Source organism: Chamaea fasciata, unplaced genomic scaffold (assembly GCF_029207755.1).
Source record: "Chamaea fasciata isolate MVZ Bird 193981 ecotype frontalis unplaced genomic scaffold, bChaFas1.0.hap1 SCAF_1, whole genome shotgun sequence".
NCBI classification, from domain to species: Eukaryota; Metazoa; Chordata; class Aves; order Passeriformes; family Sylviidae; genus Chamaea; species Chamaea fasciata.
The window spans coordinates 124,482,716-125,636,148 of record NW_027094086.1 but is presented as its reverse complement, the minus strand read 5'-3'; the positions used below and the strand labels follow the sequence as shown (position 1 = coordinate 125,636,148).

Genomic DNA, 1,153,433 nt, shown 5'->3' with positions numbered 1-1,153,433 from the left:
GGCTTTTCACTTGCTCTTCTATAAGAAATAGTGTCTCTTTAAATACCAAAACAAAAACCAAGGGGCAAGGATAGAGCAACAAATTATAGGTATTATGATAAGGACCATTATTTCTGTGAAGGTATGAAGGGCATCTCCTGTGGAACTCTGATGCTGCAGAGCTTCCAGGAACTGAAACGGGCAATCTGCTGGACTTAGTTTCATTTGTGGCAGAGCAGTGGGATATAAAGTATTTAGAAACCTAATGCATCTTGGGCTGGCCTTTAGACAGACTTATTATATGATGGTAAGTAATAACTCAGCTGATCTTTCCCTCAGAGATCGCAAGATAAGAAATCTCATTTTACTTTCCAAAGCAACCCTTATGGAAGGCCAAATATTAGTCAGATTCAACAAGATTCCCACTCACAGTTCCTTACTGTGAGTGCCACTACCGAGAGAGCCATTAAAAGAGGGTTGACCCTTCCTCTTTGGTCAGGCATCAAACTGAAAAAATTAGACAACTCATGCCCAAGCCTCTTGGAACAGGCAAGGTGAGATTTTTGAATATCAGAAAAATGAAGAGACCTTGCCACAGAAAAGAGGGGTGGGAATCCTAAATCTATGGAGAAACTAAAAGAATTGATAGGATCACTGAGTGTGATTCTTTCTCTGTCTGTGTACTGGTGTTCTCAGTGCATTCCTGTTGAGGGTCAGCACTGCCAGCTCACACTTCCACAGCAGGGGTACATGTATGACCTGTATTGTCTGTATCCAACTCTGAGACACGCCATAATTGGGGCTTCTATTTTAGCTGTACATGTAAGATCTAAACAAACCTTTGGACAAAGCACCAAGGGTCTCAGTCTGGATTTGGCTGCCCAAATTTTGGAATTGTGATTATACTGCATTGTTTCTGTGTAATAATCTAGTTTGATTGCCACTTTTCATTTTTAAAAGTGATGAAAGCTGCCACAAAAGGGAAGAGAAATATCTTTAATGTGTTTTAGTTTATGGATTTATCTTAAAAATATAACAACCCAAATTGGCATTTTTTAATCTGAAAATAAATGGCTATCACTTAAAAAGAGACACAAAGCGAGAAAGACCATAGATATTAAGCACTGTAATCAAAAACATGGTTTAACTGTGCACATTTTCTGGATGTTATACTATCTATATTTCCTTTTATTCCTACATCTACTATTTTTTTTTTTCCTGAAAAATATAAGAAATAGAAAGCTACTCAATAACACTTCTCTATCTCTTTAAGAGATAATTTAGGATAGATGATCTGGTCCAATTCTCCATTAGTGAAGGAAATAAATAGGAGAGAAGCGTAGAGCTGGGGGAAGGAAGAAAATGCAGTAAATAACTTAAGAGCGTGCAATGTGCAAATAAAACTTGGTGAGAAGAGGAAAGGAGAAATGAGAATCTTAATGGAAGTTGAAAAGAGTAATTTAGAACAATTTGAGACGTAAAAATGACTAGACAAGTGAGAAAAATGGTAAGGAAGCAAGAGAAACATAAAAGCAATATGCCCCAAAGGTGAGATTTTAAAAGGAAAGGTGTGCAGTTAACCAGAGTAATAGACGTTGGACCATTAGCAGTTTGCTCAGTATCTTGATATCTCTCTCATCTTTGTCATGGTGGTTATTTCATCACGGGAGAAAGAGTTTGTTAGAAAGTCGCTGGTCAAAATTGTGTTGGTTTTGACACATGTTAAATTGTCAAAACTTTTTTTGTTGAAATCTGGCAAAATATTGTTTGGAATTGGGGTAGGAAAGAGGGAAAGAGAGTGTACTGCCCATAGCCAAATGGTGAGAGCATGCCCTGCTAGCATGTCAAGACCTGACTTGCAGACTGAGAATTTAAAATTGTCTGCCACAAACTGAGTGTGTTTCTTAACTGCTTTTTTTGCTTGGTTTTATTTTGTGCCATTTTGCCTTTTGCACAGAACATATGAAAAGTTGGCATTCCACACTGAATTCCCAGATCTCTGTTAACTTTTTTCTTTTTTGGATGGATGTATTTGGGTTTTCTTATGTGATAAAGAATGAGTACTCCCATGTTAGTTGTACATAGAGCATCATCAGGTTATGTTTGTAAATGTCACCACAATTTAACTCTAGAGGTGTTTTGTTTATGTGGTCTGTTTGAAAGCCATGAGGTACTTCACAACCTGGGCTGGTGTGAAGCACTTTTGGCATTGGTAGCTGTGTCTGGAAAACTATTCTCTTTCTCCTTTAAAGACAGCCTTCTCTTTTCAAGTACACTGTATTTAAATGTAATTTGTTGTTAGACCTGTTCTAGTTTTTGCCTCCCCTTAGATATTGAACTCCGTTTCTTATTATCACTCTCTTTTTTCCAGTCCAAAGTGTGTGTTTCAGTTGTTTGGATTTTTTTTCCTACAGCTCATCTATTTTTCTGTAGCCAACACCCTTTCTGTAGGCCTTCATTTTGAATTTAGCAAACACTCTAGATTAATTCACTGCATTCCGCAGGTGCCTGCAGGACAGGAGACTGTGGAAATGAATGCTCCTCATTATCCCTTTTGTGTGTTTGCCAACCACTGTCTTTGGTCACAAACTTTTTGTCTCAGCCTTTTGAAAAGACAAGTTATGTATGTTTGTGTGTATGTCTCTATAGGTGGATGCACACACGTAAACACAAAAATATGCATACACGTATATTTGTGAATTTAAATCTCTTCCCCAGTAATTCTCAGTTAATAGTCTGCCCAGTTAGTAGTTTGCAGTATTTACTTTTCTGGAGAGTAAATTGAATGCTTTGAACTTGTTTTGCTCTCACTGGAGTTACTAGAAGGGACACATACAAATTTGGCTAGCCATCAAAACATTACCAAACCCCTTCTAATTACTGTCATCGTGTCACCACCTGTGAGGCAGTACCTTGGAGCAAAGTGGGTGTGCCGTGCTTTGTTTTAGCTTAAATGCTATTCATAGGGAAAGCACAGAAAGAAGTGAGCATGTAAGAACTCCCAATATGGTGTGAATACCTGGGAGTGCATGAAGCTTCCCAGTGTCAGACCCATTGTTCCCCAAGCAGAAGCATTTTTTAATAATTGGAATAATAAGTATTTTTTGGCAGTCTTCCATCTGAGGAACATGTGTAAGAAACAAGTGTCAAGCCAAATGCAAGTGTTACTTGAAGCCTCAAATTAGACTTGAATATGCAGTTACAGAAGGTTGTTTTGAAACATCCTTTGTTCCAATAAAGTCTTTCGGTCTCAATAGCTAAAGAGCTGATGGACAGGGTTTTGCAGACCCTGACATTGTTTTCCTGTACATTCATAAGTATTTTGTATTCAACAGCTGGAATGATGAAGTGCTATGTTGACATTGTATTGGTGAAAGTTTGCTTTTTTAGGATGAAAACCACAACTGGGTTGTCTTGAATCACAAATAAAATATCGTGTATTTTACTGTGTTTTTCTAGCTCAGTACAGAGCTTCTATTGGCTGTGTGTAGGAGGCTGCCAGGTGGGGAAACCCTACCAACCTTTGTCCTTTTGAACCATGTTGCAGAAGTCTTGCATCAAATCCTGGCACTCTTGTGTTGTGTCGTTGAGTAACTAGGTGACATTGTTGCATGGTGAAGTAGAGCTACATGAACAGAGTAATATCCAGCTTCAGGAAAATGGTCAGGAATTGGATGTGCAGTTTTAAGGAAGTGGATTGTTGCTTATTATCATGCAGGAGGAGTCCAGGCTTACCCCACTCTAATCACTGGTATAGTTCTAATTTCTTTTATTACTTACCTCCTTAGATTCTCCAACTTATTTTTTTTTCCTGGTTTTAGTACCTCACAGAATGAAATGTTTTTTTTAAGAATTGATCCTATTGAAATTGAGGCAGGGGCAGGAAGGGACAGTTGAGGAACATAAAAGGCTGATATACACAAAAGAATAAGGGAAGTGTATCAGAGGTCCTGAACCATTTCAAGCCTTACCGTGGTTAAATAAGGCCAGTTGCAATGTAGTTTATAAAGACTCTCACTGAAACTTATAATTAGAGGTTACACAAGGGCAGGTAACATTTCAGAAACAGGTAAGACATCTGACCCAACATGCCTGCTTACTGAAATGGAACAGCCTTAGGCTCTCCTGAGATCATTGCTGAGCAACTCCCCAGATTTCGATTAAAGGCCTACCCTTCACCTCTCTACAGATCTCTCTTTTAAAAAAGGAATATTTTCTCACTCTTCAAACTCCTGATTTTCTCAAGGTTTCCAAGCTTCTCACATTATTTAAAATGTTTTAAAAGCTGGCCAAAAAAATCACTTCTCTGACTTGGGGAAAGAAATCCATTCTGCATTTGACCTCTACTTCTTGTTATGCTTATTAGTATTCTAGTTCTCACACCATGTTCTCTCAATGACAGCACTTACCCCGTCTCAGCTGATCAAATTTAGCTGCATGTTTTTCCTTTACTCTTTTTGACAGCTGCTGTAGAGGCTTTACAGTTGGGGGCATTGAACTCACCTGCCACCATGTTGCTTTGCTTTATTATTTTAAATTTGTTTAAAGTCAAATACCAGCATACTTGATGGGTCTGAGATCGGAGAGTTCTGTCTACAAATCTGAATTTAGCATCACAATCCCATTTTGTTGGGGGGTAAACTAGATGGCCCATCTGCCCAAGATGATATGGCACATCACCTGCAGAAAAAATCCTGATTTAACTTCAACGGATTGAAGCAGATAAAAATTTCCTTTTCACTCACTTTTGATCTTTTTATTCTTTCAATCTCTTTTTGGATAACTGGTGAACCATTGGACCACTTGCTTTGCCTGGTCTTTTCTTTTCCTTTTCTTTTCCACATGAGTGTAATTCTGAATTCCTGTAGTATGGGGAGGAGAGGGAGAAGGCGCCAGTATCATCTGGGGATGACATTTTGGGAGCAGGTGGCTCCACTCCTCTCCAAAGGAAGAGTTCTTAGAACTCTCTCTTGCAGAGGTTTCTATGTGCCTCAGAGCTCAGACTTACAATACTGCCCAGAACATGTATCTGTGTTTAATTCTGTGGCATGTTTGTTTTTCTGAAAAAAAACCCCATGACAATTCTATATTGACCTGATTTGCTCAACTTAAATGAAAAGAAATGATACCATTAAACTTAATGAGTTCTGTGTTAAAATTAGGTTTACTGTAGTTACCTTCATTATTCCTACACAATAATATTTCAATTTTCCGGTCTTCTTCTGCCATTTCCTTCCTTCAAAAACTGCAAGTATCCAATTATTTTCTTTTGTTTATATCAGTGAGAGTTTTGCTAGGTTTGTGACCCAGGAAATAACAGATATGAATTTATGCCCCTCCCCTTTCCAGAGGTGCCATCCAGGGCTGTATAAATGCCACCATGGGGGCAGGCTGAGGTTGTACCTGCCCTTTAGTAACAGTGCAGTGTTTCTCTGTGCATATTTAAATTGACTCCTTTTCTGGGAAATCTCTTATTTCCCTACCATCTGATGGCCCCAATATGAAATGAGTCTTATGTAGTTTGGGTGATAGGCCCAGAAATATGCATCTGAATAATCTAGCTGCTTTTTAATATGAATAGTAATTTTATAGGAAAAAATATATGGGCAACAATAAGGATTTGGAATGTGGAAGTGCTTAAATGAAAATTGATGCAAAACATCTGTATTTGAACAGGAGGTAATTTGCTTCTTGCTGTACTTTCTGGATTTATTCTGGTTTAAGTTGAGACCTTATTTTTTTAAACCACTATTAGATAGGTTCATTTAAAAACATAGCTGTGGATTTTAGAGAAATTTTACCCATTTTGTCAAAACATATTAATGTTTGATACATTACTATGACCTTGTACTAAAATTTTCTCTTTCATGATTTTCTTATTGTATTTCACACTGACACAGATTCTGCAGCCTGTGGAATGGATATTTTCCTAATAGATATATTCACAGAAGTGGCCATTTCTAGATGAGCTTCTTATTTCTCCCTCCCAGGATAAACTGAGTCCTGTTCTTATTTTATGTTTATAATATTCTAGAACATTAACTCATCTTCTTAAATTGACAATAACTAAAAAAAAAAATTAAAAATCATGACAAAATAATAGTGAACTCTTTATAAGAAACCAAACCTTGGATTCTTATTATAAAAATATGTGCTCATACTCTGGTCAGTGTAGGAATAATCATATGCCATAGTTATCCTTGCACTCTGTCCATTCTGTGCTAGGAATTTTTGCTCCAGTATAGTCAGGAATTTTGTAATTTGGCTGAAATTTCTAGCTACATATCAGGGCTACAGCCATGCAGAAATCCCAATATACCAACTGAATGTACATAGGGAGGTTTCACCATTTTCTTTTAGTGAACTTGTAATTCTGCTTTGTGTAATGCATTTGTACTTCTGCTTTGGGTCACATCTGCTCTCTGTGCAAACATTTCTACGTGTCTTAGAGAACTGTCCTGGGTTGAAGTATATTCTATCACCATCTTCATGAACTGTTGAAACCAGGTGAGGCAGGGCTCCCTGCCTCCTCCACTCTGGCTTATCTTCTGTTAATGGGCCCATCAGCACCTTTGCCACACAACTCACAGTTAACCCCCTCCAGGACTATCTCCTGTTAATGGGCCCATCAGGCCTTATCACATGACTCACCATCCCATTGTGAGATGCTCCGCCCAGAGGGAGGAACCCAGCATTCCAGCCTGGATATAAGCTGAGACTCTGAACACCAGAGGGGCGCTTACCCACTGGATTCCCAGAGGACCCGAGCTACCAGACCTTTCTACAGGATCACTGCTTCAGGAAGACCACCTCATCTGGACTGCTTCCATCACTCCGCTCAGGTTGTATTCTGACTCTGTCAGTGGTCTTTTGTATTATTGCATCTATTTTATTTTACTTTCTTTTCTTTTTTTCCCATTAAATTGTATCTCTGACTGGGAGCCTCTCATTTGTTTTGCTTTCAAACCACTACAAGAACTCATACTTGCCGTGCTGCACAGAGGATGTATCCATGTTTAATTCTGTGACACACAAGAGAAAAACCATGATAATTCTACATTGACCTGAGCTGCTTAACTTTGAGGGAAGTAGAAATTCAGCTTATAAGATAAAGATATACTGAATACTGAATCCAGTCTTCCAATGGTTGAAATGTTACCTGAAATGCTAAGGTCTTTTGCTATTTTGCCATTGCTCTCCTTTGAAACAGATTTCTTGTTCCAGAATGCTGAATATTGCAGTGACTGATTGAACTAAGTTACTGTGACGTGAGTATATAATTATTCACACCCCTACTAAGAGTCTAAGAGTGGGACGAGTCTTTGACAGCCTGTTTGTTTGTTTTTTTAATCACGTAACAATACATAATTATTTCTCAAGCAATCTACTTGTAGTCTAAATTTAGGAATTGTTTTGCAAGCCAGCTGTTCTCAGTAAAATTGAGAACTAGAGATGGATTAGAGGCTTAGTGAACAAGAGTAAAGATTTCCCAAATGCTAAATTTTGTAGTGTTTGAAAATCAAATTAAATTCCTGAGAAGTTCAGCCTTGCTCAAAAATAAGAATAGTAGAACATCTGTAGAGCAGAATGGCAAACTCAAAATCTAAGGTAAAATAATTTGTCAAGGAAGGACAATCAGAGTTAATTTTTGGAAATTTGTCTCCAGAAGAAGTGCTTAGATTGCAAAGACACAATTTACTTATTATTATGGAAACAATAATCAGTCATTGAGAATGATTATTCTTTAAAGATAATGTAGTCCTTGTCATTTAAATAATTCAGGACAGTGATGAAATTAGTGTTTATGCCTACATGGCTTTCTGGTGTTTGCTTTTCTTGGCAACAATAGAATATGGACATATGTGGTGTGTAGTACATACAGAATTGAGTTATTTTATTTGTGAAAGACTCTATAGAACATTTAATATGTTAAATGGATATGTAAGCAGCGATGGCTTTATTCTCCAGAGACACTGTAGCATGCATGGCTATAAAAAACCCTAATCAAGAGCTTTTCATTTGGTTTGCTACTATCAGTTAACTACCAAGTCTGACTAGTGCAAGGGAGGAGCCCCAGCTGCTCAGGAAGTATTGTACACCAGTTCCAACTACTTGTGACAGTTTTGTGACTAATAGGGCAGGAGACCATGATCAGGTTCTCAAACCACAGGTGTGCTGCTTTGTTGCAGAAACTGGAATGGTGAGACTTCTGCAGAGACAGTCTTGTGTAATGAGCTTGCAAATGGCCAAACTTCACCTAAGAGGGTTGTTTTAGAAAAAAAAAAAACCCAAAACCCTTTGCACTCTCTGAATAAGGAACATAGGATTAGTGAAACAGACTTCACACCATATTCTGAAGATAGGGAAAATCGACATCTGTGGAAGCCTAGGAAGAGTCTTACCTCCCCCCCCCCCGGATTTATGTAACAAAGAGAGAGGGGCAGAGTACCAAAACCTCTTTCCTGCAAATATGCACTGTTGTGAGGTGCATTTATTTTACTTATGTAGTTATTTTTAAATAGACCAGTACTACAGAAATCTAAACACCTACGTAGGGTGTCCTGATGGCTGATATTTTCAGGCTTGGATTTGTTTACTAAGGAGAGAAATTGAAAGGAAAACAAAAGTATTTGTAGGCCTATTTTTGAAGGACTTGTACTTTAAAATAAGGAACCTGTCCTTAATACTTTAGCAAAGGTAAAGAATGGAAAGAATACATTATTGAGTTTTTCTCCTCTTCTAAATCTGTGTCCTAGTCCTATTTCCCTTTCAACCACAAAACCCATACAAAATAAACCACATTGCATCATTGCATAGTTTTAACCAACTGTTCAGCATTTGGTACCTCACAATTATTTTCTTTTGCCTACTGACAATAACACTGCAACAAGGAATAGCTCTGTCCCTGCAAGTGATTTTTAATCCTGTAGTGTTAATAAAGAGATATTGGGATAATTGTAATCTATACAGCTGAAGTACCTGATATATTGAGTTCACCACTCTTGTCAATGTTACTTACCACTACAATTGATATTAGAGACGTAGACTGCACAGACAAGGGCATGAAGGATACAGATATGTATTGGGAAGAATTTGGGATGGTAACTGCAGATAATCTGCAGGAAAACAAAGAATCATCAGGAGTGGGTGTGCATGCGGTCATGATCCAATTCTTATGCACTCATGATATATCCTATAATAATAGCATACAATGCTGTAAGACACTCTAATCCCTTTTTAGGCCATATGGAGTCATGTTGCTTTGTGTTGGGAGCGTGGATCTGGCCTTAAACATGGTTGGCCTGCTCCACCACATTCCTCCAAGGCAGTAGTTAAACGTGTGTTCTCCTAGGTTTGTTTGTGGTTTGTGTTTTTTTACTTTATTTGTTGATTTGTTTCCAACTGTATGCAGCCAATCTGGAGTTACTGATTAAAATTTTGAAATATTTTAGAGAATAAGTGAATTTGCGTTAATTTTCTTTTAAAGTCACAGCACTAAATGAAAGCTGTCTACTAGATCAATACTGCATTTCAAACACAAGTTTAAAATTGGCCTGCACGGGTTTTATCTCTGAGTTTTAGATGCTACACAGGAGGTGTTTGCAGTTGAGCTGACCATCTGATTTCCCTTAGCATCCATGTGACTTGTCAATAGGCCCATGCTCAGGTACAGGCTCAGGGCAGGCATTGGTGCTCAGCAGGGCACAACTCTGAGCTCCATCGTAGCAACAGCCTGAGCACCTTCTTGTATCCTGCACATCCATCTAAGGAGGAGGGGCAGCAGTGCCCTTGTCTGGCAGCACTGCCAGATGCTTCTGGAAAGGCAGAAAGAGTTCTCTGGTGTTGCTTTTGTGCTGCAAGGACATCGTGCACTGTGCTACAGACACCCTGTACCTTAACTTTGTGTCCAGATAGAGTCACTGTAGACAAAATGGTGGTGCTGACCATTAAATATACAGTATAAATATTAACTTTGAGTCTAGCTTGCAAAATTCCTCTTCATCTGTCTTGTCTGCCTAAAAATGAAATCTGTCAGTGAAATCCAGGAGATCAAAAATTATGCTTTCTGATCACAGCACCGAAAGGCCACTGACATCATCACCCTTCCAGCATCAACCTTTATTTTGGCAGTTGTGAAGGAACTATTGTTCATTATTATGTCTTTACTCTGCTGAACAGAATCCTTCTGTTGTAGCACCGAATAGTCTGCAAGCTGTCTATCACCAAGTGGCCATGACATAATGAAGATCTTTTTTATATTCTTTCCTGCTTCAATTTGTCAAATAAGTAAATTTCTGTCTGTGAAGCATAAAATACTGAAAAAGAAACCTTCCTTAACAGCTGTTGGAATTCTGTGGATTATGCTTCTATAATTCACCTACTTAATTTTGGCTGGAAAAAATGACATTTTTTTAAAAAATTGAAAATTCACTCTTTCTATTATATGTTTCTAGTAGTTTATAATGATTTCTTGGAAAAACAGAATAAATACAATTATAGGTTTGGGCTTTCTTGTTTTGTTGGTTTTTTTTTTGTTTGTTTGGGTTTTTTGGTTTTGTTGTTTTTTTTCTCTCTTTTATTGCTACTTGAAGTTTATAAGTTTGTGAAGTGGGATTTTTCCCTCCCCCCTGACTTTCTTTAGTGTCTGCAGTGCAAGAATTCAAGCTCCTTCCTCTCCTCTCTTCCTTTAAAAGATTTTGTTACTATGGTGAGGACACCATGCAACATTTAGAGCTTCAGACTAAAAATAGCTATTTTCATAATTCATTTTAACTATTGCAGCAATAATTTGCTAGAGTAATTCATATTACAGGACTTACAATTTATTTGCCCCGAATATATGCACATATACATGTGTACCAAACATCCCAGGAGCTCAGGAAGGCAAATGAACCCTGGCTTTAAACCAGGATCCACTTCTCCTGAATCCAGAACTAGTCAGGTCTAAAATAGAATTTTTTCACATTGCAGAAATGATATGGTAAATGTAAGGGAGAGGAGAGATGCTTCTAAGCTTTCACAATTTATTAATTTTAGTCACTCTTTCTTTCTTTTCATAACAGGTACATATGCATAACCAGAATGACTTACTGGATCAGGATTATATTTAAAACAAAAGCTCAAAGTGGAAAATAGTGGCATTAAATATTGAAAAACCCCAGTAAATTTTAAAGCAAAATTGGTACTCTATCAGAAGATGGTGCTGAATTGTGAATCATCACCATCTGAGAACAATCTTTTATTGAAGGTGTCAGTCATGCAGTTCCAAATAAAACTGGGAATAGACTTCTCATTTTTCTGGATTGTTGACTTCAGTCGTATTAAAAGGTCAGTTATATTACTACTGATTAATTGTGCTGTGATTGTTTTCTGGTATGTATTCGTAAACACTTGCAATAGTATACACAGAATATTTGGGTGGATAATCCCTTAAGGTAGATCTATATTCATAAATAAAGTAGCAAATAAACTTTTCAGTTAATGGCCACTAAAGATCTTACTGCAATAAATGTGGTTTCTGAATAATTAGCCCTTTCTCCTAGTATGGATAATCAGTGTACTGTGAGCTCAGAAATATTCTTTCCAGCAAGAATGGTCAAGAGTAGGCTCAGGAGGGCTGAACTGATGTACTTGCACTCTTTGTCAGGGACTTTGAGAGTATCTGAAGGATCTGTGTCTTGGATAGTATATAATATCACTTATAGGAGAGGCTGAAGGAATAATTAATGATCGTGTTACTGCTTTTTGTGCAAACGCTTTCTGAGAAATTATCCTGTTGAAAGTCTGCAGTTGCCTGGCAGTGAATCAGACCTTCAGTTTCTGGACAACTCTGGTGCAAAAGACCCAGCAGGGCATAGTTTTGTGTCAGTGCTGGGTGAGATGGGAGCATGAGAGCTACCTGTGAGATGGTTGTGAGGGAGAGATGTCCAAGCTGGGAGCCCTGGTTAATGGGATGAGGGATAGGCAAGGGCTGATAACAGGCTGTGCACCTGGACAAACTGGCAGGGAAAATCCATTTCTGTTTTATTGGATTAGGATTTTTAGGTGGATGTTCTATTGAATAACTTGGCAGCTCCACTTATCGGCCAAAAACTGGGGTGCATGCAATTAGTAACTGTATTTGAGAAGTTGCCTTCATGACCTCTTTCTCATCACACATGAGCAAGAAGAATAGGACAGAACCTGAGTTTAGAGAGGGTAATTTAGTTATCCCAGCCATCAGACTGTCCCTTGTCTGCTTTCCTTCCTCAGGCACAGCCCACCTCCTGCCTTCATTATCAAAGGAGTTAAATGCCCCACACAGATCTCAGCTTCCAGGGCTTTCTGGTCTTGGTTCATAACCTGGCAAAAAGGACTTGAATGAAACCATGCCATTTGTGCTGTGTGTCCTTAAACTTAAATAGATCTAATGGCAAGGTGAGACTGGAAAGGACCAGCTTGCTCATCTTCCCCTGTGACAGATGACCTGCTGTCTATTGACCCAGAGCTGATTGTTTTTTGCAGGCTGAACCAGCTCAATGTATAATCAAAGAGAAGACAGCTTTTTTTTTAAAAAAATTTTTTTTTTCTTCCCAGCAAGGTTAATTGCTTAAATAATTTACTTTGAATATTCAGGGTCCCTTAATTTAATGGAAATGGCAGGAGGGCATGTCCCATCAGAGCAGGAAAGAGTTCTGTCAGAACTAGTGCCTTGGCTGTGACCAGAGTGTTCCACAGACTTCTTATCTGTGCTCTGTTGCGGGTGAATTTGGCAAATGCTGAGAAAATAAATAGGTATTATAAAGATGAATTTCAGGAATTTCCTCATTAATCAGGAAAACTTATGACAAAGCTGTAATGAACAATTGTGTTGCTAAAGGTCGAAAATTGCTTCCATTCAGCGTGTTCCAATACTCCCTTTTGTGAGCAATCTTGTTTGCAGAATTCCAATTTAGATGAAGCTTAGGTGCGCTGTTAGTCATTGGTCATTTGATTTGTTGTATTTTTTGAGATATATCTGAAATATGAAACAGTATTTTCTACTTTGGCTTGCTCATGGGGTCTTCTGAAGCATTACTTTCGTTGTTTGCCTGTATTTAAACCTGATTATATGTCAATGACAGGTGGGCCAGTGAAAGCCACTTAGAATAACAAAGCCCAGAAGCAAGCACAGATTGTATTTTTGGACAGTAGGCACAGTAGTGCTGTTCAGTGAGATAACTCAAGGAAAAAAGAAGTAAGAATGACCTGCTTTTTAAAGTACAGAATTTTTCTGTTCTTTTTGTCAATATGACTTGTTCTACAGCTGTGATTCTTAGTAGTGTAGAAAAATTAAATAGTTTAAGTTTGCTAAAACATCTCTAATTTTGATGAAGCTTTTACCAAAAAACTCATTAATCTTCTTGGTCTTAGAGAGCACATCAAAACTCTATTTCTGCTAATATTTTTATAATGGTCTTGTGAACATGAATCTCAGTGAGCTAAGAAAAAAATTATACTTGTTTTACAAGACCTGAGATCTTCTCTTAACTCAATATTGTAAATGTAATGTAAATTATTTGTAAATGTTGTACTGCAGTATTCCCATTTCATTCTCTTCCTAGCTCACTGCTTTTTTTCATGTCTGTATTGTACTTACTGATAATTCAAATACACCTAAAATCAAAGTTTAAATTATCTTTTCCTTTTTCTGTAATATGTGGACCTGGAATCAAACCCAGGATGTTCTAACTCATTATTCTGTGGCATGCAAAAATTACTTGATAAGTGTTCTAGTGCAAGTGGTCTTATGCTTTCAAACCCACCAGGGATAGTGATTGAACCAAGAATAACAACAGAAATAGGAACATGCTAACAATGCATACCTAAACAGTACTTTGTGTAAATGTGTTTCTCCATATCAGATGCTGTCAGTATTTTTATGCTTGTAGGCATGTATCTAAGACTATGTAATTATACTAGAATGGTAAAAGTTCCAGACTTTGATCCTAATTTAACTGAAGCAAATGCTGATCTTACAAAGGCCTGTAACCCTTTAAGCCCATCAGTTTTGGGTAGTTAGAAACTGCTAAATTTGATCTCTTGTAACAAACTACCTTTATTTCCCAAACTTATTGATCTCACAATATATAAGAAAAGTTTGTCTTAACCAACTTAATGTGAATTATGAGCATTAGCCTGAATTATTTTTCAGAATTAGGTTGGGCGTACTTTGTTGTTTCAGGACCAAACTGAGCTGAATCAGTGTCGCATTTCCATTGTGAAGGGGATGTGTTACCTCACCTCTTCTCCTGCCTTTTCCTCCAGCCTGACCCCTATGCCCAGCTCTCTGGTGGCACTGGACCTTACTTTGTGAAGCTGTTTAACTCAACAGCTCCATAGGAAACCACCCAGGTTTTTTTGCTGGGTTATTTTTCTGCCAGGTTAGCAAATTGATTTAATTCCCAGAACAGACCCATGAAACATCAGAGCAGATGTGAAGGAAGAGGAGGAAGTGTGCAGGCTGGAGTGGTGAAAGCTTTGGAGGTGGGGAACTTTCCTCTTAAGGCTGCAAACTGAGCTTACCTGAGCTGGCAAGTGAAATCTCACTCCTTGGCTGGCACTTGCCAGCTAACATTTTGCTCAGCCACTGTTCCCTGGTCAGGACAAATCCTTCAGAGCTACAAATTTTGGAGTGGTTTTGACTGAAAAGCATCTTGGGTGGCAAGAGGTGATGACTGAAGGGCAGCTCAGCAACAGGCTTGTACCATGCAGATCTTGGTGCCATCCTCACAGGGTCAGAGCTCCTTTCTGGGCAGTTTGGCTGGCTAGTGACTGAAAAAGCTGCTGTCTGCAGTCCTGAGAGATGAAACTTCATAGCTGTGCTTGCTGTTGGGCAGCAGGTCCTGACTAGAGAGCTTGCAGTTCTTGATATCAGCTTTCATACCCATGGAATTTTTAGAGACTTTTTTTTCTTTTGTTTAATATTCACTAAAGGAAAGCTGTGCTCTTTTGAAGCCTTTTGCGTAGGGGGAACAAAAAAAAAAAAAAAAAAAAAAAAAGAGACAAATTCACTCCAGTGCTGTCAGAAATGGAATAATCCTGTAGTTAAAGAACTCCTGTAGCATGCTTGGATCCCAGAACCCAATAATTTTTGCTTTTTATAATTTTTAAGTCCTTACCTGCATTAGGCAGAAGAACTTAATCTCATTCCCCTATCTTTTAGGTAGGAGCCATAGGGGAGCAGAATATTGTTTAATTCAATGTTGGAAGATGTATGATGATGTGCTTTTGGGCCAAATAATTCTCCAATGTGACTATAAACCTACCTATGGCCTAGAGATCTAACATAAAGAGATATGAACCTCCACAAAAAATGATCTTTAAAATGTTATTTTTATTTCCATTTCCACCATTTTTGTTCAGAAAATTCCCAACCATGTGTATTGTAGCATTGACTTTCCTATTTTCACATTGCCATGAAATACAGATCTAAGGAGGAACACTCTGAAGCCGTACTTTTTTGCTTTTTCTTTGCAAAGGACACAAAGTATCTCTGGAAAATGGATACTGTTTTCACACACATCTGAGTAAACAGATTCTGAATATAATATTGAGTACTGAAAATCCCCACACCTTTACTGTATTGGGTGAAATGCCTTTCTGTTTTCAGGGTAACAAATACTGCTGCATTTTCAGCCACATAATTTACATACAGGTTTGTTGAGATGTCCTAATTGTTCCAATGGGATGATCATATGATTAAGGTAAAGTCTGAAAGTGACTTTTCTGCAGCTCTACCCTATTTTCCTTTTTTATTAGTTCATCTGTCCATGAGGCTAAATTGACTTTTTAATTATTATTCTTGTGTGGAAACTTTCAAGCAGAAAATCCTACCCACTGTCTGGTTTTCATGACATTTTAATGGAAACCTTGAAATTCATGAAAACCTACTAAACTTGGAGTATTTCAGACAAAATATCACAAATATCAGACTACATTAAAAAGAAAACACCAAAAAACCCACAGACAGGAGATATTTTTTCTTTTCAGACTAGGGAAATTGGGTATAAAAATTAAGTATGGAGCTGTCTAGAATTTCTTGTGCAGAACAAGTGACACTAGAGTCTGCAAATGGTCACAAGGAAGTCCATAAGATGGTTGAGAAAGACCAGAAGATGGAATGACCATGTATGTGGCCTTTAAGATTCAAAATTTTGGCAGCTTGAGGAGATGCTAATTTTGCAATGCAGAACCTCCTGACTGCAGCCTCAAATAAAAATGTAAATGAGGTACCTCCAAACCCAGATGAGTGTTCTGGAAGGACCTAAAATATTAGAATGAGGTATTTCACCCCAAGCATGTGAAATGCAGCTTAGCCTTTGGTGAAGAGACAGAGCCCATTGTAATTAGGCATCAAGACGCGAAGCTTAGAAAATATTTTGTCTTGAGGTATTTTTTTGATAGTTGGTGGGTTTTTTTTTTGGGTGGTGGGGTGTTTTATTTTGTGGGTTGGCGGGGGTTTTGTTGTTTATTTATTTTTTTTAATTTTTTTTTATTTTATTTTTTTTTTATTTTTTTTTTGTCCTGAAATTGTTTTACCTGACAAAGTGATTGTTTGGTGTAGGAGAAAGCTAAGAAATTCCAAATATCCAGCTACCTGTGAGCCATCCCAGTAAGTTGCTTGGAAACTTTCCTCACAGAGCATGTTTTGAGGTGTAACAGACTATGCCAGGTTTTGAAGTGTTTGAAGATCTTGGGGCAGATGAGAAGTAAAAGCACATAGGTGTTGTCATTCCTTCGACTCACTGTTTATTTTTACAAGCAGAATTAGTCTTGTTAAAAAGCCTTGTTTAGCTTTAAAGCAAAGCTATGTCTCCACCTCACTATAAACATCTTGACTGTGGGAATGAACAGACTGTAAGAACTTTTCTGCTAGAAGCAAGAAAATATTTGCCTCAACAAGACTCAATTCATGATTATGATTTTCCCCATTAGTGACATTTAAATGCGTCTGTCTAAAAGTAAAAATGTTTTACAAGTTAACCAAAATTGAAGATGTTTTAATAATCACTTACAAAAAATTGAAACAGTTTGGAGAAGAGCTGGGATTCTCTCTGTTCCTCTTCTCAGGAATTCCTGGTTGTCCCTATAACAGGAACAGAAAGGTGACTGTGCAAAAGTGGCTTGGAGAGATTAGAAGTATATATATATATATTTTTTTTTTTCTGACATATGAGGTGTCCTTAGTTTATTTAGTGTCCTTAATACATGATCTCTGTGTGCTGACATATGTGTTCTTTTTGTACCCATTAAAAGATTAATGATCTCTTACTGGAGAGGGAAGTGAATATGCAAGGATACATATTCTCATTAATTACCTGCATTTCTCTTCCTGACTCAATAGCCTTACAGTAAAACTTTGCATTTAATGTTTAATTTGTATTGCTACATATTTCCTTTGAAAATGACAGCATAGAAAATAATTTGGTTTTTTATAAAAGAGCTAATTTTAAAGTCATTTCAGAAATACATCTAATGACTGGAAAGACAAAGACTTGGCCTTTAAACTGTCTGTGATATCTGCAATTTAGAATTTTTTAACTCTAGGAGGGCAGAGAAATTTGAAAAATGCGCACACAGAGTTGATATATCCAGCTTACATTTTGACAACACTGTTGCTTCCACTATTCTAGATATTGTGTATCTGCTCATCCTGTGCAACACTGGAACCTTAAATTTTCCTGGTAGCTGATAATCCCATTCACCAACATTTGTAGGAGCACAAGGAAATCACATGAGTAATATGTATGAAGTGCATGTATGAAATTAAAATCTCAAACAAATATTTGAATTTGAGGACAAAAATGGACATTGCTAGTAAGGCAGCCTGGCCAGCAAGAGTGAGAGAAATATGGGGTAAATAGGATCTTATCAGTGGTTCTGTCCTGAAAATAGTAAACTCCCTAGACTCAATCTGATGGCATATATTATATATGAGACACCATTACTGATCTGACTATTAGCCAAGGAAGAGAAAGGTCAAAGCATGATCAGATACTAAATAAAAAAATGTATTGACAAGATAAAAAAAAACAACAAAATCAAGCCAAATAAATTTTTCCTCCTCTCTCCTTTAACAGTGTTTTCGCTGGCTAAGATGTATCCTGTAATGGCTATTGGAGGACTGTGAATGTGGTGGAACAATATGTATAAAAATGCAACTGTGAAAGAGAATGGAGTGGGAGAACCCTAATAAACTTCTTCACTTCTGACTCATTAATTAGGTAGCTGAAGGGCATAGCATCATTCTTATGAAATGAAGTCACAGTCCTTGTATCAGTATTACACCACTGCTGTTTTGTACATTTGTATTTTTAAGGAGTCTGCTCATACAATATGGAGCTTTGTCCCAAACCCAGGAAAACAGGCAGGAGTCAAACACCAGTTGTTATTATTTGTCCTCATTTCATTTCTGAACAGAGATCTGCAACTATTGCTGCCGTGTCAGCTCCTGCCTTCAGATGTTTCTGTATTTAACTCATTGTGAGCAACAGAAGCGATGGAGTCAAGGGGAATCAATGACTTCTTTTGAGTGTAAAAATCCAGGTGGAAAAACCATTGAATCAAATACTGCTTTCACATGAGCCTGGCAAGTTTATGCAGTAGAGCACATTTAGGTCTAGCAGGTGGCCATGTCGTCTTAATGGCACAGGGATGGCAGAGTTGCCTGGCAGACAGATATTATTCACTTTGCCCCATCACTATTATAACAATGTCCTCACAGCTCTAGGCTCATGACCAGAGTTGCTGTACCACTGCTTCCTTCTCTACTTTTGGGTAAGCACTGTGCCTTCCAGGACAAGTGTTAGGAAATAATCTCTCCACTGCAATCAGAAAGATCTCCACAGGCCCTTTGCCCCTGGACCTCTCTTGCCCACAGACCTATTGGAAAAGGAGACCTGTGCATTGACTGGTCAGGAGAAGCATCTCACTACCTGGAAACCAAAGAATATCTTCACAACAGCTCTGAAGATGAAGCACAAGTGTGAGTTTGAAAGTCCAAATTACCTTTTGGGTAGTGGCCCCTGGCACTAGCTTGTGTTGGTAAGTATGTGTGTGCACCAGGGGTAGAAAGGAAAAAAGAAGAGCAGTATAAAACACAAGGAGCAAAGGAGGACTGATGGTGCAACGTGGTGTGAGATGGTCCAGCTGCGCAGGCAAATGTGTTTCTAGGGGGGTAATTCTGTACTGGGTATGAATCCTCTGAGGAGTTCAGTAGGTCTGTACTTGACTGTCTCTGTCATTCCTTCCACCTTGAAATAAGACAATGAGAGGGGAAGGTTTTAGACCAAAATCAGCCTAAAAGCAAATTCTGGACATCACAGTTTGCATGTCCCTCTAGCCTGATTCTTCTGTTTGCCTGTGGAAACAGGATTTCATACAATAACTTTTGGACAGATCTACTTATTTGTGAAAACATTTTTCCACCAGGTTGCCCTGCAGTCAGAATCACTCTGAAAAGATTAGTTGGTTGGGCCAAAAGGGAGAGTTATACTTCTTGACCAGGTTTGTCTTAGAGTCTTTACTGACAGAAAAACACATACAATGGACTGGCTGTGCCAGCTGGGGATAGGCAGTTTTCTTTTTTTCTTCAAGTGGTCTCAGAAAATATCAGCACATGTTTCCAAAATGCTGCATCTCTGAGGGTAACAGATCTTTTATGAGAAGAGCTCCCAGAGTGAATGTCAGTATTACAGGAAAACATTTCAACACTCTTTTAACATGAAAAGTGATTAGATATCCTTTATTCCTTCAAGTGCATGTGTTTGCCTGCTGTGTTTTACTCCTACCCTATATGCATGACTCTTCTCTGGATGGTGGTACAGGCTTGTAAAATAGATCTTTCAAGTGCTCTGAAAAGCTATTCAAAAAGAATGTTGTAGCATGTGCTGTCTTGCTAGTGGTGGAGTCTGAATAGAGTCTATAAATAACTAAATGCTGTGATGTTTCAGTAATGACTATTTTGTTCACATGGCATCTGGATTTTGGATATTGTTCAGCCCTTATTCACTCTCGTGATGTAGAATTTCCTTCTCACATGGGTAAAGGTGTAGCAATAAAAAGGCAACATTTTGGTTTCTACTCTGAGAGAGAAATACTGCATGCAGGATTAAATTGTAAAACTTTGTTGTGGGTTTTGTGCATTAACCTCAGTTTAGTAATTTGGAACAATCTGAATCTTACTGAAAAAATCCTTTGAAGCAATTTGCAGCAGTTTTTTAGTCCTCTTGAATTTGTATTTGGGGAAAGGGGGCTATTTACTGAAAAATACAACAAGGTGGATGAGCAAAAATGCATTTTTAATGGCATAACCTTTTGTTTTTGCTTTGTGTACTCTTGTGAAAATTCTTGAGTTGATTGACTGCTTTGTAATTCTTTGTACAAGAGTAAACTCGTACAGACTTGCTGGCATGGCGGTATTCTATTGTTGGTGCACATGTGCCGGTGTTCAAGCATTGAATCCCAGAAACAAGCTATTTTAACTTTGCAAAATAGTGACCAAAGTTTGTAGTAAAGAACCTTCTAAGCTGCAGATGAGTTGAGGGCTAATACTGGCAAACCTTCAAAAAGTGTAGCATTGATTTTTGCCCATAAAATTCAAAAAAATGTTCAAAATAAGGCATCAGGAATGTGTGCAGTGCAATAAAATATTTATTGTGTGGTATTAAGCACAGATATAAATGTTTAACACCAAGAGTAAACTTATAGGGTTTTCCATGTTTCTCTTAACTATTACAGACAAGTTTTTAGATGAAGGCAAATGAAAAGAAAACAAAGCACCATATTCTTTGTAGATATGGCCCAAAGTTTGAATTGTTCCATAGTGTGCAGAAGCACTCCCCTCTTTCGTCTATAGAATTGAACATTGCCCAAATTAATTGTTTCACATGAGAAATGCCTACATTGAAAAGACATTTTTTCAAATGGAGGAAGTGCAGTACATGCATATGAGATTCACTCTGGAAAGTGTAAAGCAGAATTTTTTGCTCATCTTTCAATCTCTCAGAAACAAGTGACAGAGATGCATTCAGCTATAGTAAGTCTTCAGGGAAAACTAAAAAAATTAACTACATTTAGTAAGCATCTCATTTCCAAATTGCCCCTGCAGATTTAATCTGGTACTGCGAATTCATAATTAATAGTTCCCATAACAAAATTATCTTTGTTGTGCTGTATCAGAGCCCTTACAGTATTCTGCAGAATGTGTGCTGATAAGCAGGTGCTTTTTAAAGATTGTGGAAGTCTGAATAAAGTCTATAATTTCAGATTGTAAAAATCTGTGTGCTCCACAACAGAGTCTGCACTGCTAATTTATGTTGTGTTACTAAACTTTATCCATGAAACATAAGCATGTTATCTTTCTCCAAAAGTGTGCATTTTAATAAGAACTAGACGAAAAAAATCTTTCTGAGGAAAGTGCCATTGCATGCGTGTATCTGCACTATGAACTCTGTGAAATGAAGGGGTCACCAACCACAGGCTGTTTGTGATCACTCTGAGAGAAGCTTCTGGGTGACTGGTGTCGCCAGTGCTTCCAAATATCTACAGGTTTTGGGCATTCATCCAAAGAACAGATGAAAGTCCTTTGGTGAAGCCCAGTGATGTGCTGTGTTTTACTGAGTGCAATGGACCCAGTAGAGATATGATCATTAACATTCGTAACCATGAACCAAAAGGTGCAGTTGACAAGGGTTGCATTTGTCTACATTTGGTTTCATGAAGTAAAAAGCATTCAGTAGAAATTTCATTGATCTGAAGGAGAATTAAACACTTCAGTAAAAAAACAATGGTAATATCTGAACTGCCTTGGAGGGGTTCACACCTGCATGTGTACTTCTCTCTTTTTATATGGATTATTAAAAATAAAATCTCTTAAGATGGCTGCTCTAGTTTGAAAATCAATGCTATGCTGAAGCTGTAGTCTGGACTGTAAGAAGCTCCCAAATCACCCCGGTTATGAACAGTACCTTTTTACCAGGCTGCATTTATAATGTGATCTTTTTTAATCTAGAATTTGGTGTTGCATTGGTTTTCAACATGCTCTGTTGAACTATATTTTGAAAGAATAATGTTTTGATATATTTAAGCTTCAAAACGAATTCATTTTCATCCTCTTACCTCAAACTGAGTTTCCTATTATGTGGTGGTACAGTGTGTAGCAAATTTATTGCCAGAGGCAGTTTGAGACTATCCATAACTTTGTCATTGGGAAAGAGACAGCTGGGTTTTCCCTGTGTGTTAACAGGATTGTGCAAGTTTGACAGTATTGAGTCTCTTTTCCTCACTTTTGCTTGTACCTTCAGGCAAGTAGATTCTCCTCATGGCTTAGAATGTTTTAATATGAAATCAAAGTCATTATGAAATGTATTTCTTGTAGAAAGTAGTGGATAGGAGAAACACCTATGCACAGCACCTATAAAGCTAATAACGGGATAGATGCTTGTAATACCTGTTTTTATGTGAATCTGTAGTTGCCATCCTATCTCCAGTCTACCTCCACTCACTTTTGAAGGCTTGTTCTAGGCCTTAACCACACTTTTTCTTAGAAGCATAGTCAGATTAAACAGATTAGAATTTTTTTTATAATCTCATCTAATTAAGCAGGAGGATAGTTGAGAGAAAACCCAAAACACAGTTCTTCACCATTTTTGTAAAACTCAATTGAACCTTAGGCAAGAGAATATTGCAGAATTAGGTCACATTCCTGCAACAAAGTCAACATTTTGACATAGTCTGATACTTGTCTCTCTCTTGGGAAGAGATGATTAGTAGTGTTCTGGAGACTGATACACTTGAATTTTCCGTTTGATTTGCTCAGCTTATAGAATGAGCTGTTGTGACAGATGGGTAGTGCTGGACAGCCAGGATTTTTGCCATGTGCTTACATAGGACAGGAAGGTTTGGGCAATGATCTTCTGTAATCATTCTTTTGTGCTTCCGAGTGCCTGCTTTGGAATTGTTCTTTAAAACTCAAGCAGGTTGCTCTGAGATGCTTAGGAGGAAATGCTCAAGAAACATCCCTTTCTTGCCTCTTTCACACTGGTTGAAGAGCAACAATGAGCAGGATTGGAGCAAAATTAGGCTTTGAAGCTGCTTGAGTCTATGGGAGTGGGGAGCACACTGAGTAAACGTTCAAATGATGGGATGCCTCATTTGACGTAATGCACAGAGAACAACTGAAATACTGGGAGAGCATGTCGACCACCTCACTACTCCCACATGAAATGTGTAACAGAGGTATTCTCTGGGAGGGTGGAAGTAAATGCACAGGTGAATGATTACTTGGAGCCTTGAATGAATCCTCTGCTTCCTTGTCAGCTTGCACATGGCAGCACAGAGGCTTCCCAAAGTGGAACAGACATTGCACACACAATGCTGTAAATCTGAAAGAGGGGCAGACTTCTGAAAGTAGCTCAGCTCATGCTGTGCCTTTTGCATGTAGAGGAGCCTTCTGCTAATTCTGGCATCTAATTTGGAAAATATTGCCCTACTTTTCTGTAACCTGGAGTTTACAATCTTTTCAAGCTGTCCTGCTTTCTGCATAGAATGGGAGGACAGGCAGTGAGAGTAGACAGAGATCCTCTGTGTTTTGCAAACAAACTGGAGACCTTCAGTAGTATTCAGGGAATACTGAATGCCCACAGAGAAGCTTGAGAAATGGAAGTGCTGCCACTGATCCTGTAGACAAAGAGAAAAGAGAAACAGATACATTATCTATGATTCCAGAGGGGGTCCTTTGAAAGCATGCGATTCCAAGTCTTCTTCTATGAACAGACTTTGTTGGATTTCACTTTTTTTGCATCTGTCTCTTTTTCTGTTTTTTCTCATTTTTCTTTCCAAACCCATACAATCCAATCTCCAAAGATTAATATCCAAAATGACCAACACACATTGCCATATGGTAGTGTCTGTTTTAAACTTTGAAGAAAATTACACTGTTGTCTTTTACAATTTTTTTATCTACAGAGGCCAGTATTCTTATTTCCAATTATTTGTTCTCTCCATATATAGAAGATGGAAGGATATATTGGAAATGCTTTAACAGATTTATCACTACATAGTTGTTGACCTACTTGGTCAACAAGATCAGTTAGCACTGACCACAAAAAGGAAGAAGCGCCTTTCAGCTTGTCAAGTGGGAGACAAAGAAAGAAATTCACTGTTTTAGACAGAAAGCTAAAGGCAAGTAAGTGAATATAATGGAAGATCCTAGAGGATCTGTCGAGGATTCTGACATGGCCGCTGAGAGCTCTCAAGAGTGAGAAGGCCAGGAAAAGAATGTTGGCATTATTCTCTTTGGTGCTGATATTTATGGCGTTAGTTAAAGGATGGGGAAATTCCAAGCACTTTTCTCAAACATGAACATTTTCGCTACCACTGTTACATGCCCATGGGAATCAGTGACCTGAGAGTGCAGCACGAATTTGGACCTTAAGAAACAATGAGCAAAAGCTGTTTGAAAGACTGGGAAATGATGTTGGGGAATTGCATTGCCCCTGAAATTGCCTACAGCAACTGCAAGGCCCCTTCTTAAAAAAATAAGAAAGGATGACAGTGACACAAAAATGAATATTGGATTCTGCTCAGCTGAAGGACATATTGTGAGCCCAGAGCTCTATGTGAGGAAACCCCAGTGCCTCGGCTTGCTGAACAACCTGCTGGCCAAAATATACCTGGGTGTTTGCTTAGAGGTTTTTACTCTGATGCAAGGTGAATGTTTTGGCAAACAGATGAGTAGAGCAAATGAACAAAAAGGACTGGCAGATTATATTATCCAAGTCCAGATCCTAGTCTGGATATTTCAGGGATATGGACAGATCCTCAGGAGCTTTGTGGACATCGAGTGGGATTCATTCAAAAAACCTCAAACATCTCCCCAAGAAACACATCCATAAACACTAGGCAAGAGGAACACTGCCCTTTGATTCATCAGTTCTCTTTTTCCATTTCTCTAATGGTGCTGCTGACACTGTAGACCAGAAGTAAATTCTGCTCTTAAAAAATTTACTCAAATGTGTTCAGGGAGTGTGACATCCTGATCTTTCTTAAACTTCATGTTCTCCACAAGATAGCAGTGGTGCTACTTCTTTGAAGGATTCCATGGAAAGAATTTGGTGCTGGGATATTTCTTTTACCAGACTTTGTTAGAACTGTCTGTTTTTCTGCTACATATCAGTCATGGGAAAGACTAAAATGAAAGCAACAAATTTGAGTAGAAGAAAATCCAAAGTCTTTTGTAGTTTACTGAAATGCATTTTGGCACAGGAAAATGGGAAAACCAAGAAGCTTGGATTTACTTCATTCATCAGTCAAGCTTCAAAGACTTACAAGGAAGAAAAAAATCTGCATGACTGGCTGTCTGACAGAGAAGTAAGATATTAAAGGTTGAAATAATAAAAGTGCTTTGCATAGCACCTTAGTACAACTACATGGCAGAAAGTCTACAAATGGTTGAGATGTTTTCCTAGACTTTTGTATTCATCTCCATATATTGTGCAATATTTATTCTATTAGGCACTACATGTTAATTTTTCTCCCTTGAAATTCAGTGTACTCATTTGGAAACACTTCAAGGTACCCCAAATTATAATAATTTTTCAAGACAACAAGGCTAGTTTGCTTAAAAGTTCGTGGTTTTTCTTCTAAAGAAGAAAGCTAAAAAGCAGCTCTCTTAACTTCACAATATCCTATAGGGTTTTATTGGCAAAGTTAGGGAAGTTTAGACTCACTTTGATATCCATCCTTGTCATTCTTCAATTGTCCAAAAGAAGCCTATTATAAAGTCAACTTCTCTCATAGCCCCCAAGTAAGGGGGCTGTATTTTACATCATGTATCCCCAAACTCTAAAATGCATAAGGGGAAATAAACATACAGGGTTTTTTCAGTAAAAATCTTGATTTGTTGGGTTTAACTAGTTTGTAAAGAATAACTGAACATTGAGCATTGATTAAACCTGCTGGTTCATAAATAAATTTTATACAGACTTTTCTGCTATTTCTTAAGAATCAGAAAAGGGACATTTACCTGCAGTACCTGACGTGACTTTTATAAAGGTGACAAAAGTACTTAAGCGCCTTGCTAGAGGGTGTAGGTGCTCCATTTATTTTTTTTTTTTTGTCTTTGACAGGAGCTCCTAAAACATCAATGTCCAAATGGTAATTATGGTTAGACTTCTTTGTTCTCAGTTAAAAGTGATTTGTCATTAAGCAGAATCAAAGGCTTCCATTTAGTTCAAGTACAGAAAAAACATACTTGTATAATAAGCTGTACTCCCTCATATTTTAGGTTGCCTTTAATCATGTTGTGAAATCTAGATTTATAAAGGCACATGCATAATAGAGAATTGGAGTATTAGCATCCTTTGTTCTCAAATTTCAATTATATACTATTGTTTCCTTTCAATTCACTAGAAGTAATTAAGTCTACCATGCTGGTGGTCAGTCCCCAGACACAGCCAATGCTGCTACTCACTTCAGAAATACATTTTACAATAGACTTTGGAGTAGCTATAAAGAAACAAAAAATATCTGTCAATCATTACAGCAGAAAAACCTTGGTATAGGAGCAGGCAGAGCTGAATTGTGTTTACACAGGTGTACCCTTGATAATGCTGTTTGCTTTGGTTGAATGAGCCTAGGGTTTCATTGGTTTAGAAAAAAGAAAAGGTTAACTCAATGGGGCAAATTCACAATGACTAAATTTGTTCTAGATGCATTTCAAGGAAACTGATGAACACTGTTGAAAAGTACAATTTGCCAACTTGAAGTCAATTCCTATTACATATTACTTTAGAAACCTAATAATCCATAGATTATTTGCATAAACATGTATATGCCCAACTAAAGTTGAGTCCAATGGGCTTTGTGCTATGTCCCTTGAATTCAAACTTTGACGCTCTCTCTCACTGCTTTTTGAAAATAATATTTGGAATTTATGTTTTAGATTCTCATATTTCAGAAACTGTTGTAAGTGTTTTGGCCTCAGATGAACCAAGAATTTACATAAGCACTTATTTGACTTTTTAATATACTCATGCAACAGTTTATTAGGATCATTGCTTTCAATAGTTTTGGACCCTTAAGAAAACTGTGGGCAGAACATATTTTTTTCTCCAGATATCTCATAAAAGTTGATTCTACTATGAATTCTCCCAAGAATCAATGTTTGGGAAAACCAGAAAATGTAAATTTTTAAGAGTCATCGTCATATGAGTAGTAGTACTGAGATGTACAAAATGTACAGCTCACAGTTGGGAAGGTGTTATTTCAAGGAAATTTATCCAAAGAAGGAACATGTCATGTTGTTTGAAATATAAAGTTTGTAAGGAAATAACCTCAGCCTCAATATTGCTTTACTGGCAGAACTCCCACCCTGACTATGCTGCCTTTCCTCCTCACCAGCCCATGCATGTGACTATCTCAGGAGCATGCTTTTGAAAATTGGCCGTTCCTGAATTGCACAAAACTTTCAAAAGAGTAGTTAGGCAGCAAATAATTATAAAGCAAACAAACAAATATTCCTCAAAAGTGTTACAGCCAGTAAATGTTCCCAAGGCAACCAAGTCAGTGTGCTCCTGCTAACTGGTAATGTGGTGGGTGTTTGCAAAATGTATGAACTTCTCTGTTTTTTCCATCTGATCAGAAACAGTATTAAAATATCTCAAAACAAATCTAATTTGAACTCTTATGAAAGTACTATTATAGTGATGTGAAAATTGAGGAAAATATGCTCTGGTTACGTAGTGTATTCTTTGCTTTTTTGACATTTTTTGGAACCGAGCTACAGTAAAATACTCTTGCTAGAGCTTTAAGGTGACACTGTTTTAATGTACTTTCATTGTGTATGGGATCATAGATGAGTCATTCAATTTTTCCTCATATTTAGAATTGAACTTCATAGTGTTTTGTAATATGCCCTTCATTAACCTCATAGGTGGAACCTGATTTAAATATGGCATATAATGCTAGAATGTTACAGTATTACATTATGCCAATATTTTTCAACAAATTTTCTGAGGAAATAAACAAATGGCTAACAAAATTCAGACAATAGTTTATCTGGTGGAAGAGATGGTTTGACCCTTCCCTCTTCCTGGTTGCTTATCTTGTCCTTTTTCATGCCAGTACAGCAGTCTACAGTGGCTCTGCAGTGGCTCTGCAGTGAACCACACTGGGGAACTGTACCTGAAATGGTTACTACTCCAGCTTGTTTTCCTAGAAGTGATGGTTCTTGTCCCTGGTACAGCTTGGTGCATGTTGGGGTGGTGGCAGCCTGTCTGGCCATGGAGGAAGGGCAGCACCTGCCCTCATGGTAAGGCAGAACTTACCCCAGAGTGTGCTGCTCCCTAGACTGGGGTGCCAGAAGAACCCTTGGGATTGGTTTGAGTCTGTTCTGAAGGAGTTTAGAGTGAGGTGTTTAAGAGTGCTTGAAAAGCTGTGGTGTGCTGTAGAACCCTGCTATACCAGAATGTCTTAGCAAGGCTTGGCTTGCTCTCTTTTTTTCAGTCATAAACAGCTCTAGTAAATGAGAACTTTGTTATGTGCTTGTAGGATTTTACTCCACGTGAGAGAAGAATCTTTCTATATATTTAGTTTTTTTCTTCTACTGCCCCCTTAAGACCTTTCCTCCCTGGGGCATGAAGTCTTATATTTCTGTATGGGCTTCCTCTTCCTCCTACTGGATTCTTCTCTTCTCCCTTCTATCTTTGAAAGACATTAATCTTAGATTGACCATCTGGCTGAAGTATAGCTGTGATCACACGGCAGACTGCCCATCATTTGCCCTGACAGCCATGTTTCCCACATGGCTGCCTGGCCCCCATCCCCATGGCCTTGGGAGCAACACCAGTACCTACAAGCTGAAGTGAAGTCTGCCAGTATTTGTGCTTAGATATTTGAGTAATGAAAAAAATATTCCTTTCACCATAGTTTAATGTTTGGGATTTTTCTAGGAATTTTGTCATCTTTTTAGTAGCTTTTCATTGGAATGAAGGTTTTGTGTCGAGAATTTAATCTTATACTGTAATGAAATTTGTTGATGTCATTATCAGTTTCACTTTAGATCCAAGTAAATTAATTATGTAAAGATCAAAATGATCAAAGCGACCAATCCAAACCCCATCTAATATTTAAATATTCTCTGGAGTTGTAGAATCACGTAACTTTAACTAGTCTAGGTTCTTTTCTTAGGATATTTCAAGCAGATTTTTCCGGGAAGATCAGCATACTCCTCTGGAGAAGTAAACATTCACTACTTCTATCAACATATCGTTATTTACATTACTTGCATATTTACAATTCTGTTTTTTGATGACTACAGGGTAATGACTGTATTTGCAAATCAAGGCCATGTATAAATTTTTAACATCCACACCTATGCATGGGGACTGGAAAATACCATTCAAGAAAAGAAGTAATAAAATATTCCTAAGAACTTTCAGCATCATTAAATACTTCACCAGGATTTTTTAGTCAGTAGTTTTTAAAATATAGTGCATACCCAACACTGATCCCAATTCAACTTTTGTTTTTCTTGTTAATGAATAGTAATTAGCTCAGGATTTTCAGTAGTTTCTGAAAAGCCAAACAACCTCTCAGAGTTGTGAGAATGGGATTTTTGTACTGCTAGGGGGTTTTCTTCCTGCAGTATATGATGGTGGTAGTGTTTCTCCAGGGGTTTATAGGATGCTGTTGTACTGTGCAAAGGCTTGTGTTTTCTTACACAACAAATTATAAGATTATTTTAATTTAAGTCAAACAGTTGTAAGCATGGATAGAAACAACATCAAAGTTATTCTTCATTCAGTATTTTATACATTTTATGGAATGGACTGACTCAAATTCAACGTGTCTTTAAAAAAACAATTTAGTTATGGCTAACCGTTTGTTCAACTTGCAATACAATTCAGTCCTTTGGGATAGGGAAAAAGGCAAACTAATCAATTTCTTTAAATATCTCTGCAGTTTCTAATATGTCACAGGGTATAGGATTTAGTGCATGAATTGAGCTTAGACTTCCAGTAATTTAAATAGTAAATGCTGTTTCTTATCAATTCTATGTACCTTTATAAAAAGCATGAGTATCTGTCCTCTATCTGGTAACAAATCCATTCTCTGAAGAAATTGCGGTATTAAATGTACAAAATTCATGCTTCTGTTGAAGAAATTGCACCATTTTCTAATGACCTAAATAAAGCCTCTACTGTTCTGCTGATTTTTCTCTTGCTTAGTCTTTCACACACTCTTCTAGCTACAAGGTAGGAAAGTGGTCCAAAGAGAAAAGCTGTGCCCCAGCAGTGAGAGCTGTCCTTTGGAAGGGCTGTCATTTGCAGCAGTCTAAGTAAAGCTGTGAGAGTAACACAAGGTTTGGAAGCACAGCTGTGAAATAAGTACGACCGGAATTCAGCAAACTTTTTGCTAAAGGCTACTACAGCTGCTTGTTGGTTCCCAAAGCTAAAGCACAAAAAGAAGCACATGCCTAGGATCTAAATATATGGATACATAACTTGTTTTATTATCTGCCTTGTGGAAAAAGCAAAGAGCCTATAAACATCTTAGACCATTTGTGCAGGGTGGAATAATGACAACTGTACAGCAGCACTTTCAGTCTTTACACAGATTTAATGTGATCTGAGCACAGTGCACTTGTCTGATTTCTCATTGTAAATTGCTGTCGCATCTTGCCAGCTGCTGTGAGCACAGGACAGTGCAATGTGAGTACTGAACTGTTTGTATAGGACAGGTTCTGCATTGAGCCCTGATCAGTTCTCTGTGGCCTCAGCAAAAGCACTTGGGAACTTGCTGTGCTTGTACAGAGCTGAATGCTCTTTGCATGGTGAGTGCTGTGCCATGAGGACCTGTATGTTTAAAAGTACTTTGGCTGTGCTTATCTGTATTGGACAGAGACTGTAGTTAATAAATAACAGTCCAAAAAGAGGCCATACTCTCAACAGACCGTAGGTGCAAACAATAATCATGTGTATGGTTATAGATATACAATTTTTCAAGATTACAGCACATAGTAAACCTTGGCCCTAACACAACATTTGAACTTCAGTAGCAATCCTAGGAACACCTTTTTTTTTCTTTTTAAAGGTAATCATACTTCCTTTCAAACTGAGGAACACCGAACTTTGCAAGTTGCATCTGCAATGCATCTGCACTAGTGCAATTTGCTTACTAAATTTATTAATTGGGTGGTGTAGGAGATTTGAGCTGTTTGTTACTGCAGAAAATTCAGAAGTAGTTCTGACAGAAATATTTCCATGAAGGATCATCTGGAGGTTAGGTTTTAATCTGCATTTTAAAAAAGGGCTGAAATTGTTTTATACTGTCACAAAATGTGCAATTGCTCAGAATTGCATCATCTGGATGCAATCTTGTGCCATGTGCTCTAGCAGGGAGTTTGGTGACCCACTGCGGTTTCTTCCAACCTGACCTGTTCTGTGGTTCCTTGTGCTGATCTAAAGTACCTACTGGTTCAGGTGCTCAGGTCCCAGGGGACATACTGTGATACTGTTCTGGTCAAAAAGACCAGAAAACAGTCTCTTGCATCTATATGTGTGCATTAGTAAGTGCCCAGCTCTATGAATATTTAAAGAAGGGAGAGAACAAATCACCATGTTCATGGTGCAGCCACCTTTGATGGTATCATTCAATAAGATTGTCATGGAATTGTGTAGGCTTTTTTAGACACTAGGTCATTATCTGTCCTTACTAAAACCTTCTATCTAGCTTCAAAACAAACTTGCTCTTGGTTGGGACTGTCTTTGCAGAATGTGCTCTCTGGCATGTGGGCTCTTCCTCTGTCCTAAAGAAGTCAGTAGCTGTCTGTTGCAGGATAGGGCTAGAAACCTACTTATTAGGACACTGTAGCAAATGCTGGTGTGTTACTCTCCAAGAGTTCATAATAGATAGATAAATACCCCTCTCTACACCTGATTCAAGTAAGTGATCATAGGGATTGGTGGTGCAGAAGGGCAGGGAGCAGAAACCTGACATCCTGTTTCCAGGCTGCACTTGTTGGAGGTGACATTTATCTTCAGATACCTCTCAGCTGATATTAGGTCACTCGTTTTTCAAGTCACAGGATCACTTACATATCTTCAAAATGTGGCTTCTGTATACTGAAAATCATGCATTTAGAAACAAATTGATTATGAATTACAGACTGCTTTGCAAAACCCATTTTATGCTAATGCCATGGATGACCACTGTTAACTACAAGTACAAAAGAGTGATGACTTCCCTCTATCAGTCACAACAGCTACTAGTTATTGCAGAAATTCTGTCATCTGTGCTCTTAACTTGTTTATATGCCAGAGGCCTGCCTTTTAGATAACAGGATTAATAGTTACTTGATTTCACCATTATTAATTTTTTTTCTTTCTAAGTAATAGAGAAGCAAGAATGACTCACAAAAGTCAATATCCTTGTCCAGGACACAGCAGGGACAAGAAAAGTCATGAAACAGGTGAAATGCTAAGAGTAGAATTGTTCTCCCCTATTGGCGAGAGAAAGGGAGAAGAGTTGGCTAGAGCAGGAAAAGAGGTTTAGGTTTATCTCACACATATTGCTGTTGTCAGAGAGACCAGTAATTATGTACTTTTGCTTAGAGCAATTCCTGTGGGTGTTTTTCCATATAAGGGCTGCAGCTTTTTTCAGCACTCACAAGCGGAATAAAGAGACAAAAGGCATGCAAACATTATTGTTGAATACCCTGTACATTGGGTTTTTGCCCAGAAACCGTTCATCAATGACAACAATGCCTTCTTACTGCTATGCCTTTAGTACTTTGTATTTGAGGCCCCTAATCAATGCATTTATCCTGATATGAAATCACCTGAGATCAGTATTATGCCAGACTCTGCACAAGCCATTGATATCATGGCACACAAAAACTAAGCACAGCATGGTTGTTTGTGTCTCTAGAGATGAAGCAGCTGTTACTTCATGATTGAACTGAATTTATACATTAAATCATTATTTATATGAATTAAACTATGTTAGAGAAAAGCATATCTCAAAACAGTGAATGCTGCTTAAAAAAGCCTAATTATCTTCCTGTTAAACCAGACTCTGACTTCTTATGGGTTCTATAAAAGGACTTCTTCTGGTTCAGCCTATATCTCTCTTAGATTGGGTAATGGGTTACTATTTTTCCGTAAAGAATCTCAAATTTTCTACTTCATCTTTAGTCCAAATTCTTAGGCTTGACAATCAATTTAGGTCATCCATTATAGTGCTCTTCTTGTACATTTGTTGGGCTTTGAGAGTGTGTGTGTGTGTGGAGAGGCAACAGACAAAACAGCTGAAATTTTTATCCCCCCCACAGAAACTTTTTAATTCAGAAAATACAGAATTCATACATTCAACAGCTTCAGGGAAAGTATACTCAATATATTTCTTTGCAGAAGGCAGGTAATTTTTCCAGCTTGTCATTGATTTCCTTATGAAGTTCACAAAGTTCTAAGTGCTTTCCTCTCATTGTACTCCTTACATTTAACAATCCCTTCCAATCTCAAAATTCGAGTTCAGTCTTGGCTCAAGTGTAGGCAATTTCTGGTCTGTGTAGATCCTAGACCCTTGAGAATAATTTATTTTCTTGTTTTTTAAGGTTTGGAGCTTTTCAGGAAAGAATACTGGAAACTGAAATTTGCCTGTAACTTATTCTAAAAAGTTTCTTTTAATTCTTCAGTCACCAAAGATAAGAAATATGTATTAGAAAATAAATAAAACAGGCTTGGGGATTTTTGACCCAGGCTAATCTAGGCTGTGGTACTGAACTTCTTGGCACATCCTGAAACATGGTGGGAAGAGATTTGGGGGATTTTCGCTGAGAGAGCCTTGCAGTAGCAGCTGCTGTGGGACCATGTACTGTGGTTTGGAGTCTGCTGGCCAGAGGAGCATTCCTTCCAGAGTAAAAGGGGGATGTTGACTCCCTGCAGTTTGAGGAAGAGTGAGTATTTCCTAAATTAGCTAGCCATTGACTATGTGTTTGTTGATATTTTGGGTTGCTTTTATGGCTGCAGAATAGCTTGGATGGCAAAGATGACAAATCTTGCATATCTAGCATGTTACTTTATAGTTAACAACTGTACCAAAGCCATCTGCTGCCACAGCAAGCTACAAAGTCAGAAACAAATGAAGAGTTGGATACCACATGTGTTTTGTAGCCAATGACAGTGTACAGTTCAATAAGGGAAGAACTAATCCTGGTCAGTTTGGTTGGGTTAATTGCTACTCGTCTGTGTTCAGAGTAGACAAAATCAGAAAGCATGAAGAACTATTATAATTATTTTATATTGTACTAACACTGGAAAACTCATTCCCATACTTACTCCTAGCGAGCTAAACACTGTACAGGCAAAGAGAGGAAAAGAAAGTACCTGCCTGAAATAGATATGCTATAGAGGGTGGAAAACTGAAGATGATAGGACAGAAGGAAGAGAGTGATATGATTGCAACACTGTTCATAGCCAGTGTGAGAAAAAATTGGTCTCCAGAAATTGTGAGAAATCATAAAAGGAAAGGTTCTTTTTTAATCCTCTTGCAAAATTTCACCTTATCCTACACATTTTTTAGTATTTTTCTGAAGCCAAAAAAGCTCCAGCCTTAATAAGTTTATAAGGTCAAGGAAAGATACGTTAAAAATTCACGCTGTGTGTGGGTGATCTCAACTCAGTTTTGAGTGTTGTTGATTTCGTCTAGTTTGAAAATGAGGTTGTTGAGTTCTCAGATATAATTTAGGTCCTTCAAAGTTTTGGAAAAGCATGTTTCTAGGAAAATACACAAATTCTATAACTCAGCCAACAAGGGAGGCTTAATTGAAGTCTTGTGCACATGCTTTTTGTGCCTGCTCAGTCTGCTTGTGCTTTTAGCTATGCTGTTTGTTTGGCTTTTTTTTTTTTTCCTCTTTGATTTTTAGCAATCTTGTTTAATAAAAGGAGTTTAAAGCTCATTTATTTTTGCTTCCACAAATGTTTGCTAGGCTTAACCTAAGTAATTTTAAACTTGCAAGTTTGTTAGGATAATAAATAGTACTTAACTTGTTGGAAGTGCATGGAAAATTCCTATTGAGGTTGCAACTATTTCAGTAATTATGAAAAATGGAAAAATATTTGGTTTGGATTGCTGTCTTTGTAGTTACATCTTAGTTATTTGTGTGTAGCTATTAAAATTAGGGTGTAAGTTCCATAATTTTTAATCAATAGCTGTCATCTCATTTGGCTTTCCTGTAGTCTGAAAAATATTCTTAGACCCACATATTCTCTGCTGCTCCAGTTTTCCCAAATCAATCATAATAAACAAAACTTCCAGTGATATATATCCTTTTTCTCCAAGTAGCCATTGTTGTGGCATCAAAATTAAAACAGAGTAAAAGAATAATTCATGCAGATTATTGCCACATATTTATGCTATATATTTCCAATCAGCTCTATATAGCTCACTATGAAAATTCCACAGCCTTTAATGCAGCAATAATAATACAGTTTTAAATTAAATATTAGTGAACAACAAATTGTCTTGTGTTTATTAATTTGAAAATTTCCTTGAATCTGCTGTTGATTATGATATCCTGTAGATGTTGTACACCCATAAATAAAGGAAAATACATATATTTTTATATGCATGCCAAGATACTTCCAAATATATATATGTATTCTGTATATGTATTTTATTTCCATTATTTTAAAGTGGAAAAAGATTAGGCAGTTAAGAGGAGTTTATGGGTATTCTGCAGACCCTGTAAGAAATGCATGCCTTATCATAGGACAGTGACACTTCTTTTAAACTGGTCAAGTTTTCCATTTACAAAAAAGAAAGTAGACATTCTGCAGTTTTGGTGGGCAATATACCATCTTTGGGCCTATAAATTTATGTTTTAGGCACAGGTTCTTCTGTTCATATTCAGTATAGATGTACATGATATTGTCGTCTTGAGTGCAGAATGCTAGAATTATTTAGAAAATATATTGCAAAGTAACCAGTGACGCAAGTAAAATTCTAATCAAATCTTCACTGACATGACAAATGCCATATTTTGCTCATTTGAAATCATACACAGAAAGAGATGAAATATGCTAGTGTGTTTCACATGTTCCTATTATTTCACATGTCTGTATGTTTAGGAAAACAGACACTTCCTGGAATGCGTATTCATACTGGAAAATCTCATCCTTATCAACACTTGATTAAGCTCTTAGTAATTTACATTATACTTAATGTATTATATCTGACTAAAAAAACTCTAGCTTTTAAACAGATGATTGTGTTTGAATTATATGCAATATGTCCATAAGTGGATGCTCCAACCAAACTGTAATTTATCCTTCTAATATTTATTTAATTAATTAGAGTGGTTAGGGAAGGATCACAATCACATTCATAAAATAGGTATTTTCAGTGTCAATACTATGAAGAAATCTTCTGAAAAAAACCCAAACAAACAAATACCCCCTACAAAAAACCCAACAACCCAAGCACAAACCTCTCTTGATCTGTAGTTTCTACTTCAACATGGAAAGAGGAGGGCTATTTCAAAGGAACCTGGAAGGGTGGAAGAACTGTATTGTCAGGAGCTGCACAGTTTAAGGTCAGTCTTGGATATAGAAAGAGTAGGTGGGTTTGACTTTGGAAGGCAGTGGAGATTTTGCACCTGGGAAGTAGAACTTTTAAAAGGTAATGAAAATGCCAATCTGGAAAACAACCCTCAGACATTTCTGCATGTGGCTTTAGATGTTGACTACTCTTTATACTATCTCTTTGTCTCAAAGAATACCCAGTGAGTTCCAGCCATGCCTTCATCTCCGCCATTGTCTTTTTCTTCTGTGCTTTTAAGGTCAGAAACGGTTTCAAAGTTCAGTTACCAGACTGGACAGAAATTCCTTGTTTGTCATAACTATGTGATCTGATCTTAAATAATATATATGTAGGCACAGACCCAGGGAGAATAATATAGATCTGAAAGGCTAGAAGAGTGGATTTGAATGTCAGCAGGCAATTGTCCATGTGACCAAGGGCATTTGCAGCATATGGTGCCATCTGGCCTGGAGCCTAGACAGTGATACCTCCTAGTCATGGAGGAAAAGTTTAGATTATCTATGCTTTGTTTTTGCCCTATGAAAAAGCCCAATAGAGCAGCCAGGCAGACTGTGAAATGGATGGCAGCACAGCAACATTTCGGTATTTGGAAATGTTACAATTGTAAAAAAGGCCAAAGTGTTGGAATATGTTCATCGTTATCTTTGTCAGGATAGTGTCCTTGTGACTTTCTGAAGCGTTTGAAAGCAACTTTATGTTAAATATGGTCTTTCTCTTGAGCTCTTTGGTGAAGTCTACCTCCTCTGGAACACATGGCTAACACTCTTTCTTGACATTTATGGCAGCTAACTCCTTGAATCTTTGGGGTATTTTGTGAGTATCCACTGGCTGCGAAATTGCATTGTGAGGAATTGCTGCTAGAAATAGTATTTTTTTAGTACTGTACTGGCTAGCCTTATGAAACTAGATCAATTATCACAGAGCTGAGTGTCGATTTGTTCTGATGTTAGACAGGACTTGGGAACAATTATGTCCAAGTCCTACCTCAAGGCTGAGGGAGGTACCCTGAAAATAGACCTCCCTGGAACTGTTAGCTCTAACTAGTGAGACTTAACATCAGTGTGTGGGGGGATGAAGGAAAGCAATCTAATATTTACCCAGGAGACAAGCTCCAGGCTTAGTCTTTGAAACCAGGGTGGCTGGTTGGTGTGTACAGGTGTAGCACTTAGTCTTGGCGTGTGTCTGGGGCTGCTGAGTGTTGCTGCAATACACATAAAAGCATTTAAAACATGAGAGCAATGCAGCCAGATGAGTGCACTGGGTTTACAAATGTTAAATCACACCCACAAACTACTTTCATTTGCGCACTGGCTGACCCTGTGGGACATTCCAAAGGAGAAGTAAATGGATGTGCTTGAACTGACCTACCTTACATACTGCCTGCAAGTTAGTTGTGCTGGGAAAAGAGCAACATGTATCGAATATCTTTATTCCAGCCTATTATGACAGTGGATAATATATTTTTTTTAATAGTGGAAACAAAATTAGTAAGTGCTTGAATGTAAAGATAATCAGAGAATTTTTTCACAACAGAAATTATTTTTAGTCAAATTTATTTTTAGCATCAAAGCAAAACCATGGCCTATAACCCGCTCTAATAATATCTCAATGTATGTTTTCTAAATAATGGCTGTGTTTCCTACTAACCCTTGCATAATTCTGTGCTGTTGTAGTGTGTAAAATTCCCAGTGGACAAAATAAATATACAGCTTTCTGTAGTTGGCAGACCTATAAACATTTTTCTTTTTTTTAGTTTACAAGAGGAGGAAGAGGTAGGAAACAGATTTGTGGTGCTTCGGTTGAGTCTAATCATTAATTATGGTGGAAAAGGAAGATAAAAAAATCTTGAAGGTATTGCCTTGAAATGCCTTCCCTTTATAGCAGGCATTAAAACTATTTGTTCTCTGCAGCTTTACCAAAAGTAAGGATTTAATTTCATATGCAGTCAGTATTTTGACATATCCCATTCCTTCAGGTATTCACACAGTCCTACATTGAGCCTGGACACCCTTGTGCTCCCTGGCGTGCACACAGCAGGCAGGATCTCTCCAGCTGTACATCTGATAGAGCCATTTACATCTATTTACACCGTAAATCCTTCTGCAGGACAGGCAGAGCTGTGGGCCTAGTAGTTGCGTGCTCAGGAAGGGATAAACTGCTTTTGGGACAAAGGCTGTGCAGAACGTTGCTTTGCAACTATAGGGAGGAGATCTGTGTTCTGAATGTGCTTCACATTCAGGGAGTGGTCAGAGGGATTGTTTATTTAACTTGAAAGCTACTTAAATACAAAATGGCATTATGCAGGTTATTCTGCATCTCTTCCATAAGGAATTTTCAGGACTCTCTCAGTCAATGACAAAATAAAAAAAAATCCAATTTTTGTTATTTAATTTGACAGCGTACACTGTGCCAGCAAGTTTCTGGGTATTATTCTGAACCAAAGCTTCATTTAAGGCCATTAAAATGTGTATATTTCTTCAGAAATGGCTTTCCAAGAATTCCAACAAAACTGAGATGAGATGGTAGTAATTCATGAGTGAAAATTATTAAAATAAGTTAAAAGTAGCTGTTAAGATCACAGTTACAGGAAATGAAGCATCAGAAAGCATAACCATGAGAAGTTTAAATACCAAGCTATTTTTCAAGGGCCTAGTGAACCTTACTGACATAAGGCAGAAAACATCAAAACATCAGTATACCCATCAGTGCTCATACTCTGCCTTATGAGCCATCAAACCACACTCATTCAGGACTACTAATGCATGAAGTTTCTGGTAGAGATGATCTGCAAGGTTGTCTTGACTGAAGTAGGTGTGGTCTTTGTAAGCGTTCAGTTTCCAAACCATGTGCAGTGAAGAAAACACTTTAAGCTGTTACTTCCCCTGGGCTGAATGCTACTACTGGTTTAAATACTTCTTTCCATGGACAGGCAATGTCTCCTTCCAAGGAGTGGGATGGGTAGCAGAGAGTTAACTGAATTCTCCACAAATCTTCCCAGAAACATTTGTCAGAACTTGTCTGTCCAGACAACTAAGACTTGTGGGAGAAAGGAGTTAAATAATAATTTGCTCTGTAAGCAAGCTTAAATTTACCTACACTTAAAAAAAAAAAATGAAAAAAAGTTTTGATGTTATCTCTGTAATATAATTTAGGGGTAATCTAATTTCTCTTTGCAAGCTTTGCTTGTAAAGCTGATTTATCATAACATACCTTATGTCCCTTGATGCTAGGACAATCACCCCTATAAACTTGATATTTTTTCAAACTAGGTTGATATGGCTCTTTACCAAATTCTTGTCGCTATTATATGATCTCTGGGCTCTAATTCTCTTTCGTCCTTTAGAATTGCCAGGCTGTGTTCCTAGTGCTGTGATCCAGGTGCTAGGTGGTAAACATAACATGATACAAACACAGATGTTTCCCTTTCTTTTGGGAAGAATAACACTCTTAATTGCAGCTGGAGAGCCAGAAATGTTGTCCATTATTGGAAACTCTCAGAGAGGTAGAGAGATTAAAAGAGCTAGAGCTTGTTGCTAAACAATTTTGGCTGAATAATACATAAATAAATAAGAAGGGTTTAATCCAGCAATACAATTAATTTTACACAGATATTTTATATTTGAATTATTTTTTTCAAACACTGGCCTACTAAACATAAGAGGTTTTATTTCTGAGATTGAAATATTGGTCCAAAAATAAGTTCTCACAAACAATGCCAAATCTACTTTGATACATTGAGGCTGGAAATCTCACTGTAGACTCTTTTGTTTGTCTTCAGTGAGCCATGGAAGCTTGACTTCTCAAGCTTTATTTTTCTCTGCACTGGGGCAGGTGTGTACATCATTTGTGCTACACTGAATAGTGTTATTCTCCTAAGAACCTCAGTGAATTCTCAATGGAGTTTAGAGTCAAACATATGATTTTCATAACAGGTTCTCTTTCTATTGACTTTTTGACCTGGTAGCTGAGAGCATAAACTGCACAGAATGAGTTTTTATTTGCATAGTGATTTCAGAGAAAACAGTGCAAATGCAGCCAAAGTTGTTGAGGCAGGTCTCTGCTTGCTTCTCTCTGTGGTATAGGACTGTAATTTTTTTTGAATTTAAAATATTTTGCTAGAACATAGTTTTCTTTTTAAGACCTTTAATGCTAAAGAAGCTATATTTTTACTTCAGTTTCCATAATGCTGTGAGTCATCCCATGAGGAGGTGCTTTAGCTGTGCTGTGAGAGATGCTTGCTGAGGTCTGTCCCAGGCAGGGCTGCACACTGCAGGTTACCTCAGCATGTCTTTATAGTCACTATGTTTTTAAGCTAGGGTGGGTCTCTACATTGCTCTCTCAGCATAGCTCTCACAGGACTCTTCTCTTGTGATGTCAAACTTATGGTAGTCTGCTGAAAGAAGTCTGGGCTCTTCGTTCTGCTGTGCTTTAAAAAAAGATGCACAGTGAACACTTATTTAAAGGATGAGAAAGCTACCCCTTTAAACAACTGTTCAAAAATTTTCAGGTTGGTTACCCATTGGCAATAACTGACCAACCTGGTTTAATCTGCAAGTTGAGTCCAACTTTAAATTTGGCTTTGTCTATGCTCTGAGTGTGGGCCTGCTGCAGAGCTTCCTTCCAGACTAACCTTATTCCAGGAATTTATGAACATACAAGCTCATTCAATTTTTTTGATCAAGTGTAAAAAGCTATAAATATTTGAAAGCTCAATTCTTTGCTGACGTGTTCTGAATTTTTAATAGTCTGTTTGCCATAGGGCTTTCCTTTCCCATAGTTCTTAGTTAATAAAAATGTCAGCTAGCTCACAGTGACACTGCAGATCTGCAGTGCTTTCCATTTGACCAAAAGATGCTATCAGCCACATTATTTTCATTCTACTGGAATTTGTTCCCTATGAGGTTTAGTGCTGTGCTAATAGACACCCTTTTGTAGAGCTGCCCTGCTCCTCAGGACTCCTGTTTTCTCTCTCTCAGATCTCTTTACAGAGGTTCCTCTACAAGTTCACCTTAAGCCACTTGACTTAACAACTTATGTGTAAGCTTAAACTGTTTAAATATTAGGTAGTGGATAACCTTTGTTCCCTGAAGCTAAGCCATTTCCTGGGCCGCACACGGGCAATTCCTGCAGCAGCTCCGCACAGCAATCCCAGTGCAGAGCCGGGAGTGGGCAGCTCTTTCCCCACTGTCACATTTGTCCCTGCCGCAGAGCCTTCGGCTGCAGCTGTCCCAGCTCCTCTCCTTGCACGTCTGCCCTTGAGAAGCAGCAGCAGGATAATGCTCAGATCTCTGCTGCTGCTGTTCACACATGAGCTTAAATTACCCACAGAGGTCCATTCATGTGAGAACTATGAAACAGAGCGGCTGAACTGTGGGCAGATAATTTTGCCTTTAGCAGTCTCAAGAGGAGAGATGAGACAGCAATGGGTGCAGTAATATCTTCAGCCACCCCAGCTGTGTGCTTCAGTGGACATGTCTCAGGCTCTTCGGATGAAACCAGAGAAAAAACCCAAAAATCTGCGCTACTGTAAATTTTTAGGAATTTTGGTTTCTGCTCTAAATACAAAATATTAATTTGTAGCTTCTTATATATGACAACACCCCATAAAACAGATTGTGTTGTGTAATAACTCTAGCCATTGCTTTCTGCACTATAGACTTGATTAATCCTATCTATAGGAAGAAATAAAACTTGGTGTTTGCATCTGTGCGTTTCCACAAGTAGATGTAAATCACAAGGTTTTCTGCAAATAATCATATTAACATATTATGAAATGTGACTAAAACTGTATCAGGCTTAAATTGTCTTTTCCTCAAATGATTCCTCCTTCCAAAAGCATCTGGCACTGGATTCAGAAGAGATGTCATCACTGGATTTTCCTCAATAAGGAAGGATTTTACACCCCAATATTTCAAGACTGTAGCTCTTGAGTCTGGTTGTGGAGCAGCTTCATGCTGGAACAAGACTGTCATTGCTCTTTTTGTGCCTGCTTTCCACAAAGACAATTCAGACATGGGCAAAAGGCATTTTTGTCATGCCCTAGATGTTCCCTACTCTATAATATGAAATCAGGGAATAAGAGTTGCAGGACATGTCTTTGTGATAAACAAGCCGTTTGCGTCCATCTTCTTGTTTTTCCTTTCTTCATAAGATTTTGCAGTGCAGAACTTGGCATGAGTTTTAGATCATTTTTCCTAGTAGTCAGTGTTTCCAGGAATGTGCTAGCATCTGCATGTTGTTTTCTCTTGATAGTAGAAAAGTACAAGCATTTTAAGCTCTGATTTTTCATCAGATCTTAGCAAGAGAGATTTGATTCTGCAGACTGAACACAGAAATCCTACACAACATGGCCTGCCAGGGGTTTACTTTAAGCTTGAAGTACTCAGCAGGTGAGACAGATTCAGGCTAGATACTCACTGAGACACAAAAGCAAAACTCACAGTCACCCATAGGCAAAAACCAAAGGGAATGGTATTTTTCCACGAGCAAGACAAATGGAAGAGCAGATCTCCCTATTGCTCCTGCAGCGACTTAAGAACCAAAAGAGCTTCAAGACAAAGGCTGGTACTCTCTGGAAAGTGTTCCACAGCAGGGCAGCAGAGAGTGAGGCCCAGGAGTCACAGAACAGGCGGCAAGATATGAGTCCTGTTTGCAGTATCACTGAACAATTGCTCTTGTTGAACTGAGAAAATAGGACTTCTGTCTCATCTATTTAAATGGACTTGGCCATTTGCTTTTGAAATACTAACTTTGAGAGGAGCTCTGTAGGAGTTCATATTTAAAATAGATGGAACAAAATCCTCACACTGTTACACAGCATGTTTAATTGATCTAGAAGATGATTTTATCCCAGAACCAGCTTTTCCGTCTCCAATTCACCTCCAAATTGACTGCCAGATTTCTATTCAGAAAACCATAAGTCTAGCAGAATTAAGGTCAGACTTCAGCAGTCAGGAAAATATAGATTCTCTGCACACAAAGTGACAACCTTTCTGCTGGGAACCCTGCAGCACTTGCATGCACTTATACTCTCTCAAAGCTCATGGAGAAAGCAAGAGCTAACATGTTAAAATTTATATTTTTATCATTAATATTCAGAGTCCAACACATGAATAATTAGAAGATAATTAATTATTTTAGAAATTGCAGAATTGGGAACTCTAACAATTCCTGTGTGACAGAAACATTATAAAAGAGATGTTCAACTGAACTTGTTTTTGCTTTCCGCCACACATCTCACCTTCCTCTCTGGCTTACTAATTGTGGCTTCAGAAAATGCATGTTCAGAGGAGGTGGTGCTGCAGTTGCCTCTATTATTATTGCACTGTGCGTATAAAAAAGAAATTCGTTAGAAGAAGCCAAAATTTTCTGTTGGATTGATTCTTTTGAATTGTTGTATTCTGCAATTTTGAAAGTGAACTTGTGTGTTAATGTCTACGTGGTTTTGAACCAGGTTCAAGATGCTCAATGGACAATTCTTCTATGATCACATTTCCCTCTTCAAAACAGGAAACCCAGAGGCACTTTCAGTATCTTTGTAGACTGCACACTGTACATTACTGAAAGATAAAAGAAGAGGCATATTGTACCACCACTTTGAAACCCCCTCTCCCCTTTCTTATGCACTTCCTTTTTCAAAGTGACATTATTGAAACTATTTAATTTCAGAGGACAGATAAATCATGAAGTTGAATCAAATATAGATGATGTAAAACTTTGTCAAGGTTACTGACCAGGCCTTCACAGTGCTTCCTTTGTACTTCACTTGAATTGGTGATTGTCTTCCTGTCCCAATACTATTCTCTTTCCTTCTATTCAGGAGTTTTCAATTACCCTCTAGACTATTGTATGACTGCACAACTAACACAAAGTCCTTTGTATGGCAGAAATCAGGCACGAAATAAACACACCTTAATCCTGCATTATCAAAACCTTCCTCCTTTCTTCACATAAACAGAGTTCTGATTAAAAAAAAGAAGTCAGAAATCTTTGAACCCAATGTTGCAGTGTTAGCCAGCTGGCAAACTCTTAAAAGTGCTGGGGGATTTCTTCCATGAAGTCCACTGACTCTGTGACAGCTCTGCTGCTGCAAACAATTGCCCAGTAATGTGAGTGTTCCAGCTTCCTATACTGACAGTCACAGTACTGACTTTAGCCTCTGTAGAAAAGGAAATGATATTCAGACATGTGAAGTGGGGAGTCTGGGCCTCTTAATGACACCAAGCTTTGGAATTTTATTCTTTCCATATGTTTACTCAGCCCTTTCCTATTCTTGTATCCTGCATAATAAAATCATTTATTCAAGTGTTGTTTTATGCCTTTTGGTTCTGCACAGTTATGTGAGAGGAAAAAGAAGGAAAGAGCTTTTTCCTTTGTGCAGGCTGCAGGCTTTCCAGCTTCTCCTTCCTGGTGTCAGCAATTCACAAGGAAAGGCAGGGGTCCCAGTGGCCATCAGCAATTGTTGAGCACATGAAGAAAGAGCTGTAATTTTCACTGTTCTGATTTGTATCACTTGGGTTAGTGAGGAACAATGTGATCCTACCATAGAGAACTGCTTAAAACAATAGTCTGGCCTCAGACATAAAAAGGTTTCTTGGTAATTTCTCTTGTCCTTTCTCTTGGAACAGGTATAATTTTTCTCTCTCCCCCCATTTCCCAAACTCCTCACATCAATTTCCCACAGATTTACGTACAACTTGTCCATGTCTGACATAATTCCTCATACTAATGAGTCAGTGAGGAATTAGAATTTGTTTTTGTATCATTTGTCTCATGTTCTGTGATAAGTAAAATTATTGGAGTATGCAGTGTGATTGCCTTAAGGATTCCTGACGTTGATTTTCTCACTGCTTACATGATTTGAGTTCCAGGATTTTTTTCCATTACAGGTGCCAGAATTGTCTTGTGATCCTGAAATCATTTGGTCAATTGAGCATCTGTTAGGCAGCCTCTGCCTTGCCAAGGGCCTTCTGCTCTTTGCTGTGCAGTATTTGGAGCAAAGGGGAAAGATGGGAAGCAACCATCATATATGTAGCACTAGCAGAAAGTTATCAGTAGGTTACTCAACCCTTGATCTTCTACCAGGCATCTCTGAAGGGGAACATGGGTTTTTATCTCATCTTAGTGAACAAATGTTGGCTTTCCAAGAATCTTTTCTCTGTCTTGGGTTTATTGATGATTTCACTCTTGTAAAAAGTATTTGGTACTTAGATGCTTTGTTGGGAGTTCTAAAATGCTGCAGCCCAAGCAACCAGAAACAAGTGGTACTTAGTGTATTTGCTTTGCATGTGTTCTCAAAGATTTGTGCATTTTCTAAAAATATCAGTGTTGTTTTGTAAAAGAAAAGCTTTCTTTGGGTGAAATGCCAAGAATTTTATTTAGAAGTATTTAGCAGAGGCGCTGCTGTGGATTACAGTGGTGGAAAATTGTGACCTGATGACATGGGTGGCAGGGGATTCAAGAAAAATTTATAACTCTAAGAGTAAAGAGTAAATAGAAATGCCTTGTTTTAAAAATCACCTCTTAATTAACTTTTGCAGTAGCATACACATTCCTTTAACTTCTTCGAGTGTGAATTAACACAGCTCAGGCTGGGATTTTCAAAGGAGCTTTGGTGAATTAGTCATCCAAATCCCATAAAAACTAATTCTGGACAATATTTAGTTATTGTGCAGTTTGAACTCACTTTCAAGTAAAATGCAGTTTTGAAATTTTGTTTTAGGTTCAGCTCATACTGATGATTTAAAATGATTTGAACCATGAGTTTAGGCAACAAGAGGCTCTAATTATTTTCTGTAGTTCCCTTTATGTGTTTTTCATTTAGATGTCTGCCAGCTCTGGTTGAGTGTATTTTCTTGCTTTATTTCTAAAATTAAAAATAGTATCTTATCCAGAACACTCCACACAAACAGCAGACAAAAATGTACATTTTAATTTTTCATTGGTACAATAATCTGACTAAGAAATAAGGTTAAAAATGATAACTACTTCATAGGGGAAAGGCTAGCTCTTTCTTAATGTATTTTAACAAATGAATTTCCGGGAGTTGTGTTTGTCACTGACACACAATACAGAATTTAGGACACTTCAAGAATGTGTGTGTTAGGTTGGAGTTCCTTTGGAATAGAATGTTGAGGGAGATGATGGGAGTGATTTGGTGGAGACGTCAGAAGAAATGCGTAGTTAGAGGACAGGTTGGTGTCTGTCAGAAGGGAGCAGGAAACTATGAAAAAAGGGTATATGAAGCATCAGAGACCTAGTGATAAGAAAGATTTTTCGGTGCCTGGAGGCTATGTCAAGTTAGGCCTTGTGGGCTTAGAAAAGCAGTAGGAGATGGTCATGAAAACCATGATTTAAAAACTTATGAAAAAAGTCTGGATTGTAAGTTCAGCATTATTCTTGAGTTTTGCCTTTAATGGTCTTTTCCCCCCCTCTTTTTGTTGTCATATTTAGTTTCCAGAGAGCATTCTTGTCTCTGAATCAGAGAATGAAGGGAAAACCCCCCAACGTCCTGTTGTTGAGGTTTATTTTGGTTTGGGGTTTTTCTTGTTGATTTTTTACAATTTTCTTTCTACAGACTCTCACAATAGAAACACCCAAGAACAAAATACATATTCCCAAGATTCAATGCTTTTTCTTATTAAAAATAGGAAAATAGGAAATATTTTTGTAACACTGACATCAGCTCCAGTATTCTCTTAGTGAACTGAGACATGGAAAACATGGAAATAACTCACATAATATGCAGGTACTAAATCCTGAAGTCTGGATTTCACAGTTGGGTTTGAAACAGTCTGGGGTAATGAGTCTGTTTAAGAGCAAGACTTGAGAGCTTTGTTTTGACTCACACATGTATTCAGACAAAAGTTCTAGACCTTTGAAATTTTGCCAGGCACACTTTAAAGACAGAAAAATGATGGTTTATTGTGTGTACAATTTTTTATTATTGTTATTTATTATTTGCTTAAATCTGGTAATGTGTTCGATGCTGTGCAGGACGTAGATATCATTCTATCTAGCCTGAAGAGTTCATAATGTAAACATCTCCAGGGATTTATGGGCTTTCAATTAAGGAACAAAATTAAACTAACGTTCTCCATGGCAAAGGAATTAATTTGAATTCACACATACAGAAAGATAATGTCTACATTCTAATGCATTACAAATATCAGGTTGGAGAAGTGAATGGATGCATAGTATTTGGCTTTTAATAAAATCCTCTGTCCTGCATAATCTTATCCTTTCTTTTTGATTCCACGTCACAGCTCCGCCCCACCACTAAACAAAACAAATCAGGTGAGAAAGCTTACTACATCACATCCTTTGCTAAAACAACATATCTTCCTGATGAAGAGAAAAAAAAAGATTCAGCAGAAACTATGAACTATTTTTGTTGTTTATTACAGAAGTTTTAAACAGTAAAAAATGAATTTGGAAATTTCATTGAATTCGATGAAACCTTTCATACTCATAATGCTTCAGATTTCAAACAACATACATCCCTGTAATCAAATCAGTAACTATATTCAGATAAACTTCATGGCTTTTTCCATCCTGAGCGCAGTGACAGAGAATAGAATCAGGACACACAAAAATTACATATCCCAGTGCTTCTGTGCAGGATGTTTTCTTTCGTCATGTATTGCTGCTGGATAAAAAGGGAGTAGAAACTTTATCCAAAAGATGGAACCACCAGATGAGATTAGAATCACAAAAAAGATCTTTCATCGTCAGATCTCAAAAGTATGCATGAAGAACAAATACCTTTCCTTTTTTCTCCCTGGGCTTACTTGGCATCTTTAATGTGTTCTGCTTGAAAATCAGAATGTAAAATCTAGGAAAAAATACCACACACAATGTAAGAAAGTGATGTAAAAGGATGCTGTGAGCCCCAATATTTATGGTTACAAATACAAAGGATTCTTCCATCATGTGAATAGCAAATAAACTCCAGGCTTTATTCCAAGCAAATACCTCTTACCACAGAAAAGACTAAAGCAGATCGCACACCTTAACACTTGGGCAGCAAGGGAGGAGTTTCCTCTGGGTTTTACCTGTTTCATAAAGCACTTAAGATCAAAGTAGAATTGTCTTACCTTAAGAAGAAGAAACTACCCTTGAAATTCCCCTATCTTGAAATATTGTTACACACAGAACTTTAGGCAGAGTATTTTGCCACCAACATGGAATACTGTTGGAGAGATTAGGGAAACTTTTGTTTGTTTTTTGTACTGGACAGGATTTAACATTTCTATTTCCTTGAATCATGGAGATCAGTCTCTTGATGCTTCTTCTTGAAAACATCGAAACTTTACAGCCCATGATAAGCATTGACTAGTCTATGCTAAAACAACTGTTGCAGTAGGTGATTTGGCCATGGTCAGTAACTGAAGATCTCTCAAATGGATGGAGGAAAGCATCATGACCAGAGTAATTTTCTTTTAATTATAGTCAAAACAATGAATGTAGGGCTGGGAATTAGGTCTTGTTTTGTTTCCAGATCTGTAGTGCTTTTTATAGGTAGCCTTGCAGGAAGGTGTTTGCAAGTATGCAATGCTTTTAATTCTGATTTGTTGGGACCAGTAGGTAACGAGCCTCTGCAAATGCTAGGCCTTGATATTTGGTGGACCTCAGTTTTCTCAGCTATATAATTTAGACCATAATGTGTGTGTACCTCACAGAATGAGTAATTAATTAATATTTGCAAAGCATACAGAGAGCCCCTGGTTAAAATATACTTTGAATATGCAACCAAAGCATTGTTCACATTGGTGTGCATTCATTCTTCCTAGATTCCAGCTTTCTAACCAAGAAAGATCCAAAACTTTGAAATTTTGCTAGGCACACTTGAGAAGGAGAGAAGAGTTATGGCACTTTTCAAAGTGCACAAACTCTGAGGAAAAACATAAAGAGTAATGCTGGTGATATTAGACCCACGTGGCTGGGTCTGTGCTTTCTACAGCTGACTATTGAAAGTTTCACTAATGGAGCACTTTGAGAATCTTATATTCTCTGCACTGCAAGCTATTCATTGGAAGCAGCAGCCTTACTGCACATAAACAAATCTTTATATTTCCAGCTGAAGGATGCCAGAAACTGGAAAGGAAAACAACAACAATACAGAGACACGAACCATCAGCAAAGGAAGAAAAAAAAAACCCCACCAAAGCACCCTAAGCTTCATAGCTAATGGAAGGAGTGCTTGAGATGGCAAAGTGCTTAGCTGCAAGCCCAGGGGCATAGTAGCATTGCAGGATAGAGACTTTCCATGCTTGAGTTATAACATGTGGATCTTAGCTAATATATTGATAGCAAAGTGCTCAGGGCCTAATCCACTCTCAGTAGTACAATTTGTGCTGAACAGTGCCCTGAGGACAGAGAGATGGAAGGGGCAATAGGCCAGCACATTTCTGAAATGTTATGAAAATAGGGGAGTGTTGCTCATGTTGGGAACTGCTCTCAAGAGAAGATTACACAAATATAAAAAAAATTAGATGCAGAGCTCTCCTGCTCTCCTAGAGCAAGTAATTAGAAACAGCAAATCATAGATGGCTCTTTTGGGGGTCTTTGTCCTACAGATTGAAATGCCTTTATAATGCAAGTGTTAAAAGAAATTCAGAAGCCTTTTTCTGCTTTCTGCTTGAGTAAGACCTGTTCTTCACTGAATATATAGATTGGGACTGGATTTGTCAGGTTTTGGATTAAAATCCTAGTGCAAGGAAGAATTGCACAGGAGAAATCTTGCAAGTTAGTCTACTTCAGCAGAGAAGTAGGCTGTAGAAAAATGTGTGAGCATTAAATAGGAGCATTTAATTTGTTACTGGTAAATATCCAGTAACAAGTGCTTGTCTTGTCATTCATTCTCACAGTTTCTTTCTCACTTGTACATTGTACACATTTGTTAGTTAGGTACTATTTGCTTTAACTCTGTTTTATATTGTATTTGTAGAAAAACAATTTATATTATATTGTAGAAAAAACATTAATCTGGAATATTCAGTAAAATTTAGGGAAATTTTATAATGACTCATATTTAGATTCTGCAGAAAATATGGATTCATTATTTGTTCCAGCTTTCTTGTCAGCTCCTGAAACTTAGAAAAATATTTTATTTTGCTATTTAATGATCTACCAAAGTGCCTGAGAAATGATTGCGTTTTTCCACTTACCTCCTACTCATGATGTATGAGAAAATAGCTTTCTTCCTCATCTGTTGCAAAAAAACACATTCTTATCATTTACAAGAACAAAAAGAACAAGAAGAAAGAATAAAACCTCTGAAGAGAGCATATGAACATGAGTCAAATGTGTCACATTTCTGATCACTTCACAGCACACTGAATAATAACTCACACCACTTTTTTTTTTTTTTTTTTTTTTCAAAAAAAAAAAAAAAAAAAAAAAAAAAGAGCAGGGAAGCAACACTGAACTAGTCCTTGCACAAGATGGAGTCTGGCCTCAAACAGAGTATTTCCAGCTCTGCTTTCATTCCTGTGTGAGAACAGCCCTTTCTCCAAACTAGAAGGTGTCCTGAAGGAGTAGTAGGGGTGTTCCAGGGTCACTGCCTGGTGACCCTCACATGCCTTGAGAGGGACAGGAAAATAAACGTTATTAATTTTTTCCAAGCTTTTTTTTTTGTGATGACTTGAGGAGAGTTAGCACAGGATTAAGTTTCTGGAAATAGATAATTGTCAGCTTTTAGTCTAGCAGCACATAAATACAGCAGTACAGCAAGGTGTGGTTTAGAGCTAGTCAGTCAAATACACGGAAGGGTTCATATTTTTAAAAGTGTTGGTAAGAAATCCTTATATCATTGAGAACAATTTTTCACTATGGAATGCTTAACATCAAGGTTGGTTGTTTTTCTAAAGGATGCGATTATCTTCAAGCTGAACTTGGTTCTGCAATAAGGCTCTGAGAGCTTAAAGAAGGGTTAGAGAATTGTCTTAGAGAAGAATTCAGACATAAGAGTTTCTGGCCCTAAAATATTTGTGACAATAAAACGGAACCCACCACACTGTATATTTGTTTAAGTTATACTGAAGCAATAGATGTTATACCAAAAGATATCATGGCCATCATTGGTTTAATCCAATTTAGAAAATGGTCTTTTGTGGTACATTAGTTTATAAAACATTTATGTCTGATTTGCTGCTTTAACTCAGTAAAATGTATTTATGTCAAGCTCATTAAGAACTTCTTCAGCTGTTGTTAGGGGAATGGAGTTAAAATCAGAAACAGTATGTCCCAGAAATGGAATTTATCCTTTCACTTGCAGTATCCCTCTGGGGTTTTTATATGTAGTTTCATTTGTTCTAAATAAAAAAGCAGATACACTGGCAAAATTTTATGACAAAATTCCAAAAAATTCACCTCTTAAAATTTGATAGAAAAGAAAACTTGTTATATACATTTCTGTATAAAAGGTATTGTTTCATTTCCCTTTTGCCGGTTAATCTGGAACAGACCAGCAGGAGATTATTACTATACACAGCGATGTGGAGAGGACATTTTTACAGATTTCTGTCCAATGATAAGAGTGAATTCTCAGAGAAGATCCCATTAGAACCATCATGGGAAAGTAAAGTCTTTCAACCACTTACTTTTTATTTATATATTAATTTTAAATTTTGATTCTGAAAAAGCTCATACAATCTTAGTTTCCTAGGAAACCTATCTTTTGAGATGTTTTATCACTTGCTATTTTGTCATCATTCATGACAGTGCAAAGTGGGTTAAAATGCTATTAGCTTTGTGGTAGCAAGAACAAAATCAAAATATGTTTTACACAAGGGCACAGCAATGAAAAACACACTTCAGGGGAAAATTTTATGTTGATATTTATACAGATTTACTGGAAACACAATTCAAAGAAAACTAGCAAAGGAGCTGTTTAAAGCGGAAAACTCAGAGTAACTCAGGGAAAGCAGTGATAAGGATCATATAAGCATTTTTTTACCCACCTTTGTGGAAGGTCCTCATTTCCAGCCAGCTCTATAGCTTTCTGAGTGGCAGCAAATTACACACTGTACCTTTTGGTTTCTGCATCTTCTCTGAGGCTCTCTACACCTAGCTGCACACAGTCCTTGCTGTGACTCTCCTATCTGGCTCACCTGGTAGCCTTGAGCAGGTAGGAATTGAAGAAGTGTCTGACCCCTGCTCCACAGAAATTCATCTCACCCTGATACTTCTTTAAGAAGACATAATGAGTGGACAAAAGGTAAACCAAACAAATGAAAACCTCAAAATAAGCAAATTCTATTACAGTCATCACTAAAGTTCACATCCCTGGCTAATTGAATCTTTCTTGCAAAAGCAATTGAAAGAGATAGTTCAATTGTGATGTCTTTCTCTCCTAAAACGTAGCAATTATGATTGAATTAGTTCCTTCAAATTTGGAAGCCCTGTATCCTTCATCTTCTACCAAACTAGAAAAAGCAGTATTCAACATGGTTTCTCATCATTTCAGGTAACTCTTTTATCCTTTCATTGCAAGGTCCTGGGCTATCTCATGCAGACTATAGCAGTCTTTTCTTTTTTACTGTCCTTTTTCTAGGTGAAAACAGGGAAATTTACTGTCACAGCCTTTTTCTGGCAGATGGTAAGAAATTCTGGGAATCAGACTCTGAAGGTGGAGAAATCCAGTTCTAGGTGCAGGAAAGCCTCAGCTGAAAAGTTGATGTCAGCTTCTATATTATAGGAGTTGGATGGTTTTGACTGCATCCAAAAGCAGAAAAGAAATAACACGCATCACAAAAATTAAATATCCTCTGTTTGAACTCTTACAAGACTTTCAGTTTTAGATTTAGACATGCAATGCATCTTCTTAGTAGCCAGAGCAGTGGAAATATTTAAAGTAAGACTGAAGGTAAACTACCAAAGTGAGGAAAAAAATGCAGGTTAAGATTGGAGTCATACTTCGAGTGTAATAAAAGTATGAACAAAACCTGGTGTAAACTAGAGTTGCCCATTTGATTTAAACAGAGGAAAGCAAGGACATGTGTTGTACTGTGCTGTGAATCCATGTTCTTTGCTTCTTACAGGACAAGGCGGCTGTTGTCCCTGTTATCTGTTATTCTGCTATGTGAACAGGAGACTCTATGCAGCTGCACTGACACAATCATGTCAAGTGACATGGGAGTGCAGAGTTTATTTGCAACACTATCGGGGCAGGATGCTTTTTGTTAGGAGATCTCTTACCTCAACTTCCTATGTGCAGTGTAGAAAACTATCAGAATTAACTGTTGAGGCTTTTTCTGTCTTCTGTGTTCTAGTGCTATTCATTCTAATTTTGCTAAATCAAACTTAACCTTTCTTTTGGCTTTTCATAATGCTGATTGAAAGACATTTTCAAGCAGAATTGCTAATACCAACAAGTTTGGCTGGCATCCTAATGTAATGCTTTTACTGAAGTCAGTCAGCAGGTGATTGCCTTTAACAGATATTAAATGTCAGCCTAGGAAACAAGTAGCCCCTGCTGAAATCTGTATCTGCTAGTATAATAGTCATTTGTGGTTATTCATTAAAACAGCAGGCTGCTTCTCCCACTGAATTAAAGACAAAATCCTTGCATCAAGTTGATCTCTCTATACTCTCTGAATTTTTGAAATGTTAAGGCAGGTTTATTAAGAATTAAGCTTTTTTGACAAAAAGTTACTTTCACAGGCTGGCTGGTTATGAAAGTTCATAATAAGTGTATGAATGTGTAACATGATGAAAGCATCAAAATCTGGCAAAGAGCTTAGCAGTCCCATGTATTAATAAGATATATTTGGATTGAAAACAAGTGGAAAATGACCATAAAATTCAACTCCATTGACAAGAATAACAGTAACTAACATCCCAGTGATTTTTAAAAAAATTAAACTTTGCATTCTCAAGGTTCTGATTATATGTATCAGCCACAACCAGGACACTCATGTATTATTTTAATGAAATAAGTGTTATTCCAGTGTACATTCTGATTGGCAGTTTTATATGCAATAATAAGGTATTATTATTAACAATAATAAATGTAAGGTGAAAAGGTAATGGTTCTGGTTTTCCTTAGCTCATATAACCCCAGGAAGCTGAAAGGGTGAGGGGTTAAATAGAAAGTCATTGATATTTGTGGGTGAATTAGCAGGGACACTCCCACCCCATGTTTGTTTATACTGGAAATTATTCTAGTTCTCCTGATTCAAATGAGAAATAACTTTATTTAAGGGTGTTGATGAGTATTTGAGTGGAAGTGGCAGCTCCTTTAAAGAAGCATATAATTCAACCTTTGTCCAAAAAGCAACCAATAACAGGCTATTGAAACACTATTAGAAAAAGAGTTTTGCAGTTACAGGTTTCTTAATTAGGACCATAAAATCAGAAGGACTTTTTAATTAATGAACTGGATTGGACAGGAAGGGTTTAGTTCTCCATTCTAGAGAGGACCTAGGTTTAGTTACTTCAAATCATGCAGACCTCAAATGGGGCCTGTAGGACACAGTGCCACTTTCTGTCTGATTTTTCATTTCTTTAAAAAGGGAATCAGTGTTTTTCAAACACAAGAAGTGTAAGCCATGCTGAAGCTGGGTAAATAGCTTGTCTCAAGCATACAGAACAGTTGTTTTTTAGAAAGAGGTAGGAATAAGGAAATAACAGCAGAGGGAGTATGGATGGATGGATGGATGGATAGATAGATAGATAGATAGATAGATAGATAGATAGATAGATAGATAGATAGATAGATATGGCCTAGTTTTGGTAAACTCTGATTAACTCTGTTATTCAGAGTTTACCAAACTCTGGTTAGAGTGGTTAAAGACTGAAGTGGCCTCCTTTGCACCTGGCTTGTGGGTGAGGTTCTGCAGGAGTGATGACAGCTTTGGTTTTCCTTGATCTTCTGTCATTGGAGTCCCTTCATTTTATAGCAATCCCTAAAAACTGTAGTATTATTTTAATGTTTCGTGTTGAAGTGTAAAATGTCCTATATCACTGTAGTATACAGTCCTTGAATAAGTCCCATGACATACGGTGTCTCAATAAAAGTGACATAATCTTTCTGAAAATCTTTCTAATATAAATAGGAGTCATGGATGTTAAGCAGTATCAAAATTTAAACCAATTTTATGTAAAAGCCTGAATATGGATTTGCACAATAGTTTGGTTTGAAAATGACATAAAGGTTAGCTAGTTCCAGACCCCCTGCCACATGCAGGGACACCTGACACTAGACCCATTTCTCAAAGCCCCATTCAACATGGCCTTGAACACTTCCAAGAAGTGCCCATGTGTAGAAAGACTGAAGTGAAGCTAACAGGGAATCCTATATCGGACTGCAAATTTGAGACAAAGTCAATTAAGTCATTGTGTTCATCAGAGGAAGAACTTCTTGAAGTAATAACTTGGGTTCCTTGAATTCAATAAAGCTGTGAGTAGGAATGTTTAGGTTCAGGCTTCTTTGCTGGCTGAAATTAGAACCAAAACTCGTAAACAAAATTATGAGAAAGTAATTTGACCTGTTTCCCCCCGACATATCTTAGGTTAATTTTAAAGTGAGAGTGACTGTGGTATAACTAATGAGAATTTTATGAAATAGTTATGACTGAATGCTTTAAATGACACTTAAAAAAGCAATTAGAGGTCATTGAATGAATGCATGCTATTCAATAGCTGTCCTGGTTATGCAATTTGTAGTCTGAGATTAGAAAAAAGCACTAAAGAGAAAGACCTATCTGCCTGTCACACTGTTCTCATTAGTCGTGATCAATATCTCTTTTCCCTGATTGTAAGTATGAGAGAGTAAAAGAACATCCACACAATGCAGAAAGGATGCATAATTGTTGGAAGTATTTAAAGAGATAGTTAAGACAAATTCTTCCACTACTGAGTCTATTCAGCAAAAGAATTCACTATTAATTCAGTGAGACTGATTCTGAATATTGAAATATATATAAGGATAGACTTAAAACTGGTTACCAGTATTACCAAAACCAGGACTCCTTACCCCACCAGCATATGAGAAATCTGGACACAGGTATCACCTCCCTCTTGAGCACTTAGTTTCATTAAGAATATGCTGTATTCTGCTAACAGACAACAGGTTTTGTGTTAAAGGCCATTACAGAGATATTGACCTAACAATTTTTTTGACCAGTGGAAATGTTTCTAATACTATTACAGTAATTTGAGACAATTGTGTATAGAAACTGTCATTGTAGAGTAGGCAAGGCAAAGTAAGAGTGATATTTTATACAGATTGATTTCTAGACGAGACAGTCTCATATTTGTTTTTCCTAAAGGAAAAAATCCTCATGGTTTTCCTACCCTATTATTCATCATCCAATGTTTGTTGAGTCTAACTACATTTGCAAGAGCATCATCTAATCATGGCCTATTTTCATACAAAGTCAGAAGTAATTCAGTGACAGGATATTGTGTCATGACAGAAATTTAAGAGGTTGTCCAGTTTGAAGAGGATTATGGTTACTGTTCAGAGCACCAAATACACCTGCTAGCCACATGAAATGGGAAAGATTCATAACAAAGCAAAAACTAAGAATTACAAAAGGAATCTATTCTTTCAGCGTTACCTAGACCCAGCTCTATTTTTCTTTCCAGGATAGACCCCGCTCGGGAAAAAGAAAAGTGAAACATTTTATTCATTAGTGGGACTGAATTTATCTGATGCTCGGCAAGCCTTCATCAAACAAATAATTGCCAACAGCCATTAGAGTTGCAATGAAGAAGAATACAATATTCTTATTACTTAAATATTTTGGGTTTTATTATGGAGGTAGAAAAGAAAACTATAAAATAAATCAAAAAATAACAAAAAACACCCTATACTAAATATTGCCCAGTATGTGACAAGTATGAAATAACAAAAGGAAGGCAAAGCAGTAATGGCATACAAGCAAAACTGCACTGGCAAGAATCTGACCCCAGAACAGATGCTGACATGCGCACACAGAAAGCTGGTGGTGGTACACATCTCTTACTCTCTGCAGTGTTTCTCCATGTGTCTGCTGAAGTAAGTTGATCACAATTATGGAAACAGAAGATATAAAACTCTTCATCTTGCTGCTTATGGCAAATGCAGGGAATGTCACACGGTTTAACTTCTACACGATTCTATAAGCAAAGCCTCAGTAGGCTAAATCTGGTTATTTTACAACAGCTGACCCCACAGTGGGCAAACCATTTAAGTGCAGGCCAGACTAAGTTGGGGAACGTCTTAATTCTGCTGCTTTTCTCTGTGTGCATTGCAAAAAATAATGCCAATGTTGCTGTGCTAACTGCTCAACATCACTTACTTCCTTGACTATATCTTGATTGTATATATTAGGTATTCCAGTGATTAGGGACAGTAAAACCATAACCTGGCTTTTGAAATAAATGCATTGCATTACCTATGTGTGTGTATGTGTGTATATATGTTGATACAAACTTATGTGTATATATATATATATATATCTATATATATATATATATATATATATCAGTACACATTTAGAATTTATTAAAACTGTTTTAGAATTTGCATGTTGGAAACCCAACTGTATAAAAATAAGAACGGGGAGGTGAACATTCAACTAGATAGATACCCCCACCCCTCCCAGTTGTCTCTGATTCACTGAGAGATTTAGACAGCAAGAATTAGGACCAATTTCAGTCTTGAATGATTCACATCACTTCTGGGTTTTGTCCCAGGCGTATAAAAATAGAAAATTATAATAGAATTAGATTGCTGCACTTCCCTGTTTATTGGCCATTATTTCTCATTGTATTGTTTGCTTCATTTGTTTGTTTTGTTTTTGCTTCCTGACAAGGCTATTGAAGACTGCCTACAGAAAAACCACTTACCCAAATTGCTCCTTGTGGAGGGAAGGCAGAATTTTAGAAATGAAGCTTGGAATGCTAAGCATCAGATTCTGCCTTCTTTTCTGTGTAGAGAACCTTAATTGACTTTGTTGCCAGTTCTGTCAACAGCTGGGGATGAATTCAGTACCCCTGTGCAAATCTGAGGTTGTGAATAAATAGGAAAAGATGGATTTAACTCAGGATTGTGTTATTATTAATGTTATTTGGGCACAAAACTGGCTTAATATTCAATACAAAATCATATGCCTTGTTCTGTTATAAATAGAAGATTTGAGTGAGCAGTGGAAAATGCAGTGAGGCAGCAGAGGAAGCAGCTGTGGTGGCTGAGAGGACCAACAGGAGCTTCAGGGGAATGCCAGTAATGCCATCCCCACCTTGCTGCCAAAGTGCTTGAACAAGTAAACTCTTGCAAAATGATGGAAGCAATCTTACTCTTACCCTGTTGAAAGGCCATTATTTTCTCATACTGATGCTCTGTAAAAGCCTGAAACTAGATTCCCAAGGTGTCTTCAGTGTCTAAAGTTCAGAAACTTTTCCTGAGCTGCTCTCTTGGATAGACAAAGAGCACTTTGGGTTACCAAGCGCTGGTTAAGTGCCTGTCTTTGAGCTGTGATCAAATTAGACCAAGAGGTTACAGAAAGCTTTGCATTAGAATCAGCAAGGAGGAGTTGGTGACTTAAAGGCAAAAATGTTCACCAATTATTGAAAGAGCATTATGACAAACTGCTGTTTTTCTAGGGCTCTTTGTGTGATCCATAAATTGAGTAGCAACTAGTGGAATCATGCTTTCTTTTTCTCAGAACTATCAAATCCATCTTCAGAAACTTGACATCTCCATTCCTTTTATTCCAGAAGTAGCATTGGATTATCTCTGGACCCAAATTTCTGGCATAGAATTATCAGAAGTTGAAAATCTGTATCTGGAAAAACAGGTACCAGACTTCTGAAAGCTGAAGCGTATTTGGCGCAGAGAAATGTTATAAAAAATAAATTCTTGTCTCCCTATGCTAAAGGACACCTTCTGCTAGGTTAATATCCAACGTTTTACCCAAAACCGCTGTTATATGGCTAAGAACAGACATCATGCTGTACTTTTGGCCACAATTCATATATAATACATCTGGTTTAATTATAAGATACAGATAATTTTTTCTCACTGACTCTGCCAGCCTGAGCTCTATGCATTAGCAGATTTATATAAAAATCTTATTTCTGTCATCTGTACCTTGCTTATACACATACTGGTTCTTCTAACTGATATCAGAAAGGCTACTTACCTTTGTGTCTTCCTCTCCTTGTTATCATGTGTAGTTTGAATGAACCCTAAAAGAATTTTGGACATCTCGGTGACCGTGTAGTAATAATTACATGAAGGAAAATATTTTCTTAATAAGGTAATTAGAAGTTCATCAAATAGCTACATAAATCTATAGAAAATATATTTATGGCTCAAGTAAAGATTATATAAATTTCTCTCTTTTCAACACCTTCTTTAAATGCCTTTTTCTGTCAATGGTTATGTGCTAAATTATTATTTTTCCTGAGGCAGTTTTTCAATAAGAAAAGGACAATGAATTGTCCTTATGTGTTGTGTCCTTATGTCCTTATTGTCCTGTTATGTGGTAACTCAGTTTTGAGAAGTAACTGCTTTTGTAGTGCAAGAACATATGCACGGGGTGTCACTGATCTACAGTGGTTTTAAAAATCAAACCCACAGAATTTTCCCTAGATCTTCAGGATGGTGTTTGGATGTTTATTCATTGTTCTACAGAATCAGACAAGTTGTCTCTGTAGTTTAGAGTAGTGTCTTGAACAGTAAGGAACAGGCAAGCAAGCAAGTAATAGTAGAGAATAACAGAAATAGGGATTGTCCTTAAACGTCACTAGAGATTATTCTGTACTCTGCAACATGTGAGTTGCTTGCCTGTAACAGATCACCCCCTGATGGAAGTCAGTGGCTCTGTGCCACTCTGTTCAGATGAGAATCTGCTATTTGGCAGGAGAAATACAATCTCTGTTTTCAGTCCATTTTATCCTTTGTAAGATGTGCTCATTATTTTAAGCCTCCAGCACTTTCTTAGAATTTTATTAAGTGATCCTACAACTATCATGTCAATGAATATTTAAGGTTAATTATGTACAAAATGCAATCATTTTAGTAGTCAGTAAACTTAAATGTAATATGTTTTGATATCCTTCCATGTTGTTGGGTTCTATCAAAATGTAAAGATACATTTTGTCTGTGTCATGTTACATTTTAAGTGCTGCTACCATAGCTTGTCTTAATTGCGAGTATTAATATCGTCTGTATTTTAAATCAGCTGGCTGAGGTAATCTGTTCATCTATTGATGGAAATTAGAGTACTCCTACTCCAGAAATGTGTGTTTTTTTCATTTTTAGCACATAGAGAACGGTTTTTTCTTCTCATTGCTACACGCACTGCACTCAAATTCTTCTTTATAGGCACAGTAGAAACATCTCCTTCATATATAATCAAGAATTTATTGTTATCATTAATAAAAATTTAACAAACTACTTCAAGAAATTCTGTGTAGTTCTAATAGAAAAAAAAAGTAATACCAATAACACAGGTAAACTTGTTACATATACAGTTCTTAGTTCCTACCCCATTTCATGTGTTAGCCTCTTGTCTCTACTGATGGTCTGACTGCTGAGTTTGATGGTTTCATGCTGATACTGTTGGTTCACCATTACAGTGAACTGTCAGCGTCTTATTTTGCCATTAAGAATATGTTTGTGTAGATAGTTTCTTCTTGTTTTTTCTAGGAATGATCAGGAGTGATTTTTATACATTTTCTAACATGCTTTTATGCCTCTCATTTTTCTTCATTGGTCTGCAGTTCTCTGTTACACCTAAATTTACAATATATGGTGATTTTCCTTATGTTAGACAGTTTTTTGTTACTCCCTAAAATGAGTTCTGTCCACCTCCATGTCTTTAACTGTGGGTAAGATTTTTATAGACAAGGGACCTCCAGTGCCAGCCTGTGCCCTCTTCTTCAACATCCTGTGCTTGTGGCCCTCTTCACCACTGAAGGACTTTTGTTGTTACAGGCCTGTTTTTCTCTGCACTAGGTGATCATGTTAGAGTTGTAAATATCCCATTTTCCATAGGATAACTGCTTGTTATTGATTTGTAAATGAAAGGATATAAAGCTGCACTGTACAAAGATGAACAAAAGTAAAATAAATTAGCTGTAGACTTGTGGTCAATACAAGAAATTGCTGTCATATGTAAACTAGGTAAAACAAAACCAGAGGCAGGTCAAGAAAAGGTCAGGGAAAGCAAGCCTGACAAGCCTGAGTCCTGAAGCCTTGTAAATCTGCATGAAGTATATGGTCTGTTAGCAATAGCAATTCAATATTACATGGTTACCTGGTTACATAATCTTCTATTTATTTCCCTTTTTGTAGCATTTTGCCTGAAACAGCAAAGGGAGAGCTGAACATTCATACAATGATATTATAAGGAATTGGGTCATTATTCTGGGCAGAGAATTCTCAGTAATTCTGTTGCTGAGTAACTGCAAAGCCTTCAGTTGAAGCTCATCACCGGCACAGTCTGTCTCTGATTGCTCTGCATGTTAGTATTACTTCTTTCAGGTACACTAATATGGCAGGGCAGCACTTGTTTTTCTAATAACACATCATCTTCTCCCACTCTGACAGTCCCAAATGTCCTTACCAGAGGGATAAAATTAAAAAGTGGGATAAAATTAAATAATAATGAGAGAAATAGGTTCACAATAGTGAGAAAACCTGTGTAGGTTTTCTCAGGGTAGCACAGGTTGGCACCAGACTCCTGCCTGCATTCACACAGTAAACTGAATGGGAGCACTGTGACCTCCATATGACGTGCTTCTTCCTCTGATGAACATGGTGTCCTTGGAGGCAAATGGACAAATCTTTCTGTTTGCAAATAGTTCAGAAAGCAGCTCGATTGTAAGAGGCACTAACATAATGTGATGTCAAATGCAGGAAAGTAGGTGAAGGATGAAAACCTTTGGTGGCTAAAATCAAGCCACTTTTGAAAGAATCTGAGGGCAGTTAATTCTAACCACAGAACATTATGAGAAATGTACTGCCTAGGCAGCTGCATTCATGTCTGAAGCAGGAACTAATTTTGCTGTTGCTTTACCTCATTTAACAGTGAGTCTATTTCAAACTTGCTGAAAGGAATAATTTCCAATTTATTGTCGGTAAATCTTGCCTACTTTAACCTAGTTGTATTAGGTTCTGTTAAGAATATGGTTACATCTTCCCAGAGGTGGCTGCAAAGTGTGTCTGAGCTCTTCTCTTGCTACAATGATGCTATTGCTGGTGTCTGAGCCAATAATGAAACATTAACTTGTATGGGCTATGACTGCAGGAATTGTGCAGTACGGTAGAGGACTGTGGGAAGACATTTCAATCCCAGTTGCTGCATTACAAAGATTATTTGCTTCAATTTGGACTGTGTAAGAAAGAGGTGTTTCTAAATGAGTAAGGACAGGAAAGAGTAAATTTAGGACTTTTTTCTGAATGACGAAAAAACATATTTGGATCCACAGAAACACAGAATCATTGGAAGGGGCTTCTAAAGATACACAGTCCAAACCCCCTGCTATGTAGGGGCTCATCTCTCAGCCACATCAGCTTTGTTGAGCAGAATCTTCCAAGCCTTCAAGAACATATGTTTTGCAAGGTGTACAGATCCCATTCCCCAGGGTTTCATCCTTCCAGTGAAAATCTTTCCTTGTGTCCAATCTGAATTTCCCATGCTGTGGTTTGCAACCCCTGTTTCTTGTTACACTGTTTGGCAGCACCAAGAACAGTTTGGTTTCAGGTTGTTGGAAGTAACCATCTACTTCCCACCTACATTGCAGTCAGATTGCCCTCAACTGCTTTTGTGCCACCTCCACAAACTCTTGAAGAGAGATAACTTTGGCAGCCTTTTGATCTCTTTAAGTTTTTCTACATTACTTCTGACCTGGAGACTGAAAACTCTAGAAAGCCAACAACGCGCAGAGCCATAGGTCATGTCAGAATGTTAGATACACTACCATGAAATCCAAATCCATCGCTAACATTGGCTGGAATGAGATGACACTTCGGTGCCTGTGGTGCATCAAGTTTCAGCTGCCTACCTTTCCAGTTTCTGCAACCTAGGTAAACATTCTTCTACTCATCAAGACCTGAAATAAAACTGATGTTTGGGGTTTTTTTTTCCCAATGTGGCTTCATCTCTGCATGAACTAAATTCTTTGACAGCAAAAGTTCATGTAATTTTTTTTTTCCTAGTGGATAGGTCAGAGCACTTCAGTCCCAGTAAATCCATCTCTTGTATTTTCTTTACGCTTTGAATTGTTTTCTGGTTTTGGCTTGATATTTATGGCCTGCAGGACATCTGAAAGCAATATTTATTTCCTGTAGTTCTAGGGCAGAGAAAAGATGTCTTTAAATGTATCTAGAACTGTTATATAGGCTTTTTAGTTGCCATACAGGATTCCAAATTACCTGTAATAACTCAGGAAGTAGGCCTGCCTGTTTTGGAGTATATCTGGATGAAGAGTCTGGTTTAATGAGCAGCAGTTGTACAAAATAAAAACAAGATGTTGTGGTAATCAAGTATTGGATGGGGAATAGTAAGGAATACATTATAGTGCTGCTATACCAATAAATCAACAATCTGATCTGAGCAACGAAATTGTGGTTCTTACTCAGTCTCAGAAAAGATATTGAAGGACTATGGAGAGGTCAGATAGAGGTGACAAGTGGTACAGGGAGAAAAACTTTAACCCAAAGGCAGTTTTAAATCTGGATATGTTTACTTAGCTGCAAATAAAAGTGAACTCAATAGCTGAAGAATTTTGTAATTCAGATTGTCTCTTTTATCTTTTCTTATGACACAGAGCAAAAGTAACTGTTGCACTGGCAGTGCTGACTCCTTAAATCAATGGATTTAGCATTTCAAGGAGGAACTGAACAAGATTATTGGAATAAGTAGTAGTAACAAAAATACGTTGCAACAAATTAAAACCATTGTAAGTGAGGATTTGATCCCACTCCAGTAACTGGAGACTAGAATGAGGCAAAATTATCCCTGTTCCCATTCCTCAGTGTTTGAGATGATCTCAGGCCAGATCCAGGACTCCCTGATCCTCAGTATGGAAGCTGAAGAAATTCCTATAATGACAATGCTCACTGACTTGCAATGTCTCAAAAATCTTCTATTTAATTAATACTCTCAATATCTAGTGTAATAATCTATCTGCTCATCCCAACACTGCTTTTCCATCTGCTATATCTATCATGAGATAGAACAAGACACTTGAAGAAATTATGCTTGTTTTATCAGGTTTTTATAGTGCAGATTTAAAAAATTATTTCCAAATATGAATTTTTAAACAAGAATTTTTAGGCTTCATTTTTAAAACTTCAGTTGCCTATAATATTTTTGTTTGTTTGTTTTAGATGATTTGCCTAGAATATGGTCATATCTTTTTCCTAAGTGATTATGTTTCTAGGACCCAAAAATATGTATGAGTAATTTAAATTACTATGCCTCTCACCTCCTTAAATCTGGTAGTTCTGTACTACAGCTTGTTACTACAGCTTGTTGCTTCTGCTACTAATTAGAAACTGCAAATCAAAACCTAATTAAGCACTTCAGCTATGAAAACTGTGCAATATCAAAGAGTAGGTGGATTAATATGTTTAATATTTGACACAGCCTGTGGAATGAAAAATAGCACCGTGAAAGGATGTTCAAAGAGTTGTGAAAATAAGGTTCGATGGTACAAGATGGAAATCCTTGTTATGCTATTTAGGCAATGCTGGTCTGGTTTTTTGCTACCTTCTCCACAGCTTCTTTTTTAGACATACAGATTTTCACAGTTTTCTATGTAATTTAAAAGCCAGATAGTGTCCTTTTTTTTTTTTTTTCTCCAGCTACCAGCCCTGTTAGTGCTAAAACACAGGTTTTACCAGTGTAGTTTCAGATGGTTAAAATTTGAGTTAGTCTATCCATGAGGTTGCACTCTGTACAATCTTGATGTCTGTTGATTTACCCTGAGATGAAAATTACCTAAAAAATGCCAGTGAAGTCTGAATTAAATTAGAGAAGGCAAAGTTATCACATTTCTGGTCTTGTGGAGTTGAAATCACACCTTTAATTAAACTAGGACAGATTTGACTAGTGAAGAAACCTTTAACTTTGGATGTAGTGTGTACCATCATGAAATCTGTCACAAAGAGCTAATGTGTTGAACACAGTGGCTCCATGAAGGATTTGTAGAAATTTCACTATCAGCTTATGAAAACATATGGGCATTAAGATTTTATCTGAGGCTTAATCACTAAACTATTTTTCAGTCAAATATTTAATGATTTCTCAGGTAATGGGGAATAACCAGGAAAAAATGCTTCCTGATACTGAATCATCTTTCTGAACTTGAAGAAATTGCTGAAGTTGTTTCCATCTTTCAGTTTACTAGCCTACTCTAAAGCCTGCACTTTGCAGGATTTAGAACTGCTAACAGCAGCTGCATGCTTCACAGTCTTTCCACAAAAATGCATAATTTTGAATGGTTTTACTTGCTTCATGAATTTTTTGCTAGTGGATCCCATGGACTAGAAATTTTAGATACTCTAAAATGTGAAAACCAAATTTAAATATTTTATTACTTCTTGTACATGCCAGCAATATTATTCCAAATTTCCCAGCTTTGGCACACTTCATCATGTTGTCAGCAAATCCAATTCAGACTGTTTCAATTACAAATATGACATTCTCTAGTCAGCTATTTATGAAATGCAGTCCTATTGATAACTAATCCTACAAAAAGCAAGAAAGATATTATTATTGCTTTGTGAATCAAAGGGAAGTAAAAACTTAAAAAATTATCCTTTATAGTGTATGGAAAAATTTTTGACCATTCCTGTGTTGAGCTGTGCATTCCTCCTTCCCCTGTGCATCCAAAATAATGTGGAGCTGAGCATTTGAATACTTTTCTAAATAGGACACATAGACCTAAGCTCTTCAAATTCAGTCTTCTAATGTCTAATGGACAATTATAGAAAGGATAAAATTAGACTCTTCTCAGAGATCTGTGATGAAAGGACAAGAAACACTACTACAGCACTGGACATAAAGAAAGGAAAGTCTGCTCACTGTGGATGGTCAAGCAGTGTATTAGGCTGTGGAATCTCCAGCCCTGGACATCTTCAAAACTTGTCTGAGCAAAGCCCTGAGTGAATATGAAGTTAGATCAAGTTTCTCAGAAATTATGTTGGGTTTTTTTGAACAGGTGGTTGCACTATGTTGCCTCAAGAGGTCTTTAAAATTTTAAAATTTTATGGTTCTGGGGCTTTTCTGCATGTAGGATCCCGCATTCTTTTCTTCACTGTACTGAAACATTAGTTGATGGGATCCAAGGTGGCTTCAGTTATCTTCCCATGGGGTTTCGAACCTTTCCTGTGTGGGTCTTTAAAGAAGAAGGCTTATATCTATCATCTCTTAGCTGTGTACAAAGAAAAGCACGAATCTCTCTTTAGAGAGATCTTTTGAATAGGTCCTTTTATTTCAGAAAAGAATTCTGAGCTGTGGATCTCAGGCAGATAAGGGTGCTCATGTTCCTCTTTCACATTTCCTACATAGTGTTTTTTTGACATCTTGAGTTCAGCTTAGACAGAAAATTTCTCTGGATTTCTACAGTGAGCTAATGGCCCTCCTTGGCAGTGGATTCACACTTAAGTTCAGACATGAGGCCCTGCATTATGGAGAAAATAATTACTAGCCCTAGATTTAAGCCATTATGCAGTGTAACACGGGTAGAAAGAGGGTTGAAAGTGCACAGCAGTATATTTCCCACTAGTTTATTTTGCAGAAAGTATGTGTCTTTGTTTTTAATATCTTTTTCTGACATGGTTTAGGGCTAGTTTTGTATTTTAGAAATCATGATCCAGAATCCTACCCAGATGTAAATCATCTGCAAATGAGTTTTGGTGCAATTAAATACTACTGTTTGCTGGTTATGGTCGCTTTAGATCCAAATGAAAACTGGTTGTATTCTCCCTGCATCAATGACTGGATTAGCTGTTTGATCTACTAATTAAAAGGTAGTGGTTTCTGAAAATACTTTGTTAAGAATGAATTTGATACTTTTTTTTTTTTTTTTTTTTTTTTTTTTTTTTTTTTTTACTTGAGCCTATTCCAAGCTTAGTTTGTGACTTAAGCTTTATCATTACTAGGAAAATATCTGTTACCTACCTCAATCATGAGTATATAATATAAGTGTGAAATGAACTTTTTCCCTTTGGTTTGCTGATGTGAGAGGGTAGGATAGGAAATTCTCACAGCTGGCAGACAAAGAATTACTGTAGTTGCAAAGTGGTTGGGAACACGAATGTTGATTATTTCAATGAAAGAATTTAATTAGGCCTCCTAAGGAACAGGATATTACTGACATCACTGATTGCCAAAATGAGCAAAGTAATACAGCACTTACCATTGCAATATCACTCTCTTAATGATGCCATTATTAGGATTTGGCTGGCATCCTGAAATGTGTACAATAGCTTGGCAATAGTATAATGATTTGGAAATCGCAGATGTAAGGCAACGATGTGAAAGCCAAAGGTTTACTGAAAAGAAGTCCAGATGAAGCATTTTTAGTGCCTCTCAATGGCAAGGATCTGTAATGGACTGACTCTTTCTCATTACTGCAACATATAGGATAATTTAAAAAAAGGAAAAAATCACTGTGTTTTCTTAGTCTCACTTTCCCACAGGCAAGCTTTCATTCCTTTTTAATTTTACCTCTTCCCTTATTAGGAAAGTTCTTCTACCCTGTAGTATATCTGTAGACAAGATTTAACAGGTTCTCTGAGAAATTTCTCTTTTAGTTGCTGCACTGATATTCCATTAAGTCAAAAAAACAAGGGACTTCACAGGATCCCGTTATAGGTGTCCTTGTGGATATACAGTTTTCAAATGTGAATTCACTGAACTAGATCAGTTTCTGTGCTGCTCTAAATTGCTGTGCTCATGTGATATCCCTAGAAAAGCCGGATTAGGGAAGACTCTTTTCTCACTCTAATACACACCATTCTTCTCCAACACACATGACAGACAGACTAGTAGTGGAGTGACTTAGGTGATGTAGCCATAAAATCTGGCACTGTCTGTACCTCTGCCAGAAAATTTTCAGTTTCTCCCTATAGTCCAATTGTATTCCTTCTGTAGCACTTTAAAACTGCAATAAAATCTGGGTCATATAATGTGAACTAAGCAGTGCTAACTTTTAAATTCTGCCTGAACTTGAATAGACAAATGTAATCCTAAACACTTTTATTTTCGATTTGTATAAAAATTCTTGTAGGGAGGATACTGAGGATTGAATTATAAAGGAGATATTTAAATGAATGGCATACAGTGGAAGAATGAGGAGGGGATAGCCAATCTATATTTGGAGCTGATAAATTCTCTCCTCATCCTCCTTTTTTGTCTCCTCTGTAGTAGTCATGTGGTTTGGTATGCTGGTGTTTGTAACAACTGCCTTTAACAGAACCATTTATAGGGAAGATTGAATTTGGGATATTGTATTAAGAAGAGAAATAGTTGAAATGGAATTACATTTGATATTCATGTGCAGCTAATATTAGTTCTAGTAACTAGGAAATGAGAAATGTTTTGAAAAACTTCTAACGATATAAATATCCCAAAATACTTTGGATTGAACTTTACATTGAATAAATCCTAATGATTCTTAAAATTTAATTTCCGTCTAATAATAAGTTGCAGTGAATTCTGCCCCAGCCCCTTATTGCTGAATGTACAATAATAGCAGCTAAGAAAGCTATGCAGCTTTTTTCAACTCCAAATCCCTTCACACATTTTCAAATTCTGAGATTACCCAGAATGTGATTCCATTCTTTGCTCTGTTTGAGCCTGCAGCCTCTATTTTAGAAATGGAGCAGAGCTGTTCCTTTCATTCATTTGCTTTATGTAGCATTTCCATTTGTGGCTAGACAGCAAGGCCTTTGCTCCTCCTCTACCCCATTTTGAATCTGAAATGAGACACCTGCCATATAATTTAGACTAATCTCTTCACAATATTATGGTGTACCTATAGAAAATTACTTGCAAAGCAGTGAAATATTCAAAGCTTACTTTCTGACTATTTTAAAACTGTTTGTAAACAATTATCCATCTGTTAGCACAGCACAGTCAGAACAAAATTTGTCTAATAATAGGTAGTTTCCTAAACGTCACGTAAATAAACTATTTTTGCTGTCAAAACCAGGTACAATGTTCGTCCTGAGGTATATGACAGAATTTGGGTTATGGTCTCCTTAACCTCTGAACATGCCTGGAATAATGACTAGAAATCTTCATGACTCTAGTTCTTTTTCCATAGGAAGAAGTGGATAGAAATTACACATTTTCTTAGATCTGAGAGCAGCTGATGTGTTATGTTCCAGGGGAAAAGCAGATGTCTGTAAGACTATCACTTGCCAGATTGTTTGCTGCACTGCATTGTCACTGGCTGTTCCGATGTTTTTATCCCCTCAGGTGGGGCTTATGTAGATTTCTCTTTTTCTTACACCTGGTGGAGAGGTCTAATTAGTAGTATTGCTCTCATCTATCAAATCAGTGTAATCCTGGAAACTATTTTGAGAAGGAACAGGCTCTGAAAACCTCGAAGTCATGTTTAGCTGTTGGGTGACTGTGTTTTGCCACAAACAACTCCAATCATATTTGGGGTAGGACAAACCCTGAAGTTTTTACTAAGACATAATTGAGTTACTATTTGAATTATAGTATCAACATCTGAAAATACAAAAAGGCAGTGAAAACATGTCTTGAGCCTAATGTAAATAAAATCTCTAGCAATGCCTTGTATCTTTTTTCCCCTTGAGAAAAACATATGGCCTTGAATAATGATTTACCTGTTGTTTTGATTTTGTAACCAGCAAAATACCTTGAGTGATCAGTACAATCAATAGTTAAATGCTTCCTTGTAACAAAACCCCTTGCCACAATAGGGTTGATTTTTTTGTGACTGCAATTATTGCTGCTTATATCCTGAACTGTAACTATATTTTTGGTGTTGTTATCTAGGAAAACCATGATAGTATCCGCCTACTTCACAAAGGTGTAAAAGCTGTGTAGCTGCACTAAGGATAATTTTCAGTCCTCTAATCTTAATGATTATATCAAATACCTTTGTTGCCTCCTCAGGGCAAATTTTCCTAATTATTTATGGCAGTACAGTAGCCAATAGGCCAAAATGTTGGTGCTGTCTTTATGAGCATCACTTCCTGCCATGTATAAGTCCTGATAAGGTCTCCAGGTAATTCATTTTGAACTCTTCTTCTCTGGGTTCTGAGGTCCAAATCTTCTTGTAAATGGTTCTCTACTGAAGAGAAATGTGCAGCAACTGTTATGTTATTGATGTGAATCATTGTAAGGTAAAGTGAGGTTTTTTTTCCAAATGAATAAAGCTATTTATGCTCTAGCTGTAGCAAGATGGGGTTTTTTTGGGGGGATAAGTGACGTTTCTTCAGATGTGACAAAGCTTAAAATAAATAAATCTTTATCACACTTTTTTTTTTTTTCTCAGAGTAATATCTCAATGAGGAAAAGAAAACACAATGTGACTATAATTTGATGTATCAAAGAGCTACTGGTTTAAAGCAATGTCTCTCTAGAAATCTTGTTATATGGCAAGTTTATGACTAGATTTTTATTGAATGAGACTTTGAAACCAGAATGAATGAGCAGTATTACATTCACTTGTAGGAAAGTACAAGTCCGTATCATTTGTGGGTCTGCCTTTTGAGGATATATAACATGGTGATGTCACAGATGCCTGTCTTGGGGGCAGGAAATCCACTAATTGACACTTGATCAGAAGTTATCAATATAAATAACAGATCGGAATCTTTTTTTCTGTGCAGAATATGATATATGTAACTTTTATTATTACAGAATAAATATTCTAAACACTACTGCTATTTGGGCATTATCTAATAGTGCAAACATGACAAAATAAGTAATAAGATATAGCCCTTATTGTTTGCTAATGGTAAATTATATTCAGTAATATCAACACTTTGATTTTTCTTTTGCCTTCACTTACATAATAGGTCTAGAATTACCTTTTAAGACTGTTTGTAAAATTTTCTATTTTCTAGTAAAAGTATTTTTAAATACTTTAATAAAAATAATTTTAATTAAAAAAGTTCTTCAGGTATTTATACTTTGCTTGTCTCAATGGAATATACATTTTATAAGTTAGTTTAATAACACTGAGCATAATCTGTATACTCCTTGTCTTGAAAATTAATTTGTAGAATTAGGAGAAGATGGAACATATTCTGTCAAGACCTAATAAATGCCTTTATTTACATCAGCAGCGTGCAGCCTTTCCTTCCCGAGGGCCAATTATATTATTTCAAAAAGGTCAAGGGGCTAGAAATCAATATTCAAACTGTTTTTCCAGGCTCAATTAGATTAAGTAAGTTTTTGGTGAATTTTCTCCCCTAGGCTGTCTTAATGCCTGTCACTGTGACAAGCAGTGCCCCTGCAGGACCACTATCCCCAGGGGAAGTTGTTGAGGTCCTGCAGACAGAAAGCAAGCTCCCAACTGTTCAAGGAATTAGTCAATAGAACACCCTAAGAAACTGCCCTCACGGATAAGGGAGCACACCAGAGCTTGTAGGTCTTTAAGGATGCTTTCCACAGTGTGCAAGGGCCCTCTGTCCCAAGGAATAAGAAATCAGGAATGGAGGGCAAGACTAACATGCTGAACAAATCAAAGAGCAAGAAAAAATTGTACAGGCAGTGGAATCAGGGACAGGTATCCTGTGAAGGGTATAGGGAGACTGCCTGGTTATGTAGAAGGGGTCAGGAAAGCCAAGGCACAGATGGAGCTGAACAAAGGAGCAAGGAATACAAAAAATAATAACCAGGTTTTTTTACAGGTATGTCAGCCCAGAAGACCAACCCCATCCTGGGCTGTATCAAAAGCTGTGTGGCCAGCAGATTGATGGGACATGATTCTTCCCCTCTACTCCATTTTGATGTGACTTCACTAGGTGTAGAGTTCCAGCTCTGAGGTCCACAGCACAGGAAAGGCATGGACATGTTGGAGTGGGTCCAGCAGAGGGCCACAGTAATTATCAGAGGGCTGGAATAGGTCTCCTAAAAAGAAAGGCTGAGAGAGTTGGGGTTGTTCAGCTCGGGAAACAGAAAGTTCTGGGGTGACCTTATTGAAGACTCTCAGTATTTAAACAGGTCCTATAAGAAAGATTTGAACAAGCTTTAGCAAGGTCTGCTGCATTAGGGGTGATGGTTTTAAGCTAATGAGGGCAGATTTAGACTGGATATAAGGAGGATTTTTTTATGCTGTGTGCGAGGAGGCACTGGAACAGGTTGTCCAAATGGTGGTAGATGCTCCATGCCTGGAAATATCCAAGGTCAGATTGGACAGCGCTCTGAGCAATCTGATGAGATGATCCTTCCCACTACTGGGGGTAGGGCTAGCTGACCTTAACACTTCCAGTTCCAAGTACTGTATTCTATAATTCTCTGTTGAGGTTTTTTTTTTTTTTCCCAGTACCTGCATTATTAATCAGATGTTGATGCAAGTGGCAGTGAATAAATTACGCAAAAAAAAAAATCTTCTAGTTAAGACTCTTTTCCCCACGACAGGTGTCCAGATTAAGTGCCTATATCGACTGTCCTATAGTCTGAAAGATTTACCTAAATCCAATTCAATAATCAAATGACATTTGTGGCTTCTTGATGATGATATTTGTGTACCAGAAGTAAAAATCAGCAGATGGAATATTTTTCAAATGCACAAATTTTTTTTTTGGGGGGGGTGTGGAGTGATTTCAATTTGAGTCACAGTAATGCTGTGTTGATTTTATGTTTTTGTGAAGGAAATATGAAGCCAATAAATGATACAAAGCAACTTAAAACTTAAAAACTGACACAGCTGTAATTTGTAACCTATGCAAATTGTCTTTCCCTGAAACCATCTGGTCAGAATTAAGCCAGACAACTACCAAAAATATGATAGGTCAATAGCAAGCAAAAAAGCCATGACCATGGAGAAATGTAAGTGGCATGGAATACAATCACTCTACACAGTGGATAAGCCTATCCTTATTGGAAAACGTGTATTCTATTTTCTCCTATGAGAAAATTTATACTATATCAAATCAATGGTGATATGTGTGTGTTTACATGCATTCTCACCTGCCATCCTAATTTATGTTTTCCAATAAACTAATTTTTGTTTCCCAAATTTTAGATCATGAAATTGGAAGATATTAAATCTTCCTGAAAAATATTGTTTTGTCCTCACTCATAATGATCTGGGACAAAGTTCTTCGGCGAGGAGAAATGATAAAAAGCATTTGATTTATTTAAGTCAGTCTACCAAAGTGCAGTTAATGAGTTAATGTTACAAATATCCATCTTGACAAACAAAATTGTAACCTTTTTTAATGAATAAGCTTTCTGGTTCCCTGGAAAATGATGCCACAGAGATACTATTTTTTGAATTTTCTTTTCCTTTTCCCCATTCCTTAGGACTATGACAGCACCTTATGAATATAAAAGACCCAGAGTTTATGCTTTACTGAGCAGAAACCAGCAATCTCTTCCTGTCTATACCTCTGCTTCTACTTTTGATGTGTTTTTCCACGCCATGGAAACTCATACAGAATTCTTATGCCAGTTCAATAGAATTTGATAACCAACAGTAAGTTAAATTCAATATTCATCATAATCCATAAAGAATTTAATTGTGAATGTTATTTGTCCTACATTGGACATGTAGGCATGAAATTCAGAGTACAAACAGTTATGTCTATATGCAAAGTATATACAAGTGACTTTTCCATGCTTCATTTCAGAGAAACGGGAGTCAAGTTCCAATTCAATCACACTAAATCTTACGTAAAGATAAATGGCAACCAGTGATAGATGGATGCAAGGGACCACTGAGGTTATAGTACTTACCACAACTGAGATCTCTGTAAAGAATAGTCTGGAATACAAAAGAACCTTACTCGTGTGCAGTTGCAGATATAACTACATATTAGAAGACAAATAGCAACTGAGGATAAGAACATGGTTCATAAAGTCTTCTGCATAAAAAAATGGAAAGGACTACAAATCTGGCTCTCAGGCATCTCTATTGTGGCATCTCTATTGTCAGTAAGAGGAATGTTTTATCCTGAGGTCTCAGACAATGTCCTGAATAAAAAAATACTCTGGAAATCTTTAGTTAACCTGCATAAGAAAGCATTCTGTTTCTGTTTGCATGCTGGGGCTTAATTTGTGAGATTAGATGGTGGGGCTTTTATTTTTTTTTCCCTCCGTGTTAAGTTGTTACTCTTATCTTACCCAGTACTTCTGAAGGATGAATTTTATACTCCCTTGAAATCGAGTCCTGAAGGCTGTCAGCAGGAAGATGAGAGCTTGTATAATGCTGAAGTTATTTAGGGATTCAGAGCCAAGGTCTCTGGGGTAATTGTGCATGACATTTCAGATCTGAGATCTGTCTGCATCAGTAAGGTCTCAGTCCATCTGAGATCTGTCAGAATTCTTATTTCATTTGCTCTATTGAAATTTAATCTCTTAAAATCCCTCATCAATAATTAGGATTATGTGTGATTCCTGATTAAAGTTAGTAGCAATGGGGGATCAGATTGTTAAGAACAATCATGAAGTGTTATCATAACTGTTGATCAGTCACAAGAAAGGTTTATTAATCTAAGGTAATTCATAATACTTAGAGAGAAAAAGGAGGTTTACATTTGAGAAGAAATTATGATAATTTAAGGAATTTTTTACTGATTAATTCTTGCGGAATAAGTGACATTTTAAGATTGTATATAATTTTGTCTACTTCGTTTCCTTGGACGTTGACCATCAGTTTTTGACATATAACACTTAAAAACTTCATGGGAGTTGAGGGATATGTGAACTTCAATGTGAAATACAGTGTTACTCGACTAAGCATTTTACTTGTTAGAAATGAGAGTTGAGTTACTTTATGCAAATTTTTATTCAGAAGTTACCTGTAAAATTCCTCTTTGCTAGGATATGCTCCAGCATCTGCCAGAGAGGATGTACTCTGGGAAATAAACTCTGCCCTGGAAGATTGTGGGTCTAGAGGCAACTAGGCTTGCCTGCACTGTAAGTCCCTGCCCTGTCTCTTCCATGGCAAGTGAGAAAAGTGTTCAGGTGCATTCTGTCATGGGATGATTTCTTCCATGTTCAAGACTGAGAAAAAAGATAGTCTTACTCTGAATCCAGAGTCCATATTGCTGCTGTGCAGGTCCAAATTTCCAGACTTTGTAACATGTTGCAACAGAAAGGGTAGAGAATTGAGGAGCAGGTTGACTGCAATAATTTGTCTCTGCAAGGTTTTAGCACTAGAAATCTATATGATGTGAAATGCCTTGTTAGTGCTTTTCTCTTGGAACTAAATATGCAGAAGGGTTTTGCATGAAAGATGGGAACAATATTTGTTTCGAGGTAGTTTTCTTCCAGCTATTTCTTTCAGCTACTGAAAGAGTGTGAAATTTAAAAGACCAGAATTAAGTACACAGGCTGATGTTTTCCAAGTACTGCTTGGTAGTTTCCTGAGGTTGGCAGATTATTGGTCAGCTTGGATGGTTCCTGGATGTCACAAGAAGTGCTAACTTCTCTGGGGCTTCTCTGTTTGCATTTGCTATCCTTTTTGGGCTTCCATGGCAAAGTATGACATGAAACTGGGATAAAAGTTACAAGAACTTTCTTATTAGGTTTATAAGCTAGAAAGATGAAAGCAAAATGGTTTTTGTTCAGAATGATGGACTGAACACTTTATTAATCTATGAACCCAAACCTTTTTGGGCCTTTTACTTTCTCACTGCTTGTACTTCCATTTGTTCTGTTTCTTTAATGCCATTGTAATTAAATTAATACTTTAACCTCCTGATTTCAGGGACTGAATTTATCCATGGTTTGGAAAACTTCCAGAAATAATGTTTATAGGAACTATCAAGTGCTACTGCAATGCAAGAAATGATTGACCAGGGTAAGTTTAGATTCCTGGCTTCCTCTTGGTCAAGTAAGTTTTTTATGACCCTTTATATTAAGCTTCAATGATGTGTAGCATATTTTAGTCAATACATAGCATTTTGTTATTCAACCCCATTGGAAATGATACACAATGCTGCAAATATTGATCAAAGAGCACTATTCTGCCAATTCCTTTGCTTGTAGCAAAGTTAAATATTTACAGATTATTCATTTGTATCATGAAGAGTGAAATGGTACTCAGTCTTTCTGCTTTATACTGGTTTCACATGTATTTTTCCTCTTTTTCAAGTTCTTTTACAAGTGGTTTTCCTCTTTTTTTTTTCTAACATGTCTGACATAAAAATTATGCTATGTTTGCAGTGACCATTTTTAATGTTTGATTACATTAACATGTTGTGAATGTATATATTGATTGGAAGGTAGCAATTCAGAATTAAAGTGGAAAATTCCTTAAAACTAAAATCCATCACTGCCTCACCTCAGAGTACTGACCTATGACAGAACAAAGAGAGGCTAACACTGTGCTCTGTTGTGAGAAGACAGATTATGAAGAGGATGTATTCTTTTCAAATTTACTTACTCAAATATTGATGACATTATATGAAAAATATCTGTACACAAAAAAATCAGTTATTTCCTCCTTATTGCTGGTTTTGTGCTTCCTTATTCTCATAAAGAATTCTCTTATAACCTTGTAGCAGAAGGAATGAGTCATTTAAGCTTTCCCTCTCCTGTTCACTGACCTCATGTAAATGCAATGGTTTATGCTTAATTTTTATAGTAATGTATTGAATGAAGGCTTGGTATTGTCAGATGTGAAATGAAATAAGTTCCAGGCAACCTTCTTTCCAGTGGTGAGGTGACAAATGAAAAAGAAAATAAAAATAGATTGTGCAATTGGAAACATAATGTGCTCATTGAACAGCGCATCACCAGCTGCAAAGTGGTAAGATTAATTGCTATATATGCAGGGAAGGATTTTACACAAAAGCATTATGGGACATGTATTAATTATTTAAAATAAAATTAAGATTGTTCCATGAAATGGTGCTTATGTAATCTATCAAGAGCTAGAAGAAAGGTTTAAATACTTGTTTGTCCTCTTACATTTCAGTATGATGCTACATTATGCATGATTCCACCACCTACATTTTCTACCTTTAAACATGGTTATGTGTTTAGAGTGAAAATTGAAAAAGAAAATAAAACAGAATTCACACATGCTTCATTGATAAATCTCTAAAGACCTTCTTGGTGGAAAGAAACTATATTGTTGATATGTACAGGAAGGTGCTGTAAAACAGCAAGTACCTTAAGTTGAAATTTTACATGACTTTTCTGGATTTCCTCTTCTGTTAGTAATTTGTAATTAATGGAATGTTGATTTTAATGGTTTGAGTTCCTGTTGCTGCTTTGGGAAGATTTGGAGCTTTGTTTTGGTTGAAGTTCAGGTTTCATCTGGGCACAAACATGAATATCTAACTTGTCAGAGTTTTAAATTATATGGTTCTAAATATCAGCATGGGTATTAAAAGATACAGAGCAGTTAAAAAAAAAAAAGGCACATGGAGAGGGCAAGGGGGAATGAGTACAAATTGCATTGGAAGGGATTTCATCCTGACAGAAGATATTTTCACAAGAAATTTTTCACAGTAAGAACAGTCAAATGCTGGAACAACCTCCGCAGGGAGGTGGTAGAATTCCCTCCCTGGGTATTTTCAAGGTGCATTTTTACAGAATGCTAGATTCTGATTTAAACTCCATTTCTCAGGAAAGGTTGGGCTGAATTATCTTTTGAGGCTCCTTCTATCCTGAGACATAACCTAATCTTCTTCTAGATGGAAAGTCTATGACAAACTGGTCATTACTGGGGACAGGTCTGGGAGAATTCTGTGGCTGATGGTCTCCCAGGATGATAAATAGAAACTGCATATGTCTCTCTCTTGTTTTATGACTGAGAAAGTTGTTAATGTCTGATGACAAAAGCAGCAATGCTCTCTTCTCTTTTCTGTTACTCTGTTTCTCTTTGTTCTGTTTTCTCTTCTCTGTACATTCAGAAATCTGGTTTTAGTTAGCAGTTTTCAGGGGAACATTTTATGAATAACAGTTATTTTAACTTCCCTCAGTTCTTGCATAAGGGGAAAATATCCCAGGTTTTCCCCAAATATCAAGATATTTTCCTCTGAAATACAAAGAAACCAAAGCATGTTGAAGTGAGATGATAAGTTACCTAGTAGCTTTTGCACTTAGAATTCCACTCAGATGAACTATCTGGCCTTCAAAAGACTCCTGTAAAATCAATGGGGATCTGAAACCCCTACATTTTTCCCACCAAAACTGCAAAGACAGTTGCAATGTAGCCAATGTGTGAACCATCCAAAATGTTTGTCTAAAGCCAGACAGAAACAGAACTTTCAGATCTACAATTTCTAAACCTGGGTCCTAATTCAGAGACCAGAACAAATAATTGTAATCCTCTCCATCTCTACTGACGCAAAATAAGGGTATAAGTTCTGGTATATGAGAACAGAGCTAACTTAAGTGATTGCATCCTGTGCTTTTCAGATAATTTCTGTTTAAAATATATTGCACTGATTTTTCTTGGGTTTTTTTTATTTGTGGCAGATTGCTGTATCTGTTTATATGATTTATTGCCTTCTATGAAATTTTTGAGCTGATTTTTCATCATATATATGTAAATAAATTACACTCCCAAAGGTGGGAATTGACCTCCCAGGGTTGACCTAGAAGTCATGACCAGATGTATCCTCAGGTGAGTTGACTGAATAGTTGAGATTAATGATGCCACACTCTCCAGACAGGATAAGATGTTCATATTTTAAGATGTACAATGCCTTGTATTCTTCATAAAGTCTTGTGGGTGTTCATCAGCCAACTCGGGCATCCGTGAGCAAAAAGAGCTGTCTCTTTTCTGCATACAATGATGCATTTTGCTATGAGAATGATCAACAAAGGATTTGAATCTTGAATTGTTTCCTCCATTTTTCTTAATGGCACGAGGAAGGGCTTTTTTTTGTACCCTGTAGGCCAACGTGAGCTGACAGAGATGGTTTTGTGTCAGTGGTGAGTGATTGCAATGCTTACCAGGTCACATTTTTATTAGAGAGGTGAGTCACAGAGAGTGAGCTGCAGACTGGGATGTTTCACTGAAATGTACTAACTTAGATAAAGAATAGAGCGTTTACCTAAGTACAAAGCTTTGAGGAAAAGTGAATCACCTAAACAGATACTCTTGAAAGCAATCTTTCTACCCTGTATTATGGCAGTGATTTCAGGTGATGGTCTAATTTAGGTGTCCTTCCGAATTTGCTGTTTTCTAGCAGTTATGAGCAAGTGAGGTCTGAATGAAATACTATAATGGGCTCGATGATAAGGGATGAACCCTTATGAGTGACTTGGTTTCCCTGAGATTTCTGTCATATATTGGGAAAATATATGTGATGCTAGAGAGCACACCACTGCAAACTCATGAAAGAGAGAGGGTGAGCCTGCGTGGGTGGAAGGAAGCACTTCTGCCGCTTCACCACCACCAACAGACAAAAGACAAGAAGTACTATGGTGCTAAGCCTTAATGTTACATCTTGATTATTTGCTGCCAAGAGCACTTGAGCCTACATGCACGGCTATACATTAGGCTCTCATTCTGTCCATGACTTTTACACCCAAGTGCCTCTAAACATTGACTCTATCCATACTGGACAAGAACAGCTGCTGCACTTTTCAGTACAGCCTAGTACAGAGCTTGCATGATCTGACTTTAAATACAGGTAATTTAGAGTTCCTTTAAAAAGCAATGACAACAAGTAAAACTCTTGACCTCAGTTTGGATTTCAGTGAGCTTTATGCACCTTGAAAAAAATCTTCCATCTAGTTGCATGAGTGAATATTACTTTCCTTGATTAGAGTTTTAAGACCCCAAGGTCTTACCCTGAGGATCTTTGTTGGTCATTCCCTGCCCCTTCTACACCCTAGAACCACTAGAGAACACTCAGGGTACAGAGACCTGTAGTATTGGCAGAAGATGCACAGCCCTGACTAGTTATAATATATGCATCAAAATACTTACCACTGTGAAGGTGTAACTAGCTTTTAGCTTGGAGCACGGCACTAAGCAGAATTTATGTACAGTCTAAGTCATCTCTCATACCATAGTTAAGCTTCATCCTTCTATGCCTGTGTGAATAGGAGAATGCTTCTTTCAGGTGAAGGTTCTCTGTTTAACATTTGTTGAGATGAGCATCTGTGACTGAGGAACATATGGAATTTGATTTGGAGTCGGAAAGTAGCATTCTGTATGTGCTTTAATGATTATGAAATATATATATATTTTGGGGAGACTGGATTCTGGAGGCATCAGGGGCCAGATTGACTTGCTGTTTCTGCATATTCTTGCTTTGTTCCAATACTGCTCCGTGGATTCTTGTGATCAGCTCTGAAACACTCTTATGAGCACAAAGAAATAAGAATAAAGCTGTTTAGTTTGTAAACTGGAGGACAAATGTTACTCTCATACTAATTCAGTCAAATATTTCCCCCTCATACTCTGCCATGATTCTTGTGTTTTGATGCAATTATTTTCCACTGGGGAGTCAGCTTTAGGGAAGAAGCCATTTTCTTTCCACTGTATTTCTCCACACAAAATTTCATCACAAAACTTTATGACTACAGGGTCAGAGGAGCTGCTAGGGAACTGGCTTTTGATTTGGTATTAGTCTCACATTTTTTCTTTTGTATAGACTTCAGCCCTCATTAGGCCCTTTTTTTTTTCCCAATTGAAGTGGTTTTTATCTCATTTTCCCAACAAATCAATCAATCAGGACCCATTCCTATGAATACAGAATATCCATGGAAGAAAATATTGATCTCTCCTTAGTTCTTTCTTATTATCCAGTTCTCTAACAGATGCTAAACAGAAGCTAATAGGATTATAAAGACATTTCTCATATTCTGTTTTTCAGTGCTGAAGAATAGAGACTTAAACAGGTATTGGGAGTCATTATTCACTCTGGTCAAATAGTGCAGTTTCCTTGCAATGATTATTTGCCATGTGGAAATATTTGTTTTTCCTGCTGTGTTAATTACTGTTACTAGTATGGTCTGGAAGACAGGTAGCAGCTACCACAAAGTCACTTGTTAGCCTGTCAGATTATTATAGGGAGTGAAAGGCAGACAAATAATTTTAATAGGATTTGTTGCTGTTCCAGAAAATAAAAGATTTCAGAAACAAAAATAGACCACTTAGAATCCTGCTTTTTTTCCCTGCCAGCACTGCTGCCTGTTGTGCACAAATAGCTGTACTGGCATGAGATCATGGTCAGGGCTGCTAAAGGTAGCTACATGATGATGAAGATACACAAAGGACAAAATAAAAAGGACTTGAGGTTTACTTGTTAACATGGAAAGCGGACTACTCCTCTTATGTAAAAAGGAGTCCCAAATCAAACCTCAAAAAAGGTAGGCTCATTCCCTTGTATTATTTGTTTCATTTACTGAGAACCACTCATTGTTTGGGTGTTCTGCATGTGTGAATTGCTACCCACAGCTGTTATGCTTAAGCATCTCCTTCCATTCCAATAGTTCTACTTTCCCCTCTCTTCTTCTGATAGCTGGATACCAATGAATTCCACCATGACAGAGTCCCAATGGGCACTTCTGCCTCTGATAGTTCAGTCTTTGTGGAAGTAAGGTAAGACACCTGTCCTCTATGGAGGAAAAGTGTTGGATCGTGCACCATCTTAGCCCATTTCAACTGAAATTCTTGTTTCAAATTCCTCCCCAACAACCATCTTAATTCAAACACAAACTCCCATTTCCTCCAGTGATTGGATGAGCTGTTGAGCATAGTCTAATATTGCAAGTTATAATGAAATTCGTGATAACACAGCATACTTGACTTGAGGTTGGAGTTTCTCAGCAATAAACATTATTAGCTTTGTTCAACGAACACAAAATCCCTGGCCTGAGTTGTATGTGGTAACTGCAATTTATTCACCAGCTGTCATACTATGCATAGTGCCTACTGCCATTATAATCCCAGTAAATACTGGGTTAGAACATTTACAAAGGTACAAAACCAGTAAGGAATATCCAGGGGTTTATTACCTTGGTTACCCATGCGTTTTCTGTTTAAAGGAGACACACAATACTTTATTTGTATGGCTTAAAAGCAAAACACAAGAGGGCAGGTAGTTATCAGCCTCCTGTTTCAGGAATCTTGATTTTCGAACTACTTAGAGACAGAGCAAAATTTGAAATTTATGGACTCCACAGAAATATGGATTTAGCCCAGCCTTTTTGTTCTCACTTCCCAAATTAAGCTAAAAGTAAAAATAAACACCTACAATACATTTCTTGGCATTAATATCTTTGCAAATGCAGCAATCTTCCTGCATCGTGGCAAGATGTGCCATTTTAGAGCAGTTAACAGGAAAAGAACACACAATGTTTATAGGAACTATCTGTTGTTTTCAATTAATTTATTTGCAAATGTGTTATTCAAAGGCTGTATGCCTTTCTCATTATACTCTCTCCCTACTTTAGATTCTGTATTCTCTGTGACATAGATTTTATCTTGTTACTTTCCAAGGCAATATGTATCTGCGTTTCACCTCTTCTGGTAATAATTCTGTGAACACCTACTGAGACTTCCTTATTTCTGTGATTCATACTGTAGAGTTGTCACACAATTAGTATTGGGTTTAAATCATTCTGAATATTGGCTCCATTAGGACATAGGATTTAAGTTCTTGGATGTCTGTGCAGTACTTTGCTTTAGTTTTACAGAGAAATGGGAATGGCAAACATCTCTTTGCTCAAGTGCAAAACTAGAGTAAGTTCCAAAGTTCCAATAAGTAGAAATACAATTTTTGAAATGTTACATAGCTTGAGATTTTTTTTTTTTTCATAAGATAGGAAAGCCCACAAAATGTCAGTGATTCCTTATCCAGGAAAGAAAAAATCGCTATATATATCAGATATGTAAAAATACTTTTAAGGACAAAAGATAAAAACATTTTAGGGATAACACTGAAAATAACTAAAACAACTGGAAGAAACAGTTTAAGTAAAAATGGTGAGAAAAAGCATTCACAAAAATACATCAGCAGTTGTAATACTGACCTTCAGCTTCTTTACCTAATTTTCATTTGTCACTCAATGCAGACTTTGGAGACAAAGTTAGGTGTCTCTAAAAATGGTCACATATCACAGAATTCGGAAGGAGTTGACAGCTTCCAGAAGAAAAGATTATTTCTTGCCTTTAAAGCTGAGAAGGAAAATTTAAAGTAGAATAAAATTATTTCAAATTATTATTTCAAAAATCATGTCTTTTGTAAATGAGACCAGTACTGGCAAATATCCTAGTCTGTAGTCTTGATTCCTTGCTCATTTTCAGTCTTCTATTTGCATCCTTTGCCAAGGATTGAGAAAAAAGTTGAATCATAGAAACTTGCCATAGAATGTGTTGAGTTGGAAGGGAAGAATCATTAAGTCCAGCTCACGGCCTGGCACAGGACACTCCAAGAGTAACACTATGCACCTGAGAGTGTTGTCCAAAAGCTTATTGAACTCAGACAGGCTGGTGCTGTGACCACTTCTCTGGGGAGCCTGTGCCAGTACCCAACCACCCTCTGGGTGAAAAAACCTTTTCCTAAGAGCCAAGCAAAACCTCTGCTGACTCAGCTTCATGCCATTTCCCTGAATCCTGTCGCTGGTCATGAGAGTGATGGGATCAGTGTCTGCCCCTCTGCCTTCCCTCACAAAGAAGTTGCAAAAGCAGTGAAGTCTCTCCTCATTCTCCTGTTCTCCAGGCTAACAGACCAAGTGACCTCAGCCACTGCTCATATGTCTTCCCCTCAAAGCCCTTCACCATCCTTGTTGCCCTCCTTTGGACACTTTGTAGCAGTTTAATGTCTTCTTTATATTGTGCCACCCAGAACTGCCCCCAGCACTCGAGGTGAGGCCGCCCCAGAGCAGAGCAGAGCAGAGCGGGACAATCCCCTCCCTTGCCCAGCTGTCCGGGCTGTGCCTGATGCCCGCAGGACATGGTTGGCCCTCCTGTCTGCCAGAGCACTGCTGACTTGACTTTCTAACAACCACGACCCCCAGGGCCCTTTCCATGACACTGCTCTCCAGTATCTCATTGCCCAGTCTGTCTGTACACACAGAGTTGCCCTGTCCCAGGTACAGAATCCAAAATTTCCCCTTGTTAAACTTCGTACAGCTGGCGATTGCCCACCTTTCTAATTTGTTGAGATTTCTCTGCAGGACCTTCCTGTCTTCCAGGAAGTCAACAGCTCCTCCCAATTTAGTATTGTCAGCAAACCATGTAAAATCAGGAACAGAGAAATGTTGTACGAGCTACCTGGTGCATATTTGAGTTTAAAAGTACAAATAACAGGAGCAACAAATGCCAACATATAAATTAGTTCCTCTAACGGTGATTTCAACCTAGTAAAGGAAATATAGTGTGATTAGTGAATTTGTATTACTGCACACATGAAAGACATAAGTGGCAATAACCATTATTAAATTGCTCTGCAACATGATTTTTTAAAATTTCCAACTGAAGTTTCTACAATTACTAATTGAAGGAAATTAACTAGGCATGACCGTTAGAAACAAAACCAATTTTAAACTGATCTTAAAAGTGACAATGATTTTTCTTGTTAAGCTTTGCTGGCCTGTCTCTTATCAACCTTTCCTTGTTGTTCCTAAAGGCTATTCTCACATTTCATATTGATCTCCAGAAAAACAGCATATACTTTGGTAACAAAATGTGATGAGACCCAGATTTCAGAATATAACATCGGACTGGAAATGAAGATTCTTTGTGGTGATTTTCAGAATACTTCCTACTAGCAAATTGAATAAAACCATGGGATCCTCTTCTATAAACTGGGCAGGAATGATTTGCAGCACGTGATAGTCTTGTTGATTTGAAATTACATTTTTTTCAGTATTCTTCCTTGAGTTTGAAATGGGAAAACTCAGAAAAACTAAAGAAAGACAGGCCCAGAGAAAGGAGCCATGCAAGGTGTCACCATGACCAAATAATCTTTCAGATGCCTGACACAATAGATTGAAATACGCTTCCTTAGAGTGGATCTTGTGTAATTTTCCTGAACTTGTGTATTACAATTATGCAGCTGAGGGTGAATACTGAGATTGGTGAGGTGTTGTTAACATCCTGGTCGTGAGAGCCCATTCATATAAATTTGTAAGTGTTCAGATAGGTCAGAAACCACAGCAACTGCATTATGTGCAGAGAGGCAATCTTGGTAGACACTTAAAAGGAAGCCATTGCTGAGAGCAAGGGAGGACAGAAAAGAAACAAGAAAAAAATCTGTAAAAAATGTCAGAAAGAAGCCTTAAGGGAAAGCTCGTAAACATGACAGTGTGAGAAGTGATCTATTTTGTGACTGAGATTTGCATGGAAGAGTTTTCACAGTTGTGCTAACTTTTCTCATGATATTTAGCCAGAGAGAAGATTCATGACTCTATGGGATCACCTGGGGAGCTAGAGATACACAAATATAGTGTTTTTCCTACTACTATGTTTAGAAGAAGGCTCGGTGTCTGATTTGAGCTGCCTACATATGGTTTGGACAGGTGAACTTAAGTGAGTTGATTGTGTTTTAAAGTGAAATACTACATTTGCATTTTTTAAGAAGATAAAAAAAATCAAACAATAAGGAATAGTTTATAAACTATTTAAACACTTGCCTTAGTAGAGAAAAGGTAAGAGAAAAGGCTAGAGATTTGGCTTTTGCTTTATTAGAATGTGGAAAAAAAGAAAAATTTTGCCAGGGAATTAAATTAAGAATGTATTAAATCATACTTGTAGCCTGAGAAAATGAAATTGACAGAGTAGGTTTCTGCATATACAGACCCTACTCATAACTGTATCCAAGACAGGGCCTTCACCTTAGGGGACTCAAAAATGTAAAGCTAATGTTTGCCAGGAATATATAAGCTTGAAAAAATGCAAGGACAAAATAGTGCTTAAGAGGGTATTGTATGAAAAACTCTATAGAATCTCTGGCAATATCTTTTAAAGTACTTCAGAGATATGAGATTTTTATGCTCTTTCAGAAAGAAAAACATTACTTCAGGAATGGTAAGATTATGTTTCCTAGCTGCTCAGGGATGAATCAATGAAGTCAGAGCTGTTTCAGCAACAGCCAGAAAGTTGATTTCTGTAAAGAGGAGAAAAATCAGATTTCTCACTGCAGTTCACTGCCAGAATTTTAACAATAAGCTCCCTTTAGCATATCAAAACCAGCAACATTGGTACTGTTTTTTGGGAATTTCCTTAGCCTTATATGTACATAAAACATATGAAATGTAATCTTACTTTTAAATATGTTGGTAAGCAATAGAACAAATATATGCTTTGTGCTACCAAACTGAAAAACAGTAAGGTCCAGTCTGCTTGACATAAAAACAGGTTAATGGCGATTTTCAAGTCCTTCTAAATCTAAAGGCTGATAGAATATTTTATTATTTTAAAAAAATATATTTGGTGAAGTACCTGTCTGCTAGAAATGCATTGTCAAATAGTATATCTTTCTTCTCCCTTTCATCATGCTTTATTTTTTCCCAGAAACATTTTCCTTGTACAGATGCAAATCATGCAAGAGAGAAAGGAAAAAAATAATCAGTGCTGTCTCCTGGGACAAATCTAATTTCTACCTTTTTAGAGAGAGAGAAAAAAAATCATTCTTATTTTTCAAAAATAGCTGAACTTATCCAGAGCAAATATTTTGGTGGCTCTTGCGTGTGGGCAAGTGCAACGTCCTGCTGGTTTGAAAAACGTAACACCTGGGAGTATTTTATTTCAGTCAATGTTTAGGAGCTTCTCCCCATTCCTCAGTCCCCAGCCATGTTTTCTAATGTGTCTTGCCTGTTTTCCAAGATATTCACTTCAGCTTAGAGTCATCAGTTGAAAATAATGACTGTTTTTTCTTCATACATACATTTTGCTCAACACAATGATTCTGAACTCCTGGCAGTAAGATCAAAGAGATCTTTCACAATGCATCTCTCTTGCTTAGCATGTAACAAGCTCACAGCAAGGTTAACTATTAGGTCTCCCTAATAGAACTACAAGCATGGAGAAAAAGGGCCCTGATGGTGAGATTTTTTAAAAAATTTATTTTCTCTCTTCTTAATTTCCATTGTCAGAAGAAACTGTTTACAAAATTGACAAAATTTGTTATTTGACCAGAAAGAGGGAATGGCTTAAAAAAAAAAAAGTTTACGTTGAGATCTTTTTTTCTTCCCCTCTTTTGCCCCTTTTTTCCTTGCTGGAGCAACACAGAATAGTTTTTGTTTTGTTAAATCTAGCCCTGAAGAAATTTGAATTTTCATTCCTGTTTCTTATCTGATCAGATAACGCCTGAAGTATTGTTCACTCTATCAAACTTCTGAGTTACTTTTTTTTTTTTTTTCGCCAGTCCTTTATTTTATTTGGATTTGTTCAAGAGCTAAAGGTGTAATTTCTGTTGCACTCTAGAGGTACCTCTGCTATCAGCTATATCAAATCTTATTACTGATCTCATTAAACTAATGTAAATAGGAAGGCCTGTGTTATATGTAATCTGAGTGTTGATGGTATGGAAAAGGACTCTTAAAAACCTTTTAGCTTATGAAGTTTACAGAAACTCAAGTACTAGCCTAGTATATAATTTAGCTATTACATTCCATGAATTCTGACTTTTTATTATACTGTATCTTGGAAAGCCTTTGCACCTGTATGAAGTGAATGCCAAATGTTGTCATCATGAGGCTGTTTTCAACAGTGCATTTCTTTGTCTTATTTTGCACTGTAGTGTAGCTTAGTGCAGCATAAATCTATGTAACTTTTTAGGGTTTTGTTCTTCTAAGCTGCCAGCATTCACAAAGGATAAAATACAAAAACACCTGTGTTTAACAGCATTTGGTTCTGATAATGACAGTTGTTTGCTGACAGGAAAATGTCCATTATCACTTCCTACTTGAAAACAACAAGACAAGTCTGAACTGCATAAAAGAGCTCATACAGTAGTATAAATGTAAATAAATAAATGCCCAGAATTCTCATGATCCACAATTTTTGCCTAGCTCCCAAAGTGCTACCTGACAGATCTTTCATTTGTCTAAACTGGCTCTGTACTGTTGAATTTGTAATGATTTTTGTTGGTTAAATTCTGATCCAGTATATGCAAGAAGTTAAAAAAAAAATTCAAATAAGTTGAAAGTTCCATTGTATGCAATGGCACAATTTACATGGAAAATTATGAAAAAGATCTAAATACTTCAATCTGTATTGATACCTACTCAAAAGCTCTAGGATGAGCCTCCTTAGGGAATGTAAAAAAAGCACAAAGGATGGGTTGCTGAGCAGGTGGAATTCAAAGGCCCACTGAAGTCTAACTTAATTCCTGAAACAAAATAGTCAGCCCTCTGATATCATCCTGGGAGGAGACTTGGGTTTTCTGCTGAGGTTGGGTACTGATTTTCTGCTGGATTAATTGGGGACTGTAAGATTACCTCAAGAATCCTAACAATAATTTGGGAGCTTTTTGGAGATGCTTAAGTTACTCTGCAACTCTGTTACCAATTTATGTATTATGGGTAAGAAATTCTTCTCCATCATTAGCACTTTTTTTTTTTTTATTGTTAGTCTTGGGCAAAGAATCTAACCTAATTGCTGTTTGCACATGCTGACTCAGAAACTTTGATAAAATAAATTACTATGATGGAATTGGCCTAAAGCTCTTCTTACTAGTATGCCAAATGATCTTAGAGAAACAGGAGGTACAACTACCAAAGCTATTTTTGTGTTAGCCTACTTATCCTATTACAGATCTAACTCCTCACAAATGCTGTTGCAATTTGAAGCAGGGCTTCAGTGAAAAATCAAAGTACGACCACTGACTTCAATTAATCTACATTGATTTATATCTACTAAATGTCAGGTACAATATTGATAATTTTTAGATATTTATTGCAAGAAGGTATGATTCTGTTATATATAAATATATATATTTATACAATTACTGTAAAAAATTTTGTAACTTGTAATGAACATCCATTTTTTCCATCCATTCTTTCTCCTTCTGAAATACCTAAGGAAAAGAGAGCAGCTGGTATTGCAGAATCCTCATGGTACTGTCCAGTTATGACCTCTGGACCTCAAAGCTTTCACAGTAAAGCAAACAAAAAGGATATGTTACCTTTAAATCCAACAGAGGCAGGAATGCTTTTTTAAAAAAGCATTTAATCTAGGCAAAAGAGATTAGAAAAGGGAAGCAGCTGCAACTGAAACATCTGTATTGATTCATCAGGCATACCCTAATAATGGGGAATAAAGTGTGTAGCTCAGCATGCCAGTATTCAGAATTTTGTATTCTTCTAACAGTGACATCTTTGGGAGGCTTGTATTTTAAATTCCCTGAGAGGGTGCACTAAACTTACCTCAAAAATATGGGTAACAGTGCAGTAGAATAGCAAGCGGTGCATCCCAACTGTGCTCTGATAACTCCCCAGCTTTTCTTCAGACACCTTTGATCTGTGTGATTGTTTTCAGCAGCAATCTATAGAGTCATGCTACATCATGACTTTATTCTTCATTTTTTCTTATGTGGTGGGTATAGTCTGAAGCATATTGGCATTCCTAGCAAGGAATCCCAGTCATAAAAAAGGAGGGCAGAGGTGAAGGGAGGAAGAATAACTCCTTTTCAAGCTTTGTCTCCCCTGGCAGTGTGGATGTAACCGGCTTGCAGACTTTGACTTGAGTATGAGCACAACTGTTAAAGACAATATAACAAAGCTGCTGTGAGTCTTTCAGAGTGAGAGTAACACACACGTAATATTTGTCTGGAATAACAATGTTTTTTCTCTTTTTTGATCTTTTTTTTTAACAATACAGACCTGCCTACAAATGGTGAAAAATTTTACCTATTTTTTTATGATAGTTAATTGCAAGGCTAAAAAAACCTCATAGAGATTGTAGCAGAAGATGGCTTTTGATAGAAAAGTTATCACCAATATAAGAACTGAAGAAAAATAATCAGCTACCTTATAATAAGTAGAACTAGACTAAAGACACAAAGACCCAGAGCCAGAGAGGAAAGAACTAGCTAGATACTTCTTTTCTGAGACTGAACCAAATATTTCTGTGGTATTAATTTGAGCCAATGCATTGAAAGTAAAAATTTCCTATCTTGCCCACAAATGTTTTTTGTCATAGGCCAAGACACCATCACTGGTTTAGCACTGGATTTAATTTTAAGATGCTAGGTCATAATAAAGTGTAACTAAGGGGATTTTCTGTGTTTCAGAGGGAAAAATAGAAAGCTATTTAATTTTGATATAGTTGCAATGCATAGGGATTTTGATCTTCCCTAAGAAACTTCGGTCTCTCCAAAAGCATCTATCAACTACTTAAAACTGTGATGTCATTACTTTATTTCAATTTGAATTTACTTCAAATGTCTTCCCTTCATGGATGGAGTGGGTTGACAGAGGGTGTGAATAGAGAACTGTTGACTGAGTGTGAAATGAGTTCAAATATTGGCCACAGGGTATGCTGCTTGTCTCCTGTTTTGTGGATAAACAATCTCACTGGGTGACTAATTTAGTTGCACTGTGAATCTTTGAGTGATAAGGCTGTTTACCTTCCTCCTTCATTTTGATGTCTTTAATCCTGCATCACACAACTCCACAGACCACAGATTAGTACCTTAAATCACTGCTGTGTAATACACTGCTCTTTCCTGACACCTAAACCAGCTTCAAAAACATACTTTGGGGCAAACAAAGAGTGTCTGGATATATGATGGAGGTAGGAGTGAAGTACTTTTGAAGGGTGGCAAAACAAAGCTCCTTGAAATACTGCTTTTTGAAATAAGATTAAGATTACTGACTGTTCAAAATGATTGGCATGTCCATTATTTTTTTCTGAAGATACTTTCATGGGACCTTAAATCATGGCAATTTAATTTATTAAAATAGGGCTTTTTCCTAACAGTTAATGGTAGACTAGGAGCAGGCACAATTAGAAGTTGTCTGTATGTGTCATTATAATTTTTTGTCCATGAAAGACTACTTTAGGTTTACCAAAATCAGCAGCAGGACTTGAACCCAGCACTGGAAATTCTTTCACCATTTCATACCAGTTATTCCAATGCCTTTGCTTTACAGGGAAATTGTTAGTAATGACTTGTAGTGGATAATAAAATATAGAAGACTTACTACTACTACACACAAGGTTGAACACTCCAAAGAGAAGACCCATATGAAACACTGCTCAGTTTCAGACGGATCTCTTGATCAGTGTCAGACTGATCTCTCTGTTAGTGGAAGATAGGTATGTGTTAGAGTGTTAAGTTTGTATTTATCTATTTCCTTGAAGATGTTTTAGGATTCTTTAATATCTGTTTGGTAAATATGCCTGAGAAAAATGATATAGAGGGTATTACAGCAATCTGTTTTGATCTCTTAAGTTGCGCTTCCTTTGAAGTTTTCCAATCTTTTAAATATTTTCAACTTTTTAATTGTAAAGCAAGTTAGACCAGCAGAGAGATTATGCTTAGAAAATGAAGCATTTTGTTTAACTTCCGTGGGAAAAAATATTGCAGCCTAATTTTGGTATATGGCTTTTTGAAAGAAAGACAAAGCGAAATTTTATCAGTCAGTTCTTCCAGAATTCTTGCTTTAAACAGGAATTTAAACAGTGTCTCATCACCTAGTCAGGACAACCCACAATAGTCTTAACACAGGTATTCAGCATAGAATACGACTGATTATTTATGACAACATAGTTGTTAATATTGTGATAAAGATGTACATAATGACTTCCAGTCATAGGCTCTTGGTGAAAAGAATTCACCAATTACAAAAGGCTACCACAAGAAAACCCTGATTTTTTTCCAAATTCAGGATTGTTTATGTTATGATTCATTTATAATTGGTATTAGTTTAAACCTCAAGTCTAGCTTTTATTTTTCAATGTCTCTCTATTAGAACGTATCAGCATTCAATAATTTGTAATTTACAGAGAAATACTTTAATCTGCATTAAGTATCATCTTTTGAGAATGAGGATGACATAAACTTTGATCTCCATGGGGTAAATCTGTAAATCTAGACACAGTGGTAAACAACAGGTGTTGCCTGTGTTAGGTACAGCTTGTCTTGCCTTATTGTGACGGAAACCTTGTATCCACAGTGGATTCTCTGAGTTGCTTGCATGATATTATATATAAAGTTTAGAGATAAGTGAAGGAACACTGCTGGTTTAAATACATATAGCTGAGGAATTTATTTCTGTCTGTAGGGTTTTTTTGGGGATGTTTCCCATCCATGTAATATAGACATCTATACCTCAAACACCTAAATGAACCGCAAGTACTAATTTAATCTATACCTTACAGTCCCCAAATAAAACTAATTTTACATACCTAAATGTTAGAAATGTGATCAAAGTTAGTCACATAGGCTTCCTCTTTTGTTGTAGGAGAAACCTGCATAGGGGGGCTATCCACCTAAAGATGGTCTACATCGTCATTTTGAGTCAGTGGCAGAAGCATCTAATGAGAGATCAAGGTTGTTCAGAAGTAGGCTGGGCTCCTTAACACTTATTTGTCTAAATAGGTGATCCAGTCAGAGTGTGCTGTCTCTTCCTTTTCTTCCCCCTCTTGGGCGTGCTTTCTGTGGAAACAGAGCACAATACAGATATAGGCCTTATCCTGATAAAGGGTTGGGGCACAGACAGGAGGTGCACCCACTCCTGTGTGTTAGGTGTTGCCAGTCTCCCTTGTCTGTAATATTGTGGTTTAGATTAGATGCCTGATTTTTAAATCTTTGAAGCTTTGTGAGAAGAATATCTTTCCAAATAGCAATCTCTTGGCATCTTTTCCTTTGAGCTGTGGTTGGATTCTGGAGTTAGGTAGTATGTTTTTTCTCTCTTTGCCTTCCTGTTTGAAGATCTGAGGCTGGCACTTAGATCTCAATATAAACAAAGCTGATTCAGTACTTTTTTAGCAGACTCCACCTTTGGGCTCCTGAAACTGGAAAGCTTCATCTCTGATTCAGCTATCTGATACATTCTATAATCATCTCATCCACTAGCTGATAGTCCTTATTTCTTTAGATTATGCAATGTGAATATTATGATGTTTATCTCTTGTGTAGTTAGCTTTTAAGTGTTTAGGTGTTTGGTGGGTTGGTTAAGAATGTTCCAAGAAAACACTTCTCCATTGGACCTTTACCCCTTTCAGAAACAGCAACTATGAAAGTCCTCCCAAGCCATGGCTTATAAATTGGAATTGTAGAAACAATAGATCACACCTTTACCTGACCTAATTTTTCTGTTTATTCTATCTGCTTGTCCTAGTCTTTCATGTCCCAGATTTGAGTATTATTACTTCAGTTTTAAAATCCCATCAGTTCTAAAATTCCATTCATGAAAGGATACGCCTTTTCTTTTATCCCCCGTATTGTGAAGAATAACCATTCTACCATTTTCTTCTCCAACCAAGGAGATCTCTTTAACTTTCTCCCTCCACTGTTTACTGCTTCCTACATTTCATTGTAGTTTACAGTGTAATTGGCACCCTTTTCATGCCTCATTACACTGGATTTCCTTTCTATTTCCATGCTGATTTCCTGAAATGTTCTGACTCTTGGTGTCCATGCACCCTACTTTGAGGATGTGTAGGTCTACAGGTTTACTTGTATTAGCTGCCAAAAATCACAGAATATCTTGAGTTTGGAAGGACCCGTAAGGATCATCAAGTTGTAAAGGTATGTGTCTAGGTGGCAAAACCAAAGTTTTGATATTGAAAGAATAAATCAGAAATTAATATGAACTAAATATGAATATCACAGTTGAAAACAATATCTCGGTGGGATGTACGTGTAGGCTAAAAGTAAGTTTGTGCAGAATGTAGATACTTCATATGGTTTAACATACATAAATTTAATGAATTTGTGCCATGCAAGATGAAAGTATGACTTGTACCATATTTTGTTTTCATTCTATGTGGTAAATGGTGAGAAATTTTCTTGCTCCCTTGGTATAGCCTCTTAATTTAACTTCAATGGTGGGATGCATTTAGGCAGTCAGAGTTTCCCTTACACAACGAGATGAAATTAGTAATAAACCCCCAAAATTTGAATAACTCTACAGATTGGCTACTGTTTATATATCTATATGAATTCTATGTGTGGAAGACCATATGACTACAATAACATTTCGCAGGTAGCAGAAAACTGTCCATGCTTACTACTGGAGCTGGTCTAATCTTGCCCTTTAAGGACAACTCAGAAATTGTGATTACACATGGCACCTTGTGGGTTTCAGAGTACATTCCCTAAACTAGCCTTCCCTTCTTACTATGTTATGCATATCTATGTGAAAGCAAAGGAAGTTGATCCATTTCCAGCAAATCTGAATGGTTACTTTGAAACAATCAGCTTCTAAAATCATTAGTTATTTCACTGGTTTTATTTATACACTCATAAAGGGAAAGAAGGATAAAAGAAGCCTCCCACAAATATGGTTTGAGTTCACCTCTCCCTCCCAAAAGAAATTAAAAAATCAGTTTCAGGACAGCTCTTAAAGGAGTGTTCTCCTTGTTTCTGTTTCATTAGACTGTAAGATTAAGTAATGATTTACATCAAAAAGTGAATTAAAAAGTCACATGAAATGCTACAAAGTCCTGCTCAGTAGCATTTTCATTATTCAACACAGTAGAAGATAGCAACACACAGCACCTACAGATATATTAAGACGTTTTTATTTACCAGTTATGTAGGAAGTCTTCTCAAATGTGGGTGTGAATGAGACCAGATTTATAGCAGAAGAAAAATAATTCTGAACAGGTGTATTATTATTCTGGGTATACACAAAATCTTATTCAGAATCCCAAACCATCTTCTTATATGCTGAATTCCTGTAAGAAGAATTCAAAGTATGTCTGAGAGTGGTGCAAGTGTAAGGATATGTTTAAATATAAATACCATCTGTCTCTCTCTCCCCCTTTCTCTCTCCTTAACCGTCCATCCGTCCATTCACATGAACACTTGCATATATGTATTTCCAAATATGTTGCATATATGTATTTCCAAATACGTTGATGGCCAAGCATTGAACTTCAGCGTGCATTTCTGTGAATTCAGTCATCATGTGAATTTATATAGTACAAGGAATTTCTGTGTATGGGAGAGCCAAGGCCTGTTTTCTAAAGGGACTTTTCTGTAGTGTTCAACAGTTGTTAATGAATCCTGGGGTCACAAAACACCTACTCTTTTCACCCCAGAGATCAGCCTTGCTTCTAGGTAGGCATCTGCTGTACTTTGCTCTTTATCTACTTCATAATGCCTCCAACAGCTCTCCAACACACACCCTGTGGAACAGAGGATTTGATGGAATGGGGAGTCATGCTGAGCTAGTGGCCAGCTGTTTGAGCCATCTTCTGCTGAATGTAGCTGACATCCTCAATAATAAGATCCTAGGAGCATTAATATCCTCATTAAAAGTGAAAATCAGCAGCAGGTACGAAAAAGTTTTGCAGACTTTAATTTTCAAGTGCAGGTATTTTGAGAATCCAGTAAACAAAAAATACTAAACATAAAGGAATTTCAGAAGGATGATGACTACCTTTGTTCTTACTATGGTTACATTACATATTGGATTGTGTGTTGTGTTATGTTATTATATTGTGAAACATTAGAAATTAAAATCTGTCAAGAAGAATTTTATCTCTATGCAGGGTATTCATTCAGAAATTATTTGTTAAAAATACAAATGTACTAGAATGTTACACCACTGGTTTTAATACTCATATGCAACAAATACTCAGCTATGTTGATATTCCATACGTTTATGTTTATATGACCTAGAAATTGCATCAAGTTTCCACAACTTTATGCCCCATACAAATCTCATCTTGGTTTTTTGAAAGTGCATATTTTTTTACCACCTCAAATCCCTCTTATTTTACATGTCTTAAAAGTGAAACATATGAATTTATTTTCCTACAATCTGAGTACTAATTTTTTTCTGTGGTGCAGAGTGATAGTTCAAAAATTGATTGGTTCATTCCCTCTACCTGTGCCATTTCAAGGGATAATGTCCCTTATATTTGTACAGAAAGTTTGTGGCAATTACAGCACATTGTTCCACAGAAAAAGAATTCTAAGAAAATAGTGGACATAGTCTTCAGTCTTGCAATGAAATTTAATACCTGAAAGTATAAATTGCATAATCTGTATGACTAGCAGGTTCTGTTCTGATTAGCATCTAATTGCAGTTCAAATCCTTAACGACATGGACTCTTTTTCACCCTGTATCAATAGGAACAGTAAGACACACTTCTCCTGATGGTGTGCCTAGTTAGAGTTTAATTCTGTGAGAAAGAATACACAGTGGAGTTCATTTTCTGCATTTTGCTGATGATCTTGAGCTATGCTCCAGTGGTTTACTATGCTCAGATCTCTACAAAGGATCAAAGCTTCCCATTCTGTTACTCTGCAGAGAAAGGAAAAAGACAAACTATTTTGTAAACTTCTCTTTCATTTCTCCTTACAGTTCTCTATTCCTATCTATGTAAGCATGGATTTGAAAGTTTTCAATGAGTAGAAACAAAACCTCTGAATCCTAAACCACAGTTTTGTGCATGTCTGGGATTCACCCATAGTGCGTTCCTTGCTTTGCAGTACTCTGCTGACTGAAATCTGTTGATTTTGCACACTGGGCACACACAGGTGTCATGAGGGCTCATAAGAGGCCAGGCACTCTCTGAGTAGATTCTGGTGCACACATTTTGCCACGTGTTAGAGCATTTTAAAATTAAAAATGGTTTGTGAAGCTCTAAATGAGTGAGGGCACAGTCTAAATCAAACAATACTGCCTTAGTTTTTTGCTAGATATTCCACATAAGTCTAGTGAATAACTGCTATTATATTATTCCTTAGGAGAAGACCAGATCCTGAGTTATCTGGCCGGCTAGTTGAGCTTTAGTTCTCAATCAATATCTACCTAGGCAATACTGAACATTTTTTATTTAGACAGAAACTCCAGAAACCCATTAGACTGTTAAGGCTATGAAGCTCACAGATAAAAGCAACCCTCTTGATTATGTTTGAATTGTTATCTCTCTGAAGTCCATTTTTCTTAATTTCATCATTCCTGCATGCATGAAATTTGTATAATTTATAGAGTGAGGGTTAGAGCCAGCACTCTCTATAATTTCACTCAAATGATAGGTCAGATGCTTGAAATTCAGCACAGCATGATTGCAGTATGTGAACTTATAAACAGCTGTCGCCAGCTATGCATATTTTTTTTAAAGAATCAAAGCAAAAATATCCTTCAAATCACCAATTTCACTTAAGGAGATTCAGCCTATAGAAAGGAAAGTATCTGTGTGGACGGTTTCCCTAAATTCCTGTTATAAGAAACTATAAAATAAACATACCTTGCTAAAATGTTTGAATGAGGGAGCCGGGATCTCATACACCACCTGACATTCTCAATGTTAAAATGAACTTCTTCCAGAAAGTAGAAATTATAATATTATAATAGAATTGTTTGCAAAACAGTAAAATAATTTGTCAAAAAATGCAAAGTTTGAAAAACTGTAGCATTTTTCATTTCACTGAAAAACCATGGTATAGCAAAAGTCCTGTCTGCATGGAAAATTTGCAGAAGTACAAGAGGACAAAAAACTGTAGCTTCATTAAAAAAAAAAAAAAAAAAAAGAAAGAAAAACATTCAGGCTGGAATTTAAAAAATGGGAACTTTGACAAGAATAATATCTGTCACAAAATACACAAATCTGAAGTCTAAAATGTGATAGTGGAGAAATATTTGTGGAATTTTTACATCCTTTATAAACAATTTTAATGTCAAATCAGCACCTTTGCTCAATCACTACATTTTCCATTCAAAGAATATCAATTTCACCTATTTTATGCTTTTCTTCCTTATCCATCAAATTTGTTTTACTCTTACTGTGTCTTGAGAGCACTTAAAAAAAAGGTGAAGTTCTCTCTTTTTGTGGGAGAGAGCAGTTATAACTCTGAATGTGTGAAAGAATGCAGGAGAACCTGACTCACCTTTGAAAAGAAACAGTTTAAATGTTAGTGTTAATATATTAACTTATAATATAAACAGCTGTATGAAATAGAGTGCTCACTGAAGTAATCTGATAAAAATCTCAAGTATCATTTACTTCTACAAGGGACTAGAATCCTGTCAGCATTTCCTTGTATTTTCTTATAGCATAGCAAATGCTAAGATTTTTTTCTGCTTCAGAAATGTTACTTTCTATTCCTGTGACTGGAAAAAAGACAAAATTCTTTCAGCTGACCTGCTTCTTGTGACTATAGCTATTTCCAGGATATTTTTAACCTAAATATAACACAAACTGATGCTTTGTTCCTCAGGTAAAAGACTGTGGTCTGCATTTATTTCTTATTTCAGTGGGAAACCCATACTTTCTCAGTGGATTATCATAAATGCACTCGAAACTGCTCTAATGCTTAATCCAAAGAGTACCTGGATATTTTCCATCACTATAAACAGGACAGATGCCCATATTTAGAGCAGTGCAGTTCCCACACTTAAAGCATTTTTGGTATTTTCTGCTGCGAGAAGCTCTTTTATCCAATTAAAGTATAGACAGTCTTGAGGTTAAAAATGTGCTTTGATACTTTTCTATTTCAGAAAAAAATAAATGTGATTAACTTTGGTTTGCTAACAGGCTTTTCGCCAATTTTCTTTAAAAATACTGATTTGTTGAGAAATTATGCTGTTTTGCTTTGAAGCAAGGAAATGAATTTCACTTTGCTTAGTTTGTTAGAATTTTCGTAATACAGATCGCAAAATACATTCATTGAATTCTCTGAAAAATCAAGCTACAGACAAGTTACAGCGGGAATCTTGAATTAGACTAAATACTAGTGCTTTTGCACACAGTTGCCCATAAGAATATCCATTGTAGTTATTAATTTTATGGGTATAATATCCTTTTATCTTGCTTGTGAGGTAATCCCATTGTAACAATGGAAAATCCTCACTGAAATTAATAGCTCTGAGTTCATATGAGTGTTTGAATAATTGGCTATATAAACCAACCTTCCAAAACAAAGTGTACACAAAATATTGGATAGCTGCCCAGATAAACACAGCTCACCTACACACTAAATTAGACAGACCCCTGAAATAACTTATGGTCACGTAAATAAAGCATTTTATTTTAATGCAGACCCAGTTTTCTTTATTACCCAGTTTACTAATGTTTCAATGTCAGATATTTCAAAAATAATTACTTGTAATAGTTGGGGTTATGTCTTATTTAATTTAAGCATTATATATATATATATAATTAATATTACAGAATTACATTTGCATAATAAATAGAATTTTATGTTTCATTATTCCCATGGTAAATGCTGTTGCACATATAAAATGTGCCTATATGTCTCAGCTCTGCATGAAAGTAGCTAGTGTTTTGTAGTAGCTAGTTGTTTGTAAGCAAACTGACAAATTTTCTTTCATTTTTGAGAGTTTAGGAAAAAAGTAGTAGTATTTATGGTAAATTTTTAGATTACTTAGTCTGTCTGAGTGCGGTACATAATGTACTTTTAGAAAACACGTGCTTTCAAAGCTTGTGTTTCTGAATTAGGGAATAAGAAGTTTCTGTCGTTCTGTCTACAATTTCTGTAAGAAATGAGTAGTCAATAGGCCAGATCTTCAGCTCACCTAGCTCTGTTGACATCTGCATCACTATAGTAATTAGGCCAGCTGAGGATCCATCCCTTCTGAATTGGATGGAAGGAAAGAAATACAGCTGGATCTAACGATTTTAGCAAAGAAAATACTAACAGTACATTCAAGTAGTGTCATCAGAGAGTAAGTGGTTTTGTTTCACTGAAGAATATTGTATACGGTTTAATCTATTTATACCAACCCATTTTCTTCAAGCCTTTGCAATCACCATTTAACAAGGGATTATACGACTATTATTTCTAGATTTTCCCATAAATTTTACTCTATCCTCTTGCTTTTCCCCCTTTTTTTTTTTTCTGCTTAGAGCATCTTATCCTACTCTAGTAGAGCATAATGAATGTGGAGACAGGCAGGCCAACTTCTTCCTGTGGCCAAAGAATAGTTTTTCAGGAGAGCTAAAACATTCACTCCAGGCACAACTATGTTCAAAGAGACATTTTACTTTGCAGAACTCTCATCCCTTGAGTCAGGCACTCAGGTGCAGGGGAGGATGAGTGAGGAGACTAGTCTGTAGTAAAGGCTGTGCAAAGGTAGCCCTCTATTTCTTCCAGCACCTTGGAAAGCCCTTGTTTACTGGCTTGGAACATGATGAGAAATTCAATCTGTGCAGTCTGACTTGAGCTGTCTCAGTTTTTCCTCTCTGATAATGACAGAAAGAGCAGCATAGACTAGAGCTGAATAGTAAGTTGCTGACTAAAGAGTAGTGAGAGCTTGACTGCATTTTTGCCTCAGGTATTCCAATTTGGCTGATGCTGGAATAAAGGTTTCCATGTACAGTAGAAGTGATCTTAGTAGCAGCCATCTAAATTCTTTGGCCAATAAAAGTACATTTATAAACAAGTATATTGGGTGAGATGTCTTTGGATTTGTAGGCTGAACAGTGCCAGCACATGCCGTTGTAAACAGTAGACAATGCTCACTGCTGTCTAGATCTTGTTGATTGTGTGTACTTGATACAGAAGAAATTGAAGAGTCTTTGGTGTTAAGGAAGGCCAAAAAATAAAGTTTGGAGAAAGGTACAGGTGGGGAAAAATAGAATGGAGAAATGCAAAACATGCAAACTCTCTTGGTTTTGTGGAAGTATACTTTATTCTCTTGAATGAACATACAGTTTTACACAGGTGTTTGCATATATTTGGTTTGCCTCAATTGATTTAAGGACAAAATTGGACTGTGGACCTGGAATCTGAGTCCAGTAATCTGACTAACATTCAATAGGCGGCCCAGATCTTTCAGGCAGCAAAGAAGTTTCGCTCAAGGGGGTTGCATTTGTCTGAAAGTAAAGAGCAAAAGAATTCTGATACAAAACCTCATTTGCATTCATTAGAACTGTGGTCTCTGCATTCCACTCAGAATCTCAGGATTTGAAGTTGCTTTGTCTCTTCATTGAAAAATTGTGTTCAATTGGTCTCCTCTTTGATTACCTGTTTTTTTTTTGTTTTTTTTGTTTATAGAAACCATGTAAGAGCATCTGTGTAACGGATATCACTTCTGATTATTTTGACTTCTGCTAAGTATTCTTCTTCACTGCATAACTTTCTCCCTTTACCAGAAAACACTAAAACCAAAAAACTTCAAAATGTGTGATATTGTATGATTAAGGTCCAATCTGCCTCGTGACATATTTCTTACAAAATCAAAACCTAAAGTTATTTTTTCTTTAGACTGTTAAGTAACTGTTCTTGAACCTGTTCCAGATCTGAAGGGCTATTCTTAGGAATGTGTTCAATATTTATTTGAATAAGATCTTAACCTTGGCTGTTTTTAAAAATACTTTTTCTTATCTTCCTTCCAAAGAAAATAAGTTATTATCCTATACACAAAGGCTTGTTATATAAACTATTCTGGCCAGGTGAGCTGAATGATCTTTTGGAGAGTCTGAAATATTTGTTTGATGTTTGTTTTCATACTGAAAACGAAGGTCACAGAAAGCAGGGGCAAGGTCAGTTTCTGTCATTAGGTATAAATTTTCAGACTTGGTTTTCAGCACAAGGAAGAACTGGAAAAGGAATAAATGACTTACTTGAGTTTAGAGGAAAATGTGTGTGCACTGCCCAGGTACTTTAGGTAGCCTTGTGACTGTGTACCTAATTGATGATTTGGGATCACAAACCATTTAAAGATAAAGATTTATTATTCAATATTAGAAACATATTTTTGCCGAAAGAAACAGCACTGTTAAGTCTAGTATAAATTAGTAATTTTTGCTTTACAGTGTTTCTCAGCACTTTGTCTGGGTGTACTAATATATAGGAGTGGAGAAATGGGTCTTCTGTGCAGTATCCTACAAGACAAAAATTTTTGCATACACATAATGAGACTGTGTCATAAAGAGAGACAGATAAAGCAAAGGACTTTTGTGGAAGGACCTGTGAACTGTGAAGTAGAGGAATTATATGTCACTCTGAAAATAACAGCTAAATGTAATATGTCTTACTAAGTGCTTCTCTTTTTCTATTGTAAGACCATGACAGAAGTGGACTTGTCATTCACTTGAATCCCAGTACAGTAAAGTGACATTTGAACAGTATTTCCTAGGTTACATAAAAACCCACACAGTGCAAATTCTTTTAGGGTCTAGAAACACTCATCTAATATATGACAGTATGTACCATATAATCTCCATTATCCATGAGCTGCTTAAAAGAGACATAGATTGTTTTTAAAAACAGAAGAAGCCACACTACCTCCAGGCAGAGACAGGTTTAATCAGCCATATTAATTTATACAGAGTCCTTCATAGAAGGGGCTACATTTTTCCAGGACCAAAAATCCACTTAATGTGGTATTGCACAGTATAAAGCTGAATATTAGCAAGTCTTACGTGGTTGAAGTTAGCACTTTAAACATTTCTGAATCATGCTACCAGGGCTAGAAATGCTGTGGAGGGTATGGGAATACCCCTCTGTCACTCCATTTGAAGACTGTATTTAGCATGGACTTTTCTGTACGCTCTAATTATCACTACATTACCTTTTACTATTCTGGGTGTCAGGAAATTAGTTTGGATCTGCAAGACTAGGCACAGATATTTTGGGCTGCACCTGAGCCAAGATCTTACTTCAGACCAAGAAGAAGTTGGAAGGATGTACTGATGCTTTCTTTATAAAAATTTTCTAAAATGTAGACGTGAGAAGTGAATTACAAGATAATGAGAAGTGAAATCTGAATATTTTTTTGCTGCTCAACATAGAATAATACAAACTGTAAGTCACAAATCTATGCTATATCCCTTATATGCAATAGATATTTACTGACATGTGTTTAATGGTTTACAAAATCCAGAGATATATGAAGAATACTAGAACTGATAACATAAAGAGCAGTCTTTTACTGAAAGCTTTCAGATGTACAGATAATCCCTATGTACATGCACAGCATTGAATTGTCACAATTTTTAGAAGTTGAACTAATTGTTATATCAAGCAGGTACATTCAATAGGAGAGTGGTTTCCCTGGTAAGCCACCCTTGGCCTGCCCCTTGGAGTCCCTCCAAAGGTTCTTGTTCTATATCTTGCTTTGTCTTCCAGGTGTTGGTGCAAAACAGGATGTCCTTGTTAGAAATGCTTTTCCTTGAAAATAGGACTAGACAGAATATGTGAGAAAGTACCGTTCTAAAGTGAGAAGGTGCTAGAAAATATACAGCTATACGTATTAAAAACCTACAAATCTAAAAATATAAAAAAAAAGATAAAAATCTTGGGGCATCAGTGTTACCTATAGGATAAAAACCCAAGAAGCTAAAAAGTTAGTAAAGTTAAGTTGTTGCAGAAACTACCTACACATCTGTTTCGAGGTACTTTCAAGCATAAACACATTGGTTTTCTCCAGGAGTAAATTGCCTTGAATTGCTTTGGAGGGAAGAATAGGGCGATTTAAAATTTGCATGAGTATTTCTGTCTGGACAAAAATTCCGTACTTTCTCAAGCCACTTTTCAGTTTCTCACAGGGTAAGAGCATCTGCCCTACAAACATATGTTGAGACATTTTGGGTTCTTTCATCACTAATCCATAAAAATATCCTCACATTCCATCTGGAAAATAATTCACATTCCTTTTTCTATTTAAAGCTGAATTAGAAATCATTAGAAGAAGAGAATTTGGGCGGCTGCTGCTGCAAAAAACCCAAAAACCAAATCAATGATAGTGTAATTATTCATAAGTATAGTTCATTATTTGGCCAGCTGCATACACAAGACATCACTGCCACTAAAAGCTGTGAAAAAAATAGTTGATTTTCCTCAACACTTGTAGCTCAAACTATTTCTGATAAATCAGTGAAATTTGCATCACTTGTTTCTTATATTTGTGATCTTAAAAGGAAACTGGAATTTTATTGGCACCATAAAATCATACCGACGTACTGCATTAAAAATGGGTTTATTCGGCTTTATGATAGAAAAACAAATGTATTAATCATTATGGGAAAAAGTACTGCTTATTTATAATTGCACCTGTTCTTGCATAATAGGAAATAGAGTTCGAGCCATGCTTTCCTGGAATTGTTGTCTGACTGGTAACAGTTGTTCACTAAATCAGATACCCTTGTGCTGCCTTCCAAGAGATGTTTTATTTCTTCTACTTTGTTTATTTATTATTTAAATGCCTGGCATGTTGCTCTTCACATTCATATCTTAGCTATGTTTCCTGAGTGGTTTCTGAGGATGTCTTTCAGGCCTGGACAGTAGCATCCAGTGTCTCCAAATTAGCGTTCCTTGATGAAGTTGACATAACAGTCAAATGCATGGGATTGTGGGACAAATTGGAGGCAAAGAATACAAATTATAGCAATTTTTGCAAATTACAGGAGCTTCTTGAGAAGCTTTTTTTGGTTCTTTGCCCTCCTTAGACTATTTCACTTACTTTGATCTTAAGGTTTTCAAATCAGCCTTATCATTTCCACCCTCTGCAAAAATTGTACCTCTGCTGAATTGCCCTTCTTTTCCTCAGCCAGAGGGCTTCAACTGTAAAAACTTTCAGGAAACAGTAGAAAATGTCATGATGTATGTTTCACCAATCAAATAAAAGAAATTGGAATTCACTTGTAACCCCTTTCTAAGCTCAGATCCTTTAATGCATTTACCTCCAAATGGGGGAACTACTCATTTCCAGGCAGCCTCGAAAACCATTAAAAAGAACAGATATTTAAATAAACAAAGTTGTTTCTTCTGCCTAAATGGTAGGAAAAATGCATTTCCAAGTATTTAAACCAATCAAATAAACTTTTAATGGCTCTAAAAGATAGCTTAAATGCATCCTATGAAAAAAAAGCCTGGAAAACGAAATTTCTGACCTATGGAAAATTCTTAACACTTGGATTCTTTTTTTTGATTTTCACTCCAAATGAAAGGAAAAGCCCTATTTGTAAAATTTCTTGTTGCAAGCATTTTAATCTGTACTTCTTGGTTATTTCAGCCTGAAAATCTGGATCAATAAAAAAAAAAATTAGCTGGAAAATTAAGTATTTTTAGTTGTGATTAATTATTTTTTTCTTTCTTTATTTTGAATTTTAAATTTTTATCTCCTCTCTATAGAATTGCATAGATTCTGTAGAAGGCTATGAGTTTATATTATGAACAAAAAATTACGAACAAATGCAATAAAACCAAACAAAAATGTGTGGAAGAAGAGAACTGAGTACAGTGAACATTAAAAAAAGGCAAAAAATATTTTTAAATGTTATTGCTTGTGAGGACAAAGGCTGAAATTTAGTAATCAGATGAAATAACACTGTAGAGGTCTGAGACTCAGATCTTACTAAGCTAATTAAACTATTGTGCTACTGAATGGAATGTTTTTGTCATATCTGACAATATTGGGGAAAGATGGCTATGAGCAGACAGCTTTGGTTGCTATTCCAAAAGAAATCACTTTCAAGCACAAGGTCTAAGATTTTTTAAGAACAGATGGAAGCCTTAGGAAGGGAGAGGGAAGCTCAGGAGAAAAGTTATCTGTGCTGCAGATGTTATGAAATAGTCTGCAAGAGAAAAGTGACCTGCTAGCATGGCTCTGCAAAGAATAGGTATTGATAAGAGCTGAGCTAACATTTTTGAAAGCTCAGGCCAGAAACAGACTGTATAGTGCTATAGGCATACCCTTGAATATTTCAGGGCCTTTGATGAGTAATGTAAAATCCCCACTCAAATGTTCATCATATTGTCTCAGGAGGCAACAGGGAATGGGTTTTATATTTACATAGGGCTTTGTTCTGTGGTAGTTTTGTGGAAAGTTTTGATGTCCTTCACTTGCACAACTAATACCATACTTACCCTTCCTTTGAAATACATATTAAGTCAAATTTTAATAAAGCAAACATAGAAGTATTGATGAACAGATAGATCCATGCCCTATTCCAGATCCAGTTTTAGGCTAAGGTCATGTAAATATGTCTGGCATACTAATTTAAGTGATTCAAGCAAATTGGTAGAAATTATCTCCCTGTCATATGGAACAATCTTCTGTCTGCTTCTCAGTGGCTTTCACATGCTTTGAAGAGAACAGATTGCTTTCTCATATCTGCAGCATATCCTAGAGTTTATTCCTTGACATTGAATAGCTGAGGAGATCAGAAATCAATTAACTCTCTATGTAGTGTGTTATTAGTGCAGGATGATCTTACCTGAAGATGAATTATTTTTACCCAAAAGATTTTATTTTAAAAATCAGATATGATCAGACCATTTTTGTCATCTCTCAACATAAATCAGTGCATTTATGTTTCCCAGATCCCCAGTGAGAGTAAGTTTGGTTTGGAAATTTAAAACTAACATTAACTATTTTTCACAGCTTTCATTTTATTTAAACATTTTCAGATTTAAGGCACAGCAATATGCTTTGACATTTCTTATCACTCTCTAGGGATAGGCAAATCCACAGCAGATTGGGAAGTGTTTTGTGGAAGAAAATGATTTCATGTGAATGAAAATGCCTGTCTTCTTGACAGTGTGGTTTGATTAAAAGGTTTTTCATTAAATGAATTAAAAATAGAAATAATGGTATAATGATTAAAAATTGTATACAATGATTACTTCCCAGGTAGCTTGCTTGGGAAATTATGTAATTAATTGATTTTTTGGGTGAAAAAATTAAAAGCCATTTTTAAAGTGTGTTCAGATTAGGCTGAAGCTAGAACATACAGCAGCATTAAGTCCTGCTTGAAATGTGGCTAAAAGATATCGTTCTGGGAGAAACGTTTTTGTGAGTAAGGTTGCAAAAAATCATAATTTGCTAGCACAAAACTAAGGTGGCTTTACTAATGATGGAGTCATTGGACTGTGTCCCAATAGAGATGAACTCTGTTCTTGGCTTGCACGCTTGGCCTACTGGATGCGTTAAGGGAATCTCCTTAACTTCAGTCAATATGACCATTAGTGATCCTGTCTCCTTTGAAACAGATTTTGAGTTCTACTGATGAAAAGTGTCATTGTCACTTATCCTTATTTAATATTATATTAATATTATTCAAGTCACGTGTTTTCTTCTGAGTGAAAGCTGTTTGCTTTAGGAAGATTCAGTGGTATTCTTCTTCATGAGCTTTTCTGAATTTCTGTACCTGTCACTGTAACATAGTCTAATAGCTTTTTGCACATTCATAGGTTTTGGGGAGAAACAGTAAATATTAAATATTTAATTTGTTCTCTGTTAACTGTCTCTAAGAATGTGTATGGATTAGGTATCTGTATGGAAATGCTCATGCCATAATTCAGAGAGCTCATATCCAAGGCTGCTTGACTAACATGACCTGCCTAATCTGTATCTGACTCAGGTCAACAATATCATCCTTATGATCCTGAGAGATTCACATGGATTTTTTTGTTTCTTGGGAAGAATTTAGAACACTAATTTTCTGTACCGTAGAATCATAAAATGGTTTGGGTTGGAAGGAATCTAAAAGATCTTGGCAGTGAGGTGTAGATAAACTGCATATTGCCTAAATTTTGAGTGTTTAAACTCTGCCTAGTTTTGTTTGTCCTTGTGCCTTTGGGGATGTATGATCAACAGGGCAGATGTCTGAAAATATGTCAATGAGGAGTGTTATCTGAACTTCATGCACAGGGCAAAATTCAAGAATTTTCTAATCTTCTGCTAGGGAAACCATGATCCCATCTAGAGAACATCCCCCTAAAGAATGTATTTTTAGATAAGGAGCATATCTTAAGGGTATTGCCTTTAAATATCAGGGAATTTTGCAGCATGAACCTTAGACATTCATCTGTGATCTCTTGAGAGCTATCTCCTGCTGGTCTGGTGAGCAGTGGGTCAGAAGTAACATCCAGGAAAGGATAGAACTACTGTGGATTCTCAGTAAATTCAATCTTCCAGAACACATTAAACTGTACACTGATCTCTGCTCTTCAGGCTCAGGCAATGGCTGTCACTTTGTGGGGGACACTGACAATTTATTAGGAAGACACCTGTCCTGGGATTTGACCCTTTTGTGACCATGAAGATATTTTGAAATCCTGACTGATCCAAATCCTCAAATTATATCGAAAAAGTTTTGGCTGGGGAAAGGTTAAACTATCAGAGAAACAGAAATCTAAACACATTTTGACTCCATCCACTTTCCAGACTGAACCTGGCATCTCTCATCACAGCATAAGAACAAGCTAGATGTTGTTAAAATGTGAGTCTACTTTGGATGTAACCAGAGGGAAGATGATTATTAGAATGATGGCTCAGCTCAGGAGGAATCTTCATGAATTTGTTTTTCTCTAATGTAAGCACAAGCTGTACCTCAGAAATATTTGTCTGACTTTGTGAAAACAGCAAAGAATTTGCTACAACCTTAGGCAGGGAATTTCATCTTGGATTACATAATACTTAGGAGTGCCCAAATGAATAATAACACAAATAACTGTTGCAGCAATTTCTGCATCTTTGAAGTAGCATGACTTAGCTCCATGTTGGATGAAGATTATTAAACTGGTGAGAAATTGCTGATTGTAGAAATAATTCTAACAATGGATTTGATTTCTACAAATTGCATCATATTTTTCTGAACAAGACACAAAAATCCACAGGAACTTTTACACCAGTATTTCACATAAAAGTCTTTGAAAACTGAAAACAGTTTATTGCAGTCAGAGGGTTTTATTTTGTTCTTGGGGTGTTTTGTTTTGTTGTTGTTGCTGTTGTTGTTGCTGTTGTTGTTTTTTTCTTTTTTTTTTTTTTTTTTTTTTTCTTTTGGCCACACTGTGCCTTTCTCCATTCCCTAATCAGTCTTTAATACGATGTTGTAGCTAGCAAAGTACAGTGTTCTGGCTTCACACAGAACATGTGCTGAAATTTCAAATTATCTTGTTAGAAATGTGCCTTTAAACATAATATCAAATAGTTCTAGCATTGAGAAGAAATTATACCCAAAAGAGAAATTCAAATAAGAATACCTCCTTTTACATGTACTGATTTTGTGTCACGCATTTTATATTCCAAAATGGGGCCAGAGCTCTGGATATTACCCCCATTATACCAGTGCTGTTGGATTTTCATTAAGAACCACAATTTCATGCTCGGGGAGATCAGAAGGTTTTGAGCAGCACACAGGAAAAACCCCTAAAGTAGTCATAATGCTGCCATTAAACACTGTATCACAATATACCTTCAATTCTTCTATAACCTCATTTTCTGTGGTTTCTCTGCCTATTTAATTTTTGATCTATGGAATTTAAAATCTCACTTATAATTTGGAAAGAAATGAGAAAAATTTTTGGATGATCAGTTTTGTCATGCTGATTTTATTCTCATATTCAAAAAGAAGAACCAATGCAAGATGGCACTGTAGGTATAACATGTAATTATACTTTTTTTTAATAGCAAAGGTTTCAGCTGTGCCAAATAACAGGAATAATATCATAAGGCAGTATCTGTTGCAGAATCTGGAGTTTCAGCAACACATCACATTCAAAGAGTGCTTATATTAGCATTCAAGGCAACATCTAAGTTCTTTGCTGTCTAGTCATTATCAAACAGTTAATTTTTCTGACATCTAACCACCATTTCTATCATCCCAGGAAAGTATAATTTTAGAGGAGTTTAAGACTTCATTAATTTGAATTGTATGGGGTGTGTTTTTCTTTGTTTAGGGCCTTTGCATGTACAGATTGCATGCAAGACTTGAGATAATTCTGGAGGAAGGAAATACTGAAAACTGTCATCACTGACAGACAAAATGGAAAAAAGTGGAGTTTTAGAATCACATTCCTGAAATAGTTAAAGAGGATTAACTCTTGAAAGAACGTGTGTGTTTGAAGATCAAGATAAATGCAGGAGGAGAGCCAATTAACTAATTTGCATTAACCTAAATTAGAAGACTTTGGAGATAAATTTTAAAGGATTCTATGAGAAAAACCTGAGATATCTAAGATAGAAGAAAAGGATCTTATCATACCGTATTATTATTATAATACCTGCATAGGAATTGTAGCACTTATACATTAAAAACAAAATTGCATTCATCTTTACACTCCAGTAGATTTGATAAAGAGAACAAATTCCAAAGTAATATCAAGTATCCAAAAAAAAATTAATCACCTCCTTATTAGTTTTTATTTGGTCCAGAATGAGATTATTGGAGAAAATTCATTATTTCTTAGCAGGTAAGCTCTGACAAACAATCTTTCTTCTCTATGCTTTTATAACAAGCTTTTTCATTGCAACATGATTTCCTTCTGCAAAGAAAAGCAGAATGGAAAAAAGTGCTATTCTTCTATAGAGGGTCTCTGGAAAGTAAATAATTCTCATTAGATAATACATGAATGTCAAAGCTTTTACTGCAAACAAATTCACAGACTTTTGCATACAACATTACTTGAATAAGATGTCTTTATCAATCACTTGCATTCAAACTTGCTCTCTGGCTTTTCTATATTCAGAGTAAGTGGGACTGTAAAAATAACCAGGAATTTCCAAGATCATTTTTACTGTGGCTGTGACAACGACTAATATGTACAGATGATTCAGAACTCTCAAGAACTATGGATATTACTTGCATTGTTAACTAAAATTATTTGAGAGCATTGGTGTTGAGGAGTTGGCCAGACATCAATCATTCGCACTTCTTGTGCAGCTCCATCACTCCTGTGACTCAAAAATATCAGATAAAATAAATGTGCTGAGGAAGAAGGTGGAGGGAAATTATATTGTTCAAAAGCCAGACAGAAGAGGAAGATTTGTTAGAGCATGCAAAAGCATCTACGTTCCTGTCTGCTTGGCACGAACAAAGGCTAGGAGAAACCTAATGGTACAATGTAGTGTCATAGAGCTGCCAGGCAGAGCTGTGGATAGACGAAAAAGTGGAGGGGAATGTGAGGTAAGGGAAATCATTTGGAATAGGAGAAGGACAGTATGAGAGTTGCTATGAGTTTTGCTACCAGATGGTGGCTGGGAAATCTGATGTCAAACATGCGAGTTATGCCTGAGAGGATTCAGGGGGAAGTGCACTTCTGATAATGCCTGAATTGTGTCCTGGTCAATACTCTAGTCAGATGTCTGCAAGAGAAGACAGGATGAGGACTTCAGACATTTTCACATTATGTAGGTGGTAACAGTTTATTACAAATGGTGAAAAATAACATAGTAACTGACCATGCTGGTGTAGTCTTTGCACAGTTGACTGGGGCAGATGGCAAAAGTGCTGTGCCACAGAGAGAGAAGGGGAAAAGAAAGAACTAGTAGCTCCAGTGAAACAGCAGACATGTTATGTTCCTTGCATCTGGTCCTATGTCCATCACATTGCATTGTGAATATTTTCCCAAAAATCAATTTCACTTTGAATTTTCATTTAAATGTGGTGGTTTCAATAATTGTCTGAAAAGCTGTCTCACATTAAGAAATACAATTTCTGGTCAAGTCCAGAGAAAAATTTGCCTGAGAGCAACTCAGCAGTAATGAGGAAAAGAGTGGATGTTAGGAGCTACTGAACTCCTGGCCTGAATAAAGCAGTGTTGAAAAAGAAACTTCACTTAAGTTAATTCAGTCACTTACTCTAGGCTAGATTTTTTCCTAGATTTTGTCAGAAAATTTCAGCAGTCTCAGATTTGCCTAGTGCAGGATGGAAGGAGTTCTTTAATAATTTCCTACTTTTCTGTAATTTTTACAGTCAAGCTACATTTGTGCTTAAAATGGATGTGACAAAGGGACGTGAGAAGCCTACCCTTATTCAAAAGATGGGAGTCAATCTCCTTCTCTAGCTCCTGTAGAAAGAAGTACATAGCAATGGTGTGCATCCAAAAATAATTTAATCTATGAATGATATGACCTGCTGTCACCCTTAGTAAGTAGCAGATAGTTCTAGTACTTGAATCTTCTGAGCTATTTGTCTTATTTCATCAAGTTCCAGACATCTACGTGGATTTAGGTAACCATCAGATAAAATTCTATGAATTTATTTTCTTACTCAAACCTCTAGTTGAACTTTATTCCTTTTCTTTTGTAACTGTACATTGACATATATACTAAAAAGTAAAAAAAAATTCTGAAAATTTACTTGCTCTTTTCCCATTGTTCAAACTGACAGTACAGTTGTGATGTGACTCACAAGTTACCTGCTGAAAAATCATTTACATTATCATCTTTGCATTATACCGTTGGGAAAAAAAATAGGTGATGATCCTAAGTGAATCTGACACCAAATGCTCATGTTGCCGATAAAAATTTTCAGCAGTTAGACTCCTATGTCCCCGTCTTTTCTTCTGCCCCTTACTTCCTAATGTCAACAACTACAACATTTTTAGAATATTCTGGGAAGAGTGGCTCCATTTTGAGAAGTTAAGAGTGTAAAAAAAAAGTGCCTGAAGAACAAATTTTTATAAAAAGCCTTGGAAGGGTTTGTGAAACTATCAGGGATCACTGTTGTTTGTTATCATATACAAATGGTAATATTTACATCACTTAACCTATATGCAACCCTGTAATGTAAGGTTGTGTCCTAGGTTGAAATATATTCTATCACCATCTTCATGAACTGTTGAAACCAGGTGAGGCAGTGCTCCCTGCCTCCTCCACTCTGGATTATCTTCTGTTAATGGGCCATCAGCACCTTTGCCACACGACTCACAAATAACCCCCTCCTGGACTACCTCCTGTTAATGGGCCCATCAGGCCTTATCACATGACTCACCATCCCATTGTGAGATGCTCCGCCCAGAGGGAGGAACCAAGCATTCCAACCTGGGTTTAAGCTGAGACTCTGAACACCAGAGGAGCGCTTACCCACTGGATTTCCAGAGGACCCGAGCTACCAGACTTTTCTACAGGATCACTGCTTCAGGAAGACCACCTCATCTGGACTGCTTCCATCACTCCGCTCAGGTTGTATTCTGACTCTGTCAGTGGTCTTTTGTATTATTGCATCTATTTTATTTTACTTTCTTTCCTTTTTTTTTTCCTATTAAATGGTATCTCTGACTTGGAACCTCTCATTTGTTTTGCTTTCAAACCACTACAGGTTGAATACTGCTTCAATATAAGCAGCGTTCACAAGGTATACATGCGTAAAGAAAGAAATTTTGAATGGAAAAAATCTGGCCCTTTACCTCAGATATCTGTGTCTCATTTAGTTTTTTCTGTAAGGCCTTTAATCTTGAATTTAGAAAACTGATTTGGAAATAAGGGTTATATAGCTAATAAAAAAAAAGGAAGCAAACTGCAGTATTAAATTTCTCACCCTACCACTTCATGTATTATAATGCAATGTAAAACATCTCCCACCATTCCCTCTAGAATTTATTTATGCAACACTGAGAGTAAAATGCATCTTGACAAGTTCATGAGGTTTGGTGTTTAATAAATGCTGAAATAAAGCTTTTCCATGTTGTTTCTGAAGGAACATACTTTATATGTGTAGCAAGATAATGATACAGAACTTTTGCTTAGCACTTGTTGCACTCTGACATATACCTTTCTAATTATAATGATCTTTCCTGAATTTAGGTTGATTTTGCCTCTGCACAAGGTAAAAAAAAGAACAAACCTGTTCTGCAAGATCTAGAAGTTTTACTTAACCAGAAAAGGCAAACTCTCAGCATGCATTCAGGAGACACATCCAGTAATCCTGTCCAGCAGTATCATACTTGCAAAGGATGGTTGGTATTGGTTCAACTGGGTATGGCAGTTTAAATTACATTTCACAGAAGCCACCTAGAGTCAAATTCTTCACTTTGATGATTTTAAAATGTAGGCTGAGCAAAATTTGCATCTTATTCTAAACTCAGAACTTCATGAATTTATGAGATAATTCTGTAACATTTTTTATCACTTCTGTGCATATTCATCACTTTGGAGTTTTTTCTGATATTGAAGAACTGAAGTTATTTTTAAAAACTGTGTATATTATATAGATGTATTAAGTATAATGTCATATAGATATATTAAGTACTGGGGTTACTCTCTGCGTCTTCTCAGGGTCTCTTGTAATTTTACTCTAGGTCTATCAGCAGTGAATAGGAAAAGCCGTCCTATGGTTGCAAGCTTAGACTTATAGCCTGAAGATGAATTGATTACAAGCCTCTGACACCTTTGTCAGATGTGCAACAACGAAAATTCTTTTAAGGATAATGATTAGCAGGAAGACCCAAGATTTTCTGCTCAGTTCATTTCTTCACCTTGAAATCATGAGTTAAGGGATTTCTCCCTCTCTACACCAGAGGATGAACTATATATAGTGTCAATGTCCCTTTTCTGGATGTCCCTCTTTAAAACTTGTGAGGCAGAAACAGAGACTTGATAATTTTCAGGTGCATGGGGGAATTGATGTGGGGAGAGAGATGAGTTGTCCTACTTAAACAGTATTAAACTTGAACTATATAAGATATTAATAACTCACCTTCCTCCAATCCCACAGTAGAACTAAAAAGTAAATTCACATGAAGTGTGCAGCATGCTGGAATAATCAATTCTCCTAGACATAAGAAGGATGTCACTTTTGTATGGTGTAATTTTAGTGTGAATATACATATAAACACACATATATATCAGTAAAGGTTCCTTGCTGCCTTTGCCTTTGGATTTCCTGTACCACAGGAACATTATAGAAGCTCAGTAAAAAATCATACTGACTCATTTCCTGAAGGAATGGTGTCATTAAATCTCCTCATCTTTGGCTGTGATACTGGTCCTCTTTTTTAATTTTCGACCTAAGATTTGAAGTGTGGCTTGCTCTTCTGACATCATAATGATAAGAAACAAGTGTAAAAATTTGAGGAGTATGTGCATTTCATAAAAATTATTGGTTCTTTAAAAGAAGTAAAATAATAAGCCTTTCTGTATTGATGTGTGGTGGAATGAATATAGGGAGAGAGACAAAGGCTGAAGAGGCAAGAGAAGGACCTGATTGCTCTCTGAAATGGTTTCAAACTTGTACACATAAAAATCAATGTATAGCAGACTCACACTGGGCATTATAACCAAGTGCTTTAGGATTATATTTCCATAAATCCTGTAGGAGGATTTTCTTGATTTGGAAATACACACCAAGCTTGAGAATAAATGTCTACTCTATCTTACCTGCACAGCCTGAGTGTATTTTGGAGCTTAATTACCAAGCCACTCCATGATATTTGAAATGTCATGGCAGTCAAGTGAAGTCCCAGGAGTCTGGAAAAAAGGAAAATTTGTACCCGTCTTTCAAAAGGGTAGAATGGAGAACCCTAGGAACTACTGACCTGTCAGCCTCACCTCTGTGCCTGGGATGATCATGGAACAGATCCTCTTAGAATCTCTGCTGGGGCACATGGAGGACAGAGAGGAGATTTGAGACAGCCAGCATGTCTTTTTCTAACTTATATTGCCAGGATAAGCAAATAGCTTTTTCAATTTGCAAGCCAGTGACAAGCTTTTTCCCTTAAACACAAAACTACAGAGCTGAAACAAACTTCTGTACTGTAAATTGACTTCCACACAAAGGAAGATGACTGATTCATTCTTAGCAGAGCTTTCCACTGATTTTTCTTAGATTATGAGCTATCATCTATATTCAAGCTTAATTTGATTTGTTGTTCAGTATACAATCTTCTAATGGAAGACTCCATGATACACAACTGTGGCAGTCATTTTTCCTTTGGATGACTGCAGATGTAGGTTGAGCTTTGTCTGTATGTTATTTACTCGGCATTTTCTGCTGCTTCTACTGTTACCAAAAATTATGCATTTGGATTAAATTTTCCCATTTATGGCACTTACTACATGAAGAATTTACCTTGAAACATTTGTATGGTTTTTTGGCATGAAGAAGAGCAAAGGGGATGAGGGAACACATTTTGGTTCTCTTTATTAAAAATAAAAAAAAGCACAAAATCTGGTAATGACTTAATATCTTAGTCGAGGTTTGCCAGAGTCAGGAGCTTTAGTTTTTGCTGTCCATGTCCTGAAAGCTGAAGTGTGGTCAGTAACAATTCATTTGCAGCTATATCCTATCCTCTGAATCTTAAAGCTACATCCAGGGTGCAAATCACAGTATATATATCAAAATAAGTATATAAAATAACACATGTAGGTGAAACTGAGCAAGAATTTCCATTCAAATGGTATTTCTGATTGCTGTGAATGGTCTGTTGCAAGGTGCCACATCAAACACCCTGTTCACCTGTGCTAACCATTTCCCACCTCATATCTGGACACTGAGGAGAAAGCTTCAGTTAACATTGATCCTACTGTTCTTTCTTTCCAAGTGCTTGAACATTCTTAAAGAACTTTTGTTTTTCTGAGTGCTGCTGTGAATTGCATATAATTCGCTCTAAAACCTAAGATGCCCTGAAGTCAAGGTAACTCCTGATGCTGAGCAACTGTAGAAATCATGATATATTTGATTGTACCTGTAAGAAAATTTACTACAATTTTTTAAAGTTGTAAGAAAGTTGACTACACAAAAATGTACAAAGTTACATAAAATCACAGCGTATGTGAACACACAAACCTAGAGATACACTAGCAACCATAGAATATTTTGATGCACAGAAGAAATATTTAAAAAATGCTGACAAAGAGAAAATCAAAGCCAGGAAACTCAGCCACGAACATTGTTGAAATATTTTCCCTCTAGGTTTGGTAAGAAAGCATTTGGTAAGAAAGAAATAATTTTTAAAGGGCCATTGACCTTAAATTTCTTTCTCCTTCAGTCAAGGATTTTATCCCTTTTATTTTTTTCATTATTATTATTTAAAACTGGCAGTGCTTCTGGACAAAAAGATAGATGCAAAAACTATTACAAATATAATTTCCTTGAAGAGGTTATTATGAAACACTCCTAGGGTTATAAATATTGAGTGATATTTTACACATATGAAGAGTGCCAGTGATAAGAAATCAATTCTCTTTTTTAGCTATTAAATAATAATATATCTTATTATAAGCCCTAGAGAGAGAGAAAAAAAAGGTAAAATCTCTTAGTTTATGTTTGGTGATAGGTTTTATATGGTTATATACAGGGAGCAGACATATGACATATGTTCATTCTGTCATATGTACCCTGATCTGATCCTGGTGTCATGGAATTCCACCACTATTTCTGCTATGAGGTTTCTAAATGTTGCAAGTTATGATGTTTAATATGCATAATATGCAAAATTATAAGCCATACATTTTTTATAGTTTTTGCCACTTCTTAAATGTTAGATAATCCTGGCTAGGAAAAAAAAAAAAAAAAAAAAAAAAAAAAAAGAAGAAGAATGAGTGGTATTTGTAGCAGGTGAGGAGGAAGAGCATCCATGCTGTTTAGGCCTCTAGTTTGCTTGTCTGACAGATGAATTTAAAATCTGCAGGGAATCCAAGATGCATTCCAGGGCTCTAAGGGAAAAGGTTCATAGTATAGACATTCTTAATAAGATTTTTTCCCTGTTCTTTTAGCCCATGTGAATCTTTGTGCAGTGATTAGTCTTAGATTCTTTATAACACTTTCAGGTCATTTGCAAGAAGCTCAGGTTTTGTCAGAATTTCTCAGTCCTATCTATATCTATCAAATATAGAAATTTGATGCTTTGGAAGTGTGTGTCAGGAAATAAGTAGATACAATACTCATATTAATGTGTTCTCAAAGAGTTTTGTTGCTTTCCCTCTGAGTCCAGGGAATGGGATTACTCTGTTCATTCACACAGAGTAGTGCAGTAATACATAAAGGTCATTTGGGAGCTCTGCAGCTGCCATTCAACATGTGAGAGGCAATCAGAATACATCCCTGGATTTACTGCAAATAATGGCTACAGAACAGGACTCTCTTAAATACTATGTGATAGATTATCCCTTGTATTTTTGTTTTTAGTTTTTCATTCATTTTATTTACATTTTACAGGAGATTGTAGATTTGATGCAGTACCAGAGAAGCAGCAGCAATTTTTGTGCTTGGCTTATTGAACTTGGTCAATTTTCCATAGTCATGTGTTTGTATTTCAAATATTATTGAGCGCCTACACTTACATTCTGACACGCTATTTTTAGTAGCACATCTACTCTACAGTTCCTTTATTCATCTCATGCACATATGGAAACAAATTCACAGTGTAATCAGACTTTGAAAGCTTATTCCAATTGTACCTCAATACTTTGAGCTAATCATATTCTAAATGCTGCTTTTTGAACTGCATTGTTTTTTTGAACTGTATTTCACTGTGATATTGTTTTGATATGACTTTTCCTTTTCTCAAACACATCAGTTTTCTTTCTGTGGTGCGATAGATACCACCATACCAGAGGTCTGTAAAAGTTTGCAGAAGAATAGTATTTTATTGGTATGTTTATTTTTGCTATATAGGCGTCCAGAGGTGTACTGAGAAATTTTCTTGGAAACCTAAAAAGAAAAAGCTTAAAATCTCACTAATAATTTGTACATCAAGAAAAGACTCCTTAAACTACTTGCTTACACTTAACTAGCATGTTTACATATTTTTCTTTATTTGTTTTTATTTTTTGTAAATTACCTTTTTTTAAATCAGAGAGAGGGAAAATAATTTCAAAAAACAGAGGTAAAAATATCTGAGCTTTCTATTTAGTCAACAGAGGGAAATAGGCATCACAGGGTACAATTTTTATAATAATGTCTAAGAGAGAATAGATGAGAAAATAGATATAGGGAACATTTCCTTTTACTTAGACTGGAAAATAATTTTTTCTTTGAGTTCGTTGTAATTTTGATTATTTTCTTAAAATTTCTATAAATATTAGTTGAAATGTGTTTCAGGACAATTTTTAAAAAAAAAATTTACCTAGAAACCATTTAGTTTACAATTCAATTAATCTAAGAAGAATTCATAAACATTTTTGGTTGGCCTCTGATTTTGGATTTTTATTTGGATAAGCAATTTGTCCTCCACTGATGTGTTCTTGTTGGTTCTGTGAAATTCAGTTCAGAAAGTGAAGGCCAGTGCAGAACATTTATAAAGATCATTACACTGGGATGCCATATGTTGTCACATGACATTGAGCTGCTGTGCACTGTACAATTGGTACAATTCTTTTCCCTTCAAACCTGACCTGAATCTGTTCTGGGGAGTGCGTAACAATATTATAGTCTAAAATGTGGCATATTTTTCAGAAAACACAGCCAAATATGCTGCCATTCTGCTTCTATCCAAGCCAAGAACTACAGCCAGATTTTCACGTCTCATTCAACATTTGCCTTTAGTAGTATGATTCCTGTTACTAGAAATAGCTACACTACGTACTTCAGCAGACCATGATAGTTCTATCTTGTTTTGTGTGAGGAAAATTATTAGACACACTCATAAGCGTTAGGTTGACAGAAACTTCATGGTTTTGTAATATCAATGGGGTTTTCTTTCACTGGCATGAATTATTGCTTTGTTGACCTTCTGTCCTATCATTAACTTCTATAAGGTCATATATCATTTTATATTGTGTGTTTTTCTAGGTTGCTTTTTCTTCTTTGTTTGCTATTTTTTGCACTGAATAAGTGCAGGCCACTGTATAAATAGAACTACTGATTAGACAGCATTCCAGTAACAATTTTTGTCCTAGATTAAAACCCGAATGTTCTGAGCAGTAGCATAAATTTCTATTTATAGAAAACAGATGAGAACCTATAAGTGTGAAAGGTAAACCATTTTACTCTGTAAAATAGATGCAAAGTTGTACTTGATTCGCTAAGTCCTTACTTTTCATGGCATGTGAGGAATGTCCTCATGATTTGTCAAATCCTTATGGGCTGATTTGGAAAAAGGCCATCTGCCCTGTGGTATAATACAAATAGAGACGGCTGTTGCACTCAACAATACACAAGACTAAAACAATTTGATCTCCCTGAGATTTACTTGGAAATATGATTGTAAGAAAATTGGATTGCTTCACTGATATTCATCACTGAAGAGAAAATGTGGTGAAAGGATGATTAAAAGTGAGACTAGGAAAAGATAACTACAGAATGGAAAAATGGAAAATAAAGAACAAACAACAAAGTTTTTGTTTAGGTAGGTTCCCTTTCTTTGTGTTGCATCTTGTAAAAATATTCACTGTACTTGTTTATAGAGTGGTTCAGACCCACTATGGGTAACCACAGCTTGTGGGTATTGAGAGGACACACCTTGAGAGGGTGCCATTAGCTCTCCCACTGACACTCCGTTACACTCAGTTATTCCTTGAAGCCTGTAGTACAATACCTGCTTTCTTCTGTAGCTCCAGGGATGTGCTGTTTCTCTCACTTCCTTTCTGTCTTTCTGTGAAGTGTATCGGAGGGCTGTGGCCATATTCTCCCTCCAAACTGTGCAGAACTGTAACTTTGCTCACATTTGAAGATAGTGGCTGCTCTAAAAAGACCAATGGATTAAAAAGATCTGTCAGTTGTGTGTATGGGGATGGTGTCTGAAGTCCATTTTTCTTCTTATACTGCCCCATCTCTTCAGAAATCAGTTGAAAGGCAGCTCATATAAAAATGTTGATATTTCTCTTTCTCTTGGGGTAACTTCTGCAGAGGAAGGAAAGGTTCTTGGACCCTTTGTCTGTATCTCATGCTCAGAGTAAAGCATCTTTAACTTTTATATTTACCCCTGTGTATGGTAGTGGCTGTGTGGTAGTCTCCAGCCACAAGCTCAATGTAGGTCAAGGAGATGATTCAGTCAGGGTCAGATCCTTCTCTCATCTCCCCCCATACCTTTTTCCTGGGTGAGTTGCCTTGGTCCTCACTGAGTGAAGTCATGAAGGAATGGTTGGGCAATTTGAAGGGTTACCGTCAGAAGTATTGACCAAAAGCAGGTTTTAATGTGAATTTGTGAAAGGGCAACTTTAACAGAGTTTGATGGCTAGGTTCACTGTCCATATCCACTGTCCAGAGATGAAGCATATATAGGAAAATCAGAATCAGTTTAGAATAGTTGCACAGAGACTGGGGGTGCAAAAAAGTAAAGATAAGAAGAATACAGATATGAAAGATAGGGGTTCAAAAGGGTTTAGCAGTACTTAATAATTGACTAACTTATGATTATTATAATGATTCAATAGTATTCACTACAATTATAATATTAACTTCATTATAACTTTATAATAACATTTATATCATAATCAATTCACATGCATACACCCATGAAAAAAAAGATATATTTATCTCTGTCTATATCCATGTACATCAAAATCTCTCTCAGGTTCATGGAAATACATCAAATCTCTTGGCTTTTCTCAACAGACGTGGGTTACACCTTGAGGACTGTATGTATAGGGGCCTGTCAGCCTTGGCTCCATCATCAGCCACAGTCTGTTAAGTATCAAAAACTTGACAGTTCATGAGTTCCAAGAGGCTTCCTGCTTAGAGAGAGGTGCTTGCACAGCCTGCTGTGGTCCAGGAGAGCTCCAAGGGGCCTACCTTAGGATCACCCTTTAGAAGGTTGCCAGATGATTGGCTTTACAAATCTGCAAAATTTTCATCCTGGAAATATCCCATCTTGTTAGCTTCTGGAGTTTCCAAAATGTTTGGCAATCATTTCAAAATCCCCAGCAATAATGGTACTGTTCCACTTGGGCTACAATGCAGTTGGGAATATTCCAAGGCTGTCAGGAGGGTTGATTGTCCTTTCACCACCTCGGCCAGGAGCCTGATGTTCCTGTTACAGTCATTGCTGTTCCCACTGAATCATACAAGAGTGCCTGGTATGGTCAGGGATGCTTCATCACCCAAGTGGTAAAGGCACCCTTCAGCTGGTTCAGTCAAAGCTTGTCAGAAGTTCCTGAGGTCCTAGAGCAGACTCAAGAAGGAGGATGCAAAAACGCACTCTTGAGAAAAGCGAGATCTCAGAAGACATTTTAAAATATCACAATGCCACGCCTTCTGCATTGGTGGGGAGCTGGCATGAGAATGTGCAGGTGTGACCCCTGGTGGCATAATACCTAGGGACTATGCCAGAGAAGTGTGTCTTAGAAATGCCATCTGGACATTGTTTGGAAAAGTGTAGTTGAGAATCATAAGCATGCCAGCATTTTTGTTCCAAAAATTTAATCACATGAGCAATGACCTATTAGCATCTTGAGCACATGCCCAGGTTGTGTTCAATTTACTTGTACAGATCTAGCTTCTGCTTGATAAATGTTAGTCCTATCATTTTTTCTGAGGATAGATTTATGTAATGTTAGTCAAGGTTTACCTGGGTGAACACTGCTACTCTTTTCCTGATTTCTTGACATAATGCTTTTAAAAATAACATTGGAAAATGCTACAAGAAGTAACTGGATTGCTCAAGGGGCTTGCTGTAGCAAGTTACGCTGGATTCTTTACTGATGTCCTTAACATACAGGATAGCAATGGGATGGACAGGTACAGAATTATTCCTTTTTCAGTATTTCAGATGCTAAGGTAAAACAAGTATGAATGAGAATAGAAGATTGGAAAAACAATAACGGTCATTATCTGCTCTGCAATTTTCTTAGGGTCAAAGAGATACTGTCCATCAACAGAACTCTTAGACAGTCAGGGTATAGCAGCAAGACTTCTCCTTAAGAAGGATGAAATGAAGATGCTTTCATTGCAGATAGATTCATGTCCATGCAGTCTGTCAGACTAAGAACAAGATAACTGCCAAGAATCTTACCTATTTAATGATGGTTTTCTGTTGTATTTTGCTTGTAAATAGAAAATTCTGATGAAACTTCTGCCTCCTCTATTGTTGTTTTTGATTGTCTGGATTGATACCATCTCTGTTTCTTCATGAATCTTGTAGAAATATAAATAATCATGAACTTCTTTACTCCATATCCAAGGTCTTTCAGTTGGTCAGCTCCAAGTCTTCAATGATTGTATATGCTTTGCATGTCCATCTGTTAGATCTTAGAGAAAACCAATTAAGACAATTTGAAACATTTTACATTTTCATTTTAGAAATTGGGTTCATGCTCCTTCAAGATTTGGGAGAATAAGGCATGAATGAAAACATACCAAAAGGGAGATCAAAGCATACCAAAAGGTGTGAAAGTGAAGTGCCTACGTGGCATTGTCTCAGAAAAAAAAGGAACATTGTTGTGACCACAAACAACTGAATCATCTAAAAGTATGCTGAACTCTGTGAGCTATTTAGTTTCCTATTAAGTGAATTTATGATAGGTCAAAACATGACAAATTGTTTCTGATTTGTCCCAGTCATAGCACTGTAGCTATTCTCATGAAAGGGTTGGGGGGGGTACAAGCACACCCAACTATTTCAGATAATGTGTTTCAATAAGTTATATTTTAGAAAGTATAAGTTAGGTGTGCATGTTCACTCTGATCAGCTTCTGGCTTTAAGAGATTCTGATTTCACTCATTAGCTGAATATTGTGGAGGTCATTAAAAACTGTGGGCTGTGTGGATGTAGCAGTGAATTTTTAAAATAACCTTGTTAATATCAAACCTGAGAAGAGCATTATCAAGTCCAAAATGCTTCCAGGCGTAAAATGTGGAAGCGAAAGGCAGGCCTTGGGAGTACATAGCTACCACCTGCCTCTATAACAGGCTGCTGGCAAGGTCACCTTGGTCATGAAATGGACTGTTCACCCATCCTGGTGATAGAGTCAGGTAATATTGTTATGTATTAAGAGGTTACACTTTTAGCAAATAGAGTTATTTAGAATTTACAATGGGACTGAATTTTGACTATAAAAATAATCAGACAAATATTGCCAAGTGGTTTATTTTGTAGTTAATAAGTGTGTCGAATTAAAGGAAAAGTTGTTATTAGACTATTACTTGTTTGTTTTTTTTTAAACATGGTGCACTTAAATTTGACAGTCTGTTTCTCTGGAGGGACTAATTTTATTTTGGTTTGGCTTTCAGCTATCAGAAATTTGATACTGTGTCGTACTGAATTCAAAATATTCAAAAGTTTATCAGTGGCTTGATTGAATCTATAAATAATTATGGTAGAAGATGGAAAGCAGATTTTAGTTCTTTATCAATTAGATTTTTTGAATATCTTTCTATCATATTCTAAATGAATTCACAGAATTACAGAATCACTAGGCTGGAAGAGACCTTTAAGATCATCAAGTCCAACTCAGCCCTAACACCTCAACTAGTCTGTGGGACCAAGTGCCACATCCAATCTTTTTTAAACACATCCAGGGATGGTGACTCCACCACCTCCCTGGGCAGACCACTCCAGTACTTTATCACCATTTCCATAAAAAAATAGCATGTTACTGGCTTGATAAAAACTTACATTAAGTTCTTTGCAATATTTCGTTCAGACTAGAGACTGTGAACTCAGGGCCTGAGCATCAGCAGGAGGACTAAGGTCTTCAGTGATGCCTGCTGTGAAAGCAGTGAACTCAGCCTCAGACTCTGGAAAGGAGAAACGGATTGTGTGGGTGACAGTGCTGCCACTCCACAAATGTGTGAGCTCTCAAATATTCCTGGTCTGTGTTGCGATTAGCATTAGTTTTGTTTTACAGGAAAGATTTGAGGTAGTGACTGTATGTTGCTAGGATTTGACCTATTGAAAGAAATGTCTTTTGACATTGCTTATGGAAAAATACAGTGGGTACAAACACAAGCCACAGAGAGAACACCATTATGGAAGAATATAAAACATAATGCGCTCTCCTAGTGTATGGGAAGATAAGGTTTAAGTTTGTCATCTCTATCCTCTATGGCTGATTTGGAAATTAAATTGATATTTTACAGTCATGGTCTCACTTCTTCTCTGGCTTTGCTCAGGATTTTCTCCTTAACCAAAATGACATGAGCAGTCCTGTGAAAACCCACAGGATTTTCAAAACACTCTCACAAAGAGGATGTTCTGTCAGCTTGCATACATAGCTGGTGCCCTCATTCACTCATTATATACCTTTTATTCTTAAAACCAGTAATAAGCTATCAAATTAATGTCAAGTATCATACCATCAGAGACTTTGTCTAGTAGTAGGGTTGGTGAACTATAATCCTAAAATTACAACATCTGATATCAAGCATTTTCATTACCGCTGACTACAGCTTTACAAGGAGGGTGCTATGATGTGCTGTCACTGCTGTCATGCTGTTGGCTGGATCCCATATGGTGTGATATACTCGGGTTCTGTGATGTTAATGGATATAAGCGCTATACTTCAGATTTACCCTGTTTTCCTCAACCCTATATGAGGCCCTGATCTGTTGCATGCCATGGTACATAATCTGGAGCAAAAATTTGCTGAATGTTTTAAGTTCCTTAGCATAAGCAGCATACAACTGTGCACAGTCCTACAGCTGTTCTATCCCATCAGAGCAAAGGCATTCCTGTGTACCATACTCTCTGTCAGGTTTCATGACAAAATTATTTCAAAAATATTTAGAGATCATATTCTTTTTCTGCTAGTGATATATGTATGCCAGCAAAAGACCAGAGAAGGATGGAGAACTACTCTTTATAAAGTGGTAAAAGATTTTTCAATAATTCTTAAAATTTTTTCAAAAGCCTCTTAGTAGTTTCTTTATTCTGACCCTGTGAGTGATCTCACAAACGACTGTAAAAGACGGTCTTGTTGACCTAAATATATCACACTGTTGTGCTTATAAATGGTATCACATAAAAGAGCAAATAATTACTGAACATTGGTATCTGGCACTATTTCTGTGCTTCAAATAAAACATTGCCTGCACAATGGTGTGTCCATTTGTGTGGGGGGGGTCATTCCGATGTGTCATAGCATGAAACAGTGTGCAGACTCTGAAGCTGCTTATGGGGATGTTTAAGGTATTAAACCCTTTTGGAGTACTGTTGGAGGATTACTGAGAGAGAAAGGGCTCACACTTAGTCTTCCCTCTTGTGTACTGGCTACAGGGAGCTGTCTTTAGCATTTGCAGGCTCAGCTGCGCCTGGGCTTTGTCCAGAGGGAAAGCTTGTTGAGACAGGCCAATGCAATGCAGGAAAGCAGGTTGCTAAGAGAACTCTTGATGTGAGAGGGCCCTGATGCTCCCTAACCTTTTGTTTTATGTAGTGTCTTGGATGTATTATGAGCAACCAGTTTTCTTCTATGGTAAAAATGTCATGATATGTCTTCATAAAGGCTCATATTTTAGCTGCATACATGATATTCTATCTGCTCAGCTGGTATGATCCAGCATCATAACACGCCATGCAGAAATGTTTGTGGTAACCCTTTCTCTGTGTGTCACAGAACTAAGTGGAGTGATGCACTGAATGTGTTGCTTATTTGGGTATCTTTGACCAGCACTGCTCTGGGCCACAAAGCACTTCAAAATGCCCAAGGAGAAGGAAAAGGTGTCTTTCCCCCACTTTTGTGCGCTCCTCACGTAAGTTCCTCCAGTATTTCTTTGCAAGGTCTGGTTTCTTCCCCCACGGATCCCTCCTCAGATGCTGTGTCCTTGCCATCCTGCCAGGGGCTGTTTATACTTAGCAAAGAGACTGCAAGTCCCACACTGTCTCTAACTGATAGATTAAACACTGACCTTTTGATGTGTGACTAGTCCAAAGAGTCTTAACTGCAAAAAGTGCATTGTGACATTTTAAAAAGTAAATGTCAAACATGGAACGAATGGAACATACACAGTAGAGACGACAGAAGATTTAAGGCCTTATATTAATTTATCAAGAATAGGGAATAAGTGGCACTTCAGTGGTACCTATGAGGTACCTAGGCTATTTGAAGTCCCACAAAGTAGAAGAACTGGAAAATGAATCTAGCACTAGCAGACTAGTAATGAATCTAGTATTATCCAATGATGATATAAAGCTTTTATATTAGAAGCCAAGTTTAAAGTTCTCATGCTGTATACTTGTCACAGAATATTTTGCATTTACAAAGGGTCTAAATATTTTCCAATCATATTAAAACACAATGATTTAGGAGAACAAGAATACAGCAATGCCCCATTGTGCTGTAGTTAACAAATACCATTTTATAATTTAAGCCAGGACACTGTGGTTATCCCTTAAGGAACATATGGTATATTAAGCAAAACCAATTAAAAAGTTCTCAGCTATATTTACAGATTCTCTTTCTTTGCTCTTTTCATATGGTCGTTAGTATTTCTATTTTCTGGGCATCATTTTAAGGCACTATATATTCTTGAAATAAAATTCAGCAACGTGCTGATATTTGTGAATAATTTGAGAGGCAAACACTTTGCCACTATACCTTCATATTTATACAATAGATGGTGAAAAGTTAGCAATTAAATTAGCTATCAGTAGCATAAAGAAGCATTATGTGTGGAGTTCTCTGGGTGGGGTTTTTTTTGTTTGTTTGTTTGTTTTTTTTTTTTTTTTTTTTTTTTTTTTTTTGTTAAAGAGCATAATCTTTTGTACTTTTCAAATAAGGATGCAAATAATTTTGCTCAAACCATAACATTCTTCTTTTTCTGTCTACTGAATTATACCACTCAGCCAGTTAGACTCAGCAGTTTAGGATACTCTGTGGTTTCTCAACCCTTTTACATATTTAGATAATTTGAAGCTTTCTACAGTGTCCCTTTATTCCATCTAAGAGAAAGTGGTGGTGTCTCACCATCCTGAATTACAATATTTAATATTATAACTTCTTAATATTAACTTCTCTCCTTTTTTTTTTTTTTTAGAAGTTTCTAGTCCAAATCATACCACTAGTTATGAGACGTTATTTCTTTGAGGCTTATGCAAATATAGGAACATTTCCTAACTATTTTTGTATTTACTTACAAGTTTGGTTGATGACTTTCTATCAGGTCTCACAGTTTTACTGCAGTTTAACAATCAAAACTACTTTTAACCAAGTATTTAAAAAGCATATTATGTTAAGAAGGAGAATCAACCATATGTAGTACATTTCCATTGATCTAAGTTTTGTGGAAAAATCTAAAAATTAATTAAAAATTTAAATAGTAGCATTACTAGTGAAAAAAATTATTTGCTTACATATCTTTGAACATCAAGATGCACATATAACTTTAAGAGGTTAAAAGTAGCATGCTTTCTCATCATTTGGAGATTGAGTTTGGAGCTATCAACAAGCCTTTAAAACTCTGCATTTCCTTTTTCTCTGGTAGTTCACCTTAGTATTGATTAAAATAATGAAGATGGTTTTACATGAGAAAATCACCAATAACAGTAAATTTAAGAGAAACAAGTGAAAGCAAGATTTAATTTTCAACCAATTGATGTGGATCTGGCCTATGTCCTATTTAAGTTGTGACACAGGGCTTTCAGTTGATAGGTTTGTGTTTGTGTCACAATTGGAGATGATCCTATATGTTGATTCAGATAAATAATATTCAGAGGATTGATTAATTAAATAAATTTAAGGATTGAAAGATATTGACCTACAATGATATCCAGTGAAGGGCATGGCAGGAAGAAGAAACCCCCCCGTAGAAAACCTGAAAATATCTCATGAGACCCGCTGCATAAATGGAAACAAGTTCAGACAAATTTCCTGTAAGGGTTGTGGTAAAGCTTGGATCTGTAGCTTTTCTAATGTCTATGCAGTTGTTCTTTAGATAGTGTTTGGATAGACAGAACCTGAGGTTAGAATTGCAATGTTGCTGTTTTTCCAAAGTGGAAATGTACAGTTTTGAAAGCCTCTTGTTCTTTTATTTATTATATATGCTTTTTCAATTTCATGCAGGGATAATCTGCTCTTTTAAAACTCTGGAACTGTTAAGTACTCAGCTTTTCTCACCTGAGAAATAGCCTCCCTGACTAAGTGGAAACTGTGTTGTGGGATTCATGAGAGTCTGTCTTAATAAAGAAAAAGAATAATTTTTGACAAAGGCATTGTGTTCTTTAAAAAAAAAAAAGTCTTTCTTTTGATTTGGAATTTTTTTGTACATCAAAAATGATCAGCAGTAAAGTGGATAGCTAATAAGAATTAACACGGTAGCTAACAATTTCTTCATCACTTCCATTCTTTTCCCCCCATCCCCCTGCTTTTTTTAGCCCCAGCCAGCATGAAGTATACCACTCTGAATCTTGTATATCTTCTGTATCCATACAGCTGTTAAACTCAGAGGCCTTTTAGACTGTCGACAGTATGCTCTTGGATGGAAACCTATGCAGGAAAGGTTAGGAGCTTGATTGTAGGTTCATGGGTAAAGAAATGACCTGAAACACACTGAGATATATCAACATAAAGTTAATGTTAAGTGAACTTGAGTCATGTTCACAGGTAGAGGCCATGGGCAACAAAAACTTCTTCAAATCAATTTAAAGAAGCACAGAAAATCCTTGTCTGTTCTGTTCATAGTCAGCATGGAAGTGATCTTAATCTTTACTCATTATAAAACTCCATTTAAGACATGCTTTCTAAAAGATGTTTTCACAAGTAAGTCAAGGTAGAACATTGACAAATTTTATTACATTAGTTTTCTTTTAATAGGACTCTATGTTATGGTGCTTTGCAAATTAACACTAAATGTGAAGGAAACCAGGTTCCTTGAGCAGTGTTAGAAGTCAGAGGCTTGTGTCTCTGTTAAAAAAACCCTTTCAGAGTTCAGTAGCATAAAAGAAAAATGGCTATCAGGCTACAACACACATAAAACACAGAAATATTGATTTCTCAGACTTTAATTCTAGGTGGGCCAGCAAAGCAATTTATTTTTATGTAGTTTTTTTTCAGAAGAAAGTGTTCTATCAATGGAGTTTTGCTAAGATTGTAAGAATAAATCTCTCTTATGAGGAAACTAAAGTAATAGGATTAGAATTTGGACCACATAATCCTATCTGTTTTTTTCTTTAAAAGCCTGTTTGTGTTAACTAGTTCTAATTGAATGACTTTAGGGTGCTCAAAAAGCCTCCATGAGGCCAATGTGTTAAGTGGGATGCATTTCCCAAGCAACAAATTTAATGATCTGCTTTGAAAAAGAGGCTAAGAGATAATCAATAGCTCCCTAAGGATGTGTTCAAGCTTAATGTATTTGACCAAGCAGATTATCCTAGTATTTATAGTTGCTCTTCACCAGATGGTTAAAAAATATGTTTTTAATGGAAGAAAACCAAGAACTCACATAATCTTATTTATGAAGTTACCCATGATAGCAGGATTGGTCCTCTCAAATGAATGTATCTTTTAACATTTTTATTAAGGATTTCATCATGTGGTTTTAAATAATTGAGAGAGTAACCTAATCTTATTGGGAATGGAGCAGTATGCCCTGACATGTGGTGAGGCTCATGTCATCAGAAAAAAAAAACTTGTCAGTGGTTTCTCTTGATAACAGTGGTAGGCACTGCTTAATGATTCCGTGTATTTTTTCCCACTCTGCACTGTCTCAAAAATCAAGTGAGATTTTGTAGGGAGTTTCATTACTTTTTTGTTTGAAAGGCACTGTGGTGACAGACATTGAACTCTGAAGAGTGTCTGGGCACCTTTGCTTCTATGGAAGTCCTCGGACACACACAGCAGTTCTAATATTATATCCATCACTGGTTTATTTTCTTTCCAAATAAATTTTTAGTCTTGACTGCTGTCCATCCACTGAAGTAAACAATATCTTTGAATGTGCTGTCTGAAAATTGGTTTCTATGAACATACCAGTAAGAAGTCACTGAAAATATTTATTTGGTGTGATACATATTATTGCTGAAAGTTAAGTACAGAATATATCGTAATATTCTAGAGAGAGGACAAGAAAACATCATGATTCAGAAGCAGTAATTTGTGCCCCAGTGATCACATGCAGCTCTACCCTGTGAAAATCCACAGGTAAAATACCCATCAAGATATTACTGCAAAGGCATCTTTCAACCCCCACAACCTCATATCATGCCACATTGTCTTCAGGAACAATGTGTTTTTTCTATAACAAGCTCAGTACTCATTAATTTTCATTCACTGGGTTGCCCCGTCAATGTCAGAATGCCAGATGGGACTGCTGGCTTGTGAGCCATAAAGAAATCCTGTAGGACGGTTTCACTAGGACTGAGAAATATGTCAGCAGATATGATTGGACCTACTGTTTTCTTGTTCTATGTTTTCCCCATACTCTCTTCTCTCTTTATATAGCCTTTGGCCTGAGAACCAACATTGCTGTGTCTAATGCTGGGAAAGAAAAAGAGAAAAAACCTAACTCATGTTGCTAAAAAAAGTATTTACCATGGGCTTACTAGTTCAATAGGATGGTTATCATTTTCTAGCAAATATTTTCAACTTTGTCATGTTAGAATAAGAGTGCAGAAAGTGTAAAAAAAGAAAACCTGTGATGATGTGTAACTTTCTAAACATCTGGTCTACTTCAACAATTTGGTGAAAGCACTCCTCATGAATACTTTGATCCAAATAAGGGTTTTAAGGTTTGCTAGGAATTACACAGGTGAGGTTTGATGCCATATGGTTTATCTTTTGTGTCAGTGACAGGGGGAAAGATTTATTTTGCAGCTGAATGCTAACATCCTTTCTTTCCCTTAAAATGTGTAAAACTCAAGAGACACCCTGACAGCTGTTATGACCCGCCACTGAGGTGGTGTAACTGAGGTTTCTGTCAATAGATCCCTTGGGACAGATTAGAGTAAAATGCCACTGAATGACCAGTATATATGTGTGTGTGTGTGTGTGTGTGTGTGTGTGTGTGTGTGTATATGTATATATATATATATACACACACACACACACACATATCTGTAGCAGGTTTGTTTTAGAATAATTTGATTGCAATGAAGAGGTGATATGAGGCCATTTTGGTTATTCTATACCACTTAAGAAAATAAATGAGGAAAAGAAAGAAAGTAAGGATGAGAGTAAAGATACCACCAGCTGTGAATCCAGAGGCAATGATCATTGCAATAGAAATCTCAATGGTTGCAATCTTCATCCATTGGGTGTGAGCAGAGAGCTTGAAACAGAAAGTTCAATGGGTCAACATTTAGGCTGAGCTGGGAATGCTCAGGTACCTCCCTTGGGGCCGAGTTTTACACTGATGCAACACTATGGATTATGCACAGTCCTCTGGTGGAAGGCCCCAGAAGTGAGTCTGGGGGTGTTTTCAGGGATCTTTGATGGTTCATGACCATCCAAGACATGATAGCTGTTTCTCACACCTGTGTAGTTGTGCCAGTTGTGCCTTATCAGAAGGGATGAACACTTTCAGGATTATGTGTGAATGTTTTGGTATCTCCCCTGGTGATGAAAGTGGGGTAGTTTAACACCTGGGCCTTATTGGGAAGGAGGACGTTGTTATGTTAAAAAGTATTATCCTGTCTGGAATGATCTGCTTCTTATCAGCCTTTTCACTTATCTGGTTCACAACCCTGATTGCTGCTAAACAAAGGTAGGTTTGGTGTGGTCATCCTCTGGTGAGTGCTCACCTCCTCTGCCCCTGGGCTGTTCTTCTGCAGGTCAGAAATGTGGAGACACCACACTATATGGCATGAGAAGCTGTATCAGCTACTCTAAATTTCCAGATAACATTCCTGAAATCTGCTCACTATAGGCCATCCCTATAGGCCATCTTACAGCCTGATTCTTTATACTGAGTGACCTTGAACTTCCTTTCTAAGCACTAATTCAGTCACAGCTTGGCAATGGCTGTGGGCCTAGGTTTGAACTGAAATCACTAAAACTACTGTATTTTTCACAGTAACAGGAAATATGACCAGTTTTGACAGTCCAAGAAGTATGGTGTGGGAATCGTGTAGAGACCACTTTTCTCTGAGATGTATGTTGGATACAGCAGAGACATCTTTGAATAATGTGTATACTCTGCTTGCAGAATATTTCTCTGCAGACAGAGAACTCAGGTTGTAGCTGACATACCAGCAATACATCTTGCCCTCTTGATTCTCAGCTGCTAAAGTTTTGGCACTAAATAGTGGATGCTATTTCACTAAGGAAAGAAGTAGATGCAGGCTTCATATGTCTTTGTAAATCCTGAAAACAGAGATGTTGACTAGCCATTCTGAAGACACCCAAGATGGCCTGTTGCATTTGGGAATGGGGAGTTAGGGCTTTGTAGACTGTGCACCAGGCAAATGAGCTCAACACTTTGCTAGTTGTGGATTTCATGGCACCAATTTGTACTATTTCTGCTTGCCATATTGTTTCATTCTAAGGATGGTCCTCAGTGAAATGTTTTTCCTTTCAGAAATGTTTTTCTGTTCCGTACAAAGTCTATTAACAGTTTCAGGAAACAATTTCAGGAGACTATTTTGGAGCTGACCATGAATTCAAAGCAAAAGTCTAAGCTGGAGTAAATTCTTAGTCCAAACTCTTGCTCAAATCTGGACTACGATGAAACTATGGAAGGTGCCACGGTTGCATAGACACGACAACTTTCACCAACAGAAATCAGTCTATCTGATACATAAGTTTCAGGGCTGGACTCTAGGTTGCTGTGATTTGTTCTTTCATTTTGGAGTTTAGGCTCGCTGGAGGCAAAGTGAACCCAAAACTTAGGAAATGTGACTTTAAAATTGCAGCATGATCAAATAGATTTTAGGCTACTTATAATGTTTGAAAGTGACGTTGCATTTAATAAATATGACCTGTTTTTTCTAGATATCTTGTATTTATTTTAATAATCAGTCATTAATAATCATCTTGTTAAAAAATGTTCACTCAAGTTATCTTGCGAATGTCATCCAGAATCAGTTTATTTGGTGGAGATCATAATCTGTATTTCTTACCCACGGACTTACTGTGTGTCTTTGAAGTACTCCCCTTATTTTATATTCTAGAAATATTTCACAGAGTTTGCTGTAGATAAGAGTCATTATATAAAGATTTATGTAACTCCCCCAAAAATTACACAAGGTCCATACCATCTCTTTTACTTGACAAACTCTGAATGCCTGGTTTTCAGCAAGACAAAGACCCACCATTTTTTTCTGTCTGATTTCTGAGGTACAGTGCTGATGAAGTCCCAGAATCCTGAAGCTGCAAATGACACAGTAAATCAAGTATTCTGGTAGTATTAAAATCTCTGCATGACAGGGTCTCATTCATAGTGTTACCTTTACAGACTTGCTTTTTGAGCAGGGAACACATATTGCCAACAATATGTGCTATCTAATGGAGGATTCTAAGTGTAGAGATCCTGGTTCTGTAATGACTTCCATACAGGTAGATGACCACATAGAGTGCCACTGACATATCTAAGGTTGTCGATGCAGGGAATCCATCTGTGTGGGCTTGTTGCAGGAATGTGGCCACATGATGATGTAAAATCATTCATAGAATTCCCACTGATGTTCATGTCAGATTTAGGGAAATGAGCTGTATGGTCCCCAAATGCAAAACTTTGAAGTTGAGTCAAAATAGTTGCAATTTATTCCTTGCCACTGAATTTTACATTTTTTTCATTAAAAAAGAACTTAAGTGCCATCTTACCATGGTACTTGCAACCAGTACTATAAAAAATAGTACTGCTACTACTTTTTCATATAAGTTCTAAATTTTGATTTCAGTTCTCTGGCAAGAGCTTTATCCCTTGGGAAATACTAGTCACATGTAAAGGATCTACCAGAGTTATCATCTTTCTTAACAGAAGTGCAGTGTGTACTTATGAATAGTGGATCAGAAAGCTGGGACAATGCCTTTATTTAATTATTAGAGTGATTAAAATCTGACTGACATTCTTGGTTGATTTTCTACTCCTCTGCACACATAAAAGCAGAGTGAAAAATAAGGCCTTGATATTCATCAGTACCTATGATATTCAGCCTTGATACTTGCAAGAATTACTTTGATACCAGCTTAATATCCTTACCAGACACACTTCTAGACCATCACATATTTTGTCAAAAAGCAATTGGCAGTGTAATGGTAAATGCTTCCTCTTCATTGTCAAAAGCTTTGTGTATCACCTTTAACAACATATCAGCAATTTTAGAAAAGCCAAATAACTGATTCCATTTATTGGTTCTCATTCCACAAAGCTTTCTGAGCATCCACTGTGAAGTATATATGCAATCTAAAGAGTTGATTATGGCATATGGCTCTTCTAAAAATTTTACTACTTATTGCTGCTCAATTCAGGCATTTGCTCCTCTCTATTATTGTCCAGTGACATAAAACCTTTTCCAAAATGTCATTATTGACACACCTGAGGGACTGAATGCCATCCAGAGGGACCTGAACAAGCTTGAGAAGGGGACCCATGGAAACCTCATGAGATTCAACAACTCCCAGTGTCAATACAGGCTGGAGAATGAAGGGATTGAGAGCAGCCCTTCTTAGGAGAACTTGGGGGTCCTGGTGATCAGCCAGGACATGACCCAGCCATGGGCAATCACGGCCCCAAAGGCCAAACATATCCGGGGCTGCATCCAAAGCAGTGTGGGCCGCAGGGTGAGGGAGGGGATTCTGCCCCTTTGCTCTGCTCTGCTCTGGTGAGACCCCACAGCAGTGCTGCATCCAGCTCTGGGCTCCCAGCACAGGAAGGACATGAACTGTTGCAGTGGGTCAGGAGAGGGCCACAAAAATTATCAGAGGACTGGAACATGTCTCCTATAAAGAAAGGCTGAAAAGTTGGGGTAGTTCAGCCTGTAGAAGAGAAGACTGTGGGGTGACCTTATTGCAGTCTTTCAGTACTTAAATGGGTCCTATAAGAAAGATGGGGACAAACTTTTTAGCAGGGCCTTTTGCAATAGAATAGGAGGTTCTATTGGCTTTACACATGGCTTTTTCTACATTGCTTTAAACTAAAGAAGGCAGATTTAAACACTGAACATGTTTCCCATAGAGGTGGTGGATGCCCCATCCCTGGAAACATTCAAGGTCAGGTCAGATGGGGCTCTGAGCAACCTGGTAGAGTTGAAGGTGTCCCTGCTCGCTGCTGGGAGGTTGAACTAGATGACCTTTGAGATCCCTTCCAACAGAAATTATTCTATAATTCTATGATAATCTTAACGGCAAATATTTATAATATCATAAAGACATATGTCCTCACTGTGCAAATTAGATTAGATGCAGGATTGGAACTTCTGTCCCATGAAGGAGTCTGTGATTGAGACATCATTCCCTTGAAGAAGTCTTTTCACTTTTTTTTTGAACTGTGCTTAGGGTTAGTTTTACTTTCACATATTTAATTATTCAAACAAGTGTTTGATTCATTTTTTTACTGTGCATCATCTTTGTGTCTGAGATAAAAAGCAATAAACAAACTGAAAAAAGCCAACCTGCATAAACTTTATACAGTTCTATGGTTGTACTGTCAGACTGCAAAATATATAAATTTGACTATGTTACAAGATATCAGTAATTTTATGCTCCCCATCCAAAAAGAACAATTCCACATTTATAGAAAAAGGTTAAAATCTCAGTGGAGCAGTTGTCTAGGCATGTGCAAAGAGACTTGTGTGATTGCTTGCTGTTGTTGCGTCCTGCTGCTCAGATGACTTACAGAGAAAGTTCATGTTCTACAAGTCCTTGTTGTCCATTTCACCCTCCAATGGTCAGGTCTACAGAGCAGCTTAAATGCTGCATTTGAATTAACATTTTTTAAAACAACTCAAAAATTTTTACCAGTTCTTCAGTATCATTTCCCTGTGAGTTTGCATGAACTGTCTAATGTTCACGGCTTCTGTCTGCAGCTTGTCAAGTTGCACTGGGAGTGACAGAACAGCAGTGGCAGAAGATACAGAATAGTCTCTGAAGGAGAATGTTGCTAACAGTATTTGCAGATTCTTGAAGTATCTGCCTAAAGTGAAAGCATATCAGAGTGTGTGACTGAAGACATACAGGGAAGAGGCCAAAGTGCCAGCCTGTAACAAGGAACTGTGCCCTACCAGCTGTAATATCCCCCAGCACTAGTGTTGCAACACAGCTTCTCCCTCACACTCTGGAGTATGGCATGCTAGACTGCTGCCTGACCAGCTGGGGATGGTATGTGTGATGACAGACAGGGAGACAGAAAGGACTGGTTTGTTGATGGGGAAATAGGAGTCAGGATTCTGTGGCATAAACCTCACAATCTGTGAGGTTTGAGAGGGGTTGGACTAATTACCTCAGAGTCCCGAAGTCCTCCACCCAGTTGTCCTCATGCCACACTGGTTTATGAGCAACTGGTGAATACTGCAAGCATATAATCAGCACTCCTGAATGTCCACCTTTTTCACCTTTCCTGCACTCTCTGTGTGCCTATTATTGGAAAACCTCCACAGAGAAACCTCCCTCAAACTGGCGTGGATAATATATATCCAATTTTCATCTTTGTAGTGCCCTCCTACAGCCATAATCTTGCTCTTTACTGAGATTTGTAGGAAAGATCTTATGACCATAAGTTTTTTTTTTTTCTTGCATAGAGAAATGCTGAGATCAGTGACCTTCTAGATTCAGGATATTTTCTGAAAATAGTAGCTTTATCTTAATGATTTGAACAAGGACAATCCAGCTGAGAGTGTTTGTCTACCCAGAAGGAAGAGCCACTGAACTTAGCATTGTCAAGATCAAGCCTTAGATGATTTGCCTAAAGGTTTGTGTCTCATTTTGATATTGTTATACCTTTCCTGCTGACTTCCTTGACCTCATTACTCCTTTTTTTTTAAATGAAATTACCAACTGTACTATTTGACTTATTCAGTTATAAAGCATAAAGGGGACTAAAGGTAGAATGGTCAAGTTTTTCGTTCTGTAAAATAAAGAATGAACATCTGGAAAGTAGGTAAATGCTCCCAAGGGTGTCTGCAATTATGCAGCTGGGGACCACTGCTGGCCTTCATGTCAGTCCGACTGTCACAGGTGTATGACCTACTAATGAAAAAAGCAAATGCTCCCTCCTTCACTGTTGCCCTCTGGAATAAGAAAAGGATATTTGAGATAGAATTAAAATGACTACTGTACCTTTAAAGCTTTTATCGTGCTGAAAGCTGATGAGTGTTTGCAATTACAAAGCACTTTTTGAATACCTAACCAGTATCTTTTAATTCTACATTTAGAAGGCAAAACCCGCCCAAGCAATTTAATTCTTTCTATAGCTTTCCTGAAACTGTTGCAATCTATGTGACAGGGGGTGGGTATCAGGAAAAAGTGTTGGGAATTTTGATGTTACAGCTCAGCCTGTTTTGTAGTCTTTGCTTGTAGTTTATTGCAGAGACAATTCACCAAAGTGTAAGAAGAAAGTATTTCTTTATTTTTATTTTTTTATTTAATTGAGCTTTTGTCATCATTTGCGCAGGAAGAATTCTAAACACATTTTGAGAGTGCTTTGGCCTTGTGTACCTTTTGACTCTCAAAAGGAGGCTCTGGGGGCTGGTGCTGCTTGGTGATACTGAGCACATGAGATACAGTGATGAGCGAATCGTATCTAAATGGGCAATCTTCATAAGACTCCTGGAGTGGCCACTATCACTGCTGTGATGGTTTTGGCTAGGATAGAATTCATTTTCTTCACAGTAGTTAGTATGGAGCTATGCCTCAGATTCCTGGGGATGGCTGAATACTCACAAGTCCATGGAAAGTGGTGACTGAATCCCTTTTTTTTGCTTTGTTTGTGCATGTGGTTTTTGTTTCATGTGTTAAACTATCCTTACCTCAACAAAAGCGTTTTCTCACTTTTACCCTTCTGATGGTCTCGCCGTCCCACTGGGGCTTAGTGGCCAACAAGGGTTAAACCACAATAACTGCTTTGTGGTGTGTTTTCAGGACATCAAAGAGGGCCAGCTACTAAGAAGCATTGCAGCAAGGACTCCAAAACCGCTGAATGTAGAAATGGTCAACAGTGCTTCAGTATGTCACCTTTGTTGCACTATGACATAACACTCAGGATATCTTGACAAGAAAATTATTGTTAAATATGTGTATTCTTCATACTTAGCTGGGAATTTTTAGCACTAAAAAGGCTTCATTTCCACTGTGTCAGTCATCTGCAATGTGATTCAGCTGTGCTGTAAGACTTGTCTTTAAACTTGCATGCTTAAACTGCAGTTGCCTCAGCAAAGTAGCTGCAAGCCACAGAATGCAAGAGTCAGAACATGCTTGAGAAGCAGAGTCACTACTCAGGGAGAGAGGAGGAGTACAAAATGGGGTTATATCAGCTGTGCTGTAGGAATGAGCAAAGCATGTGAAAAAGAAAAATACCTAGGTAGTTCAGTGCCCAACACAGGCACTGGCAAAAAGGTGTTTTGTAGAAATAAATGTAGGAGGACATAGACAAAGAGGTAAAGGTTTTTGTTATTGAAGCTGAATACCTTGAACAAGCTTGGTTATTCCTCATTCTAATGTCATTTCATATCTTTGAAATGAATCTATGTCATTGCCTTCTGTGGATCTTTTTGAGATGGAGACCAGATCTGCATTTTCTGAGATGCTTTTACAGCACAAATTTTGCTCTGTGACTCAATGTTTTGTTTCATTATCTATTCTTTTTCTAATAATGTATATTGTTTGGTCTGATGTTGTGTCCATTTTTGATTATTTGGTTGCCTAATTTGAGATCGAAGCAGCTGTGTTACTGTGGTGATTTCAATACACCACTGCTACCCTTCTGTATTGCTAATTTTTCTGCTCTTGTACTATTTTTAAAGTTTTTATTAATAGAGGAAACTGAGCAAGGAAACAGGTGGGCTATGCACATATCCTGATGGTTTTCTTATTTTTTGGATAGCCTGACCTATTTTTTTCATTCTTTTTACTATGGTTTAAGCTTAACTTATTGTACCATAGTGTTGTTCCCCAAAACATGGAAACTTTCAGGTTCCTCATTGCTTTACTTGGTCCTTCATTTTACTACTTATTGCTAGGAAGCTAAGGGAAGGGTGATGGCTCTTCTGTCTTAAAGATGCAGACAAGGAATAAAATAATACAAAGACATACTTTTATGAAAAGAAAAATCTGTGTGAGGATTTCAACTGTGAAATTAAAGACAACTCTTAATGTCTAAAAAAATACTTCTCTAGCACTACAAATTGCAAATGAAGTGTAGTAGCATTCTCTGTTTGCTAAATAGAAAATGTGATACCAGCTTATTGAGGTAACTTCAATATTGCAAGTCTTCAGTTAGCCTTTAAATAGAACAAAGTGAGTCAGACTCAAACAATTATGCTTGGAACAAAGAGATTTGATTACCCAACCAGAAGCCTCTAGCTTTAAACTCAATGTAGTAATTTTGAATCTGCACTTGCAGTGATCTTTATAAATATTGCTTTATAGTTTAGTCTTCTAAAACTCTTGTCAGGAAACAATTATAAAAGGCCAGCTTCAGGCTTGGTGTAATTAAATGAAGTGAGTGAAACACACCAATGATGCATTTGGCTCAAGATTACACTGCAGTCTAAATGAAAATATTAAGTGTGCAGCTGGTTTTAATTACCTAACAAGAATAAAATTGTGTGTGGACATTTCTAGAAACTATTAAGGACTTATGACTGCATTAGAAACCCAGAAAGCATCTACTGATGTAGGGTAAACATTCCAGCTGGCACAACTTTCCCCAGCGCAATTCTCCACACTGTACAAATTTTCACTCTGGGTGTTATGATAGGCAGGGGAGGTGCAAGTTTCTATTTTGCAATTGTACTAAAGTTCTTCTCTTTGGCCACCAGTTTCCTTCATGTCCCTATAAATATCCTTACAGTATTGCAGTACTGCAGACCTTGAAATCTGGAACAAGACCAGATTTCAGTGCTAGATGAGTGCTTCCAAAGGAGAGAGAATGCCATCACTGTCATGTCACACAGTAGCTATGGACATAATGAGCTTAGAACTTGCCTAGGAAATTGGAAGAATAAGAAAACTCTTGAGCTCTACATTTCTGCAATTCATAGATGAGATATTTATCCATTTATTTTGCTTGGAGAAGAAGAGAAGGCATAGTTTGGTGGTATGTTCATAGTCTGCCTAGTAGAGGACATGCATGCAGTGGTTATGATCATTGTTGTAATAAGAACATATGAAACCTACTTGAAAATCCACAGGCATGTTTACCTGTCACAAAGTAGAATCTCCTGATTTTCACTAATCACTCCCTACCAGGCTGGATGGGTGTGCCAGAGTAACTTCACAAAAAGACTTAAGAATGCATTCAGCCAGGAAGGTGTCAGCCCATCTGCAGAGCTTGCTGCTGACACCCTCAGCAGGGTGACTAGTTTTCATCCTCTTTTGAAGTGTCTTTTGCCTCAGGCTATTCAGGATAGCTGAAAGACAAATTATGTGCTTCCAAGAGCAAAAAAAAAGTCATGGGCAGACTTAACCACAGCTCCTAAGTTCCTCTGTGAAGCTGTGCCAAAAATGCAAATACAACTGTATGAACTAGAGACCAAGGACATGGAGAGTAGGTTATAATGCACAAAGCAACCAGCAGACTGAGTAGATTACGGGAGCTATCCATGACTGACCAAGAACAAGAAACAATTGAGTTTTATTAGACTTTTTAGGGTTTCGGAACTCTAGAAGAATATTTGATGTGGGTTATGTTTTCCACCTGTGCATGCTTTTAATTTGAAAACTTACTGTTTCTTGGGCATAATGCAATTGTATGTAGTGAGGAATAAAAATTGAATGCACACATTGTGTGGGAAAGATTAATTGTATGAAAGACTAACAAAGACCATTATAAATAAGAAAGCTTTCTTATTTGTAAGAAGAAGAAACTGTTTGTTTCTTGAATCAAACAGTTAAATTTCCTCTCATAACTCTTAATTGTAGGATATTCATTGTTTTTGGAAATTTGGAATACAAGATATTGTAACTTTTCTTCAGAGAATGCTTGAAAATATTTTAATTATACACTACCAGCTGGCCTTATGTACGGGCCATCGGTTTAAAAATGGATCTAAGTCTTAGCATATATTATTAATTCAATTCTATGCATAGGTTAAAACGCAAAAATAAATTAAGATTTTTCTTCAGCCATACAGAAACATTTCAAAGAAGTACAAGTGGCTATATAGTTATAAGGAGACTTTGGAGTTTTGCTGGCCATATCAGAAATCAGTATGAGATAACATGACAACAGGGGAATTTTGGAGTATGGCATGTTAGATGAAGAAGGAAGGAAACATGTAGACTCACAGCAGCATATATATACAAACTTTGTAGAAAAGTTATGAAAAATACAGTTATTCTCTTGATCTTGATTGTTCATTTATATATTTAAATCGATGAAGCTTTTAGCAAGAAATTTTAATCTGACAGTAGTTTTCTAAATGTCTCTGGTTCTTAAAACACAGAAAACTTGTGCTAAACAATGCAGTGAAAAGACAGTGTAACTGCCCACAAGCTGTATTTTGCCTATATGAATACATGCCTGGATATTGGAATGAAGTCCAAATTGTGTTTATTGGTCTTATTATTCTGAGCATTGGTAAATAATAAAGATACAAAGTTTTCAATAGATGCTCATATCAATGGCCTCGTCAACTTTTCTTCTAATTTGTTATATTGCTGTAAAACCCACTTGATGAGAATAGAAATTGACAGCAACTCTTGTCTTTTTTCCTGCAAAATATCAGAGAAACATTTAATAACTATGAAAGACAATGAAATACTGCTAATCACATTTACATGTGCAAAATTATTATTAAACTATTTATTTTTGTAATGCCACCTATCTAAAAAAAAAAGTCTGGAACCACCCTGAGCTGCCACTTAGCTCCCAAGGTGCTGCATATATTTCCAGACACCTGTAGTTATGCTCATGAGCATATGTGGGTGTTCCTCTGACACAGCTGAGCTTCTCTCATCAGATGCCAAAGTCTCATCCCCAACAGGTTTGAAAAGCTGCCTGAATTTAGAGAAGCCTCTCTGCTTCAGGTTTTGCCTTTTACATCAGTGTGAACAGCCTTTTAGCCTCAGAGAGGAACCCCTTGAAACTGTGTGAACTATTAAGTGGTAAGTGGAAGCCTTTGAAGGACTTTTGATTGAGACTTCTGCAAGACTTCAGCACTGTTTTCCCGAGCTCCTGGATTCAATAAAGCTTAAACAAGATTGCTATCAGCCTGTTCAGACATTGCCAGTTTGTGCAGCATGTGTAGGAGCAGTTGTAGCTATGAAGGGAATTTCAGCCTGACCAAAGAAGCACACAGATATTTTGATTGCTTGGACTCATGAGTTGGAAAAATTTGCAGTGCAAAACTCATCAAGTTATCATTTTCTGCCTTGTCATCAGCTGCACAGCTCACTGAGTTTCTTCTGAACTCCCATAGTTAGCAGTCAGACATCCTAAGGTAAACCATAACTCATGTTATATATGGCCTGAAAACACGTGCTTTATTTCGAGAACGTGAATCCTACAGTTGTGCACCAGAGCAGTTGAGTGCATGTTCATCTCCTTGGAGTTAGTGGGAGATGAGAACAGAATTATGATAAAATGTATATATAGTCCTTTTCTGTGAGGCCTACAGTCTGCTGTATTGCATTTCAATAACTGTTTTGTTGATAAATCAGTGTAATTCTTCTCAGCTGTAATTTTCATCGTTCCAATATGTGTTGGTTTAAAAAGCAAAAAACAATAGTTAGCATTGGATTCATAATGAGAAGAATATAAAAGGGGTCAAATTAAATAAATTATAATTGCTTCAATAAGGAGGAAAAAATCCTTGTATTTATATTGTTAGCTCTACTTAATTTGTACATGAAAATCTTCTAGAATTTCATATAGCACTTTCAGCCTCTTGAAATTAAGACATCTTTTTTATTTACTAATAAAATAATTATCTGCATGTTATTTTAAGATATAACTATGGGGTTTTTTGCTTTGTCTTGACTTTTACACCCATAAAGTCAATCATAGATAGCACTGAAAACAGTTTGGAGACAACACTAACACTTCTATATGACTAATGTTTTTAAATTTAAGGTACTGAAATATGAAATACTACAATATGTTTGTGGAGACTAGAATGGCAAAATATAGGTCTCACAATAATGTTAAAGTAACAATCAAGATAGATTCAACACCAATGACTTAACTTGTGGTAGGTACTGACTTGCTGCAGTAGCCTGCTACAGTTACACTTGGCTCTTCTCTTTAAGATTCTATGTTCTGTGCACGGCTGATGACATCTAGAGTATCTGTACATACACAGTTAATTAATTGAGTTAATAATGTGATTGATCATTTAATTTCCTTAGTTTCATTAAGTTCCAGTTGTTAAAAAATGTTTTTTAATTTACAGCAATGTTTTCCAATTTCCTAAATAATTTAGATGAAATTCCTTATGCCCTTTGCTTGATGAGATCTGTCAGGAAAAAACCCTTAATATTTTTATCAATTTTTAGTACATATACATATATATATATATGCATATGTAACAGAAAGACAATCTTAAGACTTACATATAGTCATTAAAGACTGCCTGGTATAAAATTTAAGCCAGGACAAAAAGGGTATTTCTCTAAGAGGCACATTGAAAAGACTGCTCATTTAGTACTTGATACAGAGCTCCTCCAAGATCCATCAGATGAATTAACCTAAGTATGTTTTTTGGCTGTGATCTCTGATGATCATTCCACTTCAAGCTGAACTTAATGCAGTTGGAATGAATCTTTATTTATAGTTCTTACAATTAAAGAGCAATTACACATTTTTGCTCTTAAATATTTGATTGAAAATGGTTTCCTTTGCAGTTATGACTTTAGTGGAGACCCATTTTTGGCAGATTAAACCTAAGGCATTTTAACATTTTGGAGCATTACTTCCACAGGTGTATTCCAGAAACATGACCTTAGGTCCAAACTGTGCCAGTTTAGGAAATGGCTCCTTCTAACTGGAAAGGAGTGCTTTGAAGACATGGCTACCATACTCTAGTTGACTTGCAGTTCTCAAAGACAATTATCTTCTGTAAGCTAAATGAACACTGTTTTCATCTTGGCAATTAGTGAGCTACAGACAAAACAATATCTTCTTATTATTGGTGATAAAAGAATAGAATCCAGCTATTACTGTCTGGCTAGGATTACTTTGAACCAGCAGTAAGAGAAAATAATGACACTGTAAAGTAAGACTACTAAAAGTTTTAACTTAATTCAAATAGAAATTATCTTAAATTAATGCAGTTTCTTGTGAAACATTGATCTTATAGGCTCAGTTTTCATCTAGAGATTTGCACTCATTGGTGATTTTCATATAGGAGCTAGTTGCACTTTTAATTATGAACCCACATAAAAAGATGCAACTGTACCAGAGCTTCATACTCTGCTCACTTAATCAATGCAGATACTGATATTTTGGAGAGGTAACTGTCGATGAGTGTTTGAACTTCTGTGTTCTGTTTATGCAATGCAAATTTCAAACCACAGTACCAGCTCTGGGATTCTAGGCCACTGAAAGGAAGTCTGAGGGTCTGAAAGGAAGACATGGATCAAGAGTGACCATTAGAATTGAGCAGGTTTGCTGTTTCAGCAGTTAGAGTGTGGTATCCACCAGGTTAGTCTCAAGCATCCCATCAAATTTCAAAGAGACGCTGAATATTTTATTTTATTTGCCAACTCTTCATCAAAGTATCAGTCTGTAGTCTAAAAATCTCCACAACAGGTGCCATCATGCTGTGAGAAGCAGAAAGTGAATTTTCCCTGTTTAATATGCCCTTTTACTCTTAAAGCTTGATGAGTGACTTCCTGCCTTTGAATTGTGATGCCATCTCTGGTGCAAGCTGGAGATTGCATTTAACGAATGGCCACGTAACTCTGAATTCTGGAGAAACCATGTGTGTAACTGTTGCTGAGAATTTATGTATCTATCAACACTTGTTTAATCCCACGTCTATCTCCACATGCTGACCTGACCTTGTTTTCACATTCTTGACTTTATTATCTTTATGTAAATCTCCATTTATATCCTTGCACATTGAAAATTTGATCCCACTTTGTCACTTAGAAATCAGATAAGGATTAGCAGAAGAGAAAACTCAGTGGAGGAAGCTCACAACACAATTTTGGTTCTTTCCCATCTCCTAGTATAAAAGAAAAAGCTTATAGGAATTGCCTAATGTTTTGCCTCAGTAGTAAAAGAATTGTGATAGACGTTCAACAAAAAGAGTCAATACTGGTGTACCAAAGGAAATGTCAACATCCCCCTTGTCATGAAAACAAGAATTGACTTTTAGGAGATGGAAGAAATTACAGCTTAAACAATTTAGCCCTCTCTTATCCTTATGCAAAAGATAGCAATGCCAAGGATTTCTGGAAGGTTCTGCATAAAGTGCTTGTGAGGAAGGTTGGTGCAGCCAATGTATCCACAGGAAGCAAGTACAGTATGATAGGGTGAGAAAGATGGGAAAGAGATTACAAAAGGCAGAAGTCACAACTTTTTTTTTTCTTACACAGTTGATATTTAACTCTTCTCATCAAGATAAAATTTTCAACAGACCTATATGGAACAAGTGACTCTAGTCTACCCATTACTTTTCTCCATCTGCCAGCATCTTCAGATACACTGAATGGTAAGAGGAACGAAAATCTTGTAAGACAAATAATGTGGGGTAACTGGCTTTTTGAATTCCATGAATTTTCTCATTAGTTAAAGGAAAGCAATATTCCAGAAATATAGAAAATACAGAAAATAATCTGTGTTCCTTGTAGTTGCTGTATTTTGTGTGAACTTTTAGGCTTACTAAATAAATGAAAGAGAAGCCTTTTTTTTTCTGCATTAGTTACAAGGTAGAAACCGTTACAATAGTACTGCTACTCTGTTTCCCAGGTGACAATTCTTCAGGTTGGTTAGGAGAAGACAGTAATTTCTCTGTAGCAAAAATTAGCAAAGCTGAAAGTAGTGTGGTAAATGTTACCTTTAAAAGTTGCCACTAAAATCGCACATGACTAGTATCCTTGGAAAACACTATCTTCAACAGAAAAAGGTGAGTTATCTGAAACCATGTAAATGAAATATTCCATCCTGTAGTGAACAGGACAAAACAGAAATATAAATTATGCAAAATCATCATTTGGAAAAACCACAAATGCACTAAGAATTTAAAGGACTCTAGTACTGGAAAAGAGGGGAAATTTAGGTGTTTAAAGTTGATGTTACTAAGGGTTTAAATTTGTAAAATTATTTTGAAAACAATCAGGCCAAGACATGACAAATATGAAAATTATGGTTGTCATGGTCATAAATTCTTGGCCTTAAAAACTGGCCAGGATGATTTTATGCAATTATGAAGTAAATATATTGATCTGTTAGGCAATTAAATAAGACATTAGGGATTTATATTACTGGAAATGTTCCAAAGAGTTTAATGATTCAGAGTGCAAGAAAGGTATTTATATGGATTGATTAAAAAAAAATATGAAGACATCAAGTTCTTTGCAACTATAGTGCCTAAAAAACTTGCCTCACAGATAGATGCTACAGTATTTTTTAAGTTTAAATGCTGAAAGAAGAAAACTATAGAGTAAAATGTGTTAACTGTGTTATTGTTATTTCACCAGAATTCCTTTTTCTTGCTTGTTTGTTTTGTTTTGTTTTGGTTTTTTTTTTTTTTTTCACAGGAGGGGGGCATCATTTGTACTTTTCCTTTTCTCCATAATTCTTGTATGTTACCTTGGTGTTGCAGTCTACTGTAAGCAATGTTTTTAAGAAACCATAATCTTACCTCATAACACAAGCGGTCAAAACCAGAGCCTTACTGGTGTCTGAGAGCTTACACAATGCCACTTCACCCAGGGATACTATGTACCAAAAGCAGTATAATGCATTAGCACTGTAGCATGTGCTTCACTATTAAGAGTAATAACTCTGCCTCTCATCATGCAAAATGAATTTAACTGTAGGGCAGTCCTAGTAAATCTATGCAGATCTTCATTCTGGAAGCAACTCAATTTCAGCTATTAAATTTTCTCCTGTAATGTGAGGAAATGGTCAGAACTTAAAGATGGCAAATAATATGTTAAAATGTGCTGAAAGTAGCAGAAGAGATAGGAGGAGAGAGAATGCCTGGGACAGAGAAGCAGCCTAAGACCATGCATTTGCTTATGGAATTGTACCCATCCATATGATCATATGGCAGCTGCTAGCTTTATAATTCTGAGAATGCAATACTCATACCCTTTCTGGTCGCACTTGCCCAACTATAAGTTTAATTTAATGACATACACATTATGCATTTGGTTTAATTTACTAATACTTCACAAATATATTCATCTTGTCAGATGCTGTGTTTTTGATATTGTTTTAAACTTTTCCTAGCTTCAAAGACATTTAAAGGAAAAAAAAATGCTTTGCACATTTGGGTTTTTTTTCCCCTAATATAAGGCAGAAGTGACAGTGTTCATAGAACATAATTGTGATAGCAGCGAAAGGCCAGTCAGGGTTTGGTCTCCAAAATACAGCAACGCATTCAGTCAGAAATGGTGCCCTAAAAATATTCATATTCCCTGTGCAAGCCTAGAATGAATGTAAAAATGAACCAAAAAGGTCAGGTATGTAGAAGAGAATTACGGATATCTTAAGCAATAATGTCATACTAACTGCTTAGCCATCATACGTTTGGTAGCAGTCATGAAATGTGTATTTTTGAGGTGACTAAGTAGGATGCCAAGGTTAGTCTTTTGCAGCTGTTTTGGAACATTTTTTCCATGAAGGAATGAGAAGTCTTGATCTGGTAATTCAAAACAAAAGCTTGCTGAATGCAACAAGGGTTTAGAAAATCTACCATATTCCTTTTTCTCAGACAAGAGGGAATAATGTTATCTAGCTTTGTCAGTTGTTCAGATGACTCTGACCATTTCCTTTTCCTCTAAAACTTACTGAAAATATTTCACTGTATTTTCTTCTTTCTCATTATACTGCCTACTGAATAAAAATGAGGGATTTTAAAATCGAAGTGGATAAAATGGTCAGCCACATAGGCCAGTGAATAACATATCACGTGCTTTTTCTGTTGAAGTATTTGGGGGGGTCGGTTTTGGTTTTCGTTGTTTGTTGGTTTTGGGGGGTTTTTTTTAATGTCTCTACGGAATGTTAATGGTGGAAATTGGTTTGGTTTGTTGTCTGGCATTTCTGGATTGTGACAGTTTGCCTGACAAGAGACTGATACAATTGACCTGTATCTGAATGGTTTTGACTGATTGATTTATATATGTATCCATAGATACTTCTGTATTTCTGATTTGTCTGACAAAAGATTGAACAGAACTCATAAATCTCCCAGAAAACTACTGGACCACATGTTTAATATTCTTTGAGATGTTTTTGTTCTGCTCTTTATCAGGTACAGGGAAATAACCTCAGCATACTCCACCAAGTATGCTCACAATATTGATACAACTGTTCGGATCCTGTACAACACATGGACAAAAAAAATTATGACCATCAAAATGAATATGGAATGAGTTCAAGTGGTTGATCCAATAAACAAAGCTACTGCAACATGCAATCAAGTTTATTATGTACATGAACAATAAACCTGGAAAATGGAATGCTGAGTAAGTAAAGTATTAGGAACCATTTGCCATTGCTTTGTATTTTGTGTTTATGTGTGTGAAACGTATTTTATTATCTGAAATCCCTTCTAGAGTGACCTGCTGTGCTGTCCAACTGGATAAGTGATTTATGTTAGTATATCAAGCAGAGTAATGACATTTAGAGAGGAAGAAGGAACTCTGTGCCAGTGCTACTTTTCTCCCTCCTGGAGCCTCACAAAATGTCATTTGTGTCATGCTGAGTGCTGTTTATTTTAGAATAATAGACATTTACAGGTTTGACTCCTAAAGTGCTCTGAGACAGCCTGATAAAATGGCACAAACAAAAAAAATAAATAGAAGAATTGCATGACTTCAATGCAGCATTACCAATTTCCAGCAGCAGCAGAACCAGCCTGTTTGTATTACATGAGAGTAATTACATCAGACCACAAGATGCTTTTCTATAGTTTAACATGTGGTTTCACCATAAGTTAAAGCATAACTAATGTTGAAACCCTTACTTAGGGGGCTGTCGTAGGTGCATGATGTAGCTGCTATACATGCATTGGTTCAAGTGATTGTGCGTAGTACGACTGAACAGTAACTCTTCATCAGGAAAAAAAAGTTTCATTTCCAGTGGGATCTATGAGTGTATTCAACCTCTTAGGTGACTGCAGAATCACAGAATGGTTTGGGTTGGAAGACCATTATATTCCAGGCCACCCACCATGGTCAGGAACACTTTCCACTGGACAAGATTGCTCAAAGCCTCAGTCCAACCTGGCCTACAACACTTCCAGGGATTGGGCATCTGCAGCTTCTCTGGTCAGTGTCTATTCCAGTGCCTCACCACCCTCACAAGAAAGAATTTCTTCCTAATGTCTAACCTAAATCTACCTTCTTTCAGTTTAAAGCCATTTCCTTTATCCTATCACTGCATGCTCTTGTAAAATAACCCTCTCCAGGTCTCTTGTGTGCTCCCTTCAAGTACTGGAAAGCTGCTATAAAGTCTCACTAGAGCCTTCTCATCTCCAGAGTACTTTTTTTCTGCCCAATAGATCATACCCTTTGTGACAACTTCTTAACCACTATTGTGTCTTTCAGGGGAAGGAGTGGTGTTTTCTTTGTTTGCTTTGGGCTGGATTTGTTTTGGTGTTCTTTTTGTTAATACATTTTCACATTTTCAGTAAAAATATTTTTCTTTCCATATTGTTGCTCCATAATGATTTCAGCTGGGAAAGGATTAAACTGGGAGAGGCGACAACGCTATTTATACAGTCAATAAGACTCTGAATTTCAGGAGGCATTTTTTTTGTCTCCTTTACAAGTCACATAGAATGTATCAGAAGACTTCCTCTGTTTTTAACATTCTATATAGAACTGAGTAAAGAATGAAAACACTGTGGAAGAGTTCAGGGCCTTTCAGGAATGTTTCACAAAAATTATTTCATAGAGAATGAAATTTATCATCCTGCATGCGTTCACAATTTATTTTAGGTTTTTAGGTGTAGAAATTTCTATGAATATCTCACTGAGATTTACTTTTTTTTTTTCTTTTTTTTTTTTTTTTTTTGCTTGTACAAATTCCCCTGAAATCTACCTGATCACTTCATTTCAAAGTGAAAGTGGTTTGCTGCACATCTGTCTTTCCAGGACAACTCAGAAAAGCTGTGTTACCAGTGTGTTCCCTTTGTGTGTCTGCTAATTACTGGTTCTTGGCTGTGAAGGATTGCTTAGCATGATGCGGAGGTGAAAGCATTAATTCAAAGCATCATAATAAATATAACAATTTGCAGTAGTGCTTGAAGTAAATATGATATGCGCAGTGTTGAACTGAAAAGAGCTTGAAGGCAAACATAATGGTTGTAATAATCTAAATGTAAACAGGTAGAAGGGATTACAAAAAAATGCTTGGGTGAAAATACTACATACTTTTGAAGACCATGCATGACTCTGACTCCATGCCTCCTGCCTTCCATCCCATCACATCTTTGTGGTCAGCTTGAAGCATTGTTTCACTGACCCATGCTGTTGCATTCTTAATTTAAACAAATATGCTTACCTTAAAGAGCCTTCAGTTTTCACTCTTTACACTAAAAGAAGTAACACCGCCAACTCCAGATCATTTTTTTTTCCTCAGTATTCACTGGCTTTCACCCTTTGACAGCATTACCATTGTGAGCAGTGTGGGTGGAGTGACCGAACTGCTTCTCCAGTTTACAAACCTCAGTTGTAATTTCCTGCAGACCTGAAATGAATTTCTACATCCCTCATGTCTTTTAACTGATACGTCTTGTGATTTATTAATTAAAGTTTAATCACATGTAGCCATGCTCTGTTGCAAAATATGTATGTCAGAGTTTTAATAGGGTTTGAAAATCCTTTGTTGGTTTTCTACAGGAAGAATACTGCCAGTGCCAGAGGGATTACCATCACCCAACATCTTGTACTGTATTTGGCAGAGATCCTAGGAAGATTCAGGGAGAGAAGTATTCATCCTTATTTTCATTTCATTGGAGAATAATAGATTTCTTTAGAAAACAGGTAAAAGATAAGTGTCTGCCTCTTTACACATTATCTATTCCTTTTTATCAAGGACTCACAGTTAATATATGTAAATGGTGTTGTGGCTATAAGAACATGTTTTGTTTCTTTTAAAGCATGCTTTGCTTTGATAACTTCAAATGGAAATTGTGCTTAAGATGGGAAGGAAAAAAATGACTAAATCACTTTCTACATGCTGTCACAAGAGTCTTTGAAATAGTTACATTATTTGAATTACTAGACTTTTGTCATATTACATGTATATAATTGTGGGCACAAATCTCACAAGTATTATTTTTTTTCTGTAATAATGTGGATTATTACACTTACTTATTCTCAAAGAATAGACTGGTTTCTCAGACACAAAATCAAACCTCTTTGAAGACAGGCAGGTAATGTAAATGCCAGGATAACAAAGTGCTGTGATTTAGAAGATTTGTCAGTAGTTACTGGCAGTTGTGGGAAGGGAGTTCCAGCTGCAGTGGCCATCATCACATCCAAAACATTGGAAAAAATAGTACTAATTAGCATAAAACACCTCGATAACTGTATTGCATCCAGTGAGAATGAAAAATCTGTCCTTGTAACATCCATCACATGACTTCTGACAAACCTGAACACCACACCTTCTTCATAACAAGTGGCAGAAGATAAGCTCCTCCATCAATAAGTATTATGCAAGTAAATTAGGATTTTGTTCTCAGTCATACTGTGTAGAAACCTGCCTCTTCTATTAACCTTGCAGTATCTAAATGTTTACACTTCTCTCTTGGCATTCACAGTGTCCAGAGATGGACATTTGAAATTCTGCCTGTTTGTGTTATTTCTGCTAATCAGGGGATTAATTTTCATCTCCTTCATAATTCTCAATTTCAGAAACATCAGTTCAGATAAGTATGTTGATATTTTATTCATTGCTTCCAAAATAAGGATCAGTGCACATAAATAAACCTGAATGGGCGTTGCATGTGTAAGTTGACTATTATACACAATATATGCTGTGCAAATACATGTGTTTATAATATCCCAGCACAGAATTATGCATTTTGTCTGATTTAAAAGGCGGAAGTCTCCTATACAACCCACTGAGAAATTCTTCTCTATTTAATGTACTCCTTGGGAGCAAAGACCATTGAGAAAACAAATGTATTAAGTCTGCCCACAGATCTTTCTCATTTAAATTTTTCATAATTTATATAAACTGTTCCAAGACTTTTTTTTTTCTTGGAAAAACAGTATGTTGGCAGATGAAACTACATTCATTGTTTGTGAATGTTTCTAAGATCAGTGAACAAAATATTGCTGCAGCAAATTATCATCTTCTATTTCTATTGACTGAGAGTGAATATGGGTCCAAATGTATTGCTGACATTTTGAGAATCAGATGTCCCATAATATAGCTGCAGTGCTTAAATGGAAGGAAGAACTTCATGCCTGTGATGGTTTTCAGTGGCAAGCAGTTGCCTAAAAAGACAAATTTTTTTTTCTGTGACAGTTCTTAAGTAATTTCAGATTCAGCCTCTAATAGACTGGCATTGATTTTTGCTCTGGTCAGTTTTTGAATGCAAAGCACGAGTCAGAAAGTAAGATGGATATGTACATTTTATAGAAAAGCAAGAATTCAACAGTCAGCACAGACAGGAAGGTTTGCAATGTGAGAGCTGCTTGTCTGCATCTTAGGGTAATCTGGCCTTTGTCCCGTGCTTAAGCAGTGGTATTGATTGGTGACCAGTGATGAGTGGTATTGCCTGGTTATGCAATTACCCTAAATGGAATAGTTGTGCTTGTGCTCAGACCAGTCATGTGTGTCCTAGGAAAAGGAAGAACAAATACACAGACTTAATGGTGGAGCTCATATACCCCTAACCAATCTTCTCATGCCCCAAATGATTTTGTGTATGAAGGATTTGCTGGCTGGTAGTACTTAACCTGATCCCCTCAGTGGCAAGGTTAGTAACACAGTTAGAGTGAAGTGGTGCAGCTGGATCACAGTTGTGTCAACCAGTAAGGCCCTGATGGTGTTGGAACAGGTGGTCTGATATGGGTGCAGCCTGTCTCTTACAAAGGACTTCTAGGCCCCTCTTCCAAAGAGATACCTAGAGGCACTGCACTGAAGAACTCTTCTAAATTGACAGGTATTTTCTCTTTCCCCTTCTAATTCTAAACTTATGGAAGAGATTGTGTCTACATGCTTATAATTGGGGTATCTCTAGGATAACAGTATATTTGAGAATATTTTGCATTTTAAATGTATCTCTGTAAAGATAGTATAGAATTCTATTATTGAACTCTGTGAAAAAATGTACAATCCAGTTGGAAATCATGACCGTGCTTTCAGTATTATTCAATCATACCCATAAAGAGGAATTTTTAAATGGCGGCCTAAAATTCTATTTAAGAATCTGCTTTTTTGGTTCATTGTTAGTAAATCTTGCCAAAATTAATTTAAAAAAAAATCCATGACTATTCAAACAACTATTTCTTTCATCAATTTTTCAACTAATAAAATGTCATGTCACTTTTGTCCCTTAATATTCTAAACACTCTCAAATTCCTCAAACTCTGTAATGACTTATCAATGTTCATGGTCTCACTTTTTAAAAATAATTCATCTTAAACCCAATAATATAAAGTCTTCTATTATCTGTGATTTTAATATTCTTTCCGTATAAATAAGGACATTAGTATAATTGTATGGAGGATACAGTCTCAGCTTCTGGTGCACTGCATAAATTTAATGAAAGTGAGTTTGAATTTTACTTTTCCTCAATGAAGATAATAAGATCTTTTCTTGCTCCTTTAAAATATATGGCATGTAAAGATTTGTGCTGTCAGTTCTCTTGGGGAATATGATGCCATTATTTGGATCCAGCTAGTTTACATGTCTGGACCCAACATCAAAGATTTTGGCTAAAATTTGCTGTTAATTTAGCTGAACAAATGTCAAGTCACTGCTTTAAAAGTATTAGAAGGGGATACCAACAGCGCAATTTTCAGGGATGTGGAATGATGCACATGAGAAAACGTGGATAAGTGGAATTGTTGTAGGAAAAATGAGAAGGGGAGACATTTGTTTAATAAAGATGTGTCTGTTACACATTGGAAATACATTGTGCTGGGAAAAAGAGTTCTTCAGGAAACTAAGCAGAGTTGTGGGCCTTATTATGTATATAAGCCACATCAGTGAGTTTTCAATGTTATACTGCATTAAATTTAAAGCAATTTGACATTTCTTGTACCACATTTATTTAAAAATTAGGCAGTTCTTTCATAATAAAACATCGCTACATAAAAAGAAATGTCTTGAAAATGTTAAACTAGTCTGGTTTAGTCTGGAAAAAAGTAATTTTCAGTGTGAAATATATTATGAAACCGGAATATATTAATGAAATATTTTAGTATTATGAAGATAAGCTTTTCTCTAAAGCAGTGTTTGTTCATTTTTTTTCCTAGTCCTTCCTTCTGACTTCACTTGATACATCCAGGATATTCTGCTAATGCTGCTTCAAAAACACTTTATTTTAGTGCCAAAACATACCTTAAGGAAGAGAAAACATTATTAAGACAACGTATGAAGAAAACACAGAAATGAATCTTGGAATATACAGCTTACTGCAAAGTGAGTGACTTTAAATATTGCTTCCTCTCAGTGAAGAGTATGTCTAAGTACCTTTATAATATAATACATCATCACAAATTGCAGCTTCATAACAATTAATTTTCTCTTCCCCACCTGTAGTCTTATATTAGAGACTGATAATCCAAGAAAGGGTATGAAAATATTTTTCATAGCTCTGTTTAGTTAAGTCAAAAAATTTTGTTTCAACTAATTACCCATGCTGATGACATTAATATTGAAATAACTGGCTTGAGGAGCTGGATTACTCTTGGCCTTATCTCATTTACTATAGTCAACCCAGACATGAAATCACTAGTTAAATCTCTTAAAGGTGTGTCCCATGATTTCTAAAATGATGATATACTCTGATTAAAAGGAGAGACATGGGATTTTATTCAAGTATGTATTTTCATTCTCCAGCTGAAAGCCATGAGTTTATTCATTATGTTCATTCAAATGGTACTTTATTTCAAGCTGTAGTGATATGATTTCTCTGCATGTACTTTTAGCTACACATTCACATCACTTTGCATTGTATTAACTAGAGGTTTTTTCTGAAGAATTTACCAATTATATCCTGTGATTATGGAACTGAAATATGGAAATAGTGTCAAAGTGATAAAACTGCTAAGCTGGGGAGCTCACTTGATATGGAACAGTTGTGTCTTTACATGATACAAATCACATACAGGAGTGGGTAAAATGGAAATGGAATTTAATTAACAGGTCTTTCAAGCCCATGTAAATAAAGAAACGTCCCATCTTATCCAACTCTGTTACTTCCTTTGGAGCTTTCACATCAGATTCTATGCTTCTTGGCAGAAGTGTGCATGTGAGTGGTGGTTATGTTGTTTAAGGCTTATTTTCTGTTATCGCTAGAAACATTGCATTCTTTTGGGTTTGGAATAGATGGATGAAAGCTTAAAGACACCAGAAGATGATCCTCTATTGCCCAGATGTTTTGTAGGTTTTGCATTTCTGCTTAGAATTAGAACAAAACACAGAAAGATAGTGATGTATGTGAGAAACAATGTGTGAGCATGAGGAAACTTGGGAGATAGAATTAGAAGTAAAAGATAAAATCATACATTTAATTTTTTTTTTCTGTGAGAAGGAAAGAATAATGACAAACGAACCTTATATTCACCTGATCATATTTTTTTTGATATAAATTTAAGAGATTTTTGAAAGAGGTAAAAGTACCATTATTGGGAGAGTGTTGAAGTGGGAGATTGTCTTCCACTGAAACTACAGATTCAGTGTAAATGGGAGTAGTCAAGTTCTTTAGCTGAGAGGGTAGTGTAAGGACAAAAGGAGCCAATTTTATTAGAGAAGTCATCTTGATGTCAGAATTTCTGTAGAAAAACTTTCGAAATGCAGACATGATGGAAACAGGAATTGAAGATTACAGGTCCGACATTGAGAGGGCAGATAACATCTTAGGAGGGAGTAAAAGGTGGAAGGAAGCATCAAGAGTCATCTCATCAGTCACCAGGGCCAATGAAAAGATCAGGATTCTGATGGAAACTCATGTTCCCTGAAGCAGTGAATGGAAGAATTGAGTACAAGGGAGGGAATGCTCAGCAACATGTGAGAGAGGGACAGGGAGGAGGACAAGTAAGGTTTGCTGAGGATCACTTAAATTAGGGTCCTAGCTGCTATCAGCAAACTGCTTATATCAGCATGTCCAGACTCATGTTTCTTCAGGCTTGTGCTGAGACCACAAGCTGCCCCCATTTTTGTTTCTGAGACCTCATGACCCAACAAAGCCTTTGGTTTTCAAAGCCAGTGAATACAGTTGGCACTGAAGAAATAACAGCCTTGTTCTTCTGGGAAGCAAATGTCAGCTATGTCTGGTTTTGAAGTGAGTTACTAGGAAGACTTACATAATTCAAGTCTTAAACCAGAGAAAAAATTAATTTTGTAGAATATGGTAGGGATGTAGGAAAATTACCTGTGGTTTGTCTGCTATAGGCTTAACAAGGTGAAGAAAGGATTGTTATATACTTGTAGCAGGATGCTTAGTTTTTTTGCTCTCTTATTGAGTCTTGTAGTTACTCCTAATAAAGTGTAACCAGAAAACAGAGCTCATTAGTGAAATTTGGATCTTTTCCATTCCCAGGCCATGTCTTCGGTATTTATTTTGAGTATTGTGCCAGACTGAGCCCTTTAGGAGGAATTTTACATCCTGCTTCTTTTACTGGAAGCAATATTACAAGGAGTTCTTTTACAATAAATAAATCTTAAAGGTGTAGGTACTGAGTTTTGTAAGACTGGAGTTTTTATAGCAGCAGATAAAATTATGCCCACAGTTCTACTACAATCCTCATTTTGGAAAGACCTGTAAATCTCCTACAATAATATACTCATTTGAGGGGGAAAAAAAGGCTGGGGTACCAGAGGGTGCTTGTATCTATTAAACTTCTGTGTTTCAGCTGCCTGAAAGGCCGTTTTGCTCTAAAGGTGCCTGCTTAATTAGATAATTGCACAGTAAGCTTTAATGGTTTTTCTAATTTCATTGAGGATTAATGTGTTGGGAATTGAAGCTATTCTTTGAATACTGGAGACAATTTCTACAATCTAGCATACTGACAAATGGGCAGGCCATAAGGGAGATATTTGCAGTCCTGCTGCATGTACTCTGTCTCTCAAGTGAGTGTATTTGTTCCCTTTTTTGCTGAAAAGGTGTTTCTTATGACAGACTGTCAGCCCAATACCACTTTCACTAGACTGGCCTTTTTGGGATGTTGCACAGCCAAACACAGAGAGTTTTTGGGAGACGAGCAAGGGTACCTCACCCTATTCTCTGGATGCAAACAGCAGTTCATGTTCTGTGCTAAGGCGTGTGCCCCTCCTGTGCTCCGCAGTACAAAGCACGTGGAGTTGTATGCAAAGCTGACCTCCTTTCCCTACTGCTCTCAAGCAACATTGTTTGACTAGGCTTGTGAATTATATAGTAGTCACTGATGCACTGAGCATGAATAATTCAAGATAGATTGAATTTTAAACTACTGAGAGCACTCTTGGAAGATAGATGAGCAGAGGTGGGGTGCAAGTCAAACCCTTGGCACCAAAGTACCAAACCTGAGGCAAAGGGAGCACCAAGCATTTAATTGCTTTTTCCATGTTGAGTGTTATGTATGTCTTTAGCATATGGGCAAGAGCAATTGGGGGAAAGCAGATACAGGCAGTATGGAAAAATGGACATATGGCATACAGAGCAATCCATGCCTCCGCTCAGGGAGGCAAAATACCTCCTGTCTCATGCCAGATGTTTTGTGTGTCCCTTCAGGGATGTTCTCCCAACAGATTTCAGAAACTGTCCAGTGTTTCAAGGATAATGGGGGAGTCAAACGATCTCTTCTTCACACTGTACATTTGCCCTTGCCAGATAAAACATTTTCCACATTTTCCCTTAAATGAGGGCCAAAAAATCATTTTCTTCTCTCAAAAAATCTAAATTTTTGATAATAGTTACTTCTGATTCTCAATGAAAGGGATACAATACAATTTTTTAAAATTAGAGATAGTATTACCTACTGTATTCCTGTCTACTTAAATAGCATCTATTTACTGTAGTGTGTATATCCTAAAAAGCATGATGAAGTATGTCAATATATCAAAACCAGAAAGCATCACTAATAGTGCATTGGTGTTCAATAGTGTATTAGTGTTTAAGACCATACAGTATGCTAGAGACTAGTAGCATTAGTTCCCTTCAACATAGTCATTAACAACTATCAAAATAAATAAATAAAATAGTAAATCCAGATGTCCCCTGAAGAACACAACAGATTCAAAAGCTAAATCCCTGCATATGCTTTTGAAAAACTTGGAGGCTATGATACTTTTAAGTGCTGTGATAATTAGTATCTCTCATTTTATTGAAAGTATTTTGGATTTTACCTGCCTCATCTTCTCTCCAGAAAGATACAATGCAAACAAACCCCTCAACACTAACACAGGAGGCTATAGAGATTTTTTTTTTTTTGTAACCTGTTGGAATTCTAAAATATTTCAGTAATTTAAAACAGCTAAGTCTGCCTGGATATTTTTCCTTCTACTAATCTTGAACTTCAGAGCTATCTGCCTTAGAAGCAGTGATTCTATTTACTGCAATATGCTTTATGACCAGATTTCTAAAGGACCTATTAGCTACACTTATAAGAGACAATACATTAATGTCAAATCAATAACTGTAGTTTTCTGTGTAGCTTCTTCATATAAAATATTTTTTCACTGTTGCAAAAAGGAGGTGCATATTTTTACAAAATATCTAATATGTCTTGATTTAAATAATAAAACCTTAAATCAGTTCATAGATTCCCACATGTAGGTATTTTTAGCACACAATTATAAAATTCCCTTTACTATTAGATAGTATTTAGGTTATTTTTATGTATTCCAATACTTTCCTGACCTTTCAAATCCTGAGATTTTAAAGAGGCAGTAGACATAAGGTCTGTATTATTTAAACACTGTAGCCTTTGAGGCATTCATAGTACAATAGTGTTATATTCCTTGAGATCAAAAGGCCAGCAGTTCTTGAGTAAGCACATCCCTCGTGGATTAATTATAATGAAATTACTCATTTGGAACACTATGCCAGAGCTTTGCACTATCCAAGATGCAGTAAAAATTTCATGTGAATGTTCTTTACACTGGAAGAAATGCTGCAGTGGCAAAAGATGTTTTATTTATAGCAACCCTGTCTATAGAGGAGAGGAAAGAGCTACAGCACATTTTGAGAGCCAATATTTTTACTGTAGCATGTATTTTTCCTTCAGCTGCCATACAGCTTTGATACTCAAAATAGATGAACATCATAGGAAGAATAGAAATGCACTTAGCTATTATCTTCATATCCCTCAACTTTGAAATCTGGAAATACCCCTTTTAAAAACTATTAGAGACATTTTTACTTTGAACAAAATACCTGAAAATAAAAATGTTGGGGCTTTCTGAAACATACTTCATTCTTGAAGATTCATAAATCATCCCCAGTCTGGTGAAGTTGTTGGGGATTGCATAAGAACCAAGTGTCCTTATAAACAGGACTGGTAGGTCTGTGGGCTCACATGGAGGCTCCTCTTCTTTATGGCTTTGGTCTGTGCTCCTAGTATCCAAACCAGGAGAAGTCCAGCTTAGCCTGTTTTCTAAGAAGTTGTTTATGCAACTCAGCAAATGTTCAAGACAAAAAGCAGAGCTTGTTCAAACTAAGGTAATATTATACTATTATAGTCCATGGATGGAACTGCTTCAAATAGCCAAGGGGAGCAGGGAACTTGAACCAAATAGACCAAAAGTAGCGTGGCAGTGTGCTGGAAATAAGATTTAAAGAGGTATCACAACAAACAACTCCATTTTCCCATCTTTTAATTTCTCTTCTGCCATGACTTTAATTTTTGTTTGAAAAGGTTAATTCCTCTGCAACCTCTTGGACCATACAGCTCCGTGGGCTCTAACCCTGCTCAGTTTTGGATGACTACCATCAAGCTGGAATTAGGAATAAACCTTTCCAATTAAAGAAGAAAAAATTTGAAGAGCAGTTGACATATGAGAGCTATGCCATGCTTGACATGATGGTGTCTTTATTCTCATACTGTTTCTTAACTTTTTTTTAATGAGTGGAGGATGCATGGTTTCTCTCTTTAATCATAGTGTCTAGGTTAAATCATCACAGCATCTTCTGACAGAGAGCAGTGCTGAGTGAGGGTCAAAGCAACTTTGACATTAGTGCAGATTTGTTATTTATGGACATGGCTGTGCTGTTCTGTCCCTCCAGCAGAGTTCACACTGGAGGGCAGAGGCCACACCAGATCACTGACATCGGAGGATACCTTCATAATGTTTGAATCATCTTCTATTTAGCAAATTTTCTTATATTTTTTTCCTATTTTCCTCAAAGGAAATTAATGACTTTACAACAAGTATGCTAGTTTATCCCAGACTCTCTAGAAATGCTAGTAACTGTTCAAAGTCTCACATAGGACTTCTTCTCTAAAAGAACCCTACAAAGCTAAACATCTAGATTACCTAAAACAAAACAAGATTAAAAAAAGTTTAATAGGAAATTGATGTTTAAAAGATATCTGTAGACAGAGACTTTGTCAATACAAATGCATTTTCTCTCTGTATTCTTTGGATCTATTTATTCTATCCAGGCTAACACCCATGAGATAGATCAGATTTCAGGTCCGGGGTTCCGGTAGGGACAGTGAACCATTTTGTTAACATAAACCATTACATTAAATTGGGCAAAACACTTTGATGCTCAAACATCTATAGATTTTATCTCTACCAATGTACTCGATGCAAAAATATTGGCTTTTTTGAGAGCTAGGAGCAAGAGATGATTGGTGTGAGACTGTACTAGAAACTATATCTACTGAGACTGTTATTTCTACTGATAAAGGGGATCATAAAGCAGATTTTCAGAGTTGGAAAGATTGAGGTGAGGTGGCAACACAATACTCTAAAGGTTACCCTGCTGCCTGCATGGTTGTCCCAGAATCTCTGACAATCTCTAATTTACAAGAATTTAGAGGCTGATGGAGAGAGGCTGTACAAGCTAGGTTCAGATTTCTTAGACTATTCATTTTAAAAATTCGCATGAACCTTGATTATAAAAATTTGGAGGTTCCAGTTGCATTGTTTTCCTCCAGTTTCATAATACTTGTGAGCATGAACTTTACTATATAAGGTGTGTTTTATGTAACATCAACTTCAGCAGTTTTGACATTAATCCCTACAGATTAACTGAGTTATGTAGGAATAAAAATTCCATATAATCATGTAGGATTACTTGAGATGAACAGATTTACTTGTTTGGAAGTCCAAATGAACATACTCAGCTGTGACTGTACGATCATGAAACTTTCATCATCTTCCTTTTGAAAGTACCAGTCACTCTATAATTTTATTCAAAATTTCTGTGTCACTTCTAAGACAATGTTAATGCTTCAGTGTACCACCTACTACCATTTTACTTCAAAGGAGGGCAAAAAAATAATTCCAAACTCTGGATCTTCTGATAGTCTAACAACCTCCTGCTGTATAAGTGTATTGCCAAACCTACAATTAAAGTCTCTTTGGAAAATTGATCTATTGGAAACAGTATTTTGTTACAGAAGTTCATCTTAATATATCATAATCCCTGTGATAAAATCATCAATGGGTTTGTCCTAAACCAGGACAGGGTTATACCAGCAGAAGTCCCTGGCTGGCTTGTTAAATGCCAAAATGTTATCTGTTTTCTTGGTAACAAAATTAAGAAACCAACCCAGAATTCTTCTCCATACTCTTCTGTATAAAATGCTTAGGAATCAATTTAAATCATTCTACTGGTATTATGGTTAAAAATATTGCGGTAGAACTAAACTTAGAACAAGACTTATTTGTACACAGTCCTCCTGGGAGCAAACACTTTATCCATTTGCTTTATTTAAAGTAGCCCTAAGCTTATTTTAAAGCCAAAATACATCTTTTTGCCAGTGCTATCCACTCTTCCTCCCCATGAAACGGGACATATCCGCCTAGAGTTGCTGTTGAGGATTAAAACCTAATTTCTATGGAATTTTGATAAGTAGATTCTGAGAGTTATGCAAAGAGGATTTTAAAGCAACGTTTCATGGAAAGCAGTGTAGAAACACCTCAGAAAGTACTTGTGTTGTCGTATTCATGGTGTAGTGCTGCAGTATGAGAAAGAGGGACTTGTTAATATCCAGAAGTAGTAGACTCCTTACCACAGAAATTTGACTAAGCCTCACCTGTTCTGCTCCTATCTTAAAAGGAGCTTAAAGTTCTTTACAGTCTGATCCATTGTATGCAATGTCTGAGAATTTAACCCTACTCCAGCAGAAACCACTACAACACTTGTAAGAATAGTTTTTATCTTAAAATTAATTTATGTCAAGAAACATAAGCACAAGATGTTCCCATTCCAATTAGCTGTCCCAAAACTTATTTAATGTGTCTCAGTATGGTTGGAAAATTTGGTATTGTGACACTTTGGAGGAAGAGGATAAAGGAGAAAACAGGCCTGGGAAAGCTGGTGAATGCTCTGCATTGAGGGTGGCTTCAGGGTTTCAAGGAAGACAACTTTTATTCTTTTCCTCAATTTTTAGAATAATTTCTTTTCAGGATTCAGTATTCCACTCTATTTCCCTTAAATCTATCTCCTTTTTCACATAGCAATATTTGTTCCCATCCCTTCCGATTAATGTGCAAGAACAACCCACCAATTCTCTTTCATTTGCTTCCTAATTTGCTGTAAAGAGAGAGAGAAATTCTGCCTATCATTTTACTGGAGAGAGGGCACAAGATAAAATAACAGAAGAGAGAACACTGTGGCATATTCCCTTGATAACAGGTTAAGTAGAAATCTGGTTATGTGGCAGATTATAGGAGAATTAAAGTCAGCTCTTGTACACATAAGCAAAAGCTGCCACGTCCTCCTGTGTTGTCTGTGCAGCTGGATTGATGTTTGGGCATAAATGATCACAGTTTAGGAAGTGACTGATGCGTGAGACTAGTGATTTAATGGATTTTGCTTCTTTTTCAGTGAAAAAAAAAAAAGCAGTACCTCAGGACAACTTGATTCAGCTGCTGCTGCTTTTGACTAACGAGCTCTGGAGTGAAGGAGCATGAAGAGTCATAGCTGGCTTGGGGTGGATGCAAATATTTATTTTACTGCTATTCTCATTTTTCTACAGTAAGTGAAATAAATACAGTGGCAAATAACATATATTTTCTAGAATAATTACATGCCTACTACTGGTTATATTGTACAGACAATGTTGTCAAGGTAACCCTTTCATAAGCAGAACTGTTGCAATGGTACAGCATAGCAAGAATAAAAATTTTTGCAAATGATCTGTGTGTAAGGAAATAATCTGCTTTATGCTGCTAAGTAGCTCCTCCCCACCATACTGACATCCTAGCCTCTAACCAGTGTATTTAGCTGTCATAGTCAAACATGGAGTTTTTAATCTCTGTTCCGGGCTTTGCAAAGGGAGTCGAATTGTAGTAGAGCCATACTGACACCAGGAGGTTATACCAGCATTTCTGGTCAAAGGTGGATGAATGCAAAAATGTTAAAATATCTCAGAAAAGCTTTTTTAAAGTTCAATCAGTAAACAAAAATGGACTAAAATAAACCCTGGAATGTCCACTTTCATTACAGTTGGGGTTTTTTTGTTGTCGTTTCTGGGGGGTTTTTTTGTTTGTTTTGTTTTGTTTTTGTTTTTGTTTGTTTGTTTGTTTGTTTGTTTTCAATGTTCTATTTTCAGGATGGATATCCTCTTGTTCTTGGGGATTTCAGGCTTTTCAGCCAACCCTGCATACCATATAATGGTAAGAATGAGGACTTTCCTTTGATAGTCACAATGAAGTGCAAAGGTATTAATAGAAAAGTCTCTGCAAGACTAGATTTGAGGATCCACTGAAACAAAGGAAAGATGCATGTTTGAAATTCCAAATAATAAAATATTAGAGAGGTGATTCTCCTCACTTCCAGTGTTTTGCTTTCTCCTATTTATTAAGATGTGCTGCAACTGGCTAACTTTTAGCACATCTGTTGAACCATTGTTTTGGCTGCTCCCTCTCACAAAAGCAGGAGAGAACATTTTGAAACTACTACAAAATTTGAGTTCTGTATCACTACAAACCAGTTTTGGAAAAGAAGATTGCAGAGCACATGCTTCTGTGGGGCATGCTTTCCAAAGTCAGCCCTGTAGAAAATACATGGCATTTGTAGAGGCAACTAGACAACTCTTCAGACCGTTTGAAGACTGAAGCAGCAATAGTCAATCAAGAAAACAAGAACTGAAAATGAAGCAAACATATTTGTGAGATGCGTGGAAGGCTTTGAAACTTAGGGGAAAGTTTATACTTCCTCTTAAATTTAGGCTTGAACACAACCAAAATATCATCCTGGATGAAATCATCCTGGATTTCTTTGTTTTGAATTATGAGTGTGAGGCTATGACATCTTCTTTAATATCAAGTCCATCTAACTGTGTCGTGATCAGTTATAATGTGGGCAGAGATACTTAGTGCTTAAGCAGCAGAGAATCTGAAAATATGAATTTCGGGTCATGAAGTTTTATCTCAGCTAACCAGCTTAGCAAGATAAATCAAAAAATATATATTACTATTACAGCTGTTCTTGGTGGGTAGAGGTTACCAGACATAGTGATAAGGCCAAATATTGGTGTGATGCACCAAATCCAACTCTAAGTTTATTAATATGTGATAGAGGGCTTAGAGTATTTTCTCCATAATGACTTTGTTGGGTCTTTGAATACTGTTTTGTAGAAATATGATACCTGCTTTGGTGTTGCTCACTGCAAAGCTTTGTTAGGCATTATGACCCCATTCTTTTGGATGGGTAGGTTGAAATGGCTGTCACCTGGATTTAAAGTACGGAATACAAGTGAATGTCAAGTAGCTTTGTTGTTTTTTGTAGGGAATAAATATGAACTATTATTAGTACCTGTCAAAGACATGAAGGATAGAGAAGGGCCAGACAATATACAAATTCTGATATCATTGAAATGTGGTACGTTTTTGGAGAGGTTACCTGCACTGAAGCACAGACTGCGCAATTAAGTGGCCCTAATTCCGGCGCAGCATTATTTCAGAGCATTTGTGCTTCATAACAATTTAACTCAGCGATTTAATTCCCAGCACTAGCCTCAACCCTTCTACTGCATTGCCACTAGGTGGGGAGGTCGGCTAACAGTTTGAAAAAATCTGTCTTCCCCTGTGTGAGGAGTTACAGGATCCATGCCCAGGGCCCGGTGAGCGGGCGAGGGATCCCACGGGCCTGGGGCTGGTGCTCCCAAAAGTTTAAGCCCACTCTGCAGTGTGAGCCTGCTGCCGGAGTGGGCTTAAGCTGTGCAAAGTTACTCCACCTTCAAGTTAATTCTGCACTTTTTCCCAGTGAGTTGTGAGATTTTAAACTCCTTGCATGAAATTAATCACGGTTTAGATTCTAGTAAAAAAAATGAAAAGGAGATTTGAAGATTACTATTCTCTTCCAGTGAAATCTTGCTTACATTTAAAATCTCTAATGGATGATTCCTCTCCATATTTTCTCATTAAAAATATTACAAATAAACAAGTAGAAGAGTGGGATAATTCTATGCACAAAACGAAATGCTAGCTGCCTTATCTAAAATGTCTGATCTTTGTAATTTTTAGAGACAACCAAACCTTCAATTATTCCCTTCATCCTCACTCCATCCATCCTTACTCCTTTATTTATCAAAAAGACATTTAGACACCACACTTCCATTTTAAATTCCCAAGTACTCAATGAAATAAATATTTATTTTCATTTTAAATCATAACTATAATGTGTATACAAACGACACTTAAAACAAAATTTAGAAAAACATAACACTGTTTAATCGGAAAAAAAAGTGAAAATTCAAATTTGGTTTTTCAAGTGAGCTGGAATGTCATAAATGTTGGCTAATAGCAGAAATATTTACATGACCGGGTGAACAGAGACACACAATATAAAATGAAGAATTTTTTTTCTACCTAAAAGATTAATCTTATAAAACATGAGAACCTTGCAAGGAAAAAAATATAGCAAAGCATCTATGTTTTGAGAATACATTTTTTTAAATATATTTCTTCCTAAGTTATAGTTTGCTGTACTAATTTGTCAAACTCACAGGACAAAATCCTAATTGTATAGTTTAATTTCCTCTCCTGTCTTACTTAATTCATGCCATTATATATAGGTGTAGTGCCTTTCCCCATCTCAAGTGGAAAAGCTACAACTTGTTTTCAAAGCTTAACTGCAGTCCTCTGCCAGAGAACAGCGGAGTGGCATCTAATGTACAAGGTGCTGTGAAAATTGGGGAAAGAGGTGTGTGAATGTGTTCTGGGTTTTTTTGTTTACTTTTTCAGCCTGTGTTTTATAGATCTTAAAAGTCAATCAAAAAACCCCCCAACCATTGTTGGACTTTGGAGTTTTTAATTGGCAAAAAAAAGTAATTTACATATTAAAATACAATAATTTTCAAATTCATTAAATAATATATTCTCTGACAAGATATAAAACTGGGTGAAAAGAACCAACAAATATCAGAGAAAGAGGCAAACCCAAATTCTAAAAATGTAGACTGTTGGGAGAGAAAGGGAAAGCATGTGCAGGGAAAAACACTGTGTGTTAGGGTCCGGTTGACAAGGCGGTCATTGGTCAAAAGTTGGACTTGATGCTGATGGAGGTCTTTTCCAACCTAAATGATTCTGTGATTCTGTGATCTATGGTAGAGAAGGAAATGAACTATGGTCAAGCTCATATTCCATAAATACATGGCGTTGATTTTTTTTTTAATTTATCTTTTTAATTTTAGAGTTGTTTTTTTCTCAAAATCACTGAGGCAGAAACACATTTCACTGCTGCTGCTGTTAGCATAAAGAAGAAATGCAGCAGAGGGTTTCTGGTCTTACTGCTATGGGAGGCAGGAAGGCTGTCTAGCCCTGGCTGAAATTCAACAAAAGTGATTTTTACATTTGAGAAAAGATGTGGATAAAATCAGACAAAATGCCACAGCCTTTCCATGTGTCAGGCATCTCTTCTCAAAACCAACCTTCTCATCTAATGCTGCTTCCCAAATTTATTGGGGCATGAGTAAGAGAAACAATCTTAAATCTGACTGATACTTGTATGTTGTGGTAAAAAGACACTCATGACCACGTTTTGCATTGGAGTCTGTACATTTTATAAGTGCAAAGAAATTTTTCTCAAGTGATAAATTCCATTATGTATAACTCTCAGGAAAACTTCATATTGTTGATAGCAGGTTGGAAATGGAATTATTGATTTGCATTTCTTTGGTGAAAGCAAACGAGCAAACAAAATACTCTCCACAGTTCTGAATCCATATTGATAAATTGTTCTAAAATGTGGAGAATTTAGAGAATGTTACTGTAAGTTTTATGTTTCAGAAGGGAGGGGTAAAGTGGTTACATCCACTGTATTTCTTTAGTCTATTTTCTGTCTTACATGACTTAAGCACTGTTCTATAGATTTCTGAGGTCCAAATGAGAGAAATATCCTTTTTCCTGCCTTGCTTTGAATCAACTGAGGATTTAGATCCCCAGCATTTCTATAGAATCATACTGGAGATCATATCCTTGCTCCCATGAACATTTGCAGCCACTGGATGGAGAACTTGTCTAACAAAATATCTCATTATGACAGAGTGAAAATCAATCCAACTGTACTTTGCTGGCTGGGCAAATTTGTCTAATACAGGTCATATATTAGGCTCTTCTTTTTCAGTGGTCAACGTGGTTCAATTTCCAGCTAGGACATAATTTGCACAATAACCTGAAGCTGAAATTAATACTCAGAAACAAGCTGTACTGGGCTTAAGAAAAATCCATTAAGCTGTCTGCATTAGAGGAAGAAGCTGACCAATGGAGTTGAAGCACATTTGTTATACTGTAAGAAGAAAGTTTCAGACAAATATCACAGGAACCAGGATGACACTCCAATAAGGTAACTTTAGGTTTAATCTCAACTGCAAATAAGAATATTATTACCATGATTTATTTGTAGTCTTATCTTGTCTAAAGGAATCAAATGAGATCAGAGCATCACGGTGCTAAACACTCTGCTCTTGTCTCTGGCAGAAGACTCTACCTTCCCAGTGGAGTTTGTTTTTAAGTAGATAAAGGTAAGCATTGTTTGGGAGGCCAAAGAACAAAGCAGAGTGGTCCAAAATCACAGAGCTGGAAAGGGACAAAGGTAAGGACAAGATCCAGGTTTCTGAACTCTGGTCTCGTCTTCTTTATAGAATCATAGAATGGTTTGGAATGGAAGTGATCCTAAAAGTTATCTAGTTCCCCACACCCCTGCTGTGAGCAGGGTCAAGTTTCACTAGATCAGGCTGCTCAAAGCCCCATCCCTCCTGGCCTGGAATAGTTCCAGGGATGGGGCATTCACAACTCCTCTGAGCAACCTGTTCCAGTGCCTAGCTATCTTCATAGCAAAGAGTTTCTTACTGTTATCAAATCTAAGCAACTCTCAGTTTGAAGCCGTTCCCCCTTGTCCTATGTGACCTTGTATTCTTGCTGCTCCCAGCCTCCATGACACTATGACTTAAATGTGTCATTTTGTTAAATGAAATTGCAAAACATATCATGTCGTATTTTAATATCTAGTGCAATGCAGAGATTTTGTGAAACAGGGAGATCTGTGGGGTTCTGGTGGACCCTGTTAAGAACTAGATAACTTGAAATGTATTACTTTTTAAAAATGTGTGACTTGAAGCTCTCTGGATTTTAGTTAAAATTATCTCCTTTATATTTCTATCACAAAAATCTTTGTCCCAAAAAACCCCATATCATTGAATAGACTAAATTATCAATAATATTTGGATATTGTTATTGATATACTTCAGTTTCAAAGGTGGAAATTATTTTGGGATAGATTGTACCAGCTTTGCTCCTGTTTAACAGTAACTTCTGTTGCAAATCATCTCAGTGGTAAACACAAGCAAAGTACTATAGAAAAAAATATGGTCCTGGTAATAGTAGTGGCAAAAAACTTTGAATAGAGTTCGAAGAGAAGCAAATTTCATTATTCATTATAGGTAACATGAGCTAGCTTCATGTGGGTGCCTAAGCAATATGTCTTGACATCCTTATATATGTGTATTCTCCAAAAACAGCATTACCCAATTAACCATTTACTTGCTACCCATCTTGCTGGACAAAGTTCCTGTTGCTAATGATTATTCTAACAACACGTTTGTGTCAGTAGCAAATAGACTGAATATTCAAGCTATTTTGTGCCTTAATAAACCAACAAAAAATCCTAATTGGTTCAGATCAAATAAAAGCATCTCTGTTTTTGCTCATTCAAACCAGAAACTAAATTATTTCATGTTGTGCTAACCATGGTATTTGTATTAGGATAACTAAAGAGAAAAACATTGTTACAGATAAGATGTATTACTGGTGGAAATAATGTTGTCCTTTTACCTAACAGTCCAGGGAGATTAAACTAATTTTTCCAGAAGCTTGAAACCCAAATTCTTCTTTCTTCTGAGAGAAATATCTTGTGTGTGATGCTGTATTCACCCATTCAATATGGCATTCTCTTATATGAAAGGTGTTAAGGTTCCCAAATAGATATTTAAATATTCTTTGATCCTATTACAAAATATGTTTATTTAATATACAATGGCGAGAATACTGATCTGAGCTTCAGGAAAGTTGCTCTCCATTCACTGCCCCATGAGTTTGAATAGTTCAGGAAAACTCCTGATAGGGCACTTAGTGCTCTGTCTTCTACCAAGTGGATTTAAATTTGGAGTTTTCCCAAGAAACTCAGGTCTGCTGAAAGCTGTTACTAGATGAGGGCTGTCTTGCTGAAGTAAGATAGTAATATGTATCTTCCCACTGTCATCCCATTATATTCCCTAGGTGTTTAAGTTATGCGATTATAGAGAGGTTCTGTCTGCTGAAAAGGCAGAAAAAGTGGTCATAAACTTTCATTGCAGGATTAAGGAGAATAGGCCTGGATTCAGCCATAGCTGTGTGGCTGAGACTAGTGAGTTTAAGTATTCTACCACATCCTTTTAACCTCACTTACAGAAAAAAAGTTGATATTCCCATGTTTGCCTGCTGCATTTAAGTTAGCATATCCTGCCTTTCATGCACAAGGACCTTTGTTTTAAATTTCCTGACTTACACAAGTAAGAAATGGAAGCAGGGAGGGAGGATGTAATGAGAGCTTGCACTTGTGGTCCCCCAAAATAAATTTTGGAGAAATTTACCTTTTTCTGTGGAAAACTATGAGGAAGAGCATCAAGCTGTGTTTAAAGTTGGGCGGTAAGAAGGCTGCCCATATTTGCAAGTACTCACACCTGACTTAGGGGCTGAACCAAAGTTAATGACTAGAGGCCTGTGGCCCCTTTGAAATTTGTATATTGTTATTAGCTCCAGTGTGGAATGATATTTTTTCAGCTTGTATGTTGGACTGTGCAGAAGAAAGAAATGTAATCAACTCCTGGCTTTCTGTGCATGTTCAAACACATTCCCCCTTGCCCTCCCCGATATATAGTTGTCACAGTGTAAACATTCTGCTAAATATTTCCTTCACCTGCTTCAAACAATTAAGAAATCATCTCTTAACAGGAAAAATAAATGTACCAAATGTCACAATGCCTCAGGGGGATCGAAAATGATAGAACAAATGTTGTAACATTCTATTTTTGATCCAAAGGTAAACAAAAGAAATTATGTGTGTACGTGTGTATACACACAGATTCACTCTGTTGGTCATGTAATCCATCACTGGGGCTGTTGGTTAAGGGATAAATTACAGTTTCAACATATTTTCCAAACATTTAAACCTTTCTCATAAAATTATTTTGGGCTGAAAAATATCTCCTGCTCATTCTCAAGCCAGGTCTCGGAAGTGAATTTTCTTGGAAGGGTTCATAAAAAAATATGTTCAGTGGTTTTATTTTCACATAATAACTTTGAAATACATTAGTTGACATTTTCCAGATGCACTTTTGTGCTCAGGAGCTCAAAAGAAACCCTTATTCAGGAGATGGAATAAATGACAAAAAAGAAGAGAAATTTTTACCTTTAACCCTTCTCATTGTTGTATGAGAAAAACAATTTTGTTCTAATAGAAAAACTCTAAAGTTTTTGGAGCATAAATCTGCTAGTTCTTATTGTCTCCTTTTGTTAGGGTTAAACTCTTCAAGAAAGTATAGATCAATTCTTTCTAGTAAAGATTTTTTTTTTTCCCCAGGAAATTAGGTCTAGATTAACTAGGCCTTTCACTGGTGCAATGCATAGGAGATGGCTCAAAGAGGCAAGGGAAGAAATGCCTCACTGTTTTCCCTTCAGAGCTTCCAGGAAGTGATCTTTTTAATCAGAGATGAAACAGGAGATTTATGGAGAGCTCAAGCTTTGGATAGTGTGTGTGTGTATGTCTAAGGAATTCAGATTGCCATTTAGAGATTTAGAAATGTCCTGGAGGCCAAAAAAATGAGGGCTAGTTCTCAGCAATCCTCAGAACCTTGTGCACAAAGGATATTTGTTACTATTTTTTCCTCATAATCAGCATGCTCATTTATTAGACACATATATTGCTTTGTGATGTTGCACTCTTTGCTGTTTAGAGGGGAGCCTGTGTTTGTTCTTAGTGCTTCCTTGGTGCCTATATTTGTATCCAGGCTTCTCTCTGTCAGATAACCCTGGGACAGAAAGAAATAATGCATAACAATCTCTGTGTTCACAACTCAAGCTAATCTCAGCATGAAATAACTGACAAATCTTTTGACTTGGAGGCTTCAGTTAATTTCTAGAACCACTGTGATTTTGTCAGGCAGTTTAAGATACACTTGAATTAGCTTTGCAAGGGTTAATGCAAGCACTTGAAACATCTTTTGGAGTATTGACTGGCACCAACCTCCATAATTCTGTGGCTACACTGATGCTCATGGTCCTAATGTGATAGAAAGAGCTAGCTCAGGGAATTCTATGCTCCAGTGCAGTCTGCGACCTAGACATGTACTGCCTGCTTCTAAAATAAGTGTAAGAGGAATAGCAGGGATTTAGAGAGGATAAATATATGAATGATTACAAGATCCACAGTTATGCTGAGCCATAAGCCTGCCTAGACAGAATAGCAGGAGATGCAGTCCTGCAGAGTGAGAGTGTACAATATTGTTGATGCAGTGGCCTTCCTTTTTGGTGCTGCTCCTGGCTAATAGCATTTAAGCTGCTGACATTTGAATCAATAACTAGTTTTCCCTTTTCAGAAAGGAGATCATTCGATAATGGAAATGACAATGAAAGCAAAGGTGGACTCATCCGGCAAAATGAAGGCGTTCTTTTCAGTGGCCTTAGCAGAGTTCTCAGACCTCTTTCCTTAGTTTCTGCTTTCAAAGTTTCTGCTCCTGTTCTCAAAAGTTAGCCTTTTGCTGGGTGCGCTGCTTAAGCACTGACAGGACTTTTTAGATGTTAGACTTGATTATTTTATCTGCTCAGAGGACTCCGTCAATCTGTCTTATTCTCATGAGTAGGGTAAATAAATTAAAACTTGATAACGCGTAGGCTTCTCTACCAAAGAGCACGTCCCTGATGCCACATGCAGGACTCTGACACTTAACGATTTTGAATCTGTATGCTTAAGAATGAGATAAAAAAAGGGGAAAATAATCACTGGATTTAAAAGTGTCCAGTCAAAAGTTCATGTACTCCCAGCTTTGTCTAGTAATCTCCCATTGAAATCGATGAAAGTCTCCTCTGGCTTCATGGAACTTGTACACCGTCTATATGAATCACATAGTCATTTCTGTATTTACACTTCGAGTTAAACCTAGGGCCACAGTAATTTCCAAAAGGGCAGGAAGGGGCTGTTGACACTGGAAAAAATGTGCAAATATTGGTGCAAATGAAGGCCTATTTCTATTGAAGACAATTAGAAAGGGAAGCAGAATGATGTAGTGAAATAAATGAAGATTTCATTGTGTATTTTGCAACACTAGCAGGTTGCAGCAAGAGTTAAAAGTACTTTTTCTGGGGATTGTTGGCAAAGCATCAGATTTTGAATACAGAGTGCTAAAGAGGATGGAAAAACTTAAGTGTGCTGATATTTTAGGATGCATTACTAAATGCACTTCAGCCTCTTCCTCACAGGTTTGGCTCATTTTTCTGAAGCTTTAAATAGCTAAAAAATGGCTTTCCTATGTTGCCCTGATATTCTATTATATTCTGTTCTTTCTTTCTGGCATGTATGATATAGTGTAATGACATCACATCCATTAAATCTGTCTCTCTTGCTTTCAGATACTTGTTTAAGGTTAACTGAGGCACACGGTTCTATTTCATGTGTTTGATGCTATTGAAACTGCAGAACTCTAATTCATAATACCTTTAAAACAATGAAAGAATAACCAGTTAATGGGTCACTGAAGTTGATACAGGGCTTCTGCACTAACAATATGCTATATACATATATATATGATAAAAACGCTTCTCATTTCCTGAAGTCTTCATATTGCCAGGGAATATAATCCATATTTCGTTTTCTTTTATAAAAGGGATGATAATTTGATAATAGGTATATTAAATTTAATATTAATACCCTCTTAACTACCTGAGAAGTGACACCTACACTACTTCTCATCATGAATCTTTTGTTATGCAGCTGTTGAACTGGGATGAACATTACATTTATGTTTATAGACATACATTTATGTACATACATAGAATGATAATCCCAGAAATACAACATGAGAAGACTGATTAATTCTAACACTGTCATAAAATTAATTGCTTTTTTCTATATCTCTACTTATGGGATAGTGAAAATTTGAAAATTGCAACATTGTCTCTCTAACAGGTCCACAGAGAACAAAACAGCATTTGAATAATGTGTTTTTAAATATGCTGTTATACATACTAGAGCTAATTTGAAAATGGCAGATGAAGATCATATAATTTATGAGCTTCAGACAGGTAAATGTACTGTGTAAAGGGTGAGATTGAGATGGTTTCTTCCCAAGGTGTTTTCTTGGAATTTTTTTATACTCGTGTATTAGACATGATACTCCCCCAGCCCAAAGCTTTCCTCTTGCATACATGCAAAAAAGACAAAATAAATTTTGACATCTGGAGATGCTATGCAGTATTGCCTTTTTGTTTTGTTTCACTTTGAGGTAGGAGCAGGGCAAGAAAAGGAGGTATTTGTGAAATTTTGTCTAATTTTTTTCTGCTTTTTTTTTTTTTTCACCAGAAATTAACAAGAAAGTAGATTTTCCAAAGTTTTACACAATAACTCTTTTTTAAATGACTTTTCATTATAATTACAGAATCATTCATTTAACATTCCTTTCTTAGTAAAAGGGAGTCCTAAAAACATTTATTTACTAAAAATCCTTTAATATCTAGCCTTTTTTCTTCATGCTTTAACCCTCATTTTATTTTTCTTTTTTTTTCTCTCCTTTTTATTGGTTAAATAAGAATAATAGCCTGCACAGTGGGAATGAAATTGAAATTAAAAATGCTATCTATTTAAAAAGTATTTTAAATCCTCCAAAACCAAATAAAAAAGCATAATTTAATGAAAAATATACAAGTTATTGTTGTGGGTTTTTGTTCCCGGACAGCTTTTTTCTTCAGAAATGGGCATGAATCATGGTAAGTTTTTTAATAGTAGTAATCAGAAGGCTTTGCAACTGAAACCAGTCAAATTATGGCTTCTAAATGTAGACTTTTTTTTTTTGTTTTGTTTTGTTAAATGTTTAGTATAGCCATTTGGGGAAACATAATGTTGTTTGCTGCTAACTAGCACAGATTGAAAGTATTTTTCAGTCTCGATGTTGAGTTGTCTAAGAACCTCTGTTTATATTGCATCCTATTTATGCAAGAAAATGAACTTCATTTTGAAGCTAGTGTCTTTGAAATAGAGGATAATTTGCACTGTTTGGATTCTGTCTGCAATATCAGCCAAGTTTGCAGAGAAAAACCATGGTAAAAGCAGTGGTAAAAACAGCAATGTTCAAACCATTTCACACAACCATATCTTTATTCTATACTGATAGAACTCTTTGGATTCTAAGATGTGTGAAATTTACTTAAACATTACACCAGTGTAAGTCCTAATAACTCTTGCTGTAATTATATATGTTAAATTTCTAAATCAAGGGACCAACATGGGGTTTTTTTCAGAAACGGCATTTGTGACTGCTGCTTTTTCATTTCTGCTAAAAATTATGACAGAAGAGTCGCATTCAAGAAGTCCTAAACGGTCCTAAATTGGTCCTAAAATGCTATTGCAAAAAACTTTCTCTGGTAAACTTCCAGAGAGATTGAACTCCTCTCATTCCTAGTGAATGAGATTTGCTTCGTGACTCTTGAAACAAACCCTAGGTTGAAGACAAGCTTATGAAGGCATTGGCTGATCTAGTGTGACATTGTATTTGTTCAGTGTTTTTGGGGAGGAGCACAAACTCTACCAGCCTGGAAATGACTATTCACTACAGAAAGGCAGACTTCCATGCTTTGGAGTACAATGCACAGGTATCAACATCAGGTTCACATCTGCCCATCTATACTGACAATGTCATATAAATTTGCTGAAAGATTCAAAGGTAGAATTTCTGAATGGAAAAGTGGAATCTAAAAGTTTTTGTACTTCAGGGGTGCATAGCTACATCATTAAATATTTTCATTATTTTACATAAAGGATTTATTGTTTTCACAGAACATTCTTTCCCGTAACACAAGTATTGCACAATGGAGACTGCTCTTTCTTGCATTTTTCACAGATTTGCAATGTATTTAACTACAGCAGTGTATAAATAGAGATGGCATACAGGCTTATGCAATACCCAGAAAGTTTAATTATTATTAGCACTCTCTTTGGCACAGATTTCAACCTGGCCATCTAATACTTTCCCAGACAATTGTCAGTAATGGTTTAGGAGATAGTTGGACTGAAGATGGACCTAGTAAGTGGTTTGTGTTATAGCTGTGGGAGAGAAAAGGGTTTAGCTGTATTATCTTATTAACCAGTAGGTTCTGTACCATAAGTAATTTGCTGAGCTTATGAATGAAAAAGGTTTTCTACCTGAGTCTTCTAAATCTTTGAAAAATATCCTATCTGTGGGCTGTTCTTTTTTTTGCTTATGATTGCCCCATAAAGGAAGTTTTCTGTGTTTTTATAATTCTAAATCTTCTGTCATTTACTTTTGAAATTAATCAAGTCTCTGAATAACCATATCTTAGTCAATGCATGTGTAGGATTTTGTCTGAACAGCATAAACAGGATCCAATGAATAGCCTGTGAGGTCCTTGGGACACAGGTTTTTTCTTATTTTTATGCTTTTACTTTATTGGGTTGATTTTCTAACAATTTCAGCTTGTCCCCAAGAATACAGGTGCTCTCCAAGCCTGAAAATACATTCCTCACTATTCACTCTTGCTCTCAAGTATTTCCGATGCAACCAGATTGAAATGTGCTTCTGATATTTTGAGTGTCCTGGCTTCCTAACATTTTTTTAAAGGGTCATTCACTTTACTGAGAGTTTTCAACTGAATGAAAAATCCACTGTATTTGATTTTTACATTCTCACAAGCTAAAAGGAGAGTGAAGTACAAAATTATCTTCTTTGAACTTAAAAATTACCATGTCAAGATTGAATTACAGACATGATGAAAAGATGCATCTTTATCCAAATGAAACATGTATGTGGTAGTTAATATTAGTATGACAAAAAGAAGCCAAGAAGATTTCCAGAAATCCTCAGCATCTAAGTCTTGATGATTTTCAAGACATGGTTATCTCCTGCCTAGTGATATAATGACATAATATTTTTAGGATTTGATATCACCCCCCCTTTATGGGGGCAGGCAGATGAACTCATTTGGAAAGCTAGTTCACTACATAAGGGGAAGGGAATGGGAGATCAGATTTTTTTTTAATGCAGGTGTATTTCTTAGAACACCAGCATAAACCTGTTTCATTTGTGTATACTTCAAACCTCTGTTTCTCAGAAAGATTGTGTTGCTCTCAAAAGGCCCAGTATTACATCCAAAACTAGAGGTGAAAACCCATGATTCCATTTAGCTATCATCAGTGGTCTCATTTGTCACCAATTATTATTTAACTTCATAAATCTTTGAGGATTTTGCAAGTAAAGCTCATGCAGCTTTGAAACTTTTTTTTTTTTAATCTGATTATTCACAGCTTGCTAATTTGTAATTGGACTTTTACAACTCAAAAACCTCCAGATTTCAGAAAACTAATTTATCTTTTCTTGGTTTAATTGTGGTATTCACACTCAAAACTGTGGAGTGAGATTGCATCTAGTGGGTTGTATGCAGTGTTCTGGAACTAATAAAATATATTATTGATTGCTTAATGAAAAGCACCGTGTTCATACAAATTTACTGTGGCTGAGGGTAGATACAACAGCTACTTATTCTGTTTGGAGGATTACCTGCCATTTTACTTGGGTGTATTTCTGCATATCAAGTGTGCTTTTAAATTAAGTTATGGTTGCCTACAGGGCACTATATTGGGTGGCTCCATTAAGGTGCCCTTATACTTTTCCTTCCATGCAGTGCTACCCGTTGCTTTTAATTCAGCTTAAGATCATCAAAATTAATTATGATAGAGTGTATTAAAAGTTGAAATAGCAAATCAAGGAGTTTTATTAAGTGCCCTTTAGATTTCCTTATGTGTTTAGTGGTTTTAGCTTTTTATTTGCTCATCACAGTCTGATTCATCGTGATTACTATGAAAAAGATCAGTAAAGCAGAACAAAAATGTCTGACTATGGTGGTAATAACTACAACTCTAATTTCCTAGCTAGGTTTGATATCCCTACCAAAGAAAATAAATGTGTAACTGTTCTAGTAGTGCTGGTGACTGCTTGTAGTTGCCCTTCCCCTGTTGAGATGTTTGGTCTGTGCCCTTGGCAGCAAAGCAGTGGCTATATTTTAGGCATATGAAAGTGCTGCTGGTCCCCCTACATCATCCTAATGGCAAAAATTCCAGTGTCAGTGGTGAATACTACCACTGCACTGCAACTCTCACTGCACTGTGAGAAGTCTTGTGGTGGGGAATGATCTCCCCCAGTATCTGCCAGACATGACACAGCAAGCCTGTTGCACTGAGTGCTCAGGGCAGGGTTTATTGTAGTTGCTTTTGATGCACAGTTGCTGTGGACAGGTGAATACCTGTCATTCTGATCTTTTCAGCTTTCTGATGTCTGCATTTTTGTAGTAGAGTTTCTTACAGATTTTTAAGTAAACAAAGTGATATTTACATTCCTCTATAGAGAAGGGATAATTGATATACTTCTAGTTTGACCAGTGTAGTGGTAGAGGTGTCAACCTCATTGTCCAATCCATAGTCATTGTCCAAAATCTATATAAACCCAAGTAGAAAATAAACTCCCCTGTTTTCGCCCTGACGATCTGATGGTGTGCATGTCATTCATTCCGTGCCCTATAGCAACAAATACCTAGCCAGTGGTCCCCTGGGGTCAGTTTGTTTCTGTGCAGTGTTGGTCCCCATCCCAGAGCATTGACGTTGTGAGGTTCCTCTAGGAACAAACTCCTGCTGGGATCCTAATCTACTTGGAACCCAAGTGAATCATTAATTCTGTCACTCTAGTTCACACCTAATAAACCTGTGGCTTCCTGTGAAAGCAGAGCAACTTCCTTCACACAAATGCTTGAGGTTGCTCAGTCCTCTGCATCTGCTGCATCTCTTTTAGTGTCTTACCACCTAGCTTCTCAAGGTGGAAGGACTCAGGATGGGATGCATCTGGAATTGGAGAATAAGGCCTGGCATGTTTAGTGATATTGCATATACAAATCTCCACACATAAGAGATTGTCATATCCATGGTAAATTCCAGACCTAATGACATAATTAACAATATGATCTCAGGCAGATAAGCAATCTACAAAACACAACCTGGAAAAGATCCTGCATGTTGTTCAGCAAACTATCATGTATTCCTTTTTCTCATGTTGTAAAGTCATAGAATTTTAAGTGAAAAGACATTATAGCCATCTATAATAATCTTCAGCCTTAACAAATCTATCCCCATTAAATTACCCCAGGTAATACATTCAAAACTTGTACAGTACCCATATTATGTAGATGGATGTACCCTTATTAATCACAGCCTAACTATTAAACCACAGAGGTTTAATAGTTTAATAACCAACAGAATAACCCAATACCAGTGCTTCAACCACTCCACTGAAATAAAGTACATAACAATCTCTGCCAAACACAGCTGTACTCAAACATGTGTCCTGAACAGACTCAGGTCAAATCAGCTCCTCATTTCTAGACATAGCTACTGCCAATGTACCAGGTTATCCATGAGTTGTACTCCTCAGGGGAAATCACCACTGCTTATAAGACCCCATATGCACTACCTTCAAAACCAGTAATTCCCTCTCAGCTTATAGCACAACTTACTTCTTTGTGTCTCTGGCTCACATATCAAGGCCAACATACTACAAGTCAAAGAATTTCATCTATTAACTTGTTAAATCAACCACAATTCTTTTGAGGTAAAAGAGGATGATAAAAATAATTTCACATGAATGATACAATTCTGGTTAATTGCAACATCTTTTTTCAAAAACTTAGTTCCCCTCAGTGTTTCAAATCCTCACTTTTTTCTAGTTAAATTTTGTTTGGATTCACTTTTGATCATGCTATGGCTTTTCCTGGTAGATGAAACTCTTACTGATTATCAGAAATATTATTTTAGGTATAATGAGCACATTATCTCCAGGTCATTTGTGAAATCAACCTAATAGGTCGTGTTTTTTCTGTCTTTACCATAGTGAGGTATATTTTGAAGATTGCATCATTACATCTTTCCAGAACCCTTTCCAATTCTTTGGTATACTTTTAGAATTACAGATATTAGTTCTGGACACAGAATTTCAGAAATGGTGCCATTAATGCTGCCTTATCACTTTTATCATGTTCCCTTGCTTGCAAATCAATTAAGGATCATGTTAGCTCACTGAAGGGAATCAGGTTCAACTGCTCATCTACCATTATAGTCATTTGTTATCAATCTGGAGACAGAATCATTGCTCTTTTCAATAGCTTTTCTCATTTTACAAAATAGTCCTTGTTTCTAGATAGAAGTCCTTGCACTTGGCTGCAATAAAACCCATGTTTAGATCTGAACTGACCTCTGCAAGCGATCCAAGTCACTCTGTACAACTGACCTGTTCTCTCTATTATTTACCATTCCACCAATAGGTCATATCCAGTTCCCTGATTAATTGAAAGTAAAAGGAAATAGATTTTTTTCTGTATAAATTAGTTTAATGCACGAGGCCATGACCCAAAGCCCATTAGACTCACTGAAAAAATTTCTATTGAATTTGGGTAACTTTGGGTTCTGAGTCAGTTGTAGTTTTACTGGTTTAGAAATTATTCTGATTCCAGGACAGAATAGAATATATTATAGGCATTCCTGACAGCTATAGAATTGATTTTTCTTAGCTCAGTCTTTATTTGATTTTTAAAAATATTTTATTTTATTTTATTTTATATTTTATTTTATATTTTGCCAGCAAATAAAAGCTGAGCAGTCCAGGCAGGACAGGACCAAAATCGGGCTTCAGCACCCACACTGGAATTAAAAATCATTTTCAGTAGCTTGAGAAGCTAATAGTCTATGCATCCAGTTTCTAGAATTATCCATATGCATGGTCTTAATATGTTCTTTAGTTTCTTAAAGCATAAATATGTTCAATTATTTTTCCTCAATGACACTAATGTTTCTTGATTTGATAATCCTGAGTCAAAATTCAGGCAGGTTGTCAATGTTGTGGGGAACTACAAAATTTCATATTTTCATTCAAATATGGGACATATTTTTTAAAACACTGAATAATCTTCTTTCATATTTTATAATCTTAAAACCTTGAATAATGCAATGTTACTTGTTTCAAGTATCTCTAGAATCCAAATCAATAATCTGCAAAGATGGAAAATCTTTTGATAAAGTTTTTCATTCAACTTGTTTTCTGAACCTAAGTTTCTGAGAGGAAGTGGGAGGTATTTTTTTTAATCTGTCTTTCCTATATGAGTTACCAACTAGTATTTTTAGTGACTGTCCCTTAGTGTTTTTATAGGTAACATCGAGTGTAATAAGTTCCTGATCTCAGTTTATATTAAAAGCACCAATGTAATAACTTATGATAATTCTTCAATCAAAAATAAGCTACTACAGAAACCTGATGGGTTTGCTTTCAGGTGAAGATTCCTCAGCATTGGCTTGAAACCATCTTTGGCAGTCAATTACTGAAAGATTTATTGGTCAGATGACTTTCATATGTACAACACAAATTAAAATCCCAGTAATGGAAATTTGTTTAACAATAAAACCGCAGTCTGTGTAAACATCTAGATTGTTGTGGAGGAAACCATGAATCTACATGGACTTAAGAGCTATAGCAACCTGCCTCAGGCCACAAGATATCCCCCCTTTTTTTCCTAAAATCATAAGTAGGGTGTTCAAAAAGCCTTTACTGTTTTCTTTTATTGATATTAAATACAGTACCTGAATTTTTCTCCCTGCCAGGGACTAGACACAGAAATTTCTTGCTAGTTGTTGTCTATGTGCTTTGGCATATAAAGCTGTATCTCTCAATATCAAAGTAGTTGAGTAAGCTAATTATACTGATCCTAAAAGATTCAATGCCTCTAGGCTCTCTTCGGTGCATTGTGTATATATATCAGAAATGAAGCTTGTCTTGTCTGCTTGCTGTGCTGTGCATGGGTTCTTAACCTCCTGCTAAGATCCCAGCTATTGATTTGGGTTGGCTCTCACTGTAGGTGCCTGGCATGGTGCCTTATTCTCACAAAGCAATAAATACCTATTTCTGAAAATTGGGACTTTTAGATGTCCACCCGAAGCACAGTTTTGCTGGTTAACTGTGAGTACTGCCTTGATATGAAGTCCTAAAATCTGCAAATTGATGATGATATGCAGTAACTTGAGCAAAGGCAATAGATATTCTGACCTTTGCTGAAAACTGGGTGGATAACATCCTGACGTGCAGCTGATGGCTTGCTGCCAGTGGATTTTACTGAAACTTCCCATGTTCTTTTTCTCAAATGCTTTTAAACTTTTTTCAGAAAGAAGATTTACATATCAAGGGATAACTAAGTTTTGCACAGGGTTCTATGCACTAAATTCAATACATAGGTATTGCTGTGAGTTGCTTTTCTATTGCACTAATACTTACAGTCAGAAGTTAAACTTTTTTTAACATTCCCCACGTCTATAATAAAGATACAAGTGGAGAGAGGATAGGAGAGAGAGAGAGAGAGAAAGGCTTTGCTTTTTTTTTCTGTGTTTTTTGATAACGTTTGTATGTATGAAAGGGGAAGTCACAACTCTAGTGACAACATGGAGCTCTGTTCAAAAGCATCCCTGGGCAGTTTCAACAGGTGAACCATCATGGCAGAAATAATCAGTTAGGCAGTAAAACTGAGGAAGGAGAACCAGAGAGATTGTCAGAAATGTGTTCCTGGCTGAGTGACAGAGGCCCTTTCCAACAACCATACAAACGTGCGCATAACTACTTGTGTGAGCAGCATTGCTGAAATTAAGGGAAGGAAAGATCTAAAAAGGAAGGATATTACCACTAGCATTTTTTTTAGGCTTTCAGCCTTCAGTCTATGGAATAGTTTGGCTTTTACTGCTCAGCTTTACAAAACACTTCAAAAAGTATTGATGTAGCAGAGGGAGGAATATGAGTAATCGAGCAATATAGACTCTTACAGCTCGCATTTGTATGACTCATAGTATTCAGGCTATGAAAAGTAGGACAAGATTTAATGCACGGAGTAACGCAAATGCTTGTGTCGTTTTTTTTTTTTCCCCATCAATAACTTTAAATGACAAAAGATTTCCCTTCTTCTATGTTTTAAGAAGGAAAAGTAATTCACAGCTCCACCTTCACTGCTCTGCTCAGTGAAGACCAAGGACAGATGGCAGGAAAACCCTGGACGAATGGCAGGAGTGTTTTGCTGCAGGTCAGGAGTAGCCACTAGGAGGGGCTGACTGCCTTGAAGAGAAGGTAGGGATTGATTTACTAACAATTCCAATAAAAAGCGCTAATAAAATGAGTTCAGTACTAAGAGTAGTGCTAAGCTGAGATAAAGTTGAAGTATTTATATATTATTTACAGTGGTTACATAATAACTTGTGGGATAAATGCTTTGTTTGATACTAATGTACTTCCAGGCAGCAAAAATATTCACAGGCCTGATTTCAAAACGAAACTCAGAACACTGTTCTCTCCTAAAAGATAAGATTTGATTCATGTTAATTCTTAGAAAGAAACGTCCTGTATTTTATGCACCATTGTAGGTCACAGATAAAATAGCTGATTGAATAATGAAAAAGAAAAGGTCTCTGTTCTGTATGTGGTTCAAAGTCAGTGTGTGTAAAGCCAGGTGGCCTTGTTCATAAGCATGGCTCTTGGACAAAATAGCATCTGTTTTTCCTTAACAGCCTTTTTTGCTGCATTATAATCTCTTTATATATTTAATACCATAAATAAAACACTGGCATAGAAGACAACTATAAATAAAACACTGGCATCGAGGGGATATGACAAAAGGGATCTCTCAACTTGTTTCTAATATCAGTGCCGTAGTTAAAAGAAAAATCTGTCCAGTGCCATACTAGAAGGGATGAGGATGCAACTGTTGCAATCCCTCCAGCCCCCAGTCTGGCAAACACTAATAGTAATGCTGGGAAAGTAACAAATGGAATTGTTCAGAGTTATTCCTTTCAATTGAGGATTCTTTTTTCTCCTCCTTCACATAGAACTTACTGCTCATGATAGATGCCAGAGAGATGATGCTGACCGCTTATTAAGAGATATTTTGGAAAAGGTTTCATATTTCCAGAGATCAAGCAGACATCAAGCACCATGACAAACATAAGAGATGTTGCTTTTCTACCCTAATTCACAAGACAGTAAATGAAAACTTGTATTTGGCCTTCAATTATAATCACTGATATTTCATCTGACAAAGGAAAATTCAGGACAAATGTGTTCTTGTTTAAGAAAGGAAGGAGAGATTTTTATTGAAAAAGGTAAGTATGAAATACAAACTTTCTTTAATTTACTGAGAATCCTGAAATCAAAAATATTGCATCTGCCAAACCATAGCCCAATACATGTGGTGAAACAAGGTTTAGTTTTGAGATATGGAAAAAGAAAGAAAGGAAAGAGCATAATCCTTAGTTCTCTAAAGACAAATTTCAATGAGGATGGCTATGATCAGTATAAAAAAAGGGCTAAGAATGTTCTTCTTTGGGTGAGGATTTTAATGATCAGGGTGAAAAGGGACAACATGAGCTGACCATCTGTATTTGACAAAAATATATTTTATTTTTTCATATTCAAAAGTACTCTGCTGTGAGTAGGAATCTTTTTCACACTGATGTAATTAGTATCAGCACAAGAAACCTGTCTCCTGTTTCTCTATAAGCAAGGAAAAAAAATCCCAACAGTAATGACAGTGTAAGAGATTGGTTTCAAAGCAGCCCTTTGCTCTGTGAGGAGGCAAGTTGAGTACCGTTTTTAAACAGGAAAGATCTCTACTTCCACTGAGTTCATACAGAAGGTGGTCCTCTGCCTGTCACAGGTTGCCCTGTGACTTCAGTGCTGCCTTCATGGTAGGGTGAGGAAGGCTGGAAACTACTGCCTTTCACAGAGGCAATTTCTTGATTTGCAGGGAAGAAACAACTCCTGCTATCAGACAATTCAATATGCCAGTGTAACAAGGGTCTAGGCTCTGAAAAAAGGCCAATATCTGCATTCAGAACTTTGTGGGAGCTTCTTTGAGGCAGTATGTTACCTCTGAGGAGAGAAATAACACCCAAAATCTATCTGGGAACTGACAGCTTCTGCTTCATTGTCAGCTCAACTTTGGGGCTGCCTCCCACTAAAGTGTCTTGCTGTGCCCAGACCTTGCCAAAGTCAGATGGGGTCAAGCTAGGGCAATATTTTTCCACACTGAAAATTTAGATATACAGTCTCACAGTTTCTATTAAATTAGGATGTCAGAGGAGCAGATGTGTGAGAATATGTGGGATCTAGTTGTCACCTCTTTGCCAGATCTTCTAAATGTGAAGGTCATTAGTCATGATCTTCTCATGCCTACTAAGGTTCAGAATCCACATAGTGTAGCTGTCTCTTGCAGATGCATTTCTTTTGCTGCTAGGGATCACCAATCCTGATGAGCTAGAATTGCAACAGGAGGTGGCAGCTATGCAGAACTGCTCGTGGGTGGCAAAGGGTCTTACAACACTTCATAATATTGACTCTTAATTACTCTACTCAGATATTCCCAATTCCTTTGTCACTGGTGATGTTGGGAAGCTCAAAGAAAAAGAATGATGATACAGTATACCAACTATATATCAATATCAACTATATATCAACTATATCAACTATTTCACCTACAAACTCCAGGTATCTGAATGAGTTCTTTTTACAGACCCTCCACTAGAAAATCAAAGGCAGAAGTCAAGTATCCAGATAAAATATTTTTGAAAAGGAAAAAAGAAGTCTGTCCAGTTCTACATAGTGGGGCCATATAGTCATGTTAAGTTTTTTAAGCAAAGAGATGCATTATGAGCAAAAGTGATGGTTGTCTTACTATTAAAACAATTCTTTCATTATAAGGTCTGAGAAGATGTGTCGTTGGTATAAATTGATGCCTGAGAATAAATCTCGACCACCAAGCCCACTAGATTTTCACCTACTCCATCATCTGTTCTGGTGCAGAGAGAGTGATTTAAGATACTTAAACATAGGTTTACAGCACCATTTTATCTCTCTCTCCTGATAGATCTTGCCATTGTTGTGGGCAAGTATCAAAAGTCCTAAATTGTCTAAAATGTTATTTAGCCTCTGTGGAGGCTAACCTCAATGAGAAATCTAGTAAAGTGCTTTCTTGGACCAACTCATTAGTTGTTGGCGAGCAAATATCAATGATTTCAGCTGTAATGGCTGAAATACTTGCCATCTCTGGCTGTCCCCATGGGCAATCTGGTACATCAGAAAACAGCTGGGACACCTCAGCTACTCATGGCCAAAGTCACTTGGATAATAGATCAATTAATAGATCAATAGCTCAATAGCAGCTTGTGTTCAGAAGCAAAGCCTTGAAAGAAGCTGTCGGGAGATGGGTGTATTCTTCATTGCTCTTCACTGGTATGCAACCTTGATAGTTTCCTTCAGGACTTCTGTCTGTACCTGGATGGTGTCCACAGAGAGCACCTGTTTAATATTATTCTGAATGAGCTGTAATTTGAACTTGACAGAATATTAGAGTACAAAAAGTCTTCATCAAAAAGAGAAAGTTGTTCTTTTGGTCTAAATTTGCTGGGATTCTTAATAAGTAAGGATTCTCTTGCTCTTGACAACAAAGATCCTTCACACTAATACAAAAGCCTGAATGAAATTAGAGATTAGTAGCTGTAACAGAAACATGACAACTCTTCATTCTTATTTGAGTGAGATTTAGTGTTTAAAATGCAGTTGACCTAATTTTGCTTAGAAAATCTCTTATTCTTTTTATCTAGGTTTTCATGCAGAAGTTTTTTTCAAAATAAGTATTTCCCATCCTGGTGTAGGAACATTTCTTTCATCTTCCTGTTCCTTTCTGGAAGGTTACCATGTAACTTGACATCCTCATTCTCCTAAACTCTTTCACTTTTATTCCACTATGGCAATTAAGGTGGCTGGGATAAAATCAGGGAATAAACTGTGCTAAAGTCCAGCGTCCAGTCTGTCTTAAGTAACTTCAGTCAAATGCATGGTTTTCGCATTTTTGACTTACGAACTTTCATTTATGATGAAACTTCTAAAGTAAACATAACCTTTCTTGTGTGAAATTTTCATATTACAGTTAATGAATTCTAAGTCCTTTGTGGCCTTACATAGTTAAAGATCCTGCTGATTTCAGTGGAGGCTGAAGTACTGCCTCATAAGTGCTAGCAACAGGAATCCTAAGCATTGTTTAGTTACTTAACTTTAGGATTTTAAAATCTATTATTTAAAATAAATTCACCAGGCAAACACGTAAAGCTGATGGTTTGATAGACTGGGAAGTGCCAACCTTTTCAGAAAATGATCCCTTGTGTTGCAGCCACTATTACACATAAGAAGAGATCTTTTAAGATGCTGGGTAAACTTGATGCATCCAAAATCATTAAACACCTGTTCCATTAATGACATGGAATTTGTCCTGTGTACACTTGCAGCAGATTCCATCTGACAGTTCATCTGAGAAAATTGGGCCTAATAAGGAGGGCAGAGGTCCTCAGCTAATGAGCAAATGGAGGTTGTGATCTATTAGGTTAGATAGAAACTAACCTGTCTTTGAGACTTAAAATATGACCAGGGTTTTGGCCTTGTTTTGAAACATTTATGAATCAGCGCCTTAATCCTGCAGGACTGTCCTCCTGAAATCAGTGGAACTATTCACAGGAGTAAAAGATGTACTGTTGGGAAACAGTAGTATGTTCCCCATTACACCATTAAGTCATGATGGGCCTCTCAGCCCCACTTCATCTGGGGAGGATGAGTTAGTCTTGCTTAACCCTTGCTTAATTTGAAAGAAATCAAGCAATTTCACCTAAGTGAAGGTTGATTCTTTATAGCAGGAATTCTTGACTAATAGAAAAGCCACCTTTTTTTTTTTTTTTTTTCCTAACAAAAAGTTCCGTTCTAAGTAAAGTCATAGCTCAACATGCCTCACATGCTGAGGTGAATATTTTGCCAGAAAAGTCAATATTATTGAGTTTATAAATTCCATTTCCAGAAAATATTAATGAGAATGCCTGTGAAGATTTTTCTTATTATTATGGGAAAGCAGGTACCTTCCTGGAGAAAAAACTCCAGAAAGTAAGCATATTTTGCAGACTTCAGTAACCACATAAAAATTAAATAGTGAATTAAAACTGCAGAAATTTTTGACTGTGTGAGATCGCTACTAACAGAATTTGGGCCTTGTACTTCAGTGATGTCAATCTGGTGCTGCACTGTTCACCTATTTTGTTCTCTGTGTTATGACTCATTTAGTAATATGTACTCACCCTGAGAAAACCTTGCTGAAATCTCACAGGAACTTATCTCCACTTAATCTCTCAGAAGCACAGCCAACGAAACAGTATTTGTATGTTTTGTATTTATGTGAGTACCAGAATTTTGTGCTAACAGTTTTTTTGAATGAGACTTGGTAACCTGGTACTCTCTTAGAGAGGTGGTTGATGTCATTAAACTTTAAAGTTATTGGTATTTCAGGTGAAGGAATGTGAAGAAAATGCAAATGGAGCGAGGCTGTAACTGGTACTGACAGAGTGGTGGTAGGCCCATGGCAAGGAAACACTCCAAAATACAAGGTGAACTGAAGACGCAGACAATGAGGTTAGAAAGGCCTTTACAGACATCTCTTTCTTGAGTCAGGCCAGGAGGACTGATGTGAAGGATACTATTTGGTAGGTCACATGTAACTGCTTCCCCTTCACTAAACATGCTTGGATCTCCACTGATTGCACTGTTACACTGAGCCCTTCAGTTAGGGAAGAACATGAGATATTACAGGTAGCAGATGTTCCATATGAAATTATGGTATTATGTTCTGTAATTATTTAAAGGACCAGATGTAAACAAATACAGCTTTTCTTTTTCACTTGTGGATTCTCATGCATTTTTGTGTTGGATGTATAGCCCTGCACAAACAACTATTCAGCTGCATTATCTTCCATTGCCAGCATGGTTCTCCATGGTCCATCCTTTGGATGTCCAAATGTCCACTCATTTGGGTGGACATTCTTGGCCTTTAATCTAAGACTTAGTTGGTGCAAGAAAGATCTGGATGGAAGAATGATGCAGACATAGTTTTCTCATAGGAAACTCAACTTCTTCAACTTTTATCTCCAGACAGCATTTTACCTGTACAGTTCATGTTGATATAATAGGTAAACCACAAACAGTATACCATGTTTTGTCAGTGTGACCATCTAATTAGGGTGTTTTCTATATAAAAAAATGTAGATCCAAACTGAGTGTTTTGATTGTCATCCTAGCTTATAGATTAACAGAATTATTTGCTGCTGGCTGGACTTGTTATCATTAATATATATCATGATGAGTTTGTGTGCTACAGGTAAGCAGCATGGTAGTAACTCCTGTATTCCTTGGATGGCATATAATGAAGACTAGCCCATCTTACAAATGCATGCTCAGGGCAAATAAAAATAGCTAATGTGGTGACAAAAGATTTTATTTTCTATTGCACAGCTTGAATTCTTTCCTGTTCAATGTCTGACAAAAGAAATCCTCTTTTGTGGCTTTTAAGTCCAAGAAGTGCAAATTCTGTTTTCATTTAATTTATTAAGCAACTCTGATCTTACAGTATAAGAGAGTATTATTCCAGATTGTGCAATTATAGCTGACTCTATAAAAAGTACTGTGTATTTTTCATCTTGTCATCTTTACCAAAGTGTAAGAATTTTTGTTCAATCCCAGATCATATGGACTCACTTTTCTGAACCTGCTGACTGACATCAATAGCAGCCTTGCTAAGGCAAAGTAAATGTCATGAAATGTTTTGTTCTACCACAGACACTGGCAAATAATTGGCATCTGTTTTCTGTTGTCTAGCTGCCACTCTGTTTTCTAAAACAGAAACTTCCATTTCTCATCTAATTCCTAGATGAATTCAATCTCTTAGGGAACTGAAAAAATTGCAAGAAAAAAACATGAAGTATTTTTTTAAAGGAAACCTAAATAGTTTCATAGTGATTTCTGTGTAATAATTATCCAAACTGGCTGGAATTTCTTAAAATAAACCAAATAAAAACTCAGGAATGTTTATCCTGACAACTGGAAAATTCTTCAGCTGAATAATATTTCTGTATTTGTCTGGATATTTTTCATAGATTCTATTGGAATTCAGTCACTTCTTTCATCAGCCTTACTCTTTTACCAAAATACAGCATAATTTCTATGTACATAGTAGGAGATTTTTCTATTGCATCCAACTATTGGCTAAAAAGGTATAAAATACTTATAAAAATACATATTCAACTCCTTATTACGAATGCTTTAAAGCAGATAAAATAGTGCTCTGACTTCAGGAATAATTTTGGCTAAGCATATGACATTAATACTCATTAATATGCTTTCAAATATATTACCTGGGTGGTAATAAAATTAACAACTTCTAATTTTTATATGGAAACTAAGCCAAAGTGCATTTGATCTTGTGACTACTTAGCAATGTGCATGATACTTAAAATGTCAACATTAATGCTGAATAAAAATATTATGTCTTCATTTAGTGAAGACAAGTTGTATCTTATGTTGTGAACTGATATTGTTCAACTACCTAAGAAAAACGTGCAATAAAGGACTGAGAGTCAGCAGGACAAGAGAAGAGATCAGCTTTTGGTTTTACACTGAAGTGTTTCCATAGTTTCTCATAAGATACCAAATAACACCGAGAAGGTTAATTCTAGTTTTTATATTTACTGTTTGCTACTAAAGTGAAGTCTCAACGGTCTTTGAATTTTATGGGCAATATTTACTTAGAGTAATGCAAAAATCAGATGCATCTTCTGCATTATTTCAGAGCAGACCAGCATACTTACATTAACAGTGGAATCTTCTCTCAGCATACTTCTTTTCAGTAAAATTACAATTCTTGAATTTGTAAGCCCCAGTTTTACGAAATAATTTATAAATTTAATCATTACTGTAAAATGAAGATACAGTTTAGATGTGACTCTTTGATTGTTTATAAGCAATGTAAATTAAATATATAAATATTTTGAAGATAAAAATATGTATATGTACACAAATATTTGCTCACAGCATCCCAAATCTGTGAGCTTGTTTATATGGGATAAGCTTCAATTTTTTGTGGACTCACTGTCCTTCCATGTATAGAACATGTGAGACATTTCTCTCTCAGTCCTATCCCATGGCCTTTCTGAATTGCTGGGGTTTTTACTGTCTAGTGCCTAGCAGTTTTAGAACCCAAATCGCTGCAGATCTTTATCAGATACTTTACCACAAAACTGAAGTCTAGGGCAATGACGTGTTGGAAAAAACACAATTATTCGGTTAGTCAGAGAGGTATGCAGCTAGTAGGAAAATGTGGAGAAGTTTTGGGGTTTAGAGCCTTCATTAACTGCACCATTTATGAGACAAAAAAGCAATAATTTCATTTACAGCACTGTGAATCTGTATCACTGAAATATTGAAGTCTCACTGAATTCATCCTCAGTCTCTCCCAAACCTCATTATTATGATTTTGGTCAAGAATGACCGGCTGAGGCTTCATTTCAACTGTATAGATGAAAGCATTCTCAGATTCCGCCGTCTTCATCAGCCTTAGTCACTGTATTTAGTTTTGCTGTACTTAGTTATGCTTACCTCTCACATCCTATTTTACTTCCTTCTTTGTTAAAAATCCATTAGAAAATTATTATGCACTGTGCCAAATAAATTCTTGGTGAAATACTCTCCATCGTAATTTCAACTCTTCTAATATCAGAATATGGACTACAGAGTTTCAAACTGATTTGATATTTTGAGAAATTTTAATGTGTTCAACTATTCTGGTTGAACATAAGAAGAATAGAGAAGGATACTAAAACAAATTTGTTCTGAAGGAAGAACAAGTGCTTCTTTTCGTTTTTATAGAAACCTTTGAATATATTATGACTTACTCTTTCTGTATAACACCTGAAGAAGAGTTGGTCTATATTATTGTTCGACTTTACAAAGTCATCTACTAAAAAAAGGTTTTATGACCTTTTAACATTCATGGCTGCAGCACCACAGCCACTGTGATTGTGATATCCTGCTGTGATTTACAGCAATCGGTTTTTGAACTCTTATCAAAGCATAAACACATTGCTCTTATTCTCTCTATCACAGAAACAGGTACACCAGGTGTGCAGCCCCCACATAGGAAGGATGCAGTTCTGTTGAAGTGAGTCCAGAGGAGGGCCATGAAGATGATGAGAGGACTGAAGCACCTCTCCTATGAAGACAGGCTGAGAGAGTTGGAGTTGTTCAATCTGGTGAAGAGAACGGTCTGGCATCTTCCAGTGTCTAAAGGGGGTCACGAGAAAGCTGGAGAGGTACTTGTTACATGTACTTAAAGGACAAGGGGTAATGGCTTTAAATTGAAGGAGGGCAGGTTTAGATTAGACATGAGGAAGAACTTCTTCACTATGGCGATGGCGAAGCACCAGAACAGCTTGCCGAGAGAAGTGGATGATGGCCACCCCTGGAAGTGTTCAAGGCTGGGCTGCATGGGACTTTGAGCAACCCAGTCTAGTGCATTATGTTCCTGCCCATGGCAGGAAAGTTGGAGTTCATAATCTCTAAGGTCTGTTCCAACCTGAACCATTCCGTGTTTCTATGACTATTAAAAAAGTTTATCCTGTAGTAGAATCTTACTCTGTGTGAATGCTCTGGTCAATTAAAGTTTGCACATTCACATTTTTCTATGAAGTGCAAATCGTGAAAGGACACTATGTTGCTATGCTGTGACACAGTAATTATTAAGCTGCAGTATACATTTAAAGGGGTACAGTGGCTTAGCATAATTCAGTGAAAAGGCTGGTTTTTATGTTTCTTCTAGTTTAAAGTAATAGAACTGGTTCTAATGAATTCTGGGTTGTTGTGACCTAACTGTTTTGTTGGTTTTTTTGGTTGGTTTTTTTTTGGGAACAATTTTAGGGAAGTTTTTTTTCATAATACAGAACCTAAAACTTCATGAACTTATTTTGTTGTAATGCTGTTAAGATGTATATTGTAGTTCTAGCATTTTTTCCTCACTGACAATATTGTAGTCCTACAGTATCTAAAAAATTAATACCCCTAAAAATTCCTTTTCTGAATGAACTTAGTGAAACTGTTACATACCATGGTCTATACACCATGTTATGTAGCATGGTCTTAAGGTGTCTCTCCTCTGAGGATGGAGACATCTAAATCTCTTGTAAGGCTTATTGCTGTATTTCTTCCTCAGCAGGAGGTTTATATGTGGTTCATATATAATAGTAAAATCATCAGTATCAAGAACTAGAATTTTCAGAAAAAGTGTGCAGTTATGAGGAAATGCACCTTTAACACTGAAATAGTTCAAGACAAAGTGTACTTGGTGATTTTGAGAATTCTGGAAACAAAAAATTCTGCAATTTCACTCCCCAAAATTGAAGTGATCTGTTTTATTTTTGAGGTCTCTCAGCTTCATTTTAGTTGTTTTGACATATTATTATTTTATTATTTGACATGTTACTATTTCCTTCTACCAACTGAAATGACTGATTTCTGCCCCCAGGTAAATTGCTTCCTTTTCTGATGTCTTTTTTTTTGTAGATCAGAGTTCCAATATGGCCATGCTCTTGAAAGGGAAGCACCTAATGCACAGCTCATTTATCAAGGCAAAAGTGTTTAACTATGACCCTAAGCACATGCTGCTGCTTGTTAGTTTAACTGAAGCTACACAAACATGATAAAAGGTAACTGACCTTTATTCCGCGCTCTTGGTATCTGTTTGATGATGGTCTCACTTTGTCCAGAGGTTTAACAAGTGTTTACTTTTTAACTAACTCTCTGATTACATGATCCTCTTTTCCCTGACTCTCTTCCTTCATCATATGATACAGCTTTTTCTTAAGTCTCTGACATTTCAAGTGAGGGTCACTGTATTTATGCAGTGCCAAGAACTAGGAACAGTCTTATGTGCTGAGTGAGCTCTTCTCCATTGTTCTGCAAATTAGTCAACATGAAACCAAACAGTGATAATGTGTTGTTATGATTAAGGTTAACAAGGTACTGATTATCTCCATAGACTACAGTTCCAGACACATTATTTAAATGGAATGCTTTTTTGAACTTGTTGATAAAAGATCCAAATTTCCCCCTGTTGTGATAAAAGATATTCTAAGCCTTTAGAGAGATAGGGAAGCATTACACAACAGGAACAGTTTACTCTGTTCAATACATTTCAGATTTATCTTACGGTGACAATAGGACACTATAGCTCCAGAAAATATTGTGTGGTAACAAAAGGATGTTCCTCTATGTCTCCGAGACTAAGCCTCTTGAAGAAAAACACTTGAGTTAAGAAATCAGTTCTTACCTTTCTGGTGAGTGGAATTTAACAAATTATTATGTTCAGTTAACCTTGTTTTCTAAGCCTAATCAACATACAAAGCCACTAGTTTTATTTAATTTGGTCTTTGCTAGTATGAGCAATCCTTCAATAAAACCACTGCAGATAGGACAGTTTAAAAAAAAAAAAAAAAGGAAAAGAAAAAAAAACTTCCCAAACCCAGCCAACAAACCTAACCATAATTTTGGCTGAGATTTTGTCAAAAATGTCAGCCTGACAAAACTTTATAACCTTCAAAATTAACAACAATTTTTGATACACAAACTTTAAAAAAAAATCCTGTAACTTAAATGTTCATAGGATACATAAACTTCAGACCAGACATAAATTATTATTTTTAATTTTTTTTTGGCTCATTAGTAGTTTTACAGCTTATTTCAGATCATTTGCATGTTTGGAAATATTGAGGAGAATAACTTTTTCTTCTCTAGTTCTTGAAGAGGATACTTTCCTTTGAATACCTCAGTCAAATCTATACTTCTCCTAATGAAAATGGTTTCTGTTGTAATTTTCAGTAGTCCCAGGGGAAAGAAAACAATTCAAAAAATACCACAAAAAAAACCCAAAACCCCCCCCAAAAAAACACCCCAAAAACCAGCACAAGAATTTGAAAAGCTTTCTCTGACTTTTTAGCCAAGTGTTCTGACTGCTACCAACAGGGTCATTACTGACAAGCTTGCATTTTTATGCTTTATCATGACAGTTGACCCTCACATACCCCAAAGAAGAGTAGCTGAACATTGAGCTAAGAAAGGGCACTTGTTCTGCCAAAAAAGCCAGGTGCATGGTGCAAAAGTGCTTTGACAATCAATTATTAAGGGTCCAGAGATGACAACTCATATACACATATGTAAGTCAATAACCTTTGAGCAGCTAATCCCCAGGGATCACAGCAGACAGTGGCAGAAAGGATCAAGGTCAGTGATAATAAAGTCAAAGTAATGGTGAAGACCGAATGCAATCTAGTCTATCCCTAAGAAAGGAAAGCTAGCAGTCACTTTGTTAAACTCTGTAGTGATGCACATGATAAAAGGCAAGTTAAATTTCCAAGTTAATTTCTTGCCTTAGTTTAGAGAAGTCCATTCCTGCTTCCTTTCTGTTACAAAGCAGACATGTCAATTACTAAACTCTCAAGTTCCAACCATTTCTTTTTCAAATATCTCTCCCTCGCCATCTTTGTCCTTGACCAGCATCCTAAGACATACATATGAAGTCATTCAAAAACTGAGGAAAAAATGGGAGTCTGATATTTAACTGTCAAACTGGAGTTTCTAAGCATAGAGGCAAAATCCAAATTGCATACTTGTATCACAGGGTGTTTGTGTGAGAATTAGAAAAAATAATTAGTTATCCTTGTGCATTTTTAAAGATGAGTTGAAATTTTTCTTTACCTTGAGTTATACCGGAAATAAAATATTTTACTGTTAGTAGTGAAATGCAAAGTTAAAATTCAAGTGTTGGTGCTGCAAATATTCAATTGTTCATGTGCAAGATAGGCACTTTCATAAATAGTATCATACAATATGTATCTCAGCATGTTTTTCCTATTTAGGCAATTTATTATACCTATATATAGTTACCTCTATAGAATAATTAGTCCTACAATCCACTCTGATGACTGAAATGATCTCTATTACAGAAATATCAATTAAGATCAAGAAATATCCTTTCTAAAACACCAGTCCAAAATTCATAGTTTGAAAATTAGGGCTGCAAAATTCACATACTGACAAGAATTCTGGAAATTACATACAAGCTGCATTTTCATTCACAGTACGTTTTTAAAAAAATGTAGTCCATTAAAAATGTAGTAAAAAAAAAAAAGTCATGAGCTAGATTTGGTGTAAAATCAGGTCTTAAAAATTTATCAGATACAAGCAAACAAACTATTTCATTAAAATATTTCTCTCTCTCATTTCCTTTAAAAAGAATGGATTTCATATTGCAAATCTGAAAACTTGTTTAAAACCTCAAATTGAAGAGTTTTTTGTGGGTTTTCTGTAATTTGGAAAAGACAAAGGAAACTAGATTGTTTAAAAGGATCCAAAAAGTGTGATATCATTGCAAGAAGATGTTGTGTGACCTGTGCAGTTGCAGTGTTGAAATGTCTAACCATGCCAGTCAAATTCTGTGTGTTCTCTGCATGTACAGTACATCATGAGATATTAAATACAAACGTATGAACTCTTAATCAGAATTTGCTATAAACTGCTACAGGCTGGGAGAAAAATTTGGAGATGCATCATTACATGTTTATTATGTTTTTACATTTTTTTTCTAACAGGCAGGCACTAATAGTCACTGACACAGTTGAGAGATTGGACTACATGGCTCCCTTTGAGCTCCTGATTAACTACAACCTTTTAGGCCTTCTCTTGTCACAGGTCTTAGACAGTACAAATGGGATTTGGAGACACTGAAGCACCCCTTTCATTTGCATTGGCTGATTTTGAGTGTAATTGTGGTGGGAATAGAAAGGCCTCCTCCCTTGACAGCCTTCTTTCTCTAAGGAGTGGAAAGAGAACAGAAAAAGACAAGCCTACTGCTTGGGCACACTGGGGATATAAACTTCTCCTGAAGTATTTCAGAGTTGGTCCCTGGAACAAAAGGGGAGCAGGGAAAGGATATCTCTCGGGAGTCATAATTCATGTTCCAGTCTGCTTATTGAATGGGGCAGCTCCTTGAAAGATTCATGGATTTTAAGGTCATTTATGATTGTCTTGCCTGGCTTGTGTGACACAAGCCATAGAATTTCATCCCTTCAGTGTTGCTATCCAACCCATTAGGATTATATATTACTCCAAGTATATATATACTTAATGATTCTCTAGTAATAAAAGAAATAAAAATTTAATGGACATAAACACAGCAGCTTTTCTAGGGCTACTAAAGACCAGAAAGTGTAGTGTCTCTTGTCAAGTTTTAAATCATTTGAGAGGAAAAATATAGACCTAAAAATACTTTGAATGATCCTGGTAGGCTTTCTTTGTGTAAATTGAAGGCAGTGAAGGGAAACAAAACAGTCTGTCCTATTATCTCTCTGTTTGGGGAAGAGTATCCATTTCCCCATCTGTGCTGGCGGTGCCCTTTGCTGAGTTACTGCCACAGATGTAAGCAAAGGGGCACAGAGAAGGAGTAGAAGTAGCAGCATTATCATTGTAGAAGATGAATGTAGTGGCACTTCTAATTTATTTAGTATTCAGGATTTCAACTTTAATTAGGATTCTTTTGTCACATCATTCATCAAATGCACTTGAAAGAGATGGAAATTAACACCAAAGTTTCTGTTGCCTCAGGCATGCTTTTAGTACTTCTACTCATTTTGGTTTATTGTTGTTCAGTACAGTGAAATAGTTTAGTTGTGATAGTTTACACTTAGCTGTAACTGGGTTTCAAAAGAGGTAGAATGAATACATGCTCTTAAAAGGGCTGGTTTGTGAAGCTCCTGTAGCTCCTAACACCTCTTTTATTAAAAAAAAAAAAAAAAAAAAAAAAAAAAAAAAAAAAAAGCGCCCCAACAACAACAAAAACAAAACCTCTCAATCTGTCTCACTCTTTTTCTCTCTCCTTTTTTATGACTGACTTCTGACTTGTTAATGTGACACTGTACACCAGGTTTTACCCTAAGAAGTAATTTTTGATACATTTGTTGCTGCTACAATGCTAGTAAGTCACAGACTTACTTATAAATTGCACATGTGTTTAGATGAAATAACTTGCTGAAATCATTTCAGTTGGAATGAAGCTCAGCATAGCTACAAAAATAAGGTCTGCATGGGGAAAGGTCTGTTTTACTTATTACTCCAGCTACATGCCTACCACTGTAAAATTTACACTGTTCTGGCATAACAGTAGCTGCACTGATATATGGGTACTCTTACACCCAGAGCTTCCAGCTCGTGTAGGAGGGGTTCAGGCAGACACTTGAATGAAAAGAATGTGAACCTATATTAAAGTCTGAGACTATGCAACATATCAACAAGGTTATTGCTGTCAGCACAAAAATCATTAGTCTACGTCCAAAAATCATGCTTAGTTGAAAATCAGAAGGTTTATGAAGCAACTATTTCCGGGAGCTCTGTGATTAATGAAGCCTTGTTTATGCTGCTTGTGAAGATGAACTGCATAGTCTAAGGAAGCGCAAATTCTGACTGTGGATCCTACAGTTTTGGGTTTTGAAAATTTCCTTCTGCATTCACTGGTGTCCACTGATATGCAATTTTGTGTAGCTTTTCTGAAAGTAGCATATCTCTCTCCTGGTTGCTGAAGTTCAAAAAAAATCAATAGCAAAGTTCAATGAACTTTGCCTTTTTTTGTGCCATCTTCTCAACATGTACTTGAAAGTTAAATGGATAAAGGAGTAGAAACTTTTTCAGATATCCATTACTACAAAATATTTCATGGGAAATGTTGCTAATACACAACTGCTAATATTTTGGGGGTACTTAAAACTGGTAATTTTATTAGCAAACCTTTTAAATAGGTCTGGAATATCTTTCCAGGTTTTCATCTACATTACAGGAGCTAGAAATTATATTTCAATAAGGTAGACATTCTATTAGAAAACATTTGATGTTGCATGTTGTGTGTGTACTGAAGAGTTACAACAACCACAAGCCTAAAATACAGTCAGTGCTTCGAAATTAAAGATAGGTTTCTACTCCACAAAATGTTTAGCAAAGTTCTTAAAGGCCATAAAGTGATAAATAAGAAACATTTGAGAAAACTAGAATTACCTATAAGCTCATCCACATCCTGGATGAATCAGGTAAGCATTTAATCTGACATAAGTGGGAGCAAGACCAAACTCCTTATAGGTTTTTTGAACATTACCAAAGAAATCAGACACTTTGTACACCAGCATTCAAATACAAGAAACCAATGAATTTCAGTACCCTTTCTTTGCCCTCACTGACTTATGCAGTATACAAACCCTGAAAAATAATACAGGTTTTCTAAGAACTCAAAATGTACATTTTAAATACAATGCTGCTAAAAATAATAGTCTACATGTTTAAGAAAATTCAGCTAGTTACAAATTGTTTCAAATTACTGGTATGCTGAAACACAAGTATTTTGGTGAAAAAATCATGGAGATAAGTTTAGTCTTAAGAAAAAAGCTTGGCAACAGGAATTGGTGGCTAAAAGGTCTCCATTATAATAGGACATCATAAATGCATATTTTGTGGGTGCCTAAAGCCAGTTCTGAGTATAAATAAACTGTAGCTCTGAGAATATTATCTATGCCTTGTACTTCAGAGCTGTCAGTCAGTATTTTTGATCATTAGCCATCTGTGATTATCTTAATTTTTGCCAGCAGGAGAAGGAACTCTTTTCCACCAGGGAGCTCTGTTATTACAATATAATTTATATGTAAAGAGCTCATTTCATTAGAGGGAAAAAAACACCAACTTTTTACATAGGTTTGTGGGGGGGTTTTTTAGTTTAAAAGAAACTTTTAGCATTAATTATTTTGCTTTCTCTCTCTCTCTCTTTTTATTTTTTTTAAATTTAATATCCTTGGCTTGGTCCATGTAAAAGCAATTAGCATCATATTAGTGGATTAACAGTAACCCTGTCTTTATTTTAGTTTTTTTTAACATCCATTATGGAAGACTGAGAAACTGAGCCAATCATAGACCTGAAGCATTTAACTAGACAAATTACTACTCTTCAGTTTCACCCAAAATTATTGTACTTGAGAACCTACCTATGTCTTTACCACATGCCAGTTAAAATCCTTAAAGGGTCACTTTAGATTTCCCTCCCATCTGTCTGTTCAAAGACTGATTTTATAGTGACCTTGTTTTTAGAATGACTTGCTGAAATAAAAATGCTGCACCTCCCTGATTTACTAAAATGAAACTCTGCCCTCTGTTTTAGTATAAAGCCCTATTTTTATTGGTGTTGTAAATGCTGTCATTATAATCTGAATAAATTGGTTCATAAGGACACTAATATAAAATAAATCCCTTTATAAACATCACTTTTTAAATTCTGACTTTTTTACAAACCATCCCAGTTTGTCAATGGTGCTAAGAACCTGTCATCACTATTTTTAGCCTCAGGTCTTTGTTGTCTTAAAACTGGAAAGAATCCAGGTGAACTTCAAAATAAAATCAGAGTCAGTATGACTGCCTACACATGATGCCCCTGTTTAATATCCTCAAAATACAATGGAAGCCTGTGTATTCCAAGGGGACACTAGGGTTTCATAAGTGTAGACACAAACCTTCTGCCTCACGCACCCTAACTGTGGTACAGAGAATGTCTGTAGTTTTAGTTTTTCTCTCACAAATCTGCAAGAAGCCAGTTCTAATTGCAATGAAAATGGACCACTGAAATTGAATTGCCTTTTTTTTTTCTATATAGCTAAGCTTTGAGGCTGTGATTACATTACATTCTCAAACTTACATTATTTGACTTCTGAATTTGAATCAGTTCCATGATCTAACATATAAGGTCAGATGAATAGTCTCTGTCAGTTATACAAAAACTTCAGCATTAGCAGAGCATTGCTGGTCTACCCTATCTGATCATATGGATTTATGACACAGAGGTATGCTGCAGGTAACAGCTCTTCCAACATCTTTAATCAGTAGGATGAGGTGCATTTTAGTAAAGAGTCTAATAATTAGTTATAAAATCTCTCCAATTAAAAGACAAATACATTTTTGATACATAAGTTTTTCTCTACAGTTATATTAAGTGGCAAACAGCAAGAAGGAAAAAGATATATGTAAAAAGAAAGAAAATATTGATGCAAAACTTAATTACTGGTACTAACAATTACAGCTGGGCTCAATGTTCAAACCTTGTATTCTCAGCTACCTTGGGTTTGTGCGTTCATGTCACCTCCCTATTGCACCAGCTAATTCTTCACAAGCACATCTCACAGCAAAGTAAAGAGGAACGGCTGGGACATTCACCTCAGAAGTGCAGGGAAGATCTAATATAAAACACTAATAGAGACACACACCTTCACTGAAATTGACCAGTGAGTATGTTGGTATAAGGATAGGAATAGTTAATGTACAGTTATGTCACAAGTATATTACAGCATAAAAAGTGACAGTTAAAAGATTTAATTAAAATAACATTACGTAAGCACCTCTGAACATGTGATAACCTTTGGATAAAATACCTTTTGAAAATTGTAACAGCTTGTGAATTGTATAGCTAATAGAGTAACAGAAAAATTGAAAAGTACAAGTTTTCTACTCCTTTTAAACAAAACTGCCTCCATAAACTGTCCTGGTTCTGTTAAACAACTTGGGGCAAGCTGAAAGTGATTCACTTCTTACATCTTTATTGCCAAACTTGATTTGATTTGATTGAATCTATATTTATCCTCATGTGGCTCCTGGAGCACTCGTGAACTTTCATAATTCCAGTCTATCAGGATAAATCTGCAAGTAAAAAAACTCACTTTTATCAGCAGGTATTCAATGAATGGCAGGTGGCAAATAAAGCACTTAGAGAATTGTTTTAATTGCATTTCTCTCCCATATCCCAGAACTTGAGAAAGTTTTAGAAAGGTGGAGAGGAGCAAGATGGGTGGAAAGGAGCAAGATGGGTTTGTTTGCTGCTTTCATTCTATTCCAGCACTGCTTGCTTTCATAAAAAACTTGCTGATAGGATTTCACTGCCTTTCGTGTATGGATGATATTTAAACTGGCACAATAGAGGCCATATTGTAGTGCAGCAGAAATGTACATCACAACAAATATGAAAGCAAAAATTTGAATTTACTGCACCAACTCAAGTATATAAGGAAGCTTTTAACCTAAGTCAGTTGACAAGGAGTGAGAACAAAATCCTTTTCTCCCGGATATTAAATAGAAATTCAAGATAAGAGTTTTAGCTGTAGCTATGCTTTCTGCAATTAGTTTATTTCCTAGAATTAAGTTAATACAGTGCTACAAGAAAATAATTAACTGGAAAGTTCGGTGTTCAGCTCAAAATGTTTTTTTTTCTTTAGGCTGTTTTCTTACATGTTGCTTGTTTAGTGTGACAAAGAGAGAACAGAAGAGAACACATACCCTGGACTAATGAGTATTTGAGGTTCAGCTGGAGATTCCAGATCAGAATGAACATTCTTCAGTGAATGAAGATGCTGAAGTTTTCTAACACAGTCTTTGTCTACGACTGCAGCAATTTTGCTAGCCATCTAATTTCAAAATAACCATGCTAAATATCTTTATTTTCAAGGATTTTGATAGAGATTTCTAGATTTCGCAAATTTAGCCTGTGAAATACCAACTGTTTTTATGGTAACATGTGAAGGAATGTTTTGGTGTATATTTATAGCAAGGAGCTTTATTCTGTTACAATTTTGTTCTGATGAAATATCTCTATAAAGCCATAAAGAAAGAATGTAGTCTGGAGATACGAGCAGACTGAGGATCAGGGGTTAATAGTCCACCATCCTTGTTTAATCTTCATTGCAAAGTGAGGTGAGTGATACTTGGTTGTTCTTAAGAATAACATGCAAAGCCTTAGGCAGTGAGATTAATTGTGATTCAGGAAAATTAATGGGAAATATATGGTTAAATGAGCAACTAAAAAAAAGTGAAATTAGAACTTGAGTTCTCTCAGTTGTTTAGAATTCACATGGATACAGTGAGACTGAGGCCTGTTTCATTTTTGAGTTTTAATTGTCCAATACTGAAGAGCATGAATTTTTGCAATGTGCAGTTGGTGTTACAGGGCATTTCAAAGAGCTTACAGAGCATTCACCCTCTACAAGGTGTGCTATCCAATACCAAACAACAAAAAATTTTGATTTGAGTATAGTTTTCTAAAATCAGGAGTGAAGCATCATTTCAGGCCAACACTTCAGGGCAACTTGGAGATTTTCCATGAAGATAAGACAGGTGTTGGCTCTATTCTTCTGCTTTATTCCCCCCGCCCCCACCCAGCTTTACAATATTCTCCATGTCTCTTACTCTGTGGAGCATGTAAGTACACTACTGTGTCTTCTGTGGGGAGAAGTACTCCATTTGAGTTTTCTGAAGTGATGTTAATATTTATGCATTTGTTTAAGATCTAGCCATTACATTTCCCTGCCCTTAGACTTTAAAATTAGATTAAAATATTTAGAAAAATTCTTTTGCTACAACTCAGCTTGCCCATCCAATGTTCATTTGCTTCATAAGTCTCAGTTAACTGTTAGGTACTTGGGAAAGACCTGGGATTCTATATGCCACAAAAAATCACACGGGACAATTTCCTTGAGAAAGCTTGACAGTGTCCTTTTCCTCAGGTTCTGAGAGGCAAAAGATGAGTGGAGAGAAGAGGACTGGTAAGTTTTCCTTTCCATTTTCATTTACAGGTATAATCCCCTGAAGATGGAGGTGGGTTTCTCCTGTGGTTCAAGTGCTAACCTAGGACCCAGAAGAGAAGGGTTCAATGTCAGACTGTGCTACAGACTTCTGGAGCAAGCAGTGTGATATTTCATTTCACCATCTGTGGCAAAGCCATAATTTCATCTTTATTCTATGGATTTCATTCAGGTAAACAAATGTAAATATTAATGTTCATAGAAGATTACATTTAAGGTATACTTATATAAGCATTTATCAAGATACCTCTATATTTAATAGTTTTTGCTAAAGACTGTAGCCTTTATTCAAGTCTGAGTTTACAGTTTTCACTATATTAGGAATTTTCCTTGCCTATGTATGGAAAAAAATATTATCCTGGAACTTAAAATGATGCATTTATTCCTATATTATGGTAAAGGAGGAAGTTCAATTCCAAGGCCAATAGCAAGCAAATGTATTATTTAAAAAGGAAAGAAAATACAGCCTGCTGGGCATTCATTTGCTTAGAGTAGTTCTTCGTATTTACAGTTCTAGAAAAAATGTTTCCTTTTAAAACATTCAGTAAATACTTAAAAGCATACAACGTTCCTGCTTACTGAAGGCAGGCAACAGAGATTACTCAAAGGAGAACTGAAACCAGAAATAATAACATATAATGGGGAAAATTCCTGCCACTGTTGTTGAAGAGAAAATAGTCACCTTCAAAAGATAATTAGGAACTTTGGGGGACTGAAATCACCTTCAAAGGACACTCTGGGACATTCGGTTTCTCAATTTATGTATCTCAATTAGGTATGTAAAGTTAAGTCGTGATGATTTTGCCCATTTCCCTCTCACATCTGTTTTATTCTACCATTGTTTGAAAAATTTATCCAGTGTGATATAACTGCATTAGTTGTGACTCTCTTTTATCTCCAAAATCCTCAAGCTCTCCTCCTCCAAATTTGTTGCTAACAATTCCACTAATGAGTCACTGTGAAATCATTTCATAGACATATTCTGAAATGCTCAGTGTATTCAAGAGCAGGAGAATTATAGGCATTTTATGGCACTGTAGGAAGTTTTTAAAGGATTTGAATTATTTCTTACTTCTGTCTTTTTCTTACCGTAATGAGAAAAAGTTAGGAAAAAACAAACAAAACAACCACACTCTTTCCAACATTCTCCCTTTCAATTTCTCCTCAGCAAGACTACAATTCTCCAGAGCTGATTTTCCTAATAGAGTCCTCCCTGACTATGTTGGACAAATGTCATGTCCCCTGGCTCTCTCCATCTTGTAATGAAAATAGACCTATTGCCAGCTACACCTTGCTGATTGCTTCCTACCTGCTGCTAAGGATAATTTGTGCAGTGTAAATGAAGACTTCAGTAGTTACTGTAGGGGAAAAAAAAGCTACAAAAAGGGACTACTATTCAGCACTCACGTAAAATAGCCAATAAAGAAACAGTTCTGATTAGCTGAAAATGTGTAAATTATATAAAGTATATAAAAGATCTTCAAGTTTTCACAGTCTTAATTATACCAGATATCATACAGAAATGTTTTGCCCTGGAAAATGAATCACATAAATTTGCATCTTTTCATTTGCCTGATCCTTTATCAAGATTTATTGCGTATTTGTTTTCTTCATTGTTCTGTCAAATATTTCCTACTGGATTGCATCCTATTGTTCGAAAGTAAGCAATGAAAGGAATTCACCAATATTACCCTTCAGAATATTGTGACCACTTGGAATGCAGATGATCATGTCCGCTGTTTTCCCCCAAATATTCTTTCAGATAACCTCTTACTCTGAAAGAATGAAAGAGACAGAAGCATTACATGTGCATTACAGAAGATGGTGAGCTGGAAACTGAAATAGTGGCAGTTCAGACAGCAAAGCTGACTGATGTGTGTGACCTCAGATCCACCTGCTTTGGCCCATCCCTGCTATGCAACAGGCCGTGCTTCCATCTGTCCCATGCTATGAGAACCATATGATACCTATGTGGATGCAAGAGCCTTTATCATATATTTTTGCCCATTCAGTGTGTGTAGACAAAGGCAAGCATATTATTTCTAGACACTGAATGGCTGCTGTTCCATTTTGCCTCCATTCTCTTAACACTGCCTGGGATTTAATTGAAAGGTACAGGGTGCAGAGGGGGAAACAGCAATTAAGAAACTAACTGCCACTAAGGAAATACATTGTCCTTCTACTGAAAACCAGATGACAATTCCTAGATTAGACATTCAGTGCATTTCCTAGATCAGGAATTCAGGTATGTTTGGATAATTGCATAACCTTTTACCTGCAAAGACTCATACAGCTTTCATTTCTGTCTTCTGCAAAGGGAGAAGAAAAGAACTGCATCAATAAGCAGTGTACTTTATATTCCCTATCACTCTATCCCTTTCTTATTCTCATAATCTGGGGTTTTCTCCACACATATTTTCCTTTTGTCTGTGCAGAGTAATATTTGAGGCATCTGCTAGCACTAGTTTAAAATACTTTCTGCTTCCTGACAGCTAGTATTTCATCTTGATCCTCCCTAATTATCCTTCCAAATTTTTCCCTTTTCACAGTTTTTACCAGCCTCCTCAACAAATTGTTTAGACATTGTAAAATGTTGGTCCTGCTTCCAAGTGATACTGCTCTCTAACGTGCCTAGTTTCTCTCTCCTACAATTGTTTTAGCTCCTTTCACCTATAAAACTATAATAGTCTAATTCATAATGTTTTATCTGAGGTTCAGAAAAAGACCCCTTCACATATTCCACCGGCCAAACTGTAAATCTTTTGCTCACAGCAGCAACTCACCAAAATGAAAACAAAACCACAAGGCAGTCTGAAGTGCCCCAAACCTTCACACCCACAACCGTTACCTTTCAGGGAGAGAAATTAAGCAATTAATTCAGGTTTTACTGAGCTCCCGGAGGACTTGTAAGGTCCTGGAAGATTTGAAAGAGAATTGATCAACTCTCTTGCTTTTCATCGTTCAGCCTACTAATCCAACAATGCTGAAAGACCTGTGGGACAGTAAGACTCTCAGCTCCATTCTTCATTCATACACTAGTGAGTCAAGCAGTGTTTGTGGGGTTTTCTGGGTAAATCCTGACTTTTTAACACAGCAGAATTCATCAAGGGTTACAGAAAGATTTTGTAGTATCAAAATATGGGAACTCTTTACATTTACCACTCAGTGTTTGATGAGTTCTGAAAAGGGAACAAAAAACAGTTTAATTTGTCTCATGTCTCTTCCAATGAGCAGTGACTGGGAAGGACATCACTTCTGAAGCAGAGCTGTAAGCAGCATTGCTCTTGCCTTGAATAGTGGAGTGGTTTATCTTTGTTTTTGAGGTTCTTCCGAAGTTTTCATAGAAGGCTTTGACTGTCATTTCAGTACACGGGATGTCATTTCTGTGAAGCTGTAATCACAGTTCTGGGAAGCTGGAACCCAGCAGAGTGGGATTTAGCTTCCGTTCCCAGCCACTTTTGCTAATGAGAAGGTTTTTGTTTACCTGCTGGTGGTAGAACGAAAGATTCAAAACAGTAGTTGTTTTTGGTTTGAATTTACAGCAGTTTTATCCATCTCTCAAAAATTAAGTTAGGGAGACATTTTTTAAAAGGTAGTTATAGTAGTAGTGGTAGTAATAATAATAATAATAATAATAATAATAATAATAATAATAAAAACAACAACCCCAACTATAACAAATAATAATAATGAAACTAAGCCAGTGAGTTTTGCATGCATTGAGAGGAAAAGGACAGCAGCTGTCACTGCTGTTAAGAATAATTTATATATTATCTGTTGTCTGATTTCTTCTTCTGGGGTTATAAGTGTTGACAAGTTAACATCAGGGCAAAGGTACATTGGGCTGTCAAGTTTCTATTTTCTGCTTCTTGCTCTTTCACAAAGTGCTACAAAGATTGATTGATTTGATTTTAAAGAGTTCAGTTACATCACAGTGACACAGTCTTCAATATGAATTAAAAGAACAAAATTTGTTTAACTTGTTTTCATGTTGACAGGATCTTTGCACTCCAGGCAATCCCTTTGTTTTCCTTACAGATTTGTTCTTTTGCCACCTAAATGTGGAATGTCACTCAACCTTGTCATATGTTTTTTCATGATGCTCCTTATTAGTCCCTATCATTTTTTTCAGGAGTCTAACAAATGTGGATACCCTTTGTCAGTCAGTTGCTCTGTTTTTTTGCCATTTTAAGCTTCCTCTCTCAATACTATGTTAAAAGAGCTTCATAGTGGACATCAGCGTTACCTCATAAGATACCAGTTAAGCCTTTGAGTAATCACTGGTGTGATCATCTAATTCAATTTCTGTAGATGTCCCAAATGAAAATCACACATTTGAGCCCACAGTTCACAGTCACCCACAGTTTAATTTTAACACAGCTCTAAATTTTTTGAGGGAATTAGGAAGTGGTAATACCATTAGCAGTCTTGCTGAGCTTCAGCTCTTTCTGAAAATGAGATCTAAATGTTTTCAGAATAAAATTTAGGTAATCATCCAAAACTCTGAGCATCTTTCACACACTGAACTGTCCCGCTGAACCTTCCCAGTCTCATCTCTTGCACATACCTTTTTAAGCTCTGTTTTACTACATCTTCTATACTCATTTTAGTATGACATTCAAATTCGTATGTGCATTGTCTGTTGTTTTAATATATACAGAGAACTGGGATGAAATATCGAAAAGAACACACAAATAAAAGAATATAATCTGCAACTGAAGACATCATAAACCAAAGGTTTTCAGCCAAATTATGTATGGTACAAGAAGGCTCAGAAAGGATGTGCTGACCTAGATTAGATTTCTGAAAATCGTTAGAAAAAGTTGTGTGGAAGAAAAAATTACAGGGATACTTGGAAACAGAAATATTAAGCAAGTATTGCTGTTTTGGTTTGTTTAGTATTTTTTCTCTTGAACTGAAAGGCTGCTTCTGTTCATAAAAGAAAATTGATTGTGAAGTCATTAGAATAAAAACGTGTAAAAATCTATTGTATGCATATATAGGTCCTTATTCATGTAATTATCTAACAGTTAAATCTCAGTGATGTAAGTTAGTTTTAGCAATTACTTAAGCATCAAAGTAGAGTAAACTGGTTAGTAGTGGAAATGCAGTTAATCACAGCCTTTTCTCAAGAATGGGACCTTGAAAGGCTAGGCTTCTTCAAAACTACATAGTAGGAAAGACATTTTCATCCTAGCAAAGCTCTACTGTTTGCAGCTGCATTTTTGCTGATTCTCTGAAGTCAGAGTTAATTGATAGACAATTTGGCCTGTAGACTTTAAATAACATACTGAAAATCTCTGTTTTGGGGAGAGGCGGGCTTAAAGTTAATTATTCCCCCAAATGACTTTTTCCAACTGAGTACTAGTGCTAGCAAAAATATTGCCATTAAGTAAGGCTTTATTTCTGTGGATATCTTTTTTTTTTTTTTTTTTTTTTTTTTTTTTTTTTTTTTTTTTTTGGTCTAATGTCTAAGACGCTGAAAGTTAAAATCCGTTTCCTGGGATGGGATACACTTCTTGTCCATAATGAAATATAAGCCGCTGATTAGCTCATCTTTTTTATTTTGGCTACCTGAGCTTCTCCAGTTCACTTTTCAAAGACAGATTAGAAATCTGGGTTAAGTAGGCACAATTCCTAAATAAGGAATAGCTAATTATGGAATTCCGGTTTTGGTTCCAGACTTTTTAGGCTCTTCAGCATTTCTGATCTGTAGTTTTATACTTGAGCGTAAACAGCTTTTTCATTCTTCACGTCTGTGACTTTTCTCTACTTTAAACCAGACTTCCTCTGAGTTAGAAGGCAGGTTTCATTGATCACCTGAGACTCTGCACTTGGCTTTCTAGTTAACTAAGTGATCTAATTTTTTTTTTCCCATAATGTCAGCAATTATGTCTGATAGCTTGCAGTTTTGCTCATTTATTTTGTTTTTCTGACTTTTAAAATAATAATTCAATAATATTATGCACCAGATTAGAATCTATTTTCTTCGCATCTTCGCCTCTTATGGTAAATTATTTCCATATTTCTCAGTAACAGCTGCTTCTTGCTTCAAAGCAAGATTCGATTTCTATGGCAAATACCACAGCTTCAAGGAATGTTTTTGCCTTTTCCTTTCTTTCCACCAGGCTTAAACTGGAAATCTACATCAGTTTTTCGATATACCCGCTACAAAAACCTCTGTAGATTTTTCCCTAGTTCATCTGAGGTTCCCTTTTTTTCTCCTCAACTCTCTGATCAGAAGGATATAAATTCTGCTACATGCTTTCTCTGGGTTGCTTAACCCTAGATTCTTTTGACTTTTTGCTGCTTATGTGCCCTCTGAAATTGTACTTGTGTTTCATTTGCTTGAAAATTAAGAGGAAATGTACAAATAGACATTCATGTGGCTGTCTTAAATGAAAGGTGGTGGTTAAGACCATAAATTTTAAGATGCTTTAATAGAAGTTAAGTATTAATTATCTAGTCTCTAATTTAATCTGATGAAGACATAGCCCTAAATTTAAAACATGCACCTATTGAAATATGTATGGGCCTACTTCAATGAGCTTAGTGTTGTACCATAAAATGTGAACAATTAATTAAATAATTCACATGTCAGGTGTTTAGAGATAACAGTTATCTATCATTCTTATCTATTGTAATTTTATTCAAATTATGAATGACAAGGCATAAATGTTAACTCTTGCAGGAGAGGTACAATATTATTTTCTAATTATTTTTATTGTCTTTATATATATTGTAGATATGTATGCACATGTGTGTAAAATAGACGTAAAATATCTATTACAATTAGTTTCATGTTTGCTATTGGTTGACTGCAATAAATTACAACTTTTGAAAATGAGGTTTTGTTATAAATAACTAGCTGATTGTATTTACAGCTATTCACAGGGGAAAAGCCCCACTTAATAACATTGTTTCCAAAGAAGTCAACACTACTATTTTCAGATTCAGTAACCTCTATTTTCTTTGTCCACCCACTTCTGAAAGTAAGCAGAAATTCTGATACTTGTCTGCAGCAGTTTAGGTTACAGTATATATTAAAAGGTAAAACTTCTAAATTGAGAATATGTTCTGCATTCTGTGTTTCATATTTCAACATCCTAAATTTGTGTGATTTTTAGCCGATACAGATAATATAAGGCCTGACCTGTGACTTCTAATTTATCAGGAAGCCCGAGTTTTCCAAATCGGGTCAGTGTTTGGTAAAAAAATAAACATTTTGCTTTTCTTGTTTGCATTCATTTGCATTGCACCATATTTGCAATTTGTAATTAATTTTGTAGTCTATTTTTTCCTGGAGTACTTCTCAGTTTATTATTATTATTATTATTTAATATAGCCTGTGGAACACTGAACACTGATTAAGTGTTGTATGCTTTCTGTTATCTCTGAAGCATAACCGATGAAGTATTGTGAATTTGGCACTGTGTAATGTAGCATTTTGCTTGCTGTGCAGCACTAACAAACAACACATCAGTAGTCATGCCTGTCTCTCATTTAAATGCAACCTCAGAGTCACATTGCATGTTACAAATATCTGGGAGCTGTGTGATTAGTTAACATCTTTTGCATAACCTTAAAATTATAGCAAGTTCTCAGGAGATAATTAGCTTTCTGGATACCTTTAGTGAAATGAATTCTGCCTTAGCAATGGTGGGTACTATGTGCTCTACTACCCCAAGGAAAGGGGGCATGAAAATGCCTTTAAAAAAAGGTTAAGTGTCTTCTACATCAAAAAATAAAGTAAAATGAAAGAAAAAGATAAAGAAATCCTCATTTGTTTATTTATTTCTTGATATCAGGATTGCTTTTCTCCCTATCTTTTATGTTCTTTACTCTTTTGGCAGCTCTTCTGGTGTAAATAAAGGGTGTTCAGCAGGCAGCAGCCTCCCTTACTGAAATCTGCTCACCTCTGTGCAAGAGTTCATGTCTCATATGCTAGGTGTGAGTAAACAGAAAAAATACATCACAATTGAATAATCAGGAGAATGTGATATGATATTTTTCCTTAGCAAAAGCTTGAGGCTTCAGTTCTTTGTATAGATTTATGGAAAGAAATGTTTTCCAAACATTCTCCAAATGTTTTTTGTCTCTTGAAATAATTCCCCAGCCATATCCATGTGCAACATTTTAAAGCTTTTGATCCTGCTTTGAAAAGGCTATTCTAAGCCTTCAGTGTTTACAATATTCTCTTTTAGCACTGGAAGTATCTGTATAATAACCTCAAAATTAAAATGTTTTGGAAGCTTCTAAATATAAGTTATAACTGCAGCTGTCAGGAAACAGGATTTTGACAAAATTGAACTTGTTAAAGGAAAGTATCAATTTTGATTAAATTTGCTTGAAAGGTGTTTTCTAATTTGAAACAAAACATTTCAATAGGCTAACAGCTTTCTCTACATTTATTGGAATATAATGTTGCTGTTTGTTTCAAAATTATTTTTCATTTTGAGGTTCACTGGTAACTAAGATATAATTTATACCCAAGGACTGAAGTCTTTTTGAAACACTTTGGCCTTATTTCTATTGAACTTTAAATGCATTCCCCCCACCAAAAAAGTGTTTTGTAAGAACCTTCAATATATACTTTTTTTTTAATTCTTTGTGGTGAAATGTTTTTCTGAAAAGACATTTTTTAAATTAAATTCTGGATTTAATAAATTCTCTTATTACTTTTTCTGAAATATAAACAGTTGGTCTAGGTACACTGATGGTGCACATATATTTAAACATATCGATCAAATTGAGAAGCTCCCACCAGTTTGGTGGACTTTTATGCAGTTACCTTTTCCAGGGATTGTATTGTCCATCTGATTTGGTAGTCACTCTTTTGCTTTATTAACCACTATTACTCAAAGGAGCTTTGTTAGGTTTCTGAAAGTCTGGTGAGGAAAAAATGAAGACGTATAGACAGGTCCAAAAAACATTGAAAATTCAAGATATACCATCAGAGGAACTGAAAACATGGACTGTAAGTGATGGACGGAAAGGACACATAATCAATTTCTTAACCTGGGAGACAAAACAATAGTACTCTGGTGAATAGCCTACTTTTCCAAAACAAGCAGACAGAAAGGAATTATTTATTAATATCCAAATGCTTGACTGAGGATTCTCCAGGTATTCTTAGGATCACTCTGTTGTAGCAAGGAATACAGCTTCTCAAAGTTTTCCCATCTTTGCAAATAACTGTAAAGCCAAATTTGCCTCTCCATGGCAGAATCCCTGGTTAGGCAGTCAGGTTCCTTCCACAGGGTACAGTAGGAGTGAGACACCCCAGAAACTGAAATAGGGTGTAAGATGTGTGAGGTTGCCTGCCACTGAGGAGTTAATGAATGGACAGGACAAATCACCAAAGTCTACAGAGCTTCAAGACTTCTTCTGAGGTTCAAAATTCCCTCATAGACACTGTAAAGCCTATTTTAAGATACCTGATATGTGCTTACTTATGCCTGTAAAAATGCAACAAGAGGGAAGAGCAGCATTTCCCCGTGTGTATGTAATTCTCAAGTGAATAGTTAATTAAATTGTGAACACAGGACCTGCCTGAGACTTCCAAGTTCACCTTACCCAGGTCCTAGGTTGGTATTCTTCACCAGGAACTTCTTCAGAGCCCTTTAACTCTGTAGCTGAGCACCAGCTTGTAAAGTAGAAGACCTGTTTTCAAGCCTTTTCCCTCAAAGCTGTTTCTATGTTTTGTGGGAGTGAGATAATACCATTAATGAGAACTACATTCCAGAAGTCTTTCTCTGTCACTGCCATTCCCTTTCTGTGTTTCTGTAGCCTACATAAATTGTATATCCATTTGATTAAAAAAATGAACAGAACAACCCTAAATAAATCCCATATTTGATAATTAAATATCTACTGAGTCTGAACCTGAGGGTATCAGTTATTGAAAGTTTCCTGATTCCTGTCAAAATCACTGGGCTGATCACTTTTACTTTTCAGAATACTTACTTTTTCTATGTTATGTCCTTATGAGTAAAGTGGGAATAAAAGTACACTTTTTTTTCTTTTATTTTTTTTTTAAGCTGGATTTTGTTAAGTGTGGTAATTGAAGGTACTTAAAATCATTTTACTCATATTTTTCACAGAGGTCAGCAAGCAAGTGCTAACTGCAAAAAATAATTCTCTACTTTCCAATCTGGAACTGACTTGCTAAACTGAAGGACACAGGCTCTAGTCCATTACCTCCACAGTCCTCCATATTTTACATTTTCGTCAATAAAAAGTAATGTACAGTCAGAGTGTGAAATTTTCTTCTGTATGAAAGTCCAACAAAAGGCCCATGCCTCACCTGGCTTCCAGGAGAGAGTGACACCTCAACAGACCAGTCTGTGTTAATGGTTAAAAAACGAGACAGTCAGAGCCTATGTGTCAAATATGTAGGGCAAAATTCTTGACCCTGACTGTCAGTCTTGCCTGGCTGAAGAGGGCGTACAGGGCAGAAAGCTGCTTTTGGCTGAGGCAGAAAAAGATGAATTCTGCTTGAAGAGATGGCAGAGTTAATAAAGAGGTTGTTTACCCAGCCTGGAGGACCTTCTGTTAAGATATTGAGAAGCTGTGATTTTCTATATTTTTTTTACCTTTAAGGTATCCTTCTCTGTGCAGCACACTTTCACATTCTCTCTAATAGAACTTAAAACATTCATTGCCTTCACTGTAAAATATATTCCAATGTTTCATCATGTAAACTATACACATGAGCCTGGTTTGTGTTCCCCCAGAGTGCTCCACAATATATGGTTAGTCAGAAATTATTTTTCTCAAATAATTGCCTGATTTTTAAGTAAGATGATCACAAAATAGAACAGTTTTCCAGTTGCCTTCTTCATCCTTAAGGTCAAATTTGTGACCCTTTTCGGTGAGAGTGAAGGAGAAGATGTCTTCCACTGAAAGTGTAGCACTTGTGTGGGGCAGTTCTGGCTGAAACTGGACAAGTAAAGCTCATCCATACCATTCCTTCTGTCCTAATGCTTAAGGATCAAATGAAAGAAAGGAATCAGTAAAAGTAGCTTTGTACAGGTGTTTTACCTTAAAACTCATAGTGTCCTAAAGAACGCTTAGGCAGCTGTCATATTTTTTATTTTAGTTTCCTTCTTGCTTGGACTGGATTTTTAAATGAAAATTGAGTTAACTGGTGGTTAAGTTTCATGGGCTTGCCTGTGTGAGATGCAATTTCAGTAGACTTTCTCTGAGATTTTAAAATATTTATCCCTTCTTGATCTTAAGTTTATTCCAACTCTGTAGCAGGTATTAGGCAAAATTTGTACATGAGTGAGTCGGGTTAAGAGGGAAAAAAAAAAGTGAGTAGTAGATTCCCAGATTAGCAATACCACCGTGCTTTAACCTGGATCTTGAGGGAGTTTCTTTGGAACAGTTATGACTGCAACAGGGGGGTCCTGTCTTGCAGCAAAAATAGGAGTGTCACATGTAGGCTAACCTGGTCACCAACTGCTCTTCCTGAATGCCACTTCTGCTGTTGCAATGGAGATGTTGTTTTGGCCACTTGGGGAGAAGATGATTCACTGCAAAATGCCATTTGTGGCTAATGATCACCCGCAGTGTTACAGGGTTTTCACAAAGGTAAAGCAAAGAGAAAAAAGCTACGGCCCAATTAAGACCTCCCCAGTTTTTGATCTTAAATCGTCAGTTCTAGTTTTTGAGTTTTGTTAAATGATCAGACTGCACAAAAAAAGTCACAATTGGTTCAACTTGCTGAAAGAGATTTTTTTGTCTTGGAGTTGGAGAATGCCATGAGTTTTTAAACTGATTTTCCCCTTGCAAATTTCAGCTGTTTGAAAACTGGGCCCTAAGTTGTCTATTCACAATGATCTTGTTTTTGCAAAATAATGATCTAAATGATTTATTATTCAGTTTTTATAGACTGCTGTTTTATTTCTGTTGATCTTTGTTTTTCTGCTTAATTTCTATAAATTACTGTACAGTTTCCCATAAGGTATAATTAAACAGAATTGCTAAAGTTTTAATTATTGTGTATTATAGATGTTGAAAGCAACATTAGCACTTAGCTTTTAAAAATGTGATAGTATATTTATAAGAGAGCATTTATAAACACATTTACATATAGTTAAGATGAAAAAGGTATTTGAATTGTAGTCATTAGCATTTCTTCAAACATATGGCATACCAGCAGAAGCCATGGGCCATGCCTTCATTAACTGAACACTGTTTCATCAGAATCTCAGCTTCCTGCTGTGCCACCCTGTAGCGTACCCTTCTGTCCCTGAGGTTTCAGTGACAAGGGACAATATGTCCCCAAGGTGAAAATCTGGGAAATAACGCAGATTAGCCCTTAGAGGAGTTCTTATGATTATTTAATCATACTTAGGAAAGAAGTACGCTGTACTAGTAAAGAAAAGCATTAAAAATGCTACCAGCCTACTATTTTCCATGTTGCAGCATATGATGGTCTCTTCAGTGCACCACCAACATAGCTACAGTGGAACATGACAGCTTTATCCTGCTTTATTATAAGTTCTTTTCAAATTTGTTCATATAATGGGTAAAGCCTATGTTGGTACTAATAGGCACCATAGGTCAATTATCATTCATTGTCCATAATATTCAGGTGATAGATCAAGATTTAACTTCTTTTAAACAGGGTACATGCAGCCATTTAATTTTATTTCCTAATAAAAAATGGAAAAGGAATAGAAATACTCATATAACTGTCATGGTCATATTTTATTTGTGCATTTCTTAGGTATATAAAGATAGGTTAATATTGCAAGCAGAGATATTTGTCTTAAGTCATTAAATTCTCTCATACACTACCTCTGATATGATATTCTTTGCTGAAATAGTATATATTTTGGAAAGCCCTTAGTCGAAATTTTTAAAAACATATTTCATTTGACTACATGCCATTTTTGAAAGTAAGATTAGATTTTGGGATTGAGGGTGAATTGCTCTTTCTGTTTTATAAGAGGCTTTTTTTCACTACCTTTCAGTCTCTCTTTTCTTTCTCCTTGCAACACAGAATAGTACAAAACATTGACGGGGAAAATAATTGTCAAAAATATATTCTCAGTTTCTTGTGGACGTTAGTCTGCTTTCTTGCATTTGTATCTCCATTCTGCAGGAAGACTTGGAGCTTTACGGCAGTTTCAAAGCCCTCTGTCTTTGAAATCCAGTCAGTAAAGTTTGTTCTTGGATTAGGAGGGAAAAGATATCAACTGGAGTCAATATATTTAAATCCTAATTTTTAAGTCAGCTATTGAAAGAATCATATCCTAATATGTAAACATATATTATGCTACAATATATTCTAATTTTTTGCCTTTAGAAAGTGTATTCTTCAGCATGTATTTAGCAGAGGAATTTAAAATCTCTTATAGTTTAACCTAATGAAGATAGAGAAAATGTGGATTTAAAAAGCAAGATTTGATTAATATGACTACAAGCATCTGATACAATTTAAATATTTTAATATGATTTCTGACAGTTTTTGTCAGACCTACATGTTGTTATTACAGGTTTAGAAACATTTTGGTAGGTAGTCAAAGTGTTTAAATTTGCATCATTTTTATCTTTATTGTTTTTATATGGGAGGAATCTGAAAATATCTCACAATGGTATCCACCATTAATCAATGGTGAAATGGAAAGCTCTCATTAACTTTAACCCTCCGACCCTGACATTATTCTACTCATCACAGCAATCATTAGCAAAATGAAAAACAATCAACCAGTGTATCTGCATTCTACTAATATTAATGCTTTCACTCTATTACACATAAATGTCAAATGTGACAAAAATCACTGAACTTCAAATATATACATAACAGATTCTGATATATATAAATCACCCATTTTTGTTATTCTCACTCAACAACAAAATCAAAGGTACAGTGCCAAGGGGGTCCATACCATTTGCAATCTGTAGCATCTCCAATGTATTTTCAACAATATTGTAAATATTTATGGAGTTTTATAAAGACTCCATGCTTCCTTCTGTTTGTGATGCATCAACAAGACACAGTAGGATATCATAGGCAGATATTTACTTCTGGGAATTCCCTTTTGGACTCTTTTTGGTTGAAAACGACTTCATGACATACAGTGCCGCAAATCCCCAGAAATGTACCATGCTATTATTGCCAGCTGAGTTCTTCCAAGTAAAGATGACATCAGCCATCTGTCATGCTATACTAATCCTAGGAAAGAAAGCCAACTGAAGAGAAAATTAATACCTTTTATATTGATTAGCCAAATATTTATATTAAAAAAATGAAACTCTTAAATTCTTACTAGTAAAGTTAATTCTTGTGAGCGAATGATCTTTTCTGAGTTAACAACATACCTAAAATTTCTTTATCTTTTTATCTACCTGAGCTATGTCATGAGCATATGTTTGAAATGCTGATCTTTTGCTGCAGGTTGGTAGATAAGAAAATATGGTTCCAAGTAGTGATTTTCCTCCAGACCTTCTAGAAGAACTCTGCCAGGTACCACGTAGCTGCAACAATGTTCTGTACTGCTCTGCTGAGGTAAATGGAAGTTTCCCAGAATCTAACAGTGCAGGAATTACACTCTCCATCGCAAGAAATGCTGCCAATCAATAAGGAAAGTGTCTAAATTAATAGCAACATCATTACGAAATATTTTAAAAGCCCAAACTGTGTCAGGTATCTGCTTCCCCACAGTGCAGGGAACATGTCAGTGAGGAAGTCTTTCGGATAAGCTGAAACACTATTTTCTACTGAGACTAATCCTGTGAGTTTATGTCTTATTTCTTGGTCACTAAACAGCATATACTTGAATTTTAAACTAAGATGGTGTTCAAAAGCTCATTTCAGAACAAAGTTAAGGCTAGAAAAATAAACCTCAGGAAATTTTAAAAAATTAACAGCCAGCCAAGCCATAAGAATGTAGCATGGTGCTGCTGTAAAAAGTATCCAAAAGCTCATGTATGATTATTTAGTGCTATTGTCATTAATTTTGTTCACACTGTAAATGTTCCTTTTGCTCTTTTAGAGTTGTAGAAGAAGCAAGACAGAACTGAGCATTCACACACAACACTATAAACACAAATAAATATCTCTCATTTCTCCACCCTCTCACTTTCCTTTTTTTCTTATCTGCCATTTAACATAGTGAGTGTTCCTTTTAAGTCAATAATGCATGTTGGGATGTGAATTCATACAAAATGGGAAATGAAATCAATAGAATTTTCAGAATAAAAAGCATGTTTCTTGGGCTGCAAACCTTTTGACTTCTTCATAGTTCAGAATAATGTGATAGATGGAATGAAATTTTTATTAGATAATATGTAATATAGAACAAATAATTAATATGAAGATTTTTTTACAAGTTGCTTTCTGAGTTTCTCAACTGGTTGGATCTTCTAATGGTTCCAGTTGTTTTTTGCAGAAACCCTGATTATTTTAAGCCAGTAGATTTCTTGTCTCTTTGCAGGTTAAGAAATTTCTTAATAAACAGTAACAGAATGACTGAATTTTGATTTTTATTTTCTAAAATATTGAAACAGAAAAACAAGAGAAAGAAGGGAAATGCTTTCTTGTGAATTTTTCCTCAAGATCTTAAGGTCATAAAAAGAACATCTGATCTTGGAAAGCTAGAGATGATAAGAATGTAATTGAATGCAAAGATTGTATATATCCCTTGAGAGCCAAAAAGGCAGAACATTCTTTCATGTCTTCTGCAGAAAGCAAGGCTGAGTTACAATTCTGCATGGTAGTTATAGCAAATGAAATTACGTCACTTTTGGACTGATTACTTCAACTTACCAATTTTTTGGAGGATGAACTTCAGCCTGGATCAGCACCATTCTATCTCCAATGACAACACCATTGAAAAACAGGATGTGATTTTTAAAACAACGTTTTTGTGACTTCAGCTTATTTACTGAGTCAAGAACCTGAAATGATTTTAGTTATCCCCTGTCTCAATAAGAATGTATCTGTCTGCTTTACAACCTGGTAAGAGCTGAAATACAAAAAAAAGTTTATTATCTTGCACTATAAATCTTTGCAATAAGCCATTTCTGAACCCAGAAGACCTTTAAGGCTCTTTCCTGCAATGTAATGTTTCTTTATTCAGTAGAGAAACTGGGAATGAAGGCTGAACTTTTATTAAAAATAAATCACAAGAAGGAAGATTAGCAATTCTTTGATTTCCAAATAAAATATGTCATATTTTAAGTAAAACATTTCCAATGAAAAGAAATTTTATTTCCTTTATATATTTCCTTTATTTACTAATGAGAAAGAGGTAAGAAAAATGAGATTTCATCAATCCTGTTCTCCTGGTAGGTTAAATAAAAAACAAGGACCAGAAACTTGGGATTTAAGCAGAGGTTAAGGAAAGATTTTTTTTTCCTGAAATAAAACAATAACAAAATAAGGAAAATACTTATGGTTATTTTTCTCAATTAAATTTATAGATCTTTGCATTATTGTTTTAAACCTGTCCAAAAATGAGACAAGTCACTAGTTTTAGACTGACTTCTCCATTTTTGGGTGTTGTGATCTTTAGATTCTGGTTTCCATTTGAACTGCTGAATTTTCATCTATTTCAGTAAAATGCAAAGTCTAATTTGTAAAGAGGGCAGCAACAGTCTAAGAAGCCTATTGGTATGTAGAATTTATACCATCATGAAAATGACTATTTTTGAAATGAAAGAAAAATGCTATTTCCAGTTTGTTGGGTTTTTTTTTACGGTTCCCTGCAAAGTAACTAAAATGAAGAATGAGATGATAAGAAGAATGTAAAAGTGCATTTATTTAGAAAGAAAGTGGAAAAAAGAATTGTTGGTTAGATGCAGAAAAAGGGAAAAGAAGAGAAGATTGAATCACCTGTTAAATAGAAGGAAAGAAATACCATCACCCTAGTGTGATTTTGGTTATTCATTAGGAGGAACTCATATACTAAAAAAACTCACTAGACAGTTAAATAGCAATGTGCAAATACAGGCTGCTACATAAATTTAGGAGGAAAAAAAGGCATTACTGAAACCTGAATTTCTTTATTGAATAATTTACTTTGTCATCATAAATGTAATTCCATATTGCCTTGCAGTATAACTTCTGGAGAGATGTGTTGGTAGAGCCAAGTCCCAAGAGGGATGGCTGAAGAATGATCAAAAGCTTGGATTAATTTTTTTTTTCTTAGGTTGTTTTTATCATTTTGTTTTGGTTCCTGGAATTCCTTATTAATTTTACAAGTCCTGTTATAGACTGTTTTTTTGAACTTCCTTCCTGCTCATTTAATTTAATGGATAAATAAAACTTTTCCACAGAAATTACAATAGCAGGAAAAGTTTGTAAGACCATATGCAGAAGACTTTGAAAAATTCCATTCCTGTAGTAGGTCTTTGATAAATTCTGACAGCTGTGAGTCTTCTAATGCAGAAGTCATTTGACACTCTTATTCTGTATTGAGGTTATTACATATCAGAAATAACCAGTGACTACTGAATCTCTATTTGATGGTGTCCAAGTTCACTCCTGTGCACTTATGAACTAAAGCACAAAAAATTAACTGGAGAAAAGACATTCTGGGGGGGAAATACAACTTCTTTGTGTTTGGTGAACTTCCAGGACTCAGCTTACTGTGTTGTTAATTTATTCATTAAAAAATTGGAAATTTTGCTAATTTTTGCTAATTTTCCTAAGTGATAAGATATTAATGCTGATTGTACTCTACTTGGGCCAGTTTAAGGAAAAATAATAAAACCACTCTCAGTTCCTACATTCCAGGGAAAAACTCTAAGAATAAAAGACTACACTTATAACTAATCTGATTTCAGCAAAATGGGATGACAGTAATACGGTGATGGCAAATACATCGTGATGCAAAGGTAACCTCAAAGGATATCCTCAAAGGATAAGGTTAAAAAAGATGGAGTGCAAAGTTTTCCCACAATTAGCCTGGTATAAATTGGTCATAATTGAGGTCAGACTAAAGCACATATTACATATAAACCAGTTCAAAAATATTTGTTCTCAAATTGGCAGAAATTAGGATGGCTGGCTCTCATAACTGAGATTTAAGATTAAAAGTATTTCCTCATCATAATCTGCATGCCAGTTCCTTTGCTATCATGGATACTTGACTAACTTCACATAATCTCTTGTATGCCAATATGAATATGCTATTTTATAGTCAAATGTTGGTGGATGCATATAAAACAACAACAACAAAATATCTCTAGAGTTTTAGAAAAATGACAATTTTTACTTCAGATAAAAAGGACAGACCACTACAATTCACCACCATCCAAGTGCAAAGCATCCTACAAGAGATTGATTGTACCAGTGATGTCTGAGAATGTGTAAAAGACTGTAATATTTTTTGGGTGAGTGGAGAGTTGCATCATGATTACTTTTCCCATCATGCTAGTTAGTGGGGGTTTTGTGTGTTGTAGTGATTTCCAGACATCTAATATTTCATCATGCATGAAATTGATCCAATACCTCAAATATGTGGCCTGTTGAAATAACAACTGTGAGCAGGATAATCCTAATTGAAGGGACAGAGAAGATTTGATTTCATTCTCAGTTGAAAGGAGTACTTTACTTGATTGTTAAACAAAGTGTTGTACTAAGCATGACGGAGGCCATTTTTCAGAGTCTTTCACCTAAACTTGTATTCATGGGTTTCCCTTAGCTAAAACCATATTAGATGCAATAATATCGCACAGTTAGATGCAAAATATGTGTTTTAATTTTCCCAAAAGAAAAAAAACTTGATGAGGATTGCTTTTGAGAAATGCAGCATATTTGCATATTGTAAAATAAAATATGCTTCTTTGCATGGAATCATATAACAGCATATATTAAAAATTGTATTTCTTGGAAGAAAAGGAAAAAATCCTTGAACTTATCTGCATATTTTAATAAATAGACAGAAGTGTTCTATTTTCTTTCAGCATCTGAGGGAGCTACCTTTATGAAGGTCATATTCCTGTAAGGATTTAAAAAAAAAAAACAAACCTTTTTACCTCTTGCATATATGAACAAAAGGATTAAAATATATATAGGGAATTGTGTAAGACAGTTTGCATCTGAGAATGGTAGAATATTGCAGACAACATTTCAAAAGTGCTCTCATTCTAACCTTGAGTTTTCACTCTTAACATTCTGTAGTCTTTAACTTAGAGGAGATGTTTTTAGATGTGATCTCCCTACATCCTTGCTGTTTACTTTCTGCTTAGTACTTCATTTTAGTTTTGCTATTATATACATTTAATGTTGCTAGATTTTATTTGGGACAGTTTGAGGGAAAAATCACTGTCTTTAGAGACATAAAGCAATCATGTAGCATTGTTTGTCTAAGCATGGAAAACTGATAGTGACAGAAATTGAAATGCATTATGTTATTGCAAAGAGAAGTACCTTGGAGTGGTCTGATGAGAACTGATGTTGATTTGACAGAGTTCTCAGCTATTCAAAGCTGCTTTCCCCATCTGAACGGTGTGGTTTTTTACAAGAGCGTTCAGCTTTGTTCATATTTTCTTTGCAATGGAAATTTAATTGCTGCTATTTCGGTTGTAATAATACTGGGTTAGCACTGAGCATTTTGGAAAGAACTTCACTGTCAGAGTAGGTTATAGAGATGCATGCTATGGGTTATCTGGAGTTATCAGCAGGCAGTGCCTTTTGCTGTTAATGATGTGCCTTTCCTGTATGTCTGTGCCAGGATTTGGTGATTCAGTGGAACCTATATTCGGAGAAGTGGATTTCTGCTCCAAGAACCAGGTGAACCCTTTCAGGGCTGACTTATCATAGGCAAGATTGCTTCAGAGAGAGAGCAAAAAGTGTGTTTATATTTGATATCTATTCCCAAAGAGTTCTATAGAGTAAGAATAAGCAGGCCAGAGAAATTGCTATGGAGGTTGTAATTGAGACCAGGCCTCCTGTACGAGTGTGGAACTCCGTAGGAATATCTACCATAGAGGGAAACTAGAACTTTAATGTAGGAATAAGCATTTTAGGAGAAGGACGAGGCTGGTGCTGTTTTATACTGATCTGGTCTGATAGTGAAATACACTAAGTAGCTGGTGAGCCTCCTCATGCTTCTCCCTTTCATGGTGCTGGAAATACCAAACCCCGTTAACAATCTGAGTGCATCTTCAGTTAAACCTTATAAAACTAGTAAGCACAATTTGAGGACATATAGTCCACTCGCGGCTAGTTTGATCTCTAGAGAGTAAAAGGAATAGCAATTAAAAACTATATTCCCTTAATTTGCTTATGTAGAAGCAGTTTTAAATAAAAGCTGACAGAACTGAGAACTGCTGTGTGAAAATTTGAAAGGCATTTTACTTGGAACATTTGCTATATCCTGTTTCTGAAGAAAAACAACTCTACGTATATGTTGTGAACTTTAACAGATTATCAACAGAAGAACATCAGTTGAAAGCAACAAATGGCATCAATTATTTTAAAAAAAAATAGGGGTCTATTCTGTTTATCTTTTAAGCAGTGTCATGCACCATTTGAAGTTGTGTTGCAGTTTTAAGTACAAACTGCAAAGGTATCTCAAATATGTCCTTTGTTTCTCTGTTCCATTTTCATTGTATCTGACCAGATGCTTCAAGTAATTATATGTCTGACACAGACAAGTAATTGTGACAAATGGGTGATCCTAGCTCTCTTTGACTCTAAAGGATTGTCAAGACGTTAGTTGATAGATTGAAGCTGAATTTAAAGAAAAAAAAATTAAATATCCAGTTGTGTGTAATTTATAAATCAGGACATTTGGTATTAATCTGCCTTCTGCAAAATGAACCGACTTAGGGAAAGATGTCCACATTAAACAGAGAGATACCCTATAGAAGCCACATTATACAGTTGCAGCCAACTTGGGTTCAAATCCAAATGTTAAAATGTTCTTTATCCAACTAAAAAGGGGGCTTTTTAATAAATTCAGGAACACTTCCCTGGTAATAATCTCCACATGTACTTTTTATAAATGTAAACACTAGCTGTTGCTATGCCCTGATTTTATTTTAACCTGAATTGTATTTACTATACCTAAGGATAATTCACATGTAGCAAAGAGCCCTAATATTTGTATTTTAGAATAAATATTATGAATATCTCTCTCAGGGGAAGAAAATGTTTAGATAACCTGCCTTTCACACAGAAATGCTGGCTGCTGAACCTTCAAGCCAGCAGTTCTTCCCTGTCTTTCTAACTGAGAGACAGTACTACATATGAAAATTCAGTGCCTCCTGGCCATACTTAAGAAACCCTATTTCTTTGTGAAAGCAGGAGAACGTATGGGAGCTGTAAATAAATAATGATTGCCAAAGATCAGAGGAATTTTTACACAAGACCAAAGCAATTTAAGCTCATTTTTTGATACAAACCATTAATTATTCAACACAGTGGTAATTTTGGTATTGCTAGAATTCCTAACAATTGGACTGATCTCCAGGTTGTTAGCAGATCAGTAAGAATTATGTTATTAGTAGCTGACTTCTGCTGAAATCATGATTCAATGCTTAATTTAAGTCATTTAGGTATGACTTACTATAAAGCTCTGGAAATCTCTATGAAAACAGCACAGTACTTATTTGATAATAACACACAGTTCTTTAGCAAGTGTTTCATGCCCACTTGTCAAAAGCAATCATTGAACTACTCTTCTTCAGGTAATTCAGTAGTTTGATTAAAAAGATGACACCTTAACAAAATAGCATGCTAGACATCAGAGAGAAAAATCAGCAAGTCTCTTATCCCTTCCAGTAGGAATATCTAGAATAATTATACTCTCACTGAGCAAGGCTTAATCCTATTATAAACTTATGAAATTCAGTCCTATGTTAGTGGGGACTCACCCTCAGAATCCTACTCCAAACAAATAAAGGGTATGAAGCATGGACACTGACTTCTTTAAAGGAAGATTATTTCACTTGGACATCCTGCTCAGTCTCAGGCATTGAACTGGACGTCTAAGAGAATCCTTCTGCTCCTGTCATGCCTACACCTCCCACATTTGCAGGGCACTGTCCCAGGTCCCAGGCCCTGGCAGTGACGACAACAGCAGAGAGAGCAGAGCTGACCTCTTGCCCATCAAGCAGAAGGGAGCACGTGGAGTTTTACAACAGCAGATGTGATTCCTAGTGAAGTGCAGAGACCAGGCAACATCCTTCATTTTACCCTCTCTGCTTCCTGCAATGCTTTAAATCTTTTCCTCTGTGATGGGGCTTGCCTTACCCATCAGATAAAGTAAATCTCAACACCCTTTTTAGGCAGATATCTTGCCACAGGTGTGACCTTGTCTGCAGACCAGAGAAGGGGTGTCTCACACGTCATAAGCCAGGAACACTGACAGGACCAGATGTATGAAATGGGAAAAAAATTTAAAATGGCCAAGCTTTCACACAGGAACAAAAGAGTAATACTTATTTCAGAGTGCTATTAAGTAAAATAACGATCCAGGAAACTTTTCTAATGTATAATAATTTCCTCTTAGAAATCCAGTCTTGATTATTGTAGATAATGTTCTTTTACTGGGCTTTATTTTCCTCAGCTGATGTAAAATATATAACTCTATAGAAGCCAGTGGACTACTTGATTTCTTTTTTTAATTTTTTTTATTCCAGTTTTTTAATAAATAGTGGGAAAGGAAAGGAAAGGAAAGGAAAGGAAAGGAAAGGAAAGGAAAGGAAAGGAAAGGAAAGGAAAGGAAAGGAAAGGAAAGGAAAGGAAAGGAAAGGAAAGGAAAGGAAAGGAAAGGAAAGGAAAGGAAAGGAAAGGGAAGGGAAGGGAAGGGAAGGGAAGGGAAGGGAAGGGAAGGGAAGGGAAGGGAAGGGAAGGGAAGGGAAGGGAAGGGAAGGGAAGGGAAGGGAAGGGAAGGGAAGGGAAGGGAAGGGAAGGGAAGGGAAGGGAAGGGAAGGGAAGGGAAGGGAAGGGAAGGGAAGGGAAGGGAAGGGAAGGGAAGGGAAGGGAAGGGAAGGGAAGGGAAGGGAAGGGAAGGGAAGGGAAGGGAAGGGAAGGGAAGGGAAGGGAAGGGAAGGGAAGGGAAGGGAAGGGAAGGGAAGGGAAGGGAAGGGAAGGGAAGGAAAGAAAGGAAAGGAAAGGAAAGGAAAGGAAAGGAAAGGAAAGGAAAGGAAAGGAAAGGAAAGGAAAGGAAAGGAAAGGAAAGGAAAGGAAAGGAAAGGAAAGGAAAGGAAAGGAAAGGAAAGGAAAGGAAAGGAAAGGAAAGGAAAGGAAAGGAAAGGAAGAAGAAAAAAAAAAAAAAAAGAAAGAAGGAAAGAACCTCAGCATAAAGTAAGCTGGCAAAACAGTTATCTTCCAGATGTGCATTAGTTTATCTTCAGACAGGGTCAGTTAACATATTTCTATTCTGGCATGTGCATTCATCTTCTAAAAAGGGTGGAAATTCAACGGACTAATCATCCATTACTAATAAGCCAGATATGCCCTGTTATTTAATTTGCTCTTTCATAATTTCATACAGTACATATTGCTTAACACTATACCAGTCAATGTAATGGAGAAAGCTCGTCTTCATCCTTTTCACTTTCCTTACTTGTAAATGGATTTAGAAAAAGGAATGTAGTCTATTATTCAGAGATGGTTTTTAAGGTGGTTCACAACAGGTTAATGAATGATGTCTAATACTCATATTAGACCAGTCATATTAATAACAGAGAAGAGCACATTAGGGTCATAGTGCTAATTGCATAGGAGGTCCAGCCAGAAGGCATTTCTATCTTAGAGTTCAAGACACACCAAGATTGACTAATCACCTGCAGTGTGTTTGCAATTAAAATAACACTGTATTAACCCTGCCAATGTGAGGTATCAATATTTTATGTGTGGCTTGACAGTTCTAAGCTGAACATTTGTAGTGCTTGATATTGTACTCACAGAGAAAGCACACAGCTCCTGCTCTGCTCTAGACTGCAGCCAAGGATGCTACACAGGGGAAAATTCAGAGGTATTTTGTTCCTGAAATTTAATTTTCTTCTATTATTTTTAAGAATGGCTCTAGTATCATTAAAAAGGGGTATTTTTTACCCTAAGTTGCTTTATACACCACAACAAAAAAAATCCAAAAACCACAATCCTACAGAAATCAATGGAAAAATTCCTCTGATTCATTTAGCTCCATCCTGAATTGAAAGAAATGAAGAAGAATGTTTTATTTTAGTATGACCCTGGCTGATGCACAAAGTTCAAAGTAGGGACAAGGGCTGTAGCATTAACAATAGGTCCATGAATGAAGCAGGTCACCTGGTTTATTTTGGCATGGGGGTCAGAGCATGTGGATTCTGATAATGATGTGAGCTTCTGGTTTACACATATAAAAAAAAAATCAATCAGCTTCACTTGCAGGTTGAACTCCATTTTCCAAATCCGATTGTCAAATAAGAAAACATTGGTTCTTCCTCCTTAGCCCATATCTCCAAGATCTCCTTGACACTCTGTCCAATTTTCCTGTAGATCTGGTTTTCACTGGGCACCATTGTCTGAAACCCACTCAAGCTGAATCACTTAAAACTTGAAAAGAATAAAGAAATCCTGTTTCTCTCCCCCAAATTCTGGTGAGTGCTGTGGGTACTCAGATTCCCAGATCACATGCCCAGAATCCTTGCGTAACTTTTTAGATTTTCTGTAAAAGAAGCATTTTTCTAAAAGCCAGGTGTTTTTTGAGTTTGTTTTTTTTTTTTTTAATTCTACTAAACTTGTTACAAAACAAAGGAAAAAACTGTAAAACACTTGAAAATATCTGTTCACAATGAACAAGCACTAGCTTCTTTGTTGTATCTCAGGTGTTTTATGATGTGTTTTTGTGCCAATGGATTTCTTTTTTATATTATTCGTGTTGGTACTCTGAACACTTTCAAATGTTTGTCAATTGATGGTCTCTACATAATAGGTACAATCCATATCTGGGTCAGACCTTCCAGTTCAGGTACAATAGCTTAGCTCCCTGGAGCTAAGAATTTTTTTTTGTGTAATAGATTTGTAAAGAACTGAAATGATGCCAAGTAGACTTAAATGCTTTTCCTCAACTTTTGCAAACAGTTGTTTCTGCTTGGATATTCTGGAGATAAATTTATATGAAGTTATCTCAGCTGTTAAAGACTATATTGAGAGAAGCCTATGAGATATAAACCTAGTAAAAGATTTTCTTTTTAGGCCCTTATATTCTTGTACTTTTTCAGAAACATCTTCCTAAAGATTCCTGTATTTATAGTTAGGATCAAGGTTTTTAAACTACAGACAACACAGCATAATGCAAACTTTGCAGTGAAACAAAGAAAGACAACAAACAAAATTCTTATAGATCAGTGGTTACTAGATCCTGCTGAACAACAAAGAAGCGTTCCAATTAAAATCTGTCAGAAACCAGTTATTTAATTTTCATACATAATGGTTTGAAAACCACTCGGTTTTTTAGTGCCCCAAATCCAAACCCTTTCATAATGAAAACTGGACTGTGACTCTTCAGTTTTCAAAGTACTATGTGTATGTATTTTTGCTTTTTATTTCAGACATTTGGAGCTAACCAGAAGGTCTTGGTCCTTTGACTTCCGGAAGGAAAACTGCAAAGCTATAAATAAAATCTTCATGCCTTCCCAGTAGATTTCAGACACAGTGAAAGGTCAGGCACTGCTCAATAAGTGGAAAATATAGGCTGGTCAGTTTGGATACCAAGACCCCCAAAGTAGCCTGAATGAAGTTCTATAAAGACAGTGAACATCCCTGTTCATGCCATCCATCTTTAGAAACCCAAGTTGGATCATGACTCAGCAGTGGGATCTGATTCTCTGTTAGGTTGGTCTTTGGGTGCTTTAGCAAACTAAAAACTTGAAATCATTGCACTGCCAGAAAGGTGTAAAAATATTTTCACATAGGAAGTCATAAATCACACTGATATCTACATGGTTATCTGTAACTACCTTACATATCCAAAACAGTACTAACGGGTTCAAAAAATCTGAGAATAAGCACTTTACAAATCCATTTGCTTACTGAGGAGGGACAGCAAGCTAGGAGCATTTTTTGACCTCGAACCTTCCCTTGTCCATCAGTGCTGAAACAGCTAAAGTATGAACATCAGACGTTGCTCTGCACCCTGACAGAAAGCCTTAAGTTTCTCCCCCAGAAAAGCTGTGACCATGCTATGCTAGAAGCCACAACAGCAACAAAGGATATATTAATCTAAGGACTATGAGTATTTCAAGAAAAAGTAAAGAATCAAACACCTAATGCAGTTAATACAGGTAAAGTTTGTGTTGCATTGTGAGGGCTGGGGATGGTTTTTTTTTTTTTGTGTTTTTTTTTTTTTTTTCAGAAGGATATTATTTTACTAATTTTGGCCTGGTTTTGTTCACTTTTTTTTAGACTTTTGTTGAACTACAAAAGCCGAATGTAAATCCAAAGTTTCCTACTGCAGTTCAAAGAGTCATTGAAGAATCTGCAAGACATACAACCTGTATAATTTTAATTTCTACTTCTAGGCAGAGATTGTTTTCACTCCCAGACAGATTAGGTTGCCAATTTGTGCTTAAACATCTTTTATTTTTCCAGTGAACACTTACTAAAGTTTTCTATTACTGAGAGGAAAGAGACTGCATCACCAAATGAAGAGTTTAAACCTCCAAAACTGAATGTGAAGATTCAAAGGTTACTATACTATAATGCTGTGCAAGGTCTAAAGCCAGTAAGTGAAGGACAACTGAGGGAAGATTGGTTCTCTTTCTGTGTCTATGTGCACATGTGTACCTGCATTTGGCAGCACTCAGCCTGTTGCTGATGGTGAGTCTCTTTACAGAGAAACCCAGAGGAAGGCATAGCAGGCAGCAGCAAACTGATAGGTACTGGGTAGAAAGAAGAATAGGATGGGTAGACATCATTGGATATCTGCATATGCAATCAGGATGATAGTGTTCTCAAAATCTTTCAGAAAAGTAGGAAAGGGTTCAGGATATCTCTCATTGTCTTAAATGCATTGAAATATATATATATATATATATATGAATATATATATATATATGAATATATATATATATATATATATATAAGGATAATATTTTTTCTAAAATATTCTACTCAGGACATGGAATTATTTCAAATCTCCTCTTTGTTGTTTTTGTTTGATTTTTCTGTTTTCACATTGTTTTCCTCTAATTTTGTTAATATTGGAAAAAGACTCCAAGAAGCAGTGAGTAAGTAAGGAGAGGTGTTGGTAACATTTAATCTATCAGCATATACTTATCTACTCAGTCTCTTTAACCACAGTGGTGCACCAAAAGAGAGCATACACCAGCCTTGAGCTAAAACATTCACTGTGGGGCTGTGCATGAGCTGATGGCTCTCCAAAGTGCCTGATGAATTAGGCATAAGGGCTGCATGATAAGGAGGGTTCATTAGCATGAGCTCGCTCTCTTACCATCCAGATCATGCATCCCCAGACTGCAGGATGACTAAGGGCAGAGGGAGGGGGGCCAGCCAAAACCTTGCTAAGATTTTGGTGGGGGCACAGAGCAGAGCTGGGCTCCCACTGTGACCTTTGCAGGGTGGTAGACCGTGGAACACTGCAGACTGTTCAAGCCCTTTGTTGTTAGCTCTGCATGGAACAGAGTAGTATAAATATAGAGAGTCTCACAGAAGTTGTTTATCATTACAAGTTCACTTGTTTTCCTTCAAAGAATTTTTAAAATATTATTTAAACTTCCATGGTCTGGAAACAAATCCATATGTGAGTGTGGGTATTTTGTGGTTTCTTCTGGCCAAGAAGTACCGCAGCACAAGACTCTGGGCTTGATTCCCCCCTGCAAATATTGGTGTATGCACAGCAGATGCTGCTGAACCTCACCTTGTGTAATCTCCAGCAGTGTCCCTTCTGGAAGTGAATCATGAAAACTGTATTCCCAGAGATCCTTATTATACTCCTTTTCCAAGTAGCATCAGATTGGGTTGATACTGCTCTATTGCTGAAGTCCAGTGTCTGTCTTCCTGGAAAGAGAACAGATATCACTGGGGATCTTGTACATCATGATAAACCAGAAACAAGCGCTTTTTTTTTTTTTCCTTTCTTCCCACTTCTTTCTGAAAATATAAGTTGCTTATAAGAGCTACATTGCAATTCTCTTAGCAGTGAATACACTCTATTTATACACTGTAATGGTTTTTATATTAAAATTTAATTCCTAGTCATTATTAATAAAAATTTCCCAGGCTGTCTAGTAAGTTATGAGAAAGTTATCTTTATCTGAGCTTCATCTAAGGTGAATGAAATGGAGGTTTAGGTTTAAAATTAGGCAGAACAGAGGCACTTGAAACAGCAGTCACTTTAATCACACACACTTTCTTCAGGGAAGGAAGACTTGTGACCATTTATTTTATTAAGAAAACTCCGTAAAATTTGGTTGCCTTTTTGCAATCATAGAATTATAGATTCATAGAATGTTAAGGTACCTTAAAGATTAATGAGTCCCAATGTCCCCTTCCATGGGCAGGGACACCTCCCTCTAGACCAGGCTGCTCATGGCCTGTGGAACATCCACAGTCTCTCTGGGCAACCTTTTCCAGTGCCTCAGGACCCTCTCAATAAAAAATTTCCTCCTAAGAGCTAAATATTTCATACAAATTTCTGTGGAATATTCTTAAATACCTAATTTTTCCCTCTTTCAGTTTGTACCCATTACTCCTCGTCCTATCATTACAGTTCCTGGAGAGGAGTCCTCTTCTGACCTCTCCTTCAGATACTGGGAGGTTGCTATGAGGTCTCCGTGAAACCTTCTGTTCTCCAGGCTGAACAATCCTAATTTTCTCACTCTGTCACTGAACTGTCTGAACTGTGCTTCCTTGTTTGAAATACTGTATTGTGTGCAAATGTCCTTGGGCTGAAGTTTTGTGGGAAAAGAGGTTGTTTTTTGCTCTGGTGAACTCGCAGCCCTGAATGAGGAGTGTGGGGGAGCAAAAATGTTGTTTGGAATGAAAAAAACCTTTTTTTATTATTTCTTTGGTTTGTTGGTTTTTTTTTTTCCCCTTTGAAAAATGCCTTTAAAGTTATTATGGAAAGAAACTAAAACTGAGGACAGTTTGAACTGAAAATTAATATGCTTGTTTCGAAAATAATGGAGACACACTTCTCAACTTAATTTGTATTACTATGAGAGAGATGTCTTGTAAGGTAATAATCTGAGTATTGTCATGCCTTGCAGAATAGGGTTAAAACTCAAAAAGAAAATTTTTAACAGCTGTGGGTGGGTTTTTGTTTTTCTCCATTGGTTTGGGTCTAAGTGATTTGGAAAACACATTTGCTTTGAATTTTAGCAAATGCCATATGTCTGTGCTGAGAACATGGATTTCTAAGGATTAAATTCCAAGTATGTACATAGCTGTGTCTGTATTGTTTAAAATAGCTAGAAAGCTTCAAGTGTATCTAATAGATACTGTATTTGCTTAGTATCTAATTCTTATATCTAACATATACTTAATAGTACCTCTGAAGAGCTAACTAGGCTGAAGAGGTATAGGAATTTTGTTCTCTCAATGTAAGCTGTCACTTCAATTTTCACCTTCAGTTTGCTTTCTTCAACTTTATGAGTAATTTATTGTTACAATGCTGCTACCTTGCTCAACATACTCATTCTTTTCTTTACCTCAGAAAAAGTGAAAAATAATCCTACAAAAAGGGTAAAAAATTTGTGCTTTTCTTCATTCCAGTTCAAGAAAGATACAATAAAATATATGGTCATGAGGTGGTGGGAAGTCAGGAATAGGCTTTTTGGCGGAAGAACCATCTTGAATTATCTTACATGGGTTACAAAACTGCTCTTAGCTACCAGTGGTTGAATTCCGCCTATCTCTTTTTAGAGGCTTTGGAAATCTTCCCAAGACTTAGTATAATATACTGTCTCAGGTGTTGACTTTTCCTGGAATTAGACATCTAACTGTCTGTTGTGCTCTTGAAAATAGTTCCTTTTTATTTTAGCATAAACTTAAAACAAACTCAATAAAAAAATCCAGGGGTGCTCTTTGTCAAGATGACACAGTTTATATGTACTTTATGAGACTCCTGTTTCCAAGAGCAATTAGGATGTTCTGAGTTCTATCAACCTGTGTTTGCATTTGGATATTTTCATTCACAGATTTATTTTAGGATTGTCCACTGCATTACAAAACATAATTTGCCTTACTCCACCTAATTAAAATTCATTTAATGAACATACAATCTTAGCAACCAACGTTTTTTTAAAGTTGTCTTTTGGATTTTGTCCCCATGGGAAGTATTCATGTAATCTAACGTAGTTGTTCTGAATAACATCTTTGTTAGAAACCTAAGGTAGACTAAAGTTAGGTGTTTACACTAAACAGGGGTACAGAAGTCTTTCCAGAATATTATTCACAGAAGTTAGAGGAATTAAAATGCATAAAGATTTCCTCACCATTTAGCATAACTACTCACTTTGAATGCTCACATTTCTAGGTAAATTTGGAAGATAACATAGCAAAAATCTTATTATGTTCAGAGGGGTAGCAGCATAAACCTACTTTATGTTTCTCTGCCTGTGCTTTAATCTAGGGAAGATACTGCATTTAGCAGGGTTTCACACATGTATTGCTGTGCCTCTGGAGTTCAGTCCCTTGGGTAAAATTATGATGGAGCTGAAATGCCTTGCTTGTGTAATGCTCTGACACTGCCTATAGCCTAATGCAGGTCTAGTTTTAAGATTCAAATTCTGGCTAAACCGCTGCTCAGGAAGCTCATGTGGCTGTTGGTAACACTGGAACTGAAAGAAGGATCCACCCCAGAAGATTTTTTTTTCTCCTGTCCTTGGGCAGCAACCAGGGATTTTATGAACACATGGGACAGTTCTGCAAGTTTTAAATTATATCCTAATCTCTCTCCCAGCCATATGCAAAGTACAAGAGTTCTGTGGTAGGAGGAGAATGGACTCTATATTGAATTTTGAACTGAAGGCAAAGTAGCATTACTTTTCAGATCCATTTTACTTCAAAGGGTCTGTAAGTCATTGTGCCAACCTGTGATTTTTATAAAAGTTTAAGGTACTTTCCTTCCAAGAAAGGGTGTTAGGAGGTACTTGAATGGTTATTGATGCTTCAATGAAATGCTAAAATCATGTAAATCTGTATTCATAATTTTACTGATAAAATGCATAGTGATTTAATTGCCCAGATGAGATTTTTGGCACTCCTCTCCAACAGACATGCTTGTAGCATCGTAAAGGTGAGTCTATATGGCAGAACACCTTAAGCTCACTTTTAAGATAACAATGTCATATTGTTCCTAGTAAGAGGAAGCATATAATTTTTTTTTAATGGTAAAATTTTTTAGGATCCAATAGTCAAAATATTTCTCATAGAGCTGAGACAAAGGAGGATCTTTTCCTTCTCTTTATTTGCATGCAGATAGCACTGTGAACCAAATATTTGGGAGAGTATATTTTTAGCTAGATCTCCCTTAATCTCTTCTGTTGGAATACTCCGACAAAGTATTCAAATATACCTGGACTCAGGGCCTTTAATTCAGATTTACACTTCCAGAGGACTTCTCAGACTGCCAACACAGAGTTATTTTATGTTTTCTTTCTTTTTTTGAGCCAAAACATATCACCTAGTTCAATAAAAATGATACTGATTTTAGGACCAGCTATCAAAATGAAAGTTCAGCTATTCATGTCCTAGTCATCCTGAAAAAAATTCTGTCACACCATAATGAAATTAAAACAATAGAATTCATATGCTCTCTCATTATAAGTATATAAAACATAGGAGTTCTAAACTCTTACAGAAATAAGCAGAAGTGTCACTACAAATTCTTTTTTATGTGTGAAGATTTTACATTATTCTGTAGCTAAAAAATCAGAAAGAAAATAGAAACTGTGATCACAGAAGAGAACTCAAATAGCATATTAAATCTTGGAAAGAATGTTTCTTTTTTATTGTGTCTAATACTAGTCTGAGAGAAAGAGTGGGATACCTTTATTAAACTAAAATAAAGCAGCATTCATCCATAATTCAGAGCTTAATGCCATGATTTCCAAGTGCCACAAAGTCTATCTTGAGTATTATTTTAAGCTGTCTTCTAAAGCATGGTGTTAGTGGCAACATTTCTAACTCCACAGTCTTAACAAGAGCTGCTGCCTGCTACAATATCTGATAACTTTCTGCACTCTAAAAAAACACCCTCAGCAGGCACTTCTTCCCAACACAACTCACAACATGCTCTTATCATGGCATTCTTCCCCAGTATTTTGTTTTTCTGCCCTTATTAAAACATAAAGTAGGGTAATATTCTACCTCAATTGTTCAGTAAAAACCCCCTTTTTTCTCTCTCATTACCATGATGGCACAGTAGCCTGGTGAACAGCTGTTGTTAAAGAGATACAGTTGGGAATTTTCTTTAGAAAGTTTTTCTCAGAATACACTTGTTCCTTGAAACTGAAACTTTTTTTCTCCAGAGGGTATGTACCTGTTTTAATAAGGCAAGGGCTTCTGATCAGCGAGCAATAGATGCACTGATCCACTATTCATACCCATTTAGGGTATTTAAATCCATGAGCTGAACCTGGGGATGGATCAACATTTGATGTGCCTTTATATCAAGGGGTATTGTAGAACCATTCCAACTCATATTTATAATTCAGAGTGTAATGGATGTCTCAGGGAGGTCATCTGCATATCTACACATCGAGTGGAGCATAGCACTGCCAGCCCAGAAAGCAGCATGGGCTAAGAAGAATCTCAAAGCAGTATGGCTGTGTCATTTTGCTGCTGGACCAACAGGGTTCACCTGTGCTGGGGACTGCACTGAGATACCAGCAGTGCTGCTCCTTCCTGGCTGCACCACTCTGGGGTCATGTCAATGTACTATGCACCACGTCAGCCAGGTCAGCTTCAGCTGAGGATCTCACAGCTTCTTCAGACAAAGCTCTCCTGCAGACTATGCCTTCCTGTTGATTTTATTTTCCCCTTTCCCTTTCCTTTCCCTTCTTTTGAATTCTTACTGGGGTTTTTTGTTAGCTTTCTTGCATTTTGTTTGTTGTTTTTCTCCTGGTTGAGAGCAAGAAAACTTAAGAATCTTGTTAAATGTCCCTTGGAAGAGAAAACAGCCCCCCAGGCACTTCTGAACGTTGCAGTACCTGGAAGAGTAGGGAGAAGGAAGGAAATTGCTAAGGAGTCTGCCGTGTTTATTTTTAACATGGGTCTGTTAATCATAGCTAGAGGTTTGACTCAAAGCCTGGTTTAAGCATGAGAATTGATGAGTGAAATCCTTAATGCAGCATATCCTTTTCTTCTCTGTTTGCAAACACATGGTCTCTGTAAACACTACTGATATTTCATCTTCAGTACACAGTGGTTAGTAAAGACAGAAAATAACAAGTGATCACTGGTAATAATTGGTGTATTCAGTAGTCCACAGAAATGAAAAACTAACTAGGGGTTAAGACAAAAACACTTAAGATCTAAGTTTGAGGCTGATGCTTTTCTTTTGAGGCTATTCCTCCTTTTACTAGAGTACTGTCCAGCAATATCTTGTTTTTAAGAAATACATGGTGCTTAAACCCAGTCACAAGGCAAAAAGGTATAAAACACAATAAAATAACTAATACACAAAATGTATTTCCAGCACCCCAAGAACTGAGAAAACTTTACAAAGTCAAGTTCTTTCCAATTTTCTGGCAGAGGGACAGACTCTGTGTCCAGCCTTTTAAGTTCTAAGAAGGAGTCAAAACAGATATTTGTTATTTTTTATCAATTTTGACTTCAGTGTTGATTTTAAAAAATGTATTGTCTCTGTTAGACAAAGCACATACAAGAGTCTCTCTTAAGGATGTGCAATATATTCGTGACACAGCCAAGAATTGGAATGACCTGATTTTCAGAACTAATCTGTAAGCAATAAAAAAGCTCTTAATATCTAAGTTTTAAGCCAAGGCTTCATCTTGTCAGAAGTGACACTACATATTGTTAAATTTTCCCTAACTTGACTGCTGGTTGTCCTCTTTAAGGAGGGCCCCAGCAGTGTTATTTCCGGCTTGCAACTGGTTTGAAACCCAAGAAGAATTGGTAGGATTATTTTTTTTCCCCACTGGTCATGTCCTTCTACCTAGAGGTAGAATAATATTCTACTTACAGGGATGGTAGCTTTTAGCTCAGTGTTATGCTATCACCAGTACCTGTCTACTTCTTCTTACCTTGCTAGAAAGCCAAGTCCCCAGAACACCCCCGACTTGCTGGTAAACTATTTTTCTCTTTTGCAAAGCCAAACCTCCTTAGGCCTAGTGAAACTCCTTCACATAGACATTCATCAGCTTCAGTTTCCCCCTCCTTATCAAAACCATGCATTTTTTCTGAACCTTTAAGTGTGTCTTTCAAAGATTCAATCTCCTTAAAATGAAGCAGGGCAGGGGAAGGGGGCAGGGGGATGGACACCCACCACTCACGAAACAACTAACTTGTTTTCTCTGGCTTTCAGCTACAAGTTGAGACCTTAGTTTCGTTTTTATCTCATTGGATGCTTTGGCATGAAGCATCCAAAATCTAGATTGCTGGACTTATTCATGGCATTTCAAAGAGAGCATCATTTGGGCCATACATTAGCAAGCAGGCAAGTAATTAATAATAACACACGTGGAAGCAAATGAATGTTTTGCTTGTTGAAAGAGAATGAGAAAGTCAGACAAAGGCCTGGGCTCTATGTCCTTGCCCTCCACAGCAGCATAAGGAATAATGTTATGAATAGCATTTAACTTGAATTTGTAGCAAACTGCTTCTTTTATCATAAACAATTGCCAGATGGTATACATTATCTTCCTTTTTTCTCCTTTCACAAAAGCAGCATTAATTGCAGAGCAGCCCAGGGCTCCACTCAGCTCATCAGTGTGATAACACTTCATGACCCTGATTAGCCGTCAGTCTACTCAATTAAAAAGATCATTTAGACATTCACCCAATCATTTGCCTATCGAGCCACCTGGGCCTCAACCAGGGGCTCCATTTTTAACATTCTCCTGCCCTCTCTCATCTCGCCTAGCTTTTTTACATATCTCTAAAAGACGTAATTGAATTAAATAAAGCGTCTCAGGGGCAGCTGCAACATCTGCTGTTTGTGGTATGTCAAGCCTTCAGCATTAAAAACAGTTACATATGCTCCAAATTAGCAGGTCGCAGAGATGAAACAGTCGATGATAGTGTTTTTGTGCCAGCGTGAGAAGCAGCTCACAGCTGTGTGCAATTTACAATTAAAGGCTTTATCAGAGCTCAATTGTACTAGTGAATCAAGTGGTGAGAGGTCAGTTAGTGAATTAGACCAATTAGAGCTTGTACAGTTAAATTATCTGTCTTATTACCTACTGATAAACAGCCTTGTCATATCTTTACTCAGATGATGAAGCTTGGAAGTGTTTTATGAGGTGATACTGTACTTTTGTGTGTGTGTAATGGAACTCAGTAGCTCAGCAAAGTTGGTCTGATGCAACAAGCATGCAGTCTTAAACTGCTGAGGGAAAAAAACCCCAGACACCTGCAGTTAGAACCTTAAAGCAAAATTAAGTTAGAACAAGAGTTAAGATTACAAATGTTGGCTGTGTTTCAGTATGTATTTCTCTGCTTGGCAAAATCTAAATTCATTGAGTTAACAGTGGGAAATGTTACACTTTTGATTTCTGGGTTTTTTTTTTTTAATTACTGTCTTTTCCTCTCTCACTCCCACTCTGAAAGAGGGATGAGAGTCAAAGGAGAGAATCTAATAAAGCCAGGCTCTGATTTTTGTACTGTAAAATGATACAGTAATAATGGCCAAAGACAGAAACTGCTGCTTCTTAATCTCAGGATTTACATGGTTCTGGAAGCATCATCTGTAAGCCTGGCTAGAGCTGACTGAAGGTGGATGAATTGAACAAAGGTGAGCCGTAGAAACCTTTTCAGAAGTCTTATGCATACAAAAGTGTTTCAGTGTATACCTGACTGTTATTGCCATATCACCCTGCTCTGTGAATGAGACATGAGCTCCATCAGCTACAGCAATGCTGAATTTATAGCCAGCTGGCCCTAAGAATAAGGAATTTGCTGTCTGGGGCCCCATGTATTTTGGGGGGGGGGAGGGGGGAAGGGGGGTGCAGTAGAGGGATAGGGAGCAGGCGGTATTAGGATTAAAGTTGTATGGCAATTTGACAGTGTTGCACATCAAATTCTGCCTTTCTAAGGCAATGGAAACCAAGGACCAGAAGCAGCAGAAACCTTTCCTTAAAAGGGACTATCAGTGCTTTGCTCTTAAAAATAAAGTAATGAAGTAAAGGTCATACTTTTAAAGCTTTCTGTTAATCAGACACTGGTAACATGTTGATGCTATTATTTTTTAGAGAAATCCTAGAGATTAGATCATATGTTCAAATCCCTTCTCTGCAGAAAGTTATCAATGATGTATTAGGCCATAGGAATGGCCTAAAAATATATCTGCTTCTATAACCCAGCAGTCAGGGTATTTGGCTTAAAGAAGCCTTGAGCCCATTGTGAAAGTTGTATTTCAGTCTTTCACATCATCTTGTCATTGGCTAAAAGGCACAAAAGTTATCCCCCATAAAGCAGAATTCAGTATCATACTTCCTTTCATTCTTCCCAGTAGCAGAAGGAAGGAAGGAGAACACCGAAAAGGTGAACAAGCTGGCCCATAGGCCATCAGACAGTGGACTACCTAGCCCACACAGGGTTAAATCTCTGAGCAAAGGAGGTTGTTTTGCTTCGAGGTCTGTAACCAAACAACGTTCTAAGTAACTCTTCTAAGTCATGTGGAACTGCACTGTTTAGGAATGCTCAGACGCAAGTGTAAACTGAGATTAAATGCTAGCTCTTTATTAAGGGAAGATTTGGAGGGGGTGGGGGATGTATTATTATTCCACCCTAATACTTTCTTGGTGAAATAATACATCTTTGGAATGGCTTTTTGATTGTGTTTAATGCATGGCTTTATGTATTCGGGCATACAGATTCTGCAAAATGAGGAGGGCAAGTTTCAAACAGATGTCTTGAGATGTCTTAGTAAATATCATGATTGAAATAAATTAAGAAGGTCGTGATGCTGGCATTGAGGGGTCTCCAACTGCTTTCTTCCAATGAATAATGTTCAGTAATTTTCCACAGGTTTTGGACTTGCATTTAAAGAAATTCTAATCAGAATCAAAATGGCCATCTTTGAAACAGCAGGTTTAACATTTTAGTGTTTTTCTTAAGTGCATTGGTCTCTTTGGCTAGCTGCAAAGGTTAAAAAAAGCGGGTGAAAGAAAGAGAAGTTTTTGAACTTGTGGATAAAAAAAAAAAAAGAAAGGAAAAGTACACTTTTTGAGTGTAAATGAATACATTTTTCCACATTCTTACCCTTCTACGGAGTAGAGGGTATTTAGTTCATTCCTCAAGTGGAGGAGAGAAACATGGCCTAAGTATTCTCAAAACTGCTGAGAATTGAATATACAGTGAACACTTGGTCAGGACCCTGATCTCTCCTGTAGTGCACATGCTGCTGGCAGTTATTGAAAATCTTCATCCTCTCCTCCTGTTGTATTCTTCTAACTTCTGAGTGACATTTGCCCTTGATAAGGCCAAAATGAAATTCAATGCCCAAATATCAGGATTTTCTATTTTTAAATACTAAATTGTACCTGTTCAGTAAACACTGAAATAATCACTTACAGGTTACTTTATTTTGTTTTTTTTTTCCTTGCCTTCATTGCATTACAGTTGATAAATTACTTCAGTCACGCTTTTAAAAGATGTAAGAGTTTCTGTAGCTTTCCAAAAGAGATTTTGAATTTTAAGTGCCTCTAGCTTTCCAACAGAGGTTAAGTCCCTGGGTAAATAGCTCACTGTTAATCATAAATGTGACATTACTTACATAATTCAGTCAATCTAAAATAGGGAAAAAGCAGAAAAGTTGTTTAGAAGCTAAAGTATTACAACAACAAGACCATATTATGTTGACAAACTGATTTCTTGAAAATTCTATTCTAAGTACAAAATCAGTTTATGGAGAATACAAGTTCTAAAAAGAGAGACACTCAGTTATCAGTGAATGATAATTACTCTTTATCATCTGCTTGCTGAGAAAACAGGAGCAGTTAGGGCATTGCATCTCTTACTGCACTTACTAACCTCAACTTGCAAGCCAAGTTCTTCACAGCACAAGATACTGAAGCTAATCGTGGACTTGAAAACCCTACTAATACGGGGCACTGTCAGGATAATAATCTTTTGACATTTAGTTTTCTACTTTATTACTAGTTTCAGCTCAAATATTTAAATATAAAGTAATTTTGTCCACCGTTTATCTTTTCCCTCCATGTAATTAATTACTTTCTACTTTTCTTACTTACATAATAGATTAACATGACTCAGTTCAGCTGTCTTCCTTATTGTAGAAAACCATTCTTTTCCTAGGGCTGTGAGCCACGGCATGTGTCTGTTCACCTGAAAGAACCAGTGAGAGTTCCCTTTTGTTCCTCACTGATCAGTTTAGGCAGCGTCTGCTGTTGCAGCATGACCTCTTTGCCTATCCTGTAACATAGTCACAGGACTTAAATTAGTTTCAAGGAAAATATTTTTTACAAGGAGGGAGGCAAATACTGAAACATATTTCCCAGGTGGTAAATGCCCCATGCCTGGAAACATCCAAGGTCAGGTTGGACAGGACTTTGAGCAACCTGATGTAGGTGAAGATGTCCTTGCTAGTCCCAAACTATTCTATGATTAAAACTGATCTGAATTGCACATGAGTTGCAGCTTACTTGTCTTGCTGTCCAGGCATCTCCCACCTGTGCACTGAGATATGCCCCTTCCCAAGAGTGCATTAAACAAACCAGTTTTGGACAACTGGACATTTAAGAACTACTACAGAGGGGTGAATATAAATGTTTAAATCATGAATATAAATGTTTGAAGAACTGGAGCACATGTTGCCTAGTGGCATTTGTCTCATAAGAGCAAATCACCCAAGGAGTTCTGCTTAAATGCTTGCAGTAGTCATCCTAGTTTTTACATATACTGTGAGTGTCTTTTTGATATCTCTGTTCATCCCTTTCCCAAACAGCACCACCACAGAGATCATTTGAAAATTATGTAATAAAGACTTCAATAAAATAAGACACTGAAGTAATATGGTTCTGATGCATGTATTTCTCTGAAATGTTTAACTCTGACTCAAAAATTTGGGTTTCAAGTCCACTTTTACCCATTATACTTTGGTAAAAGTATATCTTCTTTAAACCACAATAGTACTTTTTTATTTTTTCCCTTTCTTGCATATTCTCCAGATATTCTTTTCTCTGGCATAAAACTCTTTTGGCTTATATAGTAAATCTGAGTTGCCTGAGGTGGTGTGAGGGCAAAGTCTTTGTCTCCATTCCCTAAAAGCACTGACTATGACTATGAACAGCTTTCTTTTCCAGAAAGTGATAGTGATTCCTTTCTTCAGTTGTCCATTCTACACTCTTTTTCTGCCTTGTCTTAGCTGTTAATACAGAAGCAGATAAATCGCCACAATTTACAATTCAGTTCAACTAACGTTTTCATTTTCTGATTTAAGACACAGGCCTCAATTTCTGCTATTTTGCTGTGAAAAAAGCACTTCACCTGTCCTTGCATGAGACACAGGGTGGTCAGACAGAAGCAAAAACCACAGTTGTGCCAAAGACATTATTACCAGCGGTGAATTTCTTGGTAAGCACTTGGAAATAGTTGGCTGGAGGTTGGTGCCAGAGGTCTGACAAAAGCAGTGAGCTTTTTAATTAAATGTACCAGAAGCAGTATTTCTAAACTGTATCATTGGTACAATAAAACAAAAAATATACCAAATGCTTCTCTTGAATTAGGAGAAGCATTACGTCTTGGTTCTCTCTGTCCTTCTACTTATTCCCTTAAAAAATACAGAGCAAATCAGCTACCTGCACTACATCAGCCCCACCAACGCAATCTGCTTCAGCTGAAATGGTTTTGCAAAGGTATGAAAGCAGGGGAAGTGCTTGAAAACCTCACAGCTTTATTGCGTTTCTGATTTGCGAAAGTTTAACTTTCAACCTTTACACTTCTCACTTTTTCCCTGCTAATTACATAATGTTAGAGGGGCATCAGAAGGTTTATTAGAGTTTATTTGTTTGTTAGAGTGAGTTGCAGCCCCCACAGCAAGTAAATCAATAGGTTAAATCCTCTGACTACTGGATAGATAACTTGGGGAATAATTTACCCAAAAATTTGTAGAGTTTATCTGGATACACTAAATATAGTGTGTTTTTTCCTGGCAGTCTTCTACTCCAACTTGACACCCTGTTCAGCCATTAAAACTAAAAGAAAAATGCAAAAGGTAGGATGAATCAAAAGAGATCTTTGGACTTATATCATACTTTTTAGGTCTTATACTTCTCTTAGAATGTTTCAATTAATATAATTCTGTAAAAATCATACCTATTCAGTACTCTTTACTGCATTTACTCTCACAGTGAAAAGCTTCAAATTGTATAATTTTTTTTCATCCTAGTTAATTGCTTGAGAAGGAAACTAACTTTCTGTGTTAATTTAGATAAATATGGAGTTTGTGTTTGTTTTTTTTTTTATAACCACACCACCAGACCTTCATATTGCTCATGAAAGTTTAATTCTTGATCCATTATTATTTTTACTCTGTGTTAATAATGTATTAGATGTGCTTACTATCTATCTGTGGATGTATAGATGGGTACACTTTGGTTAGAGCAGTCAGGAGTGTTGCTGAGATCACCCTCACTCCAAACGGATTCTAATGCTTATTGGTTTCACGTTTTAAGAAAAATGAGTCAGTGCATGAAGGAATTTTATTCAAGATGTGCTTATTAAATATGCTGCCTCAGTGAAGGTTATAATTTCAGTATTGATCAAACCACTCTCCCCTGGTGTACAGATGATTAATTCCCTATTAACTCCTAAGAGAAGACTAACCTAAAGTGTACATTTTAACGAGTGGCACTGTTTCCTCCAAAGTGCACACAACCCCCGTTATTAAAAGTAACTTCCCAAATGCCTTTGTGTGCTACCTGCTAACTTTGACCTATTATTTCTGTTCACATAGTACTTTTTTCCTGATTTTGCCAAATAATTCTGCTTTATTCTTGCTGTCTTTTTGTCTTGCTGTCTAATTGTACCAGACATGGGCTTTTTTGCATTTTGTATATCTCTTCTTACAGGAGCGTGTTTAGAGCTAGTTTCAAAAGCCAGATGAAGTTTTTAAAAATTGTGATCTGGAAAACTTTGCTGATATTAGAAATTTCTGCCTTCCTGACAGCTATTGATTAATAGCCGATGGAAACAACATGTATATAAATATAACAAGTTCTTGCACTGACCAAGTCTAACTTGTGAACCTGTGTTTGTGGATTCCTAAAGCAAAGTATTTTGACTGATGGCTATTCCTAGACTCTCTCAGTTGCACCTGTTATTACATATACAAGACCTAGGACGACCTGTTCTCCAGCCAAGTGATTTCATGTTTCATGTGACATTTGACCAGTAGTGGCCTGAGTACCATCACCAGAAAACTGTGTCATGCAGATCTCTGTCAGAAGATGGAGAGGCTCTTGATTCTAAGTGGTTTCAGTGATTTTGTCTTGCTGAGGAAAAGCAAGAGTGGAAAAGCTGGGATTTCAGGCTTTTGCACTTGCTTTATGTATGTATGTCTGGGAAAGTTCAGAATGGTTGTGGTTTCATCCTTCTGCAGCATAGGAAAAATAAGTACCCCAAAGTACCATCAACCATGAAGACTAATACTTTCAGCTGCAGACACATTTCCCAATTGCTCACCAGTTTGTCACACATCAGCCGATGCCAGTAAAACTGTTTCTGCAAGATGTGTGCTTAGAAGAAAACTTGATCAAAAGAGTGAAACTCTAACACAGTATTTAACTTGATTAGTGCTATGATTAAAATACTGCCAGTCTCTCTAATGTTTAGTTTTTAATTACTTCTCTAAAAAGTATCTAAACTTGATATAATTTCTGTGGTATTGGGCACAATCCAGTCTTCACAAGTTATTGTTATGTGTGAACCTTACAAGCACACAGTTTTGTATTTTCTTGCAGAACATGAATGAAGCTGTGGGTTAGTGTGAACCTATTACTCATCGCTGTGACATCTTGTGAGATGCTAACACATCAAACATTAGGCTAATTACTAAGTCAAGGCTCTTTCTGTGGACATTGCTGTAAGGGTTCCAGCTAGTTTCACAAACTAAGATTATTTGAGGGTACCAAAGGATTGGTGCATCTTGCAGCAAGAGTTAAATAAGCTCAAATTGAGATAGATTTACAGTGACATTACAGAGAAGTAGGGAAGAGAAGCCTTTTCCTTTAAATTTTATGTTTTAAATTTTTCAGTATCCCTCTTTTTCTGCAAGCTGCTTACCATATGTTACTGTTTTAAAATGTTGGAGCTGAGTAGTATAGGAAGTTTTAAGTAAAATGAAAGTTTAGTTCTTCAGTTAGTAAACCTCCTAATTTGTGTGATGAGTATTTTTAGTTGTGAAGTAAAACTAAGAAGGTCCTACCTCTAATGAAAAACATTTTGAACAGTGCCAGTTTCTTTTATTCGGAACTCTTTTAACACAAGAAGTTTAGAACTAGTTTCATAATCCATGAAAAATAATTTGGGGGATACAATGATAATGTTTGCTGGTTTTGAACAGCATCTGTGTCCTGAATATTGTTTTCTGCTCTTATCCAAATATTTCCTACAAATAAAAAGAGTTTGGATTTTTTAAAAACATTTCAAATTAACTTAAAATATTCAGATTTTCTTGATTTGACAACACTATTGTGTTGTTTGGTGCTCTGAACATAACTTTTAAAAGAAGGCTTCTAGAACAAAAAATTGAAATTATGAATTTCAGATAAACTTCCTGAAATATTCCATTATGTTTGTTTTAAACATTTTAGATTGACAGTCATATTTAACATATTGTGAACAAAAGAGATGGAAAATCAATATTCAATGACAATATAAGTTCAAAAAGGCGATACATTAAATTGTTTGCGATGTATTTTTATATATGTTTCACTATTCATTACTTTATTTGTCATTTTAATGGTAGAAAAAAACCCAAAACATCTTCATGGTCTGCTTATGCATGGCTTAAATCCCTCTTTACTCCTGAAGTGTATATATTATTTTTGAACAGAAAACAAAAATAGATAGATAGATAGATACATATATAAAATTTCTATAATTAGAAAGACTGTTCATGGCAGTACCATGTTCACTGCCTTACTTGTAAAACAGCTTAAAGAATCACGGTTTTTGAACATAACTCATCTGTAAGTCCATCTTGTTCCCTGTCTAGCACTTGCAAAAGAACAAAGCCTCAAGCCTGGTCACTAACTGTGGTTTCCTGCCCTAACATCCACAATTAACAGATGAAGGACAATAGAGGGTGCATCCCCACCTATCTCCCTTAGTATCTGCTTTTGGATATGGTTGTCCATTGTTTTGTTTCACCTCTTCTTGAACATGTTATTTCCTCCAACTCTGTCTTTGGCAGGAAGTTACACAATCAATACCCTTTGCATAAAGAAGAATTTTCTTGTTTTAATCCAAGTTGAAACAAATTTCAGCAGGTAACCCTATGTCTAGGTAGTTATTCTGTCTCTCTTTCAAGACAGCTGCACCATGCCCTAAGTAATTTTATTTTTTTCCTCTCTTGCTTTCTCTGATATGTCCTGCAGATCTGGAAAGTGCGGCATGCAGTTGATCGTGACAGCATTATATTTTATGTTCATCCTCAGTTATATTCTTGTTGATTCCTAGCATTTTATTGTTGGTTTTTCTTTTTGGCATCTGTTAGACTTTGAGCTGATGCCTATAAAGAACAGTCCATGATGGTTCTGAAATTTCTCTCTTCTGAATGGAACATCTCCAATAAAAGGTTTTCATTTATCCAAAACAGTGCAGAGGGCATAAAGAAGTTAAAATATTGAACTCTTTCATAAGGAAAATCTAGTGATTGCAAGGCAGATTTCAACAGTATATTTTAAAGTGTGCTTAGAAAGAAAGGAAAGCTGCACCCTCTGTAAGTAACAGTTCTGTCTGTGAAAGGGTATTATTTAGATGGGTAATATATCAGAATATCTATACACATAAGGCTTTTCTCTGAGGAGCTTGCAAAAATTATTTGACATTTGATCCTATCAAATTTTCAGTATACTAATGCAGAAGCCTTCTATTTGCCTTTTGTGCAGGATGAATGGCACTTGCTGTAGCCACATTACATCATAATACAGCATTTGGTCAATGATCGGTGTTTTTAAACTGCAGGATCAGTTCAGTGCAAATATCACAGAATAATTGCTTAACCTATCTTCCCCTTGTTCAGGGCTCTTTGGTGTTAAGTATAAAATGAGCCAAGGTTATGATTTCTGCCAAATCAATAAAACCAAAGGATTTGTGACCAAAGCCTTAATTGTCTTAACAAGAGCATGTATGCCTCTCAAACTAATGAATCATCAAGTATTATTGGCTTCTTTTTCCTTAGTCCTTTTGAATAATGCAGATTTTTAAATAGAAGGGTAAATGTTATGTGTGTTAACAGTTTAACAAATTAGCTGTGATTTTGTACTTTGGACTATGACACTCGTTACTGGACTTGTGTCTTGCCATTTTCGTTTATCTGTGACTAATGTGTCAAGATCAACTGATTCTGCATTTTTCTTGGTTTTTTTTTTTTTTTAATATATCTTCAGTGTGTACAATCCAAGAGGTTAAATTGGAATTACTAGTCACATCCATTAATTAGGTAAGCACTTCTTTCTTTATACTGATCCCAGACACTTGAGCAGTGATGAGTTTGTTCAGATTTAGTGTAAAACTCATGAGCTGGGGTACACATCTGTGTGCTTGAGATTCTTGTAAGAGCACCTATGTTGTGAGGGAGTTGATTCTCAAAAAGCCATGGCCTTCATACTCAGACAACTGTATTCACATACACAAAAGTTGTGTATCAGGATTGGAAGCAATTCTTCTGCCTACGGGTGAGGTGTAGAAGAGGAAAAATGAGGAAAAGGAGGTGAAGATAATTTGCAAAAAAAAAAAAAAAAAAAAAAAAGAGTGCAAATATTCTTTCCAAAATTAACAATGGGGGTGAAGTTATGTTTCTTCTACACAGAACTTTCATTTGCAACTTCCATTTTTCTGGTTTAATTAAAAAATGTGACCATACCTTTTTTTTTCTTTTAAAAAATTCTTAATGTCATTTAGTAGTACTTTTTATATCAGAGAAAAATCATGGATTTATATGCTTTGATAAGCTGAAGGCTAGACAAGGGTCTCAATGTGTACCCTCAGCCTAAAGAAGCCTTCTCTTCTGAAAATTGCTTGAAAGGGTTGGCTTTATGATTATGAATGCTAGTCCTTGCATAATATCAAAATGTGTGCTAAAGTCTTCAGCAAAGTATTGAAAACTTTGAGCAGCACCTCTAAAGCACATACTCAGCACTGGTTAGGCTGCAACTGGAGTTGTCAATTTCTGGACCCCACCAATTTAGGAAGGATGTTGATATGCTCAGACATGACCACAGAAGGGCAGCAAGACTGGTGAAGGGTCTGAAGGAAATCCAGAGCATTCACAAGAAGCATGGCATAAAGAATATTGGAAAAACAAACCCTGCATGTGAAAAATGCCTGGGTGAAGATCTCAGCACTAGTGTTAGCTGCCTAAGGGCAGTGAAATTAAAGGAAGTTTAAGTGATTTTAGGAAAGACATGATCCACCAGATATATGAACAATATAAACAGTATAGAAATCACTGTTTCTAGTACAGCAACATAGAATTTTCAATAGATTTTCTTCTTAAGCCACATGTCTCTGTGAAAATGTATGTGTGAGGAGATACTCATCTATTTGTGCAAACTAATAATTTTCAGCTAGATGCTAGCTTTGGTAAATCTACACAAACTTTATTGATGCAAGACTTATATCCTTTTTCTCTGATATTGGTAGAACTGTTCTGACTAATAAGCTAGAAAATAAGGTCATCTTCTGGTGTTTACTGACTTGTGTAATGTCATTAATTTCACCAAGGGGCTTTGCACAAGGAAGTATCATTCCTCAATTTATAGTGTAAGTTTAAACAGTAGCAATAATCCCAACTGAAATTCCAAATGCAATTAACACCATACATAGTCTGAAACACTAATGATGTCTCGTTCATATTTTATCAACTGTTGATATTCAAAGCTCATAAAAGTCTCATCCTGCCATAAACTGTTCATGCCTAATTCTTTTCAGTGTCTACCAGACACATTCACTCCCAGGTAGATGGTGCATAATCATCAGATTCCTTACCAGATCTTTAGTTCACAGTAAAATGTCATCTAACAACTCACAGTGGCACAATCCAGAGATGGCAAAGATAATTCCTTATTTGTCCAGCTCTGTAGGACAACAGACAATGTGAGAGAGAATTTAAGCTGGCACTGGAAATATATATAGGAAAGTTTCTGTGAAAGTGCAGGCTAGCTACCTATTATTTATTGAAGAATATTGCAGGGAGCAAGCCTGCAAAATTGCAAAGTATTTGCAGAACTAAGAAATTTATAAAGAACTTTGCTAAAATACCATTGCTAGAGTAAGGGAAGACATAACCTCCTAATCATAAATAAACCATGAAGGTCGTGGTCAACACACAGATGACAGAATGTGACTGAAGGACCACTTCATTCAACTCAGCCTCAGGCACTGGAGAAAAATTTTACTTAAGTGTACTGATATGTCAGAAGGCAATAAAGAACCAGAAATACCATCAACTTCAGGATGGCAGTCACAGAAACCTGAACTCTAAGGGCATTCATCTTATGTGTAAAGGCAAGCAGAAAATGATTGCAGTTGACAGAAACTGTGGATTTGAAAGACAAATCTTTATCCTAAATCACAAATAATGAAGCTAATAGTGTTTGTGAGAAATGTACTGTACATACATATCACATCATTGAGTACATAACACCAGTATGAAAGTTCAAAAATAAACCAAAAACAATCTGACAGCAGAGCTTAAAAAAAATTTGATATGAGTTATATGCTTTCAAAGAGAAAAGTGAAATATTTAAAAGAGAATAGCTTGAACTGTTGAATGGCATCCAGATTGTTGTACTTCTGAAAGTGCCATTGCCAGTCCCACTAAAACAGTCTTCTAAAAGGGGTTAAAAAACATCTTTTTTCAGAAATATTACACTGCTTGTGTATTAATCTCAGAACAACCATCAAAGATGGAAAAAAAAGCTATCCCCTACTGTGGCAGTGAGCCTAAATTTTCACTCCCTGATAACATTATACTTACAGCAGGACAGTATGTCCTGATATGCCTAAAGCAAAGATATTTGAATTCCTGAATGCCATAACCAGAGTATTTATCTCCCAGTCAATTTTTTCTTATATTTCCTGCAGTGAGACGTATGCAATCTTTGACTTGAAACACAAATAAAGTGAGCATTTAGGAAAATTTAGAAGCCATTAAACACAGTTCAGATTTTTTAAATTTTTTTTTAATGAGTGCATCAAACAATAACATCATAATTTTCAGACATTGATCATTAATTCAACTTTAGGGTCTACTTCTTTCCTCTCTATATTTTAGTGAATCTAGATAGGTAAAAATAGTGTTTTAATTCTATGCAATTCAGGCAGTCACAATTTCAATGTCAGAATTTTATGCTTCAAAAAATTTAGATATTCTGTACATGTGGAGAAAAGTGAAAAGTATGAGCTTTAACTGCTGTATGTTTTGTCTTAGTCATATATGCAAAAATATGACTTCTTGTGGGTTTTGTACTTGTGGTCTCTGAAATATTTAAAAACCTTTCTTTGGTGGCTGAATTCTAACCTATTGATATTTTAAGTATGCATAGTAGCAAAAATGTATAAACCAAGATGGGAAAGAGCTGAGTTTCATTACTAGAGATCTGACAGAATTGCTAAATGTTCTGTTTCACAATTTAACAAAGCGGGGAGGGTTTTTTTACCTTATGGAGGTTTTTTTTTACCTTATTGCGGTAAATAATTGAGTTAAAGAAAAAACACTCTAAATATTGAATGAAAAGTGATAGTGGAAGAAAAATACAAAGGAACTGTGGAAAATATACGCTTGGCATCAAAAGTGGTGTCTCCTATAAGATTAGCAGAATAAAAACTGTGGCTCCAACAACTCACTTCAGCAGGTATTTCTTGCAACAAATTAAAATACTGCTTGTATGAGCTGTGCAGAATGATTGCAGAGCCACTGTCAAGCCTTGTGCTGAAAGCTAATCAACACAGTTCAGTCAGCAATCACTGGATGGAGGAAAAGCTGGAAGTCTTGCAATTATGCAATTGTCTTATTTATTGAAAGAACTACTATCCTACAGAGAAACTCAAAATTGATAGTACATTTGCAGTGGACAGACAGCTGTTTCCTCATTTTACCAATGGTGCCTTTGCATATTTCCATTTTCCCTGGTGTAGGTTTTTATTACATTCACAGTGTCTTGGTGTGCAAGTCTAATTTCATGGAGAAAATATCTTGGACATATTAATGAATTGTTGCTGAAAAGAGAGGGAACAGACAATATGATATAATTTTCGGTCAAGTTGGTGATGCTAAACAAGAAGTCACTGACCTATGAAGCTTCACTCAAGTTGCCTTAGCTATAAGTACTGAAAAAATGTGAACATTAGAAAATTTAGTTCTATCTTTGTGTTAGCGCTAACAAAATCTCATCCTTGTCTGGCATTAAAGGAAACGCTCAAATTCTGAGCATCTAAAAATTCTGCAAGCTGGGATTTACATTATATATGACATGACAGCTAGAAAGACAACTGAAAATAAAACCTGTTCATTTCCCACTGCCATTTTTTCCAGAATAGCCTCCCTAAACTGAGTTTTGTTTAACTCCGCTGTTTAAACATTGTTTGTTTGCTGAAAGTCCCCAGAGGAGTAATAATCACCTTGTATGCTTTAGTTAAGCAGTTGACTACAAAACCAGAATACTCCATTATTGCCCATAACAAAGTAAATTTTTGGAACTGTATCAGGATCTAGCAGAGCCAGGAGAAATCCATGTGCTGATAGGTCTCTCCTGATTTTTAGCTCTCATTAAACTTTGCAGGACTTTACTGAAATGAATTTGATTTTGAAGTTCTGCCCTAGCCGCAATTGTTTGCAAATCAAGACTTCAGCGGCTTCTCTGACAGGAGGGCACAAGAGTCCACTGAAAATCAGTGCCAGTAGCCCACTGACCCTTAACCTTAGCTTAGGCTCATCAGGAAGGATCTTTAGAAGTGACAGTGCTAAACCCTAACCAGAAATGAACAGAACAAAACAAAGTAGCTCACCTAATTTAATATTTAATGCAAAAAAGAACCAAGTAACCTCTCCTCCCCCACACCTCCCCAAAATCTCACAATTCAAATCTCACCCTTCCCATCCTAATTGCTCTCTTTTGTCCTCTTAAATATTTGAGAACTCTTTCCAGAATGAAAATATTTTTGGTCTGTTGATTCAGAAGGAATTCAGTTTAGTCTGCTTTGATTTGAGTTAAAATAGCAGGTCTCTGATTTTTTTTCTTCTCCACAGTCAGAACATGAAGATCTAAGGTATTCCAAAACCATATGAGCATATATTCACATCTGAACATCTGAACAAACAAAACTGAATAGAATTTGACCATTTGACAAGAAATTGTTAGAAGGATTTTGCAAGGAAATTACATGAATGTGAGACTGAACTGCAAAGAGAATAATTGCTCAAGTAATTTGACTATATGAGAAAATAATTTATCAGAAAGTGTGCAAAATGTATATAATACTGATTTATAGCAAACATTAAAAAAAAATCCCTCAAAGTGTTCTCCATAAAATGCACCTAGAAAATACTTCCCAGCTTCAGCATTATCTCAGTGTTCCCATTACCAAAACTGAAACTGATCTCCCTTTGAAGGTTGTGCTATTCCTTGCCTTAGCTTTCTTGAGAGTACAGGACTTGGGTTTGCCAACAGAGGGCAATAGTCAAGCTAGAAAAGACTGCATCCATCATTTTTGCAACTTCTAATGAGTCAGAAGGACACATAGAATCCTCATCTGCTTTTATGGATATTGCTGTGTAATTGCAGTGTAATTATGGCACACAACAGCTTCAGAAAATTATCTTTGAAGAAAACAGCTGGTTCTCTTTAACAAACAGAGATGAAATCCTGTCAATTTAAAAAAAAATCCAAAGGAAAAATACTAAAAATATATGCCAATAATAAACAGGCAACAACAACAAAAAAGAAATAACATAAAAAATTGAAATGGATAAATCTGAGAAACTGCTATGAAAAAATATGACAGAGGTATAAAACATTAGAAAATTACAATGATGTGAATGTTCTTTCATTACATGGTTTTATATTACAAAGCAAACAGGCTCATTGAAAAGATTTCCATTTTCCTTCTTCCACTTATGGGTAGTATGTAAGATCGCAGTCCTGACAGCCCTTCTGCATGCTTTCCTCTCAACAGAAGAAATCCCCTTGGTTTCAGTGGAATTTCACAGCCTGATAAGGCCAGCCCCAGCCCCATGCTGTAGAGCACAGAGCTCGCCAAGCCTTCCTCTGCCAAAGAAATACTGCCGGCTTCTGTTGAGGGGGTGAAGCTGGGGGGGCCAGTGCACCAGCACCAGGGGCCAGGTTTGGGTGCTGGCTTGGCTTGCCTGAGAAGATATGCCCAGAGCTGGGAATTGGCACTGCAGCCCTCAGGAGAGGCACAGCAGCTGCTCAAAGCAATGAGCTGTGGGGAGGGGAGTTGCAAGGAGCAAGTTTTAGCAGCCAGTTGGAGAATGAGACCAAACCGCCTCCACCGCAGGCCTGGATGTGCACCAGCTGACACTAGCAAAGGGAAGGGATATGGATTTGATGCACTTCTGTAGTGTGGAAACAATAAAATAGAGAAAGGGAATGTTGCGAAACACTTTTTAATAAGTACAGTGAGTGTTTTCCAAGAGTTTTGAAATCTATATTGATATATAAGTACTATTCCTATTATGTAATTAAACTTCACTAAAAATTAGTCCAAAACAACAGTTAAACAATACATGCACAAAAATATGTTTTGTGGCAATGCTCTGTAAGCCCTAGAGCTATGGGTCTTTCAGTACTGAGCTTGTTTATTTCTTGATGTTAAAGTGGGTGAACTGAGGGACTGGGATTATCTCCTGCACATTAATTTGCATAAGAGTTGTAGGGCTCTTCTGTAGGCAGCAGCCGACAGAGAAGAGGAAAATATATGCATCAATACTAGTAGTAGTATTTGTGTGCCAGGAAGAAATTCACCATTAGTGAACTAAGTTGCACTACCAGACTCAAAATAGTTATTGAGTGGGGAAAATTAATTCTATTAAGCTTGAAAGCATGTGGCCAAGGTTATACAGAAGAACCTTATTTGGCATATAGTATGATCTGTGAAACATTGAAAAATGATTATATTTTATTTTTCAAAGTCTTATTTTATCAATTCTTAATTTGCAGACATTTATAAATGTTATGAACACTTGAAATACACAAGTCTATAACCTATGTCAGTATTACATTATGAAAGCATCTTTTGTAAGTTTCCAGTTAAGGATGTACTTTGCCCTTACAATAGCATTATTAAGCAATATATTTCCAGTCAATTTAACAGTGTAACTAATAATGAATTAAAATATCAAATGCTATATGAAAAATATTAGCAATTCAGGAAGAAACATTTAATTTTCTCGATGGTGCATGTATTTCTAGCTTCTTACATTCCATTTCCTTATTTGTTTAAATTTGGTAGAAACAACAATCAGGCTGGAAAAACGTCCAATCAGAGACAAGAGTTCACTCTTGCGTATATGTATTGTTCTCTGTATCTGATGCAGTGCAAGACTTGCCCAAATATTTGTAAAGGCTGGTCTCTAACAGCTGATCCACTTTGTGGGAAGTCTTACTGCTCCATGGAATGGAAGCTTTCATTTAGTTCACGAGCTTGGAACAACAGAGTGCTAAAACTGGAATGGAGTGTTGGAAGTATAGACAGTTGGAAGTACAGAGGCAGTGCAGTGAGCAGAGGCTTATTCAGAAAAATGCAAACTTACCAGTAGTCTAATCAACAAACTGAAAAGTACCTTCTGGATTGTTATCTGTGACACAGGCTGAGGAACAAATAACTTTGAGCCGTACCTCAGAGAAGCAGGTGTTTTATGTAGCTTTTTTATCCTATCTGATAATAAAAGGTTAGGAAAAGAGCCATCATTATGGATATTTCTTGCCAAGTGGACAAAAAAGATAAATGAGAAAGATGGATTTATGAAAAGGCAGTTGGAATGTGTTAGTGTAGTTGGAGGAAATATTGGCAAAGAGTGTAACTGAACAGAATATTGAACATACATGAACCTGTGTTTTAAAATGTTCAAACCACAGTTCCATTTTATAGAACTAAATAAACTGCAAGCTGTACCAGTAATCAACCGTTTGTAGACAATCAAGCAAGTCTTTTCCATGAATTCTGCTGATTACTGAAAGAAATTGTTAAATATTAAATATGGATATTAATTTATAGAGAAGACAGTGCTGGTTTTGAATCAAAGTTTAATTAATAATAGCAAAATTTTACGATGCAGATATTTACATTTTTCTTTAATATGATTATGAAAAATTAATTTTTTACATGGTAATAACAATTGGCATATAGTTTTATTATTTTCAAGGAAGGAGACATTGCTCTGCAAGTTCATAATTTAAGGATGGACCTGAAGTTAGACACTGGGAGGAAGAACAAGGAATTTGTGGGTACACAAAGGACAAAGAGTTTGTTTATCCACAGGGATTGCATAGGCTGTGGTTAAATGAATTACACCACCATAATGTAGTAGTGCTGACACGGAGAATAATTGGTTCACATAAACTTCAGTGTTGTTTCTTCCTTGGCTGGCTTTCTAGAAAAAGCTCAAAATTGGAAACATTGAGAGTGAAAGCAGCTGTGCGTGCCAGACTATATTCAATAGACAGCACCTTTAAGTGCAAAGGGACTTCAAATAAAGGAAGAAAGAATTTTCAGATGACAACGTTTGCTTTGAAGATTTCGTTGTGATACTTCTTTAAAGATGAATATGAATAGAAAGGTGTACCTGGCTCGGTAATAATGATTAGTCATATTGGTGATATAGCAGTGTCTATGTTTACATCCAACCATAGGAAGAGAAAACATCCTTAAAAGTGCTTTGTAAATTGATAGTTGCTTAAAATTTCTGAATAGAACTTTAATAAAATAAAGACTACGTGAGCCTTGTGAATCCCAAATCTATTAATGAATCCAGGGTAAGTACCTCTAAATTTTAGGTGTTTTGATGCAGATACCCAGGTTACTGCATGTGTTATAAACTAAGTTCTGTGCTTTAGGGACATATTTTCTGTCTCTTGAGTGAGTACATGGGAAAAGCACCATGTGTTTGTTGGATGTGAGAGCTTTCACAATGACCAAGGAGTTTTTATCCTCTTGTTTTGCTACAAGTAAGTTGTGACTTGGTTGCTTTTTGTATGTGAGCATAAGATTTTATGACCATTTTTGTGAAATGCTGTTCATCTCTGTGTTTCCAATTATGACACTATGTGAAATCAAAGCATACCTGTTGAAAGAACACAACTTGCATGGACAGGGTTTTGGAGGGCTTGATACCTCAAGGCCATGTCTTAGATTTATCTTTCATCATGCGGGAAGGTGGAGTTGAGTAGATACAATTCAGTTTCTCAAGAGATGATGACAATGACAAGATTTTCAGTCTTCTTTTTGGTAGCTTGTTAGTTTTTAAAAGCTTCTTGTTTCACGTTTACTTAGTTGTAGTAAGCTGTCAATTTTTAAAAATGTTTTCTTTATTCTTATTTATTTTGAGGTCAGATAGAAAAAGGACCGTGTGCACAGCAATTGAGAAAAAGAAGCAAAATGTATACTTTTCAGAAGTTCAGACATATATGAGTAGTTGACATGAATTTCATAAAGGTCAGACTATCAAGAATTTCACACCCCCAAAAGCATCTATAGCTTCAAAATAGATATATTTAGTGTAAGACATATCTGTAATCATAGAAGTCTTGTATTTCAATAGTTTTGTTTTGGGGGAGGTTATTAGATAGATATTAATGGCTATATTACTTACTGTTATCCTCTGAAAAAGTATATGGAGTTTAGTTCCCTGTTTGCTAATCAAGCTTTGTTAGTCACCTCAAGCCTCACTGCAGATTTGTATTATATTTAGATGACATAAGAAGAAGATAGCTATCCCATGTTCCTTCCATTTACTTGTTCTGGTAAGATTTCTTACTATGAGATATCTTCCAATAATGTTTTTCTCAGCACTTCTGGGTGTGGATATCCTAATAGCAGAATCTTTCAGGTTAAAAAAAATTAAATGAGTGGTAGAATATGTCACTCTCTTTGTACTACTTCTGCTGCTGGAGATTACTCTTTAGCTGCTGTGAGGGACAGAGTTGTTTCCATTTTCTGCTAAAGCTCTCATCCAGATGTACCTAATTCTCAAATGTAGGTAAAAAGAATCTCCACAAATTTAGCTTATATTCTCACAGAAAGTCACAGACTCAACCAATAGTTATTTTGATTGTCCTTGCTAGTTTTTGAAGTCAGGCTGGAATGACTTCATTTCCACCAAAAAGTTCTGTGCTCCAAAGGACTTCAAACCAGAGCTGTGGAATGTCCTGCAAAGAACCCCACAGCTACACACAAGCATGTTCTACAGCCACCTAAAAATATCATGGTATCAACTCAAAAGCTGCAAGCTATTTAAAAACCTACCAGCTAGTGGATTTGCTATTTTAAAAGATTTTTTTTTTAAATTGTCCTTTGTTGTGAAAGGGAACATGTTACATATGCCAGTGTTTCCAGTGTGTTTCCTACCACCAAGACCTCCATCTCCCATCTAGTCATTTGTTAGTACCCAAAGTTGGCCACAAGCCTATTTCTGAGAGAGTTTCTTCCCCAACATATGGCTGTGCTCAGAATGATTGCTCTGGCCTTCAGTCTGCTCATTTAAACCTAATGAGGTCCACAGAGGTGACTGTATGACTCACACAATGAAGTCATTTTTCCAATTAACATTCTGACAAATGTCTTATAAGTAGAGCTGCTTCAATAGGTTTCCACAGGTGGGGGAGAGATCGGGTATCACAAAATACTCAGTTAGTTTCTTCTGATCTGTGAAATTCCATTCACTCTATAGTATGACTGTTCACACAACAGATGGATATTTCATGTCTGTAGAGTGTGACCCATTCCTAAATCAAACTCTCTATCTGCGAGCCAAAGTGCTCATGCAAGGCACAGAATTAACCTTAGTCTTGAGTAGACACTCATAACGTTCATACTAAAAAGCCTTCCTTTTATTAGGAAGTCTTTTATTCATTATTGTGGGATATAATGTTTGGAAATGTAAGCAGCTGACACCTAATGGAAGACTTTTAAGTAACCAATTGAAAAGCCATTCTTCCTGTCTGCCTATGCTCTTCCATTTTAGTGTTCGTGGATGTCTACTCAAACAGCTTTTGTTGCATGAATATGAGAGGAAGAAAGGAATCAGAAATCATCTAAAGAGTATTGTTTTTCTTAATTTTTACTGGCTAAGCATTATTTGTTATTTCCACATTTAAAAAAAAATGAATCTTTTTAGGGAGCAGAAGCAAACCCACATGATTTAGCAAGCAGGTATGCTCTACAAATTGTGAATTGTCAAAGTAATCTCCCAATGTACTGAAATTTGGTACATATATTGTTTACATATGCAATGAAAACAAGAAATAAATTCACAGGGACTCAAAATCTTTACCAGACATATTGGAACAGAAAAAAGTAATATAGTGTTTTAGATCATAATGTATGCCTCAGCTATCACAAACTGGAAATTTTACACTTAAAAGAATAATATTTGGACTTTCTTTGATAAAAGATTAAATTATAAACAGTTTGTTTTTCCAAATTCAACTCTGTTGAGATATAAAATCAGCACTACTACTGAGTAGAACTACAATAAATTGTGCAGAAGATATTCAAGGGAGAAAAATAAACTACTGGAATTATTCCAAGAAACACCAAAGAATTAAACCTGTGGCTTCCTGCCTTTTCAGAATGTTTGGTGCAACCTCTCAATAATTTTACGGTGCACTTTAAATGGTGGTATTATTATAATATTTATTATTATATCCAGTAGTATATTTATTATGTTTTTATAATTTATAACTTTCATTTGAGGCTTTATTACTGTTATCATGGAAGCAGGTAGTGAACCAGTTTAACCCTATGAAAAGAGACATAAGAAAATCCCTTGTATGAGGTATCTCCTTCATATTTCAATGCATATATCATCTCAAGCTTTGTGGGAGTATGAGTATTAGAAATAACATGGAGTGCAAATTTACTTTTACATTATGTGTACACCCAAGCAGGGAAACTGTCTCAATAGTAATATTCCTACCACAATGTACTGATATAGTTGAGTCAAGATTTGTAAATTGTGATAGTATCTACTATAGGACCAGCTTCTACAGCTGGGAAAAAAATTCTAGGCTTTTAAATACATATGAACCCCAGCATTTTTGAAGTAGGTGAAGGAAACTCCAAAGCTAAGCGCACTTATTTCATTTGTTGCTTTCAAAATATAAATATGTCCCATTACAAAGCCCTATAGCAATATTCACATGAATTTGGAACTAGCCAGAATAAGGCAGTGTTGCCTAGACAGAGAACTGTAATAAGGGACAACAGTGACCAAAGAAAGGGTTTCTGCATGCTCTTGCAAACTTACAATGTCATTTACAGATAGTGCGGAAAAGGGATCCTGCGAGCCATGGAGTGACTCAGACGCTTGTGTTCTATGGATTTTTTTGGTTATACTAACTGCCTTTGGAAACACAAGTCTTACCCATTGTGCCATCCATTTCACCTTCCTTTGGGTGCTCTGCAGAATAAAGATCTACAGGTAGGGCGGTTGTTTTAGGCTGCCGTCATGGAAGTAAGATAGAAGAAACAGGAGCACAGTTCATCTGAACCACCTTTGACAACGAATTACACCAACAGCAGATGACTTGCCTACTAAAACAAGAGAAAAGAGAAGTCCTCTCTGTTTAATACAATGATCTCTAGATTTATAGCTAAAGTGTTGCCATCAATACTTTTTTCTTGTTTGATTTTGCTTTTGTGGAACAGGAAATATTTTTCCTTTTACCTACCATTTGCAGTCAAATTATTTCCTATTGGTCTCAGTTAACCTAGACTGTTAAGAATACTCCTTAAGAATATGATACTCTAATCTTCAGAATTCCATTAGTGAATCCTTCAGAGTGACTGAAAATTAATCTGTTTGCATAATATCTCAGTATGTTTTTCTTCTGATAGGAAGCAAAAACAACTTTCCCCTAAAAAAATCCCATGCATTTAAGTGGTCAAGCAGTCTGATGGAAAAATCAGGTTGGAAAGGCAGGGGTAGAAGAAAGAGAGCAATATACTGGCCTTTGATGATTCCTGAGGAGACAATATATTTGATGATCTCATCATGAAGGTTACTAAATAAATGAAACTAAATGGCTGGTTGATTCACTTTAATTCAACATGTGGTGTAGACACTTCCTTCCTATTCCCTCACTACAGTATATTGGATCACATTAGGCTTGACAATAAGGATTGAGTTAGTGGTTTTCAGTTCTGTATAGAGATTTTGATTATTTTTCAAAATGACTTACTGATTGCTCTAATGTGCTTTCTAATTCCTCATTTTGTTGGTGGTGCTTTGGTTAACTATTTTTAAGCCATTACTAGAGCTTTATTGACATACATTAGATGTTAATTTCCAAATTTACCAATTTGTTATCACTATGTTGGTTTTGTTATGAGATCACTGGCCTTTTGGGGCTGTATTTTCCTTTTTATTTTTTTCCATTTTCTTTGCTATTTCAGTCTCTGTTGGGTGGAGTGGGGTATGAGTATAGTTATCGAAGACAATAACTGGCCACCAAAGTTACCATTGCATTAAGGCAGGTAGTAATTTTAGAGCGTGTTTGATGTGAAACAGGAACATGTTACAAATGCAAATATTCCCCAGAGTAAAATCAAGCAAATGAAAGGAAATGAACATAAAGTTCTGATTCAATGGTTCATGATCAATGCTAGTAAGGATGTTGGAATGGATGGTTTAGTATTTCTGAAGATGGTTACACAATATTAATCCACTATCTTGAGTTATTTAATATGTCCTTGATAGATGTTAAGGCATTGGTGAGGCTTTGCCTACATCCTGGAATTAGTGTCATTTAAAGAATTATCAGTTTTTATTGCCTCTCTTACCAGTCAGTACAAGTTAACTTATTAGACTGTAGGAGACAGAGAATGATGGAGACTGCAAATTCTTTTTTTTTTCAAATTTCTCATAGTCATCGTTTCGTGTGACTTTCATTCTTATTGCTTAACAGCTCTGATCTTTCTGCAGTTTATTAATGGCAGAACTTTTGCTTTTAAAAATTGGTTGACCCAAGTAAGTCTTACAAATGTCTTCAAATATTTCCATGTATCCAGTTTAATTAATATGTTACTTACAGACTTTAACAGAAATAATTAGATATGGACTCTTTCACCATTATATATTTTAATGGCAAAATCAATCAATTTCTGGTTTATATTACTAATATTGATTTACTTTCATTTTCCAAAAATACCCATCTGATAGCATAGTGCAGTGGTACTGGTACTTTATCAGGTTTAAAGTCATCTTTTCAAAGCGATTTTGATCTTAGTCAGGACTGTTTTCAACCAAAGTGGATTGATAATCAATAGTGAGAGAAAATATTGGTGTGCTTTTGGGACAGAAGGATTGGAATTTCAATCTATTTTTTAAGTTGCTGAAGGAAGAAACTTCTTCCTAACTTGTTTTTTACATGTGTTGTAAAAATGGGAGAGTATCCAGAGCCCTTCAGTTATTTGGTTTAATTTAAACAGACTGTCTTTTTTCAGTGCATGCTCACCTCTGGACCACTTTTTAAGACACCGCTGCTATTCCTGCTTATATAGTCCATTGCCTTCATGCTTCTGGCGCTGAAGAAACTTTCCAAAGGACAGATGTTATTTGTTTTGTGTGAAGGCTCCAAAAAATGAGACTTCAAAATCATACAGGGCATCAAACCTGTCCCTGAACATTCAGTGATGTGTAACAAGCTCGTTCTGTTGACACTGGCAAGGGCTGACTTTAACAGCATGATACCTAGAGATGTGTGAAATGTTCACAATGAAGCCAAACACCTCTGAAGTTTCATACTTTTAGAAAAGTCCTTCATATTAAAACTGAGGTAAGCCTACTCTTGAATTCAAAAGGATTTTTGACATTGAATGAGACTCAGAACTTCATTCTAATTCAAAACCAATTCAGACATTTGTCATTCTATTTATAGGCTTTTGTAAAAAATGAGTGAGTACTTTCCTCAGAGAAAACTAGTACCAATCAAAAGCAATGTGAATATTCCCGCAGGTTTTCAATGATCCATCACAAAAATGTTCATGGATCTCATAAAGTAAGATTATCTATTAACTCTATTATTATGCTAAAATAATAAGCACGTTCATTTAGATTCTTCCATTTATTTTAACTTCAAAACATTCTGGCACAGTCATCCAGCCAACGGCCCACACAACATTTCTGGCCTCGAGGCTGACTCAATCCAGGCAGATTTATCTTTTGAAAAGCTGGTACCACTATTCTGAGACAGGAAAAAAGCTTCTGACTGAGAGTAAGGGCTGCCAGACATGACTCAGTCCCCAAACCCAGAATCCTGTGCTATGCAGTGTTTAAAATGTCATTTCACATTAAAAAGTTATTTAAAAAATTAAAAAAAAAAAAGAGAGAGAGGGAGAGAAGGAAACTGGCACCATGCCTACATTCCTCCAGAGCCAATTTTGCACTTGCCCAATTGCAAGCATAAGCGGAACCTGCATTTGGATGCATTTTTGTGAATGACTGTGTTACAAAGCCAGTGAAGCTCAAGAAACAATAAAGTAATGGCTGTTTTACAGTCATATATGGCTATGGTGCATCTGCTGAGGTATGGCCACTAAACCAAGTGTGATATGGAATGTGTGAATGTGATTTGCTTTGACCTTGGTATGTGAGGGTATCACCAAGCATATATTTTCACTCAGACATGTAACTTTCCATTGGACCAGAGCGAGCATGCACTGGGACGTGTGATTTGTGTATTTGTAAGAGAGGGAGGGGGCCTGAACTAGGCATGGGATCTCTGATGTAGTAAATATCCTCAATTACTGAATCTGGGGGGAAAGGAGAAGGTGAGAAGGTCAGATTGTGACTAAGGAGGTAAAGGGAACAAAGATTGTGTCTTCCTTTGTACCCACCTAACAGTAACCTGTGAACCATTTCCATCTTAGCACTATTTTGACCTGTTTAAAGGTCATACATAAGAGAGGAAAAAAGAGAAAGCTTTCTTTGTCAGCTCTTATAAAGATGCACAAGGAACAGGGACAGTCTTGCCTGGTCTAATCAAAATTCTGAATTTCCAAGTACATTTCAGAAGGGTAATTAAAGCTAATAGTGTTAAATAAAAGTTTGTGTCTCTTCTTGTGTCAATAAGTCTTCTGTTTTTGACTGATTGAATATTTGAGAAAAGTAGATTTAACTGGAACTTAAACTTCAAACAAAAAAAATTCATTTTAATTTTCTCTTCTTTTCATCTATTGATAGTCATATCTCTTGCAACTTATCAAAATTTTTCAAAATAGGACTAGTTACAAAAAACTGAATCACTGAGATTTTTACTCCAGCACACTGTAAAGATCTTATCAAAAAATTGGCCAAATGTATCACCTGCTCAGACATGAAAGCATGTGATTTCGAGTATATGAACTGAAAAGCCCAATGCAGAAAAGCCTGTGACTCAGCTGTAAGACTTTTCATTGCACGAGAGCTTCCATGTGCCATTTAAAATGTATAAGTGTCATCATAAACCTCCCACTCTCCTAAGAATAGAGCTATCACTGGACCCTGTTATCTCACAACCCCAAGGTACAGTATGATAATGATACTGCTTAACATCAGTGTAGAGAGAGAAAACATTGGAGATGCCGCAAGCATCTCAACTATAAAGAAAATCAAATTAAAATATTAATTTACTGATTAATATAACATTAGATGACCCATTTCTCCAGCTTGTTAAACAACAAAGACTTGCAAAACTAAATAAGGGCCTAAGAGATAAGTGTTTTAAGAATTCCCATAGAGATGTTTAGCTCCTTTTTAAACATCATTAAAGACGCACTTTGCATATAACAGGCAGTTTTATTTTTTTGTTGCTGCACTGACAACTCCTGCTTGTTTTTATTAATATACACTTTCAAAAAAGGTTACAAAGTGAGGGGTTTGGTCAGAGTTTGAACAATCAGCTCATACTGTAGAATAAAATAACAGAGTACAAGGCAGACTTGGGAGGAAAGAGAATAAAATCATGCAGGTAAACCATGGGGCTGAGAGTTTAAAGTTTGATATGTAAGCATGCGAAAAAAAAAATTTAACCATTTTCACACTCTGTGCCTGGAAAATGCAGAGGAGAAATGATTCTTTGCTGATCTTTTCCATATAAAATACTTGCTGTTTGCGAAAATGGAAAATTGGAATACATTTTTAGAAAGGAAATGGCAACCTAATTTAAAGTAACTTAGTTCAAAACTAAAAATACCATAGTTAAATTCTATAGCAATTTTATCTCCATTGGGAGCATGGTAATGTCCCATGACATGAGAATATTGCTTGAATTTTTGTACCATATTTTACTGAAAAATGTCAGTAGAAATATTTAGTGAGGTTTTTAAAAACTATCTTTCTGTATAAGCAAAATTCTTATAGTATTAGAATTGTCATTGCACTCCTATGAGAAAATATACAACTTGCTAGGTGAAGAAACTGTGAATTTTCTGTTTCCATAGATAAATGCCTTTGTCTTTTCCTTAGTGATCCAGAAGATTTGAGACTGTGAGCATGGATATTCACCTTGCATGTCAATACCATGTGTATTTTAAAATGAGCTCAAAGGGAAGAGAGAACTACAAATTCCAGACTGGTCAGAAAAAAACAAACTACTACTGGAACAGGTACTTAGTATTCTCCTGACAAAATTTTGCCTTCCTGGCCTTGGCCCCATCATGCATGTGATTATGTGGGTGGGAAATAAGGCAGCTTGGGCTTCCTAAAATACAGGGGGATGTGTGTGTGAGTCTGTTCCCTGTATGTGCAGTGTTCCAAGTTCTTTTCCTTCTCCTTTTTGTTCTTGTCCTCAGTCACTGCCTCCAGGGTACCAGCTTTCCTTATCCTCGCTCCCATGGCAACAAGTCTCTTTCCAGCAGTAGTGGCTCTGTCTCTTCATCTCCTCCCTCCGCAGCTATGTTCTGCAACATAGAAGTAGCTTGATTTTCTATCACTACTTTTTTTCTTTTATTTATCGGGCCATGTGTGCTTGTTCCAAAACCTCTACTGTGAATATACTGATTCTGTATGGGACACTACTTTAACCAAAGTGAATCCGGGCCTGTTTTCTTTCTTCTCCCAACCTACTCTGAACTATTCTATTCTGTGCTTGACTGTCTGAAAGAGGAAAGTACTATTATTATTATTATTTTAAACCTTGTCCTCCCACTTTTCCATGGCTGGAGCAGCACAAATTGAATTGAAACAGCAAACACTTTAAAATGTATATTAGATTAAGAAAGGTTAGAGTAGTATGTGCTTTGAAAACAATCCAACTGCCACCACCATTTTTGTAGACAGTTTGTGCACTATAAAGAAGATGTGAATTTTTGAAACAATCTGCTAGCATCAAATGAGAAAAAGATTGTAGAATAACCATTCCTGTTGATTTTTGGTTGGCTCCTTAATATGCTTTATAACACAAAATATTCATGTTGGACCATGATTCAATCATGTAAACAACCCAGTAGCTGCTAACAGTTCCAGAATAAATACAGTCTTTCAAAATGCTGAAAGTACAAGGGCCTAAAATAAAAATTTAAAAAAAAAAAATTAAAACACAGAGAAGAAAAAGGGGGAGAGAGGATAACAGTTTAACATCAGGAAAGGGGTAAAGATCCAGTGTGGCAGTTATAAATCTTAGGGACATTGTAACAGAATCAATTGATAGCTAACAGTAAATTTGTGATTTGCTGACCTGTGATTTTTTGGAATGAAACAATGTTGCTGCTAAAGAATATATCAGTGTGCATTACAATAAGTATCAAGCTCTCTAGTTTTCTTTTACAAAGTGATTTTTGTTTACTATAAATCACTTGATTTCATTGTAAGAGCTGAAGGTTTGGGGCCTGAAATCCTCCTTAATCTTAATGGGAAACACAGGATATTTAGCAATTGTCAGACTGTGGTCCCATGTTGTGATGCTATTGAACAGCTTTTTTCTCCCAAAATATAAATGTATCTGTTTTTTAGGGTGAAGTGTTGTTTTTGCGTCTGTATGAGTTGGGGTCCAACTGTCTAAAAAGCAGCTCTTCAGGGAAGGACACCAGGACTCTGGTGCACAGCAGGTGCCAACAGTGTGCACAGCCAAAGGTAAAGCCCATACTGAGCTGCATCAGCAAGACCATGGCCCGCAGGTCACAGGAAGTGTTTATTCCCACTTACATCTGTAGTGCCACAGTATCGGGCTCCTCACTTTAAGAGAGGCATTGACAAACTGGAGCAAAGCCAGAGAAGGTTGCTGGGGTAGACAGGAGCTGGAGCACACAACACCCTGAAAGAATGCACTTATTTAGCCCTCCAAAAAGAGGGCTAAAAGGTGATTCATTTTCTGTCTTTAAGTACATAATGGGTGATTATGGAGAAACATAGGTAGTGTCTTCTCCAAAATGCAGAATGAAATGACAAAGGACTATGATAAAAAGTTGCATCATGAGACCTTGCAAGGGGACTCAAGGAAAGGATTCTTCACAATGAGAATGGTGAACAGGCTGTCAAGAAAGGCTGTGGACTTTCAACAAAGCCTTCAAAATTTGACTGGACTATCCCCTATTTAATCTGGTCTAGCTTCTAAGTAAGTCTTGATTTGGGCAGATGGTTGGATGAGATGACCTGCAGATCTCCCATCCAACAAAGATTATTTTATGATTCATGCGTCTATGAATACCAGTTCCCTAGGAAGATGAATCTGCACTGTACTTTCAGGATTCCCAGAATAGGAAATACTAAATAAAAATAGAGTAATGTTTGCACATTAAGACAGGCTGGGACAGAACTGGTTGACTCCAGATCTTTGAGTAAGCCACTTAAATGATTGTAACTTGGATGAACAGTAAAGCATCTCTGAGCTTCAGTTCTCCTCCAGTAAAATAGAATTAATAATATTTATTCACTTTGGTTTTTAAGAGTGATTCACCCTTATGCATCAAAGGTTTTTTAACAGACTGAGCCAAATCAGTTACTGATCAGAGATGCTATGGTACCACAGCCATTGTGCATCTGGTCAATGTACAATTACATCACAAGCATGATCATCAAATATATGGGAGAAAAAAGGGCAAGTAACTTATTCCAGAGTCCTTTTTCCTGGATTTAGAAATCTACTTCAGATATGTCTGTCATCCAAACAACTATTTTAATTATTATGTCATATACACTCTGATAAGGGATATAGGCATAGGGGAACACCCTTTTCTCTCTCAATCTTTTGAGAATTCCTGAATTACGGCCCCAGCATCTGGTCTGCTCTAACATAAAATGCTGTCTCCAGGTCCTTGCTTGCTGGTACTGCCTGCTCTACTTCTTGGCTTTGTACTGAGATATTGCAGGTGGTAGGTCAGTACTGTGTAAATGTTTTGTGGTTAAAACCCAAAGAAGTGATTTGTGTTTATAAGCTTGAAATTGCCTTCCTGAAAAAATATGCACAAGCTGAAAGCTTCTGCTCATGTAAAATTGTGATGGATTGCATTTTATTGGAACATATGAATAGCTCTTTGATTTGAAATAATGAACCCTTTAAATGCCTTTAGAAATTATAGTAAGATAAAAGTATTATTCTCCCTCCATCACCACCATCAGAAAGTGACAAAAAGGCCTGATTTGCAAGACAGACATACAAACATGCACACTCACTCCCATATATCCATAATCACACATTCAAATTTATAGAAGATGACAAATATAATGTTGAATTTTCTAAGTTGGTATTGGATAGATGCCTGATTTTCAGGTATCAACACTTTTGTAAGTACACAGAATACGTCTGTATCAGAATACAGTCACTATATTTATATACATATATATGTAAAAATAAAGATATTTAACTTAAAACATTATATGTTCAAAGACACACAACATCTATGAAAAAATATTTAGTGTTTTTCACCTACAACTGATTTAGTTAGTATCCTATAAGAAAAAACTCCAGACGTTAATATATTTTCTCAGAACTCTGGGGTGTGAGAATATCAAGATTTATTTATACAGATGCACCTTCAGTTTTCTCTTTGTGTTTATTTATACCCCAAAAATGTCATTTTCATATTTCAAGCATTTCTTTCAGGTTGAGGTTACTTGTTTTAGCACTCCCAAGTTAAAGGAAATACAAAGTGAAGGGAATATATAGCTAAGAGTATGTTACTTCTTTTCATCAGATTCTGTCAAAATAGAAAACTTTGTTTTTCACATGTATGTATATTTAACAGGAAAACAGGGAAAAATAAGAGAGTTAAAACTGTTTGTGAAAGCTTGGCGCTTTTTTTCTGACTCGGAAGCTTTTAGTGGCAGTAGTTAAATGTCGAATATGATTACACAAAACTGCTGCTTAAAACTGAAAATAAAGTTGAGCATACTTTTGAAGACTGTTTCAGAAATTTAAAAAGTAGTTGTGCATAATTTATCAGTGTTAATAGACTTAGGTGCATTTCTGAGGTAATTCATCTAAACAGTCAACAATTTATCACATCACAATACATAAAATGTAATTTTAATTAATAAATAGTCATTCTATTGCCTTTACAGCTACAAAAAATCAATCCTTCCTTACCTTCTGTCTACAGTTTGGGTTCCTTTAATGGGTTTTAATGGGTTTTATTCTATGCTCCCTTAGCAAAGCTTATTAATTTGCTTCCTGGAAGACTTTCTGTATTTTGTAGCATAATCTCAGTCTTTAAGGTATCTGCCTGATACCTTAAAGCATTATTCATTACTCCTGAAATGACACTCTAGCCTACCTTAGAAGTAATGAAATTACTGTAATGTATTATAGTTCTTGTTAATAGATTGTCTGTGAAGCCCATATGTTTAAACTGTTTATTGGGAAAATAAGGTTTTCCAGTATCTCTGAATGGTTAATGAAGTACTTCACTTGCATAGTCTCAAGCCAGTTGGTAAAGGGAACCTTTATCACTATCTTACAGAGAAATAAGTCAGGTGGACCCATTTCTGTACAATAAATGAAATAAGAACTGAACTCTCAGCTAAAATGCCAACGAGTCTGAGTATGCTCAGAATTTCAAATACAATGCAAAAATCTATTTATTGCCTCACCTGACTATTATCATTTTACAATTATTAAACTTCAGGAAAAGAGAAACAAAAAGCACAAAAGGATTCCAACAATGTCACAACATGGGAAAAAATGAGGAATCAGGACCAAACCCGGTAACAAAATGCTTATAAAAACACTGGAATTTGTGATTTATCTACCTGTAATGCTTTGTCAAGTTTACGTAAACTACAAATAAAATAATAATTAAATTGTATTTATTTATCAAAATATTTCCCAAACAGCTCTCTCATGAGCCATGATACCTGATTTGCTCCTTGGGATAGTTTTCATAGGCAGCACTGCTTAAAGGAATTTCAAGACAGTCTTATAGTGTTTTCCAGGAAAGGAAAATGACTCTTTTACATCCCTTATACCGCTCTAATGACGTTAAGTACATAATAGTTGTAGCTGAATATCTGTCATGAAGGTTTTCCCCTTGTTATAGGACTGAGTACTGCCTTTACAGGAATGAATTAGATTTCACTTTATCAGAGAATACAAAACACCTGAATAATCTGTCCTCAAGGCTGCATGTACGCATACAGCTATTTGGACATAGGTGAATCCTCTTTGAAAAAGAACCAAAGATTCAGAAACTACGTTTAAAAATAATTATTATAGATTTTTAAATCAATATAATTGTTTCAAAATGTGGGAGTCAACAAAAGTCCTATAAAGCAGATACTTTTTTTTTTAACTATGATATGATCGTTACACAATGTAACATAAGACAAATTATAGATGCCTGGCACAATACTGCTATTAACAGAACAGGGATGAATACACAGAAATATGTAGAGGCAGAATTTCAACAAACAAAATGTAACCTGAAATATTAAGATACAGAAAAATCCAGCCTCAAAATTCTTTTTTCTTTTCTACCTCTTTTCTTAATTTCCATACCTAAAAGTGCAGATACATATCTCAAGTAATAAGATTCTAATGCTCTTTCTTACTTCTCATAGCTGTCCTTTCACTCTGTTAAAGCAAGATGTCTGGCTCTTTACTATTTCTATACACTCAAATATTATTTCTCCTCTTATACTTCTCTACTTCTTTTATAGAGCTCACCCACTGAATCAAAACCACAAAACAAATTGACATTGACACCGGCTGTGATCTGTATCCAAAAACTTGTTCCAATAACATAAGAATTTTAGAATTTAACCCACCCTTCCCAAATCTAAACTGTTGCTATGGCAAGATGTGTTATCTTACAAAGGCAGCCACACCTCAGATAAAGAGCACAGTGTGTCACAGGTAGTATGTGTGAATAGAAGCCTGACTCAGACATGGAAATCTTCCAGTTACCATTTTTCTCTGTTTATCAATTATTCTTAGATTTTTGACACAAAATTTTCAAAAGAAAAGGAATTTTGACAGTTTATTACAAAGTAGTAACTTCAATACCCTGGTTTTATCTCTACATAGCAGTATAACCAGAATAAGAAAGATGAAAGCAAGTTTTTTGTTAAGTAAAATCATCAAAGAAGTTTTGTGTTTGGGCTTTTCTCTTTTGCTTCCTGCAAGTTCCAAGTAATAACTAATGAACAAGGTATGTAGAAGGTTGTGAGTCCAGTAGAATAAAAGAGTAGTCATCACAAGAAAATGGATGAATATCACCCTTTTTATGATTGTAAAAATTGAGGTGTTCTATTGTCAACTGCTGTAAACTCTGATCTTTGAAAGTTTATTTAGTTTTAGAGCATGACAAATTTTGAACCTCCTCAGGTAAAATTAGCTGTTGCTACAGTTATGATTGTAAAGAATGCTGAATCTAAATCTTTCTCATATTAAAATCTACATATCCCAGGCAGGACTTTTTGTGATAATCAAATGATTTCATTACTTTAGGTCTATCCACATATGTAAATGTTCATCTAAGCCTGAAGGATCTCTGATGAAATTAAGCAGCATTTGTTGAGACGGCTTCCCACTACTTTGACTTGATTTTTGTTATAGACAAAACAAGTAGCTGAACAGGTCACTACCCCTATTAGTTATAGCTAATATTCTGTATTTTGAAAAATGTCTTTTGCATTTATATCATCAGAGATAGCTCATAGAATCCCATCAAGGTGTTGATGCAAAACCTACTGTGTGACTTGTTCTTATATGTTTTTCTTAATGAGCCGTATCCACTTTGAAGACTGAATTAGGTTATCATCAGACTAACACGATCTACAAAACATTGTAAAAAGGTTAAACTCTCTTTGATGGGGTTCCTGGATATTTATATGGTTTTACAAATGCTCCTGTAAGAAGATTATCCTTGTACCCATAGATTAAGGCCACTGCATGAACACTCTTTTACAAATCAATATTAATTAAAAATTATTATCATCAGAGAACTAAACAAAGGGCCTATGCTGCTAAAGAAAGGGTATGCCCCAGTGACAGATCACTGTTAAAACCTCTCATGCCATTGGGTGATATTTGCCATATGTCCAATGATTGATAGTAAGATTTAATGAGTTCTTACAAGCAATTAAATAATCAAGGGTTCCTGCTGTTACATGGCATAGCTTGATAGAACAGTGACAAATGAGAGAATATCTGCAACCTAATCAAAGGGACATATTTCCTTGGGAACAAAATAATATTATCCACCAGTGCAATCAAAGGACAAAAGAACACAGAGAGGACGCAACAGAATGAGATAAATTTTGTGCTCTTTTCATTATTCTGGCCATACAGTTTCCATTTATTGGATCCTATTAAATCAGAAAGACAATTAGGCTACTTAAATATGTTTCATTTGTCATAAACTGTTAGCTAGTGGGTACATATCCATATCCAGTCACCTTAGGTCTCCTTTCCCCATGAAACAGTATCATAGGTTATGGTTTCTCTATTTTTATTTGTTATTTATTTCTATTGTGATTACAGAAGTCCTGCTTTAGTTTAGGGTTTTTTTTTTCCACTGTAACTAAGGGGATATTGTAAAAGTCTGCACTACACCAAATTTGTCAAATATTTTTGATTAATGAATTTTTCTAAGCATTATATATTATATATATCAATATCAGTTCTACTTTGGATGTGGAATGACATAATATTTTAGTATTTCTTTGAATTTATTTTATATTTTATTTTTTGTTTTATTTTTAAATTTCTTTCACTAGAAATTCAAATCTTTCCTTTTATTTCAGTCAAAAAAAAAATAAAATATCCCAAGACTAGATGCTACTTTATAGCTAAAATTTTCGTTAGAAGATGTAAGCATCAGACTATAGTCATTCTGCATTGTATTTCAGCTAGCTAGCTGGTGAGTAGGACAAAAGGTGTTGAAATGCACCAGAAAACCAAGAGAACAATGTGCCCCTACTAATCATTATGCTACAATATTTAACAGGTGATCCATCTTTAGACTGTATAACACGTGACCTTTCTAAATATATACTGAGCTCTTTCCTGTTTTTTTCTGTGTTGGTGGCACATGGGAAAGGAGATGAACTCCTCTGGAGAAGACTGACCACAGGGCAGGTTGTTCCAATTCCAGCATGGTTTCCCAGTGCCATTTCTCAGAGTAGAACGTAAGAAGAAGGAAACTGTTGGGGATGATGCATCATTACTGTATGCAGCAAAACCTCTAGTGATTTTGGTGGCTATTATACAGGATATTCATGGAATTGCAGTAATGGAGTTTTGCAGACAAAGAATGGTTTGGGTTTAAAGGAACTTTTAAGGATCTTCTAGTCCAAGGCCCCCAATAATCAGGGGCATAATTTCATCCTTGTCTCCCACTTCTGATGGAATGTGCAAGACTGTCTTACCCACAAAGTGGTTTTTCTCTCTTTTTCCCAGCTTTCTTCTAATGTGAGATAAGCACAAGTTGTAAAACCTTGACATTTTAAAAAAAACCCCAGAGTACCTGTTTTCCAGCCAGCTGTGTCCAGCATTGAAGTATCACTTATTTTACTTTTTCCACATGCCAGTACATTTGCTTTGTTTTTCCATACACAAAGTGAAATTTGAGTATATATCATGTTTCAGACACTAGTTGTATTGCTTAATGTGCTAATGGAAGACGCTCAGATACTGTACCAAAAAGTCAGTACAAAGAATATATCAAATAACTATAAAACCAAATTAGAGAAATCAGCAAGCAAAAAGCTTCTTAATTTTTCAGTGATCTGAGTATATTTAGCTGTAGATTCTCTTTTGTATTTCCTCTAACCTAATAACAATTTTTAATATAATCTGACTATGATAAAGCTACAGTTGATAAAAAAGAATAATTCTTTGTTGAATTTCAACTGTGGATGATTCTGTTGAAATCAGACTTTCACTCATCATGAAAGTGAGATAAAGATGTTTAAACTAAGGCACGTTTTTAGATTAAGAAGATCCATTTGGTTTCTGTAAGTCTTAAAAAATGGATTGTTCACCTCAAATTTTTGCCTTAAATTTTTAGTCAACTCCAAATATGTCAGGTCAAGAGCTGCTTAGATTACTGGCTGAGGTTACTTGGGAACTTGAGGAATCCTGCTGCTGCACAGCCACATGTGCACAATGACTTTAATGAACCTGTCAAGTGGTGCACCAGCATGGTTTAACATGGGGGTCTGTCAGATCACTGATCCATTGGATCATATCAAGTCTGAACTTAGGTCTGAGCTTAATGTGATCTAGTGAAGATAAACTAAATGAGTTCTACATGTAGTAAGTGGCAAGAGTCAAGAACTCCTACTAAAATAACAAATTGGTTGTTCCAGAAAGCAAACAACCCCTCAAGAACCATGGAATGATACCAAGTTTTTGGCAGCATTAGATTCCTAAGGACCACTCTCAATTGATATATTCACAAAAAGTACACACCTCATTAGATTCCGTACAGATTGCAAAGCTAGCTATAATGTAAAAACAGGCAGACAGTCTGTCTCAATATTATTACAGGAAGGCTTGGTTAAATTAATAGCTTCTCATTGATTAAAAAATCTTGCATTTTACATGTTCTTAAGTTGGTTCCCACCATTACCTTTCAATAACAGAATACGAGTCTTTGGAGAAATGTGGTTATATTGAACTACTGTACTGAAATATGAAGGTAGGCGAAATAAGATGTTTACGCTAACCTATTGTTGTTTCCTGTCATAAAGTTCTCTCCACCTGAAAGATAAAGACAAACCCATCAATGCACCCTAAATTTTTATTCTTTGATAATTTTTAATAATATTCCTAGACTATTACAAATGTAGGTAGTTTGGAACAGTCATTGAGCATGACTCCACCAAATTATTTCAGTAACTACTGAAAGTGAGAAATAGTTATCTCCATGTAGCATTTGCTATTGTGTGCAACTCTTAGCTTTTGATTCTTTGCAATTACTATACAAATCCAGCTAAAAATAATAACACTAGTTCTGATCCACTAAAATGCTTTCCAAATGATCCTAAGAACTCCTGTTATGATTCTTGATAGCACAGAGTACTTTGTTAGGCTGAGTTTTTTCATGCTGATTGTATTATGTACGCTCCATCAAAAACTGTTTAGAGAGCTTCTGCATAAACCTATTCAAATGTATTTTACTGGCATGCAATGTTGGAAGACTTTTCTCAGTGCAACAAGATCATGTAACTGAATTGAAGTACCACAAACCCACAACATTTTTTTATATATATATAAAAGTATTATGATCGATTGCCTTTGTTCTTTTGTACTTCTGCAAGCTTGGTCTGCACCACTACCAATCTTACGAGGCAGATGTTCTTCTGCCAGTCAAACAAGAAAGGACAGATCAGATGTCCAATTATGCACTGATGTGTTTAGACCTGAGTTTCAATGTACTAAGACCTGATTTTCAAGAATAATGTTGTTTGGTTTAGTGCATTGAATATGTCATCTTTCTCAACAGAAACACTAAGCCAAGCAGCATGTTCTTGGATCCACAGCAAACAAATGGCAGCTGCCACGTGTGCAATGTACTAAGATATTGGGATGTAAAAGGGCAGACAAGGAATTTGACTTTATGGGGGCAGGACAGCTGTGTGATTTTCCTGTCTCTCAGATTTTGTGTTGTCACAGTAGTGCTTTCTAATAAACATTCATTTTGTACGCTTTGTAGTGTAGACCATTTTTAGGGACTGATTCTTGAAACAAATTAAGTGGCTGCCTAGAGGTTTGGGATTATGTCTGGAATAGTCAACAAGGTAGTAAACTAATGTAGAAGCACTTCTAGCTGCTCTTTGAATTCTATCGTCCCCAACACTTATCTTCACAGTTCACGTAACCAGTCTTTGAAAGTATTAACTTCATCATCATCTAGAGATGGTCTGTGCTTTTTCCAGTTGAGTTTTCATTATAAAATATCTAGCAAAATACTTTCTCTTTAGAAAAATATGAGTTCATATGCTAACTGAGTTAACTCTGTTACCTTCCAACTCAGTTTTTCATAGAATCATGTAATTTTGCAAAATCCTCTATGGAAGCATTGTCTCCTCATCTTGGGCCACTATCCTGATTTTCTCTGTTTACTACAGTGGTGTATATGCAATGTAGCAGGGAGGCTTTTCCTTCCCATGCGGATGAGTCCCTTCCAAGTCACAGGGGTCAAGCTGCATGTTTACTGCCAAATATTCATCTCATTTGCTCTGTGTGTGCTGACTCTTCTCTTTTTTCCCCCCTCTGTTTTCAAATCAGAGTCCTGCAATGCAATGAAAAAATGTTGCTTGGTTCTCAATGAATTCTGTGGAAGTACCAAAGGGAAAGAGTAATCATCTATATTTGGCATAAACACAAACTATTATTAGACAGAGATTTTGGAAGTAGTTGTAATTTATCTGCTATCAGGAGCAATAGAAAACCATATGGATGATAAAAAACATAACCAGGGCAAGGTCCTTCCTGTGTCTGTTGACAGCTAATATGCACCAGGAGGGCAATGCCATATGTTTGCATGTACATTACCACGGGGGGCAGTGACATATGTTCACACGTATGTCACCCCTCTGGCCTGCTGTCATAAGGCTGTTTCCAAAGTGGAGTGCTCCCTTGAAAAACAGAAGCAAAACTCAAAAATATGAGTCTCCTACATTCTCTTTGTCAGCAGCTTTTCTAGGACTACCACTGCTGTTTGATGAGCAATCAGAACGGTTCATGAAAGCAACAAAAGCTACTGTAACCCTCTCTTATATCTCTTCAAGGTATTGAATAGCAAAGGAGGAAAATACAGACACCCCACTAGAATAGTCACACCTGCTGGAGAAGTCATACCTGCTGAAATACTAGGTGTGCTGTAAGTCCTGAGGTCAGTGAGCATGTGCTTCTCCCAAAATATTTCATGGACTGCTCTTTTCACTTCATTTCAGGCTGGACATGTCCTCTTATCATGTCAAAAGCAATTCTTGGCAGGATAAAAAAAAGAGTTTAAGAGTAGAGGAGTGACAAATTGAGAGAATAAAAAGGTGTTGGCCATGATACTATCTCCTGCAGTTCTGGGGGGCTGGAGGTAAACAGTAATATTAGATTATCCCAACCATTCCCCTGCCAGTGCAATATTATTCCTTGCAATGTGATTTCTAGTGTTTTGTTCATTCCGTTTAGTACTAATCCAAGCAGATAGCCTTTCTGTTCTATCTCTTGGGAGACCATTTATCCCTCAATCCACTTATTCCACTATTAGGTAGATTTTCTGAAATTTGCAGTGTATTTTCCTCTTCTTTAATTTCCTTCCTCTCTTTAATTATTTCTTTTGGTGCAAATATGGCTCATCTTTTTATATTTGCATTCCCTCAGAGGTCATAAAGTCTGGCACACAGAGCAGGAATGCAAGCCACAGTATGAAATCTGCTTTTAGAAAAGGGTAACCTGCAGGATATTTTGCTTGGTCTCAAATGACATGTGACTAAGAGTATTTTGGATTTTGTAGATATGCATCCATTACATAATTAAGTCTGATTTGGTCTAGGTGTAGTCCAATATGCCAGTAACTTGACTTGAATGCTAGTAACAATACCAAGGACCCTCTGTAAAAGTTTTAATAGGAGCGTACAAAGCTTCTTCCTTGTTTTGTCAGAGCAATCCCTTACGGAAGAAAAATGGTGAGAATCTCACTCTGGACTATGTGCTGTTTAAAGCCAAGTCTAACATTTCAGTATCCGATTGACTTTATTTTCCTGTCTATAATTCAAAATTATGAAACTATGCTTGTCTTGCACTTTTGTAAAGGTCTGGGTGTTCACTAATCTTTCTTGTGAAAGGACTATGATTTTGGCTTGCCTTTTTCCTTTTCTAGACATTTATCTACCTTTTCCCTATCTTAGTGTTCTGAAAGCAGAATTACAGCAATTTCACCTCCTTCAGTGCCTGGAAGCTTCTCTGTGCTTTAGGCAGCTAAGTTTATAAGTCCAACAGCTCTCAGAAAAACTTAGCAGGAAAGAGGTAGATAGGTGAGGCAAATCCAGGGGATGACCAGAGAGTGGTCTCTGGGAAAAGTAAAGCAACCTGAGTCAAAGTCATGGGGAGGAACAAAAAGAGATAATGTGCTAGGTGGAGACAGTCTTCATGTCCTTGGGAGTAACTGGGTCTGCTCAGGATGGAAATTTCTGGGTTAGAGGATGTGGCAGTCAGGACGGAGTCACAGCACAGAGACAGGGTTCACAGTTCAAGAGGAGGTTTGGAAACCACTGAGAGGATCAAGGATGAAAGAGCTCTGGCTTCAGAGATGGCAGAAACAATAAGTTCCTGGGGATCGGAAGCTACTGGGCAGTTTGTGGCAAATTCAAAATTTCCCACCAAGTTGACGGAAACAAAGCTACAAAGGACTTTCCATGCAAGGACAAAGTAATCAAGAAGAGATTTTGGCAGAGATTTATTTATTAAGCTTTTGCTATTTCTGCCTTTCCTGGAAACCCAATTTTCAACTACTTAAAAAAAAATAAAAGAGAGGAAAAAAACAAAGAACAACCCCAAAAGAGTACTCTCCTTTACACTAACAGAAAATACAGATATTTGAAGCTGAACATGTTTTTTGTTCTTCTCCAGGTGTCTTCTCCAGGTGTCTCACCATAAGAGAAAGGTCCTGAGCTCCAATTCAAAGAGTTCTAACTCCAGAACCAATGCCATTTCTTAATGAGGCCACACCAGGAAAGGAAATAAAATTTGAAATCAGTAATTATTTTTAATTAATTTTTTAATTTACATGTCTTTTTCCTCTTTTTGTTCAGTGTTATAAAGAGTTGAAATGAGTGCTCAGCTTTATTTAATTACCATGTTGTCATGATCACACTACATATCCTAACAAAGTAATAAGGATTCTTCACTCTTTCTTCAGAGGACAAACAATACAGATTTGGCCTCCAAAATTTGGTCATCTCATTAGCTTAAATGAAACAGCATTTTACTCTACTTTTGGTTCACTCTCCTACATTTGGCTTTAGGCCATCAATACCAGGCTTAATTCAAAATATCAACAAAGTTCTTTCCTGACTGGGCCATAGGGTGAAAAATTCTCACACAAAATTAGTAAATACTTTTGAAACCAAATGAATTAGACAAAGCTGTAATTGCCTTCCTTATGGATGATCTACAAAAGGAAGGCTGAACTTGAATACATTATTTATTCAAAGTAATTTGCTTTATCAAATAAAATAGTTTGGAAGTAGAGATCAGTAAATTGTAAAAGTAGATGCTGACTAAGGATATAAACCCAACGGAAAAAGATAAACATACCCTTGCTCATGGGAATGATTGTGAGGGAGTACAGATTGGACAGGAGTAAAAAGTTGGAGCAATGAAGACTTTCAGTGTTGTGGCCAAAGAGAGTAATATAAATAAATACAAAAAATATTTAAATTTATTGACTTTATTTCAAGATATCTTTAAAAGCCATAAGAAAAAAAAAAAAGGGAAGAAGCCTAAGAAGTCACTGAAGAAGATTGTAGTTTTATTAGGAGTCATGCAAGATAATCATAATTATTGTGTACATCTGCACACTAGTATTTTGAGATAGAAAGTATGATATATATAACTTGAGATTTATCCTTAAGATAACTTTGTTAATTTACCTAAGACCTTTTCACTAATGGAATACTGTTCCTTCTTTTATGTTGAATAGAGAACTGGTTATGACTGTGATAATCGAGATATTCTATGAGTTCTTTCTTACCTGCGTTACAGACTTAGATTTTTTTTAAATTCATGTATATGCATTTCTAACAAACGGTAAAAGCATTTATTTTGTGAATATATGCGATCAGCAGAGTGTTGTAAATTAATTTGTATTGTAAATTAATAACCCAGTCAAATATCATTTCTGTTTCTGCAGTACCTGTACTTTCTACTTTTGCTTTTGTGGATTTGAACCAGAAGACAAAAAGAACAAAACTCAAGTTCTGTTATTCACATTGAATTTTGATTTACATTGAATTCTGATTTAATCTTTAATTTTTACAATTTGTTTCATCTTTTTCTTATTTTTGAAATTTGGGTGAAAAATAGACTTTTTCCTTCCTCTATATGCCTATATATTAAAAAATTAAAGCAAGTACTCATTTTTATCACCATGTCTCAAAAAATTTTAGTTCTTCTGGGACTTGGCTAGAACTCTACAAACATCTGTCTTTTGCAAATAGGTTCTAGAGCACTTGGACGGGCTCAAATTTCCACAGCATTTTACTACCTGTGCTTTATCTAAATGTTTTACTCTTGCTTCTTACACTCTTACTGGAGTCACAGCAGCAATAATCCTATGAGTCTTGTACTTGTTCCTGACAAACGAGCTGTCTCTTATTCACTTGACAAAAGAAATGAACTGTGTTTTGCTGTGCTTCATTTCAGGCACACAAATGTCTCATGTGAGTCTATCTCCATGGAGATTATGATTCAACATAGCATCTGGAAATGCATTTTGAAACCTTATTTCTCCTTTTCTCCAGGACAATGGGCTATCCAGAATCATGTGTGTTTTCTTAGCACAATTCATCTGATCTCAAAATCCTTGCAACAAAGCTGGTGTCTTGGAAAAAAATCTCTGAATGATAAATTGGGGTCACCTTCTTATTCCTCCCAGAATTTTCATCATCATCTAAATAAGCAGGCATACTCACAGCCTTGGGATATGCCAATGTTCTCTGCTGTTGTTCATAATTTTGTATTTATTTAGTTTTTGAAAGAGTTCTCTTGCAAGACGTGGTAACTATTTGTCTGTCTTAAGGAGAGTAAGATTCCTTTGTTTGTCGTGTTATTCCTTGGTTAGGTTGCATCAAGGGAGAATGAATCAGTTTTAATGATGGAAGTGGCAATTAGTGCTGCTGAGTTATAGTTTCAGTTTTTTGACAGAGCTCCTGAACCTAATAAATTATGGATCAGTAGAGTGGGAAGGAAGGTCTCAAAACCTGCCTAAGCAGCACATGAACTGGTAGCACACTACATTGCATCTCCTTTCAATAAATGTCCATTTCAGTCTGGTTTTGCGGTCAAGTGTGAAGAAGAAACATAATCTGTAATTAATAACAGTTTAAAAAAAAATCCATATGAATGCATGCCAGCACAAGGAATGAAACAGGGAGGAAAAAAAGGGTGGAAACAAGAATAAAAAGTCCCTCAGAATAATGGTGAAAACTCAGACAACTGGTCTGTGGGGTGAACAGAAGCCTCCAACACTAAGTTTTATGGAACACATCTGAGCCAAAGGCCTTTTCAGAACCATGTCAGATTCCATAGAGATAAAAATATATCATCACAGGGGTTATTCCAGCGTGTCAGGTAAGGTGCAATGGATCTGTGCATTTCTCCCACCAAGACTGTGAGTATTTGGGCATTTTTGGTTGAAAAAAAATACAAAAACCTGTTCTTCTGTGTGTTCATAAGAGCAATGTTTATATTTCACTTGTACACAAAGTATAACAAGCACTGTCTAAATATTACTTATTTATTAATTCTGAATACTACTTTCTTAATAATAAAGCTAGATGAATTTGCATCCCCACTTGGGCAGTGAGGAGGGAAGCGCAGAACTGCCCAGTGGAAGCAAAAGAAATCTCTTCACAGTAGTGAAGCTTCAAAACCTGGCAATTTTCATATGATTTTCAGACTCTGTCATTGGGGCTGGTTAGTAAATCAGAATTTAACATCACAAAGAAAAGTTTGATTTGGAAGCCTAGTAAGATATGCAAATCAGGTTGAACTCTTTCATATACTCAAGATAAACATTCATACTTCTGAATCCAGTGTAGACAATGATCATTATACTGCATATAATATTGAAAACACAGATTCAAACAATTTAGAATAATTTTGAAAACCAGAAGTTCAATTGCTGCTCTCCCAAGTGCCAAGTGGGCCTCTGAGATGCACAAGATTGGTGGAAAGGGAGATGTGGCTAATCAATCAGTCCCCATTATCCAAGCTTTTGTTCAATCATACAATTTTTATTAAAAAATTTGAGCATTGAAAAATTGTCAGTTTCTGATAAAAATTAAAATTGCTTTAAGCATCTTGGTCATTGTCTTTGCAGCATTACTCAGCAACACTGATTTCAGTTTTATGATTTTCCATTGAATTCAATGATGTCCTAAATCAAATCACCCTTTATGAAAATCCAAGTAAGCCAGCAAAGCCGTAGCTGATGGGGCTTGAAGAGGGGGGTTTTTTCAGACTCAAGGTTTCTAAAAGAAGTGAGCTGCTTTGCATTTCAATTTTGATAAACTGCTGTCCAAAAGTCATCTGAAGAAGTTGCAGTTATCTTGCTTTTATTTGCTTGTTCAGTATTTTATGATACAGACATATCAGACTGCCACAGCATAGTATGAATATTGCTCTCTTCACAATGAGGACATGGTCTCAGTGTACTGGGTCTAGGGATTTTTTGCTTGACTTCACTAGTAACACATTATTTCAGGCCACATTTTATCAGTCAGCTCAACAAGAATGCCAGTGACTTTCACCTTGTTCCAGCTCCCTGTAAACATAGTAATTGCCAAAATTACATTGTCTTTTATTTACTTAACAAGCAGTACTTTTCAAAATAAATAGTCTGCCATGAGCAAACACAAATGCTAGCAGCACTCATAAGTCTTCCATGCTTTCAAACACAGCTTCTAGCATTTCAAAAGCAGACTGAGAAAAAGCTGGTGAGAGGAAGAGATGTCTCAGCCCATTGTCTTGCTTGAACTTTCCCCACATATGTCCTGTTGCCATTATTCCGGGCATAGCTCCACCCACAGGTGGCAGCAATAAGTACTTGCAAAGCACTAATACTGTTATCAACCTGTCAAAGTGTATCAGACAGTTTGGTTTCCACTGGCACATTTTTCTTGTCTTTACTCTCACCCTTTTCTACCAGGGATGAATGGCCACAAGAGATTTCTAGCAGTAGGTGGAAAATATCTGAGGAGCCAATACGTGGGTTTACTGTAAAGTGGACATTTGTATTTTTAACATCGATTCTCTGGAAACATGTGTCATCACCTTTCTCTTACACTGTGCTTAGGTCTTGGTCTTGCACACACATTAGCACTTCATGCTGCCCAACATCTGACTAAATGCTTTCAACTCATGCCTTCTCTGTAAGTTAAGTTAGTGGGTACTTTCTGGATGATTTCAAAAGGCTTGATGACTATCTAACCTAATATATGCTTTGTGGTAGGATTTTCAGCACCATTTTGTAGAAGTTTTCTGTACAGGGATGAGACAATGGAAGTTCTTTTATTTTAAAGAAATATTTTTTTTTAAAATTAGGAAATATGTCATCTTGCTTTAATACAAAATTAAGCATAGTTATTATTTTTAAGTACCATTCTAATTTTAGAAGGTGATAATTTAGTAACTTAGGCTGTCATAATCTGGGGAACAGGCAGAATCCTCTCTGACAGAGTTCTAAACAATTATACTTTCAAACCCCTAAAAGTTATGATACCCATTTTTTCCATTTCCCTCTCTCCCATTGAGCATATATTAGCCATTCTTAGTATAAACTATTGAAATTATTCAGCCAGTTCACAGTGTTGTTTTTAAAATGAAAAATGCTATGATCTTTTACTGTCTTCAGTGTTATAATATGTACTAAATTAGCAGAACCCTGATGCTCTGATAATTTACACCACAATGTGCTATTTAAAACTGGAAGCCCAGCAGGAGATTTTATTTTTATTAATTTAGTATAATTTTAAACATTACAAAAATAGCTGTCTCACAGCTTCCCTGCTGAGCCTTAGATTGTTGCCACAGCCTGTGCAATACTTTATCAGGAGAGTAACATCACTATAAATACTGCATAGTTGATTCTTGTTTCAACACAGAATACAAAAGGATGGGGAAGACTGAAGAAGAGACAAAGAAAAAAACAGGGCTTGTTATGTTTTACGTTTTGCCTGCTTTTTGTTTCTGCCTGCTGGCTTCTAAAACTTCCTTCTTTACAGGTTTTTCTCTAAGGGTGGTTGTGAATTTGTAGTCAAAATGCTGAAGTTCCACATTGTAATTAACTTAGGTGAATCACACAACACTGCTGTAGAAAAATGAGTTTTACTCTATGTCTCTTGTATATTTGCCCTGCCATTTTTGTGGGCTAAACATCAACGGAATGTTATTGTCCAAGTCCAATATGTATTATTAAGAGCAACCTCCTATGAATTGAAGCTTTCCAGTATTATGTACACAACTGGCTCACATCTGCTCACCTTTGTGCGTATTTAGTGAACTTACATCTGCCTGAAAAAAAAAAAAAAAGGCAACAGTCAGTTACCATATCTAGCCTCTTAGCAGCACTAGGGATGTCAGATCCAGGAGGCAGAACATCTTTTGGCCCTTTTATGATGCTTGTCACTTTTTTGAATGAGCTGAGTTGACCAAAAACTCTTTCCACGAGTGACACCTTCCAAAGAACATCTGCCCCCTTAACAATGGAGGACTCTTGGCACTGAAGCAATATTTGCTGTGCAGAAGATGTGGTTTCAGGTACCATCATCCACTGTTTGTAATGGAAAGTTGGGATGGACTGCTGGGAGGGAGAAGAGACGGTGATTGAAAGTTATTTTAAAAATATGTGAGTTTCTAAATTTAAATTCATTGTGAAACTCTTCAGTGCCTATATTGTTTATATTTATTTACTGATCTATATTATATTTTATATTACAGAAATTTAGATTAATTTAATTTTTTTTCTTTTTTCTTTTTTTTTACTGGCTGGCTGTATCTTCTACCTGGTTTCCAGGTAATATTCTTAAAATAAAATGTGAAAAGTGAAAAAAAGCTCAATTCCAAATGTTTAGGATTTACCATGTGATTCTATTAAGGCAAAGCATATTTCACTGGCAGGCAACTGATTTCCTTTTAAAACCGCTGTAGCTTTTACAAAAATTTTGTGACTTGACAGATCCACAGTAGAAATGCGATTAGTGCATATGTCCCCCATTTGAACAAGAGGACCTTCTATTCAAAACATTTGGTGCTTAGATGTTAAATGCCATATAGATTTTGATTGAGTGACACGTAGGCAATTCAGCTGTGTCTCAGAAGCTGCGTGTTGGCCTTTCTGGGGCACAGAAGGCAGGCAACCTTCTTACTTGATGAGCCACCAATTAACCCTAATTAAATCAGTAGTATTTTTCTTTGAGTAATATTAATACTGACTAGAACTCCCCCTCAGCTAATTAAAAGGCATTTGGCCACTCCACCTGTATGGACTGAGAGCTGCTAAGATAACCATTTTCATCACTGAAATATTTGTTGTTAAAAATTCTTTCTCTATCCCCTGTGCTGTGATGTTTACACCTGTGTACACACATACAGGAAATATCAATTCATTTGCAACTCTCTTCTTTTTCCACAACTGCCAGGAGAATGTGAGTGAGGTAAGTCATTCCAAGGATATTGGAAGAAATGAGGCATGAAATAAAAGCCTTCCTGCACTATCTGCTGATCCTCAGGAATGTAAGGCAACCTGCTGTATTAAAGAGAAGCATCCAGGCTGTTAACTAAGGCACTAGGACAGTGAGGAGTGAGTCTTCTGTATGAGACACTCTCCTAAGCGGATGACATCAATGTCCTCAGAACTATTGCTCGGAGTTCATGATGATGAGATCGGCGAGATGTCTCACATGTTATTCTTGTTTATGTCAGGAGACTTAAAATCAAGATTTTACATGATTTACTTCCCCCCCCCCCCCCCCCCCCCCCCCAGACATTTCATGAACTGGGTGTACACACAGTGTTACAAATAACGCAACGATCTGCTATTAACATTATTAGTCATACTAATTAAGGGAATCAAGTGGATCAATCTAAGCAGCGTTCCAGCTGTTTTATGAACAAAAGCCGAAGGACTCTGAATGGCTTGTACTGAACAGTGTCCTGTAGAAAAAAATGTGATTTTGCTACTTAACACTGGAATTTTCTTTTCACCTGGTGGAAAATTCTTGTCCTAATTACTTGTGCTGTTCACTCAGCAGGCTTGCATGACAAGGTGACTCAGGAATATACTGCCACAGGTTGGTATTGGAGGAGATTTTGGGTTAGGAGGATTTGGAGGTCTTGCTCTAAGGGCATAGCAACAGCCCTATATAATGATAACTATCCTGAAAGGAAGATTGATATATTGGTGTCATTGTCTTTCATTAAACTGCAATAGGAAAGACGATACTGCAATATTGATTGGACCAGCATGATTAAATTCAGGTTTCATAGTGTCTTCATGTCGAACCAGAAATCTTCATCCCATTAGTCCAAACAGCACAAGTTCTATATATCTCAGCAATAAGATCTAACATTGCAGAGCTGTTCCAAAGTACATAGAAAATATGCATTTTTATAGTTCTCTTTCTTTTCATGCCTCATTGCTAATACTGCTACAGAGGCCAAAATACAAGATTTCTGATTTTTCTCTCCAAGAACCAACCTACTGAAAAATAGACTGTTTTGGTGTGGAGAGCCATGTAGATTGATAAGAAAAAAAGCACATATAAACTTAATGTTTTGCTTGTGTCATAAAATGGGGATTTTTTACAGTAGAATATGGATAGCAAGTTATGACTTCTGCTAAGAATACTACACATATTGTGTACAGTTTGTGAATACTAATCTTTTTTTAAACTTGAAGTCAAATGTGTTGTCTGTGACAAACACTAGATTGCAGCTCTCCAAGACTGGTAAACAATTTGCTGTATTTTCATGAAGAATGTAGATAAAAAATAGCTTTAAAGAATCATGCTGCTGTTTGTCATAAATTATATTTATAGTAATCTATACATAAATTACATATTAGATTAAAGTACATACGTTTTTATTTGCTTGAGCCACAGTTTTCCTAAGACCACAGGCATTGCAAAAAAACCCCAAACCTCTAGATATACTAAAAACTGCTTGAACCTTTTTCATTGTTTCTTAGTAAGGCACATACAGCTTTTTATTAAATTATTTTCCAAATGTTATTTTGTAAAGAAATTTAATAAAATTTACTACTCTGCAATCCATTGAGCACTTCCTAATTTAATTTTCATATTCTGCATTTCCTGGGATTTACAATTAAAATTGTGATGAGCCAGACATTCAAACTCTTACATGTGTGAGATTTTATTATTTTTTTAAGCTGAAAGATATCAACAGGATTTTGCTTTTATAAAATATTTTCAAACAAAAAGGTACAACTAAGTGAGGGTTTTTATACATAGATTATGAAGTTTTTACTAAGTTTGGCAAACTTTTTTTTCTTCTTCTTACTTCTTTACCCACTCAACCCATTGGCAAAGTAGACTGCTTATGCCAATGCCAGATACAGTTAATAGAAAATAATAGTTCTGATGTTTTATACTCTCCGACGCTGATTAAATAAAATTTAAAAATCCTATTCTCCAGAACAGACACTGTCATTAAAATTCTTGCAGATTTATTTACATAAAATTCAGCATGTTTGTAACCAAGAATGAGCTATTGTGCTGAAGAGTTTGCTCATTTTACTACCATTTTATTATGCAAAGTTCTTGGACATCCCTACAGATTAATGCCTTTATTTCTTTTACAGTAATAATGCCTTGGTTTTACTTTGCATTTAGGACACATCTTGAACCTTACAGAATATTTCCAAGTTTGTATACATTTCTTTACCTATTTTCTAAAAGACTATGTGATGTTGCACCACTAGCCCAGAAAAAGAAGCACTCCAAACAAACCTCTGGGGTGCTGGGTCACTTGGACCTTCTTATGATCCTGCTAGGTGGAATAAGTGCATAAGGACTCAAGGACATAGAGACTTAGGGTGGAATTTTAGTGCATAAGGACTCAGTTCAGAGACTAGTTAAAATATGCTCACCGACGTTCTATCCTGATGTTGGTGAGGATATTTTAACTAGTCGCTGAGCTGTGTCCTTATGCACTAAAAGCAGCAAATGCAGCAAAGTTTGCATTTACTCAGTCATTCAGCCAAAATCTTTCACTCAGGATTCCAGCAGCAACTTGAAATTTATGTTCAAGCTTTCACCATTTCACCATTCATATACATAGACCTCTTCTCTAAGTTTTGTAGTACTTTAAATTGAAGTTCTTATGTATGGTTTGAAAGTAGCTTCTCTTTAGGCTTTTATTTGAAGCAATAATATACCTAGTTTATAGGAGGGCACATTTAAGCATTGAGAGCCTTCTATAACTTCCACCACAGAGAAAAACCCCACAAACCCAGATTTTGTAGATGTCGCTAGAAGAGCATGGCAAACAAGTGCCTCCAAAAACCAAAAAACGACACAGGGCAGTGCAGTGCCTGAAGACTTGTAGGCTTAGAGGGCTTTATAGTTTGCCTGCAGTTCTGAAATAACGTTTGTTACAAAAAAACAGGTCTATTAATTTTCAGAGCCGAAAGTCTGCCTAGGCTTCTCTCTTGGAATTGGAAGTCAGTACTCTGTCACTGGATTTGTGTCACCAGTGAGTTGTTCCTCAGGTATTTAATTGGGAAGGAGCAAAACAGGAGTCCCACCCATCTGACAACCGGAACAAGGGATGTCTTGGTAGAACAGGATACAGCTGGTCCTCTTGGATGCAGAGCCCTGCTCATGGTAGGCTGGGTTGGAGTACATAATGGGAAAGGGTGTTGGAATGAACATATATGTGCATATAATGTTTCCTCTACTGTGCTGTTTCTAGACTTTCCAGCACTATTTCAAGGTCTGTTACAATACATGAGTGTGCTGAAAAAAAACATAATTCAGATTTCAAGCAATAATAGTGTATATGAGTTAGGGTCTAAGAAAACAAATTATAATTTCAAATGCAATTCTTATCAATATTATTGACAGCAGACTCTTCTGCTTTTACCTTCTTTTTAAGAATTATCTTTGAGTGGCTCCTAAACTTTGCCTAGAACTTAAAGAGCTGATTTCAACATGAAGGGTTTGAGAGGAAGAAAAGAAATTATACCATACTTGTGCTAGATTTCATCACTGAGTAGCCTTTTGATCTTTTCCAACAGAGATATTTATAGCACCTACTGACAATACACCAATCAATTATGGAGAACAAATGAGCTAGGGAAGCAAGTACTTCGTTTTACAAGCAAAAGAACATTTTTATCCATCTCCAATCACTGCCTCAGCCACAGTAGTTTAAAAGGAGGATAAAGGACAGACGCTTCTTATACTCCAAGTTTTTGAGGACTTTGCATAGGAGTCAAAAAAACCCCATGAATAACAACAGCACTGTCTCTCAGAGAAGTTATGATCTTTAGTGTCTCTTTCAGCTTTCCATAAGCCTGCTTACATACATTCTCAAGGATTTATACTGGTGTGCAATTAAAATGAAATACTAATTGGTATATATATTTAAAAAAAAAAAAAAAGACTGTGCTTGCAGAATATAACTCAGTTCTAATGAATTTCACAATACATTTATTCAGTGGAGAAAATAATATTTTAGCCAGCAAAATCAATTTTCTGATCTCAGAATGGACATTTTATCCTCTTCTGTTCTGATCCTCTGGTGGCATCATGAATTTCACAGACAGCTTTGTTAACCAGCTGAGTGGTCCAGAAGAGAATTTTCTCAGATAAATGTAGTTACTATTTATCTTTAAACATTCATGTTTTAAGTTCCTGAGTCATAACTTTTAACCTAACATTCCTACAGTATCATTGTACTTACAGTGTGCAAGAGGCTCAGGTAGGGCTAATTACTTCAGAGAACACCATGGGTGGTTCAGACTACAATTTATGTGGACTATATTGGGGTTTTTTTACAAAAGTTATATATGTGGGTTTTTTTCTGCATCTCAGTATCCCTGTGCCTTTGCTGTCATTTTGCCCAAGATTTTGCTGAAGTTTCAAATTGTGTTATGGCAGATTGAGACATTTAAATTATATTCCAGGTGCCAGTGGTCTTCAGAATAGGAAATATTCTGAAATATGTGTTTCCATTTGTTGCCGACTTCAGCTTTTTTGGTTTGGTTTGTTAGTTTGTTTTATTTCTCTTATTTACTGTTGAATGCTGGTATTTATTCTGGTCTTCTTGATTTAAGCATTGACATTAAACTACTCTAAGAGAAATTATTCAAGTGAAATGAAGGGAAAAATATTCCTGTTTGAGAGCATCATGATAAAATGATTACACATGCTTACATGAAGTGAAGGTTTATGTTATTCTGCCTCTGATAAGTTCAGTACTTCTGTAACTGTCACAGAGGGTAAGACAGAAATCATGTTAATTGTCTAGAGAACAAAAGTAATCTCACATATTCTGGAAGCCTTCAGTGACATCTGTGTCACACAGTAGAATAATCTTATGTGACATGGATTAAGGTTTACAGTGACTTTTTAGCTAAACTAGAAACATGTTCTGAGTTAAAGTCTTAACAACTGATGATGAAAACATGCCAGCACTTCAGAAGATTATGTTTCATCTTCTACTATGTATTTCCTTAGTTTTCCCTATTGTGAATGAAAATTAAGAAATTAAGTTTTATCTGAAAAGAATTATAATTATTTTCAAACTCTTTATGTCCAGCTTTATCTGTTTACATATTAAACAATATTCTTGTTCTGTTGTCAACATTACTGAGCTTATTTCTACCAACACATCACAACTATGCCATAAAAAGCATAAACTGTATATTGAAATCTATGCATTATGTAGATACCAGCAATGTTTATTTTACAGGGGTTTTGTTGGGGTTTTTTTCCTGTGAGACTGGAATAAAGAATGAACACTTTGGTTTACAATCTAATTTGAAGGAAATGAGAAGTGATGAAATGTCATGAAAAGAAAACAAACCTCTGAAATAAAGCAGAACTATTACACAATACAAATAAAATAACTTCTTCTCTGTGACTCGTAAACAACACTAATGTCCATTCCTATTATTCACTTATTTGTAAATAACTGACATTATGGCTGTGCTTAAAGTCAAGCATATCACTATTGCAGCAGTGTGGACACCTGTTGCTCCTTGCCCTGTAATTCCACCACTATGCAGCCCTGTAAAAAGGATCCTGACTCTTTTGTCTGCCTCAAATGAGCAAAATTGCTACAAGATGGGAGAGGAGTTTGTGGAGCAGAAACCTCCAGGACCACCCAATTCACACTGAAAGTTAAGGGTGTAACTGTCAAAAGATGAAGGGCTAGAGCTGGCTTCTGTCCCGTGCCCTGTGATCTTTTCCTGAAGCGCAACTGGTACTTTTCCAGGCAGTGGGATAGAAAGGGCAGCCAGGCTCTGTATGTGCTCCAAGGAAAATGCAAATATTGCCACTGTGGGGAAAACCTGGTTGAAGCTGACACTTCTCCAGGCAGATTGCTCAGCCCAGTCAAGAGTCAGCTGAAGAAAAAGAGACAAAACTCCTGACAAAATCTCTCTGCATCATAACAAGTAGGACACAAATCTGTAACACTTGTAAATTGCAGTGACACCATTATAAAAAGATGGCATCAAACAGCTATATCCAAGGCTACATGAAGACAGTTTACAATGTCTGTAGCACACTATTGCAATTGCAGATGACACATATAGCAAAAAGGGAAAACACTTTTTTTCTATACATTTAGGTTGTAGGTACATATTGGTTAAATGAGTTCTGTTTACACGGATTTCTAAGGTGTCAGCCTCAGAAATCATAAATCTCAGTAATACATAAGGGATGGAAACATTTACTGTGCCTTTGAAGATGAGTGAAACTCCACATTTGAAACTCCCATAAATACGTTTGCATTAACTCTCTCCATTTTCTTTGATATCTAAATGTCTACATATGACTTAATTCATAGAAAAATATTCAAAAGTTCAGTTCTTTTCAAATCAGTAGTAATACTTTTATTTACTTCAAAAAAGTAATTATATTACCCTCAAAAATATAATCATTCTACATTTCCCCAAATCGGCTTGTGGAAATAATTTCTAAGATTGCTTCTTTTCTCCCATTAATTATTTTAGGAATGGTTTCAAAATAACTATACTTTCATAGCTGTAAGGAAACATACAAACGCATTAGTGTTTAATAAAGAACTCATGGAAATTGTGGCTCTGTCTTACAAGATATACAAAACATAGAGTTGCTGTGTTTTGGGGTGAGATTTTTGCATGTGTGTTTTGCTTTTTAAAAATAGAAACCTATGAAAAATCATGAAAAGTAGAAATCTATGTATCAGATGAGTTGTAAATACTTTTGTCTCTTGGAAGTTTGCATTTATTTTTATTTAGTCAGTGAATGCATTAAAAAATTTCTGTTAAAAATTTTTATTGGTGGAAACCAGAAAATATGGACATTTTCTGTCTCATGGCTAGATTTGACAATTGCCTCTTGAGAAGTACATGTAATACAATACTTACCTTCACTTTGTGATATTTATTTGTGGAGTATAATTTAATATGGTATTTTCTTATAAAACAAATTCCTGTCAATAAGGCTTTTGCTTAAAAATAGTAATAACAAACCCTTGTGTCTCAGTCAAATTGATTTTTCTGATGAGAACCTTGGAGAAAGTTGTTATTGTTTTTTAATCCATCACATAGACACTATATGAGAATAAGCCAATGTTGCAGTTTTAGTTTATTGTATATGTCTTTTTCATGGCCCTTCATTTTGTTCATTCCCCACCAAAGAACAACCAGTCGATCAAAATTTATTAGCTAGTGTTGACCTATTTGGATCTAGTTAGAATCTGTGGTCTCCTACCTTGGCCATTTAGTGAAATTTTCTATGTAGCTGACCAGAAATACTATTATGTTTGAGAATTTGCATCAACTTTAGTGTTCCCCTAAATTTAAGGGCTTAAGAATAAGTTTTAGACTTCCTGTATTGCTATTAAAGGAGAATGAAGGTCCTGTTTAATTTATTAAAGATGAAAGACTTGCATTATTATTAGAGTAGCAGTATTCTATATAAAAGCCAAAGGAGGATGTTAATTTATAAGGCAACTTTTCCCAGAATTTAAATTGGTGGTAACAGATAATGGACAGTTAAAATGTGGTGTTAGTCACCACTTAACATCGTGAGCTATGGCTGAAGTAGGTGAACACTTCTGAGAGCTAAGTGATCCTTGGAGCAGGTGATGGAAGAAACACATATTCACATTGGACTATACAGATATGAAGATATGTCCGTGTTTTACATTTAGTGTAAAATAATAAGGCAGTCCTACAAGTGAATGATTGACAAATTGTATGATTTGACTTTCTTATAAACCAAAAGCAGGAAACACCGAAAAATATCTTGCCTATCCATCAAAAAATTGAATAATTCTTGTATTTTCCTTTACTCATAATGACTGAATAAGGATGACTCTCCACTCCTCTGATTGGCAGAGATGTAATTTCTTATTTTCTAAATAAAAATATTTCTGAAATAGGATACTATTTACTGAAATTGCCCCTATTTTAGAAATAAATTTTCTAATCTGATGTATTATTTATTAAATAACTTTTTAGGTGACTTGTGTATATCTTAGTGTAAACTCTTATAAAACCTGCTTTTTATGTGCACACAGTGCTGCTTTTCCTTTCTGGAAAAGAAAAAAGGCAGAAAAAATGGTTATTATGCTAGTGAAATCCTTAAAAATATTTCTGGAAGTACCCACAACTTTGGATGTTATTAACACAGAAACAGGACAATTCCTAGTTCATAATGACATTTAATTCGTTTGATGGATATCCCAAATCAAGACTGAATTTTATCCTCAAAAAAAAAAAATCTTAAAAATTATGTACTGAAATAAGAAATAGGAAAAAATATTAGTACAATCATTTTTATTCTAAAATTGCCCCTAAAATTACAAGGGGCATATTGATTGCTTCTTATTAAAAATTGCTTTGGGCAAAACACCTTGCAGTTTTTCCTGCCTTACATCTCTACAAAATTCCAGTCGAATATCTCTGTTCTCAATATGGCATCTTTTTTTTTTTTTTTTTATATTAAGGACTTCAATTACTGTTTCTCAATATTTGTAATAAAGGAACCTGGGAGAATCTCCTGTTGAGCAGTCTCACACTTCAAACTTCTACTCTTCCCACCCCTTTTTGCCAGGTAACCACGTTTAGAGCTCCTGCCTTAAACATAACAGCTGCTAAATCTGATGCCAATGTTGTCGCTACCTACAGAAAAGTTTCTAAAAACAATTTTGTCTCACAACAGAATTATATAAAGTTAATCTATGCGTAGATTAATCAAATCACTATATGAAACCTCATTTTATTAATGTTATTCAACAGAAAAATATCTTTCCCTTTCGGTAGATAAATGCCCACATTGTAGATGTATAATGCTGTATAGTGCAATGTGAAGCATAAAAGAAAGAGACACACATGTAGAGTTGGAGGAGTATGGACCTCCCAGGAAGGAGAGGTAAGGGGGCAATGCCTCCCCTACTCCTCTCAGAGGAGTTCAGCTCACAGCAGGGCTCAAGTCAATGCTTTGCACCAGCACAGCAAGGCTCACCCTGTCAGTCTGCAGTTTGGTGGTAAGTGTGGTCTGTGCAAAACGTAGAGAGAGCAGCTGTATAATCTCAATATCCAGAAAAAAACACAATTCATAAGCATGAACCCTCAATAAAGATGGGAACCAAGTTCCAAAATGCCTCATTTTTCGTTTGGTTTATGTTATTAAGTTGTTGTCTGTAATTATTTTTCTTATACTCTCTTTAGTATGAGGCTTCACAGGAAGTCTGACAACATATTTGTTGACCTGAGGCTTCAGCCCTTTGCCTTTGCCCAGAAACACAAAGTCAGAAACTTAACAATATTACCCTTATCCTTGATTGCTGTCTTAACCAAATGAGCCTTTTGAACTTTTCTTGAAGACTAGATAAAGAAAACTTAAGGAGAGAATATAATCAAAAGTAAGCAGGATGCCTAAAAAATGTGTTTCTTATTTCTTAAAGCCAGCAGGACTGATCTTTTACACACAATGAAGCCTCAGTTCCCAGTACAGAGATACTTTATAAAGACAAGTTTCACTGTTGGTGGTTGAAACACACCATATTCAGCTCAATCTTGACCCACCTGCAGTGGTGAATAAAGTTACTGAGAGAGGAACTGCAGCCTATTTTTCAGCTTGTTATTTGCTGGTGAATATCCTGAAACACTTGTAAAGCTGTTGATTCTTTGGTGTTTTTCAGACTAAGTATTTTTGCTAACACTATGACTCTCACTCTTTCTGTAGACCTCAAAACATCTGGCCTCAGACACATTGTGTGGCAGCAGGGTCCAGGGTAGCTGCACTAAGAATATAAAAACCATTCCTAAATATTTCTAAAAGTGTTGCAACTGAATCCTACCTTCTCTTTGCAGTATGAATGACAGTTAATACCAGCATCAGTTTTTCAATTAGAATACAATGTATTATTTTATTTAATTCTCCTGTGACTGTCCTGGTGTGTATATATATATATATATATATATATATATATATATATATATATATACCTTTAAGTAAATTGCATCAGTAACCCCCTAAATTATGGGAAAATTGAAGGCTTTTTACAAAAATACTGGACTTGGTATGTACAAATGTATACAACTTTTTGAAGAAAACAACATATAGATAATATGGTGACCTAACTCCAAATTCCGCAGGCACTAAATTTACGGTTTTATATCTGTGACAAGACATTAAATAGAGTGAAAGAATATTGCTCTGCCATCCCCTAGTTGCCAGTTAATTTTAAGAAATAGTTATTTAAGGTTCATGAACCAAATGAAAAATAACTTTGGAAAAGAAAGAAAAATGTCTTTGCTGTGTTTTATGTGTATGGTGGAATTGCTGAAACTTTTTTAAATATCTTGAAATAATCAGAGGAAAATGTGTCAGTTTCTCAGAAATGTGAAATTATTGTCATCTTGACATTCATCACTGATAAACATACTATGCACACTAAATCAAAACGGGTATCAAAGTGTGCCATGTGACAGGATAGCCTTTGCCAAATGAGCTGACCTGTAATGAAAAAGTCAATCCTCTTCCTCTTTTTTTTTTTAACTGAAAAAATATAGCAGCAATAATATGGGTAAAAGCCTCAATAAAATCTGTCAGAATTGATTTTTAGTGACACATAATGTCTGGCAATTTAAAGCTTTATTTTGCCAACTGTTTAATCTGTACTACAAGTAAAAGTGTTCCATATGCATAACTTCCCATTTCAGTGATGATCCTGTTTAAAGATTTGTTCCAGCAGCATTTATTTAATGACCTTTATAAAGACTTTTCTCATTCTTCTGTGAGTTATATTTAAACCAGGGAATAATAAAATTAAAGTGCACAATGGGAGAAAAAAAAATCTCCATTACCCACAACTTTTTTGCTCAAAAATGTAATTACTTCTTAGGCAGCATTAATGAGGAAGCCTGGGAATATAGGCATTCCAGTGTTAGAAAAAATAATAAACCCATGGTCATTATTTGCTTCCTTTTAATATCCTATCATACATTTTTTGTCACGTAATACCTGTGAAGAAAACTCACATGCACTGCAATATCCACTGCTATGGCTCCCTTATTCTATTGATTTAAATATCTTCTTGCTTCTCCCTACTCAACAGGAAGTATGAGGTCATTGCTATAGCTGAAACGCATCTTGATAGAGCACTATTCAAACCAGATATATACCATACTTTATATCATATTTTGAATTATTTATCTGTCATGGGAAATAACAGGAGAGGAAGGAGTTAGCTGGGTGTTTGAAAGGAATGTGGCAAAAGCATTAATGTGCAGGTCCAGCTGCACAAAATCAGATGTCAAGTCCTGGTATACAAAGGGTCAGAATCAGTGATGGTGGTAAAGCTCTTGGTAACACCAGGAGAGCAAAGAGGCTCATAAATCCAGAGAAAGGCTATCACATCCTGTAAACCAGATACAGGTGAAACTGAGTACTAATTTCCAATGGACCATGGAATATGGCTGCCTGAAACATATGTTTAAAACCGACACGTACTTACAACCTTGCCAGTCAGAAACTTTTTCATATATCTGCATAAAGTACTGAGGAAAAGGTTAATCAAGAGTGCTGTATGGCTTAAGGAAACGCACAGAGCTGCTGGCTGATTTGATTCATGTGTCCCAGTGACAAAATTCTTTCCTGGAGATCTATTACGTCTGGGTTCTTAATTATCTGGTCTTCTGTGCATGTGTGTGGTGTATTAAAAAAATGGCCAATAAAATTTCAGCCAAGAAACACACTGTTTGTTCCTTTCAGGTTTATTTTAAACCTATTGCACTTAGGTTTCAGCTAAATCAATTTTTCATGAATATCTTCCCTTGCAGATTACACCTCAAACCAGCTCAAATCTCCAGAGAATTAAAAAGAAAATAAATAAATAAATAAATAAAATAAAATAAAATAAAATAAAATAAAATAAAATAAAATAAAATAAAAATTCTCAACAAGTAACACCCCAGGAAAAAGAAACAGGGTTTTTAATTGCTTTGTGCGCTCCATAATTGAAGGCAGGCACCTTCTTGAGGCACTCACTGCCAGGAGGAGTGTGACTCCACTTGGCCCTGCCTAATTAATCCTGTGATACAAACCTTCTGGCTTCAATTTTCACATTTCTGTCTCTTTTTAGAGGTGATAATAAAACTAAAAATTTATGTTGGTTACTGTATGACTATAACGGTGCCAGCAGAACACAAATAAACCCATATGGATGAAAGAGACCTTGTCTTCCCATCCCTGGTTTCTCTGTTTTGTGCTGTGTACAGGGACACACTTTGTGCTAACAAGAAAAGGTAGAGAATGATTCAGTAGCGGGAAGGAAGTACAGGTCAACTGATTCTTGTGATAGTCTGCACTGCTCTGATGACTCACTGAAGCATATGCCTTATTTGTTTATTGACAAGATCTCAAAATAGAAGTACACACTCTGGAAGCTCAGTTGAGCTGGCTACAAATCACAAAACTGCACAACAGCTCTTAATGAAAGACAAATTGTGCAGCTCAGCCTTTAAAAAGCAGTCAAGGCTGTTTGTGCAGATACCTTCAATCTTAATAGCTTGCATACTGTGACCTGTGCACACTCCCTTACCAGTGCCTAATGAAAGTAATAGACCATCTTTATTTTCCATAGAATGTAAGGACACCACGATTATTATTACTATTATTACCATTACTAGCATTATGAGGCAGGGATTTAATTCTTGGACACTGAGAAATTGTATTTACCAACACACAGACACATATGTAGCAGTTACAAAATGCAGTAAGACAAATTCTCTTTTTACTAATTGCGTCTATTATCATTGTATTATGTAGAAGGTGGACTTAGGCCTTACTGTATGAAAGTGGGAAGGGTTTACCTTGCCAAGTGAACTAGAGAAATATTCTTCCAATAGAGCTGCTGTTTTTTATTTAGAAGTACATTTTCTTCATCCTACTCTCAGGATCCAAAAATGTAGTTCTGTGCATTCAGATTTCTTTATGCAGTGGAGCACAGTAGGATTGTACCATGGATTTGACCATTTTCATTTAGAGATGTGCTGGAATAAGAAGGGGGGGAAAAAAGAAGCATTATCTTAATTTTGCGAATGTTGTTCTTAGTTGCTTGTCTTGGAAAATGTCTCTTGTCCCCGGGGATATTGTTTTAAAATAACTAATATATTTTAGGGTAACAAAGTGCCTCAGCTTCGTAGTGGTGCAAGCTGTCTGCCACACAAAAGTTGAGAGGATCAGTGTGATTAGGAAATTAGGATAATTTTGCTGCCAAACTCAAGCAAATTCCTACTGAGCATCTACAAACTTTTTTTTTTTTTTCCTGGCTTCACACTTCAACATGTTGGGACAAAAGTTCTCTATGAATGGCAAAAAACCCAGCTCTTTGCAACTCCTCAGAAATTTTAAGTGCCTTTTACAAGATGGATTGACATTAAATTTTTATCTGAATATTTTGAACAATTCACCCTTGTTCCTGTAAACCCTGGTTTTGGAAAAGACAGATGAAGCTTTTACCCACAAACAGAATACCAAGAATGGAAAGCTCAGCTGAAACACTTGGAACAAATGCAAAAGAAAACATACAGCACCAAGCACAAAGCACATGTGGCACGGCTCAGTATTAAATATTAGGCTATACCAGACAGCCTGAGTGGGAGCGATATCAGAAACAGAAAAAGAGACAATTACCCCACAGTCAGTGCTCTCACTGGGCAGGTCTTCCTAGGGAGCAACTGCTGCTCCACCAGTATGTTTTAGAGAAGGAATACAGTTTGTTTTATCAAATGTTTAAGAAGCAGAAACGCATAGACAGATGATAGCTAGATAACTAGCTAGGGTTTTTGTGAGGGCAGGATGATGGGGAGAATCCTGCATCAGTAAAAATATTAAAAAAGAGATGAAAAAAATCTTATCTCACAGATATAGGACGTTCCAGAGAAAATAACCTGTATTATTGAGTATTTAATATATCTTCTACTTTAAGAGACTCTGGATTAATCTCTTTTTTTAATAATAAATCTGAAGCCAATATAAAGTGTTCTATAAAATTCTCATGAATTTTTTTACACAGTTATTGAGCTGCATGCAGCAGACAGATCAGGTCACCTGTCTTGAGCTTCCTTTTGTAGTGGAAGTGTTTCCTTTTAATTGCCAATAATTCTGTGTAAAAATGTGTGTGCCATCTGACTGTCTTGAGCTCAGACTATTTAAGGCAAGCCTTGTTTCTAGAGTGCAGCAGGAAGTGCAGGATGCAGAGGGGAGTTTGCCCTTTGTTCTTCAGTTCTGGAGATGGCAGGAACAAGCCACTTTCTCTGAATGGAAACTGATTCTTAGTCTCCAAGAATGCCTTTCACAGCCTTCTCAAGAATAAAGCAAATATTTTGTAGTATTTTGTAGTTTACCACAAATAATTGCACAGGAAATTGGGTTAAACCTGGTTCACTGTAGTGTTTGGTCTCCAACATTTTGTCTAAACTGTTCTTTTGCTGGAAAACCTGGGGATTTCTTTTTAAACCAAAGATTAAATCTCCATCTCCCATGAGAAATTGTACTATTTCTAAACAAATTATATCTGTTTCATTTTAAAATATTTTTTTCAACCAATTCTATTTCCATGCTCTCCGGTTACATAGGCATGCGGGATTTTATCTGGCCCTGATCAATGGCAAATTTGTTACCATGAGTCTGTGGGATAAATTTTCAGTCTTCACAAAGCAGACAAAGCAGATCAGGTAAGTCCTCTCGTAGCTCGCAGGAAGTTTTGCAGTGGGTACACCCCAAATCATCACACCAGGGGTTAAAGATAAGTAAGCAGTGAGTTCACTGACACTACAGGGAAGCCCAGCAGCTCAGAAGCAGCAGTAAGTAGCAAATGGGTCAATTAATCTAGGAAGGGAATCAGTTCCCCTTAAAAAAAAAAGTCCTATTGGTAAAAGTGCTGGCAGCTAAAGATTAAAAATGTCTTCATTTATGTTGATGAGAATGTGTGAGAGGAAGAGGCAAAAGAATGATAAAGTGTGTTTAGCATAGTCTTTTTGTCCAGGGCTTTGAAGCCATCCTCCTTGACTTGGATTATGTGATACATTTGAAATATTTCTACTACCACTCTTTAAATGACTGGACTCTATGTAAAATCATATTTCAAGTTAGGGATTATGTCCCATTCCAATTGCACTTCTGTTTAGAAGTCTCACAAAATCTTTCCTTTTATGTCATTTAGTAATATGCTTAGCCAGGGTCAGAGGGGGAAGAAAAGGATCGTTGTAAAGGGAAAATAAGAAATGTAAAACAGTGTCTAGTCTACAATAAACATTTTCCATGTAGTTATTTAATTTTTTAACATACTTTTCATTAATCTACTTTAAATAACTGTTTTAGAGACTATGATATACATAAAGATAAATGTCTGACAAAACTGTCAGTCGTGAGCAGTCGAAAAAGCTATATCATTTTATATTAATGAAATCAAATCAGGGAAACTTTCTGAAGAGAAACTGCACTCAAAATTCTGGAGACATAGTAACTCAGAGCAAAATGTATTACAAAGTAACGCAAATAACAAGGGAAAAAATACGAATCTGGGAAATCAGAGGTTAAACTTTAATAAAATCTCATTACAATAAAATATCATACCGATTATCTCAGCCCTGCTGATGTTGCTATGCAGTGACACAAATGTAGTAAATATGATTATAGTGAAACCATTTAAGGTTTTTGTTCTCTTACAGGATTGAAAAAAACAAAAGGAATATCTATTCACTTTGCTCCCTCCCTACTCCCAAATAAAATGTTTGCAAAGTTTTTACAGGTCCAAGCAGGTTGAACATATGTAGATTATAAAGTGTTGCAGGGATCCACAGATGTGTTACAAATTATGGTCCAAATTGTGACCCAGTTTGTGTGGCTGTGCAGGGTAGGAGGGAGAATAAAGGAGTAAAACTCTCCTTTATTGCTAATACCCAGGGGAGCTGTAAGAGGTGAATAAAAAGAATAACCACAATAGGGAATCTTGCACTGTATGACCTAGTTGCACTAGCATGCAAGAACTCAGGCACTGAAAGGGAAAGCCAGGAGACTCAATGTCTCTTTGAGCCACATTAGCCTCTTGGTTTACTTAAAGGCAATGCAAAAATATGCTTGGCTTCATTCAAGGCTAAAGAGTAGCTAAGACCCAGCAGTAATTATTTCTGTGAAAAGCTGATTTCTGTGTGTAGTATTGGTGTTTCTTTGAACAACTAAGTTAATAGCATAGTGTTATCCTTCATAATCAAGTATGATTCTTTTGGCTGTGTCATGCCTTCAACAATTAAGCCAAATACATATAGCTTGTTCCCATCCACGCAGCAGTCAGAGATTGGATCCATTTCCTGCCATGTCTTTCTCTTTTATTGCAAACAGTTCAAGCTTCAGCAGAGTCTTAGCTTTGCAGATGAACAAATTACTTCCATCACTGTGAAATGTGATGAAGATACCTCAAGCTGAAATGCAGACTTGTGAGCATACTATGTACTAGGTATACAAAAAATTATAGAAGCAATTGCAAACAACAAAAAAAAAACCCCGAGTTTTAATTGATTTCATAAAGGAGGAAGAGCATTCTTGAGATATACAATACAGTCCTCTCTTTAAAGCAGAGCACTTAGCTAAAATTTGCTGCCTAAGAGTCAAAAATGGTGATAAAGTGATTTTACCCAGTCCTTGATCATAGTACTAATCTGACCCAGGTCATTTAGATCATTAAATTCTTAATCTTATTACTTTACTTTTTCTCATGTCCAGGTTCTCTGTGTTCTTCTGACAACGTTTTTCTTCTCTCAAGGAGGGAGACAGCAGTCTCTGTATGAATGCAAAGCTATATTCCTGCAATTCCAAATGAAAAATAACTGTCTCTACTATGGAAGTTCTCAAGTGATGTTAGGAGGACTTATTTTCCTTTTAGAACTGTGGAAGGTTTCTTTGGGTTTGGCTTGAACCTACCTTTGTTTCAGCTGCCCTTTAAGGACCATAGGTGTTTCTTACAAGTTCATGGAAGTTACTAGTGGTGAGACCCACCAATTTTCATTACATTTAACTCACCATCTAACAATATAGAGGATATTTTAAAAATCATTAATTAAGTTAATTACATTCCAAAATCAACAGTTGTTATTACTTTCACGTCATCCTCCACCCACTGTATTATTTTTTCATATAATCAATAATGTCATCTGTGTTAGCACTAATGCTTTTCATCTGAACTCCCACTAATGACAGCTTTTAAATCTCCTCTGGATTCAGTGAGATTTGACATACCTCAGTGTTGGTGGGAGCAGTACCCCACAATGTATGCAGACTGATGCTCTAGAAGGCTTTCTCATATGATATTCTTGTGTTGTGATTATTGCAAAGGTTGCACCAATCCTGTTGGGACTTCTAAATGAACTGTAAGGCGCACGACAAAAAAAAAAAATGTAGTGACTTCCATAAAATCACAATATTCCTTAGGCAAAACACTAAGTCACTCAAAGCAGAAAATATCTGATCTGCATGTAAACTTTAGCTGTGCTTCTGAGTTTCTGGTTAGAAAACATAATATATTAATGCCCTGCAACTTGCACTGTGCTCACTTTAAAATTTATATTAAGTAGATTGTTACATTATGGTAATGTACTAAATTACCTAAAGCAAAGTAATACAATGATTAACTGACCATAAACATTGGTTTATGGTCAGTTTATAAAGTATTACAAAGATTAACATTATGCATTTTCATATCAGAAGAAAATTGCAGGATGAAATATCTCTGGATGGACTTGATGCTATTAAGAATAATAAAACAGCGGTATAATTCACAACAGTCTCAAGTTACAGCTTGCAACTAAACTTTGGTTTAAATCATCTTTGAAAAAGCAGAGATAGTCATCGTTTTAAAAAATGCCCAAAGCTTTCCAAGCATAGAATAATGGTTTCCAGTATATGTTTTTTTAATATATAATGTATTACCTTTTTTTTTGCCTCTTTGTTATTCAGCGTATCATGTCAGATTCTGACCTGGCATAGCTGCTCTAGTCTCAGAAGCATTTTACCACCTTAGCCAAGACAAATAGGGATCCCTTTTTATCAGATTGTAATATTTGTCCTAAAAAGCTAGAAACAAAGCTCAATCCTTTTTGAGTTAAATTAATTTGATCATAGGTAAAAGTGCTGTTCACCTGTTTTTCCAGAGTTTCATCTGGTCTGTCAGTGAGTTTAACCCTAGCAGCCCCGTGGGTTGTGGGAGACAGCACGCTATGAGCCAGCCCTGCTCCCTGCAGCGAAGAAGGCTCAGTGCAGACAGCTGCAGGAACCAGAGCACGGTCAGCAGCCCCAGGGAGGTGACTGTACCCCCTGCTCAGTCCTAGTGCGGATTTGTCCATAGTCCAGTTTTGGGCTTACTGATGCAAAAGAGATGCTTAGAAGCTGCAGAGTCCAGAGGAGGCAAACCATGATTTGGAGGGGGCTGGAGTACTTGACCTGCATGTAAAAGCTGGGGAAAACAGGTCTGAAGGCTGAGAAGGTATCTGTTTGCCTCCAGGGGAGCTACAGCAAATGCAAACAGATGCTTCACTTCTTTCCTTCACAGTGAAAGGAAAGAAGTCACAGTCACAATCTACAGAAAGAAAATTACAATAGGAATTAAGGAAAAAAACAGTGCACAAAGGGAACTGAAAAGCCCTGGAACAGGTTGTTCAAGAACTGTGGGAAACTGTCCTTGGAGATTTTTCAAAACTTGGTTGGACAGGTCCCTGGGTGACATGATCCAGTTTGAGATTAACCCTGATCCAAGCAGAAGGCTGGACCAGATGGCCTTCAAAATCTCCCTATAACCTAAATTTTTAGATGATCCTATGATTCTCTTTCTGTGTTCCTTCAGCCTTAAAAAATGCCTTTGGCTTCTACTGCATTGGGATTTCGATATTCTAAAGGTTAAAACCAAAAGTATTTTACATCAGTATAATCAGTACATAGTATATGTATTATAGTAAATAGTATACATCAGTACAATAAACCTTAACTTGTAAAGAACATTTTGAAATTCAGAAAACTTAAATTAAAGTCTGCTTTCTTCCTTTTCAGGAACTTCAGGGATCTGATAAGCTCAAATTAACTCAGAACACTTTTTCAGGGGTTTTTGTGCAATTATGAGGTCTAGAAGTATGCTTTTATTTTTAAATAAAAGATAACTACTGGACCAGGAACTCTCAGAAAACAATCAGTTACCACAACGCATGATTTACATTGTGGTATGCTACAACTAGTGAATGAAATTTCTTATATTCTTATATTTCTTATATCTATTCAGATCAGTTCTCTGATGTAATCTACAATTATGTGCAGGAACATGATGGAGAGGATGTTAGAAACTGAAAACAAGGCAGGACTGCCTCTCATAATGAGACATTTAGGTGGTTTCAATCTTTTCTGAAATTTTAGCCTAAAATAATTTAGGCAAATTTGCTTCTGAAGGGGCTTGTTTTCCTCCATTACTACCCATACAAATAGAGTTAAGCTTGGTTGTAAAATTGGTTGTAGGAACCAAAAGACACTTAAAATACTGAGAAATTTCTCATTGACTGAAATCTTGAGAGAGAAACAATTCTTTTGTTTACTCCACACAAATTATTAGCATGGTAACTGAAAGACATATTGGAGATGGTGCACTTATTATTACAGTTGACTCCTAAACATCAAAATATTATACTATATTTATATACACATTTGAAAATAGCATATGTGTTATTTATTCATTATGGAATAACATATGAACAGCATCACCTGGTAACAGCTGTAAAAAAAATAAATTAAAAATCCAATATACGGCCTTCGCTAGTTTTGTCTGGCAGCACTCCTTTCTCTTTCTACTCATACTGGCACTTTCAGAAGGATGCAAGGTGTCCTCAGCCACTGGGGCATTTCATTATTCATACCCAAATTTTTCTGTCCAAAAAGGGTTTGCCCCAGAGGCACTTCAAAACACTCATTCACCAATGCAAGCAATAGTGTTTTCCAGCTCTTTTCAAGAAGTCACTACTTCCCAGACCATTTCCATCAAACATTTTATCTTGATATGCAATCATTAAAATAACTATAACAGGAATGTTTATGGTCAAATTTGGCTCATTGCATTTTTCAGACTGGATGACTATATTATGTGGTAAATTTGTGCCTAAAATACTTAAGGCAAAGCTGCACAAAATGCAAGTACAGAAACAGGACAGCAGTAAATAAAGACCAGAATTCACAGAAAATATAAGGTAAGTACACTGGTTTTAGGGTGTAAGAACAATTAAATTAATGACAGACAGCTGTCATCAGCACAGCAGACATCTGTGGGCACAAGCACAAAAAGTGGCAAGAAGTACCATTAAAAATGAGGATTTAGAAATTTGTATCCCAATTTAAAGTTGGCGCAAGAGAAACTAAGAAGGAATATGAGAAGGAAGGCTCTGTTTGAGAGAGAATAAAAAAGGCAGCAAAAAGAGACCTCCATCCATCAGTTCCTCTGTCCTAATACATGAGAGTAGATCTTGCCAACATTGAGTACAAAGTATGGGCAGATGCAGGGGGAGTTATTGGCTTTCAGGTGAGAAGTTATAAAGTCTTATAACTATGCTGACTATTTCCCATCATTTCAGACTACATTTCTTTGTTCTCAGCTAGGGAAAATTTACCCCACTTCAACTGCCTCATCTATAGGCATGAGTGGGTGTCTGAAGGGCTGCACTCATCACATTTCCATTCAGTTGAGTGGGACAAATTCCCATGGGACTCAAAAAAAAGTTAGGCACAGACATTGCACTAGCACCACAGAAATAAATCCAGGAACAGCAAAATTTTCTGGCTCTGGAAGGGATTCAAACTGAAATTATTCTAACAGTTGATAAGATGTATATCTGAGGCCCCTGAGTACAGCAGAGTTACTGTGAAGTTTTAAATTTCAGCCTCCTGGATACTTCCTATGCATTACCTAAAAGACTTAAATATATCCAGAAAGTGATTTTATTGCAAAAATTAATGTCATCACAAGTTTTTGAGAACTATTGCCCTTTAAATTGTTCTTTTAAAGGAAAAAGATGGAACCAAGATTTTTACCCAAAGAAAATAATGGTTTATGAATGTCTTACCTACACAGCATGGTAATATGTCTCCTCTTTTTATGCTGCCATGAACATGGACTCATGACTTCTCTCTGCAGTTTTAACACAGTTCATCATTAGTTTAGTTTAGTTTAGAAAATAGACTTGTGTGGTTACAGCCTGCACCATTAAGTATTGGAGAGCCTTGATAAAACTGGAAAAAAAGGTGTTCTAAGCTTTCTTTCTGGCTTAGACTTCAGTGGTGTCATGTCACTGGCTATGAATATTGTCTGGCAACAGAATGATGATGCATGCACAGAGGCTCATTCTCTAGGGTACACCAGAGAAGCTTATGAGTTAACCCCCACAAGACTTACTATTTTTAGTACTAAAAGTATATGCTTTGGTGACAGGTCATTACTTCTGCCAGCACTGCTGTACTGAAATCTAATTTGTTGCCATAGGGAATACTGTCACAACAAAAGTGGGATCATAAGAGGTAAATACTTAATGCTTTTTTCAGTGGCATTTCATATTGACTTGCAAGGTCTGAGTTTCATGTGTTGTCTAAGTGATTAAGAAAAAAACTCTTCTCTAGCTAATGCTTAGTTTTCAGAAACAATTTAAAAACAGATATTTTGCAGCTGCTTTTTTGGTGGTACGAAGGATGGATACAAAAATGACAGAGCCAAACTCTTCTGTCAGACGGAACAAGGAGCAATGACTACTGAGTGCCATCTCAGAGGTTTGTTGCTGTTCCATTTAAACTATTGGCACAAGAACGGTGGCTTACACAACATGTTGTTCAAAGGAGCACATTATGACCTATATGTAGAAAAATATTGTCTTATTTCCTATGAATGAACTTAAATCCTTCTCAAGTTGAAAGGGGCTCTGAGTAACAATGTTTTAATCACTGAAATGAAGAAAGGACAATACTGAGTGCCTAAACTCGCTTAAAATTTTTACAGGTATCACCAGTGTTTTAGAGAAATACATGTTATTTTATATTTTACGTGCTTCATTATGCAAAATTTCAATAGTAGAATATGGAAAAATCATCCATGGTATAAGGAGATGCAACTTGACTGAAGACACTGGAGAGCCTGCATGAGTTTTGCCTGGAAAGTTTTCATGACATAACATTTACATTTGCAGAGAAATTTTCATCTGTGGAAATGCAGTTTCCTGGAGACTTCCTAGTAGTATCAGGTTAATGACTCGTTTTAAATTTCTTTATATTTTTTTTCCTCAGGATTAGTTCAGCTGTGGTTTTGCCAAGCCAAATCTTAGACTCTAGTATCTTCTCCTTTCCTGAAAAAAAGGGCTTTGACCAGGGTTGAGATCTATACTACTGTACTAAAATTTAATTAATTTAAATTAATTAAAACCAGTAACTCCCCCTGCATCTGCTCATACTTGCACTCACCATGTGACCACATGCAGATACACAGAGACAAGGTGACTGCATATCTCATATTTCCTTAGCACCATATCCTTGGAAATTGATTTGACCCCATATCAACATGGTTAAAAAATAAGCTTCTTTCTTGATCTCCAAAAGCAATTTCTGTACTGAATGTTCTAGATATCTAAATATGCAGACTCTCTCTTATTTATTTCAAATAAAGGGAGGCAGGGCATATAATAAGAAGTGTTTGTGAAAGTCAGCTGAGTTTAATGAAATGGGTATATATGGCTGGCATTAAAAAAAATGTGCTAACATTGTTCTTTCTCCACACAGGCAATGCAAAAAAGGAAGAGTGACACAGGAGTAGCCATGACTCCTATTACCTTCTCTCATAGCCACTTCTCTACAAATATATATCTCCTTGGTCATCTCTCTGCACTTAAAATCCCTCACTGCTGTATGCTGTGGAGCTAAATACTGTGTTATCGAGGTCTGGCAGTGTCTCATGTTCATCAGAGCAGTTTGGGACTCCATGATTTTCATACCTTTCTAATAAATATCTGTGACTTGCAACACTCTGGAGTCCTACGTGAGAGCCAGTAGACTGGGTGCATAGAGTGAGCCTAATTGCACAAAGTGGAACAAATATTAGGAGCTGTAAAGTTGAGCTAGGCACTATTTGGGAGGTTAATAGAGAGGAGGAGCTCAGCCTGACAAAGGAGCCCACTAGCCTGGCTGACTCAAGCTGAAGGACTGCACATGATTGCACAGAGTGGAACAAATTTCATTATAAGCCTCACGATCAACATTTTTAAAAGCTTTGTGGAATGGGTCAAGTTCACAAGAATAATTTGGTTACTACAAAAACATACCCATGACAATTGATACTTTTTATGCAATCATAGTATTTCTGTCCTATAAAGTCCCAGTCCTGCTATGACATAATTGTCCAGGTTCACTCAAGTGTTCACTGTGTTTGACCAAAGCATCTAATTAGATAGACTAATGACTGACTCTATTCCTACAGTTTCAACATTAAAAAATTGCTTTCAGTGGGCCACCAGAAATAGTAGAGGGAGGAAAAAGCGTTTATTTTTAATGTCCTGAAGGAATTTGTGGTGGATTTGAAAGGCAAATCTGCAATCAAATATTCCCCATTGGTTTCAAGATTAAAATAGTGGAACATGAAACTCAAATGTGATATATATGTGTGTGAGTGTGTGCATGTATGTATACATATTTATGTCTATATCCCTCTACATAAATCCACGCCTCATTGCTAATTATTATCTTTTTCTATTTATTTCTACTGTGATATAAAAAGTTAGGCCAAGTGATGTTAAACTCTTTTGATTCAGATTCCAACATTTCCTTTTCTTCTCTTAATAAATATTCTTTTGACATGTAAGTGAAATTGCCCTGTGAGTTTCCTCTTTCAGTGATTGCCTAATCAAGAACATACCCTGGTTTATGGAACATGAAGGATCTCAGAATAGCTTATCTTGCAAATCACAGTGGGTTCAGAACTACTGGTAGCTATTTTAAAAAATAATAATAAATAAAAGAGATACAAGGCAAACCCCCAAATATTATAGTAATGCAGGCTATTTCTTTTGCATTTAAAAACCTTCTTCCAAGCTTTGCTCTGATATAGATTACATACAAAGCATGTAGACTTGGTAGTATTAAAGGATGACAGGCAAAGAATATTTTCTGTGAAAATGCCATATTAAACAGAATGAGCATATTCCTCTGAAATTATTTACATAATCATTTCTCATAACACTTCAATTTTCTTAAGGATGCTAATATGCACTTTTCTACACAACTTTTCAATAAAATGAAATAAAAGACAAAGAAATGTTGTATCTGTGCAAAAGCCGTGTTCAGAAATTTGGTGATAAGCAGTTTCAAAGAGTAGGATTTTTAAATTTACCTAAATTTACCTAAATTATTGCATACACTAGTACTTCTGGGAGGCATGGAAATTTAATTATCCCCTTCTGGAGAATAAGAGCTCAGGTACTAACCTCAGGTTGGCAAGTGGTTACTATCATGACTAATCGTATTAAAATCAATGACAGTACTTGTGCATGAAACTGCTCACCAAGCTGAATAAAAGATTTCACATTCTGACTCCAACAGACAAAGTGGTTTGCCCAAGGTCTATAGTCTGAGACTCAAAAACCACTTAAGCTTGTCCTTAATTTGTAGCACATGTTTAAGTGTTTTTCTGCATCAGAAATAAATAGGAAATTATTGATAGAATTAAAATCTAGGTCTCTCAAGTGCTAGGTCATTTCCTCAATCATAAGACCACCTTGACTATATGTGATAAATGTTAACGGGAATTGAGTATGTCTTACGTCTCCACGTTTACTGATTTTTGTTTTGTTTTATAAATCTCACTGCAAGGGGATAAATCCTAAATACGTCTTATTTTTCATGGGAAGATATTTTGGCTGAAGTATGAAAAGAGGGCAGACACAAGGTAGGACACATGAATCCCTAAAAATGAGGAGATGAAAAGACTTCTCTTACCCCAGCAGCATAATTCATACAGCATAATTCATAATCAGGCCTATCTTGGTTAATACTGTGTCATGGTGGGTTCCTACAGGAAGCTGGCAATACAGAGGTATCATCAATTTCTTGAAATGCCTTCAAAGTGTACATCTGGAATTCAATATATTTTTTGTAGTTCCAGCAGCAACATATTTTAAATTTTTTGCTCTCCTACAGGCAAAATAGTCATTGAGTATAGAAGATGTAGAGCAAAACAGTCAAGAAGGGTTTCATGCAACATGTACAGCTTATTTCTATATGTGAACCAAGAATGGGATATCTCTTCTACAAACACCTGGCTCAATATTGATTAACTTATATTTCAATTAGTATAATTAATATAATATAATTTCACTTACCAATCTGTAAATATAGCCTAAAACTCAGTTCCACTGAGTATAACTGGTATGGGATAAGGCACTCTGGGGAAGGTGAAGAAGGAGAAATGCTGTACCATGAAAAATATATGAAAGATACTTCAGTGATGTGAACACCCATTCCCACCATCTTGCGGTCAGCTTCTGTCTCAGGGACTCTTAGGAATACATGTGCATTTAATCTATTAGCATTTTAATATTTGTTTTCTTATAATGCTGTGTTTTCTGAAGTTCATGCTAAAAGATTTACAGATTTATAAAGAAATGTTTACTTGCCATTCAAGGTAAATTGCACTTTAATCAAGATATCCAGGAGAACATGAAACACAGTAGATGCTGTTCCCAGGGAATTGCTTGTTACTCTTTGAATGTGTATTGGAGGAAAAAAAAAAACACCAAAAAACAAGCAAACAAACAAACAAACAAAACCCCACAAAAAACGTACTAAAAAGCAGCTACTGTAGTATAAATATCGTGTTGCAAGCATCTGGCTCTGGAAATCTACTGTATTGTATTGCCCAAAGTTCCTCCTGCTGAACTGAGATGCCAGCAAAGCAACCCTTGGAGCCCTGGCATAACTGCCACATTTCACACAGGAAAGAAAAATTCATCTGTGATATACAATAATACTAGAAATAATAAGAATACTCAACATACCTTATTTTCCAAGTCATTAAACTCCCTCTCATTGCTTTATATGTGCACCAGAGATTGTGCACTTAAGCCTGAGATTTTCTGGTAGGAATTAAGGGTGCGACACTGGGGAGTTTTGTTGGTTAAGGACTCCCAGGAGCTGCACACAGCCTATAATGGGTCTTATGCACACACCTTAAACAAGAGGTACCTAACAATGCTACTGCTGCCACTTTGTATTCACAAAACTGTGAACGGAATGTTTGCATGAAGAGGAAATGAAGAGGGGGAAAACTCATATTGGAGTAGCTCAGTGGTACATTTTCTCCCATTAGTAGGTAGGAATTTCTCTTTGTGTCATAGAGAGTAGTTGATCAGTGACCAACCATGTAGGATTGCTCTGTAAATGGAAGCATTTCAGAAAGTTACAGTTCACTCCTGGAACACTGTTTATTGCTGCATCTACTATGTCAGATGTAGTGAGGAACCAGACTCATGGTAACTTATTTCTTGAAAAAAGATATGGATGGCTCCCACAGAGAGTGAAATTGTTTGCCGTTACACTGTCCTTTTTTATTTTACTCATGTAAGGCACTGCTTCAATAATAGACTCCATCCATCTATGCCTTTCTAGTAGAATTTGTGAATGACTTCATCACTGAGTCTGTACACTGCATGTAAAGCCTTCCTTATAGTATAGTCTACTATAAACAAAAAATTAACATAACATTTCTAAAAAACCTAGAGTTTTATGCCCAGAAAACATTCTTTCATCCATCCTTTGGGGACAGAGACACTTGGATAATGTATATGCCTTGCGTACATTTCTCTCCCTAAATGCAGCAGCCAGAATGAAACGATCTTTGTAAGTAAAGTTGATGTTTTAATTTTTTTACCCTGAAGGACAGTATATAATGTAACTTTTCAATTTTCATTAACTATAGCTCAGATTGCTATAGGCTCAGCTATCAGCTACGAATTAAGGCAAAGAATCTCCACAGAGCAGCATTTCAGCTAAATGTCAACTTTGGTGTTTTGTGGCAGTGCTAAGCTTGGATGGGACTGTGGTAATTATTTCTCTCTTGCTCTTCTAATAGCAAAAGCACCACGAAGATTTACTTTCTTCCCCACCATTCTCAATCTCATGCCCCTAGGTAGATACAATGGTGGGGTATCTTAACTGAAAATGTAAAAGATCAGAACGAATAGATTTAAGAGAAATAGGATGACACTCAGAAAGAAAAGCTAAAGCAGAATATGTAGGCTGGGAGAAGAATAATTCCAAAAAACAGGATTAGAGTAGAACAATTGTTACTTTGGTGACTTAACATAGCTCCAATACCAGAAAACATACTGACTATATTAAGGCAAGAGACAGACTCTATAACAGTGTCTTTCATACTCCAAACTTGAATACTCATGCCTCTGTTAAATTGACTTCTGAGCATACTCCTTGAATGATATACTAGACATAGACTTGGTTGCACCACTTCACAAATCTAAGTAGTTAACACTTTCTTCTGACAAAGTTTTATTAGATGCTAGCATAAACTTTAAAATTGCTGGGAAGATGATATTAAATATTGCCAAATCTGAAAGTCTTAATACAGATATTCAGGATGTCACCTGATAATTATTACGCTTGCTTTTTAGGTCAATTGATTATACAATAAGGAGCTTTATTAACAAATATATGGCACATAGAAAAATGAAGACTGGTTTCCATCCAGTTTCCTAAAAAATTTTAGGAAATGTCAGACAGATTTCATAGGCTGAAATGTGGCAGGCTTCGGGCAAGTTTGCAAGCCATCAAGAGTCCTCACACAGCTTCCTAAAGTAGAACCAAATAGTTTTTATTTGCAACCTAGTTGCAAAATTGTCAAAAATGTAACTAGATATTATGACCTCAGTGCTTGTATTATGTAGAAACACATAGAGACAAGTTTATTTTCCCTATTTCTGTTTCTTCCTCAAAACTGGGAGAAGGGGAAGTCTCCCATCCTAAAACACAAAAGAATTTGCAGAACAGATTGGCAGTATGAAGAAATCAGCTCTTTAAAACAGAGAACTGATCTTTAGGCAATATCATGTTATATAAGCTCTCTTTATTGATTATGTTAAAAAAGTAGATGTATGGTACAGCAAGTGTAACTCTGCTTTTTCTTTGTCAAGCCTACATTATGTCTTCCATGGCAAGTGAAAAAGAAATAATGCAGCTCATACTCATCCAGCCTGGCCCAAATAAAGATAACATATTCAATACAGATTTATGTAGAGAACCTGTCTTTTCTATGATATAAATAAAATTAATCATTTTTCTTTAGTCCTTTGGGTTTGAAGCATTTATTTCCCTAATGCTCTGAGACATCTCTGTGCTGACAGGGGTACTAAACTGTAAGCTACCATCAGTGATCAAAATACTGACATAAACTGAACATTTATTTAAAACATAAACAATTGATATACTTAATGTCAAATCAAAAAACAAGCTGACTGACACAGACATAGAGCTATTCCTAAGCTTCAAAGATGTCAAATATATTGTTTAATGGTGATCTACCTAGATCAAGATACAAGGTACCATTTGTTACTCTTTCATCCCAATGTCAATCTAAACTGTATATCCTTGATGACTTGCTATGGCAAGGATTCTTTTGGACTGACTGGAACTCCCACTTATTGTTCATACTGTCACAATCTCGTTCAAAGGGCTCCGCATCACATATCAGCTTGCCCATGAGAATGCCCAGTGCTAGTCCTGTCAGTCCACAGCAAAGGGAAGGTGAGATAACTGAAATTAAATCTTTTCCAGGTACTATTCTCCTGCTCCTGCCCTACAGAGGTGTTCTGTTGATCCCTTAGTGTTACAGCAGTTCAAAGTCCTTTGCTTCCACTGTTTGATAAGTATTCACTGCAAGGGCTGGAATCGCCACTCACGGCTGCTGAAGGGTACCCAGCTAGCTTGGATTTATTACAAGGCTTTCAAAAAGCATGTTAAAATTTGCTTGCTGGATGTTCAGCTTCTTTTCTTGTTGAAAAGCAGAAGCTGTAATCATAAATAATAGCATCTTAATCTATCAGTGGTCTTACTAACAGTTGCGTGGAACACTTAATAATAAAATAATATTTTAAGCTATAAATACTAAATCAAGATGGAAACAGATTGTCTTATACGTCAATATAAACTGTAGATACAATATGACCTAAAATTCAAGCTGAGCTTTAAGATGATTCCCAGATACTTAAATTCCCAGGCATAACTTAATATCAGTTTAGCAAAAGTACTAATGTTTAATTGCTCCTTATAAGAGCTCTTTCAACAGAAGGCTTGATTATGCCTAAACCAGGCCAGAATGATATTAACATCATGCTGCAGAGCAATATAAATTTGACCTATCATGGATGCCACTCTATAAAGCATGGCACCATCTTCATGGAGAGCCATTTATTTATATTTTATTTTGATTTTGTAGATACTTCATAGCTTCAAGGAAATAAGCTCTCAGAAAGAGCAGCTGATATATTGAAAGCCAGAGAATTTGTTTAATCAATGCTTTTCTTTGTAATTAGATAACATGAAAATGAGCAACCTTGAATATCTGTTATACAGATAGTCCTTTTAACAAAATTTTGCAACATTCAGTTATATTTTGGTATGTTCAAACTGAGTCAAGACAGAAATCACAGCTCAGCAATAAGCAGGGTCTGAGTGGATCTCAGGAGATCATAGACTACATCCCACTCCCTTCAACAGGACACACTTGTACCTTCAACATTCACAAAGAGTGATAACTAACCCACTACCACCACATTCCCAGGAAAAGTGTGGATTATCATCCTTACTGGACACTTGGAAAACCTGTTTAAATGAAGTATTTCATGTTGAAGTTTAAAGCTACAACTTTCTTGTCCAATCCTCCCTAAGGATACCATTTTCTTCCCTAAAGATGAACTACTTTCCTCCCTGAATCAGTGAGGATTTTTTTTCCACGGTCTCCTTCTCCCCAGACTTTCCTAGACCAAAGAACTCCATTTTTTCATTCTTTTATTTTTCCACTTCTAACCCAGCTTGTCTGGACTTGTTTAGACCCGCCATCAATTTGAATCCTACAGCACATGAGTAAAGCTGAAGTTCTATCAGTTCCAGCCATGGCAGACAATTCACTTCACATATTCTGCATATCAGGGACAACTCAACATACAGTCTGGTGTTCTTTTCCTTTTTTAAAAGAAGGATATTGTTGACTAATGCTGAATGTGTTGTTCTCAGATATTTTTCGGAACTGTTACTGAACAAGTTCCTCATTCTCTGTTTGCACAGTTGATTGTTTATGCCCAAGGGCAATAGTTTGCAGTTGGTTTTAATTAATTTCTTATGTTTTGTTTTTCCAAGCTGCTTCTCCATTTGTTGAGGTTGCTTTGGTTTGTAACCCTGTACCCCTGTAAACTCACTGCTACACATTGTGGCGCCATGAGCAAAGGTCAACTGTATGCTTTGGTCCTTTATCCAGGCTATTAATGAAAACACTGATTGCATTTTAACTAAAACAGACCTTTGAGGAACCAAAATTTACATATCTCCACAAAATCTGACAACTATTTTCTCAGTATATTTATCAGTCAATTTTACAACTGATCTCTAGTAATGAAGTAAATTATGATGTCTTGTCTAAATAATATACAAGATAGTGTCAAAAATATTTACAAAAGATATCTACTGCTGTGGTCTATTTGTGTAGCACATTGCAAAATGAGGAATATAGGAATTATAGAAACAGCAATTAAAAATTAAATATCCTATGAAATATCAAAATTCATTTATTTATTTATTGTAACTTGCTCTTTTCACCCTCTTCCCATTCTTGGCTATTTTACAGGGCAATTTCACCTTTTTTTTTTTTGGTATATTACTACTCCCTTACAGCAATACAATTTTTTCTACAGGACAACAGGACAGGAAGAGGCCTAAGGAGGGAGTACTTTTGTCTAGTTCACGCAGAAACTTTCACAGAATGACTGAACTCAGCGTCTAGGGAAATGCATGAGTGGCCCCAGCACAAGATTCCAAGTGTACCTAAGCCTATTCTGTAAAGATATGCTATGTACAGCCATTTTGGATGCTATAGGATTAGAGGACCTGGCTGATATCCAGGAGAACACAAAGGGTCCAAAATAAAACTAATTTATTTAGATATCAACATGCTTCCAGAACCAGCTCCCAATGGCCTTCTAGTCATAAACCATAGGATCCTTAAGCTTTCTAGTCATAAAATGAAGACCTTTCTTTACACCCTGAACCCCACTTTGTCCTGAAAGAGAGTAACTGGGATAGGCTATGTGCCAGAGGCTATCCCACGTTTATGCACACAGCCTGCTTCATGTGTTCCAGAGGATGGATGGAGGCACACAGCACCCAGCCAGCTGACAGGATGGGGACTGAATATACAGCTTGCAAAGACTTCCAAATACAAAACATCTTTCATTCCCTTCCTCCTGCCCATGGAAAAGAGACTATTCTGGGTATGGAATAAAACAAAGACAGGATAAGAGAGGCCCTATGATAATTCGCATACCCCAGAAAGGAACAAAACCCAAGCAAGCTAATAGAATACCCATAGGAAGTTCCACCTCCAAACAGTGGCTAGACTCATCTCAGCTGGAGCCAAAGCCATCCTTTTAAAACTATCTTCCAATTCCTAACCCAAACATCAGGTTTCTTTTCCAGGCAACAAAAATCTACTCGTATTAACGATTATCATGGTACTATACTTATCTGGAACTGGTGCCATATGCAAATCACTCCATTACTAACCCTTTGAAACCAAGGTAAGAACCTGAAATCTCACTAAGCAAAGGATTCAAAGGAAAAAAGTCATCAGCTCATGGTAGAATTCTGCCTAAGAAGGAGTTTTGGGCTCCAGAAAGAAGAACTCTACATGAGACCTCTCAGGTATGGAGACTAAAAAAACAAACCACAAACAAACAAACAAACAAGCATCACCAAACAAACTGCCCAAAAAACCAAACCACCAACACCAACAACATAATGCACCAAAACAAACCAAAAAAGAGATTTTTGAAATTACTCTTTAGCTCCATGCAGTCTAATTCTACAGTGTAACAGAAAAAGTTTGGGATGATCTGTATTTCTCAACCTGGGGAGTTTCATAATTTTCCATTTTCTTAAAAATATTAAGAAAATATCAAATCAAAAAGATTTTTTCCCCTAGACATTTATCAGTTGGAGGAATATTCTGCAGCAGACTGTGACTTCTGACCTTAATCCAGCAGAAAATCAGCAAGTCCATAACGATGAACCTGGACACATCCAGTGTGAAAACAAGATCAAAGTCAGGGCTGGAGAGTTAGTTTCTTAATTAAGGCAATTTGAGTAAAAATAACGAAGGCGGAAGTCACATTTCCGCAAAAGCAATTTGGCAGAAGGGCTAGCCCTCTTCTTTATAGTACTTCAGATGAAAAAGGAAGATGCTATTAGTTGCTTTCTTTGTTAAGTGTTTGAATTGAAACCTTGGTGCCACTCGTTTACTATTTGCCAGTAGCGCTGAGTGAGTAATTCTCTGCCTGTAATTTCTTCGACTAAATTAGCCTCTTCTTCTTCTCATGGAATATCCATCAGCAGATCATGATTTTCTCATTTAGACATACTCAACAAATATGTCTGAATTTTACCCTGCAAACAGATCGCAAATATTTGAAATTCAAGCTGCATCATTTATTTAGGATTGATAAATCAGGTCACACTGTTTGTTCTCTCTGGCTGAAGTAGTGTGAGGAACACTATTTCCTGTGCACACAGTTGTGTGTCCCTCCTCAAAATCAGACTTCCATAACTGCTCATGGGAAACAAAATTTGCATTATTGCTTTTTTTTACGCCTTTCTGCTAAAAGTAAATATCACTTGATTGCTCTTTCAGCAAGAAGCAAATTTGAGTGGACTCTGTGCGACTATGGGTAAAGAGAATTCATTTAAGAGCTTCAGTGATTACTTGTGGACATTTTTTGTATTATTCATGCCATGTTTGTTTATTTACAAAAAATGAATTAGACAAAAAAGGCCTTCAGTCCTTAAAACAACCTTACAAAAGATGGAAAAATACCAAAATAACAAAAAGAAAAAAATAAATATTTCCAGTATTCAAAGAGGAGAATGCTGAATCATGCAGAATATTTGGCAAAAGCAGAAAAACAGGAAAATTTGATCACTCCATTTTGTACCATTAATCAAAAAACACAATTTAACCAGCCAGAAATAAGCTCCAATCTAGAGTTTTTGTTTTCTTTCCACAGAGCAACAGGATTCTGGTTAAGGAGTTTCCTTGTGGACCATAATTGCTATGACGTTTTCAAATGTTGGTATAATTTGGAAGTGTAAAATTACTGTCATGTGATGGTTCCATGGATACAGCTAGTCCACTCTTGAATGGACAACACGCAAAAAGTATAAAAGAACGTTCCAAGATGTGGTCAAATATTTTTGCAGTGGTTTAATCATTATAAATATAAGTGTGCATTTTCTAAGTATTTTGATAATTTAGAGAAACAGATTTTCTGTGAGAGAACTAGGGAGGAAAGGAGTGATTGTACACAGATAGTGAATGGCATCATGGAAAAGCTCATAAATAAGTAAAATAAGCACGAACACACACAGGGCAGCTGTCCTAGTTCCCTGCTTCTCAGATGTCTCTTTCCTACAGACCTTCTCTCCCCCTTCACTCCTCCTGACCAAGGTCGGCTCTTTGCTTTATCTTTAAAGGAGCCATTGCTTAGCCATCTGACAGATTAGCCTAACCAAGATTTTCAATAAACAAAGGCAAACTTGAGCACTCTCCCTTATAGCCACGAGAGCAGACAAACTCTCCAGTAACTGTGCCAGGCACATAAAACCCATTTAGAATACATACTTTTCAAAATTATAGTCATCAAGAACATTCAGTTTGTTTTACCAAAATGCTGACCTGATGTAGACTCCCATGATATAATACTATGCACTAAGAGTACGCATTTCAGCATCCTTCACATTGAATTCCATGGGTCAAAAAAATACTCAAGTAGAAAATTGTAGTTCTTAATTAGTTCTTAGGCACAAAAATTTGTCCTGTCCCTCAGATAGGAGCAATCTTGATGTCATTCAGGCTCTGTGCAGCTTAAGCCACTCGTCCAGGCACAGCACTTTTCTTAAAAAGTTGCTGTTTAGCTGTTGACAATATTGTATTTCAATACTGTCCCATTCTAAAGAACCAAAACTGTCCCAACTCCAGAAGCACCAACACAAATATTGAAAAAACCTCACCCCTGTTCAACACCAAAGCAATTACCTAAATGTAAGTACTTTAGTGAGCAGTATCCCAAACAAGGGTTCAGAAGAACATATAGGTTAATAACAATAATAATAATAATAATAACCATAATATTTTGCAAGTTCTCTGAAGAGCACATCTTTATTCCTAAAATCAATCAATCAATCAATCAATCAATCCATGAAATGACATGTCAGGTTTCTATCTGCCTATAATATTAAAAAAAAATTCACAGAACTGCAAAGACACAGAAAGTCACAATGGAACCATATCTAAATCTATATCTATATATCAGTACATCCATATCTATACGTATATATCTATATATATGTATTTATGTATATATCTATCTCAGCATTTCTGGCTTTCACATATTTTTGCATAATGATAGGGCTAATATAACGTAACAAATCCTAAACTGTTTTCACAAGGAGTGGAAAAAAGATGTGTAAAAGTATGCTCTGTCTTGCTTCCTTCTGTTCACAATGTATCTAAATACAACAAATGGTGTTCTTGCTCTTTCTGTCTGTTTCTCAATCTGTTTGGAAAGTAGCCATCATTCTGCAGCCAACCATAATATTTGACACTTCCTGACATCATGAAAGCCACCATCTGTCTATCATTGAAGCCCTGTACTTTTTAAAGACTGCTTGGCTTGATCTTTAATGAAGATTCACTGTGAATGCACAGATCAGTTTAGATAGAAAACTGAGGAAGTCTGAAAAAAAGACTGTGTAAAATCATGTTTTAGTTAGACTCAGACACAAAACAAATAACAAGACCTTCTTGCAGATACCAAAGAAAAAGTTCAATTCACTTTCAGTTAGTCCAAGGTCCAAATTCAAATTCATCATGGAAATTTGGAGCATAAAACTGAATTCAGATCAAAAAAAAAAAAAAAAAAATCCTAAAAGCAGTTTTCCTTCCTTCACCTAACTAGTGTTTTGAAAGATAAAAATAGATGCACTTCCAGTGTTTGTAAGAGGTATAAAATACAGAACATGCTATTCACTGGAAATCATCATGCAATTGTATATTTAGGTATTATTACTATTTTCAAACATCCAAAAAGCAGGTTTTCTAAGGTTTTGGCCTGATTCATAAGTTTTAAAGACTCTTAAATACCAAAAAGATATAAATCTTTTTTTTGTAAATATGTTCAAGAAGCAAAGCATAGGCTTTTTTTCCCCCAGGACATATCTTAAAAGGGAAATTTATTCCCTGTGGTATTTTAAGGTATGTGTTTCTACCATAATTTTTACACAAAACAGTGACTTAAGGTGTAACACCTCTCCTTGCTTTACTTAGAACAGATTTGGATGCAAACCTTTAGAAATCCGACCTGGAAAACCATGACCTTTGAATACCCCATGTTCTGTTTCCATGGTCTAAAAATTAATTCAAGTGTCTCCACATGATTACAGAGGCAGAATGCCCCACACAGCCTTCAAATCTTCTGTACCCCTACTGATCTACAGCGCCAGCACAAACCAATGCATGGATGGAGGGCCAACGCCCTCGTCCCCTTTGGCTACCGACTCTCTTCTTCTCCTCCACCAGTGTGCCCTCCCCTTTGCTGATGCTGAGAATGGAGATGAAGCATTTCCTATGCTTTTCTCAGCACAGCAGCAGTAAATGTGGCTGCTCCTTCAGCAAACAATTCAGGTCAGGAGAGAGCACTGTGTATAAGCTGTCTGGGAGGGGCGAAGCACCCTGCAACCACAACCGGCCTCACAGGGTGACAGTGAAGAAGCAGCTTTCAACAGGCCAGAAAGCTGCTTGAGGTCCCTGAAAGAGCTTCTAGAAAAGAGCTGCAGTGCACTTCTCACCACTACTACCTCTGCAAAACATTGCTGCTAAGGTTGAAATTAATGGGCATGAGGGAAAGGAAAAGAAAGGAAAGTGCCTTTCTTCTTGACAAGAGATGGCAATTATAATAATTATTATTTTCACTTTGGTAATTATCCCAGAGCTAGCCATATTAATTCCCAAAGCAAAAATTGAAATGTGGTCCTGAATTTTGCAGTAAGAACAAACAAGGAACAATACAGTCTGAGTATCTGTGCAAATCCCATTTTCAGACCTACACCTATTCATTTGTGCATCCTCCCATCCAATGCCACGGTGCCTGGAGGTTGTCCTTGCATATTTCCTGTATTTCCTGCCCTCCTGTCATACCATCCCAAGCCACAGCTGCAGGAGCTGGTATGCACATGCAATAGGTTTGTCTGGCAATATTTAGGCAGCAGGGAGTCTGCAGGGAATGGCTTCTGTGACCAGCTGGTAGAAGCTTCCCTCATGTCCAACTGAGCCAGCCAGTTCTAAGACAGACCCACTGGCAAAGGCTGAGCCCATCACCAAGGGTGGTTCGTGCCTCTGAGATAATGTATTGAAGAAGTGGGGGGAAAAAACCTTTTCTGTTGCTTGTTTGGAATATATGGTCATCAGTATTCTCTCTTTTACCCCCTCTCCCTCCATCTCTTCTTTCCCCTTCACCATGACACCTGAACATCTCAGAGTCTTTATTAATTTACCCAAACAATGCTCCTGTGAGGCTGGGAAGTGGTCTTGCCCTGTCTCATGCTACTATACTGATGGCAGAAAGGCAATGAATGTGCCCAGAACTGTGTCAACTCTCAGCAGCAGACCAGGAACCTGACCACAGCTTTCCCAGGTCCTAGGCTAATTTCCTCATCACTGGATCCCATTGAGTCTCCCTGTTCACATTTCTCTTTATTGTTTTATCAACATCTTCAGGTTTACTGCTTTAAAAATCTATATGTTATGATTTTAATTATCAGTTTTTCCATAGATATTTTTGGCCTTTCAAAGCTTTTTCTGCTACATATTTTTCAGTTTATAAAAAATGGCATATTCTGAAAATATTCTCTTGCTTTCCACACAAATATAGAGCACTGGAAGTTGATTTGGTTGGTCGGAAGTCTTCACTAAAAGCAAAAGTGGAGTTGGATTAGAGCACAACAGGCAAAAGAGTGATGATTTGTTGTAAACAAAATATCTAACATGACACAGGTACAGCCTCACAGTGGGGGGAAGGACGACTTTACATTATCCAGAATGAGAGTGACATAATAATAGTACCATGACATTCAGTGTTATGGAATTTGCTTCTTCAAGCACAGAAAAGCATTCAAGGAATGCCTCAGGCATTTTCTTAAATGTAAGCCTGAGAACAGGGCCTTATACACTAACTTCACCCAAACCCTGTACAGAGAGCTTTCTCCTTACATGTTGCAAACTGTAGAGCAGACATAAAACTCAATCTGGATTTTTACCTTTCCTTTGTGAAACACATTGACTTGCTCAATAAAATAGGTGTAACAGTGTTTATCTATCACTGAAATGCAAGAAAGAAAAGTAGCAGCCATTTGAATGGTGTCTTCACAGTAGAAAAAGGGAAGGGAAGAATAACCATCTCTAGATGACTTGCAAAGTGGTAACAAAAGAGAATTTGTCCTTGGCACCTCTTTGTATGTCTTTGAGAACGTTACTGGATTCCAAATCAGCAGCACTGATCCAGGAGACTGTTCTGGATACTCATGTCAATGACACCAAAACCAAAATGATCCATATCTTTTCTCTTCACTGGGTAAGAGAGAAATGTGCCAACTACTCCAAATACCAGTGTCAGATACTTTCAAAGATACCTTCATGCTCTAGCCTAGGGGTACCTAAGTACAGGGAAAACAGGGCAGGACTGCAATCCAACAAAAAGAGAAAGGTGAAAAGGACCTAGACACTACAGTAGTAAATGTGACTATGTAAGAAAGCAAATAAGTGATCCAGCCACATACATAGTAAGTACCTTCATCCTTTCTACATTTCTTATTTTTATTACTGAATAAAACGACATTTAGCTGTTTCTAAGTTTTTGCATACAAAGCAAAAGTGAGGTGTGCTTGTATGTACTACTTCCATTTACTATGGATTGAAGACAAATGCATTTAAATATGGGTATTAAAGGTTTTAGAAGAGCAAGCTGCCTGAAAAAAATGATGCATATTGGTTAAATTAAGAACAAATTATTTGAAGCAGCTGTTCTGGTTAGAACAATATTTTTCAGTATCAATTACAAACCTCTTTGTTTGTTTTGGGTGCCCAAAACAAAGGCAGTCTAATCAGTATAAATTCAAGACTATTTTGTGCTAAAATTTGTGAGGACTAACAAAGTTAGTCAAGGCCAAGAACATCTAGGAAGACAACAATTCATGTTTTTGTTATGACCTTTATCACCGATTTTTTTAAAGTTGCTCTCCTATGGGCTCTTACCATGAGAGGACTGGAAACAACAAAAAAAGGCAAGCCAAACAACCCCTGCTGCAAATTAGGATTTAAAGTTTTGTGTATTCAGCCTTTGAATCCTGATGCAGAGAAAAATTATCGTCAGTTAGTAATGAGTGTCATTCTTTCATTTTAAAGGAATTTTAAAGAAAAATCAGAATACAGCTCTGCTGAAAGAATGTTGCATGCCTGCAGTGATAGTGAACCTTCTTAATAAAGTTCTATATCCTGTCTACTACCAGATGCAGCACAAGACTTTTCTGCTGGCATGTTTTTCAGATTAAATAAATAATTATAGAGAGGGATTGAATGGAAAGTCGGGAGATCCAGTTTAAATCCTACAGCTGCCATATATTTCTGCATTACCATGTGCTGAATGCTGAAAATATCCTTCCATTCTCTCTGACAGGGATGCTGATATTTCTTTTTCGCTCTTTCTTTGAATATCATGTTTTCTTAGCGTATAAAACCCTCACAGCAAACACTCGTTCTCCTGTATCAAATAAAGCATTGTATCCTTGGTAGGATATTTTACACACAATTGTAAAGAGAGATAATCATGTTCCAGTTCCTAACTGAACATTCACAAACTCAACATCCATAAACTGGGAAATTGTAGTTAACTCCTGAGAAGATTAATTTGAATGGATTATGAGAAAGGTTAAAATGACAGCACAGTGACTTGGGCTAGTCCTTTTAGGTGGAAAAGTGTTGTCATTAATGTCTGTTACTACATCTCTTATTAGGTGCTGAAAAGATCTGTAAAATGAAAATGCACATCTAGCACCATCTTCATTTATGAAGCTAAGTTACAGCTCTAGGACTCTTTCCTGAACTCTGAGGGGGTAAAGAGGGAAAGGAAAGAAGGAGGACTTATTGAAATTTAAATTATTTCATGCAAATGTCTGAGTACTTTCTGGAGTTCATCCGGTCCCAAACAATTGCTCTTCAGTTCAGTCTTGCCATTCTACTTTGCTGTGGTCAGACAATGAATCAATTCTTTCACTCTTTGTGCCTATTGTCTGTTTTTCTTCCTTTCTCTGTGTAATTAAACATGTAAAAGACATTCTATTAGCTCCCATAGAATGGACTTTAAAGACAATTGACCTGATCCACAAAATGGTAAGGAAATGTTATGTATAACACAGGTATCTTCACTTTACCTGGACATTCAGCAGGATCTGGAGACGCTGCCAGCCTGGTGCTTCAAAGGATCAGGCCCATAAAATGCTCAGTAGTTTGTATTTATGCAAGAGAACCTGTATACTGAGCTAGCTAATCTACTGTATTCCCCATGGAGGCATCCCAGCACCAGCTACGTTTGGTATCTCTATTCCTGTTTAAAGGTGTCAGCCTAAATTCAAGCAGCTGTCAGCTACCTAGTGGGCTTGGCTCTTTTCTAGTAGTTAATTGTGCAGACACCATTGATTGGGAGTGTAGGCCAGTTGCACGGGTTCTGCTTTGCAGAAAAAAAAAAGAGGAAGAAAGAGAGTACAACAAACCCTTCATTATACATAAACCAGACATAACAAATATGACCTCACAGTTATTTGTAAAATTAGCTAAACATACATGCTTAATGTGCAGATTATTTTCCATATCTTGATTGTGCTATGGCCAAGATATGCTGCAGAAACAGAAATGAGACGTAAGCAATTTCTTTTCAATCTTGTTTCTGATTTTAGTTACTTTATTTTAAAATGTTCTGAGGAGACAAAAATCTTTCAGAGAAAACCAAATTCATAAAGTTTGCTGGCCAGAAGGGAATATCAGTATTACCTTTGTAAAACACAAGCCACTTCATCCTGTTAATTCCATATCAATAGCGTGTTAATGTCTGATCTCAGCAACCATTCCATAAACATCTAATAACGTTCAAAGACAGAAAATGGAAAGAATAGAACACAGAGGGAAAAGAAATCTAGACTTGTTTTGGAAACTTTCTAAGCAGATTTAAGTTCCCAACAAGTTCCCAGCAAGGTCCCATACTTTCATAATTTTTGCCTGCAGTGTAAATGTGTGAGACATAATCTCCTTTTTTACGCCATGAGTAAAGACTTTTATATGGAAATAAGGGATCCCTCAGCATCTCTACTGAAGTTGTAACTAGTATAGTTTAACACACTAGCCATTTGGGGCTCTGCTTTCATGTCCTGACAGAGGTTTGAGTGAAGGTTTAAGGTACTGAAGTTTTAAGGATGTTGTTCTGTTAATATGCAAACTTTCCAGCATTTATTCTAAAAGCTGTACCATAGAAAAAAGGTATTTATTTTTCTTGCATTGCCTACTGTAAAATAAATATGTACAGACATGTATGTATCTATGTGCAAACTAAATCCTAACTTAAAATGCTCAGCCATGAAGAATCACAACATTTATTGCCTTCATAATGAAAAGTAAAACATACACATTTCACAAAAATTCATTGCAAAGCAGCAAATATTCCTTCAAAATCACTGACTCTCTGTGGGATGTCACTCTTCTCTCAGCAGTGACTGACTGAGTAGTCAAATACACCTGACATGCTTTGTGGCTTAAATTCAATAACACGGAAATGGATAAGGGAATGATCTGGATGGTGACTTGAAGAATGGTGGATTTGTTAAATAGATCAAGCTCAGCAACAAGATTCATCTAACTCTTCCTCCCCTCAGTTTCACAGGTGTTGACTTCCCTAATTTTTCTTCTCCAGTGACCCTTAACATGTTCAGTTTTGATGCCTCCAGCAGGGCCTTAACCTGTATAATTTTCCACTACCATTACCTGCAGGTTTTCCACAGAAGGGTATTTCTGATACAGATTTATCAATATCCAGACATCAGTACCAGAGCATGGTGTCTGCTTCTAGAAAGATTCAGAGTACTTTCAATGTCCAAAAATTTTAGTAAACTGAAATTTTCTAGCCTTAAAAGCTGACTAAGCCAAAAGAAAGGTGAAACAAGCTTAAAGGATCTGAGAATGCTATTCCTCCCCCATCCCTGTTCTTTTTAATTTCCCCTGGAGAGGAATATGACATTTGTTTTGGTACACACAGAATCTTTTTGAAAATCTGACTGATTGCATATTGAGCTTTGTGTGCAACCACTTTGATTTGAAAGAAACTGCGTTTTCCAAAATAAAGCAAGGAGCGCTGAGGAGGGAGAGACACAGCTGCATGAAGCTCCATGTCCCAGCAGTGGGTGTGTCAGATCCCCCCTCCCTCCTCCAGATGCTTGTTACTTAGCTTCTGTGTTTTCAGCACAACTTTGGGGGAGGTTCTATCTTATGGTTTCTGACTCTGCCTAGCAACATTTTTAAGATTTTTTTTCTGTCTAGAATTTTGTCTGTGAATCATCTCAAAGATCATATTTCTGGCGATACATGCTATCAGGCAGAATTAACAAAATTTTGCCTGATGCAGGCAAACAATATTTGAGCTAGTTTGTGGCATCAGGAAGAATCCCCACAAAGAAAGTGCCACTTTTCGTATTGTCTAAACTCTTCTTTTCAATCTATAGGCAATTGGCACCTAGGTCTCCTGAGAATGGCATCCCACCTTTGTGGTGGGCACAGTGCCACCCTACCAGATGGTCATGAGTGTTGGCATGCTGAGAATCAGTATGTGCATCACGTTTGAGTACAATAGGTCAGCCTCCCATCCAAGTATGTGGGAATGAGAGTGTCTGTGCTGAGCTTCTGTGCCAATGGTTAAAGGAATATACCAGCATTAAGCTAGCTGAAGGAGAAGATTAATTTTTTCAAAATTAAGTCATGTTCTCTACAGATTTTTGGGATCAGTGTTTCTGTTGCAGTTCTCTGGTTGCTGGATCACTGAGGGAAGGCAGAACACAAGTATGCATACATGCACACAGATGCCCAGCCAGGGAGACACCTTCTTATTTCAACAAAGATGTATTTTTGCCCTATTTTGTACCCCTGCTGAATGGCTCATCTAGGTACAAAAGCCAGATCCATAGAAGCCAGCATGTAATTTGAGCTCAATAGATCCCTAAGAGCACTAGAGTATTTGGCATGAAATTTGCAATGGAGCCCTTGAAGGGCCTTTCCCATCCTGGAACCAATGGAGTCTAATTTTGATTCAGTAATGAAAAAAGGCACCTTGCTGACATCACAGAATGGACTTGTTCAAGCTCCTTTTCTCAATCACGTTTAGAAAGTTACTGATAACAGTAGGCATGCTTTCTTCACTATCTTCTACCAGAATTGTAAAAATTCTTCACAAGTAGTATGGAGGCTCAGGGCATTCAGACTGAATTGTCTTATCTCAACCACTTTTAGTGTAAAGTGTGGTAGGAAAAAAGACTGCCATTGTCTGTCAATGGCTTCTCTAGCACAGGGCATATACTAAGAGCAAGCCAGGGGCATCTGCTTCTCTGGAGAGATGATGACCACTCAGACTTATTGATGTTCCTTGGCCTTATGCATTTGGAACTACATCACAAGATTCACTGCAATTCATCAAATTTCCTTCTTATGTCATTGAATATTCTGTTTGCGCTTCCAGATGTCATTCTTATTGGAAATGTAGTTTAGTCCACACTGAATAGATATGCCTGTTGTCATCAACTTTAAGTAGACATATTGAAGAGATTTTTTTTTCTGGAGAGTGAACAAAACCACCTATTTTTCTACCTAATGTATAATCATTGTATGATATTTTAAAATTAACTTTATGATGCCATCAGGAAGAATAATTCTGAAACTTTTTCACTACCCTACTAGTTCTTGAGAAAAAGAGAGACTGACTATAATGAATATGTGAGCAATTGACATGGAAGAGCCAGAGTTAAATTTCAGATTTTACCTCACTTGAAATTATTTGAATTATTAAAGATAATCATTAACATCATCAGCTAAAATCAAATAAAAGACTCAAGTCCACTTCCAATATCTGAACTCCTTGAACCTGTTCCCCGGAGGAAGCTCTGTTAATGAAAATTATCAAAATATTTTAGATTCGGAAGAAGTATATTCTTGATTAAAGCAAACAAAAATCAGGTTTTATAACAGTATGCCAATTACATCTTACATAGGTAAATTAGTCCCTGTCCTTGTATCATAAAAAAAACCTACCAAACTTTCATGGCACCATTCTCAAAACTACCCATGAGGGTTCAGTAGATTACCTAAATTGTTCTCATCTTAAGCTTGAAAATTTCCCCTATATCCCCAAGTGACAAATAATAGCTAGATAGAGCTCAGAATCACAGAATCATCAAGGTTGGAGATCTTAAAGGTCTAGTCTAACCTTCAACCCAGCACCACTATAATCACCCCAAAACAATATCTCTAAGTGCCCCATCCAGAAACTTCTGGATGTCTTCCAGACATAGTGACTCCAGCACCTCCCTGGGAAACTTATTCCAATGCCTAACCACTCTTCCAGAGAATATTTTTCTAAAATCTAATCTGCACTTCCCCTGGTACAACATTTCCTCTAATCTTTTTACTTGAGACATGACAGAAAACACCAACCTCCACCTGGCTACAACCTCCTTTCACAGAGTTACAGAGAGAGCAATAAGGTCACCCCTGACCCTCATTTTCTGCAGACTAAACCCCAGCTCCCTCAGCCTCTCCTCACACAAGAGGTTTTCCAGACCCTTTACCAGCTCCACAGCCTTTCCCTGGACATACTGCAGCACCTCACTGTCCTTTTTGAAGTGGGACACCCAAAACTGATCACAGAACTTGAGATGCAGCCTCACGGTGCCCAGTAGAGACACAATCACTTCCCTGGTCCTGCTGGCCACACTATTCTTGATACAGGCCAAGATGCCATTGGCCTTCCTGGCCACCTGGACATACTGCTGGCTCATATCCAGCTGGCTGCTTACATCTGCTACTCATCCTACTGTGCCTGCTTAGAGCAATAGGAACACAGTTCCTTCGGGGCCTCCCATGTTTCTCATTAGAAGGAAAAGAAGAAAACATAAAACTAATCACCATTAACACCTACACTTATTCCTTTCTATGGTCTAACAAACTGATAATAAAAGTTGCATAGGGATTCACAGGGAAGAAGAAGAAGTTTCTGAGTACATTATGCCTGTGTTTAATGACAGGGAACTAATTATATTTAAAAACTCAAGAAATTATTACATAAAGAAATAATTGACATTATAACTACAACTATTGTTTATAAGAATATTACATATATAAATGTGCATATAATTTATAATCATATATAGTGATATAATTTGATACGGTGAAACAGTACTATATTGTATACCACCACATAATAATTAGAATGCTAACCCATGGTCTTGTAAAACTAACAAAATCACTAAATAAAAAAACTAACAAATGTCTCAAACCATACTTCAACACTGAAACATCAAATCATTCCTTGAGAAGCTGAGAAGAGAATTACTTTTGTGTGTTAATTCTGCAATGGGCAGATTAACAAAATGAAAACTAAAAAGCTTTTGCTATATCATTTACTTAAGTCCTTGTATTTCAGACTTTACACAAGTGAAGAGCTGCATCTGGAACTTATGGTTTTAGTAGCACTAACTATGCAGTAACTGTTTCATCCTTTAAAAATGAAAGGTAAAAGCAGAATTAGAGGTACAACTCACTACATTGTATCATATCAATGATTTATTCCCAGTCTTTCAAAAAATGACTGAATCTTAATTAATTTTTAAATAAATAAAATTATAATTTCAATTATATTTTCTAAAGTATCATGTTCAATACACAGCTTGAGTTGTGTTCTTCTCTCTTCTTTAATGTCTTCCCATGCCCTTGAAAATAACTGTTTTGTTACTTACAATAAGCCAATAGAGAAAGAGATGACTAGTTCTACCATGTCTTCTTGGGAGAGTAAGTGACACTCATCTCTGTGCCCACCTATGTCTTGAGAAAGAAAAGGAAAGGAAGACAAATTCATATGGCTGGACCTTCCTGTTACAAATTAGGGCAGTGCCTTGAAAAATAGGAGAAGTTATGACAATCTCTCTTCAGTGCCTTCAACAAGATTGTGGAGGAAAATATTTTGCTGAAGTGAAAAGACTAACAGTAATATATTAAATACCCTTTTGTAAAACACTTTGAAAACCACTAGAGAGGCAGACTTCACACCTAGAAGGCCATTGTCCAACAGATCTTATTTTACAGAATAACAAGGAACCTGAGGCTTCTGAGTTAGGAAGAATGACTCACAAATATGACCACGACCATGGTACATTCTCCATAACTATAAAGACAGATTCATCCTTGCATCAGTTTTCTGTTCATTATTTTATTATTTTGCAAATGATTGAATGAATCAGGCCTTTTCTGCTGTCAGTGGTGACCAAAAGAAAGCTAATAAAAATAATTTTTAAGCTGAGAGTGTAAAACTTACAGTTTTAGCAATGAAAAAGGTGTTTTCTTTATTTCACAGACAAAACTGTTATTACTACTTCATGTATTAAACTAAGTTATACCATATCTGTTGTACATCTGCTTAAGAAACATGTAAATCAACTTCCAATGTTAAGCAGCAGAACAGTCAACATGCTTAGTTTTCTGTGAGAATTATCTACCCTCCATCCTTTCCCAGAACTGGACATCCTTTCTGTTAGCCAGTCCTCCAAAGATTTTAAACAAGTAGGACAGTGACAGAATAGTAGAATGCATTATCACAAAACATAGCCAACTCCATTAATAAATTATTAAGTTAATTAGTATATTTGTGTCCCTGGCTAATTTCCTTTTTTTTCCCCTCATTAAAGGTAATATCATACAACCTTCAGTTAAGCACATGACATCGTCATACTAGGTTCTGTAGTAAGTGACCCCAGGGCTATCACATAATGGATGAACTGTCATGAATGACAGTGTCTCAAAGAAAAAAAGAGATTTAGATGTATTCCCACCGACCGCTGCCAGTAACATGATGCTTGTGTGGGTTTTTGGCTGCAGTAGAGGAAATTTTCTACATTACAGGATTTATAATCAAAAATATCAAAGAGTCAGCATTTTTTTGATGTCTTGCTTTTCTTCTGTTTTTCTGCTTCTGAAAGTTCTAATTCTCTTTCCAAGTGTTTTTTTTGTAAGAGTAGCATCCAAAAAATGGATTGTGAAATTTGAATTTTTTAATCAGAAATATTACCAAAAATAGTCATTCATGGTACATCTTATCTGCCCTGTATGACTTCGTTAAATCTGTGGAGGATTCCACAATTAAGCACACTGTGCTGCAGACACATCTGACTGATATAGGGATATCTTTATGTAGCTTAAGGCAATCTGGCTCAAACAGCAGGTAAACTAGAGAAGGTAAGTTCACCTAAACCTATCAGGCTACACCTCTCCCAGCACCATGATGAAATGTTGTTCCAGAGCTTATCTTTCTAGACTCCACCTGAAATGTGGAAGTACTCTCAGGCTGAACAAGTGATACTCAAAGCCACAATGATAAATAAAATGTAGGCATCTCACTGGCTAAAAAGATGTTCCACTCATCCCAGAAGAGTAAGCCAGAGCACACACGCATGCTCTACACTGAAAGGGGGTAGATTTAGATTGAATATCAGGAAGAAATTCTTTCCTGTGAGGGTGCTGAGGCACCAAAATAAGTTGTCCAGAGAAGTTGCTGACACCCCATCCCTGGAAATGTTCAAGGCCAGGCTAGATGGGGTTCTAAGCAACCTGGTCCAGTGGAAGGTGTCCCTACCCATGGCAGTGGGGTTGGAACTCGATGATCTTTAAGGTTCCTTCCAACCCAAATTGTTCTATGATTCTATGATGCCCAGATCTCTGTGTCACTTCTGAAGAAAGGCAGATGTGTTTACAAGGTTTAGCTTAAAGGTGCCTGGTTTATAGGGCAGGGCGTTACGCAAACCCAGTAGGAAACCAAGACCTAGGTGCAAGGCAAGGGCTCAAAGTTTTATTTCTGAAGCTTTCAAGAACAAGAGACCGTGACCAACTGAGTTACAGAAGCCCTCAGAATTGACCATCTGGCTAATACAAAATTACTGAAAAGTCTGTTCCTTTGTCATAGCACAGCCTATCTTTTTGCTAACAGTCATATCTGTAAGTCAGTGAAATTGTTTTTCAAATTCCTTGGCAGCCTTTGAGAGGTTCAGGTGTAAATCTTCATCTCCAAAAGGAAGACTACATGCAGCACAGAAGACACCTCAGCAGCTGTGCTACACTTCTGGGGGTCAGGCAGCCTTTCAGTAGCTGCAGTCTGGCTCTGCAAGGCAACGGTGGTCCTTGGTGGTCTCTAATGGTGCCTTCTGCTGGGCATAAGTCAAGGGCCTTTTCACACAGTCTGGTCTCATTTTTCTCTTTGTTTGTTTTTCACCTAGACCACTGAATGTAACGAGGCATAAATAGCCCAGGGAACACAGATCAAAACTCAGATCTCACATACACCGTGCTGGCATCCTTAATCAATAAGATAAAGATTTGCTGTCCCACTTATCTGTTTTCATTCTGGCCATCAGAGTTAGGCAGTGATGGAAAGTAGACTCTCTGACTCCCTCTTTTGAATTTAGGTATCTATGTTTTAACAGACAAAGCAGCCTTGTCTGTACAAATGTCATTAACTGTCCCCATTCATTGGGAGCTAGGATTTCTTTATGTGCCAGTGATGCATACTAGCATCCCCGAAAACTGTTTGGCTTTTAGAAACCTGCCTGGTTCCCAGTGCAGGCACAAGAAAATCTAACTTCCACGGGCAAGATGATTTATATAGAAAGAGTAAAGAATGAAAATCCACTGGAAATCTGTAGTAAATCCTCCTACTTCCGTGAAAGTATTGTGGAATTTATTCAAGTGACCAAGTCTGTTTTGTTTTAAATGTATGTACTTCATGTAAAGGAAAGCATTCATTCTCCAGTACTTTTACACTATTTTTTCTGTCTTCCTCGTGAATACATTAACATTATTGTAATACTGGAATACAAAGAGGTGAGGGCAGTACGCTGAACAACCTGCAGTATTGTGGGCCCAGTTTAGATCTAATCTGATCAGAATGTATTAGGAGTAACACTTCAGAAGTCCATGAAATTCAACCGACCTAAAACTGGTGCAAGGCTTCTGGTTGGAGATTTCTTACATATGAAATTAAAATTCTGGTCCTCTGCCTGGTTTACAAAAGTGCTGTTCATTAAGGAGAGGTTAAAAATCTATGAAGTCAGTGGTTTCAAATGTATAAAGAGTTCAGTCATCAGGGTGAGAGCAACCTGACATTGTCTAATAACAAAGTTAAAATTTCCCCGTATCTTAATGTCCCCTTCCTGAGCCCTTTGAAAAGAGTCATAATTTATCAGATCTAACGTAATTAATAAATCAAAGTGAAGATGGAGAGTATGACCCAGGGCATGATCCTCTTGCAACTATTCCCACTACTGCTCATGCCAGGCACCTCTAACCTCTCAGCTGGAGTCCCAAGAGCTGAGCTAGATACCTAACCTCTCAGAGCTATTTACATGAAAAATTAGGCACCACCAAAACATATCCTCAACAACACCATATAGTGAAGGGAAGCTTCCTGAAGAGCTGGGAATCTCCTACGTCTAGCTAATAGGAAATGTCAATCATGTCTGCAATCCCTTCTCACTCCTCTGGAATTTTGATTTTCTGATCTGAGTTGTGAGCAGCCAGACACTCCTTTTCCACTTGGGGCCCTCAGTCCCAAATGCTCTCCTGGTAAGGAAGCTTTACCAATTGCTCTTTGAGCAGTACTCATTGCTTCATTTCAAAAATAAATCCAAGGGAGGAGCCACATGTAATAGCTCGGTGGTTAGACGCACTCCCCGAGGAGAGTGAAGCGGGACCCTGCTCCTTTCAGCTTGAGGGGGCACCAAATTAGCAGCTCCAGGAGCTGCTCCAGCCACTGAGCCCGAGGGGTGTCTCCTTCCTCGTGCTCCCCTGAGCAGCATGCAGCTGGCAGAAAAGACACCACAGCTTCTGGGGCCAGCACTGCACAGCCAGGTCTGGCTGCAGCCTGGAAGTGGTGACTGGCCATCATTTGTACTGACAATTCGTTTTGCTTTCCTCACAAGAAGGATTTATGCTATGACACCATTTTCCAACTGTCCTACTCCAGCAAGAACCCCTGTAAATATATTTCCTATAGCAACAGTCAAACCTGATTCACCCAGTAGTATTGTGGAGAAAAATGCAGAAAAGGTAGCAATCTCTCAAGATTCCTGATATAATTATTTTTATGTGCTGTATATTACCTCCTGCAAAGACCGATCTAACTACATTTCATCATATTCTCTAAATTCATTCACTATGCATTATGTCACATCAAAGGTCACAGTAACTTTTTTTCCTATTCAAGAACAGTAGATTCCAATATCAAATATTTTTTCGAAGAAAAAGCAGATAATTAGTGGATAGGATAAGCAGAAGTTTTATCTCTAGAGAATTCACTCCTCACAGATCTCTAATTAAAGTAGAAGAAATTGCATGATGTGCATATGCTGTTAAGCGTTAGCACAAGCAAACCTTGAAGAGGGCTGGTACAAAGTGATATAGGATATTCTACTTGCTTGTTCCTTAACACTTCATGCAGACAAGACCTCTACTTTTTCTTCAGCTGCTAATCAGCTTGTCTAGTTACAGGATTTTTTTGTTGTTGTTGTTGTTGGTATTATTGGTAATTACTTGCATTGCTCTGGTACTTATGAGACTTATTTACAAGCTGAAATTACGCTACTCCTGCCAAAAAAGCAGGCTCTGCTTCAGCGAGATTACAATTTAAGGATACTTCTATACTGTACAGGAGACTACTGGTCATGATAAAGTCATTTCATTTAAAGATATTTCCGATAGTTTCTTTCTATTCTGAAGCTAGTTCCATAAATATTATGGAGGCGTACCTGAAGTATGATAAGAGGCAACAGATACAGACATATGAGGAAATACAAGGGAAAAAATGAGACAATATTCGTCACTAAGATTGATAGGGGTCAAAGCACATTCACATCATAATTGCTGTCAGCTGTTCACTAAAATTTATGATCCCAAAGAAGAGGGTTTTAAGGAGGGAATGAAAAGAGGATGATAAAGTAGCTGTGTATATAGTAACAGGAAGCTTTTCCCCAGGATGAAGAGCAGGGGGAGAGGAAGTTCAGAGGTGACTGAAGATAAAAGTAGTGCATAGTGAAGACTCAGGTGTGAATAGGAGGGATATCGAGGGTGGAGACAGGGTCTGGAGAAACCTAATGGTGAAGGCAAGCAGTTCAGACCTTTCATAACAAAAGTGGGAAAAGATGCAGAAAAAGGAAAAATTTGATCTTGTAAAGGATGGAAGAAAGAAGGTAAAGAAATTATTGGGGCAGCATTTTACATGAGACCAGGCTGTTGTAAAACTTGGACTAAGACATCCTGCAGTACTACATTGTTTGTAGTTAAATATCCAAAGATTTAGATTCACGGCAACCTTAAAGTTACATTAAGCCAGTGGGTGAAGCTACATCTACAGACAGAATAGTGAGATTGGCAGCTCAAGAAGATAATTCATCTTCTACTCTAAGAGAGTTCATGTGAATCTCCTTTTGACTAATAGTCACAATCAAAATCTTTCTAAACACATTTGCAAATTACTTTGTTGAGTTACCTTTTTTTTTTATTCCAGTTTTTAATGCACCATCTCAGTTACATCCAGGCTTCCTGTCTCTTCCTGCTCTCTAAAGGTTATGAAGTTAATTTATCAAAGTGGTTTTAAACATGAAGTGGTAATGAATATTTACACACGCTATGTCTGTCTTTGATGAGATAAAATGTGAGGATTTATTAAACAATTTTCCAATTAAAGATAGTCTACAAAGAACAAAAGATACATCATTGGGCAGAGTAAAGCAGCGCAAGTAGAGATGTTAAAAGCTTATGAGTTTAGGGAGTATTGACCCGTAATAATACACTACTTCTTAAAAATCCAGCACTGTTTTCTCAGACACTATTAATTTTTAGTATGCATTGCCCTTTCTGTGATTCTTGGTAGGTTTGTAGCCCATGATGCAAATTCCTTAGGAGGCTTCCCTCCTAACATCTGTTGTAACCTTAGTTACTTAGGGTTAGTTTTTCCCATTAAAATGTACTTTCTTGCAGATCTGTATGGTATAGGATGCCACTGGAAGACAAGTAGAAAACTGGTATTACTTTACCTGTATTTGAGAGGAAGGGTGCTTCTTTTGGTGGTGGAGGTCATCATGTACAGAGATGAATAAACAGTTTAACTTCGAAACAACTTGTTTTATGGGCCACAAAAAATCTGGGGAAAAGTGCTATTAAGTCCTACATTATGTCTGGTTAATACTGAGAAAAATTCTCATATACACAGAAATATGTAGCACTCTTCGGTCCTCCCACTCTTCGGTCCCACTTAGCAACATAAGTAAAGTCAGTATTCCTGAAAACCAGTGGGCAAATTAACAGAACCACTGTCAAGTTGAAGAGCTTTATCAATATTTTTCCTTTTGTTATTCCATGGGTCCTAAATGTAAAGGGTCTGTCATTTCTCTACATAGCTACATTACATTCAATTCAGCTTCTGGTAGGAATAGAGGAAAAGAGAGTCTCTCTCTGTACTCCAAATTACACTCATGTTCAAGAAAATGTTTATGTTACACAATTATCAGATTTACCTTGATCTAAAACAATTTTGTAACATTTATCAAATGATGAAAAAATAATTTTTTCCTTGTCTTCTTTCAAATCCATCAGTATACTTATCACTAAGAGGGCTGCAAGTGCTAGTTCCCATTCCTAAACCTTTGAAATGCATCCAACAAGTACAGTGGAAATTATTTATTTTTCAAACATCACTAACATATAAGGTCCAACCGACCCCTGCATATATTAATGTTGGGGTGGGGGCAAAACCCCACATTTACTATTCAAATAAAATAGCACTAAATATAATCAGACTAGGTTCAGATTCAGGTTCAGCTTACCTATAGGCATTTAAAATATCAAGGCATGTTACCTCATACAGGAGACTTCTTGCTCCTGGGTAATCTACCAACCACGTGTGAAGGCATAAGAATAGACATAACTGAGGGGTTACTCTAGGCATTGACAACATATTGCACGTTGCAGCTCTAAGTCAACCCCCGACAAGGCAGTGTTATGGTTTTTATACTTCAGTAACAATCTCAAGACGTGTTGTGTGTTCTCAAAAGATGATAGGGCATGTCACAAAGGAAGATGAACTGTGTTAAAATAGAGCAAGAATTTTCTTCAGCAAAATGAACACCATCCAATTAGAATTTTTCTAAAATCAGCTGTTAGGGGTTTTTTTCCTCTTTTCTTTCACCTGCCTTATTTCAGTCAAAAAAAGCAAAATCTCAGTGTCAGCTTTGCACATACTGTCTGCAGCTGATGCAAATGAATCTGGTTATTAGCTTTGGATAAAGGAAATATATCTTGACAAATAAGGTTTTTTGTCAATGGTGGATAAAACCTTTGATACATATTCACTACTGAGCTTGAATCTAGATACACGATTCTCCTTAAGCATATGTGGTAGAGCACAAAGTGAGGTTGAAATTTTTAAGGGGTAATTCATAGTAGAATGAACAATTGATGTGATTTTGCCTTTCAAAATACGAGGGTGATATCGGACTTTTGAATTCATGTGGCCAAAAGGAGTAAAATAGTTTCTACTGTTCTTGTCAGTGAGAAGGGAGCTGTCAGCCTAGGTTTGTATTAAAGTAGTTATTAGTGCATAGATCCTAAAATGAATTGGTGCATTCAGAAATGTCTTACTGAGCAGGATTGATCCTTGCCGTAGCCTGAATCAAACAAAATATACATTTACCTGTGATTCAGTAACATTTTGACATTTCAGACTGAACATGTCCAGTCTGGTGAAATCTCAGCTGGGGCTTAGAGCCTGGTCCAAGACGAGAGAGATTGCTAGCATTTTGGGTCAGGCAGCCCACTGAAATCTGTTATATGATAGCTTTTCATCTGTGGGATGAGTTCAGGTTGCATCTATCACTGCAAGTTTTTACAGTAAATCTAAGAGGCAGCTAGGCCTCAAAATATTTTGCTTCCACTTTCCCTAATAAATGGCCTTTAATTCATTAATATACTTAAACATTATTTATATTATTAATTAATGATAATTAATGAAGTCATAAACAGGTATAATAGTAAAAATGTGAATAATGCAGAACATAGCTACTAGAAAGTACTTTGTAGTTTTTCATAAATATTAAACAAATGGGAATCATAACACATTTTAGAAAAAAATATTGGCAGGTAAATTCAAGAGGGGATTGCCTGAAACTTTACTCACTTCTGGCATTTTGGAAATTGTCTCTACTAATTATGTCACAATCTTTCAGGTTCTCCATGGAGATGTTAGTTGGCAGCAGAAAGATAAATATGTACCAGATAATATTATTCTAAATTAAAATTGCTGTCATTGTAATTGAACGAAATGTGAACATAGGCAAATTCAGCTCCCTGAAATTCAGAGCCATCACCTATTCAAGTCAACGGGTCAGCATTAATTTTAATTTAAGCTTCTGTATTGCAGTACATAATGAAATTTTAAAAATCAACAGAGAAAAAAGATTATATGGTTAAAGTTTTAAATCCAAAGAGATATATGCATCAGTCCAATATGCTGATGCCATCCACCATCCCTGCTGCCCCTCCCTACCCTGTCCATGTTCTTCCCAGAGAACATACTCACTGCTGCCTTCTGTGCCATTACCCTGGCAACTGGATGGTCTTTGCACATAGTCTCACCCCAGACACATCTGCACCAGAGTTCTGATCAGTCCATAGCAATTGCTGGCATGATACAATCCCAGGAGTTCCTGAACAGAAGCTGACATCCCACAGCATCTTGAGGGAACTTAAGAATGAACTCATTTCTATTTTCAGGACAACCTTTTTCACTTACAGATTCACACACACCTTCTACTCTCACTTTGGGAGGAAAATGTAATAATCAGGTCAGTTCACTTTAAATTGGTTGTTTGTGAGACTAGCTTTTGGAAAACATTACCCCTTCTAGTCATCACTACATTGTTCAGGAAATCCAGCTCAGATTCAAAAGAGTACAAGGAGCTTCAATCCAGAACTTGGTCCCAGCTGAATGGGATGAATGCTGGTTGGTGAACTTATGCACATGACTGGGGAACTTGGGGGGTAGTGTTGATGTCCATTTCTTGACCTACAACAAGGATTCTTTGTAATAAGAAGAATAGGAATAAGGCTCCAGTCATCTTGATACAGCAATATTAGCCTCCAATATCTAGTTCTGACACAGACCTCCACTAGGAGCATGGACAAATTCATGGACCAAACTCTGCCTCAGTGGCAGTTTAGACCAGAGGCTGTTTTCCCTTGCTTCTGAAGGAGTAAATCTTTCAAAGTTATGCTATAGCTGTAGGACAACCAAATTAGGTAGGCATCCCACATTTACTTTTCAGAGCAAAATAAATTAGCCAGGATGAAACTTGCAGATAGAATTACAGAGTCATTTAGGTTGGAAAATGCCTCTGAGGTCATTGAATCTACTAACCCAGCACTGCCAAGTCCACCACTAAACCACATCTTCAAGTGTCACATCTACACCTCTTTTAAATACCTACAGGCAGCCACTTCCCTGGGCAGCCTGTTCCAATGCTGGAAAACAATTTCAGTGTTGCAGCTGGACTGATCCTATTTCCTTCTTTAGAGGTAACTCAGTATTATCTACATGGTGCACTATATTCACAAACATTGCAGCACAGGCTGCAGAAGCAGCAAACTTTTATCCTGCTAACAACTTATCTCTGGCTAGCTGTTTGCTTGTTTCCAGCATATACAACACCCATGTGTTTATATTGGTACAGAGATGACCAACCCCCAGGCAGCAACAGTGCAGACAAATCCATTGACTCCAATGGAAATATTGCTGTTTAGGTCAGCAAACACAGTGTCAGACTCTTACATTCAAATGTACAATTAACAAGCAAAGAATAAACTAATATGTGTTCCTGAAGGCTTCAAGAAGAACAAGGTCTTGTCTCTTACAGCTCAATTATTAAAGGTTAAAAGCTGAGGACATCTGATTATAAGACTTCTAAGCCTCGTTGATCTAGGACATAGTTGCACATTAAGCAATGAGAAATATTTTAATTGATCATCCTGATTAGCCATGAAGTGTAGGGCTGAGCCAGCTGGGCACTGAGCACTGCCCAGGCTGAAAATCAGAAGCTATCTCTAATTTAACTGGGTTTGGGATCCTTTTTGTCCTGCATTTTGCTTGCATATGCTGTATTTATTCCTATCTGCCAGAAGTCTTAGCTCCTCTGCAGACTAGCAGCTTGATCTCAACGTTAGCCATTCCAAACTCAGACAATGCAAAATCAATTTTGCTACCAACATTTGCCAAGACACAGAATATGTTTGTGTCAGCTTTTATAGTTACCTTTTTTTTTTCCCCCATTACCCTGTTTACAACAATGTGGGGCTTAGCATTTTTTAAGGTAGTGGTTTGTTGTTTTTTTTTTACTTTGTGTTATTACAGTATCTTTGATGCAGATATTTTCAAATGTTTTACAACCATGCAGCAACGTTACTGCTTATCATGGGGGGTTGTATATTTGTCTATCTTTACAGCCACATTTACACACATTATGTATAATCTATATAGCACATACACACATATGCATATATGTAAAATAATACAAATATTAGAACACACTTTGCATTCTATGATTATACAACAGTATATGTGGCTGCCAGCTAGACATGTAATCCCACAAGGAAATTATGGAGTAAGATAATTGGGTGGTTGTAAAATAAGTGAACATTTCTGTGTCAAAGACCCTGCATATACAAAATAGTTCTATATACAATCATCATTGTCTCTACTCAAGTCTGGACGAACTATAGAATGTAGCAAATTTTCAAGATCATTTAACAAATCATGAGCACAATTTGGAATAGGCAACCCTACCCATGAGACACAATTTATTTTCTTTGTGTGTTGAGAGATGGAAGACACTAGAGAGAGTACCAATGTACCAGTGCTAAACAAAACAGTGTTTCTTTCTTCTGTGACTTCCTCATTTTTTGGCAGAAGCAATTTTATTTTTGAACATTTATATTCTTCTTGTAATACAGTGCTTCAAAACAAGAGTGTCGGAAAGTTAAAGTGGAGGAAGATCAATGAAGCTTTTTAAATGGTTTCTAAAAATGTGATAAATCTTTCTTCTAGTTTTTTCTATAATAAGCACAATGCTTAGCAAAGTAGTTAAAGCAATTTTGGACTCCTGCAAATCTGACTTAAGCTGTTCTAGCACTGATATCAGAGGAACCTTGAAGAATTAGAGGCATTTTTGTTAGCAACTTTGACTGTAGCTGATTTGCTCTCAACCAATAAACATGTTCTAAGGCACTCAAGGTATTTCTCTTTTGTCTGATTAAACCACAGTTAAGAAAACATATAATTAAAATAGTTGTAGCCTATGAACCATAATGAATATTTAGTAGGGGAGCACAGAATTTCTAAGGCTAAGTCAGGGATGCATAACGTTTTCTCAAGAGAATGTTAGTGCACACTAAAAGAAAAATATATTGTCATATGTTGGTGCCTGGGGAATTATCAATCCTTTGCATTACCAGCTCCTCACGATGTTAGCACCATAGTTTTACAGCAGTCTTTTGGTCACTGCATGCACAGATGTTCTTAAATACAGTTAAATTAACACTACTTGCAGTCTGTGTCACATGGTCTCCATAACATCTAACACTTAAGCACTATGAACTGGTTAACATATTTTATGACTGAGCCATATTAATGAGTATTAAGCATATTTTAACAAAATGAAAGAAAACCAGCCCAACATGTTAGATTTAATAGGTAACTTGGAAAACTAAGTGCTTTTTTCTGCTTGAAAATAGAGTCATCTGGTTTTTTGTTACAGTGTGAATATGAATATTCTGATGAAACTGGTGTAGCTGTTGCTTTCTGTTGCTCTCTGTTACTCAGTGTTTTCAGAGCTTGGGAACAGATGGTGCACCACCTGACTCTGCACACTCTAATGTAAGATTCATTGTGCTTCACAGGAAATCAAAGATCAAGCAACATTGCAGAAGGTGAAGCAGCACCTCAGCAACCAGCAGCGCAGTATGATATAGTCAAGTGCTGGAGCAAGAAAGCAGAAAGAGAGAAGGAGAGAGGTAAAGAGAGACATAATAGAAGAAAGAAAGACAGATCAATTCTTGAAGTTTATTTTGCTTTCTTCTTTCTTCTTTTATTTTCTGCTTTTTTTCCTCTTTATTTTCTTCTTCTTTTCAATCTCAAGTATATTCTTTGGAAAAGGATCATGTGATTTCAAAATAGAAACTTTAATACTTAGGTTGTCAAAAGTTCAGACCTGCCAAGCAGGATCTGAGTGCTTAGAAGAGAGACATTTGATTTAGTTGTTTGCTTCCATTTCACTGCAACAAATGCCTGTTCGCAACATTAAAAGCTTTAGAAATATTTAAAAGTTCATTCCAAATTTCAGAGGGTCTTAATGGCTGTAAGGAATTACACATATTAGTTACCTGCCTCTTGTCACTTGCTACCCATTCTTCCCTCCCTTTGCCCTGTCTTTCTATCTGTGGACTTGAGCCTGGCCATTCCTTTAAGGAAATACAGAATTCACAGACAAATGGTTGCATGCCTAGGCTGTGTGATACCAACAAGGAGGATTAAGCTCTGGATTGAAGGGCAATCCAAAACACTTGCCATCCTTAAATCTTAAATCAGATGAAATCTGGGAGCTCTTGCCTTGGTCACGTGCTCTGTTGTCAAATGATACAATTTCAAGTGAGGATAAGTGCTACCCTGATGTATCTTCTTATACAGGTATTCAGAAATTAAAAGCACCACATAGACCAGATGGCATTTTCAGGTACCCAGGACAGCACCATACAGAACACACAGTGCCTTACACTTCATTGATAAGAGGCAGGTAACTATCTGAAAGGATCACCCCCTACTTTCTCATCACTTAATGCAGGAACTAGCATAACTCTGTATGCCTTAAATGTATATCCCATCTCAGCATCTAGGCCTGACCAAAATCTAAGTGGAGTCAATACGAAAACTACTTTATGATCAATTTGAAGCTCACCAGAACAAGGCTTGCACTAAAATACTGTAGGAAAGTCTGCTTGAAATATGCAAATAGTAAAGCAAAATACATGGCTGAAGACTTTGCCACAATGAAAAAAATAAGGACAGCCAAGGGTGACCTAAAAAGGAGGGCCAGGGCAGGGCACACAGCAAAGAAAACATTCACTCAGTCCTCAAACCTGTTTGTGTGTCTAGCTTGAATCTGGGTATCTAATATTCAATAAATTAAAAGTGAGGTGGCCCTTGAGGATCCGGTCAAGAAGACTAGCAGGTCAGCAAAATTATCAAAGCCACTGAGAAATATAAAAACTATGTTATTATTACAGAGCTCTGATGCTATAAAGAAGATCAGATCTAGGCATAAATATACAGAACATGATTGCACTTCCTCTTTGGCTTATGCTGAGTCTCAGGAAAGCCAGGCCTGTCACTTAGAAAGTTTAGAGCCTATCTTGTTAGTTTACACTTTTAACCCTTCCAATAAGAGAGTCCTGAATCTTGTAAAGTCCCTGCTCCTCATCCTTGGCACAACCAAGGAAGGAGGTAAATATTAATTTTGTTTGTGGAGGCTTAAGGCAGATCTACCTAAGACTTACGATGTCTGGATACTGGTAAGAAGAAGTGCAAAACCAAAAAAAGCTGATTGTCTCACAGGGAGAAAATTACAGTACGTTGCAGTACCAGATGAACAGAAGTTACACCAGTCTTAAAGACAGTGAAACATCACAGAAGACAAGGAGCTGAAAACAGCACATCATCCACTGCATCAGTGTTTCACTGCACTGCATAGACAGATGGTAAGACCAAATCTTGCACTCCTCCTATGGCATTCACTTTTGAAACCACCTGATTGCCTCTACACATAGGCTTTCCAGGGACATGTGGCAGCTTTACTGCATACTCTTCTTTTACATTTCTAACAGATCCTATATTTATAGGAATGATGCATAAAGTGATGTTTCTGCTCCAGTTAGAGCAGTGCAACAGGGAACTGAGCACAGCTGATGTGCTGCCAGTTTCAGATCACTGCAGTGAGGCTGTATCTGAGAGGATTACAGTGGTGTAGCTAGAGAGATCAGTTTAGTTATCCTACCCATTTTCTTTATATGAAGAAGGTGGCACCTAGTCCCCTTGGTCAGGCACACAGTGAACAACAGCTCTGATGTTTAAGCTTCAGGATTTATAAAGTATCTAATACAGGGGGGTGCAAATCAGTATGCTAACCATAATAAGAAATTTCATTGGTTTCATAGGTTTGAAATGGCCCCTTTACCCTTAAGCAAAATAATAACAATAGAAGTTACAAATTTTAGTTGTCAGGTTTTTTTTGCTGAAATCTTGATATACAAGACACCTTAAAGCAAATCCTTATTTGCAGATGGATTATTGTTCTCTGACATATAGAAACTGAAACAACTTTTTTGCAAACACAGCAGGCTTGAAACTCTGCATGTAGAATCAATTTGATATTACCAGTACACATTACCTTACTGTAAGCTTTATTTTTTTTTTTTTTTTTTTTTTTTTTTTTTTTTTTTTTTTTTTTTACTTCAGGCAATTGTAGTGTAAGCTTGGCAAGTAATCCTTCACAAATCACTGCCCATGTAGGGATGTAGGGCTCTACGTTGAAAAGTGATGTGGTTGGAATAATGATTTTCCTATAAAGAAATAACACGCAGGAAAAAAAATTGGAATATACATGGCATTAGGGAAGAGATACCTAAATTTCTTCTGGTAAAATCAAAAGAAGCTGAAATACAAAATTCAACAATCTCTTCAATCTAATCAATTTTTATATTCTTACAATATTTGCTCCCATTAGTAATGTAATTTGTTACTTCAGAAGTCACTGCAGTAACTCAGTTTGAATCTTGTAGCTGAGCATGACACAGAATGAGAAAAGATACTTTAGCTTCAATTTGCCTGCAATATTTGAAGAAAAATACTTAACTTCTTACAACAAAAACCTAAGGGTATTATCCAAAGAAGGTAGCAAGTCTGAATAGGAAAGAACTAGCTATCAATACAATTACCATTGTTATTTATACTGTATTCTAATCTACCCTGCAATTACAATTGACTATTTTCAAAATTTACTAAAGATACCATAATATTTTTCTTGCTTAGATGACAGAAGCACTTTGTGGACTGAGAGAGGAACCAGCTCGTCACCAATGAGGGGAATAAACTATACTTCATACTTTACGTATTGACCTTATGTCATTTGTGACTGTTAAGTCATATTCAAACACAAACTGCAGTAACCTTGTCTACTCCTCATCTCTCCCCTGGCCCTCCTTCCCTCCCATGCTATGGGTTTCTATGATTTGCACTGAGTTAGTTCATGAAGCTGAGTCAGCAGAAGATCATTTTCTTTTTTAAGGCTGGAGAAGAGAGGCAGAGCTGTGACTTTGGCTGATTGTACACCACCATAAAATAATACTCTTAGGGATGGGGCAAATACATGCTCACAACAAAAGGGCTGAGTGCACTTGCGAGTTTTTAGCGACACATTGTGCATGTTGGTGTACAGCACTAAGTAACAGATACAAAGGGGAATGGGTGCAACACTTGTAGAAACTCTAAAGTGTTCATTCTTGGAGATATTTGAAAGCTGTGTGGACACAGTCCAGGGCAACTGGCTCCAGGGGGTCCCACTTGAGTAAGGGGTTTGAGCCAAATGACCTCTATAGGTCCATTCCAAACTCAGACATTCTGATTATGCAAAAAATTATCCAGACTTTGGATTATCCAGACTGTTTTTTTTCAAATGTAGTGCTCATAGCAATTTGTTTCATTCCAGCTATATATCTGAGCTCTATAGGCATTCTATTGGGATGTCTTACGAATCAGTACACTCTCTTTAACTAGAATAATTGAAAACCTAGGTAGATAGTATCTTGTAGATTGTCATGGGTCTTGAATCAGCTTCCTAAAAAAACAGGATTTAGACAATTACTCTGTAAGCCTGAACTGTTCATAACTAAGCTCAGCTTTCAGAGGAAATTAATTTACTTTTTCCCCTTTTACCAGGAATGTGTTTATTACCACTGCAAAGAAATTTGCATATACCAGCTTTGACATGAATACAGAAAGGACTGGGCTTTTCAGGAAGAAGCTGGAAAATTGTCACAAGCAGGACAACATATTAAGCCCAGACTGGTCCTTCTGCATCACCGTTCCTTGTACACATAGTAACTCTGAAGCACAGGGTTAATAGATTCCACTTTTTAAAAATCCAAACTGTACATTGAAAATAAGGTGAAATCCATCAATATAACTAAAGCAGCTCTTTCTTGCCGCAGATATATAACAAATATTTAATCTAACCTTGGTGCTGGAGAGCTGACTTTCTTTGCTTATACAGCTCTTTCTTAAGGTACCTCTGTTCAGGTACTATTGATAACACTCTGTAAAATCAAAATAACGAAGAATTTGCAATGAGAGGATCCCAGAAGTTTTATTAAGAAATAGCAACCAGTTCTCTTAATCTAAAAAAATTAATTCCTCTTTTGAACAATACAGCTAAAAGTAAGCATGAGTGGATCAAAAGCCAGACCTCTATTTCCCAGAGTCTTCAAAAAACTATATTTTTTGGAATAGAAGAGTGAAAATTCTTCTCAAAAAGGCTTCTCTGGGAAAAAAAAAATCCCCCAAAGACAAGCAAGCAAACAAAAAGTAAAAAGCACTATTGGAGTCATGTCTATCTGCTTATTATATAATTTGCAGGACAACAGCTCTATTAACAACAATGCCTTCTTTCTCTGTCATTATTACCTTTTTATTCCCAATGTCGTTAAAAATGCTGAAGCTCCTGAATTTTTATATTCCCTTACCTATAAAGACTTCCACTTGCAGTCTCCACTTCTACTGCTTTATCCTCTCCATCCTGTCAACTCTTGACTGCTTTTTTGTTCCCTTTCCTTGGCCTACCCACCTGTCTTGCATGACTCCCAGAGATTTCCTATCTTCTTTCATTCATAACTCATCATCCACACCCTATTTGTCTTTTTCAGTCAAATATTATCTCACTCCAAATATTTGTCTTTCACTCTATCAAGACCAAATAGACTTTCTGTTATCCTGGACAAACCCAAACAACAGTAACCACACACCACTACTCTCACTCAAAAGCTGGGTTGAGCCCTGTAGGTCTCCACCCCTGCTACAGGTCACCGTCCAGGTTGCCTCTCTTGTCCATACCATGTCTTCTCCTGTCACATTTCATCAGCTCATTGTAGCCATCACTCATTCCTTCCCAAAACGTCAACCAAACAGAGGACACAGCTTCAGGACTGGTTTCATCAGTCCCCCAAAGGACTGAGTGAGCAGCACTCTCAACCTCCTTGGAGAAAGCTGGGATCCTGAGTGCTCCTCCTAATGCTGTCTTTGTGTTGATCTTCATACTAAAAATGCAAATGAGTGGAACCACATTGCTAGATACTGGCATATCCATCATTCAAGGGTCACATAGTCTTTATTGCTTGAACCAGGACTAGGACCAGCAGAATTTTAGAAGACTTTTCGGTGCATCCTATTTATTTATTCATGCACTTTGCAAATGTTACTGTTTCTCTTCTACATTTTCCCTCCCAAGAAGATTTCTTTCTGGTAATCGAATACAAAGGTTGACAGCCAGCAACAAGCAGACCAATATTTCGGGAGCCTCTGGAATATACCTAATGTAGCTACATATGAATGTTCCCAGATGGGCCTCAAAACCAGAAGATGGCAAATGCAAAGGAGTTGCTACTTTTCCTGACTCAGTATTCCTCTACAGAGAAATACAGCTTAAAAAATCCTGGTTTTGTGAAGGTGAGGAGTGTGAGGCCCTGAATTTTACCCAAATAGAATTAATAGCAATCACAATACCAAAAAAGGTAAAGAAATTAATACCTCACCTCTTTGAGAAATGGGAACTTCTTCAGGGTATATCCAGATGCTAGATTCTTGTTCCAGCTTCTTCTCTTTCTGCCACATTAACAGCTTTTGTAATTTTATATTACTCAAGAAAAAAAATTGTTCCACAAGGAACTTCTGCTTCGTGATCTCCAAGACACAACAGTATTACAAGCCTGACTTGCATTCAGATTTCAGACAGACTGTTGAACTATAGAAAATGGATATTATAACACAAGCTTATAGGTCATGGCAACTTCTTGCTGATGTTGCTGTTATTTTAAAAGTAATTTTCATGCTCTCCTTGAAAGTTAAAAACAGATCATACTAACAAAGAAGACATTTTCCTGGAATCTTTAGGGCTGTGAAAATCGTGATTTGGGCCTTGACTTTTCTTATGTTGTCACTTTATTCTCAGAGCGGAGACCTTGCCAACTTTGCTTCTTGGAGGATATTGAAGTAAAACAGCTGAGCATCAGAAACAGTTCATGATGAGCTTGTCGTTTGGGTTCAAGAGCAGGGGCCCCATACTTGGTAACCATCACCACTGCCTAATCTACTGCATGTTTTCTTAGTCAGTAGAGATTAGAGCAATGGTACTTCAGACATCTACTGGGAATAGAGCTAAAATGGAATCATGAAAATTATGTGTAAAAATAAGAATGTATAATATAAACAACGTTACTCTGCTGAATGTTGGCCTAATAAAAATGCTGCTTGTTGCTATGCTGGAGTCCTACCTTTGGGAATTGACTGCAGACTCTAACAACAAAACATAAGAGACTATGGGCATTTGAGGCTTCTATAAATTTAGAAACTCATTGAGAACACTTGTCCACACAGGGGGAAGTTTTCTAAGTTACGTGCTTGGGATTAGGCTGTGTGATTGCCAACAATGTTAATGGGAGTTATTCTTGCCTCTGAAAATATAAGCCTAACTCTGTAATAAAGCAATTTCCTCCATTATTGGTTTAAGAGCTTTGTGCCAAATTTCTGACCTCAGTTACTTATTTGAAATCCAAGGTTGTTTTTTGGATTGTGTTGTAATGAATCAGTGCCTGCAGGCAAGAGAAACAATTGCTCAATAAAATTCAGAGACAATAAGTACATCTAGGACTAATATCGTCTGCTTCTAATACATATTTTTGTACCACTATACTTCATGAATAAACCACCAGTAGGGGACATTAAATGCATTATAAATAGAAAGCCTGTGAAATAACTTCATAGATTAAGAAAAGAAGTATCATCTGAGAGAACTGCCAGAAGAATGAATCCAGTGATTAACCAAGGTTAGTTTCTGGCCCTTCTCACTGGGACAGGCAGAGCTGTTCCGTGCAGTGTATAAATGCCTAAATGTTCAGTGCAATGTACAGGAGACTAAAATGACAAATGCCAGCTTTGCATTCCAAAAAGTCCAAGATCTCTTGAGACATAGTGGCTTACCACTGCATTGCAGTGAACTAAACGCTGGCCCACCACAGCAATCCCCATGGGCTGTGGGAGGCTGTTTCACTGGTTTAGAAAATGTTCACTAAGTGTAATAGCTCTGACAGACCAGGAAGAAAAGTTTTCAAGACCTAGGAAGGAGTGGGGACATGTTTTATAGGCAATAGCCATATATCAAGATTTATCATGATTTCAAATTGGAGTGATAACTTGAAACAGAGCTACTCACACAGTATAGTGCAAAAAAACCAAAAAAACATGGTACTGAAGGCGAAGCAATTTACTTCTACTCATTTCAGCATCAAAAAATTTCATTATACCAATTAGAAGAGAAGCTGGAAGACATTTTTCCTTCTATGAAACTGTAAATCTTTTTTGAATATGTCTTACAGAGCCATGTGATACTGTTCCACTCTTTCTGGATTTCCAAAGATGCTGTGATAAGTGGAATTCTCCTTTCCAATGTGAACAAGGAAATTCTCTAAATGACCCAGACTATGTAATATTGAGTTACTTGAACAATTGTTCACAGAAAGTGAAACCAGAAACTACCGTCATATATTAAATTTACCTAAAAAGAAATTAATTTGATTTAAGTTAACAAAATAAATTGTTGTTAAGAGATTATAAGTTATCATGCCTTAATGATAGAAGTAGGTTTGTTTCTTTTTCTGCCTTTTTTTGTGTGCAAACTATGCATTTTTGATCAGAATAAACATGTTAATTGAAAATAGCATGACTAGATCTAGTTTAAATGCAATAAGCCCATTGGGTTTGCAAAGTGCTGGGCTTCTTGGCTTTGGTGTAGTAAAGCAGAGTAAAATACATTTAACATTAAACACAAGAACAACCCAGCATGTATACCACACCTGCATAATTTGCAGTTCACTGTGGTATCTAGCTGACTCTTTCCCATCAGTGGAAACTCACTCAGTGGGCGACCACCTTGGTCTGATCATTTACACCAAAAGAACCTGTTGAAGTCACAGATGCCTTGTTATTCCCTGTATATCAGTATTTGTTTACAAAGAAAAAAGGCACTATGCCTGCATCTCATTCCAACATGTAGTCGGAAGTACATTGACTAAGGCAAATACTAGAGAAGGAGAGTGGTTTACACCTTGTCAAGCATTTGCACCACACCATAACACATCTAGAATGTAAAGAAATGTTACAGCTTTCTTCAGCTTGGCTTTGGGGTAAACTACACTAGCATAAGTGTCCTTTTTATCAGAAGGAATTCAGCAGATTGTCACTGCTGCAGTTTGGTAGATGTTGACAAAGGTCACCCATGTGTCCTTGCCAAGGTCAGGGGAAAAAAAAATAAACCTGAAAAACACACTGTCTTAGTCACCACAACCAAAAAGCCCAGGTAAGAGCAATACAGCTATGGAAGGGAAGAGATGGACTTTTAGCCAACGCAGCACTTAAACTACTGCCACTGGGTCCATTGCAGTAGTGGATTATCACTATTTTTAAAGTGCTGCATCATACAAATCTTTTGCAGCAGGGACATATTCAAAAACAAAAGTTCATTTTTCCCAGAAAAGTGATTTTCAGTCTTTCAGCGTGTGCTTTACATCCTTCTGTTCTAACCTAGAAGATCAGATGAAGAGAAGCAGTGTGACTCAGACAAGAAGGCATCGATTCTATGCCAAATACAAGAAGTGGTGAAAGGTGTTGTGTGGATTACAGACTGAATAGGAGAGATCACTCTGGTATTTTCACTCACCAGGAATGGCAACAAGGTCCTGCATTCATTAGCCTGTTCAGCAAACTGGCAATGGAAAATTAGGGAATTGGCAAGAATTAGAGTTTAGTAGCAAGTTAGAAATACTAAATTTGTCTTCTGTCAGTTTCCCAGCTAAAAACTGTGAAAATGCAAGTTGACTAGATTGAGTGAAGAACCACCAGCATTTCCAAAGGAGAATGTTGCCTTATATCTGCTGATGAAAACCTAGATCTTTGGTCTTCGGTCTTTTTACAGTATGTTATTTATGGTGTTCTCTCATGTCAGTCCTTTTATCTCATCAGGTTTCACATGAATTATTCACTGAAGCTCTGGCTATATGATTTGATTGCTCTTCTAGAATGTATGTTAAATTTAGTTATGCTGCACTTTTCTTAGTGAAGCCTTATTACTGAAACTCACAGTTTAGCAGGATACAATCCCCTCCTCCCACCTTCCAACTGTGGGTTTTGTTGTGGGCTTTTTTTTGGTTGGTTGGGTTTTTTGTTTTTTTGGGGTTTTTTTTTAACAGAATGTCAACAACATTGTGCTAGACAGCTCCTCCATTTATACTCTGTATTTTCATCTAGGTTTTCACTTTTCAGAAAGGTCATGAATGTCTTGAACTATGTTCTATTCAAGTGTATTTCTTGTAGGATGCCAGCTGCTTTCCTGGCACTAGGCATGAACGTCACTGCTAAATTATGCTCTCTAACACTGTCTCTGACATCTTGAATGCAATATTTCTAACCCTGACCCCACTTCTGAATTGAAAGACATGTTGAGGATTATTCGTGTTCTGGCCCATTCTTTCTCACTTCCACTTGTATTGTGTTAGATAACTGAACTAATTGCTGTGACTCAAAAATGTCACAACTTTGCATGTAGGGGCTTGCTATCTTCCTCCCAGACAACTGATAGCATGAATAATGTTGTATTAGCAAGGTTGTAAAAGAAGAGTGATTTAAAAATATTCTTTCTAACAGGGAAATGGGAAAATTGTTTGGAAGATATCTTTTCTATTGTCTGCCTAATGAAAATTTTATATTGGCACATAAACCCGGTGTATTTCTTACCACTGAACTTACCAGGACTGAAAAATCTGAAAGTTTTGTTCTGAAATGACAGTGGTCAACAAATCCTTTTTTGTGCAGATACCGATTTAGTCAGGTGTCCTCACATCTGCTTAACTCTGTTCTGCATACCCAAACTCTCTCTACAGGCATAGCCTTGAACTTCCCTGTCCGACCCAAAAAGTTGGGGCTTTTTACAACACTTGCAATGGGCGTTATGGGGAAGAGCACAGAATATGATACAGAAAGAAAGTGAGCAGTTCATATTAATTATATACATGTTTCAATATTTTATGAAGCTTGAACATGAAAGTCTAGACTATGAAGAAACATATAATGCTCATATCAGGAATATCACGTGCATCTAACTTTCTTTGAAATTATTTAGTACAACTTTTGCTTATAATTCGAGTTTGAAATCAAGAACATCTACAACCCCAAGCATCAATGCCCTTCAGTATCTAATTTCACAGTTTTCTTAACACATATCTCATGTTATTTATTATAGTCAGTGTCATCCCAACACCTTTGTCTGTTCTTGCTACATTTTAAATGGTTTAGCTGGCAAGCCATCAATCATAAATCATGAGACATATTTTAACTTCAACTATGATCAGTTTAGAAAGAAAACAAGCCTAAATGTGTACATTACTCACATCTATAAGTGATAAATGCCTGTTCTGAAAAGAAAAGTTTTTTTTTAGAGTTTTGGTATATATCTATAGAAAGAAAAAATCTTCCATTTCTTTATAGCCTGGAGCAATAATATTATTGATAAAACCAAGGCTTTTAATGTGAGGAAGCCTCTGCAGACATAAGTTTCAGTGTTCAGAAATACATCCATTAAACGTTAACTTTTTTTCTCCACTTATATTTCCTTCACTAGGTAAATGGAGGAATGATATAATCTTAGGAATAACTGAATTTCCTCCTCTGGAGACATAAAGAAGCTGGAACTACTGTTTTTGTTTACTCAGTGTATTTTAAAGTTTCCCTTCCTGGAAGATACCTTATACAGACTAGTTCTTCAGTTGTTCTCTGACTAACTTCTGACACAATACAAAAACAAAGACATTTTCAAAATATGAACCCATATGCGAATTGACCATGTGTTTTTGTGTTTTTTCTGTACTTGGTGTTAAAGAACAATATGACAACAATAACAAACTCACAATAGAAAATTATGAAAAAACCAAAAACATTCAGTTTTGTAGTACAAAACAAACAAGTATTTGGAAAAGATGGCAGTCATTTCTACAATGCAATTTTAATTCAAAAGAAAATAGATTATTTTGTATATTCCATCAGGTCTATTGTACTAGTCACATTAACCAGGTGATGCTCATTTCATTTTACAGGTAATTTATTGCGACTGCAACACTAACTCCAAGGCAGTTCACAAAAAATAATTTACCTTAAGTAAACACCATTTGCCACTAATGATGGGGCAAAACAAACTTGCAGAGCATTTATGAACAGTAACATCTCTCTCTTTCAGTACACATTTGGAAACCAATCTCTGTTGTTTGCAGATGAATTAAGCATGGCTTGAAAAATCATTAAAGCCATCTGCTTTGATGAGGAAAAAAACCTGCTGCGATCATTTTATTGCACTGACAGAGGCTAGGGACCATTTTACAATATTTTTTAGCATCATTTACCCTAAATTTGACATCCTGTCTAAAAAATGATCAGTATTATCAGATCATGTCATGTTTATTTAGAACTACGTGTACAGAGAAAGCAGCTTATACAGGTAACTCAAGGTATTTGTTTTGCTGGTCTCCAACAGATGGATAAGCCTGTTTTTCAACCATTAAAATCTGTAGTTACAACAAACTAAATGTTTATGGGTTCTGTAGAAAGCTTAATCTCCCTCCTAAATGACACAAGCTAATAAGCATAAAAATATCATCAGTGTTTCAGTTACCAATTAGTTCCTATGATCTATTTAAACATAACTTCTTTTTTCCCCCAAGAATGCTCTGTAGTTATTCAAAGTATAATAAACCAGTAGGTTAATATTGCTGGCTTTTTTGCTTTCCAAATACATACCTTTGAGTCCATCTCACTTAGCTAGAAATAACTTCTAGCAACTTTCAGAATCTCAATATTTCCCTTTTTAAAATTCTATTTGAACTTCCATAATTTGATCAGATTTTCCTCTCAAGTAGCTTTCAGCAGTGTTTTAGTGGCTAGATTCCACCACAACTGACTCCCCTGAAATACTGTACAAGATGTACAATTGCAGCAACCCGCTACCATTAACAACACTTTCCTACTCCCTATTTAGCTTTTGTACTAATAAATGTACTTCACATATGGAAGTTGTTAGTAAAATCTGTGGCAATAAAGCCCCCTAACATTAAATGAGTCATATTATGGCACTTTTTTCAATTCCGCAGAGGGGTGGTGGATGGACCACCTAGAAATGTCACTTATTGCATCAACATCCTAAACAGGATGGGCCACGTGGAACCTGAGCTAGGAACCAAGGAAGAGGAACCAGGGAGCCACGTGAGGCAGTAACTGCTGCCTAGAACCACAGAAGGCAGTTATAGGTACTAATAGTACTTCCTTTTCCTGTAACTAATGTATTCATCTGAGTTTTGGCACATAACAGACTCTCCAGTCATGGGACCAGTCTAGAATAAACAGGCCCTGAGTAGTCCCTTCTGTGCATTCATCACAGTTTCAAGTCCTTAGGGAAGTATATAATCAACAGATCACAAAGCAGCAATGGGACTGATGGGTTTCAGTGTCTGATGGTCATAACTTCCTTGATCCAGTCTAGAACCTCATCTGCTTTATCAAAACCAGATCACATCCTCCTGCAGTAGGTAAGTACTTCCTTGTACAATCTGCTTCAAGGCCAGATTGTTCAGGAGAAACTTAATAATACAGAGTCCTCATTCAGATCATCTGCCTCTTTTTCATTTATGACTCTCCAGTTCTCTCCATTCTAAGTCTTTTCCTCCTAATGTCTCTATCCCTTCTCCAGTAATCCTAATTCCGTTCTCCAATAATCTCCAATATCCCAATTCTTCATATGGTTCTAGTCACAGAATGATCGTTTCCTCATTTTCTTTACTTTCCCCCCACAACATTTTCTTTTCACTTTGGTTCTCACTTCGTAATGCCTAGAAAAGTACATGTTTCTCAGTTCATCCCTTACTTGCCAGTTGTCTACCTTTCCCTTGTGGCTATATACATACACGTGTCCTACAAATGTCAACAACCACACTCCTAAAATCAGAAAACAGCTTAATAAAAGTTATTGTGTTTTCAGTACTTCTTGAATGCTTAGGTGTTCTTCTCTCAACCTCCTCTGTTGCCATTTCTGGAAAACCCTACTCTTTGTAGCAGGTTGCATGAACAATTGTTCATGCTTAACAATAATATTTGGGGATGTCAAATCAATGCAGTTACTCCCATTTTGAGGATGGAGAACTTGAGCACAAAGAATGCAGCCAGTGACCACCCTTGTAAAGTAGGTCAGGTAAAGATCTGAATGAACACACACGTAGTCTGGACACATAGCACTGAGGTTTGTTCATTTTCTCTAGTGCGTATGACAACTATTTGACAACAAATTTTAAGCATACTTTGCCCTGATAAACATTAAAGAAAAGTCACCTATCTGAGATCTTCTGTACCAAGGTGAAAACATATAATCTAGAAACTAATTCCACTGTTAGGTATGAAAACATCATCATTGAGAACATTGCGCAATGAAAGGAGTTAAACTGACAAGGAACACAGAAAACTCATCATACATGCTCATGTTTCCGGGTTAAGAATGGAGCCCTTGGGGTCAGCTCTTCCTCATCTTTTCACAGGTGGTTGATGTCCAGTTATCATCATTTTACCTCCCTTGTCTGAGAAATATATCTGCTGATACACACAGAGGTCTTTGAAAAGTCCTAAAAGCAGAATCCAGCTGTATCTCTAATGGTGCAGAGAGACTAGAAAGAAAGAGCTGGGAATTTCTTTGACTATGTAGAGGATCATGTGAAATGTTTGACGACTGCATAAGAAAATATTTGACATCTATCTCATACACATAACAGCAGCTGTTAAACTCAGTATCAACTATACAATCACAACTCATTACTTTCCTCTCATTATCTATTCCATGCTAATTCTAAGAATAAAGCATCATATTTGCATAAGAATATTATCTTAGTTACTCAACATTGTTTTTAAAGAGAGTCCTGGAAGTCAAATAGTGATATTTTTAAAATAGTACAATGAATATTGCATGAAACAGTCACGTAGCAGAGAGCTGAGTGAGATAATGCATGTACAGTATTTTTCTGTCCCTAATAAATAATATTTACAAACATCTGTGATCAGGCTTCTATACTCCTTGAATGACAGAATTGTGCAGTTGATCCCTGAACATCTTGACCTGCCTTTTAAGATCCATTCTCTTAATTACGCAAAGTGCCTTGGATCTCGATGCTTTTATCCCCAAATATTCTCACATAGCACTTTCCTTTTAAATCTTCTTAGGTTGTGCCACAGACACACACACATACAAAAAAAACAACAGTCTTTCAAAATCAACTCTAAGGCAGGATGTTCTTCTGCTGGGTTTGCATGGGAAAAACCTTGCCATCTCAAGATTCTTCTACTGTTCATCGAGTCTCTTTCTAATGAATTGATCCCCCCATTCCCCCAAGAAAAGCTACTGAAGAAAAGATGAAAGCTACACTATAATGGAAGACCTACTACCATCTTACATTAGAGATTAAGATTCACAGTTTTGTAGGAGATAGCAGCTGTTCCCTGTGTACAAGATGTAAAATATATAATATACATCATGCAGCATAGAAAGAATTTTACATGTATATTAATCTTATAATTTCCTTCATCTTCAAACAGTTAGTTAATATATTTTCTTTTTTTTCTGTTACACTGAAGAATATAAAATATTCTAAGCTTACTGTGAGAGCCAACTTATCCCAGCTGGTTTAGAGTTTAAGGAGCACTGCCAATACTTGCTGATTCACAAAGTCGTGTTACTCATTCTCTCTTTGTCTGTCTTCCACATTTTTTCTACTCTTTTCTCTATTTTTCTGATCAGCATTGTACAAAAGATGCAATCTTTTCTTAGTTTGCATACTTGTTCCGCAAAAAATAGTGTTGATGGTTCTGATAATGACCAGAGTAAGATTTATCTTGAAATATTCCATATTCATGTTTCATTAAAATTAGGACACATGTTTTTTTTCTGTCCACTCTCACATCATCTATGTTCTAGACAAATGAGCTACTAAATGAAGGTTTTCTTCGCTTATTTTGAATGGAAGCTATTTTTATTTCCTAAGAACCATCCAACATTTTCCATCACCTCATTTCTTTGCTCTTTTCCCAACACTCAAACACTTGAGCTTTCTTTGTCAAAATATGCAGGTAGAGTTGTAACAAATTGCACTTTCAAACTAGCAAAAGTTAGAAGTTACAACTCTAGGTTCCACAGTGAAGCTCAGTATTTTCAAAGTACATTACATCACTGCTATTTTTAGTGCAGCGGCACTAAAAAAGTGATTCCAGACCCCGCTTCACAAAATACTGCATGAATATAGTAAAGGTTTTTTTCAGAAATCTTATTAACTCAGATCAACCTACTATAGGTGTTGGTGGAAATAGTCCCATTAATTTTATTTACCTCCATATTGATTTGGGCTTAATCTGTAATTTGCATTATAATGGTTGCAATTGACATACAATCCCCTGAAAATTCTGAAGACTTTTGTAAGCACTAAGTCAAAACAAAAACAAAGCAGCAAAGAATATTTTCCCTGATTTTGGGCAACTAATTTAAGCATGTGCATTTTCAATGATGCTTCCAAAAGGTGAATCAGAAAGCAAAGATAGCAATATTTTGTGGTGTTTTGTTTTTGTTAAGTTGTTGTGAAGTTATTTTCCCAATGGATCATCCCTGCTTCCCCCCTCATATGTTTGATATCATGCAGGTTATCTCCTTCCTCACCCAGTTGTCCATCACTCCCTAGACCTGCCTTTTACCCCATCTACCTGAATGTCAATCCTCCCTAATCCCTGCCCTTGGTTCTAGAAAGTCCCCTGTCAGTCCTTGTTGTCCCAGCCCTGTGCCTAAACCCCTCCCAGGAATTCCCCTATTCCATGAGGCCCCATTGTTCCATGTGACCCTTTCCATTCCCATTGTCTTTCCTATTGGTTGTCCTATTGAGAGCCCCTCCCTAATCTGTTGTATCTCTGATTGGTTGAAGGATTTTACCCTCCCCCTGTACCTCCCCCGTTTAAAAGGCTGTGCCCAATGCTGATTTTTGGCTTTTCATTGCTGCCCCCCTCAGGGGATAAACTCTTTTGAGAAGCACACCAAAGGCTTCTCCCTGTTCTTTGCCCTGATCCCAGACAGGGTCCTGCCAGCTGCTGTTGAGAGCAGAGACAGCCCTGCTCTGCACGGCCACTCGGGTCACAGCCAGACCTGGGGACAGCCGCTCCTGGCATGCACCAAGGAGTGAAGGTTAGCTTGGGGGATTTCTCCAGTGTCACTAGCGGTTGGCTTTGGGGAAAACATCAGTTTCTCTTCAATACCCATAGTAAGAGACATGAAGAAAGAAAGTGATAATTATACCTGCAGGACAGATGGAAGAAGAGGATATGACATCCAGAGTGGCATCTGGGATACAGGCCTCAGTAGTTCACGGCATGCCCCATGAGGACATTCAGAGAATTCAAAGGATTCTTTTGGTTGAAAAAGACCTCTAACATTCTAAAGCTCTACTATTAACCCAGCACTGCCAAGTCCATCACTAACCATGTTCCCAAGTGCCACCTTCACTTGTGTTTTTTAGCACCTGCAGCAGTCAAGCGATTCCGGAAGTCACTACTGGTCAGCAAGGCGCATCACCTACTGTGGTCAGGAGAAATCACAAATTAACCACTTGCTGTTTGGAGCATCTACAACAACCAGTGCCTCAGTTCTGCTAGAACAGGTGTTTCACTGCATCTCAGCAGAGCTGGCATCTGATGGCAGACTGGACATGGATTTATAAAGGATTTCCTCATCTTATGGAAAAGCTCAATAGAGGAAAATAAACTTTTTCTGACACACCTGTTGAAAGTTACTGTATTTATCACATCTCTGAAAATTTTTTTTTAAATATACACATAATATTTTGTGTTCCATTTCTAGTTTCAGTTCTGTTAAATTTTCCATGAGTTTTCCAAATGGAGAGGTACTATTGTATTGATAGCAGTATCAATGATCTCTGATAAAGCTTTAGTAATATTATGGTCATTTGACCTAACCTACATATATGGCACAAAAAACCTAGGCACAAAACCCCTACACTCCTTTTTGTGTTTTTTTTCTGTCCAAATTTTAAAAAGTTAACTAGCTAGTCATTTCTTTGCTGTGATTTTTTACCTCAGGAAATTACAGAGGCATTAAATTTCTGAGTGAAGTAACAAAAGAAAAAACTCTAGGAACAATTTTCTATTCAATGACTCAAATGATTGCAATTAACAGCTTTCACATTTTCATGAGTTTTAGGAAGAGTTTGACCTTCTTAACAAAGAATCAGAAACTGAGTACTCTTTCTCTTAATCACTCTCTGAAGCTGAGCTAATTTAATTCCTGGATGACGCTGATTTCTTTGCTATAGCAGAAATTTGACCTTATAGCTTATAAAAATTGGTTTTCGGTATAAGTGCATTGGAGATGTTTTTATACAGTATTAATTGATGCTTATTGCAAGCTGGATGGCTGATCATTTAAAGCTGTGGTATGAGGCATGCCTTGCTTGTGGGCCTTTATGACACGACAGCAAGTACAAAGACTATTAAAATCTCTTTGTGAAAACACACAAAAATCAATCCTCTTCCAGAAGGAGGTGCCCTCCAGCACAATCAATACAAACTGGTACAACAATATCTTATGGTGTTTGTCAGCCACTTTAAACCTTTTTGCTCAGCAGAGCTCACAAAGTGCTGCTGTGTTTCATCCCTGCTGGATTGTGCCAAATGAAGATGTATTTCTAAATGAGTTGCAGGGGCAAATGCTGCCATCTGTTACCCCTGTGCAGATGGCTCTAAATTCGGCAAGGTTGTACAAGACTGATCTCAACTTAGATTTCATCCACTGGTGTTAAAGAAGATGAATTTGTTTACTGCCTTGAGACTTTTCTTTCCTCTGCTTTAGTTATATTACTGGTTCTTGATGGAAATTTTTGCTCTACATTTTGATTCTTGCACACTGGAGAGGCCAGAACACCAAAGGAATCTGAGTCATACAATTTACAGGTTCTTTCACCTTTCTTCTATTATTAATCAATGATGTTAGCTCTAATTACAAGGCAACTGATGGAAACGAACTTCTTCAAGAGCTGTATGCCTTGATCAGGTGCACATCTACCAACTGCTTTAACTTTCCTTCATCACATTGGGGTGGTTGTACATTTGTCACACTTCTAACATCTGGCTGTGAAAATCCTAGGATTTCTGCAATGACTTTCTGGCAGTCAAATATTTTCCCCAGATCGCCATGAACCCATGGCCTGATAAGTGGAACTATTTGGTTCCTACTGCCTAGCACCTAGTTCAACCAGTTTTACCTTCTAATACATATCCCTTGAAAATAAGCACCACAAAAAACCAGAGTGATAAAGAGCTCCAGCTTAACATAATATTGCTAAATCTTAGACATATTAAAATACTTCACCAGCCCAGGACAACATACCTGTACACACATTCAGTACAAAAAGTCAGGCTTGTACAGTGAAAAATTCAACAATATTTTCTGTTCTTGTGCTGTATTTCTTTATGTAATGAGACATCAAACACCATGACGGAAACCAAATCCCATAAAATCTTGTCCAAACAAGCCCAGTCAAATCCAAATCCCCTTTATGGAAATTAACCTTCTGTGGAAAGAACAGAAAACTCAACCAAATAGGCAGCTGCACGACATTGTGAATTAGTACATTAGCCTTTCAGCCTTGGGAGAACAGAGTTTAAGTTCTGGCATTAGGAACAAAAGCAAACAAATTTTGAGGTCTCATATGAGTCATGCTTATGATGTACTTTTGATAGCTCATGTTCAAAGAAAGGTCACTGTGATTTGGATGGATTGAACAATAGATCTTTAGCCCCTGTTATTATTAGCTACTTAGTTAATTTATTAGAAGTAGCAGTGAAAGACAAAGCACCATCCTCCCTGATGAATAAAGAATATGCAAATGAGACAGATCCGGGTTTGTGAGTCAGGGAATAGTAGTAAAAATGTTAATTTTTCAGTATTGCTCCATCATTTGTTTGACAATACAAAATACCTTGGGCATAGATGGTATTGGAAGAGGATAGAAAAACCTCCCAGTAAGTCCAGAGTGTAGTTGATAAACAAGCACTTTGATTGATCTTTTCTCTTATTGAGATTACAAAGCCTCCAAAATCTCCACCTTTATTCCATGCTTTTCAGTTGAGTGGAGCTGCCATTGTGGGTCCTGGTTAGCAGGCGATGCCTGTCCTGGCAGCACTCCTGCAGAAGTCAGGGGTTTGCCCTTGTTTTTTGGAGCTGCTGGGGTCCATCAGTGCCAGCTACATTTTAAACATCACCTCCTAAGAGCACAGGAGCAGGCAATTCCCAAGTGTCAGAAGGTGAGGCAAGCAGGTGAGGCAAAAATCTGGCTTGACTGAACAGGGATCTTCTCTTGGAAATAGGGCAAAAAAAGGAACGTGTATGCCCAGTGGAAGCAAGGTCAAGTGACATGGGAAGAATAGAGAGATGCTGCTTTCTGCTCTAGGGAGAAAATTTGTCTGGCCAAAGCTCAGCTGGAGTTCAACCTGGCCAGAAATGCTGAGGACAATAAAAAGTTTTTTCGAATGTACTAATGGCAATAGGCAGTGTAAAAATAACATCATCCCATTACAGGATGAGGATGGTCACGTTAAAAACAGGAACAGGGACAAGGCAGAGATGTGTAATGCCTTCTTTGTGTTAGAAACTTTTGTGTCCATGTTTCAGCAAGGAAACTGTATTTAATACTGCATAATATCCTTCTGTAGACTTGCAGTGGTCTTATTTTAGTGGACAATGCTAGAACAGCTCATACTCTAAGACAAAATATTGCAGATACTTGCCTTTTGTGATGTTTTTCTGCCTCAGTACTCTCAGTAAGATATGTTAACCTGTCTGAATATGTCATTATGTCTGCCTTAGTTTCCTGAAAATGTGATTTTCACAATGAAGGAGTATGAAACACAGGAGAAGAACCTACATAAATGGAAATACATAGGATAAAAAAGAAAAAAGGATTTTTTTCATCTGAAGAGGTGAAAAAGCAGATTGCATTGTTCTGGTGCTGACAGAGATACAGAACAAAAATAAGTAATAGTCTGTTACTGCTAAAAAATCTTGGATGTGCATGGAGAAGATAGAAAACAACTGGATGCCACAGCCTGGTTCTTTACTTTTTTATCTTCATTTGCATTTGTGCTGATTGGTTTGACCTTGCTCAATTCACACTCTCTACACAAGAATAAATGTATAAATAAGGGGCAGAGGCAGAATGAATCAGTCTTCTCATAGCAGGCAAACACAAAAAATCCAATAAGGCATACAAGGTTATCTTCATCCATATGAAAAATTAGGTGAAGGAGGGAAATCTTGGGCCCAGTCCTATTGAATTCAATAGATTTCTGAGTTCTTGTTTTAACTAAACTACAGAAAAATCCATAGAACTACTGGAAATGCTGGAGAACTTACCAAACTGTTGAGTGGAGCTCTGCTGCCAGAAAATGTTGACAGAAACTGATACTTCTGATTGTGTCTGGGCTTTGAACTCTGCCCCTTCACAGTTCAGTTTCACCTGTGCAGAGAATGTTCATGCATTCAGGAAACCATACATCACTTACAGGTATAAAAAAGGCAGGGGAACCTAAAGTCTCTAGACCTCAAGGCAGAATCAGAGAAAATACTTGAACTGTGTACATTAAAACATTGTGACTAAATATTCTTCTCCTTGACTTATTTTGACAGAGCAGATTATATTTGCAATCCTAAACTCTCTGCTACCAGCTATAATTATTATACTTAAACTTCAATTCACTAATTATTATTCTTTTTCTTGAAGTCTTGTGAAGACATTCTGTTTTACCGTTCTCAGTGGAAGGTGAACATTTTTCTACTGTTCTGCAGAAACTTCCAAAAAATAAATGGATTGTCTTATGCCAGTAATGGGAATCTGTTAAATGTTCTTCCTTTCAGAACTGCTCAGTCCCTTTCTAATTTCTACAGTTTTTTTGAAACTGGACAAATGAAAACAAAAAAGTTTTATGTTTTTAAACTTTGCATATATATATCGGTGCAGTCCTTCCTATAGTTTTTTCTTAGAGATCTGACTATGTTTCAAGGCCTGAGTATATTTTAAGTCCTCCTTGATCCACTTCCTTATCTTTTCTGCCCATTTCACCAAAAAGTAGCCTGTGTGCTTCCTTTCCAGGGCACTTAGACTGGCTACTTTCATAGACTTTTATTAGAAGATTTTACATACTGGTAAGAATTTAGTGCAGCTTTTTTGTCTTAATTCTGACAGACCAGAAAAATGCCTTATGGGGATCACACTAAGTTGTATCTTACAGCTTCAGGATGGCAGAATCATTAATGACATTTCTTAATAGAAGCACTTATATATTAATAATGTATACATTAATTACATGGCTATTATATAAAGTGCCTATAGAGTCTATGTACATGAATAGTATCCATGTAGTAAATCACAAAGCTATATGTCAACTGTAATTATCCATTCATTTTTAACTTCCTTTTTCCTGCTCCACTGGGCAATCTCACATTCCAGCAATCTGGAAAAGTTAACTTTCTTTTATTTTCTTTTTCTTTTATTTTATTTTCTGATAAATTTTCCCTTCTTTTCTGAAAAAAAAAATAAAATCTGAAGTTTAGGCAAAATAAGAAGCACCAATTTCTAGTCTGAAATAATTGACAACTTCTGTTGAAAGAAGCAGTGTGAATATGTGTGTGAGCACACAAATATTAGTTAACACAACTGTGCTACTTCTCTAAGATGCTCTATTTTGATCTCACTTTCAAATTCTTTCTCAGGACTTCAGGCTTTCCATCACAGTCACTAACTTTATAAGCAGAAAAATGAAGAAATCTGTGCCACTCTTTAAAATTTTCTAAACACTTGAAGAGTAGTTTTCTCTTTCCCCTTACTTTTTTTCTCTTTTTTTAGCATTTGAGGTTCAGGGGAAAAAAAATGCTTGGGATTGTTGCTATAAAAGCCTTTTTTATTTGGGCAAGGGGAAAGCTGTAAAATGTACTTCTGTCTCCAGAAACAAACAGCATGGAAGTAACAAGCATCTTGGGCACAGTAATACAACTCCTTCATATCCATGTCAATAAAAAACCTATACCACATTGCTCTATGATTATTCTATAATTATGACAGCAACAACTGTATTTGGTAGAGTGGGTTACAGGCTGAAGCTTTAAATCCGAATTTTACCTTTGAACAAGAAGAATAAAAGATTAGGAACTTTGATAGCTATTGAATTTTAAAGGAGAAGCTTATTTTTTCTTCAAAAGCAGGTTCATGAGAAAAGGAAGCTATGCTATACCTGTCTAAACATTTAAAACCTGAGATATTGGAAAGGCTTGCTTTTCTTGGTGTCCTTTTTTGCTATGTCTATAGGCCCTTCTAAGGGCCTTTTCTTTAACAATAATCTTATCATCCATGAACTGATTCAATTTTTTTTTTCTTATCAGTATAGATGCTCATTTTCTTCCATGATGATATTTTCTTTAGCATGTCTCATTGAACATTCCAGATGGGCTTTTTTTATAAGCAAATTTGAGACCATTTCATATAGTGCAAAAATTCATTGGCTTGAGTTACATGTTCTAGGTGTGCAGTCCAACAGAAGCCAAACTCATCTGCTGTCCCAGAATCAAAGGTCTCTTAGCAAGACCATTCTAAGCTAATTTTTGTTTCTCACGAATTACAATTTACTGCTTGCAGTTGCCAATTTGCACCAAGACTGAATGTTTTAATCTTCTTTCCTTATGATCAATGGTTTTAGGATTCTTTCCTTGCTCTTCTCTGCTGGATAAAGCTACAACAGCCTGTCCTCCTAATGCATGGAGCTACTGTCTGTCCCATTTAGGGCTAGTATGGGAATTCAGCTCACACTTGCAATGATATTTTAGACTGATACCATTTTGGGACAATGAGTCAGCAGGTCACACTTCTCTGGCTAAATCCTCTTATATAAATTTTCAGAAATACTGACTTCCCATTATAGTTTATGCACATGGTCACCTCCAAGTAACACAAATCAGCCAAATAGAACTGCCTTTAGTCTTCCAAAAATATTACTAACTGAAGACATCATATACACAGTATTTCCAGAGATTTTTATATTATTTTACATGAGAGATTTGGGTCTCTTGCTGTCTGTGTTTGTCAGAAGCATCCCATCAAAATCCAAACCTTCATGTCATCAGAAATCTGGTCTTGGATCTACACTTGCTTTAAGAGAGTCAGATGCTCTGTTGATAAAATCAATATAAATGCATGAAGTCACCTAAGGTTTTAAGGAAGAGTCCAAGTCTGATGAAATTATGATATGTACTGCATAATGTTATCTGTTGAGGCTGGAACTTAGAGCATTATGGAATATGGAAGTGATAAATTTAGAGGCAATATGAGAATGGAAACACATTTATTAGTGTGGTTTTTTCCTGTCTCCTTACTTTTGGTGGTTATAGCTTCTTAGCTCTACTTCAACCCTTTATGTTACTATATAGCCTTAGCTTCCTATATGCAAAAATGCCCCGCAGAGCAAATATTACGGTGAAATTTTAGGTGTTAGTGGTAGGGATATAAAATGAGTATTACTCACTCATTGGTAAAATTTTATTCTTGATTTTTTTTCATTTCTTCTTTGTTGAAATACATACAGTTCCCAGCTAAACATTAATGCAGCAATATTTCTCTTCTCCTTTTCATAGTAACTCCAACCCCAATGTCAGAAGCTTTGTAATCATGCACAGGCCTTTGCAATTCAGGGTAAAAAAAATCAAAACTACCTAAGTGAGTTGTTACCTCCTTTTCAGTTCAGTTAGAGGATGCAAACAAAATGCTGTACACAGAACTACCTTGTACCAATAGAAATTTGTGCTTTCATTTCAAATACTCATGTCCGGGTATACCCAAGTCATCCGTAGCCAAAGGTACACTCCTTTGTAGGCTAGCCTTTCTGGCTAAATCTGCAATATACCTGATTTTTGCTAATACAGAGAATGGCTGGAAGCTTAGTCCACACTTTAAGACTTGCAAATGTTTACACGGTCTTTGTGACAAGCTGGGCAGGCAGCCTGACCCTACAGATCCCAGATACCTTTGCAGACACTAGTGCTGAACCACCGGGAGCAGAGACTCCAACACACAGTCTGCCAGCATTGGTCAAAAAAGTTAATTGTAAGGATTAGAGGTGTGTATAGAGCTCCATCAGAGAGCTTTATACAAACGCAGAATGACTTGTCTACATCAGTAGAATTCAGAAGACATGTACTTTTGTTTCATTTCATGTTTTATTATTGGTCTCATGCTATGCCCCAGGTCTTGATCATTGTTATATCTTTCTGAATAATGCAACAAGTAAAAAAGTCCTGTGTATATACTATGCTAGACAGGCATACACATTACCAAATACAGGCTATAGTCTCCGTTAACATAAAACTACATAGCTGATTTCAAGGAAACCAAGCTGAGTTATACCAACCCACAATCTGCCACATTACCCTGAAAGGTATTCTTTCTTTTTTTGTGTTTGTGGGTTTTGTTGGTTCTTTTGTTAGTATAGTGGGATGGAAAAGACATTATATTTACAGCCCTAAACACTCTACATATTCCAGTATCTTGTTTGCTGTTTTAACAACTACCACACACTGTGCAGATGATTTTACTAAATAATCACTGCAAAGTCAAAACTGATATTCCTGTCCTTAGGGATATGCTACCAGGGCCAAATACATCGCCACTGCAGCTCTGAGCCTAACATATTTGGTCCACTGACCACAAAGTGCACTGCCTCCAATTACCTTTTCTCTCTTGCTCTTATCTCAGTGTACTGACTCTGCACTTATCTTAGTCCCTTCCTTTTATCTAAAACACTGCAATCTTCCAAGTCCCCTAATGCAGTTCATGATTTGACTCCTGTTGTTCTCATCTAATATTATCATCCCTTTCTATGTTTTACTTTCTCTCTTCCTTTTCCTGAAGCACTCCCACAAGCACCAGGGTCTTAAAAAATCACTGCTGTTTACAGAGTTTATTACTTTCCATCATTTCTTATGATTCTCCTGCAGCATGTCATTCAAATAATTATCTTTGTGATTTACTGTATCGGTCGTATAACCTCCTTCTTCCTGTACTAATCAGCTCTGGAATAGCTACTTGGTAGAGCCAGATTGCCCCTGACAGACTTTTTCCCATCTCTGTGCTTCCTCACTCAAGCATGCTGGGATCGTGCTCTCTCTGGTCTTCTATGTACACACAGAGCTCCTTGCCAGATCTTCCAGGGCAGACTCACTCTGGCTGGCCAGGAAGCAGCCTAAACTGCAGATTTCAGCAAATGTCTCAAGCTCGGAGGAGCTGGTGTCTCTGCAAAAAATCTCTGTCTGCCTCTTATTTAGGTGGTGCAGCCATATGCCACTGCCCATGCAAGATTTTGACTGAAAGCCACCAAAGAAAGCCCTTTGCAGTACATCTAAAATACTCAACATTCTGTACCCGAGCTCCTACAAAGTGCCACTGTACGGATGGAGCAGACTGTTCACTAAAATATCACGGGTGAGTGAAGAATTGGCTTAAACTTCCAGATAGATCAGCTGGGTCCTGTCACTGAAGACAGGGGAAAAGAAAATGGTGAAATCTCAACTCTTTCCTTTTCAGGGCAGCAGCAAGGAAGTACCATAGCCTCTACTGTAAATTACAGAGCAAAAATGCTATTTTGGACACCAATTCTCTACCTGGTTACTAGGAAAGTAACTGTGGAAAGTAATACATATAGACATTCCTTCTGAAACAAAACCAGTTGTAGATACTCAAAAACTACCAAACCACCTCACTCCGCAAATTCCAGCCAGTGGCTCTAATTACCTCTCTACCACACAACTAAAAAGCATTTATATGGGCATACGTGCCCACAGAACTTTGAAAGAGCAAAGACACAGAGTTATGGCTTACCAGATCCAAATGCTTGATTGTGACCCTGCCTCAGGGGTACTTTCCTGTAACTCATTTAAAAGTGCATTTAAAAGGAACAAAATTTCAAGGTACACCAAGTATTTTTGAGGTCAGTCCAATTAAACTGTGTAGTAAGGACAATACAGCAGTATTAAAGACAGGATACATTGCTAGAGTAAATACTACTATAGCTTTGGAGAACCTGATGTATGGATAACTTCTTAGAGTTTATTTATCCTTTCTTTTGGTGATGTGTGTTGTGGCATTTTCACACAAAAAAAGTTCTTTGGGAAAATGTCAACAAGACACTTCATAGACATTTCCAGACTATTACATAAGAAGATGGCACAGATATTTCCTTCCCACAGAAATTAAATTGGTGTTCAGGAAGGAAACCAATATTTCAGCCTCCTGAAGACTGAAGTTAACTTTACCTACCTACACAATCATGAAAGCTGGGAGGTAAGGGACAGCACTTGACTGGTGCATTTTGGAGTCTCAGGCAGACAGATCTGGGTAATCATGCAGTTTTAAAATGATACTGCCCCTAGCTTTCCATCCTGCTGCTCTGCCAGAGATTACTGCTCTCGTAGCAGAAGAAATAAAAGACAGTGCACTGTAGTTCCCTCTTCTGTAAGAGCACAGGGAGGGCAGGGCTCAGCGCTGTATTGCAGATGCTGTAGTTCTCAGCCTGGTATCTTAGCAAAATACAGTGGACTTTGAACTGGGGTTTCTGAGGCAGAGGCAACTGCTCTCAGCTGCTACCTCCTGTCCAAGCAGAGTAGCCTCTGATATAAAACCAAACCAACAAAACCAGGAAAAAACACATCAAATCAAACCAAACAAAAAACTCAAACACACCACAGAAAAACCCTCAGATAAGCAGAGAACTAAGAAATTAATTTCCTAGGCTCTTATTGCTAGATCCTAAGCTCTTATGTTAGTGGAATATTCATTTCAAAGTGATGATTCTTAGAGTATAAGATACCATATTAATTAAGACTCCCAAAAACATCTTTGAAGGAGGCTATTTAGAAAAGTTCTCAGTACTATTAATGTGAGCACTGAATTGGACTGTTTATGGGTGCTATTACCTGTAATACATGAACTGAAGTTAATGCTCTTCAGAGGAGAAAGTAGAGCCATTAACAACTCAAAGATTTCCTCATATTACCTTTTGTACACATTGATCTGTTTCCTGCTCTTAAAAACCAACCAAACAAAAAAACCACAAAGAAGGCAAAAAAATTTAATAGATGATGTTGTTTTGTGAAGATGGACTTGAAGCCCAAACCAGTCAGATGTCAAGGGCAATAAAACTCTAAACATTAATCCCTGGGGAATAATCCCATGTAGCAGAGAATCCCAAAGGTGAAAAGATTCTGAGCAAAGGGCTCTTTGCAGGGAATTTCTGGAGAAAAGCATTTATGTATCCCCATTTCCCCTAGTATCACCAGACCACCGTCAGTTAGGCAGGCAAATTTGGTCTGAGCAGCAGATGAAATTTGCTCTTTCAGTAAATGTTATGTTAAGGTTTGTCCTGTCACTGGTGTGTAAGAAAGTGTAGACTGGTGTAACCTTGGAGAGAAAAGGGCAGGCTCATTACCGTGGAAGCTGCATCTGTAAAGAAAAATCTGTCCAATTGTCCTAAACTTGTAATGGTAACTCTCTCAAGTGGATTCTGAGGGAATCTGCCAAGTCCTTCAATAACCTCACCTGTGTTCAGCGCACTGGGTGCAAGAGATCTGTGATGGCACGTGAAACCTGAGACCTTCAGCTGCTCCACAGTCTTTCAGCAATGCCTCCCGACTTTGCCTCACAGCAGCTCTACCCTGTCTGCCCAGCACAGAGACAGACGAGCAAACAGAGACCAGCTCATTCTATTAGAGCTCCTACTAAAAACAGGTGAAACCTGCATATTCCCTCCTCTGTGGTACAGCTTGAAAACAAAACTAAAATACCCCCAAACCAACCAAATGAAAACCCAGCCCCCTCACCCCAGCCCTAAACATCCCATACTCAAATCCAGCAGGGAATTAAAATGCCCTCTGAAAATGTGTAAGTGTTCTTAGTAGGAATCAATCCCAAAATATACACAGACCATCCTCCTCCTTTTTGTTAGTCAAATACAATGATTTGGTAATCCAACTCCTGGCTATAACTCATATATACATACAGATGAATTGTACATACTCCTCACCTTTTTTTCCCCTCCACGTTCTTTTTTTTTTTTTTTTTCACTTTCCTTTTCTTTTTTTTTGTTATGTTTTGAAGAAAGCCATTCTAGGCACTGGGGACAGACCATCCTCTCCTCTCCCAAAAGAATAATCTTTCTGCATGGGCCTCTCCAATCCAAATGGTTAGGAATCCAATACACAACAATCTTGCAGAAATCAGCTGCCAGATTTATTATTCTACCTGAAAACCCCCAAACAAAACAAAACAAAACAAAAAATCCAACCCAAACAAACAAAAAAGTGGAATAAAAATAGACTTTAAATAAACTTCTTAGGTACATTTTAAAAAGGGTTAATCAGTTCAGTGAAAGACTTTTTTGTCTTCTGCTGAGAGATCATGTAATGTTGGTCTGACTGCTTGTTTTGTTCAGTGAGTCACTACCGTATACAGATATATATATATATATATTTTCTTCTTAAATATTACACATTCAATGCAATTTTTAAATCTTTTTTTTTCCTTTTTTTGTCCAACCCCTTTCCCAAATACCCACATCCTGCCACAGGCAAGAGGCGCTCTGTGCTGACATTAAAGAACCAAAACCAATCCAAGGACTTTTCATCAAAGCATGTTTCATTTGAACCTTATTTCAATGGAAACCACAATTTTTTTAAACAATACCACTCAACATTTTCCCTTTCCCTTTTGTTAGTTCTGCAATTTTATACTTCTTTTTCTCATTTGATCACCAAGTATTTAAGTGCCATTGAGACCTATGGATGACAGAATTAGGTGGCATATTAAGGCATATATTATAAAATACGTTGTCTCATGGATCTGGGTAAATTAAATACCTGCCCAAATGCTTTCTATGAACCTGTGGTTTCTAGTGACCACTACTTCTTTACTTTTGATTAAATGTATATTAAAATATTCATAACTTAAGTAGTGTCTTAACTGAAAAAGGATGGAAGATTAACCCACCACCTAGGACTGACTTTGAAATCCATCCATTACGATGAAAATTATTCTTGTTTTTTTCATGGTTATGTATTCATTTTTCTCCCACTTCTTGACAATCTCGGAAAATGAGGTACCTCATATAACAACTGTTTAAATTTCCCTGGGCAAAAAATGAAATCCAATTCGTACTGCCCTCTCCACCCCTTCAAACTATGAGTTATTGTATTTCAAAAAAGGTGCTCATAAATATTTTAAACTTTTGGGGTTCTGCCATTTTTTGCTTTTGTTTTACATACAGAATAGCACGTGTTCAAGGTAACCCCTTTGAAAAACTAAAACAATTTGAAAAAATAACAAAACAACCAAAAAAAGAAAAAGAAAACACCCTCAAAATTTAAATTGTCTTCCGAGCGTATCTGATCACATTTACATTTAGTGTCCAAAACAAGTTGATTGGTATCACCAGTGCCAGCACTACAACGTCATACAGCAACTTCATGGTATTCTTTGACGGTTCGTCTCTGTTCCACCGAAAATTACAAAAGGTTCTGCAGAGCTTTCCTCAGCAAGCTGAAGCTTACTAGTCATTTGTGGATGCGCATAAAAGCTGCTTATAGCACAGCTATGGCGTAAGCTATTTTCTAAGCAATAAATGGTTCAAGTCATCTATTTTGTCCTGAAATGCTACCTGTAGTTACAGCATTGCTTATAAATGGTCATAGTAAATTCAGCATCAAAGAGAATATTACAGAAAAAGACAGCAGCAGAAGCATTAGCATTATCTAGTATTTATATATGTTATCAACATAACACAGCAGTAAAAGGCTTAAATGCATATTAATGGGTACTGTGCCTAAAAATTACTAAAGTACCTATTTAGTGTATTGGATATTTTTCTCAGGGAGTGCTTGCTGTGTCTAAACAGCATAATTAGATATGTGACTTAGTACAGTTAATTCCTATTGATTAAATAACTTATTTATGTACCAAAGGAAATGGAAGGATACAAAATGTTTTCTCCCTCCTGATCATGATCCTGTATTTAATGCTGACATGATCATCAGAAAGCCTATTCCATGTAATTACTACCCTCAAACGGATCCTGAAAAATCAACACCGTAGCATGGGCCATATATGTATAGCAATGTGGCACCAGATACAGCATGCAGCTTGCAGTCTGAAGTCAGAGATTTTGCTGCTTGGTTGCTGTACTTATGGCAAGTCTGTCATTAAATAGGATTTTTTTTTTTGCGGTCATACGCACACAAGAAAAAGAAAAAAATTAGGAAAACTATCTGGTTGTTTTCAGAGGCAAGGTACAAGTTCTCCCACTGGAAACTTCTAAATTAAATGCTGTGGTATATGCTTTGCTTCTCCTTTATAACTGCAGAAAGACAATTAAGAATGGCAAGAAACAAATGCCCCAGGCATGCTGTGTGATATCATCACCAAAAGTGGTTATTTTGCACAATGAGAATTAACTGTACTATGGATACCCAGAGAAAATGTACAATATCTTATGCTGATATGAAACAAAACAGACATGATATAGCTTTTTTCTGTACTTAAAACCTGTATGTTCCCTTCCCAAACTTAAGTAAAAAGCAAACCCACCCTTTTCCTCCTTTTACACAGAATAACATTTAGGTTCCAACCCTCCCCTTTCAAATAAAGTGCGCTGTCCATGGCAGACCGTAGGAGTAATGCAACAGGAAAAGCCCCTTTTAGTGTACTATTTAAAAAACAAACTGAAGTCGATTCAGCTTTCCTCTGGGTCTTGGGAAAGAGGAGAAGCTTAAGGGAGGGGGAAACACCCCTTCAGTGTCACTGTTGTTAATAGACATAGCCTTCATTATAGGGGTGGGTGTTGCAGCAGCCTCCGTCCTGCATGTAGACCATGCTCTCATCAAAGTGGGACAGAGGCACAGTGTCCTCCTCATTGATGTGGCGCTCCATGTCAGTCTTCAGTAAGGGGCGCTGGTTGTCGGGAAAAGCCATGGAGAAAAGCGCTTCGGGGTCACAAACAAACTTGTAGACGTATCTTTCTCCAGCCACCTTAGGACAACAGAAGGGGGAAAAAAAGGTGCAGCATAAGGCCTCGTGTTTTGCAACTCCAAGTTCAACAGTCTTATAAAGAACTCACCTTCGTGACACAATTAATAATGTGACAGCAGAACTGGTAAGGCAATGACCTAGCAAAGACAAGTGGGATCTGCCAAAGCAGACTGCAGAATGTTCTTGATTTTGCCACACGTGACATCCTGTTGGAAGATGAACTAAGTATTCTACTTCTAAGCATTTGTTTGCGATCATTTCCTATATTTAACCACAAATGGAACTGTTCTTATTGGAAAATGTAAACAAATTGCCACTACAGTGGCAAAATGAAATTACACACTCTGTGTGCAAAGTGGAAAAAAGAATCACATTGCACGACAGAGATCTGGATTTCACTTTACACAGATTGATTCATACTTACGTATAAAAGCACTTTAGTTACAGTGCATGCTGATTGTACAGGGACAGCGTACGCAAATACGTAGGCTAATATGTACTTAGCAATTGCTCATGCAAAGCTGGGACATTTGGATTTACTTATGGAGGGGCAATTTGTCCAAAGATCCTAAAGTTCTCCCTTAACCAGAAACAGCCTGAAATGTCTATGCTTCAATTTCCTAAAAGCTAGAGAATGATAAAAACAACACAGAATTGCTGTCTCGTTACAAACAACAAACAGAAGTCAATATAGTGTCTTCTTAAGTACCTTATTTAAAAAACTGTGCTTAAAAATATGCATTAGACTGCATGTCACAATTTATTGAAATGATTGTAAAATAAGATTACATTGTCTGCTTTTTGCAACTCTAACTACCATAGCAATAGTAGTTAGTGAAAATGGAAAAAGTGTTACAAACTTAACAACTCTCTTCTTATGGGTGCAAAATAGTTTGAAGCACCTCCTTAAATTTTCAGCTGATTTATTCTACAAATAGAATTTGGTAGGGACTGTATGTGCAGCAGAATTTTTAAAATCAAATTAATGTCAGCAAGTTTGATAGACTAGAGGCTGCATTCAGAAATCGGGCTTTTGCACAACCTGCTATCACTGTCGATTTAAAAAATAAAAGAGGGGAAATATGCATACCAACTTTGCCGTAAAGAAACCTGCTTTGCATCTACAACCCGCATTAGTTTTTAACATACTCAAACTGGCCTGATAGAGTGATCCCAGGACAAACCTGAAACATTGCTATGTCAGAAAAATAAGCACACAAGCTAGCTTTAAAAACGTGTGTTAAACACATTCTTGTAGATAATTAAGTAGTAGTTCAGGATGTAGCAAGCTAGCTGTCAAAAGTACTTGTAAACTTTCCATGTTAAATGGACGTGTGGGTTGGGGCAGCATTATCAGCCTTCTGGTATTTCTATCCCCACCTTTTCAACTTGTTTTATTCTGCTACTTCTTTTTTCCTCTCTGCTGCCTTTGAAGTGTGCTGGCAGCACAGCTGCCTATGCTGCTGAGCTGTAACCTGCAACAAGGAACTCCTCTGCCTGAAGCACCAGTCAGCGAAACCAAGCGCTTCTGCTTCTCCCTGAACAGACCCAGTTTCCAATCCACTTTACAAAGACTCAGTGCACACTTACGTAACACACAGAAATGAATGAGGTGCTGAGCTACTGAAGAACTGCAAGCCAATACTAGCCCAGATTGTTGTCCAAGCTGACTACTGGGAGTGAAAAAGGAGTGCACTACAACAATCCCATAATCTAAGAAAGAGAACTTGTAAGACTTCACAAAACCTACTGGAAAAGTTGCCGAGTAACTTGAGCTGAGAGCGCTGTTTCCATTAATGGACTCGGCATTTGACAAGTTTAAACATGTTCATCGTCATTGGTCACAAGACCAACGTGAAAAGACATGGAATAAGTTTTGCTGTCCAAGTTGTTTATTATAATCTTTGATCACACCTGGCAGTTTTGTAGATACAGCAGACTGCTCTCTCCTATTGATTTCTCAGTCAATCTACATGGTACTACACAGCAAGATTTAAAAATCAGCAAGCCACAGTAGGAGGATGGATTTAATACTGTCAGCAAGACTAGCCCATAATATATACATTATTGTTAAATATTTCTCCTAATTCAGTCTATTATAAATATTAAATTCCACTCAAAAACAGTATTACTACAACACTATCGGTAAAAATATTAAAGTACTTGGTATGTTAATAGGCATAATTATTCTCCTCTATCTTGCACTTACTAAAGTACCCAAGCACTGGGCAGCTAATTTAGATGTGCAAAACATTAATCATACTGTACTCTACCGTTTGCCTTGCCCAGCTGCCAGGAAGCTCTTTTGGATATTTTTGAATATTACTTCTTTCTTTATAATCATGAAATGCGCTGTGTGAACTAAAACCGCAAACATTTTTTACATAGAAAAAAAATGCATATTGCTGGACCTAATAGGTCCAAAAGCTTAGAGTTTGCCTAAACAGATGACAAAACTTCCTAAGCCATGCAATTACAAGTACTCCTTGTAAACTGACCTATGGACTAACAAGCGAGACAGCTGAAATGTAATACAAAATTAGCTACTCACCTTTTGCATGATTCCCTTTTCATAATAATAGCGAAGCGATCGGCTGAGTTTATCATAGTTCATAGCTGGCCTGTTTTTCTGAATCCCCCAGCGACGTGCCACCTGCCGCAAAAATGGATCAGCAATGATTCATCAAATTCATTTAACAAGCAGATCTTATCATCAGATACTTTATTTGGGGATGCAGGAGGGAAAACCCTGCAAGTGCAACATATAGGAAAAGCCTGCCATGACCTGAACTTCCATGTACATCATCATTAAAATTGAAACAGACTTATTGGACAATGTGGTGGAAGGTTAGGACTTTTCTTTGCTTTTTAATAAAGAAAATCAATGAAAAAATAAAGCCATACAAAGAGATGACAGACAAAAAATGTTTAGCAAGTTCCACCAGAACTTTTAAACACACATGCATACACACTTAGTTCATGAACTAATACAGACTGTACTTGGAATGACAGCAATGTTGTGATTATTAGGAGATACAAGTCAAAAGACAACTCCCAGTCTCAAAACATTACTTCAGCAAAAAAAAAATGAATTATCTGAGGAGGCAGAATAATCACTTGGAAGAATGATATAGCGGTATGAAGAATGGAACAGAAATTTCATTGTTTTAGTCGTATGATTTCCCTTAATAATAACAATAAAAAGTGAATTGCAAGTAACTCATGAAAATATTCCATAGAGAACAATATGCCTCCTGCTCTGACTTATGTTTTCTACTTGACTTTATGCTTCCTGTTTTATTGCTAAAGATAGTTTTGGACAAAGCGACCCCTTGTTTAGAGAGTTTAACTTCTTATTCCTTGCCTGAAATTTAATCGGCTATTGGTGACATTTCAATTACTATCTGTAAAAATGACTATAATATCACCAGAGGGAAAAAAAGGCAGAGCTGATAAAGTCTTTAAAGCACATTTTATAAAAATGATTGAGAGGTGCATATGCATACAGCTCTGGAAAAAGGACAGAGTACCCAAGCAGCTTCTCTGCAGACTGCTCTGCGAAACTTCTCATACGTGTCTGGAGCTTTTTGATGCAAGCCATGACAACATGCAGCACTGAGAAAAATCTATGATTTCAGTGTCCACCTGGACAATAATTTCTAAAATTTCTTTTGAGAGCATTATTTCCTTTCAGTGGCGCAGTTTTTCAAGCTTATGTAAATTATCAGGCCTCTGCTAACTTCAGCTACATTTTAGCTGTACTGAAACACACCTTCCATCATGTAAATTTATTTCAGCTGCAGATTTGGCCTACACATCCAACTTTGATTCACCTATTAATTTTTGTAACATATGACCACATCACTCCTTTTTTATTCCTTCCAAGGCTTTTTTCTGTGTTAATTGGAGTCCTGAAAGTCCCCAACATAACAGGCTTGCAAAATAAATAAATACACAGCAAAGACAAACAATAAATGATGGTGAAGAATATGTTACGTTGCGTGGTATATAATTGACACTGCTAAACAAGCAATCAGGTCCAGTTTCCATCCCTGAACTGTATAGCATTTACCTAGTCCTGCTCTGTGGACAGGATTCAGGCTTCTACCCTACCTTCCTGCTGAAGGTTGCTGTCCCTGTGACAAGCCTGCATAAATGGACCCATGCCCAATTCTCAGGCTCCCTAGTTCACAGTTACTTTCTGAATGAACTGTGGCACTCCAGGAGCTGATACATATTCATTTTTTGTTGTCACTCTTTCTACAAGGGCATAAACCTTCAGTAAGGAATGGATGGAAAGGTCATGTCACCAACATCCTAACCTGCCACAACAGAATCAGCAAGCTCTTTGATTTCCCTTCAATTTACACTTGGCAACCAACAGAATTGTGCAACTTCCTGTAGGCTATTCTTATTTTAATTGACTGCTTCTGCCAGATTCATGACACTCATATGAAAACAACTTAGATTCCTTTGTACTCCTAGGATCACACGAAGTGAGGCAAGCTTCAAGCTTTCTCCAGATCTTGGATGCAATGCTGCTCAAAACCACAAAGCAACTTCTACACAGCCAGACATGCAGATGATCTGTTTAAGTTAAATTAGAATATCCAGTTCTTCAGGGAATTACACAATAAGGAAACCTTAGGGGTTTGTTACTTTCCTTTCCTTAGCTAATAAAATCTATAAAGTTTTTGCACCATCTGCTGGAAACCATTTCTCAATAAAACTCTTCAATCTTGAAAAAAATTGGACATACCTTAAAGACAAGACAAAACTAAAAGAGTAAAAAATATGACACTAGGGTAGGGGGGGAAATCACATACATTATTCACCAAAACCAAACAGAAGACTTTCCAAATATTTCCCTCTATCCTGGGACAGGTTACACAACTAAGGAATCCACGTAGCCTGCTAAAGGCTGCAGACTTGCCAGCAAAGTTTTAGTATCATATTGACTAAAACTGTTCTGAGTTCAAATCCTCAGATACACAATGCCAGGATCTGCCACGGTGATTATCACTAGAGCAGGGGATGCTCAGACAAATGAGAGCCAGCATCGGGGTCCTTGCAGCAACCTGCTTCTCAGCCAGACCACGTTGGGAAGGAAAGGGACATCAGTCCTGACACCATTCCCAGCTAGTCCAGCATCTCCACAGAGCTGTTAGCAGACAGTGTAAATAACATGCAAGAAAGATTTCAGACAGCTAATGCCAGTGGATGGATAGCAAACAGCAGAAATAGCTGGTGGAATGCAGAAGCAGCCATACACCCCTGAGCCTTCCCGCTCAGCTCTAACTCAGAGGGGATCCAGTCAGAAAATTTGCTGTGGTCTCCTCCATTAGAAAACCCTATTCAAGGGGCAAAAACGTAAAGCAGAATGATACCGCCTTTTGACAACCCTAATTAAATCCTCCCCATCAATTTTACAACAAAATTCACATATACCTGATTTTCCAAGTTTCCATGATAGGTTAGAATGCAGGCTAGGTTACATAACATTACCTAGTCCAAAACAGTTTACATAATAAAACATTCAATTTATTCCTGTTTATCACACAAGTGAACTAGGCTACGCTTCAGCAAATGTTCATGAATATAAGTAATTTTATCTACCCCGTGAGTCCTTCATGGTTCAGAAGAGCCATGCATGGGCATGAGCATTTGCAAGCCTAGGATCTAAGCCTGTACTAAACAATCTAATGATTCAATCTAATGAATCTAGTATTTGGTGTTGAAAGACTAGTAAGGGACAAGTTTTCAAAGGATTTTGGAATACAATTCCATCCATAAAGTGATTCTGAAAAATGTGGATCCCACAATTAATGCAAACTATTTGCTAACTCTAAAACTTGCAACGTATTTATTATTTGGTGGGACTAGGAGTCAAATCTATGCTTAACCACACCTCTGTCCTAACTGAAGCACTTCCCTTGCCAGTCCTGTCTTTCACCCTTCTAAAGCACTACTGATGCAAACTACTGAAGGAAAATAAGGCCTAAGTCCAAAGGAGCACAGTTAAATTTGCAGGACGGGGCAGTGAATGTGAGGGCATGCTGTCTAACTCACCTCCTCTGGCTCAATCAGCTTGAACTCCATGCCTCGGCCAGTCCACGCTATGAAGTGAGAGTTGGACGGGTCATCAAGCAGAGCTACCAAGAACTGCCAGAGCTGGAGCGAGCCTCGCCGTTGGTACGTGGGTCCTTCACGATACATGCCTGGCTCCTGCTTGACATCACCTGCACACAGCAGCAACAGCGTTACAGAAGCAGTGCCCTGCCTGGAACACCATCGCTCGCTTTGTCAGATAAGCTGGCAAAGGAACCATTAGGGCTAACAAAACAGAGGGAAGAATCAGCCAACCTCAAATGCAACATTCCCATGTTTGCTAGGGACTTACAATAACATATTAATATACTAAAAAGCACTTAAATTCATTCATGAGTTATGGAAGTCTCACTAAGCCTCTCCTCGTGTAGTTTTGATAAATGCAAATCTCTTGCAAACCATTTTGTAATATCCTCTCTCTGAAAGAACATAAACTATTTTTGAAGCAACACTGATATGTGAAGAACTATGTTTGTGTACTATACTTTGCACAGGCCCCAGTTTTGGTAAAGTGATATAGGCTTCATAAAGCTGCAAAATCCTATTGAGTGGAACTTCTCTTGCATGCAAATGCTTCTAAGGAAAATTTGACAAAGTATTTGACTTGGACGTAAAGAGCATGTGCTTTATGTATAGGCATGTAAATCCTGTAGATACGCAAGTTCCTCTGTGGCATATTGGACTTGCATATGAGCAAAAATTACTTTTACTCATATCTACATATTAAATCAGTATTCCCTCTGAAAAGCAATATGTTCATTTTTCTAAAATTTTAAGTCTAGAAAAACCTTTTTAAAAACATCAATAACATTCTACTAGCTGTTCCACAAATTGCCAATGAGAAAAACATCCTGCCATATCCATACTATCTTTGTTGTTTTAAAATCATATTTATACTGAACAACTTGTGCAAACAACAACAACTGAAAGGTCTGATGCTGAAGCAGACAGTATTTTTTTCCCCACACAAGGACTGAATCCTACAAATACTGGTAAAAATGCTCATTTCAACTATTGGAACAGCAAAAGCCTCCAATAAACAGTGTGACCTGTTTAATAAGGAAAGTCAGGAATTTACTTTTAACCACAACATTAGGATGCTCTGACAGCCATTACAGAATGGCTCTGTGTAGTGAAAGGCAGAATAATAATATTAAAAATGGAGCACTTCCTTTTATAATCAGGAAAGAAAATTGACTCAATAGCTGTGGAAAACAAATAAATCAACACAAGGCTTTTTGGTTTATGTGAGGTTCAAGTTCCAGTCCTGAAAGTCTTTCTTTTTCAAGGACAGTTTTTTTTCTTGTAATGATAGCTGAGCAAAGTGCAAATAGCAAGTGCAGTATTCCACAGGATCAAATTCTTTCCTTGTGCTATCTTTGATTTCAGATGAAGCAGCTGAGAATCTACTTCTGAAACATCAAGACTAGTCCTGGGCTTATCCAACTTTTGCTTTACTGACCAGAATACAACAACACATCGGCTATTTTTCCCTCAAAACATCATGCTGCAAGTATAAACACACCTATTTGCATCACAAGATCAATCTTCTAGAGTACAAGATTGTCTCTCATTGGGCAGTCATAGAAGCTAGCAGCAGACTGCACAAAAATACTTTCCAACATTTATTTGTTTTACTGTATTTGTATTTCATTTCATTCATTTCATAAATACAAAATTTATTCCCTTTCCTGTATAAAACCCAAATTAACCAAAAAGTTCTTCTAGGAAGACATAGACAAATGCTACTGTTAATGAATTTTAACTTCTTGTAGTACAGGGTCTGATCCCATAAATGCACACATAAATCTGACACTGGTACTCAGATCACATCCACAATCATTTGTGGGGAACAAAAAAATACCTGACATGATGTGCTTTAAAAAAAAACTTTAAAAAACCCAAACAAGCTCACATTACAAAGCCAGGGTAAAAAGCAGACTTTCAATAAATCACTCTTTTCTGTGACTGTGTCAATGCAGTGACAATGCAATACTGGATTGAGCAATCTTCAGTTAGGTCTAATATTGTCTAAAATTCTTTATCTATTTCTTACCAACATAAAAACACATATGATACTCTGAAGAATGTGCAATTCTCCGGGTTACTTTTGTTTCAGAGTCTCCAGATCTTCATCAAATACAAAAAAATGCTGCTAAACATGAAATATATTTGTAACCCATAAGTGAGTCTCAGGACAAAACAAACAAAATAAAGTAGGAGAAAAACACCAATTCTCCAGCCCTACTTTTAGCTCCGGCCAAAGATTTGTTCACAAGTTTATCAGGAAATATCTAATCCTTCCTGCTGAAATAAATAAGGCTGGACACCCTCGCACTAACACAAAAGCTACACTAACAACACTACACTAGCATGCATAACGCCATTCTAGCAAATTTAAGTAATTGGCCTCTAAATTACTTCCCAAAGTTGCAGACCCACAGAGTCACTGGCAAGAAATACAGTGTCCATCTACTTTGCTTATAATGAAATAAATCTGAAATCAACTGAGTTACACCAGGAAACTGATTTTACGTCAGAGTAACTGAGGATAATTTGGACCATTCATTTTAATTGACCTCAGGATTCCTCTTTAAAAAATTCTGCTGCAATTGGTAATGCTGTGAACAGAGCATTGATTTGTTATCAATCCCATTGAAAAATAAACCACTGGTACATTCAACCTAGTGCAAACATATTGGCACAAACACAAAAATGCCCTATATACTCACTTCCCACTATTCATCACTTCGTAGACAGCAATACAAGAGGCTTAATCCTCAGTAAGACCAAAGCTGCTGCTTTCTCCACTGTTTTGTTAATTATAAGTACAGCTTTCATTAAATCTCAAACAACAAGCGGTATGTGATCATCAGTGCAATGGAAATCCTCTTATTACTTCTCAACAGTACAGGAACTGAGCTCCTCTGGCACAAGTCTGGAGGCAGCATCTTTCGCTGGCAAAAGTCGAATGATATCCTATTGAAGAGGAGACTTTGGTTTCAAGAGACAAAGGTCAGCTTTGGTTGGGCGCACCACAAATGGTGTGTTAAGGAATCCTAAATTGGAATGTTACTGGGCTTTTTTGATCAGCAACAGAGAAAAGTCCCTCATCTCTCTTTTTCATCTCCCTACACAGGAAAAAGAGAGATGTGTCATACATACCGTCAAACTTCTCTGGAACAACGCAAGTGTCATCATAAAACTGCCTAGGTCCCTTTTCATACATACAGCCTGTAAGTTAAAAAGAGAGAGGTGTTTATAGAAGAGATGCATAGAGAAAAAAAGAGATCACACGCTTAATGCCAGAGGGAACACTAAGTTATACAGGAATCAGACTAATATCCCACATCCTTTACACACCGCCCAATCCCAACATTTTAGCCTAAGTACAAGGGTGTTTAATTAACATATGCATTCCCAAAAGACTGTTAATCTCCACCTGCTGAAATGAAAAAGCACCCATTTTTCTCTATGATTTATTACAAAATATTTGCTCATTTCCTGTTTGAACTAGCATGGCTTTGACATTTAACCATTAGTTCCTGCAGGTCTTCTCCCTGCAAGACTAAAGAAGTACCACTCAGTATTTCCTCCTCACACCCATGTAAGTCACTCTCACACACTGTTTGATGTTCCTTCCAATTAAGATCATTTTGTAAAATTTTGTCATTAAAAGACATGCTCTATAACTCAGCAGTCTTTCTAGCTACATTCCTACTATTTCCTATTATGCTCATGTTTTGCTTAACCAGAATTGTATTGCATATCAGTTTCAGTCTCACCAGTGCTACTGTGTGAGACAAAACATCTCCTCCTCTCCTGCCACCCTCTGACCCTCCTTTTGATTGCCTAAGTATTACAGAAGGCTTTTTTTCCTTAAGGTTACAATGCTTGGTTGGGCTCGTTTCCCACTGTGAAGCTGAGGAGGAGGCCCGTCTCAAAATCCTTTTTTCAGTATATTGTTTCCCAGTTCCACAGGCCTGATCTACATTCATGTACTAAAAAAACATTTTGTTTAATGTGCCCAGATAACCAAACAATTCAAACTGCTTTGTGTGACTGCCTTGTCCTGCCCGTTATTTACTGCTCTATCTTTGTGCCATAAAGTTATCTATTAACTTTGTTCCATACCTTTACTGAAAATATTGAATAGCAGGACTCCTGATATCAATTTCGACAGAACTATAATCCATTCAGAGATGATTGCCCGATGACAGCCTCTTTTAGATCTGTCAGTTGGCCAGGTCTTAATGTATTTAATGTGTACTTTATTGATATTGCTTTGTGCTAACTTCTTAATCAGAATGTAATGCAGAGGCAAATTGAATGCCATAAAATGTCTAACTATACGATACAAACATCTTTATCAATCAAACTTTTATTTTCAGCAAAGAACAGGATCAGATTTGACATGACCTTTATTCTGTAAAATTATGTTGATTGATTTCCAAATACAGAAAACAAATATTTAGCAAACACCACTGCTTTTTTTACGTCATTCATGAACATTTTGCCACCTCCAACTCCTTACAAGAGCATAACACCGCTAAGATGGGTTTTCCCCTATCTGCGCTGTGATTAAAAATCAAAATCTTTTGCCCTTATCCCTGCAGTTTGTTTATGTTTTTCCTGATGTCTCTTACCTCCCTTATCAAGCTTCTATACTTTATATTATTTCACATAACAAGACTTAGAAATTTCCATCTCCTGTTTCACCTTCCTTGTTAAACACTACCTTTTTGTCTTTATTTCAACCCAGAAGCAGACAGGATTTTGGCCAGATGTGTTATCTTTTTTGATTCTGTCTTTCCACGAGCAAATGAAGTCTTTCTGGAAGACTTTGATTCACACATCTATCTGGATTCTCATCAATCTCAAAATCAGATTCCTCATGTTTCTGAAATTTGCCCATTGGAAGAAAAAAAAATAAACCCCAAACAAACATGCAGAAAATAATATATTGTTAAGACAGATAAACTAAAACAGGACAGTGGAGGGTATAACCTCTCTTTCAGTCATCTTAGTTCTGTTGGATTTCTTATTTTTAGTACATATAAAGTGCTTTCAGTCAGAATTATTAATTTGATAATTATGTAAGCTCTGTCCTACTGAAATCATTAGGAATTTTGCTACATCTCAATTTGGGCACAAAGTGCATCAAAACATTGCAAAAATAATAACAAAAGGAAAAGCCCAAAACCTTCACTGAATTTAAAGTATAAAATGGATTACTTAATACAGTTAACTGAGCCTATCATGCTAACATCCTGGAAAATATCACTTGAGCAGAACGGGTGAAACACGCAAGTTTTTAAGTGTCTCTTCCTTTCAAGTGCTAGAGGCCTTGAAAAGCAGAATGAGTTAAGTTCATAATATAATTGCTTCTATCCTGATCTACCCATGGCAATAAAAGAAACAACAAAAAATTCAGTGCATCAGAAGCTGAACACTGAAAAGGGAAAGAAGGATGATGCAAGTCTTCCCAGCAGCAGAATTAAACCAGTGAACCCCAAATACCCCCAGGCTTTTTGAATTTTTTACATTTCTCTGATACAAAAACAATACATAATAGAAAACTTAACTTCTGTTCTGTTTGGGTGAGCCAGGAAGCCTTCTTGCCTCATGTAAATGGAATGGCAGCTAGGCACTTCTGAAAGGAGAAGATGACAATGCAAGTCAGAAGACTGTCTGGAATTAAAAGTGTGCAGGTTATCAATGGGACAGGCTGCAAGCAGAAGAGCAACAGAGAAGGATGCAAGTTACAGTGAGAGGGAACCTGTCAACACAGAGTCAGCATTGCAGAGCAGCACACACCATGCATGGCCAAGGAGAAAGTCACGATGTGAGGCTCACAGATCCTACCTGCAACAGGCACTTGAACTCCAAACCTTTTGTAATCAACTTTGTTAAAAGCGACTCCTATGGCAATTACACCTTGGACTATTCACAAAAAAATCCGCACCAGTGACCATGAATATTTTAGACCCTGTGCTTGTGTATCTATCTTTGTAACTAATTCAACCCAAAGTTTTCCATCAATTGCACTGAAAAGACTGCCAGTCACACTGCAGACTTATGAACTCTACATTTACACAAGGAAGTGAATTTAGAGTAGGATAATGCTTTTTAGACTCTGGTTAAGGACTTGAAGGATTAATTAAATTTTCTGCAATTGCTAATCATTTTATCTAGAAATTTAAATCTATCTATATCACTCTCCACTTGTATGTGTTTAAAACAAAAAGGACATCTTTCCAAAAAAAATACTGTGCATAATCTAAGCAATACTGATATTTTATTTGCTATTCTCCACCTCTACTCAAATCTGCAGGAAGAATGAGAAAAGTCAAATAGAACTAATGAAAAATGTGTTCTTTAAATGTCTTTCTTTTTCTTCCCTTTGTCTTGCACTGTCTCCAAGTAGTCACATCCTGCGCACAGGGACTTGCAAACAGAAACACACCGTAAATGTTTGCCCTTCTAGACCATGTTTAACCTACTTCTTGGATATCAAAAGTCTTGCTTAACAAAGTCTATTTGATCTTGCGATGAACTCCTACCCTAAGCTATGCAATCTGTTACCAGTAACTTGTAACTCTTTAAAAGATGCAAAGAGAGGTCGAAAGAGCAGACATTATTTTTCCAACACTGCCTACTGACTCTTTCAGACTGTGATTCCAAATTTCACTGTTCACTGACTAGTGATGAGTATCAAAGATTTGGCAGGATAAGAAAATGAGGTTTTACACTGACTTCACAAACAAGTGAAACACAGGGCAGTAATAATAAGTTTCCTCTAACAGTCCATGGCCCCTCTTGCACATCTGTGCCAAACTCTTCATTACCTCCTCTCTCGATAAAACGCTCCGTGCCTGCCTCCTCAGGCCTAGAGAATCTCTAATGTCTCAGGCAGCTATTCTGAGCAACCACAGCAATCAATGACTCAGTGATCACCCGAGTCAAGTACAGCACTGCAGACTAGAAGTCAAGGCTACAAGCAGTGCTTCACCTGCAAGGAATCATTCATGTTACCAAGTAGATTGAATTCTAAGGAGAATGGAAAAATCTACGTAAAAAAGAGGAAGCTGTAGAACTGAAACAGATGCTATTTTCTATTTTAGGTAAAACTTCTCTAGTATTGGCAGCAAAGCCCTTTTTGACTCATGAACTCCACTCTTGCAAAGTGATAGAGCAGAGTATACTGAATAAAGAATTATGCAAGCATCCACAAAGTTGTCTTCTTAGCCAAGTCAGGGTTTCATCTCCCATGCTCCTAAGTCATTTATAATTAACATCTGGAGTCTCTTTAAGGCAAGCATTGTTTGTACCAACATTACTTAATCTTCTGGTTAGCTTGTGCTTAAACAGTCCACAGAGGACCAAAAAAATACAGCAAGGAAGAGTTTATTTCTCGTAAAGTAACTAGAGTCTTGTTATCCTAAAGTGCTATCAGTTAATTTATGACTATCAGAGTGGGTCAGACTCTAATCAAATTGTAGAAACATTTCCAAAGTGATTATTCAATCAAATGACTAACATGGTTAATTAGGAGCCATAAACATTGCTCTGAAGTTCATCAAAGTAATGACTTGCCCAGAAAAATTACTGCTAATTAAATTGCCTGCTGCTTTCATTTCTACCTTATCTAATAAAAAGTCCAACCAATGAAATTTAGTATTGCAGTTTTAAATTGTACTAAATGCTTGACTAAGACCCAGAAGTATTTTTACATGCTAAGCGGAGCTACTTCAAAAGAAAATATTTTAGTGTAGAAATTATAGAGCAATTATATGTTTTCTTCTCCTTAAACCATTGTTTCAAGACAACAAATAAGACAGAAGTAGGCATGAAATACTTCCAGGATCCAAGTGTTTGAGATGACTGATTTATCATCTTTTTGCAAGTTTTAGTCTTTGAAGAAAAATGTGCCTGCATTTAGGCACACAGTAAGCTTATTTCAGACTGTGAATGAAGTAATTCACATCATAAGATTACATCAGCTTGAGAACAGCAGAACCCCTCTAAAAAAAAAACCAACACAACAACAACAAAAAAAAAAAAAAAAAAAAAAAAAAAAAAACAAAACAACCAAAACAAACTAGCTAAAAATATGGAAATGTAAAAAAAATTGCTTATCTTTTATTATCAGTTTGGAATACTTAGGGGTCATTCTTCACTGCTCTTCTTATTAACAGAAACATAGCAGTCATCTTAAAACAATGAATACGGTCTTATATCAATAGACCATGAAACCACTCTTTTCCCAATAGGTGCTGTTTTAAAAGGTACACATAATCTAGACACTGCAAAAATGCCTTCTCATCCAGGACCATCACAGAGAAAAATAATGGAAGTAAGGTCTGCTATGCCTTCATCAAAATACATCCAAGCAGAAAAAGCCCAAACAGACTTTCTCAGGACAAGAAAAATCTGCTATTGAACTTAGCAGGTATTCTAAGTTTCATTATTGAATAAGACACTTGAGTGATCCCTTGGTAAGGTAGTTCATATCAATTACCATGTCAGAATATAAGGTGTTAGGTTGTCACATCCCTGTATAACTTAGAGCAGGTAAGGAATCCTTAAGTCCTCTTTTCTGAGTGTTTTTCAGAGATAAGGATAAGATTTCATTCCCACAATTGCACCCTGCACAGAAAAAACAGAATTTCAGCCTGTGTCCCTAGCCAGAATAGACACAGGGAAGATGGACTTCTGCAGGCAAAGGGATGAAACGACAAAACTATATTCTATGGGATGAAGTGAGTGACTGTCTTCTTCTGAATGAAACAAAGTAGGAACTGAAAACCTGAACCAGGATTTATTCTTCAGCTGTTCCTGTTTCTGACCTTACACAGCCTCCCTAACTAAAGGGCAGATTGTTACCTTACACTCTAATTCTCAATTACTTCTCAGTTCACTTTATCAACATCACCTGAAGATCTGGAGGCCCAGGGCACACCCCATGTGCTCCTGACAAAGCACAGTGTGATACAGAGGCATTGCAATGCACGTGGAGATGGAGCCTTAGAAGGCAGAGGCCATCTGAAACAAGGTGGAAGAAGAAGGGAACTGCCTACCTGGCCTCACCCTCCATGTGGCAGCTCAGGTGAAAACTGTGGTGCACTGGCAGGCAGCTGCCTTTGTCAGGGAGTCTGTTAACAAGTCACTCAAATTCACCAACCACTCAAGTCATAGTGAAACATGCCTACTTCCCTACAGGTTTAAGGCAAAGTGATGACAGTAAGACTGGAACCGTATTATTGTTCTTCTGCCCACTTTTCCACTTACACTTTATTACCAAGTAAGTGATATAAGAAGCAGATTCCATAAGGAACTATTCCAAAAGGAGCTGTTCCCCAAAACTTTAAAGGGACTTCACTGGCAATCAATCCTACGATTTCACTTATACTATGTCCTTCTAAATTGTCCCTTCGGTTTGAAAAGTAATTATGTGAATTTTGGCCCCTATTGCAGTAATTCAGAGTCTGTGTGCCTATACAGATAGACTTAAATGTGCCACTTTGTCTTCCCATAGGCAAGAAATGCAAAACACGCAGATTCTCTCCCTTTGTGCTACAGGTATACGAGGGCATGCACAAGTCCCACAGGTAGCTGGGACAAACCTGGTATCACTTCCATGTGCCAGCCTGACCCTGTGAACACACCATGCCCTTTCAGAGCTTCCCTTGCACTGTACAAGCACCTCCCTGCTACATGAGCAGGTGGTTGGTGTACTGGGAGAGCTTTTTTACCAAGTGCAGAAACAAAACTAGCCTTTTAAAAATAAAATGTATAAACTAGAACACATCATACTTTTGGCATTAAACTTAAAACATCACAATATCACTGCAAATAACTTTTCTGTTCGTGGATTTCCAAGAGCACTGACAAACTGTTTACAAAGGAGCACTTCATCCACCACTGAAACACATTCAGCCTCCTGGTGGAAAGGAGCTGTTTACAACACCACTGAGAAGTTCTGACCAGCTCAAGGGTGAAGATAATAATGAAATCACCAGAAGACAGGACCTTCTTAGGTAAGAAAGGCAGTTCTTCAAACAAGATCACAACAAATCGCTCAGGTAGCACAAGGAGTCACTAAGAAAAATGTGGTTTGTGTTTTGCAGGGAGAAGAAACAATTATTCTTTTAGATTTTTAAACCTGCAGAACACACTTAGATTCAAACTCGTATCTCCCCAAAAGGAGAAATACATTCAGGTAGAAATACTGGAACTAATTACCAACTCCTTATACAGGAATTGCTTGAGTGTATTTCATCACTCAAATGCTGGTGGATCAAGTTTTAGTTCAAAAACCTTTAAAAGCTTTACTCCCTCACAAGCTGTGTAATGAACAGAGTCCTACAAATTAGTAAAGTCCTGGCAATACAAAAGTCAACATTATTTTTTTCAGTAGCAGATTCAGCATGAAAAAATGCAGTTGCACTGAAATTACATGGGTGAAAACAGATAAAAACACTCCAAAAATCTATTTAAAAATTAGGCAATCTTTTCCCAAATCATTTTGCAATTTTGAAACATTCAGAATGGAAGGTTTTAAACATTTTCTCTGTCACCAGCCTTTGTGCTAGCAATCTAGGGAAAAAAACAACTTAAAAGTATGTGCACTCATAGACATACATACACTTCCTTCCAAACAGAGCTAATTAAAATTGTTAAAGTTTAATTTCTTACACCTCACTTCACAAAAACTTGTCAGACAATTAGGTTTGGCCCCACCAGCTCATGTCTAAGTGGAAATATTACACACATACAGAAAAAACCTTAAGCAAACATCTTCCTTTCCACAACTTTGGTTTTCAGATCTATGACAACATCTAATGCATTTTGTGAGACCAGATGTCAACAGCCTGTCTAGGCGATGTGTAACTTTTTGTACAGCAGAACAGGAAAACAAAGGCTCATACATTCAGCTCTGAATTGAAATTCCACATGGAGCTGATCTTTTGAACACACTTTAAAATCATGTATTTGCTTTTATTAACCTCAGTAACTGTAAAATGTATCTTAAACATTGCTCTCCTTTGAATTCAACAAAAGACAGCAGTATTTTCTCTCTCCCTCCCTCCTTTTGTTGGTAATCTTACTGCAAAAATGTCTGTGTTGCTTTTTCTCCCCCGCCCCATTCCCTGCCTGTAAAATCGAAGTTGGACAAACACTGCACGGCTGAAGTGACATATTTGAATGGAATTCAGACCAACCAGTTCCTGTTTATGTTTCTGATTTGAGAATGTAGCCTTCTCATTCACTATACATTAGAAACACACCAAGGCCATAAATGGTGTCAGGTTGCAGGCAGGCAGGGCCAAGCAGCATTAATCATTACTTTAAGGCAACTGGCAAAAGCAGCAGCTGAGGGAACACTACACCCTTCAGCTCGGCATAAATGGACATTCCAGGGTTTGGCGTGTGTGGGTTGGCTTTTTTTTTTTTTTTTTTTCCCTTCAGCATCCATTTTATGAATGAAACTTCAGGCTGCACAGAGTCCATTCATATAAAAGCTGTGCTCACAGGGCTCAGTCTCTCGGGATCAATTGGTCTTGGGCAAGGCTGATGTGATTGGTTTAAGGCAGGCTTCAGCCTTCCATTACTGATTTAAAATGCAGCCTGTGTCCATTTGACCTGCCTTAATGCACAAAGAGTAAATCCAGACTGCGCTCTCAATCCTCAAATCAAATCATTAGCCAGTGCCACTTACTGTAACTGTAGATTTAGAGGATATTTATCCATTTCTTTGAAAAACAGGGACTGCAGAACAATTTTTCAGATCGTATTGTCTGCCTTGATAACAAAAATACATATATGGCCTCCTGCCTGTATACTCACTTGGTATTCAGGTTTTCCTTTGTTCACAAAGATAACATGGCAAAATGAAATAATTTCTAATGACAGATTTATTTCAGACAGAAATAGTGAATAGAGGAAATCAGCTAGATTGACAGCAAGTGAAAAGTTAAATTTCTGCCTTTCACAGCAATCTTCAAGTCCAAGTTTCCCAAGTTTCCCTGTCAGGTGCTCTTATGTTCTGCTGCCATACAGTCCAACAGCAGATTTGTTTTAAAAGCAAGTACAAAGTCCAGTGCAGCTTAACTATTGAACAAAATTCATACTCATTCACTGAAGCAACACAGCAAAGACAAGTTTCCAAAACACAAGGATGAAATATTTTAGACCACAGGGAAAACTGCAAAACCAAAATCGAGGAGGGGAGAGTTCTCAAACCTCCTAACTCAAGAGCAAAACCCTGTCCCTTCTCCCCTCCTGCCTTTATGTCATCTGGATTTTCATTGAGAACAATTGTACTTTCTTTAAGGCCATGAGATGTAATTTCGAGATGTGTGTACTGAAGCACCATATCCAGGAAAAGGATGGAGTCAGTTCTGTTTCACAGAGCATTTTATAAAAATGCGTTCAAAAATACTGCAAGTATTTGCAGCCTGATTAAAAACGGGGGGAAAAAAAATAAAAACCAAAGGAAACTTGGAGAGAATTTGAGGAAAACACTAAGCAGCTGGAAGACTTTTGAAGCAAGATACAAGATCTCAACATGTCACACTGACAGAGTATACACACTATCCATCTACAGTGACTTAGAGGTGGTACATTAATATCAAGAAATTGTTTACGAAGAGGTGTAGCTATGAGCAAGGGAATGCAACCAATCAAAGAGAAAATTTAGGCTTATGGTCACGAATTATTTCTTAACTGTGAAGTCTATTTGTCTGTGAAATGATCTCCCAGGGGAAAAATAGTAGTAATGATATTTAGCACTCATACGGAATTTTATATCTTCAGAGCACAGTACAAAACTTAGCCAATATAATCATAAACAGCAGTGGAAGCACCATGACTTTTGTCACTTTAAATGCTGCACTGGTCAATACACTAGAGAATATCCTGGAAAAAGCAAACCAGCACTGTCTCCAATTGACTTTTTCTCTCCATATTAGCATCTCCAAATACCTAAATTTTGCCTTCAGAAGTAAAATAGAATAACCAACTGTCTGAAAATGAAATGCAGGGAGGAAAATCAACCTGCAAATAAATATAACCTGAAAAAAAAATACCCTTGAAATTTCAATTCAACACTTTCTCTTACGCTATTCTGCAAATTCTCAAATTTAAGAATACATTGGCTGATGCCTAGGGAAGAATGAGCTACTAGGGGTCTTTTTCCCCATTAATACCCACTGACTTGCTTTTCAAAAAACACCTCACCAGGTATTTGAGAGGACTCTTGCATTTTATTCTATTTCCTGTCATTAGGTAAATACATTTATAACATGGATGGCAGAATGCTACCAACATTCTATACCTGTATGAGCAAACTTACGGGATTAATAAGTGTCATAACTGACAACTTCCTGCACAAACTTTATACAGATCCTTTGCTGCAAATATGATACAGACTTTTGCTTCAGCACTTTTGTCTTGAGTGCACAGGTCAAAACCCTTTGTGGGAAGGAGAGCCATGCTGCAAACAGCTTAGCAGGTGGAGCCCCTGCTTCTTTTGTTACAGGAGCTGGAAGCTGTCTATGTACTGAGGCAGAAGTTTTCAAGAAAAGAAAATACAGCTGAATGGTCAACTTTAGACCCCAGTAAAGCCCATTCCAGTTCCAACAAGGTTTTTGAAAGTAGCCACATTACTTCTGCCAGATTTTTGGTATTATGTATTTTTATACTGCCTATACTGAGACCCTTATCTGATGTTTCCATAATTCTACATCTAAAAATATAAAGAAAGTTCCTAGGAGCTAGGATTTGAATATATGTAGTACATAATGTTCTTTTAAAAATCAGCCAGTTCTAACTGGGTATCTAAAACAAACAGGTTTATATATCTGATTTATCTTCGGCCTCTGCTCATTTCTCTTAACTGAGGGACAGTTCCCCATCCATTCTCACTTGCAAACACAAGGTATTTGCTTGTAAGGCTTCAGGAATTAAAGGGATGAGCAACTCAGAAAGAAAGACATGGAGGCTAATAATTCCGTCTGGAGAGTTCATTCTTTAAGTGAGGTGACTAGTGTCTCAGAAGTGACAGGGAGAGAATCCAAATTTTTAAAGGTCCGTTCAAGCATATTAATTGTGAGGCTACCCTGAAATGAAACTGTGAGAACAGCCCTGTTAATGCCTTTAACACATTCAGGAAGTACAGAATCTATCTAAATTCCAACAGAAAATTCCTGGCAATCAGTAACTGGTATATACAAGCAACAGTTCCTCCTTTATTCATCTCCATTATCACTGTGCGACAAATTTCAGTTTCCAAAGACATGGTCACAGAAATTTCTCAACCAAAATAACTATTTCAATTGGGAAAAACCAAATAAGACTTAATAAATTAAGATGTCATTTTAAAACTTGATTTTTACAATTAATTGACACACACAGAGCTAGAGTCATACGTTAGTATACTCGCAAATACACTACATCATGTAGGAAGGGTTAAGCCTGTGAAGATCCTGCTCAAAAGTAAAGCACAGAAGAGACGAGCTGTATCAAGTTTGGTCTTTTTGTTTAAGTACCTGAACACATTACTGAATTCTAGAAGTGCTAACTGTACAGGAATACCCACTATTAGGCCTTGTAAACAAAGGTCTTAGGAAGCCTTTTGGAGTATATTCATTAATTATGCAAAATCTCAAAGCTCTGGATGTCCCTGGCTGCAGTTCTGTGACTAAAGTTGCTAGATTTACCATCAAGTACTAAATACATCTGACTGTCAGACATGGGGGGGAAAAAAAAAAAAGTCCACGGCAGAAAATGTCTGATTGAACATATATGATGCACTGTGACTTCTAGAAGCATGGATGGATAAGGAAGAGCCTCTACTCTGTTGACATTTTTCTTTTTCCATTATCTCAAACATCTCCATTATCTCTATTCTGCAGTAGAAATTGCATACCTGCAATTACAATTACAACTAATTGATCTGCCATTTCCCATGTCATAATTAATGTCATGTTTTAATAGAGTTGTAATCATTCTATAATAATGCTTTTCATTCATCAGCTTCCCACAAAGTATAAAAGAATAGTGCACAAAAGCGATGAACTTTTATGAGTCTCTTTCAAAAACATCCCAAAAGGAACATCTCAGTGCATTACAATGAACTTTTTAAATATGTTTCTATATTCTTATCTGAGCTGCAATAAAATACAATGAAAAAAAAAAAAAAAAGACTTTTTACTCTGGCATTCCTCCTTCCCTGAACATCCATAGGTGAAAAATGAAATCAATGATTCAGTGACAAATACGTTATGTTTCCTAAGGGGTTATTTAATGTACTCTTAGCAAGGATGGAAAATGATGGTTTCTAGAGAACAGATGGTAACAAGACAAAATATCAACAGACCACAGTTGTTGACTGCAATTTATGGAGTGTACAGATGTGTCAACTTAAATGCAGTGATTCTGAGGCCAATAAAAGTACTTCCTGATACCAACAGATTAATTTTTCATGACCACTGGTTACACAGCTATTACACTTTTAAAAACTAATCATTCATCTACAAAAGAAGCAACAATTTTGCTTGAAGATCATTATTATAAAGTAGAATGTTCTTGCTGGCACAAAATAAAGAGGCATGACAGGAATGGATATAAGTTTGTACATCTTCATTTCAGAATAAAAATTCCAGCTTTCTTCCATACAGAATATTCCAAAGAAATATGAATGTTAGCAGCCAATCCAGGTTTAAAATAACAGTATGCAATAAGGAGATCCCACTTCTGAACCAAATAAGAAGCGTATTTACAAAAGGGCCTTTTTTGACCTTTAATTTAGCAGGATGAATAACAGTGCTTGTGAAGGTTGCAAGGGACTGGGCCTGATGCTGCAGAAACCCATTTATTACCCACTGCCACGTGAACTACCCAGTCTCTCCCATATGCTCTAGGACTAGAGACACACAACTCCACAAAGCCACAGATCTCAGAACCTCCATCGATGAATGGGTTGAGTTCTGGATCTGATCCTTGTAATTCGATTTCATTTTTATCTTGTCTTATACTTCACTTTGGAGAAATATTTCACCCCTGGTCCCCTCCCTAATTTGAGTTAAGGGCTAACTCAAATTTTCCTAAGGATTCGTTATTTGTTTGTTAAGAATAAGGAAGGAAAAAGCAGCTCTACTTTCCAAATTCTCCCACTCTAACATTGAGATCAACTCTATAACAAGCACTTTACATTAATGAAACCAAAAAATACCCCACCAAATAGACAGTGTTAAATTAGCTACAGAAAGAAAATAAAAAACCAGTTCTACACTATATCAAATTGCAAGACAGTTTTTCATAAGCTTAAATTTCAAAGGACACTTCAACTCAGCTGTCATATAGCCTTTGGAAAATAAACTGCAAAAGCATCTTGCCAGAGACTGAACCAGAAGGAAAGCCCTGTGAGTACACCAGCACCAAGAAGAAGGGGGAGTCAGACTGGAGTCAGACTGAAGTCAGACAGAGCCATCCATTCCCCCTGCCCAAGTCAGCACGGATGTGTACGAAAGCTGCAGAAATCAGTTACACTAAAATGGAAAAATATTTTGATTGTATTATCTTGGCTCCATACCAATCAACTGTTTAACCCCACCTAGAGCACTCATGTTTTAATCTCAGCTTCTTTTCATGCCACCTTTCCAGATTTCTTCTTTCAGCTTCCTTCACCTTGTTACTCAGCAGTTATTACTAAATTTCTGTTTTGATGTCTTAATTTTCTCATTCTTTTCCAGATTATAATATAAATATTATGTTGAAATTTTGTCAAACATTTACAATGTTATTCTCTTGATTTATTTTTCTATCCTTTCTATTGGTTATCTTTTCTATTTCAATCAGAAGCTATTGAGAGCAGACTCTGCCACCACCTCCTGTGTTGTACTGTCTGTAGAGCAATGAGGTTCCATTCCAGTTGCCCCATAAGCACAATCATAATAAACATTATTAATAGCAACAACGTATTCTCTACATCAGCAACCTGGCATCTCAGATCACGTACCTCCACAAAACACAGCAGTATGCACAAACTGAGAAGCTGACACCAATTTGGCCAATTCTTCTCCTTCATCGGTTTTACAGCTGTATAAACCCCACTTCAGTGGAGTTACTCCTGATTTAAAGTAATGCAAGCAAGAGGAGAAAGAGTCCTCTATTTCTGGCAGACAAATGGAAGAACTCATAAAATGGAGCACACAAATTCAGAGGTCAAAGATGAGACAGTACAGAACAAGTTCCCTCTTAACAAAGCAAATTTGCACTCATGATTTTCTTCCTTGACTTCTTTAATATTTCTTGACAGAGATTTCTAGGAAATGAAACCCTTTAAAGAGCAAGAAATGGTGGCACGAGTCACACTGATTTATTATGTAGCAGTACATCCTAATACTTTGTAAACTGTCCCAGACATAATTTGTGAGATGCAAGTGTCAAAAGAGCAAGTTTCAATTCATATGATCAAAACATCAATAGCACTGGCTTGGACTCACATATTCCTTTGCTATGCAGAACTAAAGGAGAATCTTACCTACCTGAATCATATGCAAAATCCCTAGGTTCCTGTTTAATCATCAGAGGAGGGGGGAAATTTTGACTGGCTGCACTGCCAACCATAGCATTGTGTTCATAAACTGGATCGTGGTACTCCTGCTTAAAACCTTGAGGCGGGAAAGGGATGTTTGGTTCAGACATCTGGCGCTGATATATTGGACGTCCTTCTCTTGGCATTGCAGGCAAAGGTGGGAAAGAGTTGCAAGGTTCAGAGAGCTGGCGGCGAAATCTAGAACACAAATTAGAGAGGTCATGTAAAGGACTTGAGCTACGTTCCATTTCCCAAAGATCTTCAGAAGTTATTATTAGTGGCTGTATCATTTTCTCAAAAACAAACATTTTGCTTATGATCATGCCAAGTGTTCCCATCAGGATCACTGTGATTGTAAAGCAAAGGAACAAAAATCCCACCTATTAATACCAGGTCTAAGACCTGTCCCCACCACATCCTCTTTGCTTTCAATACGTTCCCTCAACAGAAGAAGCAAACAGGAAATGCACCAGCTTCAAAACAGTAGAAAGACTGACATTCTACCACAGTGACATGAAGGAGGCATAGGTAGAGTTCTCTGCTCTTTCACAAATGTTGGCAACATCTTGCTCATACTCTAATTTACTCTTACCCATCTTACTGTTACACAGAAACCATTCTGACCACAATAAACAGATTTTGAATAGAGTATTGTCTGCTCTAACATTTGGAAACATTCCAGGGTAAAAGTCTACTGTTCTTTTTTCTCGGGGGTAGTGTCATGAGAGATGGACTCACAAGGATGGCACTGCATTCCAACTGTAAAAGGAAGCAATGTCAGCACCCCAGTAAAAGGAGAGGGTACAAATTTTTTGCAACAGTTAATTACTCTCCTGCCTTAACTTTTCCCCTCAGTCTTTTCTACATGAAAGTTGTAATCTCTACAAGCCACACTGCCATTTGCTATGCCCAAATGCTCCTCATTAGGTGTAAGATAATTTAGTTTTAAATGATCTTGATTTACATGCAGTGCTACTCTCAAGAACCTATGCTTGTTTTTTCTTCCATAAAGTCTATCTACCTGAGCTAAAAGGCCTGAATGTAATTACTTGGACATCTGCAGGTTCAGAACCATACAGAAGAATACCAGGATGCTCTTTTCCCACTGGGCCCTGATGAACTGCATAATGTCTTCCCGTTATCTCCTGCAGATTACCACAGTAGTAACCACCACAACACTAACAACCACCACACTAACCAACAGCAGGTGCAATGTTCTTGCAACAAACTGCTTACTTGACCTGTTATCACTTATTATAAACAAGACACATTAAAAAAAAGAAAAGTAACTTGTGCCTTTCTTTGGAAACTTCTTACTGTCACACAAAAAAAAATGAAGACCTAATGAAGATCTGAACCAACTGTTTTGCGCACTCACACAGTTTTCTCCAAAAGACTTTCTTTTGGAGAAAAATGTGTGAGTGAAGCACAATGCAGGGGTTTGATTGCACAAGCAATTAAATCCATGACTATCAACTCATAGGTAGTACATGTTTCTAAAACAATTCAAACTCTTCTACCATCTGTCATAATACTGCTGTAACTTGTTCTGACAAATATTTACTATCATAGCTTAATTACAAATATTGTGAAAACTACAGAGATAGAAACTATTACAATGTAGTAGTGGAGACAAAATGAATATTTCTAATGCTGCTGTAAATACTATAATTTTTGCAGTAGAAAGAGCACTGCGTTGCAACATTGGGTTTTGCAATTCCACCTACACCTGCAGAAAATAAACTTAGAAACTCAACTGTATTATGAAACAGTTAGGCTGACTGACACTGCATTCATTTCCTTTTTTTCCTTTTTTCATTAGCCAAAAAAAGAAGCAGAAATTATCATTAAGAACTGTCAAGGAGTGAATCAGAAAATTGCAACTTGAAGATAAAATAAGAAACAGGCTCGCTCACAAAGCCTCAAAGGAAGTTAATAATACTTGTTGTACTGGAAGCTTTGTATGGAATCAAGCCATTTGTATATACAAGTGGATTTGTTTCCTGTTGGTACTTGTTAGGACCACTTATCGTTCATATACTTATGCCCTGTATGAAGATGTATAGGCTGTACGTACTAGATACTAATGCTATCCCATGCCACCATTGCGTGTTCCAAAATAATTGTGCCTCGAGTTATAGATTCACTATAAGGCAGGTCATTTGTTTAAATGACATTTTCTGAATACATTCATTGTAGTAGTATCTCACCTTGTAAATCAGAAAAATTTGAATTTCACAAAAATATGAAGTACAGTTTGCTTCATACACAAGATTGAAAATAAGTAAGAAAATGGGGGAAAGTATCTTCATATCTTCCACTACAATTCCACCTTTCTTTAAAAATGGGAGAAAAACGAGATTTTTTTTTGCTTGAGTCAGCTATTTTGGACTTTACTAGAACACATGATGTTCTGTAATAGAAGGGAAGCATTAGTGCAAAATGCCTTAAAGAACATGAATACCAAAAATGAGGGAGGGAGGGAGGTGGGGAGGGAGGAGAAATCATGTAAAGAGCCTACAAAGCTTGCACAGAGCAAGAGTTATGGGTACAGAAGTTATACTAGGATGTATGCAAATGTCTATAAATACTCAAGGCTGACATACAGGTTCAGTAGTCTCTCTTAAGTTGCTTTATATCAAAAGATATTTTAATTTGAAAAATCTTACTACTGTTCTCTGCACATAAGCCATTTAGCTTCTGCCAATTTCAGTCTCCTGGAAGCTTGACTTTGGTCTATGTACAGAAACACATTTATCTACCATCCTGTAATCTAAACCACTGCCTGGCTTCACTGGGAGCCTTTGTGGTTAGACCACAGTCCCTGGCTGGGGAGGAGATGGGGACTGTGGCAGGTGAAGGGGCCGAGTCAGTGTTTCTTGATGGTCAGAAGGGCTTGTAGAGAACCTTGGTGGTATTTAAAGCTATTTCAGCATAGCATGAAGCAGCAATGTAAACGTTAGCAACCTCCTTCAGAAGTGATCTGCAAAAATCCCCAGAGATAACAGCCCTTATTAGAGCAGAGGCATGCAAATCACACTCCCAACAACTGTTTTTCTTTTCAGGTCTTTCTTAATTTGATAATGGTTAAGAGGTAAAACAAGTTTCTGAACATCTGTATCTCCTTTCACACCATTGGAATTTTAAATGTTCAGGAGCAATCAAAACTCAGCGTACAAAAACAGGTTCATGCAATAAAGGTTAGGGTAAATAGAATTCCACAAACAAGTGTTTGGACTGAAAAAACACGGAAATTCACTGGGCACATCTGTGGCAAAACTGAGCTAAGAAAGATAGTTGTCTGGGGATTTCTAACATATCAAAACAAAACAGGGTGACTTAAGGACAGTTTAAGCTTTAATTCTAGTCTCTAACACTTGTGGCTTTTACTCAGACTAAAGTTATTTAAGCACGGTTTATGTTGGCATCTTTTTTTGAAATGCTGTATTACAAAAGGGCTTGGAAAAATGATCCACCCTTCTAAAGAACATTCTGAAGCAGGAACAATGTAACATGGCCACTTATCCCTTAGATAGGTGAACTGCTTAGCGAGAGGCCAGATATTTATAGTTAGGAACATGCTTGCCAGTGACTTCATCACCTCGAAGGGCTTTCTAACCTCAAGTGAATCTCAGAACTATAGAACAGCCCAGGTTGGAAAGGACCTTGAAAGACCATTGGGTCCAACCTTTCGTGGGAAAGAGAGCCTAGATGAGATTATCCAGCATACTGTAATCACCCTCACAAGACAGAACCAACATGTAATTTAAATTCTGTCATTGCCAATATGAACTCATACACTAGTGCACTAAGCCGGGTGCCAGCCTTTCGTAAATACACACATTTCTGACACTAAGAACCTCACTGGTTTCTACCTTGATTCCCCAACCTAAAAGGGGATAGCTGTGGGCAGGAAGCCAGTACTACCCTATATAAAAGAGTGGTAGCCACAATTGAAACACCTTCCGCATGGGTCCTTCACGTGTTTTGCGTTTTACCTGTGATCCATAGGGAAGCTGCTGTCTTGAATGGACTGGGATGGAGGGAGGTGAGTAGGGAAAACCCGGTCAGGTTTCGGAGTCTGAGCGGAGTTTGGGGAGGCATGGTGCAGCGGTGACACGGGAGTGCTGGATGGCGTTGGTGGGTTGGAGGGCCTCATTCCCACTTGTGGTTTCTGATCATAGGCACTATTAGTAAGGCAAGGGAAAAGCAAGGCAGGTTATTTTTTCCAAAGAAAGAACAAAAACCAAAACCATAGCATCTACATCCAGAAAAAAATCACCACAAGCGCCCCATTTAGAAGCTTTTGATTATAGTTAACTTATGAACCAGTTTGGGGCGGAAGAATTCTCAGCTGTACACTAAGAAGAGCAATGAAGAAGTCATGTTAGAGGCAAGTGATTCAGCATAGCATTTTCTTCTCTGCGGCACAGAAATGTATTTTTAAAGGACTCAGTCTTACAGTCACATTCTAACAGGAGGTATACAAAATACATAAAAGTAGAAGCACCTGGACTAGAGCACAAAGAGCTGACAGTGCCTGTCAAGGCTCTTTTTCTTTTGCACAAACCACAAAGTGAGACAGTAAAACAATACGGCCAGAGGGAAGGGATCTGACCCAGAAAAACAATGGTATGCTGGCTTAGCTACCCATACTAGGATGTCAGCAGCTTCTCCCAACAGGTTTTTTTTACCCCTCTCTCTCTCTCAAAAATAAAATGCTGGTCCTACAAATACATAGATGCTATTTTCAAGGGTGTCTCAAATTGGGAAAGGACTTAAGAACACTTTGATCATCCCTGTTTCTAACCAGGAGAAATGCAGACATTAGGAGTACAGTAAGCACAAGCCTGCATACTTTCCTACATCAGGTCCCTTAGCACCCATCAAATCCATCAATGGATTCATTTGATTTTTGAAACCAAAATCACTCCTTATAACTGGCAAAAGTGCCAGTCTTTTCCTTTTTTCCCCCCTATTCATATCCAGAAAGTTAAATGTTATAACACTTTAAATGCTACAGTTTTCGTAATACATTAATGAGAATCAAAGCTAGATGAAAGATTCGAAAATAGACTGAAACGTCAGTAAGAAATCCTTCACTGCTGACACTAAAGGAAGGAGTGGCACATAAATGCAACCAAAAGAAAGTCAATAAGGAATGAAGAGGTATCAAGCCCCTCTACCACCCACAAATAAATAAAGTTTTTATTATCTATGCCTATAAAAGAAGACAACTTGCTTTTGAGTAAGTACCAAAGATGCAGGGACTAATGAAACACTGTTTTAAAAGGTAATCACCCAGGAATATACGCATACAACATCTGCACAATTTGTCAAATACCTAATGTGTTGCTCAGACCTGCCAAACCCTTGCCTGTTACACAGATCTCTCTTTCCTAATGTGCATAATGCATTTTGAAAGTACTTTCAACACAACTCACAGAAAACAAGATACTCCTTCCTTCTATTTCACACTTGCACCCTGGGTTTTTAAACTTTGGCTAGCTCCCATGGAGGAGGAACGGAGGATGTGCATTTTGATGAAAAAAAGTGTTTTAAAATTATTATGTAAGTGTTTGATCCAACTGTAAACAAATCCATCAGTGTTCATCAGCTAAATGCATTATCTCATCAGTCTGTTATCTGCTGAAGAGGTAACTTTTATAAGATCTCTATTATGGTTTTATTACTCTTTAGTCAGTCCTCATTTAAACCAGAAGTTCTCACTGCAAACATGCTCCTAATTCCTTTACCTGACATTGTACAGGCACTTTTCCCCATAACTGAACTTGAATGGTTGCTCTTGACTGCAAGCGGAGCCAAGTTCCGAACATGGGCTATGGGGTTCCTTCTTGATTTTCACAGGGAGACCATGAAAAGCCACTGGAAAGAGAAGGAGAATACAATTAAAACCCAAGTACAATATCAACAATTAGATTTCCCAAGTAAGTTCGACACTGCTAATTAAACACATGATTAATTAAACCATTGTAATAATAAAAAAAACAATATAGGAAATAAACATTTTAAATATTTCTCTGAGAGTCAACTGAAAAATAGACACCAGAGATCCTTCACATTGGCTATTATCACTTCTATTGTTTAATAGAATGATGGCCAGCATCCCATCTCATTAGCAGGAAAATAACAGCCCACTTATATTTGGCTTAACTACTGTAAATGTTGTCAGAGGCAAAATACTTCCCAGGCACCAAATGTTTCTAAGTAATATCAGAAGTAGCTTTTAGCTATAAATGCAATAGTAGTCCACTTCAAAGAGTGCCACATAAATGACTCAAAAATAAATTTAAGATATATCAGTCTCAAGTATACGATCAGTAATGTTTTTGTCCCACAGTATGCTTGAAAATTTGCAGCGAAACCCTTGAAACTGGGTGATTACATGCACTTTTCATTATAAGTAACATTTTAAAACAATCAGAAGAAATGGCTTAAGTAATTTTTCTTAAAAATTAACAAGATAAAATCCTGGCCTGATCAAACTCAATAGTAAATGTGATATAGACACAAACTGAAAAAAAAAAAATCGTCATACTTTTTAAAAGCTAAAAAAACTCCAGAGGGAGTGTGACAGAAATGCAGCATTAATTAGATGCACAAGTTGGTCCATTTTAAGAGAAAGGCCAAAGGTAAAGGCGAGGTTAACCAGCATATTAGTTTATGCCAGACAGCTTTCCTTATTTCATATCCAGTCTTAACCAAAATTAAAGCAGAAGAAAATTCAAAGTTCATCTGACATTGACAAACCTAAGTAACTGGCTAGGAGGACAAAGGACTAAAAGACAGGTATGTAACAGCTTGAAAACACACCTGTAAAGTTTTAAATAAAATGAGGTCGTTAATGCATTTTGGAACTCCGAGATGCCTAGAATTCAGAGATATTTTTATCACTGACTTTCGATATTGTCACCAATGCACCATAGTATGAACATCACGTTCCAGCCTGACATAGACACTTGCATCCCCATAAAATTCCACATACATGCAGCAGTTCCTGTTAGGGAATCTCAGCAAAAAGTCAGGCTTTCATTATATACCATCAAGTAGCATCTTACCCCTTCTCTTGCACCTGAACATGGGAAAGACGATTTGTTATAGGTAACATATTTTCTGACACTAATGCATCTGCATACACATGCCAGTGTTCAGTGGGGAGATAAATGAAATGCTGTCTAAAAAGTGAGCAACAGAACCACTAAACTCTGGCATCTGTGAGTAAGGTCTGGATTCCAGACTTTTGCCATGGGTTTTCTCATGGTTGGGCAATGTTCACAGAACTCTTTCATAAATAGATCCTCTCATACCCTATTACATGACAGCTTCTACTACTGCCTTTCAGTTGAGTCATCTGCAACATAACGCTATTTTATTTTGCCACATATTTTCACAAAACTTGTAAGAGTTAGCAGAAAACTGCTATTTGGCTATTATATTTGGTGGATAATAGTCAGTTATGTGGAAAGATTAGAAAGGAGAAGCAAACAATAAAACATATAGAAATGCTTATGCACATCACAACAACTTTGGAAACAGAGATGGAAAATGTGGACATCACAAGAAGAAAAGACTTCTTCCTGAATAAAACCATCTGAACTTGCACTAAAAAGAAGGCCACACGGACTTCGTGAAAAGCTATTCTCAATAATTTATATAATAAATAAAAATATATAATAAAATATATAAATTATATATTTTATATATAATAAATATAAAAATATAATTTATATAATTATTAATAATTTGCCACATTTAATAATATGGCAAAATGCAGCCAAGACAGCTTTCCAAAGTAATCGCAAAGCAGGCTGATATCCAGTAGGGTGTTTTAGGATACTTCTGGTGAACTTTTACTGCTGACTCCCCTTTCTATGTCTTGGTCAAATAATGCATGCCACACATTTAATGCATATGATGGGCCCTGCAACTCTGGGACCCTGGCTCCAATGCTAAGGTAGGCAATCTCTTGAACTTGAATCAAAAAATGAAAACACAACCGCAACAAGACTTTTTTTAAAAGCCAGTATCACATATTTGCACAAAGGCCACATGCTGCTCTATTTTATTTTTTTTTTATTTTTACTTTGCTACTTCCTTGGAGTTAATCTGTTATGAAAAATTACTTCCCTTATTTATTTTTAAATAACGGGAGTACAGAGACTCCCACACTACAGCCCTATGCGGAGAACTGGCTGGGTATTTCATCACAGCGCTGAGAGCTTGAACGTCTGCTAACAGGCAGTTTTCCAGCTCACTGGCACAGGCACAAGTGAAAGCAGCACATTCATTTTGTGCAATTTGCTTTACCTTCCCACATGGAGTTGGTGCATGTAAAAGGCTGTTAAGTACTAAATTATTCCTTATCAAATCACCATCATCTGGAGTCATGATCAACACTAATTAAATTACTTTCACTGAACACGGCTCCAGCCTGCTGCCTCAACTGCGAGGTACATTTTATTTTGCTTACTGTACAGTCCTAGTAAGGTACAGGGCACAGTGCTAGAAGGCATCTGTGCTGTAGTTTTAATTAAAGTTTACCTCACCTTCCTCCCATCTTTATAAGCTAGGGTAAAGTGTATCAAATCAAGCAGGTTAACACCTTCACTTCATTTAGAGAAAGCATTACAGACCAAAGTGATTTTATATTAGATCTTTATCTTAACTACAGCCAGAAAGATAATGTAGTTGTAAAATTTAAAGCCTTCCTCAGGCAGTCCCCTGACACAGTCACCATGCTAAGCTTTATCTGTAACTCCTTAAGTGTACACTTTTAGAGGTAGAAAGGAAAAAAGATAGGCTGATAAAAATACTTACTGCATTTTGGGGGGGCTTTCTTGAAGGCTACTTGCCCTTTCAGACCATATCTTAAGTGTGGCTGAAGATGACAGATTTCTTTTAACAATAAAATTTCAAACATTCAAAGCAGTTTTCGTATCATCACTGAAACCCTCCGCCCATCACTTCTGATTTTAGTGTGACACTCATTCTACAGTGCACCTATTAAAAGAGACTTTAAACATACGCTCTTTTGCTAAACTGGATTTTATATTATGTTCTCAATCCTCTTTCTTTTGAGGAGAGCAGGTTTGCTTATTTATACAATCTAATTTTAGTGCAGCATACCAGCTACCAACACATTCAAATTAACAAAATGACATTTTAAACAAGCAGCTCCTCACCACTTCTTTCTCCCTGATGGTAAATTCATTTTACTTAACCCCAGAACAAAAGTCTCAACCTATTAAAGGGGCTCTCTGCCTTAATAATGATCTTATTAAAAAGTGACCAAGGGCCAAGATTTCACCCTGAGTGATTACTTACAGATAACTACCTCCAAACTTGAAAAGCAAACAATCTTACAACGTGTATTTAGATGGATGTCTTCAACACTTCATCTCAACCACCACGAAAAGTCAGGCTTATCAGTACCAGAAACAGACCCTTGCCCCACACACCCTGTCTGGAGCATCTCCAAAGCCAACACACAGATACAAGGCAAGCAGGACTGCTACCATCTGTAGGAAATTGATGAAGGTATAATACATTACTGTAAGCATATTCTCTGTGCATAAATACATCTATTTATATCTTCAGAGTAAAAGGGCTTGCATATTATACATAATGTGCTGTTGTACAGACCCAGATTTTATACAAAGCTATAATGATTTCACCACAAAGTAAACTCACATGTAACATTCAAAAACACAGGTGAAACCTGCCATCCATCTTTCAGAAGTGCTGTTCTCCTTTGCTACCTCTCAACAGCCTAATCCCTGAACATTTTGTTCATAATAATACCCAAAGAATGAAGAACCAAACCACTCAAACAAAAAATTTCATTTAGAACTCTAACGAACTCAATTTCATTAAGAACTCTGTACCACCTCTGTACAGACAGACCTGAATCCACTTCTTTTGAGAAAACTGTGAAATGCACTGCATTAAGCAATGGCTTAAAATATTTTTCAATTCAAGAGATGATTATTCAAGATGAAGAAGGAATGAGGAATATGTTATATGAAATGGCAAGTCATTTCTCCTTTGAACAAAAAGTAATACTTTAACTTTCAAACTTTAGATTCCTGCCCAGAACACATGATAAAATCTTATTTCTGAGGAAGAATGGTTTTAAACATACTTTTAAAAGCCATGAAGTATAACTGGTAATTCAGTGACGTTGATTAATGGCAGGCAATGTTGACTCCACAGAGCAAAGAGACAAAGATGTCCTATCCCACACTTGTGGGTCACAAGCATTTACTATGTGGTATAAAATCAATTGAGAGAAGTTGATTTTATACCACACTTGCTCCTGCTATTGAACTCTCATGTCTCCTAAGTAATACTACATTCACATGTATTATGCTTGAGGACTTTGAGTACCTGTGGAGAAAAGGAAGTAACAGTAAGTCATGGCTTAAACATGCTCTTTCTGAGCTGCTTTTCAAATTTATGCTCTGAAGTCATTTTCTAAACACAACTCTATAAATAAACTCACTAATTTTTATCATTGATTGAGGCAAAATTCTTAATAGGCAATGTAAGTTTTGAGAGATTTTTTGAACACACTTGAATATAAGGAACTTGACTCAACAGCAAGATGGAAACACAGAAGATGTAAAAATACTTAAGCTAATACCACTGCAACTCCAGGTACTGGACTGACTGAGGTGACCCAAGATAATACTTGGTAAAATTTCAAATGCAAGAAGAAAAGGCCCCTGTACTGATAAAGCCAACACTGTCACACTTTAAATCTATCTCTCGATACATACAGCAATGCAGCAGGCACTTCAGATACATCAGAGTCTCTCCAAGATTCTTTTCCAGTACATTTACCTCTGCCAAGCCCTCCCCTTCCCCCAACACACAAAAATCCATTACTAAAGGGTCTAATCTCAGCTATCAGCACAGAGTGCCTTTTATGGAGCCATTAAACCATTTCTCTTGTTTACAGTGCCTGAAGAAAGATGTGAATTATGTCTGTGACAAAACAGGCGATAACATTTCTAAACTGCTATCAAAATGCAAACTGAAATACACTTAAGGACAGGGACCCTAATTCGTGTTTTTTTCCGTTTTCCTCTCTCACTATAACTTAACAGCACTCACCTGATGATTCAAGCAAATTATTTATGCTATAAGTACAACAGGTAGGCATTAGTAAAAAAAAATAAATCTGCTTTTAAACAGTTGATTGAATGGTTCACCAAAGAGCATAAAATGCTAGTTATGTCTTAGGTGATAGTAATGACCTTGGTGCTCTTATCAGAAAACATTTTTTAAAAATCCAAGCACAACACTGTGGGTGCACAAGTCCTGAAATGCCATATCTTTGCAACGGTCATCTTAACATTCAAATCATACATTCGGTATAGGTATTTGCATATGTGAAGCAATGAGCTATGAAACTAAATACTTTCTCTATAGATTTTTAAGTGGGAATGCCAGGCTTTATATATGTTTTCCAAAGAGGCTTCAAAAATGTGCATTTAACTCATGAAACAACAGCCTTCGCATTCTAGAAGGCATTTATTGATTATTTATTTCTGGATCATTATGATTTGAGCTTTAGACCTTTGCAGACAGCTGCACTCTGAATTTGAACAATCATTTAATAAGCATCAGATTAAAGACATCAGGATGCCAAAGCAGGGTGCCCTTTCAATTTCACTGTACTATATATTTTGATGACAAGTTTTACGGGTAACTTTGAGATGCTCAGGCGTCATCAGAAGCAGGTACCTGCCACAGCTGACCATTCATCCATACTCCGGAGATTACTGCGTTACAGCTGGATGCGACATGCTGCCTCGTATACTAACAAAACCTGAAATAAAAACATCAGGTAGGAGAGGTGACAGATGAAGAGAGCTGGGACAGTAAAGGCTGGTAATCAAGAATTTCCAGCTAAACTGCTCCCAATGATTTTGAATGACAAGCCTATAACTACATACAACTGCTATAGCTGAAGACAGAAGTGACTGCAAGCATGGATGACTGAGGCAAGATCTGCAGTTGTTTTCACCCAACGTGAGCTCTTGCAAAAAAACCGTTTTGTTTCTGACCACTGCAATGGCTGCAGAAATGAGCAAGACTTGAAGGCTGCAGACTGATTTAGAAGTGGTTGAACAGATTACATCTACACAGGCTCCACCAGGTTCTTCAACCATTTATCTATCAAAGTCACCTCTATCAGATCTTAGCTGAGCTCCAGTCAACTGGATTTCATTTAGGTCCTGCTCTCTGCCAGATATTAGAAGAAGCTGGTGACAAATTGGATATCTGACACACAGATATGTATCATCACTGTGGTTTCAGAGACTATCCTGGCAGTTTATAGAAAAGATGAACATAGACAAGAGACCTCAACTTTCACAACCGTACAAATGAAAGCTGCTAGCAAGGGAAGGGAAGGTGGGGATGGCAAGAATCTATGCATTCCTGTCAGGTATCTTTTTTAAGAAATACGTTATCTTACTATTATTCTCAATTTCACAGTTGCATCAAGAAAACTAGACCTCCTTCAAGACCCAGAATTTAGACCTAAAGACAAATGGGCTCCATCTAGACTCACCAAGTAGTGACCATTCGCCTGAAACAGTCTGCATGTGTGTTTGGGTATTTGTGTGTGCACACAGAGTCAAATGAAGGTAAGCATACTGAATGTGCAAGCATGCCTCTGCAATGATACATTACCTATGGTCAAAATATGTGTTAATACTGTAAACTAAAGAGCAGAAAGCTTTTTCCTCTTCAAATGGATATGTATAAATGGAAAGAAAATGGGTAAGCAGCATGCAGAAGAAAGTAACAAAGCATAAATGTGTGAAAAAGCGTTCAATAAAAAGCTAGTACTTTCTTATGTGGTAGCCTGACTCTAAATCCAGAAAGGGAAATCTCTGGACAGCCCTTAAAACAGAGAATGCTCTGCCACCCCTTGTCTCAGCGCTCTTTCCCAGAAAGTGGGACTTCATGACTGGGCAGTACTTGGCAAAGCTATTATATATGATTCCATCAATTCAGTCTTCGCCTTGGCTTCAGATCAGATCCTTCCAGCCCCTACTAGCTCAAAAGATAGAAACAGCATGGGACCTCATTTTTTGGAAGCTAGCTCTGAACGATGAGCCCAAGCACCAGCTTTCAAAGCCAACTGGCAAGAATAGAATATGTGGGCAAGATGGATCTATTTGAGAACCTTGTTTAACAAAAAGAAAATACCAGCTTTGAAGTAATCTGTCACCTTTACTGGAAAATATGCAACTACAAATGCACTTTAATAACTGTTAGAACTGAGGCTGCAAAATGAAGCAAATTGCTTATTTTCTCTTCCAGACTAAAGCTTACAATACTGTGCATGTCAATTAATGGTCTACTTGAATCGCATGAACGCTATGCTATAGTGTAGCCTTTACAATCCTTAGGGGGTGGGAAAGGATGGGGGAACAAAGTAAAGAATAAAAGACAACCCAAAATGGTAGGAATTTTTCCTTAAAGCCTACATGGACTCTTCTCAGATGACATGGCATGAGAATAGAAAAAAAATACTGATTTTGTATTTGACTTAGGAAAAAGTAGCGAGCAGGTGAAAATGAACTGCAGCAGAAGATGGAATTTATTTTTGTTTACTACCAAGGAGTTTCAAGATGCAAAATAACAGAACTTTTTTCCTACAATTGATATTGGGAAATTCTGGATATTAAGATCTACAGTATTGCATCCATCTTAGCCAGCATGGTTTGCTAAAATAACTTGCTCTTGCTTTGGTGAGAGAGGTTTTTTCTTTCCTAATTTTTTAAGCAAAAAGCATTACAGAATAATGACTAAAAGATAAAAAAACAGATTCAATTAATTTTAAATTAATTGAATCACCTGTGAATCTCTAGATTACGTTAATTCGATATATTCACCATAATTTTCCCGATCCTGACTATGATCTGGCATGAACATGAAGATTAGCACATGAGGCCAAAAAAAGTGCTGAAACAGAAAAGAGTTCACTGCACCTACAGCACACCAAGTTTGCATCAGTGTCAATCAGGCAGGCGTATACGAGGGCATTTACACACAAGGAGGAGGTTACCAACAAAAACATCACTAAAATGTAGGCCTAAGCCATTTCCCTGCAGGACAGCTTATTTGACAATTAAATATCATGGTTCTGCCCCTGTTCAGCAAAGAAATTCTTCTAGAAGCTTCTTGACAAAAGAAAATAAGTGTCATTCTTTAACTGGAATTCTCTAAAGCTTGTGTGCTAAGACAGTTAAAAATTTTTCCAGTATAGCTATTTCTGGGCAGCCAACCAAAGGCCCCCTTGCCATGACAGATGTAGCCTCCCCTGGGAGGTGGAGAGGTTCCCAGTTAGTGTGGAACATGAAGCACAATATTAGAGTGGCCATTCAGTTTAATAATTGGTTCACTCCTATAAATCCTCACTTTTAGTGCAAGATATCCCTAATTTGTTTGTCTGTGCAGTTGCAATTTCTGAAATGCTCGTCAGTTACTGAGGGTACACCTGCAGCCTTCTGACACTGGAAGTGCTTCAAGGTACCATTGAGATAATTCAGATATTTGTAGCAACTTGGCTTCTCATTTGAAAGGACCATGTCAGTAAAAAATTGCATAGTATATTCACTGAGGATATTCAGTATAACAAAAATCAAAACGCCCATCCAAAAGGGTAAGCCACCCGACTGGGGGGTAGGGGGAATAACTTTCAGTAAATATCAATTAAAGATTACCTACTCACTAAATGCAAAGGTAGAGCAATTCCAAGGCAAACTTTTCTAGAGGCTTCTAGTAAATACCTAGGTAAGGCACTATAGGTCCTTTATTATAAACTGACAGTGTATTTGGGTAGCCGCTACCTGGCTGAACTACCACACGGTTTTTTTTTACTCTTCTACCCCCAAGCATGGAACATTTTGGCCCAGTTTTGGTTAATTGATCCCCTCTTTGCCTCTATCTCCCAAAAAATTTCCACTTTCCCATTAAGAATCGTCTGGAAGGTATTTTCAGGCAGCAGAAGCTGCAGCTACCAACACGGTTTCTTAGCCTCCAACAGAAGCAATCCCACAGAAATGCTGCCACAGGCACTGTTTTATTCCGATTTATGTCCCCTTCCTGCAGTGCTCTCCTTCCTTTCCAGACAATTTACCTGTCCAGCTGTAGGAGACTCACAGCTGCAGGCAGTCGAGTGGAAAGTGCTGCTGGGGGGGGGGGTGGGGTGTCTCTGCCTCCAGGCAGGCACCTCCAGGGCAAAAGTGAACCTGCTGACAAATACCACGGGCACTGGATAACTGAGAAGAACACAAGGGAAACTGCAGAACATTGGTGGGAGGGAGAGGGGAAGGATTAAGCTAGGAGGAGTGAACTGGCGCACTTTGATGTCTGAGGAGAGCAGGTGGGGCGGTGAGGCAGGACGAAGAGCTCTCCCTGCCCCCAAAATAAACAGAGGCTTAGGGCTCTCTGGAGAAGGAAGTGGTAACCTAATAAAATTAAACCAGCTGGGTTCTGTAGCAATTGAAGTAAAACACGTGGATAGCTGAAGATGATTATAGAGAGGGGAAAAAAAATCCAAAGAATTTTTAATCCCTCTATTCTGGATCTGCAGCCTCCACGACTGCACAGAGCAACAAGGCTGCTCTTCACCTGCATTTGCTTTGTTAAAATCCTGGGAGGAGATCAGGGGCATTTGTTCCTACAGTTACTGATAATGCATCTGGCTCCAAAGGCTCCCAGGCACGGTGCAAAAAGAGGCAATCCACCTTTAGAGCTTCTGCTAAAGAGGAAGTTCTTAATGTAAAATCAAGCCTGGGAGAAAACTTAAATTGTATTCCTACCTAGGAATTATCAATAAAGTTAAATGCAAAGAGAAGAGCTGGCCACTATATCAGGGTCTGTGTGCTTTTCTGAGGACAGGATTTCCATTTGCAGCAATTTTCAAAATTTAATTTAAATTGTGAGAGGTAATGGCTAAGCACTGCGTAACTTCCATTACTAAAATATCCAGTAATATCCCAGCATTTTACACATACACACACACGCACACTTTCCACTTCAGGTAACTGCAGTTTGACAGTTTCAGGTCTGGATTTGAACAGATTTTGTAGAAACAGAATTATGAAGAAAACTCTGGAACTGTAACAAGCATTTTTCCCAACCAGAACAATAAACTCTCAAATTAACCATTTTGTATTTTCTATTTATTGTTTCAAAGGTATCATCAACTTGATATTTAGGAAAGATGCCTACAGCAGAAAACAAACAGTAACTGATTCTGCCTCATTTCCCCTCTTACGGAAAAGTTTCAAGTTACATCAATACAATTATTATCTTTTTTGGTTTTTTCTGATGGATTCATGCAAAGAGCTAACAGCCATCTATAAACAAGAGGGCCACTGATCTTGTTCTTGCTGCTGGACAAAATGTGAAAGAAACTGGATTTAATTGCTGGTTCGGCCATAATCCAAACAACCGGTGTCAGAAAGCTGATTCTAGTTTGAAGTAGCTCAGCCTCAGGAGCCTACCCTCAGAGACCCATAACCAATGTGTCAGTTTGTGTCCCTATAAAAACAGGAATAACCTCATAATAAAAGAGCATCCTAATAAAAGATTATACTTAAGGATAATCATGCCTGTCAGTTACTCAAGTATATGCAAAAGCAAGAGAAAACAATAAATAATGAAATGGACTCCACACTGATTGCTTTCCAGCATGAATTAAACAACTAATTTAAAAGATTATTTACAATTCATTTTTATTTTAGCAGTTCTCAATAATAGGCACTAAAAAGGAACAAAACTGCATTTTGAAATTATTTTTAATTCAATTTTGCCTTTAACAATAAGTATATATTCATAAAGCAAGTATGCACTAACTCAGGGTAGCTAATGGGATGTTTGTTTACTTCATGTGGAGAAAGAGACTGTCACCACTCTAAAATATATATGTCCTCCATGCTTCAATGTTCAATTTTCACAAATGCTCACCAATAAGAACCCTAACAGATCTTTCAAGTAAGGCTGAAATCTAATTCTCTAGCTCACTACTAAAAACTACTGCAAAACCTGCAGTCTTCAGTGGAAAAGGTGTGGGCCATTGAAATAAGTCAACAGTAAAAACTCAGCTCACAGTTTTTATCACTGATTCAACAGGGAAACAAAGAAGCCATTGTCAGAAGTGGTTACGTCTGGGAACATAAAGTCAAGATTATATTTAAGTAGGCCGATTTTCAAAGACTCTTAGCAAAGTGCTCTTTCTGGAGCCAGTGGAAGTTTGACCACCTGCAACCAGGTGCTAGTTCTCAGCACAGATATTTAAGGCTTCTGCTGCTACTTAAAGCATTCCTAATGTATATGAGACTTGCAACAGAATGTACATTACCAATACACTTGCTGATGTTTTCTGAAGCCAAACATTCCTAAAGTTTTATGTTTACTTTATATGTGCGTATAGTCAGTAAGACTGACAAATGCATGCTGTATTTCCTGTATGCATGTATGCACATATACATATATATATAAACACACACACAAATTGATTTTATAGACTTGTATTAATCCAGTTCTCAAATTCTAATCCCAAATTCTTGAAACTTATCTTTACAGAATACTGACACTTTAAAAAGTCCCTGTTGTCTCCATTTCTCTTATTGCTTTGGTCATGAGAAATTTTATTAACAGATGGTTAGTAAGGAAACATGGCATGCAGTTTCAGCATAAAGACAGAGTATTAAAGAAGAATTAAACTGTTTATCTTTTCTAGCTATGCATTATAAGCAGAAAGGAAACAACCTTTGAGCAAAGAGGATCAAATTAGCAAGACTGGGAATTCTTTTTGCACATGTCATTTTTCAAATGTCCTTGATGACGACTCATAATGTATAAATTCAAAGACAAAAACCTGGCCAGTCAGTAACCTTCCTATTCAGTGACTGCAGGACTCGGCAGTAAATGTCAGTGCTAGAAAATATTTCACTACATTAACTTACTGGCAACCACATTTGCTGAATAAGTTCATAAACAGCCACAGGAAAAAAGACAACCAGAAATAAAGCTGCTAAATGATTCACTCTTTTCTAACATGCATAATCCTCAGCTTACAGAAGAAATAGATATGTAAGAAGAAAGATATCCTTTACCAAGACAGTTTACTTCTCCATTCACCTCATCAAGGTCATAACAGAATCCAGGAACTGGTAAGAGTAATGTCTTGAAGACAAAGAGAATGAAGAATAAGTAAAAGGAAAAGAAAATAATCCTTCTCATCTCAGGGAAAAGACGAGCACATGCCTTGATAAAATAATTAGTTTTCCATTTACAAGTTTAAACTAGGTTTAGACCATTCCTAAAAAAAAACCACTGATGACTTCTAAAACTCTAAAGAATTAATAAATATAATCATTTATGCACAATTATCAGCTTATAAATGGCTTCACTGTAATTACTTCCTAGTACTGAAATGCACAGGACCAAAACAAAAGGACTTAGAACCTGAAACAAGGGCTGTTTTTCCTGTATGCTTACAGGGGGCTAACTCTGTCCTACATGACACAATTGTGTCACAGACTCCTCAGTGCTTAACTGATGTCTTGAGGAGTTTCACTCTCTCCTCCTTTTCTTAACTGCTATATCCCTTGAAAACTTCACAGCACTCTGCAGGAGAGCCTGATTTCTATCTCCAGTTGCTGAGGCAGCAAGCAGAAATAAAAAGTTAAAAAAATTATACAGACCGCAAATACATTTTACATGAAGAAACCTATGTAATATATAGAAGTGGATCAACTCAGCTTGCAGACTGCCTCCTTATTTTACATCATTCCAGAGCTTATAGATTTTCAAATCAGTATTTACAGTGCTCTTGAAATACAAAACTCATTTTGCGAAAACACTGCATGGAAAGGACTTTAAGGAGAATAAGTGTTTTGTATCAAAATAGAATCACAAAAGCCCTTCAGTCTGCCTCGCTTGGTTTCAGCGTGGAAATACAGCTAAAAGAAGTTTATGCACACTTAAACACAACTGAAACTGAAAAAATGTTCTAATACATATACATACTCCTGATGAAATTAACACCTATCTGGTTTAAAACAGAAATAAAGGTAGTGTTAAGAAAATACTGCTGTGACAACTTACAGTTGTCGCTTGCATTTCCACAGATGAAACCTTCACAGAAGGAAGGAGGGGAGGATCCCTCAGAGAGGAAATAGAAGGTTTTATCAAAACTGAGAATTCAACATTTTGAATAAAATATGTTTAATGTTTTTGTTTTCATGTAAACAGACCTTAGGAAGTGATCTGACAGCCTTAAGAAATTACCATTTGAAAGAAAAAAAGGTCTACATGCTTCATCTTTGATCTAGGAGACAGATTTATCACAGGACAGGATGACTGAAGTTTATTCATTAGCTGATAACCTTCACATGCAACCCAAGCCTTTAATCTGCAATAAAGCAACAAAAAAGGATGGGGCTCTAAGGAAAGGAAACTAACTCAGCTTGGCTGAGCAGGGACATGGCCGTGGAAGGGCATTGGGGAGACAGGGGCACAAAACCCCACAAAAAGAGCCCTATCCAGCTGCCTGGGCTTCCCCATGCCCCACACTGCTGGAGACCATCAGGTGCAGCTTGGTCCTGTGCAGTTAAACCAGTCTGCATAAGGTGTCTGCTGTCTCTGCAGATGCCCAGAGGTGCCTTTCCATTAGCAATAAAATTCACATCACAGCCTGCTGGGCACTCTGAAAGAGAGATTCAGCTTTAGAAGTTTTAAAAATCAAAAGCTACGTTCCTGATGGGGTCTTCTAATTTGTTTCACAGTGCTACTGCCACCACCAGTATTTACATAATCTGTGAGACACTACCACTACCACAATCCAGGAGAAACTTAAATCTTTGCACCTCCAAAGCTGGAAATTTAGTATAAAAATACAAGCAGAAAAGCAAATAAACAGAAACTGCTTATTAAAATCAAAGCAAGCCCTCAAATGTTCCATTATTAAGATCACAAGTTAAAGGCATTATGATCGACACCCTCCCTCATGGTAAAACTTTTTCAAGAATCAAATCTTGCAATTATGGCAGATTAATAAATTATTAATTATTAAATCTGCACAACTATATGGCATTTAAATATGGATTTAAATAGTTCCAAAAATCTTATGGAGGAAAAAGATGAAAACCAAAACCCTTATTAGCACAGGCTAATGCCCACAATAAGCCACAAAGTGAGTTTTCTGAAAGACACCAAATCCTAATTTCTTTTGAATGTGAATTTAGGAAAAAAAAAAGAAAAACGAAAAAGGAAAAACGAAGTTAACAGGTGGTAACAGTTTCAGTCCTGCTTTAAACAAAGGAAACAAGTGCTCAGGGATACAATGAAAGAAGCAAGGCTATCTGAGGCAACTATGAAGGGAGATAAGGTGGTCAGCATCGACTCCTCCATCTGACCTCTCCAGCTCTTACAACAGCAATTGCACTGGACTGTCTTTGTAAAATGCTTTTGAGATCTCCAGATAAGTGATCATTAAGAAAGCTGTGTACCTCACAGCAGAGTGATACATGCATTTCTGTGCCTACTTCAAACCAGAAACAAAGATGTTAAGCAACATGCCCAAGGTCATGCAAAGCTAAAGGCAGGAACACACCACAGAGCCCGGACTCTCACAGCCCTTAAGAAACAATCCATCACAGTCAGGCATGCATTAAAAGAAGTAAGCAAATGTCTCTGTATTTGACAACATCTGACCTATGGAAGGAAGTAGTTTCAAGACAAGTGGCAAGAAACAAAACAAAGCTGCAGCAGAAAGCCCTACCAGAGAATAGCTCAGCACCAGGAATAAGTAGCACCACCTTGCAGGATATTTGTCAGACTGCCTGCTGTAGCACCACACTTGCAGAGCTACACTCAAAGGAAAGGTTATTCCAGACACAGACTCTAAATAAAGGCAAAATAAAATTTAAAAAAAAAAATCTCAAAAAAACAACCTGAAAAGATGCTGGTGTGTGCAACTTGCCACACACAGACAACCAAAACGCTACCAACTGTAATTTCTAGAACATTGTGCACTACCAAGACATGACTACCAGCTGCCTAAGAAGTGAATCATCACATTAAAAAAATGACATTTTTTAATCCACTAAAATCTTTTCTAGAAGCTGCAAAATTAAACTATTCTGCATCAAAACCAGAAACAATTCCAGTAAATAAATAATATCAGTAAATTCCATTTTAACTTCAGTAGATCTGTCAGAACTCCTAGTATTCTGTTGTTTTCTACTTTAATTGTGTGGGGTTTCTTCTCCAAAATATGTCAAAATAAGGGAAAATTAACCTCTATCAATTTCTCACCAGCTCTTGCCATACTAAAGGAAGCAGAAAATGCTCTTCTAATTCTGAAATTCACTTTTGAAATTTAAATCACAGGAAGAAATCAAAAGAAAACAAACAAAGCATTTTTTTTATCTGGTAATGCAAAAAAAAAAAATCATTATTTTGTATGCTGAAAATATATAAATAAATATTGAAGCTTTTCCTCATTTAAACTGCATTTGGAATATCCTACACCATTAGTTAAAATGACAGAAGAATACAGCTACCTGAAGCCTATGTAAAGAATCTCTCTTTAACAGGCTTTTAAAGATTGAAGCCAGAGCATCTAAAAAGCACATCCCTGAATAATTTAAGATTCCTGGCATCTACATTGAAAGCACACCTTTACTAAACCTGGAGGAACAAAAAAAGAGGTAAGAGAAAGAATAAAGGTCATGAAAGATCAGTGACAAAATCACTACTAATAAAAGTATTTTTCCTATCTTAAAGTTTAATCAGACACGGAGAAGCACCGATTTTTACAGCCAGCCCTTCCCATTTACTGTCAACAGATGTGGTCTAACACTAACATTTACCCCTTGGCAGTGTTAAGTTAAGGCTGTGATGATCTCAGAAACAATACAGGAACAAAATAAACGAGAAGGAAGGAAACTGATCAAGAAGGTGAAGCACAAGACAAATCCTCATTAACAGAAACTCTGTAACAAATAAAAGCCAAAACCTAGAATTTATCATTAATTTTAAATACGTAACTGACATTTCAGGGCAAAAGAAAAAAAATGAAAAAGAAAACTCTGAAAAAGTAGATCCATGCAAATACATATTATTAAAACAAAATAAACCATGATTATGGTTTAACTATTAAGACACCAGGCAATTCAGTTTGGTGCAGAGTAATCCCCATTTATAACCAACTGTACCAAGGTTGCATTACAATTCAGTGTTTTGTTGACAATACCAAGTTTTCCTTGCCAACTACATCTTTTAAACATCAGCAAATCCTACCTACTTCCTCTTGTGTCTGTCACAGAAACCATCCAAACAATGGGAGCAAGTAATCTTCACCTCAACAACTATTGACTTCGAGTAAACTGAACACTTTATTCATTTTTGCTGCTGGAGTGGAAAGTCCTTGCTGTTCTACAGTATCTGAAAGCCTTGCCACTGATTACAACCAGTTCAGGATCTGGCTCCTCCTCAGTATATGAAAATGAACTTGAAACAATAGGAAACCTTATCTGAAGAAGTTAACACAGGTCGCCCTTCTCTAAATGTGGATACAGACTTTATATGGAGGGAAAAACAGCTTAGTTAGGTTTTATGAATTGGATACGAATTAGGAAAAAGTGTCACATGCAGAAGGCTGATTTAAAAAAAACACCCCAAAACATTCACCTTTTTAGAGGAAAGAGTTTTTTTTTCACTTTTGCTTTACACAACTTTTCATGTTATTGTTAGAGAATAGTCATTAGGAAGTTACTTGAATGTTCAGCAAACAACTGAACTGCATTATAGAAGCAGGTTCAAAAAGAGACAAAACCAACCTGCCTAAAACAGAATTTTTGAGTAAAAGCCTGTAGAAGTGATTCCTCCTTCCTGTGGAATCTTTATTTCTTGCGAGAATGGAAATGAAAAAGTAAGGAATTACATTATTTAATATGCAATTCAGTATTTTTCCAGTATAACTTCAAACAAACAAACAAAAAAAAATTATACACATTTTTGTCTCTTAGAACTCAAGAAATTTCAGTACTCACAGAAAGCAGAAAGGTACAAGAAACCTTTGTTTTGTTTTCCAAATTTCACCTTAACAAGCTAGTCGTTATCTACTCTAAATTCCACTCACACTAAACAAAATTACAAAAAGGTTCTTTGTGATAGGTATGCCAAGTTAAAAAATATTTAATAAAAAGGTAAGAGAAGATGGGGCTTTGATGACAAAAAAGTAAGATTTGAAAGTGCAGGCATTACTAAGATTCTTATGGTAGGAAGGGCCTCTTTCCAGAAGACATAAAGGAGTAACAAAATAAATTTTACTTTTAAACAGGTAAACTGACGCTTAAAGCTTGACATGCTGGATGCTTAGCTAACAGAAATTTGCGTAATTCCAATAACGTCAATAAAACCACATGAAGTTATGCTAGCTGTTGATCTCACTCATAATATCTAAAGCCCACACCTAACTATAAATACACATATTATGTTTGCTTTTCAAAAACTGATTGAAGTTTAATAGCAACTCATAATTGAAATATTCATGATCCCAAGCTAGCTTTGAAGTTAAATCCCTGAGTGGATAAAGTGGACTGTATATCTAATCTAAACTAAATGTTTCCCCTAGTTACTAATACCAGTGCAGTTTCACTAGTTAAAATCATTATTACAGAAAATAAATGCAAAAGCCACAGCACTTTAAGGGGCATTGAATCCTGCTCAGTGCTAGGACACAGCACATGATCTTGGTAGTATCAGTTCCTCCGCTACTTTCCACATCTTGCTTTAAGAGCTGACTTCTTCAAATCATCAAGCTGGTGATTTCTAGGCAAGAAAATTTTAACCGCATTGTTCTAGAACTGCCACTGTTGCTGAAGCTTCCTAAGTCTCCTTTTCATGTTTCAATTTAACATCACAACTTTCAATTTAACAGCACAGATCTGTCTAGGCTTTAAAGCCCCATTCTCAAGCAATGAAGCTAGAAATAAAATGTCTTTTTGTACCTGGACTGCAGATTGTAACTGTTTCACGGGAACACTTTAGGTTTTTTTACACACTTTGCACATCACTTACACACCCTTGTCTGCAGCTCCATAAATGAAATTTCTGTAGCAAAGTACAGTTTAGTTTAGATGCCTTTGAACTAAAGTGGCTGTCACCCCCTGCATCCGTTTACACTTCTGTCCTTCCTCATTTTTGGCTCAATTAAATGTATTAAACACTAAATCTATGAAAGCTTGTCCATTCTCTCCCATGTGAAAACTAAAAATAAAAATTAAAATAAATAAAATAAATTCAAGTAGATTTTTAAAAAAAGAAGTCAAGTGCTTCTGCCAGACTGCTGCCAGTAACGGGCTCAGTACCGCACAGTTACAGACTATACAGAGCAAGCCATTATAATGGAGTTTGAAGGCAGGCTTGGATCCTAGAGAAAACAGTCACAATTGTGCTACTTCTGCAGCAGTAATTTCCCCATAGCTTTGGTTATGTTGATCTCCATTCATGTTTTGCAGAGCCCACAGCTACATACATTATATCCAAGTATATGTCTGAAACTCCATAACCTTTGCCAGAGTAACTCTCCAGGAAGCTCTCCTGACCTTTACTTAAGATAAAGAAACCAACTGAAATTAAGAAATAAATGTTCCTTTGATAATACTGTGTAAGCTGTGGCTAAGGAACTTTGAAACACAACAGCATTAATAAAATAGCCATATTAGGAGAATTTCTTTATCACCAAAAGCAGTGGCCAGCTTCAATGGGGCTTTTCATCCACAAATTATTTTCCAAGAATCATTGACTTGTTGTGTAACAATGATTGTGGGTTAATAGAAGCCCCAGTTGAACTTTGTACTCTTACACAAAGGTATACGTATGAATGACTATATTTGGACACAGATCCATATGTAAAGAAAGTATGGATCATATAAACATATCTGATTTTCAATTTTTAGATTGTTTTGTCTTTCATATTATAATTTTTTTCAGAAAAAGTCTTTGAAGACAATGGTAAAACAAACCCAACCAAACTTCTGTCATAAAAGGCAATTTTCAAAGTTTAAAAGTGACCATGATTGTTGGTTAGCACACATACAGGATCTTTGAAAGAAAAACTAATTTAAATTGTTGCTGTGCAGGGATACTATCATGCACAGCAACAATTCCAGGGGATTAAAAAAAAAATTGGGCTTTTTTTTTTACAAAATGCTGTTATGAATACTTTCCATAAATTCTTCTTAAAACAGCTCCTTAATAACTAGAAAAAAATAATCTAAAATATTTATAGGAAAAATTCAGCAAGTGTGAATTTGTTTTTTGGGTTAAAGACTATTTTAATGCAATTTTTCCTAATCTCTCTAATATTAATCTTAATTTTTCAGTACATGAATGCTGTGTTTAATAGCTATCTGGTTTAGTGAACTGCAGTAATTCACTCCAATAGGATAAACTATTTAAGTCATTCAGCAAAATGGAAAAGCCACCATGTGCTCTGCTACAATGAGCAGACACTGTTTAGAAGAGACCTCTGATGACGGGGAGAAGCCTTGCCGTGAAGAAGAAAACTGCAAAAAGAAGCTCCAAGAAGTCTGAGACTTTATCAGCTGTTTCTCATGCTATGCCCGTGCAATCACCCAATACCACAGAACAGCTGGTACAGCAAAACTGAGCCAGTATTTAACTGAATAGGAGCGTTTTCATAGGTAAAGGCAAGACTTGAGGGGTACAGGTTGATAAAAATAAGTTTAGGGTCTTGTTTAGTAAGTAGAAAACAATGCAAAGCACGCAGCTTAACGTAACTCCTGCTTTCACCAACTAACTCAAAGGAAAATATTGTTCGAGCAAGAAAATGCCACATGCTAAGACAACTTAAAAAAGTTTCAGCTGTGGCTGTATTTGATTGATTATGTGGAGAAAATATTTATTTATTTATTCATACACAAAACATGTTGAGCAGCCTGACTTCTGCTCAGCAGAATTGCATCCTACATCCCACCGTATCTGATCTGTACCGGCTAAAAAGCTCCTCTGCTCACACTACAAAGAAAACTCCTTCCACCTCCACAACCTAAGTTTTTCAATGTTCCCTGGGGCTGTGGGTGAAAATAACAGGAAAGGGCCCCGTGCTAAAGGTTATACCTTCAGCCAAACAAGTTCTTTTGGCTGCACATCAAAATGCCACTTGCTTTATCTACTCATCACGCTGATGTCACTGATCAGCAAAAAGAGCTATCACATGACCACAGATGACAAAATAAATAGCAAATATGAAGACACAGATATATAAATATATATATATTTTAAGAAAGTGATGATTTGTAATATACTTACAACTTTCAGCCTGATAGTCTGGCACAAACTGCTCATCATTGTCAGGCACCTGAGCTGAAGAAAGGAAAACAAAAACAAAACAAACAAAAAACAAGAAACAAGAATTAAAAGAAGCCATTAAAGCATAAATAAAGACTCTTGTACCTAATTTAAAGAACATTCAAATTTAAAATTTAGACTTTTTTTTTTGTTGTTTCTTCATTGTTGAGTATGAAAATCAGGCAAGCACATCATTTTAATATCAGATAAACCCTGGGGTGAAGCTGTGTGGTGCAGTGTTAGTCCACAGAAGCCCAGCACAGAGCAACGGGAATGGGAGGATGTGGGGGCTCACTGGCCCTTCCTCACTCCCTGTACCAGGGTCTGGACCTACCATGCCACTGGTAAAACTCATTAGTGCTCATTTTCAAAATATCTCCACATAAAGTCCACATAAAACAAAATCCCACTGATTAATACTAAGGCTTCTTTAACCTTAAACCACCACACCTTCGGCTTACTTAAAAGTGATTCCAATTGTTCATGGCAGTCAGCCAACACAGTAGGGATTTTCTGTTTTTGTTTTAAATATTCAAAAGAACAATTTTACCAGACCACAGAATTCCTGGTTCAATTACAACATTTCAGACATCGAGAAAGATTTACTTAAAGCAAAAAAATCCTGATTAACATCCATTTGCCTTTTGTAAGATCGTCTTTGCTTTTAGGAAACTTCCATCACAAACCTGAGCTATTAAATACAAACATTTCACGGTCTGCTGATAGATAATTTTGCTCCTCTGGTACCACATTTCCTTTTCATTGTATATCTAAGACATTAGCCATCTCTCAAACTGCATGGTAAACTCATTTAAACCATTTAAGCTGAAATACCACTAAATGTTTATTATAGATGAATACATTCAAATAACTGCAGAACGTTACATAGAGAAACGGCATCCTCGGAGCATGACTGATTCTGGTACATCACGAGAGAGATCCAGCTTATCTTCTCTAAACTTTGTCATCTTTTCCTCAACATATACACTAACAGGAATCACCACAGCAAAGCTGCATAAAATTATCGTTTAAAAAGACTTTCCGCAGTTCTTGGCCAAAGACAAGCAAATAATTCATATGATCTTAATTAAAAGTTAACATCTGCCGTGATCTGGTTACCCAACAAGATTTGAAAGGTAAATGCTGCTTATGTAATCACTTATTGAAACTGTAACTATCAAATGTTCTCAAATACATCAAATGATAAAATGTAACTTTAATGCCCTTTGGAACACTTTCTAGCATAGGAAGTACATATTCCCAATTATATATGTGCAATTTCTAGTAGTTTTAATATAATTTGCTTGAAGTAAAAAGATATATTTAATTTAAATTACTCACAATTATTTTGAATGTGCACTACAGTGCTCTTCATGGACCAGATCTCCACTCCTTTACTCAGGAAATATTTCTAATGACTTAACTGGAAGTTTTTTTTCCTGGGTAAAGAGTTCAGAATCAGGCTCATAATACTGAAAAATTTTTGCTCTGGGTTTTAAAATAAATTTTAAATCCTACTGTCTCAATTGCAGCAAATACCCCTTAAAAACAAATTAACTTGGAAATGTGCAAATACAGATTTGAAAAGAAGTGTGAGTAAGATAAATACACTAAGTGTAATTAGCCTTACTTTGGGGAAAAAAAAAAAAAGCATAGCTACTGTTGCTTTGTTGTTTGGGTTTCTAATTAAAAACAAACAAACAAAATCAAACCCAAGAGTAACCCATCCTTTCAGAATAAACCAGTACCTCTGAGGACATATTTATTCCTCGAAGTTTGAACCTGTATAAAACAGTACCAACCCAAATATTCCCACTATTTTGATGCATTCAATTTCTCTTTCTTCCAGAGAAACCACAGAAGTCTTACCGAGAACGAACTCAGGGACAGGATGAGCCTAAACACTAATGCTCCGCAATTTCTGATATTTCATGCAACTGACTACATGTGAATGTTTGGCCTTTTCTTTACAAAAATGCCAACTATTTGACTGTCACAGAAAAATCTGATTATGAAATCAAGGTCTTCTGCTTAAAAATCAGTTCCTAAGATTTCTTATATTTCCACTTGCTTTTGAAGCGTCTGTGAGTACATTCAGAGTTAAAGTAATTGAATCAAGTAACTTCTTGTTTACAGAAGATACATCCCACACATTTTTCCTAAGCCAGCTATCATTTTCAAATGCAGCAAGGAGATTAGCAGAATTAATTTTTTTTAACATGCACCTGCATTTTATATGTACATGTATATGTAGAGAGATATATATAAATTTGTGAATCTAGGATATCTTTAAAAGCCACAAAGAAAGCAAAACCCCTTCTGTTTAAATAAAGAGGCTACATTTAGTGGTTGCAAAACAGGGATAGAAATCTCATATAACTTTCCAGAGAGCATCCTCTGTGCACTGGACAGCTTCACCAGAGCTTCATTCTGGTTTTACCAATTTAATTTGACTTAGTCCAGAAAAAAAAATCTGTTGTAGAGATTTATGCAGATAACAGTAAGTAAGGTCCCTTTTTTTTTTTTTTTTCTTTTTTTTCTTTTTTTTTTCCCCAGCCATAGAGTAAGAAAAAATCAAAATATATCTGGTTGAACTGTCATGGAAACCACTATCTTACTGCCATTACCCCTGGTTTGTTCATGTTTGTGGAGTGAACAAGAATAATGTACTTCATTCATGGATCCCCAAAATTTATGAAGGCATATTTAATAGAGACTGAGCACATCACTTTAACGGTACTCTAGAAACAGGTGGAGACTGTGCTGTCAAAATTTACTTTAAATGCAATATTAACAAAGCCTTAAAAGCCTCTGTAGAGAAAGGAACACAGCAAGTTAAGAAGTGTTTAAAACTCTGCCAAATATAAACAAAACAAATAACAGCATCCAAAACATTCAAATTAGGAACATGCATTTCCAACTGGAATGTAAATTTAGTAGCATCAGTACCTCAAAAATGAGCCCACAAGTCTATACAGAGAAATCAAAAGGACTTGCTAACTGGTAGAAATGAGAACTTAAATTATTTTTTCCTTAATCTGATATTATTCTTAAACAAGCAGAACTGAAACTTGCACATGACCATACTGCTGAAAGGCAAACACTCATTGTCACAGAGAGATTCCTTCCACCAGCACCTTGCTGTAAGATGCTGTATCATTGGGATATATCATCCCATTGCTCAAGCAGAAGAGGGCTTTTATACCTGGATTTTGGATAATTACAGGTAGATTTTGCAGCAAATTAAATAGGCAAGTAAAGACACTTCGACATGAATATCTGAAAGGAAAATGTAACTTTCAGCGTCACAACTGTCTACAGATTTATATACATAGGGCATTCATTTCCTCTTTTATTCACAATACTACAACTTAGCACGGCTGCCATAAAAGCTTCTGTTAACATACACAAGACACTGCATAAATCACCAAAACTTTTTTTTTTTTACTTTGCCATTCAGAGGAAAATTGAAAAAAGATATCTGAAATGATCACCCATCTGAATGAGAACATTTCCTTGAGCTACTTAATTATGGGGGTTTCAGAAGGCAAGTATATTCCAAAAGACTAATAAAAGGTTTTTAAGGATATTAAGCACATGGCTTTTACTGCTTATAGCAGAAGCAGCTACATTAGTTCACTCTATATTCACAGCCATCAAGACTCAGACTCCTGAAGCAGACAACATCTGCAGCACAAACTATCCAACTCAGCCTAGAATGTTACAAAAGTTTTTGGTTGTTGTTTTTTTTTTTTTCTTCTGACTACAGCTATAAGGTCTCGAGAGGATTTGGAAAGCATGCAGAAATGTTAATGATGATCCTAAGATGTTATCAGTTTACGTTTTACAGTTTCACTACCTACTGAGCTATGCAAACATTTACAGCACAGAAATACTTAATATTTGTTTGCAGTTTTTAGAGCTTTAAACACTCTTTGAAAGGCTGAACTGACGGCTCATTTTGCAAAGAGAAAGCAATTTGGAGGAAAAAAAAAGTTTAGAACTCGGGCCTGTTAGCGTTCTTTCATTGCAAGTAAACAAAAAGTCCCCATTAACAAGCATCCAGGACAAAAGGAGTTAATATTTAATTAAAACCAGCTCTATCCACTGTAACAATGACCTGGAGCCAAACAAGGCAGAAGATGTATGAGTCATTCTTTCTGCCAGTGAATGAGACAGCTGATCTCCGAAGCAATTCCTCAAGACAAGCAGTCAGAACTGGAGTTCTGCCTCCATTCACAAAAACACAGTCCAGCATGAACCATGTGGCCCCAACCACAAGCTTTTCATGTCACACCCTTCCAGAAAGCTACAGCAAAGTAAACTTGAACTTTAGGCATAAACACAATGATTTCACTGCTTTGTCTCAAGATGCAGCACAGACCTGCTGCGGAACGTTATTTAATAAATGAAAAGTTAAGCAAACTATAAAGGGCTTAAACTTAACTCTTCCTTCTCCCACTCACAAACTGCTTCCGAAAGCTCAGCTGCACTCCAGAGAAAGGTGTTCCTGTTACAAAAAAACTGGAAACTGCCCAGAAAAACAAGAAGCTGAAAACGCTTCACTTAAAACTTTATTTTGGGTAGCAGAGCACTTCCTGCGGTACTGTGTGCTCTGACCTCATGCTTCACTTTTAGAGCTAAGAGCAATTAGTTTTAAAATATCCATCATTTATTCAAAGTGGCAAAAGAAATTGAAATTGACAGGAAATTCTATATGAGCAGCAGTATTTTGGCCTTAGCTAAAATAAGACTTCGGACCTCAACAGTAATGGATCTATTGAGTTTTCTTTGATTCATTGTCACTTCTGAATATCTGAAAGACTGGCTAAATTGTAAGTATTCCTGCAAGAGCTGGGGTGGGGGATTGTTGGTTGGTGGCTCCTCTATTTCCACGAGAACAACTGTTTCTGACAAAGCAGCATTGGGAAGGCAAAACAGTGATAAGTTTCAAGATGGTAAAAAATATTATTTCCCATAAGCACTGGATCTGCTGTCAAAACAACCCCAAACCCTTTTTACATAACGTGAGATGCTCTGACTAATGAACTTAAATGCACATCAAAACTAGCTCCAGATCTCAAAATTCTTTCTTACGTGAATAATGCCTAAGAATATGAAGATGGGTTTGCAGAATCTGTTCTTCATTTGCTGCTATACTAAAAATGATAAAAAAGGTTAGCTTAAAAGGAGTACTCACATTTGGTATTTCGCTCCATTGCCTCATGATTAGCAAACCCCTCTACGCTTTTGAAAATTATGATTTTGAGTAAAATTATGTACTTTTTTTATAAAACAAGGAAAAAATGAAAAAGTTTATTACTACAAAGACTTTCAGGCTTATAGGTTTTTGGTGGGTTTATTTCTTTTTTATTTTTTTTTATAACATCCCCTTTCCTTCCATTTTGCCTAATCTAGCTGTTCTTCTTTTTGTGCAGATATTTATGATCATGAGCTGTGAGTATTAGAAAATCAAATCTATCAGATCACTAGAGTCCACAAAAAAAAACAAACAAAAAAGATATTCTCTGTACTACAAACTTAAAGTGTTTTCACTGCTTTTAAGAGTGTTTGTTTCTGTCAGGCAGATTTCAGTCATGAAGGTATTAAATTACTATTTCTTGACTCTCATTGCTCCTATAAAAATGTGGATAGTTCTTGAATGTGGCTACATACCATCTGCCCTACAGTGGCTAAATTTTACAATTTTTTGGCAGAAAAAAGCTAGTTAGCCAGATTAAACAAAGCCACTCTAACTGGACTAATATTTGAAGATCCAGTGCTCTCTTTAATTTAAAGCAATCCTTCAAGACCTCGAAACTATTTCCTCTCACACCTCCTCATTCAAGAAATAAACTACAAGTCAACACACGCTTAGGCATCGCTGCAACACTGGTGGAACCTTCACATTAGGAGAACAGAGGGAAGAAAATTTTTTCTCAAGTTCATTCCAAAGTTGGCCAATAATTACTTGTGAGAAATGACTTACATTCAGATACTAAGAAGTGGCTTCTGAATATCAGTAGCCTGAAGGAACCATCCACTCAATTTAGCTGAGTTGCACTAGAGGCATGAACCCGTTACCTTTAGCTGTTATTTCAAACCATTTACTGTTTACGTAATCTTTTTTGTATGTTTTTCAAATCACACAAAGAACATTGTATTTTATTTTTAGCATATTACCATCTGAGAAGCTTATTATCTGTTGTTCTAGGAAGCAGATCTAGTGCATTAATTTATTGTCTTCACTTGGGATGCCTCTTATGTATCTTGAACAAGCTGTAGGAGAAATTAGTATCTAAATAATATTTTTAAAAATCTGAGTTTTTTGTTAATTTAGTATTCCCCAAAACCAAATGTTTTCACCATAGAAAGGAGACACTCACTCGCTCACAATTTGTTCTCTCTTCATTTTGTTCCACAATGGGTAGGAAGAGCTACCATGACAAGATAACATTAGATTAATATTTTAACCGCTTTTTTCAAGTCACTGAACAATTGCTACCTGACAGAACCAATCTGATTCCAAATACATGGAATCAATGAAGTCATTTTACAGTCTTATCATGTCAAAATGTTGCCACTGAGTTATTTAAATACAAAATAGAAGATAAAATCCAAATAATATTTGTCTTGGTTAACAATAGGCAACTTTAACTATTTCAAGGTCGAACATTGAAAAAATTACTAAAGACTTCCCATTTTCAATTTCCAGCATGAGAAAACTGTTATACCCGATCTTCTGTCTTGCATTACAATTGACACGGGGCAACCTTACTCAGAGTAAGTTTTACATCAAAATAATTTAGTGTCCTTCTTACATATATAATAACACTATACAGAGTAAGAAGCAAAACTCATTTCCATAAAAATCTACTATGCAGCTAGTGGAATACATTTGTGAGCTCTCTGTAAGTAGTATTCAGCTTGTTAATTATGTAGTAATAAAATATTAAACAGGTTACTGAATTGTTTACATTTGGATTAATACTTTAATACAAGTGAACCTCCCACCATTTCCAATAGGAAAAGAATACATTTCTTTTCTGTTTACTTGTTTACCACCAACTTGTCACAGGTGACAACTAACTGTAAAAATCTTCAGGCTAAAATATGTGATGCAGTAAGGACAGCTTCAGGAAAAGCAAAACAAAGAAAAAACCCCAAGCATTATTTTTGTACGTCATAAAATGCAACTCACTTTCTTCTCCTAACTAATAAGTAGATTTTTGACCTGGTTACTCCCCAGTGAGGATCTGAACTAGTGGGAGAAACCTGGTCAGCTGCCACTGCTTTTCTTAAAAAGGGTCAAGATGTTTTAAAATTTCATGGTCATTTCCCTGGCTCCAGAGCATTATGAAAAGAAATATGTAAACAGCATTGATGCTGCCAAATTGGCAGCCTTCTAGCCTAGGAAGGTCCAGAAGAACATAAATGGACACATCTAGCAATGGGTAAACAAGTCTGATTTCAAAATCTGTTTCCTGGCTACGCTCATCCATATAGACATTTGGGCAGAGCTACAATGTCCTCAAACACTAGCATATTATAAAGACTAAGAGAAGTTGTAAAAGGTGGGCGATTTTTTCCTAAAACTTTGGGATCAAGCTAATAGCTCAATATTTGAGGTTGTCATCTTAACTTTTTATTTCACTTTTAGTTTTGCCTTAAGAAAAGCTGTGCTATGTTTGTGTTTCATGAAACAACTCAAACCATGGCATGGCCCGAAACAGAGATTTCCTAAAGTATTTCTAGGACACTGAAAAACCTGTAATACTTAGTTTCAATATACTGTGGACAAATAACATTATTTAGCTTTATTACTTTCTGCTAGGTAAAAAAGTAACTTTTCTTTTCATTTTTAAATATTTACCAGATTATTTTATCTGCCTTTATAAGGTTATTCAACCTAACTGACATGGGACTAGACACCTTCTCTGTCAAAACCCATTTAAATTTATTCAGTAAAATACACTCTGAAAAAGAGGTAAAAAGGCTCTCAAACAAGTGATTCTAGTCTAAAATAAGCAGTGCCTTCAGAATAAAAATTGTCATTACATTAATTGATGTACCTATGCAAATGATCAAATTAGTTTTAAATTCTGCATTATTTTCAAAAGTTCTATTATTATCTGCACATGCATTATGAATCTGCCTGTGTTTTTTTATGACTTAAGATCAAAGAAATTTAATCATTTTTCAGAAACAAAACCATCCATGTCAGTGAAAAAAATCAAACTGAAAGTTAACCTCTAAATTAAAACATAGTATCTTTTGAGTAGCATTTTAACATGTTTCTGATTTGCTAACATGAATGAGATTACACAATGCAAAGAGTTCCTCAAGAAAATTACCACAGGGAGACAGCTACAGTTACACATCTGACCAATATACTACAAAAATGATCTTAGTACAGGACATCCTGTTTTCAATTATTAGGGACGAATTCTATTAGTTCATAAAAATATATCCTCTGTTCCATTAATTTCAGGAGGGGTTTTTGATTACACAGAGAATAACCCCATACTAAAACTAATATTAGCAGAATAAAAATGTCATCAAAATAAACAATACCTCACAACTTACTTATAGGTAAAGAAACTATTAAAGAAGCTGCTAAAAGAGAATCAGGGCACAAGCAAGTAGTCATCAGCAATATTTCCCTTTCTATGAACATTAACAGCAAGCATTTCACCCCAACATCCCTCCTTTCAAACAAGAACAAAACAAAACAACAACAACAACAAAAAAAAACAAACCAAACCAACCCCTCCACCCAAAAAAAAAAAACCCAAACAAACAAACAAAAACCACCGAAAAGAAAAAAAAAAAAAAAAACAGAACATCTCTTCTATAAACACTGTGCACAGTTCTGTACAGGAAAAAAAATTAAACTTATGTGAATACTCACATTCATTTAAATCAGGATGAATCTGGAGAGATTATTTTAACTTGCATCAAATTTTTGTCTATTTCAGATGCAGAACTTTACATTAAAAATTGACCAGAAATATTAAGAACAGATAATGCACAAAAATCTTTATGCTTCAAATAAACAGTACTGCAAATATCAAAGGAAAAAAAGTCAAAAAATGCTGCTGAAAACAAATAGACAAAAAAGGTACTTTGCAACTTGTTAAAGTTCACCTAATGCAGTAGCAAATTTTTGTTACTGTTAAATGAATCTCTCAACAACTACTCAAAATTCAGACTTGTACATTATTGTTCTTAACCCTTGTCTCTTCACTAGAATGTGCTCTGCAAGATTATTTAAAATACTTAAAAGAACATGCATGTCTAAAACAGACCGATGTTAGTTTTCTAATCACCCAGCACAGAATCTCACGACTACAAATACAAAGACAAAAATAACATGCAAAATATTTAAAGGTTTCTGGAGGAAAAAAAAAAAAAAAAAAAAAAAAAAGAAAAAAAAAAGAAGAAGAAGAAAAAAAAAGTACTGGTTAAGTATTTCATACACACCTAATGTTCTGTGTTGTGAACAAGGTGGAAAGAAGACACTTGCACTTAAATCTTGAAGCATCCCGTCCCGATGAACCCAGAGAAACTAATTTCTGCCATCAGAAAAGTACTCCACCAGAACACCAAATAATTATATGTGCTGCTGAAAAGGAAACAGCAAGCCCAGTTCTGGCTGTATGTAGTCTCTCGAGGTACAATAATATAAACCTGATCAATTGCAATTAAAATCTGAACAGAGGCTTAGAACTTGAAGTCTTGGTGCATTAGTTCTTGCCAAAAGCAGATGTGATTGTGAGCTGGAAGCAATTTCTCCTGGTAATTTGTGATGACACTGGGTAGAGCAGCCCCAGAGTCCCCAAAGACAAACTCATCAGAGGCTCTAATGTATGCATGACACATGAGGTGGCTCTTTTAGAGCTCAATTAATTGGGCTGAACACTAAGACAGCAAGTTCAGGACTTTTTTTTTCCCCTCCAGAGTTGTTTTTCCTATTTTACAAGCAGTTTTTTCACATACCTTCTGCAAGCCATGTCTCCTGTAATTGACTCAGATCTTGAAAGAGTTCTGCAAAAAGATAAAGACATGCATAGAAGACTCACACCTTTAATCTCTTCACAAGATTAAAATATATTCAAAATATATTTTTCCTTAAGAACAATATCCATTAATTCTGTTACGGCAGTCAAATGTGCAGAAAAAAGAGGCATTCTGAGGCATCAGTTACTGATTTTTCTACACCTATTAATAAAAACCCAAGCACTTACTGTATTTTCAGCTCTTGAAATAACAACCAGAATCTTAACAGACCTCTGTAGTATAAGAGGCTCATTCAGCAACAAATAGGAAAGTTAAAAATCATAATATTCCTTACAGGTGAACAATATCTTCTTATACAGTTCAGGCCTCCTCCTGTAATATCTGCCTCAGATAAAGCTTGCTTGGACTTCCACAGTTCTGCCTGAGCAATAACTGAGTATTTTTAATAGCAGGGTCATAACTATCATATAAAAATTCTGAAGCCATGACCTGAGATGCTGCAATAGCAAAGAGAAATGGGAAATCTTTTGTACTTCCCCTTATGTTTTACGTCGCATGACATGAGAATAACCACTATTTCCTCTATGCTCACTGTACTTCTTTAAAGCTAAAACCATCTTCTTCATGGACTGAATTTTGCAGCAGCTTATCTTTTGCAATTCACTGAAATCAGTTACTTACAATGGGTGTAAACCAGAGCAGCATTCGGCTTACTTGCCAGCCTCATATACTCAGTTACAAAAATTCTGTTTGCTAAGACTAAGTAGGATATTTGAACTAACAAATGGTTTATTTTTAATTTACTGCATTTTGAGAGAGACTTCCTCTTTTATGAATGCTGACGGATAACTATTTACATATACTGAAATGACAGAGGCTATTCATTTATCCTGTGGACTGATACCCCTCATGCACATTGGGAAATGATTTAACTGAAAATCAGAAAGTTGCTCTCTTTTCAATCTACTTTTCCAAGCAAGTATGGGTTTTGAAAACTGTGCCAGTGTGTTCTTACCCTGATAAGATTTACATAGGGGTAAGCTATAGGCCTCTACATATCTTCCTGTACATATTATGCATTTTCAGGGCTGTAGGCATAGCATAATACTGACCTTGTAACCTAAAGAAGTGTTAACAGCTACTACCAGCCTACAGTTCTCCAGCTACAATCATGAGTGGCTACTGATGGGACTAAGTTACAAATCTTGGACCTCCCAAAACTTTCTCCACTCTAGGCTCCCTTAATCAAAATGCCCTGGATTTTTAACCCTGATAGTGTTTTACAACAAGAGAAACAGACCATCAGAAGCCTAACTATACAGTAAAGCTGGTGAAAATAAAATCTCCACACCCACATTCTCTCACTCCTGCTACCATCAGTGAAGATACACCAGGAAAAAGGACGTTAAAAAATGGGAGGGATGAAGAATGCCCTAAATCTGAAGAGGCCTGATGGTGAAAAAGCCAGGTGTCATGACTTGTGTCAGACGCCGCAAAGGCTCGGCCTCAGTGCGTGACATCCGTGTGCCACATGTGCACAAAATGCAACAGGGTAAGTCAAAGAAAGAGTTTCAACTTTATAAATTTATTGCCTTTGCCAGTTTATTTTGCATTAGTAAATGCAGTTTTCTTGTCTTGTTTATTCAGATTGATCTAGATATATTTATCTCCAACATAAATAAATAAATAAAGAGCTCTCAAAAAGCCTCTCTGCATTAGTAAGAAAGGGAGAAGTGGGGGGGGGTGGGGAGGAACAACAAACCCTCACCTTCTGAATCATGAGCCAGGTCTCTGTTAATGAATTTTCTTTTCCTGACATTTGTCGGTCTCTCATTACAGTTTCTCCCACGCGGATTCTATAAACAGGAAAGATCAGTTACTTTAGAAATCTGAGGTTTGAGATTTGGTTTGGGCTTTTTTTTATTTAATCAGGAATATGCAAAGTTGGCACAAATTCTTTACATTTTCAATCAGGGACTTCTTGCAAGCCTTCAATTTCCAACAAAAGATACTGCTGAGCACCTAACATCCTCCAAAAGATTCCTATGTCTAAATGCAACACATTTCTGTCTATCTATGTAGACATCTATTTGTACAATACATATATAATGTGCTCAAGCAGCAACACAATACCAATAGTATTTTTAGCATCTAAAGTATACAAACCTACACAATAGCCCATTAAATCCCCATAGCATAAGCTATGCAGGAGAACCCAGATATGAAGTTATAATAGACTGCTTTGTTTCCCTGTGTTACTTATAAAATTGTTTGCAAAGTCCTGAAAAAAAAAAAAAAAAAAACAGAGAGGGAAGAAAAAGGTTAATGTTTGTCTCAACTTCATTCTTTTGAACGTTGCAGGCAAACGCAGCCAGAAACTTTGAATGCAGCTGCTGCTGCTCTCGCCTCCCTCATCCGCTAATCATGTGCATGATTTTTTAATCATCCCAAAACTGTCTTTAAAAGAACACGATGCTTTATTGCAATAACTAAGAAGATAGGCTCATCTTGCAAGCAAAGCTCCCAGATGAAGAGTTGCCCCTACAGCCGTAACAAAGCAGAGACTGTGTCTGTAAAACTCCCCCACAGAAATAACTCGGAGTCAAGTTTATAAACACCAACTTTGAACTGATCACTCACATTGGTGACCATGTAAGGCACTTGCTGGTCATAAAATCCATCCATTCTGCAGCTCTTCCACGAGTCTTAGCTCAGTGTTTTTATTTACTGGGCATTTGATCTGGAGATTTCCTCGGGATCTGGACTCCAACCAGCCTAGAGGGGAATACAAGATGGCTTTTAGATTAAAAAAAAAAAAAAAAAAAAAAAAAAAAAAAAAAAAAAAAAAAAAAAAAGAGGCAGCATGAATGAACTGCTTGCATTTGCATACCTAATTAACCTCAAAGAGTCCCATTCATAAAAACAACCCTCCCTTCTTTGCCTTCACCTGGGTTACACGCTCCTGCCAGCAAAACGCGGAGCAAAAGCACTCCGCGGCGGCGGCGGCAGCCAGCGGGGCGAGAGGCAGGGCTTTATTTACACTGCGCCGCGCCCGCGGGCCATCCGCGCCGGCGGCAGCCCCGGCTCTCGCAAGCGTGTGCTCAACTCGTAATGGCGAACGCGGGGCTCGCGGCGGCGGCGCCCGGCGGCCACGCACTCACCGCTCTCCCACACACACACACACACACACACACACACACACACGCACGGCCCCCCCGCCCCGCGCACCAGCCACCTTCTCCCACAGGATCGCTCCCGCAGCCCCACCGCCGCCCCGCCATCCTGCGGGCCGGCGGGCAAAGTTGCGGGGGAAGACCCACCTGAAGGCCACGCGCGGCGATCGGCTGCAAAAAATTCCCTCCAAATTTAATAAAAACATTAATTATTCCCCGGCACTTCCCCCTTGGAAGCCGCGAGCGCCACTGACAGAGCTCAATCCCGTGGTTTTTCCTCTCCTCCTCCTCCAGGGGCCCCCGAGCCGCGCCGGCGGATCCCCGCCGCCCATTGGCTCCCCGCGCCCCCCGCCGGATCGCCGGATCGCCGCGCGCCCGCCCGCCCCGGCCCCGGCCCCGGCCCCGGCCCCGCCGCCCCGCCCGGCCCCGCGGGGGGCGACTGCCGCCGCTGCCCCGACCCTCGCCGCCGCCGGGGGAGTGCGTCGGAAGTCGGCGCTCGGGTGCCCGCCGATATCCCGGGATCCTGCCGCGGGCACGCCGTGTCCCTGACGCCCCCCCGGGTGGCAAGACAACCGCTTCCATTCACCAAAAAAAAAAAAAAAAAAAAATTTAAAGAAAAAGTTTCGCCTCTCTGACTCCGTAAAGCAAAACACTCCCCCCCTCCCCGCACACGCGGGCCCTTTCTGGTGGCAGAGCTGCCCCGCGAAGCGCCGCGGGCGCCCGGAGGTGAGCGCGGCGAGAGATGCTTCGTACCGTTTCGTCCGGAGCTGGTGGCATCCCGGGGCTCATGGTTGCTCCAGTTTTGAGTTTTTTGTTAGGCTTTTTTGGGGTGGGTTGTAATTTTTTTTGGTTCTTTTTTTTTTTTTCGTTGAATCATAGAAAGCAATTTTTATTTCTACGAGGATGACATAATTTCTAGGTTTTGTGGACAGAATTTGGCAGCGCACATACACTGGATCTAGGGAAATTTCTGGTGTAGTGGTGCCAAGACCTACCAAGTTCAGGAGTTCTGAGGACTTCTCTAAGAAAGCAAGCTTTCTGTTCTTTGAACAGAGTGGCTGTTGGAATGCTGTGTCCAAAAACTCTTACCTTTCTGAACGGCCAAGATGCACCAAAGCAGATTGTGTGATTTCGTAACAGCTATATTTGTCCTCTCTTTGAGCAGTAAATTCCAGGTATCACGGCAATCAGGCGGTAAATTTAGGTATTCATGATGCTGTCTTGCTGTGAGATACAAAGTTTCAGGTTTCTGTGATCTGATGTAGTTCAGCCTATACCAAGAAAAGCCCCAAAGCCAGCAAGTCCCGCTTCTCACTCAGACCTTTCTGTGGGCTCACTTTGTAGCTAATGATGTAAAGCCAACTAAAGAAACCCACTTTTCCATAATTTCCCTGTGGTGGTTTTAACAATATTCATGTTACTTCTTTTGTACTACTTTGTTTCAAAAATTGTAATTGTTTCATTACACTCTGTTCTGGAGCGTATTACTCTCTGCCACAACATTTTGATTGTCCTCCTTTCTGATCTCACTATCCGTATTCACTTGTCCACTCCAGCTGAGGAAGAGGGAAGCACCATGTTCCCACCACTCCTGTCCTTCCCATACAGCCTTGTCAGGGAAAACATCCACCACCAGCAGCTCGTTTTTTGTGTTCTTGCTCCTTCTGTTTTCACACACCCATCCCTGCATACCTGCAATTACAATAGAGTAATGTTATTCTAAATGTAAAAACCTATAATGAGTTTATTCTGTTCTTGACCAAGTTTCTCAGTTGTTGTTCCTGTAAGCCAATTTTGTGATAAAATAATAGGTAATTCTACCCCCCCCCCACCATGGGCAGCTCTCACTCAAACAGATTGCTCAAAGCTACATCCAGCCTGGCCTTGGACACTGCCAGGGATGGGGCATTCACAGCTTCTCTAGTGAGGCCGTCATTCGCTTATTTATACCCATACTGAGGCTGGAGCAGCTGCTGGGTTTCTGGGAAGGCTGTGGCTACACGTATGACGCTGGGAAGCAAGTGGCCAATTTAACCCCCGGACCAGCAGAGCTGATGAAACTGCTGTCTCCAGCTGACCACCCCACCCCACAGGATGGATATCTTGAGCCACCTATCAAACAGCTCCCAAAGCACTACACTTTACTACATATTCTTCTAAAGCAAAAATCAGTAATGGATTTTCTTATCTTTAAACAGTGCACTAAAAACTGTTGGTGTGCCAGTCAGCCAAGGTAATTAAACCAACATCAAGTGAAGTTTCCAAAGTTACCTCTGAGCCATCACGTATTAGGTATTGCCTATGAAATTCACATGGCTGGGTCCCACCTTGCACTTCCCTACATCACAACCTGCACCTTACAAAGTCTGGCACAGAATCACCTTCCAGCACATACCATCACCACCCCCATTCACATGCACAGGTTTGGCATCCAGCTTTACTGAGCTGTAGGAGGTGGACACTCTGCAAACAGCCAGGCTCTCTGTGGTCCCAGCTGGGCTGTAACTCCAAGAGAAGCTGTGCAACAAATACACCCTGGCAGGAGAAGCATTGTATTGCTTGCTGTTCCTCCTCATGCCACACATCTTTTCCTTCCCTCCTCCCTCTCTCTAGCCCCTGTTACACATGCTGGGGAGGAAAGGAAGAGTAGGGCTGTTTTGAAGCCCTCTTTATCCTCATCTTTGTTCATCCACTGTGCTGAGTGGTACTCAGAAAAACTTCATTAACTATTAAGAGGAAGATGCTGTAGATGTAGTTCTGTGTGTCAAATTGCAATTTTGTACCATCATCAGTCATAACTGTCTCGTATGCTAACTGGTGAGAGAATAGTAATTACTATGTAATTTTGCATGTTTGTTCAAAATTCTTGCAACTATGCTAAAACATTACTACTGTTAATAGTGCTGCACTTTTAAATATCTTTTTATATAATCCTTTTAGAAACTGAAAAATTGACTTCAAAATCACTTCCATTTTAAGTTGAAAAGAGGAAACAGTGTTTTACCAAATTGAAAATATCAAAAAAATGTGCTGAATTTATTTTATTATAATAAATTATATTAAAATCAACTTTTCTAATAATAATGCTTTAGAAATAAGATACTAGTTCTTTTTTACAAACAGACATGTTCAAACACTATAAAGCTTCACTATATATGGAAAATTATATATTATTTCCATTTCTTAATGGCAATATATACTTCACACTTTTATTTGAAAGAGGACAATGAGATATGTGTTTTATGTTCAGTTTGACACAGTATGGAGCTACAAATAATTGCTGTAATGTAAAAAAATAAAAGTAAATCCAGACAGAGTAAAGAGAAGATAGATAAGTACTAGAGAAATATTAGTTTCTTCTGGAAAACATAAAAAGAGTTTAAGCCCATTTTCAATTTAATAAATAACCCATCATAATCCAGTATGATAAAACCTAAGTTCGATGTAGAAAAAAACAGAATAAAAAATAAAGATTATTAACTTACTTAATAACAAGACAGAGAAATACACTCAAAAACATTTTATTATTAAAAAAATAAACCTTTTGGACACCTTCATAAAATTATGCTATACTAAAGAAAATCATTTAGAAAAAGTATAGTCACAATTGGAGCATAATATGCAGGTACATTTCAAAACTAAGTTAAAAAAACCTTATTAGTTTTTGAAATTGTTTTGCTTTATCCATTCCTTCCAGGCATTTCCCCAGTAAACTGTGATGTCACAGATGGGCCTGACAGACAACAAAAAGGATGCCCTCCATCCAAACAACTGTTGAGCAGCAACTTTTAAAACATAGTCAATAGAAGACTCATTAAAATAACAACTACATATGTGACTGACTACAGCAAATCCATGAAAACCTAATGAGATTTCTGTCTGGGAAATTAACCCTTGACCACATTTTAACCCCTTGATGCTGATGCTTTAAGAAGATTAACAGTACTTATTTTATCGTGATGCTAGCGTCATATAACAAAATAGTGTATAACAGCAAAATTAAAAAGAAAAAAACCCAAAGTTAATAGGGCAGATAGTTGCCCAACACTGTTTTTTTGTAAAGCCTTTGTTTCAAATGCAGCATCAAGGACTAAACCTTAAATCAGGAAAAAGGAACATACCAGTAGGAAGAAAAAAAGAAGGTGATAATAGTAATATGTGAAACTATGAAATGTGGAATCAAAAGTACATGCAAACAAGTATCTTCAATGAAAAAAAGAAATAAAACAACAGAGCAATCCCAGTTTGACTGTATGAATTACCAGCACATTGCACACATCATTGTCATTTAGACCTAGAGGCCTGAGGCCTCCATAACGAGCTGCATTTCAATGTCTGTTCACCTGATAATGCAATGCAGGGCAATTTTCAGAAAACATTTATGTACTAGAAAATTATGCTACACAGGAAAATTAAAATTAAAATATTTCACAAATAGTGCAAGAAATTAAGAGTGCAAGAAATTACAACTGCAGACAAATCCTTTATTGCAATGTGTGCCAACCATATCCTGGGCTCCAGGAAAAAGGTGACCAGGAGAACAAAGGAGATTATTCCCCTCTACTCCTTTCTCGGGAGACCTCACCTGGAATACTCCATCCAGCTCCAAGACTCCCAAAATAAAAAAGATGTAGACTTGTTGGAGAGGGTCACTAAGTTGACCATAGGAGTTGAGAACCTGTCATATGAAAACAGACTGAGAGACTTGGAGTTGTTCTGCCTGAAAAAGAGAAGGCTCCAGGGAGAGAGACCTCATAGCACCTTCCAGTACGTAAAGAAGCCTATGAGAGAGATGGAGAGTGAGTTTTTACAAGTGCATACAGTGACAAGACAAGGTGGGACCAGTTTTAAATTGAAAGAGGGCTGCTTTAGATTAGATTTTAGGAAGAAATTGTTTACTATGAGTGTGATGGGGCACTAGAACAAGTTTTGCAGAGAAGTGATGTATATCCTATCCCTGGAACTGTCCAAGACCAGGATGGAACTCTGAGTAACCTGGTCTCAGTGGAAGGTATCCATGTCTATGGCAGGGAGTTTGGAACTAGATGACCTTTAAGGCCTGGTTCAAGCCAGGCCATCCCATGATTCTATGAAAGATGAAAAGTAAGTTAAGTTTAATAATATTTTCAGCCTTCATCACAACCAAAACTTCAAAGTAGAAAAGCTTTAGAAAGGAGAAGGGTTGGCCACTCACTTAGAGCACTGACCCAGTTGTTGGAGCAGAGTAACCTCAGTATTGTTCTGGATCTCCAAGTGGTCTTCTGAGTAATTCCTACACAGGGAGCCCCTGTTATCTCACTGGGGGTTTTGTGCCTATAAAGTGAGATATTGAGCACCGAGTTCTTAACTTGAAAAGTACTGTTGACAATAATAGTCTATTACTTTTGATTGTGGAGATACTGGCTTCATCTAGCTCCTTGGATTGTCCTAATCTGGTTCCTTCTGAACTTTTGAGGAGCAAAAATGTTACTTGTATGTGTGAATTTCAATGACAATTACAGCACAACAGGAATGTATCATCTGGAACTGTGAATCCATGATCAGGACATATTCTCAGCTCTCTGTGCCAACACAACCAAAGCAGCAGGCTCTAGTGCAAAATACCAGAGAACAACTCAAATGACTTTTTGACTGAGTTGTATAAATCATCTTAATCCCCTCACAACAATACTCATTTTCTTACCAACTGAGAAAATAAAAATAAAAATAAAATTATACTATTCTAGGACCTAATACAGCAATGTATGAGCCACTGGCAGAACAAACCAAGTTAAAACATGTAAATGTAAATTGCAATAGGTTCTTGCAGGGTCAGTGGAGTTTCCAGGTTTCTGTCCTTGCAATTAAATTAATGAAATGGCCAGCCATGATAAAATGATAATGAAATAGCCTAGAAGTCACTTGAATATCAGGCCAGTAAAAGAATTTGCACATAATCTCACAGATGGCTTTAATTTGCATGTCCTCCTGTATGGATACCAAGAGAGAATTGTGCAAACACTTCAGAATCCTTCACATACTTCATGTGAGATTTCTGCCCCTCTGTAGTTCATAGAGGTTGCAGAAAACCTCAAATCTCTTGATGCAGTTATAGTCTAAGGCAAACATGAAGCAAGGAAGAGGAAGAGAAATGCTTAAAAATTGTGTTTACTGAGTTTGCTGGAAAATCTCTCGTTTAGAAGTTGTTCAGTGCACATTAAATGGTTTTGGTCATCCTTTAAGCCCTCCTGAAACTCAGAAGACCCAAAGATGACACAACATGCCCTTTCAGAATTACAGACTCTCGCTCAAGATCACTATTGGACATGCTCAGAGCTTGGGCACAGATATTAACATAGCAGCAAGGGGTCTGTAGGAAAAAGCAATGTCATTTATTAAATGAGTGGCTATAATGACCAAAAAACCAAACAAGCTTATAGAGTCAAAGAAGGGCCTTAAGCTTATTTTCTTTCTTTTAGCAATTGCATCAGCTGGGTTAGTAAAAAATATTACCTCTCTCTACAGTTGTTCATTTGTGAATTTTGATAGATACAGCAATGATCAAAACTATTACTACTAGCAGACAATGGCTATATCGATATTATATCGTATATATATATATATATATGTATGTTTGAAATCATAAACGTGTATAACCATCAGGACCTAGCCATCCACTTTCACCTGTGTGCCATCCTTAAGCCCAGATGTCTGCATACAACACCTGAGTATTAAGACAAGCAACAGAAGAGTCAAAGAAAAGGGACAAAATCTAAACACAGCTCCACGCACATTAAATGACAAGATACTGAAAAGCAGATGTTGATTACTAATAGCAAGAAAAAAATTAAAAGACAGAGAATAATATTTCTTAGGGTTTTTTAGGTAGCAAAGACCTAGTAAAGATGACAAAAAGACCTAAATAAACCAAGACATTAGCTGAAAAGCACATTTTAAATGTTGTTTCAGAAGCACACCCTGCTCCAGTCTACAGTTAATTAGGAAGTGACTTTGCTATTAAGAGGCTGAGGCATGCCTGTGTTGCCATTGGTGTCCAGGTGAGGAATTATTTTTTTTGTGCCCATTTGCAGTAGGGCATGTATTTTGTTATAGAGTAGATAATGTAGGAGAAACAGACTGTCTTAACTTCTATGAAGATAATGAGATCATATGCATTATATTCTCACTTTTGCCATATTTAATATGTTCTCTGTCTTTAGTTGCTGAGAAAGATAGCCTGTGTAGCAGGGCTTTGTTGTACCTGTAAAGGTGCTGAATAAAGATGGTGGTCTCTGCCCTAGAGAGCACAGCTGTTTGCTCACCTAAACAGAAACGAAAATGTGTTCTCCCTCCTACCCAAACCCAGTATCCTTGAGAGGCAGAAGTAACAAAATAGACAGTAGTTATGTATCACCTCTGTCTGTGCCTAGCAGATGCATTTCAAATTAGAACTTTTAAAGCAGCATTTGAAAGAACACAACATATGAGGTGCTTGAGCTTACCATGAGACCTTCTCCCATCCAATGCAAAAAGTTAGAAGAAAATGTGGGGCACTGCAGGCTGTCATTACTGCTTTTATGGCTATTACAGCTATTAGAGAGCTACCTAGAGCAACCAATCTTACACTCAGGTAAAATTATAATGCAAGGAGCCAAAGATGGGGTGTGTCTACAAAAGGGAGTTGAGAAGAGCGTGGAAATCAGGAGAGGACAGCAATACAGACAAGGAGCTAGTCCTTGGTAGCAGTACATGACACATGCAGGCAGAGATGCCAAAAGAGAAAATGAAGTTCAGATACAACAGAACTGTAGATAGAGAGTGACTGGGAAAAGCCAATGTTTGCAAAGTTTAAACTGAGGACTAAACAGCTATGTTGAGTCATGTGGCAAGTAAATTCTTCCCTGGGAGGAAATGCAAGGTAGGAAGAAAAAGAAACAAAAAAATGGAGACTAAAATTATATGTACAGGTGTAATAGGACACACAGGAACTACAGATCAGAGTCCCACCAGACAAATTCCGCAAGTCTTCACAGAAATAATAAATGCCACAAAGGAGATATCATTTGAACCCTTAGAATTTATAAAACACAGAACATTTAGAAGCAGGAAGCGATCTTTTCATTTGGTGAATTTAATGTGCTTAAAAACTTGTATTTGCACCTCCCAAAATCTGTTCACAAGATAGAAAAGAATAATTATACCTGTTTTTCAAAAAAGGAAAATTAGGCTCTTGCGAGTATACCAAGGATCAATAATAGGGACAAACGTTGCATGCTGGGAGGATTTCAGTAATATTCCAGGACTTCATTTCTTTTTTGACCTAGCTATTTTGGGTCACCAAACTCAGCTCTGATGTTAGAGGCTTCTTCCACATAGAGTGCGCAAGGTTACCATTATTCACAATTTTGCAATTCATTAGTTTTCAGTATTTGAAAAAGAGGGGAGATGGGAAGAACATGCAATCTTTGAATGCTAGGATTTTCATTTTTGAAAGTATTATGTTTTAATAAGGCATTAAGTTACTGGTTCTTATTTCATTTTGTCATAAAGATTTTTTTTCCTATTTTGAAGATTAAATAATACTTTAAAATGTCCCACATTCAATCAATCAATCAATCAAGCAAGCAAGCAAAAAAAGGAACTGAAAGTAGGAGGTGGAATTCAAGCCCTGATATATGGGCCAAATGGGGCAAATATGCTCTAATTCCAGCTGCAACTGCTGCTGTTACAACTACAGGTTCACCATAGGGAAGCAAGCAAGGTGAAAAAGCAAGCAGGTCAAAGGAAGCTGCTGAGCTCTTGCTCTCTGAAACATTGCTGTGAGTTCACACAATTTTAGTCTTTTCAAGACTGTAGAACCATAGATGAATTCTCTAGTCACTTTCCATGAATGCATATTAAAAAAAAAATCAGTTCTGTAACTAAAGTAAGACATCTTCTGAAAACTGTCTGCTGCCTTAATAAGTAAACAGCATGTACACTGTCCCAAAAAGCAAGGATTCTTGTATCATAGTAACATTTTATGGTCGTATATTCCTTTCTAACACACTGCAGGCTGAAAAAAATATCTGTAAATATGAAAAACAGTTTTTACATAAGAAACCCTCATAAGCCATTCTGCTCCATCTATTTCTTTGTGCATATTTTTCTACTTATTAATTCTGATCATAAAAAGTGTAACTTAGAGCAGAGATTTTGAAGACCAAGTCTGTACATCATCCTATTTTGTTTTAAAAGAGGAGAAGGGGTACAGAGATTGAAAAATCTTCGACTGATCTTATTTACTCTTCGCTGTACCTTTTTATTTGGTCTCTGTATTTCTTAGGTTGGCATAGTATTAAATTGGGTGGTACCTATTCCACATACAAGTTTGGAAACATCACAGACCAAGGCTTAAAAGTAACTGAAGGGTTTTATCTGAGGGTCAGTGTCTTCAGGAAAAAACATACTATTGTGAAAAAGATCCACAGAAGCAGCTTCTTTTAAAATATCACGCACAGGCACAGCAAGGGTTGCACAAAGTCCATGACTTTTGCAAAAGAGTGTTAAAATAATGTATAATAATAATAACAACAAAAACCAGCTCAACAAACGCCAGTCAGTCTGAAAGGAAATTTTCAATTGGGCAGAATTTGAGCAATGAAATGCCAGAACAGAGGCCAAAGGAATTGACATTTATTTGATTGTGTTTCAAAACCATATCTAGCTTGAGAAAGAGGGAAGGACAAGAAATTAACATCTCTAAGAAAATCAGCAATATAGAAGCTACAGTTTATGTTTGATAGGACATTGAGTATTTAATTACATTATACCATTAACCTAAGATTTAAAATACAAAAGTCATATTTGGCTTTTGAACATAACAGGCTTGACCGGCACTTCTTTTTCCAATTTTGATTTGGGTTCATATTTTTTAAAAAATAATTTTACTTTAGGTTTTTTATTTATTTTATTTATCATAATTCTAAGTTTAGATCTCTTTCAGTGTTTAGTGCTATCCTTATTTTTCTTTTTTAAATTTAGAGGCCTGTACTACACTTTGAATTGGAGATTAATTAAATTCCTGATAAATCATGCTCTAACAGGAAATGTTGGAATCCCATTGTGAACAGGGTCAGACTACATTTAAAAAGAAATAAAAAAATTCTTCTCATTCACTTAGAATCCAGTGCAGATAAGAACAGAAGCTCGGAATGACATAAAATTCTTCAGATTGTAGATTTGCCCCAGAAAAACCGAAAAATATAAGGCTCCTTATATCTAAGATTACAATCTCTGCAATCTGGTACTTTGTTGCAAACTCTGTTGAATCTTTGTATTGTCATCTCTATGCTTTTGATGATAGCCTAAGGAAGAAAGATGTTTTCTATTCACATTTTAGAAAAGAAAGCTCAAATTTACTAAGCACAGTCCCCTGAGTAACTGTAATTTTTTTTTCCCCCTTCAGAGAAGGAAGATACAAATTAAAACATACTTGAGTTATGGAACTTTCTTGCTTGCTTTCTTCTAACGTCAATTTGTTTTACCAATTCTGATTACTAAATTTAATTGTGTAAATCCAATTCATTGCACAAAAAATGTACCAAGTTTTTGAGGGCTTGCACTTTACTACAAGACAAAGAAAAACCTTCCAAGGAGGATTTCTAAGTTGGTACAATAATTTTGTTGCTTCATTTTCTGGGCTGGATGCCATTCTTTACCCTCAAGGTCTCTTAACAGGGTGGCAAAATACTAATTTCAGAAACTAAAAGGTACAGGATGAAAATTACCTTTGCCTCCATGAGAAGTACATGTCATGACCTTAAACATGCCATCTTTGGTACATGTTCCTAGGATGACATAGCTGAAAAGGAGCAATAATATACACAAACAAGCACCTGTGTACCCAGCCACACCTAAAATCACTCAAAAATGAAATATTCCACTCATAGCTTTACCCTTAGGATAGCGAAAGGAGGTGTACCTGACATATACTGGTTAGTTTGATAGAATACTCTTGGACAGTGTTCAAAAGCTTAAGCAATAAGGAAATTGTTACGTCTATGCATAATGTAACTCATACACAAGGATTCTATGTTTATATACATGAAGTCAAATTAGTTAGAAATACCAACAACTAATTACAATGGTAAAATGAGAAAATATTCAAGTATTTTGGCTGAATCACATAATAAAAATATTGATGCCCATAAAATACAAATCTATATTCTAGAGTTTAATATCGCTATTCTAGAGTTTAATATTGCATCCACACCAGCAAATGCAAAAAGGGAGGAAGCTAAACCTTGAAGCTGAGTGTTTGAAAAATTAAGGAAAATGTAATTAGCAATTATTTTTTTAAAATAGAAGGTGAGATGACCAATGTCAGGGATGCTGACCTTATTTCTAGTAGTAAATAGTACAGTAACAAAGGATGATGGAAATAATCATTGATGATTCTCTAACTGTTTTAGCTGCCATCCTTACCAGAAAAGACCAACTGTAGACTGCTGTAGACTGCACAGGTTTCTTTTTTAGAGCTCAGGTCACCAAAAAAAAAAAAAAAAAAAAAAAAAAAAAAAAAAAAAAAGCCAGTATCTGTAAAATTACTTCAATAGCTTTAGCAAAGGGATGTGGTTTCACCATATACCAACTAAGGGTTGCTTCCTATTGGCTTGTGATTCTCCAGGAGGCACCTGATGATACAGAAATAGTTTCTGCATAAAGCAGCTTGGGTTCTTCAGTAGTTTTTCCATGCCACTTTGCTGCAACAGTGTAGTAAGTAAAGATTGTTAGAGATAAATTACTATAACTTCTAAGGGTTTCCAATTTATCCTGTGGCTCTTTCTAGCAATATTTCTTTTATTGCACGTGATGCTGTCAGCTAAATGTGACTTAGTGGGTTGTGCAGCCTATCAAATTTTGCAAGCTGATTTAGAAAGCCCTTATCAGAGCTTAAATTCAGAGTTTTCTCCTGAAAACATGAGCATGTCCCTATACAGAGCTAAGAGAGACCAAATACTTATGGCATTTTCTTTAAAAAACCCCCAGCAAATGAAAACACATATCTTGTAGGGAACTGAGTACTTCATGAAAATGCTGGAATGGCAACTCAAAGTATCCACACTGGGTCTTTAGAAAGTAGCAGTTTATATGAGGTTTAAATAGCAGAGAAATCTGTGCTGCCAGTACTGGCTGACAAACATCCCTCAGCTTTTCCAAGAGGAACATGTCTATGGGAAGAGTTCAGTTGACTCCTGATGAGCATTTAGGTTTAGGCTTCTGAGCAAAAACTGTCAACATGAAAAGCATTCTTGCCAACTATAGTGGTGCTTTTGCAAGACCACTAAACACAATTTCTTTTTTTCTGTCTGAATATAGCATTTTTTATATTTTTCTTGCTTTCCATATGGATATCATCTGCTGTTCTGAATGCTTAATAGGAACATAACAGGAGCATATTAAGAAGACCTCTCTTATCTGTACCAACATCTCCAGAAGCAACTCTTGTGAAAATATTACACATCACACTAGAGTGAAGCACTAAACCTAACTCACCTTATCATGAATACAAAATCACATTCATCCTATTTATCACTGCTACGATAAATTAGTGAATACCAAGAAGGAAAAAAAAAAGCTTTCTCGCTTACTTAGACTAATGATGATAGTGTCACGTTCTACTTATTAATAGCAGGGGTTTTTAATAGTGAAATAGTAACCATTATTGTAAAAGAGAGAGCTGTCATAAGTATTAATTATCAAATAAGCCACATCTAGCACCCCTGAAGATGAGATCTGGAAAACTGCAAGAGCTGATCAATTCACTCAACAGACATCAGCTGAGTGATTTTCAACATGATGTGGGAGGATGGTCTGAGTTCTCTTTTTTTTTTTTTTACATAAGAAATAAAGTTTAAGAAATTTTTAAAAAATTAAGAATTTAAGGGGAAAAAAAAAGTTAAAAATCAAGGTCAAATTTTGTGAGTCAGTCTTGGAGCAGACCACATTTCACTAATTCTAAATCAAAATCTACCTTGTCAATACAAAATTAACACAAAAGTTCCCATTTTTATTTTATTTATGGATACTAGTCTAACTAGCCTAACTCATATTATTTTTCTTGTTCTGAGTAAAGTTTCCATAGGGATGGCAATTATGCAGAATGAGCTCAGGAATATTGTCTGGTATGATAACTAAAATGCTGTCCTGGGTAATGTCTGGTGTAAGTGGTGTTAGTGGGGTCTAGTGGTCTTTTCATGGGACTAGAAAAGGACATAATGTTATTTAGTTTCGTACCAAAGGACAGAAGGCAAACCTTTGCATTATCTACAACCTTTATGTTCACTGAAACTGGGTAGAGGAAGAACGGGGAAGGGGAGGTGTAGAATATCACCTGGGAGGTCTCATTTGCAGGAGTTTTTTGACCCCCTGGAGAGGTGGGCAAAACAAAAAGCATGTGCTGTAAAAAATAAAATCATAATATCAACGCCAGATAAATAGAAGAAATGGGCATAGGCAAAATAATAGGTAATTTACATTTTTACAGTCTGAAATTTTGTGTAAGACCTTCATAAAAGACTTCAGAATATCAGAGAAAAGTTTTGTAATATGTTGACGGAGATGTAAGGAAAAGTTTTATTCACTTTCAAGTCAAAGTGAATTTTGTTAGATCCCAATTCACACTGCACACACTACTGATGGAACACTAGCACTGCATTTACAGTTGGGCTTGATTTGGCTTGGTAAGCTGTATTCATTGTGAGTTCAGTTCACCTACTTTACCTAGTATTTTGAGTAAACAAAGCCCTTAAAGGGAAAAGAGAATGAAATTTAAATATTTGTGAGGGTTTTATGGAAAATGGTATATTTTGCTTTACTGCAGCTGAGCAGAAAATGTGTGAAGAAACAAAGAGAAAGCAGCAGAGTACATTGCATTCTTAACCATATCAAACCAGAGTTCCAGAACTTTTCCATGCTTCTCAGAAACATCATCCACACAAGGAACATAACCCAGCACGCTGAGGGACAGAAGCTGGGACCTCATTCCTGCAAGTAAGAATCTAAATAGTTTCACAGTTTAAGTGCTTCTGAGAACATAGTTTAGCTCTTTGGTGTACCACAAGTATGCAGCCGTTTTGTTAAAAAGTCCCAGCTGTATAGTAATCAGCATACATTTCTAATCCATCCATTCTCTGTTATGAAATGCCAGTAGAGCATAATAGAGAATTTTAACAAGCATCCACTGCTTTCAGTTATAATCTTCAGTTCAGCCAGCTTCTTGTTTCTGTAGGTGATGAAACCAGTACACCACACAGATTCAACAGGACTTATAAGTCTTGGATCTCTAATACTCATTAGAGAGTGATTCACTGGGACAAGATGACATAAAAGTAGGAGGATTATAAGAATGCCACCCTTGCCCAGTAATACTATTCAGAATTACACACTGTCCTTGTTGCATATTATGATAACAGTTAGGGTGCTACCTAGCATCCCTCCCTCTGCCCTTCACTATCACAGCCACAGTCAGCTGTAAGAGCAGAGATCAACCCTTGGCAGCACCACACAGACATGCAGTGTGGAGGGGTTGTTGTGTTAGGTAGTTTGGGGTTTGTTTTTTTTTTTTTTCAATATAAAAACCTGGGGAAAGTCTTAAGTATGTTCTATTTTTTAAAGAAAAGTTATATTCATAAGCAGTAGAACATTTTTTTTACAGCACAGGCAGCTGTAAAATGGAATCTGACAAAATGGTCTGTTATTTATCTGCACAGTGTCATTCCAATTTTGCCAATATCTTAAGGCTAACTTCCTGCAACTTTTCATCGAACTGAGTGCTTTTCATTTCTCCTCTTTGAAAATGAAAATCTTTACATTTTAAAACATGAGTAAGTCTTCAATAAGCAATATTATTTAAATGAGAACCTCAGCTACTCTATGCTGAACCCCAGAAGGCTTTGCCAACCTTATTATTTGGCAGACATGCCAAAGCACACAGTGTCCCTTTTCCAAACTACATGGCTGTTGATAGACTGTAAGATAGAGGCTACAGAGAAACAAGGCAGATAAGAACCTGTGAGGGAAATTTCTCAGTCATGAAATCACACATATGGATGGTTTTTCTTCTGAAGTCTCTGAAGAAACATCCAGTTTTTAGACGTATGGACATGAAATGGATCATTCTGTCTTGACATGTGAAATCACATCATCATTCAATCAATCAATCCCTGTTATTCATCTGGATATATTGTGCAACCCATCTCTGCCAAAAAGATGCAATGTGAAAATTATTATATATGAACATATTTACAAAATGTTAGAATAATTCATTGATGAAAATTGACAATTGCGACTTCAAATATTTTGTAAGAGAAGCAGCATATTTAATCGTAATAATAATAGTAACAATAATAAACCTAAAATTAGTCCACTAATAGTTTCTTTTAGTAACCTGAAGAACGATCGGCATAATTTTAAAATTCTCATTATTCATAAAAGAAAAATTCCTGAATAAATGATTCCATTTCAGTCCTATGTGATTCTAACCACACCAGATTATAGTTTCTGTGACCAAAAATTACAACTAACTCTATTTAAAATTCTTTTAGGGACCAGATTGTTAACAAAGAAATTGAAAATAATTAAAATATTTCTGAAAGGTAGTACAAACAGAGATTGAAAATTGTAAGTGCAGTCAGTACTTACATCTCAGTAACTACACCTTGTATGTTGGTATATAAATGATGGATTTTTGAAGTTTCATCACAAAACACAGAAATGAATGTAAGTTTATCTGCCTGTAGTCTCTGAATTTTAGTCTAAAAATGAAGCTCAGAAGTATTTGTAAACTATTTGAGAAATTTATTTAGATATGTACTTGTGAAAAATAAATGTTTTGTTTAGAGCATGCATTCATACAACTCATTAAAAATTTATTAAATCCTTATGTTTTTGAAAGGAAAAAACCTATTCAGAGTCAAAACTGTGATTTTGACAGATATAAAAATGCCTAAAGATGGACAACTAATTCCCAACCCATATTGAAATCAATAGGGGCTATGCATTACGAACATATTCAGAAGTCTAAAGACAAATATAAATCTCATAATAAATGTCTACAATTTGAAAGACAATTGTATTATCAATTTATGTGAATGAAACTGTGTTCTCGAAATTTAATCCACATCTGTTCAAGCATGTAAAAGTGTCACCACTTCATAGACACTCCCACATAAAAACCTCACTATACAGTAGCAGTGCTGTATACTAATTTCCCTAATGCAAAAAAAAAGAAAAATTCCCTAAAAAACCCCTCCCCAATAAAACAATAACAACAACAAAAGTAATTCACAGTATGTCACAGTCTAAACACTATTTTCTGCTTTGACATTTCTCTCCAAGGATGAATTAAAGGAATTTTTCACCAAAATTTCTAAGGATTTTGAGAAATATTTTAAGAAATAACAACATGGAAGGAAAAGTACCATTTTTACTTCATGTTGTTATGTCTATCAGATTTTAAATACTGATGTTTTTAGGTAATGTCAATTATTGCTGAAGCTTTTCACTTTTTTTTTCTATTCTTTTGATTTGACTGCTCTTCAACTAGAAGAGTACTTCCTTGGGAGTTCATGTGTGACATACAACCATAAATATCTGGCATCTTTTTCAAAGCGTAAGTTGTGGTGCATCTTCTAAACTATACAAGCATATAAGCTTCATCTCAAGAATCTTAAAAGTGCTTAAAAATCAATAATTGAGTGTTTTGTAAGAGCATCATCAACTCTCTAGTGATGACTTAAGAGGACTTTGAAAAAAGGTCATTGTGTAATACTTGAGAAAGTATAACTCCTCTCACCTTCAGCATTAAAGCGCCTCTTCATCTTAAAAATAATTGCATAATAATGCACATGAAGCAAATAATTTACTTCCACATATAGATATTGCATACTGAAATAGTGCCCATTGTTGGATAATTAAAATTTCATTGTAGCCACTAAATACACAGACAAGTGAAAATTTTTGATATATTGTTTGTGCAAACAATGTAATCTCCATCTGTATCAAGTCTAATTCTCTAAAAGACTACAGTGCTCAAAAATTGGTGCAATTCAGTGCACTGTGGAAAGCAAGGGCCTTCAAATACATGAACAATGGTGCACTTCAGACTACTGTAATTTGTTTTTGTCTTAAGAAGGCTTACTGAACTGGTTGCACATCGCTACTTTGGCAGAAAAACATAGCTGATGGACACAAATTAAGCTTTGTTGCAGTCATTGTTCAGGTGCTCTATAAGTTCAATTCAACACATTCACCTATACCTAAATTGACAGGTAACTTTAAAAGAAGAAAGAAAGATTATGCCTATTCTATTGACTTCCTCTAGACAAAAGGAGCAGAGTAGTAGGAATTTGCAATTTTTCAACTTTGGCAACAAATCGACCTACACTTACTTTAGGTAAGCTTTTTTTGGTCTGTCCCTTATATCTATATCTATGTAAATCTGTATTAACTTGGTAGAAACATTTCTGTTAATTTCAGAAGGGTTTCATCACATTAAATCCCAGTTTTTTACACCCTTCCACTACATCTTTTCTAAGGAATATTTACCCTAATGTCACATATAAAATGGTGTAAAATAATTACAGTAAAATTTGCCTCCATAAGTGAATTTTAAATTTGTAGTATTGTGTAGGTGAAGGTAGGGAGCTGCCTGTTTTAAACTTAGTTGGAATGGAAGCTATATTTCCCTGGAAATATTTAACATTAATAGTAGGTTAGCAATTTGGCATGAAGGGTTACCTATTTAAGTCTCATACGGTACTTAATTGTGTTTTATTCCCTTACACATAAAATCTAGAAATGAAACATAAGCCAAAGAAGAGAGCATAAGCATTAGTTTTGAATATTCAACTATCTTGGCTTGTGTCATATCATAAACATGCTTCCAGCAATTCTTAACAATTCATACAAACCAGTCACACTAAGAAGCTTCTTACTGTTTCACTGTGAGGATGCACACTGTGACAGAGGCATTTTTAAGAATCCAATTTACTACTCTTTCCCTGAAGAGCAGGGCTAAAATGAAGGGATGTCAGGCAACTTTGAGAAGTTTTCCACTAATCTCAGGACCTGAGGCACCAGAAGGGTTTGATCATCTCAAGATGCATTCCCTCAAACTGGCTTCAAAGCCTTATGACCCTCTGTTTCACTGGACACGTCTATAGTAAATTGTTGAGGATATGCAGAGGAGAGTGAATTGAGTTCCATTGAAACAATAATGTGGTTGTGGACCTATATACAGGTCTATAGGTGTGTCTCCATGTTGCAAACCAATATCACTACACCTTATGCCATGTCAATACACTTCACTGCAAATTTCAATGTCTCTGCTCTTAATGTTCCATTTTCCTGCTTTACATCAGTTATTCCAAAGGAAAGCCTTCAGAAAATATGCAATATTGTGGCACACAGGTAAATGGAACGGAGTTGACTTCTTTACAGATAATGGTAATTAATGGTAAGAAATTTGTCACCATAATTTTTAAAGCAAAGTTAGCAATTGTACATTCACTAATTCAATTCAGAAGAACAAGTTTTCCTGGGAGGTTATGTTGTGTTAGAACAATCAAACACCTGTAAAATACCTGTTTAAGGAAATATGACTGACTAGTTGTAAATGACAAACCCACAACAATTTCTTTAATCCTTGCAGGATCCACTCAGTTTTCAGGTCAGTTACTGTAGAAGCCCTTATTGCCATCAATAAGTTCCCCCACCTTGCAAAAATAAAATCTTAACTACTGAAATTCTATTGCTAATGCAAACATTATTAGTTTAATTATGTACTCCTACTGCAAACACATGATGCAAGAAATGCCTAGTTCATGCAAAAACTTAATAAACAACTGATTTTCCTAGTTGGAGAAACACTTAACTCTGTTTCAGGACTGAAAATGTCAGTCTTAGAGAATGGATAGTCAAATTGTAGGACACTAGAATAACAAAAAATTCCAAAACAAACTAACATTAAATTCTCATAAGTTTTTGTTCTATTGTCTTTTAAATTAATGTTTCCTTTCTCAGAACAGAAATTGCTCTGACTGTTTTTTGTGTAAAATGCTTATCATAGCCTCCATGTATAAAAAGTTGGTGGTATGAAAGATTCTTAAGAAATGTTTTTCACATGAATGGTTTGTAAAATCTAAAGGACATTTCTGTTGAGATTTTTCTTTTATTTTCAAGTTCTTGTAGCTAGCTGAGAAAAAGTGTTCTTGTCCTTCCCCCCCCCCTTCCAGTTGTCATAGGGTTACTCTACAATATAATACCTCTGGGTTCAAGACATTCATATTAACGCTAGAGAGAACAAATGCCTGTGTGACATATGTCCAAGTGAGAAGGACTAAAACTTGTGATATTGTAAGGGCCTCAAGTGCAACTTGAAGAAAACACTTCCTCTCAGGGGTGGTGGAGGTTATGTAAATCCTGTCAAGGGTATCTAATGCCAACTGCATGGCACAAGGCTGTCGTAGGGTGAGACTTGAGGGATTACTCAGGACAGCAAAGCAGCACTGACTAGACTACCGAAAATGCTGGATAGATTTATCAACATAAAAACATGGTAAGAACTGCAGGGGCCATGCTACAGGTGTTGGTTAACTTTTCTTGTTTTCTCTGAACAGAGGATGGCTGCTTCCTTTTCTTACCCGGTCAGATTTAAGTAACAAAGGAATCAATATATAAACACTTAGGAGAGACCAGATGGTGAATGATAAATGGCAAGGATCAATTTAATAAAACCTATCAGGCCTAAATAAACCAAACCACCTCTGAAAAAAATTAAAAGAGATGGTTTGCTGGGTAAAGTGATTGTAATTGTTTTAATAGATTTTTAGTAATGATTTTCATGTAGTCTGTCCTGGAACCTTTATAGGAGAAACTGAAAAATAGGGATGGAATACACCCCAGGAGGCTGTCTAGTCTATCCTGTGTTCCAAGTAACAAGTGGCATAAACCCCACACCTAATATATTTGTCTAACTGGTTTCTAAAAACCTCCAGGAAAAGAGAATCCAGTCTCCCCAGGCAAACTACTCCACTGTTTAACTGTCCCTTATAGCAAGATTGTTGTTCTTGATGGTCAAACTAGTCACATTACTTCTTGCCCTATCCAGAGACCTCTCTCTTTGGGCATTAAATTTTTATGTATAGAAGCCTTAACATTTCTTCAAAGTTTTCTGTTTTCCACGGTAGACTACCTCAAATCTTTCATCTTTGCATACAACTCATCCTCTGGCCCACAGATTAAAGATAACTGGATAGAACATGAGGGTAGATACCACAGGCAGAAATGTAAAATAGTACTAATTCCAATTTTAAGATGAATATTCTGCATTCAGGTTTTGAAAATGATGGAAGCACACAATAGTTATATATGCATAAGTTCTTCCACGAAGGCAAATGCCAACTTACTTAACAATTTAACAATTTTCACCATATTCTCTTATCATTTGTGCAGGTATCATCAACCAACTGCAGAAATGGAAGTTCAAAATCAGGTGTAATGACAGTAGCTTTTTTTCCACCTATAAATATTTATAGCTCCCTATGTTCAAATGAAGATCAGTATTAGTTGCATATGGGATTTAAAATAAAGTAGTACATAGACATGAGGTATGTTCTAAACTTTTTTTAGGAGACAATATTTGAGATGTTATAATGGAAAGGAATTAGAGGTTATTGCATTTGTGATCTATTTAAAAAAATACAGCTTGAATTCATATTGTAAATGTTCCTATCTACTACACTTCTTTGACTTCTTAACCACTCTGATGTCAATGAAAAAAGTTTACATGTCATTTGGCTACTATAAAAGAAAGGGAAAAGACAACATTTTAGACCCATTCAATGTTTAAAATGTAAATATCTGGCATATTTATATAGGCTGTTATAACAGTCTATCTAAACAACAGAAATGGAGAAGTTCAGTATGGAAACTCTGTCTTGTCAATATATTCTGTCAGTTATGAACAAATAGCTGGTGGAATAGCTGACTATTCCAAAAAGAGGCAGTGTTTTGCTTCTGTAGTGGAAACTGAGTGATTGTGATACGTACTATACACACACAAAAGAATTACATGAAAACAAAAGATAGGTAAAAACATCCCTCTGCAATCCCAAGCAGCTTCCTGTACCTTTGTTAGAATTTTCCAAGAGTAAAGAAAGAGTAAAAACTTCACAACTTATCTCACCCATCCAATTAGAGTGAAACACAGTCTGTTTGCTGCTCCCACGGCATTGCAAATAACTCGTCTCAGCCAGCATGGAGTTGCTGTACAAAATTTTTGCAAATGATGTCAATTTACTTTGTCCAAAAGAAAAGAAATTCTGCTTAAGGCACAGACACATTCACGAATTTTACAATATCAAAGACCAAGCTGGCCATAACTGATTTTATATAAGAACTTCACATTACCTTTGAAATAATAAAATACCATTTGGAAAATTAAGTCTGAAGCTCTTCACCTTTCTTAGCTTAAGTGAGACTTTTAATTCAATTTTACTTCAGGGTGTTTTGCTAGTTATTTAAATGCAATATGGTAATGCAGAGCTCAATGGAGGTCTTTTCTTCAGATAGAGCACCTGTCTCTCAGATGTTAATAGCTTCTTCAATATGCAGAATTTGGGGGTGGTGTGATAACATACACGGAGACAAGAGGTATGACTGTAACCTGAACTTTGGTATAGATCTGTCTGCTTCCTACCTTATCGTTAGTTTTCATGTCTCTTCACTGCTTCTTGTATCTCCCTTGACTCTTACTTTCTTTATATTGATGGAGACTGTGAAAGCAAAAAACCACTGTAAGGGCAGGAAATGCAAAGTATGGTCACTTTCTGCATCCTATTATGAAATAAAATTGCTCAGTATCTTTGTGCAACATGAGGATTCATTTATTGATTCAGAGTACCATCATTATAGCAGAAAATTGTGTAATATATTGCTACCTTTCAACAACACGAAGTGGGGGGAAGGGAGAAAACGGAGAGAAAGATAAATGATAAACCAAAGAACTCCTTTTGTCAAACAAACATGATCATCCTGTGGACAGACTCTGAAATGATACCTCTAGCAAGTTATTATTTTTATGATAAGATCACTGAGTGGTCTGATTTGGAATGGATTTTAAAGATAATCTTATTCCAAGGGACACTTTCCTGTAGACCAGATTGCTCAAATCCCCATCCCACCTGGCCTTGAATGCTTCCATAACTTTTCTCATTAACCTTTTCTGGTGTCTCCTCACTCTCATAGTAAAGAATTTCTTCCAAGTATCTAATTTAAACCTACCCTAAATAATTTGAAGACATTACTCCATGCCCTATTACTATATGCTCTTGCAAAAAAATCCCTCAGCAGCTATCTTCTAGGCCTTCTTCAAGTATACTGAAAGGCTGCAATAAGGTCTCTCTTGGAACCTGCTCTTGTCCAGGCTGAACAGTCCAATCCTCTCTGCTTTAGAGAAGTTCTCCATCCCTCTAATCAGGTTTGTGGCACACTTCTGGGCCTGCTCCAACAGGTCAATGTCCTTCATGTGCTGAGGACCCCAGAGCTGGACACAGCTCTCGAGCTGGGCTTTCATGAGAGAGAAGTAGAGGGGTAGAATCCTCACCCTGCTGCCCACGTTACTTTTGATGCAGTCCAAGACTGCTCTCTGGGCTGTGTGCACACACTTCCAGTTCATGGCCAGCCTTTCATCCACCAGCACCCCCAAGACCTTCTTGGCAGGGCTGCTCTTCATCCATTCATCCCCCCACACTGTGCTGATACTGGGGATTGGCCTTTGCTCTCAACTTTTTTGAATTTCGTGTGGTTACCTTGGACTCCCCTACCAAGTTCAAGGTCCCTCTTCATTTTCCCACAGTCCCCATCTTGCGGTCCATCCACTAGAGGAGTGTGGAAAGAGAGACTGCCATAGAAGACTAAGACAAAAACGCTGCTGAGCATCTCAGCCTTCTCCTCGTTTGTTACCAGTCTGCCAGCCTTGCTCATCAGAGGGGTTCTGCTTTCTTTAACCTTCCTTTCCTGGCTGACATACCCATAGAAGCACTTCTTGTTATTCTTTGCATCCCTTGCTAAGTTCAGCTCCAGCTCCACCTTGGCTCTGCCTTATATGTGCTGGAACATGGCCATTTCTGCATTTCCTAAACTAGTTTTTTGGGTAGATAATTCCTATCTTTGAAAAATAATCCCTCATATTCAAGAAAATGAACATGAATATCTTTCACTGAACAGCCTCTAGGCCCAAGTAAAAAAGATGTACAGAAAAACCTTATTGATGATCACTGAAAATGATCTGCAAAACAAATAAAAGCCACTTTATCATATTCTTCAATGGCCCTTTCCAAATATTGGAAATACTTTCCTTTGAACACAGCAGTTATCTTCTGTCTAAATTAGCTTTCTCTCTAGGCTTTCCCACTGCCAAGAGACCCCTTAAGGCCCCTGAGTATTATGTAAGCAGAAAATGGTAACGAACAGGACTCCATTTCTACATATCTATGAAGACAACAATAGTTAATGACTAAATGATATTTGGGTATTTTCATTGTATAGGTTCAGGGAATGTTCAGATTTAACATTTAACAGATTTAACTCCTTTCCTACTAAAAAAAATGACTTTACATGATTTTTCCTGCTATTCCCAGGAATGATGTATCTTATGGATCCTGTGCCTATGAGTCAAGTATCATGATAATTTTTAATGAACTAAATAACTGTAAAGACACCTACAAGATGGGCTTGAGTTATATATTTTACAGGATCTAAATTAAAGTTTTATCTTATTGCTGGTGTACAAGCAGCCTCCAGGACCTTTCTACATTTGAAAATACTCTTACACAAGCCATTCACACCTTCCTAATGGAATTGTAAAGAGCAGTATTCAAGGAGGCACAAAACAACAGTAATTCATATTCTGCTGTCCAGAACTGGCTGGGAAGGAAGTCAAAACAGGTGAGCAATGAGAAGTTTCTGAAAACATTTCAGAGATGGACTGAAAGACACTTCTGCAGTAGATTTGTTATGCTTCCAACTTTCCAGGAAAAACATATATGAGCTCTAGCAATGTTACATTTGGTACCTATTGCAGACAGAGGATAAATAAAGATTCTTCAAGAGTCTTGGCAGACAAATTAAATGGCTGGGAACCCATAAGGAGAGGGAGAAAAATCCAGTGTGATTAAAAAGCTCTCAAGTGTGACCTTATAACACAGGGGGATAAATCAGGAATTCTCTTTCTTGCTAGATTTTCAAACATGTTGAGATTTTTTTTTCTTTAGTTGTCTAACTAAAGTCTACAAAGAAAGAGATAATATGTCTGTTAAGTGTCACCAAAAAGAAAAAAAGTATGTCCAGTACTAAAAGTAAAAAAAAAAAAATCAATTCAAACCACAGAAATAGAAAAAAGGGGCTCTGTGTGATCTGAAACCACCTCAGAGGATGACTTCTGCTATTACTCTACTTCCGTATTTACCAGAATCATAATCTGATAAACCATGGCTAGGCACATATATCCAGCTCGATGGTACCATGTGTAACATTTGGAAGTTTTAAAGAAACATCCTCTGGTGTAAGGTATAACTCATTATAAATGCCTAGCAAACAAATATCTATTTTGCTTTTCAATGGGACTAAATAAAATTATATATGGAACTCAGCAGGAATCTTTAGGACAAGATAATGCTGCTGACATAACTGTTTTTTAGAATTTCTAATAATAAAATCCCACATAACTCTTAGGTTTCCCAAAGGGGTAAGAAGATACCTGCTATCCAGTGAGCAACTTGGCTCTAATTCCTACAGAATGCTTAAACACTCTCTTTAGCCTTCAGAGTTTTCTACTGTCTTTTTCCTTCAAACGAAAAATTTATCCAGACATTCATTGTAGCCTTACCTAATATTCAACCATTATTGACTGTCTGCCTGAGGTTTTATCGATGAGCAGTATTTATTCACTGAAAAGTATAGCGATGAAGCAATAGCTACAAAGCTCTGCAAGTTCTGTTCCTGCATCTAGAAGAGGAAAAATGTACACAAAAAACCCTCAATCTTTTGTATTCCTGGAAAAAACCTCAATCTTTATTCATTCCCACAGCAGTAATAAGGAAAAAAATTAGCTTTTAAAGCAACTGTTAAGTTGCCGTTAAGTATCTTGTCATCATTCACATAGCTTAAAGAGCAACTTCAAGATTATGAGTCCTGAGCTTGCGTATTGGAATTGCATACCTAATTTGCACATCTTCCTTCCCCTAATGCACAGAGAATGAGAGAATTACTGCTTTAGGCAGATCTGTCCATATTTAAACATAAATTCTGTATAGATATTAAATAAAAATTTCAACTGTGTTCATATAATATATCTATTGAGTGGACTAGTTCTGTGAAAAATATAAAGCACCAGCAAAAACAAGACAGTGTGTTTGACAATGTAAGAAAGACAATAAAGTAACTGAGCAGCAAACACAAGAAGTTATTTCCACTTGGTAATGCTTGTTAGATCAGTTGTCTTTTTCTAAGCAGAGGGCATTTGACCCTTCCAGTGAATAGAATTCGCTAAATTGCTTCCTGTCTCACAATCTGTGAAACCACAGGGTGAAGATCCTCAGGAAACCCAGGTAGGTTGACTATGGCCAAAGTGGCTGCTTCAGGAGCTGCTTGTGCTATTGGAAACTTGATTTGCAACAGGGTAAAGGTTGAAAGCTCAAAGATCATGAAATACAGACAAAATAACAGTACAGGCAATGGCTCTTCTGCTTTTGCAAAACTCATATGAACAAAAAGGTACCTGAATTCCTCTTCTGTACCACAGTGAAGAAAGGAAGTTCAAGGAGAAAATATTTGTCTTTGAACAGAAAAAAAACATAAAAAAGCAATCATGCTAGCTTGTTGCTAAATTTCTAACTTGGCAAAATAAATCTTACACAAGTAGTGCACAAACAAGTGGTAAGGTTTACAAGACAAAGCAGAAAAAAACCCACAGGCCTTTATGAAACAGAAGTTTCATACAGCAGGTGTTTCTGGGGTTTGAACATTTTCTATCTCTATTTTGAGGTATCAAATGCTGACCATTAGGTGATAATAACCAAAACACATGCAGAATTCATAAAATTGGAGTTGAAGTATGTGTCAGTCTGATGGCAAGTAAGTTAAAAGTTTAGGTTTAAGCAATGTCTTCTGATTGCTAGTAGGTAAGCTCTTTTGGCCACATTGTTCAGTCCTGTACAGGCATCCCACTGCTGAATGGTGTCCAAACTCACAAAAACATTGACAATATAAAAAGTGCTGTAGACACACACATGTATTTCATGTATTCTTTTTTAAGGCGGGTATTATTTTTAAAGTGTAAACTTCATATAGAACTTATTTAAATGTTTAGATGCATAGACATTGGAAATATTAGGTGAAACCAATACTCCTAAAATGGAATATACACTTAGAGGTATTTAGTTTAGTTTAAGTCAGCAGTTTCATCAATAATTATATATGCTACATGAAATAAGTACACAATTTTTTTTTTCGCTCATTTATTTTCAAACTAATTTTTTTAGCTTGCTATACAGAGGCTAGATCTGAGATAGTCCCAAGTCACTGAGGACAAGTACTTAAAAAAAAACATCAAGGAGCAAATAAAAGATCTTTTTAAATTTTATTTTTTATCTAGTAAGTTAGCATAATTTTATTTTACCCATGGATTCAATGGGGTTTTTTGATTACTTTAAAAGTTTTCATTTTTATGTCTTCTCTGACAATGGTAATATGGTGCTTGACATTAGTAGTCAACTCTAAGTGGTAAGTTTGTACCCAAGACCAACAGCTTGAACCATAGTACCAATAACTATTCTGGGAATCAACTTTGCCAAATGTTGTCAAAAAATTTAAGGCAGTGTTATATAAGTTTCTGGGTCCATTGTTTTATTGTACTGCAGGAATAGGAGTGACATTTATATGTCACTTTTACAATCAGAACAACTTATTTTCAATAAATAGTTTTGTTATGTAAATAACTTTGTTGACAATTTCACAATTCACCTAGAAATCTGCTGCCTGGAATTTTCATTGACATTTATCTGTAGTTAAATGTACTGCAAAAGAAACCTCAGGAAAACATATTTTCCTTTTCGAAAAGAAATGTCTCTTTCCCTGCATGGCTAGCAACATAAGCTCTTCTCCAAATATCTCCACAGACAAAAAACACAAGAGATATTCTGCTTTAAGGAACAGCTTCCTTGGCTGCTCTATGTATTGTATTTAACCAACATTTGCAACAGATGCACTGACCTAAGAAGTGGAACTGAACTGCGTGAAAAGGGTGCTTACTGTGCAGAGGCACACAAAGACTTGTGTGTGTGTATGTCCAGGGAACTTGCACCCTCAACTACACCAGTGCTGTCATATTTTCCTTAACATGAGGTGACCCACTACAGCAGGTATGAAAGTCTCCTGTGCTGTCCAAGAGCATGTTCTCACCCTGTCTAAAGGAGATCAGTAAAAGATATAATCACATCCTAAATTTCTGTTCTCAGAAATAGTAGCCAGGCTGGAAGAATTTCTGAACTAAAGCAGACCACAAAAATCTTAGTATTGTGTGACAAACACACAAGGAGTATGTGAGTTGTATCTGTGCAGTCCACCCATTTAATTGAAGAGGTGATCTTGATGCATAGAAGACAAGCATGCACACTGTGAAAATGCTCTACTTTATGCATGTTTCAAAACAAGGAACCAACTAGATCCAACTGATCCCTTGGTAAAAATGTTTATCTTTCCAGTGACTCCATGAAACGTTTAACTCTGTGTATTCAAGACAATTAGGACTTGACCACATTAAATGGAAAAGCTATAGCTTCACAGATCTTTCTTCCTTCTGATCTACAACATAGGAGCTATAGTCTTAGAATGGTTATTGTTCTCAGCAGGATGACAAATCTCACCCTAAATTTAGAGAATCTATATTTAAAGTCTGAAACTTAAAGAATCTGAAGTTTTCAGTAAGAAGTTAATTTTGCACACAAATGCTACGTAGTTGACTCAAACTCATATAGATGCCACAGAGTCAGACAGGAACCCAAAGTCCTCCTTGGTTATCATTATCACTAAGAAAGGGAAGTAAAAATTAAACTTGACTCATTATTCCATTGATGTAGAAAGCAGGAAGGAAGGCAGTTGATGCCACTGCAAAGTGATAAAAACAGTAAAGTAGTCCGTCAGACTCTACCAATTAAATGAATAGGCACATTTGGGGTAAATAAACATGTGTGATAAACCTGCTGAGTTGTAAAAGAGCATTCATACATTGTACAAAGCTGCTTTAGAAGTTTAAGTACCCAGTGTGTTCTTATAAAAGCTCTAAAGGATAAATTTTAATATAGCAGAATCTACTAAAAAAACTGAAAAGAGGTATCAGAAATTATCATTAAGCTGTATAACTTTTCTGAATGGTTTAATTCAAAGTTGACATATAACTCCATAAATTCCTTATGCTTGTTTTTACCAGGGGCATATGCCCTCAAACTGAAAGCTGATTATAAGGCTTTTATTTCCCATTGCAGACAAATCATTTAGTTGGATACCACAAGGTAATGCAGACTTAAGAAATGTGAGAGGTTTAGTTGGAATGCAAAGTAAATTAACAATGATAAGGGTTCTAAAACAAGCCTAATTGGTATTTCATTCTAATTTCACTTGAAGGTAAAAGAAAATACTTAAATTCTGTTATCAGTGTTGTCATCAACTTATTATCCAACATTATCTCCAGGTTAAATCTGCTGGCTGACTTTCTGTTACAATTACTGTTTTCTTGTCTGAGACAGTAGGTTGCACTATTAGACACCTTGCATATATTAGAGTGCAATAAACTCATATAGACATTTCTTTCTCTTTCTCTAGTAAAACCCAGAACATTTTTAAAAAGTAAAAAAAGCCCCAAAAACCCAACCCCCCAAAGCACCTGTCTGCCATCAATAGAGTATTTGGATTAAAAACAGTTTCTTGAATACAAAAAAAGTCAAGGTGGAAACTGTTTACTAGAATTTGCACACTAGGGAATTTTTAAAGAACCAATAATCAATGATCTTTTCCTGAAGTGCTGAATGAATTTAGATCAGTTGGCTGTTAGGGAAAAAACCCTGAACATCTAAATTCCTTTTCACAGGTAAGATTTTGTTATAAATACGAGTCAACTACAGTAGCTTGCCTCAGTAACAACAGCCATTATTTCTATATGTGATGTCCACAAACAAGATATCAAGGGAAAACCTTAAAAATATCCCAAAAATTAAGTCTTAAAGGATATGCAAAAGAATGAGAATTTCTGTTGCTGCATATGAGTATCTGCTTTATGGATTATTAGAAAACTTTACTTTCAAAGGTTGGTTTAGTTTGTCACTTTTCACCAGTCCTAAATGCATATACAGAAGATGATAGAAAACAAATGACTACAAATAACAAAGTCACGAGAACAAAAAATGCCACTTACAGGTAGATTAAAAAAACACCCTCCCCCAAACAGAAAAACAAAAACTCCCAAAACAACCAGCCTAAAAAAACCCATAAAAACCAACCAAAAAAACCTGAAAACCAACCAACAAAAAACCAACAAAAAACTATGCAAAAAACCCAACCAACAAAAAAAAAAAACAACATAAAACTAAACACCACAGGAACAAAACACCAAAACCCCCCCCCCAAAAAACAACCCCAAAGAAAACAAAACAAAACAAACAAAACAAACAAAAAAACGAGAAAGAAAAGAAGAGCACAAAATGTTCTCTCTTCGTTTTTTTTAATGTTCTCATTTTTCCATGTCTAGGAAAGGAAGAAATCGAGATCAAAAGTACACTGTGTTCTAAATTAAGAAAGATGAGTGAAAGTATGTTTTTATTGTGTGTTAAATGTGTTGAAGGAAAAGTTTGAGAAAGAATGAAGGTCAGATTAGGAAACCAAAAATTCAATAATAGATGTTAAATTAGATTGAGTAACAAAATATCTGAAGCACTGATGTATTAAAAACCCAACCAAGCAACGGAGAAACCTAATGCAAATTTATTTGCTGCTCATAATATTATGTAATTTGAACAGATAAGCCCATTCTGCTGGAATGCCAGAAATCAGAGTAGTAAACACTACCTGTTCAAGTGTATCTGTGTCTTATCACAGCCACACGGCTGCTCCCACCAGCATTGGAGCCCGACCTCTCCCTGAGCCCAGGGTGTGACCAGTCAATCTACTAATTATTCACTGAGAGAAAAGCTGCCTTTATGATTCTTCCCCCTCCCCCCCCCAAAAAAAAAAAAAAAATCCCTCATATGCCACATACACCTCCCTCCCAAACTGAAGAGCATGAGTGCCTTGGTTTGGCAAGACAATGAGTATAGGTGTATCCCAAAGGAACAAACAGTAAATGGAGTATGCTTCTCTTTTGTGTTTGCTACTGAAGTATTCCTATTTTTGCACCTGAGCTGACAGAAGCTCAGGGCTAACCCCAAGTTATTTGTTTTCACTGGTGGTTTTCCTATCCTCCCCAGATTCTCATTGGTTGATAACAAATACAAGGGAGGACAAGACCACTGACTATTCCAGAAAGGGAAACTGTCACTGCATTTTTAGGTTATCCAGGGAAATAATGCTCCCCTCCCTCAGCAGCATTCGATTTGTAACTCCAGTGACAAAAAGCTGGAAAAGGAACAAAGGAAGTAAAGAAAAGGAATGACTCTCACTTCACATCTCACTGCCTTGAGTAGTGGGCCAAGTACATCAGAGCAAAATCTGCTTGTACAAAGGGGTGATGCAATGTTTTCCTTCCTCACTGGCTGAGGGAGTAGGAAGAAAAATGATGGGTTGCAGCTTGTCTAATTTGTTATGACGTTAGATGCTGGTCAAAATGCTACTTGTATCAAGAAAAGAAATTTAAAAAAGAAAGAATGAAACAACCAAAACCACTTATACAGAAGAGAATCAAATCCTATGCCAGAAGTCCATCAGTTCTCTTGGAGCACTGCTCCTTTTTAGGATGTCTACTTGTGAAGAATGCAGTGCACAGCAGTGTACAGTAGACAGCAGCTTGAGTGAAAAACAAGGCTCAGCTCTCACCCAGTGACCAAAGAAAACTGCTAAAATTCAAAGTAAAAACAATACTGAGTCATGTAAGAAACAAACAAATAGATATATTTCTTGAAAAATTGCTTGAGAAAATGAGTAATCTGCAGCTGATTCTGGAACAAAACAGATGGAATAAGTAGCAGATAATTCTAAGGATGAATGTTTTTATTCAGTAGTGTAAGGTTCAATTAAAAACTTAGCGAATGTAGATACCCCCAACTGCTTTCAAAATTATAATACTTTCATTTTGTAGGACTGTTACATTTTAAGAGATACATCTATTGGGTCAAATATTACCCAGAAATCTCCAGGAAGATCTTTTTTCTCATTAAAAAATAGATATTTATTCACTTTCCAATTTTTCTAGATTAATATTCTCAAATCACTGCAATTCCTTTGAAACGGTAAGGCTTCATATATTAATCAACAAACTCAAATAATATTTTAAAGAAACACAAAACAACTTACTTTTCTGGTCCTGTAATCAACTAATACAGCTTTGTATGAAGCAGAAAGACATCTTTGATGAAAAAAATAAAAATAGTTAAATGCTACCATCAATCAGTTGGGGGTGAGAGATGAAATGAACATTTTTATATAGGAACAAAATTACTGAGGTGTACTTATTCCAGAAAGATATTCTTAGCCTGAAGAGTGAAGATTCCAGCACCTGGAACTCATTTGCAGTGATTAAATATCTGTATTGTTACACAAAAGTGAAATCCAATTCCATGAACTTATGAAAAAATTTCAAAAAGCCTTATATTTATTTTTCGAAAGACAAGGAAGCAGAGTGCTCAAAGACTTAGAGACTGAAAGTGATGAAAACATGAAAGGTAATCTCTAAGTTTTATTGCCAGATGTTGCTGAATTAAAGGGTTCCAGACAGTATACCAGACAAGCAGCTATAGAAACAAGACCAAGAATAGTTGAGTAGCTTGTTGCTATCCTTACAAAATCTAACCCTCAATTTTCCCTCTGATTTTTTACCGTATTGCACTGGTAAATCACTTGTTTAATTTTTTTTAATGATGTGAACTATCAAATGAGTCAGAAATTTCCCCTGATGTCTCTTGTGCACCTTCTGTGGGGCTTCTCTTCTAGTTTTCTCACCATTTTTTTCTACAGGTTTCAGAAAACTAAACCACCCCTTTGTTAATCACTCCAAAATTTGCCTGAATTTCCAATTGAATCAACATGCATTCCAGTTCAAAATCAGAAATAGGCCGGAATAACTCACCACTGCCATAAAAGTGGTAGTAAATAGAAGACTTAGGCCAAAGACAGCTTTGAGGTAATAACATTAAATTATTCGAATTATAAACTTACATACAGACTTCTGCAGTTGTTTATCAACACATTAACAACCAGGGTCCCAGCTTCATTTGACTGATGTTAGATGAATGGAACACACCTTTCTAGCTGTGTCTATGAACCTCATTTGATCTACTTTAGTGAAGAATAATTCCTTTGCTCAGCCAGATAATGCATGCTCCTATTCATCCTAGGTAACTAACCCATGCAGATGAAGGTAAGAAGGATTAAAAAAGGGTTTTTAAAATCTTGGTTGAAATGCAAGGAAATTTCTTTTCCAAACAAAGCCCTCAGGGCGTCTTTTAAATCTATAAAGCTGGAAATGAAATTAACCGAGCAACAACTCACCAATCCATAAATCCCAGGCACTGAAAACTGTTTCAAGGCATTGTTAAAGGGACATCATTTGATGATGATGAAATTCATGAGACTCGCTGTCTTGAGTGAACCTAGCTTCTGCATGGATGGTAACTACTCTTTCATACATATGAGCAAGCAAATAAAAATAGCTAATTGAGCTATTTCCTCCAGAGAAGGGGAAGAAAGAATTATTACTATTTTGTCTGTAATATCTGAGTACTTCTAATCACTTATGAAAATTTGGGTCATGAAATTTTTCTAAAAAAATAACCCCTTTACAGAAAAAACCCTAAAGACATATTCTACTGTCACAATGGTGATAAATCCATTGTCTTTAAAGAAATCATTCACATACATGTCATCTGTTTAAATCATCCACGAAGCTACTGTCTCCTTTGCTAGCAGTCAGATTGCACTAATTTTAGCAAGCTGAGGAAATATTTAGCATTTTATTGGAAGTATATAAGAGAAAAGACAATTCCCAAAGAGCTGAGTTGGCTCAAAAAGTACCAGAATTTTCCACTTCAGTGCAGGCAAGTGACAAGGATATTGTCATATAAGGACTTTCCTTTTATTTATAAGTCCAAGAATCCTGAGTTCCAATATATGGAATATGTGGTTCCAATATATACATTATATACACCACATATACAAATTCTGTATGTTTGGAGGCTCACAAGTAAATCTTGCAGTCACTAAGATTTGCAATCAGCTTTTGCTCCTAGACCACTGCTGGTCTATGTGATGTAATTGAGTAACTTTTCCTTTTTGCTACACAAGATCACTCAGGTATTTTTAAAGATGTTTATCAAATTCTAGGTGAAATCTTTGAGCAACAGAATAGGTAAGAGGAAAACAAATGATTATTAAACCACTTGCAGGTTTCTTCAAAGTTCAGTTATTCTGATGTACATGGGTGTATGAAAGTCTTTTTGTTCCTTCAAGACAGAACAAACATTTTCTCTCACTGCGAAACATAACCTAAAGTAATTATTTTTCCTTCATTGTGGAGATAAAGAATAAATTTCAGTGAATCAAAACAATGTCTTTACAACTTATATCGACGTAAGAGAGGGTATTATTTTTCAAGACACAATATAGCCATACTTATATGGCTATGCATACATACATAAAATACAAAAGCTTTACCTGCATAGTTTGTTAATAGGAACCTCAGTAGACAGTACAGGCTAAGCTGGAGCAAGAACCCAACTTCTATATTGTCATTGTCCCTGTGCTCGCTGAGGCACCTATTGCATCCTCCAAGATAAGACACCATTGTATCTTTTCCTAATCTCACATTAGTTATGTGCAAGTCGTTTTGGCAGAGAACTAGAGTCACTGGAGAATTATCAACACTCAGAAAATTTAGACTGCATTATACTACAAACTCAGGGCATGCAGACCACAGAGAAACGGCTTTAACCTGCATTTCAGACAGCAAAGTTTTAAACATGGGAATGCAGACAGTTTAAAGCAAGCCCTCAATCTGAGTAAGCTATTTTTCTGAGAAGGTGACAAATGTAGACAAACAAACAGCACAAGGATTTATGCTCTACATTTCAGTGACAGAAAAAAAAAGTTATGGACATAGCCATAATTTGTGACTACATCCACAAGCCCACTTTGACGTGACAGAAGGTGACACCATGACTGGAGGGCTGCAATGGATGGATGACATACCATTTGGTACAAAATGGACAAGGCCTGCTTGAAAAACCTGGAAGAAGGCTTGTAGGTGCAGACCCTGTTTGTCAAGGAGAACTTGAATCATACTGATTTCTGCTGGAGCAGGGAAATCTCAGAACACAAACACAAAATTTATGGAGTTCATCAGGGAAAATTTCTTGCACAAGCAATGAAGATGCAGGGAGACTAATACCTTCTTGGCATAGCTGCTATTCAGAAATGAGAAAGAACTGGTTGGGAATGCAGTAGTTAAAAAGAACCTTGGCAGAACTGAGTAGGAGATGGAGTTTAAAATACTGAGAGACATGAGGAAGTCAAATAGCCAAGTAAAACTTGTAGGCAGAATCACATGAGCAACTGACTTCAAGGAGGCCAGGTGAGCTGGTTGACCTTCAACAACAGAAGAAGAATTGTCCATTCCAATGTGCCAAAAGGTCAAGCACAGGAAGCTGACTTGCCTCAATAGGAAACTTCTGTGTGAGTTCAAATGCCAGAAGGAATTGTACTGAAATTGGAAGCAATGTTGACCTACCCAAAAAATATTTCTCATGCATTCAGTTGTAAATTTAATAAAACCAAAGCTCAGCTGTCAGGAGGTACAAAGGAACCAGTTAAGAACTTATTGTTATCTCAGAAGACTAAAGTGTAGACCCATTGCTGAATGGGGTAGAGAACTTAATGACAGAAGACAAGAAAAGGATGAGGAACATGATGTCTGCTTTGCTTTGCTGTACTTAGTAAAGGCTTCTTTTGGGTCAGACCCTACTGGGGAGCAACACTGGGATGTGTATTACTTGTGTTAATATGAAGCGTGGAGGACTTAAAGCAAATTTAACATGCAGATCCATGGAACGAGACTAATCTTCAGAGGCAGATGAGGGAGCCAGTAAGTTTCACTGAGACACACGTCTTCAGTCACTGAATTGACTAGCATGTGTGGGAGCTGTCTGAGGAATGGAGACAGGCAGATGTCACACCTATTTTCAGGAAGGGCAGATCTGGGTCACTACAGATTGATCAGTTTAACCAGTGGAAAAGAGAACAGGCAATAGAAGTATTCTGCAGGAAGGGAATTTCCAGTTAGACACTTTGAAGAGATCTTGCCCAGGACAGTGGTCAGACACTAGTAGAGACAAACTAGAATCTCTACCCCTGGACATATTCAAAACTCAACTGGACAAGGCCTTTATCCAACCTCAGAGACAACGTGCAAGACTGTTTTAAGCACAAGGCTAAAAACTGATGATTTTGAGAGGTATATGTCTAAATTATTTTCTGATTTAATTTGTGTTTTTGTACAAAAATATTTCGAAAGAATTCACAAGGACTAATTACTAACTAGCAATACAATTAAATGAAATGCAATAAAAATGAAAATGGAAGTTTCCATGGACGTTTAGCAATAAGAAATTTCTTTTTGAGAATAGAAATCCTAAAAATGTTAACCGGTAAACCTTTTGAATAAAATTAATAGGATTTAAGACAGGACAGGATCAAAATACAGTGCTATTATCTTTTAAAAAATTGTATGTTTTCCCTATTCTGCATTAGTATTCCCACAGCATTCTACATGTTGGTGAACTGGAAAATTTAGTAAGAGTAACCGTAGCCTTTCAGAAAGTAAAGACACTTCTGTCACTGACAAGTCACTAACTGGTGTCTCTCCACAATTTGTGTAGGAAAAATAATGTTGAGCTCTCATGCAATGGTACAAAGGAATGTGATATCTGGATGCTAATTAATTTGGATGCCTTTTAAAATGTTGCTGATTTTTCAAGCCTTTTCTTTTTTTTTAATTTTGGTTTGTTGGAGGTTTTTTTTGCCAGTACCAAAGGGCATTTCACAATGGGGAAAAAAAGTATCCCTAATTCTGTAGCCAAACCGTTGCAAGTGACTGCTTCATCTGTCATTTGCTCTATCAGTTGGCACTCCTGCAGATAAAAGAAGTCTTGGTGCCATAAGATGAGTAAGAAATTGGGTCCAATATAGTATGCTAGCAGACTGATTTTTCTCTTTTACACGCCTTCATATTGAGTGGGATGTGACTGCCAAATGAAATCCAGGAGAAATAGTGGATTTGAATGTTAGCAGAGATGGGGAGGCTGGAGGGATGGGGGAGGGAAGACAATTAACATTATCATTAAAGGTGCCCGTAGTTGTAACTACATTTCAGTTTGAATATGCAGCTCAACGATTTCTGGCATTTTACACTGTCACTCTCTCTCTCTCTCTTGTTTTGCATCCTTAGTTATTAAGGAAATATCAATACAATAATGATTAATTTAAATGGAGGAAAATTTGGATTTAAAGATGAAACCCATAGTTCTATTCATTGAAACTGCACCACTTAATTGGCTGTTACATTTAATTTATAACTACTACATTCATAGCAGCCTCTGGTTCATAAATATGCTTATATATATAGATATATCTTTATATTTCATAAAAGATTATTCTTTTGCAAAATGGTGTCAGCTGGAACAAGATTCAATAATCTGCAAGTCTCTTGTGAAATGCTAACAAACACCTCATTAAAAAATCTGAAGTAACTTTCACAAGCAATACTTGCCCACTTTACACACTACAGTTTCTAAGGTATCATGAAGGACAATGGAATCAAATACATGTAAGAAAACTATGTCTCAACTGCTACGTAAAATACGCTACTTAAAATCCTCATTCTATGCACTAGAGTACTTTAACTAAGGCTGAGTACTTGCAACCTAAGTGTCCAATGCATCACAGCCAGTTTGCTCCTCTCCTGCATATCTCAGCACTCTTCCTTGACAGTTCTGGAGGAAATGGAGGGTCCTGAGAGTTAAAGTTGGAGGCTTGGTACAAAGCGCCTTCTTAGCCTGCCACAAAACCCCTAATTTCTTCAGTTGTCAAATTCAAATTCAGTGAAACCCATCAATTCAGAGAGAAATCCAAGTCCTTGTCCTGAGGAACTTATTCCCCATGAAACAGTCTATCTACTAATTTCGTCCCAAAACATACACTCTAGGCTTGCTCCAAAGTATGTTCAAAATATACCAGGTACCACAATAGAGAGAGCTCTTAAAAGCTGGAGACTGAGGGCACAAGTCCCTTAATGCAGACATATTTTTAGGCTGGTACTTGCAGTGGAAGTGCCCTTAGCTCCATCTCACTTGTTAGAAGGGTAGCGCAGACACCCTGTCCCTATGGTTTCATTGACCAAAAACCTTGACCTCTTTTTTATTTCCCCCTCCCTTCGCCTGGTTGAATTCTTCCTCCAAATTTGCAAACCGTTTCAGGCTTCAGAAAATGAACCACTTGCCAAATCACACAGACGTACAAAACCTCCACTCAGGCCCATTCAAAAGGCCCACCCCATTGGTATTCACCGAGAATAGCACATGTCCTTTCACAGGGCTGGGACATTGTTGGTCTAGCGCTGGTCTTTCAGCTGGCAATAAATCAACTCCACTGACTCCGAGACAACCACTCCTATTTACCTCAACCATGAACCTGTCCCCAGTGCCGAAATGTCGATCTGATGAGTTAGTATCTGTTTCCCTAAAATTCCTTCTGGGCATTGGTTGTTTTTCTCCTTGCTCTTTACACTACTGTGTGAAGTCATTAGGTAATGTTAAACATTAGAGATTAATTTTAACTGTGAGTGTAGCAATCCTTTATATCAGCTTTGGTAGGCAAAGGAAATACTGATCATTCAGAAGGAAAAACTTGTGCATAAATAATGACAGATACTAAATACATCTGATGGGCCAAGTTTTTCCTAAGTCAGTGCTAGTAGTACTAAGACTTTTGTTGGAATAAACTGAATACAGACAAATGCTTAACATCTTACCTCTTTACAAGAATTCTGCAGACATTCGATTTTTTTTTGTCAATGTTTGATACTATAATATCAAAATTCTATAAGATTTCGAATAGAGGATACAGTTTTCAGATACAGCTCATTTCTTATTTCACCTTAAATAAGATGTCCCTTGGAGTGATTTTTTTGGTCTGCAAATGTGAGACAGACCCTATATTTATCTTTTTCCAGAAAATGAGGAACAAGATCTGATCTCCTTCAACAAATCTTTTAATAAGGGCAGTTATCTCGCAATGTAATAATCATTATACAGATATTAAGTCCAATTTTTAAAAGAGCAAGCTTTTCTAGTTCTGTTTAAGTTTTTGCTTTTTTTGCCCCAACATTAATGTGGCTACTTTATTTATTTTTTTTTTTTCTTCAGTCTTGTCAGTAGAATTTGGGATGTTTAGCTTCAAAAACAACTAGGCATTGTAAAACAAGGACTTATATTTTGGATAAAATACTGGAAGTGTTCAACTAGTCAATGCTTCTACAAATTCCTTTAATTTGACTTAGACTATATGACAGTAACAAGAATAGAAAGAACTGTTTAAAATTGAGGTGCACAACTGCATATCAGTGACAAATATTTTGATTTCTGTGGAACATTTTTTTCTTCTAGGATTTGTGATTATGATTTAATTTTGCAAGTCACATGTGCTATTTCTACCTATTACAGACAAGTCACAATATGTCCAAATAAAATTAAATCATTCTCTAGGATTCATTCAGTGGTTCCCACTGTCAAATTCTTTAAAGCAATAAAACAACACACTTGTGAGATAAGTTTTGCAGGCTAAAAGCTTAACCCTGGTGTCTTGTCAGGTAAAATTCTTGGTAAAATTCTCTGTTTGGAGTTAGAATTTTACCACAGTAGGGACTTCAAGACTGAAGAACTAATACCTCTCCTAAACCTGCTGTTGCAAGAGTCCTTTGGAGTTTCTGCGCTAATCTAACAGCTCTTTTGTTAAACTATAGAGCAGTGAGAGGGGGGTTTTTTGCTTTGTGTTATATTGTGAAAACATTAGCAAATGAAATAAATGTGAATTTGGCTTTTTAGCACTTAGAATTAATCACTTTGAACTGTGAATTATTTATGGGACTCAAAGAGACACTTTGTAAATAACAGGAAAGCCGCAGAAATCAAATGCAGATTGTAGTATTTAGTCTTGTCTTGCCATCATTAACCATTTCAGTTACACAACATGTTTCAATAAATCAAGCACATCTTTTAGACATCTCTGCTAAAGGAACTAGAAAGCAGCAGAAATAAATGAAGCTGTCTACAAGTGACAGCTACAAAGGGAAATCCAGAGAAGGAATGGGAAAAAAGGTACTCCTGTGAGCAGATGATTAAGCAGATGCTCTAAAACAACAGGGGGATTGCACCATTTCTTCTCCAGAACTGATGATCGTTTGATAAACAGCTAGTCATGCTCCTGGAAAACCCTGTCCATCAGTGCATATCGGTACAAATTAATGATGACATGTCCTGATTAAACTTGCTGTGCTGTGAAATGCAATGCATTATCTGCATGGCAGTAAGTGAACGAATGCTCTCAGGGAGTAAAAGAACAAGCAAAGTCACACATCTCGGGTTAGGTCCCGAGTCATGGGTGCCTATGGTGAGGTAGGTGTTTAATTGACAAAACTGGTCTTGACTTGCGGGTTTTGCAGGCTAGCTTTTTGTTCTGTTCATTGGAAGGAGTTGTCTTGATAATGACCTTTCTGTAAACTTTAAGTCAGTTTTCAAAACCTTCAGACAAGCTCTTGAATCTCTTCCTCAAGCAAGCCTTAAATAAGCTTGCACCCTGCGTACATTAACAAGAAGTCACCCTTTGGAATAAACTGAAAACTTCAAACATAGTGGTGGATGAGACCACAAAATCACCCAACACAAACTGAGCTAAGCAAGTTCTCAATGAGAATTTGAGAGCTCTCCCAAAAGTTTATTTTCTAGAGTAAAAAGCAAACAATTTTATAATTCTAATGCAAATTTAAAAAAAAAATAAAATTTCATTTGGATTTTTCCTGTCTAACATACAGAATGAAGACCTTTTTGTAAGAACTTGTTATTTATTTTAAAAATGGAACTCACACATTTAACACGGCTTTCTTGGCTTTACGAAAGCACTTCTGACAGAACTGATAAATAATTCTCTATGGAGTTGAGAAAATTTTGCCTCTTAAAGACAGGTTTGCTGAATTAAAGATCTCTTCCAAAATAGGTAGGCTCTCTTGGGGATGGGAGTCAATCTTTGCAATTCATATTGCTGCTGAAAGGAAGGACCACTCAAGGCAGTAAGAACACCACTGTCAGTACAGCTAGCAGAATCTGGAATTTCTTCTCACATCTGTAAGACACATTGATGGCTGTAGAGTCAAACCAGATAAGGCAGCCTGAAATACTTTACAGAAGAATTCCTTATCCTGATCTTACTTTAATCAACCTTCCAAGCTGGGTTCTAATCTCATGTAAAATCTAGAACAATTTAGGTGATTATTGTGACATTGCATTACAGTGAATGAGATTCCAGTCCAAATGCTGGCATTTCTGCAAAGGAAATGCACAAGACAGCAACAGAGATATTTCCTCTATACTTTCATTCAGGGAAGAGACTTCAACAAATAAAAGAAACATATCTTGGGAATCTTGGGAGAAGTAAAATATTGAATCCTTCTAGTACTTAGCTTTCTCTGTGCATGCTACTTTGTCAGCAAATGTGTGGAAGGTGAAACATATCCATTTCCCTGACAAAAAAATATTCTGTAAATAAATACTGTACAGTAAATTCTTTGAAATTTCAGTTCCTATGTTAAGGAAGATTAATGTCTGAAGATCTAGGAGAATAATTAGCTGTACAGGAAAACAAAGAACCAAAGCGTACAGCTAGAGACAGTGATGGAAACACACTGAAAAGATTCATCCAACAAGGCACAAAATATCAGAAGTAACCTTTCAACTACTCTTAAACACTTTTCCTAAGTTTTATTAAGAGGTATCAGGCCAGTGAGCCACATTAGAGAGGGGATGGGATCACCACTATTACGTGTATTTAAGACAGTCCTTGCTTAATAAAGGAGCCTGGGAAGGCTGCAGAAACCCAGGCTACTGAAAAGGCAGCCGACCCAGGAGGCTGTAGGCAGTGTGGTCCTCTCACGTGCCTGCAGAGCCCGTGGCAAACCAGGCACAGCCTGGCACAGGGAGGGCCCTCAACTTGTAAGCAGCCTCCAAAACAGAAAACTGAAAGATAATGCAACTTTTATTTCCCCCCTTCTTTCTTTCATTCACCTGGACTTCAACCTACTTATTTTATTTCTGAATCAGAGGCTTTAATTAAAGCTACCTTCTATACAATGCACTGAACCTCACCTCTGTTGCAAAGAACACATTAATTTCCCCTGACTCTGAGTAATCTCACTCTCTCTTTTTTATCCCTGAAAACATCTTGCCTGGGTGAACACCAAGGGGAAATAACAAGTAGGGGCAACAAAACTGAAATAGCTTACTGGAAGTTATGACAAACTCTGTATTTTGTTATTTCTCTTCATTTTTTATACATATACTTCTTTATTCTTGCTACTTCCCCCACTGAAGTTATGGAATGAGCTTTAGCGATGCAGCTTCTCACTGGAGGAATGGAAATTAAACAAGTCACAGAAGGTAGATAGCAGATGAAATATACAAAGCCTATTGAGAGAGGAGTATGTGATCCATTCCCTCACTACAGTGCCACCCTGCCTAGGGAGGCACTTTAGGCTAGGAATCTCTCTTTGTGACCTCAGGTAGTCAGATTTAGCCTTCAAGCTCTAACCTTGCATGCCCATATCACAGTTATGGTATTTTACCTGGAAATTCAAGTCAAAATCCGGACTAAGTTTTTTTGCATCTTTCTTTCTGATCCTGGATCAGGTCACTGGCAAATCAATTAAATGTTAAAAAATTTCACAAGGCCAGCTACCCTGGGATATGTAGGAGAGAAAGGAAGCATGCAAACTTGGTCTATTCAGCATCTTCCTAAAAAGTCTCCAATGTTGCTGGATCTGGGATTACAGGTGTCCATTACACCTTTATCTTTCTTTAGGCAGGGGGACGTTTGGGATTTTGAAGACGCACACCAACACGGCCCTTGTGACACAAATATTTTATAGTTTCTTCTATTTGTTGGGAGAATGCAGTAGGAAGAAGTGAAATCTCCATATAACCCAGTTATATGGAGATTGTTTTTGACCAACAGAAGAGAGAATGAATGACAAAAGTTTGGTTTTGACCAACAGAAGAGAGAATGAATGACAAAAGTTTGTTTTTGACCAACAGAAGAGAGAATGAATGACAAAAGTTTGTTTTTGACCAACAGAAGAGAGAATGAATGACAAAAGTTTCAGAACAGCAAGCTAAAACTGTGACAAGAGTAAATCTTCTAGCTGGGTTCATGTTTCCTGCAGATCATGTACAGATGGAACATGCAATGTAATCATCAGTGGGCTATAAATCCATCTGCCAACATAAAATTACATAGATATAGCTCTGTTGGCCTAACATTTAAATGATGTAGTAGTGGAGAACTCCCATTGTGCTAGATGCTCTAACACCACAGAACATGGAGTTCCCTTCCCCCCGTCCCTAAAAGAAAGCCTGTAATTTAAAAGCTGTTAAGAATATGAAAGGCAACAGGTTCTGATGTCGGTGGTAATAGTTACAACATGGTCTTTTTGTACACAGTTGAAGGAAGGATTTGAAGGGAAGTAAGGAGTAGCTTTGTAGGAATTTCCATAGGAATTTTGATTGTGTATTAAATATGCCAAAAATGCCAAAATATTTGCTTTAAACTAAAACTAGTGGCTAAAGAACATTGCCATGGCTTGACTGGATAGATCTTTATTCATAAGCATTTGCCTTTCTACCAAAGAGATTTCATGAAATGAGACATCTTAACATTAAATGTTTTTAGGCATAGACATAAAAATAATTTTTGTCAAGGTAAACGTAAGGCCTCAAAAGTAAAGACAAATAAATAACCTGCACCTAATGTAACCAGAATGAAAGCAAAGTGGGGGTGGGGTGTCAGGGAAGGAAACATTCTGAGAATTGTTCCTGACAGAAGATAAAATTGTGAACTGACAGACCAGGAATCCTTTAGAGGTGAACTCTGAATGGATCTGAATAGCAAAGAGAATTTACAAGGGCTGTGACTCAGATCAAAATAACAAGTACTTCTAATTAGAAGTGTATGAACAAAGCAAAGGAAGCAAACTAGCAGATGGAAAACAAAGTGATGGGAAAACAAACAAAAACTTCAAAGATGGAGGAGAATTAAGACAATCAGTTATTATTTTATGACTGAAGATTAAGATAGAACAGTGATGAGCCAGAAGTCAAAGAACTGCTAAGCAGCAGTCCAGCTTAATGGCATGCATGGCAATATTTGAATGAAACTGAGAAATAGTGGAAATCAAATAAATAAGGACAAGAACCTGGTATCTTCTCTATGTTCAGTATTGTCACATGGCAATTAAATTATTGCTTCAAATAAGTGTTCTCAGCCTTTCTTTACCACTAGATTCGAGCAATGAGGTAACAAGATATTTTTATAATTCTACATGCAACAGTTTATTAAGTAATAAGACTAGAAGATTTTTTAAATTGAAAATTCAATTTTTTACTTGTTAAAAAATGCCACAAAATGTTTCTATTTGATGTTTTAATATGCTGCTTTATACTAACTGCTGATTAACATCTTAATAATACTGAAAAAAATGAGCTATGAGATTGGCTTTATACATAAGACAGAACAAGCTTGAAGGTGTGTAGTGAGTGCCAAAAAAATTACAAAACAGAAGTCACAGTACACAGACACTAGCTGATACGGCAAGCAAAAAGCAGTATGTAAATGTAGGAGGTTGAAGATGTATTCTTTGTACACCATTTGCATAGACCTATGACATCCTAATCAAGGTTTACACACATATCAGCTTTTAGGAAAAAAAAAAATGTTTTTATATAGCACCTAGCCCTGGCTATTTAAGCGCTGGCAAAGGCCTGACTCACTACTGCGTCACTGCTGTTTTAAGCATGCAAGACAAGAAATCCAACGGCAGCAGCTACTTTAGGCAGAAATAATTTGGAGTGGGTTGTGTTATGCTGTACATAGGTTTTGCAGCGCTGTGACACGGCCTCTTAAGGCAACAGAACAGCATTTGTTATCAAGTCAATATTCTGCTGAAGTCCTAAAAGCTGGGTTCAAAACAACTATTTATTCATTCATACTCAAGTTCGGTGTTACATTACCCCAGCAGGGTGATTCAAACATTAAGGGTAGATTTTTAAGGCTCTGAAGAGTGAGAAGAGGCACAGTTACACATGGAATCCATAAAATTTACATGTGAATTGGTAGATGCAAAATAAAACAGTGATGTGTGAACTCCACCTAGTTGGAACTTGAAAATTCTCATGACTTTGAGATTCAGAGGATGGAGTTTAAGACAGGTCCTTAACTGCGCAGGATTCTCCTGTAACATTGCTTATAGCACTTACAGTGTTTGCTAGAAAACCGGAGTCTGATTTATTCCTTAACCTGAGAAATTAAAAACTTCCATTTCTCAGTCTAGTGCCTAAACACCAACCTACAGAACTGTGGAGATGAAAGCATATTACAATACGTTGAAACTAATGCTTTTGAAGACAGAAATACAGGATTGCTAAGGACACAGAAGAGTGACAAAGGTAAACATGGGCACTTTGCTGAAAGGAAGAGACCTGGTGACCTCATTTCGAGGCTAATAGCGTTGTGGGGAAACTTCGCAGGTGCAAAAATTTGGTAGCTTTTTACAGATGTGTGAATGCACATGACTTCTCAATCTCTTTCTTGAACTTCTTTGCAGACATTTTAACTGGGCCAGGAAAGATGTTCCTAGCCCTATCACAAGATGGCAGGGATCAAACACAGGCTCTCTGCTTGCAATTGCAATCCAAGGATTTCAGTGGAGTTGGGACTTCACATCCACATCCTTAACTTCAGTTTAAATTGTCTCAACCAAGGCTGCATTTCAATCATAATCTCCAAAACTATTACTTAGCATCCCATTCTGCACTAGGGCTTTAAATGCCCTCAAGTGATCCCCATTGGTGTAGCAGAAATAGCACGGCACACATATAAGGGGAACCAGATCTGCCAAAATATTCTCAATCCTCCCTTACACAATTGTGGCTGCATATTCTGGTAAGGATCATATCGTAGGAACTCTCCAAATTTGTTTGTGAACAGGTTAGAATGAAACAATTAATGACATTGCTATTCAGGTAGAAGTCCTCTCTGTTGCAAACTTCTATTGAGAATAGGTGGAATTGGCATTATGTGATTTTTTTTCCTGAAAATCCTTTTACTGTCCTGTGATGTTGGACCAGAAGGTATCTTGGGTTCCTTAAAACAGTTTTTTTATTGCATTTATTAAAATCTGCTTTTATGCTGTGCTAGTGCACTGTGCTTTGTGGAGGAAGCACATAGTTAAAATAGTTAAAAATTACCATTTGTGCTGTATCTGAGATAAGAAAACAGCAGAAATATTGTGCAGACATATGAGCATTAGCAGCGGCAAGTTACAGACGTATTTAATACCTACTTGTTCTTTTGCATCTTTAGACAGAAGTCATCCTAGAAACGAATAAAGGGAGTTTAACCCTCTTCTGAGCGTTTCAAATTCTGCCTGTGTGCATCTGACTCCAGGAAGTGAGCACTGCTTTCTGTCATCAGCACAGCTTTTCTGGTTATATCCGAAGGTTTTCACTAGCTCTTGTGGCAATACATATTTCTCCATGCATACCAAAAGGAAACAATTGGCATCTGCCATAAGATTTATTTTTTTGCCTAAGATTCAGCAGGCAAGCCAAGGAAAAACTATAAATCATTTTGGACAGACTAATAACTGACAGAGAAAGTTGTTATATCTTAAAAAGTGACAGGACTCCCATCAGAAGGGAACCTTATCTTGTGCCAAAGAAATGTAACATTTTCTTAAAGCCCCATTAACCTCATGCAAGTCCACTAACCTGGTGTTCCAAGATCATAAAAATAAGACTGATGATTCCCACAGCAAGTATTTTAACATAGTATCAGTTGGGTTAAACATCAGGTAGACAGTACTTAGTGATAAAGGAACAGTGACCAAAAACAAGACAGCAAAACTTCAGACAGTGTACATGTTTTGGGTAACTTTGATGTAAAAAGAGTTCACAGATTATCTATCACACAGCAGTAGCTGATAATTCACCTGAAAGATTGAGAGACATTGAAGATCACAGGATTTGGAGAATTACAGTTACATACATATGCCTTATCAACGTGATTGAATGGTTATTTTCAATTAAGTTACAGTGTATACCTATACATTCTGTACCTTAGAATAAAAACAAGCATTGCATCTGCCTTGTCAACAACCTGTTTTACAATGCCTTGCCTAAAATAGTCTTCTATGATTCACTTATTTTATAATAATAAGGATAACTTAATAATGCAATTTCCTTTCTTAGTTCAGTGACCAGGTAGGCTTGTACTGACAAATTAATCTGAAAAAAGAGAAACAGCGAAAAAGCAACTCCTTGAATGTAAACACTCAGGAGACGTGTACCTATCGGAATACCAAAAAAGCAAGTATTTTAAATAAATACTTCAATTTGATGAACAGCCTTTTAGTCTGCTGTCAACTGCAGAGGCACAAAAGTTGAAAGTTTCATTTCAGGATCTTGAACAAATAAAAGAATTAAAAAAATTCTTAAAGGAAAGAAGAATTATGTTTGTAGTGAATTAAAAATAGCATCATTTTATTCACATTTTACTTTTTAGAGTGAAAAGTCGGATATATTACAATGCTAATCACTACATTAATGAACCAGAAATAATTAATCAAAAAAAAACCCTTTACATTTCCTTTTGACATTCAAGGGCAAAATATTTTGACATTTAAAAGGTAAGTCTTATTTTGCTCTGAAATAGGAATCCAGTAAAAAAAAAACCTGATTGATTAGGGAAGGTAGGTTCCTCCACACAATGTAATGAATTTTGATGGAACAGAAATTAAGGAAATTTTGACCAGCACTACTGACAAAGTATGAAGGCCTGAATTTGCATCTCAGTCCAGCTTAAACTTTGTAAATCAGGCAGTTGGACCAAACCTTTCAAAACTTCTTGTCAACTATTTGTATTGAAACATTAGAAGAAAGATTTAGCTAGTTTTCCAGAAAGAAACCCAAACAACACAACAGAACAAACAACAACAAAAAATCCTCATCAGTATTATAGTCAAAGAAAAGAGTGATTTATATCAATGAGGCAGCAGTTCCTTAATCTATAGGTACATATCGTTGTAACAAGGTCATACTACTGAGAAGAAAAGCCCAACACATCCATTTTCCTTCCAAATTCTCTCAAACTACCTAAATTAACAAGTTCTTTCTTTTTTTTCCTTGAATATTAGGACTGGAAGTCAAGTTCAATTTAGATGGAATAGATTTTCCTGCATTTGCTTGCTTACATGTGTGTACGATAAACATATTTTATATCTGTCTGAATAAAAGTCTGAGTTCTTATCATTCTAAAAGATAAAAAGAGAGGTTTAGAATGCATTCATATTTACTAAGAAACCCAACAAAAGAAGAAACCATCACACTGACAAATCCTACGCTACATCCTTTGCAACAGCTAACCTCATGGCTGGGCAAAAGTTACAGTGACAATGCTCATGTTGCATCTTCCACCTCACCAATGGATAGAGCTATCATCAATCTCTCTCTGCAGGTACAAATAGTTTGAAGAAGAGTTTTTATCTTGTGGTTTGGTTGGCTGAGCTTTTTTTTGTACATTTAATGTAAACTGACCAACAGCCCTGAAGATTGAAAATTACCTTATAAGCTGGCACAACTTGGCTCATAAAGATGGTTTTCACCAAAAAAGTGTTCACTTCCCTGTCCAAAAAAGCAGCTTATTAATGCAAATTTCTGTGTTCCTTCACAGCATGCAAATTTCATCCTAGGTAAAAAACAACTAACTAAAAGTTTATTTCAAAGAGGTCCATCAGCAGCTCAGTATTCTCGTATCAACACTAGAATAAAATTTGACCTGAAAACATCAAAATCTATCCCTCTTACTCAGACCCAGTAAATTATTTTCCATATTTATTAGAATGAGCACCTCACACAAAGCTGCTTCTTTACCATCAACACAGCTACCCCCTTTCTATAAATAACAAAGCCTGATGATTATCATTTACTCTTTGTATGAGTCACATTTAAGGGGAGCCCTGAGGTGCTTCTCAGGGAGTCTCTGAATCATGAATCAGAAAGGAAGGAAAGCAGCCTCTGAATATCACCATACCCAAACTCTAGATGTCTAGAAGCATCATTGCCTGATTATAGTCTTAAGCTGTCAGGCAGTTTCACACAATGGAAGTCAATGGTCATAGAGTATTTTCTCTTCTTCAGATGTATTTATAAAATTAAGAGATGATGATAATGAAAGAGCTCTATACACATACACACAAAACAGAAAAGGTCAAACCCACTTATTCCAAAATCAACTGAAAATCCATAGTCTGAACAAAAAGGAGGAATAAGAGCCATCAAGCTCCCCACAGCACAAGCCCAGGTTGGGCAGACATCAGCAAACCCTCATAGACATGAAGACAGTTTCTACCTCAGTTGCTGCTGCAAAGCACACCCTCAGAGCCTCACATGCCACCGATTTTAAGCTATTACTTTATTTCTCATTAACAGCTTCCAGGTCTCGCCCATGTTTTATTCATTTTCCAGCCAGGGCTACAGTAAGGCTTTTACTCACCTCAGCAGGACCACAAGAAGTTTCCTTCCTTATGGACAGAGAGAAAACAGAATGCTTTCAGACCTGATGGAGCTGGAGACAAGCAGCAATTAGCTGACAACAGGCTGACACGTTCTTCACCGCTCTTGCATAAAACATTGAGCTATGCTCCTCTGGCCCACCTCAGCTCTCTCAATTTATTTATTTATTTTCAGGCTAACCACTTAGTAGCCTGGCAAGCTGCTGTTTTGCAAAGGCAAATTTTCTTCATTTCTTCTTCAGGATACGAATGAAATAGGTAAAATTGTGGAAAGTCCTTCATATTCTTTTGATAGTTGTTCAGCTCCCCTTGGCTTCCAAGTCCTTCTCACTTCCCCTGAAGGGCTCAATTGTATTGTCTACTTCAGCCCAAATTTCTCCCAGTTTTTCCACCCCCAAAGCAAGGAAATACTACTTTACTCCTTCAGCCTTAAATGTGAAAGGCTCTCTAGATAAATATAATTAACCAATTTATCTAGCTCACTGCTGCTCATTAGCCCTGAGTGCCTTCATCTGGGCTCCCATGTCCCACACAACCATTTTTGTGGATGCCATTGCATCACACTTCACTTTGAGCATCTGTTTTCTTTTCCATAGCAGAGTTCTCTGATCTTCTCCTACTTCCTTGTCCAGAGATAATTCCTCCTGATTTTTTTTTTTTTCCATTTAGTAGTCATTCTCCCTAGTCACACCTACAGAGAGGTGAGGGACAACACCTCTTGAAGTGTCTGCTTCCCAGAAAGTCTTGGTCTTGCAACGGTCTGCCTCAAAGTTACAAGTTCCAGAAGCCAGCTGGGGTTGAAGGCAGTAACTTGCAGAACACACCACTAGTACCCTAAATTAATAATAATCACTAAAATGCTGTAATCTTGGCAAACAAATATTAACCTAAAGATTTAGAAAAAAAAAAAAAGGTATTTTTCTTCCTTCCTTACCATCGCCGACTATATTCCTTCTTACACTGATATTCTAATATATCTATTACACTGATACGTGTTGAAACACGTATCTTTATTTGCCTTAAATAATTTTGGATATTAGCTAGTCATTGCTGTGATGTTCATGCAATCCTAGAGAAGATTAAGATAAGAGTGAGCAAATGTAATAGAAAGTCTACTCCTGTTTCAGAAATGAAGTATTTCCTGTCTTATCAGAGTCCTGAGCATACCAGCAGGTTACCTGGTCTGGCATGAACATACACATAAGCACACCAATAAGCCTAAATCATGAGGTCTCACCTCTTGCTTTAAACGGTTGTGATTTGTGATATGCATAGAAATATCTTACAAGTACTGGAAACAGACATTCTCTATTTGTCTCTGCAAGAAATTCTTTTTCCACTTCTTTTTAACTGGAACTCGTGTGAAATGAGAGAGACTCTGACCAGTACCAGAAGTTAAAAGTTTCTTCCTGAGACATCATGCTCTTTTGTCATCACATTGCCCAGTTAACACACAATGATCAAAGATTCGTGAATCGAATGCCACATTTAATACCTATATATTTTAATCGCCATTTACATTGCAAATGTCATTAATGAAGGCTTAAGGAATCCTTCATTGTAAAGAGTAGAAGGTTTACAAATACCCTCTTTAGTCAACGTAAGAACAGTGCATCTATTTCAGCTGTAGTAGATATACACATATATTCTTTGTTTCACTTCTTACACCAATGAATAATTTCAAATTAGTTCTGTGCATACTGAAGTGAAGAAAAGAATCTTGACTTTTTAAGTTCTCTTTCATTAAATTAACCATTTTCTTTTCATACTGTTTTATGGACTCTAAGATTTTCTCTTCACCATCAATACTTTTCAACCTGAGAATGGTTTTAAATTATTAGAGGCCACGCTAAAAAAACCCAAACCAAGAATAATAGAAAGATACTGTCTGCTGTGAGAACTGCTAACTCAGTATAATGGCTGCTCTGTTGTATTTTGTTACAGTGAAAACTTATACACACAAACGAGCAGATCTGATTTACTTTTTATATGTCTATTCAGAACTGTATGTAATTCTGATGGCACAGACTCATCTATTGCTATTTACATAAAAAAGTGTGTTGTGACCAACTTGTTATCACTGATTGACACATGTAAAATTGAATACATTATTAAGTAATAGCTTATGTATAATTTTATTTGTTTTCAGGGTTACAATGTTCATGAGATAATCATAGAGAACACATTATATACTGTTCTTAAACACATTTTTGCCACAAAAAGTTGAGAGCATTGGTAGAAAATCCTATGTCAAGTTATGTGAAAATATTTATCACCTGTAACCATAATTTCATAAAACCAATATACACTTTACGTAATATTACATCAGCAAAATCCTTCTTTTTGCAAATAACCTTTTGCTCTGTACTTATGCATGTTTGCAGTTCAGTGCATTAAATGCTTCTGTGTGTGTGTGTGTGTGTGTGTGTGTGTGTGTTTTTGCAATGCACAGGAAAAACACTAGTTTACTCCTATGGTAACTGTAAATGTCAACACGACTGGACTCAAGAATGGTGAATTACAAGATCTTAATTTTAGCAAATAATCACCTTCATATTTTTCTACCTAATGCTGAACAAAACATTAATTGGCATTTACCTCCTAATGTTTACAGAACATAGACTGTATATTTCAAAGACATAACCCTTACCAACTATATACTGACTTTTATTTTAGTGTCTATTATATAAATTAGGACTCTGTTGAATTCTTATACTGAGGAACAAATAAATGATAGTAACTCTATTTAAATACATGCACAGTACCGTGCACTACAACATGATGAAATATTATTTTTAAAATGGATGAATGAATCAATAGAAAAATAGATTTAATAAATAATTAACATTTTAAAGTCTGGATAAAAATGGGAAATCATGCATTTCAAGCAAAGTTTTATTTTTTCCTCATTTTTTATGAAATCTCTGAGAACTTAAGACATGCAGAGCTGAGAGGCAGCTCACCCTGAACAAAGAACAATGTTAAGACTGCACAAAAAGTTTTGTTTGAGATTGTTTATATGCAAGACTGAAAAAACTTGCCATTCTTGGACTTCTCTTCAACATCAGACAGTGCTGTGCAAACCTCAGACAAATCCCTGTATTATGATTTCTAAGCTGCTAGGAAGTCTCTCAGAGAGCTAAGAAAGTTAAAACCTGAGCAACTGTCTCACCAAAATTTATGACAAGAAATGTCTGGATTCCAGATAGCAGACTACAAAAGGGTAATAGACAACAGTTCATAATTTCCTTGAGAGATTAACTTTGGGGATGAGTAATTATGGATGGCATAAATTTATAAATTATTATGACACACACACAAAAAGTTTAATTTTCTAATACTTAGAGTTCATTTCTATGTCTCAATATTTAGCATATGTTACTATCAACTTAAAAAACAAATGAAAAGTGAGTATTTACTTGAGATTAATTTAACGTTTTTCCCTACCCCAACATTTGTCTGGACATTGACAATGCAATCAAAAGAACTGTAAATTTTCAGAAGTGAAGCTACTCCAGTGAGTTTGATTAATTATGCATTAACCTATTTCTCTGAAGCATCCTTCACTAAATCTTTGGTGGGAAATGCACTTTAATTAGGCATGAGCTTTGGTTATTTGTGTGGATATACACTATGCTATTGGTCAGTGTGCAGAATGATGTAAAGTTTGCCATGTTACAAAGATGTATTGCTCATGAAAATAATTCCAGGGTTTCAACAAACACTGATGGTTAGTTTTGCAAGTATTATTACCTTCACTCAGCATGATCTTCTTAGTTTCATAGCTTTTGCTCAAACTTTCATCAACTTGTAATCTTAACAAAAACTTACGCAAGAACAATCATAATCATTTGAATACTGTGCATATTGTTAGATGTTTTCAGCAGGTACAGTTACTCATGTACATAGGAGTTATCAGAATAAGTTACAAGATTTTAATATTTAGTTGAATAAAAATATTCTCAGGGTAGAAATAAATGATAAACTAAAAATACAGGTTAATGAGACCTGCAATGATTTTACTCTGAAACAGGTCAGATTGACTATTCATGTAAAGATGTTTGATTGAAAAGATATGGCATATGGTTACTGTAGTAGAAAAAGCTGAAACAGAAAAGAGAGAAAATCAAATTACCCGTGACATTCTCTTCCCATATTCCATGGCAGAATTAGCCCATAGATTAGTAAATGGTAACGCATGCAACAAAAAATATGCTGTATCACTGTATGTAAACATCTGCTTTCATCATGCAAAATGCCTACAAAACTGTGACAACATTTTTTTCTAGTAGCATAGTTTTACATCAGCTCAGCTACAGAACGGTTAAACCAAAATTCAAGATTTTGCAAATAGAAGATATTCTAAAATTCTTGAAAGATTTCCAGCATAAATATTCCAAAGCTCAACAAAGCTAATTGTTTTTTTTTGTGTTTTTTTTTTTTTTTTTAAACTAAACTACATAGGCTTATTCCTTGCTGTGGTTCCTTGTTCTTTTGATGATAGAAGAGAAAAGACCGGTTTTTGGAGGTGGTCCCATCAACATGGGGGCTTGGTTCTTGTGCGTAATTTTTATCTGGGGAAGAAAGAAGAAAAACAGAGTTATCTCTTGAGCTAATTCAGCTCCAACTATCTGAAATGCCTGATTTATCTTTATATGTAACTTCCAGACCTGCATCATTTAATCTAAGATGAAAGGAAAATACCTGGATTTTTTTATGAAGTTCCATATGCAGTAGACCAATTTACGTGCAATCGTTTTTCCACAAACCATTTAAATTATACACAAAAAAACATTAAAAAGCACATGTCAATATACAATCTTACTTTTTGAGTGTGGGATTTATTGCTTGCTGTTGAGGAAGAATTTAAAAGTTGGAAAGAACATTCATGCTGACAGACCAAGCTGTTGCCTATTATTGAGATATAAGCCATGTCTTTACATGCTTTATTTATACATCTAATTAAGCTGTACTCTTCTATCACAGGACAGTACTTAATTTCAAAACAGCCATGGTGAACAAAAGCATAAAGTTAATACACAAGAAAAGGCCCAAAAAGATGAACTAGTATTCTAATTTGTTAATTAATTGTTAATAGAATAGACTCAAATATTGAAGACTATTTAAAACACTTTGTAATACTGCTCTAAAGCCACCCATTTTGATTTCTTTGATATAGAACTACGAATCACCTTAAATGAGACAACCTTAAAGTAGATTATGTCTGCAATTTTCTCTAATTCAAGTCTAAATTAGAGAAGACATTTTATGAATGTATGCTATGCTCAAAGTTAATTGAAAGCAATTATCAAAGTGGCATTTTGTCTGTGACTTTAAGATACATTGTAAGATAATAAATGATTCTCATTATGTAATAAAAAGGTCACATCTTGCCTTTGGGCTAGTGACGTTAGGAGTTTTTCAAAAGCAATCCGAGACATTTTCTTTAGTGAACTACGACTAATACAAGAACCATCACTTATTAAATATCAGTTGTCACCTGCATAGTACCCACATCAGAGATGGGTATTTCTTTCAAAAAGAAACACCACCTCATTAAAACTGGAAAAATATATCTCTTAAAGTGCATACCTGACATTTTCAAGTTAAAATGAATACCCTTCACTTGTCATTCACTAATAGTAAATGAAACAAAAAAATGTATGTCACGTGGAGAGGCTCATTAAAATATAGATCAGGACATTTCTTGGGGTAGAAATTTACCATGTAAGAAGACAGAAACATAAAAATCTCAACAGAGTATGTGTCTTGGTTTGACTCTATTAGAGCCTTTACTTTACTCTCCAGATGCTGATTTTCATGCCACCTTAGTTCATTAACTTCAAATTTCATGTAGGACCTCTTATTATCAACACTATTTGTTAGTATTGAGTAAAGCATATGGGGGGTTCTTGGCAATGTAGATTACTTTCCCATGGATAACAACTGGCTTTCAAAGACTTGCACCAATATATTTTCTCACAATAAATTCTGCTTCAGGCATCACTCTGGAAGCCAAATCGGTAGCTGGGGTAAACTGGCATTATTCCATCGATGTCAGTACCAGCTGATGATCTGGTCCTGGAAAACTTCCCATTTTTGTAACTTTCACATGCTTCGTAAGACATACTTTGGGGATCAGGAGCAGTGATGATACCAACCTGATTCTGAGGACCATGACGTGAAGTAACCTACAGCTGGTGTGAGTGAATTTTTCAAGTCATAAAGAGTTATGTTATTGCAACATTTGGCAATGATGTGGCAGTAGGAATGCCTTAAAGTTTCCTTTCTGAGGTAAAACATAATAATTCTATCTTAATATGAATAAAAGTGCAAAGCTCAAAAGACGGCTTTAGTATAAAGGGGTGAGGTAATCCTGAGACCCTGTACAGATTGCATGTCAACAGGTTGGGGCTGTTCAATGCTGCTCAGGATGAATGCAATTACATACTGAGTAAATGTTTATCATTTGTAATGTTCTTTTTTGGCTTGAGCCATCTGTTTCAGAGACCATGACCTCTTCAGTATGTTGCCTGCCATCAGCTGAGATCAGCTAACATGCCTGAACATGATTAACCACTACCATGCATGGGGATGAGTCCAATATGCCTTTCTCCAAGATGTATTTTGAACCACTATAAACAGGCACAATTTCAATGGTGGAAAATATATTTTACATTCTGAAAAGGCTACAATAAAGTGTAAATTTAGATTATATTTTTTTACTTAGTCATGGTAGTGTCTGTTAATATTGCATTGGTTAACAATGATAACCATCAATTCCTTACTTTTCTACCCTAAAAAAAAATAAATAAATTGAAACATCTTATTTTGGCTGATGAAAAGAGATCAGTATGTTTCCGAACCATTACAGTATTTTGCCTGAAGAAGGCTAATTCTGTCTTTCTCAGGACTCTCAGACACTGCATTTCTGCCCTGGTCTCTCACTTCTGCTTCTGTTCTCATCCTGGCAGCGCTGCCAGAGTTGGAGCTGTGAGTTTGGGTGACAAGTGACAGTGCACACTTCGAGATGGGAGTAAGCACTAAGGATCTCAGACAGAGAAACAGTATTGTAGGTCAAAGTAGGGCTGAACACTGAGAGTGCTCTATGGGAGGACAAAAAGGGAGAGAGAGAGATCTTTACTTAGAAGCAACTGGGACTTTGTTAAGTTAAAAATTCCTACTTACAGCTCTATAGAGATTCCGTGTGTGTGCACAGGAAGTGTCTAAAGACTAACATTTACCATTCAGTTTTTCTTCCATTCAGCAAGCATCTTCATGTCTTTTTTAGTACTAACACAATTATAAAAGTTTTAAATAAGACCCTTCTTTAAAATTTTTAATGTTTTCTAGATTTATCTGTGAGTCACGTAGACACATGCACATGAGAGAAAGAGATTGCACAGACATAAATCCAGAAAGCAAAAGTCCTAACCTAATGTATTTTTAGGAATTGATGATATATACTCATAGAAACTCCTATCGAATTCTGGAAAATAATTTTTGAGATCACTTAGTTTATTGAAAATATGTAGTAACTTGAGGGATATACAAAGAACATTTTAAACATAAATTGAGTGCCTGAATTGCTGCTGGAAGAAAAACAAAAGAAACAAATCCCAACCAACCCAAAAATGCGCCCCAAAACAACAACCCCCTTCCCCTAAACCAACATCAACAGAAAAAACCCAAAACCCAAACCAAACCAAAAAAAACATGACCAAACCAAAACAAAAAAAACCCACCTCCAACTAAACAAAAAAAAAATGAAACAAAAATTAATTTTTTTACATACTTGGCATAAATTTCTATTTTAAAATAGACAAAAATCAGGAAATAACAGAATTCCACTCCAGGGCTAAGTATGTAGCCAGCTGAATTGCTAAGATACCATGGATTTTTGTTGTAAGCCTGATCCACAACATTCTAGGCTAAACTTAAAGTGATGAAGCCAATGAAAAAACTCTTATTCACAAACTGAAGCCATGACTTCATCCCATGAGAGTTGGTATATCTTGTAACTATTTATCTAGCAGAAAAATATTGCATTTGCAATTTTGAAATCACCTTTCTAGTATTAGGAAGTATGTCTAGTGATTGTATTCGTGGCAAGTAATACTAGGCTAAATTGCAAGAAGAGATGACAATATTCCCCTATATGTCAATATAAAATTTTCTGATACAGAAGAACCCTGATTTTTTTATATTAAAAATACTTATAAATGCATAAACCAGGCATTAATTTGTTTTAGGAGTAGGTCAGAGCTTCAAAATGCCTTGAAGCCACACTAACACAATGTATCCACTAAATGAAGTGCAGTGAACATCAATAATTTTAGCATGGTAACAATATCTTTTAGGTCAGACAGTTTTGTTTTCATGTTCCTTTTCCTGTAGTATGTGCTGAATACCTACATGCTCCTGTCTTCATAGAATGCCTAAACATTTACTATTTACTATTTCAGAAGACATGGTGCTATAAATACAGGTTCTAAAGCACTGTGCTAACTGACAACAGAAAACTGGAAACAGAGATAATCAGCTCTGCTAATAATATTTCAATTAAGATTAAAGAACATTTTACTGCATTTTAAAGATAGAGGGAAAAAAATCTGCCAGAAAAAAACCCCAGCTTTATCCAGATGGATCTTTTAGTTTATGGTCATTTTTCAAATGTTCTCAGCAGAGTTTAGATGTTTGTTGTTTTCAGGGTTATGAGGGTTTTCTCAGAGTCTAGATGCCCAAATGCTGCTCCTCTTACAGGAAATGGAGGGATGCAACACCTCTATATCACAGGAGTGCCAAATGCTTTTATTTTCTTAGGTGATCAAGCGTGTATGGGGTATCATGTTATGAATCAGAGAGACAGAACGTAGGCACTGCTGAGCAAAATTAACCTGTGACTTGCATCGTGGCATTTTGGGCAAAATCGCTCAGATCTAGACTAGTTGTTTTAAAAACGTTATGCAACACAACCTAAATAAATTTCTAAACAATATTATTGTGCAAAGCGCAATCAAATCTAATCAGTTTGGCATTAATTAAGCTCTAATAATATACTCTAGTCCCTCTCCTAAGTAGTATGATCCGTTTCCCCTTCACACAGGTAGATTGGAGAACGTTACGGTGTCATCATAATTTTTAAACATACTGAGAAAATGACAGAGCTGCAAAATTAAAATAAATGATTAATGGCATTTTTTTCATGTTTTGTACTAATAGGTATCACTGAGGTTTTAAATTAATAGAGCTGTCAGCTCAGGGTTGTTACAGATCCAGTGCAGAACTAAAATGGAAATTATGTATTCTACAGATACCTAAAGATGACACTTTGGAATATTTTAAATTTTAATTACTAGGTGCAATTGTTTTTCCCCCTCCTCCCTAAAACCACTGCAAATTAATTGGCAATTAGTCACAACTAATTCTTTTCTTAACAATCTGAACTGGAGAGAAAAGTGCACTACATGTTAGAGTATTTGTCTGGGGTGCAGAAAGCACACATGCAGTAAATTGCTTTGTCAATTACAAAAACTACTCTTGTGAAATTAAGAAAAAAAATACGCATACATAAACAAAAATAATTAAAGTGCAGTGTACCTGTGACCACAAAAAATAATGCCCAGCTGCAAAATAAAATGTTAAAAACTCAATAAATCAATCTGGCCTTGGAACAGAAATACATGCACACTGCTGCTCAAACGGGAAAAAAGTGCAGCATTTTCATATAACATCAAAAATCCCCTCTGTGACTGAAAGTGATTGATTTCCATTTTTGGGTTAACTATGTAGTAATTGGCTACCATTCTACTGAAATTAGCCACCATATCTAGGACCCAGCTCCTGTTTGCTCTAAAGTGGCAGATGCAGTAGTTTAAATTCTCTCATTATAAACAACTGATAAGAAAATACTGGTACAGCCAGAGGCATGGAAAGAAGATACTTAACAGACAGAGTGTAGAATACAGCTGCAGCTGCTTCATGTGATGTGTGAGGTATTTGAGACAATGGAGCTATAGAAAAGCAAATCTCTTTTAGTTTTCTCACCTAGCTCTGGCACATAGTGATTATTAACAAAAGCTTGGTTTGGTTTAAGTTCTTGTTTGTCTCTGGATTTAACTCCAGGACAGCTCATCACATCTCTAGGGACTGAAGGAAAAGCTAGAGAGAAACCATTCAGTCAAAACTTATTTTTAAGGTGCATTCAAATTACAATATTTCAAAATAATAATTTTGAGTAACATTGTTCCATTATTTACTCCAAGTAACAGTAAACAATCAGTAAACAATTCTAAAAATATTGTGTCTCAGATATCTGTGAAACTGTGTTTCTGGCAATCCATTAGGTGAGCTCTGACTATGGGTTTTTATTTTTGTTTCTTTATTTAAGCAATATTCTTGCATCTTCTATAGACATTTCTGTCTTCTACTTTTAACCTAGTGTTTCTAGAAGCTTGACACTCTTTCAGATATCATGCCAAGCAAGTCAGGAATAGATGAAAGAACTGAAATTGCAGTTATTTCTAATTAAGATGGAACATTGTTATAGATTTTTTCAAAACATTGCTAATAATTTATGTAGCTAAATTGAAAGATTACTTTTCTTAAAAAAACCCCGATGGCTAAAGCCAGAAGTTTATTGAATTAACTTGAGAGTCTTTGAAGTTTCATTACTATTAATGACCTGTTTGGAGATCAGGTGAAACCATAGATATCTTTCATGTTGCTATATTTGTCTGGGAGAGCTCTGATAGAATTTCCTCTTCAGCTAATCAGACAAGATGTTTAACATCATATTAACATTATCATCTTTCTTTCTCCCGAAGAGTCTTCTATAAAAAAACAGTGAAAACAATACAATTTGATGCTCAGATGCTTCATCTTATTATACCAGAGCAGTGACTTTGTTAGACACTGCATTCTGCATGTGTTCAACACACGGAATAATTCTGGACAGATTTTTAGACCAAGCCACTCACATTTTTAAGTATGCACAGAACCTACAGGACTACAGAGGAAACCTGCTCTCATCTAGGGATAACAGGTGCATAAGCAACATATCGTAAAAGATTTTAAAAGAAACATAGAGCTATTTGTTTACTCTTAAAATAGATCACAGGAAGGAAAAAATCACAGATCACAGCTTCTAGAGAATCACTGCATTATCTACCACATTCCACAGTATTTTCTCAGAGCTCACAGTATCCTTTTGGAGGAGCATGGCCTCCATATGCATGAGAAAGGACAGTATCATCAACTCATGCTATTTGTGTGAAACTTTTTTCCCAGTCAGAAAGGAGAAGCAGCAAAGAGAAACATGTTGATTCCTTCGACAGGAAGTAAAATTCCAAGCCTGCATGTGCATGTATGTGTCCTATACATAACTGGGATTTGAGGCTGAACTTGTTTTCCTGAATAGGCGTAATACAAAAACAGGAGAATTTTCATCAGGTTGAACTTCATTTCTTGAAAAATCATTTGGAAAATACTCTCATTTATATCAAAACTAGAAGCAACTCAGAAAAGTACTTTTGAGCTTACGTACTTGCAACGTGGGCAAGAGTTGATTCAATACCTGCTGGTTCCATGAACTTCTTTCTCACTTAGTCTCTGTAATATTTATAGGTCAGTCCTTAAAAATACTAAACTTAGATGACACTGAAGTTCCTAAGATACTAAAAATAAAGTGTGTTATTTCAACTTCATAAAAGACAGTTGAAGGGGGAAAGACAGCAGTCTTTTTTAATTTTTTTTAAATTTTTTTTTAAATTTTTTTAACAACAGCTTTCTGGCTGAAACCAAAGAATCAAAAACCTGAGGTTCAGCTGCTGTGTCTCACTGATATGTGCAACCTAACAAAGTGCAGACCTCTCTCCCCTAAAACTAGTGAGATGGTATATGCAAACGCAATTAGCTTTTTTCCTTCAAACAACATAGCTAGTAAACTAGTAAGTGCCTTGCCTCAGCGTCCTAATGAGAAAAGAGGTAGCCTGGGAATGTCTCCCCATGTCTGCACAATGCAGGAACAGCAGCATCTTTATATATAAGCCTCAATTTCTTGTAATGACTACAGAAAGAAACTTCCTAAGAGGCAAAAGAAAAGGAAAGCCAAATTATCACATGTCCTAGAGAACTAAACTTATTGAGTTCTTTATCTGGCCATTATGATTTTTTCTTTTTTTTTTTTTTCATTTAAAAATGTGTCATTATTCATTTGCTTTCATTCTGGGAGAAAATTGTGGGTTTTCCTCTAAAAAAGACAAACCTCATGACTTTTATATTGGCCTCCCTATTAGTTTTTGGAAATTTGAGCTCTTGCTGGCTCAAATTACTGACTACATAGCTGACCAAGCCTAAGGAATTATTTTGATTTTCTGGGGGTTTTGTATAGACTCTGGTTTGGATACACATCACAGATATCACCCTGGTATTCACGTGATTAAGTATGCTTTGGCTTCCAAACAAAGACTGCTGTGAAGGACAAACTCAGAAATCAAATCTTGATCTTTGGTTGAGAGAAAGCTAATATCCACCTATGGCATTATCTAAGGAAGAATTCCTAGCTACTTTGCAGAGAATTTAAAGAAAAAACTACTGTCGTTAGAATTAGTGGGGAGGAAAGAGGCTGGACTATACATGTTTTTCACTTTGTAAGATGTAAAAAACAGTGTGGTATATATACAATGATGCAAGGAGCTATTGCTATAAATACTTAGCTCCTCAGGAGAAAAAAAAATCCCCAAAAATAAATAAAATAACAAAATATAATATTTCTATACCTAAATTCATAGAAGTGTATAGCAAATAGTTCATGCATTTTTTCCTCTAAGGAAATAAGTACATTGAACGGCATGGTTTTCTTATGCAGCGCCAATTATATTCTTTCAACAATGGTATAGCAAAAGGGATAGGTTCCTCAGAAAAGTATATGCCATTTCTATCCCCTTTAAAACTGGACAGCAGTAATTATCAGGAGTAATTTACTGTTTCCTCAGGGCAGAAATTAAAATGTAAGAACTGTCTCTTTTTCCAGGTTTGTTCTCAATTGCAGCTTCTGCTAGCATTATCAATCAGATTGCAGGGATTCTGCACAGAGCAAGCATCAGGACAAAAAAAAAGCACATTATTGCCACGAACCTTCCAAATTCTCTTCTGTAATCTGGCAACTGAAAAATTACATGTCTTTTTCTTGAACAAGTAACTGCTGGGCTCAGTACTGTTGCTCTACACTGAGCCATTGCTGTAGAAGAGGTAAAGATAATGACATCTCTGAACTCCAAAAGGTTTTCTGCAACCAATCTCATGAAATCTCCACTGTTCTGCCTTCACACAGTAGGTGTTCATGTGGTTCTCCTCACACTGCAGAATCTGAGCACTTCCCTGGAGAATGGGAATTCAGCATCCTTTACACTGTTCAGCTGTACACTACGGTGTATCTGGAAAACATGAACTACCACAACCCTCTTCTGTCATCCTAACCCATACATTATCATTTGCATGCCTATTAGCACCTTTCTGAACATTGACCCCTTTAATTTTTTGTGTAACTTTTATTTCTACCACAGACACAAAGCTTGTGAAAGGAATCCAGGACCCTTTTTCTGAAAATTACTCCGATTTGTAGTGGGATTTCTTCCTTGTCACAATAGTATTTTGTCATTTTTACAAGCTGCAGGGTTATAGCAATTCATCTACTTAAAAGCACAGGTCTTTAGCGAACCAAAATTAGTAGAACTGTATATTAAAACATGTTACTAAGATTACACAGGACAATAAAGAACTTGGATTTCTTCAGCCTCCTCTCTGAATGCCTGGTCAGCCTCTATAATTTATTGGAGAGAGATGAAAATAGACAGTTCTTACAGAACTCTTTTCTTGAATTTTTCAGAATGCTTTTCTTGCACTGTCTCTAAAGAGTCACTCAAAGACCCTTCTCTGAAAAAGCTCCTATCATAGGTTATCCTAACCTATGCAGACTGATGTTTGCCTACCCTCACTTCATATATGTGGGTACTGAAACAAGAATTAATTTCCTTTTTCACCCCTTAAACAGTAAGAACTTAAACACAATAGAAAATCTTCCTAAAATTTTAAGACTAATATTAGTTATTTCATATATTTTAGCATCTAAACAGAGATTGAATTTTCCTCAGCAATAGAGACTCTAAATCTGATACATCATCATAAATAAATGATCATAACGGGTAAAGGGATACTGAGACTGCACTCTTAAAGTATTTTCCAAACTTCTCAAATAGATGTCTTTTTATTCCATTCTGACCTGTGTTTGAATTTGGAATGATAAATTGAAAATGCAGGGTGTACTGAAGCATATAAAAACAGTTTGTGAATATGCAATTTAAGTAAATTGAGTTAATACTGATGAAAACAGTTGTCTTCTAAATAAAAGAGAAATATTTCTATCATTGAAAAACAAGACAAAGAAAAATAATCAGTTGCAGTTACCGTGCAAGGAGTTTGCATCCAAGGTTCTCCATCTATCTGCATAGGCAGAGACTTGCTGGTCCTGAAGGTACAAATTTCATAATATAAGAAAAAGAAACTAGAAAAAAGTGATGAATGTGTTTATTAAAAAGGCATATATGTGATGGCGTACAGATATAACCCTGATTTACCCCTAAACTCCTATTAAATTTCCAGTATGAGCCACAGTCATACTGTAACACAGTCAATTTAGAAGGCTTAGTCTGATTTTCAACACAGAAAGCAAAAACATGGCAAATATTCATGTATCTTGCTAGTAATACACTACTCTTTCATGGAGGAAGTCTGTAATTTGTGAAATAATGAGTGAATGACACAATAATTTCAGGAACAAACCTTATTAACAGAAAAGACAAACAAATTTGTGCTATTTTTTATAATTTAGATTGTACTAGTATATAGTATACATATATTATACTACTATAGATGATACTAGAAATAAATTTCAGGTCTATCATCACCACTTACTAGAATCACTGTGTCTGAGTTAGACAGAACACACACAGAGAATGAAGTTTCCATTATATTCAGAGTGTTTAACATGTTATAAATTTAAATTGTTTAGCAAAGGGGCACTGATTTCAACAGAAAGATTTAGACAGTATTGCCTCTCTAGTTCTAGATGCTTTTCAGAAAAGCATAGAAAAATGAGAACAGAAAAAAAAAGTACTACATTTTTGATCTTTTCCAACCCTGAAAACAATAGTTTGCATACAAAACTATTAGAAATAGCATGGAGTAGATAAATCTAATAATGAAAAAATTAGTGATTCATATTGGTCAATGGAAATTCTGGTTTGGACATTTTTTGAAAACAACACTTCATGGAATTATCCATTGTTATCTATGGCCATAAATGGAGGAAGGGAAGAATGTTTACCGAGCTCTCACTTTATAGTTCAGGAAGGGTTTCTATTAATTTTTTTTATTGCTGCTATTCTGTTTTAGGCTTATAATTGTAGAGTCTATGGGATTAATAAATTTTGGAAAATTCTTCCTGAGGAATTCTTCACTGAAAAAGAAAGAGATGGTTAATTCTTTTTCAGTCCTTATATAATCCAAGAGATAGAATAATTACCTTTTCTTTGTTATCTAATACAAGTTTACTCTATTGTGAATGTTCTTAGAAATGATAAAACACGATGACACTAGAGTACTCCACCATCATTGGCTCATACATACCAAGGTTTAATAATAGTGGCTTGTCAGAATTCAGTAAATAACAAATAAATTAAAAACAGAGCTCTTTGACTTGCACAGATCAAAAAGTGCTTTACAATTACCAATTACACACTACTATTCCCTGGTGTGGTATGCATTATAAATGGGTTAAAATGTGACAAAGTAATGCTAAATTACTTTTGGCTTGAAAGTGCATGGAGTGTATGTTGACAATAAACGCCAAGATGTTCATGCCTTATTCCTTCTGCTCCAAATTCCTGACAATACTTCTTCATGGGACGAAATAGTACTTGAATATAACATGTGAAGATTGAATGTGAACACCCTCTTTTCAGTTTTTTTGACACATTTCAAGAAAGGAAGATGTATGGGCAGAGAATATGGACGGAATAGATTCATTTCATATATAAAAAGGATACTTTCACAAGCAATAATCATCATAATTATGACTCTTAAACTAAAAAAGAAAGTCAGTAGATAAAACTTCAGTTTCACAACAACAGTGCAGTGTAATTAAATTAAAGCTCCTGATACCTGATGACAACAGATGAGCACTGGGCAAGCCGTCTTCCAGCACTTTTCAGACCTGTGTATATCTGTCCCATCTCCATGGCTCCCTCCAGACCAACCACTTCCATAAGCTGGTCACTTAGATCTGCAAAAGTTGAAAAAAAATCCATATTTTGTCTTGACAGCATTTTGAAAGCAGTCATATTGACCAACAAGAGCTGCCAGAAGACAAGCTGATTATAAAAGATATGGAGAACAGAACTGGCAAAAATGATTATTCCTAAGGAGAATTACAGCTTTAAGTTGGATACAACTGGGCCCTGCTGTCACACAATTCTACAATATCCTAACCAAAATTATTCTGAGAATCATTATATCCATGGTTTATTTTACAGGAAGACTAAAGAAAAAATTTCATAATAAGAGGAAATAGAAGAGATTCCTTCATTTGAGTTACCTGACACACAAAGAATGAGATGTTTACAGTGTAGAAATTTATGCTTTTTATTTAACAGATATTTAAAATCTGATAAGAAAAAGTCTGTACTCCAGACCCTACTGGATCCTCTTCCATACAGTACCTTCCAGACAATGTGTGCAACTCCAACTCAGCCTTTATGTGCATGCATTATTATTATGAGTTATTATAACTTTTTTTGCATTGGATAAGTGTCTTAATTAGCACACAGATGCAATTCAAAAAGGAAGAAAAACACCTGAAATATCCACCTAGCTTTCCAACTTTTTCATGCTTGTTTGCACTCAGTTACATATTTTTTGTTTCACACTTCTTTTTGACTAAATAGTACTTTGGCATTAAACTTCAAAAAATATTTAAATAAATATTAGTTTACTTGACTTCAAGGAGTAAGGACAAATTCTGTCTAGAATTTCAGGTACAAAAAGAAACCTAAACAGTAATAAACCATCTGCTTTGAGAAGCAACCCAGCAAGGTAATGAAATATTATCCAGTAACAACGAGGGTGTTTCGCATGAAATGTTTTATATTCTCCTGTGTAAATACACGTTGCCGGGACCAAATGGACAAGAAAAAGAAACATTTCTTTTCTAGCTGTATAATATGTGTGTTTTATAAATTGGCTGTTAACATCAATGTTTTCAAAAGGCAGGTTATTCAGTGAAGCAAAGCATTGAGCTAAAATGTTAGAGTCTATCATCACACTGAAGAAACCACAGAAAAGAGACCACATTACTCTGTGTATTTTAAACCCCTCAACCCTTAATGAAGGTGAAATTTTATGCTAACAATCATATCTATGAGGCTATTCCAAAGTTTCAATGGGAATCTCTTCTGTTCACTTCTTTGGGCTTTCAATGAACATAATTAACTGAAAGAAGTACTGTGATCAGGGGAAAAAATATTAAAAGCAAATAGGATTTATGATGTGGATTATTCTGCTTCCAGCAGAAAGTCTGATACTATCCAAAGCCTTCATTTTTCTTCTTATACTTTCTTAATATTTTCTGCTTTATTCATTTCCTCATCACAGTAAAATCAGTTCCATACAATGTTAATGAAGAAAAAAAATAAACAATATTCTTGCCCATTAAGGGAAAACAATAAGATGGTCAAAAGTTTAAAATGTACAATATGATGAATTCTATCTCTACATTTTTATAGCTTGCATCCATGTAAGCTGAATTTTGTATGTCTGGCTTTCCACTGCATTTTTTTTTTTCTTAAAATGTTTCCCATAAGTAACTAACATTTAAAGTTAAGTGAGATTTAAAAAACCTCTGCTTTTCTTGTTAGCCACAGAGACTTTATTGGGAAAGCACTACTCTTTTTCAAAACTTTATATATATACAAGCACATAGAACTTTATAGATGTACTAAATCATTAAAATGTTTAGCCAAAGAAAACATCAAATTCCTATTCACTGGGCCATTAGAAAATTATATTTTAAAAAATGGAAGAATAACTAAGAACAGATTTTTATTTCTGACAGCTTAGGCAATATGTGCAATATTCAGAATAGTGACATTTTCAGGGATATATATTTGACGCACCATTTTTAAAAAGCTGTGAGATTAGTGCCAGTAGCAGCAGGTAACTAAGGGCCAAATGCTGCCCTTTGATCTATACCACACTTCTCAAAAAATGTGGTATTTTAAACATTGGAAGATGGAATTGAACAATAATCTCATCTACCAAAAAAGTAAAGCCCTTTCAAAAACTTCACATTTGCAGTGGCACATTCCCAAAGTGGAGCTATTTTAGGCCAAATATGAATATTTTTAGAATCAAGCTTAAATTAGACATAACTTTCCTTCAGAAGCAGTAAAAACTAAAGCAAATGTAACATGCAATTATTGACTGCATTAGTTCGCTCTTGCCCTTGCTGATATATTTGACCTGATGCTTTTGCAGTCATATCCATTTCAACAAAACCTTGAGATATATTGACATTGATAAAAACTCAAGTGGAAAGCGGCAAAGGAAGTATGTCTGTTTTAGTCCCACTCCTCAATGATGTTACATGGCTAGAGGTACACTGGTTGAATATAAAGGGTAAAGACATCAACAATGGAATGATATTTCTTCTTAAAAGGTCTCCACCAAAGAATTTGAAGGAGACTAAGTTAGCTTTGTTAAAGGAGATCTGATCTTCTATTAAATAATAAGATCGGAAAGGGGAAGTCATTCTTCATTCTGGTGGAAGTTTATTACTGATTTTTCAGAAAGATTCATGAGGGCCTCTGTATAGCTCAATATATACCCCAAAATGATCTGGAAATAGAGGTAGACAGTGAGTACTGAAGATTGAGCAAAGGAAAAACAAAACCCAATTATAAAAAAAAAAAAAAGGAATTTTACAGTACTGAGTAATTTACAGTACTTTACAAAGTCAGAAAGTTCAATATATGTAACTTAATGTCCATGAGGAGAAAGAACACTCACTACAGATATGCAGACCATTATATATATGACATTTGGAAATAAATATGGTGTGTGTGTCTCCATGTGTATATGTTTATTCTGCTGGGTTACAATTGATACTGTCATGCTGGAATGAACATTGTGGAGTTCCAGTGACAAGTTCTATGAAAATATCACCTCAATGCTCCATTTATGATCATCAAATGTTGCAGTTGGTACATCCATGAAGTATGGAATTTGTAGTTCCAGTTCACTCAGCAATGCAGAGGAAGAAAAATAACTGGAAACAACAGGCAAACAAATGTGGTAACAAATATGGAGCAACTTCTGTATGAAAATATATTAGACTACTAGCCTTCAGGAAGTAAGGAGATAAATGGAGGAAAGATGAGCAAATAGGTGTAATGGAGTAGATGAAGACAGTAACGTAATTCAGTATTTCTCAAATGCAAGAACCAAGGAGTTTCATAGTACTTCTAGACAAGCAGGAAATCCTTTTTACATAGTATTTTTTCATGCCATGAGGCCACACTAAACTGAAATTACTTATATCTAAAATGATACATATTCGGTAGGATATCTTAACAGAAAAGAATCACTGAAAGTTTACTCTCTTATGCTTTATTTCTAATACAGGCTGGTGTTAGAGGTCCAGACACCGAGCAACACAAACTTGTGGGTTGATCTAGTATCACTATTCTTGTTGACTTCTTATTCATCTTATAAACTGTAGTGGAGAATAATGAATGCTGCCACTCACCAAACATCATTCATGACTTAAAACAGTTTATAACGTGGACTTTTCTGTGACATGTAGCCCTATTGTGTTTGAGTGAAAGTCACTCCTTTCGAGCCTCAAATTATATTCTTAAATTGTGTATCTCTGTCTCTACCAACTATGAAGTAAAATACGTTTCTCTTTTCAGGGACGCATTTCTTTCTTGTGTTTCTTCTGCATCCTACAGATTTTATTTTAAAGAGAAATAGTTGGTGATTTTAATAATAAAATTCTCCAATATGTGTTTCACCTATTATAACTAGTTTTAGAAAGTTTAGGTTTAGGAAATTACAGGCTAGATTTTCAAGAAGAATTTCACAGCTAACAGTGAACAAAAGCAACTATCAGATACTGAGCAGTTTTTCTTTCTAACCAGTTCATTTAGTTGCCTAAAGGAGAGCTGAGGTCTCATAGGTAAGCTATTACAGAGAGCATCTCAGTATTAGTCCATTAGGAAAGTGTTTTTTGACTGGTGCCTTGGGGTTCCCCAGTCCGTTTGTTCTACTTTGAGCTCTGTGAAAGAGCTGAAGGCTCTTGCTTGTTTTCTATCTGAATGAGCCATTAGAGTGTGTGGGAATGTTTTCACAGCACCATGTCTCTCCTGTCTCTTCCACAAACCAAAGTACTTCATGTGTCTCCTCACATTAGCGCTGTCAGTAAACAAAGCCGGCTCTCCCAGGGGAGTCCTGCTGTCAAGCAGACGGGGACTAGCATGCAGAGGGGCAGCTGACCCCTTGCACTCACCCCTGATGGGGAGATAAAGTCGCTAGGGAGCTGACTGCCCATTTCTTCCCATAAGGCAGCAGAAGAAGAGAGGTTCAAACAGAAACTTGCACAAGTGGCAGACAAAACATTGCATGTGACTATAAGCCCTTTATAGCCCTTCCCAAGGCACGAAGAAACACACTTGGAGACTTTGAAGTTTCATAGTGAGTTTACGTTATCCATTACCCTGGCATTAGCTGAATGCTTCAATATTCAGAGCGAACATACAAGAGGAAAACACATTTGGAATTCATCTGTGAAGATAAAGCAAGGAAAGCAAAATGGGGTAAGGGGTGGATGGGAAGAACATGGTGTGATTAGAAAAACTGATTTACATAGAGAACTTTCCCTCTGTAATGGAACTGGTTTTGATATCCAATTTATCTTTGCAATATATAAATATTGCTGTCCTGGCAAGAGATTGAATGACTCTATTATAACTTGGGGTTACTGCACTCACTCAGGCACATTTGCATAAAAACACTGTTGGTCAGTGGTAAATCTGTCTCTGGCAGCAGTTTGTCTTCGAAGAGAAGGGGCTCCATAGCTTACGAAATGTAATCAAACCCTAGTAATCATCACTCTGGAAATTTTTTGGTTCCAGTTAAAATACTGGATAAGAATTTGAAAGCTGGTATCATGCCAGAGGATCCTTGAAAAACACCCAAGCTCAGTGCTCTGCACCACATGAATGCTTCAGTATCTTCCTAGAACACAGCATGTATTAAATCTCCAGTAACCCATTATGCAGGAATGTGAAGTCGCCTCCATATGCAGTGATAGGGACTGTTGTAAAAAATTGCTAGAAATGTGTTTACTGTCATAATATTTTCCTGATTTCAAATGAATACCTTTTTCCAAATTCCTGGTTACAAAAAAAAAAAAAAAAAAAAAAAAAATCATCACTAAATCCTTGCAATCTGTACAGCCTAGGTTTTGTTATGTCTTTCTTAGGAGAAGCTACCTGAAATAACATTTGCCTCTTATAATTGTTTATATCAGAGTTGTATGTCAAGGCCAAGATGATGTCGATGCTCTGTGTTGTTACTGATGCACAGACATATACAAAAGACAGCTCTCCTATCCAAGATTTTATAGACAAATAATACAAAACATTGGGGAAAAATAATATTATTATGTCCATTTTACAAAGTTAAAATTGTACACAGACACGTTTAGGTCCTGGAAAATATTTGTTCTCATATTCCACTGAATATATTGTGTGTAGACCCACAAGAGTAACGATATTATTTCTACCACAAAGTTTAGCACAGGAGTTTTCAGAACTGACTTGGCCAAGATGACATGCAAATTTTGGAGCAGAGACAGGAAATAAATCAGCAAATCCTGAATTTTAACATTCTGTTATCAAAAGTCTGTTCTCCCATTTAATGTTGACCTTAAGGATATATATCAAGTCCTATACCTGTGGTATGTGACCCAGTTTTGAGTATTCTGTGTTGCTGAGTTTGCATGTAAACATTAAAATCTCAGGTGGATCCATACATCTATTTCATGCCAGTATTGATTCTCTAGCTTTTATTCTTGTCTTCATATTTTGTTTTCCTGGTATTAAAACAAAACAAAACAAGCTAAACCTTCCTCTTAGTGTGAAGGAAGATATATCACTGGTGTAATTCTCACCCTGGAGAGATACTCAGATACAGTGATAATAAATTAGGCAGATATTTTATGTACATAAAAACACACCAAAATGCAAACACATTTTATTCCTCTGTGGACATACACAAATGATATATATTACCTATATTTAAGCATATGTGAGAAATTCAGTAGAATTTTGCTCCACCATCAGAATTGATGGTGCACTTAATAGCCCTAATGAGATAATGGGGTAAGATGCAAAAGCGCTAGTTTTGTCACTTAAAATGAATGCAATCAATAAAATCCTCTCTCTGCTGAATTTAGTGGCATAATTCTTACTGATTTCAGTGGAACTCGAATTTCACCCAGTATCTTATCTTGCATCAGTCTAGCACAGAGGCTCTATCGTCAGATGGAATCATTTAAAAGACACACTGTGTAATGGATTTTTTTCTGCTTACACAATCATCTCCCAATTCTCATGAATCAGAAAATGATGAGTTTCGCCCCAAAAAACAGAAGGACAAGCAAGAAAGAATCAGTCCCTATAATTAAATATTTTATGAAGCTTTTTAGCGTGCACAGAAGGTCTTTGTAAAACTTTTTCTAAAGTGAACTTCTATTTTCCCAGCTTAGTAGGGGTAAGGATAGAAGAGTTCTTCATGGAAACATTTCTGAATAATGGTTGAAGAAGGAAAAAAACCCCAACAATCAAAATCCAAAAACAACCCACCCTAGAGCATTCAAATAAAATCACTTCCATTCTAGAAACCACTCCCAGATACCAGGGCTCAGATGTTCAAAATTTGAAACAAGGGATCTCATCTTCCAGTTTGGGAGATCATTATGTATAAGTCTTTTATGATAAAGACTGGCAGACAAAATGTATTTTTTTTTAATGAATTTTTTTTTTAACAGTTTGAGGTACAATTGCACTGAATATGCTGCTGCACCAAAAAGCTCCCCATTATTTTAATCTGTATTCTTACAAAAGTTATTTGTTAAAAAGGATTTCACTGTGTTACTCCTATACCCCCTTCATCCAAGAGAACAAAAGCTGTTCTATGAAAGGAGTCTAAACTTGGACAAACCGTAAAAAAAAAAAAAAAAAAAAAAAAAAAAAAAAAAAAAAAAAAAAAGCAAAGTTCCTCTCTGTTTTTATCAAATTTGATTGCTGCAGCTGTTCCCAGTTTCTGTATTTTAAAAATAGCCTTATTCAGTGCCTTGTTGGCTAAAGGCCAGAGTACCATTAGAACATGCTGTACGGAAAACCTCTATTCAGTTACAGATACAGAAATATATTTAAGATCAGTGGGGGTCATCTGCACCAAACACTTGTATGGGGAAAATGGAATTTTAATGTGCTTGGACTGCTCACCACTTTTAATAGATATTTAAGAACTTCAAACCGGATATCTTTCTATTTGTATTGGTACTATCATATTACTGAGCATCAGGTACGATACAATATGAGCAAGTCAAGATCATTTCAACTAACAAAAATAGATCTAATTCTCAAATTACTCCTTAGTAGTTCTGGCATTCACTTTAAATGGCTCCTAGTAATATTGGAAATTTGATTAGCCTATAAAAATGCCTAGAAAAGAAAAATACAGTAATATTTATGGAAATGTAGAAATCTGATCAATGAAAACCAGCTTTGATTTGTACACTTCTAGGAGAACTAGTACTATCATGGGATAAATGTTCCCTTTTTGCAGGGTAGCAAACTCTATTAACAGCATTATCCCTATATTTATCCACCAAAGAGGTTTTTAGTCATCTGCCAGAAAGAAATGCTCATTCCATTTATGTGAGTATTAAAACTCCATTTGATTAAGGTGGTAGTGACTTCGGTCCAGGAGCTCAGAACATCCCAAAGATGATCTTCATTTCTCTTGCTTCATGAGAATCGGACCCATTTTCTTCCTCTACCATATTAGTATTCCGTGGTGTTTGGAGATCACACTATGCAGAGTGGATACCAGTTTAACCAGCAGCATTATTTACTTATTAACCAATAACCTAACTCAGGAAAATATTCTGAACATCAATGAGATGCCTCACAGATTACTTCTCATCATTTATGATGGGGTAAAATGCCTGTCTTAAAGCACATAAAGTTATGTATTTCTACTGCACCTGGGGAAGAGCCTTCAACATGGTAAAGATATCCAAGGTGGTTGTTTGGATAGGTACTAAGAGGAAGAAAATCATAGCAATGAAGACATCAATGTAGTCTATTGAGCTTGCTGAGACTCCAACTTTTTGGTGGCAGGTTTGCCTCCTAAGTTTCTCTGCCCTCACTCTCAGTACCTGGGTTATTTTAATAAATACAATCATACTTTGGATTACAGTTTCAATTACATTGTTCAGACCCTCTCTCTGTACAGAAGACGCATGGACAATTGAAGTAAAATCCAGGGAATTCAGGGGCAGGCATTTGTAACACTTTCATCAGTCAGACAATTTCCTAAACTTCCTGCAGTCTGCAAAGTTAAAGCAGCTTTGATTTAGTTTCTCACTAAACTAAATATATTTGGTGCTGTCTGAGGTGACCTAGGATCTCCAGGACATTCCCAATGGGCTGACAAGCCTGACAAAGGAGCAACAGAAGCAGCAGATGAAAGGATGGTATCTTGAGAGGAACTCTAATGGTGTAAAGAAGTTATATATGGAGAACTGAAGAAAGGCTTTGTTTTCTCCTGACAGGGATTCAGAGAAAGAGTTTAAGAGGTCTGGATTTCTGGAGAAGCAATTTTTTCTCTTGTCACCAAGAGGAATTTGGGAGACAAGTCAGCACACCTGGACAAGTCTGAAGTTCTGCTACATCTGTCACTCAAAATTACCATGTGTTGGCTTCTTTGTAAAGGTTAAGGCCTGAAGAAGTGATACACCCTCTACTCACTCAGTGAGGGGCAACAAGTTTGCTTGACAGCTCCAGGACTAAGCTCCAAGTCTGTGAGCAGATTTTCCTAGGGCTTCTCCTTGCATTTGATCTGTTCTCATTAGCTGTCATTGTAGGATCTGGTCTCTGCTATCTAATTTAGTTACATACAGAGAATTGCCATTATTTTTCTTTCTATCTGAACTACACACATTGCTAAATATTCACTATTTTTTACACTGCTCCTGGTTTACAAGAAGACATATCTGGGATACTCTTTGGGAACCTCTGCTATTGGAGAAAGCAAATGGGAAAGTTACCTCTAATAGAGCTGCGAGGAAATGTCTTTGATGTGCTTTACATGGAATGACAATTCAAAGCACCACAAAGAAAGCAGAAATTAATTTATTATACCTTTCAATATTTTAAATATTAATGACTGACATGAAGTTATTTTTCAATATCTTTTCTCAATAGTTATTTAAAACACACATAGGAAGAAAAGGTATTTCCATGACCATGATCAAGTACAGAACAGTTCCAAATCTCTTCTCAAGAACAGAAAGACCAAAGTCAGCCACAAGTATCACAGTAGCAAGACACAAGTTATTTTTAGTGATCTAGTCCTGGACAGTATCTCGCAGAAAAAAACCCCCAAACTTTACTTCACCCTGAACAAGAAAATACTACTAATAAGCAAAATTGGATCTGGTTACAATTTTTCTTTTTACTCTATTCTGCCACAAAAGGAAAGCCACAATGTTTCACTAAAAAATGATCTGAGCACACACTACTCAATTGCAGCACCACTCATGATGTTTCAGGTATCTGAGAAATACAGAAGCCAAGTCCTTGCCCAGAGCTAATTTCTACCACAATCCTATGCTGAAAAGCTATACCGAAATGTGGAGCCTAACTGAATTTGTCTTTAGAAGGATTAGACATGGTAAGAAAAATATTTTCAAGTACTGTAATGCAAAATAGAAGACCTGTAAAACCAACAAAATCATTCTCATCTTCTTTTGACTGTCTTTTTTCACTCTATTTTTTTCTGAATAATGAAGGATAAGAGAAAATACATGATAAACAGATAAGGAGATCAGCCTTGCCTCTGAGACAAATTTTTAAAGGACCTTAATGTTGTCGTCTGCTCAACAAACCATTTGAGCATGAATATTCAGTAATATCCAAAGGACCACATGCATGTTTCAAGCATGACTGTTAGGTGCTCTGTTTATACAGACCTATTGCTATGGCAACTACATTATGGCACATGCTATCAGAATACTAATTATAAAGCAATATAAATAAGGTTGTGTACAACAAGCAAGTTCACATTTACACAATTCCATCATCTGAAAATTCAGCCTTACATGTATATGATGAAAAATATTTTTCAAAAGCAATCACACATTTTTGTAATTCATGCATTATGATGTTAACTTCAGTTTCTTTTCCATAACATTACTTTGCACTAGGATCAGCAGCGCAAGGGGAATGCAATATACTGAGGGAATTAAAGAAAGCAGAAGGTGCAGGTGCACTAATAAATGGGTGGCCTTTGGAGTACAGTATTTATGTGTGCTGTGCCGAGCTAAACAGAAACCTAAACGTTACATATAAGAAGTGGTACAACAAGAACATCTGTGTTGGGGAACTGAACTGGCATGGCTAACACCTCCAGTGCCAGGTGCAAAGGACATTTCAGTACAGCTTGAGTGATTTTGACTGCTAGCATCTGTACATATGAGATTATCTCTTTTTTTTCCCCTCCATATTCCACTAGAGTATTTGTATTATACATCTGGCTTTAGATTCTAGCATAGCAAAAGACAGGTTTCCGTCTTTCCATTTCTGGATCTTAGCCACAGATTTTTTTTTTTTTTTTCCCCATTTCAGTCATGCTTTTCATAGAAGCATAATGCCAGAGTCCCTAGTAATTTCTAAATGTATGGTTGAGGAAAATGAGCATTTTTCCCCAGGAAAGAAAGACCCATTAAAGGAAGAACTGTACCTTTGATCTAGTCAAAGTTGATCAAAAATGCCTGCAGAAAAAGCTTTTCCTCTCTAAAAATACTAAAACTTCATTGAAACTTCACGTGTTAATGTCCATTCTTCTGGGAAATTCTAGATTTTCATGTAAAGTCACTTTTTAAAACCAATCCCCAAAATAGTATGAAAAATTTTATTTCAAATTCAAGTTACATACCTGATTCATAGAACTATTGATAATATTTGGAAGAAGACTTAAAATGAACAAATGAGACAGCTGACTGAAATGATTGGTAGGAAATGCAAAACTAGTTACTTGTGATGTACTCATTCAAGTCCAAATCTAATAATCCTTGAAATATTTGAGATTCCAACATAGTCCATTGAGACCATGACCTACTGTATTTAAGTGGCTCAGGCTCAATCTTTTATTTCTTAAATAGGCAAAGATTTCAGGAATCAATTGTTGTTTAAACCTGAAAATCCATAAAAACTACCAGTGGTAATGTTAGTTCGGGTGGAAGTCAATGGCTCATTCACCATTGCCATGACACCAACAAAATCTGAAAATGTTCCCAAGAATGGATTGTAAAGGTGGGGGGAGGGTAGGAAAGGGGAGGGGTAAAAAGAGATATAAGAATAGTGTTTGTATTCTGAAGAGTCTACTTGTATTGGTGCACTGTTAATGAGTCTGAACCACAGCCTTACATGTTTTATTTGTCCAGCATAACAAGCCCTATATTCCCATTCAAGACAGGAACAAAACATCATCAATAGTAAAACAGGACATAATGAGCTTTGAAGGAATTTCTTCGAAAAACTGTTTCTTTCTCCTGGCAATTTCCAATCCCCTCCTTCCATCCTGCAGCCACTGTTAAAACCCCTTGAACATGTCTAATAAATAATCGAAAAAAGGAAAGGACAAATTATTTAAGTCTACACTTCCCTGGGAATTGGGGGTTTGTTTCACCACATTGTAAATTATCTTTCCTAACTTCTAATATAGTGTGACAAAAAATGCAATAAATACAAATAAATCCACAGGGAAGAGATGCAAAAAAAATTACAAAAGCTTGATGGGGAAAAAAACCCTCAAAACAAAAAGCTATAACAAATCCGCAATCCCTAGTCACTCATCTTTTCTTGTTACTTCAGTTCTAACGCCAAATTCCTTCATTATTTTTTGACCTGATATGAAACACCATCTGGCAAAAGCATGTTGCAATTCTAAATAAATTAAATAATTGGATGGTTGCTTTAAAATATCTTTCATAAATAAGTACTATTATACATTAGCAAAAGTCACTTTATTGCCTTTCTGAGCTCTGATGCTGTGCTGTGACTTTCTGTCTGCCTAGAGGACCTACAGTTCCCAAGCAGTCTCGCATTTAGTGTTAGACTGTCATGAGCCTGATGAGCTTCCGCAGTCACAGAGTATCAGATGCATATGTCCATATGTTTGATTTGTACTTCTTGTATACATTATCATCACTATTATTGCCACTACTGTTAGACAAGAGTAACACCACAGACTCATCAGAATCATTGCCCTGAGGATGAGATCACGGCCTGAGGGTCCTGATGGATCTGCAGCAGCAGATTACAAACCATATGGCTGACGTGGTTATCTTGTAATAAACCAAATGGCTGTGGGTATTCAGGAGCCATTTCAAAAGTGGATCAGATGTCATTGTCATAAGATATCTCAATCACATTTCAAAATGTCTTCAGAATAATTTTGGCAAGCGAATTACTTTCAATCTACTACAACAAATGTTTTAAGGTCTGAAGAGATCATCTAGATCTCTATTGCTAGAGTCCTACAGATGTATTTCTGTGTCCACACAGACCCTTTTTGCTAGTCTGGGGGATCTTCTACAGAGTGCACATCTCCCTAGGCATACATCATGGGAGGAATCAGGTGAGAAGAAACAGAGAAGTAAGTCATTGATTAATTGGATATATGTTACTACATTGCTCCTCAACAAGTTATGACAAGTGTGGAGTAACACTGAAAAATAAAATATTTGTTAGTGATGAAAAGCAGTGTACAAAACAGCAGTTGGTCATGAGCAAACATTTTGCATCTATAAAGACCCAGCTGCTTTGGCTGACTAAAATGAAAAGGAACAATGCTTTAGGGGTTGTGAAAGAAGATCTCACAACTGATGGATTATATAGAAAAAGACTTCTGTTTAAAGTGTTAGTACTCGTAGTCCTTTTTTCATAACAAATCTAATTTCTTTGAGTCAAGAGTCCTAGGTAAGTAGGCATTCACTAAATGAAAACATGTTCACAGCTGTTGAAACTAGTTTATTCTGTGTGCCTTTGTCTTTCATTAAATATTCATTTATTGATATTAGACTTATGAAAAATTTAGCATAATTTTAATCCTCTCCTATATGGAGAAATTAAAGGAAAAGTGAGTTTATCCAGGTTTATATGTATATGTGTGATACAAACTGTGACATTTTCAGAAAATGACAACAAAATCAGGAATCCAGGAGAAAAAAAAGTCTTATGCATCACCTAAATATTTAACTACAGTATCAGCTTATGTTAATCATATTTCAAGAGTTGGGTTAAACACACTGTAATTGTGCCATCAATCCACATGAATCAAACCTTTATTTAATAACTGTAAAAGCTGCCATTTGCTACTTTTAAGGTATCTAATTTCTCACAGCCTCTACTTGATAATGGTCACTAGAGTTACAAAATGCTAAAAATAAATATGTTCTTGAAAATCTTGTTTGGGTTCTTACTGCAGAAGCTGAAACATCTGTAACAGTATGGCAGTTATCAGCTTCTTGTAAATTCTGGCAATGTTCATTTTAAAAGGCTTTAAAAGTACAAGTAAAAACATTAGTGTTTTGACTACTTGCAGGAAACTGGTATGTATACAATTAATATAAAGGGAACTGCCAAGTCAATCTCAGCTTAAAAATCAGGGACTTGTGTTATTTTTATTTGATTTATTTTTGAATTTGTAAAAATCCCCAAGCTGTTGCAAAACCTAACATCAATTGAACATTCCAGGTACTCTTATTTTAATTAATAGAAACATATTGTTAAATTTAACAGATATACAAAATAATAAACAAGCAAGAGCAGAAACATCCTTATACAGTTAACATATGAGAAAAACCCAAGATTCCTCATCCAGATTTATGCAAGGAAAAAAGTCAAACAAAACCAAACTCTAAAAACAAGTGTTCTCTCAATAGCAAGCATAGAGAAAGTTCAACAAAAGTTTGACTCAATCCATATTCAGATATAATGAGAACTGGAGCCAGTCCTAAATCCATTGAATAAAGGGAGAAGTATCCTCTCAGAATGAACTGAAAATAATCAATGCTCTTTCGGCTATAGCATGAAAAACAAACAAAAACAAAGAGGAAGATAAAAGGAAAGCAGAGAGGGACAACAGAGTTAATGGCTAAGTTTTGAGATATTTTTTCTCCATCATACGTTTTCTTCCAAAATATCCTAGAATATGACATTGCCAATGCTAATTCCCAGTGCTTAAACAGTTCTTTATATCATCAAAGCACAGCATACACACTGAAGTTCACGGCACTTATCATGGAAAATAAAATGTACAACACTATAGTCCAGAAAACTATGACCTTCATAAGAGGACTAAATTAAGGTTAGACTGTCTGAATATTGGCCCTTTCTATATTTTTGAGTTCTAACTCTGTAGCCTTTATTGTTCTTTAAACTTACTTTTTATGTTCAGTGTACATAAAACCAGAGTAAATTTAGACAATTTTCCACATGCATCTACAATCAACTTTTTATATAAGTTTTATGCTTATCTAATCTGACTACCTTAATTTATTTTCAATTAAATTTTTAATCTTTTAATTGGAAAAAGCTGTTGTTTAAAAATTTAAATAAAGCTTTATCAAACTAAGAATACATTTTGCTGAACCAACCCAAACTACACAGATTTTCCTGTTGCAGTATTTCAGCTGCAAAGGCTAAGACAGGCTGCCTATTGCATTTTGTATGTCACAAACCAGGACCACATTTTGACGTTGTATCATAAGAGACATGAATACTGCTAATAATATGAAGTATAGATCTTTATTTGGGATCTGCTCCAAAGCTTGACAGTTCTGTGGGAATAAAATAACCACCACGTGTTTGGTATCTTAACTTCCTAAACAGATGCAATATCAGATGAGGTGTCTAAGAAATTATTGCTTAAACACTTTCATTTTATTTTTATCTATATATTAATCACAGAGTGATAAAGACACAGAGAGGAAAGTCAGGGATTTTGAATTTCATTCAGCTCACCCATATAACTGCTATGTATGAAAGCCACCATACCCCATTTCCAATCCTGGTCCAATTGTACCCATTGAATTAAAAGAACTATTTAGAGTGGCTATATGTCTGGATTCTTCTGAATCTTGTGGGAAAGGGAAAATCTTAATTTATATACATTCTCACAGAATTTTTTGTACTCTGGTTTCACATGTGAAATCAATGATCAGTCATGATCACCAACAAAACACTGAGCACACTGCAAGCTCTCCAGGGCACGGACTGTTTTTTTTGTGTTTGTTCCCTGTGACTCCACTATCTGATTAGGCTCCTTAGGAGGTACTGGAATATACATAAATAATAAGCAGGAGGAGACAATTTAAAAAAAAAAAAAGAAATAATTGCTACTATTAATCTATGAGATTAAGATGTAAACTACCCACTTTGCATTGCACTGCTGACTCCCAGGGGAGATCTGGCAAACAAGAGTGTGCATGCTAGGCCCCATCACTGAGCACTGCTGCCTCCCCAGTGCAGCAGAAATTCCACCCCACAGCAGATTGATGATTCACTTTGTGTTTTCCTTGGCTAACTTGAGCAGTGTTCCTCTCTTCAGGTCAGTCACTCAGCCCTCTTACAAATGTCAGCCTACTGTTCACAACTATTTTTCCATTCACAGGTGTTTTAATCGGCATGAATGAAGACAATTATGAAGGAAATTCACAGCGAAATGGAAAGCCCTGAAACTCAGTTATTAATTGGGCATCCAGGCATCACATCTTGTTCAAGCTGACTAGCTCTTGCTCATTTGAACAATGCCAATGATCTCTTTCTAGGCTGACCATCATAAAGCCACTTGTACACAGTAGCATGGCTTTTCTCTGAGCTCGTGAGTGTGCCTGCAGATCAATAGGACTATTCACATGAACAGATGTTACTCAATGTGAACACTGGTTGCAGAATTAAGCCTGTCCTTGCTCTTCCTCTTGCTACAAACATCAGCTGCTCAGACATCCAGGCTGAGTGGTTTTTTAATAGCTTTTTGCCATACACAAAGCATGCAAAATGGCAACTTTTCTAATTAAAAAATCTGAAATAAATAATCCCCCTATATTCCATTAGCACTCATGTAAACTAATGTTTATATACCTCTCCATACAGTTTCTTGTATGGACGATGATAAGAAGAAGTCCATTTACTTATTCATCGCAGTATTTTTGGCTTTCACAGGTAAACAAAAACCTCTGTCTTTCACTTGAAAGGATATACTTGAATAGAGATGAAAGGATGACAGACCAATATTCAATTTTTATTTTCATACCATGCTAATAATGGTATTAAAAACAACAAAAGCTGAAGAGTCTACAGATTGTGTATTTGGCTTGATAGAATCTTTTTTCATCCCAACACAATTCTTCTCTATACCAAACTAAATATATATTTTGGAAGTATAGAGGACAGTCTTAACCTTGGGGAATAAACCTCTAAGAATTGTTAAACAGACACTTAACTGTAATGTTTACAAAATTTTAACATTAAATACCTCATAATAGTTTTTTATCTAACTATGCTTCTCAGTTTTAATCAAATTGTGACTGTTACAACCTAAATCCACTTTTGGTGTAAGAAAGATACTCCAACTTAAAACCTGAAATTATGGGTATTAACATTTGCTTGTGGAAATAAATTACAAATTTGAAAATGGACAATAACAGTAATAATGAATTCCATACTTTTCATTTTAAAATTGAAGGCATTTAGCTTTTTTACTTTTGGGTGACGGCCAAAAGTGATCCTTGATATTAGTATCCTGTCAAACATTTATATTTTTATCTCTCTCCCAATTGATTCTGTGCTGAAAGCACAGCTGAGGCTCACAAATAAGTTACAAAAGGTATAAAAAGATCCTTTGAAAATGAGAAAGAAAAATACCTGAAAAGAGCAAGCTTTACAAATAGCAACTATACAACCAGGTTTGAAGACCAAATCAGGCTTGTGGGGCTTGTTTTTGTTTGTGCAGTCTGTACTTTTCTGTGTTAAATAAAAACCTTCAGTTATTTTTCTTTGTTGCAAACTGTGAACCCAGTAGCCTACGAAAAAAAGATCTGGGAGTAAAACTTTATGGGAAGTACATTTCAGATGCAGCTGGACCAGGTGGTCCAATCTGACAGTTTACAACTAATTGGCAAACCATTTGTTCTTCTTCAGACCCCTGGTACATCACCTGTTCTAATACCTTGTCAGAATTGTGGCAAGTGTATCCACAATCTATTCTGACAGTTATTTAACAACCCTTCACTGAACATCATCTGGCCCTGCTGATTTATGTATATATTTACAGGTCTTTAGGTATTCTCTAACTTCAATATCAACCATTTTAAATTATTTTCATTAAGTGAATTAACTCGCTTTCTTCCGTGTTTACATACTGAAAAAGAAAACAAACCTGAAGACAAAGTGAGGAAGGAGAAGAAAAATATCCCTTCTAACCCCTCAAAACAAATCATGATGAATATTTAAAAAAAAACTTGCAGGTTCCTCACTGCTTCTTAGTGAGTACCAAAAAATGCTAAATGGATGCAGATATCTGGTTATACCATCTAGCAGAGAAAAGTGATTATTCCTGTTTAGCAGGTACAATCACATTTATCAACAAATTAAGGAATTTAGAGCACTCACTCTCCTGTTCCTTTCTCCTTTCATGCCCACAAATTACACTCAAGGGAAAAAAACTCAAAGAGTACCAATATTTTCTTAAGTACCAGACATTCAACTGTAGCCATAATTTACATGGCAAGAAACAGGCTAGAAAGATTCAGAATGGAAAACCAACTTTTCCCAACTCAGACACGTAATACCAATGACCTTCTCCTATGGTAAAGCATACATGACCTTTGGTTTTAGTCTACTAGTTAGTTCAGATTTCTCATATCATCACCTTTCACTTCTTCCGGAAAGTTTACATATTTTCTGGCCAAGTATCTTCCATTAGCAAAATCCATAACGTATATTCAATAGTCTTTTCTTTTTTTTCTTATTTCTTAATTCCTTCATTCTCTCAGTTTATGGAGAGCCATGCTGGTACTCTTAGTACCAGAACTACCATCTGTTATGCCTTTATTACTGTATCACTCATTCTATGCCATCTTCCATGTCCTGCCACCTCTTACTCACAGTGCTTACTGGCATGATGATTCTATTAATGTCACAGTATCTCCTTTAAAAAGGCAGTATATTTTAATTTTTACTGGTTTATTTGCTATTGTCACAGGTAGCAATCCACTGCATCTATGTGCCAGCACCTCTGTTCAGAGGACACTGAAGGAGGAAGGAGCTGAGCATATCCAACTCTTCTATAGACACAGACCCAATTCCCTGTCACATCAAGAGAGAGGCTTACCTGCCTTAAGTCTCTCTTCATTGGCTGTATAGGGAAGAAGCAAGTGTCAAACACTCCCTTCCACCTAATCCTTTTATCATATTACAAGGTGGGAACAGATGGACCAAGGTTGTGTTTTATTGGGAAAGAGAATTATAGCCACAGCAGCAGTACTGACTACTTAGCTCCCAGGAGTAGGATACCCTTAGGGTTTAGGCCATACTGAAGAGTGCCTAGCAGTTTTCACAGCACCTCAGAGGACTAGCACTGTGTAAGAACAAAAGTTTTCACAGGATTATGAGGAAAGCAAGAAAAAGTATTCCTGAAAACAGGAAACATGGATTCAGCATGTGAGAGTGGAGTACCCAGACATCTTTCCTGCATGAGGCCCCTAACTAGCAGTCCATTGTGAAAAGATAAAGGACCAGGAAGTTATCTGTGCTCCTGACTAGTATGGCACTTGGGTATCTCCCTGTCTGAACTGAGTCACCACAAAGCTTGAGCTAGGAAATACACTTCCAACTCCCCAGACTAATGCTACAAGCCACAGCTGTTATCAGTATCCAACCAACAGCTAGCTAGTGTCAGGCAACTAATGCATTTCATTGTCGGCAAGGTTTACACAGCACTAGAAATTAAAAGTACTGGACCTTTCTCTGTGGTTTAGATGGATTTCAGGCACTTCAATCATGGCTTAAGCTGTATTTAAATTCATGGGATCCCATCTATTCATTAATACTAATATTTTGATATTAAAACTGATTCCACAGAACTGATTGGACTACTTTCTCCTGCTGATCTTATCAACTGTCGTGATGCACAGTGAGGTGTTATGGCCAACTTCTTGAAAGTCAAAATTTACCTTGAAAATTAAACCATTCTTAAATTAAACGCAATTAAATTATCAAAGTTTATATTTTTTACAAATTGAGCACTAAGATGTGATTTAAAATATGTTGTTTGTCCTTGAAACTCCTGAAAGTCATGTTTTGGCCTAGGGAATTTCTGTAGCTAGATTATGAACTTGTGGTAGAGTGATGAAAACACTGAATTGCTCTGTAACAGTATAATAGTCTACTGATCTGAAGGAACACTGCATCTCAAGCTGGAAACAAGCCCACACCTTCAGCAAATACTGAATGAAAACAATAAATTATATTGATCCAATGGAAATGAAGAATCCTGCTGGAAAACAGTATCTAATGGTAGTAAGCAAACCATTTTTTATGCAATTTCAAAGCAGTAACATAGAAATGACAAGTTTTATGCTGCTCCTGTGTATAGTATGTCCTGTTTTCTAATACTGTGCTTTGGGTGCAATAAGAACAAAAGTTCCATCTCAGTATATGCTGTGATAACATCAAATTCTTCTCTCCCCAAATTGACCTGCACCACGTGTTAGGACAAAAAACCCCACATGTAAATCCATATGTAAAATACCTATAATAAATAAAAAAATAAAATCAGTGAGACCCACAGCAATATATTCCAAGCTACACTGTACAGACCTCTTCTTTTGGAGAACAGGCATTTTACAGGGATGGCAACCTGGCTGAAGGAAGCTTTTGCAGTATATAGCTTAACAGGGGAAAGAACTGGAGAAATTTTCCCTCCAAAGAAAAGTAATGTAAAAGAAGGACAGAGAAGAAGTAAAAGCGTAAATACTCATACTTTTCCTGCATAAAGAAAACCATTTGAGAAAAAGAAATAAACAAGCTCTGATCTCTTGACTGATCTGGGGAAACAATTCAATTAAAATAATCAACATGCCAGATCTCCCTTCCTGATTTGCTTAAGTAAGCTTGCATTTGCAATTGTAGAATTAGATTGTGCATATATATGCGAGTGCTTCCCTCCTCCCCTTCTCCCCCAGGGAAAAATCAAACTTAACAAATGTTACAGGGGATTAAAGGACCTTAGATTCCCAGAATTTCGGCTACACTAGGTAAAGGAGTTGTATACATTAAAAGAGTGATCTGGCTCAGATTTAACTCAGCTATTGCTTTGTTAGCTCAACTAACCAAACTTCAGTTGGGTGATGTGTGGTTTTGGTCTGCAACTGTGCATTTGCCCCACAGCCGTTATAATTTCTATTAGTTTCTATTTTACCAAAACTAAAAGGATGAAACACCCATATTTATGGTATCAATTTTTGAAATGCCTGCACAAATCAGATGCATTTAACTTCACAAACAAACAAACAAAAAAATCCCCTCCAAACAACAAGAATGACATATGGCATGATGTTATCCTTACCACTTTAAAATCTTCAACATTAGTCAAATTTCGAAAGAGTGATAAAGTGTTAAAGATCTGAAAGATAAATGAAAATTATACTTGAAGTAAAAGTCACATTTCCAGTTTGGAAAAGGCAAAGAACCTGTTTCTTAGTGCTGCAACAGACAAAGTAACAGGAAAATCGGTGATGGATACAGCAAAGCACTGACAACGATGACAGCATCGCTGTTACTCTCTTAGACTATCTCCACACAGAATACAGCACTTTGCTGAAAAGACCTACGGTCCATGGATTCAGCAGGAATAAGGTACCTATAATATTATTATAGTATGCTATGTTAAATTCCAACTACAATAAATACATAAAATAGCATAATGATGTTTCTGAGGGAGTAATATACAAAAGGCTAAAAGAGTTTAGATGCTGATAACCACACAAGTGACAGTAACCCTCAAATTTCTGGATTACATAATTTTTCTATTTCACAGGATTCACACTACTTGTTTTTATACCTTTGCTACACAAAATATTTTTCATAGTTCACATTTTCTGAAAATGTTATGAAAACTTTTTTTTCTCGACATTTATTGAAATTTAATACTTGAAATAATTTCCCTTAATTCTCTAGCTCTCATAATATAGTGTTGTAGTTTCTATAGAGTTATCAGTAGATTATTTTATAATCATTAATTGATAATGGTGTTTTCACTCCTCCTATGCCAGGAAAAGCTTTCTCCTGAAAACTTCTTTATATTAAGAGAACACAATTCAAATTAAAAAAAAAAAAAAAAAGAAACAAACAGTAGCTACTTAGACACATTTTTCCTAAGCCATTTTTCACACAACACCAACATTCAGAACTATTTGGCCTTTATATGGAGGATTTCCTACTTCAATATTTGAATAAAGATTAACTGAATCACTGGTGAACAAAATCAAAAACCTTCACATAGTATCAGATTTTAGATTGTTTCTAACGTGCTGCAGTAAGAACAAGCAAATATTTCAGCAAAGAATAAACCACTAAAACTCAGTATGAACAGTATCAGTCAAAAATAAACTCACAGTTTAAAAATGTATTGCAACAGTCACTGGCAATAACAGTTGTGAATACTGTTAGATGTACATGGGAAAAAAGTCATTGTATTTTCACTTCCAGATGTCAGAAAAAAATTTTCAAGAAGAGCTGAATATTGCTATTTCATCTTCCATCTCTGTATTTATGAACAAACATCTATCTTCTCTAAAAATTCAGAAAACACCAGCGTTCACATGGTTTAACTTTGTACAGGCACTGGTGGGATTCATGACTTCCCACCTGGTGCATATCTTGACTTTCCTGAGTACTGTTACAGACCACTGCCAGGAGATAGGAGTGCATTCAGAGGGGCTTCTTCAGCACAGATTTCACTGTTCTCCCTGTCAGAGAAGCACGTAATAAATGACCAAAAAGCTGTTCTGTGAGCTCTGGTAGAGGAACAAAAAGGCATGCTATTCGGGTTTCTTGGATTTGAGAATGTTATTGATGCGTTCTTTAAAATGCTGTCCGAATCATGGATCAAATTTTTAATTTTAGAAGGCAAAATTCAGACTGAATTGCTTTTAGAAACAAATGTAATGGAAGAAAGTTTATATTGAGCACATAGGGGATGAGCACGTTCCCTCTCAATAAACTATTTTAATGAAGACCTATAAGCCATCAATTTACCTCTCCTCCAGTTTGCTGAACCACACCTTAACAGTTAGGGAATCCTGGCTTACTCTTTGCCTCTACTACGGGTTCTGGGAACCTCTATAAAAACCTGTTCCTGTATCACCTTTTAGTATTTTAACCAGGAAGCAGTCCTTTTTATGACTATGCTCATAAATATAGTGTTTCAACTTCCAGGTGAGCAGCACAACACTAGAAGGGAAAAAAACCCCCAAGTCTCAAAAATTCACTTGAATATATTAAAAGAAAGTAAGTGTTCCCAGGTTAGCATATTTACTAGCAAGGGTGTAGAACGTGGCACCTAGAACTATTTGTGTCTGACCAGAGTAGGTGAATAAGTATATTTCTATGCATTTATGGTTTAAGCTACAGTGACTTAATTCTAGAACAGTCCAGCATACAAATCCGGCCACGCAACTCTGCTTTGGAAGTTTTCATTTGGAAGTCCAACATCCAAATATTTCCTACAACCGCAGATGTCTTTTTGAAGTTGTAAAAAATGAAACAAACAAGAAACAATAAAAGAAAACAAAAAAAGGCCACCCAAACAAGCTTTCAAATGTTATGTACATTAGTCTGATAGAGCAAAACCACGTACACAAGGGAATGTGTGCTTCCATATGTGTATTTGCATGAAGGGAGAAAAAGGCAAAGAGGTAAAAGCACTTACCTAGCTCTCATTGCAGAATTTCTAGTTTTAAAAGCTTAGAGACTGTATTATGTCATAAGTCTCTGCGCTTCACTAATTCCATGACTGCAGGCTTCTTTGTGATTTTGATTTTGCAATTGAAACTGATTGGCTGGCAGACAAAGGGACAGAAACAGCTGCAGCTGGTATTATTGATTATTTCCTCAATTTAAAGGAAGCAAATGAGGAGGCTAACAATATTGAAGGACAAAGGCAAAGTTGTTGCTCTAGAGCTCTGGCAAAGCCAGTCACTGTCCCCTGCCACATGAGCTGAATTAATTCACAAAATGCAGCTATTATCATCTTAATACTACAGATTGTTGTAGAAGTGATCAATCTGCTTGTTATGATAGTGAATTTTTGATCTCATTATTTTTCAGTAAAACCTGAAATCTCTAATATGGAAAGACACTAAATCTAATATAAACATTCTGGAAACTTCTTTTGGGCTATGATCAGTAACACAAATTACTTTCTAGAAATACACTGAGATTATAATAGTTAATAAGAGGTCCTGCCCTCTGAATGAGAATTGTGACTTCCGAAAGAAAACAGAGAATAACTCTCAAAAAACCAGAAGATACATCAGTGATCCACAGTGAAAAAAACCATCATCAAATTACAGCAGGAAATGTGTAAATATAGAAAAAAAAAGACACAAATTTTTGTTTTGCTCCTCTTCTCTGACCTTGTCAATGCATTGATTCGACATTAGCCAGTCTTCTTATGCTGGGCTTCAACTTGAGGGAAGTAAAGCAGAATTAAAAGAGCCTTTCTCCATTAAAGAAATCACAGCATCACAGAGTAACTGAGTTAGAAGGACCCACTGAATCCAACTCCTAGCCCTCAGGAGTACAGGATATCCCCAAGAATCACACAATGTATCCAAGAGTATGGTCCAAACACTTGTTGGACTCTGTCAGGTTTGGCACCGTGATGACTTCTCTGGGCAGCCTGTTCCAGTGCCCAAACACCAACTGGATGAAGAACCTCTTTCCAATATCCAACTTAAACCTCCCCTGACAAAACTCCAGGCCATTCCTTTGGGTCCTGTCACTGGTCACCACAGTGAAGAAATCAGTGCCTGCCCCTCCTCTTTCCCTCACGAGGAAGTTGTAAATGCAGTGAGGTCTCCCCTAAGTCTCCTCATCTCCAGGCTGAACAGACCAAGTGACCTCAGCCCTTCCTCATGTGGCTTCCCCTCCAGACCCTTCACCATCTTCTTTGCCTTCCTTTGGACACTCTCTAACAGTTTAATGTCTTTTTTATATTGTGGCACCCAAAACTGCCCCCAGCACTCAAGGTGAGGTCGCCCCAGTGCAGAGCAGAGCAGGACAATCCTCTCCCTTGCCTGGCTGTCAGTGCTGTGCCTGATGCCCCCCAGGACACAGGTGGCCCTCCTGGCTGCCAGGGAACTGCTGGCTCACATTCTATTCACCATTGACCAAGACTCCCAGATCCCTTTCCGAAGTGTTGCTTTCCAGCATCTCATTCCCAGTCTGTCTGCACATCCAGGGTTGCCCCAAGACAGATGTAGAATCCAGCACTTACCCTTGTTGAACTTTATAAGGTTGTTGATTGCCAAGCCCCATAATTGCTGAGGTCTCTCTGCAGGGTTTCCCTTCCCTCTAGGGTCATCCCAGTGTTGTATTGTCTGTGAACTTGCTTAGTATCCCTTTCAGTCCCACATTCAAGGCATTTATATAGAAGTTGAAAAGCTCAGGGCCTAAAATGGAGCACTGTGGATGCATGGTATATACACTATAGGTGTAAAATTAGATTTGTCCTCACTCAGCTTCTGGATGGTGAGGTACCGGATGGAGGCTTCTCAGCCTACAGAACTGGACCTTAGGAAGCAGGCACTGCACTGTTAAGATGCAGTTTTCAAGCAACAACAGCAGGAGGAATTTGATGCTCCCTTGCTACCAGTATTTTTACAACAAATCTTAAAAATTACCACTACAGATGTCTGTGAAGACCCACAGAGAAAAAACACTCCGACAAAATAGACTTGCAGGAGCCCCTATGTCACTCAGTCATTCTCACAGCTGTACTGCAACAAATCCCCCCTCACCTGCCTGAGCTGCCTATTCTGACTTCTTGCTCTCATTACCATTACAAAGATTTTCTAGTTTAGCTGAATTTCTTGACAGAATTTAAGCCCCTTACTCGTTGATCTGTTCTCTGTGTACATACAAAACAGATGCTCCCCTTCTGCTTTAAGGAGCTGGAAACGATCCTCACATTCTCAGGCTTTCCAAACGAAGCAAGGATCTTTTAAAGAAATCCCCTCTAGGCCCTGAAACCATGCTTCAGTGATCGTAAGGACTGGATCTGTGCATTACTGGATCATCTGAGAACAAATATGATCTGCACAGGTAGATCTCAACCCTTCTGTTGGGAACACACAGTACGATGCCTTCAGCTATACCCACGGATCAACTGCATTCTCTGCATCTTGTCTTACCCTCCTCTTGCCTTCCAGTCAAAGTATTCTGTCTGTAATGCTAAACTAAACAAGGCCAGGTTTTCTGGCCCTGGGGCTAACTGGCAGAATGGCTTCCTCCCATACAGTTAAATCTCTCTTCTCAGATAACAGTATAGCTTTGTCAGTACTGCCTATTGGGAACAGTCCCTGGCCTGCACCCAGACATTATCATGGAAAGTTAGTTTCCATCAGGCAGTAGTCTTGGTAATAAGCATGTGCCAGGACTTGATGATTTTCCCTGTTAAATTTACAGCCATAAGTGTAGCTAAGGATGCTGACTCTATCATGTTAGAGGACAAGTTTATGGCCACTAACACTTTGGGATATGGTGTTCACTTCCTGAAATTAACTAGTACCTTAGAAAAAAATCTTCAGAAAAAATCTTTATGCCACTTCCAGGCTTATAGTTTTACTTTGTATATACTGCAACACCAACCTATTTACATCTCCCCAGTTCCTAGCTATCATTTTTAGGTAGAAATCTGTATACACGTCTATAGCCATGCAAAATCCCCTTGTTAGATACACCATGAGAGAACGTGAACCCTTTGTTCAGATGCTGAGAAGTCTTCATAAACCATGGCTGAGGAGCTGTGAAATTACCTCATGAAATTCATCACGGCAAAGCACATAGTCCTGCACATGGGAAGGAAAGACCCCAGGCATGTGGGGCCCAACCAGCTGGAAGCAGCTTGTCAGAAAGAACCTGCGAGTCCCGATGGAGTCCAGGTTAAATACGAGCCAGGAACGTGGCCTTGCTGCAAAGATGGTCAGTGATATCCTGGAGTCCATTAGGCATAATAACACCAGCAGCTGCAGAGAGGTCATCCTTCCCCTGTACTCAGCACAGGTGAAGCTGTGTCTGGTGTGTCAGTTCTGGGCTCCTTGGTGCCAAGAGAGACATGAACACACTGGACAGGATCTAATGCAGGGCCATCCAGGTGATTAACCTACTGGAACATCTCTCCTATGGGGAAGGGCTGAGAGAGCAGAGACTCTGGCCTGGGAAGAGATGGCACCAGGGGCTCTTGTTAATGCAACCAAATACTTGAAAGAAGAGCACCAAGAAGATTGAGCTAGGCTCTTTCCAGACACTGGATATGTGTCTTTGTGTAAATTTCTTTTTCCAATGCACAAGACTAATCATACCGTCAAACAATGCATCCAGGAAAGACTAATTATTAGCTACTATGAACAGACCCACTTGCCATTTGCTGTTTTCTCACACTGGGGGACCAGTTTAAGAAATACATTAAAAACTTGAGAATGCAAACCTTTTCTTCTTTCAAGCAGAAGAATTCTTTAAGTCAGATCACAAAGCCAAATTCTGAATACAGTAGCCCTTGCTGTCGCTGCACAGTTCACACTGTGACAGTATTTTGCTTTCCTGTTTCATTCCACAGTGTTTTAAAATACTTATACCACTATAAAAGAGCTGTATAATTTCCATAATAATAAAAGTTGTTATAATTACCAGAAAATATTAAGAAAGTGTAAGGCACCTGGGGAATTTCTGATTCAGATTTTGTACTTTGCTTGTAATCACAAGAGATACTTCTTGTGCCTAAGAAAAATAATCAAAGGAAAGCCACTGACTGAAAGAGAACACTGAATATCTGCCGATCAGTAATCAGGAAAAGAACTAAAGCACTAAACCCACCCCTGTAGAAAAAACAGTGTTTGTTGGGTAGCTAAAGTCCCAGTGCTCCCTTCTAATGCCTCTGAATTGGCAGCATGCTCTAATTGGAATGGGAAGCAGGATGAGTGTTCAAAAACTTCTATTTAAGTTCTAAAACTGTCCCACTAAGAAAGCCGAAGAAAATTACTAAAATTGGCAACTCAGTCATTGTATTAATGGAAAGACACAAGAAAACAAAAATCAGCATGTCTGAAAACAGATTTAATATTAGCCTGCTTAGTTTATCCAAGTTCTGTGAATCTCCAGGGTCAAACCTGAAGACAGCACAAGGCTGAGATTTCCTATGCTCTGATAATCTGAGGGTTTATATGATCATACAGGAATCATGAACCCAGGCTAAACTAAGTCAGCTACCAAGCCAAGTTCTAATTTTTGTTGTGGTGCAAACAGTGATCCCAAAGACAATGTGGTCCAAAATCCTTGAGAAAATTTGTGAAGATTCATGGGTTGTAGCAAAGGACATGCCATGATAGCATAGAATGACCAGGCAAATGGAAGGAAAAGGCAGAGAGATTGTTATAAAGACACAATCAGATGGAGAACTTTCAAAGAGGCACCAAGGGATACCCACCAGCAACTGACAACAGCCTGCTTACGGCAGCACCCACTCCTCAAGTGGGCAAGCTACATATTAAATGAGTAGAAAGATTTTTATAAATCCTAGTGTTGAATTAAGAGGCCACAGTAACAACTATGTCCTTGCATTTCTGTTTATGAAGGTACATACTTTGTCCCTGCAAACTTGCATATGGCCAGAACCATCCCTCTGAAACACAGGAAACAAACCAGGTTTAATGAAAATGACTTCTGGTCATCTGCCAAGTAGAAATGGTCTGAGATAATGCTTTTTGAAAATGCTAAAAAACTCTGTACATCTCATGCCATCATGTTTAGGAATCTGTTACTATGAACAGTAAATTGAAAGGCACACAAGTCATACTTATGCCATAAGTTCTCAAAGTGGGTATAACCTCTTTGAAAGCTCTTGTAATGGTGCAATAGGACAGACCACAGAGGATTTTCTCCCATCTCATACAGAGACCAAAGGAGAGGCCAGAAGACCTATAGGTTTACTGTGACCAGCTGACTACATGTATTCTCCTGCTGCTCTCTCTATGCCATCTGCAAGCACTGGGAGAGTCCAGTCCAGCACTGACACACCTCCTCAACCTTCACAGACATCTTGTCTTTTTGTATTCTTCTTAAAAGTAAGAAGGTCCATAGCAAACTGAATGACTGAAGTATTCATTTAGATTGTAGTTCTGGTTTAGCACCTACTTCATACAACACCAAAAACTCCACTGGTTAAACTGGAACAGAATGGGATATGTGCATGTGTGAGTGCAGATTCCTTTGTCTAATGCTGCTTTCAGCTCTCCTGAAAAGACCTAATCTATTCTTGCATACTTAAAGAGGTATTTATTAATTTTTAGCTTCCTGTAGATAATTTGACTTCTCTAGGCAGCCATAAAATTTTATGACAGTAAACATGAGAGATGTGCCTAAATTGCACAGAAATGTTTCTAGACTGCCTGTTTTATTTTTCTTTTATAGTGTCAGTCCCATTAAATTTACACTGGTGCTAATTTGACAAAAAACTTTGTGTCAAAATTATTAAGGTGTCAAATATGCTGAGTCAATTAATTTTAGTGATGGTCCTGAATGACTGTGCGCTGCACTTTTCAGTCTGAAATGTATGTATGTGGAAACACTACAGCAAATACTGCTATGTTTATCCAATTCTAATGATGACAGTAAGGGATCATTAAAATGGGATTTTAATTGTTCTAGTCTCAACATGCCCATCAGAGCACAATTCCTTAAAAAAAAAGGTTTGTTTCTTAAAATTGTGAAAAACCTACTGTGGGTAAAAGAGAAATGAGCATTTATTAAATACTATACTTTGTTATAAAAATAGCTGAATATTGTATTGCTGAGGGTAGATTTATCAATCAGCTTCTACACCTTCCCAGTGCCAAAGTAGAATATTCTGCTCATGAGATTTACCGAAAGAGTTACAAACTATTCCAGCATTAGCACAGCACAGATTTCTACAGACTAGAGAGAAGATGAAGATTACGAAGAACAGATACACAACAGAATAGCATATCTTTTGATGAGGGAATATTTTTGCAGCCATGCTTTGTGCCTACTTAGATGAACTTTCCCTGCCTGGAAGTCTTTAGCAGAAGGGAACAACATAAGGCTTAAAAGTTTGAGCAATTCAAACCACGTTTGCCTTACACTGAAATGACTTAAAGCAAGATATTTCTTCTTGCTCCTTGTGTTAGGGTTTAGTATGACTTTCAATCCCCTCTGTTTGAGACAGCCACAGAATGGTATGCAGGTCAACAGCTTAAACTCTCCTGAGTTCTATGGAACTCAAAACACTTCTAAGTGAGCCCTATCGGTTTGTTTAAATTCAACATTACAAAACTAGCATGATAGAAATAACACACACCTCAGTTCTTCAATGCCAGAGTGTAATTTTTCTGCATATTTTCTGTGTATTTTTCCTTTGCTTGCCTTCTCTCTCTGTGTCTTCCCTTTGTTTTCCTTCATGCTTTGGTGATGGTACTAAATTTGAATTATGCAATGTTTTAGTTATTAAAACGTAAGATAATGGTTTTTACTTTGACTACAGACATGATTCTTGTACAATATTTTTCTTTGTCTGATTTTATTCGTCAGGGTTCACAAAGCAGAACCTTGTTTGGTCTAGTAACAACTTAGGACTACATATCTGATGAATGGCTAATTTTGAACCCTCACCAAAAAAGTTCAGTAATTGCATATGTAGATTCATATGTAGATTTTATCTTTTTTAGGTTGTTTTTTTTTTTTTTCAAATATATGCCCAAAGCAGAAAGGTCCTTCTGAAATTCTGATTATACCACAGTGAAAAGAGTTTTGCCATGTCACTGGCACAGCATTTTCTCAGAAAGATGATTAAATATTCCCAAATCTTATTTTCCTATCTTTTATTCTGTTTGCTCGTCCTTATTCATTTTGCATTAATCTTTGACTTGCATGTGTTTACATACTAGTCTATTATTCACCTACAGTGTAAATGGTGCAGCAGCCACTGCATACTTTTCATATAGCAGCTTTTGTTTCCAACTTGCTGAGTTCTTTTAAACTCTTTTAAATAAGCAATCAAGACAAGAAACAGTATGAGAACACAAAATAAAGTGTAGCTGGAACCTCAAGCTTTTTCAGTCTAGCCAAGGTTATTGCTGATGCCAGAGAAAAGTAATGTTCAAAACTGTTAGCCAGAAAGTTTTAGGCTCAAAAGCATGATAAATGCAAATGCCTGGGATCCAAGACATAGAAATCATAACAGATTTCTGATGTCAAGGAATATAAAACACCTTACAGGCTATCTCGCTTTTCTCTATACAGGCAACAAATCAGACGCCCTTCAAATAGGACAACAAATTTTTTGAGCATCTCCATATAGATACTGTCCTTCTTTACCTTTTTACCTGCAATCTTTTATGTAAAAAGATGATTTTAGGGAAGTTTATGTAAATATCAGTAAGCTCAAAAGAGATGTTTCAGCCTCTTCACAGTAAATCTCTTTCATATGAACATCAGCATAATTTTGTCCTACTTTCTCTATCATCATCAGTCCTCAACTTAGCTCTTCCTCCAAATACAGGACTTCCTAACTAGGCTGATACACTGTTTTATAAGGCAAAAAATTGGAAACATTCAAAGATAACTAAAAGAAGACAAAATTTAAATAATTTTAAAAAGCAGCAGCTTCCTTATGAAATAAATTTATGAAATAAACTTTTGAACCTACAGCAGAAAGTACTACAAGAGGAGTAAGTAAAGGAGGATTCTGAAACAAATTCAAATAAGTAAGATAAATAGAAAAATTAATTGAGCTATGATTAGAGTTTCAGGGGGAATAGAGACTCTGTAACTCAAGACATAAAGGCAACCATAATTTGACTGATGTAAGGAAGTAAACCCCTTTCAGGTACTGACACTTATCACATGGGAATTCTTGCCATTTCTGTTAGGCAGCCAGCATAAGTATTCAGAGAAAGAAGAACTGGATCAAGGAGTAAGTAACATAGTTTGATTATATAGCAGTTATTCTTCTGCTTTTCATCTAAAAAAATTCACTACTGTGCTAAAATGCCTTTAGAAAAAAAATTTTGAGCTGAGCATGCATATATTTATTTGTTAAATTTGACACCCTATTGCATAAGCCACTTCTCTAGTCTCAAAAAATGGTAAAGGAAAAAAAACCAACTTGCTAATTTTCTGAGAAAATGACCACATGGCATTACACACACAAAACTTACAAAGGAGGAGAAATCATAAGCTTATATTTGAGAAAGAGAATCAAATGATCTTCTTTGAGAGCAACATAAAAAGTAAGGAAAGAAAGGAAATAAAAATAAAATACTGTGTGGCACAGCATTGTACTAACAACAGCTGTAAAATAACTAGACAGAAAAATATAACAAATTGCAGTGGATTATTAAATGTTTGTAATTTGTACCTTTCCACACTAATTTCCGTAAAAGTCCAAGTGTGAGGTAAATCTACATTCTTCAGTTCAGAGTAGGCAAGAAACTAAATAGATTTTCTTTAATTCAGTCAATGACCTGCCTGCAGGCTGACATAATTTTCCTTCACTGTTACTAGTCTCTTGTGGATACAAATTTTGACTTCATCTTCTACAAAATGATATTTCTGCAAATTACCAAGCAATCTAGATTTGGATATTAGGCTAAATAAATCCTCTAAGCCAAAACAACTGTAAGAAATGGTTCTTATGCTCCAGTGGTCTCCAGGCTGCATTAGAGAAGAGAGAATGCTGGCTACATGCTCATCCTTCCACAGTACAGATTATTGGCTGCAATGTCTGACTGCATTTGAGGAGCTGGATTCTATCCTCATAGGACCAAGGTTCAAATCTGCAGCATCCAAGATTTCTGTTTAAGCATAGGTTATTTTTTCAAAATAGGCAGAGACCTACCAAGCTTTCATCCTAGGCAAGGTAAGCCAGGCTTTCACCAGAATTCCATACCCACTGACGTCTTTAAATGTGAAATAAACTTTTAAGAAATAACATATGACTATTCATAACTTACATCACTAACAGAATGGAGGAAAACTACTCTCCATAAAATGTAATTGGTGACTTCAGAAGAGTGCTAATACCTAAAATATAACTACTCCTACTATGACTTCCCAAATCAATAATAATAATATTTGAATATGAAGTTAGACCATCTAAATTCAATAGAAATGTCAGTGACAGTAAATTTTAAGGAGACCTCATACCCAAAGACATGAAAGCTCTTCAATAAACAGAAGAAAAAGAAAAACTCTTCTGGCTCCATCCCAAGAACACCCAACGTATCTCCAGTGCAGAACACACATCCTCAGTTGTTCAAGAAATCATCTATCTGCCCCCTCAGAATGAGACTTTTATAAAAACACAAACATACAGCTTGGAAGAAGAGTCCTTTTGTTCAGGTTTAGGTTCTGATGAGAGAAGTATTTCCAAGCATTTCTTTGTGTTCAGAAAGGTTAAAAATATTCTTTCCTGTTTCAGGGCTTTTTTTGTTGTTTTGTTTTCCACCCCCCATTTTTATATTTTTTTTAATAAAATGAAATATATTCTTACTGTGTCACATGATTCTATGATTTGGGGACTGAAGAAAAACACCAAATGTCTTGAGAGCTGGCAGCTCTGAGAGTGTTACAAAACAAGCCGCTGAGCCAACTAGACTGAGAGATGTTGGCCTCGCACAGTTGCTATAGTGTAACGATAAATGTTTAAGTTAAATGCCTATAGCACTGGGAAGCTGCCTCTGACTTTATGTTTACGTAGAAACTCGATTAGGATAATAGCAGATGCCACTGTATGCAGAGCTCTCAGGAGAAAACACTCCCTGGTTCCCCCAAGGCGGCCACGGCACAGCTCTGGCTCTGCTGGCCCCCAGCCCTCTGCGTCAGCCAGCAGCATCTCTGGGCAAGCAGAGAGGTGAAGGCAGAAGGCATGTGTTATTCTGACAAATATGTACCAACGACGGCACAGAGCTCTGTCACTCTCTCAGGAGAGCAGGCTCACATTCCGTGCGGAGGAGCAGCTCCCTCGCCATCTGAAGGATGAATTGTACGGAGACGGTGCAACTGTGCCGCGTGTTACACTCACTTTTGTTTCAGTGATTGCTATATGTATGATATGGAATGATTCCTTAAAATTCAAATTGCAAATCCCTTTCCCCACAAACTTTGTTTCTTCTGCAAAGGAAGGGGCAGGAGAATGAAATAACAAAGAAAATGGATTAAATAAAAGGTATTTACTTCCCGAGTTCACTGGCTTGTCTTTGTTACTCACTGAACAATTGTACTGAAATAAGTAAAGCTACTCACACCAATTAACAGAAGAGAATTTGGGTAATTCTCTCATTTATTTGATCTAAAAGATTGCTCTGCTGTGCAAATGTGGTCTCAAAGCATGTTAGCAAAGATAAAACCACATAAATGTCAGCTAAAAGAAAAGCAAATTTTACCTGTGTTGGGTCCAAATCCAAAATAAGAAGTGACTGAAAGCCTAGTAGTCAACTCATAATTCCAGTATGCAGGCAAGAATGTTTCCAGTGTTCTTGGAACAGAAATTGAAAATATTGGAATTTTCTTAAAATTGTTACAAAATGTGTTCTAAACAAATGGAAATATTTTGCTTTAATAACATTGAAACATTTTATTTTGATCCTGGCAAATCTATCGTATCACATAAATAATAAATATAATCAATTATATGTTTTGGTTTTTTAAAATTGCATTAGAAACACCATAAATACATTTCAATATTTTTAAAACACTGTAAGAGAATAAAAAATATTAAATCGATTTTTTAAATTGAAAATCTTATTCAAATAATTTTCATAATACATATTTAAATGAATTTTCAGGTTTTATGACAATAATGGATCTCTAACTACAAAGCCTATTCAACATTTAAATTACATTAACTAATTGATGAGGTTTTATACCTGAGAAATTGATGCAAGTAGTTACGAGAAAGTTTAGTACCTGTGCAAATCCAGTGAACATAAATTGAAAATAATAGTATGGGGGAGTGTTCTTAAAGCCATGGACACACACAAATATTTAACCCAATCAAGATCTACGCAGGATTGAATCTAGTTTGAAATTGAAATGATACCACACTGACTTTTATTTTAACAAATATATGTGATTGGAAAAAATAATTGAAAGTACTTTAAGAATTTAGAAAACAACACCTCAGAGTAATTTTCTAAAACAAGATATACACACAATTTCAGGGAACCTGTTGAAGTGGGTGGGGTGGAGAGGGAGCAGGTGAGCAAGAGCAAGTACACCTTTTATTTCAGTTTCTTTTAGGCATTTAACACCCGAATGACAGGTAACAGTCCTCTCTCCAACAAACGGAGAGAACGGGGTAGTCCAAGATGGTGACCCTGTATGAGTCTCAAAGTGCTTAAATACTTACAAGTTCTCACTTCCCAAGCTTCCCCTAAGTCATGAACACAGACACAGAAAACTCATCACAACCTATGAGAAAATATGCAATCAGTAAAACGTACCGCTCATCACGCCTCAATTCAATTTTTATACAAATACAAAACAGCAAGAAATGAGAAGATGTCCTGGCATTAATTTAAAGATGATTTATGAAGAAACCACAGCTGAGGGGCACATAGATTTTGAAAACCGGTCATGAAGTAGCACACATTTCCAGACCAAAATGAATTTTTACTTATCTATGTTTTCAGCAAAATCTCTCATCCCTTTGCATGCTTTAATTGACAGCAGTGACAGAAACATCTATGGGATAGCAAATGCTTCACATTAATCTAGTAAAAGAACAGAAAAATATGAGCAATAAGAGACTGACTTTACTGAAGACAGGAAATGGTTGGAGACTGAGTGAATGACAGGTACAAAGCTCTAATGGAAATAGGATGTGTAATAAGGATGGTTTTTAAAGCAGTTAAATGATTGCCCATTAGCACCCATTGTGCTGTGACAAAACTGGTTAATGTTCGATGGTGTGGTCATGGTTATGGCCAAACAACTCTCTACAGGTTGACTGCAGTAAATGCCAATTCCTAGCAAACAGGTTTTTTCTGGAAAAGAAAAGAAAGACAAGGCTAACACACTATTTGTTCACAGCATCAAGGAACAGTGGGATATCAAATAGAGAAAAGGTTTGTTGATTCATGATTCAAAGGCAAAATTGAAACTATGCAGATGGAGGTCACTGGGAATTGTTCTAATTAGCAAAGTGCAACAAGATAGATCATCTGTTTCTGCTTCCTCTCCCGAGTGTCCAAATATATCTCATCAAGAACAGCTGCCAGAAAATAAATAAATAAATAAACCCTGGGAGATGGAAGTGTCATAAAACTGGTAAGTGCCAGCCAAAGCCTCTTTAGGATCTGGAGCTGCACTTTGAGCTGAATTTTTACCAAAGAGTCATCAACATACCTCTGTTTCAATATAGATGCATATTGGAAGTGTGTTCTACAATTTTACTCCAGCTTTTGTTAAATTAATCATCAAATTTACACAGATATATGTTCTCATTTAGCTTGTAGAGATTTATGAAAGCAACACACCTTTCCAAGGAATTGTGATACATGTACAATAGCAACTCCACCATTACCTTACTCTTTACCTGACATTCATACTACTTGAAACTAAAAATACCCATTAAAAGCACTTTAATTTAATGTACTACAAACTGTGCTTCCACAGAACCTATTCTCTACTATCTTTATGATGCAATCCTATTTCAAAACATTTCACATTGTAAAAGTCACCACTGTGAATGCGTTGACTTTGAAACTTCACGTAACACAGAAACATGGTTTATTATGGAAGAGAGAGGGGAAAAAAAAAAGAAGAAAACCTAGAGCTTACTTAGGGAAAAAATTCTAAATAAATAATTCATACTTGGATGAACTGAATTCTAGTCTTTTAGAAGGTGCCAACAGATGGTTTACATTTATAGAAAGTGCATTTGCTGACTTTTAAAACAGAAATTAAAATTCATAAACTATATCATTAGTTCCCTTTTGAAGCACCATTATGTTTATGGTGAAGATTTGAATTTTCCCAGGTGAAGAGTCTTTAATCATAATTTTGCTACAGAAAAAGTGCAACATGTTACTTTTTAGCTACTGTTTTATGTTTGTACATTCAAAGTTAAACTAATCTAATGATCAGTCAAAGGGCAAACAGAAACATGAAATCTGAACTAGGCTGATGTTTTCAGCTATTACAAATTTCAAAGTGCTTTTAGAATTCTCCCATTCCTGAAATGAAGGGCACTGTATTGTCAGTCCTCATGTTGGTAGGGGCTCATAAAATCTGACTTCAGTTTTTTAATACCCTGCTTACACCTAACACCATATCCACCACAAAAAGCAGTGGAGCTTGTAGCTCATGTAACAGGGGGCATGGAGTTCTTGGTTAATTTTAGTAATTCCATAGTGTAAACACAACCAATATAATAGCCTGGTATTATTGAAACACTTAATTTTTGTTAGACAAAAAGCTAGCACCTAGCAGGGTTATGATTAAGGCTTATTTTATACCTATAAACTATATAGCGATTAGCTTTCATTAAGTATTTTCATACATCTTTTTCCTTCTTCCAGAGCTGATTTACTGTTTAATATCTTTCATGTTTTTAATGAAGGAAAGTAACACTAACAGGTATGGAAGAATCCCACTAAACAGGAGGGGGTTTCTTCCTTACTGTCGCTGGGTCAGGCATAGGACAAAGGAGCCTTCTTTTTCACTGCTGAATTTTAAAATAATTAAATAAATTAGTTGTTTCAAAAGAAACACTACAAAGGAAGAAGTATTAAGAAAAGATTGTCTGCATATCTAGTCCACAGCTCAAATGTCTTTATACTTCTGGTAGCAAATCATGGTGATGCACCAAAACAGCCAACTAGGAGCTGCGGGCAGAGCTGCGGGCAGATAGGAAAAGGCATCCAACAGTTACACACCTAAACAAAGTATTTAAATGAGGAGATGACCGTCCCTACAATCCCCTTTCCCAAAAAGTAATTACCAGCAGGACGCAATAAGCAGTGCACAGCAGACTAACACCAGTACCTAAGTTAGGCAGTGGAACTGCCCCTTGCTCCTAGAAACCATCTCCAAAGATATCAGCAATCAAATGTTCTCCATAACACTTAGTCACCTCTTAATTCTACCCTCAGGTGAACAAAGTTCAATATTCTTTATACAGAAGTTTTGAAAGAAGATTAATTGTGGTTGTTTCTCACCTGAATTACCATGGTCACAAACCACTATTTAAAGCCTGGGCTGGGGGTGTGTTGGGCACTACACAAATAGAAATAAATGCTTGTTCTGGTCACTTCCTCATGTGGTCAGATTGTGTTTTTCTGTTTCATGAATGTGTACCGTGTTCATAGAGAAAACTCTAATGAGCAGGCAGTGTTTCTCATAGTCCTTCTCACAGGGGATCCTGGCCTAGCCAGCCTAATGAAAGCATTTCTCAGACAATGTGTAAACTGAAAATTCTTGAAACTCTTAACTAAAACAGATTCACGTTTTAAGTAATTTTCACATAACAAAGCACACCATATCACTAATAAAATGGGGCAGATTGTCATTCAATTGCCCACAGGTATGGGTCAATCCCCAAACATTTCTCATTTTCTGTACAAGGCAGAGGTGAAGCTAATGTCAACAAGAATAAACAACAAGACTAACAAGAAAACCCAAACACAACCCCCCAAAACAAAATAAAAAACCCCAAACCAAACCAAAAACTCAGCAACTGAACAAAACACTAAGAACCTGAAACTTGTTATTTTGAAGATTTTAGCCTTCTCCAGCGCGCACAAGATCTATCAAAACCTCACATTCATACAGATCTTAATAGCTTTTTTCTACACTATGCCACTGGCAAGCTGGGTTAACCAATATATTGACCTAAAATCAAACATAGCGAAAATCTAAACATTTTATCCATATACTTCACTACATGTTTGATACTGAAATAAAGACAGTAGAAAAGCCAAACTGATTGCTATTAAGGCAAGTTTCCTCCTGATACCCAACAAAACCACACTACATTCTTAAAATAATTCTTTACCAAAATGGAAGTCTACTGGGATGCAAAAATCAGGAAAGAATCTCTCTAAATGGTTAGTAAATGGATAAAAGAATCAGGTCTTCTTTAGGGGAGAAGGGGGCTTGTCTCGCAAATTTCCTGAAATTTAACATCTTCATTGCTCCCTCCCCACCTCTTCCCCAGTCCCCAATATCTATAATGTCATATTAAATCAGAAGGAAAATGCAGTCTGGAGATGAAAAGGAAGGGAGATTCCCAAGAAGTACTTCAACAAAAACAAGGAGAGGTCACCACCTCTAGATCACTGGAAGTTACGTATTTAAGAGAAATCAAACAAGACTCGGGACTACAATTCTGTGGATTATTTACTTTTTTTTTTGTATACAGAGAATCATTCTGGTTACTGCAGAACGAGGCAGTTAAATCAGACTGTAATGGAGGTAGAGTATACAATACAGACTAAAGAGATAAATAGATCAGCAGTGTCTTATGAATGAATTTGAATGGGAAGTGTGATCAGTGCTTTGTGACAGAAGTTTTTCATCTGAGAGTATGAAACATGACTGATTCTGTCAAAGTGCAACCTGAATTTTGCTAGCTCCTACAATCATGCTATATTTACCTTCAGTAAATAGCCTCAGGAGTGCATGGGCCATGTAAAACCCATGTATTGCACTTGGGTTTGGACAGTCCTTCACTCTCCATCCTTCCACACATTATTCAAACAAACACATCTTCCCCAGCTTTCATTTTATTCTGGAGAAGGCATACAGTTTTTGTATCCTGAGAATTAGGGGTCTATCATTTAATCAACAATAACCGACAAAAATTATCATTGCCTTTGCTTTAAATTGCTAAGATGTGAAAGCAAGCTGCTTCATATGACCAGCTAGGAGACTGGTGGCAGTATAGCCAGCAGGAAAAGAGTTTTCTCCAGACTTGTTTTGGTACTTAAAGCCAAAGGCAATGTATTCAATTACTGGAAATAGTTATTTGCAGTATATTTTATAGCTACTCCTATTGCATATGTTTTATGCACTGGAGTCTTTGGAAACTAATAAAAATGAGATGCTATCATGAAAATGAGAATGAGCTGTCGCCCTTGATAGAAAATAATGGAGAGGCTCACAGGTCAAATACTTGGATACAGAAGTTCATTCACAAGGCCTTCAGAAAAACAGCATTTCTAGTTTTAGTCTATAAATATCTTCCAGTAACATATACAAAATTAACAGTATTTTTGTTTCAGTTATCTGTTCATTTTAGGTGGTTCTCAAGTGTATGTTTTGCACAGAAAGAGTACTTTCCACTTGCCCTTCCTCTCAGACACACTGGTCTGAAAACATCTGGTAAGTTAAGTTAGATGTGGAAAGAATTTACATTGGGGTACACCTGAAACTTTAGGCTACCATGTGCAGGCTGCTCTGCACATAAGTGACTTAGCTGGATTGCTTTCATGGTGACATAAGCTGTTTTACTCCTATTCAGGTCAGAATGTGAATGCTTTCAAAGCTCTGGAGTATTTCACTGGGTTAGATTCAGGTTCATTATTAATATCTAATTTCCTGACTGATATTAGGAGCCTCATTAATAGTCTGAAATTTGACCATTAATATCACATGTTACTTGCTAAAGAACTGGAAGTTTCTAAACCGTAAAATATTCTTTTTCCTTAAAATATAAGATGTGTGGTTATATATCTGGCATCTAATTTTCCTGGGACTCAGAAAAAAAATAGGTAAACTAAAGAAAACAGTCTATTCATTGTTTGCTCCAACAGAGGCTTATTCAAAAGAAGAGATAATACTTTGATTACATTTCTTGAAAAACACCTGTAAATCACTGTGTTGGAAATCTGCCTGTTGCTAAAAAGGCTATGAATAGCATAAATAATTTCATGTAGGATCTGCCTTACGTAGCTGCTTATTATGTTTTACACTTTTTCACTTAGTAAGAGGACAAAACAACGCTTTGGAATTATTCCATTTGCTAGTACTCAAATGCAACCTCTTAGTTTCCCCTACTCCAAACATTTGAGGGCTTTTTGCCTCTTGAATAAGTGAGTATAGCCTTCCAGAAGGAGACAAACTTCCAAATATTTTATTAGCCTGCTATTAATCATATTCAAAAACATAACTCCACTGAAAAAATAAATAGTCTCTTACTTGATGTTATTTCTACTTGAACTCATTTGAAATGTAGAATGCTTCACAAGTACAGTGGGTCTTACGTTTTTAAATATTTCACATGCTATTTTGCACAAATTATATATTGACACTGCTGTAGACAAGAGAGGAAGAAACTCAAGTTCACTTCCACCTTCACATAATGCTTTTCTCATTATCACAACTGGGCCTAAACCACATTTCTTTTCCCAAATCATATTAGCATTGCTACATCTATATATCCATAACTGTAGGAACAAAAATCACAGTGTATTTGACTAGATGTACCTTGGAGATACTTGCCTTTTTCTATTACGAAAAGAAAAATCTTTAAAAAGGATCACAGAGATTCCCTGCTTTTGGAAACAGAAGAGAATCTCTTGATCTTTCTGCAGGAGAAACATATCTTTAAAAACAGAGCCATCAAAACCTCTTAGTACGAAGGGGCTCTGCAGCATATTGATCCCCAGAAAAGTGAAGGTGTGAGCTCATGTTCCATCTCGGTCTGACTACCCTATCTGCTTCAGTCCCTACCTGCTCCCTGTGGCCTGTCTTCAGTGTAGGGGTGGGTACAAACAGCTGTGAGGGCAGAAATTTCTGGGATAGCTGCTGGAAAACTCTGCATCTGTCATGGCCTGATTCAACCAAATCTCTCACCTGGTTTGCATCGTATTGACTCCCACACACAGAAATAACTCAGAACGATTTTAGCATCTGGAGGCCTTATCGGCATTCCTGTCAAAGCATGGTCACACAAACGTAAATGAAATATTGACACATTAAGGAAACCATTAGACAGTAGGAAGAAGGATTACCACAGAAAAGCCCTTCAGGTTTACCTTATGTCCCTTTTAGACTGTCCTGCCACAGCTGCATTGGTGAGTGGGCTATTGGAACATCTTTTTTTCATCAATTACACTTAGCAAATATTTCTGAAGACAATATTCCTGTGAATACTTAAGTCCAGTTATTCATGACCATGACTAAGTCTGAATAACAGACATGACTACAACCTGATTCATCTGATCTACTTCAAATACCTACCTCGGAGCACAAAAGGAACCATGCCCGGGTTAGGCAGACAGATATGATGCAGCTACTGCTAAAAGGTAAATGTGATGAGCATCAGAACTAATTTCTATGTCAAGGTTTGCAAGACCTAGACAAAAGTGCAATTAAAAAAGTCTACTTGTCTTCTTTAGTTTCCACTGTTACTTTTGGGGTCTTTATCTACCTAGGTCTTACTCAGAATATGAAGAGTAATCAGGAAAAGACTTTTGCTTGTTCTGGAAGGCAGGTAGTAGGAAAGAACTGTAAAATCACTAAAAACGAAGAAGTCCACATATTTTCTACTTGCATTCAAAAAGAACTACATGGCATTCCCTATAAAAATGAATGGAAATAAATGGGGTTTGGATTTGTTTCTAATAATAAGGCATGCAGTAAAATAAGGCCTACCATCAGTGCTAATGAAGAGCTATTCCTTTTATGTAGGATCTTTAGAAGCAGAGATAAATCTACTTACTTTTTATTTCATCAGTAATTTATTTAATATTTTAAATCATGCACATTTAAGTATACATATACAGCGAGTGCTCCATCTTAAAACATTAGGATCTATTTCTGTGCAAAGAGGGGATGACTTCAGAGAAACTCACAGCTAATAAATTGAAGAATTTTCATAAGAGTTAAGCATTAACCTGAATTTGTATCCTAGTTTTGGGTCAAATTCTCAAATGTATCTCAATCTTGATTCAAAGTTCATCAACAAACTAATTTTAAAGGGACTGTGCAGGTGTTTAATCATAAAGTAGTCAGTAATCCAAGAAATTACGAAGACTACAGAAGGCTGAAAAAATTTTCAGACTTGTTATGGCTAAACTTAATTTAGAACAGAACAAAAGATAATTTCAAAACATATTAAAAATCTCAAAGAAGTTTATCCTTCTGTTTGTTTTCAGAAGAAATAATACATACAGTAGAGTTCTGCCCAAATAAACAGCTGTACTGTTGCAGCACACACTACTGGAAATAAAAATCTGTTTTAAGACTGCTTCCAAAAATCTTAGAAACTTTGGGTAGATCTTTATAACAAAAAAAGAAGGTTTGTTTTTTTTTTAACCATTGTCTGTAAGCAGTTTGCAGATATTTATATATATATATGTATATGCTGAGTTTTCTGAGGAAGCTGAGTGCATTTTCAAACAGTTGTTCAGAGACCTCTTTGCAGTTACCAGCAGGATTGGCTCTTACCACTGTCATTCCCTTAACAATGTCTACTGACATTCCACTTTTGTCTTCAAACCAGATGTCATCCATTACGGAGAACATTCTCTCCACAGGTGCATTAGTGTCTCTGCATGCCAAAACAAATTCAGCAAGGAGCAGGAGATTCTAGAGTGTATGGTATTTTTTTCTAAATTATTTACAATTTTCACCCATCTTTCAGTGAGCTTTCTGTACCCAAAACCCCATGACTGAGGGAAGAGGAGAAGCCTCCATTTGAAGGCAGACTTTCATTTCAGAATGCATAAAGGCTCTGTTACCTAAAAATAAAATAAAAATGAATTTACCCTCCCTGTGGTTTTGGGACTATGTTCTGCATGCTATTAAGAAGATGAAGGAATTTGGTTTAGGAAGAAACTCAGATTTGAATACCAGTGACCTAGCAAACAAATGTTGCAGAGATGTATTTAGCACTGAAGGAGAAAAATACTCTTTTGAAGAATAGGCTTGCATAAATCTGTGTAACTAAGTTAGTCCAGCTAACTTGTGATACTCAATTTACAATATTCTGAAGTGTAGAGGATTTAAACCTCCATTTCATTAACTGAGGCTGGAGTGCAAGTCAGAAGTGAGTCCACTGAAGCACTCTTTTATCAGTGCCTGGACACTGGACTGTCTCCTTAACAAGCATAGCTACAGTCATAACTGCATGAAAGGCAATGGGACTGGGACCAAAATTTTCATGTCAAATGAAATTTGCTCCTGCATTATACTGCTCATGTTTTTCACCATATGTCTTCCACTTCCTCTGGTCTTGCCTTCTTGGCGAGGTTAGTGCAGGGTAAACTGGGATCTATACTTAAACAGCAAATCCTGTTTAGACATTTGTAGTTTATACTAAAAATGCTATTGTGTGGGATAATGTAGGAGCACTTCCAATGCTGTTAAATCATACATTCAGCAATTCTTCCTGAGTGGAGGCCTATATATTCGGTGCTAATTACTGCTGACACTGCATGGATGCAGTTGCTGATGGCTGTGATATTAGTGTAAACAGACTCTGTAATTAAAAGACCATGACTCTTCCTATACAAACATTTCTTCCTGACTATCTCATGCAGTGATGCATATTTCAAAACCTAGTCAGTATGTCAGGGAAAAATTGAAGGAACATCTCAGGTGAAAGCACACGGTTTTCCAATGTTCCTAACTTTCCAATGACAACAGTATTTCTAACTTTTGAGTTTATACAATTTTAGAAGAAAATAATGTATTGTCTCTCTTACAAATACCTAAACTCTGCTTTTGCGATTCTTTCTTGTAATGGGTGGCAAAAATTGATAGTGGCACTATCAATTTCTTTTTTTTTTTTTTCCTGTTTTTTTAGTCTTCAGGTTTACATCACGTAATTTTCTGTGACTGAAAGAGCCAAAAAGTAGACCCACCTTATCGAAACCCAAGCTTTTCAAAAGACCTTGAAAACTTGATGTAGACTACATGTGGGGCAAAATAAATTAGGCTTTCTGTGAAGCAGGGAAGTGGGACAGCAAGTAGTTCATCTACTAATTCCAGATTCTACTCAACCATCACATCCCTCTTCCTTATGGCGTGAAAGAATTTTCATTTTTTTATTCTTTCTTGCAGGAGACTGAGGTGGCTTTCAAGGTTTTATTATTGTAGGGGAAAGTGATACTATTTTTGTGTAATAAAGAAGCACGGATTAATCTCCTCTTATAAGGGGATTTATTATATGCCATTCAGATATATAACTTCTATCTCTGGACAAGGAAAAATCTTGTAAGAAGTTACAAGAATGTACACGGTTGTCAGTGAGGGGAAAAGGTGACAGTGCACTGAGAGCCTTTCCTGCTCACAGTCTGTTAGGCTGGAGGGTGGTTATTATTCTTAGAGCCAGAGTATGTGGACATCTGTCAGCTTTTTTTCTCTCACATGTGCAGCAACTGTGTGTGGTCCTCTAAATGAAACTATTAGCTGTGCAGTTCTGTATTCATGTACCAATATTGAGCGTGCTGAATTTGTGCCAATTAGAAAGTATTGTTTTATGGGTGGGTCAAATGGGGATACATAAATACCATAACGAAGTAAACAATTGCTTTAAAATAACTTCTTTTTCTTAACTTTCTCCCTGAATTTTAAATTTATTCATTTAAAATGAGAGTATACTGTAAATTAACAGGTTTGTTTTTAAAAAGCAAGCTTGTTTTACAGGAGTACGCTGAACTGGATGATAATCACTGTAAGAACAGCTGCTGTGGGAGGTCAGGGAAGTCAAGGAAGAGAAAAAGTAGCCACTGCCATAAGAAGTTGGGTGATCTCTGGATGCAGTTGGCTTAATTCAAGAAGTCTACATTACTAAAAATACTGCATTAATAAAGACTGCTGGGAACCAATGTTTACATTCAGAAGTTGTTAGACATAAGGATAGGCTACTATACTCATTAGTAAGTATCCTGTGATTGCACAGGTGTTTACTAAATACTTGGGAAATGTTCATCTGATGCACAACAAACACCCATATGCTTCATAACACCGAATTAAGAGATTTACTTTGTTTACTGGGTTAATTAACTTTTCAGATTAGGGCAACCTTCAAGATTACATTGAAAACAGAGCCACTGTAAACACACATACTTTACAGCATAAATCCTACAGCAGCACCATCATCATGGAAGCCATCACAACAACGATATCTAGGTTGTAGGTAATGCCTTTTTGGGGTCTCAACAAACAGTATGAACCATTTTCTGTTAAGGGGAAGAAACACACACTGATCTGACTTCCCTGCCAAAATAACCCAGCTATGCCACTTCACATGCTCTGCCATTTCTTGTTGCTAGGTATGTAACAGTGTCATCCACCATGCTGTACAAGTAATACATGTTAGTTAAATGGATTTTTCTTTTTCAATTATCTAGCAACATTTTGTCAATTATCTAGCAGCTCACATTGGCAAGACTTGTCATAAACTTCATAGATCTGTCAGATTCCTATAATGATGGAACATATGTTAAGAAGAGCCTCAAATCCCTTAAAAAAAAAAAAAGGAAAATCAAACATGTGGCCTAGACCAAAAGATATTTAATGCATGTACAATGAAAGGAATCTAGTGATTTTTGAATTCACTGGTCACAATGTCACTCTCTCTTTCAAGTTCTTGCAAGTAGTTCCTCTACTTTTAAAGCTAAAAGGCCATCTTCTCTCCTATTAGCTTTTGTTTTAACACAGTCCTTTCATTTTCCCAGCAGAACAAATCTTTTTCCATGATCCAACTGCCAAGAGAAATTTTCTTTAACTACCTGTCTCTCAAAGCCACCTAAAGCCTTCATATTACCCTCAAGAAATGTCTGACAATTTGGGGATTTTTTTCAGATTTTGACAAGACACACTATTCGACACATTTTTCAAGCTATTCAAAATACGATTTTATAAAATCTTCTAGTTAGCCAGTAAAGAAATAACTTCCAAATGCTAAGGCACTAAACAGATATTACCAATTTGGTAGAGGTAGTCTTAACATAGTTTTGGAGGAACTTTTGAAGAGATAATATGCCATTAAGCATATTAATTTCCTCATTAGTTTTATAAAATATCTCTTCTATTTGCTCAATATTAAAAAGACTCATACGCTGAAATGTGATCTACAAAAAGACAAAAAAAATCACAAATATAGTAATAATTTTATACCGGTGATATCCTTTGACTTTGGCTGAATCAAAGTAATGGGAAAGTGAACTTTTATATTACATTAAATCATACAAACAAACAATTGCCATCTCACCCACAAAACCTCTGCTGTACAAAATGAAATGAAACCTTACCTAGATAAATATGATCAAAGCCCCTCTCATCTCTGTCTTTTCTGGTACTGACAACAAATTACAATGGATTCTCTGGTATATGACTACTTCATAATTCAACATAGAATACAAGACACAACATGTTAAAATAATCTAGCCATGTACACAAAACTTCATGAACTCGTAAGAAGTTATAAAAAAAAAGTAACTGTACCAATGCAGTTGGGTAGATGATGTCAAATGTTCATACTCAGAATATGTCTGAGGTAGCAAGAACACGTCTGAAAAGAGACATTCTGTTCATCAGACCGATCCTGGCAACCAGCCTCAGCAGCTCAAAACAGAGGGCCAATAGAAGCTGCTTTAGACTCCTTTCCCCAGGAGATATAGCATGGCTAGAGAGATGGCCAGGTGAGAAAGCCTTGTCAGTCATCCATCTGCATTCTCTTTTCCATAAGGATAATTTAACATATGAGGTAAATAAAATGGAAAAAATGGAAGAGTTTTTGTAGCTGGGATGAAAAATTTGAAATTTTCATATGCTGTACTGCAATCTTTTTTGCTTGTTCATTTTTATCCAATTGACTTTTTCACAAATACAGAAATCATAACTCTGAGACAATCCTCTAGCAACAGAATGAAGTGCTTTAGTAGGGGTCACCACTCAACACAAAAATTAGCAGACGATCTTAATTTTGAATACTCTAAATACATATGTTTTTAAATTATTATCACAAGAAACAATGTTAGAATTTATGTTCAGTGATGTTTCCTTCAAGAAGGAGAAATTATTTCATGGAGGTCTGATCAAAGTGACCTCTTCAATCTTTATATTCAAACAATTCTGTTGGTACAATATAAGCAGGAAATTATTACACTGGAAAATTGAAAAACATATATACTGCAGCTGCATATTATGATTTCTTCCCTCCAGTAGGTGTCTGTAATGCAGAAATTTTTCTTTGCTTTTTATGTTAATACTGGTCTGACACTTACTTTAAAATACAGGTTATTGCAAAGTATGTTGTCTAACTTTGTTAGCATTTACACCCAGTTAGAGCTTGGTGTTCATTAGACAAAGCCTTACAAACCTGGACACATCTACAAATAAACAGAGTGACATTATTGCAGTGATATCTGAACGAAGTCTTTGTGTCTCACTAGAGAAAAGGCTCCATAGGCTGAAAATACTAAAAAGCAAACATGTATCTCCTCATGGATGGATACCTAAATAACAACCCCTATATATTTTGGAAATTTTATAGTTGAAAAGCATTGTCAGTATATATGAGACTAACCATAAAGATTTTTACCAGTAGAAAATGATAGTTTAATAAATTGCTTCAGACAGAGCTAGATTAATCAACTCCATCACCCCAATTAATTATACAGCAATTATTTTCTGATGTTTTAAATGTCTTCTGATTACGTCTTGCTCAGTAATTCGCAAAGTGTCTACATCTTAATATTATTTCCGATGTTATAACAAGAATTGCTGATTGTTTCTTACTAGCATAACTTTTTCAAGCCCTAAAGACTTAATTGTCCATGTTATCTGTTCTTAGGTAATGGTTCTAAACATCCCCAAACTGGAAAAGAATATTTTTAACTGAATAAAAATAAAAACTCGAGAATAATTTTTTTTCCACACAGCCTAGAGAAAATGGCCACCTATGAGAAATGTTTTACTATCTGTAGAAGGTCATATAAATACAAAGCCACTTACACTCTATAAAGCTTTGAGCCCTTATTTCTATAAGTCTGTGAGCCATTTGGGATCCAGAAGTCCTAAATTTTCAACTAATTTTCATAAGAAAGAGTTGAAATCAAATGAAATATGAAGTAGGAGGTCAGTAAGGAGAAACTAAATACTTTAGAAGGAAAATTATATCCCCAACTATATCTAGAGTCCAGGAAAATGGAGGTGGGTTTGCTTTCTAGAAGATACTAGGAGCTCCTCTAAGTACTATTGGCTTTATTTGATTTTCAGTGCAAACTTACAATTCAACATGTGCCTCCTTGTTGACCATCAACTGGTTAAGCGGGTCTGTAAGGAAGAGATGAACATACTGGGACTCCACCTGAAGCAGCCAGAAAGGATCATTTACAAACTTTAGAGGAAAAGGCAGGGAACACTGATCAGAAAAAGTAATGAGAGGACCAATTCCAGTGTACTCTTTTCCAGTAGGAGTGAGAGTTCCTCTGTGTTTTCACTTGACAGTGCTGATTTTGCCCATGGGTGGCTATTCTGAGGCCTTTTCCAAAAGGGAAGTTCCCAGTAGAGAACCCTTATTTCTAAGACTGAACTAGGGGCCTCTAGGATAGGACTACAGGGTCAGTTAAGCCTGTGACTGAGTGAATAAGACAGATGAAAATAAAACTAATTATGTACTCACTGCCACATACATGCAGTATGAAACTGGACTTCTTAACCTTGCATTCAGCAACCAAGCCCTTAGATTTTAGCAAATGAACTTTAGATCATAAATTCTTAGATTTTTTAAAGTGTAAGGTCTAGACAAGCCCCTGAGCAACCTGATCCAATTAGACCTGCTTTGAGCAGAGAGGGTTGGTCTAGATGACCTTAAGAGGTCTCTTCCAACCTAAATTATCTTTGGGCCTCTGATTCTTGAAGCAGGAAATGTCCATTTGATCTGTGTTTATAAAGCACCTAGTGTCCAAGACCTTTGGGTGTTACCACAGAAAAAATAAATATTAATCACTAACTGCCAATTTGTTCATACAGTTTATCTCAAGTAATACAAGGAATGGTTTGGTTAGTCTCAGATTATTTACTGAATTATTGGATTCCAAAATTACTGGGGGTTTTGTAAGGATATCACATTTTTTCCTGACTATAACAGACACACAAGAAAAAAATCCAAAGAAAATACACAAACATCTTCTGTAATCTATTGCAAATCCATGGCTGCCCTACTCCATATTTTGAAAAAAAGTTTCTTACTGGTTGGCAGCTGAATCCTCTGAATTGTAAGATAGCCATTCTTGTAAAACAAAGTTATTTAACTAATATCCAGAGTTTTCATTATAGAGTAACACACATAGAAAGTAATTACAAGTTCCACTGAGGATGTGCAAACCAGAATAAGAAAATTCAGCTCAAGCCCATAATTTTACCATTTTTACAGTGTTAACAACTATTGAAAGTTATTGCAAGTGTAAAGACATGTGTCTGAATATTGATAAGGAGGATGATGGGACATCTCCTGAGCCTCGCACAGTGGACCTTTAAAATTGTTCAATTAGCCTCATGCAGATTTTTACAGCATGGATTGCAATGCCAAGGGGACAACAAAGCCAACACAGGGACTTTAAGCTGTGCCTTCTCAATATCAGGGAAAGAAGCACAGCCAGAAAATGTATTACCTGCAGGAACCACCCACTGGGGCTATAGATAGGTAGCACAATTTAGTACTATCAGAAATCACAACATATACAGTAAGTGGTGAAATTTGTACCTACTTGGATTTTGCAATTAAGTATATACCTCTGCTTCACTGCCATTTTTCTGATGTCAGATTTCAAGGGCTTTTGATGGTAATAAAAACCCTCCCACTGACACATATGAAAGATAAGCAGTATGTTTGTAACCCTGTTGCCTGGAAATAGTAGGTCTAGAAATAGTTGGCGCTAAACTTTAAATAAAATTATAGAACTCTTTCAACCTTTCTACTCTCACTGTGTAAATGCGAAAGTAGTGTAAATCTTGTTGACAGTTATTGCCATATCTATTGGCACACACTCAGCAGCAGTTTCAAAAGTGTTGTGCAGCATGGCTAGTACCCATTACCTGTCTCCCCATATTTTCTTACAATTTATTTTCACCCCAGCAGGCAGCACCTCACAATGCCATTAATTTGTTGGGCAGCTCATACTTTCAAACACAAACTATTTTACAATGTGCACTTATAAACAACCTGGTGGTTTACTGGCAATGCTCAACAGTGTCAAGAGGGAGGTTATGATTTAAAGGCAGCAGGTAAAAAATTGAGAGGGTCACGGAGATGACATCGTTTGACCAAACCTCCTGTCCTCTAATTTTACTATCGTCAGCACAAGTGCACAGAACCGCCAGATTCACACTTGGTCTCCACAATAGGTGACTGAAACAATGCTACTATCAAACAGCTCTTTTTTTGGTGCTTTTCCTACACAGTATTCTGCTAATAGTATATTTGCTAGCTGACTATGGGTGTAAGAAAACAAATGAAGAAGGGGAAAGAAGAAATTTTTAAACAGCATGTGATTTTAACAGCAAGTATGGAAAACCCCATCCAAAGCCCTATCTCCTTGCAGAATAATTAGGCACTAGTAAAATACTTGCATGACTCCATATGTATTTATAGTTGTATTTGACTGCTTTGGTTAATACAAACCTTTGCAGAGTGAAGGGAAAAAACCCCATCACTAACAGAAAAAAATAAGCCTTTTTATTGTAACAAACTGAATCTCACATTTTTGTCTTATTACAATCTAATTCCCTCTTGTAAATTCTACTTCTACCTCTAGTAAGTAATGCAAACGTATATACACACAATCTGAGGTCTTCCCAGATTCTTAATATCATCAATGTTTTTAGAATATTTTACGTATATTTTTATCAGTAATACTAATGTGTTCATTAACTGAAGCTGTCTCTCCTGTTGTTCCTCAAAATTAAATTGCTGTCAATCTGACACCTTTTGCAGACACTCAAGGAACTTGAAATTTTCTATTAACAAGTAATAGAAAACTAGAATGGATCAGAGGATATGATTATGTGTTACAGCAGCCAAAAATGATCTGCTAGGCTATTCTATTTTTATTTCTGTATCTTTAATCCAAAGATTCCGGCACCTGGGGCAGGGTTAAATGAGCAAACAATCTGAGTAATATGCTATCAGTATTCCTAGGGAATGCTTGTCTGCCATTACACAAATTGAATACTGCAAAATGGTTATTGAAGCTTTTCATACAAAGGTCACAAAATAAAAACATATCTTTGGTATAAAAAATTTCTTACTGTAAATCTAAGCCATAAATGCAACTACTCAAGTATAATTCACATGCAAAGAGAGCCTGAAGGGGTTAAGCCAGTGTCAGTCTTAAATTCATGCAACCTTTCTACTTAATTTTAAACATTTTCCATGTGCTTGCAATGTTTCCTAATAACAGGCCAATTCCTTAACTCACACAGGAATCTAAATTACAATAATCATATGCATTCCTTCCCCCAAGAAAGGAAACACCTGTTGTAGTTGGTTAATTGCTGACTTTTTGTAAGCTTTCAGAAGAAAACTAACATTTAGAAATAATTTAAAACCAAAAAAGTTCAGAAGCAGAGAAACACATGAATTTTAAAACTGATATGAAACTCAAAATGTATGTTGAGATAGTAACAGATGTTTTCACTTTGTTAATTAAAGAAAAACTCTGTATCAAACTACCATAATAGAACAGTTATTTTATAACTAAGATAGGGCTACTTTCTGTTCCATTTCACTTCTGCAATAATTGTTATTAATGCCACTACACAGCAGGAGAAAATAAAAATTAAGCCCTAAAAAAGAATGAGAATTAAAAAAAAGAGTATGTGTACCTAAACCAATACACAATATAGAAGATTTATTCAATGAGGAATTTAAGAAATTCATTCACTTGTTTCTACGGAACTCTTGGTGAATTTGAGAAAAAGGCACATATTTACACTTCTACAAACCTCAAAGTGTCACTTACACCTATCCTTTTAAAAATACCCACATATGTACTCATAGTAGTAGTAGTAGCTTTAATCTGAGAGTTGCTAATTATTTTCAGCTGCATTCTAATGTACAAAAAAAGGTGACATTCTGCCTTAAGCTATGGCATTTTATTTTCATTATATAAATCCGGTCATTTCAGTGGAATTACACTCAAAAGGAGCAAAAGGAGTTATGCCTTGTGCTAATGCTCTTATACAAATTTCTGTATTTGAGGGATGGCATGGTACTTGGAACATGGTAGCCAAAGTACAGTCAGAGCAAGATCAATATGGAGGAAAGACTAAAAAAGAGAGTTCAGGAAAAGCAAACTTATACTTCTCCTGTCATGTACAAATGAGACAGTTACAGAGCTTTGCATCCTGCAAGGTGTATTTTCAAATGACAGTCAAGTCTTTCCAGAGATAAACAGCAGGACAACCATTGCCTTCAGTACTAAAATGGAAAAGCAGTTATAAAAAAAAAGGAGGAAATAAAGCCTGGGTAAACTGATCAGTTTTTGCTACAACAAAAAATGGTATGTGTTACTAAGTCTGCAGCAGATAGGGTAAAAATCCAACAAAATATCTGGATATTGCATTCATACCCCTTATCACTTATGTCTTAACTAATGGCTGTCATACAGGTAAGTGTTCATTTACCTGGGTTAATGAGGTGCAAGGCTCACAAAGGGCTCCCAGCAAAGCCAAGTTAAGCATTGGAATACTGTGGAGCAGCTCCTGTGAGCCTTCTTCTGCAGACACCTGTGCTGAGGTATGTGTCACAGGTCCTGCACAAGGTGCACATTAGGGCACACCCCTTGTTCCAGGTCAGCCAGACCTGGGCTAAATTCACCTTGAATGGTGCAGAGGAGCCTGAGCTGCTCTAAGTAGCTGGCCCAATATGAGAATGCACGTCAGCAAGGTAATGTTTCCCCTCCAGCAGCCAAAGCGAGCCCCAGCAGAATAATGCAGTAATGCTGACAGCAGAGAGCTTGATGTGATTACTTGGATGCTACATTATAGGCATAACCTGAAACAATAAGTAACTTCCTACTTCTTCTTGGACTTAACATGCCAGCCCTCCCACCCTCCCCTTTTTCTCTGTAGGAACCAATTTACTGTGAATTTTTTTTTTATACAATAGCTAATTTCACCTACTGCATTTAATGTCATAGGAGTTATACATGTAAAGCCCTGTACTTAGAGATAAGATAGTCTTTTATGCCATTTTAATCAATCTTTGTCATGGGTATGTTACTTAATAGCTCTGTCTTCCTATAGAAAATGAGCAACTTAAGGGAAATGAAACTTTTCAAAGATACATTTTCCTTCTGGCAGACTGTGAAATACACCATAATTATCCTCTTTCGATGAATAACTTTTGAAAGAAAATGAACATTCTGTGCACCGAAAAGTATAATACAATGACAATCTCAACTGCCTTGTAAATAAAAGGAAATTGTTTTTCTACTATGATCTATATTGCACAGGAACATATATACATGCTTGATAAATATAGAACCAAATCAGACTATCAAGATATTTTTTAAGGTTCTATTAATTTCTAACAACAATAAACTCAGTGTTTCACAGCCAAAAGGCATGTTATTTATATTTCTGAAAGACTAAAACTGTGTTATGATTTATGGGCTCCATCCTGCACACTGATGGAACTACTTGTACGAGTCAGTCTATGAAGACTGAACACAGTGTCTTTTAAAGAAAAAAGAGAAAGATAATGGACCCCCAAAACTTTACTGGTGGGAATGGGGACATAGGGAGTAGTAGAGATGGAAAAGAAGACAGGAAAAGGCCTTTTCCATAGCAAATAAAATCATGACATTCCAGCCCACATTCTCGTATTAGGAAACCTGTACTATCTTTAACAGCTTGGTAAAGTAAATGTTTGAACACAGATCTTACAAACTAATGGCGCTATGCACAATTTAATTAAACAGTTAGAACAAAATGCCATTTAGCCCTTTTTGATATCTGAATATGTTGTTCCAGTAAATATGAGCACAAAGCAAAAATAAGGAGCCAAGGCCACATTATCTTCATTAGCATGAGACAAAAACATTTGAATACCAACCTTTCACTCAGACAGTCAGCCAAAATCCAAGTTTTAAGTTAGGAAAATTACAGCTCTACCACAAAGAAACTTGTTACTATAGGAAACCTGTGATGTTTATGTCTTACATCCTTTGGTTTTTACTTTTTTTATTTTTTTTCCTTCTTCCTTTCCCTCTCCCAGAATCACTGCCTCCAGAGATAAGGTGCTGCTGCTTAGTGGTAACACATCACAGTATGGAACACCCTGCGCTACAGTTTCTCGAAGAACCAACAAAAACCTGGAAACTAACATGTATCCGTAGAACTTCTCAGTAAGGGATACTCAGCATGTCATTCAGATGTTTAAAAGGTGACAAAATAATGAGGTACACACTAAAGATGAGGCAGCATGCAATATCACTGAATGCTACCCTATTTCCCAACACTGCTTATACAATATTATCCTAAACAGGTGTTCCCTTGCTCTTGTCCCCAGCACTTGGAAGCTGCACTTCATGCAGGGGTCGCACCAACTGAAAAGACAGATCCTCTACCAGAGTAATTTCTGCTTGGTAGATTGGTGACCACAGAGCTAATGAAAGACATGGGATACCAGATCTATCGACGCAAGCATGGTTCAGTTCAACAAGTCTTATCTGCAGTGGTGCCCCATTCCCATTCCTGCTCCAAGGAATGTTCAAGTACTTGATGAACTGTCACCACAAGCAGAATATACAGAAATTCATCTCACCATACAGCTGGAAGGAAGGGAGGTGTCTAACTCAACCTATTCCTTAGCTTCTACTTAACTGGAAAAAGAGTCACCACCAGTGAGCATTTTTTTTTCTGTCTACTTTAGATACTTATTTGAATGCTGGATAAACACTCTTCTCCTGAGTTGACTCTGTCTACTCACTATAGGGTTGATTTTTTTTAGACACTGAAGTTAATGCCACACTAACTATAACAGCCCTCAGAATTTTTTTATTTAGCATAAACAACACACACTCCCAAAATAGGAACTAAAAATTCTACACAGAAATATGTGCCCTTTAGTTTAAAGTTTCAGAATAGATGTGGAACATGCGTGGACAAGAAAAAAAATACTGTTTGAATAAATTTAGATTTTTTTCCTAATGTTTAGACTAATAAAAAGCTGAATGTCTTAACATAGACTAGCTATGAAATAGCTAATAAGCTTTTTTTTTCTCTGTGGGAAGGTGTTAATGTCTACATTGTAAAAAGCTGTCTAAACAAGATACAAAGTAAGGGCTATTACCTTATGTAGCCATGACATCAAGGGCTATTACCTTATGTAGCCATGACATCACCAATAACATTTAATAAAAATATTATAGAGAGTTCATTATACATGCCTTACCAAGTCAAAAATAACCCAAAGTCTACCAATAAAGTATATACACTGTGTATATTTAATGTATATATTATACAGACATTGTATATAGTACATAGTTTCAACTTTTTCAACAAGGAAAGGTCACCTAGCCAGAGTAGAGGTTATGAAAGACCTCCATAAATTAAATTAGACAGCTAGCTGAAAAAGTTTAAGTTGTTTAGGGAACATGTCAGGAATCCCCTATCTACAGGGAGGCTTCTCTCTCCCTGTAGAGTGGAATTTGACACCTAATAAGAAAGGCATTTTCAATTGTCTTAATATTTATGGGTATTTTGAAGTGTTTTAAGGCCTTCACAGTCTCTGTATGTCTTGAACTGCTTTAAACTGTAGTGACCCGCCTGCATACACATTATTCCACCTCCAAAGCTTTTGCATTTTCATTCAAAAAGTCATAATGCAGTTATTAAAAGAGATTTCCACACAGAGTTATTGACTCATATTGGTAAGCTTGGTTTATGCCTAGGTGCTGTGATTTGCACATTGTCTTGAATTTATCTAGTAGTCTGTGGAGTGACAGCTCACTGCAGCTCTTAACAAGCTGTACAGATCAACTTGGTAAGGACTTAGTCAGTGTTCCTGGTGATGTACCAAATAATTTTGGAAAAAGTATTTCACTGAAATATTTATAGTCCAAAGGCTTCACCCATTAAGAGTTCATAGATACCGTCTTCAAGTATTTGAGTCCATTGAGGTGAGTGGAACCCCTCATGCAAAAATGAGTTACATGTATTTCTGCCATCAGATCTGATGAGACTTTAAAAGAGGTCCCATTTCTGAACAGGGCTCGAACTGAACTTCAGCAACGAACGCAAAACAAAACGTAACAACTTCCACCCTGAGGAAAACTTCATTTAGCAAAAAGTTTACTGGAGAGATTTAAAAAAAAAAATCCTTTTTGTCACAAAAGGATTGAAAATTTTATTTAGAATTTCTGTGAGGAATAAAACAGTTTGAGACAACATAAGGGGTATATATTTTTCATGTAAGACATGTTGCCACGATTTAACTTGTTTTAGATGCAATTTGCAACCAAATAGCACACTTATTTGCATTTATGTTTTTCAACTCTTAGTTTTGTTTCTATGCAGTATGTTAACCTTTTCAAAGTAGTGACTTTTGGCATTTTTCAATATCTGTGAATATCCAAAAAGAAGTCCTAGCTAAATAATGTTCAAGGGTAGTTCACAGTAACATCTAAAATCTGTAAGTGGTCTGTGGATAGACGTATCATTGAGACATACATACTAGAAATTGTTAAGTAAAATAACAAATGGAAACATTGCAAGTGTGAGGTTCTTAATGTCAAAAGACTAAGTCATCTACTTTCACAAATTGTCCAATGTATCTGTAGTTACATTTTTTCCAAATGCATTGACATTTTACAATAGAAATTGTACTGATAAATTAGAAATTAAAATGAAATTAAATCATAAAAGAACCGTATGATTTTTACCCTAATAAAATGTGATATAAGACCCTCTCTACTGCACAGGAGCTGAAATGAAACCTCTAGTATTTTTTCCACTAACAAGGATTATGATAATACTTACTACACTAAAGCTAAATATGTTTGGGATTTTTTTTTCCCAGTTAGTTATAAGCAAATGAGATAAATATATTTTCTTACATGTTTTATATTAAAATATAAATAATTAGTTAGACAGAAATGCAATGCACAAGCACGCACACCTACATGCTATGGCTGTCAAATGTTTTTCTTTAGCATACATGCACAAACCCCTAATAAGATAAGCAGGGAATGTATTTAAATAGTGCACATTTTAAACCATTCAATTTCAATATATATTGTTTTTCAGACTACTTGCATGTAATCATATTGTTTTCTAAGCAGACATCCATTTGATTACTTAAAGCACAAATTGTGGTCTGGCTATTGAGAGTGCAGAGGGGGACAATGGGAAGAGCAAAGAAAATACAAGCCTTTTTACATCAACAGGTGGCAACGCTAAATAGGAAAGGAAAGAAAGAGGGGAGTGGGCTCAGAGAAATATACCTTCCCAGCATTGCACAGATACCTAAGAAAGAAAAAAAGATTTGGCAGAAATTTGACCCTTTCCCTGCAATGATGAACATGTTGCACCTACAGGGTTTGTACACGACAGCACAGGAAGATAGCAGCAGGACCTCACAGAGGTTTCTTGGTCAGTTTTAGAAGTCCACCTTGGGACTGTTCACCATGCTCAGGGGCCACAAATTACCCAGAGCAAGGAGACAGCTTCCAACAGTCCATGCAAGTAACCCACCTAAGGGCTCAGAGTACTAACCTTCAATTCATGTATTTATGGTCAAGTTATAAAATAAGAAAAGCAGAGACAAGAATACAGATTGATACACAGCTGAAAAACCTGCAGTTGTACTGCAATTGAAAAAGTCCAAAAGTAAATGTGTGTGCTACTCAGAAGTCCCACAAAAAAGCATTAGATTTCTAAAAAACAAACAAAATTCAACACAAAAAATCTGAGATATATATATATGTATGTATGTATGTATCCATAGGAAAACATGAGGATTGATTGCTGTCTCCTAGGAAGTGCAGTGCATAGTTGTGAAGTGATTAGACTGCTTATTTGGACATAAAAATAACTACAAGGATGTTTATTCAGAATAAGTTAATAAACAGAAGTTAACAAGCAGGTATGTATTTATCATAGTTCTCAATACAGCAATACCTATCCCTGCACCAGGTATTAATAGTTTGCAAAGTGTTTTCTTCAAACTAAAAGGTACAATGTGCCAGAAGTACATAGTGCCTAAGAAAATAATCAGCTACTGAAAAAATCATAATGCTTTCAAGTGAGAGTCAGTTATTTCCCCAGTGAGTTGATTCAGATTTCTCAAAACTATTTGAGAAGCCTAGACATAAAATTGATTGAATTCCATTCCTCAGCAATAATCTTGGATTCTGACTTGAAGAAGCACACTCTAATTCATAAGAATCTATCTTAGCTAGCAGAATTAAATGATTGTTCTTGGCAGTATAAAATAGGACCGGACCCATAAAACTAATCAGTTGGTTCAGAAATGTTCACACTACCTTCATTTTTGAGTTTTACTTTGAGTTGTTTTAACCTGGTTTCATGGACTAAACACACACTTGCAGTCAGAGCATGTACCTCCCATCCTCACACACCCCACACCTTCAAAAGGAATCCACCTCTGCATGCTCAAGACTGCCCAGTGTTGCAAACCAGAACAAAATAAATATGGACCATTCTGAAACCCAAGAAGGGTATTCCTGCTCAGCACTGGAATGTAGTGAAGGTGCAAACAATACTACTATCTATGCCCTCAGTGATGTGACAGGTGATCTAGTTTTGGATATTGAGAAGTCAATCTCTGCTTTAAAATTCCCTTTTGGATGAAGCTACTTCCATCCACAGTGGATATAAAGTGATTAGAAACTAAGTAATGAGAACAGTTTTTCTAAAGTAAGGTGCTTAATGTCTGCATTATGAACACTTTGACATGGGAAGTTCTGTTCAGTCTTTAATATTTTTATTGTAATTTTATTTTATCCTGTCCAGGAAAATGAGAATTGAGTGTAGCAATGCCCTTTTAATACATCAATTATAGTCAGTAGATTGAAATCACTCTTATGTATGTATCAAAGACACACATAATTTCAATAATTAAAGAAGTGATAATGTCGTTCACTACTATCAAAAGGATAAATATCCTGTCTCCCTGTGTTCAGGAACAAAAAAAAAGGAAAAAATTTGGTGAGCCCTTTACCCAGCAGCCTCCATCTCTTGAACATCAGGGCATAATACAGAATTTTAGTGTATGCAGAAGCTCAGTGCCTGGTGAGACTTTGGCTGACAGGGTGGATCTGTAAGTCACACTGAGACAACTGAGAACATATGTCAAATTTCTAGACCTCACAGAAATTGAATGCTGGCACATATTGCAGCCTCTAAGCCATAAAAAAATACTTCATTCCAAAGCTTTTGTTATTGTTCAGCTTAATTTAGCTAAATTAAAACTACAACACACTATAAGTGACTTAAACTTATAACTAATGACTTAAACACATATAACTATTGACTTAAAAATTACTGCTGATGAAATGTAAAAATAGAATGTTCAAAACTTTAAAAGGATCCCAACAGCATAAGACAATTGAAGTCCTGATCTTTATAAAGTCTGGATTAGGAGGAGAAGCAAGATGATACTCTGAAGCAAAAGGTAGTCCTTTTGGTAGGATTAAAAAGAGAAAAACAAACAAACAAACCCCAAATGATTTTCAAAGTCTGATCCGTCCATTCCTTTGGTGTGAAGAGAGTGATGGCTTATAATCACTCGGACTTGTGACATGCAGTCAAGTGTTACAATGCGCAGTATTCAGATTCTCAGAGAACAGCAATTATTATTTATTATTGGTTTTGCCAAGAGTTATGTTTAATAATAAAATTTATTAAGTGCATCTAATCACCAGGGAAGTATATGAGCCCAGAAAAAAAATGATCATGCCTGTGCAAGCCAACTACAGCATATGTGTTCAAGGATTCATACAGCATTACAAGACAGTAACAAAAACGTATATATGGATTGCTCTTTTTATACTGAAGTAATTGCCCTCGCCTCTGGCCAAAGCTTGTTAGAAACAGGGCACAATCATCCCCAAGTTTTATGCACACTGCCATTAAGAAACATTGTAAAAGCTCTGGAAGCACTTTCCAACTCCAAAATCTCCAACTATTTCTAGACTGAATATCCCAGTAGCACACAATGCCACATGGTGTGATTAGTCTGCTTAACAGGTGAGGCAGATTTGCAAGTATAGACACTGCAATTGGCAGTACATCTTTATTTGTGTCCTTGTGGCAGTGCTTCCCATCAGAAAAGCTAAATGCACAAGAAAGGAAATATCTAAGAACCATCTGTCCTTTTTATTGACAAGGTCAATTATATAACCAGTTAACATTATGGAGTCAGATAGCCTGTATCAATCTGTAAGCTTACCTTGGCATACAAACTTCAATTCCTTGGCATCTGTAACAGTGGTTCTTTTATCTGACCTCTTCTTTTCTGTCCGACGGTGGCTACGTCTTTTCTTTGTCTCTCCCCAAAGATTCGATCCACCATGCATGCTTGGGATGTTTAGAATGGCAATTCCTTCCAGAGAGATATTAATTAAGTCCAGCTGAATTCCATCACACTGATTAGAAAGGAAGGACAAAAAAGAAAAGGGAGAGAGAGAGAGAAAGCAGTAAGAGAGAAAGAAAAATCTGAATGTTCTTTTTCTCAGATATTCTTCTTCAGCAATTTATCATTCTTAACACTGCTAATAGTTTATTCAATGTTTACACCTAAGAGATATACTTGTATCTGAAAAGGAGGTATGAGATAAGAAAATATCACCATTCATAAGGTAAAATATGATTGCTATTCAGCTTTTGATTGCCTTAGTGTGGGACCATTTGGTACTGTCTTATCTGATACCTGTTCACTGACCCAAGTGAAATACATTTCTAGCTTCACTACAGCTATTAGCAGAAAAACATTTATCCTACCTAAATTTCTTTATCAATAACTGGAGTTTTTGTTGACTTTTCCAGCTAAATTTACTGCCTTATTATTTTGCAATGATACTTCTTACTCTTGCAACTGAGTCCCCTCACAACAAATGGATTACAATGCAGGTATAGAATTCACAGACTTATCTAAGCAAGTCCCAGGAGCACAGAATATCACACAGGTATTACTTTCAATCCAAAGGCACAACAAGCACATCAGCATAGGACTATGGCTTACTAGTAGCTCCTAACCAGAAGTAAAATGAGTAGAAGTGGGTACAACAATTCCTAATGCAGCTGCAGCAATTCTTACCCCAGAACCTTCACCAAGCAGTCCTCTGAAAGATGCACCATTGCTAAGGGAAAACATAGCATGTGGAGCTAAAGAAGAGAAATCAGTGATTTAAAACCTTTCCAAGACTTACTGGATGCACAGAAGTAATCTTAGTCTGTGGGACAGTCCCTTCAGTGATGGAATGATGCCCATCTTGTGTCACTAGTGTGTATTTCTCATGCCTCCTATAGCAAACCTGGACATTTACACGTTTTATACAAGTACGTTTCTTTGCTAAATCTGGCTTCCAGTTACATCTTATAAAGGGACCATATTTTTCACTTCTGGAGAATGGCTCAGGGATCTTAACATATCAGCCTGCCCAGTGACAAACTGCAGCATCTTCTCAGGTTTTCAACATTTGCAAACACAGTTCACCTGAGATACACTGGATGAGACAGCTTGATAGCACACACTTAGCTTTCACTGGCTATACTTTATTCAAGTAAAGTCCTCCTCTCTACCACCATTAGGAAGTTCTTAACTCATACAAAATGCAGCAAAAGACTGAAGAACCTCCACAGGAAAAAAATAAACTGCAACTTCATATTACTAGAGTGGAACCTGCAGCTGGAAAGCAAAGCATCCAGTTCTACTCATTAGTTCACTGAACCAGCCAAAGTTGCCCCTTGGCTAGAGGTGGATTAGCTTCATTCCTAGATAGTGTATACCGATATCCTTACAAGTAATACGGACCACAGTGTAGAGCAGCATATTTTTAAAACATTTGATCCTACTCCTGCAATGTTCTGCAAGCTTGTAGAAGATCCAGTCATCCATTTCAAATGGATTAAGGGTATTATTTTACAATTCCAATACACAATAAGGGAGAAAACTGGAAAAATAATTAAACATGCCTCAGTAATAGTCCACTGACATCTTGCAGCTCGCTGCTCAGTGGGTCACTGGCACTTCTTCCTCTCTGCCTAAATCTTTATCGCAGCTTTCAAGAACAGCCAAGTACAACTCAAGAATAAATGTGAACAATTGTTTATTCTGAAACTTTCTAAGATCATAAAACAGAACTGTATTATAATGCATGCACATCTTAATTCTCCTAAGAAGAGCATAAATCTGGAGAGAGAACAATTTCAACACTAAGATTTCCATTTTATATTTGCTCTTCAAGAATCAAATTTTAAACGTGTGGATTATATTCATACAGGCAAACCTTTAAAGTCAAAAGGCATATCTGGAAGTGAATTGGCAGTTGTAGCAACTACTGTAATTGAAAGTGTAACTTTTTTATAACACTTTTCTTACAAGAATAAAGGCCTAGGTTTTCAGTGTCATTTTTGGAAGCAAATTTGACATTTTCCCCAGTATTTTATACGTATTAAATAAATACTAAGATGATTTATTTTGCTAAAAATTCTGCTCATGTGTATGCTCACTTACTGCTATACATTCTAGATAAACAGATATTAATTTCATAATTAAAAGTAATCTTGTGTAAATACCCTGCAGGCCTCAATGAATCAAACACATACTGTGTGTCAGGCCTCCCACTGTCTTCAAGTGGAATGTACTGGCTGGATAATTAGATAGTACATATTTTTTAACCTTATTTGCATGCATATTATATCTTTTGCACACTGACAAGCAGCAGTAACAACAAAAGTCAGATTACCACAGGGAATTCCCACAAAGAAGTCTTCATTTCTTATAATTTGCAGCCTAAATTAAAATAATTTGATCTTTGACAAGGATGAAATGTCAAGCAGAAGGGGGTCCTCTACAAGCCACGGCCTGTGGCTTCTGAAATCTGCCTAATTTATGTCAGTCACTTCTTAATACATATTTAAGTATTACACGAGAAAGATGATAAATATGCAATCTGACACCTTTGGTATTTCCCTGCTGTTAATTTATAAAGGTCTGGCGTCCCCCAAACTGACTGGAATTATTTAAATAAAAGAAGAATTGTGAAATAGGATGGTGCGGGGTCTAGCTTCCATTTTCACTCAATATTGAGCACAGCAGGTAGTACACTAAGACAATTATGTGACGAGGCCTCAGAGTCCCCCAGTGATGAGCAACTTTCTGAATTAGGAAAGGAGCATTTCTTTTGTTCATACACAGACAAAAAGTTTGCCCTACAGGTAGCTCTGCATAGTTCTAACACATTTATATACTATAAAAACAAAACATACGCGTTCTGCTCCTTTTTTTTTATTTCAAAGAATGTGACAGCACTGTTAAAAGAAGCACGCTTTTAAAATGTGGAGTATGCATACCTAGACTAAAAAGAAACACTAGCTCTTCTAACTATTTTTTGCCTTCTTTCCTGGCCTCATTCACTTCTTGGGTATTATTGTTTATACCTTATTTATCATATCAATTATTTTCAGATCATCTCTCTGTTGATATAATACATATCTACACCTGAAAAGAGCTGATATTAAGGCTTTACTGTGAAACCAAGGGCAATATCAGGCAAGTGTACAGAAATGTATTAAACTCCTTTTCCTTACCCTCAATACTAGGTGGTACAGAGGGCTTACACTGCTCCCACTATGCTTTTACTGCATTGCAGGTATGGTCCACGCCATCCCTACTTACACCACATCTATACCTGCTCTCATTAATTATCTTTCACATAACTTTCCTTTTTTTTTTTTCCTGAGGTGGAAATAAACTGCAACTTCTCTAAATTGTAAAATCTTCAGCCTTGTTTACTGACACATTATTATTGAAAAGAAATACTTAGTTTTGTCCTTGTTTTTGTTTGTTTGTTTGATTGATTTTGGCTTCTTTCTCATTTTTCCTCTCCTCAACTTCTTGCATCCCATTTTGAAAACAAAAATACATCTTATTCTGGATTACATAAGAATTGTGTCCAACTTTGTTCTGCATCTTACACTCACACGGAAGAAAACATACAGAACATGAGTCAAGAATGTATGTCAGAAAAACCAAACTTAATTAGGTTAGAAATCAAAGACAAGGCTAAACAAATATTTGCCCAGAGAACACTCGATCACCAGCTCACAGCTCAGACATACAGATCCTTAATCTTCTCAGGCTTTGTTCATTCAAAATTTGGCTGTAGAGCAAACACATTCTTTGTGCATTTTATTTGGAGTGAAATGTGGCCTGATGCATCAATCTCCCATTTACAGTGACATCCCCATGGGGCATCAGGTTAGAAATCAGACTATAATCCTGATAATGTTCAAACAAGAAATATTAGATACCATCATACTGGCAAGCATTGTAATTTACTCATTTTAAATAAATATGCAAATAAATACCTCCTAACAGTTCTTGTAAACTTTGGAAACTATGCTTTTTGTTCCTAATTGTATGACTAATGGTGATGACCAGGATAGATGAAGTGAGTATTAAGAAATGTGGCTCATATACTGGCAATATAACACTTTATTGGTAATAACAGTTATCTACTTGAACAGGCAATAATTATACAACTGATAGCAGCAGCACCACAAACTTGTATACCTACTTGTTTGCTTTGTGACGTTACCATTTAATCAGCCTTTCAATGGTTAAAATTATATGGCTAAAGTTCACATGTTAGTATGTATCAGGATATGTATGACTTTCTCTATATATACATATTTTATTGGGAGAGCCTGCTCTTCAATTATATTTAACCAAAAGGTACATTTAACTTGCAGTTTATTCAAATCAAATCAAACCAGGTAAGCATTTCTTCTAATAACTAATAAAATATTTTTCATGCTACATTTCCTTAAACTTGTGTGTGAAGCACACTCTTGGGAAGCAAGGGTGATTTTTTTTTGTTTGGTTTCTTTTTCCTAAGGCTTTTGGTGGAGTTTTCTTTTATTTTTATTATATTTTAATCTAACGCATGAAGAGCAGGTTTTCACTTCAAAGAGAAACAAAACAGCAGAACAGGCAAGTGTGACACTGTTGGTCTTACAGTCTCAGTATTCCTTGCTACTGTTCTGCTATCAGGTACATGGTCCCTTCAGATCATTTCAGACTTCGTCCTTTAGGAGGCTTTGACTGGACTCTCACAGCTCCCACCAGACCCCTCTGAGTGCCCCATGCTACTAAACAAACACTCCATTGACACATTCAGTTTGTCAGTACTACTGGAAAGGAAAAGCACCATCATCCTCTCGATAAATGATTTCATTATTCAACCCAAATTCCCAGGTTTGTATCTTCACTGATTTCTCATTTTTCATGTACTTATTCATAAACATCAGATGCCCAAACAGTTTATGTAATTTAGCCACTTATTCTAGCAGCCATCAAATTGGCAGTGGCACATTATTTTAAATTTCTATTTTGTCTGTAAGTATCCTGTGTCTTTTTAGGTAATGTTCAATGTGTAATGGAAAGATGACCCCTTGTGCAGAGAGAAAAGCTATTTAATGAAGGGGAATAATTCAAAAAATATATATATTCTTTAACCTTTATTCAGGAAAGTAAGTACAATTTTAGGGAATTGAGTTTTAAAGGTTATAAAACCTTGGGACCTAGAAATAATAAGATTATTTTTTTTTTATTTTAATCCTGCAGCAGCTCTCACTCCCTCCAACAGTCTTTCATTTTTCCATCTGACCTAGCCACACTCCCTATTGATTTCTAATGTTATACTTCACCTCTTCACCTTGTCTACTGTATTAAGACTTCACTAATCATCAAACTGAACTTTGTTCCAGTGTGCAGGGCTACACTACAAATAGACACGATAAAAATATTATTTTGGAATACAGGGTCGAAAGGATGTGCACCGCTTTGCCTTGTTGGATTCAGGCACTCTGCACCCTTGCTCCCTACATTTCAGACAAACTAGTGACATTTCAAGGACAAAGGCAACAATTAGTTTCTTACTTCTATTTCTACAGATTCATGCAGCTTCTTACAGGTGGCTGAGAAAGTTTCCGAAGTGCCAAATTCAAAATACCAAAATTTGTTCTTCATTCTGAAACAAGAAAAAAAAAAGAAAAGAAAAAAAAGAAAGATCTTATTCACTATCAATATGTGACAAAAGTGATCATCCTGTCTTCCACTATAAGTAATGGCAAAGGCTTGGGAACATGTGACATCCCATTTGAAATAGATGAGCTCATAATTTTCAAAGCTTAAATGTTGGTGTCAAGTTGTATGATATCCCCTAAAGGGATAACAGGAATGTGTTGAACTGACAGGTTCAAATGTACCTTTGACTTTTCTTTTTCAGTGACTATCAGAATATTTTTTGTCACTTAACCAGTGACATGCCTCAGAAAAATGTATCGATTTTATTTCATGTCTTCCACCTACTATATGATTTCTGATTCACAGTTAACATCTTTATCCTGCAGAGTAGTAGAATGTGCAAGCAGGGCAATCCCATCATGAACAAGAGCCAAGACAAAAATGTAGCTTGCCTTAAGCTAGTTGAAAGTAAAGGCAAATACCTATTGTAGATGATGACAGATGAGACACTAGAAGAAAATAAAAATTCCAGATCTAACAATCTTTAGATATTTTGCAGTAGGGGAGCTGTATTACCAGGTAATTCACTCATAGACACATTTTAAATGGGCAATGAGACCTGCATCTTGAGGTTCATTAACAGGTTCCACAGGAAAATAAAACTGGATTAAATGTCAGTAAATTGCTTAGTTTATCACGACAGCAGGCAGAATTTACACTTTTTTCTTTTAAATACATAAAGACTGCACTTCTGTTTTACCAGATTTATTGCATGCTGTTAAATACAATCAGGATGCCAACAGCACCATTTCAAATAAGTACGTGTACTTTTTATGAACTCCCATGAATAATTATTATTCTGTAACAAAAAAAAAGAAGCTAAACAACCACAACAAGACACTGAATTAGAATTCATTATTCCAACTTAGGAATCAGATATGAACACAGTTTCTCCAGTTGTATAAACTGTTCTCTGACACAGTCAAAGCACATTGTGCTTCTAACTTGAAAACAACACAGTCTGCATGAGCTACACGTGGAGAGAAATGAAACATGAATGTACATGACTTTAGAACGTCAAAAGTAAAAATCCTGCTTTTAATTCTTTCAAATTACATATAAAAGACTACTTAATTGTTGTTAAAATCTACTTAATGACTCTTAAAATCACAAAGTAAGAAGAGGTATCGCAGTACTGGCCATTTCCAGAAACCTGTTTGTGTAAGAGCCAGCAATTCTTGGTGTAGCATTAGAGGGGTGTAAAGATGTCCAACCTGGCAGCCTACACAGAGTTGGGAAGAGAAGAGTAATAAGGAAATGAAACACTTCCAATAAAAAAATTTACAGGAATTTCCAAAGGTTTTTACACAGAAGATCTGAAAATATGTGGAAACTATTTTTGAGAACCTGCTCTCAGATAAACGGCATATTCTCAAAGAAGCTCTAACAATCAGAAGGGTTCAGGCCCGATACAGGCCCCGATTTCTTGAGTCTATGAATGGAAGTGATCTGACATATGTTCCTTCTATACCAGTAGTTTAACTAGCATACTGTCACACCGACCTGGGATCAAGTGCTCTATTTATACCAATATATATGAAGAAATTTAGAAACCTTTTGTTTCCAAAGAAATGTGAACAAGCTCTTGAATTTCCATTGGGTGCCTTTGGAAAATCTGGATACAGCTATTTTCCCATACTTTCTACACAGGGATAATCAATAATAATTAAAAAACCAACCAACCAACCAACCAATAAAAAACCACCAAAAAAACCCAACCAACCACCCCCCCCCCCCAAAAAAAAAGCCAAACTAAACTCCCCAAACAAACAAACCACGATCCACAAAGAAACCCAACAAAAACCCCAACAAGAAAGCTCAACAAAACAAGAGGACCAACAAAACCTTGATGTGTCCATAAAAATATTTTGTGATGTCTTTTAATCCTACTATTAAGATAAAAAAGCCTTTATGTCTTCTCTTTTGATAGTCTTTCATTTTACTATTCCAGTTACTTATACCCTAAATGAAGAATCTTCCCTTTTTCTTTATTTAAAAGACTGCTTTAAATTGACTCACTTATTTAGCACTCTATATAAAAAACTGTTTGACTTACACTAAGTTAAAATAGACATATATTTTTGAGTCATTCAGAATACAGTGTGTCAAATTCAGGCATTTTGAGCTCAGCCGCACAAAACCCAGCACTGTAAATGCACTCAAGGATTACTACAAAATTTAGACCTGTGAATCTAAATCTTGTAGATAATCTAAATCTAGTAAATATTTCAGGTGAGGTTTTGATTTCTTGTAATTTAAATATAACCTATAATATTCTATCAGGCTGAAAAAATGTATTGTGAGCCTGTTCTCCATTCTCTAGTAGACTGTCTCTGTTTCTAAGCATAAAAAGACAACTTACTTGACAGCTTTTCAAATACAAAAATAGATGTAGATACAAATGATGTTATGCTTTGTTTTCAAGTGATTCACCAACTTCCTTTATAACCCATGAAATAAATCAAATTTCATGGTTTCATTCAAGTGCAGTATATCTTTTATTGAACAGAGGATTGTATTACAAATTTCACAGAGATACAAAATGGAGTTAAATAAAGAACTCCAGAGAAATTACACTGAAATTTTCATAAGCAAGAAGTCTTATTATTCTAGTAAGTAGTCCAATTTTTCTAATAATAAAAAATCCCAACTTCTAGTTCATATCTTCCACTTGCATTCCTGTTTCAAAGAGGTAAAACTCATCTGCTTATCAATACAGCAGCAAACAGAAGATTATTGAACTACTCTCATGGCCATTCTAATTTCTTCCACAATGTAAGTAAATTTTAGATTGCTAAACAAATGTATATTTAATGACAATTTTGCCACATTAAAACTGTAAGAAACTGAATCACAGGGTGCTGTCATGTATATTTTCTCTCTCTCCCAGAGGAAATGATTTAGACTTTTCCCAGCTTTTAATAAGAGATGACCAAAAGTAAGTTTGAAGTCTGCATCTTCTTTACAACACTGGTTTTGTTGGAATAGGATAAGGAATGGATTCTTCTACAGAAAAGGGGGGGGGTTTTAGGTTTTTTTCACATGCTTTGAACTAAACTCTTAAAAACTTTACAATATAAAGAAAACATCAATCATTATTAAAGGCTGACATATATTGCTATTGTATTACAGTATGTTAAAATACACAGCCTATGGGTATGACAAAACAAAACTGTATTTAAAGAACCTAAACACCTTTTGTGCTGGCAATGTTCCACATTTTCAAGTATTGGTCAATTTCCTGGTAAGTGGAATGATCTTCTTTAACAGGGATGAAATAAATTCACAGACAGTTGTGAGAGACTGAGACGTTAATTGTTAATCGTTCATCCAATTGGCCATTTGCAAAAGCAGCAGGTGCTTTGCTGAGGCCAGGTTTGCATCCCCCAAATGAAGGAGAGGAGGACAGGTTTTGGGAGTGTGGTGGCAGAACCTAAGAACAGCCCAGGTGCAGAGGGGGTGAGCAATAGCGGAGGACCACAACAAACCAGTCTGTTTAGCAACAAGCTGGGGTTTGAGTCAAGTAGGGGAAGAGGCTGGTAAGAAGCAGATCTTGCTATATGTGATAATGCTTTTTATCACGCCACTGTCCTCAGTTACATAACTTGCTCAGGCATAAAACTGCTTGTGAGGAAGTACCAGGACATGGAGACATAGGCCTGAAGGTATTTGTCCCTTCTGATGGGGAATAACTGGCTAAACCAAACCAATGTGAGAAGGAGCTATAATGTCTTAGAAGACATAAACCACCAAAGATACCCAAAGTGACCCCAGACTCATTTCTGGGGTCCTCCACCAGAGGACTGAATGTGATCCACAGTGTTTCAATAGACAGTGTAAAACTCCCACCCCAGGGGAGGCACCTTGGGTGTTCCTACCTGAAACTGAACATATATCAACCCACTGAACTATATGTTTCAGGGGCTTATTCACCCCTGACAGATCAAGTCTGTGACCATCACTTGAACAAAGCAACAATCAAATTTCATCACTGGATCCACATGTGGTGATATCTATGTAAGATAAACACCGGTCATTCCGTGTCACTTCACTCTCATCTGCCCCAAGGGATCTGTTAACAAGAACCTCAGTTACTCTCACCTTCAGGGCCAGGTTCTAACACTTTAAAAGGGCTAATACTGCCATTTCTTACAGCATTTCTACACTGTGGATAAATATCAGACTTACAAACTTGGATATGTTTCTTGGAAAAGTTCAGAACTAATATTTGGTAATCAAGGCAAAATAATCAAAATAGTCTGTGATATGGGTTTGCTCCATTATCAGTTAATCAGAAACCCCCCTACTGCTTAAACTATTTTATATAACCTTTCTGATTAAGCAATTACAAGGCATGTCATTGAAAAATTGTCCTGTATTTAAAAATGGAAATAGTAAATACTTTATTCAACACCTGAAGAGCTTCTATACTTCATAGCAGTATGAACACTCCGCCAGAACATGCGTAACAATATGCCAGTTATGGCTGCTAATAAAAGGTCACAATAAAAGTAGTATCTTTAACTTAAATAACAAATCCTTATTCTGCATTTATGGTCTTCACTTGGGGCAAGAGCTTTCTGCTACATATGCAAGCTTGTCAGAGTTTCACTTCATCCTATTTACACTTCTTATATTTACTATTTATATTTATTATATTTATTTCCACTTTAATTATGCAGTGTCAAGCGTCAATGACTTCAGCTGAAATTTCTACGTAAGAAAAATTGTTATTTTTGTAAAATGTCAGCTGAAATACTATGACCATCTTTGAAAACAACTGGATTATAGACGTGTATATTTGCTTATATTAAGAGTGTTTGACAACATACACTTTGAGCTGTTTTAATACACTACAATTTCTGAACATAGATTTAAAATTTAGCATAAGAACGGCCTTGCATCAAGAATATGTCTCTAGCCATCTGCACGAAAATAAATACAGATTTTAACCATATTATGACCACTTGGAAAAGGACTTTGGGAAGTCTTTATTTCCCATATTCCTTGGCAGAGAAATGACAAATTTTTGTCCCCAGATCTGCCAACTTCTATCCTTTAATCTATACTAGAGATTTTTTTTACCCAGAAAAGTACTAGAATTCTGCATTCTTCCAAGGTAAATTTCTTAAAAAGTCCACTGCCAGGAAGCAACTTCTAATACAAATCTGTGTAGGAATGTCTGATTATGGACAAGCAGAAATTTAATTCCTCCAGAAAGCATATTGTTCCCCAAAATATAATCTCTTAGCATGCTTTCTGAAAATACTTTTTAAAGACTATTCCAACTTTGTTGCAAAAATACTGTTTCTTTGTCAGTAAGTGTCAAGAGTTGATCTCAATCTATATCATAAACTCATAGAATTTTCAGCATAAAGCTCCCATTCTAAGAGCAGCATTCATGAACAACAATGTACAGAATGTAATGAATTTAAAAAAGAAAATCCTATGGCAGGAAAAAAAGAAGTAGCAAAGAAACCATAAAGAGCAGATGCTTATCATCTCATCCACCACAAGGCTGGAAGGTGCTCAGAGACACAGATCCATGCTATGTATTTAAAAGGAACAGATCTCTTTACGTCCCTTTTCTCCCTTGTTCACTCTTTTGTTCCAAGTAAATGTAGAATAATGTGTAGAACCACCTCTGCAGGGAACCAAAAATACCAGAAAAGTGTGTTGAAATTGAGGTATATTTCCACAGAGGAGAAACTGTGAGCAGTACAAAGGGAAAAAAAAAGGGTTGACAAGTATATGTGAAAAAAGAGGAGGTCATCATGAGAAAATAGAGAGAAGAATGAGGAAAAGATAGGAACTTAATTTCAAAATGCATTGAAGTTCTGCAGCACTGAAAAAGGTAAGATGATAAAATACAGAAGAGAAGAAAGACCTAAAGAAGACCTAAATAAAAAACACATATTTCTTAAGTTTGAAAATACAGATAATAAGGTCTAAAAATGAAACTAGAAGTATAGGAAACGTCATGACGGGCAAAAAAGCTGAACATCTCTTCCAATATTCTGTCACTGACATTGGTTATTACCAGACACCGTGGAGGATAATACAAAACTCCATGTAGTATACAGCTGGGAATAATCTAACTCTATGGAAGGTTTATTATTATTCATAATTCTATCAAATTGAAAAACACTACATTCAGATTAGACATAAAGAAGAATTCTTTTATGATGAGGGTGGTGAGACACTAGAACAGGTTGCACAGAGAAGCTGCAGATGCCCCATTCCTGGAAGTGTTCAAGGCCAGGCTGGATGGGGTTTTCAGCAACTGGTCTAGTGGAAGGTATCACTGATCCATGGCAGGGGGGGTGAGAATTAGATGATCTTTAAAGATCCCTTCCAAACCAAAACCAAAAAATAAAATCATTCATGATTTTATTTCAATTTATGGACACTTACACCATAAAGCAAAATGAAACTGATTCCCAGTGTATGGGGAAAGTCTCTTTGGGAAAAATAAGGTGTGTCTGAAGTTGCTGCTTTTGGTTTAATGAGTCCCAGCCTTCAAGACACATTCAAGAGCAAGTGATAGATGCACTCTCCTCTGGGCTGGCTGAATGGCAGGGCCCAGAGACTTATGGCAAATGGTGCCATGTTCAGTCAACATTTCATCCTTAGTGATGCTCCCCAGGGACCAGTCCTGCCTACTATCTTTACTGATTTGAATGAGGAGCTTGAGAGTACCATTAGCAAATTTTCAGATGACACCAATTTGGGTTGGTGTTCTGACCTACTGGTAGGTAGGCTCTGCAGAGGGACCTGGATCAACAGGCCAAGACCAGCGCTGTAAGGTTCAACAAGACCAGGAGCTGGGTCCTGCTCCTTGGCCACAACAACCCCATGCAGTACTACAGCCTGGGAGCACAACAACCAGAAAATGACCCAGCAGAAAAGGACCTGGGGCTGCTGGTCGACACCGCTGAAAAAACGTGGCTGAATGCAGCTGCCGAATGCAGTGTGTCCAGATGGCATGAAGGCCAGTGACATCCTGGCCTGTATCAGGAACAGTGTGGCAAACAGGACCAGGGATGAAGTTCTTCCCCTGTACCTGGCACTGGTGAGGCCACACCTCAAATGCTGTGTCCAGCTCTGGGACACTGAGGTGCTGGAGCAAGTCCAGGGAAAGGCAACAAGATGGTGAAGGGTTTGGAGCACAAGTTCTGAGAGGAGCAGCTGAGGGGCCTGGGGCTGCTTAGCCTGGAGCAAAGGATGCCAAGGGGAGACCTTATGACTCTCTACAACTCCCTGAAAGGAGGGTATAGCTGGAGGGTGGGGGGGGGGGGGAAGAAGGTGTCAGCGTCTTCTCCCAGGCAACGAGTAACAGGACAAGAGGACCTGTGTCAAGCTGTTGGACATTAGGGAGAATTTCTTCACAGAACGGGTAATTGGATATTGGAATGTGCTGCCCAGGGAAGTGGTGCTCACCATCCCTGGAGGCGTTTAAGGAATGACTGGACATGGCATTTAGTACCATGCCCTAGTTGACATGACGGTGTTTGGTCATAGGTTGGACTTGATAATCTGATATCAGAGGTACTTTCCAAACAAATTCATTCTGTGATTCTATGAAGTTGAAATTTACAGCATATTATATGTCATAGAGATTGTATTTTGTATTTCTGGTGATAGAAATATGTGTATACATTGGATATTATCCAATTAAATACTCAATACTGTATAAAACAAATAAAACTCCACTTGCTAAAAAATATTTCAGTGTTTTCTACAATTGAATATAAAGAATATTTTTACCAGGTCTCTCACAGTAGTTTTCAAGAGACAACATATTTTCCATCTTTTCTTACAGTTCATAAATCTATTATCTAGGTAATTTTATACTTAAGTAAAAATGATTTCATTGCAGCACATAATATATATTAATAAGAATGTATGACTTTTTCTAATGTTCTTTTCTTTCTACTTCTGTCTTAACAATCATATAATTCCTGTTCTTCTTCATAATGAATCATACGCAAAGGTAAGGAAATAGCCATGGAGATGCGCATCCATAAGAGATTTATGTGTGACTTGCATGATTTTAATAGAGACATCTTTGTCAATTTTTTCCTTTTTCCATTACCAACTGTAATTCTGGCAAATCTAAGTGTTAATCTCTTATGGCACAGAGCATAAGCAGAGGTCATATAGATAACTGCAGAAAAGCTAAAATCCTCATAGAGCAGTTTCAGCTTTACACAATAAATAACATTTTCACATATCATAAAATGATGCCACCCATGGTTGAAAAGCTACCCCATAATACTTATACCACTAAGTAATACTGTGAGATCATTTTCCCTGACATTTATCAGTTCTACTGCTGCAATTCTGAATTTGATTCCATTTTCTGTCATGCTTTGTAATAGTTTTGCACTGTAACTCACAGTTACTCACGCAGTTGGGCTGCAGCCTCCACTGCCCACCTGCCTGTCCCCCTTTTTCCAGTTCTTTGCCCTATTTTCTCAAAACTCCCGGCAGCACATTCCAGGTGCAGTTTCATGTAACCTCCTTGTTTATTCAGTTCTAGTCCTGCCTTCAGCTCTGCTCCCACATCTGGCCAAGAAACTACTCCTGGACACCTTGCTCTGACCATTTTCAGAAGTAAACACAAGTCATGAAAAGTTGCAAAAGGGCCTTGCAGTACTTAGTGACTGGGGTATAAAAATGTAGATAATATTTAATGTGGATAAATTTAAAATGATGTATAGAAAAAAGCAACGAAATAATTTTAATTTTACAAACAGGAATTAGTTCCCAGTGACAAAGTCTTAGGTTTACAAATAGCTGAATTATGTTTACTTCCATCTCCTCAGAGGGATTAATGGAGAGGGACAGAGGAAACCACTTCTTATCTCAGGCTCCAACTATCCATTTGGATTGAAATATTTGTACAGACAGTTTACCAATAAATACTAGTCAATTCACACACTTCAGACAGGTACTGATGCTCCTGTTATCATCTGTTATCATAAACTGATATCATCTGTTTTCTGCATATTTGTAGACAAAAGATGCAATGAATTCACTGGAGGTCTGTGCACTGTTTCCTGATTTTTTTGAGCTACAGCTCAGAATGTAATTTGTTCAGGTTTCTGAGAGAAACAGTAGACGGATTGGAAGTGCTCACTCTTCTAGGGCTACCCCAAAAAACCGCAAAAAACAACACAAGAGCAACACCAGGTTGATAATCATATCCACAAGCCATAATCTTATGAGCTATGAAACCTGTTCTTGTTTTATTATGATGCCTTTCTTGCATACTCTCCTTTCACTACAGACTCCTGCACAGAGCCTACTATTAACATCTGTATGGAGGAAAACTTTATCCTAAAATACAAGTAAAAAATATCATATGGAAATATAAATAACACAGCCTAAAAATTGTAAGATCTTTGGAGCACGTGCTAAGTACTATCACGCAGGAGGAACTTTTGAGCTGTGCCTCAGGTTGCCTTGTGGAAAATATGCAACAAGATGTTCATGAGGAAAAAAAAGTATTTTCTCCAGTTATAACAAAGTGGCTTACTCAACTGAGACTAATTACTGGAGGTTAACCTACAGCAACTGTTAGAAAACCTAGCTATTATAAAAAATCATGATATCTGACTGACATAGTTTACAAGACACTTCTCCATGAAAGAGAGTAGCTTCTGGTCTGTGATAGTAATATCTGTTTTAAATACACATTTCTGATGCTTGCTTTTGAATATATTGTTGGAACAAATTCACTGGTAAGCCCAAAACAATTTTTAAGTTTCTCAAAATATTCACTTAAAAAGTCTCTTCATTATAGCTGTGATTTAATCTGTCATTTTGCCCCCCTAAATAAACATTTCTGTTACACTTCTTAAATCCTTCATGTCCATACACCATCATGAAGATTTCTGCTCTTAACATTTTACCTATTTTTGTGCTTCTATTTCTCCTCAGTTTCTTTCCCAAATTCCCCAGTCTTGGGAGCAGATGCTGAGGCACCAATGACTCATTAATCTCTAGAGGTTTTTTATCAGGAACAAAAATAAAGTCAGTTCCACATTTACCAGCCTTGGTCATACTAGAGAACCAACAAAGTTCATTTAAAAAAAAGCAAAAAAAGCAAAAAAAGGCCTCTCCATATACGTTAGAATAGACCTACTGTGTCAGAGCAAGACACAGATCTCCATATTTTATCTTTTTATTACGTCAGAGGAATAAAACAATATTCCTTTCCCTAACCCACATATGTACATGTAAAAACAGACATGACACTAGCTCTACTAAGTAGTACTTGTAAAGTATTTCAGAGGTTCAAGGACAGGTCTGAAGGAAGAACTCTTCACCAGCTGCTTCACATGCAAAACTGTAAGCCTTTTTTTAGAAAACTACCAAACTAAGAATCATATAAACCAGTTTTGTTTCCCTGTAAAGCAGAGGATGGTATGTAACTAAATAATCTTTTTCTCTAGGCCATACTTTAACGCACTGAAAAACTGAAGTATCTCAATACTTTCTATTCAATTCTTGTAAAAAGAAGGCCTTCCATTGCTGTAAAGTACTTGAAACTTAAAACCATGCTTTATACCACTCCCAAATTTGACACAATGAGAAGACTAGGTTAAAAAAAAAAAAAAAAAAAAGGGAAGCCATCAAAAGTTGTAAGGCAAACAATAAGCAACTCTTCTGTAACACAGGAGAAAATCAGACTGCGTAGAAGATCTTGGACTAAATCTTTCTCCTTATTATTCCTCCAGAAATATTTAAACCTTACAGGTGTAAACCTTTGCAGATCAGACTGTGCCTCTCTGACTCGCAAGTGCTATTGTCTCCTGATTCCACCTTTATGAGAACACCACTTCTAAAAAGGAGGTGGCTTGCCTGGGATTTAGTTTAACACCACACTTCAGCATGTCAATGCATTATTCTGCCTGTGAAGTAGGAAAACACTCTATTTCCCTCCAAGACAAAAGACATCTACTCAATGAAACTGATGATGTGATTTACCAGGCCTAAGTAAGCAGAATTTCTCTCCAGGCTTCATTGAAAGAAATAACTGTTTCTCCACTGATTATACTGAGAGCACTGACATCTAGTTCATATGTGGGTAGACACTTTTGAATCCTAGATTAAGCTCTCTAATCTCAAACTGAAAACCTATCTTGTTTCAAAACACTTAACCTAGATAGAAGACTGTCCTCCAAAGCCCTTCAACATAAAAGAAGTCTCATTATTTCTCACTTTGCTTGCTAGACGAGAATTTACAAAACATATCGTTGCAAGTACTTAGGTAGGGCAATATATCTAAGCATTCTTATACCTATGAATTTTAGTTATTTATCACAGAAGAATCCAATACCTAAATCCAGCCCACCTGTGTCCCCTGTAGCACACTAAATTCAAGACGTAACATAAGCTGTCCCTTTTCTTTGTTCTCACCCTCAAGGAATTTTAAAACAAGCATACAACCTGTCTTTCTCTTGGGGAAATGCATGGACACTCTGCTACCAGCTTTCCTACAGAAGGGTTACAGTACAGCTTTCCTACAGGAGGGTTATAGATCAGGTGCAGATCACTCAGGAGACAATAGGCAGGTGAAACACGTGGGACAAGCTTCATTCTCTTTGTGAAAAAGGAAGTTCATCGTTATTAAATAACTGCACATTACTTTCTATTTTGTAGAGCAGGATGGGTTGCGTTTTGCTTTTAAAAGGCCACTGATTTTTTAAAAACCTGAAAATATTATGATTAATGCTATATTTGTGAGTCTATATTTTTAGGCAACTTTTTTCCCCTGAAGATTGAACGCAGTCATCAGCTGTGGTTAAAAATGCTGTTCTGTAAATGTGCAGAGACTTCAGAATGCATTTTTAGTGTGACAGAAGGTCTTTACTTAGTAGAAATCAGGACTTAGCATTGAAAATGCACATGGTAGCTGTATAAATAATAAATTCTACTACTATAATTACTTACCATCTTATCCTTCACAGTAAAAATTTAGAAAACTTTCTACATTGAACAGCACCTTAAAGGACAAGGCAAGTTGCCAGGCAGAGACTAAAGCTAAAAGAGTATAGTGGTTTTGGTCCTCTGTACAAAGCCGTGTGACCAAGGATCATTCCTCCAAAAACTCTGTTGGATTATTAGCAAGTAACATTTATATACTCAGCATGGATGGACATAGTAAGATCACTTATTCTTTAATCCTGTGCTCCATTAAAATTCAAAATACATTCAAACAAGAAGAAATCAATTTATTTTTCTAAAGCATATTTAAAATAAATCTGTAAAATGTTTCCTTACGTGCCTTTCAGGGAATGTCCTTGTGATTATAAATATTTCACTTTGAAGAAGTCTATACAGACCCTTTTGACATGAATATACACAAAGATCACTTCAAGAAATCTGCCTTTCTAATTTTTTATAATCATATGCTACAGGAATCATAAATTTAGCACTGATGTCTACAAGGATTCTCTTCTGCAGCCACAGAATTGGTGAGGAATCAACCTTTATGGGTGATAACTCTAAGCTCTCAAGCCTAGTAATTAGACCTGTGCTTCTGCTTAAATTATATTTAGTCTAGTTCAGTGCCTTTGATTTTACGTTTTACACAACAGCTCCATATTGCATTTCTAATCATTACTTCACCCCAGCTTTTTAAAATCTCTCACAGCTCCATGCTACCAGCTGTTGTTTTCTTTCCTAATGCACTTCACTTGCAAAGAAAAAAAAAAAAAAATTAAACCCAACAAAAACCTCCCAGATTTAGATTTCTTTGAACCTCATCCTTACTCACTGCTTTTCAGCTCCTGAAATAAATGGAAGTAATCATTCTGTGCTTTAAATTCAGTAATACTTTAGGACTTAAACCTGATAAGGAAATTGAACACAATGAATGACAATACTGTGATGTCATTTGGGGGCACTGATCTGATGACATGACTGTCATTTGGGGGCACTGATGTAATTTCCTCAAATTTGCATAATTTGGACTCTATTTCAGTAGAAAATTTCATATTTTTAGGTGAGATAATACTTTTCTAGCTAACTAGCTAAGCCACATCAACCAACTCTTAAATGAAAGTTAAAATATATCTAATTTATAATTTGTTCTAGTTCAACCATTCTATAGATTTAACATAAAAAATAACAGGAAACAACTCCCAATGACAAAATAAATAGAAAAGCTTATATTAAACGGACATATTTTTTAATCACTTCATGTGTTTTGACATACAGAAAACATGAACTGCACAGCTTTTGTTAATATACATGCACAGCATTTTTTGAACCATGAATATTCAAGAACAAATTTCACATTATCAGCACATAAAATGCTGTATCACAGTGTGCTGTAGTTACAGGAGAACTGTAGGTAACACTTCCACTGACACTTGTATAAAGTCACAGAAGTTAGCTTGCAGGCTTGTCTTTCTTTCAAAGAAACCAATTTTTTAAGAGTGTATTAAAGTCTAAAAGCCTAGCATCTAAAACAGGTCTGCAAAATGTATACTGCCATAAACTTTTTAAGGCTGAAGAAAAGTAAAAGGCAAGTGAACTTTTTCAAATCTTAAGAGACAAAAAAGCTTAAAGAAACTGTATATGAAGCAGTCTGTAAAATTTTTTGCCCGTAGCTTCACAAAAGCATGTACTAAATTCTTATATTAAAGCTTAGTGTGCTGATTAAAAAACTCATACTTAAAAAGTAAGTTCTATCAAACTATTTCAGTTTTTCAACAGAGAACACACATTAATCCACCATTTTTAATTTTCTTCTACATTGCAGAACTAGCATACACTGAAATCCTTACATTTTCCATAGCTCCTGGGCATCAGTTCACAAGCACAAAGAGGCGGTAAAAATTAGTATCTTTGTGCAAAGTCCTGATGACCTCTACCTCACAGTAACGCGATTTTTCTGTTGTTCAGGAGTTTTCCCAGAGAATGGGAAGACACTTGAATATTTTTTCTTCCCATCAGTTTTCAGCTGTGTAGCACAGTGTGAAGGCTGAATCAAATGTCTCAGCATAGGACTTAGCTGGTAGGAGAGGTGGCATAAAACGCATGCAGGATTTGAAATGTAACTTCTAGATTTAAAAGATGCATATTTCCACATTTTTGTGAGATCCCTAGAGATGAGTGTAATTCTAGTTTTCAAGTAACAGGTACATGTTCCTGTGTTATGATATAAGCAGCTTATTAACCAAGCCTAACTCCCTTTGGAGAAGGGAATGGGGAGGAGGGAAAAAGTCAAGCCTGTTTAGTTAAAACTGTACTGTTTCAAATGAACAGAGACTACTATGTTAAAGCAGAACCGAGCAATGCTATCTAAGGAAAGGTCTTATCTTTCCAAGTGTACTTCCAAAAAATGTTCCTGCACAATTTTCCTAAGTCACAGCTACAGACTATGTGTTGGGAATTAATACAAAATTGTGGCTTTATCTCTAAACAGGAGTATTATCAACATACCAGGTCTGCTCTTTTAAGTTTCATGACAACATTCCAAAGAATGATTTTGGCAACATATTTTTTACATTTACAGTCCTAAAACACCTGACAGACATTTGTACAAACCTACAACTTTTCCCAGACAGGTTATCACTAGGAAATAAAAATAATATTATTATTTTCTTTAGATGTGTCTCTATATGTGGCAGTATGCTCAGGAGCATTTCTTTAGCATCCCCTAATTTTGAAAATACTTAATTCCAGCATCCCAGCTTGCTTTTTCTTGGAGTTGTTTCTTAGAGCTAGAGCTCATTTGCTGTGAGTATGAAGTATCGTGGGCAATTGTCACATGATAAACTACTGCTTTCATCCATCAAATATTAAAGCTGCTCACTACTGACCTTGAGCAGCACTTACACTGCCAGAGCCATGGCCCTTTTCTAAGTCAGAAGGGTACAGCTGGCACAAATTCAGCCAAGCAATCAGATTCATATCCCTTCACAAAAGTTAAGTCTTTTTAAAATGCTGTGTCTCACGTAGCACAACCAGGGGTTTGCCCACGCTTGAGAAAGGTGTCCAACACCTGACTGCTCCTATCAAGGAGTATTACCTGCTCACATTGATTTGCAGCAAAGTATTTCTCAGTAAGCATTTCCACTTAACATTTACTCTCATGGAACCTGTGTAGTGGGAGATATTTACGAGTTGCTTTCAGCTTAAAAATAAATCACCTCTAATTCCTCTAAGCGAAATCAATCAAAAGTCTTTAAAAAATGGACTGGTTGTTTGGTCGATTCTGGCAGAAAAGTAAACAGCACTTCAGCTTTTCTCCACCATTAAGGTCTAAATGGCCTAGAAAGTAAATCAATATCTCCAGTCAGCCCTCTGGCTATTGTTTAGCCAGTAGATATGGATTTTCTCTAGCTTACTGCACTCCTTTGGGACTAACCTGTAATCTTCAGAGAGTAATAATAAGTTCATTATCTAGTTCAGCTCTCTGTTGTACATTTAAATGGACCACATCCATCAGCAGCACTTGTTAAAGTTAAAGGACAATGACATCCCATTCAACCTATTTCACAATGAAATACTTGCAATACCTGATAGAGGAAATTATTCCAAAAACTTTATTTGTTGTCATCTTATTAAAAATGAAATATCACAAATGAGTTAAACAGTAAATAAGGATTTTTCCTTATGTAACACTGTTTCTTTGTTAATGAGTTAAATTGTGGTAAAGTTTATTTGTGTCATACATCATGCAATCTTTCATTATTCATATCAATCTGTTTCAAATATTTCTGGTTAAATACCACTACAAAGCAGGCAGCTGTCAGAACCAATCAGTACTTTTTTGTCATTCTTGAGCTACCAGATGTTTGTTGGACTAAAAGGATTTCCCCTCCCTCTACCTAGAAGTGCACAAGAAATCTCTCTCATTTTTAAACACTGAAGTTTTAAAAGGCTCCACTCTCAGATCACAGGACCCATGCTCTGCTCTCAGCCAGAAGGAGTTACAGCCTCTGATCTGAGCACTCTGTTTTACTGTGTATGCACATTTTATCTGACAAACATATACATTCCACCACAGCATGACAAAACATCAATTTTACAGTTTTTACGTGGAACATTAAAAAATACCAAAACTACTGAGTATTACTATATACTAGTTGCTATGACTAGTTCTGTACTGTAAATTACACACGTGAAGGATGTCTGCTGGGGAATGTGCTGCATTTTATCTACAGCCTCATACTCAGCCCTCAGATGGGTTACAGGAATATTCACAAAAATCACAGCCACAACTGCCACAAGTTCTTTTCTCTAATTCAAGAATTATTAGGAAGAATGAAACACAAAAAGGATGGGGACTATGGCTCTATTCAGGCAAGGAGTTTGAAGAGCAATAGCTTCTATAATAAGTAACCAAGCTTTTTTTCTTTCAGAAAAGCCTATTTGGATTTCAACCACATTTAGGTGAGTGACAGTCTTCAAATCAAAAGGAGAGCTGACAGAGTCCTAAATAAAGATAAAGGAATTGATCCTTAAAAGAGATCTTCTAAACTGAGAGGTTAAGTCCAAACAGCAATGCTACACAGAAGGACAAATGGAACTTTATGACACTGGAAATTCCCAAGATGCACCTTTAGTTTTCAGTGAGCTGCCGTTGGTACTAGGATCACTGCTAGGTGACAGCTGGAGAGCACCTAGAGTTCCCTAGCTCTGGGGACAACTCTGACAACTCTGCTCTGTTCTAAAGCAATTCACTTGGTTTGGTGAAGTTTTTAGACCACTCTTCCCAGGACTATAATGAAAATCAATAGAACTTAAGTTTCTAAGTACACGTTACTTTGAAAATATCTGTTAATATTGTGTGAAATAATGCTTATACACTCTAAAAATGAGCTTTAAGGTCTTCTCAATGTCACTAATCTTTGGCAGAGAAAAAGGTCTGGTGGAAAGACAAGCCAAAGAGATCAAAGCCATAGAATGGAGTGCCTGAAAATGCATCCCAGAAGGTGTCCTTCCAAAATTCTTCATAAATGTTGGTTCTTGTACTCTCTCTTTTAGTATGCAAGTCATAAATCAAAAATAAGTATCTCCTCTACTTATTCATAGGACTTGGGGGTTCACATTATCCCCAAGTGACGCAACTGATATTCTAGGAGGCTTTATTTGTTTGCTTTTGGTATTGCTACTGCGGGATTCTGTTCCCCTCGTTATGTTTGTTCTCATGGAACTGTAATGGCATTGACTTGTGAGACAATTCTTTCACCAGCTTATTATTTAGACTGATAGGTATTTGTATTCTTCATTCCTAGATCAAATCTACCTACTTGCAGCTACTGTGCCTTTGAATACCTTCATCTACTAAAACAAACAACCTTTTACAGTTTTCACAAATTATTAAGATTTCATGCAGATACTTGCTATGGTCATCTTATAATTTAATCTTCTCCTTTTTATGATGAATGACTACTATTCAACTGTTTTGTGTCTTCTTCTTGAACAGTTTCTTTCTTTAAAAATTTTTGCAGCTTTTTAAGAAATCTTTGCAATTTTCAGTGTTCTTTTTAAATACTGGGCATTAGGATTGCATAGAACAGCACTATTCTCATGAACACCACATGAATTTTAAAGAACCACCTTCCTACATCTCACTCCCCTGTTCATAAAGTCAAAGCCCTTACCTAATCTTCAAGCCAATCACTCTCAAAATCTCCTGTTCAGCTCATTATCAGGCGTGACCATCTACTACTTTGCTAAGTCATTGTTCTCTAAAATAAAAGCTCATCATTCTCCACATGATCTCTCTCTGCATTTTCCAGATATTTGACCCTCCATTTAGCTATTTTTAAAACAATTTACCCACACAACTGTTGACATTTCTCCAGTATTACTTGACATTCTTTTAATTTTTAGAAGACAGCTTTGCTTTCAATGTTTTCTTACAGCTCTCTGACAGAGACATTATGTTCTACTATAAGAAATAACTAAAGTCTGTAAAAACTAGGCATAAAAATAAATACTAGCAATTATTTCTATGAATTAGCTTGTGTAGATTTGAATAACACACCTATAAGCAAGTACTAGAAAAAAAATAAAATTGTCTTGTATGTAGCATATTACAGACTCCTTCCAGTCAATATACTTTTAATCTCCTGTTACGCTAAAAAGTGCCTAAATCCTGTTAAAGAAATTAAAACCTTTAAGATATCTCTTTCATATAGTATCTTCTCTGTTCAGTTCTGTATCCTTACCTCACTCCTATTTAATGCTAGTTTTGTGCAGGAACCAAATCCTCTACACAATCTCTGTAATTTGATAATTATTTTAGGCATTTTTAATACTTTCATAACCTAACAGCTAGTAAGGAAACTTACACCCTAACATCTTGTATCTAGAATGAAATCTGACCCTTCTAATTCAAAAATCAAATCTGCACCAGTTTCAGTGAGGTCAGCATCTCAGTCTTGATCTTTCATGGTATTAGCATAATGCACTCCTGAATCTGATTTTAGCATTCTTTCCATTCTATAATGTACATTTGTAAACCTCTTTTTTCCCTTTGGTTTTAGCCAGACAGCAAATTAAAAAATAAAGCCATTTGGTTATTTTTAAATGTTAAGAAAATTAACTCTGTATAAACATTCTCTTATTTCTTCACTTATCTGCTCCTTCAGTCATTCAGGTCTACAGCAGAATGCTTTACCCAAATTCTAGGACTCCAGAACGCAATACCTTTTCAAAACTTTGCTGATGAAGTGCCACAAGATACCCGAAGTTACCCACAGCTAAAAATTTAAGAAAATGATTGAATGTTCAGAGCTGATCACCATTTTCAGTTCATCAATATATGAGCAGAAATTTTGTGTTACAGATAAAAGAGAAAATCAGGACTCTCACCAATGTACATAAAGCATCATGGCATCAAGACTACAGGAGCACTGCGAGAGCTAGAAGTTATCAGAAGCAGTGACAACAAATCATCCTGATGGAAATTGTTTAAAAGTGGACATAAACAGACTTTTCCTATTCCAAAGACTCACAGACAGCCTAGCTTCAACATGCACCTGTTTTTCTTTGCTGCACGTAGAGAATTTGAGAGAGTGGCATTTACTCTATGAGACCAGCAGTGCGCTCCTAGGGGGCTGGCTAGAGCTGCACAGTGCATCCTGACAGCCTTAAAGCACCAAGATAGATGTAGCCATGAGAGGTGATTTTAACATGGGGGAAGATGGGACAAACGCAGCTGAACTGCAACTCTCACTTGGAAACAAGCTGATTAAATTGAGAGACTTCTTAATTTGGCAATATTGCTCTTCTGAAAGAATTTCCCTATTACATGACAAGGCCTTGGAATTAGGTGCTTGTGCAGGTCACGTGGGAGGCTTTTGCTTTCAAGTGACTAAAGAAGTTGTAGCTGGGAATATGACTTTCCTTTGGCATTAAGGCCTCTGCTGAACGCAATTCAGTGTCCTGGCTTCTTACTCCCCCTGGGATACTGTGTGTCAAAGTTTGATCAGCCATGGACTTTTGGCACAAGGAGTTTTGTTTTATAATACCTGAAAGAAAGCTATTAAAGTAAACATAAAGAACTGGTAAGGAGCAATGAGAGGAGAGGATCCAAGTAGCTCATCGGTGAAGAACAGAGCACAGGCAGTTCTACCATGAAAGCAAAAGAAGTTCAGGGTGTCCAGCAGAGGCCACCAAGGTGGCTGGGGCTGCTGCATTTGTCCTTTGTGAAGAGATGTAGAGGATGTTGGGCTTATTTCAGCCTGAAGAGAAGGCAGGGAAAGAAATAACAGCCTGCTGGTGCCCACAGAACTGATCCAGGTCTTCACAATGGTGTATGACACAAAGAAAAAGAGGGCATAAATTGAAATAAGATCCCATAGGACACATGATTTTTTTTTTGATGGACAGCTGAAGGCAGAAGAATAGTTTGCCTACAAAGGTTGTACAGTCTTCATCCTCTCAGATTTTCAAGGCCAGACTGCAAAAAACCTGACCAAATTGGTTGCCTCATAGCTGACCTTAGGATCCAGGCACAGACATGAGAGAGACCCGAAGTCCAGGATATTTAACAGCTCTGCCACTATCAGCAGAATTGGGAATCAAGATAACAAGGCCCTGTGTAAATCTAAAAATCTACGCACATGCCTAAGAGAATCCATCAGTATTAGACAAGAGAGAATCAGCCACTTAGGGAAAACAGAATTACCAGGAGGTATCAATGACCTTCAACCTCTAGAGGTGGCACAATAGGAAAAACTAAGAAGATGAAAACCATCCAATATTACAGAAAACAATCTGCTAATCAACGTGCTATTGATCCCTTGTTTTTGTCAAGGTCATTTAATGTTCTAAAAAATGATCTCACACTAAATCTTTATAGAAAAAGTGGGCTAATTTGATTTACAAAGTAAAGTGCTATTAATTATGGAAGACAGTCAATAAAAAAGCTGATTCCTCTAAACACAAGGCAGATCTTATGGGCTATGATTTATGATGATGATTATAATGGCAAAATATTTGCAGTTCTCACTATCATCTAACTTGGATTAGCTGTAACAAGAAATTCAGATAAGATATAATCAAGCATCAATATAAAGAGCAGAAGGAGACAAACAACCTTTAGAGCAGGAAAAGTAAAAATCTGGATCAAGAGCAGTATGCAAAAACAATAATGTGACCTATTGTTCCTTTTCCAACATAGGCACAAAACCCTCTGCTTCTTTAATATCAGAGCCAGACTTCTGTCGTGCTGCTGCTGCCTTTGAATTACAGTCCCTAAATGTCTAAGTTACGTAATCAGACATCTCAAGGGTGTGCAGCATTCATCTAAAAGGACATACTCATTGCAAATTTTCCCATTCCAGATTATTAGTATGTCACTAAAACCTGGCAGCTTCTCTGACAACTAAGGCAAGCCTTGGATTTTACTAAAAATGCCTTATGGGACGTAAACATATTCAAAGGCCTGATTCCTTTTTAACAAAGGCATGCTAGTTAAATCTTAACTTAAAGATTAGAAACAGAGATTTTAGTTTATTATATTTAATATTAAATATGTCATAAAGCAGAAATAAAAATATAAAAGATAAGCCTGGAAAGAAGAACGAGAGGAACAAAAAATGATTTACAGAAGAAAATCAATTTTAGATTAAAGAGTAGAAAAATGGAGAACTTGGAAAATTCACATGCACGTATCACAATGTATGCAGTTTTCCTTTCTTGTTGTTTTAAGTTTGCAAAGTGAAAATAGGATAATTCACACTTCTTCAAATAATTGTTTCAAGCTGCCAACAGATAAAGAGAGAAATAGTATTGCTCATGCCAGGCCATGTTTTCAAACCTTTTCTCATAGCCACAAGATTTAAAGTATTTTTCAATTACTGACACAATCAAAGGGCTTCAAAAGTCACATCCATAGCTTGCTCTCTTAATATATGTGTCTTAATTCACCCTGGATTTTACAGCCATTTCTTTAACATGGCTATTTATCCTGCAGAATTTAGAGAAAAAGAAAAGCAAATTTTGAAAGAACTTGTCAAACTTCAGCCTACCAAAATAATCTTCCTCCTTTTCGCACAAACAGCTGTTTGAAGAAAGTATCATTAATGTATAGTTGCAAGATGCTGGAAAAATAGTCTAAACTAAACCTATGCCTATCACTAAAAGCTTTCATCATATTTGATTTGTTTTCATGTGAAGAACATAGCACTTAGTTTTGACAATCTGTCATTTTTCTAGCATGTTCAGAGAGTGGTTGGACAGAGCAGTACTTTTATGTTTTCCATCAAAAACCTTACGATGCAGAACTGCTTGTCTTCTATTAGAGTCCTTGTCAAGCTCAGTGAGCTGTTTAGGCTGAGGGAGGACTATGTCATATTGTTTCAAGCTCACATGTCAGCAAAGAGAGATATAGATCTGGTGGTTTCTACCAGCATTACTGCTTGCTTGTGCATTCATATATAGCAGATGTCTTTGTTTGCAAGTTGCAGTTGGACAGCGCTGTAGTGCCAGTATGAACAATCTATAAAGGCTTCCATTTTCAAGGCAAGGAGGGGCTACCTGGCATATTCTCCACCAGCCTGCTCTTCTGGAGCAGCTGTTTGTGCCTGTAAAAGCACAGGGACAAACATGGGGCAAAATACTGAGAAGTTCAAACACTGCAAGATGACAGAGAGTTGTTGAATCACTTGTGGAATGTTATTCATCAGCTCTTATTTTTAAGTTTAACAGAAAGTTGTATTTTTCCATAGATTCAATTTCTTTTGGCTCCAGTAATTATGAATGTCAACTAACTACTGAGAACTTTCCCAAAAATATGTATCTGCAGATTGTTTGCAACTTTATAAAGTTGTAAAGTTGCAAACTGTCTCCTTAGGGAAATTACTTTCTAAATCACTCTCAAGGTCTTGAAATTGTTTTAAAAAAACCACAATAAACAAACAGAAAAACAAAATACTCTTTACTCTTTCATTAAAAAAAAAGTTTAAAAAATCACTCATTATAGACTGAGCACAAGAGGGACCTAGGGCACCCAAAAATATTCCTCTATTATTAGCAAGAAACCTGTAAGTATGTAATGATTCTGTATTATATATCTAAATAAATACAAAAAGTTATTTTCTGGCAAATATGTAACCTCTTTTGACTTTCTACCAGAAATAATGTTAATTTGAAATTCATGCATCATTCATTCTGGTGTTAAACCTCTGCACAAATGATACTTTAAGCAAACTTACAAACAGAAAGATGACATAACTTCTCAATTTAAATCTTTGAGAACTAGAGCTTTGAAGTTTCCTACCATTCTTTGATGTCTTCTTGAAGTGTAAAATAATCAGTTTAAATTAATTATACAAAATTACAGAAGATATAATGCTAAAAATGAATTGATGTATCTTACATCAGTCAAACTGCCATATGTTCCTAAGATCTAAATGACTTCTAACTACACAATAGCCTGTGCTTACATCAATAGCATGTCTTGCATGTGAGCTCAATCCCAAACTCAAGCCCAGACCTGCCTTGTTTCCAAACTGTGACAGAGATATCTGTGGGAGAGCTCAAGAGAAAGCTGTGGCTGTTTCCTGTTTCTGGGCTCACAAATAACTCACCCAGATGCCTTCTCGGAAGCTGAGATTTGACTAAACTTACAGGAGCACAGAGTAGTAGGAGAATGTGTATAGGACACAGTAGAGCCTAGCCCATGGCAGGATCTGTGCTCTGCGGAGTCCCAAGTGTACACCGTACAGTCTAAGATGGCAAACTAGCACTACCAATGCACATCAGCTCCCTAGGGCTGCATGGCAAAGCCATGCACACATCAGGATTCTCTGATACATCATTTAGTCTGCTGTTACATCCTCAAATCACACCAGAAGTTTGAAGACCCTCTCAAACTGGAGCACTATTCAGCTGTGCTCTGCATCCCACACGTTGGAAACACTTTCCTAACTACCTAGGTATACATCTTCCAAGCAAATGCAGTGACTTTGAAGAGAGCTGTCTTACAGAGATCAGGTACCCCAGGTACTCCAAGCCTTCCACTAGGCTTATTTAAAGTTATTTATGAGCATAATTTTAAGAACACATTTTCCAAAGTTGAAGTTGAACTGACTAGATGGTCACCACAGCAAAAAAATTCTAATTTTTATGGGAAGATTTCTGGCATTCTTTTTATTCCTACAGCAACGTGAAACGTCTGTCATGAAACAAGAAACCATTGTGCCAAAAACACAAAACAAAAAGATGGTCTATGAATCAGAATTGCCTTACGATTAATGGAAATGTTGGGTTTGGGGTTTTTTCCACATTATTGATCAGATAAGCGGCTTCTATTCTCTGGAAGAACAAGAGATTTTTGAAAGAATATCAATATTATTATTTCTTATTTAATGGTGTATTCCAATTTGAAACAGCAGTACTGCTGTTTAATACTAAAAATAATGCTTAATACAGCTTTAATACTAAAAAAATCACAGACTGGGACTCAAAAGCATGAGATTAGAAAAAAAATACATTTGGATGTTTTATATTTGTCCTTCGCTACTTTGCCTAAGGGAGCATTCAAACCGTAACATTAAAAATTCTCTAGCACAAAAAGACAAAACCTTCACATTTGAAATGGAAAGTAAGCTTTTCTGATAAGAGATTTAGGATTGAGACCAGAAATATTCGAATATACCAACATTTTAAATGAAAAAAATTAAACTATTTGTCAATACGATAATCAAAAAGCCTGTGTTCAATGAGTCACTTTTTAACTCAAGGACACTTTTGTAAAGTCCTTGGGTAAGACTTCCTATTTGCATAGGGAGCTTTTGCAAGGAGCAGGTCAAGGTTCATACAAAAAGAAAAGGGAAGAACACCAAGGACTAAGGATGAAAACATTAACATTTTGTGGCACTTGAGAGGATAGCATTCTCCTCAAATTTGCATTTACTTCACATTTTTTTCTCGCTTTATTTTTAAATGGTTGAAGACGATCGTCTGATGGAACACGTTTAGAAAAGAGATTTAGGAAGCTGAGGTGAAGGAGGCAGAGGAAGATTAGAAAAGAAGTTGAGATATGGCATCTGGACAGATTCAAACCACACCTGCAAGGGTAAAATGCCAGTCAGGCACCACTTTGATTAAAACAAAGCAAAGAGGTGGTATTTCTTTTTATGATCAAAGATTAGGCAGAGACAAAGCCAGTCAAGACAAAAGCCAATATTAGTTTTCTGTGCCTCATGTCTAGGAACACAGTGGAATGTGTTTCATTATTTGCCTAAATTATCCATGAAAAACAACCTATAGCTTTTTAATGTCAATGCCAAACATCCCAGAGAGGGAACACATCTTGGATATCAGACAAAGAACCCAGCATTTTAGCCAAAAATGATCCATAGCTATGACCATCCATGTTTGAAGCTCCAATCACTGCAGTGGAGGAAGGAAGGAAGGGAAGGGAAGGGAAGGGAAGGGAAGGGAAGGGAAGGGAAGGGAAGGGAAGGGAAGGGAAGGGAAGGGAAGGGAAGGGAAGGGAAGGGAAGGGAAGGGAAGGGAAGGGAAGGGAAGGGAAGGGAAGGGAAGGGAAGGGAAGGGAAGGGAAGGGAAGGGAAGGGAAGGGAAGGGAAGGGAAGGGAAGGGAAGGGAAGGGAAGGGAAGGGAAGGGAAGGGAAGGGAAGGGAAGGGAAGGGAAGGGAAGGGAAGGGAAGGGAAGGGAAGGGAAGGGAGGGAGGGAGGGAGGGAGGGAGGGAGGGAGGGAGGGAGGAAGGAAGGAAGGAAGGAAGGAAGGAAGGAAGGAAGGAAGGAAGGAAGGAAGGAAGGAAGGAAGGAAGGAAGGAAGGAAGGAAGGAAGGAAGGAAGGAAGGAAGGAAGGAAGGAAGGAAGGAAGGAAGGAAGGAAGGAAAGATGTTCTGAGGCCTTCTACTACACCTAACCTCAAGACTATTTTTGTTTCTTTTTAACTTGAGTTTAATCAAAAAAAAATTATTTTGTAGATAAAGTTAATATTCAGTAGCAATGATCCGTTGTTAAAAATGCAGAATAAAGGAGAGAGTTTTGACTTGTTGAAACAGCTTCAAAAACCAGTCAGCTTTTGAAATTTCATGAGATTCTGCTCCATTAGATATTCCTACATGTTATGATTTGATGTACAGTTTCTTAGAGGGAAAAAAGCATAAGATGACAACAAGGATTTACACCAAGGATCTGTGGATGAAAATAAGGAGAGACCCAACTGCTTCACTGCAAATAAAAAGAGAAGCATGCTATGATGTTATGCTGCATGCACTGCCTGGCATTCATTCAGCTCACTGTAGCTGAAAAATAGCTGTGAGCATCTATGTTCCATTAACACTATGTTGATTATTATCATTGCCTCATCAGTAGTTTGTTTACGACAGCTCTGGGTGACAAGGATACTGAGATGCTCTGTTAAAGCCATCACCTCATGAGATTTTTATAGGCATAAGATCTTTCTTTCCCTTAGTCAGCTACATTACAAAAATCACTGTTTCATTAAATGCAAATAATATTGCCTGCCTTCGGCTTTTTATAATAACCCTGATCTGGCACTGCATTAACTGGTTTCTTCACTAAGTGAGGATAAGCTAATCTGTATCTTTTCTGAAGAAATTCATGTTATAATAGTAAACCATCAAATGGACATGTTGAAGCTTGCTTAATAGATCTTTTATTTCTGATTCTCCCATGTATGAAAGATACAAAATGAAACACTGTGGTCTAACTAGAAGCAAATTACAGAGGAAGGTTAGCACTAAAAGAGAAAGAATGCATATGCTTAATTATTCTTCAGCTGCATTACTGAATACTTGGGCATTCAGTTTAGATTCTTAGGTTTAAGTCTTTGCTTCTGAAAACATTCTGGAGCTTTTCCTACTTTCCTTCCTTAATTGTCCATTCTAACATCCCATCCAAAACAGAGTATGTTCCAGCAAGGTAAATGATCCAGAAACAAATGTATACAGGGGACTAATTCTTTTGTTTTGCTGGATGTTTCAGTAAGTGCCATGGATTTTACTGAGACCTTTTATACTTAACTAAAATGTATTTAGACAGATCTTTGACATGCTAATTTTAGAAAGGTGAAGATCACCTCACATGAGTTACTGGGCAGTATATACTTAAGCACGGAGACAAATGTACTAGAGTAGAGACCATGAATCTATCTATCTTTAGCTTCAATTTTCCCCTTTGGCAGACACAAATTATGACAGATGTAAAACAATTGGTCCTTCTTCTCCCACTATTTTTTGAAGTTGGAAACTTGATACCTTTACAAAAAAAAAAATTAATTCAATTACTATTTGAGGTTGTGAATAACAACATGAACAAATACTGCTTTATTAAATTGCATTGTACTAACTACTGGGCTATTTCCATACTTCATCTTATTATCTTTCACATTTATCTAACAGTTTTTCTTCTGGCAATTTTAATTATCTTTGTTATTAAAGAGCTACATTATGTTTTGCCAAACTGGGAACTGGCATTACTATGGGAAAAACATCATGTAACTCCACTTAAGAAACAATTCTTTTATGAAATATTCCTCCAACCTGATTTTTATTTCTCATTTTGTAATGTCTGTCTTCATAGAACCATTTAGACTGAAAAAGAATTTGAAATTCATTGAGTCCAGTTGTTAACCCAGCAACACCAAGCCCACCACAGGTTTTAAATACTTCCAGGGATGGTGACACCTCCAGTTCCCTGGGCAGCCTGTTCCAGTAATTAATATCCCTTTCCATGAAGAATTTTTTCCTAATCCAATCTAAACCTTCCCCGGTGCATCTTGAAGCCATTTCCTGTTGTTCTTGCAATTTGAGAGAAGAGAGCGACCACAACTGTGTTACGACCTCCTTACAGGTAGTTCTAGAGAGCAATAAGGTTCCTTCTGAGTCCCCTTTTCTCCAGACAAAACAATCCCAGCTCCCTCAGTCACTCCTCATAAGCTTTGTGTTCCAGACCCTTCACCAACTTCATTGCCCTTCTCTGGACATGCTTCAGCACCTCAGTGTCTTTCTTGGAGTGACCCAAAAGTAGAGACAGCACTCAAGGTGTGGCCTCACCAGTGCCCAGTACAGGGCAACAACCAGTGCCCTGGTCCTGATGGCCACACTACTGCTCATACAGGCCAGGATGCCATTGGCCTTCTTGGCCACCTGGGCACACTGACAGCCCATGTTCAGCTGGCAGTCATCCAAAATGCCCAGGCCTTTTTCCATTGGGCAGCTTTTCAGCCACTTTTTCCTATTTCTGTACCATTGCATGGGATTTTTGTGACCCAAGGACAGGACCCAGCACTTGGCCTCGGTGAACCTCATATAATCGACCTCAGCCCATCGATCCAGCCTGTCCAGCCCCCTCTGCAGAGCCTTCCTGCCCTCCAGCAGATCAACACTCCCACTCAACTCAGTATAGTCTGCAAAGTGACTGAGGGTGCATTTGATCCCCTATACAGATAATTATCATTCTGCTACACTATTAACAGTTGATGCAGTTACAGAAAGGAAAAGCCACATTGTGATTCTGGTATGAACTTCACCTTATTAGCGTTTAGCTATTAAGTGAAATCATCCCGTGTCATCATTCAGCCAAACATGTATTCTCCTTCATATCTCTTGGGCTAGCATTTCAAATGTATGTTATGTCAGCCCAGTCTACCAGTAGCTGATAGCGTTACTTATCATCATCCAAAAGTTGACCTCAACAAGTCTTTCCATAGTGGAACTACTTGATAAGCTATGTACAAGATTAAACAACAATATTTTAGTATCATACAGTTGTTTACCTTTCCAGTGTTTACCTTTCTAATGATCACACCTGATTCACATTAGAAGAAATTATCATATTAATTACTGAAGGAGCCTTATTTTTTGAAAATATACAGTGAACATCAGATCAGTCCTTACCACATAGATCAGCCAGCATAAACAAAAAAAAAATCATAAAAAGAAGTCTGAAAGTAACAGGGCCTGCAATAGAATTGAATATGCCTTAACCACGGAATATCCTTTAAATGGTTGTGGACCACTAGCAATATACATGGAAGTTAGTAACAAACAGTAAGAAAATAAACACATAAAAATTCAGAGTAATAATGTTCAAAATTTTATACCTTAAAATTGTGAATAAAGATAAAGGAGTAATTACATCTAAAGGAAAAAAAAAGAAGATAAAAAGAGACATCACAACAGAGCTGAATATATAATAGCATTACTTGCCTTCCCCACATACATGTTTCCAGACACTGGACTTTGAGACTAACAGTACTCAGGTCAACCGTTTTCAAAGCAGGAGACAGATAAGCACCTAATTCCATGTATTTCTGGTTTTGCTCACATTAGTGATGCTTCAAATTTTGTCAATTTTTTAGTTCTAAGTGATTTGTCTCCATTTATTATCCAAGTAGTTTACCAACTAACCTAAAAAAAATATTTCACACCATGGCCTCAAGGACTTTTGTCCCAACTTTATTTATTGCTCAAATTAATTTAATTATTCAGTAGTTACTTCAGTGAATACAAGATCACACCTAAGGAAAATTGTTCATGTAAAAATAGCCAGTGATTTCCTAAAAGAATTCACAAGTGCTTGAAAGGATTTTTCACTTTTTCATCCAGACTAAAAACAAACGAAGAGAAATATTATTTTTTTTATACTGATAGCCCAGGGAGTGTGCCTATGCCACCATTTGGTACATATTGAAGCTTATCACCATAAATTTTCTCAACTAGAATACATGGCTTTGCTGTTAGAATATAAATTTTACTTAGTTTACTATTGCAAATAAAAATGCAGATACTGAGACTCTAGTTTTTTTAATGGAATTCGCACAACTATGACTTCTAATGAGCTAGAACTAGGAAGGAAGCAAGGAAGTGAAAGAAGCAAGAAAGATCTGAAGGTGCATTGGGCAAACAATGTGGCCTCAAATTGATTAAATTCTGGGACAGGTCTTAGGAGCTCCAGGCTCCTGCTGATGGAGCCAGAACCTCATGGTTCACTCCCCATCAATTTTCTCTCTTTATTTTGGATGGCATTGGGAAAGTATCTACTAAATCCAAAAGTACACTTCTAAAAGGAGAAATTCTGCTTAGCTTTGAACTATGATTAGAGGGTATAAGTCAAATGCACAATAGAGTGAGATTTTGTGTGTGTTTTGGTATGCTTGTACCGAAAACACATCTTTCCATCATCCTTTAATCTATTTATTACTTACCCAGAGGACTTTCCTAGCCTTTTATGATGTCAAGTTTCAGTAAGGAATGACTTTTTATAACCCTATTATAAACCCATCAAAATGAAGTTTTACAATGGAAAAACTAACAGATGTTTATTTCTATCTTTAAAAGAAGGAGTTTTGGACTCCAGAGTGAACATTGTTTTTATTTAAAAATAGTCAGTCTTCCCAGCTATTTGGCATTTTGTCCTGGAACTCTATTTTCTGTTTCATACAGTTTCTGCAGCTAGATCTATCACTCTTACAGTAATATTATTTGTCCAGGTACACTACAGTCTGCCTTTCCATTATCAATAAATTCTCATTCTTAGCTCTTCAAAATATGTTCTACATTTAAACTTTTCATTAAAAGTTGGGTTAGGAATGAAATTGGTTACAAAATGTAATAATGAAAAATATGTATTTATATTTAAGTTTTAAATACAAATGCAGGAATGAATGACTCAAAGCTTAAAAATTGATTTTTAAATGGGTTCTGAGAGGCAAAAAAATTTTTACAGGGTATTAATTGATTTTTTTTTATTTTGTGAAAAAAAAAAAAAGTAAAAAACCAGGATAAACACATTGTTAAAAATAGGTCAGCGTTTTCAATGACAATTGCATAAAATCATCTGTAGGAATACTAACCCCTCATTACATTACTACATTAGTACCTATAGTAAAAAGATTGAGAGATCATCTAATTATGAAATTTAGCGACATCATTAATATCTAGCAAATCAAAAATTAAGCAACTATTTCTACATATTACATCATTATTAATTCTTAACTAAATCCTTAATTTGGTTGAATTTGCAGGACTTTGCAGGACATAGTTTCACCACAGTAAACAATGAGCTTGGGTTCTAAACAGTGACGAAGTAAACATACATAGCCCTGTAAAGCTGGTACTTTGCCTGTTAAATCAAGTTCAAAACACATGCCTTGATTTCTGGCCATATAATGCTGAGATGTTCAGTAATAAAGGAGCACCTATAAGACTTCAAAGACACACAAATGCAATGGTGTAGCATATCTGGTGCATACAATACGAGGAAAATTGATGGTATATTACAACACAAGCCCAGCATTACTCATTTGCAGATGTATTTTAAACAGTCATTTCCTATAATCTCTCTGTATTTCCTCCCTTGCTTTGCTGACTTTCTCCATAATGACTAGATTAAAAGGAATGTACTTTGTCAACAGCAAAGAAAAAAAGGCCTAATTCATTCTCTACAAATGCAAAAACTTCTTACAATTTTGAAAAAAACTTCTTTTTTTTTAATACACTGTAAAATGCCGCTATAACAGGAATCTGAAATTATTATGGCTGCTTAAAACAGATTGATTAGGTCTAATCACAACTGTGAAAGTTCACACAGAAAACAATTATAGGTTTACTACTGTACAACCCTGATGTACAGTGTCTGATGTGCCTATTCTGCTAAATTACTATTATTCATAAGGTTTCTCAGAATGGAATCTATCCAATTTTGGTGATGCTCTCTTGAAAATTTGAAAGGTGATTCGAAACATACTGTGTTGCAGAAAAGAAGAACAGGGGACACTGCAAAACTACACAGAATTCTTAGTTTGATAAACACCCACCTATCTATTCAATTGTATTAAAAGAAAATGTTACAAAAAGGAGTGTATATATATAATGAGGAAAACAAAACATTGCAGAATAGATTACATGAAGTAGAACCCTTGTAAAAACAAACTCTTTTGATAATTGCTACCATTGTCATCAGAACTTTCCAGAAAGCCATGAATATTTGAATCTTCAAAGTATGAGAGAGAATTTTAAGTTCTCTCACTGCATCGGTGCATATATTAATAATCTTATATATATATGTGTGTGCGTGTTTGTGCGTGTGTGTGTATGTGTATATGTATAATTGATACGCATTTCTATAGATCACTTAAATATCATAAAAATAATATCACTGAAACAGAAATTTTTCAGAGCAGCCACACAATTTATTCCGTTTGGTTCTACCAAGGTAGTTCATGATCTGGGGCATCAAAAGATATCCTTTGATCAAAGGATAAAAGAATACAAATTCCTTATGATGACAAATGTCAAAGGAAACAAGGAATAACTTAGGAAATCACTGAAATCTTTCAGTTAGGACATTAAACATATTTAGGAGGAAAAGAGTTATGTTGTAAGATAGTGTCTTGTAAAACGGTTAGTAAATTAAATTAGAATTAAACCAAATCAAATTGAGAAAATTTTATTTTATATCATAGGATGTTAGGATTATTTCTTCCTTCTCTTTCAGGCAATGTTATTTCCTTTTTAATGTACCCATGGATCTACTTACTTTATAAAAGTTTTAGGTGCCCCCAAATTCAGAAAAGTACTTCAGATTAAATGCACATTGTAGAGACAGGCTCACGTGCCCCCGTGTGAGAGGTTCCATAGGTGTGCTTGGAACCAAAGAAGCACTCCAAAGAACACCCAGTTCACACACTGACATACGTCTACAGAGACAAGAAGGACTATAGGCACAGGCACAAATGAAGGCTTAACAAGATCACGAACAAAATTTTAAGGAGCAGGAAATGTTGCTTGACCACGTTTTTTATCAATTATGACCCACACTACGTGAATGATTCATTGATGAACGTTATTCCTTCAAATGACTTATTAAAACCTAAAAAAAAATTATAGATTAATTTAAATGGGAGTAACACCAAAAATTTCTTGGGGCTTTGGAAACAACCTGCATTTTGTTCTTTCCATCCTAAGGTTATCCTGAGGGCATTTTTAGATGCCATTTTCTAGAAAGGAACACAAACAGCTGCATCCTAGGCTGTGCTAAGAGGAAAGGAGTGCCAGCAGAACTTCAACAGGTGAGATAATGGGGAGCATGGGCAATAAAACTAAGAAATACTGAAAATGGTCACTCCTATGTGGGCATGCACTACGATATAGCTCAGTGAGAGGGATAATGTTAGGAGTCGGAGACAAGACAACGTTAGGATAGACGTCATGCATGTTAAGAGAAGGAGATCTGAAACATTAACATCCTGACTTTTTTTCTATACAATTATCAGTTGCAATTACACATCAAAAGAAACAAATCTACCCCCAGTTGCGATGGATGAACATCTGCACTTTCCAGACGTTCTTTTCCACAGGATTTCTTTGCAATAGCATAGAACAACCAATCAGTCATTTAATGACAGCATTATAACCCATTATGTTCAAGAGTCAATTACTCTAAGACCTTACAGTTTTATCACATACAATATGTCTAAATTGGATGCAACACTGTGGATCAATCAAATTCAAAATTTTACTTGAATCTAACTGTATAAGGCTACAAATTATTTATACTGGCGAGTGGGGACAAGGAAGAACAGTCAAAATTACCGAACAGCAAGTAGTTGATGAGCCCTTAAAGAATTAACTACTTCTTTCATTGATACATGGCCTGTACACAAACAAGATAATTGCAGTTTAAAGAAAGTGGCTGGCACTTCTTCCATTTGTAACAAAGCCCAGAAATCAGCAAATACTGATTGGTTAATCGCAAACACAGAGCACAGAGCAGTATGTGGAACTAAGACCATATGTGAAAATGGGACTGTCACAGCAAGGACACTAAGGGTCACAGGACATACATCTGTAGGAAATCAGTCTTCATTAGTCTGGCTGCTCATGGAAGAGTTTGTTAGTATTTTGTTCATGTATGGATGTGAAATCACTAATAAAATAGAACTGTAAGTTACTTTTCAGAAATGGAATACAATATGTGTCTAGTCTGCCCAAGGGATGAAGAAATGGACATCAGATGAATTATTTACAAATGTTATATTTTGCAGCATCTTGACATTTGCTTGTTTGTAAAGGCTATAGCTGATATATCTTGGTGGAAAATAAATATATATATATATATTCCTGGGCTACTGGAAAAGAGTCTATGCTCCATCTGACAGTCAAAATAGTTACAAATTCATTACTGGAAAATAAGATCTTCACTTAAGAGAGCACTACTCCATCAAAATCAATAGTGACGATTGACTGTAACAGGGGAAGTGTCAGAAACATATATCAAAGCAACTTCATAATTTTCTTTTTACTTTTTCTTTAATGATAACCTATATATCAAATCAGTTTCACAAATAGTTCTGTTTGTCTTTAATGGCTAAACCTGGATTTCAGTCAAATTACATGTAAGGAGGCATTACTTAAAACACAGGCCAAAAGATGGGCCAAAGTACAAATATTTAGGTTTTCAGTTGCAGTAGGTAGGTGCTGTAAGCAGCACTAGAGGATGGGAAAGGATACTTGGATATTGAAACTGCATGAAAGATGCTGGATTTATGAACACATGAACAAACATGAAAAGCCATCTGTTGCAGGTTAACAGTACAACATAAAATACACTGCAAAATATTCTACAAATTCAGATATCACAGGTGATGCTCTATCATTAGGCTAGTTTGGATTCTATAAAATTAAAAATTGACAATATTTTAAGAAATTAAATTCAGTTATGGTTCTGTTTAATAGCATTTAATAAAAACATGTTGCTTTTTGTTATCATTAAATTTTTCCATTGCCTTCAGTTTTGAGTGTGTCATTACTTAACAAGATAGACAATTTCACTAAAAGACTCCTTCAAATTTCTTCAAGAAAACTCAACATCTACTATAAGGGTGAAACATCTGCATAAATTCAAAGTAACAGGATAGATGGACCCTTGATTTAACTACTTTAAAAATCAAGAAGTTATTTTTTAAATATAGTAATCTGTGATACATGCATGTTATTTTTAAGGCATGTCTATAGCAAAGAAAGACGTTTCTTCTTTTATGAAAACTGTTTTGTCTTCTTGACACATTTGTGACCCTTCTGAGATGAAGAGTTGCTTCTTCTCTCTCTTTTTAAACAATGGATTGGCCATAAACAAATAAACAAACAAATAAATAAATGTTTAGGTTAGATATTTTCCAGCACTCCAGATGCTAAGTTACCTGAAGCACCAGTCTTTTTCACATAATCAAGCCAGTTGCTAATGTGGGAAATTTTTCTTGGATTTTCTTCCTACCTTAGACCAGGGTCTGCCTTCTGAGTTCACTTGGAAGAGTTTGGTTTTTTTATCCTCAGTTTTTTGTTGTGTGTTTTTTTTAAATTCCTCATATTGCAGCTAGGCTGGTGTCTGTAATAGGATCTCTATTCTTTCTTTCCTTTATATGATTTTGGTTGTATCATTATTTATCATTAATTTCTGGTAGCAGGTAGAAAAGTATGTAAGGGTTCTGGGGATCTAATTTGGATGGTGATTTTTGGAGCAATTTTTGAGCAATTTTATTGCACCATCATCTCTGACAGCAAAAAATTCTATTTGGTGTCCCAGATGCCTACGTCAGTTCTTATCTTCACAGACAAGAAAAACACAGGGCAAAACTTCCCTTTTAGATTTTCACCTCTACTTGCTGTACTAGAAGATGCAACCAGACTATAATGTTTAATAGGTCTTTATCTACATCTTCCATCCGCTTGCTTAAATGCTATGTCATTCCGTGGATTGGCAATTCTAAGTCAGGAGGGTTTGGACTACTCCCTCAGGATATTCTTTCTGTCTATTTTATTAAAAAATATGTTTTTGTTATTAGAGTAAAAAGAAATTGAAAGCTAATAGATTTGACTCTTCTATCCACAATAAACCTCTGGATGGATACTTAATGAGAATGCATATATCTGGGATAATCAAATAAAGCAGATCCCTAACCAACATAGGTTAGTGAGACAGGAAATGCTACATTTCTTACTCAGACACAACTTCCATGAAAACAGAAGATTTTTTTATACTGTAATGCAGTCAACTCACACTGTCTGTCAAAGGTTACAAAATGCACATCCCTTCTGACTCTCTATGATCAACACCCCCCCCGTCACTTTCAGTATCAGAGCTCACATCGCAGCTTCAGTGGTTTCATTAGGATTCCTACTCTATATTTACAAGGAATTAGCTTGCTGTAGTCAAGTAAGTAATAAATTCTGTAAATAATGTTATTAGGAAAGATGGGCAACCCAGATGACAGATTTGACACAAAAATAGTGCATATTCTAAACTGCCATTTAAAGTAAATGGGATAAGATAGTCAATGAGAGTACTTAAAAAACAACACTCAACACTCCAGTCAAAAAGTGTCATATAAAAAAGAAAAATAAAAGAAGAAAGAAAAAAAACCTCTCAAAGCAGGTCCTACAACAGAATATTCACTGTATTTATGTGGCTCTTCTGGTACAGCTTAAAATTTTTGCTGGGAAATTCATGACAAATTTAATTCGTTATATTTTCATTATATTTTCAAATTCCTTTATGACTCTCAGCAAGACATTAAGGAACAGACTGACAACCATACATAAAGCAGAGTCATGGCATCACTACTGCACAGTGTGCAAATCGGAAGGAATGTGCTAGTCCCTGGGACTGCCTGGGAGCCACTAGGAAGTCTTTGCTTGCTTTAGCATCATCTGAAGATGAACTACTGTGGGATTAACTGCAATAAATATATACTTTCTCCCCCTCCAAGAACCATTTACTCTGCATTTCACACTGGGGATTGTGAAGGATGAAGCTGAGCCCATTCATCTGCTGTTTGCTGAGTGCTCATTCAATCCCCCCCATCCTACTGTCCCACATAATTATTTTGTGGAGTGTGAGTAAGGAGAAAGACCTGGTATTATGCATTGCTGTTTTTTTTTTCTCCAGACAGGTAGTTGATACCATTTCTGGAATTGTCTGTTTATCTCCTACTTCGCTGTGAGAAACAAAGAAGTACACACTTTTACAACAGCATAAAACTGAAACTATGTACAACTCGAATTTAAAAATTTCACTAAGCAAAACTTGTCAAATTTCTTATTAGGAAATATTTTTTTATTTAACAAATGCGATTGCACATGCAAGCTTCATTTAACTAGTTTATTATTTTGATTGCATATCTCCAAAATATGTTTTCTACTAACGTAATTGTGTTAATTTGCATCTTGAAAGGGCACCTTTGCAAAACGGAGCATTTTATCAAGCTTATTCCTGCTGAATCAAATGAAATTCACACACAGAGTTGCAATAATTATCTTCAATATTTAGCATTGACTAGGGAAAGAGTAAAACCAAAATGTTCAAATCTTCTTACCATAATACAATTTTAAAAATTGGACATAAAATGCATTTTCATTGAAATAAATATAACAATAAATTATTTCTGATTCTCAGAGAATTCTTAAAAACAAGATGTGAACAAACAGGATGTGATAGAGACAGAACTTTTTCCTTTATTCTAGAGACAGCAACAGATAAAGTTTCCTAGTTAACAGCTGATCAAGCAGTGGCTGTTCAATAGAAAGTTTACAATGCATTGCAGAGCCCTTGCCTTGATTTTACTCACAGGTAATTTTGTACCCTTTTACTTAAACCAGTGGCCAAGCATATATTAGTTGCATTTTTTCTAGGAGGGTTTTTTTTGTAAGTACATAAAGGCTTCCTTTGTTTCAATGGAAATGCACTTAATGCATTTTTTTTTTCTTTTTCAATTTAGGACATACTACATCAAGGCAAACAAATTTTTCATCAGCAAAATTCAAAATTTAGATACTATAACTTTAAATTACTAGAAAATGGAATAAACAGTTAAATTCAAGTGGCTTTTGAACCTACACAACTGTCTTACAGTGACAGCAACTCTAGAAGACTTTTAAGTAGTGACTGCAGCCACCTAACCCACTACCCATAATCTTGTTGCCCCTGAACTTCATGCACTCGTGAAAAGTGCAAACATCACATCATGCGCATCATCTCTTCTTATGTCTTGTTAATACATATGCTTCTGTGTAAGAGAACCACATCACTTACTCTCCTTTTTGGGTCTCTAGACTCTACAGCACTGAGGTAGGAGAAGAATGTGGTACGGGGGGAAAATACTAGTATAGCACCTCATTTCTTGGCCACCACAAAAGAGAGAGGAGGCATGCTTAAACTAGAAATAATATTGTAGGCACTCATCCAATAATATGCAGATTAAATAATCTGTTATACATAAAAATGGAATGAAATACCCAGAATAAGAGCACTGAAAGATCCCTTTGGATATATTCACAGGTGACTAGTTTAGTTATGTGGAATCTCATAAATTAATTACATTAGCCCAAACCTGATGAGTTGTGTCACAGTAAAGCTGATACAGTCAAGATTAAAAAAATGGGGATGTAACAGCCTACCTTGTTATCACTGTGCATGTTGTCACAGCTTCGCAGTGAACTGTGACTGAGATGTATTAGCAGGTCAAATGGGCAAAGCTTTTCAATTTTTAAAAATTCTAGAAAATGGATGACATTCAACGAAAAGCTTACTCTTAGTGGGGAACCAAACAAAGTGGTATTTTTTATATATTTATATTTTAAAGAAAGGCAAAAGGAAGCAAAAAAAAAATGCAGACACTGTTATTAAAAGGCTCTACATCATGCCAGGCTTCTTCTATATGTTTATTGTGTACAATTTACTGCTTAAATCCCCTATAAAGCTCACACAATGACTTGGATAAAACCAGAAAGAAAACTGCTATGTCTCTTTCTTCCTGGAGTGACAGAGGTTGGGCCAGAGGTGAGATTTCAATGAATTACATTCGTAAGTGCCTATCATTTATTGATAACAGTATAGTTAGATGCATTATTTTATCTCAAATTTGAGTCTTGCAATTGGGTATTCACAGGAGCTCTCTCCAGCAGCTTTATGCAACTGTTGGCAGCTGAATGAGGTTGGACCTGACTACATCTTCTTTAAAGAAACAAATAATTAAGAATCTCCCAATCATCTGTCCTCTCCTTTTTTCTTCCCCTCTCCTTTTCAAAAGGTTAACACTTGAATGCTTTAAAAATCTGAGTAATAAGAGAAGTGTGATGACCTGCTAAACTTTCTAACCTTTATTACTCTCAAAGACATTTTTAACGTTTAATGTCCTACAATAATTCTGCTAATGTTCAATATTTTTCCATTTAGGAAAGCCCAGTCTGCCTGCCCCTTGCAGCAAATGAAGACTTGGGTTGGTAATGTAATCAATAAACACTGCAATAATTAGTAAGATTAGACAGTTTCTTGCAAAGCGGGAAAAGGACAAAGCTCACTACATATTTCTACTTCAAAAAATCTTTCCTCAAATTGTATCACATTTTTCGCTATTGCATATGTTTCCAGCATACATAAAAAGGATGACATATCCTTCGACAGTCAATGCTTTGGGCTGAGTTCCAGGGGATATCAGTTTGGTCCTAGGCTCCCTGGAAAAATATGTTTTACATACCTGTTTCACTATCCTTGAAGGCTGCTTCTGAGCTCTTATATATTTATAGACTCTGAGAGAGCAATTATAAACACACATAGAGCTAATGATGTAGATATAACTTAAATTTAAATTTTATTTCTTTTCTTTAATTTTCCAATGATTTCTAGGGTGGTAAAGCACAATTTATTGTTTTAAAGACAAAGCCAGACCTCTTAAGACAACATTAAAACCAGAGATCAGCCAGGACATCATGGATCTGTAAGTGTTTCCTCCTTTAATTTGGAGTTGAAGTTGGGTCTCTATAAACCATCTACTTTCAACATGGCAGTACTTCCCATGTAAGGAAGGCCAACACACAGAGCTGTAACAGGATTTCTACACTTTCTTGCACCTACAGGTCCTTCTTTCAAACTGTGAAAAACTTGCCATATAAAGAATGGCTTTCAGCCTGCAAACTGATGAGAGACCATCATGCTTCTTCATCAACATTTCACTTATGGCATTTTACAGGTGTTAAGAATTCTTTGGAGAGGATTTGACATGATAATCCTGCCATCTTTAGGCTGTTTGCTTATCTCTAAAAGGCAAAGTCCTAAGAAAAAAGTTTGCCATTCAACTCACCAGGCTATGGATTCTGGAAACCAAGGATGAAAACGTATCCTCAGAGCACCCCACCTACATCACCTTGTCCCACATTGTAAAACAAAGGAATTATACCTAATAACTGCTACCTTGAAGACTTATGTAGTTCTGAGACATTTTTAAAAATTCAACTTTTTCCTGGATGCCTTATGAGCCTATCTTGTGCAAACAAAAATATCTAGAATTCTTATGTAAAATGTCATTCGATGTAGCCATTTACCACAATGATTGTAGTGAATCACCTATTTGGAAAGGGAGAAGTAGGGTCAGTTCTTTTTAAACTGTTGGCCTATAGGCTTACAGAGCCATTGCTGATTAATTTCTGGGTAAAAGCAGTGGTTAATCTTTGTCATATGATTTAGTTTACATGGTAAGAAAATTTTGCTAATATCCAACCACGATAAAAAAGCCTTAATAATGTTAAAAATATATTTTACAAATCTCTTCATGACTGCATCTATAATATTAATCTACTGCTGTTAAATCAGTCAGTATTGAATCCATTCTTGTAAATGACTGAGTATTTGTCCTTTTCTGTATGTATATTTAGCACACTACAAAAATATTCTTTCATAACAGTAATAAAAAAACCTAATTACTTTTTACTTGTTCATAAAACATGTCCCCACAACAACCTGAAGTTGATTAGGCCAGTATATCAAATATACATATGGAACTGTGCAAACAAAGTAATGCTTACTGGAATGTATGTACAAATTAGATGACTGTAACATTTAATAAGTCAGAGAACCCTTGCTAATGTAACACTTTTTTCTGCATTCAGTTGTTTGAAATCGAAGTGATTTCTAGCCAGAACATGCTGCGGTTTTTAGTGTTTAAGTTAGCTCGCTGTATCAACACACTGATCATAACTGCTGTAGTGAAACATCTTGGATCTTCAAAGTTTGAACCTACTGATAAAACACTGAAAAAACAGTTTTTATTCTTTAGTGTAAGATTAATTTCAAGGTTGTTGCAAACAAACAAAAAAAACCCCAAAAAACCAAAACAAACAAACAAACAAAAAACCCCACAAAAACAAAAAAGACCTAAAGATACACTTTTCCCTCTTCCCTAGAATAAGACTTCATTGAACTACAGGAAAAAAAGATCTTAATCTTATTGAAAGTGAAGGAATTGGAACACTTAAAGACACTAAATAATCTTAGGCTGTACACTCCCCACCTTGGGTTTAGACCAGGAAGTTAGTTTTCAGAAGTACTGAATACTACACGAATCCTAAGCAAAGGAAATTGGCTTCAATGTTTTAAAAAGTAAGGTCAGTGCATGTTACACTGATTCAATGTGATAGACACAAAGCCTGATTGTTTAGATGTGAACCACTCATTTCACATTCATTGCTATTTCTCCACTGCTTTTATTGGAGCCTACAATCACCAAAAAAAAAAAAAAAAAAAAAAAAAAATCACTGTGTACACTCTACCTCAATAGCAACTGCATTTAGTTTTGCTTAAAATAGAGAATTAATCACCGCCAGTATATTTTTTTTCTCTGACAGTGCTTAAAGTTTGCAGTGAAATTAGAAAATGATTGTTAATTTACACATACAAGATAATTTTATGTGACTTAAGAAAGATTAAATGGAACAATCAGGAGTGACAGTGGAAGAAATTAAATCAGGATATGAATGAGCGCTGTTTTATACTGTAGGTGTTCCTGCAAAACCTAATGCTAATACTTAAACTCACCAGTTAATCACTTCCCATACTCTTTTTCAAATATTAACCTTTTAAAAAGTTGAATTAGCCTAAGAATAACTTGATATATTATTAGGACTCATTTAAAAAGTCCATACTGAAAAAGAATGGTTCTCTTTTTAAACAGTTTTTAATTATTATGAGGCTTATATGAAGAGGAAAATATATTTTAACAAGCATCCACACAAGTGGTCTGATTATGTTATTCTAATCTGCAAACCTAATTATCACCTTCTTATGGAGTACAAGGAACAGCTTTAGAAGAAAATTAATGTATCCTATCAGTGGGACAGTTTGTCACTTTATTAAATAATCATCTTCTTCGCAAATAAAATTGTTAGAAGCTTCATTGTATTAAGGAAAAAATAAACCCCTCACACCATTACATATTAAAATTAACTTCCCACCGTTTCTTTAATGGTCTATTAAGCCTTCACTGTGGTGGATTATGAAGTACAAATGAGGGTATCAACTGTTTCTAAAATGGTAAGAAACAAATATATTCTATGTGCATTTTTTATTAAGGTGAGCTATATCTTAAAACACATTTAAACTATTTTCACTTGTTTTCAACGTAGAAAGTGTACATTAAACCCAAAGTAGATAATGCAATTTATTTTTCCTCTTTTTGATCTTCATCACAAGCTGTGGGACAAAACTAACATCTCTCTATACCTGGCTCTTTTTCTGTAAAACTGAAAACTAATATTCTACACTGAAACCTAAAAGACAAAACCAAGTCAAACATAATCTGAAGTGATATCAAAGATGCCCCTGGAATATATCTTTAGACTGACTTATGCAAAAAAAAAAAAAAAAAAAAAAAGTAGAAATCTCGACAGAAATACTTAATACATCATTATTTAAAATATCATTCTAAGACTGAAATTGATCTCCATATCTTCAAGGAATTTCTGTAAAGTAGTTGCAGAATATCACAACTTGTAAATACACAGAGGAATCCATCTTGTAAAGCAATACAGGGTCATATTGTCTGCCTTGTATGAAGAAATCCTACTGGGTTCAGCAGTAACTAAAGACTTTCTTTCACTGGTCATTGCAGTAAAAAAATAAAGTGCTCTAGTGCAGGTTGTTACCTTTGGGTTTTTTCCCATCTCAGGATACATATTATGACTTCCATGTAGAGCTAACCTGGATTATTTTTAGCTATCTTTGATGAGGCTGTATTATGCAGTGAAACAAAAAAACCCAAAAAACCAATCAAACAAAAAACCACAAAACCCAAACCAAATAAACAAAAACAAACAAAAACAAACAAAAAACTCCTACACATAATGAAGCCAATTTTAATGGAATTTTCATCCAGAAAGAGTTGTTAGCTGACAGATGGAATATCAGCTTAAAGCTACATGTAAAAGCATACTTAGCTACCCTTTATTAACTGTCTGTGGTGAGTCAATGTAGATCACCTGGGACTTAGGAGACACAGTTTGTGTATACTGTATTTGCATTAAAGGCATAAATTAATAACCAACATCTCAGGCAACTGCTCTTACCTTTGCAATTCTAGCCACAGTTTTCATTGTTACCTGCTGGAGTTGCCACCCTGGTTGCAGGACAGCATAATCATCCTCCAAGTCCCTCGGATGAGCCTATACTGTTCAGGTGCTCTGCTTCCTTTAAATAAACTTTCACCATTTAACAAACAGAGAAACAGAATCCCAAGCTACCTGGCACAAGGCAACTTGTACTTTACTTAGGCAGCACACAGAGAGACGGTGAGTCCTAATCAGGGGGTTACAGTTGGGACTGTCTTACTTCAAGCAAGCACTGTAGCTTTCAGTGTAGCAGCAACTGCAGGAGAGGGAAAGTTCCCTTTCTGTTAGGAAGGAAAGTTCTGATTTTTTTTCACACCAGGGAAACTACTTCCTGCTCAGCACCATCTCCAACAAAGCTTTACCAGTTACATACTTCTTCCTCCTTCCAGAAAGCAGAATACTTTGCTCTCATGGGCAATCTAGAATTTCATAAGGTTAAGAACTATAAAGATACTGATTTTCCTTAAGTATTATCTGATACAGTTAAAAGTTCAGGCCCTGTGGCTTGTGGGTAAGATATATCCAGCCATAAAAACTGCTCAATATTCTGTGATATTATACATGAGACATTACCAGTAGTCTGTAAAATAAGACAATCAGTCTGAAATATTGGAGGTTGCTTAATTTAGTGCACAAGACAGTGCCTCAGTTAATGAAACAAGCTCTGAAGTCATTGTTTTTACGGTAAACACTATCTCTCTGCATTTTCTAGCTTACAACTGTGAAGATCAAAAGTGTGTCTTGTGACAAAAGGTGAAAAATATAAAAGCTCAGATAGATCAGGATTTCAGTGATACAGTCTGACAAGTCTTGCCAAGCAACAGGTCTGTACTTATGTCCAAATCTAAATTCTTGGACAACAGAACAAGATAATATTCAGTTAGGTATGTCAGAATGCTTTCAAAAACACCCCATAAAAGTAATTAATTCTAGAAGAACTGGATAGCAGTTAGTCTGCAGTGGCATTGATACTTTGCTTCATGCCTCTGAACAGACTTCCATGATGAAAATCACTTCTCTATATGCTTTCAAAAGGGATTGCACCTCCAGAAGCTCTCACAGACTTCTCACTGTGCATCAAAATTTTGGCACAGAAACTGAATATATCCTTTTCCAAGCTACAGGTTTTAGTGTGCTACTAGTTCAGAGCATTAAATGGCCATACTTATGGTTTTATTGCCTAAATTTACATTGTCAAAGAGTTTTCTGGTGGAAGTGTACACCACATGCTGCTTTACACCTTATTTCACAGAGAATGAAAATGGTAGAAAGAAGATATACAATATACTATACAGGTCCCAGAAAAAACTAATAAATACACAAAACAAAGCAACATTTAAGACTTCAAGTAAGAGACATGGCTTTCCTCTTGCTCTATCAGCTTCTCCCTTTCCCTTTTTATTAAAATCCTAAACCATGAGCATTAAGCAGCTCTTCATTTAGCTTTATAATAAAAATTGAAATCCTTCTTAACCAAGAGTACATTTTTGTTGAAATCTGTACCCTTGATTATTTTATAAGGTGAAGGAACAAAGTTAAGTCAAGAAAGGCAAGGAAAAAAGGACTCAAATCAGAAAGAGAAACAAGAGAAGTCCTAAGATGCCACAGGAAGGAAAAGATGAGTGTGCCTTATAGCAAAAACAAATTTCTAAGTTAAAACTTAATCTCAAAGACTTCCTTCACTTGAGACAGCTAAAATACATTTTGTAAGGACTAAGAAGCTGGTATAATATAGGAGAGTAGGGAATGCTTGCTTGTGATCCAGTGTACTCAATCAGTGCATACATTTTATCCAATACTTCTGCTACATCTCCATTCTGTAATGGAGCATGCTTCCAGAACGGCAGAGCTAGCGCCAACTCAGATGGTTGTGGAACTACAAGCAAAACAGCCATAGTGGTATTGCCTTGTCCTTTTGTAGTTTAAATCTACCCTAAACAACAGAAGAACCTGTGGTCTTGCGCTTCATGCAGACCTTACAGTGCCATCCAGCTTAAAGTAGCTCATTACACAGGTCAGCTGTGACTGTCCATGAATCATTTTGAGAAACTGTCAGAATTAGTGAAGGTTCAGAGTAGCCCTGACAGGCATCTTCTTTCCGTACCTCTAAGTGGTTCTGTCTTTGGCAGCATTTTCTGTGTCTCATATGTCCCTCTGACAGGGACTGTTTTGCACCATGTCTCTATTCCCTCATTCTACTATTTTAGTGTCATTGGGCATTGTAGGTTGTTAAGCAAACTGCCCATTCATGAGACTCTCTGGCAGTCACACTCCCAACATCAGATACTGTCTCTGCTGGGACCGAAGCCCCTTCAGAGAGGGCAGATCCAGTCAGTCAACAGGTGCCTACTTCTCTGCACACCCCACACACACACGTGGTCAGACCAGGTTTCCTCACCAGTTCAGCTCTAGATTTCCCACAGCAGAGACTCAGATGTCTCGTTCTATAATGCAATTTATTCGCAGTGCAGTAACAGGGAGACAAGTCAAGTTGGTTCCTCCGAGGAGGGACCCCCAACAAAGGACCCCTGGGCTTTTATACCCTCACAGTCCAAGCATGTGCAAATCTCTTCCTCCTGAATCTTTGTCTACTGCTGTGGCTCCCAGTGCCCACTCACCTAGCTAGTACCACAGGTCCTCATGCCCTTTGTTATACAAAGGGTTGGCAGTTCATGGCTTATTGTCTCCTGCTGCTGCTGTCCTATTCTAGATTTAACAAAAGCAGTTAGGAATCTCTCATTCTGGCATGCAGATACTAGTACACAACATATAAACCATCATCTTTTGCAGCAGAAGTGCCTAGGTTCCATGATACTTATTTTGCTTGTGTAAGTAAAGTAGGGGATAAGTATTTGTAGTAATTTAAGCAATATAGTAAAAACTCAGAATTTCACCAGACTTTAAATAATACAAAACTGCCTCTCCATCTGGCAACCTCATGACAGAGTCAAATTCCCACCTGTTAACTTGTTTTCTGTGTTTCTGCTGTAGTTGTGAACTATGGCATTTGAATTTGCCTTGTAGTCCTGCTCCTACTTTGTTGTCTACTCACTAAAACACTTTCTGAGTCAGAGAGTGTATCTGATTATTCCTTATCAGAAGGGGGACTTGAACCCCAACTGCCTCTGCCTGGCTGACTGCCCTCACTATGATTCTAGGGTAGAAACAGCCCCATGGCTGCAGTGCAGCTCTCCTGCTGCAAGGTTTTTTAGATAAGTTGTACTTAGCTAGGTCAATCCACTCAGGTTTCATTTGAAAAGCCCAGAACAACTTATCAATTAAATTTATGTTCCCATATCACTTTCAGTGAAGATTTACACTACAATTCTCTAAGAAATCAAAGCAGCTAAACATATTGAAGATTTCATTCAGTGTGAATAGTCAGCTGCCTCATATTAGCAAGACGAACATATTTCTTTGATTAACACTTTTTTCTTTCTTTGAATATCAACAAAATCTTGATAAAAACCTAGATTGACAACTTAACACAGCCTTCAAGGCTTTGCTATCAAAATCCAAAACACTTAGGAAGCTTCTGCTACTTCTGCTGTTACTACATTATTAATATATCACCATAACTAAAAGAAAAATTCCAAGAAGAATTTTAGCTCATAAAAAAAATCAATTCTGCCCTTGTTTTTATATATTTTGAGCACAGTTATGCTAACCACAGAGAAAGTTCTCCAGTTGGCCATTATACTCCCAAATCACAAGTTACGGTTCCAAAGAGCATTCGATGCCTTTAGACATCTTCATAATTGGCTCAGAAATAGCATGCTGCAAGAAAGGTTAACAGACCTTGCTGTCCCTCATATGGACAAATCTTTATTAAAAACAGTGTAACTGAAAGGTTCTCAAGAATCAGGAAACCGTATTACTTGCAGCTGTTCCCTAAGTCTAATTTGAACAAAAGAAAAAAAGAAAAAATGGCAAAACTAACAACTTCTTCCTCTTACTATTAAATTAAAATACTAGGTAGCTTATACCACATCTACCTATGTCACATGGATTCAAATGATACTCTGGTCCTGAATTTTAGCTCACCAGGAAAAAAATAGTCTAAGTTCAACATTATTTTAAATTAATATCAATTAATTTTAACCTAAAGAACAGTATTATTTTTTGTCATTACTAAGTTAACTTACAGGGATTGAAACCAGATTTAACTGAAAACTTTCCAATCTTAATAAATTCCAAATATCTACTAGATAACAGTTTTTATATCCAGTGATTTTCTCCTTTTCCTATTGTGGTCCGTTTTATGCCATGGCATGCAAACATAGCAGGAACATCACGCTCATTATCACAATCCCCGATCAGTAATGAATTTAGAATTCTGTAACTCCTGATCTTTGAAAGTTTGAGAAGCAATACCAAAATGACACTGTTCCTCGCATGTTTCTTTGCTCACATTGTACCCTGTCCTGGCAGTTTCCCCATAAAATACTCCTGGATATTTTGAGCTGGAAGGAGGCACAGGGGTCTGGTGAACCCTTAGCCAACAATCTGCCACATGCCTTGTTGATCTGAACCCTTTTACCCAAACCAGAGCTGAACATTAGAGAGCACTTAAGACAGATAATATATATACAATGCGTATTTCCTGAAAGGCAAATAGAGGGCTAATTGAACAAAAAACTATTTTTATTTTAGCAATCTGGCAATTTTTTTTAAATTCCCACAATTTCTCGGTGTGACACAAGGAAAAGCTGAGAGCAGGATCCTAGCGTCAATGGTGAGAGAAAATGTCCATTCATTAATTTTCTGCCTCAGAAACAGGTGTAGATCAACAGCTGCCAATTGTTCAGCAATAGAACAGTACGAGAAGCCAGAGAGGAATTCCTTCAGTGCCATGATAGCACACAGAAATATCCTAAAATGACTAAGCCTGTGTTAGGAATGGCAGGAACAGAAGAAATTATATGACTTAGTCTCAAAGGCATAAATGACCAAAACAATATTCACAAAACACATCACAACTTCTGTTAGGCAGACTATGAAGTATCATGAGGGCAAGACAGACAACAGAACTTAAAACCATTTTTTAACTCTTAGATATACTTGACTTCAACAGCAGTAGTGTCAAAAATCAGAAAAAGCAAGAGCCATTCCCTTTAAATCACCAAGTCAGCCAACACCGGTTGGCTCTGGTGATGTTTTCTGTTTTGTACTTTTTTTCTAAAAAATGTATTGAAAAATTTGTTTCACAAACACTGAAAAAAAAATATTGTGGCTATCATTACATAACACAAAATAAAAAAATTATATAAAAAGAAAACACAAATATGAAAAAATAGAAAAAAGAATTTTGGTTATATAAAGGCTAAAGATATCTTCAATACTAAGACAAATACCTCTCAATTTTGATTATATACTTGTGTCATTATCAGGTGAAATAAAAAGAAATAGTAGACAGTATTATTTTACAAGCAAAACCAAACTCCAAAATGATTCTGAAGGCAATGATGCAGCTCTAACAAAGGCACAATTGTAAAGCAGCATCTATCATTCAATTATCATAGAAATGCATTACATTAATTGATCTATGATATTTAAAACAAATATTTTCAAAATATTTTCTTTGGAAAAATATATCCTACGTTAATAAAACAAAGATATAAATTGGAAGACAATAAGAACTTTAACAGAGACAAATCTGCTTGACCTTATTTTCTAAGATACACAAATTATACTTTACTTCATCTTATAAATTTGGAAATACCTCTATCTTTGCACATTTCTTAGAAAGGTCTATGCAACCTTCTGCAATAAAAATAAGGCATGTGGAACCAGATCAGAAAACAGATTACTGAAACTAAAATATACAGACATGAGCCAGTCAAACTACATTCAAATGGGGTAAAGAGGCAAACCGAAAATGTTATCTGAAATGATGGAGATGTTGACACAGGTTCTTTATTTGAGACATTACTTACTTAAAATCGCTTCAGTTATACAATTAACAAAGATAAGACCTTTGGTTACTTAATCAGGAACCGACATATTGGTTGAAAGCATTGCTTTTCAGGTAATCTATTAAAAAATGAATTTTGAACAGTAGTACTAAGATAGGGCAAGGAAGACTGGCTAAATTCTTCAAAATTTTCTTTCCAGTTATCTTAGTTTTTCTAATATGATATAAACCAATTCCCAATTGCAGAGCGTGGAGTTAAAACCCAAGAGTAGAGTAGAGTAGAGTAGAGTAGAGTAGAGTAGAGTAGAGTATATTAGTCACAAGATTCAGGATCTGAAGTAAATCTAGCACCCCATTTCTTGTGATATAAAGAACAAGAGAAGTAAAAGCACATGCTGTACATTGTGTCAGTCTGTACTGTACTAAAGGAATGTTTGGGTTCTTCCCATTATCTGTGGGAACTGTAGTAGGGGCTTAATTACCGGAATTAAAGGATTAAAAAAGAGCACCATAAAGCACCCACAGTTCAGAGTAATGGTTTTCATTGTTCTGATTAAATTTTAATTTCTTTGTACTAAAGAGTAATGCGTTTATGCTTAATAAATATGAAGTGTAAAAATTATCCCTAAACAATTCATTTCGTTGCTTTTAATGGATTGGATATTGTCAATCATATTATACGAAAGTGCATTGTGGCCACTTAGCAATCTTGACTGGATTTTGAAAGAAGGTTTTGTTGGGTTTGTGACATATATTAGAAAGGGTTGCTGCTTAATTGTTTATAAAACCCAGTATCTGTTGTAAACACGAATCATAGCCACAACAAACTTATGTAAAGATTTGTCATTTACTTCTGAGATTTGAAAATTAATTCTTTCAAAATGACGCTTGAAGCTGCAAACTCGTATTAATGTTCATTAGTTCTGATTATAAGCCCTCTCAAAAAAAAAAGAAGTATTTTTTAAAACCCAATTTTATTCCAAAGTCCTTTCCTTTGTGTGTTCATGGAAAAACAAGGAAAATAACATTATTGATTGGCATATAAATACTTGACCATACTTCATCAACATGAAACAAATAGCAAGAGGTAGTTTACCAGTTTTGTTACAGCTTTTTCATATCTACTATAGACTCCTCTCACATCCAAATTTACAACAATTATAGAAGTTAGAAATCTTTTTCTAGTATTTTTTCCTATCATTGTGTTATTCACTGTTATTTCAAATGGTGTGACTATACTGTTGAAGAGACCAAAAATTAATTCCTATAGAGTTACGTTTGCCTTTAGCACACTGTAAAAAAAGGCAGTAGTTTTAACTAATTAAGGAATGTGTAAAACATCCACTAGGCACTTCAATACATAGAAAAGGTTCAGTGACCCGCTCTGAGTACGGAAACATCATCTGCAATAAATTTCCTAACCAGCCAAACACAAGTTGAAGAAAATTTGATTTTATTGACCTTGGGCTGTAGCATATGGATAGATCTTTTCTGAATCAACAGTTTGTTACTTTCATAATGCATGCTAGGCCAATCTCTCTGTATGATTCTGCACCATAAACAGTCCTGTCTCCTAGAAATGCAACTATTTTAACCCTTTAACATTAACCCAAATACACTTAACAATTTCTAAAGAAACTATTTTTTTAAAAGCTGGGTATCACGATGTATCTTACAAACATGTAACATTTTTTAAGAAAAAACCCCAACATTCCCATTTCTTGTCAATAGTAAAAGTATAAATGTTAGACATTTGGTTTCAAAGGTGCAGAATGGTGATCCCCTCAAATGGAAGTGCCCGACAAAGCCTGAACCCAATTTAATCCTGAAGCAGTGAATTTGATCACTGCAGACCCTGAAAATACAAAAATAAATTCACTGCTTTGCTTATGGTCTGATACAGCACGCTGCTTTCAGAAATGTATTTTGAAATCCCAGGGGATGCCCAGGACATAGGGATTCCTGCTTAACATACATTTTATACATCACACTGCCTCTAAGCCTTCATGAATCTGAACCTAAGGTTCCCCAACCACACCAGCCTCCCAGACAGCTGCCATAGAAAAATGCTGAAGAGAGTAAGAATTCTCTCAAACAGAAGGCCTTAGCCCATTAGCACTTTTGAGAGCAATGATAAAAACGTGAAATCTTGTATCAGAGAGATGTGCAGATACTGCAGACACAAACTGCTGCTATTTTGCTCTGTAGACAACAGACACAGATAGGCTACACCAGCTTTATGCTCCAACTGTCTTCCTTTGTCCCAACTCAAGCACACATTATGTGTTTCAGCTATTATTTCTAAAGGCGGGCTACTACATGTCTGAAGTCTGACAAAAGAACATGTTGTTTTTTTATTTCTTTCTCTCTTATAATCATTATAACCAAGTGCTAGGCAGAGTGCGTTGTCTAACTATGAGCCATCTCTTGCCAGTGGGAAAATATTTTGTGCTCTAATGCAAGTATTTTCACCTTGCTTTGCTTCTTCTGATGACTACAGTTGCAGTAATGCTGCCTGAGTTCAGAGGTATTGTTCCCTGGAGCCTTATCCTTTTTTGAAAAGGAACCTGTGGGTTCAATGGGACAGGTAACAGATGTCTGCAATCTGGTCTCTCCGTGGGGCCAGTGACTTCTTTTTAAACACTTTCAGATCAGTCACAACCAGGAAGGAAGGACAGGTTGAGGGAGAGGCTGAAATGTCTGCAATTAATGTTAGGAATTCTGTGTTGATGCTTATTAGTATATTCACCGAAAAGATGTGGTTGTGATTCAACCCAAGAGACTCCATCACCCAAACTGAAAAACTGGAAGAGTAATGAAAATATCAAAGAAGTTTTGTTCTATCCAAAATGAAACATTTTGATTGTTTGATTCTAAGCTAAAAGAAGTTAACTTTAAAAAAAGATTGCGTACATCTAAGAGTAGATTACTGAATTCACCACATCATAACTGATTTTGCTCTTAAACTTATTTTTTTTCACCTTCAGTCACAAAACTTGAACTTGCCTTCAACTCCAGCATTCAAGTGGAAGAACTCTGTTCCGTTTTTTTTGCTGCCAGGCAGGACTAGACATCCCTTACAATAAAGCTTTTGAAGACAGTAACAGTGTATGCATGACAGGAATTTTTTCCTTTTCTTTTTGATGTTACTAAAGATATGATGGCGCAACTATATTGTATAGTGCAGTATCCAAATCAGGATACTCAGAATAAATTGCTAAAGATGCACTGATGTGCCATTTCTCCTGCCTTTTCTTACTGTGGTCTTTCCTCATTCTCCTGGAGAACACCTGCACACAGTAAATCAGTACTTTCTATTACTTAAAAACTTTCTTAGAGATAATATGTATAGGTACCAGCACAAAATAAAAGCTTAATTAAATGAGTTGAAGGGGAATCTCAAAAGTATATTGTCAAGAATATGACATAAATGAAGTTATTAGGAACTTTTTCTGCTTTAGATTTTCTTCATAAAAGATGGAAACAGATTGATGTTTGGAAACTTCAAAGACAGCATACTTAAAACTATAATTGTAATTTATAAATCCTACTTCAGTTTACTGTGACCAGAAAATATCTTTTATGCTACAGGATGCCAAAGAGTCAAATTAGTATGCCTAATTGAACTGAGTATGATTTTAGAAAAGCTAACATCGACTTAAATTATTTTTTTGTTGAAAGTATTCTTTGTTTCCTTGTGTATATTCCAGTCACATAACTCATACATCTGTTATTCCCAGCATCGAGCCTATGATGTTTACACAGATCTCCCTGTAGGGCATTTTGGCCTAACTGAATCATTATTTCAACAGAATGTCCTAGTTTAATGATACTTTTACTTGAAATACTGCCTTTTGCAAGTTTTATCCCCACTGGCACTAATTCAGCTCTTCCACGCTTACATTGGAAAATTTGACCCTACTCTTAAGCACGGGATGCTGGGACGGAAACTGATTTCTCCAGCACAAGTTTGTGAGCATTTCAGACCTGTAGGGTGGGTAAGGTGACAGCTGAGATTTTGGGGTTTATGAACACATATAAATCTGAACACAGTGTCTGTCCAGGTTTCTGATAAAGTGTTCTAAAGATCAAAAGATATAATTTAAATGGCATATTAAGATTCATTCTTTTGACAGAGTGCAGGATGCTACTACTGTTCTCACTTCCATCCTTTACTATTTGACCATCACCAGAATTCTTCTCTTCCAGATGTGGGTTTAGGAACAATGTGTATTTTAAAACCACCGGTAGGCATTTATGCTGAGCCTCATTTGGAAAACTATATGGAGCCATTCCATATCACAGCTTACAAGCATAACATTTTCAAGATATTAAGGCATGTATAAGGTACTTTTTCATTGAAAATTAAGCTTAACACAGAAGGCCCTTTTCACGAAGGAACTTGATTTCAATTTCTTAAGAAACTCAAATAAACAGGTGCTTCATTGCAAAGGAAACAATTGACAAGGTGGAATTTTAGTGCACAAATATTTATACATACTTAAACTTAGATTTTCTAAAGACTTATGTCTAATTATCTCTAGAAAATTTAGAAATCTAAACCTAAATTTATTTATTTTTATTTTTAGTAAGTCAGTAATACTAAGTGTTTGTGTCCAAAATCTGTGAATACTGTGGAATTTCAAAATATGATACAGCTCCCAAGAACTAGTGACCTAGTTCCAAAGAATGTCACAACATTGGCTAGTAATCAACCAAAAATGCCTTTCTAAGTCTAGCAATATTCTCTCATCTTCATTTTGAGAAGATAAACTAGTACAAGAATATTTTGCCTCTACACAAGTAAAATGTGTCAGGAGTTTTCCTATTAGTATGCTCTATTTACACATGATTCTTGGGATCAGAGTGGCAAGGAATATCCTCAGGAATCTGAAGATCATTACCAGAATTTAATGTACAAAGATCCTCTAACTCCAAACTTTACCTAACTTACTTCACTGAAAAAAATACAACATCTGTGCAATTCAAAAGACCTCTGCACACAATATAAACTTAAAGTTTCTCTTCAGTAAGGAAAATTTTTGCATGTTCATTTTTCAGAGTAGATCCTCAGAGCAAGGACCTGCTCTGAATGATAGCTGTGAAAGTTAAAATGTTGGAAAATTAGGCAAGACAAAACTAACATAAAAGCAAAATAGATTTTTTTTAAAAATCACAAGAGATATGCCCATATGACAGTGTAGGATTTTCAAATGAGTAATGTAGGGTTTTCAAAGGAGCAGGTGCTGTTAACTACAGAGCCCACTATGAATCAGACTTCAGTTGGACTTGCTGAGCCTAAATAATTTAGATTGCATAGAAAATTCTACATTGTGGTGAATTAAGATTTGGGGCTTAGCAGACAACTAAAAAATGGGTTTCCTTTCATACCCTCCAAGAAAATGCTGCTGCAACATGTTATGGACTCATCTCAACACGCAAATAAGTGGTAATAAAAAAAAGTATTTGTGAACTAACATCATCTGGAAAATTCCATTGAACAAAAATAGAAACCCCCTTTTTTTCTCACTACACAAAAGAAAACACATTTTAAAATATCAGTTTATATTATACTTTGCTCAAGTCTTTATACTGTTTTTTCAGAAGGCATAACCTTTCCGAAAAATCTTTATATATCTAGACAACCATCGCTTTGTCCAAGTTCTTTCAATATCACAGTACTAAAGTACATAGGTATTAGGACTATATATTTTTGTAACTAATTTCCTTAAGATAATGTTAGAAGTATCAGGTTCCTTAAAATATAGATGAATTTCAAGGTGAGTCTGCTAGCAGATGTTATTAATGGCATATGATTTATTGTGACATGAAATCTGATCTGAAACTCATGTTATTAGCTGAGCTTTTTATAAATTATAATTGCCAACCGCTGAAAATATGCAGAAAGACCACTGATAAACTAGCTTCATCTTCAGGGCCTAGAATATCACTGTTTGCTACAAGTCCAATGTCTCTAGTCCTGCTGGTAGGGTATAGTAAATTGGGATAAAGAGATCAGGCTGGAGTTCAGATCTTAGCAGAGTTCAGAATGCGAAGCATCAGAGCTAGGAAAAGGAGGTCATAGAAAACAAATACGTACTATGAGACTTAAAAAGAAATACACACTTGGGTTCACAGTATGTTATTGTATATAGATGCTTAGCAGATTGAGTATTTGGGAAGAAATGCCCCCATTCTGACTAGTAGCTATAAAAGATAAACTTTTAACAAAAAGTAGTAGGCAGGATAATATTCAAACATATTTAAACATGATTCTGTACAGTTCTTAGATGAAAACAGAGCATATTTTACTATCCTGAGGTCTATGAAGATTTGCATCTACAGAAGACTTTCCAGGTCACCCTCATGGAAAACTAAACAGTCTATGGTTAAGTTCACAGTGACAAAACATTTGTGTTAATAATTATTTCTAGACATTCTCAGTTTATTCCAAATTAGGTTGTATCTTACTTTTCTCTCCCCATGTGTCTTTAAATGTTAATTAAAGTTTCTGAAATGTTGCTCTTACCCACCACAACTTACTTGCTAAATTACCTAAATAAGAAGAAACAAACATAAACATTATATTATGAATGTTATCTAATCAACAAACCAGATATTGAATTTACAGTAAATGTAATGCATTTTTAATCTCCAGAAAAGCTCCGCAATAGCACTAAAGATTCAGAAAGCAACACAAGAAACAGATGCAAAGTCTCATTCCTGACTTCTTTATAGAAACAAAGTTGTTTAATGATAAAAGCCTATCTGTGTAAAATGGCATTCACTTGCCCTTACTAAGAGTATATATGGAAGAACCCCCTGTCAATGTACCAGTGTGAGTGTGGGAATGAAACATAAGGATCACCATCTGCAGCTGTCTAAGAAGTGCTCTTCAGTGCCTAATAGCAAAGTGTCAATTCAGGGATCCTCACAAACACAATGCATCATCTTGTCCATGCTCGCCTTACGAGGCAAACATTTCACCTGTGAGAACAGTTTATTTATAATGCTATTCATTTCAGTTGAAATACCAGATATCAAAAAGATACACTACAAGCAGTCTGGAAGCATATGCTTAATATAAAATGAACCAATTTCATCTCCTTTATAAGAATCGATATTTTAAAGGATGTGCGAAACTTAACCCCTCACAGAACATACCTTAATAACATGGAAAAATACTTTTATATGCATATATTTTAGATTCTTACCTACTGTTGAACTTCTCTGGATGTTTTTCTCTCATGATATGGAATCTGTGGGCAATTGAAGCATCCTAACAAGATTAAAAAAAAAAGCACCATAAATCTATTGAGACAGAAAAATTGCAAAACAGAAGACCCAACCTGTAAACAATGCATATCGTCTGTAAGGTGTTTTGTAAACTGTTGTTTTCAACAAGAGAAATACTCTTAGAAAGCTTACAGGTACCTTTTTTCCCAGAATGGGATGTATCTGAATTTAATAATTTATTATTCTTGTTGCAGTCTCCATTACTTCTTTTTTACAAATCAGACATGATAGTTTTGTGTAGTGAAAGTGTCTTTGAATTTTATACACTGTACACTTCACTAAACAGTGAAGGTTTACTGTAAGACTATTGATACAGTTTTGTCTTGTAGAAATACCAAATAAACTATTTGAAATCCATTTCCTTTCTTTAGTAAAATGAGTGACAGATTCAGCAAAGTTACTTTATATGCATACAAAGCTGATATTTTCATATGGCATTCAACAGCTTTCTCTAAAACTCGCTAGAAAATAGAAATAATTGCTTAAAGATTCCCCACTTGCTGTATGTCAGGATGTAAAACCATGGAAATACTGGTTAATATTAAAAAAAATTAAATTAATTTTAAATTAAAAATATTTTAAAATTAAGTAAATTATGTTAATAATATAATCAAATAGCATGTATGTGAAATGAAATAGCTGTATGAAATGTTTCTAAGTGTGTATCAATTAGAAGAGAATCCCACCATTGTGCTGGTGAGAGTTGCTGAAAATAGAATATTTGGAACTGATGTGCTAGAATCAGTTTTCAAAGCATTTTTTGTATCTCCTTTAGAGGTATGAAGAGATTTTTTTTCCCAATCCAAATCCTGTAATTTTTATTTCTCATAGTAATCATTAAAACTGTACAAACTGGGAATTATCTTTAATTTTTCAATGTATGTATTAAATGAATTGTGAGAGTATGAAATCCACAAACTCTTGAGACCTGCAGCGGATAGGAAACACAGAGAAATCTATTTGGATCATGTCTTTGTAATTATCTCTTAAAAATCTGGATATATATGAATATAAATATAAGAAGAATTAGTTCAGTTTGTAAGAAATTTTAATGAATTCCATGCAAATAGCATTTGAGAAAAACTACAAATAAAACAGTCACTATAACCAACCATCATGTATATATATGAACTTCCCCACCTATTACTTACCAACTTAAAAGATTATGGAAGTATAAAGCCTAAAAATTTGAGAGAACTATTAAATTCAGTATAAGCCTATATATAGCAACATTTTAAATTATTTTCAAACAATGGGAATTCAAGTTTGGAGGAAAAGCTCCCAAATTAAATACTTAAATCATTTATATTAAGGGCTCCAAACATGACTAAAACTTTTGTTCAAAATAATTTTTTTTTAAACCAATCACTGTTAATCTAAATCAGATATAAACAAGCATTTATTGCAGATATAAAGGTACCCACTAATATAAACCATGGCTTCAACACTTTGTGTTTAAAGAAGTTTTTTATTTACTAGAATCTTAAGCAGGGCACACACCAGGGAACTGACCGGTCCAGCCTTCGAAGTTTCATTTACTAACTTAAGAGTGTCTTGAAAAGATAAATGTTGAACTTTAACACCATTAAATTCAAAGGTAAAATTGTTCAGATAGATTGATATATATAAATAAACTTTAACAATTATTAATAAAAAGCAGGACATAATTCACAAAATTTTACACACACTATCTACGTAAGGATGTAAGAGTATAGAATTTTTAGGCAAAACTTGTGAGCACTGATCAAATTGAATCAGTTAATAGGAACATTAAATGTATTGACTCCATCAAGGTACTCAATTTTTTTATAACCATATTATCTAGTTTCTAAAGATGTACATAGTTCGCTGTTTTATGCACAACACTTAATCATTCATGTATTTTTCTATTATATTTAGGAATAGAATTGGCATTCAACATTTCACTGTTCTGCAAGGAAAGGACAGCAAAATTCCCAAGTGAATGCTGTGAGTCAAAAAATGCTTTATTGTTCTGTACTGTCATTCATACTGTCATCTGAAGCTTTCAGTACTGTATTCTCAAACTCCACTCATTTTTAATTTGAATTTATTTTTATGTGCAATTTTATAAGGCAAATATCCACAAGTATCCAGGTGATCCCACAGTTCTTGGAGACGGATGAAATAAAGCTGATAGTAAACCCTGAGACATCACACTTCTAAACAATGCCTGCTAGCTGAACTAAAATAATAACTCTGTTAACTTTAGAAAGACCCATCATTCATACTTGATCCTGCATTAGATGCGCCAGCATTAGAAAAGTATATTTGTTAGCCAGTTTCATATAAAAAAGAAATGAAAGGACTATTGCAGTTAACTATTCATTTTCTACACACTGAAGCTTAAGACAGACCCAAGACAAAGTGAATAAAGGAGTAGTAGCATTTTTGTCAGAAACTAGGAAACACTAATCAAGGACTAACTGTCTAATGAATGAAATGAAAAGACTAATGTGCTTACTCACGCATAACAAATGCAAGGCACAAACAAGCTAGGGATCAATGCCCACTGCAGATGGCAAACAGGCAGTTGTTTCCATGCAAGGTTGATTTGATCAAAATTTTCCCCTCCCTGAATATTTTCTGACTCCAAAATAAATCAACTGACTTAACGAACAGAGAGGTAAAAAAGTAATACACCCAGCTAATTTTGACAGGCACAGCACAAGATAGGCACACGTCAGGTCAATTTCACTAAAAAAACTGCTGAAGAGATGCTTTTATTGATGGGAACTGTAAACCAGAAAAGCAACTACACACAGGTAAGCTCAAAAGTAGGGGAGCTGCTGAGGCTTCCTTCAGCTTATGCTTTCCATCTGTTCTTTCGAATCCCCAGTCGAATCCCAAGTAGAGTCCTCAGATTCCTCAGCATAAGAACCTCTTCTCAACCTTAATTCCTCACTGTAAAAAAAACCTTGAAACCAGCCCATGCTGGCTGTGCATAAGGACAACAATCCTCTGCTTTAGGGGAAAAAAAAAAAAGATATGAGAGAAAAAAACCCAAAAAAACCCAAAAAAACAAATAAAACCCACCCAAGAAACTACACTTAGTTTCCTGGTTTTCCAATGTCTGTATTCTTGTACTTGTTAAGACAGAAGCATATAGACTGGTATAAGTAAATTAAAAGCAATGGGAAGAACTGAAAGTAGTAAGAACTTGACAGTAAGTAGGAATGTCTTTCCTAAAGCTGCTGGAATTACCAGATGTCATCCCTGAATCCTGAGGAACAACCATTAGAAGTTTCCTGGCTGAGGAGAGCAAAATCTCTTCATTGTGAGATTTTTGGCTACATTTGTAACACCACTGATTTCAGCAGAATTCATTCACCCATTTCAGGCAGGGGCATCTAGCCCAACTTGTTTAGACATACAACTGTTGTTGGACCAATGGAAAAACAAATTATTTTCTGTGTCAAAAGCTACACTAAAATAACCTGATTAACTATACAGAAACAGAGTAACGGTATGGCAAACCAAATATAGTTTGTAAAATATGCTGACCTTTCCTGTTACTTTATATTGTGAATGGCCAGGAAAAGATGAGAAATTTTTTTTGTATTTTACTATAGAACTGATGTGAAGGAGAAAACCCAAGATTCAGTAAAGCTAACGCGCATGGTTCAGGTTATTACCTAGCAAAGAGAACAGGATTTTTAAAAGAATGATCATTCAACAATCAGATATTGGTTTATAATTAATATAATCTCTGGGATCCATGTATTAATTTTTATTAGTAAACTGATTTGCATTCTGGTCTGAAATACAACTTTCCAGCATTACTATATTTGAATATAATTTTTTTCAAGTTTTATGAGTAACCCACTGTAAGTAAATACAAACGTACCTAAAAATGGCAAAAATTTAATTATTAATAATAATAATCTGAGGAGAAACAATGTTGTCAAGGTTGCTGCAAGATGAAAGGGGAAGGAAGGTCTTATGGCATCACTCTAATATGAAACTATCACCTTTCCCTCCATCCACATTTCAGTCACAGAGCTCATTTTATCCCTTTAATTGTAATACATTTCACTAAATCATCCAAAAATTAAGCTTTTTTTCCAGGAGCAATTTTGCATCAGAATCAATGATAAGCACAAATTAATGCTGCATACAGAGCATGTAAAGTAGAACGAAGCAGCCAATTAGGCAATTTTGTGTTTTTGAGACTATTATACGAATACTTGAGTTCTACGGTACTATTCTAAAATTCAGCATTTCTTTTTTTAAGATATACAATATTTTTAGTCATTCACATGACATATGACAATAGCCTCCATGATATTTTTTCTTAACTAAATTCACAGTACCAATCTAATCAGAAAGAAACTGCCACACTGTCTGACTGTCTGCTCTTTTGTACGTCTTTCTTGTTTAGAAGGTTTCCACTCACTACTGTAGCATTTAGAAACAAGAGATGAAAGAACGGGCATTTGAACAACAGAATATGCAGATTATCCGAGTTTAAATTCTACAAAATTGTACAGACTCCTAAAAAATATATCTTTATGTCACAGAAGTATTCAACCAGGACATATATGTGACGAACATGCAGACATACACACATATATGCACCCTTACATTTGAACCTGTTCAGGCTCTGAAGCAGCTGGGCTATCCTTATACCTCACTCAGGTTTGTTTTAAATCCTGACAGTGAAGATAAGATAGAGAACAGACAGAGCATATCTGAATCTATTCCTAGGAAATGGAAAAAATATTTTAATTGAACTAGGACATTTCTCAAAGTGACCTGCCAAGAAGAAAAGAAGCTTAAGTTGCTACACCTCTTTAATACCTTATGATTGACTTACACACGTATATATTCATCTTTTTAATGGGTATTAGCATTACCGGAAAGCAATCTGAAGCAGTCTTTTCAGAGGAGTAACCTTATACATTGTGAATAACCTTATAGAAAGATTAATGCATTTAATATATGTCTGTCTATAAGTTTGCTGTGATTAAAATTTCCATTAAACAATAATTTTTATGCCGGTGAACAAACAAATGACCAGTGTGCATCTTCTTTGGATACAAATGGTCTGATTATTTTTTTCCTAAGATGCTTCTTTAATTAAGGCTTAATGGATCCGCAAGGCTACGAAGCTTAAGGGATAATTCAGCAACCTGTAATCTTTGGATCAGAATGCAAATCTAACATGAACAACCAGTTAGCTCACATCAGTAATTAATGTGGTATAGCACCGATGTACAAAAAATATCATTGAAAATAGATGAAGAAAATTTGCTGTGGTGGCTTAAAATTAATTTCTAGATAATTATTTTCTAGATAAACAAACATCCTCACAATTCTGCACTCTACTTTCTGTACATATATATGAAATACAAAAAAAACAGAGGTACACCCTTCATTTTAGCATTTCCCACCCCATAATAACAATCTCAGATAAACAAATCATGTTGAACCATTGAATGACCAAGTCTAGAAAAAGGCAGTCAAGATGCTTAAGGTTCTGCCTTGTTTGAATCAACTTGTCAGTTCACATTTGACTCCCAGGTTTTTGATTAAATTACAATAATTAACCTGAGAGAGAAAGGAATTTAAAAAAAAATTATTAATACATTAGGTTTTGGTGAAACATTAGGTACTATAATTGTATTAGTTTCTACTGATATTTTGGGCCTGTATAGATGAGAAAGACAGTAGTTTGAAAATGTCAGAGCAAGATAAGATTACAAGCACTTCTTAGAACAGCTTCACTAAAAGATACTGATAATTCACTTTCTTAAGAAAAAAATCTGAGAACAAAAATCCAAGAAATTTGTATTCCTGGCTTTTCAGGCAGAACACAGGAACTGTGAAGATAATGCTATGCATTTTGCCTGTGATATACTGTGATGGTCAAGTTTAAATACATTTCAGCAGTACATGTATTCTACTAAGTCAACAATTAAGTCAAGTTCATACTTTAAATACTCAGTTAAACAAGCAATATCTTAAAACCCAGGATAGAACATCAGAACCACAGTATTTATAAATGATAGACAAAAGACCAGAGGATGGTATATCTAGAAAAGATAAACAAAAAAACTGAAACAGGCCTTCAGAGGTAAGCATATTTAATCTCCCTTTTTACGTGAAGTCAGAAGTCTGTTGAGTTTCTGACGGTTCTACAGAGACACAAAATGGAATCCACTGTGCAGAAAAAAAATGTGTCCGTGGAAAAAAAACTCAGCCACCCCTATGTTCTGCCTGTGTATAACTCTATAAACTGTGGGCACATACAGCCACTGACTCCTTGGTATTTACTATCGATCAGTTTATACAGGGTGACTACATGTTCCAGCTGTGTAGGGAGCAGTCCTATCAGATAAGCCTTTGTACCAGGATCTCAAGGACTTTCTCTGAGGAGTTATTTTGGGTTTTAGAAATTGACAATACATTCCTATGTACCTATATTTTTAAGTCATTAATCAAGTGCAAGACCGGGAGGTAAGACAAGCTATTATCAGACCAGATGTGTCATGTGCCCCAGGACTCAATGCAATGCAGAGGACATGCACCCTGTAAGATGATCTCTGGTGAGGATACACTGTGCTACATCTTTCCCTGCTTTATATTTGGTCACCCTAAATTTACTGTAACTAGAGAAGGGTTCTTCTAGGTCCATGCTAAGTGTTTATGTGGTCACTAAAAAGAGAAGGAGAAAAGTGATCACATGGCAATTAGCCAACATAGCCATATAGACAGTGTATTAAATATCTTCTATATTAAAAAGATCTCTGTGGTAAACCTTTAGTAGCATTTCTGATAACTGCTGATCAAGAACTATTTTGAAATACCCCCATATTATCCTGCAAAATGAGTATGAGCAGAACACAATCAAGGACACAGCTTAGGAAGAAAGTCAACATAGGCAACACTATGCAATGCAATTGGTTGTTGCTTTAGATGTTCTTCAGACAAATAAAAATGGTTCACAGGTGTCTTCAATAAAAAGCACAGAAGCAAAGTTTACATTAAAAGCCTGTCTAGCTTGAAATGAACGCATAGACTTTCATGCCCAGCACTTCTGCAGTTCTTAGGAGAGAAAAGTGAGTGATTTGCTCAATTAGTAAGTATTTCTTTGATGAAATACTAATTGGCATCATCATATTAAAACTTAGAGAAAAAAGCAAATTTGGGATAAAGAATAACTGCCTGTGTAGTGTCTTGAAAAATTATATTCTAACATGATTTTTCAAACACTCTCATAATAAAAACCCCAAAACACCCCCCAAAAGCTCCCCAAAACCCCCAAGCAAACATAAATCCCTTTGAGTATTTTTATTCTGAACACTGATTAAGTTTGCATTAGAGTAGCATTCTCAGGGGCTGAATGTAGGCCCCTAACTTAGGTGCCTGAACTGACAGGACGATTTCCCCATCCTCCCAGTATGCTGAAGAGTTAGAAGAAAGCTCTTTGGAAAGACTCTCTCCCAAAAGGCAGGTCTACATGTTTCTGTCCTGAATTGTCATTTCAAGATCTTTTGTTATTAATCATACAATAAACTGAGCACACCTAGCTTCCTACGTTTATGAAGGTATGCCTGAAATGCAACAGTTTGAGCAGTCCTCTGAAATCCTTGATGGGGTTCAAGCCAAATCATGTATCGCCACCCATTTTATGCACTCATTTGCTTGATAGGGATCAAATAATAAATGTTTACCTGACTTCTCCCTAGCAACTTCCCATAACTTGTTAGCCAAAGCCTTGGCAACAGAGACTTATAATTTTAATACATATTTATGCTATTCATTTGTTTCCATAGCAGGTATTTATTTTTATAAGAAATATGCAAACCACTAAAACATCTCTCATTGATTTACACTCTGAAAGAATATTTTTCTCTTAATTGAAAAAGGTCACTGTTTTCCTCATTCATTATGTTTTCTATTTGAAATTTAAATTTTTGCATTACAATATTATTTATTATCTTTCCTATTGGACAAACAAATATTAATTTATAAAAAACCCCTAACATACTCATAAATTAGGGCTAGATGTTGGATTATTTATCTACAGACATTCACTCTCTCTCTCTGCTGATTTACGACAAAGTTTTTAAGATCCTCTCCCTTATATATTTCATATAGCCCGTTTGTTCTGTCTCAAAGGCCCAGAAGTAACTTTCTTAACTTTTGTTTAATATCTGCATTTGCTCTTGTGTTGCATAAAAATATCAAATATTTTCTGAAACCTTCTCTTTAATTTTCTTGCTAAGGTGAATAAGGTTACTAATTCCCACCTTTGTGGAGGTTCCTTCAAGCTTACTCCCTCTTTTCCCCTGTACCAATATCAGCCACATCCTTGTATTAGTAAACATCTGAGACCCAGTTTAGACCCTAAGGATCTGTCAAAGTGTGAGGCAGCTGTGGGAAGGCAACAATACCAAAATGGGAGAAGAGTTATATATCAAACTGAGACAAACCTATTTAACAGTAAGTCTGAAAATACCTGGCCAACTAAGAAGCCTCCAAGAAAGAGCTAGATTCATACGAGCTACTCATGCCAAGTTCACTCACACCTGAGTGGTTTCTCTGAAAAGGTACTGCAGAAATAAATTAAATTGTTCATAACAATATTAGATAGAAGAGATTACACCCTAAGAGATCATCTTGATCACATACTGGTTTTACTGCTAACGTTAATCAAATTTTTAACTTAAAAGGTGAATGCGTACTTATCTTCATACACAGTGTAAGTGGTCACATTTGTTTTTGAAGTGCAAAACCCAGCCCATGCTACATGTCAATGACCAAAATTTTCATGAAAAACAAGAGGTTAATATTCTCTCAAATATGTCAACCCAGTGACTTAATATAATTAGTTCATATGAAGAGTGTTTGATATCAGCTGCTCTCAAGTTAAATAAAGCCCAGACTTTGCAGTAACAGCTATCTAAAATATGAAATAGACTAAAAAATGGAACTAGATGCCCTTTTACTGAGCATTTAGGGACTCAAATAAATTTTCTCTATGAATAATAGGAACCTGCATTAAAAAATAACCTAAACATGCTACGGCTTAGCAAATGAAAAGCCTTTTCTGGACTCAATATTTGGATATATGGAAAAGTGTTAAAATATGTCCAAATACAAACATGTGTTTGTGGAAGATGAATTCAAATTTTACAAAATTAATTCACGTATATTTTCCTTCCAAAACAAATCAAGCTTTTTCTATAGGTGCTTTGAATAAGTAATTTAGATATGCAAAATGTTTTACAGTGATGATCTACCCAGAGCACGACATAGAAAGGTTATGCAGTACAACTATCTTTGTAGACTCTGGACATTAAAAGGCTTTGAGGTTAAATATACTTATTTACTCCATAGAGAGGTTCCATCATGTGCAATAAAGGGAATAAGTTACAGGTTATTACCAGAATATTGATACTTAGGAACAACAAAAACTTGTTCTTTATTGTACTAAAGACACTAATAATTGAGAATTGTAAACTTTTTTTTTTTAACAAAATCAACATGAAGTTCAAAATGGTTTCCACTGAAATGGGAAAAACATCCAGGAACTTTAGAAACTACCAGTTATGTATTTCACTCTTGGTTTATGTGAAACTGTTTCACTATTAAGCAATCCCACAGCAAAATAAAATAACATTCTTGATGTGGTCAGAAACCCAGGAAACTCCACTAAAGCCCTTTGTCATGATTTAACATGTACAGAATTTTGAACCCCAGATATAAAAATGTTCAAATTGCTTTCAAAGTGCCGAATTAATCCCTCACAGAGGGTCAAAGACATGCTTTTTCTGCCTTTTCATATCCCAAGGAACCAAATTTGCAGGAGACTAGTGAAGAAGTAGCAAAACTGAGAAATTCCTTAAATTTTATAGCAAAAATTTCCCCCTCCCAAGAGTGCACTTGCATAATGCTTTTTGCCTAACCATCTGGACAGACTCAGTGCGTCATGGTTGTTTAGCAACTTAGGGCTTTCATGGTAGCTTTGAATATATTATACCAGGATCCTATTCTCAGCCTCAAGTTGTTTGGGAGGATTCTATATCTGCATAAAAACTCTTGCGTAAGACCCATTTACCCAGGATCGCCAACATATATGAGGTTTCCTAGAAGACTAAGATGTTTACACTAAATACTAGGGTACAATTCCCCAAATTAACAATCTACAGTACAAAGTTACTCCCCAAGAGAGCAAACTAAGGGTGCAGACACTCTAAGTGGAGAGGCAGGACAAGCAGACTAAGTTCAGGACACAAGTGAACCATACAGTCAAAGTTAGGCCCACAAATTTTCACTGCAAACAACACGAATGGGGCAGTTTCTCTGAACTCTAGGCCAGAGAGTTAAGCTATAAATATATTTTACAGATGGAGAACCACATCATTTTTTGACAATAAATCAATTTGCTTCATGAGAAAGAATATGTAAAAAAAAAAATCTTTGGTCTCAATGAAAGCATAGTCAAATCACCTTTCAATTTTTCACCTTAAAAAAACACAATGCAGTAGGCTGCAAGCTGCTCCTAGATTTTTAAAAATTTGCAAATCAAAGAGCACCTGTTTGTAAAGTGCTGCTTTGCTCAACTACTTAAATAATGTAATCAATACTAAATGACAAGCTAGAATTCCCAAATTTGCTGCACAGTAAGCAGACACTTGTCTTGCTGATGTTTGTAAAAAGCAATCCTTATAATGTTAGCCAAGACAAATGTTGTTAATATTAACTTCTACTCAAGCATAAATATCACATCCATATGACATCAGATATTATATCAGAGTAAGATTATCTTAATGTTTGCAACTATTTTGTATAATAATAGCATTAATAAGGGCAATGTAAATCAGTTAAATCCTACTTTTACTACTGAGCATTTTTTTTGCTAATGAACAATCAAAACCTATTAAAAACATATGCAATTTAAAGATCAGTGCAAACAAAATGTTTCCAAACATTTGCAAAAGCCTGGAACCAGAATTCATCTTTCTTTTAGTTTCAATTACATATACTGTATTCAAAGCCACTTCCTAGCCTGAAGAAATATACTATTGAGACACTCTTTTAAGGACAACGGATGGAACACACATTTCAGAATCACAATCACTGACTATTCTGAATTGGAAGAGACCCACAAGGATCATCAAGTTCAGCTTTAAAGTGAATGACCAATACAGGAATAGAACCAACAACCTTGGCATTATTAGCACCATGCTCTAAGCAACTGAGCTAATCCCACTTTCTTTCTGATAAAATGAAAATTGCCATTCAGACTGCCATTACTTTCCAAATAAATTAATCTATGTCAATGCTTCTCAAAGAGGCGTTTCATAACGGCCTTTGTGTATACATTATCCGTAACAACAATTCTGTTTCAGGAATAAAAAGCGGTTTTTTTCCTTAGATTTCTTTTAGTAAAAATACTTACACTGTTCAAAATTATTAAACCATCATCTATATCAATTTCAGTGTTATTGCATAAATTGTAAATTATGCTTTCAGAATTATGGATGGAATTTTAAAAGGCTTCAATTTTTATAGTCTTTTGAAAGGACAAAGATATCTATAAAAAACCCAAGATTACAATTTCAGCATTTAAAACCTACACAAAATAATTCAAACAAATGTTATGACATTTAAGATAATGAAACCCTTCATTTATGCCAATGTGTCCTACTTCACATGTAAGGAGTCAGAACAGATGTCCAAATATTGCAATGCCAGAGAAAAGTTAGGGCATATCTTGATTAATACTCTCAGAGCAGTCCGTGGTGTCTCTTTAAAATTGGCATGAGTTACTTCAAAATATCTATTCAAAATCCATTCTAGGAAACACAGCTAGACAAAGTGTTCCCAAGACAAAAGGAAAACAATAAAGCTCTGTATAAGCCTTTTAGCAATGTAAGCTGCATATTATCGACAGACCATTCATTGCAATCAACAAATGATTAATTGCAAATTTGTTGCTAAATTGACCACAAAAAAGACAAGCTTCAGGGTACTGTTGAAGAGGAAAAACTTATGTTAAAAATGATTGGAGACTTTTTGTAGTGAATTAATTCTAATCAATACTCTTGTTGACTGCACAGTGGAATAATGATTTCCTTAAATAGCAAACGTACCCATTATTGTAGACATTCAAATTAATATTTAACCTAATACCTTCTCTTTTTTTTCTCCTTTAGAAACAGCATTTTTCAAATTTCACCTTTAAGAACTACAGTCTATGATAAACAAAATTTTTGCAAAGTGTAATATCAATCAACTTGGGAGCCATAATATGCAGGAAAAAAATTAGAATACAAAAGTAATTATGTTTATTTAGAGTATTTACATGAAAGTCTTGTTTTTAATTACAACTGGCATGCATGAAACAATAGGTGCCTTTAAGCATATCTACTTTACAAACTTCTGAACAACTATGCAATCATTCTGTTTGGTGCAAAATATGATTCCAGAGTTTCCTGGATTTCCCTTTTTCCTCCTTTTGTGGATGCAGTCATATACCTAAAAGTTAACCCTTTAATGATAAAGATAATTTCATTCCTGTGACGGTCAACATACTAGCACGAAATAGATATGAATTACTTGGGGGAGGGGAGCACTTTTGTCATACCAATAGTATTTTGAAAAATACTTTTCTTCTTGCTTTGACCAAAAGTCTGGTTCTCAAATTTTTCTTCATGACAAAAAATTTCCATGAATTTACAGACAAAGCTGTTGGCAAAGTAATAATTTAATTATTTAAATACATTCACAGCTAATGCTAAAATTACCGTTTTGACAATGAATGGACTAAATTATATGTTTAAATGTATCTCATTAATAAAAATCTTTTGGAAATCAAGTTTACTACAAATGTGGTTTAGGTTTAACTGCACAGCTGAACTATTATATTATTTTATATTTGGGGGGGTTGGGTGGGGTTTTGTGCTTGAGTTTTTTTTGTTTGGGGTTTTGGTTAGTTGGTCATGTTGTTTCTTATATGAAGGGAGAAGACATTTATTTCAGGCACTAGAAATCTTTCTTCTACTCCTCAACTACTCCTGTAGTGTATATTAAATGAAAAAAAAAAATTCCAAACAAACAAACAAACAAAATGTGTATCTATATATTTATAACTATCCCAAGAAACAAATTTGAAAATATTGAAATTTCTCTGACTCCAAAGGAAATGATAAGATTACTTAAAAAGTACCAACAGACTATTCAAGGATACAGTGCATAGCTGAAAGTGAAGGTGTTGACAAACTGACTTGTTTTTAAATGTCTATGCAGGCCTCATTAAGTTTTCTGCTTTAAAGATCTCTGGAATATTGTTTTCTTTGAGGCACTTAAATGACATAAAGAATCCACAACACCTACCTTTCAGAGTCTTAGACATAGAGTAGAACCCAACTCCCAAATCTATACCCAAACTTCTGTATAATTAATTACTTCAAAACTTGACTCAAAATCCCATGTTTTATGATTCAACTATATCTGGCTCTACCACTATGTCCTCTTCACTGGAGCATCCAGGAAAATTCCTCCACTGGCTAGGAAGCCAGAGACCTGCACGGAGGTATTTGCATCTATTCTTTCAGAAACCTTAGCAGAGCTTATACAGTGACTCCATCTAGTCCAGTGTCCTGTGTTCTGTTTGGCTTAAAAGTGGGCTCTTAATGCAAAATTTCAAAAGGTAAGCACCTAGTGGTACTTACCCAGTACACTCTCTCAGGCTCCCCAAATCTGCTAAAAAACCTGGGCTGATAAAAAGCTCCTGACTTTCAACAAAAGCAAATGCAAAGACTTGGATCTGGGTGGAATAAGGCTACCATACAAGCTAGTGCTGAGTGTCAAGCAGATCTGCAGAAAAGGACACAGTGGTCCTTGTGGACGGTAATGTGACCATGAGCCACCAGTTTGCCCTCACAGCAAAGAAAGTCAACAGCATCCTGTGCTCCACCAGAAAGACTGTATCCACCATCCATGCACATGGCAGTGGCCTTTCCCCTCTGTTCACCACGTGGGATACCACAATTAGAGCACTCTTTGGTCCTGGGCTTCCCAATACTGGAAAGACAAGGACATGGACACACCACATCTCTAAGTATCTGAAAGGAAGGTGTCAGGATGATGGATCCAGGCTCTTCCTCATGGTGCCGCGCAACAGGACAAGAGGCAATGGGCAGAAACTGATGCACAGGAAGTTCCACCTTAATATGGGGAATAACTTCTTCTGTGAAGGTAAACTTCTTTACTGCGACCTTGCGCTGGAACAGACAGGCCAGGGAGGGTATGGAGTCTCCCTCACTGGAGACACTCAAAGTCATCTGGTCACAGTCTTGTGCATGTGTTTTGGGTTGGACCAGATGACTCACTATTGTCCCTTCCAATCTGACCAATCCTGGGATTCTGTGATACCATAATATGTTCAACTGAGGGCTGCTCAGGGCAGGCTTGAGCAGAATCTGAAGCAACCTGTTCAGCCTCACAGAAAGCTGGTGACAGCAGACTTTACTGCAGTCTAAAGCTACCTGATGCAGAAAAGATACATGGACTACTGTAAGAGGTGCACAGGATAGGATGAAAGGCAACAAGTCAAACATTGCCTAGACAGGTTGTGGGATCTCCATTCTTGGAGTTAGAGAAGTCTCTAAGGAAAGTGGTCTGATCAGATTTGCTACAAGTAGGATGTTTGTCTAAGGATCTCCAGAGGATCCTTCTAAACTGAAACATTCTCTGAGAGCCAGAGGTCTCTGCTGAATAGTTCTTACCAAATGACCCTTCCATGAATTTCATGGTCTCTTGAACCAATGAACTGCACTCATCTTTAGAGTACTGTAGTTTAATTACATGCTGTATACTTTCTTTTGTTTGCCTTGAAACTGGAATCTAGTAGCTTCATTTGGTGCCTGTTTTTATATTGGAAGAAACAGCAAACATAGATTGACCACCAACCCTCTCCTTCTAATGCAAGATTACATAGACCCCATCACCTGTTTTCTATACCAGTGGAATTTACCCTACATAATTGTTCTGATGGAAGCATGCAGGGGACAGAGCAGACTGATATGGGGACTAACAATGAAGGAATTAATTTAGAAAGTCCTTCTGGTCCATTTTGCATGGATTACTTTCACAGTACATGGAAAAAGAATTTAAAGATGAAGTAGGGATGTTGCCCTAAGTTTCAAGCATATAATTATTTCCTGTTCATTTGCTTGAATATAATAGATTCATTAATAAAAGTTTTCTTTAGGCACTAGCTTAGGAAAATAGCTCCTAGGACCATTTAGAATAGTAGAACTAAACAGTTGGAAGGCACCTACAATGGTCTGCTAGACCAACTGCCTGAACCCTTCAGGTGGGACCAAAAGTTAAAGCATGTTACTATGAGCCTTGTCCAAATTCCTCTTAAACACTGACAAGGACAGGGATTCAACCATCTCTCTCGCTAGGAAGCCAGTTCCAGGGTTTGACTGCTCTTCCCTTACACAAATGTTTCCTCATGTTCAGTTTAACACTCCTGTGACTCAGCTTTTCACCACTTCCATGAATCCTATCATGGGATACCAGGGAGAAGAGATGAGCACCCTTCTCTCCATTTCCCCTCCATCGAGAAGCAATAGAGAGGAATGAGGTCATTGCTCTGTCTCTTTTTCGTAAACCTAGACAAAGGTTCACAGCACATGCCTTCCAGCTCTTGCAACAGCTTTACTGTTCTTCTCTGGATGCATGTAAGCACCCAAACAATCTTCTTAAATCACGGGACCCAAAATTGCACACAGTACTCAAGTGAGTCTGCATCCATCTAAAAGAAGTTCTGTAGTTTCATAGGTCATCCTTCATTCCTTATAAACTACAATTTGCTTCCCTTGTATTTTTTGCTGCCTTTTTTTTTTTTTTTAGCAGAAAATTATTGTCTGCTGTATATGCAAGCCAATGTCAAGGCTTTTGTACCATTCTATGCTTTAAAAAAATATCCACAGCCAGCAGTAGAACCATTCCTCAGTGATCTTGTCTCTAGCAGCTAAATACTATTAATTACAACAGGTTTTGGGTGTTTTTCACAAACCTGTATTGTCCAAGAGCAGCAGCCGTTATTTGCTGCTAACAGTAAGAGAAGCTAATAATGTGTTTTGAAAACATTAGTACAAAAGACAACAAAATGTTGCTTTCTTTACTAAGAAATGAGGAATTATAGGATCGATCTGTGTTTATAGCCAAAGTGCCAATGTTCTGTCTAATTTTCATTAAAGAGATATTAACAGCTCTAACATGGCATGAAAAACCCCAACATCTGTATGACAGAATAGCTTCTACTTGGTATAATAATGCCTTGAAACTTTGACTTACACTGTGTGTTCATAAAGAATCTTTTTTGTAAGGTTTTTTTGTTCTTGTTCAGTTGGGTTTTTTTTGGTCATTTGTAATTCTGATACGTAAACCAAAAAAAACTGACATGCTATGTGAATTGAGTAGCCTCTTTGGATTCCAGCTGGCTTGGCTGTATGCCTTTCTAATGGTAATGAAGTCACACAGCTGCTAGGACAATCAGCTGGAGTTCAGATCAGTAGCTAAATGGATATCCACTGACTGGCTTCTTATCAGGACTCATTAAAGTTCAGGGTTAACCAACTGTAGGGTTACGAAGGTTTACATGGTTACAGCAAAGTGGCTTTTAAAAATGAACCTGTTGGAGCTGAAAAAAAAATCTCTCCTTTTTCTGCTTATAAATGTTACTTTGTGCTGGTCAACTCCCAGTGAAGGGAAAGGAAAATTCCTGTTCATTTGCATGGAAGTGAAACAAATCAGTTCCCAATGTTTCAGGGATTTTTGAAGAATACTGCTATTCAAATTACTTCAGAATGCCACAGCTAAAGGGTTACTTGGTATTCAGTAATGCCAAATTTTCAACTGAGAATGCAGAGCACACTAGACCTGTGAGAATTTATCAGCTTTTACATTGCCCATCAAATTGCTAGTATGTTTATGCCACATGAGAGAGTGAAGTTCCACCATTCCCACAAGAAGACAATTTTCTACTGAGAAGAAACAAGTTGATGTAAAATCATGCTTTTTAGCCTCATGGTCCTGCTGCAGTGTACAGGTACGTCCTGCCAGTTCTGTAGCTTCTTCTGTGCAGCCAGTGCAGAGGGGACAGTGGTACCACCACAAAGCTTCAGTGTGAACAAATAGATTTCAGTATAACCATCTTTACTACAGATACATAGGAAAGTACCGAATGTGTCAACTTACAAAATCATTACTGGTATCTTTTTCAGCTCTACAGTTTTTGTCATCTGTTTTTACTGAATAAAATTTGAATTATTAACCCTTATTAGAACATGGAACATGCAATGTTGCTTGCTCGACATACTGAAATGGGATAAAAGGTTGTATCAGTGTAGTGTGAATGCACAGTAACGGACCTTTTAAAGCATTCTCTACAACCTACAAAACTGATAATGTCCTTAGACAACATTTCAGCTGTTATGAGTAACAGAACCAAATGGTTTGAATCATGGTAACAAATATCAACTGCTCTGTAAGTGAAAATTTCAGGGAGAAATAAGAGCAGTCGAACAATAGGCTCTTTTAAATTAATGAGAAAAGAATTTTTTTTACAGATATTCAGGTGGTTAGGATTCTGGTCATTAGTTCATGCATCATCTCACAACACAGCAGCTGCAAAATATAAAATTTGTAATAAACTTAAAAGTACCTTGTAAGTTCTTCTAAATAAGGACTTTATCTTATCTTTATCTTATCTTTATAGTGGTTTGTGCAAACAAGAAAATACCCACCCAAATTACAAGCAAACTACATTCTGCACTCCAAACAGATCTGACTTTTGATCTCTTTGGTTTCCTTTTTGAGGTCTACCCATCTCTTTCCCATTGGGTTTTCTCCAGGAATCAAAACCTAGTCAGTATTACTTATGTGAAACTAAGATGAAGGGCTTTGGCAACATTTCCAGATTATAATCAGCAAAATATCATATCTCCCACTAACCAATATATGGAAACTCACCCACATAAATGATATCATCCTGATTCAACTAAGCATGCTCAAACTGAGCAGTGACATTCATGCACAGGGAGAAGTCCACAGAAGGAAAAAAAAAAAATACTCCTACAGTTAATTATACTCAAAGAAAAACAGGCAAATAATTACTTTACACTTGTACATACTCAGAATTCTACATTGTACGTCTTGTTATAAACAAAAAATATTACTTTAGTTTTGATTTTAAAATTATTTTAGTGGTTATGAAAACTGGCAGGATGACAGCATTTTTTACATAAAGTCCTATATTTATCCACTGAGCTTAGGTTTTCTTGCCAATATCCTTTGGCTTTTACCTACAGGAGCTGCTTCTGCTGGCAAGCAATAAGTTCACTTCCATGGTTCACAGTTGAGGCTGTCAACAAATGTGCCAACTGTATAACATGGAAATCTATTCAATAAAGAGGACTCAGCAGAATTATTCTATAGGTTGTATAAATGTCACTTGGTGATAACTTTTAGTTACTGTATATCTCAGCTGAATCTAATCCTGTAACCTGTTACTCCTCTCAGAAACTTATTCCACAAAACCAACTGACCGTGAGAAGTTACTTGCCTTGGTTCACTAGTAAGCAAACTTAAATATAATTTACAACTCTATACTTATATCAGTGCAAATATTTCTATTAACTTCTGTGAGCTTTTGATTAGCTCTTGCCAACTTGTAATGAATGAATATTTTTCAGATAGAAAACAAAGAGAAACATTCCGCTCAATTGACATGTACTTTTTTCCCCTTCTGAGGGTTTAGAAAAGGTAATTTCAGCAGTTAAAAGAGTTAGGATGAGCACACAATCATTTTCCATTTCTAATCACTGCAGTATACAGGTATGTCCACAGGATATAACAAAGTGCTAAAGTGGTGTCCAAAACAGAGAGACTTCATACAAAATAGGAATTACTTGCAGTGTTTTGCAGTGTAACCATCTAGAGCAATTGCTCTTGGCACAGGTCTAACCAATTTGTGAGCAGGCAAAATGCCATCTGAACAGATGGCATGAGGTACACAGCCAAATCGCCATGTATGTGCATCGGCTGTGGGTAGTAATGGCATGATTCCCAGCCATGAAGGTCTAAACAGTTGTCCATCCTGATCTTAAAAGCTCATGTTTATAGAGAATTGTCATCAATAATCCAGATTTGCACTAAATTATCCTTGAAATAAAAAATGCTCCTGGAGATGAAAATGACAGATAGTTGAGTTACAAGAGAACTCCTCTGTTCATTTCTTTGTTGCTTCATTTAACAACTTTTAAAAATGAAAAAAAGAAGAAAAAAAAAAAAAAAAAAAAAAAAGCACAGTGATGAAAACAGGCTCCAGTTTCCCAGACCCTTTTCACTTGTTGCTTGCTGCTGTTGTAATAGTGTGCAGTAAAGATCTTGAGCTGAGGAACAGAGAATTAGCTTTGGGTAAGGGAGTTTGGGTTAGGTTATGCCTGTGCTGCAAAAGTGCACGTGGATTGTATCAACATCCTCTTCTTTTTTCTTGTTCCCAGATTACATAACTGCCCCAAAAAAAGAAAATAACAATATGCTTTTCTGCTGTGGAGGTTCACAGGACTTACTCAAAGCATCATGAACACCTCCATGGCTAGGAACAGTCAACTGTACCTGGAGCTTTAAAAACCTTATCTTTCCATGAGCATGGAAATACAAAACAGCTCTAATTCAACTTTGCCTGGAAGTTTTAAAAACAGTGTGCCTCAGCTATGTCTGAAGATCCAAAGCTATAATTTGGCAAAGCAAATTTCACTTAAATTCTTCAGTCCTTTAGTGCAGCTAGTAATTATTATTAACCAGCTATTTTTATCCAACAGAATTAATTAATTTTCTGCTTACAAACTGCCAAAGAAAGATTAGGTTATCTTTGTGTCCATTAGTTACTTGAAATGATTTTACATGTCATTTCAGTGATTGGTTCTTATCCTTAAATCTCTACAGATTTTCATTGTGTATGTTTAGCAGAGAGCTCAGTTTGTTAACTGTACACAAAGGTTACAACAACAGTGTTTCTGTCCTCTGTCAGGATGAACTGCAATTCTACAATCAAGATTTTGATACAAACATCTGCAATTTCAAGTTCCAAATTAAAACACTGACAAGTAATTTATGATATTCTTAAAAATGCTCCCTGCTAGTAAATGTATCTCCATGCAACATAAACATTACCTTGCTCTTTCATTTACCATTTTGATTTTTCTAAATGTTGGGGAGAAAAAACCCACAAGAGACAGACTCAGCTCTGTAAGCAGAACTGAACCATTTGAGAAAAAAAATAAAACATGCTCGCTTTTTAAAATATGATGCATAATAATAAACTTTAATCCTGTGATACATACTAAATGTTATTTTCAAACAACAATATTTGATTCTATATTACCATCAATCCTCTTGTCCAAGATTTTTTTGCTTATCTACCAGCAATAGTATTAATATTTAGAGAAAACATTGCCTGCTGCAATTTAATTAGTTTTACTAAATGACCCATCCTTACAAATTCATTGGTACAGAAAACTGGATTCTCTGTGGATAACTTGGGCTGATTCAATAATGTACCTACCAGTGCTCAGTAGAATGCACAAAAGACTGTCAACTATAGTCTTTTAAGACATGTCTTGATGGATGCCTTTTGCATATGCCAAATAATCTGGCAGGTAAGAAGACAAATTTGGTGCCTCTGAAACAAAACAAAGAACAACAACAAAAGGCCTACTACAGATTTCAAAGGGTTCAGGACATGGACTATAATCATATTACAGATTCCAGATTATCAAGATTTATATAAAAGGAATCACAGAGAATCGTAGGAGTATTTGAGGTGCAAAAGCTGTGTTACCTTTAGCAGCTGCTTACTGTTAGGCAGTACAAGAAACTGACCAAAAGAGAGCAGTTTGCTTGGAAGAGAAAACAAAATTCAGGGGAAAAAAAGGAGTATGTTATCTGAAACAAAGCTGTGATTGTCAAGGACTTGCTAAAATAGCTCTTTGCTTTAGCTCTTCAGTTTTGCAGTATGTCTTGAACATATTGAACATTTCAACCTTACAGAGAGAACCTGTCAAATCTTAGAAGGAACTAGCAGTACAACTATATGTAAAATAGGCTAGCAGAGATGAAGTTTACATGAGCAAAACATACTTTTGCCCCCAGAGCTGAAACTATCAAGTAGTTTTCAGTAAGTGAAATATACATGGTTTGCTAAACCTCCTCTCCATATTATATCTTGAAAAAAAAGTCTGCCTCACTAAGTGGCATCAAAACCACAAATATTGCCTGCACTGTTAAACTGATAAGGCACACAAAGGAGAATAAATTACATACACATGCAGATGACTGGGATGTTGCATGTTAAGCAGAGGGATAAATATTTGGTGATGACATCCATCCGCCCTCTGTAATACTTACCATAGCTGGGCAAGTAAAAGCTTTTCACATTTCCTGTTTGTCTAGGGCATCTGTAACAACAGCAGATAGTGTAAATGGTTCAGGAATCCAAAAGAAGGCCCATTTCTCCTAAACTTGCCCTATTTAGACGTGGAAGCCATGACGGATTTGACACCATGAGATGATAGCAGAATGTTTATTCTGTGTAGGAGGTTACTGAAAAAAAAAGATTCATGAATGACATCCATCTTTTCAGGCTAACCAAGGAAGAGTTGCAAACAACAGCACTGATTAAAATGGGAAAGAAAAAAAAAATGCAGAATGAGGAGCCACAAGAAACCTCCAAATGACAGCTACTCCTATCTGAAGAAAAGACCAAAAATTTTGGGCAAAACGCTAGAACTATTCAAAAAGACACAGTAATTTTGGAGATTAAGTGGTGAAGAATAGGAACTATGAAGATATCAAGAAAGTACTTAACCAGTCATTGCCCAAGATGGCAAGACCAGGAAGGCTGAACACACTAAATTAAAAATCAAAAGCACTGCTTATGAGAGATTATTATGCCAATGAGGTTCTCAAAAAAACGGATTAAAAATGGTGTGGATGACTGAATATTAAGTGTTTTTCAAGCAGCAGAACTCATGAAGACACTTTTTACTGATATGTCTGTCTGTCATGTTTACATACCAGCCTGTTATACTGACATATCTGTTAACTCCCAAGACAATTTTGATGGACAAGAATCTGTGCAATCCTCCAGCTTCCAAAACTAAATGCACGATAGTTAATGCATTATTTCTATGGATCAGGCTGACAGCAGAATTCTATGTGCTTTTCTTACCTCTCTCCTACCAGCTACCAATTTTTGCAAATTATGGGGAACTTCACATGTCTTTCACTTCTCTTAGGAATCAGCCTGATGCTGACATAGATCTACAATATGCTTATGGTACATTTTATTTCATTGGGATCCAGTGAATAACCCCAATCCAAAATTAATGAAGCTGCAAAGAAGGCTGAGGACAAAAATGAAGGAAGAAGATCAGGAGCTGTTTTTCAGAGTATCTCTTGAGCTTATCCACATGTAGAGAATGTTGTATGGCACTACTCTTTTCCAGTGGTGAATCTAAATGTGGACAAAAATATAAGGAATTGGAAACAAAAACCCAAGAAAAAAAATCCAGTCTTTCTCTGATATTAAGGAACCTTTCTAGCCTTCACATTTCAGTATGGCACTGGGCAAAACATTCACACCAAGTCTTAAAACTAAAGCAGTATCTTCTACAAGAAGTGGATCATAAATTTCAATGCTGAAACCCAAGACATGCTCACAGTGAAGGGCAGGGTGTTTTACAGTCATTTAGCACATTCTGGGAGTTAGAAAGTACTAGTGTGTCTTTGTGACCTTGTTCAAGTCACTTACAGGGAAACTGTCAACTAAAAAAAGTAATTTATACACTTCTGCCTCAAAATGACTTAGCTCCTGTTATTACGTTTTGTCTGGTATTAGTATGCATAAATCTACTACCATTACGACATAAATGAAAAATAATGATCTCCATTTTCCATTTTGCTAATATAGTGAACTACTGAAGTCTTTTTCTGTATCTTAGTATTTACACATGTAATTTCTGTTCTTAAGAATGAGTGTGTTAAGACAGCAGCAATGGAGGACAGTAAAATGAATAAATACATTAAAAAAATGAAATCCATTTATCTTCCACAATCCTTAAAAATTACAGCAGGAGATTTAAGCAGAGGCATAGTGATTGAGACCACATTAACATCAGTATTTCAAATTGCCCAGATTTGGATTTAACTGCACACTCTCTGTTCTGAATCTAACTAAATCTAACAAGGGGACAATTACATAACTCAAAGAGGTATAATAGGACAATGTTAAATGATTTAACATCTAAGAGAGAAAAGTAAGAAAAAATACTTTTCTGTTAGAATCCCTATATACAGACAATAAGGTTGGTGTAGTCTGAAGAGCAGGACATCACCTCAGCTCCATTACAAAGTGACTTATTTTATTTACGCCAACTGGAAATTTTACAACTTTTACTGTTTGGTTCACACCAAGAAAGCAGTGTATCAACTCCAGTTCACTGATTGAAAATGTGACAGTACATTGCAACCTCAATTTTCAAGTGATTTAAAAAAAAAATAAAAAAGATATCTTGCAGGACTGTAAATCACTCCTTTCTAGGGACCTTGGCAAGTACTAGGCAAAATGTGCTTGTGAGATGGATCCAAATTGGAATCTAGTATTTGAATCAGCCTAAAATATAAATGGAGATGTCCTCCACACCACAGTCAGGCGTAATATGGTTTTTGTAATATTCCTCAGTGTCACTGAAGATTCACAAGTACAAAGCATGGCAATAAAAGGGTTATTCGAGTACCTTAAGCATCTGCTTTTGCGATTAGTATTTGAAAGGAGATGAGTGCTTCACTTGCAAGGCACAAAATGACATGGATTATAACAGGTACTGTTAATGACAGTATATGAATGTTTAATAATGCAGAGTGATTAAGACTGGGTCTGTACTTTATTATTCTATCTTCTACATATGTCAGAATGGCTTGAATACCTCTTGGCATGATATTTAATTAAAAGTAAAAGTTAATTTTTCTCATTCACTTCAGGTGTAAGAGTTATTACTTATTATTATGCTCGGTTTCCTAAAATGACTTTCTTTCTTTAATTGATTGGTTACAGTGGGAATTAATACAACTTTGAGTTCTTTGTTTTGTCTACAAAAATGTAAAGTATCATATAAATTGACTGAACATTGTTTAATATATTTATTTTAAAGAAGGGATTTTTTCCCCCACAGAGTTGCTATAGAAAGAACTACATTTGTAAAAGTTCACAAGTGATACATACATTTTTCCAGTGGATGTAGCCCTCATAAAATGACTAAGACCTTTCATCCTGTAACTCTTTCTTTCAGCTCCTTTTAAAAATCACAGAAGATGCATTTTATGCCAATAATAATAATAATAATAAACCACAAACCACTCAAAAAATCTGGAACCTAATATTTTGTCCATTAATTTCATGTCCAATGAAACTGACAGCAGCAAAGCCGCAAAAGGGACCATCTTAATACACTGTAAATAATTTCTCCTTCTAATCCCATCTTGTCATGTTCATACAATAGTCTTGCTAAAAACCCAAATAAAAGCAGCGAAAAAACCCCAATAGAAGTCACTCTTTGAACTGAGGAAGACTGACACAGACTGGTACATCTGCCTTCTGTATTTCTAGAAGTCCCTAGCAGAACAGTACTTTCTAGAGACAGTACAATTAAATATATAACCTTAAGTAGAAAGTACTTCTGCAGGAAGCCAACATAACAACTAAAAGAAGGTTTTTCTAGATCATAACCTAATTTTATCTGTGTTTCTTCAAACAAATTCACTATAGAACATGACTTCCTGGAGATTTAGGGACTTTCAAATTCTTGTTCTCAGGCACTGGGTTCTGTAAAATGGGAACACAATTTTCTTATATTAAACCTCACTGAGAAATTATATTAATTTGCAACTATTTCTACTGCAAAGAGAGTCATATAAAAGTCTATAAATAAACAACAGTGTAAATCCCATTTATTCAGTGAATACTTGCCCACACTAGATTGCAACTCTGCTTCAAAAAATATGTTTGGAGGCTTCAGGAATAAAAGCCCATATGTTTATCTCCTGTATAAGAATGTGAAGAGAGGAATAAATTAGTTTAAGAAATTCAAAGTGGTCCAAAGACTGATTTAAATGATGCATAGTCCCCTGGTCTGTGTAGCTGATGCAGCACGGGTAGATTCAGGTAAGGAAAGAACAAGCTACAAATCCTTGCCAGGTATGTGCATAATTTTTATCTGAAATATAACTTATCACCTGCTTTTTTTGAGGCCTAAGCGAGATGCCATTCCTAGGTATTGTGACATATAGCTGCATTTTCATTTTTGTATATTTTTTGAAAGAAACCTTCTCTTGCTTCTCTGACACTCTCTGCTCCCAACTACTCATTTGTTCCTGCTGTTTCCTAAACCTCTCCCCCTGCACCCATGTTTCTCAGTGTGATGAGATATGCAAGGCAGTCAATTCAGCCTTTAGGAACACTGTACAGAAATATAGGAGTAAAAAATTATGGAGAAGGATCAAGAAAGTAAGAAAACTGAGAGAAAGTTCATTTGCTTTCCACCATTCATGACATTTTTGATTTTTTAGGTCTGTTTTCAGCACTGAGTCAAATTTCACATGGCTAAGCAGAGATTATAAACCTTTGTTGAAAGTCACCTTGCCTAGCTGAGCAGTACTACTGAATTTAAAAGACATTGCTACTGACTTATATTAATAAATTGGTCCTTCATCTGCTGTTAAATAAACACAGAACCTTCATGAAGATGCTCATTCTTAGTATTTTTTCTGTAAAAATAAATTTACCATAATACCAATAGATTTGCACACCAAGTTTCAGCAAGGCTGTATTTTACACTTTCCAAGCAAAAAGAAAAGAAATGAAGATGAGTTGAAGTTCTTACAGTCTTTGGAACATTTAGATATGTGAGTTATTATTTTACAGATCCACTAGCAATTCATCTTCACTTGAAATTTTAATGCAGCACAACACAAAGCTATAGAGAAATTGAATCCTCCTACATTCCCGTTCTCATAAAGAAACCAGTTGCTAAAGTTATAATTTTCATTACAGTTTAATGTTGTTTTTTTCATTTGCCCACAACAGACCAACCAGATTCTGATACCTGACCTCATGCAAACCAATACAACTAAAACATATCCTGTCAACACTTCTACATTTTCAGTAATTATATGCATTTCTATCTGTAATGGTATTTCTATAAAATTCACAGTAAGGAAGACAGAAATATGGATATCAAAGAGGAGAAGAAAGTTATGTAGCCAAATTTCTTAAAAGCTTGATAATACAAGAAAAGGTTTGTTTTTACCATAAGGTTTTCTTTCTACTTTAAAATCTGAAGCAGATTAAAAAAAAAAAAAAAAAAAACAAAAAACAGATCAATAAAGTTAAAATAATAATACTTAATAGAAAGCAGTACCAGATAGCCCCCAGGGACATAGATTACTTCTCTTTCAATACTATGCTTCTAGACATGGCTAAACTCTTCTAGTAGACCTGTGAAAAAACAAATATTGGTATAGACTTTCTATCTGAGCTGGATCACCAATCTTTCCACCATCTACCAGTCCCCAATGGAGGGAAAAAAAAAACCCAAACCAACCCACAAAACCAAAACAAAAACAAAAAACCACTCACCCACTAAATGACTGCCAATCTGAGGCGTCTCTACAAGCAAATTTATGTAGATTTTTAATAGTATATCTTTTAATTTAGATGTCACTTTATTTGCCCACTGTAGGAAATGAAGGCATGAGTGAAAGAAGGAAGTGGACACAGCTGCATATTTGCTGTCTTATATTTTTTAATCTGCTAACTTTTTAAGCAGCTGATTCACAAAAGTGAAGGTTTAATTCCTATTCCATCTGCTGAAAAGGAGCATGAATTATAAATAATTTATTAAAAGAACCAAAAAACCCAATACACCCCCCAATACACACTTTTCATAAGTGCTAAACACTTCATAAGGTATTTAGAACAGATAAGCAAACAGACAAATATAAATTTCAACTGAAAAATCAGGTTTAATGATATTAAGTTTAATTGTCCAAAAAAACCCCAAAGAACTGCAGGCATATGGGCACTACAGCAGCATGAAGTTTATGCTTCTGTAGGCATCCTTCAGACTACAACTACAGAGAATGAAAGTACTTACTTTGCTTGCTTTACTCCTACTGTCTATAACTCACATCTACCCTGGTTCTCAAGGCATCCTTGCCTTGTGGAACCTGATTTACGCAGCTCTAAGCAGATAGTTATGCATTCAACTATTTCACCCAATCAGAACATTCTAATTTCCAAAGCATTTTATAACCAGATTATACCAAGTTGACATTTATTTACAAATTATAGTGTTTCCATAACCCTTATAATCATGAACAGCTTTAGAAGAATTCTCTGTGGAAGACAGCTTTGATAGAAAATCGTTTCTGTACTCCCAGTTAATTACTGATTTTTTTCCACCAATTACAAATTTGAACTCAATCCCACAGATTTATAATTTACAATCAGTAGCCAATGCATACAAATTACTCTTGCTTCTCTTTTAAACATGACTAAAAGTTCAATTTATTAAATGCTAAATCATGTGAATTATCCACAGTAAAATGCTGTGTAGTTAAACCTTCTCTGGCTACTGGACATCACAGAATACTTATTTATTTTAACTAATCAATCTTAAAAGCTACTAAAGGATTTTCTACACTCAGCATATGTGTTTGCACTTTAACCTACTAGATTAGTATTGCAAATTTAGCCTCCTAATCAATTTAAATATATATATATTTAAAAGGACTAGGATAAATAATAGAAGTAAAACAAAATTTGAAGATTGCAAAAGGATGATTAACCTGCTAAAAAAACCCCTCAGCCAGCAAGGCAGAGAGAAACATTAATTTAGACTTCCTGCTCTAGTAATTCAGTCGCTGACTCATAGTAGACTGAGGTTTCAAAATTTACCTCAGTTACAAGGAAACTGCACTACTCTGCAATTAATTTCACTCTTTTACTCCCTTTCCCACCTGACCCTTCAGCTCTATGAGAGAGGGCTCCATACTGAATTATTTGAAAATAAGTAAATAGGGACAAAGCATCATTTCTTGCAGCTATGCTCACAGAGTACACACAGAAGAATGCTCCCCAAGTTAAACAGTGCTAATGAGTCCAGAATTCATGTATTTTCCTGAAAGCCTCTTCAGTAGAGGTTATGAAAGCTTATATCAGCAGAAGTTAGAAATACTATCAATGGAGTCTCTTTTCTGATGAATACATCAGGGAATGAAGCTATAACAAAAAGAAATAATGACCAGGCAAAAATGAATTCATAACATCTAGCTTAGGACAACTAAATATACAGCATTTTGGTTGCCTGTTTTTTTGCCAACTAATGCACTATAAGATATAATGAATGAATAAATTTCAAAAACTTTTGATTAGGTTTAGTAAAGAGCTTTCAGGCAAAAGGAAGAAACATGAGACAACATATAGAGGAAGCATCTTTACATGTCACCGAAAAAGTACTGTAAGAGATGACACGAATAAAATGAACTTGAGCTCTGCATATTACATATTTGCCCTCTAAGCTATCAACAAATAGATGGCTATCTAATCTAGAAGATATAAACAAAGTTCTGTAATTTCAACCTGTGGGACTTAGATTAAAATAGGTATAGGGCTACTGATTAAAGGAGAAGTTGTTACAAGCATAAATCCTTGTTTATCAGCACTCTTTTTATAATAAAGACTGTCCTAAAATATCTGAGTAAAAAATTCAGAGCAGCAATCATTTCAATAATTATCTTACTGCAATGCTTTCCTCACCCTACCTGGAGAAAAGCTGTTCACTTTTCTACTTCAGGCTATCATCAGTAGTATGGTAGAAGGTGCTGTTGAGAAGGTGCTGCTGTTACTAAAATATTTGTATCCAATTGATAACTTGATCAATTTTTCTGATCCTTACAAAGAAATTTCCTCTACTTAGGTTTCTGTTTTCAATTACACTAGACTGTGATTGCAACAAAAGATACAAACACTTTACAGTTTAGTTTATTGTAGGAACAACTTTAAGGAGACAATTGACTTCAGAAGTAAAACCATAGACTGTAAAAGCTTTCACAGTGATAAAAGTAAGTACTCTGAGCAAAAGTATCCATACAGTTTAGTAAATATAAAGCAATTGTGAAACTACTGTAGTGAAAAAAAGCTTTATGCATTTTAGGCATGTGTCTGATATATATTTCCAGAAGAATTCTTTCACTCCAAAATACATGCATGCAACTCTTAAACAAAAAGCCCCAATCCAAACAAAAACAAAAAACCCCACCCAAACAAAACAAACAAAAACACAAAACAAACAAAAATCCCAACCAAGCCAAAACAGTAATGTTGTAACATTTAAAAAATCTCTCAAAAGCATTTCCTAATGACTCTGCTGTATCTTTTTGACGACTCAAGTGTTTAAAATGTACTAAGTTTGAAGCTTCCCTGCACTCTATATTTGATTTCTTGAATATACAGTATTTAATACTGGTGGAATCAATGACAAAAATCCCCCTATGCATTAAGTGAATAGTACTTTTATCCCTACAATCATTAAAAAAATGAATCTTCATTTTAGTGAAATTCTGGTTTTGACATGATTTAGGTACACGTCTCTTATCATACATTCACACATTTTTTCTTAAACACACTTGAAATAAATGTTTTTCAATTCATCATTAGAAAACAGGTTTAATCCTGAGACTGCACTGAATAAACAACACATTAGGTCTAGATAGCCCTAAATTACAATGCTTAATGGTAAGCATTCAATAAAATGATTTTGTACATACAAACAAATAATCAAGACTGTAAAATATGCATTATTGGTAAAAAGAGATATAGAATTTCCTGAAACACTGATAAAATTTGTCATTGCTGTTTCCTTTAAATCTTCATGCTATTTAGTTTTCCTCCCTGCCTCCCCTATCAGGATTTCAATGCCACAGGAAACCACCAGAAATATAAATGAGTCTGTAAGTAGTCAAAATACTACCTCAGATGTGTTTACTAAATGGTGTTTATTGTTTCTGTTTGAGTTTTTTTTATTTTTATTTTTTAATAAAACAATACTAATGGTAATGGGAGCACTAATGGATTCCTTGACCAATCCTTTTACCTAAAATCTCAAAGGCTCTGTGTGGACTCTTTCAGAAGTCCACAGGAAGACTCTCTTTAGCTTTAATAGGGCTGAAGTGCACTATAGCATTTAAAAAGTATTAGACTCCTTGTCTCACAGGGGGACTTGGTACACTGAGTAGTGTCTTAAATTTTCCTAGTTTTTTTTTTTTTAATTCATCATTCTGCTACATTTTGCTCAGCTTCATCTCTACTCACCTAATCTGACTGTGTTTTAGCATCCTCCTACCACCAAATCTCCAAAATACTGGAAAAAGACTCTTTAACACTACTGTTTGTGAATTTCAGAAGGCAAACTACAGGCTTGCTTAAATTTGAAGGTTCCTCCTCAACCATGACACAAAACTGGCTTCACTTGGTTCAGTCCCAGTCTGCTAAAAGTATCCCCAGTAACTGACAGATGCCCTGGCAGTTTTATTCTCTTAAGCCTCTAATTATTCTCAAGCTGATGTCATCCCACAGAAAGAATGGAATCTGCAAGGTACAAATATGCCAAATAGAGGAAGTTCCATACACAGTGAGCTTGACGATGGGTACAGGGGGAGCTGAAGCGATGAGCGCCTGGCGCGGGAGGGGAGCAGGCTCTCTGCTCACACTGGCAGCTCCACCAACAGGAATGCACCTCCTGAGAGCCAAACCACAACCAGAGTACCTCGGACTCAACTCACAGCCAAGTGCAGACCCTAGAGGACACTATTTTCTTTTTGTCCTCTGGGGGATGGAAAACACAGTTTCATTATCCAAACCAACCAACAAGACACCTTAACTGGATAAAATTTTAAAAAAACCCAAAACTAAACCAAGACCCAAACCTTTCTGTCACACACTGGCAGGTAACACACCTTTCTTCAGTGAAACAGAAAACTTCTACTTCTTGAGCTGTGGAAAACTGGAACTGGAGAGGGAGCACAGCCAAACCAATTACTGGTAGAACAGGGGTGTCTTAGTAATTGACAGTGTAGAAGAAACTTGGAGGGAAAGGCAAGTTTAAAATCAGTTTTGTGTTGTTACTCGGTCACTTCTTTGCTATGTAGAGGAAATCAGCACTAAAATTCATTGCTGATACTTGTAGGTCAGGTTTTGACTAAAACAACAAATTCATTCCCCTGTCATCACACTGATTTTTTTAATTTGAACTTCTGAAACACTGATGTCAAGTTCTTATAATTTCCCCTTGAAACTAGCTGGAGCTCAGTTACCAACACACAATTACACAAGCCATGTTCAGCATCCCTGATCACAGATCACAACTTCTAATATTCAGATTTAAACATTAAACAGCACTCTTTAACTGTCTTCAGTTTACTAACCATTATTAGTGTCAAGCCTCATCCACAGACATTTTCTCATTGAGATTGTCATATCTTGCTGCCAACATTTCCAAACAGCAATGGTCTAGCTGCTAAATGACAGAACCATAAATTTTGCAGGTATATGTTTGTTGTTGCAAATACAAAACCCTGAGCAAAGCAGTTTGACATGGACACTCTAGAGTCCCCAGGCTCCTGAGCCTCACTGCGTAGAGATCAATTCTAGAAGATTAGTTCTTTTCGGTTAGAAATGTTGGTGTGAACAGAGAAAGCAGTATTACTTGCCCTACAAAAATTCTGCCTTCAGCAGCCAAAAAAAATTCTGTGATTCCTCCCAAAAGTTCTTCCTGTTGCCCTGTGCCAGGCCACAGTTATTTATTATTTGTATTAACACAGCATTTAAGAATTGCTGTCATGATCCCAAGGGCAAAGAAGAGCTATACAAATACAGAATAAAAGGTCAGTTCTTGTCGTAAGTGTCCTGAATTCGAGGCATGAAAAGCTTTATCTAAAACATCACTTAGTTTGGATTTATCACCTCTGATTAAATCTGGCATTTGATATTTATTTACATCACAGTTCACACTAAATACTATGTAAGCTTAAATATGAAAGAGTATTCTAGCAAAAAAGGAGCAAGTTCTTGATTTAAAAAATCAGAAGTCATTTAAGTACAAAATATAACATGAAAAATAACAAAAAAACACATTTCAAGACTATTTTTAGTAATAAAGATCTTTGCCAACTGCTATGCCATCTTGTCTGGCTAAAGAAACTATTCCACCCCAAATCCCCGTGAATGAGTAAGCCTTGAGGGGTTTACCAGTTGCATTTAAATTCGTTACTCCTTTGTTTAAGAGTTACATACCCATTTTCCTCTCAGTCTGGCTAATATTACTATTCAATGTTGATATGTCAAGAAAGGTACATTTCACTTGCCTCCTTTGACTATTCCTTCTGGTTTAAATAACATTCCAGCTCACTACAATATTTTCAGGAGCATTACAAGTTGCAGAGCACAGGTTTACCACAGATGTGTAAATCATGGACTGTAAAAAGTTATCATTGCTCATACATCTTCTCAAATTCACAATATTTAGTTTATCTTCATAGAGACCAGAGACAGCTTATTAATTACAGAGTTCCAAACTTGGCATTTAAAGTGCTCTCACCCTTCCCTCACAGCACTTGTCAGTTTTGGGCTCTTGCCATCACCACTATAGTATAGAAAATCAGTAAATCAGAATTCATTATATGATTCAATCAGTTTTCCAAGTACCTAATTTACCCAAGAAGAATTTCATGGCCTCTAAAATTATTTTGATAATCCTTTTCAGCCCATGTTTCCCTTTCTACTTCTTGTGTAATAAAACACAACCTTTTGAAACAAACGTAGGGATGTAGCTCAGGTACATAAGGTGTTACCCGATCCTGCCAAAGAAATACAAAACTTCTAATTTTACACGTGAAACCTTTAGGAAAACATAAGGGCAGTGTATTATGTGAGATCAGCTGTGATTATCTGTTATCTCTTTCAGCATGAATTGCTCAAAAAATTACTGAGAATATACTTTCAATTTCATAAGATGAATGAATATTTCTTTATATTTCATAACCTTAATTTTTATATTCTTCCATTTACATCAAAAAATACACTCCATGATCACAATTAATCACATGCAGATTCACTCAGCTGATGTTCAGTGCACTTAATAAATAAACAAATGCTTATTTAACACAACAAGGCTTGTGCTGCATTTGGTGGCTTTTTTACTTTTCTTCCTAATACCAGCAAATACCTGCTAGTTCTATACTGATGTGAACCAGTGAGGCACCAGTTCTGCACTTTGATAATTATCCTTTTCTACTTCTCAATTGCTATGCATGCCCTTGGTACTAAAGTTCAAGCTGGTGTCAAACCACTGTACATGACACAGCCAAATCCAAAAAATGTGGAGATTTCTTGATCAGTTGGCCTCTGAGTTGTTGTATTACAGCATCAGTAGTTACAGAAATCCATTAAGGTTAGCTTGAAATGCTAAATATACACACACATATATACATATATATATATATATAAAGTCTAGTCATATGAGCTTTCATGCATGTGGCTGAGCCTTTTTTTTCCCATTATTTGAATCTCCTGAGGTTATGGGAACTAACCTGACAATGTTTAAAAGCAGCTCATGTCAGTCAACCAGTTTATCTCGAGAGACAGCTGTGAAACTTGATTTGGATTCAACAAATATTGTATGCCATGTGGATAGATGCCTAAAAATCAGCTAGAATAGGCTACTTAATTAAAGCCATATGTTCCCATCAGTTACGCACCGCACACGGAAGCAGCTGGTCACAAGTTATACAACTTACATGCAAAGTGCTAGTAAACCCTTTATGTGGGAAATTAATGTCTAGATGGCATTCTGACAGTGCTGGCTAGTACCCTTTCATACTTGGATGTACTTCATTCAGGTTCAGTGTTGTACTGTACTTAGATGCTTGCCAAAATATTATTTAAAACTTGATCCAGTGCAAGAATAAAACAGCCTCAGAATTTTGGTGGGTTTATTTTGTAATGCAATATGGAAACCCATAAATTAAAGTTAAAATAGCACCAACAGCTAGAATTACCTGCAGGGGTTTACTCAGTAAAGATTGATGACCAGAACAACAGAAATTCAAACCTGTAATTCTTCAAGGATTCTACGGGACTGTGTGTTTTTATCAGACCTGTGAAATCAATAAGACTTTGATCATGGGCCTCAAAATTTCACTATCAAATCACTATATCGAGAGAAAAAACACTGACTGAGGACTATGGTAATGATTTATGCCATGGTAGTGACTGCTAATTAGTTAATGCCATAATTCTTATTGGCAGGCGCTTGCCAATAGTAATGGTAATGAAAAAAAGTATAGTTTTACTTGCAATGGGGCTCTTCAATCCAGTCAGTATTTAAGATGTCTTATGTCACTGCAAATTTAAAAGCACAATCAAAAGAACTTTGGCCAGGTAAAAGCACAAGTCTTTAGTTCATTAGAAAGTCTGGGTGGAAAAAAGTTCCTCTGACTTTTCTAGGAAATATTGACTTCATCTGGCTGGTTTTGCAAGAGCTAAATATAGGTACACCATAGAAAGCAGAACTGTGCTGATACGGGTTTTGAGTTTGTTTTCCCTCTTAACAAAATATCTGCAATCTGGCTCAAACAAAGTATTGTGAAAAACCCTTACAAACCAAAGGAAGTTCTGTAGGATCCTCAAAGGAATGTGTCTGCAAGCAGTAGCTTATAAAGAATTCAACATCGCAAATCCACAGGCAAATTTCACGATGAAATTATAAGCTATTTTACTCCTTGTGGCATAAAAATGCTGTTTCCAGAGGGGATGGAGTTTGACCCATACTTAGAGAACAAACTTTAGTACTCAATTCTATCACACTTTTGAGGCACTTACTTTAAAGAATGGTAATGACTGCACAAAACAGAACATAAGGTTTCAACCAACTGGCTAGAAAAGCAATCTGGAGAGGAACGTATTGACTCTCTTTGATGGGGCCATGAGCAGTAGACATTCCAGTCCTTTAGCCTACATATGGTATAAATAATACTGCATAACGATGTTATTCTTGGCATATGTGATAATGATGCTATGCATTTATCTAAGAGAAGATAAACTTTCATTCCTGTTCTAAACCACGACAAACTAAGGTACAACTTCATCATTAGCTCTTACACATTTGAAGACTGTGCCTTCATAGCCAAATGTTTGTGATATTAAATTTTCTGAATACCAGAGAGGTTAAGATATGTATTGCTTTGGGCACAGCACTGGGAATAAAAGGGCTATTAACCATTAACCCCATTAACCATTTCACTAAATATGCACTACATGAGACATCTTTATATAGTGACTGAATTACAAAGAGCCTCATTGCAAGTAAACTGTAGTCTGCTTTTATTTTTTCACTGCAATTACCATGCATTCTGCATCCATTTGAGACACTAGCTGCCTGTTTGACCTTGGAGTCTTGTAGCTGTTAAGTACTTCAACTAACAATACCAATTTTTGCTTCTGCTGCTGAGAGCTAAATCAAGAATGGAAAGATAAGACTCCTATATCCACTTGGTGTTTGTAACTCATTAGCTGTTCAATATATATGTTTTTATGCATCTAAGTTAGCAGAAAACACAGACTTTTGTAGCCATCTAGAGGGGTTTTATATTCCACCCACCAGGAATAGATGTCTGTATATTTTCAAGAAGAAGAATAAGGCCCAGTATGCAATCTTCTAGCTTGACCTGACCAGCAAAGCTATGTAACACATTCTGGAGCTAGAGATTCCTCAGCAGTACTTTCATAACTGTTTGCAGTCTGCATGTGAAATTTTATGCAAATTAATGGCAGGCACAGGCTTCCAGAAAGTCACCTCTTGGGGAATTAATTATTAATTTCCCAGTTTTCTTCTATCACCCAAATACAAGAATTTAGTGTTATTTTACATATTTTAGATTTAGAAACCTTATTTTTTTAGTCTAACTTGGAAAAACATCTTTAACTGCAAGGCTTAGTTGTTCTTGGCAGCTGACCATAAATTATTAGAACAAGGCAACCAATAAATATACTGTTAAAACTCAATGTCTGTGGCCATCAAAAACTCACTGGAATATTTATACTCTGTAAAACAAGGGAATTATAGAAGCTGTCACTCTTTTTGACAGAAAAAAGACACCATACATGCTGTTTAACTTCAAATATAGTTAAGAAGAAATGGTACACAAAACTATATAGATCACACAGTTTAAGCAATGAGTCAAGGGTGAGGAAGACCTTACAGTCATTCTCTTTTGCTTTTCAACTGTATTTCACATATGTACATGCTCTTTTCCTGCACCATTTTCAATTATTTTTTATCTGTGAACTACAAAATTATTCTTGCTATTAACCCTACTTCTAAATTGTCATATGAATCAATTGGGTCTTTTAAATTCAGTAGCCTTTAAATAGCTTCAGTGAAGCCTCATATGGCACAGATCAACTGCAATCACTTTTTGAAGTTTTAAACAGAAGAGGGAGTCAAGGCTGAGGAGACTGACTGAGATGATGTGATGAAGGAAGACATTTAAAGAACAGAATGTTTTTTAAGTGAAGTATTTGCGTTGACAATACTTTGGGAACATTATGAACCATTCCATGAAGAAATATGTAATATGGTTCAAATCAAGCAGGCCAGCTTGCTAAACATCAAACCGCTATCTATTTTAGCCTTGCAAGAAATGGGAAATTTGCCCACTACTTTTCCACACATTTTCCTTTACATAAAAAATTCTTTCTCATGATAACAGGCAGATAAGAAGTCCACAGTATTACCTACCAAATAAAAGCTTGCTTAGTAAGTACTGTGGTCATTGAGACACTACAATCATACTATTGGATCTATTTTATACTGTGATACCCTTAAATCTTACTTTTATGCTCTTTGCATTACTTTGCTACTCTGCTGCTGTCAAAAAATGATGCTTATTTTCATTTATATATTTACTCTGTCATTTGAAATTTCTTTTGCTATCCATGTGCAGCAATAGAGCATTATGTACATTAGAGCAGCAAATGACTGTAGACAGGCAGAGGAAGAGAGAAGTCAAGAGGAGCTCTGGCAAGCTGGAACGGGAAGAACTAACTCCAGCAACCCCAGCAACAGCCTCCCTGTGTGCTGCTACTTGCCCTCCTACTTCCCTTTGGAATTTGAATTCCCGGTATAATTGCAGTATGTGGGGAGGGTCCCCTGACCAAGGATTGCCTGCATACTTAGAGTTTATTATGATTCCTGTCTAAATAGGAAATAACATTGAACACTGCCTAAATAAACACTATGTCTTCCTGAGCTATATATGTGGGGTTTTTTCCCCCAGAAATGGTACCATCCTGAACTCAAAATTCAAGTGATGAAAGTAAGCAGATTATTATGTCCCTGACTAATTTCCTTTGGTTTTAAGTTTCAGTGGCTCGTGTCCAACCTTGATTTGTCTAGTTTCAGCCTGTATCTCGAGGAACTTCACTATTTTAAGACTGCTGACTACCATGTATTTTCTTCCCATTAAGGTACATTTAGGCTGATCAAGTTGTCTCTTCACTGTCTTTTGCAATAAAGCTCTTAAACCTTCTGAACCACTCTTGTCACACTTTTCTGAACTTCCTTGAATCTTTCAACAGCCTTTTTGAAATATGGATGTCACAGCTGCACAAATTTACCAAGACTGCATTCAAAGCATGTTATGTTTACTCAGTCTTCCCCTCAGAAAAAAATCAAAGATCACATCTGCCCTTCTAGCAAGAACTTATATTTAAGTGATTACTAAACATGGAAAATTAGTGCTTCTGTGTTGCTGCTTCGTGGTATGCAATCTTCTACCTAAAAGTCCTGCGCTTCATTCCTAGCTAGCTGAAAGGGTTAAAACAGAAACCCCCTAAGATTGGTTACTAAGATTAACTGTTATCACCTAGAAATAGAAGAAAGACTGAGGTTGATCTAGATAACATACTTGTTAAATAATTTGTTCCCGAGATTTACCCTTGCTATTTCCAATATTTGGTATCTGAGAAGCCCTGTTAACCTTTCTGACAGGCTGAAATGTACACTAATCAATGACAGTGAATTTGATGTCCAAGAATATATTCTGTACCCCTAGTATTAAGTTAATTACAGTGTTGTGCAATGAAACAGAGTTTGGCTGAAACCATTATTTCTGTTCTAAAATTCTGTACTTTTCAGTCTGATAATCTGAAACAATTTCCAGAGGTGTTCCAGAATCAGCCTGGTCTGGAAATTAAAGTGCCGGATCAAAAAGGAAATGTGTGGGACTCTATGATCTGGTGAGAAAGAATTTGAAAAGAGATACTAAGGGATTACAGCTGTGAAATCTGCTGATTTATCTAAATTAATTTAGACAAAATTGATGCACTCATTTGTGTGGTTGCTTTTAAAGTGGTTAAAGAGTGGTCAAAATTGATTTAGTTTAATTGGGTTAAGCTAAAACTGTTTTAGCCACTTTTAAACTGCTTCAATGTCCACACAAAGCAGTTGAACCTATTTAGCTAAATGGAATTAGAAACTGATTTTGTTAAGCAGGAACAATTCCTATCACATAGATAAGTAACAGAGTTAAAAAGAGAGAGTGGTGAAGATGAGGTTGTAATAAATGGGCATTACGGGATAAATGAATCAACCTTAAAGAGGGATAAAGAGTGAAGGGCTGAATACAAATGAAGATATGTGTAAACAGATATATGGAGGAAGTAGAAAAGAAGGCCAAACACATATTGGGGAAAGAAGAGCAGTTTGACTTTAAACCTCCTAGAGAACACACAAGAACAGAAATAGTTAAGACAAAAAAAAAGATTTTATAAACCATAGTTCTAAGAACAGCCACCAGTCCTGGTCTGGCAAAGCTGCTATTGATTTTTGTCTCAGTAGAGACTGAGTTTCTTATTTGGCTCTAAGAGTGGAAATTTGTTCATTCTTGCCATGTACCCTCTCAATGAACTATTGTAAGAAAACATGGTTATTATGATCTTTTGCTAAGATGCCAGGTGGTAGCACTTAAAACCTCTTGCTATGGGAGTAGAAAGGGGATTTATTTTCATTATTCATGAGAGCCATTTTTGAGGGATAACTAGTAACATGAATGTAGTTGCAAATCAAGTGATAACAAGTGTACTTACTTCTGGCGTTACAAAATGAAATGAGGTGAGGTAGTTACTTCAATTTTTGACAATTTGTTATGAAATGCAGGTATAATGTGGCAACGAAAAGCTAAAAGAACCCAATTTCATTAGCCCCATAACTTTCTAACATTTTGTTTGCATAAACACATGTTGGTACCATATAGGCAAATCTGATACCTAATATTGTGCATAAAAAGATTAAGTGCTGTTTTACATGGCAAGCCTAATTTTATATCTGAGCTGACAATTCAGAAATATTGATCCTCATGATTATTTGCTGTTCATGTAATTTTCTGGCATAGACATATCTTTTCCCCTTAAATTCTGGAAAATAAAAGAACAAAAAACCCAGAACAAATCAACAAAAAAACAAAGAACCCAAACGCAAACCCACAAAAAATCCCAACCAAAAAAACCCCCACAAACAAACAAACAAACAAACAAAAAAACAAACCACAAACCCTAAGAAAACAAAAAATAATAATGCACAACAAGAAGAAAATAATTTGGCAGTGATATGGATATAAGGAAATCAGAAATTTTCAGAATTAAATATTAAAATTAGATAGATAAATCTGACTAGACAGAAGTGGCCCAGAGCTTTTCAGAATTCCTGAAAATTTCCTCTTGAGACACTGGTAGCCTCTCTCAACCAAACAGATAAATTTAGGTTGAGTAACAAGAAGACTTGAAACAGTATTCTAAAAATACAACCACAACTCATTTACTATCTCTTTATTTCACCTCCAAAAGCTTTAAACCCTAGAAAACTAAAAATACCAAATATAATATTCCTTCTTTACTCATCAAGAAATAATTGAAGGAATTTATTTTCTTCAGGTTTTGAAGACGTGAGAGTAGAAGGATTATACAGCTGTACATTATGTAACAAAGTAACAAGCTTTAGGTCAAAATTCATAATTATGAGGCACTTTCAAATATCTGGACTTGGCATAACTTAAGAAAGAATCATAGTAAGCATTATGTCAGTTAAGCTATAAACACAAAAATTAAAAAAAAAGGAAAAAAAAAAAGAATGGAAAAAAGGGGCAATGAAGAAAAAAACTCTGCTGCTGTAAGTGAGCATCCCAAGCTGTCCCTGACCCTGTCTGGTATGGGCACACACAACAGTACTACATGAAAAGGCTGCTCTGATTCTGGGCTCACGCCCAGGCAGCACAATGTATATCTTTACCCATGTAATGGCTAATCCACAGAAGAGATTACTTGCAGATGAACGATACTAGAATAGCATCACTATTTTATCTGTGCATAATCGTGCATATTCAAAATACACAAAGAAAGTAATGGGATGCCCCATAAACACCCTATCCCTGGAAGTGTTCAAGGTCAAGTCAGATGGACCTTAGGCAACTTGCTTTTCTTCATAGCCTATTGCGCTCTGAAGCTACAACAAAATGTAAGAGACTGATTTTGGCTAGTAAAACAAAGCATTTTTACAAAAAAAAAAAAAAAGAAAAAAAAAAGAAAAAACAAAGGTATGAAACAGGAATATTAAGGATCTGTCTACTTGTCTGCACATTTCTTTGGTGGCTAACATACAGTTTACATAAATGTTACCTTTTAATATATGAGAATAGAAATCACCATAAACTCAAACATTAGGGAGATCATATGTTGAGCACGGGAGAAAATTTCTGTCTTTTTCCATGCATTTTCTCTGGGTGATGGATCAAGTTATATTGCAAGATTCAGCTTCCAACATTAACTCACACAATTAGCCAGAAATAATTAGACAGTCAGGTGAGAAAGTTATTAGTCGTCATTCATAGAGCCTTTTCATCTTATGACCTGTACAGATTTTCATAAGGTGAAGGCCAAAATGGGCTACAGCATTTTTATTTGACTAGCATTTATGAATTCATGTATCATTATATAAATATTACCTTTGATTGAGATCTCATTAAAGGTCTCTCTGTCTCATATCAAAATGTCAATAATACTCCTAAGAAGAGAAATGTCATTTAACTAAGGCTGTGCTTATTAATAAGTTCAAAAATGATCATAGAAAATTACTTTTTTCTTATTAGACTCCCATTTTCATTTTTTAAATTCATATCTTTTTTTCAGAGTTATTTTGCTAAGAAAGCAGAAAACAGTCAGTATTTGAACTGATGTTTATCTTCCTGAAGAACTATCACAGAACCCTCCTGCCACAGTGATTCTTTCTGGCTTAACACAGCATTTTTTCTAGACACTGGCAATGTCTTTCTTCCTCTCAGTTTCATAACATACTCAGTGCAGAAAAAAGTAAATATCACCACCATACTTAAACTCTCACTGAAATCAAGAGAGGCAAGTAGAAACCCAGAGTGCAAAGGCATTTTGATTATTACCCAACTTATAGCCCAAAATCAATGCTTAGGACAGGGTATAGGCACTTCCCTGAAGACTCTTCAGCTACTGCTGTTTCAAAAGTAGGGATGTTTCCTTCCTTGTAATCCTAGCAGAAGTATGGATATTTGAAATGCGGTTGGATATTTCAGGTAGGTGATAAATCAGTTTCATGTGCCGGGTTACAGACAATATTTTCAAACCAGGAGATACATCAGTGAACAGCTGACATCACCCCCTTTGACATGGAGTTTCCCCAAGGGGGAAGAACAGCAAGAGAAATTCTTTTAGTCACCAACTATGGGATTTTACAAACACAAGGCAGCAGATCTTTTTCCTGCCATTCTCTATGGGAATCAAAATGCTGCAGTAATTTAGACAAGCCCTATATGCATCAGAATAGGATTCCCAGGCTATATCCTTTACGGAGTTTGGGGGGTATTTTCTCCATTTGGCCAAGAGCAGCAAGGCTGGATCCATATAATCTGTGCATCTTGCTATTCCTAAGTACTAGCTGCATAAAAGTCCAGAAGATCCCAATTTACATCTGCTTCTCCAGATAATACCAAGACTTGTGCCATTTATTTCCTTTAGGATTCTGGATTACCTGATTTGTTTGAATGCAAGGATATTTCTAAGAAGAAGTAATGCAGTATCATTCAATACAGATTAATTATTTTTTAAAATATGGGATAAACATGGCAAAGAATTTTTAAGGTAACAGCTCTAGACAGAAACTGTGAATGGCTAATACCATGAGCAGCTCTGAAGTGGTTTGTGCCAATTCTGATGCTTCTCTGGTATCACAGAATCATCTAAGTTGGAAAAGACCTCTAAGATCATCAAGTCCAATCCACTCCCATATTCACTCATAAATCATGTCCATAAAAGTGTCACAACCACCCTTTTTTAACACTTCCAGGCATGGTGATTCCACCACTTCCCTGGGCAGCCTGTTCCAATGACTGACCACAGTTCACTTTACACAGAGATTGAATTTTTCCTACTATCCCATCTAAACCTATCCCGGTGCAACATGAGTTGTAATGTAGAACAACATGAGTTACAGAGCACAGTGAAAAAAGAAACATGAAAAGCCAGAGACGAAAAGTGAGGAGAGCATATGTGAACACCTGAGACAGTTCAGCAGCTGAGGAGCCCATCCTTTGCCAGTGTAGGGACTGCAATGGCTGCATGAACAGTTCTTCCATAGCAGCTGTACTAAATGTAATGCCAAGGACAGCCCTCCAGACAGAAACCTCATTACCAGGATGGTACCACAAGCTGCCCTGGAAAGGTGCTCTGTCTGCTCTACAGTTATTGAAGAGTGTGCATGTGGTGTGGTAGTGTTAAAGTAAGGCGCAGCTGCAAGTGGGTGCACACTGTACCACAGCACACTGCGGCGTCCATGTGCCTCCAGGGATCTGGGTGGGAATCATCACCTGTGGCGAGACTGCTTAGCAAGATTCTCTGGAAAGCTCCTACTCCTGAGTGCCACATCAGACCATTCAGCCTTGGTGACATCACCAGTAACATAAAATGACAGCATAAGAACAACAATTTTGACCCGTTCTTTGGTGTTTTATAAGCTTAAGTAGTCTTGGGATTGGCACAGAAATAAAGAATATGCTGTGTTATACCCTTGGAGCTCTAGTATAAGTGAAGAAACTGTAAAAACACAAACAGTGAATCGAAAGCTCCTTGTGTGCTGTGTCTGTAGAGGCTCTACGGTACAAATTGTTCCAGTAAGGACATGGAATAACTTATGTTCAGTAATTTGCTTCTAGTTCTACCTGGTTCAGATGGTAACACAATACTAAGTGTTTCTTGCCTAAATCCACCCACTTTCAGTTTAGTTAAATCATGTTTCTTTTGGGACTTTGCCATTAAAATGTAGAAAACATGCAGATCTGGAGATATAGAGTATTTTTGTACCACAGGAATATCAATTAAGCTATCAACTCTCTAGATATGTATATAATGCTAAATGACAGATAACTCTAGGTCTCAGATTTTTATGTATTTCCCCCCTGGATACGCTATACCATAAATTCAATAGTGCAAGTAATTTTAATGTCTGATACACTATAGCTATTTTTAACATATTTTGGGACATGAGATCTTCTCATATATATATATATGTATTTATGCAACTCTCTCCAAACCGTAAACTGCTTCCTAAACAGCATTTGTTGAGTATCTTAAAGAAGAATCTCTATCTGGCCTCAAGACTGACTGCAATTATATACCATATGATTGTACAGTGGATGAAAAAGTAAGAATTCCCTGTGCCTATTTAATATCCAATTCACACATCAAATTCCTCCTTTAAATCTGTAGAGGTGCCCACTTTAAATCTAAGATATCTGTGTTTGATTATTTGTTCTCTTTAACCCTCTGTGTCCAAAATGCTTTTTACTCTTTTTTGACTGAGCTACCTCATAGTGTCAAGAACACAACAGTTATGACCACATAAAACACACCAAAATAGCATCATATGCTATTCATTATGTACCCAATGGATCAGTATCTCAAACGCATTTCCTAGTGCTAACAGCAATTTTGCAGGGAATCAACAGGTGGACTGTTCTTTTGAACTAAGACAATCAGAATTTTAAGACAGAAGAAAAAAATTTCCAATGGCCATCATACTCCTAATTTCCTAATCAATAAAAAATTCTAATCAATTAATTGAGAATTTATTTCTTAAATGTATATAATTAAATATCTATAAATCCAACTTGATCTAAAATGCTTATAAAATGGATTACTGTCCTGGTTACCTGTAATAGATTGGGTTTTATACTGTGTTCTCAGAAATAACTTTACTTCATGTCCTCAATGGGCACTTGAGTCAGCATGATTATGATTTCTTTGGTCCCTCTCAGCTACACACATGCAGACTGAAAAGACTTGGTAGGGATCTGGCAGACCTGTGAAAGTAAAGTTCTGAGGCGGGATCTTTAATGGCATGGCAAAATGGTAAATTATGTTGTCAGGGAGAAGTTGGTAAAGCAAGTAATTTACATAAACTTGTTTACATATATCAGGATTAATTCTCACATGAAAACAGAATGATTACAATTTAAATCTGAGCTATTTTTTCACATAGTTCTACATGTGTACCCAGAGACATATGTCTTGCATCTTAGCCAGGTGAAAGTATCAGTGTACACAGAAGCCCACCTTATGTTCTGTACAGCTTGCATATCTCATAAACCTTTCCCAGATTCAACTTACTTCCATAGATAACCTCACATGTCTTAGAAATCTCTGCGTTTTAATTCAAGCAATTTCTTCAGTTCTTCTTCCTACTTTAAGCTCTGAATTAGTCTTATTACCAACTTTAAAGCTTATTTGCCTTGCTCCTGACTTCAGCACAAAGTCTTGTTGGCTTCTACCCTTCCTTGATACATTCCTGTCATCACTAACATGCAGAATTACAAAATCTAGACAAGGACTAAAATCTCAATGTCATTTGAATATAGATGCCTCTTAGTGTGTGTGAAAAAAATTCCACATTGCATTTTCCTGAAATCCCTGCCAGGATTTCTTTCTTCTCATCCATTTCTTTTAAGAACAAGTAGGAATAACAGCATTAATACAATGAACATATATCACAATTATATTATGATAATATGAACAAAGTACTATAATGAAGTCTTAATCATTACTGAGTATATTACAAATTTCATATGGAGAAAATAATAACTTACATATATAATGAATAATATTGTAGTAGGACTAATATAGTTGTAAGTTAATTACACACTGTGTAGCTGATTTAGTTGCATTTAGCTAAGGAGCTGTTCCAAGCTCACTGCAGATTGATTATGTCTTTAGGTATATACTCTCATTTATAAATGTCACTTGTAACCACAGCTGTTGATGAGGCTGCTCTGTAGACCCTTCCTTTACGAACATGAATGCACCATACCCCCAAAACAACAAAAGCGACAAAAAAACCTCCAGCAAAATCCCTGAATGAGACTCAAAATCTCTGCTAGTTAGGGTATGCAATGGCAAAACACCAGAGGACTGCAAGTTTCACTTTACTGCATCTCTTCCCCAAATACGGAAAATATTGTAGTAATAGTATCCACTTAGTGAGGTTATGCCTCATTGCATTTTATTTAATACCTAGATTTCCTAAATTTGACACAGATGAAATTTAACATCTCAATTCTAGAAATTTTTCGATTTTACAAATCCCTTATAAATTAAAGCGAAGGATATGGGTAACTGCCAAAGACTCTCCCTATGATTTTTCTCAAAGTTTTTTACTGACTAAGGGAAACAAGTCACTTTCTAGCCTTTGATTCCACACCAGAATAATAATTTTATGACAGGAATGGGTAGTAAGAACTAGCAAGTGCATGAGATACTCATAAATCTAAAACAAGAGAGCCTTTCTTAGTTCAAGGTGTTCAGCCTTGTTCTCACCACATCATGAAAAGTTAAACAAGTCTCAAATACCTAAGATGACAGAATAAAAAAATCTACATCAGAAACTAGAAGGGGAGGATGGTAAGTTAAAGTTAGACACACTGCACACCTATTTGATTTTTCCAGGTTCACTGCGAAACTGTAGAGAAGCAATTATATTTTTTAGCAAATCATTCCTATTTCCTGTGATTCTCTTTGAAGCAAAGACTGGAGCATATCATTTAGGTCACTTTAGGACAACCCTGTTTAGGACAGTTCATAGCAGGGGAACAGACTATATCCAGTTTGAATTAAGACTCCCAAACTACATGTTCTGCAGACAGAAGGGACTCAGCATCAATTGCTATACTCCTACTGAGCAAAATTACTTGCTACTTTAAATATAGCCCACAGAACTGTATTTTCACTGAACCTGACAAAACCCACAGTGAATTCAGCACAAACCTAGGTACTCTTACCGCGCTGTGAAGGAAATCACACACACAAGTCTTAATAAACTTATTTGATATATATAAATATTTTCAGAGAGTTACAGCATATGCTGGCATAAATCTACACTTTAGCATTTAAATAAAAATAAATAAATGACCAACCAAATAGGAAGAACAATCTAAATTCTTTGCATTTCTTTACACTTATAAGAAATAAAAGAAACAGTACCTCAGGAAATCATCTTTCTTTTGTTGTAGTAAGATTCATTACACAGTAGAGTAAGCTACAAAACTTTAGTTCTCTGCACAAAAGTACCTCCCACATCCCATGCAGTACAGTACAGCTCTTGTGTTAAGGTGCCCCAATAAACATTATGAATGGTAGAATAATATGATGGGAAGAGGTATTGAGAAGGTAAATTAAATCCACACTGGCAGAAAGAAACTACCTAACAGGAAACACCACCAACAGTGTTGTAGTACAGACATTACCAACTCTAAGACTAAGTGTATCTTAGTTACAGAATTCGCATTCTCAATGTCCAGGGAAATATTGCAGCACATTAGTAAGAGGAAACCTGCAAAGGGCTTCCTATCGCTTCTTATTTAGGAATTATTCTAGAGATCCAGCTTTCTGTGGCATGCAGTATATGCTTGTGGCTTTCTGCCACATGAAAAAAATAACCACTTGCAACAAAAAACCCTATATCATCATATTTGCCATATATTATATCCAGAAATTTCTGCAGAAGAATTTCAGTATTTCAGCAATAAAGCTGAAAAGAATAGAGAAGATTCAAATGTGCAAGTAGCAAAACCCGCAAAAGTAACTAATTTTCAAAAATTAACAATATAAGGAAATCAGACAAGATGATACACTGAACTATCAATGATTCCTCAATATACCCGTATTTCAAATCTGGGATTAAAGCATTGTGAACATGCTCCTTCTTAAAGACAGCAGAGTTCTCCCCACAGATATAGCAACCATTTTTATAGATCTGGTTACCTGACTGAGACTATGAGAAGTCCAGTATCAATATGGATCTTTTAATATTACATTTGCATTCACACATGGACGAATTGTTCATTTTCTTTTCATTTTTGCAGGAAAAAAAGTGTTTTGGATTACAAAGCAATAATACTGTTTACTATGAAATGTTCCTTTCCTCCTTGGCACAGAAATAATGCAATATATCACAACACTCCATTAGCACGTTCAAATTGATGACTAGGATTCACAAAATCACTTAGGCATGTGTTTATGTTCATATTAGTTCAGCAAACCCCTAAAGATCATTTTTAGTTATGTATACCTAAAAATCCCACTTGAATAATTAATCAGTTTGTACCAAATGCCCAGAATTCAACATGTGCATTTGTCCAGTCATGTTACTGAAAATGCAAAAAATGCTTAAAAAATTACTCAAGTATTTAACTACTTCATTAGATCAGGAAAGTTTAAACACATACTTAAACGTCACATTGCATCAGTGTTAAGATGTGTATGCATTTAAATTCAGCACTGAATCAGCAAATGTCCTTAGGATACTTTCCTATGCCAAAAATAATTCCTATTTACCACCATGAACAGCAAAATGCTATATGAGGCTTTAAAATTTCAAATAATGGGGCCAACATAAAACCTTAATTCATTCACAGCTGTAAATATTATATACAATAATAAATACTTTTTTTTTGTAGTAATAAATATGCTCCAAAATAATATCAATAACAGGATAAAAAACAAAAGATTAAGGGATCCCATAGTCAGTTAGAGGAACTCCTGTATCTAAGTCTCTGGTATCTGAGACAAAAAATTTCAGTAGAAAAATTTTCTGTTGATGCTAACGAAAGTCCTTTCTCAAGAAAACAAAAAATATGGCTTCTATGTAAGATTTTTCTTACTTTTTTTCCCAGTCTTGCAAAGAAAAAATAAAATAAAAGAATAAAATAAGAAGGTATAATGGAAGTGTAGGTTGATGACTTAAAGTACAGTGATGAGGAAGCAGACTCCTAACAAGTTCAAATTTATGATTATGAGAATTAAGAAGTCATATTTTTCCCTACTGGCAGAATAAGAGGCTCTTAGTGACTGGTTAAGATTGAAGAATATTAAATCATGAGCCCTCAAATACCTATTTGATAGTGCATTTGGATAGTAACATACGAGGTGTCATGAAAGTACACTTGTCTTTGTGGTAGACCTTTACTACTTTATGATAATAATTTGTCAGAAAACACATCCTGATTGTGGTATTACTTACTAGTATTAATGAAATTTCCCCTCTATGTGATAACTGCTATTTTTTTCATTAATCCAGCATATAATACTGACTCGTTTCTCAAAGAACTTACAGAACATTTCCAGGCACATTCAGCTATCTTTACTGCCTTAACTAAAAACACTTGCAAAAAATATTTTTGCTGAAGACCATCCAAGTGAGAATATCACCATATTGCAGTGAAATCAATTACCACATGTTGTGTAAGGACTGAATGAAAGACAGAGGTGTTCTACTTCCGTCAGTTCTATTTTAGCATTAAAATCTTTTACCTATTGATTTTAGAAGTCACTCAGAGTAATGTAAGTTTCTGAATTTCCACATACAAGTTAATCAAATGGACAAAAACAACAGATGGAACAGGAATCTGGATATCCCAGTTCTCTTCCAGGTTACTGTCTTAATTGGTGTCCTAGAGCATTTTTTTCCCTCCAATATGTTCCTGTGTATGTGTTTGCACATGTATTCAAAATCTCAGCTGAAGGGAGGCTGGAAGATTCATATTCAAATCCTGTATCAATAAGTAGACAGATAAGATGTTTTCCACATCCTAAGTACCTCGTGCAAATTAAATAATCTGAGTAAGATCAGCTGTAGCTTTAATCTTCCCAAATAATTTGATTCTGCTGACAGTGACTCCTTACCGTATGTAGATAAAAGAGCACCAATAGCAAAGATACCAAGTCGGCTTATCCTACAGCATGCATTCAGGTGATCAGTGGAAACAAGGGAGGAGTAATTCTGGATCTACAAAGAATGTAAGCTTCTAAGGGACTCTGCTAGTTTCCTAAGGGACAGCAACCCTTGCAGACCTCCTAGCCAGAACACTAGGTAATCACTTAAGTGTGAACAGAGAGAATATGCATACTCTTTATAGATGTAACAGCTATATAACTTTGTCAAAAACAAAAGTTCAAAATTTTAATGGAATCTAGCCCAAGAGGAAGAGAATTACCTAATCAGTCATTCATACAGAACATCTCTAACTGAACACAAGGATATACAGTGATTATTAATATAATCTTTAAAATGCCTTCTGTAAATACCAGTAAGTACCATATCATTTGGTTTATTCTTATACCTTGAATACTGCCCAAACGCCAGTGAGAACTGCTTTCATTTTAGAATGTTATCACTGTTTTAACATAGGGAAGGTTGCACTGTGCCATAATTTATATAGTATAACTTTCCTTAAAATCCAGCTCAGCAATATTTCTTTCTAAACCAACTTGTACTAAAAGACAATGCAGATGTTTGTAAATTCAGTTTATGATGCTCCAAAAGTCTAATTACAGAACTGCAAGGGGCTTAGCAGCATATGCTCTGCAATACCCTATGCAGTTACAAAAATTCAAGTGATAGTTAAACAGCATTGATAACATTTTATTTCTTAATAACATCAGATAGTTTCATGATTTATCTAAAAGGTAAAAAAAAAAAAAAAAAAAGAAAATGGGAAGAAAATGTTTACAGTTAAAGATCTTCAGAACTGATTCATGTTGACCTAATATTGGCTCCATAAAGTCTAAACTCTAAGCTAATTCGGTGGCAGAACAGTAAATTCAAAATTATGCTTGCTTCTGGAAAACCTACTTTAGGACTCGCATCCTAACATCTATTCATAATTTCTTTCAGCATTATTACCCACAAAATGGAAAACAATAAAAAGATCTATTAGTAAGTAACAGGAAAGTCAATGGGAAATAGATGAGTTGTTTGGTTTAAAAATTGTTACCTTTTTTAAGATAAGCCATTATCTGAGTCCAGGAACTGTTTTTATTTAATATGTTCAAGTAGTTTATGTAAAAAATGTAAAAAGTCAGGGTCCAGCAATGTTGGTTCTCAGGTGACTACAACTATGCCTTTGGTTTGGCCTACAGCTATTCACTCCAGTCAAGGAGGAGCTTCTGAAAAACTCATCTATCTTTAGGAATGAGAATTATTAATTGTGAGATATCAAATAAAATTGTGAGATATTTTTAAAAATAACTTCATTATAGTTTTTGCATGATTTCATCATTTCTCTTGAATATCTACCTGGAAGTACAGAAAGCAGAGATATTGGGCTCTCTCACACATTCCTACCCCTAAGAATGTAAGATGTCTTTTTACCCCTTCCACATGCTCTTTTAAACAAAGCATTTAGTGGAAGCCAAGGTTTCTAATGTTTAATCAAAATGGAACATTTAATGAGGCATTCCTTCCATTATCAAAATACCCATTTTGTCTCACTTTGAAACAATCATTTGAGAAGCACTAAAAATAAGCAATACAACTTCTCTACACATTTGACATTCTTTAAAAACTTCCCAGTAAAAGATAAACAGCCTTGACAGTCACTCCCTTTTCTGTGATTAGTATCCACAATACAGTATTGCTTGACAACTAAGCTACTTATCTCTAAGCTTAAAGGAACTCTTTCTTCACACCTTAGCACTATATAAAATTTCTAGCCATGCCACTATGGAGTTTCCTAACAGTGCACATGGAAGTCCTTCTCAAGGTAACAATGTTCTCAAGTTGTTTCCCTATTTTGGTTTAATGTGAGTTTGCCTCACTGTCTTTTGGTCACGCACATTGCATGGCTGCTGCTCAGGTCTCAGCACATGATTATTTCACCATCTTCCATGTTTATCTGGTTTTGTGTGTACTTGAATTGAGCATATTTATTGTGAATAGAATACAGACCCATCCATTTCACAATTAACAATCAGCATTTATGCTTTAGTATGACTGCATCACTGAAGAAAATGGCTCAATCCAGGCATGATCTGAAGGTTAAGTTGAGAACAATTTTTTGCAAATATAGGGTTTATTTTTTAGGGTATCATTACCCACTTTTTTCATCTTCAACTAACGCATAGAGTCATGAGTATATGGCGATTTAGTCTGAGGATTATTTTGTTTGCTTGGGTGTTGTTTTGGGGCTTTTTTGGTGGGGGTAATTTTGAGCATTGAACTGAAGAATTATTACTGATTTTGTGAAAATACTTCCTTGTTCTAAGATAGCATTAGATTAGAGAAGTGTTTTGGTTTTGGGGGTTCTACTTTTTTGTTTGGTTTTTACAGACTTGAGATACAGACACAAAAACACAAACAAACAAACAAAAAAACCCACAAAAAAACCAAAACAAAAAAAAAAAAAACTTTGGATAAAATAAACAGGAGTGTTACAAACACAGGCTTATCTGAAGCACCTGTCCATGTATACATGTTGAGCCACCAGTAATGGTAAGCGGCTGTGCACTTGAAAAAAGTGGCAAAAGTTATATTTCATCGATAAGAAAAAGGTTAACCATGACAAATATGTCCAACGAAATACACACTCCCTCTGATTATAACAATAGCAAGCTGGCTAAAAGAAGTGACAAGACTGAAATTCCAGTACTGCAGCAACTGCAGAAATGCACTGCAAGCCCAAGCATACAGTCTGTGAAAACAAAACAATACTGACATTTCTGAACTCTGTCTTTCAGGATCACCGGGACAGGATTCACCCTAGTGTATGAATGTATGACTATTAAAGCTCTTTTGGTAGATTATGGGGAAAATAACTTTTATTTTCTCTAAGGTACATCAGTAATTGAACTTGCCACTGTTGGACAGTTGGCCTGATGTTTCCCGTCCCTGCCATGACTCCTCATTTGTCCTCTAATACTGCCAGCTATGTTTGGCCAGCTCCCCAAATCTGTGTCTTTCCAAGAAAAGCTTTCATTTTCAGATGTCCCTACTATATTTTTGAGGAGGTTTCTTGACTTGTTTTTTCTTAGGGTGGTGGTATCTTTATTTTTTAAAGCAAATATGATTTGACTACTTTAATGCACGTTTTTCTTGGATATTTAGCTTGTATCAGTGACTCCAGTATTATTAGGAAGCAGATGGATCTTCTCTCCTGGTATCTTGCCATCCTGACAGAATGATGGATGTGAGCAATTGAAAAATCTTTATCTTATTCTACATTGCTCTTAGATGTTTTGTAGCTCCTGCTTTGAAATTGACACATGGCTTGGCGTCCACTTTTTATGGTATTTCCATGCTCTGTGCTTTCATCAGGTTGAACACTACCCACATTCATTCACAGTTAGTTACACATAAATCTCAGTTTGTTTCTTACCTTTTTCTCTGAACTTAGACATAGTACAGTTCTTAGGTACATGTCAGAGCTTTGAGACTGCCATAGAAAAAAAAAGGTCTGTTTGGCTTGAACGTACTAACCCAACCTTTCATGCTACCATCTCCAGCATTCCTTTCAACTTAGTGTATCATTTTCCTTTCAAGGGGTAAATTGCTTTCTGATTGGTACCTATGTTAAAACAACTAGATTTGTAGATGAGGAGAGAGCAAAGGGATGATCATGCTCAACCTCAGCAAGGTTTTGAATACTGACTACTCCAGAATTCTTGTATCTAGCTTGGGATATTGTGGTCTTGATTGCTGGAGAGATTTTTTTAAAAAGGGCTGACTACAGAAGATTATTCACAGGTAAGAGGGCAGCTCCAGAGAGGTCTAATAGCAGACTGCAAGTACCTATGAGGAGGCATCAAGAGCATAAAGACTCTTCACAGCAGCACATATGACAGGAGAATGGGAGACAGATAATTTATGATGAAGTGAGAGATTCAGACAGGATGTAGAAAAAAAACCACTTTTCATCGTAAGGACAGTCAAGCACCACAATGGGTTGCCCAAAGAGGTTGTGCATTCCTTGGGGGCTTTTAAAATCTAAATGGATAATGCCCTGAGCAATGTGATCTGCTCTTATAGCTGACCCTGTTTAGAACTAATGACTTCCTGCAATCCCTTCCAACCTGAATTATGGTCCTAAAATATCAAGAGTCTCATGTCAAGCACAATTTTATTCAGTTTTACTTTCCCGTCCTTTCTAAACATTCATTTAGATTCTTTGTTATTAAGTACAATTTCTGCCATACTGTTACGAAGTTCATACAGCAAGTTCTATTCATGTCGGATTAGAGACTGTGCTTATTATTTGGCAAGAATTTATGAGGCAATGTGCAATATGTTGTAGGTCACCATCAGTTTTCACAGTGCCTTGGTGAAAGAGTAAAAAATTAAAAGAGAATGTAATACAATTCAGTGTAGGTTTCTGCTTGTAGGCAGGAAGAATCACCTAGGAAAAACCCACATTACATGTGAAGTAATGGTTCTTCAGAATAGTACTGGAAATAACAACTAATCACAAATCAAACATGAATAAAGAAATTCTGCTAATATTAAGAAGCGTAGATAGTACATAGAAAACCACAGAGAAGCAGAAACCAGAGATGCGATTTCTCAGACATGAAGAGCTATTAAACCCCTTTCAATTCATTCAAACTGTGAATTTGAAGTGAACTTCACTTCTCTACAAGGCAGGACCAAGAAGATACATACAGAGCTTTCTTTTTTGTATTACTTTTTTATTATTTAAAACTGCCCCAAAGAAATAAAGAATGCAACTGTTCCTTTAAACAGTTTTGACTATGTGAATACTAATGGCAAACGTTACTTAAGAGTACTTATTAAGTGATTAGTTTTTCCTTTATATTTTTATAGGACCTTCAAAATGACAATATAAATTCAGTATTATAGCTGTTCATAAACCATTGAGAACAACACAAATATCTTCTTTATAAATGGGAAGGTAGAAGGTCCTGAAAAACAATTCAGGTTGGAATGCAAGGAAGTAAATTAATGCAAATTGCTGTCAGTCATCTATGTATTCATTTCACTAGCAAAACAACATTATAAATTATCTCTAGCCAACAGTTCTTCACTCAAAGGCATGTGATGCAAATATTTATTCAAAACAGAAAAAGAAAATCACTTAAGGATAAGCATAAGTCTTACCACGCCAATAGAAAAGTAGTTATTGATGATGTTGTAAGGCACTGGGTCTCCTTTCTCATCTTTATCATTGGGTATTACTTCGAATTTCCACCTGTCCAGTAAAATCTCTGAGCTATTCTCAATGTCTTTTAAGATCTTCATCAAATTCTCACCTTCATATCCTAGCAAAACATAAAACCAGTTATTTAATCAAGCATAATAAAGTTTCATTACATTTTCTTTCTAGATGGTTGGACAAGACTCAGAACAACCTGATCTACTTGAAGATGCCCCTGCTCATTACAGGGAGGGTTGGACTAGTTAACTAACCTTTACAGACCCTTCCAACCCAAAACATTCTATGATTTTATGACTGGAAAAATAAAAGCAATGCATATAAGACCTTAAAAGTAGGATTGTGTTTGAAGTATTGACAATTTTCCAGCACCTGTCATTAAAAGATGTACAAATAGAAAGCTAATTCAGCATGTGAATTTACAAAAATTCTACAGATTCAGAAAACCAGAGATTTCAGTGTACATCAAATTTGTGATGAAGAAACTCATTATATCTTTAAAATTTGCCTATATCTTGAATTTTCCAGATGACCCATAAAGCTGTGGTTATACTTTGCAAAATGTTCTTCATGAGAAATTAATATTTAAATTCCTTGTATTTCAAAATTTGTGGAAAAGAGCCATATTGCTGTTTTGCCTGACAACACACTGAAAGGTTAAAAGCTATCTACTAATTTTCATGGATTGCTTCAATCTAGTTTAGCAGAACAAACCCAAAAATTTCAAAACCATAGCTGAAAGCTTTATCAGCAAAAGTAACATTTTTGCTTATTTCAACAACTTCTTCATGAGCCTCATCTTGCTTTGTAGAGAGAACTTACTCTTGGTTTCAAATAAGCACTCACATGTAATTCACTAAACTGAGTAGAAAACCTGTGTATGCACTCATGAGTATACTCAACATACACCTGTGTGCATGAAGAAAAACGGGGTTTTACTAAAGTGACATTATCAACTCTGAATATTATTCAGAACAAATGACTTTGTAATAGATAGCTAAAATCTGGGGACTCAGTCCTTCGTCAAAGCAGAAAAAACAAGATTTCCTATTCAAGCAATATGTAGTGCTGGTGTTATTCACAGCTTTAGCAGGTCAAGCGACTCAAAGCCTCCTTGCTCAAAACCCATTGCTGATGTATTTGCTTATGGTTGCCTAGCACGCTTTTGCTAGTTATTGCTAACTACCACATGACAGCAGCATGCACAATTCCATTTCTCTGCATCTTTGAGATCACTCACCAGCAGTTTAGTTTCTGGAATCCCTGTCTACTCTCCCATCTACGGAAGTTCCAGAAAATCTGCATTATGGTATTGTTTACCACTGCAACTGGGCAAAGAATGATGAAACCCATCATTTGATGAAACAATATTTTCCAACTGTTTTTTCTACTTTAGTCCAAATGGAATCACTTAAGATACAGAACATAAATTAAGATGAAGGTAGGGACAGGTCCCAGATAATGCAATTGAATGTTCTCATGGCTGACCCTGCTTAGAACAGCAGATTGGACTAGTGATTTCCTGTGACCTCTTTCAGTTTCATGACCTCCATGGCTCTATGAACAATTCAGAAAGTTAAGCAAGGCTGATTGGAATAGGTTTTGTCTCATTTGTTTTCCTTTCTTCCTCTAAGACTATGAGAATGTAAATAATCAACGGTTGTGACAGAGAAAATAAAGGAGGTTCTCAAATGATTTGACAGAACATCATGTTTAACAAAGTGCTATAGCATGACAACTACTGAGAATTTGCTAAAGACTACCTGGCAACAAGGAAGACATTTGGAAAGGAAACCGATGAGATAGAAGAAACAAGATATCTGCAAAGGCTGAGAACTTCCAAATAAAACAACCAAGTTCCAAATACAAAACATCTCAACTGAAACAACCAAGACCTGAAATAGACCTGGCTATGAGCCCATAAATTGAGGTGCTTTCACCACAGACTGAATCTTGTCTAAGATTTTCTCCCTTTTGTCTCCTTAAAGTTATCCTGTAATAAAGATTCTGAATACAGTTTTTTGGAGGAGCTGAGAGTAAGTCTCCATATATCCAGGGAAGGATGCAAAGGGTATAAAAGGTTTGATTTTCTAAGTGTTCTTCTTTCGGCATTCTTTGTCTTATTTTCTGGTAAGTAGTACCACAGCACTTATTGTCTGGAATCCTCTGTAGGAAAACAGAAATGGAATGGACCAAAGGAACTAGTCCAACGCTGAGACATGTTTTTCATTTTATATTTTTAAAGATTAAACCACTCTTAACCCATTTTTAGATCTTTTCAATAACCCTTTCAGAACAGTCTCAATCAAAACCTATTTAAGACTGCTCCCTTTACAAGCAGTAACTGCAATACAGCTGGTAAAAAGCCAGCCTAACAGCTATACACTATTGTCATTACACCTTGGAACATTTTTGGTGCCAGCAGAAGATACATACAAGGTATGATTGTGATTGAGTGTGATTGAAACCTTTAATATCTTACATATCTATGTAACAATTACAAACAGATCATTCCAAAAACGGAAAAGGCGATAATGGCTCTTTATGAAAACAAATCCAAATGTATGTGTTGATGCAAAAAGGGTTTTTTTTTTCCTTTTAATTATATAATAAATTGCATTTTCATTTGTGTTTACCTCCTCCCCATCTCAGACACCTTGCTAAATCATTGCCAGTCCCAAGAGGCAGGATAGCAACAGGAGGATGCTTAATCAAGTTCGCTTTCTCTGTGAATAAAGAAGGAAAAGAACACAAATAAGGAACAAAAATTATCTAATTGCATGGTATTATATAACTATGTTAGGTTTTGTTTCAGTGATTGCATTTGAAATTATGCTGCCTCCTCCACAATGAGCACTTCACCAAGCCAATCCATTTTGCAGTCCCTTCTCCACTTGATATTCAACCCTTAATCCTAATTTACTCATTTATTATTGTAAGGATTTTGTAATCCTAATGGACTACTTTGTTATCATAAGGACCTTGTAAATCATAGATATGACAAACATTCATAAACAATGATACTCAAGATCTTTCCAAGACTGAATATGGCGCTCTCACTCGAGTTCTCAGCTCTGCCATTCCCAGTTTTGAATAGAGAAGAGTAATAGTTAAGGTCATGAATAATGAAGTGAACCTTCTATGTTTTCACCTGGGTGACCTGGGTGACAAATTTGTGTTAAGCTGTGTACTCACCCAGAGTTGTGTCTACACTGGAGCACCACTACCAAGGAGTCACTGGAACTAACACAAGACCTGAGATGGGTTTCCCCATCAGGAATTAAATCTGCTATCCAAAGGAAGCAGACTGACCTGTCTGATCAAGTCTTTAAGTTGCAATTTTGTATTTATTAAACAATGTTTTGAAATGAATGAATTCATAGCATCTCTTCAGTCTTTACTGGTATTTCTGTAGCATTGTAAGCCCACGGATGTTTTCAAAATCCGATGAGAAAACCCTTGTCAAGAAATGCAGCCTTTCTGAAAGGTGGAACATATACTTCAAATATATAATTTCTCAAATTTCCCAGTTAATGTGAATGAATAGCATGTCCAGTTTAAAAGTTATACTTAATTAATCAAACACTTGTTTTGTTTATAGAACGATGCACAATTATCAGCAATAATCAGCAGTTTATCTACACAATGGATGTAGCAGAGAAATCTATATTTATCAATATTTTAGAAAGATTTAACATTCACATAACAAGTTTAGTGGAAATCTTTCAGAGAATGTAATATTTAATAGAGTAATTTTTAACAAGTTTTGAAGTTTCAAACTGATAAGAATTATTTTTTCATTTTGTTCTTTTTTTATTTATTTTATTTTTTTTCTTGCTGTGCTCTCAGCTAAAGCTCTTTGTTTATCAAGACATCAGGGAAGACCAAATCAGAAACGAATTAGAAACCTGTTTAGAAAAAGGTGTACCCTTACACTTTATATGCTAAAGTGCTTTTGCTCCCTAAAAGGCAGCATTGAAAATATATTTTCTGCACCTATGAACAAAGGTGGTTCCTGCATCCCTGAAGTAATTTTGAAGTTCCATACCACAAAAAATGCTGCAGAAAACAGTATGTTACTGACAGAGAAAATAACTGCCTGACATTTTAGACCTCATGAAAAAGGTGATGACACAATTAACACCTACAAATCTTCGTTTCTTCCAATATTTAGGCAATGCACTTGATGTTTCTGTACATTAATTTACGAAAGCTATTTGAGAGCAATTTGCAGTAGCTTGCACTTGCGAAAAGACTTTTTCCAACCAAGATTGGAAATATTCCCTTGCTATCATTCCTTCATGACATCAAGTCTAATTTTCAGTGAACTTTTAAAGGTTTTCTGGACTCCCACAAAGCACACACTTTTAAACACTTCATTAAAACTTAAGTTGAGTCTTTTGACCTCTCTTGATCCACTTCCTCATTTCCACTGTAACACATGCCCACTATTTGTCTCTGCAGCCTAACATCAAATAAATGATCATGTGATGTGGAAGACATTCTCCTTAATAAACTTTGAAAAAATTAAGTCTTTTAAGTCTGTAATAACTTGACTTCTGGGCCTTCCTTATGATTTTTACAGAGGAATTTGCAGAAAACTGACTGAAAAAACTCCAAAACTGAATTATCTCTTAATAAATTATCTTCATTATAGGATAATATAGAATAAACAAAAATTTGGTAATTAAAAAAAGCAAGTGAGCTAAATTAAATTGTCTTGAAATTAGCAAGTTAGATTTGATTCAGTTGGGGAATAGACTTTGAAATGAAATTAAAATAGACTAATTCAAATTTCTTGCTTTCAAGGAAATCCAGAAACACTGAACTTGTCTAGAGATTTTAAATAACTTTTGCAATTTGAGTACACTTAAAAATAACCATGTCCCAAACGATCACATTTCAAAAATTTAAATGAACAAGCTGTTGCTTGAAATAGCTGTATCCATGCATTGGTATATAAGGAAGACCATTAAAGTGAAAACCATGAGGCAAACAAAACTGTGCAAAGGCTATAGATTACCTATGCAATCCAAAATCCAGCCTACTGTTCCATCTCCACCACATGCTAGTACTCTGAACTCAGCAACATCTCGGAAAAAATTTAACCTAAAAAGAGTAAGTGAAGATACCTAATTATGATCAGTATAATTGTGCATTATGTAAAAATGTTATGGTTTAAGACATTTTATTTAATAGTAAATAGCAAATGATAATTTAAAATAAAAATCACTTTTGCTTACGGAGTCATTTTTTAGACAAATACAATCCAACATTATTATTAATCATTATTATCTGAAAAATTTCAAACCAAGTTAGTAATTCAAGGGTTATTATGGTACACTAAAACTAGAAAAAGTTTGGACCTGATGCTTAGTCCAATCTTTATCTGATTTCAAATGTCATTTGAAACTATTGTCAGAAAAAATTCTCTGTTCACTTAGTTGTAAATGGATAGGTAGTCTCTTAAGACCGAAAAGTCTTAAGTTGTCTAAATGTATTAGCCATAATATTTACTTGTGAAGTTCATTCTATAAAGATGTATGAGAACTTCATATTTCTTGTAGAACACTGGTACATATTAAGTTAAACATTCTGTAGTTGGTAAAAACAACTTTGCATCTTGGTTTAATACAAAATGAGAAAGCATCAGATTGAAGGCCCTCATTCCACTGTTCTAAAAACTAAATTTTAAAAGTAGAATATCTTCAGGAATATTTGCCTGGCTATTTCTGCTTCCATATCCATCAAGTGAGTATCACCACCCCCTCATCCACTTCATTCTATAACAATGTTGCATAATGCTGGAAAGTGAGGATATATTAAAACAAGGCTAAGGTGCAATATTTTAATTTAAAGGCATCAGTTCAGGATAGCTTTCGACACATGTTGAAATCACTTCTCACACATGAACTATCACTAGAAAAAAAGGTTCCACTAATTTTGTTCTATTACTATGTATGTATGTGCATGTTCATTCATATATATTGCATTCCTTAGTGTTACAGATATCTTACTGGATATTCTATATTCTAGTGACCAGATCTGATATCCAGTTTTCAATCTCCTAATAAATGCACAACTAATATATTTTACACAAGTTCTTGAATACAAATGAATATAGACAATAGCTTGCAGGTGTTTAATTCCAACTGTTTCCCATACGAGATAATAATGCTGCAAGGAGAATGTAGTTTCTGTCCTTAGAAAGTTTTAAAATTCTTTTGGACCTCTTGACAAAATCAAGAACACACAGAGTAAAAAAGCAAGAATGGGAAAAGGAAATGAAAAACACAATGACCAAAAAAGTTATGCAATATGTAGAAGACGACAGGACAACTTCTTGTTCTATTAGTTTTTGACCAGAATTATAATTTCAGCCAAGTTGCATAGAATTAAACCCATCACATATTCCACCCTCTGTAATTTCCTTTCCTCAGAAGAGCTCTTAAGCAATCTCAAGTGCAAATACAATGCCTGAAGGATGCTTACTTGCCCTGTATTAAATGCTGGCTTGCCCTTCTCACCCTTTTTATGTTCTACTTCACATTTCCGCAGAAGTGCTGCAGGATCTCCTGTGACCCAAAAGGTCGTGTGCCAAATCTGACTAGGTACACGTGGGGAACACATCTAATAAGAGTCTGTGCTGGAAGATCCTCTGCTGGCAGTCACCTCACAGCACTGTGAGGGCCCTGGCCCACAGGTGTGCATATCCATCCATCCATCCATCCCTTCTCAAGGTCTGGCATAGAGACAAACACCTCCTACCTACCATGACACCAGCATTCCCACTTCAAGCCAATGTGTTGGGTTGGCAGAGAGCTACCAGGTGTAATTACATTGCCTCCTATACTGACAGTACTTCAGCTTAATTTAAAGTCAAATTATAGCCCAGAGGTGACAGCAGGGTACTGACTTCTAAGTATTTAAGCATTTCTACCTCATGCAGCAGATACGGAAAATAAAGTCTGGAAAGAACCAACCAACCAAAACAACACCAAAAGCACAGGGTTCATTTTCACATTACTTCAGACTGGCAGAATATAGACCTAAGGCTCTGTCTCCTTTTATAAACAGGCTTCTTCACCTATGGATACCAAAGACTCTTTTTGTTTTAACTGTATCGCTAATCTTCATCAAAAAGTGTAACTTTAAAAAAAGTGGGGGACTGAAAAATCTGGCAAAACCATATTGTCAAAAACATTTTCAATTAGCTGCATTTGTATTTCCCTTGGAGCTTTTTATAGTCACAGACAGTGAATTTTCCAAGCAAAGTATGGCATTAAATTCACATAACCTTTTCTTTTTAGAAATTGAAATATAAAAATTATACATATATTATATAAAAATCTAACAAGCAAAATACATAAAAATAATGCATGTTACAGTGTCTATTTGCATATATAAATGAAGTGTATATAAATCTACTATAGCAGATATAAATATTTATAAAATCAAATTAATTTATAAAATTAAATATAGTTATATAATTAAATATGTAAATAAATCTTATTCATTGAATTAGAATGTGCAGCCTACATTAGGAGTTGGGAAGGGAACACAGTTTTCTGTTTTATAAGGTTTCATTCAGACTCAGGAAGTGTTACAATTGTAAAAAAAGAATTTGACACATTTCTTTATAGACCTTTAGAGAGAAAATCAGTATTGCTTACCAAGAAAACTGTACTCAATTAGTGTTTTAATAGCACCTTTTACTTTTTATCAACCATTTTTCACATGGTTTAAAAAGAATTACAAAAAAAAAAAAACCGCTGGAGAAGAACTTAGTAAAAGTGATTTTAAGTGAACCAAAAAAAAATAAAATGGAAGTCATTGTAAAGATTTTGTGCAATGTCAGCCTCAGTTAAAAGATCAGAACAGAAAATTATATCCTATTTTCTTGGAAAAAATTGAAACACTGAAAGTGATCGACACTAGCCTAATTTTATTTTATTTTGCCAGAAACAAGGATTCAAAGGCAGTTACTGAGTTTCTGCTGATAAATCAGTAATTTCCACCTAAAAGAGGGCAACTGTTTTAGCTACCTATATTACTCTAATTCAGTTCTTCATAATCACCTCATAAAATTCATAGGAATGCAGGGGCTCTATTTATGAATAAAATACCAATGCTAGAGGATGTAAATTTAATTTTGAATCATGCAGTTAATTGATTTATGCACAGGTAGCAAACACATACACATTCTTATAGAATTGTTCAGAGAAATACTTAAAGTATTTATTTTAATATTTTTAATTAATTTAATTTATTAGAGTTAAACTTAAGTTTTGTTCACAGTAATGAAAGCATGAATTGCAGTATTTTCCATTTAATTACCTGCACATGACTGTTGCTCCTATACCCAAAAGCATGCACTATGCAGAATTGCAGGTACTCTGCCACACAAGGTGGCGTAACAGCAATGCTTGAAATCATTTAGCATTCTTCACTCAGAGTGGAAGCAAAACTCAAGACTGTCTACAGCCCAAAAGAATAATCCACTAGTGGATCTCAGGACAGGTTATAGGTGCCAACACCACAGATGTCACAAAGGCAAAAATATTGTTAGACAACTGCTTAAAATACATCTCTAAATTCAAGATTTAAGTCTCATATGTGAAGACTTCTTGAATTCTAAGTACTACTGATTTGTGGTGTACAAAAATAATTTTTATCATTAGAGTACAAGCAACATACCTTTGCTGGCTTTGCCATTCTTTGGCAAAAAATGTAACTCTTCCAAGAAAATATGGACCAGATTCAGTATTTTGTTCGGAAGAAAATAATTACGCAGTTATTTTTCTCTAAAAATATTTCTGGTGTATACACCTCCCTAGAATACTCTGGGTATTTCAAATGTCCAATAGCAAAGAAATGCTCTAGCAATCAATTCAAATAATTAGGGAAAATAGTGGAGTTTTCAAAACCGTCCTATTGCTTTGTGAAGGCAAAAAAGCCCAGGTGCTGTAGATTCCCACCAAAATTACAGTGTAAGTTGTGGGGATTCATCTTGGCTGTCTTGGGCATCTTTTAAGTGGGCAGAATTTAAGATCTAGAAAGGTCTGTTGAGGCAAACCTGCAGCTAGAATTTTAAAAGTAGATGCTCTCCAAATTAAATCCTTATGGAAGCTACAAAGAAATACAACTTTTGTGGATATAATTTCTATAATAGAGTATAAAAATACCATAAATTAGACATTTTAAATAATAGAACTTTAGGGAACAGAGGCCTTTTCAGAGGGACAAAGACTTTGTGAAACGCTGACCTCTCTACAGAGTCCTGCGGCTCTGTGGCTTGACTGCTATTCATCCTGCTATTATTTACCTCTCTGTGAGTTGAACAATAACTGAATTTCAGATTCTTCAAGATCATTAAATGCACAATAACAGTTGCTGTCAGAAGTAGAAGACTCCCATAGAGATATAACAACCAAACAGGGAAACTCTTTTCATGGCAAAAAACACAGGTGCTAGGCACAAATTACACAATGCATCAGCCCAGCAATTTTCCCGTCACTGTGTTAACTGTGGCACTCTGTAACTGTGGAGTACCTTTTATGCCTGTGTTCAGCTGCAGAGCATACAAGGTTTTTCCAGCTCACTCGTATCCCTCTACTGCCAATTAAAGAATGTCTAAAGCATTAATTATCATACCCATATTTAAAGTGTGCTGTTGCCCTTTGACTTAGAGCTTCCTGATTTCAGGCCTCGCAGCAGGTCTCCATTGCTGGAAAGGAAGCAGTGCAAGAGTCGCTGCCATGAGGTTTATTTGCATTGTGTACATATTTTTACACAGACTATGTACACCACGTGTCTTGACAAAAACTGCTTCAAAAACCCTAGCTTAGGCAGGCAAAGAAGCTGCAAGAAATGTCATTGCTGCTGTTCCTGCACTTCTCCACGTACCATCCCATTAATTATGAAAGTAGGCAACAAATCCACTTCAGTAAGTGTACATTGGGGTTGTGATACTAAAATTCATTGTCAGCTTGCTCAAAATATTTTTCTGTTGTTCTGCTATATGCCTGCTAACTTTCATAGTTAGAGAAAAATACAGAATAAATGGTACGAAGAAAGGTGGGGTTTTTTTGTGGTTTTGAGGGGTTGCGTTTTGGTTTGCGGTTTTTTTGTTGCTGTTTAGGAGTCCCTTATTCCAAGACATTTCTCTGCAAGAACATGTTTATCCCACTAAAGAGGCAGAACAACAGACACAGCAATTGAGCTGCTGGCCATTTAAAAAAACCCCAAACCAGCAGTTTCAGCCCCTCTAAGATTTACAGTTTTCTTAGTCTTCTAGTTCTCTTTTGTTCTCTCTGCCATTTGAAAAGGGGATTTCTTAGATTTTTGACAATAATGAACTGGAAATATCAATACACATCAGCCACCGATGTTTGGAACTCAAGTTACAAAACCTGTGAATGCTATCTGCTTGCTTGATGACAGCAGCCCATGAGAAAAACACCATCAAAAATCAAAACCATTAACTTATGGGTCAAAGCAGACAGGTTGGCTCTAACAAAAAAAAATGCAAATTCTTAGCTAATATTATAAACCTTCTCTAGGCTGAGTAAATATGGCTGAAAATAGTAATTGAAAGAAAAAAAAAGGAAACAATTTTCAAAATAGGCTCAACTAAAGTGTACTACAGTAATCATAAATACTTTAAAATAAATATATATTATGTTTATCCCTTTATACTAAATAATTTACTGAGATGAAGAAATACACTTCTGCTTTACTCTGTGCTGTGCAGTACCCAAATCTGTTCCATTTTGATCTAAATTTCATATTTAATACGAGAACATTAAATAAACCTAAAATTTGGATTGACAACCAAGTATAACTGGCATTATAGAGATGGATGAAGAAGTGGACAGATGAATGAACGGACAGGTTTTATTAGGCAACTCATAAAACAAGTACTGGGAAGTGAAATAACAGAGTTAATTCAACTTCTCACTTAAGGGCCAAATTACATGCAGCCTAAAAAGTATTGCCCGGGACAAGATGCGATGGCAAGAGACAAACTGGAAATTTAGGATTATTCATTTCTGTGAAATGAATAATAAAATACACCAAAACAAGCAGTGCCCGTTTGAAAATTAATTAGAATTTTCTTCAAAGTGCCTCTGAACTAAAACTATTTTGACTTCTAATAAAAAGCAAAACTGAAAGCATGTTCTAAAAAACACTGTCCTTGTTCAAAAGACGAATGTTTAAATTGCTTCAGTGCAGGGTTTCAGCTTGAACTTAACACTGCCCTCCTGTGCCTCTGCCTTAAAATGCATTTTCCTTCACATAGCAAAATTCATGAAAACTAAGTCACTTATGGACAGAAACGCAGACAGATTTTTTTTTTTTTTAACTTCGAAGAAGTAAGACGACTGTGAACCAAAGTATTTCAGTTTTTTTAAAAATCACCCTCTCAATTTCTAGCATGGCATTTCTATTATACAGTATGTAAAACAATAATGGTTACTAGTTCTGTCTCAGTTAATTCTTCTAGTCTACTTACTCTTTGAACTAAGAGTACTTAAATTTTCCGTATGTGTCAAGAATAGCAAAAAATCAACAAACTTCAATTGAGTAATAAAAACAGCACTAGCGTTCAGAAACAAGATGATTACAGGCATGAAAGAAATAATGCATGTCATTATCTCCCTTTTTTGGGCTGGTATCGCACCATTCAGCAGGTTAAAATTAGCCACACTGCAGTGCACGATGTCTGAACTTCTAAAAGGATTGAGCCCAATATGCTTTTCACTTTCATCAATGTTACACACATCTAAAGGTCTAAACAAATAAGAAAAACAAAGATTAAAAAGAAAAGTATTCCAACAATCCAACAACAGTTGGAAAAAAATTGAAACACTAAGTTGAAAAATTAATGCCAGTGAACATATACCTCCTAATATTCTTCTGCAAGTCTTCATTGATGTAAAATTTCATGTATCAGTGATGTAAGTAAATAGCACTCAGTACATACAAAATAATATACAGAGCAGATATTTAGTGCTGCTCTAATTCTCTTCTACCAAAGCACCCGCTACTTAAAAAGGAGACAATATCACCTGGCAAAGGTTTGATACACTGTAATTCTCCTGTCTTCACAGCAATGCAAATTAAGAAGAACCACAGAGGAAGCACACTTAGCAAGGGACTGCAATACCAGCTGGTTCAGAGAACACTTTGGTCCACATTAAAAGTCACTGCCAGCACAATCCAGCCTGGCCAGTCATTTTCCAATCACTACATTTCTGAGATTATGTAACTGATAAGAAGCGTGCAGTCACCAATACTTTACAGACACCTATGCATGTGCATATATATATGTGTTTAAGCAAAAGAAATTAAAGTCTTGCTGGTCAGTCTTTGAGGCCGCTGACATCTGCAACACAAGTAACCCCCAAGAACTCAGGTTGCTGAAAAGGCAGTTAAAGCTGCAAATAGAATTAAGTTTATCTCACAGTTCTTATAGAATAATGCATGGTTTTCAGCAAAACGTATGAGACATAGCTTTACTTGTACAGGTAAACAAATAATACCTATATATTTGTGCAGCCACTGCAGTGTTGATACATTCCAAACAAGCTATATGTACTTCAGTCTGTTCATTTGATTATACAGTATTTTATTAAATGAGTTCCTGGTAATAATATTAACTGTAGACTTACCCTGGCATTGGTCCATTTCCAGAAAGACTATAAACTTGACGAGGATTTAAAAGGTACTGAAATTTTCTATAAATTCTGAAGAGGTAAAAGAGACAAGGAGAAAATATTTACTTACATGTTTGGAATTCTTTAAAAACCTTTCAAATAAAAGAATTAAAGAAGTTAGAACATATTATAAGTATATGAACTGCAGGGTCTCATTTATTTAAAAAAAAATCAAATATTTGAACACAGCAATTATAATTTAAACACGGAGTGTATTGTGGGGTGTCAAGTTGAGACAGAAGTACTACAAGATATTAACAATTCAAATGCTGTGTATAGACAGAAACTAAAGAGCTATAATTACACTAGAAAAGGTGACTCAAAAAAGCATTTCGGAAAGCATATTGATTTGTATTAAAGCAACTCCATGGTAAAGGAGAGATTTCTTCCTGAAATTTATTGCAAACACAGAATTACAAGTATAATTAATTGCAAGAGCTAATTGGCTTTGCCACCCACCAAAAATGTCTGCACAGGCTGAAAAACATTCTGATAAAGAAAATCTGTGGTCGGCTACATTTCCTCAGGATTACACTTGATAGGGAAGAAAATTAAAAAGGATTTGAAGCATTGTTTTACTAAATTACACACATTGTAAAATTATCTAAATAATAGGAAGTAATTTATTGATACAGCATGACAAGCATTGCCCTATCCCACATGGGACCTCATTTGCTGTCCTACCCTCAGCAATTATTTCTTCAAAAGTGTAAACTTAGAAATTTGAGTTTACTTATCCTAAAAGTATGACAGTGACTTTGTTTCTTCATTACAAATATTAGAAAGGTAATTTCCTACATTTACTGGAATGCAGTAGTGATTTTTTCTCACACAGAAACAAGAATGCACACAAAAGAGTTGGAGCTGAGAATAAATAAATATACACCTGGAATCTACGGCAATAGCCTAAATTATAAATCCATGTTTCTTGATTTTAATTTTAATGTTTCTGTCCTTAAGGTAATTACTATTTTAATGTTTTTAGGAAAGCATTTATTTTTCCACTTATTTATATCTCTTTTCTATATAACCTCTTAAATAAAATAGAAGCACAATAAGAACTGAATTCTAGGTTAAAATGTCCATGTTTTCAAACACAACACAATAAAACTGTCTAGACACAATCTATGTGCACATTCAGGGATTTTTTTTTCACGTTTTTGTCTAAATAGAAATGCATAATTTATCAGGGTAGCTGGAGAGCAAGTGTGTAAAAATACTGAATATAAACAAATTCATAATTTTCTGTAAAATTGCAAAATTGGAATATTTTCTTAACTTCTCAATTATTTAGTGATATCAGCTTCATAAAGCATTTTACTCAAGCACACTCACACAATATATTGCTGATGCCATTCCTGACAGAAAAAGTCAGTATGAAATTACTAGCTTCATTTCACAAGTATGCACACATCAGTGTTGATGGTTGTGATGATCATTAAATCAGACTTTCAACACAATACATATATTCCCATTTTACAAATGTAAAAGGAGTTTCCTAGTTAGTATGTGTGACTTGCTTCTCAGAGATGTATAGAATTTAATCTGGTCAAAAGTGACGCTAATTTGTGTAGTTGACCATAAGTAGTTTATGAACAGTATTTTTACAAAGTCCCAAAGGTCTAAGAGTTATTTTCCTAAAGTTTAGTGCTAAAAAACATACTCACCATTCCCTACACTCACAGTGCTGTTGTCAGGTAACAGTGAAATACTATAAAGGCCTTCTTAATAAAGAGGAGGCCAGGTTTTCCTACTCAGAACCCAGAAAGCTAACTGCAATAATGAAGAGATTACACTGAATAATACTTGACTCAGTGCATACCATTCGTGGTCATCAGTACCTGCTAATCACTCCATAATGACTCACTGCAAATGATACATCAAGCTTTAAGTTATTAAACACATTTATGTATTCTAGTCTGTGTAAAATTCATAAATTGATGGCTCATTTCTATTCATACATTCTCAAAAGAAAAAAAAAAAGTTAGAAACTGTTTATAAATGTTTCCTTCACACTAAGCTGTACCCAGACCTAATAGGGTGACACGGGGAAGCCAAGGATGTGGATAGTAACTCGACCTTCCAGTTTTACATCTACAGTACCAAAGAGTGACACTGATGTGGCTCTGAATGCCTTGCTTCCACATGCGAGGAAGGAATTGGATGTGGTTATCTTGTGACTGGAGATTTGTGCCAACAAGGCCATGAGGTGGTGTGGTGGGAAATGCCCCAAAAGACATTTTTGTGACGAAATGCAATTTCATGAACGAAGCCAGTTTATGAAATTACCACTTGTCAACGAACAGCTGTCCTGCTATAACTACTTTTGGGGTTATTCTGTGATCTGGAAAACTAAATAGATTCCATTTAAAACACAAATCCACAGAGAAGTTTCTTCACTGTCATTTGTCTTTTTATTTAAATCATGCCCATGATCTCATATAAACCTCAAAATACTCTGCTAGCATAACTGAGGAGGCAGAAAATTATCTCAGGAATGGCCAAAGGAGCTGCCATCATCTTTGAAAAGCTCAGCTGCTGAAAAAAATACTTTTGAGTGCACCTTGGGCTGAGTAAAATTAAGCTGTCTTCTGAGAAAGAGAGAAAATAAATGGCCAGAAACTAGTTGGCAATTCAAAACTGGGTATAAAGTTGACTACACTGTGGAAAAAGCTGGCCATAGCACTGCCTTCTGCCACAACTGAGGATGCATCTTCAGTCCTCTAGGGGCTATTAAAGATGTGGTTAATATGGGCTTAATTTAACCCTAATATCAGACAAGGAAGAAGCCAAGGACTCCTCTCTGAAATAAAAAATGCTAGTTATGTTCTCTCCCAGACACACAATATTTGAAAAAAATCATTTGAAACTGCTTTTACATTTTGTCTCAATGTTAAATGAAAGCCCAGAAAGGCAGATTAGTCAGAGGGATGGAGGGAAAAGCTACTATGAACCCAAGTTATTTGGAAACAGCAAAGGTTAAAAATACCATCAACCTGTATTGCAGACACTGAATGTGGAGTCAGCAGAAAACGTCAGCATACGGAAGCTGATCTCCAGTGCATCCAACAGCACATTTGTCAGGGAAACAATTGTGTAAACTCACCCTCTGGTCAGGCAAATAAACTGGAAAATGGGGAAGTGGAAATCAAAGTAATGAGTATGGCAAAACAACAGCATGATTTAGAAGGACTCTTATGTGAGAAACATTACCCTTAACAACAGCCTTAGAAGCACTACACTTGTATATTCCTTCTGTTGAAAGAATTATTTTGTGAACAGTGTACTATATATATACATTCTATTCACAGATTATTGAAAACTGTTGCCTCGATTAGTCAGATCATAAATGCAGACATCTCAAAATGATAGCCCTAGAATGAAATGGATGTTCTGCATTTTTTTTGGATGAAATTAATTACACCTGCCCATTTCATGCGGAACCACTGAAAATGTTATGGTGTGGTATCGCCTGAGGAATTCACTTGCCTGGGTTTGATGAACTCCTATTCAGTCTCATGCTCAGTTAAAATCCATTTCTAGTATGTGAAAGCCTTAAATTTATCAACTTTATTTGCATTTTTCTACTTTCTTCTAAATAAACATTGACTTATATTTTTATTCTATTGCAAACATACATATTGTCTATTAAACAAAATCATCAAGTCCAAATAACTTTAAATACACTTGAGTTTCACAATTATTAACCTCCTATTTGAGGAGAAAATATAATGGGGCTATTGTCACAATTCTTTATTTTGGAATTGAATTTTAAAGTCATAGCATTGGTCTTTAAAGCAGAAACCTATTCAGGAAGAACACATTTATGACTACACATTCTGAAAAACTGAATTTCTAATATAATTAAAGTTTAACAATGTATCAATAAGATCCGGTTGTACGGAACATATTTTTGTGCTCTGAACGCACTTCTTCTACATATCCATTTGTTTCCCACCACTCCTCTGTTCGAACATTTAAAAACTAAAACATCAAACTTCTTTTACTTTTAAATGATCCTCAGTTCTTTTGCATTTGAGAGATTTGAAAAAAATTACAAAATGCAAGAGGAAACGACCTTGTAGTACTGGGGATGTGCACTTATTCAACTAGTTTTCAGTTGGATGCATAAACTCTCTCCAAGAATAAAGGTAATGAAATGGGCGAGGTTATCATATGGTAAGGCATAAAAACTCATATGGGGAACTGTGGGAACACTGGAGTCTTGATAATCGGCAGTAACCTTTCTGTGCTCAATGAAAGTCAATTAGAAATCTTAGTTTCATTCATCGTGACCTCTCAAATACAGAGAATTCCAAGTAAAGACTGAAGAATAGTTTTCAGTAGAAGATTTACTTTGTCTGAATGAATCAAGATAATGAAATTCTGATCCACAAAAATTAGAAGTTTGCATGTTTGTTTTGCTTTTTTTTCCCTCACTGCTAGGGAAATCTTACTTTTGTTACAGTGTATCCTCTAATCCCACCCTCTCAGCACCTGACCAGATTACAGAATTGCTGTAATCAAAAAGCCTGACTTGAATGCCATTTACTTAAATGCTGGACTCGATGATCCTTGTGGGTCCCTTCCAAGTGTGAGGAAATCTGTGAATCACCATAACTGTGCATTTTGCAAAGTAATTTATGTCTTGAAATGTCCTGTGATTTTACTTCCCACAACATAAAACAGCCACAAAATTGGAGGGTAGGGAATATATGGGAATCTCTTTCTGGGTACTGACTGTAAAGCAGACAGATAAAACCCAGAAAAACTAAAAAAAAAGTTTAATATTTCCCCTGAGAATGTTTCCATCACTTAGATTGAATATTCAAACTAAGATGCACTCTTCACATTCTTTTATAGTTTTGCTACTGACATTGATATGAAACATTAACACTTAAAAAATGGAGCGCAACCCTCTTCTCAACAAATAGTCCATATGTGGACTTTCTCAAACCTTTTTGAATCTGGCTTTAGATCTGTGAGATACTATCTCCTAATGGTGAATGACCTGAGATATGTTTACATGACTATGCAGTTAATCTTTTGATGCGCTTCTCTTAAAACAGAAACACTGAGTGTGACCTTGACACACTAGTATGCAATTTAACATTCTGTGTGTGTGTAGTATCAAAGCCAATTTAAGACGTTCTTACAGTTCACTCTACTCAGCTGCTGGTGCCTGCCTTCATGCTATACACTTAATTGTGTAATGACACTTGTGGATAATGGTGCTAGTGAATGAAGTGTGTATAGGGCATCCAGTTTTAAAATTCAAATAACTCCTGTGATCTGTTTGGCCTCAGTAACAGTTTCATTGACATAAACTGAGAAGCGTTAACACTGCAATACATGAAGGGGAATAGGAGCTTGAGATGGGGATCAGATTTTAAACTTGCTCTTACCCTGGAGAATATCTAACGTTAAGTGACATCCCTAATGCATTAAGCCCATTCAGATAGTAACACTTGAGACCAATTATGAGCTGGGAACTGAAAGCTGTGAAACAGCATTTCATTAAATTATTTCTAGGCTATAACTAACTGTGTAAGTGCAGCTCTAACCTGCCTCTCACCTACATAATTGCAGACTGGATCTCTGATCTGCTCACTTCATATCAGTACTATAAAAAGTCAATCCAAGTGCTAGTGCAGATTACCTTCCACAGGATCCCTGACTGCACAGCAGACTATGGCTGCCTCACACTGCTGCTGTGGCTGAAGCATGAAAACTCATGTGAGGGTGGCTCACACTGCTCTGTGCCAATTGCAAAGGCATGTTCTTGAAACTGTTTAGAATTAATCTTTCAGATCATTAACTGCCTTTGACACACATAGCTGATATCTAGGTATACCAGTCCAGGGATTACATAATCAGCGCTCTAGTGATAACCAGGTCCCTCAGAGGCCTTCAAATACAGTTTCGGGTAATCTTATCTCTAAGAATTACAATTACTCTGCAGGATTTTGTCCCCTTTGAGAGTTTACTTTCAGGGGCACAGGAAGATGTGATCAAAGGGGCCAGGATGGAGGAGGTAGCGACAGCTGACCTTGGTGTAGTTCACTTCCTTGGTTCCAGGCTTTGGAATCACACTGCATCCCTCCGTTTTTGCTTCCCAAAACCCGTATCACTGGTATCCACAGGTGTCATCTTCAGCTAGAGCCTGGCCAAAAGACTATCACCTTCTTTGAAACTTGAAATTAGAGCACTGACATGGTGAACTAGGCTATAAAAATTTAGGGATTTATGGGATGATCAAAAATTATCATATTGTTAGCATTTGGAATCCTCAAACGTGCTCTGAAAAGTCTATTTAGGGGGCAACTAATTCAGCATTCCTGACTGAGTAGGAGAATGCTCCTTACCTCTACTTTATCAGGCTTCTGATACATTAACACTTAAACTAATAAACTCAGACATTTTTAATTTAAATCAATGTAATTACTGATGTGTAAAATTAATATATCCTTAAGCGTGTGTGATTGAACTCTAATAATTCAACTGAATTTTTAGAATGTTTCCTGTCTACAGAAATCAAAAGGTTTCTTTGAAGGAAATCTTATAAAGAGGCTTGAGAGCCTCTACTACTAAGTCTTCAAAAAGCAAATCATACATTAGAAAATGGAATACTGCTTCTAACTTAAATTACTGGCCACTGGCTTGCCTGTATAATCATTCATAGATTAAAAACTGTTAGCACTTTAAAGTTTTAATACAAGATATGGCAACTCACATCTCCATACAAATCACACAAAACCATGCACTGAACATAGCTACCTTTTTTTGATTATTTCAAATGAAACTATTCTATAGAACTCTTTTTTTTTTACTCTAGAATTTATAGGTACAAGGATACAGGATGTTCAACTGTGAGGAATAAAAAATATAACATTTTCCGTTTTTTCCCTCATGTACAAACTTTTAAAATTGATTTTTAAACATTTCACAGACCAGAATCAAGAAAGAGAGGAAAAAAAGAAAAACAATAAAACCCTTACCTTTCTCCTTGTTTCCCACCACTTTTAGGATTGACAAAAACTAAAAGTGGATGAGTGCCTGGAACTGGAGTGATCTAAAAGAAGGGAATAACACAGCCACTCATTAATGCTGTGTGTTGCATTCATTTTTTCCTATAGTAGACAGAAAACAAAAAGCTTAATGCAAACTCTATGTTATGCTATGTAATCCAGCTGGAAGCATAATTTGCAATAATCCTCACTTCATTAATTTGCCAGAAATTGCAAATGACTTTTCTTTTAAGGCTGTCTGTTTTACAGCTGTGATGCCATTTTAACCAATAATGCCACTGAAATATTGAGATATATACATATATAACCTATCTCTCTATATATAGCTACATATGTGTATGCATATATATATATATGTATATATGTATTTATATCTCCACCAGTAGAGAAGGAAACTTTAAATGCAAATAATGCATTAATTACTCTGACAGTAATTTCCTTTAAAAAAGGAAAAGAAAAAAGCTTAAAGGAAACTGGATTTCAGAGTGAAAAATTACACTATATTATATAATATGAAGGTCAACCCTATATGGAACACTGAACTTAACAGATTTTTTTTTTTAAATTGTGGCAATGAATACCTGTAATATTTGATATAATATGAAATCACACACACTTCAAAATGCTGCAACCATAACATTAAGGAATTCTTTTAAACACCAGAGAAAGTTGAAAAACTTAAGAGGGTAGAGGAGAAACCATAAGGAAGAAAGGCAAGTCTGAGGAAAAGAATGTTGAAAAGAAGGATTATTCTACCATTTTTTTTTAATTCTTCATAGCCTTCTACCATTTTTTTAAAATTCTTTTGTGTAAGGAAAAATTACATCAGACAATCTCTAATATATGGCTCTTTAAACCATAAAACTAGACTATTCATATTTGGAAGTATCTCTTTAAGACATATATCAATTCCAAAATGTTTGAAAGTATATTAAGAATTCCAAGTCAGCATCTCCAAAGTCATACACTAACAACTTCAGAGATGAAGCCTGGACCATCTGCGTTTCGAAATGATACACTGAAAGGCCTTGCTCAAAATCCTTATTCATAATTCCTGAAATAACAAAATTTGAAGATTTCATAAAGTATAATTTAAGGCAGAACCTGAGAAATATCATAGCTAAAGAGTTTTACAGGCATACTATAGATTCATGCATATAATTCTACAGGCATCTAAAAGCACTTTGCTTTTAGTAAGAAATGTTAAGCACTAGTGTGTCAACTCTATCCATGATTTCACAAAAAAACAGAAGAATCAAGTCTGTTCCAATACATCCAAATAATAATGGAAAAGTCCACAAATTCAGTGGTATTAAGGTTAGCATAAAACCAACTCAGTATCACTTGGCACAGTAAAGCCCTGTATGTTGAAACATACATCAAATTGCAGAATACAGTGAAGTTTGTCACATATTTAATTTTTACCTACTGTTTTAATCAATTTTAGTTGTTTAGCCAATTCCCATGGTGTTTATTCCTGTGAACTAAGTGTAAACCAATGGTGCTCATTGTGACAGAGATGGAATACCTACTGAAATCCCTTAGGACGCAGGTTAATTAATGGGACTCATCCTAAGGTTATACATGATCTATTACTTCCTCTAATTAGAAATAATAATCCTGATCATTATGCTGGTTAGCTAGAAAGAAGCAAGATGAATGTGCTTAACTATGATTAATTGTCTTTAAGTCATGCAGACCTCCACTGCCACTAAGTTATCTGCTCACTCTGTCTGATGGAAGGAAGGTTTGGCCTTGATCTTTTTCTCAGCAAAAGCTAAGTGATGGACTTTTCTATTTCAAATCTTTTATTTCAAGACTCAATGAGATTATTTCAAGTAGAAGGGTTTGGATCGTCAAAAAAAAAAAATCTAATAAGTAGTCCGTATCCCACTCAGTTCCAAAATAAATTTTAATTAAATTTTTACAGCTTTTCCACATTACTTTTCCAAATAACATACGGTATTTTTATATAATGAAATGTAACTAAAGATTTAGACTAAATTAGTGAACATTTTCAAGCCCTAATCTAGCACGATTTAAAGGCAATCTTTGCAATGTTATAGGACAAGTGGCTTAAAGAAAAAAAAAAAAACCCAAAAAACAAGGTGGTGGAGCACTTATATACAGTTTCTCCCATATTGAAAACAGAGGTCTAACAGCAGTTGCATGAAGATCCTTGCTTTTTTACCTTGGAACCTAAATCATAAACAAACTCAATTAAAATACTGATTACGTTTTCTGAAATAAAACCCTTGCTTACTGAAGATCTTGTTAAAATGAGACCATGCCAGCAGAATCAGAGTATTAGAAACAGAGTAGCATGCCAGATATGGGAGAATTAGAGTAGTATACTTTGATCAGATACAGAATGTTTTCTCCAGATCATCTCTGGGCAAAATACTAACATTAATTACCAGTTATATTTATAGCATCTTACATCTTTTTGAGAATAGTTGAAAAATTACACAATCCATGAGGAAAAAAAGCCTTAATATTCTCATTGATCCCATCCTTTCAGTAGGATAGCCTTCAAGGTCCACTCAGCCTTCACAGCAATTACATTCACAACAGGTTATCATTTTTAACGCCAGTCAAAAATTAAACATTTGATGCTGAGATGGATTCCTGCTACTCAAAACCAATTTAATCCATCCATGAAAGAGAAGATCACAGTATAATCAGCAAATTAGGGCCATAACTGCAGAATTATTTCTAATGTTATCACCACGATTACCAGTACCGTGTTATGCACATTACATTACAAATGTGCCATTACAGAACATCAAGAACTTCAAAAAATACCTCAAATATATTCAATAATAATTCTACCATCTTTGTCCCCACTCTCCTTTTCTCCATCTCGAGTAGTACTAAAGAAAAGCAAGGATGAAACCCAGGCCTTTGATTCATCTTAGAAAGAGAAGCCAGAACACAAGTTTTGTTTCACACTAAAAAGTTTAGAGTAAATCTTATGACCTGAAAGCAGAACATACAATAATTTGAAGTTTTGTGCTGAAGAGTCAATGGTGCTAAAAACTGCTGTTTTGAGTAGATCAAGTATTACATCTTAAGCATGGTAACACCTGAGTGGGAAATAGAGACAAAAAAATAGCTGAAAATAAACTACGAGCATAAGTAATCTAATGCTTGGAGTAAACACAAAATTCATAATGATACATGGTGCTGCAACCAAAATGAGATGCCAAAGATGCTCCTTGATCTAGAATACTTTCGTCTCACTGGAACTGCATGAATATCACCCAGAAGTTAGAAAACACTGTGTGTTTCCTTTAGCACAAACTTATTAATCACACTGTGATTCATCAGACGGAACTTGAGCTTCCTTTCAGTTAAGACTCTAGTATTTCATGTTTTGTCACAGATGATCTGGATAGCAATGAAGCCTGTAAAAATGGTAAGCACATGAAGAGATTCCTGAAAGCAATGAATAATGATTGCTCTAATATCCAACTATACCATCAATGGAGCAGCCAGGTGACTGGATAGATTTTAGGGTTTGTTTTTCAGGTTTTTTTTTTATTTTTTCCCCTTCTTTGGGTTGTCATAACAAGAATGTTTGACTAACTTAAAAGACATAACAATGCACTAAGCCTTCCTATCCTGACACAACAAGATGAAATAATTATGAGGCATAAGGTAGGTGATATATGGTAATGGAATCTTTTTACTGAAGCCCAGTTGCAACATATCAAAAGACAGAAAGAACAGACAACTATGTATATTAAATGATTATCACATTGTTATCATGATGATAATTTAACTCCTGAGGAAATAAAGCAGCAGCATCCTTCATACAGACATTGATTTCACTCAAAATTACTCTCATCTCAAAGGAAAGAAGTCAGCAGTTCAGGCATGCTTTTAAGTCACCACCCTTAAATAACATTAGCTCATCACACACATGAACTTTTCTTTCAAGTAGAAAACCTTTCCTTTTTGTTATGAATATTGCTAGTAATGAAAACATGTTGCTTCTCACCACTGTTAATGTTCATATGCCAAATACCCTTACTTAGAAATACCTGGACACATAGCAACCTTGAACTTTACTCCATCCATTAATTAACAGGTCCAAATGAGAACAGGTAACAGTTATCAGGACAGATTTAGATTAATAATGTAAATTTACATAACATTGCATGACAGATACTAAAATAAACTAGTTCAGCTTCACCCCATGTTTTTTCAGTGTTTTAGAGTTAGTCCCCCCTCTCCCCTAATGTCTTAGGAAATTCTAACAATCACAAGAGAAGTGGATGTGGATCACAGGAGTCCTGAACCAATGGAAGAATTTACCTACTGCCTTTTTAAATACATAAAAGTGAAATATTAGAAGAGTGAATACACATTTCACTTCAAACATATCTCACACATCATATTTAAAATTATCTGCTTAATATTAAAATAACAATAATCACACCTGAAGGCCTTGTCCATCTACGGTGACAGAATTTGCTCTTTGCATTTTGTTCCGTTCTCCCAGTTTGTTCATTTGCTGGGGGCAGCTCTTTTCTTTTTTCACTGTTGCTTGTCTTTCCTTGAAAAGAGAAAATGAGGAAAGGCAACATTTTAACACATTATGTAACTCTATACAACTAAAACTGGGATTGTACCACCACAAAGTTGTTTTTTTGACTAGAAAGTAATGTCAGACTCTGTTTTAATGAAAACAAGATCTCAGTAAAGTTAATACACAATGTTTGGCTACTTCACATAGCATCTATCAGTATGCCTGGACATTCCATAATGACTAGGCAATAGATGGATGAAAAGTGTTCAGTCACAACACAAACTAATGCGATGATGTGAAAAGATAATCTGACATTACCAGGATGCCAGTCTGAAACTTGAAAGCCAATCATACAATATACTTGACTGTTTAATAAGCATATTGATAAGAGATGAGTAATTTTTCAAAATTTCATCCTGACTGCTAGCAAAGGTTGGATGCTTCAGAGTACTTTACCACTTTGGCAAAATATACCTGATCTAAATGTACTATAATCAATTAGCTGAGTAGCTTCTTATAAAACATGTATTTTGTATCAGAAGCAAACCAGAATCTACATCAGATTCTAAGTGTATCTACAACTGATACACAGCACAATGAGATGGTTTTTAGAAAAGAGGAAAAACTCAGAATTATATTGTTGCAATCGTATTTTCAACTGTTATCAGACCATTTCAGAGAACTCTGCATGGAAAAAAAAAAGTATTCTCTCTCTTTGTATCTCATTCATTCTATTTATAAACTGCAGCCAGCATGTCCTTCTAGGTTGTCCAAAAAATGCACCATAAATTAAGACAGCAGATGTTTATCAAACAGAATCAGTGTCTCCCATCCCAGTTGCACCCCAGCCGCTTTCCTCACTTCACAAATGCAAGGAGCCTTTAAACTAGTCAAGGGAATGGGCTGGTACAAAGCTGCTTCCCTAGAAAAGGAGCATGAAGGACATTGTCACACCCACTGCAACTGCATTCAGTAACAAATTCGTTAATTGTTACCATTTACATTCCATACCAGGCCAAACTCATCTCTGTGCTACCTCCCATAAAGCCTTAGGGACCATAGTAGCAATTAATCCATGAAACTCTTTCAGGAGCAGTTTTTACTGGTAAGAAGCACTGACACAGATTCTGTCAGGAAGGGAGTAACTCCCAGCTTAATACAGTGCCTTCTAACACAAGTGTGGACCTTGACTGTTTTTATACCATCTTTCAGTTAACTGCGACTGACAGAGTCTCAGTCTAGATCTGATGCAAAGAGTGGTCCAGGTCATCCTAGGCTGTCCTGGGTAGCCAAGTGCTTGGGGGAACTGTGACAATCTGACCACATTTTGTATAAACGGATGGACAAACTTATGCCACTGGAAAAAAACAACAAGGGAGTTTACACAACTGTCTGTATGCAGTGAGATTCCTAAGAGGTTAATTAACAGAGCTCCTGGATGCTGTGAGTAACTTGGTTGGTGCAAGATGAGGTCCAAGACTCTAGACTGCAATACCATTACTTTAAAGAGAAAAAACAACAGACGCAGTTAGAGCTATTCACCTCATCCTTAACCTCAGAAACAAAAACACTGCCTAAGAAATAACCAGTTCTGAACTCACTTATTTGATGACATTTTCAGAAAGTAGAACCAGGATGAGGCACCCAAAGAGAATAAAATTTCTGAACACAAAATATTTTGCACAATGGATTGGTTAGACCCAAGGACAGCAAGTAAGATACTTCCATATGAAGGAAGCTTCACATTCATTACAAATTTAAGAAGTTGCTTTGAGGTTTTAAACACCCTTGCGAAAAATTACCCTTTAAGGTCACTTCCTTTTATAAAAAGAAAGCATACCCTATTAAATAGGATTTTACATTGTGGCCAAATCAGGCTCATGAATACTGCAACATCTTAAAAAATCAAATCAGATGTCAGTAAAGCAGAGAAAAAAACTAGTAAAAAAATTTGATTTCTAGCAAAAATCAGAGATGAAGAGCAAATTTAAAAAGGTCTAGGAAAATCTCAAGCTAAAGGACATTTGTGATAATTCAAAGAAAAAATCAGCAGAAAGTAACAGACTCAGCACACTGAGTCTGCGCATTTAGAGAGGTTAAAAAAAAAAGTTCAAAAGAGGCCTACTTATAAAGTGTGGCACTCAAAATCTTCTTGCATGTATCATGCTACTATTTAGAGGAAAAGTATTTATATACTGCTGAAACCCATGCCCAAACCCACTGTTATTAATGACTCAAAATGCAGTAATAACTTCCCAGAGCAAAGTTTTGGATATTGGGGTGACAGAAATAGCAGCATGAGACAAATAGCAGTAAATACCCTCCATTGTCCTTAGTGCTATGACTGCTGCATTACCATTCCTTCTCCAGTTTACATTTCCCATCCTATATGCAAAACCATGGCTTGATTCACAAAGACAACACGAGATTAGGTCACATACATCAGGTAACATAAAGGAAAAGGAATATTCATGATACAGAATTGTCTAGAGTGTTAATAATATGATCAAAGATGGATACCTGACCTCATTAACATTGAAACTCTGCTTTCTTCACCGATGATTTTTGAAGGAAGTATAAATAAAGTATTTAATATCACCCATCTTATATGAGTATGATACCACAATGCATGTCACCATGTCTATTAACAGTGCCCTCAAAAACATCCCTGAAGAAGCTGACAAGAGATTCTAGATTACCTAGAGTTTTATATCCTATAATTTTTAGGTATGTGTCACACTAGTGAGGATTTGACTTAGTTTGTATGACATGATGTGATGAATTGTATCATAATTCTAATGAATAAATCTGTTAATGGAAGACAAAAATATTTACCACTTCATTTTTTTTTTTAATATTCTTGTGCAGACCCTTTCTTTTATATATGAAATACCAGTTGTGCCTGACCTAGAGTATCTTTGTTGTGGGAACAAAAACATTTCTCAGATATCAGAGTGTCAAAAAAAAATTAATTTTTAAAGTAGATAAAAACAGATGAAGATAAGAATGGATAACAGCCTAAGAATTCTAATAATGTTAAGAAAAATTTGACATGCATTAAAAAAATGTTTTTATAAAATGCAAAGATTTTTCAATTTAAGAAATATTTCTATAATGGTTGTGCTGTTTTTAATATCTTGCTAAATAAAGCATACAAAATGATCAATGTATCTGTGAACCATTTTGTTTAGTGAACATGCATGAGGTTGACAGAGATACTGAATACAGCAATTCAGATGCTATTGTACATTTTGATGGCTCAAAGAATTAAGTTTTTTGTTCTTTTGGTATGTGCCAGAACACATACCTTCCAAAATAGTACTTACCACAACAAAAACCTTTTCCACCCCTTTTTGCACTTCTCATATCATTTTCCCCCTTGAATTCCCACTTTGAAGTAGATATTCATTAGCTGGAGCTTCTACCATTCAGGACTGCTCCAGAGCGACCACTACTCAATTGCATCTATTTCATATTCCAAATCAGAAAACAATTGACAAATGAGATAGGACTTTCCAAATATTAACCCAGAATATCATCTCTAGATTTTTGGTTCAGCCCCAAAATGCACTTCATAGCAGAAAGAATGTATATCATGAACTGTTAGTACTCGAGCGTTCACGGATGCCTCCCGCTACGCACCTCAGGGAGCAAACCTCCTAAAGTGGGAAGCGTCTGTTGGAAAAAGAGAAGGTTAGGCTGTAGCACCAAACAGCTGGGATGGCAAAGGGCATGGACAGCGTGTTCACAAGGAATGTTACCTTGCAGCAGTCATACTTAACAACAACATACATGGTACATTGTTACACTTTTGCACAAGCGTATTTTCCCGATGTTTTGGCTGTCATATTACATAATTTACACTCTGGAAAGTATGTGTGGGATCATTTTAACACCAGTTAACAATATTGGAAAACTTGAGGACTTTGTTCTTTTGAACAGCAAGAAGAAGTACTTGATACCTAGACAGCTGTTTTGGTTTTATCTCCCAAGTCTTTGAATTCTCATCCAAATTAAGGAATCTTGTTTAAAAAGTCGTCTTCTGCTACAATTAACAAGCTATATAACATTAATCCTCAAAAACTGCTTATACTCTCTCTTTATATAGAGGTAGAATCTTTTTCTTTACACAAAACGCTAACCTTTAGAAATACCATACTCTTAACCATAGGTGTTTGGGGTAAAAACAGATGAAGAGTTACTAAAGGCTTACTAAAGAGCTGCCTCTTTATAATTTAACTGCTGGCACAGAATCCAGTGCAAATACAGCAACAACTGCTTTTTCTCACCTTGCCTTTTAATCAATAACTGCAAATGTATTTTTTCTGGATTATTTCCTCCTACACAAGATTATTTAAATCAATGTATTTCATAACATGAAACAACAATTTACTTACACAATTATAGGACTGCAAAGTCCTTAATAAATGCTTAACACTTTTACACAGTTTGCCAGGTGACAGCTTAAGACTTGAGATAACTTCTGCATGATAATTACTTCTTTTAATACGTTTTCGGATGAAACATATAGGCTATTTGGGCATGGAGTGGCATAACAAGACAAGTATATTTTTATATTATTATGCATAAACTAAAATAGTTATTTAAAAAAACCTTATTCTAGAACTCCAAAACTTCATAGAAGATCAGTTGGAACGCATGGAATATCACGTAAAGATATCCTCAAATGTTTGCAAGATGAAGGCCATGGAAGTTTAAATACGCGACTTGAATACCAACTGATGCTTTGGGGTTCTTTTTAATGCACTTGAAAGAGGTTGCTCCATGATTCCTTACAACTATTTTGTTTAATGACATGACAATCTTTAAAAACATGTTAACAATCAATTATTAATAGTATTAGGTACTCCTAGACTGTAATTTTGTAAGCCTATATGGCATTTTGTAAGCAGGACCCTGCTTACAAAACTGCCATTCCATGAAATTTCTGTCCATAATTATACAATAACCAAAGAGAATTAAAGATTCAAAAATCCTGAAAACCAAAAAAAAAACAAAACGCACCACCATTACTCCAAAACCATGGCGGGGAATCTATCTGTAGTATCTATCAGATACCTCATCCAAGTAAGTGTGATTCAGATGATCTAAAATACTTTGAAAATTTATTTTATAATGTCGCCACATTTCCAGCTCTGCGTACATGCTAATCAAAAGAGCCTATATTAGAACACCACATGACGCTGTCTTGATAGCTCACAGAGCTGTAGCACAATACCCAGCTCTAAACCCCTAGGCAGAAGCTAGAAGTCATCCTGTGGACAAGATTATTAACCAATTCTCAGCAAAAATACCATTCAGTGAACTGCACATGCCCACACTCTAAAGGAAAGTTACGGCTTCTAATTAATTTGAGAGCTGTCTTGAGAAAAGCATTTGCAGCAAAGGAAAAAAAAAAAGGAAGAATCACATTATGCCATTGAGAAGCATTTTGTCACCCATAATACTGGTAGCCAAACTACATGCAAAAAACCAAGACTGGAATGGAGAATATGTGTTTAAGAATTTCTAAACTGGCTGATTGTTCCTTCCTCTGAAAAGAATCACTATTCTGAAGATTCTTCTGAAGGAATCACTATGTGATAACTTTATACTTTGTGCTCCTTTTTTAAAAAGGTAAAGAATTACACACCAAATCACAATCAAGTCTTTCTCATTTGGCACGTTGGCCTCGGTTCATTCAGTTTTCTGCAGACAACTTGCCTTACATCTTGTACCCATTCAATATATGTATCAATATACATTTGTCCAAGACTTTCAACTGCATTTGCAACTCCAACTTGGGCTACAGCAGCTGATTATATACACTGACCAAGAAAGACAAAAGTGTTTGAAAAAAATTTTGAAAATAAAATCATATTGAACTCCAGTGGGAGAGGATTTAAGGAATAAACTTAGGCAGTAGTGATGAGCTGTGGGCAGGCAACTAGATATAACTTAAAATGATTGAATGGCTGCCATTTCAGTTTATCAGCATCTTATTATTTTAACATTGAACTGTGTTTGTCGAACAGCTAATTAGTTAGGAAGATACATTTTCCTCCAGGGCAATTATTAATTTCCTTCTGACTTCAAAGAAATGAAAAAGCTCTTAGTGTAGATAAGGACACCATTATATTCCAAGTCTGATTTAGATTCTCAGAGAACTGAAGCTGCAATATGAAACAAAATTGAAAAGGAAAAAAGCAGTTTGTTTTGTTTTTCAAATCTCTTTCAGTTGCTATGTCATTACTTAATATTCAATAACCAGATCTGAATTCAACTCCCCCTCCCCAAGCAAATATATTCAAATAACTTTTTTTTTATAGTATCTTTGTTCAGAAACTCATAATAAGACTAGCACTCAACTTCAAAGGATTGAGTTGCTCATAAAATGCTTACACACTGCACTGACTTTCTGGGCTCCATGTTGAGCTTGGATTTAACTGAGCTAAAACTGATCTCTACTATTATAAAAACAGAAGAATCATTTTAGGATTAATAACTGGAAAGGGGATTAAGAAACCTCATTCTTCAACCAGGCACTGCTAATTCCCTTTTTCTCTCTCTACAACTCTGCTTTCCTATGTGAATAATGTCTACATACCCATAAGAAAACAGTATTAGTAAAACATATTACCAGACATGGAAAAAATATCTATTGAACTATGTTGCAATTATAACATAGCCAATAGCTGTTCTATCTAGTCTAAATACTGATAGTGGAAGAAAATTCTTAAACAGTATTTTCAACTTTAATTCTGTATTACTTTTTGCCAGAATGTCAATACACTTGCTATATTTTCACAGAAGTTTGAAGCTATAGATCATAATGCATATTGTTCAGTTGAATAAGGCACATTTCCTATCTCAAACATTTGTAATCTGCTGTGTATATTGTTCTACATGCCTAAATAGAACTAGCCATAAACAGAAGATTTTTGAACATTTATGGTTTTGTACAATAAAACGCTAAAGGAATAAGATATATCTGTTTCCTCCTCCAAACTATATAGCCCATCTATATTTTAAAATAAGAGGTCAAGTGAATTTGACTCACGATAAGATTTTATACTACTGTATATAAAACAGATGTTCACTATATGTATAAAAATTCTACATATTTAACATATATCCATTTATCTCTGTATATATATTCCATATTTACATAAATTGTATTTATGCTTAGAAGACTTTGTCCTGAAACATTATAACATCTTCACTAACCAAAACAAAAGTCAAATTCATCCACAAGAGAATAGAAACAAAATGTATATTGTTTCAAAATTTTATCATGATGACCCATTTTTCACAGAAGGCAAAACAGTGAAGTTGCATATCAAAACAAAAAGAAATGTAACCGGTTTTAATTTGTTTTTAAAATTTCTTACCTTCAATATTATACTAGATCCTCCACCTTTAAAAGAAACTGGTTACTGTGGGGAAAGTGATAATTGCCACATAGCAATGCTCACAATATAAGCAGGATATCTTGTGTTTTATAATTTACTCCTTAATTTTATTTTTATTCCACAATTAACAGTTTTAATTAAGATTTGAAAAAATAATGCTAGAAATAAAGTGAAAAAAATTCACTGTAAAACTCACATCTACAATAGGAGAATCAAAATCATCATGCAATATAAAATAAATACACACTATTATTTATTAAATAGCAAATTTTTATTGGTTGGTTTGTCACTACCCAGGGCTGTATCTATTTGTTTGGGAAATTGAAAATCTAATTACTTTGCTACAGACATAAATAAAAATTAGAACATCTTATATGTTTATCAGTAAATGGGGCAAAGTAAAGGAAGGCATGAAATGAAGACAAAATGTATGCTAGCATTTTCCCCTTTCTGCCTTACAAAGGGACAGGATAAGGGAAACTGTCTCGTAAGCAGAGACCAATCTTGTTTTCTTCACTACTCACTCATCTCATTCCAATACCCAGTTTTAAACCTGGTTATGATCTAATTCTGTACTCCTGGTAGGCTAGGATTCAATTGAGTTAAAGATTTTTAAACTCACTGCCAGTCAACCTTATCATGAACTTTCATTATGTGCATGTAATTAATTGGGTCCAATGAACAATATCAGTACTGAGTTATAGACTTTTCCCCCCACCATATAATTAGAATATAATTACCCACAGGATATCAGAATGATGCAAAACCTTTCCTCTAAATGTGCCCTCATTAGGAAACAAGTCTCAATGTACATTTATTCAATCAGTATGAATTAATTAAAATGTTACTGAAATAAAAGAGAGTAACATTAAAGTGTATCTGACATCTATTAAAAGACTATCACTTGAGATCTGCACACAGTTTATAACAAAACTCATTTAACTTGAACAAAAAACTTCACCATACAACAAGACTTATGTAGGGTAAACAGAAAAGTAAAAAGGACTAAAGTTGACACTACATTTTACTAAAACATATTAAAAACATTTTAAAATTGATGCAGTGAGATATGAAAAATCTTTATCAGACATTGAATCTATACAGAAATGCAATGTTTCTTTGATGTACACAGTATGAACTACATGAGTTTCCCCATTGTTTTTTTTCAACTCACAATGTAGCTTATCATATTTAACATTTGACAAGCTCTGTTTTGTGCAGTTTTGGAAATGGAAGGGCCCTTATTTAACTTAAACCAGCCACCTAACTTTCACATGATGAGCCATTTTGGTTCTCCCTCCAGCCACCAAGAGTCACTCAAGCAGAGAGATCATTTTGGTAGTACTGGTACATTACATGGTGTTATGAAATGCAATGTATGAAAAAGTCCTTTAACTGTGTAGAAACTGTTGAGGTTGGACTTCACAAGAACTGAAGAAATGAGACATGGGAAATGCTGGATGAAAAAGGCAAAAATGTCAATGTCCCTAGTTCTGCGAAAGAGAATAGATGAGAAGGGATTCACCCTGCATTCTTGAAGGAAAACTTAGAAGGCACCTTGTTCTGAGATGAATACTGCAGTTTTCTGGAATAAATCTGGACTTACAAAGTTACAGGTGGAAGGGAGGGCCAATATTTTTAGGAGATCAAAGATACAAGATTTTTCATCTTGCTATATTCCCTATATCCTATGGGAGAAGAAAATATATTTTCCTCCGACACCTCAAAATACTCAAGGATGTGCCTGGTACAGCAAGTATTATGGTTATCTGCTTTTATTTACCTTCCACATATATATAGCGCTGCAAGAATATTAATGCTCAGCTGATCACTGACGCTAATTGTGTGACCTGGGTGAAGGACCCTTCCACTGTCAGATTTGTATGTCTGAACACATAATTTTTATTAACAGACACACTTCCTGTTGCATGGTTAGACAGTTTTCACAAGAATGTATTCACTGGTTGTGCTGTCATTATTGAGAATGCTGGTCTCACATACACTGAAGTAATATGTTTCTCAAAAGGAATCCACATAACAGGAAATGGGAGAAACTAATTAAAAATTACTAACACAAATTATATCTACACTATAAACTATAAACTATAGTTTAGTTTAGACACTAAACTAACCCATCACTTTTAGAAGTTACTATATTAGCTAGGCCAGTAAGGTAGTATTTGTAACATAATTAAACTCAGGATTTTAATGCATTTTTGGAAGAAACTACTAGATGAACAAATACACTACAAAATTATAAAGTCTCCATTAATCCACAGTAAAATATAATTTCCATTCCTAACAATATAAATTGTGCTGAAATACATGTCCTGTGTTGCATTGTTAGTAACATGATTCCAAAACAGGAAAATCTATTTACTTCTGCTTATCCATTGAAAATTTGGTGATAAAACAAACCTATTCAAGGGTGATTTGACTCTAGAGTGGTTCTACATAGCCTCTAAACAACTTAACTGAACTCCAATAAAAATCTTAATTCCTCTATTCCTCTTCCTCTCCTGAAAAGAAAATGTAGTTATGCCAATAAAACTGAAGATAAAATTTCATGCTGAGGATTCACTCCATTTATATCAATGGCAAATGATAAATAACATTAAAATAAAAACAGTAGCCCAATAACAGAATCATAATTTCTAGATGCAAACTTTTAAAGTGCGACGTCGAATCCTGAAAATTATATAAGGTAATACAGAATATAAACATCCAACAAACTTAAAATAATATTTTATAACTATTAATCAGAATGTGACCAGATAATACCAAAATACAAAGCCACTTTTGTGCCTTAAAAAATACTTAAAATATTTCATAAATATTAAAAGCAGCTTTCCATTGGATTGTTTCATCAAGAGCAATGGAATAATCTCACTTTACACATATAGGGCCAAAGTCTAACATCTGTACCTTAACAGATTTATAAACAAACAGCCAAAAGGATTAATTAGAAAACAAGTAATTTACAACAGACATGAATATTATTCCTAATGATCGCCAACTGGTTTAAGACTAGGATGTATATTTTCTTTTTTTTTTGCCTCATCTCAATAATTTACACTTTCTTAAGTTCAAGCATTTCTTACACTTACTATGAAATATATTTAAAGCAGACCACTCATCTGTTCTCTTACAAATATGATGATGCTATGACTTTCATCAGCATAAAATATCCAATTTAATACGTGAATACATAAGTTAATTCTCAAGCTCTTTTTTAATGATAAAATGGTCAGCTCTTTTCTATACAACTTACACATAGCATGCATTTTTATTTTCATTGAATTGAGTTATTGTTTTTGTGGACAGAGAAATTTACTGTCCACGACAGCAGAATAAAATATACCATAATGTTGATGCATAGCTTACTGCAAGACCAGTGTCATCATTCTAGGTAACCTCCGGCTTAGATCGGAGACCTCAGCATTGCAGATATACAACATGCATCCCAAGCAAAAACTGCCCATAAGAATAACTTCATTATTCTGGGAAGTCGGATCTATAAAAGATGTAAAATGTAGAAGTGTTCTGCCTATACAGTTTCTGGTAAGTACAGTCTGAATAAGTGATAAAACCTGAGTCAGCTTCAGGTATAATAAACCCTACAGAAAGTTCATTCTCACATGAAGGAAAATGCAATATGCAGAGGCTAAAACACACTTATGCCTATAAACCCATCAGCCAGGATTTCCCATTGTGTTTAAGGTTCACACAGTCCTGTGAATTTAGCAAACACCTGACAGCCAGTCCCAGCAGCATTTTAATGCTGTATATGAGAGAGGATTACATCTGAAATTAACATACAGACAACTCACCAATACTACCGGGCAGATTGATGTAGGTGGTAAAATATGGTCCTTCAAAGATCCACAGTCACATTCAGGTTTCAGATGTGAAGCACATTTGTTATGCAACTACATGAAGATAGAAAATGAAGATTTAACTTACACATTTTGCCATTACAGCATGGGCATCCTAGAATCGGGTAAGTTTCAATAACCTAATTATTACTAAAGTGCTGGAAGGAAAACAAAACACACTGCAGTGGAAATCTCCCTAGGATGGACAAAATTAAGAGATTTATATTTATTAAAGTGAAGAATGATGGATTAAAGTATTTTTCAGTCTGGAAATTGTATGTGTGGATCAGCACACAAAAGAAGAACATTGCACAGCAGTACAGCAACAGCAGCATTCTGTTACTAGTGACCAAAATCTTCATTTCAGAAAAGAGCTTCTTGCACTGAGCCAGAAACTTCTGTTCTACTACTAGTGAGTAATTCAAGGCAGATTTTGTCACTGTTGGCGTAACTCTGCTTCCTTCCTGAAGCTGATAGCTACTACAGATTCAAATATAAGAGAAGAACACAGGAATATCCTATGTCAAGCTTCATTAAGTAAATTTTGGTCTTGGTTGAATCAGTTTTTGGGCTTCCACTGACTGCTGAGGAATTGGAATTACTCTCCTTTTTTCTAATTCACGCTTAGAATTCATCCAGTTTTCTTGAAAGCAATGACAATAGCTTTCTACTCTGAAAACATGGAAAGAATATCCTCAGGTCTGCTGACAGGAAGAGCATTGGCTGACTTCCATTTTGTTACAGAGGCTGAATAGACAAATGTGCATATAACAGGAACATAAAACGGTAACAAGTAATGATAAATGATTAAATATTTTGCATTAGCAATCAAGAGTTCTTGTTCATAATTTAGAATTTAACTCAATTCAAATGACTCTAAATATTCAGCCACGCAGTACAAAGGCACAGTTGTGTTCTTGGATCAAGCAAAGCATTCACATTTAATTGGTATACTTCGCAATATCATTAGAGATAGTCAGAATAAAATAAACTTATTATTGTAAAATTTTGTGGAAGTTTCTTTTTCTGGTCTCAATGATCCTAAAGGTCTTTTCCTAAATTATTCTGCATTTTTATCTCTGTACAGATTCAATAAAATGCATTAAGTTGTTCAGATAGCATCCATGTCCCACGGAGATGGACATTTTTGAAAAGATATGTATACTTACAATAAAGAAAAAATAATCAGGCTAATAATTATCAGGAGGTGTGAGGTAAAAATCTTATTAACAAGTGATTTATCTAGTATAACAGGCAGCATACAGCATTAGTTCAACGGGTTCCAAAGCTGTTACAAAACCTGTAGTTCAATACCTGCATCTGTAAATCATGTTTTTCCAGTGACTGACTCATTTTCCCTCAAATAGTTCAATTCATATGAACTCTATCAAAATTACAATGTAATTGTACCAATTGCTGATGTATATAGACTTTACTGGTAATATGGTCTTCATAAAATTATCTGGTACAGTTAATTTTGACATGCCATTTCTGAATTTTGAACTGAATGGGACCTAATATTAGCCTTGTCCATATTCGTTTACACTGCAAAGTTACCTTTTAAGGCAGTTACTTAGCAACAGAAAATAAAAGTCTAAAGAGTTTCGATTTACTCTGAGTATTAAAGCCTTATTGTGAGGGTATTTTGGTAGCCCTGTAATCTAAATCATTTGTCATGCTAATTCTCTGCCTCAGTGGAAAGGCTACTTGTACCATAATTAATGCACACCAGGCCATGCTACATCAAATAAAAGTATCTTCACACATTCAGTGGTAATTAGCAGCTTTGCTACTCAGTGGCGTGCTAAGTTATCTATGAAAATATAGCTTAATCTTCTTATTAGTCTCTGCTGATCTCTGACAACAGAACTGGCACATAGCAAATAACAGAAAAGGTAGAAGAAATGTAGCTTTCATGAAAATGACACTTTGACACAAAGAAATAAAATAATATGCGTGCCTCTCAAAAACCTCTGTATTTCAGCAGGTTTTAAATACATTTCCCCAAAACTCCCTTATACTAAACCTATCTCTTGTAGAACATGACCTCTCAAACCTGCAAAGGAAAAAGTGTATTTGCTGGAGTTTGAAGATGAGGGGAAAAAACTTTACACGACCATGGTTGAACACTACAAATTATATGGAAGAGAGATCATGGACGTGGCTGAGAAGTCAGTGTATCAAGCCTCCTTAGTGAGAAACACATCTAAGTTTTGGGACTTGAGTCAGTTATTTGACATCAGAAGTGACCTTATTAAGTTGTAAGGACAGATACACTTAAAATGCATGAAAGAGGCTCAGAATTATTTCTGTAATAAAGAGCATCCCCTTCGATTATAAGCTGAAAATGTGCAGTACAAAGAGTTGAAAAACACATGAACAATGTGATTATTATATAACCTCAGAATATCCATTCAAAAAACATGCATCTATTAGAAATTTAAAACATGTTTTTTCTGTAATAAAGGTGTTACTATTAGAAAATGAAGTTGTTGAAATAGAATATATCAAATGCAGAGAATTTCAAGTAAATAGGAATTTTGCAGTATTTAAAAATACTCATTCCTCACTTGTGTCTAATTCACATCTGAATCTATTAAAAAATAAAATACTATTAAATTTATTTGAAAATACAAAATCACCATTAAAAAAACCCCTTCAAATTACTGATGGAAATAAACTGAAAAATTGTAAACTTTAGTGTCAACATTTTCAATTTCAGCTGTCAAAAAACACACACCCAATTTTAATTGGAACCTTGAGAGCTTATGTAGGCATTTAAAGAAGGACACAAGCACCCACGATATTTTCACAACAATTTAGCATTTTTCTTTAGAGTGATTTAAATTATAAATAATTCTTTAGTACTTCCTCAGTGAATAGCAGTTGGTAATGAAGATCCTCTGAATCTTGATGTACAACTTCAAATACGGTCCAGATCCACATGAATTAATGTGGAAATAATTTCTACTGAGGAAAGACAGAATTTGCAACTTCCTTTGACTTTAGAAGTCAATATAAGTTACAAAATATATGTTTCTTGAATGATATACACATATTAGACAGGTGTAAACACTTCTACATCTACAGCAGAACACTCTTATTTTTCTTGGTAAACACATATAGCCATTGCCTAAGTTTAATTATCTACAAGCAAAACATTTTGGATTGGCTGTTTTACTCTTTACATAAATTATCCAAATTTTGACAGCAATCTGGACTACATATTTGCTTTCTTCTAAAATATTGTTTTTTAAGTAATCATAACAGCTTATCACTGAAAGCATCCTGGATCTATTTTCTTTGACAATGTTTCATATTTTGTATTCTTATGTTAAGAAAATATGTCATAAAACATCCAAACTTGTACGTTTAAAACAAACATTCACTAATGCCTCAGTCTCATATTATTATTTAAAGCATTGAACAAACAACTGCTGTTCCGTAACAATAATAATAATGATATCAGCAAAACCAGCAAATACACATGAAGAAGGCTGAAATCTCTCCCCTTTTAGATTTAAATCCTGCCCTGGCTAGAAACAGAAATACTGGCATTGCTCTTTCTAGCATGAAGATCTCACTTATAAGGGCAGTGTTCCCTGAATGTCATTAGTTCCAGTTACCGGTTCCTGCTGAATAAGGAGCGTACAAAAGTTGTATATATTTGAGTTGGTGCACAGATTAGTACATTATCAACTTGTCTCTGCTATTACGCCCAGATACTTGGAATCACAGTATCCTGCTAGATGTCCTCAAATTCATTTGCCTGTCAGTACATCACCAATTAGACCTAGTGTCACAGTGATCTTGATTTTGCCTGGTACTGAAAACTCTTTCGTAATCTTTCTGTAGTGTAGATTTGGAATTCTGCTCTTGAGTGACACACGTTATTTTCATGTGGATATTGTCATGAAGCAATTTGCTTCATGACATACTGAAATAAGCATTTCATAACATGAAATAAGCATATTTTCTCGCCACAATTAAGACGTCCTAAGAATACTCTGCATATACCATTCCTTAAACACACAGTAGTCATTGCTGATGACTTAAACTGAATGGCACATTCCAGATTATGAGGCTACAGAAAGACATTCAATGATTTTTATCTCTCAAACCTGTGTGAAAGGTTTTACTATAGTATACTCACTGTAATCTGACACCAAACACAGTGAAGTCCAGTCAAGCCTTGGTAACACTTAATAGTTTTGTGACACTTATCACATTTTGTTGGACAGTTTCCTTCTACCCAAAAATGGTGCATTACCTGCAAAATAAAAACGTGGATATACATAGAGTTACAAAATTAACAGGTACATGGCAAAGTTAATGTTACCCCCAACTTACATCAGTATTCTTTTTAGACTTCACATATGTTTTGATGCAAGATGCGGGAGCTCTGGAGACACAGCGTTCATGGACCGTATACTTGCAAACTGAAAAAAAGACACGTTATTAGATGTTGAGGCAATGGTGTTTCTCACTACATTTCTTTGAAACAAATAACATTACCAGCATGTCATCTCTAAATAATCAATCCAATCAGTCAATGAAAACTCAAACTAGACTGCTTTTCGCATGTAATACAAAAGGCCAATTAGAACAGGAAATATTATGCAAGTGAGAAATCCAAGAATGCACTATCATTGCATAACAGGAAATGCTTAATTAAATCAGACCTTACTAAATTTTTTCACAATAATTCCCAAATGACAAAAATATTAAAGACAAATTGGTGACTTCCAAATGGCTTGTGTCATTTGCTAGTGGGAAGAAACGTACATTTTACGAACTACAGGCGTGAGAGCTGCTGGCAAGTGCAAAAATAAAAGCCTATGAATTTACATTGCTCCTACCACTGATTTAGAAATCAGAAATGGCTGATTAGTCCATTTTTGAATAGCAGTTGTTTTCATGTATTCCACATAATCACCATAACTTTGACTCTTGTTTTACAAAATACTAACTCCTGAGAAGCTTTTTCTTTTTCCCTAAGCCCTCCAACATGTTTTAGGTAACTGCTATTGCTGACCAGGTCTGTAAAGATCATGCTAGCAGCATTTGGAAAACATACAATGCAGGGTACAATGCAAAGCTCTCCTGACTTCAATGATACAACTGTGCAAAGATGAGGAAATAATGCTACAGCTTATGCCTGCCTTGAATAGAGTCAACTATTAAAAACTGAGAATGAATTTCTCCCTGCATGGTATATGTCTCAGGCTTTTGACCTCGAGAGCAATTAAGCACAAAGTACTTCTAAACACCTTGCTTGCACCTATTACACAAACCCAGTGGGAGGCGCAGCCATTAATCAGACAAACTGCAGGGAGTAACATTGTTGATTGGACCATGGAGGGATGGTGAGGACCCCTGTGGTTCCCCCCTTTTACTTTTTTTTCCTCCCACACAATCTAAAATGCAAATAATGAAATCTATAGCAATGCTTTGAAAATATACTGGAGAAAAAGCTAAATAAGGAAATAGTGGAATAGTTTTGCAAGTAGACTCATGCCTCTTGCTGCATGAAGTAATTGAAAGGAGCATGTTCTTCAGATACTCTGAGATCACTGCTCTCACAAAATAAATGCCAAGCACAATAATAAATACATTCTCAAAAGACACATTGCAGCAGAAAAAATTTACAGATCTTGCAAGGCAGGTCTTTTTGGGACAGTGTATGTAACTGGTCTACCCATTTCTGATAACTATGGAAGGTGATCAACATTGCAAGGGATTTGCTCAATAGAACTCTCTTTCCAACATATATGGGTCTTATTTCTTCACAATAGAAGTCTGACAAAAAAGAATATTAAAGAATGCAACATTTCAAGACCTAATAGTCAAATCAGTATTTTACGTATATATTCCAGTTACTGTCATAAGCATTTATTAATATCAAGTTATGTAATTTCTAATTGTTTGAATTTTAATGAATTTATCTTTCCCATTTCATAGGATGGTGAATGAAATTGTATGATATGAAAATGCATACAAGGATTTACATCCAAATTATATTTCAGAGAGGTCTGTGGCCCCCAGAGGAGAGAAATGGTCAATTCAAAACCCGCATTCATTCAGACTAATCTCAAATAAAATCAATAGAACTGTACAGGCAGAAAGATCTTCATCACCTGTGAGGGGCTATCTTTCATACCAAAAACAGTAGAAGTCAGTTACAATAAGAAACCGATTATTTTACCAAAAACCAAAATGAAAGGTGACTTGGTATCATCATGAGAAGAACACAGTTGTGTAGGAAAGATCTCATTAATCTAATGGAGTAGAGCATAACATGAATCAATCATTGGAACCAGCTACAAGACACATTCAAATCAGAAAAAAAGTCTTAAAATAAAATGATGAATCATTGAACACACCACAAAAGAATGATGTGGATCATCCATTTCTGGAAACTTTCAAATGGAAACAAGGTATCTTTCAGCAAGCCTTGGTTTCTCAAGAGACATGTTAAGTGCTCAAACACAGATTAACAGATGATTAGAAAATACATAGATACAGCTCAAGGAAGGAACTGACAGGTAGTAACTGCATCTAATAGCCTAACGAAGGTCAAATTAGATGCAGTAGATTTTCTGCATTCCTTTTCTTAAAATCTGTAATCAGCTAACACATGGATTGAGATGACTACAAAACAAGTAACTATACAAGACTTTAGAACTGTTGCAGAAACTTGATTTCTGGAAAACTGGGATTTTCACCTTCACAATTAACAAAACAACAATTCTGTGCAAAATCTGAATCAATAAACATGGGACTTAGATGTTTGTCAAGTTGATGCCTATTGTACAAGTATTAATAAAAACAAAAGAGGAGTAACAAAAGTATAAACTTAAGCCTGATACTCTCTAATAAAAAACAAAAAAACAATAGCAGTAAAAGAAAAAGAGCAACAGAATCCAAAGGGAACTAAGAGTGATAACCCTTTGAAAGCAGGAAACTCCCTCAAATAACACATTTTAAAGTCAAATAGCCTGAAAAATTAAAAAAAGAGTCATGGGCACCCAAGCAGAGAAGTGGAGGGTGAGACACTACTGTGGTGGAAGTGGTTTTGTAAGGGGAAGCTACTAGTTCTTTGTTATACAGCAAGAACAACCTTTCTAGGAACAGACGTGTAAGCAAATCGACACTGAAATACTTATACTCACAAGAACAGCAGAGACCTTGCTTGCCTACTCCGATCAGCATGTTCAAACAAAGATTACAGTAGGCAGGCTTGTTGAAGTGTTTCAGTCTCCATACATGCTGCCCATCATCTTTCACATTCTGCACAGGACATAAAAGAAACAAATTTCACTTAATAAAATAAACAGTGAAATATACAAGTGCCAATAAAAATTGGAGATTGACTCAAGAAAATAAAAGACAAGCTGTTACTTCATTTAAGACTCTGCACCAGATCACAGCATAATCATTCTAAATACACAGGCAATGAGATAATAAAAAATTCTTCAGCAGCTCATGGACATTCATGTGTTTTGAAAACAACCAAGAAAAAGTCACCAGGCTGCTGTTACCACTGCAACAAAATGATATCAACGTATCTAGGCTGATATTAAATTACAACTAGTATTAAAAATTATTTTTTTCTAGAATAATCCAAAAAATAATGGTGCTGCAGGTCAGAAGGTAAAACTCCCCAAAAAAAACAGTAGAAAGTGTTTTCTAAAACCACATAGATATTCTTAACTACTGTCAGAATTAGTTACATATATGAATATATGTGAAACAGGAAAACTAACCACACCACAATAACTATTCCCAGCCTTAAATGAAGTTCATCTATACTGCCAATTATCTATCAAAACCCATGTATTTAAGGGTGAGATCATCTTAGACCTCTTCTCCAAAAATGGAATTCCTTACATTTAAGGCCAAATTTTTCAGTCAGCTGTTGCAGTATACTCAAATCTTTCATGAATAAATAGATCAACTCACTGGCACTTACTACTTACAGGCCCTCTGTAATTTACGTGAAACTCTAAAATATTATGAAATCATTTATTTTTATGAAACTACGCTTTCTGTTGGATGATTCTCCTCTTCTTTCTTAATGGAATGATTCTGAGGCCTCCCTGTTTTTTAAAGGTTTACAAAATAATGTGCAGTTGGTACAGATGTTAAAATAGTTCTCTAAATTCCTGGCCACTTGGAAATACTGGCCATCAGGCTTTTTTCTTTCTAAAATCATCAGAGGTTTTGTTTCTAAAAAAACTAGATGAACCTAATGTAATTTCACTAGATTTTTTTTTAATTAATTTCTCTTTTACAAAATATAACATCCAATGGAACACAGGCAGTTAATGCCCATCACCTGCTTCCCTGTGTATTGCAGAAACTCTGTTGTCTTCTTGGTCATGTCATTGCCAAAAAAGTAACTGCCATATAGCTAAAGTCACACCAATCTCTGTTTCTCAGAAACCACATCAACAGCTGGTTCTTATCAAGTTTCTCATTTCTCACATCAAACTACTATTACTTGTCATCACATACATGCAATATTGCTGACTAGATCTTCAATAATATGATGGTTTTCACTGATGAGAATAGTCAGCATATGTTGGTGAGCATAAATTTTAATAAAAATTTAGTTTTGTCCTGTATTAGCATATACTGTATGAGTTATAACAAAAATAAAAATTAAAAATCAGTATTGCTATGTTCTTGGAGTTAGAAGTTAATACAAGTCAAATACAATGAAGACTTAGTCACCCTTGTGGGCAAAAAGAAAAATCCTGAAGCAAAATCAGCACTCCAACAAATTAAGAATGTTTGGCTCAAGGCTGAGTCTAAGCCAGGACGCAGCTTTGAATATTTCCTACAAGTTACCTAGAAACAAAAAACCTGAAGTCCATTTTTTTTTTCCCTCTAGTAAGATATCAGGATCAGAGCACAAGTAATAGCTCCCCCAATATTACCAGCAGGAGTTCAAATGCCATCTCTGACAGCTGGGCAATGTCAGGGTCCCCTTTCTGCAGCAAAAGCACAGCAGATGCCTAATGTGGGATTCTCAGGCTGGCAAAGAGTGTGGAAGTTTTCCAATTTCCCCTGAAGAAGCAGAAATAGATTCTGCAGCTGTGAAGCACTAGAAGCCTGTCAAGCTCCTTCATGACTGGCAGCTGAAGAGGATGTATTCCATTAAACAGAGCTCTCTAACTTCTATTTTTCTTCCCATCTTACTACCATATTCCACACATTTTTGATGTATTGTTAAACTAGAATATAGTACGTGAATTTCAAGTTTTCTCAAAGTAGGCAATTATTCATTAAACTACCAAGGCCATGTAAATCCTTCTGAGAAAAAAACAGCAAACAATGTACACTTCAATTTTAATGTCACCCAGGTCATCAACACATACAGTCATAAACCACAAGCACTTAAAATTTGAGCTGACCAGCCTTCCTTAGCAAAATACTTGTTGTTTATGAAAATTAACAGAAATTCAAAATTATGCATGAACTTGCCTCTCTTCCACATTAATTTTGTATTACTTTTTCATTTTAATTTTATTTTTAAAGAATGACCATTATTTGTGAATACATCGCATCTTATTTGAACAGAACATATGGTCTAACTTAGCTGGCATTTTCCTTATCAGAAAAACAAACAAGTCTTGATGTGGGTGTTCTGCCAATTAAAACACTTAGCCGTGTTACAGACTGCAACTGATGCAAATCCATTACATAAACACAATGCACTTTTGGAAAGTAGCAAATTTAATTTTTGCTCTTGTGCACTGCCAAAAAGAAGCAATAAAGTGCTGCATATTATTATGCATGCACATAACTTTTTAAAACACTGCCAAGAGGGAAAAAAAAAGACATAATATGAAACAAAGCCACCTCAATGCAAGTCTTTAAGTATGAATAAAATCCACAATTCTGACACATCAGTGCATTTACTGACATCAACTCATTTTGCTTCCATATCCTGAGAAAAGAGTTTAAAAACAAATAGACATTAAGACGATCTCAAAGCAGGGCAGGTACAGTAAAAATCTCTTCCTCACTTCATTATACACATCACTGAAAATCAAGCCTCCATATGTCATACCCAGACTTTAAAACATAATGACAACAGTAACATTTATTTGTTAACAACGGCTCTCTTAACTCATGGTCCTGACCCTGCTACCATGGATTTGATTGCCAAAACTACCTGACCTTAAAAAGCAAGTCAACCATAAAAGAGCCAGCCTTAGAACAAGTGGAAAATTTTATGCTATCACAAACTTTAGCTACGCATCCCTAACCTAGTTTAATATTAATTTATGTCAGTTTTTTAGATATTTGTCTGTAAGGTAGACAAAGAGATCTTCAAGATTTTGAGACTTAAAAAAGGTAATGAAATCACTAATAAATTTTGATCCCAGCAAACATGCCCTCTTAAAATAGCTACAGAGTGTTGAAAATACCAGAGTATTCAGATTTTCTCTATGAGAAGACTTAGTAACAAGCATCCAAGTGAGAAGGCTGTTACAGAGTAGCTGTAATTCTTTCACTGATTATTTTGATTCCCTTTATTTTAAAAACACTTACTTGACTTGTTCAAGGCAATTCTATTACTGATTTTTAGGTATTGTTTAGTCAGCGGGAAGGTGAGAAGAGTTTCCATTAAACTATGCAGCAAACACAGTTTAAAACAAATATAGTTACATTCTATACTCCTTTGGTTGGCTCTTAGCAAAGAATTCATTTCATGTTTTGTTTCGTTCGATTTGCTCTGAGAAGAAACGGTTTTAAAAGTCTGTTCTTGGTCAAGTGGAGAGGGAGTAACCTGACTCAAGGGACATATGATTTGGGGGGGGCTCCTCACTTCTAATTTCTGAGATACTCCGTGTGTGTGTGTGTGTGTCTGCGTGTGTGTTTGAGAAATCAAAACAGAACAAAAATCTTCCACAGCCTTAATCCATACACTCATCCAAAAACAGAAAAGGGAGCACAAGAGGGAAAATTTAACGGTTCTAAAAAGCTACATAAATAGTCACAGTATGGAGTTTCCCTGTCCAAAATCTGTCACCATCTGTCATCTGCAGAGACTTCGCTGCTGCAGAAATTAAATTGTAAATAATGGTAAATCTGTATACCTGCATGAAACACCGTTTATTTTACACCTGATACAACAAAAGGGATTAGTTACTCCTGACTTTTCCTGGGCTTTTTTCAACCTGGAGACAAAAGGACACGCGGGACTGTAGTAGGGAAAGGCATTTGCGGAGTCCCCGCAGGGCAGCGGGAGCCAACGCAGAGCCCCGGCCCCGCCACCGCAGCCTCCCCTCGGCAGGGCCGCCGCGCCCTCTGCGGGCCCTGCCGCCAAAGCAGACTGGCAAAACAGCTCCTTTTATCCCTTCCCGGGAGCCTGCTGCCAGCCGGGAACCAGCTGGCAGAAAGGGAGCGAGCTACAGCTCGGGGGACTCCAGTTTGCACTCTGCGCGTTTGGAGATAGCGCACGGTGCACCGGAACTTCGGCCTTTCAGAAAACTCACACTTCAGAAAGGGCTTACAGAAATGTCACTCACGACAATAAAAGGCCTGACTGCCCTTCTTCCTCGCTGAACAAAAGAAATAGAAGCCTATGAAACTGCCCAGATGTTGAGCAGTCATTTCAAGCTCCGGCCTGAAGGGATTACTCGTGGTATAACAGATCCCACTCCGGACCGGCACGTATTTGCAAGTCTCTAGTTTGGTTCCATTTTAACATACAACTCAAAAAGTATGGCAACAATAATGCAACATACACGAAATAAGCACTATTCCTAAGTGTGGACTCCCACTGAAACATTCCATCCCACACTTAAAAGAGTTTGAAAGTTGCTTTTAAAATTATTTGAGTACAATCGCATAATATTTGCTGTTTAAGGATCCAAAGTAAAATTTTAAGAGTACATCCCCATAATTTAATTGAAACATAGTCTCAATTCAACACAAATATTTGTCGCATCAAAATTTTACTTGATTTAAAAGGTGAACTTGGTTGAAAGTTAAAATTAGTGTTTCAAAAGAAAGGCGTATTTGCCTTATTTCAAATTACTGATGACTTTATGAAGCACTTACTGGTTTTAAACTTCTCTCACCTTAGGGCAGCTATACAGCAACTGCTCAGTACCAGGTACAGTGCAACCGTGACATCTAGTGGCCAGTGGAGAGGGAATAAAATACTTCCCGAAAATACAGGATTTCTTTAAACACGAGCACTTATGAACTTGCAGTTTATACTTCCTTTTCGTGTAATCACTGACAGAGGTGATAGTCATCATTTGTTACAGGAAAAGAGACACCAAATATCTGGCATGCAATTATTTTAAAAGAGAAATCAAGTGCTTCTATCAAATCATGGTGGAATAATATCGTACAACACCTACCAAAGAGCAGAGTCCAATGTTTATGGCTGACAAAACCCATCATTAAGAAGCCTTTTGTGCACAGATTACAAAAAAAAAAAAATTAAGAGATGCTGGGAGAGTGAATGAGTTAACTCTCCACCTTCTCTTACAATGTTAATCCATTTAAGTTAATGCAGAAGCAAATAAAAATGTCAGAAATTTCAAAGACTTCTACCGTGGAGAAGTAGAGTAAATAGCCTAGTGGTCACTAATGTGCAATAGACCATTTTCCAAAAACAGTCACGAGTACTGCAGGGATGTCTCGGTCCAATTTGTTTTGTAGTGGGAAACTACTGCCTTAAGATGTAGAAATAACTTGGGAAAGTTGATGAGAACTGTGAAAACTCCAGACTGACGTGTGACACTCAGGAAAAAAATACCTCATACATTTATTACTAAAAATTAAACCACACAAATAACAATTTCCTACATAGTTAATATTTTTTTCACAGAATTGTCACTTTACATGAGAGAATTTCTTGAAAAATAAATCCATGAAATTGGAACAACTAAACTTCAGAGTAAGAACTACTTTGTCTTAACAACAAAGGTTTCAGTAGATGCCATATAGAACACATTTAGACACTGCTAATTGGAAAAAAGAGTAGCCACCCAATGTTGTAATTACAAATGGGTTATACATGTATACAATTTCAAGATCTTTTGTTCTAAAACAAAAGGCTAAACAGTACATGCATCTATCTCAGAATCCCTACCGAAAAAAGAACTAATTAAGTCCTTATTTGAATTCCTTATCTTGTACGCAAATTGTTTGTTTAGAACATCAACTGCCTTCAAAAGCACCAAAAAATTAAATATGTCATTTCTATCCTGGAACATTCTCAGAAATAGAAATCTGTATTTCTAAAGTTTACCTTCACAACAACTCCAAAATCAAATCTTAGGAGCAAACAGAACATAAAGCCCAGCAAAATAAAACAAACTGGATATTAAGGTTGATTTCCTAGGGAAATTTGACTTTTTTATGCTCTTTGTCTGATTACTTCATGACTCCAAACTGCACCAGCAACTTTTAAATTAGTTTAGTAATCTCGAATAGATTTGGAGGGCACTAGAAATATCATTGAAGTCTAGGAAAAAGCAGGGGAGAAGCAGAGAGAGAGAGAGACTGCTCATAAACACTGACTTGTTTATTCTTTTATTTTTAAATAATATAGTTGCATACTTCACTTAAATGCTCCTTCTTTTTAAATTATTCTGACTGAATCATCTAATACAGTAATAATGTATGTATGTATGCAATAAAATATTGAAATTTTATGCAATAAAATTAAATGCAATAAAATACTGACTGAAAGGCTTTAAATGTAATGTAGATCTTTTACATATCTGACCTTTCTATATAGCTATTACAGGAAACTAAGGATTAAGCACAAACAATGTAGCTGAATTCTGAAAGTACTATGACAAATCTGCAGCTGAAAGAAATTATCATAGCTTCACTGATATTAGCATATCAAATTAGACCAGCTGAAAATCTTCTATCCTTCATACAAGCTCTATACAACAGTTAAGTACATTACAGTGTTAATGGACCCCAACCCAAAACAAATATTTCACTCGTATCATAATTTATTTAAATAAACCATAGTGACGATTCTTTATCACTATCATACTAGACAAACTCTGAACTTGATCTCTTGGATTTAAAATTTTGTCACTGCCAAGTTCAGTACAGAACCAACACTTAAAACTAAGTTGACAGAATATTTTGGTTGGTGGGTTCTTTGTTTGAGGGTTTTGTTTGGGAGTTTTTGTGGTTTTGCTTTGGGCTTTTGGGGGGCATGGTGGGGGAAGGGGGCAGTAGGTTATATCCCATATTTTAGCATACAAATCAGCTTGAGGAAAACCTCAAGATATTAGCATTTTTTATTTTTTTAGTGAGTCCAAAAGTTTTTTATCTTACTTTTCGTTACCGTAAAGAGGAGAGAGATAGACACCCAGAAAGCAGAGTCCTGGGAAGCTAGGTTTGCAAAATCTAACAATGGCATGCAAAAAGAAATAAGAGCATCCCACTAATGGGAGTGATGCACTGGAATGAAGAGCTTGGATAATACATTAGATGCTGCAAAACCATCAAAATCATGCTATTAGTTTTCACTAAATTACAGACAGGCATTAGAGTTTTATCTTTATTGATTTCACTTTTCAGAGTCCTAAAATAAGATTTTATTTGGACTATGTACAAATGGAAGTAGTGTATTTTTACTGGTTTAATGAAAAATTTAAAATTTTTGCTTTACTCTACATATAATGTGACGGTTTAAAAATTAAGCAGTTTTAAACATAAAAAGAAAAACAGGAGTTCTTTTAAAGGGCAGCATCTTGTCCTAGTGAATCATCAGCAAATTACTAGCAAATCAGCCCATATGTAGATAATGGACTTTACATCAAATATGCTTATTGATAATAAAGCTATTTTGCATGCTATTATAGTATTTTTTCCACAACTGTACATTTATGTCTGTTAAATGCATCAAATACTAGGAATACTCTTGATGACAGAAACACTGACCCAAGCTAATATCAGGCTGTAGAATTTTTATCACTATTTATGTATTTTCAGTATTTTCTTAGTAAAGCTTTAAGCAAGATGAACATCTAATAACTAGTAAAAATACTCAAAAGGATGAAATGTTTGATAACATAGCTTCTTTCTAACAGTTTTTGCTTTCATATGAAAATAAACTCTACAGAATGATCTGCACCAATTTATGCCATAATTCAGGAGTTTCAAATTTAGAAAGAATGAAATGTAAATATTGAAGAATAGTCCCAGAACACCTATACCACCTGTCAAAAAAGAAAAATCTGTCCTGAAAATCACTATCAGTTATCTGTTATATTGCTTGCTTGAGAGCATTTGCTGGCTTTTGCTTACAGTAATTCTGTGGAAGTAATGGAATTCAGCCTGACAAAGATCTGTTGTTTGATGACAGTAATTTAACATTTTTCTTACTTTGTCTCACATATAGAATTAGGGAATTAGTACTACAGTGATCCAGACACATTGAAACTTATCTTCAATTCAGATATTTTACTTGTAATTTAATTAATTCGATTTTTCAAGACTTATCTTCTGTTCCAAAAACTTGTTTGCCACATATCTCCCTGCACAAAGTATCAATCTGAGCATTCTTTGTGCAAATAAAATAGCATAGAGCAACTACAGCAGTCTAGATTGCACTAAATGGGGAAAATAAATATTAATAATTATTTTCAGTATGTGAAAATTACTTAAGGAAAGAGATTGAAAAGAGATTAAAAGGCTTTCTTTTGAAGAGCAGAAAAGCATTTGAAACCTATGCTTCAACAGATGAGCTCAAAGTCAGCTCAAATATAGGACAGCAGGTGGCACTGACAACATGCCAATCTTTAAACAGCTGTGTTGAACTGGTACAAAACTGATCATATTACATCTGTATTACCTTTAATGTGAGGTTGTAAATGTGGAGAACATGAGCTCATCTTTCACAATACTCTATCCATTGGTGTAAGTGTTCCCCCTGAGATTGCTTCTTACTATACTTTACTAATGTAGTTACAGAGACAGAGGATCTTCACAGGGATGTATCATGACAGGGCAAGAGCCAGCGCCATAATTGCTGCAGAAGAAATTCCATCTGCACATGAACAAAAACACTTTCCCTTGAGAACAATTAACACAGGGAAAGTTTGCCCACAGAACTGGTAGAATCCACCTCACTCAAATTATCCAGGCTTAACAGGGCCCTGGGTAACTCAATCTGTGGTGCTGCCTGTAATTAGGGACTGGAACAGAAGATCCCCCGAAGTTCTTCCCAACCGGAATTGTTCTGTGACAGTACAGTTAGGCCACACAACCCAGTACCATGCTGAGAAGCTTAGACACTACTCCAAGCCAGCTCTGACACACATGGGCAGTAAAACACACTTAAGAGATAATATTGCAGCTTAGAATTAACATGTTGTTAGCAGGGAAAATTATTCAGCTTTTTACAGCTTCCAGCTCCAGAGCCAGCTTTTCAGGTGGTGCTTCAAACTTGCCAGTGTACCCGTGACACTGAAGACACACCTCGTTCTTTGCACGTCACTCAGCCATAGTAAAGAGGGGTAAAGCAAAGTCATTCTTTATACAAGCCACAGAGAAACTAACCTGAAGGCCACAGTCAACATCCAAGCAGAAACTTGATGCTACAATTTAATACTTACATTTTCTAACCCAAGAAGGACCAAGAGTGGGATTGTTGTCATTCCTCCTTGGATCCACTCTTCTAGGGAAACAGTGCCATCATGATCATAGTCAATTTCTTCCATCATTTCATGAAGAATCTACAGTTCAATGAAAGATCTCGTAAGTTCTAATTTATTATTACTATATTCTAATACAGCAACTTGTCAGGACATGTGCAGATCTCCAATTCTCTCATACAAAAAATAAGAAAAATATTACTTGCATGGTAGCTCTAGTCAAATGGGTATGGACAGTTCAAAAAATGAAGTGTCATACTATGATATTTTATTAACAGCTAAAGGTCCCAAACCAACTTGTGTTCTTTGGGCACTCATTCTTACGAAATTTTCAGAGGACAAACCAGTTACGCTATAGAAGTTAATATTACATTTACTGAACATTCCATAGATCAGATTTAAATATCAAAACACTGGTGAAAGTGCTAATTCACAGTGGCCTAGTGGAACACAGGCTATCCCTATTTCTACCTTACTCACCTATGAAGTGCCATGTGGATATGAAATATGACAAAATTATGACAGCTGTCTCTAACTACATTAAAAAATTGTGATAAATGGATACTTACTGGACTTAATTCAGTAATATCCCATTCAAGATATTCTGCAACATGCATCATTTGAGCAATGATATTTTCCAGCTCCTAGAGATGAATGAAAAAGTATGATATTTAATGCAAGGTTATAAAGAAAAATTCTACTGCAAGCAACTAATAATTCAACCATATTGCATTCAGTGACACTATTTCATCAAGATCCCTGATGAAATGTACTTTACACTGGAAGCTGTAAAGTGAATTCTCAAGTGAATCTGCTTACTAGCAAAACATCCTGCATGGACTACAAAGCATTCAGGGAGGTGAAATACAGCTCCACAATCAAAGAAATTGAAAGTAGTCACAGATTGTTCCTTCCTAGTTATCTTTCAAGCACCCATGTTTTCATGATCCGATTTCCACCCTGTGTGTGGTAAGATCATGTAATGATCTTTAAATTCTATCACTATAACAAATTATTTTTTTGACAGTAATTGTATAAATCACAACTTTCTAATAGAAACAAGGCATGAAGTGGATTCTGTAAACTACTACAGATTTATTTTCTTACCACTAGGGTACTGCAACTTCCCTTGATCACGTATCACTAGGGCTTTTCTGTATTTATATATACACTTTTGCTTTGTAAACATGCTCAAATGCTTATCTAGGTCCATTCTAAATTCTCATTTGTATCCAGGCATCTAACCCAACTTGGTATTGCCTAAAATTATGGTGCCATTTTTACTTTATACCCGTATACAATTTAGTTTCCCTGCAACTTACGGGAATCACCTCCTCTTCCTTAAAAAATCCATTCTATGCTGTCTTGCTTCCAGTAGATACAAAAAAAGGTAGGAAAAAAACCCAAAGGGGAAAAAAACCAAAATTCACTGCTAATAAAACACTTGTTTCTGCTAGCTACCAGAAAAAAATATTAACATCTTTTAAAATTATTTCCATATATCTGACTTTTCTTCAAACATTTGGCTGGGCTACTCCTCAAAACCCATTATTGCCCTTAATATTGTTCCCCCATTCTTAATAATAACATGGAAGTTATGACATCTTTTCACATAAATCCACTGTGTGACTCTCACACTTACATTTTTTAATGACATCTTTACAAATGGTGCTTTCACCCATATCTCCCAGCAGCATACTAGAACTACTGGAATCATATAAATGTGTCCCCTACAGTAATATCATTAAAATCAGAAGACTATAGAATGGGACTCCATGACAGCAGTGTCAGCAACTGAAAATTTATATAGTTGTAGAAGCAGCATTCCTCATTGGAAAAGAAAACTCATATGAAAAAAATTCAAATTAATCAATTTTTATTGACTATATTTTATATTGTTTCTAATAACTCCGGATAAGTATCAACATGTTTTGAATTAAAGCAATTTTGTACAGTTTTGCCATGTTGACATACTCTTACAAGGCAATACATAAAAAACATTACCGAACTATCCAGGTATCCATTCCCATCTGTATCATACAAGCGAAACATAACTGAAAAGAAAACAGAGAAGGAAACTCTGTTAGAAAGCACATCTCTTTTTCATAGAAAAAACCAACTCCAAACCAAAACACAAAACAATTAAGCCTGAGTTCCAAAAAAAGGACAAATGTTAACATTTTTGTTTAATGATCAGACTAGCTGTAGACCCACCAAACAAGTTGCATTATATGGGAGATTCATTCAGTAACTATCCGGCCACACTGCCTCCAATGAGACATATTAGCAAGAGAGTGCAACTGCACCTTTTCCCCACCATCACCCTAACAGCTAATTTGATCTATGAACTTGATTTTGCTTCCCTCTAGAGATGATCTGTCTTCATGGCAAGTACAACCAAAAGGCCCTTCTCTGTGATCTCATCAAACACAGGATAACACACAACTGGTCACAAACGTTGATAAGCCTGCTTAAATACCAATGCTACTCACTTGGCTGCAGCTATCACTATTCAGTAGTGATACTGCTTTAGAAACTATTTTCTGACCAACTAAATGAAACACAGAATTAGTATTTTAAACATTTAATCATCCAAATCCAACAATAAACATTCATCACAAACTGGCAGCATGACTTCTTCCAGGACCCTACTTGCTTCATCAATTTCAAAATGTATTCCCAACATTCTGGGGAACCACACAGACAAAAAGACGTATTTTGACAATACCCAGAAAAAATATATACTTTCAAGATTGTATCATGACTTGATCCCGGCTGAAAGAAGGGATACGTGCACCATTACCAAGATATTTGGAAGCAGAAAAGCATAAAGCTTTCACAGAAATACTGTTAGAAGACTAAAAACAAAATCCAGAAGCCTACAAATACCCCACTGTTTGTCCCTGCTTTCAGTGACATTTTGTTAGAGCTCTGAAATCCAAATACCCACCATGCTCTTCAAAAGTGGTGGGTTTTTTTACCCCTACACAAGTTTTTTAGGGATGAAGAAGTCAGCCCATGTAGAGGTGGTCCCAGGACAACTTAATGCCTTCACAAACAGCAAAACACAAGTTGTCTAATCAGATCTCTCTGGAAACGTAACATGTGACCTATTTAACACTGAGGAATCCTACCACACTGGATCCATGGCAAATGCTGTTACAGTCCAATAAATGTCACACACAAAGCTTACCATAATTTTCAGGAAACAATATAATAAAATAATGAGAAGTGAGAGGAAATTCTTAGCAACTAGAGAGTAAAGTTCAGAAAGAATTTGAACATTTTTTGGACTTAGACCAAAAATTTTATTTTAACTGTTATATGTATTGGCCAGTTTTGCTTATATCCTCCTTCTTGGGAATGACTTGATCATCTAACTGTGTGGAAAAAAGGTAAGCACTATACCTCTCTACCACTTCAGCAATTTTTGCCATATACCTTGTACAGCTCTTAAGAGCTGTAGGACAAGATTGATGATATTTACAGTAGTACACTATTTCACGCCACAAAGGCCCATGATTCATTAGTTACAGGTTAGGAAAACCTATAAAAATATCCTTCTTTCCCTAGAGTTACCATAGCAAAGATGTTTCAGTGTAAAACAACAGTTAATGCCAAAAGCCACCAGAGACGGGTACTGCCAGCTAGTACGCCTTCCATCAAAGCTTCTCAGAGCTTGACAGCTAATATTGTCTGGCAAAGGTACCATTAGGCATTCACAGTTTCCATAGGGATGAATCACTGAATCAACTCAATGATAAAGTTAAAATCATTTGGTGCTCCTTCCTCCTCCTCTGTGATTCTTAGACACTAGTTGAGATAATGTTTTACAGCTAGTTTTAGCATCTCTGTGACCTTTACTCACTCCAGAGCAGAGTGCTTAAGATTTTTTTTTTCCTTTAACATGAATCAGTAGTTCTAATCAGTTGTTTAAAAGCAGAAATTAGCATAAATATAACTGTTTCACCTTTGTAGAAACAAAGTCTTTCCAATTACATATGTATAGGGCAGTAAAAAGGCTCAATCTGTGCTCTTGGCTAGATTCTGAAAACTATGCTACTGGTGTGGCATGCAATCTCTTTTCTATTCATACACTCCTAAATATTCATGCTCTTGATTTACACACTCTAGGAGGGAAAAAAAAAAAAAAAAAAGAAAAAAAAATCAAACCAAGAACAAAAACAACCGAAACAGAAGTTCTGCTGCGAACTATAGAGCCCAAGTAAAATTTTTCTATTTCTTTTCCCATCTTACCTGATTACACTGACTGGGCACTCAATTTCCATTTCTAGATTGCCATTTAAGCTTAAAAAGATTACTTACATTCTCTCGATGTATCTCTGTGAGGAATGCTTGGGATTCTCTTTATATTCAGGTCATACATAGATTATGAATAATAGATATGCTGAGCATAACAAACAGGTGAGGTTCACACTATGTAAGACCCCTACACTCTTAATAGGTTAGAAAATCCATTTACTTTCTGGAATATTTATAAATCTATGAAAATCTGTAGATCATATAGATCCAAAGATGAAACATTGTTTTCTCTTAGTGTAGTTTATCCTCCAGCCTACATCAAATTTTAAATGAAAGCATCACTTTCACATTCTGCTTCTCCTGAATTAGGTTTCCAAACACTCAGCTATGACTTATTTTTCTAATTTTTGTCATCTGAAAAAAAAAATCACTATTTGTAGTTGGTATTAATATTAATGTTGGCAACTCCAGAACAAACCATTTTTCTTCTTTCCCCTCCATTGCTACAAACTTCTAATTTACATTACAGCCACAGACCTACTGCTTTCAAATTTAAAAAAAAAGAGCTAAATTATCCCATTAATTTATAATGAGAATTCAACTGAAATCAACAGAACAGTCGGCATACAATAGTGCAGTATAAGCTGAAATTTAGTACTAAAGAGCAAAAATATGTGGTATATTTCTCTGTATGACAAAGAAGAAAATAAACCATAAAACAACCATACCCAGAGTTAAATGTAGTAAATGCAATTGACCTTGAATATACAAAATATTTAAGTACCATACACACATTAGATTATGTTCTCTCACTCCTAAATCATGTACAACACAGTCTTTTGCCCATGCATCTCCTATTGCAGGAAGTTCATAAAAAATCCCCACACTATAAATGTCATCTGCTCCTCCGTCTCTCCTCCTTTCCATTGTACCGACTCCTGACACCAGGGGAGGCAATTGGTCTCCATTTCATGCCATGGTCTGTGCATCGAGCTCCTCAGAGTTCTGGTAAGGCTTGCAAAACTTGCTACCATGCAGCACTTACTGCACTGTAAGTTAAATTCAGTCCTCGCATCTCAGTTTTGCTGTGCCTGTGTTCTGAATGCGCATTCACACACATGTTCTCATGTTTTAACCATGTGATACCAAAACAGTATTACCAAATTTGGGGGATTTGCTGTGACTTTGCAGTACAAAGTTGACAGGTCACAAAACGTCAAGATACTTCAGCGACACATAACCTTGTAATGAATTTCTTATTTTGGCAGAAGCAGCCTACTGTTTGCACATCTTATCATATTGAATATTTACTTCCATATGAGAGCCTGATCCCACAGATCTTTTAACAAACCAGTTACGTACACTGAAGTACATTTCATCTCGATAAGGACTATATCATTGGTCTGTTTAGCCATGTGAAAAACTGGCTTCTGAAATTCCACAATAAAGAAACAAGGTTGGGTTTTGGGGTTTTTTCTCCAATTTATACATCAAACTCAGAGGTTTTTTTTCTGTTTTTTTTTTTTTTTTTAATAGGTAGTGGTGTTGCACTTTAATGATGCAGGCCACTAATTAAAAACAAACAGACAAATAAAATAACCAAAATGTAATTTCTAACCTCCATTGTCAAACACTCCTTCCCAGTAGTGATGCAGACTTGGATGGCTCTTGGCTTCTCAGTATTCAGTAATAGTACAGAGCCCAAAGCCTATATTAGCAACTATTCTTTGAATTAGGATGTTTAATGCAGGTTATTCACCCCATCTATAGATCTTTAAGTATACTCAGTATACTTTGTTTTTCTCAGATCTGATACTACTCAAGAGATGCTAGTGTAGAGAGTATTATTGTAACTACAGAATGTACAGTCCTTACTCCCCATTGTAGCAAATGCTAGATAGACCACATTTAGTTTAAAATCTCATCATTAGCAAGAATAAAAAAAGCATTTCTGCAACAACGGGGTCACCTAGAACCATATTTTTATGATCCATCTGCTCAAAACTGGTTCTTAAATTCACAAACAGAATACTTGATGACGTATGGAAATAAATATTTGAAGTTAAAAAAGAACATACATTCTAGCTTGTCTTCAGGTCTTCCTCTTTCTAGCAGTGACAGATAGCAAACAATATCCTTCAGCTGTATCACGTCTGGTAAATGTGAGTTGGCAGGAGTAGGAGGTCTGGATGTAGAGGTACCCTTGTTAAGTCTCAGACCTGGAAATAACCCATAGCCTTTGTTAGTCTGAACATACAATATAAGCAGAGAATGAAAACATAACTCTTGCATGCATTCATCCTTTTTTTATGTGACTCTCAGATTACTTCTTAATTTAAATAAAAAGTTTGAAACAGTTCATGTTCATAGTTTATCCAGCAAAGGTAAAATTAAAATAAACTATTTAAAAAAAAAAAAAACACATACCAAATTATGGGAATGGCATAACCTTTTTTAATTTGTGCTGATCTGATTTCATTTGACTACAAAACAATTTTGTGAATACTTTTGTTCTTCCATACTAGATGCTAGGTATTAAAAAACAATCCCTGCCCAAGTCTGCATCCACGTCCTTGTGCTTGTAGAAGCTTCATCTGATTTCTAGATTGACAACTACACTAATTGAAGATGTTTTAGTGTCAACGAAAACTCCTCTAATACCCAAGTGTACTGTTATCCCAAAAACACAGCCAGATGTGTGCCAGTGCAGCACTTATTTAAAACACAGAAGTCTCACTTACAGACTACTGAGAAAATAAATTTAGGACTTAAACAACAGTCATAATAATTGCTCAGACATTGTGATTAATAGCAGTTCCAGTGTACTAACTGGAATTAAAGTTTCAAAATTGCCAAGCTTTTTGTTTCAGTACAACATTAGTATGACCAGTCCTGATGATATCACTGGAATCTGAGGACCAAAATGGGGCAAAACACAGAGAAAGGAGTAAGAAAACTTTCTTTACCAGTGTGCTAAATTTCTCTCTGACTGAGAGTTATCCCCTCTCTCCCTAAATTTAGCTTGAAAAACTTCATTGCAATCCAGAATCTCCTTCAAAAGCCTACATTTTAAAAGGTATGCTTACATGTTATGAGATACATATGCTAAAACAATAAAATAAGATAAAAAAGAGCAATTTGGTGTGCAAAAAATGTATCTTGCAATGAATTTCATTTTCATGGTTTCAGGCAAATAATAAACACTAAAAGTAAATATCAAATGAACAAAAATATTTAATCAGCCATTGTTCCATTTAATGGGCTTGCATGTCAGTTAAGTGTCATTAAAATTAAGATATTTTAATATTTTCTTCAGTTAAGTGCTAGTTTTAATCACACAGCTTACACAAATAGTTCATATTCCAGTCTTCTGTAAACCATATTCACAGAATAAAAAGGATTATAAAACCTGGGATAACTCTTTCCAAAAATAAATTGTGCTGAATCGAAATGAAAAGAAATACAGATTTTGAGGTATCTTTTAACCTATCATCAGCTGCAAGGTACAGGTTAAATTATTACTTCTTAATCAGAGGTGGGAAGGGTTGGCTGCAATGTACTCAATTACAGATGACTTCCAGTCCTGCTGCTTACCTGGCATCTGTTTCCATTTTTCTTCAGACACCTTAACTGAAAATACAGTTTATAAACAGACATGAGTGGACCAAAAAAGATTAAATGTAAAACAAGCACATACTTGACAGACTAATGAACGCTGCTACCTTCCTTGTCATTTTCTCTAGCTCTCACTTACCCTTCCATTTTCCAGAGGAATGTCAAATATTTCTAACAAAGTTATTTTCCAGTACAGTCAGCTTTTTTTTCACTATTGGTAACATTTAAACATTTAACTAGATACCCAAAAACAAGTGTTTGCATAGTTTCCATTTGCACAATAAAATATACCAATGCACAGTTTTTCCCTTTAAAAGTTACAAATTATCAGGCTGTATACAGTATAAACCATGAAACTGAATTCCAATATAAACCCAGTATATTTTCCAGCCTAAAAAATTCTTGCATGAGGTGAACGGAACTGCCTCTCTGAACATGTTTTGGATATAACTATTTATCAACCAGTCCTTCTGGCATTAAGGTAAAAATATATGGAAGCTTCCTAAACTGGTATTACACTATATTATTTCTAAAGTCCTTAGTAACAGAAAAAGATAAAAAAACTCATGACAAACTTGGAAAAGTTAGTGTAGGAGAAAAAAAATTTTAGGAGGCAACATTAGAGTAAGAAACTTAACACACAGTTTAAACAGTAATAACAGCACCATCCTTAATAATGATGTTATAATAATTATCATTATTATAATTTTGCCACACATAGGAATAAAATGTATCAAATAGAACTGCAGTGAATGTGAAGAAAGCTGAGTACAGCCTATACAAGGCAGAATTTAGCCGTGTCCTCTGAAATCAAAATGACTTTTAGTGCTATATTAACACCTACCCAGCACTTAAAGTATCAGTAGCTGCTAAATATGTAGGATTAATAACAACAGAAGCACACCTAGACAGGTAAGAGGAAACAGCAGCAACTGGCACAGAAAGGGTTGAGCACCAGCAGGAGCCTCCTGAATAAAGCCTGAAGGTTTTTAAGTGTTTATACAGGAGAGTAGGCAGCAAGATCATGTAACCATAGCAATGTGATTAGCATTAACATGACAAAGAATGTCCACTTGGTGTCTCAGCTGCATCATTATTGTGAACTAAAAACACAAACCCATTTAATTTCCATTCCTTTTCACAGTACTTCCTATTACGGTTGAGTTAGTTTCTCTAATTTCACAAATACCAGAATAAAAAATCTCTCGATATGTAGTTAAGAATTCCATATATTTACAGCTATTAGAAATAAAACAACAGGATGAGGGAGCCTTTAGGTCTTGTATTACTGATTTTATTACTTACCTCCAGAAAGGTGCTGTGGTTTGTTTTTTATTAACGGGCTGCAGTGAGAGATTTTGTTCTTAAATGAAGTAAAAAGATGTTCAACAAAATCATCTGGTAACTCTGCCTCCAGAAAAGTCTTCATGAAAAGCTTGAACCCCTCTAAATCAATTGTCTGCAGTGAAGGGGAAGAAAAAAAGAATAAAAATGTTTGAATGTTTTGTAAAAAAACCCCCACATAATTGTTTGATAATCCATAAAATAATATTCTGTTGACAAAAGCTTTGGACTGTATTTGAATATATTGATTTCTGAAGTTACAGACTGGCACGCCTATTCTTGAAAGTGATTACTGAATTAAGTATTACTTAGAAAATTCACAGTATTGCTATAATACCTCGGAGCACTGTGTAAGAAAGCCCAGAGTAAATTCAGAGCACTTACATCAAGACCCTGAAATCAAGTTCCATGCTCTCAAATTTCTTGATTAGCATCCAAAGGCACCTACAGAGCTCCTAGGGATGTACTTAGCATGTCTCAGCTTCTCCTATAATTAGGCAGACAAAAAGCAGGTGATTTTTGGATGCCTAATTCAGGGAATTGAAGGCCTCCTGTCTTTTCCTACAGTGGCAACATGCTTTGCTGGTGTTTGTCAAAGACTTACTGATCACCCTCTCTCAGATAGGCTCAAAGAGTCAAATGAGAGTGCTCAGACATGCAGCATTACTTAGAGGGAAAAAACCAAAAGTTGTTGATCCAATACATCTGTCATTTAGCTTCATTTGTTTTTGCTTTTGCCAGCAAGGTAAGAACTGAATAATAAAACTACAATAATGATTTTTTTCTGTTAAAACAGCATTGTCTAAGTAATAAAATGAATCATACATTATCTCAAGTTGGAAGGAATACATAAGGATCATTAAGCAAAACTCCCTGCTCCTCACAGGACTACCTGAAACTAAACCACATGACGAAGAGCATCACCCAGATGCTACCTGACCTCTGACAGGCTTGGTGCCATGAACAAGGCACGCTCTGGAAAGCCTTTTCCGCTGACCAACCATCCCTCCCAGTGAAGAGCCTTTTCCTGATGTCTGATCTGGACTTCCCCTGATGCAACTTCATTCTATTTCCTCATGTCCTGTTGCTGGTCACCAGGGAGATATTAGCATCTCCCCCTCAAGGAAGGTGTAGGCTGCAAAGGGATCACAGCAATGCAAAGCATTATGATCCCATTTTATCCTGCTAATATAGAATGAAAATAAAGGTATCCTGAAACATACTGACACAAATGCGTATTTATCATTACATTTGTGATTTTAAAACAGTTTATTATTAATAATCTGATAACACCGAGTGTTACTTTCTTTATAGATCAAACAGAACAGCAACTTGTCATTGTTAAATAATGAAGGGATAAATCCACATGATACCACAAAACTGACTTCGAGAAAATTCCCTATGCTTCAGTAATACTCCATTTCTCCATAGAAAAGTCCATAGTGCAAGTCCTTTAGTTCATCACAGTGAACGTGGAAGGAGGGAAAAGACTATCAAGAATCAGCTTGAAACCATGCCAGAAAAAAAAGAAAATAGAGACTGAATTTTCAAAGGCCTCAGCGAATTTAGGATCTGAGTCACAGTATAAATAATTTTTGCTATCGTTTTAATATAATTTTAAGACTTTGGAGCAGGGACTTCTCTTCCCCTGACTTCTTTGACATTTACTTCTTTAATGTATTTACATTAAAATTTTATGTGCAGGTTAAATAAGGTGTTTTCCATTAAGATCAAGAACTAACTACAGAAGAGTAATGTTTTAAATGTGTATCATCATCCTTATGAGGGACCAACAATACAAATTGCAGAATCTGACTACTCTTGCCCAAGTCATAATTATTAGGAATGCAAGATTGGCGAGAGGGTATCTCTGCTGAGCTTCTAACACAGAACACCTAATTTGAGAAAGAAGTGCAGTGAAAACAATAAAACTCTCCCCTCTTGAAGACAAAAATACCAGATACTGAAAAAAATTGCTCACAATGCTCAAGATGGGTATAAAATGGAAATAATCACCTTGGACATGGACTCACTATCTTTTTCTCATCAGACAGTTTCAGCCACATTCTTTTACTTTGGCAAATCATACAGTGTTTCATTCATGCTACAAACTTTACATTTTTTCTCTCTGATAAAGCCACTGACATTTAATTCACTGTTTATAAACTATGAATCACAATAGTGAAAGGATTTGTTATCAGCATCCAAGTAAATAAGTAATTAGTTACACTAATATCCACTATATAAGAGTATTTTTATCTGCAAGCATAACAAATACATTAATCACTGAATCAACTGACTTTAACAATGTGAAATTGCTTTGTTAAATTACGCATTAATGAAATGTGTCTTAGCTATCTCACTAAATCATATACACAGAAAAACCAGCTAAGTGAAAACGGAAACTAAACCAAAATTATGGATGGCCATGTAAATATCTTCATATTACATGAATCTTTTCTTTATTTACCTTGTCCATGGATTTTATGTATATATTGCAAAAAATATTCCCTGAGTTTAGAGCCACCTTAGATTTTTAAACTGCTATCTGAGTGGTATTGATTCTGCAAGCGGCCAGCAGTAACTAAATCCCTAATGCTACTTTTTTTTTTCAGTTAATGGGTTCAGAATTATACCTGTGTAGAGAACTAGATAAATAAGTAAGTTTGAAATTTTGTACTTCTTCCTGAAGACTCTCTTTCTCAAAGATGTTCAAACTTTGCAATGTTTTGTAAAATGGTCAGACTATCATTTAAGCCAATATCCTCCAACACATGTTCCAAACTGCTAGAAATGTATTTACTTTAGTATCTCCAAACAGGAGATACTAAAGTAAAACACGACTTGGCTGCCATGTCCATTACTGTATTTGACATACTGACTTCCAGCAATCAGGGTAGCTCAGCAAAGGACAAAAGTGTGTGGTTGTTCTAAAGGTTGTTTTACAGACAGCTTTCTTCAGCTGAAAGTGCTTTATCCTCTGTTCTAACATGCTCTGCGACCTGAACTCCCACAGGGAAGCAGCAATACCCACACAACCAGAGCTCAAATGTTGCACATCCAAAAGCTTTCAGATTATAATGAAAGTTAGTAAGAGATGGCAAATTACTTGAATACACATCAGAAATGTTTAGAATGGCCAAAACTGCAGGTGCAAAATCACATGCTGTGTACAAAGAATGTATAAAACCAATCCTGCCTAGGGGAGATCTCAGTGTTAGACACCTGTTGTCCTGGGTTGAAGTACATTCTATCACCATCTTCATGAACTGTTGAAACCAGGTGAGGCAGTGCTCCCTGCCTCCTCCACTCTGGCTTATCTTCTGTTAATGGGCCCATCAGCACCTTTGCTACACAGCTCACAGATAACCCCCTCCTGGACTACCTCCTGTTAATGGGCCCATCAGGCCTTATCACATGACTCACCATCTCATTGTGAGATGCTCCGCCCAGAGGGAGGAACCAAGCATTCCAGCCTGGATATAAGCTGAGACTCTGAACACCAGAGGGGTGCTTACCCACTGGATTACCAGAAGACCCGAGCTACCAGACCTTTCTACAGGACCACTGCTTCAGGAAGACCACCTCATCTGGACTGCTTCCATCACTACGCTCAGGTTGTATTCTGACTCTGTCAGTGGTCTTTTGTATTATTGCATCTCTTTTCTTTTCTTTTCTTTTCTTTTTTCTTTTCTTTTCTTTTCTTTTCTTTTCTTTTCTTTTCTTTTCTTTTCTTTTCTTTTCTTTTCTTTTCTTTTCTTTTCTTTTCTTTTCTTTTCTTTTCTTTTCTTTTCTTTTCTTTTCTTTTCTTTTCTTTTCTTTTCTTTTCTTTTCTTTTCTTTTCTTTTCTTTTCTTTTCTTTTTTCTTCTATTAAATTGTATCTCTGACTTGGAGCCTCTCATTTGTTTTGCTTTCAAACCACTACACCTGTGATTAGGTTCTTACCTAAAATCCCAAAATCTGGGATTCTAAGACTGCATAGCTGAAAAACATTCTAGAGGACCTAACATACTTGGTGTAGATTATCCTATTATAACTGAGCTCTAAAATAGTGTAGCCATTTCTGGATATTTGTTTTTGTAAATGTATATACAGTATATAACTGTATGTACAGTATATAACTATATATACAGTAAATAAGAGAACAAAGCTAGTCTAGGCAGACCTAGGAGTAGTTTGGATCATCCATAAGCTTCCCAATGAAAAAGGGTGGTCTTCCAAAAACAGGCTCACTTTTAAATTGCTTTCAGTGCCTTCTCTAATATCGCTCTCTCATTGTAATACACATAACTTATTACACAACTATAGAAAAATGGAAGAATTTCTTAAAAGAAATCCTGACAGGAGCACTGTAGAAGATACAGAGGTGTTACATCATTATCAGTAAGCAGAGGTTTAAATACTGAGAATGGTTCATTCAGAACAGAGCACGTAAAGATGCAAAAAATTTGCTCAGCTTAATTTAAAACTACTTTCACAATAGAGAAAACAATACACAACATTATAGTCATTTCTCTATTCTGCAATTATATACTATTTTTCCTTTCCCTCATGGAACTTTACCCTTCTGAAATAGGGAAATGCTGCAGCAAGTAAGTACCCTTCCTTTAATTACCAGCATTTCCCCCCAACCCCAGCCACTTTTCAAATGTATTGCACAGTGTTCTAGTAAGCAAAAAGACAAAGAAGGAAAGCAGAGAACAATCATTTCCACCTTAACATGCATCATGCTTGATCTTCCTTTTAAATCTCACTGTCATTATCAGAATTTCTCAGCTGAAAATTTCAGAGAATTTTGGTATGGTTTGAAAGTAATTTATTTATGCTAATGAATTCTCAAACATTAATTAAACAGCTCAGATCAGTAACATCAGAATAATATATAAACCATAACGGTGGATGTAGTTTTCTTAAGCATGCAGGGTAATTGCTTAATTTTCAACAGTTGCTTGCCTTCCAGAAGCTCCAGCTGAATTTAAATGAACCTGAGAAAGAAGGATTTAGCATTTCAGAAAGCATTTTCCATGACATTTCACAAGTGAGGGGATGAGAGCGTGAGAGGATGTACCAAACTGACAACAATTAGCCTGGCACATTAATTAATTCATTCCATTTCACAAGAGACTATCAGGGCATAGGGAGATTGTAATCACAAGTTTAGGGATTTCAGGAAAATTTTCAACGTAACAGAGAAAATAGGACATAGCTGAATCAGAAAACATGAAAGAACTTGCAAATAATTTGGCCTAAATCTTCTGAGGGAGCCTAAAAGAAAAAAATCTGTGCAGTTTTAGCTTTAACTCTAATAAAAAGGGTACCAAAATCCTTGCCTGTAGGTAACAGAAAAATAAAGGGGTTTATACTAATCATTTAAAACTGAATTTCTATTTTCTGATTCACCAACTGATTCACCAAGTTTATCAGAGCTCCTTTTCTAATGCTTTACAAAAAGAAACTTCTCAAAAGAAGTCTTCTGTATTGCTGGGTAATAAAACTCCATTTGGAAATGAAAAATTTTGGTATAACTCCAGATCAGTGCACATTCAAAACCACCAAAGAATTCGGCTAATTTAAACCATAACATTACTTTTATTATAATTTTAGAAGTAGTTATTTCCTACTTATAGATTTTAATAATGTTTCCAAACACCTGAAGTTAAGAAAAAAAAAAACCAAACTAAAAATTATATATTCACCTTGGAGAAACGAAAAGGAGAAGGAACATAAGACATGGGCAACACGGCATAAATCTAACTTTAAAATTATGTTTAGCAAATAAAACGTGAAAACCATTAAACAATTTTCATCTTTTCTGAAAGCAAACATGGAACCGTACTCACCATGACTCAATGCATAGAGAAATCAAAATGTGCATCTTCTCCTACCCAATAAATTGTTAGAGAAAATCAATAATATTTAATTAACCATCCACAAAATTTCAAAATTAATCCTAGCCCTAAACTTCCAACAAGCACTTAATCCGTAAGTATTGAGTTGGTTTTTTTCTCTAAGATCCTTCCAAACAGATAAAGAAGAAACAGACTAAAGTTTATAATGACATCTAAGTCACTGACTGAAAAATAAAATCATCCACAAAAAAACAAAAAATATGCAATGCACCAAATACATGAGACCATCACTTCCTTCTGAAAACAGAGAAAAAGTGACAGGTTTTTCCTCTTGTGGGGGAAAAAAAAATATTTGTTAAAGACAACTTGCCAGTGGGAATCACCTTGGCTGATTTCCCATTTGCCTAAGGAAATTCAAACCTGTGTCTCTAAAGAGCATCCAAATATCAGGAAAGAGCTGAAGAGTCACCAAAGGCAAAAATGAGGTTTCTGTGTGTCTGTGCAAAAAAAATTATTAAATATTTATTTACAAAAATGTGACTGAACAAATTACTGATAAACTCCTATGAATGAGGTGATGCAAACGTAGTTACAGAGATGTATCAAAAAAGAGGCCAGAATGTATCAGCTGTTAAGGCAGTACTTCTGGACACATGGAAAAATTTAAGATGCCTAAGCAAATTTTATAGAAAACAGATGAGACAAGATTTTATTTCTTTTTTAAATTGCCATACCAGAGTTGGATGCTATCTTTACTTGGAAAGGAAATAATCCATTCAGGATCTACCGCTATGCTAGAAGAAACAGAACAAATGTATGTATTGCATATATATAAATAAATATTCATCCATACACACTATCATATACTAATGCTAAATTAAGCAGCAAACAGCAATTATAGATTGCTCAGTGAGGTACTTCAGTGCCTCTGGGACTACAACATGTCATCTCACATCCTGCATATATTTTACAATTAAATTTTGCATGTATGCATTAGTCCAAAAGATCTAACAGTTGTGAGGTTTTTAATGTAAATGCCATGAAAAGATTACATACAAAAAAAAAAAAAATTCATCAGTGCAAAAACCTCACTGTTACTTTCTTATGGCTAAAACAGAAGTAGTTTTCATTACAATGAAACAAAGCAAACTAACCTGTCTTTATTTCCACATACTGTGAGAACATTCCTGGCATGATGTCTCACTAAGCAAATATAGAGAGATTTGCCCAGATCTGTAGTTTCTACTGAATTGCTCTTGGTAAAGAACCCATACTCAACCAATGTGTTGGGGTGGAAACTTTTCTGAACATTATGGCTTATGGCATCCTTCACTTTACAAGGAAGATACGAACAATTAGGATTTGCTCTGCCAACTCCCATTACTTTGGAGAAAATTCCTTCACTCAAATAGTCCTTTAAGAACCAGATTGAAACAGAACTTATTAGGCAAAGAATTATCCTCATAATACTACTTGTAGAATAATATAATACAATAAAAGTTTATCACAGACTTCTCTTATGCCTTATATATTTTTTAAAATATGAATATATAAAACTAAAACGACACTAGCTATATGGATAAGAAGTGGCAACTGCAAAAGAAAATACCATACAGCACCTATTTTTTCTTTAAAAAGAAGTCTGGAAAGAGAGAGAGAGAGAGAGAGAAAGAAAATGCCATTTGTGTATACAGACTGAGTACGTGAGGAGGTGACACCTGGGCCAGGCAAGCACAGGTGGAAATTATCAGTCTTTCTTCCAAAGTTGTTTGTAACTCTATCTCCATTGCATCTTGGCTATCAAGGAGGCATCACTGCGTAACTGTGTATGAGGTGGGGAAGAAGGCTGGAATTGAGTTGCAGACCCCAGATTTGGAATCAGAGATTTCAATCACATGTGTAGGCAACCTACTCGGAGCAGCTGCCTGACACTCTTAAGGAAAATGGTGATGGAGCAGACAAAAAGAGGGTTTTTTGAATTATAAAGAACAATCTGCACTCAGTGGAAGAAATGAGATAAGATCTAAAAGTACATCCTCAGAAAAATGTAGCTCCTTCTACCCCAGCAGCTAAAAGCTCCTGGCAAACTCTTTAACAGCTCACAAGCATTCTGATATATTTTCCGATTTTTCTACAGTAATACGTTTAAAAAGCCAATTATGTAGAAATATCTTTAGCCTGGCCTTTTGTTGTGCTTCTCTATCTCAGTAAACCTCTCCTAAGAAGACAGGCAAAGAGAGTTGGGGTTGTTCAGGAGAAGAGAAGGCTTTGAAAGGGAGACCTTAAAGCACCTTTCAGTCCCTAAAGGGAGCTGAAAAGAAAGCTGGCGAGGGACTTTTTACAAGGGCAGGTAGAGATAGGACAAGGTGTAATGGCTTTAAACCGAAAAAGGGTAGGTTTTGGATAGATATTAGGAAGTTTTTTATAGTGAGGATGGTGAGGCACTGGAAGAGGTTGCTCACAAAAGTTGTCAATGCCCCATCCCTGCCAGTTTTCAAGGGCTCTGAGCAACATGGTCTAGTAGAAGGTGTCCATGCCCATGGCAGGGGTCCTGGAACTAGATGATTTAGTTCCCGGTTGCCCAATACTATTAGCTGGTACTATTTTTCCCTCAATCTGAACGTTAGTTTATCCTTCTTAAGATACTACACAAAATCATATGAAAGAACATTAAGCACACAAAAAAAGACACACTTGAACAAATGGTTATCATCGAACTAGAAAAAAAATTACTAAAGAACCTTAACTTTAAAGAAATGGAAGTCACAAAGAAATTAAAGACCTGACAACTGTTTAAATAAAGTTTTCAGGATAAACTACATATTTCAAGAGAGTTTCCAGGGTGACACTGATTATTACTTTGACTAAAGAATTCACAACTATGAAGAAACAAAGCCATTAAAAATAGTTCAGGGTTTTTAGATGCACTAAAAATCTCACTTCATTCATAGTTAAAAAAGCAGTCTGAAATTTTATGCCTCTATTATCACACAAAATACTACCAACCTGACATTAAAGCAACCACTATTTTCCATAGTATCATGACCATATGTGGCTTTCTTTGCAATGTATCCAAAGTATCTCACAGATTGTGATAAGATGCTTTCTACCTTACTAACACCACTAAAGAATGCATGTACCTTACTTCTCTTTCTACTCCACACCAATACCACAAAGCAAAGCTCTCGCTTCCCCACACTTCAGATTCTTTTGAATCCCAAATAAGCAGAATATGAGGGACTCCAAGGAAAAAGGAATGTGCATCAGCCTATGCTTAATATGCTTTAAAAAAAATCTCCCATTACCGCGAGTTCTGTTTCATCTCAAGCACTCACTGATGAGTACATTACACTAATTTAGTGCTACTTCACAGAGGGTGAGCCTAAGCCTCAGGAAGAACAGGAATTGAAGGACTGGTTTCCAAGTAGCAGTCACGATTTTGCTTGGCAAAATAGTAGACAATTTCAGGTATCTTCTAGTTTTGTATCAGACATATATACGCCACCACTCAGCTAAAACCACAGGTCTTTATCTCCTGATTATGGCTACAACAGGCTATGGAGATGCCTTAAAATGCCTGATTCTGTCCCAAGCAGCAGAATGACTCCTAACACCTTGAGCAACAGAGAGGAAGAAGCTGAAATTCATTTACAAACACTGCATTTGACTTCGCCCTTTCTCCTAGAGCAGTTAAGCTGTACAATTTTATAACTGACTTTTCTGCTTTACTGATAGCGAACACAGATAAGTAAGATCAAGAAAATCCAAGTATGTATCTTTTGAAGATTTACACATTTATATGTACGTTGTGTCAACACACAGAACTCCCCACATGATAAAGACATCAAAAGTCTGTATGTCCCAATGCTGAGAATATAGAAAACATGGTTTGTCAGTGTAAAATTGAATATATTCAAGGAAATTTTTGCATCCTTTTATATAGAAGTTTTTTAACTTTGCTACATAGTATTTTACTCCTACCATACTGATACATTTGAAGAGAACCAATAATTTAAAAAGAAAATGGAAGCTTTTAACTCAAGATCTATCCTAACAACTGCAATAGAGAGGTCTAACTGTCTCCTATATTTTCCTAGCTGGTGTAAATACAACAAACAGTTCTTCTGGATGATATGTTGAAAGAAGGGAGAGAAGCTGCATTCCTCTACAAGACACCAAAAAATTAATAGTCTCTTAGCAAAAGAGTTTCCATTGTGGATGGACCAGGGCAGGGAGGGGTAGAATAATACTTCTTTTATTCTGCCCCACCACGCTGGCCACACAAATGAGAACAAGACACGATTTAGTGTTTGAAATTAATCTCCACCCATAAAGTCTTTTAAAATACCACTTTGGTATTTTAATTCTCTTTGGTCTTTTCTTCTTTTAGATTTGTAGAAAATATTTCAACATAAGCCACTATTTTCAGCATCCTGAAAAACAGAATGTAAGAGAGAAAAGAAAAACAAGAAAAGTCATTCAAGAGACTTCCATGACATATGGCTTTCATTTATTAAAAAGAACATTTGTCAGATAATGCAAAGAGAATTATGTTGAAATGTAATTTTCAATTAATTAAGTTATGTTGTCTGAACTCCAAACAGTGCCAAAAATATAATCAGCTTTCATCTACTGACAGTAATTGCTCTGGGTTATTTTTTGGGGGTTGGGTAAGTTCCTTTGACTGATTATGTCTTTTTAAACTACTTATATTGACCCAATATGTGAAAAATGAACTGTTGAATAAGAGTAAATATTACAGGGCTTTGATTCACACATAGTGCTGTGACAACAATGGGAAAGACTAAAGCGGGTGCATTGGTGACAATTACGTGATTAGCTGCAAATACCAGTGCAAAAGCATTCCCACAAAAGTCAAAGTCTTGAAGATTCATTGATTACCACATTTCAAAACTTGACATTGCCAAAAGATGTGGGAAAAAAGTGGAGAGACCATATAAAGAGGATTAACAAGCTAAAACCCATGAATCGTATGAGAATGCAAAAGTTCTTGGTGTTTAAAATGTATTTAAAATGTTCACAGGGCAGAAATCCAAATCAAATTTGGAATTCCTCATGAAGACTGGCTTTGGGCATCAGGGTAAAATTAGGTTTAAATTCAAAGTCCTTAGCATTTCCTGATTTAAGCATTCCATTTAATACAATTTTTACGTAATTAAATAATTTTGAAAATTCTGGTAACCAAATAAAACTATTTCCTAGCTATATCAGCATTCAAATTCATATCTACTGATATGAATATTTTTTAAAAAATTTAAAACTCCACATGTTCTCACAGGCTGCTCCTACCAAATACTCCATATGGACAAACGGTATTTGGATATTATCAATGCACAGATACAAATTACTGCCAAAATTTTCCCCCAGCTCTTCAAAGAAGTAAGCTCAACAAAGCATCTAAAATGGAAATGGGAAAACTCTGTTTTTATGCAATAATTAGATTTTAAGCATAACATTCTCATGTTATTAAAATAATTTGATACTAATTACCAAAATAAGTCTGGAATGTATTCACCAGCTACTGCAGTCTCATCCCAACCTCACATGCAAGTAAAAAAAACCTGAACACTTTTTTTATCAGCAGGTTTTCCTTAATACACAATTCTATTTGTGCATGAGTTTGTATACCCTTAAGTACTATGCCCATAAGTACTTGCATTTAATACTTAACTTCTACTAAATATGCTGTATTTACTATACAAAGGAGGGGGTTATTTTTAACAAGAGTGATAAATCACATACTTTTAGAAGGCCCTTGAAGAAGATTATCGATCATAGTCTACTTGAAATTATTACATATCAAACAAAGTGATAAGCAGATAGTTTGCACTCTGTCCCAGAAGAATTCGTCAGGAAAAATGGGGAAGATGGCATGGTTCAGAAAAAAGTCAATTAAAAAAGCAGAATTAATGAATCTCTGAAAAATGTCGGTTATGGCAAAAAGTTCTGGTTGAAACAAACAATTTATCTGCACGTGAAGACTGTGTAAAAATCTACTCATGGACAAACGTGTCTGAATTGGTATTTCCATAATGTGTTTAAAATTAAAAAAATAATTTTTCTATGCATGTTCTATGGCAATGGTATTCTCTCATATTTTACCTGTAATGACTCTGTCTGCGGATTGCAAATTTTTGTGGAGGTTATTTCCGCTACATTTTTTAAAAATACTTGCTGTGACATTTTTAGTAAGGAAAGCAATACCTGACAATGTCATGTTACCTGTTATTGTTCATGCACCCCTCTTTAAAGTATTAAGAATACAAATCTTTCACTTCATGAATGAACAACTTGCTGAGATTTAACACAATCTGAGCCTAACTAGAACCTTCACTTGGAATAACATACACCAATAGAAAAAGGGTTAAAATGTCCTGTTCCATTTGTCAACAAGTTACATCCACTTTATATTAAGTAAATGTACAAATTTTTGTTAAAGTAGAGCTAATTGACCTAAGTTTGACTTTTTCCTCACCAGTATTTAAAAGTATAACTTAGAAAGAATTAAAAGGATATGAGCAGTGGCATCTGCTCAATTATCCATGTATACATTCATACATGTATCAATACCTCTTCTGGACAAGAACACTTAAAGACATTTCCATTTGTTGATTAATTCCTGCAATAAATTATGACTGAAAGTATTTTTGCTATATTCTGTTTTCCTAAGCAGTTTCATAAACATCATCTAGATGCTACCATGCAGGTGAACCAAGCATAGCTGAAGGCAACACAATAAAAAAGACAAAATATAATATATTGTTCTTCATCATGAAAACAAACATATAACACCCCTCATCAAAATTAAATAGTCTGTCTAAAGCTATTTAGGTTGTTTTTTTTAACAAGTGACGTGTAAATCAAAGTCGCAATAGGCTCATAAAGTTTAAACATAAGGTAATGTGCAATACAATAATGTAAAGGAAAAAAAGAAAAAAAAAGTTCTTAAGTCAGAAAAGTGTACCAAAAGGAAAGGAGGATATCAAAGAGGGAGATTTGCACTGGTAACACAGACAGACAAAAAGGAGATAGAATGAGACCAGTAAAGATAATAAAAAATTTTTAAAATGGAACTGTTTTCCAGCAGAAATTGACTATCTGAAATATTTTACACCTCAATGCCCTCAACATGCTCCACAGAAAGCAGGCTCACAGCCAGACTGCCAACATCTCTGTCTGGCAGGCTTCCCAACTCTCTAGGTACCCAGAAAGCTTTCCCTAGAAATTTTGCCCATGGAGCCAGAAAAACAGAGTACCCAGTGTCTGAAACCTAGAGTTTATTGCTGGTGATGCACACAAGATGTTATATTCTTTTCTTTTGTAGCTAGAAAGATAGAATTTAAGCTTCTTACATGTGAGGGACAGGCTTCTCCTACATTATATATACTACAATTCTGCACATCCTACTAACCTTCTGTAAGTTAGTTCCAATTTGAGTTCACTTCATCCCATCATTTGCACAAAAGTAGAAAGATGTGACCTCTGCAGTAACTTTTTATATAGAAAATTAAATCTTCCTATCTGTAGTAGAAATACTTCACTTAATATATTATAATAACAGAAGATCTTTAAAGTAATTTAATATCTTCTGTCACATCAAAGAACATAGTTGAGGCAAAGAACACAAAATATCCTTTCAAAGCATATTCTTGTGTCCTGCAAATTTTAACTGCTTTTCCACTTACGTCAATGGGCCTAAGACACTATCTCTTTTTACAAGTTTTGTCTTCTTTCCAGACTCCCATGGCCACAGAACAGGATTACAACATCCCAGTAACATCCTTCTCCTCTTCATGACAAAACCACAACGATACTTTGCATTCATCTTGTGACCAACTACATACACGTCAATTTATCTGACAATGCCAGCTGGACTAGGGTACACTCCACTCTGCACACGTGCATCTCATTCCATTTACTACAGTCCATTACATCATCAAGCTTTTCCAGTGTGATATTAATTCCCAAATTTCATTTAGTTTGTTGATTCTATTATTATTCACCTACTCATTTGGCAAAATAATTAGCTAAATACTGATGAGATTACACTTCAAGATTGGTCACAGACACACTGCTTTAATGCTGAAACCTCTTTCAAGACCCTCTGAAGTCACTGTGTTAGCTTATTAAAAAAATAAAGAAATAATGTTGGTCATCTGAAGAAAGTCTGCTCTGAATGGGGGGTTCTGCTCTTACTAACACATCTCCAAAAGCTCAGTTTGCCTCTGATCCCAGAAAGTGAGGGGTTCCTACAAAACTAATCCTTTCACTGTCCTGACTTTCTCATTGTTCTCATGTTCTGGCTGCCTCTTCCCAGAACAGCAGAGCTGGAGCTTTTTAATACCTTTGTGTTACAAAGAAAGACTAACTCAGTCACTTAAAAAACTAGTCCATTTGATTAATTTGATTAGTTCTTCTTTCCTTTCTTCTTTTTCTTCCCATTTTCCTTTTATACCTGGTTTTAGGCTACTGAAGTTGCTCAGGTGTAGCTTACTGGGTTGATGATCAGCATTTTAACCATTTCTCTTGCAATTGCTGTAAAGTCACAATTGCTGAAAGCACAGCATAAGCCTTATTCAAATTATTAAATCTGCAATTTTAAGCCTGTTACATATAAATGGTATTACATGGTTATAGAAATCAGCATTTAATATTTTTTTCCTGAAATCTGTTCTTATGATTTCAGAATAGTACAGATCATTATGAGATCTCACAGTAAAGCAAAATTTCTGGGACAAGTAAGGAACAAATCAATTACTTGCTCTTAACTTACTTCTCATATTCAACTCAATTAATGTTAGTAAAATTATGTACTGTGAATGACAAAAATGAAATTCACGCAGTGAAAATTTCTGTCAGCAGAGAAGGAATGCATTCTGGTTTGAGATTTAAGTATTACTCTATTACCTGAAAGAATAGCCACATGCAGTATTTGTTAATAAGTACATCTCAATGGAAGCCTACAAAATAAAATATACTGCACCTATGCATAAAGAAAGAAAAAAAATTAACATTACTTACTTGATTAAGTATATCTTGTTTCTGTAACACATGCAAGGAAAGAAAGAACATACATACATTAGTGCAGTGTCATAACACTCAAGCTCTGTTTTTATCATAGAAATACTTTTAGTGAAAGGTTAGTGATTTAGATGAGCAGGTTTAAGACATTAGATGGACTATCCCATTTTCTTGTATTAGCATATAAGTGAAGAAAATGGTTCTAGGTCAGCTTTCTAGTCCTTAATAGACAGTGCAAGCAATTTATTTCTAAGCATGCAATGACAGATAACCAAGAAAGATAAATAAATGTTAGTCTTTCTTCCATGTGTACTTTAAAAAAGCATAAAAAATTGTTAACAAGAAGAGCTGTAAATGAAACTGAATTCAGTTATTAGAACTGAATATTCTAAAATCCAAGTGGGAAGGTCATGGAGATGATCCCCAGTGCCACCACAGGGCACATAGAAGAGCACCAGGGGATCAGGCCGGGCCTGCAGGACTTTCATAAAGGCAGATCTTGCTTGACTCCTTGGTCCTTGACACCTAAACTCCTTCTATGACAAGGTGACCCACTTAGCAGATGAGGATAATGTTGACCCGGACTTCCGTAGAATCCTTATCATTAAGGCTGGAAAAGACCTCTAAGGTCTTTAGTATAGCCTTTAACACTGCATTCTCCTGGAAAAACTGTCTGCTCATGGCTTGGACAGGTGCACCCTTTGCTGGCTAATAAACTGGCCAGGTGGCTGGGCCTATAGAGTGGCGGTCAGTGAACTTATATCCAGTCAGTAGCCAGTCAGAAGTGGTGTTTCCCAGGACTCACGAAGTCCCGTATAATATCTTTATCAATGATCTGGACAAAGGTATGACTTGCACCTTGGTCAGTTTGAAGATGATGCCCTGTGGGGCAAGAGCTTTGATTTCCTACTTGAGGGTAGGAAAGCTCTGCATAGGTATCTGGACAGGCTGGATCACTGGGCTAAGGTCAGTGACATGAGGTTCAACAAGGCCAAGTGCTGAGTCCCGCAATTGGGTCACAGTGAGCCCAGGCTGGGGGAAAATTGTGTGGAAAGCTGCCCAGCAGAAAAGGAACTGGGAATGCTGGTTGAACACAGGCCAGCATATGCCCAGGTGGCCAAGAAAGCCAATGGACTCCTCCGTAAACAAAAACTTAGGATGACAACACTAGGACTACAAGCACACAAGGCTGTGTACTTACTGCCCATTTAGACACTTCTGTCTTTAGGTCTATCTGCTTTCCTAGTTCCTCCCAACCTATTCAGTGCCCCCCTCAAAGTGAAATGGATTAAATCAATTAATATACATAGATCTCAAATGATGAGAAGAATATTTATCAATCACAGGTTTCCAAGAGGCTGGTATTAGACTATCTATGTGTTTTATATCACACATAAAATCCATTCTTAATTACCTCTTTGATATTGACTTAGAGAAGAACATGAAAATGCAGGTGTTCAGTAGCATTTTTAGAAATTTTAGCCATCTCCCTTACATTGAAAGCAGAGAGTAAAGTTCAATAAATAAACTCCCCACAGTAGATAACCTTCTGATAACTATATACACCTCTTCCCCTAATCCCAAAATCCACTCACTCAACAAGATATAAAATAATGTAAAAACAAACCAGATTATTTCAGGTAGGAAAATCTGAGTATCAATGGCTTTCCTTTTGCCATTTGCATTCCATTAGATGAGCTTGTGATAAAAAAATGCATTGTAGAACCAAAGGAGCGGAATAAACTCCTGAACCCTTTAAAAACATAGGTAAATATTTAAGTAAATATATCACTCTGCTGAATTTGCCATAGGTCTATGACCCATGTTTATGAATAAAAAACTGGTATTATCCTTTGGTAGAATAAGACATTTGGAGTGTTTATAAGATAACGATCTAGGAAAGAGAGAGGTAAAATGAAAATATGATGGTATCCTTTACAAAACAAACAAACAAACAAAAAAAAACCCAGAAGCGCTGCCCAGAATATATAGAAACAAATAGCTGCACTAAGACTGATGCCACCTGGATCACTTAATTTTTGTCATCTCATTTACTTAAACCCAATCCACAGGGTCCTCATCCAACCACACAAAAACAATTTGCAAATCATTCCATAAAGAGTTTATCCACACAGCGGGCTGAATGCATGCCAAAAATACAGACACACCTGTGCAAAGGCAGTTCGCTTGTCAGAACAGAATATTCACTCAGCGCCACAGGAAATTTCAGCCACTTGGCTTCCAGTTCAGCAACTTATGGCATGAACCTTGAGCTAACAAATCTTACTGGATCCAAAGTAGCTTTGTTGCTAGCTATGCTTTCTTTATATTGCACTGCCTGAAGTCTAAGTGCTGAGCAGCAAAGTACTAAAGCTCTCAGGGTTAGCCTAGGTCCAGTATTGACCCAGGAGCAGTGAATAACTTGATTCCTGCTGAAGACGTTGAAGTCATCACAGGGTGTCTGTCTTGAATTTCTTCTTCCCCTACCCTTCTCCCGTCCTGCTTCCTTGCCCTGAGCACTCTGCTGCTCTGGATGTTTCAATACACTGGTAGAATTCTGCAAATGAACAGCAGTGAAATGAAGAACAGGGAGACACCATGCAGAGTCACAGACTCATCTCAAGACCAACTGTGCTTACTAATTCCAGCTTTGCACAGATTTTGCCAATTCACCTGGCTTCAGTCAGAGCAGTTTTCCTGGGTACCCATCTTGCCATGACTCAACTTCCATGTCGCCCCGAATTGGAAGAATGACTTTGTTAAAAGAGACTTATCACACCACTTCAGGTAACCATGTTTATATACAACTGACAGTTTCAAAATATGTTACCTATATGGCAACGTATTATTTAAAAATACATAAAATGCAGTTATTTTTTACTTTAACAGGGTACACTTTACAAAACTAAACATGTTGTATGATGACAGAGAATAAGTGAAGAATTAGAAGAAAAAACATATAATAGAGTACGACCATTTTATCAGTTCACATTTTTCCTGAAAAAAAATAACAAAACCAAAAGCGTGTCTATATTCTAACAAAAAGCAGGTAAAAGCAGCATCCTACAGCCTGTGGATGATCACAGCATTCCCATCCATTTATATTCTGTGAATGATTTAACTAGAAACCTGGAAATCTAAGATTATCATTTACAGGATCATCTCTCACTATTTCACTGAGTTATTAATTTTTTTCCTCAGAAACTGACTAAAATAACTAGCGTTATGCCTGGCCAAGTTTAAAGCATCAAATGATTTTTCAATACTTAATAAGCTATAAATCATTAGTTGGCAATAATTGTATTATTGCCAATATGCTGTCAATAATTTTTTGCATTTTATATCCTGAAATATAAGATCAATAAATTTTCATAATGGTTCGTACATGTTTCTAGCCTTAATTTCACATAATGTGAGCACAGTCAGAAATATTACTATTAGAAACATTACTGAAACAGGTTTTTATTTAGCTACATTCTGAATCACACTATTAGGATGTGCTAAGCAAATGCAAATTTCAATTTAGGATAAGAAAAGAAAACAATCTGGCTTGTTCTTCCAGCCAAATCAGAATACTTTGTCTAGTGGTGAATCTGTAGTGACAATGTGCATACACAACTTTTTTTTTCAGCTGAATTCTTTGTTTCACAACATCAGAAAATCCCACTACCAGAAACAACACAAGGGAAACAGAATTTAAAAAGAAATCTTAACTTCATTTTTTTTTGAAATTATGCTTAACATTTCCAATCTTCAGTGACTTGAAAACCATATTAACCTTATCATAAGGGTTGTGGAGGTGTTTTGGGTGTTTGGTTTTTATTTTGGGGGGTGGAGGGGGGTGGAAGAGGATCTGTGTGGTCATTTTGGCTGGGGTAGAGTTAATTTCCTTCACAGTAGCTTGCATGGAGCTATGTTTTGGATTTGTGCTGAAAACGGTGTTCATAACAGAGGGATATTTTAGTTATTTACACAGAGTCGTGGTCTTTCCTCACCAGCCCACCAATGAGGCAGCTGAAGATACATAAGAATTTGGGAAGGGGCACAGTTGGGATAACTGACTATAGGGATATTCCATATCATATGTCATCCTGTTTTTTTGCTTTCCAAACACTTTCAAATATCCCAAACACCTGATTTATAAATAATCTTCTATTTCAAATGCTTAGGATGGCTGCAGAATTTGCAAATTTTCCCCATCATCTCTGATCATTAAGAAACAAGAAAAATTACCCCTTCAGGATTATATTTTGCTAACACACCACTGCCATGGAATTCTTCTAAGACATCCTTAATTTTCTTGGTGGAATCTGGATTAAAAAAAAAAAAAGAGAGAGACAGAGAGAGAAATTCAAAATACAGAACACTGATTTACATAATATGAACTGTAATTATAAAAACAACAATCAAAAATGCTAATAGCTTTTCGCAATGCACATTAGTAATTTTCTGTAGCTGTATGAGAGCTGTGGGCACAAAGAAAATGAGAACATACTTTACCTTCTTAACAAGTACTGTAAAAACCAGCAAGTAAAAACAAAATGCTCAGAAACACACACTCTTTGATCTAATCCTTAACCATTAAATACCATATTTCTGGAGGAGTTTTTTTCAGCCCTATTTCAAGTCACTTTTCTTGTCCTTGAGTCAACCACAAAACATGGTCATTTCCACTGGCACTACAAAATCTTCTTTCGTAGAGCTGCCAGTGAGTAGAGGAGCTGGACAATATCAAGATAAATGGGAACCTTCCAGAAAAAAACTCTTCAATGGTCACATCACAGAAAACAGACGCTGTTCTCAAAACCTCAATTTTTGCAGATCGCTCAGGTATTCCAGAAACTATCGGCTTCAGTAACTTTCGTCCAACAGAATTGTGCAAATCCCTCCAGTTCAGAATCAGGTAGGTATAATTTTTCCAATTTATTTTAACTATGTGCAGAATAACAAAGCAATTATTTCAGTAATGCCATTACATAGAACCCTCGAACACAGATTCACTTAGAACTCATCATGCACATAACCATCTTTTCCACATTAAATATCTCAGCAATACAAGAAAAATAACTCTAACTCTTTTGTTTCTTTAAAATGCAGTAGTTGAGTGAACAGTGGTCAAATGTGCACCATGGGCACAATAACATGAATTAGTAATGAGTACCAATGCAGTGAGTAAGAGAATAGGTGAACTTTGCATCTGCAGTTTTATTTCTACAACAAAATCTAGAAGGAAAGTAGAGAAGCAAAGAGTGAACCAAGAACAGCGCTCTCTAGAGCAGTATTTCAGCACTTAATATTACAAACATTAGAACATAATATGGTTTTTACTAATCAAACCAACAAAATATGGCATTCTAATAGTTCTTAGACTTCAAAGAAATACAGCATCTTAAACCTGACTCTAAAACGTACATTTAGCAAATTCTGTGACCTGAAAGGAGTAAATGTAGTGGCCAAAGATTTGAACAATAGTTATGTAACAGTTCTGTAACAGTTCATAGCAGCTATAAACAGGATGCAACACTAAAATTCAGTTTTAAGAGGTGTTGGAGGAGGTGTTTCCCTCCCACTCTCATACACAGTTTACACAGTAATAAGAATGGCTTTTCCTGAAGTTTTTCATTTACCAAATTTTCTTAAATAAAAACATCTGAGACTATGTGAGGCCCCAAAAATTGTTTATTTTCACTAACTGGATGTATTTCAATGTTACTGTCAACTATAAGCAATGGAGTTTAGCAGGTCTCTTGTCAGTCAATGCAAATATTTACTTGATAAAATCATCTATAATCTTATTACTGTGTCATTTGAATTATCACAAAAAACCCACAACTTTATGTAAAAAAAAAAAAAAAAAAATAAGTCAAGCAACAAATTTTATTATCAGCTTCAATTAGAAGCCGGTGGGTTAGACTCTTACTGGCCAGGACAAGCACACAAACTGATGACTGACAACATTTTATTTTTTATTTAGTTTCTATTATTTTAATATGTTTTTCAGTATTCATATGCATGGCTGTGTAAAAAATCATTGCATCTTACAATAATGATGTCAGTAACTACAAAAGCAGCAGTGTGAGATGAGCAGATGTAGGACAGAGGTGACTGAGCCTCATCCTAGAAAAGGATCCTTCTAAACCTTGGAGGAAAGTTTAAACACACATCAAATAGAAAGCCAGCAAGGCCTCCTCAGACATTTTTTATTGTCTGAATTAAAAAATACATACATAAAATAGAAATGGACTGCTTTCTAGAGGTTTTTAAACAATTTCTTGAGGTTTTCTTTCAGCAACAGCTATGCTTTCATCTCACATTTTGCCAGGTCGTCTATTTATGTTTAAATTGGTATTATGCCTGTGCAACAGTAATTTAAAGCAAAGCCTATGTTATGTTACTTAATGAAATTAAATTCTTGCTTTCCATTTTTTATTCACATTTTTCTTAGTCAAGTATCAAGATAGAAAATATGCTCTATCGCAACAACATAACTATTCACACTTTTCATGCGTGAGTTTAAAACAGTCACATCCAAAAGCATCACCTTCATGTTTGAAATTATGGTAAAGAAAATAAAGGTCTGCAGATTTATATTCTGCTTTAGTTGTCCAGCAAAACTTTAGAAAAGATTTTCACATTCAGCTCAGGAGCTGTAAGTATTTTGAGTACTACAGCCAAGGCAGAATCATTTTTTCAATCTTTTGTTCACAGTCATTCAATCATTTTTTTCAGTTCATGTGACAGTATCCAAGCTAGAATAGCGATCTTTCAAGATGTTTAAAATGACATATCGATATTTTAAGAAGAATGCCAACACACCATCTTCTGCCTGCATACTCCTTAACAGTGCTGACAATCCTCAGAAAAAATTAATTCTTCTCCCTCAGCCTCCAGTAGGCAAACTAATATTGGGAACATGTTCCAGCTTTAATAAGTTGTCCTAAAGGGATATGAAGAATAGGATCATTTTCAACTCTTTTTCAGGAATCACATTAAAAAAACAAAAACCAAAACGCCAACAAAAAAAAAGTCCTAGAAAGCTGTATGGAATAGAAACTCCAATAAAATGTTATAAACTCTACTTAAAAAATAGTCAAATACATGTTTTTTGTCAAAAAACATGCAAAAGAAAATCCATAAAATAAAATATATACAAAAATAACTAGAAATTTTTCCAAAGATTGTTTTTTCTAAAAATAGGAAATTAATAGGAGGTAAAAACAACAGTATAGATTTCTTTACAGTTTTGTTGGATCCAAATCATGTAAACAATTACTGTAAAATGCTGGTGTAAATACAAACATCAGAACAGAACCTGTATTCTCTCTGTTCCCTAAAAGTACAGATGTTCTGCATGCCTTAGCACTTCAGAGTAATTTCAGTAAATTCAAAAGTACCACTCATGTTAAAACACAACTATGGTTTTAAACTCGGTTGGAACACTCTTAGCTGTTTTTAAAATGAAGGACAAATTCCTTCTTTGTCTAAGTCTCTGCATTCCAAGCTCCCCTCAAGAGAGATGGTTTCCAAATATGTGTATATATAGTTTATAGCCTGTCATGGCAGCGCTTAAATCCCATGTTATCTGTGAAGTTATAGCTGGCACAGTACAAACTTAATGCAGCTTGAAATATAATGTTTTTTTCATGAAGAATCTCTCTACTCTTTGCTTTTACTATTTTGTTATTTTTATTACCCACTAGGGCAGTGCTTTGGGTATTCAGTCAAAATGCAGAAGACCTTCAATTCTGTCCCCTGCCTGAACTGATTTCAACTCTTACTGTTCAACCCATCTTCTGTTGCAATCTGCATTTAGTCAAGAGGGTGGAAGGAGAAAAAGAGAAACTGGCCCCGGATTCAGAGTTTGCCTTGGATGAGGTGAGATGTCATTTCCTACCTCACTCCCCAGTGAGCTTGGGGCAGAATAAATAGGCAAGGCATGGTGTGGAAGACTGCTAACTGAAAAGCTATTACAAGTACATGGGAGAAAAGTAGCTGGATTCTACACCATGCTGTAGAAATTCTGTTTTAAATTAAGGCTCCAAAATAATAAAGATGCGACTTGGGATAATGTTGTATTGTTTTAGAATAAAGGCAAAACAATTAAAATAATGACACTAGAAATATGAAACCTTCATATATAAAAGCAAAAGTATCAAAGTGTCTGATTTTTTCTTAACTATCTTTCAGCCCTGACAAAGATACTTTTTATAACTGAAGACAAATTTACATACTAAGTTCAAAATCGTTTGAGGTTTAGCCCACATTAAAAATTATTATTCATTTTCAAAAGTGACTCAACTTCAGATGAAGAAAATTGAGCACTCAGTTGAGACTGGAATTTTGTGTACTGTTTCTCCTATTATCAGAAAACACAGAACAAAAGGAAAACTTACCCAGATCACACACACTTTTCCTACATTTTCTCCTCATCCTCACAGAAAAAAATCTTCAAAAGAATTTTTCATTAAAAAAAGACTCATAAAACAACTTATGCAAAACTCACATGCTGTGTACACAGAAAGGCTTTTCAATTTAAAAGGAAATAAACAGAAAAAAACTATTCCATTATAAGTTATGTAATTCTCAACAGAAAGTCCTAACAACCTGCATATTTATTGGGCCATAACTAATTTTAACACCTACAATAACATGTAGAGTAATAACCACTTTCTACCTTCATATGCCTTTTGTAAACTTAATACAATACGAAACACATCACAGGCATACAAAACATAAAAGCTTCACAGAGGTTTTCTATACATCTTATTATGAGTTAGAAAAGCAAAAGACCAAACCATATATATACAATTTCCTGCATGCCAACAAAGCCCAGTTCAAACTCAAAAGCTCTTCCTGACAAACCAAAGAGATGCACTGAAAGAAATCCAGCAATCGGTTGGTATTACAATTTTTTACAGGTTCTTATTCTATGGACTTGCTTTTGTGGATGCAACAATACAGTAATGTGTGTGTATGTGTGTTTCTAAACCTAAATGCACAACGTTTTTTTTTTTCTTTTTGCCTAGTTAATTTTATTCAGATAACTGGACAATGCTTTTACTCAAGCTATTAGCTTAATCTAAAGCTTTACTGGTCTAGAAGTTCCAGTGTATTAAAAAGGTCAAACCTGCCAACAAACCTGTTGCAGCACCATCGAGTAAAAACTGCTCACCTGTTTAGAAAAAGGTTGTTCCAGTGAGGGCATGGCTCATCAAGCATTACTCAGGGTTGCAGCATGTCTGTGTTGGTAAGAGATGCCTGCTGGTTGCTACTGAACTCTCAGAAGGCAGTGGCTTACATGTCCTCTGCTGCCCATATCTATGGCTGCAGGCTCACTGCCAAAACTTTCAATGTAGGTCACACGTCGGTTTTGGTTCATGTAAGTGGTCTTTTGATACAAATTGCACAAAGGAAACAAACATTTAAAACCTTTAATAGGATAAACACTTGATTTTGGCTTTCTTGTAATGAGAATTTAAAACCTATTACGGCCTTGCAAAGAGTGGCCAAGAAGAGAAGGCAATCACTGTCTACTGGTCTAAAGGAGATCTCCCCAAACCTGCTGCTACCAATGGTTTGGGTAACACCCTGTAATCAGAAGAATTGAATTCCATCCTCCAAATTACATTTTCATTGAACTCTATGACAATTAGGAAAAAAGCTTCTTAGAAAGTCAGTCAGAATTGGATGATGCTGCCTAAATAAATACAGTGGCAAGTGTATGTCCTTCTGCAACAAGGAATGGAGAAGGCAGAACAAGAGAGAGGTAGGAGCAGCAGCCCCTGCTGCAGAGGAAAACCTCCTCCTGACACCCACAGCAGGAGCTGCCTCTTCCACTCATCCTCCTTACTGGAGCTCGGCAACACAAGGAGCAATACAGATTCATTCTACCCACTGCTATGAACTAAATGATACTTAGACAAGGACTTCTTTGTGAACAAATGCAATATCGACTGCATGTGGCAACACATCTTTAGTCCACATTAATAAAAAATGTTTACCAAATCCCTCTTCCCTAAGCAGATGTTCAAATGAAAAGTATATGGCAAACAACAGGGAGTCGGGGAGGCTTAATTTTAGTCTGCTAGTGGGATGAGTTTTCAAAGGAAGAAGTAAGTAAAGGACAAAAACATACTCCAAAACTTGAGCAGAACTGCAGCCAAGTCCTGAGTATACTTAAAAACTGTTAAATAAGAAAAATAATGCATCAGATTTTTTACATTTTAAAATTATTCCAGCTAACTTTATCAGTATCTTTTGGACTCCTTTATTTCCTGACATTCTGAAAATTACATCTTCAACATTCTGAAAGCTCCTCAGAGTGCATCTCTGACAGGAAGACTCAGGATATCAGGCTGCTGTGTATATCTGGGCTCCGTGGGACCAGGACCCTGCGGATCCTCTGGGTCAGCAGGGAAGGCCCTGACCACCAAGGTCTGTCCCATCACCACAGCTGGCATTGGGCAGCCCCAGAGCCAGGCACTGGACATCTCCTGGGGTCAAGGCAAGTAGGAGGCTGTCAGTCTGTTAAGAAACACCTTGCACTGAGACCAAGAAGGAGAAGAAGCCTTGGGAGCTTCTCCAGTCCTCAGACCCCATCATCACAATTGAGTCTGAAAACTCACACAAACCTTTTCTCATTTCCTTTTTATTTTTTGATGGTCACATCACCCGACAGAGGCTCCCAACTCAAAAGTTTTGCAGTTAGAATGATGATGAAACTAGTGTCTATTAAATTAAGGAAGGAATGCTGTTGACAACATATTTCAATCCAAACACCAAATCTAAGCACTGACTAGTAGTGAAGAGTCAAACCAGTTTGGTTAGAAATTTAGCAGGCGCTATTCATGATTTTAAGTGGAAACAGGGAAATAGCACTTTAAGTTTGAGAATATTTCTACAGGTTTTGAAATGTGTATTTTAAAAAATACACTAGTTCACTTGTTTCTGTTTTCCCCAAAATGCCACACCTCAAATCCTGTGTTCACAACAACAAGGATATAGAGCTCCTAGAGTGTGTCCAGAGAAGGGCAGTGGACCTGGGGAAGGGTCTGTCACAAGTCCTGCAAGGAGCATCTGAGGACTAGGGTTTTTCAGCCTGGAGAAAAGGAGGCTCAATGGTCAGAGACCTTATTACTCCCTACAGCCCCCTGAAGGGAGGATGTAGCCAGGGGAGGGTTGGCCTCTTCTCCCAGGCAACCAGCAGCAGAACAAGGGGAAACAGCCTCAAGTTACACCAGGGGACGTTGAGGTTGTCTAGAAGGAAAAATTTTTCACTGAAATCGTGCTTAAGCATTTCAACAGGCTCCTCAGGGAAGTGGAGGAGTGACCATCCCTGCAAGTGTCCAAAAATGTGACATGCTACTTCCTGATATATTTAAATGGGCAGGGTGGCATTCAGCCAAAGGCTGGATTTGGTGATCTCGGAGCTCTTTTCTAACCTTCTTGATTCTGTGATTCTCTGAATTTTTGTATTTGTATACTTTGAACTCATAACCTATTTAACCTAATCTTCAGTTATGGCTTCAAAAATTATTGAATAGAATATACTGCAAGACAAAATTTCAAAGCTACATCTGGTTCTTCCATTCCTCCTTACAGCACAGACAGTTCTTGAAATTCTTTTTTTCCTCCTCTTGAGCACAAATTTTTTCCGATTTTGCTTTATCATGTTTCTTGTTTCCAAAGTATCAAGTTCATTTTACCCTTCCTCTTCAAAAGTTTTAAATGTTTATACAGTGACAATTCTTGACATTGCAAAATCTGTCTTTCTCACAATCATGATTCCCTATTATAGTTTCTCTTGGGAGCAAAACCTTTTAAGTCAAATACATACCTATGCCATAAAACTGAGACAATTAGCAATACCAATACACATGAATCTGGATCTTGAACTATAAATGATGAAGGCTCCTGCACTTGCTGCGAGTATGTACCAGTATAAACTGGATTGCCCTTTCCTGTCCTAAATACTGTTCCTAAGCTTTGGTTCTTAGTGATCTCATGCTTGGTGCAGTGAGAAAGAGCAGCTAAAAAAGAGATCACTAGAGCCTGTTCACCCCATGACTCAGAGAAACAAGCCTTGACAATGCTACCAAAAGCTTTTCAACATTTAGTGGAAATCGAAGCTATCAGAAAATCTATCAAGCAGAGTAGTACTGCCATTGGTATTTTGGCATGTACAAAATTCACTATTACCTGACTATATTTGCATGTGGAGACTTCAAATGATGCAGATATACAAACCCTGTACACATACATACAATGCTGTCAAGCCCTTGCGTTTTAGTTTATATATAAACAAACACATAGACACAATAGGTGCAATTTGGTGAATTCAGATGAGTTTTTGCAATCAGCAAGGTATTACCTGATGCAATCTATCAAATCTGTATAAAAATTAGCGTAAGGTGGCCATATACAATCTGGGGAAGGGAAACAGAACATGCCTCTTTTACATTCCACACATCTTTGGATAGCATAAGCAGATTTGACCTCTTGGGGCAAGTATTTAATATTTTTTAAAACCGTGCTCCAGTTTACATAATAATATATTACCTAAAGGTTCATGTCTCAATACTGGTGATGAAAAAAAAAATTTAAAAAAATCATTATTGCTTATATAAAGTTACTTCAATTTCTATTTCCTTTGTAGAATGTTTTTAAGTTTGTGTGTGTTGAAAGTGTTGACACTGCAACAACAGTTCTCATTTACCATCATTTTGGCTGAGAATCTTGCCATATGTATTTTGGAATCAATCTTTGAGTGCTTATAGTATTACATGTGTTGAGCCTGTGGAAACATTAGTATTATATAAAGTTAGTCACTGAAAAAAGTAACAGCTCTGTTTAAGACCTAACTTCTGGGATAATACTGTTCTTCTAATTGCTGCAACTTGAAATTTAATGAAACAAATAAATGGTAAGAGACTAAAACTGTGCCTTAACTGTATGCTAGGAAGTTTTTGAGTTTTCCTATTTTCATTACTACAGCAACTCAGTATTTATATTATACTTTCACACATTAAATATTAATATATGCTCATTTACCTTAACAATTGTAATTTAAAATCTATCCTGGGAAATCTGCTTTATTTTCTTCGCTCTGAGAAACAAATGTTTTAGGTACTACTTCCATAAATCTTTTAGATATGGACTTTAAAATTTTAAAAAATTCTATTTCCATCTAAACCAGCTGTTTTCATTTGGTATAGTTAAACAGCATTTTTAGTGCATTGCTATAGGAATTTTTTTTTAAATCATTAAATATATTCTTCAGATAATTAACTGCTTTATCTCACTAATTTCTTATGTGCCTTTATGGAAAATAGGGACCATAACAGATAATACTTGAGATACAGAGCCTACAGAAGAGAGGTATCATGCAAGAACATCAAGGAAAGGAAAGCCCTTAAGATCAGTTCACACTCCTGGAAATCTGTTTTCTACTGATCCTTGCTTGATGCATCTCAAATCTTTTCCCTTTCTCTACAAAAACATTAGACCTGAATTTTCTATCTGCTTTAGTACAATGAGATTTCATCTTCTGCCTTTCCAATTTAATATCAAAGCTGGAACTGGGTAATTCTTTGTCATTCCAGGATTCTAAAGAGATGGCAAGCAAGAATAAACCTTATAAGATAGTACACTTGCAAAGGCAGCATTAAACCCTACTACTAGGATTATCTATGACTTTATCAAATGACATTTTGTGTCAGAGTGTCAGGGACAGACACTCTAAGGAAGACTGCATTTTCACAGAAAATTACTTGGCAAGGTAATAACATTATTCAGATAAATAGCTCCCACAAGCAAGCTTATAGAGATCTCTAATCATCCTAAACAATATCTGCTTGACTATTTAATTTAAGCAGTTTAATACACTTGGGTTACTTGTCCTCTACAGGCTTAGAAGCCAAAGCCCATTTGCTCACTTAAGCTTTATTTCTTACTCTCTTATCACTTCCTCCAATTCCCTATTCACCTAATAAAACAAGTGAACAAGAACACATAAATTTTCAACCATCTCTGTTCAAGTATTCAGAAATAGCTTCAATCCTAAAATTATCCTGTAATCTGTTCTCTATGGTTTTATCCCATCAATCTGTTCTTCCTTTATATTTTCTCACATTTACTTCATTTTTCTCTGAGCTTATTCCCCAGGATAGATGGTTGCTCTTTTGTGTGCTACCACCAATTACCAGTTTTTGTGTGACATATATAGTAATACACAGGTTTCTATGTTTTAAAACTACCCTATGCCATTCTACAGCTTAACCCCTGGCCTTTGAAAAAACCACTTTTCTAGACTTCAGGGAAATACAAAATGGATTGTTTTCAGCAAATCTGAGTCATAGGGAGTCTGAAGACAGGAAGAGGGAAAGAAATGAGAAGTACTACACATCTAGACTGATTTTTGCCTTCAAAGAGTAGTGATGAACTGTTGGATAAATATCCTTGAGTGTAAATGCAGGTAACTCTGCCTTGGTAGGGGGGTTGGACAAGATTATCTTCAGAGGTTCCTTCCAACCTTAACTATTCCACAATTGTTTGAATGAGCTAAGACAAAATTATGAAGGCATTGTGTGAAAAGGATGGAAGCCAAATGACTCCTACTTATTACAAAAGTCTAGTCACTGAGTGTACATGACAGATATACATGATGACATTATGAAATAAATCTACCACCCAACAAAACAAAGATCCCATCAAATAAACTGTGAAAAATGCAGCTTATACTACAAAAGCATATAACTTAACAGAAAGATGGGTAAAACAGAGTTCTATGAAACCTGAACTCATATACAGTAACAGTGCTTCTTGCCCACAAGAATGCCAAGAACTATGACAAATAAAATAAAGGACAGCTTAAAGAACAACAAATCCTTCAGAACTAAGTCGCATTAGCTTGGAGTTCATTCCTATTATTTCTAAGACAGTATATCATCTTAAATGCATTTCTAACATTCACAAGGTTGTTTTAAATCCATCAAATAGTGATTTATGGATTTATCTGGATATTTAATTAACAGTTTGGAATAGGAGAGGAACCCAGTCCCTGTGTAAAAAATTCACTTCTGAGGTATAAAAAGTAGCTAAACTAAGCCAGTTCTTTTAAAGTTGTGTAAGACACACTTACAATTTCACTGCAATGTCAGCATACCCTGAGTTAGTTTTAAATATACTTACTTGCATCATCCAACCTAGTATCTTCCTCCTCTATAGAAACGTGTAGCCCTATGAAAGATCCACTATAAAATGATATGATACATATAGAAATATTTAAAGAACATAGATTCTACCAATTTCTTCCATGGCCTCCTTAGAGGTCAGCACCCCCTACGGACAGTTGCTGTAAGTACCATACTGATCACATCACTAAATTTTATATAGTAATTTTGCCATTTACCTGTCATTATATTCACAATATCTTTTAGCAATTTCTGGCAAGTTTACAACAAATTTCCTGAAGAAACTCTGTTTCCAAATAACAAATGTGTTTTACATCTTTGAGGGGGTCCTTCCTTAAATCATTCCTGCCACAAATCCTGACAACAATCAGTATTTTTGCAGCAAGCAACATCTACCTTTTCAATCCATAATTTTATCCCACATTTTAGAGGAAAAAAAATAGAAATAATATAAACAAATCAATTTAGTAAAGTATCTTTTCTGCCACCTATGCTTCAAACTACAAAGATACACCCCTACACTAAGCTCAGCATATATTTAAAAGAAAAAGACAAACGTCTATTTATTGTAAGCTTAACATAAACTTAACATACATGTATTCAAATGTTTTATGAATGTGTAGCCCTAAAATACAAGTATCATAACAACATAAAATTGTCTAACCAAGTAGCAAAACACCAGTAACATGACAGTGGTATTCATCAACTTAATGTTGCCACAGACAAAAAACAATATAATAGTAATGAGCAATCAACATTCCCACATCCCAGAACTCAAATTTATTTCCTAATCCATCCACTTCTACCTCAGTAGGATCGCACTGGACATGTTTGTTTATTTAATTTTATATTGTTCAGTTAGGTAGATTAACAATGATACTCTCCAGAGCATGCAAGACACAGATAATTAGGGCAAAAGTAAGCAGAAAAGATAGGAGAAGTAAAGAAGGATGAGGAGTCAATAATGGAAAAGGATACAAGGAACAAGTGAAAACAATAAAAAATAGGGAGAAGAAAAGACAGGAAGAAGCAGATGAACCTTCAAAATAGCAAGACAAAAGAGAAGAAGAAAGTTCAATCTTCTCCCCTTATTTTGCATCTCTCTTCTCTGTTCTTTCACAATTTTTTAAAAATAGTTGTAACTAATGTATCTTAAACGAAACATCTAAAAGTATGATCTCATAATCTTCTGAGTTTCCAGAGACTTTAAATTTTCCATGATCCAAAAGGACAACTGCCATTTCAGAATAAATATATTCCATCTAACACTCTTTATGTGAGGAGAAAAACCCTAAAACACCAGAAGTTAATATTAGTACATTTAGAAACAGGGAATTACAGCCACAAACAGACCTTAACTTTTCCCAAATTTCTGTATTCATCATTAACTCACAGCTGAACATTTTGAATGTTCCATATGCCTGACAAATACAAGTAGTAATACATTTAAAAATAGTTTGAAGAAAAGAAAAAGAGGCAAGAGTATGACTGGAAACAAATTAATCTAAAAACATGGGGAACAGGCTAGCTGTGAGGGAGTTACATTTTAAGTAAATGGAAGAGTAAACCATCTGTGGACTTTCTGACACGCCTGCCTGTGGAGATCAGGCTTAATAGACACAGCTTCTTTTGCTTAAGAAAGATGAGAAAAAGGAAAGTTGGTTGATACAGTGAAAGACCTCTGTGAGTGCAAAGGAAGACAAAACTTGACTTCAGAACTTTGTCAAAGGATGGTACAGGAAACAATTTAGACTTTTCCTTTGCTTTTGAAGGTGGGCTTTCCCTTTCCACTTTTATATTCTGTTCCAGAGTTATAAAAAGAAAGAATTTGAATAACTATGTTGTAAAAATACTGTTCTAGAACATTTTAACCCAAGGAATCTGTTCCTGTTAAAAAGACATTGGAAGTCCTGGAGCTTGCCAGGCATGCAGCAAGTGCAATACCCAGTAGACAAGAACTTACGAAAAGTTTTATGACATTTCACCTAAAGGAAAGATAAACTCTAATGTCCACAGGGAGTACGGCTTCTCTCAATCAATGACACCATGCTTTATTGGAGCCTATCATATGTTTTAAATAGCACTTTACAAACATAAAACAACTGTAAAACCAGAATTTACTGAATGCTCTTTAGAAGGTAACGGGCTTCCCTAACAAACACAATTAACAATGAATATAGGAGATGTAAATTTTGCTTGGTGTCTAGGGATGGTCCAAGCTAGCTTCTTCCACTCCTTCTGCAGCGCCTTATTTTCTTCATTCTGCTACAAAGTAGATTTTCTTACAAGGTAATTTTTTAGTCTTGGATGTGTAATGTAATTAGACATATAAGAAAATTGTCACTACATTTATGCTCAAGTTTCTCACAGAGAAAAGACCTGGTTTTGTTCTAATGCTTTCCAAACAGTGTGTACCACCAGTGAAATAAAGCTTATCTCAGACTATGCACTAAAAAAAACCCTCAGAAAATAAATGGCTTACTAAGTTTCAATATGTATGAGATCATGGCTTCAAGATAAGTTATGAAATAAAGACCCAGTCTCCTGAAAGTAGTGACGCACAATCCTCTGCGCCATGAAGAAATATGCCAGACCCTTGTCAGAATATCTCAATCTTAGTATCACTCACAAATGGCAAAGAAGAAGTTATACTCAGAGAAATCATCTAAAATAATCTACAATTTTTGCGCCTCTTAATAAATTCTAAATCTGAAAAAAACCCCAACACTCAAGACACAGATATGAATACAAATAAAATGGCTATAGTAAAAATAACTTTTTTTAGACAACAGCGTAAATATTGTTGAGGTTGCCTTCAGAAATCTTATTGCCCAAACCAAAATTCCAAGACAATACAGAAATCTCTCAGAAATCTCTCGGTATTGTTTTTACTTTTCATTAATGTTACATTTAATATAAAGCTGCGTGAACTATTTGCTTTTTTTCCATCAAAATGATACATTTTTAGTTGAAATTTCCTTTGCTGAAAAGAACAAATATTTCAGTAGATAACATATTCCAATAAACCTGATATTAATAGTCATAGAATCTGAGAATGGCCTGTTTAGGAATGGACCTTAAAGATGCTCTAGTTACCCTCCTGCTGTGGGTAAGGGACACTTTTAACTAGATCAGGTTGCTCAGAGCTCCATTCAACCTGGTCTTGAACACTTGTGGATGGTGCCTCCACAACTTCCCTGGGCAACTTGTTCCAGTGCCTCACCACCCCCATAGTGAAGAATTGCATTCTAATACCTAATCTAAACGTACTCTCTTTCAATTTGATGCCATTCACCTTTGTCCTGTCACTACACACTCTTGCAAAAAGTCTCTCTTCATCCTTCCTGTAGGCTTCCCTCTGGGTAGTACTGGAACGCTGTAATTAGGTCACCCCAAAACCTTTTCCAGTCCCTTTTCCAGGAACAAACCAAATTCTCTCAGCCCTCCCCCAGAGGAGAGGCGCTCCATCCCTCTGAACAACTTGGTGGCCCTCCTTTAGGCTCTTTCCAGCAGGTCAATGTCCTTTCTGTGCTGGGCACCCCAGAGCTGGATGCAACAGTGCAGATGGGGTCCCAAGACAACAAAGCAGAGGAGCAGAATCACCCCCCTTGACCTGCTGGCCACACTTTTAATGCAGCCCAGGACATGTTCTTCAACAACTACATTTATCTTTCCTTTTTTTTCCCCTAAATAAAACATTGAAATATTCAATCCCATAAGCATACAAATGTTTCAAAAGGAACACCGCAGTGTTTTGTTTCAAAAAAAACGTGTTGTTCTGTGTTCCTACAAATGGCACTATTATGTAAAGAGACTCTGATTAGCTTGAATCAGGCAGTGGAGGAATTCTAGAGCTCCTGAAATAAACTGAAAATAGACTCCAGCTGTGCTGCTGCACCACTTTACTGCTCATTTCTAGCTTAGGAATCTTTACACTACGCAGCAAAGTACAGCACAAAGCACGCGTCTTCTCTGGGAAACTCCCAAACATAACAGGCTTTTACTCTTGTCAGACAGTCCAGGTCAGTGTCCCCAACACAGGTATACACACACAGAGTCTCAGTTCCACCCATGAGCACTCATTCCCTTGCCAGACAACAACAGAAGGATGGCCTTGAGCAGAAGCTGAGAGCTGCCTGTGTGGCACTGGACATGGAGCGGCTTCAAGAGGATGAAGAAGGAAGGACACGAACCCCGCGAGGGAAGGGGGTGGGAATGAGGAAACCTATCCAAAAAGGGCAGGAGGCAAGCTGCTGACTGCTTCAGAGAGAGTGAGGAAAGAGGAAGACAGCCTGCAGCCCACCAGAGCTTCCCAAAAGCTCAGCGAAGCAACATGGCTGCCCATACTGCACTCATGCCGCACACAGAAAATACACCATGTTCCTGTTATCAGAGATACAGCCATTCCTTGGAAAATTCAGTCACTAAGATAACAATGTGTATCATATGGAGTTAATTGTAGCCATATAAAAGCTGGAAAATCAGAATGAAAGCTTCTCATTCAGCCTGCTGTGTGTCCTGCGAAGGCATTAATGCATAAAATTTCAAAATGTAACTGAATGCCAACCAAAAAAGCAGTTTGAAAAATCTCAGTTCTGAAAGCAAGCTCCAAAGCTTGCTACTCATGGTCATTTCGCAAGGCCTGACCAAATTCTGGCAACTTTTACAAAGCTCATCAGTCACTGAATTTGTGGAACATAAGCTGCAAAATTAGACTTTTATATAAGACTAAATATGTAAAATGGGGGAGGAAAACAAAACACAGCTCTAGAATATGTATGCAAAGAAAATACTTTTTTTCTGAATTACATGGAAGACTACTATTTACATTAGACCAGAAGTCTATCAATAAAAGTGGGAATCTCTCCTGTCAAGTGTTCACAAAAGATTAGGACAAGACTGATACCCTGTGTAACTACTGACACTAAGAAATTATTTTAAAAACAAACCATAGTGGCAATAAACATCTGCTATGATAATAGACTTCATTCTCCTTTTGTGAAAGGGATGAAACTGTTTTCTATTCCTTCCACCTTTTTAGACAATATAAACCAGTAATTATTGTGAAAAATTGAAACGGAAGTAATGGGAAACAGTTTCATCCATTTCTGAAAAGGAGAAAGAAAATGAGGTGGAATCCACTTCATAAAACAGAAAAGGGTATTGAGAGAGTGCTTCTGAGAAGTATCACACAGTTAAACATAGACATGTAGCAAAATCACGCAGAAATCAAATCCCCAGAGATGCTTCTCGATCTTTAAAACAAAGCATATGAATAATTCTTTCAAACTAAACCTATTTGACAACTGTGGTATATGGAGTTTTTATATTATTATCATTCTTTATTTTGGAATAATAGTTGTATGAGTATGAGGTCTGCAAGAGGCCTGCTATAAAAGTATCGGAATGCTTTCAGAGACAAGTTCATAGGTAGGTACTGGTGGTCTGAATAAGAGAAGAACTTTCAAAAACTCACCTGCTGCTATATACAGGAATAATCACAATAAAAACCCCTAACAGTCTGTCTCAACCACCACCTCTGAACATTACCCATCCTACTCTCTGGCACTATATGTGCAGCAGACAGCAGCAAGAGAACACAACTTTTCTATTACTGGCAGCATGAAGAGCAAACCCATAAGAAAAGAGCTCTTGCATATGGCTGGGTATCGTAGTAACTCCTGGGGGGAAAAACAGGACATGACAAACTCTTACTGCATGGGACAGAACAACTTCCTCAACATACAGGTGGGCATTCCTTTCTAAGAAAATGATGTCGTTTCTTACCTTAAATAACAATTTCCAGGATAAAACCTGAAGTACAAGAGGCAAATTTAACATAACAAAAATGTAACAACATGATATATTCCTTATTCATTAATCAGAGTTATTCAGAGCACTTTACACAGCTTTTTTTATTCACTAGACACAACAAAACACTGAATGAGGTCTGACTCACCTTCAAGCCAAAGACCTTCTGTAGTGCAGAGACCATATTTATTGCTAGTTTCCACTAATAACTAAGTGGAGATGGTGTTATAACCCACTCTGCCTAATTATACAAGATTTAGATTTGCTTTTTATGTCCAGATAGACCCCGAATAAAGACTGACATATTTGTGCCTGAAACACTTACAAAACTTTAGAGATGCATGCCTCCCAGGATGCTAAGCTGTAGAGATGAGAGGATTAGTTTGGATATTTTTCCTTTGTTTTGTTTAGGGGGTTGAGAAGGTGTTCCTAGCCAAACATGCTACATGGGCTGTGTGGATAGACAACAAAGCAGGGATGAAAAAAAAAGGGAGGAACAAAAGAAAAAGAAAATCAAGTTCTTCTGAAATGTGTTACTGGTAAAAAACCCTGAGATCCACTATAAACTTACTCCGTTTATTTTTAAAATATAAGACTGGACAACTTTAAGCTGCAACATCTACACAGAGCTGCAAAGTATTTAACTTAGAGTCTGCCTTGAAGAGTTTGTAGTTTGAAGAGCAGTTTAGTAGTCCTCGTACATAGTCAGTCATTACATCTTGAGATTGATATTAGAAGGAACAGCTACTCTGACACTTGCTTCTTGAAACTAATCCAGAAAAACTGCAGTGTATGCTGTCTGTGATTTAAGTACATACACTGGGAAACACTTCAGAATTTGGGAAAACTTACTTGATATTCTTTTTGTGAATCCCTTTTCCCTTAACTGCCAGAGCTCAAAGTACAGATCATTTAAATTTATATCATAATGTCATACATCTTTAATAGCATGGTCTTCTTTGACGGTATCACATGATAGACCACAGATTAAACAGCGAGCCAGGACTCAACAAGCAATGTGACAATGTTCATTGTGTCTGAAACAAAATACAAAACATTGTTCTATATTTAAAGGCATATGAAATGGGTCATTACTCCTCTAAGTATTAGATAGTTCCTAATTAACTAACTTGTTATCTACTAAAACAAATCTGAATGAACAACCATTTCTGATTAATTCCAGAATAAGAGCACCTCCAAAGGGACTGTAAGTGGCTTTTTTCAAACTCCAGTTTGAGTACTTGCTTGGATTCACCCTCGCCTAAAATTACCTAAATAAGTACTCCAGCTTACAAATCAAAAATAATAGTGCTTGTATACATCTTCACAGATTTTAATAATAATGAATTTATATTCAAAAACTTCTAGAGGGCACTCTACAGAAGACAAAATAGTTTAACATGAAGTAATTTTAACCATTTTTACAAGATAAGCTTTGGCTAGCCACCAAAGTTCAATGTGAATTCTTTTCCTTCTGCTGCAGCTAATTTCTCTCAATTTCACGATTATGTTTTTTTCCATAGTATTATTATTTTTCATAATCAAACAGCAAATGTAAATCAAAATTTATAACCATAAAGTTTTAGGTACCAAGTTCTATTTCAGCTCCTGTCTGGTGTTCTGTTTCTCTAAAACCCAACTTTGATTTTGTCCTAATAAGCTGTTTCTAACATCTGCTCTCTGTTTTCTTAAATCACTCGTGGCACTACCTATGGGCTGTAAAACTGGCACAGATACATGAATTTTTGTTTACCAAAACTTGGTAGACTCCAACTTTATTTGAAGCCATTTGTTTTGTTTTGTTTTCCCATGTCTTCTTTTTTTTTTTTTTTTTTACATTTTTTAATAATTTTTCCCTTTTAGGACTTTTATATTTTTATCCCAAGAACTCTTGTCACTCATTCATCTTCTTCACATTTCTTCAGTGCGCTTTCACCATCTCTAGCATAATTTCAGCAATATATTAAACCCTTAAAGCCTGTCCAGTACTGAAATGCCTCTATTCAACAAACAATTCAGACATATACTTAGTACATAAACCATCTTCCCATCCTCCTCTCATAAACATCTATAAAATTTTCACTGTTTCCTTCCATTCATTTCAACTACTACTATCTATAGGCTCTTAATATGCAGCCTATGTTTTATTTCAAAGCAGCTATGAGGATTGGCAAAGTGTTTATGTTGATACAGGTAAGGATACTGGAGTCTGTCCCATTTCTGTAGTGAATTTCAAACATAAAGAACATATTAAAAGTAGAAACTGCATTCTACTTAAAAAAAAATGCAAATAACAAACAAAACCAGAACCAACAACAAAGAAACAACAGTTAACAAAGCATTTTAAAGCTCTTCAGTATGCCTTCATGAATGAAAACATCTATTACTAAGCCACTTAATTTTAGGAAATACATTCTTCAAAACAAACACTTTAACTCTATTATTCCTGCTACAATTAATTCAAGTGTCTCAATACCAGAATCACAGAATTGTTAGGGTTGGAAAGGATCTCTAGACTATCTAGTACAACCCCTGTTCCAAGGCAGGGTCATCTGCAAGAACAAAAACTATTGGTAGTTTTTATGTCTAAAATAAAATCAAGCATTTCTATTTTCAGAATTAATACAAAAGCATTATATTGAAATTTATTCACAAATTCTTTTGTCCATATTCTGTACAGGGTCTAACAAAATTATGAGCCACAAAAAATCTGGACAGTTCTAAAAACAAATTTAGCAATCTGTCATGTCCCCAAAAACCCATTCAATTTTGCAGTGCAGCCAACAAAACCATGCAGTGACACTGCATACCATTCATTAAAATCTTCCAGAGCCACACAAAAAGCATTATATTTTTAGTGCCTAAATACACAATGAAAACATATGTAATTATGAGCACATTTTAAATTTATGCTTCTTTTAACTGGTAGAAAACAACAGAGAGGAAGGCAATCCAGGGCCCTTCATCCCAATTAATGGCAGATAGAGGAAAGTTGCCTGACACTATCAGACAGCCCTAATTCCCCTCCTTTTCAAACAGACATCTCTACTCTCATTTTGAGCCATCAAGACCAACACATTTTCTGTTCTCTAGAGGAACAAGGAAGGCAGCTTTGGTTCTCCTTTCTTCAGAAACCCAGGGGAGGCAGAACAGCATAAGTGGTAAAGCTAATAGCAAAGCATATTTTTTTCAGTGGATAAGTTGGACAAGCAGCTTACCCCTTCTCTCTTCAAGCAAATGAAGCTTTGCTGGGCTTAAGGGACCTACCATGGGCTACCATGGGTTTACTGACTGTGAATCTGATAAAGGCAAAGCAGGATCATCCTTTCTCTCAGAGCTATGTTTTTCTCAGTTTGTCTGATGACTCATGGATTGTCACCATTTGAATTACACTTTCCAGCTCTTCTATAGAAACACAGTGACTAAAAATACATGCTTTTAATAAGAGCTGAGATTCTGCTACAGTCACATGGCTCTCCAATTAGCCCATTCTCCCTTCATTTTGTTTCTTAAAGGCTTGGTGAACTGTAACTCTCTGTTTGTGACATCAGGCTCATTTCCACAGCAACCAATTGAATTATCCCCCAAATCTTTATAATAAGAATAAGCAACAGGAACAGATGAACTCGTAAGAAACAAAAGCTTCTTACTGTTTACATGCAAATGTCCATAGAAACAACCAAACAATAAAGGAAAAGAAATATGGAAGATACACAGAAACACAGGAAATATAACAAAGGCACAATCAATGTTTACATATTTTACAGTGTATAAATAGACATTCACTAATTTGTTGACCATATGTCAGATCTGTAACAGACACAATATATGCTCAATGCCAGTAACAGCTGATGCTGCAACACCAGGTGCTACTGACTGGCACCATGTACCTAAGCAGCTTCAATTCCAGAAAAAGTCATTGTTTTTGACCAAGGAAATAAAGAGCAAGGTGAGATGACACCATTTGCCTTTCAGAACTAAAAGACCAGCTACTAGCTACCACATATCATGAAAACCTCAGCCACAGAAAACTGAAAACACCTCTTACACAAAAAGACTAAGGGAGCTGGTCCTGTTCAGCCTCATTCACCCATTTTGTGATTCTGTTAACAAGTTTTTCTGTTTTGGACTTTGTAAGAACTCTTTACACTTGCTTCTTGCAACAATATCCTTAAAAAAGGAAATACAAAATCATTAACTTTTACCCTAAAGACTTTCTCATCATTCCCTTCTATTACAACTATATTTTTTAAGAACCATTAAATAATAAATCTGTATGTCCAAGGCCCTGATCCTAGTGGCAGTGCTGGAGTTCTGACTAATTTAATCGTCCCCAGGTACGGAAACAGGCACGGTGCCCTCAGCAGAAACACGGGAAACTTAGTAGCATAATCTAGAATATAATAAGATTTTCCTGAAAATAAGGGCCTAATCGTGTCCAGTCTCAGCACAACAAATCCAACATCTGTACTGATCTGTATGAGTTGAACTACTGTGTTTCACTACTCACAAGACTGAGCCAACCTTACAGTCTTCTCCAGGTGTTGTGATTGCTGTCTCTTCCCCAGTCTCCCAGATGACATCAACATGCAAGAAGGTTGCAGGTAAATCACCATCTTGTAGTGAGACCACCAAATGCTTTTGATGATGGGACAGTGTCCTCCTATTCATCACACAGACAGCATTTCCAGTGCCTCTCCATGCCCAAATGATATGTTTGTAAAAATGACAGCCTTTTCTAACGGTATTTTCTCTCTGGATTCTAGGATGAATGTAACTTGGTGCTATCAAACAGCATGAATCAATTTTTTTCCTTCTTCAATTCTTTTAACATTTCTTCCATATGAGACCTAAAGAGGTACACAACTGTGACACTTCCACTAGCTTTCCTAAAGTAGACAAATCAAGTGTGTTAGCACTAGCACAACTGAGACCATTTGCTTCCCAGTACTTTAGTTTCCCCTAAACAAAAGTTACAATTTTTGGAGCCATCATAATTTTGACCCTACCAATCAAATTATTCAGGAACCAGAGGCAGCTCTTTAGGAAGGAAATTGATGCTAAAAACAGCTGGTGCTTCATTGAACTGATCCAAGTCTGGACCAACTTGTCATCATTTTCAAAATCTTTGAATTACAGGTTTACTCTGACAAACCTACGTTCTCTGCTTTTACTAAATTAACTACGTATCTTCATGTTATATGATCTCTTGTTAGCAGACTCCAGTCAACAGCACACAGAAGCGACAGTTATTTTGAATTTTGCTGACTATAATCCCTGTATTGAATTGGAATTCTTGAACAAATAATATACTCCAAGAGCATCTTCTGCTCTGCAGAGGAAGAGAGTCTTTTCCAACCTTTACAATTATATGATTCTGGGGGATTTATAAACAGGAAATTTGTCCCAATTTTGCCAGCTGATAGTAACAATTATAAATTCACTATTTTCTCCTCTTAAAACATGTCTTCCTGCTGCTGACATATGAAGTTTCTGGCAGTTAAAAGACAGGAGAGGATCCCTGTAATTAGCCAAGACATGAACATAATACTGTAATAAGATACTCCAAGTCACTCAATGTGACTACTTTGTGCTGTTACTATGTACCACTCAAAGTTCTACAAAAGCCAGTATTTCCTAAAGGAATGCTTCAAATTAGAACATATAGCAGCCTGAGAAGGACAAAAATGTACTTAAGTGCATCTGCCCTTGACACAAAATAGAAACTCCTGAATAATTTCACAGTCCCTTTAACCAGGGCAGGGTTCAGAACTCTTCTACATGATTCCTTTCCCTAAACAGTTCATACCTAAAACAACTTGGATGCCCTTCTTCAGTATGGGCATGGAAGCAAGAAACAAGGTCTACATACACTAGTGTCCCAACTGGCAGACATAAAAAGGTTCCTCCTTACTCACAATTGTGGACAGAGTCAATATGATACTGTTCACCACTGGCAGGCTAATTGGAGAATTGACCAGCTTCTGTTTGGTTAAAAACACGACTGCTAAGTCACCACTAGGCATTTATCATGGCAGAAACACTAAGCATTTTATCTCATTAGAACACTCACCTCAAAGATCCAAAGCATGTTGTATTATTGCATGTTCATCAGCTTTTTTTTCTTCAGAAATGCTCAACTCATCATTCCTATCTTACATTCTCTTTAAGACCTAATACAGAAACCCTCATGACAGAAAGGAAAGAAATCCACTAATATTTCTGCAGATGATATTGGTGCCCAGCTTTCAATCTCCCACAACAACTTTATCTGTGGTATGATCTTCAGAGGTCAAGTCTCAACTATGACTGGTAAAATGAAAAATAAATTCAACAACTTTGTATCTTCTCTATTCTGGGTTTCAGTCTAACACAAGTCCAAGTCAGATCTAATATCCTCATTAGTGAAGACTGTATGTAACAGACTTCCTTTGGACGGAGTTCAGGGCTTTTTAAGAGTAAATCTGACTAGAGCCTAAATAAATAATATGTAACATTCCTAACCCATTTTTTCTAAATTGGTGCAACAAAGAAATGTGCACATAGGATTTAAATTTACAGATCTGAAGAAAAAACTTACAGTGTTATATCAATATGCATAGTCCATAGTTCACCCCTCAGGAGAACGAAACTAAGTGCCCCACCAAATCACTGAGTAGTTTACTCCACTCCATTTTCTCCTACTTAGATTTTTAGTTCCCAATCACAGATTATCATAAAAGATTCAGACTCTGCAAATTATCAACTGATCCCTTCTTCTGGCCACTCTACCCCCAACAGGCCTTGCATGCAAAGACTGGATCTCTCACTAGACCCATTTTTCTCCTCCATGAAGTTCTCCCAAGTGTATGGGATATCATACAGGCAGAACCAGCAGACTACACATTTCAGCCAGGCTAACAGATTCTGTCAAAATTTTTTCAGACCTAGTCACCTCTATCTTTACTAATAGTAGCAGAAACACTATAATCCTGAAGTCAAATACTTCAGGTAAAACTATTTTCAGTAATCACCAGTGATATTCTCTCTCCACTTTCCACACAGTCAAAGAATTGGTTTTGTCAAATTGTAGATGAAAAAGGTTCATTCCCTCATTAGAATTAGCACAATTCCATGTAGCACTAGAAGCCTGGGACCTCTGAGGGATTGTGTAATGGCCCATAGCTGCTGGTGACCAGCTGCCACATATATGAAGTTCCCTGCAGATTATCATTTATACCCATTGTAAAAGATATTTCCCTCTGTGAGGACCAAACCCACTCAAGAGTCTCTGACAACTTAATTTTGAACCAAAACTTTTGCTGACCTTCTAGTTTTTCTTCAGTGATCTTTTTCACAAATTCCTCCTTCCTGTTCCCCCATAAAACTGTTTCACTGTCTAGCTCTTGCAGTAGCTATTGATGCTACATCAAAAGATGCTGCAGCTGCTGATGCTGTTTCTGTTCTCACAGTCATTTCAGTAACACTCCAACATCTATTTCTATCTTCAGTCTGTGACAGTCTGCCCAAGTTTTCGTCCACCAGCCTGGGAAAAAATCACTGCCAAAAGTTTTGCAAAAAAGTTTTTTCAGGCTCTTTCCTCAGGGCACGTTTTGTTGACAAACTCAAAAGGACAACACAAAACCAAGCTATTTCCCCAGAGTGCACATGCTGCCAGAGCTCAGAGGTCTTTTTCTCTTCCTACTGAGAGAAGAGCTGCTTTTTTTTTTTTCTTTTTTAATGCTTAGCTGATTCATGAAATAGTCTTAACTGTTTCAAATCCCTTCAATATTTCCCCGCTTGCTTTTTTCCTCTAAGCCCCTTTTAACATATAATTTGGACTACAACAGCCATAAACTTTGTTTAATAAAAAGGGGATACGAAATTCATTTAATAAAAAGGATATTAAAAAAGCCCTGTCCAAACTAATCCAATTTACCATACGGATAATAATCACAATGAAGCTATTTATATTGCTTCACTCTAATGCCCTTAACATTCAGGCTCTTGTTTGTGGTAGTACAGAATGGCACATACCAGTGAATCACACAATCATTTAGGTTGAAAAAGACTTCAAGATCACCCAGTCCCACCTTTGACTCATCACCACCTTGTCACCACACCATGGCACCAAGTGCCACATCCATTCATTACTTGAATACTTCCAGGTGTGGTGAATCCACTACTGCCCCGGGCAGTCTGTTCCAATGTTTAACAACCCTTCCCAGGAGGAAAATCTGATGTCCAACCTGAACCTCCCCTGGTGCAGCTTGAAACTTTTAAGCTTTTGTCCTATTGACTGACAGCTTTTGTCCTATTGCTGGTTGCCTTGGGGAAAAAGACAACCCCCACCTGACTACAATCTCCTTACAAGAAGCTGAAGGGAGTGATGTCACCCCTGGGCCTCCTTTCCTCCAGGCTAAACAACCCCAGCTCCCTCAGCTGCTCCCCATACAACTTACAAATACGTATCTGGCACCATACAGTTTAGAAGCAACTCTTTCTGCCTGAAATGTCCTGTATTACCTTACCCTATGCAATGACAATTCTATGCAGAAAAACCCCTACATATTTTCACCTTCCTTTCCCACAGCCAGCATTGATTATGAAATCTAAAGGAAGAAAAAAAACCTCTTCTCTCAAGTGCATTTATTTCCCTAGAATCTTCAGGATTTAGTGTGGGCTACATTATTGTTGTTTGTCATTATTGTCACTATTGTATAATAACCACACCAGTTATCCCAGGTTTTTTTTTTCTTTTCACCCATTCTTCTGAGACAATTTAAAACCAAGAAAAGATGTAATGCAAAATATGTTCTACTGCTCTATCTTCAGAACAAGAGAAGAGAGGAGATTTTTGATTTGACTGGGAAGAAGGACATGGAGGAACTGTCTTTGGAAATAATTATTCTTCCAAAACCACACATATGCATATTAACCGCAAAGTGCTAAGTATTAGTTAACATACTCTTTGGACTTCAGAAATAATTTTTTGGTAAGTAATATTGAAACTGTTCCAAAACACTCACTGAAGCCCCAAACTATTTAATATGGCAGGCAGACAAAGAAGGGTCCTATGGTGAAAGCATAAAATTACCTTGACTTGAGCTCAAAAATAATTCAATAAGAAAAAATTACATACTCCTTGGATTAATTTACAGGAAGATATTCACTTACTATGAAGTTCTGAGTGCTGCTTAGAAGGAAATACTTTGTGATTAGGACCAAGTGGTGGAGAACTCATTCTTCTTTGCTGTTCAGTTATATTTATGGAAATTGAGAAAAGCTATTATATATTCAAGAAAGAATTTTTGCATTCAGGGTTTGGGTTCACCAAACAGTACAGCTAGATAAAGCACTGAATCATACTGTAACTATGTGCTATGTGAAGAAGAAAACAGGCAGAAAAGATGAGGTAGGAACTTCTCAAAGTGATTACAAGGACACTATCTGCACACAGAGCTAGGAGCAGACCTTTTTTAACCGTACTTGCCAGAGCAGACAGACTATCATCAAGCTCACAGAACATTAATAAAAAGAAGAACTACACTGAACTAGAGCAAAGTGTCTTTCAGTCAGAAAGTGAAAAGCACATGTCCTTCTCAGAGCACTAGAATCCACAGGTGTAGTTTAAAGGGCTTTATACATTGAAAGATCCACACACCTACTTTGGTGACTAAAAAGGGAATTTATGCTCTAAGTCCAAGACAGTCAGATCTATAATGTCCACACTTATAAGAGTTATATATGCACATATGACTCAACTCTGGATGTACTTATTATATATGCAGTCTGTATCTAAATATAGTTTGAGATTTTCTTTGCATAACTTAAGTCAATTGATACCAAGAGAAGCAGCTCTTCTAGGTACCACCTGAGTACTATTCCTGTGTAAAGATAAGAAGAGACATGTCACCTTGATTTTAAGCCTTCTGATGATTGTTTATATATTTCTAGTAGAGTCTCTCACGAATGTCACATAAACAAGTTGATTGTTTTCGCATACCAGTCTGCGATGGACTTCTAAAATGACCATTAGAGTTAGAGGTGTCCCTTTTGTCCTCCAATCTTGACCAAACTCCAAATCCTATTTAAACCCCAAATGATAATAAATGGCCTTCTTTTCCTCACTTCAACCTGTCGGGTGAGTGTGGTTCTTTCGTGTCCGTAATAGTGACAGAGGTACTTAATCTGTCCCTTACTACCTGTGTGGACCCATTTCTCCCTTCTTCTTGGAAAGTGTAACACTTGCCGGTGTGACTGATTTCAGTAAAGTTTGGCAGCAAGTCTTCTTCATAAAACAGGTAGAGGTGAGACAGGCTTGCTTTCCAGATAGGGGAAAGATCAAGGATATGGTTTCAGACTGAGCTTCAACCTCAAAAGACTCAAACCCAAAACCCTCACTCCTCCACATGTGCCCTGTCTGCTATGCAGCAGCAGAGTGCCATCCCTTCCTACACTGGATCCAAACTAAGGTCTTCAGACTTGCCAGCTTGGGCTTATGTGACAGCCTCTGCTTGGGGCACAAGTAAAACATTGTCTAACTCTGCTGTAGCCAGCTTAGGCTGAGGAGATTCAGCCTCAGAAGGGAACTGTGGAAGGAGTTTTTTCCTGATCAAAAAGTCAACATGCAAAAAAAAAAAACCACCAAACGCATTTTAAAGAGAATACTTTCTGCATGAATAGACACATGAAGTGCCTAAAATGGATGAGCAAACTTTCTTAACCAAATTTACTTAGGCTTCAAAGAAAAGCAGAAATCAAAATTCCCCCATACTTAAGAACTTCCTACTGGTTCTAGCACAAGGCAGCTCAGCACATCCCTTCTTCCCATTCACCAGCTAAAGGTATCTGTCCTGTATCAACGAAGAACTGCACCCAGGGGAAAGGCCCACACTGGAGAAGTTTGTGGAGGACTGTCTCCCATGGAATGCACCCCACCCCTGAACATGGGAAGAGAGTGAGGAGTGATAAAACAGTTTGGCGAGCAACTGGCATCCTGCCACAATCAACCCAACACAGATGTACAAAAGCAATATTGATTTCCAGTGACCTTATTAGGCCGAAGTGACTATCAGCCACTAAGAGCATGATCCAAGGCAGATGGATTTTTGGTAGACTATACTCTTTGTTCTAGCACTCCAGTACTAGCACAAGCTTTAGCTTGATGCAAACTAACATAGAATTTATAAATATTGTATTTTTTAAAATTCAAGAAAGTTAAAAACTTCCATAGTTAAAATAATGCTGCAATTTAGGCAAGATCAGTAAAATCTCTACACCAAACTGAAAGGCAGAGCAAATGAAGAGCCTGCATATCAGAGAGTGAATGCAAAACAAATCACCTCTCTATGAATTCCCTACTTTTTCCAAAGTCCTGCAGTGAAACCCACTCCTGGCATGAGGCACAGCTGGGTGTTCATGTCCATCACTTGTTGGAAGGCACCTGCCACAAAGTCGAATCTCCCCACAGTGTCACCTTCTGACACCCAGATGACCCTTCCACCCAGCAGGAGAACCACTGGTACTTCAAGTTCCATGCCAGAGAAAAATGAGCAATGAAATATTTTTAAACTGAGGACTTCTGTTGTTTAGGGTTTTTATCGATAATATTTATAAGATTTTAAGTGAATCAAACTCTACCAAGTCACCAAAAGAAATTTGGTGATTTTCAATTCATTGCCTTTCCAAGTTCAACAAAGACAATGAAACAGCAAAGCAGATAAATATTCAAGCTTTACAAAATTCCATAGAACTTAATTATTATTTAGTAATGAGTAAAGGTATCTGTTGTCACAACCTTTTGAACCTTGTCATGTTACAAAAAAAATATATCAAATTCAAAAATATTGGTTCCAATTTTTTTAATTGCCTTTTAAAATCTTAGATCACACACTTAAAGATATTGTTATTCAGTCATTTAGTTAAATTAAATTGGACAGCCCAGAAATTCAAATTAAGGTTCATAACCAGGGTTTATTCCTTTGGCATTATACATGGAAAGTTATATACTATCAACCTTTTTTTCTAATTGCCTCAGAAATTGAATTTTTTCCACAAAAATATGTCACATTTCACATTTCCAAAAAACTAACATCCTTTCATTGCAGAGGAGCAGAGGAAGCTTGAAAGACAACATATCTTTCTTTAATGTACACACACAAATGTGAACACAAATATATTCATGTAATTTCCCTGACACCAAAAGTTCTACTAAAACAATGCCTCTGAACTACTGTGTGTGCAAGAAGTGCTGGAGGAGCAAAGGGAAGCCAAAAGCAAAGAAACATCTTAAATGCTTTTTTTTTCCCAACAAGGAAGGCAAACGTTTCAGCAAACGTTGCACTCAGGCTTAAGTTATAGGAATGCATAGGGAAAAAAACAACCCATAACTTTCTATCTCTACTAGAAATCTTCAAATTCAGATATTGAAAAAAAATAATGAAAAATAACTTGAAAATATTTTCCCAGGAAGCAGTAAATATTCTCGAAAGTGTTTTTTTAAACTGCTGTATTATATTTACTATTTATTTGGTGATGTAATTTAAAACAAACAAGATTATTCATATAAAAATGCGAAATACAGAGTTTTCTTCACAACTGTTTCTGAAAGCAATGAATCATCAATATAAAACCTGGATGCTTTCTTTCTAGGCTGTGAATAGTATCAATAATACAACAATTTTATGTTCTACATTCAAAACACTCTTTAATTTTTATTTAGTCATAAGAGCAAGTATGTTTTAAATTACTTACATTCTGCATACTTCTGAAGCTGAGAGAACTCTCCAGGGCTAAGGTTAACCCACTTCTCCTGGCTTGTCATACTGGCAGTGAGGGTCCTCCTTGTATATCAGAAGAATATTCTTTTTGACCCAGGTGTTATAAACTCCATAGAGATTGTTAACTTCAGTTCACAGTATCTGGAGAGTGCCGAGATGGCATCGGTCTATGTAGATGAAGTTTTTGATGCTATGAACTGTTCCAAATGCGTTGGTTCAGTGGCGAGGTACAGCACTGTTAAAAGAACAAATATTAAATATCAGAATAAATACCAAATATACCAGAATAAAATACAAAATATTAAATACCAGAATATACCAGTTTTCCTATGGAAATACTTGTAACTAATAAATATTTTCTCATATACAGTTTTGCTCAAAATATTGCCACATTCTATTTGTCTGTAAATAGTTTTTTATGTATTTCTGATTTTTTTTTTTAAATTCCAAATGCTTATGTGAAGCATTCACTAAAACTTATCAACTTTTTATGACCAAATGTATCTGGAAACACTTTATGGAGGTGTTCCCAGTTTAGTAAAAACCACTGAAATAGTAGATAATATCTTATCAGTAAACTTAGTTCCTTATGATTTTAAAATTTAATTTCTGTAACTGGATTTGTACCCAATTACGTTGTTATACCGCATAATTGTCAGAAATGCTATGAAGCTTCTAACTCTCCATACCAAAAATGAAATTGATTCTGCAGCTTGTTGAGAAGTTCACATAACAGCTATACAAATATTAAGTATTCTAACAAAATAGTAGGGGTTTGTTTTCTAGAACATCACAACATTGCTGGCCACTAGTGAAAATCAAATACAACTGTTGGTACCCTCACAAATCAGTTCAGGAAAAAGAAATTCAAACTGTGTGTGCCTTCTCATCCCAATTTTATTCAGTTTCTAGCTCTGTAGGACAGACCCTCTGAAAGCAATGCATCACCAACACCATTCCTAGAACACGTAGGCTACTTTTCATCTAATTTTAGCCATCTGAGAGCCAGGTACCTAATTTGAGATTGTCATCTCAGGCGCTCCCTTTAATCATCACAAAGAGACAGGTGGCCCAGGCAGCAATTAATCCTTCCAGTTTCAACATAAGCTTAAAATGTGATGAATTGCCTCCTGTCGTTTTTATCTTTTATTGATTGCAGAGGTTGCCTAGAAGACCAGTTTAGACTAGAAAGCTAATTTTAGACTGTAAGTAGAATCTCTTCCTATGTCTAGCAATGTATCATTTATAAGGGTTAAATTACAAAAAGAACAAACAAAAAATTCAGACCAAAAGACACTAACACAGCAAAGGAATGAGTGCTAAGGAGGAAGATGTTGGTAGCTAAGAAGGAATAGAAAAAGGAGTCATGAGGGCAAAGAAAGGAAAACAAAAAAATATTACTAGGAACAGAAGCATATTAAAAAAACCCACATTAACCTAAACAGACAACACCTTTTTTTTTTTTTTTCCTTCCTGTTTTACATATACAAGTATCATCACTGGACAAAGAAATTCATGCAAACACTAAGGAAAACACCTTAGTCCTAGAGCTTTCATTGCTCTCAGATCCTTTATTGTTAATGATTTGAATGCATTGTCTATACTATGAGCCAATAAGTCTGTCTAAGTACAGTAACAGCTGTTTTGCGTTTAAAGAATTTGTACCAGAAGAGATCACCCTGCTCTTAATCCCCTCTGTTACAAAAAAATATGATGAGTTGGAAAATCTAGGATCTGATTGAATATATAATATAATTGTATAATATAACTGAAAAAATAATAAAAACTAACAGGAGCATGGAGATTGGGATAAAAAATGTAACATTAATGTGAGTAATATTGGCCAAGTACAAGGCACATCAGCCCTCAAATCAATGTGAATCACTGTCAGTGCCTGAAAATGGCCAGCAACTACAAAAGCTAAATGTGCTATTTAGTAAGAAAAGTTATCATTCTGTCTTGTGAACTTCGATACTTCTATTCATCTCAAGAAAACATAACTATGGTCAACTGGATCATTTTAATCAAATTAGAGATGTTTCATTTCTGGCAGTTGATTAGGTTCTATTGAAGACAGGTTTATATCTTCAAGTAGGTATATATATTTTTATAATCTTGGCAACTGATTAGATTTTATTGATTTTTTAAATAGTATTTGCATAACTGATTTAACATAACCAAAATTTTCTACCACAATTTCATCCAGTTTTACTATTTGCATCATCCTTAACTACATTAGCTTCATTACCTCCAAGAGCTAACATTGCTGAATACTGTTAAGTTAGAGATTGTCTTCATTATTTAATATGCATATTTTTGATAAACAACTTACCATTAGAATTACTACAGCTAGCAAAGTAATGATATAATATTTCATTATTATGATAATTGCTCTGCACTCTGGTCTATCAATCTATTCATATGCAATACCTTTAGTTGACCACTGTCTACAAAGTTTGTTGCATACACAGTTCATCAGCAGGGAAAACAGATCTAAATGACTAACTCTGATATCCTTTCCCCTTTTTACTAGACACTCAGGTTCTACAGCCTAGAACCAGAGTTGTAACAAAATATACACGTCCTGAACAAGATGGCAGAAATGGAAAAAATGTAGCATGGGCAGGGCAGCTCCCATAAAGAAGACCTAGTTTGCGCCTAACAACAGTACTTAAGGTTACATTTTTAATCTGGACAACCCTCAATTGCACAGTAAAGCCTGTGGGGGATATAGTGGATCTAATTTGCCAAGTGTAATCTGGGAACAGGAAAGGAGAGGTAGGCAATCCTCTGAGGGTGGCTCACTGGTCTTTGGACTGCAGCCAGGTCCTGACTCCACCTCAGTATATGTGATGCAGAAATACACAGACACATCATGGAGAAGATTTCACCAAAAGGAACCTTCTAGGTACTTCCTGTTTTCAGTTCCCTGTTAGGTTCTGCTGCAACAGAGTCCTAAACAAGGAAAGATCCCTGCATCGCTTCCTTTTTCACAGTTAAATCTTTTACAGTGGTATTCCCCCATTTTATGCAGAAAATATTCTGGTTATAAGAAAATAAACACTGTATACAGATGCTGATGAAAAAAGTCATCAATGCATGTCTGCGCTATTTGTTAAGGTATACGCTGGAAGATCACCTATATATGCAAATATCCTATTTTCTGTAAAAAAAATATTAGCTAATTTCTATTATATTTTTTCTGAAGTGTTCAATATAAATTCACTTCTTTACACTTGATTTTAGTGCTCGTTAAGTGCTCCAGGAAGGCTATGCAGTGAGAAACCTATAGATAAGTATATGAAGAGGAAACTAATATCAGCAATAGTACCATCACACAGGAAAAACAGATTCTTGAACTACAACAATAATCAAATGTGCTTGCTGGTAGACAAAATAAAAATCAGCAGCTCTAAACAGATCACACACAGCGAACTGATCTGTTCATGTAGAGATAAATTACGCTGAAGAATAGAATACAGCATACAGTTAAAAATACACACAATGTCAGGTAAGGAACTTCCCAGCAATCCTCAAAGAGTTTGGCCTATTCTGGGCAACTCAGATCTGTACATACATTTTGTTAATATACACTTAGGCAAGATTCACAGCCCTCTCAGCCAGACACAAAGCAGGCCTTAAATAAGAGAAACTAGAAACATGACATCAATAAACCATTCATTTAATCACAAAAAGAATTAGAAAAAAAATCTTTCTGCTCTAGCCACTGACTATAATAAGTCTTAGAATTCCACTCCCTTTTATAACATGTTGTCCTTTCTGGATCTGAAAGTTTATTAAGTGTTCTGTCAGGATTCCTACCAGGCCACATCCCCAAACAAGGAAGCAAAGCTTTGTTAAAAACTATACAAATCAAATTACTTAGCATTCAGCCAACATTGCTAACAAACTTAGATTTCCAGGAATTCTCCATGCCACCAAAATCCTCAGCTGCTCTACAGAAGCCTGGCTGAGAAAAGAAAAATGAATATACAATGGAGGAAAAAAAACACAGAGGCAAATTCCCTATATGCCAACCTCACAACTCAATCTCATTCCACCTCATACAGTCCTCCCCGCAAGGAAAGATGAGTTTTCAGAGTATTCAGGGCGAAATAAATTACATCAGTCCCACAAAACTGATCAACAACATATATTTCAGCTTCAAACTTCAGCCCATGGATACACATCCAGTTTCTCAAGCAATCCAACGCAACTTCCTGATGAAAGGCAGGGGAGCTTCTTTTGAGGTCCAACCTCACTGCCGTGTCTGAAAGCACAACACTCATCTTAATGCATGCCTTAAGGGACTTACTTCTGTTTACCATAACAGGAAAACTTAGAACAGCCTAGAAATTGGCTCTTGGACCTGCTCAGCCATCATTTGCTTTCCACCAACCCTTCCATAATGTCCATCTCACATCAATCTCAACAACTGCCAGTTACTCCACGAACGGGGCACAAGGTCTGGCTATAGCAAGTTTCCTTCCACAGAAACTATAGTTTTCCATAATGGGACTGATTAATGATTTTTGCCTGAACAATAGGAATAAATAACACAGAATATTTTATACCTTAATTGCTATGGAGGCTTCAGCAATTATGCCTATCAAGAACATTTCTGTACAGAATGTTCTTGGTATTTCCTTCAGTGGGGTCCTACACTTTCACCATGGTTAGGTAGACCCTGTGATTTTCAGCATGGGTGCCATCACGGATTTTCCAAAGGAGAATTTTTACATGTCAGATAACCCATGCTTACTTGTCTGCCTGAAACTTCTCTCTGTTGTTCAAAAAAACCCAAAACATGCTAACAATCATTAATTTCTTGCCTGGAAATGTAAGCATTATGTACAGGTATACAAGATGTGTAGGTGTTCCTGCAATTAATTATAAACTTTTTAGAGAACAATGTCTCTAATGTCCGAAATACTCCAAATTTGCATGGGTTAAAGTATAGTATGAAAAGTCTGATGGGCAAGAAATCCAATTAAAATATCTGCTAATCATCATTCTTGTTTCATTACTTTCAATCACAGATGTAATTACTTATAATTGCTGCCGGATTAATGGCATGAATGAAAAAAATGAAGCCCCATAACAAAAAACAACAGCTTTTTCCTATATAAATTGCATATTTTACATAACAGCATCCGTTATTTTGCACTGTATTTAGCATAGAGTCTTTTTAATAGTACACTTATTTTCTTCAATTTAGTAAAGGATGTTTACTGAGGTAAATTAATACAATTCTGAAATATAAACTATAAACACTGACACACTGAAATCAGTGACAGTTTCTGTATCAAGCTGAAAATCTCTCCTTTTAAAAAAGTGACCAGCACAACTCAAACGCACACTTGTTATACTGACTACTTTATTCCCAGGAGTACTAGTATGGGACATGTTAAAACATCCATTTAAATTTTAATACACAAGATATGGACTGTATTCATCAGAGAAGAAATTACTCAAATTCACTTTCTTGAATTATTTTTATGGAATATACCAGTAAACACTAAGAGGACATGCAACACAAACCCTACTGTGGCATGCTAAGCAGAATACTTGAATCTTTGCGAAAATATTTCACCAATACTACAGTTTGTGACAGGGAAAAACATTAGCAACAAAAACTGGGAACTGATAAAAACCAATCACAATACAAGAAGGCACCATCACTGAGTACACTTAGGATTGATTTAAGAGCAGTTTAGTAGCTGAAGCAAAGTTGCTAAGAATAATTATGTTTAAAAAAAAAAGAGATTCCAAAAGGAGAGTGTGGAATAAAACCCAAGAGAAAGAAGTGATGCACAACAAAATTGCTCACCTGACAGGCAATCAGCCTCTCCTGAGCAGCAATTAGCCAGTTCCTCCCAGTTTATACCCACAGGATGACATTTCATGATATGGAATATCCCTTTGGCCAGCTGCCCTGGCCATGCTCCCTCACTGCTCCTTGTGCAGCTCCTCACTGGCAGAGCATGGGAAACTGAAAAGTCCTTGACTTAGGGTAAGCACTACTTAGCAACAACTAAACACTTTGTTATCAGCATAATTCTCATACTAAATCGAAAACACAGCTCTATACCAGCTTCTAAGTTTAAAACTAACTCATTCCGGGACACCCTCCATGAACCCTTACTTCATCATATGTATTCATTAAAAGCAACCTCTGATTAAATTTAAATTTTACAACTGCTGGGATCGCTATTTCCAGGTTGTTACATTAACTACCTACCAAGTCAGAAGAACTATATCCAAATTTCTCAGTGTTTTCTTCACTAAAAGAAATATTGAAAAAAATGAAACCTGAGGAGAATCTCGGACAAGCAAATACCACAACATATTTCTGTCGATTCATCAAAAGTATATAAAGGCATTTTTCTTTCTTTAAATAATACAGCTGAACAAACTAAAAACATCAAAAAAAAAAAAAAAAAACCCACCACTGGAATTTATCTTATGCTTACGAGAGAAAAAGTACATGATTCAAAAATCACCTCCAAGTGAGAGCCATGGAACTATTCCCAATGTTAGAAACGTCACAGTAACAATTCTATGAAAGCAGATTTAAGAAGTGAAAATTAGAAAAGAAAAGCTGAGGAGTTACTCATCCTCAGTTTTACATCAGTGACTAAACAAGAAAATTTTTCCATAGGGCCACTAAAATTTGAAACACTTTTTTATGACTAAATGATCACACTGAATAATATTTTGATTTTATAACTAATTATAAACATATTAAAACCAGGAGGTGTTAAAAAAAAAAAAAAAGAGAGGAAAAAAAATGACCCCAACAAAACTAGAAAATAAACTGTTCAGATAAAAAAATTCTAGACAGCTGGTAGTATTTTGAAATTGGACTGAATTTTATAGGTCTATCTATGTAATCTGTAATAAATTCTCTGGAACACAGCACATTGGGTTGTCCATAATAAATCACTCTGATGAGAGGATGAATCAGTCTCTCAAACAATCCTTTCCACATCACCCACCACAATTTCTATATATCCAGCAAAACTCCTCCAAAATCCAGAGCATGAAGGATTAAACATCCCGAGGACAGCCTCTGCCTTCCAAATTATGCATCTGCCATCTTCTCTAGGAAAGCCAGCTCCAGAAGCGCCTCCTTCGATATGAGCTCTACACAGACCTCCCCACAACCAGCACCACAAGTATTTGAGCCCGTATCAACAGAGGTAAAGGTCTTTGACTATTATCTGCCACACGTTCTTCCTCTTTTCTTTAACTTCCCTCTCATGGGGCAACCTCTAAATTCTGCCGAACAATTAACTTTTGTTGGCAGTAAACTACAGGGATTTTTTTTGTTTAATTGTTGGATTTAATTAATATCTCGATATTGAGGTGCTCTAGGGGTGAATACGTTACAGGAGAGCAAAGCTGAAAAGTGTGATTTACAACTGGGGAAGAATTCTGATGATCCATAATTTCCTGGGGCAGAAATTCCTACTTCATGCTCGGAAATAAGTCTTTGAAGAGATGTTCTTTAGTCTTTTGACAAAAATGTTCCACAGTGCTAGAGGAAAACATTTGTTAACTGCTGTCCTCATTCAAATGCTTTGCATAATTTTAAAATATACTGGGAACAGGGCAATGGAACTCCTCATAAAAAACTAGTGAAAATTTGAACCTGATTTAATCAACAGGAAATCTGTATAGGGAATAAAGATCAGCTTAGCAGGCAGGTTAAAGGATTTCACAGGAGAGGTTCAAGCTAGATTGTTTTCTATTATGTGGAATTTTTAATTTTTCCCCCTAGGGAGAGGGCTGTATGGAGAAGTTGATTAAATTATTGCAGTCCTGGGATATTAATAGCTAGCACTGTCACTCTCCACTGGGATAGCGTGGAGTCTTCTAGACAACCACAAATGGTTTTGTATTTCCTCATTAGCTTTACTACAAAACAGTTTAGTGATAGTGAGATACCAAATGAGTTATCAAAGTAAGGTGGCCCCTCACCTACAAGAACGCATATCTGCATCTCAAGTAAACTATGTGGTGGCAGCAGCACCTCAAAGTACAATTTCCAATCCACCCAGAAAATTCTGACCCATTCAAATTCACCTCTAAGAAGACAATAACTGCTAGGTTTGTGAAGGATCAGTGAGCATAGCCGTTTGCATGTTCCTAGAATTACCTCTGATGCCACATCCATACTGACTTAGAGGTGTGGATGCACAAGCAGAGCATGAGTGAGGCAGTTTTACTGAAACAAAGCCAGAAGGGAAAATCCAAGTTGGCTCAGCATCACAAGCATCAGAGCAGACTCTGCACCTATGCCTGACCTCCCGTGCATATGTCCAAGGGATGCAGAAGTCCAGGCTGTCACAGGTCCACAGTTCTCAATACCAGAAACCATGACTTAAAGGCAGCTTAGCCTCACATCCTTCTGCAGCATGAACACACCTTGAGGCTCTTATCTCTTTTTATATGCTTAAGGACTTTGCTGCAGTTCATATACTGCCATTGAGTAAACTGAGACAGAGAACTGACATTTGCAGAACTACACTGTAGAGATCTGGTCAGAGATGGAAGTGCAGTTTCTGACTGAGGGTCCTTTATTTGTCTGTCTGTCCATCCCACCCAGACAGCCTTACAAACTTGAAGACTTTAACATTTTGCCCCACCTTTCTGATAGGAAAACCCTACATCTTCATGGTTAACTGTGTTGATTTTTTTTCAGAGGGGTATGAGAAGACAACAGTGAAATTCATGCCCTCCATCTACTGACTTCAATATAATACTTACTTCAGAATCCTTTGAAGCTAATAAGTGACAATATTTCCATGGAATTTTTAACAAAAATTTAGTATTTGATTTCACTTTTAATTGAAAAAGGTACATAATTACAGTTTTATACAATTTAAGTTTGTGTTCTTTTTTCACAGTGTTCAGTTTTCAATATGAAAGTTTACTTTTGTTAATTTGAGTTTCTAAGTGTTTTTCCCATCTTAAAGGGAAGAAGAATAAAAAAGTTGATCCTGTCTCCTTTTTCCCTTGGGAATCCTTTGTCTGAACTAGCTTTTATTATACTTGCATTTTAAATATATTTTTTCTCTTGAGAGAAGTTCTGCATTTCTGTTATCTTTTTTTAGCATGTCTTTCTCTGGAATTCTACCTAATTATTTTCTCTCTTTAGATGTTGCAATTAATTCTCCTTAGACTTAGCTTATGTTTTTACACGGTAGTCCTCGACACCGAAATTATTGCTACTGCATGTATGATTCTCTGTAGATAGGAGAAAAGTGGGACTGGCAGAAAGAAGCATTTTCCAATACATGAAGCTTTCAGAAAGAAACCTTTGCTCAAATCTGAGAACAGATGCAGGAAACATCAAGCTAAGTGAAGGTTAAGATCAATTTTAACTTATGCTACATTATCATATGGTTTGAGAGAAAACGGTAGCTGGTATCCTATTGCCGGTCTGAAATGCACACACCTATCCCTTCAGGATTTGGTTTGAGTTTTGCTTGCTTTTTCTATAGACTGCTAAATATATGCTGGGGGAACACAGGTGGGACTTAGACCCTCTTGATGTCTTGAGGGCAACAGCACAGCCTGCTTTCACTAGCCTGTGAAGACAAACACCCAATTTTGCCACATTCCACTTCCTTTTGCCTATAGGACTGATAAACTTGGGAAGTACCTGCTTGGATACAGTAAAAAACCACACCCAAATAGACCCGAAAAGAGAGACAGGATAAACACACGGGAAGCATCATTTTACTCCAGTGAGCTACTCACTTTAAAAGTGCAGTTGTTGGACGAAAAAATCTGAACCTGCTTAGTAAGACTTTAGCCTGAAATTTGAAACGATTTCCCCTGACTTTGCTGGATGTTGATGCTTGTGTTTCCTCATCCTCTGCAGTTCCCCTGGGGTCCCACATGATTTTGCCCAAGGGAGTTTCAATCCTATCCACAAATTGTAGTCAAGACCCACACGATTACTAAATAATCTTCATATTGGAACACTTCTACAGTGCAAATCAGCCTTTTTTTTTTGCTATTACTAAATTTGCCATAAACTAAAAATCATCTATCTGTTTACTTCTGAATCATAAATATCATCACTTAAACCATTAATCATTTTTGCTTCAATTCATTTTTACCATAGTTTTAAAAAGAAAAACATAATGTTTTATACATTTCTTTTCGTTTTCTTTCAAAATAAATAAACAAATACATCCACAGAGGAATGAAACATTTAATCTATTTTGAATATATTTTTATACATCGGAATAGCTTATGTATTAAAATAAGATAACTAATGAAAAGCCAGAAATCAAAGAGGGTAAGAAAATGAGGAAAGTAGAATAAATACACAAAAACAAAAAGAAACTCAATGATTCATTGTTGCTTCTGTGCTTAAATTGTTGAAGAATTTCTTTACAACGACAAAGAAAAAAGTATAACAAAATGGATGGCAACTGGATAACACTACATTTGTGCTTCTATATGAGGAATAATTACATGATTAAATCTCCTGGACTCCACTCCCACACAGAACAGAAGTATCAGGTAAGAGCACTACTATTCCTGGTAATGCTAACTAGAGATGTACTACCTCCATGAATTTATATTCTTAACTTGAATCGAAGCAGCACTAATTGTAAACAATTGCAAACCTGTACCTATTGCAGTATTTCACATGTACAGAAGCCTTTCTGCCTTCAACCTGCAATTCCTGCTATTGGTTTTGTTGGTTTCTCAGCTGTAACACTGGGATGAACACAACGCACTTGATGAATTCCAAGTCAGATGTTCAAGGCAAATTTAGTTGTTTCCTTTGCTTCAAAATTTATGATCCTAAAACTTAACTTTTAGAACATACCCATATAACTACCTTCAGCCAACTGAAGGACTACTCACTGAAACCAAGGTGTCTCAAACAGAAAAGTGTAAAATTTGTTTTACACTGACAACTAGAAAAGTTTGAAAATTGGACTTGTAGAACTTCAACATGATCCTGAATATGGCAGAATTATCTACAATATTTATGCTCAGCTTTTTATTACTAAAGCAAAATTATGAAGAACTCCTAAGTTATGAACAGGCACAAGCTTGTTAAGTCACATTTCATCTTTCATTGGTTTTCAGCCTTTTTACCCTATATTTGCCTTATATAACTCAGTTTTGACTTAGCAACTACTGTAATAGTTCTTCCATCTACATGTACAAAGTCATCACTGAAGGTCTATATGCTTTATAAGAAGGATGCATATGAAATATTTGTATCATAAAGCCTGAATTCCATTGAAATCTTGCAAGATAGGAATATAAAAACTATTTTTTAAAAAGCAGATTTTTTTTTTAGGGGTTAAAGGTTTATTCTCTTTTTTACCTTTCTGATTTGATCCATAAAAGTTTTCAAACTAAGAGATTTTCCAAAGTCCCTTGTGTTATCTACTCTTACCAACAGGGAGAGAATGTACTTACATAACACTTTTCCCAGGAGCCACCCATGTAAAACTCACTTTCATCAACTGGAGAATGTCTGAGATTTAAAAACAGTTATGTTCACAGAAATCATAGAGTCACAGAATGGTTTGGAAGGGGCCTTAAAGATCAGCTAGCTCCAACACGCCTGCCAAGGGCAGGGACAGCTTTTATTATACCACGTTTCACAGAGCCCCATCCAACCTGCCTTTGAACACTTCCAGGGATGCGGTATCTCCAACTTTTCTGGGCAGCCCCTAGACCCTCACCAGTTCTAGTGCCTCACCATCCTCACAGGAAAGAATATCTGTTTAACTTTACTAAGTGATTTGTTATTTATGAGTCATTTCTTTCACATGCCCTGTATTAAAATATGCACAATTGAATCCTTCTACATATGAAATAGGCCTAAAAGAGTTTGCTCTATGTCACAGCTATGTCATCCGTAAGTCACTCAGTTTACTAATGTCATCCCATTTTGGTATAGCACGTCATTTAAAAAAAAGACAGAAAAAATATTCTATTTAAATTTGTTATTTAAAACAATTCCATAAGAAGTTCTTTTTCCAAAAGTTGTTGTTTTAAATGATAAAGTTATACTTCCTCATGAAACAGAAGTTTTATCATCTGAGAACCTTCACCAAAGATCATCTAAAGCCTCATAAACCCTCCATCCTCAAAAACATAAGATTAACTTAAAATAAACTTGCTTATATAATGTCAATGGATATTCACAGAACTGATTTTGCTGTACCCCAGTAACTTTCATAATTAAGAGTTTTTGCACTCTTTTTGAAGGCAGCTCCTCTGTTTTCTCATTTGAGGCATGCCATGTGTTTTCTTGGGTGTTCTACCCCAGAAAAAAGTACTATTAGACACAAGAAAAAAAAGGAAACAAAAATACCACCGAGAAGGGTGATCCACTCTCAGGTGATGTGCATCCATACAAATCTGGGATTCAGAATTTGAGGCACTACTGTTTACACTTAGCTGCTTAGACTGCACAGACAGAAATCCCAGAGTTAAAATGAACTGGGCAAGTGAAATTATGCAGCCTGAGGAATCCATTGCTTTTCTGACCCAAACTCCAGTGTCAGCACTCTGACATCCACTGCCTAAATGCATTTCATTTTTCTGCTCATTTCTGGCTAGACCAATGGAACAGATGAAAAATGTCAAGTAGTAACAACTACATAGTAAGTAGTTATGTGCTTGTATTATAAAAGCAGAAATTGAGATAAGATTTATGCACTGGAGGGGAGGAATGACATCCAGGGGGACTTTGAAAGGCTTATGAGGTGGGTCCATCCAAACCTCATCAAGTTCAACAAGACCAAGTACAAGGTCCCAAACTTAGGTCAGGGCAGTTCCAAGCACAAAAACATGCTGGGCAGAGAATGGATTGAGAGCAGCCATGGGGAGAAAGACTTGGGGTTTTCAAGGAAAGCAGCACAATATACCCAACAAAGTGCACCTGCATCCCAGAAAGCCAACTGTATGCTGGGCTGCATCCAAAGCAGCATGTCCAGGAGGGCAAGGGAGGGGATTCTGCCCCTCTGCTCTGCTCTGGTGACACCCTACCTGCAGTGCCACATCCTGTTCTGAAGCCCCAAACATGGATATGGACCTGCTGGAGTGAGTCCAGAGACTGGACACAAAGATGATCAGAGGGTTGGAGTCCCCCTCCTATGAAGGCAGAGAAAGTTGGGGTTGTTGGGTGAAGAAGGCTCCAGGGAAACCATGCAGCAGCATTCTGGCAACTAAAGGGGCCCTACAAGAAAGATGGATTTTTATAAGTGCAGGTCGCAACAAGACAAGGGGAACTTTAAACTGACAGAGGGTGGATTTAGGTTAGATATTAAAAAGAAATTTCTTACAATGTGAGTGGTGAAGCACCGGAACATGTTGCCCAGAGAGGCGATGGATGCCTCATTCCAAGAAACATTCAGGGTCAGTTTGGATGGGGTTTTGAGCAACCTGGTCTGGTGGAAGGTGTCCATAACAATGGTTGGGAGGCTGGGGGTTGGGGGTTTGAAACTCCATGGCCTATAAAGTCCTTTCCAACCCAAACCATTGTATGATTCTGTGACTATAACACAGACAGGACAATGGTACAGACCAGCTTTCTTTTTAAGTACAAGGACTAGAAAATAAAAGAAATGAGAAATATTCCAATTTACAAGAAAGGAAGTGAAGAACCGAAATTCTTAAAAATTAATATAGACCTAGTGGTGAATTTTAACAAATTACTAGATGTCAGCTGGCATTACTTACTGCACTTGAAAGTCACTAGACATACTGAAGCATTTGTTCTTAAGTAATTTGCTTGCTATCACACAGGAAGCATGTGTGGAAAAGTCAGGAACTGAACTGAGATTTGTAACTGAATATATTTAAACACATAAACCATGCTAGTTTATGCAGGTCAATAAAACAGTTGTACTTCTTAACAGCTTTATTTTTGTCTATCATCAAGTTGGAATTGGTAAATTTAAGTCTAAATGCCTAAAAAATGTATTTAGTAACTTAAAATAGAGCTGCAGATTACAAAAATTATCATGGATATCTCATAACCAAGCCTTAGAATTTAACTTAAAATTCCCTGTCTCTCATGTACCGCTATCTTTACTTAATACACCATTAATTGACACATGAAGTAGTTCAAGGGAAGTAGATACTTTTGATGAAACCTTGTCAATTACAGATTTAACTACATATACACAACAGTAACACCATTCCAGAAATCTGGGGCTTTTTTTAGATTACTTGAGGTTTATGCTGTGGTTTACTTCAGGGTCCAGGTTTTGCAGTCACCCATGTTGGGGACCCGGTTAGAAAATGGTTCCCATTCAGTTCCAGCAGCTCCATCCCTTCTCCTCAGCACAAGCCAAGCTCCATCCAAAATGGTGCTGGGAGAGGTGCCCAGAGAAACACTCCTAATGTATCCACTTTGTCCCAGCAAAAGCACCCTAAAAAAAAAAGGAAGCTGGAAATTCTGAACAATGTGCCAAAACCAAAAACAGATCACTTTGTTTCCAATCTCAGTTGCTATGTTGTCTTCCCCTGAGAGGGGAGAATAGGTATGTACCTGAAGAAGAGTAAACAGAAATTATGAGAAAGCTGATGCTTGAAATGCATAACTGCAAAATGCCAAATCCTCTGCTTTTGGAAGCAAAGGAGTACTCAGTGTATTTAGCCTTTTTCAGATTTTGGCCTACTTAGATACACAAAACAAAAGATTATTCAAGAGACTATTACAGATGCCTGATGTTTGCTAGCAGTTTCCAGTTCTCAAGGTTCCCAGGCACAAATTGCATCACTAGACTTAGCTTACATTTCTTAAATTGGCACAACTAAAATTAGAAAGTTATTTCTTTTGGCATCTTAGAAGAATTAAAAACATTGATTTACTATACCTAAATAATTAATTGTGAAATACACTGTTGAAAATATATGTACACCATATGTTTATGTTTCCTATTTTCATTTTTAATTCAAGATAATTTTATTGAACATAACTGTTATCCTGTCTTTGCATTTTAAAAACCTACCTATGATATAGGTGATATTACAAACACAAATATTTCTAAATATATACATCAGAATATTCGGATGAAAATAAGTAACATTTCATGTTCTTCTGCATATTTCATCCCTACTTTAATTATTCACAAAATTAATCTAGCCTTTTTAATAACAAGTATAAAAAATATAAGCAGCAGATCTCCTACAATGGTGTTGCTTACTAATTACTAAATCCAAGTTATCACAGACAGTGGACAAGATAAATACTTCCACTGATTATTTGTGAAGCAGAAAGATTACTCTATAGTATTTCTACTTTGTTACCTATGCAGTATTCCTTCGCTTTATGGCCCTAAAATCTATACATATGAAATAAAATGTTCTAGTAAACAATATTAACAAAAAATGTAATTTTTTTTCTGCAAAAAATTCAAGGAGAGAAAGATCAAACATGTCTTCTTGACAGTCATAATTTCAGATAATACCATATTTATTGATGTTTAAAATTTTGGTTGTACTAAGTATTCTGGAAGAGTCAGAGCAGTTACCATACTAGCATTTTCAAAATACTCCAAAAGCCCCAAAATACTTTACTGAAAATAGCAGACTTGCTTGCTTGGCAGAGTTGGCAGAGTTATGCATACTTTTCAGATCTACCAAATGTTGCAAAAACACATGTCTTCTCTTTTATGGGACATCACGATTGCTCCATTTGTGGTAAATTTGCCCTGAGACACAGAATTTTCCAAAGAAAATTGCATTACAATGGCCCACATCATGCCATCTGTTTTAAAAACCCTCCAGTGATTTCTACAGAGGATAGTCTTAAAAAATAAATGGAACAACAAGTCCCAAAGTACTTTTTTTACCTAGCTTAAATACTTTTCATGAAAAGTATTCTGAAAAATTTAGAAAGCTGTAACATTGCTGCTAAGTTACACCCTTAATATTCATCTATTCCCAAATGGGCGAGAAGGATTCATGGACTGGCTGTAACATATGGGAAAGAACTCCATGGCTGCAGAGGAGATAATGATCCCCACGAAGTAGGGGTTGCACAGGGAGTCCTAGCTTTCCCAGGAGACGAGTCCTGCTGGCTCCCTTCCCTTCCACTCACACCCCCATCAGTAACACCCCGTGCTGCTGTGGCAGCAGCAGAACAGCCAACAGCATCATTCATGTCACAAAAAGTAAGCAGCCACGGAGTCACAGTCCTGGAGTGACCAGAAGGCCATGAGCAAAAAGTTTGTGATCTGAGGTAATATTACCCTCCCATTCGACCGTGCCATCTCAGTCCTTACAGAAGATACACTGCAAACAATGCAGATGACACAGCCACACAAAGGCCCATGGACTGGGGGAAGAAGTGGGACAATTCTTTCAGCCTGTGTCAACACTGAACAAATTTCATCATGCCAAATACCTTAAATGCACTTCACCTGCTCTACAGAACACCAAGAAAAGAAAAAAAAATTGTCACGTCTTGTTATTGTCTACTCTCTTTTAAGACTATTTCTCTGACACAGAGTGCAACTATAAATTTTAATGCTGCAATAACACCCTCACCTTCCTTCTTTGGTTACTTTTGAAAATGAGATCTCTGTAAAACACCAAAGCATGCACAAAGTTCAGATTTTTGATTACATAAACAAATACTTTATATAAAGAAGCTTAGTATCCTTATTAATACTGCACTGGAGCTGTTACTTTATAACAGATACACAGAGGAACATGCCCAGAAATTCCCTGGTGAAGTCATCTGAAACCCCTTTCAAAAGAGCAATAACCTTCTGCATCAGTACAGCTTCATATTATCTCACGTCTGATTTACAAATAGAACGAAAGTTCCTGTGAACTTCGTTAAATGGCTATTACCTAATAATTCCAATCTTTTCATAGCACAACCAATGTTCTTAGATCATTGGTATTTGTTAGTCAAATTTTATAGATATAAATAGCAATTCTAAAATACCCAAGATGTATATTGAATCTAACTCCCACCCTCTGCACAGCACACATGGAATGTCACTGGCTTTGTATCACTCCACATGGGTGATCTGGGTTTGGGACTGGTCTGGTTTGGGTTTGTTTGAACATGAATGATGTAAGGCAGCATTTCTTTTTCATATTTAGAATGGCTTTAGTCATGCAGATGATATGCCTGTCAAAATAGGTCCAAACTGGAATGAGAGAAAGAGAGAGAGAGAGAAAGAGAGAGAGAGAGAGAGAAAGAGAGAGAGAGAGAAAGAGAGAGAGAGAGAGAGAAAGAGAGAGAGAAAGAGAGAGAGAGAGAGAAAGAGAGAGAGAAAGAGAGAAAGAGAGAGAGAGAGAAAGAGAGAGAGAGAGAGAGAAAGAGAGAAAGAGAGAGAGAGAAAAAAAAGGACACACAAAGCATAATAAAAAAATTCTAATGACTTGATATGAAATCATAGTAATTGCAACATCAACATGAAGACACATCTTTCTTTCCCTTGCAAAGGAACCTTTTATGCTCATGACACCTCCTAGACATAAGAGCCTTCAATTTATCCTTGATCCCAAGTGTGCTCCTTTATTCTGAGCAGCACTTCACATCTCTCTAACTGGATGTTATTCACTAACCCAAAAGGGTTTGTTCGTTCCTCTTGGATTCCGGTATTCACTATGGGCATAATTCATGCCCTCAAAGATTCCTTGCTCTACCCATTCCAAAGCCACAGCACATTGCCCCGTGCACAAACTGTGAGCATCCTGGCTCCTTTCACCCTTTGAAAGGAATGTCAACACCTTGAATCTTCCATCTCCCATTCTCCCATTCTTGTGATTCAAGAGGACCCATCAGCAGATATAGTTTTGCTACTCTGCCTGAGCAAGGTGTGATCACTAGGTTTCCACTCAGGTCAACAGGTTTCTGAAAAACCCAATGGCATTTCCAGAGTATCTCTCAAACACACAATCATTTATCACTGTGTTTTAACCTATCAAGAAAATGGTTGCAAACATCTCTCTCACACACACATGAAGGGGCAGGGGGCGCAGTGGGTGGGAAATGACAGATTATTTTTGTTTGTGCCTGGTTGTTCCTACCAACTTTTACCTCTGCTTTGCTCTAGCAGTCAGTCTATTATTTGAAAAGCAAAGATTCATTCAACTCCAAGCATCTTTGCCTAGGAGCCGCTCACTTTTACACACTGCTAAATTTTAGCCACAGCACTCAGTAAAAAGGAAAGCAAAATGACTCTTCCCATATCACTAACTGCTGTAAATCATCCCAAGTAGAAAAGTAAATATTTTGATATGGAAATACAGCCAATCCACACTGAAAGAAAATGTAAATAAAATGCGAGTGTGCATAAGACAATCTGGGTAGTGACTGCCCACTGATAAAAGGTTACCAGCAAACTCACTATCTCCTGTATCTGGGGATATTTGGTCTGTACTAACCAAAGCAGATGTAGAAATTGAAAAAAGACAAAATTAAGTCAAACACACAAAAGCATCCCCAAATTTTACTGGAATTCCATTTCAGAAGAGTGGAGTGGGGGGGTGGGCAAGTTCTCACCTACTCTGACAGGCACTAATTATTTGAAAACATACTGTAATGCTTTCTCTTTTTCCCTTCATTTCCTACATATGTTAGTTTTCCCCAATCTTGGGACACGTGTTCACAGCCAAATAAACCAACCACATTAAAACCAAACAACGACAGAAACAAAATTAACCAACAAACACACATACACACACAGAAGAAATAAAAAACACCAATACACACCACAAAGTAGCTGACTTGTAGAATAGAAATTCAGTTTCTCTCTGCTGTGGCTGCCTCCACCATAGTCACCACCAACAGTGCCTTTATCACCATTTGAGGTGAGCCCAAGCAGGTCCCACTTTCACAGTTCCTAATTGCCCGAGTGCATTGTCAACACCCAGCAGAAAACTAAAGCAGGAACAGCTCAAGGACATGGAAATGGAGGAGGCAGTAGCAGAGATGTAAAAATCAGGGCTGCAGGGGCAGTCAGAGGATGCACGATGGAGTATTAGACAGACATAGTTACAGCTTTCTTCAGCTGCTCTTTTGGTGGTCTGTTTGAGGAAATGTAAAAGTATTTCCTACAAAATATTATTTAAAAAGAATGGACAATAAGGGAAATAACTCTGAGTTGAGCTCATCTGATGCTCATTACACTGACTCTCTAATTCTATAGTGTAGGAAAAGGCTTACATGCAGAGATTAACATTTTTATTTTACAGATCTAGTTCTATGTATGACAGAATATGTATTTTCATGTAGCGGAAGAAATATATATTGTTACTAAAGAATTTTCTAGATTATACTGGTATATTTTCATACTTCTAAGATTCTTACCACCATAGCATCTATACAACAGAAGAAAACCCTATCATATAATGCACAGCTAATTAGCAATGTAGAGCAGTATACAGAAACAACAGTGGTCTAGGACAGAGGGCTGTATCTTTGACTGATGACTGAAATTTTAATTCTCTAAGAATTAATGTATATATTTTACTTCTTTCTAGCAAAAAAAAAATAACAGTTTCAATACAGCAAGGTCAAGAGAAATAAAAAAAAAAAAAAATTAAAAGTTCAAGCTCCAGAGGCAGGAACTCATCATGATCTAAACTAACTCCCTCAAAGTAGGAGCAGGTTAGAAACTATCTGCATATGCATTCCATGCATTTGCTGCAAAGGCAGTGACACAGCTTGGAGAAAATACACAGAAAATAAACTCACAACACCAGAGGTCACACCTCAATAGTAAGAATTATGATGCATTGATTTTAAACTATACATCATTTTTTCATCAAAACTTCAACACTGCTCATATCTTAATATATTTAGAATAAGTAAACTTTAAAAGAAGTAGGAACAGGAGTCTGACAGCATCAGCCTACCTCATCTACCATTGCCTTGCTTTATCATATTAATTCTCTTAAGTTCAGATCTACAGACTAATACGGTCATTTGACAGCATTCAGTATTCATTAATTTTACTAGTCCTGAAACTTTTCAATGGTTTTTACTGAAGACCTATCTTCCTTAGCTAAAACTGCTTAGATTTCTTTGTAATGTAAATTCTTTTACTGTACACCTAACAAGGGGCACAGGTCTATCTCATTAATTCAGACTATGAAATACCAGACAATACTTCTCTTAGATTAATATAACACATCACAGAACTGTAACTTTTTCTAGGACGATTTAAAAAATGATGTCATTCCAAGCTACATACTTTATAAGCATCATTATTTACAAGCATTATAAATAATGATGAGTAGTTCATACAGAATAATTTATGGGAAATATATTGTTTTTAATTAATTTTAATTTAATTAATTCAAATTCTCAGAAGTACAATCCTTGGAAACAGCCTCCCAGTGTGAACAGTCACACTTAAAAATTAAGATGTAATGTTGCTTACACCTTCTTCAATATTTGAAATATGAGACCTTAAAAATTATGACAGTAACAGCTTTGCTGAAATATCTTCACAGAGGAGCACAGAAGGCAGACAGACACAGTATTACATTTTATTCTAAGCTAAAATTATCTGAGTATTTAGTCATGTCGTAACTTCATTGTTTTAATGACTTAGTCTTGCATTATAAATCTCAGGTTATGTTCTTGACTCCACAGGGACATTCTGTGGCTTCTAGTAAGGGTGTGCAAAATTGAGGCTCAGTGAACCCCAATCTGCATGAGGCATCTAAGACATGTTTCCTGAGGTTGTAAATGACTATGCGGTCCATGTGATCACATGCGATCCACAATGTTCCATGTGATCGATTCCAACTCCATGTTCCCACTGCTATATGAAAAGAGGATGACCATGGTGATGTTGATTTTTTTAAAATAGAAATACTGCAATATAATGCCAAATATTTAGCAGTAATGCATACACACGTAGCCCCAGTGACAGAGCTAGCTTCTGTTGGGCATATGATCAAAATAAAAAAAAAAAAAAACCTGTCATGTACTGGAGTTCATTCAGACCTAATGTGACCCCAGCCAGGGTTAGTCACTTGGGTAGGAACTGTTTCTCTAACTACCACCTCAGAGCGCACTTCCTATAAGTAACTAAACTGTCAGATGGATTCTGACAGCTATAAATTTAATCATGTTCACAACTGCAATGAATATTTGCTGGCACATTCAGCACGTAGTCAATAGAAATTTATATAGAAGGTAGGCAGACTTATATAAACACACCCATGTTTCTAAATTAACGAAGTCCAAGTATTTGCAGACTAGGCAGCAGAATATTTTGTATTACGTTAAGATTAGAAGATCAGAAAACACAGAAAAGCAAAAAAATGTAAACATTTAGAAAATACTTTTAAAATATTTTTGTTTTTTATAATTCTTGAAATGACTAAATTTATGCAAGAGGTATGACACATAGTATTATTGTTGCATAGGGTATCTTTGAAAAAGTTTCAATTTCACTATGTATTATTTACAAAGAAAAACAACCCTTTTCTGACTGATTAGTAAGTCATTATTCCAGTTGCTATTATAGTCATACCAATTAAACATGTAACACAACACCAAAATGTTTTTAAGGATAGGTACAAGAAAAGATTTAGAGAGTTGAAAATGAATTCCGGTATGATATAGGTACCAAATCCTCTAATAGTCTGATTGTCCTTGCTCTTGCTTGCTAATGCTATCTTCCACTTCCCATTGGAATAGATTTATATACCTCAGCATTGATAAATCTAAAATAATGTACATTAAAAAAAAATCATACCAATACATTTAAAGTGATGACCAGTGAGCTCATCACTGATGAGTTACCACTGAGAAATATAATAAAAAATTGGAATTACAATCAGAAGAGACCGGTTGAGTGCTTGACAGCATTCAAAAATAAAAGTATTCAGAAAAAAAATCAGAATAAAACAATTTATTTCATTGTATAGATCCCTGGTGTACTTACATTCTGAACAACATGCAGAGCTTTTTTGGATTTGCAAATTGATTACAGTAGAACTGGAAAAAGAGGACAAAAAAGATGGAACATAAAAAATAAAAGCACACACGAATTCTTCCATCTTCAAAATGAAACAGGCCTATCTCCGATATCTGTAAAATAATAAATGAGTACAGAGTGTTGGAATCTGAAGGAACACTCTGGAAATCCTCAGCTTATTCTTCTACTCTTTTCTTGATAACCTGTGGTAGGAGGCAGCATACTAGTCCAGACAGACTTTCATCCAGTAAAGCAATCCTTATGCTTTTAAGAAGGATGAAGAACGATCCCATTCACCTGCCCCACTAATAGTGCCTTGATAAGGATATAAATAAGCCACAGTGATTTTTCAATACCATGTGCAGAATTTGACTCCTCCAGAAAAAAAAACAACAAAAAACCCTAACAAATAGCCCCCCCCCCCCCAAACAAACAAAAAAACAAAGCCAGACAAACTGATTAATAGCAATTATTTTTTCTCTGGAAAAAAAATAAAAAGTAAATGGCACAATGTTTACCACACTAAGTGGTTAATAGCAATTATTTTTTCTCTGGAAAAAAAAAAGTAAATGGCACAATGTTTACCACACTAAGTGGTGTGGGCGCTCACCTGCCACATATACAACACATACTTCCCACAAACCCAGAGAAGCACACACATAAAAAATAGTTTACTGGCAATATATAGTTTCCAAAAGTATCTAGATAATAACCAATGAAAACATCCCTTTTAGCTGTAATTGTGCTTGCTGTCATTTACAGAATCCAACTCCAACTATACTGAGGAATGTAATCTGCATTACCAACTCTTCAAAGGAATCCACCTCCAATACACAATAATAAACTTCATGACCATATGTAAGGTCTTCATCATGCTATTTACAACCATTTTAAGGTATTTAATAGTAATATAAGGCATTTAGCGTATCACGTCAGAAAGGTTATGCTGTCATGAACTTTCTTTCCTTCCCTCCTCTTCCATTTTATTAGGCTATCTTAAAACAAGAAATATTCAGTGGAGTATGTGTTAAATCTGAAGAATCAATGACAACATTGTTGAAGGCAAGTTAAGACTCAGTATTATCTTCTCTTCTTCAACACCCACAGGTTGAAAATCATTACCACAGCTGCTCTCTCTTCAGGTGCTTGATTTTTTAACAGTTTAAAAACTCTCCAAACTTTGTGCTTTGCACAAGGAACTTTCCTTCAAACATCCACACCATTTCTTGCATATCCCTAAAACATTGAAATGGCTGTAGAAGACATTGGTTTAAAGTTCTTGAGACTTATAGGTTATATAAAGAAAGTAGACATACAGGTTCCATGCACCTACGTACACTTGTCTACATGTCCTTCAAACATAGCATTGGATGAAAGTAAATTTTGATATTAACATGCAATAATTATCTACACATGTGATTCATATTCATTTGTTATTATGAGGCAAAGATATCAACATAGGTGTTGATATGAAAACACAAGGCTCAGAAATAAGATCTCACATTAGGATACATGCATCAAGTTCCCTGGAGAGGAACAGCATTTTATTCCTTCATGGGTTAATACTTTGCTCTCAGCTTAAAAGAGATGGCACCTGCTCTGTCAAATACATATTTGCATTTCCAAAGAATGAGAGAAGCAAACAAGACAAGGGGGAGGAGTAATGAAACTTTTCCCGAATACATTAAAGAACTCCACATGGGGAAAGGATGAAGCATTTGAATCTGAATGAAAACTGCAGAACATGACAAGAAATATGTACAAGAATTGGAAAACCTTTCCTGCTTGTGATGCTCTCCAGTGAAAAACAGACAAGAATGTAAATAATGCAAGACAAACTGGATCTTGACCGAACAGCAAATCCAAGGAGTTGTAACATGTCAGGAAACATAGATTCTGATCTGATTTTAGTACAAATAAACAAAGCAAGAATGTCTCAGTTCTACAACTGCTTTCATTCAAGTCCATGTTCCACGGTGACTTATTTCAGATTGTGAAAATAATGCTTTTATTTAATTTTACTTTAAGATGGCAGATGAATTATGAATGAACTACAGAAGCGTTCAAGGTTTCTAGATGATGAAAGCATTACTCCATCACCCCCGTAGGAGTTGCTATCCTTTTAGTTAGGGTCCTGCACTAATCATGCAGAACTCACTGTCTCGCTTTATCATCATATTAGGATCCTGAAAGGGTCATCTCTTCCTTGAGATAGACAGCATTCTGAGTCACTAATATAGGATCCAAAATGAAAAAGCTTCATGGAGTGACTAAAGTTATCAGACGTATGCCCTGAACTGACATAAGGTCAGAGGGAATATGGCCTAAACCCTGAGGAAGTGTTCTTAAAAGTATAAGATCTTTGCTATGGCCCATATATTCTTATTAGTTTCCTTTACACCTACCTGCTTGTTAAACTACACTGAAAGATGACTGAATATGTTCCTGTTAGCTGCAAAACTGTATTTGAAAGATTCTACAAATTCTTCCATCATTGAGAGATGATCTACCCTGACTTCATTAGCTCATCAGACCTAAATACGAGCACATAAAAATTCTTAAAAGACTTGAGCAACTTCTTGTTCACTAAATAGGCAACTAGATATAAGTAGTGGATCTTCATCAAGAATCTTTTGCTCAACACCAACAGAGGTATGCAAAAATGACCACCCAGGTGTACTGTGCAATAGACGGTAGAAAAATGTATCAAACACTCATATTAGCTGGTTTTTTAGTTTCTGTGTGAATATTTATAGGAAACAGTCTGAGACAGAACATGAAGCTTTTCTATGAGGAACTATTTTGAATTTACAAAAGCGAAACATTTCATAACTGAAAATGTGAGGGAAACAAAATAACCACTTGGCATTTTAAACTGAAAGAGGAAGTAAAAGATCATTCTTATCAGAGTACTGTACTGTTTTGAACAACATCTAATATTCAAAGCTGGGAGGTTTCCCAGGATTCCTCTAGCCATTCTACTTTCATGAAATAGGTTGTGTCAAAGCACTAAGCCTAACAAAGGGTAGTGCAAATTTATGTACCGCTGTTATATGAGATCATATTGTTAGAAGGTTTGAATTCCTTGACATAGAAGTTGTCAGGCTGCTTAAACACAAACATCTTCATTTGTGCTTTTAAAGTAAAAATAGACAAAATGACCCACTGTACTTCCTGAGCAGAAGTGGCAGTACCACAGTACAGTGCAGTACTACACAATTTTAACTTCACAACAGCATATGAAAAGAAACTTTATCACAGAAGCAGTTTTTCAATATGTATGACATGTAGAACAAAGTAAACCTAAATGCCTAAATGGTTTTCAAAGTAAATCCAGAATTTTTATTTTTCATTAAAAAGCATTGCTGGAATATTGTATATCAATAACAAATTAAGACAGACTTCTTGGTAAACACACACCATAGTCATGTTTTTGGGACATGAAGAAAAATAGAAATGCTGCAGACTACTTGTTTATTTAGATATGTTTAAAAATAGGTCCTTTGATACTTAACTTCTGGTACGTCGCCCATTCTAATGAACTACTGTTTTATGGCTATTTTACTTTGTGTTTATATTCAGTAAGGCATGGAGAAGACTTGATACTTTCTTAGGAGTTCAGCTCTTCCGTACCTTCCTAGCTGAGACAATATCCAAGGGTATAATATACCTCACACAAAGATGGATGTCTTAAAATTGGATTTTAAACTGTGAACAATTCACACCATCCAGGCACCATTTATAATGAATTGAGAGACCTGGATACATCCAGAATGTGCTTCAACTGACCTATAAAGGATGCTCATCTTAAAAAATTTCCCCCAGCAGGTGCTTTTGACTTTCTGTTTGTAATAATAGGAGAGACAGAAGGTAACCAGATGGTATTTAGATATTGAATAGAAGACAGAATAGACCCTTTAATGTATACTTTGAACATTTTTAAAACTTAATTTCTAAATGATGGCAAAGCTACCAAAATCTAAAGAAACAGACAAAGTAAAGATATTGAGTAAAATATAGGGGTGTACAGAAACAGCATTCTGGTTACAGAAAAGAGAATAAATCAAGTTTTACATATCTAAACCTAAACCTTTTCACAGAATTCTTTTAAATTTTAGAAAAAAGGTTTTCATTGAAGACTAAAAAGAAAAAAAAAATAATTGAAAAAGAAAAGAAAGGTAAGAATTATATTTCCTTTTGCTTGCTTAATTCATTACTGCTTGTAATCACGTATCTTTCAGTTTTCATCTACTTCAGTATCAACTTTTTGGCTATAAACATTATCTCTTTTTTTTCTTTATTCTTTTTTTTTTTCCTTCTTTCCTTCTTAAAATCTATTTCTGGCATAATATTGCCTCTCATTCACTTGATTAATTCATAAATTCATGCAGGACACAGGAGAAAACCCACAATTGAAGAGGCAAAAACAGCAGCAGATCCTTGAGTCTCAGGATGGAGTGGTGCATATTCTTATGTCTAGGCCATAGTCTCCGTAGCCTAGATTTAGAAGAAAACACTACTTTTCCTTTCAGAAGACAAGACAGCAAAATTTGCTGATTTCACACCACCTGAGATTTTCTCCTAGGGTGATACAGCTGCCTTACTATTTGCCACTCCTCTATTTCACTTAAATTTAGCCTATCAGTTCCCTAAGACCACAAACATACATGTCATGGCATGAAGAAGCCACATATACTTCAAGAGCATTCAGGACTGTTTTCAGGTAATTTCCAAACTCAAACCAGTGTATAAATCAGAAGCATCCACCTGGGGAAAAATTTAGACCAATAAGAATAAATTTGACTCATTGCTTTTACTCCACACAATATGCTTTAAAAGACAAAGGAGAAAAAAAAAGACGTTCCTATTAACTGTGCAAGTTTTTCCTATTCCCTGACTAAACCAACAATACATGGGAATGCTTTATAATACCCACAGGGCAACTCAAAAGGCAAGCAAAGCACCATGTCACAGCAGAAGGCTCACAGGTTTGGATGCACCAATGTAAACTTTCATGAAAATTTTCACGTCTTTGTTGAGATTGTTACTACTGCAAGGACTAGAGAGTGAGCTTCTTATTACAACTACTGAGCACTAGACATCTCAGTGAACGTCTAATGAAAGAAAAAACAGAACAATTTCAAACCAAGTAATCAAAATGTGGCTGAAAATGAACCTAAAGATAATCAAATATTTCACGGCATTTATATTAACTGTCAGAAATACATTAATATTTCTGTCACCATAAAAAGAGTCATTCCCAAAATCCTTAACAGAGAAGAAAGAAGTATCTAGAGGTCATTTTAGTGATGATTTACTACAGTAAACAAGAAGCATCTAAAAATAAAAAGCCAATCAGTCCCCAGAATCAGAAGTCTAATTATTAACATTGAACTGACAAACATGTCTACAACTCTGCTTGTCTTTGTTTTATTTACTTTTTTAAAAATCGTTTAGGGCAAAACAATAGTGTCAGAGTTGTACACTTACATTCCAAACTTGTAGTAAGGGGTAGGACAAGAAGTAATTAAACAGCCTCCAAATACTTACATTTGTTAAGCTTTTAAACTTGTGGCAAACTAACTAGATCCCTTCAGGGCTAAACTGCTGCAAACATTATTCAAAGAAGACTTCTATTTTCTTCAGAAACAATTAAAAAAGAAAATGTGTTCTACATGGCATAAAGCTGTTTTACACGGTGTTTGGGGACAGTTACTCGTCTCAATTCCAACTAAATAAATAAATATTTACTTCTCAGCTTCCTAAATTAGCCTAAATACTTTACCTGCATCAGATCATTTCTATCCATAGCGAGAGCATTCTTAGTGTACTGAAAACTAGGTCAGGTTGACAAAATCAAGATATCAGTTTCAAAGCACAAATTTTTAACTTTTTTCCACTTTTTTAGGCAAGGTATTAAAAATAACTACAAGCATCAAACTCTTCTCAGTGAGACCCAGCATGGAACTTCTTCAGCTTTCCAGTACTCTCAATTTGCTGGTTTAGCTATAAAAGTAGTCCCTGAAGAGAAAATTATTAATAAAATACTGTTATGAAAAACTAAAATTATGGACAAGTAATTGCCTTAGGTCTTCTATTACTCTTACTAATTATTTTGTAAGTGCCACAGGAAACAATAAACTGACTTGAAGAAACTCACAACTGAAGGTCAAGAGACCCTTTAGTGGAATTCTTGCCACGAAAGGATTTTTTTAAACATTTTATACCATTTTCTGTTGATTAAACTGGCTGTGAAATGCTGTAATTCCTTCAGAGTAACACTTGGAACCTAATCTACATAAGTGTTAAAGAAATTGGGAATTACATCCAGAGCAAGGTGTAGTCCATATTCTTGATATCTTTTCCACTTTGGACCGTAATGCAAAGCTCAGCTAGGAATTCCTGAAGCAGGTTGCAAACTTTACTTGATAGTAGCAAGCTGTTGGGAGCTTTCAGGAGGCCAGCATCCTTTTCTTCCACAGCACTGAGCGGGACTGATGTCTCCCAGATTTGACTGGGAGAACTTTACCATGACTTTAAAATAAAAATAAATGTCTTTCACAAGTACCTTCTCCTTTCCACAGACAGAAGTCTGGCTTGAAATTCTCTTGATTGAGCACAGTAAACCACAAAACAAGACCAATTGTTTCTGTAACCCACTCCCTTCTAATTGTCACCACTCTTTCGTAATTCCTGATACAGATGAAAACGTTTCATCACCCACTTTCATCAAGCCCTTAAAAAGACTTGTGGAAATTGTATGCAGAAGGCTCAACTTATCAGTGATCTAATAAGGGTCATGACAATTCAAATATTATCTATATTCAAGAAGCATCTGGACAATGCTCTTAGTCACACAGTTTAGTTTTAGGTAGTCCTCTGAGGAGCAGGGAGTTGGACTCAATGATCTTTACGGATCACTTAAAACTTGAGATATTCCATGACTCTGTGCTATATGCTGTTATTTTTTGTTACATTAAATATAAAGCATGACTTCAGGCTATTATCTTTCATTCTTTGTGTGCTATTCACAAGAACTCAGTGCTGCTGACATGCACACACAAAACAAGAGAAGCCCAGTCCAGCTATCCAACCAGCTGACTGAAGTTTTCCAGTATTAACCTATTACTACCTTTACTCCCAAATGTGCTATTTACACTCTGATTCATCAAAATGCTGCTCTAACAGGTTTCCTACAACTCTCTCATCATTCTCTTCATGCCTGTTCCAGTGATCTCATTCCATAGGCAAGAGGTACCTAGACCCATCCTATAGTGACACCTGAATGACAGCTGCAGAGCAGAAACAGTGCAGAACTCCTTATAAGTAAAAACCTAATATCTAATGCTCTTTTAAAAAATTAACTTTATTACTTTCATACTGCACGAACTCTTAAAAAACATCTGTTTATTCATGCATTGCTACTGAATACTGTTCAAGACACCTATAGGTGTTTAGAAAAGATTATTTCAGCCAATACAAAACAATTCCTTACTTCTTCTTTAAAAAAATATAAGAAAGGGTTTTTTTCCTAAATCTGCATAAGAACAGAAACTTCTGATATTTGCAGGCCCCTAAATTAGATTAACAAAAGTGGACCCAAATATTTCAAATCCATAGCGTAAAACATACCACTCCACAAACATTTCAGACTGTTGAATAACTGTTCCAGGCCTTCCCTGCCATGATAAACAACAAAGTCCTTCTACTTTGACGAATGAACGAGAGACAAGAGAAGCCCCTGGAGGAAAGTGTTGCTTTGTGATGCCCCATGCTTCTTGATGCTTGTTTTCCTTCTGTACCAGATAGACATTTCAGGCTCTGAGCAATACTGGATTACCACTTCGGGGAGAAACAAGGGATTTATTTCCTGTCATGTTATCCATAAAGCATAGCACAAGTCCAGTCATCTGGGAATGCACATTAGGTTCTTGGTATGGATTTTTTTTCTGGACGCATAATGACTTTCTAAATATGTGCATCACACCATTCAAGTGCAAAGAAAAACTATTACCTTGCTACATTAGGTCATTTAACCTAAACGGCAGTGGGAAATGTCGAGTAGCTTTTATAAAAACTTAAAAGACTACATCTCCTGCTACAATTACTGGTTTTCCCCATCCTGTTGCACTGTCTTTTTTACGATAGGGGTTTTTAACTTTTCCATTTTTTTCCTAAACTTACATCAGATAAAACTGCTTTTGAAAATTAATAAAGTTCTACCTAAATTTGTAGAAAAACAGTCAAACAATGAAGAACTGAAGACCCTACAATCTGCTTGTTTAGCTATGGAAAAATAATACCTATGATACAGTAATCTGATGATAAAATCTTTAATCCATCTCCAAAACAGGACACTCACAATGAAAAATGTAATTACATTCACTTCCGACAAATAAAACTGTTCTTAAAAAAGAAACAGAATAACACTGGGCCACACACCAAACAAACATAAACAAACAAACACCCCAAAACAAAACAAATACAAAACATAAGAATAAGCTTGTAACATCAACACGTAAAGTTTTAAAGGACCAGCCTTTAATGCCTAAGTTTGCAGCCGCATCTTTTGTTTCCTGCCCTCGCTGTGTTCGCATCTACACTGGATGCCTCAGCACTTCACTGCTTTGAAGCCGGCTATCAGGGGCAGCATCAGGACACCGACTGAGCTTGAGCAAAGTGATACAGGTCGACGAGGCAAATTGGCAGGAACTAGAAATCAAAGCGAAGCGTCGGGAAGAATTTAACACAGCACGGCTAGCTACAACTTTCAGCTTAGCCCCTCCACTCCGCCCAGACACACTGCCGTGCATCACGGCCCCCCCAGTTCCGCGGCTCCCACCGCTCCGGCCGCCCAGCGACTCGCGAACTTACTGCAGTGCGATGCGGGCGGAGGGAACGCTCGGCCCTGGGATGCGAGAGAGCCTGGCGCCCTGGGCAGCCGCGGGACCGGCCATCCAGCCGGGCCACCGCCAGCGACGGCGGCGACACCGCCGCCAGCCCCCCGCCCCGCCCCGCCGCCGGCTGCCGCAGCCCAGCGCGCCCGGCCCGGCCCCGCGGGGTCACCGCCGCCCTCGGCCCCGCTTCTCGCCGCCCTCCGCGGCACAGCGCGGAGCCGGCAGCCGCCCTCCTCCCGGGAACGGGCAGCCGCCTCCGGGCGGCGCGGTTTTAAGCGGCGGTGCGCCAGCACATCTCCCACCCCCTTCCCGGCCGGGCGGCAGGGGGGAGGGGAGAAGCGAGACACACACACACATACACACATACACACATACACACATACACACACACACACAGAGACACCCCCCGCGCAGCCCCTCCCGCCCCCGCGCAGCTGCGGTACCTGTTGTCCAGCGTCCGCATCCTCCGGGCGCCGCCCGCCGACTCCGCGCCCGCTCCGCGCTGGGGCGGCGGTGCGGCAAGACCCGCGCACCGCTCCGCGAAGCTCCGCTAGCGCTTCTCCATCCGCTGCCCCGCGCCGAGAGGCGCTAAGCCCGCGCAACACTTACCCAAAGTTTACAGGGTCTCCCCGCCGGTGGCGACCGCCCAGGGCTGCCGGTCGCCCTCCCCGCCGCCCGCTGCGAGGTAGCGGGGCTGTGACAGCAGGCTGTGACGGAGGGGCCGAGCGCCGCCCGCCCCGCGCGTACCTGCCCGGCCGGGCGCTGCCGCGGGGCGCCCGCAAAAGGCGGCGGCCGCGGAGCGGCTCCCACGCAGGTGCGCGGGCACTGCGCCGCCGGAGCCCGCGGCTCAAGGAGCTGGGAGAGGCTGCGCGCTCCCTACCACGGCACCGTCCGGTCCCCGGCAGCCGCTGTCCCCCGGTAAGGCCGGCCCAGTGCCCGGCTCGGCGCCCAGCAGCCGCTTCAGCAGCAGCCCGCCGTGCCCGGCTCGCCAGCCTCCATCCGGCCCGAGGGACCTTGGCGAACCTCGCTCCTCGGAACGCTGCCCTGGGTCCCCGCTTTCCTCCAGCACCTGTTTCGGAACCTCTCTGAGTGTAGCAACAATCCAGCTAGGGCCTGTAAGAATTTGCAGATTTACTCAGAAAGAAGAAATGAGGGACCGGAGTAGCAATGGCATGGAAATTAATGTATTTGTGCTAGTGCCTACCGTTTAGCAAACGCACGACTAGGGAGCTGATCAAACTTTCACGGACAGGTTCCCAGTGTATTTAATGAGAGATTTCTATGCACTACCAACTTCCATCTTCACCAAGTCTTGAGTGGTCAGATAAGCCTCAGAACTTCAGCTGGGAACCTGATTTTGTATTTAATTATAATGACATTAATTTCTATTTATAGTCGCTTTGTTGATATATGGCACTAAAAGACTTTAGCTTTGAAGGGTGTTTTAGGGAATGTATGTGAGATCTAGCATATTGGTGATAATTTTATATAATAAATCCATTGAAGTTTGAAAATTAAAAACATTTTCTAGCATTTTTTGTTTCTTTTGTACATGTATCCATTCTTCCTTTCTAAAATGTGCATTTAAAAGGTTTGGTTTTCATAAGACACAAGTGCTAGAAATTCTTGGATTCCTCTTTATTTTAGGAACCATGAAAACCATGCCAGCCTGATTTTGTTTATAGAGAGGTTTCTTAAAGGAGAATTCCTTAATTCACCCAGTGCACTGAACATGGTTTCGTCAGCATAAATGGTACCTGCTCTCTCTAAATTAACTTCTCCACAACACCATAAAAGGCATTTAAGTATTTTGAAGTAGCACATTTCCAAAACTCACTGGCACTCCAACTTTTTGTTTAACAAAAAGAGTTTGAAAATTTAGATGAGCATCCAGTGTACAAGTGAAATGTAATTTTTATGTTATATAATGGAATAAGTACATATTTAGACTATAATATCAGTGATACAAAGGCATTCATAACTAAAATTTCATTTTTCATATAGTTTTGTCTTAAATGAACTTACATTGTGTTTTAAATAATCCATTCAATTCTCTTCATATTCTCATAAAACAAACAGAAACAACAACTTTTCTGTAACTTTGGAAAAAAAATGGTCTTCAGAGGCATAGCATCCTACGTATTAGCCTTTAAATTCACATCCAGTAGTCAACTTCATAAATATGTTTCCAAATTCCAGCTTCACAGTAGCACATGCCAAGTACTGTCTTTAGTTCCCTGTGTCTAATGTTTGCTTTCCCTTTAAAACACTGATTTCAAGAGATTCTTTTTCTCCCAGGGAAGGAATTCCTTGTACAGTCCCACTATATTTGAGCCTCAAGTTACTAAATATGGATCAAAACACTGTAATACAGTGAGTAGTTACTTAATGGTGATAAATCATTCCAGTACAACACAAAATTTTTATAGGCCTTGCAATAAAATGTTACATCTTGTGGTATGGGGCAGAGAGCTGGTTTTGAATCACCATATTGCCTTAAAAATTGCTTTGAAGCACTCTCAGTTACACGTGGTCATAAAAAAAATAAAAATTACTGCAAAAATATGATCACAATAAAAAATACATATTTTATGTTGTGCAGAACTTCCATATATTCACTTAACTTAGGCCTTTACTGTTCTCTTCTGCTGTGTATTAGAATAGGGTCCAACTTCAGTTCCTGCTGAAATGGAAAAGGTCTCACAAGTTCATTTACAGTTTGGAATGACAACTCCCTTGACACTTGTAGCTTTTAAACTCCAAAGAAAAATTTGGAGGTCTTACAATACAGGAAGAAAAATTAACCCCTTCATTAAACATTTCATTTGCTTTAGGAAGGCAACAACCTTCACACAGGTGAAAGCCAACTCAGTACAGCTGAGCTGTGAAAGATCAATATAAAAGATGCCAAACTGAAAGACTCTAAGATTCTTTTTTCCACTGGAAAATGCTTAGGAGATTGCTATCCACATGCCTAGTTTTAGAAACATTGCTGTATTATGTGCTGTTTTGAGAATAGGTAGAGGATGGGGATAGATGGATTATGGATTATGGCTAAGAGCTTCCTCAGCACAGAGCTCAGTGGCAGTGTTTGTGCATAGCACATTCACATAAGCATCTTTGTTCTGGTTTCAATACAAAGCTCCAGCATCCTGTTCCAGAAACAGGGTGCTGCCCAAACTGTATAGGCTCCTTTCCTCCCCTCCTTTAATCAAGCTCCTACCATAAGCAGATTAAAATATGCAAAGAGTTTGTCTGTTAACAGCTCACTCCCTCACAGCAAAGAAAATAACAGATGTCTAGAAGCCACGGCCAAAATTTTAAATATTAAATTTATTATACTATATACTTAGATCTGTGTTTGGATATTTAAATTAATTTTGTTGCTAAGCATGACTTTAAGTTGCTCATTTAATAAAACTATGATGAACTTGGAGCCCTACAGTTTTACATGATTCATGAAAGAACAAAGCACCTAACTCAAGAATCCTAACAGAAAAATAATTCTCAGTTTCCAAGATGTTTTATTTGCTTTTAATATATTGTAACAATACCAGTCATCTGCATTTATAGTATATTAGTAGTTTTGAAAGAAACAGGGTTCAGGCTTACAAATCTGACTTCAGTAGTGGCATTACTGTATAATATCACAGGTACAAACTATTGAAAAGTACTCTGACTCCATGTGAAATCAGCTGAAATAATAGCAAGCTGTATATAAAGAAAATCTTTTTCAGAATATATGGTTTTAAGAATGAAGTTCACCAAATTTTTTAAAGAAAAAAATTAATCTTCTCAAAATTGGATTAATGTACCTTAGAACATTTTTACACTATATGAAGAGTTTTGTGGAGAAAATGGAATTAAGTGGGGAAAAAAAACCCCTTTCTTCACAGTAATTCTACACTGTGTGTGTTTTCATCAGAAAACATCAATATAGACTACACTGCTCCCTCCCAGAAAAACCAAATTCACAAGCAATCAGTAATAGGGATCCAAAGGAATCAAGCTATTTCATCAGAAACAAGACCCTTCATAGATTATGCTGATACCACTTTACATTCATTATTGTAGTGATAGCAATATTCCATAGAATAGTATGTATAGTCCACTTGACCCATATACTTATTTACACAGTAATTACCTATTTACACTGTTGGGATGGGAAAAATTCTTGTGAAGTATCCAAAATGCCAGAGGCATTTGTAGGTCTGCTATCACTCACGTTACTGATATTATATATATATATATATATATATATATATGTTCATATAAATGTGTGTGTGTGTGTGTATAAAATCTAGAGTAGCTAAAAGAAAATATGCGGCAGAGCATACATTTGTACCGGAGAAAATCAAAGACTGTTGACAAACTAGAGGAAATTACATTAATCTGCTGAACTATTTTTCCTGGCTCATTATCCAGTACACCAGATACTCTAACAGAATCTTTAGCTATTCTTTCATTAATTCGATTAAGATTTAAGACTGAAAGCATCTAAATTCAGACCTGTTGTATTAACACCAGCACACAAGATTATTTGCTTGATCCAAGTGCTACATATCAGTCAGTCTTGCTTCTGCCCTGGGAGAATCCTAGGCTGACTCCTCTTGGAATACATTCTGAGTCATATGAAGGACAGCAGGATGCGTGGGAACATTCTTCATGAATTTACTAAGGGTAAATCTAGCCTGATCGATTTGATTGTCAACTGTGATGAACTGACTGAATATATGGATGAGAGAAAAATGGAAGTACCAGCGGATGGTACTTATCTTGGCTTTTGCAACGCTTTCTATGCTTATTCCCACAACATTCTCCTGTCTAAATTGAGACATAACAGACTGGATTGGTGGAAACTAGATACACGTGCAACTGGTTGGATGGTTGGGCTAAGAAGATTAATGGGCAGTACTCCATCTAAATGCCAATAGGAAGTGTCATTTCCCAGGAATACATCTTTAAGGGTAAAGGATATGTCCTTATATCTTTATCAGTGATGTGAAGGACACACAGGAGTACTCGTTCTTAAAGTCTGCAGGTGAGAGGACCAATTAACCCCTGCCAAGGTAGGACTGCCATCCAGAAGAACCTAGACATGCTGGAGGAAAGGTCTGATAGGAACCTTATGAAATGCAGAGCCCAGTGATGGGGCCTGGCTGGGGATCAACTCTGTTGAAAAATCTCTGGGAGTTTTGTCAGACAGCAAGCTAAAGCATGAGCATTGAGTCCTGGCAGAAAAGAAAGCCAATGCCATTCTGGGCAGTGACAAGAGGTGTTATTAGCCCCCTTCAACCAGTATTTTATAGATCACACCTTGAACAGTGGATCATAGGATAATTCTGGCTGAAAAGACTCTCAGGACATCTCTAGTTAGGATCAAATCTGAGATCAGACTGAGGGGCTTTAATCAAAAGATGGAGAGAGCATAAGTTCTGTCGACAACCTGATTAGTGCTGAAGCATCCTATGATGAAGTTGTTTTCCCATATATCAAGTCTGAACTTCTCATTTCCACTTATGTCCATAACCCCATGTAGTCCCACCATGCATAACTATGAAGAGCATATTTCTGCCTTCTTGTTAGGCTCCTCATGCATTTAACTCCATGGGCTCCTGTTAGGTGTCCCCAAATCCTTCCTTTCCAGGCTGGGTAATACTAGATGAACCAGTGGTTATACAGATTGTCATATAGGTGTAAAAATCCTCAAATTAATAACGGATTTGTCTCTATTCTGGTTTCACAATATTACCTCTGGTGCTTGAAAGGAAGAAATGACAAGTACAAAAGAAGTAAAGACAAAGGAAGTAGAGTACCTTATACCTTTCAGTGAATTTAAAGCTTTTCTCCTTACAACCTATTTTCATCTTTACCTTCCATGTACATATGCAGGGTTTTTTACCCCTCTGTTGTTCCTACTTCAAAGAGGGACCTTGGACAAACCTTGGGTCAGTGGGAGGATTTTCAGCGATATGATGGGGCAATGGGCTGACAAGCTCCTACATGAAAGATACAAAATCTACATGAAAAATACTAGTTATTTCAACTGGATGCAGGAATGAGCCCTTAGCCATACTAAATGAGAGATGTTTGCTCAGTCTGAAGAGATATTATTTAGTTAAAGATTACTTAAGAAGTAGACATCTAACAGGTCACTCATTCTGAAACACTAAAATATAAACTACTAAGCTCTATACAAATATTATAGACCTATACCTAACTGGGGCAGGAAGTAAGGGGGAAAATGTACTTACTGTCTATTTCTGGATGTAGCATTATAAGAGTAATATGCATATTTTTCCACTACATTTCATTCTATATATATGCAGGATATAAAAAAAAGCATATGGCTAGCAGACATCAAAAAAATGAGATATATTTGTTTATGTATCTCAAATACGCATTTAATTTTAAATTATGGTTTTAAGATTAATTACCATATGTATGTTTACTGAACTGCCTTAACTGTGTAAAAAGATAGAACATGTCCTTAAACATTTGTTGAATTTTTACACATATTGCAGAATCACTATTTAACATTCAATGACCAATGTAATTGTTGCAGGAATGCTTTTTGTCATAGCTTAAACTTAGTTCAAGAACAATTGAAGCATAATATATTCTCTGTAATTGTTAAAGGAACTGATGGACAAAATTATTAAACTTAGATGATTTTAGTTCATTCATGGTAATCATCTAGTGCAGAGATCATTCCTGTCAATAAAATACAAAATGAAAGATATTGAGAGACTTCTAAGTGTAGTGTCTTTCTTCTTCTGTTTTGTAAATTTCTTCAAAATTTTGCTTTGCTCATGTTGGTTATGTTAAATATCATGCCTGCACATGCTTCACACAGGTAGATTAATGAAAGGCCAACAGTGGGACGTCATGTCTTAAAAATAAATATGCAGGGGAAAATTATAAGAATCATCTTGCTGAATTGTTTCTGATGAGAAAAACAGAAGTTAGCATAGCTACTCTTCCCTAGATTCATGAATTGACAGAGGTAACATAGAACAAAATGTATGTCTGTCACAGGGGCAGTATAGAACTTTTGCGGATTTTAATTAAACAAGTATCAGTACAGACATAGCTGACTGAAGAACTAATAAATCAATAATGAAGAAAAAAATGGGTTTAATTTAATCTAGAAATTTCCATGAAAATGGAAAGCATTTAAAGTAAACCATAAAAGAAAATGGCAACATTTTCCCGGTTGATACAGCATAAGGAAAGAACAGAAAGGAAAAGGAATACATGGCAAATTAATGGTATTACAATTTTTCTTAGCTTAAAAAAGCACCCTATAAAAATTCAGCATCAGAAAAAGAACAAGAATTATAAGAAATTATTTTAAAGTAGGGTTGAAATTAAAAAGTACACATATGCCCGTCATTCACAATATTTGAGTATAACCTGTCATAAAACCATCAAGTGAACTAAAAGAATTCAAAAGTTGCATTTTTAACGAGTTAGACCTATCTAATTATCCCTACTTCATTGGCATTTTCATTAAATGTGTTCAGAAGAAAAAAATTTTGGAAAAACAACAGATAGAAGGAGATATACTATGTTAGTAAGCAAGAGTTATATATCAAACTATATTAGCATGGGTACGCCTGACTGATGAAAATAATTAACAACACAATCAGTATCAAGACTTAGGGCTAGGTACTACTGTTCTACATATTCAAGAGGTATGTGTATTATTATGGCTGAAAGTGAACAGAACTTAAAAGCTGAAATAAATTAGAAATAGTTAAAAATAATTATCTCTAAAAAGAAATTGAAAAAAAAGAGAAGAGAAGAGAAGAGAAGAGAAGAGAAGAGAAGAGAAGAGAAGAGAAGAGAAGAGAAGAGAAGAGAAGAGAAGAGAAGAGAAGAGAAGAGGAGAACTAATTACATTTAATTACTTTAAAAGAAAGTAGAGAGCTGATGGAATGAATTTAGAAGAACATCTCCAAAAACGGCTTGTATCAGTGAAATTTAAGTGAAGAAAGCAGAAAAGGTGGGCTGAACAAGGAAAAAAATTAATAGTACTTGTTCTTCAAGTTAGTAACAAGGAAGCCACCAGCAGTCTTTTAGTGGATTCAAGGCAATCAGAGAAAGAAGAGAAAACAATAGTGGCAAGTAGGGGCTAGTTAACACCTAGTCTATATATAGCCTTTAAATCTCAGGTTCTTATATAGTTTTTGGTTGAATTTACGATTTTCCTTTTTCTTCATCTGAGTTTTGTTTTGCTGAAACGTCAGGGATCTATTTAAATCAGTTGAACAACATATTTTATAACAATGTCATAAAGGATATTTTGTTGTATCTAAAATAAAGTAGATCCCTAAAGAAGCATACATTTTACTTTTACGTACTTGATGCTGCTGCCTTTGCTCACTGATATATTTTAAAGTATTTAAATGTAATACAAAAATCAGTGTTACACTGCACATACTTCAGGTAACTAGGTTTTGTAAAAGTTAATGAAATTTCTATTCTTAATACTTTCTACTATTGTTAAAATGCTCGTGTCTTTTAGTGTTTTGAACATGTATGTAACAAAAAACTCATTCCAATTACTCTTCTGAGAACAGGTTCACGTACAGCTTCCAGGGAAAATTTTAGAAATTTATCAATGCAGTTTTGCCTTTGTATTTTGTTTTACAAGATGTTAAATCTAAGTTCTCTTCTAGTTGTACTGTCACAGATATCAACATAGTTTATTCTAGACTTATACCATATAAATAGAATAAAAACAAGGGAACTTGTTTTTGAGAGCAGCAGCATCCTGTGAGTAAAGCACTCAGTGGCGAGCTTAGATATTGGTCCATTATTTGATGTTGACATCCAAGATCTACACAGGTAAAATCAGCACTGTGACTTAAGACTGTAATTTTTAAAATCTTCCTATAACACAACAAACCTCAAGTATTCAGTCAGAAGGAAAATATAATCCCCATGTAACTAAAGTTCTACTTTCAAAGATGTCCACAAATTTCTTATTTTTGTTGATACTCAATAAATCAATGCCTAGGCCACCAGTGGGCCATTTTCTTTCACATCTCCTTCAGGAGACTAAATATAAAACACATTTCAATCATTCTCACTGTAAATACTCAAGGTCTGTACAAACCACAGGGAAATTGATTTTTCACTCAGAAATAGTGCCAGAAGTCAAAGAGGTAATGTTCCAAAAACTTATAAGAATCTCAGAATGGTTGAGGTTGGAAGGGAGCTCTGGAGGTCATCTGATCCAACCCTCCTGGCTCAATCAGCGTCACCAAGAGCAGATTGCCCAGGGTCGCCCAGTGGTTAAGTACATAATCTGAGTGGCCAAGTTCAGACTTCTCTTCCTGAAGGCTCACAAATCTGCAAATCTTCTTTCACAGGAAGATAATATATCATCCTCACTACCTGTGAGTGCCAACCAATACAGAAAAGATGAATTGGACAAAACACAGGAATGGTGCTGTACAGATACTCCTACTGAGGGCCAAGAACTTGATTCCACCTTCTGTTTCTTCTGGATTACAGGATGCTTTTCCACCTAGGGGGTTCTATAAGACCATGTTTTGAAATTAATTTTGATACAATAAAATTTTTATATATCAAAAGAAGTGACAGAGAGATTCCACCAAGACCAAACTGAATGTTAAAATTCTGGCAAAGTAGAGCCGAGGACTTTGAACTCCTTCAGAAAATGTTTGAAACATCTTCTAATTTTGATGTCACTTTACCATTTTCTCGACAAATTAAAAAAAAAAAGAAATGTTGACACTTTTAAATTATGTGAATACCTGCTGGAGATCCCCTAAAACGTCTATTAGATAAAAGTTGTTTAAATTACTGTGCTTTGAATTTGCTTTTGAATCTAGTTCAACTTTTCCATAAACTACCATGATGTCTCAACCATGAAGACTAGAGCCATTTTGGATATGTGAATATGTGCAACACCAGGTTTCTAAGTTTAAAAGAACAAGAAACATATTGAATTTAGCACTAAAGAGCAAGAGGCAAGAACCACATACTTGGAACTTCATTTTAAGTGTTTGCCTAGAAAATCTAATCAATCATTTATACTACTTTACAGCAAGCCTTTTAACTACTTATATATGTTTTACTTCTTTAGACTGAAATTATCTGGAGCAAGGTGTTTCTCTGATGCGCGTACTTATACAGTGCCAGCAGAATGGAGTAGCAAATTTGGTTTGATTTCTAACATAAAATGAGTCCATGGAATCACCTATCTTTTATGAATATAGCCTTATAGCTGTGTGGCATAGGAAATGTTTGCTTCTAAAAGTTAAATGAAACCAAAATCAGGAAACCAAACAGCAAATACAATGCATGCATTTGCTACTTCCTTAGTTTAACTTTTTAGGCTAATTTTTGCACTCAGAGTTTGAGTATACCAACTAATTTAATGCTTCTTCTGTGTTCTTTAATTGCTTTAACGGTTTTTATAATATTTTAGTTTCAATAGCTTTGCAATGCTGAGTCTGTTTCAATGTATAACAAACACTTTGATTAGCTCTTATTTTCAAAACTGTCTTGAACAGAATTACTTCTGTCTGCTAATGTGAATAAACATGCACAGCCCCTTTTAGAACAAAAACCAATCCTGATGCTGAAAATTTTGCTAATTTCTATCACTTATATATTCAGGCTTATTATCTGGAAACTATCTCCTTGATATTCTGTATTTGCATATGCATGAATAGTCATCCACCTGCATACAGTTATTCTTGGTGCAGTGTTTTACCACTCGTGAGCTGGAATTTCAGACATTATGCACCCCTTCTACTCTTTATTGATTGATCCCTGATTCTTCTGTAGGAGGCTTCACCTGACATAGATACTGAGAGAAGTAGAACTGGTGGAGGGGAAAGGGAGATATCATCTTGTTCAATAATTCCAAATAGTGCTGCAACCATCAGAATTGCTATGGTGTATGGGGTTCTGGAGTAAGATATACATAGGGACTTCTCCAGCTCCTCACCACCTGCACACAAGTAGACACACAGCTTGCAATTGCCAAAGTTCAACAATCTCCTGTTTTATTGTATCTGGTTCATTGGTTTTTGGTTGGTTTTTAATTCTGTGATGGTCATCATAAAGCTACAACTCTATTTTTAGAGATGACTGTAAATATCCAAATGGCACTCTGTTTTTAAAAAATAACTTTCAGCTTTTAACAAAGGTGACCAAATATTTAATGCAAAGCTGATTTTACTGCTAGAAAACTGAGACATATTTCAGGCTGAGAAGGTTGGGACTATTCAGCCTGGAGAGGAGAAGATTGCATGGAAACCTCATATCAGCTTTCCAGAATCTTAATGGGGCCTACATAGAGGAACTTCTAGTCAGGAACTGCAGTGATGGGACAAAGGAGTAAGGGGTAAAATTGAAGCAGGAGAAATTTAGGTTGGATTTTAGAAAGAAATTTGTTAATGTGAGGGTGATGAGGCACTGGAACGGGTTGCCAAGAGAGGTTGTGGATGTCCCATCAGTGGCCATGTTCAGGGCCAGGTTGGATGGTGCTTTGAGCAACCTGACCTAGTGACAGGTGCCCCTGCTTAAAGCATAGGAGCTTGGAACTAGAAAATCTTTAAGGTTCTTACCTTTCTATATTTCTATGATATAACATTTTAACTAATCCCCATTTGATTTTAGTAGAAAAGCTTAAAATAGCTGGTGTGGCTACAAATGCATCCATGCTCCTTCATAATATTTTCCTAGGATGGGCAGAAATCTCTGGGGATGATAAATTCTGGTAAACTTCAGGAAAGCCAGTGGCTAAGCAGATAAGAGACACTTAGTTTAGCAGCTTGGCTGGGAAGAAGGTTTCGGCATAAGTGAAGCAGTTACCTATTCTGTTTGGTCTGTCAGCTGACTCACATGCACACAGTGGGAAGCAGGGACAATTTGGGTCACTTCTACAAAGGAATAAGGATTGCAATTTACAAAGGGCCAGTGCAAGGTCTCTTTAAGACTGAAAGCACTGAGAGGTAATACTTGGCATGAAGCACTTGAAAAGAGACAGGAGAGAAGAATTTGTGAGACTCGTGGAGTACAAACGGTCCATCCCTGTAAGGATCCGGTATGATACTGTACAGTTACAGAACATCCGTTTCCAGAGATTCAGATCTCTGCAGGTTTTTCAAGATACCACTAAGGACGTGTGGCAGAGTTGGCTATGGAATGACATATTTCCATTTTAAATATAAATGCTTTCAGCAAAACAATTTTAGTATGCAGATACAGCCACTAGTTTCTCAAAGCTACTTCTTAAATAACTGAGCTACTTCCTCAGCGTGAGGGATCAGTCTATTCCCAAAATGGCCAAATTTGAAAATTTTATCAGAAGCAAAAGTATACAAGAGCTGCTTCTCTCCTTTCTAAGGAAAAAGTGCCCTGCATTTAGGAGAAAATGCTGAGCTTTGACTAGACTGAAAACCACAGCAAATGAAAAGACTTCAATTACAGTTTTAAAATTCTTCACCTTATTTTAAATTTTTAATTAGATGTCACAACTGTAGTCAATTAGAAGTTATTAAATTACACCATTCAGGATACACTGGGAGGAATTAGTCCATAGTAATGAATATTCATGGAAAAGATGGTGGGATTTTCTTTTTCCAACATTACAAGCTACAGATGGGATCCTAGATAAATGAAAACAAAGAGATCTTTGTTAGTTGTTATTAGATAAATGTACTTTATTCTTGCTTTAATAGAAAAAAATGAAAGCAATGAACTATATGCAAACAGTAGAAAGACAACCTTAAATAAAGATGTCAGAGAAAAACTGATGGATGCACACAGGTAAAATAATAGATCACAGAATGGCCTGGGTTGGATGGGACCTGAAAGATCAACTGTTTCCAACCCTCTGCCATGGGCAGGGGCATCTTCCACCAGACCAGGTTGCTCGAAGCTCCATCCAGCCTGACCTTGGACACTTCCAAATATTAACTCATATTAACCTTCAATATTTTTAGGAAACTAAATAATGACAAAGAGAAAAGAGAAAATTTTTCTGGAAACACAAGAGAAATAGAAATTTTGCTTAATGAGCTATAAATTAAATAGAATATATAATATATATGGAAGATAAAAACAAAGAGAAATTCCCCACGTTATAATGCTCTCAGTCTGTAATCCTTATTCCTACTAATCACAGCTAGAAAAAAATATAACAATGGCTTAGATATTTGCTCTAAATATCTGTAAGGCCCATAAAGAAATTATGCTATTTTTGTAATATTTTGCATTAAATGCAGTAAAACACCTAAAAAAGTGACGATACACAGTTTCCAGGAAGCAGACAGCAAGATTTTATTGATCCTGAGACAAACAGTGCTGAAAAGTAAACTATAGTAACTTGTCAAAATCATAGATACTACATCTGCATGAAAATGATGCACCTGAATAGAAGTGTTTAATATTAATTCCTAAGAAAAACGTATTTGAAAAACACCTTCTTACTAAAAGGCATTCAGAATAATTGTCAAGCCTAAGAAACAGTAAGTGATGCTACAGTTAGAAACTGTCCAATTTTCCCAGCTGAACTGATTGAATAGATCAAAAATTCAAGTTGCATAATTCACAAAAAAAGAACAAAATCATTAACAGTTACTGTAAAATCTCTTGCAAAGAAGCCACACTTTGGTTTGCTGATGCCTTAGTACCACATTACTTTTTAATGGCACAATGAGCTGTCAATTGAGATTAAGTTCCTTGAAAAGGTCTTTTCATCGAATTAAGCTTCTTAATAAAAGTAATTGCTTTTCTAATTCCCACTGGGCTACTGTATCATAATCCAGTACCTACTATATAAAATGTAGAGTCTCAATCATTTCAATAGATATTTGGACTGGAACCATAGCATCGAAACCAAAGCTATGGCCTTGGCAAAATAATATATAAACAAGAATGGGACAGAATATGTTGCAGAAAATAAGTAGATATGCTTAATAATTTTAATGCAGAAAATAATTATTTCAATGCTTTGTTATATTTAGCCTTCCTTTAATTTATGCATTTTCAAAAGCAAAGAAAACATAGGAATAGAAAGAGCAGCAGCTTTCCCTTGCAATGGATAGATCAGATAGCTAAGGGAAATTGTATTCTACCTACCCAGCTAAGAGAAAAGCATATGAAAGGAAGTTTAATGAATAGTCTTACTGAAATGTTGAGATTTTTATTCATGTAATAGTCAGCCCTTTCTAAAATTTACACTTTGTAAAAGAGATTATATCTGGGCAAAGATTACCCTGAATTTATAGCAGATTTTATAGATCTACCTTCACTTGCAAATTTGGTGCTGTGTAATAAAAGAAGGGTTTTTGTTGGGTTTTTTGTTTGTTTTGTTTGGTTTTTTGTTTGTTTGTTTTTGTTTTTTTCTTTACTTTATGGAACTAGCATGTGGAACTATTTGGTCTGCACATCAGATAACCAAGTGATTTCTGTTAAGAAAACTTATCCTTGGAAAAGCACTATGGACACTGATTCATGCTGCTCAGCCATGGAATATTTGTTTCTTTTCCCAGATACTCCAAATTGATCAAAGGAATGTGGATATTCAGATCCTGTGGAACAATCAGCTGCTGCATTAAAATGAAAAATAGATACATTGCAAAACAAATGGAACCTTTCAGGGTGCTTCTTTAACCAAGCTAGCTATTATTTTTTATTAAGAATCACAAAGATTTTTTTACCTAAATCCCATGATATTACAGTGAGAATCAAGAGAGCCTTTCTCTTCCAGGTCCTGATGCTGACTAGCAGAATAACTCTGAGATTCCTCTTTCTTTTAACTTGAGGTCTGCTTTTCCACTCATTTCTCTCGTCTAAATGTGAATTAGTAGAACTGCTTCTTTTTGTGTAGCACCTGGTATAGATGCAGTACAATTCCCTATAGGCTGTCCCTATAGAGAGACAACTAAGAGATATTTTGGAAATTGCAGTTAAAAGAAAAAAAATCAGTCTTTTGGATGTGTATACCTCCACAATAGCCAGAGAGGCTGGTCTCTAAGTTTTTTCTGGCTTTCTCTTTACAAATGCAGAAACACTAAAAATGGTGAGTATGAAATTAAATACTTCATTAGCTTTCCATCTATACTATTAACTAAATCTCCATTAGATTATAGTGAAATTTCCTTCCACAGAATAATTACAAAGAGTTAATTGAAAAAACTGGTAAAAAACACAGTAAGATTTTGGTCTACTTACAGTTTGTTTGGTTTTTTAAATTTTGTTTTGTACCAGGCTGCCTTAAATATTTATATTTTGCCCTAATTTTTATAATTAGAAACCATATCTGTTTCAGTATAGCTCATAAGTAATGAGTAGATTTTTTGCATTAATCCAATCGTGTCTCAGAACCAAGGACAGAGAAAAAGTGAACAACACTTAAACAGAGTAAGACCCCTTCTTCCTTGGATCATGTAAGGAATGCTCTCTTTAGTTGTCCTAGCTGTTACTAAGCTTTAATTGTAAGCAACACAGCAGAATATTAAGCACAATGCAGAGGTTTAACTAGAGACTTCTAATGAAAGATTTGCAATGGACTGACTGTAAGGCTGCTCAGAATTCAAGCAATAAAATTGCTTTGGTGAAGTGAACATAAAGTAACCTGTATTGTATATGAGATGATTACATCACAGGACATTCCATAACCAGCTTCACTGCTATCTACCAAACTTCACTGCTACCCCATGATAGCTGTGTCAAAATAATTTTTACCTTGCAAAGTCAATCCTCAGCCTTGAAAAAACAAATGAAAGTCCAGCTTTATTATTCACGAATTAAAAATAAAAAATAGTTTGTAGCCATGGGAAACAACATCCGTCTTAATTAAAAAGTAATTTCAGACATTGATTTTAAATGTGCTTGTCTATATATAAATTTTCTGTTATGTCAAATGATTCATACATCAGAAGTGCTACACGTTGTATGAGCAGAAACAGGCAAGCACCTGTGAGATACAAAGTTCTCCTACTTTACTATATGTACAGCCTGATCCTAAAGAAACACTTCCTGCACTGCTCGTAGTTAACATTCTTCTTAATACCAGTCATTATAGCTTTTTTATTATTTTTTAACCTGTTTCTAAACAGGGAGATACTTATTGAAGGATTCTTTTAATAACTTTTATAGGTTCCATGCCATTTCTGTATATTTGCACTGGAGTTTGACTGACAATAAATATTTTGTATTTTACATATATACAAAAACATCCAATTAAACTGTTTTAGCCTGTGAAGTTACATTACTTAGAGGCAGTAAGATAATTGCATGCTGTTTAAGAACTACCTTCTGTTCAAAACATACCTGTTTACTCCTAAAAGTCTGCACAGATGTTTTTCTTTTTTTTAAAGTGTACTGTTCACCCCCAAAAATTAAATAAAATACAGAACATCACCGTGGCATACCAAGTTAAGGGAAAGCTCATGAACACACAATAGTATTAAAGTTATTTTGTCAAAATAATTTATAGACATATGGAATTATTGCCAAAATACCCCTTTAAAAAAAATCATAACAAAAGCAGAACAAAAGAATTCATGAATTTGAAAAGAAATGATTCTCCAGATAGATTTGGTCTTTAAAGATCATTTAAAAGTTAAAATGCATAATCAGCCCACTGGACAGAAATTGGTGAAAATGACATTAATTTGACATTAATTTATCTCAGATTCTTGGATATCTATAGTAATCTCTGGATCCAGCACTGAAGCTGGAAAACAGGTTTGCTCATGCCCCACAATGACATAAACAGTGGGTTTAGAAACCTACAAGCTTATAACATAAACCCTTAAGGGTTCTTTAAGTAAGGATTAGCTCACAGTTTAAGATGACCAGTTGTCCATTACTGGCAGTGAAAATACAATCAATGCAGTTTATAGAACCTAGAGATGCTCAGCAGCCCCAGTACGAGTGTCCTTGTGGAACTGTGCTGTCAGGGCTGTATCTTTTAGGCTGCACCAAACAGATCCTTATCAGCTACACAGGGTGTGTATTTTTTTTCCACACACACACACACATACATGGGCATTTCCATTCCAGTCTCACAATCTGCTAGCTGAATTTTGCTGCTGTCACTGAGCACTTCTTTAAAATGGTGCTTAAGATAGAAGAAAGTAAGATTTCTCTTTTTTTCTTATTTTAAGGGACTATTTGACATGCATTTTTAAAATAATATTCAGAGTTTGCTTAATTATAATGGAGTATGCAGCCTTGACCTTCCTCTAATTAACTCTTCTTTTTCGCCAGTTGGTAACAGTTCTTTTTAAATCAATGGGGTAGTTCTGTCTCCGTGGAAACACTGCTAAACTTCCAGCTTAAAAACCTATACCAGGACAATGATACTTTTGCCAGACCAGCTCTGACAAACAAGATGTGTTTTTTTAGATGTCATGGCTAGACAGTTCTCGGCAATTCTCTGACCTGAGAGATCTCGGTTGGGTCCTGGCGCTTTGGTGTTTCATGGAGTTGGTATTTCATATTCACATTTTTCTTACACCCAAGCAGTTCAGTCTAACTTCAGAATAGCTACCAAGGCCAATACCTTTGTGACAGGCAACAGGGCCCTTGTAGGATCATTTCTGATCTCCTCTGCTCTTAGGTGAACCCCAAGAGCAGCAGGCATGATGCGTCACAGTCAGATGGGACAAGCTTGAAGTGCCTATGGCATGGGCTAAGCCATGAGACTCTCATAAGGCCATGAGAAATACTCACTGTGTTGTTTCACAGATGCTACAAAGAATTTTCTAGAAGATAAATATTTTGAGTTTGCAGAAAATGTCCCCTTTATAGCCTTGTCAGGAGCTGGCTCCTACACAGTGTTATAGAGACAAGATTGTGTCTCCTCCTGGAGTTGCATCAGTTAGGGAATGACTTGGTATAATTTTATTATATTAAAAAAAAGAAAATAAAAAGAAAGTATAGTCCCATAAAAATGTAAACTGAAAATAAACAGTGTTATGCAGAGAACTATTAATTTTGTTGTTTGATTAAGTACTTGATTTACCATGTGTTCTGATTTAACATGGCTGTTTGAACAAGAGCACTGAGCAGCAAGAATACTACCAGGGGCTACTGTTTATTGCAAACATGCTTACCACACGTGGCTCTGCATATCTTCTATGCATTTACAAATGTGAATCAGGAAAAGCACAGAACAATTTGATTACCTGAAAGGTTTGAGCTGGGCAGTCAAAAATTTCAAAACCTGTCCTTGCTTTTGGGCTCATTTTCCATTAATTGGAAAGTTAAAAGATTTGAAATGCATTTAGGCATGAAGTTTAACACTGAATAACAGTAAAGCAACTGTAACCTTGTTAAAAGAGCCCCCTTTTAGTAACATTGTGGTTCAATTGAAATCAAGGTGTCTGCATCACTGAATGACTGTGTTTTCATCAACCAAGCCATTTTGCTTTTCAAGTCTAGATTTCTGCAGGCAGTTATAAGAAAAAGAAATCAGCCTTGCATTGTCATAACCAAGATTGATGGAGTTAGTACTCTAGACTGACTCTAAAAAAGACAGAAAAATGTCTAAAAAGACAGAAAAATTTGACAGAAAAAGTACAGCAAACTGAACTTCTGGGAAGTTACAGTAAACTAAACCAGTTGGCATACCGTGGAAGAGTGTAGAAGTGAAAACATGCAATAGAAAAGTCAGAGATGACAGTTTCTCTAATGGTATCCCACATATCGCTTGATATTCCTGCTAAACTCAGTCTTTGCAAATCAGGCGTACTTGCAAATAAATTTGGTAGAAACGTTATTCATGCATGCTTGGTATCTGAGCACGTATTGTACCCCAAGGAATGGCACACAATTCATGTTATTTTAGCAATAACACTTTTGTAGTGTACACAGCTGAAAATGGCTTTGTCTTCTTTTTTGATAATGTGTACTACCTCAGATCAGCAGTTTTCCATTCAAGCTTTAATCAAAACAATACAGAGATTTCACATGGGGCAGTAGATAAGCCTTTTGCCAGAAGCTGGCTCAGAATCTCCCCATTCATTCAAATGTTTCTGGAAAGTCCATTTTAACTAACTGTACACATTTTTGCTGCCCAGTGAGAAAGTTTATTCTCTGAAGGTGAACTTGCTGCAAGAGTACAAAGCTTTGTTTAAATAGCTAACTGAAGCAGGAAAAAAGCATGGCAATATCAGAAAGAAGTTATATTTCTGTCATGGTAAGTCTATTTTACCGATGTTATTAAAACAAATTTCCTAAAGATTAACATACAATTTATTCCTTTCCACTTTATCCTTTGGTCAAGAGACTTTTCAAATGCACACAGCTGAACTAAAGACCAGGTTTTTTTCAACTGGAAACTAATAAAGGTTACTCTTATAAGAATAATATGTAATCTTTGTGGTTTTATATGCTACTAATTAGCATTTAACAGATTCGTTTTACAAAATGTTTCAGGTTGTCAGTGAAATGGAAAATTATTTGACTTCCATGCACAACAGGAATAAAATTGACATAAAAATACATACTCTTGGTATCAGCATTGCCGTTAAAAAAACTACCATCTAGAGCAGTTTCAGGATTGTATTATTTACGGTGTGTAAAACTATAGCTTGATAATAAAAAAAAATAAAAAGACAAGAGCAAATATCTTCGATTTTTATTAAAAATGGTCATATTCTTTGCAACTGAGAAAATTCAGGCTTGTGCATGGAAAACCCTCTTATTAGCAAACCCTTTTATGATTTTCTGAGCCAAAAAAAAAAAAAAAAAAAGGAAAGCAAATGATACCCTGTGTACCAGGCTAAAACTGTGGCTCCGCAGTTACAATTTTAACAATGGCTATTGAAATAGTAAATAATAAATACTATTTTTTGTACGAAAAAGATCTAACCGTATTAAATAGAGTGCAAACTGATGCTCTATGTGTCATGGAATAGCATTATTTCTCTTTGTCTTGTTCTCCTAGTACTTTGAATAAAGGGGAATATTTGCTTACAGGGCAGAAGAGAAGGTTGTCAACAATTAGAAATTCCAGATATGAGTTACTGCTATTATAAATTATTGTTATTTGTTGTTTATAGGTTTGGGGTTCTTTATTAGTTAAAAAACCCCTAAACAAACTGGTATAATTTTAAAGTAGTGAAATAATATCCTTTTCTACCATTACAATTGTGTTTAACCCCAGCTGTAAATTTGCAAGATCAATGAGATGAAAGATAACAGCATCTCAAAAAAGGGCATGAAATATTTTCTTCCTGGGCACTTAAAATAGAAAAGTTAATACATTTTTCAACAACAAAGAAAATCAAACCTTGGGTTGCAGAAAGGGCAGTCTGAATCTCAGAATAATTATATTAGGACATGGTGTTGGAGAACATATAAAGTGTTTAAAGCTCTACTACAGCAAATAAATTCCAAAAGAATGTAGTGCTCAAATTATCTGTGCTTTGTCTGTACAGGTTCTGCATCTTCACTGCTTTAGGCATGTGTTCAGCACTGTCACAAATGCTCACAGATACATCTACTGTGACTTAGCACTCTTAAAGCTCCATGTGGTGAAGTAGGTGGCAGGATAAATTTCTTGAGCAGAAGTCTATGATGAGGAAGTTATTCTTAAGTGAATTGTTGCATAATGGAGTAAAACACTTTCTGCTATGTTGTTTCTATTTACACACAGGTACACAGAAGCTATTTCTTAATTGATTCTTAAAATGAAACTAACATGCTTAATAAATTGATGACAGAGAGAAATTAAAACAGTAAAAGCGTTGGAAAGGGTAAGGGCACATGGACACACAACCAAAAAAATTAGGATTCTACTTTTTTCCTTAAAACAAGCTCCTATGAAAATTCATTTTCAACAAGATTTGTAGGATCTGATCTTTGGAGAATAAATAAGCCTCAGGGTAATGAAAGTAGTATCAGTTCAAGGTTTACCTTCCACCCTTTAATTTATTTCTTATCTTCCCCTCACATTCCCTCTCAACCTTGCCTCAACTCCCCAGAATTTCAATTGGAAGAACAATGCTGGCAAAGTTCAGCTGAGGCTGCACAGCATCTGTTTGCATGTCTATACTCACAAAATGCAATAAACGCACAACTGGAAAAACCTGCACATGCATAATTGCCAACCACCTAATTTCTGGATGAAGTGTAAATAATGTACTCAACATCCAATTACTAATATTTCACATGCTTCCACAGAAGCTGGCCTATGTTTAGCTCCTCAGTCTTTTAAATCTTGATTCATAGTTGTTGCAGAAATCTCTTTAGTGTAACCCACTTAAGCTCAGCATAACCCATTTAAGGATAGACCTTATAGATGCTAAAAGCCTTCTGGGACTGTAGTTTGCAGCTTAAAAAGGAATACAAAATTGACAGTATAAAATAAGAACACTTAGAATATACACTTGTCTGTGATTAGATTTTTTGATGGTGCTATTTGATTTCTATTTGGAGGACAAACACCACAATACTGGCTACAATACCAGTTCTCCATACATAAATATTGGCTTCAGAATCTAGGTTTCATTTTTTTTATGGCCCAGAACTAAATACAACAGCTGCTATTTAGCAAACAGAAAATCATCCCATGTCTGATAAAAATAACATACTTATTAATGTTGCATTGCAATAGATTTGTTGATGTTGTTGTTTATTTCAAATGACTATGCAGTGCTAGAAAACAGAAAAATGATGAAAGGCTGAAAAAAAAACGTTTTCCCCAAAACAAAAACCCAGGGGTTATCAGTTTCCCACTGTAGACAGGGAAAGCCTCATGCTCCAAGGCTGCACACACCAAGTTATAAAACCAGAGCTCTTGGGAATCAGAGCAAGCAGTTCCAGAGGCATCAGAAGATGGACTCTGTATAGCTCACTTTTGGGGTGCAAAAAGCAGTGTCAAGAGCTGAGCAAGAGATTTGGTGCATTCCCAAGTGAAGGGATAGAAGCATTTTTCGCACTAGTCAAGTCCATCTTGTGAATAGTTGGGATGTTCAAATTATCATAAATAAATTCAGAGATGTGCTGAGAATTTGAATTTTATTCAAACATGGAGTCTGTGTTCTTGCATATTTTCCACTAATATTATCAAAGACTTAAAAATGGGGATTGGAAACTAGTTTGCATGAACTTGTTAAGCTAGGTTGCACTAACAGTAACTGTAATAAAATTTTACATGAGGGTCTTGCCACTAAAGATTTGCTCTCCCTTGCTTTTCCAGCTGATGCTACCATACCCAAGGAGGCTTTTAAAATGTAAACATTAAATATATAGCCAAAGAAACGTATAAACACCCCCATAAGATCAATCTTCAATCCCAGAGAACAATAGATAAAGAAAACTAATGGAAAACAATCCCTGTAGGTTTGTGAAGAATTTTGCTACAAGGGTGAGACTGACATATTTGCATTTCTCTGATGATAGCCTACATGACATTGTTCTGCACAGCACTTTTTCTGAGACTTAAAGTTATTTTTAAACCTTGAATATGTGGAAATTAATAAGAAAGTACTATCTTCAGTGAAGGCAGCTTCATCAACAGAACTAAATTTTTTTGTAACCTTATTTATTGAAAAACAATTAGATTGTATGCATTACTACTCAGAGTGTATGTTCTGCTTAAGAGAATTCTGATGAATATCATTTCACATCATTTCCATAGCTAAAGTTGATCTTGAGAGTAGTGGAACAGATTTTGGCATTACTATAAGGCATTTGTAAATGAGGAATCTGCCAAAGTAATTGGAGTTTTATTTTCACGAGTGACTCATTACTTAGCTGAAAGCAGCTTGGGTAGCAAAGATGTTTTCCAAAATTTCATCCAAGAATATCAGAGATGATTTTTTCATGCATCTTTTAAATTGCATCTTTGAAATTATTTGTTCTGACAACTACTTTTTAAAATTGATTTTAACTTGTTAAAATGAGTAGATTTTAACATCTGATTCAACAATTCCTGAACTACTTCAGACTTCCTAAAAGGCTTAGGATGACAGTTTTTGTCTGATGCCAAACATAAAAATGGTGTCAGAGCTAGAAAATGTAAGAGACTTCTAATGCTTTTTTTACAAATTTTTTAGATGTATTTCTGAATACTTTTATAAATTAAAAAGCTAAGATAAAAGTACAGGATTTTATCTGTAATAATTTATTTCATAGTTACCTTGTGCTAGATTTCTTTAATTTGAATCAAAAGAAAAACAAATCAAAAGAAAGTAGCAGCTGACCGTTTGTGAAGAAACCATTGCCTCCAGCAACACCCAAGTATAAAAATTTACTCCTCCTGAAGCTAAAGTTAAGATAAAAAAGCTTCTAACTGAAGAGCAATTAAACGCTAATCATGCAAGTTCAAAAACCCATCTTTTTATTTAACCAAAATTCTTGTTTCATAGATTTTGTCTAAAAAATCTATCCCAACTTTTCAAAATGAAAAGTTGCCTTTGGATAACTAAGGCATCATATACAATTTCAGGTCCTTCTCTCTTCTGATTAAACTTGATTTTGTAAACTGCTGTAAAATTGAAATATTTTTTTAGCCTTCCAATAATTAATTACATCAAATACTCTTTCAACATGAATTTTTGTATCATATGCCAGTGAAATAAATCTTTTTTGAGAATAATTATCAAGAAAATCTCTGTTGAGATTTTCTTGGACTGTTTTGCTCTAAAGTCTGAAGGACAGTGTCTAATGTTTAAGAAAATGCTATTCCAGTGTACTTTCACAAGCTCTAAACTTAGCCTCAAGGAGGTGTTTTCGTTGTTTTTTTTCCCACTCCTGGATATATTTTGTAGAGACAGTAAAGTTTTCAAATTTATTGCAAGTTGTTTTAATCAAGATCTGTCATTTAGTGGGTGAAGATAAGAGCTCTTAAATTAAATTGTATTTCCTGTTCCATGAATGATGAAAATAAAATATAATTTGTAAATGCATTTGTTAATACATATTTTGGCACTCAAAAATTATTTAATTTTGTTCCCACTAAATTTCACGCAGGTTTTGCCATCTCCTACACCAGGAACAGATTTAGGCAAATTCTTACTGCATATTCTTCCCTTGAGTTTTAGAGGTCATGCTCCATGGCCCTACTGAGGCTATGACAGGAATGCCTCAAATGCTTCACAGTCAGGTAACTGAACCTGAAGTCTTTTATTTGTAACACAACCACTGGTCTACTCAGAACTTGTGGGCTTATCAAGAATGGAATGGAATGGAATAGAATGGAATGGAATATTAACTTTCATTTTAATAGAAGAGGACAGAAGTCTTAGAAGCTTCTTAAAAATACCATGGAATCATAGAATGGTTTTAGTTGGAAGGGGCGTTAAAGATCATCTAGTTCCAAATCCTTTGCCATGGGTAGAGACACCTTTCGCTAGACCAGGTTGCTTAAAGCCCTACCCAACCTGGCCCTGAACACTGCCAGGGATGAGGCATCCACAACTGTGGGCAAAACTACTCCTTTTCCAGTGCCTCACTACCCTCACAGTAAAGAATTTCTTTCTAATATCTAATCAATATCTAATCTAAACCTGCCTTCCTTCATCTCAAGGCCATTCTCCCTTGTTCTGTTGCTACATGCCCTTTTGAAATCCCCCAGGAGAATACTCTTTCAGGACATGTGAGGCCATTCCAAGGTCTTCCTGGAACCTTCTCTTCTCCAGGTTGAAAAACCCAAACTCTGTCAGTCTGTCTCATAGGCTCCAGCCCTCTGGTCATTAAAGATTACCACATGAAAGAACAACATGAACAATTTAAAAACATGCTAAAATTAAGAGGTGTGGTGGGGTTGGGTAAATAAAACATGGTCAAAAATTCAACAAGTTTTACGAAGAGTGATAACTAACTCATACAAGTAAAACTGAGAACTGAGGAATATCCCAATGGTGTGGAGACAGTATTTAGGTGACACTATTCTAAAAAGTTATGGGGAGGTTGCCAGCAGGAAGAAGTCCACAGAAATACCATTGAGCCTTTTCATAAAAGGCTAAACATTAGGAAGCATACTGAGAACATCTTTATAGAAAGTATACAGTATAACAAGAATTTCTCAAAACCTAATTATGAAAAAAGGGAAGCTACCAACTTATTACTGGAAATTTTTGTTTCAGTTTTCATTCAAAAGGGACAGCTCAACTGAGTAATTAGGAAGTTACAGGCTACTGGAACGAATACAGGGATGAACTGAAATAAGGTTAGCATTTATCTTTCCTCTGAGAATAGGGAGGACAGCAGGATCAAAAGATGCAAACAGCCGTGCTTAAATTTGAAAAAATAAAAGAGAAGGATCCAGAAAATAACAATTAGCCTAATTCCAATTTTCTCAGAAATTATGAAATAGTTGTCTTTGGGTAAAGACTACAGACAATCTAGATGAGATATCCACTTGGCAAGAGAAAACATCTACCATCTACTTTCTTACAGTGACCAGGCCTTACTGATAGGTGGAAGGAAGATATAATACATGTTAATTGCCTTAAAGCAGTTGCCAGTTTTATGTACCATATTTACAAATAAACTAAGAATTAAATAATCTGGATTACACTATTGTTATTGCAGTGCACCATGAATGTGGAGGTATAATTAGAGTAGTTACTGCCTGTCAAGCTGGAAGGAAATACTGAGTGGGATTTCACAGGGCCTGTCCTGGATCCAGTATTATTCAATATTTTCATTAAGGATCTGGATGATGGAATAGAGAGTACATTTATTAAATTTGCAGACAATACTAAGCTGAAAGCATCTGCAAGCACTTTACTGAATAGGATTTGAATTGAAAGTAACCTTGACAAATTGAAAAAGTAATCTAAAATTAAAAAAAAAAAAGAGAGGGAGAGAGAGAGAGAGAGAGAGAGAGAGAGAGAGGAAGAAGATTCAGTTCAATAAAGTACAAAGTATCACACATAGGAATAATGTCCAGCTGGGAAAAATACAAGAGGAGGAACGACTGACTATGCATCAAATTTAAGGAGGGTAATGTATCATAGAGACACTAAGAGTCAAGAACATTGTACTATATATGCTGAGCCATTTGATATAGGAAATGTGGACTAATCTTACTTGACACGAGTGCATCTCAGTCTCAACAATTGCCATGGTCAAAGCAGCCTGTTTAGATAAAGTGCTCCATGAATTTTAGCTACATCGGAAATTTTTAATGGGAAAAATAAATGACATCATCTTGCCTTTTGGACTGCTTGAAAAATTAGAGCTAGTGTTTGCCTCACATCAAGCAGAATTTGAAAACATGGCATTCTTTGCAATGTTCTGTGCCAATTGATTTAAAAGTTAAAGCACTGCTATATCTTTAGGTAGGAGAAGTATACAAACTAAATTGAAGGTGTTGAACAATACCTACAAAACTCTTGACCACAAAGATTACAGTTTGTGATTAAGTATGAAGCACCCTGGGGAATTCTGTACCAACTGAAGCTATAAATAAAAGATGCATTTGAAAAATGGAAGTTACCTTCCAACTTTGTTAGTAAGGTGGGGGTTTTTCTGTATTTTCCCAAATGAGAATCTGCATCCATAATATGCATTTTTAATGCTATGTGCATTATACAGCTAATTCACACAAACTTCATATATTGTTAATATTTATGGATTCATAGACACAATAGTTTTCCTTTTCTATTATCCTTTGTATAATATAGCTTCAGCAGACGACTTCATCTACAGGATGGGGAATAAATAGCTGCATTCAAAGACTCGGAGCGGGTAATGAATTTCAAAGAGGAATCCAAAATGACATACTGTTTTAACATATGTAAGCAGAATCTAGATAGGACACTTGCAGTAATTCTATGCAATGTTCACTAACATTTTTTACAGTTATCACTGTGTCTATTTTCACAAGTCTATTAAATACATTCGTGAAAGATAGGATAGTCCTGTTTCCAGTCTTTGGGATTTAACTGATCAGAAATTATATTCAATGGCAAAAATAATTAGACACAAAAAAATTAATAAGTTTTCAAAAAATTTGTAGAAGATTGGTTATTTTTATGCATCATCCAAAGTGCTGTTGAAATAATTAGAATAAATAAAAGTTCCTTGCATCCCTATCATTAGGATTACAAAAATATCCTTTACTCCTCACTATCTAAGCTATTTATTTATTTCCACTTCATCCTGCTTGGGCAATGAAATTAGAAAAAATACATACACACTTAAAAATCAGTGATTTTTGACATACAGCCTCTGCTGTGGAATGTGAAGAAGCCCATAGTTCAGTCCATCAGTTATGTGTATTATCATGTGTAGTGAGTAATGGAAGACGTGTTCCAGTAAGTGGTTATAAGCATTGCCACTGGATGGAGCTGCCATTTTACTCCAGTTGATTTGGAATCCATTATAGTTATAATTTCAAATTAATTACACCATCCATGTCTATATGACTATGAAGTCTTTTCCTTGCTCCCTATGGAGTTATGAATTCAGTCAGAAGACAATCAAAAAGTGTGGAGCAAATATGCTGATCTTAAAACCAGAAAACAGCAAAGCATGTATAGTACTGGATAAATAATGCCATTTACCTTTAGACGAACATAGCACTTTTAATAGAATGAGTCTAGGAGTAAAGCCCAACTCAGTATGGAAATATCTGAATTCAATTTTAATGATAATCATATTAATTGGAAAGAAAGTTGAGGAAGTTACTTAAATTCAAAAAAGCTCCTGTTGACTTTAATGGTAATAGTAAATCAGAAATTTCATGACTTTCTGATACTACCCAAAAAAGGGAAGAGAACATAATTCAGAAACAAGAACTTCTTGTCTAGTAGAAAATGCAGTGAGAGATAGAAATAATTTCAAAGCACTAAACTGTTATCATTTCTTAATTAGGGAAATATAATTTCATTATTTAAGTTACTTTTTTCTAACCGTGGTGGTTAAATATTATATATTCAGTAGATTTGCTGAATAAATAATACATAATATATTATAAAATATATATTATATATTATAATATATATAATATAAAAGTAAACACATATCACCTGGTATAGTGAAGCATTGTTGCAAAATCTATTATTAATGCTCATTTAATAAAACAAATTAAAAAAATTAGTGGTACATTCTACAAAGTATTGCTTTAATCTTCTAAACCTTTTGCCAGGATGAGGCATGGTGATGTTAAAATTAATTGCATGTATTCTAATAATGACAGAAAAGGTCACCAGACTCTGCTCATGTCAGAGAAACAGTTTTGTTTCTGCTCTTGAGATCCAGACTGAAATTAAAAAAGAAGATATGACAAAAGCAGGTCGTTTTTGACAGTTATTCATACAAGTATGGGAAATTTCTCTTCAGCTTTCATACCAGACTTTAGACACATGTAATTTTTAATTGTTATTAGCAAATGAGATATGAATAAGAGTCATGCCAAATAGGCTCAGAAGTAGATAAATATAGGGAAGGCATCATAAGCCAGCACATATCAGAGATTTAATGTATCACTGTAGTAGAAGTTGCTTCCTAAAGTAGAAGAACTGATATTGATGATTTTTTTAAGGAAGTGCCATTTTCCACTGGCGTTAGATATTCCTCTTGAATATTTTATTAAAAGTGCACACTGAAAAGGACACTCATTAAAAAATAGAACTTCGGTGTGCAAGTCTTGTAAAAAAACTCAAAAGCAGGACAAGATATATCCCTGTTTCAGTTACTTTCTGAATGACACTGATTATAGAGGTCTTCCTAAATAAAAGATAGAGAAAGTGAAAGCAAGAGCGATAAAATGTTGACATTTTCTTGGGATTCTATCCAAAACCCCACTATTTTGAAATAACCTAACTTTAGCCTTGTTGTTCTTCCATGATGTTTTGCCCTCAAGCCATTCCAGGAGAGAGGATCACCTGGAATATGAGATATTTCTAATGTGAGAGATTAGCATACTCTAATAGCTGACCTTTACCTATGAATTCATTAAATTTCTCTTAATCATCACAGTGCCTACAATGAAAATTATTCTTCCGTATGTAAATGAACTGAAGAAACAGCACCTCCTGACTTTCTGCCCAGATGTTTACACGTTAAAATCTTTCATTTATTCATGGCAACAGTTATTTTTAGAGTAGGCAAATAAGATTGCAGTGATTCCAAGTCACGATCAAATTCTCATATTTCTTTTCTTTAACTTTTAAAAAGTTACAATTGATACAACCCACTCACTGCCATTTACCATCATTAATGATTCCAGCAACAGTGAATAACTAAAAATTATCTCCAAGCCAAAAGCAGCTGCCAAGGTTCAAAATCACTGAAAATTATTTCACTAGAACTTTTATGCCTAAACATGGATTTCGAAGTTTACCAAGTGTGAGCATCTTGCTGTCTGCCAAACTGTCTGTATCGATCAAAAAGGATTGGTATTTGATATGCTAGTACACATGGGAACTAGGAACATACTGCAGAGAATTTATTAGCATCTTTACTGCCTATGCCTTGCCATAAAATTAGGCTTCACAATGGAACATGCCATTTTCCACATTGTAGAGTGTGGTGTGGTCATATTTAATGTTTTCTCCCAACCCCAGCAACAATATAACCTCTGGAAACTGCCTCTAGGAAATGGTGATATAAGAATTTTCAAGTATTAACAGGAAAAGAAGAGTGCAGCTGAAGTAAGTGTGGGTACCATTTCCTTCCAGCACAATTGTACTTCTCTAAAGCCATTGAACCTGATATCATGAAAAGAAAATGTCACAGACTCTCAAAAGCAAAGGACAGACAATTCTACAAATTATTGAATCATGTCCTATTTATAGAAATCTAACCTTTTCAGCCCCAAAGAAAAGCAAACAGAAAAGTGGAGTCGTGTCATAGATCCAAGTCCTAAATTACAGTAATTTTGTACCGTTATTGTATTTTGCTAATCATAGAGACTCAGCAAAACTCTAAGTGAGTCACCATTAGTATGAGCAACCTTTCATAGTTGGTAAATACAACCGCCATTCTTAAATATTCCTAAAATGTGAAAAAAAAAAAATTCCAAAAGGGTTTTTTGCATCGTATGTACTTTCATATCTCTGGACGTCCACAACCTAATTTTTCAACTTAAATGTTTAAATAACAAGCTAGACTTGAGATAATAACTGGGCGGTGGGGGGGGGGGGTGGAATTCTTCAAATTCTGCAAATTCAAAATCAACCAATTGTAACAGCAAATTCATGCCCTAATTTACAACTAATCTAGAAAAAAAAAAATCACAGATGACATGAAGTGCAAGGTAGATAAAATAGCTGTAGGCCCAGGTACACAGTCCATCTGAATTCCATATGAATGAAAATGAAGCCAGGTTATGCAGTAGAACAAAGAAATCCAGAAGGCATAAACTTTTGCATAACCTAATTACAACAGGCAGCAAAAACTCTGAAAACCCCTCCATACTTGGACACAGCATCAGCTGAAACAGAAGTAAACTGATTTTGGTTCTGGATTCTTTCTTAGGCTTCAAAAGATAAATCACACTACAGGATCTGTTTTTAACCGCCCAGCCAAAGTATGGAATGAGGTATTCTGTACCACAGAATAACAATCTCCTCAAAAAGAAAAAATTACCTAATCTTCAGCATAGTTCTTTAAATTAGCATTATATCTGTCTTAAAATAAAAAAGTGGGAAGATTTGATATCTCCCTCCCACCAGAAAACTGAGTGCAGATTGCCATGTGTCTGCGATTGCAAATAAATCACCACTATTTCAAACACTGAGAATTGGTTTTAAAATTCAGTCACTCCTACAATTCACCAAATTATTGAAATTATCACCATATTCAATGGGCTCACAACTATAGCCCTTGTACAGCAAAAAACAGGTGTCTTTAAATGAGAGCCTAAGACTCACCCCATATATTGAATTAAATTACTCTAAGGATAGTGCCAACTATCCCTAAATTTTAGGTGGAAAAGGGTTAAGCTGTATGAAAATACCAAGTCATGGCATAAACTTCTTTACAATAGTCTCACTAAGCCATGACTGTGATGTGATGAGGAAAACGTGCTTCTGTTCTCAGTTTCGAACTAAATGTGTATATATATATATCAGTTTCTATTCTAGCAATTTAGTCTTCATCTCTCATAATTCAGTGGTGTCATCTCCAAATAAAAAATACATTTATTGGTTTGCTGAACCAAGATCTTCCCACCTGATAGCAGGATAGCATTATGATTTCCAATACTGCCTACTTGGCAGGAGTGATAGCATATGTGAGGTATAATAGCAGGTGCTGTAGGTGTTATGACACTGGGATTCTAACCCTGGTCTCTTAAGAAAAGCAACAATACAACAAATGTAAAATATTTTTCAAGAAACTTGTGATCTTCAAATACTAAGAGTGGAACAGCTCAGATATCAATACTGTCCTGTTGTGGTCTGATTCCAAAACTATCTTGAAAATTTCTTGTGTTGGGTTGCTTACATGAGTCATGACTCTGTGCAAAAGAAAAAATATATGGATTTTGATCTCTACACTAAGAAGAAAGCTAAACACAGTCTAGAGGAATTTATATTACCATCATCAAATTGGCAAGATTTTATGCATATGCTTCACTAAATCAACCTGGTTTCTCACTCAAAGACTGGAAAACAACATTTTTCCAATGGCGGACATGTTCATGTGAGGAATTCCTGTGGCATGAGTGAAACAGCTCATGTGAGAAAGTTCTCACCTGTGTAAACACGTTTTGCACAAAGTAGCCTTTGGCAAATTTGTAACCCTTGAATCCGTTATTACAAACCAATGAAAAAGGCTTTGATGCTGGCATGAGAAAACCTTGCAACAACAGGGTCATCACATTTTAAGCATTGTTTAAACAGCCAATTTATATTAAAAAGTACTATACCAATCTAACTTGTAGAAATTGTTCTCATCACTTGTCTGCATGATCTGAAGTTAATTCACTTATAATTTTCCTCAAAGTCCAAACTGCTTATTTAACCTATTTGTTCAGTCATTTAGATTCATATGCACTGGAACAGCATTTAATGCACTTGAACTAAATGACATTACCATGTGTAAGTTTATATTGTTTATAAGCATCTTCAGAATCTGTCTGTGAACCTTCTTCCTCAGTTAGTGGCAAGATATAAACAATGGCAGAAGCTCAGCCATCTGGCCTTTTCCAGGAAGGTATAAGTTGTCCTCATGGGTTGCATTTTTGTCTTGGTTGAGTACAGGGTAGCATGTTATAAACACCTAAATTTTTAAGATGTGATATAAATTCTGGGAATTTGGCTACAGAGGGAGGGAGGGGAAGGAAAGGAAGGAAAGGAAGGAAAGGAAGGAAAGGAAGGAAAGGAAGGAAAGGAAGGAAAGGAACTCAGTCATTAAAACTCCTTTTGCAACTATTCGTTTCAAGAATTCATGAAGATGTATAACCTTAACTTATAATAACACTATATCTGGCAAATACTTACAGAAGTCAGGAACTTAAGAGTTTAAGCCTGATGCTGAACTTAACATTATAAGAAAAGTATTAGGAACTACATGTAAAAATAGTTTCAGTTAAAAAAAAAAGTTATATGAAATGATTCTACTCTGGTTTTAAGCAATAAACAAACTTTTTATTGCATTTGTAAGCAATTCAGGTTTGAAAACAAGACATAATATATCACAGAACTTTATGTAGTATTTAAGTCTGTCTGTGCCCTGGAATCTTCATCAATTATTAATATGAGAAACAAGAATTTTATGTTATTTTTTCTGAATTCTAGCTGACTACCTGTAATCAAAAGATTTCCTTACAGTAGCGGAAAGTACCTATATAGCAGGATTAATTTGATGAGTCCTATACTATGCAATTATTTATAGACAATTGTTTTTGTAATTATAAGGGATATGATAGTAAACATGCTGAAATCAATTTCTATAACCATTATCATTAAATATATAAATAAATTAGAATATGAAAATGTCCTTTAGCTTAATTTAAAAATATACTCAGTATGAGTAAATGCTTATAAATAATTATATATTCCAGCAACTATCAAACCCACAGTAATTGTTTTTGCAACCACTGCTGTAATGTTGGTTAAGAATAACTGTCAAAATACAGATCACAGATCCAATTAATCCAAAATTTTAATGAGAGACAACTCACTGGAGTCTTCTCCACTGCTCCCTTTGAAATCTCATTTACAAATTACATCTATACCATGGGATGACACAATTCATCCATATTTCACATAATACTCTCAGTCAAACTCCTGTTAAAAGCCTCTATAATTTTGACAGAAAGAAAGAAACCATGTAAAAAGAATGCTTCTATAATTGCACTCAACAACCAATCTGACTATACTGTTTGTAGACAGAACAAAACTGGCATTCATTTTTCACCTTGTAGAGTTTCTTCATGGTACTTAAAAATAATAGGGAATAGCTGTATAAGTATATTTAATAAAACTGATGTGCAGAAGTTTCCAAAATAATTGGAGCCAAAGTTAGTGCAGTACTGACACATAATTTATTTTCTTTCCTCTAATTTTGTGTTTCTCTACACACACTGTAGTTACAGTGCTGATGGAAAATAGTCTACATAATACTGTAAAAATCACTGAGAAGAATAGCTTTTGCAATAACTAAAAAAAAATCATCCTCAAAAGTGAGATAAATAAAGAAATGCATCAAAAACATGTAATTCTCAAAATATCAGCTTTTGAAAGGTGAAGCAATTAAATACCATAATTGAATACCTCAATTAAGGTTCTTCAGGACTGAAATAATCTTGTTTCTTATGTCTACCAATCCTTAGTGAAGTTTATAAACAGCTAACATTCAACCCATTTTTTTCTACAAGAGCGTCAAAACATTTTTTAACTAGGAGAAGCTACCAAAAGAATTCTTGTTAGCTCTTTGGAATAACATTTTGACACAAAAGCAGAAGCAGCTTTGGAAGCTTTCAAAAGCATCTGTGAAGATGTTTTTGATGCTATCAATCACAATCAATCTGTTTAAAAAAGTCTAACATCCTTCAGTCAGATAAGAAGAGAAAAATATTTAGTTGGTGATATGAATGCTACTGAACACTAAATAGCAAACTGCCACACAATTTCACAACTATTAACTTCATTTAGGCAAAGAAAACATTAGTATTCCTTTGATAGTGTTTTCCTCCATTTCAGTGGTTTTGTCTGACAAGGTTGCAGACAGAATACTATGTCTCTCAGACCTGTCAGCTCTGAAAAGCAACTCCAGTGACAGGAATCATCAAAAATTGACTTTTCTATTATATGAGGGTCTTATTTTCTCACTTTGACTGAAGTGGTTTTACACCTATAAAATCTTAAACAGAATTCATTATATAACTTGCTGTTTGTGCTATTCAGAACATACGATTCAGCCTTTTCTTTCACAAGGTATACCCCTTGAATAAAAATATACATTTCTTACTAGGAGAGCATAGTCTAAGACAGAGAAAATGACAACATTAAAACCAAGGTCCTGTGATCCTCTTTTTTTGGCTTTTGAGCTGTTCTCCAGTGCTTTGTTCCTCTTTTTGCTGTCTCTCCAGTTTTCTAATCTCGTTTGCCCCACACACTTTAGCCATTAGTATTTCTCACACTGAAGTTAACATTGATGATAAAATATACAGTATCAGCAGGAAGATTAAAGCTCTTAAAGCATAAAGCAATATGTTATAGAGATCAAGTGTTTCTGTGTTCTGAGACCCAGAGGCAAGCGCCAGCTGAAGAAAATAGGCTGATTGAATAAAACATAATGCTACACTTGTTTTGAACATTTCTTCCTCTCCACAAAAACAGTAAAATTTAAAATTTTTCCCTCTGTTTCTCCTTGCAGTAGTGTCCAGGAGTCTAATTTTCCAGTGCCAGCAGCATCAATACTGCAGAGAGGGTGCTCACTGTGTCCATCACCCCCAGTTGGTGACAAGACCTGGGAAAAGGGAAGTTTATCCTCCTGCCTGCTGTCTGAACTCCCAAGTACTCGCTGATATAATCCTCCTTCTGAAATGGCCCTTAGTATACAGAGGTGATCTTTTGTGAAGAAACATGATAAACTTACCTGAAAAGCAGCCCTGTTTGGTGAACAGTAATCCTCTACCCTACATCTGAAACAGCTGTGTAGTTCAAAAAGTTGGATGAACACTACACCTTCATTTTTTCTTTTTTGACACTAAACTTTTGAGGTAGTCTCTTTGCTGGACTTTGCTTATACTTACAGGGACACGCAACTGCAATAAACAGCCAAATTATTTTGAGCACTCATTTAGATTCTAGAATAAAAAATTTAATGTGAAGATTTTCTCTGCTGCAAGACTGATTTAGATTTTTTTTCACTTTTAAGGGATACTTCTTTGGAATGTTTAACTTTTTTCTCAGGGAGTTCTTCCTTTGATTCAAAGAATTATGCACTATACCAATATCCAGAACTAGAAAAATATATGGTTTTACCATAATGCAATCAGCAACAGACATCTTAAATTCCATAGACCTAAGTCTTCATCTTTTCCTGTTAAATAACATATTTTAATTCAAAAGAACAGAAACTATTTTTATTTTACAAAATCTATTTAGTGCTGACTACATCCAGGCTGCTCTGTATGTCAGAAACGCTGAGGTCATCTTTGTTTAGTTGTAGTATGCATGAATCCCCATAAATGTATAAATTTAAAAAGTCATAGACATGTTCAGGGCAAACTATTAATTGCTGCCTGGGAATAGCATTAAAAAAATCTGTAGAGGGCAGAAAATCCTGTTCATTTATTATACCATTTTTTCCTTCAGATGCACATGGAGTACAGGACTATAGGGCTGCATATTACTGTGGCTGACACACAGTATTTAGATTTAGAGCCCTTTAATTTTCTCTCATCACTATTTGGAGAAAAGTGGACTGCAGTTCTATGCAATGACAAATAGTGAGTCTAATTTCAGTTTGTTTTTCACAGCTCTTTGTGTTTAATGAAATAATTCACTTGTTAAAGCTACTGATGCACAAACACTATTGAAAATCTATCTCATTTGTTTGCTCTGCTTGTGAAAAAAACCCCAAAACCTAAGGGAACATTCAAGAATCTTTTATGTTTGGCTGGCCTAGGTATGAATTTGCTATTAAAATATTGAACTTGTTCTAATTCTTCAACAACATCCATTCTGGAAATTAACACATTTCTAAAATAGCATTACTGCATCCTGTAGTTTTCGGGGATAAATTTTAAGAATGTTTCTAGACTTTTTAAAATTGAAATCCTGTACAAAATTTCTATAGATAATGTTTTGGATTAAATATTATAAGGTACCATTACCTCTATGCCTTGAAAAAGAATAAAACATTTTAAGTTACCTCTAAATATTTCTAAGGTTCTATGGTCTTTCTTCTTGTACCCTTTTTTTCTCTTTTCTAATTTACACAATTTCTCTCTGAAGAAATATCTTGATTAAAATGTCTCAAGTATGTGATTGATTCACCTTTAATGCTACCTTTCATTGCATTGTGTGAGATCTGAAATTCTTGTCAGAAATTGTTCCTTACTCTTTCCTCTATACATGGTTAAATTTTGTCCACTCTAGGAGCATAACGCAACACAAAACCCAGAAGTACAGGGTGGCTGAGACAAGAAGGCACGCCTGGAGATCACCTTGCCCAACCTCCTGCTCAAACAGGATTGCTGAAGCTACGATAGCTCACTGAAGGCTGTGTCCAGTGGGGTTTTGGCTACCTCTGAAGATGGAGATGCCACAAACTCCCTGGTCAAGCCGTACCAGTGTTTGAATCACATCATTCCTTCCTCTGAAGAAAAAAAATCTTCTTAAACAGAATTTTTGCTATTTCACGTTGTGTCCATTGCACCTTAACTTAGGAGGGTCATGTTCCCAAGCACTTCAAGTCTTATAATGGCCTTTTCTGAGATTTTCATCTCCATTGGAATCAGCCTAAAGCTGTTTAGGATCTAAACACTTCAGTTTGGCCTCTTGGAGATGTACCCAACGTGGTCTGGCCTTGGTGAAGTTACTTTACAACACTCAGCTAAAAAAATACAAAAGGAGGGTTTACCTTCATCCTTTCACTGCAGCTTAGCATTAAGAGAAATTTCATAACAGAAAACTCTAAAGACCACCTAGGCTCAATGCAGTCTTCCCACAATGCCACCCTATTCTGTACTAAAGTCCACTTTTTCCCCGTTTGGAACTGGATCACAGTGCCATCAAAGGTAAGTGTTCAATTATTTTCAATTTCTTTGCAACCACCAGATGCGCTGAGCATCACCACATATATTCACACTTATCCTTGCTTAAAACTTGGTGGGGGGGCAGGGGGGCGGTTTACATTCTGTACTGCTCGACATTTCCTATTATATCCAGGTTGCATACTGGTTGAGCTTCTAGCTATCAGGCCTAGAGCATCAGCAAAGTTTACAAACTGAACACAGTGCAAAATCCAGGCTGTTAACATCAATCCACATATTTTGTCATAATGAAATGAATATCAATGCAAAACATATGAGGGAAAACAACTGACTGGATCTGACAACAGTGCCTATGATAAACACTGTTTTCTCAAGTTCACTCAAGTTTTGCTTACTTTAATTTTTTTGTGCTTCATGATTCAAGCTGTGAAGATGTTAACTATTCACATTGGCAGACAGCAACACCTGAAGATATTCCAAAACCAACTGTGAAGGAGGATGTTGCATGTTTTTCTTTCACAGTGAATTGAAGGGATTTGTTTAGGCTTATTTTTACTACTATTTTTCATCTCAATGGTTATTTTATCAATTTAAACTCAAAAATAAAATAAAGCAAACATGCTCTTCCTTTTATAAATTTTATGAACCAAAAAAACCTTCAAAACTTTAGCCATTGTTAAAATATAATCTAATAAATTTCGATCAGATTTATTTTACTTTCCTTTGTAGATGGCTGACATTTTGACGATGTTGTGGTTTTATCATTGTCTTTAAGATCCTATGTTTATTTAAGAGCCCATATATTATGTCAAGCTATTGTAATTTTGTGCTTATGCTTAAAAACCAGAATTCATCAAATTAAAGGCTCTATGTATTTCACAGATTTTACAGTCCATATTTAAATTATATTTATACTTAAATTTCAAAGATTCTTCCAAAAGTCCTTTATCACCATCATTTCTGTAGAAAAAAAAAAAGACTTCTTTGCATCTAATAAAACCACACAAAATTCTTTTTTTTTATATATCAAGGTCAATGCAACTTCATCATTCTCATTCTCAAATATCTGCGTAAGTGTATTTCTGAGTGATATTTTTACCTTTTTGCTTTTATGCTCTTCCATCTGATACTACTTTTACCCTTTTATTTTCCTCATACCAACACATTTTGAAGTTTCTCTATTTCTTATGAGCAAGAAATAGCCAAAAGAAACTGTACAACTAAAAATTGTACACAATTGCCTCAATTTTCTTTAGCCTTCATTTCTGAGCCTTCAAAAAGAAACAACATTAAGTACTTGCATCTCAGAACATCAGGCAAGCCTTAGGTCTTACTTTTATGAAGAAAAAATGAAAGCAACATCAAAGTGATCATGTGAGCCATTATCTTACTCTGTACCTTATCTTTGTGGGTTCTTAGAATCTGCAATGACAAAGTCGGTTTTTTGCCATGTGAGTTGTGGTTCAAATCCACTTGTATTTTCACTATGTTGCTGGGACTTTTGTCTGATATTGCAGAACACTCATAATAGTTTTAGAGAAGATACATTGACCATGGTATGGTAGTGAAAACCTTTATGAGATTTAGTTTTCCATTTTCTAACTGAAAGGATATTTAGTCATGCATATACAAGAATAATTTCTACTGTAAAACTCCCATCAAGTTTTATTGACTACATCATTTTTTTGAGATACTTTAAAGGCTTTCAATTTGAAGTGAAGATTATTTATCTGTTGCTTCTGTATTTTTCTTTTTCAAAGGTGAAAAGTACTTTATTTACTTACCAGAGATTTTTCCCTAATTAGTTTACTTAATCCAGCTGCATCCCTTCACCCAATTTTTAGTATTTTATTTAATCTCTAAACATTCACAGTCTTCTGTCACAAGAAAAGTTTTACATGCCACATTAATACACATTCAACCCACTATTATTCTCTCTGCTTTTGTAGCAGAAGAGGGAAGCTCAGAACCCTCTGAAAGACACCTGTCAGTTCAGATAAGTCATACTCCAATCAAAACTCCCATCTCAAAACAGGTTTTCCTGCAAATTTATTTTTGGATTTCACGGAAATTTTATGAAATAATGTCAAAAGACAGCAAGATAAAGAGAGCACTGTAATCCCATAATCTTGTAATTTCCAAGATCTTACTTTTGCAAAAGTCTGCTTTGTGCAGAAGCTCCATATGTGCACCCATTAAGTGCCACAAAGATATAAATATTTGGGGAAAACTTCTGCTTATATGCACTGAGACAAGAGAAATCAGGAAATTATTCAAAAAGTAAGAGGACTTATTTGTTTTCTTTGTTTTCTTTATGAATGTTTTTATATCTACTGTCAGTATTACTGATGTTACCTGGCTATTTACTCTGGGGAAAGGGAGAGTATGTGATGTGATTTATACCACAGAATAACTGTGCTGCAGAAATAATTAGTCAAAGGTGACTGAGAAACATTTTCACACTCTTCACAAGCAGTGCTGGCAAGACATACAATCAAGGGGCCCATACTCTGGATGGAGGCTGTATGCAGGCACACACTATCACACCAAAGGGCTGAGGAACAGATGCACAGTGAGAGTGTTCAACATTATCTCAAACCTTAACTGCTCCTTGCAATATTTCAAGACAACACAAGCTTCACAGGCTTTGAGACAGGAGCAATAAAAAAAGGGACTGTTCAAAGCAGAGAAGCAGCAGTTTACCAGTGTAGCTATTGCCCATTTGCTCTGACTTTCCCATAATTACTAACCCATCAATACCTGAAATAACTATTCTTCCCTTCTAAGAAAAAACTGTCTAACAATACTATGTATCCACACTCTGATTAAGTGGAAAGTTCACTGGGATCTCTGATCTGATCTCATCTGTGTGTACTTCCCAGACTGCAGCAAGTCTCAGTATTCCGGCACAGAGCATGCGACATTTGTGTCACAAAGGCCTTTGCTGGTAACCAGAACAACAGATAATTTATCCATTATTTCTGATTTTTCAGATTTTCCATTACACTTTGCACATGTTTTATAAATGCTTAGTTTCGCTTGCCTCCATCTCATCATGGAGGAGATGTCAGATCAAAAAAGAATATAATAACACAAAGAAAAATACTTTCTCTTTTAGCCACTCAGTTATTTCAGAAGTTAAGAACACCAGAAGCAAATCTGCCATCTGTAAAAGAAATGTGGAGACATGCCTTTCTCAACTACTTTTCATTAAAAGTGCAGATTTGTGTGAAGTATCCACCATGTTAAAAAAATCTACTCCAGGGCTGAGTGGGAAATTGAAACAGAAGATCATCTTCCCATTTATTTTTGAAGAGGCAATCATGGAAGAGTATTAAAAGCAATCTGAAAAGGGAATTTGCAATTTCCCCTTTCTGGATGATTGTTATGTGAGGATTGATCTGAGCTAATGCCAAGATGTGACTAATTTGAAATTGAAGTTGCCACTGTTAAAATTTTAAATTCCAAATAAAACTGTTATTCAAAAAATCCCTCAGCAGCAAAAAGTATAAAAATAACAAAATACATAAATGCATAATTCAAAATCAGAAAGATATATGACATGAAAGTTTAAATTTCTAAACTCCATGATAAAAACCAGCAAAAATGAAAGAAACAAAACTAGCATCTAAAAAGAACAAAAAAGAACAAACCACCAAAAAAGCACAATACAAAAACACCCACAACTATTCATAGAAAGAGAAGGTCCACAGAATAAGTTCTCATTCATGTAAATAATGTGGCTGGCTGTATAGAAGCACAATTCTAAATGCAGAAGAAGTTTGTTCTTATTCCATCTTTATAACTATCAAACCAAGGTTTTTTATTTGTGTAATTCATGTACTGGGGCTCTTTTTTGCTTGTTTGGGGTTTTTATTGGGGGTTTTTTGCTTGTTTTTTTTTTCTGTTTGGTGTATTTTAAATTATTGTTGTTATTATTATTATTATTATTATTATGCACAATGTTTACCTATAGGTAACTGAGGCTCAGACTGATTTAATCATAAACTGTGATCATAGCTTGCAGAAGTGTCTACAGAGTCTATATGGTGTTCTTGCTTAAAAGTTTGCTATTTGGTGGGTTTGCATATATTTAGGGATTCACTAATTCCCCTGAAGAGTTAAAGAAATAACAGAATCAGCTTCATTCCCTCATGTGTGTTCACTTATATGATTAAAAGCAATAAATTATCTTGTCTAAGAGGAACACAAACTACCATTTAGAGTATATTCAGCAGGTGAAAATGCTTACTAAAAGGGCACCAGTCTTACAGTGGTGCTGTTCAGACTTATGCTGTTTTACAGGTTTATGATCTTGAAAATAGGCAATTGAGGAAATGGAGAATAACTTCATTCAAAACAATGAAAAATCAGCTTATTTTGAAACACTAATGAAGGAACTAGCTTCACATTTGTGTTATATTCTAAAAGCACATAGTTAATATTATTTAATCTGAATATTAATCCTTTCTGCATTGTTTACAAAATATTTTTCATTAACAGAATATACAATATAACCAAATCACAAAACCATCAGAGTCAGTGCTGACTACAACTTGTTCTTTATATTTTCCAAAACAGGTTCTGCTGAGACTAATATAAATTGCTAGATATAGTCACTTGAATCTGGGGCTGAAAATGCTGGGCTTTTCTATATTTTTTTACAAATATTTATTCTTTTCTAAAGCACTGAAGGTTCCAATATCAAAGTCATGAAAATATTACAATTGCTAACAGAATTCAAAATATGAACAGAATCTGAGACAGCAGAATTGTATGATGCAGTCATTCCACTAATGTAACTATTTTTCAAAAATCAAAATTTATACTTGCATGTAAAACACATTATTTTCTCATTTATACTGATCATGACAAAGCTCATAAATTATCTTTTTAGTAGTCAGATAATGAAGTAAGTTTTAAAAAGAATTTAAATTTTAATAAGGCCTCCATCCCACAGCCGGTCAGTAGCAACCAGATATGATGTGTCAAACTTTATATCACAAAGCATCAGAGTTAAACTAACCTCTCTCAGAAGTAAAATCATGGAGTGATAGAACCAGTTGTGGGTTTTTCAATGACGTGGCCAAAACTAAATTTTCTTGTCCAAAGGACACAGCTGAGATGGAACACTCCTTAGCTAGGATGGAGCCTAAGAAAATTTGACTTGGAAACTTCTGAAGCCAGCAATAGAAGATGGCAACTTGTCCTATCAGAGGAAACTGTCTCTCTGCCCTTGCCAATGTACCCCCCGGCCTCTGCTGGCTGCAGATTGGTTCTTTACAGACACATAGAATCACTTATGTTGGAAAAGTCTTCTAAGATCATTCAGTCCAACTTGCGACTGATCATCATCTTGTCAGCTAGACTGTGGCACAAAGTACCACATCCAGTCGTTTCTTGAACACTACTAGTAATGGTGACTCCACCACCTCCCTGGGAAGCCCATTCCAATGTTTAACAATCCTTTGCACAAAGAAATTCTTCCTGATACTCAATCTGAACCTTCCCTCTGCAGCTTGAGGCTGTGGCTTCATGTCCTGTGGCTGGTTGCCTGGGAGAAGAACACAACCCCCACCTGGCTACAGCCTCCTTTCAGGAAGTTTTAGAGAGTGATATAGTCTCCCCTGAGCCTCGTTTTCTCCAGGCTAAACAATCCCAGCTCCCTCAGCCACTCCTCACAGGGCATGTGCTCCAGACCCTTCACCAGCTCCACTGCTCTTCTCTGGACACTCTCCAGCACCTCAATATTTTTCTTGAAGTGAAGGCCCCAGAACTGGAGAGAGGATTCAAGGTGTGGCCTCACCAATGTTCATTACAGCCCTGTTCCTGCTGGCCACACTATTTTGGATACAAACTAGGCTGCCATTGGCCTTCTTGGCCACCTGGGAACACTGAGAGCTCATGTTCAGCTGGCTGTCCACCAGTAACCCTGTGTCACTTTCTACTAGTAGCTGCAAAGCTTTCCAGACACTCTTCCCTGAGCCTGTAGGACTGCCTTGAGTTGTTGTGACACAAGTGCAGGCCCTGGCACTTGGCCTTCTCGAACCTCATACAATCAGCCTCAGCCCATCGGTCCAGCCTGTTCAGACCCCTCTGCAGAGCCTTCCTGCCCTCCAGCAGATCAGCACTCCTACCCAACATAGTGTCATTCACAAACTTACTGAAGGCGCACTCAGTCCCCTTGTCCACATCATCAATAAAGATATTAAACAGGACTGGGCCCAATACTGAGCCCTAGGGAAGCTCACTAGAGACCATCTGCCAACTGGATGTGGTGTCATTCTCCACCACTCCCTGAGCTCTGCCATCCAGCCTGCTTTTAACTCCGGTTCTTAATGGGAAAAGCCAGCTACTGCAATCTAATGCCCTGATGCCTTCCTACCTCACTTGTGCCTAGAATCCACCCACAGAGCAAATACCCATCATCTGCTCATATTGTAGTAGGATAAGATCTTACAGCTAAAGCCAAGGCTTAAGTGGATTTGGGAAGAGAAGTTTTCTTATAACTCACTTCTAGATAGACACAACGCATTTTAGAGTGATCTGACATGGTACAGAATGAAAGAGAGCAAAGGACCACACCATCTCCCTTGTTGGTTGCTACTTGATCCCTTTGTGCAAAGGGTGTATGTTCATATGACTTCAGTGCACTGCACTCTTAACTGAAGTTATGGTGTGAAAATTTGCAGCTCTTCAACATGCATTTTTCAAGAGAAATTTCACCCAAGCTTAAAATACTTTTAAAGTAAATAATCTAACACATCACAATTAAGAAAACCTAAATGAACTTACATGACTTGGAAGAGAGCAGATAACTTGCTCAAGACCTCAGGACAATTATTTTAAAAGTAGATGACCTATTTCCTTTTAGATGGATGTAGAGGAGGGAAGTTTTTGTTTGTTTGGTTTTGTTTGTTTGTATGTTTTTTGAAGATAATGTGCATTGGGCTCCACAGCATTACAGAAACTTTTCAAGCCTGTATTTAGAGCAGATAGAACTCATTCTGATTTTTTGATATCTGTATAATAAGCACTGAGTGTGTAAAAGCTACTGCTGGTAATCTGATAGCTTTTCCCCTCACATGGGATTGCTTTTTAAATCCCGAATACATATGCCTGTCTTCAAACTTTGTATACAAAATCTTGCCTCAAGATTGTATTTTTTAGTTATGTCCCAGGAATATTTATTAGCTAAATAATAACTTTTTTTGTTTATCCAGTTTTCTAATTAAATTAGTCTCACTTGGTGAACAATTGAAGAACAGAATAATTATTGATGTAAAAAGGAAACTTACTAAGTCATTGTTCTCATTAATATCTGAGTGTTGTATTTGATAAATGACTAAAATTGTATTTTGAAGTAATGACCATTTTAAGATGACTATGTTTGTCTTAAATGGTATCTTATCAATGTTGTTTAGAAATCAACACCAGCTAATTGTTTCAACTGAAATCAAGATCAAGAGAGCCAGACCTTAATAAATCTTCTCACTTAGGCTTGCATAGTCAAATGACTGCAAAGCAAACATGAAAACTTCCCATAGGAGTTTATGATCTGCTTAGGAATTACTAGAAATTCAAAGACTTCTGGGAAAAATTTATCTAGGGTTTTTTTCTATGTTGATATCATGCTGATTTAAACTGCTAATACAAAATAAATATATAAAAAAGCACTATAATTGATGAACATATTTGCAAAAAAGTAATATGTAGATTAAGACAGGAAATATTGTTGATATTATAGTATTTCCAAAGAGTGCAATTTTCTCAAGCTGTTATGCTGACACCAAGTAGTACCTCTGATGTGGGAAAACACAAACATTAAAATCAATGAGACAGTAGAGATCACACAGATACACAATGAGAAAACCAACTAGATCTGTGGCTGATAAAATATAGTTTGAAAAAAATGAAAGAAAAAGTGCAGTACACCACAGATTCTGTGGCTTCATTAAAATAATGCAGAACCAGAATTACATAAAGTTGGAGAGATTATTTTAAATTAAAAAGCAGAAAGAATCACATATGGAAAAAAAATCCCATCCTCTTTATAAGTTACATTACACACACACACACTACTTCCAAATGTTTGTTAATCCTTGGATATAATAAAAACATGCCATACTTTTGAGAAATACATCAAAACATTATTTTCTGCATACAAATGTTTCTATTTGAGAGAATAAAATTTTTTCCTCTTTTTACTAGTTGAAAAGTAAAAGCAAATTATATTTGAATATGTTGTTCTTACCTGTCTTGAAAAGCTGGCTTGTCACTTGTTCAGGAATATCCTGATCCCATGCCCGTAACAATACATCTAACCTTAAATCAAACCCTGTGCTGGGGGAGAGGTTCTCATTTCTATTACTTTTTATACAAAAAAAAAAAAAAATAGATGACAGATCCTTTTTACAAGGTAGCCTAGAGTGTCTAGTTCTTGTCACAATGTTGTCATAGTGACAGTGACATCAATATACTTCATGACAATCAGTACAGCAATTTTTCTGGAGACAACACCAGCGTTGATTCCTGAGTGTATTTTGTATTGACTTCCTTTTCAAGTCTCATTAGATAATTTATTTTTGCACTGTTCTTTAATCCAAATGTGACTGCACTAATTATTTTGGTTGTAAGCAGCCTGGTTAAAAAAAGCAAACAAAAAATGCTGAAACTAAAATATTATGAAAATAAAAGAATATAATACAAAAAAGTTTGACCACAATTTTTTTTTCTACAAATTGAAGTCTCTGTCATTTGCAAGTGTAACAGAGAGATCTCCTAGATCTAACTCGGTGACTATACTATTTTTTTTTTCAAATAAGGGTTATTTACAGTATAAAGTACTATATATACAGCAAAAGAAGAAAATGGTTGCCTCGAAAAAGGTGATATATTCCCAGTCTCAAGTATATTTTTCTGGGAAAATACTGCATGTCCACTAAAATCCTGCTATTTCATAATCATTCTTCACATCATTATAGATCCCTTTTCAACCCACAACTTGTCACCTTCCTGAAACTTTTCACATTTTCTGTCAGTAATTGCTACATGACACACAATCATATAAGTCCTCAAGATATGAAGTGTATATTCCACATTTTTTTCACTAAAATTAAGAAAAAGCTTCAGTTCACCTCTTACCAATCTAATCTGCCAAGGCAACAAATTAATGCTAATTGTTGTGTTCTCTGTTGATAATATAAATAATTTTCAGACAACAAACGATAAACTTTACTGTTACTTTCAATTTTTTCTTGAAGTGGTATGTAAATAAATGTTTTCTGATGTTAAGACTCACAAACAATAGCTTGAATCCTGAACCAGCTGTTTTCTCCCTTTTTAATTCAACACGTTAAGTGGGAATTAATCCAGTACATCTCTCCAGTTTCTAAACAAAAAGGAAATAACATTCTACTACTAAATAAATCCAGTATGTTCCCATTTCTTGAACATTTGATTTAATTGTATTTGTAAACATTTGAAATAAAAGCCACAATCGAAAAAAGAGAAATACAGAAAACTGGGATAACTTTTAGAAACAAGCTATATTTTCTATCACTTAATATTAGCATCACTAGGTCTGTAGCTCAGGTTAGTCAGCTGTACTTCATACAGCCTGAAAAGGCAATTCACTCTACCATATGAACATCTTTGTTAACTCATCCTCCAAAGTTGCGATTCTCTACCCATTAACTACCATCTACATTAGTTATTTCTACCATAACCTATAGTTATCTCAGACAAATTGTTTAGCCTGTGTCTCTTAAAAAATTTATCCTGTCATAAATAAATATGGATTCATATATACCACACCCAGTCAAACCACCCAGTTCAGGTTTAGAGGAGAAAAGTTATTACTATCTATAATTAGCCAAATACCTGTAATCAAAGACTTCATTAGCAATAAATGCTTTTAAAACTCAGAATATAGATATTCACAAAGGAACAATAGCTACTCTCAATACTTTCTTCAATAACTACTCTCAAGTGGTCAAACCACAGCCTTTTTCTCAGGATGTTCCTAAATAAAGACACACAAAACAATTTGAGTTTCAGTGTTTAGGTTGCCACATTTAATTTTAAGGTTATACTCAGCAGAAAGGCTACCCTGTATTCTGAAATGCAATTACTGCACTACCTGATAAACAAGACTTAGGCTCTTTGCTATCAGCAGGAGTTAATGGGAGGTCTGACTGCCTCAGGCATTTTATGACCATCCCTAAATGAGTATATTATAGGCTTTGAAAAATTTGACTAGACCTATATTATAAAGGATGAGCAATAGATCAGAGCCTTGTCCTGTGAGTTGGTACTTGGCACAAAGTCAGGTGTATTTATATCACAGAATTAACATATTTAAGTAGAAAACCAGCCGCACTGATTTAACCATGCAAATTATGAACACAGGAGAAAAAATACTATTTAAAATTTTAAAAAATTACTAAATTGCAAAATATTGTTGATGGCATTATAAATATTGGAATATTTTAGTAGTTATTTTTAAAGTTGTTCTTCAAAGCTGATACCGTTCTTTGTCGATTACTCATCCACAAGGCCAACAGAGAGACAACATCTACCAGCTGCTCCTCTTAATCATCTGACACTGAGTTCTTCATTGTTATCATTATATAACATGCCATTCCTTTACAGAACAATACAAGGCAGAGGCTCGGTACTGACCTGAAATTATTCTCTGACTGACTGCTTTAAAAGTCAAATGATCTTGTTTAAACACCATAGTGATATTAGAAACAATTTTCCTTCAAATTAATAAGAACAACTGGGAAAATATTAGGAAACGTAAATATACATGACAACTGAAGCCACAAGTTCCCTGAGTTTTCACTGATACTTTAAATCTTTAGCATGTCTTCCTTACCGAAGCCACTTACTTTCTATGTAACAAACACATCTAAATGGACTTGTTGAGAAATAACCACATTAGTGAAAACACAAGTCAATTTTGTTTAAAGAGTACATAGAAGTATCAGACAGCAAGCCTCCCAGCTGACCGAAGTAGGATAAAACCCCAACAATTTATAAAGAATTGTTACAACTTAGCCTAGCATTCAGGTTAGTTAAGCAAGGCGCTAAAGCAACAAAATGCAGCTGCGCAGAAATAGTTGTGGCATCTTTTATTATATTAAAACCAGAAGTGCCTAAGTTTTCTTCACAGGGCACATTTCATCTCTTTCTGTCCATATGGTTAGTTTCAGTATCAATACTGTAAATGAAGATCAGTATCAAGTTTTAATACAAAACTAAGTGTGATGGAACAGATGTTCTGTTCTCAGTTTAATCATAGAGCAGTCCTTCTACCAGTCCTGTTTTGGAATAATCTTTTGGGGGAAAAAAAAAAAAAAAGGTATTTATCACAGGTTCAAGAACTCTATAAACCATTAGAAACATCTGGAAAAACAAAACAAAACAAAACAAAACAAAACAAAACAAAACAAAACAAAACAAAACAAAACAAAACAAAACAAAACCAACAAAACCCTTGAGGATCATTATTGTACTGAAATTTTGCAAGAAACAAATGTGGGATGATCATATACATGTTTTTGTAACACAAAGGAAACCTGAATGCACTTTTTAATGTGAAGATCTATTTTCTTTTTCGTTTTTTAACTCAAGTAGGCTTTATATTCATGGTTTTGCAAGCAGACATTTGTGAATGGGTATATATTTTGGTTACATAAAAGTGTCTATTTTCAAAAAATAAAGTTAGAATATTTCTTAAACAATATATATAGATAAGAACTTAAGTAATAGATTTTGCAATATGAAATAATGAATCAGAGCAGAGAAGGTACCTGCTCTCCTAGATATTCATAATCTCTACTTAAAGAACTGACACAGAATGTGGGAATACACGGGACAGAGAGTAAAACAGACTTAGTTAGCATAGTTGGTTTGATAACCAAGATGCCATGGCAGGAACAAACAACTTTGAAGATTACAGAAGACGGGATTAAACCTGCTTACGGGAAGAGAAGAGATTCAATCAAACTTCTGCAAGCAAAAGATGTTGTAAAATGTATGAGTTGTCTGTATGATCTTTAACCTGATTATTGTAGTGGAAAATTATTAACCTTCCTGAAATGGTATATAAGCTTTCGGAAAATTTGAGCAAAATCGAATTCTGATCACCAAATCAGTCTTCCTGCCTCTCTTCAATCATCAATAACAGAACATGAAGCTTTTTCCTCACGGCCTTTTATTGAGTCATAACCCCTTCATGACCTTCTAATTTTTATGAAATTGTAGTAAAACAAAATCATATAAGAACCTCTTACAAAAAAGTTGGTATTAATAAAGATTACAAGTCTAAAATAACCAAAACAAGTCCAGTTAAGAAATTTCATTGGGCAGAAATAGATGGTATAGAAAAATAAATGAAGAAATTACTGAATTTAATGAAGTAAAAGTCAGTTCTGTTTCAATGAAAATTCCCTACTGATCTCATATCATTGCATATCACTGATCTCTAAGAAAGTCAATGAATTTATAGTCATCCAGTATTAGTAACTGATACTGCTCATCAATAAGAATCCACAGACCTTAAATATATTTTTTATTTTTATTATGTTATACACTAGTTCTAAACCCACTGTGCTACACTGTGGTCAGTGTGTTGAAGAATAGAATCTATCTGCTTGGGGTTTATAGTAGCTATCAGAGGCCAGATTTTTAGTTTCCAAAAGGTGAAATTGTACTTGTTGTCTTGCTCACTGCAAAACTCCTCAATAAAGAAATGCTTACCATACCAAGGTTTATTTCAACAATCAGAGCATATACATGACAGCCAGAATGAACTTATTTTGGAGAAAGTCCTTACTACTCCATGGCAACATAGTTCACATATGACAGTGTGCACAACTATTGTTGATAAGTGTGCTGAACAGCATCTCCCTGATATTGCTCAAGATACCACATCCTAGCAAATACTTACAGGGTACATGTAGCTTCTTTAAAATTCACAGCTAATATGCTACTATTTTTATGTTACATATATAACCTGATTTAGACTGTTTCTTGCAGAAAATTTCTATTTACAACATTGTATTGTAGATATGAATGACTTACATTTAGCTTTTAAAAGACATTATTTCTTCCTCAAGCTCAGTGAAGATACGCAGGTGTCTTCAAATCCCCGCCTTATGTTCCAGAGGGCTCTGACACCAGCCAGCTAACTTGCACTTGAATGCAACCTCCCTCCTATGCATTCGAGTTTGTACACAATAAGAGGGAATTCTCTAGTCAGATGTTGGGCTAGACAGAACTACAGAGAAAATAGACAGTAGATAAAAAACTTGTAGGGCAAAGATGAATCTTTGGAAATATTACATTAAGGTAAACCCAGCTGCTTCTGGTAACTATAGGTATAAAACAGACTATTCCAGGTCTCTTAAAATGACTGAATATTTTTGTGAATCCACTAGAGTGTTTCCATTTCTGAAGTTGCTGCTTAGTAACAGGATTACTAGACTTTTTCCATTGTTTATGTTTAATTCAGCACCCATATCTGAAAAGAGGAATTTATTCTAAACTAACATATTTTCAGTCGTTATTCAATTTAAATGATAATCCAGACATAACGTGATGAAGCTTGTCAGATTTTTGTTGCTGGGATGCAAGAAAACAACACTGACAAACACTGGTTCCTTGCAGTCCTAGTACATTTAGGCTGGTTTTATTTGTGCTATACTGCCTTTAATGCTCACTATCTTTATCATTTCCAGACCAAATGTAAGACCTGAGTTACTAAGGACATGAAGACAAACTGCTTTTGAGTCTGGGACTAGTTCTTTAACTGTGATGATGTTTCCTTTACCTCATGAATCAATGAATACACCACCAAGAACACGTGCAAGGCAACACGAGAGCTCAGGACAGGTATCTCAGACTATAAAGATCAGCCTAACAGCAGCTCATGCTCACAAAACACACGGTGTGGGGGAAGCTTGAGAAACTGGAAAGAGACAGAACTGACAAGCAGCGTATGACAAGATAGTAACCTAAAGAATCATCCTCTAAATGGAGGACTGAAAGCCAGATACTTTTGTTCAGTCTTCTCTGCTAGCATTCAGAGTGACAGTCATGCATATATTTCTACTGAAAATTTATATGCAGCATACTTGAGAACACCTATGGTGTTTCCCTACTGTTTTATTAAAGCTTGAAGTATGAACACAAGCACGTATCAGACAGCTGACTGCTTTTCCTGCTGTAACCACTGATTCTAACCCACCATTCAATCCTTTCAATTATCCTCTAGTGCATCACACACGACAGCTTCACTTCCAACTCCAGCTTTAACCATGCTCATTGTGATCCACACACTAACAAAAAAAGTTGAACTAAATTTCAAGTCTGGTCCTTTTTTATTTTATGATGACCTTCTATGATTTCTGGTGTCTCAGAAGATGTTTTCTTTGCTACATTATGCAAAAATTTATTTATTTACAAAACTCAAACCTGACATTTGGATTTAAATTGTTTTTATTCTTTTAAGGCTTCCATTTCCAGTGCTTGTTTTATTCATGTTCATATGAAAAGACATTTAAGTTATGATTTCTCTTTTCCTTCCAAAGCATTTAACAAGAGAGCTTTTATCCTCTTTAAGCCTACTAGTGGCAGGGACAAAAGTGATATTTCTGACAATATGGAAGTTTGGGAAGTAGAATATAAATGAACTGGTGAAAGTGGCTCATCTTAAAAGTAATCTTGCCCACCGCTGCAGAGACAGAAGTTTTGGCTGTGTAAAGTAACAGTGAGTCACCATATAATAATGTTCTATATTAATATCATTAGAAGAGCTAAGGTGTCCTATTTGTCTCAAGGACACAGAAGGTTTTTTTTGCCCTTCTAATTAATTAGAAGTTTCAGAATGCAGAAATATATGAGCATTAGGAAATTCATCTAATCACTATACAGTTACACCATAAGCCAACAGAAAAACAAATAGCCAATTAAAAACCCAAATAAAATTAAGGAGCTGTAGAGACCCTTAGCCTAACTAGGTAATCAGACAGAATGATGGTAAATAGCGTTTGGGGCAGTATATTCACAGAAACAAATGAGTTGGAAGTGACCTTCAAGGATCACTGAGCCCAGCTCCTGGCCTGGCAATGGGACCATCCCCAAGAATCACACCATGAGCCTGAGAGGGTTGTGCAAATGCTTCTTGAACTCTGTCAGGCTGGTGCTGTGACCATTTCTCTGGGGAGCCTGTGCCGGTGCCCAACCACCCTCTGGGTGAGGAGCCTCTTCCTAATATCCGGCCTAAAACTCACCTGACAAAATATCAGGCTCATTTCCTGTCACAGTTTTTATTCCCTCAGTTTTTGTCACAGAGAAGAGGTCAGTGTCTGTCCCTCTGTTTCCCTGCATGAGGAAGTTGTAAGTGCAGTGAGGTCTCCCCTCAGTCTCCTCCTGGCTGAACAGACCAAGTGGTCTCAGCTGCTCCTCATGTGACTTCCCCTCAAGGTCCTTCACCATCTGTATTGCCCTCCTTTGGACACTCTCTAATAGTTTAATGTCTTTTTTACATTGGGGCACCAAAAACTGCCCCCAGCACTCGAGGTGAAGCCACCCCAGTGCAGAGCAGAGCAGGACAATCCTCTCCCTTGCCTGGCTGTCAGTGCTGTGCGTGTTGCACCCCGGGGCAGGGTTGGCCCTCCTGGCTGCCAGGGCACTGCTGAGTCATGTTCGACCTTGACATCGACCAGGACCCCCAGGTCCCTTTCCCTGGCACGGCTCTCCAGCCTCTCATTCCCCAGTCTGTCTGCACGTCCAGAGTTGCCCCATGCTGATGCAGAATTTGGTGTTTTCCCCTGTTGAACTTAATATGTTTGGTGATTGCCCAGTCCTCTTTGGAGTATGCAGGACCAGGGCGAAGTATCTTAAATAACTCTGCAACTGTGAGTGATGTAGCTATTTAGACTGAAAGCGCAATAATCTACTGAGAAAGTGACAACAAGCTAGATATTAAGATGTAAAATGAGGAATAGTAAATAAAACTGAGATTAATATGATGTTAGTCAATGGTATGATATTCAGTACACCTGTATAACATGTTTATATGGCTAACTTCCAACTACTATCCAAAACACATATTACATCATGACTAAAATTATTTAATAAAAGTAAGAAAATATTTTTACATCAGGAGACTACTAAGTATATTTAGACTTTATTGTAGAAAGACAAGGCAATACAGAATAGAAGATACATAAAAATGTACAAAGATTGAAAGCTGTATTTTACTGTTGTATAAAACAGAAATATGTGCTCGAAAGAACAAAAGGGAGAAATGCTCATTCCCCTCACCTATGTTTGTAAGTGAAATGCATTGCTTCAGTATATGACTTCAGGTAAGAACTTATGACAGAAAAAAAAAAGAAAGATAAGAGGTTGATAAATACAATAAGAAAAAGACTATTTAAAAATTTAGAAGAAAACTGAAGTGCCATGTTTCAATTGTTAGTCACTTGAAGCACTTTTCTATTTTGGAGTATCACATGGCTGCTTTTTAAGAAGCCAGTAGTATAGCCAATAATGAAATGCCTTTGTCTTTGGGCTTGTCAAGTAAAACAAGGCTTCAACTACTTCAGATACTCAGTTAACAAGCAGAGTTACAAATTGTATTAGGCTGCACTAACTCAACAAGAGCACAATCCAGACATAGGTATTTAACTAAGGACACTCTCAGAATGCATCTTATAAACTCACGTTATTAGTTTGCTTTCAAGAGGTTACATGTTTGTTTGAAGACTGCCTCATTTTGTGTTCTTCCCTACACTGAAAAAACCACCACAGTATTAGAGCATAAAGAGCTATAATTAGCTGTTTTTTTCCAAACAATGAATATGCAAAGAGAATACTCCTGGTGAGAAGCCAGCATACTCAGTTCTGTCTGATGGAGAATATTTGAGGTTGGTTCAAGAAGCATTGTAAAACTCGGTACAGAGAGATAAACGGGTTTTTATAACTGAAGAATCTAGTTTAACTCAAGGGTCACTTTAGCCAAAGTTAAAGAGAGATGAACTGGATGGGAAAGTAAGTAAGCCCCATACTGGAATACACACTACTCCTGAAAACCCTCAAATGGTGAATGGATTACTACTACTCCTGGAAACTTCACAAGGAAGCATTCATAAGGATACACAGCCATCTAGTGAGTGCTGAAGGATGCTGGCGGAATGGAGCAGATGGCCAGAACAGTCTAACTCTGTTCGGCTGGAGGTAGCTACCCCGAGATCCTGGAAAGTTTAATAAAAGTCAACAACTGTAAGCACCTTTGTGTGCTTTCTCACGTATGGAACAAGTTAATAATTTAGGACATTTTTAGGTGCAAAACTACTATATGGAAGGACAAGCATTTTGAGGAGGAAAAAGATGTTATCAAGTGTCATCCCTGAAGACTGTTATTGATATCAAAATAACATTTCTGATTACAGCACGCATGTTCATGCAGAGATTGCAACACTGGAACACTTGAGAAGAAAAAACAGAATTTTCACTATATGCATGCAAGTCAGACACGTGGTTTATGAGCAGCTGCAACACCAACACAGACACTTCTGTCATGCAAGTGCCCTTTAAAATGAGTGAACTTGCAAATGTTTTTCAACCCTTGTTTGTCAGCTATGAGATAAGAGTAAAATTAAATAGGGCTGAACTAACAGTATTCAAAAAAATTTCATAGTAGAACTGAAGGTTCAGAAACACAATTTCTGACTGCCTACATGTGCTACACTGCCTTTATCAAACTGAAAATAAAACAACTCATTTACAGAAGGAGATGACAAGCTCATAGCCTATACACATAACAAATTACTACTGCTCAATTAGTGATCTATTTAATAAGCTGTGCTTAATCATTGAGATTCCTGGGAAATTTTGTCTCCATTGCACATTGTGTATTTAAATTGGTTATAAGCTCTGTTTTGATGATGTATCTATGTGTTTAGGAATATATCATGTAGTCTGGATGAATTAAATTTATAATAACTGGTTGAGAAACTAATCTTGGTAGTTATCAGATTCGTTTTTAATCTGAAAAGCTTTGTTGAATCAAATTTTTTACAGATACATCCTGACTTTCATTGTGCTCAATATTATTAGAGACAATATTCAAGAGTGACAAGAATTTTGGCGTCACTCAATGTTTTGGTCAACAGAGTAGAAAAGTTCCTTTTCTCTGCAGACAACACCATGCTAGGAGAAGCGTAAGACTTGCTGTACAATGATTATAAGACAGAAAGAGAGTCACAAAAAAACCCTGAACTAGCTGCCTAAAAGAACATAATCAGCTTAAGACTCCACATGCATATATTTCTGCCCAGGCAGAAGAAACAACTGAGAAGGTAATTCTGTGTATTTTCAACAGTTGTGGTACTGACAAGTTAAAACGGGGCATTGAACTAACAAAAAGTAATTTACAAAGCACTATTGTGAAATACTCTAGCAGTAGACCTACAAGCTACAGCTTCAGGTAAGTATGCTTACCTTTGTTTACATTTAATTTTGTTTAATATAAAGTTTATCTTCTTTCATCCACACTCAGAAGCATTCACTACAATGAATTTACTCACTTTTTCTTTTTTAAATTAATCTCTACCCAGACAATGGAAGAAACGTTGAAACAATCCCTAGCAGTATAAAAACTGTTTCATCAAAGGCTTTGGCTCCTCTGAAAAGCAGATGCTTAACTGGAATGTTCCTGTAAAGGTACACTTGCCTCAACTAAGCAGTCATCCCTTCAGAAAAAGTTAATCTAGAGAACAGCTAATTTCATTCAGCAAAAGCCACTGTGACCTTTAATTGCATATTAACACCTCTGATTTGAGCTGATGACCATTTCCCGGATATGCTTCTGAGACACAGTGCTAGCAGTGAGTAATTCCTGACCTTTAGCCATGGAATTAACACCTCTAATTGTAAACGAGAGAGCATTTAAATCAAAACCCTTTCTAATCAAGTAGCTTGTAAGACTATTATTTGGCTGGTCTGCTACAGAATATCAAATCCCTTAGACATTGTGAAGGTGATTTTTTTTTCCCTGAGGGTTTCCTAATTTATATCCCACAGCAGTTGTTCTGACTGTTTGTGCTTTACAAAGCTGTAGTGGGGGAGGGTGTGTCTATGATATTTCTTACCTGCTGAAAGAGTGGTTATATGTCTGTGCCACTTGAATTTTTTGCTACTCATCACATTTCTTTGTGCATCTCTGGATGCAGAGTCTCAGCCTGTAACGAAACCACAGTGGGCTGTGATCTTATCCAATCTCATAGAGGAAGCAAGTCTAGGCTGGAATATATGCATATGGCAGAGATGGAGACATTGGTACTGCACAGATATAAGTTTTTACTTTCTTGCAAGATTTCTGATTTTCACTCGTAGATCTGTAAGTTTAATTTGGAAGCTACACAGGCAAGATGTAAAACATGATCTCTATGACCTAAGACTACTATTGACTTATTCAAAGTACAAATGGCATGTCTATGGGCATTGCCCATGAAAGACTTGTGTCTCTATGGTATCATGACATTGCAGTAGAATTGCCCAGAAATGCACAGTTAATAGAACTGGAAATATCAAAATCTTTAGTCTCAAGACCAACTAGAAAAAGACGTTGCAACATTTTTCATTTTCAAACAGAAATTTCTACCATCTTTCCTAGAAATGCCAAATATTCTTTTAATAGTGTCTCTCTTCCTATCTGCTATAGGTCTACAGAATGTCCAATACAGGCTAAATCCTATTAGTCTCCTCTTTCAGAAACTCTTTCTAGGCTTGCTCAGCAACTGTTAGCATTTTCCCCCTTTCCTCCTGATGAATTTGAGGCAAATCCATTTTCCCTGCAGGAATTATGAATGTTAACAGATTCATTAAAAGGAGTCCATGTCTTACAAGCTTAAGTTATAAACTCATAAATATATTTAAAGGAAACTGCAAATTCATAAATGTTAGGGATTTCTTATAATAAAAGTAGAACTCACTTTTGGAGTTCGAGTAATAGTTGTGTTCTGATGCAGCCTCTGAGAGGATCTGAACTGAAAAATAAATTGCTTCTAATATATTAATATACTTACATATTAATTAATTAATACACTTAATATAATTGAAATTATCAAAACCCTTTTTTTTTGGAGAAAGAAAAAGAAATATATGTGAACAAAAAGGCAGTATTTGCCCCTGCCTTCCCCTTGCAGCACTTAGCTCCAGCCTATCCACACCTCCAAACCACTGAACCAGTAGGCTGAGCACACCAGCATGGGAAAAGAAATAGCTGCTATCTAATCTCTTAACATAATTGTGGGTTTGCTACCTTCAGATCTCTACAACAGTTTGCTGCCTTTTTTTTTCTTTTTCTTTTTTTTCTTTTTTTTTTCTTTTTTTTTTTCTTTTTTTTTTTTCTTTTTTTTTTCCCAGGCTGTAAGGATAGGGTGAGGTTTTCAGATCTGTTCATTTAAAAATTATCATTTTAGGTAATCAGTTTTGCTAACTGTTTTTAGCCCAGATATGACTAAATGAAATATGGCACTTATTCCAGCTGAACTCGTACTACATTATTTTATGCTGGAATCTCCAGGTAAGAAAACAAATGAGCAATGCCACATGAACCTTTTCATTAGGGGAACTGAATCACCAAGAGGCTGAAAGAAAGTATTAGTTATTTTTGGTCATATACTGGAATATAAAGTTAACAGAAATTAGCATGATTCTGGCATTCTTCAAAAATATACACCAGATTTTTTTTCATAAACAATACTTTCTGTATCTTCTGTTGAACAAATATTCCATTCAAAGCAGTGTAATTGTGCTAACAATAGAAGGCATCTATTAGATGTGTAGAAAGCTGAAATATAGAGGAGATGAATGGAAAACAAAGGCTCACAAGACTTGATGTAAGTCATAATATTTTATACATCACTCAAAAATCACATCAAGAAACTGTATAAGCCTAGACATACTCAAGTTTTTCTCAGCTAAGAACTGAAATGCTAAGGTCTAGTTGTATACCAAAGTAGCTAAAACTCTATATCATAGAATCTGAATACCCTCAAAGAAATTCACAGGAAGACCAAAAATTACCCACATGAACAAGGCTTCAAAGTCAGAGAGTATGAACTTAAATGGCTTCTATTTTGAGTACAAAAAAATCTGCAGCTGTTAATGACTAGTGATTTTTGTTTGCTTTATTTGTGATGTATATATAGAAATGCATGTGTGTTAGAAATTGTAATTGAAACACTCAATTCAGTGCTATCTAAGCCTAGATAAAGACCCTTGGAGTCAAACTAGTTGTTATGGGTGTAGGCTTTAAACACCTAAGTTGCTTTGAGGACTTGTTAATGACTTACCCACAGAGAAAAAGACACAGTCTTTGCTTCTCAAAGACCAGACTCCAGACCGGGTGCTACACTAGATTCTGCCCCCAACCGCCCCCCCCCCCCGCCCCAGCTTTTTTAATGGCAACTGAAGGACAAAGGTATTCAAATTCACACTATGGAAATCATTCTTTTCACAGTAAAATATACTGGTAATCTACATAGACAAAAGAGGTAACAGCATAATTCATGGCAGCTATAGCAATTCTGAAAACTGTCATATAACAAGCCTCATTTTCAGCCCTTTTATTCAAAAGAGCTAGGATCTTAGAGCTTATTAAAATGACACAGAATAAAAAAGGCCTGGTTTATGCTCTATTCCCATCCTATTTTCCTCAATGTCAGCACAACTTACAAATGTTTTCTGTCAGCTTTTTCTCTTCATGCCTGTTTTCCACTGTCATCATGCACTTTGTTTTCATCAGTCTCTCTGCCCTTCTCTGACTGCAGTAACTAGATTTCTCCAGCTCCAACATTCTATTAACTACGTGTCCAAAATACTTATGATGTTTGTTTGCCTGCACTCCTGAAGCACTGGCAGTGAACTGGTTTGAAGCCTAGATCACATGCTGAAGATTTTCCAGGCACTTTCTCAGCTTCCTAGCTAAAATCTTCAATACCCTGTTTCTGGCCATAAAAAGTGGAGGACAAATAATGTATTTTTTGAAAAGGATGAAAAGCCATTCCTTACCTGCAGTTACTCAGACTCCAAAGCCTTAAGAGAAATTAGGGCAAAGAGTTTATTTCATCTGTCTGCCTTCAATAAACTTAGTCCAGGAGCTGCTTGTATGTATGTACTCAGCAAGGCTGCATGATGTTAATCTGGTTGAAGTGTTAAAATCTCATGAGCAGCTACAGAAACAGAGCTGGGGGGATTGAAATCTTCCTTTGTGTTCTATCCAAGGTTCTATCCTAGAACCTTGCCTGCATGCTGAAACCTTTTCTTTTCCTCCTCATCCCTGCAATGCTGTCAATAGCAGTGAAATATCTTTGCTTTCAGTAAGTTAATTCCAATAAAGCACTGATAAAGTAGGGGGATATTACAGACTTGGAAAAACCCTCAGCTGACTGATTACCAGGCCTGAGGAGTATATGACAGTAGCCGCAAAGCAGAACCAGTTTATATCTGAAAAGTGTCAGACAATTTGTCAATAGGGGAAGAATGGCTATAGCTGCCTGCAAGCAGAAGAATGTAGCTGAGGATCTTTTATTAAAGCTGTGGCCTCTATTCACTTCATTCATTTTGTCTACAGCTCAGTCCACAGCTTGCTGTTGACAGCATGTTGTTGCCTGACCTCTATAGTGCACAAATTTTAGCATCAAAATACCCTGGCAAAAACACTTTTAGGCACGGTTCCCAAGAAATTGAGGTTTGTACAGTATGACATAAATATACATAGATTTTTTTCTTTTACTCGCAGCTGAATATATGGGTTGATTTATACCAAAAAACTACAAACTCTAATAATATTGTATCCATAAAAGGTTTGTGTAATTCACGGTTAATTAGAGGAAACACTCACTAATGTCTCCCACTGAGCTCAACTCCCATTAGAAAACAGAAAGAAAGAAAATGAAAACTCCAACCATAGGGCAGGGGGAGGAACAGAGACAGTCACCCTTTAATGATAGTTTTCACTGTATTAAGTGTGAGATAATTCAACCAAGAGACAGGTTTTTATGAAACCATGCTTAATTCATTTTGCTGCCAACAGAACTCCTGTTGACGTCTCTGTGCTGTGTCACCCGGCACTGAAAAACGCTTCTGTCACACTGAAGGGCACTTTAGCGTATCTCAGGCTTTCTGACAAACACTGTTCTCACAAAGCAAATGCTTCACCCTTTCTTATGCAGCTCTTTGAAATCAAATATCAGGGCAAGAATCAGTCAAGAAGAAAGAGAAAGTTAAATGCAAGAACTTTGGTGAATGGAAATAGGAAGACAAAAGCAAAGAAAACTTAACCAACTGCAATTCAAAATTATTTGCGTCACTTTAGAAAACTTAATGTGAAGAAAAAACATTTGGTACTCTTTTGAGGCTATTAAAATGAAAGAACAATTAATAAAACTTTCTTTGTTTTAATAAATTATTTGTAAAAGCCTCAGTGCTACTATTTCTTGCTGACATATTCTTTCTTGCATACCTGTTGGATCTGACCTTATAGACTAACCAAAAATATGTAAAACAGATGATCTTCCAGGAAAGTCCAGAAATTCAGTTAAGTGGAGGGAATTTAATAAATAAAGTAGAATTCTACTTTTATGACAGTTTGCACTTGAAGATTTGCATGTACTTCAAATGACTTCTGTAGTCCAAAAATGTGTCTGAATTGGTAAACAAAATGTTGCCACTACCTAATGCATTCCAACAGTTTCAATAAATCTTACTACAATTTGGTCAGATTCTAAACTCTTTAAAATATTGTTTCAAAAGGAATTTAAAAGTTAACTAGAAAATATCTCAATGCTATTTTATTTAGGTTAATTCTTAATTGTCCAAAACTAGTATCTGTTTGGTGCTCTATCCAAAATATCTTTTATAACTGACTTTGTCATGACTTATGGGGAAAAAATTTTTTAGAGAAAGAAGGAGTAAACTTAACCTCCAACACATGTATAATGTGTTCCGTTTCCGAAAAGAATATGGATTAAATTTTAATCTCATTAAATTCAGCACATAAGTGATTCAAATGCATACTGTAAGTTTCACCCTGAAATTCTATTTCTGTGTACGTCTTGTTTTCCTCATGTTTTTGTGGTTGGCTCTTTATTTATCTGACTAGGTGTGAGTCACTTTTATATACATATACATATATATATATATATATATATATAGTATTTTAGAGTTTATGAAGCATTTGCCTGTGCAGATGTCTGAGCATATTGCTGTACAAGTGTAAATATCAATATGGTACAGGGTTCTTCAGAATTTTTAAATAAACTTAAAGAAATTACTTATATTCGGTACTGAAATACAAAAGAAATCTCTGACTATATTATGACTCCAACAGTATGTAATTAGTATTACTTACACTGAATAGATCTGTAAATTCATACTAGTTCAGGTAGTAGGAGGGAAAGCAATATAAAGAAAGGAAGAAAAAGGAGAAGTAAGCTAAATGAGCTATAGAAATGAAGGAAAAAGAAAAAAATGGAAAAAGGGAACAGAAAAGGAAAAAAAATAGGGAAATTGAACATTTAATATATATATCTATACAAACATGCAAAAAAATCTATTAGCGAATGCCTAAAGTAGCTGGCATTTGAAATAAGAACACAGAAATTTCCAAGTCCAGTTGAGGATATTTTTGTCCAAAAAGTTTTCAATGGGTGCAGATGCTGACCCTCTCTATACATCATAAATTGTCAAATTTTAGAAAATCTCTAAACACAAACAAAGAGTCAGTTTTAGAAAGAAGACTTTTTTAATTCTGCACAGGGTGCAAAGTGGAAATTTTCCACAAATTAATCATGCCAAGGAATAAAAAGCAAGTGATTTACACACTGAAATCTACATAAACCTACCTATCTAATACAGCTACCACTTACCACTATTGCACAATTGTTAAGTTTCTGCAGCCTTATATAATACTTGTCACTGCACCTTTGGGGGTCCATTGTGGTCATTTGGGGAGGTGGCTCCTTTATAGTTTCAAGCAAAATTCAGCTCAGGATGAGCACAACCCAAGGCTGAGTGCCAAAGGAAATATTATCTGCAGCTCAGAGACACATATTCTCAAACAATTGCCATGCAGGACATAAAATACAAAAGATTTCCATAAGCATTAATCAACACCTGCTTAACACACCTGATTACCTCTATTTGCATTCAGAAGAGGAGTTAAAGGCAAGAATGATACCATGAGCTTCCATCCACAACAGAGATTAAAGGAGGGGACAGAGACTTCTGCTTAAAGATATCACATGTATACTGGCTGAGCTATAACTGAGTAGTCATGTTAGGCTAATGCTTGGCATGGGAAGATCCACTTTAGTCGTTCATGTGCGTGTGCCTTCAAACTCTGTTATTTTTACCCAAATGTGTGTAAAACACAGACACGCAGGAAAGAAAATAGGTAATTCCGATGTCATGTTAGGAAGAGAAAATCATAAAGGAAGTTTGGACATGGAATTTCCTTTTACATCCTCACTGGCCAATGGAGAACTAGCCTTTTTCACCTAAACTTCCAGATGAATCAAACACGACTCACTCATCCATCTCAGACATAGAATACATTGCTGGTAAGTATTTGATAATGGCAAGTTATGATAATGGAAACGTACGTCCTGTTTCTTCTGGTATTTATAAGAGCAAAAATCCCAACCTGCATCAAAATAACACCAAACACAGTCTCAATACATATTTTGAGTGCACAGGCCCAGAGGCTAGAGACTTTCACAAGAAGTAGTCTTGAATTCTAATCTGTAGTTGGAGATTTGAACCCATATTTTTCTCAGCCCAGAGTTTTTCATTATCCAGGCTTTGACACGTTATGAATAAAAGCAACTTTTTTCCCCTTTTTTTTCAATCCAAGCCTCTGTTTAATTTGAGCCTCTCTTCTCTAAGAATACAAAGGGCAAAGCAAGTTTGCTTTTAATGCACTTTTGATTTCTGGTCATGCTGAAGTGCAAAATGTTTTTGCCTTTTACTTTAGAGTCAGGAAAGGGGAAGAGGAAAAAACAGTCAATAAGCTACCCACAAATATCACAAACCACAAGGACTATTGGGCAGAAATAATAGTTCAGTGAGGAACACTGGATTAGACAGGAAATTGCCTGCTTTACCACTAAGCCAAATAAATTTGTACACATTGCTGGACTGCCTCTTAGCTGCAACAACAGCAAAGGAAAGAACTTCACCTAACCTTGCCTCATGATTAGGGTAAGTCTTTGCTACAGGATCTCTAGGTTCATGGCCCTTGAGGTGAAGGACAGGTAGAAGCCTTTGCTTCTTGAATGTCACAATCCAAGGTTACTGCATAAAAAGCAGCAAGTATTTCCTCCTTGGTTGCATTTTCAGATGATATCTCCATCTTTGAACTCAGGCAAAGAGGTTTCAAAAGGGCAGCTTCAAGAGATACGCACCCTTTTGCAACTGCAGTTCTCTACTAGATAGCTAAGCATGCTTCTCCTCCTGGAGACCCAAAGTAATTTTCCAGCAGTTGTTTTGTTGTTTTGGTTATTCTTTTTTGTTTGTTTGTCTTTTTGACACTCTGTTTATTTTGGTTTTTTTGTTTGGGAGTTTTGGTTCTTGGGGTTATTGTTGTTGTTGTTGTTTTTTGTTTGTTTTGTTTCTTTTTTGGGGAGGTGGGACAAAAGAGGATTTTTTTTGTTGTTGTTTTAAGGTAACAGGAACATGGCAAGCTATTCTCGACATTTGAACACCTATCTCCATTACTCCACGATGGATCTATCTTCCTAATTTCAGTTCACAGTCTACCAGGCTATTCAATCTGCTTAATCCTTTGCTGAGCTGTAAGAATGACTGCTGTTAAATCTGCAACAGTTTCTTTGCCCAAATGATCAGGGAAGACCATTAGGTGGATTGGACACACCTCACTTTGGCCAAAAGGTACTATCCATTAGTTTCTAAATTACATTTATTTGATCTGGTTTTTTTTCTTTTGAAGTTTGTTCCCTGAACATTCTTAGTATTAAGTCAGATTGGTAAACATGTAGTTATATGGGTAGCACGTAGTTTTATGGGTAGCATTTTTGGATTTCTGGAATTAATGGATTACAGATCACAGAATAGGTTAGGTTGGAAGGGATCACAATTAGTCATCTGGTCCAACCTCTCTGCTCAAGCAGGATTATCCTGCTCTAGCACATGGCACAGGACTGCATCCAGACTGTTACTGAATGTCTCCAGTGAGGGAGATTCTACAATCTCTCTGGAAAAAATCTGTTTATTTATATATTTCGGTTCTCAAATTATTCCATACACTACTTTCTTCCACATTCTGGAGAGATCTTCAAATGAGGGAGCCAGATGAACAAATCAGTTCCTGGGTCTTCTAGGTTCTATGCCCCCAATCTCATGCACAATCACCTGCCCACCTGCACCTCTAGGCTCAAAATTACCCTCCTTAACCTGAATCCTGATTGAAGCAAGGCAATTGAGTACACTGAGGTGGTTTGGTACGCACATTTGCTCACTTTGGTTAAAAATACAACAGAAGTGTTCGTCAGTCATGGCTATTTTAATATAATAATTGCATCAGTAGTCACTCAAGATTAAAAATTTAATAGCTAAAACAATTATTGAAGATAGAGTAACAAAAAAACCCCACAGAATTTGCCAAAGAATAGTTGTCTCTTCTTTCATGCATTTTAATTTGAGGCTTCAATGCCAAAATATATTAGAAGCACTGAGCCACCTGCTTTATTTTCTCCTTATCATTAGGCTTACTCTGAATATTCATAGTTCTCAACTGACAGATTAATCCTCCCCATGTTATCTTGCATCATTGATCTCTCTCTGAAATAAATGGAAACAGAACATCTAGCTCTTCACAGGTTGTGGTCTTCTGGCCTGTAAATTTAATAATAAATTTAAAGCTAACGTTATATAAAGACTATATATTAACCAAACTTTTTTTTTTTTTTTAACTTTTAAAAATGAAATTCTGTGGTTGCCATGGAATAAATCTTTTTAAGTTTCTTTTAAACAGTAAAACAGCTATAGTTAGGTCAGGTACTTTTTGGGATAGGCTTAGCCCCAAATCAAAACCACAACAGTGCACTGCAGAGATCCAAAAAAAAGATTCAAAAAAAAAATTGACAGTGTTTGTATTTTGTTAGTGCCCTGAAAAATGGCCACACATGGGACTATAAAAGAATTAGCCCCCCATGAATAAAAATATTAATTCATAAAGCAACAACACAGAAAGTCAGATTCAATGAGAAAGATTTACACTGTCCTATCTTGAATGAAGTAATATTACTTGTATATATTTTAAAAAGTAGTCAGCATCCAGTTGCCTGAACAGTTTCTTAATATTCAGTATTTGCAGAGGAAATTCTGCACACCTTCCCTCAACATCGAAAAAGTTTTGGAAAGTTGAAAACCTTCTGGTCAGCTTGACTAATATCTTTCTCTGTACTGAATTCTCCAGGAACACCTGCAGTTCATAGGTGTCCCAGTAGGTGAAGGAAACCAGGCTCACAGAAAGTCACATAGACAGTCTGAGAGACAACTGAAGATTACCATAAAAATTGTAAATGTACAGACTTTTATTTCTGATATAAATTCCCATTTTCTGACATGTTATCACCTTCCTAAAACCCTAGATAAAGGACTGCCACACACCCTTTATGGTACGGTATTCATGGAGGGAAAAGCCACTTTTTTCATGGGAATGGACATGAGAAGTAATAAATGTATTAAGAACATGTTGTTACGGCACTTTAGCATTTAAAAGTTTCTATTTTTTTTTTACAGTGGTTGCTAAACTGGAACCCTAAACCTCCAGTTTGGGCACCTAGCTTGTAAATATGTGATTTCCAAGTGGTATTTAAAGATAGCCAGTAAGAAATACTGAGGAAAATTGCACACAAAAACCTATAATCTCTTTGGATCATATATGTTCTATTAACTGCAAAGACATTTTGTCTTCCACCAGTAACATAAATGAAAAAGCCAGAGGAAAACAGAACCTTACATTTGGGAACTGCAAAGAAATGATTATTTAGTCAGGAAATATATCCATGCTGACAAATAGGTAGATAGATCCTGAAACTGGTAGACAATTTAAATGAAGAATAAAAATATATAGCCAAAACCAACAAAAAATGTTTAAGAAAACTGTTAAATACTTGTTAACACTTAAACCAATAAACATTAGGGAACAGATAAGCCAAACTGTTCATCAACTAGAAAGATAAATCAAAATGTGCTAGTGTTTTTTAATACATGGAATCCTACTCTTCACCTTGAAAAACCAAATACTGACCAATTTAAATTAAAGTTTTCAGGACAAAGTTCCCTTTATCTGAAAAGAAAATTACCTGTACACTAACAAGACTAATAAATGGTCCCCTGCAGCATTAGAGTGACTCTCCCCTTTTGGGAACAAAATTAGAGAAATATTTAGACAGTACTACCACTGAAACATTGATAATCAAATATAAGTGAGGGTGGACTGGCCGCAGCAGGAGCAACAATTTGTTTTGGTTTGTGGTTAGAGCCTATTGAGAAAATTTGGAAACTGAATTAAGAGATGAAAGCCTTTGGAAGAGTAGTTTTCTAACCACTCTGAAAGAAAAGTGAGCTTTATTTCCAAAGAAGCAAGTCATTTTAAATGAAGAACACCACAGAATTTCATTCTCCCATGAATAAAGTCTAAAAATATAACCCTTTTCTCCTCTCTTGTAAGTAAAAAACCCATTTATCAGTTGTTTTAGCAACTTTAATACATTAAAATTATCCAATTTTGGTTGCATCAGAAAAAAAAAAGGCATCAAAGACAAAAAAAGTGAAGGATTTTGTCTGGCTGCACTTTGTTACGTAGGTTTGCGGTCAAGTGAAATAATTTATTTTTATGATGGAGAATTTTAGTCAGGAGCTACCCTGACTCTTTGGCAGGTGATGAAACAGTAAAAAGAAAAAAATTTTCTCAATTTTATGGGAGTCAAGATTCCCTTATAGATGTATCATAGGAAAACACCCTTGCCATTTTATTATTTATTGCTTTAGTGTATGAGCCACCATTATTTTTAAATTATAGGGAATTTTAAAGAACACATGACTATGTGCACATCTGAATTAATGATGCCTTTGAAGTTTACGGTTCAGAAGAAGTTGTGGCCTAGTATAACATATAAGATATGTAATAGTACCCATCATTGTTGGCTAAGACAAATAACACAGCAGTCAAAAAGCAGAGTTCCTATAACAGTCAGTGGAAACTGCTTATCAAATTATATATTCTACATGGCTCCACACTGTATAAGTGGAAATGTTAGTAAATCCAAAGACAAAGAAATAAATTACTACATTTAAGTATTAAGTATTAAGTATTAAGTATTTTTTTTTCCCAGTAAATACTATTCTTTCTTCACCAAATAAGAAAGCCAGTTGCTTTCATTTCTTTTAACAATAGTTACACCACTGATGAAAGAAGACATATTTAGCCCCTCTTAGCATTGAAAAAAAAAAAAACAACATACAACTCCAAACATCTTACTGTATATGTTTTCTTTTTCCTGTTTCAGATCAGAACTTTCTATAATCATGCTGCATAATAAGCTGGATAACATCACAAGGAGAATTATTTTTAATGGTCACTTCCCTCCATCAAAGGATATGGAAACAATCAAATATGAATTAAACAAAAGAACAGGCAGCTGAGGAGAGCAAGAAGTGCCAGCAATGCTTCTCTTCACTGGAATTCCATAGCAACTACAGTTAGCTTATACAACCAACTACTATACTATGAATTTTAAAGTTGTGTATTTCTACATGAAAGCCCCAGACTTCAGTACACAAGAAGTGTGCAATGGATCCATCAGCAGCAACACGAGATGAGAAATGGTCACACTCATGGTGCTGGGAAGGCATCTCAAATGGCACACACCCCTGAAATTCAACCATGTTTCCTTTGGATTGTGCCTTCACACACTTGGCAAGCAGGATCAGTAAACCTCAGATAAAGCATCCAAGTAAGAGAGCCTATGTAGCTTTGCCTTTCCAGTTCTCTTGTTGGGGTTTTTTCCCCTCCTCAAATTCTGCCATATACATTCTCACTGAAGGTAAAAGCTTTTTTCATAAAGGCTTATCCCCATATTTTGACATTAAAAAGCAGCTGTGGTTAGCCATGGTGTGTGCACATGTGGGAAAGTCACAGGTCTTTCTTTTGGTTTGAACAAAGGCCAAGGTAGCTGTTGTCACATGCTGCAATCCAGAATTCCTCATGCCTTTATTGCTCATTATAAGAAGACACAAAAAAAGCTAATTTTCCACATCACAACCAGAATTTTATTCTAGTCTTCTGTGATACCATAGGGTTTTCAAAGTAACATTAAACATGACACACTAACTTGTCAGTAAAAAAGTACTTCCAATTAACTCTCCAGGCCCACCATCAAGGAATGGAACTCTTTCCTGGTGAGCCTAATGGCAATATTTTGTGAAAATAATCAAAGAAGTAAATAGATTAAAGTTAATTTTTTATCTTCACATGATGCCACAAAGTTTTACAAAATTTCATATACTGTTTATCTATTTGTATATATTGAATTTAACGCAGTTACAGTTTCTCTGATTGATTTGAACTCTGTAACCACTGTACAATGAACTACCTGGAACCTACGAGTGATTGTATTTATAAAGGAGAATTGAGTGTTTTCACTTGTTGAATCATAATTCTTTCATATCCTCTATTCTTTCTAGGATGAAATAGACTGTTTTCAGCATTAATTATTTCAACATTCTGCTACAGCACAGTAAGATATTTACCCTGTATTACAATAGCTGATATGAGCATACTGCTTATATAGCAAAACTTTGCTATATTACTCTGTCAGTCTGCAGTTATTTGGCATTCAGAAACACCCTGAGGAAAATATGTTCATATTTAGCAACATTTTCTTATTGAAAGAATTAAAACTTCTGTTTTATGGATTTTTTTGTTGTTGTTTTCTAATATAATTTTGTAAATAATTTCCAGCATCCATAGTAGTCAAGGGACAAGTTGTATCATGCAGTCATAAGTCAAGGCATTAATAGAAGTTCAGGTGTAACTCCTGCTGGTACTTCACGTAGAGGGAGAAGAAAAAAATAAAGCACATTAGGATAGCCTCCTCCTTTTAGGTAATTTAGTGCATATTTAGACATACAGAGTCTCTTTAGAATCTCTGGAATACAAAAACAATGCCTACTTCATCTCTTATTAACTGTGATTATGATCTATTTAATGGCATAAAAACATTTCTAGTTTAAACTGAAAAAGTGGTTACTCTGCTTGCCTACAGTCTATTTTAAGATTCATCTTCATGGACCCCCTGGCACTCAAAGTGATTTGAATATTTCACACAGTTTTGCAAACCAAGTATTTAAGTAAACGAAATTTAACATAAGTAGTATTTATTTTTCATTCTTCCTTGCACCAGTAATGTCTGCCACACAGAATTCTCCCTTCCCACTATGTTTCCTCTCAGAAGAGTAATTGGTCACATATATTGAAGGAAAAAAAAAATCTTAATTTTCCTAATTTGTGCCATCAGCTGACTGCACCCAGCAGAAATCAAGCCTCAAGCTAAAGTTGTACTATTGGACCAGTAAAAACTAAGCATTATTTGAACTGCAGACACCAGAAAATACCAGTGCTATTGCTTCTGAAAGATTTATAATCTAGCGAATTAAAGTAATTTTATTATTCTGCAGCTGCACGTGCAACTTATGTTCTGTAGAATAATAGCCTCTATTAGCAACCCCAGTAAAGACAAACTAATAAAAAACTCTGCTTTTTGCTTTCCAGAAAGCAGACACTACATTGACATCAAAACAGCAAGTTTAAAACTAGAGGGCAAAGGGTTTATTGTGTAATCTTCCATCAAGCTAAACACTGTCTGGGCACACCATATGATTTTTCTTCATCAAGACTGTTGTCACTTTGCTGTGCTTTCCACTACTTTCCTCTTTAAAGTGGTTAATTTCATTACACTCCAGAAGTGAGGGTTAGGGAGTAGGAGTTTGAGGAGGTGGCATGAAGATAATTTTAGAAAACAAACTGAAACTTTTCTAGTGAAAGATTTTGGCAGCAAAACTTAAGAAACCAGATTTGCTTGTGATAAGTCGACCCCATTTTCCAACTCAAATACGACTTTACGTTAACCTCAAAATAGAGTCATAAGGAAAAAAAACACAATTACTTTTCCATAGCAAAACCCAGAAACATCAAAACCCTTGCAAATTTACTTCTTTTAGAAATAAGCATTTCTCAGTAAGGGCTGGCAAAGGGCACAAAAATTGTTAAAACTTCTGCTACAAGTATTTTGTTGTATTTGGGTGATAACAGAGGTTTGCATTTTAGGAAGTTATGTCTATAGTAGTTTTAACAGAAAAAGGATCATAAATTCTTATTGGCATCCTATTTGCACTCACTGTCAGCTTTTTATAGGGACAAAATGATCAGGAAAAGAAGATTTCTAGGCTCAAGATAGCGAATCCTCTTAGTAAGCAACTTATTCCTGAGGTGCTACTCCTATTTAAAAATAATAAAATAATGTTCAGGTTTCTTTCAAGGCCTTGTTGCCACATCTATTACTATTTCCCATCAGGTCCAACACTGACTCTGCTTTTGTTATCATCTGTTTCCTGACAGAGGAGAACTTGGGGGAGGGAAATCCAAAAACACACTAAAGAACCCAAAATACCCAAACTCCCCATAAAACTCTAACAAACCATTTGTTTAAATATTCATTGGAATGAACAAACCCTAAAACATCTCTTTTTTATTGTTCAAGTATGACCCATGCAATTTCTTTTATAGCTTCAGTGAAGTCTCTCTGGTACATCCTAAGGTTTATTAATTATGTCTGTAGACTGTGCATAGTTGGTGAGATGTTAATAATGACAGCCTGTAACAAAACCAGTAAGCAAGTCACTGTTTTTATAGAATACCACTTTTAAGTTTCTTTAACAATTTCTGCTCCCTGCTAAACTTTCTTTATATACTTTCATTTTTTGCATTTCTCTATCATATATACCCATCAAAGCAAGAGAATCTTTTCTATTATCAGCATTTCTACTGATATAATTAGTGTTTCTAGTATTTGGTGCATTAAAAAACCCTCCAAACATTTAATAATTTACAGTCTTTAAACAGGGAAAAATACTCAGTGCTTTGGCCTAGAGCTCATAACCTCTTCCTCTGTCATCATACTCTGCTTATTTTCTTTTTAGTCGATTTCGTTAGGTACTTAAGAGAAAAGGAGTTGCCAAGTAATCGGAAAACAGTCATAAACCCCATCAAAGAAGAGGCAAACCTGAACCACACTTAAAATCAAGCATTTCTCTAGGCCTTTACAAAGTAAGTGAAGTTTCAGTTACCAGCAGGTGATCAAGTATCCTGTAAAACAAGGAGTAAAATAGATTCAATCTCCTTTGAGAAATTCCTGCAGAAAGAAATCTTTATGTTTAAGACTTTACTTTTTAAGCATTTAATATAATTCCAGTAGAATTTAAATTCACAAACTTAGAATTATAGTGTATTGGTAAGAACCTTGGTGACCCCTAACAGAGTCTCAAACTGTTAGATTATAAAATTAACCAACTTCTAGTGTATTTCAATAGGATTAATTTCATTTCATTGGTTTTGCATCAAAATCTGCCTTCCACCATAACAGTCACAACTTGAGCTGTTAAGCACTACAAAAGACCCTTCCTCAGAGGAAGAGACTTTAAAAAAAAAAGTCAACAATCAACATTATATACTTCCAACTATATATGTGCACAATGTTGAAGATCACTGGTAGCTTAGCAACATTCTGTAGGTCTCACCCTGAGGAATTATCCATTAATTTCACAATAATTATTGCTAAGTTGAAGTTACACAGATATATAAAGAAGCCATACAATACAAAATATTAGCTGTCCTAACAGTACTTAATGTTTCATTATGTCTGCTGTCTAATACTTTGAAGTGCCAAAGTCTTGAAAATTTCAAGTAAGTAAATTTAACATCTTCACCCTGCCCAGGAAGCCACTGAATTTTATGAGCATCTTCAGCATGTATTCTCAGTGTGAAATTCCTTTTAAAAAGCAGGCAGACATATGTAACAGTTTAAACTAACAGAAGGATACACTTCCCTGTTTCACAAGAAAGTTCAGCTGCTGACAAACAAGGTGGCAGGGATAAGGTCTTAATTTGAGTAAGATAGTGTCTTTCCCATATCCTTCCCCTCAGGCTGGAAATGTGAGAAACCTGTAACAATCAGCAGCACCCTCACAGTAAGTTTGTGTTGAATTCCAATTGCACTCTGCAGTTACAGAAAGAAATATGAGACAGGCTATTAATTTATCAACAGGAGATAAAGATCAGTCTGAGCCTCAGACAGAAGTAACATTCCTTCTCTGCTGGACACTGTGTTATTGACTCTTGGGGGCATGAGAGTGGTGGTGTCAAGGAGAAAATGACTAGAATGCTGTTTTTTGCACTAGAGACACAGACTTGTGCCTTTTGGCAGCCCTAAATAGTTTGAATAGGCAAAATACCCAAACATAATATTGTTCTATTTGTGATAACTATATTTGTGACACACATATATACTATACTCCTCACATATGTTCCCTGTATGCATATTCCTTAATTTTTCATGCTTATCTCATTATAAACACTTATATTGAAGTCATATCTGGAAGCTTCTTCAATCCAAAGCTACATCATATTCCCCCCCCCTCCTTTTTTTTTTTTCCCTGTTTGCCATCTGGAGATTACAGACACCTGGGCTAAAATACTCATTATACACATTGAGCCAAATGTACAAACAACATTTGTGTCCTCAACAGGCTGTTGCAACTACCTCAGTAAAGACATTGCTTGGCACATGACAGACAGTACATTTTCCCTCTGTAGCCTCTCACCAGTGGACAAGCTATGGCCTACACTATAGACCAAAAAATAACACGGAAACCTTGACCAGTAAGTGACTGTGGAGGGATACTTGCAGCACTTCAGTGTTACTGCAGCTGCTATCAAGAATATTTTTCGAACCTTGTGCCAAGGCCTTGAGTGCATCATCAAGGCTTCAACTGCCCCTATTTCACCTGAGACCTCCACCCACTTGGTCTGAGTTCACACCAATTCCCTGGTTAGAAACAAACAAACAAAACAAAAAAACCCAAACAAAACCAACAACAATAACAACAACAACAACAACAACAACAACAACAACAACAACAACAAAAAAGCTAATGAAGAAACTCCAAATCACAGTGGAAAGTCATGATAGGTGACTGATCCGTTACACATGCACCATTTAACAGGAGGTACTAATCAAGAAAAGAAAGGCAAATTCTTCTGTGACAAATGTACTCAAGAATAACTACGTTGAAATCAATCTTCCAGAAAGCTGAGTTTTAAGAAGAGGACAAAACAACTTTTGACAGCTTTTATCTAAAATGTGTTTGAACTGACCTCTAGAGTATGATTCAAATTATATTAAATTTGCAGCATACTACTATAAAGAAACCATTCTGTGACACAGAGTTTGCAACCTCAGGATAAGAGAAATAAACATGCTTGACAAAGAAAAGGTATAAGAAATGGGCCAAGGATAGAAAAAGGCAGGTACAAATAGGGCACTAAGCAATTTTCACAGCATATGCCTACTTTTCTGCTGGTACATAACTTAATTACTTCAAAAGTACTGTTACAGTGGAAAAGAAAAGCTCCTTTAAACCTCTCCTCCTAAGCTTTCTTTTAGTCCTCCTGTAGCCATCCTCTCTTCAAAGGGGTTTTCCTCAGGGGTTTGGCCAAACAATGCAAACACTGGTACAGTTTATTCTACCTGACAGGTTTTTACAGATAACTGCGAATTAGAGTCGAGTAGGATTCTGAAGCTCTGATAAGCCTCTAACTACATCCTGAACTGTTCAAGTTCTTTAAATTCTGGCCCAGGAACAGGCACTCTTAAACTCGAGCTGGACTAAATCACCTAAAGTGATATTTAGTCATCAAATGACTGGATGGTCCTTTACCCACAGATTCTATTGCCGTCATTTTCTAAGCTCAAAATTTGTCTCAATTTCTCTTTATCTCTATGGCTTTTAGCTATAAAATGAGAACTAATTTGACCAATAAGAAACCTAACCCTAAAGCAATGTTCTACAGGTTATACAATATAACCATATGTAAGTCTTTAAACTTCAACTGTCTTCAAGACAGCTTTGAAACCAATTTAAGACATCAGTAATAGATAATTTAATACGTGCTCAAGATATGCTAAGTATATTATTTATTAAAACAATATAACTAAGAATTTAGTTTCAACTACTTTTAGTTCAACATTATAGATTTTTACATACTGAAGTTTAAGTGAAATGGGTTATATTTTGTTTTTCATTTTTTCTATGTTTTAAAAGAGGAAGTAACCAATTGACCTTCCCCACCCACCCCCCTCCAAAAAAAAAAAAAATTTGCCAATTTAGACAGTAGTAAGCTGTGAAAAACTCTTCCAACTCCGATATGCAGGCAGAAAAAGGCAGCCAGTACCCACAGCACTTCTGCACTGCTCAGTTAACATCAGCAGATCTTTTTTATTTATCATGGTTAAAATACAGCAACAGTACCTGATCTTTACAAATGATGTACCATATATCTTCTTGAGATCTGCAGCAGTTGGTCATATCCAAAAGCACCAGCCACGTGTAAGTCCATAATTCCATCAGTAGGAGGCTGTACCCTGGTTAGAGGAACATCTGGGAATATCAGTATCTGAAGGAGACACAGCAGGCCCTAGGCCACCACTGGCATGCTGCTTTGAATAACTTTTCTGTCCCAGAGAGGCAGGAAATTACTGATAATTCTGGGTTATACAGAAATCTAGGATGCCTTAAGTCCTAGCATCCCTGCCACTGCATGCCTTTAGAAGCAATCTGAATCAGACCAAACACCTCCTCTCTCTGAAAAGAGGAGCAAAACCTGAATAAGACATTAGCAACCGCTCTTTCCTCTTCCCTATGACATTTCTAAGTCAGCTGCCTGCCCCATAAAAATCCCTTCCATAACTCCTCCACAAATGCTCCTCAGGTAGTTAGAGAACACCTCCTTTTACAGCAGCTACTTCCTGGACTCTTCATCACAGCAGGAGATCATTAAGCTCTTCATTAATCCTGCTGTCCTAACTTTCTGAAAGAAAGAGTCCAATGTCTTAGGAACACAGTGTACAGCTTTTTGCAGATCCTGAGGTATCAAATTTAATTTCTCATGGGTTCATGTGAAAAACACTTTTTTTAAAGTTAATTTAAGCTTTCCTCAGAGTGATTTAATGTTTTATCTCCAGAATAAATATTTTGTGAGACCACAAAATAATTCTTTCAATTGTTGGGGAGTTAGACTTTGTTTCCATTTTCTTAGAGGATGTGCAGCCAGATAACCTATGAAATGTAAATAGATTTTGTGCCCTCAACCGCTATTAAAGGAATTTACATACTTCTATGTAATTAAAGAAAATACTTATGCAATGGAAAAAAATTGAAGAATTTTTTAAAAACACATTTAAAATTTTTCACAAGTACATGACATGAAAAGATATGAATTGTTTAGCATAACTTCAAACAAATAGTATTTCCCTGATATGAATGACAATGCGATAAGCAATTAAATGACACATAGATATATACCTTACATCAAAAGTAGTTTGTCTTCTAGAAATTCAGTTTCACATCCTTGAAACCTTTACCTTTAATTTTATGGTTGCACACATACACACAAGAAAGTTTTGATGATAGATGATCCAATTAAAATTTGTAAAGGTACAAATACATTAATAATCAGGGCATTAAGCTGGGTTTTTCTGTAGCGGTAAATTTCTTTAGTATGGCCTATTTTTTATGTTCCTTTTCACATAATCACCTCAGAGAAATGAACTGATAGACTCCTAATCTTCTGTCACTTTTGAAATAACATTCTGGAAGTAATCACAAATCTTTGTGATCCATCTTCTTTCAGCATTCCTCTTCACATGTTCATGTCTTTTTTCTTCTTCTGAAGTAGTCTAAACAAACATGAACTCATGAAACATACAAAGGCAATAGTTGTTCATAAACATTCATTAGCTAATTAATTCCTGATAGTTCATGATTATTCATCAACAAATCATGAACTGAAGTGAAATTAACTATTCACAATTAGTTTATGTCTTCAGCATCTTGCATTAATTATTACAGGATTGATTCCTTTTGAGTCCCTCCAATTAACCTCCATCATAATTAACATGCACTGTTACACAAATCACAGAGTTCCAGAGAGCAAGATGCAGAAAGAATAATTTTAAGTTACTTATTTTATCCTTAATCACTTATATATCATTATTTATAAGCTAATCATTCACCTGTATAAGAATGATAGGAACAAATTCCCATTCTAAAATTAAAACAAGTAAAAACCATAAAATTATTGTAGGAAATTACAGGTTTTAGTTCTGCCTCTCTTTCTTAAAGAAGAATTAAAATTATGTTTGAGGGTTTTCTTTACAAGCATCCAAGTAAAAAATACACATGCCTAAATATAGCTGTATTTTTCCTTCTGAAAAGTACAGCTCACCAGTTGATGCCTTGCATTTACAGGGAATATAAAGGAGAAAATGGAATAAAGTATAAATTTTTTCTAATTATATTAAAACTCAGGTATTGTACTGTTTGGTTTGGGGATTTGGTTTGTTTTTGGGTTTGGGTGTTTTGTTTTGGTTTGGTTTTGTTTGGTTTTGGTTTTTTCTCCACAAAGTATGTCCATTATAATTTACTTCCTACATACTTACAGAAAAGCAGGTGGATTATACAAGGAAATAGAATCCCATATGCACTATAAAGACCCACCTGAAACAGTTTGACCAGAGTTAAAAGAAAAAAAAAAACCTCATGTTATTAGGTCACTTTTTTTGTTGTTTTAAATATATAATAAATATCTTTTCTGATACGAGTTTGAGGACAGTGGTGAAATTTATGTATCAAAAACTGTGATTCTATTTCCCCTGTTTTATACTACTAACAAGGTTCTCTCCAATACAATGATCTGTCCCTTCCACACACAGAGCAAAAGTAGCCTTTTGTTGTGTCCCTACTTTCACTTATTTACCTTATTCATGTACACCAAACTGGGAATAGCTAAAATCCTTTTTTATTACCCTAAATATTCTCAGATTAAAATTTCCTAGAATTTTTTTTCTGACTATACTATGTTATTGCTCCTTGTAATTTTAAGGGATGCTAACAAAATATTTTGTCTCCTTTAGGAGCTACAGCTGTCTTTTTTGGGCACTGCCTGGAAATGTTTTATATTGCATGTTTAAAGCAATTTCTGGCTAGAGTCCTTCCTTGGTTAGAGTAGTTTTTAGATTTTATATAACTTAAGGCCCTTAAAGGCTTCCAAGGTAGAAGTGTGAATGGCAAAACATCTCACTATGTACTAAGTGTCATGGGATCCCTGTGAGTTGAATCCCTGCTGTCTGAATTGTTGCCTTGCCTTCACTGCTTATTGAAGCAAAGGTGGGTGTGAAGAACTGCTGAGTGCATGCTGCTTTTCACTGTGAGGAAAACCAGAGTGGAAAGGAAGATACAAGAGGGCATGTTCTGTATATTGCAATAGCAGGGGATCAGGACTCTAATGTACATCATGGAAGGCATCACTCCACTTGAGAAAGCACTTGAGAGCAACCTCTTCTGTGCTTCTTACAGAAACAACTCATACATTTAAGTTTAGAAATATATATTGGATCTTTCCAGGGATTCAGCAAAGCACATTTTGACCTGGAGATTTCACGGAATTGCTATGTAATAAAGAAATTATAGATGTTGTTCTCAGATAAATGCCAAAGTTATAAAAATACTTGCAATTGCTACAACCAGAGAATTACCATTAGTAGTCACTAAATGTCAATAGCATTAGAGAGCAGAGGCTTAGGCATGCAACGTATTTGATTATTCAAAAAGGCATGGAAAGAGTTCCTATAGACATGCCCAGCTTTAAGCCCAAGTGAGGTAATTTGGCTTGTTGTAAATACCTTGCACGAAAGGGTAAACTAAGCAAAATTACTTTGCTGTGGACTAAGATTTCTTTTTTACTGTTCCACTATCTGTTTTTTTATTAGTCAGGCTCTAAAGATATCTACAAGTTTGCCTCTATTACAAACTCACAACACCAATTGTTCTAGCTTCTGTTATGAACCTTTGAACTTTTCCTCTGGCACCTTTTATGTTACTGAAATGTTAAAGAAAATGTGTGTGAAACTCATGTAAAGGGAAATGTGAGTTTCTAACCAGACAAGTGAAGAGTGCTGCTATAGTACAAGTTGCTAGTAAAAGCATATATACAGAGGCAGGTGGCACAGATGATGCAAATCATAAAATCAAGAATTCTGTGTCACCTACATAAATTTTTTGACCTCATGAAATCACATTCACAGAAAAAGTCAAAAAGAGGATGAGCTAGAAGAGAGCACAGATTGATCCTAAATACTCAGTTTACACTTATCACATCAATAATTTAATTATGAAAAATAGATACATGTGTAAAAAATAGCCTTGCATTCAGTTGTCTTCATCAACACAGTTGCAACTTGGTATTTTTTACCATTTTTCACAATTCTATTCCACAGGTATTTTATTTATAATATCTGTGCTGCTCTAAGAATTCCACATCACTACTTCCCAAAATAAGAATATTCTAGGGGAAAATAGGAGATTGTTGCTTGGACTGTTCTAACACCTTTGTGTCACAGTGAAACCTCAATAATCTCAAATTAGGAGAGACAAACTCTTCCAGACTTAAGGCAGAATCCTGACCTGCTGAGGAATAGAATCTACATGTCTTCACAAAAAAACCAAAGCAGGCTGTGTGTCACTGGAAATATACCCTACCCAGAATGCTGCAGACAGACATGGGCAGGAAACTAGGTAGAAATTCCACAGGAGCATTCCATGATTTTTGTGCATTCCATGTCTTCTGAAGCAATGCTTGATAACAATAATCCTACATTTCTGTGACAATCTTGACTCTGATAGGCTTGCAGATAGAACAATTATGTGCTGAATTGTGCACTTCTGACAAGAGGAAAAATACATAGGTTGTTAAGACAGGTTAAACAGAATCAGAATTTATCTATATGCTAAAGAGGATCCCTTGATTTGCTTGAAAGCTGACATTTTCAGGTCTTCAAGTGTTTATAGTTTACTGATAGCTCCGTTTCTCACATACGCAAGTTTGGTTATGAAAAATGTATTGTATCACTTTGCTTATAATTCCTAGTTGTAAAGCAGGACCCCCTTAAATATTGTACACAGATATAAAAACAATCGCTGTCACAAAGACCTTACAGACCAACCATAAGAGAAAACAGATGGGCAGAGACAGATGGGGGAAGAGAAGGAAATAATGAGACTTCTATGGTGGATATAAGAAATGTAATTAAGTTGATCATTTACCTGTGCATTGTAAAGTTTGGCATGAATATGATGCCACAGCCAGATTTTTCAGAGAAGTTCTGCATTACAGACCTTTTCTGTCTCCTGCTGTAACAAGGGTACTTCTCTCCAGCACAGTTCAGGAGAAGTTACTTGCTCAGTAATTGCTTACTAATGTACACTTTGCTTAAGTGTCTCGGAAATTAGCCAATTTCTGAGCCCTTTCACAGTGGGAAGATAAGGCAGAGATAGTGTTTGAAGCTCTTCCTACAATTCCGTTTTGTTAATGAAGCATCATCAGTTTGATAACATTCTGATGACTGTGCTTCCTAACAAGGGAATGGGAGACAATAAAAGCATATTATTTATATATAAATATATTATTATTACTATTTCAGAAGTACTTTTCTCCTCCCTACATTGTTACTTTTGTAGCAGAAGGCTGAAATTAGCTCTTGACTGAAATAAATTTATAGGTCTTCAGTTGTTCACTTATATCTAGTTATGTTTACAAAATCTTGCTTCACTAGAAACTGAAGATCTAACAATTTTGTGGTGTATTGAAGAAAACACATGAAGGATAGTTAGGTCACCTTTGGTTTTGAGCATGAATCAAGCCACAGAAGAAACAACTATTAAGTTAAACAAGACAAAATGTATTTCTCTTGTCTGTCTCATACTACATGCGTAGGACATCTGCTCAGCTAGAAAAGAGACTGTATTTTTTTAAGGTTAACAAAAATGCCATGTAGTATCCAAATTAATCTATTGCATTTTATTGTCAAGCAAGAATATGTTTTTCTTTTCAAACACAGACATCTGGGCCTGTAGTATGAATATGGTAAATAGAGTAAGTGATTTCTCTCTAGAATTGAGATGTCTTTTTGCACCTTAAAACACACATGAAACTCTCATTGCTTCCCAGGAATGCTAAAACCAAGACACACATGCAAATATAAATCTATAAATAATAAAGGCTATTGATCATTCAATTAAAGAGGCACTTTGCAGTAAGCATCTTCATAATCCTGCACTAACACTTAATATTTGAGGAATAATAAATAAAATTTTCTGATCCATTAATTCTGAACATGGAGTAATTCATATTTAAAACAGAACTTTCTTAATGTTAAATTATGATTGAAATGCAAGGTAGGACTGACAGAAACTGTGTATCTGCCCATGTGCTGTTATGGGAGGCAAGGTTAAAGCACTGCAGAGCACACCTTCACTCAGGATATAACAGGATAATACACTGGAAAGAAGACAAAGAGTCTTCAGTTATACAATCAGATCACGGAAAGTCACAACAATTTTTAACGGTCAGCAACTACCAATTCCTGTGAAAAGGAATATAGGAATGGGATAATGACACTAACAAACTTTACATTAAATTCCATTTATGTTCAATCTTCTAGTAGTCACAAAAATACCTGGAATTCTTCACCTAAGTTACATGAACCAGTGAATTTTTCTTTTCAAGCACAAACCCCTAGTTTTGCTTCTTTCTGCACCAGGAAAAAGGATCAATTCACATCTGGCTGCACTGAATTAAATGTAAAACTACTGGTGCCTTCAGTGTGAAGAAGTTTCACTTGAAAATGTATTTTCTTCTTTTTTTTTTTTTCTTTCCTCACAGAAGAGGTGTCAAATGTCTGAGAATAAAAAAAAATCATGTATTTTATGTGAAGAAGCTAGAGCTAAGGTGGGTCAAATCGAATAGCACCTTAATTACAATAGCAGCTGTAGAAAACATTCCTCTTGAAACATGCACAGAAGCTACATTCAGTTTTTCTTAAGCTTCAGTTATCATCTCAGATTTGAACTGCATAGGTACATAAAAGGCTTCTGACAGTTATTATTAAAACTAATTTTCCTTTAGAATAGCCATACATTACAACCCAGCCAGATTTCTAGTCTATTTTTTTCCCCTAGCAATTTGCCCTCCCCTTTTCTTCCCATATTTTTTCTTCTTTTCTTATCTTATCTGATGGTACCCAGATGTGGGCTGGTCAAATTCACTTTTGCTGTGATACTCCTCTCCACACTGAAATGCCTGGCTAGTCCGCAAGCACCTTTGTATGTGTTGGCAAGGACAGTTTCATCAGGCAAATTAACTAGGAATCTGATGATTTCAATCTCACTGCAGGCTACTTTGTTCAGGTTCAAACAGCATTTGTATTTATTCTTTTATCATTTTTGATGTTCTTCACAGTTTTGCTTGTCACCTCTTAACCCATCCTTCTCATTGTCAGAGACAGAATCAAAACAGTACTGTGGTTATGTCCTCTGGAAACACTTGGTAAGTGAGTGACAGAGAACCTCTGTGTGGGTTGAATTCTGGATAGTGAAAAAAATGTAGTTATTTCCACTAAATCAACAAATAACCTTGGGAAAGGAAAAGGTTGTGAGAATTTGGTCCTTAATAATATAGCCATTTTTCTGAGTTGCAGCTTACTCTGTGTCCTTGTAAATAAATAACTGTTCTGAGAAGAAAGTGGTAAAGGCAAAATCTGACATTTCCTTAGCATTTAAACAAAATGCCCCAAATAATGTTTTCTTGTGAAGAATGGAGGTAAAGTCCACAATGTCTCTCTGCTTTCTCAGACACATCTTTTTCATCACATTTTCCACTTCCCCTGATGCTGTCAAATATGTTAGGTGTGTCTGTCTTTTGAATGTCTCACAAGACTGTAAAATGATTAACAAACAGCTTTCTTTTTGTGCTTCAAGCCTTGACTTTGATACTTAGGAAAATGGCTATAACTCAGAACTAGCTACCATCTGGACTATCTGACCTCAATAAAACCTGTCTGTTATTTAGCAGCCTTTTTAAAATTAAGAATTTTGGAAAGCTAAATGGCAGGCAAAACAGAGCTTTTGTTTCTATAATGAGAACCTCTGAGACTGAACATCACAATACAAAATAGACAATACAGTTTACTGCCACACTTCATGGCTTGATTCATGTCACAATTACACAGCATATAATGCAATACAGTCCAATGGAGCATAAAGTGTCTACAAATTCTGAAATATTCTGCTCTCACAAAATACAAACCATAAATTTCCTTGCATTTTACAAGTATTCAAATCAGTAACAGAAACACTCAAAAAGAACCCTAAATTTATTACTGGTGTGATTTTCCGGGATGAATTTAACTCTGGTTTCCAGTAAGGAATGGTGGAAATATATTATTTAATAATACATGGTTTTCAAACAGGCTATTGTTCTACATGTCTATGTAGACATTTGAAAGATTACAAGATTTTAATAATTTAATTTTAGAGAGATCAATTTTACATCAGAATGTATTTTGAAATATTTGGAACCAGTTCCATTTATCTTCTGATTTTATAGGTACTATCCAGCTGTGTTATGTAGGGCTCAAATGGCTTCAAGTGCTTCATGAAATCTAATAAAAGTTGAGCCATTTCAAAGGAAAAGTAGATCTTACAAATGTGTCATGTATCTAACCTTAAGCCTCTAAATGTTTCACGTGCTGAATTGCTTGCTTCTAAAAACCTAAAAGAGAACATAATGCCATCAAGATTTGAATCTAAAAAATATAAACCATAAAATTAGGCTAGTGGTAAAAGAAATAAGCTGTTATTGATAGTGCTCATTAATATACGATAGTGAGGATCACAAAGGGTATTAAACTGGTTTTAAGCCATCAAATCAGTAAGATATATTTCATGATTTCAAAGTGAAATAATGATAGATTTTAGAAAGAAAAATGTACACATGAGTAAACTGTAACAGTCATGAACAATTGAACTTGTCTGTAGGCTGGAAAAACCAGCACAAGCTTGTACTGAAGTCTCATTATCTGATTGAATTTGGGAAAGTCCTTGAGCTATAGGGTTTGGTCTCTTTCTCAGAGTGTTAGAAGGAATTTGGACATTCAAAAGAAACTTACTGTAATTGCCATGTGGAATCAAAACAGATGGGCAGCAAGAAATCATTCCCAAGAGCACTATATACCAGGCTCTCTGGGCAACATATCCATTTCACTCTGGGGTTTTCTGTGCATGTTCTTATCTGTTTCATCAATGTGAGCATGGTGACTGGTGTATATAACCAACATGCCCAAACACAGTGAAAGTCTATTGTTTGCATATATCTCCACCTTTGTCACATAGCAAGAAGTTCTGATGAAGAGTTAACCTGTCTTAGGGAAATAGATGGTAGAAAGGACTAGGAAGAAAATTTGAAAGGATAGAAGTATCAAGTAAAACACGGCACAGAGGGGTAGTGCTAACAGGTGATAGGAGTGAAGAGACATTGAGATTGGTGCTACTGAAAAAATACAACAGAAAACCTAGAACTAGCATAACCTGGCACTCAGGCAGAGGAGTTCACTCTTCTTGGTTTTTTTTGTTGTTGTGGTTTTTGTTTTGGTTTTTTTGGTTTTTTTTTTTGTTTGTTTTGTTTTTTTTTGTTTGTTTTTTTTTTTTTTTTTGCTCTTGTTTTTTTTGTGGGTTTTTTTTTGGTGGTTTTTTTTTTGGTTTTGGGGTTTGTTTTGTTTTGTTTTTTGTTTTATTTTCTAGCACTTCATTACTCTGTTACCATCTCTTGATTTTAGTTTCTGTCTCCTTTTCCCTTCATCTTTATACTTTCTCCCATGTGCACCTCCCTCTTTTCACTCTCTATTTTCTTAACTCCCTTCCAGACACCCATGATGGTGGAAACCTCTTTTCACTTTCTCCTTGCTCAGGGGAGATGAACTATGTTTCCTGAGGGAAATTACAGACATTAAATGTCTAAAAAGACATTCAATTAGATTCACAAATTTGTGTTTAATAGTTACCCTTAAAACATTTGAGTTGAAAACTTAGACATTTTCATAAAGAATCAGTGCTTTGAATACACAGAAATCAAAGCTGTGTCTGGCAGTATGTTTGACACAAAAATACTTAAAAGGAAGGGAATGAGATATTGTGATGGGAATATATTATTTATTTGAAGATTGTAGTCATAATATATTAATGAATGATTGTTCTTAACAGTGATGATTACCATCCTCCCAGGTGACATGTTCAGGAGCTGTCCAACAGCACCATGGACAGTGACAAACATGCTCCTGTGCCAAGTTCAGCTGTGGCCGCTTCTCATCACTTCAAGCTCTTGACAGGAGTCTGGATGACTCAAGACATACTGAGCCTTTCACTTCCATCATGGTCTATCCTCCAGCATTTAATATATGAAACATTTGATTTGCACCAGAAGAGTAGTTTTAGATTTATTCTTGGATCAGGTTTATCTTCTGCTTGTAAAAATGCAGTATTTTTTCTCCTTCTCACACAAACTCTTGAAGTCCTCTCTAAAATCTATCTAGTTATCTTCAGCTCACATTAATCTCCTATGCCCTGGTGAACCTCAGATTTCACTAGGAAAATGTTCCTATATGAGAATTACTTTGTTTTACAGAAACCTGAGCTTTCCTAACAGTTTTCAATCAGTTAAAAGAGGTTTCTTAAAACATCATCCTTTCAGACCTCGACAAGTAATTCAGTTGTGAAACAAGACTTCAGAATATATTTTAAAAGAAATCTTACAAGGTGGAAGAAATTTCTTTAAAATTAAATTTGTTTAAAAACCACTGAGAGTTCTTGTGTGGAATGATAAAAACGACACCAAAATGGCATCTCAATCACATATCCAAACTGCCATTCTATCTGTGCTGTTGTTTTTGGAGGCAAATGCAAAAGACCCTCTCCAACGCATTGACTCTGATACTCAGCCAGACTATTAGAAAGTTCTAAAGCTGCCGGTTCAAAATCTCACATTATAAAATGAACCCACCTGAGTTTTATTCCATCAGTTCAACCTACATCACAAAACAAATATTCAAGGTTCTTCTATCTTATCCTTGAGGAATTGTTAGCAAAGACTTATATTACTATTTATGAATTGAGTTCATGTGAAGACAAAACCTCATTACAGTGAAAATAATATTCTTATATTTAGCTCTTTGGGAATAAAAGCAACACTGACATATACAATATTGCTGTCTTCTCCAAAAGACTTGTGATTTTAAAATCACTGTGTCATCCCACAAAACAACCAAATGTTTTCGGTAACTCTTTTTTAATCTCACATTTCAGAACACAGGATAAATCACTGAAGTGCTTTCCCCACATTACTTTGCATGTATACTGCTGTTCATTGAAAGATTAAGTACAAGTGGAACATCAAGAGGAGCAATCAAGAGTTGATTTTGTATGCTAGCAGCTAGCTTGGAAACAAAAAACCTTTAAACAATCAGCAGTGATTTTCCTGTAGTTTGACTAACACAGCCTGCAAATGCAAATCAATATAGTGTATCTTCAATGCTGCATATTTCACTCGAAAATTTGAGGCTTGTCATATTTGATTGTCTATAGATTTGCAGACTATTACTCCACATCTACAGAATCTATAATTTCTATATCTGTCGTTTGAATTTTTAGTGTTTACTTGTCAAATTAAAGCTTTAGATTTACCTGCAGTTCTATTTGTTAAGGATATCACCAGAATCTTGGATACAAACACCTAAGTCAGGATTAAAAAACCAGAGGCCAATACACTTGTGCTAGTTAAAAACAGAGTGAATTCAGCATGAATTCAAGTTTATCTTCTCCCAGGGGAAAAGGACATCTTTAATGCCTATGAGTTTTCAGTAACATTAAGTCATCATTTAAAAAGCACTTTTCCATTTCAATTTGAAAAGACTTAGGTTTAAGCTTTGTTTTAGAGCTTAGTTTTCTCACACAGTTTGAGAACAAGAGGAAAAAACCCATCCAAAACAGAAAATCATGTAGTCTTCTGATTTAATTGACCCAAACAAATTCCTGCCCTGTAAGCTATTATTCTTATTTTCAGTTGTTTTCTGAAGGGTATTTGTTTGTTTGTTTGACAAAAGGATCAACATCCTTATGTAAAGAAGCACTTCTGTGTCAGATTTGATTTTTGCTTTTTTTATTGCACCATATCAGACCCTTACAAATTGGTACTCACGGAATGAAAACATTTTTCTGAAAACAGACTTCTGAGGATCTACTCAAAATCCACAGATGCTTAAGTGTTCCTGGACCATGGCTGAAAACCATGAATCTGCACTTACATTGTTCCCATTAGTAAGCAGATACATGAAATACTGTTTTGAGGTATTTCATGGAAACAGAAGGGTTGTATCCATAACCCTTTTCTACTTTATCCATGGCATCCCTCTCTGGGACACTGTATCCCTATTTCAAATGCACTGATGCCTTTTTCTCAGGGAAATTCTGCAGAAAAAGAGGAGACTGCACTTTTGAGAGGAGAGTGCGTGGGAGACAAACTGGTCATGTTCAACAGCTACAGCAAAGTTATTTGTAGTCTAAAATTGGCCAGACAGGCTTAGATGTGCAAAGAAAAAAGTGTTTGCTGAGGTGTTATCGCAGCAGTAAAATTACTATATATAGCTTGCACAGCCTGTGAATGAACAGTTTTGCAAAAAACCCACTTCCTAAAATGGAGATTAAAAAAGAAAAAAGAAGAAATATTCGCAGAAAATATCTGGGGAGTTCTTTTACCTTTTCTCGGGGGAACTCTGTGTCCTTATTTGCTATTATTGATCTTTTTATCAACCTCGTATTTTTGGTTTACCATAATCGAGAAAGTGAGTGAATCATGCTCTGGAAACCGTAAAGTTTCATATACTGTGAGTGGAGAATAATTAACTTTAATTAAAAATGGTTCATATACTACCTCATGAGTCACAGCTTGTGCGTAATATGATGCCAAGTCATCATGTGCAGTGTTTAGCTCTTGAACTCCATTTGTCTCTATTTGTAAAAAAAGTGAGCCTTACACCAGATTCCCAAATCATGCAGAAATTTGAGAGCCCAACCTTGGTTTTTTCCCCCAAAATCCATTGTGCAACATTGCCCATTTTTTGGTGCTATCCTCCCCAATTTGCTAAATTATATTAAATAACATTCCTGTGGATAAAACAATGCTGGAAAATTTTTATATCACTCTTTATCAGCCCAGAGGACAGCATGTTTCTTAACTATGGGTAAGTATGTTTTACTCACTGACTCCAAAAGGCTGCAATTCCAAACTGGAAAGAAATGTGACAAACCCCATACTTATTGGCATATCCAATTTTACTACATGTCAGTTAAAGCTATCATAATGTCAGACAAAAATGTCTCAACTAAAACTTTTTCATCACAAGATGCTTCAGTTCCAAATGAACATCTTTTCTGTCTCTCCTGAAAGTGAGATATGTACAATATACAAGTGTAGTTATAGAGTGAGCTGAACAGGTTACATTTTTGTAAGCTTCATGTTAAAACATTAACAAGCTATCATTATATATATTATCCGAGGTGTAATTATCTTTTATGACCTTTTCAGTGTATTCCTGTTATATCTTTTTAAACAGAGCAATTACTGTTAATTAATGGTTGCTGATGCAACAAGTAAGCTATGTTAGATTGCATGTATCAATGCAAGGAGCCTTGTTGCTTTAAGCACAGATCCAGATGAGTCATTAAAAAGTTCCAATGAATAAAAAAGGCAATAACCATAGATTTCTATATAGAACAGTATAGTACTCAGGAAACTACACTACTAATAATCCATGTTATCCTTAAATTCTATGACTGCATGAATCATTTTACTCAGGAACAGCGAGGGAAAAATTGCACTTCACTTTTGTGAAATGGCTCTATGGCAACTGAGCAGATAAGTATTTGTGTTAATTCTTCTACTGAATTTACTATTGAGAAGCACAAGAGTTATTTCATCACCCTTTCAATGTTCTTAATCTCATTAGAATTGCCTAAGAAGCTGCATCATGGAACAGTTTTAAAGCAAATTTGTTCTCCCTATACAGAACATGCGTGACTGAGATAGGCTATTTTATTCTATAGAAGAAAGCCAGTAATTTGGAGGTAAAAGCAGCAGCAGCAGTATTCTCTGCTTAAGCATCTCAGAACAACAGCAATACAATTCTTACTGTGAATTCTGTATACACTCTGCTATTTTGAGATTCGAAGAATTGCAGTACATTTTTGTGCGTGTGTGTGTGTGTGTGACAGCTTAGTTCACAGCATTTTATTTTGCCACAGAAATTTAGGACCTGAGCCAAAATGGAGGCAGTGGAAACGTTCCCATTGACGTCAGTGAGCCTTGGATAAGGCCCCAGACGGCTAAGGACTAGGATTTTCAACTTACAATTAATGTAATTAATGCATCTACACTGGCCCTAGAGCAGACCAGGCATAAAATTCCTCCTTTGCTGCTAGAATATAGCATCTTTTACTAGTAACTCTGAGAAAACACAAATTAAAAACGGAAGAAAAGTAAAGAAAAGAGAAGAGAAGAGAAGAGAAGAGAAGAGAAGAGAAGAGAAGAGAAGAGAAGAGAAGAGAAGAGAAAAGAAAAGAAAAGAAAAGAAAAGAAAAGAAAAGAAAAGAAAAGAAAAGAAAAGAAAAGAAAAGAAAAGAAAAGAAAAGAAAAGAAAAGAAAAGAAAAGAAAAGAAAAGAAAAGAAAAGAAAAGAAAAGAAAAGAAAAGAAAAGAAAAGAAAAGAAAAGAAAAGAAAAGAGGGGGGAGGTGGGGGAGGAAAAAAGAGAAAGGAGGAAAACATCTACAGGTTTTTGAGGGTAAACCAGAAGCTTACACTCAAGCCTCTGTATAAGCTGATAATTGTTGCTCTCTAATACAACAGAAACATAATATTCAGCAATGCAATGACAGTAGATACAAAAGTAGTTTCATTCACAGTTCAAGGCTCTTGGCTTTTTGGGTCTGAAACCTTTTTCAATTAAACTAAGGTGTATAAAAAAAGGAGAAGTCTAAATCTAGTGACTGATTTGCAGTGACAACAGTAAAATAAACATTTCAGTTTGTAAGAGAGTTTTTGCTGATATTTTAACCGTGTTTATTACAAGTATATTTGAGGGGTTGAAGAAGGTAACTAATGCAGTGTCTCATAAAGGATCACTAGCTAATATTGGAGGCAACAGCTTCAGTAAAACTACCGCAGTGAACAGTGACAAAACTTACACTATTTCCTCATTGCTTTTACATTCTGAGCCCTTTTCTTTTTACATAATAATGTGTTTTGACTCTCTACTTCATAATTTGAGCTTCCATTTATTTCTTTTTGTAATGGTCTATGTCACTTATGTTTAATTCTGTAAAAAAATGCACCCTTTTTTTTAGTTAATTAAATATTAAGTCTTTCTGGGAAAGACACATTGTTTCAATGGGTTGCAACTCATAAGTACCTGGTACCCATACCAAGATCAATCACAGTTACATGTCAGAAGAATGTGATATATGATTCATGCTGAATAATTAGTTAATCAGTTTCATTTCAATGAAATTTTCCAAATATTACTGATAGGGTCCCATATTCTTGTACTTCCTCAGACACTTATAAAATTTAAAAAACCCATGTCATTAGTAAATATCAAAGCCATAGTAGGAAGGTTGATGTGATGAAAGCAATTAATCAGATGTTCACATAAACAAGCTAATGAACATCAGAGCCATTTTTATGATTGTAACAGAACATTTAGTTTGAAGGAATAAATGTCTTCTGTATACTAATTACTCATTTCATATAAAAGGTAATTTTATTTTACTGTGTTGCACAGAAGATAATACTTGTAATATCCATTTCAAAGACATAGCTGATTTTGTAAAGTCTTTACTTACCCTGTGGGGAGTAGCAACATTTTCAGGAAATGTTTTAGTCTCCTGAAGAATCCAAGAAGCATCTGCTTCAATGAAAATATTTTCCTTCTGAAATGCTGAACATTTAGCACTTGCTCATAGGCATTTCATAGCTGTAAGAGAGAGTGGATGATAAAAATCACAGTCTGATCTTGGGAAAAATAGTTTGACTTATCATTCTTGACTACAGAAAATGAGAGTGCAAATGTAGGGAAAAAAGGGGCATGTTGCAAAATGGGATAATGTTAGAATTAAGGTATTTAGGAGTACATCACTGTATACCCATTTCAGCAGTACAGGATATTACGTATGTCACTAAATTAATCTACAATGTCTTTGACAACATAATGGAGGAAATAGAGTCCCTTTCATCATTTAGTCTGTGGATGATTCAACTGACTAGCTTCCAACACTAGAGGAAAAACCAGTTGGAATTTATAACTTTTCTAAGAAAAGTGATTTCCTGAATGTGGGAACAGTTTCAGCAAATTCAAAGTTAAAAAAAAAGAGGGGAGGGAAAGGAAAAAAAATAAGTCAAGTAGGTAGGTGAGTTTAAAATAATAATTTTTTCATTTGACATTTTCAAAAAGAAGTATTTCAACTTAAGCATGTTTTTATTTCTCAATTGTTTTTAACTTCTTAAGTATATTACAAATTATCCAAATAAAAGCAAATATTTCCCCTCTATCTGAAAAAGAGGCTCAGGTAAAACTGTAACCTTTTCCTTCTTCACCATGCAACATTCCTGGAGCAGCCACTGAACCAAAAGAGCTATTATTTGAATAGATCTTCCCTTCAGTTTCTCTAGGGACTGTTATCTGGCAGTGGTATGATCATGTCCCCACTATCTGAACTAGGCTGAAATACCAAGGTAGGAACTGGTGGGACACAGCCACATATAAAACAAGGAATCATCTATCTGTTTAGTAAAACATCTGTATGTTTTTCTAAGTGCTTATAATAGCAGCAGTGAAGATAGAGAGTGTTCACTTTGTTGTATTCATCTACCTCATCAGTTTTGTCTCCCTATGGAGCTGGAATCTGATTTCGCAATGTGAAAGGCACAATACCTTTCAAATATGGTGGAAAAATTTAAAAAAAACCCAACACCAAAACAACAACCAAAAAAGAAACCCCAAACCCAAAGAATTTCTAGAAGTATGATTATTAAGAACCAAGCGTGCTTTATTACTGTCTGATATCCAGCTGAAAAACCAAAAAGCTGCTTAAAAAAAGCAAAACCTCTGTGTGTGGGTTTATAAAAGCTTGAATATAGCAACATATTTAGGGAAACTTAGAACAGCTGGAATCCATGTAGAAAAGAGCAAAGCAGTTTAAAATATCTGTTTCTAAGGGACACAATGAATTTTCCATGATGATGACTGCACTGACACGTTAAAGCAATTTAGAAAATTACTGCCTATTTAATTATTTTGAAAGAAGGTGTTTTGTTGTTTTTGTTGTTGTTTTTCATAATGTTGAATTCATCCTATGAAATATTATTTGTGTATATAACAAATAACTAAATGACTCACTGAAGAAAATGAGTGGTTCACTACTTCCAGGGGAAAATATAACAGAGTGAAGATTATATTAAAGAAAATGCATTAATACATAAACAATGTGATCTTAAGCCTCTTTACAAAAAAGGCTAAAGAGAGAGAAAACTTCTGCAGCTGGAGAATGAGAATACCAACAGCTCTTTTCCGACTAATATTACTGCATTAGCCAGGAAAGATAAGGGATCTCCTCTCACATACATCCCCTCACAGGTTAGGAAACCAGGGAAAAACATACCCCCAAGCAGACACTGATTCATAGTATTTCTCGGCAATAATATGTATTCAATAATCTGGGACAGGATTTGCAAAGGTCCCAGTAGTTTCTCACCTGAAGAATAAATCTGGTGAAGAGAAACAAGTTCAATCAAATGTCTTGTTTTGGGCTACTAGCCATTGACTCAGCCCTTGTTCATATGAATGCAATGGTTAGATGTCTCAGAAATAATATATGTCCCATAGCCAGAGTGCAAATTCAGTAAAAGAAGAGTAATTAACTAGCTTTTACAAACATGGGTCATGTCAATTTATTTAGAATATTTGTCTTGCTTTTGTTACTTTTTTTCCGAATAGAATTTTAACTTCCACCATTAAAAACTAAATAAAATGGGTCATCATAAACAACTCAACACCAAAATACCAAGTATTTACAGGTGTTTTAACATATGGAATAGGCATTTTGCTGATTATTTTTATATGTCTTGAGTATGTTTTTTGACGGAAACATGACTGACTTCAACATTTATTGTCTGATTATACTGGTTTTCAGAGTGAAACTGCTATTTAGCAGCTCTAAATTCCCTTTAAAAAGGGTTACAGAAAAGATTTCCATAAAACTACTTTAATGCCATTCACTCTCTTTTGTAGACATTTCCCACACATCTATCTGACAGTGTCTTTGCATTCTGTTACAATTTTTAACAGGTGAAATCATTATAAATCCTGGATGTTTAAACTGATCTGAACCCTATTGTTAAGGTCAGTTGACAACAGAGGAAACCAATGAAAAACAAATGAAGAAGACGTGGCTTTTGCCTGATTGGCTCACGTTTCTGCAGTATGCGATAGCATGTTCTTGAAAATGCAAAACTCAAACATTGTTATAAGTCTACTGTTGCAAATGGTTTCTTTTTCCTAGTGTAAAAAAAAAAAATTATTATTTAAAATAACTGGCTCCAAAGTAACTATATTAAAAAAGGACAGTACTTAAGGAGATTAGGCAGCAGAAAACATATATATTTTCTTGAAAAATAAAATTATTATACCATGTTTGGTATTTTCATGATCAGTGAAGGAGTGATTGCAGTCACTTCTTCAGAATTAAATTAACTGACCTCTGTGAACTGATTGCTACAGATAAGAGAATCTGACACAAATATATGAAATGGGAGCAGTCATTAAGAGACAGAAGGATCTATGTCCAGCACTCCAGAAGAAACAATAGGAGTACACCACACCTCAGTCAATGACTTAGGACCTGTTTTGGGATGTTGTGCTTTAGCTTCTTTAGCAAAGGGCACTAAAGCCCTGAGAGGCAATAAATTCTTATACACTTAGTAATTACATGGGATTTTGCAGATTTATTATTATTATTATTATTATTATTAATGCATAAAGTGGGGAAACGCACTTATATTGTCAAACCTCCAACACCTTTAGAGACTTCACTTTGTTCCCTACTAAACCTTGAACACTTGAATGGGGTTTGTTGCCTTTTCTCCTTTGTTCTCCTGCATGACATTATGATATCACTGACCAAAAATTTGGATCCATCGACAACAGGACATTTAGTAAAGTTAAAATGAACTAATTGAAGGTGTGAACTGAGCTGCATCATCCAATTCTTGCACTGCTGTTTATTTCACACCAAGTTTTACTTGACTAAAATAACTCAAGGCCATTCTTCTGAAAAGGAATGTCCATTCAGATGCAATACACTGCAGTCTAACTTCACACCTTTGGCTAATTCTTCCTAATTTCCCCAGTGTCTCTGTTTGGAAAAATATCCTGGAGGCACACTAATCCTTGAATCAGCTACACAATCTTTGTAATACAAAATTGGCTACATGCCTGGAACTTCTGGTCTCTGATTTTCTCTTTCATCCAGCAATTTTTCTTCTAATATTCCAGACAAGTAAAGTCCAGATGTTTTCTGCTGTTCAAGAAAGCAAACACAGGGCACCTTTAGGCATTCAGTCCTTTACTTACAAAAGTCCCATTAAATTTCATCTAATTCATTTGACAGTCATAGATATTGTTTTGTCTTTGAATTGCTTTTCGAATAGTAATTATTGCTTAGTACCTGAGGGCTTCATAGTTCTTGCATATCATTAAATGGAATAGGCCACTGAATTGCCGTGTTCTCCATCACTGATTTCCATTTCTAGAGCATGCAGGGCTTGAAACAGTTAAACTGCTTACCTAGCTTGTAAAACTATTTGTTCTACAAACATAGGTACAGATCTCTATTACAATAAATACTGGGTCCAAGTAATTATTTTTTCTAAAAGTTATTATTCCCTCTAGTAATTTATCAATTATGTACTTCAAAACAAGAAACTCTCAAAAATTGATAAATACTGACTTTAATACTTGTATTAAAGCATTATATTCACTTCTTAACTCTCCTTCCCAGACATCTTCATATACCTCTGGCTGCATCTAAATTTCTTGAGACATTTCTTGAATAAATACCTTTATCTATCACTCCTAAGTATTTATAACCCAGCCCTATATTTCTCAGTGAAAAACAGCAGGTTTTTTGATCCTACAGGGAATATTTATTAAACAGGAAGAAAGAAATTCCACTGCTAAGTATGCCAATGCTACCATTTCATGCATCCTTTTTCTGCAGTTTTTCTCCTTGCCCATCTATGTATTACCAAACAATATTTAGGAAAACTAGTTTACTACCAAGATTTTTAAATTTGTTTCTAATGTAATTTTGTTTCACACTTAATTACAATTGAACGACATCTTAATAATTTTTATACATTATATCACAGTGCAGTAAGGGAGTCACTTGGTGGCTTTCTGGGTTAGGACAATAATCAGGAAGATGCACACACTGGTAATATCGCCTGTGGTCCCGAGAGCTAGGCAACACATGGGTCCCAAGACAGTGGGACAGACCTTCCTTCCTTCCTTCCTTCCTTCCTTCCTTCCTTCCTTCCTTCCTTCCTTCCTTCCTTCCTTCCTTCCTTCCTTCCTTCCTTCCTTCCTTCCTTCCTTTCTTCCTTCCTTCCTTCCTTCCTTCCTTCCTTCCTTCCTTCCTTCCTTCCTTCCTTCCTTCCTTCCTTCCTTCCTTCCTTCCTTCCTTCCTTCCTTCCTTCCTTCCTTCCTTCCTTCCTTCCTTCCTTCCTTCCTCCCCTCCCCTCCCTCCCTCCCTCCCTCCTTCCCTCCATCCCTCCCTCCCAACATTACTTGTTATGTATTCATTTCACATATTCTGATACTTTCTCTCTGAGCAGAACACCAGAAAACTATCATAGTGGTTTTCATTGTTTAATGTCCCTTAATTTTTAAAGTAATGTTCTTAGTGCCTTGAAGTCACACAGTTTTATAAACACTGGTCATGTTGCAATTAGTTGCAAATTGAGACAGGATTCAGCAGCGAAAAAAAAATTAGGAATATTTTCTTTATAAATTTTTAGACATTTGCCATCTTCTATCTGAAAATATTACTTCACAGCACAATTTTTAATTTTGACAATTAAATAACTATGTGTCAGATCATTTGCAATTGTGTGCAAGTTCCACCAAAATGATCTCTGAAAACCCTCATGTTCCACAGAATCCAGGTACCAAAAAGTCATTTGCATTAGCTTTAGGTATTTGAATAATATTCCAGAAGCCTGAGAAGAGTCTGGTCAATACGTTCTCAAGAACATGCAAGGGAAAGCCCCCCAGTATATCTATTACTATTATATTGAGAATACGTTGAAATTAAGCAGATAAAAATGGTTCAAGAGAAATTCTCAGTTTCTCCTGGACTGAGAAAGAAACTAAATTATTTACAGCAAAAGGGGCTACAAACGCCAGAAAAATTTACAAAACCCAAAGACTGAAACTTGAACTTTTCAACAGTCTAACCAAGCAGACAATTAAAATTTTTTTTAATTATAGATTGAGCTTTTAAAATATTACCTTACCACTTATGGATCAGGTGAGAATATTAGACTCTTTAAATTATTTTTGTATTTTCTTTCATTTGATTACTTACCAACTTTTAACAATAAGTGTAATAAGTGCATTTCTAATCACAACCAAATTTTACCATTTAAACCACAAGACAGGCAGTTTCTTCTTTTGTATTAACAAGAACAAAAAAAAAAATCCCTATCTAGCATACTAGAATCCCCTTGTTCTTTCATTTTATTCTAGTGTCCCTAATAAAGTACTGTTGCTTTTCCTGGAATATCAACATAGCAAATTATGTCTTGAAATTCCATTGATGATGCATGTGAAAATGTAATGTTCAGGACAGATGTTGCTTTGGTGACCTTACTGCTGAAAGGGAGCAGATTCAGCTAAAGCCACATAGACCTGATTTCCTGAATAACAGATAGGGTTGGTATCAGGTCACCTTATGGAGGAGAAATACTTGAGAGGACTTTTTCACCTTCTAGGATTGTCTTTGTTATCCTGAGAGCAAATCAACCATCCAAGGAAACCTGAAGCTAGGCAGACTCTAAAGAAAATAAAAGTAAATAACTCTTTCCCTTTTAACATTTTCCCTCCCTTGTATATTGACTTCATAAATTCTACTTGATGCTTCAAGACTGAAAATGCACCCCATTCTCAAAGAACACAGGTATGTCTTCTTTGAATGCAATTATTTCCATTTGAGTAAAATTTCCTGACTCACTGATCTTACCACAGAGATTTTCCCCTTCAGTGCAACCACTGGAACTTCAAGCTTCTATCTGCAACTTCCTAGGAAATAAAGAGTAGCATGAAATAAATGCTAATAAAATCCCCAGTATAGAAACAAAACTCTAAGAATTCTAATTTGATACATTCATGCATCAGCAAATCAGTTTCAATGATTTTATCTATTCCTGCAGCAAAGGAACTGAAAGGGCATAAAAAAACCTCAGAAAGACCCCATAGAGAAACAAAATTGGACAGTGGCCCCCTATTCCTCGAGAGTTTATTTTTCACCCCCTTCTTACCACCCCCTTTTTAAAGCCATCATCTGGGGTAGATGCTTGCCTTAAACTTCCGTAGAAGACTCAAACTGGGAATGTGTTGATGGAAAGCCACTGGGGAGTTCTACTGTCAATAAACAAACTGGAAATGGCGTTCCCTTTCTTTGGCCCTCCAGAGAAACCAAAGGATCATTTGTACAAATTGGTTTAAAGCTAGTGTGTTTTCCCCTCTTTCCTCACTGAGTATTGCTGAAGTGATGTATGGTTTCCTCCTGACCATTCACAAACCTCAGCTGGGGATTTACAAGGATGGATTCTGACCATGTGTGTGCAGGCTTGCCCACATCCGCTTGGGCTTCAGAGGATAATTGCTCATCTTTATAAATGTTTTAAAGTCCAGTCAAAATAATAACTGAAAATAATTTTTGATTCTCTAATAATTTTAAGGTTAGTGTAGTTTTTGCAGCTGAATTTGTTTTATTTATATGTCCCATTAAAAGAGAAAACCTTCTGCCTCTTCTAAGAAAACATCATTAGCTCACTGACACACCCATATATCACCAACTAGGGAAGAAGGAATGAAATATGGCACTGCATGGGCAAACCATGGGTTAGAAAACAGATTTTACTTCTGGTTGGTAAGCATGTACAGGCTATTTTTTCAGTGCCTTAGTATCATATGTTTTTAGGACAAAGACATTGTAATAAATTTTTTTTCACTAAATTATCTCTAATTTTTTTACTGATGTGTTTGCCTTAATTCTATGGGTTTTTTCTCTTCTGTTAGTTAGTTTCCAATTTTAAGCACTGTTTTTCTTAACTTTATCCCTAAAGAATTGTGCAGCAATGTGGACCAAACCTTACATTATACCTATATAGTACAATGACACTCCGAACACATTTTGCAGGTGGAGAAAGCTAGCTCAGCTACTTTTAGCATGCAACAACTATTCTCTACTGACTTCCTATATTGCTACTGTAAATGCCCCATCCTTCAATTTTTGTAGGGAAACAATGTCATTTTACTCCATTTCTTAAAAACTGAAGCTGTATATCTACCATATATTCATATTACTTCAGGGGTTTGAGCTGAAAAAGACTGGAACCAAACTGTTAAAGACTGTTACAGTATATATAAGACTTAGGCAGGTGGTGCTATATGTTGGCTTTAGTTGCAATTATAATGTTCTTAGAAATATCAAACTGCGAAAAATTATCTTGTGTTTTTGTCAAGGGCAAAAAATTAAAATTAGCATTTACACACTGAGCAAACAGATGTTACCTGCACTACAACAGTTGTGCATGCACATATTTTCTTCCATTACACTGAAAATTCTCAATTATATCACATTTCATAATTATTTTGTGATTAAGATTTTCTTCAAACTATACTTGTTGTTTAAAATGAAAAAAAAGTTACCTTCTCCTAACTTCACCTTTTTCTCTCTTCTTCTTATCCTAAAGGGCCATACTAATTTTTGAAAAAAATGGAAAAAACCCAACCAAACAAAAAACCAAACCCAGTGAAAAGCACCCTAAAAGTTTATCCAGTCCAACCTCCTGTTCCATGACAGAATTATTTGTAAATCCTTCACAGTATGTTTGACCAATTGATTTAAACTATCAGCTAAACTTTTGGGTTCTTCCCATTCTTTACTGTCCGTACAGTTATATCTGATGCTTATCTAAACTGCTTCAATCTTCTTTATTTTAGCACTGTGCTGCCTATTGTTTATTCCTCCTCAGAACTTGAATTGAGAGAAAATGTTGTGGTCCTTTCCTATCTGTAGATAACACAATGATGTTGGGAGACTTCTGTCACTCCATAGTTTTTTAATCTCCAAAATGACTAGACATTTCTTTCAACTTTGCATATAAGGTCATGTTTTCAAAATTTTCAACACATTTCACTGTTCTCTTCCATAAAATTTCCAATCACGTTTCTTCAGTGTGATAACCAAAAGGGGACAAAATACTCCAGGTCCTACTAATGCTATAGTACTAGGTAGAATAACATTTGTTACATTGAATGTGCTACTTTATCCAGTTCCTAAAATGTTTGGTTCATCAGCAGTCACAAATATTTGGTTGACGTTCAGTTAGAATTCACAGTAAGCAGGATCCTTTTCTCAGGAACTAGTACTACTAAGGAGTAATTTCCCAACCTGTGTTTCCACATTTGATGATTTCTGCCAAGGACAGACCTTTGCATATATTTAAAAGACAAAATCCCCAGGAATTTTAACAATAGCATTAATAATACTCGTACTACTTCTAATAATAATACCAACTATTATTGTTTCTCCAATTTAGGAAGATACTTTGAATTTACAAATCTCTCTTTTGAAAAAAAGCTTAGCTGCTATTCACTTGCTACTGCTGAAAAGTTCAGTGAACATATAATTTTTTCTAATTGTCCTTGTTGAAATGCAGAACAGTATCAGAATCAAAGATCAATAAAAACCTTCACTGAACAGATCCTTTCAGTGGGACAGATAGCAATTGATTCCTACTCTTGATACAATTACCCCATCAGCTTTGCACCCACCTTAAAGCATGTTTCCCTATCTTACTGGGAAGCTCCTTAAACAAAAAGAGATATTAAGGAAGAGGTTGTCTTCCTTAAACAATGTATTCGTTGATGTAATTGTTGAACTTCACCCTAAGTGCTAACTCTTTCACTGGAACATAAAATTAAGTTTAATTTGAAACAGAACAGTGCATCTGACTAGTTGGAAAATAAGTTGAAAAGCCATAAACATTTTCCTAAATTGATACTTACTTGAAAGGGTAGCCTATGCTACCTAGCACCCAGATATCATCATTATAACAGAGTCCAGAATAGCACAAAGATACAAACAAAAATACACTAGTGTAAGAACATGGTGCAGAAAAAGTATTCCAAGTTAGAGCTATGTCATCAGGTTTTATATTAGAATTTTCCTGTACTATGTCTTAGAATATAACTTGAAAGAAATAGTAAAGACTATTAGATACACTTCTAAAAAGTGTAAAGATCAAGTCTAGTTTTCAATGGCTATTTCTTCACATAGAAATAGTACAACTGACAGTAAGGTTTTAAGTAAAGAGAGAAGCAGTCAGCTGAAACAAAGGTCAAGAAATAGCTCTGGAAAAAGCACAGATTATTTTTATCCTCTGTTTTGATATTGAAGACAAGTTCACTGCCTTCCCTAGTGCACTGTTGGATAATTGAGATTACTGAGACTAAAGCAAAGATTCATGACATAGTATGGACAGGGACACCCTGTGACTTCTCTGAAAGCACAGTAGCAATAACAAAACAATCTTTCTCATCTTCCTCAGTCCATTTGCCTTTAAAATCCCACAAGAAGTATTGTGATCCTGTTATATATTCAAATAACTTTAATTTTGTCAGAGGGGCTCTTTTACTAATTTATAAATTGAATTATCTTTTAAGAGGTTCACCTCCTGTAATTAAGAAATTGTATGGAAGAATAATTATGTACAGAATAGTATTAATAAGATCTCAAAGTATGCAAGAAACATACTTACAAGGAAGCAGAATTTCATCTTGGCAATTAGTTTTGACTGAGTTTGAAATGCAATGCTTGTGTCTTTAGACACCATCTTGTGTGTAACAGAGCAGGCACACGCTGTTTCTGTTGTGATACTAAGCTGTTAGGGACAGTTCAAAAGTGTAATAAATTAGCTTTTTAAACATGAAGTAAATTGTAAATTGAGAAATTTCTTTCTTCAAGTCCTGCAATGAAGGAAGAACATTACAAATAACTCTGCTCTTTAAGCACCCTTTGCTAAGGAAATCAACCATCAAAGCAGCATGGTTGAGGACTTTGGAACAGCTAGAAGCACTTTGTTCTGCTAGAGAGCTGCACGTGTAATCATGGCCTTGGCACATACAGGCACTGGAGAAGAACTCCCCAAAAAGTTTTGAGAAGTCCCTTCTCTCTTCTTCTGCAAGCCAGCCTGCAAACCTTAACCTCTGATGTGAAAAAACCTGAACATGTGCACAAAGAGACCACTGACTGTCATGTCTAGTATCACTTCTCTTTTCATTCTGTTCTTGCATCAGTCTCTACCCATCTCATGTCTCTCTTTTTACTACTCTGTACATCAGTGCAGTCAGGCAGAGACCCTTTTTATTCTGTAATTGTATGTTCTGTAGCATCAAGGAATCTCAGGCTTGATTACAGCTCCAAGGTGCTGCTGCAGCAGAAATAATTATGTAGTAGAAAAGGAGAATGGGATGATCTTAGAGCTTTATCTCTGCCTAGGGCCATGGACCCAAACTGGAAAAAGCAATTCATTATGTCTGCTGACGTATCAATTGCCAAGTCTTCTGCAGAAGGTTGGTAATTGCAACAATTCTCATTTTATGTAGGGACACATAAGGACAGAAAATAAGACCAAAAGGTATGTTATGGAGGGTTTTATACTTTGCTTAGTTTTTTGTGAGCATAGTTTATAATTGGTATAATTGAGGCATGTAGTTGTAATTAACTACACATGAATAAAACAGAATATAATAATTCCTTTGACTATATTTTCGAACACAGCAGTCTAACAATTTCATTGCTAGGTTAAATTCTATTCTTGACACAGAGAAAAGATGATAACCAAGCCTCATTAGTTATTTACTGAAATCTTAGTGATTTGAGGAACTTTCTCTGGCAAAGCTAGCTAAATTAAATGCCTTTCTGATAAATGTAAATAAATCCTACTGTTACATATTTCCTACAGTAAACTCCATTTATTATGAGTGAGATTACTGCTGACATTTTTTAAACTCAATGCAGAATCAAAAAATGCAAATGGGACTAGCATAGACATCTTTTGCAAAACTCTGTCCTGAACTGCCTCAGATGAAGTTTTTGGAATGAGTAACATCACTTCTCTGCAATAATTTCAATCCTCATAGAGCTTTAAAACATTATGGGCTTTGTAAGAATCCTAGAGACAGCAGAAAAGAAAAATCTATAAAACTTGCAGGTAAAATGTTACCTGTAAAGAATACTTGCTAGCTCGTTAGCATAGAAAGAAAATGCTCAAAATTTGGAGTGAATCTTCAAGTTTAAGAAACAGTTAGTGTAGTTTTTAAATGAAGTATAGATGAGTCTTCAGAAATATCCTGCAATTCACATTAAGTACAGTATACTTTTTTAAACAGCTATTAATACAGAGCAAAATTCCTATTCAGTACTTCAAATTATTTATGTGCAGTAGTTGCAAAAGCAATTAATTCAATTCATGACTTAAGACCTCCGTTGGTAACCTAATGAAAATACAAAGTTAAGAAAGATTAAACTAAATGGTAAAAACTCACACATGGGAAAATGAGACTTCCAGGAAATGAAAGAAGCCAGAGGCAAGGACAGTTGTGTTTCAAGTGCTGTCTACAGGGAATTAACAACAAAATTAAAAAAAATATTCCTACAGTTTTACAGGAGATCTTTGACAAGTAGTTGCCCAAGTCCGACACTGTGTAACTCAGACAAAGGTTTCACACACACACTTTTTTGGAATAGAAGAAAAATAGCTAAATCAATGAACCTAGAAGAGGTATTCAAGTTAAAATTATAAGGAAATCTTGAATTTTTGTATTTAAAAAATACTAATTAAAAAGATGTTTCAGAGTAACATGGGATACATGATGTTGTACTATTAATATTGTACCACTTTTGTTGCCCATTGCTAATAGAGTGGTGAAATGGTTGAAGAACATAAGATAGACCAGGATTCTTGTATAAATCTCACACTGAATGACTCCAGTTCTTCTGTAAGACTTTCTTATATTATCCTCTTTATGTAACTATTATTAGGTTATGTTTAATGTAATAAAATGTTATCCAAGGTTTATGTAAGGACTGGAATACAGATGCTCATGTTTTTCATTTGTTGACTCAGAGTTGTAATTTCTGCAATACTGAACTTATGAAATTCATTTATTTATTAATAGAAAGCCTAGAGCCTGAACCATACTAAAACTGAAATGACCAATTCCCATATTTGGCACAAAATCTGGAATTCCAGCCAAATGTAAGGAAGGGCTTTTCTGAAATGGAGCTTGATTTCAATCATATGTGAGTGAATGATGTGGTAAGGTGCTTGTTTCAAGGCTGTCCCCAGGTCATAAGAAAAGCATTTGGAGTTTTATGGAAATATCTCATCATTATCTCTTTCAAAGCCTCATCAGCTCTGCAGGACAAATCTGTCTCAGCCAAACTGGCACGAAAAAGAGGATGTTCATCTAGTCTAGCTTAGTCATTTTTTTCTTCTCAACATAGGGCAGAATGGTTTTTGTTTCCATAGTTACTAGGGTATTTCCTTTGAACTTCTTCCAGAACACTTTTATCTTTTCCACATGCACTGACAGACAATCCTATGAAGTATGTATGTATTTGTGAAACATTCTGTGCTTCATTACCAATTCTTTGCTGGATACAACATAGGAAATTGAGCCCATTGTTAAAGCCAAATTTCTGACTTGCTGATTTAGGTGTTTTAATATTCAGTAATGTATAAATAGACTTCAGAATATTACAAGCAAAAGATAAAATCAAGAACACTAATTCTGAGAGTTTTTCAAAGTTACTATTGTGCAAAGCCAATTCGTTGTTATTAGGTATTCTGAGTCAATATAGTTGCATGCTTTCTAAATTGAAGAGAGCATTTTTTTAAAATTAAAGTATGTGCTTCTTAAAAAAAGTTGTATCAATATCTGTTCAAGGACAGTAAGAACCTCATGAAAGAGGTTGTTGGTTGAGGATTTCTGAGGTTGCTTTTTGATAGCTTTTTGTTTGTTTTGTTTTAAAGACAGAAAAATTCAATCTTTAATTGAATGTATCTAGGTTTTACCCTTGAAAACATTTATATTACTTTAAAAAAATATTTCCATTGTGGTCTTCAGGATGGAACCGTTTTAGCATTTCCTCCAAAATCCTTCCCTTGCAATTCAAAGACCAAGTCTTCAGCAAAATAAAACCCTCTGTTCCCTATACCTAGATACTCAATCTATTTTAAACTCATATCAAATGCTCAGGAAAAAAGAAAAAAGGCAAACCAAACTTCAAAGAGTTTCTTTTCTTAAAAGGTAATTTTAAAAAGCTTTTACATAGAAATACATGCAAACAATTTGTTAGAGAGATATAAAAACAGTTCCATGGACTGTATCAGTGATTCTCAAGCTAGAATTCTTTGAACCAGAAGATTTCTAAAGCAGTAAGAAGTGAGCTACCTTTGTAGTACAAACCACTGCTCAAACCTTACTCTTTTACCCTGAGAGTTTGTGCTCCACATGCAGCTTGTAGTTCAACTCCTTTCATTTCTCCCTGATTATCTCACTAAAAAGCCTGGAAACATTGGCTACATTTGGGCTCTCCAACACTGGGCACCAGCAGTGGGATGAAAGCTATGGTGAAGTGGTTCTATTTGGGCCACCATCTTCTCTCTAAGGGAAGGAGACAATGAGTGGACTGCTAGTTAAGCAGTCAAAGAATTGACACCCCAAATTAAAACAGGACATCATGCTGGATTGTGCCTCCTTCCTTGCATGAATGCAGTAGATGAAAAGATGGAAATTTCTTGTTTGATCCAAATACACTATTGTACAAATAGCTTTCCATGAGAAACAGAAAACTCAACAAAAACCAAACCAAAAAAAACCAACAAAGTAGGTTCTCACCAAGACACACAAAAATTATTTCAAATGTTGTCTGTTTATTTTTCGGGGAAAACTCATCAATGCTAGCTTATTCTGACTAATGATTAAGGCTACACAGTGTCCACAAAATGCTGCAGAAGGCTGTAGAGAAGCATAGATTACATTACAGATCTCCCCTAACTTGAAGACACAAAACTCCAACCACCTTAAACATAAATAGCAGCCTCATTTAAGTTCTTATATATTTATGGTCAGAAAGCTCATAATTCAAAAAATATTGAATTCAAGACTCTCTATCACATGTTCTGCTACCATTAAAAATTGTTAGCAATCAATGAACTAGTAGGAATGGAAGGTATTCTTCTAATGAAGCATTTAATTAAAATAAGTAGGTTGAAGCTTTCTATTAGCAATTGTCTAAAGTCAGTTAAATAAATATTGACTTAATATCACAATGGGTTGATCTTTTGATCAGGGAATCTCATAAACAAAAATTTCACTGACATCTCATGAAATAAATACACATTAGTAGGGCTCTTTCTGATAGGAAAGATGATTTAAGGGAAGCATTTTACTCCTCTTAGAAAGTAAAGTGGTGTCAATAAAGATTTGCATAAAATTATACTTAAATGCATTATGTGCCTTGTATCCCTAATTATCTGATATCCCTTGCTAAATATTGTGAGAGTGGACACTACAGGGACAGAGGTCGAGATGATTAGGTTATTCTTGATTCTCCGACTCAAGAATATAGTGACCTTTGGACCTAGTTTCTTCCCAATTCATCTGTTACAGCAGCTATATGAATTTGGATGAAGTCCACATAATTCATCTTGACATAAATAAGATATTTTTAAAGTGAGAACAATCCATAACTAGAAGAAGCTACTCAGGGTTATGATTGAGTCCCTGTCACTGGAGGTTTTCAAGGTGCAATTGGACAGGGTGCTACATCGTCTCATTTAGGGTCTCTTTCCTATGACAGGTTGGACCAAGTGATCTTTCAAGGTCTTTTCCCTTCCAGTCTGGGCTGTTCAATTATTCTATGTTTATGTTAGCAAGGGATCTGGTACAAAATTTGATAGAAGTTTCTCTGCTGCATGTTATTTAACTTGAGTTAACTATCTATACCCATGAGATACGTGGAGAAGGCATAAAACAAGTATAGCGACAGTGGTGTCTTCTCCAGATGCTTCATTGCCCTGAAGTGCCATTTCCCACACATGTGCAATGTGTCTGCACTGGCCCCAGCCAAAACAGGATCAAAAATAATCTTTGCAGCCAAATTATAAGTCCATTAGACCACTAAAACAGATCCTAGTATATCTCATTTATTAAAAGAGTACCAATGTTTGTGAAAAATAGCTCCTTATTCCCAGATGGAATAAGATCTGCTCTCTGCAGTCACAGAGACATTTGGCAGTTACAACATGATGTTGACACAGCTGCAGGCCCTGGTTCCTGCATCAGTTTCACATGGCTCTGCTCTTTCCTTCCTCCCTCTTCCCTTAAAATCTACAGAAGAATATTGGACAGTTTATCACCTAGTTGGTTTTGTGCTTGAGCTGTTATAAGACTCCACCACCATCTCTCTTGATGTAGGCACATTTGGCTTTTGTATTTTCAGTAGGGTTATAAAGTCAGCTCAATGCCTGTCTTTGAATATAAAGTTGGTTGTTGGTACATGACTGGGTCAAGAGTTACATGGGGACAGAGCAACAAAGACAAAACACAGATGAATTAACTCACATGGGTGGGAGTGAACCACAAAAAATAAATTCATATTGTCTGTGTTTAGTCAGGTGTTTTACTGTATCCCTTGGTTTGCCTAAATGTGAAAGACTTTTGTGTCTAACTTATCATACAACTCAAAAAAATCAACAAAAAAATACCAAAGAAACAACCAAAAATCCACAAAAAAAGCCTCCCAAAACAAACAAAAAACCAAACAAAATACAAAACAAAACAAAAAAACCCCAAAACAAAATAAAACAAAAAAAAACCAAAAAACCCCCCAAAACCAACAAAAAAACCACAAAAAACCCCACAAAAACACCAAAAACAAACAAACAAAACTGAAAAGAGAAGGCAGAAAGGAAGAAGACATTAATATTTCAACATTATGACCCACTGGGATTGTGAAATATTTCTGCTTTAAATCACTGAATAGTGATCCACTGCTACAATTTTTTTTGCTTGGAAAATACTAGATGAAATGTAGATAACAGAGCACAGATTTCTAAGACAAAAGTCTTTGCTTTCCTTTCCCTTTTTTTGATTGATGAGTAACTTTTTTATGACAAGCTCATGCTGTTAAGTTACATAAAGAGACTCTGATACAGTCAGATTTGTGCCTAACATGAAGTTTAGTGTTCACACACTCCTCTTTTTTAAACTCCTACAAACATTTAATATTCTTTTGGCAATTGCTTCTCTTGGAAGAATTTCTAGAAGCTCCTTCAGAAAACATTTTCATTTCATATGGGGGAAAGGAAAGAGAAAAGGAAGTTTTATTGCACCTTTTGAAGTTTTAAGCTCGTCCTAAATGGGAGCTATTGTGAGAGATACAGATACATTATAATTAAAAGTAAGAAAATACTGCTCCTTATTTTGGGAACTGGCTGATCAATTATCCATCTGGGAACTACTAGGGGAAAAAAAATCCCCATGCTTTCTATGAATTATTTTAATGCAATTTTTCTGTAGAGAGCCAGGTGTTGGGAATAAATAAAATGGGTAAATGGGTTTTAGAACTACTCTCTGTGTGTAGCTATTAGTAATTTTTGCATCAAAAGTGTATTGACTGCCATTTTAAAATAAGATTATTTGAAATATTTTTTCTTTCATCACACTAGATTTAACTATTTTTGGCATTCTGTATTTGTGCTAAATTATTTAATCCATATTTGCTGACAAATCTTAGGCTAATTCAATTCAATTTAGCAAGAGTGACAACAGATCCTAAAGTTTAACTGGTGACATGTCAAGTATTTTTTATACCCCAGTTATATAATAATAATTTTATATATTTTAGACACTATTACATAAGCTTCCTATTGCATATTACTCCTTTATAAAGCAACTTTTGCCACACACACACACAAAATCAACAGTTCTCCATTGTCTTTCAAACTATTTTACACAAAAATATTCCACATATGCTGTATTACCAAAAGCAAATGGCTTACACTTTCTCAGTGCTCAGCAACATTGGAAATCCTGGAAGTTGAATATTAAAGGAGGAGAAATGTAAAGGGATTCAAGGTAACAGGCCTGTCTGGTACACCTAATGTTTTACATGCAGTCACTGGGAGTTAAAGGTCATTGAAAACCTTTGAAACAAAGTCCTGTATGATGAAATTAGGTGTGTCCTTCCTCCAGTGATGGGCACAAAATTGAACTTTGCCAGGCAGTTTGCTGTAAATCGCTTTGGGGCTCAGGTACATCTGTGTGGCTCACTGAATGTAACACAGCTACTCCCTCAGGCTCCTCCAACAGGCAGCAACATCATGGTTGGTCTAAGATGAGGGTAAAACAGATGGAATTGCTTGCTTCAGACATTGACATTAGTCAGATGAAAGACAATTATTTCCTTTTTCCAACAGTGCCTTCTAATCTAGTTTTTGCAATCCCATCAGAATAAAAGAAATTAGATTAGCAGGAGGAAGACCACCATCTTCTTTCCAATGACCAACTGAAGCCCTAAAATGTTGATGTTTTCTAACACATCTTTCTGCTCAGCTTTGGAACAGAGCAGGCTGTACACGCCTCTCTCTCTAAACAGGCATTAAAAAAACCCACCCCAAAACCCAAACTAAAAAAAAAGTCCCACAACATCTGAAGTTGAATACCTGGGGAATTCACACTTTCTAGCACCTAATGACTTTATATAGAAAAGATTAAGTATCTGGATTTTTGCTTGGTATTTGTGTTTTATACTTGCAATTATTTGTAATGCCCAAATGGGATTTGGGTAGACGGGATCACAAAATATTTGGCTCTTGATTTAAGATATATATCAACATTCTGAAGTTAATGGGAAGTCATTGTGCTTCACAGACCTCAAAAGCAAAACAAAATTTAAATAATCAGTTAGAGAGAATATGCATTCCATGACAATTTTTGAGCTTTTGGAAGTCAGAGAACATACCCGATTTTATTTTAATAGATTGGCTCAAAAAAGGCCAAAATAATAACAATTTTTAAAGTTTCTTCTTGTAACTGGGTTTATTTTTGGAAGAATTGCTGTGTTTTGTCCCATGGGAACTGTAGCTCTGATGCTTCCTGAATAGATCTTGACCTTCTCAAGTGCTCTTTGCTAAAGAAGTTACAATACAGACTAAACACCCTAAAAATAGTAATTCAAAGGATACTTATGAATTTTAATCCCTTTTTGATTCCTTCTCAAGGCAGTTAGCAGGCAAGATGCCTCTCTCCTTGGAGTGATGTGAAGCTACCCCTACCAAAGCTTGTAGCTGGATAGAACTATAATCCTGCAAGTATTTGCTGTATCTAATTAACTAGATACAGCTTTTGTCATGCTTTAGGTCAGAACAGAGGCTTCAGTTAAGACTTGTATAAACCCTCAGTTCCATCCGTCAAAATATCTTGCCACTTCTTTGGTAGGGGTGTGAATGCTGTATGAGCTGTAATATTAATGAGCTGCAATATGGATCAAATATGGTCCCTAAAATTACAAAAACCAGTGAGATTAGAAATTTCATGCATCATTTTCCACATTTCTTTTTATTTAAAGAATGAATACTCAGAACAGTAGTTATTACTGAGGTCAGCTAAAAAGACAGACTCCATTCAAAAGTCTGAGGAACAAACAATACTCAGATAGATCTAAACTATTCCATTTTGTTTTGTCTGTATCTGCTGTTTACACAATGCAGAAATCTATTTTTCTCTCTGCATCTTCAAACAGTAGCTCAGACAATTAGATGTTTTTGTTTGGTTTTGTTTTGTTTAATTTTGAGGGTTTGTGGTTTGTCTTTATCTTAAACCCAACTTTCTGCATTTCTAGCATATATAGCAGTCTTCTAGCTGCCCTTTGGTAGCTGTAAGACTAAGATAACAGACCCAAGACATTTGAAGACAACTACATGTTGAGGAGCAGTTGTGTCTGGAGATATAACCCTCACCAGTGAGACAGATAAGTCTGTAGATCAGAGACACCAGAGCCTGAAAAGGTATCAATTCATGGAGATCATCTGAAATTTTGTCTGGTGGCTTCCAAATGCTACCTGAGGCAGAGTTTGACACCTAAATATGGAGTAATTAATCTGTCAAAGCTGTTGATGAAGCCACACCTGGAATATGCAGTTTTTGAAAAGGATGCTCTGTTTTGGTTACTTCTTGCCTCTTGGGTCTGCTTTTTCCAGTGTCCACAGCAAACATGTCAACAACTCACCCACTACCAATTCACTACAGTGATTGAATTAGAGGAAAACCTCTTCTGGACCAACCACTGACCATATTCGGTCAGCTGTCCTCAAGGTTCTGCCTTTAGCTGGTGGGTTCCTTCTTCAGACAACATGACAACGAATAAGAAGAGCCATATGTGCTGGGCCCAAACACCAAAAGGACCTACCTCTCCTGCAGCTTGAATAAAAAATATCAAAGCCACAGCTCTATTTCATAAACAGAGAATCATGCTGATTGGTTTTTTACAGGATGTAATAAGGCAACTATAAAAACTTTAGAATTGACTCCTCTGCTTTACCTATGTGCTAAATACAGTGTCATTCTAGTCTTTTATCAGAACCACATGGTCTGTTTATGACATATCTTCAAATGTTATTTTTGGATCTTTTCCAGTCTAACTGTCTTGATTTTACAATTACACTGTTCCTTTATATAGATCTCATTTAGTCCTTGATGGACTACAGACATCCTGCTTGCTGGCCTATTATCCAACTTCTTATCAGTTCCACTCTAAAGCATTATTTCAGATAGTAGCTATTGTAGTTGTGCAACTTTCTCAAACTCCAGTGTTTCAATGTACTCTTTCTAAACAAACTTGTTCCAAGTACTTGAAAAGCTTTTTCTAAAGAAAATAAAGGACATTTTAAGACAATCACACAAGAAAAGGCAAATAGACTAAAACATAACAATATTATTACTTTTATCACATGAAACAGAAATATCATTTTGCATAAGTCCAGTGCCTGCACAAATGATCACACTTCAAGCAAAAACCTCCAACAAATTAAGTCTCCTCTTGGACATTCCTGAGGCACTGGAATTCATCTTCAACTTGTCACCAGAGTTTCAAGAGGGATCTGACCAATAACTTTAGACTAGGAAAAGAACCTCCTTATAAATGTGCTAAATACAGTGTCATTCTAGTGTCCTTGTAAATGTGCTCCTTCAAGCAAAAGACAGGTTATAGTTTTAATTTTTTTTCCTGAAGAGAAGTGTTTTCTCAGGCTGAAGCAAATGGTTTGTTTGCAGGCATTGTGCTCTCTAGGCTGCATGACAGGAGAAAGCAGATATAGCATATATAGATTTGGATTTACATTTAATGTTAAAGGGATAAACTAAGCTAACTGCGTTGTTGTTTTGGGTGGGGTTTTTTCTGTTATTTGTTTATTTTTTGTTTGTTTGTTTTGGGGGGTGGGTTTTTTGTTGTTGTTGGTTTTTTCAGGGGTTTTTGGGGTTTTTTTTTGAAACATCCTGTTTTTCCAAAATGCCAAGGTTTAGCACCAGCTATTTGGGGAGCTGATCATAAGAGTCATCATTATTGCATCACATTACATGGAACCTCAGGTCAGACACAATTGGTTGATGTCAACTGCTCACTGAGGAGTGTCTCCACCTGGAAAAGGAACATTTGTAAATATGCTGTTCCCACCAACTAAAACAAAGTTAGCCCATCATCCTCACCAGAATGCTTTGCATCACCTTAATGACACGTATTTTGCTGATAGAATTACACCAAGGGGTGCAATTCCCATTAAGTAAGGAGGATGTGAGGAATGAGCGTTAAAGATAGCCCCGTTTAATGACCACTCATTATTGAACAAGAGCTACTTCGAAACTACTTCATAGCAGAATATTTTTTTCCTGACAAAATCGTTATTGTGAGAGGCATAGAGAAATATGGGAGTCCAGGATGGTTGGCACTTTCAGCTTCTAGGTACAATTAGATAAAAAGATTCCCTTTTTGAATATTTTTAAAAAGTACCTAAATTTGTATAATAATGAAGTTGTATAAAAATAATAATAAGGATAAGAATACCACCTCAATCACTGCATTTCTAAAAACAGTCAGCAAAAAGATTGCTTGCAATTTTACCAGAGAAAGTAGAGAAGGAACCGGAGAATTATTCTTGGTGAAGAGTGGTTTTAATGGACGTCTTCAAGAACATCATCTTGAATGATGACCTATTCCTCACAGAACCATCACAAGAGAACTAACCCTCCATTCATGTTAACACTCGAAAAATATAAACAAGGCACTTCATAGCTGAAACTTGCAAATCTGTACTGGTTTTCCAAGGAGTGAATCAAATAATCAAAACAGTCTCCAAATTTTTGTAATTCCATTCACCAAAAATACTGAATTGGGATTTCAGTAGCAGAGAATTGCAATCAGCTTCTGCCTCAGAGTTCCCAAGAGCTAAGTAGACCAAAATCCCAAAATAATCAGTTTTCTGACTAAGCATTTTTCTAGTTGCTTGAAGAGGTTTGGAAATACCTCCCAGTGCTGTCAGAACTTTTCTGAATGGCTTGAAGGCTTAGATACTTTCAATGCCATGGCTGATGACAGTAGTGCCTCAGAGGTCTACAAACAATGTCATGAATCTCTGGATTTCCCCCATGAAAAAAAACAGTATCAAGCTTACAATTTTTCTCCTCTTCATTAAGAAGCTCCTTCTAGAAATTTCTGAATTTCTATCCTTTTTTCAGCACAAAACCCTTTGCACATTAACTAGCATGACTGAAATGAGAGAAATTAATAGTATTGCATTATTGTTTTTCAAAGTAAAAATTCAAGCTATCAGCTTCCACAGAATCACGTATGGACTGATCTTAGAGTGCTACAGTAGATGGTTCATTGGTCTATGTTACTGTTATACTTCTCAAATATCAGTTCCTACTTTCTGCTATTATGAATCCGGATCTTGATTGTACCAAGGCATTTTTAAAATACTGCATTTGGATGTGCTATGCTGTTCCTGCTGTTTTCATCGGCTACAGATAGTCTACCAGTCTACTAAGTCTAGGTTAAATTAAGTGCAAGAAGTGTATTACACTGTCCTTTTGTCCAGAGCTCAATAATTTTTATCCATGGTCCGTCCCAAGACTGGAAAAGGGCACTATGAAAAAACACCTCTTCTAACCAAGAGGTGTTAATATCAAGTGTGAATGTAAGAGAAATGAAATCTTAGAAACTATTTTTCTCCTCTTCTTTAGGATTTTTTTTCCTCTTAATAATGTTGTTGTGTTGATATAAATATAAGATTAATCATCGGTGTACCATCTAACTTCATAGAATTGTTTCTCTACCTAATAATTGGGGAACGGTAAAAGCAGAGTTGAATTTTTCCACCTCATTCTTTGATTTGAGACTGAACCTAAAAGAGATACACTTTCACACCCTTGGGGGAAAGAAACAGAAAATTAATCTTCCATTTCTGTTCTGCCTCTGTTAGCAGCGGGGTATGAGGTCACACTGCTGCTTCAGTAAAGATTGCTCAACCTCCCACGCCAAGTGATGTGGTCCTGCAGAGTATGAACAGCTTGTCTATGAAAGGATCTCTGGATGAGGTGGCTCTATAAATACCTAGCCTTTGCTGTTAATAAGGTATATCAGCTGGCAAAAGGTCCTGCAGATGACTAAAGGCTATTAAACAGTAGTTTTCCAGCCTTGTAAAATTGCTCTCCCACACCTTCTCCTTAGAGTTCACCTATGCAAAGGCATAAACCTGGACAAAACTCTAAGTTCCCAAGGTACAAGGTGCAAGATATAAAAACAGGGATTTAATGCCCACTTTCTCCCCATGCCATCATCCTCCAAGATGGAAGACACAAAAGAAAGGGTGGGTGGTGTGGTGGTGGTTCCTGAAAAGCAATTCTGCAGCTACTGACTGCCTAAAAAGGCCAGGAAATGCCTGGATAACATTGTTAGCATCACCTTCAGCATTACCTGTGCTTTTCCTTTTCTGTGCCTACTCTATTGAGTTGCATTTGTGAAAGAATCATAGAATATCCTGAGCTGAATCATAGAATATCCTGAGCTGGAAGAGACCCAAAAGCATCATGAAGTCCAACTCCTGGCCTGGCACAGGGCAATCCCAAAAATTACACTGTGTGTCCAAGAGTGTTGTCCAAATGCTTTTTAAACCCTGTCAGGCTCGTGCTGTGACCACTTCCCTGAGGAACCTGTTCCAGTGCCCAACCACCCTCTGTGTGAAGAACCTTTTCCTAATATCCATCCGAAACCACCCCGATACAACTCCATACATTCCCTCAGATCCCATCACGTGTCATCAGAGGCATCAGTGCCTGCCCCTCCTCCTCCCCTCACAAGGAAGTTGTAACTGCAACGAGATCTCAGTCTCCTCGAGGCTTAACAGACCAAGTGACCCCAGCCACTCCCAACACAACTTCCCCTCCAGACCCTTTGCCATCTGCGTTTCCTTCCTATGGATGTTCTCTAGTACTTTTACAACCTTCTTATATTGTGGTGCCTAGAACTGCACACCAGTACTTGAGGTAAAAGACTAGTACAGAGAAAGACTAGGAAAGACGTACAGGGAAACCTAGGATAGCAGCTGCAACTATTTGAGATGTATGCAGTTCTAGTTCCTTCTCCCTTTAAAGGGTTTCTACTTACCAACCTCACTACAGAAGAATTTAGAAGATTACAACTAATGAACCTCATCTAATATTGGCAATTTCCAACACCAGCACTATAAAATATTCACATGCACAGCCTTAATGCACATCTTACAGGTCATGTCAAACAAGAAAGTGGAACAGATCAATATATGAAGTCACCAGATCTCTGTTCTCCCCACAGCCAAGAAAACAGGTATGCGGTGGATTTTTGCAGTAGAACACAACAAAAAAGTAACTACTCTGGCTAAGGGGGAAAAAAGGTAATCGATAAAGAAGGAAATATAAGAACAGGGAACTTAGCTTTCCACCAGCCTCCAACCTCTTCATTTTAAGCCCCTCCCAAGACACACGTCCTTACTTCCTTTTAGACAGCAACATGCTCATGGAGGAAATATTCATTGTTAGTGCCTCATATGAGTTTTTAGCACACAGCATATTCTTTGACTAGCAGTTCTATCAATCAGTTACATATGTGAAGGAACATCCCTGTTGTTTTGTTTTGATCATCGCTCTGACTACATGATGGTTACTTGTTAATTTTTGCTGTTGATTTTTTGCTCCTTCTCTCCCCACAACGAAGTAATATGGCAGCAATTTTCTGCTCACAGCCTGTGTGCTACAAATGCATCACTGTTAAGCCTCCTCTCCAAGTTGTCCTCTTTCCCTCAATCACTTGATTGAACACTTCAGCTCTCTAGATTTTTACTATTTGTAACAGAAAATAGCTCAGACACTTGTAATTCAAAGGTGGAAGTATAGTACTAAAAAATCCCAAAATAGACAATAAAGCATCCTCAAAAGCCTCACCACATCCAGACCAGAATGCATGACATTTTTAGAAATTATGTATGCTTTTGTGCACTACTGTTCTAACATTTATGAACAATATGATTTATTACATTACCTAGTCAGATTTACAATTGAACCTATAGTGGTCATATTTTACAATATTTCATTATTGACTCCATAAAATTAAGGCAAGCTTTAAGTCCTGACTTTAAGGCTTATACATTTCAGCGGAAAAATGAAAACTCCACACCTTTATATTAATTTACTCACATTCAGCCTTTCAGCTTCTCTCTTTCTTGACGTGATGATACAGTTTATTTACATGAAAACCCAGGCTTCCCTAGCTCTCGCTCACAAAACAGCCCCTTCAGCCTCCAGCTCCAAGGCCTGTTGTCTTTTTTTGATTTGCCCATGATTACACATCTCCAATCTTCACATAAAAATATTTCACACAGTTCTTTCTCACAGTTTGTTTGTACACTCACAAACCAAGCTGACTCTCAGCTCTTCTGCTTTTGAATCTAAAAGGGTTGTATTCCCTACTGGTCCAATAATAATGGAAGTCCCTTCCAGTACCAAGTTTCAAACCTTTTTTCCGGAGCTGTCAGTCTGCTGCCTAATGCTGCCATGAACACCTTCAGCATTTTATCTACAGAGATAAATCAAGGAAGTTTTATTCCTCAGAGTCTGATCTTTAAGAAAGAGATGTTACATTTGTAGATCATTTTAGAGGATATAATTATATAAGCACAATTTAATAATTATGAGTCATTGTGGATATGGAAAGAATAAATCATGTTAAAGAAATCTGGTTACTTGAAAAATGAAAAATGTTATTAGCCTAGATAAACCAAGAGTCCTGACTTAGGTGGGGTCTTAAAAAGGTTCAGAGGAAAGTCAAAATGATGGATCATTGTTATCATTAAGAAAGCTTTGTTGTGGATGGAGTAAATTTTATTAAAACTTTTCTCCCAATATCAAGCACTTGTGACCCAGCATTCACATTTGAAAGTCTGTATCCTGAAGTCTGACTCTTTCTCATCCTTGATGAGTTTGGGATTTTTAGGGCATCTGCTTTTCCTGTAAGACTGTGATAAGTTCAGCTGACTCCAGATCTGATGCAGTTGCCTGCCTTCAGGTTTTGGGCAGTACCAAGATATCATTTCCTATCCAGAAAAACAGGGAATTGGATGGAAAATGGAAAGGCAGCTGCTGAGAAGTAAAGTTTCACAGGATTGTTGATTAATACCAGCAGATTTTCATATTTTATTCAATGGTCGACATAAAGCTGTAATAAGTCAGATCATTAAATTTGCAGATGATACTAAAATAAGCAGAGTATTCAAGACTCAGAGGGATGCAAGAATAATCCTGACATTAACAAAATGGGCTCAGAGGTGAGATAGGAAATTTAACAAGTATTCATTTAATGTAATGAAAATTGACACACTTCAGTAAAAATAATGTTCAGGACACATACTGAGACACTTACAACTTAAATTATACTAAGGTAATTAATATGTGAAGAGAGAGAAAGTTACGACCTATTCTTGCATTGCCATTCATAGTTTTAAATTCTAAGACATGACCCCTGTCCGAAAGAGATAACAAACTGGCACAGACAAAATAACACATTTAATACAGTAAGAAAGAGTGTTTGGCAGCACAGTCTAGAAAAAAGAAGGAGAGCCCTCTGGATCTGCTAGTCACTAAGATGGCTCAGAAGAGCAACTGTGATGGCCATTTGACCTTTGCTATTTTCTTCTCTACAAATTTATGTCTGAGTAGAGGCTACTTCAAAGCTACAAAAGACATTTTAAGAAAAGAGTCCTCAGGTATGAAAAAAGAAATGTTGTATTAACTCTTATCTGAATAATAGTCAAGAAAATTGATGAAGATCAAAAAAATGCCTATTTCTAAGAGGAGGCAATAACACCCCAGCTGGCAAACAAAAAAAATCCCAAAATCCCAACTGTTAAAAGTAGGCCTTTAACTCTCTCTTAAGATTGCTAAAGGAAAAAGGTCTGAGAATAAACCAAGCAGAAAGCAAGCAAGATGCATAGGAAAGGGCAAAAAATGGAAAAAAAAATGAAATCAAGAACATAATAAAACAAACCCGCATGCAAGCTAAAGGCAAAGATCTATTGTCCTAGTTCACACCAGAAAAAAAGCAACCCCAAAAACACCACAAGAAGCAGCAAACTACTTTTTAAGTGTATAGTAAAAAGACTGTAAAAGCCAAAGTTGTTCTTTATTAATAGTACTATAACAGCTTGTCATAACACATACCTCCAGAGCGGAGTACCCCTTTCCATTATATTAGTGAAAAGTCTGATGAAGACTGAAAAAACTTCTCATCACAATTTCTTTATTGAACCATCTATATTAAGGGCAGCAGGGTCCCCTGCTGTACTTGATTTAGCCAAATTTCTCTGCCTAGTCTATTAACAGTCCCAATTAACTACAAGCATCTACAAACATGAAGACACTTACGTAGACCTATTGTTTGTTACATTTTGAAGAGCAAGATTTCAAGGAAAAATAACAGCAGTGTTAACAGAGGGAAACTGCCAAGGTCATTTGATTCATTTATGTAGAAGCTTAGCAACAAAGGAGAGCTGTGAAATACTGTAATAGCAATAAGCCAGTGGATTAACACAGCATCAAGCAACATCTTGAAGGAGATCAAAGTAGTAAACAAAATGAAATGCAATGACAAGAATTAAATAAGGGTGTTCAGTTTTTAGCAGTATGACAGACTGAATGAATTGCAAAGGACCCACATCTTACAACAATAGAAACAGGAGAAGGGGAATAGATGCTAGCTTTCCCTCAGTTAAAAAGAACTGAAATAAATTGCTATTTCTTCTTCGATTAAATATTTTGTTGGTGTCTTTCCTAAATAAAGGACAAGAACTCTGATTTTTATAAATAATGTTATCCTAAAAATTTTAAACAAAAAAGTAGAACAGTTACAGGACATAACAAAGTACTATTTAAGATTCACAGAAAACTAAATAATTCCTCTAGGATACACTGCAGTGTCAAAAAAACCCAAAGCAGTGACTCATACTGGTAAGCAAGCACTCTGTTTTTCTGATTTAAGTTTAGAAAATGTAGTTTGATAAGTTTGTGAAAGAATCACAGTAAGTGTATCCAGATCAGTCAAGTCAGAGGATATATAAAAAATACACTGGATGAGGAAACATTGCTCCACACAAATAAAGGGCACAGTCTGTGATATAACTGGAACACAACCTGTTAAAATACCACAAATTCTGATTAGTAAAGATAATACCTCATTTAAATATAAACTTACTGGATATCAAACCCATTGTGAATGAAGAGCATGCTAGGTGTCAGGATGATGGAATCACACTCTGTAAATATGAGTGTATCTTCTGTCAGTCACATCTCCTTGCTGCAGGTACCAAATTACATCAGCAAAATATTTTATCTTGATCATATCTGCTGTTAAACATCAAGGTCCAAGCTTGTATTAGAATGTATACAAGTGATGACACTAAAATTCTGATTCAGCAATAATATTTCTTATGCGAATCTCTGTAATGCTTCAAATATAATAACAAATACATAGAAGTACTTCTTAATAGCAAATGCCAAAATTGTGGGTTCAACCCCTGTATGGCCCATTCATATCCAAGAGCTGGACACCACAATCCTTGTGGATCACTTCTAACTCAGAATATTCTACAATTCCTCTGTGATTCAGTTACTATAGAAGGTGGAAGACACCTAAAAGCTGAAATCTTTATTCCCCACTACTTTTGGATTTTTTGCTCCTCCAGCAGTCTCCCTCACCCCATCAAGTCATTCACCCACCCAGTTGGGCCTTCAAGGTGTCTGCACTTAATGACAGCCAGTCTTGGCGAGGTTTTACTTAGTTGAAAAATTCTGCTTTTCTGTTTGCAAGAAGTGACAAGAAAGAAAGCATCTACTTCACTTCTTTCTCTCACTTTGTAGCATAAAAATACATGTCTTACTCTGTTTAGGACAGGAAGGGCAAGGAACTCCAATACTACAGTCTACTACTGATACTCCTACCAGCTGTGTTAGGAAGCAATTCAAAAACATCTACTTTCAAATTTTTCTTCTAAATTTATTGATGATTATTTTTCCCATTGTATCTTGGGGCTTCCTTGCCAATTAGTTTACCAGCTTCTGTTTTTTAGGGTTTAATCCCTGAGGATTCAAAGGTTTATTTGCAAATTGGCCTTTTATCCTCTCAGGTTCTGGTGTGCACCCCAGTTGTGTTTTGACTACCTTCTGGCAAGAACTTTCCACTCCTTCCCTCACTATGACAGGTGATTATGCCTGTCTGAAAGCAGTATTGTGTCCTCAATCTGTACAAGAGGAATTCCCTGTTAATTCCGGCTACCATGCAATCTACAGACAGCCTGGAAAAAGCAATATTAATGCCTCTTAGCTTTTGGTTTATTTCTTATAAAGATGACTCCTTTTACAGTCACCTTTAATAGCCTTTTTCACCTGCTTCTACACATAGGTGACTGAAACTGTATCTATTATTGTGGTAATATGGAGAGGATCTCATTGGCCTCTTCCAAAAATAACATTAAGCCTTTCCCCTCTTAAAAAGGAATTTCTCATTGCACACCATCGCCTTTCTCAATCCTTTAGAGACCTCTGGAACCGACTGGCAAACCCAGATATTCCTTCTCAATTACACTTAGTCACTTATGCTTTGTGTTAGCAGCAGGTTTTTGTCATTAGCCTTTTAGTGAATGACATTGCTGTTCACATTACTAGAGTTCATTAAATTTCTGATATTCAATTTATTTAAGATTATACTGTATCCAGATCTGTCTGTCCCAATATCTTTCAGCTTTATCAGCTAATTTTCATTTCTGCACTCAAACATTCTGTGCCAAGGTAATTAGAGAAAAGTTAAATAGCAATAACCCCAAGACTGAGTCTCTAAGAGTCTAATATTAACTCCCACAGTGTATTTTATCAGCTTCATCCAGGAATATTAGAACAGGTGAACTGCATGAGACCAGAATTACCCTTTTACCTAATTGCTTAGGGAAAGCATATGATTTTAGTGTTGAATAGCCCATGAAAGATTTTTTTTTAATTATTCCATAAATTCAAGTATTTTTTAACTCCAAAACCATTTTTTGCATTAACAATATTCTACAGCTATAAAGTTCACAGTTTAATTATGTGGTGGGTGAACTCCATTTTCTTTTGAACCTAACATCCTCTAACTTCATTTGATGCTAGTAAACTTTTCAATATTAAAGGAAGTTAATGAGCATCCCTTTCTACTTTTGATTTTATAAAACACAATCATATTCCTTTTCTTGAAGGTGGAAAGATCTACTGCATTTATTCATCCATTTTTTGTTTCCTTACATACTTTAATATTACTGCATTTATCACAATCTTTTTTAAACTTTGCAATAATTGTTAAATTAATGAAAATACTATAATAAACTGTTGTTGTCTAAAAAAAAATCACTTACCCCATGGAGAAATGGCAGTAATTTAACCTGAAATGACCTTGCTTTTGTTTACCATGCTGCCTTTTACTGTTTTTTCCTATTTACCTGAGCACTTTAGATTGTTCTTCAGTTCTTAAACACTTTTGAATTCTACTAAGGTCAGATTAATGAGCATCAAATTACTTTAATTACTTTCTCTTTTTATCTAATAGAAGTGCAGTATCTGTTGTTCTCCAGGGATGAAAGCAACCTTATTATTTCATTATTTTGGAACACTCAATAATGGGTGCCCAAAGCTGAAGTCATTAAGCTTACCTAGGTTTGTTTCCAAGAGTTATTTCCTTTTTATATATTCAAACTCCTGAATTGTCCTCATTTTGCTTTCATGTTCTATGTCTTCCTCCTAATGTAAAACTGAATCAGGGGATTCATTTTTATATGGAGACATACTTTTTGAATTTATTTTTCCATTCCTTTAACAGCTTCTGAGCTCAATGTTTTGGAGCTCTCAATTGATCTTTACTAGTGTAAAGCTTCCTAGGTAACATTTTCTTTGCTGATGAGTTCTTTTTTTTCAGTTCTTTCAGATTTACTTCTAGCATACTTTTAACAAAAATATTATTCATTTAGTTAGGTTTAGACCTTTCCCTGCGTATTTATGTTTTTTACTCTGTTTATATTAATAATAATTCATTTTATCTTTGTACAAGCTGTTTAGGTGTCATTGGGAGGGGTCATTTTTTCAAAGCAGTGCCTTTCTACTAGCTTGCATCACCATGGATCTGGTGAGGCACCGGAACCAGCATGCTACCCCTATAGGCTGAACAGTGGGGAAAGTGATGTAGCAGACATCCAGGTGGCTGTGCACAGAGCTGTGCTCTGTCACAGCTGAGATGAAGGTGGATTTTAATAAGACAGGACAGGCTCAGCCAGGATGTCTCTGTTCTGTGTTCTCAGTACACAATGTTCCAAGGAGCTTATCAGCACAGCACTGTGCAAATCAGGCTGGAGCCTTCCTGAGCTTAATGGACCCAATTGCATGATAGAAGAGCAGAGGTCTAAATACTTTTCAGAGTCTGGTTGAGAATGGTTGGGTATATTAGAAGCTCCTGGCCATACCAGAAAACAGATGCATATATAAAATTCTTTTGTGATATCCCTATCCTTCTGTTTCTTGTGATCTTACCCAGCAGAGATATTAGTGAGTTTTACTCACTAAAACTAAACAATTTCTCCCTGAATATCTATCTTCGAGCTTAAAAAATGAAACTTTATGCTTCTAATATTCACTCATATTCATTTGTGCAACCAAGCATCTTGAAAGCACTGTTCAGCAGAGAGAAGTGACTCTGCAGTGTTTGCTCACCTGAACTATGCCATGAAAATTGTCCATGAAAGTGAAATGGACACAGTAGCAAACCAGGATTATTTTTATGTAACGATATTTGCACAGAAAAGTCACAATACGCTAACTAAACTACTTCATTACTTCCTGTTTTATTCTTTTACAGACAATTTGAAACTACCAAAGACTGTGATAGAATTCCTCTTGAATAAATGAAAGGTGTGATTAATTTGGATATATTTTCATTATAAAAAGTGTCTTTACAACATCATTAACATTTCATTTCTCCCGCAGGCTCTGTATAGGCTGAATAAGAATCGAAAACATACCACTGGCTGTAAAAATTGAACATTTCTCACTCAGCAGCAGGAGAAATGGGAATGTGATTTATATGAAAACAACAACTGCATTATAAATTATTTTATGTGGTATGTTCTGGGGTTTATGCATAAAAATTTGCAAAACAAGCAGTTCTGAAAACAGTAAAGTAATTTGAGGCTTTTTCAAGTACTTTTTCACGAAGACTGTTTGCATCAATTATGTTTGCATTCTAAGATCATACTTCACCTTTTCGTTTCATAGTAAGTCCCCTGTCTGACTAGTTCCCTGACTGATGTGTGAGGTTTTGATCATAATGGAGTGAATAGTATATAGCCATGTTGGTACTGGAGAAGGCGTACCAGAATAAATAAAAGCAAACGCAAATTTTAAGATACGTGAAAGAATATCAAGAAGTACAGTCCCATTTAAACATTTCGGTTTCCTGAGAAGACAAATTTTCTTTAAAAATCAGAATTAATTGAAATCAAATCATATGGAACAAAACCCAGACCAAAATAACACCCTAGCAAAATCTATCATCTGAGGCAAGGAGGAAACCTCCTGATTCTTTTACAGGGAATTCTTTATCATAAATTTGTAGAAAAGAAGAAGGCAGGAAAAAGCCCCAAAGTCACAACTTCTAGCAAATGAAAACAAAACTTTCATATGAAAATATACTTCATGACCCAGATGTGGATAAAGAGAGGTGGTTTAAAGAAAATTTGCTTTTCTCCAGTGTATATTAAGGAACTCAGACTTCTCAGGAGAATAAGGGAAAAACAGGAAGGAAAGGACCTGAAAAAGTCCTGAGGACTTTCCACAGCACACTCTCTTTGCACATTTCATATCTCCTAATTTCTCCTAGAGATTTTTGTGAGGTAGCATTACTCAATACTGCCTATTCTTGACACCAGGGACCGACTTCTAGAGCTATTTCACAGTGCATCCATATTTGAAAAAATCTAAATACATTGGGTAATTTAGAGAAATGTAAATCCACTGGCCATACTTACTAATTGTTTATCAGTCTTACACTTCAGGAAAAGTCTAGGACCCTTGTAAGCTCTAAACAGACACAAGCCATACTCTCAGTATAATCCATGAAGATGGCTTGCTTACTCAAAGCAGAGCTATTTTCATTTCAAATACTCTGGATGGCTGTGTCCCCTTGACAGAAGAGATATCAGACATCATTGCTCATGAGGAAGGCCTGTCACATCTCTGCTACAGTACCCAGTCTGCTAGATTTAGTTCTGTTAAATCTTGTCAAAGTCCTGCGTGTATCCACAGATAATTCAATCAAATACTGTATTTGTTTCATTTTGAGGTTACAGCTTTAGTTGATGGGTTCATTCTAAACTAACTTCAGACAACTAGGGAAGTTTCTGAGTTCACCCATCATCAAAAAAGAAAAAGGCACATTTTTCTTCCTGAATATGATTTGAACCGCTACTACTTTTTTTTTTTTTTTTTTTTTTTTTTTTTTTTTTTTTTGGCATCAGTATTTTCATTCTTGTGTATGTTTTGATGACAGATATATATGTGTTTTTGTTTGAACTGAAAATTTGATTGTCCAACAATTTTGCTTTTACTAATATACATTTGGATTTTTTCCCCAAATATTATTCTTCAAAGCTCCAATAGATGTCACTATCAAAATATAAAAGAGAGCTAGTTGTGCAATGCAGTCAAAGAGAAACAGCAGGGAAGCCTCACTTGTTGGACTGCTTCAAATCCCAACATGAGAGCACAACTCATTAAGTTAGACATTGAAGAGAACAGCTGCCAGCCACAGAGTGGATGTCTTTTCATTCTTTAAACCCTCATCATTAGATCAAAAATATCTAATAGTTTCACTGAACATGAAAGTAACACTGAACCTACTGGGTGTTTGGGCTAATATGCAGTTTCCTGTTAGGTTTTTTGCTCTCTGCCCATTCAACTTCAAAAAAAACGACCTATCTTTTCTTTAGCCCACTTTGCACATTACTGTGCTGTGTTTTACAAATGCTCGTTTTTCCTGCTGGTTTGGATCACATCTGGAGTAAGTCTGCTGTGAAGCTTTACTACTGCTTTTGGAATGACATGTCAAAACATGACAGCACTGCTTGAAATGGATAAGTAAAGCTTGTAAGTAAAATGATTTCAGAACTATTTGCCCATGCTACAGAAATCTAAGCTTTTGTAGTGACCAAGAAGATACTTTGTTCTTTTATCTAACCCTTAAGTCTTTGGGGGAAAAAAAAAACCAAACAACAAAACACATGCTTTCTGTATGAATATTGGAATCTTTCCCTGTTCTGAACAATCTCTTTACTGCTTGAAAGAGGAGGCAAACTCTATGCCTCTACTATATGATGATGAGATGGGTCTACTAGCTGTCCTGCCTTGGAAAACTAGCTGCTTTAAAAATTAAAACACATTATTTATTTATTTTTAAATAAATAAAAAATATGTACCCCCTTATTCTTGGGAACACACCTGGGAAGGGGAGGCTTTCCATCTTTAAAAAGCCGTGTGGCTTTTTCTACAAATCTCTGCAAGCTTGTGCGGTGAATGTCACTTTGAACAAGTAGTGAAGTATTTTCACTAGTGCAAGTTTGTCAAGTTTGTCCTTGCATCAGGACCCATCCCCACACTAAAACATACCACAAGATGTCAGTGCAAACAACTCCCATATTGGTGGCTCCACATGATTTGCTTGTGAACCTTGTTCCAGTTTGAAGTCATTTTGAGCAACAAATATGCCCCAAAAGTTTCTAGTCTATTTACAAGCAAATAGCTGAAGGATGACAGAGAAGAATTGTACAATTTGTTGCAGGATGACCTGTCCAGCCTAGATCCCTACAGTTTGTGTGGGAAGCCTTCTTGCTTTGTCTAGAACTGCAGACCTGTGCATTAATTCGAAGATGCAGACACCTGAACAGTTCTGCTAAAGAGAAGTCTGTGGCTACAGTCTAGAGAACCTTTGTGTTAGAATACAAATGTCTTTGTAAAAAAATTATGCCTGAAGCTACAGAATTTACAATATGCTACTGCACTTACCTTTTAAACCATGTTTTAAAACAATTTGGCTGAGCCACAGTTTAATGAGCTTAGGATGTGAGGGAATTCAATGAGACAAAAAGAAAAAACCAAACACAAAGGTCAGCACAGCTACCCAATTTATGTCAGCCAAAGATCAGGCTCTTTTTAGTGAAATGCTGTAGGAATAAGACCAAGCTACTGCTTCTCTCTCAGCTACCTATTTTCATATTTTTTTTATTCCAAGACCAGCTTTGACTTGGGATGATGGGAACCTCCAAAAGGTATAAGCATTGGGGCATGCTGGAGACTGCGAAGTATGAGTGCACACTCTACAGGTTGCAAGGTTTCTTCCCATCAGAAATGACATGACCTGAGTACAGATAATCTAAAATTAGCTCTTAGGGAACACAGCAACTGCCTTTTCCATTTGCTTTTTACCTGCTGTTTCTTGTGAGGAGGAGTTATTCTTTCATCTCTTATTAATCTTCTCCGATGCGCTACTGACAGCAGGAAATTTATCTGTGAGACTCTCTTCATGTTAGACTCAGTTCATTAGAGAAAAGTAGACTCCAGGTATTCACACATGGTGTCTAAGCAGTTTACTTGAGTGACCACCTCCAGAGATTTTGTAAAATGGGAAGACAGAAAGCAGGCTCAAACTGTACAGCACTCCTCTTGACTCTTAAAACAATCTTCCATAGGTAACACATTCATAGGGATGGTACTAAGGTCTTCAGCCTAGCTGGCTTTCCCCATTTGTGTGCCTCCCCTGTAAGAGGAGTAAGAAAGGCACTGAGATCCAGGTGAAGCAAAGCCAAAAGCAGCATTCCCCAGTAGCAACTGTCATAGCACAGAAAATCATTAACAGGATTTTAATAATCAGATTTTCTCAAACATATGGAGTACAGAATTTTACCTAGCTGTAGCAGTGAAGGGCCTTGAGGGGAAGCTTTATGAGGAGGGGCTGAGGTCACTTGGGTCTGCTCAGCCTGGAGGAGAGGAGACTGAGGGAAGACCCCACTGCAGTTACAACTTCCTTCTGAGGGGAAGAGGAGGGGCAGAGACTGATCTCTTCTGTCTGGTGACCAGTGACAGAACCCAAGGGAATGGCCTGAAGCTTTGTCAGGGAAGGTTTCGTTTGAATAGAAGAAAAAGTTTCTTCACCCAGAAGGTGAAGAACAGCCTCCCCAGGGAAGTGGTCACAGCACCAGCCTGACAGAGCTCCAGAAGCATTTGAACAATACCCTTGGGCAAATAGTGTGACTTTGCAGTGCCATGAGCTGGCTCTCATGATCCTTGTGGATCCCTTCCAGTTGAGCATGTTTTGTGGGTCTATGATTCCATACTTGCTATAGAAATAAAGAAAATAAAATGTCAAGTTCACAGTTATCACAACCGTAAACGGCTGAAAATTTTAGCAGGACTTTTAATGCATAGTTAGAAAAATTAACATATCTTCTCCAGACAAGCAAATAAGAAACAGAAACCATGAAAGAAAAATATTTTTCAACATAATTTTAGCTCACTTCTCCTAAGAAGCTGTTTCCTAAATGAACCAAATGTAAAAAACAAAGCCATGTAGTGTTATTATTTTGCACCTTTTTAACCTTACTGTCTGCTGAACATATAGTCAGTAAAAGCATGGAGGTTATGACTGCAGGTACCTAGAAATTACTGCAGTAACTAAAGATCAGTTACCTTCTGGAAAACACAAATCTTCATCTACATATCCCATTCTGTCAGAGTTCAGACATAAATCTCTACATCTTATAAACCAAATGCGTATCTGCTAACCAGACAAGCTCAAGGACTCAGGCGCTATTAATTCTGTTTCCCTGAGATCTCCTCAACAGGAAAATGGACCTTATAGTTGAATATTTTCCACAGAGTATATTTAGACTACATAACTACATTTTCCGTAAGTTCCAGAATTTCTTCCAGAAAAAACAAAAACATCCCAGTGCACGTTTTTTGGCAAATTTGACTGAGCTCAGACTGCAACAGAACCTAAAAAGCTGAATTGCTTTTACACATATTAATAGTATATTGATTAATATTTTATAACCCTTTTTAACACTTATCAGTCATCACTACTGTTTCCCTTTAAAATCTGACTAGAAGACATCTCTGATAGTTTCTTCAACGTACTTACAAAAATTAACTTCATAGCTACTACTTTGTGTTACACTGCCTATAACTTTACTGTTTGTGAAATACTATCTAGAAATATTACCTGAACTTTTGTTGATTCTGAAAATTCAACAGAAGGAAAATTATTAAAATACTGGACTTGAGCATCCACTAAGCAAAAGTGGTTTTTGATGCTGATTCACAATCATTGTAGACAACCCTCTATATTCATCCTGCTAGAAGAAATTATTACTGTAGAAAATGTACTAAACTACCCTCTTTAGTGGATGCCTTTATCACAGCTACAAAGTCTAGTGGACCTTGCTTAATTTCATTATCTTGCATGCAAGTGCAATAGAATCTGACAGGACCACGAAGACTTGTGAATACATATCAAGTCCTCAAATGCACCAGCATACCCTTTCATCCTTGTTATTCAAATATTGTTAGAAAAATCCCTGATATGTAGGAGAAGACCCATTTGCTTTGCACTTACCCAAGGCACAGTGTAACAGAGAAATTCCTAAAGAGGAAAAGCCCAAAGAAAGCTTAACAACAACAACCATGACCACAAACAGGCCACAGGAACACTTTGTGGACCATCTCCTCTGCCATATCTGTTCTTATTAAATTTCTATTTTGAATGACAGCAGCTTTGAGCTGTTCACTTCTGTGCCTGACAGGCTTGTAATTGTGATAGGCTTGTAACTGTCCCCGTGCTAGGGCACACCCCCCTGGCCACCCCAGCAGAGACTGCTATAATCGGTGCTCCTTTCTTGCTCTGCAAGTTTTGCTGCCCAAGTCCATCTATGGTTCCCTGCCTGGAAATGCTGAAGAACAAGACTGCTCACCTCACCTTGATTAGGCTGCTTGACACGGTACAATGCCCATCTCTGCCAATGCTCAGATGTCTCTCAGCCATACTCAGAGAGGAGTTATTTTGCATGTAGCTGCATGTCATCATTAAGAGCTGGTAAATTCCTCGGGAAAAATACCACAGGTTTCCATGAAGAGGTGCAAGGAGGAAGCCATTAGTGGAATACACCAAGTTTTCATAATCTTATAATACCCAGGATTATGTTAATTAAATTCCAACTCTACCACCGGGCTTTCTTGCGAGGAGAAAACCTGAGGAAAACAATACTGAAGAATAATTCTTCTCCTGTAGCACTAATCATTGATAATTATTCTTCATTAATAAGGCCATTTGCACACATACTACAGTCCAATTATCAGGCATAACTAACCAAACAAAACATAGGCATGAGACACTCATGGATTTACTCATGAATAATAGGAATATTGTTAACAAAGAAAAAAATGTATTCAAGTATATATCTTACTATTGGCCATGAAGTCATGAAGACATTTTTTTTTACAGCTATATTTCAGATAGAATAATTAAGATATAAACTAAAACCAAAGGTGATCCAGTCTTCAATGACAGACTTTGTTCTCAGAATCTCAGAAATTTGCCTTTAATTGCCATTAATTTCTTTTACCAATCCCTGATCATCAAGCTTCCCTCTGTTAGACATCACTGTGAAATCTAGTTTGTGGTCATAGATAGAAAACTGGGAATACTTGAGGTTTTACAAAAGTAAGTACATTGGTACATACTGACAGTGCTGCAGTATATAACACTTTATCTTCCCTCAAAGTTTTGGTTTTTTGTGGGTTTTTTTTTCACTGTGATTAAAAGAAGAGCAAAAATAAAATCTTTGCCTTCAGAATGATTAAAGGTAGTGAGTCAGCCATGAGTCATGAGCAGAGAGAAGGTAAAGGGCTGTTGGATCTGAAATCACAAATGCTGCTACGTGAGGCAAAAGAATAATGCCATTATCTTCAAATAATAGGCTCATGACCTCAATGCAGACAGACAGGAGCAAAAGACATGATCACACTCAGTAAGTTAATAAGCTATTCTTTGATCTAAAAATTGTAGTTCAATTGTCTTACCATATTTTTTTTTTCTGGCAAACATCTATAATTGTAATTTATGTGCTGATAAGTACTGACATTCAAGGTTTGTGTAAAAAATGTAACTACCAGTAAACACCATACATTCCATAGTGTTTAAAATGTTCCATGATTTTCTTTATTAATTTAATCTCTTTTTAATCAAACGTTGCTATTACTGGGCTGTCTGTCTCTTCCACATTAAAATCAGCAGGTTAGAAAATGATCCACAAAAACTGTAGTGGTACATCCTGGAACAAAGAGACAGCGACAGCTAAAGCATGGTGCTGAAGGGAAAAGAAGTAACTACAAGGAATTAATAACAAGGAAGCAGGAGAGGGAGTAGAAACTGGGAAAAGGACAGTGCCATGTTACTGGAATGCAAATAGAAAATGAATCATTAGAGGAAACTAGGCAAATGCAAGTGAAATAAATATAACAGTAACAATGTATGAGCAGTGTATTGTGTTTTTGGAATATTAAAAGGTATCAGCCTGTTGACTGATAGGAACAGTAAAGAAAGTAGGCACCTTTAAGCAAGTATTGGCTCTCATCAAATAAATAATAAAAATAAAAAATTATTAAGTAAAAAAAATAAAGTAAAATATTTGTGGATATGAAATATACCACTATGTACCTCCACACATAACAAACCTAAGGCAAGAAAGGAGAGGATATTTTACAAAGATGAATAAGCACTGGTGAGAGAAAGAGAAAAATGGGGAGAAAGAATAAAGGAGGAAGCAGTAAAAATATAGCAAGGGGTGGGGTGGAGAGAATTCATTTTGTATCGCTTTTCTGTGCCAAACTATAAACACAAGGACACTCAGCAGTTCATTCTTACTCAATGTTTCCACATCTTTCTGCTGTTTTCCATAGGTGGGGCAAAAAAGACAAAGAATGGAGCCAAGCTTTCCATTGGCCTTGATATTAATATGGAAGTGCCTCTCCAGCATGTGAGACATCTTATTTTTGCTTTATGTTGAGGTTTGTACCTGAGTTTCAAATGCGGCATTTTAATACTTGTTTTATCTATAGAAGGAGAATATCCTGAAGTCCACAATACACCTCTTGTTTGCTTTGCCCTATCTGCTGGGGCTGGAAGACAACAGGGCACATGGTGGTGAGGTCTGTGTGTGCTGAGAGTGACTGAGGGTCAAGGCCCCTCAGAGAGCCGGCTTCTGGCCTGCTTTGTTTGAATTCCAAACTGAATTGCTGGTCACACACCAGCAGGGAACCAGGAAATCCAGCAAAACTCTGCCTCATAGGCACTGTGTATGCCAGTGCCAGAAACAGAGGTTCTTTGGAAAAAGGGTCGACCAAAAATAGTTTTTTCCCATTAGGCATTAGCAATCCCAAGTGCTTACAAACCATGAGTCAAGCCTCATGTAATCACTAGGGTGTTTTAAAAAAGAAAATGTTTTAAAATATTAACAATTAAAATCTTGTTTGCCTTTTAGATTTTGAACTTTCTATAGGTCTTGTTTTCAGCAAACAAAAATATTTCTTTATTCACACAATTTCAGGAGCCAGAATTTTAAGAAAAACTTTAACTATAGGCCCCATAGGTTACATAACAAGCAATGCTCTGAGTATTCTCTTAGAATTACTATTGTTCTTGATGAACTACATTGATATTTTTGTCAAAAATTAAAGAGCAAATAAGAAAAAATCCAAACAATTCTTACCTTTAGTGCCATACAGTTCAGTAGTTTCTTATCACACCACATAAATTCCTGAAAACTTAAAGACATTTGGCTGTAAAAAGCCTTAAAATATCTGATCAACTACATCCTTTAGGTAATGGTTTAAGTAATGATGTCCTTAATCCCACAAATTTGAGAGAAAACTGAAGACAACAAAGACAAGAGAAAGTGCCCAGAGTCCTTTACATCTAGTAAGTGTAGGTTACAGCTTTGTCAGCATTTATCCAACAAAGTGCTCTGATTTTATTATACCAGAAAGGATACTATGTTAGCCACTCTCAGGAATAAGGAATAGTGCAACTCTGTTACTTTTAACCAATGCACATCTCTAGAGCTAGAGTTGCAGTAAATATTGCATCATTTTTGTTTTCATACAGGGAATGCTCTGCCCTGATCCTGAGGTCAGGAAGTTTTTCGGTGACTTGAATGGTGCAGGGTCAGGTCTCAAGTGACAGAGGATTCAGCTGCTTACTTCTGGGTTTTCAGAAACTTGATATTGCTGTGTACATAGTCCAGGAAAGGCCATGTGTAGGGATGTAACATTACAACAGCTGGTAGGAGCAGGGGAATTGCTTTTTAACAGTCTTGATGATAAAAAGTTCTGTTTATCCACATTTTTCTCCTAAGGTGTATCACTGGGGAGTTTAATAACAAACAAGACCAAAAGGAAGTCTTATGCAATAGTGCAAATTACAAATGTTATTTACAAAGTTTCACCCTTGGACATGTGAGGCTAGGCTGTTAGTCTCTGGAATATTTTTCTTTCTAGAGACTTAAAAGAGTGGCTTACCAAAAGTAAGATAGTTACTCACATAATATCTATTAGTTCTGAATCAATATTTTTGTTCACTGCTGTCCTCACATCATTCACCTTACTTCACTTGATCCCATGCGGTTGTTCAGACCACACAACACGGTCAAATTCCAATGAAATAAGTAATGGAATATTACAAAACTGAGGGGAGAAGGCTGGCTTATCAAAATATCATGCTAGCAATAAGCATTGTTTGTAGTTTGCATTAACTTAAATGAGTTAACTGCATGATATATATTAACTTCACATAATTGATTTCAGTGGCCAACTAGTCTCCAAAATCTCCTGATTACTCCCACCCAGACAGCTTTGGGATGATTATTTCACTCTTTTCAGTGGATATAAAGACAGCATAAACTAGATCCAGAAGTGGCGTTAGGTGCCAAAAATACGAAATAATTTATATTTTAAAAGATTTGTGACAAGCAAGTTGAAAGGGATATAGTTACACATAGCTACTGAAAGAATGGTGCAAAGGTGTTCCTAAGAGCTTGTCCCTGAAACTCTCTTCTCCAAGAATGGCAAATCCTAGCTTTCACTTTGTAGCCAAAGGATTGCTTATACATACCCAGGTGATGCTGTTGTAAAGCACGTAAGTCTTGGACACCCACCATGAGTCTATCCAAGCCTTCAGCCAAAGGAGCTGTTCTCAGACCCTACTGATCAGCATGCAATGGAAGAATGTTGCTCCTCTCCTGCACCTTGCCTTCAAACAACCTATACATAATGGCAAGTCCCTGGAAGCAGGAAATTGGGATTGAAAAATCCTTGGAAAAGTGGAAACTTGTTTGGCCTCTGCTTTAAAGATTAGGTTGTCCTCATCAGACATATTTTATACTTGCCCATGAAATCACATTCATTTCCTCTTGTAAATATATGACATTCATTAGAACAGCCTCAAAATTAATTTAATTTTACTTAATTCTTCATTATTGTCACTTGAAAACTGCCAGTTTTCAAATGCAGAAAATGTTGGATTTTTTTCCTGTTCCTGTCTCTTTAAAGGATGTATTTTGATAAGGAAACTGACTTTCAATATGATTCTTCACTATGTCATATTAAACTGACAATGTCACAATTACAAATTTGGAGAATATGGGTGCAGTAACTCACAGGGCCACATAAGAAGTTTGTACTTCTGGAATCGGATTCTGTTATTTTTTTAAAAGATATATTAAGTAACCTATCATTAAGGTTCCTTGCAAACCAAGAATTTAGATGATTCTATTTTACAATTGAGATGATACTATCACTAGACATTGCAACAATTTTATATAAATGACATTACTGGGTTTCTGAAAATTTATTGGAAACATCCCGTTCCATAGACAGTGGCATCTGTTACAGCTAGAGACTGAAAATCTGAGTTAATTAAAAGTAGGCTGTCTAAACCTGAGATGTCTGTTAGATTGCCATTAACATCTTAAAGGAAAATGAAATGGGTAAAAAAATAGAACAAAACCTCATTTTTAAATCCAGGTATTATTACTAGTTTGAAGCATCTAAGACAGACTCCATTTTTTAGCTACTTGACTTTAAGCACTTCTAAAAGGCTTGGAGCCAAAAAAAAATTTGGATGAGTGTGAGGAAAGAAAAACAACCTAGATCCAGTATTTTTGCCAGTCCTGCTGTTTGGAGACTCCCTCTACCATTTGTATTTAATTTTCCTATCTTAGTACACACCATCTTTCCAACAGCTTCTGAAAGACAAGACGTGCATCTCCCCTGACATCACCCAGCAGGAAATCTCCAGAGATTAAACGCTCGGCCCTCCAAATATTTTGTCACATGAGTGCCAGTGGGATACCCACGTGTAAATCCTGGTTTGATCACTACCTAAAGTTGGCAACACAGGTGTATTCCGTAAATAACTCAGCCTAAACTGCATGTCTGCATTACACAACACATACATCAGCCAATTTTATTGAAGATGTTTCAACTCATACTAGGCCGAGTTATTTTATCATGCTGTTTTTAATCATTTTCTTGCCTCAACTACTCATCCTCATGTAACTGTATGTTATGAACACTGAATTGGGCATGACATGGAGATTCTGGTGTAATTCAATCATTACAGAAAAAATGACATTCACATATGTTTATGTTTAGCCTCAATAAGAAGACAGTCAATCACTTTATACCAGGTTACAACAGAAATGATTTTAATTATTCCTCTTGTGCAAAATACTTTTCACATATTATTACTAACAAAATCACTGCAAAAATGAAATTAGCTTTACATAGTTTCTAAAAATTTGGAATCCTATGAATGTAAAAATCTATGCTGTGAATGAATATTTGATTTAAATTGGAAAGAAATTAAATATTTCTTGAAAATCGAACTAAAATGGATATACCCCCTTAGGAATCTTTCAAACCTTCATACAAAAATCACAAATCTCTTGTATCATAAGTGAACTGGTTGCAATTCAGCATGATTCATGGTTGATTAATTCCAAGGAACTTAGAAGGTTATTCTAAAGTGCTGTTTCCGTATTTAAGGTGATGTTAGATCGGCTCTTTCAGTGGTGTTTATCTTTGAATGAAGTGATCCGCTTCATAATTTGGATTCCCCAGAATGCAGCACAGAGGGAAAACAAGACCTACAACACAGAATTTACAATGAGAATGAGAAACATTGTATGAGGTTGGTTTGTTTTTGGTTTTTTTTAGTTCTTTTGATCTGTAAACATAATGAATGGATGAAAACAGAGATCTTGAGAAAAAAAAAAAAAAACACCAAGAATTCTAGGCATACTGATAAATTCACATTAGAAAAATTTGGGGTTTTTTTTCTATTACTCTTTATCGCAGACATTCCTGTTGAATTTTGACAAATGATCTGAAGAATGCTGACACTGTAAGTTGCATGATAGGGTAAGAATAACCTTAAACAGGATCTATAGCAAAAGAAGTGTTCTAACTGCAATACAATGCATGAGTACTTATCCCAAGACTGCTGTTTAGGATGAGATATAAGGTAGATTGAAAACAACTTAAAAGTGCAATACTGTTTATCTTGCCCTTAGTTCTTTGCAACTCTTTCTTTATTATTTGGTGAATTTATTGTCAGATCTAATAAATTTTTTTTCAAAAGTTTATTTGCTGAAAACTGCATTAGGATGATTAGGAAAGATTTCAGAGTATAGTCTAAATTAAGTAATAGTTCTTTCTAGAACCCACAATGGAGCAAGATAAAATGTGCATGCACACGTGCGCATGTGATATATTATATTTAAAATTTTCTGAAAGAAACATTTGTCTTTCACATAGAAAAAATTCTCTAACTTGAAAAACCACAAAATTAAGGGAGTTGTTATTGGTTACTGAAGTAAGCAAATTTTTTTTCTGTGAGTGAAACAATTTCTTTATACTGAAAGATATTTTAATAATGTTAATTTTTGCTTGTTAAAACAAAAAGAAAATTTTGACAAGAAACTTTTGAGTCAGGTTGTAATAATTCTTTTTTCAGGTCAATCTGCAATCTAAAGGTGCTGACTAGGAGAGCTCTAATTTTAACATTAACATAATTTAGCATTTAATAATGCATGGCTAAAAGGTCTACATCTGTCTTTATCTACACAGTCACTCACTGAAGCACATGGGATCAGAATGTCCAACATCAATAATAAATTACAATAATACCCAAAAGGTACTAATTTTTCACTCAGTGAAGGCTGTGTCTGCTCTGATTTCTCTCAGAATCTTTTTGGGAGAGATACAGGCTTCATGCAATGTATATGTTAGGTGTATGCTATGCATGCTTAGTAGCACAAGATGAAAATAGCCCAACGTAGGAGTAAGTAAAATTCAAACAAGATTAAATTAAACTTCCCCAATTCTCCTTTAATTTTTATGAATTTCAATTATTTTCATTGAAGGCTTTAATTCTACTTGAGCAGGGGTTGGCTGCCTACACTGTTTAAAACCTCTGATGATGCTGTTGGCACTGTACTTATGGTCCTGTTTGTAGGAAAGACTCAAAGTTCTCACCAAAAGATTTTTTTAAGAGTTTTAGACTTCAGATATGAAAGATTTAACGTCTTTTTATTTTCTTGCATTATCACAAACACCTTTTAAAGCTGTATAACTCTATTTTTACTGCTATGGAAAAGGAAGTTTTCTAAGCAGTACTGCAGTCATAGACCACATGTTTTGTGAGATTTTTCTATGCTGAGATGCTCTGCAGAAGAAATCTAACTACAAATAACTATCTGTATTTCTGATCTGGCTGTTATGCAACTGAGATGAGTGTAAATCGTGTTATACATAAAACGATGACTTACATACAACATGGTCTTACTGTGGAAAAATTCTTTGTCGTGCTATCTCTAGAAACAGAACTTATCCACTTGTCATAATTAGTACTTCTTTGACACATTAATAAACTTCTTTCATTCCTCACCTCAGAAAGATCACTCCTATTCCTGGAAGATGCATTAAATATAGAACTATTTCATTTTCAGAGAAGCACATTTAAGCACATTTAATGACTGAGGTGCAGGGCATTGGTAGGGGATTAATGACTGTTGGGAGATGATGATGATCACCTGAAGAAGCACAGCCATGGGCCATTAAGCCCCAGGAAATGTCCTCAACTAAAGATGGTTATTGCTATTATAGCCTGAAAATGAACAAAATATCTCAGGTGAATTTCTCTTTTTTTAAATGAAGTGATGCAGTTTCTTCTTTCTTAATTAAATTTTTTACTGTGAATTTCCTAAAGCATGCAATCAACCCTTGTGGGGGAGTATTTGGAACTGCAGTTATTACATCCAGAATGGAAAATCACATACTGCATACTGTGTATCTGCAAAACTAGTTTGGCTTCACAATTCTATAAAAGTATTGATTCACTGCCTATCAATGTCAGGACTGCAAGTACTTGATGGAAATAACGCATTCAGGAAATAACAATGCTGCAAGGTTCTGGGAGGTGGAGGGGCTAAGAAAAACCCTAACATCAGGATAAAATATTAAGGGGCCACATCCCTGCTTGCATGACAGCAATTCTGACTGTCTGTACTACTGTAATGATGACCTGCCCTGAACAGAGCCAGCTATATGGGGCTACCAAGCAGAAACTTGCTGTGTAGGTTGGAGTTCAGTTTCTTTTGATTGCTGCTACATATTTTGGAGTTACAAGGCTTGACCCACTTGAATGAATGGTGCAATCAGGTGATGTCAGGAATGGAAAGCTGAGACAATACGTGCCAGAACCCTGAGCAGACAATAGTGTGGGCAGCAGGAAGCAGCAAAAGAACATTCCACGAGGCAAGCTGAACTATAGTTGACCAGTATTTTTCTAATGCCCTTGGGAAAACATATTTCCTGAATCCTATGCACAGATATTTTGTATTTTCTACTCAACGCTCTCACATGCTAAGGCAGTAGGTTTTTTTCTTTGTTGTTTGATTTTGGGTTATTTCACTTTTTAAATTATTTTCACAGAAATTCTCATTCCTTCTTATATTAGTGTTCAAACCAACTAATATGTTTCCTTTGATAAAAATATTCACATATTGTTTCATAATTCAGCTGGTTTTGAAATAAAAAGAGAGAATTTAGTATTATACCTTTTTCTTTTTTATGCTGCACAAAGTTTCCCCACCAACAACATGACATAAGAACAATAGTTTCACTTCTGTCTTAAAATGAAAAATTCCTGTCGACAGTAGTCATATATGGTAGCCTAAAAGCAGGATTTTTCACAACCCTATATTCAGCCAAGTTAAATGCAAACTTTTTCCACCCTAATATAAACACTTGTTACATTTACCTGTTCAAGTAACTACAGATTAATTATAGGCTGTCCTTTAGACTGCTGGAATAGCACAAATATTTACATTACCTCCTTCCATATAGTCTATTTCCATACAGGCCCTATTCTCTCCCTGAATTGCAGAAATGCAAATAACATTATTCACAAGAACAAAGATGGCTTAACTAATGGATTGACTGCAGGTCTGAGTCTGCTCTTCACAGGAAATTCCCACTGGAGCAATCGAATTTTATTAGGCTGTAAAGTACTTTAAAATCATTAGCTAAATTCAGGCACCCACTTCTGCATGATTAGCTTTGTTGCTGAACACTAATGTTGTTTTCTGCCATTTTCTCTTTTGTAATGTCTTTGTATATCTGAGATGCCTAGACATGATGTCTTTCTTTCCTCCTGCAGATTTCATCTGGATAGAATTAGAAGGCTTTAGACATTGGTCTAAAAATGTAGACAAATGTCCAAAGATAGTTCTGCTTTAAGGAGGGGGAAGAGTCTTGAACCACACCACCTCAGATCCTTTCCAACCTAAATCATTCAATGATTCTCTGACACTTCTCAGATTCTGCCCAGACAGGTTCACTCCAAATTTTGCTACAGAGACAATCTGCAACTGTTATTCACAGCTTCTGGGGTACAACATCATATGAACACCTCTGCGCTGGGTAATGTATTCTTAGTTCCTGAGAGGGCTCAGGAAGATCAGCATATCCACACACTTCACTAAGTTTTCTGTTCACATCATAAAGTGGACCTGGTACCGGCAGATATGATAAACAATTGGTCCTCTCAATGGGATGCAGAGCATTTTAACTGATACTACAAAGTGATGTTAAAGCATTTTAACTGATACTACAAAACAAACATGATTAAGGTTCTTTTTATGTTTTTTATATACAAATTTGGACACGGCTTCTTCACAGGTATGAGACATAACTTCATACCATCAATAGTAAGGATGGTGTTATTTTTAGACTTTGCCTGAGAAGGCTGTTTCTGGGTAATGTCACTGTCCTTTCCAACTAAAGATGGAGCTCATAAACTGACACAAAGGCTGAAAAATTGCTAATATTAATAACAAAATGATTGACTAAACTACTCCAGACTTCACAAGTACACAAATGATGCATTTTTCACCAATACCATTTTTTCCCCCATTTCTCTATAGATGAGTGTTACAGGTGCTGAAATAGACAGAGGAGATAAAAAATTCATGTCTCTTAAGTGGGGGAAGAGGTTTACTATTGCTGGAAGTCAGGATTTGGATAAAAAATGCATGGATCTTCACTCTCAGTACAATGTTTGGAGACGAGCAGTCTGAGGCTAGTAAAGAAATGCCATAACATTAGCAGCAAATCCAGAAATCACTAATCTTGTACAGTGCACAGACCAAGAAGACTGCACTTTAAAAAAAGTTGCAATAATAATAGATGGAAAGAGAAGCTAGAAAACAGGAAGGTTCTTCCTCTCTGATGACGCCCTTATACTTGGAGATATATGCAGAAGAAAGCGGGAAGCCAATTTTTCTTTTTTTTTCGTGAAGGAACTGTGGATACAAGGGAACAGGGACAGCTACAGTAATAGTGGCTTCACAGCTTTTGTTCAAGATTTCTGTGAAAGTAGCAGACATTTGGAAATTCTCCATAAGGGTTCATGACAGACCTTCAGACTACTGGTGCAGCAGGTCTCACAGATCCAGCATGGCCCTGACCCTAAAACAAGGTGCTTATCTGATGTCCCTGCTCACTGCAGGGAAGGTGGAACCAGACTGTCTCTGGAGGTCCCTTCCAAGCCTAACTATTCAATGACTCTATGATTAAGACTCTGTTGGCACACACAGGATTTAGCCAAGTATCTTCGACACCCTCAAAGCATATTGATGGTTCACTCACAGTGGTTTCTTCTTTTATGATATATCTCATTGGTTTTATACTTCACTATTAACAAATAATGAGAAAACAATAGGGAAGAGATATATTCACCTCATTTTTATTCTGTTAAATGTTTTAAACATTCCTTCTTTTATTAAAATATCGTCTGAGACTCTAAAGCTAGATAATGCATGAAAACATAGGCTGCAAAAGCCCAAACACCTTAAAAGGCTTATATTACCTACCCAGGAAAGACAAAGAAATATCTGGACAAAGAATATCTATTTCTCAGTTGCTTTCACAGCTGGACACATCCCCAGTATGAAATCAAGTGCACTGCAGAGATGCATGAGCTAGCAAGCACATAAGCTGCTAAATCTCAGCACAGCACCAGCTTGACTCTGTCTTTCCTGGCATTGCACACAAGCTAGTAAGTCACATTCCTCAGTTAAATACATGAGGATTTTTACACAGGCAGTGCTATTGCAGTTATATTTAGACCTAAAATGGCTTATGTGCAAGCAGCATGTTATCTGGCATCTTGTCCTTCACTCGGGAGAAGCCAGTCCACTGCCTCTCAAATCACTTGTGTAGATAAATGTATCCTATTGAACTGTTACCTACGAAATACCTTCTCTCTTGAGTCACAGAATAATTCACAACCTAAGCACCAGGATTAGGAAGATTTTACCTCATTTCCCAAAAGACAAAAATAGTTACTGAAGTAGGAAGCTTTCCTGTCAGTCATATGAATAGGAATTCCTAAATATGTTAGTAATTATTAAATCTTCACCTTGTGATGAGCTAATTCAAGCTCGAGACAGTATCACCATCATACTTATTAACATGTATATAAACCCTCTATCTCCTTAGTATAAAATTTGTCTTATATTATTTTATTGAAACATCTGAGAATACTTCCCACCGCGTTACCTAATTCCATTTATAAATCTCTAGATCATCCTAAAACTTTTATCTATTTCCAGATGACCTCAAAGTAAAACTATATTAAAGAGAAAAATCCTTTTTATCATTTAAAAGCATGTAGAAACAACTTCTGAACCAAGCCCGTTTTATAGTTTGCAATTAATTTCAAAAAAAAATTAGTGTTTATAATATATCTGTCATCATCTGAGCTTAAAATTTCATAAAACCTGTGAACAAAATTTAGAATTTACAACTCGCAATGCTAGAGCACAACAATATTTTAGAGTTTCTTTCAAACTGCTTGAGTTTCATTTCTGACAAAACAGTTCTGAAAAACAAGTTCAAAGATGTTGATCTTTGATCAAAGAGTTTCAGAAGACCTTAATTCTGAATGCCACCTTTTGTATCTTAAATGTTATGAATTTTTTTCAGCCTCAATTTAACCCCAAATTTGAGAAACAAGAGCCATGGAAATTTTCTCAATTAGGATATGATAAATCAACAATTAAAAATAAAGCTTTCAGAAAAGTTAACAAAACTGATGGTAAAACAAAATTAAGAACTTAGTCAACGGGAAAACATTAAACCAGTTTAATCTGTTGCAGGCAAACTGGTCAAATTAGATTGAGAGGGTTATACAGAATCATTCATTGCAGAAATGAAATATTTGAGGTAGTAGTGTCTCAGTTTGGCTAAAGTTGTTTAGTTTATTATCTTAAAAATTTAAACAGGAGTTGTGCTCATTGAGATGAAGCATCTCATTTACTTTTACACCTAACAGCAGCTGTAGCATAATTGCATAGACCCCACTGCACCACTTCTAGCTCAAACACAACTTGGAGGGTTAAACAGACATCTGCAAAGACGCATTTCACTTCACAAGGTATTATTTAATATATATGTAAAGAAGAGTTTAATCCTCCTTATTAAACAAAAATGAAGCTCATTTTACTTTAACTGATAGATTACTGCACAGATCTTATATTTTATCAAATTTACATTGTTCTCTTAGGCTAAAAGAATTCAATGCTTTTAAATTTAGTATTCTAAGTGAGAAAGGTTGTACATATGTACAAGAGTTAAGGGTATGTTTTCCTATGTTTAGGTACCATGATGCTTAATCCCGCTTTCAGGACAGTGTTACTTAAAAGATGGGACAAATTAATTTAAAGGACCAATGCAGAAAGGAGCTCTCCTTTATGTCTTCATCCTTGCTTGAAAATACAGGAAAATTACAGCTACAGGGAAAAAAAAAGTTTGACCATGGAAGAAAAATTGTTGAACATAACATTTCAGAATTTGGACATAATAGTAACTGACTGTGTAATATTTTCCAAAGAGGCATCTACAAACAAATTTCAATCTCTCCAATCCTTTGATTTTTATTTCAATTTAATACAACACTATACTGAAGCAATTTAGTGTCCAATCTCTCTTCCATTAGCAGGTGTAAAATATTCTTTGTTTCTATATGGATGCCTTCATTTCAGAGTGTAGCTGTAGTGCATAACCACCCTGGCAGGTGGTGAAGCGAACCAATAGTGCTCTGTCAGCCTGAAGAGCTCTGACAAAGGTGCTGCAAAATGATCTCCCCTCACTGGTATACTAAATATCCTCTTGAGAGAAGGCTGACTAGCCATGAGCTCCAAAATGGAAATTTTTCCATTGTATGTGAGGAAAAATATTAAAAAAGTAATCCCAGCCTTTCAGTATAGCCCACAGACATTAGATCACTGATGGGAAAAACTTTGCTGCAGATGTTGAAAAGACGTGATGGGGAAAAGCTGGCTGCTGTGACTAATGGCAAACGTGAATGAACAGATTAAGAATGTGCAGAGAGGGATAAAACAATTGAGTGACAAGCAGAAGGGATTTCCAATACAGTGAACAAACACCAGGAAAGTATTCAAGACAGACAGGGGAAGATCAAGGCTAAAAGTCATTCTAGATGAAGATTGCTCTTAAAGCCAACAAGTCGTAAGGAGTAATTAATCCTTTAATTGAAAAATGGAGAACACAGAAGGCTGTTCTCAGCATTAAAAAAATCAAACCAAATGAACCAATTTCTGAATGAAGGAAATGGGTCAATATTCACTGACACCATAAAGGAAAAAGCTTGCCATGAAGGAAGATGGATGTTCATGTTAAAGATGGAACACAGCCATCCTGCTGGCCAGCAACCTTTGGAGGCCAAAGGCAGTAAACTGTGACTAGTTTTAAGTTTTTAAGTTCAAGGAGAAGAAAAATATGTTGAGGTTGATCCAGCCCTCTGTCCATTGCTTTACATGGAAAAGTAGATGTCCTGGCTGTTGGTGTCTCTCTTCCCTACTCTCAAGACTCTTCCGTGGTGTGGTTTGTTGCTTCTATTCTCGCCTGGGGAAACTTCCATTTATTTCAAAACCTCATCATCTTTCAATTATATAAAAGAAGGTTTTATTGACATTAACCACAGATGCATTCAAATGAGCTAAATCATTCATATTCCCACTTATTATGTCAAGCCAATATAATTTTATTGTCTAATTAGGTTAGAGAAAAAAAAAACTTGATGGAAGTAATCTGTGTGACTTTTTACTAGGAAAATGGGGGGACTACAGTCCAAGTGAAACTTCTGTATGGAAGGTGCAGAACTGAGCTGGAAAAGAAACACCCAGAAAGGAAAAATCAAAGATTATTTCACAAAATGAAGGAGAAATGAGAGTTTTGATGAAAAAGCAGGCACTTATAACATTTCTAAAATATAAAAACAAACAAAAATTAAATTTCCCTCTTTTCCTGGGAAATGTGAAATTCATAATAGTTTTTTAAAAATTTGGAGATGTTTAAGAAAACATGCAGTTGAGTAGAGATGGGAATTACTAGAGAGAAACCAAATACATAAATACCCTGCGAGGAATAATCATTAAGGAGGAGTACACCAGAAAAAAAAACTGGAGTTAAAGTAGATCACAAACAAAACATGTCTCAAACTAACAGTGCTGATACAAAAAGATGTCAGTATCAATGTGAAAGATATTAACAGATGCATTTCTATAGAACTATTATATAACATATATATGTTATTATGTTATATTATACTTTATATATGAATTACATAAAATAAGCATTTAATGTACTGATCCAGCCTACTGAAAGGTGGCAAAGTCTTTAAGGAAAACATAGATAAGCTCAATATAGTCATGAACCAGACTACAAGAATTACAGAGAGGTTAGGAAAATGGATGTGTAGGAAAGTTTGAAGCAATTCTGCTGTGCATTCTTGAAAAAACAAACACACAAAAATACTCAGGAGGGGAGTAAGATCAATCTTTTGACATGTAAAAGACTAATATGAAAAGAGAAGATGATAAGCTAGTGCTTAGGGTAATGGAAACACAAACAAAGCCTTTCTAACTAAAATTTTCATTAGATAATGGATGGTTTAAGGATGGTATAGCATTGGAATCTGCTATTTAGGGAAGTTGGTCTGTAAATAGTTAGATAGGCATGTGTCTATCGTGTAGCTGTACTTGATCTTTCTCCAGTGCAGGATCTCTGCCAGTCTAGTATTTCTATTTATTCGCAATGAATACAAAAGCTCACTCCACCTCTAAGTAACTTTTCCTCAGATCTACTTTTCCAACAGTGTTAATAAAGATATGTCTGCTCAGCACAGGGAGCAACCATGACTTAGCAACTATTTTTTTGCAATAACCAACCTTGTGCAAGACCACCAATTTCAGGCTCAGATGTGGTTGTCACCTTAGTAAAAGTATGAAAGTATGAAAAGTATGATGCTCCTTTCTCCCCCCATCCCAGTTTCTGGCATTGAATGTGGCTGAACCTGCTTCCCATCAGAGAAGTCATAGGACCATTACATTCAGAGATTAGTTTGCATTGCCTCTTCGGACAAGAGCTGCAAAGGCTGATGGCAGAAGCATGAGCTAATTCGCTCCTGTTCTACACTCAGCATACTTTACAGTAAAGCCACGGGACTGCAGGGTAAAAATCATTTGCCTTAAGACTGAAAGAGAAATCAAGTAGTTATGGTAAAAGCCTGGAATGCTGGGCTATTCAATCTGCATACTTTGCCATAGATTATGCAGCACAGAGCAAGACATTTAGTCTTTGTAGTTTCTTAGCTGCAATAACCCCATGTCTCTGTTCCCCCCAAAAAGTGTTACTTTTCAATCTCAGTTTTCCTAAAATCCAAGCTAGTTTCATTTACTACAGTAATTTCTGAGAAGACAAAGACAATTCAAAAAGATTCAGCCTTCTGAGGTATTTTTTCTGACAACACTCATATCAATAATTATGAATCCTTTTTTGTTTTTCTAATCTCAACAATAATGTACTTGGATAAATACAACAGACATCCTTAAAAATCAGATAATTGTATGCATTTCTTATGTCGTTCCAGCTATTGAGCAATCTTAGTTCCATAAATCATGGCACTGACTACATGAAGAGCTAAAAATGGTGTGAGAATTTGTTTCCGTCTCATGATTATATTGGTTTTAAAAAGTCACAAATCACAGTGATACTAACAACGGCAGAATGTTGGAAAAAATACCAATCCAGGCTTCAGTTTTATAGCAACACATACCTTTCTAATTCTAAGTTTTTGGGTTGGGTTTTTGTTTTGGGGTTTCTCCCCCCCAACTAAACCCTGCATTAAAAAAACATGTTGTGCCCTGAATATGCTTGTCTTAAAAAGGCCATTTGGTATTGTTGTATTTGTATGTCAAAGGGAGGACTGAAGTCTCAACAATTGTTAACCTCTCCCATGGTGAGCTAATAGAAGGTCAGAGACCCACATGTGGCTTGCAGCCTGGGGAATTTCTCTCAGTGTTCTGCCAGGGATGGGACTGCCTGAATGATTTCTCTCATAAGTTTTAAGCCATAAACTGCATCCTACTTGGCTTGCTGTGCCAAAACTGGACCCAAGGGTATCCAGAGTCTTTGCTGATGGGAAAAAATGAGTGCTTCCTATGGAAGCCACAGATGTTTTCCTGAGAGAGAGAGAGACAAAGAGAGCACAAGTGCCCTACTTTCCATTTCTGACTACCTGTTCTGGCAGCAGTTCCAAGAAAGGGGAAGGATAGAGGCAGGCATCCAGCTGCTTTCAATAAACCTTGGCAGCACAGGTAGTGAATGCCTAAACACTAAAAGTGTTCAAAACCAATTTTTTTTTCTGGATTTCAAACTATGAAAAGGTGAAAGCATGTACTAGTGCTCCACACTATCCCATTTTGAGCAGAAGTTTAGTTATCAGGATAATTACCCTAGATATGAAAGCAGAAAATTTTGACTGTTGAAAAGATATCACGCATAGAAGTGGACACCTGTATGAGTATAAATATATACATACACAGATATTCAAGAGGATATATAAAATGTGTATATCCTATGCCTTTTCTAGAAAGATTTGTTTCTTCCATCAGACAGTAGGCTGACTGTCACAATATGAATTTGATTTTGCATTGTGGGGCCATAGTTACCCCCAGTGTAACTCTGAAATCAAACATTTATGCAAAGTTATATTTTAATTTATTTGACCCAGAATTGTATTTAGATCAGCTGCCTCAGAAATTTCATTGTAGTTAAATTATATTAGGATGAGGGTTATGATACCGTTTAGTAATTATGCATACCTGCCATTTTTTTGCCTACACATACTAATGTCCAAAGATCTTTTCACAGATACACTTGATCAAAAGTCTGTGTTTCTGTTCAGGTTACATAGCTGGTTTGAAAGCTTTATACTGCCATTGTTCAACACTTTTCTCCACTTCTACCTTTTGAAGTATTATGTAAGTATTTCTTAAATGGGATTAATTAGTCCAGTTAAAACACAATAAATGAATGTAAGTAGAAACTGAATAGCAGATAGCTACAGCTGATAAGTAAACAGCAGGACAGCACATACATAAAATTGCAAATCCCCTGAATTTAATGGTTATTCATTTCTCAATTAATCAGCAGAAGCACTCAGAGTTAAGTTAAGCTCACCAGTTTATTTGCTTATTTTAGGGACAACTCTGTCTGTCTCATTCGTAGTTGCACCTGTTTGCTACCTGCAGTCAGTGCCTGCCCCTCGTGTTACAGCCTTTTTTCCTATGAAATGGAAAAACATCTGTCTGTCAACAAGGGAAATAGGCAGATGAATATTGGATGTCTGGAAAATCTTTGGGAAAGCGCTTTGGGAAAGAGTAGCTCTATAAAAGTGCTACTTTTCCCAACAGACAATCAAAAGGGCATTCTCTCCACTACACATCTGAAAGATGTTCACTTCAAGACACATCAGGCTGCTTGAACAGCCCCTGATCACTCTTCCTTAGAGCAATCCCCCTCCACCTCATTGCTCATCAAGACCTTTCACTTACATTCAATCCCTCCAACTCTTTGGGGTGTACCCTACCTAGACACCAGACACCTTTTTCTACATCAGCTGAGGGATCAAAATAAATTGCAGAGTTCTTGCTCTAAAAGACAAGCTGCTCTCCTAGCAGAGAGAGCAATAGCTTTGGCATGACAGTTTCCACAAAGGTTGAGTGTCTGAGCGCTTCTTCAAACCAGAGAAGCTTTAAGCTGGTGAAGCCAAGTCTAACAGGGAAGACAAAATATTCCTAAAGCATAAGGATAAGAAGTCAGTTAGTTCTCTTGGTGGTGATCTCATAGCTTAGCCATGTAGGCTTCTGCTCCCCTCTTAGAGATAGAAACCCTCAGCAAGATGGACCATATATGAATCCTTCTAGGTAAGAACAAGAGGAAGAAAGTGGTTTCACTGGACCAAGCCATGAGAAGTCAGCAAGCCTAAGCTTTTAAGAATGTTATGAATTCAGAAAAAGAACTACAGTATCCAAGCCACACCTTGCCTAAAACTCTTCAAACAGGGAAAGGTGTTGTGGGAATTTTGCTGCCTGTATTATACACTAGAGTTTGATTCTACCATGTCTCACTCCTTTGTAACTCATGTATTGCACTTCCAAATGCATCAGTGCCTCACTTTTCTGCTTTCTTGTCCCATTATTTTTAAAATAAAAATTAATACTCTAGCAGCTATAAAGTAAGCAATCCTTCCTTTTTTCTCCAAACTAATTGACAGAAGTCTTCAAAAACATCAGGTGTCTGCCCAAGATAAAGCGTTGTCTAGTGACAATAAGAATCAATCCCTATAGGTAGTTACCTATTTAAATGTAAGAATGAAACCATTTTTAATTGTTCATTAAGAATCAAAGAGGTTTTTCCGATGACTAATTAATCTAGGTAATAGTATGCTTATCTCTAGTTTTAGTTTAATTATTTGAAATACTTTGCTGTGCTAGCACTTTTAATTTTTACTCTTAAACTCATTCATAATGGATCCTTTCACATTTACTGAATTTATCCCCTTTTTTTACATCCTTCAAGCTCTCTCAGGATAGAATCTTTTTGCAGTTACATATTAGCCATATCATTCTTTCAGCAGTACTATAAAAACACACTGCTTTTTTCTATTTTGTGTAAGCCTGCAGACTTAAATACTGAATCATACAGAAATCTGGAAAAGGAGTGTATCATTATAATCATTAGAGCAAGAGAATGAAAGGAAACAGGATTACAAAAGTGTAGACACAGTTCTGACAAATTCATACATATATATGGGATATAAGAACTAATTTTACAACCCTTACTCACAAAATAATCTCACAGAAGTCTATAAGAGGACACACATTAAAAATACAGCATTAAGCGTGAAAACTTGAAAGAAATTCACTGGGTTTTTTCAGCAATGAGAGCAAATATTGCATCATAAAAAATGATGTTCTAATGAGTAAAATATCTGAGCAACAAGATAATCTTATAGAATAATTGTAGGCACATCTGCAGTGATGACAGATAATAGAATCTGAGGAGAGGCTATTAGAGACAGCTTGGAATATGGCATTGAGTCTTATGATTGTTAAAGAAAATACTTTCAGATACCACAAGATTAGTCTAAGGAATTTACTACTGATATCATAACGACACCATCAGAAAACAGCTCCTTAATTTTTGAATAAAGGAGAAGTTAATTGTTTAAAAAGGTTACTTAAAAGCACCTCCACCTCCTGCTAACTGGAGAAAAAGAAATGAACGAGCTACCAATAGATTCAACAAAGCTTATTGCAGTCTACAGTTTTATGTAAATGCATTTAAGAACAGGGAGAAAAGTGAAGAAGAACCAAACAAGTCTGAACACAGACACTGTATTTTTGAATAGACAACCCGGAGTTTTTCATTAAGTAAACCTGCGCAATTATCTAATTTAGATGCATAGGTTTGTTCTATCTGTAACTAGCAGCTTTCCACGGGACTCTCTCACAGGGCTGATTCTAATGCACAGATGAGGAACTGGATCAATTTGCTTTACTGTGCTCATCAGGCTATGAGCCATGCTAAAATGCTGAGCAACTGGAGCATGAGGAGTGACTCCTTAATGTTCTCTTCTTCCACACAGGGTGACCTGGACCTAGCACCTTCCAAAAGGACGCAACAATGGTAAAGGCCACTTTCTGATGGTATTTGGTTTCCAAAACAGGCCTTGAATGGGCTTCTTGTTAAGTTGTTCTCCCACACACATTCATAACAACAACATGTAATAATTGAAAAGCTGAAAATTTACTCTTCATAGTTTTGTAATTTTGTCCAGTGGTTTGTCACTTTTATGAATTCCAGGTCTGTTGATTCCTATGTGAATTTATATTCAATACTGAAATATAATTGTCTGGAAAATGTGAGATAGAAAGAAGTAGCATTTATTTAGGTATCTTTAATATAACTGACCAATTTTTGAGTAAAAAGACATATGCAAAACCAATTAGACCTATATTAATGATTTTATCTCCATAACACCTTAGTCTCTTTATGAAGCACTGTACTGGAACATAATTTAAAAAACAAATCAAATAATAGTTCCATTCTGATGGTGTAAATCCTTAACCAGGGAATTGTGCAGAATGTGTGGTTCATTGAAAAAATAAATAAAATTTGTAGTATGACACATATATCTGGAATTAGGAAATAATGGTAAAGACATATATCTGTCACTATTCTGTCAAAATGCACTGAGACTCATGTGGGATTGATACAACTGAAGCCTATATACTGAGATGAGGAGAGGAAAAACTTAGCAACCTAAAAGTTCTAACTCTGGATTTGTGTATGCTTTCTTGGGTGTTTTAGCATAGAAAAAAACCAACCAAAAAACAAAAAAAACCCAGTTCAAAATTATTTATCTCCATAAAAAGCTTTACTAAGTTTATGTTACAAAAAATAATTCCGTTCAATACATTTCATCCCTTCTGCTATACAAAAATCTCAGGCAATAGATTTGTTAATCAAAATTAATTGGCTGTTTCTGTATGGATTCTGCTTTTCCTGCAGATCACATCTTATTTCAAATCTTTGATGTGCCTGCATCATACTATTAACTCAATTTTACCTTTGTTAAACACATCTAACCTTGTATGAAGCCATCCTATTGTATTCCAGACATGTACCCTGTAAAAACCTGACAACTTTTGGGAAGGCAGTGCCTGAGACACGTCCAAGAACAGCCTCTCCTCTCTTGAGTCCAGTTGAACTCATCTGATCCATCAAGTCTAATACAACACTTTTTATATACTGGCCACAGGGCAAAACTACATACAGGTTTAACAGTATCCAAATATGCTGATTCTCCAGCTGATATAATAAATATTTAATTCTCTTGGAAAAACTGGCTGCTCATGGCTTAGAGAGACCCACCCCTTTTTTGGTAAAAATACCTGTTTGAATGACTGGCGAAAAAAAAAGTGGTTGAGTATAGACCTATATCCAGCTGGTAGACAGTCACAAGTGGTGTTCCTCAGGGCTCATTTTTAGGGTCAATTTCGTTCCATATCTTTATCTGGGTGAGGGAATCAAGTGTACCCTTTGTCACTTAGCAGATGATACCAAGATCAAAGGCAATGTTTGATCTGTTTGAAGGCAGGAAGACTCTGCAGAAGGATCTGGACATGCTTGATTGATGGGATGAGACCAACTGTATGAGGTGAATCTTCAAGAAAGCAATGTTCCAGATACTGCCTCTGAGTCACAACAACTCCAGGAAGCACTACAGGCTGAGGGCAGAGTACCTGAAAAGTTGCCCAGTGGAAAAGGACCTGGGTGTGTTGCTCAGCAGCTGGATGAACATGAGCTGTCAGTGTGTCCAGGTAGTCAAGAAGGCCAATGGCATCCTGGTATGTATCAGCAGCAGTGTGGCCAGCAGAACCAGGGAAGTGATTGTCCCTCTCAGCACTGGTGAGGCCTCACCTTGAATCCTGTGTCCAGTTTTGGGCTCCTCTCTACATGAAAGAGACTGAGGTGCTGGAGTTAGTCCAGAGAAGGGCAAGAGAGCTGGTAAAGGGTCTGGAGCCTAAGTCCTAAGAGGAGCAGCTGAGGAAGCTGGCATTGTTTTGGTCTGGAGGAAGAAGAGGCTCAGGGGAAACCCTATCACTCTCTACAGCTGAAAGGAGGATGTAGTAAGGCATGGGATCAATCTCTTCTCCCAAGAAAGAAGCAATAAGACAAGAGGAAATGGCCTCAAGTTGTGCCAGAGGAGGTTTAGATTGGATACTAGGAAAAATGTCTTCAGCAAAAGGGTTGTCAAGCACCAGAACAGCCTGCCCAGGAAAGTGGTGGAGTCACCATCTATGGAGGTATTTAAAAGATATGCAGATGTGATGCTTACAGATGGGGCTTAGTGTTGCACTTAGCAGTGCTGCATTAACAGTTGGCCTCCATGACATTGGACATTTTTTCCAACCTAACTGATTCTATGATTTTATGGACTGAGACTAAATTCCTATTTCTCAAAAAACAGCAAGCTGGCAAACCACTCTACCAGTGCTCCATCAAATATACCTCTGAATTCAAGGAATGTTAGGTTGCCATTCAGAGGAAAGAGAAGATCTGAAATCTGCCATTGCCAGGACCAACATATGGTGAAAGAAGCACTACTCAGAAAGAATCAACTCTTGTCTCAAATGACAAGCAGCTCAAGGAAGCTTATTTACTCATATTGAGCCAGTAATATCTTCTTAAAGAGATAACAAAAAACTAACAGGTCAGATACATCTGCATGTTGGTATAAAACCCTTGTTAAGCTTACCAAAGTTAAAAAGATAGGCTCTTGGGACACATGACAAACATATAAAGCCCACTTGCCTCTTCCCTAGAACAGCAGTAGAACTACCATAGTTCTTCTAAGGAAAATGCTCCTCAAACACTAATGGTTATGACTTCCTTCATGGTTCTCTCTTTTTATTTTTTTCTTTTCATTGTTGCACTTGACATCTTGCTCTTGCACCAAAAATTGCACCATCAACAGCCTTAAAATAAACAATAATCTCCTGCTGGTTTTAGTTCTTCCCTCTTCAACCACTTTACCTTGTCATTCAGTCTCTGTTGGTATTTGTGTACTAATGCCTGGCCTGGCATTCCACCTGTTGTAGGAACTACCTGCGTGTACGTATCCTTTATGAGACTCTTACCCCTCAAATACTCAGTTCCCATCTTGGACAGCTCACATTGGACCAAATCTGTGAATATGTGGATGGTGATAACACACCAGGATGAATCATGGGGCAAAAAGGTCAGAAAGAATTTTAGCCAATGAAAACAGTACTAAGGATTTATATACTTGTATCATTAAACTGCTTTATAAGCAATAGTTGTTTTTAAATAGGAAAAAACAACGCTTTTACTTTATATTGGTATGCCATTGAAACCCTGGCAGAAAACTGTGACTAAAAACTCAGATTGTATCAAAAGATCAAAAACCAAACCAAAATAAAATCTTGGATAGAGGAGTTTGCAGGTAGCATGTAGTTTTCTCTAACTAGGGCATTAAAGGACAAATAGAAGCATTACGTGTCCCCTGTATGCGAAGGAAACATGATCGATCAGTTTGGAACTTGGATGGTTATCCTTCTCAGTTACTGCAGTGATGTAAACCTTATATACACACATACCACTAGAAATCCATTACCTATATCAATTCCACAATAAAAAGCATAAATGTACAGGAGTTTCATGCGATAAGGGTATTGGAAACATGACTGGAAGAACTTCTTGAAACAAGTTTGGTTCCTACAGTGATACGAAAACACACAAATATTTTGTCCAGAAAAGCCTACAGAACACAACAGAAGCTGAAGTATTTCCTCAAGTGCTGTGCTAAGCTTCAGTCTGTAATAAAATCACAAAATCTACAACACCTATATACAACAGAAAGATCAGGGAAGTCACGGTGACACTCAAAGAAGTACACATACAATGGGATTACAGTTCCTAAAATTCATGGGTGTATAAAGCAGCTTTTCTCTTTATGTTTTTGCTGTAATCTAATAACATACTGCAAAATAGAAATATATTTTCCATATCAGAGTTTCTGAAGTGACTAATGTAGCCTAGAGTGTGCCTTGGAATTTTCTAGAAAGAATATATTCTAAATTACACAGCGTTGTAGTTAACTTTTTTCTTTTTTTTTTTTTTTATTTGTATAAACAAATTACTCCTTGGAACATTTGTGTAGTTTCCGTAACTAAATGTGTGGCCTAGCAATCTGTTGCAAAAGATTTATTGTGCATATTTTTTCATGGAATGCTTAGCTGAAGCAGCACTCATATTAACGAATGCTGAAAAAAAAAGGAAAGAAAACATATATGTTGATAACATTTCCCTTAAAGGTTTTCTGCATAGATAGAATAACAGTGTGGCACGGAACTACAAATAAAACTGAAATACAAACAAATGAATTGACATAAACAAGTAAAATGTATCAAGGAAAATGAAATGCATGTAGTAAACTTCAGCTATAAATCCTAAATTTTGTAACTTAGAAGAAAAAAATAAAACCCCAACGTATCTTTAAACCAGAAAAGTGGCGTGGAGGTTTATCAATATTAACCATCTGAGTGGCCAGTTCAAACTGGCCACTCAGGTATTTGTTCCTTTCATGCAAGAACTCAGTAGTGCAGTTCAAACAGATAGTGGATCAGGTTGAAAAAATATTCTTTAAGAAATCAGGTATGTTTTCATAAAACTCCTGAAGATGCTTTCTTCCTGAGAAAATCAGTGCACTTGGGAAATACGTCTCATTGAGATGATTAAGCCCCTTTGAAGTTCTTTTCTGTGACAAAGCAATCTTGCCAGGTTGGTATGCTAAGAAATGGACATAGAGACATGTTGCAAAAATTAATCCCTTTTGCACATAATCACTAAAATAACAGTAACTTAAGTAATCAACTCCTGTAGGTTGGCACCAGGAGCTTGTTTTCATTTTTGTTTGCTGTTGCAACATCTCTTTAACAAGTATAGAGAGTAATCTTATTCAAAGCCTTCATGTAATTTAGGGTTGATCTTTTGTTTTCTTACTAAGAATTTGGTTTTGGCTTTCTTGCAAGTTAAAGATTATGAATTTGGACATGAAACATCACCAGTTAGATCTTTTTGATAATTTGCAATATATATACACACTGAAATTTGTTGTCTGAAAATCTCAAGTTTTAAACAATTAGCTGTCTTTTATTTCCTGATGGTTAATATTTATAAAATACCTAGAAGTTCTTTCTCCATCTGTTATAACTATAAACATATTTTTAACTTTGTAAAATTGGTATAAATAACATGAAATCATAAAAAGTAATCTTTTCTACTCATTCCTCAAGGAATAAGTGGCTACCAATATGCATGACTCCAGAGAATGAAGCACCAATAGTAAAAATCCAAATGACTAATTTTAGTGTCTTTAAATGTTGTCTGTTAATTTTTTTTAACATTTATTTCTAATCTTAGTAACTAACAGTGTTAATGGAATTTTTTAGACCAAATTTATCCCTTTGGTTTTCTGCTCGGTTGTTATTTAAGTGATATTATCAGTCCTGTCCGAATGATTAATAATTTATGTTAAACACAAACAAAATGACCACTTTGGTAATCTAAACTTTAGACCTCAGTTCAGTATTTCCAAACTGTCCCTCTGACCTGTTAGCTTGTCTGCATTGCCACCTGGAGGGCCTCTCAGCAAAGTCAGGTTGAATTCCTCGGGTGAGATTCGGTGTCAAGACTCCAGGACTTAAAGCAGCCTTTCCTGCCGCAGGAGGAGACCCCACTGCAGCTTCCCACTGCCCCCCACAAGAGGCAGCCCTGGAAAGTGCCGAGACAGCCTGGAAAATGTCTAGAAGCCTAACCAGGTGTTTGGTAATTAAAGCAAACAGGAGATAGCCTTCCCTAACTTCCCCTTCCCTCCACACTCTCTTTTACATTAGCACACATACTAACGATTAAATTAGTTGTGTTAATCATGAAGGTCTGACACTGGCTTAGTTAGAAACCACTTATGAGAAGCTGAGGAGATGAGACTACAGCTCTTTGAAAGCCAAAAGCAAAATGAAGAAATTTAAATTCTCCAGTTCAGCTGCACTATCTAAAATAGTGGCAAATAATTAGGAAAAAAAAGTCAGTCAAAACTTGGACCATTTTTAAAAAAGACAAACCAAAAAATCCCCTACTGATTAAATATAGAGCAAACGATACCCACAAGTCATCATATTTGGGAAGAAAAATAAGATTATGCTACTTTGAATGACTGTGAAGAAAAGTCTTTTATAACAACCAAAGATAGAAAACTGTTTTTAAAATAATGGAAACACAGTACATTTGTAGAAAGTATCAATAATATCTGATAGCAAGAAAAAATCCTGTTTTCCCCAAAATGACATATTTGCAAGAGCAAAAGTTTTCAGAAAAAAAATTTAAACCTTTTCCATATGTCCCCTAAAGACACATAATATTCCAGGCTAATTTTGGTTGCAAGTCTAGCTGGTCAAGCAGATACTTGTTAGTCAGAGCAGATCAGATCAGAATCTTCCCACAGATCCAAGTCATTGTGTATTCATGAAATGAGCAGATGCTACCTGACACACAGAGAAGACACTGCTGCACCAGGAAAGAAAGGCTGCTTTTGCAGATGTGGGATCAGTATGAGTCCAGAAGATAACTCCAGCTAGTGGTTGCATTATTTCTTCAAATGCAAGGAATTGTAATGAAATAGATTCAAACCTTACCCTATACACAATGGGTGAGTGTGAACTAGATAAAACACGAAGGAAAATCTTGAAAAGTCAGAACAGTAGGTTTTGGCAGAAAACACCATCTGTTATGGGTATGAAAATAATATCATAGGTACAGCTGTGTGTCTCACAAGAATAGCCTAAGGAGATAGAAATGCAAGTGGAAACAGAAAAAGAGAGAAACAAAAAAGTCATTTTAATAAAAATAAAGCTGAACTTTCAGGAACTAGAGAAATCACATGGAATTACTGACAGAGCGTTATTACAGAAGTTACTTCTGCAAGAGGGCAGTGTTTTGACTGCCTGTCACAGCACCTGGGCATGAGGAACCTTTCTTTGGCCAGGTACAACACCTTCTGCTGCTCTTATTCAGAGTGGAAGACCTCAGTTCCTGACCTTACCTCTTTTCTAAAGCTATCTAGAGATGGATGCTATTACTGAGTTGCATCTTAGTGCCTGGATTGGAGATCTCTTGCAGTAACTGAGTGAAAGCACTGGTTAGAAGAAATTGCTGCTAAGCTCCTTGTATTTCTACTGTATTTAAGGAAAAGAGAATTAATCTGGATGTAAATATTTATATCAAATAGAAATCCTAACATAAGCATACCATTTCATTATCCCAAAGCCTCACATTGACGGATGTGAATGAAATCTTTATAAAATATTCGGTAGACTTAAATGCCTATGACTAGAATATAAAACATGAAGGATGAAAAATAAGAAAACATTCATGCTCTGACAGAAAAACATAGGACTCTGACATAGAGGTGGGCAGGGTAGACACAGCACACAATAAAGCATATAGTCTCCGAAACAGTAAGAGCTTACTTTAGCATGCTTTAGCATGCCAAAACTACTAATCTGGTTTAGTGTTATGCTGGATACTGCTTTCTTATTTATTTCTTCTACAGATTTCTACACAGGAAATTAAAGTCTGTACTTACTATATGGCTGTTACTTAACTGTAACTGTTAGGCTTCAGTTAAAGTCTCTTTCTTTAGCAAAAGCGTGCTAAAATATAACAAATCAATAAGCTGGTTGAAACATGTCATGAAGGATTGATGTGGAAGCCAAAGATTGCTTCCTACTGATGGGAGAAGCCTTTCTGTAAATTACGTGTTTCTTTTAAATAAATGCCAAATCTATGAAAAAAATGAAATTCTTAAAAAACCCAAAAAAACCACAGCAAAGAATATGCAGTGTATATAACGGGACAGAGAATTAGTGAAGGGACAATCCCTCAGGCCAACTTACGTGCTAGATATAAAAAGAAAACAATGTGGGGAAGAAGAGAAAAGAAAAAGAGTAGAGCCAGGAAAAGGAAAAGCAGAGATTTAGAAGAGAGGCTACAGGAGATAGTGTTTGATGAACATCATACATAAACAAACAAAAAAAAAAAAAAAGGAGGAAAATTAAGGGAAGAAAAAAATCAACAATAATAGAAAAGAAAATTCAAAAAAGGAAGGGACAAGTATGAAAAAAATATTTGCAATTACTCATTCTAAAGTTGTGCAACAGAAGGTAAAAAAATCTCCATGTACTCCCTTTACATAGTGCATATGCCTTTCCTTTGCAACCTTTGCAGGCGAAAAGGCTTGCTGGTATTTCATGAAGTCCAGGTGTACAGAGTGGCTACACTGTCACCCAGTGGCAGACTCTGCCATCATTAGTGCTGTTCTGCTGGAGAGGACAAGGGTCATCACAACACCCTCTAACCTGGGCATTTCTGCAAGAGCACCAAACCATTTGGCTGTCATTTCATAAAGAAAAATTCATTTGACAGAAAAAGGGTTAAATTTAATACAGCTGGACAGCTGAGCAGCTGCTTTCATGATTTAAATAAAAATAAGCTGAAATCCTTGCTGTCAGCTCAATGATATATGACTTGTAATGGGATGTTTCCAACCTTTTCTTCCATATGGTCGCCTACGTTAGGTAATACACACAGCCTGCAGTGCAACCAGCTTCTCAGAAAACATCTGGGTCCCATTCCTGCTCTCTTAGCTTCAGTGTTGCCTCCCACAAACACAGATGATTCATAGGACAACATCCCTTTGGTTAAGGATCAAATTAGGACATTTCATTGATAATTTTATCATGCAACCCAACTGGAGTTATGGGAAAATGGAACTAATTCAAACAAGAATTTCTACACACATATTTCCACCCTCCTATCTTCAGTTGATAAAGTTAAGATTTCAGAAACAGATTTTAATGACTGCTTAGGAAAAAAAGAAAAGAAGAAAAAACTAGCCTATCTCCTGGGAGGAATGCATTTCCGCTTGATTTCATCCACTCTCTTGCCCAGTTTTAGAGTATTTCCCCCTTTAAAAATGTGTTTGCTGACAGGAAAATCATAACATTATACTTATTTCTAGAAGCTGAAATCAAAGCCAATTATTTCTTCTATTGATAAGAGATTAGGATCTGCTTCAAGTAAATTTTTTCATGTTGAAAAAATATAATGGAATAAAGAGGAAATGGACAATCTGCCCTGGAACACATGTGGTGACACAGGCTGGCTGCCTGGGGTTCTGCAAAGGAAAGATGAAGTTAGCAAGTATCAGCCAATCATTTCCTTGCTATAGGTCCCCAAATATTAATTCAGTAGGCCTTTGCTGTTCCATTACTTCAGTTTTTGTGGTCATGCTTTCGAACAAGAAGAACTGACAATGCCAGAATTTATGCATCAATTCACTGATTTGCACAGCTGGTTGCCCATAGCAATTGGTGGTTTTGTGTGAATGCCTCTCAATCATCTTTTCCAGCACACTTTAAAATCACCATGAGTTGCTTTGGTGTGATGCACCATATGTACCAAAACAACAACTGATCTATTGCACTTTCTGTCCACTCAGTTTTTTAAAATTGTACTTTTTCCTCCCTCACAATTTTCGTGAATGACAGAAAGTGGATTAGGGACAGAATTTAATCAGTTAACCATTATTAAATAATAAGACAGTAGCTTGCAAATGCATCTATATATAATTTGATATTAAAGCGTAACTGCGTTAATTCAGATAAGTCAAAACAATATAAGGATACCAACTGAATAACATAAGAACCCATCAGAATGACTCTATGCTTTTCTCTGTAGCACATGTATACTTTGCTATGTGCAAACATAAAATTTAAAATGCTGAAAAAAGGATCAGATTCCTGTCCACTCTATGTCCCAAGTATAAAATAAGATAAAGCATAAACCAGCAATAGTCTCCCAGGGACAGACGCATACAAACACACTCCTAAACTATTTTTCCAAGAATCATGCAGGGTAGTGCTGGGCCACCACCATGGCAATCTGCTCACACCACAGATTCACTGGGTCATGATCCTGCCCATAAGGGGACAGAGATAGGCTACTCTAGGGCAGAATGAATCTGGCTTTCAAGACTTTCTAAAGCATGCCAGGCTTGTCAGTGTGGGTCCCAGGGCAGATCAGAGTCAGTGCTATCAAAGACTTACAGCTGCCCTACTTCCAGCTGCCAGTTCTGTGATGTAAGCACATCACATACAGCACACACTCTCACCCAATGTGTTACCAGAATTTACTGAAAGAAAAAATCAAGGGTCACCTTTGTTTCAGAAATTCTGTATTTATTTTTGTGCAAAGATCTGCTGGTGCTTTTGTTTTACTGACAGTTAGAAATCGCTGAAAAGCTAAAATTGTGATTAGCTCTGCTATAAAATCTGTCTAACACAATAGCATGTTCTAGAATGACTGAAAAAAATACGTAACAGGACAGACACAAGGCTAGCTAGAAATATGTTGGGTTTACTACTAACTTACTTGAGTAATTTTTTCTCTCATTGAGTCATGATTTTTCTGTCAATTGAAACAATGTTCTGTTGACTTGCTGGGAAACAAACTCAAATTTAACAGCTTATACTCAGCAGCTCAACAAACTGGTATCAAAAGTCATTGACAGCTGAGCTGGGGATTGCTCTGCCTGGAGAAGAGAATACTCTGGGAAGACTTCCAGTACCTAAAAGGGGGCCCACAAGAAAGCTGGAGAGGCCACAAAGCTTTTACAAAGCCATGTACAGATTGGGCAAGGGGTAATGGCTTTAAACTGAAAGAGAGTAGGTTGAGATTAGATATGAAGAAGAAATTCTTTACTATGAGAGTGGGGAGGCACTGGAACAGGTTTTCAGTTAAGGGTTTCACCAAGAAGGGGTGGATGCCTCATCCCTAGCAGTGTTCAAGACCAGGTTGGATGGGGCTCTGAGTAATCCAACCTAGTGGAAGGTATCCTGCCCATGGCAGGAGGGTTGGAATGAGAGAATCCCTAGAGTCCTTTCCAACATAAACATTTCTACGACTCCTTGATACATATTAGACCATTTAAGTCAAACAGGAATGATAGGAATGCTTTTCAGAAGTAAGATGAAGTGCAACAGAATTTTCCACGTTATACAGACTGCTGTAAATAGCAGATTTCATGGAAATCTTTAATTTTTCAGTTTTGCAGGAAGGTATTTCATGTTTTCTCTAACAGGTCATTCACTACTGGAGACAAAATGCAATTTAAATCACTTTTCCTCTATGTGATATAAATTTTTACTCATTTTGGATATATTTCACTTCATAGTAAAATGCAACACAGTAGAAAAATTTAAAAATAATACAAAGCTTAATTTGAGTGTTCATTGCCAAATTTTAGCACTAAGATCAAATATGCATCATCTACGCCAGAAGTGATTTATGTGGAATGCTATAATGCACAGAGGAATTCTGCTCAGTGAATGTTTTCTTCTGTGCACTAAATGACTAAACTTCTGTGCACCTTATCTGCAGATTGAAAGTGATGGAAATAGAGAGCAGAGTGATCATACCACTAGTAGTGGAAACACCAAGAAAGAAAGCCATCAGCTACCAGTGCATGTGAGAATATCCTTGGATAAGGCACACATGCTCATTTCTTTGCTGCTGACACTCAGAACTGCAAATACTATACAATTCCATAGAAAGAAGGTGGCTGAATTGAGGCAAAGAGGTTTCGGTTGAGGAGAAAACAAGATCACAGAAATAGTACACCTTCCTTGTTTTGTTTGCTTTGGTTTGTTGTTTTTTTTTTTGTTTGTTTTTCTTTCTTACTCATAATTAGTTTTGAGAGACTTTGAAAAGGTGTGGAGGACAAGGACAATACATGAAGACAATGTATACTAAATACCAGCTACCTGCTGAATACTGAAGAAGTTACACTAAACCACAATACATTTGTGGCCAAATTCTCAGCTTCCTTAAACCTGCCTCAATGACTGAAGGGCTTAATGGTTAGCCTCTTTCAATTTCATCTCACTTGTACTTTATGAATCTGAGTAAAATAATACAAACCTAATGTTTCAATAAGTTCTGAATTCAGAGCTTGATACCTGCAGATATTGGTATGTCATTTTTGCTGCCAAAGCTAAAACCATAAAAGGATTAAAAACTGCATTCAATTCTAAATAGAAAAAAAAATGCTATCATAAATTTTCACATAAGACTCTACAACATGTAAAAATGGGGTTAATTCTAATCAGGTGGCATACTTAGGTTTTAGTTTTCCTTTCTTGTGACTGCTTCATTCCCTCATTTCATTTTTTCCTTCCCCAGACATCATTTTGATGGTGTTACTCTTAAGAATCAGCCATGACAGAAGCACAGAAAACAAACAAGCAAAAAAAGCAGAATGAGTCAACATAAACAATGACAACAGAATTATGAATTTATCTAAGAACGATTTCCAGTAGAAAGTCAAGCCAGTAGAATTGTGTGTAGACCACAACAGCATGCATTCAAGGAACTGAATGTGTATGAAACAAAAAGTACATCAGGGTGATGTATTTTCTTTTCACAAGGCGGGGTATCCAACCCATCATATATACAGAACTTTTCTAAAAATTTCTAAGACTATTTAGCTAAGAATTATCAATACTATAACTATGACCTACCTAAAGCATGGAGCAGAAGGCCTTTCCATGAAGAAAAATACGTATTTGAAGGATTTTTGGAAGACCATTTAACTCAAAAAGGAATCATAGGCATGCCTTTCTCAAAAATACACATACATCTGCAATTCTTTAAGATTCAGCTAAATGTGCATAAGCATTTACAAAACCATAAGCAGATGACAGATTTAGAGTATAAGAGAGTAACCAGAAGGACCAGCAAACTAGAAAAAATTCCATTTTACTCCTGTGAAAAATAGTATGTTTTGATGGGTGAAATCCCGAGGTGACTTGTGTCCCTACTCCTACCCTCTCCTTAATGAGACAGCTCAATGAGGTAACACAGGAAGCTGCAGCTTCTGAACAATATTCTCAATATCGTGTTATTGTGTACTGGGGTAAGCAATTAAAGTGAAAAAATGTAAAGAAATTCTTCTAGTAAAATGAGTTCCAGCAATTTTTCTTCATCTGCTTAACAGACACTCTGAGGCAAGAGATTTCAGCAGGAAGAGTTACCTAATCTAAAACATTCAATTCCTGCCTGAACTGATTATCAGGATATTCCCAGGTCATATCCCCTCATTTCTATTTCTTGAGATAAAAATAAATTTTTGAGAACATTTTTTTAGGACAAAGAGGTATTAGGGTGATTTTTCTTGTCCCTAACAGAGTTCTCAGACTGAATATATGTATTTTTCACCACTTAAGAATTTCAGAAAGAACCACAACTCACTATTAACCTTTGGACTTCCTATACAGCCCTGAAAAGCAATTCCTGAAATATCCAGGGCCACAGCAATATCATTCTGCTATACACTGCTCTCACAGTTATATATGCAGTCACTATAGTTCAAGACATGCTGGCCATGTTCCCTTTTCTAAAGGAAAAGCTTCATTAACAGAGTGGAGGTTTTGAAGATGGCCTTGAGTTGTTTATCATTAGCCTGTGATTCAAGGAAATGTTCACTTATGTTTGCTTTTGTTGGTGAAACACAGAAGGTTTGAAAATCCTCTGAAAAAATCAGGCTAAAGTTCAGTAACCTGTTCCATTAATTCCACCATGAAAGCCTAAATACAGAATAGGATATTGAATTTCATCATCTTCTTTTTCTCTCTACATAGATATTTTCTTCCAGGACTCATTCAGCACATAGTATCATAGGCAAGACCCAGAATATTTGAATGATTTTTTTTTCCTTATCAGGCTTAGTAATAATCACAATTCTTACTTTAAAGAAAATGATAACAACAAAAATTATCATAGAATAACATTGAATAATAAGAGTAAACTATGTACCCAGAATTGAAGTTAATTATAAAAGGAAAGAGAACGTGTCCTGAAGCCTAGGAGTTCATAACATTGCTGGGTGGGGACCAGGATGGTTACAGGAGGGAAAAAAGCCTGGAGTGTGGGAGATAATGCATGTCCAAGGACCTGCAAGGGTGGATAAAAGTTTCAACAGGAAGGTCAGAAAGAAACAGTTGGCAAATAGGGGTGGAATAGCATTCTTGAAGAAGGCTAATGGCAGAGACCTGGGTTTGAACTAAGGCTAGCTTGGGGAATTTTGTTAATCAAGTTGGAAGTTAGAAGCATAGTACTGCCAAGAATACGATGCTTCAGTGATACAAAGTGAACTTTAAGAATACATAAAGTCATTGGACTAAACACTTCCCTGATGTCTGGGAGAATTTAAAAAATTGTAAGGTCTGGGCATAAACAAGCAAAAAAACTTGTAAAGCTTATTTTGACTTTTCAGGTACTCAAGGTCTAACCTTTGCAGGCAAAGACAAGTGCACCTTCAGATACTCTGCCTGAGATGTGCAGGCTCCATGAAGTACACACAGTGTTTCAAAATTACCAAAACCCCCAGTTCATAAATACAGGCAAATGGAGGAACGATCCACCTAAGACACTTAATAGGAGGCTTAGGCCTCTCTCTCAAAGACGTAGGAGTGAAGGACATTCTTTTCTACCCTTCAACATTTTCACCTCTTCTTTGGATCTGAGTGCCTGGAAACGTTATTCATTTTAAAGTAAAAACTGGAGGAGAGTCTTGCACCTTCTGATGTTCAGTATGACCACTGAACCACAGAGAGAAGAAGTACAGATTTTTGGCTTGATCACTCAGTTTAGCCCTCACAACTGAGTTCAATTTCTTCACAGGATGTTGAAAACGTTGGTACAAAATTGAGAGCATCAAGCAAAAGTCCAAGAATGCAAGCATCCCCAAAAGGTACCTTGACCCTCTCCTTACCACTGGAGGCCCTAATTATAAAAGTATGGGCAAAATCAAACAGCAGAAAAGCATGGTGACCTTGAATCTTCCTTTCAAGTCCCAGACAGATTTGAGAAGGGCATTGCAGCTGCTACCCTTTTGCTAAGTGTCATGGGTTAAACCACTGACACTTGTAGTAGCTAGGCTCACTTCACTGATACACCTGAGAAATGGGCAGAGTTGATGCTGACCGTATTAGGAGAGCTGTAAATCAATTCACTTATGATGATCCTTGATGCAGTGTTTAGGTAACTGTGGTCTAAACCTCACCATATTAGTATATCCCAGCAGAATAAGTGAGAAATAACATGTCTGAGACTGTGTGCAGCCTGACCAGCAGAGCTGTACCTGAACTTGTCTGGTCTGTACTTTGATGCTGAAAACCTAGTGGCTTTGGCCGTCTCCCCAACTGGCTACCACAGAGCTTTAGGGACAAATTTTTCTGCAGCATCAAGTGTAGTGAAGGGCAGAGGGAAAAAGGGAGAATTTTGGTATGACTCAGAAACTGGATGTAGTTGCATGAAAGGTAGTCATGTAGGTATCTATCCCTATTGAACTTTGAAATTATTACTAGTGATAGTTTGCACATTAATGAATCTGAATAACCTTAGACATCTGGTAAAAGTATCTTGTGGAAAGAAAGCACATGAGGGATCTTCTTTTAAGTGAAAAACAGTCATTTAGAAAGTAGTACTGCTTATAAGGATTACTCCAGCATCCAAAACTTACCATATATGCATGCTCCTCTGGATACAAGCTACACTGATTTATTTCAAATACACTTAAATGAAAATTTTCCAGGAAACAAACTCAGCAAAATGCATACTGAAAATAAATTTCAAGAAAACAATGAATGAACTTGTAATGGAAAGGAAATATTTAAATTAACTTTTATTTTGCATATGAATCAAAAACTGTATGTTTTAAAAAGTCTAACTGGATGAAGAGTAACTATTAAATTTTAAATGCTATTAATTGCCCTTGGGTAATTATGAGGTAGGTAGCATATCTTATTTTTAAATGCAAAATGTATTGTAGAATGGTATAGTTTGCATTCAATATACTAATATTAAAAATAATATAAACTGTATGACTGCAGCATGGTGGAATTTGGCTCAGAATTTAAAAGAGAAACTCTTTCCATAAGACACAGTAAAGAATATCATATTTAAATAAGTTTAAGATGTTTTCAGTCTATTCTGTTTTACTCAAGACGAGGTTTTCTTCTTCAAAACAGCATAAAAAGAATTATATTTAAATAAGTTTAAGATGTTATCCGGTCTATTCTTTTTTTCCTTAAAAAACATAATTCATCTGTCAATGAAGACAATTAAATTGTTTCTCAAAGTTCCCTTCCACAAGTATAATGAAAATACCATTCCTATATAACCTATCAAAAGAAAGGAAAAAATCTCACATTCTATTATGACAGACAGACAAAATTGCCTTTAAAAATAAAATTAAAAGGAGAAAGCAATATGATAGCTTCACAGGTTTTGCTGACCATCAATAAATGTCAAATGAAATACAGTTTTTAAATCAGCCATTTTGAGACATATAGCAGAATGACTCAGCAGAGCAATACCTTTACAATTTAAAAAAAACCACAAAGAACACCTGCCATTAGCACCCTCCTCCACTCTCTCGCCCACACAATATTTTTCTATAGCTTCTTTTTAAATATATAATCATGATTTGAGAGAGCAGTGTATTTTGTTACTCTGACCAGAGTGAAAACGTAATTATCATTCTGTTTCATATTTTCTTGAAAAACAAAAAAAGGCACATACACAAAAAAAAAAAAAAAGAAAAAAAAGAAAAAAAAAAGCAGACAAAAAAAAGACAAAATATCCCCAAACACAAAACTGATTAGGTTAAATAATACCAAGATGAAAATTTCTGACATACAGGATGTCTGTAGTGTCAGTCACCTTCAGGGTGATCACTACAGTTCACATACCTTAAGGTAATATCATGATACATTTAGACTACAGCAATAAAGCAGTCTTTTAGAGCACAGGGGTGCTTCTAAGGAGAGAGAAAAAAAAATAAAGAAAAGGGAAAGATTTCTAAAGTTCACTGGTTATATCTGGTTCCACTGAATGCAGAATATTTGAACCTGCAGAGAACCCAGTCATCCATCATTGCTGCAAGCCCCAGCAACATGGTCTCAACAGGACATCAACATCATCTCCAGCTCATTCACCACCATCTACTTTTTTAAACACTTTGCATATCCACAAAGCGTCCCTAATCATCTAACATGCACAATGAGTTTGTCCTTTATTCTCCATCTACTTGCAAAGTACATTTGCTATGCAGCACTTTCATCTTCAGATGCACAACACAATTTGAGATAACCTAAATCTGCAAAAGTTCCCAAGATTTTTTTACATTCAGCATAAAGAGAATTTGTAATATTTCTTTCTCTTCAAACCTCTGAATTGGAAGAAAAGTTGTTCCCACAGGAAAAGATACTTGGGCACATCTTCTCTTAAAGTTCAGAAAAGGAAAACAAAAAAATTTCTTAAGCAGAAAAACTAGGACATCTTGAAGGTAATGCTCTTTTCAGTCAATTAAATCCAAATCCTACAAAACTGTTTGACAATATGCAAGCCTTGTGTGTGCATGCCTTTTACTTATGGACTTGGAGGAGTGTGGCGGGGGGACACAAACCAGCCAATTACTTATATGTTTCACCTAGGAAATGGAGTCAAGCTAGAGGGAAATTTGAACTCTATGATGGTTGCATGCTGGTCTAAACAGTGTTGGCAAGGGTTGGGGTTTTTTTAAATGTCATGCTAATAAAGTGATTTAGGTGTTCTATCAATACTGTTTGACTTGACAGTACCGCAATTCAGTGACTAGGGACAATCCTGTTGATTCTGAATAACTGTTGATGTAGAATGACCATGTACAGATGCTCTTGAGATTTATACAGCAGACTAGGTTTGAATGCATTAAAATGCAGAAATTCTCCCTGCAGAAGAAATGAAAGGAGTTTCTGAGGGAAGTTAGAGTGTCTGTAGCTCGTAATTTGAGAAAGAGTATGTTTGCCCCACCTTCAGATTAAGGGACGATTTATGGGCATCTTTGTAAACCTGAATGAACAAGGAAAATCAGATTATATTAAAAAACTCACTGTCCCAGCAGAGGTATGGAACTTTCTGCTGCACTGCTAGAACTCGGGTCATTTGGAAGTAGTTTGATAGACTGAATGATATATTAGAAAGAAACATGGATTTATTTCATGCTCCTGCAGTGCTGAAACAGCGAATGGTTTTGTTAAGTAGGTGATTTTTCTACTTTAAAAGCCCAGTTTCATACCAAAAAAAGACCCATTTATGAACTCAGTTATACAGTCACAGATTCATTTCCTGTCTTTATATTTCCAGTTTGCTTTCAAAGTTATTCCCTTCTTCAGTTTGCCTTTTAAAGGAATAAACTGCTATTGAAATTGTGGGGGCAGAAAAAAAAAATCACATTTCCTCCAATGCACTTGTGAATTTCATTATATGTAAAAAGCAGTTTTTAGTTGCAGAAGCCAATATTGCTCAGAGGAAGTTGAGTGGAGGGGCAGCTGGAGGTGAATGGCTGGTCTATACTTTCTGTGACCTGTCAAGCTGAAGCACACGCATGTGTAGGCCACTGACAACAGAATGAACCTAAAAAAGGTGGAAAATTCTTCTGGTGTCAAGGGAAAAGCCTTGGAGGATTAGTTGAAAACACTTGCAACAAATTGCTGAAGTCATTTGAGTTCAATTTATGTCTTGTTGTGTTGCAAAGTGTGACAAAAATTTCCTACACTCCGTATCTTTAATTTCCTTTTTCTTCCCCTGAAAACAAGCATCGATAGCGATGTGAGGGAAAAGCAACAAAATGAAAGGGACTGTGGTTTTTTCCAAATGTAGAAAAGTGTTTTTAGACACTAAGGGAAAAAACCTCCCCAACATCAAACAAACACCCTATTAGCAGAATGCTAAACCTCAAAAATATTAAATTTCCAAACATTCCACTGGTAAAAAATTTACTTCTAAAGTATCTGATGTTAGATTAACTTATATCAGAAAGCAAAGTGATAGTGTGCTACTTTTCCAGTATTTCTGTCACTTTTTTTTAACTTAATGAATAAGCTAGCAACATTGCCTTTTATGCCATTAAATTTGAAAGAGTAGCATAAATTTATGATTTTTAATTCAGTGTGGTTTTTAATGAACTTTTTTGGGGGGGTGTATTTTTTAAATTACTGCCACAAGACCATTTGCCAAATTTTCCATTTGCTTCTTTTCTCCTATTTTTCTTTTTCTTCTGTGTGACAAAAGGACCCCTAAAATAGTTTGACAACCTCCAATTTGCAAAGGTTACATACTATCTTGCAGATGAAATTTCACCATGTGACAAGTTCTGTGGCACTAAATTGTAAACAAAAACTAAACCCCACACAACTAAAAATTTAAAATCAATCTATTTCCTCCTCTGTACCATTGTATGTCTGTGGATAGTTCTACCTGAAATGATAATACAGATTCTTCTGTGGTTAAGCTATCTGCATTAACAGACTGCCTTTCTATAGCCTTCAAAGCCATTTCTGAAATGCTTCATAACATATAACATGAAAAAGATATTCTCAAAAATATATGTAAATAAGAGCTCTGCAAATTTTGAATTTGAAATGTGTATTTTCATAAATTAATAAAAATGTTGCTTGCAGAGCAAGTACAGAAACAAGCAGATAAGAAGCTTTCCTTAACAATATATCTATTTTCACAATGCATTTATATTTTCAGCAGTGTTAGTTACACTGTGACAAACTTAATCCACACGTACTGATTCAGTAAATAGTATTTGTGGAATAATTGGACCATTCCTTCCTTGATTAATTATAACTGGGTTATTAATGCTCAACTGTACATCTGCATATTTTATGAAAGGTTTTTCCACTCAGAATAAATGCTCAGGTGCTGAGAAAACTGATGGGGTGGAACAAAGGCTACTTCTGGTAAGCATCAGCATTTTGGAAAAATTTAGGCTTGTTTCATTAAGTAGGATGAAATAGTAATAAGAGATGGAGATGTCCATGGTTATGCCAACTTAACCACTTGTTTGTTGACAAATACACAGAGTAGCAGAGCTAGGCTTAGGGAACTGCTTCATAATGCCTTTAGTGATGTGCAAAAGATGCTAAGTGAAAATAGGACCTGATTCTAGCCTCAGAGAATACGCAAATATGAGACCTATACACATAAGAAAATAAAAAGAGTGGATAAAAACCTTGAAAATAAGCCCAGAAATGTCAGGTAATGGAGCAGCAATATGTTTTTGCAGATCTCTGAGTACCAGAGTTTTGGCTTAGCTCCCAGCTTCAGAAGTTGGATCAAGCTAATCTTCATTTTGCCAAAGCTGATGGAAGCTCTAAAAATGTAAATCTGAGCTAGAGCATAAAAAGTGAAAGAATATTTCTTGCCTTATACAATTTTTCAAAGCACATAAATTTTAAAATTAAATACCGGAACTCTGCAAGGATTGGACTATACAAAAGTCATAATAAGTTACCAAAATTAATGGAAATTAAGCAGTAAGCTTTTTCAGGATTATAATGTGATGCAAGTGTTGAGCAGAGTGATGACAGGTCTTCTGCTCCTATAGATATGTGTATTTCATAATTTGTGCTCAATGGTTGCACTAAGTTAAGCTATTTAAAGAAATCAACAAATTTGTAGATTTTCACCAAACAACATGATTTGTCAATCTACCCCAGCATTAATCATTTAACAAATCTCCTTAATAAATTTTGATTTATATGAAAAAAGTATTAAAATATTATGAGTCATTATCACTTAAAAACTAGAGAAAATTGATATTTATATACACCCTAAACCTTGTGATTAAAAAAAAATATTAGAAGACTTGGAGTTGAAATACAAATTGATGGCTTACACTTAGATGTAGAATTCAGGTGCAACACCTGGGCTGAAGCACAATGGCATTATTGGGCAAGTTTGACCCTTTTGTAACTTTTTGGATCAAGTTAGAAAAATGCTAAGCAATAAAGTAAGTCATACACAGCTATTTGTTCAGGAAGCGTACATGTGAAGTAAGTATGCTTCATAGTAGTGGTGTGAACGTCACAGCTAATTCATATAAGGTATATCTACATTGTCTTATGAAGTGACAAGTTATATAAGAACAGCTGATACTTCATGTTAATGGTAATATCCATTAACTATGTCTAAGTTGATAACCCAAATTCCACCAAGACAGCTGTTCTGCTATACAGCACCCCTGAAACACATGAAATTACTTGGTTTGAACAAAAAGAGTAACTTCCAGAATGTATCCATGCAAATACTGTTTACTGGTACAATTCATTTCAACTACCCTAATGCCTAACCTGTTCCAACCCCTTGCCAATGCATTGTATTGTAACTACTGCTTAGTTTCCAAATAGTGGCATTTTTTTTTTTTTTGGTTGAACTTTTTTCCTTCTGTCTTACCTACATCCTGGACTGTGGAAAACAGACTCTTTCCAGCATGATGAAATGGTGAAACTCAACAGAAACCTAGCTATTACTGCAAGACGAACAATAATAACATAAGGTGGTGCTGTTAAGTCAGTGTACTGACTTTACGTAATTATTCTTATTATATGAGTCAGTAATTTTTAGACGTGGGCTCAGCTGTACTGTTGTTCTGGGGTTTTTTTCCATAAGGAACATCAGCCTCACATGATTCTTACCTTTCTCCTTTTTCACTTGCTTTCTCTGGGAATATCCAGCTAAAGGATAGAATCCTAGCTCACTCAAAATGTAAACCAAACCCCTCAACTTGCTTTACATAGCCTTTAAAGGAGCATAAGAAACTGAGTTCCTCATCTCCTGATTGCAAGAAGGGACAAACCTGGAGACTGAACATATGAGAATGTGAGGTGGATGACAAGGGAAAAGTAGTAAATGAACTCTGTTCTCAGTATATATTCCAAATTTTGACTAGGAAGAACCTAAGGTGCAAGGATGTTTACCGCAGTGTTTTATTTGAGATCATAAATCAAAACTAAAACTCCTGATTTATTCATCCCCACTTCCTGTGCTTTGGTTCACATTGCAGCTCTGAAGTGCTAGAATTGGATTCCTTTGGGGTGAAACACAACTGGAAGATGCCTTCTGGCAGCTCTCCTGATGCTCTCCAGCTGCTGCTGGGCATTCAGGCTGAAGAACAGCCCCAGTAAAACATGCTCAGTGCAGACTGAGGTACCTGGAACCAACCATTTCTCTCTAGAGATCAGCTTCCATTGTGCTGTGCAACTTTTCGGTGGAGCCAGAGCTTTTGGTGGATCCACAGGACTCAAGAGAGAACCAGAAAGGCCCAACAGTTGTATTGACACCTCAAAACAAGTAAGAAATATCGCTTTCTGAAGCAAGGGTACACAAGAGCTAGGAAAACTTACTGGTTTTGAAATGCAACAAAATCAAACACTTCTTAAAAAGTGGAAGAAAGCATGAGAAGTGATGAAGCTTCTCAGAAAAGATTTTTTGTGGATTTGTTTGGCAGGTTGGGGTTTTTTTAGTTTTTTATTCCAATATTTTTGACAAAAAAAAGAAACCTGCAAGCATGGAGTAAAAAGAATAAAGAATGACATATGTTCTAGGAAATGCTTAGGACGTAAAACTACCTAGAAGTGGGATGTTGCTGACACATACTGGCAAAAAATTCAGTCATGAAATGGGAAGATTACCAAGAGAATTTCTTCTGTGTTACCTCATTCTTCCACAAAAGATAAATACTTGGTGGTGAAAGCATAGTTAATACCCTATTTTCTTTTAGTGTTCAATAAAACACAAGAATAATAAAAAATACTGATAACACTGCATTTCTACAGCAGAAAAAATGGCAAACTAGCTTTGCTCACCTAAAAAAAAATCACAAAAAGCTGCAAACATTTTTAACCATAGTAATTTAATTTAAATGTTAATATCTTGCTCAAGACTTGAAAAAGAAAGAAATAAAAAGAGCATTTATAACATTAAATCAAATTACATTAAGAAATATGAAATAATATGCAACTAAAAATGTTAATGTCTCTATGAAAACCCAGATATAATCACTTTGAGCATTTTATAAATATTTCCTGTAAGTACTTGAGGTGTCTTAAAATGCAACTTAAAAAATATGGAATCAACTTTAACGTACATCACAAGTGTATTTAAATACACTGTGCAGTTACTTTGCTACGTGAATAATGAATATAACAAGTCGGATAAGTTATGGGTGATTCATGCTTGTTGTTTTGTAAGTTTACATGAAAAATTATGGCAAACCATGCAGAAGAAATCCTGAACAAGGAGTGGTGAACATCTGTGGTGTTTCCTCTCTGAGAAAAAGAAAAGTTCATATCCCACCCAGGGAGAAGAAATGATCCTGATAAAGAATGTAAGTGATCTTGTTTGACCTGTGACACAACACTAGTGCTGACCTCTGTGCCTAACCACAATGCATGTTTTTTGTTATAAAAGGGAGCAAGTGTGCATTGCTAAAAAGGAATGCAAGGAGTATGAATGATGCTGAAAGTCAGAATGAACTATTGATTGTGGAAGTGAAAGTATGTTTGTTCAGGTAGGTATGAAAGGCTAAATGGAGGAGGAAATGGAAGAAATGCAAGAAGAAAATTAAATAAATCTACTCATAACCAAGCCTAGAAACAAACTCTAGAAACAAATCAAAGAATATGCCATTTCCTTGAGTCTCCACAGACCAATACTGTGCTTAAAAACATATTAGAACTTCTAATTATAAGCTTTAAAGCAAGAAATAATTCTAGTATTGTCCCATAAGATTAAAAAAGTACCAAAATGTTAATCTATTTGGGAATATTGTTCATCAGCATTCTATATCATTAATCTAAATCTTCAAATTATAAATTTAGGATTCTTAACTCATCACATGGAAACCATGATTAATCGTTCTCATCCAGAAACCATACACCCCATCATTTTTTCTTCAGAAAAAGCAAACACTGTTATTTTCCAATATCTGGATGTGTAAATATTTCTAATATCGGGATAAATATAACACACTGTTACTGAAAAATGAGCACATGAGAGATTTTAACTGTCAGACTTCCCATGTGGCAACACTAAAGTAAAATAAAATACAATTGGCTGTTTACTGACAATGTCTGCTATCTCCAGTTCAGGAAACAGCCCACTTAACATCCAGTCCTTATAAACATATTGTCTCTGTAGGTCTTTTGTTACATATGATCAACACAACAGATGAAAAGTTGAAGTCAAAGTTAATCCATGTAATCTCAAAGCACAAATCAGTGCATTTCTTTTCACACTCAAGAACAAGGATAATTTATTATGGAAAATCTGGAAGGAAAGGATTTTATTAAAGGAATTCACTGCAGCTGAAAATTTGGCCTTTAATTATAAAAGTGAATAATAGAAAAATTAGAAAATGCTACAATAAATTTAATTCTACTGCAGCTATTTCTTTTGGAACACTCTAACTTAATCCTGAAATATAAGCACAAAAGATTAACACTGCCAGGTCTGATGTACAAATCTTGGTAATATGTGAAGGAATTGGACAAAGAGAGCCTAACCTGTCAGCAGTCAACGTGCAGTACATTTTTAGCAACAGTAAGAATATGTTTGATGGAGATAGATGACTCAAAAGACAGGAAATATAACATGGAATTTTACATCCCTAGGTCTCAAGTTCAAGGGCAGGACCCACAGTACAATGCCTAAACTTTAGGCACCTGCTACAAAATTGTAATCCAGATTCCACTCACTCTACATAGACATTTAGATACCTTAAAAATGTACATAGAAAATAAACATTTTTAAAATTACATCCAAGAGGATTAGGACAACAAACAGAGAACCCAAATGAGCACTCACAGAAAAATACCTTTTCTCCACAGAGAAAAGCACTCCAATTTATAGCGCAATTGAAGACTACTGGATCTAACTGATCATTTATAGTACAAGTCCCTCTTCAGGGTGAGGTTTTCAAGCCTAAATTGAGGCATCCAAAATAATGGGTGCCTCAAAGACCTGAAAAAACTCCCTTTTTTAAAAAATGTAGGCAGAGAGGCAAATGCTGATATTTGCAATGGCCTCTTACCACATTGCACCCCCTTCCAAAACTAATTTATTATAAAGTAATTCAAGAAGTTGTTCAGGATGATTACATCAGTTTTCTCCTTAGTCCAAAGGATTTTACATCCACATCCATTGTTTTGCATGCTCCAACTGCCATACTAAAATTCTATACTGAAAAAGGGAAAACACTGTTCCACTTCTGTTGAAATTATACCCAAGAACACAATAAAAGTCTTAAGAACTGAGAGAAATGTCAACAAAAAAAGGCAAGCATGATTCTACAGACCACTGACTTGAGATCTCTAAATTCTAATCCATGCTTTTATTGCTTTTTATGCAACTTCAACATGAAACTTTGGATAAAAAGGACAGTCAGCAGGTAAAATAATAGAATCTGGAATGGTTTGGCTTGGAAGGGACCTTAGAGATCATCTAGTTCCAATTCCACTGCCAGGGGACAAGGACATCTTCCACTAGATCAGGCTGCTTAAAGTGCCATCCAACCTGACCTTGAACACTTCCAAGGATTGGGAAAGTCTGCTGATTTAGCTACTGGTCAGGAAGGTATAAAATGTCATGGCACTTGCAGGTCCAACCTCCTTTCAAGATGCAGCAGCTGTTTAGTTCTAGCTGTGAGAACCAAGTAGCCGAAGTCTGGGTAATTTTAGTTTAAGGAAGCACTTTTAATGACAATCTTAAGTTTGAGTGCTTCAAATAGTCTCTCCTGAGGTTGTAAATCCTTCAGCTACCAGATTAGTCTAGCTATAAATCAGCATATCTGGAGCTGCTGCCAGTTGATGAAACATTGGCAATACATTGCATGAACATACTTGTATTTGCAGAAGATATTCATCAGCTGGCATATCTTCTTCCCAAACATGGTCTAAGCAGTGAACAAATGAATAGCATTTGGAATAATGGAAAGCAGTGGAATAAAGGAATACATTCATCTGGCCAAAAATGAGGCATACTGGCCAACTTAACAATGTTTATTAAACTTCATTTATTTCAGTATCATCATCCAGTAGGTAGTCCCACCATAAATATGCACACACTAAAGGGAAGGCATATAAATACTTCTGTTGTATTTGATGAATTTCCTTACAGCTTTGCTCATTAAATTAATTTAACTACTATGGGTTTATGCTGTATTAAAACATGGAATTATATCAATGCCACCTGTAAGACATCAGAAATTCTAGTCAGTAGACTGGTTTCAGAAAAAAAAAACAGTTTAAGGAATATAATTTAAATCTTTAGCTTTTGCAGGTACTCATAATTGAGGGCATAATATTTCATCAGCAATTACAAATGAGTATTATTAAATTCAAATGGATGGCTGATTTGTGAGCACATCTGAACTCTCAGATGTCCAAGTGACATCAGTTCTCCCCTCACAACACATATCCCACTTTCTTTTTCTATCCACGAATCATTAAGCAAGCACAAAAATACAGGACCAAATTTTCAGAAGTCAGCATGTGGTAATATGACTTTTTTGAATCAGAGACAGTCTACAGACTACATTGTTTTTCATAGTCCCAAAACAGGTCCTAATAAAGCATTGTATCATTTTAATTGAATCTAAAATAAAGAAAAGGCTTCATAAGACCTTCTTTCCCAACAAATAGAAAATTTCTATCTCATTCTCTTAGTAATAGCAGTGGCCCACTTCTTAGAATTAATCAGTGTTCTTGCTCTGCTAATGAGTGTATTATTAGTAGCAGTGCCAGAGACTTGAAGGATTTCTTCTGATTTTATGAATTTCATCATCATTCAAACTTCAGTATAAAGCAACATGTCTTTTTACATCATATTTTATAGAACATTAATTTTTCTGCCCTGGGGACTTGCACAGACACCTCAGCCTCATCTCCAACAACTGCAATCAAAACTCTTGACATGTCCTGAGGTTGAATCCATTAAAGTGTAAAGGCTCTGACATTTTTGAGCATTCTCTTTATGTTACATTGACAAATGGAGGGGTTTTGTATTTCATTGGTTAAGAAGGAGTCAGGTTTTAGTTATTTGAACTTAGGGTAGCTTCATTCATGGATCAAAAAAGACCTCTTGGGGCTTCCAAAGTCTTAATTATTTTAGAGCTACAAGGCATGATTTGGTAGAGATTTGGGTAATGGGAAACATATTCTTCTGGGATCACTGCACTTTGGGGAGCTTTCCAGCTGTGAAACAGGCTCTCGAACTTAAAAGCTCTCCAAAGCTCTACCTGGCCTCAGGCCCAAATTTCCCTGTAACAAAAGTTGACTCACAGAACTAGTGTAATATATGCAACCAAAAAACTGCAACATTAAAGAACTGGTAAGATTTATGATAACACTAAAAGTTGTTAAAGTGTTTTTAACAGGTCAGCTTTTCACATTTAGAAGCAGAATTTCGTTTTTATATAATCACCACATATCTAATTCCACAAGCAAAAGTGACAGCTATTTTATCATCCAAGATATCTAAGGAGGTTTGCACATGACAGTATTAACTTATTAAAATAAAGTGAATGTTCCATTTGACATCATTCAAAATGATAAACATCTCTTTTTACTTTAGAACTGGTTTTCTGGAAAACTACTTATATGATGATGTCTCATTTATTAGTTAATGTAGGCACAAATAAATAATAAATCCATTGAAATGTCTGTGTGTCTAACATTAATTACCCTGCACCATTTAAACAAAATGTATCACTTTCAAGGCATATTTATCAACAAAATACATATAAGGCAGGTTACTATTAACCCCATTAATAGTAATTTTACGTTGTATGTACAAGCAATGGTAGATAAGAGCTGTCTACACAGTTTAGGATCTGAATATAGTGTGATCTTCATTCACAGTTATATGTATCATAAAATTTTCTACTGCCATCAGTACAAAAAATAGTAACATGAATACTACAATAAGAAACCTGAAAACTAGTAACTTTCAACAGTAAATTAAGAAATCTAAAATATGGAATTTTATAGACTCAAGTCTATACAAAAGTGTACAGAAAACCTTAGGTTCCAGAACAGACGTTCAGCATAAAGTTCAGTTTGCACTCCAGTATGATGGTTTCTTATACAGGTCAAACTGAAAACATCTTCTCAACATGAGGACACTTATAAAAAAGTGAAGGAATTATGTATGTCATTAAAGAAAGCCATTAAGCTTGAGGAAATGACACATGCACAGAAATCACACACAGCAACCACTGAAATTCCCTACCATATCAAAACATCAGAAAAGCATTCCATGAGAAAAACCCTTCCTCTGCTGAAGTGTAGGGAAAAACTCTTTCATGTTTATGGGCTCCATTTGAAGTCTGGAACCCACAAATCTCCTGTATTTGAGAAAAAAGACTGTAGATCAAGTATCTTTTGGAGTCTCTATGGTCTCTCCCCTACTCCTGACCCTAAAAATCTTGTATATCCTGTGTTCTACTCTGCAATAATGACACTTTTTAAAAAGCTTCTGAAGGGGAATTATTATTACAGCTTCAATTCTATACCATAAGTCACTTTGAATAATATGCCTAAGCACACATTATTGCTTCATTCTGTCCTGATCCCTGTTTATGTATTTATGTCTCTTCTTTATATTACAATTTCTTCACATTTCTGAGAGAGCACTCCAATTGTCTAACTGAAGAGTAACACAAACACTGTCACCTTTCTGGTATACATGATAATGCTGGCCATCTGGAGACCCATCTGGAACAGAGAAATGCAGAGGAGTAGAAGACAGAGGCAAGCTCAGCCCAGGTGAAACCTGGTCTGTCCTAAGCCAGAAAAAAAATTCTCTTAGCCAGAAAAAGTCTCTTTGTTTGATCAGCTCTCTGCAAAGAGCATGGTACTTTGAGACTGTGATTCACCAAAAACAGCATTTAGGGAAGAGACAGGTTTGCCAACATAGGCACAAATTGAGATGTGAGCCATTTCTTTGTGAAACAATAGGGTAACAGTCAAAATAACAAGTGTTCCTGGAGTTAAGAGCATTATGGAGCCTTAGAGGCAGCCATGGGCTCCCAGCTCCACTGACTGGGGACATGGGCAGGGAGATCTCAGATAGTCACGTGTATGATTCACTGTGCAAGCCACGTCTTGCTGGGTTCACTAGTTTATGCTCTTTCCTGAGCAAAATCTGGTAGCCTGCTCTTGGATAAAAACTCTGTAGAAAAAATATAATCATGTTTGTCAAATGCCAAGACTGGGCTAATAATACAAGTTGCAGTCATCAATTTCAACATCTCTGTATTTATGTAGGATGTGCATCTACAGCTTAGGTAAGTTGCCATGGATAACTCAAAGCAGATGGTCACAATAATTAATTGGCAATAAAACAAAAATCTCAAAACAGTAATGTGTGGCTGTCTAATAAAGTTTTAAGTGGATGACTCTTTTTTTTATTAATTTTTATTTTACTCAAGCATACTTTTAGACACTAGGAATGAAGGAATTCGGAATTTCTTTTCAGAAGGGAGACAAGTTCAGAATAAATCTGAGAGTCGTTGACAAGTATAACAGAGAGCTTGAAAGAAAAAGCACTTCAAAGTGATTTTCTTTGGGGCATTATCCTTATATAGTAGCACTGGCTGATGCATTTGTATAGACTGAATGAAAGACCACACTGAACACACAATGTATGTAAAATGAGAAAAAAGTATTTGCATCTTTGAAATGAATTTACCTGAAAAGAAACCATTCAGGTTTCCTTTTGTTCTGTTCATTTCTTGAGATTATTATGAAGGAAATACTTAGTAAAATCAAAAAGGTTGTTTATCTCAGTATCCACAACAGTGGCCAAAAGCAAATACCTAAGAAAAAATGCTAGTACTGGGCAAGCATGCAGTAATATCTTTCCAGAACACCCTCCCAGTCTCCAGTGATTTCCAATTCACAAAATTAAGGGCAAGATTTATCTGAAAGAAGATTACACACAATGCCTATTGGTAGAGGTAACAGCTTTTACTCAATACATCAGCTAAATGATATTCATTCAGTAAAAACTAGTATGTTAATAAAACTGTTATTTCAGTGGTTGCACTGCTTGAAGCCTCAGATGTCTCTGGTGCATACCCCCAAGCCACAGGGCATGTTTTATATCTTCACTTAGAGCCTCCTGAAAGGCTCACTGCCTGCAGGGTAGGTGGGTCTGATAAGGACCCTCAGAGCTGCCCATAGACAGCACAGATGCAGCTTCTGTCAGGGCTCACAGTGACAATCAGAATGACTCTGAAGCTGGTTTTCACACAGGATGGACTTGCCTGTAACATGGACAAAGGGCCTGTTAAAATGCACTCAAGCCTCGCCAAAACATCCATAGCTAAGTGCTAGGAGTGAGACTGTGCACACACACAGGTTTCCTGCAGCCTGCCACTAAGCCAGCAGCAAAGCTGGAAGCTTGAGCAGAGCATTTGCCCCTCTTGCTCTTCAAAGACACAGATGCTTTTGAGCCCTTATTCCCTCCTATCTGTGGAGTTATCCTAAATATTATGAAGCGGTTGGTAATGAGCTTGTCAAGCTCTTCAGACCCTACTTCCCAATGCCTTGAAAATATGTGTTTTAAGAATTTCCAAGGAATTAAGCTAGAAATAGAATTCCACAACCTAACAGATTTTGCCCTGAATGAGACATGGCAGAGCTGCTGGAGAGGCACTGTTCACATTGACCTGTCATAGTTGGTGCAAGGGAAGAGTACAACCTGTGCTGCTAGGCAGTGCTTCTGACCCTCCAGCAACAGAGGATCACCAACAGAAGATGTTCAGGAAAGAGAAAATTAACAAACTGCCTTTTTTGGTGAAAGCAGATAAACCCATATACTTGTTTAGGCAATGAATGGTTGTAGTTACGCAATGAGTGTCTTGACTCAGTTACTCCTTTCTACTAAAGGAGTTCCTGTGACTTACCACTCAAATGTTCAAAAGTTGAAAAGGGTTAGGCAGATTGTGTCAGCGTGCCCATGAATTTATTCATTAACAAGTCACTACAATGTAATAGAGTAACTGAGAGAATGGAAATAAAAACCAAAAACCAACAAACCAACCAATCCACTCTTAAAATTTAAAAAAAAAAAAAAGTCAGAGAGAGCAAGAGACTGCTGTCTCCTCCATGAATAAGCTGTATTTGCAAAAGGTACACTGCCTTGATATCATGTTGTATAGATACATATTTCAAACTGTATAAAAACCATACCATGATTAGAACGAGGCTTAGATCAGTGCCTACAACTTTTTCCATGGAGAAAAATCTCGATCTAATACCCAGAGTTACCACTAGGACCCAAATGAGGTTTAACCTTTGGCCACAAGCATCAGCATCAAACCAGAAGAGGACTACTGGCTTTATGTTCACAATCTGGCAGATGTTATCAGACAACAGTACTCCCTCACCTTGAATGACAGTTGCTTTAAAATTTCTCTTGAGTTTTGTTTCAGTAGTTATAGGTAGGAGACACAAGATCAGGTTCCACCTTCTGAAGGATTTCCTCCCAGGAATCATACAGATCTCCTGCTTCCTGATGCTCAGCTGTGCTCTATGACTGCTCCCACTAGAAACAGTAGTAATTAAATTATTTTACCTTATCCACAACACCCAATGCAATGTAATTCTAGGTAAGAAGTCTCCATAATTTAGATACTTGAAATCAGTTTTTTACCAAGAACATGTGGACAGCAAATTACAGTATTCTGACAAAAATATTTTTCTGTGCTATTCATCGTTTGGTACAGCTCAAGCCCTCAAAACAACACATATACAGACTCATACACCTACCTCCTCTCAGACATAAGAATATTTTCATTTAAATCATGTTTATTGGTGGTTATCTTGGGCATATGAATGCTTCCCTTTTTATAAAAAGTGTACACTTTTTATAGTCAAAACTGCAAATCATCTTCCACACTTAAGTAAGTCATCACTCATCAGTTACATGTCATAGTAAAATTCTATCTCTGTTCTTTCTCAGGGTAATTATTTGAGAAGTATCTGCAACAGGGAGCAGCTATGTATCTGAACAACCTGGCTCATGTTTGGTGGATCAGATTTGGTTTTCATTTAAAGACTTTCTTTTTTAGTCTGTAATGTTACATAAATAAACATTAAAAGCTTTAAAAAAGCCAGAACAGTTCCAGTAAGTGATCAAAGCTGTGGTTATTTAGGTTCCCCTTTCTTACAGGACGGTTACAACCACATTACAAATGGTTTTCATTCTTTTGTTTTCCCCCATTACAGTTGGATAGCACTCTCCAAGTCATTAGGGTGTGAATGACCTCTGCCCCAGCAGCCATGGCAGAACAGGTTAGTCTCTGCCCATTAATCATCTCAACACCTTTCAGCCATTGTGATCTACTTACTAAGGTGATGCTGCATACAGACTTTCCATTTTCTTTTTTCTCTTTCTGCTCCCCCATGATTTCCCATTTGTCACCTAGACACCTAGGAACTGTAATTACCTTATTTTGACGACTCTATGAGACAACTTTAGGTCTGTTAACTGAAAGAATTATTAAAATTTGGGTAAGGAACCATGCTGGATTTTCAGCGTAATGGTTAAAGCATACCAGTGACAAGCAAGCCTAAATCATAGACTCAAATGTGTAAGTGTGCTGAGATGAAACTGTCAAATGAAGAAAAACTTTGTGGCATTATGAAAACGAATGACCACAAGAACATCATAATAAACAAACAGCAATGTGCTTATTACAGATCTTTGAAATTGATTGTGCCTTCATTCCTTCTGATAAGCAAGCTGAGACATGCAGTCATAAACATGTTCAAATAACAGTGACTTGAGTGAGACTTGCAGAACCCAATCCTCCGGGAATTACTCATGTACATAATGTTAATAACGTATGTAAACTTTTGCAGCACCAGAACCACAATTTGTACATTATGCACATCACATCATAAATTGTGTTATGCAAGCACTATTTCCAGTATTTGCACATCTTATTTTCTGTCAGCCTGTTAACATATATTTTTGCCGGTATCTAATACAGACACTATTAAAAGAAAAAAGACAGACATTCACTTGCAATGAAGCATAGGCAAAGGCTCCTAGGACTCTGCTGGGCTGCAATTTCCTTGGTTCAGTATGGAAAATCTGGCTGGGTTAAAAAAAATTTCATTTGGACTTCAGCCTGAGGAGGTTTGGCAAAATTCCTGGTTTATAGAATTTCTACTGCCTGCTGCTTGTCTTCCAGGTAGTGCAATGCTTCAGAATCCTAAAGACTTCTGCTTTAGTAATTATTTTTACAGACTTCTTGATAATGCCAATTAATTGATTCTCATATGATATAGTTCCTACTGCTTATATAATGTCATTCACAATTAAGTTCAAAATCACATGTTAATAGAGCTGCTTTGAATAATATTTGATTTAGTCTACTCTATATGTTTAACTTATAGATAATGCTAAAAATAATAATGAAAAAATACCTGCCAATGTTTGGAACATATGAAAATCTCCTACCTCTTCTCAAGGAGAGTAGAAAAATATTCACTGTGATACCAAATCTTCATAAAAGTCTGCAGTTCCATTTTAAGTCAATTTTACTTGACAATATGTGACAAGTCCAAGCTAATATTATTGAAGATCATATCCAACATCTCGGCTGCTTAATAATTTGTTATATTGAGTATGAGGTTTTCTGTGAGCAACTGGCAAAATCCATAGTATGAATTGTGGTAATAATGCAAAAATGTAACCATGATGACGTTTTGTTCAGGGAAAAAAAAATTAAGCCCTACTTGGCTTGTCCTTTAAACGTTTTAACTACAGTATGATTTCAAGAGACAGAAAGTATAAAAACTGTAAGAAGGAATGACCCCCCGTACTTGGTTCTTACTTTCAGGAGTAATGCAACGAGAATATCAAAACATAATTTGACAACTGAGGTCCAGTGAGCATGAAATATTACATTTAGATATTGGAAGGGTTAGGATAGGAAGAAAGACTCAGAAAGAAATAAAACTAAACTTCAGCAGTGAAATTTTCAATGAACTTAAATAACTGCTTGTATGTTTTAAAGGAAAACTTATCTAAGATGAAAAGGAATTAAGGAGTGTTCATAATACGTTAAAAAACCAAATATAAAAGAGGTAAGTCCTAAAAAGAATGTCATCACACCAACACAGCAAAACAACAAAACTATCATTATAAAGAAAGAATAATAAGTTGCCCCAAATTTTGAATTTTTCCTGATTCCAAAGACAAGGCAGAATGAACTTTAAATACTTGAAACATGCTGTAACAAAAGGTCAAACAAACTATTAATAAACAGAGATATATGTATGACAATATTCTCACAAATACATGCGTAAAGCATAAAAACTAACATAATTGTATAAAAAAAACCCGAATAAAAATATATCCACATTAGACAGGACAAGAGATAGCAGGCATGATTCAGGCTTAGTAATTTTTTCTAATTGCAAGAACAATTAAATACTGAAATATACTGCCTGGGGGATGACCACTGTTCAAAGTGTCTGTAATAGATTAGAAATCCATCTGCCAGAAAGGCTGTTAAGAAGTGTTATTGACCCTGACTGGTGAAGGGAGAAGGATAAGAGGCTTTTAACGTGTAATTATTTCAGCTGTACAGTTCAGTGTCCATTGTCACTAACTCTCTCAGTTTTGAGTGGTATTCTGTGTCCTTCAGTGCACAACACATCATGTCACTTTCTATGAACCTGTGGCTCTCCATCATATTTGTCTCATTATTTATTTATATCAAGGGTGAAACTGGACCATCTCCTCAGTATCTGATAGCATTGTTGCTATGTTAGAGAAAGAACTGGGCAGAGGAAGAGAGAAGGACACGGTTTACTACAGTCAGGGTCTGAAGAGAATTTCAGATGGGAGAGAAAACAATGAGGGAGTTGAGTTTCTGTATTTTGTATGAGGGTAAAGAAGACACAAATGCTTGGGAAATGCGTTCTTTGATGTAATATCACTGCTCACCAAAGGACTGTGCACCTTGTTCACTCAGCAGTGATCTCCTTTTCAAATACCTGACCAAAGGCTTTATTAAAAGTTGGATTTCTGCTAGAATGTCAAGGATTTTAAAATTACTATTTTCCTGAAGTAAATGCAGTTTTCAAAAAATTGTCACTAAATAGAGAGCTTACCCACAAGGGTAAAGGCCATGAGCAGCCTGAGAAAACTCAAGTACATTAGCTTAGGCCCCAAAGTGACATAGCACCGACTATGCCACGTTACAACATTCCACCAAGACAACAAGCCTCACAACTTGTTGTGCTTCATGTACCTGAACATTTTTCTTAGTTTTTAATACTTTTCAGAAAAAAAAAAAAAAGAAGTAAAGCTGATTGCTAGGTAAAAGAATTTTAAACAGCAGCAATATTTAGCTGATGGTTTTTGGTCTGTGGGGGCTCTTAGTAAAAGGCAAGTAATTAATGAGAGACAAAATATCTCACTTTTATATATATATATATATATATATATATATATATATATATATATATATATATATATATATATATATATATAATGTAATTCCATTTTTTATAATGTTTCTTATTTTGCTCACTGTTTGCAATGAAGTTCAGATATCCTTGAATACTTAAGAGCGTTCCTGGCTAAAATAGCATCCCATTTCTTCATTAATGCAGATAACAGTGCAAGACTAGAGGGTAATCCCAAAGTTCCTTGCATTTCCCTTATCTTACCTTTCATCTGCTGTGCACAGTGGTGGTCCTAGTGCATTTTAGCCAAGGAAGAGAGCCAAGGCTGAAACTGCCAAGTCCCCCTGTGCTAAAACTACTAAACAGCCTAAACTGTCTAGCCCTGGAGCAGCAGGGCCCTGGAAACCAGCAGAATTTCTTGTCTTGCCTCACCTTCCCTTACTCTGAGCTCTCTGAGGGTTATGGAAAACATCTCAAGACAATCAGCCACATAAAGATTTTGGAATGCAGTCATGGAATCATTACTGTCACTATTTCCTAAACCATGTGCAGCTTGACAACACTCTTATAATATCTATAACTACATTTAAGTATGTGCAAACTCATAAAAGTTTCTTTAACATGGCTGTCATTGTTGACTTCAGGAAAAGACTTCATAACCTAAAAGACCCTTCCAAGAACAACGTCACAGTTTCTTACTCCATAATGAAAGTTTCTTATATGTTACACATGCATTTGAAAGCTGAAGTACTTTATATATCTATATTCACCTGTGTACCTACCATAAAATTTTCTGTAAACATGCTGGCATGTGAAAATTCACATTTCTGTCTGAAAAGTAGGCTGTTTGGATACAAAAGAAAAAGACAGTAGCAAGTTTTTATGTTTCTCTAAGTTATTTACTATTTCTCCCTATTCTTTGAAAAGTCTTTCAGATAGAAATCTTATCTAGTCCTTACCCAAAATCAGTGATGCATTTTTGCTCATGAACAATAGCTAAATCTGTCATGCTTGCAAGTTTGGCTGTATTACTATGACAATGAGACAATAATTTCCTAAAGAAATCAGGCTACTTTTTTTGTTTTTTTCTGAACAAGTGAGTAATTTCCATTTTCTTTTTAAGTGTGATCCCTGATCACTGATTGAAAACCAGCACCTTTCATAGAACACAGATTAGTGTACTACCAGCAGGTACTACTGGGTATTAACCATGCCATTCTTGACCACAAACCTATAAAATCAAAACAGTCAAGTTTCAGGGAAAGCTGATATTTAGAGTCCAAATAAAAAGAACACTGCAGTCCTCTAAATCCAGGCTGACAGAGCTACCTTAGTTGTGTGCTGGTATAAAAATAATTATCAGATACTACACAGAAGAATTCAAATGAAATCTAACACCACATCTTAAACTGTTAAAGTAATGATTTCTATACAAAATTCTGCTTAAACATTTGTGAAGTTTTTGTTTTTACAACATGATTCTCATGAGAAGTTCAAAGCTGAACCTAAATTTTGTCATCAACTACATTTTTTATTGTTTTGTTTTGCATGCCATATTAGCTTCAGTTGATGGTAAGCAGTCTAGCACTTTTTCCTTTGTGTTCCCATGAAAACAGTGCACTAGAAGCTGCATCAGTGAAGCAGAGGTCCATTGTGAAACCTGGTAATGAAAACATGCAGGAACTGCATAACTTGATATTTCTCATTGCTACATTGAGCTAACACATGTTCCTCAGCTGTGGATTCCCTATAATTCAATATATTTGTAAAGGGACTTTTTAAAATGAACAGTTTGCAAATTTGACTGGGGAGCAGGGGGGAGTAATCAACTATTTTTAAAATACTATCAATTACAATGCACCAAGTAGAACTTCAGGGCTTTCTTTTTCTTTTCTTTTCTTCTTTTCTTTTTTTTTTTCTTGTCTTCTTTTTTTTCTTTTCCTTCTTTTTTTAAAATTTTATTTTATTTTTTTGTTGGAAGGTTATTCAGATTTTGCATCTGTGAAGTGTAAAGGGCATTCCCTAGTAGAAAAGTATGCTATTATGTGTTGCCATTCCTGGCCAAACCATTCTCAGTTCTGTTAGTTTTTATGTCCCATCAATAAACCCAAGCACATGGTTCAGTCTATACTTCTGTGCACCTGTCACCAGGTTGGCAAAAGACAACTAAGGGTGTATTAGAGACTCTCAGTATTTAAGTACTCTGTTTACTAGGATGCTTTTAAGAAGCCAGCCTAGTATATAAAGGTTGAACTTAATTCCTGACTACATTTATTAATTATCCTGTATTTGCTGAACATACTGCTGCTGATGGCTACAGCACACAGCAATGCTACAGGAATAACAAGGGAATTTAGAATCTAGAAGTATGTATCAAAATGGCCAAATCAAAAATGCAATAAAGTTTTGCTATATAAGAATATTCCCTCTTCAACAGCTCAATACAAGAACAATATATCCATAACAATAAAAATAATGGTGTTGGATGATGGAGTAAGCACTTGGTGGGTATTCATTAAAAAAGGAGTGATGTCTAGCAAATTATGGATTAGACAGGAGCAGAAACAAGAAAACCCCCAAACACAAGACAAAATAGAACAGCCAAATCTGCACATAAATTATTCAATATTAGTTTCCTGGAGGACAAAAAAGGACACAACAGCTGGTGATTTCAGGCTCACTTTGAGCAATTCTTTTTTTCTTTTTTTTTTTTTTGCATTTTTAAACAAAAGAGGTCAGGATGTTCCTTTTGCAAAACGCTGAACACATATTTAAAGCTAAGTGACTATTTTTCAAGGATTTGGCTTTCTCAAACATAATATTGGGAAAAAAAAAACATTTTAGTGCCAAAGAATATATCAAAAATATCAGTGCATCTCTAAATGCTAGCAATTTGTGACCCCGCCTCTGTTACTGTATTTTTGATAAGCAAAACCAAACTCAAAATATTTCAGAAGAAAGTCTAGAGGCAAGAAAAAGGATGAATGGTGATCTGGCTTATCATCATGAAGTCAAATACTAAGTAATTTTTTAATGTGTTTCCTACCGTATATTGTATGTTATATTGCATACTGTAATAATATATAGAATGCTTGTGCATGTGTATTAATTCATGTGTTCAATAAAAATATGTGCATTTTCTTTTTGTTTATATACACATGAACATATAGATATTAATCCCATTTCTAAATTAATGTCTGAGTCCTCTTTTTTTCTCCATTTATCTCTCTTAAAAATGGACCAAAGAGGAATTTCATGACAAATAACATTCTTTCATATTCACTTCAGTGGGGAGTAAATAGCCATGAATGACCTTCTTGTCTTTACCTTTGATTTTTAAAATTTTTCTTGGCACTTTAACAAATGGTTTACCACACTTCGACTGAAAGGGAAGAAGATGTCAGTGACTTGATGGATGTTTTTTACTATAATTGTGAGTGGAAATAATACATTTAGCACCGTGTAGTCTCCTTACTTTCTTTATACTACTCCTGAATACTGAATAAGTAAAATATATTGCTGAGAATACAGATTTCAACCAGAAATAGTTAACAGTAAGATTAAAAAGGTTTTGAAAAGACATTTAGCATTTTCCTTGAAAAGTTTATAATGAAGCAAATCTGACAAGATTTTGTTCCTAAATCTGTATTGGAGTTAGCTCTTAGGCTTGGATACAAAAATGTGTCAGTTTCCTGATAATGTTAGGGAATACATGTTATGCTGCAACATTCAATAACTTCATAGTGATGACAACATGAAACAGTTATTGACTGAAAGGGCTATCTATAAAAAAGTGTCATTAAGCTTGCATGCACTAAATCATATTTTTAAAAAATTAAGTTTACAATAATGACATAATCTAATGGTTAAAAGACATATTTTGGGAGTGGGAAAGAGGGGGCTCGAATTTTTTGTGGAAGGACCCTCTGGTAGTGGGAAGAATTTCCTTTGTTTTAGATCCAAGCTTCATTTAATATTTAATCCATTGTTTTTTTCCCAAATCCTTTTGCAACTAGCACATGCTAATGGGAGATGACAGACTGACTTACATAAGTCACTTGGGGCCAGTTCCAAAATAAACTTTGATGCCTTAAATTAGATGACACTAAAACAAACCATACTCAACAATCCCTCTGAGATGTCTGTGTTGTTTTTTTTTCCTTTTTGACCTGAAACCACATCCGCCATTATGCCTTTTGGCATTGATGCATTTGAAATTTCTCCTCTTTCTATAAGGTAGCTAATTACAATAAAATAAATACAGGACTTCTCTGAAAGTGATATTTTACTAGAGTAAAAGATTAAGCCTTCCAGTATTAGTATGTAAAGAACACAAAGACACCTGATAGAATGAGAAAATTCACAAGTGAAAGTTTACCCACATTTCTTTGCCACAGAAGTGTTACATTCTCTGCTCCCTTCCCTGCTTTTCTTACCAAAAAAGTCTTCACACAAGTTCATTCTCCCATTTTGTCCCTTGTTTAGTCAGTTTTATCTGTGCAAGTCAAGCACAGGCAGGTAAGAGTAATAGCAAACCACCATGGTGACCACCAGTGACACGTAGTTGACAAAGACAGTATGAGGTATTGGTACATCTAAATTCTAAGAAAGTAACTCCTATGATGTCCTTTCATGTTTGCCTTCTGCTCCCAGTTCATTGATGTTCTTTCATGTTTACTTTCTGCTCCCAGTTCACTGGACCTAATACAAGGCTGCAACACATTCCAAGTGCACTATTAAGCCATTCTAATAGAGACTGGCACTTTCAAAGAAGGCCCCATTTCTAGAGGTAAAATACCCCAACTTACCCATTTTTCCTGCAATATTGACAAAGTAAGATAGGCACACAGCTACACTCATCACAGGTTTACATTCGGAAACACACCTTCCTTACCACCCTTTGCATTCTGCTGCTTGTGGAAAGTGAAAGGATTACCTTAGCTTGCCCTGCAGTGCGGTCCACTTTCTCCTTTCAACTCTACTCACAAGCACTGTGACTTTATTGCTAATTTCCTGTTGAACTATAAATATTATATTTTGGAACTTTTTGACACTTTTTTCTTTTCTTGTTTCCTTTTCTGGTCTGTTCCAGAGCTCCCCATCCTTTCATATTTGTCTCCTCATTGTGGCTAGCCTTAAAAATATTTTTGAAAGTAGCTCCTTTTATCCAAAAGGGTGTGGGCTTTTTTCCCCTAAATATACACTCTCCACTGACCTTCCCCTCTTTTCTGTCCTTACAGCTGGGTTTAAAAAAGTTTGGCAAACCCTTCTGCTGCATTCAGTGGATGAATTCTTTCAAAGCAAGCACACTGCAGGAGTGCTATCATGGCAATTCTCAGATGAGAATATGCAAATTCCTTAATTCTCTTATTCTACCTTTTTCAGATAGACAGTCTGTTTTGATTTTCCCAATTGGACACAGACAGTGTGCTTTCAGATTACAGAAATATTTTACAAATGCTCCCACAACAACACAAACATTTTTACTTTTAATATGTAGGATGTCCTAACCACAATAGTGTAAAAAATTTACAATTAATTTTTATTTGGTAAATTGATTTACTTACACGAAGCTTTGAATTTCCAATCTGTAAAACAAATGATGGAATAGGAATTGAGAGAAAAAATATTTTTCTCCACTTTGATCAGGAGAGAAAGACACCAGACCTTTGTCTCCATGGCCTCACTGTAACTTTAGTTCAACGGGATTCCAAGGAAAATGGGAAGACTTATTAATCCCCCAAGGCCTGTAAACTGGCTATTTTTCCCTTTTCCCCCTGCCTCTCTTGTAGGCAAGGTTCTTAATTTTGTACAATTCTCTCAAGAGCTGAGGCAGTGGAATTTTAGGCTTCATCTTAATAAAAGAATTCTTTCCCCTTGGGTACGCAGCAGTGAGAAGAGGTATAAGAGAGTTAAAATACAAAATTAATAGAACCATTTCACATCTTTTTTGATTGTTATCTAGTTCAGGTGACTGGAGAACACTGACAGTTAATTAAATAACATGGCACTAATACAGGAATAAGTGCATTTCTGATATCAAGGTGCATACTATCTCACTAATGAGATTTTATTTTAAAATGACCATATACTTGAATACTGCCAAAGGATATTGAAAAGATTTATTTATTCACCTAATGAACCATAACATAGAGGAATATAAAGTAGTATATTACTCTGTGGAGCTCCTATGAGTTCCACATCCCTGTCTAATTTTTAGTTCTATACCAAATGGTAATTAATTCTGGTCATTTACTTTGACAGCTTTCTGTCAAACTGCCAGGTGTAATCTGCAAAATACACAGAAAAGCTGCAACACTGAGATTCATGCCACTTTACATGTAAAAAATTAAAGTAAATAACTGAAAATCTATTTGATTTATGACTGAAAATGCAAAAATAGAGGGTGCTTTATTTACCCATGGACTTATGCCTAGATTAAACTGAGTTGGACACATAAAAGGCAGTGGTTTCATTAGGCAGATCCAAAAAAATGCAATGATTCAAGAGGCTCAAGTTCAGTGGATATCATTCTGTGCTAGAAGTTAGCTGTACACATAAAACTGCAAGCACATTTCTTTACCAAAAGTAGCAAAATTCTTATTTGGCATTCTTATTTAACTGGTTAATGCTTAGTCATTGGCCATCAATTACACAACTTTCAATATAAAAGTTGCTTTTCTTAGTGTGTCAGTAGCTATCAATTACACCTCAAAGGAACTTGCAGAGTGTCTATATACTTCATCATGACATTTCACTTAAAAAACCCCAACTCAGTAAGTGTATACGGCTGCATTATTTCCTCTTCAGAAAATCTGGTCTAATTTATATGATCATAATCCAACTCCCTGCTCAAATCTTCCATCAGATGGCTCCATGAGGAAGCTTGAATTTGTCTCAGTGGCTATGTAAATTTTTTTAGTCTGGAAACACTGATATAACACCTCTGCTTGCGGCCATGATTCTGAGCATGAAAGGTCTGTGCCCCTGGGCTGTTACCTTTTCTGTCCTCCCAACATAAATTCAGCCATATTATTCTCTCTGAGCTGCTAGTTTCCATTTCTAGTCTTGTACAGTGATTCACAGGTTTAATTATAACAATGTCCTCTAATACTATTTGAAGGATTCCCCGATGACTTCCAGGACAAACTATACTCCGTAATTGCTTTCAGGGTTTCTCCCTGTCAGCCACCACAACACATCTGCTGCATGGCCCAGGACAGGGCCCTCAGAGAGGTCACATTAATGATGTATCTTTGGCTGAAAATTGCCTACTAGCAGTACTAACAGTGCCTATTAACCTGCAATTCAGCAATTCATTTAGGGTAGCCTTGTAATTTTGCTATTTCACCAAAGTCAGCTTCTGCAGCTGAAATCAGGATACCAGTTTCAGTAAGTGAAGGGTTACAAGCAAGCCTTAATCTGCCTTTTTTTCTTATGAGCTTATAACCCATAATGCAAAACAAGCGCTCACAGATAAGAGAAACAATTGTGAGGGATGCTTGTACCATGCCGCCTTGAGCTAGCAGCCATCTAAAGGGTTTTTTTTGGCCAACACTAACACACTGGCTCCTGTCTTTCAGAAGCCCTCAAATAAGCACATCCTGAGAGAGGATTTCAGGGAGACATTAGTAAATAAGAACTTAAGAAATCAGCTACACAAATCAGAGGAGCAACAGGATAAACATTTAAACCATCAGGCATAGGCTCAAGATTGACCCTCCCAATGAAACAGAGGTGATGGGGACAACTCCACGCAGTCAGGAGCATGATGGAGAGTGGGAATTTGCATGGAAGATCTGAGGATTAAGAAAGAGATTTGAACTCACTAGGATTGGAGTTGGTGAAAGTTAAAGAAAAATGTGGGATGATCACAAGTTATCCGTCAGGCATTATAATTTAGCATTTTCTTCCCTTTGAAGAAAAAAAAAAATTGGAATCTTTTTTTATCTGGATTGGGGACTTGGGTTTATAGGACCACAAGTATGAAGCGCTCATCAAGCTAATGAAAAGAGCATTTTTTCCCCCTCTCACATTCTCCCTTTCATCTTCTGAAAAATAAGCTTATCAACACAGCAAAAAATTACTACTAAATTTTATACACTTTCCAGCTGAAAATACCTGCTTATATGTGTGATTACAACCATCTTTGTCTTAATACATTATTTCTGTGGGGGTTATTTGATTATGACACTTCTTAGTCCATATCCACTAAAGTTGGTTATACACAGTATATGTAAACATGATAAATATATTTCATGAGGCAGGGAGGTTTCCTGATAGTAAAGCATAAAGGAGAAATGGCCATACATACTAACGAAATTCTTAATATAAAAAATTATTTCCCTGGATATTACACTCCATTCATCTGAAACAACTGGGAGTTATCCAGAACTAGTCATGGTGTTTAAGCACCCTGCAGCCTTTAAATTTATTTAAATTTAGTTTTTGTCTCAGCCTGGAAATAATAGAGGATAGGGGAACTTCACTTTCAGAGCTCTTGTCTGACTTGGCCCACTTAATCCCTTAATTGGATATTGAATTTCCTAAGTATAAAACCAGAAACTGTACATGCTTCTCAAAGAAACACATGGAAAAAACTTTGCGTGTGTGTAGAATTGATAAAAATCAGGGGACTTAACTGTAGAAAATAATTTCTAAGTACAAAAAAAGCATTCACAAAGAGTTTTGCTCATTTTTTTAGCAGAAAACAGAATCCAGAAATACTTATTTTATGTTAACACAGATGACACAGCTGACAACATTTAATGATTTTCCCAATATTTATTTCAAAGTAGTGTTTTACAGCTTGAAATGAACACCAGTGCTGGCAGGTGTCAAGACTCAACAGCAATTTACTTTCAGAGTAGCGATGCAAATTACACACTTGAATTTTACAAAGAAAAGAACAGCAGGAAAATGTGTAGTGACAGTAGTATGACGTTTGTAGGAAGTGCAACAGCTTAGCTTCCTGATATATGTGGTTTACCCACCAAAACAAAACTTTTGTGACTAGCACTGACTGCAGAGTGTATTTAAATTTAGCTCCAGGATTCAACATTGTATTTACTTAAAAACTCAGTGTGTTCCAGAGCCTAAATATTTTGCTCTGGTTCAGCATTTCTCTACATTCTGTTCACTAAATTGAACACTTAATAGGAAATCTTCCAATCACAGCACAGGTTCACTCACTCCAAAATGATAAAACAGAAATCATTTAAAAACAGATAACTCCCTTAGTTATTTTTATATCAATGTTGAGAGAAAGTTAAAGCCTCATTTAAGAGCAAAAACTAGTAGAAAAGTTAGAAGCCTGTACCATTATATCAATATTAATAGTATTTTAATAAAAAAGAAGAAATATTTGAACTATTTATTTGAAAAGCAATTATACATATACTTGCTATGAAAGAGTAGCAAGTCTCTACAAGTTACTTGAAATTTGTAAAAACATACTACTAACGCTAAACAAAAAATAGAAACCACAGACATAGCAAGATTAAAATCCTGTGGCAACCAGGGACGATCTAAAACTGAATTCAGACATATAAAATCTTCTTCATAGGCTGACAGAATTTTTAGCATTTCAGACCAGTAAGGTAAAGGCTCAGGTTAGTAGAAAGGGAAATACAGACTACAATCCGGCAAAGATTTAAAACACATGCTTAACTTCATGCACCTAAATAGTCCCATTAATGTGAAGTTAAGCATGTGTGCATGTTTTTGTAGGATCATTCTCAAGTGATATCCCTTTGATGAATGTTTCTTCCTGTGTTAGCGGGGACTGGTGTTTGATCAGACCAGCAGGGGGTTAAGCGCCCTTTATCTTTCTGTTCTCCACTTAGAGGACCCTACACTGTTGGTGAGTGTGAGGATGAGGATGAGAGGCAACATCCAGCCCTGAAGATATACAGATTTTGGTTATTTTAAGAGGAACCTCTAACACAGCTGAAACTGGAGGTCCGATAGTAGGATCTGTATCCTGTGAGTTCCTGAGCTGCTTCAGGTTGCAAAAAAAAATCCTGACAAAATGTTCTAGATTTTTTTTTCATAAATTACATCTAGCGATTAATATGAAAGTAGCTCTGCTGATCTCCTGATTTATCTTGTTGTGCTAAGAATACACCAATCATTTTATTTCTTAGCCACCTTTACTGCAATAGGAGGCCGATTTGTTTATATACTCATACCATTTTTTTTGCAGTTTGGATTTTAATTTAATCAACAGTGATTCCAAAATAGCTGTGTAATATATCACATTGAACAACAGGGAGCCTAAGCTGACGTCTAATTATACATGGCTGACTTGAGGTTTCTTTGTTCACCACAGTAAGACCAGTACAGCCATCTGCATGACAATAGCCAACAGAGAAAAAAACCAAACCAAGGAGCAAGGAACCGGTTTCCCTTGACAGTGTAACTTCCAGCTGCTTAAGGCCCTTTGATATGGTAATTCTAGAGCCTCCTCGTTACCAGAGTAATAATAACTAATAAATGCATTAGAATGTGGGCATTCTTGGGTGCATTTTCCACTCAGTTAAATCAACACAAAGAAAGATTCTGTCAGTTGCCCAAATAGTGACTAATTTGGCAATATGCAGGAACGGATCCTCCAAGTTGCAATTCTCATTTTAGAAGCAGTTAAGGAGGTTGCATTTTTTCCCATCATTTATTGAAAATATACTTTATTACACTTTTTCCAAGCAGAAGTTTATAACTGCATAAAACTACTGCATTATTGACTGCCCTAGAAAGACACATAGCTCAACTGTATATGCCACAAGGAGGTAACCACTAACACTTCCTAAAATGAAGAAGAATTCAAAATATATTAAGTATATCAGGATAGAAAACAGAAGAAAACATAACAAAAAGAAAAAAAGAATTCACCCTAGATCTTTTGGTCAAGAAAACAAATTGAGCATTATTAATGGCTGTAAACAGCCAGTGACTGAGTGAAAATCTTGTCAAAAGCTAAACTTACCTAGAATACAAAGCTGAAAATCTTTTCTATAAAAGCTGTTTTTATATTCCATATATTGTTTCAACTAAAAGTATATTCAGATATATTTAATTAAGGAATTGCATTAAAACTAACAACTGAATCATTATGCATCACTTAAGACGTAGCATCCCTGAATTATGGTTTGGGATTGCCATGCATTTTCCTAATTTTAGAGGTAACTACCCTTCCAGTTTTTATTATCACCCTTTAATTTCCATCTTTTCTTCCTGATGTTATGGTGACTAAAAAATATGTGACTAGAAAATAGTAGCCTTTCATATTTCAACCCCCTGACTTCCCCTGGGGGAATGGATTACTGCATCATAATACTGGTATCTTTTAGTTAATGCTGTGGGCTTCATTCAACTTCAAAGCAAAGATATTAAAGGCTCGTTTTCCACTACAAGGCAGGTGTATTTTTATTAGCTCTTTCTCAAAATTGCTATGACTTCACTTGTGGATACCCCGCCAACAGCCATTATTGAAAGCTGGGCTATAATTGCTACAGAACATGCAACGTCTGAAGCACTAAACCAGTGTTACTACAGTCCTCCAACGATTGACTGAAACCAAGTGTTACATCATTAAAGCTGAATTACAACACACCCATGGCGTGTTTTCCATGTGTGCTATTTTAAACAATAGTAGAGAAAAACCTGGCTATAAATTCACAGATCCCCAATTTGTTCAAAATCCATGAACAATGAGGGTTGTCTGACAGGATCTGTTGGCTCTATTTTAGTCAGAAATGTCATGCACCATAATTAAATGTCTGTTTGGTTTTTATTGGAGATGGAAATGCTAGCTTTAGTTATAAATTTAAACAACCTGTCACAAGGGGAGACTCCATATTTATATAGTTTAGGAAAGTTTAGCAGTTGTAATTACTCCAGGAAAGACAAATAAACTAATGGAAACTTCTTTTTTAATTGGCTTTGCATCAGAAAAAAAAATAAGCTAATGGGATTATGGTATAGCTTTCATCTGGTTTGAACAGCATTCTTTGTTTCAGTAGACAGTTGGTGCACTAGTACTTTCTAATGCTTAATTTTCATGCAGAAATTAATTGAAGAGTACAGTGATCACAGCCTCTAGGTTAGGAGAAGATGCCACTGAGAAGTGGCAACAAAATACAATCAGTATTCCAGAAAAAATGTTTAGTTCAATTCTGCACTGTTCACCCTGATGTTGCCCAAGTGGAAATATTTTGCCATCACCGTGGTATGCAGAGACTATTATAGTTTAAGCAAATCCTTCAATTTTTCTACTCAGCTTCAGAAATTTTACAGTGCCCAGATTCCAGTGGAAAATATTTGATCACTCATATGCTTGGATAGAAATTTGTCACCTGGAATAGAAATCAGGATAAAGCTGCCAGCATCCTTATGCAGACAGGCTCTGCAAATATATACTAGGCATGATCTCTGCCAAATAACTTGTGTCTGGCCAATACCGCCTTTCAAATAGTCTGTGAATGCCAGTTGCCAATAAAGATTCATTATACCACGTATAGTTAAATATTATTTTAGCTTTGGCATCTACAGTTTTAAACTTACACAGTAGCAATTCATTTGCTCTCCACATACTACCTGTCTGAAAGTTTCTGTGCAGTAGCCAATCACAATATTCACACTTCTCACTAGCACCTAAACAATATATGTCTTTTACTTAAAATAGATCAGTCAGATGTAAATATTTCCAAGTTATGTTTTTCACTCACACACAAAGTATGCACTGTAGCTATTTTAAATAGCAATATCAAATGCAAAACTTCATAGTAGATCTTATAATTATCTAAGACTTTCCCCATTGCACTGCTTTTCAAGAAGGTAATAATTACTTGTTGGTTCTATAAGGCACTTAAATGTACGTCAGTGTGAAATGTCTTCTACTCCTGAAAATGCATGTATATATTAAATGAAAAAAAATTAAAGCAAAAAAAAAAATTAGCAATCATAGTGAAAAAAATCATAGTGAAACTTTAGAGCCATTCCCTCAGGTGCAGTAGATCATCCAGAATAATCCCAAATCATGCAGAGTGTTAACGTTTTTAAAAAAATGAAAATATTTTCAAAGGGAGTGTTTACCACTTTCACCATAAATACTTGAGTATACATCCTCATTCTCTCTCTTTTAGAAAAACCCAGCAACTCAGATTATCTCACTTCAGGATGCTACTTACTTTTTCAAAATGGCACCAAACTTTCTGTTATGAGACTTCTCAAGCATTTGTGTTGATTTGATTTCAACTTTTATTTTGCCCATTTTCACCTATTAGAACTGCATGAGAACATTTCAGTGAATACATATTAACTTTTGATTCCTAGAAACAAGTGACAGCAATACCATTTATAATAATAATAATAATCTTTTTTCCATAACATTTTTTATTTACCTGATAAACCATGTTGCTTTCTCTTTTCCTTCCTTTCATTGTACTACATCCCTTTATATAACTTCATCACTCTATTTTTCTTCACCTCTTCCCTTCCTAGAGTCTTCCAGTGTCCTTATGTCTCACTAGCTCTTCAGTTATTTGAAGTTCTCTCCTGAAATCCTTCTTTCTTGTTGTTCATATATTACTTCAGATTTTCTATGGATTTAATTACTTCCTTCTTTCTGGAAATGTTTTTGTATACTAAGGTTTATTTCAGAGGGCCCTTTTCCATATGAAGAGAGCTAATAAAGTTTTGTACAGATTAAAAGGAAGAATCTATATGTTTTAGGATGCACAAGACAGGACAGTTAATGGCAAATATCTAAATCCTACTCAGCACTCTCTTTAATTCTTCTGGCTATTGATATGCCATAAACATTGTTTACTGATTTCTCAACACTACAATCCATTTCTGCTCTTGCAGAAGAACAGTGGTGACTGAACAATCACTATGTCACAGATGAATCCTCTCTGACAATAGTAAAGTCTGTGGTTCGAGAGAACTCTATGCCGCATACCAGGGAACATGTTTGGTCCCAGTTTCCAGAAAATTTAACTTTCATGTATTCAAAAAACAAACAAAAAGAAGTTTCACCATCAGGAAAAAAAGCACAAATCTATTCTTCTGTTGTGTATCAGAACACGTTAATTAAATATATTTCTATAATTTTTGCTTTTATTCAAAAAGAACTATTTGTAGATCTTTTATAGAGTTTATTTTAAGCCATTATAAAGGGCTCAGTAACATCAAGTTTTTATGCCATCTTATATAGATAAGATACACCATTCTTGTGCAAGCTTTTTTCCTTGTTCTATGCTTCTCTAGATATTATTAATCCTAGCACAAATTCTATCATCTCTATGCAGATCCCACTCTTCAAGTCTCATCCCCCTCATCCTACCATAGAAATTCCATCTTTCCCAATATTGTTGTGTGTTTGAATCTTAGACTAGGTTAAATATATTTCAAATTATTTATCTCCTCTATTTTCAAATAAATCTTCTCTCCTTTTCCCGTAATTCTAGATATCAACAATATTTATATGTCATCTTCAAATCCTGCCTGTCTTGAGACTCCCCATATCCACATCCACAGATTCTTTTCTAACACACCAGAGATAATCAGTCTAATTCATTCATGGCTCTAATTTTCTCATCCAGGCCCTTGTCTTCTCATATCTCCAATGCAGCAATCCTCTCTGCCAAAACTTTTACACCTCACTGATGTCCACCCACAGCGCTACTGAAATAAATGGGTCTTACATGGTCCCTTTGGAGAAGTCATTACTTTTTATGTATATTTCCATTTCAAAAGTAAGACTGTTTTCAACATTTGAAGGCTCGTTTCAGCACATCTCTCTTCTCTGAGCTACTTCTGGTATATTTCATTACGAACATGCTCAATTTTTAGACAAATGCTTTCTGATTGGTCGTAATATTTGTCTATTGATCTAAAATTAATCTATTTTCACCTGCCGCCCTTCATCTCATGTTTTCATTGTACATAGCTGGAAACAGGACCATTGCTTTCTTGTGGGACTTGACAGAAACTTGTATAATGATTAGAATGCCTGGATGCCTTTATTAACTGGATATTCAGTTAATAAAGGAAATATTTATTCTTAAGTAGCACATTGCAAGCGGAGACTGTAGCGATGAAGTGCTTTTCTACTTGCAGATCAGCCTCTCATTAACACATTTAAATCCTGATTTACTACTGTAGAGTCAATGGACAGCACGATGCTTCAGGACCTCCTTCGTACAGCAAAGATCAAAACCACACAAATGTTTTAAACGAGATTCCTAAAGCACTAAATAAACAATTGAAATGTACTTTCCTTGCTAAATATAATGAATCAGAAGAAATAAAAAAAAAAATCGCATTTGGAAAGCATTTTTAAACCACATTGGTCAGAAGAACATCTTGGAGGTCTTTCTCTTTGCATGTAATAACACATGTAAGGTAAATCTAACTGTTTTCCCTTCTGGAAAAATTTGTTCACACTGACAACTCCACTTTTTTTTTTTTTTTCAATTATCTTATAAGGCAAAGTAAATAAAACCATGAAAGCAAGTCACTAAACCACGAATTTCATCTATTAACAAGGTGATCTATTCTTCTGGTCAGCAACATACTTCAAAGAGCATATTCAACCAGAATTTTTCAATTTTTAGCTCCTATTAAAATAAAACAATGAGGCGTTTCATGTGTTTCAAGTAATGCTAAGTGTTATTTTTAAATTAAGCAGTAAGAAAATGCTGGAGCTCCAGAGAGCTGGCATTACTTAAAGATTACTGTACATGAATAGCTACACATGCATAATTATATAATTGCACTTGATGGCAGCAATAGCACATAGAGAAGACTATTATTACTATAAAATCTGCAGTAATCCCATGAGGAAAAATATCCTCCAGAAGTATGAAAAGGTGGCTCTTGGTACAGAATGTATTTTAGTTTTTCCTTTCAGTATGATAATTACCATGAAAGAAAGGATCAAAGGCAAATGGCACAGCTGGCAGCTTGAGAATAATTTAAGAGGTGTACTGGCAATAGCTTTTTGGTTTCAGTGAGATGGACTGCATTAGCTGTAATAGGGAAATGATGCTGGAGAACAGTCATACAGCATTCTTGCCTGGCATTAATACAACATTAGCTGAACCTGCAATTTTGACAACTTCATAAAAATTTCAAAGAAGAAAACTTCTGCTAATGAATATTAACAATAGCAATGTCTCATCTGCAATTCAGGACAGAAAATCCAACACAATATTCAGGCTTAAATCACAGATTCAGCAACTCATGACCAATGAGGAAATAAGGTCAGCATGTGCCTTTGTATCTGACCATGATTCCATGACCTTGTCATCAAACTGCAAAGAGATAATCTGCTTGCAAGGACTGGTCTAAAGACTTTAGAAATCAGGGCATCTGGGCTGGAAAGATCATTAATAATTGCAGACAATGCCATCCAAACCCAAGGTTCTTCTCTCATTTCCCACTCTCCTTGCAAAATATGAGTTCTACAGTATTGTAGGGGTGGGTTCATATAAGCAACTTCTAATAATTCAGATCCTTAACGAATGAAGTAATAACAGGGTTTGGGAGAATGTACTGATGCTCCCTGTTTTCCATCTCAACCCTCTCTCCCATACCATTCCAGGTACCCTTTGGACCACATGTGTCCTTCATGGACTGGAGAGGGTGTGTGCCTGCCATCCCTCACACCATTTCCTTTCCACTATTCTTTTAATCTGTCCATTTGATGATACACTTGATAGGCATACATTTTCACATCCTTCTCCCAAAGGACCACACTTTGGGCTAAAGGCACAACACCTACAACACCTGTTTTTTTGAGTTTTCCTTCAAACAGGTAGACATTCAGCAGAATTTTCAAGTTTATCAACCCTAGCTTGTTTCTTAGCAATTTAGCTAACAACACAGTTATCCTTTAACAACAGTTTTCCAAAGATTATTTACATTCCAAAGACTCTGTCTAAGCCAAGAGGCCAACATTTGTCCACACATGTACAGTTCTGAAAAGCAGGATCTCCGCTGCCAAATCTATCATGGGTTCTCTGAAATTAGTAGCATATATGCCCAAATATGCTTCTGTGTAGAGTTTATTATTATGGATTATTGCACAAAGCAAAATACAATAATGAAGATCATGCAATTTAGTCTCCAAAAAGATCAAAATAAAACAGTAGAGGATTCAAAGTAGTTAGTTGGGCAGATTTGGACTGTCTAGGAAAAATGGACCAATTTTGCCTGCATGCTGCTTTCACAGCTATTATTTTTTTTTTACTTTTGCAATCTGATGCTTTTGATTTTTATTTGATACTAATAAGTTATGAAAGTCAGAGAGCCTGCAAAACCAAAAAAAATAAACCTGGATCCACTAAAGAACCTGTTTCTTCCTTCTTAACTCTCCACTAGTCAGGAGTTCACTGGAATGAGCAGATTTGATTCATTTAGTGGATTGAGACTTTTTATAAGAACTTGGCAGAAATTCGTGATTATTTAGAAGGTGATAAATAGTCCAATAAGAGATCTGAAAACATCATACTATGATTGCACCAATTTATATAAAAATAAAGGCTATATAACAATATTGGTTCTATTACTATTCTTAATCAGAGTACTCTAGAATTCTTTATCTGTTTCAAGTGAGCTACCCTTGAGTAATGTAAAATGGCCCAAAAAAAATCAGTGTGAAAAAGCCGACCTGAATCCAAGGCGCTAATGTTCTACCAATACCCAGAACTGTGTTAAAACTAGACAGTGTTTTCTTTTTCAAATATCCAGTTTCCCTCTGTTAATGAAAAGCTTCTTACTTTCAACAGCAAGATCCTCAGATAGCTACTTAGACAAAACACTCACTTAACTCTCTCTGCTCGTAGAAGTAGAGATGGGACAACTAAAAAAAAAAATTTTTTTCTTGAAATGTGTTATTTCAAGATTAATGAACTCACAGCAAGTTGAAGATTTTTTACTTTTAAACCAAGCAGTTTGAGTGAGATGCTTTTGTTTCAGGCAATAATTTGTTCTGCTATTTGACTCTTATTTTATAACAGTGGGGTTATAACAAAACAAAGTGAAATAAAAGTGTATCAACCCAGGTAGGACAAAACATTCTAACTACCCACCTCTAACCTCCCACCTGTTTGTGTTTGGCCTAACATTTTGTAAAATAAGTGATTTCCAATTTTCATAGACCTTGAAATATTTTATAGGTTTTCTTTTATTTGGTTTGGTTAGAGAACTAGAAAAAGGTTTCCCTAATCCTCTCCATTTTCCTTTACTATCTTTTCATTTCCCACACATAGAGAAAAAAAAAAAAAAAAAAAAAGAAAAAAAAAACAGAGGAAATAAAAGGGAAGGAGTAAGGAGTTCGGTATCCTTTTATTTAGAAGTCTCAACATTTTTCAGTGCTTGTTAAAGCATATGCCATTTTTTTAAATTGAACCGTACATTTTAGACTGCTCCCCAGAAGGCAAGGCAAATTCTAGCAAGTTGCTTCTAGCAAGAAGCCCTTCTCAGTTGTTGGTATGTTGGTAACACATTTTAGGTCCAATTCACAAGTCTGACAGCTGAATTCCTGCTTTTTACATGTTTTATGGTCTGAGGATGCAGTTCAGTAAGCCTCAGACAACCCCAGGAACTAATTACCATCCATGCACATAGTATGGAAAGCTGCATTTGGAATGGGTTCACTTTAGGAAAACACTTTCATTAGAAGCAAAGATAGCCCCAAAATATATTAGAATTATACTCCTGAACACTTCCCATCCTGTTCTAGAATGTTCTCAGCTGAAAATGACAAAGAACTTTAAAAAATACATATATATACCCCCCCCCCCAATTGACTTTTCTAAGTAAGGCAACTGTTTCACTAATAGGTTTCACTTCTAAGCCTGGAAAAAAAATTGACCAGGAATTCAGCCATGATGATGGCAACTCTATTCACTGCTTACACAGCAAGCAGAAGTGGGACAGGCCTTTTTATGCATGTGCAAGGACAGGTACCTTCCCTAAAATGTTATAAACTAACTAGGTTGGTCTCAAAAGAAAGTGGAAACTGCTATGAAGCTAAAACAATGCAGTTAATGCCCAGACTCTGCCTCTTCGCATCCTGCTTCACTACCACTTTTAGCCATTTCCTAGTATCTGACCATTCTTTGTAGGCAAACCACATGAAGCCAAAAAGAGAAGAAATTACTAGATTTAGAGAGTTATAGTCATATGCAATTGTGTAATGAATTCAGGTAACAGCTAAGGACAAAATACAGCTTCCCTTTCTCCATAAAACAAAATATAGAATGTTCAAACTGAAACCAGGCATCTTCAACTGTATTAGCTTCCAATCAGCAAAATAAACAACCTATTCAAACATTTCATGGTTTCCACATGAAGATAAACCAAACAAATTTTGTCAGGACAGATGTGATCACTCCCAGACTCTATAGGGGGTTGTTGTATTATTTTGCCTTGGTTCCAAGTGATAACTAAAGCTTTGCACTTACTCTTTTCTCATAACACCTATTTCTAGCTTCTAAACATACAAAGTGTTTTGTATGTTCTGCATTTGGTAATCAGTTGTTAAACACAGCATTTGCTAATCTTCTTTCATCAGGCAATTTTTATTTGGCATTGGCAAAAGGAAATTTTAAAACATTCTCTTTGTGCTGTGTAATATCCAAACATAAAATCAAATATAGCATTGTTGCTTTTTCTACTTTCCCTTATTCCCTGACTCTAAACATCATAGAAAACAGAACTTGTAGAGGGGAATGCTATAACAAGGCAGTAATAAAGGAAATAAATCACAGCACAGATAATGGCTTGATTTTATCGTACTGATCTACTGCCCACTTTAGACAAAAGGCACTGGCTGGTTAGAATTTAGCATGCAATTGCCCAGATGTCATGAACTAGTTTTCAGTCTCTGTAGTTATTTCAGGTGCTGCTAGTAGGAAAACAGAGGCTCAACTTGTACTGTGCTTTTCTTTCTTTGTTGTTCACAAGAAGCTCCTGAAAAAAACCCTAACTGAACAAAAGATAGCATTTATGATTTTTAAAAAGTAATAAAACATATTATAGAACATTTTGAATTAATTTCTGCTTTCCTACAAATGTACTGAGTTAGATTTCCAATGGGCTAAATTACAGTCCAAATCTGTGTGTTCTACACAGACATTATGTTGCAGAAATGTTAAATATTCATAGCTGCCATGTTCTGCTCACTGTTACAGAAGTGGGAAGGGACATTTATGGGAAGAATAGTCTTATACCGTTTCCCTTGCAAGATGGAAATATTGAGCAACCCTGGACTGCATGCATTTTTAATATTTGGGTTTCTCTATTTAACCTGTACCAGACAGAAATGTCCAAAATATTTTAAATTCTAGGTTGGTTGGTTGTAGTCACCTTGTATGTGCCAAAGGCAGATGTTTTCCACGTAAGAAACAGCTTGTTTCATTAAAGCTTTCATCTCTTAAAAGTTAATTCAATTGCTCAGCCTATCATGTTTGAAGATAAAATTCAAACTAAGTCATCTGTATTTGTGGCCTTGGGAACACAGATACCAGTCTTCTCTCTTTAGGATAATTCCCACTTGCCGGTTACAATAGCTTTGGAGGTAATCTGTCTAGTTTTGCAAAGTACTTTACCAATTCTGCATATCAGGCTGTGCTGACAAGGGTGAGCTCGATGGGCTAAAGACAGCCCAGAGAACACACACATACTGGCAATGCACAGTGATGCTGGAAGGCTCCCCACCCAGGGGTGTCCTTCATGGCTGGGAGATACCTTCAGCATTCCTCAGACTGCATCTTCTGCTTCTCCCCACACAGCCTGTGTGGAAGGGGAATCTCCACAAGTAAGTCAATGTCTTTTATTCAGGACACACAACCTGCCCGTCTTAGCCTGCCTTTGACTCGTAGACATTGTAATGTACTTTACATGACATATTTAAATCAACTTTGTATGTAAAATTTATTAGAGTGTAAAGTGATCAATAAGCAACGGCTCTGTCAAGAGTAGGAAACTTGAGTCTTCCACGTGTGTGGAAAAACTGGGTATGAAACAAAATTATGCATTTGTGCATTAACAAAGAAACCCCAAAAAACCAAACCAAAACAAAAAACCAACAACAACAAAGCAAACAAACAAAAAAAGTCACACACAAAAAAAACCAGCAACAACAAAAAAAACCACAAACCACAAACCCAAACCAAAAAAAAAACCCAACTCAAAGCCCCCCTTCCCAAAAAAAAAAAAAAAACCCACAAAAAAACCCCAACACAAAACCACAAAAACCCAAAACCCTCTAGCACTGCAACTACAGTTACACAGACAAACATCTACCCATGTGGAATATGTCAGTTGTCACTAGGGACTAATATAGGTGAAGTGATTTGCTAGTACGAGATATCTATCATGATCCATGTGTTATTATGATGTAGAAAAGAATGCAGTTTGACAGGGTTTGTAGCATTACTGGCTTAGAGAAAAATTGTGCTTTGACGTACAAACCAAATCAGATCAGTAACAAGATGTGTGAAAAAGAAGAGCTGCACTTTTGCAGACACCCTCAGATATACAACAGAACATTAATAATCTCATTGGAATGGCTGTTACCTTTAAAATGGAAACACTGCATACAGCTACATGTCAATCACTGACTGCTATGGCATAAGAAGGGTTAGGAAATAAACTTTATGAGTGCAAGTGTTGACAGAAGAAAACACAAAATTTCAGTCAGTACATGTGAACACGTATTTTCTATGTTCAGAGCACTACCTTTGCTTTATCTTTGACTACATGCTTCTGATTTCTATTAAGTATGACTACCTCCTTGTCTTGTTAAACAATTAAAGTGACAAAAGTAATAGCAGATGCTTCTTTCATAGGTAAAACTACAGCAAGCGGACCATAGCTTGCATTCGATTACAGCTGCTCTATACAGCCTAGTAATTGCAAGGTAATTGAAAAGATCCTGATAATAAACTGCCAGTTTACTTTTTTTCAGACAAAATAAATATACAACCCAACTCAGGCTTCATTTTAACAATACTTTAGATGGTTTCCAACTTGTCTTGATTTTTGTTTTATTTTATGATTGTAAATAAACCCTGGAAAATTCCTTCCCCGATTTTACCACCTGAAACTGCAGCTGTTGGCTGACACTATCAAAGCCTCGCAATTCCGAACTCACGTGCAAATCTCATCAAGTGCAGACACTTCTAATTGATTCCAGAAGTTTTTCTTTTGCTAAGATCAGCGGGCAGAAGAAGAATAATGAGCAGCTTTTAAGCAGAGGGGGAAGGGTGTTGAGCTCAGGGAGTGGAGATTTTAAAAGCTCCAGCTCAACTGCTCTGCCAGAAATGCAGAGCAATTTTACGGTCAATTGGCCAGAGCATCTGGAACTATACATCACAGTCCTTAGTTGATGGTGGTGAAGCCAACTCTCAAACTGGCTAAGTCTAAAATCAGTAATGACTCTGCTGTCACACCTAAGTGGAAACTAACTTAATCTACTGCCAGATTTTACTGTGACTTTTTCTAAGGGACATTATTCCCCTTAGGGCAGTTGTCAAGAATATTGGAAGTCCAGTCCCTGGGATACACTGCATGGTATAGAAAACTTTTCTGAATGAAGCTAATATAGAAAAAAAAAAAAAGATTACAACACGTGTTTGTTTAATTCCATGTGTGTTGACAAGGCTTTTTATCATAGGCAGCAGAGTTTCCTTCCATCCCCAGTTTAATTTCTGAAATATATTTGAAATACACCAGCCAATCTAGTTAGGGGACAGAGACTGCATAAATGCTGAGGTCATAAATCATAGCACAAGGCATGGAGCTTTCACCTTAATGGAAACCAAATATGGGATATGCGGCTCTTTGAAATGTGGCACAGATGATCTTAATGAGGGACCAAGAAAAAATGCTTGAAAGAGCAGAAAACTATTGCTGATGTGGAAATAAGTTCTTATGAGTAAGTGTTTGTTTTATGTCTGTACTCATAAGTTAGTATTCCAACACTGGTAAATTATACTAAGAAACAAGTGAGGTAACAGCAACTCTTTGTATGATGAAAGGAGAAATAAGTAGTGTGATAATATATCACATTAAGAGGGGCTTCTGTGGAACACAGGATACAGTGTTAATCAGTTCTTTAATAAAGAGACATTTCATATTTTATCCAGACCAATTAGATCCTATGCCATATGAAACACCAGAATTGCATCAAAGATCAGAGAAGCAGCCCATTTGGTACAGAATACTATCTCCAAATTTTTTGGAACAGCTGCATTTACCAAGCTTAGATACTCTGGAGGAGTAAATAAGCAATTTGACCACAATAAAGCTCATTTCTACCTTCATTAATTAAGGACTGAATTACACCCTGCAGCACAAGATTCTGTACATCTTCCAAAGATGGTTATACTTCTAACATACCACATGCTCACATAAAACAGAAAAGAAAACAACTTATTAATTTAAAACATCACAAATGTATAAAACCTCCCTCTTTCTCTCTTTTCCACCATGAAAGTTGCCCTAGATTTTTTGTCCTTCCTACCTGTAAATTAACACATGCCAGCCAACGTGGCATACCCAGGCAGCTCATTAAGTTGCAAAGCAGACATCAAGATGAAAAGATTTACTCTCAGATACAATGCCTTAGCTGCAACAAAGGTAAAAGACAAACACATCAAGACAGACATTTATTTTCTCCTCCCTGTTCTTCACTCCTAGCCTCTTAGTTTAAGAGTCTGAGTTGCAGCTACTATAAGAGTTGGTAAAAATATTTAAAACACGAGTTCCAACAACATGTCAATGGCTCTCATTTCTACTTGCTCCTCATTAGTACTACTGTCAAATAACAGCCAGTGTTTGACCAAATTCAGGTCATGGAATATGCTGGCTGATGCCAAACCAGAGCAGTTGGATGGAAACACTTTAAAGAGGTGGACCATCATCACAGATTTATTTTTACATATCGTGCCTGCTGAACAGTCACATAACTGAACACACAAGCAATGTTTTCTGCTACCTCCAGGTGGTTAGGAGGCCCCAGTCCCAGTCTGACAGAAAATGATTTGGCTTTAGTAAGACACACAATCATCACATTACGCAGGCATGAAGTAATCAGCCTAAAGAAAGCTAACTAGTATAGGATGTGGCAGCACAGATTCTCAAAAGAAACACACCAGCTCTTCAAACCAGTCAAATATATTCTCTGCCACTGAGGTTTTCACTGACCTCCACCCAAGAAATAACTTTCTTAAGATAAAAATTTCCTCATATATCACCACTTTTTTCTTAAATAAACAGATAAAACATAAAAGGTCAAACATAGAAACAACAACCAAAAAGTTCACTCCCTCCCCCCTCCACATTCACCTAATCATCCATATGAAATACATACAGGAAAAGGAACAGAAAATGCATGCTGAGGAATGTATACTGTTCCACCTCCTGTGGTTACTTTTGTAGTGATGATAGCTTCAAATTATTTCCTCAGAGAAGAAAAAGACACTGGGAGAGAACCCCATGAGTATATCAAAGAATGAATTCAAATACAATAGCAGGGAAGACAATATATTTAAATGATCAGAAAAATAACAATTTTCTTAAGGAACCAAATCTGGTAACACACAACTTCAAAGTATCGATGAAGCCAATGCTGTTTTTACTTCATCGCAGAAAACAACATATTAAGATTACAGCTTCAGCAAAAGCAGAGGTCTTTCTTTCTTTTTTTTTTCTTTCTTATATACCTATAACACCATTTTGCTTCCTCCTTCCCTGAGCCTTAGCATTAAGAAACTTTCTTGCTCCACAGCAAGTTGCATCACTTACCTGGAAAAAATCTTTGCCTGGCTAAGTCAGCCCAGCTACCAAAGCCAGTTAGCAGGGCAGCAAGGAGGGGAAGAGGATGGAACCAGAGGGCAGGACTGCTCCTTCTGCTCAGATTGCCATTTCAGATGCTTTTTCCAAGCCCACTTGAGCAAATCTAATGGCAAAGTGGGAAAGGCTTTCTCCTTGTTTCCTCTGTTCTCCTCCCTTCTCTCACTGACACCCTAGTTTTCTCTCATTTCTTCATTTTCCATTTAGTTTCCCCCCAGAAGACATTTTTCCAATGCAGTAATTCGGATAATTGTCAAAGATTCTTATGAGCCAAACACAGTAATTTTCAGTTTAAAGCACCTATTTTTGGTAGTTAGAATACTCCTCAAATAGCACTGGATATGTTTTTTAGAAATCTTATCTACTGGTTCTAAAGCAGTCTTGAGAAACAGGAACATATGAAATACAGTAGCAGAAAATCCCCCACACATATTGAAAATAGTAACATACTTTTTCACTAATGATTGGACATGCTGCTGGTAATATCAGTCTCACACTTATCACCTGCAATGTGCACCATTAACTTAAGAATTCTGAGAAAGAATTGTTTGTTAAATCTTTGAAACACTTCCTCATCCTTAAGTAATTATGACCTTGAAGGCATAATTTATAGAAGAAGTCAACACAAACTCTTTCACATGATGTTGTGCTTCCATTCTTGAACACTAGATTACTAAAGAATTGTTAATTTGGCAATGCATGAGGATGAAGATGTAAAGGGAACATTTTTGAGTATATTACAGGTTATGATTACTAGAAATAATAGATTAAAAAGATCAAAGTCAGGTAAATCTAGTTGTATATTAATGAGGGGATATTTACATGAGGAAAGCAAAATTATTAAATAAATGTTTTAATTTACACCTCTTAAAATTTGTAAGAGAACATGAAAGTGAAACATAGCAATGGAACTTTAAAATCAAGCAGATTACCTATGTTAATATATTATGAAGGATAAACATCTTGGAATGATGAACAGAAACATTTTTTAGGATAAATTTTACACCTAACTTCGGGGGAAACCATCTGTTTATGTATTTATTATTTCTGGTACTGCTGTTTCAAAATGATCACGTCAGTATTGAGGTAAAACATTAATGTCTGAAGACTCTTCAACATGAAGTGACAAATCTCCAGCAATCTCTCAGATTCTTTTTTTTTTAACATAAATTCCATTAGACCCACAAGAACATGCCTACCAGTATAATGCATTGGGAGCAAAAGTGGATCATTTATTTTAAAAGTGGGTCATTTATTTTAAAATGGGAACGAACTCTGAAGTTCATTACAAATTTTAAGACTACAAAAAAGGAAAATATTTTTTATTGTGAAGATGGTGAAGCACCGGTACAAACTGTCCAGTGAGGTGGTAGTTGCCTCATCCCTGGAAAGTTTCAAGAGGTCAGGTTGACCAGGGCTCAGAGAAACCTGATGTAGTTGAAGATGTCTCTGCTAATTGCAGGGGATTGGACTAGAGGATCTTTATACTTCATACCCAAACCATTATATTATTCTATGATTCTATGATCAAAAACTATTAATATCATGAAATTGTTGATTTGTGATAAAGTGTCAAATGTGGAAATATTGGCATCACTCAGAAACATTATCTATTCTGGTCTGCCCAAGAGAAGATTATTTGAAAGGCACCTATTTTTTCAGTATTTTCAAAGAAAAATTGTGAGCAAGGTAGTCCTGTCTCTTACTAAAAATGGAATACATAGTCAGTGTCAAACCAAGGACTAAAAAAAACCAACAAAGAACGGTATTATGAAGGATAAAAGAATTTTTAAAAGGAAGAAAGTATATGAAAGTACAGTAGAGAAGAACTCAAGATTACAATAAAGTATTTCTTTTAATGACAGAAACCTGTAAAGAACAGAGCAAGAACCACTCCATTTTATTCTCTTCTTCATGAAAGAAAAGGAAGCTATAAAATTCCCTATAAACAATAGGAATAATAATCTAATCTTTTTCTTCTACTCATTTTTTAGTAAAAGACACTTTATATAAGAATAAAGAAGTCATAAGGACAGGTACTGAGGTGCATAATATGACATAATTCTCCCAGAGTTCACTTAGAATCCCCAAATAATTCAAATCTGAAAGCTATGTCTCAAGGGCAAGATAAATAGTTCCAAAATTTTAGAATTTGTTACTTCAAGCCCTTCTACTGTATTAGGCTACCCACGAAATTTTACAAACATTTTCCAAATTATATTTAAGTAAACCTCTTAAAATACCTGCTGAATTCTTGCAGACTTCTATCAAAGGAATTAAAAAACCATTGGATTAATACGCCAAAGCTTTGACAACGTAACAAGCAGGAGGGGGGAAATTAAAAAATTCACAATTAGTGGTATTTATCTACTTTTAAATATTGTCTAATAACTATTGTTTTCCAACCCAGGCCAAAAAAAAAAAAAAAAAAAAAAAAAAAAAAAAAAAACCCCAACAACCTCACAAAAAAAAAAAAAAAGAAAAACAAACAACAAAAAAAACCCCAAAGAAACCAACAAGAAAAACCAAAAAAACCCCCCAAACAAACAAACAAACAAAAAACCCCTAAAAAACTCCCAGACCCACAGCAGCGTAAATTTTTTAAACATTTTTTCTACTTCTTTTTCCATTAGAAAAGCAGAAAAAGTAAAACCACTACCAGAAACTTCCAACTGGGAAAGATGGTATAAATTTTGCATATGTTTGAAGTCAAAGGAACCATTTTGACCTTGTTTAAGCCTCAGTTCCTACTGTTTTATTTGATTTTTTGTTTTCTGATTTTAAGCCAAAGAGTAACTTTCTGATGAGGTTCTACTAATCCAGCCACCCATTCATAACCTTGTTGGTTATGAATAACCATTATTTTCTGGTAACCAAAAATACAGGTAGCTTGGTAACGTTGTTCAGATAAGAATATTAACAGTGATATTGTTATTTTATTTTGATAATATATATGAGAGATATGAAACACCAACTGTACTGAAAAGGAAAATAATAAAAAGCAGAAGACATGAACAGAATAAAAGCAAATGCTAAGAACACAAAACTAACCACAGCCAATCAGACCATAGGTCTATTTAGTCCTCTATCCACTCCTTGTCAAAGGTTAAAAGTCTTTTTCTGAGGCACAGGATCAATACAGAGCAAAATATTTTATATTTAAGTTTTCCAGCCTTCAAGAATTTTCAGATTTCTCCCTTAAAAGGAGGATTAAAGAATTCAAATTCAGCAATGCATTACTATTATTCACTTCAAAGCATGTGGCCACAAGTAATTTTTTTTTGCAAGAAGTGGTTAATGCACTCTTTCATGACCTTTTTTCCAAGGAAAACAGGCATTTCAGAAGCAAACATGAATAACTGTCATACAAAATAATTATAAATAGTGAAAAATAATGAGATAAGAAAAAATAATACTCTATTCAAATAGCATAATAAAAAAAAGAAAACAAAATGTAAATGTTTAGTGAGTTTTCTTGTAAAAAGATAAAAAAATCTAGAATAACAAACATAGACATTTTAAAATAAATGTCTTACCTCATATGCATAGCCCAAGAAGGAAACCTGACTCCTGAAGTAGCCACATTTGTAAACACCTATGAAGACTAAACAGCGGATGATTTCCAAAATTCCTGCTTTGGACCTAGAAAAGGGAATCAATTCAGATTAACCTCCAATCTTTTCTTCTTTTGTAAGTTCAGTGATAAAGAGAAAACAGAATTAGTTTGTGATGTCCTGCACTTACACCAAATCATCTTTCTTAAACTTATAGTTAAGTTTTTACGGTATATACCTTAGATGGCCTTACAACCATAAATTTGCTGGTGGTGGGAATACCCATACTTGCAAAACATAATTGAACTAACACAAACTGAGCTGTATATTTAGTTACTGTCCTTCGATCTCAAAAATTACCACAACAAAATTCTGAAAACTGCTATATAAGTAGTTCAGAATCTTTTCAGTGGCCTACTTAGGAAAACCTTTACTAATTACTCTTTAATAACTCCCTAGCTTATTCACATGTCTGGCATGTTGACAGATTTTCACCTATCCTGAATTAAACTGTTCACTCCTTAAAAGTGAAAGTCATTCCTTTCTGAAAATATAATGACCAGCAGGTGCAAAGCAGTACTGGCACCTCAGTCTCAAAGGAAACTTCTATTCCACGTTTCTTCTCTGTCAGGGCAAATAACTTCTTTGTAAGAAACTGCGGATGCTACTTACTCTTTATGGCCACAGTGCCCATATGGACTACTTCATAATGTATCTCACTGGCCTGGTGAATTCAAGATCCAATTTCATTTCAAGCCATACTGATTAAGTTCAGTCTCAAGTCCGCACCATCTTCCACACGATTTTGAGCCTACTCTGAGCTACACTGTGTGCTCTTCACATACCATCACTGTACCTGGCTGTGATGGTGTGCTACACAGGGCACACAAAGTCTGACCCTGAACAGACTCAGACAGCTGGCAGGCCCCACTCACCTGCCACTGTCTCAAACCCAGACCAAATAAATGCAAGCACAGAAGAAGACATGACAAACCCATCCTAAAACTTTTCTGCAAGGGACAATACAGATGAAGTCACTACTTGCTATGGGAACAACCCTGGATTTAGGTGTTGGCTAGTCATGTGTTATTTCCTAGTCAACAGACAGCCACGTGTGGGTCTGGGTAATCATATTTCTCTATCAATATTATTTCTGAAATTTACATACAGTTATAAATAATCCACAATGAAAGAATAAAAAAATCCACATATTTTGTCTTACTTGTTCTCCATAAGTAGTCCAAAAGATACCAGAGACAGAATGATAAAGCCAATTCTCAGGAGAACTGTTCCTTGTGATAGCATCTGTTAAAAGGCAGACAAAAAATTCATTTAGAGTAATTTTTTGGAGAGAAATGATGTTTTTATGGAACAGTAGCTTCAACTTACTCACTGAGTGAAGCTAGTGTCCCCTTTTAAAGTAATTTGCTACTTTAAATTTTAGAAAAAAAAAATCTGCTACAGATAGCACTCATACCTGGAGTAACCATGTTCACAGTTGTTTCCTGAATGCTGTATTTCCAAACTAATGTTTAATGTTATCACCTTCTGTCCTATGTGTTTTTTCCCCAAAATTATTTGATTTCCTTTTGACTCTACTCAAGAGGGAAGAAACTTATTTCTAGATAAAAATCCCAGCAGCCCTGTTCTTTAACTTTCATATTATGTTACCAGGTATTTACAATAGCTATCTTTGAATCCCAATGGATTCAAAAGCCAATGTACTCATGAGGATAACAACCCACATTACATAATTATATTTAAGAAGAAACAAAATTAATGTTTTTCCTTCATGACAACTTGACACTTGGTTCCCAAGTCAGAAAAACTTTTTAGCTCATATCATTAACTTCAATCAGACTTAAAACACTTTTAAACATTAACATGTGCATGAGTACTTGGATGAATTGCAGCATGAGGACTTCTGTCCTTAAAATTTACATCAAAATGACATAAGCAAAATTCAGAAAAACAGAAATTATTTTGATTGTAAAGTTTGAATTTTTAAAATTTATTAAATATTTATTTTGTATTCTAAACAACTGCCTCTGAAAATCAAATATTTAATCTGTTTTCTTTTTCCCTCCCTGATTTTGTATCAAATATTACTTTTGAAAATCTTTTGGTTTATTAAAACAAAAAAACTCCAAACAAATGAAAAACAACAACAAAAAAAACCCACAAAAAACCACAACAAAACAAAACAAAAGTAGTGGATCTGACTGAGTTATAGAAATCCTTTCTTGCTTCAGCAGTAAAAGAGTTTATGAACAGCATCTTGCGCTTCATTTTCAGGCATTGGAAAAATAGAACTCCACAAATGTCTGTCCTGATTTCAATAAATCTCATTCAGTGACATCCCCAACTTCCTTCGGTCACGGCCCCAACCCCTCAAAGAGATCTAAGGTAAGTATCTGTGAGCATGGGAGGCCACAGGAGGATATTCTCAAGTTTCACAGCTGTGTGAACTTAGAGTGCCCACGTTTGCAAAACACATCAAAACACACACTCAGTCTGGGCAGGTTTCTGTTGTTTTACTGAAGCATCACAAACACCTACTTAGATATCCTCAACAGTTACTGAACAAAGAAAACTCAATCCCAGCAATGAGCAACCTAAACAGCAGCCTCACCAGTTTACAAGCCAGAGCACAATTCTCACAAATGACACCTGTCAAGGCACTCTGTTGCACAGATTTGTACCAGGTGAGACTCAAACTTACTACTCCATTTCCACATCACCAATCTGTTCCATTCCTCCTTATGATGAACTTTTCATTGTTAGCAATAGGAGAAATTTGTTTTAAAGTGACAGAACATTTGGACAGAGCTTTTTTGTAAAAATCAGGCATGGACTCTATTTGAATTTAAATGAGAAGTTTTTTTAACTGCTCATCTAGTCATACTGAGTTCAGCTTCCACTTCAGCTTCCTGTACAAACTGGGTCATACAAAAATTCAAGAAGTGAGCAAAGAAAAATATGATTTGGCACAGGCACAAGGGAACTCACTCATAAATTTCCTAGAAATGCTTTGATAGGCTTTTCAATGATTGTTACTTGTCTAAGAAAGGAGTTTTTCAGGAACAAAGACTGAAATTCAAGACTTTACTCCTTAAAGAATGTCTTCACTTTTAAGTTGAAAAATTACACCTTTTTTAAAATCTACTCATTCTTGCTAGGTGGGTCTGATTTTTTCTTTGTTTCCACTGTGATGCACCAGGGTCTTGCAGACTGCCTTAGACAATGGTAGAGCACAATTCTGAGAAGCAATGTTTTGTATCTTCTTAGGCAGGAAAGAGAACTAAACATCAAATCCAGATTTCCATCAAGCCATGGAATTGCTACATTACAGTATATGGCTAAAATCACACTTTGTGGAAGGAAAATGAATGAAACAGCAATGGTTTTCATACAAGAGCTAATACTTGTCTTCAGGAAAGATTCAACAGCATATGCTATGAACGAGCAAGGGCATCCCTAGTTTCCAGTTTTTAAGAGCTGCATGATTTTAAACTTTTCTGCCTTTCCAGTGTTCCCAAGCTGTCTAGCTTGTCCCAGGCATCTGGGTTTCCTTGTGACTCCAGCTGCAGAAAACTGATACTAGCAGATAAAATAATGCTGATTCATTCTACCTGCCTTTAAGTTTACTGAAGTGTCTTAAAACCTGTTATTAACCTAAGCGTTTGCTGAAATGCATGGAAAGAGAACACTGGGAATGTGGGAATAACCTAAGAACTTTGGGAATTCCATTTACTGCCATTAGCTAGACTTCAAGCCTAAAGACTAAATTCAGTACTGCATTAAGAGTTGGATTTGAGTGGATTATGGAAACACTTCCCAAAAGCAGACAATTTCAGGTAATATTTTAATTATGGGTTTTACCGTAACTTCTATCATGGAATTTTTTATTATCTTAAAGATATATTTTATTTACATTATTAGAATAGGAAAAAGAATTTAAATTATCCCCCACATTTATTTACCACCGAAGAATAAAGCACAGACAAAGAACTTGAAAGGAAATTAGTAAATTTCAGATGAGTTTTAAACATGGAGTTCCAGAAAAAAAAAATGGGAATAAAAATACATTTTTATATCTATTTGTAAATAAGAACTGAAGCAACCTTATAATTTTTTAAAAAATCAAACTCAAATCTAAACAAGCCTTTATCTTTAAATGGTTAAAATGCTATATGAGGTTCTTTGGCATAATAACTACCTGAGACAGGTGTGATCATATTTTACAGACTTATGTTTTCAGCCAATTTCCATTGCTCTTCAGACACACTCCTACTTGAACGATACTGTTTTGAACACTAGCTATTTATAAAACTCCTTATAGTCAATACTTGCTGTGGCCCAGAATGTGAAGGACTGGAGGACTCTAAAGCACAACCTGCACAATATGCAGAAAATTTCTAATTGGCACTATCATCAGATTCATGCAAAAGCATGGGACCGTAATGCTGTCCTGGATTGAAGTATATTCTATCACCATCTTCATGAACTGTTGAAACCAGGTGAGGCAGTGCTCCCTGCCTCCCCCACTTTGAATTATCTTCTGTTAATGGGCCCATCAGCACCTTTGCCATATGACTCATAGATAACCCCCTCCTGGACTACCTCCTGTTAATGGGCCCATTAGGTCTTATCACATGACTCACCATCCCATTGTGAGATGCTCCGCTCAGAGGGACCAACCAAGCATTCCAGCCTGGATATAAGCTGAGATTCTGAACACCAGAGCAACGCTTACCTACTGGACTCCCAGAGGACAAGAGCTACTGCTGGATCTTCAGACCCATTATTTCTACAGGATCACCGCTTCAACAGAACCACTCTGCTTGGACTGCTACCACCATAGGGTGTCAGGTTGTATTCTGTCTTTGTCAGTGTTCGTGTACTACTGCATTTATTTATTTCTTTTAATTTTTTCCCTATAAAATTATAATTCTGACTTACGATCTCCCACTGGTTTGATTTCAAACTAGTACAAATGCCTAAGTGTGGCAACTTTCCACTTCCCAAAACATCAGCTTTCAGAGTGCTGAAAGGTGAGGCAGAAAGCCTTACTGGGAATCATGGAGTAGAAGGTGCAGGTGAAGTTACCTTTCACTGTAGGTGCATGCACGACATCTACACACAACAAAAAATTTCCCTTATTTGTACTGCTAGCCAAGGGTTACCAAGAAATTTCAGTGAAATACACCATGATGTCATTGGGAATAATAGTTTTTATAAAGTCAGCCATATAGCATAATTTTTACCACTGTTAGTTTGCTTCCCTAAGTTTCTCTTACAGCTCCAGTGGTAGAGTAATAAGCTGCCTTGATTCTTTTATTTGCTTTCAAACATGTATCACCCTATGAAGTGAATGCTGGCAGCTGAGGCATCCATTTTCTATGCATTACTCTACCAAAATCAACAAAATAGTCAGTGGGTTATATCACTAAACTAACATCATATATTAAATCTATGCACTGCAAGCAGCAGTGCAAAAACAATGTGCTTTTTACACCTTCATTAGTGTTAGCATCCTTCTTCCACTTAAACATAGTCTGCATGGATGTATATATAAAATAAATGAGTATTTATATACTGGAGTATTTGTATAAACAAAGAAGCATGTGGGACCCCAGCAGGTTCCCCAATTACAAGTCAGCCACAACTTTGCAATGTGGTTATTGGCTGCAATCACACAGAAAAAAAAAAAAAAAAAAGAAAAAAAAAAAAAGAAAAAAAAAAAAGAAGTCTGCTGGATTTTTATTTCATTTAAAGCTTTAAAAATATCTTTGAGCCTTAAAAAATGGGGAGGGGGGCGGGGGGAAGGTAACTATAGAATTTAGTAAGAAGTTTACACAGCTTTTTAATTGACAGAATACCATAGCATTATTATTTAATGGCTTTTTAGTAATCAGAAAAAAAGTCATTTAAACAAAGGAAATGTTATTCCAAATCTGTATTCAGATGAGCATTGAAATATTCAAAATTGACTTTTATATTGCAAAGAACCAGGTTTTTTATTCCTTTGGAAGAATAACATGAATGCATTTTGTCATTCTGATTTATGCAGTGGTTCAAAAGAACTTCTAGGAATGATATCAGCACATTTCATAAGTTAATCAGTTGCCCCGTTGTCATACATCAGATGATCAGATACATTCAAATTAGGAATACTAATATGATGCTATGAATTTTCTATTTTTAGGTGTCTTTGGCTGTATGAATTTATTTTAACTTAGAATTCCTAGAAAAAAAAAGTTACTTCTTAGCAATTTTATGTACACTGTACTTTGTGATGCCCTACTGAATGGATATATTGTGTTCTCAACCTTCAAGAGAACTATCCTACTAATTTTCATGTAACTGAAACTGCTCACATATTCATATAATTATAAGCACAATAAATGTTATAGTATCTCTTAACAATAAAAAAAGACACTGCAAAATGTATTTAAGGTGCACTTCACGTTGATTTATATGATACCTGAAGTTCTGGAGCTATGAGACTTTTGCTTTGAATGTACTGCAGTTTTACACTCCTAGCACTCTCTCTGGGACTGATCCAAATCCCATTTCTTCAAGGAGCTTTGGATCAGATCTAGATGTGCAGAGCTCAGAAAGCAATTTTTATTTGCTGGATGTAGTGCAGACCACTATATAGAAAACAAACACTGTATGCTCTCTCCTGTGGAAAATATATATTTGTTCTTTCCTGTTTTGCTCTTTTCATAAGTTAAATGTAGGTCATTCAGACAGAAGGTATATGGTTGCTCTTTATGGATAGAGAAATTTAACACTTCTACAGGGCGTGAGACCAAACACTGAGCAACTGTAATCACTTGAGAAATGTAATAGCTGTGTGCTGTGTCTTATGGCTGTTATGAAATGGAACTTATACCTAAAGATGAGGAAAACAGTTAGTTTTCTCCATTTATGGAGCTATGCCACAGTTATGACATAATTCATAGCCAGACAGAACGTTCCAGTTGTATCCATAGACATTTCATAACTCAGTGTAGTGGAAAACTGATATTGAAGGAAGATTTTTGCCAAGTAAAGTTATTCATACACAAGCTTCCTTCTCATGACAGCTTCCCCACTTTACTGCAGAGCAATGCTGGAACTCTGCCTTGGGACCAGCACTTTCTACACCCACGCTGAAGGTTTATGTCCTAAGATGAGGTGCTTCCAGGCCCCTGTGCTCTCCTTCTCGTCCTTACTACCTTATTACCCTGAAGTTTTGTGCAGAGAATTTTCTAGTTGCTTTTCTTCAATAAGTTCATAAATGGTGCATCTTCAGGATGTTTCCTCCATGACTGAAATTATTTAGTGATTATCTGGGATTTGGATGCATTTTTCGACTTTCTTTATTACCGATTCTTAAAAAGCTACAGTTACCAGCAGACAAAATAATGTGGATCATCCATTTTTCCTTCCAGGACCAGAAAAAGGCCGAAAGAAAAAAGAATAAAACAGAAAAAAAATCAGGCTCTTCAATTCTGGCTGCTGAAAGCAACAGCATAAAAATAAAACAAACTCTACAGCAGAATGAAACAAATGAAAAAACCTCAGAGTTTGATTCTTATGAAAATGTAGGAATCTAGAAGTATATCTGGAAAATCTTGCAGAGGTTTTTCTCTAATATAGGAACATTGACAATCACGTGCAGTGTTTGACTTGTATATTTTGGAGGTATTTATTCATACCTTTAGCTTAATTTCCTGTCCCTTTAATAGACTAAGCCTCAGATTTAGTAATCTCCTAATTCCCCACAACTGCAGTGTGACCCTTTACAGAGGTAAACACAGTACGTAGACTAACTCCATACTAATCCAAGAAGTATGCCTGAGGTAGCTTTTATATTATACCAGGAATGCTGTGTACTGCAGTGTCCAATGAAGTGGGCAGGGGACAGTGACCACTGTTGGCCAAGGGTTGGAGATTGCCACGTGAGCATGCCAGGACAAGGCTGAAGAACCCAAGGGACCCTCTGCATGTTTGCTGCCTGCCTACGGCAACATGGGTGACACAAACGCAGTAGGAACACTGCTGTTTAACTAGGGGGGTCTTAGAAATGGTTTAGGAAGAAGATCAAAGAGCATTTTATCAAACAGAGTTTTGTGGTGTTTCCAGAGGTCTTAGACTTATTTTATGGGAATATTATATGCATTAAATCCTGCTTCATAACTATGAAATTTTATCTATAGTACAGAAGGGATAGTTATAAAGACAGGAAGGAAAAAAAAAAGGAGTTTAGAAGGATGTGACACCTTGGAAGCAGTTAATGTATTGTTTGTTTTAGGTGGACATGGCCTTGTAGTTCACCTTCGCAGGCTGACAGGTATCCATAGAGGAACCAGTCACCATGGAGATCCCATCAGGCAAACTCGTGGTGATAGATACATGCCTCTCCTTGCTGTGCTTCTATCAGTGCTGTTATATGTTAGAGATGGCAAGAAAGATTTACCCTGACTTTGTATTCCTCTAACTCTGAACTCACGCTGACACCAACCTATCCATCTGCAAGCACTGGAAGACCACTGCAATATTCCTTCTAAAGCCTGGGCATCTAATGGTATGACCAGCCTTAACATCTTAAAACTCCATAGTTTCAAGCCTCATGAGGTTCTAAAAACTGAAGCAGACACATATGACTTCTAGGAAAATTATTTATATTAAGTAAATAATTGGTATGGTTATTAAAAACTGTATCAAATGCATATTTAATAGCATGGAATTTTATATTTAGCCATTTATGCTAATTCCTTTTACAGAATCTAGTTATTATTTTAATAGTTCAAATAAGATATGAGTTGGCTGTAGAGCCGCTGCCCAATCCATTAATATTGAAACATGTTGTGTGTCATTGCTGTTAGCAAGAGATGTTATTTCATTAAGGAAGGAATTACTTACAGTCATAGAAGCAAGAAGTTCGGTGTATAAGTCCACTATAACAGCAAAATGTACAAGTGCATAGCAGTTAAGATAAGCTGGTACATATGGATTGAAGGGAACTTCTTTTCCAGTGATCTGTATGAAGCAAAACAGTTACTTGCCTTCAAGAGTGACCTGCTCCAGCCTGTTGCTCCTTAATATTCTTTACACTTACAAACACAAAAGGGGAGACAGATAATTGAAGAAAGATAATATACTGTCAAACTTATGTACTACCTAGTCTGAAATAGAGTTTAACTTTTGTGTGTTTGTGCATGTCCACAGCTGAAAAAAAGAGAAATTACTGTACTCCATAAAAAAAAAATTTGAAAATCTCTTCAGGAAATGAATAATGGAAAAATAACTTTAAAAACACACTCTTTCCTTCAAACAAAAAGAAAAAAACCCCACAGCTAAAACATTCATTTCCTTCAGTTTCTTTTCCCAATTCATCTTCCCCCATGCTTTATGACTGCTAATTTGCTAATTTAAAATAGCATGTGTAGAGTTTTTAACATTGATCCAGTAGCGTTAAGAGGTCCAAGTAAATTACACACAACTGAAAGCCTGTGCATGTTCTATTTACCACTGGGATTTCCTCAGGAAGGCCAAGTCTAGGTTTGCCTGGTCCCCAGCCTGGCCCTTTGAATATGACAGAAAGCTTATTGCAGAATCCAGGTGTGGCCCAAAACGTGTTCCAAATATGAGCCAAGGGACGTAACTGGAAAAAAAAGAGTAAGTAATTTTTCATTATTCACAAAATAAAGATTAATAAAACATTGTATTTTAATAATTTTTAGTTTTTAAATAACTGATTTTTCAAACTCTGTGAAGAGAATAAATTAGATCTAGATGAAGACAGTTCAGAAAACCTGGCTGAAATAGGCAAAAGCAATATGAAGCCCTTGGTTAATTTGGTGAGGATTACAATGACTTCTGCTCAGAGGAAAATCTGTTTTTCCATCTGTGTCTCCTGTAATCACTCCTGAGTATTTAGTGGTACTTTGTATAGCTATATTTATGTGGTATGATTTGGTTACTGTGACCTTCAAATGACATACTCTCAATAACTAAATTACTTAGTATCTGACTGAAATGGATATAATTGCACATCCTCCGACCTTCCAGCCCTGGCAGTAAAATTTCTCATTCTTTGAGAATCCTCCTTGGATGAACAGTCATGAAAAGCAAATATGGACTCCACTGCTTCTCATGTTTTTGCAGAGATTTTTTACCTAGCTTAACTGAAACCTGGACCAATAAATCACACTAAGTTGTTTTTTTGTTCTGTTGTTTTTTCTTTTTATTATATACTTTTATCTATACTTCACTATGTATTGCACTGCAAAACACATCTCATTCAGTCCAACACCTTATGTACCACTGTTCTAATTGTTAATTTTACTGTTATATATTTTCATGATTACCGCAAGCTCTGCATATGCTCAATGTAGTGAGTAGAAATGCCTGTCTCATAACGAAATACTGAAGAAATTGTAGGTAACATAATTGACTGGTCAGAAATGCAAGGATGGCCTCAACTGTGCCTAAGAAAGGAGTTTCTTTTGAATATGACTGACTGTTGAAGGTATCAGAATCAGTGATACAAACTATAGCACCTGGAGCATGATGGGATCAAATGAATTTACTGGATGTGTTAAGCCATATACAACTTTTGCATCTTCCGCCTCAAATGTTCCTGATGGAAGAAGAAAACAAAAGAATGACAAACCATCAAATTCAAAAGTGTACATATTTTTGCCACACTGACTAAACATGACAGAGAACACCTTCTGTTACTTACCAAATATCCTGTCCCAGATAATGAGTGTGCCACCATAATTTTTGTCAATGCAGTAAGGATTTCTACCTAAAATAAAAATCAATTATGAGACAAGTAATGGGATAAAGAAGAATTCTAGGAACTGAATTATGAAGGAAAATCATCATTTGCATCACTTTAAAATCTAAAAATAACTTTAAAAGATAGCTAACCCACCACTGCTCACAGTTCTCTAAATATTTATTTTTTTCCTTAATAGCCTTATTGCTCTCTCTCTATTCAGATTCAAAAATACAAATTCAATGTCTCATGCCCAATATTTCTGTGAAACTGGGAGAGTAAAACCAGGTCAAAATATATTTATAAAAGACAAACTAAAAAGCAAACAAAAGTGATGCCACCAGTTTATACCTAAGAAAATATATGCTAAATACATATGTGTGTAGTCATCTCATTAATGTCTGTCAGGTGTCTCTATCCTCTGTGTCATACGTCTGATCCTGCACTATTAATTTCAGTGTGAGGAAAACTGATCTTTCTATGTTTTCTAGGGAATGTATTTGTATATAAGCAGTCCTCTCAAAGTCATGAGTGAAGAAACATTGGTTACACATCCCTAAGAACGTGGAGGTAGTTTGGAGCAACTGTACAGACCCTGATCAGCTCCATAATGATTCAGCTTAATTCCAGTCAGGATGAGAGCATTAACTCAGATTTACAGCTGAGCAAATAAGAGCAGAGTGTCTCCCTGAGGATTACCAGTAGTTGTGCAAATTTTAAGGACTAGACACTTACAGTATCACCACTGGATACAGTGATTGTGAGGATACAGGAAACATTAGTAACATTCTCGTTACTTGTAATTCCATTTGAGTCTGTTTCAAATTGTTCTTCCATTCTCCTAATTTTTTTTTAAACTTACTGTCTCTGCACACTGAATGAGCTAAGGACATCTATGAAATCCAGTTCTGTTTCTCAGATATGTTCATGACATTTTTCAGTATGCAGTGAAGTTATTAATACATTTTACATATACAATACAGTCTTGAAGGCCTCTGAATATTGATTAAAAAATCAAGCATCATGCACTTCTGTGAAGAGAGATTTACCAATAATTCAAACAGCTGAAATCAAATTCCACTAAAATATTTTAAAATTCTTCTAAAAACTAGCCATGTTTTTCATATATACGGTGCTTGAACTTGAGTGCAAAAGTGTGTTTGTTGATGATACAGTAGTCAGCGAAGGTTGAGATATTTTTCTATCACTCTCCATACTTAAAAACATTGAATTCTTTTTGCTCAAAGTCATCAAATTATTTCATTTTATCCAGACTTAATTTCTGCTCAACAGTTAAACATAAAAATGTTCAAATTAAACATAAGCTCTGAATATATTTTTTTTTAAAACTCTGACATTTCTAACTGAACAGGGACTACTTCTGAATTTGACATTAAAATTAAAATCTTTCTGTAAAACTGATTTTACGGTACAGTTTTACTATATTACAATTACTACACAAATTGTGACCCTGAGGAAAAAAAAGGATTAAGAGGTTCCACTTCCATCTTACCATGATGAACTCTGTGATGACTGGGAGTATTAAGTATCCATTCCAGAGGCCCAAGTTTGGTGATAACCTTAAAAAATGTAAAAACTTGAAAATACTGTATAAGATCAAGAAGAAGTAGGGAAATGAAAAGGAGGAAAAGCTAAAGAGAGGATGTTTATCTTCTGGAGAACTACATAAGAAGCCAGACATGCAATATGTTTTTTCTGAACCATTTCACTGTATAACAGAAAAAAAATTCATTAAAAAAATTAAAATACAAGTTATAAATTAAATTTCCTTTTGATCCAGAAGCTAATTTCTTCTGACCTAGAATGAATTTTTCCTTACTGTTTTTATCATTATTCCATGAGAATCCTTGAGAGAATTGGCAATCATGAACTGGTAAGATGGAATCACAGGGAAGTGACTGTCCCAGTGGACTAAGCACTGGTGTGGCTGCACGTTGAGTACTGTGTTCAGTTTTGGGTCTCTCATTTCAAGAAAGGACATTGAGGGGCTGGAGCATGTCCAGAGAAGAGCAGTGGAGCTGGTGAAGGGTCTAGAAAACATGTCATGTAAGGAGCAACTGAGAGAACTGGGATCGTTTAGCCTGGAGAAAAGGAGGCTTGGAAGGACTTCACTGCTCTCTACCTGCCCTGGTTGTAGTGAGGTGTAGGTCAATTTCTTCTGCCATGTCCCAAATAAAAGGACAAGAGGAAATGACTTTAAGTTGTGTCAGAGGCCGTTCACATTGGATATGAGAAAAAAAATTCACTGAAAGAGTGTTTAGGCATTGGAATATGTTGCCCAAGGAGGTGGTGGAGTCACCATCACTGGAGAAGTTCCAGAGGCATCTGGATGTGGCACTTGGGGGATATGGCTTAGGGGTGATTCTGGTGGTGCTGGCTTCATGGTTGGACTAGCTGATCTTGAAGGTCACTTACAACCCTAATGATTCTGTGATTCCATACAAATTGTTTCACTCATTTTTCTTATCCATATCCAGCGACACTGCTTTGGATTCTGCGCAACTCTATGATCCCAGTCATGCAAACACTTTATGTTGGCAAATATCTGGCTTTGACACAGAAACAAGTACTCCTTCCCCCTTCAGTACATTTGACTGCTTGTTTCTTCTATCAGTAACCTTCTTTCACCCAAGCACAAATGCATTAACACAACAAACCTGACTGGGGAACTGATGCAAATCAAAACTGCTTTTGTTTTGTTTTTCTAAGTTAGTTTTACTGGATCAGTTCCTGATTTTGGTCCAGCATATGGTCACAACTACACTGTCGTGAGTGGGAGGCATGAAATGACAGTAGATCAGCATAAATTCATCATGGAGCCACAATGAAAGGCAATGACTCAACAGTGCAGAAAGGTAGCCTTGATCATTTTAGTACCAAGCCAAAAATGACAGAAAGTATCAATTGCCAAAAGCCCATTCTGGTGTTTCCAGCTTTGTCAGAAAATGCTGATGAATTAAGTTTGTGTCAGCAGGGTTTCTGCTAAATTAGGTACTCCCACCTACTAAGGAATCAGAGAAAAGACTGCACTGACTTAAACTTTGGTGCTTTGGTTAGCTCAACAGAAGTGTGTGGACACCTGAAGGCACAGCAACCATTCTTTAATCCCAAACACAAATCCATGTCACAAATTGATGCAATCACTCAATGACCAAAAAGGACATCTACTCACAATATATTCTGAAACGGCATCTATTCACAATGTCTGATTATGGCCATAATGTCTTGCTGTTAAAAGGGAGCAGTAGGCATTAACACAACTAAATAAAAATGCTTAGACCTTAAGAAACAAATCCAAAAAACTAGAATTCTTTTCCTGTTAGAGAATTTAATCAGTTAATACTCATGCTGCCAAAATGGGTGATCTGTAATATAATAATAGAGACAATAACGGCAAAAAACCCCCAACATTTAGAGGAGCAGTTATTACTCATGAGATCAGGTCCATTCATCTAAAAAGGATTCTCATTCCTTTAAGGTTTACAGAACGAAGTCCTGAAATATGGTACTTCCATGTATCTTTAATTTACAGTTCTGCAAGTGCAAGTAGATTTAGATTCAAAAGCAGACTTAGGATATTCCTCAGATGTATTTAAATTGCTATTAATCAGGCAAATACAATAAAAGGAAAAGAATACTTTTTTTTCCCTATTTTTTCTCTTCAATAACAGCAAAAAGAACATCTACTTAATTGGTTAAGCAGAGAATTCCCGTAATTGAAGGACTACAGAAATACAAAAATTCTTCACATACAGAGAACTAATATTTGGACCATTTTTCCCAAAATCCTGTTCACACTTGACAGGAAAAACAGAATCCTGAGACAAGTCTTGTTTTGTTTCATTTAACTCTGAAGCCAAGGACAACATAAACAGTATCAGCTCTTCCTCAAAATAAGTTCAAGTCTTAAAAGACCACCTAAAGGTAAGAAACAATCCATCATTCATGCTAGTTCCATTTCCTGCCTTTCTCAAGCAGAACATGCCACTGTTAAAAGATATGTGAGATGTGACCATTAAATTAATCTGAGACAAATGCTTTGAATTGAACTGCAGCCCAGCACCTGAGAGAGCACTGATTTATCTAATGGACCACAACTAACTTTGATCCAGTTGGTTTTAATGTATTTTCGGCTCAGCATTTTTACAGCTTTTGTAAAAATAAACCAAGTAGATACTAGGAGAGCAGGGAATCAGTAAGGATTAGCAATCTCCACCTTTACCCTTCAGGTGGATTATAACAAAATGCCCTCAGAATGAATGCCTTCAGGTCTCAATATCCAGCTGGTTGAACTAAAATTTTAAAATTAAAATTCATCCTTTTGAAAATCTACATAGTACATCCTCATGCTAAAGTAGAACTTTTTGTCTTGGGACTCTCTAAGGACCTCAGGGTAAAACTGTATATAAATTTATATGCAAAATTTTAAATAAATTTTTCTGACTAATAGTAGTGAAAGTATTCTCTTTGGATAATGAAACCGCTTCATCCTTTAAAACAGTATTTGATTGATGACATATAAAAATCTACTGAAATATCTTCTCTAAGGCATAATCAGTGATTGACACCCAAGCCTACTTTGATTCATCATTCACTCAGGGTCACCTCCGCTGCAAAGACATTTTAGCCCCACTCTGATGAAAATATCATCTGAGACAACAATTATAACCACATGACTTTAAAGCTCAGAGGGGGTGCAGAACTCTGTACCTGATGAAGTAAAAATCTAGTGTGTTGACATTAGCAATCCATAAATCAATGCTTTATCTAAAACACATCAAAATTTTTTTTCCACCAGATAGTCAAAATAGTACAGGGTGCTATTTCTAGAAACTTCCTTTGCCATCAGTAACTTTACGTGTAGATATTTAGCTCATTCCTAAAAAAAACCCATAGAAAACTGTTGTCAGAGGAAAACTTTTGGTGCCAAATTTTTTTTAAATGCATAAATGCCATAAATATATATATAATATTTATATAGATATAGATGTAGATATAGATATAATTATTATAGAAATATAATTTCTACCCAAAAACCAGAAATATAGCACCACTGAAAAGCTGAATTTTGAAGGCTCTTGCAGTACTTACATGGCAAACAACATAGCTCTTTTATTTAAATTTGCTGAATTTTTCTATATTCTGCCATCTTACCCAGGGCAAAACTCCTAGAAGCAGATTTTTCACCAAAGTAAATTGGATAGGATAGTAAGACAATTTTTGCCAGACAAGATTCTGACATGGTCATGTCAAGCTGACAGGGACTTACTGTGGTCATACTGAAAGAAATTAATTTCGTAAGAACTGTCTCATAACAAAATTTAATGTGGTGTAGCAACAGCCCTACTTCAAAAGAATATCCAGAGAGAAGAAAGGCAGTGGAAGGCATTATACCTACCTATCTACCTTTCATCTGTCAGTCTATCCTCATTTCTGTGTCTTTATTATGTCCAGACATTTTCCTTGGAGAATGGCAATTTCAAAGAAGCTCACAATCATTCTCTGTAGCAGTAACGTAGCTTACACTGCAGTTTCAACCAGTCACCAAAGCACACACCACTAAGTTTCAGCCATTCAGACAGGAAAAGATTTTTCAGCTTTCAATGTCATTGTACTCAAATTGGTTTCTTAGAGTAAGAGCTTTCACGATGTCCACATATCAGAAAAAAACAAAAACAAACTAAACTTTTAAAGAACACCAAATAAATGTGATAAGAAGATCAGCTTAGTTTTTGATACTTGTAATTAGGATTTTTATTTAAAAAAAATCTGCTACTCTAATTTTTGTATGTGACCTTTTTATTGGAAAGTATTTTAAAAAGTAAAAAAAAACCAATAGTTGAAATGTTATTGTTCAATAACACTACCATCAGTACTTCATATTACCCAAAAGAAAAAAAGTCTGTGAACATAAAATACTTTATTCTATATATTATCATCTTAAAGTGATTTGGGAAATTCAGAAAAATACCTACTGATCCCCTAAAAGTTGAAATACCCCAACTGTTGTCCAACAATAACCTTATCTGTATTTTGATCAATATGACTGGGGGTGTAAATTTGTGTTTGTTTCCTGATACAGACACTTAGTGTTCTAAATCAACTCCTGTCTCCAGTTTTTCCTTTCTCAACACTTCATGTGCACCTAAACTTCCATGCCAGTGACCCATAGATGAACTGCAACATTCCAACAAAACTCTTTTCCTGTTTCCTTTAATTTTTAACATCCTATTGCCACAAAAATAATTTTTCACTTGTCAAAATCCTTACAAATGGACTCAATAAACTACCTGCAAATCAAATATGTAGGCATCTCATCTATATAGGTTATAAAAGTTTTATCCACAAAACATGTTTTCTTCTTTCTTTTCTTTAAAAAGCCAATATATTTCCTCTGATATACTTGAGTATCACTAAAGAATAAAGCAGAATTACTGACAATAATTGAAGCAACTCCAAAAGCAGTGTAATAAATAAGGTATGCTTAGAAATACTTTTCACACATTACTGGAATTGAAATCTTCAAATATAATGAGAAATGAAAAAATGGGGGTTATTCTACAACAGTCACTCTTATATAAAGATGTTTCCTTTGTGACAGCAATCCCTTGCCTAAAGGGAAAGAACATTATGCAATATCTCTTGTGGCATGTAAGCACCTCCGTTTGCGGTCTCAGAGTTTGTCAGCACCAAGGGAAATCTTTATTGCCTGATACCTGCACCACTTCAATGTAGTTCTTGTTTAAGTAATGAGAAAAAATCGTGACATGAAATCCAAGGGAAACTTTACATCTTGTGTAACAACTCCTCCTGTCACCACTACCGCATGAATCTTTACTTAGCTCTGTTTCAACGTCAGTATTGGGAAGGAATGTCAGCTGAGTAAAGCAGGCAACCTTACACTAAAACCATTCACATATAAAAAAATCCTGGGTTGATTTTTTTTTCTTTCGAGCATAAGGAAAGTTGTTTGTAGCACAGCATTACTTTCAATATCATAGTATTACTGATCTGGAGGACAGGAGAGGGTAAATTCATCCCTGGAGCATCACGAAGGAGTGCTCTGAACTTAACTTTGGACTTTCTGTTAGACTAGTTGGTAGGAAAACACATATTACAAGTCATTTCCTCATCAAAATCAAGGTAAGATTCTTATTCCTGGTATATAAATCTATATTTCAGACAGTCTGGTGGGGAAATTTTAAAATATGACCTTAATTACATTCCCCAGTAGAGCTGCTGTGTTAATTCAGGACAACACCCCCATATATTTATACAGATGGCTCTAGTGATCAGATTTGCCATGTAAAATCTCTACAGGGAAGCTGAGGAAAGGCAGAACTCCTAGGATATGTGCTCGTCTGCCAGTTTCACACTTTGAAATCCTTGGCAAACTTGGATTTATACGCCGCCAACTGTTTTCCTATCTGATTAGGCAGTTTTCTACTCCAGTAAGCATGTAAAATGGATATAGCTGAATTTCCACACTGAGGAGTGAAAAAACAATATTTATAGTTTAGAAATAAAACAAGTGAGAGGAATCAGGCCTGTTGGGATCGTAAATAGTTTCACAGAGGGTGAATTTCTGATAAATCTGGATTGTAGGGATGGGAGTGAAAGCCCAGTTTTAATGGACAGTCTGGTTCAGGGCATATTTATATATAAACACGCAGACTTAAGAAATGTGTCTACAATAAATTATCTTGAAGGCAGGCTGTTGTCAATTTTCCTTGTTTTACACCTCAACTAGGAGGTAAGGTTTGAATCAAACTGGCATCTTACATGAATATTTAAGTTAACTGTTTCAGCAAGTGGATGCAACCTATTTGTTTTCTTTATAGGTCAAATTAAGCCTTGTGGGAAAGGTGAGCACATATAAGAAATTTCAATCAATTTTTCCACCATAATGAAAAATCTTACAGTAACTGATTGGCTTAATTGCAGCATTACAAATAGCAGAGCATGGAGCAAGTCACACTTTCAGTCATATATCATGTTAAGCATTTTAAACAAACTCCAGGAGAAAAATTGCTATACTATTTCAGTATTTTTCAGCAGCCTGACAAACACATTCTGGCAATTGCAGGAAAAAACCCCAAAAGTCATAAATCAGTATGCCAGTCCTGAAATAAACTAAAATATAGCCAAGTGAGGCTCTTCATCTTCCCTTTTAAACAGACCAAAAAATAGTCAGCAGCCTATACTTTGTGATTTTAACAAAAAAGGGTCTGTCAAATTTTCTGTTGGCTTTGAAGCTATAATAATAATAATTAATAATAAATAATATAATTAATAATATAATAATAAAGAATTATAATATAATAGTAATAATATATAATATAATTAATTATAATAAATACATAATTTAAGTAGATTCTCAATGAATACAAGTTATGAGAAAAACTCAAAAGCATTACATGTAATAAGATGGGAAAAGAGGGTTTCTTTTTTACAAAGAACAGTATCTTTAACATTATCAATGTGGTATGCTCCCATTATTACATTAAATTTATTTGGTAAATGAGTTGTTTGGATTCTTTTTCCAGGATGCAGAATGTACTGAACATGTTACATCTTTAAGCAGCTCTCTTCACTTTTATCTTGATAATTCTCCAGGGACATAATAGACAGAAGTGATCTAAACAAAAATTTTTAAGTATAATCTTTAGTTTTAGGGTTTCTGCAGGCAAATTAGCAATAGTCAGGCCCACTGCTGCTGAAGTAAACATTTCACAGCTGTCGCTTGCAAGAAACCTTTGGTGCAAGAAACAGAAGCCAACACTCATACTCAAGGACTTAACTATTAGGATCCAAATTTAAGTCACTGATTATGTTCTTGTCCCATAAACTTTTTATTTATGGCCTCACTAGTGACCCAGCTTCAACAGGGAAAGGGGAGGATTCTTCTGTCTAGATTGTTGCCCATCAAATGCAAACCACCAACACAACCCTATTATCGTGGAGCAGTCACTCTTGGATGAAAAAGATCATGGCTCCTGTGCTGCATGTTGAATTCAGAGCAATTGGGTGGAAAGCATAGTTAAAATAGGAGTTCACACACAGGTAAAATAGGAGGCTCATCCTGACACTACTAAAGCGCAGCACTGGCATTCTAAATCATCACTGAGCTTTTGGGTGCCAAGGAAGAAACTCCAAACTTCATCCCACTATGTTTTTGCAGATTATACTGTGTTCAAGTGCAGCCTACACTTGGCAGGACAGGAACAGTGTGCTCTCTTATGAATGTTTTATTTTCTCTCTCTTTTGTTATTCTTTTTATTTAAAACAAAAAGCAGAGTTATATGCCTTATATATCTAGAAAGACAATACTTTTCTCCCCTCATGGGGCAAGTGAAACATGGAAAACTGGAACATATTTTACAGTTATTGCAAGTATTTTTGTTTAATGATAGCATTGTCAGCTTTGCTCTTTTCTGTGTTCTGGCAAGTGCATTGATGACAAGACTTTGATCCTACAGGTTGGTCAGAAAATCTAATAAGCCCTTTTGGCAGACAGGCTGCATTGAAGCAGTGAGATCTCTTTGTTTCTTGGAATCATGCTTAAGTTTTAATGTCTGTATTGCATATATAGCCTATCTGGACCTACAAAGTCACTGTCTGCATTAAAGAAAGTACGTTTATCTTCCTGGTGTTTTTTGAATTTGTTCTCTTTCTCTCCAGAGTAAGCATGTGATTTGAGAGTTTGCAGCAGACAAATAATGATTTTATGAATGATAAAATCATCAGCTATCAGGAATGGGGCAAGAACCCTTTTTGTAAACCAAAGTTTGGGTTCTTTATGCAAATCAGCAAATAATTCTTGCCTTATTGTTTTTAAAATAATTTCCTGGATCTTCGTTACAGTGAGAAAGTATGCAATAGGCTGTCAGATGATGCCACCTGTTTCTAGGAATTCCAGGTAAACCATCATGTCATTGAATGTCCACTGACACAATCTCAAACATGAGACTAGGAGAATGGCTGCAATCACCTCTAATTACCTTCATACCTTTGATGACTTCTAGCAAAAGTCTTCTGAATGGTAAGTTTCTGATTCCTTGTAACCTGACAGGGACAGATGTGTGTGTTTCTAATTTGAAAGGGAACATCAGAGTTGTGTCTATTTTTGGCAAACTTGGTCAAATTAAAGGAAATAACTTCATTATTTCATTAAATGAAGCAATGTACTAGAATGAAGAAAAATAAAGGTTTTTGGCATATGGTATTTGAATTCAAAGTGATTTTCTAGAATCAAATTCTAGACATAGTGCAGTTTCACAATTCTACTCAATAGACTGGATTATTACTGATTTTACCTTTTACTGATGATACTTTTTAGATTAAGAAAAAATCAACACACTGCCCCCACCCCCCCCAAACAAACAAACACAAATTAAAATACGAGCAGCAAAACAAAAGCCAAACGTTTCTTATCCTTGCCAGAAAATCAGATCAGTCCATACTCTGTTTCCACTGTGATCCATGCAGTACCACCTGTATGTTATGATTTTGCAAACACTTTCATGTGTTAAATTTGACTCATATCTTATTGATCTTATAGGAAATATTCATAGTCCAGTAAACTAAGAATAAATATATGACTTTGTAAACCAGGTCCAGAGATATTTTACCTCCCAATAAAGCATCTCCTTTTTATCTGCAAACTATTCCGTATTTTCGCTCTTCCTTCAACTCCATAAATCAACCACAAGAATAAAACTATCTTCTTTCCAATACGAACACTAAAACATGTAACAGTCAAATAAGTTTTGTAATAGTCAAATAAGTTTTGTTAAAATGCTTTTTAAATTCAAAAATCTTATTTCTTGATCAAATTTACCTTTCAATTTTGAGAAATGGGTTTAAAAACTACTGCAAATACTTAAAATAGATGAAATAGACTTTGTAACATTTTTTTCAATCCTGAAATCCCTTTTTGCTTATTTAAATGAGACTACAGCACACAATGCAGAGAAAATAGGTCCAGGAAAACTGAGAAATTAAATTTGCAAAGAAATAGACCAATCTCAATTTTTAGGACCTGGAAATTAATAACTGAATATTTTATCTATTATTTCATGCTATTTCACTTATTTTTCTCAGTGTCCTAATTATTACTCTTTCACCATCCAACAGACTTTTGTCTCAAACAGCTTCTGCTTAAAAAGACAAATACGTCCTCTAGTGTTTCAAGAACAGCTTTTGCTATTGATATCATGGTAATCACAGGTGTACTCCTATTTAGAGGAACTTAAGTATACTCTTATGTATTTTCCTTAATTTTACCTGGTTCTTCAATCTGCTTGTTTAATTTCCTCATTGGAAAAGAAAGCCAAAATGAAACAGGTTTTTTCTGTATCTGGCCAAGTTCCTAGGTACGATCTGATGGATGCAAAAATTTAAGGACAGGGACACAAGAGCTCACCTGAACTCAGGAAGCCCAGACAGGCTGTGCAGGGCATGAAAGCATGAAGAGTTCCCAGTTTTTCTCTTTCAAAGCTTTTCATTAAAGAAAACTGAGCAGAAGCCAGAGGCAACAAAACACTTAGACAAAAACTTAGACCAGTACACACTCTGCGTGCATAAGTGAAAAAAATCCTTTTGACAAATAACATACACTTCCTCAGCAAATTTCAGTTTTACTAATGGGTGGTTTCTGATAAAAACTATTGTAGTTTTCCCCTATATCTGTAGCAATTTTATGCCTCTTCTTCCCATCTGCATGCGGTGCTGCTAAAATTATTCCCATTCGTCACCTGTTTTCACCCATGTTACTCCCGGTTAATAGTTGAGGGTCACCTTTTTCTGCTCCCAGAGCTGGATGAGGTAGAAAGACTTACACAAGGTGAAAGGAGATGCCTTAAAAAACCTGACTTCTGTGAGTATGGTAAAGGGCAGATCATATTCTTCCCTTAAATTAGAAAACTAAACAGAAACCAATACATGTCAAAGATCAAATAGGCAAGGAATAATCTGCTGCTGCAATTACTACCATCAGGGATTGGATCAGTTGATACTTTCTAAATACAGTTTGACATCTCATAAAAATTACAGCTAAACCAACAGAAACTAATTTCTGTTTTTTCACAGGTGTCTATCAGCTTATAAACACACCTAACTTATTGGTTGTAATAAATGCATAATGGAAGGATATAGTTTAATATAAGCCATAGACCTTCTGAATCACCTGCGAAAATAAACTGAAATGGAGTATTTCTGTCTGTCAGTAAGAGTCCTGAAACATTTTGTGGCTTTTGAAAAATTGGTTTTTTAGTGCCCTTTGACTGAAGTATTTTTTTTACTTCCCTTATGATCTAGATGAGAATGGTCTGTCTGGTCATGGAAGCATTTCTCCCAGACTATTTAGGAGCAGATCTGGGTCATTCAATTGACCTGAACACTACTGGATAGAACAAAAAATTATTTTTGTCTCGATTTATTGAGATCATAGAACCATGGAATCATTTAGATTGGAAAAGAATTTTAAGATTATCAAGTCCAATAGTTAACCCATCACTGTCAAATGTTTTCCTCAGAGGTTTTCTTGGGTTGATTTTTTTTTTCATTTTACATTCAAATAAATTATTAGGAGTTTATTTCAATGCTTTGGTGCTACTTAGAGATTTATTTCAAATCCTTGAAAAAAAAAATCCTGATACAATTTCAGATTGTCATGTACATGGTACAATATTCATAGAATCATTAAGGTTGGAAAAGACCTACAAGACCATCAATTCCTGTCTTTGACTAAACACCATCATATCACTAAACAATAGCACTACGTATCATGTCCAGTCATTGCTTGAACACTTCCAGGGATGGTGACTCCATTGTTTCCCTGGGAAGCCCATTCCAAAGCTTAACCACACTTTAATTAATAAATTTTTCATGATGTTCAATCTGAACCTCCTCTAGCACAGCTTGAGGCCATTTCCCCTGGTTCTGCACTGGTTGCCCCGGAGAAGAAAACAGGCCCCACATGGCTGCAGCTTCCTTTCAGGCAGCTGTAGAGAGTGATAAGGCCTCCCCAAGCCTCCTCTTCTCCAGGTTAAACACCCCCAGCTCCCTCAGTCACTCTTGTAAGACTTTTGCTCCAGAGCCTTCACCAGCCCCACTGTCCTTCTCTGGACACACTCCAGCACCCCAATGTCTTGTGGTGAGGGGCCCAGAACTGGACATAGGCTCCAAGGTGTGGCCTCATCAGCGCTGAGTACAGGGGGACAGTGCCCTGCTCCTGCTGGCCACACTGTTGCTGGTACAGGCCAGGATACCACTGGCCTTCCTGGTCACCTGGGCACACACTGGGTCATGTTCAGCTGCTGTCAATCAGCACCCCCAGGTCCCTCTCTGTCTGCCTTCTTTCCAGCCACACTTCCCCCAGCCTGTAGCCCTCAATGGGGTTGCTGTGATCAAAATGCAAGACCTGGCACTCGGCTTTGAATCTCGTATCTCTGGTCTTGGCCCATTGATCCAGGATGGAGTGAAAAGAAAATTAGTTGAACACAAATGCATGACATAAGACACAAAGTTGTATTTTCACTCTAGCATATACAGTTTTATTAATTTCAGGCTTGCCTTTCCTGTATCAATAGTCCATTCCAATAATAAACAATAGTAAAAGAATCCAGCACCAAAATAATAGTATAATTTTTATATAAGATTTATAGTGCTAAAAATGCTGTACTATTCTATATAAAATGACAAGAACTAATGCATACCAAGCATGTAGGAAATACAGAAGTTTAAATGAGGTAGAACGAATGTGTACTTTTGATCTTTATGATACTGTAGTCACAAGAATATATGAGTCACTTGAGTTAAAATAAAATAGACCATGTCTGATCTGCTGGTAGTAAAGCTGGACAAAAACTGACATAACAAATAATGAGACAGGTCAAAGTTATAACACAGGAAACATCTCTTAATATTATTTAAAACAACACTGGACACATGTAAAATTTAAGTATAGAAAAATATCAGGGATTGTATTTGGCTATAAACTTTTCCTCTAGGCTGAAACATGGCATAGAAAGTTTCAGCACAGCACAATCATTCTTATGTAATTACTGAATTAAATTTAAATTACTCTCAAAACAAAACATCTTCCTTCAGAAACTTTCATGTACTTAAATTTTTTCTATTATTAAATAGACCTTTTTTTCTTCTATAGCAATAAATTCTGCATGTGATTTTCTTCTCAGTCCTATGTAAAAAAAAAAATCAAAAAACCCACACCATCTATTAAAGAGATTCTTCCCCCCCCCCCCCCCGTATCTCTCTACATTTTATTTTTCTTAAAGAGAAAGATATGCAATCAAAAGTCGCCAAGTGACAATTTCCAAACATCTTTGACTAGTCAATATGGGGCCAAACTGTATCTCAGGAAACTGATACTCATGCAAAGCAATAGAAATCTGGGGAGGGAGGAAAATATCAATTGCTCCTTCATTTTAGAAGCAAACTATTACATTACTATAACATTACACTGGCAGAATGGAAATAATGAAGTGTATCTCCCCTAGTAATGACATGTAACAGCAGCCTCCATGGGCTCCCAGAGGACACCAGAGCTGCTGGGAGATGATAAATATCTGCTCTCAGAGCAAGGGCCAGCAGCACTTACTGAGACTGGATGCTGTTTGCTATAGAACCCCAGGCTACCGCCCTGAACAAACTCTGTATGTTAGTAAATTACAGAAACAGAGACTTGAAGAAAGAATTTTCATGTTAATATAATCTGCATAAGACAATTAGGATCATTAAAATTCAGAAAAGGATCATTAGGGAAAAAAAAAGAGCAGCAATAGTTTTAAAGAGTTAAATTCTAATAGTCATTGCAAAGAAAACCCAATATAATGGTGAAGCATCATATTAATTTCACTAAAAATACAGGGTAACATAAACCTGAATGGCTGATACCATTTCCCTTCCTTTCCTTACTTTTTTTTTCTGTCAATGCCTTGCCCATGAGAGCAGGAAATCCGCTAATACATGGTGTAACCCTATTTCTATTTTGACATAATTTTTGACCTTAGAGCATGACTTCAACATATTTCAGCCCATTTCAGCTGTGCTATAAAATCAACAATATCAACATAAAGAATAACTTCTCTTGTAAGCAAAGTTCTATGAGTGGATCAACTGGATTAATACAAAAGGTCCATTGTTTTTCTACCAGCACAATAATTTAATAGTAAGTAGTGCTTATCTTTTCATTGAGACTGAAATTCATTCTTGTTTAGACTAGTGTATAAACTTGGCACATTGCACATATGCTATGGAAATTCCTTTTAAGCCCTATGAAGGATTTAGCAATTTAGAGGGATGTAGGAAATTCATAAGCCTCTGAAATTCACTTTAGAAACTTTAGACGCACACTGTGGCACCAGTACTGAGATTCACTGAGTTACTGCTGCACAGCAGAATGCTAGAAACCTCTCATCCAAGGAAAAGATGGCTTCAAACAACAGAGAAGACATAGTAAAGTATATCATAATTTTTTTAGTGGCAAAGCACACTAGAACTAATTTGGAGAACCTAAAGCACGCTCAAAGAAACTTTGCTGACATGTGTCCTAGTGTTCATTTGGTACAGTTTGAAAGAGTGCCTGAATTTTTAAAAAATATTTTAAAAAGCTTAAACGTGTATTGCTTCAGTTTATGCCACTTCTGGTGATGCGCGTGACATTATACCTAAGCCTTCCCTATTTACGTGGTGGTTTAGATCATCAGACATTTGTTAATAATTTTAGAAATGTGTCCAACAGAAACAAAATGTCAAGAATCAAAATTTGCTATTGGTCCACTATAACTATCTTCTTTTATTTACAATTTTTAAATTGTTTTTTTTAAATGAAATGCACAGAAAAGATAAAAGAAAAATCTGCAATTTAAACAACATAAACACCCAGAACAGAAGATCAAGAAAATAAAATTCCCTTCCCAAAGAACTGTCCTATATATTGCATCTTGAACTTAGAGAGGAAAAGGCATCTGTCTGGGCAGAATAAACAAAGGAGTAAGATCATAGAAATAATTAGCCCACAGCCCAACTGGGGCTACTGAGAAATATGCTATTGACTTATAAAGTAGCTTTAAATACCTCTATTGTAACACAAGGAAGAAGGCAAAGGCCACTGATCTACCTGAGAAGTGTGGGAAACATCTTGCTAATTACAGTGTGTTATTAACTATATATGTAAGAAAACTAGATATGGTCTATGCATTCACAAAGCAGAAATGAAGTGGTGTAGTCATAAACAAATAGCCATCAGACAATCATAGACTATTTTCCATCTGAGAATTAGTTGCATTAAGAAAGAAACAGTATCTGAAGAATTTAGTTGCAACTCTAAATAATCTTTAAGAAGCACAGGCTTTTGGGTATTTTTCCCTAAAATATTTATCTTAGAAATGAAATCAGTTTCAGTATCTGCCAAAAATGTTTAATAAACTGCAAGATAGGAAAATACAATATTAAAATAGCAAAAAGTTTTGATTCCTTACAGTTACTTTTTTTTTCTAAATCTAATTGGGACCAACTGGCCTCATTGCTTCTTATAAACTTAGCAATATATATTCAGAAAAAGGAATAAAAATGAACAGATGTTTCTCCTTAAAGAAGTCAGACAAAGATTTTTCTTACACAATAAATCAGCTGCTAGTGGATTTCCAAGACACTGCTCCAGGCTAACTGTTTAGGTATGGCTTAAAAACCTGGTTTACCTCTGTATGTATCCAAAACTGGTAAAGTAGATTAAACTGTAAATGAACAGCAAACACTGAAGGGGGAATGAAAAGAGCCATGGGCAAGTTGAACATCTGAAAAATGAAAAAGAAAACATACATTAGATACATAATTCTAAACTCATGATGATATAATAAAGTACTCTCAGGAGCTCAAAGCACTGCACAATATACTTACTTCTTTTAATACATCCATAATGCAGACGTTATATAGCATAAATAGATAGCGATTATTATGTTGCTACTCAATGTGCTATAGCAAATGAGGCATGAATTGATCCAAAAGTGACTTCCCACAAGCCAAACTGAGCAAGTAGAAAATTCAACATCAGAATTCATAAATTCTGGTATTAGATGCTTATGCTGTGTACTATATGGAGCAGACAGCAACATAGCCTTGACATCAAGAGCTCCCATATAGGGAAGAATTATCACAGATTAAGCAAGGTGTGAATTTATAACACTATAGCTTTTCTATCCAAACTCCCTACATAAGCACCATTAGGGTAAGCTACTTGGCTTTCCAAGTTAATTATACTTCTCACCTTAACTTTCTCACGGCATCTCCCATAAAGTCCCAATGTATTGCTGAGTTCTAAAAACATGCTAACATGAAAAAAGTATCAGAAACCTGCTTACTTGGGAAATCCTGGTATCTTAGATACAGATGAAGTCCTAGGGATTTCACAATTAATTGCTTAACTGGCTGAGCAATAGAATAAAACTTCTAAGACCTTCGTATGTTAAAAGTCAGTCTGATTTCTTCAGAAAAAGGCTTATCTTTCTCTTTTCCCTTTTACCCGATATTATATCACCTGCATTTAAAAGTTAATACTTCTCTAAAATACAGAGATTTTTCCTAAACCAAATGGTAGCAGAAGTATCTTCAAAATTTTAAATCTCTTTAGAACTCAGGGAACATCTGTTTGGCCAGCAAGATCTCCCTGTGAAGCACAGGAAAATTAGAAAAAAACGATTTCCAAATTACTATTGTCCTTTTCACAAAAATCCAATCTTTTAACATCCAAGAAGGTAGTTCAATAGCCATGACAAACATCCTGGACCAGGAATTCCTTTAGTGTAGGTCTGCACATAGCATGAAAAAACATTATTCTCTCGGTTTTAGTCAAAAGGGCTGCCCAATAGATTAGAAGTCGCACTGAGGCTGTGAAACAACTGCATTTCCACCCAGTGATGTGACTGATGCTCTTAAGAAAGTCACCACAGACATATCTCACTGTGACAAATCAATGGAGGACTAGGATCTCGCAGTATCAGCTTAGCCTGCTGGCTTCAACACCAGACAATGTCTGAAACACTAGGATAAAACCCTGAAGCCATTGCAGTATCACCTGGTAGGGCTGGGACAGCTGGGATTTCAAAATCTACATTTAAATGCTTCATGGATTACAGCTGCCCTACAAATTACCTATGGGGTGTTTCTGTTTCTGTCTCGGAAGCTGCTTTCCAAAAAGTAAAAGAATTAAAAGGTAGTAGAGGGGGACTAAGTTTCTGTCTAATGGCATGATAACAGCAGGATTTTTTAAAAAAATGAACGGAGAGGAAATTGATTTAAAAAACCCCCAAAAAACCAAACCAGATGGTTTTCAGATTATTCATGGAAGTGGTTACAGGATTGAAAGCAGGGTTAAAAAATTATATGCCTTTCCCTTAATAGTATCAGAAGCAATTTGGTGGTATTTACAGATGACTCAAAGAGGAAAGAAGGATCATCTTCGTATTTATTTCCTACCTCACTTTTCACAAGAGTGCTAGGATTTCCCTGCTAAGTGGTGGGATGAAGGAAATTTTCCATAAATCTATAGGTAAATTTGAAACTGTCAAAGAGAATGCTTTACTTCTTGCAATGTAAGCTTTATTTTGCACAGGAAGGATTTTAAAGATTCTTTACAGAGGTGGAACTCATAAGGAAAAAAGAAAACTTCTCCCATACCAAGGCTTGACTTTTCCTATTTGTGGTTCTACTGAAACAAGAAGAGCAATCTCAGGAAAAAAAAAAAAATCATTAAGTAGTTCTTTACTGGAAATGACAATTCACCAAATCAAAAGATTTCATGGCCATGTACCAGCTTTAACAAATTTGTAGAGGAAAACTTTCCTGCCTCCAGAGTGGAATTTCTGGTCAAAACTGCAGGAACACTTTTATCACACTGACAGATCTTTTCTCACTTGTGGATTCAGCAGCAGAGATTGGGAAAGTGCTACAGTAGCTGATGGGAAAAGCACCCAGAGGGGGTGCAGAGGCATTTGCATCTGGGGCTGCTGCACTGCAGCTGTTTTCCCTCATGCCAAAGGCATTGCCCCTTTGGAAGGTCCATTGCCCACTCTCCTATGGGGGCATCTCTACCTTTCTCCCTCCCATTTGCAGGTAAAAGCTTATAACCACTTCCACTACAGAAAGGGAGTGCATTGAAACTCCTGAGGTTTAGCAGAAGCACTGAATGTCTGTGCTGGGTCTCGGGGGCCACCTGCCCATGTGGCTGCAGAGGGTCTGCAGAGCATGGGGGGGCAGCAGGACAGCTGCTGACAGCAAGTTCATGTGGGCAGGAACTCGTGTGAGGATCTAAAGGAGTTAAAGGCAAGGATAAAATTTTTAAAAAATCGAAAAAACCAATCCATTTTTTACAGCTGCCAGACCTGGCAGACTCTTCAGTAGACAAGAATTGACTGACTGTGCTGAAAACTGTGTTACCTATTCCCTTACCAGACTGGTATGTAGATGTTTCCACTGCTTTTACACCAAGGCTAAGTACAACACTTTATCTAAATGTACAGTCTAGAGCTATCAAATTATTAAGGATTTAATGTCTGCAATTAAATCTTACCCTTAGAGGAAAGTTGAGAATGGTACTCAAAGCATTAAATCATAGCTTTTCAAAGTATATGTGCAAAGCTCGCACAACTGCACTTTGATTATCTCGTCACTGATACATTCATTTACATAGCATTATCTTGCTTTAGCTTTCTGTTTTCTTCTTAAAAATTAATATACTTTTTTTTGACATCTTTTTTCCCACTAAATGGGCCTCAACAGTATCTCTCAGTCTTCACAGTAGATTAGCTTCTCCAGTGGAGAAACAGAAACATGGTGTATGCAAACAACATGAAGCACTAAACATTAGGTTCCAAAATCAGGAGTACATCTCACACCACTGATTGTCAAGCATTTTCTTCTATTCTCTTTCATTTCATATCTTTTCAATCATAGATTAATGTGCTGATTTATTTATCTTACAATGTTTAACTTAAAACACAACAGAGCTGGCTGCAGAACAGTCACATAATCCCACGCCATCCACTGTAAGTTTCTCACAGTCTGCACAAAATTGGATGTCAAACTCATTGAACAGTACAGTACACATTCAACAAGATTAGATCACTCTCAGAGATTAACTAAGGATTTCACTGAGTTTCAGCTTCAAGGCAGATCCATCCATGGCTCTGGACAAGACTGTCCGTCCAAAAAAACAGCAGTTCTGTAAGAATTAGCAATAATTGTGATTGTGCACAGTAAGGCATTGCAGAAAGAAAACTGGCGTATGTCTGAAAAATTCTGGAAGGAGGCAAAACAGTATTTACATTAACCATATGCTTTGGCTAATATCAAATATTTGGTGAAATAAACCTGGCACACAAACATACAATGTATTTCTAGATTCATTTTCCTTTGCACAAATCATGTGAATATTAAATACACATATAATATTTGACAAGTGATACCAGTGTGGTCCTGAGGATAGTCTTTGGAATCCAAGGTGGCCATACATCTTGGTCTTCCAAGTATTTTATGCTCTCTGAGGCATCATCCTCAAAATCATGCCAGCAGACAAAGTTCTCAAATGCACACCCATATGTAAACACGGGCTTTTTGTCTTTTTTGAATTATTGTTTTTGTTCAGCATTTGCACATATGGTCCCAATGGGTAAATGAGCAAAGGTTAAATCTTTAACACAGCAGTATTTTTGGAGGAAGCAGAGTTGTCATAGACAGACATCCCTTCTGCTATTCTTCATTACAGTAATTTAAATTCTAGGTAATCTTGCGAACATCAGATGATTATTTTCTTAATAAATAAACAACAAGAATTTACAAAGAAGACATCAAGAAAATGTTCCAAAAAACAGTACTGCTTCATGATTTTCAGAAGAAAATTTCCCTGGAACATAGCACTTAAACTAATTCAGTGTCATGCACTAAAACCAGCTACATACTAGAGACTAAGTCCATGATCAGTTACATAAGCATAAATCCACTTTACTGAAGTTAATGGAGTTACACTGGATTTGCATGGGTAAACATACTCTCTTGGCTTTGAGTCATTCGCTCACAGGCTGGATAGAGAGATTGCCAAAGGACTGTGGGTTTCCTTCACCACCCATATTATACCTCATTAGAGCACATATATAATGATAAAATTATATGTATTTATTTATATATGTAAATAAATTTAATATCCCCTTTGAACTCTAATTCTGAAAATTAAATTTTGAAGCTGAAGTTGAAGTTATTAATTTTGAAAAACACACAGCCAGACAAACTACAATCTGAAAAAAAAACAAGTCAAAAGATGACATGAGGGCTCAGCTTAGGAAATCAGCAGTTACCCTGGGTGCAGAACTAAACCCTAAATATTATGCTACACTTATGAATTCATTTGGAAATACACTTTTTGAAATCTGTATATAAATACTGAATATGAACACATGGAAATATACTTTTAAAAATCTGTATATAAATACTGCATATGTACATAGCTCACCATTTGAAATTAATTTTATCTGAAATAACACTAGGTAACATACTGCTCTTACCTACAAGGGTACTGATATGACATGAATGAGCAGAGACAAATAAATCCATTTGCATATCCAAAGCAAATTTTAATGCTGATTTCTCTCCTTGCTCCTTTTAGCTAGACAGACATATTCTGAAATAGTTGAATTATACACTGCTCTTTTGCCATACTAATGTATGAATAACTGAACGAAAATTATCCATTCTACTAAAAAAGTTACAAAAATACAAATGCAGAGTTATATCATTACCCTTCTTTAACATCTGTAGCTATTTTCATGTTTGCTGTACAACATTAGTGAATATATTTTAAAACACAATTATCAGATTCTTCAGTTTCATCTTTTGTGCCTTCAGTGTCAAACACCTTTTAAAAAATTATGTTTTTCTTTGAAGGGAAATACAGACAATGTTTTCACTTTTACTGAACATTGTAAATATTAACTTGTTTATTAAATCTTGGCCAACTTACCCAGGAGGTGTACTTCTGCAGCACAGATTGTCTCAAGGCTGTGAATAAGTTGTAGTCTTCTGAACTATGGTGTACCTGGTGTGCAGCCCACAGTATATTAACCTCTGCAAAACACAAAATTTCTAATGAGGTTTTTGCTAGAAAAGCAACATTTGTTTCCCATGGCCTTTTTTTCCTAACCTAGAAGCAACCAATCCTCCAATTTACACTTTGCTATTTTATATTAACATAAAATAATAAAACCCAGTGCTCAAAGCTGAGTTTGTGTAGGCAAGGTTACATGTCTGTCAATGCACACAAGTCAGTGTAAATTTCATGCTGAAGCAAGGCGAGGCTGTAGCACAAACTGAAATCATTGCTGGAAGAGCAGAAGGATAAGTGGGATCAGAATTAAACAGTCAGAAAGCCTCATCTGTGTTCTGGTAACATGAGTCAGTAGGAGCTCTGTCCGGGATTCAGAGGGACAAAAACTGAGGATGCTCTCACGCTTGCATTTGATATATTTGAAGACTCGAAGGAGACACAAAATGTTCAAAGAATTTTAGGTATCAAATTTAAACAAACAACTTATCTGGTGTCAGCTTTCATGCTTATATTTTTCTGGAATGCATGAATCTTCAACCCACTTGTGCCACAGACCACAATACACAGCCACTGCTGCCCCACTAGTGACAAATGGAAAAACAAACTGATCCTTGTTGGGAAGCATTGACCAAGCCAAAAGAGAGCAGTGGGTCTATTGTTACAGTTCAAAGAAAAAAATGCTGGAATAAGGGCAAAACCAGTGTCAGCCACATCCTCTGAAGGGATGACACCTCTAATGCACTGAAATGAAGAATACTTCAAAATCCTGATTATATTCCAAGGCATTTTCTCACTCAAGTGCAGATCTGGGTAGCCTGTCTGCACTGTATCTGGCCAGTATGAAGTGGGATGCTAAAATAGAAATATTCATGGCCATCAGATAAATAGCTATAAGGATTACCATAATTACAGAAAAAAAAAAGGAAAAAGCACATGGTCAGTGCAGCCCAAATAATGCCTAGTTATCAAAACCCTTAATTTAAGGTCTCATGTATGTCAAGGGATGAAGTATACAGACCTGACTACAGAAATTAAAAGTTGACTGGCTGTCCGCCAGCTGCACACTCCCACTGCCACTGACCTTGTTTCACCAAAGCCATTAGAGAAGGGCTTTTGGCAGATATTAGAATCACATTCAGAAAACGATTTTATAATGGCTGTCTAAAGTCCTGCAATTATTTGCACCCAAGTTTACATCAAACAGATTAGGTCTTGTGATTAACATTTACTTCCAATGTAAAGTAAGGCAAAAAAAACCCTCTTAATGAATCTGAAAGTACCTTTACCATTTAGGGGACTAGATGGTCTTGTAGCAGGAGGTAACAGTCGTGTGCAATAGCAACTGCATGGATCACAGTGGAAACAGAGTATGGACTGATCTGACTGGATAATTTGGTAATTAACACCACAAAATAATTTTTAATTGCCTCAAAGGCCTTAAAAATACTTAAAATAGCTGAAATAAATCTGTAATTTCAACTATCAAAAAACATTTAACACTGAGTCTAAGAATTCTTCCTTCTTTAAATGCATTTGTTCCTGAAGGAACAAGTGTTCACTATATCAATAGTTAGTGATGTCTCTCAAAAAAAATCCCCCCAAAAAACCAACCCACCTCATCTCAATGCATCTCTACCTAATAAACACATCAGGAAATGAATTATCCAGGTGAGCTTCAGTATTTAATAATAATTTGTGTTTGAAATGTTTCTCAAGACCTCAACAGAAGCTAAATGACTGAAAAAAGCATCTGAAAAGGTGGAGGTTAAAGACCTGTCTCCTTAGTTGTTTTAAAAGCATTTACTTCCTATCACAAACTGTGTGTAACACAAGCCTCCACTCAATGAAGTACAGCTGTGCAAACAGGGTACAGTAACTGGATCTTTCTTCTTTCCCTCAGTCATTTTTCAGCATTATGAAAAGTTCAAGGAAGGGAATCTATGATGATTTTTACAGTCTACTTTCATTGTAGTTAAGGTCAAATGGTTTTCAAAATGAATTACTAAAAAGGCATTTTATTAGGATTCATTTTTCAGTTAAACTGCCTCTTACACTAACAAGTATATGGAATAAGGTAACCAAATATTGGTAAAATGTTAGTTATTCAGATGTGTGAGCCAGCTTAAATGATTGATCATTGAAAAATGCACCACAGGAATATTGGGGAGATAAGCAAACAATTCCTCCACAAGTAATTTAACTGCTATAGTGATTTCTGACTTCTGTTATGGGTAAGTAAATTAAATCCTGCTCCTTAATCCTATTGTTGATGACACCAATGGCACAGACTATGTTAAATTCCTTTGAGAAATAGGAAGACTCATCTGGAAAAAAAAATTGTATTGAAAATTAATCTGAAGAAACTGATAATCAAGAACTTTTTTTATTTGAAGCATAAGAATAACATGAATGGGTGAAATAGATCACCCCAAAACTGAGTCTGTAACCATTAGTAAATTAAAAATATTACAACCATAACTCTACAAAGACATCTCTCAAATCTAAGAAACAGACCAAGCATTCTTCATGGAATAAAGCCGACTGCTCACCAACTGCCCGCAAGAGAAATAAAATTGTATGTGTCTACAGAAGACTTGTGGTTTCACTTTTTCATTTCTAATGATGGTAATTTGAAAGAAAATGAGAAAAAATTATTTGAATGAGGATAAAATTATAAAAGACTCTCTCACACTAACTTGTTCATATGTATTATTACATAATGATCATTAAAGAAAGCAAGGCTGAGCCAATTCCAACACAGGTAAACAAAAAAAATCGCAGAAAACAGTCAGTATTACTGCATTTTATAAATTTATCAAATCCTACTGTGAAGCCACAGGAAAAAAGTAGGCGATGGAATTGGAGAAGCCACTGAGACAATGCTCTAATGGAATTTTTGACGTTTCATAACTCAAACATGATTATTAAAAACAATTTTAAAAATAGCTCAATACACTTATGCCCCTTATTTTTGATTGAAGAGAGTGAACTTCATGGAATCATAGGGTAATTCAGGAGAGAGAGAACCACCCAAGGTCTCCATTCCAACCTCCTGCTCACAGCAGGACCAGCTTTAAGTTCCTGACACTCAGTTGGGTCTCAGAAAACCTCTACATCTCCTGCTATTATGAGGAACTACATCTAAGTGAAGATAAAGGTAGCATTTCCTTTTCACGTAGTTGTGAGGAAAGTTATACAAGTTATAACCCAGCACAGCAAGGGCCTCCTTCCCTGTTGTGGCTTCCCCCAACTTCATGTTAATGGATGGAGACCTGATGAACTATTGTCTCCTGGGAAACAACAGGGCAACTGCATCTTGGTACTAGAGTTAATTCCTGTTGAATGTATTACTGATATTATCATTATCGTTATTATTATTATTATTATTATTATTACTATTATTATTATTATTATTATTACTACTACTATTATCATTACCACCATCTACTGAATCAATTAATAATTTCATCCATTACCCAACTTAAAGAATCATGTAAATCCCAACAGAGAACAAATGAGGCCATGTAGCTAGGTGACGAAGTAAAATTAGCACTACACAGAAACTGAGGAATGAAGGTTATGACTTCGCCCTCAGTTTTCATTCTAGTTCTTTAAATCTCTGCGATGCCATTTCAGAATCAGACGTGCACTTGCTAAAATCAGTGGGCTCCAAGCAGCTGAGAGATTTGTATCCTACAATTTTTTCCAAAAGAAAATGAAGATTTTTCATTTAAGCACTAGTTCAATGTATAAATTCTGTTATTAGAAGAAAGAAAATGAGAAGCTGAGGGAACTGGCCTGGAGAAGCACATGCTTTATTAGTAGCCTTGTTACAGCAATGAAGCACTGGCTAACGAGAAGCTGGAGCCATGCTTGTTTCAGCAATCCCACTTATCTTCTTTTCTGAATTTTCCAGAATAAAAAAAGATTATTGATGTTATTCTTCTTTTGTACTCCTTCCTTCCTTCCTTCCTTCCTTCCTTCCTTCCTTCCTTCCTTCCTTCCTTCCTTCCTTCCTTCCTTCCTTCCTTCCTTCCTTCCTTCCTTCCTTCCTTCCTTCCTTCCTTCCTTCCTTCCTTATTAATTCATAAAATGTAATGTTTCACACACTTTCAAAATCATATTGGTAAGGCAACCAATGATTTTACTTAGGCTTAATTCTTTGGTTTTAAATTAATTTTTCATTACTAATCAAGTTCCTTTCTACGAATCCCTAAAACAGATCCAAGGCCATAATTCACTACTTCTGAAGTATTTCTTTTTATTAGTAGGAAACATTCACTGTGCATGTAAGATTCCTCTTGAGAAAGTGTCAAAATGAGATTTTTGTTGTTGCTTATTTTGGTAATTTTAAGCAATTTCCATAGCCCAACACATTTTGATTAACAACAGGAGAAAACATGTATGCAAAAAAACCCTACAGTCATTTGAAGGAGTGATTTCAATGAAAACAGCCATTTTATGAAAACCTCAGAATCAGTGAAATGGTAAAGATTTGATGAATCTTGAGCAAATAAAGAAAAGATTAGAAAAGAACTTTTAATTAATATATGCACACAAGCTTTATAAGACCTGGATCTTAAGTAACATGGAAAAAAAATACAGATGATGAGTCATGTAAAGTTTCCATTCTCTCACAGTCAACACTGACTGTAACTAAGAGAATGGGTGAAAGTTTCCCTTCAGCACCTACTTAAATTTAATCAGAGCCTTCAGTTTTGCTACGCTGGCGATCTTTTAGAAGATGGCATGGTCCCAACTGACCCCAGCGTGCAATCTGTTGGTTCCTAAAGCAGGTGTAACCCACAGGGCTTCAGAGGCAGGTACTCTGTGCTGCATTCACCTACAAGCGATCAAAAAGGGATCATCTCCTGGGTCTACTTCTGTCTAGTCAGAATTAGTAGAAACTCCAGGATGACTGAGGAAAGAAAAACGGCCTGGTAGGTAGAAATGTCATTCACTCCTTTTTTACGCACTTCAATCCTACTTACAAAGATAAAAGAGAGGAAAACACACAGCATTTTAAAAAATTATCTGCTAGACTATTAACTTCTCTAATTCACAAAAAAACCCCAATTGCTTGATTACTCACTACCTTTCTGCTTTCTTCTAACTGATCTGTTCATAGAATCATAGAAACATAGAATATGCTGAGTTGGAAGTGACTCCACAAGGATTATCAAGTCTAACTCCTGGCCCAGCACAGGACAGAGCCAAGAATCACTCCATGTGTCTGAGAGCATTGCTGAAATGCTTCTTTGAACTCTGTCAGGCTGGTGCTGTGACCACTTTGCTGGGGAATCTGCTCCAGTGCCTGGCCACCCTCTGGGTGAAGAACCTTTCCCTACTATCCAACCTAAACCTTCCCTGATGCAGCTTCATGACTGGTCGCCAAAAAGAAGAGATCAATGTCTGCTTCTCCTCTTCCCCTCAGGAGGAAGTTGCAGCTGCAATGAAATCCCCCCTCAGTCTCCTCTTCTGCAGCCTGAACAGACCAAGCAGCATCAGCTTCTCCTAATATGGTTTCCCCTCAAGGTCCTTCACCATCTTTGTTGCCCTCCTTTGGACACTCTCTAAGAGTTTAATGGTTTTTTTTTATATTGTGGTACCCAAAACTATCCCTAGCACTTGAGGTGAGGCCGCCCCAGTGCAGTGCAGAGCAGAGCAGAGCAGGACAATCCCCGCCCCTTGCCTGGCTGTCAGTGCTGTGCCTGATGCCCCCCAGGACACAGGTGGCCCTCCTGGCTGCCAGGGCACTGCTGGCTCATGTTCAGCCTGAGAATTACCAGGACCCCAGGTCCCTTTCCTTGGCTCTGCTATCCAGCCTCTCGTTCCCCAGTCTGTCCGTACATCCAGGGTTGTTCTGGTCCAGGTATAGAATCCAGTACTTATCTTTGTTAAACTTCCTGTACCTGGTGATCGCCCAGACCTTTAATTTCAGAGACCCCAGAGGTCTCTCTGCAGGGTCTCTGCCTTCAAGGGAGTCAACAGCTCTCCACAATTTAGTGTATTATTGATGTTTTTTAAGAATTTGAATAAATTCCTTCTCATGCAGAGCTTTTTCACAGAATCTCATTCCCTGTTTGATGCTACACTTGCATTAGAGGAGAAACCCCCGAGATACAATACCACTTAAACTTTGCTACTGGAAATGACAATTACCAGATTTTTTAAAATAAAAGTTGGCTAAAAAACTGTATTTTGGGACCTATTTGGGATCCACCTTGCATAAAACCAGAAATATAACAGATTAGCTATCACCACAACAACAAGAAGCAGACATGAACTGTGCAACTCTCCTGTTCTGTTATGGCGTAGCCCCTCTTTTGTGACTCTTCTGAGCCAATTTTGCTTCATGTTTTTTGTTTTAGTGTTGTTCAGGCAGAGTTACAGGATAGGTGATGTGCCAAAGGGCTCTGCTTCCTGCTTATTAGAAATGTAATTCTTATAGGAAAAATTCTTTCCTTGGTTACGTTAGTGTTAGCACAGAGCTGTGCGGGTTTAATGAGAACAGGACTAGATCCAAGGAATTTATCTGGACGGCTCTGTTATATACCACACACTAAGAAGCATGTATACAGGGAAACGTACACTTTTTTTGTTTTGTTTGTTGGGTTTTTTTTTTAATAAATAACATTTTTCTTAAATTGTGGCCTAGGCTACAGTGAGTTTCAGCAGTTTTTATTCTCAAGATAATCACACTTGTAAATCAAAAGACTGGCCATAAGGAGATCTGAGTTCAAGTGGTGAACTAGACTTGATTTACTAAAGACCTTCAAATAATTTTCTTAACTTTTCCTCTTCTCATTTTTCTTGAGGAGCACCTATCTGTGCATGTACCTGACCCAGATCAGTTCTCAGCCTTTAGCAAGTAGGAGTTCCACCACTGTTTATTAGCCATTTTTCATCAAGTTGGTGTGTCAGGAGAAGAGGAACAACTCAGAAGCATCTTTTCAGCCTCAGTATTATCTAGTCCTCCTTGGTCATTTTGCAATGAAATCCATATTGTGCTAGCCAGGTAATGCCAGGATAGGCAATCATACCGCATGTCACAAAGCCAGTGTCAAAAGAAAATGATGCTACCAAGAGACACCCTATGTCGAAATAATCACAACCCAGCAGTTTAATTAGTACATTTCATTTTGTGTTCAGCATCTGACCCTTCTGTGATGTGAGATGTGCTCTTTCTGAGCTTTAGTCAGGATTATCTGTTTTTCAGCCTTCTTCTTATGTTACTCTATGTGGTCAGCAAACTATTTAGTGAGTGGGCTAACTGGTAATCAAGTAATACATGGTATACACTCCCATGATTTGTAAGCCAAAAACTGGAGCAACCTTCTACAAAACCTGCCTCCAGAATGTGTGCACAAGCCAAAACGTCCTGCTTGATCTGCTGCCATACCAGTTGAAAACACAAATCTGCTCCCACACAAAAAATCCACAATAAGATCTGCAAAACTTAAGATGCAGACTGGTCTGGGGAAACGTGGGAAGAATCAAGATAAGCCAAAATATTACTCATGCTGCCCAGAATAAACAACAGGCCAGATCCTATCCCCTTCTAGCAATAATCCAGGGGACTGTGAATTGTACTCAGATACCCTTCTGAATCTGTAAAATATTTAAGAGATCATGTGGTTAGGAAAGCAGAGGCTGGCCAGGTCAAACACAATGGTCCTCTCAACTCATACGTGCCTTATGTTATTTCCTGGCGTCCTCATAAGCATGGGACATCAATGGAAAGGCTAGAAAAAGCCACAGCATAGCCAAAGATTCAGGCTCTTCTAGTAGGAGCAGTTCTCTTGGAAACTAAGCTGCATGAAGTCAAACTTCATGCAGCATTGTTAAATCCATGTAAACCAGAATAATCTCAGTTATTACATTATGACAGTGTTAACCCATGGCCTGTGAGCTTTTCAGTTTCCAGGAACTGAAGAGTCTGTTTCCACATACACCATGAAAAGCCACAAAGGAATAAAGGTTATCAGGCAAGATTCAGAAATAAATAATAGTGACTCAATCTCTGACTTCACTCATACTTTTAAGAGAAAATGAACATGCATTCCCTTGTGTGAAAAGATACTGAGAAGATAAATTGTCCAAAGCAATTTTAGCATGCAATTGTTGGAATTGGATACTTCCACAAAGAAAAATAGAAAAAATTCAAAAAATGAAGAAAAATACATTAGAGATGAAATTTTAGTACTGTGTATATAAGTTAACTCTGAAAATAGTGGATGATTTGCCAAGTCTTTCAGTCCACAGTAGGTCTCTCACAAAAATTCTGCTACAACAACTTGCTTGACCAGCCTGTTTCTCACACCTTCCTGAAGCCAATTTTCAAGTGCTCTAGTTGCTTGGAGCAGCTCTGCAGCTGGTCAAAGCTTTGCTTCCCTGAGCTCTGGACAATCTCTGTAACAAAGATAGGAGTCTCTAGACCATCAGGAACCATGATGGTAGCAGTCTTGCACTTTCACTTGTCTTTTTCATATGTATATAAGGCTTGATTCAGGTATTCCATTTTCCAGTTTTTAAGGATTTCAAAACAGATTTTTTATGTGCAAAAGTGTTAGAACAGCTCTGATTTGTTTAGGAAAAATATATAAAATGGTGCCATGGCAGTTTCAAGGATAACCAGACCATACCATAAAATCCTCTTTATGAACCCAGTCCCAAACCCTGAAAAGCATTTCCCACAAATATTTGCCTCAAGTTTTTTCAAATACCCTTTCTTTAGTGAGAGCTCCTCCTGGTTATAGCAAGGTTTATCCATCTCACAGCCTCCTGAGTGGCACACCATATTTAAACTTCTGAAATTCATTGATGTAGAAACTTTTTGAAGCACTTCGCTCTTTCTGCACCTCTTTTACTACAAAGAGAATATGGCTCATTAACTTCACAACTCTAAATCATCATGTTGGCGAAGTTACGTTTATATATTAGAATAAATCTACAACAAATTTCTGTGTAACAAAGATCCCCAGCAGCTGGTTCAAAATGATTTCTATAGGTCTGTGCCACTTTATACAAGCTGCAGACTTGACTCAGGCTTCTCCCAGAATGGCCAATTACAGCACTGGCAGTCTTTATTTCTGAGCACTTGCCAACCTGTATATTATAACTTAGTGTTACCGAATACTGAGGTCAAACTGTGGTATAAACATGTGAAATGCAGCAACTGTGACAAAATTAGCACAGTATGCATTTGCCTGATGATAAAAAGAGAACTGAGACTAAATTAAATGAAATCTTAAAAGGAAAAAAAAGTTACTTCAAAAAACCTAAAAAACAATTTTTACTTCAATTCTTTCCATTTGTTTTTTTTTTTCTTTCCCCAGAAGAGTCTCAGCCACTGAAAAGTCAGCTTATGCAATTTGAGAACATATTCATCTTGGAGGATCTTAGAAGGAAATTGCTGAAATGAAATGGGAAAAAAAAAAAAAAAGAGAAGATAATTCTCCTTTTGTGGTTTTTTTTGTTTTTTTTTTTTTTTTTTTTTTGTGGGGGAGTGGGGGTGAGAGCTCTCCTTCTCCTGTATTCTGGGCTGTCTTTACAAAAGATTGATGTCTGGTGTCACTGTTCGGAAGTGCAAACTGTTCAGCTTCACTGCAATCTATGTCCTCATCCTCTTGCTCTGCAGGATACCACATACTTTGGCAGGCAATATTCTGAAGGGAAGCACTTTAATGGCAAGAATGGATACCAGTGAAACCTTTTCCCACAATGTTCAAAACTCTGAATGTGCATACGTTAAAGCAACATAAAGCTGGAGGTATTAGGAAGAAAACAATAACTGATGGTAACTCAGACCTAGTAATCTTACTTTTTTGCCCCTCAGAACAATAAATTCAAAAAATGGTAGGGAAATACACACACAAGGGTGAAAAAAAGAAAAAAAAAGAAAAAGAAAAAGATGAACTGGAATGATTTCAAGTCTTCCAACCTAAAAGCATAAACATAAACATGCATTTTCAAAGGAAATATCCATGGCCCCTTCATGTACCTTTTAGACTGAATTGCTGCATTCATTTATTTGGTTAGTCATTTTTTTCAAACTAGATATGTTAAGATAAGACTGATAAGTCAATTTATTCTGGTATAAAAGAGGAATTGGCTCTCCACTTTTCTCTTACAAAGTGTTTTAAAATTACTTAGTAAGCCAGGTTCCTGAATGATAGATTTGTGGAAATGCAGACTAGATTTCCAAAAAAATCTATAGAAATTTATGAAAATATTGGGAAAGCCTTGTGCTTATTAAAGAGTGGTAGTTCAATTGAATTTGGTAGCCATTCAATTCATTTATAGCATATGTGATGCGTGCTAAAAGGGACCTGCACTTCCACAAACTACATTTGGACTGGTGTTGTCAGTACTTATTTTATGCTCCAATTCCTAAGAGCATATAGTTGACCATAGATCCTCTGTGTCCATCAAGTAATTACCCATGGCTGCATCTGTTATGGATGCTCCGGACACTATTAAGCATGCTAAAACTTTAACAGCTTTTTTCATTTATCATTCTAACAAGAAGGATATAGAAGCTATTTAGACAGGTTAGATAAAGAGAACAGACCACAGTCAATTGTCAAAGCAGGCAGCCTCCATTTAAATGTGAGGAAGAAACGTGCAAGTTTGCCTCCATACTCCACCAAGTTGGGATCTACCTGGTAGAGTACACCCCTAAGTGTGTCAGCTGGGATTATCTAGAGGATGCCTCTAACACCAGAATGTTATCTTCAGGGTTTTGTCTCCCATCACTTCCCGTTCTGTCTCTTCAGCAGGGAACAGACATGAGCCTAAATTAAGACTATCAAATAGGTCTTAACATCGGAGCCATCCACAGGGATACTGGCAGTATGCTCGCATTTAGCCAAAAGGCATGAAATAGCCTTTAAGAAAGCCTTTTACATGGGCGCCCCTTGCTACTAGGGCTAACTCCTGAACTCCAAATATTAGAGGGGGAGTATCAGTATCAGTATCCAAATACGAGCCAGAGGAGTATATGACATTTCCTCTTTCCCCAAAATATTGATAAATGATTGCTAGTTGAAGACAGGTGAAACCACATGCAGTAGAGTTTCAGGTATGGAGTTCATTTCAATGTGTGCCTTAAGTTCTGCTTCTAAGTTTGGAGAGCTGGAGGTGCTCCTGCACTACCAGCAAGCACTGAAACAGATTGCAGGTCTGGGAGTGCAAAACAATGGCTGGCAACACCAGCAGCTAATAAATGAAGCCGGAGGTGCGGGGGAGCAGGAATACCAACAGACTCCTATGATGCTAATTCAGACTGATTTGTCAAAGAGCAGCTATAGCACTTGACCTGTAAAGGCACTCCTCCTACATGCTCACTGGGTTTGGCAGCCACATGTCTCCTCAAAGATGTTGTATTTTTGACTTTAAAGGCCAATAGCTAGTGGCTGGATAATTAGTACCAGAGCAAACAGAAAGGAAAGGATTTCAGAGACAGAAAATAGCAAGTATGGAAAGAAATTATTTTTAGCTGATTAATTGTGACATTTTTACACATCCCACTGTAAATTAATTCATTTTTTATCCTTTATCTCTTTGCTTTAAGCTACAGAACAAGCTAAGACTGAAAGCTCAATGCAGAAATTCAACTGCTGTACTTAGTACTTTCCAATCACACAAGTCAGCATTAAAGCTATGAAGTGCAGGATACTAGACTGCAGGCTTACCTCAACCCCTAAAGTTGTATATAGGAAACAGATCTGCCTAAGAAAAATAGGCTCCTCTACTCTATATAGTGTGATTATTATCTGGCAAGGGTAGCGTATTGCATTTTCATTATAAAAATAGAAGGGGTTTTTTTTGCTGCTTTGAGATCACTGGTTAAAATTCATTGCTAGACAAAATAACTGACCCAAAACGAGTGCGCTGTTGGCTTTTTTAGGCAGACTGAGCCAAACTCAACTATAGTCTACCAAAAAAGTCCTACTACTCCACAGCCAATCTCCATCTACTAATAGCAGGGGAGGAGAAGGAAACAGAGAATCTTTCTCTATATCTAAAAAGTGTTGATTTTTTTATGGAAAACATACTTGTAAGTACAAAGTTTTACAGTGTGTTAAGACATACTGAACAGTACACATTTATGTATAATTTCCTAGGATATTTTATATGCACTCCAGTACCCATTATCTCTATACCCAGCATAGGAGCTTTCAAACCTCATAAGTTAAAGGACTACCCTGTATTCATCTCACCACTAAATTAGTCTTTGACAAAAGACCCCAGCAACAGGTAAATTTTTTTTTCAACTTCCCAGTCAAGAGACACTCAGTGGCAGCAAAACAGTGGCCAGAGGGAAGCAGAGCACAGTTGTGCCAGTCAAAAATAAGAATATTCTTTAGCCAAAACTCCAGAGGAAGTGCTAGGAGCTTACACTAGGCAATCAGGACCTAGATAATCAAATCAGTATAGCAGGTAGGTTCCAATATCACAACATCTGAGACAGTGGCTACAGCACAGGAACCTTCTTTGTTTCACTTCCAGGCAGAGAAAAGCAGGGGAAAAGATGAATTAAAAAAAAAAAAAAAAAAAAAAAAAAAAAAAAAAAAAGGGGGAGGGGGCGGAGGAGACATTTTAGAAACACAAACAAACCTAACTTAGAGATAGTTGCTGAAATATATCAGAACAGTAAATTCACATAAGTTTATAAAGAACTTGAAGGCTATAAAGATAGACATGATCTTTCAGAAAAAGATCAAAACTTTAACTGATTGTTTAGATAATTTTAATCCCACTTCAATAACATTCCCAATCATTTAACCAGAGCCATAGAAAAGAAATATGTCTGATAAAGCAAGCAGGAATTGAAAGACATGGTCAGAATAGCAAATTTCTTTGTTCTTCAGTTTATAGAAAGAAAATTTTACTTCACAGGCCTCTTGTTTACTTCCTCTGCAACTAACCAAAAGAGAACTGTAGTTTAAGAGTACTAAATATTCTTCTTATTCCCCCACCAACATTACACGAAATACAGTATTGTCTTGATAAAATTTGGATATAGTAATAATAAATGTTTTGGCAGAATGTCAGTACAGATCATAAATAGTACAGGTGTCTGTTTCCAAATCTAAAAGCAAAACAAATATCTTCATTTTGCAACTGGCTAGGGTAATCATCACATAGATGTTCATCTAATTCTATTAAAATGGGCTTCTAATCATCCACATATTTCCTCTGAAATTAGACTACAAACCCCTAGATCAGGCGCACTTCTTCCTGTGCATTTATTGAGCATACAGAACCTACCAGCTCTGATCTCTTCTGAGACTTGGTGGATCTTCTCTGCCATAAGACCACATAAGGTCTGAATATTCAAAGCTATAAGGAAAGATTTATAAAGGTGTACAAGAGACAGATACATTTGTTTCTGGAATTAGATAGGGCTGGTGAAGTAGAGCTCAGTGGAAAAGCAGATGGTTGAGATTATGGTCAACCAGGCAAAAAAACTCAGGCAAGCTGGACCAGATGGCCTTTTTTCTGTTACTAATATTACTTATGTTCCTATTCAGCTGTAAGAAGTTACAAACAGTTTACCTGTTCAGATTTTTCTGACTCAAATTACATAAGATCAATGCTCTCACTTCATTGTCACATTAAAGCTTATCATGACACTGTCTGTAATTCTATTTAATAATTTACAATGCTGCCAATGCAGAGGACAAACTGGTAGGTGTAACTGAAGAAGTTTTGCCTTTAACAACACCAATTACATAGCAAACCATATATAAAAGGAAAGAAAAAAACCCAAGCAACTCCCCAAAAACTTAATCCAGAGGATTAAGTGCTACTAGATACAAAAAAAATCTAAAGTCAAATGATGTTTCCTGCATTAAAAGATGAAATTTTGAAGGAAAATTAATGGGTGCGACTAACCTGCAGTCACACAGATTGCATGACACATCAATTTACTATAGCACCAACCATGTCTAAATCTCTCCTTCATCTAACATGTGACACAGTTCGGAGGCAATAAATTTAAAATCAGAATGGTATTTCACAGGTGTAAGAAAAAAAGTAACATCTCTAAGATCCCAATTTCCATTAATTTATTTCAAAACTATATAAGCAATTTTTACATGTGGGCTACAGCTTATTTTGAACTTTGGACTAATATGCGTGTGGCTTTTCTGTGACAGCAGATCTAGATTACAGTTAGCAAAGAAAACTTTACCAGCTGTGGGGGTATACTCTGATGCTGTAAAGATCCTAATAATCTAGTGAAACAGTTAACTGAGTGAAAAGACTTACAGACTTCAGAGCAGTCCAGTCAACACCTATCTATACCTATTTTCCAAAAATAGTACTCTCCACTGCAATTTGTTATCACACTTAATATTATTGAGACAAAGAAAACTGTGCCTATCATACACTTTATAAAACTTTAGAAATCATTCTGAATTTATGTCTATTTACATTTTAAATATCATCTTGGTCAATTAAAGTCTAAGCTCTTCAAGCACTCCAGGTGCAGGCACATTGAGGCCACATGAAGAACTGCTAAATTCCAGTTCACATCGATCAGGAGTCTTAGAAGAAACCACAAAAATGTATAAATTACCCATACCTAATCTTTATATGCTTTCATTAAGCACGCATAGAACATGGTACATCCCACAACTACTGATATTCATATTTATTGATTGCTGCTTCATTTCCTTGTAATTATTCCAGAGGAATGCCGAAGGAAGAACTGGAAACTCAAAACATACTGTGGCTCCCAGTATAGATCATATTTCAGGAATAGCTTTAACAACATACTTCACAAATTTTCTTGATCCTGGTTCTACAGACATGCAAACATTTTCATTTACACATGGTGTGGGAGTTTGGCTAGTTTGTTTACCATTTATAGTGACAGCACATTTTCTTCTACATAATACTAGGCTGGCCTGTCAGTGGAATGACAGGTGAAGTGAGCACAGCTATTATTAGTGGAAAGGAGACCTTCCCAGTAGCACAGGAAAAAAACCCATGAGTGGTATTATTCAAATCAGGATGTGACTCTAAGTTTCTCAGAGTTACACCTCTCCCTGGAATGACACAAAAGGCAGGCAATACATGTTTTTTGACACATTTCAAAGTTTTTGGGTATCTGAATCCAAAGAATTTTCTTGTTCTAGTTTAAACATGTATGCACTGTTGTGGTAAGGTAGAATTTCAGAGATTGATCGCTGTCACCAGATTCCAGTATTCTCTCATTTCAAGGAAAGTCCAACAAGCAGCTGTATTTTAAGGGTGTCATTACCTTGGGACTTCCTCACATAGAAATGTGATTATTTGTGTGTTCAAGTGTTTTGTTCAATCAGAATCACAGAGATTTAAAGTTTCTGTCTTTGTTATGCACCATGTACAATATTGACAGCCTTTTTATAAGTATCTGAACCACTGAAACAACTTAGTATATATGCTATATATTTTCAGTACTTTATGCCAGCCTCATTCATTCAGAACAATAAAATAAGCATTAATGCAAAAATTTGAGATGAACGAACTTACTATGCAGCAAAATAGAGAGACAGATAGTTGTGGGTTTCTCCTGAAGGCCACAGCCATAATCCCTGTGTGATCATCTGGCTAAATATTTTGTTAGTGTACTGTATATACTGATGTTTATATAGTTACACATATTCTATTCTGCCTTTGCATAATTTAATGAAAATGTTTATTGTACATGACTTACTCTCCCCTGTTTCAATGCAGTGGAGAAGAGCAAAATGTTTGTACATCTTCAGTCTGAATATCAGCAGGACATTTAAAAATTGAATCATAAAAGCAAAGATAAAACCATCACACTCTATGCCAGCCACCACAGTCTCTTCTATGACTCTTCTATCATATTTTCAAGTGTATTAATATTCCAACTGACTCTTAGATCAAGACATGAACATGAACAAAATTGGAAACATAGAAAGCACATTTCTCAAGAATTCTCAAAACCACTAGATAAATAGCATGGTTACAACCTCCTGTTCACATTTAATTCAACTCTCTTTGTTTCCAGTAGAGAAATCAAGTGAAAACATGAAATCAGACCTCACAGGTCTGATTCCAGGAGCCTAACCAGGGACAAAGATATGTTTTAAAAAAAGAATCTGTGACTGATTTTGCTATGAGAATAGGTATTTTTTTGAGCAGTCTCTTTTCATTAAAGTTACTTAGAAACTTTCATTTTATTCCAGCTTAGTAATAAGAAGTTATTATTGTTTCTGTAAATATTTTTAATTAAAAAATGCAAAATCAGAAGGTGATCTGATTTACTATTATATTTAATATTTCTGTATTTTGCCTTATATTACTTCAGTAGTTTGGAGACAGTTTAAATACTCTTACCACAATTTGTTCTATCAAACTAGAGCAGATAAACAGCTTTTGAGACAGGGCTTAATCCTGCAAGGTGCTGAGACCTCAGCAGTATGTACATACTGTATACAGGCTGTCTTCTCTTGAGCTGCTGTCCTAGACTTGAGCAACAAGAGATAAAAAACCCCTGTGAAACACAGAAAACTTGCTAGAAAGATTTCACACCATTGGCGTCTAATGGATATTAGGAGCTTATGTATAAACTGCCAACCTCATGACCCAAGGAATATGTAGTTTATGACCTCAAGCACCACTAAATCCACAGGTGTGGGGGTCTTCTTGCATCTTGAAGAGGGAACCACAAATGACAACATTTGCACCACATTCTCAGATAAATCAGTATTATCACCAACTACAAATACCCAGAAGATGGTTCCTTTTCACTTTCAGAAACATACTATATTAATTTTGTATTTCTGGATAGAAAAATTTTGCTGATGGCAGAGTAATAAAAAAGTGATTTTCCTCAGAACTTTTTGTAATATGTCAAAATGCTGGAGGAAGTCTGGACAAGAAAGATTAACTTACTGACTAATCTTTGTACTTGAAACGATTAATAAGAGTATTGCTGAGAAATATATCTGCTCTGTTCTGAATTTTCTGTCTTTTATTTCCTCTAAAGTCTTTATCCAAAATCTGTATAGGTTAATCCTTTCATTATGATGTCTAATGTTTTGATTTCTGGGTGTCAACCATGTTTTTGGACTGGCCAAATTACAGCTTCAAGGCCTGTGGTAGCAATTCACCAGCTCCACCTTGTATATTGCTGCTGATGTTCCTAGACGTGGCTTTGCTGGACCTCAACATCCTCATGAGAAACTCTGGTTTATAATTGACCCCAAGTGATGCTTATGGCAGTCAAACCATGGTCAAAAAGCAGCACATTGTATTCATGACCATCTTTTACTGACTAATATAGCTGTTGACAAAGAACAAGAAATCTCCTCTGTGCTGTAAGTATTCATTTTATCACTTTGCATGTCAAGATGGATTTGATGCTTCTTCAGACCAGAAGATCAGTACACAATTACTTAAAATACAGAAGAGACAGTTGGCTATGTACAACACAGAGGAAGACTGCAATTTTGAGCTCTTAACACAACAGCTTGTTTGAAGGCAAAATGATACAAACATTAAAATCAAGAAATCTGAGCAACATACACTTAGGATGTTGTATTCATAATCATCCCATACTCTGTGTACTTCTGTATAAGTATGTAGCTATGTATTACCTAATGACATCCCCCTGCAGTATAGTCACACACTGCTTACAGGCAGAAGTGTGAAGACAGATCCTACTCATAGCCAATTTTACTAGGCCAATTTTCATCACAACTGAACTCTAAAACGTGAAAGGTGCATGTAGGGATTTGTCTGTGTCCACTATTTTGGATTAATGAATAAGCCCCAGAATACACTGCACATATGATGAAATCTCCAGCTGCAACCCAGAATAACCATTTATCATGGAGAAGATCTGCTGGGTTCTATTAGGAAATGGGTTTAGAAGTAAGGGAGTGAAGATGTCATAGGTCACAGCCAAGGGACAGCTGAGGAAGCCTGTTATGATTAAGGCAGCCTTACATAACTGCCATGAAGAGTTTTCAGCTCAAAATGCAACATCTGTTCAACCAGATCTACCACAGCAATTGTGAAGACAATGGCCAAAAACCAGGGGAAATGATACTATATTCTGTCATAAAAAGTACTTCCTACAAAGAGAATTTTATAGGACTTGACTGAGTGAAATGTTAAGGTCATAAGAGAGAAGTTTCAAGGGGCAAGCAGAAGTGATAGGGCAAATACTTTATAAATAAGCATCAGCTATGGATTTGCTATATCTGTCCTCAGCACTGCTGAAGGAGCCATGAAAGAAAGACGTCAGGGGATGTAACTTAAGAACAAATAAATTAATAATAGTAGACAGCACTTATAAACTGATTATCTGCATACATATATTTACAAGCTATACTGGTGACAAGCTGATCAACCACGTTTGCCCATGGACAGCAGGATTAAGTAAAAAAGTACGTATTATCTTGCTGAATTATGAATCAGTCCAATAAACATTATTCTGCAGGATTATCCATATTTACTATAAATACTTAAAGCATACATAAGGGCATCAAATTTTTAATATTATATGTAAAAATGGACAGATTAAATCGTCATTCATCACTTTCAGAAAGTATCAATGCTTCTTCAATAAAAATGAAATTTCATAATAGACATGTTGTGACTTTGCCCTAGTTAGTAATTTTTAATTGAAATTCTGCTGTCATTTTCATGTGAAAGATAATATAATACAATGTATGTCAAAATTAAAGTTTAAAAAAAAATCTTTCATTTATTTCTTACAAAACTCTTGAAGGTTAGCTGGATGAGATCATTCAGAGATTTTCATAAAGGTAGCTGTAACATTACCTGTAGATCAAGATTTTCCATATCTCTGGATCTTGCTCTTAGGAAAAATTAAAAATATCTCTTTCCTTGATAGGATAGCGAATTAGTAAATTGGATCAGCTTAAGGAAAGGGCTGATGCACACCTGAGAAACAAAGCAGTCAGGGTGAGATGGCAGCTGGACTTAAAAGGAAAGAAAATGCCAGTGGGGAGGGTGTGGTGAATGGAGGAGAACAACGGTGTGGCAGAGAGTTTTGAGTGAGGCTTGAAATTGTTAGAAAAGTGAGGCAAGAACAAGAGACAGTTCCTCTGTTCCAGAAACTGAATGTAATCACCTGACTTCACACCAGGTCAATACTGATGGCATAGAATCATAGAAACATTTAGCCTGTAAAAGACCTTTAAGACTGAAAGGTAAATGTGTATTTAAGCCAAGGCAACACCAAAGATCATAGGACCTATGATCAAAGGGTCGGAGTGGGTTCAGGAGGATCTTTTAATTAGGCTAATGACAAAGACCACAGCTCACAGAGCATTCTAATGGAGAACTGATTCACTTTGCAGTTGTTCCTCACATAGAGCAAGAAGAGTTTCAATATTTTTCCTTATATGATTGAATCTCCTCTAACCTGAACACAACTTTCTGTCAAGTAACATCCTAGTCTGTTCTTCAATCAGCCTTAACATGATTAGAGACATCACTTTGCTATGCTTACACAGGGCATTCAACAGATGCTTTTATTGCTGCTTTGAAAGTGCCACTTCACGGCATTCTACTGGACCTGGTTTAGATTTTAGAGATCAAACTGATGTCCAGATTCTACTGATATATTTAAAGATGGAGGGAAAAAACAAATGGGACTTTGTTTTCTGCCTTCCCCTCAGATTTCTTTCTCAGAGACCATGACAACAAATTAATCCTTACGGAGGTGCAATCTTTCTCCTAGTGGCTGACAGCCAACCTTCACAGTTCTCAAAAAGGTGGCTGATGGCATCAGTTTCATTTTCACAATTAATTCTGATATTCGAATTTGAAAAAAAAAAAACCAACCTCCACTTAAAACATTGGGGTTTTTGTGTAAAAATTCTTTAGATTGGAATGTATATGTGGAAAAACTCTAAGGTTTAAAGGTCTTAAATCAGTCACTATTAAATTCTTTTGTTGCTAGGACTAGATTTTTTTTACGATAAGCAAAAATTAGAAGGAAACATATTCTTCTAAAATCGTCATCAAAATATTCTTATTGTTCAAAATTAAAATTCTGAATAGAGTTTTCCACAAGGCACAGGAATTGACTAAATTCATAGACAAAGGAAATAATAAGTATATATCTCCCTATTTCAAATTTTGCCTACATCCAAGAAATCTGATTCTCTGTTAACCACAGAAACAATTGTTATGAGTCAATAACAGATCTGCATTTAAAAAAGCACAGTCTTACTTTAGAGTTTCATACTACTCTCACACATCAGAAAATAAAGCATAGGTATCTTTATTTTTTAATAACTTTTTAATAATCCAAAAATTAAAAAAAAAAGTAATGGCATCAAAGTTTCACTGGCTTAATTAAGTTCAGTATTTACTAGAGGTTTGTAGAAGCAAAATTTGCTGTAAAAAACCCAAACTTACGTTAAACATTTCCAGTGTCTTCATCATCACAGAAATTACCTCCATAAGACTGAAATGCCATTGTGTATCCTGAACCCAAAATCAAGACCAACCAAAAGTGAGGAAACATGGTTCTTGCCACAATAATATTTTTTTAATAATAGCAAAGGATGGTGAACATATGGCTGTATTTCCAAATAAAATCCACTAGCAGGTGTTGGCCTGTGGTTTATGGGTGTTTTTGTAATTTTAAAATATAGCAAAACTGTTGCTGCTGCAGAAAAGATAAGCCATTTTTTTTCTCTGCAGAGGGCTTTTTCCAAAAACTTCTTCAAAGGGATTATTCCTAAGTGAGGCAAAATTTTCCTTTCAAATTTTTACACATCTTTAAATCATGAAAATTAGTTGGCGTTACCTTACCAGTAGAAACTTGCAAACTCGCACCACAGCAGATAATAAAAGACTAAAAATCCCACTAAAATTAAATTTAAAAAACATAATTAAAAATAAATAGATCAAATTTTTCAAGCTTTGATTTTTTTATCCAGCGTCACACAGTAGTTCTTTAGACATTTTAATCCATCCTTGGAGGCCAGTCCCTAATTTCCCAGCTGATTTCTACCAACCAGGAAAGGGCTGTCAAATACACAGACAGTACCAAATATTTTAGGATTTACATTCCTTTGGGTTTTTTACTTCCTGTTTATTGGGGCATACTGCAAAAGCATAATGAAGCGGTGAAGCTGATGTTTCAGCCCCCACACCACATGCTCGTACTGACCTAAGAAAGCCAAGCCTCTGTAGGATTCAGAAGTTTGACCCCTTTTCTGCAGGTAAGCATAGCCCATAATATTAATGGCTTTCAAACTCCTTGTCAGCACAAACCAGTTTCAGATTTCTAAAAGATAACAACCTGACTGAAACTAGTGAAGAGGAAAGCTGATGAAAAGGGAAATGCCTTTATTTTACCATCTTGTTCATGGCTATCACAGATACATTTAGTGTCAAACTCAGTACCTGGAGCTCAAATTACTTGAAATTTGTACCATTCACAGATTCCTGTTCACATCTGATCATTTTTGACACCCACAGGTGCAATGGCATTTATTTTGGCCAAGTTTATTGTATAGCCAATACTGTCCTTGTAAATTGTTTAGTTGCCTCTGGCAGTTTAACTGGGAAGAAAAAAAAAACACACACAACAAAAAACCACAACCCTACCACATGAAGTACAACAGTCAGTGAAATTGTATGAAATGAAAAAATCTGGAAAGTGAGCAATTGAAAGGAAGTGGCAGACAGGTTAATATAATACATTGCATTTCTTTAGGAGGCTACTAGGCAATTCAACTTATTTTGAAAAAGATGCTGTGTCCTCCCCAAATGGAGTCATTTGCTGTGAACACCGTTATATTAAACTACCAATGGTTTGAACTTTAGACGATGAACAAATTTCAGTCTGCATTTGATACATCAATCATATGTGCACCCACATTTTACAGTGTTCTCTTACAGATTGGCAACGTGAACACACAGGCAGAATGGTCCAATCAGTCTCCATATTGATCTGATCACTTTGGGAGAGGGATGATTTAAGCCCTCAGGATAGAATACTCCTGCTTGAGGGTTATTCTGTGCTTTCGTTGCACACATCTGAAAGACCTGTACTCAACACGTTAGATATCAATTCGCAGTAGTCAGGAATTTTTCCATTTTTTACAAAATAACTAATGTAAATTCATCAGTAGTTAATAGAAAGATTATTTTGTAGCTGTGGAGACCTCACCTGTAAAAATTTACCTATCTGTAAAAATTTATTCATCTTCAGAATTAGTAAGGTCATAAAGCTTTGCCTCTGTATTCCTCAGAGTACAAGTTGGCTAGATACTGATCCACGTCTTCTTTTTCTTGATTATATTTCTTTTTAATAACCAACATTGTTATATTTATATAAGCAAACCTTTCAATTAATGCCTCCTCTGCTCCTATTATTTCAAAATGCAGTAGGTCTTTGTGCGTTTATTGACTCATCACTGCCTGAGAATTTTTTCTTAGGGGTTCACAGTGAAAATTTCTGACTCTTCAACAATTCTTCAGCAAGCATTTTACTTATCTGTCAGCCTGCAGTTCTTCCTCCTGCAGGATGGAGTTTATCTTTGGCAAGAATATTTACTTGGCAGTATCAGTCTTGAAAAAGTGAAACTTGTTAGTTATTAACTCATGGTATTTTTGTGTAATTTTTCCATCCATAATTTTGGTGACTGTAAGATTGTTTAATCAGGCTCAGGTCATCCTGTATTAGGTGTTTATAAACTCAGACATTTATCTATTAAAATAAGTTAGAGAATACAAAAATTGAATGTTCAACTCTAGATACACCTTTTGATACACATTTGCACAGCTGATGTGAACATGAACTCACATTTAGACACTTTAAAGGCACTATGTTTTGTCAATTCACACAAAATCTATAAACAGGATTTCAGATACATCATGTTTGCAAATGTTGCCATAAGTATAATAACTCTCCACCATTCAACTAGAAATTATGAAAGGAAAAACTTATCTATGAAATACATTTACTGAATTTAGTTATGTCAATGAGAGATTAAACTTGTTACTTTTTATGCTGGTGATTTTAGCATACTTTGAAACATATAATAATTTTAGGTGAGTTATATTGTTTTGATTTTGGTCTTATTTTACTCCCTCCATAGTACAGAAATTCATTATTATGTTTAATGGAAGATAAAATCAAAACCTCCCATCTAATATTTCTTCACTACAGTGTTCACTACGAATGAGCTATGAACGATAAACTGAAAAAATAATCACATCCCAGCTGCAACATACAGATTATTTTTAAAGGAAGAAAAACTGGCTATATGTGCAAGACAATGTGGAGTACAGTCAGCCCTGATTACAAGCCAGCTGTGTGAGCTTGAGCGCTCCTTAACAGGGTTTAACTTCCTGGGTTAGGCTTAAACTTAGCATATTTTTTCTTTTTCCTCTCCTTTAAGAAAAAAGATGTGGCTTCAGGTAAAGAAAAAAAAGTTCTTATCAGGGTCAACTTAACACCTCTCTTCATCAAATACTAACTTTTTAACTTGCTCAACCATAATTCTTTTTATGGGTGAGTTTGCTAGTTACACATTCCAGATGTGAGGCAATAGGAAAACTGCAGTGCGGGGGTTGGCTTTGGGATTTCTGTGTCTGAAGCATTCTTTTCCCACTAGGAACTTTTCCCACATTTATAAAAATGAAATTGTGAATAATGAAAATAAAGTTTTTTAAAAAGACGTTCCTAAACAAAAGGGCCAACATTTTCAAATTATAAACAAGAATAAAGTCTTCTTATGATTCATCCATTAATTCTGGAAACTGGTCACCGCAGGTCACATCATCTATTTCAAAATTCAGAGGGAAATGCTGGCTGATGACTACTTTTATTAGAAATAATTTGTATCTTTGGAAATGCAGCCAGTAGGAATTTAGGATGCAATGGAGTTCAAAGTTGGTGTGGGTGTATGTTGTTGGGAAGTAAAGAATAGCAATCCAGGCTACTTTAACTTGCCAGATACAATTTCCTTTCTCAGCATTCTATGGGCTTGCCTAAAAAACTGGAAGAGTTTACTTTTTATTTGCAAAATTGGCAAAAGCTAGAATCAATCAAGCAGTATTATCAAAATTTTAAGTTTTGTGTAGGAAAAAAAGAGTGATATTGTCCTGGTGTTGTCTTTTCTAACCTCAATCAGATGCTTGCAGCCCACAAGAACTGTATATGTTATATGTACACAGGTAACATGAATGCGTGTGTATAAATATATATAGAGAGAGTGTGGATACATACACAAATAACATCTATGTAACCCAAAGTTAAGACCAAGATTTTCCAATGTGATCAGTCTCAAAATCCACACCTTGGCAAATAAATACATCCTGTTCCTGCAAAATACTGTGCTCCTGGGGCTTCTCTAGAAAGTACTTGGTGTGGCTGGAAACACCCTGAAAACAAGGGCTGGGCAGGCGCTGTCCTCCCCTAAGTCACAGATAATCCTCTGCACATGGAACAAAGCCTGAGTCTCTTTTTTTTCATTTCTTGCTGCAGCCTTTCCTCTAATCAGAAAACAAATAAACAGTTCATACCCCAGTTCAGTGGGAAGACAATTTGGAAGATGTGCTTTTCCAAATGACTACCTTAGGCAGTGGGAAAGCACTCTGAGCCCAATGCTGCCATTCCCAGGAGACCTTCGTTGTCCGCATAGACTGTCCTTCCAGAATCTTTCCACAGTGGTGGGAATTTTGGCCAAGTTCTCCAGCCCTGCTGTGAGGACACATGCAACTCCAGAGACCCCAGGAAAATGAAGGGAGCTGTACTTTTTAGTTTCCTTGCTCAGCAGGCTGTGCAGTACAAACTTCCTCTGCCAAAACACTAAAGGTGTTCAGAGGACTAGAACAAATATGCAGGATCTCAGTTGTGGAAGATTAAAACCAGTATGGATTAACAATTAAACACTTGGCCATTTTGCTAGAAGTACAAACAGGACAAACTGAAACTTCACGTTGCTTTGAAGAGAGGACACTTCCTTTGTGTGTCATCTGAATGGGCACCTGTAGCATCTGAGATGGCATAGGCCAGCTCTGCTGACCGATGTAAGGAAACTGTCAGCTTTCTTCTCAAATCTGAATGGCTCAAACCATTTTTTGCAAGATTTTCCTCTAGACTGACCCTCATTATGCCTTCTAAGGCATCACAACATTCTGTCTTGTCTCCAAAATCCACCAGTCAGCACCAAACAACCTTCATTATTTTTTAGACTCTATCAGAGGAGATATAAAAGCAAGCAGAGGCCTGAAACAGAAGACCTTTTCATTCTTACAAATGGCTATACCAGAGATCCTATCTTCCTAATGTCTCTGCTTTTGGACTACTCAGAAATAACAAATACCTGGTTGTAAAGGAAAGGTTTTTATTACGTTTCATGTAAATAATATTTTATGATGTATTGAGGTTTGGAAGAGTTATTGAGTACAAAATTGAAAGATAAGTGCAAAAGAATCCATGTGTCTTTCTAGGAAATCTGCATTTATTACATACAGAAAAAGCTTCACTTTTCTTTTCAACTTTAAATTAGAAACAAAGAGATAAAATATTTATTTTCCTTCTGAGTGTCTTTATATTATGAACTTTTTCAAACGGCTAGTAGATACACTGCTAACAAAAAACAGATATATTTTTTCTATCCTGCTGGGCCACTTGAAGTACATTTTATAAGTTTGCGATTAGGCTATCCTCTTATGTTGTGGAAATGAACATAGGAACAGCATTTTCTAGAAATCTAAAGTTAAATGCTTATTGTGCTTAAATGATTGAGTTTTTTCAGCTCAAATGATTATTTGAGAGTTCTTTAATACTTCACAAATACATTTTAAATGTGAGATAATTATGGCTACTTACACAACTTCTGAGCCTTATTTGAGTTTATTTTCTGCATTCCACTAAGTTTAACCTTGCATCAAGCAATTTAAATAAAAACATCCAGAAAACAAAGTACTTCTGCTCCATTGAGAGGTAAAGAAGGAAACAGTTTTAGAAAATGAAATGGTAACAGTGCTCCATTGAGAGGTAAAGAAGGAAACAGTTTTAGAAAATGAAATGGTAACAGTGAATGAGAGTTACTATTAGAACATCAGCAGAGCACCTGCAGGCCAGAGGCCATTCCTTACACTCTCAAAAGTTTCAGAACAAGTCAACATTCTGCCTCCTACAGAATTGTTTGCGTGTTGTGTTGACCCTGGCTGAATCTCAGGTGCCTCCCAAAGCCACTGTCACTCCCATCCTTAGCTGGATATGAAAAATAAAACAAAAGGCTTGTGGGTTGAGACAAGGACAGGGAGAGATCACTCACTGGTTAGTGTCATGGGTAAACCAGACTCAGCTTGGGCAAATTAGTTTCATTTTATTACTAACCAAAATGAGAGTAGGATAATGCGAAATAAAACCTACATCTTCTGTCACACCTATATTTCCCCTTCTTAAATCTGTTATTCCAGAGATGCTTCCTCTGTCACTGACTGGCTTGGCCTTGGCCAGCAGCGGGTTCATCTTGGAGCCAGCTGCCATTGGCTCTTTCAGACATGGGAGAAGCTTCTGGCAGCTTCCCACAGAAAACACCCCCGTAGTCACACCCCACACCCCTCCCTAGTTATCTAGCTCAAGCTGTCTTCTGGTGGTGTCATGTTCTGTTACTTTATTTCAGATTCACAGAGACTCCTAAAAAGTGTTGAACCAGTCTAGTACAGAGTGGTTTTAAGCGAAAAGTGACTTTAAGCCAGCACAGAAAATCAACTTTATTTTATATAGCTGTGATGTATTAGAAATCAGCTTGTCCCAAAGTTTTAATGAATGTAAAAAGTCAAACTTCTCTAAAACTGCTGACTCTGCAGCGGCATACTAAGTATGACAGAAAATGGAAATATACTGTCAGAGTTGCCGCTTATCAGTAGGTCTTTCATTCTGAATTCCTCTCTCTTCCCCTCTGTTAGAATACCACAGAATTAAAGCACCAGTGCCACATTTTTAATGGAGTAACAGAACAGTCACTGAAACATTTTTTTGACAGAAACCAAACAGCAAGGAAAAAACAAACAAACCACCCAACTGATCCCTTACTTTCACATGCAAAAAGGCCAAATAAGACCTAAAAAAATCCAGATGAAATTCTGGAAAACACTAAGCAACCACTGAAACTGTATCTCAGAAGAAATGGGAAACAGTAGAAAAACAGAAAGACTTTTGGGTATCTGGAAAACTCCCACCTTTCCCACAGCTCTTGACAGTCCCTACTTTCATTCCCTCTTCCTGCCAGCCCTATTGGCAGCTGCTTCTCTTTATTCAGCAGCTTTGGTTCAGATACAAACTTGTCCCTCTCAAAAGCCTCCCCAGTTTGCCTCCTCCAAAGCCCTGCAAGGAGGTGGTGATGCTTCAACTCTGCTAGTGGTACCTGAGGTTGGTACTTGCCAGTTGCAGCAATGGAAAGCTAGGAGCTCTCTCTGCATACCTGGTGATTTCCCTGGCAGTGCTCAATAAATAGTGTGTGTATTTCAAAAATAATGGAAATATGAGGATCTGCAGAGGGACAATGCATATCTACCAATTCCAGCTCCAGAGGGATTTTCCCCTTGTGCCACCCTTGCTGTGCTGGACTCTCCCCAAGTGGGAAGTCCTGCTTCAGTTTGCATCTGGAGGCACAGAAAGGAAATTTTTCCGTGGGATGGGGAGCAGAGCTCCAGGGAAAAGTCAGACCACACGGAAAAGCCCATCTGGTCATTTGCTCTAACCAAAGTGATAATCACGTGTCCCTCTTCGGCTGCTCTTCCCTTCTGTCCTCCTGTACACCCCCACACATGCGCTTGCTCACTCTGGCACTCCTGACAACTCTCAGCAGGGTAATTCAGCTCACTGGGTTAGTTTCTGGCTGGGATTGTAAAACAAGAGAAGTGGACTGTCGTCCTTGGCTCTATCATCTGTTTAGTTTTCCTTTTAACCCCTACTTTTCCCAGCATGGATAGAATTTGGACCCAGTTATAAAAATAGAGTCCTAAAAGCAGGGAGCACAGAAACAACTAAAAGTCAGGCATGGAGTTTACAGAGTGGTTTTTACCCTCAGCACATCCATAGGGAAAGGTGTGGGTGCCCAGAAGGCAGGCAGTGTTCTGAACTTGAGACAACTGAAAGTAAACATCAAACAAGCAGTTTTGAAATCCTATTGTATGCTTTATCATTTCCCTGCAATCCCAAGATCTCTGCCTTAGATGGGAAAGCAGGATCCCTCACGTGAAAGGCTGCTACTTAAAGGACTTAAGCCATCCTGCTGTATACAGATGACTGACCTGCTGTTCCCTGGTGTGATGGCAAGAGGTGCTGGTCACAGCGCAAACAGTTGAGTAGGTGTAGAGATCTCTGGACTGTAAATCTAATTCAGTCCCAGATAAGACTGTGAATCCAGACTGCCTCCAAAATGCAACTCAAGATTTTGTCATTGTAGAATGACAATGAAATCACAAATAATTTCAACCGTTTTGTACACTAAAAGACCAATCAAAAATAATAGAACCGTCTCTTGAAACTCATCACAGAACTGCAACCAAAGATCTTGTACAAAGGAAGACAGATTGTTTGAAAATCAAAAAAAAAACCAAACAAACAAACAACCAGTTTCAGAGATGTGTATATGCATATTCACAGTAAAGGTACCCTGCTCACTGGCATGCTTTGAATTACTGTCTTTTAATTTCTTGAAGACATACCTGTTTACAGTCTTGAGTGACCATTCTCAGTTCATTTATCATCTGTACAAAGTTTCAGACTGTTAAAAATCAACTTAGGCACCTATACTTCTTCCTTTGAATACTGGTATGGGTTTACTCATGGCCAAGTGCTCCTTACAAAGAAATCAAATATGAGGAATAGTAATACAGGTGTTCCTACAATACGTTGAGTCAGTGGAAGAGGGGATTTAAAAAAAAAAATCATATAGAATGGTTTGCCTCAGAAAGGACCTTAAAGATCACCTAAGTTCAAACCCCCCTGGACTCCTTCCACTAGACCAGGTTACTCACAGTCCCACCCAATCTGTCCTTGGACACTTCCAGGGCTAGGGCATCCATAGCTTCTCTGGACGACCTGTTCCAACCCCTCACAACCCTCACAGTAAAAAATTTCTTACTAATATCTAATCTAAACTCTCAGTCTGAAGCCATTTCCCATGTTGTCCTATCACTACATGTCCTTGGAAACAGCTCCTCTCCAGATTTCTTGTAGGCTCCTTTTAGGTACTGAAAGGCTGCAACAAGTCACTGCAGAGCCTTCTCTTCTCCAGACTGGACAATCCCAGTTCTTGCAGCTTATCTTTGTAGGAGAGGTACAACAGCCCTCTGATGAACTTCATGCCCCTCCTCTGGACTCACTCCAACAGGTCCATGTTTTTCTTGTACTGGGCCCAAGACTCCAGGTGGGGTCTCGCCAGAGGGAAGAGAATCCCTCTGGAGGGAGGAGCAGAATAACTCCCAGCACTCATTTGCTGATTCCCACTGTGGACAGTAAAGATGATAAGAGAAAAGGCATCTTCCTTTCACTACTGATACACATGTGGCATCAAAACGTGCAACACAAAAACAGTGCCTGCGCCTTTCACAGTTAGAAGTCACCTGACATTCTTTGTCACTGCAGACTTAAATCCCTCATTTTCACTGGCACCCATAAATTACTGCCTACTAAAAAAGCAACTTTGATCTAACCAGTATATATGTGCCCTCTCTTGACAGTAGCTTTTTACACATAAATTAAAATAGGAATCAGTACAACAGCAAAAACATCATCCATTAAATATTTCAAAATGCTTCTCAGTTTCCTAGGAGTACATTATTCGCTAATAAAGACAGGATATATATTGAAATTGGTTTTGTCTGTTAGAAGCGTGTTGTCTTTCAACAAATACTGAAATGAAAGATGTATTTAAATATACATAATTTTATTTTTACACTGACATTTGCAAAAGGCACTGTGAAGAGAAAATGTCCCCTTGAGAGGAAATATTTTATATAATTTGTGAAGTAATGAGATATTCTAGTTGTAAGGGCCATACAAAAACATTACATATGAATCACTGTACAGATCAAAATGGAATTTTGGTTGCTAATGGCTGAGAATTCAACTCAGTTCTCTGTCTCTTTTTCACACGTGCAGACATAGAAGATCCAGTACACACAACTGGAAATTATTTTAAACAAACATGGATATTTGGGCAACTTTTTCAAATACTGAGAAACAAAGAGTAGGCCAATTTTCGCAAGTAAAGAAGAAAAAGGAAATCTCTCATTTTACAATATAATATGAACAACTCTCTGAGATGCTTTAAGGAGGAGATTTCATACTGGAATTGCAATTTTAAAAAAATACCCACGATGAGCTGTTGAAAACTCATTAAAATCAATGCAGGTCAATAAAGAGTCATGTGCTTCTACTTTTAAACACAGTTAAAACCACACAAAGCAGCACAAAATCACCTTTTATAGCTGCTTAAAGTTGTTCTGGATCAGAAAATGCAATGCTTACTACACAAAATAATGAAAGCAGCTAATAAACCTTACAGAAAACGGTAAAGCACATGCAAACAATATGCTGAATAGCTGTTGATTTTCTGTCTGCTGAGTGACTTCAGATCTTGTCACCAGCACAGTCAATGGGGTACAAAATCCTATGGAATTTGCTGTGTGACACTGGCCAAGCAAAACAACCACTAGATCCTAGAACACTGGACATGTCACGTGCTGTCATCATAGATCAGGCTGCTGTTCTCACTCCCATGCCAGCAGAAAAGCCTGCTTTTTATATTAAATGCAGACTCTCACAAATCAGTTTTAATAAAAAATTACTTGTGTGCAACAGTATTTAAATCTCTAGCAATTACATTGATTAACTCAAGATGGTCTCTCTCCATTCAACTCTTAAGACTGGCTACCTAAAAGTTGGATAGAAAGCATATCAAAAGCCATTTCATTCTGCATCTGTTTTAGTTCCTTCTTCTAACATCACCACTTCAGTCACAAACAGTGACAACTCCAAAAAGCTTGTTGCCGAAACAATACTTGACATACCTGGTATTTTCTGAATACTTACTAAGTGAACATATATACTTGAAAGCTGCTAATGGGCCATGCCCATTTTTCACGCGACTTAAAGAGACAATGTATCTTGCAGAATCTCACACAATATATGCACTCATATGTGATATGTACAGCCTACAACATAAACTGGGAGCAACTGCATATAAAAATGGCATAAATAAGTCTATATATTTCCTAAATAAGTCTATGTATTTCAGACCCCAATGTCAAAGCGTCTAGACTGTTACTGTCAAAAGTGCCTTTGACTTTTTAAGGGATGTTGACAATCATTTGAGTGGTCCAGTTCTGTAAATTTCTTAAAAAGATTGTAGTTTATTTTGCACAATTTGCAATTCCATAGAAGGGTCACAGACACTGAGGAAGTAATAACACTGGGTTAATGGATTTTTCTGTTCAATGCTTTGCTTTGTTCCCCTTTAGCAGAAGGAAGTAATTTTTTTTTTCTTTTGGTCATTGCAATTACTGTGAATTGGAACACAACTCCTCCTAACCTGGCTTTAGGAACTGAACAGGTACGGTTCAGTATAATAAAACATGAGAACATGAGGACCTTCTACCCTTGTTGGGAACTGAAATACAGAAATATGATGTGATACATGGAACAGTTGTTACTAGCACACAATTTATTGATTACTCTCCCCATAACAGAAGAGGTCTGTAGCTGGATAAAATAAAGATCTTCCAGTATGGCAGCAACATACATGCCAATGTGTAGGACCTTGATTTTCTCCTAATTACTATTAGCTATTGTCGGTGCAGAGTTCATTAAGATCATGACATTTGGTATATTTCAAATTTAATTACAATTTTGAAATACCTGCCAAAAATACAAAATTGCTTCAAATACAGTAAAAGATGAAATTCTTAAAAGGTAAATTATTAGCTATCCCAGTATTAACATTATCCTAGTGAAATTACTGGGGTTATTTCCCATCTAAATTTTCCACAATTAAGTTCAAACACTAGAAAATGGATTTTTTTTTCATTTGATACAGATTTGAAAGCACAGGGGTGTCAGGGAATCTACACTGACACTTACAGGGTTATATTATTTGCAGATCTCTGTGAATTTTGCTGTAACATAGGAGGGTCAGGCCCGAATAATAAAATACCAACAATGAGTAGCATAAAAAATTCCATCTTTACTTGTGAAACAATTAAGTTATTTTCTTGAAATACTCTCACTTTAAAAATCACATTTCTCCGGTGGGTTAGGCTGTAAAAGATAGCATAAAAGAATATGACTGGCTTCTCTTTAATGCAGAGAATCTTCCTGACAATTTTTTCCTATTTTTCCCACTTTTTTCCATCCAATTTGAACTTATTTGACTACTTTTCAATTTGTTGTCTGGTATATAATCACAGTGCACAGCAATGCAGAACATCCATTGCTGACAATGACAACTCAGTCCTAAGGAGAACAACATAGTCTGATTTTGGTTAGGTCTAATTTGTTGCTAAAAATTTTTCAACATGTACAGTAAGAATTTTCTGAACTTACGAACAAAAGAGAATAGATTGTAACATAAGGAGATAAAGTCTGGGCAGCTTTACAGTGAAGGAACATTAAGCCCACCCACCACCAGTTGCTAGAGTTGTCCTCATTCATTCCCAGCTCACCTGCCAGGGTCATCCATTTTTCCGTCAATCAGATCCGGTTGGGTATTCCATTGGATAGCATTGCCTTAACCTCACAAATCTACAACATATCATAGCTTTTCTGTTTTCTGTGAGTACATTATGGACATGTATCAATTACAATTCAACTGCCCATTATGCTCTATTTTTCACTCCTTTCTCCTGGTCTTGATATAAACACAGAATATTAGCTCTTGCTGACAATTTTGGTATCTATAAAGGAACTCTCAGCAGCTTCTTTACGGGATTTTAATTTCTTTTTGATTAAGCCTGTGTGAATTTAAACTCTTAATCAAAACTCTTGCCAACATTTTAAGTAAATTGCAAAGCCAATCAAGACTTCCTCATTTGCTTTCATTATGTTTCACCTCATGTAAAGTTTCCACTTGGGGGAATGCTGAAAAGTTAAAACAGCAAATAAAGAAAGGAGAACTTGCCCTAGAAATACTGCAGCACATAAACTCTACCAACACACATTTTGGTCCTGTCCCAGCTCCAAGTACAAAAATGTAAGAGTCTCTCTCTTCAATTCAAATGGCTTTCAAGCTGGCCCTGCATACTTGTTTAAGTATTATACTTTCACTCCTCTGTCCTCCCTTTCTTCTTGCACAGGAAATATGAATTTCAGGGTAACACAACAAATTTCTGTTTATGTACAACGGCACACAGGGATTAAAGAAAAGCTTCAGGTAGAGCCTAGAATTAACGACTATGTCATCTCTAACACCTGCCGCAATGCAAACCCACTTAAATTGTACTGTAAGTTCAGTTAGCTCAAACGGCTGAAGTATTGTGATTTTTGGACCTAGAAGTGTCTATTCCATTTTCAGGGTCACCAGTACACAGCTGCCAAACACTAAGGTCTATGGCTTCAGCACTGATTGAGTAAGAGAGGATATGTATATTCCATAGACACATATATTGTTTGAACAGGTGCAAGTATAAACCACAAAGAAAGTTTCTCAATTTCATTCAATACTCTGAGATTGGCATGTCATCAGTATGCTCCAAGGAGGCTTCTTCAGTCAGCTTTGAGAAGGTCCTCTACTGCAAAGCACCTAACTCAAATGATTAACAGATGATAACAAGATTAAAATGGTCTCCTGTAGGTTGACAGGTAATACATTATATAAAGATCTTTTCATCACAGCACTGCAAATGTGTGGAAAGTCAAAGTGAGTCAAATATGTTTATACTGTAGCCACTCTATCTTTTTGCATTTTCTATTCTAATCACCACATTTAATTATTACTATTGTACTAAGAGAGAAAGAATAGAATTTTCTAGGCTGATTATATCAATGATATTTTACTCTTTTTCTTCTTGCTAAAGAATCGTTACGGATTTAAGATTTCATGCAGAAGGCCATGAGGAATCTAAAATTAAAACTGTTATTAGAAGCAGTTGAAAGCAGGCAGTGAACTGAAGCTGTGCCTTGCAATCTTGGCTATTGTTGTATTATTGCAGAGTCCCATAGGCAGCGCTCACATGTACAGTACAGAGACTTCACATCCTGGCTCTTTTGATTCTTTTGTCTGCCCTCCAACCTGCGCAGCCAGGAACTTTCACTTGAGAAAGATTTATGAAGCCTCCGCTAACAGGGTCAGCCCTGTTATATCACCAGAGGGCTTCTTCTTAAAAATAATAACATCTATCCACAGCTCAGCAGGGCAGTCTCTCTTGGTACTCGCTTTCCCTGTTTCTCTTAACAACTGGCGCACACAAAGCCCTTGGCTCTAGCAAGGACGGCCAGCAGTTCCCTTAGGCATGGTAGCCCCACTTCCTCCTGCCTGCCAGGCCTGTGTCAGCTGAGATAACCCACACCTCCAAAACCAACTTCAGGTTTATGGAGTCTTGACTCCTCTAGCTGGCGGTGCTATACCTTCTCATACTAGGAAAAGTTTGCAAATCTGCAAAATCCATAAAAAGTTTGCAAGGTGGACTAATAAAAGGATTTTAGAGGCTCTGATTCTACTCAATTACAGTGCAAGACCATTTATTCTTATGTGCCAGTCCCTAATATTTCATTATGTAGTCACCCTGACTGAAAAACTCCTGTCATTTCTAACAATTATGAGAGTTTTTTGCTACCATGTTAAAAGCTGCTTCCAAGGCTCCTATGCACTTACAGTGCAATTGGTTTGGCTATTCATTGCATATATCATTTGAAAGATAAAAAATGGCATTCTTTTTCCACTGCAGCTATCAAATATTAAAAATAGGTAAGGAAAAATTATTTTTACAGTCATTTTCTCCAAAGGAGTTAATGCTTAGAAGCTTGGACAAACCCTCAGATAATCTGTCCTTCTCTGTATATTTAATAAAACAAAAAGTTGAACTTTTTCCCAATCCTCCCCTCCTCCTTAAGAAAATGCTCTTAAATTTATTTCATTTATTAAGATTACATAAAGTGTTTCCTTCACAGTAAGCATTCCTAACAAGTTTAGTCCCCTGTGCTGGGAGGGGAAAAACTCTCTTCACTCCTTCAGCCAAGGGTTCCTGAGAGTTAATACTCCCACTCTTCTTCTTTGAGTGTCAAGGGATTTTTAACATCCGCAAAAGAGACAGGAACTTGGGTTTCTGCCTTAGGAAAAGAATGGATTTTTTTTTCACCACATAATAATCTGCTGTGCAATTACCAATAAGAAAGGAATAATCTCTACTATAAACTGAACAATGTGCAAGAAGCATTTATTGGTCATTTACTGCAAAAGGCATACGGAATTTAAATTAAATTTCAAAGTGAATACAGAAAGCAACAACACAAAGAAACCCTGAGTACTATACACCGAAAATTATTTAAATGATAAATAGAAGTCTGTAATATGACAGAGTACTGAGACATCACAGACTAAACTGTTCACTTTTTTAAAATACTGATGACTAGTAGATTGTATTCACTGTATCAAGTGCCATAAAATCTAAGTATAACATGTTCACATAAAAGAAGCATTAGTTACAGATCAGCTCTGTGTGGGAGCATTTCCTTTCACAAATCCAGCTGGAGGACAGGGCCTTTATTAAACTAAAGACTACTGCTTCCATAGTTTAATAAGACAGAAGGAATGAAGATTCTGTCCCTGCCATGTCCATTTACTCTGTACAGAAATGGGGGTTAACCTGTCTTAAATAAGAATGTGTGCTTTTTTTTTTTTTTTGGCTAGTGGGAGAGTAGATCAGTGAAGCAGAAGCAAATCCTTCACATGATGGACAATTTCAACAGTAAGGAAAGAAATCAAATTAACATTGACCCCGCACAAAAGCTGTTATTTTGCTCAGTGGACATTAATGGTTCTTTAATATTTCATAATAAACTCACCCTGAACACTGAGCAGTTGGAAAAGTCATTCAGAAATATATGCACATGTTGCTATCAAGCAAGAACCTGGCTTGCTGTACAAAACAGTATTTTCCTTTCTTCTAACCCATTTCACACATACAATAATGCTTTTAGAAACCACTAATTTCTGAATCAGCTTACAAAGAGATTATTAGCAATTATGTATCTGCCTTCATAAATTAAAACTATTCCCAAAAACATACTCATTATTCTGTGCAAAATAAATTTTGGAGGTTGCTTTAAGGTCTGTTCTCCTAATCCACAGTCAAACTTTTCCACAGGCAGTGAAACAGCAGCCAGCACAGGATGCTTCCAGAGAGGGCATACTTTCCTGCTCAATGCAATATAAGTCACCAAGTGTGAAGACTTTCCTAGGTGACCATAGGTTGCGTAGAATTACCCAAGCTAATTCACAATTAGCTGTTTTGCATACTGCAAACCAAGACAGCAAGATTTAACACAAACTAATCCTATTTTATCAGAGGCTTAGAGCTTGCAATAAGGTATTTTTCCATTCTTTTCAGAAACAAACTAACTAGGTAAAGGATGTCTCCATGAGCAGCCATTAGTTCCACAAGAGCCATTACAACAGAACACAGTTATTCTATAAGAGACAACATTTTTCCGACCCTCCTGGAAAGAAGTACTCTTTAGGTTCTTCCCTGAGAACATGAGAAAGTACTACCATTCTCCCTTAAATGCAACCTTTTTAAAAAAATGGCAGATATTGATGCTCAGGTCAAATATAGATCTATAAATATTCTTTTAATCCTCACAGTGACTCAGGATCACAGTCTGAGGTCAATCCAGTGAATTAGAAAATTTCATCATATTCTGGCTTATCTCAGTGTACTGCTTCATCTCAACTATTCACCAGTCCATGGCTTCCAAGATAGGATCTGAATATGTGATTGACAATTCACTTTGGGTTGGCAAATGGAAAATTATGGTTTAAGAGGTCTTCATACTGAGGATATCACCAACATAATTTAAAAAATGTTTCAAAATTAGACACAATTAAAAATATATTGAAAGTGGCATTAAAAAACTATAGCATGGATGTTACCAACAAAAATCTTTAGGCATTTTCTATGGCTATATTTTGATTGTGTGCAACTCAATAGGTGTAACATTTAATATCAGCTGAAGCTAATATATACACAGAAAATCACAGGGATGCTCTCAAAGTTTCAGGACATTGACTATTGGAAGTTGTCTGCCATTCAAAAGTTGTATGACTCAATTGTAACGATCTATTTTTAAGAAACAATATATTTTGTTACCCCAGTGGCCTCACCCTTCAGAGTGTTTAAAGGTTTTCATTTGACTCAAGTAAACATTTTATAATAGAAATTATTCCATATATTTATAATGTCACAAGCATGTAAAAATAGCCATCTATTAAATGTGCACAGGTTCAAAAACATTTTTTCCTGCAAAGATGACTTTTCCATACTTCCTCCACTATGGCTGGATGTAAAGTACATTTCAAGTCACAGGGCAGTGAGGGAAAGGCCCTCCCACCCAAGCCAGAGGGAAGTGCTAGAGTCTCAGCACATCCCCATAACATTTCCGTTGACCTTTCACACATGTAAACGAGGCTCCAACTCAAATGACACCCTAATCTCCCAAGCAACAGTCACAACCCTCCTCAGTCCTTACGTTGCAACAGTTCACAGTCCCTTGTCCACAGGCGTCAGGCAAACCAGAAACACCTTTCTGAGAAATTTTATTTTCTCCAGCACAAAGTTGGCTATGTTTGTACTATTTCCTCAGGTCTCCTAATTTTCAAATTTCCAAAATGCTTGGAACTCTGAACAATGGAAGTGTTTTTCACCTGACTCATAGAACTAGTGGAGAGTTACTCCACTGTGGCACTAGTGTAACCAGCTCTCAGATATTAATTGCAATCTTTGCCAACCCACTCACACACATACACACTTAGCTAAAACAGATATGGTTAAATATTAGCTTTGTGTAGCAGCTCCTCTCAAAATTATGCTATTTCCACAGACTTATATACCTTGACAATTAATTTTGATATCTTAAATTTTAAAATCTAGTATCTAGTACTTCTTATAGAATGATTACTTACTATTTTAAAATTAATATTATGATTGAACATTAAATAAATTATGGTAAACCAATTTTGAATTCTACACATGTTCTTTAAAAATGTCAGTGCCATCATCACATCCAAGACACTGAAAAACACCATTCACTGCAGTAATTACTCCCTGTGCTGTGCTAAGGAATTATACTTCCAGCAACTAAATGATGAGTTACTTCCAAGATATTATTTTTATTTATGCTTCTTATGTTATCTATAGTCAATAAGGAAGTGTAAAGTGAATTGCCCAGTCCTTCATTTCTTCAGCTTCTTAAAGATAAAAAAGTAATCTTATTTTGTGCACCCTACATGAAATTTAAACCATTGGAAGGCCTGCTCCTACAAAAATTATTGCTTCAGTCAACTAGAAAATTAAAGATTCACTTTTTAAATTAAAACAATGAAAAACCTCTCATCCAAAACCCTATACTCCTAAAAAGAATTAATCTTATTTAATAGGTTTTTTTTTTTTTCTATTGCCAGGACTGTCTCATCTAATTGGAAATCTGAAACTGTAAGAAAACTTTGGTTCTTTAATCCATCATATTTCCATAATGTAAATGAGGAACAGACTTCCTTTAGAAGACAGCTTTGCATTTTTACCACATGATCTGGAAAAAAATCTTTTCTCAGAACTTTAAAGCAAATATATTAGCATGTAATAAAATAATAGAATTAAATTTTGTTGCAGGTTTGTATTCAAAAGTTCTCAGAATCATAAATCCTTTATATATTATCTAAAAGCATAAACTGATACTTATTTCTCTTTAATATCTAGAAAAATATAAGCATTTAAACACAGACACCTTCTCTGAAAACAACAGATTTCACTTTTTAAGGTATAAGAATCTTTATGGGAAAAAATACAAGAACATGGAGGGTATTTTGAATCAAAAAATTTTCCCTATTTTGCTGCTAACTCCAATTCTGATCACAGTAGCAGTCTTGCAACTTACAGTAGCAGTGAAGCTGTAACGCTTCTACATATTACATCTGGAGACTTCCTGTAGCAACTCAGTTTTTAAATTAATTATATATGATAATATTCCTACTTTGAAATGGGTTCTCCTCATTGATCTCTCACCTTCAGTTTTTAAATATTCTTTCTTCTTATAGGGCATTTCAAAAGCGTTTTGCTTTATTTTGATGGTCATGCATTTGGGTTACAACACTGCAGGTAGGGGAACCAAACTGAGGAAAGACAGGTTTTTGAAAGAACCATGAGACTTTCCTTGTTCTTTATACAACCTTACAGCCATGACGTAATTTTTTATTTTATGTTCCTAATCCAGATATAATTTCATTAATCTTCTCTTATTATACAGTAAGTCAACCTGTTCAATCCTCAATGATTTAATAATATTATACCTCACATACACACAAAATCAAACATAGCTAGGTCAGCTGTACTACTATCAAAACAATCTGCTTTGAAAACATAGCCCTCACATTACTATTGTTATGAAATTTTACTATCCATGTCACACCACTAGATTTATTTGGCACTTGCAGTCATGACTTGTTCTTCCGGAGGAATTCCTCTATAATTGAGCATTAGTTATTGTACCATTAAAATGCAGCGTTTCCGTAAATTTTAAACAGATAACAGCACTTTCTAGCAAGTGTTTTTTTAGATACAAGTTTATTACCTAGTTACAGGGATGAAAAAAAAAATTGGCTAAAAAAGCTTTTCCTTTTCTAGTTAAAATAAAATAAATGAGGTTAACAGAAAACATCCTGCCATTGCTCCCGAAGGAATATTCCCCAACTACAAAATGAGTGAGGGCCATTTCTGTAAATGTAAGTACTTTTAAACCTAATGTAATAATAAACAGTTATACAGCATACATTTTCTAATGTGATCTTTTGTATATTTCTACTATAAGCATTGATACTTTATAAGTATTTTTATCTATTTCTTTCATTTGCGGGTTTGGGTTCAACCTTATTAACAATGGCAATGGTCCAATGACCTGGTAGAAATATGCAGTGGGCACAGATTGCTTCAGCTCCGGGGTTTACTCATATTTCAGATGAGGAGTGGGCCTGTGCAGTTGAACTATTATTTTTCCACAAAAATGCCAAGAGACTGGGATGAATAGGCTCCTTTCATTATGCTCTGAAGGAAGAGGAAGACTAAAAGGTTCATGGCAAATTGTGTCCTTGCATAAATGTCAGAACAAAGTAAGGCTCCGTGTAAAAACATTTTCTTTACAGTCTTGGCAAGTATTTCCCTCAGAAATCCTGAAGAATTAAGCTCATGATGTCAGACATACTTTAATGAGCATGAAGGATTAATATTTTGTATCTCCCTGATGATCTGCTCACCACTGTGGGAACCCAAAAAGGCGGAAGTAACCTTTTGGTTACTTTGACCTTCCCTTAAAGAAAGGTACGGAACTGTTATAACTCAGATCCTGAGTTCAGGATGCTGATTGATCAGAAAGACTAGCCCTTAGGCTTGTAATGTAAATAATACTGCTCGCTGAAATCTTATTTTCATCCCAATATACATGCCAAAAGCAGAACAAATCCCTCAAGATCATTAAGAGGACAGAGGATTTACTGGGATTTTACTTTGTAGACTAACTTAGTCAATATGGTAAAATTAGGCATAGAATTAACAATTTTAATTTGCATTGCAAATAGTATTCCTGTTTATATGAATATGTATGTATATATCAAGTATCAGATTGCAGTATTATAAATATTTTATACTAGACTGTAATCAGCATTACATCATGCCCTCTTTAACAAAATAACATTTAATGGGCATTGTGTTGTAAATGTAGTGCATCACCCTCTAGGATTGTAAAGAATTCATGGAGTTGCTCTCAGTTATGGATACAACAGTAATTTAGGAGAAAAAAAAAAATTTTTACTTTAAAATAAATACCAGTCTCAAAATAGCTTACTATTGTAAACTCTTCCGAAGTTTAACATAGTAGTCTATGATTTAAATTTCAAATCCTTAGAAGTATTGCAAACAAAATTGTATAAATAAGTAAACAAAATTAACAAAGGTGAATTGCCCTGAGAATAACATCAGGCCTACAACTAGAGTTGCTGTGGTTCAAGTATGGGAATGAAAAGCTACACTCTGGACTACACTCTTGCCCATTTGACGGTGCTAATATTTAGTATTCAAAGCTGCTGCCAATACAACATTTACCTGAGTCAAACTTAGGGCCCGCAACACGTTGGTTTCAATTAGCATTCCAAAGCTCTCTTTAGAACAAATCACACATACAGTGAATTTCTTCTTGAACTAGGTATCATTCCCTGCACTTGTATTTTACTTGTCATTACTCAGTAGTTAATCCTGTTTTCTGTTTCTTCTGGCACAGTTTATTTCTGACTTTACCTCTGTTGGGCTACTCCTGAACCACATGGCAAACACTTTCAGCAATGATACAGGTTATATAAACAATTTCTACCAAAGTCAGCAGGGGTCTAGTAACCCTTTGAAAGTTGGAAATAACTGTGCATTTCACTATTAAACCAGTACCTGCCACACTGAACTTTGCTATGTCAGTGTCTGACATAACATAGACACAACATGTACTTTTGGGGTTTTTTTTCTAAAATAAAAGTTTTACTAAGTCATTTTAAATTTGACTTTATTTTGGATATACTGCAAGCAAATTAATTCTGACAAAGTAATAAAGATTGGGCTAATGTTTGGATGTGAGACCGTTAAGGAAATCTGTGCTGCAAGAAGGAAATTTAACAGCTGCTTCTGGAGGAAGCATCTTTATCACTGAGTCAGAGAGGAACCAACTGCTTAGCGTAATTTTAAAGGCAACTCCTCTGTCACAGGCATCATCACTCCGTTGATGTGTAAAAACCATTTATAAATATTAGCAATCATCTGGAATTTTTCAAAAGAACAGGAAAGTTAATCTTGTTTCCTGACTGAGTTCTGTATTGCACAATTACATTCTGACTACCAAAGTTCCCCTGCAATTTCAGTTAATTACAGTATTATTCTTACTTCCTGTCCTAAAATTATTTGTGTAGTAACTATATCCTACTAGAGTGGAAGATGAAGTAAGCTCCATGAATTATTTTGATTAATATGTAAAATGTTGTGCCATCACCTCACAGAAAACCCCACTACATACTGGATATTATTCCCAACTAAAAAAAAAGTGTGAAACTTTTCAGCAATTACATTAATACTCAGTAGGACACCTCTCAAGGGATGCTTGTGTTACTTGACTAATATAAATCTATATATAACTAAAAAATATTAATTCAGCCTTCTATTGAACATAAGCAAATGAAAAAATCTTGCATCTCTCCAAAGAGGTAAAAAGTATACAAGAACAATACACATAGTGTACATAAAAGTATAGTCTTTTATTACTTGTTGTCATTGCCTTTTCCTTTATAGCAGTGTACAGAGAAATTTTACCAAATTCATCCACTAAAAACTACTATTGCCAGTTCTGAACATTGGAAAATCATTATGTATTCTTGGCAATCATAAACTTTAGAAGTGTAACTATTTGGGAAGCAACTAGAGTATTTTCAGCAGACCAAACAGGGCTGCCTAACTTTATGGAAAAAGTATATCTTAGCTATTACAGGATTTCTTAGTGTCTAATATAAAAAGAGGACTGTTATTCATTTTTGGTGCAAACTCTAATTTTTTAATTACAGCAAGCCTTCTAACAGCTTCTATATAGCACAGGGCTTTATCGCTGAACTTTGCCATGCAATAGCCATAAATCAGCCCATCATAAATTCCCTCACTCCTCCTAAACTCCTCCTGGCTCTGCATATATTCCTCTGTACTGCCTCAATGTCACATCCTACTGTTCCATCCAGCAATGCTTTCATATTCCACTTGCACAAACAGTATTTGCCTTTTTGAAAGTACCCCACTTGGCCTGCCCTGGGCTTCTCCTTCTAATTGTTGAGATATCCAAAATTTCTTAGTGCTTCCATCATTGTTACAACTTACAAAGAAACCATTTTTTGTAAGTTTTTTGAGTTGCAAAATAAACAACTTACAACTACTACAAAAATTACTGCATTCCAAGAAGCAGAAAAAAACCCAAAGAAAGTGTATCCTATAGGCACAAAATTAAAAGCCAAGGAAAATTATTCTCAGAATTATTTCAAAGCCAACACCACAAAAAATGCTTTTGAGAGAGGGGATGATATTGCAAGACTTGGAAACTCATGAAGACAAACCACCATGACACACTTGAGAAACTACTAGTGTGAGTAGCAAATCTGACAAAACAGATTGTCAGTTTGTTCTCCTATTTCTCCACCTGCAAAAGGAAACCACAGCTGCAAGTGGTGGCAGAGTCCAGAGTCCCTGCCTCCTCTGGGAATTGTGTTGCCATAGCTGCAGTGATAGGCTCGGATAGGCTTCCAAGTGCCACCTCGACCTTTAGCTGAAGGGTTTTTCCCAGAGGCTAGGAATTTGGTCTTTCTTCATGGGGAATAGCAGCTATCCTAGGAGCCGGGTTGAACTCCCAGGAACAGAATTAAGCCACTTCTATAGTCACTTTTTCCGCATGGTCACTCTCCATCTCTCTTTCTTGTTCTCTCTTCTGAACAGCTCCCCTTCTCTTGCTGTATGCAAAGACTCAGCAAGAATTGCATCTGGTGATACTTCCACACTCCCTCTGCATTTTTTAACATCTTTCCTCATCCTGAGCACATAATGCTTTCCAGCAATGTTTTGAGCATTACACAGAAACTGAGACAAGTTATTTCTACATCCCTGCAATGGCCAATCTTCAGGTCACGCTTCAGAGGCTATTTGTTCTCATACATGACTGAGAAGAAATTAGTAAGTCATTGAAGAAATCTGATGTAAATCCTGTGTCTTCGAAACAAGTTTTTGTGAAAGCTCTTTGTGTTTTCTAAGGAGGAAAAGGCTGAGCTCCTGTAAATATATGACTATTATATTTTCTAATGTTTATACCCTGGCAGAATGGGAACACAAAAATAAGTCTACCTAAGCACATAAATAAAAACCCTTTCAGGTGCTTGCATTTAAAATTGTAGGCAATTCCACCTAAGGGAATTTGCAGTGCTAGAACATGCTGCAACATATTGCAACACTGCCTGCCCAGGAGAAGAATAACCCTGTTTACAAGTTGGTGGGGGTTTTCTGGGGGGAAGGGTTTTTTTAGTTTATTTATTTTGGTGGGAGTTTTTGTTTGGGTTTGTTTGTTTGTTTGGGTTTGTTTGCTTGTTTAATTTGGGTTTTTAAAATTTCACTCTTGACATGCTTGTTTTGGAGCTCCTAAGGAGTGGGGAGTTGACATGAATGAGCTGATCACTTCCCATGCACTGAAGCAGCCTCCAGTCCTCCGGAGATCTTTAGCCCAAGGAAGTGAAGAAATATCTGGCCAGTAAATATTACGTGCTGGAAGGGGCCTCCTCTGCCTCACCACTGGTATGGTGGCAAGACCCTCTTATCCCTCATCAGCAGAGGAAAATCCCTTCCACATTAAGTACAATTATAGGCAAAAATTGGCTGCCAATTTCTGAAAATCTGTCACTTTAAGTTTTAAGGGAGGTGGTTTCCTTTTCAATTTTAAATATATCTCACCCATATGGGAATAATACAAAATCAAATCCAATATTTTTCCTACTGCCTAGCAGCTATGTTATTTACTTGACTTTAACAAGACGTTTCTTTCCTCTTCCCAAGTTTGAGAGCAAGCCCAGGCTGAGATGAGCTGTGCTGCTGTATGAGCAGTTGCTTCCAACTATTTAGTTGAAAAGAAGGAGATCTGTATCTTAGGTGGGAAAGGAGAGAGTGCAGGCAGGGGAAAGAGGGGGAAAGGTCAAGCTTTGAATTATTTATTGTCATGAATAGTAAGTTTGAAACTTGGGAATAAAAAATAGGAAACTTTCAGTGACTTGACACACCTCTATCCTACTGCTGGAAAATCGAGACAGTTCCATAAGCTGCATCTCCCCTGAACTAAAAACAATGCACAAAGGGTGCTAAGTTAGCCATGTAGCCGTAATGGCTATTAAAAAAAAAATCCCACTTGCATGCTGTGCAAATCTGCATGTTCAACCTACTTCAGTTCTTACGACATTCTATTGAAGGCAAAGCAAAGTTTTACTTTGAACTTTGGTTTTCCCCCCAAACTGTAGAAATAAAAATATAGCATGTTTATTATTTACAACTTCCTCCTCAGGAGACACAGGTAGAGAATTCATGCTTTCCAAAATGTAACCTTACACATCTGGCTAGCAAACATCTGGATATTTATCTTCACTCATCATTTCCTTCAGCAAGTCCAAAAACTGTCAGTTGTTTCAGCTGAGATTCAGCCCAAGGGAGTACAAAAAAAAGTTATATCCTTCTTTTGTCCTGGTTTTATAAACTGCTTTTTACCTTTTTCCCTGGGATATCAGTAAGTATAAAAATAAGCAGTCTGGATTCCTCTGACTGTGGTTTTTATACTGTAACTATGTACTTCTGTAGCCACAGGGAGCATACATATGCAATTGAAGTAATAATATAGTCGTATCTGCAATGCATGCAAAACATCTAACAGCTTTAAACAGGCTATATATATATATATATATATATATATATACACATATATATATAACATAAGTCCAGTATATACTCAAATCACAAGTAAGAATACAGACTGACTTGTGAATAATCTATATAGCAAAATTTATGCCAATTAAACTTCAATAGACAAAAAGCAGGAAATGTATGATTTACTAAAAAAAAAAAATTCACTTGTAGAATTACTGTAATGGAAGCACTGCCTTTGGACTGAATGTATCAACTTGAAGAACTCATCCCTGAGTTTGTCCCTTGCTCTGCCACTGTGCTAGGAAAGTCTTACTTTCTCGTGCTACCCTCCCCGTTTTACAGAAGGGAACAATGAAACTCATCTCCATTATGAAACATTTGCAGTTTAACTAGGAAAAAAAGCACCCTAAGGGACTCAATTATTATCACCAAAGATAGATATTGAACAAGGAAACTGAGAATAATTTCTGATCAAAGTTTGTTTATTCTTGCTGTTCAGTAATTTAAAGACATTGCTGTATTTAAGGTTTCCATATCTGTCCTGATATCCAGTCTGAAATTACTTTGCAAAAATTTTTCAGACAAGAAATGAAAAATTCAAACTGTGTAATGAGTTATTTTGAAGTTTTTTGTTTAGCTGAGGTTGCATGCACTTCTTCCCAATAATTTCTCTGAACCAGCTTCATGCTTTTCAACTTTTCAACAAGGTATGCTTAGCTCTGCCTGGTGAAGTTGAAGTGCTTTTACAAGAGGGGAAAATGTAATAAACATACCCATATTTAAAGACAAAAGAGCAAAAATTAATACTATGGCTTCTTAAAATTCCTTAAATTCTGTCATTTGGTATGAATTTATTTTATATGTGTACTGTGAGAACTTTGCATATTGTCAATTGTCCCATAGAAATGCCTCAAAACGTCCATGACTCAGATTAATTTTAACCACACAGTCCAAGAGAATCTGCTAAAGACATAACAAGCTTGCATACTTAATTCTACATTTCTACATAATATTTTTAGATGTATTTTTCAACTTTAAATCAACCAAACCCCCACATGTTTAAGTAGCAAAACAACATTTATAATAAAAAAAAGTCATGTTAGCATGAGTGGGTAAGAGACATCAGAAGAAGAGCAAAGCTGGAAGTAGTAGGAAAGACTTGAGCATTGGCTTTGACAGAGTCACTTATTCCTGCTTCACATGTATTCTACCCAACAAAAAAGTCAGGAAGAGTTCCTTTTTTATGTTGTTTGGTGATTTTTTTAATATCTTAATCTCCAGTTAGAAGTACATTGAATTAAAAGATAGTTTGGGGTGAAAAACTCCTTTTATTTTTAGTTCTCTAACACAGTATAGATTACTACATTTTTAAAAGCACAAGATTTTATTTTTATAACTACAAAATTTTAGGATCTCAGCATCTGTACTAAAATTTAAAATAAAGCATAAAAGCATGCAAAATATATGATGCACATATAAAGCATATATTTTCCTTGCACCACTGTGCTGTACAATCAATAAAATCCTACCCTTTTGTCTCAGTTTAACAGGCCAGTTTCCAGGTGATGGAGGCCATGAACACAACATCATTGATACCCAAAATGATTCCTTGTGCAAACATGTCACATGCCATAGTGTTATTACAGGCTGAGAGTCTGTACTTCCCTTTCCATTCTTAGCAATAGCTTTTCCCCTCCTGAACTCACAAAAATAAAATGGCAAGGTATGCTTAGAATGACAGTGATATTTATGATACTTGCTCATTAAATTGAAAGGAATTCTTCTAATTTTATAGAAGCTAAAAGTAGCATGGGAAAATGTCTCCTGTGTTTTACAAGGTCACATGCCCAGGTTGTACTGCAATGTCTGAAGCAATAGCCACACCATTTTACTGTGTGCAATGTCCTCATCAGAAAGGCTGAGAATGGCCACAGTATTTTAAAAAGGGAAGTTTTTAAGGGTTTCTGGAAAATTAATAACTAGATAGAATCAAGAATTCTCCTCCTGGACCCCACAAAATCTTGCACTTCCTCATGCATACGTACCATTACGATTTGACTAGTCAAAATTTTTGGTTTCCAGCAGCAGAAACAAATTTTCTGTTCCCATGCAGTCCTCAAAATAAGCAGCCCTGAGGCCATCATCCATCATCACTTGCTTAAATGCAAGTACTTTACAAAATCCTACCATAAAGACCATAAAACAGGTGAGTGACTCCTCTTTAGCATACCTGCCTTTCCTATAGCTCTATACATGTGAACATCATAGGTATCTGCTTGCAACACGATGTTTAAATTCTACTTAGCATCTCTTCATTTAGAATCATAAAGTAATTTTAATTTTAAAAGTATTGATGAATCTATTCAGGTTTGACACTCACTGATCCTTGAGAAAAATTAACTGAGAAATAGTGTAGGTTATTAAAAAAAGTTATACCAGAAAAGGATTCACTGATAATTTTAGGTACTAAAAAAAAAAAAAGAAAAAAGGAAAAAAAGGAAAAAAATGTGGTTGGCAATTTTTATTAAGTTACACCTTCTACCAGCATGCTATCAAGATAGAGTGTGATGAAGAAAAGATTGCCCTCCCTGCACTCAAAAAGCAGTTTTGGCAATTTAAATACTTTATTAAGGCAATAAAGATCCATTGAAGGAAACATACATGCAAAAGAGCATTGCCCAGATACAATATTGTTTTGTCTGCTCCAGACACGCTTTAAATGCTAATTGCCAATCTTGAAATGTAAAATAAAGTATTTTAAATGGTAACAGTCTCACTAGATTTTTTGCAAGCAAGGAAAACTATTACAGACACTGAGCTTCTGGAAACCTCAGTAATATCCTGAAAGGAACAGATTGCCTTTTGGGGCTTGGGATGGAATGCACTTCTATTCTGCATTAAAAAGGCATTCTAAATTTCTTATTGTCCTAGATCCTAATATTTTAGAAATGGGATGTTTTAGCCATGTCCTGCTGGGGAACAGAAATGTGATTCCAAGCCCTTCAGAGTGGCACATCTCCCCTGAAAGACAGATGTGTCTGTGTCCCCACTTCACATGCCCCAGTCAGACAATCACACATGTGCCACAGGAACCACCTTACCTTTCCCTGCAGGTAGACTGTCAAGAGGCTCCAAAGCTAAATTCTGCACAGTTTGAAAGGAGATTTCAGAAGAGCTCTCTGAAGTTGCATCTTCACAGTGCGTATTAGCTAAAGTGCAGTTTCAGAGCGGAAATGCAATGATAGCGTTCTGTCCATTTCTTTCTCCAGTCTTTCTCTACAGACTGATAGACAGAGCAATAACGACCAGGCGATTTTTATTAGCACAGTAGGAGAAAAACACTTCTTTTTGTAACAGAGAAAGCACAAGCATCTCAATGGGCTACCTGTTTTAACAATGCATTTCACTCCTCTAGGCCTCTGCTTCTACTTTAAAACTGTGACAAAAAATAGTTACCACTGCTGGCTGTTGGATGAATTATATGGAGTGTACTTTTACTCGAAATCTAATTCCTTACAATTACAGTTTCACATCACAGATTAGAAACAGTTGTTGTATTTGGTACCTTTTATTGCTGATTTCAACAGATTGGTAAAACATGGAGGTGACATAGTTCTCTAGCAAGACAATGTGTAGTGTTGCTGTATCATAAACTGAGGTGGCATTTCCAAAATCACCACAGTTGGTTTTGGTTTAAAATGAGCCTAGATTAAGTGATTTTTTGCAACTTCTTCAAGAAATAGATATTAACCTTTAGGTGAAGTAAATAGCATGACGTCAAATTAAGTCAAGGGAAACAGAAATATATATTCTCAAGTGGGTTTTCACTTAAACATGAAATACAAGTTTATAGCATAAGATAAATATTCAAAGTTTAAGACCAAAAAAAAAAAAAAAAAGGAAGAGAAGATAGACATAGATGGACTTCTTTCCTTGAATGAGTAGTTGAACGACCAAACATACAGTTCCCTCTCTTCAACTTATGAATTCACCTGATTGAAGGTGGTTCTGTAACATTTAGGAAGCCAAACAGTGTACAAGAGAATTATTTCAAACTTTTTTTCAGGCAAAACTTCAATAAGATCTTCAGTTGCAGAAGAACTGGCTTCTCTTCTACACTCACTAACTACAAAAATAATCACTTTAAAACCTGGGTAATTCACACTTTACTTTATGTTCTATAACACCTTAAAAAACGCAAGTGTTACGCACCATTTCATTGGTTCTCAGCAGCACACTTGAAAAAGTATGTCAAACGAACTGTTTCCTTGCACAGTGAATTGGACATTTTTGTACTCAAATCTCCACTCAGATGAAACAGATTATTTTTGCTGTGCTTAAAATTTGAACACAGCCTAGAGGGCAGCAATAGCCAAGGATACAAATGTGTGAAGACATGATTTTTTGAATAGCCAACCCGTGCTAATTTATAACAAACTATTTTCTCCCACTTCACCACATTTTCTGTTTTACTGAAAAAGCATGCTGCAAACTTGCTTTTTTACAAGCAGATCCAGAAGTTTTTCCCTAATCTGTGCACCCAGGAAAAACCCAGGCACCGCAGGTTGGAAAAAAGATGAAATTCTACACTCCAGTCACCCATACATCTAACAAATGCATACCTATCTATATAGAGAGACTCTAGAATACCAATATATTATGTAAATTCTCAAAGCAGGAAAATTCATAATACTTAAAAAAATTATTAATCTTTTACTGGCCACTTTCCCAACCATAAAATGACAAACAAGGAAAATGGAAGAATAGTTTCTTTTTCATTTTGTACTGGGGAGCTTGCCAGGTCTTTTCATGGTGGGAGCTGGAGAGAAGATGAATAATGCTGAGGAGATGGAATTACCACCTGAATTTTGGCATAAAAATTGTGTCACAATACTGTCAGCTCATGCTTTCATTACCGTGTCTTTAATGATATTTAAAAGATATATTGTCTCTGGAATCAGAAATATAAAAATAAAAAAGATTGCTTTTGTATTCATATCAAAATCTAATTTGTAACAGTCAGGCCTGTCTCTGCCAGCATCCTGTGAAAAAAAACCCCAAACAATTATCAGATATTTACAGAAAACCTACAAGAATCACAGCAAGCCTCGTGTTGTACTCAGACCATAGAGCTAAACTGCTCACCTATAGCAACAAGCCATGTCCTACCCCACTACATTGTATTCCCACTCCAGACCACATCCTATAGCAGCTAGAAAGAGCCAAAAATCCACAGCCAATCACTCTGTCTGACTCTCAACCTATTGGCAGATTTTTTACTACCATTATTCTTAATTATCTCTGACATTTAGAATACTTAGAAAACCAATTCACCTGTAAATGTCTTTAGGATGTTCAGAAATTAAAATTAAGCAAAAACTCTCTAGTGGATTCACATTTATTTCCATCTTCTGAGCTCTTCAGGTTACAGAGAATTTTCAGAAAGTCAATTATTATCTCATTTGTAAAGTAAAATAGGAAGAGGCTTCAGCTATTTGCATATGCCACAATAAAATTAACAGACTAAATGAGTCAACCTCACCTCATATCAGGACATAATTCTGGCCAGTATACAAGAAGTCGGTCTTTGAAACAACAGGAACTTCTTATGAACAATAACAACCTGAAAACAATACAAGCAGGCTCCTATAATTTTATGGGACCCTAGACATTGCGTATCAGGAAGCCTCATTGCAGCTGATGTAGTTTTCAGGTGAACTTTCTCAACAAAATGTACGTTTTAATATGAAAAGGAATGGCAACATCTTGATTTGCTAAGATTGATTTGGGTCTTCTACAAATTGAGTGCCCACTCGAAAAAATTAAAAGACACATAGTAAAGGAGCACGTCTTCTTGTGAAAACATAAGAGAATGGTAAAGGACAAGTTACAAAACCAAGCCTATAGAAATAACAAATTATGCAGTTCATTTACAGTCAACTCGAATGGCAATGAGTCAATCATCTGAACTATGTTCTTATTTTCAATTCATGTTGTTATGTCTGCAGGTATTAGACTAGAATCAATCAGAAGATGGAATAGAAAATATGACAACTAGCTATTGCTTTTGAAATTTTTGTGAGGCTAGTAAAGACAGCATTTTAATACCCTGCTCTCACAAGCCTGCTTAAAAAATAAGAGAAAACAACTAACAGAACAGCAAAAAAAAAGTTTTCTGTACAATTCACAAGAAGAGAATATTTTTCTCTTAATGACTGTGTATCAATTCCCTTTGCAATCAACACAAGCTGTGACAAGAAAAAGAGCAGAGCCTCATCCAGTCACTTGACAGTTCTCAACATTTTCTATCTGTCACTGGGGTGAAATTAAATTTGTTTCATTTTGGATAATCAATATGGTACTGAATTTCTAGTCAGGTAAACAATGAAATTTTCCCAGATTTTTTAAGCTTAAAAATACCACTACCACCCAACCCTCTCCCCCCTTGGCATGTAAAAGAGCATTGCAAGTTGCTGTATTTCTAGGGGAATACAGATTCTCCTGATAAGCAAACCTTGACAGAAAAGTCAGGCATCAAGTTATTATAATGAATCCCATAAATCCAAACCCCTTTAAATAAAAAAAAAAAAAAAATTCAATGTAGCATCAATTGCTAATATAAGTCTACACAAAAAGTACATGCTAATATCCTGAGTTCAGACAAGCACATTATAGAATGCAGACGAAAGGGGCACTTCAAAGGCAGGAATGGGTCAGATAAATAAAGATAGTACAATCACAGGATTTCAATACACCCTCCAAAAACTATCAGCAAACATAGATGGTGAAGAGACTTTGAGCCTTTGAGCTGTGTTTTCCTTGAACAAAGTTAAACTCATCTCCTTATGCAACAACAAATACAGTATTGCACTGGTGTCCAGTAACACCATTAGGATTATTATTACTATACAATACATACATAATTACCAGAAAGAACAGGATCGGGCTTTACTGTTGCACATTCCAGTTACTTTAATGGCATCAATCTTGAGACACTGCCTGTGCCAATTTATCCACTCTGGCTCCTTATAAAACAAAGAATTACCTGCCTGTGCATTACTGACTCAGAAAATTATGTGCTCTCTCTCAAGTCTCCACTTAATCCCATAGATTCCCAGCTAGAACATCTGGCTTATGTCCTTCTCCATGGCTAAGTTGATGCCTATGACTACCGAGTTGAATTGTTAAGAAAGAAATGCAACACAAACTTGTTTTTTAACATAGTTTATTTATTTCAGTGACCTTATGCACGCAGTCTCCATGCATGATATTTTTTTCAGGACTGAGTGGGTTGTGAACTGCAGCATGGTGCAGGAAAGAGCAGCCAAAAACTTCTGAACTCAGTTATGCTGCTGAAGGAACTGTAACAAAAGACGCTCACTGGGAGAAGAGGTAGAAGCAACGTAAGTCATGGCTAAGAGAAACATCCTTTTAAAAGAAGTTCTTTAAAACAGGAGTTGAAAAGTTCACAAAACTTCCAATTATTTGTAGTCTTAGAAGAAAAAAATTTCTCAACATCTTCAGCTGAGACATTTTGCCACAGTCTGAGGTATGGTCTTTTGACAGACAGTGCCGATGTTAGTTTTCAGGGTTTCTTTCTTTGTCCTCTGACCCTTCAGAAGCTGGCCTTGGCCAAAAGGTCAGTCCTGTGGGGTGGAAGAATCTGAGAAGCTTGTAGTCTATTGTTCTACAACATACCTGGTGTAGAAGGCTCATTTCTCACCCACTATAAATAAATTCAGAATTATTAAGAGACACACCATTAACTCAAAATTTTATGTAGCAGCTGGGGAATCTGCTGAGGATATACTCATCAGTTGAGGTCAATTTTATGACCTCAGATGTAACTCAAACCATCAGCTCATACTGGCTCGGCCTTTGGCTGACAGGGACCATGTCACGTATCCCGCAGGGCGGCTGGAAGCCACCAGCGGACAATGGGGTGAGCGGCTGACACCGGCCACCGGGGCCCAGGCAGAACAATGCAGCTGCTGCGGAGGTTGGCCCTGCTGAAGGAAACTCATTTCTCCCAGGTTGTCGGAGGGGAGGGACGCTGAAGCAATGGAAATTCCCCAGCAGTAAAGGGGAACAAAAGAAGAGGTGTTGGAAGCTGCTGTTAAGAAGAGACAGCTTCTTCCAGGGCCTGACAGAGGAGAAGAGATTTCCCCAGCTGACAGAAACACATTCCGTTCTGCATGATGCGATCCCCGGGGAAATGTAGAGTAAAAACTACTCCCTTACCGAGGACCAGAGCTTTAGAGCTCCCCAGTATTCCCCACCGGAGCACTGCATGGAGCACACAGCTGTTGCCAAGGGACCTGCTCAGGCCAGGGGTGCCCTGGGCCTGGCACAGCCCTCCACACCAGAGCTGGGCACAGGTGGACACCCGCAGCCAGGACCTGGGCTCTGCACCTGCACCTGTGTTTTGGCATGGACCTGGAATTCTCTAGATTTCCCCCCGTGATTAAAAGGTGTGGCTGCTGAAGAAATCAGTTTACAGAGCCTCCAAATTCCTTACTGCCATTGTTATTTGTCTGCAACAGGAGTATCCGTGAGGCCAGGGTGCAGGGAGGGTGTGCTGGGGCTCAGCGCTGCTCTGGGACCACCAAATCCCCCCTACTAGTAGGACTAACTCTACAAGGTCTCTGCACCTGGAGAGGAAACTTCAGGAGTAATCCATACATGCTAGATTAAAATACCTGGTAAAAAACATTCAAATCCACACATATCCTTCCCTGAAAAAGAATATTCAAAATAAAACCTGTGATTTTACAGCATACTCTAATAGTACAGACATAACGGGTGTTTTTACTGAAACAAAGGGAAAAGTTACATTTATAAATGATTTTAATTTCTAAATTATATAAATTTAAATAAATTATATTTATTTAATTTTATAAATTTATTAAAATACCATGAGAAAGAGCAGTGTCTAAGTAGACCCTTTGACTGCCATGGCTTTTGGATCAGACCCAGAAGAATGCTGGAATAAGTGGTGAAGCATTTTATTTTCTAACCTTTCAGTGGCTACTACAAACAATGGAAAATACAAGTACATACTTAGAATAACTCCATCCTTTGCAAAATGAGATCACACCTAAAAATACTTCCTTTTGTTGCTGTACAACTTCAGTTTAGGATAATAGCTATTACATGTATAGTGAAGAGGAAAAAAAATCTCCTCAATGCTGGAAAAAAATTTTATATTGCAAAGTAGGGTTTCTCCTACAGAAGAAACTTTAAAATCTGAAGTGATTCAAGACAATTTATAAAACAAGAGAATGAAAAATCTAGCTATTCATGGACAACATGAAATAAGGCAGCAAAAATGCCAGGGGATTGAGTTACCAAATTATTGCTTGCAGGCAGGAAAAGTTACATTATGATGATGATAATTCTTAGTATCAAAATTATATCAAGTTCTAAGAAACAACTGAAAAATGTATCTGAATTTTAGTTTTTCAGTTTGAAACAATTAGGGCTAGCCCACACAGCCTGAACTTCCTGGGATAAACATGTGGTCTTAATTTTTAACTTTGCTGTAGGATCCAAGCCTGAATCACCAGGCCCTGTCACTTTCTAGCACAAAGGTGTGTTTTGTCTGCTTGTACAAGCGACATCTCCAGTGCCCTTTCTTCTCTATTTGCAAAGATATTTTTCATGACTTTTTAAAATCATCTCCTTGAATTTCTTCAGCAACTTCCAGTGCAGCTTTCGCAGCTGTGTTGCCGTGCTGCAGATTTCATCACTGTTTGACCAGAGAAGTGTGTCTGTTAAACTAAAATCTCCAGTTAGAGTGATTTTCTACAATGTTTCATCAGTTCCCTGCTAAGTAGCACAGATCTAAGAATGAACAATATTTCTATAACCTGAAAGAGCAGATTAACATTTATTGAATAGCTCAGCACTGACCTTCTTAAGAGAAGAGCTGCATTTTCTTATAGTTTCTTAACTCCATTACATATAGAAATGTATTTTAGTTCTAAAACACGTATTGACATTAATTCCAAAGTATTCCATCAAAAACAAAAACAGAGAAGAGTAAATGCCAAGTTGTTGCAGGAACACAAATATATCCATTGCTTTAGAGAGTGCAGATGGCCCTGCTCCCTTCTCTGCCAGTGGGAATTTCACCACTGACTCCAGAGAAAGCATAGCCAAGCTAGTGATTTTCTAACACTTGAAGGCAATTATTTTTATTTTAAAACACAGGAATAGCCTCTTGCTCTGGTGCAGTTCTCTGCCTGAGGCTGTAGCCCTGCCAGCACTGTTAATGTCATTGTTTGTGAAGCGTATTCCCAGTCTCTGTACACCCACGCAGGGCTCCCAGCTCCCGGCCGTGATGTCCCCCTCGACACATTGTTCCAGCTCCCTCTGCTTCCTCACCTCCCGCCCCGTCCCCCCACCATTGTTATCCCTTGACACCCACCCTGCATTGTTCTCACACCCGCCTGCCATCCCCACCTGGGAGGGATCCTTCCTCTCTCCCACTCCTCGTAGCAACTTAGGCTCCTTTCTTACCTACTTCCATATATTCCACTGATCTACTGGCGGCAGAGCATTTTCCCTTTCTGAAAGCACATTACACACAGCAGCATTACTACATCCCACAGCTTCTGCCACCTGTGGGCACTGGGCTTTGAGAAGCCCAGTCTAAAGCCTCTTAAGGAACAAAATGATTTTTATTTCATTACTACAGACCCAGAACTAGGATTGATAGAAAGTGTTATTGCATTTTCAGATAGGGTATAAAAGGTCAGAGCTGATATTTGTTTTCACTAGAGAACTGAAATATGTAATGAGACAGATATATATGTACAGAAATGGCTCACATGATTTACACAGGCTCTATTATTTTGGTCACCTTGCTCTTTACTGCTCTCTAGTTTGTACATCCACCAGATTTTTTGAAATAATTATCTGTACTTTGCTGTATTTTTCATACAGGTATATAGGGATATTGAACCCAAATTTTTATGTACTTAGCATTTATTCCCTTATTTTTTCTTAGGATAATTCACTTTCTCTGTTGAACTGCTTTCAAACTGATACTCCTTCCTTTCACAAAATCATATTAATGTATTGAATATGATGTATTAACTGTTTCCCAAGCTTAAAGTTTGCCTTTGCTAACCCTTGGGAAGAAGAGCAGCTATATGTGCTTAGAGTAAATTAAGTATACAAACAAAAATGAATACCTCGTTTTATTAATAGATAACTAATGTATTTTGTATGTTCAAATACGAAAAACTTGTTAAGCCTTACCATGGCTCATGCGATGAAAGCAGTAGTATGCAAAGTCCACTCCCAGAAGCGTCAAATACCACGTCCTTGGAGAGTCCCAGGGCAGTTCAAAGAGTCTGTAGTTATTCCATACGTATATGTAACTAATTAACTCAATACTTCTGAATAAAACACTGAAATAGAGATCCAGAAATTTTTTATCAGTAATTCTGTCAGTTTTAATTTCAGAACCTTTCATATATTTGCAATTTACCAGCTGGAAGTCTTCATACAACACATAAAACCAGTCTCCAAGTTCTTCAACCCCTGTCAAGCAATACTACTATTAACTTCAGTGGAACCTTTGCTTAGTGTCCACAAGTTTTCTAAAACCAACTGCCACCCACTCACCACCCATGTTGTGGCATTAGGTATGCTCAAAGGCTGAAGGACTTCAGTGCTCTGCAGGCGTTATGGTGTTCCTGTTCTCCCAAAACTGGAAGAAACCCATACTTGCTAACTAGTAAGTCAGAAGTGATTGAAGTGTAGCAGCAATTATGCTGAAACACTAATGTATTACATTAAAATACCTTGACTGCTTCCGTTACAAGAAAGAACATGGAAGGGAACAGGACTTCTGGGAGCAGTGATATGTTTGATCTGCTCAGTGTATCACTTCACTTTAAAAGAGGATAAAGGCAGCAGGAGACAAAGATCAGTGCCTTTGAAAAGAAGGGAAAGGGCAGTTGGTAGAGAGAGATGGCAGGATTCCAAGAAAGGGAAAGAAAAAATCCTGAACTTGCAAAGGCAAGGAAAGCCACCACATAGCAGCTCTTACTGTTGCTGAGTCCCTGGATTACAGGGACAGAGTAGCTATCCCTGGCCTAACTCAGGCTCAGCACTGAGACCAGGAGGAGAAAGAAAGCAGCCCTGGAATGGGCAGGCCAAACCTAGTAGTAACTCTCCATAGCTGCCCAGATTAATACAAATTAGGTTTGCCATGGTCACCCTCCTCTCAACACCCTACCTCCTCATTTCACCAACTGGGGCCCGAGCTACCTCCAAACAAATTACTTTGATTTTGCTGGGTGAGTTTTTGGACGAATCAGGAAACATTTAACCTGGGTATGAATGGTGAGAGGCTGTAGGCACTGTGATGGCCCAGCTGACAATTGGCTTAACTAGCTGCAAAATGGTGCCACAGATGCAGATGGATGTATATTTAAACTGGCAATTTTTTAGAAGAAACTAGTCCACAGCAGGATTTGTAGCAGATTCCTCACATCTTCTCCTGCTACTCTCCTGTGCTGTGTTGCTGAAAACGTAGTGAAACGGTGATGAACTGAATTGCGTCAGCCTCTGAAAAGCAGCAAACAGAAAAAAGAGAAGTGGGGGAAAGATACTTATATAGAAAATTCACAAATATCCTTTTTATTATATATCGGTGAGTGAAATTCACCTCCATTTAGGGCCTAAGAATAACAAATAAGATAATCACACACACACACAAAAATGTAGTTCTCAGATGTTATACTGCTGCTATTTTGTAGGGGGAGGTGGAAGAGTTATCAGCAACACCTTGGTACAAAGTCCTGCAAGACTTTAAAAACCTATAAAATCTATTCATAGTTGAAGAAAGACTCTGCAGGGATACAAATTCAGGGACCTTCCAAATAACACTGTACTTGTAGACACTACTTAAATAGAAGTGGTAACAAACTGCACATACGTGTTACAGCCATGCAAAATCTCAGCCAAAGGACAGACCAACATCTCTCTTTCACTTCAGTCTCATCTAGAACTTCACCTTACTCTGAAATCATCTGAAAGATTCTCTGTGCATCTCTGTCCACATCTGCTCATTCTTGCCTCAGTACCACTTCTCAGAGGTATTTTTTTCAATACCCTCCCTTTTTTACCTATTTTTTTTCAGCTATATTATTTTTGATATAGTTGACAGCATGGCCAGAAAAATACTAGAATCTGCAAAACTAAAAAAGGACACATACTCCTTCCCCTTTAAAGACTTTTTTCACACATCTGGAAAACATCCCTGAAAACAGTCTGGCCATGCCCTGTCCTTTTGGGCAGCTGCACTGAAACAGAAGGGAAGCTCAGCAGACATAGCTGTTTCAGCTTGCAAGCCATCCCCTGTGCTGTAGCTGAATTCCATCTTTTTGCAAAGACATCCATTTAGAGTTTTTATACTCCTGGAATTAGCACCTCTTCCCATAAGTGTTTTGAATAAAGCTAGAAGAAAACACTTTGAGTTTCTGTGGTGCTAGTTTCACTATTAATGAAGAAAAAAACTAATCTGAAAATCCCAACCTCCCAGTAGGAGTCTGCAAGTATAATAGTATCACATCCACCATTTTATCCTGAGGGCTGAAGCACTACAAGTAGTAGTTGCTCAGGAAGAAAAGAACTAATGTTTTTTCCACAGCCAGGTGCACATCTTACCTACTACTCATTCCCAGCTTTCCTATAATCATACAAGTTTTTTTCTCAAATAAAACCAAGATATAACAAACCCCAAGAAATTTCATTTCATTTTAGCAGCTTGACCATGAAGAATTTCTCTTGACTAGTAAGGACAGGTGTATCTACCACTTCAAAAACAACTTGTCTATGCCAGAAGGTGAACCATACACACCTGGAACATGTTTAATTTTCATAAGAGCTGTGTTCTATAAATATTTTTAAAGAAGATTATATGTGTCCAAGCAGATTTTTGCAATTCACCTCATGAGGAATCTGTAGAGTTCAGTATAAATTCTCAGTCTATTTCACAACAGGTCAGAAGGGAGATGATATTATTCAAACACAAAGAAATGGGCATTTCTTAACATCTTTTCAATGACCAGGAAATTTAAAACACCTCTCGCAACACAGGGTATCAGTTATTATTAGGTAGTGTTTTCTTACTTTATTCTTCTGCTTTTATTAACATATAATGCCTTTGCCTACATCCAAAGATATGTGACTTGGAACATTTCCTCCATTTTTGATCAGCTTTCAGTATTTCACCCTTGAGTCCTTTTTTTTTTTTTTTTTTTCCCACAGGCTGAGGCCAAGGTGTAAACCTTCAGCTAACCCTACAACACATTTTTTATTTATGCAATTTGCAGTACATTCTTTCCTTCATGCTTGAATCACAACTCTACAGCACATAACATTAGCTGATTACTGTAATTAATTTAGAGTAATCCATCATATTACTATGCAGTGCTGGAGAAAGAAGCGTTGCTTAAGTATTTTTTTTTTTTAATTTACAGTGTGATAGGAAAGACCAGAGCTTGCATTCAGTTACAGTTCCTAAAGTTCACTTGGAGTTTTAAAGGTCTGTATTCCCCTTTTTTCCCCTCAAGTTCTTTCTTCACTTCTTGAAAACACTAAGAGAACTGAAGAAAATTTTTCTCCTCATTTAAATGTTGTAACCATAAATGTGACGGAAATGGACAGGTAAGGCTTTTGTCATCTAGCCCAATCCTCTGCATAAAGAGTAATAAATCCAAAAACAGACAAACTGTATAGTAAACGTCATTATATACATTACACACGTTTATCTTCTTCGATTTTGAACACTGCTGCTGAAAATTTTCTTATTATGTGCAAAGTGCACTTAGGCAACTGTTATGACCTTAAGTGTTCTTGTCTCCTTGTTTCTAAAGATTGTACATACTTTAATTAATGGCAATAATATTTGTTTTTAATAAACCATTTCCCCCTTCACCTTCCACTGGGTCAGATTATTACTTCCTCTAATTAAAAAAGTCCAAGAAGGAAATTCTGAAGGATGAACTCTCCATGTGAAAATGAAGATCTATTTATACTTATTCTAGACCCCTATGGGATAATGAAGGAGAGAAAAGGTGGAAGAAATTCAATTGGAAAACAAGGCAGCTGCCCATTTCAAAGAATACAATGCCTTGTTTTGCTTCCTCCAGCCATAGAGCCCAAAATCACATCTTTAGGAAACTTCTTCCATGGTGCCCAGGACAGTCACCAAAAATGAAGAGAGTCAGAGACAGAAGCTGTTGTCTCTTTTCCAAGCATGGATAAAGATCTGTGTACCAAAAGTGAATAGTCCAAGGAAACTGCCTCAGCTCTCACCACTATTGCAGTCACCACCTCACATCACACTGGGAACTGACCTGGTGCCCCTGAGCTAAAAACACAACCCTACAGCTGGACCTACAAAAGCTCTGCTCTCAAGGGCTGTAACAGACTTGCATCCTTGGAGGTCAGGCACAGAGGGAAGCATGTTAAGACACCCTGGTCACAAGGTTATATTATCATTAAAAATAGTGAGATATTACTAATACAGTTTCCCTGGGTTAAATAAATTCTGTTTTCCTTGCCTGACTCAAACCATATAAATGTAAAGTTTCAAAATGCTGAACAAAGGCAGTTTCTCAATAATTCGAAATTATTCAGACCATCTATGTAACAGCAGGATACATGAATAATTAAATGCTCTGTAAGGTTTTATTTCAGAATAGAAATCATAAGGATTTCCATTTCCAAGGATACATAGAGCTTTCTTTTCCAGATGAAAAACTGGCTCCAGCCACAATTGTAATAAACATTTTGATAACAAGTCAAGAGAAGAAGGGGGAAGGAGGTAGAGGAGCCTTGAGAAAAGATCCATTTGTAAAACAAAGAAAATCTGCTGCAACTGAAATCCCCTTTTATTTCCTGTACAGGTGCCAGGTCTTGAACAGACACCCAATTTATTACCTTGTCAGCTGACTTATTAGGGTTGACACAAATCGAGCTGAAATATGCCTGACACACTGCAGTCAAGGCTTTTTTCACGCTTTAGCACAAAGCCAAACTTTCCACAAGGTGGAGGGAAAGGGAGAGGGAGCTGTGGGAGTTCTATTCCCTGTTTTCTATCATCAAGATGAATATGATCTCCTCTCCCATTCTTAATATGCAAAACCAGTCATGAAATAACCCAAGGCTAAAAAATAATTCACCAAAATGATACAGCTGGGAAATTATTATCAGGCTCTGGAAAACCCTTGATTACAGGAAATAGCACCTACATTTTGAGAAAATGTTCCCACCAGACACAAAAGCTGAATCAAAGCCTCTCCTCTTCTTCAGTAAGGCTTTCTTCTCCAGCATTTTAGCCTAGACAATACAAACCTCCAGTTTTTCTCAGGACAAAAAAAATATCAAATTCCAAATGAAGTAAAAGGGAGGTGATTCAGGTATTCCTATTAGCTGTACTGTACGCAGTACTGCACAATATTTTGCCTGACAGAGCTGCCCTTTTATTTACCAAACCTACTGCTGTTGCACTTCACTTGTTATCCTCTAATTTATGATGCTAATATTAATTTACAGTAGTGGGTGGAATAAAATGTGAAAGAACAGGTGCTGGAAGAAAAATAGCAACAGTATTACACTTTTTTTATTATCAAGTTCTAGTCTTGCTACACAATTCAAGGCACTTGTTTATCTTTGCTCATAAATAAGTAAATTTTAATTGTATCAGTTAAAAATACAACAGAGATATTTTCACGAGAAGTTCCACTGCCTTCAGTGATCCACAGTAGTAACTCCTAATGCCCTAAGTTTATGCAAGGTCTTCAGACACTTTTAATTACATGGTATCTTTAAAAGAGTAAAAAGCCTAGTTTAAAACCTTCAGTATGACTGAGCTTCTGGCATTGTAGCTTACTCCTCTTCTTTTATGAGAATGGAAGTTGTCTTTCGTTATACCTATTTACACCTGCCCAGAACTGGGGACAGCAAATTCTATTCCAGTATCTTCCAGATACACCAGACTGGAATATTCTACAGTGTCATCTCTTACAATGCTCCTGATTTCTCAATATTTGTACAAATACCACAACATGAGTTTCATAAAAATGCTTGAGTAGGACCTTTTACCGCTGAGGGTCTGATTTTGATCTGTCCTACTTGGTTGTTCCACTGATATGAGCAAATCTGCATTATAATTTGTTAGGTTGGGAACAAGCCTATAATATTCTCAAAGGTCACATATAAACAAGTAATGAGAAAAGGGTATTCTATTCAACTCAGATTGTTCTAGATAGATTCAGAAAAACCAAAGGAAGTAGTAAGAGTTCCTATGGTCTAAAAAAATACAGTGAAACAGCTTCAGTGAAACATCATAGCACATCAAATGATGAAATAAGGAAAAATATTTACATGAGAATTTAGGTTGAACTCCTTTGGTCATTCTTCTGAATGTTGTAAAAGATAGTTTGTTTTTGTCCATGATACACAGTGGTGAAAGTCTATTCTTTTCAGATCTGTAACACTGGTTTACAGAATCATTAAGAGACATTTTTTCCCAATTTTCCTAGCTTCTTAAGTGTTGACCCGAGAAATTAGATTGGCCAGCTCTAAAAATGCTACCCCTGTGCTCCATCTAGTGGAGTGCTGATTTAAGATTCATTGTTTAGCAGAGATGTCCTTCAGTCAGAAGGGTACTCTCCACAGAAGCATTTTCTTAGAGTTGGTTTTTTTTAATGCGTGAAAAATGACACAATTTAGCTTAAAGAAAATAAAAAACACATGGAATAAGAAATCTGCACAGCATTTAATGGATTTGAGAAATCAGTATTATTTTGTGAGCAACAGAGACTACTGAACTTAATACCACATTCGATAAGGGCAAATTCAGTTTACAGTATGTACTTTTCAGAAGAACACAAGTATATTTGAAAATGTACCCTGACAACTTCTCTTTGCTTCTAAAAATATGGCAGGTGTAAAGCTGGGCTCTGACACTAAGAATGGGCAATCACCAAGCCACTTACTGGCCCCACCATGCAGAAAAAGACCATGATACAATACTAAGGATGTAGAAAAAATATGGATTCTCTGTAAGGTGTTACAACCTGAAAGAGTAACTGGATCCCTAACAGGTTTGTGTAAAATACAGCAATCTGTAGAACATTACAGTAGACAGCAACTACCAGTTGTTTCAATCAATTAGTTTGAGAATATCCAAGCTCTCCCAAATCCTTCCTTGTAATGCAAGGTAGCCGGTATGTCATTTCATTAGAAACTCCAGAGATTCAAATTCTGGCTCAGATGTTTCCTTAGTCATCACTAAGAAGTAGCACTGTCTCAGTGTTATTCCTGTGTTCTGCCAGCAGCCATGCCCACATGCGCTCTCCAGCCTGCTTCAAACAAATGGAACCAGAGTACCAAAATTCTACAGCTGAAACCTCTGAAGATAAGGCTGCTGATATGCCTGGAAAGGGTTCAGATGGTAAAAGGGGATTATGGAGGTAGTGATGAGCATGAGAGAGCAGGCAGGAAGCACTAGCATCTTTACTGGGCACAGCTGTATTTGGACTTACTGGAGGACAAGGCAAGATTTACACCAAAATTACAAAATTTTGTTGAAGTGATACAGGAAGAACATAATCACACAGGAGTAACGAATTTACTAACTTAGTCCCAGTTGGTTCATCAACTCAAACCAGATTAAAAAAAACCCAAACAAACAAACAAAAAAACCCAAAAAACCAAGAAACTAATTAGATTAAACAAAAAACATTCCATTAAGACAGTTACTGTCATGAGTTTAATTGAATTGATTTTGAAAATTCCCCTTCCAGAGTCAGACTTGCCTGCTGAAAATCCTATCAGATCTTGCTGCACAGCACTACCTCCTTACTGAAATTGTTTATCTTACTCTGCCTGCTTTACCTACAGAAGATTAGTGAGTTAATTCAAAACCTGTCCCTTTGACAGAGCCGTGAGGGCTGTGACCTTTGGCAAAATGTGGGAACCATCAACAGTGTGAAGATCAGAGAGTGAAGCCAGGAGGGTGCTCTTGTGAAATACGTAACTACCTAGTGCTACTTGAAGAGTGGGAGGAAAAGGTAGTTGAGTAGATTCTGTCTCTTCAGGTGTGTTTTTTATTAAAAGTTTTATTTTTTTTGGACATATCTATTGACAGCGCCTTAAACTGCCAAAACTAGCTGCTGCAGGTATGATCATGACTGCAGGTTCTGTAGAGACTGAACTTAAAGCCTGACAGCTCTTGGCTGCCCCTTTTCCACTCCCAGACAATTTGCTTGTCTCTCTGCCTAAAGCAAATACCTTTTTCCTCACAGACTGAATTAAAATAACTCCACTTGGGATCAGATGAGCACCTGAACCAACACAAGAGAGGACTACGTAAGTGAGTACAAGAGAGACAGAAGTGCAGTAGCCAGAAGCTCAGCTGGTTTAAGGGCATGGCATGGCACAGCAGCTCCACTTCCCATTTAACCAGGTTAAGTGATTACCTTTCCAGTTTGGCCCCATCTGCTCATCACTGCCCTAAGTGTGGTGGTTACCAGCCCTCAGACCTGCCACCATAATTGCATGCATAGCTGCTCCCTGACCTGGCTCTGTCAAAATGAATGCAGCTGAGCTTAAACACCTCTTTTATAGTTCTTGGGGGGCTTTTGTTTCTGCTTTTAGCAAGATCACTTTGTCAGGACCAGGTTAGGGAGCAATAAAATGTGCAGTTATGTTGGCAGATCTGAGGGGGCAGCTGGACCAGAAGCAACACATCTGACCATGCTCTAAACAAACATCTGTCCAAAGTCTTAGTCAAACAGATGTGGAGAAAAAATGTACCTAATAAGTCTAGAAGTGAAAATGTAATTTACGAGAAACGGCATGTATCAAATTTTCTTCTAAGAAATGCAACCAGTAATTTATAAGATTATAATTTTCCATAGTCATGTATGATGTATCTAATAGATACTTCAGGAAACCAGCACACACTTCAAATGGTTAAATCCATGCAGGCAATTTTTTTTCTGTTCTGTCAAGACACTCCTAGCTCTACCAGGTTGCACAACTTGAAGTGAGTGTATTCTGAGCAGCTCTGCATTTTGTTACTCTTAAAAACTGAAAACCTTTGGTTTCAGATTGCAATTTTATACATGTTACAGAGGAGACAACTCAGTAATGCTACAAAAGCATTGAGTGTTTTTGTCCTGTAACCCTGGCTGCTCTTTTCCAATCCCATTTCTTGTTCTAGCACAAGACTGTGCACAGACATAAGAGCTGATGTAAATTAATGTGATGGGGAGGTGAGGACCTGCTTCCCAAGCCACTTCACCACAGGGCAACATAAACGCTGACGCTGGCCAAAGAGGGGTGAAGGTACAGAGGGAAGAACAAGCAACCAGAAGTATCAGTCAATCAAAGGTGCTTCATTTGGGAGCACTGCTGATCTGAAATGTACGTGAAACTGCCTCTTCAATCCAGCTTTTGAAAAAAGATTATTTAAAATCCAGATGATGTACAAAATTGAATACACTGGTCTACAGCAGAAACGGGATTTGTACTCCTTTGATTTAATTATTACTAAAGTGTAGATATCTTAACATACTTAATATCATGAATTAAACAAAAAGCATTTACTCATTCCATTCTCATGTTCAACAATTCAGAGAATTCCAACTTCCTCTGACTGAAAACATCAAGGCAAATAATGTATACAGACTGTAATATACTCTTTAAAAATGGAGAAGTTCATTGCAGACTTGACTGACCAAACTGTCAGACATTATATCCATATATACTCATACACTGTATGACTGTGTTGCAGAGCAGAACACTAAAAATTGGCAATTGAGCATGACCATAAAGAACAAACACTTTCCCAACAAGTTTGAAAACATACCTACCTCAGTTATCCCCCAAACACTTTTTGATTTATGTTCTGCTGCTTTAAAAGAAGAAATGGGTCAATATGAAATAATGCACATACTTGTAAAATGGATATTCATACCCAAGATAAACTTTCTCTTAGGAGAGTATTTTCAAAACAGCATTTAAAGTCTCTTGGCAATGGTTAGCTAGAAAAGTTATTTATTTATTTATTTAGAATAAAAGTTCTCAGAATTTTTTAACCAATATTTAGGATGCTGGGAGCAAACTTAGTAATACAAGTTTCTCCCTTTCTCCCAAATTAATTTCCATTCCATACAAAATTTATTATTTACACATGCAGAGGAATGCATAGTATGCATTAATGCAGAGAAAATTATATTTAAGAAATGTATGGGTGACTTTACAAGAGATAATATGTATGCACAAACCATTCAATTTATTGTATGCTGTTGAGTCTAATAAACCTGAAAACAAAAACATTGCCATGTGTGATTAAACTTTTCCTCTTGCACTTATATTTTTAACATTTGGCATACAAGTATCAACAATTTATGATTTGCACTTTCTCAACAGAAAGCTGAAGTATGAAACCTTAACAAATACTGTTTGCCCTCAAGACACACAATAGTTCTATTATACAGACTGTGAAATGGAAAAAATACTTAGAGGCTGAATATGGTTAGTGACTCCTAATTTTTTCATTAAATGTAAAGACCTCTTTGCAATGACACATTTGAAGCTTCATTTTAACTAATAGACTGAAGCCACCATTTTAGACCCAACCACAGATTTTTTTAAGGAAGTGGCAAACCATTGCTGCTAGTTGAGAAAATGAAAATTAGTCCCTGGGAGAGGATACAATCAATGGTGTGTTAATCTAACCTTCAGCTGTTAATGATTTGCACTACTATTTCCCCTGATGCTGTGGGTTCTGCTGAAATATTGTTTTAGCAGTTTCTGTCAACTTTCCCTACCTTTTTTCTTCCTGAAAGGGAAAGACTGAAGTGAAAATCTTAGCAACAGATTTTTGTCTGTGCTATTCCCCCCCCCCCGCCCCTTTTTTTTTTTCTCTGACCCAGTTCTTTCACACCATGAAAGCACAAGACAGAAGGGTAAAGTGTTCTGTTTTTTTCAGTTAGAGCCTTTTTAGCCAGTCTATTATTCACAACTCTTCTCACTTATAAAAGAGGTTTTACACTAAGCAGTCACCATTAGAATTGCAATATTAACATGAGATTAAATAATTTAGGAAGTCTGCATTTTGCCAGCTTCTTTCACATTCAGCCAAAAAGCTGAAAGTGCAGCAGGACTCTTCTTTGGAAAGAACTACTGAGGAGGGTCTGGTACTTCCAGTCACGAGAGCTGCACAAGCAACCTGGAAGAGACTTCTTGTGCTGGGGTAACAATAAATAGGTGTACTGATCTTGGAGATTTGCCTGACTCTGCAAACTTCTGAGTCCTTAAGGATCATTCAGTTCACTCAGTTGAAACAATCTTGCAAAAGAAAACTGCACAGCCCGCAAGCCAAATTCTGCAGCAGAGGACTCAGGGCCAAAATAATAAAAGTACTCAGCACCTTGCAAAGCTGCATTCCACACACACAGCACTAGTTTTCTTAGCAAGCATTTCTTCCAGGAATGAGTGTATCTCAAGTGTTTCAGTATTCTTAAAATAAAGCCAAAACGACTTGCAAAACCATTCAAACTTATTTTAAATGTATTTCAGGCCCTTTGTTTAACTTAATCAGTCCTGAATATTTCAGATGAATAAAGGTAAATACTCAGCTGGGTAAGCCAGTCAAGTTTAAAAGATTTGGGTTAAGTTGAAGAAGTGACATTTGATCTATTTCAATATTAGCTTTGTGTAACCCAGTAACCCATTATCAAGGTTGTGTGTTGCTGCACACAAATCTCACCTGTTGAAAAATATTTAATTAATTTATAAATTAATTTATAAAACATATTGAAAAGTTGAATTTTGCTCCTCCAAGATCATGCTCACAAGTCGTTAAAAATGGTTTGAATATAGGTAGAACAGTAGCTGTAAAAATAATTTCATGAAATTCTCAAATAACTTAGACATAACTTTGTTTGAAGACATAACTTTAGGGTTGAGTATTTCTCATATCACATTTTCAGATATTTTAAGAGTTTTAGAACGTGTCTTGAGGTTTCATCAGGGATATTTACTACTGATAATTAACATAATCTATCAGAAATTGTCTTTGTACCTAATGGACCTTGTCAAAGATTGTATTGATTAGAAAGCTTTAAAAAATCAACCAAATGGCAAATGATCAACAGATTACAAAGACAGTGATTTACACATATCAGAAAATTAGTTCTACTAGCCAGAAGGGATAATTTTTTGTTGTTGTTGCTATGTTCTTTTAATGTATTTGATCAAGAATCTGGATTGAAAGAAAAGATTTCTAGTAAAATTTGCAGTGACATAAACCAGGAATCTCTAGGTAACAAAGACAACTTTTTATGGATCCAGACTACTTCAGGAGGACCAAATGTACAATCCATTTATTTTTATGTGGCCAAATATAAGAACATATTGCCTATGTATGAGGAATGTAAGCCACAGAATCCAAAAAAGTATTCAGGGATGAAAGACAGCTCAAAGGATCTGGGATATATAAAGGGAGGAACAACAAGTAGAAATAGAGAACAAATGACCTCATTATTTGGCACTGATGTAGTAATTTCTGAAATGTGGAGTGCACTTGAGACATCAACACTAAGAAGGCTGAAAAACTGCAGAGGATTCTGAAAAAGAACTGGGGGAATAATTGAAAGACTTGCAAATACACCATACAGTCAAACTCAAATAATAAAAACTTTTCCTCTTAAAATGAAGAGATTATATACAACTTGATGGTCATCTGCAAATTCATACATGGGGAATAGAAATGTAATCCCATTTGTAAAGAAAAGATGCAATAAAATCTATCATCTGGATGCTCGTATCATGCAAAGGCATATCTAAAACATATATTACTTGCAAGTAACTAAAGCTTCTGGAAAACACTCAGAGGAATTTATATAAAGAATTGGCTGGATTTTCTCACTGGGATTCACAGTGGCTATTTCTTTAAAATACAACTCTGCTCACCAAACTAATTCAGGTAAATCTTACGGCATTTACATTGGAAAGTGAATTATATTATCATGTCAAAAAAAATTCTTTCAGGAATTAAAATCCATTGAAGTCAAACATAAGATTATGACTGTGTTCAAAGCACTTTGGATCACATGCATATTCACAATTCTCTTGATCTGGTTATATGCACTCGGTTTTATTTTAAAAGTTAACAAAAATAATAAACTTGGTTTGTTTGGTTTTATTTTGTTATCTTCTTTCTGTATTTTAATGAAAGAAAACCCAGATTCTAAAATCTAGTCTAACATAAGATATAGTCAAGCCAGGTGAAGTCCCAGAAACAGCAAAAGGTGATAGCAAGGTTCAATACAGATTAATATAATCGATGCTAAATTGGTAATGTGGAGCTGGACAACACCCTGTAAGAATCATATTTAGCCTTACAGAATAGAAAGATTTTAGACATGTCACTAAAATTTAATTGCATAAAGAAAGGTCCAGACACCTTGTTTAATCATTTAGGATTAGCAGCCACAACTTCAACACATAAGTCTATTTTCTTCCTTCTTAGTGATTAAAACCCAAACAATCTGAAGATTTTATTCAAATACTCACTCTGGTAGTCGGGACAGGATACCTAAGGAAAGAGAACTTATGCCATCATTGATCCGACCGGGCAGCTTACGCTTCTGAATCCAGCTGACAGCAAACTCCAACCCAATGAAAGTAATGAAGAATGGAATACTCTAAAAATAGTTTTGGGGAAAAAAAAAAAAAACAGTCACAACAAAATAAAATTAGATACACTTTTCCTGACAGCATTTTATGCAGTGAGATGCTTCTCAGATTGCATGGCACTTTAGTAGCTACTCCTGTAAGAAAGCTCCACGTGGACCTTATAAATATGAACAACCAAGACTGCCATTTAATCCACAACACCAGCATAAATCTGTTGCAGTAACCTCCTCCCACAGTGATTTCTTTTTTATATTCTGCACATAAACGTTATCAGAACAAAATGCGAAAGTCTTTCCAAACTTATATTTCTCATATTCTCATATTTAAGTAAATCAGTGAGAGCACCAATATTTGTGGACTCCTCCAACCACAAAGTAAAACAGAATCTGGTTTGGATTTGATATTGTATGAAGTTTTTTGAGTGTTTTCAGCCACTGAATTTGGCATCCAGCATTATTATCGGAAAGATATAGTAAAGTGAGTTTCTTTCTACTTGGCATTTCTTTTGCCATGCTTTTCAATGCAGACAACAACAGCTCTACTGTTATGTGTATTCATCAATGAGCTCAGTTACTCTGCAGCCCGTTCCAGTTTGAGCCCTACATCATGCTCTCTTCCCAAACCAAGTGACAGTGATACAATGTTCTCCCTTTTCTTTGGGATTGTATTGACTACAAAATAGTTTTCAGCCTTTCTCCAGAAAAGTATAACAATGAGCAAGACTGAAACATTTTTCACTCACAACACTACTTTAGTCTAGGATTCAGTTCTCATTGTCCATCTTCTACCCCAGATCAACAGGCAAGCTGAAAATGCACAGCAACAGCATCCATTAGTGAAAGGTACTGCTGCAACCGGTGGCAGGACTGGTAACATTTTAGTGACAACATCATTTTTAATTATCAAAGACTGTCAGAGCTGTTCTCAATTTTCTATCATCTCAGGCAACAAGAAAAAGTTTTGAGTAACAGTAAGTGGTAGAGCTTTTTTTTTTTTTACTGACACTGGAGTTCTAACAGTCCTTGCACTTCATGTATGGAAGGAATTAGGCAGTGGCAGTGTTTTAGCCATCACCACCAAAATCTGGAAGGCCTGTGGCAAGGAAAATGGGACGGAGTTATCAGACCTCTGTGCGTGAAAATGTTCCTTCAACAGCCTCCCTTGCTCTGTGGAAAACTTTCAGGTGACCTTTGAAACATTTATACAACTGTTTTTTGGTTATATTAGGGCATAAAATTCCCACCATGTTTTGCAGGGAAAAAGAAATTCAAGAGCAGCTCTGCACCACTCTGGGAGGCATCACACTGCCATATTTACCCTGTAAATTTTCTGCTGCTTCTGCTCCCTTTAAATGACCTGCAAACAGCGACAGCTTCACTGCCTGGAACCCTCCAAACTGTGCTGCTGTAGAAGAGAGGCTGCTCCTGCCCATACAACATTTTAACGGAAGCATGTTGTCTCTGCAAATGCCATTGCATTTTGGAGGGTGCCCATTTTTGTTGCCAAGTGACATATGATCTGGGAATTCCTACTAGGCTGGGACACTAAGAGACTAAGATGGATATAGACCAGATTGCTCAGTTGAAGAAGAATTGGATGATTCAAGACACACAAACAGCAAGAGATTTATAGCGTCTAGAAAATGTGAAAGTTCATAAACTTCAGCAGCACAGGGTCAGGTTGCAATAACAGATGAACAGAGATTAATATCAATATGACTCTTTTTAATTTAGGTGCCTAGCTTACTCTGTAACAGAATTTTAGGCATCTAAAAGCCTGTTTGTGATAGTCATCAACTAATGATATAAAACACTAGAAAGCAAGGGAAGACCTGTGCTTAAAGCCTAAACAGCACCCAAGAAAAACAATGTGGTAAATGTTTCAATATTTGGAATAAATAAGAAATAATATAATAATAAAATATATCATAAAGGAGAATAATAGAAGAAAAAGGAAACCTTAAAACCTTCCATTTGAAATCAATGAAACATTCTAGAGAAATATAAATACCCCTTGCTTTTCTCTCTATAGCTGCTTCATTTCTAAGTAGACAAGACTTCTAATGTACTTTTCCTAAATGATCAAACAACAGATTCCTAACTTAGCAAACAAGGGTTGATGAACACAGATGTACACTCCAGCAGAGGAAAGAGAAGTTTAAAAAGAAAAACTACAAAACACTTAATGACAATATTAAGAGGCAGAGTTCTAGCACAGACTACAAGCGGTTTTAAGGTATGGAACAGCAGAAGTTGCACAGCAAATTGAATGGGCTCAGAACAGAGAAAGTGAGGTGCTTTATTCATGAAATAAAAACAGTTAATAGGAAATGTACAATGTCTGGATTGCATGTGATGATTCATTTTACCTAGCAACCTCTGAAACAGTCGAAACACTTGACTTTATATTAATGTACACTATAATAACTTCTGTGTTATTGTCTTCATTAAATATTTTCCTCCCACTGTGAAGCTGTGAAATAGCCAAGCACTTGGCACCACTTTTTGACTCACAAATGGGAAGTGTCATACATAACAAGGAGGATAAAAAAACATTTAGACATCCTTAACCTCCTGCTCATGAAGGAGATTATAAACGGAAAGATTTAGGGCATACCCCTTACTATCTAAGAAATTACTACATCTCTCTCACACACCTACATTAATCTTGGTCCAAAGCAGATCAATGGGATCAACTACATCAAGGCTAGTATATATTATTTATGTGACTATGACAGCTATTGTCATGGAGAATGAAAAGGCATTCCCTGACACAAACAGCCCACAGTGTAAGGATGAGATGCAATGCAACAGAAGAAGAATGCAATAATTCAGAAAAAAAAGGAGACAGTAAGAGAGAAAATAGTCTCAACGAGCCTAACCAGTACTTTTTTTCCCCCCATTTTCTTTTTTTTAATTTAAGTTAAAAGGACAATGAAGACATTTAATGAACCCATTGAGGATGATCATCTCTACAACTCTTTTCAAGGGTTGTCCCTATAAACAAAATGGCACAAAGTTAAGAAATAGCCACTGTTGGCATCACAGGTCAGAGACATAAGACAGACCCTTTTGGTATTTTCTGGTCCATAAATGTTTTACTCTCTCTCTGTTTCCAGGTTTTTTCTCTTCACCCAACAGCAGAAATACCCAGTGGGGACTTACATTAGCTTGTGGTTTACCTGAATAACTGATCCATAACTTGAAAGCCTTACTCTGAGTGCTTCATAAGACGGCTCCGTTTTAAGTAACCTATTCTACAGAATGCAAAGGACCATTTAAAATCAGTTTCCACTTTATACTGTTGCAAAGAATAATATTCTAGGTTGAAATTCAGCATACATTCATAGTTTTATTGCAATTCTTGAAACAGTTTTTGTTTTCTTAAAGTCCCAGATCCTTATTACATAAGAATCCCAACTTTCAAGTAAAACTAAATATGAAGGTTCTGTGCCTCATTATTTAGAAGCAAACCCTAAAATGTGAATTGAGTTTAAATATGAACTTATTCTTTAGGCTCTCAAGAGAGTAAATTAAAAAGGAAAACAGTGATTATTAAAGCTTTCATTCTGGGGTTCTCAGAAAAAGGACTGTCTCTTCTGAAGTCTGACTCATGGAAGCCTTTATTGAGCAAAAGTGATAATTTCAGACCATAGCAAGGTACAAAGTGAATTTATGGTTCATGAAAACCATGTTTGGCAGCAAACAAAATGAATCATTCCACCTGCCTATCTGTAGATTGCGACAGAATTTTTTTAAAAAAGGAAAAAACAACCAAAAAACAACAAATGGAGCATGCAGAGCCTAATCTTACACCTATAGGAAAGAGGATGCTCTTAAAAGGAATGGGTAAGCATCAGTATAAATTTTAAAAATCAGGATGGAGAAAGAAAATTTACATACTTCCCAGAAATAAGGAAAAATCAAGGGATTTGACCTCTACATGACAAAAAGTGTTATAAAAATAAATTATATTATGATTATCCAAGATTCACACCCCTTTTCCCAGAATTCTGGGGATTTGTTGAAAGGGTGACTTTTCCCTGGGCACTGCTGTAGAACTTTGCGACTTGTCACTGGTAGCAGCTGATCAGCTCATGCTTTAAACAGGACTTGAGGTCTTTACTACAGCTCTGCCAACATACAGAGCAACAGTGCAGGGACCACTGCTTCTGAAAATGGAAGCAACATAAGCAGAGACAGAATGTACACTGCACAAGCTAAGCTAACTATATTGCTTTCAGAACCAGAGCTGCTTCACCCTCTGCTGTCATTTCCTACCCAGATGTAACAGCACAGGTGACTCCAGCTCACAGGTGCCACACCTGTGAAGTGCTTATAGTTTGTAAGGCAACCAGCTCAGTTTTGCAGATCGCTAAGCCCATGAATATTTGTGTGAATTCGGAGGTTCTGGCACCTGTCCAGTGTTGGAAAATGCATATCTCCACAGGTGTAGCCATGTTATCTGATGTCCTAGAAATACTTTCATCCATCTGATACCCAAGAGATCACAGATCCAAGATGCAAATTCCACTACAGTGTCTCAGGAAAAAAAAAAAAATCCCACACTATTTAGGAGACACTAATGTAATCAGTCGTTTGTTTGGGGTTTTTTTACACACACATCATCATTATTGTCTTTTAGAGCAAATTATTTGACCTGAGGCCTTCAGTTTTTACCATCTCTACACTAGAATTCTTTTTGTTCTGTGTTGAGTTGAGCTCAGATATCCACTTCTGTATCTGTACCAACTAAAGGAGTCAGCAGCACTCCAAGACCTCCTTGAAAGGCTCATCGAGTCACTATTAAATCTATTGCTGATATATCCAACGGATAGACTGCTCGTGTAATTGTTCCCTAAACAGTCAAGAATAGCAGCTGGAGAGGGATGGTAGATAGCTGGCATCTGCCCATAAACATGGGCAGAAGAGGAGGCATGAACTCTAAGCTCAGACTAAAGCCAAAGAGTTAAAACAGTTATGTCACTAAAATACTTTTATATGCCCATCTAGACAAGCATCAAAAGATCTGTTCTAGCAACAAACGCACTGCCAGGAGGGAAATCTAGCACAGCTAACCTAAAATAGGAATTTAAGCAAAGTATAACTGTAATGGGAAACCCTTTCTTAGTGTTGGGGTTTTTGTGACAAATGTTCCTTTACAAGCTTATCACAACACTGCTCTACAACAGCAGAAGCCTGCAGGCATTTCCAACATTCAAAGTATTAAGAACCCTTTCACAGACTTACAATTGTGTTCCTAGTAAAGAAATTCCAGGTTTAGCTAATGTCTGACATGAATACTCCACATGGGAGAAGAAAGCCCAAGGATGTTAAGGTATTCTGCAGACAAAAAAAGTGTGATATTCCATTGGAAATGTGGGAATTGTAAAAGGGACTGAATAGAGAGAGCTGGAAGGAGAGATCAGCTGACCTGGCAAAACCATGGATCCTCCTTGATCATGATGCTATAGATTAGTTGCAAAACACTTCTGAGGACAGCAGTTCATTGACCAGACACTGCATACACAGGCTGGGCTTGCAGCAGCCTTCTGCTTACCTTATGCAAAAGGGCAACCTTTGCTGATAACATCCCTCAGTGAGGGACTGCTGCATACTACAATTCCCAGAAAGCTGCTGACAGTGCTGCACTGCTCTGCACAGCCCGTGACACCCCCACTGCAGTCTGCCAGCAGCTGCTGCACAGCAGTCCCAGGTACACCTGGCAGAGGAGCCAGTCAGAACTATGAAGACCCCTGTAAAAATGCAGCTCTTTACTGAAGCTGAGCTGAATTTACTTTGACAAGGGCAAAGCAGTGCTTTATGTGCTATCTCTGTGAACAGCTGACATCGATCTGGGTTCAGACGGAGCTGATAATCAAGATACGCGCAGTAGGTAGGACAGAAGGGAGCAAAGGTACCTTCTTGGGAGTGAATAAACTGGCAGGGCGAGAGGAGAGGGAAGGATATGCTGCTGCCTGCTGACAAGGGAGTTCTCACCCCTGACCTCTGTACTCTTGCCTTGGATACTTAGGACACAGCACTGTCCCAACACAAATATTTGTTCTAAATTCTCTTAAACAATCTTTATTTTTTATTTTAATTAGAAACCTTTTATTTTTCTGTCTTTGACTGAGCTTGACTTAAGGGCACAGAGAGACCTGACTTTTGCTTGCTTTAAGAATCATAACAGCCAAACACAGTTTATTTTCTTGTTTCATCAGTTCAGTTTGCTGTCACTGTTCATTTTATCCGCGCTGCTGGATATAACGTTAGCACCAACCCTCAGATATCTGGGGTGCTTCTCTGAAAACTCCAGTTCTCGGTACCAGGAGAAATCATCATCTAAATACACGAAAATAGAGGGCACAGTTACACTGGCAGCTTACAGGCAGAAAGCCCATGAAAGAAACACGGTTTTATCTTGATTTAGGTGCCCTTTCATGGACACGGTTTCTGTGAGGCGCCCGTGGCTTTTGAAAACAGGCGCAGGTGGGCGAAGGGGAGGGAAGCAGCCAGGGTGGGAAAGGAGGGGACTCTCACCTTCTCTACGTAGTCGGGGACCTCCTCCACCGTGCGGAAGGAGCTCTCTCCGGGCGGCAGCGCGTAGAAGAGGGCGCGGAGCTGCTGGCCCGGCGCGGTGTCCCGCGGGCCGCCCGCCTCAGCGCCCATGGCCCGGCCGTGCCGCCACCGGCGTCCTGCGCTCCCCGGGACGGCGCGCACCGCCCGCCCCCGCACCGCCCCGCCTCGGTACCCCATGGGCGCCAGGGCTTAAGGGCTCCCTCCGGGAAAGCTTCCAGTTTCGGCTTCCCCTGCATTGTCCTGTTCTGGGGGTTTGCTTGGGTTTAGCATCTCTTTCCTTGTATGCGTCATCAGTGCCTGGCCCACTTCTGGAAGCAAGCTCCCGCAGCTCCCTTCGCACCCTCAAAATTCTCAGAACCTCAAAAATCTGCAGAGCTCAAGTCACCTTTTCTCAGTTTTAGACAGATTTCCACGCAAAACCAGAAATTATTGCTCAGGTTTGGACTTCCATAAAAATAAAAAGGGTTCTGAGAAACAAACCGAGGTGTTCTTGAGTCCTGTTCAGCTGTATGGGTTCGTCCAGCATTCTTCCCATTCAAAGTTTTTGGTTTTTAATAGGACTTACCATGACTCCATTTTATATAGCTTCAGTTAACATCACTACATTGAAGGTGGCCTCTGGAAGCCATCTATTATGCTTTCAATTATGAAGGAATGAAAATTAGGGGAATAAAAATGGTGAAAAGAGATATATGTTAGATCCTTATGGAGGATTACTTTTAGAAATGCAAGGTAAGGACAGGCTTTGTGCATTCAAGACCTTCAGTCTGAAGCTCAGGAGCATGTCAAATGTTTGTCAATCACACTTGATATTTGGTGTTAGTACAAACAATAAGATTTCTGATGAAATAGATAAGCCAAAAATAAAATAAAACGTCTCAACAATCCTTTCATCTCAAATGTGCAGTTCCACCAACAGTCTTTGCAGAAGAAATGGACTGCAAATCCTGCCATAAAAGATTTTACCACAATTTAAATTCTGACAGTCGTTATTTTTTTTTTTTACTTTGCATCAGTCTTTAGTTTTGGAAAGTAACTATGAAAGTTAATTTCAGCTGAAGTTTCTGTTTAGGAAAAGTACCATACAAAGAAATTGACATTAAAAAAGCTGAAGTATCACTCATTTGTGATGTTTGTATTAAATAAGTTGCCACTTAAGCAACAGCATGGAGGGTCAACTTAAACAATATTTTGCAGTTTGAATAATGTTACAATACTGTAGAGAATGGCTGTCAGGAAATTACTGGAAATACCAATAAAAGATTCTACTTTTAGTTGAACAAAGCAGAAGTACTGTAAAAAGGCATTGATGATGAAATAGAGTTGGATACCCAACTAATATGTATAGTGTATACTAATACTACAAGTAAGAAAATTATTAAATTTATTTAAATGCTTTAAAATTGCATCCTAGTGTTCTCAACTTCACTGGTGATTTATGATAATCTGTAATTCTTACACAACTCTAGTTGTTAACTTCTAAAATTTGTGTTAATCTAAATGAAAATTCTGAATTTACTCAAAATAACAAAAATCAACAGCATTCTGACTAGATCTTCATGGCAGGCAATGACAGAAAACATTTGCTGTTCATTTAAATTAGGCTCCGTGTTTCTATGTCATTACTCTCATATTCAAGCTCGTTTAAGTCACCCTCACCTCAGCCATACCATCTCACCTAGAGTCCTTCCTTAGTCTTGTGCTGGTGTTCGTCTTGCTCCATCATCAGTTTTCAGAGCTAAAATAGCCTACACTTGATCTCACAAAAATTGTTATCAGTGAACTGGGGATCATTCTGGGGTAAGAATGCTTAGCAGGGCAAGAGAGCCCATGGCCACACAAGGTAAGATACATTTTAAGTACCACTTAACATCATATCACGCCATTCTGGGTAAGAAGAGAATCCATCAAGTTCCTACTTGAACAACTTTATAATTTCTTAAAAATTACTTTGGACCTCCGTGTCATTGTAAATTGTCACCTCAATATGACTGTACTGAAGCTCTTGCTTTCAAACAGGAAGGATGGAAACTGGACTTGATCATGCTTCACAGGGGAAAATAATGGGTTGTGTTTTCCAGCTTCTGCATCCAGGAAGAAATAGGAGATAGCATTACAATACCTGCATTTCTGGTGAGGGGAGCAGTTTGAAATCTTATCTGGAACATTTATGAGGCCAAGCTTCAGTGGTCTGGCTCTGCCAATGTAGCTGCTGTTGTCTACTTGAGCTTTGAAACTTACCATGCAGTTTTCAGTGCGCCTTCTTTCTGTTGTTAAAAAAGTAATGGAAAATAAAGGAATGCTGCTTCATTGGAGGTACTAACCCTTTCCCACAAAATGCTCCCTCCATTCAGTCACCTTGCAGAATTTTTTTGTGAGAGTTGATTTTTCTTATTACTTCATTTTTTGCAAAGACTTAAATAATCTACTTTTTTTAGTCTTTACAATAAAATCAACAGACAGAAAAGTTAATATTTCCCATCCCACACTGCCATCAAAATTGCAGGAGGATATTCTGTATGGAGACTGGGATCCTGCTGTTGATTATAGATAGTTCCAGTAACTAAGGCAACAAAGGCCTCTGTTTTAGTTAGAGGAAATTGGGTAGCTGGCCTAATATGATCTGTAGGTGGATCATATTTTGTTTTCTCTAAAGAACTTCATTCCACCCACTTCTCGAACAGAGAACGCCCAGGGTTTTCCTGTTTAGGTCTCTCTAAGCAGTAAAACAGCACTAAATAATAAAGTCATAAAGGGAATTAGGGCAGGTTGAAGTTGGGATGGGCCATATAGTGTGCCTTGGCAGTCATTCACAGTAAACTAAATCATATCCAGAACCTAGCTGGGTTTAGTATGCTCTGTTTATGTAGTAGTCTCTTAGAATTGAAGGACTTTAAAGGATTAAACTTTAAATGAGTATACAAGTAGATGTCAGAATTTTTTATATCTCCACTCCAAGTGTACAGCACCTACGTTCATGCTTGGTGATGGATGTCATCACAGGAGCACTAAATGTATCCATGTTATTATAAAACTGGTACTATAAAAGATTTTCAGTGTTATCTTTGCCATTGATAAACCCTACAACACATTAAAGAAACCCTACCTTTAAAAATCTAAGTCAAGTATTTAATTTTTTTTATTAAAAGCTATATATATATATATATATATATATATATATATATATATATATATATATCTATCTCAATGCACGAGTCTTAATAAGAGCTAATGACTCCAGACACCTGAAGACAGGGATGTTCTTGCATATAAATCAATGCCATGCCACGCACTTGGCAACTTATTGCTAACTTTCCATTTCTTCTACACAGAACTGGTAGCCATAGTGCAGGGAACAGTCATCAGGATACTCAAGCAGGCAGAAGAATAAGGCAGACACTATTTGGGGGTGTTTTTGTAATATTTTCCATCATTGTATGCACTTGAAATAATTTAACCTTTTGTTCTAACTGAGGAAAAATGTGTTTTGTTTTTTGTGTGAGAGAGGATGGGATGGGAGTTACTGGAAAAATAAATTCCATCTTCAAGGCAGACTTATCAAGCAAGTAACTTTAGAAGAAAAGCCTGCCCACCTGTTGTGAATGTTTCCAAATTTTATCTGGCATGCTCTGCTGTTCAATTTCTTGCACTTTAATTTCTGAAAACCTTATTTTAGTTTGATTTTTTAGGAACACCAGGGTTCAGGCTGCTGTGTGCTGCAAACTACACATTAATTATGTAGCTTACAACCTCAGCTTTAGGACAGATATCTTATACAATGAGATCATTTTGTTAGATGTGTTATAACCTATTTAATAGGTCTTTGTGTCATGTGGCCAGTGATTGTTACTATTTGTTATCACCAGAGCAGTCTCTTGTTTTTGAAGTAGGAACAGCTGAATATCAACACTAGGTAGATCCAAATTTATAAAAAATCTCGTTACATGAGAGGCATGCATGAGATTATGGCGCATGCTACCACTTTACTCCATATGCACAAGTAGGAATCATTTGAATAATTTCTGAGAGGAAGCATAGAAAGTACAGCTCTTCAAGCAAGGCTAAAAAAATGCTCTTTTTTTGTTTTTGTAAAGAGCAATGATAGAGAATTATAAAGAATATGCTGTTATACGTGAACTTCAACAGAAGGATCATTGTGTGTTCACACAACATTTTTTAAATATCTACTCTAGTATCAGCAGCAGATGTACTTTATAAAAGTCATTGGGTAATATTTTAAAGCTTGAGATCTTCAAGAATCATTTGGCCTTAAATCAGCTGTTTTTCTTTATTCTAAGGAACAGAGAATAATTTTTCTTTCTTAAGAGAGCCACATACCTTCTACTTCTTTCTAGCCTGCAAATCCCTAGTCCTTGAGAAAGAGATTGTTTTCTGTGGATGACTTCTTTAAATAAAGTACAGTGATTATATTATAAACACTGAGTACAATTAATGTGCTTGAGTAAAATAAAAAGACTACAAAGCTTAGCTACCAAAGGCAGTAGAACACTTTTGGAAAGGTGGAAATCCCCTTTACTTCCAAGGAATAATTTACCAGGGCTTCTGGCAGGAAACAAGCCTCCTGTGCCGGTAGGCCTGTACGGAGATGAACACTGCCAAGCTCCCCACCCCTCAGCGAGTCCACAGCCACTGTCCCCTACCACTCCAGAGTGAATGCTCACTGCTGGCCAAGCTGCCTCCGTGCTCCTGTTTAGCAGAGTCTGTTCTCCTTCTTCACCTTTAAGTCAGTGCATCTATACCACAGATTCAGGTCTGAGGGCAAAGAAAGTGCCTTTCTCCTGCTGCCAAGAGACGTAAGCCAACAGCCTTCTCCACCCAGAAGGTCTCCATCCGCCACTCATCCACAAGTAGCCTCTTGCTCTCCTTTATTTTGGCTGCTTCAGGGGCACTGTGAAAACATGGCCCACCACCTGCCTGTCATCCTTGAAGACACACTGTCACACACATCCTCCTACTACTCCTTTGACCCAGTGCCAAAGCCGACCTCCCACTGTAAGACCACCCGAGGAAGAATTACCAGGTGCTCCCTGCAGCCTAAACCTGAATAAGGCCGTGCTTCACTGCTCCAGTTCTTTTGATGCTCCAGGTAATTTATATGTCACGTGTTGAGAACTAAACCTTGCAATATTGGACAATTGCATCCTACCTGGAGACATTCCTAGCACGTTCTCCACAGATTAGCTGGTTCTTTAATAGCCCAGATATCTGCTAACTAAATATCTATTCCCTGCTAACTAAGTCCTGCTGACCTAAATACAGTCTTTCTTAATCAGTCATTAGATAAAGACAGAAGCTGGAGGCCTTTTTTAATCAACAGGATTCCTTTCAGAAAGTAACTGGCTGAAGCTGTAGCTCCAGAAGGTCCTGGAAGCTTACAAAAAGAACTTAATGCTGAAATGTAGACTGAAAAATAATTAAAGCAAGAGCCAAAACTAATCAATAAAAACACCAAAACCTGCAAATAACTGTTAGCAGAAAAAGAAGGAAGGAAAAAAAACTTAAAGGAAAGCAAGCAAGTGAAAATTCATTAATACCCCAAAGCTTTTTGGCTATTTGAAATCTCGACCAGTAATCTAGTTAGAGGTCCCAGTACAAGGCAGCATATGATGAATTCATTAAAGACTACCGTAATATATAAGTGCTGGAAATGGCTGTTAAAGATAAATGTATTCAATCTTTGAGTGAATTTCATTTTGCAAGCCTGAAGTTCATTTCATGGTGCACACTCTAATATATGAAAAGCAACAATAACCATTAAAGTTATTTTTAAAAGCAAATGATTTAAATTAGTATGATCAATCAAATTACAGGTAATATATATGTCACATTTTACCATAGCAAAAGCTTTTTTTCTTGCTTTTTTTAGTCCTCTTTTTTATATGATGACTATAAGTAAAAAGCAATATGAAATTTCATTTATGGATTCACATCATTTTGAGGGGAAAAAAGGGCTATCCACTACAAAATTCACCTAGGGAATGCCTA

The 1,153,433-nt window shown here is 36.3% G+C and overlaps 3 protein-coding genes and 2 long non-coding RNA genes across 30 annotated transcripts; 2 read left to right on the top strand and 3 right to left on the bottom strand.

Annotated features, from left to right (window-relative positions):
* Nucleotides 1-146,949: 146,949 nt before the first annotated feature.
* Nucleotides 146,950-152,505, top strand: LOC136290136 (uncharacterized). The gene is made up of 3 exons (XR_010721019.1): nt 146,950-147,058; nt 149,828-150,041; nt 152,421-152,505. It is a non-coding gene; the product is annotated as an uncharacterized lncRNA (long non-coding RNA).
* A 92,983-nt stretch (nt 152,506-245,488) lies between these two features.
* LOC136289928 (uncharacterized) lies at nt 245,489-279,127 on the top strand. 3 transcript variants are annotated; one of them, XR_010720909.1, is made up of 5 exons: nt 245,489-245,652; nt 264,348-264,679; nt 267,349-267,488; nt 268,834-268,953; nt 279,055-279,127. It is a non-coding gene; the product is annotated as an uncharacterized lncRNA (long non-coding RNA). The 3 variants fall into 3 exon arrangements; XR_010720902.1 differs by lacking the exon at nt 279,055-279,127 and adding an exon at nt 271,944-272,062; XR_010720907.1 differs by lacking the exons at nt 264,348-264,679; nt 279,055-279,127 and adding an exon at nt 271,944-272,062.
* Nucleotides 279,128-374,314: 95,187 nt separating this feature from the next.
* On the bottom strand, nt 374,315-490,061 carry ETV1 (ETS variant transcription factor 1). Of its 12 annotated transcripts, none has more exons than XM_066196595.1 (16): nt 489,614-490,061; nt 462,189-462,264; nt 461,676-461,755; nt 441,557-442,159; nt 439,935-440,069; nt 439,063-439,150; nt 437,274-437,321; nt 427,236-427,289; nt 406,595-406,724; nt 404,837-405,025; nt 400,789-401,036; nt 388,823-388,889; nt 386,402-386,472; nt 383,198-383,367; nt 379,680-379,781; nt 374,315-377,128 (listed from the first exon to the last, which is right to left on the bottom strand). In XM_066196595.1, exons 5-16 carry the CDS (start codon nt 439,977-439,979, stop codon nt 376,907-376,909), a joined length of 1,434 nt encoding a protein of 477 aa, XP_066052692.1. In that variant the 5' UTR covers nt 439,980-440,069; nt 441,557-442,159; nt 461,676-461,755; nt 462,189-462,264; nt 489,614-490,061; the 3' UTR covers nt 374,315-376,906. The 12 variants fall into 12 exon arrangements, with proteins under 12 accessions (XP_066052692.1, XP_066052702.1, XP_066052709.1 ...); XM_066196605.1 differs by lacking the exon at nt 489,614-490,061 and adding an exon at nt 488,682-488,742; XM_066196612.1 differs by lacking the exon at nt 461,676-461,755.
* Nucleotides 490,062-491,740: 1,679 nt separating this feature from the next.
* On the bottom strand, nt 491,741-900,595 carry DGKB (diacylglycerol kinase beta). 12 transcript variants are annotated; one of them, XM_066196511.1, is made up of 28 exons: nt 900,579-900,595; nt 899,294-899,406; nt 793,579-793,839; nt 764,075-764,151; nt 759,842-759,862; nt 744,911-745,064; nt 743,585-743,620; nt 742,069-742,209; nt 737,732-737,781; nt 736,297-736,371; nt 735,689-735,808; nt 726,242-726,359; nt 723,420-723,508; nt 723,223-723,339; nt 719,025-719,123; nt 711,425-711,457; nt 707,693-707,809; nt 703,219-703,292; nt 696,176-696,250; nt 688,525-688,610; nt 686,138-686,227; nt 683,447-683,607; nt 628,685-628,749; nt 572,496-572,586; nt 566,781-566,976; nt 505,854-505,974; nt 504,099-504,159; nt 491,741-494,206 (listed from the first exon to the last, which is right to left on the bottom strand). In XM_066196511.1, exons 3-28 carry the CDS (start codon nt 793,646-793,648, stop codon nt 494,099-494,101), a joined length of 2,445 nt encoding a protein of 814 aa, XP_066052608.1. In that variant the 5' UTR covers nt 793,649-793,839; nt 899,294-899,406; nt 900,579-900,595; the 3' UTR covers nt 491,741-494,098. The 12 variants fall into 12 exon arrangements, with proteins under 12 accessions (XP_066052608.1, XP_066052589.1, XP_066052598.1 ...); XM_066196492.1 differs by lacking the exon at nt 900,579-900,595 and having other exon boundaries at nt 899,294-899,733; XM_066196501.1 differs by lacking the exons at nt 899,294-899,406; nt 900,579-900,595 and adding an exon at nt 824,438-824,545.
* A 58,018-nt stretch (nt 900,596-958,613) lies between these two features.
* Nucleotides 958,614-1,147,517, bottom strand: AGMO (alkylglycerol monooxygenase). Of its 2 annotated transcripts, none has more exons than XM_066196473.1 (13): nt 1,147,389-1,147,517; nt 1,140,724-1,140,854; nt 1,127,374-1,127,525; nt 1,070,311-1,070,414; nt 1,065,002-1,065,097; nt 1,049,770-1,049,836; nt 1,048,218-1,048,283; nt 1,048,033-1,048,112; nt 1,047,000-1,047,134; nt 1,046,393-1,046,509; nt 1,038,699-1,038,781; nt 1,037,459-1,037,564; nt 958,614-959,243 (listed from the first exon to the last, which is right to left on the bottom strand). In XM_066196473.1, the coding sequence occupies exons 1-13, from the start codon at nt 1,147,515-1,147,517 to the stop codon at nt 959,163-959,165; spliced, it is 1,347 nt and encodes a 448-aa protein (XP_066052570.1). In that variant the 3' UTR covers nt 958,614-959,162. The 2 variants fall into 2 exon arrangements, with proteins under 2 accessions (XP_066052570.1, XP_066052577.1); XM_066196480.1 differs by lacking the exon at nt 958,614-959,243 and adding an exon at nt 1,005,101-1,005,174.
* Between the last annotated feature and the right edge of the window lie 5,916 nt (nt 1,147,518-1,153,433).

Coding starts and splice junctions, on each gene's coding strand:
- ETV1 (XM_066196595.1), bottom strand. CDS start 439,979: ATGGATGGATTTTATGACCAGCAAGTGCCTTACATGGTCACCAAT. Junction 386,473..388,822: donor GCTCACCCAAACAGAACAGA/AGTTAAGTTTTC, acceptor TTTTTAACTTAC/AGGCTGTATGTATGAAAAGG. Junction 377,129..379,679: donor AAAAGGGAATCATGCAAAAG/GTGAGTAGCTAA, acceptor TGTTGTCCTAAG/GTGGCTGGAGAAAGATACGT.
- DGKB (XM_066196511.1), bottom strand. CDS start 793,648: ATGACAAGCCAGGAGAAGTGGGTTAACCTTAGCCCTGGAGAGTTCTCT. Junction 764,152..793,578: donor GCTTCAGAAGTATGCAGAAT/GTAAGTAATTTA, acceptor TTTTTAATCCAG/ATTCCACCAAGAAAATTAAG. Junction 759,863..764,074: donor CAAAATATAATCCTGAAGGG/GTAATTTTTCTT, acceptor CATGTGTTACAG/AAACAAGATATACTTAATCA.
- AGMO (XM_066196473.1), bottom strand. CDS start 1,147,517: ATGGGCGCTGAGGCGGGCGGCCCGCGGGACACCGCGCCGGGCCAGCAG. Junction 1,037,565..1,038,698: donor GGACTACTTATGGAGAACAA/GTAAGACAAAAT, acceptor TCCCTTTTCTAG/GTCCAAAGCAGGAATTTTGG. Junction 959,244..1,037,458: donor TCTTGGGCTATGCATATGAG/GTAAGACATTTA, acceptor TCTGTGTTGTAG/GTCTTGTTTTCCCTCTGTGC.